At 47.5% G+C, this 1,153,433-nt stretch overlaps 4 protein-coding genes, 1 non-coding gene and 1 pseudogene across 11 annotated transcripts; 4 read left to right on the forward strand and 2 right to left on the reverse strand.

The window, feature by feature from the left end:
- The first annotated feature begins 414 nt into the window (after window positions 1-414).
- Window positions 415-169,448, forward strand: IQCA1 (IQ motif containing with AAA domain 1). The gene is made up of 19 exons (XM_032638432.1): window positions 415-775; window positions 9,661-9,985; window positions 13,609-13,728; window positions 17,539-17,730; window positions 20,164-20,235; window positions 39,063-39,268; window positions 64,442-64,526; window positions 73,143-73,265; window positions 85,639-85,714; window positions 92,756-92,862; window positions 93,020-93,121; window positions 113,739-113,791; window positions 117,240-117,322; window positions 124,970-125,077; window positions 128,937-129,136; window positions 142,680-142,766; window positions 153,054-153,231; window positions 160,945-161,183; window positions 168,881-169,448. Exons 1-19 carry the CDS (start codon window positions 765-767, stop codon window positions 169,007-169,009), a joined length of 2,496 nt encoding a protein of 831 aa, XP_032494323.1. The 5' UTR covers window positions 415-764; the 3' UTR covers window positions 169,010-169,448.
- Window positions 169,449-205,305: 35,857 nt separating this feature from the next.
- ASB18 (ankyrin repeat and SOCS box containing 18) lies at window positions 205,306-269,036 on the forward strand. The gene is made up of 6 exons (XM_032637788.1): window positions 205,306-205,569; window positions 227,819-227,941; window positions 231,646-231,913; window positions 251,784-252,288; window positions 267,303-267,416; window positions 268,196-269,036. The coding sequence occupies exons 1-6, from the start codon at window positions 205,365-205,367 to the stop codon at window positions 268,379-268,381; spliced, it is 1,401 nt and encodes a 466-aa protein (XP_032493679.1). The 5' UTR covers window positions 205,306-205,364; the 3' UTR covers window positions 268,382-269,036.
- Window positions 269,037-285,835: 16,799 nt separating this feature from the next.
- On the forward strand, window positions 285,836-289,034 carry GBX2 (gastrulation brain homeobox 2). Of its 2 annotated transcripts, XM_032638242.1 has the most exons (3): window positions 286,257-286,784; window positions 287,085-287,116; window positions 287,833-287,941. In XM_032638242.1, the coding sequence occupies exons 1-3, from the start codon at window positions 286,257-286,259 to the stop codon at window positions 287,939-287,941; spliced, it is 669 nt and encodes a 222-aa protein (XP_032494133.1). The 2 variants fall into 2 exon arrangements, with proteins under 2 accessions (XP_032494132.1, XP_032494133.1); XM_032638241.1 differs by lacking the exon at window positions 287,085-287,116 and having other exon boundaries at window positions 285,836-286,779; window positions 287,833-289,034.
- Window positions 289,035-317,249: 28,215 nt separating this feature from the next.
- AGAP1 (ArfGAP with GTPase domain, ankyrin repeat and PH domain 1) lies at window positions 317,250-877,647 on the reverse strand. Of its 6 annotated transcripts, XM_032637221.1 has the most exons (18): window positions 876,845-877,644; window positions 691,984-692,042; window positions 685,379-685,466; window positions 662,646-662,731; window positions 658,143-658,284; window positions 652,955-653,089; window positions 610,299-610,426; window positions 608,249-608,404; window positions 600,748-600,840; window positions 523,506-523,610; window positions 500,287-500,455; window positions 478,849-479,007; window positions 444,316-444,477; window positions 390,983-391,137; window positions 387,993-388,083; window positions 384,134-384,356; window positions 327,671-327,926; window positions 317,250-325,210 (listed from the first exon to the last, which is right to left on the reverse strand). In XM_032637221.1, exons 1-18 carry the CDS (start codon window positions 877,005-877,007, stop codon window positions 325,007-325,009), a joined length of 2,574 nt encoding a protein of 857 aa, XP_032493112.1. In that variant the 5' UTR covers window positions 877,008-877,644; the 3' UTR covers window positions 317,250-325,006. The 6 variants fall into 6 exon arrangements, with proteins under 6 accessions (XP_032493112.1, XP_032493114.1, XP_032493113.1 ...); XM_032637223.1 differs by lacking the exon at window positions 444,316-444,477; XM_032637222.1 differs by lacking the exon at window positions 478,849-479,007 and having other exon boundaries at window positions 876,845-877,643.
- Window positions 733,034-733,541, forward strand: LOC116756578 (annotated as a pseudogene).
- A 155,857-nt stretch (window positions 877,648-1,033,504) lies between the features above and the next one.
- On the reverse strand, window positions 1,033,505-1,033,576 carry TRNAA-GGC. Its single transcript has one exon. It is a non-coding gene; the product is annotated as a tRNA-Ala (tRNA).
- Between the last annotated feature and the right edge of the window lie 119,857 nt (window positions 1,033,577-1,153,433).

A 1,153,433-nucleotide genomic window follows, 5' to 3' on the forward strand; every position in this document is an offset into this window, starting at 1 on the left:
GCCGTATTTCATTTTCATTTAGCCTCAGAAGGGCAGCATCTGCGTCTGCCCTGCACCCCCAGAACCTGAGTCTGCGCTAGCCCAGAGTAGATACCCAGTAAGGTTTCGAAGGAACGAATGACTGTTACCCCACTTTACAGATGGGAAGACTGGGGCTACCATCATTAAGGACCTCGCCCAAGGCTACATATCTGAAGGTGGATGAAAAGGGGCAAACGGGAAAGCGGAACAACGGCGAGGAGGACAACGAGCGGGTGGACAGGACCCGGGGCCAATCCCGCGGAACGCTGGGCGGGTCCTCCGGGAGGCGGGTACTACGCGTGGTTCCTGCGAGGATTGCCTGCCTTCGGCGTTCGGCGCGGTTGCCAGGGGAACAGCAGGAGGCGGCGCAGGCGCCTAGCGCGAAGGGGGCGGGAGCGCGCCGGCGGAGCGGACCCGCGCTGCTCAGGCGTAGCGTCCGTAGCTAGGTTCCGCCTCGCGCCTTCTCACTGCCGGGCCACAGTAAGGTTCCGGAGCCTGGGGGTCTAGACGGGAAGGCTCGAATCCCCCTCTCGGCGGCTGCTCTCATCCCTGCCTATCGCCTTTCCCTTCCCATCGCCTTTCCCTTCCCGAAGTGAAAAGATATCCCCAACCCCAGTCCCTCGGTCCAGAAGGAGCTTACCCCAACGCCCTCTGGCTGTGTCCCGACCCCTGCAGCCAGCCCCCCTTCAGAGGACAACAGAAGAGCTTCCCAGCGGGCGAGGGAAAGAGGGAAAGTAGCCAGCATGTCGAACGCGTAAGTGATGGGCCGCCCGGCCATAGCCATGGGGTGGGCTTCTCCAGACAAAAAGATAGCCTGCTGTGCTTCTTTTCCGTTTCTTTCCTCCCCCACCTCTTCTTTTTGCAGTTTTAGCCAGTAAAGATACACCTCAGCAGAGAGCATCAGCTTCTGTGGACAGGGAATGCCATACACTTAGCCCTGCCAACTCCCCTTGTGCTATCCCTGCCCCACATTGAGATGAGCTCCTCCAGGCCCAATGCTTATGCCCGCTAAGCTCTTGTGGATGTATTTTTGAGGAAGCAGTGTCTATGCTTCCTCAAAAAAGCATTGCCTGCTTTTTTGTTAATCTAACCCAGTAACATACAGTGCTTTGCGAAAACACCCAGGTCCCGATATTTAAGAAAGATCTTGAGGAAGCTTTATTGTACCACGTTGCTTTTCACCAAGAAACGCCAGTCAGGTGGCAGTGGCACCGAGGAGTATTGACCCAGCACTGTGCCGTTTACACAGCACCAGCCCAGCAGTTATTTCATAATGGTCTCAAACATCTATTAGAGTGCTGACTCTGCAGGCCCAGTTCTGAGTGCTTGAACGTAATAACTCATGACTCCCCTGTAATGTAAGAGTCGTTAATATTATTTCCGTTTTACAGATGAGGACTTAGGCACAAAGAAGCTAAGTAGTTCATACACAGCAAGGACATAGTGTCAACCAGGCACTGCAGCTCCAACCTGCATTCCAGCTCTCAGTAACCCTGTTTTCCAGGCCAGGAAGTAAGAGCAGCGAGGCTAAGGGCTTGCCAGGCTTTGCGGGTGGGGAAGATCAGGAGTTCAGTTCTGGACGTGTTGAGTTTGAAGTGCCTGTTGGACATCAAGTGGATACAAGTAGACAGTTGACTTGAATTCAGATGAGAGGGCTGTGTATGAAATATAAATTCGACAGCTGTTGGCATAGATGGTCTTTACGAGACATGGGATGAGTGTAGACAGAAGAGAGAACAGGTCCAAGGACTAAGACTTGGTCATCCAATGGCAAGAGATGGAAGAGGAGAGACCAGCAAAGGAACCAAAGGAGTGATCATTGAGAAGGAAACAAGATTGTGGTGCCTTGTAAGCCAGGAGAAAAAGTAGAGTTTCTTGGAGGAGGGAGTAACAGACTCTGTCAAATGCTGCAAGACAAGCCAGATGAGAGCTGAGAATTGACCATGGATTTAGCAGTGTGGAGTCCAGCGGTGACCTTGACCTTCAGGGGGTGATGGAGTGGAAATGTGGACTAGAATGAATGTAGGAGAGAGGAAGAGGAGAGAAATCATAGGCAGCACAGCACTGGCTTTTTAAAGGCATTTCGCTGTAGCTGGTGGCAAGGGAAATGGGGTTGAGAGAAAGAATTTTTAAGATAGGAGACAATAGCCTATTTGTGTGCTGAAGGGAATGGCCAGTATAACGGAAGCGGGATAACATGGGAGGAGGAAGGAGAAGTGGGGTGACATCCTTGCTAGTGGGGGCACGGGCCCCAGCAGACACAGGTGGTTTATGGCGGGAAGATGAGGCAGGGTAGAGGCTGTTTGATAAAGGTGCTGTTCGGTGGGTAGATGTCCTGGTGGGGCCTGGAAAGATGATGTAGATGGGAGATGGTGGTGATGCTGAGGGGCTGAGGGTGATACCCTCTGATGAAATGAGGTTGCAAAGCAGGGAGCGTCGGGGGTGGGAGGGAGAATGGCCTGGAGGTGGGCTTAGGAGCCAGGATCTGGCCCCACTCCGTGCTATGGTCCGAGGGCTCTGGGACGGAGGGAGGGCTGCAGGAGAGGCTGTGTTCTGAGGGGAGAGCCAGGCCTCCCTTAGAGCAAGAATGCCAAGGAGTATTCCAGAAACAGTGCAAACACCTAGATAGTATTGGAAGAATCTGAAGGTTTATCATATATAAAATAACTTGAGAATTCCCATTTTGCAAGATTTTGTATCAAAGTACATGTTTATGTCTGAATATTTAAGTCTTTTTTTCCCCCTCCGCCCACCTATGCATCAACCCTCCATCCCCCAGTTATAGGAAAACTGCCAAGCTGTAGAAATAACAATCTGGTCTTTTTCAACTGTCATATTCAGTCTTCTGCGCCCACAGTCCTTCTAACTTCAATATCTGTAACATTTCTAGGTCATGTGCTGAAGTCTGAAACCAATCACGTACTTTAAAAAAATTCTAAGTGGTCTCATGGATAAAATACTACCTTCTCTTTACAAGGCACATTTAAAATTTCAAGAACACTTTAACGTCTGTTATCCCATTCATCAGTAATCCTGTGGGGTGTCCAGGGTAGGTGTCATTATCCAGGTTTGTCACTTGAGGAAGTGAAGGTACAAGGTTAAGTGACCCTCCTGAGACCGACTACCTCAAGAGACGGGTTCTGATTTTAAGCTTGGAGTACTTATAGCTTTACAAACCACCTTGCCATACCCCAGAGAAATAAAAACATAGGTCCACACAGAAACGCGTATTGGAATGCTCATAGCAGCATCATTTACGAGAGCCCAAAGGCAGAAACACCCCATGTGTCCATTTACTGATGAGCAGATAAACAACATGTGGTATATACATGCAATGAAACATTATTAGGCAGTAAAAAGAAATGAGATAGTGATACACACCACAACACAGTGGGCTTTGGAAAAGTTATACTGAGTGAAAGGTTCCAGTCACAAAGGGCCACCTGTTATATGATTCCGCTTATGTGAAATGTCCAGAATAGGCAAATAAGTAGAGACAAATTAGATGAGTGGGTTGCCAGGGGCTGGGAGGAAGGCGGATAAGGGCAAATAGGGAGTGGCTGCTAGCGGGCGTAGGGTTTCTCTTTAGAGTGATGAAAATGTACTGAAATCAGAGAAAGGTGAAGGTCGCGCAACTCTGTGAATATGCTAGAAAAAAAAACCCACTGAACTGTGCACTGTAAGAGGGCGAGTCTGTGGTACGTGAGTCACATCTCCATAACGGTCCTGTCAAAACATCATCTTTGCCGCGTTCCGCGTCTCAGATCATCTTCGTGGGCACTGGCTCAGAAGAAGATGCTGAGACCTTGGCTTTGAGGCAGGGTGGGGCTCAGGCTGGACTGAGGCTTCGAGAGACGACGTGGAGGCTGCACTGGCTGGGGGTCCAGGGAGCGATAGGGTTGTAACCAGTAGACACACGTGGAGGGGCAGCAAGGCAGCGGGGAAACTGGAAAGCTGGAGCCAGTCTCCAGGGGAGAGGGTAGCAAATGCAGGGTTGCGTGCTCACACAGCTACTTAATATCTCCCCATCAACCAACAACCTTGCCTGGTCTGTCCAACAAGGGTCCCCCAAAAGACAGCAGGGGAGGAAGAAAGAGGCTGCAGCCCAAATGTCAGGACTTGGAAGGATCAAGCCCCCAGGATGGTCTTTGGCCAAAGGTTCCAGTTAGGAGTCAGCTCTGCCCTGGCTCTGGAGGGATTCCTGCCTCTTTGACCCTGGGTAGAAGCCCGGGAGTGCACTGCACTAGGGCAACAAGGCTTCCCCAGGCTGGATCTGCCCCAAAGCAAAGTCTTAAATTCTAGGTGTGTCCCATCCATTAATTTGGCTTTTGTTGCCCCTGGTGGAAGCCTCTTTTACCCAAGATCCCTTGCTAATGATTGGTGTGGGTCTTTATGGGATTCAAGTCCCCCCCCTGCACCCTATGGAAGCAGCCTCCATGGGTGGCGTAACACACCTTAATGCTTGCTGGTGCGTTAAATGCTTTGAAGTCTGATAAATACCCTTTATCTTTTATTATCAGCTCCACCCCTACATATAGAAATTATGACTAGATTTATTTCCAGAGTCTCCTGGATATTATTACCAGATTCTTGGTCATATTAAATCTGCCTGTCAGTCTCAAGAATCTGCTTTCTTTCTATCTGGTCTCTCCAGGCAGGAACAGAGACCACCTTCTGCCTGTTCCAGTCCTCTGCAGCTAGCATTCCAGAATTTTCTTCAGCTACGTCTTGTGTGGCTCTAGCCATATGTATTCTTGAATGTTTAATGTTCTTGATCAGCACTGCGAATGGGGTTTTGTTTTTCGTATTTTTTCTCTGCATTTAGTTTTTGGGGCTTTTATCTATGTCTTGCAACTCTGCTGTATTAATTGACTTCTTACTGATTTCCTTGGATTTTGCAATGGTGTCATTTACAAGCAGTTTTTTAAAATCTTTTGTATTGATCCCTTTTCCATCTGTTTCATCCTTTTTGTACTTGTATTTTTTAGCTTTCTGGTGTTTCTCTACTGAAAATATTTATGGTCTCTGGTTTTCAGCATTTTGAAGAGATTGTCATCATCAGCCTCTTTGGGGTGTGTGGACAGTCTTCTTAATCAGGCATATGCCATAAATTAAATTTATTGAGCATCTTCTTGGCATCTGTGAAAACAATCCACAGTTTTTACTGTCCTGTGCGGTATTTCGTCCAGCTTTCCTGACTCTTGTGAATTTCCCGGGTGACCCCCTCCTTGGTCAGAGGGAACGATGCTTTTGATCTGGCGCTGTGTTTTGTTTGCTGAGTGGAATTTCAGATCCCAGTTCCAAACAAAGTTAGCCTGTAATTTTCTTCTGTAATGTCCTCCTGCCACGTCTAGGCCCTGAGCCCTATTTATTCTACAGAACGAGTGGATTTTCTGTTTTATGGGAACATGTGTCGAGCCTCGTGGCACGTGGGGCCTGCGTCACCTGTCAGGTCAGTGAACGCCTTGGGTCCCTGGCCCCCTCTCAGATGCTGGAAGTCTGGGCTTTGGTAAACTAAGAATCTGCTCAGCCTCTTTGTACCCATTTATCATGCAACGAGTGAGAGGTCCTGGGCTAAGTAGAATTCTAACTTTTTTTTTTTTTTTTTTGCCGTACGCGGGCCTCTCACTGCTGTGGTTTCTCCCGTTGCGGAGCACAGGCTCCGGACGCGCAGGCTCAGTGGCCATGGCTCACAGGCCCAGCCGCTCCGCGGCATGTGGGATCCTCCCGGACCGGGGCACGAACCGGTGTCCCCTGCATCGGCAGGCGGACTCAACCACTGCGCCACCAGGGAAGCCCTGGAATTCTAACTTTTGGTAGTAACTTTTCTCTGTTATAATGAAGTTGTCTATCAGAGTGCTCTTTCACTAGCAGTATTTTTTAAATATTGCCAAGTTTGGAGAATCTGGTACTTGAACCGAGGGATGGAGTGCCAGGGGCAATATTTAGTATCCAGCCTCAGTGGGGTGCTGGGAGGGAGGAAGAGTTTCGTTTTTAGCTATAAATCTTGGTTTCCTTGTGGTGTCCAGCGCTCCTCTGCCCCGGGATTTGTCCTGACAAACTGGAGGCAATAAAGGTTCAGAGCCTGTACTCTGGAGCCTGGCTGCCTGGGTGCAAATCCTGTGTTCAAATCACACAACTTCGGGCAGTAACTTCTCTGTGCCTTGGTTTCCTCATCAGTAAACTGGAGTAATAATAATACCCACCTCATAGGGTTTTGAGAATCACATGAGTTAATATATGTAAAGTACTTAGAACAGTGACTGATATGATGTAAATGTGAGCTATTACCCGTCATCATCACCAGAACCCTAAAGACTTTTCACATCAAGAGAAGCTTTTCACTTTTGGCCAGGAAGATAAAAATCTCCCATCTCTGCTCTAAGCACATAAAAATGATAGAAACAGCAGAAATTAATACAACGTTGTATATCAACTATACTTGAATAAAATAATTTTTTTAAAGTATACAAGTTAGTATAGAAACAGTAACAGATTTAAGTTCCTTTCTTGTTTTATGAGCACCAACATGTCAGTAGGTTTAGAAATTAAACAAAAGTCCAGCAAACTGAGGTTTTGTTAATACTATGATTTCCATATTTATCTTTCTCTAAAATTAAGGATGTTGCTTTGTTCTTAAATTATTCCAAGTACTCAGAATTAACAAAGGAAATGTTTCTTTTGAATTTAAGGGGATTTATTTAGAGAGCAGAGGTAGCTCAGTAGAGTCTAGCACAAAAAGTAAAGTGACAACACAGTACTTAATTTTGAAAAGTGTTCAGAGTATAGCTAAGTGGCTTTCCATATTTAAATAACGTAGTGTATGACATCTACTTAGTAAATGTTATTTATTTTTAATTTGGAATTTTGATCAATAAAACAAAAATCAAATTATAAAAAAAGAAAAATATTTTTAAGGATTTTCATTTTTTATCTAAAACTTTTGTTTTTAATATTTTTATTTATATGTTAAATTTATATTTATAATATACTAATATTAGTATATTAGTTTATATATATATTTTTTATTTTTTATTTTATATATATTTTATATATTTATATATATTAGTATATATTTAATAGTATAATATTAAATTATAAAACAAAACTAAAATATTTAAAATTGAAAATAAAAAACTTGTTTTTTTTTTAATCCAAGTTGAAAATCTCTGCACCAGGAGCAGAGTGGAAACCCAGGGCAGTGAGCAGGCCAAACCAGGAGGCCTAGTCGGTTCTGGCACAGGGGTGGGCAGTGCACTCTGGGATTTCAGCTCCTGAAAGGCCTGGGATCAGACCCTCCAGGAGGACTGGAGCTGGACTCCCATGGAATCCAGGGCAGGACCGCCCTTCCCAGCTGGGTCAGAGGCAGAGGGAAGGGCCACAGCCCATTCTGGGTCGTAGTGGGAAACCAGCTTTTCAGCCAGAAGGCAAGCTGTGGAACACATAAACTCAGAATACATAAAGAAGCCCCACAGTTTAGCAGAAAAACAATCCCACATAAAAACAGGTAAAACAAATGGATGAACAACTTAAGGAAGAGAAATTGCAGATGACCAGTAGCACGTGGAAAGATACTGTCTTGGTAGCACCCGGGAAAGTGGACACAGAGTCTTATTTCTTACTTGTCATCGTGGCACACATTCTGGCTGTGTGTCTCAGGGCGGTGGCAGGGGCTCTTTTATTTTGGGGAGAGGTGGAGGTGGCAGTGTGGTTTGAATCGTGGTTTCAGCTCAGAATCGTGTAGACCCGGGTTCAGATGCTGACCCCGCCTCTGAGGGCCATCACCTCCCTCCCACTCCAGTGGAGCGGTGGGAGGCTTCCCCAGGGATGCTTCGAGGATGACACACAGCATGGAACATGGCAGGTGGTCAGTTTCAGCGTGAGATGTTCACACCTTATCCATGGGAAAGTGGGGAGCATGCTTGAGGAAGGGCAGATAGTGGAGCAGAGGGCCAGAGGGAATGCCTGGGAATGACCTCGGGAAGGAGATGAGGGATCCCCAGTGAAATAAGGTGGATTGACCAGCATATTTATCTCCAAATGGCCTCCGAAATGGCAGTAAGGGATTTAAAAGGCTGTAAACACACGAGGGCCAAGAGAACATTTGAGCATTTGACAAGAGACATCAGGAAAATGTAAGAGGAGGGAAAGCAGACTTGGATGAGAGGGGAGAGGTGGGGTAGAGAGCGTGGCCTGCAGGCCAGCAGAACCCTGGGAAGGTCTTTCAGAGGTGGGGGGCACTGGTTGGAGATCAGCAGAGAGCAGGTGTTAAGCTGCTCCCATCCTGGTGGAAGAGGCCGGTGCAGCAGCCTGGACCCAGGATGCAGGACACAGGTGGGCGTGGGAACGGGAGGCCGGGCTGACCGCAGGAAGGCAGTGAGAACCCGCAGCCCCCTGGACCCGCTTGCTTCTCAGGCTGGAGGTTGGAGCCGCCCTCGCCAGTGCATCCTGGGAAGACCCTACAGACAGAAACAGGCATTGGCGGGTTTCGCCCTCAACCCAGGGAGATGGCCAGGATCCTACCCACCCCATCACCCCCGGTTAAGCCCACTGGTTAAGAAGCCCCTTCCCAGACACAATGAACTTCCAGTTAGCTTTTCAGAACTGGGTCTTGGATATAAAATAGGAGCCAAAAAATCAGCCAAATTTTGAAAGAAAATAAAAGTCTCTGCCATGAGTGTTTTGGTCAGAGTCCCAGCAGGAAAAAGAGGGCATACTCAGCAGGGTGGCTAATAAAGGGACCAGTGACAAAGCTGTGAGCTGAATCTCGGGAAACCAACAAGGGATGGGGTGGCGTCCTGGGGGTGGCAGGGCTGTCAACACCCTAAGGCTTTGCTAGAAGGAGGATCGTTTGTTGACTCACTGGGGGGCCGCGAGAGAGGATACATCCCCATCTCACTCTCCCACTCCCCGGGCTCCCGGCTGCACCCTCCACTGAGCGGCTCAAGCAAGAGCGGGGAGCCGGCCTCCCCAGCCACAGTCTGCACCTTACTTCCTACAGTCAGTGTTATGGTTCCGAGGTTCCTGGGTGTTGCTTAGAGCTGTAAGTCGTTCATTTCTCACTGCTGTGTGTTAGTCTGTTGGTGACTATACTACAATTTATTTATCCATTCTCTCATTGATGGACATTTGGGATATCTCCAGGTCTTTGCTTTCATCAAGAAATGCTACTGTGATCATTCTTAATGCAGATTTACAAGAGTCTCTCCAGGGTATAATTGTTCATTCGTAGTTATGCCCGTGTTCAACTTTACAAGGTATTTTCCAAAGTATTTGTTCCAATTCGTACTCCACCAGCTATGTATATGGACAGATCAGGTAACTATTCTGGTTATCAACTTCCTCATCTTTTAAATGGGTATAATAATACTGGCTTTACTGGTATAGTGAGGAATCACTTTATATCATTTAGGCAAAAGGCTTTTTAAACTATTTATTTGATGATAATAGCCGTGGTCATATCCAAAAATCACATGTACAACAAAACAGGACATAAGTGGTCTAAAGAGCCTTGCAACTATGTGCAGTGTTCTTAGCTCACGTTTACGGTGTGTTACATTTTGTTATACCAGATGCCCAATATGTATACCTTGCAAAGTAATTTTTTCTTCTTGTATTGTTGACCCTGTCGTCCCTCAGAATGTATAATAAGATGTGGCATCAGACCCAAGAAGCCCTCAGTTCTTTGCTTGATAAAGAATCTGAGAAGATGATGGAACCACAAAGGAATCACGTTTTCATCTTCCAGATGTTAGCCACCTTCTACATAAAATATGTGCAGATCTTTAGAAACCTGGAGAACGTCTATGACCAGATGGTCCATCCACAGAAACGCATACTGATCCGAAAACTCCTGGACGGGGTGATGGGTCGCATCCTGGAGCTGAAGAATGAGATGGCTGAATTGGAATTAACCGAGTTTCATTACTTTGATGATATCTTACAGGATCTAAAGTTGGTTCCTGTAAGTACTCAGGGTTTTTTTCATATTGGTTTCTTCTTCTTATAAATAAGATACATAGGCCTGTAACCAATACTCTGCAGACTTTCTAGTCGCATTTATTAGTTGCATGTTGTACTGAAAGTCAAAGCACAGCCCTTCAGTGAAACTATACTGCCGTGGACAAGGATTGGGTTTGCCCAGTTTTTGGCGCAGACATATCTTTGCACGGTCCTGGGGTCTGCTGGACACCGCTGTTGTGGGCTTACCTGTCACCATGGTGTCTGCCCAGGTAGGTTGGAATGGAGTAGGACGAGCCTTTCCCAAACATCCTCCCAGTTTCCAATAGCCATGCCCCTACTTCTGTTTCCAAAGGAAATCTCTCTCTGGCCTTTGCTTCCCGTCATCTTCTCGATGATCAGCCTGTTGGTTGCTGGTTCCAAATTCCCGGGAGGATGCATCTCCTCCTTTGCTTTGGGTCAATGGTGACTCAGGAGATGTATGGCAATGGGTCTTTGAGCCTCCGACACCAAAGAAGGGCTCCCTCCCCTTCTCTCTGATGCCCTGAGCGCTCCCTGCCGGCACCTGTAACCACAGTGCCTACCTGGGAGCATTCTGTCCTGCAGCTGCCCTTACGACCACTGCCTGAGGCCCGGGATCTCTTCTGGCTGGGTCTCTAGGGGCTGGTGAACACCCCGTTTCAGTGTGAGGAGTCGTATGAGTTCAGTCTTCATTTTGAAAAGATCGTTTCCCTAAAATAAAATTAGGAAGAGAAAGCGTTTAGTTTTCTACACGGGGTTTAATATTTCTTCCTTTTGAAAATATTCAGGCTTCTATAAAAGGATGTCCCTCTCTGGGATAAACTTTCCTAGCGTTATTACTGCATTGAATCAGAATGGACTAAAGAGAATACCAGGAATGAGTGAAGACGTTGAAGATCGTCACAAAATGTTCGTGTTTCTTGCATTCATGTATAAGAGCATGGGTTAAAGCACTAGATTTTTTAGGTCAGGAGTACTTTACCCACCCCCAGTGTGAAAATATCAAGAACAACTCAGGACAAACATGACATAAATAGTCATTAAGTCATAATAATAAATTTAATTAATGAGGTAATATTCAATTTATTAATTTAATTTCAAGAATATTAAGTAATACTCCTAAATTTAAGGAATAAGCAGTTTATGAAATTTAAATGGTGGGCTCCTTCAGTTTTTTCCCTGCTTTTCATCCTGCCTCAGCACCTCTGCACTGGCTGGTTCATCTTCTTGAAGGCCATGACCATTGAGGAGGATGATGACTGAGTGACATCATCCAGGCAGCCTTCCTGATAGGAGACGATGAACTACGTGTTCTGCCAGCCCTGGAGGGTGTTGATGGAGCTGTACAACGACACTGAGCTCCAGGTGGTTAGGGGGTGCATCACGCAGCCTCAGCACAGGCTCCAGGAACAGCGCCCTTGCCAGGGAGACACACATGGACTAGCCTCTGGGGATACCTGTGTGGACCAGTTCTGCATTTCAGGGTGAAAGCTTGACCACCCAGCATCCTCTGTGGCTGGGCCTGTGTGGCTATCACCCACAGCTCCTCTGTGTTTTGTTGGGCCAGCACGCAGATATTCATACAACATGACCACCCCTGACCATAGCTTATTGGCTCAGGGATGGAGACCTTGGTGGCTGCACCAGCCGGTCCTTCCTTGAGAGATTCTGAAACTGGGACAGAGAGAGACTACTTTCTGTCTCCAGTTCTGAACTGTAGTCTCCCAAACTTGTAAGTAGTTGGAGGCTTTGTTCACCAGATGCTCCAAAGAAAGAAGCTTCAGAGAGAAAGAGCGAGAGAACAGAGAGAGAGGAGAACAAAGCAGGATCCAAGAGGAGTAGAAGGAAATGGCAAGTTCCTGAAGGCATCGTCTCCCCTGGACACATCCCTGTTGCTAACAGACACCCAGCTTTGTTCCTGGCCTTGTTCCAAGAGGCCCCAAATCCTTCCATCAATGTCCCCTTTGGCTAAACTAGCCAGAAGACTGTTTCTTTAGGTCCCCATAACGTAGAGAAACATGTAGAGAAGAGAGAGATTCTCTGTTCCAACAAATTTACTTTGATTCCACCCCATGGAGAATGGAAACCCCAAGGCATCTGTGATGGGCATAAAATATATCACAGATGGGGGCTTCCCTGGTGACGCAGTGGTTGGGAGTCCGCCTGCCGATGCAGGGAACACGGGTTCGTGCCCCGGTCCGGGAAGATCCCACATGCCACAGAGCGGCTGGACCCGTGAGCCATGGCCGCTGAACCTGCACGTCCGGAGCCTGTGCTCCGCAACGGGAGAGGCCACAACAGTGAGAGGCCAGCGTACCGCAAAAAAAAATATGTGTATATATATGTATGTATCTCACGGATGGGATGCAGCAGCAAGCCTGAAGCAAGGGATACCTACATTCCCCTCTCTTGCATTCTCAAGTGCTCTGTTTCCTCACCTTCAAAATCCTAACTGTAACTTTATTGGTCCCACGTGGACCAGACAGAGCCACGTCAGTAAAGTTTCGTCTTAAAATTTAGAAAAGCACGACACTTGAACATGGTTATTAATAAACAGAAACCACAACATTAGATTAAAGTGTCATCATTCTCCACCGACTGTCCACACTCACCCACTGGAACCCAGAAGCTCAGTCTTAGTTCACCCCAAACACTCCGTTAGCCTAGGAAAGTTTTGGTTTTCAAAAAGTGCTGCCTCTTCCTGGAAGTCCTGGGTGCGCTATTCCACCAAGTCCTAAAGAGACAGTCCTGTATGCTAAAGTGCTTTTCCAAGGGAAGGCCTATTCAGAATTCTCCGGATTGGGGAGATGTGGGGAGTCACACCAGAATGGGAAAAGGCAGAGCTGATCCCAAGGACCAGAACTTAGCTTCCCCCCAGTCAACTGGTCTACCAGAAGGCAGCCATGAGTGTTCTCATAGAGTATCTAGGACAGTGTTTCTAGATACTAGGGCCAAAGGCCCACCCATATTCTTGAATAACACTTCTACAATCTTGATTATTGACCTTGGAATGGTAAACATTCATTTGACCTCCACTAATTTGAAATATCTGTACACAAATGAAGAACAGAAGTTTATATCCGTGCATAAAAACAAGTTTCCTAATAAAGCAAATTAATTTTGTAAATGATTTTTGTAATGGGGTAACTTAGGTCAAAATAAAACCAAATTATTTTTTTTAATTGTGACCACGTACACATGGTCAATGGTGCTAATGATAAATTATTAGGTTTAATTCAGAGATCTCTATAGCTCAATTCTGTGCTATCCTAATTTGCATTATTATTTTAGGTAAGCTCAGATAATATTATATTTCTTTAAAGAAAATTTGTTAAGCCGTCATTGGTTAATTGAGGCCTAATCGACAGGAATTACTGGAATTTTACAGTAATGATCAAAACGGGCTATGGTTACACTTTCTCCTCTTGACTTCATTTATGTCTCCTTAGCGGGAGGGAACTGTCTTCACACCACTGGCTTCATCACCTCTTAAGTGAGGATGGGAAGTAAAGCGAGTCTCTGATGCCCTTGTCCTAAGTGTATATTTTAAATGGATTTGAGTCCTGGACTCATGATCAAAATGCTCTTCTGCTTTCTCTTCTCTAGCAACAGTTAGATATCCCCATACCGAAGTATTTTCTGAAGGAGAGGTTGGAAGTAATAAAAGGAAGAGAGAAAATCCTTGCTCAACTATTAGCCGACAGTGGATTAGGCATAACTGAAAAGGTTTGTATATCATTTTAACAAACGTTATTCCATAATGTGTAAAACCTCCTTTTCTGCTGTTCCTAATTGTGCGAGAAACAAGAAGACCGTTTTCAATGCGACGAACGTGGCACCCTTTCTCCCATGTTATTGAGTCACTAAGAAGTTGCATAACCTTTGGGTGTGTTTTTGACCAGTCATAACCGTTCTTTTTTTAAGATCAAAACATAGTACTTCGTTGGTTAAATCAGCATCTCTAAGACTGAGTAGATTATTGACTCGGTTTACTGGTTCATCTCAAAGTCACCCAGCCTACAGTCAGAAGGAGAATGTTGTTCATATAAAATAATTAAGAGCTGAGATAGCTAGGAGCTAAAAAATTATGACACTCTCTGAAAATGCCGATTGACTTCTTGTAACTTCAAGCTGAGTGGCACTTAGATCACCTCGAATGGACTGTCTCTGGGGAAAGCGGGGGAAACCCTTAGAGACTCCCCTGGAAAGTCAAGGGCAGAACCCAGTGGGGGCTCTGGCCCCATTCCTCCTGTATCCCCAGTACGTGCGCGGCTGCACCCTTCCCGGTTTCCGCAGCTGTCTTCGCTCTGACCCTCACTGCCTTCTCGTGGATTCTGTGGTCATCTCCGTTCAGCCTTCTGGTGGGCAGCCCTTTCCACAGGGCACTGCCAGCTCAACCTGATCAACCCCTCACTGCCGGCAAAACAGTGCCTCCCGCCTCTGGCTGGTCTTCACGGCCCAAGCGTTAAGGCGGCAGGTGAGTATCCACACAGGGACAGTTCAGAGTGACAGGGGCACTGTTAGTAGCCATGCTGAGACTGCGTGCAGCCTGGGCGCACAGGGCAAACCGACACCTGTGGTCTTGGGGCAGGTAGGCCCCGTGGGGTACTGCCAGCCTGGGCCGTGGTGTGAAGGAAGATTCCAGGTGCACCCAGGATGGCAGCGGGGAGGGAGAAGCGTGTGCCCTGTCTGCCTGCCGAGGGACACACCTGAAGTGCATGCACCGGATCGGCACACGCACCACGCCCCGAGCTGTCTGTCCTTTTGCACAGGCAGCGTCTCGCTGCAGCGAGGGTTTGGTCTCCTCGCTGTATCCCTGTCAATGTGATGCTAATTCTGCAGAGCCCAAGGTGGCACAACATCCCTGGAGAAGCCTTTCTTGACCCACCTCACTCACGACCGCCCCGCCTTCCTGTGCCCCTTCTCCAAACGACCGGCCCCCCTTCTACATTCTACGTTCCTTGAAGTGGATTCCTGGGAATCTGGCCTGGGGGTTGTCCAGCCGTTCCTTCACCACAGGCTCCTGGGTCTGTGCCGTCTGTCACCGCATCATCACCAGAACGGAGCCCTCCCTCCCCAGGAATCCACCCCAAAGAGGCCCTGGCCCAAAGCGTTGACAAGCAGTGCAGAATCCGCGGAAGATCTTCTAGGGAAGACAGAGAAGGGAGGTTACACGGCACACGCTGCAGTCAAACCCAAAGATGTCCTCTCTGCCGTTTCTCCTCCCCACTGTCCCTCTCGGTCTGTGTGGGGTCAGCAGCAGGAAGGTTTCTCTCCTCCCTCACTCCGCATCCAGCCCTGGTGGCTCCTTTCTCCTTGTTAGGTCGAGCCGTTCATCTCTGCTCCAGGCCCTGTTTCAGGGGTGCCTAATGCCCCGCAGAACACGGGGCTTCTGAGCAGCACCCAGGCATCTGTGTGACCTTCCCATGCCCTTCAGTGTCTCACTGGACCCCCGCTCTCACCTTAAGCTGCTTACTTCTTGCAGGTATATGCAGTGTATACCCCAAGAAGAATTTTGGTAAGGGAAAATTACTGCCCACTGCTATAGTCATGCAGAATATTTCACTGATGTTCAAAAAATCCTCGTCGGACTGAGGAGATGACACAAAATCCCTCACTAGTATCCCGTAAAAGCTGAAATTATTTTTAGAATGGCAGTATGGAACCTAAAGGAAATAGACAATAATAACTAACGTTTGCCGGGCGCCTGCTCTGGGCTTGAGGGTTTTTGCATACATCAGCTGCGTTAATGGCAACATAATTTTCATTTTACCCTCACGTGCAAAACGCATTATCGAAAAGGAGTGCTCACTGCAAATTCGAAGCAACGAGATCCCTCTGAAAACCAAACCCTGAGCAATTGTGTGAAAGAGCTTCCTCCCGTAAGGCTCTAGGTGTCCCCATGCTGGGGGCAGTGGGTGCTTTCGTGGAAAGAGCGTGGCCGTCTAGGTTCCAGTGGGCCCCACCCCTGACTAACCGTGGGAACTTGCATAAATTATTTTACTGTTTCCACCCTTGGTCTTCTTAAGTGGTCACGGTAATACCTGTCTTGGCATTTGCTCTGTGAACTGGATGAGAACGCATGTGAAAAGCTTCTGGCATCTGTAGGTCCTCAGTAAATGTCCCCTTTCTCCCCTACTTGCCCCTTTCTCTGCACCGCCCCCTGTTGCACAGAGAAATGACCGTCCCGGGAAACTTTGGTCCAGGGGATGAATTGGAGCACCTCTACCTGATCCCACAGTGTCTTGCCCTGGACCCTGATGGGGTGGCCATTGCTGTCCTCTGAGGCCTGGAAAAAGACTCAGCCCACGATTGAGTGTTTTTCGAATTCGAAAGGCCTCTCCCTTCTGCCTCTATCCATGCAGGAGGCTTGGGTGAAGCCAGGCCAGGTCCACAGCTGATCCCTCCTTCCAGGAACAACACCTGAGCTCATGCAGGACCCAGGACGCCCCCAGCAGCCTTGCTCTCGTCCCTCTCCTCAGAAGACAGCACTGCGCCTCGCCGGACCTTGCCTAAACATACCCCACTTGAGATCTCCAAAAACAATATCCTATTGCGTGAGCCTGATTTTCTCAGTCTTGATAGTAACTGTCACGTTCAGATGGTTTAAAGTGCAAGTGTGCAGGTACTTGGCACACATTTCCCATAGAAAGGGTTTTTTTATTAATTAATTCTTATTGGAGTAGAGTTGCTTTACAATGTTGTGTTAGCCTCTACTGTACAGCAAAGTGAATCAGCCATGCAGGTACATCTATCCCCTCCCTTTTGGACTTCCCTCCCGTTTAGGTCACCACAGTGCGTTAAGTAGAGTCCCCTGTGCTCTACAGTATGTTCTCATTAGTTATCTGTTTTATGTATAGTATCAATAGTGTATATATGTCAACCCCAATTTCCCAATTCCTCCCACCCCACCTTTTCCCCCTTGGTATCCCTACATTTGTTCTGTGTCTGTGTCTCTATTTCTGCTCTGCCGATTTGGTCATCTATCCCATTTTTCTAGATTCCACATATATGTGTTAGTATATGATAAAGTTAAATAAATACCCCTAAAGTGATTCTAATATTAGCCATATTCACTAGATCATCCTGTAATTGATATTAAAGTCAGCATTTGACTTCATCTATATTTCACATTTCAAATTCTCATAGTAGATATGTTTTGAATTTGTACATTTCTACTATTAAGTTAATGAACAGTGACAGCAATTTCAAGTTTGTTTCAATCCATTTTATTGGCATTCCTCGTATAATTTGCTACCAACCTAAAACCTTGTGGAGCTAATTAGTATTTTGTTCAAAACGGTAGAGGAGAGCTTAAGGGTCCTTAAGTATGGGCCCATGGCGTGAATGAGGCATAGTATCAAAATATATGTATTCACGGGAAAAAATGATGCATATCGAATGGCTGTCATACTCTCTATCAGCAGTTTGGAAACTCTCAGCAGGGTGGTGTTAGAAGTTAGCATGTGATGTTTCTGGAATCAGCTGACGTCATGAACATGTTTAAACATTGATTTATCTTAAATGTTTTTGCAGAAATACCCTGTAAAGCCTATCCCCCTAGAAGAGGCTGTTAAACTAATCCAGGTCGCCGAGAGGGCACGGCAAGGGCGCCTAAGAGCCATGTTCATGAAGCAAATCTATCTTCAAGAATACAGAGCAAAGCAAGCCAGGTTACTGGGCGAGAGAGTAGCAGACGTGGGGACTGCTGCACTGTGTATCCAGAAGGTGTGAATGGGGCGCTTTTGGACTTGGGGGCAAGGTGTCTTGACACAGCTGGAGATGCAGACCAGGGACGGGGGTGAGCTCTGAAACTCAAAATTCCCACATCCTACCTTTAGTAGGACTGGCCTAAATTCCAGAAGGACTGATTATCTTACCCTGGGGAAACTGTTAAGCAAGCCTCGTTATATTTTTTTTAATTTTGTTATAAATAGGTGTGAAACGCAGGCCTTTTACTGAAATATTTTTAAAGATCACCGATAACTGTTGGAAAGAATGTTGCTATATAAGTCCTTACTGAATTTTTAAAAATACATTTACACGCAGATGTGGTAATTATAGAAGGGGAGCGGGTTAACACCTGGGAGCTTGCAGAAGCGTGTGCCGTTTACAGAAGCTCCAGTGACCACCACTAATAACCAGAACACAGATGGTCCTTTCAGAAGGGGCCCTTGAAGTTTCCTTCCCTTTGTCAGATGACCACCCTTGAGTTATACCCCATCTTTTTTCAAATTGTGACTGAGGTTGCTCATGGGGAAATGCAGAAGATGGCAACGTGACACAAGTTAGAATTAGGCTGGGGAGAAAGTAAGTACAAGGACATAAAACAGAGCCAGAAGATCAGGAATCTTGTCCCTAATTGTGTTTGAATGGGAGTGGTGGGGATGCTGGGGAGAGACAGATAGACTATTTTCTTTCAAGATTCTGTGGGGATATAAGGTTTTTTAATATTTATTTTATTGAAGTGTAGTTGATTTACAATGTTGTGTTAATTTCTGCTGTACAGCAAAGTGATTCAGTTATACATATATATATTCTTTTTCATATTCTTTTCCATTATGGCTTATCTCAGGATATTGCATATAGTTTCCTGTGTTCTACAGTAGGACCTTGCTGTTTAACCATTCTATACATAATAGTTTGCATCTGCTCATCTCCAAACCATCCCCACCACGACCCCAAGCCTTGGCAACCAGAAGTCTGTTCTCTATGGGATATAAAGTTTTAAATGAGCATCTGAGTCCGAAGCTTGAGTTGTACAATTCTTGGGTGTTACTGTGTTATATGCCTCCATGTTACAGTGGAAATTTTTCTGTTAAAACTCTGAAGTGCCACCCTTAGATTTAGCCCCTCACTTCTGCAATCTAGAAGTTTCTCTTGAAGAAATACAGATAGAGGAACCTCACTAACAAAAGCTATAGGCTATTTGCTCCCCAGCTTTATTGAGATATATTTGACATATAACGTTGTGTAACTTTAAGAGTAGGACATCGTGATTTGGTATATGTGTGTATTTCAAAATGATTGCCACAGTAAGGTTACTTAACACATCCATCACCTCACATAATTGCCATTTTTTCTTGTAGTGAGAGCGTTTGAGGGCAACTCTCTTAGCAATTTGCAAGTATAAAATACAGTATTGTTAACTATAGTCACCATGCTGTACATTATACCCCCAGAATTTATTCATTTTATAACTGGACGTTTGTGTCCTTTGACCACCTCCACCCATTTCCCTCATCCACCCAGCCCCTGGCAGCCACCGAAGCTACTCTCTATTTCTATACATTTGGTATGTTTAGATTCCATATGTTAGTGAAGCATAAAGTATTTGTCTTTCTCTCTGTGACTTATTTCTTTTGCCCATAAAATGCATACACATTGTCGCAAATGGCAGGATTTCCTTCTTTTCGTAGCTGAATAATACTTCACTGTAGGTGTGCATCACATTTTCTTGATACATTCATCCATCAACAGACACTTAGGTTGTTTCCATATCTTGGCTATTGTGAATAATACTGCAGTGAACATGAGGGTACGTGTATCTTTTCAGATTAGTGTTTTCCTTTTCTTCAGATAAACACCCAGGAGGGAATTTATGGATCATGTGGTAGTTCTATTTTTAATTTTTTGAGGAACCTGCGTACTGTTTTCCATAGTGGATGCACCCAGTTACATTCCCACCAACAGTACGGGAAGGTTCCCTTTTTTCTCCACGTCCTCGCTGACACTTGTTATCTCTTGTCTTTTTGATAACAGCCATCCTAACAGGTGTGAGGCTGTTGCTGGGTCAGCAGCGGACCCTCCAGTTGCTCCCAGACACAAGGGTGGGTCCTGTCTTGTCCCTGGGTGGACAGAACTGCCTCTAGTACCCCTTGTTCAATAGGGAGGCCCTGGATAATGGTCCTCATCGGGGTCCACCGTTGGGTCCTGGGAGAGTAGACAATGGTATAGGCCACTTCTGTGGTTCATACTTTCTTTAAAAATTTTGCTTGTGATCACAAAAGAAAAAATACTCCATCAACACACACAGGTGCCCAACCTTGACCGCATAATCATTACATCATTTGGGATGTGCAGGTTACATGGGAGAAACAGTATGACCATGTTTTCTTTATTTTTTATGTATTAAACAAGTAACCATTTATTTATTTTTAGGTTTGGCGAGGTTTCCATCAGTGCAAGAGAACTGAAAGAGAGAGAGAAGAGGAGATGATATTCCTGGGTATGGTAAGTTTTCTTATAGACAAATAAGCATCTGGTTTTCCTAAAGACAGTAGAATCTGTAAGACTTGTGTCTTCCTTAGAGAGTTTTTGAGAGAAGAAAGGAAAGCAAAATACATGACCGGTGACTTAAGAGAATGGAATCGCCTGTATTATCTAGAAGCCTGCCCCAGGTGATCCAGAGACAGCAGAGTCTTGTCTGTTTACACGTCTACTGGAATACACGGGCTGCTCCAAAGGTGGGACAAGCTGTGAGCTGCCCACCGATATCAGCCGTGCCCTATACTTTGTTAATATATGTTAGTATTCGTGGTCCTGAGAATGGGTTTGCCCTGATACAGCCGCCTTCTCTTGGCTGATCTCCATGGTGATTACTGAATCAGAGTTGAAAAGGTATATTACTTAGTTACGGCCACAAACTCAGCAGCTGCAACAACACATGTCTGTTACCTCGGTTTCTGTGGGTCAGGAGTCTGGGCTTGACTGAGTCTTCTGCCCAGAGGCTCACAGGCTGCAGTCAAGGTGTTGGCTGAGGATGGGGTCTCGTCCTGAGGCTCAGCTGGGGAAGGATCTGCTTCCACGGTTGTGTGGTTGTGGGCCGGATTCAGTTCCTGATGGGCTGCCAGACTGAACGCCTCCGTTTTTTTGCCAGTTGTTAGCTGGAGGTAGCCCCCAGCCCCTTGCCAAGTGGGCTTTCCATGTGGCAACTTGCTTCCTCAGAGCTGGGGGGCGGGGAGCTGCTTCCAACCCTACACAGGTGACATGCATCACCTTTGTCCTATTCTGATGCTTATCAGCAAGTCATAGGGTCCACCCCGTGTTTTTTAAGGCAAAAGTGATGAAAGTTATAGAGCAATACCCTGAATGTGCGACCAAATGCTATTTTTTCTATTCACAGTAATATCACTGATAAGATCTTCTAATTTACTTTAAATCCTAAGACCTCAGAAAAGAAATTTTAAATAGTCACGTTTTTGGTTGATCCCAGAACTCACTCTTGGCTCTTGCATCACTTTTTTTTTTTTGCGGTACGCGGGCCTCTCACTGCTGTGGCCTCTCCCGTGGCGGAGCACAGGCTCCGGACACGCAGGCTCAGCGGCCATGGCTCACAGGCCCAGCCGCTCCGCGGCATGTGGGATCTTCCTGGACCAGGGCACGAACCCGCATCCCCTGCATCGGCAGGCAGACTCTCAACCGCTGTGCCACCAGGGAAGCCCTCTTGCATCACTTTTATAATGGCCTGTTCTAAGCGACAGATGACGTGGTTTTAGAATAGCACATATTCTCCTCTGGCTCCGCATCCTGACTGCTCCACGTGCACTTCAGCCTCTGTGTTTCACCTCTGTTGTCAGCACAGAATGGAAAACAAGAATTATTTTGTTTGAGGAAGGGATTCACCTCCGTGGTGCAGACACCTGGAAGAGCATCTTTCCCTGGTGAAGGGGCGTACGCTCACTGCACCTGTGTGCGGAACCTCAATTGTGACGTCCAGGCTTTATTATCTTAAAAAGCATGGTGACTCATATCAGAGTGGCACATATGATTCAAGAAATACCCTGATTTCACCACCTGCATTCTTGATTTCTTTTTGATCTTTGAGTTTCAAAAATAAGTCAACATTAATTTTCGGAACCCCTAGGATCCCAGCCCATCTTTTATTTCTTGGTTGTTAAGGTGCCATGAGAATCAAATGGATGAGTCCCTGTCAGTTTTTAAGGATCTTTATGATTTCAGAACTGTGCTGGGTGCAATATTATTCAGCCATAAAAAGAGGGAAATCTTGACACATGCTACAGCATGGATGAACTTTGAGGACATTATGCTAAGTGAGACAAGCCAGTCACAAAAAGACACATGCTGTATGATTCCATCTTTATGAGGCATCTAAAGTTGTCAAACTCATAGAGACAGGAAGTAGGAGGTTGCCAGGAGCTCAGGGAGGGGCAATGAAGAGTAGTTCAATGGGTATAAAGTTTCAGTTTGAAAAAAAAAAGTTCTCCAGATCTGTTGTACAACAATGTGAATATACTCAACACTACTGAATGGTATACTTACAAATGGCTAAGATGATAAATTTTATGTTATGTGGTTTTCACCACAATTTAAAAATTGTGTTTAGTTCACTGAACATGGAAATGTATATTGAGATGGTTCTATAGGAATCATCACTATTCACTAATGGCCAAAACATACAAGTTAAAAATTAAATGAGATACTGTATTTCATTCAATCTAAGATGTTGTTCATTATAAGATACATCATGATTGAAAATGAAAGAAAATGTTTGAGCAAATAAACCAAAACATATCCCTGATCATAATATACAGCCATCCCTGTATATTTAACATTTCAGGTATGTTAAACCATGAAAAATATGTATGTTAGAACTGATGATAGAAGGCAATTTGTATCTGTCTTATTGGGGGGAAAAAGTTTTTTCAAGTTATATTGGAAAAATCAATATCGTTAAAATAACCACACTACCCAAGGCAATCTATAGATTCAGTGCAATCCCTATCAAATTACCAATGGCATTTTTCACAGAACTAGAACAAGAATTTTTTGAATTTATATGGAAACACAAAAGACCTCGAAGAGCCAAAGCAATCTTGAGAAAGAAAAACAGAGCTGGAGGAATCAGACACCCTGACTTCAGACTATACTACAAAGCTACAGTAATCAAAACAATATGGTCCTCACACAAAAACAGACACATAGATCAATGGAACAGTATAGAAAGCCAAGAAATAAACCCATGCACCTTGGTTCAATTAATCTGTGACAAAGGAGGCAAGAATATACAATGGAGAAAAGACAGTCTCTTCAATAAGTGGTGCTGGGAAAACTGGACAGCTACATGAAAAAGCATGAAATTAGAACACTCCCTAACACCATACACAAACATAAACTCAAAATGGATTAAAGACCTAAATGTAAGATCAAGTTATAATTATTGACAGGAGTGTGATGAGATGCTTATTCTCATACACGGTGAGTTAAATTGATTCAGGTTTTCTGAAAGAGGCAACACAATCATTAAAATATATCCTTCCACCTGAGTTCTAGTTCTAGCTTAAGGAAATCATCAGAAATAAAGGTTTATGTGCATAGACATTTCCTACAGTGTTGTTTTAAATAATGAAAAATTGGAAATACACAGTCCTAGTGTTCTAGAGTAGGGATGGAGTTAAATGATTTATGGTGGACCTACCTTAAAGTAGTGATAGACCGCCATTAAAAAAATATGTTTATGACTCATTTTTGATGTGAAAATGCTCAGAGTGAAAATACAGGATTTGGAATTGTACATATAATAGGATTTCAACTAAATAGATACACACATACATACATTATATCGTGTTCCTTTTTTCATGTCAGAACTTTGGAAGTTTTTTGTTTTAATTGTATTTTCCAAAATGTTTAAATTTTACTGCATTAACTGGAAAAAAAAGGCACACATTTAAAAATAAAAGCAAACAGCCATAGAATATTATCAATTCTTTCTATTCAGATCTTCAAATTGTTTGGTGTATGTACATAGGTAGACAGTTTATGATACAAAATTGTTTCTCTGTTCTACCCGTTAGAGACACAGAAATATGAGATGTAATGATAAAAACAATGGTTATCTCCAATTTTCTACTTTAAAAATTAAACTTGCGGTCAGAAGATTCAATCTAAGATAATCTAAGTTTAACATGAAACTTTATGTAAGCAGCAGTTTGACTCAACCACTTCCATTTAATTTAATTCAGCCGACATTTACTGAATATGGTGCGTAACAGGCCAGAAACTTAGGGAATGGCCAAATGCTATTTTTTTAACCTAAAGTTTTAATGGCTTACATTGATACCACATAAAGATAGAGTAACATGTTTTTTACTGTAATTTGTATATGCTCAACTCAAATAAACGAAGTCTGTTTTAATTTTTCAGCAGTACAGAGTTTGGATAGTAACGAGGACAGCTTGTCTGTTTTGTATTAAATGCGACTTTCTCCAGTTTGCTTTTTGCCAAGCATGTCTTCTCTTGGTATTACATGTTCTATGAAATTTTACACCATTGAGAAATATATGCATTCAGTTTTTAAAAGAATGGTATCTTCTGTTTGCTGGCTGATAACCATAAAAATCCATTACCCCAAATCCTGGGAATGTTTTCAATTAAATACATTTTCCACTATATCACTAATTAAGATAGTGTCTACTCATTTTAAGGTTTTACTTTTCCATTATTTTACTTTGTTACATCATATCAGTGTATAAACCATTGACTTCTCTGATCAAAACAGTATTTGTATCTTTGTGGGAAGCTTGGCCTGTTTCCAGGGGTGAGTATTTAGTAACTGAAATGAGAATTAGAGCAAATGACATAATTATGTCCTCAGTTCCTGACTAAATGTTGCCTTTACCATTGTCATATAAATTATTTTTTGATATTGCCATTTTAAATATTTATATTCTAAAATATACAAAGGAAAATAAATAGCACTCTAAAAATTCATGTGCAGTTGTTTTAATTGGCAGAGCCAATGGAGTGGATGAAGGAGGACACTTAATGAATGTAATACATTTCATTCTGTGGGTCCCTTTGAAATAATGTGTCCTACAGCCACGACCATGGTGTATTTTATGTTACCCTGAAGCTATCAATGTTTACATTATAATAAAGAACACTAGGGGACACTTATTAAACACGAAGAACTGTCACTTTGAAATGCATCAGCTAAATCCTCAAAACACCATAACACCCTGCTCACTTTCAAATTCTAACATGAAACAGGCTACATTATAGATTATTTTTCGGTCAATAAATTAGACTCATTTCTTATTAACAAATAACCCCAGGTAGGAGCTTGGGCACCCAATGAATGCTCCCGAAAGGCGGCTCTCTCCTGAGGCTCCCCTTGGTCCGGGGCCGTCAGGGGCTTCTCTTTGAGAACTGCTGTCAAAGCCAAAATGAGCGAAGAATCAAAATGAAACCGTCTTTATGATCACACTTTGATTTCAGCCCCAAACCACGGCGTCTGGCTTGGTCCTGTGCATTATTCATTATATTTGGCACCAAATGACCTTTGGTTGTTTATAGAAATAAATGTATTAAAAAACAGATTTGCCATGATTTATGGGGTTTTGTTTTGCTTTGCTTTGGTTTTATTTTACTCTTTAAATACAAAAAAAAAGCTGTTTCCCTAAGTGTCTGGGGACGGCAGCATCTTAGAAATGAGTGCGCGTCTCCCCCTGGCCTTTGAAGGGTTGGCCTGCCAGGTGGATGGAGAGGCAGGTGTCTGGGGCGGCCCCTCTACCACGTGGGTCGGAGGGGGGGGACACTTTGAGCCACTCACTCCCCCTCCCCCTGAGCCTCAGTTTCTCCTTCTGTAAGAGCAGGATAGTGCCACCTACTTCACAGAGCTGTCAGAAGGGCTTCCAGACCCGGCCTAGAGCTTAGACGGGTTGCCTTCAAGGAATGGTGGCTGATTGTTCACCGTCTTGGAAAATTACATTACGTTATCCCGATAACTGAATGATTTTGTACAAAGGAAAACTATCACGATACATCACAACTTTTCTATGTAACAAAACAAAATATTTCAAAATAAGTTGTTGCCTAACACACACATGCCACTGATTTCTAAATATAAACTAACTTGGCCCTTGTTACTTGCTGCTCGTGTTACCGACCAGGATTCTTAGCCTCCTTAATCAATAGAAATTGATAAGAGGCCCAAAGAAATTCAGGCTAGGCGTTATCGGGGTCCCCGCTGCAGCTGGAGGGGCAAAAACAAGTAGCGGTGCCCTTGCTCACTCCCCGAGTGCAGGCGAGCTGGTTCCTTGTAGGAGGTGAGGGTAGGGGTATGTCCAGGGGTTGGACTGGAGGTCTAGCTTAGGTGTTCTGCCCACCCCTTTGGTGGTGGTGTGCTGGGGGCATGCGCAGTACCCTGCTTGCTTTTGCTCCCGGCTCCTCAGAAGTGGCAGTTGGGTTTTTGGTCTTTACGTGTCTGGTTGTTCATGATTTGCCCCAACTGTGCATATGCACGCAGTTATTTTTAGTCCCTTATAATCCCTTTCTTTGCTTTTTGTTGCTGGAGGAGACGTTTGTCCAGGTGCAAGCACTGCAGCAAAGGGTCCCAGGTCCCAGCCTGTCTCACTTAGATTTACGAACCTGGAATTAGTCTATTAAAAGTACAATCTGGAAAAGCAGTGCCCTTGGAACAGCCCAGCAGGGTCCGAGCCTTACCCAGCTGCAGAGGGAGAATTCGGAGATCCCTAGGGCAGCGGGTACTGCCCACCACGTACACTGTGTGTGTTGCACCGGGAAAATGTTTGCAAACCAGGAAAAGCAGTGATCCTGCTACAGGCATGCAAGAAAGGCTCTTAGGTTGAGCAAGGGAATCAGAGCCCGAGGAGGACACCCTGAGTAATTTCTGTGATTCAAAAGTCCACCTCAAGATGCTTTGGGAAAAAAAGAAAACTCAGCATTTTCTTTTCTGTTAAATGAGATCTTACAGTCTAGTTAACTGGGAACCTTTAGTTTGATTGTAAGTATTTTTATTGAAGTATAATTGTCATGCAGGATCATATTAGTTTCAGGTGTATATCATAGTGATTTGGCGTTTATGTACATTTTGAAATGGTCACCCCACAAAGTTACTACAATGTTATTGACTACATCCCCTAAGCTGTGCGTTTCACCCCTGTGACTTATTTATTTTATAACTGGAAGTTTGTTTCTCTTAATCCCTTTCGCCTCCTTCTCCTGGCATCCACCCCCCCTCCCCCGCCCAGTCCCCCTCTCCCCGCTGGCAACCACTTTGTTCTCTGTAACAATGAGTCTGTTTCGGTTTTGGTTTGATGTCCATGTGTATTGATTTTTAGATTCCACATATAAGTGAAATCATACGGTATTTGTGTTTCTCTGTCTGACTTATTTCACTTAGCATAACACCCTCCAGGCCCATCCGTGTTGCCACAAATGGCAAGATTTCATTCTTTTTTATGGCTGAATAATATTCCAGTGTGTGTGTGTGTGTGTGGTATATTATATATATATTCATTTATTCATTCATCTATGGATGGACACTTAGGTTGCTTCCATATGTCAGCTATCATAAATAATGCTTCAGTGAACATGTATCTTTTCAAGTGAGTGTTTTTGTTTTTTTCAGATAAATACCCAGAAGTGGGATTGCTGGATTGTATGGTAGTTCTATTTTTAATTTTTTGAGGAATCTACACACTGTCTTCCATAGTGGCTGCACCAGTTTACATTCCAGCAGTGTAAAAGTGTTCCCTTTTCTCCATATCCTCACCAACACTTGTTATTTTTTTTTTTTGGCTTTCTGATAATCGCCAGTCTGACAGGTGTGAGGTGGTGTCTCATTGTGGTTTTGATTTTCATTTCCCTGACGATTACTGATGTTGAGCATCTTTTCATGTGTCTCTGTTGGCCGTCTGTATGTCTTCTTTGGAAAAAGGCCTGTTTATGTCATCTGCTCATTTTTTAATTGGGCTGTTTGTTTTTTGACATTAAATTGTGTAAGTTCTTTATATATTTTGAATATTAACCCTTTATCAGATACATAAGTTGCAAGTATTTTCTCCCATTCAGTAGGTGGCCTTTTAGTTCTGTTGATAGTTTCCTTTGCTGTGCAGAAGCATGTAGTCCCATTTGTTTATTTTTGCTTTTGTTGCCCTTGCCTGCAGAGAGAAGTCCAAAATAATATTCAGATTGATGTCAAAGAGGTTACCGCCTTATGTTTTCTTCTAGGAGTTTTATGGTTTCAGGCCTTACATTAAAGTCTTTAATACATTTTTAATTTATTCTTTTTTTTAAACTATTTTTTTTTAATTTTTTTATCTTTTTGGCTGTGTTGGTTCTTTGTTGCTATGCACAGGCTTTCTCTAGTTGCGGCAAGTGGGGGCTGCTCTTCATTGCCGTGCGCGGGCTTCTCACTGCGGTGGCTTCTCTTGTTGTGGACACGGGCTCTAGGTGTGCCCGCTTCAGTAGTTGTGGCACACAGGTTTAGTTGCTCTGTGGCATGTGGGATCTTCCTGGACCAGGGATCAAACCCATGTCCCCTGCATTAGCAGGCAGATTCTTAACCATTGCACCACCAGGGAAGTCCCTAATTTATTCTTGTATATGGTGTGCGATAGGGGTCCAGTTTCACTTTTTTGCATGTAGCTGTCCAATTTTCCCACCACCATTTGTTGAAGAGACTGTCTTTTCTCCATTGTATGTTTGTGCCTCCTTTGTCATAGATTAACTGACCATGTGTGCATGGGTTTATTTCTGGGAAGTATTTATTGTTATTCTTTGTTTTGTTTTTTGCGGTACGCGGGCCTCTCACTGTTGTGGCCTCCCCCGTTGCGGAGCACAGGCTCTGGACGCGCAGGCTCAGCGGCCATGGCTCACGGGCCCAGCCGCTCCGCGGCATGTGGGATCTTCCCGGACCGGGGCACGAACCTGTGTCCCCTGCATCGGAAGGCGGACTCTCAACCACTGCGCCACCAAGGAAGCCCTATTGTTATTCTTATTCTGCTTTATTCTTGCCCTGGGTCCCCAGGTCGTCAGAAACTCAATGAGCAAAACAGTTCTCTTCCTTTAGTCACCTGATCCCAGGATTCTTTTATCCCTACTCTAGGGCAGGACATTTGCCCTTATTTATCTCAGATTAGGGCCCATTACAAAGTCCTTTACCGCAGCATAGTAGAATGGTTAAGGCCAGGAACTCTGGAGCCAGCCTGCCTGGGTTCAGATTCTGGTTCCACCATTTACTTGCAGGGTGAACTGGGGTGGTGTCTTGGCTTCCTGGTGCCTCGATTTCCACATATGCAAAATGGAGAGAGTGCTAGCACCCAGGCAAAGATGTGTGTTAAGTATTAAAGAAATTGGTGTCTGTAAAGCATTTAAAATAGTGTCTGACACACTGCACCCTGTGAGCACTAGGTAGGTGTTCACTGTTATTTTTTGAAATGGCTTATAATCGTGGGTTTAAATGCTCACGTCACTCATGATTTTAAAATGCTTATTAAATTGTCATTTTAAATCTATTTAAGTTGGCCAAGATCAAAATGGTTAAGGTCACAACGTTGGCAAGGTGTGGGAAGAAAGGCTCTGTCATACACTGTTGGGGGGAAGAGTAAAGCAATCCTGCAAGCTCTTTGCAAGGCAGCTCAGCAATGTCCATTAAAATTACAAATGTATATTTTTGAAAAGAATGATCTATAGTACCCATAAAAAACCATTTTCAGACAAACTATTTTAAGCCAGAAGAAAACTATCAGTGAAAAGATACAAGAAGGCATACAGGGTAAGAGCAGAGATTCTGGAGGTACATGCTTCGGGTCAAAGCCCCAGTCTACCACTTCCTGGCTGTGTGACCCTGGACAAGTTCTTTGACCTCTCTGTGCCTCAGTTTCTGCATATATAAAATGAAGATAGTAATGGTACTCATACATAAGACTACTTATTATGAGGAATAAATTAGTTAATATTTGTAAACCAGTTAAAATAGTGTCTCGCAAACTTTAAGTGCCATGCAAGTGTTTATTTTAAAACATTTTTAAAGAATGTAGGACACAAAAGTAGCAAATTTAGCTCCCACCACTACTCAATTACAGGCTCAACTATACAGTTCTATTCCAGCTCTTAATTAAGCAAATCTTAAAACTACTACAAGTTTCCAGAAAGTAGATTTAACGGGCTAGAAATTGCTCTGTTTTTGTTTTGCACCCACTTGAAGTTGTGGCATCCTAAAATAAAGATTTACCGTAACTGTAGTATGAGCAGAGGGCAAAAGAAAACCATCAGCGGGCTTCCCTGGTGGTGCAGTGGTTAAGAATCCTCCTGCCAATGCAGGGGACGTGGGTTTGATCCCTGGTCCGGGAAGATCCCACATGCCATGGAGCAACTAAGCCCATGCACCACAGCTACTGAGCCTGCACTCTAGAGCCGATGAGCCACAACTACTGAGCCCACATGCTGCAACTACTGAAGCCCACGGGCCTAGAGCCCATGCTCCACAACAAGAGAAGACACCGCAGTGAGAAGCCCGTGCACCGCAACGAAGAATAGCCCCCGCTCGCCACAACTAGAAGAAGCCCGCCTGCAGCAATGAAGACCCAACACAGCCAAAAATTAAATGAATAAATAAATAAATTTTTAAAAATTAAAAAAAAAAAAAAACCATCAGCCCTGACTCTCCCCACAACTTTTTTTCACTTCTTGCTGGGTTCTTCTTTCTGAGTAGATGTGTTTATATAAACACAGATATACAAGTATAGATATATTACTGTGAAATGAAATGGTGAAACAAAAGAGCTTATTTTTATAAACTAGGGAACGTCCACGCACACGCACATGCACACGCATGCACACGATCTTAAAACGGACCAACCGAAGAGCAGTTTACTCCACAGCATGAGGCATTCCACGTGTAAAATTAGCGCAGGAAGCGCACGGCGCGAGCCCATGGGCTGATGGGGCGGCTCTGAGTGCTCCCTAATGATGACCAACCGGGGGCTGCATGGAGCTGATTAATCTCTGCACTGACCACGGCGGTCATTTGTTGGAACAGACCCTCTCCCTTCCCCTCACTGCTCCATCCTCGCCTTAAGTGACTACAATACCCCCAAGACCATGAGCTCCTCCAGGAAGTTGCCAGCATTAAATCACTTATTTGCAAGGGGATTTGTGACTGATAAATTGGACAGATTGTCATTTGGACAAATGTCCATTTCATCTTACTAACTTGACCAAGGATTTTTAAAGGCAAAGCCCATCAAACATTAGATAAGCATTTGAAGTTAATGGACCATAGAGTCCTATTTCTCCACAAACCCAGGAGTCATCATCTTATGTCCTATTTTTACAGCAACATCAATTATTAATATGTATATTTTTGCTGACAGAGGACCTTGCTATAAACTTAGGTTTCGTTAACCAGTTCTGGGTCATTAACTGTGGAAAGCTTGTAAATATAATGGTTTATTCACATGGGAAGCCTTCATTAAGATGCATTATTCTACAGCTGATGTATTTCCGTATATAGTATATTATTGTGTTTTCTATTTCCCTTTAATATTCGTAATTTATTTTTCAATGAGTTGCTGTCTATGCGGTGAGTTAACAAATTTGAATGCCGTATGAACAAAGTTGCTAAACAGGAAAAAGATGTTGTAGCCCAAAGGAAAAGCTACTCATTAACATAAGAATCTAAATATATTATAACCTTTAAATTCAAAAGCAACTAGCGAAAGAAGCTACAAATGACCCCAAATGTATTTTTGTCAGAGAAAGTCTATCTCAAGCAACACGCATGAATACACACATATTAACAGCCCAGCGTGGTGTAAGAGGAGAAACACAGACCCGGAGGATTCCAGAAACCTTATTGCCAGCTTCTTCAGTCACGTAGGATGGCTTGGGAGAGTCATTAAGTGATGGACCTCAGTCCCCATCTGTTCAATGGGATAATCAGGTCCTTACTTCTGTCTCAAAAGATGGATGTAACATCAGTAAAGAAATGTAGAGAAAGAAGGTGTGGGACAGAGTGCCATGCCAATTGCAAAAAATCTGATGAGCGCTGGGAGACTTCTGTTTCACTTGTAGACCATGGACGTGTTATGAAGTTGGCTGAACACTTTGTGTAGAGCTTTGCCAGGACACCAGTCAGAGTTGCCTACTCAGTAATTCACTTTTAGGGATTCAAAGGGGAAAAGGCCCAGCTAAAATATAGTTTGTACGTGTGAATCTATGAAAAAAATATGCTATGATTTACCATAAGAACAATGTAGTGGGGGGGATTTCATATGATTCACTGATAAAAAATCATAATATTAAAGCAAGACTTCAAGACAATTTTACACGTTCATCAGAGACAAAGAAATTTGGGTCATTTGTAGCAGAGATGCATTTGAACATCTTCACGAAAACAATGGACTTCAGGGTAGTCATTGGAGAGATCAGATAAAAATCTCTGTGTTAGTTATAAACTTCTATTTCATAACACTAGGAATGTAAGACATTTCCTGAAAAATATGAGAATTGGATACTTCTTTAAATGATTAAATAAAGGGATTTCTTATCTCTTTATTTTGACACAAAGTAGATAATATAAAGTCATGGCTTTGAGCACTTACATCTTGAGTCAATTTAGATCACTGGCTTTTAACATTGTTCTTTAAAATGATTCTGTAATTCTCATTCTAGGTCCACTTTCAAAGTCGTTTTAGGGGTTTTTCCCTATCAAGAGTTGTACATTCTCACGTTCTCATTATACTAAACTTAGACAATTTGCTTAGTTTGTTACACATTCTAATACATATTTTTATCAAGTATTATATGTGTGATTTTCTTTTCATTTTTTTCCCCCTGGCTTTATGTCATTAAGTGGATGCTGTATTCTGACAGCATCTCAATTGTGGATTCAAGTAGAGAAGTCACAAACCAAAACAATGGTCACATTCCCACCAACAGTGCAAGAGGGTTCCCTTTTCTCCACACCCTCTCCAGCATTTGTTGTTTGTAGATTTCCGATGATGCCCATTCTAACCGGTGTGAGGTGATACCTCATTGTAGTTTTGATTTGCATTTCTCTAATAATCAGTGATGTTGAGCAGCTTTTCATGTGCTTCTTGGCCATCTGTATGTCTTCTTTGGAGAAAAGTCTATTTAGGTCTTCTACCCCTTTTTTGATTGGGTGGGTTGTTTGTTTTTTTAATATTGAGCTGCATGAGCTGTTTATATATTTTGGAGATTAATCCTTTGTCCATTGATTCGTTTGCAAATATTTTCTCCCATTCTGAGGGTTGTCTTGTTTATAGTTTCCTTTGCTGTGCTAAAGCTTTTAAGTTTCATTAGGTCCCATTTGTATATTTTTGTTTTTATTTCCATTACCTTAGGAGGTGGGTCAAAAAAGATCTTGCTGTGAATCATGTCAAAGATTGTTCTTCCTATGTTTTCCTCTAAGAGTTTTATAGTGTCTCGTCTTACATTTAGGTATTTAATCCATTTTGAGTTTATTTTTGTGTATGGTGTTAGGGAGTGTTCTAATTTCATTCTTTTACATGCAGCTGTCCAATTTTCCCAGCACCACTTGTTGAAGAGACTGTGTTTTCTCCATTGTATATCCTTGCCTCCTTTGTCATAGATTAGTTGACCATAGGTCATAAATCAAGCCTTAGGAAATTGAAATTGTGTCTAGCATCTTTTCCAACATAACACTATGAGATTAGAAATAAATTACAGGGGAAAAAATGTAAAAAACACAAACACATGGAGACTAAACAATACATTACTAAATAACCAAGAGATCACTGAAGAAATCAAAGAGGAAATCAAAAATACCTAGAGACAAATGACAACAAAAACACAACAATACAAAACCTATGGGATGCAGCAAAAGCAGTTCTAAGAGGGAAGTTTATAGCAATACAATCCTACTTTAAGAAACAAGAAAAATCTCAAATAAACAATCTAACCTTACACCTAAAGGAACTAGAGAAAGAAGAACAAACAAAACCCAAGGTTAGTAGAAGAAAAGAAATCATAAAGATCAGAGCAGAAATAAACAGAAACAAAGAAAACAATAGCAAAGATCAATAAAACTAAAAGCTGGTTCTTTGAGAAGATAAACAAAATTGATAAACCATTAGCCAGACTCATCAAGAAAAAAAAGGGAGAAGATTCAAAAATCAGTAGAAATGCAAAAGGAGAAGTAACAACTGACACTGCAGAAATACAAAGGCTCATGAGAGATTACTACAAGCAACTATGTGCCAATAAAATGGACAACCTGGAAGAAATGGACAAATTCTTAGAAAAGCATAACCTTCTGAGACTGAACTAGGAAGCAATAGAAAATATAAACAGACCAATCACAAGCACTGAAATTGAGACTGATTAAAAATCTTCCAGCAAACAAAACTCCAGGACCAGATGGCTTCACAGGTGAATTCTATCAAACATTTAGAGAAGAGCTAACACCCATCCTTCTCAAACTCTTCCAAAAAATTGCAGAGGAAGGAACAGTGCCAAACTGTTTGGCCTCATTCTACAAGGCCACCATCACCCTGATACCAAAACCAGACAAAGATACTACAAAAAAAGAAAATTACAGACCAATATCACTGATGAACATAGATGCAAAAATTCTCAACAAAATACTAGCAAACAGAGTCCAGCAACACATTAAAAAGATCATACACCATGATCAAGTGGGATTTATCCCAGGGATGCAAGGATTCTTCAATATATGCAAATCAATCAATGTGATACCCCATATTAACAAATTGAAGAATAAAAACCATATGATCATCTCAACAGATACAGAAAAAGCTTTTGACAAAATTCAACACCCATTTATGATAAAAAACTCTCCAGAAAGTGGGCATAGAGGGAACCTACGTCAACATAATAAAGACCATATATGACAAACTCACTCTCAGTGGTGAGCAAACATCATTCTCAGTGGTGAAAAACTGAAAGCATTTCCTCTAAGGCCAGGAACAAGACAAGGATGTCCACTCTCACCACTATTATTTAACATAGTTTTGGAAGTCCTAGCCATGGCAATCAGAGAAGACGAAGAAATAAAAGGAATACTTGGAAAAGAAGAAGTAAAACCGTCACTGTTTGCAGATGACATGATACTATACATAGATAATCCTAAAGATGCCACCAGAGAACTACTAGAGCTAATCAATGAATTTGTTAAAGTTGCAGGATACAAAATTAATGCACAGAAATCTCTTGCATTCCTATACACTAACAACGAAAGATCAGAAAGAGAAATTAAGGAAACAGTCCCTCTTCTTTTTCTTTATCATCATCATTTTAGGCTTTGCAGGCCACATGGTCCCTGTCCCAACTATTCAGTGTGGCCGTTGTAGTGTGTAAGCCACCATAGACAGCATGTAAATGAATGGGCATGGCTGCATTCCAATAAAACTTTACTTACGAAAATAAGCAGTGGGCCAGGTTTGACTCGTGTGCTATAGGTTACCAAACCTTTTTCTAGAGCAGTTAGTTTTTCCTCAAACCTGGATATTATCAGAATCACTTGAAGACTTTCCTAAACTACTAGTTTCTTGCTTCTTCCTCACCCCCAGGATGGAACTGGGAATCCATATTTTTTTTACTGCTTTTCAGAATTTTGAGGAAAAACGTGAACTTGGAAAAAATAACTCACTGGTATATTTGAAGATGTGTTGCATCTAAAATAATTTCCCTGAACAAAGTGACTACTAAAAACAAGAAAGGAGCAAATATAAAATAAGAAGGAATTTCAGGAAGATAAGAGCATGCTCAAAAAAGCAAAACAATAATAACCCCTCTACAATTCTAAATAGATCCAAATAATAAATGGACATAACTGAAAGCCAAATTAATTGTGAAAGGTAACGATAGAGAAATCTTCTGTAACATAGTGCGAGCAAGTAAAGGAGAGATGGAAAATACAAGAGAAAAGGTCAGATCAATCTGGTGCTCTGCCATTTATGTAATACTTGTTGCAGGGAGAAAAAGAAATAATAGAAGGAAAATTTACAGAGGAGAAGACATAATTCTTTACATTGAAAGAACCCACTAAATGGAGAATGTGATGAATGAGGAAATGCTCACACCTAGATTCATTTTGATAAACTTTGAAAAGACGAAGTGTAAAGCATCATAAGAGCAGAATAGCTTTACCTACAAAGGAACAATCATCAAATTTCCAACAAGCTGGTTGCTGGCAGCTCTGCCCATTAGAAGTATCCTCCAGGGTAGCTACTAAGCTGCCATTCAAGTGGGAAGGGCCAAGTGAGGACATGTTAGAAATGCAAGTACTTAGAATATTTATGGCTGACCATATCCGGTCTGAAAGTGACACTCAAGGACATGCTTCACAACCTAAGTGTCCATCGACAGATGAATGGTTAAAGAAGATGTGCCACATATATACAATGGAATATTACTCAGCCAGAAAAAGGAACGAAATTGTGTCATTTGCAGAGATGTGGATGGACCTAGAAACTGTCCTACAGATTGAAGTAAGTCAGAAAGAGAAAAAACAAGTACCATATGCTAACGCATATATATGGAATCTAAAAAAAACGTACTGATGAACCTAGTGGCAAGGCAGGAATAAAGATGCAGATGTAGAGAACGGACTTGAGGACATGGGGCGGGGGAAGGGAAAGCTGGGATGAAGTGAGAGAGTAGCATGGACATATATACACTACCAAACGTAAGGTAGATAGCTAGTGGGAAGCAGCCGCATAGCACAGGGAGATCAGCTCGGTGCTTTGTGACCACCTAGAGGGGTGGGATAGGGAGGGTGGGAGGGAGGGAGACGCAAGAGGGAAGAGATATGGGAACATATATATATGTATAACTGATTCACTTTGTTATAAAGCAGAAACTAACACACCATTGTAAAGCAATTATACTCCAATAAAGATGTAAAAAAAAAAAAAAGAACAGTGAGACCAATAGCTCCCTCCCTCTGCTTGGCTCTAGCAGCCACACTTACACCTCTTCAGGAGCAGATGGGAGGATCTCTGTCTGCAGAAACCAGCTCAAAAGAAAGAAATCTGGGTACTGATACTCAGATGCCTCCAATAAAGCAGCTCTGACCTCACCAGTCAGCAACTCCCCGACACAGGTTCCAAACAGCTCTGGGAGCCTCCCTCCTAAATAAGCGTGAACCACAAAGGGTCACCAGTCACTTAGGAAAGACAGAGACCCAACAGAAAAGAAATTGGAAGGAAAAAAAGAGCTGTAAAATAAAACATAAAAAACAAAATTCTAAAAGTAATAACCTTATGGAAATAAAATAGGATTATCGAATCCAGAAATTAGAACAAAATTCCCCAAAACAGGAGAATCAAAGAACAGTGGAAGTGCTGCTGAAGAGTTCAAATATAATAATAGAAACTTCAAAAAATAAAGTTGAAAGAAAAAATTAAGAAAATCTCCTAGAAAATAGCAAAATGACAAAGAGACGGATGAGGGATACGTGTAAAGAAAATTGCAGGAGTTCTGAGAAGAAAAGAACTAAGAAAACAGAGGAAGGTAATTGTAAAGGAACAGTAACCAAAAAAATCCTTGTAACAAAAGGATATGGATTTTCAGATTTAAAATGGTCCCTGGCTTTAGTTAGGTTCTATCCATACCTTGGCTATTGTGAATAATGCTATAGTGAACAGGGGGGTGCAGATATCTTTTTAAGATCTTGATTTCATTTCCTTTGGATATATACCCAGAAGTGGGATTGCTGGATCATACGGTAGTTCTATTTTTAATTTTTTGAGGAGCCTCCATAGTGTTTTCTATAGTGCCTGCACCAGTTTACATTCCCACTGACAGTGTACAAGGGTTTCAGTTTCTCCACATCCACGCCCAACACTTGTCATCTTTTCTCTACTTGATACTAGCCATCCTTTGCTGAATCAGACTATAGTTTTTGGATTCTGGAAGAGTATTTCCTCAGTTTTGTGTGCTATTCACAGTGTAGGTGACACAGACACGACACACTTTTACGTTTATCTGCATTATTATTTTCTCTACCACTTTATTAAGTCTATACAATCAAATCACAATAGTAAATCAAGCCCTCATTTGTAGCATTTGCTAATTTCGACAGTGTGAGTATTCCTATAGCCAACTGCCAGCTGCTAACCTGAATGAACGCAGGAAGGTACGCACAGAAGTGACCGCATTATTACAGTATTTTCACCTTAGAGATACAACAGACATAATGACATCAAGAGCATAGATGACAATAAAATCCAGTCAAAGTAATTATGAAGCAGTGAGTTTTTGGTATCGGTAACTTGCGTTGTTAACATAATTTAATCCTAAATTTATATAATTTAGCATTTAAAAATAACTGTGCCTAACAGCAAGCTTGCAAAATTTCTGAAAATCTGTCAACTGGATCTCATGAGTCATTACAGGCTGGCTCCAGCACACCACTGAATTTGTCCTTAATTTGCTAACTTACCTGGGCTGAATCTCTGAACTCCTTAGAGCTCAGGATCTTTAGCTCATACCTATGATTCCCATGTGTGTTCTTCTTCTCCAAGTCCCTTTTAGTTCTTTCCATCCAAACCCACAAGGTAGCACTTTTATAGATCATTTGACATCGTTCCCTACTGTGACGGACATTACTCTTATCCCGCCAACCTCATTTCTTGAGCGGTTCTAAAGAACAGGAATTATGTCTCAAAGTGACTTTGTATTTTCGGTGACCACAACCCTCCACATGTTGCTGGACCAGTGCTGAGCATTTGGTGGGCGTTCTACAGCTAGACGTTGTTGCCTTTCTGATCAGCAGATGTGGAGAGAGAACATTCTGACAATGAGATGTAATAGCATGAATGTCTAGAGTCAGCTGAGAATTTCCTGCTCTGGAGGGTCTTTAACAATACACAGGATGTTTTCAGAGTTGATTTTGGCGTCATTTTTCTTGAAATCAGAACACCCAAACTCTTTTCATCAATTCTTGCTTCATTTACTTTCTAATGCTATGTTCTTTCCTCTCCCACTAACCAAGAAGATTTGGAAAACTTTACCTTCTGTAACTTGAATGATTTACCGAATAAGCATTTTTTAAACTAATTCCCAGTTTCTGGGAAATAGTACAGAGTGATCCCATTCTTCCTCCCCATGGTTGTGAATTACTCCTTCAAGCCCTCCTGCAAGATTTGATTCTGTTGTTCTGTTTGTATTTCTTAATGGGTCTTTGGTAGAACACCATTGAAGATATGACATATTTCATTATTGTCTAAAATTTTTCACCGCTCTGTAACCTTTATGATCTCAAACCTTTTGGCTTATGTTTTCAGAACCCGCCTCCTTTGTTTAATGAAGTCAGTGCTGCATTAATCCAGGCCGACAGGGTGACCCACCTGCGGGATGAGGTGCAGGTAAAGCATGAGGAGGAATACAGAGATGCCTTGGTTACAATCAAGGATGACTTGAAACTAATAGAAGGTCCCAACATCAAGGAGAACCTCCAAGATGAGATCCGGCGTTGGTTCATAGAATGCAGGTGAGTGTAGGACATCTATCCTGACAGTCTCTTCTGTGGTGGTTGATATTCTTGTATGTTTTTAAGCACAGAAACATGTTGATATGGATTCATGTGGTTTTCTGGCTTCATTTTAGAAAAGTAGAATGTGAAGGCTAAGAATTTAGGAACTAATTCTTTTTTTAATGAAATTGCTTTTGTTCCTGTTTTTAAATACAGTCTATATAACACTTCTATAGCCACATAAAATTGAACATCATGGGTGGATTTCACAGACCAGGTCTGTCTGAAATCCGAGGGGTCCGGCCACAAGCAATTCATGCTGCCCTTCCTTCTGGGATTTGACCCTCATTGTATGAGGCTCCACAGTCTCAGTCATGCTCCTTCTCTGTCATAATCCCTTGAAGCAGCTGCTGACTCTGGGACCTGATGCCTGGCCCCCAGGCCTCCCATGAAACGATGGGAAGGTAGCAGTTCTGGGGACAAGGCCTTATGTATATTAAGACCTTCTTGTATTAAGGGTCTTCTTTAATGCTCTTAAGTGAAATGTTAAGTAACTTAAAGCTTGTTTTCAAAAGGTGGTTTTTGTTTACAAAAGATGTGCTCCTTTATTAGAGAAGTACAGTAGAACAAACACTTAAAGAACACAGTACAAGTTTCCACACAGTAGAACAAACGCTTTGTAGGCAACCCAGTTGGAGCAGCTTTAAAATCTATTTCAAGGGCTTCCCTGGTGGCGCAGTGGTTGAGAGTCCGCCTGCCGATGCAGGGGACACGGGTTCGTGCCCCGGTCCGGGAAGATCCCACGTGCCGCGGAGCGGCTGGGCCCGTGAGCCATGGCCGCTGAGCCTGCGCGTCCGGAGCCTGTGCTCCGCAACGGGAGAGGCCACAACAGTGAGAGGCCCGCGTACCGCAAAAGAAAATCTATTTCAAGAGGGGAAGGAAAGAGAGCAGCTTGTGTGATCAGTCCCAGGGCCATGGAAGCAGACTCGCCACCTGTTTTCTTTGGTGGGTATTGTGCTGTACCACATTAGGTTCAGAGACACTCAGATTCCAACTTTGATGAGCTCGTCAGGACCAGGGAATTTAACTTGTTGGCAATAGAAAACCAAACTCCTTCTCAAAACATTACGTTAAAAGATGTTTATGTCTGTGGTAGGCAGCTTCCCAGATGGCCTCTGCTGACCCCACCTCTTCCTCTGGTAATGTCCTCCCTTTGAGTGTGATGTAGACCTAGAACTTCACTTCTAAAGAAAAATATATGGGGAACTTCCCTGGTGGACCCGTGGTTAAGACTCTGCGCTTCCACTGCAGGGGGCACAGGTTCAGTCCCTGGTCGGGGAACTAAGATCCCACATGCTGTGCAGTGCAACCAAAAAAAAAAAAAAAAAAAAAAGAATAGAAAGAATATGGCAGCGGACTTCCCTGGTAGTCCAGTGGTAAAGAATCCACCTTACAATGCAGGGGACGCGAGTTCGATCCCTGGGCAGGGAACTAAGATGCCACATGCCGTGGGGCAACTAAGCACGCATGCCACAACTAATGTGCCTCAACTACAGAGCCCTCGCGCCACAACTAGAGAAGAGAAAACCCGCACACCACAACTAGAGAGAAGCCCAGGCACTGCAACGAAAGATCCCTTGTGCTTCAATGAAGATCTTGTGTGCCGCAACTAAGACCCGACAGAGCAAAAAATAAATAAAATAAATCAATAAAAATAAATAAATCTTAAGAAAACAAATATGGCAAGAGCGGTGGGGTGGCACTGCCATCTTGCTTGCCTCTCGCCCCCCTCACTTGCTGTCACCCCTGGCTCTGAGAGGGGTCAGCTGCTGCCCAGCAGAGGGACCCCGTGGAAGGAACGGAGGGAGGTTTCTGGTGACAGCCAGCAAGCAACTTGGGCCTCCTTCCAGCCTGAGAAGAGCTGAATCTTGTCCACAGCCACATGCGTGAACTGGAAGGGCATTCTCCCCAAGGCCAGCCTTCAGATGAGGCTGCGGCCCCAGCCAACACTGTTTGCAGCCTCGTGGGAGACCCCGAGGCAGAGATACTCACGTGAGCCACATCTAGTTCCCTATCCACAGAAACGGTGACACAATAAACATGTGTTGTTTCGGTCAATAAGTGTTGGGGTGACTTAGCATGCAGCAACAGATGTCTAACATACATCAGTTATTTTACAACGATTCAGAAAAACTTGAACAATCACAGGCTTCTCTTGTGTTAATTCTGTATGGGATTCGAACATGCTGTCTCCTCAATGATACTTAAATTTTATAACAAAGTTTCTTCAGGAATGTTTGATATAACAGTTACATGCTTTCGATTGGGGAGTTCTGTCCTTTATTATATAAATAGGGCTTTTAAATAGTTATGGTTTTTTAAAAATCAAAATTGATTAATTTTGTGAGCTTTTCTCTTTATATCGTATTTATCAGGGATATTTTATTGCCAAACTGGATATTTTAAATGAAAGGAATATTTTAAAATGAGGAACTTGACACTGTGTTAATTCTATACTGATAACTGATAATAATAAAGAGGCAGAGATGCTAATAGGGAGGGAGACATTTCTACATGCACATAGCCCCTCTTCACTTTATCAGCTTCCTCCTTACTTTTTTTTTTTTTTTTTGCGGTACACGGGCCTCTCACTGCTGTGGCCTCTCCCGCTGCGGAGCACAGGCTCCGGACGCACAGGCTCAGCGGCCATGGCTCACGGGCCCAGCCGCTCCGTGGCATGTGGGATCTTCCCCGACTGGGACACGAACCCACATCTCCTGCATCGGCAGGCGGACTCTCAACCACTGTGCCACCAGGGAAGCCCCCTCCTTACTTTTAATTCTGGTGATGGCTTCATGGAGACATAAGATATACATATACGTGTGTGTGTGTGTGTGTGTGTGTGTGTGTGTGTGTATATATATATACACACACACATACAGGCAGATAGATATCTCAAACTTATAAATTGTACACTTGAATATGAACAGTTTATTATGTATTACACATCCATAAAGCTGTTAGAAATAGATCAAAGATATATCAGCAAAGATGTTAGTGTTTGAGTTTTTTAAAATAGCATGTTTTTTTGTTATTCAAACACCAAAACCCAGTATTCCAATCACTAACCTTGTTCTCAGACTACCCCGCTACCCCCCTGACAAACTCCCACTCACAGTATAAGAAAAACTTAATCGGTAACAATTATAGGTAACAATCTCTTCTGGCTTAAATAGCCTCTTTAAGGTTGACTGTCTATTTTGAGTAAATTTGCAGTCACTTCAGATGCCTCCCTATCATGAATGTCCCTGTTTTTCTTCCCTTTGTGGCGTCTGACTGCAAAGGGAAGTTACCAACCTTCACAGCATCGGCTGGGGGCCAGCAGAGTGAACAGCATCTGGGCTCGGGCTATGTCAGCGCCCTGGCTGGTTTCCGCAGGCGGGTGGTGTAGCCATCTGGTCCACGAGGAGAGACCAGTCCACCTGGTCTTCGGGGACCTCCTCCTGTGGCCTGTGGTTTCTGCCACGTGCCCTCACTCCCTGGGCAGCTGCAATTCAGGCCTCTCACTTCCTGAACAGTCCTCATCCCGCTGGATGCTGGTTCCTTCACGACCCACACTCCCCAGGAGCGTACAGGGTGCCCTTCTCAGGCCTTGGGAGACGGGTGGGATCTCTCAGACCTTCCACCAGCAGGTCCCCTCCTCCTGGCTCCGTTCAACCCCATCACATGCTGCACACCCAGGAAGACAAGCACTGCCCAGATGGTCCCTGATGCTCTTCAGCCACTCCACAGACTCTGCTGGGATCTCAGCACTCATCCCCTCCTTGGCTGAGACCCCTGGAGGATGGGGCCCAAGAAGCAGATGGTATCCCCGCTTGTCCACCTTCTCCTCCCTTCCCCTACCACTCTGCCTCACCAACTTCTTGTTCAAATCCATCCTCTGTATGAAACCCTCCCTGAGTGCTTCCCTGCAGTTCCTCTCTATCTCCTCCTTGAGCTCTACCCACATCTTCCCCTTCCCCCTCCAGGCGATCTGCATAATCACAGAAACTGGAGCCTTGCTTCCTGAGAAATAGCTGTGCCGCCTTGGGCGAGTCGCTTAACCTCTCTGTGCTGTCAGTCTCCTCATCTGTGATACGAGAACAAGACTCAAACCTATTTTGTGGGGTTGTTAAGATATGGGAGACTTCGACCCCAGTATGCAGACCATTACTATTCCTACCGTATTGTACACATCTGCTCATTCATATGCCCCTCCCCCAGATAAATGGCAAGCCCTGTGAGGACAGTGCCTGGTGCTAAGGACAGAGTGGTGGATACAGTCCCCATCTAAGCAGTGGGTAGTGCAAGCCAGCAGTATTGCCCTTTTCCTTTCTTATCTAATTACATAATTGTGTCTGGAGGAAATATACTCAGGATGATTTTGTGCAGTCATGGAACTTTAAGTAGAAAGGCATTGTTTCAAAAGAACTGTCTTCTGATTATATCACCTTGGTTTATAATTGAAACCTTCATTTTCATAGTTAATGAAGATGATATGCCCTGTGTTCATGAACTTTCCTTATCAGAAACTTTCCTCCCTTTTCTCAGGACATCAGAGAACAGATGCCCACAACCATGTTTTCTACAAATGAAATAATCCTTTACTTTTAGATAGACTTTTATAATCCAATTTATTGTTAGGTGATATAACCAAGTTGAAAGCACTATGTACAATTATAACTCCAAATAAGCTAAAATACATAAAATGTATGTATACACACATATACATATATACAAAGATATATTCACACATGCATTTAATTTATTAAATATATGTTTGCATATGGATAGAAAATTTCTGGAAGGATACACTAGAAACTTTGTTAGCATGGCCACCTCTGGCGACAAGAGTAGTGACGTTACTTTTATCTCATATTCTCCTGTACGCTTAGAAGTCTTCCTTTCAATAAATATTATTTTTATAATGAAAAAGCCTAGTTAAAAATATATTAGAAGAAAAAGAAAGGCAAGAAGTTAACTTGTGATAATCCAAAGTAAACATTTGAAATGTTAAAACACCCTAATTTTTTAAAAAGTATATTGATGCAATACCTGCAGAGCGCTCCTGGAAATTCTTCTGATGAAAGAATAGGGCGCCTTGAGGCTGGCAGTAACTGTGAGTTGCTCCCCCGTCTGAGGTGCTGGGAGGGTCATGGGAGACTCCTGGTGGCCTCCTGGGAGCAGCCCCTCCCATTGGCTCTGGGCTTTCTTTGAAGACCCAGCCCTCCCGGCCAGTCCCCTTAAGGACATTCCATCCTGCTGTTACTGACCTGACAGTTTGGAGGCTGAGTTGGAGCAGCTCCCATGGGTATGCTGTGTGTAATTCACAGAGACGTAAAGATCCCTCCTTTTGAAGTAATATAAGGTCGAGGGCGGATTTATTTTCATAATTGGATTACATTTATCTGATTGACTTTGATAAAATCCCTTTCCTTGCTTTTTTAAATCAAAGACAAATAAAAAGCAAATATTGTCTTTTGAAACATGAAACGTGATCAGTCTTCAGGATAAATTCCAACAGGACATACAGTGACAACTAAAAAATGACTAGAAGTTACAAATATAAACTCCCACAATTTTGAATACTAATTCTTAGCTGATTTAATCAATACTTGTAGTTGCCAAAAGTTGCCCAGTATTTTATCAAATACTAGGATTTGTGGTTCAAGTTGATTTTTAAATTATTTTAAAGGAAGTCTTTTTTTTCCAGTGTTAAAACTAATACATGCTCATTGTAGAAAATTTACAAGACAGTTTAAAAAAGAAAATTTAAATTGTCTATAATTTTAGTAGACAGAGATAGCTACTATAAAAATTTTTGGTAAATGCTTTCCAGTATTTTTCTCTCATGTATATATTTGAACTACAGTTTTATGAATCCTTTTACTAATTTTTAAAAATTTAACACTGGGTTTCCCTATGTCCTTAAAATATTTTGCAAAAAGATGTCTTTCGTGATTGCTTAACGTTCTGTTGGATGGATGGACTGGCTAGTGAATCAATGATTATCTTTTTAATATTTTGTCAAATTGATAAGAGAACAGTGCTGTCCCTTAATTTGCATTTATTTTATTATTTGGAGGGGTTGAAAAATCTTTTGGACTTTTTGTCAATAGCATTTCTTCTGTGAACTGCCCTGTCATTTATATGCTTCCCTTTGTGATGTCTTTTTTCTTAAGTGACCTCTAAAATGTAGTATATATATATAAAGTAGTTTAACTCTTGCATTAATTTGCGATTACTGCTGTAATGCATAACCACAAACTTGGTGGCTTAAACCAATAGAATTTTATTTTCTTCCAGTTCTGGAAGTCAGGAGTCTGAAATCACAGACTCAGCAGGACTGTGCTCCCTCTGAAAGCTCTAGGGGAGAGTCGGTTCCTCACATCTTCCCTTCTGGAGGCTGCCGACACTCCTTGGCTCGTGGCTGCATCACTCCCATCTCTGCTTCGTGGTCACATGCCTCCTTCTCTTCTGTGTGTCTAATCTCTCTCTGTTCTTCTCTTATAAGACACTTTGGATTTCATTTAGGGCCCACCAGGATAATCTTATCCCAAGAATCCTAATCACATCTCAAATATAGATATCTTTGTTCTTATAAATAACATTCAGAGACTCCAGGAGTTAGGACCCAGTATCTTTGGTGGCTGTTATTCAGCCTACCACAGTCCTCAGCAACCCCATGAGATAAGTACTCTTCTTTCTTTCATTCGCTGGCAGCATTCCTAATGAAGGACAAAATGAGAAGTTCGTAGTCCTCTCGGTCAGCACTGTCCAATAGGACTTTCTGCAGTGGTGGAATTGGTCTGATGTGTACTGTCCACTCCAGTAGCCACCAGCCACATACAGCTATTGAGCACTTGAAAGACGGTAGGGTGACAGAGGAGCTGAATTTTTAATTTAATTTAATTTTAATTCATTCAAATTTAAGCTTAGATAACCATGTGTCATTAGGGGCTACCGTATTGGATGGCACAGTCGTGGGGATACTTGTTTCCAGAAAATCTCTTGCTATCATTAGTATTTCTTTTGGCTTGGGACCTGTCGTAAACCGTCATCTAAGTGTTACGATCCACGGATGAGCTTCATTTTAAAGTATCATAAAGTAACCTCATCCAACCCCTTAGGGTGATAAAGGAGAACCTTGAAGTCCGTGGGACTGTGGGTTCTTGTCCGTGAAGATGCAACAGCCCCTTCCCCCATTTCCCTCACGAGCATCTGAGGCACCTGAGTAGCTGTCAGCTCTGAAAACCGGGCCAAATCGAGGCCTTTGTCTCTTTGCAATTGGTCCTGTGTGGACCACTTCTCCCCACCTGCATTTTTTAACTGAGTTTGTTGAAAGTATGCCCGGCATCCAGCTCACCTTCAATCTAGAGAGAAATAAGACCCTCAAATGGGGTGACAGCCCTAGGATTGGCCCTGTGGCAGTTCTCCTGGAGTTTTAGCAGGTTCCTTTTAATCTTGAGGAATCTGGAAGTGGTAGTAAATTACATAGCCTTATTCCATTTTTTAAGCCAACACGCAGTCAGTCAGAGGTGATGGCTAAGAGGAAGGGCTCTGGGGGCTTTGAGATGCTGTTGGTCCTCAGCAGGGTGAGCCTGACTGCGAAATAAAATGCCTTTTAATCTTATGATGTGATGGCATCTATCATGCTCTCTATAATAAACAAATACATTACAAATCACACACACACACACAGGAGGAGTGGTCTGAGAGCCAGGCTGCCTGGGTTCAAGTCCCGGCCCTAGCACTTACAGACTATGTGTCCTTGAACCAGTTGCTTAACCTCTCTGTGCCTCCATTTCCTCAACTTAAAATGAGGATATTAACAGTATCGACCTCGTGGATAGGATAACAGAGAATAATACATATAAAGCCCTTAGAGCAATGTGTGCCATATGATACAGCCTCAATAATTATTTTAAACATACAGGAAGGCCGTTACATTCTCAGACACACAGTTTGCAGTTTGGAAGAGTTGCCATTGCCATAGTGCCCTGTGTTTTCACTCCTGGATCCGGAGCCTTTATATTCGCCGCCATAAAAGCATCTTTTCAAGTGCTGCATCCTGATCTGCAGGAGAGACCGGCCGGGGGGGGGGGGGGTGGGGGGGGGGGGTGGGGGGGGGGGTGGGGGAGGGGGAGGGAGGGCTGCCAGGGCTGGGGGAGGGGGAGGGAGAGGGAGGGAGGGCTGCCAGGGCCGGGGGTGGGGATAAAGCTGAGGGCTAATAACAGGGTAGGCAGACAAAAATTAGGGTGGAATGTGCTCTCAGTCCCCAGGGCGGGGGAGCCAGGACGTGACATGTCTACAGCACCAACAGACGTACATCCTTCCTGGAAGAGGCCTTGGAATGCTTTGTTAATTTTTTTGATTAAAAAAATGAAGATATGATTTAAATGCGGTAAAGCTCACCCTTTTTGTACAGTTGTGCTGGTTAAGCTTTGTTGTTGTAAGGTATGTGGACCTGGAGAGACCTGCAGATTTGTCTCTCGCCCGCACAGTTTATGCCAGTTTAGGGCTCCAGGAGTTTACACTGGAGGGGGCTCAAGAATTATCTGCAAGTGGAGAGAATGGTGCACTTACAACCCAGGAGAGCTCCCAGACACGTGCAGAAATTTGCTGAGGATGGGAATGTGTTTGGAGCGAGGCGGAACGACAGAGTTTCCTATCAGCCTGGAAGAGTGTATGTCTCTTTTGGAAAAGACTTTCGGACCTCTCCCATCCAGCCTCCAATGCTGTCCCCCTGCCAGGACCTCCCGGGCCTGCACCAGCTTCCATCACTGTTCACTCCTTCTGAACTTGCGTACCTGTCTACTGCTCCTCCAAGAGGGACCTCACCAGGTGCTTCCCATGGATGCTCTTCTGGGATCCCGAGGCTTAGAAAGGCTGAGTGCCTTACTCGGGGTTCATGGCTCATGAGAGGCCATTCATACTCCAGTCTCTTGATTCCAAAAGCCATGATGCTCCCACAATGGCAAATGTGTCTCCTTGTTCTGAGCATTCCAGCAACAGAAGCCTTGTCCTGTGTGTCTTGGGCTCCGTGGTCATTTCATAGGAAAAGATGGAAGTTGCCCAAGGCCGAGTTGCTCACTAGGTACCACCTGGAAACCAAGAGCTTTCCTTGTTCCTGACTCCTTCTCTGTCCCTGCTTCAAAGCCTCTTCCCGCAGAGTGAGGTGATGGTCTGTGTATGTAAGAGGGAGAAAGACAGAGGAATCGTGGGATTTGAGAAAACTGGCTGACTCCAATTATTTTACAGGTGACAAAAGGGACTCAGAGGGGTCAGGTAACTTGGCTAAAAACTTGGGTCGCTACGGCAGAACTAAAACCAGGGTGAGCAGAGCAATGAAGCCTGATCATTGTGTAAAACGAGATGGGTTCTCAGGGAAAGGTTCGGAATTGTTCCGAGGACTTTTAAGGACATCAGAAGGAAACCACTAGAATGTTCACGATAGTATCTTCCCGGGACTGGGACCACAGCTCTGTTTGTTCTTTTCCTCATTTTCCAAATTTTCTACATTGAGCGCGAGTTACTTTCAGAAAGAAAAAAGAAATTTCAGGAGGACAGTGGGAAAGGGATGGCCAGAAGAAGTGATTAGGGGTCGTCATTTTGAATTCCTTGCGTTATGATATTTTCAGTGAATTCTCAAAAGCAGCTGTGGTCTGTGGAGGAGATGTGAACACATGTGGATTACTCCTGTGAGAAGGTGAATAGCTTTTTTTCTCTCTGCCATTCGCTTTGGTGGAAAATATATTAGGTTGAATGGAGGACATAAGAAGAGGTGGGTGAGAAATCAAGGTTATTCACAGAGGCCTTGGGGACAGGTGCACACCTGCGTGAAATCACGTATTTTGCTGTCAGTCGTCACAGGAAATCGGACTAAGAACACCCAGCAGCTACAGGCTCTCTGGGCTTATCCAGGCACCAAGTCATGACGAAAGACAGGCCCTGAGGCTCTTTTGCAAATGCAGTGGCCAGACTCTCTCTCTGTGGTCCGTGGTCATATCCCTGGCTCCCAAGGTCCCCCCACCCCCACTGAGCCTCTGTCTTTCCCTCTAGATTGCAAGCCTTTGGGGGGACAGGGCAGCGATGTCTTCTTTGGTTTTCTTCAAACCCTGCAGAGTGCCTGTGGTTCAGCAGATGTAATGCGTGTGCTGAGCTGAGCTGCGGTCACGGGCAGAGAAGAGCTGAAGGTCCAGCGAGATACTCTAATAACGTTGGGCCAGATTGCAGTGCCTCTCACGCTGGTGCATGCTTCAAAAGCAGCTGGACAGCCCGTCAAAACGGGTTTTGCCCCCCACCCCCGGAGTTCTGATTCAGTAGGCCTTGGGTGGGAACTAAGAGTCTGCATTTCTCTTTCTGTATCATTGCTTCCCATTCTTTTTTGTTTGTTTGTTTGCGGTACGCGGGCCTCTCACTGCTGTGGCCTCTCCCGTTGCGGAGCACAGGTTCCGGACGCACAGCCTCAGCGGCCGTGGCTCACGGGCCCAGCCGCTCCGCAGCATGTAGAATCTTCCCGGACTGGGGCACGAACCCGTGTCCCCTGCATCGGCAGGCGGACTCTCAACCACTGCGCCACCAGGGAAGCCCACTTCCCATTCTTTTACTGATTTATTATTGTGCGTGTGATAAGAACACTTAACATAAGATCTACCCTCCTAGCAAACGTTTAAGTGTGCAGTGCGGTATTGTTAACTATAGGCTCTATGCTATACAGTAGATCTCTAGAACTTACCCATCTGGTATAACAGAAAGGTTGCACCATGTGACTAATACCTTCCTGGTTCCCCCTCCCCCCAGCCCCTGGCAACCACTGTTCTACTCTCTGCTTCTCTGAATTGGACTATTTTAGATTTCTCATATAAGCGACGTCATGTAGTATTTGTCCTTCTGTGTGTGACTCACTTCACTTAGCACAGTGTCCTTAAGATTCATCCACGTTGTCACCTATGGCAGGATCTCCTTTTTTTTATGGCTGGATAATACTCCATCGCATGTATGTACCACATTTTCCTTATCCATATACATGTCGACGGACTTTTGGGTTGTCTCCATATCTTGGCTCTCGTGAATAACGCTGCAGTGAACAAGGATGTGTGTAAAGAGAAAAACGTTTCCTGCTGTGTGTGTCTCCTTTACTCACCCACTACATCCACGCTGTCTTCTGACACCACGTGGGGGTGTCCACACATCAAGCAACTCTCTGCAACACCAGCTGGGTGTCCTACAATTCAATGGAGTTCTGACACTCCCTGGAGAGAGCCTCAGACCCCCCAGGTTAAGGGCTCAGTCCCACAAAACTGCTTCCCCCAACATCAGATGTCAGTGTCAAATCCCAGGTTGTCACCTGTGCTGCTGACCAATCGGCTATAAATCGGGGTTCCCACGACTCCCCGCTTGGGTTCCATAATTTGCTAAAATAGCTTATAGAACTCAGGGAAACACTTATTTACATTTACTTATTGATTATGAAGGGAAATGGTAAAGGATACAGGTGGACATCCAGATAGAAGAGATGCACAGGGCAAGGTGTTGCGGCGAGGGGCACGGAGCTCGCATGCTCCAGGCACCACCCTCCCAGCTCCGCCACGTGTTCACCCACCCAGAAGGTCTCTGAACCCCATATACCTCGGGAAGTTTTATGGAGGCTTCATCACGTAGGCGTGATCGATCATAAACTCAATTTTCATTCCTCCGCCCTTCCTGGACAGTAGAGGGTGGGGCTAAATGTCTCAGCTTCTAATCGTGGCTTGTCCCCACCCCAGGAGCCCACCCAGCATCTCCTCATTAGAACAGAACGCTCTCCTGTCACGGGAATTCCAAGGGATTTAGGAGCTCTGTGCCAGCAGCCGGAGGCAGAGACCAATCGATGCCTCTTCTGTTGTTTCGCAGTGGACGTGTAACTCTTTGAGATCCCAATTTCATTTCCTTTGGATATATACCCAGAAGTGGGATTGCTGGATCACATGGTAACTCTATTTTTAATTTTTTAAGGAACCTCTCATACTGTTTTCCATAATGACTGAACCAATTTACATTCTCACCAACAGTGTTCAAGGGTTCCCTTCTCTCCACATTCTCCTCAACACTTATCTTTCCTCTTCTGATAACAGCCATCCTCACAGATGTGAGGTGACATTTCATTGTTATTTCAATGTACATTTCCCTGATGATTAGTGATGTTGAGCATCTTTTCATGTACCTGTTGGCCATTTGTATGTCTTCTTTGAGAAATATTTATTCACTTCCTTTGCCCATTTTTAAGCCAGGTTATTCGGGGGTCTTCTGCTATCGAGTTGTAGGAGATCTTTGTATATTTTGGAGATTAGCCCCTTATCACATGTATGCTTTGTGAATCCTTTCTCCCATTCTGTAGGCTGCCTTTTCATTTTGTTGATGGTTTCCTTTGCTGCACACAAGTTTTTAGTTTTCTGTGCTTCCACCTGTCTATTTTTGCCTTGGTTACCTGTGTTTTTGGTGTCGAATTTCTAACACGCTCCTGGGAGACGCTAAGAGTCCTGGTCCTGGGATTATACTTTGAGTAGGCTTGGGCTAGAGGCACTGCCACCCTCTGCGCACCTTCCAGGGAGGTGGGAAAGTGTAGGAAATCGCCTTAAGGAGTGTCAGAAAACCACTGAAAAAATTAAAACCAGTATTATCCTGGGAATGTGAAAGCCCCCAAATCTACTGACTCTCTGCTAAAGTCACTGGGAACCGCCTCCGTCATAGGTACTTAATACACTGCAAGGCAGGACAAACTGTTCTTTGGATATGGAGCCTTTGGGTTTGTTTCAGCAGGCTCTTAATTTTTGTGTCGTATGGTGACATATGTCAATACACGTGTTGCTTCAGACAGAAATTATCATGCCTTTATGTTTCATAAATAGGTGCTTGTCACTCGATAGAACTAAGGTCAGAGGATCTTCAGAATGAACCTTTACACTCTAAAGCTTCTCTTTTCTGTAATTCACTCTGTTGCTGTTTATGAAAGATTAATTTTGAAAGTAACGCATAGGAAATGAGTTTAAAATGTAAACATCTGTAAAGTTTCGTTTCCTAAACTTTCTGGACTCTTGAGTTAGGAAAGGCAGTGACTCACTCCTTTAAATGAGGAAAAGTCTATGGATGAATGATGTCTGGGCTTTAGAACTATAGGTGCCTGAACAGAAATGGACGGCCATCTATTTAAATGGAAAATTCTCTCCATTCCTTCCTAAAGTGATTTGTTCTTGCTTGGGTATGAATTTGTCTATACAGATAAATATTTCAGACAAAAGGTGAAAATAAAGCATATGTAACATTTTCTCAACAAAAGAGTAACCAAAGTCTAAATAATCAATGACGTCATCTGTAGTATACTGTTCCTTTTAATAAAATAAAGTGAGCGCAGGGCAGGGAGGTTCCTGTAGGATTCAAGCATGAGCAACGATAATACTTTGGAATCAAGAAGGAAGCTTCTGGGCTTCCCTGGTGGCGCAGTGGTTGAGAGTCCGCCTGCCGATGCAGGGGACGCGTGTCCCGGTCCGGGAAGATCCCACATGCCGCGGAGCGGCTGGGCCCGTGAGCCATGGCCACTGAGCCTGCGCGTCCGGAGCCTGTGCTCCGCAACGGGAGAGGCCACAACGGTGAGAGGCCCGCGTAGCAAGAAGAAAAAAAAAAAAAAAAAGGAAGCTTCTTTCTGGAGTAGTAACTGCTAATCCTAGCCCACTAATAAGTAGAACCATCAATGAATAAATCAGATTTTGTAATGTGCCACTGAGAAATCGCCTTGCTTTGCACACGACTTTCTCCACCTCTGCTTCCAGAGATGGCAAACCCCTCAGTTTCCCAGCGAGGGCCATGGTAATTAAGTCCATGTGTAGCCAATTGCCTTTATTGAGTGTAAGTGAATTTATAGGCAGCAAGTGACACTTTGGGAGGCTTCTGTGCGGTGGCGCAAGCTGCTTTCTTTAGAACGCAGGAGAAGTTTATGAGCCTGCTGACATTAAGGGAGGTAGCTGGATGACTTGGGGGGGACCAGCCGGAAACCCCTCCATCCGTATATTTTTCATACTTGGTGAAACAGATAAATCTCTACCCTGGGCATCTGAAACGGTGGGACCGTTGAAACTCAGTGTCAGAGCTCAGGGGGAAAATGTATCATTTTAGTAGTTCTGCTTTCTAAATCACTGCAGACTCTAGAGCTGGTCCTTTTCACGTCTGTGAAAGAATTTTTGACAATATGCATAAATTCTTAATCAGCTCTAACTTTACCAGATGTTCTGTGCCTCACGTTTGCTAACCGAAACATGGAAGGCATGGGTGTTTTTCTCTTCAGGCTCCCTTAAATAAAAGAATATAAAGGCAGGTAGGTCTGTTGAAGGGGATTTTTATAAGAAGGTAACATTACTCACTGAATATTCTGTAAGAACTTAACATTGCCCTTCCCCCATTAACATTGTCACATATGAATTATAGCTTCTAGAGCTGAAAGGAACTTTAGAAATTGTCTGATAGACACACATTACTTACTTTTTAATAACGAATGAATAAACCTTGTCCAACAGCATCATTTGGCAGAGAGGGAAACCTACCAGCCTCCCACAGTGATGGAGCGATTTGCTCAAATCACACCTCTGATTAGTGGGAGCAGCCCGCTTTATTTTTATTTTTTTATTTTTTTGATGTGGACCATTTTTAAAGTCTTTATTGAATTTGTTACAGTATTGCTTCTGTTTCATATTTTTCGGGTTTTTTGTGTGTTTTTTTTTCTCGGCCGCGAGGCATGTGGGATTCTAGCTCCCGACCTGGGACCAAAGCCACACCCCCTGCATTGGAAGGCAAAGACTTAACCACTGGACCACCAGGGAAGTTCCTACAGCTTTATTATTGGAACCTAAAGCACCCGTGCGCCTTCCTTAGTGCCCGTCAGGGGAGCAGAGCCTGCAGGTTCTCGATTTGCTCCAAGCTTGGTTCTGCTGGGGCAGCCGGTGAAACTTGCTAAGCTTCAGTTTTCTCATCTGAAAAATGTTGATGGCAAAAATAGCACCCACCTCACAGGGCTGTCGGGAGGATTAAAGGAGACCATGATATCAAGTTCTGAGAGCATAGTGCTTAAAAAGGAATATGTTACCATGGAAGACTCTTTGCAAATCATTTCAGTGCAGTCACTAGATCAGGTTATCCAGAAATAACATTGCTTTTTTGTTTGTTTGTTTGCTTGTTGCGGTACGCGGGCCTCTCACTGTTGTGGCCCCTCCCGTTGCGGAGCACAGGCTCCGGACGCGCAGGCTCAGTGGCCATGGCTCACGGACCCAGCCGCTCTGTGGCATGTGGGATCTTACCAGACCGGGGCACGAACCCGCGTCCCCTGCATCGGCAGGCGGACTCTCAACCACTGTGCCGCCAGGGAAGCCCTACTGCATTTTAAATAAAGATACAGGGTCATCTCCTTTAAGCCATTCAGTTTATAGGAGAGGACCAGCAGCCAATGTAGAGCAGAATCTGCCCAGTGGGGTCCTAGGACCTCGGCCTTTCCAGCTGGACAGGCCACTTGACCTGAAGGAGCTGCTGCCGCTCGTGAAATCATCAGCTTTGCCCAACAGATCCCCTGTCTTGAGGCTGATTTTGGTCACGTGATATAAATGACAGTCCAGTAATCTGAAAAGAGGGGAGAAAAATCCTCGGACACAAAATATACCCAAATGCGTGGCTGGTCCCTTCTCTTAACAGCCAGAGGTCCAGGGCCTAGACCTTCCTCCCTCTGCTCCCTGTCCTTCCCGGTGTCCATGGTAACCTCATCCAGGCTCACAGTGTCCCACTCCATCCCTGCCTGGTTGACTCCCAAATGCGAGTCCCCAGCCCGGAGCGCTCACTCTCCTAAACTCTAGACCTGTGGATCCCACTGCCTACTCAGCATCCCCACAGAGGTGCACTTGGCGGGAGCGGCATCTCACGCTCCACACATCCAGAAGTGCACTGGCCTCTTATCCTCCCAAAGCTTCCGCACACAGCCTCCCACCCCAGCAGATGTGAACCCACCCGTCCAGTCTCTTACCGTCACCCCGACTCTTCATCTTCTCTCAGCCCGGCCTGCAGTCGGCCAGAAAATCCCATTGGCTCTACCTTCCAGATATGCCCCAGGCCCACCGACCTCTCAGGCCTCTGACTTCACTACCCCCTGGGGTCTGAGCTGCATCAGCCCCAGCCTGATGAACCCACCTCCGAGCAACCACCCGGGCTCCCGAAATCTGTTTTCAGGATGAGGACAATGTATTCACCACCTACTGCAGCGTGCGTAACAGTTATCACTCAGACCTGCAAACTTAGTGACTTAAGAACCACACCCACTGCAGCTCCCACGGTCTCTGTGGGTCAGGAGTCTGGGCTTAGCTGCATCCTCTGCTCAGGGTCTCACAAGGCTGTGGTCAAGGTCTCACCTGTTTCCATGCTCTCCTGGCTGTGGGCCTCGGTCCTTTGCTGTTGGCTGGAGGCTGCCCCCGGCTCCTTGCCAGGTGGGCCTCTCACCATGGCAGCTTGCTTCACCAAAGCCAGCAAGAGAGAGAGTCTGGGAGAGAGGTGGGAATTACAGCCGTGGAGAACCATCGGGGAAGTGATAGCCTGTCCTCGTGCTTCCTGTATTCTGCTGGCTACAAGCCAGTGCTGGGTCCCAGCCCCACTCAAAAGGAAGGAGAGACACAAAGGTGTGGACACCAAGACACAGAGAACTCAGGGGCTGCCTCAGAGTCTGTGGACACAGAGAGGAAGAATCATCCTTCAAAAACCTAAGGCAGGTCTTGACCCTGGCTTAAAAAGTGGCTCCCTTTCCTCTCCAGAAAGGCCAGTGTCCCGCGGCCACTGACAATCCTGGCTTTTCTTGGGGCAGCCCAGGGGCACCTCCTTCTTGGAGAATCGCCGTGACCAGGCCCCAGGAGCCTTCTCCACAGGGATTCTAGTACCTGGGAGATATGCTTCCACAGTTTCTGCTCCCAGAACTGTCCCCAGTGCATGTTTTGTTGTTTCCTCTGATGAAATCTGGGAGAAGGGAAATTAGAGGCTTCCACTTATGTTACTGAATCCTCATTCTGCACGATAGAAAATTATGTCATGATTATTTTTTTTGATTCATTTCCAACTTGTTTGTGTTTTGATTTTTCTGACTCACTTGTTCTTTCAGATAGGACCTCTAGGTTTCCAAGTCATTCAAAGTTAGACACACGTGTTTATTCCTAGGAATAAAAATGGTTCAGTGGTAGGAGAATGCAATACTGCGTGCATCAGGAAAAACAATATTATCATTCCAGTTCATGCAAAACAATTATTTGATGAAACGGAACGCCCACTTCTTATTGTAAAAATTTAAAAACAAAGACAAGGGTTAATTCTTAGCACCATAAAATGTAAACTGAATAAAAACAAGGATTTTTTTAATCTTCTGTTTACTGCTTTTTCCCTGTGCCTAGTACGGTGTCTGGCACATAGTTCGAAATGAGTGAATGAATGAGTGAAACATCAAGTATTCTTTAAAACAAAAGAGAGCTATACACTTAATGAGGAAACACTATAGGTCGTCCCACAAAAGGAAAGGAAACTATCGATGACTTTGTCCCCTAATAATTAGTGCCATAATATAAATTATTATCAATATAATGACATCAAGAGGAAACAATATTTTTTTAAATGTAGCAAAATGTATTTTTAAAAAATCAACCACAGACTAAGTATGAAAGAGAAGTATATGAAAGTTTAAGCAGTCTATAAATGTTAAAAGGAAGAAATTTTAGAAGACTTGAATAAGTGGTGAGACGTGCCATGTTTCTGGTTAAACAGAAAGATGACATGATTGCTCTGGGTAATTTATAGAGAGAACACAATTTCAATTAAAGTCCCAACAGGATTATTTATTGAACTTGAAAACGTAATTATTAAAGTCATTAGGATTAAAATAAGAAAATAAGAACCATAAGGAAGAACAGATGACACTTTATTTTCAAGAATATTATAAAGAAAAATAAGGTATCGATATAAATGCATTACACTAATATAAAAGCACAAGCATAACTCAGTGTGAAACAAAGTAGAGAGCCCAGGAACTGACAAACATAAATGGAAACAAATAGCATATGATCAATTAAGTTTAAAAAGTAATAAGAATGGAAAAAATATACTTGCGATAGCTAGATTGCCTTAATTGCTAAAGCCAACAAGCAATCGAAAGCTGAATGGAGAACTTAACTTCCCTAGAGAAAGGTCACAATTTTCTAACTATGGAAACAAAAATGTTTTCCGCTGGCTGTAAAAATTACAAGGTCTTTATAATAATCAAACCCTAAAGTAAGACAAAAAAGGGAGTCAAACAATAAAATTTATTTTTTATTGTACATTATTTTACTGACCACTTTATTTAATTACAAACATGATTTCTATTTGTCATAGCAAGGAAAGCAATACTGAAATATGTACAGAAAAAAATGAATGGTCTCCTCCCTCCAGGCCACATCTCTGAGCTAATCCAGGTGGACAATGTACGCGTTCCTCCCGCACCTGCAAACATAAACACAGGCACACAAGGCTCTCCTGTCCCCTTTTGTTTTGATAACCCAGGTCGCTCCCCAGCCCAGTCTTTCCCCTTAATATTCTATCTTTAACATCCCCTCTGTCCACATAGAGCAGACTAGTCTTTATGAGAATTGAACTGACTCATCCACCTAAGTATTTATTAAGTGCTGGTGGTGAACAGGTAAAGAGGAACAGGTGAAGTCTAGTCCCGATGCTGGATTCCACAGTGGGGCTTTACCATAATTACATAAGCATTCCCCATTGGGTGACTATTTGCAGTCTCTTACTACAGTTTTTATTTCTTACAGCTTTTGCTAGTACAAATGGTGCATCACAACATATCTCTGCTTTTACTTCAGTAAGGATTCCCAATAGTGGAATTGTTGGGTTAAAAGTTGTGTACATGTGAAAGGTGTATAACACAAACTTGATAGCTAAAGAATTCAGGAATCCATTGTCTAAGGGTTTATGCAAAGCCAGTAAGTGACTGTGATTAGTAGAGACATCCTAGGCTTCTTTTTTTTTTTTTTTTTTTGCGGTACGCGGGCCTCTCACTGCTGTGGCCTCTCCCGTTGCGGAGCGCAGGCTCAGCGGCCGTGGCTCACGGGCCCAGCCGCTCCACGGCATGTGGGATCTTCCCGGAGCGGGGCCTGAACCCGTGTCCCCTGCATCGGCAGGCGGACTCTCAACCACTGCGCCACCAGGGAAGCCCTAAGATGTAGCTTTTAGGCAGAATCCCAAGGTTAGAATTGAGGCACTTCTGTAAGGAACCGTTTGCCTTTGGAAAAGTCACTTAAACTCTCGGATTTTCCAACTTCCTCCTTTGCAAAATGGACAAAAGTGCTTATCTCACAGAATTTCTGTAAGGATGAAATGAGAATTTGTGAAAGGCGTGTGTGAAAACGCTTTGTAAACCTGCATGCAACAAACACACAGTCGATGATCATTTCTGCTAAATAAGTGGGTCCAAGAGGTAAGGAGACAGTTACACAAATGCACGTGCACATAGCAGGAAGCAAAGTGCCAACCTCAGTAGCAGCTAAAGAAATGCAAATTCAGATTGGGCTTCCGTTTTGTACCCCAAACCCATAAAGGCATCCGAGGAAGAGGAAAGCCAATGCGTTGGTGTGATAGGTGAAGCAGACTGCAGGGGGCACTCAGAACTGTCTGGTGGGTTTGTGTTTGAATTCTGTTCTTTCCAGGAAGCGACCAGGGCTTTTCTCTGTGTACTTCCATCATGGGCACCCCGGCCCCACCCCCGGCCCCAGAATAATTGGCTGGGACAGGGGGTTGTAGTTACACCGAATTTTAATTCTTCCCATTTAAAATAATGAGCCGTCAGCATCCTGCCCAGAGCATCCTGACTTTCAAGAACAGGTTGCTGCTGTTAGGAGATGCCTGTGAGGTGTGAACTAGGGTCACCTGAATTGATGTGAGTTTTGATGCTTGGACGGGCCAGGCTGGCACCTCGGTGTCTGAGTGCCGTGCCGCAGAGCCCAGGCGCCTGCCTCCAGACCGTGAAGCCATTTTTCAGGCACGAAAAGGAAACGGCAACAGCATTGCCTGAGTCACGCAGATGCCGGACAAACGCTACTTGTACAAGATAAAATGTGGGCTACTTCCCACCTCCCTGTGTGAAATTAGGGAGGGGGCAGATCTGTTCGCCCCTGGCCTCAGACAGAGTGGAGACAGGCTTCCACAGTGCCTCAGGCAGGAGTTCTTCACTTAGGCTACAAGATGTGCAGGACCCGTATCATATCTGCAGGGCCAAAGACAGATTGAAAGCCCAGTCATGGACCAAGGGTTTGGCTGGAGGTTTGGACCAAGGGTTTGGATGGGGGTTTGGGGAGGAAATTAGGTGGGAACAGTTTGGGATCAGACGATGGGATGGCTGGGGATTCAGAGTCATTGCTTTACACACGTGAACCCTGCCTGGAAGCTCCTTTAGTGGAGAGATGGTGCAGGTCCCACTTAAGAGCCGTGGACTTGGAGGCCGTTATCCTAGATAACTTTGATCATAAAATGTGGATGGGATGCTTGCTGAGTCAGTAACTAAGATTGGTATCAAGAGAAGAAGCTGGAAGAAATGTCAGATTACTAGAGCTTTCCAGCCCTGGAGCAACTGCCCTGTACCATCACGTAGAGGGCTAATTCTCTGGTGGGGAGGGGGGCTTGGTGGCTTCTCAGCTTCTTTCCTTTGTAAGTTTCCAGGGGAGGTCCAAATTTAGTGGTAGGGAGGTGTCACTCGTTTTTTAAAAATATTCAACAATCTCTAGTTTGCTGATAAATCTAAAGTTTGATAAATAATATATTTCATATTCAGCATTCCTATTCAAATTTTCTTAAATACTTTTTATTTTACTTTATTTTATTTTGTTTTTTAACTGACAAAGCAAAAGACTTGAACGGGAAGGGGCGCCCGGGTGGAGAGCAGCAGGGTAAGGGAACCCTAAATACTCTTCAGGGAATGGATTTAAGGAATACCTGGAAGTTTATCTTTTGGAAATTATACTTAATACTAATTAAATATTGTTCCAAAAAGTTGAATTCTTGCTTTTAGAAAAAATAGTAATCCCCACGAGACGTGCCAGCACGTGCTTGGTGGTGACTAAATGGTGACTAGGAGTGCAGAAATATCTGGTAAATCCTGTCTTGTTGAGTTCCAGATCCCTTTCTCAAACTTTGTGTTTTTGGGTGGTTTTTCACCTTTCTCGTTTCTCCTGTTCCGTAGATGCGGGTGAAATGTATATAGTTCAGGTGATTTTTCATGCAGCCATGTGATGAGATCCATTTTCTGCATCACTTGGTCCATCCGATGGTTTGGTTGCCCATTTGAAGAACCTGCTTTGGCCTTGCCTATTGCAGCAATTTGAGGGCAAATGGAAATTAGTTGGTGGCGGGCGGGGGGAGGGAGTGGCACGGGGCGGGGAGGATACTAGCACACGCCTGCACGTTAACTTTGAAAATCAGCCAGACGCTGAAAGTTCAAAGGTAATCAAATGTCTGTGGAGTTAAGATTCAAGCTATAATTGAGGGAAAGCTGTGATTTAAATAATCACCACGTACCATGTCAGGATCTTTACCATGTAATGCTTTTGCAGAGGATTTTGTGCTAACATTTCCTTTAAGTAGAAAAGAAATCCCGCGTCTATGAAAGTACTTTCCAAACTACAGAGAGAAACTGGGGTAATCATCCAGAAACAACTTAACATCCCCTCTCTTCTCCATCCCAAACGCACATCCCTCAGCAAGACCTTTGGTTGTGAGATAAGAGGGAACCTATTTTATTTGGTCAAACAGGTACTTTATGCAAGGTAGTCAGGGAAGGCCTCTGTGATATGATGACGTTTGAGCAAAACCTTAAAGCGAGTGGGTGTGTGTGTTTTCTCTCTGAACGTGAACATCTCTGAGCAGGGAGCATCGGGGTGGATGGAGAGCAACTGGAATGATGAGAAGGTGGGGGAAGGCAGGAAGGCAGCAGGGCAGTACCAGGGAAGCCGCAGTAAATGCAGGAACCGGGTCAATCACCATCCAAACCAGGAGACTTGTAAGAATGAAAGGGGGTGCTGTTGTTAATTACGCATGACTGGGCCTGTCCCCAGGAAAGCGGGCCATAGGTTAACCTAATTATGTGGGTGGTGGTTTCATTTGGAGGGAGAGTTTCGGCAGACTTGGAGCAGAGAAACGGCACGACGTGACTTACGTTTTAAAAGCATTTGTTTTGAGTCCTCAAAAACACTCAAGCTTTACAATGAAACAATAACAATTTACAGTGGAATTGCTTGTGAAGTTGGTTGTCAAAGAAATAAGGTGGGTGGGTGTGAAGAAGGGAAAGTGCTCTAACTTTTAATTCAGTTGTATTCCTGGTTTTTATCCAAGATCGTGTAGGCTGAATGATGCACACATAAGACAGAACTCGGTCAGGCAAGTTAACAAGGTTTGAGATATGAGTCTCGTAGACAAGCAGGATCTGGGGCCAAATCTATGCATCAGCCCCGTGGTTGTGGAGTGTAAGCTGCATGAGGACGAGGTCTGACATCTTTTAACCTTCAGATCACTGTCTTCCATTGCAACATCCAGAATCTAGTTGGTACTAAATAGATGTTTGTTGATTGACTATGTGCACGAATGGATGGATGGATGGAGAGTGCACGAGGCCGCTCAAGTAGCTGCAGTCACGGTAGCTCCATTGACAGAGTGTCACACATAGTGTGTGACCACCCGACTTCCCCACTGCTGGTGCATATGTCCATAGAACCGCCCCCCAACCCCAGGCAGTGCACGTGTTCAGTTCCTTTCAAAGCAGTACTGAGGAGCTGAGTCACGTGCCTGCTGAATGAACCCATAGGAGAGTTTCAAGAGACCTAAGAGATTTTTGTCCAGACAGTGATGTAACTGTCCTAAGATGTCTGAGAAGCAGTCTATGAAAGGGATGGGGCCAACGCCCTGCGGTGGGGACGGTTAGGGAGGTGCTGGCTGCCGACCTCTACCCAAGGCAGTGGCCCCAATTCAGACCCAATACACACTCATCGCAGTTTTCACTGTCATGCACCTGCCTTTTTAAAAAGTTCCTTTAACAATATCCTTGAGGACACCGTAAACAATAATTGTAAGACTCAACCCTTAAGTACATAGCTTTTCAAAGTTGTACGTGAGGAACCTGGAGGTGAGGTGGCTGCCTTCTGCTGCAGCCACCAAAGTATGAGGGCCGCTCAGGATGGACCCCTGCCATCTGTCCAGCTTCAGACTGAACCAGACACTTCTTCTGGAACCTCATTTTTCAGACTCAGGTTTGGGGCAACATTTTCTCAAAAATGAACCAAGTGAGCCTGAAGGAAAACAACTGAGGGCATTTGTTGCTAATAATAAAATTCAAGCTTTCTAGCGAGAATTACAATTTTGGAAATCTTGTAGTCACCTCTGTGAGTCTGAGAGCTTCTCGTTACTTAGCTTTGGGGTATGAGATTGGTGGCGTTATTAATGGATGTGATTTTTGGTACGGTGAAATGTGTAAGCATTGGGAAGATCCACATAAGTCAACGAATCATTCGTTTTGAAATGACCAAGATGTTACAAAATCATGTTACAAAGTCATTTTGGGGTGAAAGACCTATTCAGTGCAGAGGCACATGGGTTTTGATGTGACACAGGGAAGGGAAAGTTCTTGATATGATTTCAGATTCCACATCACCACCAGCCTTTAGGAAGCCACCACTTGTCGAGTTGTGGTGTAGAATCAAAGCAGAATATTCGCAGCTATCTAATAGGCTATTAAAATTCTCCTCTCGGGCTTCCCTGGTGGCGCAGTGGTTGAAAGTCTGCCTGCCGATGCAGGGGACCCGGCTTCGTGCCCCGGTCCGGGAGGATCCCACGTGCCGCGGAGCGGCTGGGCCCGTGAGCCAAGGCCGCTGAGCCTGCGCGTCCGGAGCCTGTGCTCCGCAACGGGAGAGGCCACAACAGTGAGAGGCCCGCGTACCGCAAAAAAAAAAAAACCTCTCCTCTCTTTTCCAATTACACAGCCGTGTGAGGCCAGATTATCTTTCTATACTTCAACCAAAACAACATATTGTAACAGATTGAATACAGAAGCAGATACAAGCATCCTGCTAGCTTCCATTAAGCCAGAACAGTAACGCTGTTCTCACTAATTTTTTTGTTCTGGGAAATACATTCTTTGTTAAAAATTTTGTTTATGTGAACACATAACGGGCTTATTATTGTTATTTTTTAATGAAAATGCATATTTTAGAAATATGTCAGGTTTAATGTTTAATACAGTAAATATCAATAGCTAGAACTCACATAAACAAAAGCTTTTGGGGATCATCAAAAATTATCAGGGGTGTCAAGAGCAACTAAGGCCAGAAGTTTGAGAACCGCTGTTACAGAGTCATCTGGAGCATGGGCATCTCCTCTAACCCTCAGATTCTGTTCTTCTGTGGATTAATGGAACTAACTTGGTCGTTTTTTCTTTCTATATATGGAATAAATATAACACTCGTATCCAAGTCAGTTTCTCTTGGAAAAATTAACTTCATTTCCCTTCTGAAATCCCTCAACATTAAATTTCAAAGTCTGCATTTTAAAACATAGAAACTATATGGTTACAGAAAAAAAATTACTATTTGGAACTCTTAACATACGGGGCCTTAGACTCGCTAAAATCTAAAGCATGCATGCGTATTTCATGCACTAGTCCTAAATCTGTAATTCGAACAATGCCATGCTTCTGTTTTATGTCAAAATCCTGTGTTTATCCTAAATTTCAAACAGGAAGAAATAGTTTGTGCTTCTGTCTTTTCATTTTTAACACAAGCACAGAGTATCTCAGTGATTAAAAAGAGAAAAAAAAAGGCAGAAAATTACAATCTGCTTCAAAGAGAGGTGTGTCTGTCTCACAGTCACAACTGCCTTGAGGAAGGAAACCTGTTCCTGAATGTCACCAGGTCCTTCTGCTTCTTAGAGACCGGATGTCTGGCCAGCAACTGGCAGGGAGCCCCTCTCCTAATAAGTATCACTCATTTCAGTGAACCTGACCAGAGCCAGCTAGTGGGGAATGCAGCAGAGAGGGCTGTGCCCATGGATGTTCATTCTGCCTTTTTTCCTCCTCAGGAACTTAACGGGCACATTTCCCGACTACCCTAAAGAAGAAGAAGGAGGTTCAGCTATTATTTTTTCCAACAAGACACGACAACAGGTACAAGTATGCGTGAGAAATAAAATGTAAATATATCATAATCGCGTTTCTTTAAACTTTAGAGATAATGACTTTTGCAGTGTTATTAGGTCTTGGTTATTTCCCTACAGATGTTTACCTGGAAGTACTTTGGTTGTTTGTCAACTAAGGTGCTTACAAAATTTTTTAGATGAATCCATGCTTTCTCCTGTCTTTGAAAGTGATGTGACAACACAGGAGTCTCATCTTCTTAGTCAGTGATGAGCAGCTCAATTCCAGGAACCCTTTATGTTCTGGTCCCTGCCTGCCTCCCAGTATCATTTCCTGTCCCCGTCACCCCATCTTCACACCGTCAACTCCAGCGGTCCACTTGCCCGTCCTCCTCGCCGCTCACGCCCCTTTAGTGCCTTCGTGCATCTCATGCTCTCCCCTCACTCCAGGATGCCTTCTGCCCTTCCTCCTCTGCTTAGCTCCTGCTTGCCTGTCAAGACTCAGCTCTTTGCCATATTAATGCTCTTCAAGAGAAACACCCTTGGACCATCTCTGTAGATGCTCTAGTGGCATTTGATGGTTGACACCCAAAGCTGCTTTTAGAAATGCCTTAATAAACCAGAAATAGGAACACTCTTCTTAACCTCAGAGTATTTATCATAGAAACCAAGAGAAGATTTGCATTACTCAACAGTGAAACGTTTAGAAGCATGACCATTAAAAGTGAAACTCAAGGGCTTCCCTGGTGGCGCAGTGGTTGAGAGTCTGCCTGCCGATGCAGGGGACACGGGTTCGTGTCCCGGTCTGGGAGGATCCCATATGCCGCGGAGTGGCTGGGCCCATGGGCCATGGCCGCTGAGCCTGTGCGTCTGGAGCCTGTGCTCCTCAACGGGAGAGGCCACAGCAGTGAGAGGCCCGCGTACCGCAAAAAAAAAAAAAAAAAAAAAAAAAAAAAGTGAAACTCAAGAAAAGAATAATTGCTATCAGCACTATTAGTTAATACTCTCTGGAAGTTCTAACAAATGCAATAACATAAGAAAAAGAAAAGAAGTTACAGATATTTAAAAAGTGGCGATTTTATTATTGTTTTCAGATTATGTGATGATATTCCTAGAAAACACAAACTTATCAAAAAATTATATTGACATATTATGCAGAGTTGTACAGAGTTATGCAGACAAAATTCACTGAAGAAAATGAAAGAAGACATGAATAAATAGACTGATGGTTTGTTTCTCTGGATAGAAGGATTCAATAAAATACACATTATCTTTCCATTGTTTATGCAGTTAGTGCAATTCCAATAAAAGCAAAACAATTTTTTATTGACAAAATTATTCTCAAGTTTATAGAGAAGAATGAATGCGTGACAATAACCAAAAAGTTTATGAAAAAGAACTGTAGTCAAGGGAACTTGCCTTACTTGGTATAAATCAAATTATGAAATTAAAATCATATGATAAAATGGAGAAAATATTAGCAATGTAGCTGACGTTAGGTATCTTTCATATGTAGAGTTCTTAGTAATAAGAAAAATCTGAACACCTCAGTAGAAAAGGCAAAAAATATTAAAGTAATTAAAAAATTTTTTAACTCACTAGGAAAGAAATTTAAATATAATATTACTGTATCTCTTTTCACCTATAGGATTGCTAAAACTTCTAACTTGTGATAATAATTGGAGTTGGTGAGCATGTGGAAAAAAGTCACTCTCGCACATTGTGGCTGGATACATAAATTAGCATGACATTTTTTGAGGGCCATGGGCCAAGTAAATATCAAAATACTTACTGTGTATACCCTTTAACCCATAAATGCTCTTCAAGGAATTTATACTAAGGAAAAAATAGAAACAAGTTGCCATAGATGGGCAACAACAAACTTTTTCTATTAGCAGCAAAATAGTAAATATTTGTGGAACATACAGTCTCTGCTGCAACTACTCAACTCTGCTATTATAACATGAAAGCAGAGACAATATGTAAATGAATGGGCATGGCTGTGTTCCAATAAAGCTTTATCTACAAACATGGGCAGCAGGCCAGATTTGGCCCATGTGATGTGGTTTGCTGATACTTGCCATAGGTGACTGAAACAGCTGTTCTTGTCTGCACTGTTCACAGCATTGACAGAGAAGAAACAGGCTGATGTTTGTTACTAGGGAATTAGTTAAGTAACGTGAAACACTAACTAAGCAGCAGTAAAAACCATGCTCTAGATGAGGTTTTGTCAGCACTACTGACGCCACAGTCAGCATCCCTGGCTTCCTCTGCTTCCCCGCCTGAGCCCTCAGGATCAAGGGGAAGAGCTCTTCTCCCAACTCCCTGTCAAAAGCCAACATCAGCTCCCAAAGCCTTCTCTCCACCCTCCTGTCTCTCCCCTGAACTGTGTGACCACTTAATAACCACCCTCTTGTTGGCAGTTCGAGCCCTCCCTTGAGTGACTGTCACTTTGATGTGATGTTATTTCACTTTTTTACATGTTTAGGTCTTGTCCCTCCAGCTAAATCATCCGGCACAAGTTGTGTCTTGAAAGCCCATGACAAGCAGCCAGACATGTTTCATGTTAGTTTTTAAAGGTAACAATTATAGGATTAAGAATGTTGGTGGAATGTCTAAATTGTCCATCAGAAACTCTCAGAAGTAGAGTTAATGTCCAGTCAAACTAAAAGCAAAAGAAAACAGAAGACGTCTGGTTAATACGTACACTAAAATCAAACAAAGGGAGCCACAAAGCAGCATGACTTTAAAAGGCAGATGACTGAAGAGTCAGGACAGCATTGTGGTGAAGAATCCGAGTTCCACTAGGTCTGCATCCTTAGGCAAGCGACTCCCCCGCTGCGTCTCAGTTTTCTTGTCTGCGGATGGAGATGGTAAAAACACCTGCCTCCCTGGGCCGAAGCAATAATTAGATGAGATGATACACGTAAGGTACTCAGAACAGAGCTTGGCACCCTGAACTCATTCAGAAAGTCTTAGCAATTGTTACTAATGGAGGAGGGGGAGCAGGAGGGAGAGGAAGAAAGGAAGAGGAGAAGGTGGGAGGGGAGGGGAAGAGGCAGAAGAGGTAGACCAAACATAATCACTATAACATACACATAAACAGTCAAATTTATATTTGTAAAAACAAAACGGTGCAAATACTTTTTCTGAAGTGAGCATAATCACATTGATGCCAAGCCCCCCAAAAGATGGAATCCAAGTAGAACCCCAGCTCAGTCTTCCTTATGAGCATAAATGCAAAAATTCAAAGTGAAATATTAGCGAAACACTACAGTCAAGTGGTGTTTACTCCCGAACGCAAGCACTGCTGTGTTTTGGATGTTCTGTGAATACATTGCATCATATAAAGAGATCCAAAAGGGAAAACCATAAGCTCATCACTGTGGATACTGAAAGGGCATTTTACAAATTCAACTCCCTTTCTTGATATTAAAAAATAAAACAAAAAATGGAATATAGGGATACCTCTTCAACATGACAAAATATTTCTTAGTTCAAAAGTTAATATCATGCTTAATGAAATTCACAAGAAACATTTCCACTGGTGTCATGAAAATACAAGGATGGCCATTATCGCCACTGACCCACAGGATCTACTGAACACTGCTACACAAGAGGAAGAATGTAGAGATAGAGAATTGGAATGGAAGAGGGGAAATGGTCACTTTTTGCAGATATGTTCTGTACTTAGAAAAGCAAAGAGAATAAACTGAAAAACGCCTTAAACAATATGAGAAGTAAGACGGGGAGTTACAAAATTAATATGCAGAAAGAGAAAGCTTTTCGAAGTTCAAACAGCAGCTACATGGAAAATATATTAAAAGAGTCCATTTAGGGCTTCCCTGGTGGCGCAGTGGTTGAGAGTCCGCCTGCCGATGCAGGGGACACGGGTTCGTGCCCCGGTCTGGGAAGATCCCACATGCCACGGAGCGGCTAGGCCCGTGAGCCATGGCCGCTGAGCCTGTGCTCTGCAACGGGAGAGGCCACAACAGTGAGAGGCCCGTGTACCGCAAAAAAAAAAAAAAAAAAGAGTCCATTTACAATGGCAGCAATGACACGAAGATAAAATATCCAGGAATACATTTGATAATAAATGTGTGTTCTATGGGAAGAAAAGCTTAAAACATTCTGAAGAATGAAAATGAGCAGATGGAAAAGCATATTGTGTTCTTAGGTAGGAATACTCAATGTTATAAATACTTCCACACTCCCAAACATCATCTATACATGTAGTGCGATCCAAATAAAAATACCAATAGCATTTTGTTGGAGTGGGGAGTCAGGGCATGCAGAGGGTGACTAATTTGATTCTAAAGTTTAGGTAGAAAGTAAATAACCAGGAATAACTAGTAAAATTCTGAGAACAAAGGGTAATGAGGAGGAACCAGCCCTGCCAGGTATTAAAACATGTTTTAAAGAGCCCATTGATACAGGCACATGACTAAATGAAAAAGAAAAGGAAATCAAGAAATATATCCAAATACACATGGAAATTTAATATATAATAAAGAAGCATCTCATCTTTCTTGCAGAAGGAAAAGAAAAAAGACCATTTAATGAATGGTATTATAATAACCAGGTTGTCAACTGGAAAAGAAGAAAATTAATCTCTATCTCTTGATACTTTAGCCCAGAATGATTCCAAATGGATCAAAGATTTAAATGTCAAACAAAACAAAAACACAAAAGAACCAGAAGCAGCCAACAAAGAAATATGTCATAACCTCAGAGTGGGAAGGACCTTTTTACCTCTGTCGCACAACCCAGGAGACATAGAAGAGAAAAAACATAAATTAAACTACATTAAAAAAAATTTTTAACCTGCGTGGCAAAACCGACCCCAAGTAAAGTCAAATGACAGATGACACACTGCAAGAATTATTTGTAATGAGTATCACAGATAAGAGATCAGTTTTCTAATATATAAAGAGCTCCTGCAGCTCTATAAGAAAAAACTCAATAACCCAATATTTTTAAAGCCAAAGGATATGAACAGTTCTCAGAAATGAAAATCTAAATGGATTTGAAACATAATAAAAGATGTTCAACATATGAAAAGACAATCAACCTCACACGTATAAGAGAAATGCAAATTAAAGCTACACTGACAGACAAAATTGATAGATTAAACCTCATCAAAATTTAACACTTTGGGGCTTCAAAAGATGCCATTAAGAAAATGCAAATACAAGAACAGACTGGAAGAAGATATTTGAAAACTTATACTTGATAAAGGATTTGTATCCAGAATGTACAAAGAACTCTTACGTTTCAATAATAAGACAAACAATCCAATCAAAAAATGAGCAAAAGACTCGAATAGACAATTCACAAATGAATATATATGAATAGCTAATAGGCACATGGAAGGATGCTCAACACTGTTAGTCATTAGGAAGATGAAAATTAAAACTATAATAAGGTACCATTTCACAACCACTAGGATGGCTGTAATTTAAAAAAAAAAAAAAAGACAATAACAAATGTTGAGGATGTAGAGAAGAGGCAATCCCCCTACACGGCTGGTGGGGATGTAAAGTGGTGCAGCCACTTTGGAAAACCAGTTGGTCAATTTTTTAAAAGTTAAATACAAATTTACCAAATGACTCAGCACTTCCACTCTTAGGACTTTATCCAAGAGAAATGAAAACATATGTCCATGAAAAAAAAAATTGTATGTGAATACTTATAGGAGCATTACTCATAATAGCCAGAATTTTGAAACAACCTAAATATCCATCCGTTGGTGAATGGGTGGGTGGAATGTGGTATATCCATGCGATTGAATATTATTCAGCCATGAAAAAGGAACAAACGATTTATACATGCTATAACTTGGGGGAACCTCAAAAGCATGATGCACAGTGAAAGAAGCCAGACATGAGAGACCACATAGTATACAATTCTGTTTATATGAAATGTCCACAAAGAGTAAATCTATGGAAGCCGAAAGTTGATTAGAGCCTGGGGAGAAGGGCAGGAGAGGGAAGACAGATTAACAATGAATGGACATGAGGGGATCTTAGTAGTGGGGTGATGGAAATGTGCTAAAGATGATTTATGGTGATGGTTGCACAACTTAATAAATTTACTAAATAATGATTGAATTGTACACGTGAAATGGGTAAATGTAGAACATGTAAAATACATGTATCTTCAAAAAGAAAAATAAAACAGGTAGCAGGCCAGATATGACCTTTAGTCCCCTTAGTTTACCAAAAACGTGATGGCTGACTTAATAGGCACTAAAGTGCACCTCTAATTTTGGGAGGTTTTGCTATAGTTGAAAAGCACGAGCAAAATAAATTCCATATTGACACCTAAAAAAAAAACCCCAAAACAAATACAACAACATGCCATTTTTCACCCGTTCAGCTGGCAAACATAAGCGCCGTGTCGGTGAGCATGTGGGGAAGTGCGTAGTTGCCGGCATCGCTGGCAGAAGTAAATCAGCAGAACCCGGTGGAGGCCGTTTGATGGTATTATACCTGTATGTGCACGTGATCCAGCGTTTCTCCTCGTGGGAATGATCCTGCACGTATGCTCGCACACTTGCAAAATGACATTTGCATGCGTTGATTCATGGCAGCTTTGTGGGTAATAGCAAAAGATTGGAAATAACCTTAATTTCCATTGGTAGGAGAACGGTCAAATAAGTTACGAATGGGGAGTAAACATTTCACTGCATGCTCTTTCGTAACTTCTGAAGTGTGGATGGTGTAAATGTTTTATCTATTCAAAATAGTAAACTGGGTTAAGATCTAGAGGGAACAAACAATGCTATTGATGCAGTCGATACACTGAATTTTATGCTTCACAAATAAGGATTTTATCCTCTTTTCAGATGCATATATATATATATATATATATATATATATATATATATTCAAGTTTCTGAACATTTCCAAACTTCCGAGAACCAAAACATGTCGATTTTCCATAAGTGCACCAGAGCATAAAAGTCCTGGCAGCCACAGTTTGGTTCTATGAGTGGAGGTGAGCCTGATCCCCAAGGAAAACATTGTTATTCTGATAACAAGGGACTTTTAATCCTATCTAAGGACACCCTTTATATTACCAAATAATGTGCACAACATATACGTCACCTCAACTCCCCCTCGCCGAGCGCCCCCCGCCCCTGCAAAATCTTCATTAGAGCCTAGGGGATGGGTGAGCCTCAGGATGGTGTGGAGTTGGACACATGACTATACGTTTTATTTTTTTAAGTCCAGATGGTGCCTGAATAGTCTGCTTTGTTCATGATAAAGCTGGTTTGAACACTTTTAAAGGTATGAAGTAAGCTCCTAAAAGCAACATAGCTATAAATTCAAAACTACAATACTAGAAAATAAACTTCAGCATTTTAGTAAATCACAGTAAGGCATAATCAAAGCAGGCTTGATCCCAGGAGGATGGTTTAGTACAACACACTAGGGGTGAAATGATATTAGCCCTATTTTTTAAGTGCATACCTTGCTCTCCAAAAGTAACCACTGGACTGAATTTGGTGTTTATCATTCCCTTACATTTCTTACACTTTGACTCTGTGTGTATGTATCCTGAAACCGTAACCGTCAAGTATCATTTTTTTGTTTCACTAGATGCATTTCACAATGAAGGAGAAATTTAGAGATATCGTTCAGCATCGTGCCTCTTTACTTTCTGCATTATGCAGGTCATCCTGGTTAGCACCTGTTTGAATCCTGGCTCAAGCCACTTGCTAGCTGTGTGTGTTGACCGTGTGACTGAACGCTCTGTGCCCCATTTCCCTCATCGATAAAACAGGTCGATAACAGCTTCCACTCGTGGGCTGTGCTTGGCAGTAACTGAGCTCGTCTTTGTGACGCTCTTAGAGCCATGCCTGGCGATCATTAGTGCCGTGGATGGAAGTGTTGACTTCATTCTAAAGCTGAGGAAACTGAGGCTCAGAGAGGTTATCCTGCTTGTCTCAGTCACATGACCAGTGATGAGCAGAGCCCGAGGGTCAAACAGGCTATGTGTCCCATCACGGTCACCATCCTACCTCCCAGAATTCACAGTGGGAGAGAGCTCAGTAAATACCTGCTGTATTGAATGGAATTATATAGCTTTTTACAGACTTCCACTAATTCTCCGGTGATGCTAATCCTATGTGAACCAGGTATTTTTTAACCAATATTTTAAATTTTAGGAGAACAAATGGATTTTCGTAGGAAATACAAATTAAATCACAGGTGAAAGACACCAACTCTGAGGAGAGTTGCATGATCGTATATGGAGTCCAAGCAGGAGTTCTTGGCTGGGATTTGGGGAAGAGGTGTGCGTGGGCCTGGTGCTTGGGCTGCGGCTGAGATGCTGGCGGAGCCGAGACCTTTCCTGGTGTTCGTGGAACCCCTGGGAGCCAGAGCAGCTCTGAACCCACAGGGAATGGGTTCAGAAATGTCCACCCTCTCTATATATCTGCCCTCCAAGATCCCACTGCTGCCTCCACTGATGAATCCAACCAAAGGCAGATGGCAGGAGGGAGACCAATGCTGCTAAGGAGGGCTGGGTCTGTGGGCCCAGAGCAGGGACACTGCACAAATACTTCCTTCCAGACGGGAAAAAGAGTCCTCATCTCCATCCAACTCTATGAAAAAGCCACGATGATTTTGTTTTTTACCAGGTTATCGAGGATATTATTGCAAGCCAAGAAGAGGAGGAAAAAACCAAAAAGAAGAAAGAGGAAGAGAAACCCAAAAAAGGCAAAAAAGGAAAGGAAAAGAAAGAAACAAAGGAAAAAATTAAGGTAACGTATTTGGAATTTGAGAAATTGGGGATTTTTTTGCTTTTTTGCTTTAAATCCGTGGAATAACCTCAAATTTGTTGAGACTATAGTCACTCGTTTCCTTGGGAACCATGCTATCTACCAGCTGTTTTCCTTTTTTTTCTTTTTTTTTATGAAAGCTGACACTTTTATTTTCTTATTTGTTATTTATTTTATACATATTCGTGTATATATGTCAATCCCAGTCTCCCAATTCGTCCCACCACCACCGCCCCGCCACTTTCCACCCTTGGTGTCCGTATGTTTGTCCTCTGCATCTGTGTCTCTGTTTCGGCCCTGCAAACCAGTTCGTCTGTACCGTTTTTCTAGATTCCACATTTGTGCGTTAATATACGATACTTGTTTTTCTCTTTCTGACTTACTTCACTCTGTATGACAACCTCTGGGTCCATCCACGTCTCTACAAATGACCCAATTTTGTTCCTTTTTATAACTGAGTAATATTCCATTGTATATATGTAACACATCTTCAGTTTTTGCTTTTCATGTTGGTCAACAGTTGCCATCTTTTCTATGACTCATAAATACCTATTAGGATGAGGAGTGGTTTCAGCAACTCAGATACTTTACATTATTCACAAATGTGATAGCTCTGAATTTTCATTCTTCAAGATAAATGATTCCACTCATCTTTTCTCAAGGGTAGAGATAAGGAACAGTTCTTGGCAAACTAAGTGACCACTACAAAGTCAAAATAATTGTGTCTGCTTTCACCAAAGTGTGTTCATTTCAATTTATCACTTCACGTCGACATCTTGGACCTGTTTTAACAGGACTTGTTTCTTACTACCCAAAGGAAAGCAGAGTTCAGAGTCACTGCGGGCCGGGCATGCCCTGTGCAATGGGGTTGCTGGGTGGTGGGCGGGCAGGGGGGTGCTGCTGTCCTGGGTGCGATCGGAGGGGTTTTCGCCCTCAAACATGTGGAGAGACCACTGCCAGGGTGGTGGTTCTCTCTCTGCATAAACTCCTTCTTTGGGAAATGGAATTCAGTCTGAAAGCTAACGTCATCTGAAAACGTGAATATGTTCACTGTAGTGGCCGGCCCAGACAGATACTGCTTCACAGCTGACCAAAACCCTGATCTGAATCGGAGTGGATCCCGAAAGGTTGTGTCCCTCTGTGACTGTCCAGAAGCAGAGGCCCAGCTCTAGCTCGGGCAGCCGTGGCCCTGACCCTCATGTTCTGAGGATGCCCACTGACGCACAGACTCACAAATTTCTCTGTGGGAGAAGCAACTCACTGGGGTCTGGTAGATACATCTGGGACGTCTGGTGCATCACAGTGAGAGAGAGATTGGACGGGCTATGTAGTCAAGGACCAAGGAGGCAGAAGTTGTGAGCAAGGGAGAGGGGGTGATGGTGAATATAAATGTCAATACTCAGAGTCCACGAAAATGCAAGTGATAAAAGCCAACCTCTTGTTTAAAATCCTTTGGCTTGATTGAGGCCGACACTGCAGGCGAGGGTCCCTTTCCAGTGGTCACACCTGCAAGGTGATATGCGGAAATCAAGCACCTGCCCCTGCTGTCCTGCCCTCTCTAACTGTGTTCCATTGTTTTGCTGTGCGGACAAAAGAAGAGAGACCCCTCCCCACTCATTTTGAGAACAGCCCACTCCACTGTAGTAGATGCTGAATGGGGCCCCTCTGATGCCCCCTTCAGGACCAAGGGGCTCAATCCCCAGCTACCCAGGATGCGGTGCTGACCCCTCACACTTAGTCCCTCCCCAGGAACTGTTCAGGGTCTAGGGGGGTGCTTCAAGTGAAGTGAGCCGCCACCACAGGGCACGGGCCTTCAAGGACAGTCACATTAGGGACTTTCCTGGCGGTCCAGTGGTTAAGAGTCTGCGCTTCTACTGCAGGGGGCACGGGTTCAACCCTGGGGGAACTGAGATCCCGCAGGCCTGCACGGTGCGGCCAAAAATAAATGAATAAATAAATAAATGAAATGAAATGCAATGAAGAAATAGCATCATCTTGGGGAAGAAAAAAAAAGATACTCGTGTGAGGGCGCAGAGACCCAGCCCTCAGCCCCGGGCAGCTCTTCAGCTCCCCCTCTACCCAGTTCAGCTCCCCCTCTGTCCAGCTCAGCTCCCCCTCTACCCAGTTCAGCTCCCCCTCTGTCCAGCTCAGCTCCCCCTCTACCCAGTTCAGCTCCCCCTCTGCCCAATTCAGCTCCCCCTCTACCCAGTTCAGCTCCCCCTCTGTCCAGTTCAGCTCCCCCTCTACCCAGTTCAGCTCCCCCTCTGTCCAGCTCAGCTCCCCCTCTACCCAGTTCAGCTCCCCCTCTGTCCAGCTCAGCTCCCCCTCTACCCAGTTCAGCTCCCCCTCTACCCAATTCAGCTCCCCCTCTACCCAGTTCAGCTCCCCCTCTGTCCAGCTCAGCTCCCCCTCTACCCAGTTCAGCTCCCCCTCTGCCCAGTTCAGCTCCCCCTCTGTCCAGCTCAGCTCCCCCTCTACCCAGTTCAACTCCCCCTCTGTCCAGCTCAGCTCCCCCTCTACCCAGTTCAGCTCCCCGTCTGTCCAGTTCAGCTCCCCGTCTGTCCAGTTCAGCTCCCCCTCTACCCAGTTCAGCTCCCCCTCTACCCAGTTCAGCTCCCCCTCTACCCAGTTCAGCTCCCCCTCTGTCCAGCTCAGCTCCCCCTCTACCCAGTTCAGCTCCCCCTCTGTCCAGCTCAGCTCCCCCTCTACCCAGTTCAGCTCCCCTTCTGTCCAGTGCTACTTCTCTCCCTCCCTCCCTTGCAGGTGATGTTCCCAAAAAACCACCTGCACGTTCTCTGTCTCAGTGTTTCCAGGGAACCCCACCCAAGGGACCAGCTATTTGCTCTGTCTCATGGACTCACAAAGCTTTCAACCTTGTTACCTTTGTGATATTTTAAAAAGGGTCTATTTTCCCTTTATGGAGATTAGTTGAAATATTCAGATGTTTTTATATGAGGTCTTTCCCAAGTTTTCTGACTATATATATGGGGCTGGCAACTGAGAGATGACCAAGTGTTATAAAAATACTCAAAGAATAACCATACAGCTCTGCTGTTGTGGTTAGGGTTAGGGTTAGGGGTGAGTCAGATAGCAAGTTAAACAAAACTCGTTTCCTCTGTTTCCTGCCTTACCCTCCAACCAGGATGAATAATAGACGTCTTTTTCTACAGGTCAAAATACTAATTTCCACACAAGGATTTGAATAGCTGGTCTCAGGAATGCTTCCTGATTCTTTAGGAATGATTTTAGAATAAGACTTTAAAAGTCAATGGAAAAGGTAATCTGATCTATAAGAAACATACCAACATCATTTAATTGCATCAAGCTTTCGTAGAGATTAACATTTCACATTTTAATAACCACATTGTCACTGTGTAGACCTGTACTTTTCATATAAATTCATTTGTAAGTAATTCTGAAGGATTTTCCCCATGATTTGCAACTACTTCATAAATGCTGATGTACTCAAACTTTGCTTTTTTGTCCAAAACCATTCATCATTAAGTGACTATTTAATAGCTAGTTAATAAAACACTATCACTCAACAGAGACCAGATTGTGTAGCAGATAGTTTCAGATTTTTATGGAACAAGCTTCACTAACAGTGAATTTTAATTTGCAAGTGTCAAACTCACTCATGCATATTTAGAGGAAGAGATGCTTAGAATAAAATTGAAATTCTTCCAGTTGTCCCTTTTCTTAGGCACTGCTTCAAAATTATCTTGCCAGGTGGAGGAGGGTTTTAAAAATTAACTGTATCAAGTGAGCTGTCTTTTGGGTTTTTTTTTTTTTTTTCTGGAACAAATTAGAATTTTACGGGTGCAGGCAGAACAGTAGGGCAATAGGTGGTCTATGGGTTCCCTGGAAACACTGAGATGGAGAACATGCAGGTGGTTTTTTGGGAACATCACCTGCAAGGGAGGGAGGTAGAGAAGTAGCACTGGACAGAGGTGGGGGAGCTGAACTGGGTAGAGGGGGAGCTGAACTGGGTAGAGGGGGAAGCTGAACTGGGTAGAGGGGGAGCTGAACTGGGATACATTTGCAAAGGAGCATAAATATCCAGGGAGTAGCTGTTGGGAGGGGCCTGGAGGGTGAGTGGATCGTAAGGCTGGGCGGGGGCAGTATTCCAGGCAATCTCCAAGCCACATAACCAGAGGACAACTTCAGAGCATGGATGACAGGAGGCCAGGATAGCTATGCAGTGTGTGGAACCCGGAAAGGCTGCAGCAGGCAATGAGTGATCCCTTGGGGGGCCTGGCAGAGACTTCTGCAGAGAGAAGATGGACAAAGAGAAGACCCGGTGAAAAAGCTGAAAAGACAAGCTAGACTAGGAGAAAGTATTTTCAAATTATATATCTGACAAATAATTTGTATCTAGAATATATAAAGAATTTTCAAAATTCAACAGTAAGGGAAACAAATGTCTTTCTTTGAAATCTTTTGTTTTAAATCCATCTCTAAAAGTATTGAGGATTGCAGATAAGGAGATCCCCTTAAACGAGGGCTTTGATAGAGGAGATGCTGGTGGCAGAAGGACATTTTCTGCAGACCAATAGCAATCTCTGCAAATATGCTTTCAATACCAACATAATTTTATTTGCCTCACTCTGGACCTCATGTTGGCTTTAGAAACAAAAATACAGAAAAAGAGCACTCTGTAATCCATCCCTACGATTCTTTTCTCTTTCTTGTTTTTCAATGTTCCGTGTGTTCAACCATTTGGAGCTACTTTCAGTGGTTTTGTCCTGCCCATGACACATGCTCACGCAAATACTAAGGAGTCTTCTGTAAGTTTCCTCCAGCCATAAAATGACCTGACGTGGTGCTCACTTCTTCTGGAAAGATCCTTGGACCTTGCAGCACAATTAGCTTGAAAAGCTATTGTTTGTCTGCAGTGCCCCCCAGCCGCTCTGTCCACAGTGCCCCTTGGCCCAAGGAGGTGCTCCACATTGAACCGTGGAGCCAACCACGTTCTTATGTAATTTGAGAGTATTTCAAACCAAATTTTGCACTACTTCACGCAGATGGAAAAGTGAGTGTCATGGGTCTCCAGAGGCTGCTGTCAGGAACAAGGATTTCATTATGGAAATATACATACCGAGCATCTTCTGTGTCCACTGAAGTGCAGTAAGAGAGGGGATATAAGGAAGTGAGAGTCTTCTGGGCTGTAGAGGCAGGGGCTCTTAACCCAGGGAACACAGACCCTATGGATACACACCCTGAAATTGTACGGAATTATGCGAGATGCATTCTCCTGGGAAGAAGGTGTATGGGTTTTCTTTGTGTTTTCAAAGGATTCTTCCCTCTTCAAAGCTCAAAAACCACTGCATACGGAAAGGGCATATTGGGTTGTTTAAGGGAAGGGCCAAGAGAAGCACTGCGGACTCAGAAGAGAGTGAGGCTCTATAAGCGTTGGACAAGGTGGAGGCTTCCCGGAGCGGGTGGCATCTCAGGAGAGCTACAGGAGTGTACGCACATCTCGTCATCTCAGGGGAACAAAATCTCCCGGCCGCTGCCACGCCTCCTGCCCTGCGCGTGCAATCTCTTCTTCCCGCAGCAGCCAGAGTGCCCGGACCCCAGCGTAACTCTGATCAGCACTGCTAGCAACGCTTGAAACTCAGGAGCTGTGCAGTATTTATTTCTGAAGGAATGAGGAGGTACTCAGGTGAGGACCCTAGGGTGGAAGTGGTAGATGGAAAAACATGGAAAAGATGCAGGAGATATGGCAAAGGATAACCAGCCTGGTGGACTGGGTGTTTGAGGTGGAGACGGAGACCAGGAGTTGAGGTGGCTTCCAAGCGTCTTGAGCAGCAGGAACTGGCTTCAGAACCTCGATGGTGGGACATCCAGGTAGATGTCCGACAATCAGCTGGAGGTTCAGCATGAACTCAGGTGGGGTCAAGACATGGTGTAGTTGCAGGAATTGCCCCTGTGCAGGAAACCCTAGTGAAGGCGGGAGGATGGGTGGGTTTTAGGAAAATCAGTGTGGGTATATGTTGGAGGATCTGGATTACATCCACCTATGAGGGCAGGGGGAAGAGGTGAAACCAACCAGGGAGACGGAAACAGCCTGGCGCAGGGAGAAATTCAGCGCGATGATTCTCCTGTTTAATTTTCCACCTGGGTGAATTTCTAGAAGGAGGAAAGGAACATTTCCCTTCTGTTCCCCTCAGTCCATTCACCATGAGAAGTGAAAACTAAGAATACGATGGAGGCAGAGTCAGGAGACTCTTTAAAGAGAAGGGACCACTGGTGTCAAATGCCGCAGAAAAGTCAAGGAGGAAGCTTGAGAAAGAAAGTGTGGTGACGAGCACATCACTGGGACTATTTCAGGAGAGTGGAGCAAGGGCGGCAGGTGACAGGCAGGCAGGGGACTCTGGCTGAGACATGTGGGCAGCTGGTGGACACACCTCCTTCAAGAAGTTGCAAAATGATGACTTTAGTTGAGAGAGGACTTTAAGATGGGGAAGAGCTGTAAATGTGCCGGGACCAAGGGAAAAGTGCCCCTGGCCTGGGAGAGCTTAAAATTATCAGGAGGTGATGCCGAATAGAGTAAGACAAGGTTTCTGTGCAGCAAAAAGCAGTCGAGGAGAAGCCGGGAGAGACACAGGCATTTGAAGAAGTGAGAAGAGTGTGGAGAAGGGGAGCCCGTTGTATTCAAATGGCCTCTGTCCTCTCAGTATAACAGGAAGCAAGTTTGAAACTGGTGTGACACTGCTCAGCTCTGAAGGACACAGCGAGGTACATGCAAAGACAACAGGCAGGTGGAGAACCCACTTACACGGGGACCGCCTCGGGCTTCAGTTGCTACAGCTGTCCCACCGCACCAGCTGGGTGTCGCCCGGACCAGAACCAGACTGATTCAGGTGGACTGTGTTCTCTGGACCCTGATTTCCTAAACTGTGACTTTCTGGAAAGGTCATAGAGATTTCCTTCCAGGAGAAGTAAGCGCTAAAGACGGGAGGATCCCGGGATTCCTTTGCTGGCCTGGCCCTACCCTGCCAAGGCTCATCTCATTAGCATATCAAGCATTATATAACGTCACTCAAGCAGTACGCGTTCAACGGAGAGGGGGAAAGAATCACTGATTAGCAGAAAGAGAAAAATAAATAGAAGTTGCCCTTGCACCATGACCCAAAGTTAATGTCATTAACATGTTGGTGTATATACCCTTCCAGAAATTTCTTTATGCATATATATATAATATATATATATATATATATATATATATATATAGTTTCTTAAGATACATTATTTCCAGTAACTGTTAATTGTCACATCCTGTGGAGATGTGAAGTCAAGATACAGGTAAGGATTCTAAGCAGGAGCATGTCAGTTAAGCTACGAGAAGGCTGAGTGTTAGCTTGAGCTAAGTCTTCTTAAAGGGCAAGGAGGTCAGCCAGGTGGACAGAGGTAAGAGTGGCTCCCCCAGCAAAGGGGGCCTGTGAGGCCTACAGAGGTGGGCGCCGAGCCTGGGTGGTGGTGGGTGGGCTGGGGAAGGAGACAAGCTGGTGGTCTGGATGGCCTGAGGGAGAAAGTAGTATATTCCACAGTAATAGCCAGGAAGGTCCTTCTGACAAAAATTAAACCTAGATATCCACAGAGAAAATTGGGACAGATGTATTGAGGACATTGCTATACATTTTTAGACTTCAAATTTTAGGTTTTGTCGGATCTGCCGTACATCTTTCATGTGGGAAGGCCAAAAAGGTTGAGTAACTGATTCTCTAGTCTCAATGGAATGTGAGAGCGGAAAAGGCAAATGACATTCTAAATGCAAGCTTGAAAACAGTTATGAGATGATGAAGTATTTTTACAAGTCAAATTTCATGAGATATCACATTATTTTCATACATGTTTATTTTTAAAGGCAGTTTTTAATGATGATAGCTTCTGGGCTGATTTTTTCACTTCTGGATCTAAAACCGGATTATAATTTCACTCTCAGCTCAGTGGGAAGTAATCAGCCTCTTCCCAGTCACAGCAGCCTCACTCCTACCCCAGGACAGAGACCCTAAGGGAACCATCAGATAATCTGAAAGGCACAAGCGATCAGTTGGACTTTTGGACTTGTATGTTAATAGGTATATGCTGAAACACATACCCCCATTTAAAAAACGGAACAAGGGGCTTCCCTGGTGGCGCAGTGGTCGAGAGTCCGCCTGCCGATGCACGGGACGCGGGTTCGTGTCCCGGTCTGGGAAGATCCCACATGCCACGGAGCGGCTGGGCCCGTGAGCCATGGCCGCTGAGCCTGCGCGTCCGGAGCCTGTGCTCCGCAACGGGAGAGGCCACAGCAGTGAGAGGCCCGCGTACCGCAAAAAAAAAACGGAACAGGGACTTTCCAGTGGTTAAGTCTCAGCGCTTCCACTGCAGGGAGCACGGTTCGAGCCCTGGTCGGGGAACTAAGATCCCGCATGCCGCATGGTGTGGCCGAAAAAATTAAAAAAAAAAAAAAAAACCGGAACAGTTGTGACACTACTTGAATTTTGACACTTACCCACTAATGTGAAGTGCCGACCGTCCCTCCACCCACAGACCACCTCAGATGCACCCGTTGGCTAGTAGAAAATTTCAAGAGGGCTTCTGTTCATCTGAGTCCCTCTTTAAGCCAGGCTAGAAATCATCCTAACGGTTAACATTTGGGGAGGGGCGTGGCCAGGCACACTGTTTACCTCCGTCTGCTCTCCTAACTTCACCAAGACAAATACCTAGGATACGATATTTGACAATGAAAAATCTTTTGGAATCCTCTGCATTTTTCTCTGTATGGCTATCTCATTGATGATGATTAAGGAAAAAAATTGTGCTGTATAAGGACCCATGTCACACAATAGATGGTAACTTACTAAAAATTGTCAGTTTCAGTGATATTTACAACATTTCTGAACGAATGCAAAGGCTGGACATGTCTAAGACTCTGTCTCTTATTGGGACTCACTGGGCCTACAGGGTGGCAACACCAGCGCACTCGGGTCAGCAGACAGTGAGATGGAGCCAGGGCGCGTGGAGGGCTCAGGACCTGGCCGGCGTGGCCTGGAGCCAGGAGTCGCAGGACCCAGGTCCACTGGGACCAGCTCCTCTGTCCACCCCCTTCTCTGAAGAAGGCCGTATGGTGGCTGGGACCACCTGCAGGCAGAGTCCCCTGCCTGCCTGTCATCTGTGTGCCCCCGCCAGTGCAGAGGGAGCCAATGTGGCTGCCCAGTCTAGCTCCTCGGGGTGAGGCTGCTCCAGGAGAGGCGTGTCTCTCTGGTTAGAACACTCTCCAGCCACTCGGCTGAGCTGGGAGTTGTGCCCGAGAAGCTTCCATCAGAAAGGGATGTTGTTCAAGGCAGGCACCATTGACAGGTGCAACTGTACTTGTATGACCCCTTCACGGTGAAAGATTCAGGAAAAAAAAGTGACTTTGGAGTTGAGAGGGTAAAACCTCCTCATGGAATTTCTCTCTCCCAATAATTGTCAAAGTGAGAAAGATATTAAGTGTTTAAAACAGCAACCAAAGGAAAGGATATGTCCAATGAACTATTGACCAAAGGAAGAAGTATCTCTGAAAAGGAAAGCAGACGTGTTCCATCGTGCTTTCTCTCTGGTTAAAAGGTGTCTCCTGTGACGGCCAGTTATGTCATTACCACGTGGAAAGTCGTGGGAACCGCTAACGTCCACTGTCATTCTGTGCAATCAGGATCAGATGTTTCCAAAACTGGTCTTAACAGTGTTTTACTCCCCTTGAGAACTTGATATTTATTATAGAAATAAAGCTGTACAAATAGACCTATAAATCTTATTTTTACTTGCATGCGTTAAACACCTAGAGAACAGGCCTGATGCTGGTTCCATATGGGGTACAAAACGTCAGCAAGACGGAATCCTCCTCCATGGGGGCCCACAGCCCAAGAGAGCAGCTAAGACAGGAACACAAACAGCCCATAATATGCACAGAGAAACAGGCGCCAGGAAGGAGGAGCAGATCCTGCTGAGCAAGGGGAGAGTCTTTTTGACCTGGGACAATCCAGGACAGCTTCACAGAGGAGGGGATATTTGCCTCAGACCTAAGAAGAATTTTCCACAGAAGAAGATGGGACAATGAATTCTGGTCAGAGATAGGTGGGCACCCTGACCCCCTCCGGCCTGTGCCCGTGCTCCAGCCAGAGTCATGACCCGACAGGCAGATCCATTCATGCCAGGCTCCTGCGGGGACCCCCAGGTGGCTGCCCTGCTCTCAGACCAAGTTCACACTCTCTGAGGAACACGGCTCATGGGCCTTCCAAAGCCCGTCCCCTCTCTGTGTCTCTGTCTCTGTGTCTCTGTCTGTCTGCTGGCCCTGTTCCGTACGCCCCTGCCCTACTAACTTCCAGTTACCAAAGGCAACGTGGCCTTCCAGCTCAGACTCACACGGACTGGTCCCTCTGCTGAAAGCACTTCCATGATGCTCCCCTTGCTTTCCCTCCCCCCGCCCCACCTCTACCCATGAAGGCGCACACTCACCACCTGTAGGGGCTCCCAGAGGCCAAATACAGGACGATCTGAGTATCTAAAACCAAAAGAGAAACAGCACGTCCGTCAGCAACGCACTGACTAAAAAATATAAAAGATCGGGCTTCCCTGGTGGCGCAGTGGTTGAGAGTCCGCCTGCCGATGCAGGGGACACGGGTTCGTGCCCCGGTCCGGGAAGATCCCACATGCCGCGGAGCAGCTGGGCCCGTGAGCCATGGCCGCTGAGCCTGCGCGTCCGGAGCCTGTGCTCCGCAACGGGAGAGGCCACAACAGTGAGAGGCCCGCGTACCGCAAAAAAAAAAAAAAAAAAAAAAAAAAAAAAACCAAAAGATCCGTGAATGCCTGGTGATACCCAGGCAGGGAGAGAGATGAGGAATATCTCTGAGAGTATTCATTAGCTATTTTAGATGCCCCTTTCTGTCCACGAATCATGTTTCATCCAAGGACATGGCTTTTCCCAGCACTGGTCTTCTCCGTGCTTCTCAGGCTGATTCTTCCCGAAGGCCTGGGTGTCCCGGGCTGTGTGAGTGAGTGGGGCTCCTTCCCCCGTGAGCTTTGATTTCCTGTGGGTCCTGGAAGGTGGGTCAGTTGCGCCACAGGCGTGGAGCCCCCAGGAGTTCTGGGTCCAGGTTCTCCCCCCGCTTCTGCAAGGCAGGTGGCCTCGCGAGGAGGCTGTGTTAGCCCCTGCGTGTTCCGTGAGCTGTGGTTCAGGCAGGTCCCCCGTGTCACCCCAACCCCGCAGGAGTCAGAGTCCTCCCGCCACCCTGACCTCCTCCTGGGAGCTCCCATCGCTCTCGTGAGCTCGTATCACGTGTCTTCCCGACTGCCACGTGGAGTAGGGGAGGAGAGGTAGGCGGGGATCCAGTACACGAACACTGCCGGACCACGGCCCGTGGCGCGTGGGGTCCCAGAAACGAGGGCACGTCCTGTGCCCAGAGTCACCAGAGATGCTCACCATCTTATTGCGGCTCCTCCTTCAAGCTGTACAGAGAGCACTTTGATTGCTTTGGGAAACTCCCCATAGACGTGCTGTAGACCAGCATCCTTCCTTTTGCCCTTTGTGGGGTGACAATAGGCAGGATTTTGGTCGTGGGGCACCAGACTCTTAATACAGTACAAACATTATTGCCCAGAAACGTCGGATGGGGCTTTGCGAGGTATGGCTCTTCACGACGCGGAACAGCCCTGGTGGTGTAGGGCGACTTCTGCTGGGGGTCGGGGCAGACCCTCCAGCTGCAGTGGCCGGTGTCCCTGCAGCTCCGATCTGGCTGCACATGGGGCAGCCGGGACCAAGGGTGGCGTGGCCGGGCTCTCTCTGCAGCGGGGGCCCGGGGAAGGGAGGCTGGCAGGACCTCCAGCTCAGGCTGGGGCTCAGGACTGGCTTCCTGGCTCAGGGAGGGGACAGGCAAGCCACGAAAGGAGCAGCCCGGGTGCTCCTGCAAACCACCACCTGACAAGTGGCGGAGCAGAACACAGACGGAGAGCAGCAGCAAACCCGGGAACATGGCGAAGGAGGTGGCAGGACGTGGGTGGGCATCAGCTTTCAGAGCAAGGAAGGAGCAGAGCATCAGAGGACAGGACCAAACTCGGGGTGGGGTACCCCAGGGAGCCTGAAGGTAGAGCCAGGTCTCCAGACCATCCCCGCCCTGGTCGGTGGACACAGCACTCCCTGCTCAGACTGGTCAGCAGGGAAACTGCCCAGGTGGGCAGACGAGGGGCTGGACCTTCACTGCACAAACCAGAAAAGAGTCTACGTGCTTTTCTGTAGCCACAGCAACCACGATGTACGTGCCTCTTACTGTCTGATCACGACAAATAAACTCTGCCTGTAGTTAACAAGTGTATTATTCTGCTTTCACAGGATGAAGGTGAGGGCTGGCAGATGTCACCGAGTGTTTTCCTTAATACGATGCAAGAAGGAAACAACGTATACAAAGGTCAGTTGAGCAGAAGAGGTGTGCTCCTGTCCACCCAGTGCGGCCTCAGCCTCTGTTGGGCAGGATTTGGTGCCCAGTCATGAGAGGCTGCAAAAATGCAATTCACAGCCAAGACCTTCTGTCCATCTCTCTTTTAGAATTCCTTTGGGTGGCTTCAAGGCATATAACTGGTAAAAGAGGAAGATGAGAACATAATCTAAACCCCTGTTCTGTTTTAAACCCTTGAGACTCCAGCTGAACATTCTCTTGCTAGGAATGAAAGGGAAGAAGGATTTTCCCTGGATTGTTTAAATTAAGAAAATCAATGCCGTATGTACAGTAAAATGTTTTAATCCTATTAGACTAAGACTCGTGCCTGAACACTGACACCTAAATCTTTTCTCCCATGTTCAGCATACTTAGCAGAGTATAATCTGGCTCATTCGGCAAGTGTATGAATTGGTCTTTGAGATACTCTCATTATACCTTCCTGGAACGGTTACCCAAATCCTGTGGTTCCACTCCACCCTCACAACAAATCCCAACACAGAATGACCTGCCAAGGTGACCCTGGCCATCAGTGTTATTTGGAAATTCCTGAAAAATGCAATAAGGGCGTGAAGTAGAATATTTCCAAACTCCAGTCACATGCGTGCCTCCTCCCTAATTCTGGTCTTAGGTGGACAGCACCGCTACTGTTATTTACTTAATATCTATTTTTAATTGATGCACGGTTTTTATCCCAATTAATTGAGCCTCATCCTCAGCAACTATATCAAAAGTCGTTGCAGGTTTGATATGCCGGTTCTATAAAATAAGAATGTCCGTGGACTTCCCCCCAGCAATCCAGTGGTTAAGACTCCACACTTCCACTGCAAGGGGAGCGGGTTCACTCCCTGGTCAGGGAACTAACATCCCGCATGCCGTGCAGTGTGGCAAAAAAAAAAAAAAAAAAAAAGAATGTCCGTGTACCTCCTGAAATTCTTTCACTTACCACAAGTGGCAAAGGTCCCACTCTACCTGAGATGCTGAACAAAGGCAGAAGCACAGGGATAGGATGACCCCAGCAGAATTTAGCGACTGCTTTAATTGGGGGGGAAGGAGGTCAAAGGGTAAATTAACACTGATTAGGTGCCCGAGACGCTGAAGGCTTTGTGTTTTCGTTCCCATCTTACTTACCTTTATAACAACCAGGAGCAGTAAACATCACTTACCCACCATCAGCAGTTCTGATCTTCTATCATGTCTACTGATAGAAGACCTGCCATCATTCACGTTTAAGAACATCAACTCTTTTTCTTTTCCATTATGGTTTATTACAGGATATTGAATATAGTTCCCTGTGCTATATACAGTAGGACCTTACTGTGTATCCATTCTATATAGTTTGCATCTGCTGACCCCAAACTCCCACTCCAACCCTCCCCCATCCCCGCCACCCCCTTGGCAGCCACAAGTCTGTTCTCTATGTCTGTGAGTCTGTTTCCCTTTCGAAGATTAGTTCATTTGTGTCATCTTTTAGATTCCACACGTAAGTGATATCATATGGTATTTGTCTTCCTCTTTCTGACTTACTTCACTCAGTATGCTAATCTCTGGGTCCATCCATGTAGCTGCACATGGCATCACCGCATTCTTTTTTATGGCTGAGTAGTATTCCACTGTATACATGTACCGCATCTTCTTTATCCGTTGCTCTGTCGATGGATATTTAATTTGTTTCCATGTCTTGGCTATTGTGAATAGTGCTGCAGTGAACACTGGGGTGCAAGTATCTTTTCAAATTACAGTTTTGTCCAGATATATGCCCAGGAGTGGGATTGCAGGATCATATGGCAACTCTGTTTTTAGTTTTGAGGAACCTCCATGCCGTTCTCCATAGTGGCTGCACCAACTTACATTCCCACCAAGATAATACCAACTCTTTAACAAACAATGGTGCCAAGCAATCACTATCAAAGCATCCATTCACTTACATATTCACTCAACAAACATTGATTGACTCCAGTGTGCAGGTGCAATGCTAGCCTGGAGCTACAAAGCTGGCACGTGCCATCAGCAGGCTCACAGCACACCAGGTGCGGTGGCGGTAGATGGGTGGGGACAGTGGCACAAGTTGGATGGCTTGTTAGGCTGGCCTCAGCTGCCTCCGAGGGACCCAGCGAGGAATCGCAGTAAGTCACAGGCCTGGCTGTGGTGCCCCCGGAACTCAGGGCTGGGTCCCAGACAATAGCTGCCGTTTGTGAAGACACCACTTCCCATGACGTCATGTATTGGTCTGTACACACTGGCTTTTGTTTCCTATTCTGCATATCTGTCACCAACCTTCGAGATAATTTTCCAGGCCTTCGAACGCGTTAGGTAATTGACCAGCTACTCTTCTTCTGAACACCTCCCTTCTGGAGCCCTGCCAGCTGCCCTCCTTGGGGCTTCCTTTGCCTTCTCTGACTGTCACCCCTTCATTTTCCTGTTACTCCCTCATTTTGGTGGAGCCTGTCCTACTGGGTGTCCTGAGAGGGGCTGCCGGTGGGGAGTCTTAGGTGCCAGGTACATCTCAATGCACTCACACTCGGGATTTGGAAGGCCTGGCTCCCTTGGCCTCTGATGTAACTGCATATGGAGAAAGAAAGAGAAGTGGGGAAGAGCAAAATTCTCACCTACCTTAACAAGGAGTCAGGAGCCCCTGTCTAAAATTGATGCATCAAGAAGCAGCAGTATATGCGTATTATCTAGACATTGGGAGAGAAACAGACAAACAACCAAAAGAGCCCCTGTGAAGCTAGATCACTTCACGCCCCCCTCCCCTGGGCCCCCCCCCCACCTCAGGGCTGTCGTGCTTTCTGTTCCCCTTGCCTGGAATGCTTTTCCCTTCAGGCCTTCTCCCGCCTCACCTGTGCCGGCCCCTGACTCCACTTTACTCACCTCCCTCTGACTTCCGTGTGTGTGTTTGCTGTCTCCCCGCAGGGGGTGGGAGGGGGGCGCTAGGTCCATGAGGGCAGGGCATGAATTTCATAATTTACAAATAGATCAGATTTATGAATAAATCTGAATCTAGTCAATGCATTTTTGAATGAATGAATGTGGGAATAAATGCCACTGGACAGTGTAACTGGAAGGCAGAGTTTTTTTATTATAATCTTTTTAATACTCTGACTTTAAAATGAGGTGCATGCATTATTTTGATAAAAACAGTAATTAATTTGGGGGACATCTAATGTTCCCATGGGAAGCCTGCAGACCCACCCAGCGAAGCTCTTGAAACGACCCACACCTGGTGTGTAATATCTGTTTCCATCAAGACTAAGAAAACACAAGCCACTGGGGAGCAGGAAACATGAAGCGTGATTTTCCTAGTTGGCTGTTGGGGCGTTTGATGAGCTATCTGTCAGGTCTTCGGTAACTTACAGAAATTAAATGTTTTCACCTGAGAATTCTTTTCATAAAAATCAAAGGTTTTCCTTCTCAGATGAAACATTAGCATTTTAATCACTGAGATTAAGCGCCCTCCTCGGTCACCCCTCATCGTGCAAAAGCTGCCGCAGCTCCCGCTTTCCCAATTCTGGGATAAAAGCTCATTCTCTGCTGTAGGAAAGAGCGGGCCGTTGTTTTCCTTTGAGAGCCATGAACAGCTTCCTGCATTTAGAAATGTCCATGAAATTCTTGAAGGGATTGAGAAGAGCCCTGTGCAAAAGTGTCATGAGAAAAACAAAGTCGCAGTGGAAAACTAGGTCCATTTACATGAACTAGAGGTGAAACCGGGAAAGGCTGCTACGAACTGCTTTATCTGTAAAATATAGTTACAGCTCCAGAAATGGGAATGTCACTGCTTTTACATAAACAATCACATCTTGCTTTCCTTTCTGTTGAATGTTCTGTGTTCCTTTCATTTTGAAACGCATTGCTTCCCAGTCTTAGTAAATCTATCCCCTGAAAAAGCAGTGTAGCTTCCTTTAAATAACAGAGCAGTTTTGCTCTAAAAGATCTTAATGAAACAGGTGGCTTTTGCTGTGGGAGGAGATTTAGTCATCATACAAGGGGGAAATCTGCTAGGAAAGAGTTGTTATTAGTGAATAGCACGTTTTAACACAGTTATAGTATTTTCAAGGGGGAGCGCTTACAATTTGAAACCCACAAAAAAGAAGCATTATGTTATTCCTGCATTTCAAAGTTTTCCACAGTCTAAGCTTATGTAAATTTCAGAAAACGTACAGAGAAGGGGCGGTTGCCTTCAAGCCCGTGAGCCAGCCTCCCCTTTGTGTACTCACACCTTCCAAGCTCACTGCAAAATCCCCCTTCTGTGGGGGGAGGGCGGACAGGCACTCAGGCCAGAGCAGAAACTGAGGTCACCCTCAGACAGGCATACAGGAGGCACACCCCCAAACCTCTCCTGCCGTATCATCCCGTCCCATCGTCTGAGCCCTAGCGGCTGGGCCACCTCTCACGTGGCCACCCTGCTTGGGAAGGACATGTGGGTGAATCAATTCTATGAAAATTTTACCCCCCTGTGATGTGTTTCTTGTCGATTTCTTATAAATCCACACTAGCCACCCTAGAAAAAGGTTTGGGTACTTCCATCATCGTCATTTTCAAAACTCTGCCCCTGAAACTTTGCATCACCCGTCGGTTTCTCCTTGCTGTCTTCCTGGCACAGACTGTGACCAGCCAAGGACTGGCCCCGTCCAGGCCGCACTGCCCTTGGTTGGCTGGTGGGAGGCCGGTGAGCCTAAGAGCCCTCACCGGGCCTGAAATCCAGACAGGCCGACCCCTCTGCCCAGCTAACTGTCCAGGAAGTGAGCCAGGCCTGACCTGTGTGTGGCCATCACCTTGTGATGCCCCCTCTCGCTTCCAGAGATCTCCATGCCAGCCTCTGGGAGCAGCGTCAGGGTCTCCAGCCTGTGGCTTGTGGAGCCGACCCACACTTTGGGAAAACTGGAGCTGCACAGCCGCATCCCGTCTTGCTTCCCTTGCATCCTGTGTGGCCCTGACTCGGACGCCGCTAGGAGGACACGCCCAGTGGTCCTCCGCCTCCTCACTTCCACCTGCTCTCTGGGCACAAGTGTTTTTAGAGTAGCCGCTGTCCTGCCTGGTTCCTCGCTCCTCGAGAGGTGGAGACTGTTGACAAGGAAAGGGAAGACTGTAAGACCAGCAGCTGGAAAGCGGTAGCATGGGGGACCCACCTGCCGGGGCTGCCGCCTGGCTGGAGCCCTCCAGGCGATGCCCTCGCCCAGTCGCCCGTTCTTGGGCATCTGCATCTCGTCGCCCTTTTGCTCCATCTCCCCAGGATCTGCAGCCATTCCTGGCTCACACCACGTGCCGTCCCTTCTCCTTTCCTTTCTCGCAGCTTCTGCTCATCCCCGGCCTCCATGATTTACGTGGAGATTCCACCCTCCTCTCTCATCTGTTTGCCCACTTGACTCTCCGAGAATCTTCTCTGCTGTCCACCTTCACAGTTGACACCTCCTGCTCTGTGCGCCCAGACGTATGTTTCTGCCTGTGACCGTGACTGTCCTCTATGGCTTGTCCTCTAATGCCACCCTTCTTGATGAGCTGTGTCGGGGGACACAGTCCTGGCTAGTCTCAGGATCCCGTGCGGTGCTCGTAGGAGAAGCTGTGCTTGAGAAACTTCCATCCCATCGTTCACCGCCTGCCATCCAGGCCCCGCACGACCCCCTTTCTTCCCAAGCCGTAGCCGTTGTCAGACAGAGGTGGGGAAGCCCCTGCCTGGGGCCCCGTGGCCCCCGGTTGCCTTCCCGAGTTGCACGGCATCCGTGCTCCAGGGATGCGCTCCCGGCAAAGTGGCCCAGAGGAGTGGTGGTTGCAGGTTTGGTTCCAGAAATTTTCCATCACATTCTGAACACAAATTCGGGGAAGAGATCTCATTTCCCAAACTGGCAAGTCTTTTTCCGCTGGGCGATCCCCCGATCCCGCAGCCAGGATCCAGTGATCTGCACCTCTGTACAATTTGGAATTCCCCTTCTGAGAAAACAGGTTTATTTCCATCTATTCCAGTGACACAAAATTACCCTTATTTCCTCTAGGGTCACATTTCTCTAACCATCCTCCTAACTGCCAGGCAAAAGGGAAATGTAAAATGTGTATGATTTCAAAAACATCCAAAAAGTGGTACAAAACTAGAGCCGTTGAATTAGGGGCGAGTAGTGGGTACTTGTGTATTCAGTGTTGGCTTTTACTAGGAGCCAGGGTAAATTACTGGTGGGTTGAACTAGCAACAAAATCTCTCCTATTTTAGCGCATCATTTGAAGAATAAAAATAATGTAAAACATATTTCAGAAACAGTCACCTATAACTGTATAATCCCACAATTAACATGTTATTTTTTACATGTTTTTAATCGTATGGAAGAATACTGTTTGTTTCATACTTTTTTATTGGATCTTTACACGTTAGCAGTTTCCTTCTTTATTTTTTAGACATTATACAGGCACAATCCTTCTGTTTGGGAAGTGGAGAAGGATGTAGAGCAGAAAACTGAGTTTGTGTTATATATCGCAAAACTGCATTCCTCAGTGTCAACCACAAAGGAACGGGCACTTGCCATCTACCTCTACAAGGATTAAATCATGAGCCACTGCGGCTGCTGACTTCCAACACCCCCTGAAAGGAGCTCAAGGTGGAGAGCATACATGAGGCCCTCTGTGCTCTGGGAAAAACTGGCAGAGCAGGTCTTCAGAATAGTTAGATATTTTCAGGAGAAGATTTTATGAGCCCAATTCTTGTATCTCCTCCTATCTAGAAAAGCACTAAAATCCTTCATGGTGACGACTGCTCCTCGAGACTAGCAGGAACCTTCTGCAAAAAAATATGCTCGGTTGCATGTACTCCCCCTTCACCAAAATCACATATATGCTAACCTTCCCCCCTGCCTCTTTAGAGCAGTTTCTCAGAGCTCTCTGAGACGCTGTCTCCCGGGCTATAATCCTCATTTTGCCCCAAATAAAACCTGACTCGCAACTCTCACGTTGTACATTTTTTTTAAGTCGACATTAGTCTTCACGCTGAAAAAATTTCATTTTCTTTTTCTTTATCCTTCTGGAGTACAGACCTGTGGAAGAATAAAGATGAATCGTGGAATGTCCCCCAGGGCTATGATCCCGAACTGATCAAAGAGGACAAACGGAAAGAATTGGAGTCGGAGATCAGGCTGCAGGTAAGACTGCTTTTATGCTGTAGTCCCAGCAAGTCATTCGCTGCAGTGCTTTGTTACAATTTCCTGTTAATAACCTACCCAGAATTTAAGCTATTTTTAACTTCACAAAGAAAACACAAGTCATGCGAAGTCACCTAAACCTTTTGTATTCACCTAGGTTGACGAGCTGATGAGACAGGAACTAAAAAACTTAAAACTAGCTGTGAACAGAGAGAGGGAATTATCGGGCAAAACAGGAAGGAAGAAAGGAAGTAAAGAGGTGAGTGGTCCTTATGCACGGGAAGCAGAGGGCAGATCCCAACCACGACCAGGAGCCCAGCCCCCGCGGGCGGTGGCCCATCCATGCGTGCTGCCTGCGGACCCCGGCTGTCCCAGGCTGATTCTCCGGGAAACGTGCCTACCTTTGGTGAATTTATGACGGTCCACCAGGTAGCCCTCAGGGCTGTGGGCTCATAAATGAGATAAATCCAACAGTCTGGGAGTAACTTCCCCAGTCCCCCATCACTGCAGATCCGTGGTACCCAAGCCCCACAAGTGGGAGGAGACCTATCGGAGGAGCTGGGGCATGTGTCTCAAATGCCCACCCGTCTCTCCCTGTAGAAGATCTGTAGGGGAAGCCAGTGGCAATGAGCAGGTTCTTTGTGAGTCGGGGAATCCGATGAATTGAATTTTCAGGTGCCACCCATCCGTCTCATAGTGGTTTAGAGTAGCCAGTTGGATTCCAATATTCCATGTTCACATACTAGGGTCCTGAGAGATAAGAGAAAACATACATATTGGTGTCTGCCCCTGCTTGTTGGCAGGGAGCTCCTGGAACCCTTGTAAATTCCTAAGTGACTGAGTAATATTCCATTGTATATATGTGCCACATCTTCTTTATCCATTCATCCGATGATGTACACTTAGGTTGTTTCCATCTCCTGGCTATTGGAAATAGAGCTGCAGTGAACATTTTGGTACATGATTCTTTTTGAATTATGGTTTTCTCAGGGTATATGCCCAGTAGTGGGATTGCTGGGTCATATGGTAGTTCTGTTTGTAGTTTTTTAAGGAACCTCCCTACCGTTCTCCACAGTGGCTGTACCAATTCACATTCCCACCAGCAGTGCAAAAGTGTTCCCTTTTCTCCACACCCTCTCCAGCATTTATTGTTTCTAGATTTTTTGATAATGGCCATTCTGACTGGTGTGAGATGATATCTCATTGTAGTTTTGATTTGCATTTCTCTAATGATTAATGATGTTGAGCATCCTTCCATGTGTTTGTTGGCAATCTGAATATCTTCTTTGGAGAAATGTCTATTTAGGTCTTCTGCCCATATTTGCATTGGGTTGTTTGTGTTTTTGTTACTGAGCTGCTTGTAAATTTTGGAGATTAATCCTCTGTCAGTTGCTTCATTTGCAAATACTTTCTCCCATTCTGAGGGTTGTCTCTTGGTCTTGTTTATGGTTTCCTTTGCTGTGCAAAAGCTTTGAAGTTTCATTAGGTCCCATTTGTTTATTTTTGTTTTTCTTTCCATTTCTCTAGGAGGTGGGTCAAAAAAGATCTTGCTGTGATTTATGTCATAGAGTGTTCTGCCTATGTTTTCCTCTAAGAGTTTGATAGTTTCTGGCCTTACATTTAGGTCTTTAATCCATTTTGAGCTTATTTTTGTGTATGGTGTCAGGGAGTGATCTATTCTCATACTTTTACATCTACCTGTCCAGTTTTCCCAGCACCACTTATTGAAGAGGCTGTCCTTTCTCCACTGTACATTCCTGCCTCCTTTATCAAAGATAAGGTGACCATATGTGTGTGGGTTTATCTCTGGGCTATCTATCCTGTTCCATTGATCTATCTTTCTGTTTTTGTGCTATTTGTAATGAGGTGGATAGACCTAGAGTCTGTCACACAGTGAAGTAAGTCAGAGAGAGAAAGACAAATACCGTATGCTAACACATATATATGGAATTTAAGGGGAAATAAATGTCATGAAGAACCTAGGGGTAAGACAGGAATAAAGACACACACCTTCTAGAGAATGGACTTGAGGATAAGGGGAGGGGGAAGGGTAAGCTGTGACAAAGTGAGAGAGAGGCATGGACATATATACGCTACCAAACGTAAAATAGATAGCTAGTGGGAAGCAGCCGCATAGCACAGGGAGATCAGCTAGGTGGTTTGTGACCACCTAGAGGGGTGGGATAGGGAGGGTGGGAGGGAGGGAGACACAGAGGGAAGAGATATGGGAACATATTTATATGTATAACTGATTCACTTTGTTATAAAGCAGAAACTAACACACCATTGTAAAGCAATTATACTCCAAAAAAAAAAAAATTCCTAAGTGATAAGCACACTGGAAGCGTCTTTTGTTACAAAGAGGCAATGCTGTGTGGGTTCCTAGATGGTTCCCAGGTGGGGGCTGGTTACAGGGAAGACCAAGCCATGATTAGAAGCCTGGAATTCTCAGCTCCACCCACCCCCATTCTCTAAAGAGGGGACAGGAGATGGAAATGGAGTTAATAATTGATCAAGCCCACATGAGGAAGCTTCCGTGAAACCCCAATAATAATGGGATTTGGAGAGTTTCCACGTGGGTTAACACATCCACATCCTGGGAGGGTAACACACCCCAATGTCACAGGGGCAGGAGCTCCTGCACTCAGGACCCTCCCAGACCTTGCCCTACATACCTCTTCATCTGGCTGTTCTGTATCCTGTATCATATCCTTTAATGAACTGGTGGATGGAAGTAAGTGCTTCCCTGAGTTCTGTGAGCCACTCTCACAAATTAATCATACCTGAGGAGGGGTTTATAGCCGGTTGGTCAGAAACATAGGTGACAACCTGGACTTGGCAATTGGCATCTGAATTGGGCTGGGGAGCAGTTTGGTGGGACATCACCCTTAACGTGTGGGATCCGACTCTATCTCCAGGTAGACAGTGTCAGAATTGAGTTAGATTGCAGGACCCCCCAGCTGGTGTTGCAGAAAACTGCTTGGCGGGGGAGAACCCCGCACATCTGGCATCAGAAGTGTTGTGAACATGGTCCACTTTGATCCAGAGCCAGCCCTACCTCTGGGGCCAGGATACTCCAGGCAGAGGAGCTGGCAGGATTATGGGCAGCCTTTGCCCTTCGAAGGCTTTCTCAGGTTTCCATGGTCCATCAACTCTTCCTGGGACTCACACACTCCCTCAGAGTTTACCACACTCCCAGCTACATTAGTGACTAGTTTCGACAGCCCAGGGGCTGTATGGTGTCTTTACAGTGGCTCTCTCCTAATGCTTTTTGTGTTGACTTTACAGTGTATAGTTTAACTCTGACTCTGAATGTCCTTCATGGGCCTCTACTGAGGCTCCATCTCTGTAGCCCACTGAGGGCTCTATAGGCTATTCCCTCATCAATAGGAAATAAATATGCCACCCATTGGCCCTATTAATGAATTTCACGTCTTCAGAAAGTGATACTTTCATGACTGAACATGGAAATCAAGCCAAACAAAATGGAAAATGAAGCCAGGAGGTGACTGCACTCCTCCAGCTGAGAATAGTCCTCTTACCCAGCACCTGATCATCAGTCTGGCCCAAGGCCACCCTCTCACTCCTCGCAGCCTGGTGTCTGCCCTCACCATGTCCTAACTCATGACATGTCACAGGGTGAGAAATTGCTATGAATTTCTCTCTTGGAATTAAACTGGTTGAACACACAATAGATGCGCTCAGGGTACCCCAATAGATTGATGGTAATTGTGTAACTGTAGAGTTTTCAGTTCTCAAAATTCCAATCCAAATGACCTTGGGAGACATAATTATGATTTAATTTCATAAGCTGAAACTTAATTAGCTATACTAAATCCCCTCCTTAAGAAGACCATTAGCAGAAGGGGAATGGGCAGCCTTGAACATAGAAAAAGAGAAAGAGGACTCAGAGGGATAGAATTTGACAGTATTATTTCAGCATTATCCAGAAACAGTGACTTGATCAGAGATTATACAGCAGCCTGAGTGCTCCTTTCGAAATACAAATATGACCTTAGCACTCCATGCTGAAACCCTTCAATGACACCCCGGTTCCCCCAAGGATAAAGATGACAGGCTTACAAGGCCATGACCAACCTTGCCAGTGTCCTCTTCTTCAGGCTCATCACCCACCTCTCCTCCCTGGCTGCACTCCAGCACGCTGATCTTCCTCTTTGTGCCTCAAACACCCTGTGCTCCCTCCCACCACAGGGCCTTGGCACATGCTGTTCCCTCTCAAGAACTGTCTTTACCCCCACACCCTCAGTCCCGAGTGTAGTTAACCCCTACTCATCCTTGGGGTCTCAGTCTAAGCCCTTCTTCCTCAGGAAAGCCTTTTGGGCCCTCCAAAGTAAGTCTGGTTGCTACACATACACTTGACTCTGAGTCCCATGTCTTCCTGGTGCTTTATCACAGTTTTAATGTTACATTTACTGGTGAGATCATTTTGTTTGTTTCTGCCTTCCCAGATCTACTACTGAAGGGCCATGAGTCCAGCGACTATGTGACTGTCTTTTCTGCTCACCTTTGTAACCTTTTCTGGCATGTAGCAAGTCCTCAGCACATAATATTGAATGAATTAATTAATCAAATCTAGGTCCTATGCAGATTGACCCCTATAGGCTAAATAAGTGCCTCAAGATGTCACAGTATGGCATAGGTAGCAATTCAGAGCATCCAGCCACCTCCTTTGCTTATTTCATACTCAACAAGCAACCTTCTGATGAGTTATTATAGTTTCATGTTCATTTTCTTACAAGAAGGAAGGTTACAGAGTCTGTTTCCCTTGGCAATTATATTTCACATTATAATTTAATCTACTTACATTGCAGTCTGTTCCGCCTTCTGTTGTGACTTAGAGATCCAAAATCAGATCTTGGGGGACATATCATCTTTACTGATTGTTTCATTTAATATTATTTATTGGGCACTGTATGCCAGGTACAGTTCAAGGCATTTGAGGTACAGAAGATAACAAGACAGACAAAGAGTCTGTACTTTCAAAAACAAGTTTGCAGATATGCAGGACTGTGAATCAACCCTGGATTTGCTGTCACCCCCATTATGACATCACTGAGTGAGGTCCTGACTCTCAGAGGCCATCTCTCTCTCTCGAGCTCCTCTCTTGTTCTAATCACAAAAACTTTAAGGACATAGGAGTTCCTGAAGTGGCCATGAAGCTCCTTGAGGATAAGATTCTTGACTGGCTCTATTTTTTGCATTCCTGAGTGGTAGCATATATAAATGAAAAAAAATGCCATATTTAAATAGAAATTTAGAATCTACATTTAAAAGAAACAAATAAACATTCTACAGTTGAAAAATATGGTATCCAAAAATAAGAAGTCTTCTAACTGGTTTAACAACAGCATAGACATCGCAAAAGGCAGGTTGACGTCAAAAACAAGTCAATAAGAAATCCAAACTGAAGTACAGAAAAAAAAATACTATAAAAAGCAGAAGAGAGAAGAAGAGAGATTTGAGACATGGTCAAAAGTTGTAACATATGTGTAATTAGAATTTGCCCCAAAAGAGGAGAATGGAACAGAAGAAATACATGAAAAAGTAATGTTTGTGAATTTTCCAAATCAGATGAAATACACACATCCACAAATTCAAGAACCTTACTGAGGTCCAAGAAGGATGATTACAAAGAAAACCACATCTAGACACATCACAGTCAAAATACTGAAAGTCAAAGATAAAAGGCAAACTCTTACTAGATTTTTTTAAAAGGCACATTTCCTTCAGGATAACAAAAAATAAGAAAGACTACTAAATCTCTCAACAGAAACCATGGAAGCCAGAAGGAAGTGTGAATAGCATCTTTAGAGACTGGAAAGAAATAACTGCCAACCTAGAATTCTATACCCAGTGAAAATATCCTTCAAAAATGAAAATAAAATAGAGACAAACAAAATCTGATTTGACTTAGCAGCAGCAGACCCATAATATGAAAATACTAAAAGGATATTCTTCAGGCTGAAGGAAAAGAATCCCAGATGAGAGAACAAAAGTGTAAGAAGGAATAATCAGCTCTTCAAAATGTAAAATTTGGGCAAGTATAAAAAGCTAACTATTCTTAAAATATTCTGGTTTTTAAAGCAAGAATAAGGGTCTGTACCATACATACAAAGAAAATATATAACAGCAGCAACAGAAAAGTTGAGTAGGAGTAAACGGACTTGTGAGATTGCTGCATTGTTCAGGGAGCCAAAAAGAGCTAATTTAAGGTAAATTGTAATAAATTAATGATGTATTTTATAATTTTTTAAATCATACTAAAATGTATAGCAAAAAAGTAATAGTGAAGATAAGCAGAAATTTTTAAATAATTAATCAAAAAGAATACAGGAAAGGAAAAATAGGAATAAAAAGAAAAAAAAATAAATAATAAAAAGAAAGCAAATATGAATTTGATAGAATTAAATTCAATTAATTTAATCCATAATTACCTAAAATGTAAGTGGACTAAATGTTCTGTTTTAAAAGACAATGATTGCCAGACTGGAAAAAAACTCAACTATATGCTATTTATAAGAAACACACTTTAAGCATAACAAATAGATATGTTGAAAATAAACTATAAACTATAGATGGTAAACTAGAAACCATCAAAGTACTAGCCAAAAGATAGCTAATGTAACTCAGTATCAGACAAAACAGGCTTTAGTTAATAACCACCCTGCACCATCCAAACACCACAGAAAAAATGTGGCCCCACTCCAGTGCACACCAGCAAAGGCTCCATGGGGAGCCTAGACTTCTTCCCTCATGAAGACATAGGAGACAACCCAACACCCTCACTGGAGTGGTGTCAGAGAAGATCAAATAAGGAACAAAGACTTTCATTCCTGCCCATTGGTTGTGAAGCCTTCCCATCCACTATGTCAGTGGAGACTACATGGGGAATCTATCTGGACTCCACCCCCAACCAGTGATAACAAGGCACCCCTCCCTCCCTGCTGGGATGGATCAGAGGCAACCTAGTGGAGAGTCAAGACTTCACCAGTTCCCAGTGGTAACAAGGACACCTTCACCTCAGTGTGAGTGGAGACCACATGGAGAGCCAGAACTCCCACCCCCACCCAGAAATATAAGGAGCCCCTCCCACAATGGATTGGGTAACTTAGACTTCTACCTTCCTGGCAGTAACAGCACAACACACACACACACACACACACACACACACACACACTATTCCCCTGCCAGAGCAGTGTCAGAGTTAAAACAACAGATTTAAATTAAGTTCAGAGTCTCATAACATAATACAAAAATGTTTAGGTTTTATTGAAAGTCACTCATCATAGAAGAACCTGGAAGATCTCAGACTGAAGGAAAACAGACAACAGATGCCAAGTCTGAAGTGTCAGAGATGTTAGAATTACCTGACAAACATGTTAAGGCAGCCATGATTAAAATGCTTCAATGAGTAATTATAAAGCTGCTAGATACAAATGAAAAAAAGAAAAAAACAGAAAGCCTCAGCAAAAAAGTAGAAGATATAAAGGAGAACCAAATGGAAATTTTAGAGCTTAAAAGTACAGTATGCAAAATGCTGGATGAGCTCAGCAGCAGAATAGAGGAGACAGAGGAAAGAATCAGTGAATTGGAAGATAGAACAATAGAAATTACCCAATCTGAACAACAGAGAAAATCAATTGGAAAAAAAAAAAAAAAGCTAAACAGAGAATTAGGAACTATGGGACTATTAAAAAAAATCATATATTCATGCCATCAGAATCTCAGAAGGAGAAGAGAAAGAAGATGAGGCTGAAAAAGCACTTCAAGAAAGAATGGTTGAAATCTTCCCAAATTTGACAGGAGATATAAACCTGCAGATTCAAGAAGCTAAATGAATACCCAACAGGATAAATCCAAAGACATATGATCTGAGACACATCATAACTAAGCTTCTAACTACAGAAGACAAAGAAAAAATCTGGAAAGCAGCCAGAGAAAAAAATGACCCTTTACCTATAGGAGAAAAACACCTTAAATGACTGTGGGTTGCACACCAGAAACTGAGACAGAAAGAAAGGGCACAATACTTTTTCAAGTGCTGAAATAAAATAACTGCCAACCAGAATCTATACCCAGCAAAAATATTCTTCAACTGTGAAAAAGAAATCAAGATATTTTCAGATGAAGGAGAACTAAGAGAATTTCTCACCAGCAGATTCACCCTGAGAGAATGTCTAAAGGAACTTCTTTAAATGGAAAGAAAATGGATCAAAAAAAAAAAACCTGGAGCATCAGAAAGGAAGAAATAACTTGGTAACCAAAAATATAGGTAATCTGGGTATCAATGAAATCACAAAACACTCCATGTCATGGACCTCCTGGGTACTTCAGAAATACTAGAGGTGGCAGGTGCTCAGTGATATAACCAAGGATCGTCTACCTCGGGAGTCTCAAACTCAAACGCCTTCAGTGTCAGTCAAGTTCCATAAGTGAGAGAAGCAGGCATAGGACTGTGATGAACTAAACAGCACACGTGACTCAGCTCTGGCCAGTGATTGCCAGGCGGGAAGGCATACCCTGTCCTGCCAGATCTTCCAACTTTTCAAGAAAAGCCAGAAATCCTAACACATTGTAAGTCAACTATACTCCAATAAAAATTTACATATATATATATATATGTATATATGTAAATAGGCTTTTCTTCCCTTTCTAAATTATGTTATTTGATTGAAGCAAAAATTATGACATTTGTTTGACTTGGTTCTCAGTGATGCAGAGGAAATATTTAAGACAATATTACAAATGACAGGGGATGGGTAAAGGCATGTAAAGGGAATTAAGATTTTTCTACTTCACTCATAATGTGACATGAGTAGACTCTGATTCACTATGCATATATAATATAACACCCAGAGCAACCACTAGAAAAGTACACAAAGAGATACACTCAAAGAACACTATCAAATGAAATTCTAAAAACGGTCAAGTCACCTACAGGATGACAGGAAAAAGCAAATAAAGAAATTAAAAATATAACAAAAAAATGGTAGACAAGTCCTAATATATCAATAATTACATTAAATGTAAATAGTCTAAACACATCAATTAAAAGACAGAGAATACCAAAGTAGATTTTAAAACATGACCCAACTATATGCTGTCTGCAGGAACCTCATTTGATATATAATGATATAAGCAGGTTGTAAGTAAAAGGATGGAAAGAATATATCATGCAAACAATCAAAAGAAAGCAGGAATGGCTATTCTAGTATCACATAAAGTAGATTTCAGAGCCAAGAAAATTATCAAAGTCAGGGAAGAACTTACATATGATAAAAGAGCCAATCCATCGAAGACATATTAATCCTAAATGTGCATACACCAAACAACAGAACTATAAAATATAGGAAGCAAAACCCAGTAGAACTGAAAGGAAAAACAGACAAATCCACATTCATTCTCAAGAACTGATAGAACACTAGACAGAAAATCATCAGCAAGGATACTGAAGAACTCAACACCATCTACAAACAGAGTCTAATGGAAATTTATAGAACAGTCCACCCAACAAACAGAATACATATTCTTTGCAATGCCCACAGAATGCATTCCAAGACGGACCTTATCTTGTGCCGTTAAACAAATCTCGACATATTGAAAAGAAATGAAATCACGGAGAGTGCATTCCCCTACCACAATGGAATCAAACTAGAAATCAATAACAGAAAAATAATAAGAAAATCTCCAAACACACGGAAACTAAACAGCACACTTCTAATTCATAGGACAAAAAAGAAACAAGAGAACTCAAAACAAATAATGAAAATACAAGATATCAAAAATATCTGGGACAGGGCTTCCCTAGTGGCGCAGTGGTTGAGAGTCCGCCTGCCGATGCAGGGGACACGGGTTCGTGCCCCAGTCCGGGAAGATCCCACATGCCATGGAGTGGCTGGGCCTGTGAGCCATGGCCGCTGAGCCTGCACGTCCAGGAGAGGCCACAGCAGTGAGAGGCCCACGTACCACAAAAAAAAAAAAAAAAATCTGGGACACAAATAAAGTAGTCCTGAGAGGGAAATTTATAACTAAACACATACACTAGAAAAAGAGGAAAAAGTTCAAATCCATCATCTAAGCTCCCACCTTCAGAACTTCAGAACCTAGAAAAAGAAGAGCAAAAGAAAAAAAAAAAAACCCACAAAGTGAGAAGAAAAAGATAAGAGCAGAAATCAGTGAAACTGAAAACAGAAAAACAATAGGGAAGTCAATGAAACAGAGCTGCCTCTTTGAAAATTATCAACAAAATTGACAAACCTCTAGTAAGACTGACAAAGGAAAAAAGAAGTCACATATTACCAACATTAGGAATGAAACAAGAGGTATCACTACTGACTGCAGATATCAAAAGAATAATAAAGGGATACTACAAACAACTACACACAAAATTTGACAACTTACATGAAATGAACACACTATTCCTAAAAATACAAACTACTACAACTCATTTAATATGAAATAGATAAATTGACTAGCCCTACATCTATTAAGGAAGTTAAATTGTAATTAAAACAATTCCCCAGGTAGAATCTCCAGGACCAGATGGTTTCACTGGAGAATTCTACCAAATATTCACAGGTAAATTAACACCAATTCTACACAGTCATTTCCAGAATAGAAGAAACACTTCCCAACCCATTTTATAACAAGCTTTTCACCCTTAAGTGAAAACCAGACAAAAGCAGTACAAAAAAAAAAAGGAAAAATATAGGCCAATATCCCTCATGAATATATATACAAAAATTCTTAAAATATTTTCAAATAGAATGCAAAAATAAAGGGAATTATAAACCATGACCAAGTGGGGTTTATTCCAGGAATGCAAGCCTAGTTCAATATTTGAAAATCAACAATGGAATCAACTATGTTAACAGACGAAAGGAGAAAAAAAATCACATGATCATATCAATTGATGCAGAAAAAGTATTTGACGCTCACCCATGATAAATCTCTCAGAAAAATTAGAGAACTTCCATGACTTGATAAAGAGAATCTACAAAAACACCTACAGCTAACCTTCTACTTAACAGTGAAAGACTAAATGCTTTTCTCCTAAGACTGGGAATAAGGAGAGTGTGTCCACTCACTGCACTTTTATTAAACATAGTGCTAGACATTTTAGCCAGTGCGGTAGGACAAGCAAAGGAAATTTAAAAAATAAACAGTCCCTATTTGCAGACGACATGACTGTCTATTTAGAAAATCTCAAGGAATCTACAAAGAAACTCCTAGAAATAAAAAAGTGCATTCAGCAAGGTTGTAGGGTACAAGGGGAACATATAAAAATCAACCATATTTCTGTTTACTAGCAATGAACAGATGGACACCAAGATTAAAAATATAATATCTCTTAAAATCACTCAAAAATGAAATACTTAGGTGTAAAGCTAACAAAATGTGTGTAGGACTTGTATGCTAAAACTACACCATGCTGATGAAAGAAATCAAAGAAGATCTAAATAGATAAACATACTATGCACATGGATTGGAAAACAAAATGTAAAGATGTCAATTCTTTCCACATCAACATACAAGATTAATCCAATTCTTATCAAAATCCCAGAAAGAGGGCTTCCCTGATGCCGCAGGGGTTGAGAGTCCGCCTGCCGATGCAGGGGACACGGGTTCGTGCCTCAGTCTGGGAAGATCCCACATGCCGCAGAGCGGCTGGGCCCGTGAGCCATGGCTGCTGAGCCTGCGCATCCAGAGCCTGTGCTCTGCAACGGGAGAGGCCACAACGGCGAGAGCCCGCGTACTGCAAAAAAAAAAAAAATCCCAGAAAGATAGTTTATAAACATAGACAAGATTATCCTAAAATTTATATGGAAAGGCAGTGAATCTAAAATTGCTAAAACGATTTTTTAAAAGAGGAATAAAGTAAAAAGAATCCATCTACCTAATTTCAAGGTTTATTATACAGCTACAGTAATCAAGACTGTTTGCTATTGGTAGAGGGTTAAACTGAAGATCAATGAAACAAAACAGACAACTGAGACATAGGCTCACAGAAATAGGCCTGACTGATTTTTGATGACGATGCAAATGCCATTCAAGGGAGGAAGGATAACCTTTTCAATAAATGGTGCTGGAGCAACTGGATATCTACAGACCAAAAAAAAAAAGAAAAGAACCTTGAGCTAAGTCTCACATATTGTACAAAGAATAACTCAAAACAGATCATGGACTTAGATGTAAAATGTAAAGCTGTAAGTTTTAGAAAAAAAATATAGGAGAAAATCTTTGGGATGTAAGGCTAGCAAAGAGTTCTTAAAATTAACACTGCAAGTGCAAATCCATTAGAGGAATATTTGAACTTCATCAGAATTAAAACTGTTTGCTCAGTGAAAGACCCTGTTAAGTGGGTGAAAAGACAAGCTACAGACTGGGACAAAACATTTGTAAAGCACATATCTGACGGCGAGCTAGTATGTAGAACATACAAGGAACTCTCAAAACTCAACAGTTAGAAAACAAAACAATCCAATTATAAAATGGACAGGAGACATGGAGACATTTCACCCAAGTGGATGTACAGAGGGAAAAAGAGCACAGAAAAGGTGTCCAACATTGTTAGCCATTAGAGAAATGCAAATTAAAACCACAGAGAAATCACTTCATACCTATGAGGATGGCTAAAATAAAAACAATGGCAACACCAATTGCCTAAGATAACGGGGGACAAACTAGATCACTTTTACATGATTGGTAGGAGTGTAAAATGGTATGACCACTGTGCACAAAATTTGGCATTTCTTAAAAAAAAATACAACTACCATAGAACCCAGCAATTGCATTCATGAGCATTTATCCCAGAGAAGTGAAAACTTACACACACACACACACACACACACACACACACACAGAGAGACATTTGTTGCACCTTAATCAACTCATGATAGCCCAAAACTAGAAACAGCAATAAAAAAAAAAAGAGCAAACTATTCATGCATACAATGACCTGGACAAATTTCTTGAGAATTATGATGAATAAAAAGCAAGAAAGTAACATACTCTATGATTCTGCTGATAGAACATTCCTGAAAGGACAAAACTGTAGAAACAGAACAGATTAGAGGTTTCTAATAAAGCTGGATTGGCTGTGGGAGGGAAGCAAGGGTTACTCTGAAAGAGCAACTGGAAGGACCCTTGGGGTGATTGAAACATCCTGGATCTCAACTGTATCAGTATCAAGTCAAGATCATGGCTGTGACCTTGTGAGAAAGTTCTGCCAGATGTTACCCTTAGGAGAAACCCACTAAAAGTTACATCTCTCCATAGCAATTCTTACAGCTGAATGTGAATCCACCATTATCTCAAAAGAAGAACTTTAAATTTCAAAATACTGAAAAACATGAAGTATAGCTACGTGCAACCACATATGTGAATCTTGGAATTGTAATACTGATTGGAGGAAGCCAGACCTAAAAGAGTTTATGGGGTGCGGAGTCAAGATGGCGGACTAGGAGGACACAGAATTCACATCTTCTCACAACTAGGGCACCTACCAGGCACTGATGGGGAACCACGGACACCTAAGGGGACGGGAGGTTGTTTTTTTCCTCTTTTCGATTGGAGTTCTGTTTAACCTTGTTGATTCTTTGTTGTTGATTCTTTTATATTTTTATTTTTCTAACAAATCTTTTATTTTTCTAATTTTCTTTCATTCTTTATACTTTGCTATTGTTCTCTCCTTTTGGCTTGTTTCCCACCCACCCTTTTTTTTTTTTTTTCCTTTTTTCTGTTGTTTTATTTTATCTTGTTGCAGTTGTTTCAACTGTAGTTTTATTTTTCCTAATATATTTTTTATCTTTCTAATTTCATTTTGTTTTTTATTCTTTGATATTGTACTGCTCCTTTTTTTCTTTTCTTTCTTTCTTCCTTTATTTTTTTTTTTTAACCATGCCACAAAGTTTGCGGGCTCAAGGTCGGGCTCGAGCTCCTGTGATGCAAGCTCCAAGTCCAAATAGCTGGATTAAAAGATAACTTCAGACCCCAGGGAATATCAATCACAGTGAGGCCTCCCGGAGGTCCTCATCTCAGCAGCAAGACCCAGCTCTATCCAACTGCCTGCAAATGCCAGAAATGGACGTCTCAGGCCAGACAACCAGTAAGACAGGAATGCAGCCCCACCCATCAAAAGAAATGAACCAACAAAAAAATATGTTACAGACTAAGGAGCAAGGTAAAAACCTACAAGATGAAATAAATGAAAACAAAATAGGCAATCTGCCTGAAAAAGAATTCAGAGTAATGATAGTAAAGATGATCCAAAATATCAGAAACAGAATTGAGAAAATACAAGAAACATGCAACAAGGATCTAGAAGAACTAAAGAGAAAACAAACAGTGATGAACAATATAATTACTGAAATTAAAAATACTTTAGGGGCTTCCCTGGTGGCACAGTGGTTGAGAATCTGCCTGCTAATGCAGGGGACACGGGTCTGAGCCTGGTCTGGGAGGATCCCACATGCCATGGAGCAACTAGACCCGTGAGCCACAACTACTGAGCCTGCGCATCTGGAGCCTGTGCTCTGCAACAAGAGAGGCCGCAATAGTGAGAGGCCCGTGCACCATGATGAAGAGTGGCCCCTGCTTGCCACAACTACAGAAAGCCCTCGCACAGAAACGAAGACCCAACACAGCCCTAAATAAATAAATAAATTTTAAAATAAATAAATACTCCTCTGTTTAAAAAATAAAAATACTCTAGAAGGAATCAATAACAGAATAACTGAGGAAGAAGAATGGATAAGTGAGCTGGAAGACAAAATGGTGGAAATAACTGCCAGGGTGCCGAATAAAGAAAAAACAATGAAAATAATTGAGGACAGTCTCAGAGACCTCTGGGACAACATTAAATGCACCAACATTCGAAATATAGGGGTCCCAGAAGAAGAAGAGAAAAAGAAAGGGTCTGAGAAAATATTTGAAGAGACAATAGTCCAAAACTTCCCTAACCTGGGAAAAGAAATAGTCAAGTCCAGGAAGCACAGAGAGTACCATACAGGATAAACCCAAAGAGAAACATGCCGGGACACATATTAATCAAACTATCAAAAATTAAATACAAAGAAAAAATATTAAAAGAGGCAAGGGAAAAGCAACAGATAATATATAAGGGAATCCTCATAAGGTTAACAGCTGATCTTTCAGCAGAAACTGCAAGCCAGAAGGGACTGGCAGGACATATTTAAAGTGATGAAAGGGAAAAACCTGCAACCAAGATTACTCTACCCAGCAAGGATCTCATTCAGATTTGATGGAGAAATTAAAAGCTTTACAGAAAAGCAAAAGTTAAGAGAATTCAGCACCACCAAACCAGGTCTACAACAAATGCTAAAGGAACTTCTCTAGGTAGGAAACACAAGAGAAGGGAAAGACCTACAATAACAAACCCAAAACAATTAAGAAAATGGTAATAGGAACATACATATTGATAATTACCTTAAATGTAAATGGATTAAAAGCTCCAACCAAAAGACATGACTGGCTGAATGGATACAAAAACAAGACCTGTACATATGCTGTCTACAAGAAACCCACTTCAGACCTAGGGACACATACAGATTGAAAGTGAGGGGATGGAAAAAGATATTCCATGCAAATGGAAATCAAAAGAAAGCTGGAGTAGCAATTCTCACATCAGACAAAATAGACTTTAAAATAAAGACTATTACAAGAGACAAAGAAGGACACTACATGATGATCAAGGGATCAATCCAAGAAGACGATATAACAATTGTAAGTACTTATGCATCCAACATAGGACCACCTCAATACATAAGGCAAATGCTAACAGCCATAAAAGGGGATATTGACAGTAACACAATAATAGTAGGGGATTTTAACATCCCACTTTCACCAATGTACAGATAACCCAAAATGAAAATAAATGAGGAAACACAAGCTTTAAATGACACATTAAACAAGAAGGACTTAATTGATATTTATAGGACATTCCATCCAAAAACAACAGAATACACTTTCTTCTCAAATGCTCACAGAACATTCTCCAGGACAGACCATAGCTTGGGTCACAAATCAAGCCTTGGTAAATTTAAGAAAATTGAAAGGGTATCAAGTATCTTTTCCAATCACAATGCTATGAAACTAGATATTAATTACAGGAAAAAAACTGTAAAAAATACAAACACATGGAGGCTAAACAATACACTGCTTAATAACCAAGAGATCACTGAAGAAATCAAAGAGGAAATCAAAAAATACCTAGAAACAAATGACAATGAAAACACTATGATCCAAAACCTATGGGATGCAGCAAAAGCAGTTCTAAGAGGGAAGTTTATAGCAATACCATCCTACCTGAAGAAACAAGAAACATCTCAAATAAACAACCTAACCTTACACCTAAAGCAATTAGAGAAAGAAGAACTAAAAAAAAAACCCCAAGTGGGCAGAAGGAAAGAATTCATAAAGATCAGATCAGAAATAAATGAAAAAGAAATGAAGGAAATAATAGCAAAGATCAATAAAACCAAAAGCTGGTTCTTTGAGAAGATAAACAAAATTGATAAAACTTTAGCCAGACTCATCAAGAAAAAAAAAGGAGAAGACTCAAATCAATAGAATTAGAAATGAAAAAGGAGAAGTAACAACTGACACTTCAGAGATACAAAGGATCATGAGAGATTATTACAAGCAACTATATGCCAATAAAATGGACACTGTGGAAGAAATGGACAAATTCTTAGAAAAACACAACTTCTGAGACTGAACCAGGAAGAAATAGAAAATATAAACAGACCAATCACAAGCACTGAAATTGAAACTGTGATTAAAAATCTTCCAACAAACAAAAGTCCAGGACCAGATGGATTCACAGGCAAATTCTACCCAACATTTAGAGAAGAGCTAACACCTATCCTTCTCAAACTCTTTCAAAATATAGCAGAGGGAGGAACACTTCCAAAATCACTCTACGAGGGCACCATCACCCTGATACCAAAACCAGAAAAAGATGTCACAAAGAAAGAAAACTACAGGCCAATATGTCTGATGCAAAAACATAGCTGCAAAAATCCTCAACAGGATATTAACAAACAGAATCCAACAACACATTAAAAGGATCATACACTGTGATCCAGTGGGGTTTATCCCAGAAATGCAAGGATATTTCAATACAGTCAAATCAATCAATGTGATACACCATATTAACAAATTGAAGGATAAAAACCATATGATCATCTCAATAGATGCACAAAAAGCTTTTGACAAAATTCAACACCCATTTATAATAAAAACTCTCCAGAAAGTAGGCATAGAGGGACCCTACCTCAACATAATAAAGTCCATATATGACAAACCCACAGCCAACATCATTCTCAGTGGTGAAAAACTGAAACCATTTCCTCTGAGATCAAGAACAAGACATGGTTGCCCACTCTCACCACTGTTATTAAAAATAGTTTTGGCAGTCCTAGCCATTGCAATCAGAGAAGAAAAAGAAATAAAAGGAATCTAAATTGGAAAAGAAGTAAAACTGTCACTGTTTGCAGATGACATGATGCTATACATAGAGAATTCTAAAGATGCTACCAGAAAACTACTAGATCTAATCAATAAATTTGGTAGAGTAGCAGAATACAAAATTAATGCACAGAAATCTCTTGCATTCCTATACACTAATGACAAAAAATCTGAAAGAGAAATTAAGGAAACACTCCCATTTACCACTGCAACAAAAAGAATAAAATACCCAGGAATAAACCTACCTAAGGAGACAAAAGACCTGTATGCAGAAAACTATAAGACACTGATGAAAGAACTTAAAGTTGATACAAACAGATGGAGAGATATACCATGTTCTTGGATTGGAAGAATCAACATTGTGAAAATGACTATACTACCCAAAGGAATCTACAGATTCAATGCAATCCCTATCAAAATACCAGTGGCATTTTTCCATTGGTATGAACCAAAAATTTCACAATTTGTATAGAGACACAAAAGACCCCAAATAGCCAAAGCCATCTTGAGAAAGAAAAACGAAAGAATCAGGCTCCCTGACTTCAGACTATACTACAAAGCTACAGTAATCAAGACAGTATTGTACTGGCACAAAAACAGAAATATAGATCAATGGAACAGGATAGAAAGCCCAGAGATAAACCCACAAACATATGGTCACCTTATCTTTGATAATGGAGGCAAGAGTTTACAATGGAGAAAACACAGCCTCTTCAATAACTGGTGCTGGACGGTGCTTTGTGACCACGTAGAGGGGTGGGATAGGGAGGTGGGAGGGAGGGAGACACAAGAGAGAAGAGATATGGTGATATATGTATACGTATGGATGATACACTTTGTTATAAAGCAGAAACTAACACACCATTGAAAAGCAGTTATACTCCAATAAAGATGTTAAAAAATAATAATAAGTGGTGCTGGGAAAACTGGACAGTTACACGTAAGAGAATGAAATTAGAACACTTCCTAACACCATACACAAAAATAAACTCAAAATGGATTAAAGACCTAAATGTAAGGCCAGACACTATAAAACTCTTAGAGGAAAACATAGACAGAACACTCTATGACATAAATCACAGCAAGATCCTTTTTGACCCATCTCCTAGAGAAATGGAAATAAAAATAAACAAATGGGACCTATGAATCAACTAACAAAGGCTTAATCTCCAAAATATACAAGCAGCTCATGCAGCTCAATATCAAAAAAACAAACAAAAAAACAAACAACCAAAAAAAAAAAAACAAACAAACAACCCAATCCAAAAATGGGCAGAAGACCTAAAGAGACATTTCTCCAAAGAAGGTGTACAGATTGACAACAAACACATGAAAGGATGCTCAACATCACTAATCATTAGAGAAACGTAAATCAAAAGTACAATGAGGTAGCACCTCACACTGGTCAGAATGGCCATCATCAAAAAGTCTACAAACAATAAATGCTGGAGAGGGTGTGGAGAAAAGGAAACCCTCTTGCACTGTTGGTGGGAATGTAAATTGATGCAGCCACTATGGAGAACAGTATGGAGGTTCCTTAAAAAACTAAAAATAAGTGGAAAAAAAAACCCACTAAAAATAGAACTACCATATGACCCACCAATCCCGCTACTGGGCATATACCTTGAGAAAACCATAATTCAAAAGGAGTCATGTACCACAATGTTCACTGCAGCTCTGTTTACAATAGCCAGGACATGGAAGCAACCTAAGTGTCCATCGACAGATGAATGGGTAAAGAAGATGTGGCACATATATACAATGGAATATTACTCAGCCATAAAGAGAAATGAAATTGAGTAACTTGTAGTGAGGTGGATGGACCTAGAGTCTGTCATACAGAGTGAAGTAAGTCAGAAAAACAAATACTGTATGCTAACATATATGGAATCTAAAAAAAAAAAAAATGGTTCTGATGAACCTAGGGGCAGGACAGGAATAAAGGCACAGATGCAGAGAATGGACTTGAGGACATGGGGAGCGGGAAGGGTGAGCTGGGACGAAGTGAGAGAGTGGCATGGACATATATACACTACCAAATGTAAAATACATAGCTAGTGGGAAGCAGCTGCATAGCACAGGGAGATCAGCTCGGTGCTTTGCAACCACCTAGAGGGGTGGGATAAGGAGGGTGGGAGGGAGATGCAAGAAGGAGGGGATATGGGGATATACATATGCATATAGCTGATTCACTTTGTTATACAGCAGAAACTAACACAACACTGTAAAACAATTATATTCAAATAAAGATGTTAAATTTTAAAAAAAGAGTTTATATTGTAAGATTCCATGTTCAAGAACAGGCAATGCGAATCCCCAGAGAAGTCAGAGTGGTGGTTACCTACAGACCGGAAAGCAGTGTGAGAGAGAATTTAGGAATGGTGAAAATATGTTCTGTATTTTCAGCTGGGTGGTAGTTATATGATTATATGTAAAAATTAAATGTAAAGTGCTAATCAACCTGATGTGGGCATACTTTATGTACAGTATGCTGCAATAAAAACAATAAATGAAAGCATGAATGAAATGATAGGGAGCAAGAGTCACCTGAGAAGGCCTGGGATAGAAGATGAGACAACAAAGGAAGATGGGGCCAGGCTGCAGAATTTTAACTTTATCCTGTGGGCAGTGGGGAGGTACTGGTGGATATTTTATTTATTTATTTATTTATTTATTGTGGTACACGGGCCTCTCACTGCTGTGGCCTCTCCCGTTGCGGAGCACAGGCTCCAGACGCGCAGGCTCAGCGGCCATGGCTCCGCGGCATGTGGGATCTTCCCGGACCGGGGCACGAACCTGTGTCCCCTGCATCGGCAGGCGGACTCTCAACCACTGCGCCACCAGGGAAGCCCACTGGTGGATATTTTAGGCAGAATAGTGCAGCGATAAGCACTGCTTTAACGGACCACGTTCTGAGCACTGCCCTCCAGCTGGCACAAGGATCTGAATGCAAAGCCTTTGGGAACCAAAGTTGGATGGTTGCCTCACTCTTTGGGCTCCAGGTTCGGGTCCTGATGCTAACAGAGAGGTGATCAGATACCAAAGAAAAGCACAGCTTGGTTGCCTGTGCACTCGGCACTCTCATCCTTTGTAGCAAGCATGCCAGGGCCCAGAAGAAGAACCAGAATGCTCAGGGCCTGTTGGGACTCAGTCCACGCAGGTTTCCGGGTGGCCACCTCACCTGCCAGTCCCTATGTTCATGAAGTAAGTGTTGCAGCTCCATGTACCGCGATTGACTTCCCACCTCCCATTCCCCTATGCCACCACCCAAAATCAGCTTCCTTAGCTAATTTCTAGAGCTCATTTTTCTTGTTTACACAAAGCTTGTTTTTACTAAATGGGGTTTTTTTTCCATTTTCTTCCAGAAAGACAAAAAACGGAAAGTGGGGAAGAAGGATAAAGACCCAACGGCTGACAGGTGAGGGGTGCACACGGGTGGGGGGGCAGCGCAGAAAAGAGCATAGGACATGGCCTGAGTCCTCGGCCTGGTCTGGGAAAGGCAACCCCCCCCACACTGCTCTGTACACCACACCCCTTCATCCTGGAAGAGTATGGTGGGGGAAAGCACGGAGACCTCTCTGCAGTCCTGCATGCAGGCCAGCATCCTCGACTGGGGAGACGCAGTGGAGAGGGGGGGCCTGGAAGGCAGACTCGGGCCCCATCACTTCTAAGGCCGTGTGACTTTTTTTAAGTTTTAAAATTCATGGGGTTCTCAAGAAAGTTTTTTAAGAACTAGCATCCTGCTACAGCTTTTGAGGGAACACTGAGACTGCAGTCCTTGAGGGCAGAGACCGTTCATATGACATGCCCGCCCCTGGGCCCCGCCCGCTGAGGCCCTTCATAAATGCTCCTTGAAGGAAAGGGTGAGGATTTGTCTCATTGTGAAAGGATACTTCCATTTCCTTAAGCCTCATCGGCTGAACTTTGATATTAACGAATAATTATAAATGCTCATTTTTAAACTGAAATGGCCTTCAGGGCTTTAATATTGGAAATAAATAGGGCCTAGGTTTTCAAACATTTTCAAGGAATTTAATTAAAATCCCTAGGAAGTGAATGTCAGAAATCATTTTGAATGTATACCTTTTTTCCCATGGGTTTGTTAATGGGTAACAGGTGTTGCTCCCTGTTTGGGGTGTTCCCTTGTTCCCCTTTTGGTACGCTGATAACAGTCCCAAACTCTGCTTGAAAGAAGACCCATGAGAGAGGAAGCCAGCTTGGAACCATCCACAGGAGAAGTGGGGACCAGAGCACCCCAGAGCTGGTGCACATGCCCAGGGCCCTGGCAGGCAGCCTCTGGAGAGACACCCAGCCTTGGTGTGGGCTTTGGCTCTGGGGAGAAAAGGCTCCCACGGGATATCGCTAGAGGGAGGAGCTGCAGGCTTCCTCACATGACGTTCCATTGTTTAGGGAAAAGTTCAAGTTCAAGAGCTTTGGCTGACCGCTGCCTGGTCAGCATTCTGAGACTCAGGCGCCCAGTTCCCTGGAAGGAGCCCATCTACCGAGGCACCAACACTGACGCCTCCTCGGGAGGATGTCGTAGTCCCTTCCCTGGAGGAAGGTCCAGCCCCTGCCTACCCGCAGGGCCACTGCTGTCTTTCAGTGACTTTCACATGCCACGTTTCTCCTTTGTCCTTACCTCAGTCTTTCAGGAGGAGAAGATCCTGCTAAGTGTCTTACTGAGTGACCACCCAGAGCTAAACTCAAATCTGCCACGATGAGCTGACCACTAAGGAAAAGTTATCTATTCACGTTCTCTGCACTTAGAGAGTCGCTTAACTGACTACAATTCTGCTTTAACAACACAGAGCACACACGTGGCTCATGGACCGTGTCTTTTAGCCAATGAATGTGTTCTTTGCATAGGTTTCTTTACAGTCGAACTATTATAAATGAGCTACAGCAATTCTCTAGTGAAATGAAGAAAGACCAGTAGTATTTTATTCACTTTTATACCCCAAAGTACAGAAATACCTGATCATCCTATTCCTGGAAGACTTTTCATTTTAAGTTTAAAGACTCTATGTTATTCATTAAGTGGGATTCAGTAAATGGGCTAGTTCTCTGCCAAGACACTGTAAGACAACTTATGTTTCTGTCATCCAGTTAATATGAACCTTAAATCAGTATTTTTATCATAGTTTATAAGGTGGTTTTATTTTATTTATTTTTTTATTTTTTATTTTTTTTCCCGTCACAAAACTACTCAACAGTGTGTTGACAGTCAAGGTATTCAAGCAGCATTTTATGCTCCCTGCCATTCACAGGGATTGTTCTTGTTGAGTATTGTAATGGCCTCCTGAAAAATCAATTTAAATAGATTCATCATTCTCAGCTCCCTCATCTCTTCCTGGTCACTGTACGTGGCCGTGCTCAGAGAGGGACCGTCTCTCTCAGCAACCTCCTGGTTAATGATTAGGATGATCTATTATTAGTTTACAACTTGGGATTCCTCCCTGACCATTCCTGGGCACGATGCTTTTCTGTTCACTTAAGGCAGCCCCAGGCTGGTAGGTCGGCTGCCCAGACAAAAGGGGGCCTAGGGCTTTCAAACTGGCTCAGCCGTAAAAGGTAGCCATATAAGGTAGTTTTCGAGTTGAAATTTTTTATTCTGTCGCAAGAGTTTATTTCACTGGAAAGATCCAAATATAGATTCGTGTTCCCGGAGTCTTAAGATATTTGGTTTGGATTATTTTAGAGAATCTTATTCAATTTTATGTTAATATTTTACGCATATGTTTATGTTAAACGAATATTCAAGTCAAAACACTGCAGTTGATACTGCCTTGGTAGAGGTCAGATACTGTCATCCCAAATTCCATTACAATTAAAACTTTCTTAATTCTCAGCTGAGGGCACACTATTTTAAATATATTTGATAGAATAAAGTTTCAGTCAACCAAAGACTGGAGTCATTGAATTAACATCTATCCCGATGGTATTTGGCTTGAGTCTCCCTGATGTTCTTGAGTCTCTTTTAATCACGCTAACTTGTATCACTGAACAATCAAAGAACAGTTTAAAAATAGGTATATTTACAATTCTTCAGTCTAAAGAAAGACTGGGGTTGAACCAAAGCATCAGGCCCCTAAAAATGAAAAGGGAAAAGACAAAACATCTCGAAGGACTCTGCTGTACCGTATTTGAGCATGATCTATCTGAATTCCAGCAAGCCAAGCCCCAGTTAATTTCATGGGGAGTTTCATTCGTTAAGTCGGATACTATCTCCATTTCTTTTCCTCAAGTAGTATAAATTACCACTAGACTGGCTACATACCCAAGGCCCCCTTAAAGAAGAGGTGTTGTCATCTGTAAATACTATGGAAGAGTATAACATCCTCCTAAAAAATTATAATATTTTGTCTTTCATATTAAAATGATTTCCATTATAAGCCTTTGTTTTTTATAGATATTTCTTTTAAACTGTTATGCTATGGAGTTAAAAGGAAATGTCAATTTCACGAAGAATTGATGATTTACTACAGCTTGCAGACGCTAACTGAATATATAATTATGGCCCTGTTACGTTACCATTATTGTGTAATTTCTAATTCATATTTGTGCCATCATGAAGGCTGATGAAAGGGCAGACTGCAGGAGTCATAGCTGGTCTCAGATGCCCAAAGATAATTCTTATTCATGGGAAACATCAGGTATACCCATGGACGAGTGCAAGTATTGTTTTTAAAAAGCCTAATTTATTCCCAAATTGTAGTAACGCTTCAAAAATCAATTTATTTGCATACGTACAAATGTACCTTGAATGAGATCTGGTTAAAGTTCTCTTGAGTATGTGAGATGATTAACATCAGTACTGCTGATTTGATGTGTTTGCTCACAGAATAGATGGTCTGCTTTATCCCCAGGACCATCGAATCTCTGTATAAGGAACTAGTGGAAGAAGGCTTACTGATCCAGGCTCTGAAAGTCAACCTCTCTGATTACATTGGTAAAGTACACAAAGAATAATGCATGTATGTGTCACAGATGCATGTCACCCCTTGGGTTCTGAGGACCCAACAGCCGGAAGTATGTTTCATCTGTGCTTTTGTCCAACCTAAAATCTGGCCCTTAGTGGCTTGCAGTAAATGTTGGTTGGATTGAATTGATTTGAGTTCATTCTGTGCTGGGATCTAATGGGTCCAGCTCTCTCCCCTAATGTGGTAGAAGCAGGTTTCCAAACCTACTAGCAAGGTTCCTGGAGGCATTCTTTGTGGCTTAAGCTGAATTGAGGAAATGAAGAATTGTTCATGCTCTCTGGTTATCAAAGTGCCCTAGGGGGCAGCCCCTGGTACTTCCAACACAGAGTCCTCACAGGAGAAATTCCTTCCAGAATTCCATCTAGGGGCCGCCACAGGAGTAGCTGGGAGGAAAAAGAGGGGACATTTGCTATCACCGTCTTCTGCTAATGTTTTTCTCTTAATTTTTAAAAAATACCATGAGGATCTGAAAACATACTTAAAGCTTAAAATTCGTCATACTCCTACCACCCTAATGCAGATATCATTTTCACTTTCATACATCTACAATCAACTGAGGACATTTCGCCTACATAACCACGAAAAGATAATCACACTCAGAAAATTTAACATTAATGTCGTACTGTTACCACTAGGTAATATCTAGTTAATGATCAGTTTTCCCGGTAGTCCTAATAAATAATGTCCTTTGTAACTGTTTGTCTTTCTCAATCCCAAATGCAGTCAGGGATCGTGGATGTGACGGATCTCCGTCGTCCCCTTTCATTCCTTTAATCAGCACCAGTTTACAGGCTTTTCCAGGCCTTCACAGCATTGACATTGACATTTTTAAAAAGTCTGAGCTGTTTTACAGACTCTCCTTCACCTGAATTGGTTTGATGGTTTCCTCCTGACTTGATTCATGTTAAACATTTTTTACAGGGAAACTACAGGTAATATTGTGTCCTGATTCTCAGTCTTTCACATTGAGGGCACAAAAATGACGCTTTGTCCCATCGCTGGTGATGTTGGGTTTAATCACTGGTGAAGGTGCTGTTCCACAGATTTCTCCATTGTAAAGCTCCATTTTCCACTTTGTAATCAATGAATAATCTGTGGGGGATAGTTTGAGGCTCTGGAGATTCTGTTCCCAGCCATCTTAAAGGTTTAGGCATCCGCCGTGATGACTTCTGCCTGCATCAGTGTTTGCTGTGGTGGTTGTAAAGTGGGAATATTCTATTTCTGCCTCCTCTTCTAGCAGGTACCATTCTTCTGGAGAGATTTCCCTCCCACCCTCCTTTTAAAATTGTTTTGGTATTAGAGTAGACAGATGGATTCTCTCTTTCTAAAACTGTATTACAACCCATTTCCGAGTTATTTGTTCCAGTGTTTACACTGCCCCAGTTTTGGCCTCTGCAGGAGCACAAAGACTGACATTTCCCTTGGCTCAAAAAAGTGATCACTTTAATCCCTTTGATATAAAGCCACATTTCCTTCTCAGGGGCTTGGAGGAGCCTTCATATTTCCTAATGGTGTAAGATTTTACCAGAATATGTACTGGAATATCTGTTGGGTTTCTATTTATTTTATGGGTTTCTTATTCAAGTACTGCAGGGTTTTCTCCTGGATTGCCTTGATTATGTTCTCTTAATTCTGTTCCTATGAAAAAATAGCACTTTTAGCAGAACGCTACCTCTTTACTTACGACTGGGGTCTCTAAGTGCGGTCTCTCTCCTTGTCTGGTTTCTTTCTCCGTATCATGCCTTTTTTGCTTATCACCGAATTCCTAGTTTTTAGTGCAGTGCCTAGCACATGGCAGAGTCTCAGAGAATTAATGGCCATATTTCTCATCTTCTTACTAATTTCTTATCCATCTTGGACTTCCTCACTGATCTCTTTGTCAGTTTCCGAGTAGCATCTTGAAGATGCTTAAGGTCAAAGAAAATGAAATCAACCTCTTAAGAGTGACCTCAAATGTAAATGACCCAGTCTAGCAAAATCAGTCAAATTGCCACAAGGACTGGCTCCCTTTGGTCTCTTCCACGTTTGTCTTCTTTTTCCCGGTTAAGATCCTTCGCTTGAAAAGATGGCAGTGGATCTTCCCAGATCCCCACGTAAAAATAGACAAAGCAACTAGATGGCAAAAGCAAAAGCCTGTGGACAACATTAACACAAAAACGAAATAACCAAGTTTCCCCTCCAAGCCCAAAGTGCAAGCCACTGGCGCCAAAAAACAAAAGAACCCCAAAATAGCCAGCAAGCACTCACTGGAAAGCACAACAGACCAGGGTAGTAACTGCAGCTGGAATTGGGAGGGGTTTGCCCACTTCAACAGCAGATGCGTGAAAATGGATAGAATCAGAAAGTATGAACGGGCGAGAACAGTCCAACCTCTGGACGCTCTTGAAATTGACCCTTCTAAGGCACGGCCTTATACTGAGAAGAAACTCTTGGGAGTAGATCACAATCGAATAGGAACAACAGAGATGAGGGAGAGAAAAGGTCCAGAATAAATTGGGGGAGGGGAACAGAACAAGGACATCTCAAAAAGCAAGCCACCATACTAATAACATACATGAAAACAACAGAAGAGGGGACTCTATGAAATTTAAAAAGCTGCCCTGACCCAAACTATCTTCTAAACATATAGGAATATTAACTCATATGAATTTAAGCAATGGAAACTTTCAAGGTCAAAGCCCATGCCAGATGTCTATTAAAAAAGAAAGAATAAGGAGCAAAGTGTCATCACAAAAAGACGTGCCCACAAAGCAGACATAACTGGAACGTCCTCTTTCAAACCAAGCTAATATACATTAAGAAAATTATAGAAGATATGTAAGAATACATAAAATGGAATTAGAAAAGTGCAGAAATGAGTTACACAAAATTCCAGGAATATTTTGGGTTTTTATTTTGTTCTTTTTGGGTTTTGTTTTGTTTTTTTTCTTTTCTGTGGTACACAGGCCTCTCACTGTTGTGGCCTCTCCCGTTGCGGAGCACAGGCTCCGGACGCGCAGGCTCAGCGGCCATGGCTCACGGGCCCAGCCGCTCCGCGGCATGTGGGATCTTCCCGGACCGGGGCACGAACCCGCGTCCCCTGCATCGGCAGGCGGACTCTCAACCACTGCGCCACCAGGGAAGCCCCAAGAACATTTTAAATAAAGGAGAAAAATCGTTTTAGGACAAAACTAAATTACAGTGAACACAAGAATGAATAAAGTCCACAAACCATGCTTTAAGAGAAACGAAATGGGAAAGACAAATTTTTTCTAAATAAAACTAGAAATGAAGAACAAGATTAAAAGGTTTCCAAAGAAAGTAACAAGTACTAAAGATAGGCAAAGAAGATTCACATAGGCAGACAAACATAATACACATCTCTGAAGAAGAAAACCAAAGCCAAGGAACAGAACAAATTCTAAGAATTTTTATTCATGAAAAATTTCCTAAAACAGAAATGCAAACCACATAATGAATGATCACACTTTGTATGTGAGAATATCAACTCCAATTGGCCAACACCAAGATGTATTCTAATAAAAGTACCAGAGCTTAAAGTAAAGGGGAAAAAGAAACCTTGGGGCATTACCCCTTCTCCTTTTCCAGCCGGCCCAGAGCTGGACAAGCAGGGCAGGGTGGGCGTTGGCTGAGCCTCAGCAACTCCCCATGCAGGCAGGGACGGAGCACAGACCCTCAGACTCAGAACGTGGCCGCATGGTTTGGACATTCCCCACAGCCCAGGAACCCTGTATTCGCAGCCAGCCCGGCTCAGCACTGCCGGGACACGAGTTGTTTGGGGGGCTTCCACTCTTTTCTAAACACCACTCAAATCCAAATACGCACTAGAATCACAGCAGTTAGGACTGAAAGAGACTTGGAAGGCAGGAAACTCAAGTGCATAATGTCTGGTTCCCCCAGGGCCCAGCTCCCAACTCCCCCCACCCCCAGTTCCTTGCTCTGTCCCAGCGCACCTGCCCAGCTCTGAGCGCTGACCCTGTGCCCAGGAACGAGCTCCCGCCACAAGCTTGGGTATGCAAGAAATAGCACATTTCCTTATTCTTTAAATCACCATAACTTAGCATCACAAGGGCTAAACTGCCAAGGTTATTCAAATTCGATCCTTCTTACAAGCCTCCACCCCTGCCCCCAGGTACCATCAAGGTCCCTGATTCCCAAACGGTGCCTGGATGCTGGGGAGAGATTCTGGGCACTGGCGTCCTCCAAGACCCCCTGGTGCCTGCAGGGGCCACTCATGCCTGCCTGGGGCCCTCTCTCAGTGAGGGGCTCTCTCCCCTGCTCCCTCGTCCTCCGTGCCACTAGGACACAGGGCTGATGCCCACTGACCAGAGACCCACTGACCAGCTGTCCCGCCCAGGCTGGGAATGTCTTCTCCCTCCTGCTTCTGAAGCTCGCACCCTCTGGGTTGCCGGTCCCTTCTGTAATCTTTCTGTGCCTCAGTTTCCACAATTATGAGGATGATAACAGCAACCGCCTCACTAAATTGCTATGACGGTTTAATGAGTGCGGAAATGGAACACTTGACGGCGCGCTGGCACAGAGCTAGCTGGCTGCCTCCCTGTGTTGCCGCGGTGGTGATCTCACCTATCTTCCGCGGGCTCAGGGTTTGCCGAGAGGGCTTGTGAATTCCTGGTGCCTCCGTGCCCCTCCCTCCCTGTGCACGTCGCAGAAGCACGAGGCACCTGGGTCAGCCACTGCTCGAGGGGAAAATGCAGAGGGAACAAACACAGCCAATAGCCCCATAAATTACCTGGCTCTGCCTGTGGTTCTGGAGCTGCTGCGTTCGGTGGGAACATTGACACCCAGGCCAGGCCTGGTGTTTCTTGCTTTCTCCTTGGCATCCAGGGCCTGTCCTAAGAACAAGAAGATTCAAAGGGTTCCTTAAAATCCCAGCTTACAAGACTTGACTTAGACATTACATGTGGAAAACATCCGAAGCTTCGGAATACCTGGCCCCCGGGATGCATAACCTTGGCAGAGCTGTTGCAACAGAAGGTTAACCTGAGAAGTCTCTCTGTCGACCTCATTCTGGAAGCTGGTAGCCTGCATCCAACGTAAATTTTTATTGTATAAACAACGCAGGAATCTGGATTGTAACCACGTAGCATGTGTCACAGTGCTCATCACCATCAGAAGATGCTCTGTGCAGCCCTGGCAGTGCCCGGGGCAGAGCTGGCGTGTCCTGGCGCAGGTGGGAAGCCCCAAGTCCTACGAGGATTGTCTGCTGACTTGAGGCCTCCTGTGTCCTCTCGCTCCTTTTCTTCGAGTAACGTTTTTAAGAGGCTATTATTTTTTATCAATTGTCTGTTCTTTATTCTCTTTTCAACGCTCTGTGGGATAGAATGGAAACGTTAGAAGCTGATTTCACCTTGCTTTCTCAAATATTTTTTATTTCTCCTTATTTTTTAAGTGTGCTCGTATGTTCCTATTCTCTACAATTAGTTCCTCCTTCTGTGTTCATTTGCTAGGACTGCTCTAACAAGTACCACAGTAAAGCAGCTTAAACAGCAGAAAATTACTCTCTCCCAGTTCTGGAGGCCGGAAGTCCAACGCCACGGTGTCAGCAGTGTTGGTTGGTTCCTCCTGGAGGCTCTGAGAAGGAATCTGTTGGCTGTAGCCTAAGAGCCCCTTCAAGCCCCCACCTCTGTCCTGCTCCCTGGACTTGTCAGTCCTCCTGCCAGGATGCTGAGCTGCCCTGGGGCTCACATGGCCTAAACTGACCTCATCCCTCGTCTTGTCCCCTGGTGGCTTGCTGGCGGTCGTTGGCGATCCTTGGCTTCTGCTGTATCACCCCATCTCTGCCTTCAGACCTGACGTGACCTCCTCCCTGTGTGTGTGTCTGTGTCCGAACTTCCCGTTTTTACAAAGGACACCAGTGATATCGGATTAGGACCCACCCTAATAACCTCAGCTTCATTAACTACATCTGCAGTGATCCTATTTCCAAATAAGGTCACATTCTGAGATACTGGAGGTTAGGCTTTGACATACGAATTTTTAAGGGGACACAATCCTACCCATAACACAGTCCTGTTTCTTTTCCCGCTGTTGTCCTAGGTTTCCTTGCCCTTTTTCATGCTTTCTATCTCTAACACCTCTTCATCTGTTTCCTTCTTCCCTCGCTCGTGGAAGACCTGGTGTCTGTGCAGGGAACCCTGAAGTCTCTAAATTCTGAATGAGTCCGTGGGAGGGGCTTATGGCTTCCGTGCTGGGCAATAGCAAAACGTAGTGACACACTTTCAGAATGAGTCTCCTCACTTGGCAAAGGGTCGTTCCTTCGATCAGAACCAACAGCCAACAGTTCAACTTCCTTTGTCTAAGTAGGGTCTAGAAAATATGGCGCGTCTGGGTATTAACTTGGATTTACTTAAGCAGGAAAATGGGGTCACTTTTATGCCCCCCCCAATGTCATGTTTACAGCAATAAGTGCTGGATTTAACGGTGGCTGCGGGATCCCTTCCTGCTCTAGTGAAGGCGAAGTGAACCGCTCTTCTATTTATTACCTGCTCATTAAAAAGCGTGCAGATCGAAAGCCATAATAGATGCTTTCATCATCACTCATTTCCCTCACCAAGACCATTGCCCTTGCCAAGGACTTTTTTTCATGCGGAGGCTTTGAAAGGCTGTGGCCCACAACAAAACAGCAATCGTTATCTGGATTTTAACTCTCATTTTCTTAGCATTTGAAAATGCTTTAAAGCCCTGGATATTTTCAGGATTTCATAGACGCCTACATGTATTTCTTCAGTGTTTCCATGCACGCATAAAGGCATTTGTTGTACATATATAACGTTGAAAGCTCTGCAAGGATCCACACATGTTATGAAAAGAAAAGGTCAGGAAAAAACAACATAGAGATTGTGATTCGTTTATCGAATATTTTTCCTTCAGATTCAGGTACAAATCAAGAGAGAATCATATGAGCGTGTAAAAGTCCATCCTCATGACAAGTGAAGGCAGCAAAACTAATTTTCGTGGTGACCTTATCTAAATTAGTTAGAAAATAACACTTCAGATTTATGACTAGTTACAATGAAGCTCTTTAATGCGTTCTAATTAAACCTGTAAAGATTTATTTCGATATGATTCCTTTGGTAATCCTTTAAAAACGATAAAAATGTTAATGAATATCACCCTCAAATGGGGATGTTTCTATTTACCCTAAATTAGACTCAGATCCTACCTTTCAAATGATTGCATTTCAGGATCAGATTTACACGGCTTCAATACAAATTTCACTTCCATCTTAAGTAAGTTGTTTTTAAAGTTTGTGCAAACGTTAGACATAATCTCTTGGAATAGAAATTAAACCAAACATACTTCGTACGTTCTTCATTTTAGAACTTTGCTCTTCACATATTCAACATTCAGGTTATTTTTGAAAATACTGGGAGGTTAGTATCATACCCAACATATTCTCAGTTATTGTAGCGAGTACGGAAATGTTCTTGTGGCTGGACAGTTGTTCTTCAAGCCTTTATCTGAGAAGTTCTTTATAATGACTCTCCATAATATGTTAAATTTGTATCCTGTGTTAATTTTGCAAGTGTCCAAATTATGCAACTCAGAGTAGCGTGGTTTCCCATTCATTTGTCCTCTGTTTTTTTTCTCCCCAGGTGACTACAGCTACTTGGGGAGTACTCTTCGCCAGATGTCCATAGAACCCATGCCTTCCCTCCTGGATGTCCGACAGCTCATCACCCTGTACGGGATCCTGCCGCTAGGTAAGGACTCCACTTGCCCTGTTGTGCCTTTGCTAGAAGCAGGCGCGTCTGCTCGCGTGTTCCAGGTCGTCATCAGTGTGCATTGCAGCTTACCTCTTCTACTGAGAATTGTGAGTGAGGGTCGTTCTGCTGGGCTAGAGCATCCTGGAGCACAGAAAGGTACCGCCCAGGAAGCATATCTGTAGCACCTTTGAATGTCTGGTTAGCATTCTGAAGGTCCTGGAAGCTGTCATCTGGAGAGATGATAACCGAGGCAAGCACCTGCGATTCAAAGTGACCAAATTAGACAAAGGCTGAGGTTAGGCTTACCTGTTACACACAGGCTCTGTCACTGGGTCCTTAACAGAGCCGGCCCTTCGGGAGTCAGTGAAAGTGTATTTCTTGGATCTAAAGAATCAAGGCTCTGCCAATTTCCACGGACATTCAATCATGGTTGTTCAGACAGACGGACCAGAGTCTGCAGAAAAGTCGGGGCTCTCCGTAACAGATACCCACTCCTCTCGTTCACTTTTATTTATGTTTTCATGACTGCGTCACCTGGGGCAGGGGCAGGAACTCCAGCCAGGCCGTGCTCTGATGACCATTCTGAACTAGAAGTCGCATTTTGTTTGTTTAATTCGCTTTAAAGTAAGATGGGAATCGTTTGGACACTTCTCACCTTATTCCACTTTGACTTAAAGAAGAACTTAAACCTATTGGCAAGAAATAGTTCATTCTGCTTTCAACTTCATGTCAGAAGCAGTCAGTAGGATAGGGGTCAACATAAATAAAATACATATATCCACAAATATATAATACTTGGGGATCAACATAATTTGGAGTCAACAAAATCAATATACAATATTTAATGGGGTCAGATGAGCCCTCAAACCTCATCGCAGAGTGATGGAAGGCAGTAGAGCCAAGGACATCAAGGGGTGTCAAGATTTTAAGGGAACTCCTCCCAAGTGAGCGCGTGGTGTGTTTGCATCCTCCACTGGCAGATACGAGGCGATGGGTGTTGTCTCCAAGCTGACCTGAGGGTTCTGGAAGAAGCGTGCCTGGGAGGCATCCCACCCGGACCCTCCTTTTGTCAATGAGAAACCTGAAGTCTCCCTGGTGGCTGACCCGCGCCCCCAGGCCCCAGAGTCAGCGGGGCGTTTGTTCTCGTGACGGGTTCATGAGTTTGCACCGTACAAACGAGTCAGACAGAGAAGTTCGCTCACACGGCAGCCTGCCAGGGCTTCGTCTAAATTTCATGTGTCTAAACTAGTATCCGGGCACAAAAGGGAATGCGTCTGTTGGTCTGATTATTCAGGTCACCCCTGCCGGGACTAGGCAAGGCGGCCACTTGGAAGAGGGCACTGAGGACACACCGCAAGGCCACTTCCCACCCTGCCAGGCGACAAAGCTCGCACCGGCCCCCAGGGTTCCAGGAGCCTCAGCCAGGGCTCCCAGGACGAGCTGTGAACTTTCAAAGCCACAAGGGCAGTAAGGGAATGCCCAGGAAGCATCTGGTCAGAATTCACCCGCTCACTGCCCCCCGCCCCGGAATGTCACTGTCCCTGCAGCGTGGAGGGAGAGAGGGAAGCGAGGGGGGAGGGCGCTCACGGAGCAGAAGCTGCGTTTTATGTGCGGTTTCATTTCCCAGCGGAGGGGGACGTTGAACAGCTCTCACAGATGAGTAAGCCTTTCCAAGATGTTGAAGAACTTTCTCCAAGTCCGAGGTTGGAAGGGGCAGAACTGGGCTTAGGACACGGAACACTGGCTTCCTCGTGACTCTTTAATCCTCCGAAAGTTGAAAAGGGTGAACGCACAAAAGCCTGGAAATTTCCCCTGTCTCTTAGCAATTCTAGGCAATTTGTACAACTGCCCTTGAAAGGCGAGATGAGCAGCTAGAGCCATGGACGCCGTGGAAGGTCTGTCCCCAGCAACTCCCCGGCCCCTCCCTGCCCTGCCGTCTGATGAGCTGTCCAGAGGCCAGCGAGGCGCCGGTGCAGAAGCCTTTCTGGACCTCCCTCTCCACCTCTGCACGGCGCTGGTGACCACCGCTTCCTTCTGGAAAGTCACATCCCTGGGGTAGATGACGTGTCCGGGTCTCCCCCGCCTGTGCCCGTCCCCCAGCGCTGTCCTCCCCTCCCTCCACCCCTTCCGGAACTCTCCTGGCCCCCTGGCTTCGGCCACCACTCTAACCCCCATCATCTTCCAGGGACCCCGACAGCTGGCACCACTCTCCGCCCCACCCCCTTGCTGACCCCAGCTACCTCGCCAGCCAGAATCATCCACCCCCCCAGGACCTGCCTGACCTTCCGCTGCAGGCTGTGGTCACTGCGCCCCCTACTTGCATCCTTCTCAGACGCCCCCTTCCACCCTGCCCACTCTTCACCGGCCAGCCCAGATGCAGCCCCTCTCTCCAAAGTCCGGCCTGACTCACCCCCATGCACCCACCTCATCCCCCAAATGGGAAGTCCTTTCTTCCCTGAATCTCTGTCTCCCTCACGGATCTTAGCACGGATCTTTTCCTCCCCTTCTAGTTCCTTCTCAAGTTTAGCTCCCCCCGGCCATGAACTCTTTACAGCAAATCCTGGCTCTTCCGCATGAGCGGCCCCCAGCCGAGGCCACAGACTGAGCCCTCAGTTATCCAGGTGTTGAGCGGGAGCCGGGAAGAATGGCATCTCTCTGCTGCCGTGGAAAACGAGGTCTGCTTCACCATAACACATTGCCGTTTCCCACGCTAACCACAATGGAAGCGTGCCCGTTTAGCTTCATTTTAAAGAAAACTTGCTCCAAACTACTTTCCAAGTTTTTGCAGAGTGTCGTAGGTAACTATAAAAATTTGTTTCTAATGATGCGATAAATTCCCCAAGTCTTGTCAACCACACAAGAAAAACGAAAGCACAGTAATAATTAGAACGTTGGCATGTTTACAGCTGATCCAGAAGAGCCCAGCAGCTGACCGAAAGCAAACCAGTGTGACAGCCGACGTTCCAATCACAGCCTTCTACAGGATTTCATTCTGTTCACTCTCTAATTACTTAGCGCCGACGTCTGCTCTGCTCGTGTTCAGGATGGTGGAAGAAATCAAGCCCGAGTTCCAATCTGGGCTCGAAGGAGATGGGCGATGCGGTTGAGAGCACAGGGCAGGGACCTCTGAGTGACCTAATAATTCACGTCCTTTATTATCAAGGGTCAGGTTGACTCTGCCCCTACCGACAGACTAGAAACCAGGACAGACGAAACCAACAGGGACCTACTGCATAGCACAGGGAACTCTGCTCAATATTCTATAGTAACGCGTACGAGAAAAGAACTTGGAAAAGAATAGGTACATGTGTGACTGAATCACTCCGTTGTATACCTGAAACCAACACAACATGGTTAATCAACTATACTCCAACATAAAATAAAAATGTTTTTAAAAAGCCAGGCTACTGCTGCCTGGATCTTGTTTCTTCCCCCTTTTCCCCTGCATCTTCCTGTCCATCGCACATTCGTCTTCCTGAGCCTTCAAAGGCTATAGTGCTGCTGAAAAGCAGAGAAACCCCCAGCCCCTTCCCCCAAAATGCCAGAGGTTAGCTACTGCAGGAATGTTCTCTAAAATTATGAGTGTGGGGGGAATGCTGGGGTGAGAGGTGAGAGAGAAGCAGTGTACTGAACACCCAAGGAGACCTGACAGCTCCACCTTGACATACAAATCAAAGGTGTCACGGAGCTGGCTGAGACAGGAGGCGTGCCCCTGGTGAGAAACGCCTTCCACGCATCCATCACTGTTGCCGAGACTGTTGTCACGCCATGGAGTCATGGCCTTGAGGAGTCCCCGTCTAAGAGCCACTTATTTTCTTGGCGGGATCTTAGAGCCTCTGCCTCTGCATTTTTTTAGGTTCTGAAGCAGTGCATGAGAAAGCTCCTTTGGTGAAATCCCTGCTCTTGGCTGGCCCATCTGGGGTGGGGAAGAAGTTGCTGGTCCATGCCATCTGTACCGAAACGGGAGCCAACCTCTTCGACTTGTCCGCAGCCAACATTGCCGGCAAATACCCGGGCAAAAGTGGCCTCCAGTTGATGCTGCATATGGCCCTCAAGGTATTTATCACATTTCTTGACCTCCAGTTCTCCTCCTTCTTTCAAACTGCATTTTCAAATGCTGCCATTAATTTCCTTAAGCCAACTAGCACAGACCCTCACAGATCATTTCCTTAGGCAGACATGCACACCCCTCTTAAACTTCCCCATTGCGTCCTCCTGTAAATCACTTTATTATTGCATCTGGCTGAGCGTCCAACAGCCAGACACATCTCCTTTCTTTGCGTAAACGCCCTCCTGTGCCATTCAGATCAGCCTCCTTCTGCCACAGGAATCCTTCCTGCAGTGCTTACAGGTCTCGTTAAAAATCAAATCCTTTTTCAGCCCACCTCCCTCCAATAATGGCATCAGATATTTGCATTTGGGGGTATTTTTTCTCACGTGGCATAAACTGAGGTCAGCTTCTCACACAGGAAATAAAGGAGGAACCCACAGGAAGCTAAGCTGACCACAGTAGTGTAGATACTCAGTTACATCCCAGTGCCAGAGGATGCCATGTCCTCGAAGGTGCATACACAACCCAGCACTGTGATCTTAGATAAGCTCTTCACCTCCCTGGGTCTCTGTTTTGTCGTCACTGAAATGAAGGAGTCAAACCAAATGATACTGTCAGCCCTAGAAGCAATGATTCTCTGATATAGTTTAGATATGGATGATGATGGTGATGGATGATGATGAAGATACATCGATGGATGGATGGATGGATAGATGGATGATAGATAACAGATAGATGGATGGATGGATAGAGACACAATATACATATGTACACTTGAGGATTACCAAGTTCTAGAACATTCTGATACTCAGTATTTATATTTGATATTAAAACTTCACAGGATTTCATTTTCATTTGTTTGAGTCCCTCAAGGTTGTCCTTAGGCTGTTCAGTTCATTTTCAGTTACTAGCATGTCCGATAAGCCAGCTTTTACTATATCAAGATGTACACAGAGCAAGGACTGTCCGGTACTTGGGGCTAGATGTTAGCTCTGCATCTGCTTTCAGGGGAGATGGTTACACACGAGCAGCCGCTCATAGAAATGGTTCCTTTTCCATCTCCTCCTAACAGCCCCACGGAGGAAGTGACGGCAGCAGGATTTCCTCTCCCAGCCGCATGGACCCCACGCTGAGCAAGTTAGGACATCCCCCCCTACTTTCGTCCCTTGCTTGTCCTGAAGGAATCCATGGAGAGAGAAGTTTGGGGAGCTGGGAGGCGAGAAGGAGAAGGAGGGTGGGGAATAAAGAGCGAGCATTAAGCTATTTGATAGAGCGCCTCATACACGCTAAATGCTCCATGTCTTGTGTCATTGGATTTTACCTTCACAGCGGCCCAGTGAAGAGTTCATTCTCATCCCCATTTTACAGATAAAGAAAGTGGGGCTCTGAGAGGTTAAGTAACTTGCCCAAGGCCACCGAGATCAAGTGGCCGAGCAGGGTTCAAACCTAGACCCTTCTCTTCCTGACCCTCCTGCACTATTTTTATTAGGATAAAATTTATATACAGTGACATGCACAGATCTGAAATACGCATATTAAGTGTGAGCTTTGAAGAAATGGATACAGATGTGTCCCCACCATTTTCATGTGCTTTTTGGTCCTCGTATAACTTCTTTTTTGAAATGTCTGTTCAAGTCATTTGGCTACTTTTCACTGGACTGCTGGTCTTGAGATTTGGAAGAGTTCTTTATATATTCTGGATCCAAGTTCTTTGTGGGACACACATATTGCAAATGTTTCCTCTCATTCGCTGACTTGCTTTTTCGTTTTCTAATTTTGTTGTTGTTTACTTGTCCTATCAGTTACTGAGAGGGGGTATTAAAACCTCCAACTATGATTGTGGAATTCTTTATTTCTCCTTTTAGTTCTGTTGGGTTTTGCCTCACATATGCTGAAGCTCTGGTATGCATGAGATGTATCCACACTTAGGATGTTATGTCTTCCTGATGGGTTATTTTATCATTATGAAATGTCCCTTTTTGTCTCTAATAATACTCCTTATCTTGAAGTCTACCCAGTCTGATATTAATGGTGCCACACCAGCTTTGTTTATACTCTTTTGTTTTCAATGTCTTTAGAGTTAAAATGCCTTTTTGTGGATAGCACATACTTGAGCCTTGCTTTCTTATCCAATCTGACAATATCTACCATTGAATTGGAGCGTTTGCTCCCTTTACAATTACTCACATGGTTGAGTTAGGTCTCCCGTTTTGCTGTGTGTTCTCCATTTGTCCCATTTCTTTTTTATTCTTCTGTTTCTCCTTCTTTGGGGTAAACTCAGTACTTTTTATTATTTTATTTGAATTCCTCAATTGTCTTTTTAGCAATGACTCTTATTTTTCAGTGACTGCTCTACAAATTACAATAGTCTTTTTTTTTTTTTTTTTTTTTTTTTTATAGTACGCGGGCCTCTCACTGCTGTGGCCTCTTCCGTTACGGAGCACAGGCTCCCAGACGCACAGGCTCAACGGCCATGGCTCACGGGCCCAGCTGCTCTGCGGCATGTGGGATCTTCCCGGACCGGGGCACGAACCCGTATCCCCTGCATCGGCAGGCGGACTCTCAACCACTGCACCACCAGTGAAGCCCCAATAGTCATTTTTAACGTAACACAGCATTAATATTGTACTATTTTCCTTAAAATGTGAGAATCTTACAATATAATCCATTTATTATCCCTTGTCCTTTATGATTTTATCATACATTTTACATCTAGAAATGTTGTCAACAATAGAGTGTTATTTTTTTGCATTGTATAGTCATTTGTCTTTTAAAGAAATTCAGCAGAAAAATTTATTTTATACTTACCCACACATTTACCATTTTCAGTGCTTTTCATTCCTTTCTGCCTATCCAGGTTTCCATTTGGTGTCATTTCCCTTTCAGCTGCAGGACTCCTTTCACATTCCTTTCAGTGCAGGTCTGCTGGCAACGCATTTTCTCAGCTTTCATTTTATTTTTAGATGTTTTTACATTGCCTCCATTTTTGAAGGATATTTTTGATGGATGTAGAATTCTGGGTTGACACCTTTTTCTTTCAGCACTTTAAAAGTGTTATTACATTGTCTCTGTAACTCCATTATTTCTGATGAAAAGTTGTCCAAAATTCGAATTATTGATCTCTTGTGTGTAATGTGTCGATATTCTCTGGTTGTAAGATTTTATCTTTGTTTCCGCTCATTTGGCTATCACGTGTCTAGATATTTTTGTTGGTTCTTTGTACTTTAACGACTTGTGGCTCACTCCGCTCACTGAAACTGTAAATATATGTTTTAAGCCAAATTTGGGAAATTTGAGCCACTATTTCCTCAAGTATTTTTTCCGCCCCACTTCCTCTCCTCTCCTTCTGAGACAGACATATATATATGACTGCTTCATATTGTTCCACAAGTCACTGAGGTTCTGCCTCTCTAGTTTCCACGTCGGATAATTTCTATTAATCTACATTCAAGTTTACCTACCCTTTCTTCTACTATCTCCGGTCTGCTATTAAACCTATCTTGTGGATTATTTTTTTGTGTTTCTGATATTTTGCTTTTCGGTTCCAGGATTTAAATTTGCTTGTTCTTGTAGGCCTCTGTTTCTCTGCTGTAATTCTCCATCTGTTCCTTCAATGTAGCTATCTTTTCTTTTAAGTCCTTGAACTCAGTAGTTGCCTTATAGTCTTCATCTGCTAATTTCGATACTGTGTCATCTTGCGGTTTGTTCCTATTTGTTTTTTCTTGACTATATGTCACGTGTTTCTGTTTCTTCATATGACTGATAATTTTTTATTGTACATTAGACATTGTGGATGATACACTGCTGACTCTGAAGCATGCTAGGCTTGGTTCTATCAGGCAGTTAAGTTGCTGGCCGATCAGCTTGAACTTGCAGAGGTTTTGTTTTCTATTGTGTTAGTGGGGGTGTATTTTGAGTTCGCCCTTAGTCCTGGAACCTTGTCTTTACTTTGAGGTCTAAAAGGACGGCTTGACGTGTTTACCAAGCTCTTTTAACTTGGCAGAAGCTAAGGTATGTGCTCAATTATTTTAGTTTTCCAGCTGTTGCTTTCCACTGAGCTTGTTGGAATCTTCCCCCATGCATGCACACTTGCAGGGTTACCCAAGAATTTGAAGATGAGCTGGAATTTGAAGCCCAGCAACCTGACTTGTGGCCTCTGTGTACTTAACCACCAAGCTCAAAGCACTAAGTTCTTCAGAGGTAAAGTAAGAGAAACCCATCCTCTTGCCCAAAAGAACACCTAAATGCACTCATTCTAAATGCTGAATTTTGTTGACATTGTCAGGTAACCAACAGAAGCACGTGAGTATAAAAATATTGGCATTTCGTGAGCATCTATATATCACAGACCTTACACTTCTCTCTGTTTTAACTCACTCACTCCTCACAACAACCTTATGAGGTGGGCAGTATTGTTATTCCCATTTTACTGACAAGAAAACTGAGGTACAGAGCATTTGCGTGATTTTCCTGGGTTGCAATGCCGTGATGTGAGCCTGGTCAGTCTAGATGCAGAGGCTCCAGGCCTAACAGCTGCATTATTCCGCCTCTGAATTAAGCCGCTCTTCTCCAGCCACCAAATGGCTCAGACTCCAGGACAGAGCCAAGGACGTGGTCACGATGTTCTCACTCTCAAGAAACGATTTGCTCCTGCCACTGAGAGGTTTGTCCTGATAGCAGACGAGCTATCTTTGTATTAATTAGAATCACTGCAGACTGACATTATGTGGACCACAAAAGGCTGGATGTCAGATTATCAAAATGTGGAACAGTACACGCATCCACCTAGGCCACTCCACGTCGGAGGGCCTGACACACACCTCATTAAGCTTCACCTTTACTGTGTATATAGCTGATTAATGAAAGACCAAGCGGTCTCTGGAGTGAAAGTCATTCAATTAAAGATCACGTACAGTGAGCCTCTGTGTCCTGGCAGGACTGACGGAGCAGCTATCTGCATTGCAAAGAGGTATTTGCCTTTAATTAACCAAAGGAAAGAGGGATTTTATGGCTGTGCTGGTGAATCAGTGGCAGGAAGCTCCAGCGCGGTCCTGTTACGTGGGCCGGGGCCGCAGCAGCTTGAAGGCAGCAAAATATGGATCTGAGGCGTTTGCTGGAGAAGGTGAAATAACAGAAGGGCCCGATTACTCATCACGTCTTCTTATAAAGAATTCCTCTGACTGAATTAATCTCGGCAGAGCAAAGAATGCAACGCTTGGAAAGCATCATAATTTCGCTCCTGGCTGGAGGCGTCTGCTTCGCCCACAACACCCTGTGCACATGAAAACACGCTGGCGAGACGAGTTTCTGATCTGTTTCCCAAGCACAAGTTCACATCTGTTCTGTTCTCATTATTTTGGGAGGGTTCCTTTACTTTACACACAATAACTATAATGCATTCCTTTAAGAAATGCCTTTACCGTACCAGTTAACAAACGTTATTTAAAATTCTCTCTTCCGGTAAAGCTATATGTGGAAAGGAATATACATCTATTTAGCTAGGAAATATTAGAAATACATCTAACAATTAAGAGACACGGGATAAATGATTAATATTTAATAGGTGTTTTACAGACTAAACAAGTTATCAAGGCAGGGTGCCAGCCTCCTCAGGTGTTTATGATGGTCAAGCAGGGGATGGAGAAGCAGGGAAGACTCGTTGTCTGGCCAGAAGTTTTATACACACTTTCCCTTTTAATTGCCCCAATCCCTGATAGGCAGGAATTCATGTCTCCATTTTACAGACCAGAAAACTGAGGCTCAGGGTGCTTAATTCAACCAAAAATACAAGAGAACTAAGGGGATGGCATCTGGATTTAAGCCTAGATCTGACTCCAAAGCCATCACCTGGCCCCCAGCTGGCCTCTGAGAGAGTGAAGGCTGTGTCGTGCCCGGCCCTGTGAAAGCTGTGCCCTCGTGGTGGCCCGAGCGCAAGGCCATTCCTGGGCCAGAGTGTCAGCTTACCCTTTTCAGCGTGAGACATTTCAGCGTGAGACGGTGAAGAGGCTGGAGGCTGTAGCGTCCCGTTGGCAGCTCCCGCGGCACCCCACGCCCTCCTGATTTCCCCCTTCCCTGACCCTCCAGACCACCCATGAGCAGGCGGAGGGGAGGCCAGCAGCACCGCAGAGCAGGACAGAGCAGACCATCCTAATCCTGGGCCCTGAGTCCTGGGGGAGACGGTCCCTCCCTCCCTGGGGTCCTGGCTTCCTCCCTTTCCTCCTCTGTCAGAGGTCTGGCCACCGAGGGCTGGACTCAGGGAGAGACCTAAGAGAGCAGGGCTAACAAGGCCGCCCAGCCGGTGCCTGGGCCACGTGGCCCATAGTGGCCTGCGAATCTGGACAAAAGGGAGCCGAGATGCTGCTCGTGCCTTAGCACCACCCACCAGGGCTCCTTGCTGGGCTCACAGCCAATGGCCTATGGCAGCTGGCCAAGGGGTTTTGCCCAGATGTGCTGGTGTAAACAGCTGGCCCAGGAATCAGCAGATGGGGAGCCCAGCCAATTACATCTCTGTAGCCCGTGGAGACTTATACTCCTGGTTAATAACCCAGACAAAGACATCGTGGCTATTCGTGGATGATCTTTAAAAAAAAAACACACAGATGTACAATAAATGTAATGAATATGTTAGTCACCCTTTTCAAGGTGAAATTCAGTAAGGGTAAAGCAAAGACCTACACCTGGCCCCCCAAAACAGAGCTGCTCAAATGATAGAGGGGGTAAGAGAGGAGGGGGAGAGGAGAGGGAAACAGAGAAACAGAATTGAGCCACTTCCGTGCAGCATCAGGTGTGGCAATACAGGAACCGGGGGCTGCTGCCCATGAGCCCTCAGTGGGCTGCTATCAGAAAGTTGGGTCCCCTCCCGCTGGGTCGTGTAGACAGTTTCAGGTTGAAGAAGGGAACGCACGTAGGCAGCAAAACCTTTTTTTTTACTACAGACTTTCCATTTTACAGCGGTTTTAGGTTCACAGCAAAACTGAGCCGCAGTCCCCACAGAGGATGGGCGGCTGGGTTGCGGGGAAGGGCGGGTCCCAACCCCGGATGATCCGGCGCCATCTGCGGTGAGGTGTGTGGAAACGTGCTGTGGGCTGTAAGGCACGTAAGCGTGGCTGCATCTGCTCTTGTTCTGTGGTGGGTAATGGGAATGGGGTCAACGTCACAGGCATTAAAGAATTTTTAACCAGCTTGGAAACGCTTAGAGCGGGGAGTGCCCTAAATGTGGCTAAAAGGTGCATGGGGAAGGTGAGCATGGCCTTGCACCCGGGCGTTAACCCCTGTGCTTCCCAGAGTTGGCACAGAGTCAGGGCGGGTGGGCGTGAATCCATTAGTTCTAATGGATTAGCTGGGAGTCGGCTGGGAAGAGGGGGTCCCAGGGGAAAGTCTGGGTGATCTGTAAGCCTGACACCTGTCACCGTCCAGGCACCATCCCCTCGAATTCCACCTGATAATCAGCAATGGTATCAGTGGCTTCCTGGCACCAGCGCTGACCTGGTTCCCCCATGTCACCTGTCCCAGTCCATCAGCTGTGCCTCCCTCCTGGTCCTCTCCTCTGCCTCAGTTTACCTTCCTTTCTATACAGGGTCATCCCAGCCGGGCTCCTGACTCTTTAATCCACCTCCGCTCTTCCTGTGATTGTCATTCGTGGTCTATCCCAGCTCACACCCAGCAAGGACTTGAAGTAACTCCTACAATCACATAAAAGATAATGCAAGGAAATAGAAAGTTTGAAAATATCATTTGTAAATAATGGAAATAGAGAACAAAATGTCTTCACATATTAAACGGAAACAGAATCCGAGTGACTATAGTTCAGAGAGCTAAGCGCCGCCCCCCCCACACACACACAATAACCTCCCCCGAGCTCCTTCCCAGCATGGCAGCACCTCGCTGACGGCTGCCTGACTGCCCAGCAGCTCCCATTCAGACACAGGAGGCCACACACTCTGCAGGCCGGGACCATGTTTCCCAGACATCCCTGCCTGTCACCACAGATGCTCAGCAAAATCTGTGTGGGTTGGATGGATGGAAGGGCGGACGGACGGATGGATGGTCCTTTTCAGTTTGGTAAACTAAGCCACAACCACTGAAAAACGGAGCTGGGTTTTCCTGGGGTTCTCTATGGCAAACAAAATAGGATCCTTTCAGAAAGAACTCCCAAAGCTTCCAAGGGTCATTTGGGCAGATCTAATTAGTAATTCAAGCGTGCCAAACACAAACTGGTTTTCATTGTTGAGCCATTATATCCCAACCAAGAGAATCTAATTCCGATGGCGGATGCTTGACAGCATTTCTTTGGAGAACACAAAAGATCAAATCCATAAAACTCACATGGATGGAGAAGTAACTGTTTGCTAGACCTTCCCAGAACTTGAAAAAGCACGTTTTGGTTGAAACGCATCTTTAGTCCGGAATTGATATTCAATAGGACTGCAGAGCCCTCTACTGGCGGCTGAAACAAACTATCCCCTGTAACTTCTGGAAAGTTCCATTACTAATTAATTACATTTAATTGCCCATGACCTCAAACTATCTGTGGGTAATTTAAATAAAGCCTTTTCGTTGCTAAGTGAAAATTAAAATAGCAAAGGCTACCATTTCTCATTAACAAATTGGCAAAGAGTTTTTTATGGTTAATACTTGTTGAGAAGAGAGTAGAAAAACAGATCCACTTATTTGTGGCTGGAGAGAGTGTGAACAGAGGGCCTCCGGGAGGGCAGGTGGACCACACGGGTGAGGACGTGAAGAGCTGGCAGGCCCTCCGACCGACTAGCTTCATGGACCCAAAAGCGCCTGTCTAAGCGCTGTTTGGTTTAGCAAGAAGGCGGAAAGCCATCCAAATGTTAAAAAAACAGGGGTTAGATCGATAAATGATGAGACCCCTTGCTAAAATGATGTTGGAGAAATAAATTTTGTATGAAGTGAACAAGACTGTAAAGCAGTGTGTGAAGAACCGTCTCGTGCTTGCAAGTTTAGATACTGAGAAAGGTCTGTAGAGACAGGAAAGGTCTGATGAGCTGTCCTCAGTGGAGGGGGCAGAGGGTGTTTATGCCTGTCTGAATATGTATTCCGAAATTTTTACTAACCAGCGCTGCTTGTGCATGACAGTAAGAAAGGGCTGAATTTCCAGGGCACGTGTTTTCAAAGCTCAGCCTTGCCTGCCTGATGCCTCCGTGGATGCGCCTTGACTCTCCAGCACCTGCCTGGCCCACAGGCATCCTTCCCCTCCCCGTGGCTGTGAAGCAGGGAAGGCGTCTCCCCTGCAGGTCATCCTCTCCCGCCTTACCTCCCTACCCAATGCCATCTCTAAACTCTGCCAATGTCTCCTGTCTCTGTCCCATGCACTCCTCCTCTCCCTGTCACCTGGCTTCTGTCCCCTCCACACCCTGCCAAGGCCACCAGTGACGACCTGGTTGCCAGACCCTTGGGCCAGCACTGGCTGCCGTCGCCCACCCCTCACTGCCCTCTACCGTCCCTGGGCTGTAGGACGGCTCCCTCTTCTGGGCCCCTTTGTTCTCTCTGGGGCTTCTCTTCCTTCTCTCCTCCATCAACGTCTTCACTCTTGGTCCCCGCTCCGCAGTCCTGGTCTGGCTTCCTCCCCTCTCCCCCTTTCCTTGGGAATCCCCTCCATCCATTCCCATGGCTCTGCTGCCATCTTCAGAGCCCTTTCCAGCCCCCCACCTCCCTCCTGCCCCCCAGACCCATCAGTCCTCCCGCCTGGATGTCCAGCTGCCCTCGGGCTCCCCTGGCCTAACCTGACCTCATCCGTTCATCCCTCATCTAGTCCCCTGTTTGGATTCCTGGCCTCGCAGCGTTGGAGACCCCCTACTTCCTCATCCCTCCCCCAACCATCACCAGGTCTGGCAGGTCCTAAATGCCCCTCCTGTCCGTTTCCTGCCCTCCCCGCCACTCCTCTGCTCCAGGTCTCACCTCCTCTTCCTCCAACAGCCTCCGAACCCTCTCCCTGCCTCCAGCCTCACCTCTCACCATGCCATCTGCACACACACACCCATCTCTTTCCCAGTCTCCGGGGAACAGTCATGCTTCACACCCCACCAGGGGGATTTTTCTCTAACACAACCAGCATCAAAGGTCACGATTCAAGACCCTTACAGATCTCCACAGCTTCCAGGGTAGAAGCAAACTCTGTAGCACGGCCAAGGCCTTTGTGACACCTTCCAGAATGACCCCGAGCAGCCCCATTCGGGCACACCTAGCCCTGCACCTGGGCTCCTGTCCTGAGCATGGCAGATGCATCCCCTTCTCCAGGCTCTGGGACCTTCTGGAAGCCATTGGAAGGTCTGTCTCCTTTAACCCTCGTCTGCAGTCTCCATTTCTACTTACCCTCCTCATCTACTTCTCCCTCTTTCTGTCATCGGTGGTCCTTGCTGACAGCCCATTTTCCTTGTGCCCCCCTCCCAGCTACACATCTGCCCTCCCCTTCTGTCGGTGGGGACTCCTTAAAGTCAGGGACCCCAGCACCTACCCCAGTGCCCGGCACATCAAAGCCCCTCTATCAATGTTGTGAATGAAAAATGAGAGAATGGCTTTCATTCTACACGCTGGACCCAAAATAATAAAACCAGACTTTCTTCCGCCTGACAGCCTTTCAACTATTTGAAATCAGCTCACTTGCCCCCTTGAGTCTTCTTTTCCCCAAGGAAAAGAGCCTCGGCTCCTTCCATTCTTCCTGGTGGGAGAGGTGTTCGGCCTGGGAGGGCCCGGCTTTCTGTACCCCTCTTCTCTGCCCAGAACTGACCAAGGTCACCAGAGGTCCCCTGACCAGGCACGCCACCGAGGAAGGTCAGGGAAATAGAGATTCATGCTCTGGAGGACAAGACAGTGATGGTCTTAGAGCCCTTCTTCCTGTTAGAGGGAAAGGTGATAGAGGAGGACATGGGCCAAGGGTAAGGAGATGCTTTGGAATAGGCATCTTCTCTCCAAGGCAACGTGGGAGCCTGCTGCCTGGATGATTGTGCTGGCCTGGGGGTGTCGGGCCGACCCAGGGCTTACTCTGGGCTCCACGTTTCTCTGTGCCGGGGGAGGAGGGGATTTTACTGACTTCTTTCTCTGCCTCCGCACCTTATGTGTGAAGGGGAGTTGGGTGGGGCGTGCTTGCCTCCGCATGGGGTACATGGAAAGGGAGTAGCAGTGCTGTCCTAGATCTCAGGCAATTTGCAAATGACCATTCTTTGTATTGTTAACATCAAAGAACTCTGCTTGGGAAATGTTTTCTGCTCATTTGATAATGACTGAGCCCTTCCAAACCATGTGGCCACCCAGGCCCTCTGCACAGCCCTGGGAACCCCAGAGCAGGTGACCGTCCGAGGAAGGAATTCCTTCACAGGTGCATGTTAGAAACACAGGAAGTGCGGAATTCCCCCACCGCTCAGAGAGAGCGCTCAAGTTCAGGGAGCAATCCATAGCGTTCCCATTCAATGGAATGGTGCGGCCAGGTTTTCAGAACAACTTTAAATAAGGTGCGAGAAGTAAGACTGCTGCTTTCAAAGTTATCCCAAACTAATAAGATGCCTGTGTTTCAAGTCCATCTATGTAGCTTGCCTTGTTAAAAGCGGAAAGAGAAAAGGAATGCTGGAATACTTGGTACTCACATCTGCAATTTCCATTAAGAACAGCTGGATCTAGAGAAAAGAGGCACACAGATAAGAGCCATGGAAGATCCGGTGTTTGCCAGGTGGACACAGGAGAGGCCGGTCTGCTGCCTCGGTGAGCGCACGAGTTAGCCTGAGACAGGAGACAGCTTTGTATGAGAAAACTGTGTTTCCATTGGTTTCCGTTCTAAAGCTAGGATTTTCAAGAGGGATTGAAAAGAATAAGATTTTTGCCTTTGTTAATTATAACGTATCTTTGTTCAGAGAAGCTGAAAACCTTTTATGTAAAGTATCTCATTTCCTTATTTTCTTTGGGGGCTGGAAGTAGGGAAGCTCTTGACTTAAACCCTAAAATAGCTTTTAGTGGTACAAGGGTTCCTTGGAGCCTGCGCCTCTGACACTTGAGTGGGCCCCTCTGACTGCAGTGGGCAAGACAGCTGGAAAGAAGTTGGGGGTTAAAGTCAGGAGCTGAGAGAATGGATGCACTGACGTGGTTGAAAGCGATTAGGAGGGGGGGATGGAGAGACTTGAGGATGGTTAGACGTGGGAGGTGGGGCAAGGGAGGATGCTCAAGCATCTGGCTGGAGGAAGTGAGAGGACCCGAGGACGTGGCCATGCCCCCAGCACAGACCCGGCAGCCATCCATCAGCCTGGCCTCGCAGCCTCCTTCTAGCTGTGTGACCTTGGACAGGTCGTGTAGTGTCTTTGAGCCTCGGTTTCTCCATCTGTAAACAGGGATGCTAATAAGGCTACCTGCTACATAAGGGCTGTAGTGAGCTCAAATGAGTTATCACAGGTGACATCCTCCGAGCAGAGGAAGTGCTGGTCTGTGCTGACCCTAATCTTGCGTGTGATGCCCTGTACGATGCGTGTGGCCCGGGCCTGTCTCGCTCACTATTTTCACTGCTCCACGCCAAGCCGCCTCGGGTACTGGGATTGAAACTTGTAATTCTGAATTCTTAAACTCTGTGGCTCAGGGCCTAAAGAATAACGCTGACCAAAGGGTGGTTGTCTGGTACCGTTTCCTCTCTGAACGTCCTGGCATCCCGGCGTGTGTGGGACTGGAATACGGCCAGCCCAGGGGTCGGACTGGCACGGGGAGCAAGCTGCATCCACTTTTGTCTTTGAACGTGCATAATCTGCTTCCCTTGGTACGTAGTGCTGGCGGAAACAGACTCAGCCAGTGTTCCATCATTTATTAAATGTCTGCCTTGGTTTAGGAATCACATCTGCTGCCTTAATGATGTTTAAAGAAATATAAAAATAGGAGTACGTAACACTGTATTCGCTGTGGCTGGAGACCACTTTTATCTGTCACCATTTTGCACAAAGCACAAATTGTTGCAAAAATACCCGAACTCTGCTCTCATGGGGGCGCTTTGAAGAGATTGTTAGGTGTGTGGCAATTATTCATGGGCCCACGGTAAGTCCCAGCGCTGTCACGAAGCCCCGCTCGCCCTGGAGGGGCTCAGAGCCACCTTCCAGACGAAACCACGGCCGCAGAGGCGCAGCCACACGGAGACGAACAAATGGCATCACGGGGGCCCTGGTGCTAAAACAGCTTTTCTCGAAATGAGCAAACTTGAATCAACCTGGGAGCGGGGCGTAGGCTGTAATTAAAAGCCCTGGCCCAATTCCCTTCGTTTGCAGCAGAAAACTATTGGTTTATTTCAAGCCAAACTGAGTCGAGGCTCGGGGTCCAGGAGCAGAACGCACAGACACCCAGCGCATCCTGACCACAGGTGGGAGAGGGCCAGGCAGCGCCCCCATCCCGCGGTGAAGGAGGCTACAGGCCGTATGCGCAGTGCAGCCCCGCGAGCTCCGCCCCCCACGCCAGCCGTCCCCGAGCCAACACGGCGGGCCGCCGAGTCCTGCTGTTGCCGGGGGTCAAGTGTGCACCCCAGAGGGAAATGCATTTACAACCCACCGTTTCTCCTTGCAGGTGGCCCGCCAGCTCCAGCCCTCCGTGGTGTGGATTGGAGACACCGAGAAAACCTTCTACAAAAAAGTCCCCAACGCCGAAAGGAAGGTGAGGGCTTCTCATTTCTTAATGTGGCCCTTTCCCTCCTCCACAGGGGCCCCGTACCAGGGACTACCTCGTTTTTTCAAGACGGTCTTGGTTTTTCAAGGGAGGAAGGAAACGGAGGGGCAGCCGTCTCTCTGCCCTAAGCACTTGACTGCATTTGAAAGGATCCAGTGTTTGATTTTACGAGGCATAATTTAGAAGAAATGAAAAAAAGTATGGAAAAGGGGGGAGGGGAGCGTTAAACCCAAACCTACCGATTCAGGGGTAAGAAACAATTGAGAGAACTGTAGTCAGTTACAGCAAATGGCACACATAGGAGTTATTATTAGGATTTCCTATTGTTCATTATAATAAATAGCAAAAGGCCTGCAATTTATGAACAAAGACCGTCCATAGAACTGCCAAGCGCCCCACACTGGGTGTCCCCGGGGAGTCTTCTGTCAATGCCTGCTTCCTCCTTTTCTCTCCTTTCAATGGCTCCCCTCCCCCGCACTTCCCCCGGCAAATCACCAGCAAATTTCCCACAAGTTAAAAAAAATTTGCAGACACACGTGATTGTTATTCCACATCAATTTGCACCAAAGCAAATAGTGGTTAACTGTGAATTTCTGATTAAATTCATAAGGATTTTAATCACTTTTGCTCCTTATGTATTATACATCATTTTTAGCAGGTAGAGATGATTTGGATAAAGAATGAAAGCTGAATCTTTTCTTCCCCAAATGAGCCTTGATTGCCCTGTCATTTTAGAAACTCTTAAGAGGACTCATTTATTATTTAATCTGGGAATCTGGTAGGTAGCTCCCTCTGCTGGCGAAGTTGCTACGTTAAAAAAAAGTCCACATACATACAGTAAAGCAACTATACTCCCATGAAAATTAATTTTAAAAAAATAACAAAATAGGGCTTCCCTGGTGGTGCAGTGGTTGAGAGTCTGCCTACCGATGCAGGGGACACGGGTTCGTGCCCAGGTCCGGGAAGATCCCATGTGCCGCGGAGCGGCTGGGCCCGTGAGCCATGGCCGCTGAGCCTGCGCGTCCGGAGCCTGTGCTCCGCAACGGGAGAGGCCACAACAGTGAGAGGCCCGCGTACCACACAAAAAAATAACAAATAACAAAATAAAATAAATCCTTTAAAAGGCCACATACATGCGAACTTGAAGGCAGCAGTAACTACGGTAAATCTAAAGAGAGATGCAAGGCAGCGTTTAATCCAGGTGTCACACACTTCACGTCACCAGAAGCTTTGTCTCATGAATGGGCGAGGGCTCTCGCACTGGACATCAGCCTGGAGAATGAGAATTCAGGAGACGTATGTTCCCGGCCTGCTTTGCCCTTCACCTTAGTTGGCTGTGTGTCCCTGAGCAAGTAATTTAACCTCTCTGAGCTTCCACTTCCTTAAGTATCTAATTAAAGGGCTCCAGAGAGAATAGCCTCTGAGTTCGTACAGCCCCTCTCGAATTCTCTCCCATGACCCCCTCGAGCTGTCGGTTTGTCACCAACAATTACATCTGCTCGTCTGTACCCCTCAGTGGCTCGAGAGTAAGAGGGATGGACACACCCGTTTGAGAGAGCCAGAGGGGCCCTGGGGGAAGGGCTGGCGGGCTCTGAGGGAGCGTCAGGCAGGAAGCGAGGTGTGAGTTCAGTAGATGCCCCCCCAAGGGGAGTCACTGTGAAAGAGCAGGGAGCCGGTAAAGGAGAGTCTCCAGAACCCTCCCCTGAATAGGCCCTTCCTTGCTGATCCCGAGGTGTTCCCTCCAGCACAATCTCTGATTCCCACAGATATGGTCACCAACTAGTCTTACTCCTGCAGAAAATGAAGGCCTTTGGTGGCACAGTCTTTGTTGTGGACAAATCGGACATTTATTCTGTCCACCTCTGCATTAGAAGCGTCTGTCGTCCGTCCGGGGAATTAACTGCACGGAGGACTGAATCACAACCTGGGAAAACCCCAGGATGCCTGATGAATACAAGCAGAAGGGTCCCTGGGTCCCCAAATGTCCAGAGGCCGGCTGGGGGCCTGAGCCAGCGCAGGCACAGACAGAGCTGCAAGGGGCATGCCCACCCCTGCAGCAGTGCAGCGGCCCCAGCTCCAGTGCCCCGGCCAGGGGAAAGCACGGTGGGCAGAGAACCACTGCCTGTGCATCCTTCAGCTCGACGTCCTGGGCCTGCCCCTCGGAGAGCAGGGCTGCAGGGTTCCTGCTGCCTTCCTGCCTCTGGGGCCAGTGCTGGGCCAGCTCTCCTCTCCTTCCCACCCCACCTCCAGCTTCTGACTCCTGTCCTTACCCAAGTCCCTCAGCCTCCCGGGCCTGGGGCAGTCATGAGCACTGGATGTCCATGCTCTGGAGGTGGTCACCAAATTCCAAGGGCAGCAGCCGCATCCGCCAACGAGAGGCACCAGGAGGTAGCACGACTGGCTCCGCATTGCATCACCCGGCCATCCAGGAGCCCGGCGTCCTCACTACCACCCAGCCCAGCCTCCGTCCCAAAGGCTGCCCCGATCCCCAAGGTGCTGAAACCGCGAGAAGAATGTCCACCTGCAGAGAAACCACCACCTACAGCCACAACACAGAGCACTCCCAGCGTCCGCCCAGGGCACTGGAGGGATTCCAGGAACGCGCTTCGAAGAAAACTCTCACCCGCAATGACTAGCTCCACCCTCGAGGCCTCCACCTCTGGGCTCAGGCCCTTTAGGAGGTACAGTGTGGAGGCTCATGCGGTCATAAGGAGGGAGGCAACGGAGAAGGCCAGGTGGCAGCGATGGCTCCTGGGTGCAGAGCCGGGCACAGGGACCCCTAGGGCTGCTGCCACAGGCAGAGGACGCCCAGGGGCACAACGCGTAGGTCAGGAAGCTCCTGGCACCCTGGGAGGGAGGCGGCCTTCTTCTGTTTTGCAGAAGAGGACAAAGGCCCGAGAGGGCGCACAGCTGGTCAAGTGCAGAGCTCAGACTCTGAGGCAGGACCCCTCTCCCTGCTTGGATGCAGCTCCAGTGTCAGCACCGGCTTCTCATCTGACCCTCCTTGCTTCTACTACACCTGCGTCCTCCCTCTTCCCCTCTTCAACCCCCAGGCTACTTTAAACCACATCCTGAAGACTGCCCGTGGGGCCCTCAGGTCTTAGAGGCAAATGTGTCAGGCTCCAGAGTCCCCTGGTCCCTGACCACCCCTGCCCCCCACGTTGTCCTCAACACCCAGCCCCCAGGGACCTGGCAGATGCCTGGACAGCGCCCTCTCCCTCCCCTCCCAGGAGGAGGGCCCTCCTTTCCACCATCTGAGGCTGGAGCCTCGGTCAGCTGTTGGTGTTTGAGGCGAATGCAGTAAGGAATGAGGCAAGACGGGCTGCTGATGCATTTTCTGCTCCGTTACCCTCATGACTCCATCTAGCAGGAGCCCTACCCACGTGACAGTAGGGCCTCCACGAGGGAAGCGCTGGCTGGGTTGGAGCTGGCTGCTGCCGTGGTTTAGTGGAGCTGGCCGCAGAAAAGCGAATGGAAACCGCTTCATGGGTGTTAGACACTAATTTGAAGTCGCCCACAGTAATAAGGTGGTGTGGGGCTGGCAGGCCCAGCGGTAGGGGCGGCTGAGAAGGTTGCCAGGTGATGGTGAGGATGTTGGCTGACATGATGGATGAGCACGCCAGTCTCATGAATAACGGATGCGGCTCTGAACCGGAACAGGGGTGGCCCGAGTAGAGAAGAGTGTTGGCTGAATGTACTCACCTTTCATTTCCATCCCCTCCTAATGGGACTCGCCATCAGTGAAGATATCACTCTGGACGCGGCCCAGGATCAACATTTGTTATCCAAACAGGCTAATTAAGTTCAGTCATCCCTGCCATTGTCAGGAGACACAGACAGCAATATCATCTCCTGCCTCAGAACAGGCAGGGCTGCACCACTGTCACCATGGCAACCAGGCTGCTGGGGATGGGCTCAGACCTTGCAAGCATGTGTCTGCTCCCACAGAGTAGTAGTCTCCAGTCTCACCAGGTTAACTGTGTAGGTAGGGGTCAGTCCTTCTTCCACCGGTCTTTGGGCAGCTCCATGTGCACCCCACACACGCCCCAGTCGCCCCTACCACCTTGCATTATTCTCCATCAAGCTTCTTAAAAGACTCTTCTCACCATCCCCGCTCACTCTTCAACCCACCACTGTCCACTCGATGCTCTGCAGCTCCATGGAAACTGCTCTCACAAATTTATTTGAAACCCATTTCGCCAGTGGGCCCCAGCTTGTAAAACCCTGTCCTCCCTTAGCCCCCATAGCCTTCTCCTGGTCTCCTCACACCCTGCCAACGCTTTCTTCTGTGTCTCCTCCATGCACTTCCACCCACCCCTTAAATACACTGGTGCTCACTGAGATTCCATCTCAGGCCCACAGACCTTTTTGCTCTCCTCGCCCTCCTTGGGCACCAGCTTAACAAATCACCCCTGAGCCAACGAGTGCCCCCACTCCATCCCCAGCCTGCAGCTCGCCCCTGAGGCTCGGGTGCAGTCACCTGGCATCACCCAGAATCACCCATGGGATACCTCCCCCACAGTGCTGCCGACTCAGGCAGGGCCTGTCCAAACTCCTCCTCCATCACCACCTACCACATGACCCTGCCCCTCCTCCTGCCTTTTCAAAGGGTTACGTTTTTAGTATAACAACTTTTCATAAGAGAGCTTTGGATCCACCCTGGTAAAATGAATTCTGGATATCTCCAAACTCTCCAAGCCTTGTCTAAATGCAGTGGATTTTTTCCTGGCACAGGTGTAGATATTCCTATAAGGAATATTCTTCCAGAATCTCAGCAGAGGTCTTTCCTCAGTGGCATGAGGCCCAGGAGGCAGCTCCTCAGAGATGAGCAATGGACACCTTATCATCCAGTACAGTGGAAACGGGGGGAGATTTTTACACCGTCATTTTCAGCCCCGTTGGCAATATTGCTAGTTTCCTTCAAATCATAAAGCCCCAGTTTTTCTGACTCTCCCCTTCAGAAACCTTTCTCTTCAATAGAGCAGACCTAGCATTGATTTCCTACCAGCACTTACATTTCAAGCACCTGTCAGACAGACACATTATGCCCTATACTCCTCATGGCATCCCTCAGGTTAGGACCTATGATTATCCCCATTTCTCAGATGCAGGGACTAAGGCTCAGAGAAGTTGAGTAACCTGCCCAAGGTCACACATCTGTTAAGAGCAGAACCAAGACTGAGATCAGATCTGTCTGACCCAAAGCCTGTGCACGGAACCATTTGCTACGTCATCTGCCTGTTATTGTGGAGTTTGTTCCTTGAGCTTTTCATTTTTGCACAGAGCCCGACCCCTGAGGGAAATTCAGTAGCAAAGTCAAGCCCCACCAAACATGCCTCGCTATCCTAGGCCGCCCAGAGGCATGGGTCTGAGCAAAGGCAGGTTTCTGCAAAGACCTGGGGTAGGGGTTGGGGAGCTGCCCCTTCGAGAGCAGGTTTCCATCCTCATGCCCATTTCCGGGATTTCAGGGAGTCTCATTCTGGGTCATCCCTCTCCTGTGCTTTGCCCTCTTTTAAGCTCCTCTGTTGTCCCCAACCCCCATTCATGCTTCCTGGGTGGAGTCCTGCAGGGCCATTGTTCCCTCCCGATGGAGCCAGGCAGCCTCTGGACTTCTGTGAGGGCAGGAGGAAGGGATCGGAAGCTGCCTGGTGATCTGGCTTCAGGCCCAGCCTGTGAGATATATTTTGCTGTAAAAATCCCATCTCTTTCTCTGCTGTGAGTTACATTACAAAACGTCCCTTTAAACTGAATCCAACAACACAGAAGAAGGATGATACACCATGACCAAGTGGGATTTATCCCAGGCTTAACATCCAAAAATCAATTAATATAATATACTATATCATTAGAAATAAAGGACAGAAACCACACCATCCTCTCAACAGATGCAGAAAAAGCATTTGACAAAATACAACACCCCTTCATGATTAAAAAAATAGAAAGAAAAGGAAACTTCCTCAGTCTAATAAAGGGCAGCTACAAAAAAATCCACAGCTGACATCATCCTTAATGGTAAAAGACTGGATGTTTTCCCCTTAAGAGCACCTCTTCTATCCAACATTATATTGGAGGTTCTCACCAGCGCAATCAGGGAAGAAAATTAAGTAAGGCGTCCATATTGAAAAGGAAGAAATAAAACTGTATTTGCAGATGACATGATCTTGTATACAGAAAATCCTAAGGAATTCACTAAAGCAGTATTAGAACTAATAAACTAGTTCAGCAAGGTTGCAGGATAGAGGATACAAGATCAATATACAAAAAGCAACATTTCTATACATGGCAGTGAAAAGATTAAAATTAGAATTAAGAAAACAATTCCAATTATAATAACATCCAAAAAATCGGAATAAACTTAACAAAAGAAGTGCAAGACTTCTACTCTGAAGACTACAAAAACACTGTTGAAAGAAGTTAATGAAGACCTCGACAAATAGAAAGATACATCATATTCATGGATTGAAAAACGTATTGTTAAGATGGCAAGAATCCCCAAATTGCTACAGATTCGACACAATCCCCATCAAAATTCCAACGACCTTAGTTGCAGAAATTGACAAGCTGATCCTAAAATCCATATGGAAATTCAAAGGACCCAGCATAGCCAGAACAATCTTGAAAAAGAACGGAGTTGGAGAACTCACACTTCCCAGTTTCAAAACTTACCGTAAAGCTGCAGCAATCAGGGCAGTGTGGTACTGGCCTAAGGAGAGACAAATGGGCCAATGGAATAGAACTGGTCCAGAAATAAACCCTCACATTTACAAAAAAATTGACTTTTTTGACAGAAGTGCCAAGACAATTCAATGGAGAAAGAATAGCCTTTTCAACACATGCTTCTAGGACAGTTGGATTGCCACATGCAAAAGAATGAAGTTGGACCCCTACCTCACACAGTTAACCAACAATGCACCACAGACCTAAAAGCAAGAGCTAAAACTATAAAACCCTTAGAAGAAAATAGAGACATAACTCTCTGTGACCTTGGATTAAGCAATGGTGTCTTGGCTACAATACCAGGAGCACAAGTAACAGAAGAAGACTTAAACTGAACTCATCAAAACTGAAAACTTTTTGCTGTAAAAGACATGGACAAGAAAGTGAAAAGACAACTCAGAATGGGAGAAGATATTTGCAAGTCATTAATCTGACAAGGGACCTGTATCTAGATAATATAAATGACTCTTACAACTCAACATTAAAAAGACAAGTAACCTCGGGCTTCCCTGGTGGCGCAGTGGTTGAGAGTCCACCTGCCGATGCAGGGGACACGGGTTCGCGCCCCGGTCCGGGAAGATCCCACATGCCGCGGAGCGGCTGGGCCCGTGAGCCATGGCCGCTGAGCCTGCGCGTCCGGAGCCTGTGCTCCGCAACGGGAGAGGCCACAACGGTGAGAGGCCCGCGTACCGCGAAAAAAAAAAAAGACAGGTAACCCAATTTAAAAAATGGGCAAAGGATCTGAATACACGTCTTTCCAAAGAAGGTATACATATGGCCATTAAGCACGTGAAAAGATGCTAACATCTTTAGCCTCCAGGGAAGTAAAAGTCAAAACCACAATCCGATACCACTTCACACCCACCAGGTTAGCTAAATAAAAGGAAAAAATAAGAAAAACAGTAACAATTGTTGGTAAGAGTCCAGAGAAACTTAAATCTGCTCTCTGCTAGGATTGTAAACTGGTGCAGACACTTTAGAAAACAGTCTGGCATTTCTGTAAAAGGTTAAACAGAGAGTGACCATAAGACCTAGCAATTCAATTCCTCTGTACATACCCAAGAGATACGAAAACATTAATCCATACAAATCTTATACACAAATGTTCCTAGCAGCGTTGTTCACAACAGCCAAAAAGCGTAAGAAAAACAAATGTCCATCAGCTGATGAGTAGATGAGTAAAGTGTGGCATAACTGTACAATGGATACCGTCCAGCAGTTAAAGTGAAGTCCTAAAACACGCCACCACATGGGTGAATCTCGAAAATGTTACCCTAAATGAAAGAAGCTGCACACACACATACAGACACATATGGAATGATTCTATTTAGGAAATATCCATAATGGACAAATCTGTAGAGACAGAAGGTAGATTAGTGATTGCCTAGGATTGCAGAAGGAGGTTGGGGGAAAATGGGCAGTGACTGCTAATGGGTGGGGTCTTTTGGGGGACAACGAACATGGAAACGTTCTAAAGTTAATTGTGGTGATGGTTGCACGACTCTGTGAATATACTACAAAACACTGAATCATACATTTTATTTTTTTAATATTTTAATTTTATTGGTGAATCATACGTTTTAAATAGGTGAATTATATGGTATGTGAATTACACCTCAATAAAGCTGATCTATACCATAATAATGATATAATAATAGATAATATAACAATAATAGATATTTGAAGTCTCCTTTGCAGCCCTCAATCGCTATAGGCCCCTAAACAGGAAGGGAATTGGGAGTGGGGCAAGCAAGGCCCCCTGCACATGCCCTCTGAAAGGCAGGGTCCCCAGAACAAGGGCAGGAGCAAGGTTGTGGAGTCACTAACTCCGTGCTGGCAGCTGGGGACCGGCTCATGAACTCTGGGTCTCGGATGTCCCTTGGTCTCCTTGTGCCTCAGGCCAGCATGTCCAGAGTGAGGGTGAGAACGGGTCCCTCTCCTGGGGCGGCTGCGAGGATAAGGTGAGGAGGTTCATGTCAGGCACCGAGCAAGACCCCTGGAACACAGGAAGAATGCAGTCGATGCTACCAGTACCATGGAAGCAGCCTGGGCGTAAGAAGTAATGAGCGAGGCTGACGGGCCGGGAAGTAACAAGCTGCGCTGTCCTGGAAGGTCAAGGCAAGCCCCCAACCTCTTGCCTCATTGGAGCCAAAAGTTTCTGCAACTTCCCACTGGGCTTTCCTCCGAACGGCCCCTCGGCCTGGCGTCTCGCTCTTTTCTCATCCAGTATTTTCCCTGCACCCCGTCAATCCAGACATGGAACTGGGCCTTTCTGTTGGTCAAACAAAAGGAAGGAGGAAGGGGCACAACACTGGGCCCCCTGCATGGCCACAGCCCCTTCCCTCCCCGGCATCACCCACCCAGCTCACACCCGCCCTGCGGACCACACTCCTAACACCACCCTCCCTCCTTCTGCCCAGCAGGCTGCCGTTCCAGGTCTGACTCCCAATTCCACGGGGCAGCCAAAGAGCCTCCCAGGGAACGATTCCCCAGCACACGAGTGTCCTTGTCCCAAAGGCCCTGCAGCCGTGCACAGCTCTGTCACCCCCGTGCCTCCAGTTTCCTGCCATTCGCGTTTATTCTCGAGCGTGGAATTTATCCCACGCCCACTCCCTTCCCTAGATGTTACCAGCCCCTTCCTGCAGGCAGACGTGCGGGGCTGTCTTCCGGCCAGGTGTGCAGGACACACAGGGCCAAGCAACAGGCGACCTCATCTCTATAGAGTAGCTCACATGTGCTGGGGCGGTTCCAGGAAAGCCCCAGGATAGGTGGGATCTTTAACTCTCCGGCTCAATTGCCCCTGAGCCAAATGGGAGCAAAAAAGGCCCAGATTGTTCTTGGGTGTCTCTGTGGAGGCGCCCCCATCACCCCTAGACGCTTCCTCTTCTCTTGCTGCACTAGTTGTGGTTGATTTAAAGCCCATGTGTTGCCATGGCAACGTGGCCAAATCTGACATGCCCCCCCACCCCACCCAGAGGCCAGAAGTTATCCTCCCTCAGGTACCTCAGGTCTTACTCCTGCCCCTCATTAGTGCTCAGATTATACTGAAATAATACAGGTTCAAACTACACCCAAACTGCTTCAGAGAGAAGTTTCACACTCTTATGTAACCAGCTGTTTTCAGATCTGAGATCCAAGACCTTGGTCCTCGTTGTCACAGCCGTCAGCAAAGGAAATCTTGAGTTCACCTTCAAAACAGCTCAGAGGAACACACTGGAAACCAATTCTCAATCCCAGCCAGTTTCCTTCCGCTTGGAAATCCGCCCTGTTTCCCATTCTTAGGGTTAAGATGCTAGTACGTTCGGTCAGGTGCTTCCTTCCTTCCCCCTTTCCAAATCTGAACACCAGATTTAAGGAAAGGAAGTGCCAGCAGTTCAGACCATGCAAACCAGGAACCACGTCCCGAGACCCGACCCAGAACAAACTCTAAGAAAGTGTGTTTGGGCATCACTTTTTAACCAACGAATGCCACAGTGCATCCAAGGCTATATTTTCTTTTGTTCTTAATTCTTTTTTTCTATGTGTGGGCTTATTTCTTCCCCTCTCTCTTCCTCCCAGATGGAACCTAAACGCCTGAAAAAACAGCTTCTCAAAATCCTGAAGCTCCTGAAACCAGATGACAGGGTTCTGATTGTGGGGACAACACAGCGACCTTTTGATGCTGAACTTCAACCTCTTTGCAAAGTTTATCAAAAAATTATTTTGGTTCCCAGACCAGACTATGCTTCCAGATATGGCAAGTACCCCTCACCCCTTCCAGTATGCAGTAACCGAAGCTGGGCCGTCCGGTGTGGGCTTGCATGCATGTGGGCTTGAGCCAGGAGGGTGGCCTTCGTCACCCGGTGACCATCAGAAGGTGATGTAAGTCCCAGTGCCCCAGGACGTCAGCGAACTCCAAGCCATAAACATAAACACCAGGTCCCAAGAGCAACAGATCTCTGTTCTGTTGTTAATGTAATTCTTTTTACCCAAGGCAAAAGGAAACAGGACAGGGATTATTATTTTGAGCCCTGAAGGAGACAAAAGCCCCTGTGGGTGAGAATTTTCCTTTTGACAGGTAGATTAGGGTCACTCAGCTTGTCCCCGTGGTGGTGATGTCTTTCCCGTGCAAAAGCATTTCTTTTCACCTGGTCAATTTTTTTTTTTCCAGGCTCAAAATACCAGTCCAAGAGAATGTTGATTTACTTAAACACTAAATAAAACAAGAGTTTACTTTTTTTCCATTTTTTCCCTTGGATAGACAGATTCAAAATCACTTCTTTTGAAACCTATTTTTAAATGGGAACAATACAAAAAAGTGACCCTGGGAGGCAGTGCAGTGAAATTGGGAAGAGCCGTGGCACGTGGGTTCTCACGAGCTCTGGTTCTGATCCTGGCTGTCCCGCCGAATAGCTGATGACCTTGAGAAGTAGGCTGACATTCTGAGCCTCCATTCTCTCAGCTCTAAAGTAGGAGAACTGTTCAGTTCCCAGGGCTGTGGTGACCCTTATATGAGATGGCTAGAATGCCCCACACCATCTCAGCTCCCGGAGAGCACAGGTGGAGGAGTAGAAGGCGGTGATGGGGGGCATGGAGGAGAAATATTTAAATGGCGGGTCAATAAATGGCCCAGGGAGCCGGCAGTGGTGCCGGTGGTGGTTTCCTTTATCGATTGCTGTGTGACAGACCTCCCCAGTGGCTTGAAACTACAAAGTACACCTCTCGTGATTCTGAAGGGCCACTGGACTCAGTGAGGGAGTTCTCCCCAAGGTGTTTCATGATGGCGCAGTAAATGGCGGCTGGGACTTCAGTCATCTGAAGACTGGACAGAGCTGGACAATCCGAGACCATTCCCTCCGTGACTGTGCTGTTGCTGGCTGTCAGCTGGGAGCTCGTCTGGGGCTGGTGATCAGACCTCCTCTACCCGGCCCCTCCCCATGGCCTTCCACGGCGCGGCAGCTAGGTCCCCAGGGGGAACATCCTAAGGACAAACGTTTCAAGAGGTTCAGGCAGAAGCTGGAAGGATCCTTGTGACCCAGCTGCAGAAGTCACACAGAGTCACTTACACCACATTCTACTGGTCAAGAGAAAGTTACAGGCCAGCCCAAGTTCAAGGACAGTGGACTATACAGCATGTGAATACCAAAGGTGCGACTCCTTGAGGGGTCGTCCCGGCCACCCATGGTAGTGGTGGTGGTGGTGGATTTGGTTTAGAGATGATGATGGTGTTGTTGGAAATGGCGGTGATGGTGACCACAGCCTGGTGGTGATGGAGATGATGGTGGTCGTGACCACAGCCTGGTGGTGATGGAGATGATGGTGGTCACGACCGCAGCCTGGTGGTGATGGAGATGATGGTGGTCACGACCGCAGCCTGGTGGTGATGGAGATGATGGTGGTCGTGACCGCAGCCTGGTGGTGATGGAGATGCTGGTGGTCATGACCGCAGCCTGGTGGTGATGGAGATGATGGTGGTCATGACCACAGCCTGGTGGTGATGGAGATGATGGTGGTCATGACCGCAGCCTGGTGGTGATGGAGATGATGGTGGTCATGACCACAGCCTGGAGGTGATGGAGATGATGGTGATGATGGTGGTCACGACCGCAGCCTGGTGGTGATGGAGATGCTGGTGGTCGTGACCGCAGCCTGGTGGTGATGGAGATGATGGTGGTCGTGACCGCAGCCTGGTGGTGATGGAGATGATGGTGGTCACGACCACAGCCTGGTGGTGATGGAGATGATGGTGGTCGTGACCGCAGCCTGGTGGTGATGGAGATGATGGTGGTCGTGACCACAGCCTGGTGGTGATGGAGATGATGGTGGTCGTGACCGCAGCCTGGGGGTGATGGAGATGCTGGTGGTCATGGTGGCGGTCATGGTAGAGGAGATGGCAGTAGCGATGACATGGTAGCCATGGTGCATTGCTGATAAGAATAAACACTATTAGGTCGGACTTGGTTTCTATTCATCCTTCATTAGTCACAAGCACCACCAAAACAGAGAGGATGTATGTCCTTTCTGGTCGATCTTAAGTTCCTGGTCAGTGTGATTTGCTAGGAGAACAACCCTTTACTCCCCATACATTATAAACTCTTAGCTTATTAGCCACTCCGTTTGCAATATGCATTCGTTTCTGTCTTGATAAAGTGTGATCGTAATCACAATGTTACATGCAAAGCACAGGAAGACTTTGGGCGCAGTTATCTCTCCACCCATCTAGGGACTTCTCCATCTTCTGGGGCCTGCAAGCCCTCCACTGGATCCTTTGCAACCAGCCAGCATCAAAGGAAAAGAAAGAAAGATAGTATAAATGATCTCTCAGTAGATTTAGGGACCAGACTGAGGAGGGGCCAACAGTTCTTCTAGCCACATTGGCCAGAATGACTCACGAGGCCCCTCTGAGGTTCAAGGGGGCAGGGATGTGTAGTTTAGCCAAGGAAGGAGTCGACACAGAGATGGGTGAGCACCAGTGTTCTCTGCCCACTACAGAGGATTCCACGCTCCTGGCTTCATCAGAGCTTTCCCACTCCCGTGCCCCTTGGTTAGATTCTCTGTGTCTCTCTGACTCTCTCTCTCTCTCTGTATTGTATATATATTTTAAGCTATCTTAATGGAATAAGGTAGAGTATTATTAATTTTCAGGGCCTAGAACATTATTCTTGACTTTGAACAGTTTCGATTGTCTGACAAAACCATAGGCCCTTTCGAAATGGAGCTATTGATGTATAACAAGGACAGGTGTGTTCTTTTGATAAAGTGCCAGGACTCTCTAGGGACTCAGATCACAAGACAGATTCCAACTTGAATCCCCTCACAGCAGCATCGTGGGAGAGGAAGGAGGAAGCATCCCTTCACCGGTGGGCGGATGATAAACCTGCAGCAGTGGTCATCTTGGGCCCAGGGCTCTGTCCACTCAACCACGTGTGTCTCACATATTTCTTTCTCGGTGGGTGATTTGTTCAGGCTCCCATTCTCGCCAACATCATAAATGCTGCCCAGCGTTTCCCTCAGTGACCTTGAAGTTACCATAGCCACAGTGGCTGGGACATCTATCTTAAAGAAAGACTATTCCTGTCTTTGCAATGATCAAAAACGGTCTCTTGGGCTTCCCTGGTGGCGCAGTGGTTGAGAGTCCGCCTGCCGATGCAGGGGACACGGGTTCCGTGTCCCGGTCCGGGAGGATCCCACATGCCGCGGAGCGGCTGGGCCCGTGAGCCATGGCCGCTGAGCCTGCGCGTCCGGAGCCTGTGCTCCGCAACGGGAGAGGCCACAACAGTGAGAGGCCCGCGTACCACACACAAAAAAAAGGTCTCTTGCATCCTGTAAAGCCTGGGCTGCAGATCCATAACTTGGGCCCTTGCTTGTCCACCTGTCTGCTGGCAGCCGAGGGCCAAAGGTGCATGGAACACTCTCGATCCAACTTCTCAGATTCTCCAGGCGGTGTGGGGGAGTGACAGGGCTGAGAAGAGAAGGGTAGATCAGCCGGAGGAAACACGGTCCTTAAGGTTTACCAAATATAATTCAATAGCTACCTCCTTTCCCCAAATCAAGCGGTTTCCTTCAAAATGTCTCTGCAAAGAAAATCCACCCCCAGGTTGATTAATGCCATGTCTAGTCCCCAGAAATCCCTTTGGGCTTCCTTCTCTCCACGTTCCTCATGCCTCCTCCTGTCTCTCTTCCCCGGGGTCTGCTCCACTAATAACCCGATTCATCACAGGCCCCCCACCTTAGACCCTGTGTCTGCTCGGAGGGGTCCAGCCCATGTCTGTCTTTTTTTTTTTTTTTAACATCTTTATTGGGGTATAACTGCTTTACAATGCTGTGTTAGTTTCTGTTTTATAACAAAGTGAATCAGCTGTACATATACATACATTCCCATATCTCCTCCCTGTTGCGTCTCCCACCCTCCCTATCCCACTCCTCTAGGTGGACACAAAGCACTGAGCTGATCTCCCTGTGCTATGCGGCTGCCTCCCACTAGCTATCTATTTTACATTTGGTAGTGTATTTATGTCCATGCCACTCTCTCACTTTGCCCCAGCTTACCCTTCCCCCTCCCTGTGTCCTCAAGTCCATCCTCTACGTCTGCATCTTTATTCCTGTCCAGCCCCTAGGTTCATTAGAACCTTTTTTTTTTTTTTAGATTCCATATATATGTGTTAGCACACGGTATTTGTTTTTCTCTTTCTGACTTACTTCACTCTGTATGACAGACTCTAGGTCTATCCACCTCACTACAAATAACTCAATTTCGTTTCTTTTTCTGGAATCCTAGACCGCAGAGGCCAGAAGCTCATCCCGATCACATTATTCACCCTCTTGTGCTTTTGCGAAATCCCAAATAAAAATGAATTTTAAGAGACTGTGTCATCTCAAGCACTAGCCAGGATAGAATCAATTGGGAATGCCAAAAGCAGAGAAGGGGCCCCGAAGACCAGATTCCTTTCAGCCTAAAGAAGGGGAAGGGGATGGAGATTAGTCTGAAGAACTGAAGAGCCCTCTACATCCGGGAAAGGAAGGTAAAACACGGCAGCAGGTCCAGAGAGCCCCTCAGCTGCCTTGAACCGTTTTGTAGCCCTGGCCTCAGGTCCTCACGGCCGCGCCCGTTGCCAGTCCCCAAGCCTGTTGTGCTTTTGTGCCCACCACCACCCCTCCCCCGCTGGACCAAAGGCTTGGCAGCCTGCTCGTGGCCCCAGTACAGGCTGTGGGGCTTCCACTGAAATGAGCCATCAGGCTAGAGCTCCCTCCACGCCTGAATCCCCTCTTTGCCCCAGAGCAGCTATTTAAGGGCCAAGAACCCATGATCCGGTGGCTTTGTACAAGCAGTAGAAGCTGTTCTTTTAAAGGCTAGTAAGTCTAGTTCATCGAACATGAGAAGGAAGTCAAGCCTGATTCTCTTTCCCCTTCTCTGGACCTGGAGATGGCTGGGGGCAAGTGGGCAAGTCCCACCGCAGCTGTGACTGCACCACCACTGAAAAATGATGAGCTTGGGGAAGTCATCAATGTTTTAGGTATTTTGACGAAGCTTGACCAAGACTTTACACGAATATCATACATGTTCATTGTCAATAGGGTGTTTACATGCCCACACTAGACCAGAGTTTTTTGCATCACTATTTTTTTATTGGAGTATCGTTGATCTACAATGTCGTGTTAGTTTCAGGTATACAGCACAGTGATTCAGTTGTACGTATATATGTATATTCTTTTCCAGATTCTTTCTCCTTATATGTTTTTACAAAATACTGAGTAGAGGTCCCTGTGCTATACAGTAAGTCCTTGTTGGTTATCTGCTTTATATATAGTAGTGTGTATCTGTTAATCCCGACATCTGCGTCACTATTACTGAATCTTTACTTGCAGGGATTTTTGTGTTAAAATACAGGGAGGCTGTGACTTTCATAGCTTAACAGGGAGGCACGGGAGAGCTGATCTTTGTCGCTGGGAAGCCCTTGGCCCTCACTGTTTGTCCCCTCCACGCTGCAGGTAGGAATTTCACCCACGGGTGCCCAAGTCTGAAGCTGCTCTGGGTTCCCAGCCTGGGGTATCTACCAGGTCCTCAGGTTTAGGGGTTCTCACCAGTGACTGTCCCATAAAACGTGTTCCCTTCTCAGCACCCAGAGTCACCACTCAGACCTGTTTGCTCGGCTTCTAGATGTTATGAATGAGGACAGGAGACAGATGAGATCCCAAGGGATGGTGTCATCTGGTTGTTGTTGCTGCTGTGTGTTTTTACCACGGGCTGTGTCTCCTGATGTCTAACTCTACAGCAGTTGTATTTAGATAAGGGTAATCCTCCCCTGTTCCAATCTGTCTTTTACACAGATATGCTTAGAAATACTCTGTAGTTTATTTTGTGTTCGCTTTTATAATTGATGTTTTACTGAGCATTAGGAAACTGTGGTACAAAGTGGAATGACTTGATAGTAATAAAATACAGAAATAACAGTAATAAAGCTACAGAAGAGAAAGTGTCCACCATGTGCCAGAACAGTTCCTTCCAAGTGATTTGTACACATTCTTGTCCTTATTTCTCATAGCAGCTCGAGAAGTAAATCTTTCTACTCCCACTTTTACCTTAGATGAGTTCAGGTTCAGATAAACCCACCAAGGAAGTAGCAGTGTAGACACAGGAAAAAGATGTTGCTTTAGGCAAATTTGGGGGCCCCCGTGGCCCTTGCTGGTCTCACTGCAGCTTTCATCCCTTGATGGCTAACCTTCCACCGTTGGAAGACACCACAGGCCCCATGATAACATGCACCCCTTCCCAGCAACTCAGCTCACCTTGGGGCCAAGGATCCCCCGCCAAGGAGGACAGTGGAGGCGTATTTTTGGAATAACTCGTGGCCCCAAAAGCCAGACTCTGATGTGGGTGGGTCCTAGTTACGTTCCAAGTCATTCTATCCCTTGACAGTCATTGGACCTTTTCATCTCATCAGGTACTTTTGGATCAATGTAGTTAGATGCTGCAGTCACGTCACACACCTGACAGTGCTCAGAATATGCAGTAATCTTCAGTTGTTTAAACACTGCTTCAAATATTCCTCAAGGAAGGTCAAAATGCTCTAGAGACATCTGGCCGAATCTTCTCAGTACCGCGGCTGGTTCTGATACGGAAGGCCTTACCCTGTCTGCATCCTTCCTCACCATCTGGATAGAACTAAACACACCACAGCAAGTCTCATTTATTTCCCTGGAGCCTCTCTTGACAGAATAGACGTAGTTCTCAAAGTGTAATCTCGTCTCAAATGCTGTATGGGAGACCATCCTATCTCTATGGTTAAGTAAACATCAGGGATAATTTCATAATTCATCTTCACAGCATCCCTGTGTTCTACGTGAAATCTCCCGGTCACCCCAGGTCCCACTGGCCCACACAACAACAGGACTCCCATCGGGTAGATCTGTTAATCTGTGCTGTTTTTCCATTGTTGGGGGCAGAGAATAAAGGGTCCAGTTGCTCTGTCTAATAGGACCTGTGGGACAGTGTCTTACACCCAACGGGAAACGAGCCCTGCCGTGGCTGATAGAAATTGGACTCTGCGTTCCAATTCCATGCATAAAAATCATGTAAGAAATGAACTTTATAGGTCAAACAAGTCAGACTCCTACTTAGCCAAATGCCATAGACACCCACGTAAATTTCCAATGTTGGAAGATTTTGAACATCTTTGAAAGTACCACCCTAAAACTATACTGACCCTAGTTTAATTTTTCCTTGTCAATTCAAGGGGCTCGTAGTCTGCAGACCTCAGGGCCATCCACGTGCATCCCTTATGCTTGAAAATCCCTTGGGGCAGAGCATTTGGTCAGGTGGCTTCCTGCTCATTTGAATTACAAATTGGAGCAGACCTCCTGTGCTCTCCTTTCTTGGTGAGCCACTGCTTTGTCCTGGGAACTGGGTCAATGCTGCTTTCTCTGTGGTGACTCCTGTTCTCTGCCTTTTCCATCATTTTGGATACAACAGTTTTGTGGAAAGAAATCATTCAGCGCCACGGCGGAGTCATCACCGGTGCCCTGAGTGTCAGTTGCTTGGCAAAGATCACCGACGGCTTCACCCAGGGCCACATCGTCCAAGTGGTGAAGGAGGTGCTCACGGAGCGCAGAATCCGGCAGCAATCTCACAAGCCACTCACCGCCCTCGAGTTCATCGCGTCTCTCACCAGCATGAGTCCCGTCTACCAAGAGGAAGAAGAGAGCTTTAAGGTAAACGCAACACCTACCTGGCCAGGTCCTAGCAGCAAACACTTGTCACATCACCTCCTCCCTCCAGTCCCCTGGGATTCATGCATTTGGACTCTACCATACCCAGTAAAATTTAGAAACTCGAAATTTGGGGGCCACGGTATTTTTCTGGCCTTAGCAGTAAAGCACATGTCTTCCAAATTTTAGGAAAATTGTGATCCATGACCTTATAAATGAACAGCCAAATTGCAGAACTGAGTAGCAGCTTCAAAACCATTGGATTTGCACACACACACACACACACACACACACACACCCCTCTCTTGGTTCTCACTGGTTTTTACTTCATAATTCACATAATGGAACAAGTTTTGCATGGAAAAAACCAGTCCCTAAACAGTGTACTTCCAGCCAACGCTTCTTTTGCTCCATATTTGCCCTGGTGCACGTCATCTTCTAGTACACTTGCGATAGGAAATCACAAGAAAATTCACCAACATTTAGTTTTCTTTTTTTTTTTTTTTTTTTTTTTTTGCGGTACACGGACCTCTCACTGCTATGGCCTCTCCCATTGCGAAGCACAGGCTCCGGACGCGCAGGCTCAGCGGCCATGGCTCACGGGCCCAGCCGCTCCGCAGCATGTGGGGTCCTCCCAGACCGGGGTACGAACCCGCGTCCCCTGCATCGGCAGGCGGACTCCCAACCACTGTGCCACCAGGGAAGCCCTAGTTTTTGTATTTTTGAACACACCCTGATATGTTCACGGAACTTTTTAGATCTGGAGGAAGCTTTGAGAATTAACTCTTCATATCCCTCGATATGGGAGGAAAAGAAGTAGCCAAGAGTGATGTGCCTGTTCCAGGTACAATGAGTTTTAGAGCCTTCGTCCCCAAGGCCCAGGCCAGCAGGCAACCCCTCCAAATCCTTTGAATACGAATGAGTACAGCTGTGTTCTCTTTCTGAACCTGAAGGTAGTTTTCTTGGCCAACTGGGAAAAAAAGGGAGGAGAGCTGTATCCATGCAACTATATCCACCACCGTCTTAGCCATGCAGTCACCGGAAAGAGAGTTGGAATTCCCGTTCAAGCCCCTGGTCTCTGAAAGCCTGCTTGGGGTTAGGAAAATTCCCTCTACGACGTGTCACTTTTCCACCAACTCTAGAAACTCTTTCCCCTCTGCTTTACTGCTGATGCTTAAATGAAGGTTGAAAACAGTCTCAATACGGATCTCCAAAATAACGATCTGCACAAGGGTTGCACAAGTAGTGGATCTTGATCTTGATCTGCACAAGTAGTTTCATTAGGTCCCATTTGTTTATTTTTGTTTTTATTTCTCTAGGAGGTGGGTCAGAAAGGATCTTGCTGTGATTTATGTCATTGAGTGTTCTGCCACTGTTTTCCTCTAAGGGTTTTGTAGTGTCTGGCCTTACATTTAGGTTTTTCATCCACTTTGAGTTTATTTTTATGTATGGTGTTAGGGAGTGTTCTAATTTCATTCTTTTACATGTAGCTGTCTGTTTTTCCCAGAACCATTTATTGAAGGGGTGTCTTTTCTCTATTGTATATTCTTGCCTCTTGCCTCCTTTATCAAAAATAAGGTGACCATACGTGCATGGGTTTATCTCTGGGCTTTCTATCCTGTTCCAGTGATCTATATTTCTGTTTTTGTGCCAGTACCATACTGTCTTGATTACTGTAGCTTTGTAGTATAGTCTGAAGTCAGGGAGCCAGATTCCTCCAGCTCCGTTTTTCTTTCTCAAGATTGCTTTGGCTATTCGGGGTCTTTTGTGTTTCCATGCAAATTGTGAAATTTTTTGTTCTAGTTCTGTGAAGACTGCCATTGGTATTTTGATAGGGATTGCACTGAATCTGTAGATTGCTTTGGGTAGTATAGTCATTTTCACAATGTTGATTCTTCCAATCCAAGAACATGGTATATCTCTCCATGTGTTTGTATCAGCTTTAATTTCTTTCATCGTGTCTTATAGTTTTCTGCATACAGGTCTTTTGTCTCCTTAGATTTATTTATTCTAGGGAGATTTATTCCTAGGTATTTTATTCTTTATCTTGCAGTGGTAAATGGGAGTGTTTCCTTAATTTCTCTTTCAGATTTTTCATCATTAGTGTATAGGAATGCAAGAGATTTCTGTGCATTAATTTTAAATCCTGCTACTTTACCAGATTCATTGATTAGCTCTAGTCGTTTTCTGGTAGCATCTTTAGGATTCTCTATGTAGAGTATCACATCATCTGCAAACAGTGACAGCTTTACTTCTTCTTTTCTGATTTGGATTCCTTTTATTTATTTTTCTTCTCTGATTGCTGTGGCTAAAAACTTCCAAAACTATGTTGAATAAGAGTGCTGAGAGTGGACAACCTTGTCTTGTTCCTGATCTTCGAGGAAGTGGTTTCAATTTTTCACCATTGAGAACAATGTTGGCTGTCATATATGCCCTTTATTATGTTGAGGTAAGTTCCCTCTATGCCTACTTTCTGGAGGGTTTTTATTATAAATGGGTGTTGAATTTTGTCAAAAGCTTTTTCTGCATCTATTGAGATGATCATATGGTTTTTCTCCTTCAGTCTCTTAATATGGTTTATCACATTGATTGATTTGCATATATTGAAGAATCCTTGCATTTCTGGGATAAACCCCACTTGATCATGGTGTGTGATCCTTTTAATGTGCTGTTGGATTCTGTTTGCTAGTATTTTGTTGAGGATTTTTGCATCTATGTTCATCAGTGATATTGGCCTGTAGTTTTCTTTCTTTGTGACATCTTTGTCTGGTTTTGGTGTCAGGGAGATGGTGGCCTCATAGAATGAGTTTGGGAGTGTTCCTCCCCCTGCTATATTTTGGAAGAGTTTGAGAAGGATAGGTGTTAGCTCTTCTCTAAGTGTTTGATAGAATTCGCCTGTGAAGCCATCTGGTCCTGGGCTTTTGTTTGTTGGAAGATTTTTAATCACAGTCTCAATTTCAGTGCTTGTGATTGGTCTGTTTATATTTTTTATTTCTTTCTGGTTCAGTCTTGGAAGGTTGTGCTTTTCTAAGAATTTGTCCATTTCTTCCAGGTTGTCCATTTTATTCTCATATAGTTGCTTGCAGTAATCTCTCATGATCCTTTGTATTTCTGCAGTGTCAGCTGTTGCTTCTTCTTTTTCATTTCTAATTCTACTAATTTGAGTCTTCTCCCTTTTTTTCTTGATGAGTCTGGCTAATGGTTTATCAATTTTGTTTATCTTCTCAAGGAACCAGCTTTTAGTTTTATTGATCTTTGCTATCGTTTCCTTCATTTCTTTTTCATTTATTTCTGATCTGATCTTTATGATTTCTTTCCTTCTGCTAACTGTGTGAATTTTTTGTTCTTCTTTCTCTAATTACTTTAGGGGTAAGGTTCAGATGTTTATTTGAGATGTTTTCTGTTCCTTGAGGTAGGATTGTATTGCTATAAACTTCCCTCTTAGAACTGCTTTTGCTGCATCCCATAGGTTTTGGGTCGTTGTGTTTTCATTGTCATTTGTTTCTAGGTATTTTTTGATTTCCTCTTTGATTTCTTCAGTGATCTCTTATTTAGTAGTGTATTGTTTAGCCTCCATGTGTTTGTATTTTTTACAGATTTTTTCCTGTAATTGATGTCTAGCCTCATAGCATTGTGGTCGGAAAAGATACTTGATACGATTTCAATTTTCTTAAGTTTACCAAGGCTTGATTTGTGACCCAAGGTATGATCTGTCCTAGAGAATGTTCCATGAGCAATTGAGAAGAAAGTGTATCCTGTTGTTTTTGGATGGAATGTCCTATAAATATCAATTAAGTCCATCTTGTTTAATGTATCATTTAAAGCTTGTGTTTCCTTATTTATTTTCATTTTGGATGATCTTTCGATTGGTCAAAGTGGGGTGTTAAAGGCCCCTACTATGATTGTGTTACTGTTGATTTCTTCTTTTATGTCCCCTTTTATAAAAGGAGAAATAACTCTCGACCTAAAATTTGTATCCAGCTAAATTAACATCCAAGAGATCGGAAAAAATAAAGATACTTTAAGACACACAAAGATTGAGATAGTGTCCTACTCACTTAGCATTTGCCTTATGTATTGAGGTGCTCCTATATTGGGTGCATAAATATTTACAATTGTTATATCTTCTTCTTGATAGATCCCTTGATCATTATGTAGTGTCCTTCTTTGTCTCTTGTAATAGTCTTTATTTGAAAGTCTATTTTGTCTGATATGAGAATTGTCACTCCAGCTTTCTTTTGATTTCCATTTACATGGAATATCATTTTCCATCCCCTCACTTTCAGTCTGTACGTGTCCCTAGGTCTGAAGTGGGTCTCTTGTTGACAGCATATGTATGGGTCTTGTTTTTGTATCTGTTCATCCAGTCTATGTCTTTTGGTTGGAGCATTTAATCCATTTACATTTAAGGTAATTATCGATATGTATATTCCTATTACCATTTTCTTAATTGTTTTCGGTTTGTTATTGTAGGTCTTCTTCTCTTGTGTTTCCTGCCAAGAGACGTTCCTTTAGCATTTGTTGTACAGCTGAATTTGGTGGTGCTGAATTCTCTTAGCTTTTGCTTGTCTGTAAAGGTTTTAATTTCTCCCTCGAATCTGAATGAGATCCTTGCTGGGTAGAGTAATCTTGGTTGTAGGATTTTCCCCTTCATCACTTTAAATATGTCCTGCCACTCCCTTCTGGCTTGCAGAGTTTCTGCTGACCCCACATCCATTTCTGCTTCCTGTCATATCTCCAGGACTTGGCACAGCGCCTGGTCCCACCTAGATGTTCAGTTAACTTGTTTAGCGGCAAATGGATTGAGCAGATGGATAGAAGGAATGAAACTGTCACTCTGCCGAGTAATGTGATTCCATGGCTGTAGTTGCTGGTAATCAGGTCTATCATTTTCACCCTGAGAAATTTCACCCAGCTGCACTTCTGACAACATGTCAGACTAGGGTCTTGCAGATTCTCCAAACACATGTACCTGCACAATGGACATGATGGAGAAGATATTGAATGATAATGATGTAATAGTTTTAATAGTGTTAGCTAATACTTATGACTACTTATGTGCCAGGCACCCTATTAACTCAGTTAGACCACACCATTTACCCTATTTTGCAGATGGGGTAAGTGAGTTATAATGAGGTGTAGTAGGCAGAATATTGGCTCCCCAAAGAGGTCTACATCTGGGTCCCTGGAACCTGGGCCTATGTTAGGTTACATGGCAAAGGGGAATTAAGGTTTCAGATGGAATAAGTTTGCTAATCAGCTGACCTTAAGACAGATTACCCTGAATTATCCTTATGTGTCCAGTGTAATCATAAAAGTTAGAAGAGGGCACAAGAAGAGAAACCAGAGAAATGGCAGTGTGAGGAATCATTGAGACTCCAGGTAGCACAACACTGCTAGCTCAAAGCTAGAGATGGGGCCACAAGCCAGGATAGCCGGTGGCCTCTGGAAACTACAAAAGACAAGGGGACAGATTCTCCCCTGGAACTCCAGAAAGGAACACAGCCTGCAGACACCTTGATTTTAGCCCCATAAGACCCATTTTGGACTTCTGATCTACAGAACTATAAGATAATAAGTGTTTTTTTAAGCCATGTGGTAATTTGCTGCAGCAGCCAAAACAAAACAAACAAACAAACAAAAACCACAAGAGGCAAAATGACTTGTTCCAGGTCACACAGCTTAAAAGGAGTAGAGCTAAAATTCAAATCTCACTCCAAAGCCAATTTTATTGACCATATTCCATACTGTGCCTCAGTAAATTAGGAGTCCATCACCTTAAGTACTTGGCCACCTCACCTTACGTTGAAAGGCGAGTCAATGCTTAAAGAAGAATGAGAAAATCCCCAAGTGCCAGAAACAAAGATAAATCTCAAACACAGGGACAAACAGATGCCTGGCATGTAGCAGAGAGAGAAATAAACGATAGAAAACAAAGATTAGGAGTTGAAGCAGATAAAATGACAAATCTGCTACTTCTGTGACTGGATCTTTGATATCCCAATATCACCAAGGAGCATTAGCTTCTATACACCCTATAAGTCCTGGTTCTGGATGTGGGTTTAGAGAACCACGTGGAAGCAAGTGCAGTACTGCTAGGGAGGTAGGTATCATGAGAGAGAGAGAGAGGCCAAAAGAAATCTGAAAATCAAAATTCCAAAACATTTTAGGAAATCTAGTGTTACATACAATCTTCAAACAAAAATGATTAAAAGACAATAATTTAAACAAAAACATTTAGATTAATATGATTAAGATGTTCAAGAAAATAAATGAAGGCATAACTTCCATTAGAGATACACACAAAGTTTTGAAACAAAGACAGGCAGAAATGGAATAAAAACATAATTATGAAAAAATCACAAAAAGAAAGCTTTGAAATGAAAAATAAGGTAACTAACATAAAAAGCCAAAAAATAAAAGAGGTGTGAACTCTTCACAACTTTTTCACAGCTCCCCCCAGAAGGCAACATAGAAAAATAAAAACATAAAACCTATAAACTGCAAGTAAGAACCTTTGAAGACACTGACACCCAACTAATAGCAGTTCTAGAAGAAGAGAAGAAATGTCAGAGCAACAATTATTTGAAGAAGTACTTGCTGAGAATTTTCCTTAATTAAAGACGTGACTTCTTAGGTTAAAAACAAACTCCACATGACCAGCAGAACACATGAAACAAATCTACATCTACATGCATTATTGTGAACCTAAGAACAAGGCAACAAGTCAGTCTTAAGACACCAGATTACCTGCAAAGAAGCAACTGGGAGATCAGACATCTCCTTGGCAAAAATAGACACCAGAAGAAAGTGAGAGTATATCTGCAAAGTGCTGAGGAAAAATAACCGTTTACCTAAAATTTGTATCCAGCTAAACTAACATCCAAGAGATCGGAAAAAATAAAGATACTTTAAGACACACAAAGACTGAGATAGTGTCCAACTCACACACTTCAGACTGCAGTTTGGAAATATCAAATAAAATTGAAGATGCTCATGACCGACAACCAGGAATTCTATTTCTGTGTATATGCCCCAGGGAAGTTTTCTCATTTGTGTATGAGGAGATATAAAAGTTGTGAATTTCAACACGGTTCATAATAACAAAATATTGGAAATGACCTATATGTCCGTTAATGGGCGAATTGATAAGTAAGTTGTAGCATAGTCATTTAATGAAATAATATAACCACAGAGCTTGTAGACCGAAGTGTTTCTCAGATTTCAAATAAATATGAAAGTTGAGAAAAATGTCATCACAGGGCCAGCTGCAATCATTAAGTGCTTTGGGGTATTTTGGCTCCAGTATTTCTGCCATGTTTTTAACAGTATCCCTCAGTCCAGCTGCTGGTGGCCTTGTCTGAACCATAGGGAGCCATTCACATTACCAAGAAAACCCACACCTTCGGGACAGAGCAAGCTTCCCAGGAAGTCAGGTGACTTAGTTGGGAAGGGTCATTGGTTAGATCTGGCCAGTGATCCTCCTTAACTGTTAACTCCTTGAGATAGAAGTTTCAAATTGTATAGAAATACAGGTTGGTAAACCCACGTAGAAAGAATTTGTATTGAACATACATTAAATGCCCAACATTTAATGGCCGCTTGCCCCTTTCCGTTCAGTGAGCTTTTCTTTATTTTTAAGGGCATACTAGTGAATTCACATCATTTTGATATTTTCCTGAACGTCTGTTCGATTTCAGGACTGGTACGCCAAGACCCCTATGAGTAAAAGGCGAGCCTTGGCATTAACAGGAGATAACAAAGAAAACGAAAAGGACAAAGGAAAAGAGAAGGAGAAGAAAGGGATAAAGGAGAAAAAGAAAAAGTAATGTCTCTCTGAGGAGCCAGGGATGGAGGTGGGCCCGACTCTCCAGGGAGGAGATTGACCATTGCCTGTGTGAAGACCCACACTGATGCCCTACGTCCACCAGCCCTGCCCTCGCTCAGTTAGATCTTTGTAGGCTGACCACCAAGTTAGTTTTGCATAACAAATATTTCTAGACCTTGTAATTATTTCTTAATCTATATAAAGTTTGTATATAAGCAAAACTCACTCTTCACACACTCCACAATCTATCCCAGTTGGACACTTCATCTCATCGGTACTAGTTGCTAAATTTAAATTTTGATACTTAGAAAATACCCTAATCTGACAACTAGTAAATTCAGTCAGTCATCGGTGCTATTAGCTTTTTATTAATAATCTTGCACATATTTTAATAAATTAATTCTTTGCTCTATTCATGTATTCTATATAATGGAATAAAAACTTTTTCTTGGACTGACTCAGTAATTTGGTTGCTGGAGCTAAAAAAGATCTTTTAAATTAACGCTTTCAATCTTCTGACTTTGAAGATGAGGAAACTAAGGCCCAGGGCCGCACAGCTAATATTTGGAACATTGGAGCTATGTCATTGCCTCTTAGTTCCTGGGTTCCTGCTCTTGGGAAACACTGGAGCAGCGGCGGGCCACTGGCTAGATGAAAACGACCCCAAATGGGGTATAAGTAGGAGAAGAGAAACTCTAAATAAAGAAGTAAGAAATTCTAAGAAAGAAAAAGATTAAAGAATAGAAAGGTGAGGGTCAAAAGATAAATTTCAATTTTGTAAGAATCTGAAAGGTTACTTGGTGGCATATTGTAAGTAACCCGCTTCTAAATTGTGGTGAGAACACAAAGGAAGGAGACAAATTGAGCTGCGATAAATTTACTGGAATTTAATTCAAATTAACTATTGTGCAGTTTTTGGTTACACCGCAGAAAGTTCTACAATCTCCTACTCCGTAGACCAAGCTAGATCTCCAGGCTTTCCTGGGATTTTCAGCGGGTTAGATCTTTAATGCCCAAAACTACCAGTGGTTCCCAGCTGTCTTCTGGCCACCAGCACATACCTCTCAGCCTGTGTCTGTACAGGACATAAATACAAATTAGGACAGAAAGAGACAGCCCCAGGCTCCCGTGCTCTGCATGTGCTCTGTACAAACTGGAAGACCATCCCTCAGAGTCTGTCCTCTTGAACAAACTCCACCTTCCCGGTGCCCCGCGGTAGATTTGCCTTCTCATACCAAAGGAACCCCAATTTCTGCAGACGGTCTGCCTGCCCTCCCCTTACCCACCCCAGACTGTGCCTGGCCAAGGCTCAAAGTGGCCTGAGAGGTGGGCGGACTCCACATCCTAAGCTCAGAGAGCAGTGAAATGTTCGTCTCTCCAGGGTGGCCCACGGAGACCCTTTCTTTCACATGTCATGGGAGCAGACTCTTGGTTTTGACCCAAGATGAGAGCTCCAAGGCTCTAGGGTTTGGTGTTCATTGCAAAATAATAGGATCTGGATTGTAAAGCAATGAAAATCATGATTGTAAAGGAATAAGCGTTATGAAAATGTTAATGGTGGACAACACCTTTTAACTTGGTCTGACTGTGATAAACAAGCACACTTTTCAGAACTCATACAAACCTGTGTAGGTAAAGCTTACTAAACAATTACTAGTTAATTTATAGAAAATGAAACAGACCCACAAACATAGAAAACAAACTTATGGTTACCAAAGGGGGAGGTGGGAGGATGTTAGGAGTCTGGGATTAACACATACACACTACTGTATCTGTAGCACAGGGAACTAACTATTCAAAATCTTGTAATAACCCATAATGGAAAAGAATACGAAGAAGAATATATATATATATATATATATATATATATATATATATATATCTGAATCACTTCACTGGTCACCTGAAACTAACACAACATTGTAAATCAAGTATACTTCGATGGAAAATTAAAGAATTTAAATGGCCACATGTGGCTAGAGTGCCTAGCATATTGAACAGTGCAGCTTTGGAGTAATTTTGAGTCTTAAAAATTGGTAACGGTCATCTAAATATCATCCCTATGGGCTCACTCTCTCATGGCACGTTCACACTGAGACGTGATCTCCACTGGCCCCTCTGTTTTCTCCCAAACTGTGACTCCCTGCCCTTTCCAGTGCTAGGTTTTCACTCTGTTCCACGTGGCTCCCATCAGCCAGCCCCACCTGGTTACCAAGAACCACTATGTCCTCCCACCCCAGCCGGCTTTGCCCAGCTCACAGGTGCCCTCAACTCTGTACAGAGTGGGCCCCCTTGTAGGTCACTGCAAACTGCACGAGAGCCTGACAAGCTATAGCCCAGCACTTGACGGTATTTGTACCATGGCGTCCTGCTCTGTATGTGTGCCAGGGGATGGGTAGATTCCTGCACGTATACTCACGAAAATATATTTCACTTTTTTTATACAAGTGGTTACATAGCGTATATATTGTTCCACTCCCTTGCTCTTTTCACTTAATAATATACCTTGGGTATTGTTTCATATCAGCACATACAGATTGGCCTCATTTTACATTAGCTATGTAGCACCCACCTGGTGGATATAGCATAATTCATCTGACCAGTCCACTCTTGGTCAGACATTTAGATTACGTCCACCCTTTGCTATTACATCAGTGCTACAATGAATACCTTTAAACGTTCTTCTGTGTGGACATGTACAGGAGAAAGATCTGTGGGATAAATCCCTAAAAACAGAAGTTATGGCAACGGAATGCTATGCAGTCATTAAAAAGGATGAAATAATGCCATTTACAGCCACATGGATTATTAACTACAGATTATCATACTAAGTGAAGTAAGTCAGAAAGACAAATATCACATGTTATCACTTACATGTGGAATCTAAAATATGACACAAATGAACTTACCTATGAAACAGAAACAGACTCACAGACATAGAGAACAGTCTTGTGGTTGCCAAGGGGGAGGGGGGGAGAGGGATGGGGTGGGAGGCTGGGTTAGCAGATGCAAACTATTATATATAGGATGGATAGACAACAAGGTCCTACTGTATAGCACAGGGAACTATACTCAATATCCTGTGATAAATCACTTTGCTGTATAGCAAAAATTAACACAACATTGTAAATCATCTATACTTCAATAAAAACAGAAGAAGTTATTGGGTCAGATTGGCCATGCACTTTTATTTTTTAGTTTTTTTAAGATTTTAATCCTGTTGGGACAAGTCCCTTTATTTATTTTTTTAATATTTATTTATTTATTTATTTGGTTGTGCTGGGTCTTAGTTGTGGCAGCCGGGCTCCTTAGTTGCTGCTCATGGGCTCCTGAGTTGTGGCGTGTGAACTCTTAGTTGCGGCATGTATGTGTGATCTAGTTCCCTGACCAGGGATGGAACCTAAGCCCCCTGCATTAGGAGCACGGAGTCTTATCCACTGCGCCACCAGGGAAGTCCCTAGCTGTGCATTTTTAATTTGGGTCACTCTGGCCAGGGTACCAGGCGCTCACCCACCCATCCTGCAGGAGGATGCTCATGACGTCATCATCCACTGGGCAGCTCATCAGACTACGAGCCTGTCAGCAATCCATGTTTAAAATCCAAGGTCCCCCTGGGAAAGCGATGCAGCCATGTGCTACAACTCCCATTCCTATCTGACGCAGAGACAGGAGACATGACAGCCCTGATGGGAGGAAAGCAAATAAGAGAGTGTGTGGGGTGGAAGGGCAGAGGGACTGGGGGAAAGAAAGGGAAACAGACCCTTCCTGGGAGTTCTGCTGGGGCCTGAGCTGTTCCAGGGTCATTATGTGACAATTAGCTCCTCTGGAGTGTGTTCTGAAATGAAGGGGACAGTAATTAATGTCATTAACCCTCATTAAGGGAGCATCTATGGAATGCAATCTGATTAAAGTGGAATTAAAGCTCTCGGTGGCTCTGCCCTGAGGAACCAGCAGGTTCCGGGTCCAGAACAACTGCGGGCTAACACGGCATTCCTTCGAAGATGTTCTTGAGACCATCCGGGCTTAAACAAACACCTCCATCCAGAACTAGCAAGTTTAAGACCCCTAACGCTGAGGAAGCTACTTTTTTTTTTTTTTTTTTTTTTTTTTTTGGCGGTACGCGGGCCTCTCCCTGTTGTGGCCTCTCCCGTTGTGGAGCACAGGCTCCGGACACGCAGGCTCAGCGGCCATGGCTCACGGGCCCAGCCACTCATCGGCATGTGGGATCTTCCCGGAACGGGGCCCGAACCCGCATCCCCTGCATCGGCAGGCGGACTCTCAACCACTGCGCCACCAGGGAAGCCCTGAGGAAGCTACTTTTGAGGCTCTTCCTAACCCTCCATCCATGTGTGATATGAAGACAGTCACGGTGGTCGGTGTCACAGGGCTGTTTCAAAGAGCGACACTATTTTCAGCCACTAAGGACATTGTGGGACCCAAACAACTGAGAGAAGTGGCTTCTGATGTCCTCGCAGGTCTGAAGAGTTTAATTAAGAGAGGCATGAATGATGCTAACAAAAGCAGAGGAACCGCGAAAGACCAGCGAGCTTGCAACCAAGCTGGCAGCTATCTCAACAGTGAGGTTGGGAAAATCAAAGGGAGCTTGACCCAAACTATGTGTCTCCAAGCACCTGTGATCCCCACCATTAGAATCACTCATTCGCCAATGCGTGGTCCCCTTAACCATCCCGGGTCACTAGAAGTCACGGTTGCAGCATCGCAGTGGTGTGGGGTTCGCTCTCCAAGTCTTTTATTGAGCGCCTTCTACGTGCCAGACACCGAGATGCCCAGGGGAGCTGCTTTGCAGTCTAGTGGGGGAAGGGACATCAATGAAACGGTTGTGCAATGAATGTGTGTGTCCAGATCTGCACAAGGGGTGTAAGTACTGGGCACCCGACCTTGTCTAAGGGATCCGGCTTATGGCCGCCTGGCCTCATCCCTGCAGGAACGTTTTCCGGATGGAGAAGCTGAGACTCCATGAGTACCTGGCAGGTCTGATTCCTTTCCTCTTCAAAACGGCCACACTTAGTGCCCATATAACTACCTAAGACCGTGTATTTCGGGCCCCCAGCACGTGGGATGTACTCAGTACGGGTTCATTGCCTCATACACATTCTGAAGTGCACTTTTCATATGGGGCTTTGGGAGGCAAACGGGAGCCCAGGAGTCGGCCTCCAGGAGTTTTGAGCTCTGCCCCCCGCTCCCCTACCCCACGCACTGGACTGTAGTGGGATGACTCTCTCTTCACCCCAGCTCACCCAGTTCCTCCACGTGGCAGACAGACACAGTACCTCACTCTTCCGTTTGGCCTAGGGATTAAGCATCTTAGCAATTTGGTCTCTGCAGTCAATTCTAGTGGTTTAGAGCAAAGGCCTTGCCTGGCCCAAGCCCAGGCTCCGCAGCTCTCACCCTTCCTGGCCCTGCATCCTCCACTTTCTCACCAGGCAGGCAGTTGGGCTCCACCCTGCGGGGCTGCTGGGAATAGCGACCCCAGCTATGACCCGTGCGCCCAGCACAGCGGCCGGCGCCAAGTGAGGTCTCTGTGAGCACTGCTTGCGGTTCCATGACCACAGAGCTTGCGCTACAGGGGAGATGACAACACAGCGCTGCGATGAAGGTGGGGTGGGGGAGGGGAGGGGGGACACTCCTGCATCCCCAGGGCCAGGGTGCACGCCCTGTGAGAAGCCAGGAGGCTCTCTGCCGGGTCCCCCCCTCACCGTCCATCCCCAACCATTTCACTTGACTCTGTTTCCCTTGTTGAGGGCCAGTTTGGGGGTCTGGTAGACGTCCATCACCCCTCTGGGATATCCATGCTCCCTCTCTAGAGCCCTTGGGTGGCCTCACTCCGACCCATCCTCAGGCCTCTCCCCGCCTGTCTGGAGGGAGGTCAGCCAGTGTCTAGGAGGAGGTCCATGGCTTCTTGGAAAGCACCATAGGCTGAGCTGGGCTGGGTCCAAATACACAAATGAGCTGGGTGACCTCGGGCCAGCCCAGCCACACATACACACACACACAACACATATTCACACTGCACGCAGAAACACACATGCCCCACACACACACATGCCCACACACATGAGCACACCAACAGACATATAAACACACATACAGATACACGCATATATAAGCACCCCACACTTATAAACACATACACGCATGCATGTGTTCACATGCATACACACATGTACACACATGCTATACACGTTCACGTGTGCACACACGTGTTCGCATGCATGCATGCACATACACACGTACTACGCACACGCACACGTTCACATGCTATACACACCCCACACATGCACGTGTTCGCATGCATACACACGTGCTATATACATGCACACGTTCACATGCATACACGCATGTACACACGTGCTATATGCACATCCGCCTCCCGCAGCCCCCATTTCCTCAGCAGGGCTGATGGCAGATGCCCGTGACCCTCGCATCCCTGAGCCTCAGGCCTCCCCGCAGGGGAGGAGTGGGCACTGGGGAGCAGCAAATTGGGGAGATGTCCCCACAGGTGCTACTGGGCTCGGAGCTGTGTATTTACTGTCTACACTGAGCGAGCGTTTCGTGAAAACATCCGCTTCCTGCTCCGCGAGGGAGGGAGTCGCGGAGACCCCAGCTGTGGCAGGAAAGGCTGACGTGGACACCCACGGCTCCCGGCTGCACGTGGAGCAGGTAGGGCAGGAGGGTGGCCCAGGAGAGGCTGCAAGTGCATCCACGGCAAACCGAAAGCAGACTCCCTGCTCCCCAGGTGGGGTCAGAGAGGTCAGCAGTCTTCCCAGCGTCACAAAGCGCTGCTCGCCAACACCACCAGACCACACACTCAACTCGGAGGAGGGAAGCTGAACGCAGGGTGATGTGGGGCCCATCCTGGGGGCCCCCAGGGAGCCATGTTTGTTTTCTCGTCTATAAAGACCTGGGGTGAACCCCATAAGGATCCTTCTAGCTCTGAGTTCCTATTGCCCGTAGGACAGAAGCATTCCAGAGATGAGGGATCTGTAAGCTTAATCCACGACAGGGTCATTTGTGATAAGAGGACCGTGACCAGGTTCACCCCACCTCCTAAACAGCTGGGATCCAGACACATTCTTGAGAAAGCACCCCAAATATCACAGGGCAGAGTCCTCTACGTGCAGCTGAATGTTCAACACCACACAGCAAATGGAGCAAAGCGCCGAAGGTTTTATCCCGAGAGAAGCAGCCCCCGTGCTGATGAAGACAGTAAACAGCTAGAGGTCAGAGCCGGCGTGCTCTCGCTCCGCACGTGATTCTCTGAGCATCCTGGCTTATTTTATGTCCCAGAGCTACAGCTTTAGGGCTGGGGCCCTATCTGGTCAGAGGTGGTCCTTATCTTGGAGAGCAGGGGCAACTTTCATCTTTGACCGTTGGCGTCTGACGATGTCTTACTCAGGCTGCGTCAGCACCGCTCAGGTGGCCCCATGGGGAGTTCGGCTGCTTCTGCATCCTCCAGGCACCAGCCGAGCATCTTGCTGGCCCTGCTTCGGGGTCAACTCCATCTCCAACAGTAGTGCCCACCCTGCCCCTCTGTCCTCCTGTCTTGTTTCATGTTGTATTGACCACGCTTTATTTACCACCACCCAACATGGTAGACATCCGTCTGTTTTCCATCCTCCCCCAAGCTGCACTAGAACATACAGTCCACCAGAGGAGCAAAGTGAGAGGCTGGATGAACCCAGGGAGAAGTCCTCCCTCACCTTCAAGTGGACTCCGAACGGCCGAGAAGCTTCTATTGTGCAAAGCCCCTGAGAGCTTATCGGGGTGGAGGAGAGCAGAGAGTACCAGTGGAAAGGTTTTAGGGGCCAGGCCTGCAACAGTGTACACATCAGGTCTATCTCCTTGGTCACTATGCAATCACACGGCCACGCTCGAGAGCAGGAGAGGGGGTGAAATATAGGAAAGCTGTATGCCCAGCCTCTACCACAAATGGAAACATGAAGAATTACCTCCAATTTTTAAATTGTGGACTCAAGTGTATGAATTCAAGAACGTTTGCTACTTCCAAGCAAAAACACTAACGATAAATGAGTATTCCCTTCTGGACAATCCCATTAATAGCTGCTCTCTGACTACCTGAAATTTCATTTAGAGAGTCGTCCTTTTGAAAGAAAACTTTCCAATAGTCTTTTATCAAAATGTGAATATCCATAAGAGGGATGCGCATGTGTGTTTTTATCGAGTTATGACGCAAGTAGGACAAAGGCACAGTCCAGGATATGAAGGGGAGGTGTTGTCAACCCCTTAGAAGTCCATTTGCATAGATGTACACTGACGAATGGATAAAGATGTGGTATTATATACAATGGAATATTACTCAGTTATAAAAAGAAGGAAATAGGGCTTCCCTGGTGGCGCAGTGGTTAAGAATCCGCCTGCCAATGCAGGAGACACGAGTTTGATCCCTGGTCCAGGAAGATCCCACGTGCCGCGGAGCAACTAAGCCCGCGCCCCACAACTACTGAGCCTGTGCCCTAGAGCCTTCAAGCCACAGCTACTGAAGCCCGCGCACCTAGAGCCCGTGCTCTGCAACAACAGAAGCCACTGCAATGAGAAGCCCGTCCACAGCAACGAAGACCCAACGCAGCCATAAATAGATAAATAAATTTTTTAAAAAAAGAAGGAAATAATGCCATTTGCAGCAACATGGATGGACCGAGAGACTGTCATACTAAGTGAAGTAAGCCAGACAGAGAAAGACAAATATCATATGATACCACTTACATGTGGAATCTTAAAAAAAAAAAAAAAAGACAGATGAACTTCTTTACAAAACAGAAAGAGACTCAGACATAGAAAACACACTTACGGTCACCAAAGGGGAAAGGGGTGGAGAGGGAAAAATTAGGAGTTTGGGATTAACAGAATCACACTACTGTATATAAAATAGATAAACAAGGACCTGCTGTAGAGCACAGGGAACTCTACTCGAGATTTTGTAATAACCTGTAAGGGAAAAGAATCTGAAAAAGAATAGATATAAAAATAACTGAATTACATATATATGTATATAAATAACTGAACCACTGTGCCGTCCACCTGAAACTAACATGACACTGCAGATCAGCTACGCTTCAATAAAAAATAAATCGACAAATATTTTAAACAAAGAAGCCCACTTGCAGCGCTTCTGCACTGGGTGTGGTGCACACGGGCCACTTCCAGTGCCATCCACCCAGTGAGATGTGGTGCTTTCCCCACCAGCCAGGCTCCCATGTTTATGGGGCTCAGCAGTGGGGACGTCTCATTGGGTGGTACCCTAGCGGGGCTGGGCCTGAACAGAAGCTGATGCCACCCAGAAACCTCAGTCTCCCCGTGGCACACGCAGGGCTGCCATGCTCGGAGCCCAGACTTACACCCAGTCCTGGGGGCTCCCACAGCTCACTGAACACAGCACGTCACCCCCCGTGACCATCGTGCTTGACTCAAACAGCCGGAGCAGGGATGACATCCTCCCTCCTGAAAGATCATTTTACTCCAGGTGGAAACATTGATTCTGCCTCAGCAACTTTCCCAATTTGCGAGAATTCTACAACTGACAGATGAGCTGATGGGGAACGTTACCTTTACATAAAACAGTGAGCCACAGACTTCAAAGCGTTCTCCAAGGTAAATTTAATTACATCCTCCCCAACAAGACATCCAAAATACCCTCGCTTAGCTTTTGTGCGTGTACTTATACCAAGCACAATGCCCACGTCCTGTGACATTAGTATTTCTCTTAACATCATTGAAAATAGGAGTCCTTTGGAACTGGTTGGAGCAAATTATAATGCCCCTAGCCAGGGCCTTTTGTTGCACAGCTCTTCAAAGGGGGTGCCTGCCTGGCCCTCTGAAAGCTGTCGGACCACTGGAGTTCATTTGAGAACCCTCTACCCCAAGTTGGTCTTGCAAATTATTTCTGCCCTATGCAGAGAGTCTTTTTACTTTCCTCATGGCATCAAGTGACTTTGAATCTTGCATAATACGTACTCACACATACACAAGGAAGGGATTCTTGTGTTGCCAGGATTAAATAGTGCTTATGATAATGAGCTGATAAGATCTGGAGTGACAGGTTTTGTGTTCGTCGCTGGAGCACGGTGGTGCTGTGCCCAGTGAGGGAAGAGCTGCAGGGCTGTCTGGGCTCAGTCTGCACCTACAGACTGGCCTGCGCCATCCTTCAGATGCTCCAGATCTGGATTGGGGCTACATTTGACCTTGGTGAAGCCCATTCCTGCCTTCTCTCCTGGTCCTGGGAAGGGGAAGAGTGATAGGTCAGCTAACACTAAGATGACAACCTGACCACACCAGATTCTACCGTTGCTTCCTGAGCTTGGTTTCCAAGGCTGGGCACCAAGGGGCTCTCCAGCCCAGATCCTCGGCTCTGTGAGGAAGGTGAACCCAGCCTCTCTCCCACCAATATAGAATCAAACTGGGACAGTCACCCACGCGTGGATGGCAGCAGGGAACTCACTGCCCCTGCAGAGACTGGCATCACTTCTCCAGTGGCCAAGGACATCCAATGCGCTCTGTGCAAAGCCAGCACAGACTAGCCAGTCACTTGACTCAAGGCCTTTGTCCTTGACGAGAATGGAAACTTCTCCTGTTCCTCAAGGAGCACGTTGAGAGTTTGATGAAGAGCTGGACCCGTCAGGCACTTGCCCAGGGTTCCAGTTGAAAGGGACACCAGAACAACCCTGGGACCACAGTGCCCTCAAGTGGAGATTCGCAAGCACCACTCTTGGTCAGTTCCAAGTAGGGAGTGTGCTCTGTGACATCCAGGACACATCGGGAATCTTATTCTAAATGTAAAGATGGCGATAAGTCATTTTATGAATAAGTATCTTTGTTTACTAATAGAATATAAGCTATTCTACCATCTCCAGTAAGTAAATGTACAAATATTTAAAGAATGCCCATTTTTTGTCTGCTTGGGGGGTCTCCACACCTCTGCTTGTCCCTGACATCTCATCCATTCTGCATATGCTCACAGGAAATGTCCATCACAGGGTTGTCCCTTCCTTGGGATGACAGAACATTTGGGGGATGGACAAGTACATGTCGAAAAGGGAGGAAAGAGTGACCATGAGTGAAAAGAGACACTTAGTGAAACGGCGATTCCTTTAGTCCCATTTTGTACAAGGCACAGGCATCTATCAACCTCGTGATGAAGGTGGTTCTCAAGTGTGAGCTGACTGAGCACGGCATGGACTTGGACTCGAGGTGGATCCTGGCCACCGGGGGAAACCTCAGCTGACTGTGCCTGGTCCTGTGGTCCCAGCCAAGCCCTCGCCTGTCTGTACAAGTAAGCTTCTGGAGTCCTCCTTGTGTGTTTCACCTGGTCATCAGTCACTAGCTTCTTCTATTGGATCATTATCACTGGCCAGGGTCTGGCGGGGAAGACCATGACTTTGCCTTAAAAGATGGATCCTGAAGGGCTTCCCTGGTGGCGCAGTGGCTGAGAGTCCGCCTGCCGATGCAGGGGTCACGGGTTCGTGCCCCGGTCTGGGAAGATCCCACACGCCGCCGACCACAGCTGACCATCTGGGCCATAACAGTCAGGCCACAACAAATGTCATCTCGCACAGAGCTTTGCTCAGTGCCTCATCTATTTCTGCTCGATAGATTCTCAAAAGTGGCCCAGCTGGGTCAAAGTTTCATCTACACAAAAAGCAGAAAGTAGAGGGGAGTGAAAATCATAGACTACAGGGCCGCGGCCTCCTGCCAGCTGTCCAGGGGTGAGGCCCCAGCCTGGGTCATGGACGTCCCCAGCAGACGATGCCTGTCAACCATTGCTGTCATCATAGAAACCGGCCAAAGGCAGGTGTGAGTAAGGTCGGCAGAGCCAGCCCTCAATGGACGCATTCCCTCAATCATTCGCACCTGTAGATGCCTTCAGAGGGGCCCCAGCGCTGCCACACTTCCACCCTCTCTGGGGTCACTTGCCAACGGGAAAGCAGGCGGGCCGTGACACCCGTGCTGCTGTGTGTTGAAAAGATCCAGCGCCTCCTGCCACACCAGACACAAAGGGAAAGAGAAAGGGGCAAGGAAGCCACTGTCAGGAAAGGGTCGAAATAAACTCCAAATACCTTGAGAACAGAGCAGGAAAAGTGCCTCCGTCAGATTGCCATTTCTGCACTCACTGGCAGATAGACATCTCCTAGAAGATTGCTGCCGGGAGCTGGGCGTGTGTGCACACCTTAACCCTGCTTGTGATGGTCGCGGAGGACAGCACTGCTGCCGAAGATGCTACGGGGGGGAGGATTGCTGGCAAGCATCTGAATTTGCATCAAAATGAGGCAATGGGTGGTGGGAGGGGGAAATGGGGAGCTGCTAATCAACGGATGTAAATTTCAGTGAAGCAACATGGATAAGCTCTAGAGATGTGGTGCCCAACACTGTAACTATAGGCAACAAGGCTATATTGTGTGCTTTAAAAAGGTATCATGTTAAGCGTTCTTTCAAAAATGAAACAAATTGTTTTCAAAAATGAAGTGATGGGGAGAGGAGCTTCAGGCTACGAGGGATAGAAAGTCACCGTCTTGACACTGCACTTAAAAATATGCTCTAAGGGCTTCCCTGGTGGCGCAGTGGTTGAGAGTCCGTCTGCCGATGCAGGGGATGCGGGTTCGTGCCCCGGTCCGGGAGGATCCCACATGCCGCGGAGCAGCTGAGCCCGTGAGCCATGGCCGCTGAGCCTGCGCGTCCGGAGCCTGTGCTCCGCAATGGGAGAGGCCACAGCGGTGAGAGGCCCGCGTACCACAAAAAAAAATATATATATATATATATGCTCTAAAAGAGCATTTTAGCAAGAGTCCCTCAAAAAGAAATGGAGCGTGCTGTACAGGGCAGCTGGCTCAAGGGTCAGAGACCTGCATTAACCAGCCTCTACCTGTGCCCCCTCCTACCTCCTGGGAGGTGCTCTACCCTCCTACGTGCTCTTATGACTGGTGACCTCAGGATGCAGAGGAGATGCTTGAGACGGGTGCTCTATAGGGGCTATGCCCACACTGGACACGGAAGAAACAAATCTTTAGCACAGAGAATCCAGAAATGGATGAATCCATCTAAATGTCTCCTCTAGAGTCCAAACACACTAAGGTACGATCCTGCTCCAAGTGGGCAGCCCTGCATGCACAAGGTGGGGAGAGGACGAGACCCACCTTTGAGGACAAACAGCTCTGACGGTCAAGTGCAGACTCCACTGCAAGCTCACTCCCCCATCCCCCTTAAAGATGCCCCCACTTTGTCACAGGGGTAGGACTTGTAATGGTGGAGAAAATGGGGTGCAGGATGGGAGGGGTTATGCAGTGAGGAAGGGGACGTAACTTGTCTTCACTTCTCTGATAATTTACACACAGAGTAACAGTGGTGAATTAAAGCTGCAAGAAGTGTGATATTAACCAGACAGGCTTACTAGTCAAATGGAATTGGACGAAATGCAAAAGAGTGGAAAACTTGGCATCTGCTTTCTTCTCTCCTTATCAGAATTGCGGATTCGAAAAGCCGTGCCCAAAGCTACATAAATCTGTGTTTGCCCATTATTTTCTGTTTGCCTTGGCCAATTACATTAGAACACGACTACAAACCACCATCGCTGCCATACCCAGATGCACACACACACACACACACACACACACACACATCTCAGCTGACGTATATAATTGGGAAATGTTAAATCCTAATGACTTCCATTGACGGAGGAGGGAAGAGCTAAGGTCCTTTGAACAGAATGCATTTTTCAAAGCCTTCCTCCCTGTTGCCTTGGTGAATCCCAGTGGAATGGAGATTGTCTTGGTGATAAGAGGAAGCCAAACCAGGAGAATGGAGGAGATGGTATATTGGGGCCAATAAAACCTCCTTGAAAGTTGGTTTCTTGGAGACAGGTTGGGGACACCACGGTGTCCCGCTGGTATTATTAGGTCAATAAACTCTCCTAAGTTTCTATGAGCCAAATGGCCTCTCTCCCTGCCCATTGCCCCCTAGCCCAGGCCCCGACTTCCGTGAAGGGGAGGGATGCTGCTGTCACGTGGCCACCTCTAGGATGCCTTAGGGCATCTGCAGGTCAATAAAATGTCCTCAGACCCTGCCCGCCAGACCCCATCTGTGCCTGAGTCCCTGGGATTTTAGTGAGAATACAGCTTGTAAGATGGGGAGAAGGTCCATTGTACAAAACAGATGCCTATTAACTAAGAAGCCCAGCGGGGGAGGAAGGGAAGAAGGAGGGAGCAGTGGTGGGTCATCAAGTTGGCCTGAAAGGAAAAAGCATGAAAGATCCAGATTGGTCTCAAAGAACCCGCCTGGGTACCAGGCAGGCTCCTGGCAGAATCTCAGTGCAGGTGCTGTCCGTGGATTGCCACCAGCAGCTCAGGGTTCCTGCAGTGGCTGCACTGCTGCATCCCTGAGCAGCCCCTCTTCATGCTGGATGTGCGTTTGAATCTCCCAAGGAGCTTGTTAACACGCAGGTCCCTTATCCGTGGGTCAGGATTGGGGTCCAAGATGCTGCATTTCTGACAAGCTCTCAGATGGTACTGATACAGCTGGCGCCTGAAAACGTCATTAGGAATAGAGCATCTTGGGCTCCACCGCAGACCTAGGGAATCAGACTCTGCAGTTATCACATCCCAGGTGACTCAAATGTACATAACTTTTCAGCACTTTTCTTCTAGACACTACTTACACGCTGGAAATCAGGAAGAAGGCAAGTCAGAGGAAATTTGCCTGAGCACCCCTGTTTGGTACCCTTGAGCCAACCAAGGGACCGTATGGAGCCATCACCTTTGAGTTTCTGCCGTCAGGGAGCAAATCCATCACACCTGCAGATGCCACCAGACTGAACATGGCAGACAAGGAGGGGCAGTTCATTAGGCAGGACTCATGTTGTATACTTTGTCCCAGGGGCCCCTAAATGTCATCCATTCACGTGGCCATTTGGCCACTTGTGTCATGGTAATAATGCCCACAATTTTCCCTGATTTTCCAAAGGTAAGAAACCAATGGTTTTTGTGAAAATGTAGATGTACCAAAACATGTTAACACAAAGTTCCAGGAATTAGTCCTGGCGGGTCAAAGTCACGTGTGCTTATGTAAAAATTCAATGAAGTCACTGAAACACAAGTGGAATATACTTTGGGAGCCTTTGATTTTAAGCCTGGCAGGAAGCAAAGCATTGTTTGCATAAAGGAATAGACATAGAAAAGTATTTCAAGAGTCTTCCCACTGATAGAAAAACCCTAAGTATTATCAACAAAAGGAACCTCCTTAAATTAGTAAGAAATGAAAGTCAATCTATGCTTTATCCAAAGAAACAAAAAAAAGAAGAAAAAAGTGAGAATAAAGAACACAGAACAGGGAAGAAGACCCCGGTGCAAGCTCAGTTTTGTCACCAATGGGTGTGTACACACCTTTAGCAAAACTCAATCTGCCCAAACCTCAGTTTCTTTGTCCCTAAAACTGGTCACCTGACGAGTCCACACAGCTCATTCTCAGGTCTTCAGAATCAAAATTTTCAGAAGCTATGACTTTACATTTTGCTGCTTCTTCTGTGGCTTTCAAAGTAGACATACCAATGCATTTAAGCTATCTTTTTAAAAATAAGGAACTGAGAAGACAACCCACAGAATGTAAGGAAGTATTTGTATTGGGGTTTTTTCAGTTGGGGTTTATTATCCAAAAAAGCTGCTATGAATATTTTTGTACAGGTTTTTGTGTGAACACAAGTTTTCATTTCTCTGGAATAAATTCCCAGGAGTGAAATTTCTGGGTCTATGAAGATCACGTGTTTGGTTTTATAAGAAATGGTCAGGCTGCCCTCCGGAGTGGCAGTACCACGTTACATTCTCAGCAGCGATGGATGAGGGATCCAGTTTCTCCGCATCCTGGTCAGCATTTGGTGGTGTCACTATTTTTTATTTTAGCCATTCTGATAGGTGTGCAGAGACATCTGACTGTCATTTTTTGTTAAACTTGCATTTCCCTGATGGCTACTCACGCCGAGCATTTTTTGTGTGTGCTTATTCGCCATCTGGATCTCCTCTTCGGTGAAATATCTCTTCATGTCTTTTGCCCACTTTCCCTCCTTTTAACTAAATTTGATTAACTAAAAAACTCAGGGCTTCCCTGGTGGCGCAGTGGTTGAGAGTCTGCCTGCCGATGCAGGGGAAACGGGTTCGTGCCCCGGACCGGGAAGATCCCACGTGCCGCGCAGCGGCTGGGCCCGTGAGCCGTGGCCGCTGAGCCTGCGCGTCCGGAGCCTGTGCTCCGCAACGGGAGAGGCCACAGCAGTGAGAGGCCCGCATACCACACACACACAAAAAACCTCAGTGCTGCTTTTAGAGGAATAGGGAGCATGCATCCCTGACCAAAAAAAGTGGGGGGATGCGCATCCTCAAACATTCACGGGAAGACCGGCAGAAACAGCCATAAAAATCAGCTGAATTGATTAAACAGTCATTGTCGGGAAGAGCATTCAAACACAGAAGCCAAAGCCCCACTAGTTTCTGCCAGATCTCAGAAGGCTCCAGAAGAATATTTCTGTACAATGCGCTTCAACAAGTTAATGTCTGTTCTTATTTGAAGGGGCGTGGCGTTTTCATACTTGGGCTAATGGGTCTTAGAGGATCCATTAGGATTCAGACCACTGGGTGGTCTGAATCGATACCCAGCACTGATTCTAATACATGGAGCCGTAAGAGGCGCATTAAGATTCTATTTTGGTGGAAAATGGACATTAGGGAGCCCCTGGCTTCCAATACTGCAGACCACAATCATTTCTTCTCTGCTCTGTGTCGCAGCATTCTGGAAGATACCTGGGCATTCCAGAAAGTAAATAGATCAGAGTTGCTTTTGTTTGAGAGAAATCCCAGGGCTGGGAACAGGAACTCCTGCAGCCCCTCTGAGCAGGGGTAGGGGGTCCACAGTGAAAGCAAGGCACAGGGCGGCCTCATTGCATGGGCACCCGTCTTCACGGCAGCACTATTCACAGTAGCCCCAGAGATGGAAGCAACCCAAGTGCCCACTGATGGATGAAGGGATAAACAAAATGTGCCCTATATATACAGGGGAACTCAGCTTTTAAAAGGAAGGGAATTCTGACACAGGCTACAACATGCATGAACCTTGAAGACATTAAGCTAAATGAAACAAGCAAGTCACCAAAGGACAAATTGTGTATGATCCCACTTCTATGAGGTCCCTAGAGGAGTCAAAGTCATAGAGGCAGCAAGTGTAAGGGTGGTTGCCAAGGGCTGGGGGAAGGAGAATGGGAAGCTGGTGTTTAATGGGGACAGAGTTTCAGTTTTGGAAGATGAAAAAAGTTCTGGAGAGGACGGTGGTGATGATTGACCAAATGATGTGTATGTACTTGAAGCCACTGAACTACACACTTAGAAACGGTTAAAAGGGCAACTTTCATGTTATGTATATTTTCCCACACTTTTTTTAAAAAGGAGAAGAAACGATGGGTTCTTTACTTTCAGACACACTTTGATCTCACCTTCCCAGTGACTATCCAGGTCTGCTCAGAAGCAGCCTTGTTTTGATTCCCCAAACCTCCAGGAAAGAACAAAGTGGAACAACCCGGCAACTGGTTCCATCACCTTAGGAAGCAAAGGCCAGCAGCTGAGTCCAGCTTGATTAGGTCCACTGGCAACACTCCCATCCCCTTCGGAACAGCAGGAAAAACCGGCTTTGGAGCAGAAATTTAATGAAAATTCAGGTCTTGTTGGCAGAGGAGAGGTTTGCTGGTTTTTTCTTATCTTCACCATACTCGGTGGACTCTGCCTTGGGGGATTCTCAGCATTAACTTTGTTCAGATATCAGAGTCTTGCGAGCTAGAATGGACCCTAAAGATGGTTTACTCCAAGCCCAAATGGAGGAGACCCCACATGACAACAGGAAGGGACAGACCCAGGCCACTGCCCTCTGTCCTCCATCCAGCTTTGGACATTTTGTGCTTCGTTTATCACACCGTCTAGATGCCCGGCGAGGTCGTTATTATGATCAAAGAGCCCTGGGAGAAAAATGCCTGACTTCTTACCTGTGTCAGGCACGTGAGTTGTCAGCAAATAGATCCACCGTCCTCTGCAGGGAAGAGGGAGAAAGTCCTGACCTCACAAAGGTCACGCCCACGGTCACCGGGCCCTGATACTGTATACTCGGTGCCACGTTGATGCCTCACTGAACGACGTTCAGATAATCAAAATAGGAACATTGACTGCGCCCCTGCCTCGGGGCCACACCGTTCATATATCAATGCACAAGAAAGTGCTGTGTCCCTCCCATCTTGCGGATGAGACAGCTGAGGCTCAGAAAAATCAATTCACCCACAAGGCACGTGGCTGGAAGATGCTGACCCAGACCAGCTCCAAAGACTGAGATGGCAAGGGGTGTTGCCCGGCCTCAAGGTGACTGAATGCAAATCCCAGGTCCCCGTGGTCCCAGCTCTCGCTGCTATAGCCCTGGTCTTCCTTCACAAGCGGACGTACAGCATCCCGAGGGCTGTGCCCTGTCGTCATCATGAAGGTCACTCCTACCAGGGGTTATAGCTATAGTTCTGAGCCGGGGTGTGAGTGGACCAGACGGTGGGTTAGCAGGACGGGCATCTGGCCGCTGCTGCTCCCTGCTGGAGGGCCTGGGCTCAGCAGCCATTTGCTGGGGGGCCCACCCTGGAGAGAAATCCCCTGTGGGCAGTGCTGTGAGTGGCCATTGCTGGGAAGTCACCTCTCCCACTCCTCACCCCGCCACTGGTCCTCCTCCCGGGGGGAGTGGATGGAGGAACTGTGAGTGGATTTCTCAGCATCCCTAAAACAGCTTCACCAGGGTGGCCTGTGCTGGTCCGGGAGCCCTGGACATGAGCCTCTCCTCCAGTCAGGGGAGGATTTCCAACTATACCTCGAATGGGGAGAGGCCGAGGTCGTTCAAAAACAGAGCCAAGGGCTTCCCTGGTGGCGCAGTGGTTGAGAGTCCGCCTGCCAATGCAGGGGACGCGGGTTCGTGCCCCGGTCCGGGAAGATCCCACATGCCGCGGAGCAGCTGGGCCCATGAGCCATGGCCGCTGAGCCTGCGCGTCCGGAGCCTGTGCTCCGCAACGGGAGAGGCCACAGCAGTGAGGGGCCTGCGTACTGCAAAAAAAAAAAAAAAAATTCTAGATTTGGAACTAGTTGTGTAGTTGTCTTGTCAACCATCATATAAAGCCTAGAGAGGAGGGATTATGTGGTTTTTCTGTCTCGACTCTCCAACGTCTTACAGTGTCAGGAAACAGAGAAGGCATTGAACGCAGACTTGTTAAATGTGATGACTCTCTATTTCATCCTGACCTCCACGTATGGGGGGTCCCAAACTCAGCGGTGACAGACTCCCACTCAAGGAGGGTTACCCTGGCCTGGGTCCCTGCGACTCCAGGCCATCTGGCAAGGTACCAGAAGAGTGAGCCCTCTCCTCTTCCCAGGCACGCGTTCCTCCCCCCCAGTGATAGTGTCATCTGGCTGCTAGGAGAGGTGATGGGATGACCTGTGCACGATGGATTAGCCCCATGGCCCATCGGTCTGAGGGAACATGACACCTCTGCAGAACCACACCTTCTCAAACACCCGGGCTGCTCTTACATGTCTGCTTGAAAAGACCATCCCCTCCTTTCTGTGTTCCTTCTTTTGATTCCTCCCAGCTTTCCCCTGGGGACAGTGTGAACCACCCACAGAGGTTCAGTGGTGGGGCTCATTTCCCTGCCCAGCTGGAGGTGGACGTCCACCTCCTTGAGTGTCCTAGATGACCTTGGGTGGTGCCTGGAAATTCTTCTTGGTGACACTGGACTTCTCATTTACGCTATACATGGAGACCAGTGAACGCTTCCAGACTCTACTCCAGCTGGACCCTGCAGGCTAAAGACCTGGGGAGGGCTGAGGGAGCCAGACTAAGAACCAATCACTGCCTGAGAACACAGTCCACATCCAGGAACGGCAAGCTCCCAGAGAAGGCAGAGAGATAAGATACGTGGAGAACGGCTGCAAGCCCTCGGAACCGTTGAGTAGGAACTACAGATAATTCTGATTGTTGACTTGTGGTTACTTCCCCTCCTCCCTCCTCCCCTCTCACCACCAACGGAGAGGGAGCTTCAAGCCAGAATACATTTGAATGGCAAAATAATTTATGCTTAATTAGGGTGCTGGATTTAAAATTAAAAGTTTCGATGCAGAATCACATGGATTGTTTAATCGCATTGGTTTGCCACTCATTAGCCACTCTTCTTAGATGTCTGTGACCCTGGAGCCTTCTCCCTATTCCTAGGCACCCCCTCTCTTCTCTATAAACTATGGCAAATTAATCTTCCTAAAATGCCACCCTGGTCATTTCATAAGCTGCCTCCAAAAAACTCGAAGAGTTGGGCATCAATGGCATTTAAGACCTTGCATGCTGACCATGTCCCCTTCCCACGGCATCACTTCCACCGCTGCTGGCCGGGTCTACACAGCTGGTGGTCCCTCCATATCCCTTTGCTCACTTTCTTCTCTACATCTGGGAGGGAACCTTTTTCCCTAACAAAATTCTGCCCATTCCTTAAGACTCAATTCAAAAACCACCTGCCCATGAATTCTCTGGTGACTGCAACAAGAGGTCTTCTCCCTAGCACCACCTCTGATGCCCAAGCTGATCAAGTTCCTTATTGTATCTTCTTATCCAGTTGGTCCTGGAAGCAGACACCTTGTTCTACAAGCCTTTGTAGCCTGCAATAGGGGCTCACCAAGACGATTCTTTTGGATTAAGGGTAAATGAAAGACAGGCCCTGTTTCTCCTTAGCCCTTTGTGATAGCTCAGAGAACAGTAAGACGTGTGATACGCTCAAAGCACGAAGCTTCCCCTACTGCAGACGCCACTAGAATTCACAGGCTCTCGATGCCATACACAGATTTTCGATTTGCTCTGTGTCAGCTCCCTCGCCCACCAGCCACACCAGATATTTCTAGTTTTCACTGCTGTGTTCAAGCTCTTTACCCCGATCATCTCTCCCACCCCTCAGCAAATGACTTTGACCCTCATTTCAAAGAAAAGACACCGTTAGCTCTCCTCCCTTCCTCTTCTGGTCCCTGGAGACAACCTTACCTCTGTCTGTGGGGCATCTGTGCCTTTCTGCTTCCCTCTAGCATCAGGTGTGCTTCTGCTTCCGCTAGAGGCCAGGGGCCCCAACTCAACCTGGTGACAGCCCGTGTGCTCCAGCATTTATTCCACTTCCTGCAGTACTTACAATAGTTCTGTCTCTATAAGCTTTATACCTCGTAGAATACAAACACGTTCCAACCTCTGCCACCTCACACAATTACAGGCCTATCACTGGAATGGTTAATTTTATGTGTCAGTTTGACTGGGCCACAGAGTGTTCAGGTATCTGGTTAAAGATTATGTGTAGGTGTGTCTGTGAGGGTGATTCCAGATAAGACTGGCGTTTGAATTGGAAGACTGAGTAAAGCCAACGCCCTCCCAGTGTGGGTGGGGCTCATCCAATCCGTTGAGGACGCAAATAGAACAAGAAGGCAGAGGGAGGGACAATTTGTTCTCTCTGCCTGTCTGGGCTGGGACATTGGTCTTTTCCTTCCCTTGGACTAGAACTTATATCACTGGTTCTCCCGGTTCTTGGGCCTTTGGACTCAGGCTGGAGCTACCCCACTGGCTTGCCTGGGTCCGCAGCTTACAGAGATGATGGGACTTCTCAGCCTCCATAATCACGCAAGCCGAGTCCTTATAATAAATCTAGAGAGCGAGAAAAGTGATTCAGGTACGTCATGGCACTGGCCAGGGCGGCCTCAAGCTTCCTTCTCACAACATAGATGGTTTTTCCTGTGGGTCTTTACCATTTGGAGTCCAGAGCCCAGAGGTCTTTTCCCTTTAACAGGAGACCCCTGTAAGCATTTTGCCTAATTGACTTTGTCTCGGATATATTGGTTCATTTAGTCATTTTATAACTGAGTCTTGCTGACCTGAAAACCATTCTCTCCTTTTTTACATTTTTATGGAAACTATATCTATTATGTGTTTTCTTATAAAAGATGTAGATGCTCATTATAGAAAAAATATAATGTAGGTAAGTGAACAGAGTAAAATAAAATACATCCTTCAAATCTTTAAATAAATAAATACAGGGTTGGTTTTTGGTTTATTTTGTTGTTGTTGTTGTTTACAAATATTGGATCACAACATACATTCAGCTTTGAAACCAGATTTTCACTTAAAATAAGCTGTAAACAAATTTCCATGCTATTAAATATTCTATCGTCACAGATTTCCGTGGCTCTGTAGACCTCTATTGAATCAATGTACCATAATTTCTTCAGCCAATTCCCTGTTAATTGGATATTTGGGTTTTTGCCAACTTGCCGGGGTTCATCAAGTAGTCCCTCCCAAAGAAAAACCCCACCACAGAAATGGCTTGCAAGCCTCCAAAGGATAGTTTTTCAGCTTCAACGATTTTTAGATCCAGCATCCACTGAGAACCAGTTCTGACCTTCTCCTCTGCTCCATGGGTCTGCTATTCCCTACACCCGTACCACACCACTAATCATTGTTGCTTTCTACCTTCTAGGGAAATTCCATCTTTTACACATTCCTCAAAGTTTTCTAAACTATTCTCATATACGTATTCTTTATTTTTTTAGGGGGGCGGGTACTCTCTCAGCATACTTACAAAAGTATCATTTTATTGCAGAAAACTGAGAAAATACAGATTTTTAAAAAGTACTCGTTTAGAGATAACCACTGTTAACGTTTGGAATCCGTCCTTCCAATCTTTCTCCAAGCTTAATTTCATACATGCTTTACCAAAAATAAAATCATGCCATAGCATGCTGCCCTCTGGTAATTGTATATCTGCCAGAAATGTATGTAAATACCCCTTTCCCTAAAGTCAACTCAGCACACAAGCATGCACATTTTTAAAGATTTGTCAATTTAACCTCTGGTTTTAATTTGCATTTCTCTGAATACTAGTGAAGTTTAACATCACTTTAAGAGATTTATTGGCATTTTTATTCTTTTTTGTGAGATGGCTATGAATGTCCTTGGCCCCTGTTGCCATTGGAGACTTGGCGTTGTGCTTATTGAACAGTAAGAAGCCCTTTACATGTGTAGGCTCAATCCTCTGAAATAGTTCTCACAAGTGCTCTTACCATTTGTTTTTAGGGCTTTTTTTATATTTAGAAGTTTCAAATTTCTTATTTGAGCAAATCTAGATTCTGTCTTTGTTTTAATATTTAGGGAGCTCTTCTTCAGCCCAAGATAATAAAAACATGTATCTATATTCTTCTTTAGTGGTGATATGATTTTATTTTCAGTATTTTATTTTTTTAATCCTCTGGGTCTTCTTTTGGTGCATAATACGACAGATTTCACTTTTTATTTTTTCAGCTACCCCAACTCCATTTATTGAAAATCCTTCCCTTCCTGGTGAATTAAATGCCAATATTTCATAATCTAAACCAATTTATTGTTTCTGTTTCCAAGCTTCCTACTGTCTTCCATTGATCTTCCATGGAAGCTTTTGCTGCTAACACACCTGGAAGAATTATTGGTGCTCTACCCTGTGTTTTGCTGTCTGGTGAGGCAGATTTTCTCTCAACGTTCTTCTTTTATTGAATTTCCTGAACATTGATGTGAGTTTATTTTTCCAGGATTCTCTCCTCTACACCTTGCCCAATTTTCTAACTTTGCTGGTATATAGAAAAGCCATTAATTCTTTTTATTTGGGGAGGGACATAGGCTAGCTTACTGAACAATTTTATAAGTTCTAATATTTTTTCAGTTGATTTGCTTGGATTTTCCAAACAACTGTATCATCTGCAGATAATGGTTGCTCATTTTGACATTTTTTAATACTTGTTCTTATTTCTTTCCCTGACTTATCACACACTGATGAACTTCCTGAAGGGTGTAGAATATTGTTAGAGCTCAGCTTGGCCTCATGCTTCCATATACCAAAACTTGTACTTCTGTGATGCTTCTGGCCTCCTTCTGATCTCATACCTTTCACTCTGGGAGTACTTTATTGGTATCTCTGGGAGAAAGAATTTGCTTGCATGACTTAGCCACTTCTAGATTCATCTGGGATCTGTGTATCTGAGGAGAGGGTACTCTGGGTCTCTCTGCTTCTTGGGAAGTGTCAGTCCTTGTTGGGTGTGGGTGGGGAAAGGAGGGTCAGAGCTGCCAGGGACTGTGTACGTTGCCTAATTCAGGCATTCCTAGCAAGCTCCTCTGGCTTCAGATCTAAAGCCACCTACTTCAGTTGGCTTTATCAGTAGTGAAGCTGACACTTTGAGCCCCATCTGTCTGATGCCTCCTCTCAGTTGATTCCAAACTGATACATGGAAGACATAATAATACAGGGTTGGCTTGCCTGTTTTGTTCTTATCAAAATAATCTCTGTTTCAGCATTAAATATGAGGTTGGTTGTTAATTTTAGAAAGATAATCTCTATCATGTAACAAAGTATTTTTTGATCTAGTTTACTAGAAGTTTTAATACGCAATATGTTAGATGTTATAAAATATTATTTTAGTATCAGTTGAGATGATCATATTGTTTTCTCCTTTGACATATTATGAGATAAAAGATATTAATAGATTTTTTTAGAAAAAACTAAAAATATTTGGCAATCTTACAACAGACTCTACTTGGTCATATGTATTATTCTTTTAACACATTGCTGGATTTGATTTGTTGATGTTTTACATAGAATTTTTGCAATTATATTTGTAATTGATATTGATCTAGCTTTGTTTGTTATTATTGCTATGATTGCTATTATGTTTGTTATGTTTTATTTTGGCTTTTTGTGAATATTTCTTTGACTTTTTTTTTTACTTTTGTCGACAAAATTGATGTACTGTGGTTTTCTACTCCTTCCTTATTTCGTTTTTGTTTCTTTTTATTTTCCTGAAAAATCACCCATCCCATTAAGACTTTCAGACAAATTAAAACATATTTTCTTAAAGATTTAAAGTACTATTCCTTATCTAGTTATAGCCTCTTTTCCCTTAAGGTTATGTATTTGTGCCTATTCTCTTGGCTTTTAACTGATCTTTTTTTTTTTAATTTTTTTAATTAATTTATTTTTGTCTGCTTTGGATCTTCGTTGCTGCTCGCAGGCTTTCTCTAGTTGCGGTGAGCGGGGGCCACTCTTTGTTGCGGTGCGTGGGCTTCTCACTGCAGTGGCCTCTCTTGTCGTGGAGCACAGGCTCTAGGCACGCCAGCTTCAGTAGTTGTGGCGCGTGGGCTCTAGAGCGCAGGCTCAGTAGTTGTGGTTCCTGGGCTTAGTTGCTCCACGGCATGTGGGATCTTCCTGGACCAGGGCTCGAACCCACGTCTCCTGCATTGGCAGGTGGATTCTTAACTACTGTGCCACCAGCGAAGGCCGGCTTTTTACTGATCTTGCTAGAGATTTTTTCATGTCTTTTTTCAAAATAATGTTGAATTTTTAAATCATCTTAACTATTTTTTTAAATTACTCATCTCATTATTTTCTAAATTTATTGTTTCTACCTTCTTGCTTTCTTGGTTTTAGTTTTATATTACTTTCTCTGTGCTGAGATGAATGTTTAATTCCTTTATCTTTCTTCTTTCTTGTTTCATAACAGAAGCATTGAAGGCTATGAATTTTCTTCTGAGGGTAACATTGGCCACCTCCCATAAAATTTGTTATGCAGTGCCCTCACTGTAATTCATCTGAAACAATTTCTTATCACTGGCTTGATTTCTCCTATAACCTATGAGTTGTTCATAAAAAGTACTTTTGTTTGTTTTTAACATCCAAGTGCTTTGATGATTTTTTGCCTATCGAAGGCTATTGCTACATTTTCATTTTATTCACTTGCAGTCAGAGAACATAAATACAATTCATTGGAAATTTATTAATATTTTCTGTACGGCCTAGGATATGAACACATGTCCATGCAACACGGACATTTGAAAAGACTGTGTGTTTTTGATTTACATGCTACAAAGTGCAATATGTATCTGCTACATCTATGTATTTATCATATAATAGTGGGCGGCATATCTACCCTGCCCAAGACACTGGGCAATTTCCCACTGATTTCTGTCCAGCTGTATCTTGGTCCATAAGTGTTTTTCTTCACACCATTATCCACCTGCAAGTCTCTTGCCCATTTTTCTACTGGGCTGCCTGCCTTTTTCTAACTGATTTGTAGTTCTGTTTTCAGTGGGCCTGTGAGTACCCAGCCCACCAAGGGTGAGTTTACCACAAGTGACAAGTCACTGAGGGGAAGAGCAGAAGGACTGGACAATCTTGGGGACACCAAATATCATCCAAACCAGGGGCTCATTGGCTGACAGGCTGACCTTTGATACATGGGGTCTGGAAGGTGAGCTAAGGGACCCTCCTACCCTGGGTCAGTCCCCATGGAGCCTCCTGGGGTTAGCAGTGGAAGGTCTTGCTCATCATCTGTCTGGGAGATTCCTCCACCTACCCCAGATCACGTCTTTTTTGGTTTCAGTGTTTGAAGAAGCTCTCAACAAAAGCTCCTCAGAATATTTCTGTCTGGTTTCTGTTTCAGTTGCTTTTTTCTTTGAAACAGTCTGTTTTTATCTTTTTTGTATTATGGAGTATAAGATATATACAGAGGATGTCACACACACACACACACACACACACACACACACACACAAAACTGCTCAATGAATCATCACTAACATCCCCGTAACCACCAGTTCAAGAAGTAAAACACTACCTGAAATTTCCCAATTTCTCTCTCTTCTGAAAAGGCAATCACTATTTTGACTTTGTTCCCTGTAATTTACTTTTGCCCATTTTTAAAATTATTTATTTATTTACTTTTGGCTGCTTTGGGTCTCTGTTGCTGCGCGGGCTTTCTCTAGTTGCGGTGAGCAGAGGCTACTCTTCGTTGTGGTGCACGGGCTACTCATTGCAGTGGCTTCTCTTATTGCAGTGGCTTCTCTTGTTGCGGAGCAGGGCTCTAGGCATGCGGGCTTCAGTAGTTGTGGCACACGGGCTCAGTAGTTGTGGTTCGCGGGGTCTAGAGCGCAGGCTCAGTAGTTGTGGTGCACGGGCTTAGCTGCTCCATGGCACGTGGGATCTTCCCAAATCAGGGCTCGAACCTGTGTCCCCTGCATTGGCAGGCGGATTCTTAACCACTGCACCACGAGGGAAGTCCCTAGCCCATTTTTAATCTTTACATAAATAATGTCATACGGAGTTCACTCTTTTGTGTCAGGCAACTTTCATTTATTCAACACTGTGTTTGTGAGAGTCGAGCACTGTTGCAGGCAACTGTAGTACATTCCCCTTCATCATTGTATCTTTTCCATTGTAGGAACACCATTTATTTATCCATTCTGCTGTTAATAGACAATCGGATTGTTTCTAGTTTGAGGCATTAGGAACAATGCTGTTATGAACATTCCTGAACATGACTTTTAGTGGAAATGTGTACACATTTCTGTTGAGCATTTACCTGAGAGGGAGACTAGATGTGTTTGCCTTCAGCTTGAGTAAATAATCTCAATCTTCCAAAGTGGCTGTACCAGTTTATGCCCTAGTAGGTTTTGGAAATCTGCATTGCCCCAAATCATCAAAATGAAATTGTAGGCATTCTGGTGGCAGTGTAGCTGTATTTTAGTGGGGCTTTAATTTGTATTTCTCGGATGGCTAGTGAGAATAAGCCCCTTACATTTATGTATTGTTATTTGCATATCCTATTTTGTGAAGTATCCACTCAAGTCTCTTGTCCATTTTTCTATTTGGTTGTCTCCCTTTTTCTAATTGATTTGTAAGAATTCTTTATCTGAAGGTGAGCACTTTGTCTGTTTTACATTTTGCAAATATCTTTCCCCATTTTTTCTCAAGAGGTGATGTCTGTGAAATATTTCCAAGTCCTTTCATGACTGAAGATCTCGTCCTGATTCCCCACACATGAACATTAGATTGGCTGAGAATGGAGTTCTTGGGTTATAGTATATTTCTCCTGCAAAAAACCTTGTGGGCGTTATTCTGTTGCTTTGTGCCACCTTATTATATAAAGAAAACTGCTATCAATTAGGTAATGTGGCTTTCCTACAGTAAACTTATGAGAGCTGTTCCTTTATCCTTGAAATACCAAAATGTCATCAGAATATGTTCAGATATGTTTCTATCTTTTCAAAGAATCTCTTGGAGGATACTTTAAAGACAATTTTTAATTTTTAAGGGTGCTTAAAGGGAGTTTTGATTTGGAGAGAAGACATTCTTCAGCTCAGGAAACTTATCATAGCTCATTTTTGCTATGGGCTACTATAATGAAATAGCATAGACAAGGTGGCTTTAAAAAAAATGTATTTCTCACAGTTTTGAAGGCTAGGAAGTCCAAGATCAAGGTGCTGACAAAGTAGGTTTCATTCTGAGGTTTCTGCTCTTGGCTTATAGGCGGCTACCACCTCGCCATGTGCTCACATGGCCTTCCCTCTGTGTGCCCAGGGAGAGGGGTCTCTGGTGGTTCTTCTATAAGGACACCAGCTTTATCAGATCAGCCCCCCTCCCCACTTATGACCTCATTTAACCTAAGCCACCTGCTTAAAGGCTCCATCCCCACCAGAGTCACATAGCGGGTGAGGGCTTCAACATATAAATTTAGTGGGGGACACAATTCATTCCACAGAAGAACTTACCTTTATTATTTCCTTGTTTACATGTTATATTCTCTCTGCTCCTTTTTCTCCTAAGATATAAAGAAGTTCCTGAATCTGTCCTCAATGTTACTTTTCTTTACGTGCATCTTTTTGTCCCTTTTATACTCTGAGTATGAGAAATTTTCTCTGTCCGGTCTTAAATCACTGATTTGATTTTCCTCAATCTCCAATCACTGTGTCAACTGCATTTTAAAACTTGAAGTAATGGTTTTCATCTCAGAGCAATCTTCCTTGATCTCCTGTCGCTCCTCTTCCGTGGACATAATGTTCACCTAGATTCTCAGTGGCAACGTAAATCAGAGACTTTCTCAAATTTTCTCTTGTTTCTTGCAGCAACTCTGGTTCATAAAGAGACATTTGCTCTGATGACTCAAAATAATCCATCCTTCTGTGGTTCTGAATCAGAGTTCATGTCGGTTTATCCTTGAGTGAGGAAGGAGAGAACGAGAGAGGGAAGAATGAGGTCCATGGCTTTCTTAAAAAAGGTAGTTCAGGTGGTGGATTAATTATGTATTACTTCATAACAAATTACCCCCAAAACCTAATGGCTGAAGGCAACAAGCACTGACAATTGTCCAGTTTCTGTGGATCAGGAATGCAGGCATGGCTCAGGTGGGTGGTTCTAACTCAAACCCTCTCAAGAGGTTGCAGTCATGTCAAGACTCAGCTAGGCTGGCAGTTCCACTGCCAGGCCCCTTCACTGACTGTTGGCAGCCTCAGAATATCCACTTTCAGGTTCACTCACCTGGGTCCCTCCACGGTGCCACCTCATCACATGGAAGCTGGCTGCCCCCAGGATAAGCAATTCAAAAGGGAGAGAAAGAGAGCATGCAGAGCAGAAGCTGCAGGCTTTTTATAACCTAATCTCCAAAGTGACAATCCATCCCCTCCGCTGTATGATATCCATTAGAAGCAAGTCACCACGTCCACGCTCAAGGGGAGGGGATGACACAGGGTGTGAAGATCACGGGCAGGTCAGTAGGGCCGTCTCCGAGGCTGCCCACCACAGTTGGGTAGATCATAGATTGTGTGTGTCTGAGGTCAAACATTTTCAGACTAAGAGAAGAGACAGACTTTAACCTTACAGACATGGTACTTTTCTATAACAGGTTTGTGTAGATTTGGAGAGAATTAGCCACAGACACGGCCAGGAGCTTCGCCACTGGGCAGAGTGTTTCTTTCCAGGTTTTTGTTTGTCTTGTCATCTTTTAATGTATAAGCCTCTGGAATGGCTGGTGCGATGCTCCTTTCTGAAACGTGCATGACTGAAGCTAGAGGCCATCAGGTGCAGAGTGTGACCTGAGGTGCTGATGTTCTGGGAGTACCACGGGGCTCAGAGCTCTCCCCCAAATCGCTGAAGAGGCAAGATCCACCCCACACCCACCGCAGGGCTCCTCTCCTACTCACCCATGGTGAACCCATGGGGAGCTGGCCAGCCCTTCCTCAGTCTTGCCTGCCCTACTTCTGCCAGGAATTCCCCAACACTTCTGTCATGGTGCGCTCCGTCCTTAAGTTCAACCAGACACACAGCTCTCCATTTTTCTCCCTTTCCTATATTCCCAAGATTATCTAAGATGGGAGGAGTTAAAACTTGAGAGCAGATTACAAACTGTGCTTCTACATCCTTGAAGTTGTCAAGGTCAGACAAGGGGTACACAGTCTGCTTTGCTCTATCAGGTTGATTTTAACTTTTAACTCTCGGAAGGCAAACTTTCCACCTTACGATATTTTGCCTGATGAGCACTGCACTGTCTCCCCCAGTCAATGGCAGAGATATCCATAATTAGCTGGCTTACCCTTAAAAAGCCATGACCCTGGTGGTGTGGGCTCAGCACGGTGTCTTGATTAGGGGAACACCCTCCAGCAACCCCAGATGATTTCAAAGCAGTTGTCTTTCTTTCTTTATCCAATTCCCACATACGTCATAGCTGCTCCCAGGCCTTTTCTCCCAAAGTCCTCCAAATATTCCTGGTCCCTGCCTTAGCCCTTGTACCTCTTTTCTTCCGTCTCATGCCTTCCCCATCTCTTTTCGCAAGACTGCATCTGGAAAAAAGAGCAAACTAGAAAAGAAGGAAGAGGAAGAAACGGAGGAAGAGAGTGAGGAATTGGACCCAGTGGGGGTTTGAACGAGAAGCATGGCCACACAGTTCTAATGAGCGCAGTTAAACTGCCCGCATTTGCGTCTTAGCTCTGCCACTTAGCAGCTGTGAGGCCGCCAGGAGATTGCTTCACTAGTCAGGTTCCCCATCTGCCAAATAGTAATAATGATAGCCCCTGTCTCGCAGGATTGCTGAGAGAAAGAGAGTTTACATGTGCAATATCTTTAAAAGAGGACCTATGCAATAAGTACCCAATATATAGTATATAGTGTATGTAGTATACTATATTCTCAGTACATCAAGAGTACCTGGCATATATGAGGGAGGGCTCAAAAAGTGTTAATTGGAGGGGGGAAGGAGTAAATTAGGAATTTGGGATCAGCAGATACATTCCACTATATATAAAATAAACAACAGGGACCTAATGTATAGCACGGGGAACTATATTCAATGTCTTGTAATAACCTATAATGGAAAAGAATCTGAAAAAGAACAGATACAGATGCAGATAGAGGTATGTATAACTGAATCACTGTGCTGTACACCTGAAACATTGTAAATCAACTGTACTTCAATAAAAAAGTAATAAAAATAAATAATTAAATAATTCTGCTTCAAAAATGTGTTTATTGAGTGAAACTCATTTGTTTGTTATTTTGTCTTTGATGGTTATACTAATGGAAAATGTCCACATCTCCAGCTGTATAACTTCATCCTTGTGTCATCATAAATCATGCCCCTAACAGGAAGAAAAAAAAAAACAGGCAAGAGTTGTAAAGGGCTTTTCTCACATCTAGCTAGTGCCCACATGCCATCACGTTGTTTCAAGGACACAAAGGAAATGAAAGTGGCCCCTGTTTTCTGGGTGCATGAATTGCTACCCATAAAGACCACGTAACAATGCCCCTTCACAAAGCAGTTCCCCACAGCCTAGCAGGTTGATGGGTGAGCCCTTCCCGCCACACATATGTCTTGGCTGAAACTGTCAAGCCTGAAAAGCTATGAGGAACCCCTTAAAAAGGAATTTAGAAAAATCTTCCACCGAGTTGAAAAGCTTCTGACCCCAGGGAGACACCTCTGTGTTGCCGAAGCTGGGAACTGGGAGAGCCGGACTGCGGGGACGGGAGAGAGGAGAGAACAGCCCGAGGTGGATGGAAACACCGCGGCCAGAAAGGGAGCCCCGGACCAGCTCCGAGCTGATAGGGTCCACAGCTGGATTGGACGGTGAGGTTTGAGCCAAGAGCACTTGGGGGCTGACCTACGGGGAACCCGTGTGTTGAAGGAACAGCTCTCCAAGACCTCAGGATCTAACAGGGGCCTTTCAGGCTCAAATAAGCAGCCAGTCTCAGAATCGGACCCACTTCACAGCGGAATTATGCCACAGTCACTTTGAGTTAACCTGGATATGCCCGCTGTTTGTCCCTGACCTGAGGTCACAATGGGGTCTGCGTATCTGGGACTGACCATTCCTCCCAGACCATGACCCTCCATTGGCAACCGACTCACTGATCTTCATCCTAACACGGGGCTGAGACTAAATTAGGCCCACACTGCATTCATTTATCCATCAGGCATTGTTATCTTGCTGCAAAATAGTTCAATACCAAGAGTATCGACAGAGAAAAAGTTCCAGGGCTGGTGGTCTCTGAAGGCATGCTACCGGGCTCTGCACAGCTATAGCAAGCTCACCGGATGCAAACTGCGTGACGCAACAGAATTCTAGCTAATGTTTATGCTTTTCTGTGAGGAGCTGTTACCAGAGTCCTCATCTAAACACGTTCGTAAACACAACTTGATGTAAATCACATACAATATATCACTGAAAATCTGTGAATTATGGTACCCTCTGATGAGCATTTAAACATCCAAGCGGAACAATGAAGCGACCTTTATCTGATTCAGAGAAAGCCAGGATCCCTCTGTTATTGATTGCTTAAATATATTCTGCACCTTCAAGGACAGTCAGCGAAGGAGAAAGTCAAATACAAGACTTCCAAGAAGTTGAGGGGGAAATAGTGATACTGCGTCCCTTCCCCCTCAAACGGTTGTTCAGCCAGTGGGGGACTGAGGCAGGGTGGGCAGTAGGGGGTCCCATGAACTAATCAAGAAAGGAAAGACAAAGAAATAGAGATCAGAAGATTTCACATTGAAATAAAGAAATTCGTGTTGCCTTAAATATAATTTGTGTTAGTTACATTTCAATTCCTAATTTATACATAGCGGGGTTGATAAAGAATTACATTATAACAAAATTAGCCAGAATAATTAGCATAGTATATGTGCTACTGATTAAACACCCAGCAGATAGCTCGGTAATTAAGATCCGTGAGTGCCGTATTTTGAGGCTTTGTCATCTTATTATCTGCCTAACAAGTGCTTCCTCTTTAGCTCCCTTCTGATTTGAAGTTTGATAGCAATCTCTAATAATTCTCAATTTATTTCTTTAAATTACCTTACCCAAATTCCGATCATTTTCCTGCGGTCACTACCCTCCCTCTCTTTGTATTGACACAAACATGCTTCTAAATGTAAGGCATCTGACGCTACAAGGCATTTGTGCTTGGAAATTCAGGTTCAAAATTTTCAAAACCCATCATTCTTTGGCTGAAAGAAAGAACCAGAGGCCAACTACATGCTCTGCAAGTTAGTCAGACTTCTGAATACAGATCTACAGAGTTCATACCTCCTTTCTAGGCAGAGCCCCATTGCCAGCAATTCCAAGAACGTGTCCACCAGGGTCCAACAGCAGCCCCTCAAGTGGCCCTGGCTGCTTGCTCACTGATGACCCTAGCCCGTGATGCCACTGCTCCATATTCGGGGAGTCTGGGGTCAGCTGCTGCCCTTGCAACACACAGTGAGATTTTGTCATGGAAGACAAGAGTTCAACTACCAAAGAACAGAAAGCTTGGGGGCTGACTCACATTCTTTTCACAGGCAGAGCTGTGTCTGCTGCATCTCTTTAGACTGAAACCAGAATGTGTCCATGGTTTTAAAGGCAGAGTGAACACACCTGCATCAACCAGGAATACTTTTAGCTGCAAGTCACAGAAAACACATGAATAGTACTTAAGGAATAAAGACAAGAAGTCTGGCAGTTGGCAGCCTGGAGCTGGGGCAGAGGTTCAGAAATGTCATCAAGGAACCATCGGTCTCGTCCACTCTTTCTGTCCCACTCACCTGAGTGTGTCGAGCCTTCATTTCATGTCCATCACCTCATGGCTGTAAGTTGGCTGCCACAGCTCCACACATTATGTCCACGTTCAAGGAAAGAAGAAAGGGAAAGGAAAAAAGTGCCAACCGCTACTTCCCCTTTCAATCAGGAGAGCAAAGAACTTCCCAGATGCACCAGAGCAGACCATGCCTGTCCTCACTGGCCAGAACTGGGCTGCAAGGGAGGCTAATTCGTAGAGTAGCTAACAAGGAGACTAGGGCGGAAGTTACTGACTTAGATAAACATGATTCATCACCAGGGGCCAGGCACATGGTCACAACAAAGAAAACCCAGGGTCTCTTAGGTAGGAGGAAGGAGAACAAATATTAAGCAGTAACTTCAGGGCTGGCTCCTCAAATGCAGACGCAGACATGTCGGGAAAAGCATCAGTGTATGGAACAGAAGCTGCAAAATCACGCAGAGGAGCTGAGAGGAGAGGGGTGTGTTATTCAGGGTTCTCCAGAGAAACAGAACCAAGAGGATGTGTGTGCATGTATAGATATTCTTAAAATAAAGGTATACAGAGGAGCTGAGAGGAGAGGGGTGTGTTATTCAGGGTTCTCCAGAGAAACAGAACCAAGAGGATGTGTGTGCATGTATAGATATTCTTAAAATAAAGGTATACATGATTTATTTCAAGAAATCAACTCACGCAATTGTCGCAACCAGCAAGTCCAAAACCTGCATGTAGGCCAGCAGGCTGGAGACCCAGGAAGAATTGCAGTTCTAATTCAAAGGCCGTCTGCTGGCAGTATTCCATCTTGCTTGGGGGACATCAGTCTTTGTTCTATGAAGGCCTTCAACTGATTGGATGAGGCCCACCCGCATTATGGAGGGTCATCGGCTTTCCTCAAAGTCCACCAAATTAAACATCATCATCTCATTTAAAAAAAACAAAAAAAAAACAAAAAGAACTTCACAGGAGCATCCAGTATATGTTTGACCAGGTATCCGGGCAGTGTGGCCCAGCCAGATTCACACATAAAATTAACCATCACACAGGGAGACAAGCCAAAGTAAGAAAGGGAAGAGGTAGCAAGACTGGGACACAAGGTGAAGAGGGCTCTATAAAAGCTATGTGATATATATACATATATATGTATAACTGAATCACCTTGCTGTACACCAGAATATAACACAACACTATAAATCAACTATACTTCAATTTAAAACTTATTTTTAATTTTTCAAATTTTAAACTTTAAAAAAATAAATCTATGTGAGGAAAGAGGAGAGATGTCATTGAAGGGCACAAACTTGCAACCAGCAGGTAAGTAAGTCCTGGAGATCTAATGCACAGCATAGTGTCTATAGACAACAATATTGTATTATGAACGTCAAACTTTCTAAGACATGAAGAAAACTTAATTATCCCCACCACAAAAAAGGAAGTCATAGTTCTGCAACATGATAGAGGTGTTAGCTAACAACGGCAATCATGTTACCATATATAAATGCATCAAATCAACATGATGTACACCTCAAACTTACATGTATATGTTATATGTTCAACGTATTTCAATTTTAATATATCCAAAAATTAATTTTTAAGCTAAATGGCATAGCCTGGGCCCCTCAGGTCATTACAGCATACAGGCGCCGCTGGAGCAGCTGTGTTTTGTGCCCAGGTTCAGGTAGGGAGATACAGGACCGCTAGAGACAGAGGTTATGGAAAAAAAGTCCACTACCCCGCAGGAATGCATAGAAACCAACATGAGTGCTTTGCACTTCCACGGGGCACGGAATTGGGTGCTTTAAGCCAAAGTTAGCAGCCTTAAGAAGTACAGAGGCTGCTGCTAATACTTCGGTTACTTTCTGGGTTCACTTATGTGATGCTTTTGTCTTCTCGAGACCAAAGATTTCCCTGCATTCTCAATTTCAAGGCATGTCCAATTTACAGTCAACCAGACTCTCTTTTTAGATGAAGTGAAGGAATACGTGGTGTAGAACGTTACAGTATGTTCCTTTCAACAGAAAAAAGGTTGCAAGCCCAGGCTCGGGAAAAGGATTTTAAGGTTTCAGGACAGAGTCTCACTTTGATAAAAGAAGATGTTGATCGGCAGTACCGACAAGAGATTTTTTTTAAAAAACGCTGTCCCCTCGGCTTCTCCCACTCACAGACAGGTCTACTGCCCCCCTCTCTAGAATGATCCTTAAGTGAGGCCTTGGGGAGATTAATTCCCATCTCCCTCTGAGGAACGGGGTGGGGAGGACTGCTGGCGCGTGGCCGTTCCCAGGGCTGTAACTGGAGCCACGTTTCTTCTATTTATAGACATGCCCGCAGCCCTCTCCGCCCAGCTGCTGACTTTGGACTCAGTTGGGAAGCAGAGAAGTTTGGTCAACACACAAACGACATCACAATGTCCATCTCTGATTGCCTTCCCGATTACCCGGTCAAGTCGGATTTCGTAAATAGATTGAAGTCAGCCCTGGAAGCCAGGGATGAGGCGACAGTGAGGGATTTGATCTGTACTGAAGTTCGGCACGTGGACGCCGTAATAGAACTGGCCAACGACGACTGGATGAAGGACCCCTTGGCCCAGCTGCCCCCCGGGGTCCTCCTAGGTAACTACGATGAATCCGCTGCTTCCCCATCGTGTGCACAGGGTTGGGGTGGGGAACATTCGGGGGTGGAAGGGCAAATGGTTGAAAAAGGCGAATGATACGTGGCCAGCTGTATGATTCTTATTTATATACATACGCACATGCTGCATATACTGTATATATACATGTACCTAGTATATATCTGTATATATATACATAGCATATGTCATAGTATATATATATATATATATATCATAGTATATACATATACACACATTTACTGTATTTACTATACAGTACATAGTAAATATATATATACTATGTAAATATATACACAGTAAATATGTATATATATACTATGATATATAGATCTATACTACGATATATACTATGTGTCTATATATATACACATACACACACATATATATATACACACAGTATGTTACATAGGCAACAATTAAAGTACAATACAAAAAATTTAAAAACAGAAAAATTAAACCGTGGCACCACCATCCCAACCCAGCACCTCTTTTCATTTCTCCACTTTTCTCCAAGCTAGTCTATTTGCATGTGTAAATTTCCTCTACTTATAACCGTGTGGTAGATAATAAGTTTGTGTTCTGTTCTGTTGAGTTAATACACCTAAAGTACTTTCCATGTTGCTACATGTCTTCTTAATTTCAATCACCTGTTGAGGTGATTAATGACAAAATACTTAAACCAAATGCCTACAAGAGGGGGCTATGTGTTTACATTTTTACTACTATCAGTAATGCTATAATTAGTGTCTATATTAGCATTCATATGCTTTTTTCTTATTCAGGGTTCTGTCCTTAGGATCAATTCTTAGGAGCTGTATTACTGGGACAAGGGTAACAAATTTTCCAAATTGTTTTCTGAAATGATTTCTATTCCTCCTGATAGTGAGTGTGTGTCACATCACACTCTGAACATTATGGGTGGTTAATATTCATATTTAAATCTCCAATTTAGTAAGTGCACCCTGGTTATTCTCCACTGCCTGCTCGTCCATCCTTTTATGTTTGTTTTCTAACATCTTTATTGGAATATAATTGCTTTACAATGTTGTTAGTTTCTGCTGTATAACAAGGTGAATCAGCTATACGTATACACATATCCCCCTATCCCTTCCCTCTTGTGTCTCCCTCCCACCCTCCCTATCCCACCCCTCTAGGTGGTCACAAAGCACCGAGCTGACCTCCCTGTGCTATGCGGCTGCTTCCCACTAGCCATCCATTTTACATTTGGTAGTGTATATATGTCCATGCCACTCTCTCACTTCGTCCCAGCTTCCCCTTCCCCCCAACCTTTCTTTACTGCTCAGAACCAAGTCTTATCTGTAGGGTTTGGGTTTTCTTTGTAGACCTTTTTACATGTGGGCCCTTGTCTAGTCAGGTCCTTGGGCAATATCTCCTCATTTCTTTATACCTTTTTGGTCATTTTGTAAGTCTCCTTCACATAACATGTGTATAATCCCATTGTCATATTTGCTGAAAATGATATCCCTGACCACAGCTTAACTGTTCACTGCATCGTGCTAATTCTAGCTTGTCAGATGTGCCCTCCACAACGTGACTCCTAAGGAATGTTCAGGGCTCCCCTCCCCCCACTAGACAGACTCCTTCCCAACACATGTGAGTGCATGCCCACACGCGTACCACTGCACACACAAGGCACAAACACACACGTGCACAAACACATGCTCACACACCCAGGAAGGACACCAAGAGGGAACGTGCCTGGGACGTTGGTGCTGGCGAGTGGAGCTTTAATATGATGAAGGGACAGATCAGAGACTGGAACTTCTAAGGGGGTGACCATCCCTCTATTCCCCTGCGATGTGGGTGCACTCCCACTGTCTCTCACTGGTGGTGTAAACAAGTTGCAGAAGGCTTTAGGGAGAAACCGGCTCCTGTTTCTTCTTTTCCTTGGTTTTCCTAATATCTGGGGCACCGATCGGGGTGAGGCCCCGGGAGGCGTGAGCCCAGAGAGCACCACACCTCTCTTCAGACCTTAGCTCTGCCCGGATGGGCAGGGGTCCTCACCGAGACAGCACCTGGTACACGCAACAATCCAGGAGCCTGCCCTGGGGCGCGGAGGGGACTTTGAAATCCTAAACTGTGCTTTGGCCAGGAGTGTTGAGCTCTACATTTTGCATGTGCACTCCAGACCCACCCTGCCCCCTGCCCATGAGGTGCTCTTAGAGCCACATCATCCTGGCCCACGCTCTCTGACCCCCATTGGGTGTAGCTAACGCAAGGTGCTGCAAGGAGCGGGGAAGAGAGGGTATTTGCTCTGGGGACCCCTCCCTACCAGATCATCGCTGCGATTTGGCTTCACCATTGGGCTGAAGGCTTAGCTCCTGGGTGGCACCACCCACCTCCTTCCTTGCCCCTTCAGACACAGGGAGGGGGGCTCCCACGGTGGCCCTGGGAACCCCAGCTGGCTTCCCTGGTCCTGCCCGCCTTTGCTATGCCCTGGAGTTGCGCCATCTGCTTTCTGCTGGGATTCTGACTGGAGCAAGTGCCCACTCATCACAACCCCTCTTACAAACCCATCCCAGCAGGTTGGGGATTTGTGTATTTGGAGCCCCGAGTTAAAATATCATTTCTTGTCCTTTAACAACAGCCTTAATCTGTTCTTTAGATTCATTTATTAAATAGCGTGTTTTCACAGTAGGACACGTCATCAGTGCTACACAGTAATATAAATTACAGGTAACATCTTACTATTTTAAATGAGCTACGTGAAAAGCTAATGATGTGATAATATTTTTCTCTCAGTATTAATAACATATTTTTATTAATCCAAGATAAAAATCTAGTCTTTCCAACAAAAACTAAAATAAAATAGCATTTCTTTTCACATTACTAATTGCCCTGCATCATCTCTACTGTCCCCACCACTTTACTAAACACTTGAAACCAATGAAACCTGTGTTAAGAGTGTCCCGTTCCCTCCCACGAAGAACCTGTATGTTCTAAATCATATCGTATCTACTTCTCCCTGCCAAACGGCGCAACTCAGAAGGACGAGAACAGGTCGATGCTGCTGACATCTTGTCAGGACTTGGGCTTGTTCTGGGTTGTTTCTGCTTCGGGATGATGGTAACTGAATGATTAAGCCTGTGACCTCAGGGCACATACTGTTGCCAATCATTTTATTGTGGGGGAAGCAGGCTGGGCTTGAAACCGGGGTAGAGAGGCAGCACGTTCACACCTGCATTGGGGGGCCGCCTCTCTGGCTAACATGTGAGAGTAGGATTTGAAGGAAACAAGAAAGGTTAGGAAACAAGATCTAGTTAGGAGGTGATTGAAGGCAGTCACCCAGGTGAGAGATGACAGGGTCTAAACCAAGAGAGTGGGGTACACACAGAGATAAAGGCGAGAAATGACAAAGCTGAGAAATGCTGGGAAGGGGGTGGGGGTGAGTAGAAGGTAGTGCCACCGATCCAGACAGAAATCAGGGGGCTCTGTGACTGTGACAAAGTCTGAGCCTTTGCTGTGAGCCTGGCAGTAACGAGGAGAGACTAGAAACAGGAATAACACACAGGACCGCCTCCCAGGAGTTCAGAGTCCACCCTGTGTCATCACAGGTAGGCTATCAGGTGCCTCAAGTAGCCTTGGAGTGAGGCGCTCCAGAGGGAAGCTTGGGCTCTGCCACCAACGAGCTGTGTGACCTCAGGGAAGTCACTTTCCCTCTCTGAGCCAGTGCCTTTACTTATTAACTAGTTCATGAGATTCCATTAGTGATTCCCAAGCAGAGGTCCCTGAGCAAAGCTCCAAGGGGGAGGTCCCCGGAGAACCACGCTGTCAGAGAATACGCAAGGACAGGTTAAAGGCTGGCTATGGCTTCACCACCACCAGGGGGACGGGTGGTTTGCAGATGCGCTTTGGGCAACGCTGGCTCAGATCATTGTTGAGGCTCCTTCCATCTCCAGGCTTCTCTGAGGCCGTGATCCCAAAGTCTCACTGTCTCAGCCTAAAATGGAGCAAGGTCTCCTTTTTCCTGAGTATGGGAGTGAATGGGCTCGTTCTCGGGGGGTAATTGTGAGTCATGGGGGAACAGCCCTGAGAGAAGCAAGAACTGTTTGCATTCAGACACACACGTGGGGTCTTTAGAATGTGTGAAGAGGGGTCAGAACTTGTAGCAGCACCTTGAAGGGCAGCCCACATTGGGAATGGATACTGGAATTTCAGTCCTCCTGAGGAGGAAGGTGAAGATGAAAGGATGATGATGACCAAGAAGACCCGGCCGGGCCCGGTGAGGGGCAGGGGCTGCAGGTGCCCACCCCGGCCAGGAGAAGGCAGGGCCGAAGGTCAGGCTGAGAAGGCTTTTCGGGGAAAGGGGAGGAAAAGTTGTCCATCCCAAGGACAACGCTTGCTCAAAGAACTCTGAGTATTGTTCACAAGATGACAATTTGCAAAAATAAGAAGAAAAGTGGGCTTCCCTGGTGGCGCAGTGGTTGAGAGTCCGCCTGCCGATGCAGGGGACACGGGTTTGTGCCCCGGTCCGGGAAGATCCCACATGCCGCGGAGCGGCTGGGCCCGTGAGCCGTGGCCGCTGAGCCTGCGCGTCCGGAGCCTGTGCTCCACAACGGGAGAGGCCACAACGGTGAGAGGCCCGTGTACCGCAAAAAAAAAAAAAAAAAAAAAAAAAAAAAAGAGAAGTAACAATTCTTTCTGCTTGTCAACATAAATATACAAGGACCTTGCTTCTCTCAGTGAGATCTCCATGCTTGTGTGCGAGCTTATTACTCCCACCAAATAGAGCAGAAAAAATAATAATTATTTATTTATCTGCAGCCATGTCACATCACAATAAAAGCATAGGGAAAAGAGGTACCAGCCAAAAAAATGGCAGGAACGACTTGTTCTGGAGAACCCCTCAGGTATACATGGGTCCCCTTAAGGAGGGCAGAGGGCAAAGGAACTTAAAAATTCAGCCCCAGCAGAGAGTGGGTCAAAGTACGGAATGTACCCTCCCTGCCTGGCCACGAGGCAGAAGAGTGGTCCTCAATCAGGATTCCCCTAAAGACGCAACATACTTGCGCCCTTGTGAAGCCACCTGCTCTGCTGCAAAGATGTACTTCGGATGCCCTGTGGGATGCTGGGAAGGGCGTGGAGGTCTCTAACAGATGGTCAGCCCTCTCCCTGCTAGTCAGACTGAGACTGGCCCGCTGTGAGGGACCAGGGAAGGAGGCCTGGGACTGAGGCACAGCAATCTCTCTCATTCTCTCCCTGTGTGTGTGTGTGTGTGTGTGTGTGTGTGTGTGTAATGAGAGGAACAGAGCTGACGTCCCAGCTCATCCACAATCTGCTCCCCCATCTTTCCCACCTACCCCCTCCCATCAAGAACCTTCCTGCCAGAACGACACCCAAATCCCAGGGCTTGTCAGGACCTCCCCTGCCTCCTCGGTTCACCTAGGCCATGCCCTCCTTCCAGACCCCACACAAGAGGGCCCCCCTGCACACCCGACCCACAGACCCACCACTTCCCTCCACAAGAGCACAAAGTTCTCAGTCTCCATCAGTTTCCAAAACACACAGCCTCGCCGGGCTAATTTTTTTTTTTTTTTTTTTGCGGTACGCAGGCCTCTCACTGTTGTGACCTCTCCCGTCGCGGAGCACAGGCTCCGGACGCGCAGGCCCAGTGGCCATGGCTCACGGGCCCAGCCGCTCCGCGGCATGCGGGATCCTCCCGGACCGGGGCATGAACCCGCGCCCCCAGCATCGGCAGGCGGACTCCCAACCACTGCGCCACCAGGGAAGCCCCTTCGCTGGGCTAATTTTTATACCCACTGAATATTTCATTCTCAAATACGGCCTCGTCGAGGTCAAGACCCTTGCCTGGTATCCGGAGCCTGGCTCAGGGTCTTAGCCCTGATAAGTGTTCAAACTCCGGGTGCCCTGGCTGGCATGGGTTGGCCAAGCTATCTTGCTAACATTCACCCGGGTGGACACAGACGGCGTTTCCACAGACATGATTGGAATGAGTCTTTCTGCAAAGAAAGACTCGATTCTACTTTCTGCTAAAGGCAAGTCTCTACCGTTGAATATTAGCAACAACGGCATTACTCGTCCTCGCCCCTTTGCAGCACCTTGATCAGCTCACTAACCAGCGAGCACACAGCAAGAGAGAAAGCGTGGTGGGGGAGGGGTGGTGAGACCCCGCTTGCCCCCCAAATGCATCAACTGTACAATTTGGTGACTGGCGTAATCAAACTACTTAAGAAACAACTGATTACTAATTGCTATTATTAAGGATGTCAGCGTTCCATGATTTTGCTGCTGATATCTTATGTACAAGTCAAGATGCTACTTGAATTCTTGATTGAAATAGAAAACTAGAGGCATTATGGTGTGTTTGGGGTAATGGTATTTAAGCATCTGGAGGCAAGTTCAAGAAATACTAATTGGGTTTTTATTAAGAGATCTCACCCAGCAGCAAGTGTAGGTGGGGAACGAGCGTGGGTGAACGTGGGATGGACATAGACCCAGTGGGTCCGTTGGCAGAATTTAACTGTTCATTTAACCAGCTTGACACTGAGCGCGCTGTGCCGTCCAAGGTACATCTACTCCCTTTGTCCCTGTGTGCGGAGGGGAACATCGCCCACAGAAAACCCAACAGCTGAATGTCAGTTAGGTAAGCACAAGCCCTGCCTTGGAGGACTCACATTTGAACCAATGACAAGTGTGTGTACGTTGCTGGTGTAATGGATGCAGCAAGAGATTAATGGTGAGGTGACCCTGGCTCTCCCACGGACTGAGTGGTCTTGAACCTTGAACCTGTGTGGCCAGTCCATCTCTCTGAACCCTAATTTCCTCATTTAAAAATATGGGATCAGTGGGGTCATCTCTCAGGGTGTTTCCAAAAGGGACGAACTAGGGTTCTAAGAACAATGACTTGTATTTATGGAGATTAACAAAACCCCATTGCCTTCACAACACCTTCAGGTGTCGTGCACCCTGGCAGAGGCCTGTGTAGACTGGGCCCCAACTTCAAAGGAATGGCTGGCTCCAGGCCAGATGGGCAGGAAAGGTATCGCCTGGTGGGAGGCTGGTTTACGAGCTCGAATCACGGAAGACCGGCAGCCTTGCACAGGGCCAGCCTTGTTCTGATTGTTGGGAGACTAAGTCCACAGACCAGAGCTTGTTAGCACTGGAGCCAACCGCAAGTGGGGGCAAAGATGGAGGAATCACATGCAGTGAGCACTTCTCTTAGGTATGCGTTTCCCAAGGACTATTGTCTTTCCCACTTTCCCGGCTGAGAAAAATGAGGCTCAGAGAGGGTGAGTTCCACACCTCAGATGCCACAGCCGGAGGAGGTGGAAATCCAGAGCTCTTCCTGGCACTCCTTAATGCCTGTAATTGTCCTATGGCTGCATTTTACAGATGGGGACACCAAGGCTCACATGTGTTCCCTTACTGGGCAACAGCCAGGTAGGAACAGCACACAAACCGGGTATGTTTTCTGAGTTGTAGTCAAGGGTTCTTGACACATACCCACCCAGAGATGTGTGGCAGGAAGATCCATGAAAAACATCCCCACTGAGGCTGTGACAACCATTCGACTTTACATCAGACACACACACACACACACACACACACACACACACACACACACGCACACAACATCAATAGCATGGAGTCCATCGCTTCAAATCATTCAAATAAGAGTATTAAGAAAAAACATGGATGAATGAACGGGGCGCTCGGCTGCAGAATAAAAACAAAAATGGGAAGCAGGAGGTCAGTGATGACAGGGAAGGATGGAGAGGCAAGAGCTCTGCCGTCTCGGCTGCAGCCCTGATCAGAGCGTGTGGGGGCAGGGAGACCCTGCTCGAAGCAAAATGAAATTAAACCTTTCTAAGTACTTATAAATCAGCACCTAATGACACCATCCCACCACCAGCCGGAGCATTGCTCTTATTACTTTGATTCACAAGCCAGGAAAAGATCCGGAATTATGCACAAATTATTGTCCCATCTTCTTAATTAACGCTGATTGCAAAATTCTTGCTAAAGTCCTTGCTAACAGACTCAATTATGCACTGCCTGAATTGATTCACCCAGATCAAGTGGAGTTTATTAGAAATACACTTTCCTACAATAACATCAGATTATCTTTGAATATAGTTAAATTATTTAGGAATAAAATGGCTCCAGCAGCAGCCCTTGTTTTAGCTTCAGAAAAAATATCTCCCACCACCTAGAACGAAGATATTACTTTGCTTTCTGCCAGACACACACCTAGGCTCTATTTTCCCAGGAGCAGGTTGAATTGCTGTGCTGAGATGAGATATATGCCTTTGAGCTAATGGTCCAGCTTCAAAGCATATAGGCAGGAAGAAATATCCGACAGGGTCAAGTCTCAGCTCCCCCCAGTATGAACCGTCACTGCCTGTGGAACACAGTGAAATTGCAATTAGGCTAAATCAGGATATTTTCAGAATCAAAATTGAGAAACAGGCTAATAAAGACATAATGTATGCTGATGACATACTTCTATTAGCATCACTCCCCAGCACACTGGAGAGTTTCGAAAGAACAAAAAGAAACGAGGATAAGAGGGAAGAGGCTTTTCTACCTTTTTCCAGGATGATGGTGGTTCCTGCAATGGTGCACTCTGCTGAGGATAAACATTCCAAAGAAACGAATTGGAAATGGCAAATGCGCTACCTATAGCCTGGTACCAAATACCAAATTCAACAGCTGGATATTGAACAGGGTCTGGGCTTGTCCTAATCACCACATCCTGGCACATAGTAGGTGTGTAATAAATATTAACAGACCAAAAAACATATGGAGGACACAAAATCTCCTGGGTTGGCCCTGGAAAGATGAACGTGTTCTTGACAGGCTGGGATGGAAAGGAAGTTATTCCAAACTGAGGGAGCAAAGGGAGCAGATGTGGAGCACACAGTCTGCACTCAGGGAAGTAGGAGCTGGCTGGAAATAGGGTGTGTTAGTCAGGGGAGAGGGAGGAATATCTGGGCAAGCACTTTGAGACTGCATTGTATTGAGGCCACAAATCCTAGACATAGGCATTTACACTTAAATGCAAAGGCAGTGAGAAGCCACTCAGCAATGGAATGAGATCATCTAATTTGGAAAAAAATGAAAAACTCCTACATATGTAGGCAGGATAGAGGTGGAGAGACTGGTGCCGGGAGTCATGGCTAGCTGCACACACCCACTCCCCCTCCTCCTTTACCAATAAAGTCCCTATGACAACACCACGTGCCCAGCTGGAGAAAAAACAACATTTCCCCACCTCCCCTGAAGCCAGGGCTGGCCTTGTTTAAGTCAATAATGGACTGAACAGCAGATCAAAGATGACGGGAGAAAGAGTCAGTGAATTTGAAAACAGATCAATAGAGAGTATCCAGTCTGAAGAACAGAAAGTAAAACGATTGAAAATAAAATGAACAGGGACTGTGGGACAATATAGAAGGTCTGACACATTCAACCAAAGACAATTGAAAATAAAATGAACAGGGACTGTGGGACAATATAGAAGTTCTGACACATTCAACAAAAGTCCAAGAAAGAGGATGGAGCAGAAAAAATATTTAAAGAAATAATTACCAAACATTTCCCATATTGGATGAAAGATATAAACTTACAGATTCAAGAAGTTTAGCAAACCCAAAGCAGGATAGGCATCACAGGAGACAAATGTGTGCCTGGTATCTGGATGCTCTGTTGGCTGCTGTCCAGTCAAACTTGCCTTGAAAATAAAGAGAACGTTTCATTGCAGTGAAGGGAGGGAAAAAAGTATGCAGAGAAAAAGACGCAATAACAGCTTCTTATTTGGGGGTGCATGTAACTCTCCTTTTCACAAGCCTGCAGTCGTTCCCTACTGCCTACAGCAAAGGTCGGCAAAGTATGACCCTAGGGCCGTCTACCTGTTTTTATAAATAAAGTTTTACTGGAACACAGCCCTGCTCATTCATTTACACAGTGTCCATAGCTGCTGTCATACTACAATGGCAGAGCTGAGTAGTCGGCACAAAGACCATATAACGTACAAAACCTAAGATATCCATCTGGCACTTTACAAAAAGGCTTGGCAACCCCTGTCCAACAATGTACAGTTGCAATTTTATAGCAGGAGTCCAAGAGTCCAAAAGATGTGCTGTGAACTAACCCACCCCACCATCTCTCCCACATCCTTCACCCACCCTGTACTCCTGGGACTCTGATCGATAAAGACACTACTCATAGCTCAGTGGGGAGTAGGGGTTGCTCTGCAAAGTGTTTGCCATGAAAATTGACAGTGAACATTTAGAAACGTTGACAGCAATTTGACAATTAATATAACACCCACGTGTGTGATTACTGGACTTGTAATTATGCCCTTTTTCCATTTTTTTCTTTCTTGTAATTAATTTTAATTGTATTTTGAAAGATAATCACTCTGTGACAAACTGGGACCAAAAAAAAAAAAAAAAAAATCCTTGGTCCTTCACCTGATGTGGTTGAGAAACCCTGGTCCGAACCAGGCCTCAGTGACACCCCCAGGCCCTCTCTCCCCTCTTGGCCTTGGGGCAGGCCATCTCTGATCTCCTGTCTTCACGTGCTCTAACAACATGCCCACCTGTCCTTCCAGGTGGCCCAGGGGTTCACAGTTGGGTGCTGTTTGCCTTGCAGGGTATTTGCTGGGGATCCACACCTTCGAGGGGGAGGGGAGAAAGAGGGATTGGCCGGTGACCCAGGCCCTGCCATGCCTCGGCCAGCCCCAGGGGGAGCTTTGGAGCTGATCCACGTATCACGGTTTTCCCACATGGGGTCACAGTGGCAGGACCTGTCTACCAGTACCCATCAGTCACTGGATCTGCCACGTCGAGAAGCGTATTCTGGAGTGAGATGCCTCTCTACCCAGCAGGAGCACACAGCCGGGGCAACAAGTCCTCCCTAACAGTGGGGTCTGGGCAGCACACCTCTGTGTCCACCAAAGGTCTTGGCCCTGCCGTGCACCTTGGCTCTGATCCCTCAGCCCTACTCTGCGGCTTGCATCTTCCCCAGATCCCCACTCTGCTCTCCCGAGAACCCACCTTCCAGACTGCACCCTGGGCCCCGCCAACACAGCCCTGAGGCCAGGGACACCTGTCTGCCTCTTGCTCAGCCCAGCAATAATGGGACACTCATCCCCCACCACAGGCCAAGAGGAGGAGACAGACACCCTCAGGGGCCATGAGCCATCTTTTCCTTCAGTTCCCTCTGTGCTTAGCTCAGATGGCACCTTCGGAGAAAGCCTGTCCTACCCCTACTTCCTGTCACTCTGATACCTCACCTGATGCGTTCTCATCTTCACACCTGTGCCCCTATCTATCAGTGATCTCACTCCACTTGTCAGCTAACAGCTGCCTTGCCTGTGTCTCCCACAAAGTGTAACCCTCCTTAAAGGCAAGGACTTCTGCTCTGAATCTCCATAGGCCTCTAGTACCTGAAAAACGCCCCTTATGTGTACACTCAGTACAGAATAATTCCAAATGGTATAGAAATTTACCTTCCACCTGCAAACTCTGAAAATATCAGTTCCACTAAACACTTCCAAAACTTGATTTTTTAAAAACCTTTCACAACTGGATAGGCAAGAAAGATGTCTTCTTTTAACTTGCGTTTCTAATTAGTAAAAATGGACGTTGTGTATATGTTTAGTGGTCATTTCTATTTCTTATCATGCCCTTTTCCTATTTTTCTGTTGAAAATTCAAAGTTCGCATTCTTTGCACACCGAAACATAAGGACAATGAACTTTAAACGCATCAGACACCACTGGGCTCGCTTTGGTCTGTGCACCCTTGCAAAGTAACCAAAGGACTCCACCAGAAGCAACCCCCCTCCTCAACTACAGGGCCAGTAAACTTCTCATTTCTCGAAGGGAAGTAAAGGATGATAGGGAATAACCATCGGACCGAACCAACTTCAGGAGAGAAGTATTTTGCTCCCCGTGTGAGATTCATAAAAAACAATCAGTCTGAACGAGCAATTTGTCTCAAGAGGCAGGAGCTGCAATTTTATCATGTAATTAAATCCCCATGACAGTTGTAAAGAAACTTCGTCACCTTTATCAGGGAGAACTTCAATGAGATGCTTTCCAGCTCCATCACCAGAGTCCATAAGTGTCCTTCCAGGGCTGTTTACTCGTGGCTGTGCCTGCCGAGGTCCGGGCTGCCCCACCTCCCGCTCAGCCACAGATGCGGGCAGTGCTCAAGGGCACCTTTGCTTCTGAGCTCCCGGAAAAGCCCTCCTGGGCCCTGATGAAAGCAGCACTTGACCTTTGGATGAGATGGCATTCGTAATGAGAAGTGACCATGCTGCTTTGCAGGAGCTGCACCAGGCTGGGTAGCGCTGTCGGGAAAATAAGTTAGCGAGGTGTCGTCCCCCAGTATTGTACTCTTCCACATGACGGGAATGAGATTTCTCAATAATGTGAAATGAGTACAGACAACTTAATTCATTATTAATAGATACACTTGATCTGAGGAGGTAAAATGTTTTAGTGTTTTGTTAAATGAGGTGTGCTGTGCTAACACTGTTATTTGGAGAGAAGGTTAGGATACGTTAATATTTTTGGATGTTAATGTCTGCGTGACTAACTCTGGTGAATGGGTGGGTGGGTGTGTCCTGGGCTCTTACAAGCAGAGCCTTACATGCTGGCTCAGCTTATTATTTTTTAAAAAATGTTTTAATTTTTTTGTGTGAATCGCTTCTTTCACTTACATACTATTTTCTTTTTTTTATTGAAGTATAGTTGATTTACAATGTTGTGTTAGTTTCAGGTATAAAGCACAGTGATTCAGTGATACATGCATATATATATTCTTTTTCAGATTCTTTTCCCATATAGGTTATTACAAAATATTGAGTATATATAGTTCCCTGTGCTATATACAGTAGGTCCTTATTGTTTATCAATTTTATATATAGTAGTGTGTATATGCTAAGGTCAAATCCCTCATTTATCCCTTACCCCACCTTTCCCCTTTGGTAACCGTAAGTTTGAAAAAATGTTGTAATTTTAAAAAGCTAAGGGAGGGCTTCCCTGGTGGCGCAGTGGTTGAGAGTCCGCCTGCCGATGCAGGGGACGCAGGTTCGTGCCCCGGTCCGGGAGGATCCCACATGCCGCGGAGCCGCTGGACCCGTGAGCCATGGCTGCTGGGCTTGTGCGTCCGGAGCCTGTGCTCCGCAACGGGAGAGGCCACAACAGTGAGAGGCCCGCGCACAGCAAAAAAAAAAAAAAAAAAAAAAAAAAAGCTAAGGGAGTAGGGATGAAGGACGAGTGGGCTTTAGAAATTAAATAGGGAGAGTGAGGGTGAAAAAAGGTGTGAAAGTAAATCCACGGTAAGACCTGGGGCCAGTGCCAGGCGGTGTGGGAACGTTGAATTTAGTCTGTCGGATTTAGTCCATGGCCATTTACAGAAACAATTTGGGTAGGAAGCAGAATATTGATCAGGATAACAGGATGCATTCGTTTGTTTGAGAAAGTAATCAGAATCTCATTATGTCCCCAAGGGGAATGACTTCCTGCCCTAGTGTGCCCATTTACTTGGACGCTTGACCCCAGAAGGAAGCTAGACATTTGCCCAATGGCCTAGGAAAGAATCCACACGGTTGCCCTTTCCTAAGAGCACAAGGAAACTCTACCTCGTGGCCCAAACACATGGGCAGTCAGGGCCCTGGATAACCAGCCTGACCCTGTAACAAACACACCAGCCCCACATTTCAGGCTCTGCTGGGTTGTTCCCCAGAACACCACCAGAGCTCATCCTCAGACGCTTCTGAGGAAAAGGAAATCATTCATCAGTTCAGTGGCAAGATGCAAAGATCCTGATATCGCATGAAAATAATAATTGCCATTTGAACGCTACCATTTTTATCTCTATCATTTTAAGGTGGATTTTTTGTTTTTTCTGTCTCATTTGATGGAGAAGCAAAAATTCCCTCTTGTTAGCTTCATACCAACGCTACAAGACTTGGTATGAAGAACCAGGTTTTGTGTCTCCCATGGGCAAAACATTATGCTCATAAGTCCCCAAAATATTCTTTACAAAAGTATATTCAGGACTTGAGGACACGGGAAGGGGGAAGGGTACGCTGAGACGAAGTGAGAGTGGGGCATGTACATATATACACAGCCAAATGTAAAATAGATAGCTAGTGGGAAGCAGCTGCATAGCACAGGGAGATCAGCGCGGTGCTTTGTGACCGCCTGGAGGGGTGGGATAGGGAGGGCGGGAGGGAGGGAGACGCAAGAGGGAGGGGATATGGGGATATATGTATATGTATAGCTGATTCACTTTGTTATAAAGCAGAAACTAACACACCATTGTAAAGCAATTATACTCCAATAAAGACGTTAAAAAAAAAAATAAGTATATTCACATCCAGTGGACTACTTGGCAAGCTAGGTAGAGAGAATTAGTCTGTTCACTGAATCATCCAGATAGAAGTTGGGTATCCTCTTCTGCTTGCATTTTTGTCTCCTAAGTTCACTCCACACTCTGCAGTAAAAGGCCTCGGCAGTTAAATTTCTTTACAAATGGGTTTCCTCCATCAAATAGGTACCATCTGAAACTTCATCTGAAACACTAAAAATATTAAATGCATTGATGTGGAGAAAACTGTATTCATCAGAGCCCCTCTCTTTCACGAAGGGCACTGTGTTTGTCCTTGACCAGCTCCCTGAAGCTGAAGCTGAAACTAGCAAGGCCTGAGAATGTGTGGAACCACACTGAAAGGGAGATCAGGGAGGAAGACTGCAGTGTTTGCGCCAGAGAGCAGGGAAGTGGAGATGGAGGAGACTCGTGGGACAAGCCTGTACAGACTGTGATAGACCCCTTCACACCCTCAGTATAGTTACCAAACTCGCTAAGTAATATTGTTGCTTGGCTAACTTGAAAGCAAACAAACCAACCAGAAAAAAAGTTCAATGAGCTAACTTTGTGCCACAGGCAGGACAGAACACACACATTCGAGCAGACACAGAAGTGGGGAAACACGAGGAGGCAAAGCACAGGGGTGTTCAGGGTTCCAGGGAGGACTCCGGGTTACACAAAACCAAGGGTCCCAGTGAGTAAGGGAACTCAAACTGACACAAGTTACTCTACACAGGCATGCTTTGAGGGTTTTAAAATAAAGTCAAATAATTTGCTGCACTTAGGCCACCTAAAGTTAGGTATAAACATCACCACATCCATAGCACGGCTACCTCTGAGCTTAAAAATAAGAAAGAGAAAACTCAGGGCTTTCCTGGTGGCGCAGTGGTTGGGAGTCTGCCTGTCAATGCAGGGAACACAGGCTCGATCTCTGGTCTGGGAAGATCCCACGTGCCTCAGAGCAACGAAGCCCGTGCACCACAACTACTGAGCCTGCTCTCTAGAGCCTCTCGAGCCACAACTACTGAGCCCACGTGCCTAGAGCCCGTGCTCCGCAACAAGAGAAGCCACCGCAATGAGAAGCCTGTGCACCACAACGAAAAGTAGACCCCTCTCGCCACAACTAGAGAAAGGCCCACATGCAGCAACAAAGACCCAGCGCTGCCATAAATAAATAAATAGATAAATAAATAAATAAAATTTTTAAAAAAGAAAGAGAAACCTCTAGTGCCAGAAACGAGGGGACCCCCGGCAGTGAGTGGCAATTTCAACCAAGTGATTCACGAGGACAACAGGATCCTATGGACCTGGGATGTTGGTTTCACCCACCAATTTGATACCCACTCGTCCACATGTTCACTCAAATCATCAGTAAGCATATTATACAGTATCAGGCTGGAAACAGATTCTGGTCTTCCCTTGTGAGCAATGGTTCTCAACCTTGGCTGTGTGTTAGAAGCACCTGGAAAGCTTCTAACCATCCTGCTGCCCACGCTGCCCGCTCCAGCCCATTACATCAGAATCTCTCAGGCTGGGATCCAGGCATCAATGTTTTTAAAGCTCCTCAGTGATTCCACTCTGCAGCTGCTGCTTTTCAGGCACCATGTATATTATTTCTCCAGTTCAAGTTTTTTAGCAATATTTTCCTAAACAAAGATCCATATTTTTCCATCTTCTGTAAAAGGTTTTCAACCTTCGATTACAGGTTGAAATATTCATACCTATGCCTACATCTCCTTGCATATTAATGAGATAACCATGACACAAAAGAAAATTCTTTGAGTCCACCCTCACTTCTTCCTAGTGACCCACAGAGCTCCAAGTACCCCCACTTCCTTTTCTAAATACTCCCAACCAACCCTTTTCATGATCCATTTAGGGATCTTGCCCAGAACTGACATCAATTCAGACTTGAAGAATCAAGTTCTTTTCCTATTTGAAAATGAAAACTCTAGTCTTCCGGTCCTTCATCTGTTTTATCTCAGTTTCTCAAAGATTTTGACAATTGCAGAGAAACTTTGTACACAAATTCACCCTTGGAAGGAACTGAGTTTTCATATGGACTGAAGTAGGCAGAGAAGATAAGACTTGAGTTACATCTTGAAGGCTATGCATTGCCTTTTAAACAAGCTGAGAAGGATGAGGATGATAAAAATGAGATACGAATGGCTTGATCCAAGCAAGGTTTTGATGGGCAGAATTGGTGTGCAGCAGGAAAGGAGGAGCCCAACCAAGAGAGCTGGGTGAGGAAACAGTGTTACTCATGTAAATAAAGGACATCGTTCAGCTGGTGGGAAGGAAGATGAAGAACGCCTGTGTGTTGGGGTCCGATGGTCACTGCTTTTTTCCATGGGATCTTTTTTATTGAGTTATGATTAACACACAATATTACATTAGTTTCAGGTGTATAACATAGTGATTCGGTATCTTTATACATTATGAAATGTTCACCACAATAAGACCAGTTACCATGTGTCACTATAAAAAGTTGTTACAATATTATTGACTATATCCCCTGTTGTATTATTACATTCCCTTGACTTACTTATCTTATAGCTGGAAGTTTGTACCTCTTAGTCTCCCTTAGCTATTTTACCTGTCCCCTCCACCACTCTCCCCTTTGACAACCACCAGCTTATTCTCTGTATCTATGAGTCTGTTTCTGTTTTGTTTTGTTTTGTTTTTGGATTCTACATGTAAGTGAGATATTACAATATGTGTCTTTCTCTGTCTAACTTATCTCACTTAGCATAATAGCCTCCAGGCCATCCAAGTTGCCACAAATAGCAAGATTTCATTCTTTTTACAGCTGACTAATATTCCATTGTATATACACACCACATCTTCTTTATCGATTCGTCTCTGGATGAACACTTAAGTTCCTTCCATATCTTGACTGTTGCAAATAGCGCAGCAACGAACATAGAGGTACATATATCTTTTCTAATTAATGTGGGTTTTTTTCCTTCAGATAAATACCTAGAAGTGGAATTGCTGGATCATATGGTAGTTCTATTTTTAGCTCCATACAGTTTTCCATAGTGGCTGCACCAGTTTACATCCCTACCAACAGTGCACAAGGGTTCCCTTTTCTCCATGTACTCCTTAACACTTGTTATTTGTGATTTTTTTGGTGATAGCCATTCTGACAAGTGTGAGGTGGTATCTCATGGTGGTTTTGATTTGAATTTCCCTGATGATTAATGATGTTGAGCATCTTTTCATGTGTCTGTTGGCCATCAGTATGTCTTCTTTGGAAAAATGCCTGTTCAGGTCCCCTGCCCATATTTTAATTGGATTGTTTGTTTTCTTGATATTGAGTTGTATGCATTTTTAATATATTTTGGATGTTAACTTCTTGCCAGACATATCATTGGCAAATATCTTCTTCCATTCAGCAGGCTGCCTTTTTGTTTTGTTGATGGTTTTCTTCACTGTGCAAAAGTTTTGTAGTTTGAATTGGTCCCATTTGTTTGTTTTTGCTTTTGTTACCCTTGCCTTAGGAGACATATCCAAAAAACATATTGCTAAGACTGATGTCAAAGAGGTTACTGCCTATGTTTTCTTTTAGAAGTTTTATGGCTTCAAGTCATATTTAAGTCTTTAATCAATTTTGAGTTTATTTTTGTGTATGGTGTAAGAGAGTGGTCCAGTTTCATTCTTCTCCATGTAGCTGTCCAGTTTTCCCAACATCATTTGTTGAAGAGACGTTTCTCCATCATATATTCTTGCATCCCTTGTTGTAGATTCATTGACCATATGTGTTTATTTCTGGGGTCTCTATTCTGTTCCACTGATCTATGTGTCTATTTTTGTGCCAGTACCATACTGTTTTAATTACTATAGTTTTGTAGTATAGCTTCAAGTCTGAGAGTGTGACATCTCCAGCTTTGTTCTTCTTCCTCAAGATTGCTTTGGCTGTTTGAGGTCTTTTGTGGTTCCATACAAATTTTAAGATTATTTTTTCTAGTTCTGTGGAAAATGCCATTGGTATTTTCATGTGGTTTGCATTGAATCTATAGATTGCTTTGGGTAGTAGAACATTTCAATGATATTGATTCTTCTAATCCATGAGCACCAAATGTCTCTCCGTTTGTTTGTGTAACCTTCAATTTCTTTCCTCAACGCCTTACAGTTTTCTGAGCACAGGTCTTTTACCTCCTGAGGTAAGTTTATTCTTTCTGATGCAAATGTAAATGGGATTGTTTTCTTCATTTCTCTTTCTGATAGTTCATTATTAGTGAATAGAGATGCAACAGGTTTCTATATATTAATTTTGTATCCTGCAACTTTAGTGAATTCTTTTATTAGTTCTAGCAATTTTTGGAAGAGTCTTTGGGCTCTCCTGTATATAGTATCATGTCATTTGCAAATAGTGACAGTTTTACTTCTTCCTTTCCAATTTGAATGCCTTTTATTTCTTTTTCTTGACTAATTGCTGCGGCCAGGACTCTATGTGTTCCCTGAGAGTAAATGTGTGTATTTTTTGTCTCTGAATCCCCCAAACCTAATAGCACACCCTACAACATAATATTACACAAATGATTATTGAATAAATAGGTGAATGAATGGGTTGACTTTCAGCCATTTGTGGGGGTTTTCTTGGTTTTGTTTTTATTTTGCTTGGCTTTTTTTTAATGTAAGACTCACACATACAGCTCTTCTTGTTCTTTAAAACAACAACTCTGCCATGCTGCTGTGTAGAACTAATCTCCATGTCCTACTCGTGAAACCAATTCTGTCTACCGTAAGCTATTTTTAAAGCTCTCACAAAGAACCAAGTCTGCTTCTGGACTACTACCCCATACCCACTGAAATCAAGCTTGAGTATTTAGGGTACTGTTGACAAATATAACACTTGGAAAGCTAAATTTAGCATAGAACACAGGGTGGAATGGCTCTTATCCCTGGACTCACCTCCAGGGTCCCACCCCTTTTAAAAATAGCCCATGACAGCATGTATCAGGTACAAAAGAATGATCCAGTTTAAAGTACAGGCTCCAGTTGGATCCTGGATTATAGTTGCATATGAAAAGTCTTTCAGAAATGTGTCTAATTACAAGCTATCAGTCTGAGAAAATAAAAGGGCAGAAAGGCTATGTTTAAAGAAACGAAATACCTAAAGAATTAATATTGCTACTGAAATGAATAGAGCAATGACATAATATGGAAATGAAGAGGGAAGAGTAGATGACTTTATTCTAGTGGACGTTCCAGAAAGGAAATGGTCTCCGTAGTGTTGCTGTTTGTCATTCTCCGTAAGCTCTTGTCGCTTGCGTCTGATAAAGGCTGCATGCTCCTTGCAAACATGGTCTGCATAATCTTTACCACTGCATTTTCCATAGCACTCAGCAGTGCTCTGGGACACCCCCAGCCCCTACACTATCTTCACCAACGTGAGCCCTTCAGCCTTTGAGGCACTGTCAACACCACTTATCCGCCTGCACAAAGCATCACAGAGGAGCAGAGGCTACACCTCTCCCATCCCAGCAACCTGCAACCCCCTTCTGTAGAGAAGATGTGGGCTTTACCATTTGGGGGAAGCTCCAGGCCTTGGGTCAGCCCGTGTAATACAGTTATGCCTGCAAATCAGGTCTATGATGAGAGTAAAACATCTTTATTAAATTATAAGTGCATCCAATCTCCCCTCCACTCTTTACTGCAAGCCTTGCTAAGAAAGGTCAAGAGTATTCTGCTGGGTCCCCCCCTTTGTGGAAAATCTCAATGAAAGGGGCACCCCAGGGGCCAGATTACTCTGAGAGATCCTGCTCAGGCTTTAGAGGGACTTAGAGAGAGGCAGGGGGTGGTCAGGGGGCAGCTTTGGGGAGTGAATGAGAGTGAGAGAGAGGGACATGGGAAAAGAGGGTGCTTACGAAGTCCAGCTCTGACTACAGAGGTGCTGCCTCGTGAGCCCTAATCCTTGACGTCAGGTCTTTTCTCCTGCTGTCTCTATGCTGTTTGACTGCAACACCACATAGCAATGGATCCCACGATCCCTGGGCTACCGCTGGCACTGAGAGGATGGTGGCTACTGATACTCACACCTCCCTCCCCCGGAGCGTCTGTACCTAACTCTCCTGGGCACACGCTCCACCCCCTTTGCTGGTCCAGGCAGTGCCCTCCCGACTCTCCTTCCTCCCTCTAGCCTCTGGTCACATTTTTTATTGTAAGTCACAAAGACGTGGCACGGGATCCTGTCAGCCAGCTGCACTGGCCCATCCCAGCTTCCTAGCAGGGGAAAAACAAGAATTGGAAAAAATATATGAGAATTGTGTTTTATCTATGTTATAAGAAAACAGTGACCTTATTAATTTTTTTTAAAAACTTTCCATTGAAGTATAGTTGATTTACAATGACGCAGGTGTACAGCAAATTGACTCAGTTTTATATATATATATGAATATATATACTCCTTTTCAGATTCTTTTCCATTATAGGTTATTACAAGATATTGAACATAGTTCCCTGTACCATAGTAAGTTCTTGTCGTTTATCTATTTTATATATAGTAGTGTGTATCTATTAATCCCAAATTCGCAATTTATCCCTCCCTCCCCCGCTTTCCCTTTTGGTAACCATAAGTTTATTTTCTATGTGTGTGAGTCTATTTCTGTTTTGTAAATAAGTTCATCTTTATCATTTTTTTAGATTCTACGTATAAGTGATATCATATTTGTCTTTCTCTGACTTACTTCATTTAGTATGATAATCTCTAGATCCATCTATGTTGCTGCAAATGGCATTATTTCCTTCTTTTTTATGGCTGAGTGATATTCCATGATAGATAGATAGATAGATAAATATGTAGATAGTTAGAGAGATATACAGATAGATAGATGATAGATAGATCACATCTTCTTTATCCATTCATCTGTCGATGGACGTTTAGGTTGTTTCCACGTCTTAGTGCTGCTATGAACATAGGGGTGCATGTATCTTTTCGAATTAGAGTTTTCATCTTTTCTGGATATATGCCCAGGAGTGGGATTGCTGGATCATATGGCAACTCTATTTTTAGACTTTATTAATTTTTAGACAATAAAATAAAGCCCTGAACTACAGTGTAGCAAGTAGCTAGTAAGTTACTAGTAAAGAACTGTTACCATCCATTAAAAAAAAAATTGTGGCATCTCTCATCTTCAGCAAGGGATGCGCATTTTGGGATCAGTTCTCAACAACTGGAAGAATCTCACAGGCCACCTGGGGCCCCAGATGTTGCCTTTGGGAATCACTGGTGTGTCCTACTATGGAGCCTCCCACCCGGGGACACTTGAGCACAGCCCGGTCATTTGCAGTGTCCAGCTGGGTCTCCCTCACACAGCCTCGGGGCTGACACAGCCCTCAGAATACACATCCATTCACCACTGGCCACAGCAGCTAAGGAAGTGGACGGGATGAAAGCAAGAAGACACACTACAGAGCAGGAAAGAGAAGCCCTGCCTATTTCACGCTGTGTCTGCCCTTGTCGTGCGGAGAGCTGTTTGGAAGATATACAGATGTGCCTGTCTCTAGAGTTTACATCTATACAATCACAAGGGTGGCTGAGCTCTTTGGCATATTAGTGGTCACGTGATGCTGGCCATATCAAGTAACCATTATCACATCAGAGCCCACAGGAGTTAAAAATACACCACCACCCGAGCCCCAACTGGATGACAATTGAGTAATAACAATAGAAATAGCTCACACTCCATAAGACCATCTTTCCCCTTCCTGGAGAACTTTTCTGAGGTCATCGGCATTGCAATGAAGAGACAGCCAGAGCCAGTTACAGGGAAACTTCAGATCTTTCAGAAGATGGGAATAGAGCCTCAAGCAAGAGCTGGGTGGCCGGTGCTCGAGTACCATGCTGCCTTGGTCACAGGAGACCTGGACCGTCTTAAGCTCCTCATGGACCAGTTCTTCCAGGACGCCAACGTGGTGTTTGAGATCAAGAAGGATGAGATGGAGTGGCAGGTGAAATCCCCGGCCACATTTGGACCGTCAGGTACCTTTCCTCCTTTAAAGCCCGGTTATTTATTTTTTTAAGGAGCTACTAACACACCTCTGAACATATAGCTCCAGTGTGTAGACTGCTCACACGGGTGCTGCATTTAACATACTCGAGCAAAAGACATCTAGAAGCCAAACTTTGCGTGCATGATTTTTAAGAAGTAGTTTTTGTTTTGTTTTGTTTTTTGCGATACGCGGGCCTCTCACTGCTGTGGCCTCTCCCGTTGCGGAGCACAGGCTCCGGACGCGCAGGCTCAATGGCCGTGGCTCACGGGCCCAGCCGCTCCGCGGCATGTGGGATCTTCCCGGACCGGGGCACAAACCCGCGTCCCCTGCATCGGCAGGCGGACTCTCAACCACTGTGCCACCAGGGAAGCCCTAAGATGTAGCTTTTAGGTGAGAGATGAGAGAGATCAAATTGGAAAGGCCAAGCTGTTGGTGAGAAGGGCCCTTCCCACGCTGGAGGTGCCTCTTGTCTTTAAAAAGAGCTTTGGTTTGAATGCTGATCTGCCAGAGCCTGGATCCAGCAGCCAGGGAGGCAGAGATAAAGTACAGCCTCTCCTTTGAGTGCGCCCGGAGCGGGTCCCTGGTGAGCAGCCGTGGGCTAGTTTCCTCTGTGAATCCGTGAGCACCACGGCTCCAGCGGGGAAGCTGGGACACAGCCAGCGTCGTGGAGGGACAGCTCTCGGGAGATGCTCCTCCTGGAACCCAGGGGAGCCTGGGAAGGGGAAGGAGGGGGAGAAACCAGAGGTCCTTAAGTTGTATATGTCTGCATTCTTGCCGCCTGGACACTGTCGCTACGTGCCGGGCAGGCAAACATACCCCCAGGTAGAGAGAAGTCCCCTCACCCCATCTGGGACGAACAGACCTTCTGACCATCATGACCATCAGGCTGCAGTGTGACCCCCTTGGCTGGCACTCTGCCTTGGGCACCCTTCCTCCCGTGCATCCCGATGCCACATGTTTACCGAGAGGGTTCATGTGTTGGAACCTGTGAGGATTTCAGACTCTGTGGTCAGTGGGCCAATGGCCAGTGCCCCGTGGCCCTGACTCGTGATCTCTGGCAGGCCAAGAATGAGGAAGGGCAGTTGCCAAAGCACTGATCCAGTCTGTGTACACCTCACACAGGGAGAAGGGAATAAACCCAAACCCTGCCAAAGGGCTGAGCAGCTCAGAGCCACCAGCGAGGCGGCAGAAGGCACACGCAGGTCTAGTCTGGGCCAAAACCCCTCCCAGCCAAAGGCATCCCAGAGCCTTTTTGGGTCTCCTCTCCCTCACCTGTCCCAGATGGGCCACACATCTTCCTCCAGAGGGCTGTGTGACCATTCAACCAAGAATGCCAACTGCTTGAATGTTCGCTTAATGTTTTTTTTAATCGCATGCCTCGCAGCCCTGGACACACACACACTCAAATGTTGCATTGATAGATATTAATGTCAGTTCATGGTCTGAATCAAAGCCTCCTTCCTGTTTTCCCCCTCAATCTTTCCACCCCTAAGTTTGCTGTTTTTCTATGGCACATCTGTACGACAGGAGATTAGAGCATTGTGGCAGTGAAGGGACCTGAGATATTACCGAGCAAAAGGGCAGCCCTGGGAGTTAGTGCTGGCCTGAGGCCTCAGTGCAGGCTGGGAAGAGAGGATGGACACTTCTGGACTCTGTGCTCTTTCAGCTCAGCCACCTGAATTCTCCCAGCTGGTCCAGTAGCAGAAATGACCAAACCCTGGCTGAGAACAGTGGCCCCGACACTGCCCTCGCTCATACGAGGATTTCCTGGAGGCCAATTCAGCCCCTCCTGAAGGGAGCCATGGGGAAGGGGATACACAGGTTCGTAGTGGCTGGCTCCTGGGTACCACATCCACGATGGAATGCTGGTCCCATCAAGCTCGCAGTGCCAGGAAAGCATTAGCATGGAGGAGTGGATGTTTAGAGGGAGGTATCACATGGGGAGAAGCCTGCTTCTGTGCTCTTCCTGGTGGCAGAAACTGGACCAAGGGTGCGATTTACAGGAAGCTGATTGATGATTCAGGTTTACTGAATGAGAGAGCTGCCTTTGAACGGGATTCTCTGGAAGGCCTGATAGAAGCTCATCACCATCTCCAGGGACCTGGAGAAGGGGGCTGGCCCTAAGCTATGGCTGAGCTAAATGCCCAGCCAAGGCCCCTTCCCATCAGTCCAGGGGAAGACTTGGGAATCTTGGGTGGGTGAACAGAGCTGCTGATGGTGGGAATTTAGCATGCCCTAGAAAATGGAGTACCCCCTTCCTTGACCCGCAGTAAGTAAACTTCCTATCTCAGGAAAATGAGTAGAATCAACAACCAGGAGCTGCCCCTACAAGAATGTAGGTCACTGTTACAGTCATATCCATCATGCCCCTCAAATCAGACCCAGTCTTCACTGGGCAGGGCAGCTCAAACCCATGCAGGCCCACGTCCGCAGGGCCTCCAGCCACCATCACCCACCACCAGGACGACAGGCCCCCTCTTCCCCCACCGAGCGTGCACAGCCTCCAGGCTGGGCCTTGGGGACGCGGGGCGGGCTGGAACCGTGCGCTGCACGGAGGTACGTAATTACGAGTGGTCTTTCAAACTGCTCAGCATGGGTCCCGGGAAGGAGGTGGCCTGTGAAAAGGGTCTCCTCCACAGCTCATTACAGCCACAGTATCGATTCTTCCATCATTATCAGAAGGCATCCCTGCCATGTGAAGTCCTGTCCCTTGAAGTGTATTCACCAGGGACAGCTCTCCCCCATTTCCAGGAGTGCCCATAGCTGCTAACAACCTTCCACAGGCCTTTTGAAAGCCCAAAGTTTTCAGAGAAGTGAAATGTATAGTTCCTGCTCCATTCATCCCTCAAGAAAGAGCAACCCTACACACACACACACACACACACACACACACACACACACACACACACACAAAACCCTAAAGAGCGCAAAGGAACAAACCAGAATTGTGCTCAATGCAGACCACCACATCAAAGGGTGCTTCTGAAACCCGGCCACTTCCAAGACAACTAAACTTTCCGAGTCCTTTTCTCGAGCAACCTTGGTGATGGGGGTCAGTTTGTTTTGTCTGTTGTCTTCTCCTCTTAATGATAAAGGGGTAAATTCGGGGCTCGAAAAGAGAGGGCTTGGATTCCAGAAAAATCCACAGCTCACTTTCCTCCCTCAAGCTGCCCCTAATTCAGAGTCTGGAAAATGTGAATTCCTCACGTAAATTCTCCCACTGTCCACCCTGCTTGTTCAGCTTTTAACTCCTCAGATCTTACCCAAGTTACCCTCATATTTCGCAAAACCCTCGTGCTTCTCAATAACCGCCCACCCCAATCTCTCTCCTTTGTATTTCTTCTCTCCCTGCTTCTCCATCTCTGTCTTTCCAGTGTGTCTCTGCCCTGTGTGCTGTTACTCTCTTTCTCCCCTCTTCCTACACTTCTTCCCCTTGCTACCTCTCTGCCCCTCTCTGTCAGGGCCCTTTCACCTCTACCCCCAGGCCTCCCTCCATCCCTCATCCCTGATCCAGTTGCACCTCACTGGGTCTCTCTGTCCCGAACCCTGAGCATCTTTGTGTATCTCCCTACGTGCCCACCTGGTACCTACTTCTAAGAGATGGTTTCACCCTATTTCAGTCTTAATGGACACCGCTCCCCACCAGGGTCCCCCGACTCACCTGACCTCTCCCCACCTCCCCTCCACCCCCAGGCCTCTGGACCCTGGAGTACAAGCGCGAGCTCACCACGCCCCTGTGCATCGCCGCGGCCCGGGGCCACACGGCCTGCGTGCGCCACCTGCTCAGCCGCGGCGCGGACCCCGACGCCAGCCCCGGCGGCCGCGGCGCCCTGCACGAGGCCTGCCAGGGGGGCCACACGGCCTGCGCCCAACTGCTGCTGCAGCATCGCGCCGACCCCGACCTGCTCAGCGCCGACGGCCTGGCGCCCCTGCACCTCTGCCGCACGGCCGCCTCGCTGGGGTAAGGAGCCGGGGGGCCCCGGCCACCCACCCGACCCTCGACCCCCGACCCCTGACCCTGCCCCCGGACGCCCTCAGCGCCCCGACCCCACTCAGACCCCGGACCGGGCCCGCGTCACCGCTCCAGGCCCCGCCCCCAAGTCCACCCCCGCAGGCCCCGCCCCCAGACCCTCGGCCTCGGCCCCGCCCGCCGCCTGACCCCGCCCGGACCGGGACCCAGACCCGGGAGGTCTCGGCCGCGTCCGTCAGAGCCTCTTGGAGGCCACCGGGCCCCCCGCCCGGGCCTCGGCCCCAGCCCGGGCCCCGCGCCGGCTTAATTAGCGCTTGATTGCGAGCGCGGGGGGGGGCAGGCGCCACACGGAGGTAATGAGCCGGTGATCACCGGCCCGCAGACGCCGGCGCTGGAGAATGCTAAAAGGCCACTGGCGGGGTTGGAGGCTGAAAAATTAGGGGTTTTAATGGTAATTTTATGCAGAATAATTGTCACAGTGTGACATAAATGGTTAGCTCCTCGGGCGGGGCTTCGGCGGCCCACAAGCCAGCCGAGCTGCGCCCGCATTTTCGGGGCCCACCCCCTCCCAGGTGCCGGGGTTCTGGAAGTTCTGATGGTGCCGGGTCCAGCCTCGCGGCTGTCCTTGCGGAGGGTCTGTCCCCTCGGGGTCCAGTAGGTCCTGGGAGAGACGGCGGGGGCCCACCGCGTCAGCGCATAGGATTTCTGTTCCGGGGGCCCAGCTTGCGTTGTGTCATCTTGACATTTCTTTTAGTCCCTGTTCTTGGGATTAAAATTTCTTGGCCTCTGTCTCTGTGATGACGATTAGATAAAATCACCATGTCAAGCGCAGGCAGGCAGGACTACTGGGCTCTCAGGGACCAAGGCGGAGGGGCACCGCCTACCAATGTCACGTGGAGCAGGGACTCAGAAAGGCACGTGGACCACCAGGAGTCTTGAAGGAAAGTGACTGAAAACAATATATTTTTCAAAAGCAGCTTTACTGCGTTGTAATTGCATATAGTAAACTGCGCATGCTTAAAGTATACAATCTGATAAATTTGGACACAGGCATGCACTCATGAAACCATCCCTATAATCAAGAGAGTGAACACAGCCATCACCAGCAAGAGGTTCCCTTGCCCCATTGTAATCTCTCCCTCCCGCTCCTCCAATTTCCCACTGATCTGCTTTTGGTCACTATAGTTTAGTCTGAATTTACTAGAATTTTATGTGAATGGAATGTAGTCTCTTTTGTCTGGCTTCTTTCATGCAGCAATATTACTTTAAGATTTGCTTTGAAGCATATATTATATTTTTATTTTCATTTTATATTGGAGTATAGTCGAGTAACTGTGTTGTGTTACTTTCAGGGGTGCAGCAGAGTGATTCAGTTCAACATATACATGTATCTATTCTTTCTTCAAATTCTTTTCCCATTTAGGTTATTACAGAATATTGAGCAGAGTTCCCTGTGCTATGCAGTAGGTCCTTGTTGGTTATCTATTTTAAGTAGAACAGTGTGTACATGTCAATCCCAATACTTTGAGAGCTGTCATACTGTTGTGTGTATCCATCATTCACTCCTCTTCATTGCTGAGTGATATTCCAGGGTAGAGAATAACACAACGTATCTATCCACTCATATGTTGAAAGACACTTGACTGTTTCAGGCTTGGGGCTGTTACAAACAAAGTCGCTATGAACATTTGTGTACCAGCCTTTTTCTGGGTATATGCTTTCGTTTCTCCTGGATAAATACCTAGGCAGAGCTGTGTCACATGATATGACTAAAAGATAATCTTTTAGGAAATGACCTTCCAAATTGGATCTACCATTTACATTCCCACCAGCAATACATGAATGTTCTAGATGCTTCCCATCCTCTCCAATACTTGGTATGGTCACTCTTTAGCTGTAGACATTCTTTAGGTACTTAGGAATATTCCATTGTAGTTTTGATTTGCATCCCCCTGATGACAAGTGATGTTGGGCATCTTCTCATGCACTTATTTGCCATCCATTTATCTTCTTAGGTGAAGTGCCTGTTCAAATCTTGTGCCCTTTTAAAATATTGGGTTGTTCGTTTTCTTCTTAAATTTTGAGATTTCTTTATATATTCTGGATACAAGTCCCTTGTCAGGCATGCGATTTATAAATATTATCTCCCAGTTTCTGGGTTATATTTTCTTTCCTTAAAAGTGTTTTTGGAGAACAGAAGTTCTTGCTTTTGGTGGCATCCAGCTGATCATTTTTTTTCTTTTAGGGATTGTGTTGGGTTATTTTATCTTTAAAAAAAAAAAATCTTTGCCCAACCATGGCCACAAACATTTCCTCCTATGTTTTCCTCTAAAATTTTAAAAATAATTTTATATGTTACATTTAAGTCTGTGGCCCATTTTGAGTTAATATCTGAATATGGTGTGAGGTATGGATTGAAGCTTTTTTTTTCTCTGCATGTGGATATCCATTTGTCAAAAAGCCTTTCCTTTCTCCATGGATTTGCCTTTGCACTTCTGTTGAAAATCAACTGACTACATATGTATGGGTTTATTTCTGGCTCTCCTGTCAAGTACACACACAGGACAAGGCCTGACCGATTCAACTGGTAAAGATCCACGGAGCCACTCGTAGATTCGGACTTTTAATGCTTACATAAACAGTGAAAAGAGTAATAGCCAGAGGTACCAATTCTGCACGGTCCTTGTCCCACACACCACAAAGGACAACACCCAAACGAAAGGGGCCAGACAATGGCAATGTGAGTTGCAGGATACCCTGATACAGAACACCTGAATCTAGACTTCAGGTGAGCGGTTTTACAGTCTGCAGCTCTACTCTGAGGGGGGCAAGGCAGGAAGTCCCAAGCCTCATCAGAACCCAGGAGGTGATGAGAAACGTCTCAGGACGGCCTCCCAGGGGCCGTAGGGAGGTGAGTGGTTAGCAACTCCTTACAAGACTTTCATTCTGGAGGATCACAAGGCGCTCTGCCAAGACTTAGGTCAGCAGTGGTTCAAACTTTTGTTTGCATGGCCTGTGTGGATACATGCAAGTCGCTGGGGCTCCATGGCAGAGCTGTGGTTCTGTGTCTCTACTCCATTACGTTGCTCTATTGGTCTTTATTGACACCAGTACCACATTGTATTGAATATTGTAACTCTGTAAGAAATCTTCAAGTCAGGTAGTATAAGTTCTCCAGCATCATTCTTCATTTTCGAAGTTGATTTGGCTGTTCTAGCCTCTTCGCATTTCCACATAAATTTTAAAATCAGTTTGTCAATTTCTACAAAAAATGCTGCTGGCTTTTGACCGAGGTTAATGTGAATCTATAGATCAGTTTGGGGAGACTTGACTTAAAAATATTGTATCTTTCAACCCATGAACCTGGTAAATCTCTCCAATAATTTAGATCTTTAGTTTCTTTCAGCTTTGTTTTATAGTTTTTAGTGTGCAGGGCTTGCACATATTTTGTCAGATATATCCCTAAGTATTTCATATTTTTGATGCTTTTGAAAGTGATATTTTTTTTTAACAATTTTTTTTTTTTTTTTGCGGTACGCGGGCCTCTCACTGTTGTGGCCTCTCCCGTTGCGGAGCACAGGCTCCGGACGCGCAGGCCCAGCGGCCACGGCTCACGGGCCCAGCCGCTCCGCGGCATGTGGGATCTTCCCAGACCGGGGCACGAACTCGCGTCCCCTGCATCGGCAGGCAGACTCTCAACCACTGCGCCACCAGGGAAGCCCTGAGAGTGATATTTTTATTCAAATCTCTGTTGTGGTAGCTACTATATAAATTGATAAGAAGTTATTTTTGTATGTTAATTTGAAACCTGCAACCTTGCTAAGCTTACTAACTGTTCTAGTAGCCTATCATAGATTCCATAAGATTTCTATGTGGACAATCATGACATCTGCAAATAAAAAGAGTTTTACTTCTTTTCCAATCTGGATGCCTTGTAGTACTTTTTCTTGCTTTATTGTACTAGATAAAACCCCCAGTGCAATGTTGAATAGAAGTAACGAGAGCAGACAACTTTCCTTATTTGTAATCTTAGAGGGATTAAATCTTTCACCATTAAGTATGATATTAGATGTAGATGACATTTTTCGGATTGAAAGAGTGCCTTTCTATCCCTACTCTGCTGAGTTTCTACTATGAATGGATATTGAATTTTCTAAATGCTTCTTCTGCATATATTGAGTTGATCATATGGTGTATTTTTTAGTCTGTTAATATAATTATTTACACTGATTGATTTTCAAATGTTAAACCAGCCTTGCATTCTTCAGACAACAGTTTATAAATTGCTAGGTTTGATTTGCTGAAGTTTCTTCAATCTGCATCTATGTTCATGAAAGGTATTGATCTGTAGTTTTTTCTTGTAATTTTTTTTTTTTTTTTTTTTTTTTTTTTTTTTGCGGTACGTGGGCCTCTCACTGTTGTGGCCTCTCCCGTTGCGGAGCAACAGGCTCCGGACGCGCAGGCTCAGTGGCCATGGCTCACGGGCCCAGCCGCTCCGCGGCATGTGGGATCCTCCCACACCGGGGCACGAACCCGTGTCCCCTGCATCGGCAGGCGGACTCTCAACCACTGCGCCACCAGGGAAGCCCTCTTGTAATTTTTTTGTCTGGTTTTGATATCTGAGTAATGCTGGCCTCAAAAATGAGTTGAGAAGTGTCCCCTTCTTGTCTATTTTCTGGAAGAGCTTGTGCAAAATTGTTATTATTTCTTCCTTAAATGTTTGGTAGAATTCATCCGTGAAGCTATATTGGCCTGGAGTTTTCTTTATGAGAAGGTTTTTGGCTATGAATTCAATTTCTTTAATGGCTATAGTGCTATTCAGGATATTTCTCTCTTTTTGAGTGAGCTTTCATAGCTTGTATCTTTCAAGACATTTATCTCTTTCATTTAAGTTGTTAAATTTATTGTCATAAAGTTGTCCCCTATTATCCATTTAATGGCTGCAGAATCTGTAGAATCATCACTCTCATTCATGATACTGGAATTTGTGACTTTTATTCTTTTTTCCCTGTTCAGTCTTGTTTTGGGTTTTACTGATTTTCTTTCTTGTTTTACTGTTTTATTTTTCATTGATTCTTGATAGGATCTTTATTGTCCTCCTTTCTTTACTTACACTGAGTTTTATTTGTTCTTGTTCTTCTATTTCTTAAGATGGAAGCTGATGTCTTTGATGATTTTTATTTTCTAATATAGGCTTTCAGTGTTATACATGTACCCTCTATGTACTACTTTAGCTGAATCCCGCAAGTTTTAATATGTTAAAATTTCACTTTCAATCAGTTCTAAATATTTTCTAATTTCCCTTTAAATTTTGTCCTTTTGATTTTTTTTTCTTTGAAACATAGTTTGTATAAAAACGTGTTATTTAGTTTCCAAATATTTGGGTATTTTCCAGATATCTTTCTATTATTTATTTCTAATTTAATTCCATTATAGTGAGAGAACTTACTTTGTATCACTTTACTCCTTTGAAATTTATTGAGTCTAGTTTTATGATCCAAAATATATTCTATCTTGGTAAAATTTCCATGTGCACCAGAAAAGAATGCACATTCTGCAGTTGTTGGGTGGTGTGTTGTATAAATGTCAATTAAGTCAAGTTGCTTAATAATGTTGTGTAAAACTCCTATACCCTTACTGATTTTCTGCCTACTTGTTTTACAGGTTATTGAAAGAGGAGTGTTGAAATCCTTGACCATAATCATGGATTTGTCTATTTCTCTTTGCAGTTCTATCAGTTTTGTTTCAAATATTTTGAAGCTCTATTATTAGTTACATAGATGTTTAGCATTATTATTGCCTCTTGAAGAACTGACATCATTATTAAAAGATATTCTTTATCTCTGGTAATATTCTTTGCTCTAAACTCTCCCTTGTCTAATATTAAAATATCCAGTCTGACATTAATATAGATTTCCTTTGATTAGTGTTAGCATAGTATACCCTTTTCCATCTGCATTAGTTATCTGTTGCCGTGTAACAAATTACCACAAACTTAGAGACTTACTACAACACCCATTTATTGTCTCATGGTTTCTGTGGGTAGAGTTTGGGTGTGGCTTCACTGGGTCCTCTACTGCAGAGTCTCTCATATGACTGCCATCAAGGTGTCAACAAGGGCGAGGGTCTCACCTGAAGGGTCAACTGGGGAAGAATCTGCTATAAAATTCATATAGTTATAGGCAGAATTCAGTTCTTTGGGATTGTTGGACTGAAGGTCTCAGTTCCTTGCTGACTATTGACTGAAGGCCATGCTCAGTTTGTGTCTTTATTTTTAAAGTGGATTTCTTGTAGGCAGGTTATAATTGAGTCTTTTTTAATCCAATCTGGTAGTATTTGCCTTTTAGTTGGGTGTTTAGATCATTTACATTTAATGGGATTTTGATATGATTATGTTCAAATCCTGTTATTTCTTTCTATTCATCTCATCCATTCTTTGTTCCCTTTTCTTCTTTTTCTACTTTCTTCTATACTGAGTATTTTTCATGATTCCACTTTATCTCCCTTTTTGACTTATTATATATAACTTTTGGCTCTGTTATTTTAGTAGTTGCTTTAGGGTTTATAGTATACATCTTTACCACAGTCTGCCCTCAAGTTGTATTATACTACTTCATGTATAATATAAAAACCAGGGCTTCCCTGGTGGCGCAATGGTTGAGAGTCCACCTGCCAATGCAGGGACACAGATCCGTGCTCCGGTCTGGGAAGATCCCATGTGCCGCGGAGCAGCCAGGCCCGTGAGCCATGGCCGACGGGCCTGTGCCTCCGGAGCCTGTGCTCCACAATGGGAGAGGCCACAACAGTGAGAGGCCACAAAAAACAAAAAAAAAAACACCATATGACACTACACTTCCATTTCTCTCCTCCTGACCTTTGCACTATCGGTATCATAGATTTTACTTCTGTACATAAGTCCCACAATGCATTGTTATTATTTTTGTTCAAAGTCAATTATCTTTTAAATATATTGAAATAATAAGAAAAAAAGTTTTTATGTTTACCCATGTAGTTCCTATTTCCAGTTCCCTTCATTCCTTTGTATAGACTGAAGATTCCATCTGGGATCATCTTCCTTCTGCTTGGAGGACTTTCTTTAATATTTCTTATAGTGAAGGTCTGCTGGTGATGAGTCCTTTTGGAGTTTGTATGCTTGAAAAAGTCTTTATTTCATCTGAGTGTTTGAAAGGTACTTTTGTTGGGTAGAGAATTCTAGGTTGACAGGTTCTTTTTTTCTTTCAGTGTTTTACACTCATGGCTCCACTGTCACCTAACTTGAATTTTTATTAATTTCTTTTTTTTATAAATTTATTTATTTTTATTTTTGGCTGTGTTGGGTCTTCGTTTCTGTGCAAGGGCTTTCTCCAGTTGCAGCGAGCGGGGGCCACTCTTCATCGTGGTGCGTGGGCCTCTCACTGTCACGGCCTCTCCCGTTGCGGAGCACAGGCTCCAGACACGCAGGCTCAGTAGCTGTGGCTCACGGGCTTAGTTGCTCCATGGCATGTGGGACCTTCCCAGACCAGGGCTCGAACCCGTGTCCCCTGCATTGGCAGGCAGATTCTTAAGCACTGCGCCACCAGGGAAGCCCTAACTTGAAATTTTAATCTTTAAATCTTCTATCTATCTGATCTTTGTTCTTTTGTATATAGTGTCCTTTTTTTCTGGCTTTAATGTCTTCTCCGTTTCACTGGTTTTAAGCAATTTGATCATGATGTGCTTTGATATAGTTTTCTTCATGTTTCCTGTCCTTGAGATTTACTGATTTCTTGGATCTGTGGGTTTATACTTTTCGTCAAATTTGAAAAATTATTGGCAATTATCCCTTCACATATTTTCTATATGATCCCCTCCTCTGCCTCAGGGACTCCAATTGCATATATGTTACACCACTTGAAGTTGTTCCACAGTTCGCTAATGCTCTGGTTGGTTTTTTTTTGCATTTTTTTCTTATGTAATTGATTTACATTTTGTTCTGAAATCCCTAATCTGCCGTTAATCCCATCCAGTGTATTTTTCATCTCAGACGTTATAATTTTCAACTTTAGAAGCCCAATCTTAGGTCTTTTAAAAATATCTTTCATGTCTTTACTTAACATGTTCAATCTTTCCTCTAGCTTCTCAGATATATGGAATACAGTTCTAATAATTATTTTAATGTTTCTATCAATTCTATCATCTGGGTACGAATAACATTTTCTTTATTTTAACGTTGTTCATTTTGTAAATTTCAGATTCACATAAGGCATAGTTGTGAGAGATAAGATATGTAGATATAAGAGTCAAAGTAGAAATGCTTATGAATATATTTCTCAATGATTTTTTTAAAGCTGTAAGTAGATAGCTATTCTGCATGGATACTAAATAAAGATTAACTTCTACCTCACTTTAACTTACAATTTCTATCCTTGAGTCATTTGGTAGATGATTTGCTGGTGTACAAAGTTGCCATCTGGTGACAAAATTATAGAAACCCCATCTATTTTTGAAAAGTACAGCTCTAAGTTCATCCAATAATGATTCCTTCCCTACAAGCATTCAGTCGCAAGTTGTTGAATTCTACAAGGTGCTGGGGCTGCGCTGTGTTATACACAGTCTATTCCTACAAGATGCTTTTTGTTTCAAAGGAGAGGAAGGTAATTTACAGCAGTGTGCTAGCCACTGAGCCAAGAATATGTGGAATCCACTATGTGCACGGAAGTTGAGAGTGTGGGCTGGTAAATTTCTACTGGAAATTTTCTAGGAGAGAAAGAGGCACCAGCTCTATTAAAGGACATAAGCCAATCAAATCAAAACAAATGTCTTTCTATATACTAAGAAAACGGGCAAAATTATTAGGCAGTTTTCCATTGATTGCACTCAGTTTTCATCATATTTTTATACCCTACAATTTTATATGTTACAAGTACATAGTTTGCTACATCTGAGGTCTGGGTTGAATCCCAATTCCAACACTTACTAGCTGTGCAAGCTTGGGTAAGTTATTTCATTTTTCTGTGTCTCACTGTAATATTTGAGCCTACTATGTAGGGTGGTTATTATGAGAATTAAATTAGCTAATGTAGGAAAAATGTTTAGAAGAGCACCTTGCATATAGTTAAGAATTACGTAGGTGCTGACTGCAATTCCTGAGGCCTCTTGTATAATCATTGTGTCTATCTTACGAGAATTGAAAAAACATTTCACTATTTTTAATTAATATGGGGTTTGTGGTTTCTTTTATCTCCATATTTGTTGGTCATCTATCATTTATTCCCAGTAATATCTCTAGTCAAGAACATACTTCCAATTATAACATATTCCTATGGAAAATAGAACCCATTTGATGATATTGCATGTCTAGGAACACACCATGCTTCCCACCCCCCCCCCCCCAAGAATGCATGTCTATATTTACTTTTCTCTTGTTCAAAATTAACTTCTCTAAATGCAGCATGGTGTCCTGGATTGGATCCTGGAACAGAACGTGAACATTAGTGGGAAAAGTGGTGAAAGTCAAACAAAGTCAGTTAATAGTTTTGGACTGATGTTAATTTCTTAATGTGGGCAAAGGTACCATAAGACGTGAACTTTAGAGGGAGCTGGATGAAGAGCATTTGGGAACTCTGCACTATCTTTGCAACTCTTCTGTAAATCTAAAATAATTTTAAAATAGAAGGAGTTTTAAAAACCAAGTTTTCTTCATACCTTGGGCTCCAAACTTCCACCTTACAGTATTAGAAAAATATTGTTCTTTACTAAGAAATGAGGATGTATCACCTACTCAGAACACAAAATATTGTGAATCCTGACAACAGCCCTTAAGACAAACCAACAAGCTTACATTTGGAGCTGAGGCATATGCAGACCGTTCAAGCTACTCGGCTTATACACCGTGTGATAGAAACTCATTTCCTGGCTTCAGCTGGTTTTTCAGAAATCATTCACATCTAGCACATTGTTTAATAAAGAAAGACCTTTAGGGCTTCCTTGGTGGCACAGTGGTTGAGAGTCCGCCTGCCGATGCAGGGGACGTGGGTTCGTGCCCCGGTCCGGGAGGATCCCACATGCCGCGGAGCGGCTGGGCCCGTGAGCCATGGCCGCTGGGCCTGCGCGTCCGGAGCCTGTGCTCCGCAACGGGAGAGGCCACAGCGGTGAGAGGCCCGCGTACCGCAAAAACAAAAAAAAGAAAGACCTTTAAAATGTCTTTGTATTAACATGGGGCTTTTAAAATCTCTTTTCTTTCGTCTTTCTCTTCCTCTTTGTTCTTTTTCTTCTCATTTTCTCTTCTGTCTCCTTATGTCTCTCTACATGGCTCCTTCTCCCTGGTGATTTCATTTGACAGTCTTGACTTAGTTAAACCCACGTTATTGGGGGAAAGTTTAGGATATGCGATGAACACACCAGAAGTTCAGGCAGAACTATGCAACAGCTGACTTAGAATATCAATGATTTGATGGAAGATGCTGGCGGGTCCCCTTGAACACCTCTACAATAACATAGCCAACTACCTTGAAGGATAAAAGTTAACAGATGTCAGAGAGGGCCTGAGGTTTAGACTACGGCTTTTCAGCTCTGAAGAGTCCCCCTAAAGTTAGACTCCGAGGAGGTCTGGCTTCAAGTAGTATAAACATTATCACTTTGACAGGAAAGAGCTACTTTCTCCAGAACCTTTTTATACATAGTAGATTTTAGGTCATCCTTAATTTTTTTACCTTACAGTAGAGAGGGGGTCGTTGACCTACATACAGAGCCACTTCATTTTCTTACTCTTGATGACAATGGTCTCCACACCTAGGGACCCAGTTCTGCTGCATCCCCTTTTAGTCAGCAATTCTCCATGGGTTCAGGACTTTAAAACCTTTGAGTCTCTGAGTTCCTGGGATTTAAAAAAAAATTATCTGTGCTTCCTTCCAACCAGCAAGCTTCAGAATTCAGAATTCAACACACAAAAAGGGATATCGGAGCTTTAATCTAGGAGCCTTTTGAAGAGATTTTCCCAAAAGGAAAAGTTCCAGTAAAGTTACTGTCTTCACGTTACTAGCCTGCATGCCAGCCTCGCCCTATTTATTATCAGATTCCTCTCCTTGACCTTTTTAAAATTCTGAGATAATTGAAATGAGAAAAGAATGAATAGAGTCCTGATTCTTTTTCTCATCTAAAGCTGTCTTGATTTAAACAAAAGTGAGGAGGGTTTGCTTCCTTTACAAACGTATTAGTTAAAAAGCATGCAGGTTTACTTCTTGGTCCCAGTTGTGTCAATTCAACTAAATAAAAATTCATTCGTAAGCCAGAATTGGACTTGTGGAAGCAGCTAATTATCTTGGGAGGAAAAAAATTATTGAAGAAAATCATTGGACAATTCTTTTCTAACTCAGACCTGGCAGGTTGAAATCTGGGCAGAGAGAAATGAAGTATGACTCTTTCCGAGGAAAGAAAGGCACTCTCTGGTCAGGATTTGAACAGGGACAACTACTCTGAGTCCTCACCCCAACCCCAAAAGCCTTTGCCTAATAACAGGAGGTTTGCTTGCATGAGGTTCCAGCTCATGAGCATCGATGTATATTCCACTAAACGGTCCACTCTCCACATCCCAGATGAGTGACTGATCGTTGTTCAAGTGGAGGGGAGAAAACATGGTCTGGTTCAACAGGACTTTGAGGCATCTCAAGGAATATTAAAGAACAAGGTGTCAATTAGGGGCTACTCCCACTGTATGATTTGATATTTGTAGAAGAACTTCACTTTTTTTTTTTTCCTTTTCTGCCAGGCGGCACGTGGGATCTTAGTTCCCTGACCAGGGATCGAACTCGCGTCCCTGCAGTGGAAGCACGGAGTCTTAATCACTGGACCACCAGGGAAGTCCAGAACTTCACATTCTGAGCACTTGCAAGTGTCTTACGTGCTATAATCCTCCCCGCAGGCCTGCAAGGCATGTTATCCCCAGTTTACAGGTGAGAAACCTGAGGCTCACCAACAGCCCATGTTTTGCCGTTAAAGTGGCACAGTGTAAACTGTCAGAGCCAGGTTTGAAAGCCAAGTGCTATAAGAGAGACGGATGTTGAGAGATAGCTCCTCCCTTGTCAACCTAATTTTTTCAAAAACTGCCGATAGTCAGAAAGTAGCTCTGCTCATCTGTAATCACGACCTGTAAACATGTTCTATCGTAGGTTTATCCTCCTTCCTTGCCACTTCTGGCATCTCAGGCAGATTCCTCAGCTTTCTGGTCACTTGCCGAGTTCTATTTGAATACAGACAACTCGCTGTTAGGAATTAAAAGAGGTAATCCAGGCCAAATCAAACCTTCACCCTCTGGGCAAAATCCTTGATCAGACACCTCAGGAAAGATATACAAATGGCCAATAAGCAAATGGAAAGGTGCTCAACGTCATTCGTCATCAGGGAAATGCAAATTAAAACCATGAGGAAATATGCTTCACGTTACCCCCGTGAGGGTGGCTAAAGTCAAAAAGACTGACAACACCAAACACCGGCAGGAATGTGGAGCAACGGAAACGTCATACACTGCTGTTAGGAGTGTATAAGGATGTAATCACCTTGGAAAACTGTTCAGCAGTTTCTCTTAAAGTTGAATATACACCTACCAGCAATTCCACTTCTAGATATTTATCCAAAAGAAATGAGAACGTACGTCCACAAGAAGACTTACATTGAAATGTTCATAGCAGCTTTATTCATAATAGCCAAAAAATGGAAATACCCAAATGCCCATCAGTATCAAAAGGAGAAGGAATTTTTTCATTATGGTAAGTCCATACAATTAAATATGACTCAGAAGTAAACCAGAAAGAGTTAACTCACGCATGCAACAATGTGGATGAGCGTCAAAGACATTCTGTGGAGCTAAAGGAGCCAGACACAAAAAAGTAGAAAATTCTAGAAAAGACACAACATGGTGAGAGAACTCAGAACCATGGTTGCCTGTGGGGGTGATGACTGGCTGGTAGCAAACACAAAGGAGATTCTTGGAGAGATGAAAATATGCTACGTCTTGACTGGGATGTTGGTTACAAACTTGTATTCCTTTGCCGATTTCTGCACCTGTGCGTTTCTCTGTATGCAAATTTACCTGACTTAAAAAATATTTGCATATAAAACTGTTCTCTCATACAAGTCCCAGCTTCCCCCTCCACCTCACCCTCATCCCTGCCTAAAAAGAGAGTAGAGTCTTTTATTTCACTTTTCCTCCGCCTTCTCTTCACCTCACTCTGATGCCTCTGGGTCTCCCTCTTCATCCAGTGTGCTGGGACCGGGGAAGGAGAGAAAGGTTGCCCATTTCTTGTTGAGGAGGGGACGCTGGTGAAGCTTCCAGAAAGTCAGATACTCCTTCAAGGGCAAGTGAAGCAAACAGTGGAGCTATAACTTCTCTAAGTCTGCTCCCTAAATCAGTCCTCAGTCCCCCAAAAGGCAGAATTTCACTCGCTGTCCGGGGAGAATCTGCCGAAAATACCCGCAGCGGCCACAACCGTCCAACACTTCCGAAGCAAATTAAACGGCAGCTGTTGCTCCAAGGGAAAACGCAAGGATGGAAATGGCCAGCAAGTTCTCTCTCCATCTCCCCACTACCCTTAAGCATCTGTCCATTCACATCAGCCCTTTCAATTGTAAACCTTTATGCTTGATCGTCTCACAGCTTAGCATCCCGGGAGAAAGGGAGGGAGAAGAAAATACAGAGCAGAAAGGGGCAGGTGGCACGTCCCCCAAGGAGAGGCTCAGCAGAAGGTCCTGGGAAACCAAGTGGAGCCACTCCTCCATCAAAGTCGGGGCAGCGGCTTCCCCACCCTTCATTTGGAGCCAGCTGGGGAGTCGATCCACACAGGGAGCCTCCTTTCAATGGAAAGCACGGCTGTGTTTTCCTCCCAGGTCTCTCCCCTCTGTCCCCTGCCTCCCCCCATTCCTGCCTTGCCCAGCATCCAGCCGATCTGCCTGCCCCCACCAGCAGACCCAGGCTTTGGGCTCCAGCCACCCTGCCCCGGGGACACGTCTCCAGCCAGTCTGCCTCTGCGTCAACTCCGAGTAGGAAAAGCAGCATAATGATGATTCAACAAGACTGGTTCATGACACCCATTACTCTCGCTGAGCACACTGCCAGGCGCGAAGCCCCTCCCGTCTGTCAGAAGGGATTCGGGCAGCAACCATGGGAGGAGGACAGTGAAGGATTGTCCAAGGACTCTGGCGACTTCCAGCCACTGAAACCGTCGCTCAGGAGACAGATGCTGAGCACACCTGACAAAGGGCTTAGAAGCAATGTCTGTTTCCCCTCGAAAAACTTTAAGTGATCTTTGTGAATTTCGCCTCACGTTTAGTAGTTCTTTGTCACTGTTGTCTTTCAGTACCATCGTTAGGTCGTTGACTCATTCTCTTAGGCAGCGGTAGCTGGGGTTCACATCTCAAGCAGCATGTTCTGTGGCGTCACCATCACATCCCAGGTCCCCACCCTTGAGATCACTGCTGACTCCTCAAACACATCTTCACTGAAAACCAGGGAGAATGAAATCTATGGCGCAGAGGTGCCCACAGGACTGCACGAGCAGCAGGTTCCTGTTGTGTGTTGTTGTATAGCACGAGGTCCACGGGCCAGGAGACCTCCTTGGCCTTCTGCTGCCTTCAGGGTTCTATCAGTGATTCTGTCCAGGAATCCGTCTCAGAGAAGAGACGCTCCCCTCGCCTTGACAAGCTGCTGGCGTACAGAGCATGGGGGAAATTCTCTACTTATCGAATGAGCCGATGAATGAGACGTTTAGAGAGAACTTACGGGAACTGCCTAGTACCATGCCCAGCTCATAGAAGGTGCTTAACAAATAGTACCAACGGGAAGAGCAGCCGGGCCGGTAGAGTGACTGAGAAGTAAGCCACACACAGCAGCCAGGGTCTCTGCTCTGCCACCTCTGGGCTGGATGGCCCTATGCAAATCACTGGTCTTCTTCTAAGCCTCAATTTCCCCCCCCCCTGCAAACTCCACCTACAACACAGATTTGTTGCAAGGACCAAAGATAACATTCTTCTAAAAATAAATAAAAAGACCATGTGCTGGGGAATGCACTGACCGTCCAGCTCAGAACCAGAGGCTGTGAAATACCACTTTTGAGGGCTTTGTGCAACTAGACGGATGGTGAGGAGGGACGTGGGAGAACGAAAGCCTGGAGCTGGCTCTGTCTCATGGGGCGCAGGGCGGCTTGGCAGGTGGTGCGAAAGGGTAAGGAAGAGGTGAGCAGTGAGGAAGCCCGGGCTGAGGCACTCGGCACCTTTCTGCACCTGCAAGGCGAGTGGGAAAGCCAGCGCTTCGGGAAGATGCTGGAGGTGGCTGGGAGTGGTGTGCGGGACGTAGGCTCAGAGTCCCACTTCCCTCTTTAGAAATAAGTTAAAATGACATTCATTCAACAGCCCTTGATGGGTTCATCTCTATTAACTCCTGCCTTTTGGCTCAAGCCACTTTTTCTGTGTGCTGTCAACCTTGGGCCCCATAACAGCTTGTCACCTCGATCATTATCAAAGACAGGGATGAGGGATGGTGGTGGGGTGGGGAGTGTTTGCCCAAGTTGCTTCAGACAACACAGCATCTCCTTAATCTCGTAAGACAGAGACAAGTCATTCTGACATCGTCATATGGGAACTTACCCTTGGTTCCCGACAGCGACTGTCCTACACTGGCTCCAGGCCCTCCTTCTTGTGTCTATCAGGATAGCAGGAAACCTGCTCGCAAAATCTCCCCGGGAGGAAAGCGCTTGGCCAAAGCTGGGTTTCCCACACAGTCCTGCAAAATCTTGGGTGGTACTTTCCCCGCTGGACCACCTCTTCCTTGACTGGAGACACTGACCCATACAAGGTCAGGTCTTGCAGGTCCCCAAGACTGTTATCACTGCTCTGCTTAGACCCGAGGGCCTTCCACCCACCCCCACCCGCTCCTCTCGACTCGCCTTCTCCGAGGCACTGCCATACGTGCTTTCCCAGATCGTTGCTTACGCCTCGACAGATCAATGGAAAATTTGAGAGCATTCTGGAAAGCTGGAAAGCTGAGCTGACATTCTTAGAATCCAAGAGATGCTGCTGTGGCAGTGGGGGATGGTTTTGTTATTAGTAAGTAACCTCTGTTGTCGTCCCTCTGTCAAATTGCAACTCTGATTCATTTTGGGAAATGAATTTGAAAATACAGGCAGGCAGAAAGGAAACAAAAGCACCATCACCCCATTATCCAGAGGTAAACTCGCTGGCTTGTGTATTTCTAGGCTTTCTTCATATGCACATACACACCTGCTCTTTTTTTTAAATGGGAGTGTTCCATGCGGTTTTGTAACCCGATCTTTTCACAGGACCACTGCAAATAGTTTTCCGTGTCATTAAACAGGTTCCCACAACTTCATTTTTAATGACTGCCCAGTGTGTGCCAGCAGCTATGTGCCCCAGTCAATTTGTTGTGTTGTTTTTTTCTCACGCCTGTGGTCTGCAACTTACATCATTATCTGCTCTAAGGAAGTACCAAGGTTTAGCCAATTAGAAGCTCTCCATTAAAAATGAAAAGGGCATCTGCAGCCCTCCAGAGGGTGGGCCAGCGTCCTCATTCTTCTGAAAGGTATCTTTGTTGCAAAGAGCAACCTGGCCGTCAGCCTGTTAGGCTGTGGACGTGGAAAAGAGACCCACTTATATTCCCCGGTGGGCTTCTTCAGAGAGGTTGGGCTGCTTTAAAAAAAAAAAAAAAAAAAAAAAAGAGCAGAAGAAAATGTTTTGTAATTGTTTGTGAGCGCACACAGGCTCAGTGGCAAAATGAGACGGAACCCTTGATTTCTAACCTCCTGCGGTACTGTTCAAAATTCCTCCCAAGGAGGCAAGGAGGAAGCAGATCTGAAGCACTCTGATTGTCAAATTTGCATCTTCTCTTAAGCTGGTTATCGTCCCAAAGGACATTTCACATCAAATTGTACTTGTTTGTAAAGATCTTCCACCCAAGACAGACCACTTCCCAAGATACTGCTGATATGGAGGCTAGAGAAATACAGAGAGAGGATTTAAAATATTGAGAGTCCCTGGGTAGAAATGTAAACGGACTTAAGGGCAGCAGCTTCCGGCCTGGAAACCCCCAGAGGATCCCGATCAGAGCCCCAGTCAGGTAAAGAACAGGACAGACAGCCACCACACGAAGGAAAACCGGAGGATGTTCATTAACGAAATGCATGTGTGCAACGTGCTCTCAGGGAACACCAACAGTGGGCTAGACCTGCCCTCGGCGCGGAGAAGCAGAGATAAATAATCCCCCATTTCTACACCCAAGGAGCCAACCGTCTAAGAGAGGAATCAAACGTGCCGGCGAACATTTGAAACACAGTGTGACAAAGGCTGCGCCCAGACACTTAGGCACGAGGAATATGACAACACAGAGGTGTGACCCAGAGGAAGAGGAAGGAAAGACAGGACGTGTCCTAAGAACCACACCTGGTCAGGTAGGATGGAAACACAGGATGGAGCATCAGGAAATGAAACTGGTGAGGCCCACAGAAGCTGGAGCACGCGGTGTCCTGTGTCCCGCGGAAAGGAGCCTGGGCTTTCTTCAACCTCCAGGAGGAGCCTCCGGGTTTTCAGCAGACACAGGTCTTACGATTCACACTGGAAAGGCTCTTTCTGGGTAGTATGGAGCTTGTTAGACTGGCACAGGGAACAAATTAAGAGACTGTCATTAGCTTCAGGCAAAAAATGATTGCGGGGGGCTTCCCTGGTGGCGCAGTTGTTGAGAGTCCGCCTGCCGATGCAGAGGACACAGGTTCGTGCCCTGGTCCGGGAAGATCCCACATGCCACGGAGCGGCTGGGCCCGTGAGCCATGGCCACTGAGCCTGCGCATCCGGAGCCTGTGCTCCACACGGGAGAGGCCACAACAGTGAGAGGCCCGCGCACCGCAAAAAAAAAAAAAAAAAAAAAAAATGATTGGGGGCCTCAACAAAGGACGGTGACAACGGGGATGGAGGGAGGAAGCAGTTCAGGTGATTATTCAAGAGATGGAATCGACGGGGCTGAGTGGCCCACTGAAGAGGGGGTGGGGGACAGGGGGAAAGCGAAGAGCAAGTACTGCCCAGAGCGAGACCCCCAAGGAAGCAGAAGAGGACTACACCTGGGGCAAGAAGATCCGGAGGGAGCCCTTTCCTCAGACCTATGGAAGTAGGAGAGGGCAATCGTGTAGACGCAGATGCTAATCGTGTAGACGCAGATGTAGACGCAGGTATGGGGGTCAACTCAGCGGCACAAGGCGGGAAGGACGACAGTTCCTGGGAGAACGTGCACTCTGAGTGAAGCAGGGGTAGACTGCTGAGAAGGAGGAGAGTAGAAATAGGACCTCTTGGGGACAGTGGCCAACATTTGGAACAGCCAGTAAAGGGCAAGGAAGGAGGAGATGGTGCTCAGCCCTGGGAAGTAGAACCAAAGGGCCCTGAGGACCAGCTGAGCCCAGAGGCCAATCTCCATGGATGGTGCTCCCTCCAGCAGCACCCTGCAGCCAAGGCGGGGAAGAGCGGGTAGGTGATGATTGGGTTCCCAGCTGAAAATGTGGCCAACTGACGCACGGGACGGCCACATCCCCTCAACCCAAGGGACCTGAGGATGCCGAGAAGAGAGAGTGGAGGGCTGCCCAGGGAAGGAAGTGAAGCCAGGAAGGGCTGAGAAAGCCAGGGGCCGATGACCCAAGTCTCAACAGAGCAGAGATGAGTAGAGTACCAACAGGACGGCTAGCGAGACGGACCAGAGCCTTACGCCGTGAAGTCAGCATGCTGGCGCGTCAGACTCCAAAAGTGGAATAAACACACTGATGGCAACGTCCAGGAGGTGACCCGGGAGTGGGGGATTGAAGTGGGGCTGGTGTTCTGGCAGTGCCCGTGAAGGACAAGGGCCAGCAGATGGAGGAGGGTGGTGGGAGGGTCTCTGAGACTGTCCTACTTTCAGGCTGGTCCAGGCTGAGTTCCCCACCAGTGTCAGGCCCCACGTCCAGCATGGGCCTGCCCAGTCAGCAACTACCACCTGGGCTTGGAGTGAGGGGCCTGGAGTTCTCCCAGGTGGAAGCTGCTCTCCTGCGAGAGGACAGTCTTGGGATCCACCTGATGGACCTGGAAGCAGCAGGAGACACCCACCTCCGGGGGAGACCACAGTGTCCCATGGGAGCCTACAAACCCCAGGACACCATCGTGGGATTTAGCAACCAAAATCCACAGTCTGTTCAAGGAGAGCTTGGTTGAAACCAAGATAGTCCCACAGTTGGGCATGGCTGCGGGTTTCGCCCATGCATCCAGTGCTGTCTGAGGACACCCCAGTGCCATTCTGTGTCCGTGTCTTGAGGGATGGATAGATTCCCTCCCAGGGAGTAAGGCAACCCTTGCCTCACACCGTTGCCAAAGCGCAGGTACCTGCCGGCTGATAAAGAGCCCGACGGCCTAAGGGGCCCTCCTTAGAACCCTGACTCCCAGACCCTTCAACTGCCACCTGTGACAAAGAGCCCGGGTAATTCGTGTTTCCAGCACCGTCACCTGAACCACATTACCTTCCAGGGTAGCACCAAGTAGTTACAAATTACAAGGTAAATATTAACGCGGCGCGTGGGTTCTTAGGAAAAGTTCCTAGCTGTTGCCACCATTTGGTAACCTGTACCCCCAGGTTTGCCTTAATCTTTTTTTTTTTTTTTCCAGCTCAGTTTGAACTCCTGTAGCCTGGGCGCGGGAGACCTGGATTCCTGTCCTGGCTGTCTTAGGAGCCAACACCCGCGGTGGGGAGGGAGGGGGTCCGAAGCGCCGGAATCCGCTGGCAGGGCGTGCCGGGCTGGGGGAGACAGGGCGCCGGTGCCGGGGCGTCCGCCGGGCCCAGCCCGGGTGACTGACCTTGGCCTCCCCGCAGGTGCGCGCAAGCGCTGCTGGAGCACGGCGCCTCGGTGCAGCGCGCGGGCGGCGCGGGCCTGGACACGCCCCTGCACGTGGCGGCTCAGCACGGCCTGGACGAGCACGCGCGCCTCTACCTGGGCCGCGGGGCGCTCGTGGACGCGAGGAACGCCCGCGGCGAGACGGCCCTGAGCGCGGCGTGCGGCGCGGCGCGGCGGCCCGACGAGCACGCGCGCTGCCTGCGCCTGTGCGCGCTGCTGCTGCGGTGCGGCGCGGCGGCGGACGCGCGCGACGAGGACGAGCGCAGCCCGCTGCACAAGGCCTGCGGCCACGCGCGCCACGGCCTGGCGCGCCTCCTGCTGCGGCACGGCGCCGACGCGGGCGCGCTCGACTACGGGGGTGCGTCGCCGCTGGCCCGAGTGCTGCACACGGCCGCCTGCGCCCCCGAGGCCGCGCCGCAGCGCACGCTGCAGGCGCTGCTCAACCACGGCTCCCCCACCGTGTGGCCCGACGCCTTCCCCAAGGTAAGAGGGGGTCGGGGACAGGCCACGAGGACTTGGCAGCGCAGGCACCCGGCCTGCCGCCGGGGGGCATTCAGCGCTTCTCAGGCTTTCAGGGGCCCGGAACCCCCCTGGAGACTGGTCCAGATGCAGATTCTGATCCCGCAGGAGGGGATGGCAGAGTCTGCATTTCTGGCAAGACTAGAGAGGAGGGTGAGGTCTTGGAACCACACTTTGAGGAGCCAGGGCTGGGCAACCCTGTCTAGAGTCACTAGAAAACGGAAAGGTTGGGGGGTCAACAAGCGTACTCGAGTGAGACCTTGCAGAGTTGTCACCTGGGGACGCCAGGCACTTGTTTCTATGATGCCGTCATGGCTCAAAATATTTTGTCAGATTATCTTTTGGTGTAATTGATGAACAATGAAATCAGTCTCTTGTCGCATCTGGTATTTGGCTTGAAATGAAATACGCAATGTGACCATCCACCTTATTAATAGGATTAATGATAGCACTTCACAGATTTCTCTCATTCAGTCCTCACCACACGCCTGTGAAATACATCAGGTTCTTGACATTCCCTTACCTGGATTTCAATCAGGTGAAATGCCCTGTTCAGGGTCAAGGTTGTGTTGGGACCTCAACCCCACTTTGCAGACTTGGCTCTGAGCTGCTTGTCGCCTTTCCACGTGTCAGATCTGCACTGAAATGATAAAGATGGAGAATAAACATTTCTCATCAGAGAAAATAAAGACAAAATGTTTCCAAAAGGAAAGTTCCCAAGACACTAGTTAAAATAAGCGATTGCCCTCCCCCGAAAGACTTCATTGAAGGGAGGTCATTCCATTCGATGTAAAATTGGCTGTGCTAAATTTTAAAATTATCCCAGACTCACCAGTCATATGCCAGAGACGTGTTTGGCCTGATAAGCTTTACACTAAAAGCTGTTATCCTAAAAGGACAACAGCTAGATGGTCTGAAATAGTGAGATTCACACATTTCTTTCAAATGCTAACTTTGCATCCCAGATGCATACAGAGTAAAACTCTTGTCTCTCAAAACACAGGTGAGAAATGGAAAATCCACCCAGACAATTCCCTGGGTGTTTCCTTACTTGACAAACTTTATGACAAGTTTCTTATGCCAAGTCTTGCACCATCTTCCAGTCATCCTCTTGAGGCATTCTGCTAATGTAGTGATTTCCCTACCGTAGCCTTTTTGTATTCTATAACACTTCCCTTTTATATTCATGATTTACATTTAGACGTTTCCCAATATCAGCAGGCTTAGTTCATCTACCGATAAAATGGAGACCTACCACCCCTCCAGTTCGCACCGTGTGTGCCTTAAACCAAGATGCACCCTTCAACCCTTATGGTGTGAAACTGCATAAAGAATGAACAAGAAACAACAAAACAACAGAGAAAGAAACAAGACTTTCCATGATGCCCAACAGTGAAAAACACCTGGGACAAATTCTTTTAAAGAAAAAAAAAATCAGTATATTTCAGTGGTGACCAGTAATAATCCTTCGTTAGCCTCGAAGGCATTCGATTTTTAGAGACCTCTGTCCAGGTTTCAGTGACCGAGGTGCAGCCCCACAGGCATCATCCTGGGGGACAGGACTTCTAGCACCTGAACTCTGTCTCCAAGGCTGTGGGAATCACCCCACCCTGACCTAGAGATGCAGAGCAAAGCCCAGTGCCTCCCCTTTGGGCCTCCAGGGGCCCTGTCCTGGGATCCCCTCATGACATCCTTTGTCAGCCACACAGGAATGGAGCAGGTCAGTGGGTGGGGTGCGGGGTGGCTGTGGGTTTGGGTCTGGGGACAGTTAGTTACAACGGGGACCCAGAGGCCACGAGAGGTGCTTGGCTCCGGGAGATGCTGAATCTCCCAGCAGTTCCACACCATTGCGGAACGAACCGGAGTTTCTTTGAGAAATCTTAATACTTTGAGGCTTTCACAGAGCACAGTGCAGGGAACCTTGAGTCAGTTTGTTGAATGAGAGAAGGGGATTCCAGCAACTCCGGGGCACGGCGCTGCAGTTAAACTCTTTGGAAACGGGCCTCCGATGTCTTTGCGCTGAGACCCGCCCACACCTCGGGGTGGGGGGGGGCAGGGGGCGGTGCGGAGGAGGTCCGCAGCCCCCTGCCCCCAGCACCCCACCCCCGGCGCCCCCGGCTAGGAGCAGGTTGCTGGCAAGAGCGCGTTTACTACCAACCTGGACATCCTCCAAGCCAACGTACAAGTGCCTGTGAGGCTCTGGCCTCGCCCCAGGACAACCAGGGCGAACACTCGGGAAATGTGGCATCAGCATCCAGACCCCCTGCATGTGCTCCACCGGGAAAGGGGTCTAATCAGCACGCGGGACATCAAAGCGCAGACCCGACTCGCGCAGCAGCCCCGTGGAGCGCGCAGCAAACACGCCGAAACGAGCCACAAAGATGCTCTGCAGGCAAGACTCAGCGCCATGGCGAGGCATGCACAGAGGCACCGGGGAATGTCACAGAGCACGCCGGCCGTGGGCAGCAGCCGTGCTTTAAATAGATGTAAAGAGACACCCACGGAGCTCAGAATTACTGAGGCAAAAGGTTTCACAGCGAGCTTATGACATAAATCACAGTTCCCCGGTGCCCAGACAAAGGCACCAGCGCCGCAGCAGGCGGACTCGGAGCATCCGTCGGAGCCGCGCGCACTGCGATGCCGCAAACATCAAAGCGGTGTCACGGCTGGGAAAGCAAAGCATGTGGACAATGCCAGGCCTTTCTGCCTGGCTGACCGCTACTTAACGCCAGAGTCAGGTGGGGGCGCGAGGGCAGGTGCAGGTGCGATGTCAGGATGCAGCCAGGTTTGAATTCTGGAAGTTGCCGGGACGCAGGGGGCCCGGCCTGGAGGAGAGCGGGCAGGAGGGCAGAGAAACGCACACGAGGGTGGATCCAGACTAGCTGCCGGTAGTTGACTTTGTGGGTTGGATGCTTGGTCTGGGATAAAGGCCTTTGCTCACGTGCCTCTCTCCTTCTGCCCCTCACCTGGGCAGTCATAAATAACTCACACTTAGATTTGCCCAGGAGTTGGGGAAGTGCCAGGCCAACACCAGTGATGAAAGCTCTCCCCCACAGGCATCCCTTAAGCACTTATTCATTCAACAAACATTTCTAGGGAGCGGCTGTGCTCCCGTGATGGTGGTACAGTGTTGAACCGGAGCATGGGTATTTCCTGCCCTCGTGGAGCACCAGTCAGGTGGGTGAGATGACCTTGACTCAGACAACCACACACACCACTGGGAAATTGCTGTGATGTGAAAAGCTGCAAAGCCAAGGCCCTCCAGACCTTGAAGGTACCAAACGAGGGGCCAGACCTGGCTGAACAGCGAGTCCGAGGCTCCCTCGAGGGCTTATAGAGCGATTCTGGATCTGAAGACTGGGGACTTAGCTGTGTGAAGGGGGGAGGGGAAATCATTCCAGGCAGCAGGAACAGCAGGTGCAAAGGTCTTGGGGCAGAAGGAACTCTGCAGTATGTGCAGGGGTGGGGGGTGGGGGATGACCCAGTAGCTGGAGGGGAAACAGCAAGAGCGAGACCCTAGGCAGGGCCCTCCTTAAGAGTTTGCGCCATTGTCTTAAGGACAATAGGAATCTATTACATCATCTTAAGCAGGACAGGTGACATAATCCAGTGAGAATTGGAGGGTGATTCCTCTGCTCAGGGGTAGAGAACATGCTCTCTTGGGGGCTGCTGGGAAAGCCCCGGCTGCCGTGCGGTCCAGGTGAGGGATGCAGGTAGCTGGAGCAAGGGGAAATGGGAGGTGGAGGGCGAGAATGACAGATTCTAGAAACATCCGCAAACCTCTGGTCTTGCCTCTCCTTCTGGGCATTGACCACGCTGCACATATGGACCTGAAGTTTTTGTTTTCTTTTTACCGAATTACGGAATTAGGTAACGTGACTTCACACTCCAATTTCCTAGAGTTTTCCGTGGGGGGAGCCTGGGGTTGCAGTAGTCAAAACCCAGGGCTCCCTTCCCTGCCTTTACACAGCAGTGCCTGCACGCTGCCCCCGTGGGAGGGGGGATCTCTCAGCAGTAGCGCGCCTCTGTTTTCCTTGCTTTTGTTTTATTTCTCCGTCTACACAGAAAGCAGTGTGCCCATGTGATTTTGCCCCTTCATTTTCTTTCTGCCGCCTCATTAGCTGAAGAGAGTGTGCGCAGACCCTAATGCCATCAGCGTGTCAGGGTAACGTGGCAGCCGCTTCTCCACAGACGGCAAGGAGGCAGCGGAGATTTTTAAACTGTGTTGGCGTAAAAATAATGAAGGCAGCCAGCTGCCTGGCAAACATGAGGGGGGCACAGTGCGGAGGGGTTGGGAAGGGCCCGGGAGCCCCAGAGAGGTGGAACAGAGGAGAGACAGGAAATGAATTCCCAGAGACAGGCAATAAGACTTTGTCACAGTCCGTGACCCAGGGAGGAGGGGCCTGGAGGAGGGGAGCTCTTACTGAGGGAGGGCAGCTGTTCCTGGGGGCTGGGGCTTGAGGGGAGGGATGGGGACGTCCAGGTAGCATGCAGTCACTGGGAACCACTGAATATTTTGCAGAGAAGTGAGAGGGCCAATGGGAGGGTAGCTGGAGGGTCCAGGTTGGCCTGAGGAAAGTCTGGAATTGCCTAGGATACCATGTAAAGACAGACAGACTAGATCTGGAGGGATCCAGTGTGAACTGCTCTTTTCAATGGCATGGTTTCCTCCCAACACAGAAAAGGAGCCGACGGAATTCACTGTGCTCCCAGAAATGGCATGTTAGTGGTGGCTCTTGTAAGCCAGAAATACCAGCATGTCAAGAGCACACGGTGGGGTGCGAGGCTGGGCTGGGAAGATGCACGCCTGCCTGGCTCTCCCTCTGCAGCTCAGCCTACCGTGTTCATTCTCTCCTTCTCTAAAGCCCACTTAAGCCGGAGCTTGTGACAGTAATGGATTAGGGAAAAAACAAAATTGGGGTAGGGAGGGGACCAGAGATGATAATAGTAATATGATTACCAATTTAAATGGGCAGCTGCTCTTGTCTTCATGTTAAAATATCTGTGAAGATGTAGACGGGAGGAAGGAAGGATGGAAGGAAGAGGGGGAGGGGGAGAAAGCAAATCCAGGGCACCAACAGGAAGATCTCATGTCTGAGTCAGGAAGGGTTAACACGGCTCTGCTCCACGGCCCTAAGTTTTCAGGCAATCAGGCAGACATTACAGACAAATAGTTTAAGTCCACCAGGCAGTAGGGGATGCTTGTGGAGGTGCAGTGCATCATGGGAGATGCAGAGGTGGAAACTGAGGAACCTGAGTTCCACAGCAACCTGCTACTTTGCTGGGGGGAGGGTGGGAGGAAGAGGCCTCCTGGTGGAGCACAGGTCACCAGGCTGGGCATCGCCCTCGCCAGCCTTCCTCCACTTTGCCCCTCCACCATCTCACAGGTGAACAAAGAACGGGACCATGGACTTCCCCTGCACGTTGACAGACCTTGTGTCTGGATCTCACCTTAATCAGAGATGAATACAGAAAAAATTAATGGATTCATCGTGGGGAAGGGCAGAAGAAGAAAAATGAGATAGCATCCTGAGAGTAGAGACGAAATCTGTACGTCTCATCAAAATATCCAGAAGAAAATCTGAAACATTGTGCGCCCTGTGTGCCATCCTTTATGGAATGCAAGAAGATCTAGTCTTTAAATCCATAAAACCAGACAGGTTAAGCTGAGGAGTCAATAGAATGGCATGAAAAGGAAGATGGAGATAAATTTATACCAAGAAAGCAAGAGCACAGTGGTAGGTCAGATTACACATTAAAGGAAGTAGAAGGCAGAACTGATTCATTAAAAACATCAAATCAATGATGTAAGTGAGGGTGCTGTGCTGTTTGCATGTGTGCCCCCAGATCCAGTCCCTGCTGCCTCTGTGTTCTGCTCTGCATCCTGATAGGGTACAGAGCCCCTTCAAGCTAACACAGAGCCCCATATCAGCTGGCTTCTGACTGGGTTCAGCCAAGGGAGACACCATGGGAAATTGGAGGGGGAGGGGGGAAAAGCCAAGGTATTTCTCCCCCTCTTCCTCCACCTTAGGTAGCTTCTACTGCAGCACGTGCATCTCCATGGCTCCAGTACCCCCAGGCGGCTCCTTCTCATAGTCACAGCCCCACCAGGCAGCCCCTTGGTTCCAGCCTCCCTTGTATCTCTCATAACAAGAAGCACAGGCTTCAGGATTGGTGGTTTCTGAGTCTCAGTGACATCATCAAAGAACCAGATGCCTTTCAAGCTCAGTAAGTCAGCCTTGCCCTCAAAATGGTCCTTCTCTTGGTCCCTAAATGGCTTCCAGCAACTGGGCCAACCAGCTTCCTATTCAGATCCAGCTGTTTTCTCTAGAAGCCCTGAGGAAGTCTTTCTTTGTGTTTTATTGGCCTCAGTTAGCTTAAACCTGCCCTTCCCCAAACCGTTAAATGATGAGTGGAATAGAATTATCATGATTGAATTAATCTAATCATTTGGAGTGTTGGGAAGTCAACCACAATGTTCACTACAAAGGACTAATATTAAAAGATCTTCTGGGGCTTCCCTGGTGGCAGAGTGGTTAAGAATATGCCTGCCGGTGCAGGAGACACGGGTTCAAGCCCTGGTCCAGGAAGATCCCACATGCCACAGAGCAACTAAGCCCATGCGCCACAACTACTGAGCCTGCACTCTAGAGCCCCCGAGCCACAACTACTGAGCCTGTGTGCCACAATGACTGAAGCCTGTGCGCCTAGAGCCCGTGCTCCCAACAAGAGAAGCCACCTCAATGAGAAGCCTGCACACTGCAACGAAGAGTAGCCCCCACTTGCGGCAACTAGAGAAAGCCCACATGCAGCAACAAAGACCCAACGCAGCCAAAAATAAAAATAAATAAAATAAAATAAATTTATTTTAAAAAAAAAGAGGGCTTCCCTGGTGGCGCAGTGGTGGAGAGTCCACCTGCCGATGCAGGGGAAACGGGTTCGTGCCCCGGTCCAGGAAGATCCCGCGTGCCGTGGAGCGGCTGGGCCCGTGAGCCATGGCCGCTGGGCCTGCACGTCTGGAGCCTGTGCTCCGCGACAGGAGAGGCCGCAGCAGTGAGAGGCCCGCGTACCACAAAATAAGAAAAAAAAAAAAGAACTTCTTAAGTGCAAAAGAAAAAACAAAGCCAAGAAACTAAAGAACAAAGTGATGGTCGTAAAGGACAAAGAGCAGAGAGCCAGTTCACAGATAAGTGATATTATTGAAGAACATACAACAATGGATCAGAAACAATAATCAAAGACGTAACAGAAGAAAACTTAGCTGCACTAAAATATCTTAACATAGAGAAGTTGAATGGATATTCTCTGCAAATCAGTGATGGGAGACACATACCTATACACATTCTAAAAAAAATGTTCTAAAAAGGCTTGCAAAGTATCCAAGCAGCAAACGGGTTATTCATAAGGGAATAAAAATCAGGCTGGACTCAGATTTCTCTGCTGCAGTGTTATTGTAAGACAATGAAATATCATCTACAGATTTTTAAAGAAAAGGTTTGGACGCTAGAATTCTAGTTTCAGCCAAGATAGCTTTCATTTTGATGGCAAAAGAAAGACACTTTTAGATATCAAGGGCTCATAAGACATGCCTTCCTAATGCATTTTTTTAAAAGAAAAAAAATGTTTCTATTTACTGCATTATTTATTCAACAAATATTTGTTGAGCACCAGCCATTTGCCAACAACATACTAGATGCTTAGGATAGCTAATGAGAGAATAAATCAGGGGAAAAAAAGTATTGCTTCCCTCATGGAGCTTACATTCTAATGGGGAAGACAGACATTAAACAACAAGCATAATAAATGGGCCAATAAAATGATAAGGGCTAGGGGAGAAGAAGCAAGACGGGAGACAGTGCGTTTTAAAGAGAGTAGTTAGGATGGGTGGTTTTTGAGTAGACTTGAGAGAGGTGAGGGAATCAGCTAAGCAGATGTCTAGGCAAAGACCAGCCCAGCAGACAAGCCAAGAGTCTGTGGCCCCAAGGCTGGAGTGAGCCTGATCCACGTGGGGAACAACAAAGGAAGCAGTGTGGCTGAAGGTGGAGAGAACCAGTGGGACAGTAGCAGGAGATAAGATGGGAGAGGTGGGGGAGGGGCACAGACTGTGTGGGGTCTCGTAGGACATCGCAATGACTTTGGCCATTGGAGTGGTTTGAGCAGAGGAGGGGTATGGCCTGACTAACATTTTATGAGGCTTCTTGTGGTCTCCATGTTGAGAACATACTTTAGGAGGAACAGAATGGAAGTGGGGAGATGACTTAGGAGGTTGTGACCATAATCCATCTGAGGGATAACGGTGGCATGGACAAGGGAGGTGGTCTGATTCTGGATGTATTTTGAAGGTGGAGCCAACAGGATTTCTTGACAGATTGGCTGTGGGATATGAGAGAAGAGGAGTCAAAGATGACTCCAAGACTTTTAGCCTGAGAGACTGAAAGGTGAGATGTGCCATCAACTGACATGGGGAAGCTTATGGGGAAAGTAAGTCCGGGGCTGAGGGGGAGACTTGGGATTTATGTTTCCAATACATTAAGTGTGAGATAGAGCCAGCCACAAGGAGATATCAAGTAAGCAGTTGGATATTCAAGCCTGGAGTTTGGGAGGGAGGTTTGACTGACCTGGAGATACACTTTTGAGGGCCGGTGGCATATGGATGGTATTTAAAGCCAGGAAGCTGAATGAGATCACCAGGAAGGGAGAGTAAATAGAGAAGAGGAATGAGGACTAAATCCAAGGCCATTCCAGCAGGGAGAAGATGCAGAGATGAGAGAGTAGCAGAGGAAACAGAAGGAGCAGCAGTGAGGGAGGTGAAGGAGCAGAAGTGTGGCTTCCTGGAAGCCAAGAGAAGAACACATCAAGTGGAGGACGTGATCGACTGTGTCAGAAGTGCTGATACACAGCACGAGGCGAGGCAGAGCCGTGACCACCAGATGCAGCCTGCTCACGGGCACTCTTGGCAAGGGCGGATTGGGTGAAGTAGTGGAGACAAAAGGCCAGATGGGATGGGAGTACCCAGCTGACCAAGAGGTGATGGGAAAGACTGTCTCAGGAATGGGAAACTCAATCTGCAGATTGTCTCAGGTCGACCTCTTAAATATCTCTCAAAATCTTCCTTCTCTTTCCATCCTGGCTGCCACCAGCTGAGGTTAGGCCACCACCATCTCTCCGCTAGATTGCAAAAATATCCTCGTAACTGGGCTGTCTGCCTCCAATATGGCCCCATGAAACTCTTCTCGACACTGTAGCCATGGTGACATTTCTAAAATTAAAACCTGACCCTGTCACTCCTCCACTCATCATCCTTCAAGGCCTCTTGGGTGCCCTCAAGATAAGTCTAGCCTCCCTGTCATGGCAGACAGTGGTCTTCTAGATCTGACCCTGCTTTCCTCTCCAGTCCCAGTTTTCACTACTCCCCGTGTCAAACTCCATGCCACAGCCAATATTTTTTGTACCTTTTCACCTCCCAAGTTTGGTACATGTTTTCTCCACCTAGAACATTTTGGTCCTCAGAACTCTCCACACCTTTTGTAACTCCTATTCCATGTCTTATTGAATGTCACTTCCTCCAGAAATCTTTCCTTGATCAACTCACCACCCCATTGCAAATCTAGGTCTGAGTTAGGTGTCATTTCTAGCACCTGGTGATTCTCTCACCGTAGTACTATGGCACCTATACATTTATTTGAATTACTGCTACTACTACTTCTACTATTATTTGAGACTGTATCATTTGGGACCGTAAAATTCTGTGAAGCCAAGGCTTGCCTTTGTTACCACACAAACATAACACAATCTTTAACTTCTAGTAGGAAATTGATTAAATATCTTTAACTTCTAGTAGGAAATTGATTAAATATTAGATATTGATTAAATATCTGTGGAATGAATGGCTTAAACAATCCAGTTAAAATAGAGTCAACTTAAATAATTGTCAGGCAGGTGGTAAAACTAAATGCAACTACCAAAAGTTATTTCCCAAGGAGATATATAGCATAAAATAAGATCTTGTACTAATTATAATCCAGAACACAAACTTCAGATGTTACTAAGGAGGGAGAAGAATTGGTTAAGAGAGGTGAGAGAAGGGATAATGGTACATCTAGAGCGCAAAATATACTATTTTGATGTTTAGAGAAATATAGGTTAATATTTTTTTATTCTAAAGGTAACCACTAGTAAAATTTTAAATAAGATATAGACTTCCAAAATATAAAAGATAGGGACTTCCCTGGTGGCACAGTGGTTAAGAATCCACCTGCCAGTGCAGGGGACATGGGTTCGATCCCTGGTCCAGGAAGATCCCACATGCTGCGGAACAACTAAGCCCGTGCGCCACAACTACTGAGCCTGCGCTCTAGAGCCCACGAGCCACAACTACTGAAGCCCGAGCGCCTAGAGCCTGTGCTCTGCAACAAGAGAAGCCACCACAATGAGAAGCCCACGCAAGGCAACAAAGACCCAATGCAGCCAAAAAAAAAAAAAACTTTTTTAAATATATAAAAGATAAATACAAAGAAAATACAAACCTGTGTAACAGAAATCAGACAACAAAGGAAACAAGAAGCATAAAAAATCGTAAAGAATAAAATGATAGAAGTAAAACCAGACAGATTATCTATAACAATAAATACAAATTTCTTAAGTTACCCTATTACCAGTAGAGACTCTCAAACACTTTAAAACAACGTGAAACAAAAGGTTAGAATTAAAGAGTGGGCAGAGGTAATTCTAGCAAAAACAAACTGAAAATAAAATGATGTACTGATATCAACATGCAATGTAGAAGAGTCCCAGGGAAATACACAAAATGAGAAGAAAAGATTCGCTTGACACTGATGAAGGATACAGTCCATAGTGAAGAGATAACCATTAAGAACCTTACATGCCAAAAAGAGATGATGTTAAAATGGAGAAAGTAACTGAAAAATAATAATTCTAGATGATTTTTAATTCATATCTCAGTCTTTCCCATAGATAAAGTAGGGGAAAAAATTTTAGAAGCTTCAAATCATAAATGTAACGTATACATGTTGAACTTTGAACCGTCAAACAGAATACAACTTCTAGTACTTCAAAATCAGACATTATTTAAAGCCGGGATACAATACTCCAGAAAATTAATAGCAAAAGTTAATTTTTTAAAATAATTTATGGAGTTCCTTGGTGGCCTAGTGGTTAGGATTCCAGGCTCTCACTGCCGTGACCCAAGTTCAATCCTTGGTTGGGAAACTGAGATCCCGCAAGCCACAAGGCGCAGTGTGGCCAAAAATTTTTAAAAATTAACTTTTTGAAAATTTCATCACACGCTCCTAAATGAATACTGCGTCTGTAGTTATTTAATTGCAGACTGTTTAAGAAAGAAAGACAGTGAGAACATTGTGCGTCAAAACTTATGGGTCTGACCACACCTCTGTTCAAAGGAAGATCCATAGCACTTGAAAAATTGCTTTATTGTGACACAAGGGAAAACATATTGTCAAGTTAACTGAGCAGTCAATCCAAGGAGCTGGAAAGAGAAATGGAGAAAGGGATTAATAACGATAAAGGCAAAAAGTAATAGATTGGAATATTTTTAAAGAGAACTGATCAATGTAATCCAATAGCTGGTTTCCTGAGAAAAAAAAATTAAAATAGACAAAATTCCAGCAAGACTAAACATGAAAAAAAATTGCAAATACAATCATAGTGAATCTCAAATGAGACAGGGTGCTTATTCCTATATACAGTGGAGGTACGCCCCCATCCAAATTTGTTCTCCACCTGCATGGACACATCTGCAAGGCTCCTGGCCCTTGCTTCCTGGGTTTCGCCAGTGCAGTGTCCCAGAAGTAGGGGAGGAAGGAGAGTGAGGTCAGAGGATGTATCCACTTGGCGCCCTCTCAGCTTCAGGCTGGTTGTGTGTCCCCAGCCAAGGATCACCCACCCCATTCTCTCACCCTGCAGACCCAGGAGTGGAAATAGCTCTGCTGCCAGCTCTGTATCAATGCACTGTTCCCTGTGGTTCCCCTGGCTATAAATAAGCCCCGTATCAATAAACCCTCCTGGAATAATCCTGTATCGAGTATGCCATCTATTTCCTGTTAGAACCCTGACTGATACATATGAAATGCTAAATTTCTTTTCTTTTTCCAGGAAAATATAGGTGAACAAAATTGAGCCAAGAAGAAATCAAAACAAAATATGCCAGTAACCATGAAAGAAACTGAAAATATTAAATTATCACCTACAACTAAAGGCTAGGCTTAAACGCTTCAAATGAAAGGTCCATCATGCTTTCTTATTTCCAATAATTATCTACTTTTCAAAATCTACCAGAGTATTAAAAAGATAGTTTTCTCAGATGGTTTTACTAAGTTAACATAAAGTGATATTAAAACCTGACAATAATAGCTCAAAAAGCTGAAACTGTAAACCAGATTTAGTTATCAAGAGAGCTGCAAAAATCTTAGCAAATTGAATCTGCCATTCTATTTAGAAGAATAGCCAGAGTCTGTTTTGTGAAGGTAAAAATGGGTTAATATTGGAAAGCCTTTTGGTATCAACTTGGTTAGAAAAAGGCAAAAGAAAATAAATCCTAAAATTTGTAGTAACCTAGGAACACAAAGATATTTCCTTAACTTAGAGTATTTATGTGAAACTAATACCCAAGATTATGGTGAAATGTTAGAGACAATCCTATTAAAATTAGGACTAAGACGATGATGCCTGCTATCAATGTTGCTATTTAACATTGAATTTTCACTCTCTAGCCAATGTAATAGGACAATAAAAATAAGAAATATTAATACTGAGGAGGAGAAAATACCATTATTTGCGAAAATGATTCCCTACCTGAAAAATAACCTTAATAAATAAAGTGTACTTAAAAATCAATAGAAAAAATGAATACACTGTAGAAAAAAATGAGCAAAAGCCATAATTTAGCAATTCACAAAAGAAGAAAGGCAAACGGTCAGCCAAAAGTAAACATGCCATATTGTACCTATCAGATTTAAATAATTAATGAGATGGTCTGGGTAGGAAGAAAGAGGCACTCTCATACATTGTTCTTTAAAAAGTGTAACAACTTACTTATAATTTGACAGTATGTTTTAAAAGCCTTAAAACATACACAGCCTTCGACCCTGCAGTTCTACTTCCAGCAATGCAGTATAAGCCATCTAAATAACTACGGCTGGGGGCAGAAAGAGAGAGAATTGTGTTCACAGACGTTCCCTGTTTATAATATCAAAAAGTACTGAGGCAACTTACAGTAGTTCATTCATTGAATTCATTATGATATGTTCATACAATATTTTATGGCCACTAAAAATGATGTTTAAATGCTCATTTATAATTTTTGAATTGTTCACAATCTATTTTGATAAAAAATAAATTTTCAAAATGATGTACAGAGCACTAGCTCATTTTGGTATATATATTAATTCCTTGTCTAAACGCATATAACCTTAGTATATACAAAATGCTGACAGTGGTTATCTCTGAACAAAGAAAAGTGAAATTCTAAAGTTCTGCTTTCCTGTGTCTTAAAGGGATGTTAGATCTGAAAGAAGCTAGGTAAGCTGTAAAGGGAGCAACCCTATTGGGTGTGTTCAAGGAGCACCGGTGAGTGTGCTGCAGGCCAGGCTTGCCATTGGCTCTGGCTGTTGTCTACTGTAGATATTTGGTGCCTGACCTTAGAAAAATTACTTAACCTCAGTTTTCTCAACGAATAAATAAAAAGAACAATTCTGCAACACTTGGTAAATCCTAAACCTCACAAACAGAGAATAATGAAGTTGCCCTGCCCCTCCCCCAAATCAAATCTGAATTTGATCAAGCTTCTGAATCCAACTACTAATCTACAGAAAGCCGAGAAGGAGCGGCATGCCCCAGGGATACAATCAGCAAAATCCCAACAGTGAGAAACTCTACAGGACAAATAACCTAGTTTCTTCCACAAATATGTCAACATGAAACAAAAAAGAAAGACCTGAAAATATATCATATCGACCAATGTAAAGGTGTTGGTCTTATTTGAATTCTTATTCAAACCAACAAATGACTGTTTTTGATATAAAGGCATTTAAGAGAAATTTGTGAATTTAACCATTGACTGTATATTAGGTGATACTAAGAAACTATTGTTAATTTCTCAGCTGTTACAGTGACACTGTGTTTGCATTTCTTTTAAACTTCCTTTAAGAGACACACAAATATTTACGGATGAAATGATGATACACTGAATTTGCTTTCAAATAACATTAGGGAGGGGATCTGGAGGTATGGACAGGGCAGGATTAGCCACGAACTGATGTGGGTACATGAGGGTTTACCCTACTGTTCAGTCTGCTTTGTGTACTTTCGAACTTCTCCATAACGACAACAAAAAAAAAAGTTTATTTTTTAAAAAGAAAGTACTGTTTCCATCTCTATGATGAAGCTGATGGACTTGAACTGTAGACTTTGCAAATTAGAAAATAAACATTCTTTGCCAGTGGGGACTCTGGAAATAAAACGGAAAGGCCAAGTGGAGGAGAAATGCAACAGCGAAGCAATTCTTCTCCCCTAGTTTCCCAACACATTAGAAAATCGAAGTAAGAAACTGGGAACACCATCGTTAGGCCAAATTCCCTCCCAGCAGAGCATATTTCCTTTTCTCTGAGCAGCTCCCTGGAGCCAAAGGAGCCTGCCCGGCCATCAGTATATTCCTCCTGGGAACTTGAATGCATACCGCTTGGCCCAGACGTTTCATGTGATAAGACAGCCCCTTACAGAGCTCTGCCCTGTGCTTACCTGTGCACTAGCACCTGGGGCCCTACAACGGCCCTGTTGTACTGTTACTGGGATTGCTACTGTTCCCTGGGAGGACAGTGACGTCGCACAGCCAGGAAGTGGCAGCAGTGGGACCCAAGCACACCCTCCTGTCTCCCCACCCTTTCCCACCTGGACCCAAAACCCAGCCCACCCAAACTGTGCCTCCCACCATTTCCAACCAGGTGCTGAAGACCTGTGCGCCAGCCCCCGCTGTCCTCGAGGTTCTGTTCAACTCCTACCCTCAGCTCCGCGTGTCAGAGTCCTGGAAGGAGGTGATCCCTGAAGAAGTGTTTCAGGTGAGGAAGCTGCCCCTTCTTCCCCCGTTAGTACAAGACTGTTGTCTGTTTCTGTTCACCCACGTGTGGAGTTTTGTTTTTTTTTTTACGTGTGGAGTTTTGCACTAATACCCAGGTAAGTAGAAGACATCTGGAGAAGGGACGAGAAAGGCAGATTGGGGGCATGTCTGAGCGTGTCTGTTTTTCTTCTGGAGGCTCAGTAATCACACAGCCTGTGGTTCTGATTGGGGTCCTGTGGGCTGCAAGGAACAGAAAACCGACTCACACGGGCTTAAGAAGCTCAGGGCTCCAGTAACCACTGTCCAGAGGAGGGTGGGCCGTGGAGGTCCTGGCTCCTGTGTGTCAGTTTCTTTCTCTGACAGCTTAAGATATGACCGAGGCAGCTGCTGGCACTGCATCCACACACAACAAAGTCCACAGGTGACTGTCAATTAAGAAAGAACTTCTTTTTTTCTAGAAGCCTCTAGAAAATGTCCCCTCGTGTCTCACTGACTTGAGTCCTGTTCAGATTACTGAACAACAAAGTGTGCTCTACCAAGGGGGTGGGCGGAGGGGAATTCTAGGAGGTTACCCATAGTATCTGAAAGCACCCAAAGCAGACTTCCGTCTGACTGGGCAGGAGCTGCACTTGAGAAAAGTATCCGGACCCTCTCGGGGAGGGTTGTCCTGCATCAGTAGCCGTGAAAGGATCACCTGGGCCGCCAGGGCTCTTCTGTCTGGGAGAGAGACGTGTGTCGGTTCCATGTGCCTAGACTGATGTTCCCCCGCCTTCCTTTCAGATGCACCAGCCTTTCTACCAGTCCCTCTTTGCCTTGGCCTACAGCCCACGCTGTCTGCAGCATCTCTGCCGCTGTGCCATTCGGAAGCTGTTTGGCAGAAAGTGCTTTTACCTCGTGCCCCAGTTGCCCTTGCCGAAGCCCCTGCAAAATTACCTTCTTCTGGAGCCAGAGGGGGTTTTGCACTGAAACCCAGAGATTTGGACCAAGACACTTGTGCTCTTCTGTGGAGGCTCCAGGGTTAGGAGGGGCCCTGGATGGGACTTGGCACCCACCCTGTGCACGGACCTCACCCAGCTTCAGGTCCACCTGGGCATGCAATTGGCAATAAAGGCCCTTTCTGCCTCTCAGGGTTGCTTGTAAGGACTGGAACTGTGAATATCGTAGTACTTGTATCAGAAAGTACCTTTCAATGGAGGTTGAACTAAAAGGTATACATATTTTTCCAAGGTCTGTCTCCTGCCCACAATGCGTTGGCAGCATTCGAGCTGCCCCCTGCCCCCGCCCCTGCCTTCAGACCCTCTGCCTCAAGGGGAACACCCCACCCTTCCTAGTGCTCAGACCCTTGGAAAGACTTTGTCCCCCAAACATGACAGACGTACACACTGAGAGAGGACACTTCTGTATCGAGAGCCCCTGCCCGGGAGCCCACTGGTGCTTCCCAGCATATCACAGTCCAGAGTCCCTAGAAGGACGTCAGAGGGGTGGTGAGCCAGACGTTCTGATCCGATGTGAGTCTTCTGTGTAACAGCCTTACCAAATGCCAGCGGATCCAGCTGTGGGGAACAGTCCAGGAAGCCAGATGCCAGGGACAGACACGGGTTCCTGGAGGTTGCCGTCAGCTCAGCCCGAGCATCCAGGATCGGAGAGCATCCTTAAAGGTCGAGGGCTGTGTTAACTGTGTCTTTTATTTTCTGTATTCTGGTGCTTCCGACATCTGGGGCCTTTCAGACCCTGGAGGGACTGCCCCTCCCAGGGTTAGCCAACTCCTAGAGATTGTAAACAACATGCCCCCAGGCATCCTTTTCAAATACAACTCGACCAACCCAGAGTTCACTACCTACCACCTCCCTGGAGCTCCAGCCACTGCCCCTCCAGAGCCAGTCCCCACAACCAAGGCCAGCCCCTCTGCCCTGGAGCCCACTGCAGTCATTCAGACTAGCCAGTCCTACGCCTGTGTGTCCTGCCTCGCCTATCCTTTCCATGGAAACCACAATAAAGTCTCTTGCCCATGTCCCCTCCCCCCACTTCCTGATCAACCCTGGTGCTTCCCCGTGTGGTGTGACCCTTCTCTTGGGAATGGTGACTAATAAACTATCTCTTCATTGATAACTGTCTCCCAATCTGTTGGCCCTACCAGACCTCACATTTTCTATTAAAAACCGTCTTTTAAAACACGGACTCTTTTATTTTCATCCTCTGAGGATAGGCAGTGGCTCCACATTTTCCAGTTTGAGCCTGTGCAAGGTGCGGCTGGAACGAACCTCAGGAGGGCGGGCATGCCATCCCACTGTCTGCAGTGCGGAAGCGGGGGTTCCACACCCCAGTAGGTAACTGCGGTCTAAGGTGGGATGCTCTGTCTGTGAGTGAAGCCCACTGTGGAGGTGAAAAGAATGAGGGTGGGCGTCACGAAAGGAGTAGACCGGCTGAGCCTTGGTGGATGGTCAGATTTCAACACAGCGGGTCAGGCCAAGGGAGGGATAGGACAGCATCCCCCTTCAGCTGACCCACCCACATCCTGCCCTTTGAGACCGACATCTCACCCAAACGACTACGTAAACACGGTTCAAGATCCCACACACCCTCACCCCAGGCAGATGGCTCTCCCCGAGCCCCTCCCACGTAGACATTCTGGAGCTGCCCCTGGATCAAAAGGAAAACTTGAACAAAGGCAGGGGTGCAGGAAAGTGCACACACCATGGAGGAACAGTGATTCGTCCGCCTGGAGGGGAGGGTCCCTATGCTTCGGCCACTGGAGGGAGGCCGGTCGGGAGGGTCTTGGCTTCCGGATCAAGGATTCCGAACTTCATTGCACAGGCCATGGGGAGCCACAGAGCAGTTGAGCAGATGTGACCCCAGTGAGACTCTAGGAAGTTCCTGCGTCCTGGAAAGGGATGCAGCACACCAGAGGGCGGGTAGGAACCCATGGTGACACCCCAGAGGTGGGGCTTCAGATCCAGGCTGCTCCACTGAGCAAGGAGAACAGTTACAGGTATCTAACGATTGGCTGCAGTTTGCTCAGCTGGGAAGTGAAAGCCTGCGTACCTCTCTCACCGGGCTGGGACTCCGTGAGATAATTCGTGAGGGCAGCAGGCTTCTCCAGTCTGAAGGGGTCTTGTTGAAATGCAGATCCCGACACTGGCGTCTGGGGCGGGGCCCCAGATTCTGCGGGTCGGCCAACTTTAACGTTGCTGACGAGCTTGGGTGACGCCCCTGCCCCTGGTTGGTCCTACTGAGAGCAGAGTGCAAAGCTCTAGGCCCAGACGTGGCCCAGAGAAGGAAAGCAATAAATGGTTCCTTCTCTTATTATGATTGCTTGATTATTAGGAGAAGAAAATAGCCTAATATTGGGATAAAGACTGCAAAAATGGAAAAGCAAAGCAACGTTATTTCTGAGAAAAATGAGAAAGGCGGAAACAGTAAGAAATACAGCCCCAGCAGCTACTAAGGAGCCCTGTCCTCACGGGATTTTGCAAATGAGACTCTGAGTGAGCCCCTGCTGACTGACGCAGCCTGTTCTTCAGCCTCCCCGCTCCACCCCCTCCTCCTTAGAAGACAGGTGGTATTTCCGAATGCACTAAATTTTAAATATGTTTGGGAGTCCCGGAACAAAGTAGAACTCTTTTAAAACACATTGACTTTAAATTTCTAAAAATCTGATGAATAATGACCAATTATTACATTTTCAAAAACACGTTTTTCCCCAAAATTACAGCTTAAAAACAACAACATGAGTCACAGAGTGAGCCCCAGACGTCTCCCCATAGCTGCCGAAATTCCACCACTGTGGAATTCTTATTCATTGTTTCACCCCCACCCCCCAAGAACTTTCTTTTAAAAATCAGATGCTCCCAGGTAGAGCTAATCCATGAAGTTCCTTGGGGATAAACCATTTACTCATCCATTCAGTCATTTGTTCATTCCTTTAACCAACCCTGTCTGAGCCTGCTGGGGGTGGAGCCCAGGACTTAGGGCTCAGGACCCACCACCACCAAGACAGGCTCCTAGTGGAGCTCACAGCCAAGCCAAGAAGGCCAACTTGTCAGCAAGGCTGTTGGAGAGACCTGGGCACATCGGGGGAGGTGCGGAGAGAAAGGGCCACTTTCTCCGCTTTCTCTCTGGCTTCACCTCTGCATCGAATGAGGGCCCCTGTTCCCAAGGCAGGTGGCAGTGTGGGCACTTTGCAGCTTCCCTCACCAACACACTCATCAGGCAGTCACGTGACATCCCCGATGAGCACCCACTCCGCCCTCCCCCACCAGCCACTACCGTATGCGGTGGGCCCAGTACCTCCAGTATAGTAGCGCTCTTGGTCAACATGGACCCATGTGCGACAGAAACAGAGCAATGAACAGGGCCTCTAAAGATGTCAGGAAGTCCTTTACCCTGCCCCCAACTCAGGTACGTGACTGCTGCACAGAAAAATAGGAAATAAACTGGCACTAGAAATTAGTTCTGAATCAGCCGCGTTCTAGTGGCTGCAGATGTGCTGAAAACGATTCCTGATGTATGGTCATGAGCGCATGGGACAAAAATGGCAAGTGTGGTAGTTTGGGGGTTATCTTAACTATCCAATGGGATGGAATTCATTCCTAGTTTTTCAGAATTTAATTACTGCTAGCAACTTGCTTTGTTAAGCAAAAAATAAAATAACTGAAAAAATTTGTAGTATTGATGACTGTCTAGCTTTGCCCTATGGGTCATGTGGCAGGAGGTTCTAAAATGAAGGGGACTTGCATAATTCCACACAGACAAGGGGGGGAGGGGAAGGACGAGACTAAGAGAAGGAGGGAGGGAGAAAAGGTGGGAAGGAGGGAGAGAAGTAACTTAGCTGAGTAAAACATCCAAAACCACATTATGCTTTGCAGCTAGAGTTATCTTGTCTGTCTTCTTTTCCAGTGAACAAAACATACCCTGGTATTTTTTTTTTTTTTTTTTTTTTTTTTTTTGTGGTACGCGGGCCTCTCACCGCTGTGGCCTCTCCCGTTGCGGAGCACAGGCTCCAGATGCGCAGGCTCAGCGGCCATGGCTCACGGGCCCAGCCGCTCCACGGCATGTGGGATCCTCCCGGACCGGGGCACGAACCCGCGTCCCCTGCATCAGCAGGCGGACTCTCAACCACTGCGCCACCAGGGAAGCCCCCTGGTATTTCTTTTATTAAAGGGTAAAAGTGTTTTCCATTCTTAAACAGTTCATATTAAACATCATTATTTTTCTCTCTGAGTATATTACATAAACTCAATTCCATAAGACCTAAACTTTTTACATTTTACATTTAGTGTTGTTTAATGATGCATTCACATGGTTCAAAATTCAGAAGGTAATAAAAGAGTAGATGATGTTTCTACTAAAAAGGAAAAAGATAGCAGAGGAATACTTTCCCTCAAACTTTGAGTATCTTTGACTATACAACTGTCATCTGACCGCAGAGAATTCAAAAATACACACATGAGGTTCTCTGCCTACAATGGTCCTGAGAAGTTTCACCCCTTTCCATCCTGAACATACCCTGGACAGGATGAGAGGTCCACAGCACAGCTAGATGGCCAGACACAACCCACAGCCCACAGGCAGGCAGGGCACGGACATGGCACGGTGTGATGTGTCATGTTTAAAATTCTGAAGGTGGCATTGGGCTTCTCTTATTAGTGTACTTAAAATCCATTTAATTTTAAGTTCCATGACAATCATTCATTCCGCATGTTTTGAAGAAAATCAAAACCACTGACTCTTTAGGAAACATCTGCTAATCCCAGTAACTGTATATAATCACCACAGTTTCAGTCTCCGAAATAACCCTTACGTTTTCATGTTGATGGGGCAGGCTGTTGAACTTTTGCAAAGAACACTTAACCCTCTACAAAAACGGTATAAAATACAGGCTTGGAGAATGAGTGGGTCTGCTCCAGCGACGGGTCCTGACGCAGACATCTGAGAGAGAGCTTAATCACTGCAATTGCGGACGTTATTAGCTTGCCAAGTGCTTTTCATCTTTTAAGGGCTGCCCAAGGACCAAGTGATAAACCAGGAATATTGCATCTTTTATTCCATTATTTCAAGGATAAATTATTCCTTAGTCAAATTTTCTATGTGCACTTGGGATATTCAGGAGTCCCAAAGTTTCAACTAGGATCAAGGTCGAGTCTTATTTTTGGCTTTCAGTCGGCTTTTCAAACTCTAGGGTTTGTCTTGAAGTTGTCAGTATCGTTCTGATTTAAAACAAAAATTAATCTCATTAAATTGCTAAAAAATAAGCCTGAGTGAGGTCAATTCCTACAGCCCAGCGGGAGGATTCCAGCGTTGAAACTTATTTTCATGGAGTCCTGCAGGTGGCGCCATAAGCAAACGGTCTTACCCGGCCCACCAACCGGCTCTCCCCGGAATCAGAAGACAAGATTTTAGCTCACATGCTAAAGGGGCGGAGAGTATAGGAAAACTATAGAATCGTGACATATCATATAGAATTATGTTGCTATCATTTTAAAAATCCGTAATTAAAATATTGATTATGGGTTTGCCTACTTCCTCTGTATTAAGTATGCACGTTTTATAGGCAATGTGTTTATAAATAAATATAATTTTAAGTTGACTCTTTTACGATGCCATAATGACAGCCCAATCCTCATTTATGTGTTCAACGTGTTCTTTAACAAAATTATACATTCACCATTGCAATGTAACTAGCTGGTTTTTCAGCCTTCAACTAATCTTCCGAAATGGTATTTCTGCAGTCCTAAAACTCTGCTTAATCACTCCAATAAAAAGAGTAGATTTCTTTGTAATGCAATTTGTACGCAATAAACATGATTGAGAATGCAGTGTTTGCTGTCGACTATGTTTAATGCAGGGTTTTAATTCGGTGTGTAATTATTCATTTGGTAGGCACTCTTCCCATTCACGTATCTTTTCCCTGCTCTGAAAAAAGTTGGTAAGTTGGGAAAACATTGGGGAAACAGGATTTTCTAGTACTTTGTGCAAGCCGGAGTTTGATGCAGATGTTATGGAAAAAGAACCTTTTTTTATCTGCTAAAAACAGGAGGTCATCTTAACTCCCAGTACAGACACATAAAAATGTGATTATGGGTTCTAAACACAACGCAGTGGGCTCCTAGCTAACAATGAGATTTCTAGGAAGTGATGCATAAATTCTTCAAAAATGACACATTTCTCACGTTTCATTCCAATTAAATTACTGAGGCAGCTAACAGCGAGGAGCACAAAGTACGGGGGTAAAATGAGGGTTTTCTTCTTGTAACTGTATCTCTGTGAAAGTATATTTTTATGAGAAGCAGTTAATATTACGCTATTATTTTTCAACTGCGCTGGAAGGGATATCTTGAGCCTTTCTTGTCGAGAGCTCTCCCCGGAAGAGTCTGCTCCTTTGTTTCCTGGGTTTACTAATAAGGGAGAATTGCTCCGCAGGCTACAGCCCCAACCCGGGTCTCTGGAGTGAAAGAGCCCAGCCTGAAAGGGGCTCCGTGTGTCAGTCCTCAGGGTCCCAGGGTCGGGCCCAGTAGCTGCCCACAGGCCTACGGCCGCGTGACTCAAATACGCCCGGAGCTCCACTTACAAACTGCGGCGCGGGGCCGGGGGTAAGGGATTGGGGGTCCGAACCCACCCGCGATCTGCTAACACGCGGGGCGGGTCCTCCAGCGCCCGGCCCAGGTCTCCGGATCCTGAGTGCCCCGCGGCCGTGCGGGGGAGGTTCTCCGGGTGGGCCGGGAGGGGGATCTAATGGGGAGGAAGACCTGCTAGGCCAGCCCGCCGTGCCCCCCCTCCGGGCGAGCCTGGGGGCGTGAGGGTCCAGCCCCGCTCCCAGGACGACGGGGATCTGGGCTGCTCCCCCGCAAAGGAGGCCAGAGGAGCGCAAGACCGCCCGGGGGGAGGCGGGAGGGGGCGTCGGAAGACAAAAGGATGTGAAGCTTTAAATTCAAAAAGATGTTTTTGAAAGCCTCGTCCTGGGGTTTGAAAGGCGCACCGAGGACAGCGGCAGAGCGATACCAATCAGAAATGAGATTTGAAGTCCTAATGAACTTGATTGCGTGAACATTTATAATCCCCCATGGCCCTAAATGAAATCAGATATAATCAGAAGATACAGGGAAGGGAGTGTTTACAGCCGACGCCGGGCGGCTGCGGGACGGGGTGATGCGGCCCCGGTATTGATGTCGAAAATGATGGATAACGCGGGAATGGCAAATATACTATTTGTCTAATGGCTCGGCAATTAAATTCCCCTGTAAATGACCCATGCCTCATTTCATCCTAATCTATGGAATTTTGATTGAATTCGTCAGCTCTAATTGAAAAATACTGCACTTTAATGTCTGCATTGCAGTTTCGGGACGAGAGTGGTTTTAATGAGACAGTGCCCCCCTGACCCGGGAATATTTGAGACTTTTACTCGGAATTTAAAGCCAGAAGATTGCTCAACTGAGCGCTGCGATATCCGCCCCTGTATCCACGTTCATCTATCTCCAGACGCGATTTAATAAACGCACTTGGGGATAAATGCGCCCCCGACCCTCGCGCCCACGTGGCAACCAAGGGGCGCCCCCTCCAGGAGATAAGAGTGGAGGGGGCTCGGGGCGGTGCAGCGGCGATCCAGGGGAGGGGGCCTGTCCCCTTCCCCGCCCCGGTGCCCCGCCCCCGCCCCCGCCCCCGCCCCGCCGGCTCCAGACCCTATCGCTGACCACTGCCTGCGACTTCCCGGGCCAAACTCAGGCATCCCCGCCCCCCAGGAGGCGGCCCAGCTGCCTGCGACCCGTGCACGGGAAGATGGGGCCGACTTCCGACGCGATTTATATGCAAACGACGAGGCGAAGACATCCCTAAGAAATTAGCTACTTGCCGAAGCATATTTACTACACTGAAATGAATTAAAGAGAGACATTTTAAGTCGTGCCAACGAGATAATTGGGCCACCTTAAAACTGGAGATGTTTGCCCATTTCCATAAAAAAAGCAAGCCGGGGGTGCGGTAAAAATCGCCCCCCACACCCGAAACGAGATCAGGCCGGGCTGCTCAGAGAACGGAAGTCTGGGAGTGCGAGAGAATAGTCCCGGCGGGGACCTTGACGCGGCGACCCTCCAGCCCGGCTCCCCGGCTCCAAGGGGCCGATCCCGACAGAGGCCCGCAGGGGGCGCCGTCGAGCCAGGGTCCTGCAGCGAGAGCGGAGTGCTGCCGAGCGGAAAGGGCGGGTCAGCCCTTGGTCCCTGGCTGGCAGCTCGCGTCCCACCTCCCAGCTTCGTCCACCCGCAGCGTCCCCACGGGGTTCGAAACTCCAGCGGTGGGATCGGGATGGGGGCCCTGGGGAGATAGAGTCTGGGGGGAAGCAAGACGCCCAAGTGTTCAGGTTGCCCACCCCTCCCCAAAGAGGAATGTATTTGAGCTTTGCTCCTTTAGCCACAGTTTACAGATACTTTATTTAAAGTAAAATAATCTGAAATGACAGAGAAGTCATCTCCCTGGGCAGGCAGTGCCTAGCGCCCTTCTAATGCTAAACTTGGTGATGAGGGCCGACTGCAGAGGGACGCTCCGGGGCCGGCGACTGTCGGCGCCTCGGCCTCCGTTTGTGCAAAGAGGATGAAGCTGTGCCGACGCAGGGGTGGCGCTTCGGGACCTCTCTCCTCCCGGGGAAGGCCTCGTGTGTCGTTAAATACTGTACCGCATCCTGAGCCGTTGGTGGCCTGTGCTTTGTTTTCAGTGCTAAAGAGTCTTGAGATCAGAGGCTGCCTCAAATTGATACTCTCGCTCTGAGCGCACAGGCTTGCCGCCCTGGCTGCCCCGCGTCCACCCAGCACCTGCAGCGCTCCAGGGCTGGCGGGCTTGCTTGCAATTTAGAGACCCTCCCGAGCATTCGCTCCGGGCCAGGCGCCCTGCCACCTCGTGCTATGCGATCTAGTTCAGACCACCCGTGACATAAGCAATCTGTTAATTATCTGCGTTTTAGGGATGCAGTCAGGCCGCTGGTGAGACAGAATCGGCATTCCCGCCCATTACGCGGATGGAAAAACTGAGGCTGGGGTGAACTCAGCGGTGCACCCAGGCCCCTGAGGCCCAGGTGTCAGAGGGTTCCTTATCCTTTCCCCTTCTAGGCCCTGCTCAGGAGGAATCAAAGAACTAGGAGAACTTTACATGGATTTTAAAGAGAGACAATGTGGGTTTTCTATGATCACGTCCAAAATCTGATCGTATATCTTAAGGCCTTGTGCAATCATGCAAGTCTGATTTTTACCCCCTCATTTGTGACAAAGCCTTCTCTTGTAGCCTACACGTTTAAAATGAAGAGAAATTGGGACATTTTCTTGTGCAGTTGTAGACATGAAAAAGGTAGACTCCCCGGCCCTTCTAATTCCGCAGAAGGGGAGCCTGCTTCCGTCCCCTTGGAACCGCAGAGCCGAAACAGGACCTAAAGCCGATGCCATTATCCACATGACACATAGGCGGCACTCTAGATCGCCGAGCGCTCCACACACCCAAGGTGCTTTCCACACTAATATTTTTGAAATTTCAAAGTCTGAAATAAAACTGTTTCCTGCCATTCTCTCATTAATTTATTAATATATAACACTTTTTTTACTTCTGTTTACAGATATTAAAAACCTTGTTAGATTATTAAAATTAAAATGTCAGTGTGAAATTTGCTTCCACAATAAATTATCCATTTCTTTATATTTTAAAGTATATGTTTCCAAATAACTTACAATATATTGAACGAACTGAATTTTAAGGGTTTTGGGGTAAGAATGAAGTTGAACTTTAAGAAGTCTCTCGTCTCTTAAGTCTTCTGGGGTTTTCTTTGCAGTTGAAGTGGGTCTGAGAGAAACTTGAGGAAAGAGGGAAAATTATACCAACCAAGAGATGAAGTAGCCTCATATGCTCAGGAGGAGAGCTGAGGGGCAGACGGCCTGAAGGAGCCCACTCACTGAGCCTTCACCTCTGCCCTGCTATGGGGTCTGTGACTGTCCTCAAGGGCTGCTCTGCTGTGGCCTGGTCAGAGCAGGCAAGGGACACCCAAGGGAGCCTTCAGAAGCAGCCTCGGAGCCCCTCTGCTGGTATCAGTGGCAATGTCCCCTGCAGGCAGAAGTCACCTCAGTACGGCTCACCTCAGTACACGGGTGTGAAGGAGCTACGAGAATAACCTCCCCTCCCAGGGGTGTCATCATGCAGAATAAATACTACGTAGCGAGATGTGAGCAGCCTTTCTTTAATGCTCTGCTCACCGTTCAGAAACAAAACACTCTTTCAACAAACCCACACACACAAGGGGCAACATGGCCCGTGCAAAATATTTTCATTTCCTACAAAACCCAGAAATGTCCCCTAGGGAGGTGTGGGGACAGCATTCTAAAGTTTTCTGGGTTTTTCCCACTGTGTCTCAAAGAACTGCACTCCTCATTCCCTCATTTTCCTGTCTGGGTGCGTATGCTCAAGCAGGTTGGTCCCCAAATGAAAACACATGGGGAGGGGCGGTATTAAGGTCTGCTCTCTATCCTGGTTCTTGGTTCCTTCTTTCTCTAAAGTTTGGGGACTTCAGGCTGCACCCACAAGGGAGATACAATTGTTGGTAGCAAACTTATGCAAATTGAGCCTTCTGTATATTTTCAGATGATAAATGGAGGAAATTCAAAGAAATTCTTTTGCTTCGGAGGCCTAGGAGATCAGCATTTCCAATTATTTCTGCAATCACCACCAAGGAGGGGTTGTATATTGGGGGACATGAGGCGGAAGGTTTTAGAGGTTTGTTTAGAGACCTAAAAACAAGGATTCCCTCCTCCTGGTACGATTCCAACCTTCTCAGGCAGTGACAAGGAGCAATGAGGACAGTGGGTGTGTACGATCGAACCAGGGAACAGTGTATATTGTCCCAGCTTGGCAAAAACAGATGCCCAGAAAGCTGGCTCAACCCCTTGCGGCCCATGACTTACCCATGACTTACACCCACCCTCTGGTCAGTGAGCAAAGGAGCCTGGGGAGGTGAGGGCTCAAAGAGTCTGAGTGTCGAGGAAGGGGGAGTTGAGTCCTGTGGCCAGCCTCTACTGACTGTCCTTTTCATGGGCTCTGGTTCTTGGTGGCTTGCAAGCCCCTCAAACAAGGGTCAAAGATCTACACTGGAATTTTCCTCCAATGTGGAATGGGTCCACCCCAGTGGTTTGGGGGTAAGCACTCTTCTCTTCCATGCTCCTGTAAGTTGGGGGCCCTATTATAAGTGAAGTGTTCCTGGTTACCTTTTCAAGTGGCTTCCACATCTACAGTTAGTTCCATTTAATGGTTGATTATAATAGAATGGCTCTCTCCCCACCTCCATCAGCCCACACCGGCTCCTGTCCTCCCATGGGAACCATCTGTCATTTAAGTCAATCCTCCCCCGAGAGTCAGATCTGTCCTCTGGGAAAACCTCGTGGAGCTGGGTTGGTCAGTTACAGACATACCTACCCTTGAGGTTCCCAGATGAGCTTATTGATAAGCGAACTTTTTACAATGACCTTTCCCCCAGAAATCCACGGGAGGGATTCGTTAGGAGGAACAGAGGCCATCCCAATTCTCCCTCCACATTTAGCCAACATCTCTCCCCCCCTGTTTACACCCAGTGCCCTGCCCCGTCCGGTGACATCCCTTCTGGGTCACAGTTTCTTAATCGGAGGGGGCAGGAACCAGAGGACATCCAGGCTCTGCTTTGCAGGCATCTCTGGAGAAAGGAGAAACGCAGTGCCGCCTGGGAGCATCTCCGCGTTTTATTCGGTCCCTGTAGAAGCTGAAGTCGGAGCAGCGCCCTTGATTGTGGTGGCAGTTGGTCCAAACACCCTCTTGCTCCCTCCAGTGTGGTTTCCAAAGGGTTAAATGGATGAACTCTAGGTAAACCTCGTCCTCTTTAACAGACAACACCCCTGCAGGGGGTCGGGGCCATCGAGGGGTGGCTGCTCGGCCGTGGTTTGCGAGGGCCCAGGAGTCCCCAGAGGCTCCAGTCTGAGTCCCTTGGCGGGCTCTCCCGGGCCACGCGGTCTCCTCCAGAGAGCTGGAAGCTGGGAGGGCGCACTGCTGAGCCCCGGCCATCGGTCGCTTCCCACTTCCGCATGCACTGGACGCCGGCTGTGTCCGGCCCAGGACCGACACAGTGTGTCCGGCGCCTTCCGGATAAGGCGGGCGGGATGGGACGGGAGGGGGACAGTAGCTGACCCGGGCGTTCCAGGAGGGTTGCCAGTACGGCGGTTCCCAAGGCCCCCCGGCTCAGGCTGGCGCACCCCCTCACCCCTCGGTGCCCTCTGCCCGCCTCCCGGGCCGCCGTTTACGCGGCCCCGGGATTAGCATCTCTGTGAAGTCCCGCAAACAATGCCCGCTGTGCGGGGAGATGAAAGTCGGGCGCCGGGTAGCGGGGCGCGTTTGAAGTCCCCGAAAGGTGGGGCCGCGGGAATCCGAGGGGGCAGATGCGTAGAGATAAAGGCAGGTGAGAAGTGCCGCGCGGCCTGCGCCTCCCTCCCCGGCGCTCCCGGGCCTGGGGTTAGTGAACTCGCGCGGCCTCCCAGACGCGCGGCCCGAGCCAGGCCCGCGGGAAGGATGCGGGCGCTACTCCCCCGGCAGCCAGGCCCTCGCCCGAGGCCTCGGCCCCGCAACTACAGCCCTCGGGCCGGCTCCCGGCCTGGCCTCCGCCCGATGCTTCTTCCTCCCAGCTTGGGAGCTCCGGGGTGGACGGGCTCAGTCCCCGCTGAGAATCCGCTTTGCCGGGGCTGGGTGCTCCCGGGGAGATGCGTGGTGAGCGCGGGCGCGGGGCTTCCAGGACGAAGGTGTCAGGCGATCCAGTACCCCCAGTGGTCACGAACTCCCCACTCCAAGCTCCGGGGCTATTCTGAAAAGGAACTAGGACCCCTGCCTGCGCCCTCGGACGCCTGGACCTCGGCTCTGGAGCCGAGGCCCGCGTGGGGTGCGGGGGAACCTCGAGCTCCACGCGCTCGCCGCTGGCGTCTGGGTGCGCCGTCGGCGCGTCCGCGCCCGCAGTCTCGCGGCTCCCGGGAGGTGTAGGACCTCCCCGCCCTGGTCCCCAGATCCCACCAGGGCTCGGCTCGCGGGCCACGCGGCCGTGGCTCCGCCCGTTCCTCCGCGCTGGGGTGGGGAGGGCAGCGCAGGTGTGAGGGTCACGTTTCCCCGACTGCAGTCCTGCGGGGAACAATTTCCAACTCCTCCAAGGAAATGCAAAAAAAAAAAAAAAAAAAAAATCTCTTCACGTTTCTGGTTTGCGGTTTTGTTTCTGCTATTTTGAGGGTGGGGGACAAAAAGCAAAACTTTCTACAGAAGAATGTCGCAGCACACACGGTGCTGCAAAGTGTTTCTTCTTCAGGGCGCTTTAGAAAACCCCCCTGGTCCTGCTTTCTGCACGGCCAAGGAGCAGAATAATGAAAACAAAGACTTTTATTTTATAAACCACTTGATCTTTGCTTGGGAAACTCTATTAATTGAATGGGTTTGCCTTTTTTGCCAGTCCCCTTTATCATTATTTATGGGCTTTAAATTGTTTAAAGTTCCCTTGACGTTCAATTTACAAGTTTGGGGACTTTTTTTGTTCTGCCTTTTGTCCTGGAGAAAGACATCGTGTTGGAAGTGCTTTGAAAAGCCAAACATGAGAGGTTGGCAATGAAAGGGAAGCGGGCAAGATCCCTTTTAATTCCGTTCTGTTGGTGAATGGCTCTTTTACATAATTGCAGGAGCTATTTCAAAGCCAGCCAAGGGCTGCCTTCACTTAGAACCACATGGAGTCTATTTTGGGCTTTCAGATTAAAAAAAAAAAAAAAATGGCTGAATAAAATAGTTAAAAAAGATGAGGCTTCAATGCTTTCTGCTACTTGCAAATTGGTGTGTCTGATGGGGAATTTTACACAAGCACCCCTTTGTAAGTGCATCTTGGGCTTGGGAGGGACTGTTCTGGGTTAGCTGGGTGTGAATCCCAATTGCCCTTCCATAAATAAAACCCATCCCAAGCTATTTCCCAACTACTGCCAGGAGCAAGAGCTTCGGCAATGACCTAATGATCAGGCCACTCAAAGTCCCTATAAATAAAAACAACATGGTTGCCCGAGAAACCGGCCTGTAGCCTGGGACTGGGCGGCGGGCCGGAACACCCGGCCCGCTAAGCCCGCGGGTTTCTCCGCACCCACGGAGACCTGGGGCTCCCACGCTGCCTTCTCTCCACGACCACCCGGGACCTCGACCCTGGCGGCATCGTGGAAGCGCGCGGTTCGCGGTGCTTCCTTCTCCGGGCTGGACTCCACAGGCCAACACAAATTTGCTGCATGAATATTCATTTCCTTGTGCTTTGAGCATTTTACACTCAGCCTCCATACACCTGCGTGCAAAAGCTGCCTGGGACAGCCCCGAAGCGTGGCGACAACTTAATCACCATCACATTTACTGACGTCTGATGTTTTAAGTGGCCTAATACGGTCTTGACACCAGCTTGGCACCGGCCGAGGAAAGTGTCCAGGGGCTGGGCCAACTTCATCCCGACTGGAGTTTCCCCGGGAAAAAAAAAAGTTCGCAGAAGTTAACTGGAGTTGGAGGACGCAAGATCTCCCTTCGGGTGCATCCTTCGCTCTTCCTCCTCGGAGGGAGGGGACAGGGGACACCTAAGGCAAAGTTGCAAAGGTCTGTGCCGGCCGGTTTTCCCGCGCAGCGTGGGCCGAGCTGAATCACCGAGAGCTCTACAGTTGAAGGGAGTTCCGAGCTAGGCAGGTCGGAATCCGAAGGATGGATAAGCGGTGTACCTGTCTCTCGCTGCCCAGAAATCTCTCCGAGGAGCAGTGGAAAAACTCTAAAGGCTTTTATTATCCACCGTCCCCTCGCTCTGAACGCTTTGTAGGTAGCTCAGGTGCCCCGAATGAATCTCGTTAACCACGGCGAAACACAAGGATCCTTTTATGACGCGAACAGTCGTTTTCTAAGCAGTTAAGCATTAGATGAGAAGATATGACTGCACTGCATTCGAGAAAAAGCACACTAGTAAATAAAATTCATATTGGGGAGAATTCTCTTCACTCCTTAACTAATAAAGGACATTAGGACTATAACCCCTGTAGTCGATACTTTCCACGGCAGTTTACGGGTGCAAATAATACGCCATCAAATTATTTCAAGTGCACCTATAACTCAGTGGACCTCAAGCTCCTTGCCGAACTTTAAATGTGGAATTATCACCGAAATAATCAAAGGAACCTCTGTCCCTTGGAGGGTAATCAGGGGATGGAAGTCCCTAGAACAACATTTTTACGTCAAAATAGCAAAGTGGATGGCAAATCTGCTTAGGTAAAATGAGTAACAGCTTAGACAGACATGCCAGTGTCAAGCAGCGAAGGGACCCGGCTGTATCAACGTAAATCAAGCAGTCGAGCGTTTTTTTTTTTCTTTAGTATTCAAAAAACAAGGTAACCCTGCCCAAGACGGTGTGACTGTAACTATCTCATAATGAGAGGGAGTATTTATTATGCTCATAAAGAAACCAGACTTTTGCCCTGGGCTTCGATTTTTTTTCTTTCTTTTCCTTTTCTTCTTGTGCTTCCTTTGCAGGAGTGGAGAAAGAGGGATAGCGCTTACAGAGCCCACAGACGTCTCCTTCCCCATGGATCCCAACGGGAATTCATTTCCCCTCACGCCGCCTAAGCCACCTCGGGGTCTGGGCGTGAAGGGAGTGGAGGCAATACAGGCAGCGTCCTAATGAATTCCTTTCAAACCGCCTGCGGCCGGAGCCATCTATTACTGCGGCCTGGAGTGGGGAAACGCGCTGGAGACGCCTTTGTCCTGGTGGGGGGGCTGGGGGAGGAGGCGAGGAGAAGGGAGGGCGGCTGGCGGCAGGGACAGCGAGTTTTCTCAGCCCTCCGGGGCGCCGAGGATGCACCCTCCCCTCGCTCCTCCAGGGCCCGTTGGGTGGGCAGTGGGTCCCCGGCCAGACTCCCGGCTGAGGAGGTGGTCCAGGATTAAGACGTCCCCCAGGGGGCCTTCGGGTTAAAGCCAGAGAAAGAAGAAGAGCGAGAAAGAAGAGCTTCAAAGCATCAGGTCGATAAATTCATAAAGATCGATTTATCTTTATCTCCCAATTAAATGTGCTTGTAAGTGATACATAGCACACGTCCAACACGGGCCAACTCCCCAACCACTAGCTCCTTGGCGTGAGCTGATTTTTAATGACCGGCGTAACAGTGCTCTTCTCTCCTCTCCTCCCGAGTCCGGTGCTTGTCGGCCGTTCCGGGCGAACGTCTAGACCGGGGAAGTTGGAGCCGAGGCCCTGGAGGCGCGTGGAAGCCCCGCGCGCGCTGGCGCGCTTTGCACGGTCTGCCCTTGCCACGAAAGGATTCCATTTTAAAAGGGAATACAAGAGCTGAAAGTTTTGTTTTTATCATGGTGAAGGGGATAAGAACATTCCTAACACTCACCCCATCCCCGCCAATTCCCTTACTCCCAAATTCTGGGTTTTTACCATTGTCGAGACAGGGGAAACATCGTGAGGGAATCGGCTCCATTCTGCAGTAGGCAAAGGGGAACCGCGCACCCTCGAGTCCTCGCGCTGGAAACCTGGCGGCGGCGCCGGGGTGAGCGCTCCCTCCGTTCTCAACGTGCTTAATTAGCGCCTATTTACAAAACGCAGCATTTATTTGCGCAAACATCATAAAGCTTTCATCAGGATAATCTCACGTTATATACAAACTGGAGGCACAGCAACTCCCCCCTTCCTCCCCGAGGATGGAGCAGATAAAGGACTCGCTTTATTATCATAATTATCGTGGCTGTTATTTTGGTGCGCAGGCAAAGTGTGTAAATAGGTGCGATGATTAAGAATGTCATGAAAAATGAGAAGGGATCGCTCACTGGAGGGCCCAGCTCGGGATGGGGGCATCAGCAGCCTCCCCACGGCGCCGGGAACGCGGGGACGCCTCGAGCAACCCGGCGGGTTCCCTGCGGCGGGTAGGGGCTGCTAGCTCCCGGCCGGCGCCCTAGGGGCGGACCTGGAGGGGCAGGACCTTGCCCCCAACTCCGGGAACCTCGCCCGGACCCCGGCAGCAGCAGGTTTGCTCCAAAGCATGTACCAAAGAAATAAAACGCCCGCGGTTTAGACGCGGCCGTGGCTAGACCCGAAAGCCGCCCTTGGAGGCGGCCTCGTTGAGGCTGCCGAGCCCCGAGTTTCGAGCCTAGGAGGTGCCAATGGCCCCTTTCAAGTTTGCGCGGCGCGGGCCAGGCGCACAAGCTCCGGCTCTCTGGGCCGCGCGCTGCGCTTGCGGCGTCCACAGCCTGCTCTCGGCCAGCCCTGGTGGAAGGGGCGGAGCCCCCACTTTCGCCCCGCCCACTCCTGGCGCAGCCAATAGGCGGCGGCTCCCGGCCCCACGTGAGGGGAGCCCGGCCGGGCAGCAGGCAAAATGTGAATGAGAAAGAGGAGCGCGATTTAAAGGTGCTGGCGGCGCCCGCCGAAGACAAGTGCGCCAGCTTCGCGCGCTCCCCTGCGGCCCGCAGGAGGCGACCGACAGCCAGACAGACAGACGGACGCGCAGACGGCTGCGAGCCCGGGCCGAGGGCCGCGGAGCGACGCGCGCGGGCTCCGACGGGCAAACGGCGGGCGGCAGCTCCAGAGAGCCCGCGGGGCCCAGGCGCCCGCTCCACTCCGGGGCGCACGGCCTCACCCGCCCACCGCCCGCACCAGCTCCCGCCAGGCATGCAGCGGGCCCAGGACTGAGGGGTATCTGCTCTCCGGGTCCCGCTCGGCCCCTGCCCGGTGCACCAAGTTGTGCTCCCGGCGCCTGGCGGGCTTCCCGGTGGCGGCGCGGCGCGGGGACTTTTCGCCTCTCGCGGGCCTCTCCCGAGCGCGTCTATGAGCGCAGCGTTCCCGCCGTCGCTGATGATGATGCAGCGCCCGCTGGGGAGTAGTACCGCCTTCAGCATAGACTCGCTGATCGGCAGCCCGCCGCAGCCCAGCCCCGGCCATTTCGTCTACACTGGCTACCCTATGTTCATGCCCTACCGGCCGGTGGTGCTGCCGCCGCCGCCGCCGCCGCCGCCCGCGCTGCCCCAGGCCGCGCTGCAACCGGCGCTGCCGCCCGCGCACCCTCACCACCAGATCCCCAGCCTGCCCACCAGCTTCTGCTCCAGCTTGGCGCAGGGCATGGCGCTCACCTCCACGCTCATGGCCACGCTGCCCGGCGGCTTCTCCGCGTCTCCCCAGCACCAGGAGGCGGCGGCTGCCCGGAAGTTCGCGCCGCAGCCGCTGCCTGGCGGTGGCAACTTCGACAAGGCGGAGGCGCTGCAAGCCGACGCGGAGGATGGCAAAGGCTTCCTGGCCAAGGAGGGCTCGCTGCTTGCCTTCTCCGCGGCCGAGGCTGTGCAGGCGTCGCTCGGTGAGTCGGCGGCGCGCGCGACCCGGGCGGGAGGGCGCGGGGGCGCGCCAGCTCCGTGTTCCCGCGGGGACCGAGGGGATGAGGCCGAGCCCCCGCCCGCCCCTCGCCCCGGATCCACCGGCCTGAGGAGCCGGAGGATGCAGCGGAGCTGCGCGGCGGGGCCTCCGGAGGGCATTTTGAGCCACGCAACAAGCGCGGGGGCGGGGGGGGGGGGTGGTGCGGAGTGCGCACTCAGAGCCCCAGGCCAGCTGCTGCTCTGAGCGGCGAATTTATCTGCCGGCCAGTTTGGCCGAGTCTTGCACTCCCTCATCTCCAGCGCTGTGACCTGGGATCCCGGGTAGGTTTCGGCCTTTGGGGAGGGGGGTTGGGCTGCGCGTCTTCGCAGGGAGGGTGCCGAAGGGCGTCCAGACCTATTAAACCCCTTTACCAGGCTTGCTGCTTGCCTGGGAGAATGGGATTCCTAGGAGGCTGTGCGTCCGCATGTGTGTGCTGGGGTGTCCGGTGGGAACTTCTTCTAAGGCTACAAAACTTCCCTTTGACCAACATCATCTATCTCCAAACCCGACATGGTCTGGGATCTGCACCTCCCTGTGCACTCACTCTGGCTGCGATGAAATTGAAGTTCACAGAATTTTGGCGGCGGCGGCGGCGGCGGCGGGGAGGGAGGTGGGCGGGCAGGATGAATCGTGAACTCCCCCTCAGTCCTCACCCAGCCCCCACCCCGGGGACAAAGAGGAAGCTCTCTTGGGCCTCACGCCTCCTGTTACTTCTGCCTTAAGCTGCGGGAAGCTGGGAGGGTGCAGAGGAGGCCTGGTGGCCCCTTGAGTGATGGTTCTGGGCAAAGGGCCGTCGCCTGTACTGTCTCCTCCTCTCCCTTGAGCTTTCTCACGCCCCCCCCCCCTTCTCTACCCCTCAAAGGCCAGGAAGTCACAATGTGTTAATGTCACAGAAAGACAATCCGCTAAGGGGGGAAAATGCCCGAGGGACGGTGGGAAAGGGAAAGGAAGGCCAGTGTGCGAAATGTAATAAAACGCCGTTTGGTTTTGCTTTCAGTCGGGGCTGTCAGAGGGCAAGGGAAAGACGAGTCAAAGGTGGAAGACGACCCGAAGGGCAAGGAGGAGAGTTTCTCGCTGGAGAGCGATCTGGACTACAGCTCGGATGACAATCTGACTGGCCAGGCGGCCCACAAGGAGGAAGACCCCGGCCACGCGCTGGAGGAGACCCCGCCGAGCGGCGGCGGCGCGGGCAGCACCACGTCCACGGGCAAGAACCGGCGGCGGCGGACTGCCTTCACCAGCGAGCAGCTCCTCGAGCTAGAGAAGGAGTTCCACTGCAAAAAGTACCTCTCGCTGACCGAGCGCTCACAGATCGCTCACGCCCTCAAACTCAGCGAGGTGCAGGTGAAAATCTGGTTCCAGAACCGCCGGGCCAAGTGGAAACGGGTGAAAGCTGGCAATGCCAATTCCAAGACAGGGGAGCCCTCCAGGAACCCCAAGATCGTTGTCCCCATCCCCGTCCACGTCAGCAGGTTCGCCATTAGAAGTCAGCATCAGCAGCTGGAACAGGCCCGCCCCTGAGGGCCCAGGGAGGGCTAGGGCCTGGACCACCGTGGAGCAGCCACAGTGCCCGAGGGAACCCATGCTGGACTCCACCGTGTCTGAGGCAAAACTCAAAGTCACCCCCCAACTTTGGACATCCCAAGCAAATTGAGAGTATATTCATGAAACAGGCTCGAAAGACTGCTTTTGAAGGGGCTACAGCTACACCTGAAGACACACTAAATATTTATTATACTACCCTACTTTGTACATTAGATGTCTATATAGACTGGATCTCAGCTGCTGTATTTTGAAAGTTATAGGACCCAACTACCCAGTAATGTCCTCCAGCCACATTCCAGAAGAGAACAAAACCTCTGCTGTAACCTGCCACGCATAGCAGCCACTTTTCCATACTTTTCCAAAGGTAAACATCACATGCAGGAACGAACACTGGGGTCTCCATTTATTTTTGTTTCTATTCTGGCGTTTTTAGTTGACTGAAAAGCAGACGTTTTGGGGCAGCCTGGAAATTCGCTTTGCTTTGGTTTTGCCTGGCTTTCTTTCCTGGGGTTGCGTATCCTATGAGCCATGTCTGAAGCACGTCTCCGTTGTGTTTAATTTATTTCAATGTAGCTTATTTTCGTATAAGTTATGGCATTAAAACAATCTCAGTCTTGTGAATAATAAAAAGGAGAGAGAGAGGGAAAAGACCAATTCTTGGGTCTCATAAGTTTGTCCAGATTTGACTGTTTAGAGGGAACCGCCTGCCGGCGTGTGGCCAGGCAGCTGGTCTGAGACCAGTACTGGATGAACACCCCGTGTCCAGGGCCTCCTCAAGCCGGCCGGACGTGAGCCGCACAGCACCTCACCAGGTTTGAAATAGGCCAGCAAGAGCTCCAACTGGGTTATCAATTTGAGCAAGGATAATTTTCACCTTAGAAATCTAACATCTTCCCCTCTGCTCAGCCTAACCAGTACCTAGGAGGCTGGCAAACTTTGGCCAGAGGAGGTGGGCGCCGGAGGAGGGAAAGTGAATGCGGGTATGGGTGGCTTTGCACAAACTCCTGATTCTCTAAATCGACGACAGCCGGGGAGGGAATGCGTTTCCTTACAAACATCCCGGACCCGAAAAGAAGCGGTGCTCGCTCGCGGGGCAGGGCCGAGCACTCATAAATCAGCCTCCGGGCGTGATCTTCCGACGGGAGCAGAAACACAAACTAGCCGAGCTGGGCTTCCCGGCAGCGCTCAGCTCGGAGGCGGAGGCGGGCCGTGAACGCCCGCGGGCCGGGCACCTCCCTCTCCGGGCGGGGTCGGAGCGGGGCGGGACCCGACCACCGCCCCACCCCGAGGAACGCCGGCCAGCTGCGGGGGCCGGTCCGCGGGGCTGGGGGTGAGAGCTGGGCACCTCCCCCTCCTCGGGGTGGGGTGCGCGGCCAGCAGGGCGCGGGAGGGGCGTGTCAGGATTCCCAATCCCGCTCCCCGACCACCGCAGACCGCGCCCCCCGAGCCCGGCCAGTTCCGCGCGCTGCTCCTTTCCCGACCCGAAGCGCCCAGCCGGACGCGAGCGGCCAGGCCTTCCGGAGATTGCCGCGGACAGGCCGCGGGTGACCCAGGGGCGCGGTGCCAGAGCCCTCGCGGCCACCAAACCAGCAGCCCGAAGAGCGAAGAGAAGCCGGCGGCTTCGCCAGCCTCAGCCTTCAGAATGGAGGCAGGGGAACGGATTGCGAAGCAGCCGCGCGCCTCACTCACCGCGGTTCTCGGTCCAAGAAGGCGAAATCTGTCGCCGTGGTCAATACTAGTATTGACTTAATTTATACGGCTTACGACCCGTCACCTCTGCGCGGAGGAGGGGCATTGGGGACCGAGGTTTCAGCCCGAACTTCAGGCGCAAAGTGAGGGCCGGGCGCGACCGAGACACCGATTTCCGTCGCGTTCCCAAGATTTCCAGGGACAGAAGATGGCCCGGGCTTGGTTTTTGAGCACAGTGATACTGAGTGGCCGTTCCTCCGAGGGCCTCAGTCCGCTCTGCGGGGAGCGGAGAGCTGTGGAGGCTCCTTGCTGCCCCCCACCCAGCGCCCTGGGGCCTGAGGTGGGAGGTGCGCCCGGGCCGCTCCCTGCCCGGCGCACGGTCCCCAAGGCCCAGCCGCTCCCGCCGATGCCGCCGGTAGCCCGCCAGTGATCGCGCCCGGGTCGCCTCTTGGCGTCATCTGCTCGCGGCAGGTCCGCACTGGCCACTGGCCCCCGCCGCCGCCGCCGCAGCAGCAACGGAGGCCCGTGGAGACGCCGTCCCCGCCCCCCATACCCGGGCCTCTCCATCCCCAGGCCGGATATGTGCCCCTGGCAGAACCGCGGCCGGTGGCGCAGAGTCCGGGCCTGAGGATCTGGGGGGGGGCTGCGGCCTCCGCGGCGGGGACGCCCCCACCTGGCGCGCCGGGTCTGGGGAAGGAACCCCGGGTGTTGAGAGCAGGGCACTCTGCCCCCCCCATCCCATGTACCCTTGCACCATAACAGGTGTAACCCCTACCCACATTCTCCAAAAGCCCATGGTAGGGATGGAAGGCACAGAGTGGAGGGGCCCAAAGCCTTGGCTTCAGAAACCTTGGGGGGAAAGTGAAGCTCCCTAGCAAGGAGGGGGGTGCCTTCAGGGAACCTCATGGTGGGGCTCAAGCTCCCAGGCCTACCCCAGCTGCGCTGGTCCTTGGCCTTTGGAAGCAGGAGGAGTAGAGGGCCTGGGGCTACCCTAGCCTGGTGGACACCGCGGCACCGGCCACCGCTGGGCCCCCCTGCCCTCTCTGGGCTCCGTCTCCCTCCTCCCCAACCTCCGAACACCGGGCGGCCCTGAGAGCCCAGCGCGGAGGCCCAGGCCCGAGAGACAGGCCGAGGGGAGGAAGATAAACAAGCGGCGCTTGATGGCCGCTGTCATCATGGCCGTCATCATGGCTTTCATTTGGCTGCCTAATGAGTCACATCACAGGCAGAGAGAAAAATTGTCAATCGCCCGGGCCCTAATGAATTTTTTTGCAAATTGTAATCAAGCCAGGCCGTCTCAGCTGGCTGATTAATGAGACCCACGAGGCTCGGCCAGCACCTCAGCTTTTTATTCCATCCCGTCCTCTCTGCACTAAATTAACAGCAACTTGTCTGAGCTTCAAATTAACTCCCAATGATTAATTCTGATGGGGGGGCCTGAAGAATAGCTTGTTCTAATAGGCTCTGGCCTGAGATGCTGTTGGAAATTAATACACTTCCCCTTTGGCTGCCGGCTTTAATCCAAGGTTGGGTTTTGACATCACTGTATTTGTTGTTACAATAAATCCCACTTACATCTGCAGATCAAATAATTACGCTTGGGAGCGCTGCGGACCTGCACCCACCCCCTCCCTGCGCTAGGGCTCTTGGAGCCCGTCTGCACCCTGCATCCACCAACCAGGGTAGGGATCCTGGGGGCCGGGGGTGGGGGGCGTGGGGGAATAGTCACCCAGCCCCAGCCCTAGCCCCTAGCCTCGGGGAGCTGGGTGCCCCTGGCCTTTGCAGAACTGAGGGTACTTTGAAAACCTGCAGCCGCGTCTCCGCGTTCTGGGGGCAGGGCCCTCTTAGATTGGTCTTGGGCCTTAAACAACCTCCTGCCCCTGCTCCCCACTGGGGCTGGGAGAAACCCTCGGAGCACCAGGGCTTGGACTTTCCCACCCCAGCCCTGTGCTGGAATTGTCGAGACTCAGCACATGCTTCTGTGCCCAGTTTTTGCCACCCAGTCCTCAGCCCCAGGGTGGTATTTCGCAGGGACTTTTCAGCCAAAAGGGGGTGGGGTGGGGGTGAGGGTGAGGTGGGGGGGTGGGGTGGGGGGGGGTGGCCTTCTAGGCCTCTCAAGACCGGGTTTGCCTGGCGGAACCATCCCGATTCTACGGCTGTCTGCGCGCCGGCCAGTCCGCACGAGGCGTGTAGCTGGCCGGAGCACCTGCATTCCGCCCTTTCTCTCAGGGTCCGTGCCCGCTCGGTCTTGCATCTGTTCGTTCGAGCTTAATTGGCTTAATCATTTCAGCTGTGTCTGGCAAGCCTCGAACAGGGCCTCGGGGGCCGCTCCCTCCAGCACCGGGCCTGTCCCAAGCAGAGCGGCGCCCCGTCCTCCTTGGCAGAGGGTTCTGCTGGGCGCGCTGGAAGCTGGGGGGACACTCTGGCGGCCTCGGGATCTGACCACCGTCTGATTCTCACCTCGGGGCCTTCTCAGCTCCCTGTGGCGGTCCCGAGTAGGGGTCTCTAGTGGTTGGAGTGCCGTGCATTCCGCGGCCTTGGCCACAGAGTCGGTTGCCTTGTCTTGTCACCTGCAGGAGGCTTGGGTGACCACACGGCCTAGTGGCGTGTCCGCGCTCAGCCTCCCTGGCGAGGACACTTTTGTGTATGTGCCCCTATTTCTGTCCCGGGAGACCCCAGGCCTCTGCCCAGGCACGCACAGCAGGAACAGGTGGTCCGCTTGCACCCTCTGATGTGCCAGGGCTTCCCACACAGCCAGGGCACAGCGGGGCCTCTTTCTGCCAAAGCTGGATGCCGGGCTCTGAGGTCTAGAGGGGAGCCGAGGTCTGGGGTCTGCCGGGAAGGGGTTGCCGGGCAAAGGGAGGTGGCATTAATCTTCATTTCGGCCCCTTATGGTGTAAACAGGAGAAATACGATCTTGGTAACCGAACATGAATGCAAATCACACCGTCAGAGTAATAAAGCACCTGAAACCCCAACACACAAAAGCAACACCATATGTATGAAGACAACCTGCATAAATTATAAATTACATCATAAAAATTGATTGCTGATTTGAACAGTTCAGAAGTGAGAGACCTAAGCTGACTTCCGCCCTCTCTGGCTTTGGGGAAAGGTCTGGGAGCACATTCCTTTCGATGGGCATTGGACCAGGGTAACTGGGCCCAGGGTCTCCTGCCAGCACTCTGGACCCATCTGCTTGCATCGGAGGTGGGGCGCGCACCGCCGGCTCTGCCCGGAGAGGAGAGGAGAGGAGAGGCCCGAAACTCTGTAAGCCCTATGAAGTTCCGTGCAGGTGGGGCGAGAGGCGCCACAGGCACCGGGGCTGCTGCGCATCAAGGCCGGGTCTGGATTCCAAAAAAACCGCCCCACCAGACCAAGGAATGCCGCCCCTCGACCCCAACCCTTCCAGCCGGAGCTCAGATGTCTAGCTCTGAGCCAACGTTCCCTGCGAGGGTGTCCCTCCGCGCGGAGTCGGCTGTGTGATGAGCAAGGGTGTGAGTGTGGGCGGGTGTGTGAGCGCGCGGAGAGTGCTAGCATGTGTGTAGTTGTGCGATTCCCCTCTCAACGTCTAAGCCCGCTTTGCCGAGTTTCTCGGAATTCCTGGATCGTGGAGAGCCAAGAGTCCGACCCCGCTGGAAAAGCCGAGACCCCGCTGGAGGAGCCGAGACCCCGCTGGAGGAGCCGTTCGGGGGCGCGCACTGCACCTTCCCCCGCGGGAAGCCGGGCCTGCGCCTCGGAGCTCTACCTCCACTCCTGTCCCACTGCGTGGAGACCCCCGGGTCTGGTCTCTGGCCTCCACCTCCCAACCTCTAGTGCACTCCGTCCCCTTTGACCTCTCCGCACACACCCCTAACCTTTCTGATCTCTGGGATGACGTCCTCCCCGCCACCCCACGCCGGCCTTGGAGCTCTCCCGGGTCTGGACTCTGGGCTGCGCCCCTCCCCGCCCCCGAAGTCCACCCCGCCTCCTCCTCTAGGAGCTCCCCCAACACACACAGCTGGGGGGCCGGATCTACCGCCTTCCGCCGAGCAGACCCGGCCCGGAGCCGGGCCACACACCGGACCAGGGAGAGGAAAATGAGGCCGGCGCAGCTCCGGCCAAAGCGCGGGGAGACCCTAGTTCTGCCCGAACCGTCGGCGTCCCCTAGGCCTCGAGGGAGAGAGGAAGGAGGTCGCGATCGGACCCCGCGGTTCCGAGGAGGCAGGGAGGCCGTCGGCCCGCGTGCGGTTCCCGGCCCCGCGCGACCTTGCCGGGGACAGGCTCCCGGGCCCGGAGTTCCAAGCTGGGGGCCCATTCAAAGGCGCGTCCGCAGCCGGAAGAAGCCGGGGGCAGAGCCCGGCCTGGGGGGCAGACGTCACGCTGGGCGCTCCACCCCCAGCCTCATCTCTTTATTTCCCGCCACAGCATCCCGCGCCTTTGTCATGCCTGTCCCGCTCTGGTGTGGCCGCGCGTCCTCTTAAAGGGCTCGGCCCCCCAGCTCGGGCTCCTCGGCCGCCCGAATGACAAAAGCTGAAATGAGATTACACCGACCAGATCCCATTAAGTCGGCCCCCCGGCCCGCGCTCGGGCCGACTCAGATCCCTCAGCCCACCCGTCCCCCCTCTCCGCGCCCCCAGCCCGACTTCCGCAGACGCACCTGGCTCGGCGGCGGGGACCCTGCAGCAAGCTGAGCGCCTTGGGGGTTTGCAAGTGGCCGCCTGACCCCAGGGAGGGAGCGCGGCCCGGGCTCTGAAAGACAAAAGCCCAGCCCGGCCACAGCGCAGAAGGAAACCGAGAGGGGCTGCCCCCAGCCCAGCTTGGACTGGGCCTCCCTGCAGGCAGAGGCGGGGTGCAGCCCACGCTGTCAGAACCCAGGCCAGCTTGTTCTGTATGGAAGTTTCTGGGGCGCCTCGCCCATAGGGCCAGACAGGTAGCTGGAGCCTAAGGTGCTCGTGGGAACAGGAAAGACACCACCACCCTGTACCCAGTGCTTTACCTGCCCACTCATCTCACAGTTACTGGGAACACAGGGGGAGGCTCCCTATCTGCAGATGTAGCAGCCAGACTGAGGGAAGTGGCTCCAGTCAGGGTGTCGCTTGCAGTGGGTCCTGGATCACCCCAAAATCTGATCGCTCCATCCAAAAGCTTCGGGTGCCGAGGCCAAGGCCATTGGCACACACAGCAGCCCCCAGCGTTGGGAGCCAGGGCTCAGGTATTGGCCTTTCGGGGCAAGGCTGGTGGTGGGGAAGGGCTGGTGAGTCAGAGCTTCGAGCACCCCTGTTGCTGCTTATGGGATGGTAGGATGGGGCTGGAGATGCCTGGCCCTGTTTCAAGTTTCCCTTTTTCTTCAGATGAAGAGTCCGTCATCTTTAGATGAAATTGGGTAGATCTTCCAGAGACGGGCTGCAGAGCAGTGCAGAGAACACTGGAGGGAAGTCACATCCTAATAGGAGCTCCCCTTCGCTAACCTTGACCGAACCACTTCCCCCATCTAAACCGTTGTTCCTTCACGTGATGACCTGGCACAAGGTTCCAAAGTCCAAGCTGTCTTGGTTTCTGGGGAGGTTTATGATGAAACAGATGAAGAGCACGGTAACATCAGGGCTTCAGCACCAGCCCATTCAGGGCCTCGGTGCACAGTTTTGAATGCAGACCACCTGGGTTCCCACGCTTGGGGGTTTAACTCTCCAACCAAAGCTGATGTGGGCAAAGGGCACTGGGCAGAGCTGGGGCACACAGGGAGCCAGTATTAGCCACTTGTTTCCGTTTGTATCGGAACAGAGGCAGGTTCCCCAGCTGAAGGCTGGACGGAACCAAGGGCTGCCCTTCTGCCTCTGCAGCTCCTCCTCTGGGTTGGGGTCTGCTGTGTGACCTCAAGCTCCTCGGTGACGGCCCTTCCACCGGCCCAACCCAGGTTTGTCCGGCTGCAGCTGAGGCCATTGTTCAACCCTGTCCTTTGCGGAGATGGCCTGGAGTCCGCAGCACCCTCTTCGCTCCCTTGGTAAATGGGCTTCAAGTCCCGCACCAGCACCTTCTGTCCTCGAGGGCCCCCGGAGTCTGTGGGGAGGAGACAGCTGAATGGGCTGCCGCAGGAGACAACTCTTCAACCCATGAAGGCTATCGCAACTCGATTCTTCTCCATGACACCAAATGACTTCAGTGACCCACATGTGCTATCTGATCGGATCTGCTGTGATATCTTAGTCCTGGAGTCGGGGGTCCCGGAGGCTGGCCTGGGGTGGAGGCAGGACTCCAGGTCTAACTTGTTCTCCTGCACAAAACCCGACAGAGGAGGTCTCAATGAAGGTGTAAATTACGGATAACGACGTGAAGTCTCTTTTCAGAAGGGCCTGAATCATCCCTCATATTCGCACAGCTCCTCCTTGGTACGGACACCCATCTCCCTCCAGAGGAGCCTGGTGGGATTATTTAGAAAACTGGCAAGAACCCGAGCACTGTGAAGACTAAGATAAGCATTTGAAAAGCATTGTTGTCGCTGTGCTTAGGCAAAGAATCTCTGAGCTGGGTGAAATCTCGCCAGACTCGTCATTTGGTTTTCCAGTAACTCGGGGCACGGTGCCACCCACATGCAGAATCACCACAGACCTTCATGCGATCATTCAGGATATTTGTGTGACCAAAGCAATTATTTAACATACATGTATGTGATTACTTTGGGGCTTTAAACTATTGATCATTGAAAAACCTTTATCAATAGTTTTGAAGTGCATTTCCATTTTCCATGACTACGGCTGGAATTTTTGCCCACAATAATTTTCCTATTTCAGGATTTTGAAAGCTATAAATGGCGAGAAAAGAATGATAATTGCCCATCTTTAAATGAGAAATTGTTAATTTGGGATTTACAAAGGACCTTCTTTCATGAATAATAAGTGAAGACAAATTTGTCTTCCCGCCTCATCTCTGGAGGCTGCCGTCTCCTTACAGCGCCACCTATAGGCAGGGCGTCTCTACTTGGTGTTTTTGGCATCGCTGGCAGGACAACTCTTTGGTAGGGGACTGTCCCATGAATGTCAGAGATATGACCCAGTTAAATGACAACCAAAAGTGCCCTCAAGGAGAATGCAGCTGTCCTCAGCTGAGAGCACTTCTGCTAGGCATGGGGACCCGATGGGCACCTGGGTGAAACGCACACCTTTGGGCACTCGGTGCCAAAGGGGAAGACAGCTTGTTCCAGTGTGGGGAGACCAGTGTGCCCTGAAGCTCATGGCAAGACCCTCGTCCCCAGCCAGTTTGGGCAAGAAAGGCGCACAGGGCAGAGGCTCCTACGGGGAGGCTACCGGATGAACAGGCATTTACCAGGGCCTCTCCCCGCACCCCAGTGACCTGCTGCTCCGGGCACCCAGGGCCACCAGTCAACACAGCAGTGTTTGTGTGACCAACTGCCTACAGCTCAGCGCCCGGAGGGCTCACCTGGCTCCTCCGTTCAGACGCTCCCCGGGCTCTAGGTTTCCTGCTCCCCTCTAAGCCTCGTCCTGCTTCTGAAGGTGTGGGAGCGATCCTGCCCATTCGAGCTCAGTAGTCACAGCCAACCACAGCTGGCGCAGCTGCATGGGATCTCAGCACTCCGCGCACCCTGGCTGAGAGCTGACAATGAACATGGGCAGCTCCACCCCGTGGGAGTTCTCCCTTCCCAGGGCACTTCCCTTCTGCAGAGGTTGCCCAGCACTTACGTGGTTCAACATCCCATCCCTTGGGCTCAGGACCGAAATGGCCTCCAGTGTGTCTCAGGGGGCACGAAGGCCTTCACGGGGGTCCACACTGGCAGCCTGGAGCTCCTGAGGGGGCTCTGCTGACCTCACTCTCCACCTGGGCCTTTCGAATACTTTCTCAAAATGAATGAATGATAACAATAAATAATAATAATAGTTCTTCCCCCCCTCCCCTTACTATCCAGCCCCAGCCACTGGACTGCCAAAGAAATCGAAGCGTTTATAGACGAATTTGGAGATATGTAGCCAAGTCCCTGATGAGACCGGAGACCACAATTTTCAAGTAATTCAGTCCATTAAGCCTATAGCCTGCCAACATTCCAGAGCTTCCATTGCTTCAGCTGGAGGAATTCGATGATACTTTCAGGAAATGTTCTCAGTGACATTACTTCTTGGCAAGTCCACCTTGGTCTTGAAATAATGATTTAGTAATATGAGCTCATGTCCCCTCCAGCCCCTCCAGTCCCTCCAGCCCAGACTAAGAGAGTTCCTGCTCCCCCCTTTCTCTCCTCTTCTCTCCCTTTAGCTCTGCTCAGACATGTCAGAGGGGACTGGAGTCCATGGGAGACCAGCGCGCGGCAGGGGGAGAGGACAAGGGTAGTAAGGACGTCCATGCTCCCCAAATTAACTGCTAACACCAAGGTAATCTCAATCAGAATCCCAGAAGATTCGTCTGAAATTTGACCAAACGATCCTAGAGTACATCTGGAAGATGGATGAACAGATGGACGTAACTGAGGAATTTTTGTTTTGTAATTTTATTCATTTATTTATTGAAGTATAATGGATTTACAATATTGTGTTAGTTTCATATGTACAGCAAAGTGATTTAGTTATATATATTTTTTCAGATCCTTTTCCTTTCTAGGTTATTACCAGATATTGAATATGGTTCCCTGTCCTATACGGTAGGTCCTTGTTGTTTATTTGTTTTTATATAGAGGAAAGTGTATCTGCTAATCCCATACTCCTAATTTATCCCCCCCTTTCCTCTTTGGTAACCATAAGTTTGTTTTCTATGTCTGTGAGTCTGTTTCTGTTTTGTAAATAAATTCATCTGTGTTATTTTTTAGGTTCCACATATAAGTGATATCACATGGTATTTGTCTTTCTCTGTCCGACTTACTTCACTCAGTGTGACAATCTCTAGGTCTGTCCATGTTACTGCAAATGGCATTATTTCATTCCTTTCTATGGCTGAGTAATATTCCATTACAGACACCACACACACACACACACACACACACACACACACACACACACACACCCCACATCTTCTTTATCCATTTATCTGTCGATGGACATTTAGGTTGCTTTCATGTCTTGGCCATTGTAAATAGTGCTGAACTGAGCACTGGGGTACATGTATCTTTTCAAATTAGAGTTTTCATCTTTTCCAGATATATGCCCAGGAGTGGGATTGCTGGATCACATGGTAACTCTACTTTTAGTTTTATAAGGAACATCCATACTGATAGCCATTCTGACCGGAGTGAGGTGATACCCCATTGTAGTCTTTTTTATTTTTATTTTTTTTAAAGAGTTTCCACTTTATTTATTTATTTTCGGCTGCACTGGGTCTTCATTGCCGCGTGTGGGCTTTCTCTAGTTGCGGCGAGCGGGGTCTACTCTTGTTGCTGTGCGTGGGCTTCTCATTGTGGTGGCTTCTCTTGCTGTGGAGCACAGGCTCTAGGTGTGCGGGCTTCAGTAGTTGTGACACGCGGGCTCTGTAGTTGTGGCGCACGTGCTTAGTTGCTCCGCGGCATGTGGGGTCTTCCTGGACCAGGGCTCGAACCTGCACCCCCTGCATTGGCAGGCGTATTCTTAACCACTGCGCCCCAGGGAAATCCCCTCATTGTAGACTTGGTTTGCATTTCTCTAATAATTAGAGATGTTGAGCATCTTTTCCTGTGCCTCTTGGCACACATGTGTCATCTTTGGAGAAATGTCTATTTAGGTCTTCTGTAGCTGGGGAACTTTTAAAGAGAAGCGTAATGATGAGGGGCACTTCTTTGATAAGAACGCACACCTAATGTCCGTGGGTGACGGGCCCTCTTCTGAGCCCTATAGTCATTAATTAGCTGAATCCTCACAACAGCCCTAAGAGCTAGGTATTGCATTTTACCATACGAAACTGTTGGTACTTGCTAGCATTTTTCTACCTACAAAGTGGCAATTTTGTATTATTGCCATCCACGTTTTGCAGATGAGAAAACCAGGGCACAGAGAGGTTAAGTACTGTCCCAAGGTCACACAGCTAGCAACTGGTAGATCCAGGGTTTATACCCAGACAGGCTGGCTGCAGGGATAGTGCTCATAAAATGATATGATGTGACTGACAGATTACTCAGAATTAGACTCTAGAATATATGAAAATATAATCTATGATAAAGAAAGCTCCACAAATTTGTGGAAAAGGGAGAACAGTTGCATACATGGTATTTGGAAAAACTGGCTAATTAGGGGAAGAGACAACAGATCTTCACCTGCCACCTTTACCGCAGATCAATTACAGATGGATTAAGGAGTTCAATGCATAAAAGGAAACCTCTAAAACCTAGAAAAGAGGATTAGCTGAATAATTATCTGCCGAGTGGAGAGGACACAAGGAGAGAATAGCAAAGCTGTCTACATAAAAAAAACTGGAGCTCTTGTTCATTCAAAAGATCATAAAACAATTAAAAATACAAGGAACAACTGGGAAAAACACTTGTCAGAAACATGACAAGATGGATTAATACATTTCCATATAAAGAACTAGAATAAAAGGGAAAGGAAACTGAGAAAGCGCATAGATGGACAATTCATGGAAAGTGAAAAGCAAACTCATTGATTCCACAAACATTTATGGGGCACTTATTACTTGCCAGACACTGTTCTGGGCTTGAGAAGGAGCTTCCCTTCTATGCGGTGAGACGGGCATGATACAAACCAATAATGCCAGGTGTTATGAAGACAGGTAAGTGATAGGAAGGAGAATAAGCAGAGTAAGGACACGGGGAGTGGGAGGTGCTGTTTTAGATGGAGGGTTGGGGACAAGCTTGCTGCTAAGGTGAGAGCTGGGTAGCTCCCCGAAAGAAGTAAAGGGGCAAGAAATGCACAGGTCTGGGGGCAGAGCATCCCAGGCAGAGGGACAGCAATGAGACTAATGTTACTGGAGCAAACCGGCAAGGGGGAGAGTGATGGGATGATGGGGCCACAGAGGCAGCCAGGCACTTGACCATGGAAAGCTTTGGAGGCTCTGGGAAGAACCTGGATTTTATTTTAACTGATACAGGAAGCCACTGAAGGTGTCAGAGTACAGGAGTGCATACTTTTTTCTTTAATTGCTAATAAATATATAAAACTGCTAATACATTTTTCTTTAATTGTTAATAAACATATAAAACTGTTTAAAGAGATACAAATTAAAACCAAAATAAAGTACCAAGGTAATTCTTCAAATTAGCAAAGTTTATAATATAAAAATAATAGAAGAATTTATAATATTAAAAAATTTGTAAAACCGGACAGTGATATGGCTCAGGGAGGTGGACACTCATCCATTCAATAAATAGTGATTGAAAGGCGCCATGATTCCAAAATGAAAAGACAACCTACAGAATGGGAGAAAAAATTTGCAAGCAATGTAACCAACAAGGGGTTAATTTCCAAAAGCAGCTCATATAGCTGAATGTAAAAAAAAACCCAAACAACTGAATCAAAAACAAATGCAGAAGATCTAAAAAGACACGTCTGCAAAGAAGACATACAGACAGCCAACAGGCACATGAAAAAATGCTCAATATCACTAATTATTGGAGAAATGCAAATCAAAAGTACAATGAGGTATCACCTCACTCCGGTCAGAATGGCCATCATCAAAAAGTCTACAAATAATAAATGCTAGAGAGGGTGTGGAGAAAAGGGGACCCTCCTACACTTTTGGTAGGAATGTAAATTGGTGGAGCCACTATGGAAAACAGTATGGAAGTTTCTTAAAAAACTAAAAATAGAGTTGCCATATGATCCAGGCATCCCACTCCTTGGCATATATTTGGAGAAAACTAATTCAAAAAGATACATGCGGGGACTTCCCTGGTGGTCCAGTGGGTAAGCCTCTGTGCTCCCAATGCAGGGGCCCTGGGTTTGATTCCTGATCGGGGAGCTAGATCCCACATGCATGCCTCAACTAAGAGTTTGAATGCCACAACTAAGACCTGGCACAGGCAAAATAAATAATAAATAAATAAATAAATACTAAAAGATACATGCACCCCAGTGTTCATAGCGGTACTATTTACAATAGCCAAGACATGGAAACGACCTAAATGTCCATCAACAGATGAATGGTAAAGAAGATGTTTTATGTATACACGCACACACACACACACACACACACACACACACACACACACACACACACACACACACAATATGGAATACTACTCAGCCATTAAAAAGAATGAAATAATGCCATTTGCAGCAACATGGATGGACCTAGAGATTATCACACTAAGTGAAGTAAGTCAGACAGAGACAAATATCATATGATATCACTTACATGTGGAATCTAAAAAGGTGATACAAATGAACTTATCTATGAATCAGAAATAGACCCACAGACATAGAAACAAACTTATGGTCACCAAAGGGGAAAGGGAGGGAGGGATAAATTAGGAGGCTGGGATTAACAGATACACACCACTATATATAAAAGAGATAAACATCAAGGACCTACTGTATGGCACAGGGAACTATACTCAATATTTTGTAATAACCTATAATGGAAAAGAGTGGGGAAAAGAATAGATATATATGTATAACTGAATCACTCTGCTGTACACCTGAAACTAATACAACATTGTAAATCAACTAGACTTCAATTAATAACAAAAGAAAAGGAAACCACGAGCCAGATAGTCTTTGAGGGGCTGCAGAGGGGTAGCAAACAAGAGAAACAAGGGATCCATGCTCAGGAAGTAGGGTAAAATTTTCTCTCAGCCTATTTTAAACTTGTTAAACAATAAGCAATAACCTTCATTATAAAAAACAAATAGGAAAACCATTATTACTACTTTTATTCAGCATTGTAACTAGTGGTCCTAACCAAAGCAGTGAAATGAGAAAAACAAATAGAAGCCATAAGGATGAGAGGGGGAAACTAAAATCAAATTTATGAGAGACACATTTAAAAAAAACAAAATATAAGGTACTCAGGAAAAATTATAACATTTTCTTGAGAGACATTAAAGAACATCAGAATAAACAGAGAGAGAAACCACGGCTATGGATGAAAAGATTCAATGTCATAAATATGTCACTTATTCCCAAATTGGGTTAGAAGATTCAGTGTATATAGAAAACAAATTTATGGTTATCAAAGGGGAAAGGGGGTGGGGGAGGGATAGATTAGGAGTTTGGGATTAGCAGATACAAACTACTATATATAAAGTCGATAACCGACAAGGTCCTACAGTATAGCATAGGGAATTATATTCAATATCTTGTTGTAAACCATAATGGAAAAGGATATGAAAAATATATACACATAAAGAATATATAGGGCTTCCCTGGTGGCGCAGTGGTTGAGAGTCTGCCTGCCGATGCAGAGGACACGGGTTCGTGCCCCGGTCCGGGAAGATCCCACGTGCCGCGGAGCGGCTGGGCCCGTGAGCCGTGGCCGCTGAGCCTGCGCGTCCGAAGCCTGTGCTCCGCAGCGGGAGAGGCCGCGACAGTGAGAGGCCCGCGTACTGCAAAAAAAAAAAAAAAGAATATATATATATATATATATATATATATATATATATATTTGAATCACTTTGCTGTAAACCATAAACTAACATAACATTGTAAATCAACTGTACTTCAATTTAAAAACAAGAAGTTTCAATGTGATTCTAATAAAAAACCAGGAGGGCTTTTGAAGAGCTTGAGTTAAGAATAATGATGGGGCTTCCCTGGTGGCGCAGTGGTTGAGAGTCCGCCTGCCGATGCAGGGGACACGGGTTTGAGCCCCGGTCTGGGAAGATCCCACATGCCGCGGAGCAACTGGGCCCGTGAGCCACAATTACTGAGCCTGCGCGTCTGGAGCCTGTGCTCCACAACAATAGAGGCCGCGATAGTGAGAGCCCCGCGCACCGCGATGAAGAGGGGCCCCCGCTTGCCACAACTAGAGAAAGTCCACACACAGAAACGAAGACCCAACACAGCCATAAATAAATAAATAAAAATTTAAAAAAAGAATAATGATGACATACATGAAGAAGGAGATATGGTGAGAGGACATATCCTACAAGATATCAAGCCTTTTAAGGTTCCGGTTATTAGGGAAGTATAGTGTTGCCATGGGAATAGATAAATTGAACAGTGAAACAGAATTGAAAGCCTGGTACATATACCCCATGCATGTATATCACAGAGCTTTCAGTAAATAGCGCTGAAGCAATTAATGATCTCCAGCAAAAAAAGAAACTGGATGTTTCTCTCACATTACACATACACACACACAAGTTAATTATAAATAGATTAAAGATGTTGATGTAAAAGACAAAATTTTTAAATTCTTAGAAGCAAATATTTGAGTATTCTTTCTAAGGGAAAGGATTTCTTCAACAAGTTGCAAAATGCACTGTTCATCAAATGAGAGCATTTTTTTTTTTTTTTTTTGCGGTACGCGGGCCTCTCACTGTTGTGGCCTCTCCCGTTGCGGAGCAACAGGCTCCAGACGCGCAGGCTCAGCGGCCATGGCTCACGGGCCCAGCCGCTCCGCGGCATGTGAGATCTTTGCGGACCGGGTCACGAACCCGCGTCCCCTGCCTCGGCAGGCGGACTCTCAACCACTGCGCCACCAGGGAAGCCCAAGTGAGAGCATTTTTAAAAAGTCACAAACTAGGAGAAAATCTTTGCAAGGAATTTGTATAAAGAACAATAAAAAAAAAAAAACTGTTATGAGTGAAAAAGAAACAGATTAATCAGTAAAAAAAAATAATAAGAAAGGGGCTTAACCAATTAAAAATTTTCCATTTTTATTTTGAAAATTTTCAAACATATGGAAAACAGCGTCCAATATGCAGTTCATATTTGGATTTCCTCAATTGTTCATATTTGATAGCTTTTTAAAAGACCAACATCCAGTCAAGATTCATAAATTGCATTTGATTATTATTAATTTTAGTCTCTCTTATTCTAGAATAATTCACTCTTTTTATGACATTGACTTTTTGAAGGCTTCAGGCGAACACTCTTATAGACTGTCCTGCTGTCTAGTTTTGTCAGAGTATTTTTTCCTATTCTCTTAATTCCTCTTGGTGATTAACCTGCTGGGGGTTGGGGGTACTTCTAAGAAAAGAAGAACAGTGCATTTTATTATATAATGGTGTCACATTTTTATGCAGTCAAATCTGTCCATTTTTTTAAACTTTGAGTTTTTTATCTTAATGAGGCAAACTTTTTCTAGCCCAAGATTATAAAACTATTCCATATTTTTCTAGTAGTTTTGTTTCTACATTTTGCTTAATTTAATTTAATTTAATTTAATTTTATTTGGCTGCGTTGTGTCTTAGTTGCGGCATGCAGGCTCTTGGTTGCAGCACGGGCTTCTCTCTACTTGTGGCAGCATGTGGGCTTCTCTCTAGTTGTGGCATGTGGGTTTTTCTCTCTCTCGTTGTGGCGTGTGGGCTCAGTAGTTGTGGCACAGAGGCTTAGTTGCCCTGCAGCATGTGGGATCTTAGTTCCCCAACCAGGGATTGAACCCGCGTCCCCTGCATTGGAAGGTGGATTCTTTACAGCTGGACCACCAGGGAAGTCCCTACATCTTGCTTTAATCTATTTGGAATTTATTTTTGCATATGGTGGGGTAAGAGTCAAAGTATACTTGCTCCCAAATATATGGCCTGTTGTCTCCCCTGTTTATTAAATAGACTTTTTCCATTGATGGGAAGTGCTACTTTTATCATATCCTAAATTCCCATATATCTATAATCCATTTTCTAGAACTTAGCTACAACTCTGATCTATTTGTTACTTTCTGCTCCAACACTGTATCGCTTTAATTTCTGTAGTTATTTTGATATCTTTTATGGTAAGTTCTTCCTCATTGTGCTTCATTTTCAATTTTTTCTTAGCCAGTGTGTCACATTTTCTTTTCCAAAAGAATTTCAGAATCATCTCTCCAAGTTATTTTGAAAAATTCATTTGGAATTTAGATGGCAAATGCACTAAATTTATAGGATAAAGGGGTAACATCTCTACAGTATTGAGTCTTACCATGTAGGATCATGACCTGCTTCTCTTGTTATTCAGATCTCTGCTGTTCTTCCGTAAATATTTAGAATTTTCTTCATATAGGCTTCATGTATACCTTATATAGATTTATTTCTAGCTATTTGAAAATATTAGTTGCTATTATAAATGGGAACCTCTTTTTCTTTTTACGTGAAAAATTGCTAGTTTGTTAATGGTGATGGTATTAGAATGCAATTGACTTTTTATGTGGGTTTTGTCTCTCCTTTTCAATACTTATACACACTTTTTTTCTTGCCTTATTGCACTGGCTCCATCCTCCACTCCAATATAATAATGAATAGTAGTGGCGATGATGCGCATATTCCATTTCTCCCTGATTTTAATGGAAATGCTTCCCTTTGTTTTTTTCTCTATCTCTGTGTCAGGTTCCAATTTAGCACGTGTGCCTGTGCACACCCCCAAAAGCAGAGCTTAGATTACTCACTTTGGGCTGTAGTCGATCACATTTCAAGGGTGCTCAGGCCTTGGGTCAAACTCCAGCTTTGCCTTTTCACACAGTTGTATGGCCTCTGGCAGGTTCCCAATCTCTCTGGGACCCATTCTGCTCTTCTGTAAGAGGGAGACACTGATGCCTCTCTCTAGGAGGACAATTACAAAGCTCCCAGTGAGAGGAATGCTTATCCCATGCCAGCACCCACTCCCCTTCATGGCTGCGCTCCCCTGGGGCAAGGACTGCACTTGAGATCATGGCCTTAGAAGGGACAGCAAGCTCCTTGCGCCCTGTGGAGGGAGGCCTACTTGGAGAAGAAACATTTACAAAAAATAATCATAATGCGGGTTTCAATGCTGTCAGACAGGCCAGGTTTTTCTGGCTCTACTTTTCCTTGACAACCAGCTCCTCTTTCTCGCCCCTCAGATTCAGAAGCGTCCTGGGCAAACACATTAGCAGCTGAATCCACCACCATTGTTCATGATAAAAAATGTGACTAAGTATATCATTCAAGTTGGTAACTCAAGAAGGTGTATTTCCCCTGGTGTGTCCCTGAGAATAGCAGTAACAAAGGGTGCATCACATGAAAATTAATTTGTTAAACTCAGTCTCCTTACTCAACCTCTCCTGGAAGCCTTCACTCTGCCCGTGGGAGGCCTAGGCTCCAGAGTGGTGCAGGGTCCCTTATGCAGCATTTTCCACGCGTATGTGACCACAGAGCAGACGCTTTCTTTCAGGTGTGCGGTAAATGCTTAACAGTCAGGGGAAAAGAAACCTCTGCTGTATAGTGTTTGCCAATTTCCTTGGTGTAAACACTCCAACCACGGCCAGTTTCAAGTTACCTATGGGATGTCACTGAGCACGGAGCTGGGAAGGGAGGCTCACAGTCAGCTCTCCGGAGCTGGGAAAAGCTGCTTCCAGCTCATTACTGCTCAGGGAGAGGAAATCCAACAGGTTCTCTGATCCTTAAGGGTGGGGAATGGTGATGCACTTCCCTATGCCCAACAGGGGTCCCAGTTTTTTGTGTTCCCTTCCAGAAATGGTTTTTATGTGTGCATCTGTATATATACGTGGATAAACAGTATGGAATCATATGTAGAATCAAACTGCTCTGCACCTTGTACTTTTTCACTTAATGTATTGTGGCCCGGTTTCTATAATCAGAACATATGGAAGGGCCTGGATCTTGTGGTCAGCCGCTCCACAGTCTCTTTAACCAGCTCCCCACTGCTGGACATTCCAGGGCTTTGCAGGCCTCTCCTGGAACAATGTTGTTCTCTGCAAGCACACATTTCCTAAGCCTCCCTCAGAGGACCTTGGGCAGCCTGGCCCAGCCCTGCCTGCTCTTCCATTGCAGACACCTGCTGAGTGGTTGAGAACTAACCCTCTTTTGGTATTAATGCCTAATAATAAACCAATCAGTGCCCTTCCTTGAGCACTGGGTACCTTCCCTCTTGCCCAGAGCTACAGACTTGCAAACGCATTCAGCAAAGACAACCACCTGGTGCAACTGAGATGGAGGAAGACGTGGACACTCGGCCTCTTGGAGCAGGAGGGATCTCAGGGGCTGCCAACAGCTTTGTGGAATCCATCCCCATCTCTGGATTCCACGTCCTTGGGGGAGCAGCCTGTCCTGACTCAGAGTGGCCGGCACGACTGTTTGCCAGACTCATGAGTCCATCAGAACCTGTTCCAGTCTGGCCTCTACCGAGGCCTTTGACCAGGAGACCAGGCACAGGAGGGCGGGCATCCCCAGTGCCCCCTCTGTAGGGGCAGACAGTGCCTCTCGGGGCTTTTTGTTTGGACTGAGCTGAAAGGGTGGCTGGAGTGGTGGGCAGAGGCCCCAACCTCAGGGCTGAACTAGTATGCCTCTGTCACCAGGGGGCCCAGGCCTGACATCTGCATTCCTGCATGGCTGTCCCTGTCAACTCTGGAAGCCCAGGGCAGACATGTGGGCTAGACAGGCCCAGGTCTTCTGAGGGTGCCAGCCAAGGCCACATGCCAGGAGCCAGCTCCATGGGGCTCAGCAGGGAATAAATCTGAAAGCCAAGGAGCCCGCGCCCCCCCCCCCCCCCGGCCCCTTAGGATGCCAAGGACCAATGCCTGGGGCTGCTGGGCAGAGCGGGAGATTAGCGGGGAGGGCACGGCGGCTGCTTTCAGCAGAGCTGGGGGCTCAATGAGGAAGACTTCACGTGCATGCATAGCTGTCACGCAGGGGAGGAAAGTCGGGGGGACGGGTGATGGGGTCGGGGTAGGTGGGAGCAAGGAAGGGTCTAGGGTTTTCCTTCCTGGCATGCCATGACGCCTCTGTGTTTCACTGAATGAATGAGGGACAGATGGGCCGTGTTCTGCTCCGGACCTGGGCTCTGGGATGTGGCTCGCTCAGAGCCTGGTGGTGTCAGATAACCTGCCCGAGTCCGGGGGAAGGACATCTCTGTGAGGGAGACGGGAACTGCCGCCCGGTGTCTGCCCTTCGAGCACATGTGTTCTGCTGGGACAACGCCTTCCAGAGTGGAGACTGCACACCCGGCCTCCCTTGCAGCTGGACGTGGCCACGTGATGGGGTTCTGGCTGGAGAATGAAATGGAAACCTTCCGGGCCAGTGCCCTTTATTGCCTCTGCCTCTCTTCTCCAGTCTGCATGCAGACGCCGCCTGGGGCCATACAAAGGAGGGTCTCACCTAGTGGTGGTCAAGTGCTGGGCTCAGAGGACTTGGGTCCCCAAAGACTCGACCCTCCACGGCAGGACTCCCAAATTTTATATGATCCATAACGGAACTTGAGTCTCAACTTCTGTCTTGTTGGAACCACCACTGCCATTTTGTGGTTTTCCCTTTCTGGCACCGTCTGAAATCTACGCAACACGGTACGCCCACGAGGGCTACCACACCCCAACCTGGCTCTCGCTGACACACTGTATTAGCTGTGAACCGTGGGTGGTGCCTGGGACCCACTGCCAACCACGAAACTGGAAACTTTGGGGATGAGGTCAGCACTGCAGTCTTTACAAGCTCCCAGTGAATCCAGCGGGAGCTGTAGGTGGGAACGAGGGATCGACATAAATAAAGGAAAATGGAGCGCATTTGTCCCTCCCCCAGCCATGCTGAAGTCAGGCACTGCGGGCCTGTCTAGCTGCTCATCCGGGCAACGCAGTGTCGTGAGCTCCAGGCTGGGTGGGGTAGACTAGTTAACAGTTAACGAACTCCCTGAGCAATGCGGAGAGGTCAAATGCATTCATTCGATACATTTATAAGCACTTACTGTATGCGAGGCATTGTTTTAGGTGCTGGGAAAAGTGGTCGATAAGGCATGAGTAGGGCCTGCCCCTCCGGGGACTTGTGTTCTCGTGGGCGGTGCACACTTCAGCAGGTAACAATGAAGATGTGGTGTAATTTCAATCGGGGTACGTGCCATGAAAACCAATAAAGTAGGATAAGTGGGGAGAGAGTGGTGGGGCTGTTTCAGGTGGGGTGGTCAGTGGACCTGAGCTCCGAGCAGAGACCTAAGGAAGGAGAGAGGAGGCACGCGATAGGCAGGATGAGGAACAGAGTGGGTGAGGGAACGGCAAGTGCAAACATGGGAATGGATCTATTGGCAAAGCTCAAGAACGAGCAAGGCCAGTGAACCTGTGGGACGGGGAGCTCGTGGAGGAGCCGTCAGGGTGGTGGTGGGCAAGATCTCATGGGACCTTTGCAAGACAAGGTAAGCATCTTGAATTTATTCTAGGGATGCTGGGAAGCCATCAGTGTGGAGAGCACAGGTGTTTCAGGAGCTGACTTACATTTTAAAAGGGTCACTCTGGCTTCCAGGTGGACATTCAACAAATGGGGCAGCAGAAGAAGCAGGGAAACAGCCTGGTATTGGAGGCATTTGGCACCTGGATCTGGGTGGCTGTGCTGGAGGGAGTGACACGTGGTCAGCTCTGGGAGGTATCTTTGGAGATGAAGGGTGATCGGAAGGGAGAGAAGTCCTGGATGTCTCCTGCACATCTGGGCAAGCACCTGGCAAGGACGAGCTGGTATTTACGAAGATGGGGCTTCTTTGGGAGGATTGTACTGGGAGGGAAACATTAATTTCTGTTTTGGAAATGATGCGCTTGAGATGACTATTAGATATCAGAGGAACTATTGATTGGCTACCCCAACACCTATTCCCAGCCTCCTTTTGTTCTTTTCCACCCACAGGACAGGCGCTGGAAAGGATAGGTACTTGCTTCATATGACCAAGTTCTGGCCAATGAGTTAGTCACAAAGGGAAAAATTGCTGGAAAATGGTGGAAAATCTTGGAATACCTTTGCTTTCTTGATAAAAAAGATAGATGTGGCCAGTGCCATCCCTTTATCCCATGGACATGAATGCAATGTCTGGAGCTATGGCAGCCATCTTTTGACTGTGAGGTGGCTTGCTAACGAAGTGGAGCAGCATGAAAGAACCCGAATTACAAAAATTAACACTGCTGAGCCACAGTACCAGACCTGGACCGTCTGCCTCTAAATATTTTGTTATGTGATACAATTAAGCATCTTTAATGCTTAAGCCTCTGTTACTTGAGTATTCCATTATCTATAACCAAAATAAGTTGTAACTATACAACATCCAAATACCTACTCAGCCGTGGATACAGGAGTCTAGAACTCAGGGCAGAGACAAGGCTAGAGATATAAATTTGGAGCTCAAGGGCAAATATCGAAAGCTCTGGGCCTCGATGAGATCATTTAGGAAGGTCTTATGATAAAGAATAGTCTAAAGACTAAGTCCCGGGACACCTAGCATTTGGGAGTCAAAAAAGGAGGAGCGGCCAGCAGAGGAGACCAAGAGGGACAACAGAGTATGCTGTGTGTGTGTGTGTGTGTGTGTGTGTGTATGTGTGTACATACACACACATACACACATGGGACCTTTGGTTTGGGGGTCACTTGCTACGTGTCTATGCACTGATCTGCAACCTGACTTTTTGTTAACAGTATATCATGGACACCTTCTCCCATCAGTACATACAGGTCTACTCTATTCTTTTTAATGGCTACTGTTATTCTATTATATGGATATCCCGTAATTTATGCGTCATATGTTAAAAAGGACTTCCATCCTTTTGTTTAATACATGGAATTGGTACGATTAGCTAGCCATTTGGAAGAAGTAAAATGTTCACGAATGGAAGATGGATGAAAGGTTTAAATAAAGTAGCGTAAAATAATAGAAGTGTACTAGAAGAGAAATTGAGTTTTGTGTAATTTGGGTGAGGAAGGACTTTCTAAGCATCACACGATGGGCAAGAATCATAAAAGTAAAGACTATTTGAGGATATAAATCTTAAAATTCTGTACATTAAAAAAATCATAAAATTGGAAAGGAAATGAAACAATGAGAAAAATTTTTATAAATGTGCTATATAAAGGGTTAATATCCTCTAAGTTTACACATCATTAAGAAAAATGTAAATGCTCAGAAAGAAAAGTGAGCAAAGTATAGCAAGGGTAACAGCAACAAAATACAAATTGTTATTAAGCAAAAAATTTCAACCCCAATAGTGTTAAAATGCAGATAGACTAAGAGATCCTATTTTTTTGCCTTTCGCATTGGAAAAGAAAATGTTAGCACCATATCGGTAAAGTGCTGGGGACCAGGCAGCCACATTCCTGAGTGAGTGTTTAAATCGTATGAGCTATTTTTTTTTTTTTTTGACATGAAAAGTTGTTCATGCTTATTTAAGTTTAAAGAAGTAAGTTATCATGACAACTAAGGGTGCCGAGTGAGTACTGACTGGATCTTGGATGAGAGGAAAATCAGCTATAGACATGATTGGGACAATTGAGGAGATCTGAATATGGGCTGCATATTATATCATATCAATGGTAACTATCTTGGGAGTGATAATGGTCTTGTAGTTATGCCAGAGAAAGTCCTTGTGCTTATTTATTTAAGGGTGAAAAATCATGATGTTGGTAATTTACTTTCAAGTGGTTCAGCATCGTGTGTGTACATTATCATCTTTCTATTACCTGTCTATCTATCTACCATCTATCATCTTTCTAATCTCTGTATCTATCATCTATCTTATATCTATTATCTATCTAGCTAACCTATTATCTATCTATCATCTATATAGAAATCACCAATGTGTTAAAATGTTAACAACTGGCGAACACAAATGAGGTATCTCTGATGTTCAATGAAATATTTCTTCAGCTTTTCTGTAGGCTTGAAAAACTTCTAAACAAACATCTGCAGGGAAGAGCGGCTGCAAAGGTTTGAAGAACGTTATTTTATTTTTTAAAAGAAAAGTACATCTGTATTTTTTAGAAGGCTGAAAGGACACGCATTCAAATGCGAAGAGTGCCCATCTCTGAGGTGTTGGTAGTTGTTTATTTCACTTTCTTTATTTTAAAAACAGTTATAGTAGTAATAAATGTTCAGATGAATCAGAAAATTCAAATAAGCAGAGAACAGGTTAAAATCATGAATCTGAGAGAGAACTCCTGCTAAGATTCACTGGATCATCTTTTGGAGCGTTTCTATACATACATGTAATTCTATGTATTTTTTCCCAGCCAAAATAGAACTCATGGTATACACACTGATGACTTGCTTTTTGCAAACTCTCACTCTGCGTTATAAACATCTTCTCATCTCCTGCAAAATGTTTCTTGCATATGGATTAGGGGGGATTTTAATATTTGTATGGTGTTGCTTAACTTGATGGTCCAAATTTTCCGTGATCTTAATGATGGTGATGATTTTTAATACTTACCGTGCACTCATTAAACACCGTTCTAAGAAATGTATTAACTTTAGCCTTCACAACCCTCCAATGTGAGTATTACCATTACACCCATTATACAGACGAGCACTCAGACTGTAACAGGGAAGAACTTTTGTATTCTATTACAAGGTTGTTTTTTTTCGGCCACGCCACATAGCTAGCGGGATCTTAGCTCCCCAACCAGAGATCGAACCTGGGCCCCGGCAGTGAAAGTGCTGAGTCCTAACCACTGGACCACCAGGGAATTCCCTCTATTACAAGTTCAGCACAAGCTTGAATGATATATAATGGCCCATCTCTGGGAACCCTGCCTCCCAGGTAATGAGCATTAAGCTAAAATGCCTTTGTTTAGCTCACAGGAAACCTCCTGACCAGGCCCACCTGTGAATGACTGCAGGAAGGAGGAAATGAACACACCCCCTCCGGAGTCTGACTGGAACCAGGAGATGTTTGACTTTACTCCCTCCCCTTCAGTGTAAAAGAAGCCTGAATTCTAACTCAGGAAAGACGGTTCTTTGGGACACGAGTCCACCATCTTCTCGGTCTGCCGGCTTTCCGAATAAAGTCCCTATTCCTTGCCCCAGCAACTCATCTCTCGATTTATTGGCCTGTCGTGTGGCGAGCAGTAAGAGCTTGGACTTGGTAACAAGAGGATCTAGGAAGCCCAGGCTGTCTGGGTGTACGGCCCACGTCTTAATCCAATACACTGCTTTGGCAATGAGCATGACAGTTTGTTGCTAAAAGGCAATATTTCATTTTCATACCAAACAGCTCAGGCACTGGGAGAAGCTGCAGCCAGGCTCTCTGGGAACTTGGCATCCAGGCCAGCACCTTCTGTTCACGGAAGTCGTTTCCCTGAGTGTGGTTTGGCAAAGCCAAGATGAACGCGATGGAGCGACAGTGACCAAACTGCCGTGCATCTCGAAAGTCCACACGACCAGGGCACAGGGCCTGGGCTACTCTGTCCTCCCAGCCCCTCCCCAGCCTGCCTGGTGCAGAGTCACCTGGACGGATGGCACAGGAGTGGGCAGCCACTGGGGTGTCTGATCTGTTGAGCACTTAGCAAGAGAGGACCCTGCACACAAATGATCACTGGATCCTCAGCCAGGAGCAGTGCAATGCCAAAGTTCTCACCGTTCCTGTTCATGTGGGGTGTGTGTGTGTGTGTGTGGTGCACGTGTAGTACGTGTATTGTGTGTGGGGTGTGTGTGTTGTGTCATGCATATGTGTGTAGTGTGTGTGCACGTGTGGTGTGTTATGTATATGTGTGTGTGTTGTGTGTCATGCATATGTGTGTGGTGTGTGTATGTGTGGGTCGTGTACCCTCCACAGTGCAGTAAACCAGGTTCTTTCTCTCCAGCTTGGAGCGCAGACAGACCTTGAGGCCGGAGCAGAGCTTGGTCAATACCACATGCAAATAAATAAGTGCTAATTTCCTGCAGTGTCTCTGGGTGTCAGGTGCGGTTATCGGACTGCGTTTATGGGCCAATTAGGCTCCTTACGGGACTCGATGGTGATAAATCGTGGCTTAGCGGCTTCGGGAATGTGCTAGGGCTGGTGGGGCGGTGGCGCTCCACGCGGGCTTCTGGTTGTCCCTGCACAAGCGCGCTGGGACCCGCGGGGGTGGGGCAGAAAGCCCCGCACATCAATGACCGACCCTGGCCCGGGGCCACGGGCCAGGCTGAAGCTCCACCGAAGTGCCTGGGGACCTCTGCGGGGACCCGACCGCCTGGCGGAAGGGGCGAGGCGCTGAGCGCCTAGCTGCGGGCCTCCCTCCGGACCCTTCCCCCTTCAGCCCGCACGGAGTGACAACGAGGCTTGGTTTCCCGAAAAGCAGAACCCCCCAAAGAAAATGGTGCAGGGGAGAGGGATGAACTGGGAGTATGGGGTTAACAGAACGCACACTACCATATATAAAATAATCAACACTGTCCTACGGTACAGCATGGCAACAGTATTCAATATCTTGCAATAAACTATAATGGAGAAGAATTATCAGAGAGAATGTACGTATACTTTGCTGTACACCTAAAACTAACACAATATCGTAAATCAACTATACTTCAATAAAAATCCTTAGACTTTGTGTTTGTTCCCCATATTTTGTTATTATAAAAACTGTAGCCATGAACATCTTTTACACAAATGTCGAAGTGCTCACATTACTCCTTGGCCGGATTCCTAGACATTGAATTTATTCATGTAATTAACACATTTATGGAGCCCCCCACTGTGATGAAGCCTTGTCTAGGCCCTGGATTCCTGGGCCAGAGGGAAGATTTTCAGTGTCTTTGAACACAATTCCGTATCGCTGTGCAGAAATGCTGTTTGACTTCGTTTCCACCAACAGCGTGTTAGGGACAGTCCCACTGTAGCCTGGCCAGCACTGCATACGATCACTTAAAAATTCTTGTTGTAAAATCTCGGCACTCAGTCTCACTTTAGTTACCTCACTGAGGCCGCAGAACTTTCCGTGGCCCGGAAAGGTGAGTGATTCAGTTCCCCACCCTGGAGGCGGAGAAGCTGTGATCTCCCAGGAGGGAGGTGGATGCTCCAAGGCTGACTCAAGAGCACTGGAGGGAAGGTGGGAGCGGTCAGGACGGGCCAGGAGCCGCTGAGTAGCGGTGAGGCCGGGCCCACCCGCCTACCGGGCAGCTCTCTGGGGAGTCTGGGTGTTGACAGAAGGGTGTGTTTGGATGTTGGGGAAACTTACGGGCGGAGGGGCAGAGACGGAGGGCTGCCCACTCAACACCTGCTCCTCGCTCTTCCTTACCACCAGACCCCGCCCCACTGGGCCCCCCTTGCGGCCCTGAATGATGTCACCTGGTCTGGCCAGCTGTGTGGCAGTGGTCACGAGCGGGGCTTCGAGGACGCCAAATAAAAGGGCCGTCTCGGCTGCCCCTTCCCGTCCCCCCACCTGGAAGGCAGACGCTGGATGTGGAAGAGCCCTCTGCGGGGGCCAGGAGGTGATGGTTGACCGCGTGGCCGGGAGGAGGCTGGGCCCAGATGGCCTTCTGGAACTGTCCATGCAGCCCTGGCCCGCCTACCTCTAGGTGTCATCCCTCACTTAAAAGAACTGTTTTGTAAATCTCTTACCAAATAGATAACCAATATGCATGTGAATGCACCTGATTCCTCCAAAAAGCAATTTTCTTGGTCTTTTTTTGGCTTATTTACTAGAAGACAGGCCACCTTTGTCATGGTTTGAATTTGGCCTGCCGGGGGTCAGGTGACTGCGTGGCTGGGTGGCATGCTCCCTTCTGTGTTGCACCCTCCGGCCCCTGACACCAGACACTCCGTGGTGCTGTAGGCTCCCCACGCCATGGGGAAATCCGAACAGAAACTGTAAATCCTACCTGTCGTGTGATCACGCGGCTCTATCTTTACTGACATGGAAGACTGGGGGGTTGGAAAGCCATCCGTCTGTCTGTAGAGAGAAGAGTCTGGAAGGTGCTCCAATCACTAACTGTGGTGACGTCCGGGTGGTGGCATTTTGGGTGAGTCTTACCTTCTTTATACTTTTCTGAATTGGGGGATAAAGATAGAATGTTATTTTGCATGAGAACATTTTAATAATATTAGTAATAACACCGTCCTGGAATGGGTTTACTTTCTAGCCACCGCTGAGTCCTTGTCACGTATCTGGGGCACTGTGGGTCCAGTGCAAAGATACATCTGAAGCATCTCACGTATCAGAACTTCCGGGCCCAGGTGATCCCTGGCTGGAGGAACCAGGGCCTCTTGGAATTTCTTGTAAATAGGTCAGAAGAGCTGCTCCTTGTTGTTTTCCTTCTTGCCGTGACTGTAGCACCTTGGGCCACTGTGCTCATGCATGGGGCTGCCCGGGCCTAGTAGCAGAATCCCTTCCGTAAGCACTGACCTGGGAATAGAAACCCAATTAATCATGACAAAAAATGCCCTCCCCTCCCCTCCCCACAAAAAAAAAAAAAAAAAAAAAACCCAAGAAAAACCTCCACGGAAGCGGTGTAGACATAGTTCCATTTCTTTATTAGAAAGAGGCCTCTACACTATAGCCACCTCTCTCCATTACTTTACACATTTTTCTTTTTCTTTTTTTTGTCCCCTTAGAATACTGTACAGCTGACACAAAAAAATCCCAAGGCAGGAAAATACAAACTGGCATATTTAATCAAAACAAGATCGTAGGAAATAACAAGCCAAGTGAAATGTCTGTCAATGGTTTTAATTACAGTACAAACAATATAAATAAAGCATCATTGAGTCATTGTGAAACAAACTTGCTGAATGAGGTAATATAAAAACCAAAAAAAAAAAAAAAAAAGAAAAAAACCCATCTCTGGATAAACCCCAGGCCCCTCTTCCATCTTCTATACATGGCTATTTACAGAACAGAGAAATGTGCTAAAATGTGCCGAGGCGTGGCCTTCCCTATTCCCTCCTAAAAATGCCTCTCAGTCATCACCTTTGACCTGCTCAGGCTTCCCTTTCAGAAGCACACCCAGCGGCAAGATGAGAACCCAGTTCCAAGTCAGGGACAGGAGAGTGGGGCTTGTCTGGGGCAGGAAGCCACAACCGCGGACCCATGTGGCGATGCCTGTGGCTGGTGTGGCCGAATTCCAGCCCTTCCCTGGGCTGCCAGCCTGGTCCTTCCGGGGCTCGGCAGAGCGCCTCTGATCAAGTGCACATGGCATCCCCAGCACACGGGCACTCAAGCCAGGGCAGGGGCAGCAGCCCCAAGAATTTGATATATTTCAGACACAAAAACTCAGTCGGAGGAGAGAAACCGTGCTGCTTTTGAAGGTTTGGAGAAGGCATTATTTCTAAGACCAAGATGCGTGAACAGCCACAGAGCAGTTTGTAAGGACACCTACCCACCGCCTACCCACCACGGAACAGCTCTGACCCTCACTCAAGCCCACCAGTGCACTCGTAATAGTCCTGGTGAGAAAACTGCCGGGACCCCGTGGGTGGGACTGGGGGGCTGAGAGGTGCGTGTTGGGCTCCCACGAGCGGTAAGCGCTAACTCCCTGGCTTGTCCCCAGCTCACGGCACCCTGGGTCCAGCCTCTGTCCTCCCAAGCGGGATGTACCTTTTCCCCAGGTGGCTCAGTCAGGGGCAGAGCTGAGTGCAGTGTCCCCAGCTGGGCTGCTCACCGAGGTCTTTGCACGAAGCCAGGCACTCTGGGTTTCTAACACAGGCGTCGTTACACGGGTGGGGAGACCCGGGACGCCCTTCACCCAGCCCCTTGACACACCTTTAATTTCCACGAGCCAGTTCTGAGTATGACCTTCTAGGGGATGGGCAGAGAGTCTCCTTATTACAAGAGTATTTGAACCGGCTCAAACATTAGCTTCCGGGCCGGTGTGGATGCCGTCCGGCACTAGGGAGACAGGGGCATAATCTGATTGAGGGGCGACTGTTCCCGACCGCGGGTGTGTTAAGGGGGTTTGCTCCATTCCAAAGCCTCTCCAGCCCTCTCACATCTTGTTTGGTTCCTTTCTTTCATCTGCATCTCAAAAGCTGAAGGTCACGGAACGCTCACCGACACTGAAATCTAGATGAGTCCTAATTGCACTCGGACAGGCGAGGACCTCTCTTACGCCTTGATCACGACCCTCGGGGGTCCTTCTCTACAGATGCCACGGCCAGGCCCAACACAAGACAAGCCTCAAGCCCACCTCTCACTCATGCAGCCACCTTGCCTCTCCTTGCGCACAGCGGGCGCCTGCTGGGAGCCGGGTGTCCCGCGGGGGCTGGAAGCCAACGATCCCATCCTTTTAATGGGGCAGCTCATGCTTGTATACCTGTAGCCTTTAGAGCCACCTTGGGTCTCTGCTGGGCACGCCTGCCCCAACCCTGCCCTCTCCCCGGCACCGAAGGCCTTCTTCCGGATGGCTTGAGGGCCTCAGATAAGGACACTTTCACCAAAAAGGCGCAAGCCCCCAAACGCTGACAACAAAAACACCACCTCATAAGTGAAATGCCTTAAGGAGAGGTTTTCAAGTTCATGGTCACTGCACCCTTGCTTTGCGGAGGGTGCTTGCTACACTGGTGAAACAAATACTTCTAAAACCTGGGCTTTAAAAAAAAAAAAAAATCACAGATTAAAAACAGACTTTTTCGTTTTACAGAATCCCCTGCTGATGAAATGTCCTCTAATTTCAACTCAGACCCAGACTGAAAAAGCCAACTGGAAAAAAGTGTCAATCTATGTTTCAAAAGCAGCAGACATCCAAAATGAGACAGGGAATTTATTCATATTTTTAAAAAACATCTGTTTTAGGACAGCATTACTTTTCTAAGGGGGAGAAAATCTGTGGTTTGGGGATGATCACGTCTTAGGTGGTTGAACGTCCAACGTGGAGGTGCTGACCCTGTGTGGCAACATTTCTCTCTCAGATGTCACAGCACCTTGGGTTCCAGTGACTACTTCCTGGCAGTGATGGAACTGAAAGTCTGAGCAGTGTTTCATCTACCCCAAGTGATTAGCCCATCTGGCTTCTCCCGCCTGCATAACTGGAAGGAATCTGATGTCTTGACTGAAAGGCAAAACTGATTTAGAAACTTGAATGAAAAAGGACCTGTCAGCGTAGGGCACAGAGCAGGGCAGAAGCAGACCCTGCCCCAGCAGGCCAGGTGTGCATCCGGGCGCCCCTGCCCACACCTGGGGGCCCTGACCTGGCCAGGGTGGAGCCCACACCAAAGCCCCACTGACCACGGGGCTTCCTGAGGACAGCCACTTGGGGAATCCAAAAAGAAACATGTCTAAACCATGGCTAAAAGAGAAAAATGCAAGTCTCGATGCCAAAGGCCCTTATTTAGCTTTTTGGTGAAGGATGGGGGTGAAAATCACTCCAGGACACGACTTCACAGCGTGTGAAGCCCACGTGTAAAGAGGCCGTTAGGAATGAATTATATTTCCTGGGAAGGAAAGATGTGTACCGTCAGCACGTTTCTATCAGAGTTCCTTCCTGACGGCTTTTCAGCTTGTTTGCTTGAAGGACATAAATACGGTCCAGGGGAGCTGCAGAAAAGTCGCGATGACCTTGCGGGGCACCTGACAGAGAGGATGTGAGCGAGTGGAAGCAGCCCGTCCAGAGGTGACGGATTTGCTTTCCGATCATCTGTGTCTTCTGAGCAGTTTTGGAGACCTGACCCTACTTTACTCACTGAGGACCTACATTGTGGCAAGGCTTCCGAGCTCCCCCCCGCCACCCCGCTTCCAGAACACTCTAAATGCAAAGAGAAAGGACTGGCGGGGTTGGAGCCACCGGGGCCCACGTCACCCGTGAGCACAGCTCAGGCTGGGGGTTGGGCAGGAGCCAATGGCCACTCCCAAGGGGGAGGATGGTACCACCAAGGGCAGGCCCAGGACAAGGTCACTGATCAGCCACAGCAGCTCAAAGAGGGACAGAGGGAGAGAGAAGGCGGCCCTGGAGCCTCAGGCCACACCCTGCCAGCCCAGGGTGCCTGCAAGCAGCTCTGGTTTTAAAGCGGAAGCAGGATAAGGACACTGAACGGGCCCCAAACACGAGTGTGCCCAGCGGCCTCTCAGTGCCGGAGGAGGTGTCTGAAGGACAGAGGCCTTGGGATCGACGACACAGCAGAGGGCGTGGGAGAGAGAAGGGTGGTCTCGGCCAGAAGCAGCGGGGGTGAAGGGCCTGAAGGGGACACGCACCCTTCCGTCTTCTAGAAAATCAAACTCAGACTCAGGCTGGAGGGCGCATGGCGGTGAGTGACGGGGAGGGGGCAGTGCGGGCTCACCCCTGGGGGAGGGGCTGCCCGGAAGCAGGGGTCCTCGGAGAGCCTCGCTCCCACCGACGATGACGAGGACGATGACGACGACGGTGACGCCGGGCTCAGCAGGGACAGAGGAGGGTCAGAGCCTCGACGGGAGGGCCTGGCCGTCCCCGCCCCCCCAGGGCACTGGCTGGGGCAGGTTTCCTGGCTGGCGCTCTTGGCCCCGTCCTATCCACATTCTGCTCTCCTGAGCATCCCGCCCCCGGCTGGGCATCGGGCCGGCACTTACCACACTGGTCCAAAAGTCACCACACCCTGCAAGGCCACAGGGTTTCACAGCTGAGGAAGGACCCTGGGCAGCTGGATGGGACGGCAAGGCCAGGTGAACCCAGGTCTGCTCGGCCCCAGGGCTGCCTTTCTTGTTGGACTATTGTTCCCTAATGAAGTAGTGACAGCTCCTTTGCAAATGTGGGGAATAAGCCTGAATGTGTTCAGGTGGCACCAAACCGGGAGGCCCGGAGCTGATGCTGGAGGCCGAGGCTGGGTCCAAGAGGACCGCATCAGGCGGCACAAAACCTCAGAGGAGGGGGCAGAAGTGCACGGCCCTGCACCGGTGCTACAAGGGCCGTAGCCTGGACTCGTGGCCCTGCAGGAAAGGTGCTGCTTTAAGGATTCCAGGCCAGAGTAATTCAGGAAGAGCTGCTCTCTCCTGCACCCGACAGCCCAGCGGTCAGCAAGCACCCGCTGCCCTCACCTGCTTTCTGGGATAATTCCACATAGGGCGGGCTTCCTGGGGGACAGGAAACTGTACCTGCTTATGGGACCAGACTCATGGCAGTAACGTCACTCACTCACCCTCGACTGCTCATCTACTGGGAAGACCGGAGACGGAAGGAACCCGGGACCCTGGCTTGGTAAACCCTCTGTCTGTCCACCCCAGTACTCGAGGTCCACCCATGCACCGTCAGAATCAGGGCTCCTTTCTCTGCAGGGTTCTCTTGGCCACAAGAGAAACCCAGAGAGGTCTGCAATACACCCAGCTCACCTGTGCAGGTGCCCTCACACGCGGCCACCTTATCATATGCCTTCCCGAGCCAGTGGGTTTCTCGTCAAGGAAAAATTTGAATTCTGAATAGAAAAGGTTAATGTGGATTCTGCAGTGGTGGCTGCCTGTGTCATTGTCATGTCCCTGAACTTACATGGAAATAAACTATGAAAACTGGACCCCCTTCCTCAACTGGTTATTTCTAACACTGGCCCTGGGTCCTTGCTTCTCTGGCCTTGGTGTTAGTAAGGCTTTAAGATGGGAATGAGAGCGTTGTCAGCAAAGAAAGGACTTCTAGTTTGACACTGACATACAAACAGACGAGCCGCCGGTCACCTTTATTTTAAAAGAAAACCCTTGAAACACACTACCGCCTTTTCTCTGTTGCCAAAACTCGGGCTCGAGAAAGCAGGCTGCCCCCTGCAGCAGATCAATATCGCTAAAAATAGCAGGAGAGGGGTCGAGTTTTCTAAGGAGGAATCAATGAAGTCCCAGCGCTGGAGGGAGGGAAGGGAAGAAACCAGTCTAGCATTCAGGTCGTGAAAGGCTAAGTGAAAAAAGAAGTCGTCTGGGAAAATATTATATTATAAACACATATAATAATCTGTACACACCCATATACATCCCAAAGAGAAGCCTTACGAGGAATTCCGAAGGCTTCACTGTGATAAAGCATTCCTACAGTGGGAGTTAACTACAATGAAATAATTTAAGAATTTCGTTTATACTCTATCTGTGTTCACTACATAAGGTCTATGCTAACGGGGAGGCCAATGCGCGTGGCTGGATTGCAACAGTAATGCGTTCTTCAGAAACAGGAAGGACTTTCTTTTTTCCTCTATTCACATTTAAAATAACCACACAGCGATGAAACAGAATTAAAAATCGGGTGGAGGGATTACGGACCTGTTGTCAAGGCTTCCAGGCTGGAGGCTTCCGCACCTGTTATCCTGGGAAACCGCCGAGTTCCACTGAGCTGCATCAAGGTTAGAAATGCCCATGAAACACTGACCCAGGTAGAAACTGTGTAAAGCTTTATTTTTTTCCCCACCTACTTTAATTTTTTTTTTAAAAAGTGAAAGAAGAGGAAAAACTCTTACAAAATAGAAGGTTTAATATATGAGAGCAAGGAACTTCCCCGGAGGCGGCAGGGTGAACGTGACCCTATGTTTCTGTGCTACATCAGTCCCATGCCGTCCTTCAAGGTGACGCCCTCTCCCCCCTCATACTGCCAAAGGGCTCAAGGCACAGTTGCCCCCTTTTCTTTTTCACCTAAGGTGTCACGATCTGGTTTACTATGTTTGGCCGCCACGTTGAAGGTGGCCAGAAACCGTGACGACGGCAAATCGGGTGATGTACTAAAATGATGGGCCTGGCCACCAGGCAAAAAAAAAAAAAACAACAAAAAAAGTCTCAGGGTGTTTCATGAGTCAGTCTGTGCTCCCAAATTGGCAGCAGTGGTCAGGACGGACCTCTGCAAAGTGCCCGGGTCTGGGATTTGGAAAGTCACCCCCCCACGTTGCCATAGCCTGTTCCTCTGGGTGGGCAAAAGTAGGGTCAGATCTAAATCGTGCTTTCCAGTAACAAGGACTCACATGCCTCTTTCCCCCTCTAATATGCTTGTATCCCCCCCTTTCTTGATTTTAATAAGCAAATTGTACCACCATCTTACTCTGATATGCTCCTTTTTAGAAGCTGTATATCACATTAATGGAAGTGTTTACTGCTGGGAATATTTCCCGTGTACAATGATCTGTAACCTTCTTATCTCAACTAGTTGCATATTATTAGTTCACATCCAGTTCAATTTATAAATTAACAGAGGTGCCATTTGTCTGTATAGAAATCAATGCATATTTATGAACTTCTTTTATTCAAATAGATTTTCAACACATCTCATCTAAAGACAGAATACAGAAGCCTGTGTGACTTGGGCAACGTGGCCCCCGAGTGACTGAGACCCAAGACACCCACCTCGGCAAAAGGACACAGACTACCTCTCAGGTTTGGGCAAAGAAACAGCCTTTTACGCATTTACTTAGTTCACTAAATGTGCTCAAAATGCTGTCGTCAGCTGAATTCGTGATTTCCTTTTGAACTTCCAAGTCACTCTTATTTATTTTTTCCATTTTGTTTTTGCGCCAAGGAGACTGCAGTCAAATAATACTCGGCAACTGATTTCCTCTCTTTGGACTGAAAAATTAAACAGATACTAAATTATGACAGTGAATTTAGAAAGGAGGGCTCCAAGGGCCTGAAAGAACATGTCTGGGATAACACGATGCTTCTAAGAGTACTGCAATCACATCGCGGCAATCGTCAGAGCGTGCTGTGTAACTACCTCCCTTCTCGGTGATGACTAATCGCGTTCTAGTAAACAGCGGTAATGCTGGAAGAACTCAACTGTCCGAGTGTAATGAAGCCGGTATTCTCCCTGGACAGATTAGCTACAACTGATTTGACACATACCATCATAGGGGCTTCAAACCTGACAAACTCTGCTTGCTTCTGATTTATGCCGTCAAGCTCCTCGGAGAAGAGATGAAACCCAAGCGTTCCGTCTGGTAGAGGTGAAGTGTACTGATGTGCTGAACCGCCAGTTAAGGAGAGTTGCCCCTTCTCCTGGCTGCGCGCCTCCCCTCCCCCATGTCCCGTCCCTTGTGCCACGCTCTGTCTCCCGGCCACCGGAGGGACCGGGGTCCGGCGCCGTGTGCTACCATCAACGAACCCAGGCCCGCCGGTCGCTCCTGTGTGTTGATCAGGGGAATTTATGCAAAGGAATCAATGCTGCAGCCTCCGGGCCTCCTCTTCGCCCCTTGAGGACCATCCGGGTTTTGTGATTTCACTTGGCGTGAGGGGGGTGGGGTGGAGGCGTGGGGGGTTGGCTGGGGACCACCAGGAGGAGTGAGGGGACGCGATGGGACTCACGTGGCGTGATCCCTGAGGGCGCGCGGGAGGCTGCGGGCACCGCCGGTCCTCAGATGATGGTGGGCACCCTCCCGCCGCTGTTGTTCCGGTTATTGTTCTTCCTGGACAGGTTGGGGGTGGCCATGAGCACGAAGCGCTCGTCGGGGCAGCCGTACTGCAGCAGGACGTCGGTGCACTCCTGGCTGGAGGCCTGCCGCGCGTAGGCCAGCGCCGTGTTCCCGTGCGCGTCGCGGGCCATCACGTCCACCCCGTACTGCAGAGGTAACAGAACCGCATTAGGGTCACGGGAGGGAGGGGACAGGGCGCCTTGTTCAACCCCGCAGGCAGCTGGGGCAGATGCGGACCCCGGGACGCGCTACCGGGAGCCCGCGGGGGAGACCAGAGTCCAGTGTCCCTGCCCCCGTCCCCCCTACCCCCGCCAGGTGTATTCTTTTCAGAAAAGAGTGTGCTTTTTGCATCGAAAAGCCCCTCCCCTGTGCAACAGAAACGGACCAAGGATAACTCTAGTTTTGCTATTTCTATTTTGACTTTCCAATTATAAACACAAAAAAGGATCACTCTTTTGATCTCAGAGGCGATTCATTTTCATTGAAGGAAATACATAGGTAATACATAAGAGCGTAAGAAGAAAAAATCACGTATAATCTCGCTATTCAGAGATAATCTTGGTTAACCTTTCAGCGGATTTCCTTCTAATGGTTCTTCTTTGAATCTAAACGCATATATGAATAACTGAGATAAAACTTGCACAAATAATTTTTATCTTTTTTTTCTTTTTTGACTGAACTTGGTGCTCTGATCATTTTCTCAGATCATTAAAAGTTATTCAAAAGCATGACATATAACAGCCATATAATATTCCTCCATATGAACATGACTCAGTTACTCTGTCCTCGGTAGCTACACATTGTGTGTTTTTTTTTTTTTTTAATTATTTTTAAAAATTTATTTATCTTGGCTGTGCCGGGTCTTCGTTGTGGCATGCAGGATCTTTTTTTTTGGTTGTGGCATGAATGTGGGGATCAAATCCTGACCAGGGATTAAACCCAGGCCCCCTGCATTGGGAGCACGGAGTCTCACCCACTGGACCACCAGGAAGTCCCTACACATAGTGTTTTAAAGTTGTCATTGGTCTAAATAGTGCTGTGATGTACACCCTCATATTGAACCTTTCTCAGGATCCCTGATTGTCAGAGTGATGACTAGAAGGGGTAATAGGAGATTAAATTACACAAATAGTTTTAAGCTTCTGGATCTTGAGAAAGGGTGGACTGATGTCCACTTCCACCACCATGGATGGGAGTCTCATCTCTCGTCTTCAGGAAGCATTGGCATTAAAGGAACTCTTGGCCAATTTGAGGGGGAAAGATGGCATGCAATCTGTTAACGGAACTGTGCTCCCCCAAACTTTATATGCTGAAGTCCCAACATAGGAACTGTATTTGGACACAGGGCCTTTAAAGAGGTGATTAAGGTTAACTGAGGTCATATGGGTGGGGCCCTAATCGAATACGACCTGTGTCCTTGTAAGAAGAGAAAAAGACAGCAGGGATGCATGTGCATACAGAGGAAAGGCCCTGTGAGGACACAGAGAGAAGTCTGCAAGCCAAGGGGAGGGGCCTCAGGGAAAAAAGACCCTGCCCTCACCTTGACCTTGGACTTGGACTTCTGGCCTCCAGAACTGTGAGAAAATAAATTTCTGTTGTTTAACCCCCCGAGTCTGTCGTGTTTTGTCAGGGCAGCCCCAGCAGACTCATATGCAACTGCTAACATGAAGCTGAACCCTGAGTGATTCTGGTATCTGTGTACCTAATTCTCCCATCACAGCCATCCCAAGAGTCAGGTAAAAATATGTAGAAACTGGCATCGTTCTCAGCTGTGCTGGACAGACCCATCGCCTGCCCCTGGGGCTGGGAACAGAAGAGCCCCCAGCAGGTGACCCACCTCTGGACAGTGTCTCACTGCTGGTGAGCACACACCTCCCCTCCCTACCCAGGACCCTCTCAATGGGCAGCTTTCTGCCACCCTTCGAATGGGGATCTGCTGTGGCCAAGGACCCCAGAGGCATGCAGGCAGCGGCCAGGCAGGGGGTGTGGGCTTCTCCGAAGCAGCTCCTGGTGGCACGGTCATTTTCTCCCTTTCTTCTCCCCATTCAAGCTGCGTGGCAAATGATTCAAAAGAGATTAAAAAGATAACTCTCCCCAGCGGAAATTAATCGGAAGAGTCCAGAAGAAGCCCTTTGACAAACTCCGACCACATCAAAGCTCAAAGTCTAGGGTCCAGCATTTTTGTGTTATGTGAATGAAAAATCCACAGGTGTGGCAACGGGAAAACCACATAAACCGTTCAGCTTATATCCTCTCTCTCCACCCCTCCCCACAAAACGATGATGGGAGTCTTTTGTAAAAGCAACGAGAGGAGCATCACCAACTACGCTTGACCCAAGGCGGGGGTCATCCCAAAGATGAACTCAGCAGAAACGCTGGCAAATGCTGTGCAAAGTGGACCACGGTGCCCGCGTAAGGAGACCCCATTCCTCCCTTTTAAACTGGTGCTCTGCGTGTGCCCTCACACAGGTGGGCTGAAAGGGAGCCCCCCGACCCCACATCCTAAAGTCCCTATTACTAATGCTTCCCACTTCCAGGCAGGCAACGATAACCTTCTCCCAGAATGATGCCCGCGGAGCAGCGCCGAGGGCACGTGGGCGACCTACCCAGATGAGAAGCTGGGCCAGGACCACATTGCCCTTCCGACAGGCCAGGTGCAGTGCCGTGCGGCCGTCCCCCTCCCCGCAGGTCTCGTTCACTTCGTCCCGGGAGCCGTGCGCCAGCAGCAAGATGACCATCCGTAGGTCCTCGTCGGCGGTGGCCCGCAGCAGGTGCTGGCCTGGGGACAGCTCCGTGCACGCCAGCGGGGCCAGGAAGAGCTTCTGCTCGTACTTGGCCCGGATCCACCTCTCCTTCTCTTCCCTGCAAGAGTCACCAGACAGGCGAGGTCACGATTGCGAGACAGAACCAAGGCTGCACCCCTCTGCCCAGCCACCACCGTGTGTGTGGTGTGTGGTCCGGAGGCGTCCAGGGGGCCGTGACAAGTGTCTTCACCCGGCACCAGGAAGCCCCCCTCGGGGGAAAGGCTTCCCTACAGTGTACAAAGTGGGTCCCCACCAGGAGCACCACCTGGGCACCTGTTAGAGATGCAGGTTCTCAGGCCCCATCCCAGCCCCCAGAATCAGAACCCCTGGGATGTGTTTCAACCAGCCCTGCAGGGGATTCTGACGTCCTAAGGTGTGAGAACCAGGGATCGGCCTTGAGCTCTCATGTGATTTCTTCTGCTTTTTGTGGCCCCAGAAGAATCACCCCACCGCCCGGGGTCCCGCCCAACGCAGGATGGATGCCACAGCCTCGGAGGCCCGATCCACTTTAAGCGGCCACAGTCAGAGCCAGGATTACAGACCACTTGGCTGGAGTCCAGGGGGCAGGGTGGCCGGTGGGCTCTCCCACCCGGTGTGACCTCGAGGGCTTAGTTCTCAGCCTCATCGGCCGGGGAGGGGGTGTGTGTGAGCTCGGGGGTCTTATACACACTCCCGTAGAAGAAAATGTTGCTACAGACCACATATGAAAAGGCAGCGAATCCAATGGGGAAAAGAGATGCAAGCGTGACCCTGCTCGGCTTTGTTAGCTCTTGGGATACTTGGGGGAGCCTTGGTGAGGGTGTCAACAACTCCTTCAAGACGAAGAGCAGCCGGGTGGGTTTTCCAGGGAAAGTGGGCTGAGGCCCAGCCTAGGAGGCCAGGCAGGTGGCCCCCTGAGGCCAGAGCTGAGTCAGGGTGCAGAGGGCAGGAGGACATGGGGAGGGAGGGTGTGAAGCACGATGGGCATGGCTGCTGGTGCCCCTCCCCCAGGAGCATAACCCCAGGGGGGTGGGAGTGATAACAGGCCCACTCTCTGGGGCCCAAAGAGGACACAGGATGTTGCCTGAGACATCTGGAAGGAGGGCTGGGGAAGGGAGGAGGGGGCAGGATGGGAAGAGAGGAGCTGAAGAAAGAGAGAAAGAAACCAACAGCAAGGTGTGTTTATATTGACCGGACGGAGAAGACCGCGGGCCATCTACGCCTGCACTTGGGCCGCTAATGGTGGATTTGGGTGTTGCCTCTTCTAATAAAGGTGAAGACCACTGAAAACAACTCAGTAATCCTCAAGACTGCAGCACTGCTAGGGGGAAAAAAAGTGGGGGGGAAATGCAGAAGACAGAAGTGAGATTTCACAAGTAGCTCCTGAAATGAGAGAGTCTGGGAACAGAACGGGGCCGGGGCTGGGAGCGGGGGTAGGGGGAGTGGGGTGGGGGACCTTAGGCCGGACAGATGCTTTTTTTTTTTTTTTTTTTTTTTTTTTTTTGATGTGGACAATTTTTGAAAAGTCTTTATTGAATTTGTTACAATATTGCTTCTGTTTTATGGCCGCGAGGCATGTGGGATCCTAGCTCCGTGACCAGGGATTGAACCTGCACCCCCTGCAGTGGAAGGCAAAGTCTTAACCACTGGGCCGCCAGGGAAGTCCCCGGACGGATGCTCTTTGATGAGGCTGATGAAAGAAGAAACAGAAGCCCTAGAGATAAGAAGTGACTGTAATTACTCACAGAGACGTACATATACACTGATCCACAATTGCCCTCTCCTAAAACTCAGCATTTTCTCCGGGGGAGTCAGGAGGGTACATAGCTACAAACCACACAGAGGAATCACCTGGGGCCTCCGCTAGACTGGAGAAAGAAAACTCGTTACCCGTGACATTTTTCCTTTCCGAGTACAGAATAAAGGCCCTGTTTACACCTTTCCCCCGTGTTTACATTGCTCCTAGGGATGTAGTGTCGGGTTAGCCCTAATCTGTTTCTAAATACTTAGGCAAACATTTTCTTCCAGGAGTAAACCTGGATTAGCTTTGCTTCGCTTCCTGGTCCATACGAGGGACCCCCGAGCGACCCCCCGACCCTTTTCATGAGGCCATTTCTAGGACGAGCACGTGGGTACAGCTGAGAGCTCACACCAGCACCCGGAGGCCGGCTGCACACCCTCCCCCACTTGGGCCAAAACACAAGCACAAAAGCGCCGGCAACACCTTGGAAGTACCGGAAGAGGTGAAAGACGAAGAAACCCCAGGCCGGGCCCTGCTTTTCGTGTTACTTAAAAACCTTATTTCAAATGTATTACACATATGTTGATGCATTTCATAAATCACCGAAGAGCAAAACGCGAATTAAATGAAAAGGGACAGGAGTGGGGGAGATAACAGCCAGATTTTCAAGTTCCAATCTGCTACTTCTCATTTCTTGGGAGGCATTAAAATCAGACCTCCTTTACTCTGCTCCGGTTGATTTTAATACTCATTGCCAAGTCATTCAGGGATAAACCAGAGGACGGAACACGGTAGCTACAGTCCTAACTGCAATTATTCCATTTTCTTCTTAACATTGGAAGACCCCAGCCAAAGAACGAGGTCAGACACCCCCGCCTCTAGCTCCTCTGCCGTGGTCCGTGTGGTCTCTTGGGGAACGCCCCGCCCCAAGCTCACCTGAACTCACCGAACTCGACACGCGTCTGAACGATGAGCGCATTTAAGCTGTTCTTCGCTTTTAAAAATCAGTGTCGTTCGCAATACGTAATAAAGGCAGGTCCAGGTTTCGTGGGGCCGAAAACACATACCATTTGGGGAGCCTTCTGTAAGAGGAAGACTCTGAGATTATGTACGTGAAACGAGGAACAGGGAGGAGGGCCTGGGGCTTGGGCTTCCTTAGCTTGGAGCGGGGTGATGATTATTTGTAAGGGTTTCAGAGCCTCCAACAACTCAAATACAGATAACAGGCTTGATACTGGGAACCGTCCCCAAGCGATGCTGCAAGGAGACAAAAGCAGCGAAAGCCTCTAGGCAGCCTTCTCGCTGGGGTCCACCTTTCCCAGCCCCACGTCCACACGGCTCCTCACCTCCACCAAGGGCGCCCCTAGATCTGTTCAATGCATGGTTTTTATTATCTGACAGGACCACGGCTCTTCACCAAAGCTTCTTGTGTTATTTAAAAACAAGCCTTCGATGTCGGCTTCGGGTCCTGCAGGACGGTGATGTTTCAGCGTTTGTTTGTTTTTTTCAGACACCAGGAGGCCGGAGAGCAAAGGAAGGCAGACCGCTGGGCCTTGAGTCTGTGTCAGGAGCGCTGCTTCTCCACAGCTGAAATCCAACTGGAAGGAACAGGGGATTCAGGAACGTTTCCGTCTTGTGGGAGCTAATTCAGCAACCCCCATGCGTGCATCAGCACTTAATATTAGTTACAGCCTACGTCCTGTGGTCACTGTCCACGCTGACAAACCAGGAGGAAAGCTTAATTCTGCGTGCTCCCTGCAGCGGCCAGAGGGAGGGAAAAGAGAGTCCACACTGAGCTAAAAGGCTGCGGGTTTCGGCCTTGGAGAGGCTGGCGCTCATGCGCTTGCTTTGTTCTTCTTTGTGGTGCAGACTTTTGCAACTTCAGTCACTTCCTGGGCCCTCGCTTCCTCACCTGTAAAACGGGCACAGTGACGTCTACGGCAGGCAAGGTGGTTTTGGAATTTGAAGTCACGTGTTCGGGTGAAGTGCTGGCCGTACACGGTGGTCCCCTGACAAATGGCAGCCGTGGCTGTCGTGATGCTTGAAGAGAATAACATCTCAAGATCCGCACCGCTGTCGTGCTCACAAGCGCTCCCCGTGGGGGCGTCGCGGGTGACGAGGTGGCGTTGGGGGCAGGGGGGTGGCGTCTGACACTCCCGCTGGGTGGGCGAGAGGACCCTGGCCAGAGGCCTTGACAAACCCATGGGTGTCCTGTGGGGCTCCCCCTCCAGGGTGCAGAAGAACCTGAGACACTGGGGTGAGGAGTGGTCAGCAGATTCAAACGACCCCATAGCTGTCAGGACCTCTGGGGCCAAGTCTGGCTGGCCTCTGCCCGTGGCCTTGAGGCATCTAAAGCCTTCCTGGATGTTATGGACTGAACTGTGTCCCCCCCACCCCCCCACCCCGCCCCGATTCGTGTGCTGAAGCCCTACCCCACCCAACGTGACTGTATTTGAAGACAGAGCATTTAGGAAGTAATCGAGGTGGACTGAGGTCACGGTCCTGGTCCGTATAAGAAGGGGAAGAAACAGCTGGGGGTCTTTCTCCCCGTGCACAGAGGAGAGGACACAGCCGGTAGGTGGGTCTGCAGGCCAGGAAGAGGCCTCAACAGAAACCAACCCTGCCGACACCCTGACCTTGGATTTACAGCCTCCGGAGCTGTGAGAAAATGAACTTGTATTATTTAACCCCTCCGCCTCCTCTACCCCCGTCTATGGTATTTTGTTATGGCAGCTGGTCTGACGAATACACTGGACAGCCACATGGTCCACTGTTTCCACTTGGCTTCTGTGCCAACAGTCACCATGGGAAAGACAGACACTCGGACGATGATTCCTTTTCTGCGAGAATATTCTGTCTAAAACCATTCGCCCCAAGAAACCATGGTGCCAAAGCACAGATACCCTAATGGTGACTCTGATGTCCCAATCTCGCTTCTGGGATTCCCGGCTTGTCTCGGCCCAGCCTTTCTTTTTCCCCAAGGAAGGCCAGTTCAAGAGCAGTGTAGCTGGCAGTACATCACCTCACCTCATTCCAGTCCCCTGGAGGCTCACTGCTCACAGCCTCCGTTAGCTAATGAGCTAAAAAATGAATTATTGGCACGGCTGGCCATCAGCAGAGAGGAGGAGGCCCCGCTCCTCATTTGAGCCCTGCGGTGACACACCTTTAAATAAATCAGCTGCACGGGACCAGGGAAAATGAGAGAACGGGCCACTCATCACAAGACACCAACCCAATCCCCCCAAAGAGAAAGACAAGATACAATCGAAGGCACAAAAGTAAATATTTTCTCTCCTTTTTGCCTAAGATGAAACCCTTTCTAGGTAGCCTTCCATGCCCTCCGGGCCCAGGAAACTGCCTCATGTGTGAGCCTGGGGCCCAGGTCTCGGAAGCCGTGACTCCAGGGTCCTGTGGGGTCTGCCGGGCTCAGCTGGTCTGCTAGGCCTGCAGCCCGACAGATGAGGCTTTGCCGCACTTGACCTTGAGGGGTGTTGACTCGGCCAAGGCTCCACCGAAGGTGATCCCGGGGGTGCACCTCACCTGCAACCCGCAGATTTAGTGCCTGCCAAATGGAATCAACTACCAGCACCAGTAAATACCGCGAGGCCCCACTGAGGAGGTGCCATCTCCAAGCCGCAGGAGCGCCTACTGTGATGGTGCTGCTGGTGACGGTGACGATGGTGACAACAGTGACTGGCTTTGTGGACGATTCCTGACCCTGGAACACCTGCCGTGTTCTTACGAGTGACCTACATGTCGAATGCTGAACACCATGCATGTGTGACGGCAGAATTGTGGCCATATTTTGGGAAATCATGACATAAAGGAAACGCAGGAAAAGAGATGGGTCATTTTTGTGGCAAGCTTCAGAAGATGGGGAAAAGGGTGGAGTCTGGAATTGACGGACACGGCTTTTCCTATTTTTTTTTTGCGGTACGCGGGCCTCTCACTGTTGTGGCCTCTCCCGTGGCGGAGCACAGGCTCAGCGGCCATGGCTCACGGGCCCAGCCGCTCCGCGGCATGTGGGATCTTCCCGGACCGGGGCACGAACCCTCATCCCCTGTATCGGCAGGCGGACTCTCAACCACTGCGCCTCCAGGGAAGCCCAAGTTATCTGTTTTATATATAGTACTGTGGATATGTTAATCTTTGTTTGCAGTTTTATAGTAAACTTTAAGCCTTTCTCATCCTTCCTTGACCTTTATTTACCAAGCAATGGGCATGCAGTGATCAACCATGGCCAGGTCACTGTTAAAATAGCTGGACTCTGTTACACACACTAGGAAAATCCCCAAGAGTATCAGAGCTAATGTTTATTAAGTACTTCTGATGTGTTAGCCGCTAGGCTCAGTAATTATCTGGTTTCATTCTGACAACACCTGGTGGGGTAGGTCCTACCATCATTCCCCCACATTTTAGAAGGTGAAGACGGTCTTGCTGGGTCCCCGACCCGTGACGGCCCAAGCGGCTGTCCCCGGTGATCACTGCCTGAGCTCTTCCTCCGGGCTCTGCCACCTCCCAAATAAGGAAACTTGATCCCATCTGGAAGGGCATCGCCTGCGTTGTGGGATTCCAGCTGAGTCCCCAGCACTCCGCCCGCCCGTCCTCTTCAATCACCTCACCACGTGGTGATGGGTCAACTGTGAGTCGCTTCGGAGAATCTAGAGCTGTACCACCCCCGGGACAGCATGAGCCACGCACGGGTGTTTAAACTAATCCAGAGAAAACAACAAGTCCCGCTCCTCTAGACGCGTCACACGGGTAGAGTACTCAGTGGCCCCAGGGCTGGCGGCTGCCGTCTCCGGGCAGTGCAGACGATCTGGAGCGTCTCCATCCTGGCAGAGGATATAGTGCTCATCCAGACAACCTGTCTAGATCAGCACTAGGGAGGGTTTTTCTCTCCCATTTTTTTCTTACCCAGATTATTTGGGAATAACCATAAATGCAGAATGAAGAGAAAGGAAATCACCAACGTGTGTGTGGGAGACGGAGTGGAACGGAAGCCAATGCAGATGCCAGCACTCAGGACAGCAGCTTCTCTAGGCAGCCGGGTCTCGGGGGGCGGGCACCTGTCACTGCTGGTTGGCCATGATGTCACTGGAGCACCGCCAACGCGTGCTGTCAGCGAGGAGCTAAGGGCAGGGCGGGTCTCAAAGACCCTTTGGGAAAGCTGAGGCTGAGTTGGAGCCGCACGAGACCCTCGCCACGCCCCTTAGAGAAACGCCGTCTTGATGTGGTCGGTGGCCCCTCCTCTGTCCACCGGAGGGCTACAGGGATGCGGCCTCACTCAGCTGCCACCAGCTGTGCTTGGCGTCTGGCAGGGAGGGCCCGGGGTAACAAGGTTAACGCGCTGCCTTCCCAGCAAAGACCATTTTATCAAATAACCACAAAGCTTCTGATTGGCTTCCAGCACCGTTTCGTGGTCCCCAGGAGCAGACACGGGAGCCGCGGCCAGACGTTCCCTGGGTCCTCAAGGGGCCCACCGTGGAGGCAGGATGGACGATGTTTTGGGGTGACGTGCGGAGTGGTCAGCCTTCCCATCTCCACAAACGAGGCTTTCTCTGGCTCGGACCCTGGGCAGGCATGGCCTTTCCCAGAAGCCCCCTCAGTGTCAAGCCGAATGTGTTCATACTGACGGGAGACCCTCCTCCCAAGTGTCTGAAGGCCAAGAACTTTTCGGGTGCTTACCAAACTGCTTCTTCCAGAAACATCTTTTTTCTTTCCCCCTCACGGGGTGGGAAAGGATTTTTCAATAGTGCCTTTATTTATTTATTTGGGCGCCCCACGCGGCATGTGGGATCTTACTTCCCTGACCGGGGATCAAACCCGTGCCCCCTGCACTGGAAGCGTGTGGAGCCTTAACCACTGGACCTCTAGGGAAGTCTCTCAACAGTAATTTTAAAGGAGATTTTGTAGCAAAGTGCACCGGAGTGGAGGAATGTCCTTTGGGGTGAGGTGGAGAAACTGGAGGAGACCTGCACGGCTTTAAATGGTGACCCAAGAGGCCAGGAAGAGGAAAGAAAGCGCTAGCTAGCAGCAAGGAATTTCCCAAGTGTCTTTCGGCCTCCAGCAAAACAGGAACTGGAAGGGGAGGCATGGTAGAGGGGGCTGGAACAATATGTTAGGAAAACAGAGGGGCTTCCTCTCTCTGCAGGGGAAGACCCCGGCCCACATGCTTTCTCCCCCGGCTGCGTTGCCAAGGGGGCCGGCCTCGGGATGGGGGAGGGCAGCCAACAAAGACTGATGGCTATTTATTCCGTAATTACCAAAAGCTTTTAAGAAACTGGCCACTGTAAATCCCACATGCAGAGAGCAGAAGGCAATGGACAAGGATTTATGCTCACGGGGCAAAGACAAAATAAATATCCTGCCTGACTTCGGATCAATATTATGAGTGTTTTTGCCAACCTGCAGGGTGCTTTATGAGCTCGGAGGAACAGAACAGGATCATTATTAATTAAATAAAGTCAACTGCATTAGGCTTATTATTTCGGCGAGTCACGGTTAAGTGTGCCAGGCGGCAGGGGTTGGGGGCGGGTGGGCAGATTGCGGCCCCGGCAGCCCAGGAGTGAGAGTCTGTGCTCAGGTGCAGGCCCCGCGCGAGAGGCTCAGCCCTGCGCCGTCCCAGAAGGTGCGGGTAAGGGCACTAGTCTCCCCCCGCACCTTAGTCCGAGGTCCAGGTGGAGGCCTGGGGCCCTCGTGGCTTTGTTGTCATGAGCACTGGGCATCTCCCGGCACCTGCCTGTTTGGAACCTGACCGGGCTGAGTGGGAATATATCCCAGGATACAAGCAGCGACACAAATGCGACACCATCCCTCTAAGGGTCTGAGGCAACCCAGGAGGACTTTGCTTCGGAACCTCAAAGCAGCAATAAAGGAGATGTCAGGCTGGGCCACCGGCTCACGCTGGCCTGGAAGTGAGGAGGCATTAGATGAATTAATGCACAAGACCCGGCTCAAGTGGGCTCCCCCCACAACGTGTTGGTTGTCTGCAGTGTGCTGGTGCTTGCAGGGAAAAAGAGACCTGGGCCTTTCGGGGAGCGTGGCTGCACTCATCCTCTCCGCAACCTCGGCTTCCCCTCTGGAGAGGCTGGTTCTGAAGTTCAAGGCCCCCACGAGCATCCGCCTGGGAGGTAAATGATGGATGGAAGGTGCCCCCCTGGGACTGGGTGAGCCCTGCCCAGTCGGGCCAGACATCCCCCCGCTGACCGGGTCTGTGCGATGGAATGCCTCCGCCGAGCCTTCCGTTTGGACAAATAAATCTGTACATCGCGCAGCACCCGGGGCAGCCACCCACTCACAGCTTCCAACCACCTTGTTTGGGACCAGCTCAACCTCGGGCCACTCCCGGACGAGGCAGAGATGCAGCCGAGGGGCCTCTCCAGTGGATGCTGTCCTGCTGCCACCAGGCCGTGACCCACAGAGGTGGAATCTCCGCCCCGGCAAGCGGCCCAGAGAGTCTCCCTCACCCGCTGGCCTGCTGCGAGCCACCTGCACTGCGTTCTCAGGCTCCACTCATGGGAAATTCATTCCAGAATGAAAGAACCTGCTGCATTCATTTGCTGGTCCCTGGAATCGCAGCCCCCAGAGCCCACCTGTGTCAACCCTTTAACTGTCCGCTCAGGAGGCCACCTGGTTAGAAAAGGTGGGTGTGGGTCAAGGGAAGGCAGGGGGAGGGGTGGAGGGATGTCTTCCGGGTGCAATGGACAGAGCTGGGGGCAGTGCACAGGGAGCCCAGAGGCCCGCGTAGGCGGCAGGTGGAGTGGGGAGGAAGCAGAGTGGGGACGCCGAGAGCGATTTCGAGAAAGTCTAACTCTTAAGCGAATCATTTTCAGAAGCAGGTTATGCCAGTAGAAAAAGGCAGAACGTCAGATTGTTCCAGAAGCAGCTGAAATATTTTCAACATTTTTTTCAATTTTTAAAATTTTCAATGTTTTTTATTTTCAATATTTTTATTGAAAATCTTTTTTATTTTTAAGTTTTCACTATTTCCCCCTATTTTCTCATCTATCGTAAAATAAGACAACAAGACATAGGAAGTTAAGGGGAAACATGGCCGTGGCACTCCTCCCTCCACTCACAGACTCTCTTCCTGTCTCTGTGCTTCCTCCTTGTCATTTCCACTCACAGACACAGCTCATCTCGTTGGAATTTTAGCACAGACGCCTTTATTGTTATGTGCAAAGCTAGTCTGATAAACTAAGTTTGTGAGTCAGTTTGCACATTGAGTGTGTGTTTTTACATAGTAACCCCAGCTAAGCTGCAGGAGCCACACACACACTGGATGTTCCTGTAGTTCAACATTAGAAAAAAGGCGGACAACCGCTTTAAAGCATAAATCCCGATAAATCTGTTCCAAGTGAGAGGGAGCCTGAGGCAGTCAGGTGAGGCGGTCCTAGATTCTGCGTAATGTGGCATGAAACGGGACGCACCTCGGCGGCACTCGCGGCAGCCCTGTTGGTAGGACCCCCATCACAGCGAATTAAGTTCACCATAACAGTGGCTGATGGGATCGGCTTTGGAACATATCACATCATAAACAGATAAGGGAAGAGAAATGGCCCTTTTCCTCCACTCGGAATACTGTAAAATGGATATAAGCCTTTGCTGGGTGTGCACCAGCGCCCTTTAAACACCAGGGAGCAAGAACTCCACAGCTCTTCTTAAAAGAAAAATCGAGCGACAGGATGGAGTGGGGCAGAGGGCCAAGCATGACCCGGTGGCTGCTGGCTAAGTGGTCATTAAACACACACACACACACACACACACACACACACACACAGAGAGAGAGAGAGAGAGAGAGAGAGAGAGAGAGAGAGAGAGAGAGAGAGAGAGAGAGGGAGAGGGAGAAAGGGTGTAGGTTATGGAGTGGTGACACATTTGGAAAGCAATGGAGAGTTTTGAGTAGGTTTCTAGTAAAAACTGCCAAGCGGCTTTAAGAACTACAGTCTTTGGTAATATTATTATTTTTTAAGACACAAGATGATTGATTTTAAACAATAAAGAATCATCTTAATGTAGATTTCCTTTTAATTTTTTTCTGGGGGTGGGTGCACAGAGGGGATTGGAAGAATCCCATGGTTCCTCAATGGCAAAACAAACAAAACAAAACAACAACAACGAAACGGATTTTAAAAGAGGAAAAGCGTTCCAGAGGGTGTGCAAATGGATAAGGGCATTTAAAACAAATTTGCGTGTTATCTTTTTTCAAAATATGAAAACACAGAAACATGCTGAAAGACACTAACATGATTGGGGTCAGCTGGACTGACACGTTCCTTACAGTGGGGAGGACTCGCCAGCAGCCACTCACACGGGCCAAGATGAATTCCATTCCAATGGAATGACAACTGAAAATGTATTAGAGACCCTCTTAGAGAAAACCCAACAAATGAAGAATGCTAGCTTTTCATTCTCAACTAATCTTAAATGTTAAAAATATTAGACCCAAATCGACACATCCACTAGGCAGTGCTTTTTTCTAAATTTGGTTGTGAAGGGGTGGGGCTGATCCCAAGATGATTCATCAGGAGTGTATTCGTGAATTCTCTGGAGTAAGGAAAGCAGTTACTATGAAAGAAGCTAAAGCTAAAATTTTTCCTTAAAATCACCAAACTTCTATCTCATGGGATCGGAAGGCAGAAACTGGTCAGATGTTTTATTTTCCACAACTGACACAGAGTTTAACTTACCCAGCGGCATTGTCTGTGACATTAAGACATTAAAACATTGATGGCGACACGCGGGTCTACCTGCTCAGCTTTTTCCTGGAGCGGGAATCTTAGCACAGCGGCATGAAGAAGACCTCGGGGGCTCACCAGCCCGATGCCAGCTTCATCTGGGCGGGTGCAAGCTCTGCAGCTGCACCCTGGGCTCACAAGGGGCCTGTGCTTGGTGTAATGGTCTAAGGGTGCTGTCTTGAAATTCCTGCTAATTACTGGCCAAGGGCTGCACGGTTTCATTCTCTACTGAGCCCCATAACTTCTCTAGCTGGCCCAGGACAGGCCAGTCGCTTTCAAGTATCAGTTGGTGGCAAAGCTGTGGCCAATCCACTGTAGTGAGCTTTCCATAAAGCTAGATTTTTAAATTTTTAAGGCAGGCCTTTTTCTGATGCTACATTCTTTCTGCTTTTCTGGATGCTAACATGTCCTTTCACGAAATCATGGCGATAGTAAATGATTTATTTAATTTCCTAACTTGGCAACGTTAAGAACCAGCTACTACCACGTCTGCCCCCTAAATATATTTTACAACCTGACGTAACTGGGAAGCTCCATCAGCCCAGTCCCTTTCTGCGGATGGTTTTGTCCAAGGCGGGACCGCTCGCTGGGGCAGCCAGGAGACCAGGGCAAGTCTCTGCTCTCAAGCCCATGCTCTGGGCTTTCCAATCTGTCCTTGTGCATGAGGATGTTTGAGAGACTTTAAAAAGGCTTTTAGAAAAAAAGCGTCTCATCGAGACAGCCAACACTCCATTTTTAATGTGTCAAAAATCCAGACCCTGGGAAAATAGTATGGAGGCGCCTCAAAAAACTAAACAGAACTACTGCAGGGCCCAGCAATTCCAATTCTGGGTTTATAGCCGGAAGAACTGAAAGGGGTATTTGTACACCTGTGTTCACGGCATTACTCACAATGGCCAAGAGGTGCAACTCAAAGGTTCATGGACAGATGAACAAAATGTAGTCCAGCTGTGCAGTGGAATATCATTCAGCCTTAAAAATGAAGGGAATTCTGATATTGGCTGCAACATTTGTGGACCCTGAGGACATGATGCCAAGTGAAATAAGTCAGCTGCACGCAAAAAATACTGTATGATTCCTCTTACACGAGGTCCCGAGAGTAGTCAAATTCATAGCGGCCGAAGGTAGAAGGGTGGCTTTCAAGGACTCGGGGAGAGGGGATGGGAGTTACTGTTTAATTGGGACAGAGTTTCAGTTTGGGAAGATGGAAAAGTTTTGGAGAGAATGGTGGTGATGGCTGCATGACACTGTGAATGCACTTACTGCCACTGGACTGTACACTTAACATTGACCAAAATGGTAAATTTGATGTTATGTGTATTTTTACCACAATTAAAGATAAAATCCAGAAGCTGAATGCTCTCTTGTTCCCTCATACAGATACCACTGTGTGAGTCTCTGACATTTCATGCCTGCCTTTTGATGGCTCATATACTATTATACTCCAGGACCTCAAAAATAATATAACATTATCATTGCTAATATGTGGTCTACGTTCGGTTTTCCCCAAATGATCCCAAAATGTCCTCTAGAGTTGAATTTTCCTTCCAATTCAGAAGTCAGTCAATGAGGATGTGATGCACCTGGTCACCCCACTTCTTTCATCTCCTCTAATCTAACAAACAGTTCCCTCCCCTTTTTGGTCTTTCATTATATTGACTGTTTCAAGGACTCCAAGCTATTTCTACGGCAGAAGGTCCCCCACTCTGTTTTGTCTGATTTCATTCAGGTCACATATTTCTGTTGCGAATACTACACAGGTGGCATGTTCTTTTCTGTCACATCAGGAGGTACAGACGGGGGGGGGGGGTGGGGGGTGGTCCCAAGGCCAAGTCTGAGCGCAGGGTTAAAGCAGGGCCCCTGGCCCTGTCCTCTCTCTGGAACCTTCTTCCTCTTAAAACTAACAAGTGATCTGGGGGCGGATACCTCGAGCCGGTGAATCTCCAGTTCCTCTAAGACCTTTCCCTCTGGGGGCGGATACCTCGAGCCGGTGAGTCTCCAGGTCCTCTAAGACCTTTCCCTCTGGGGGCGGATACCTCGAGCAGGTGAATCTCCAGCTCCTCTAAGACCTTCCCCCACAAGTGCTGTGGCATCACTCGATGATCGCCAATCAATTATTACATTCTCAGTTACAAGACAGAGCTTTTCCGACTCTCTCATTCTTTCTGTTTATTAGTTGGCATTTTCTGATACTCCCTTTCTGGAGTGTCGCTGTAGATTCTTAGACTTTAGGAAACTAAGTGCGTCACATAAACCATGATCAACAGCATGCTTTTTGATCCTTAAATTGCTCCAGTTTGGCCGGTGGGAGGCCCTGGGCGCTGCCTGCTCTTCTGACATGTCTCCCTTTTACTCCCTGTCGGCCTCTTGCTTTCTGGCATGGCAGGATGTCCTAGGTCCATCCTACTTTCTCAGATCTGGAATAAGCCGTTTCCTTAAGGAGTCCTGATTCTTTTTTATGGAAGCCACCACCGATTTTGCTTTGTTTTTATAACTTAAAATTTGAGATAATTGTAGATCACGTGTAGTTAGAAGAAATACCGAGAGATTCCACGCACCCCTTACCTAGTGTCCCCCAATGGTAGCATCTTGAAAAACTACAGCACAACGTAACAGTCAAGGTATCTTGCTATCGATACAATCCAGCCATCGTGTTCAGATTTCCCATTTTACTTGCAGTTGTTCAAATTTGTGTGTATGGATTTAGTTCTATGCAATCTCATTACAGGTTAAGTTCCCGTATCTTCCTCCGCGCTGAAGATAAGGAGCATCTCCCTTACAAGGGTCCCTCTGGTTGCCCTTTTATAACCACACCCACCTCCCTCCGGCCCATTCTCTGCATCTCTAACCCCCTGGCAACCACTCGTCTGTTCCGTTTCTATAATTTTGCCGTTTCGAGAACGTTTTGTAAATGGAATATGTGGCCTGTAGTCTTTGGGGACGGGCTTCATTCACTCAATGTAATTCTCTGATGACCCATCCAAGCTGTCGTGTGTATCACTGCTCACTCCTTTGCACTGCTGAGTACTATTCCGTGGCACGGATGTGTCCCAGCTCGCTTAACCGGATCACCCACTGAAGGACGTCTCCTATTCTGGGCTGTTACAAATAAAACCGCGTGAACATTCGTTAAAAGGCCTTTGTGTGAACGTAAGCCTTCTTTCTCTGGGATGAATGCCGTGGGGTACAGCTGCTGCCGGGTCATGTGGGACTTGTGTGTTTCGTTCTAGAAGAAATTGTCCACCTGTTTTCCAGAGTAGAAGAAATCAATTTTTCAAAACACGAATTGATAAAAAGCAATTCCTTTATGAAAAAGGCACTGTGGGGCTTCCCTGGTGGCACAGTGGTTGAGAGTCCGCCTGCCGATGCAGGGGACGCGGGTTCGTGCCCCGGTCCGGGAGGATCCCACATGCCGCGGAGCGGCTGGGCCCGTGAGCCATGGCCGCTGAGCCTGCGCGTCCGGAGCCTGTGCTCTGCAACGGGAGAGGCCACAGCAGTGAGAGGCCCGCGTACCGCCAAAAAAAAAAAAAAAAAAAAAAAGGCACTGTGAGGGCCCTTATGATTTAGAGGGACGTGATATCCCCGCATCAGAACACGGTACCGTGGGGGCCCGGGGCCACTGCAGCCTCTGTCTTCATCCCCTCTGACACTCCTGGGCAGACTGAGGGGCACAGATTAGCTTCAGGAATTTGATGGGACAGAAAAATGGGTACAGACACGCCAATGTGTGGGGGGTGTGTGGGTAGAAAGCACGGCTGAAGAGGTGGCACGCGGGGATCAAAAAGGGGGTTCACACGTACATCGACAAGCGAGGACTGAGTTTACACGGTGGTCAGTGAGAAAATGTGCAGCCCCGTCTCTGCTAGTTTCCAGTAGAAAAAAAGGGATGAAAATAACACAAGTCTGAACAACCGAGAGCACACTGCAGACGCGCCTTCCGCACACCGCCGTCCCCAGTTCTTGGCTCCAACGGTGGCCTCTGGCTCGCCTGGAAAAGCCGTGTCTACGTTTCCACACCTCTCTCCCACCCCTTCCCAGTCTCTCCGGGGCACATTTGGAAATTATTTTAAAAGATAAAATGCCTCTAATCTGTTACCCATTAGAAGAAACACGTGAATATTATTTTCTAATTTGTGACTCTTGAGTGTGTGTCTCCAACACCAGAGAGAAGTAATTGAAATAATTATGTCTGATCCTGCATATTTCTATTACGCTCCCGAAATAAGAGGGTGGATGTGTCCTCTTTGCGTGATATGCCCGGGGGTTGAAAGTATCCCTGAGAACATCAAAGTGCTAGACAAGAATGGCCACAAAACTGCAATTTCTACCCAGCCCGGCGGTGGCCTGAGCAGCTGGGGCCCTGGGCCAGGCAACGGCTGCGTCGAGAAGTGGGGGGTACTGGGGCTTCCCGGTAAATACGGGCTCTTCCCTGCAACCCACTTGCCCCAAACTCCCCTACCCAAGTGACTAATTTGCTGCTGGAGACCTGAAGTATGAGGCATAAGCCTGATTTATAACATGAGCCGCGTGGATTTTTTTTTTTTTTTTTTTTAAATCCAGTTATAGTGCGACTTGAGTGACTAACTCCTGAAAATTGGTAATTTCTTGGTGGTTAACAGCAGAAGGTCCACCAACGAGAGGCGAGGCCCGCTAATAAATTTATAGGGCGTTATATGCCAATTAGACCTCGTCAGCCATTCAAAAGGCAGGGACGCCAATCAGGTTATCATTCCACAAATGCACCCTTTACCACCGACACTCTTGCAGTTCAATCCCCCTTTATATGTTTGAAAAGCAGCACATTAATGCTGACTGTACAGGAATCTAATTTTCAGACGGCCTTCCTGGTTAAACCACCTCCCTTTTCTTCTATGCAAACTCCTCTTTGTTCTCCAGCAGGAAACAAGGACTTGACGTGAGCATGAAATCTACATGGGACAAGATTCATTCCAGACTCTGGGTTTCCCCGCCAGACACGGGCCCTCAGGGGAACCTCAGGGTTTACTATGCCATTATTTAGCCAGGCACCACCTAGTCATATGCTAGCACACCCAAGGCCTAGTGGGCATTCATCTCCACCTCGTGGTCACTGGACAGTACGTCTCCTGGAACGCAGTCCTGGCAACCGGGGCACCAAAAGGCACGGAGGTAAATACGCTCTTTTCGGAACAGTGAGGAAACGTGTAGACCTGCCCAGGGAAACAGCATGGAAGTTTGCTCGTTGCATTAAAGCAGCTGACTGGACTGACTTTAATTTTGTACGTTTTCTCTGAAGGAAAAAAAAATTCACGGAAGTGCACGCTCTCTGAGAGAAAGCCAGCTGCGTAGAAATGTACAAAATGGACTTAGCTGCTGCTGGCCACATCACTGGCCTGGCTTGCACCCTCTCCTCCTGGACATTGCCTGCTCTGCACAGCACCCCAAGTACCGTCTCCACCCCTTCTCTTTCCATTCCCTGAAGTGATGAATGTCAGCTCCCTTCCACCTCTATACTTTGAAACATAGACTCCTTCTTCCCCTTACCTGAAGTGAGTTCTCTGAATCTGATTTGATTACCACCAACATCTAATGCCCTATGAAGCATTCATTCTTTCAAGAAATGTCAATCGAACACTCACTAGGAGTGAGGCACCACACTGTGTCAGGTTCTGGGCTACAGGTAAATAGAGGCAGACGGATAAATAAATACATCACAGTGGGAAAAGAACTACCTTTGTAGTATCGGCTGTGGTAATGGGATTCACAGGAGCCAACACGCCGCATAAGAGAGAGAATCTGTGCTCTTCGTTTTCAACTACGTGGACGGCCCTGGATTTAGTTTACTAAATTTAAAGTGTAGCTAAACCCAGATGAAAAAGGAACCCTATTTCCTGCAGCTTAAGAACACAAAATGCATCAGTAAATATCAGAGCATCTACAATTGGTGGGCAGCCTGTGAATCACTTAAACAGATACTTAAGTTCATAGAGGCACCAACCTCACGATATACCTACCATCCACTAACCCAAGAGTAAAGGCAGCCTCTTGGGACACGCCAGCCCACTAACATGTGTATCAGAAGCGGCTGGTGTTTCAGGATGGTGTCACAGACAGTGGCAACACCAGGCCCAGACTCCACATGTGTCCTTGCTTAATGGGCCTTTTGGTTTTCCAGCAGAGCTGGAGTCAGAGACTCCTTCACAGCACTGTCCAAAGAGACCTAATTCCCTGCAAAGGAGATCAAGATATCTGGATGGAGAAAAACATGTAGGCAGGGCCACGATTCGGGTCGGGGGTCGATGATGGGGCCACAATCTCTAAAGAGGAAAAGGATAATGAGGAAGACAGATAAAAGCTCCCCAAAGCTGTCCATGTTCTAATACCTGGAACCGGTGACTCTGGGACCCCACTGTGGCCGTATCACTGGGGGGCTGGAGTCAGAGAAGATGTGATGGCAGATGCAGAGGTCAGAGTGACGCAGAGCCACGAGCCAGGGGAAGAGGGCAGCTTCCAGAAGCCGGAAAAGGCAAGCAGATGGGCTCCCGTGGAGCCTCTAGAAGGAATGCAGACGTCTCCACCCATTTTGGACTTCTGACCCCCAGAACTGTAAGATAAGGAATTTGTATGACTTTAAGCCACTGAATTTGTGGTCGTTTGTTACAGAAGTGGTAGAAATCTAACATCCACACTGTCAGGAAGATCAAGATATGCCACTCAGGCAGAAGGATTATTTTGAACTGAAGGTATCTGAGAGTCAACAAATGCAGGAAAAGGCTTTCTCGGAGCTACCTGTATCTGCCTACAAACAGCTCCTCCATAAAAAAGAGCTCAATGGCTGTAAATCCCCTCCCTGGGCGTTTCATCCACCAGGGAGGAGGGACTCTTACCCCAGGAGATATGAGAAGTTGGCACCACACCCATATAAACTTTGTCACCTCCTAAGGGCCCAGTGATCTTTCCTAAAAGTTGTTTGTTTTCCCATAAGCGGCCTTTCTCCTCTTCCCTTTCTGTTATGAAGACATTTAGTATATAAGCTCTCAAATCTCACCATCCTTTTGGGATTCGCTTCTTTCTTGGATGCCCCCATCCATGTAAAATTAAAAATTAATAAATTTGTATGCCTTCTCTCTTGTCATTCTATCTGCTGTCAATTTAATTCACAGGCCCCCAGGTACTGAACCTAAGAGGGTAGAGGAAATGTGTTCTCTCCCCTGACAACACCCCGCCCCACCCCCCACCCCCAACTGCTTGTGGAGGGAATAACTCTCTGAGGCCTGGCAAGGCTGGGACCCAGGAGAGGGTGACCAGCATGGGTGAAGTCCAAAATGAAAGGACACTGGAGTAGCTCCCCACCTTTCTGGAAATGACAGTTATGGAGGCTGAGGGTCTCCCTTGCTCCAGTGGGGAATCCTGCCCAATCAGCCCATCAACAAACTGGACAACCAGGCCTTTCTGACCCGCCCCTCAGGCCAGGGGACGTGGATAACCCTGGCTGGGGCTTGGTGCTAACGTTTTACCTGACTTGCCAGGTACAGTCACGTGCCTTCTGTGAAGGCTGACCAGCCCTCAAGGTCTCTGCACGCCTTCAAGCTTCTAGAAGGGGGAGCTCAACCACACAAATACCCCCTCCCCACAAAGACAGCTGGCCTCCCACCTCCGGCCACAGCCCATTCTGGAGTCCTGGATAATGATTAATCACTCTGGGTTCACTGAAGCCCACCTCCCCACCCCCCCCGATTTGGTCCTTCCTGGACAAAGGGGACGGCTCTGTCTCTGTTGTCACCTAACAGAAGATGCCCCGCAACTGCCTTAACAGACTCCCCACTGCACCACAGGTTCACAGAAGAAAGCCTTTACAGATGCCAGGTGATCATGCCATCACGCCTGGGAGGATCCCTGTCCAGAGCCTCAAACTGGTCCTGTCCCTACTGCCCACCCCCGACCCCCATTTCCGCAGGAACCGTGGGGGGCAGGGCAGGCTCTGGGGACGACGTGGGTGGATTCCTGAGCAACGCCGAGATGGATGTGTCACCAGGTGAAAGGGCGGAGCTCCTGAAGGCTGCCCTTCGCTCTCCGGGTGGTCTTCCTTGGAGGGGGTGTCGGGGTGCAGACTGACACTCCCACCTGGGCTCCCTCACACTCCCACTTCGCCCCTAAACAGCAACGAACGCCCCGTTCCCTGATGGGCTCCATAATGAGAAGCGCTGTCAATCACAGCTCCATTAGCCGGGACAGACTTTCACTTCCTGAAACAATTTATTGGATTCCCAGAAGCAAACGGCCTTCTTCCTTTTCAGCTCTGTTTTTAGGGAGCTATTCAGAGGGAGTGTGTGTCCCTTCTGTTCCCGCTGGGCGGCCTTTGTTTCCTTCATTTACTCATGAAGACAGTTTCCTGAGTTTACCTACCTCCTCTGTCCTGGGTTTCCCGAGTATTTGCCAAAACTTTTCCCCCCACTGGTTCAGTGGCTACACAAAACCCACCAGCCGTTTCCAGCTACTGAACCAGGGAGGGAGCCGTGAATTTTATTTGCAGATTTTTGGAGGGGGCAGGGCAGGGCGTGGGGGAGGGGAGAGGGGAGGCACATACTTGAAGAAATTAAACTCGGGCAAAGAAATAAAGAAACGAGGCTAAAGAATGGAAGGCAGACTATGCGCCTAAGCTAGCACTCTGGGGTCCTGGCCCTCCCTCACTCCCTCACTTCCGACGAAGAGTTCTATAAAGAATAAAGATGCCTCAGCTGAAACTGTACCTTAAGAAGATTTACAATTTTCGGACCACGTTCACACTTACAAGACCTATGTTACGAGTGACAAAGTCTTACTGTGATAGAATTTCCAACTGTTTAAAAAACCTACATGACCTACAAGAGAAGTGCTGCCCAAAGGGTTTCAAAGGTCAGTGTCTCTCCCCGTTATGAGTAGAAAGAGAGGATTCAAAATTACATAGAATAATATTTTTCTTCTACTGCTCTTCTTAAAGAATAATATACACCTAGCAACTGCACTTGAGCCGGGAGGCCCTATCCTTGAAGCATAAATCACTTTAACTTTTAACCTGGGAAAATAGGCTGAAGGAAGCAGTTACGTCTTGCCTTTGAGAATTGCACCTCAATAGTAAATCGGGGGGCACGTTGAGTGCCACTGAGATCCGATCAGGGTAGAATTATGCAGCCACGTAAGAAATAATATCTATTAGGCTAATGTAATCACTGAATATTTTACAGATGAATTAGAATTTAGAATCCAATTATTTCCAACATTTGGACTGTCAGAGCCTGTTTCTAAGCAGGGGGAAGAAAAAAAGCGGGGGGAGGTGAGGGCAGGTTTTAAAGATGCAGTGACTGGGATGGACCCTCTCCTGCTCCAAGGCTGCCAGAAGAGCAGAGACATGACAACTGTGATCAGGGTTTTGGCCATCACCCCGCCCCACCGAGCCCAGTGAACCCAAGGCCAGGATTCGGGATTTGTTATCCCTGACGGACAGCCATTGTCCCTGCCGGGAGCCCTCCTCCCAGGCTGGCAGGCACGCTTTCACAAAGGAAGCTGGCCGGGCCACATCCTGGGGTGGCCCATGGAGCAGGACCGCGGACCGCTCTCCAGGCCTGGAAAACCACAGGGTGCCCTCGGGGGCCACTGCAGGGGCCTGGCCACGCCCAGGCCTGCCTACCCCTCTTCCAGCAGCATCCCCCCACCCCCGGCTCTCTTTAGAGCTGGGTTTCTTTTTATGGATGGTCAGGGAATGAGGCAGAGAGAAATGAGGAAAAGGAAGCAGCTCGAGTGAGCTCTGGGATCTGCGTGAGCTGGTACCACCACCTGGGACAGGGTCTGTGGTTCCAGGTGTGGGGAAACGGGATGGGTGGAAACTGAGGCTCGGCTGTGAGGTCAGCACTAGAGCAGCTGCAATGGAAATGAGTAAACAAAATTCTTACGATTGATAACGGAGTGATGAATAGATTTGTCTCAGAGTACAGAGTTGTTTTTTTAAATTCAGAGTTTTTAATTACTTAGATCCAAAAAGAGGTTTCTCTAGAGGAAAATGACTGAAAAATAAATTTTTTTTTTTCTTTTGCCTGCTACTTTTGTTTTTTTAGGACAGAAATATGCAAGAGCCCTTTGCATCATGGCTGTTTTGCAACGCTCAAGAATCTCCCATAGTCTCATGACAGAGCGGGAATGTTAGGGAAGAAACCCTCCACTTAGAATTCATTCCGGAACGATCCTTACAGTGTGAAATGAACGAACGGGCGGTGCATTTAAATTTTAATACGCCAGCGGGTCACGGGGCTGGCCGTCCAGACTGAATACGCTTGTGTAGGTTTATGGCAGCTGGGCAGACACCTCCTCTTCAGGAGGACACAACTAAAGCGAGTTACAGCCATTACCCGCTGGGACCTCCCAGTCGTACACCCCCGACGGGAGGGAAGTTTGGTGTTTACAGGCCACGGGCTTTTATGACGGGGGTGCTTCCTGCCCGGCTCAACAGACAGACAGACAGGTCCAACCTACAGACTTTGTGAGTCCTGCACAGTTTCTCCCACCTGGCATACAATGCGTCCTTATTGTCCCTTGAATTACTGAGCTGGACCGTCCTGCTCCCTCTCAACTAGAACCTTTGTGCACGCGCATGTGTGTGTGTGCATACACGCACACACACATTTATCTCTTTGATTCATTTAATTGAGGGCAGGGCAACGGATAGGATCCCAGGCCTCAGAAGAGGCCTCCCTTGTTCTAGGATGATTTATTACAGCTCTTGAAAACACCTGTTCATCAGTTTATCCTTTTGTACAAGATCAGACTTAATATCCCGTTTCTTTAAAGTACTTATAAAAACCTTCCTATGTAATACATTAAGTTAAAAAAACCCCCACAGAATTATAAGAAACTCTATTTCTCTGTTTAAGGGTAATCGTATGAATGCTTCCCAAATTGGGGTGATTGTATCTCTATGTATGCACGCACACACACATACACACAATTATACGGAATTCCGGTGATTTCTTAGTAATGGGTGTTCTCTGCTCAGCAAAGGTAAGCTGGTAATTGCTGAAAATAGTTTCTTCAAGGCAAAGCGTGTGTGTCTTCTTCTCTTCAAAGGAGAATCACTTGAAGCACTCATGCATCCTTTGATGGGTGCAGACCAAAAAAGTCACTTCCTTATGGCCAAACGAAAACAATCCTTTAACCTTTCCCTTAGGACAAAAGTCAGCCTCCAACGTCACATTATCAACGTGACAGGCCTGCACGGGAAACAACACTTACACGTGACAAAAACTCAGCTCCGCACACGTTATGGGGAAAACACAGGCTGACTGAAAACCCAAGACGGAAGGCTCCCTGTCAGTCACCGCTTCCCGTAAATTCACCGAGTTGGCCAGTCTAGAAGGTGAGGCCTCCTTGCTTCTTTATTTACTTATTTAAAAATTTTTTATTTTATATTGGAGTATAGTTGATTAACAATGTTGGGTTAGTTTCAGGTGTACAGCAAAGTGATTCAGTTATACGTATACGTGTATCTATTCTTTTTCAAGTTCCTTTCCCGTTTAGGTTATTACTACAGAAGTTCCCTGTGCTATACAGTAGGTCCTTGTTCGTTATCTATTTTAAATACAGCCGTGTGTACATGTCAATCCCAAACTCCCAATCTATCCCTCCCCCGCCACCTGAACTTTACCATAAGTTCGTTCTGTGAGTCTGTTTCTGTTTTGTAAATAAGTTCATTTGCGTCACTTACTTTAGATTCCCCAAGCGATGTCATAGGGTATTTGTCTTTCTCTGTCTGACTCACTTCACTTAGTATGATAATTTCTAGGTCCACCCATTCTTGCTTCTTTAAACTTGGTAAGTCTCCTAATCCAATCACCACTGCAGGTAAAGTTGTTTGCCCCTGATGGGCCTGGGGGGGGAATCATCTTCCTTCCTTTCTGGAGGGGACGGAGCAATGCTCCCCCCAGCCCTCATCCGCCTGGGTGCTTGGGAAAAGCTCCCCCTCCCCGAGAGATCACGTGGGCAGCAGCCTCGAAGCAGGACCTGGTCTGTGAGCTACTGCAGCCGCGTGCTTAATTAATGACCCTGCTGGTCGCAGCTGGAAGAGCTGAGCTGGGGGTGATTAATTAAATTAGCTGGCAGAGGAAATTACAGTGGAAAAGCCAAAGTTTGATTGCTCCATAATTAACCGCAGTGCAAATAATATCTGCATCTATAACTTCCAGCGATGAGATCAGAAGCCAATTGAATTTGGCAGTGATTGAGGCTGGAAATGTCCTGTGGTGAAAAATGATAGGTTTGTTCTAGAGGGAAAACTTACAGAAATGGACATCTAGCAAATGTGATCGGGGAAAAGGGCACCAGGGGAAACGGCAGGAAGGAAGCCTTACCTTTCAAGCCGCCTTTTCCCAACATTAAAACAACTCTTCTTTTTTCATATTTCTTTTGGATTAGTGACTAGGCGTGATAGCCTATATACCCTGTCTCTACATTTCAGATTTGACTTCCCATGCCTGGAACCTACGTTAGGGTTCCATCTCCCTTCCTCGTTCCAGGGATTAAAACGCAATTCTCAAACAATTTCATAGACTGATATGAGGGGATCACTTTCATCTCCCCTAGAGAAGGAATCCTCTATTTAGACCATCAGATGTGTGAGCTATCGCTGCTTTTCTGGATAATGACATTTTTTTCTTCTTTGTAACGATTTCATGTTCAAAATATGGTTTCATTAGCGATAGGATTCTACTTAAAAGAAAAAAAAGTATTTTATACAGATAATTGCCCTGCAAAAAACTGCAGAACTTTAAGCAGACGGAAACATTACATCTTCCACCATCCACATATTTTCACCAGCAAGTCGTTTCAAAGCAGAAGTCATGCATTTCTACAGGAAAAGCTCTCGCTAATGACTTGGTGGCTTTGGACTAGGAGGTGTGGCATCTGCCTGGCAAGTGGTCAACATTATACCCCAATCTTGACACACAGAGACGCTCTCAGTCAAATGGAGGGGACACTAGAGCTGTAAAAATGTGACATACAGGGAGTTTGGGATTAGCGGATGCAAACTATTATATACAGGATGGATAAGCAACAAGGTTGCTACTGTATGGCACAGGGAAATATATTCAATATCCTGTAATAAACCATAACGGAAAGAGTATGGAAAAGAATATATACGTGTGTGTATATATATATCTCTGAATCACTTTGCTGTACACCTGAAACTAACACAACCTTGTAAATCGACTCTACAATAAAATAAATTTTAAAAATGTGACAGAGTGACAACATCTTAAACGTCGTACATGGTTCAGAAGCGTGTCCCTAGGAATTTCTCGTCTGAGCTGCACAACCATCTAGTGGGTGGACAGGGCAGGTATTGTTACTCTCAGTTTTTTATTTAAGTGAGAAAGTTGAGGCTCTGGGTGGTCACTGTTATGGCAGAGTTTGACCCAGCCTTCCTGCCCACAGCCCTCATTCCAGCCTAGGATCCCCCCTCCACCTCCCGACTATACACGATCTTCCTGCCAAGAGATGGCTCCATCCTCACCCCAGGTTGGGATGTGCCCACAAGCACCACACCTGGGTGGAGAAAAACATGTAGGCAGGGCCACGATTCGGGTCGGGGGTCGATGATGGGGCCACAATCTCTAAAGAGAAAAGGATAATGAGGAAGACAGATAAAAGCTCCCCAAAGCTGTCCATGTTCTAATACCTGGAACCGGTGACTCTGGGACCCCACTGTGGCCGTATCACTGCGGGGCTGGAGTCAGAGAAGATGTGATGGCAGATGCAGAGGTCAGAGTGACGCAGAGCCACGAGCCAGGGGAAGAGGGCAGCTTCCAGAAACCGGAAAAGGCAAGCAGATGGGCTCCCGTGGAGCCTCTAGAAGGAATGCAGACGTCTCCACCCATTTTGGACTTCTGACCCCCAGAACTGTAAGATAAGGAATTTGTATGACTTTAAGCCACTGAATTTGTGGTCGTTTGTTACAGAAGTGGTAGAAATCTAACATCCACACCGTCAGGAAGAGGACTGGGTGGAAGATGCACGAGGGGCTGCCGGCTGGTGTCCCGGCTGAGCTGGTGGGGGCCTGGCAGACAGAGGGCCCATGACACTGGACGCCCGGCAACCTCAGCCCCTCGTGGCCACAGGGTCTCCAGGAAATCTTCTCTGCCTTCACAAACTGCTCTCCTATTTCCTCCCCAGCTGCCCCTCTGGGCCTGAGTCAGGAAGGTTCTGGACCCTTCCAGAATCGAGGCTGGAGACTCGAGGGAAGGGGCCGTCTGTCCTGTCTTCCTTCCTCTTGCTGAGAAACGATCCTTCATTGGTCTCTTGCATCTGCACGGTTTTCCAGCAGAGGCTCAACTGCCTTTGTGTTCGATTATCTTTCCAGGAGTGCCTGCAGGGCGAGCAGCCTTGGACCAGAGAGGCGGCCGAGATGAAGTGCTTCCTGCCCGTCACTGAAGTTTCGGGTTCCCTGAGCGCGGGGCTCCTCCACTGTCTTGTAGCCCACTGTGTGTGCGGATGTCACCTGGCCTCAACCGCATCACCCTGGAAACTGAGGGCACTGCTACTGCTGCAGGTAAGAGCTTTGCTTTGTTTCTGACCCAGGAATCACATCATGAAACAGCTCCATGGAACTGTGGCCGGCTAACTTGCCCATCAGGGAAAATTTCAGACCCATCCGTTTCTCACTTCCCGCTAACTCCAGCCTCGAATATTGGCCTTCAGCAGCAGCGAAACACATGGTAGCGTGTCGTGGTGGGTCCCTCTTCCACAGCTCTGCACAGACCGCCCCTCTCTCCATGGCATCCCTCTCCCAGGCCCGCCAACTTCCTGCCTGGAAGCCTCCCTTGGTTTCTCTGTTCCCCTCTTCTTGCTGCCGTTTGGCATGTATGACATTATCCAGCAGTTTTCAGCATTGTCTGTCTCCCCTCTAGGCAGTGAGACTCCGGCGGGCAGGCGTGGTGTCCCCAGGCCAGGGTATGGGTTGGTGCTCTGTCTGGTGTCATCCCTCATGAGGATAGGACCGGAACCTCACTGCTCCAGCCCTGGGCTCACTGTATTTGGCCAGACCTTCTGCTGGGACGAAAGCACAGTGGGTGGCGAGGAAAGGCAGGCAGTGGGTATGGTCACTCATTTAACCACATGGGATGAGGGCCGCTCCGGGCGGAGAGAAAGGCATAAGCGAGGTCAACGACACGGTACAGGGCAGGAGCCTCTGTGGAGTGATCAGTCTGTCACAAGCATAGGATTCCTACAGGGAGAAGGGGGCTGGAGGGTGGACCGGGTCCGGTGTGTGAAAGTACCAAGCCGCAGGGGGCAGGCAGGGGACCGAAAATGTGAGGCCCGTGTGATGTCAGGAAATACTGAAGTCGTTCAAGATGCCACTTGGTAGTAATACTTATCCAGGGAGACTATCCCTTAAAAGGCAAAGGGACCCAATAAAATGCAGTCTCCTCCCCCCGCCCCCGCCTGCAAGGACAGACAGCTGGTGGCTTCTGCTGGGATGAATTCTCCTGGCAATTGGAGCCAAGGCAGGTATGATGGCCAGTATGTGTCCACCTGCCCAGGCTGTGAAGCCCAGTGATTTAGTCCAACACGTGTCTAGGTGTTGCTGTGAATGGTTAACATCATCTACAATCCGCTGCTTTTAGGTGACGATTGCACTCAACGATGTGGGTGGACCACACCCAATCAGCTGAATGTCTTAGGAAGAGAAACCTGAGGTTTCCGGGAGGTATTCTGCCTCAAGACTGCGCTGCTGACTTCCATCTGAGTCTCCAGCCTCCGGCCTGCCCTACAGATTTCAGAGCTGCCAGCCCTCACTATCACGAGCCAGCTCCTTACAATAAATCTTTCTCCCTGTACATGTGTCTGTGTGTGCGCGCGCGCACACACCACACACACACACACACACACACACACACACACACACACACACACACACACGGTTCTGTTTCTCAGGAGAAACCTGGCTGATAGAGCAGGTTTCTGAGGAGAAAAGTGACCTGATCAAAGCGGTGCCATAGATTCATGAGCCTGGACTCGAGGACCGGCTTCACGGGAGTAAGGACGACGCGGTGAAGGATGGAGAGAAAGGCAGGATGCTTGGGGGGGAGGGGTGGGCAGAGGGCACCACTTCTGGAGAGCACTGAATTGACACGAATTAAATTCCTCAAAAAGTCTATAACGTTTGATCCTAGTTAGGCTCCTTCTGGGGACCCAGCCTTAGAAAAGCATGAGTCATAAGTCCCTCAAAGACGTACACACAAAGGTGCTCACTCCAGCCGTCTTTCACTATTTCATTATGAATGTTCCCTAAGTCTAAAGGTGAAGGACCAAATGACGGCTCAACTGTCAGATGAATTACTATGACTCCGTTAACAATAATGCTATAAAAGAAATATGTAGCGATGGATAGAGGATCATGATATACTGCTAGTATGGCGGGTCCTTAAAAAACTGAAACTAAAACTACCGTATGATCCAGCAAATCCCACTCCTGGGCATATATCCGGAGAAAACCATAATTTGAAAAGATACATGCACCCCGATGTTCACTGCAGCACTATTTACAATAGCCAGGTCATGGAAGCAACCTAAATGTCCATCGACAAGAGGAATGGATGAAGGAATGGTATACATTTGGATATATACCAAGGTATATATGGTACACATATACAATGGAATATTACTCAGCCATAAAAAAGAATGAAATGCCATTTGCAGCAACATGGATGGACCTAGAGATTATGATACTAAGTGAAGTAAGTCAGACACAGAAAGACAATTATCATATGATATAGCTTATATGTGGAATCTAAAAAGATGATACAAATGAACTTATTTACAAAACAGAAATGGATGCATAGACTTTGAAAAGAAACTTACGGTTACAAAAGGGGAAAGCGGGGCGGGTAGGGATAAATTAGGAGTTTGGGATTAACATATACACACTACTATATATAAAAGCGATAACCAACAAGGACCCACTGTATAACAAAGGGAACTCTACTCAATATTCCGTAATAACCTATATGAGAAAAGCTTCTGAAAAAGAATGGATATATGTATAACTGAACCATTTTGCTGTACACCTGAAACTAACACAACATTGTATATCAGCTATACCCCAATATAAAATAAAATTTAAAATAAATAAGCTAAAAAGAAAATAAAATATGTAACAACAGAAAGGATCATGATATGCTAGTGCTAGCCTAAAAAAAGCTTTAAAATTGTTTTTTAAAGCATTGTTTCTTTTCAAAAATTGTGTATGGGAAGACTGTATGTAATACACCAAACTCTAACTGGGGGTGAAATCACAGATGTGTATACATAGATGCATGTATAGTGTACGTATATATACACGCATATGTACATATTTTCAGTTCTCCGTGGAGAGCTTCCCAAAATGTGGCCCTTGACCTTTAGAAGGTATTTCTTTGGGAAGGTTCTGTTAAGTAAGCCTGGGAAGCACTGCCCTTGCTCGGATGCCCACAGCACAGAGCCTGAACCCCTTACTGGAAGAAGCCACTGTTTGTTTACTTTGGTTCTCAAACACACCTGTTTCCAGAAACACCTGTCACCACTTGCTGGAATGAAAACTCACAGGAGTACGCTCTGGCTTTGACACAGCATCCTGGTTCCTACGCTGAGAAGGTCTGGCTGGCTTACGGCCCGTGTTTAAGATATTCAGGAAAGAGATGTTCTCAAGACTTAAAAAAACCCACGTAACAGTCTCCGGTTGCTGAAAACAATCTTCTGTTCATCTCCAGACCTTGTGGAGAAGTACGTGTGAAGGAGCCCGTGACGGGGTGGGAGGGTCCCAGTGGAGATCCGGGTCGCCCCACGGCTCCCGGAGGTCCGTGTGCGATGTCCCGGCACCGCCTGTGACCAACGTGCCCCTACTAGGCCTCCTTGGCCCCATGGCTGCTGCCGACCTGTTCTCACTGAGGCGCCCTCTGAATGGGTTTCTTCTCCAAATACATTTCGGATTCTGAGCCGCTTGCCCTGGCACAGGATTTCAAATCTAAAGCCACTGGCGGCATCTTCATGACACGCCGGGCCATTGGCACGGCTGTCCTCACTGTCAGAGGCCCCTCTTGGAACCTGTGACATGTTGGACCGTCTTGGAGCCTCGGGAGGAGTGATGAGGTTCCTCCGGGGCCCACAGGGGGACCTCAGGCCACTTCTGGTACCTGGAAGCCCCAGCAGGTTCCCTATTTACCGGAAAGGCTTTGGAAACCAAGGACTAGAGACAGCCCAGATTCCCTGGCCCTCATCCCAGGCTGGAGTACCATTCCCTCTGACAACTGGATCAGGAGACCCTTGGCGGCTGTGTGGGCCCCACTGATGTCGCCTCTTTTTGTCCTATGCTTTCTTTAGCTTTCTTAATAAACTGGGAGCCCCCTGCGGTGGGGGAGGGCAGTACTAAGTCTTTCTTTTCCCCTAACAGCTTTATTGCGGTATAATTTACATACCACAGAATTCACCTATTTAAGCATACATTTCAACAATTTTTAGTAAATCTACAGAGCTTCGCAGCCATCACCACGATTCGGTTTTAGAACATTTTTATCACCCACCAAAGCTCCCTCACATCCATTTACAATGAATCCCCAATTCCACATCCAGGCCACCACGAATCTGCTTTCTTCTCTACAGATCTGCCTTTTCTTCTGTCTGGCTCTTTCCACCGAGGACTCCAGTCCTTATGTCCATTCCACAGATGACTGTTAAGTACACGAAAACAGGAATTGCAAATAAAAGACACATCTGAGAGAGGGCTTTGTGTCGAAGAAGTGTCTGGTCACTGTTCAACTAATTCAATGCACGTTTCGTACCATTTCTACACGTCTGTTTTGGTTTGGAAAAACCTACTGTATTTAGGTGCTGGGTTTTATGTAGACTATTAGTAAGTACAAACGGACTCTTCTGATGTTTAAGATGAAATTGCTGAGTTTAAACCCCGAAAAGGAAGAACAGCCTACGCCATGCCAGGTAAAAACTGATCATGAACTTCCCAGAGTCCACGATGTGAATTCGCCCTCAGTATCTTTACATTAACCCGATGATGAAGTTGCCCATTCTGAAGAGACGGTTAGGGTGATTAAGTGGAGGATGGGAGAAGTCTCTTCGTAAGACGTCTTTATCTACACTCAGTCTAACTCACACCAAAGAAATGTCGAGACCCTTTGTGTGGATCATAAGAGCGGAGGGAGAGGAGAGTCGCAGACGGGGCTCCCTGGCAGACCTCTACTCAACATCTCTTTGCAGAGGACACGGATGTTAGGATAAGTGACCTGCCCTGACATGGGGCTCAAACGGGTCATGAACCTGCAGTTTCTACTACGTTGAGCTGCTGACTCTCACAGTCGGCTGGTGCGCAAACACCAGTTTGGAAAGGACTAACGTGGTACAAAGGATGTCGGGACAGATGTCTAATGAAAACTGTCATTGGACCTTTAATGAGAAAGAGAGTCGGCTACTCTGAAGGACTGTCTGAAGTCAAAAGTCAGGGGCTATGGCTTCCCTGGTGGCGTAGTGGTTGAGAGTCCGCCTGCCGATGCAGGGGACGCGGGTTTGTGCCCCGGTCTGGGAAGATCCCACATGCCGCGGAGCGGCTGGGCCCGTGAGCCATGGCCGCTGAGCCTGCGCGTCCGAAGCCTGTGCTCCGCAACGGGAGAGGCCACAACAGTGAGAAGCCCGAGTGCCGCAAAAAAAAAAAAAAAAAAAAAAAAGATATAAGCAAACAGACAAATAAATAAATGTCCTCCCGAGGGGCAGAATCAGCCCCAGGTGAGAGCCTCGCTCTAGGTAAGGCCCCAGCACACAGAGCAGGGGTTCCTGACCTGCGACACACAGTGTAACACCTGGGAGGAGGGGGTGGGGCTTTTAAAATGCCAGTGTGCAGGCTCGACTGGCAGAGTCTGGTTCCGGGGGCCTGAGAGAGGCCGCAGACCCCCAGCGGATCTCACGTGTAGTCGGGGCCATTAAAAGGCCCACAGTTTGCGGCCCAGATAAAAAAGCATGATCGGCTCCACCTGCTGATGAAGAAAGGCAAGTTCCAAAAGACTAAGTGCCTTCCTTGCTGTGACGGACCCTGAAATTGAGACCGGGTTACTTAATAACCATTCCCAGGTTATTGTGTAAGACATTTACATGTGAGTATCTCTGTAAGGTCTTTGCGGGAGACTAACTTATAAAACCAAGAGCGTCATAATCTGACATCCCACCCCATCGCTGTTTCACAAGTCGAGAGGGCAAACACCACCTCTGTTCTGATGAGCTGTCTAGACCCACAAGTTTGAAAAGGGTGGCCACTGGCCACACAGGACCGCAGGACGCCTGAATCGGGCAAGTCTGAACGAAGGTGGGCTGTGTGAAACAAGAGACCGGGTTTCAAAGTCTTGGTATCAAAGAAGAATGCATCTATCTCATTAATACTTTTAGATATTGAAACAACAATTTACAGATAATGGGTGAATTCATCATATCTTTAAAATTACTTCCCAGGTTCTTTGGACTCTTCAAGATGCAGCTAATAGAACGTTTTTTTTTTTTTTTTTAAACACCTTGGGAACTTTAAAATTATTTCGTTGTTTTTTGGCTGCGGTGCACAGCTTGTGCGATCTCAGTTCCCCCAGCAGGGACTGAACCTGGGCCCTTGGCAGTGAAAGCATGGAGTCCTAACCACTGGATCGCCAGGGAATTCCCTACAAAGTTTAAAATGATATACGTGGACCACATCATACTTCTGGACAGTGCTGGTGTAGGCAGTGGTGAGGATGGGTGGGAAATGTGAGGAGAAAATGTAAGACTGTTCTCAAAGAGAAGAAACTGTTTTCTGAGCAATGCAAAAGAGAAGGCCAGGTTAGGTGAGGTTCCTCTCTCCTGCGGGCCTGCGTTCCATTTGCTCCCGGAGGTGGGCAGGGACAGCCGTGTGAAGGAGAGTCACCGTGAGCACTGGCACCTGTGGACAGTTCTCAACCGCCAGATACTTCCAAAATCCCGCTTGGCTTTTAAAGCTGAGAGAAACTCCCCCTTGGTGTGGCAGCCGTACACAGCTGGAGCACCCCAACCTGCTCCGCCGAGGGGGCCGCCGAGGGTTTTGAGGGGGCTCTGGAAAAGGAGGGGCAGCGCAGAGACTCCAAGGCAAAGTTAGGAAACAACCCCTCCCCCCTGCATTCCTTGTCACCTTTTTCTTCTTTTATTAGAACTCTCACCTTTAATTAAGCTCTTCCAGAGAAATAAGCCCCGATCGGCCTCACTATGCTGTTAAAAGTCAATGAGCTTAGCATAGCACAGGGAGATCAGCTCGGTGCTTTGCCACCGCCCAGAGGGGTGGGATAAGGAGGGTGGGAGGGAGAGGCGAGAGGGAGGGGATATGGGGCTGATTCACTTTGTTATCCGGCAGAAGCTAGCACAACAGTAAAGCAATTATACTCCAATATAGGAGGCTGGTCCTAACTACCAGCCCCACCCACTCCCCTGGCAATCCAGCCTCAGGGAAGAAAAAGAGAACCACCAGGTCCTCTTACAAAAGAGGAAACTGAGGCCCGGGGAGGGTTTGTTTTAAGGCTGTTCGGCTCAAGTCCGAGTACTATGCCTCCTCCAACTTCAGTGCTTTTAGCACAGGGCCACAGCCAGCGGGTACCAGGGCGCAGACAAGGGTGCCCTTCGGGTGGCACCACCCGCCAGTCTCGCTCTGTATGAAAAGCACGGTCACGGTCACGCCATTCACACCAAGAACACACCCTGCCCCTTCAAAGGTTTCAATCTCATAGACATTGTATACAAAATCTAACCACAATTTTAAAATGGTAGAAAATCAGAAAGCAAAGACAGGCAATAAATAAGTCAAAACCCTATCCCCCAGAAAATAAAAAATAACAATTTGGGGTACAATTGATAAGATGCTTTTAACTTAACATACTGTGACCCCCCCCCCCCCTCTCTGGGTTACTACATTTTCAGCTGCACCATTTTTAGAGGCTTCAAAATATTGCACTGTGTATACTATTTACTGTAATCACCTACACATTTAATATTTTGTAAATAGATAACATTATTTATATACTAAAGAAAATACGATTTATTTGATCATCTATTTTGGATTGAGGCTTTATTTAAAAATTTTTGACTACTGTGAACGACAATTCAGTGAGTACTTTTGCGATGAAATCTTTTCACACAGCCTTCATCTTTTTTTTTTTTTTTCCGTTACTCGGGCCTCTCACCGTTGTGGCCTCTCCCATTGCGGAGCACAGGCTGCGGACGCGCAGGCTCAGCGGCCATGGCTCACGGGCCCAGCCGCTCTGCGGCATGTGGGATCTTCCCTGGACCGGGGCGCGAACCCGCGTCCCCTGCATCGGCAGGCGGACTCTCAACAGCTGCGCCACCAGGGAAGCCCCAGCCTTCATCTTTTCAAGGATAAATGTTAGGAGAAGAACTGCTGGGTCAAAAGCTGGGTCTCAGCTTCACATGTGAATTCTACCGAACGTTCAAAGAAGATTTAATGCCTATTCTTTTCAGACTCTTCCAAAATATTGAAGAGAATGCTTCCTAAGTCATTTTAGGAGGCCAATATTACCTGATACCAAAACCAGACAAAAACAATACACAGAAAGAAAGTTACAGGCCAAGATCGCTGATAAGCACAGGTGCAAAATCCTCAACAATCAGTGTGATACACCACATTAACAAAATGAAGGATAAAAATCATATGGTCCTCTCAACAGATGCAGAAGCAGCATGTGACAAAACTAACCCCGTTCTATGATAAAACAAATACAGAGGGAATGTACCGCAACATCAGAAAGGCCACACGTGACAAACCCACAGCTAACATCATACTCGATGGCGAAAAACTCAAAGCTATGCCTCTAAGATCAGGAAAAAGACAAGGATGTCCATTCTCACCATTCTTATTCAAGATAATATTGGAAGTCCTAGCCAGAGCAATTAGGCAAGAAAAAGAAATAAAAGGCATTCAAAACAGAAAGGAAGAAATAAAACTGTCACTAGTTGGGGACGACATGATTTTATATGTAGAAAGCCCCCCCCCCCCCGCAAAACCTATGAGAAATAATAAATGAATACAGTAAGTTGCCGGGTACAAAATCAATATATAAAAAGATCTGCATTTCTATACACTAACAATGAACTAGCAGAAGGAGAAATTTAGAAAACAATCCTATTTACAATTGTAACAAAAATAATAAAATACCTAGGAATAAATTTAACCAAGGAGGTGAAAACACATACACCGAAAACTGTAAGACACTGTTGAAAGAAACTGAAGAAAACACAAAGAAATGGAAAGATAGTCCATGCTCATGGATTGGAAGAATTAATATCGTTAAAGTGTCCATATTACTTAAAGCCATCTAAAGACAATGCAATCTCTATCAAAATCCCAATGACATTTTTCACAGAAGTAGAACAAAGAATCCTAAAACTTACATGGAACCACAAAAGACCCCAAATAGCCAAAGCGATACTGAGAAAAGAGAACAAAACTGGAGGTACCACAGAGAAAACTGGACAGCCAGATGCAAGAGAATTAAACTAGACCCACTATCTCACACCACATACAAAAATCAGTGCAAAATAGATTGAAGACTTGAATGTAAGACCTGAAACCACAAAATTCCTGGAAGAAAACATGGGTAGTATATTCTTTGACATCAGTCTTAGCGATATCTTTCTGGATATGTCTCCCCAGGCAAGGGAAACAAAAGCAAAAATAAACAAATGGGACCACATCAAACTAAAAACCTGCTCAGGGGCTTCCATGGTGGCGTAGTGGTCGGGAATCTGCCTGCCAATGCAGGGGACACGGGTTCGTGCCCCGGTCCGGGAAGATCCCACATGCTGCGGAGCAACTGCGCCCATGAGCCACAATTACTGAGCCCGTGCGTCCGGAGCTCGTGCTCCAAGGCCACGACAGTGAGAGGCCCGCGCACCGCGATGAAGAGTGGCCCCCGCTTGCCGCAACTAGAGAAAGCCCTTGCACAGAAACGAAGACCCAACACAGCCATAAATAAATAAAATTTAAATAAATAAAAAATAAAAACCTGCTCAGCAAAGGAAACCATTAACAAAACAAGAAGACAACTTACCAAATAGGAGAAGATATCTGCAAATCATATAGCTGATAAGGGGTTAATACCCCAAACATATAAAGAAATCATACAACTCAACAACAGCAACAAAACCAAACAACCTGATTTAAAAAAAGGGCACAGGAGCTGAATAGACATTTTTCCAAAGAAGACACACAGTTGGCCAACAGGTACATGAAAAAAATGTTCAACATCACTAATTACTAGGGAAATGCAAGTCAAAACCATAGTAAGCTACCACCTCACACCTGTTAGAATGGCTATCATGAAACAGGCAAGAAATAACAAGTGTTGGCAGGGATGTGGAGAAAAGGGAACCCTCATACACAGCTGGTGGGAATGTAAACTGGTAGAGCCACTCTGGAAAGCAGTACGGAGATTCCTCAAAAAGTTAAGAATAGAACTACCATGTGATTCAGCTATTCTACTGAATACTTCTGGGTGTTTACACGAAGAATACAAAAATGCCAATTCGAAAAGATATATGTACCCCTATGTTCACTGCAGCATTATTTTCCATAGCCAAGGTATGGAAGCAACCTAAGTGCCCACTGATGAATAAATGGGTAAAGAAGACGTTATAAATACACACACACACACACAGTGGACTGTGACTTAGCCATAAAAAAGATGAAATCTTGCCACACCTGAAACAACATGAATGGACCTTGAGGGTACTATGCTAAGTGAAATACATCAGATTGAGGAAGACAAATACTATATGATTTCACTCACACGTGGAATATATAAAGGAAAAGAAGAAAACAAACCAAGCCAAACACGTAGATACAGAGAACAGAGTAATGGTTACCAGAGGGGAAGAAGGGGGAGGAGGTGAAACAGGTAAAGGGATTCAACTGTACGGTGATGGATGGAAACTTTCAGCGTCCAACACGCTGTAGTGTACACAGAATTCAAAATATAATGTCAGATAAATTAGGAGTTTGGGATTAACAGATACATATTACTATATACAAAATAAACAAATGACCTACTGTATAGCACAGGGAACTATATTCGATATCTTGTAATAACCTACAATGGAAAAGAATCTGAAAAAGAATATATATATTTAAAAAACGGAATCACTCTGCTGTACACCTGAAACTAGCACAACATTGTAAATTAACTATATTTCAATAAAAAATGGCTAAGAAAAATGAAATACAATGTGGTATACATGAAACTTATATAACGTTATAAGCCAATGGTACCTCAATGAAAAAAAAAAAAAAAAAGCTGTCCTTTTAAAGATGTCCTTTTTCATGCCACGTTCTTTCCAGGAAGGTTTTCCCAATTTTTACTCTTACCAGCAGTGTTGGCAGGGGGAGGGAGGGGCTGAGGGCACATTTCCACGAAACCCTGGCCAACACGAGGCATCCCTATTTTTGGAAACATAACTATCTTTTTTTTTACCCATCAGATGTTGCACCCTGATTGGCAGCTAATTATTTGACGCCAGTAAGAGTCACTCCATTTTACAGGAACGTACACGACATGCCCTTCTCCTTGCCAGACCAGCTAGCAGAAGACCGATGGCTGACCTTGAAAGTCCAGTGGCTGTGACTCGGAACACGGTGTAAAATACCCCAGGGATGGTCACTGCTCTTTGGCTTCTGTGACCACACATGAAAATCACTTGGGATTCCTGAGTCTCGCCTTATACGTACAAAACATGAAGGTTGTAAAGGATGCGAAAGATGTCTAAGAGATAAGCCTGCTTGCCCAGAATCAAAGGAGAAAGATCACTTCATTCTCTTCTTCAGATATGTGCCACTCGCAGTCTTGGCCACAGAATTTAGCCCATAGTAGCGTATATTATTTTACACTACATCGTAAGAAAATAATTGAATTGTCTTTCCAGAAACATCCTTCCTGTTTGTCCCAAAGGGGTTGGCACAGTGCAAGTACTACTACAGATACTGATGACACTCTCTGATCACTCATTTGATTTAGGACCTTGTAGCCAATGTGACGTGTGTACGCTGTAATTTTTATATGAGCTTGTTGAACTTGACCCTAAAGTACGTGAACTTGTAGAAATGTTTCCCCTTTAAACGCTCGGTGATTCTTCCTTAGAAAAACTATAGATGACATTTATCTAGAACTCAGACCTTCATTTAGAAGATTAGGTATTCAGCACGGTGCCACACATACCGCTCATTCAGTCCTCAAAATCGTGCTACGAGGCAGGTACTACAATTATCCCTACTTCGCAGATGGGGTAACTGAGGTCAAACACAGAGGTCAAACAGCCCAGGATACACAGCAAGTCAGTGGCAAACTAAGATTTGACCCTGGTCAGTTGAACCTGAGCCCGAACTTGAACCTCAGCTTTGGAACCAGACCCACCTGGACACGTACGAAGCCTGGTACATGCATCTGACATGGTACTGAGCTCTTAGGTCTTAGTGATTAAAAAATTAAAAAGAAATCAAAAACCACCACTGATGAGAAACTATATTTCGGATATGGCTTTGAAAGAATAAAGCGTGCAAAAAAAAAAAAATACCACTGACAGAACCCCAATCCTTCTCAATACATTTTTTGAGGGATAGATGTCAGCCACAAAAACAGTACGTCCCCCATAATGCTATTTAGATACATTTTTAGAAAAGGCAAAACTAATCTTGTCCTGAGAGAGAGCAAATCCGTGACCATTGCTTAACAGAGACATTAACTGGAAGGGGTACGAGGCCACTTCCTGGGGTAAGAGAAATATACCAACAGGGGTGTGCGTTACACACGTGCACGTGGCTGTCAAAGCTGCTGGAGCTCTTGGCTCCCTCAGATACGCAATGCAGTGTATGCGGAACGCACCTTGATGGAAATATTTAAAAACGACCCCTCCTGCCCCACGAAACCGGCCAGTAATCGTGAGATTCATGCTTTATCTCAACAGTCTCAGAAGGACACTTTGAATGAGTCTTTTGTCCATCCTTGGACTGAGAATAAGATATCCAAGTGACTGGTATGGGCCTCGCACATTCAGGGCGTCCTGCAAGACAAAGCATCCCGCAGTCCGTGCTTTAGTAAATGGATCTGCGAAGTGAGTGGTCTTTCCTGAGCTTGGGAAGGGTGGCCCTGTGATGACAGGGAAAGACACTGTGGACCAGGAGTTGGGCCAGGGGAGCAGGGTTTTGCAGGATGCACGGGCAAGTCACACTGGGAAGCACAGTCACCAGGGTCACCTGACATCACCGGACACACACTGACGTGGGGTCATCCTGACCACGAGATAGCTACTCCATCAAAGCTCAGCAGAAGCACCATGGGGCAAAGCCACGGTGACCTGCGAGCTTGTCTTCAGTGACCAGAGGAGTGTCCCAGCAGATGAGGAGTTTGATGGACAGCACTAGGGCTGGGGAAGGCCACACTAAAGCCAGTGCTGGAACGTTGGTCCTCGGTCCCTCATTAAACAACCGCCCAGCTGGCCATCACAGGACTCTGGGGCTCAGCGTGTGGCAACTGTCAAAAGATCCCCCCTTTTAAAAGGACCAGGGAGATGGGCTGTTCTGGCAACACCTGGACCCCACTCCCTCGCCTTGGGAAACAGGATTTCACTGTAGGTATGCACATGAAAAGTGTTGCTCCTGTTTCTACGTGCTCTGGCCCCCGTGGGGCCCCAGTGTCGGCGGGCTGGCCAAACACCATCCCTGTTCTGCAGAGAGCCCGACAGAGTGTTAGCAATGTATCAGCAAAGCTCTCCAGGCTGCCTGCGAACAGATCGTTTAGGGGAGCGTCCTTTGATGACTGCTTCACAGCCAGATGAAACCCAGCGGCAGGCGGGAGCGTGTTTCAGAAATAAGGCGCGACCCGGTGGGTGCAGGGGACCGAGCAGGTGCGACAATGGGGTGAGCGGCACACAGGGAACCGCAGGCTCCTAGCTCAAAGCCAGTGGCTGTGTTCCTTGCCCTTGAATAAGTCATTCAGCCTCCCCCTGCACCACAATTTCCAAACCACGTGTGCAAACATCAGGGACAGGGTCCTTTTCAAACTTGTGTTGAAACCAGGGGGATTTCAGGAAGCCACGATAAGGTCGGATGTTCACGTCTGTCTCACCGGAGTGCATCCACCTCCAGGAGATGAACCGCCTGATTTCTGTCTGTAGAAAATCAGACTTGAGAAGCTGCTGCTGAGGCAACCCTTCCTCCCTCCACCTGCTCTGTGGCCAGGCGAGGATCTAAGTCCCTTGCCGCCTCCCTGGGGCCTGACTCTCCGCCCACAGTCCTTGTTTCCTACATCACGTTCTTTGCCCACTTAGAGGGATGCGCTGGATGAACACGGCTGGCTTTATCTGGCTTAGTAGGTTTTAGGTGAGGGTACCAGTCAGTGTCTGGAGGGCCGTTGGTAGGTTTGGGAAGCTGCATATTAGCATTTATAGAGGAGGGCAGGCGAGGCCCAGAGGTCAGGTTCCATACACGCCAGCACAGTGGCAAGGACAGCTGTGCCATCCGGTGGCTGCAGACCACACCCCTCAGCACCCGGTGCAGCACCACCTGCTCCAGTTGCCCTGGGGAGAGCATCCTGGCAGCCCCCCAGCCAGCAGCCCCCGCATCTGCACGTGCCCCTCCCACGGCTCTGCACGGCCCCAGGCTACCTCCTCGGAGAGTCTCGGGGAGAAAGGCAGGGAGTTAATCCTGGGTGACCATCACACCTCGAGGTTCATCTCTTAGCAGACGTGGCTCATTTGACAATGTGGCTGCAGGTTAAAGAGGGCTGAAAATGACTCTGGAGCGAGGCTTGGCCTTCACCTTGTCCTAGAACAACCCTCCTCTACCTGCTCCATTCGCACCTGGGCCCTTGTGCCTGCCCTGGAGCTCAGACGATGACCTGGGAGCCGCCACCCCTCCCGGTCCCGCTCTGCCCCCGTCGGGCGCTGCGGGGCAGGTGAGAGGTGCTGCTGGGCCACCGGAGGGGCCCACCTTCCCCAGGTCCCACCTCCCAACGCCTCCACCCTGCCCGGGGTGTGGGGAGACAGGGTCCAAGAGTGCTCGGATAATGAGGGGGACTAGACTCACACCCGGGGGAAAGCAGGACACACCTTCCACCTCTCAAGTGACCGGGTCAGAGGCTGGAGTCAGGAGCAGGGCACGCAGAGCAGCAGGGCTGGAAGGACAGAGGAAGGCGCCCGGTCGGCCCTCATCTCGGCCTCCGCCCCCGCTGCAGCAGGAAGATGAGTCAGTGCCTCTGTGGGCTTCCCGTGCATCTTCTCATCTGAACGCACAAGCATCTCAGGAAGCAGGCACTACTGCTCCCATTTTACAGATGAAAAGACCGAGGCCTGGCCATGGTCTGCTAACTTGCTGCTGCGGGCAGAGCCAGAGCGAGGACCAGAACCCAGCTTGGGCCATTTCCATAGCTACTGTCTTTGTCCTCTTCCGACAGCTGCTGTCTGAAGCTCCCACCACAGACGGACGGACGAGAAAAGCCATCATGCTTATCTTGGTTTACCTTTAAAATAAACGTCCGAAAGCACCTTTCCTGACCTCCAGATACTTTAGGAGACTAACCTGATTAGGAATGGGTGTTCCTTAAGTGACAGCAACAATACTGCTTGGGGCCTGGGAGTTGGCTCACCACCCTCCAGGAGCCTCTCCAGGGTCATGAACCGGCCTCCGGCTTTCTCTCTGCCTATCTCCCTGCCTCTGTCCAGCGGGCTCGCTCCCAACTTCACCTGCTCACCAGGAGATTTTTTCCAAGTGAGGAGGCCGCTGCAGGAAGAAAACCTTCTGCGCCTGGGTTACAAGTCTAAGCGAGGTCAATATTTCCAGTAAGCACCACAAAATGCCTCCCTTTCCTGCTCTTTCCTCATACAAAGTGCTCAGAGGACTCTCCTCTCCCAGAACAGACATGGAGTCCGAGGCACAGGCAGGCTGCAAACTTGACAAAGCCGACTAGTGATTCCTCACGTCGAGGAGGAAGGTGCGAGGGCCAACACGCATCTGGGGAAATCAGAACTCAGTGTATCAAGGTGGAGATTAAGGAGACTGACGAGTGGTCCCTTGGCGTTTGCTGAACCTGAACAATAAACTAAAAATGTTGGCTGTCGTGTTTCTGGCCACCATTCTCCACCATGTTCAGAGGGCATCACGGCCCCCAAGCAGCTGAAAGAGGACAACGTGCCACATAGCAGGGGGTGGGTGTGGGAGAGGGTGAGGCCCCGCCCCAAGCTGATATGGATGGGAGGCGGGGTGGGGGGGACAGGCACAGACACGCTGCCACCTGGTCATCCTGCGTCCTGCTGAGCCCGATGGCAGCTGTACTGTGTCTCACTGCTGTCCAGTGCCACATGCAGTTCCCTTTGGTTACCGACCCCACAACAGCCCAGCAGCAAAGCGCCAAGGCTCAGAGTGTGGGCTTTGGGGACAAACTCCCCGTCACCAAGTACCTGCTGTGTGACCTCCATGTCCTCAGCTATAACATGGGACAACAACTGCAGCTTTCCAAGGGGTTCCTGGAGACTTAGATCCGGATGCCGTGTAAGAACCCAGCGGCTGCGCTCGGGGCCGTTAGGATGCCAGGGGCTGCTATAACTCATGCGTGGGCCGGCGCTGGAGGGGTCGGCTGGCCCGTCCCCGGTGCTGCCGGAAGTGGGCAGGCAGTGGATGAGCTGGCACATTTGGTCTCTGCAGCACCGAGGGGCCACGTCCATCCTGGAGGTTGTGCTTTGCTGGGAGCATGGAGAACACCAGTCTTTTCCATCTGCTAGAGATGTGCTCCTGCCGCCCCAGGCCTTGGGGGCTCAGCTTGTCTCTGGCCTTGATGGCTTTAGTGTGATGGGTGTGAGAGGCCAAGGTCACCTTGCTTTGGGCCATAAGATCTCTAGCTGGAAAGGCCTCTCATAAGCCCCATGACCACGTAAGAGGCAGCGGCCTGCGTGGATCACCACACATTCATGGTCATCACTGAACACGTGGGCCCAAGTGGGGGCGTTTTAACTCTTCTGACCGCAGGACCTCACAGGTGTCACAGAGCATCCCGGGAGCTCCCTGCCTCGGACTTGTCTCTCCTCACCGCTTCTTGGCTGTTGGCGCTTTGCCATCTTGGAAATAGGTTCCTAAACATAACGAGGATTGCATTCTAATCCCTCACCACTACCTCCCAATCACAGAGACTCTTCTCCCCTCGACACTGACTTCACGCGGAAAGGGCACCCTGCTTTGTGACGTCAGAGTCTAGGGATAAAGGTGTCCTCTCCTGATAGGGTGGAGGTCTCCTCTGTCAGGACTGCTGCTGAAATTACGTGCAGGTGCCCCCCCTCGCATGGCACAGACACTGGTTCTTGTTCCACTGTGGAGAACGGGGTTGATCCCAGGGGATTAAAGAAAATCTCACACACGCTTTGTCAAGAAGAAAGCTGGTCGTTAGAAACCAAAACTGTCCACAGACACAACTGTAACAGAAGGACTGAGAATTTTAAAATCACAGATAATTTTCTGCTGTTCCCACTGGATTAGAGCAGCCTTGATGGGATCGGAATCCTACTTTTACCTCCTCTGTCCCAGGGACACCGCTTCTGTAAACAGTGCTAGGATGCCCTACGCCGTAAGTTCTCCAGATTGTCTTCCGACTGTTAAGTGAGTCTGGGTTGCACACGGCCATACGGAGCCGTGCGTCCATCTTTTAACTGTGACGCCATGTCATAATCTCTAAGTATTGACGTCAGCCCTGTTTTGTGTGTGGAGTCGTCCACTGGATGGACACTCCACGGAACCTCTGGCTGGCCACTTACTTTCACTTCCCTTTTATCTGCCATGCGGCATAGCCCCAACATTAGTTTCGGGAAACAAATAATTAAAAACACAAGCGCTCAAGTATTTATTGAGCCTCTATTATGGTTCCTCGGAAACTCTACGGAATAGGTCATTATTCTTATTTTCATTTAACGCGTCTGGAAAGGTAGAGTCTGACATTCTAGAATGCGAACGTATTCGTCTTCCTTGATTTATCCATTCCACCCCCCCAGGAGAAAACTCCGGGGAAAGTGACCGGATTCTTAGAGGCCTTCGCACGTGTTATTTAAAAGACGCTGATGATCTCAGGAGGTGAGGGCTGTTTGGGGTCGTCTCTTCCTTGCTCCGTAGCAGGGGTGCTACTGGCATTCCGGGCAAAGCAATCCTCCGTTTTGTAGGACTGTCTGGGGCTTCAGGATCTCAGGCCCCTAGGACTAAATGACAGTCCTACCCACCCCCCCCCCCCCCCACCCCACCCCATGGTCATTTCCAAATGCTTCCTGGGCTGAAAACCACCAGAGGGTTGAGAAAGGCTGGCACAAGGACCGTGGTCATTTGCAGACAGAATTCCACGCTCACAAGCCATGCAGTCGACTTCTCTTCGGTGCCTCCAGGTGACCAGTGTGAGCTAAGTTCAGCCTGCTCCCGGGCACTGTGTGAGATTACAGGAGTCACCTTCCCTGTCTGGGGTCCTCTTCTCTGATCGTAAACACAGACATCTCCTAATTTCACTAAGATCGTGAGGACCAGTGTGAAAACACAAGGGGCAGCACGTGGAGTTCCCTGAGGAGAAAGTCACGGCTAAGTCACCATGGTTACGTGTTCATCCTCCAGGGTCATAAGATCACGCACATTAGAGATGCTTTTCATGTGAGTCCCTAAGGTTGAGGGATGTGTACTCCAGGTAATGTTTATCTTCCGGACTCCAGGTTGATGAAATTTTGTATCAGTTACAAACGACATTTAATTATTTGAAGCTTTAGTGCTGCTGTCACTGCTGTTCCCACTCTCCAGGGCCTCAAGCAGTTTCTTGGAGAAATCGGGACTCTGGAGCTGGGAGAAGCTTGCTTTGCCCTGCTGGCTTGGGATGGTACGCCCTAAAGCCCAGAGACCCTGCTCCAAAGCCAGGACTGGACAGGCAAGGCTGGGCCTCGGCCACGCTTGACCACCTCCTCAAAAGCACGGGGCATAAACGGGTGCAATGTCCACCTTTATTAACACGAAATCAAACTGCCAGGATTTCACGGCTGAAATTACCTTTTATTTGTTCTGCCTGTCATTTAAAGGCCTCGCCATCCACCCAATGGCTCAAGAAAGAAAACCAAGTATCACCTTGGATGTTTGTCCTTCCCCAGGCCCCCAGCTGGGGTGAGCCCTGATGATGTTATGTCCCCGAGATCCCTTTGGTCCAAATGCCTCTTGAGGAAGGGCTGTGCAGCCGGCAGGACCCAGGCTGGATTCTGGTTCCTGCATTCACAGGCTGAGCTTCTCAGGCCAGTTTCCTTGTCTATTAAAGGGGGAAAGACATCGGTTTGTCCTGTGGATTCCAGGAGCCAATGGCTGTGACATGCCCGGCCTCTCAAGGCTCTGGAAGGCCCTCATATCACTGACCATCACTGATTCCAACCCACCAATTCACCTGGACATGAGGCGCCTCTTTCTCCCTGGCCTCACCCTCCTTCGGTCTGCCCCCGCAAGTGCAGGGGGTTTTGGTAGCAGTGCAAATCCCGCTCAGAGCCCTATGCTGGACGACCCCCTCCCGCAGCTCCCCCAGCCAGATGAGGGGCAGACATGCTGGCCAGGCCGACCTTCCCCCACCATCCGGGCTTCAGCCACCCTCGTGTGTTTCTGCCTCTTTGCCCAGAATGTTCCCTCTTTGTGGAATGCCCTGCCCCATCTGTGCTCCTTGGAAATTCCTTCTTTTTTAAAAAAAATTGACAAAATTCATATACTTTTTCACATTTCCTACAATTCATGCTGTAAATGTGTATGCTTTGGTGGACTTTTAGTTTAGTTACAAGACTGTAGAGCCATCGCCATCATGGAAATGCAGACAATTTTCATTATCTCCCCCCCAGAAAGCTTGTACCCTTTAAGCAGTCACTCCCTGGACACCGCTGCCCCTCATCCCCCAGCCCCTGGCAATCGCGGATCTACCTTCCATCTCTACGGATCTGCGTACTCGGGCGGCTCCATATAAATGGAGTAATACAATACGTGGTCTTCTGTGTCCGGCTCCTTTCACTTAGTATAATGTTTGCAAGGTTCATCCAAGTTGCAGCACATATGGTGTTTTATTGTTTTTCTGTGTCTGAATAACATTCCACTGTATGGATGTACCATCTTTTGTTTACCCATTCATCATTAAAATTTTTTATTTTATTTTATTGAAGCACAGTTGGTGTATATCCATCATCTGATGGACATTTGGTTTGTTTTCACTCTTTGGCTTTTATGAATAACGCTGCTATGAACACTCATGCACAAGTTTTTGCATGGACATGTGTTTTCATTTCTCTTAGGTATATACGTAGAAGAGGAATTGCTCGGTCATATGTTAAGTCTATGTTTAACTTTTGGAGGAACTGCCAGACTGTTTTCCAAAGTGGCTGTGTCATTTAACATTCCCACCAGCAGTACATGAGGGTTCATATTTCTGTACATTCCACCAACACCTGCCACTGACCTTCCTTTTTATTATGGCCACATCTTAGTGAGTGTGCAGTCGTATCTCAGTGTGGACTGACTTGCAGTTCCCTAATCAGTAATGATGTCTGGCATTGTTTTCATGTGCTTATTGGGTATTTGTATATCTTCTTTAGAGAAATGCCTATTCCAACTCTTTGCACGTTTTAAAACTGAGTTACTTGTCTTCTGTTGCTGAGCTGTACACATTCTTTGTACATTCTGCATATTAGACTCTTATTCAGTATGTGGTTTTCAAATATTTTCACTCATTCTCTGTTTCCAATTTCTTGATACTGTCCTTTGAAGCACTAAAATTTTTAATTCTGATGAAGTCCAATTTATCTATTTTATCTCTCTATTTTCTTCTAAAAGTTTTACAGTTTCAGTTTTTACACTTAGGTCTTTGACTCATTTGGAGTTAGTTTTTGTATACGGCAGGAGATGGGGTCTAAGCTTCATTCTTTTGTATGTGGATATCTAGTTGTCTCAGCGCCACCTGTTGAAAGACTATTCTTTCCCCAATGAATTGTTGAAAAGCAGTTAACCATAGAGGGACGAGCTTATGTCAAGACTTTCAATTCTGTACCATCAATCTACACGTCTATTCTTATGCCAATATCACAATCTTGGATTATTGTAGTTTTGTAGTAAGTTCTGAAGTCAGGATATACGAGCACTCCAACTTTGTTATTCCTTTTCAAGATTGTTTTGCCTATCTGAAGGTCCTGTGAATTTCCACATAAACTGTAGGATCAGCTTGTCCATTTATGCGAAAAAAAAGCATCTGTAAGTCTGAAAGGGATTGTGTTGAATCTACACATCATTTGGGGAGTGCTATCTTAGCAATACTAAGTCTCCTAATCCATGAACATGATGTCTTGCCAATTATTTAGGTCTTCTTTAATTTCTCTCAAAGATGCTTTGTAGTTTTCAGTATATAGGTTAACTTTATTCTTGAGTATATTAATATTGTAAATGCAATTGTCCATTTCTCACGTATAGAAGTACAACTGAATTTTGTATATTCCTGAGGTCCTTTATTAGCTCTAATAGTTTATTTTGAATTCCTTTAGATTTTCTATATATAAGATCACATCACCTGCAAATATAATTTCCCCTTCTTCTTTTCTAATCTGAATGCCTTTGGTTTCTTTCTCTTGCCTGATTTTCTGGCTCGAACTTCAACGATGAAGAAAGGTGGTGACAGTGGATGTCCTTGTTTCGTTCCTGATCTTAAGCGGGGAGCTTTCAGTACTTTACCATTAAGTTTGATGTTAGCTGTGGGTTTTTCATAGACACCCTTTATTTAGGTTGAGGGAGTCTCTTTTTATTCCTACTTTGCCGTGTGTTTGTATCATGAAGGGGTATTGAGTTCTGTCAAATGTATTTTCTGCATCTCTTGAAATGAGTACATAGCATTTGTCCTTTATTCCATTAATGTGGTATATTACTTTGACAGATTTTTGTGTGTTGAACCAACCTTGCATTCCTGGGGAAAATGACATTTGAACACAGTATATAATCTTCTTGTAATGGGGGCAGACACAGAGATGTTCCCTGTGGGTTGTAGCACCTTTGAGATGGCATATTGGACACAGAGTACGGTAAAGAAAGAGGACAGGTACCTGGGTCTTAAGAAATGAGGAAAAAAGTCCAGGAACTTGGGCTAAACAGGGAGAGGGACTCCAGGTGGGTTGTGGGCATTTGTGGATACTGCTTGGTGTAGACCACTGCTTCTCAAACTTTAATACGCGTAAGAATCACCTAGAGAGTTAAAGCACATCGCTGGGCCCCACCACGGGGACACACTTGGAATGGGGTCCAAGAACGTGCCTTGCTGGTGCTGCAATAAACCACTCCACAAAGCAAAAATAAACCCGGACCGCATATGCCACGTCAGCGGACCCTCCCCCGCACCTGAGAGCACACAGGCCACTTGCCTCTCTCACCGCCAGCATGCAGGGACCCAGGCACAAAGCTGAGTTGAGTTTTCCAGATAAAGAGCCCAGGAAACTTCATAAATAGTATTTTCTTTTAGCATTAAATCTACGTGATTAAGTGGGTGGGCTAATGACTAGTTTCATTTTACAAATGAGAACATTCTCTGATTTTTAAAAATCAAAATCACAGAAGATGCTGGCTGTGAAACCAGGACTAGAAATCCTCTGGCCTGGCTCCCTATTTCATCATGCAGATAATAAATACGATTGTGAAGCTTTTGGAAATACAAGCTAAATGTTTTCAACAGACAGTGTCGGGTCAGGGACACGAACGGAGGGAGGTTCAGGCAGGAGAAGGATGTGGTCACGTGAAAAGCTGGGGCTCGAACCGTGTGACTACGTTGGCTGATCTGCACATTTAGGTCTCGGCACTGTTTTCCAGAGAAGCTCTAAGGATTAGCACTGACTGCAGAAAATTAAGACTTGAGAATCACGACTGAGTGACTTGATCAGGTTTGCTGTATGAATGCAAACTAAAATGAATGATGCTTTATTATCTTTAAGTTACCATGAATGAGGCCATTAGATTTTATAAGTGGAAAGACATCGTAGTTATGCTATTATACATAATACATTTACACTAATAACATATAAACACCGGCACACTAATGGCTGGTAGGAGTATGAGCTGGGGTCAAGGGGAGGAGAGGGAATGTACACTGGTAAACACAGTGGTACCTCTAGACGCCACAACTGACCATGGGATGTGGCCATATGACGCTGAGCAGAAAAAGGACGGGAGCAGCAGAAGGACCAGGGCAGAGTGTCAGGAGTCAGGTCCTGCGTTCAAGTGATCTGCCCCTTAGTCCCGGGCGAACCTCGACAAGTGACTCCAGGACCCTGACCTCACAACCTTCTCACATGGGAAACGGGGGTCATCCCGTGTCGTAGGACGGCTCCGTCCTAAGAAAAAGCACCCAGTACACTGTGAACCCTGGACCCAGGCTTGTCTGCTTCTGCCTCTTCTTCATTGTTAGGAAGAAGAAAGCAGGGCCCTCCTCAGAAGAGAGGAGGTTTCTGGTGCGAAATGATCAAAGCACCACTGAGAGAAATGACCTTCTGGAAAATGCTCTGCTTTTGGAGGAATCAAAACAGAGGCAGTTGTGTTAGAGTATTTACAGGCCCCCGTTTAGAAGGGCTCCCGTGATCTAGAATTCAAGCCTAACGGTTCGCCTCCACATCACGTAGCTTCATCTACGGACGCGGGCTCGGAAGTGGTCAGGGCGCCTACAAGAAACTGATGCTGGCAGGTGACTCGCATTTGCAGCTACCAATGATAATAAAAATGCTTAACAATAAGAAATTCCTTGATTGTCTCCATGGCTACATTTCAGAGAGCAAATGAGAGGGGTTTTCAACCCAAGACAGCTCTCCGGTCGCAACGCTGGCTCCCACATTTGGTTTCCTACGGGATCAAATAAAAGACGGGTTTGTGTGTGGCAGGAGGACGTAATAAACCAACAGCACTATTTCATCCATCTTCTTCAAAGGCAACTGGAAGGAACAGTTATGCTGTAAAACGCGGATCGCATTTTACTTAACCTTACGGAGAATCTTGTTAGATCCGCCTTTCTTATAATTAGGGCTAGTCTATCCTGAGAGCTTAATCGGAGAGCACTGCCGATGCACAGATTCCCTCCACGCTCCCTGCCTGCAGCGTACCAGGGGAACTGCTCTGTCTCTTGTCAACCGTAATCTACAGGTATTATTTCTGAGGCAGTGTTAACGCGCGTCTCATTTGTACATTTCCCTAACTGGCTTAATACTGATACTGCAATATTTCTGATCTGGGTGCAGAGCTCCGGTAAACCCAAGCATATTTAGCAACGTGCTAATGAGGACCATCCCGTCAAGGAGGGTGGCTGAGTTACGGCTCTCGGGGTCTGATTCCATGTCGGCCTACTCTGAGAAGTCCCTAAAATATCTTAAGTCAAATCCGAGGTCCCCGAGCCGCTGTTGGGTTTGCGGAGCCGCGGACGTGTGAACTCTACTGGCAATAAACGTCGCTCCTGCAGGCGGATGGCGTGCCTGCAAACCCAGGGCCCCTCGGAGCCTGCCACTGTCCCCACTCACTCAGGACACTGTCCCCGCCCAGACCCGAGGCCGGGAGGGTGGGCCCCGCTCCGGCGGCTGGGGCCAGGGCATGCCCGCTGACAGGCGCGCCACGATGACAGAAATGCACTCTGAGTTGCAATTAGTGGCACTGTCATTTTCGGGGGCTCCTGCCAATTAATTAAGCCTGTCAAACAGAAAAACCACAGCGCTCACATGATAATTTATATTGGAAGAGACGAGCCTCATGGAGCACAGCGGCTCCCTCTGCAAACAGAATTCTCCCTCCGAGCATGGAAATACGTAAGAGAAAATAAATAAAATAAAACAACAACACAAAAGGGTGGATGGAGGGGAGGTGGAGATGGGGTCCTGCACGGGGAAGAAGAAAGTGAGGCTGTCCTTGTTATAACTGTTAACTCTGATCGCCAGAGTCGAAGACAGGCTGATTAAAACTCCAAACGAGCCCCCAGCTCCCTGAACCCTCTGTGTCCGTCCGGGATGATAGAATCAGGAGTTTATTCATACCATTAAGCCCCAGAGAACTTAATTGAAAGAAGAGCACAGCCCGGACCTTGACAAGCGGGAGGTCACAGTAATTGCTGCTGGACATATTTAACATTAAGATAATCAGGCCATTAATTACCCTTTGGATCATTAAATCAGCCAGTTGCAAAATGAAATTTCTGCCTCTATTACTCACTTGAGAGACCACAGGGGTGGCCTTTAATTTATCAGTGAGCTTGAGATACAAAGGCTGGGGCTGGGGGAGGGCAGGAAGGGAGGGGGCCGAGCGGTGGCAGTGGCAGCGGCGGCAGGGCATCAATTCGCCATGCTCGGTGATCCTGGCAAATTAACTAGGTAAGATAACCTCCACTTCCAAAGGCAGAAGCTGGGGGTATGTAAATAGACGAGGGCAGACAGGGAGATCAGAGTCTACACACCACTTAGCAGGATAATAAAGGAAATCATCCTTGATTATCAGTGCTAATTTGGACACTGCCGGTAGCTTGTTATGTGTGTTCTGAGTAGCATTTAATTAATTCAATTGCTTGTTAATGAGGGAAGTGACATGTGGGGAGCAGATGCCACCCAACTGCAGATGGGTTCTGGTCATCACTGTAAAGTCCTTTTTTTTTCCCCCCCCCCCTATTTCTCCCCCTGCCCATTTTTCTTTTTTTTTAAGGAAAGAAAATAGGAAAAGGTGTCAAGCATAGAGGAACACTCAAAAGGGACAAAACACTGACCTCAGCAGGGCCAAGAACTGTTGAAAAATAATAAGATGAGACAATCCTGGGACCGCGTGGGCCCTCATGTTCCCCGAGGCCGCATTTGGATCAGTGCATCTTTATGCCAGAAATTTGAGCCTGAGATTACTATATTGTGATCTTATGATCAAACCTAACGAGACAGAGACGTGGCCAAGTGGTGCTGCTTTTAATATCTCAGAGTTAGCGGTGGGGATCCAATTATTTTCAGTTTGGATACATTTCCCCTTTATCAATATCTCCATGTGCATAAATAAGATGAAAGTGGCGTTCGGAAATGAAAAGGACACGGAACTTGGATCACCGGGCAGACTCGCTCCGCCTGGAAGTGAGCAGCCCGTCTCTCCCACGCGGATTTCTGACGTCCGGCCCCCAATCTTCCTCCTGAAGTGACATCTTTTTAGAGGTTAAACACAAGAGGGGAGTTCAGGGGCGCAGGTGAACTGACAAATAACGAAACCCAGAGAAAGGATGCTAAGAGAGGGAAGGGAACGTACACTAAATCAGCAAACTCGGTCCCCTTCCATGTGGGATCAAAGAGGTGGCAGGGTGATTTCAGTTGGGCCTAGAGCTTCTCCCAAGGGCTCTTTCATGGAATTGAGAACACAGCTCTCTACTTTCAGGTTCCTTTGATTTCCTAGACCAAACCGGCAGGCCCCAAACCACCCTGTAAACAGGATACCTGCCCTGAAATGCAAATAGCCACTGGTCCCTGGTCCCTCCCGGGCCAAAGCCCTCGACTCGGAGACACAAAGGTGGAAGATGAAGAGAGAAAGCCGCACAGCCCAGCTGAGTTCGGCTTCTGCCAGGAGGAATGCGGTTCCAGAGAGCTCCGATCGGTCCTGGTGGGAAATTATTTTCCCTGCAGTCAATCGAAAAAGCTTCTAAGTGAAAAGGGGGATGAGAATCAAGAAGGACCTGCCTTAAGTGATGCAGACCGGCCCCGAAAACACCAGTGCGTGGCCGAGCGTGCGAGGATGCACAGAGAGGTTTGTTTGAGGCGGCGTCACCGTGTGCTGGGAATTTCACTCACAGACACACGGGGCGTTCTGAGGCCCTGAGGATGCAAAGCCCCCCCCGACACATGTATTCCAAGCTGACCAGTTTCCTCTTTCTCTCATTCACCCATTCGTTCACGCACTCCGGAAATATGCACGTGACCGTTTTAACATCTCTACCTCCGAGCTGTGTCCTGACACCGGAACCAGAGCCCTGCCTGGTGGCTCCAGGCCCCGCGTCCAACTCCACAGGACAACGTACTCTAAGATGCAACACACCGACTCACACGCTGACCGTCCTGCCGACAGCAAACTGCCCCTCCTTAAGGCCCTAACACCTAGTTCATTCTGTTACCACTTCTCCCCTACTCCAGCAGCCCCATTTACAATCGATATTTTAAGTGTGTGCTTAAATGGTATCAATAGCAATTAGAGGGGGATTCTGATTCCACCCCAGAGGTAGTTAATTGTTACAGCATCGATCTTCTCTACCTGCTCCTTTCTCCAAATTAAACCTCCATTACAGAGGGGGATGAAGGGCATCCTCTCCCCTCCTGAGACAATAAATTTAATATCGAATGCACTGGAAAAAAAATAGCAGTTGTTGCAGAATCCATCCAAAAAGATTTTTTTTTCTTCCTGGGAGTAATTAAAAGATGCTTTTCTTGACTAATGATCCCCCGGTTTAGGAATGGGAAGTCAATACTGCTTTGCCGCCGTCAGCTTCGATTGATCTCAAAGCTGTTCAAGTTTGAACGGCAGTTCTCAGGGCAGCTGAGAATCGCTGGAACCAATTACGTGCCGTCCAAAGCTGCCCTAATCAGGGGTGAAGGCCCAGCAAGCAGCAGGGCAGACGGCTGGTCAGAGGAGCCCGTCTGGGTGACACCAATGCGAGGTGGCTTCAGTTGTTTCTTTGGAGAAGGATCTGTCGTGTTCTACTTCTCCATGGTCCTGAGTCTGTGTGTGTGTGTGTGTGTGTGTGTGTGTGTGTGTGTGTGTGTGTGTGTGTGTGTGTGTCTGTGTGCTGGGGGAGGTATGGCACATTTCTAATTATATTCCACTGTCAGAATGAATCTTCTGAACAAGACAGAATGGATGGAGCTTCTCGGGAAAACAGCTGGGCCCTTTTTCAAAGAATTAGACTGGATATATTGCACTTGGCTTTTCCTCAGACAGAGATACAATTTTATTAAAATATTTCTTTTTAGTATTACCTGAGGGCCACATTAGAGAACCGTCCAGGTTTTTTTGTGCTAGTGATCACAGGTCCTGCAGAGAGAGCGAGGCAGGGTGGGCGGGAGGGCGTGTCTTTCCTTGTCTTGGAGAGGCAGGAACCAGACTAGATATCCATTCTCACACCGCAGACTGAATTCCATGTGGACATTCCAGCCCAAACTTTGGGATTCTGATTCTGTTTGAGGAAAGTGCAGGGGGTAGTGAAGGAGCTGGGGATCTGGACTGTTTTACAATTACACTGAGTGGTCTTTGAGTGTATCTGAGGCTTTGCCCACGTTCCACCAGGACCACAGTCTTCCAACTGATCTCCTCGCCTGTCTCCATCCTTTCCTAGGATGCTGCTGGCTGCCTCCAGTTCTCCTGAGAACAGGCGGAACATATACGAACACAGAAAGAGATCCAACAACCCACCCTCTGCCCAACCGCGAGAGTCGCTGTTAAAACACTAGCCCGGCTCACCAGGCCTTTGCTCTATTATGGCCTTCCCTTCCCCACTTCTCACTGCGCTCAAGGGTCCAGCTCCCCATGGGCCCTGAGGCTTCCACGTTCCTGTTTGTGTGTAGGTCCCTCCCATCCTCCAGCACACACACTCCCCACGCCCGTAGGCCTGGAGATCACAGCACAGTTTCAAGTCAGCTCAGATGACATTTCCCCTGGACCTCCTGGGGCAACGCAAATCCCTCCAGTCTGTGAACGCCACCGAGTCCTGGCATCCTCGGCTGGCCCTGAGAACATTCACCAACCACCGCACACTTACGGTCGTCACCTAGCAATCACTTCTTTTCTATGAGGAAGCACTCAATGAATATTTGCTGAATTTAATTAAAAATAAAACTCCCTGGGAGAATTACTAAAGCACAAAGGTATATTCAACTCTCAAACATGTTTATCTTCTTAGAGATGGACAGAACTTAGAAACCCCCAAGTTACCACGGGAAATACGACGTAACCACATCACCTCACTGTAGGGATTTCACAGCAGTGACTCCACTTGTGAGAAAGAAAGACTCAAATGTCTCTAAAATGTAAAGATACGACGTGTATAACACTACACAGAAGATGAAGTTACATACTCAAGAGGTTAATTCAAATGTACAAGTTAGAAGGATGAAATACCCTTACATACACCATCTTCACTTATGAGGATGAAATTATTATATAATATTTCCCAGTTAAAAAATTAACCTACGTCTTTGTTTGTAATCATTCTAAATGGTTTCTAATTGTGATAGATGGAAAAACAACCAAACTTTTCTAATTCATGTATTAAAAATAGTATAACTGCTCCTTTGACACACAAACAGTAAAATGTATAAAGTTAATTTTTTCCCAACTTATCTTAATGTTTTCTGCATTCACACGTTAAACTCAATCCGATTTCCAATCATTTTTCTTTTTCAGATCTCAGTACCCTCCAAGGAAACTATATGTATGAAAAAATAGACATTAAAACATGAATTAATCTTTTAAGAATGCTCCTAGTGGACAACCCTGCGGATTTCTGTATTAGTGTTAAATCAAAATTGAAAAACGGCAGAAGTGTGTCATTCCTTCAGTCTGTAAGACAGCTGCCTGCGTGTATATTACACAGCATAACTTATATATAAAGAGCCCATAGCGCCAACCTACTCGATTTTAAACAGATGGACTTTGTGCACATTTCTTGCGCACCCCCGTCCCCTCCCCACAGAGCACCTAATAGGAAGGGCAGGGTTAGTGACACCAGCTTCATTCTCTCAAGCGAACCGAAGGGGGCACCACAAATTCATTTTTTAGTGTTGATGAAATGAAGCCCACCGGTTTTCCATGTTACTGGCAGTAGAAACCAACTTCTTAGCCCTCGCATGTGGCCCGACCACAGACGGACACCTGGGTTTCCTTGTCTGATCACCAGCACGACAGATCCGTGCTGATGCTGGGAGACCTCTTCTCCCCCTTCACCTCTGCACACACCTGACAAGTGAAGGCTGAGCCCATCCCGTGCCCCTGCTTCAGATGCTGGGATGCCCCCCAGCTCCCCGAACAGCCGTGGAGACAGGACGGTCCATCCTGCCTCTGTGAAAGAGGCTTTCTCAGAAAACGCGCCATTTTACCACCTCTTAGGTACATTAAATATGCATGTGTGCTAAGAAATGGCTTATAATTGCTGTAAATGAAAAATGAGAAACGGAATGGACTCAAAATAAATGCGTTTTTTACACTGGGTAACAATTAACATCAATGAGGAGCCACCATAAGTTACACCATACTTGGTTGATTAAATGTGTTAGAAATATATTTCAGAAAATAAAATATATTTGGTTACTATAAACTCACTTAGTGGGGGTCGGGGGGAGAGGGGAACCAACGGAGTAGATGCTTGTCAAAGACATAAGAATAACAAAATTAAAGAATCCAGAATTCATAATTAGTGTTAACAGCCTAGCTTATGCCTATTAGAAGTATATTAATTAAAGTGATATATTCGTAAGGTTAGAAGCTCAATACATTTCTAAGAGAGGGAGAGGAATCCCCAAAGTGTAAAAACAAGAGTAAAAAATTAAGGAGTTTGAATTACCCGTGTCTGCGGAAGAGCAATTGTTAATACAGATGTTTCTGTCCGGGGTAATCAGCTTCCCACTGGTTGCTGGGGCAGTTCCAGTGGTGGCTGTCATTAAGGTCATTTCTGGTTGTTGAACTGCCTGCAGAATGCCCCATAACCACATGCCTTCCCACGTCCCTACCTTGTGGAGTCCAGCGAGGGCTTCGTCCGCCCCTGGGTGCTCTCCTCCCAGATGCTGTTGGCCAGCTCATTCCCAATGGACGACATCACCTTGATAAGCTCAATGGGCCAGTCATCAAGGTCCAGAGATCGGACTCGAGAAAGGTGGGTGCCAAGATTCCGGTGGATCCCTGAGCACTCAATGCACATGAGGGCTCCCAAGTTCAAACTGGCCCAGTTGGGATCTGTGGGAAGAGGAAAAGGGCGCCATATGCAATCAGACCGTCATCACTCATCCCAACTGTCCTTAGGTCTCGGGAACAAAACGGCTAATCGGACTTCCCGTGCAACAGTCCCTCCCTAGAATCACATGGCTTGAAAATGCTCCCTGGCCGGTACTTGGAACTGTCTCAGGCATCTCAAAAGCTCTGACATGTTGGCGGCAACTTTCAAACAACTGGCTTTAACCAAAGCCTTGGAAACAACTGAAAGCATTGGTTTGGATAGAAAGATGCGCTTTTGGATACTTCCACAGCGGCACTCCCCTTGAGCAGGCAGACACACATGGAAACAAAATCAGGCACGACTTGGCGCCTACTGTGGATGGCGGCTGATAGTGGGAAAGAGAAGGTGTGCTGAGGGACAGCTGGGTCACTCCCAAAGCTACCAGGTCCCACGTGACCACCTCTGCAACCACGGGCACATCAAAGTTTTTAGTGACATGATGCGCACATTTGCAAATTTCAAAGATGAAAGAAAGGCACACTACAATGAAGAAGTGTGCTTTTCAGGGATCTTATTTAAGGGCAACCGCCAAAGCAACTCCCGTTTCTCCATCCTTCACTGCTGGCAAGATGGCGGACACGGTCCTTTGGTTAGGTTACTACCCAGGATGATCGACCCTGGTTCTCGGAATAAATGGTGATGGGCTTTGGGCTGTGACGCTGCACCAAGGGCACTGAATGAGTCCAGAGAACAGCACTGGGACCCCTGAGTGGGATCAGTCCCTGTGTGAACCTGGCTGACACAGTCAGAAGACTGTGGATTTGGACCCAGGGCTGGCTTCATGCTAGAATCATCAGCTGATTTGCAAAGACGGGGCTGACCTTGACAGTCAATGGCCTTCACCACCGACAGAAGCAAATAAGGCTTACATCATCCAAGAATAATCAACATTTACCGCAGGTGCACTTGAAGAGTCAACCAAAAACCAGGTAGCTGACATCATATTTATTTGGAATCACTCTGGAAATGGCTGACGACCAGGAGTGGCCTTATGCTCATTCAGCAGAAATCAGCCAGCGATTCACTTAGTATCTAACACAAAGGCAGAGAGGTGGTGACAGAGACCATGGTGGGGGGCATACGAGAAGAGGGGTCTGTGACCTCAGAGACCGTCTGCTTGGGAAGAGGAAACAGATGCCCCTAATAATAATAATAATAACACATAAAAAACAAAACACCTCTGCCAATGTGTCATCTCTCATGTCCTTGACCTCAGCCCCTCGACCTTCCCCTTGTCCTCTGAGAAAACACAGCAGGGCAGCCAAAGGCTTAATTTGAATCCTGCTACACAGCTGGCTCTTATGGTGACCTGGGGTATGTAACCTGACCCTTCAGACTCTTCATGTCACCCTGTAAGTGGGACACACTGTAGCAACAACTATTACAGTCACAAGAATGGAAAGAGACAGTGCATGGTGGGACTGGGCACAGACCTGACAGATAATGTGTTTAAGGAATGGGAGTTTAAGACCTCTTTTCTCTCCAGATTTGTCCCACTCTGTCCCTGGATTCCTACTCAGGTGGCCTCATTCTAAACAAACTGGCCCCGGAGCCTCCCCCAACCTCCTTCTTCCACCTGCCCTCCCCACCTGGGCACTCGCCCGCCCAACCCGGCTCTCAGAATGTTCTCTCGACCTCCAATTGGCCACACACCGCAAAGCTGAGGAGCCACGGAATCTTCCCGTTAAAACTATCCTGTAGATGATAGTGGAAACCACTGCAGACGCTTCTCCTAATGGAGGTTCCGATATGTCTCCGATTTTGTGCTTTTAAAGATGTTACTTTGAAACTTCCTGATAAAAACACACTTCAAATAACGACTTATCTCTTCTAACTTCGTATCATGACACATATTGAAAGTAACATTTAAAAATTCAAACAAAAGAAGATGCTTTAAAGTCCCTCAAGAGCTTCCCTGGTGGCGTAATGGTTAAGAATCCGCCTGCCGATTGGTCTGGGAAGATCCCACATGCCGCGGAGCAACTAAGCCTGTGAGCCACAACTACTGAGCCTGTGCTCTAAAGCCCGCGAGCCACAACTACTGAGCCTGCGCTCTAGAGCCCAAGAGCCACAACTACTGAAGCCCACGCGCCTAGAGCCCGTGCTCCGCAACAGGAGAAGCCACCGCAATGAGAAGCCCGCGCACCGCAACGAAGAGTAGCCCCCGCTTGCTGCAACCAGAGAAAGCCCGTGAGCAATGAAGACCCAACGCAACAAACAATAAATAAATTAAAAAAAAAAAAAAACTAAAAAAAAAAAAAAAAAAAGAAGTCCCTCAAGATACCTGAAGAGGAGATCCCTTCTTTCACCCGGAGGCCACAGACGTGGCCTTGCCATCCTGCCCTTACCTGACCTGCCAACCAGCGGTCTCTCCCAGGTGGCTCTCCCCGTTTACCTGTGACAATCCTGAGTTCTTCCTGTTAGGTCGCACAAATCCTGCCTGGCCAGCTTCCTACCTGAGCAGCAGCTCTTTCCCTGAACAAACCAGAGCCATTCAGCTGTGCGTCCTGCTGCTTCCCTGACTCACAATGACTCCCTCCCCACCTGCTCCAGTCCCGCCCATTTCCTGCACAAGGTCTGCTCTGAGTTGCTGTGTGCCCCTAACGGCCTTTCTCCATGGCCCCGGGCCTTGTGGCCACTGGGTCCAGGCCTCGCCCACTGGGCTTCAGGCTCGGGATGCCAGGGCCACCTGACACCCTAGCCTGGTGCTGGACCCTAACAATGGCAAAAGTATATGATTGGAAAAACTTTACTGAATGGGCCCAGCACTGTGCCAGGGCTGGAAGGTGAAGAATGAGAAGTAAGTCCTTAACTTCGAGGATACGAACCACAAAAGGACTTTCTCAAAGGGAACGTGGCATTATTGCCTGGACAACGGAAAGCATGGAGGAAAACTGGGTTGCTCCAAGGCACAAAGCACAATTATGAAGTCTGTCAGTTCAATCAAATGCTTTTAGTGTGTAGTGAATTCAAGATAAAATAAAAAGAGACCATTTGATAGCAAAATCTAGAACATATGATTTTGAAATAAAGAAAACAAACCCCAGAAGTCTCTGGGCAGGATTTAACCAACTGTACTCTATTTTTATGGAAAAAGCAAACAAACGTATGATCGTTGATTAAGCCAAAGGTTGGTTTCTGGATGTGGCACAGAATCTGGGCAGGTGGCCTAATCCCTATAGCATCTGTGGTGTGACTGTGGCTCATGGGGATGCCTGAGGCATAAACAAGACTTGTGATGAACCAGAATGGAAAAGAACACGAAGAAGAATATACCCGGGTCCAGCTGAATCGCTTTCCTGTACAGCAGAAACTAGCACAGCACTGTAAATCAACTACACTTTAATAAAATTAAAAAAAATCAAACAAACAAGAAAGAATTACAGTGTCATCAGAGAGGCATTTGTGTGAAGGGCACTGTGTTAAAATATTAAGTCCAAATAAAAATATTTCAGTTCCTTAAATGCCATTAAATCATGTTATAAACCTTACATGCCAGATGACAGATGTGGGTTTGCTGCAATGCATGCTGTGTCGGACCACCCCATCTCCCTCTGCCGAGGGCCAAGCCCCACCCCGTCCTGGCTCACACTTACTTTGGGTCTCGCAGTCCACGCAGTGGGAGTTCCCTCGGATGTTCCGTATCGACTGCAAGGCCATGGCCTCACTCTGGCTGGTCAGTCGGGACTGGCATACAGGGAGACATACAAACGCAAGATATGAGAACTCCGAGAAAAAGGTATATACCTGCTAATAAAGCCTGGGAAACACCAAACAGATGGTGAGCGAACATAACACGAGGGCAATTTCAACAAGGGACTCCTCTTTAGACGTCTTTAGGATGGAGCCTAGCGGATGGAGAACGGATCGGCACTACCTATTAAGATGCGTCAGATGAGAGACTCACGCCCTAAGACACATCTCGTGATTCCTCGTCAGGAGACCACACGTGTGTGTGGCTGGGGGTGTTTATGCTTCAACGTACACTCACTTGTCTTCTCTGAGCAAGTTAGAAAAACACAAAGAGGGGAAAAGAGGAACATAAAAATTATAAACTATCATGGTTAAGTTTTATTAACATTGTGATATCTATTCTTCTGGCCTTTTTAAATTAAGCACATGTATACAGATAGACGTGCTTTAAAAAAAAAAGCCAGTGTGGTGTACGTTGCTTTGGAATCTGCCTTTATAGCCTAATGACACAGTGTCACCTCTCAATGCCATCACAGCGTCCCTGGCATTATTTAATTTAATTTATTTCTGATGTGATAGATATTCAGAAGTTTTGTCTTTCTGTATGTTTAAATTTGATTTTGGAAGGTAGCCGTTACCTATGTTACTGATTTTCAGTCTTTCAGCACCGAGACTCCTTAGGAAAAGGGTCAGAGCAACTCTGGCATCATTTTAGATGGCTGCATAATATTCCACGCACGAAGACCTAGTTACAGAGTTTTCCTTGATGGACATTTAGACCGTTTCCAACTTCTGTCTGCCATCAGCAGCGCTGTGAGTATGCTTATTGCGAACTCTTTGCACAAATTCGTGATTATTGACTAAGGATGAATTCTTCAAGACAGGAGGACCAGGTAAAAGGACGTACGTGGTTTTAAGGCTTATGGTGCATACATTTAACATAATGGCTAACGCCAAATAAATCCCAGAGGGCACTTAGAATAAGCTTGATTTTTGTGTAAAAATTATTCACAAATGGAACCATCTTATGTCAAATTGTTTGCTGGGAAGCAGTTGCTCACTGCTTAATCATAAACTGTAATTTATTAATTGCTGCTGTCTGATTAGCATAATGCGTTGGGGTTCTATTCCCTTTGGTTAGATGCCCAAGTATTCAACGTGTGTCTAACAATTTCTACTGGCATCTGGAGTGTGTGTGTGCACGTACAGAGATGCGTCTGTCTGCCTCTGTCTACCTCTATAATCTCTACTATTGCTCCCAATTCTGAATTATCCACGGACAGCTAGAACACCTTACAGCCCATTCTCAGCTGAGGCTGTATTTTCCCCTCCAGCTGTTCCTTGTGGCTATTATTTCCATGCTGTGCACCGTCGCACCTGTTCACCAAGCGCCCAAAGTGCTCGGTGAGCCCTTCTCTCACGGGGAACTCTGGCCTTTGATGGCACACATCTATCGAGAGAAAAGGGGCAGTATTTTAAGGCTGGTGCTTGCATCAGGCCGAGGTGACGCTGTCTGTTTTCACAGAGAGCTGGGAGGCATCTGGCAAGGGTGTGAAACAGAAAAGGCCAGTGCCGTCCCCCACCTTCTTGAATCCGATGACCCGGCATATATTCAGGGTCTGACTTGAGATACTGCGATTTTACGCAAAATTTGGAGATGCGTTTGTCTGTTCAGCCACACGTGCCCTCCCAACGCCTGTTCTGAAACCGAGTTCCTGAGCTTTGTGGGTGACAGGTGTCCTCAGCCCCCATCGACAGGAGATGCGGAAGCATCCCGAGTTTGCTTCAGAAGCCACACCTGCAGCCGTGACTCAATAAAGCCAAGGTGCTCAGAAATGGAGGCCCTGATTCTCCTCACTGTGCGTATGAAACATCTTTAAAACAGAGAGGCAAATTACATTATAATAATAATGACTGTGGTCTGGTTTACCCTGGTTAAAGAGGGTAATAAAACAAGACACTCCATCTTTTTGAAAGACAGACTCCCTTCTTAATGACAAAGCTGAACATAAATCATTGGCAGAAATGTCTTTAAATGGTTACAAGCGAAATTGCAGGTTGGGAGGCAATGGTCTGGTTGTTCAGTTTGAGAACTCAAAATGCTCTCCGAGACTTTAAAGCGTCCCAGAGAAGGGGTTAAAAATATCCAAGCATTAAAATAATGATTTGTGAAAGAACCTCTGATGGGAAAAGGGAAATGAGAAAAATGACCTTTGCGTAAGGAATATCACTGGGCAGTAGTTCAGAAAATGCAGGTTAAAGTCTGCTTTTCCTGGCTAAACAAATGCAAAAGAATGAACTCTAACTGACTAAACCCCATACCAGGCTTTATCAACAGAATTTAGAAAATGGACATTTCATCTTCCCTAAGCTCTTTGCATATACTCATATATGTGCATGCGCTTTTCATCGAAGCCTGTACTAAGGGTCAGTTTTCTAACTTGACGTGGATTTGAATCTGAGACATTTATGAGAACGGAACAGTGCCTCCTCTTAAGTCTGCACTTCTTTTCCTGAGGGTATTCAGCCTAAAGCAAAACTCAGTGCGCACAAAGAAGCCACAAGGGTCCAAAAGATTCTATGATCTCCAGTAAAAGGTCAATACTTTACATTTGGGATGAGTCGAGAGAGCAAAGGTTTAAACTGGGATATTCTGCCACCCGAACGTGGTTAAGCTAGGCTACTAATCTAGGATAGAGGACACATGTCGACACAATTCTTTTTTATCTTTGCAATTATTTTGCATTCTGCTCAGAAACATTTAAGAGTCTTGCCAATTGCACGTCTCACCCGATGCTCTCCCCTCCCCCACCCATTTCCGTTTCAGGATCAGCCGCTCTTGATTTTGGTGGCGGGGCCTTGCGGGGGCGCGGCAGGCTGCTCCGGGTTTTACCTTATTCTTGCTGCTCTCGCACGACTGTAAGCTGGCGAGGATCTGACTCTCGATGGCCTGGACCCACGCGTCTCGCTCCTCGTAGGTGGTGGCTTCAAAGTGCCACGTCTGGCCAGTGAGGGACACAATGATAAACTCAAAGTTTTCTTCTTGTTCTGAAACACAGAGTGGTGGGGATGAAGAGTTTAGCTTTCATGAGATCATGGCCCCTCCGCCAGCCCTCGGTCATGAAAGTGCCTTTGGGTTCAATCGCGCCTGCATGGGGCCGAGGCACACACAGGACCGGCCGCCCCGCAGCGGAGATCTGAATCTGCAGACCTCCCAACACTCCAGATTTGGTTCCTAAAGCCAGCGTGGCTTAGCTAGGTTTCAATCAATGCTCAGGGGATGAGGAAAAATGAAAATCAGCGTGTGATGTCAGTGTCTCTGTGCTGGGCACAGATGAAGCAACTCAGGGACGTAACATTGCAACTCGTGGCCGGCTGCTGAAATTGACAGGGGGATGAAAACCAAGTGAACACTGCTCATCTCAGGATACAATTTAATTTCTTCATGAGCACCTGTGCGCCAATCCACAGATACACCCCGGCAAAGACGGAGGCCTGAGGACGTCTGTCCTTTTAGGGCAGAAGACCAGCTACAGCGGGGAAGGTTTTAGTCTGGAGGAGCGCGTGAAATTCCAGGCGATTTGAAGGGGCCACTGTGTACCAGGAAGGGGGGGGGGGGTCCTTACGTTTAAATCCTGCTCCACCACTTGGCATGCTGGAGTCTGGACAAGTTCTCAACCCGTGCTGGGTTCATTTCCTCACCCTTAAAATGGGAGGGGAAAGCTGCCTCCTTTTCTGTGTTTTCCACTGGCTAAATGATGTGCACTAGCTCAGGCCCACGCCCAACACCCTCCGTGAGCGCTGGTGTGCGTCCCCTGTTCTGATCTACCCTCCGGCCTCTGCCACGGGATGAAAGGCAGAGCAGGGGCCACGTGCAGACAGCGTAACCAGCCACAGGTAACCATGAAGACGTGTGGAGCTGGACTTTCAGGCACCAGCATGTCTCACGTGATCGGTAGTTTCCCATCACTTGTTGCTGGGCCAGCTGCATCACGATCCCCTGGCGAGCAAGTGTTCCTAATAACGTGAATAGCCTACTGCCCACCCAGCTGACCTCTGCGTTCGTCGATTACCTCTGTCACCCACACTCGGCTTGCTCGCATCTGCACGAACCTCCCCCTTCCACACTCTTGGGTCCTCTAGCCTGTGTCCCCAGCACTCCTCATGGCCCCTGACCTCTGCAAGGCTCGGTGCTGCCGGGTCGGCCCCGCCCCTTCTCAAGGCCCTGCCTCACTGGGAGCCCTCGGCCTCCGAGACAAGGATGCTCCCTCAGTCTCCGAAGCAACCGCAATCATCTCCAGACGCCCTCTCCTCCTCCCCTTTCGTCTCAGAAGAGAAGCAGCTCCAACTACTGTGGCTGAGAGCCCCTCCCACCTGACCCCACTGATCTGGGCAGGTGGGGACAGGATGCTTGTGTCTTTGTCAAGCACACCCAGGTCTGGGGAGCTGCTCCAACACCGACTGCCACAGACACAGGGCCATGCCACCTTTTCATGAAATCTTTATGTACCCTGATAACAACAGTATCGCGTTCTCGGTGACATCAGCATCGCTGCTCTTTTAGAATTCAACCTGCTGGCGGGCTGGGCCCCAATCTGTGGAACCTGCTCTCAACAGCACGTGAAGGAAGGTCAGGGACTCTCCTATCAGCGCGCCCAGCCTCACGGGGGGGTAACGTTTCTCCAACAAGAGGGTCCACGGCCCCCGTCAGCTTCTCAAAGCTCTGTGACTCTCCGTGTAGCTGTTAAAAGCTCCTGGGACAGGGGTGCATCGTGGGGCTGTGGAAAAGCAGGCGTGGAGCGCAGGCCCACCCCGCGAAAGGGACCAAGCAGGGCGTCACCTGGAGCGGACCCGGGACAGCTCAGGGAAGGCGCTGAACGAGATGGTCTCGGTCCCCGAAGGGGGAGAGGGGAAGGGCAGCTGGGATGCAACTGACACACGGAGACAGGAAATCTCTCTTTCAAGAACCAGAGTGGAATAAGGATATTTTCATATAAAAAACTGAAAGAATCAAGAGCCCTTCCCTAGAGGAACTGGTAAAAGACACGCTTCAGAAGATTCTACAAAGGTTTGAACCAGATGGGTTAGGGAGCAAATGGATAAATATGGAAATACACCTAAATAAAAATTATATCAAATACTACTTTTCTTATCACGTCTAATTTGGGGAAGGTGCAAAATACTAGAGAAATGAAAGTGGACATGGACCCCCTGGAGTTAAAATGCCCTGGGATTTTGCACTGTTCCACAGGGGAGTTAAGAACTAACTTTAGACGTTGGTAAACTAGGTACACGTGAGAAAATACCAGGGTTAACCTCTATGAGAAAAGAAGTAGAATGTATAACTCCCTGACAAAGAAGAAGGAAAATGTAATTAAAAATATGATTAAAATCTTTTATCAAACTAGGAATAGAAGGGAATCCTCTTTCCGTGGAAAAGAGTACGTATCCGAACCCACAGAACCGTTATTCTTTTTTTTTTTTTTTTTTTTTTTGCGGTCCGCGGGCCTCTCACTGCCGTGGCCTCTCCCGTTGCGGAGCACAGGCTCCGGACGCGCAGGCTCAGCGGCCATGGCTCACGGGCCCAGCCGCTCCGCGGCATGTGGGATCTTCCCGGACCGGGGCACGAACCCGTGTCCCCTGCATTGGCAGGCGGACCCTCAACCACTGCGCCACCAGGGAAGCCCAACCATTATTCTTTTTTTTTTTTTTTTTTTTAAATTTATTTATTTATTTATTTATTTTTGGCTGTGTTGGGTCTTCATTTCTGTGCGAGGGCTTTCCCCAGTTGTGGCAAGTGGGGGCCACTCTTCATCGCGGTGCGCGGGCCTCTCACTGCCGCGGCCTCTCCCGTTGCGGAGCACAGGCTCCGGACGCGCAGGCTCAGCGGCCGTGGCTCACGGGCCCAGCCGCTCCGCGGCATGTGGGATCTTCCCAGACCAGGGCTCGAACCCGTGTCCCCTGCATTGGCAGGCGGATTCTCAACCACTGCGCCACCAGGGAAGCCCCCAACCATTATTCTTAAGGACGAAATGTTAGAAGCAATCATTTCACACCAGGTCAAGGGCTCTCAAGGCCAAAATGTTCACGGTACCAGCCCTTGTTCAGCCCTGCTGGCCGATGCAGTGAAACAAAACAGGGAAGTGACAGATCTGGAGACTGGAAGGATAAAAGACACCAAACTGGCATTCACAGATTACGAGATCGCTTACGTAGGAAACCCCAAGGAATCTACAAATGTCAAGAAATAATAGTAGCAGTTAGTAAATGGGCAAGCTTTAAGACCAGCATAATGAAACGTTAATTGCATTTCTGTACATGAGGATCTAACAGAAATCACGTTTAAAATATATGTTTATAAATTCATTTCTCTCCATCTGTGAGGTAGGGAAAGAGAGATGCAAAGAAATGTGAATAAGCCAAGTAATTCCCTAAAAGTAGCAACACAGAGGATGACTTGGAACCTGCAGTCTCTGGTAACAGGTGGTAAAGAGAAGACTCCACACTGCGTTCGACGTGACGGATTAACCCAAGCTCGGGAGTGGTCAGAGGGGTTTCATGTTTGTCTCTGGAAGATGAAACCCTGGCTGATCCACTAACCATAATGAAACACCAGGAAGGCTCAAAAGATAAAAAAGATGCAGGACATCCCGTGCCCCCAGCCTGGTGGAGAGCAGCTCATGAGAAAAGGTTGGGACTGGAAAGGTGAGCCCCGTGAACACAACTGGATGACCCTGGAGAGCACAGCCATGCTTCACATCCTAATTGAGAACCAATGGTGCAAGCACTCCACACCTGCTTCATCTGAGACAGTTTCCTTTTGGAGGGGGTAGGCCTGTGGGGTGACTGTCAGTCTGGAAAGGCACACAATTATACGAAGAATGAAGAGGGGAATCAGAACCTACAGTCCCAATACTTCGGTGACCAAGTCAGCTGCATCAGTAAGCGGTGATGGCCGTGACCGTCTGTGTACGAGTTGTCTGCTTCTAGGGGCTTTGAAGCGTGCACATGTACTCAGGTACGTGTCAGGACTTGTGGTCAAGGCTCTTCACGCTATAGTAGCTCACTACGCAGTGAAACACTGACCAAGCGTTCTTTTGCAAAATATTTATTGTTTTAACCAAAGGGCTTGGCCTAGCCCTGGAGAGGCAGGGGACGCTCCTCTCCAGTCTTGTCCACACAGGGTCCGGCAACAGCTCCCAAACAGAAAGGCCTCTGATGGTGCCTCTGTTCCTGGGCTGGCCTCTCCCAGGTGCGCCACACTGAGGGGCTCCTTGCTGAACTGTGGATGCGAACATCAGGGCTACCTGGAGGACAGGGGCCCAGCTCGCCATGGAGAAGGCAGGGAGGAGGGGATGGAACCGCCCCCTAACACCGTTTCAGTACAGAGGCAGCCCCACAGGGGTGCTACTCCAAGCCTTCTTTTGGATTTCAGGCCCCGGTGAAGATGTCTTTATAAGAAGCCGGTTAGCTAGGATTCCCCATTTCCTGAGTAAGGGATTAAAATCTGGGCATGGAGTTTAGTTGTAATCACTCTATACCACCAGCATCAATGGAATCCAGCTGATGCTTAAGTTTTCGTGTGTTTCCCAGGGTACTGTCTGTATGTGGCTTTTTTTTTTTTTTTCTTTTTGAGGGCGGGTAATGTGTTAACACTTACAGATACAGTTAGAGTTTCAGAACGAAATTATACCTGCCTTATGACTTTCCTCTGCCTACTAAGATCAAAAAAAAAAACCCCAAGGATTATAGGGAAGTTGCATTTTTAATCATGTTACATATGACTTCCATGAAGGACTCCGTGTTTCTTTGTAATGAATCTACCGCCTGGAATAATAAATATAAAAAAGAATACTACTGGGCTCCAAGTTCGTGTCAGAAAAAATGCTCAGGACGTCACAGGCATCACCTCATTCAGTTTGATTATTTTCCTCTCTCAAGGTGGCCAGCAGTGCTTTGCTTCTCAAAAATAAAACAGTAAAAAGAAAAAAAAGTTCTCCTAGGGTGTCCAGCAGGAGACGGATGGGTCTCCCCACTCCCCAGTGACCTTTTCTGTTATTTTCCCTCACTCCTGATGTCAGAAGAGCAAGCTGCCAGGGTCTTTTAAAGGTTATTTCCCCAGAAACCCCTAACCAGCTTGTCGCTAGTGTCATATTTCTTTTTAACTGGTCACGTCTGGAGAATGCTAGGGGACATGATGCCATGGATGTGGCAGTCTAAGCTGGGGACATGCCAGCTTCCATCTTCCTGCGTATCTGGCTCTGTGGCCAGTGATTAGTCTGCACGGGAAGGAAGAACGGTCCCAGCTACACCAGGACAATCAGAGCATGGGAGGCTCTTGGCCACTGATCTGTCCTAGTGGGGGGCACATCACCCAAATGTCCTACTCCAGGTTTTCTTATCTGAGCTGGGGTCGCAGAGCCTCCTTCCTCTTACCTTGGACCGAACAAGACACAGCTCACAAGTTATCCACGGGAAGGAAAGCCTCTGCTATCTAGGCCACTATCTGTGGACAGGTAAGAACACTGCTGACCAGCAGAGAGAAGCAGGGATGGGATGGACCCGATACCTGCCAGGTTCCTGGGTCCCTGCAGCCAGCCCAGCTGCCTGTCCTACAGTTGGGTTGGATAAATGAGTCCATTCTCCCTCTTCTTTGTTACCTAAATCCCTTTATATTTCTGTCACTTCCAAATCCAGTTCTAACTAATCCAGTGGAGAAAAGATCTAGCCCTGATGGGAGCCTCCAAGCTGCTGCCTGGTCATCTTCTTGAATCAACACCTGGCAAATCTCTAGATTTAATCCTGGCTTATATTTCTGTATCATGGCACCGACCATGAACACTCATTAAGTAAAGAGTACACCTGGGGACCTAAATATTACCTCTTCTTCTGTGTGGACAGAACAGTCACAACACAAGCTCCTCCTCACGTTCAAACAAGAATTTCTATCAGATGCCACAGCCCTATTCAAGCCACCAGTGGACCAGAAGGATCCCATCACATTCTGAAGTGACACTGTGATGCTATTTCAGTATCAGCAACCAGATAAAAACATGATAAAAATAATAATTGGCAGTGGGGGGCCAATCAGTCATAAAGACAGACGGAGCATTACTCTCCAATGTTACCCTCACTTAAAATGTGAAGAATGAGAGCTCAGAAGGTGAGGACGAACAGTGGCTACGTTTCAAGTGGTTTCGGTTCACTGACACAAACCGACTCTTTGTGACAACTACAGCAGCTTGTATTTAATTCACTCTGTAAAAACAGAATTCAGGCCGTAGAAATTCCTGATGACGACTACGTTACAGGAGGTTTCTTAGTTTTAGATACACAGGTGATCATCAAAATTCAACGCCCCAGATTCCCCCCATCATAAAAAATCAAAGCCCGCCACACCCAGAGCCCGAAAAGAAAAGAACCGTCTTGTTTCCCAGTGTGACATTCCAGGGCTTAGTGGTTTAATAAAGTTCTGTGATTGGGCTCGCAGGGATTTAAACAGTTTTCCGTGTTTAACGGTTAGCTGTGGAAAGGTCCACTATAATAGTATTTTAGCACCATGAACCTGTCGAAATCAACCTGCCCAATTATTCCAAACGACATCGATAACACCGGATATTACACTAATTGCGTCCAGTTTCTATGCAGACGAGGCCCCGTGGGGCTAATTTCGCCTCCTTCGGGGCAAGCAACTCAGCCACCAGACTGATTTCACAAGGAATCCCTCCTCATTACACAAGTCCGGGCTGTCAAACTTTTTTTTTTTAAAGGTGAATGGGCCAATCAGTCATCAATTATTTTTGCGGAATCCTAGCAGGCAAAGGGTTAAAGGGCTAAACACAGCTGCAACTGATTTACATTTGGGGGTTGTTTTCAACAGGGGACATCTGACAAGGATGCCTTTTGGGGGAGCGGGTGGAAGGGTAGGAAGACGGACAGATGCGTACCTCTGTCTTGAGGGGCAGGAGATTTGGGACCAGAACCACTGCCCTGTACTTCTGCAAAGGCCGAGGATCCGGACCCTTATGCCCATTTGATGCACAATGGCTCAAAAATGCCTGTGAGATGCAGGTGTACTGTGTACGGGGATGCTGAGATTTGTTTCTCTTCTGAATTTACAAGAACCCAAAGTGTCTGCAGAGGTCACTCATCCCACTTTCTTCGTTGGCGGGATGAGGAATCTGGGTCCGCGTTCCCGGGCTCCCCTGCAAACCTGGAACCCAGAGCCGGATGCCTATTTCTGTCCACGAGGCTAAGTGTCCTCCCCGACACATTTAATGACAAACATGATGAAAACCTGTTATTTAAATGGTGCAGAGATGACAGTGTCCAGCACGGAGGGGCCATGTGCCCACTGGCAGAGGTGGCCAAAGGGTCCACCAAGCCCAGAGGCTTCTAGACGGTCACCATTTAAAAATGATCTGACCATCCAATAGCCAAGGCTCGCAGGGAAATCGCTGTCGTCTCCACCCGTGACTTCTGTTGTCGCAGAATTGGGACTTTTGTTTCAGGGTACAGCACAGCACCCTGATGATACAGCAACTCAAACCACTGGTCAAGGGGCTTTTCCTCGTTAACGAGTATTTGCAATGGGTTTCTCTCCGTTTCTGCCTGAATCTCCACATTCTCTTTTTTTCCTGTCCTTGGGGTCTTGGGCTCCCATTTTTGGGGTCCTCACTCCCGCTTTGGGGGCCTTTCCCACTCTGCCATCTACTAACTGGGGCTGAGCTGCCCACTTCACCCTGCTGGTCTCAGCTCTGTGGTCCAAGGAGGCGCCAGCAGGGACTGACTGGGATGACAAAGGCATGCTGTCCCTCCCTTTCTTTTGCCAGGGAAGACCTTCATCACTGACCCCAAAGGGCCTGAGGGAGCCTCAGAATCCTTCCTAGCCCAGTTCTCCAGGTAGCCACTATCAATTCATCTAAGTTGGAAACCGAGATGGAATGTGTTTGCTATTCTGCCCCCTCCCCGGGTCCCCCACTATCTACACCCTTCGGGATTACGCCAGGCTTGGTCAAACACAGCCCCAGGCTTTTATGCTAATTCTGAAGAGTCTTACAATTTGTAAAATACTTCAATATTTCTGCTTTCAAAGCATATATTAAATAAGCATGTGGTTTAGATATTTTGCCCAGTTATGATGAAAACGACACACGTTTAAGATTTCAGCCCCAAACCCACCACAATACTGAAAGTCAGATTTTATCCATTTTCGAGTTTTCCTCCCGTTTTTGTAAGAAAAGATAAATGTGAAGGATTTGCTCCAGGACCGTGCAGAGCCAAGACCTATGGCAAAAAAGTAATAAGTTAAAAAAAATGCCCTCTTCCACTTGAGCTGTTCATTTTTAACAAAAAGAAAAAGAAATCATTATTTTTTGGTCTTTATAAACACACACAGGTCATGGTTCTTGGGTAAATATTTTTGCAAGCTCTCAACTTGGTAAATATCTTTGTTTAGCCCAGAGTCCAACGGAGGTGTTGTACTGTGGTTTAATTTAGGACAAGAGTAGAATTAATTTTCTGAAGAAGCAAGACCCCAGAGGAGGTCACCGAGTTAGGACTGTTTACTGCTACATGTTATCACAGGAAGATCCTCAGGAAACACAAAGGAAGTTCCGATTTTCCAAACACATTAGACAGAGGCGGGAGGGCAGCCGGGGAACCAGGCAGCACGAAAGCTGCTGCTTCCAGAACCATAGGGGGCCACGTGTTCCCTGAAATTAAGGAGAGTGTCTAAAATAAAACTCCTGAAAAAAATAAACGATTGGATCCCAAACTGAAAAGCTCTCGGGAGGCAGAAGACGGATGTGTTAACATGTCTTCTGGCACCCGCTCAGGCCCAGGCACGCCGGGAAAGCTCGAGGCCCAAGCTTTCGGTTTAGAAAGAGAAAACCTGGAGGCCCCTGTTGTCATTTACCTGGTTGCTCTACATGCTTACCATTTGTTACTCATTCTAACTTACATTCAGTACTTTTCAGAGGTCCCCTGCTCTCCTAATCACAGGGACATGGGGCCCAGGCCCCTTCCTCTGCTCAGAGCCTGGGGTGGGGGTGGGGAGACTTGGACTGGCAGGCTCCAGAACCTTCCACGCTGCCTCCACCCCCAGCTTGTCTCCCGGTTGCGGCTCAGCACGTGGATGACTGTCAATCTCATCGTTCTTTTAAAAGTTGAGGGCTGGAAATACCTGCAGTCTTGCATCTCTCCCCAGAAAGTCAGTCCTGGAGCTAGTGCTCAAAGGGTTTCTTTCCTAAATCTGAATTTATCTGCATGAGATCTTAACCTGTGCCATTCATGCTTGACGAGTGCTGGCTTTGGCCCATCTTGCCCTGCCTGCACGGACACATTCCACAGGCCTAAAACCTGTGTGCTCCACGCACTGTGTTCCTGGAGATGGTTTTCCATGACGTAAGCATTTGTGACAGTTTCACAGCAACCGCCACGGTCGCCCTCGCCGGGTGCCCAGCTCCCTGGTAAGGGCTTCGTCCGCCTCTCTCAATTTCTTCTTCAATTGTCATTCGAGGTAGGTGTTACGGTCTCTGTTTTGGAGAAAGAAAACTAAGCAGGGGAAGGGACACCCAGCAACCCCAGTAATTCACACAGCTCGCAAGTGGCAGAGCTGGGATCGGATACAGGCATACTAGACTCAAAAACCCAATTTCTACATCTGACGGTTCTTTGGAGGATGAGAGTAAATGCAACTGGGGAAGGGTAGTGAAAAAAGTCTGGGAAAAAAGAAGTGTGATTTTTAAATGCCATCTTACATTTTCAGGGGCAACGTTTCGTGCCGAATCTCTGCTCCTCACTACGTAAATGACGCTCGAGCATCTGAATCTTCTTTGCCACAGAGACTCTCCGGCACTCCTGACACTAGGCGCAGTGGTGGTAGCGACCGTGGGCACCGCGTTACCTGCCTCTGGATAGATGACCTCACTGACTGTCCGCAGTTTACAGATGGGGAGACTGAGGTAGACAGCGGGCACAGGAATGACCCCAAGGTTACAGCTAAGAAGTGGGGACGTGAGAACCAGACCAGTACCATCTGCTCGAGTCTGGGCTTGAAACCATTGTGCACACCGCCGCTCACGAACCCAAGGTTGCACGGCTTCTGATCAGGAACCAGGGTTTGACCGCAAGTATGTGAATGGGTGAAGAAGAGCCCAGCCCGAGTGCGGAGGGCGGCCTCAGACGGTGGCCCCGCACAGGCCTGCAGGCACACAGGGCTCGGGGAAAGCTGCTGGGGTCTGGGGTGGGCACTGCATTCGGACACCGCAGAGTCCTTCAGAAGGACAGCACGACTCGTCACACCAGCTCAGGCCTTTTTCCTCCACTGCGGTGACAGCCGTCTGCTGGGCGCCATGGTCCCGACGGGGATGTGTGCTCCACGTCCATTGCCGAGCCCTCATCCGGGCTTCAGCTGCAGCTCCGACCCGAACACCTAGCCCACATGCCACGGTCTCCACGTGCCAGTGTGCCTTCCCGGGGCTCCTGACTGCCCCCTCTGTGCCTTGTTTTCTCCTTTTGTTAAAGATCAAGGACATGACCCTCTTAGGGGTTACTGGGGAGCCACACGACAGGATGTCAGGAAGTCCGAGTACTCAGCCCTGCAGTCCCTCTTGACTCCGAGACCCCTGAATCCAACGTAGTCTCGCACTCCACTAAACCCGCAGGACACCCCGGGCCTCGCTGGAACTCCTCCCTCACTCTGCATCAGGATCTCTGCCTGACCCCCCTGGGCTGACTGTCAGCCCGTCCCCTCCATCTGCCTGGGGCCCAGCATTGGGTACCCACGCTGTGGCAGGAACCCAAGACCTGGGCAGGCTCGTCACTGGCTCAGGAGGGATAGTGTGATCATCATCTGTAACTTAACCGGACTGGAATGAGGTGGACGTCTCAGATCTGTGACTGTGGACACCAGGGGGTGGAGAGAGCATCACGGAGCTAGGCCGGCCATGGGAGAGGCCTGCTCTCATTTGCTCATACAGAAGGGATGGTCTTGGCCTTCCACTTCCCTTCTGAGGAGGGGGGTGCCAGCCCTGACATGGGCCCGAGGGACGAACGATGCCCACCACGTGTGTTCTCCAAAAGGAGACTCGTGTTTCTCCACGGTGCGGCCTGTTTGGCAACAGTGTCTGGCACCTCTGAGTTCATCCATCTGGGCCACCACGCTGTGGCAGGGGACCCCAAAGAGGCTTCACAGGCCTGTCTCTGGGGCAAGTTCCAGATCCAGGGACATGGACTGGGCTGAGTCGGGACTCTGGGCTATAATGAACCCGGCTGGTACTTGGGAGGCGCGGCCTGTTGGATGCATACAACGTGGGTGGGCCTGACACCCCAGGAAACGCCCCTCATTCCCCAGTACATCTCTTCTTTACTCATTTACGCTTCATCACGTGCCTTCTTCTGCAGGAGCAAGGAGAGCTGAAACACCCCGGAAGAGTCCGCTGTTGGCCCACCTCACAGTGGGTGATGGTCCGCCCTGTCCCCAGAAGCGCAGGGAAGGAGAGGCCTGAGGACACCCGCACAGAGTCTGTGTGATCCCTCCTGGGCGACGCTGCTCACAGACCGCCAGCCGGCCGCCCTGCCACGCGTCCTTCTACACAACGTCCACCTTCTGCTCGGGTCTGAGAAAAATGTTTCCAGTGGAGTCGAACATTCCCAAGTCCAGCCTCATCCACCCGATTTGATATACATTTTCCTCGTGGCTTAGGAGGCAGCTACGAATTGGAGAATCACAGCATAGATAAACTTTCCATCGCAGTCCGTAGGCTTCCGAGATGGAAAAGTTAAAGTTGCATTCTTGTGGAAGGAACTGAAATTTCACCAACCCTGGGAAAGAGCTGAATTGTCACAAAGTAACAAAGATTTTAAAATTAGGGCAATACAATACACACCAGTGAGGTTTCCAGCTTGGTTTCGGAGATAATTAGCCCTAATGGACAAAAAAAAAGGGGAAGAGAAACATATTTTTGTTTGTTTTCTAATCCTGTCTATGTGCTTCCCTAATTAGTTCGGTTTAATTCGTTTTTAATCACTCCTGACGTCCATCTTTGACCATTTCCATGAGCACCCGGGAGTGGGTCCTGGAGCTGAGAGATCTGGGCATATGTCCTGTCTCCAGAAGATGCCAGCTACTCGTCCTGCAGAATATCACTTGACTTGTCGAAACTCCAACTTCTCATCTGTAACGAAGTACCTACCTGCCAGTGAAGATTCAATGAGATAATGTAGCACAGAGGCCAGAACGATGAACGTAAGAATAAAAGGGCTTTCGAGAAAGACCATCAGGTTCATTTCTTGGTCCTACCTGTCTTTCACCAGCCTGAATCCTCGGGTGAGTCCCGTAACGTCTGGGCTGTTCTCTCTAGATCTGGACTGAGGGGCGTGGACATGCTTCTAGGACACGGCCTGGCGCACAGCGGGCACCCTGCCCTCTCCCCCCTCAAGTCCTAACTTCCTCTATAAGAAACTCTGGTGTCAACAATATTTTGTGGGTACCTCTGAACAGATTACTCAAGCGGACCAGTTTAAAAACTAGTCCATTTGGGGATGAGTGTATTTAGTGGAACCCTCAAGGTCTCAGGTTACGACAAAAGTTAGAATGTTCGGGATATGAATTTTCCGAAAGGATGATTTTATAGACAGAGAAGATGTGATGACATCATATAGCAAAAGACCGGAAATCAGAAAGGCATTCTGATAATTTATGTTATATAATTATATGAATTCAGTACTATTATACTGAAAGCTGTATGAAATGAGACTGGATGCAGACAGACATTAATCTTGAAAGAAACCTAAAGTAAATGAAGAATGGTCATGTAGCTTAACTGAAGATTCATAAATGTAATCGAATGCCAAAGAGAAATGAAAGAAAATGTGAAGGAGACTAGTCATTATTTACTCCAATATCTTCAGGACTGCCTTGCGTAGGTAGCTATTGGCCATTGACGAGGGACCCTGAGTGGGTAGTGTTAACCGTATTTACAGATTTCAGAGAGCAGAGAGCATCATGGTCCCTCCCCACCCAGGAGGGCTGGGCAGGGCAGTGTTGCATGTTACCTGGTTGGTCAAGGCTGAGAAGTTCCCACTTCTGCAAACTGTCACACCTGTCGTGAGACACCTCCCCGCCGGCGTCTCCAGGAAGATCCCCATCAGCAAGTCTCGCGGGGGCTGTCTGCCTGCCTCCTCCTGCCCCCGCCCCAGCTTTGTATATAACCACAGGTAAAACCAGACCTCACAAATATTTTTTAAAGGCCGAAAGTCAATAAACACATTTGTTGTGATAAATGCACACACGTACAAAAGAAAAGCATATCTGATAAGGACACAGGGAAGAGAAATGATTATGCACTCCAAGTTGAAACACTAACATTAAAAAATAGTGAACGAGAATACACTTAATACCCTTTAAAAGACAACAAGACACAATACTGCGTGTGACTGTTTCTAAAATTCTCTTCTTTTTCTCTCTAATTTTGTCTCTCTTGAACGAATGCTTTGAAAGAAGATACCAGGGGGTCAAGTTCCATTGGTACCTTAACAGACGACCGTTTCCCCTTGAGGAATGAAAAAACAAATTATGATTAAAAACAGGTCTTTAACAAGCCATCGTGAAAATGTAGTTTTGTTTTCCGGATTCATTTTTTTTTTCTTCTGGCTGAGAGCAGGGCTTTCAGTGGCGAGACAGGAGTAATTGTGAAAGGAAGGAAAAAAGGATGGTGATATAAATCAGCAAAGGTTAATGATTGGGATGTGAAGAGGGGGACTTGTTTACAGAAATAGTGAGCAATTTAAAATTTACAAGAGATTTAATGCCACTGCTTGCCAACTGCTAAAACCAACAGACCAGAGAACAGTGACATTAAGAAAAATATTACAGTTATAATCACCCCCAAATAAGTCAATTAGTGTTAGGGCACGAGCTTGCGATTACTTGACCCATTTGGCTTGCATTTAAGTGAAAAAAAATGTCCCCCTATCATCCCGAGATCACTGGATTGTGACCCATTTTGCATCACACGTATTGTACGCCAGCCTCCCTCACAAGGGCTTGGGCTGATGGGGGTGGTTTTCCTTTGCTTGGCATCAAAATAATTCTGACCCTTGACATTTGTAATCATAAAAAAAAAGGGCAATTTATAATTGCGTTGTTTCAAATGAAGGCTGGGGTGGGGGGAAATTCAATCTGCTATTATACAAAAGCAATGACGGCTGTCTTCGGTGAAAAAAGCAACGCAAGTCAATTTGTGAACTTTGGCACCAGACGACCTTTAGAAACACAACAATATACTGAATTTACAAGCAATAGCCGGCCATGCAAATGACCCGGGCCTGGCTGCCTCTGTACTAGAGCTGCAGAGAGCATTATGGAGAATGTTTCCACAAAACAAATTAAGACTGTTACTTAAATGTCACAGCACACTATTGTATTTGGCTATAGATCATTACACCTGATACTAACACTTTTAAAAACCGTAATAACTTGGGAAATATTACATTGAGTGCTCACATGTATAAAGGAAAAGAAAAAAGAGGAGAAAATAGGTTTGTGAAGTAATTTAAACATCACTACTCTACAACTGCAAGGGAAAGGTCAAAATTTAAGTAAGCTGAGAGGAACATGAATGGGAAAATAAAACACACAAACAAAAAGATGGAAAGACCACGGGAATGGCTGTGCAAACACAATCAGGGTGCATGCGGCTTTGGGCGAATCGCATTTCCAGTTGTGCGCTGGAGAGGCAGGGAGGCAGGAAGGCTGGGAGGAGGCGGCGTGGAGGGGGAGGGGGGGAGGGGCGGCGTTACCTTCGGTGTTGGTGCTGCTGTTGTGGATATTTCGCAGGCTACCAACACGGTTTAGTTTCCATGCTTTGCGTTTGGCTGCATCCCGAGAGCAGATAGGGGAGAGGGGGAACAAGAGAGAAAACAAAAAGGAAAAGAAACAGATGAAAAGGGGAGAAAAGAAATGTCCAAGTAGCACCGTGACGTCACCTCCGGCCTCCCGGCCGGGCCTCACCACCCCAAAGCACAGAGAAACTCAGGAAGGGCAGAGGAAGGCCAAAAAAGCATCCTTAGCTTTGCACAGAATCCAACAAATGCCCAGGCAAGGAAGCCCATGCACCCCTTTCGCCCTGCTGGGTTCCACACGTGGCTACTCAAGACAGTGCAAAGCTGGTCTTTTCCCTGGGGGCTGGTAGCATCTTTGGAAGGAGCTACGAGGCCGGTCGCTACAAGCCCTCTGATTTGGCAAAACGCTGGGAGCATGTCAAATCAGAAGGGACTCTAGTGATTAGCCGTTCCTGTGTATGTTACAGATGGAAGGTGTGCAACGGCCAGAGCTGTTAAAAAATGAAGTACTTTCTCCCCAGACGTATTTTGATCTGGACAGGGACCTACACTAGCAAAAGTCGACTACCATCTTGCTGTGGTTGAAGGGTGGTCCATTCTCCTTCCTATGGGGAGGAGGCTGGAGGCTCTGAACGGAGGAACCCAAAGAGCACGTGCCTGGTCACTGAAGAAAGCGTCCGAGAGAAAAAGACAAATACCAAGTTACACACAGAGCAGCCCCGGGCTCAGAAGTGAAGTGCGGGACAAGTTTAACACGGGCATGACAGGCCCACGGCTGACACGGCGTGCTGTGACTAACGGGGGTGAGATGCCCCCCTCCCACCTCCGCGGACCCTCTTCTCCACAGACACCTCCTCCCCTCCTCCGCCCTCCCAACCCCCCACTCAGGAACGCGCACGCCTGTGGCCAAGACGCTGCCTCCTGCCAGCCCTCCAGAGGAGACACATTGTAAAAAGCGAAGAGTTAAACAGGGTTTTGAGGAGCAAGTCTTCAGGCTAATGTGACTAAAGATCCGGCCACAGATCCAAGTGCCGGACGGACAGCGTGGTCGGTGACGGCCACAGTCACCCACGCTCCTGAAGAAGGGGCATAAGTGGACCATCTGTCTCTTCTGACTTCCACAGCCGGGAAGAGAAACTCGTCAAACCTTGCACGCGGCTTTCATTGGACAACCGCTTGTTTAATGCAGGTAAGAAGCGCTCACCTGGCGAGGCAGGTGTGTGCATTTCCGCAGGTGTGTCTGAAGCTCACCGCAGAAAGCTAGGCTAACCCACTCGGTCACAGGCTGACCAAAAAACGAGGCATGCACTGGCCAGTGGCCAGCTCTCTCACCCCAAAGCATTCCTGGCTTAGGACAGATTGGCTGTTCTTGCTTTTGGTAGCATTAAGGCCAAAAGACTCAACCTCAACTAGTACGGTGGAGGCTTCAGGTCTTCCCAGAACCCCAGACCCCCGGTCTTCACAAGGGGTTCTGCTGCTGGAGCGAATCTCAAGCACTTTGGTGCACACTGGATTGCTCTGGGGTGACAATATAAGATACATGCGAGAACACGGAACAGGAACACGGAAGGGAACCAACGCAATTCCGAAACGGTACTGTATAATCAGGAGGCAAATTTTATGTTAATGAGAGTACAAACTAGCTGTGAGTTAGCTGTCACCTGATTCGAAATGAGAAAAAGTGAAGCTATAACTAAACAACTAACAATGACCTTGTGGCTTGAAAACCCAAATAATTTAATAAAAAATGTCTTGGGAATTTGGGGTTAGCAGATGCAAACTATTATATATAGCATAGATAAACAACAAGGTCCTACTGTATAGCACAGGGAACTATATTCAATAACCTGTGATAAACCATAATGGAAAAGAATGTGAAAAAGAACGTATATATATGTGTAACTGAATCACTTTGCTGTACAGCAGAAATTAACGCAACACTGTAAGTCAACTATATTTCAATAAAATAAATTTAAAAAAACAAAAAAAGAAATGTCATCTCTAACCTAGTAAGGTTGGTGGCTGAGACCCTTATACAGTATATGCATCTAAATTTAGTTTTCCATCAGTGGAGAAGTTTCCCTCATCTCTACATCCTTAAGGTATCTTATCTATAAGGTATCGTCCCCGGGTAACACCACACATGGCAACGGGAGTCTCAGGTACACCCACTATTACAAATGTCATTCGAGACAAAGGGAACCGGTCACGGTGTTCGAGTGTTTACTTTGGAAATGTTCAGTGGATATTTACCGGGTTCCTCGTATGACTGAGACATTTACAGAATTAAGCGTGTGCTTAATTATTTCAATAGCCCGAGCTCTGGCGTCTTGGCCCATGTTTCGCAAGTTCCAGAAAGTCGTGGCCACAGAGGCTGCACTCCTCAGTGGAAAAACTTACCTCTTTCTAAAGCATTTACATATAAATAGGCAGAACCTGGGCTGGGCACCTCTGTGCAAGGGAGGGGAGCTCTGGTGCAGAAAACCTCTTTCCTGCCTGCTTTCCGCCTTGCATTTTTCATCCCCCAGTCTCCCATTACCGTATGGATATATAAGCAGGAAGTGAACTTGCAGCCTGGTTTTCTATTAACCTATTGATGAAATAATCAATTTTAATGTGTAAAATGGCATGCCTTTTTCCTCCTCTTAAACAAATGGACTTTTTCTGGCTGATACCAAGGTCCTGAGACGTGCATTTGTCTCCTGGGGCATTGACTGCTCTAAGTCCACTTGTTTAGAAGCTTCTCAACGGGAAAATACAATCATATTATCATCAATAAAATCTCTGGTTATGTGCAATGCTGCTGCCTGGATTCACCGCTAAAGGAAACGAAGACACCGCACCAAACGGACCCAGGAATTATCCAACCTGCTGCCGCGGGCTGGATGCCTAGCTCCACTGACCGGCACACGCCATGGCCATCATGCTGGCAGCACCCCGTGACCGCAGGCCTTTGGAATAGACGGTGATTCTTTTTTTTTTTTGATAAATTTTACTGTTTAGAAAAGTTTTAGGTTCACAGCAAAATTGGATGAAAAATACTGAGAGTTGCCATGTACCTGCTGTCCGCCCCCTACTCACCCCACACACAACCTCTCCCAGTATCAACATCCCACACCAGAGTGGTACATTTCTTAGAATAAATGAACCCACACTGACGCATCATTATTTCCCAAAGTCCACAGTTTACATGAGGGTTCGCTGTTGGTGTTATACTTTCTATGGATTTGAACAAATGTATAGTGACATGTATCCGCCATTATAGTATCATATAGAAGAGTTTCACCGCCCCAAAAATCTTCTGTGGTCTGGCAACCACTGATCTTTTCATTAGTTCTGCCTTTTCCAGAACGTCATATGGTTGGAATCATACAATATGCAGCCTTTTCAGATTGGTTTCCTTCGCTTAGTCATACGCATTTAACTTTCCTCCGTGTCTTTTTAATGGCTTGATTGATAGCTCATTTCTTTTTTTTTCTTTTTTTTTTTTTTTGTGGTACGCGGGCCTCTCACTGCTGTGGCCTCTCCCGTTGCGGAGCGCAGGCTCCGGACGAGCAGGCTCAGCGGCCGTGGCTCACGGGCCCAGCCGCTCCGTGGCATGTGGGATCCTCCCGGACCGGGGCACGAACCCGTGTCCCCTGCATCGGCAGGCGGACTCTCAACCACTGCGCCACCAGGGAAGCCCGATAGCTCATTTCTCCTAGGCGCTGTATAATACTGCTCCAACTTGTAAGCAACCAAGACGTCCTTCAGTAGGTGAATGGATAAATAAACTGCGGTAATCTAGACGGTGATTCTTGAGGACGTCGTGTGGACTAGCTCAAATGACTAAATTTTCTGGATGATTTTTATTTTAATTAAAAAATTTTGTTTTAAAAAATATTTCAGGAATATAGTTTCTTTCTTTTAAACAAAGATGAACTTACTTTGCTTTTCTCACTCACGTTATTTCTCATGAAACTATTACTTCAATACAAGAAGCTCCCCTGGTTTGGGACAAAAACGCAGCAGACTGTGGGCATTCCATCCGTGTTTTCCACTCTGCTGTTCTGCTGACTGGATAAACAAGAGTCTCTTCTGTGAGCAAGTTGCCACGATGCCTTATATAACTATTTAAATGGCACACGTCTCAGCATCTTGTCCGGTGTTTGAGAACATATGCATACACCTCTCAATGGACACAGAACCCCACAGCACGTTAATCCCAGATCTAGTGCAAACTAACTGTCATCCCCAGTGTAGATGGTGAGATGGGCCACTTCTCCCTGCAGCCTGCAAGTTAAATGGAACTTTCGGAACCCCAGTCTGGGTTGGCAGAAACGTCAGCAGACCCAGGACAGGGAGCCTTCAGCAGGACAGTGTAGCATTCTCCCCATAATGGCGCCAAAACGTGAACCGTGAACTTGGGTTAAACACCAGACTACTACGTGAACATCACAGCAAGAGGCGGTACACGGGACACACAGCTGATGGTTGAGAATTAAAAACAGAGGAGGAGGTGAAACTCGTCATTAGGTGTTGGAAGATATTTTCTGGGGATTAAAATTTTGCAAAAGGCAGGTGAAGACAGTACAGAGACTCATGCCCACATGGTAAGAAAACACAAAGTTTAGCGCCCTATATAACAGTGGTATTGTCGCTGCCCCTTAAAATTAATAAAGAGCCCTCTTGCGTATGAACACTGAAGGTGTTAGTAAAACCGAATTTTTAAGGCGATCTTTGAATTACAAAGGGAGGAAAAAGAGAGGTGACTTTGGTACTAACGGTGACCAGTGTAGGAGCGTGCGCACTGGGGGACGTCACGTGGCACTGTCCCCTCCTGAGCGCGGCCCTGAGGTCCACATTCTGCACTGATTAATTTTCTGGGGCAGTGCGCTACCAGATTGGCAGGGCAGGTGGGTGGCTGTGACCCAGCTCACGCAGGTCCCAACTGCTGCCCGTCCTGAGTCGTACATCTAAAGAAGAAAAGCTGATATAAAGCTGAATTCACAGAACATTTCTCTAAGGTGTCTGGGAGTTATAAACGATGATTTTTGTGCTCGGATGGCCGTATGAGGTATGGCACCATACACTCAACTCCTCGAAATTACTAACAGACAGTCACCATCTTTTCAAAGGAAACAGAGAGAAAGGGAAAATGTGCAAATTACGGCTTTCTACCAAGAGTGGCTGGAATCATTTAGAGTTAACGACCCCCAATTATTACACACCGATTTATTTCTGGAAGCTACAGCTTTTCATACAAGTTCCTGTCATGATCACGAGGCATTGAAAATTTTATTTTAAAGGAAAATTCATTCTGTTTCTCTAAAAACAGCAACAACAAAATTTTACCTACGGCGAATGAATGTCTGAGAACTAATCACACAGCAGAACTCCAACATGAGAGTCCTCTGACTAGCTCTCTGCAAGTGGAATAAAAATATTCTGCAGTCTGTTGGCATGCTCCAACGAGCAGGGTTTTATCCTAAACTCTTCCTCCATCCTAGTACCAGGAGGCCACAGACTTGTATTAAGGCCCGCTCTGGTCTCCTTCTGACAGCGCTCTTTGTTGATTAGATAAATATTCCTCAGATAGCCGATTAAAAAATGATGCAGCCAGGAAGCTGTGTGTCCGAGCCTTGTCAGCCATGTTGGATGCTCAAGCGCGCATGAATTACATCCCTGGTGTGCACCGAGCGGGGCTGGCCAAATGCACGCTGCGGCCCTCAGAATCAATTACGAGAACTAATCGGACCCTTCTACCGAGGCAGAAGAAGGGGCTGGCTTGACGAGGGTGTGCCACTCATTTCTAAGACGGTCTTGTCTCAGCACGAAACAAATAACCCTCTCCGTTCCTACCAGGGAGTGTAAACTTGTACCTCTTGGAGGAGCCACGCGATAACCTCGTTTGATAGCACCGTTCCCCGTCCACAACGGATGTGTATTTATTTATTTGTAGAGATGCCATCAGTATAAATGCCACATGTGCAGGGGGGGACTGCACGGGCTCCCTGGAGCATTGCAGCCGGACCGTGGCACCAGGATGCTGGATAAAGGCAGTCCCCCAGGAGCCTCTGCAGGCAGGGTCGGATTCTGCTGTGGTTTTGTGTCCCTGCCACTTTAGTGCGCCCGGCGTCCCGCGATCTTTTGTCGGTGCAATTTCATTGTGAGGTTAGAGATTGGAGATTTCTTTTGTGCCGGCCATCAGAACATTCACGTGCTCAACAAGACTGGGTAAATGTTCTGTTCTTTTATGAAAAGGCAGTGGGTTTTTTTCCTTTTTTTCCCATAAGATGCAACCCCGAAGATTCTTCCACTATGTGAACTCACTACTTTAGCTGTGAAGGGGCTTGACATAATGGTCGTTTCCTAGAGGCTACCACACAGAGAGGTAGTCATGTTGAAACGTCCATTAAAAGGGCCTTTGAGAGGATTAAACAAAACCTGAGGCCAAGCAAAATAGGACAAATGTGCAGGAAGCAAAATAACTTCATCCTTCCCCGTTTCCAGCAAGACGAGTGTTCTTTTCGTAATCTGAAGTCACGGGACACAAGACAAAATACCAAACCAAACAGAACTCCGAAATAAGGAATCGACCCTTAATTAGACAATCTTAATTCCATTTCCAATAACTCATAACTGCTTTCTTAACAGCCAATACAATTTCTGTATCGGGGGCTTCTTCACAGCTCTTAGGATTTGAAAACTGCCGAGGGCTTCCACATAGTGGGCTAACGTAGACGCGCGCAGAAAACACAAGTAACCCTGGAAAACAAAACGAAACAAAAACTCCAGGATACGCCATGAAACCAGAAGTTCCAATTAGGTGGAGCGTTAGTTTCCCTCCCGGCCTAGAAACACACTGAGTTGCAGAGCGAGGGTTCAAGTGTACCCCAAATTAACTGGGTGTTTCAGTTTGACATCCGCGAGTACAACCTTCAATAGGGACTGAAATAAAAAAGTGACTTCAAGTAGAATACCCCTATTGTAGCTTTGGTACACTCTCAGATGGAGATGAGAAATACATCAGTACACGATGGAAACTTCTTTCCATGTCTTCAGGGAGTAGCTACTCATTTTGAGAAGGGGAGGCTTTTGCGGGGGCGGGGGCGTGGCTTGTTAGGATGTTGAAATCGGGGCTCCCTGGCCTCTCGGCGTCACTCTCTTTTGGGATGTGATAAGGGTGTGAGAACAGAGGCCACTCGTGACTGTTGGGTCCCCAGCATCAGGAGGAACACTGCTTCTTTTTTTAGGCCTGGTTTCTTAGCGAACAGGGTAACGTATACCCTAATCCTTCCGTAGTATAGGACTGGACACGTGGCATTCAAAATAGAAACAAAAAGTAAATCAAATTCTCACGTAAGCAAGAAGAGTGAGGTTCAAATCAGTTTGTTCAAGCTGGATGATGTGTGCGAAGGTCATCTTTTGTGAGATCCGTGAGCAACTGTGCTCACCCAGGCAAGCAGGGGCAGCGTCTGGGCGAGGTGGAGGGTCTACCGACCTGTCCCCCTCTCGTGCCCCCTCTTCGAGGGCCGGCTGCTCTGAGAAGTGGTAGGCAGGCCCAAGGCTGGCAGTGCTGGGAGGGGAAGGCCGGCACGCGGGGACCACCTTAGGCTTTCTGAGACTGAAATGAGTGATAATGGGAAACATTCGTCTTTCCTTTTTTCCTCTTCCCTTCCTTTTTCTTTTTCTTCTTCTCAATCTCCTCCAATAGCATACATGGCAGGCCATTTTCCGATTTTTTTTTTTTTTTTTAAAAACACAACATCTTTCTCAGCAATTCTAGAAAAAAGTTTTTTAATAAAACTTCAAATTGCGCTATCACATTTCAAAGGCAATGAGCAGTGAGAGCACCTAATCAAAGGCAAAATGATTTAATGACTGTGGCTTGTGCTCCCTGGAAGGGCTGTAATTGAGGGGCTGTGATCACTGGACCACCAGCTTCAACAATGGCAGACATTGCATTTGATCTGCCATCTTTGTAGCTGGCTTCCTACAACCACCAAGTGAAATGATACCCTTTGGGGTTATTCAGTCCATCATATTCCCCCTGTGGCCATCCGAATCTGAGAAGACTGGTGAAAATATCTTCTAGAAAACGTTTTTAACGTTTTGCATTTAAAAAAGGACTTCACCGGAAATTCTCAACAGCATTCTGATTTGTGGCTTGAGAAATCCTGGAAGCCATAAGATCCTTGGTACTTACTGAGTCAATCAAGTACAAAGATCAGAGCAGGAAAACAAAAGAAGAATTCGAAACTTTTGATTCTTCTTGCTATTATGGAAATACGTTCCTTTAAGCGCTAACAGATTTCTTCCCCCTAAAACTGCTTGACTATAACTTCACAACTTCTCAGCATGCTCCTTGGTTATTATGAATGATTAAACAATGTCGCTATCATCCAAGGAGGGCCTGGAAAAGTACTGCAGTGCTGACACAACAAAATAACAAATGTCTCATTTCTTTCATTTAAAAATAATTTAAATACATTAACTTTATTCAGCTTCCAGCAAGAACACGTCAGATTACTTGAATATTATTGCAGAAGCAAAATTAATTTCCTAGCAGTATATAATATTAAGAATAAACCATGACTAATCTCACTACCCCTTCCATTTTCCTTTTAAAGTTCTTATCCATATATATATGTAATTCTCACACTTATAAGTATAGCTCTGACAGATCTGTACTACTTTTGTATGTAAGGTGTTACAGTTACCAGAGTTTTCAAAACTATCCCTTTTAACAGTTGCATTGTGGAGTTAAAATATATCATAGTTGTAGCCATTCCTTACTGTTAAACATTTAGTGATTTCCAATTTTATGCTATTAAAGATACTATAATCTGTTTCACTTAATATAGGTACAGATCATTACATATAGAAATATTTATATATGTGTGTATATACATGCTAGAATACACACATGTATTTCTCCTCTTTGCTAAGTCTGCTGAGAAGACCAAGAAGAAATGACATCCCAGTAGCAACAAGCATACCTAGACCCCAGATCTTGGTTTCTTATACCATTCTCCAATAAACAGAACCAGGGGTCCTTTGGAGAAATGGCTAACTCTAGGACTGAGACAGGAAAAATGCAACATGAGCCGGAAGCATCTTGTAGTTCTAGAGAGTAAAGAAGTGCTAAGAGGGCTTCCCTGGTGGTGCAGTGGCTGAGAGTCCGCCTGCCGACGCAGGGGACGCGGGTTCGTGCCCCGGTCCGGGAGGATCCCACATGCCGCGGAGCGGCTGGGCCCGTGAGCCATGGCCGCTGAGCCTGCGCGTCCGGAGCCTGTGCTCTGCAACGGGAGAGGCCGCAGCAGTGAGAGGTCCGTGTACCACAAAAAAAAAAAAAAGAAAAAAAAAAGTGCTAAGACAAACAGGTAAACAAAACCCACCTTGATGGGGGTAAGGACAAAAGGGCACGGGAGCTAAGTGAAAGAGCCCCTGATGGCTGAAGCTGGAACAATTTGAGCATGAAGAAAAACAAAGTAGTACTGGATGATAACCTCAAGTATAAAAGAAATATCCAAGAGTCCATGCCGATATAAGTGACTGAATAAATTAATAAATGGGGAGAAGAGGCCAAGCTTCCATGCAGAAAGAATTTCAGAGTTTACATGGGTGTCCCACCTAAAGCAGGTGGTGCATAACTCCCCACTGCTTACCTGAGGGCTGTGCAGAGACCTCCCCGCGAAGCGGAGGGTGTGGAAGTGGGGATGCGGAAGGGAGAAACCCACAGTGGAGGAAACTGACAAACTCAGCGTCAAGCTAGGTGATCAAGGTCAACACTGATAGTCACAAGTCACGATGATAGTGTGTACCCTCAGTATGACGTGATGAAAAGGGCACTTCATCTCTGTGGTCTTCCTTCACCAAACTTGTAACTCCAGACTGATCCTGAGAAAAATGTCAGACAGATCCCAACAGAGAGGCTACAACATGCCTGACCAGTACTCCTCAAAACTGTCAAAGTCATCAAAGACAAGGGAAGCCTGAGAAAACGTCCCAGCCAAGGGCAGCCTGAGGAGATGTGAGGATTACACGTCACGAGGCATCCAGGATGGGACAGAGAGAGGCATTAGGTAAAAACTAAGGAAATCTGAATAAAGTACAGACTTTAGTTAACATTTATATATCAGTATTGGTTCATTAATTATAAGAAATATCCCATACTAATAAAAGATGTAAATAGGGAAAATTGTACGTGTGTGTGTGTGTGTGTGTGTGTGTGTGTGTGTGTGTGTGTGGCGTATCTCCTCAAATTTTCTGTACCTCTTACATTTTTCTAGAAAATAAAGTCTATTAAAAATACTACAAGTAGCATCTTTGGGCAGGACTGTTTTTGCCTCCCAATTATTTTAATTGTTTCCTTGGAATAAAATGGCAGGAGCAATATTACCAAATGAAGGGAATATTCTGTGACGTGGAATATATACGGAGAGAACCATCTCATCACAATATAGCATTTATTCTACTCACTCAATCCACTTTTACAAGCTAAAGACAATTTGAAATCTTAGTGTGGCGTCAATATTACCTGTCACATGTGCCACTGAAGTTCTTAATAACTTGAACGCCTACCCCAACGGGCAGCTGTGTGAAAAGACGTGCTATTTATGACTGTGAAGGTAGGCTTCAGAGTATGTTTGCTAACTAATATTCTTTGGAAGCAATAATGTACCAATGCTGGTTCTTTGGGTTACTGTGCTGTCTCCTTGTATTTCGCTTAGAATTGTTGACCTTTAAATTTTTTTTCCCCTTTAGTGGATTACAATGTATATTTAATAAAAATGTACCATGTTTGAACAAGTTTCCAGCTAACTTCCAGGATTAGCTTTTAGCAATTAAAAAATGAGCTTTGATCCACTGAGAAAAAAGTGTTTGTGCTCATGTTGAAATTAGATCTCAGCTTCTAATCAGCACATCAAATCGTCTTTTAAATAAATGTGACAGGGTTTAATAAAATTAAAGAGGAGAGTTATGCTAAGCTGGCTTCCTGAGATTCACCTGTGGTGACTTACCTATTCCGGGAAGGTCTGAACTTAAGAATGGCCTTAAGACTTTTGTCAGGAGACAAAATTAGCATCTTTTAAACGGGGATGAACAGTGATAGTTATATACGAAAAACAAGTTTCTAATCACTAGTGCATCCAGAAAATACGGTCCAAAATACATATGTTTTACTAGGACACACGATACGAGGTGCTATTCTCACCAATGTCCATTTCGTATATAAAAACCCCAAATAAATTGCAAGAAAAAGAAATACTGGGCTTCCCTGGTGGCACAGTGGTTGAGAGTCCGCCTGCCGATGCGGGGGACACGGGTTCGTGCCCCGGTCCGGGAAGATCCCACGTGCCGCGGAGCGGCTGGGCCCGTGAGCCATGGCCGCTGAGCCTGCGCGTCCGGAGCCTGTGCTCCGCAGCGGGAGAGGCCACAACGGTGAAAGGCCCGCGTACTGCAAAAAAAAAAAAAAAAAAAAAAAAAAAAAAAAAAAGAAAAAGAAATACTAAACTGACTATGTCACAGAAGTACTGAGTTCAAGGCCTGATGGTTTTAAGGTTTTCAACCACCACTTTCATGAATGGATAGGGAACATATAAATCTGTACCATATATGCATTATTTAGGTTAAAATACCCCGTATTGTTTAAACTTCTCTAATTCTTCGGAGGAGACAGTGATGTTTTACAGAGTGGGCAGGACAGGTAAACTGCCAAGAAAAAAGCATCAGGACAACAAGGCACCGCTCCCTTCAGGGAGGAGAACTGGCTGCAGGGCGTGTGTCTGGTCTCAGGGGGTTAATGAATGAATTTGATCAGTGTGGCGTCTACACTGCTTGCTCCCAGAAGTGCCAGGTGTGAGGTATGATGAAGAACAGCTGGGGAGTGGGGTAGGAAAAGCTGGTGCTCAGGACTCTCGCCGCCCTAGCCGGCAGCAGCGCAGGGTGGCCGTGGGGGGACTGGGGGTCTGTGACAGGTCCCCTTGGCATCAGCTCCATCCCAGAGCTGCCACGAGGAGTAAAGCAGACAACACACCAAGAAGGGCAGAAAGTCTGTGGGCTCAAGACCACTCTACGTACACAGATGCATGGACAGAAAGTCTCAAACAGCATGAAGGACACGAGTGAAGGCAACTCCGGTTGAACCCGTAATTTGAATGATTCTCTAATGAACTTCTGCATCAGTTCTGTGGACCCCCCCAACTCTCCTTTTTTTTTCAGTGAGCAAAGTAAAAGAAGTGCTGGAAATAGAGCAGGTGTCTTGAGGGTGTGCTTCAAATCCAGCCACTCTGCCCCTCCTACTCATACAGATTTCGTTCTTAGGAAGCACAGTCATTAAAAAAACAATCTGAGGACATGCTGAACTCAAGGCAAGAAATAGTATAAATGGAATGAAATGTGTTAATGAAATAGCTTTCCGTAACTTTTGGTAAAGTTCAATAATTTTATGAAGTCCAGCCATTCAGCATGGCTCCTATGGCATCTCCCTCTTTTTAAGGTTTAAATGCCCCATCCAAGGGGTACAGAAGGATGCAACGAGCCCCATCCTCAAAGGCCAAGAACCTCCAACGAAGAGAAACAGATGAAAGGCTTTCTTACCAAAAAAACTCTGTAACAACAGCTGATGACCCCGCCATAGGGGGTGGCGGTGACACTATTTGTGAACATACTCTTTTCACATCTCTTTTGCGATAAAACTAGAATTTGAAGCAGTTTATGAAACACACGGTAGCTCTCTCTCACACACAGGAGGGTTGGAGAGAGGGATTTCAACAGAAGACACTACTAGAATTAAAAGACCAGAACCTTTCATTTGAATGGACTTAGAATTTTTCAGATATCAAGAAGACAGGTTTTTTTATTACGTATCCTGGAGATAGCACTGGAGTAGCTGGAGCAGCTTAGAAGGTCTCAAAATGACATCTTCTTAAACAATAAACCAAACATTTTAGCAGGGATCAATATATAATCAACCACTAACCATATAGTATCTGGACACAGGTGCTATGGGAATTGAAGGTGTAAGATATAGCCACAGCTCTCAAAAAATTGTATGACAGAGAAGAAAAATACAGATGATTAATCTTAAGATAGTACGGAGATATTTCTGAAAGTTGTAGAAGTACAGTTCAGAATGATTCCTGGAATTATAATATTTTATAAGTCCTTCATTAAAGGCACTATGCATGTTGCTACGTACACACACACACACACACACACACACACACACACAAGCATACACTTCTCCACTGCTGGCCACGTAATAACACTCTACTAGAATCATCAAATATGGCCCCAGTGATATATAAATTCAGTGATGTTTCTCTTCTACTTTTAACTAGTGGTAGAACTATATTTTCTGATAAACTCAACTTGGGTGAAAAGGTAACAACAAATTGGCAGAGATCACTCTCTCCCAGTGGTGCCCAATTTTTAAAAAATACGCACTCCCTTCTGGATGACGACGATTCGGCAACTTTCTAAAATGACTTTGCTTCCTGTCAATCACAACGTCAGTACACATACACTTCTGTCTATACAGAGGACACCTGGACTCAAGACCCTTGGCATCTCCAGAGGTCCTTTATCCGCAGGCTGGGAGCTATGGCTCCATCCTCTTTCCTCCCTCCAGGTAAACTGGGTTTGATGACCAACAGAAAGTCCCAAAGGGGCAGCCTGAGAGTCGGCAGGCTTGGCTCTCCAGCTCATGCTTCCACCCCTGACTCAGGGGCACGCAGAAGCAACATCACCTGTCTAATCAAGACGGGTGGCATTTAAAGGGCCAAAAACTGTAAATACAAGGCAGGGTGGGAGGTCAAAGAAAAACACCCCCCCAGTGACTAGAAACCACGTCAAAGCGTAACTTTAAAAATGAGAAGACATACACCAGACACTTTACTTCTCTCCCATCATCGAGCTGCCGTGACTGGCGAGTCTGGCAACCCTCCCGGGGAGAGCTGGGCATCAGAGGTGTCCTCACCTCCCGTGCAGATGCCGGGTGCCCGCTCAGCCAGCAGAAGCTCTGAGTGGTTAAATACGGATGAGTGAATGACAATGGCTGCTACTAATCGTTTACTGAGTAATGAAACTGACACAACTGATAAAAGGTTTCAATCTTGAGGAAAATGATTTATCGTTTTTCAGTGTACTGGCACTGCCATTTGTGTGACAAACGGTTGCAAAGCCCCCAGTTAATCTCCGCACACCTCCAGCCTGAAAAGGCAGTTCCAGCCTGCGCATTCAGGTAAATCAGGAACAGCTAATACCCCGGCTGCGCTCCGGCAGCGAGGGCTAAATACTGGTGTTTTATCAAGGCTGATCTCCGAATCAATTTGCACAATGGATTTTTCTTTCTTTTCTTTTTTTTTTGGCGATGGGTGAGGGAGAGAAGAGACAGAGAAAAGAAAGAGGTACAACAAGAAAGAAAGATAAGGCACAGCTAGAGAGAGCACGGTCCTAACACGGAGAAATGGAATTGTCAGTAGGATCAAAGCATAAATGACTTTGGATCGTCTCTGGATGGCAGATAGATTTTCTCCATGGCAAAGTCTGATCTGCGGCATCAAAGCGCCCTATCGAGGTTGTTTGTCACCTGAGAGTACAGGGCTGCTGTGCACAGAATGTCCCTTCCACCCATGAGGAACAGAGGATGTTTATTCTTCAGGTATATTTTTTTCTGTTTTCCTATGGGTGGGTTGCAGGTGGGGGGCAGTGTGGCTTTAAGGACATTAAAGATTTTATTTATGTACAACACTCAAAAAACCACACTTATTTCTATGGCATTATACGTTGAGTCTTACTCTAGTTTTGGTAAAAATCAAATCAATTCAACAGGCTCTTCCCCCGAGAAACTGACATGACAGGAAAAGCAGAACAGCTTGGCGTTTTGAGCCCTCTTTTGCTGCTTGGTGCCTGTGTCATCAGACAGGGGGGAAAGTAATTAAATAAGATAATGCACAGTGTAATTAGGATAGAGTTGGCAGAGGATAAACAGTAAATGTTAGCTACGATGGTGATGATGACGATCTACTTCTCAACTTTCAAACCAGAAAGGAACAAGCCTCTACTATACTACTGTCATATCAGTCGGTAAATTTAAGATGTACATAAGCTCAAGCACGACGAGATTTCAGTTACAGGAACAGAAATGAATTTGAGGTCCATCTTATAAATTACATCATCTCTATCGGCTAGTCTACAGCGTGAAAAAGTTGGGAAAGACTTCTAAATGTAACCAGGAATTTCAGGAATGCATAGAAACACAGGCAGGAAAAAAATGCTAAATGCAGTGGATTTCAAAGATAGGCATTCTCTAAGATGACCGTGTTTGCTGAGGTGAGAAAATGAAACGACACGGTTATTAACTAGGACACATGTGGAAAGTGTGTTATATAACTTCAGGTGATAGATAAAGGGTATTTTAACCCAAGCACCGAGTCCTAGAGGAATTAGAGGCTGTGGATGGACGTCTAGAAGGAGATGCTGGGGAAGGTGTCTGTACTAGAAGCACCGCCTTGAGGACGCCATCATAACCTTCCTTCCAAGGTTAAATAGGTTAAAGGAGCGGGGGGCGGGGGGGGGGGTTCTTTTCATTTTTTTAAATGGAGGGCTTCTCAGAGCCCTCAAGTTACTAATGAGCATCTAAAACTCCAAGACGGAGCTAGACTAAACAACACTCTGCAAACTTTTGTCTTCCAGAGCATCTCGTTGGATTCATGTTCGATAACACAAACTTTTGGAAAACACTGGTTTTTATCACATAAAACCATCCTCATCCAAAAGAAACACTTTGGAAGCCAATTAGTACCTCCAAGCGGGCCCTTCGAGGCACTCTTCTTTTTCTACCGGGTGGACCAGCATCCATGAGGTACACACCACGGGCGTGCAAGGTGCTGGGCTTTTTGGGGACACGAGCATATAGGAGGGTGTGTCTCCTGCCTTCTCGGGCTTTCCGTCTAGTGGAAGGGGTAAGACTAGCCCATGTGAAATGTTTCAAACCAAACATGTCACGGACACAATACAAGGCTGCCCTGTGGCAGAAAGTAACTGTCAACCGAACTGTGTAGAGCGACATGAGTTGAGGAAAAGATCATTGTGCCTCCTGCCCTCCCCCACCAAGGTCAGCCTTTTCAGCTGTACAACCGCGAACTGTGGGCATTTTATACATCTTGCTGTCAGGGCCGAGGGAAAAAAACTCCACGTAGGAACTAGAGTGTCTAAGACGCGGTCTTTGGCAAAGTTTCATTTTCAGGCCATACACATGAAAATCCAGGTCTTAAAATTAGGAAGTTTTTCTTCACCTTTAACGGTAACTTTTGCCACTACTTTACCGGGGACCTTCCATGACCTTGTCACGATGGTGGTCATGACAGTGCAGACGTTTCTAGGTTTGCCTCTGTGGCCGGACAGGCTCCCCAGCCCTGGACGAACTGGAGGCAGACGGAGCATGGTTCACCCTGGAGATCTACCAGAAGGGGCCGGAAGAGCCCAATGAGCGGGACCCACTTCTGCGTGGCAACAGCTCTTACCCACCCCAGTGCGCACAGTGCCCACCTGTGCTCACGGACCCACAGGTGGGTAGGACGTTAGCGGGCGGGGTACTCTGGGTGAGTAGAATGTTCAGCTTAAAAATTTCATCCACGCTACTTAATGGAATAACCTCTAGTGGTTACTGTCGACAACCTCTGAAACAGAGACAAGTATCATATGCCATCACCTACATGCGGAATCTAAAAACTGGCGCAAACGAACCTATTTACAAAACAGAAATAGAGTCGCAGATGTAGAAAACAAACTTGTGGTACCCAGGGGGAAAGGGGAGGGGAGGATAAATTGGGAGATTGGGATTAACATATACACACTACCATATATAAAATAGACAGTCCACAAGGACCTACTGTGTAGCACAGGGAACTCTTCTCAGTACTCTGTAATGGCCTATATGGGAAAAGGATCTAAAAAAGAGCAGATATGTATGTATACGTAGAACTGATTCACTTCGCTGTACAGCAGAAACTAACACAACATTGTAAATCAACTAGACTCCAATAAAAATTAATTAAAAAGAAAACAATCACTGTGCTGTACACCTGAAACTAACACATTGTAAATTAACTAGACTCCAATAAAGCTAAAAAATAGAAAATAAAAAAAATGAAACTTTGATTTATATGCTTAAAGACAAAAACAAACAAACAAAAAAAGAAGAAAAGCACGATTGAACAAGTGATCCCTTAAGTCAGAACCCAGGGTCCCTGGGCCTTTGTGAGGTGAGCCAGTATAATCTCCAAATTTACTGCAAGTAACTGGGTTCCCAAGAGCACTATTTTAATATATATGAACTGAATCCCAAGACAGGAACTCGGGGCAGGCTCTGTCCTACACACGCCCTCACGGAGCCCTGACAACAGTCCTAGGTGGCTCACTGTCCCAGCTTTTATGGCTGAGAGCTCCGGGGCAGGAAAGCACGAGGAACCGGCCCAGGCCATCGCCCCAGTAAGAGGTGGAGCTGGAATTCAACCCAAGATGGCCTGAGTTCCTGACCATCCCCCCAGCTGCCGGGCATCCTTACCTTCACCAGCACAACCCCTTTTGGTGCTTGGCCGCCTGCCTGGATTGGCCATACACTGTGGGAAGAAACACGCCAGGAGAGCGGAGTCTCACTGATAATTGAGGAAGAATAGGCATCTGGGCACTTGCAATGCTGGCTGTTTCGCTTTCATGGACAGCGAGATTCTAAGCATTTTTTAAAAGTTTGAATCTGTAGAGAATCTTTATACTTTTTTTCCCCGTGACTCACAATTCAAGAAGATATTAGAGGAGACCATCAGAGGTAAAAGGAACATTTTCCGAAGTCGGAGCAATGAGTAGAAATAAAACCCTTGCAAGAAATATTTCAGCAAAAGAGTAATTTCTTCTTCATTAGAGTAAGGAATCGCAGAGTGAAATGCCTTAATTACCCATGAAGCAAGATAGCCTTATGTAATTGCCTTCGCTTTGAAAGCGCTAGAAAGAATACCCAGTGTTAGATGCTTGTGTCTTTTTCCAAATGTTGGAAAACTCCCAATGCCATTCGCCAACCTCTGAAAGTAATCCTATGCAGAATAAAACTATTTAAAAACTTTAAAATATTTAATCTACTTTATCTTAAACTGTTAAAGTGACGTACGTAAAAAGGGATCCATTTTTCTTGAGCATCCCTCTGTATGTGGTGGTTCTCTGGACCACTTTTAAAAACAGTACGATTTTCTGATTCATAGTGCTGCTTGGAAAGAATAAATCCTGTAAATATGGGAATATAATTGTATGTGGGGAACAAGCTAGCAGATATTGAAATTAAAGACTGGAGAAATAAGGAACGTATAACAATTCTTTTTTTTTTTTTTTTGGCCATGCTGTGTGGCTTGTGGGATCTTAATTCCCCTACGAGGGATTGAACCAGGGCCCCGGCAGTTGAAACAGCTGAGTCCCAACCACTGGACCGCCAGGGGACTCCCAACAATTCTTAAAAGAAATAAAATATTTCCCCAGTTATTTTACCAGCAATTCCAGCGCTGAGACTGAAGTGAAAGTCAGCTTGTTTAAAATGATACGGTAGCACGTAAACATGCATATAGATCACTATATTGACTAGAGACAAGTGCTGAGTTTAATGAGGGCCCCAGAACTAGAGCGAGATCATGATTCCTTCGCCGGGAACACGCGGACCCCAGAGGGCCACCTGCCGCCAGCCTCGCCTCTGCGGGCTCTCTGCTCCGAGTCTCCTCGGGAGCCTTCCGGGCCCCTGTCCCCGAGAAGATAACCTGGTGCACCTGACTCTTCTTCCTCTGGCTCATCTCATTCCACTGCTTGATCACAACCGGACGTATCATATATTTATTTACTATCTGGGACACATTTTCCACAATGGCAACAGCAGTATGGGGGTTCACAGGCTTTTCTAGAATCTTGCCACATTCCGGCAGGAGTGTGCCTGGAACCAGGACTTCGTGTTTCCTAGAGATGGACAGCGTGCGTCCTCCGAGGCGAGGACACAGGAGGAAACGTGGCTCCCGCAATGCTGGCCCACCGTGCTGGGAGGAGGCCTGGCCACGTGGAGGGGTCCCGTGTAGGTGTCTCGGCCGACGGCCGAGGTCCCAAGAGGCAGCACCGACAGTCAGACACGTGGTGACCGGCCCTCCAGACGTTTCCAGCCCCTGGATTTAGAGTCTTCTAGGGGAGGTCCCAGACACCGCAGAGCAGAGACAAGCCTTCCCGGCTGTTTCTGTCCTAATTCCTGAGCCACAGACAGCAGGGAAGCTTCTTAGGGGGTGCTCTGCTCCAGAGGGTGGACATTCCACCTGTCTGTCTATGTGGCCGGCTACAGCAGTAGGTCACGTAGAGAGGGAGGGGCAGGTGCTTTTCAAGGGGCAGGACTTGCCTTGAAAACAGCAGCTCAAATACTAATTCTGGTATGTTGTTTAAGAAAACAGATAATGACATTTGAGCTTGTGTATGTTTGAAATTTGGTTTAAACCAATAAAATTAGGAAAAATATAAAACCAATATAACAGATGAGGGATTCTAATGGTAGAGCACCCGGGGCAGGATGATGACGTCAAGTCGTAAGAACGTCTTCTGGGGGCTGCCAGGCCCTGGCGTGTGACCTGCACTCTGCTGTGTCTGAACCTTGCGCGTGTTCAGCCGTGACACAGTCCTAGTTGATCTTCACCAGGACCTCCGGTTCTCACTCCTGGCTCAGCTGCAATCACCTGGCGCCCAGGCTCCCCGCAGGCCAGCTGAACCCAAATCTTGGTTTCCAATCAGTGATGTAAACACTGTCCAGGGAGCTGGCTGGCCGGCTGGCCTCCCCACGCGCTCTCCTCCTCCCCTGGACCACAGCGATCCCGTGGCTCCGCCACCCCTGGTGTGGCCTCCGGAGCCTTTCACTCCTGCAGGCTTTTCCCGCAGGGGCTACCTGGCCTGCCAGCATCTTCATTCCTTCTCCCCACGACAGGGTCCTCCAGTGCCCCTGTCCTCTTGGTCTCCTGCACTCCCTCCTTTCTCCAGCTGTGACCCTCAGGCAGGCACGCCCCTAACTGTCCTGCTTCAGTTCCTGACCCCCACAGCCTGCAGCTTCTGCACAGTCCACGTGGGGCCTCCTCGCCCATGCACCGCCATGCACAGGACCCTTTTCCAGGCCTTCTTCCCTGAACAACGCTCCCCCAGCCGAGCACATCCTCCCCCGACGGCCCACCTCTCCCTTACGTGCGTCACTGCCGAGCTACCGGTCGGTGACCCTCCTGCTGTCATCACCCCCTCTTCTCGTCTTCCCCCTCCCGCCACAGCAGCTGGGATGTCGTTTCAGAAATCGGGCCCTTAGAAAGTCCCCGGGGGGCCAAGGAGCTGGGGACGCTGGCCTCGGGGAGGACCGCATACACATCACTCCCCCTCCTTCCGGACCACAAGCTCTCAGTCGGCAGGGCTGCCCCTAGCTGGTCTCTGGGTCTCAGAAGCAGCATGTAACAGTGTCCTCTGGGTAGCAAACGGCCAGTAAGTGTCTGTTATTAATCTGATTTAAAGATCCTTAAATTCCAAGATCAAAGGAGGTTACTAGAGGTAACACATTATGAAGATCTGGTATTGCCTAAGTCTTGAGGCCAGTTTTTACTATTAAATATAATGATGATAATCTCACAACTTTATCTGAGGGATAAAGGAGAGGAGGCCTGAGGGGATTAAATTCTGAAGGACAGAAAAACCAAAAACTACAACCGTCGAGGGAAACACGAAAACATGGCATTTGAAGTGATCTGATGCTTTCCTTAACAGACAGAAACCAAAGTTTGTAACAACATAAAATCAAAGAGGCACAAGAACTAGAGAATCATCACCACTCAGCCCGAAGTGGTCTTAAAAAAACTGAGATTAGTGCCAGGTATCTGAAATCGTCTGCTGGAAAATCCCCTGAATGGTGAGTATCACAGTGGTGACAGTGACACCCGATCTAGGAAATAAACACGCAATGACCACAGAGAAATGAGGGGGCGACCGAAGGGGAGTGAATGCTAAGTCACTAATTCTGCAGCGAAACAGAGAAGCTAATCACAGCCCAAGGGAGGTTGGCGGAAAAAGAAACAATAGTCTCTGGTCTTTAAGATTCCATTTGCCCACTGGGCCGCTCATTACCGGGAAGTTATAGAAAAAATGCAAGTGTCCCAGAGATGATGGAAAAGCTGACCTCTGCAGTCAGACTGAAACGGGAGAGATGCCCGTGTGCCTTGACTACGTAACTACTGCTGCTCGGTAGAGAAGCCAGGCCGTCCAGAGAACACTGACCCTCGAGATTAGAGACCGGCTCCCAGTGGGGAAGAGCATGGGATGATGGGAAGTTCCAGAGTACCTTAGGGAGTCTGCGACTGATCCACGGGGGCAGGGAAGGGGACCAACCATCACTCACGTGCCAATGAAAGGAAGTCTTAACTCAGGGTACTTAGGATTTTTCAAAAAGAAAAACAGGAATGATTTAAAAACACATTAAAGTCATAGATTTCTATAATTAAGAGGGAGCCAAAAAGTGGATTCACTCAATTGTAGGAGATTCTTCCATTTCCTATTTTAGAAGAGGGAAAAAGGGAAGTCAGACAGCAGCGTAAGAAAAGAGGAAACTTGGCAGTTCTTCAAAAAGCTACGCATACTCCTAGGTATAGGTAGAAAAAAACCTGAAAAGAGACTCAAACAGATATTTGCATGCCCGTGTTCACTGCAGCATCACACAACAGCTGAAAGGTGTCCATCAGTACCTGAAGGGACACACAAAATGTGGTCTATCCACACACTGGAGTATTGGCAGCACAAAGGAATGACGGGCTGGCACAGGCTACAACATGGATGAACCTTGAAACCGTGACGCTAAGTGAAAGAAACGAGATGCAAAAGGACAAATATCATGTGATTCCATTTATATGAAAAAATGTCCAGAACAGGCAAGTCCACAGAGACAGAAAGCAGACGAGTGGTTATCAGGGGCTGCGGGAGGAGACGGGGAGTTATTGCTTAATGGTTGTGGGGTTTCTATGTGGGGTGATGACAACATTTTGGAAATAGCTAGTGGCAATGGTTGCAGGGCACCGTGAATGTAATCAATGTCAATGACCTGTATGCTCAGAAATGGCAAGTGTTATGTCATACTCCCCCCCCCCCCCCACAAAAAAGTTCCAAAATAAAAAAAAGTAAGGGAAGAGAATAAGAAAGTAAGGGAGGAAAAAGACGACGACGGTGTGGATGGGAAAAGAGGAAATAAGAGAAGGGAGAAAAAAGTGAGAAAACTCTTGGATGGAGGAAGGAGAAAGAAAGAGAAAGAGTGAACTGAGGAAAGAGAAGCAAGAATGAGGGAAATGAGAGGGGAGGGCAGCCCTGGAGGAAGGGCTGGAAGCAGAGGATGGGCCCCAGGGAAAGGTCCTGGAGCAGCCCTGCCCGACGGCCCCTCCTGATACCAGTCCAGGGTTCCCTGCAGTAGCTCCGGTCCTTCCTCGACACCTGAGCCTCTGCTCAGCTCCCACCTGCCTATCCCCTGGGGTCACACCCGGCCCCGGCGTCCCAGGAGACCCGAGCCTCTCCCGGGGCGGCCTTCCCTTCCCAGCTTCCTCCGTGCAGACCACCTGATGGCCCTGCAGTGGCCAGCACCTCAACACGGACTCCAGCACTACGGGATGTGCCCTCACATGTCACAGTGGGCTTGTCCACCTTTATTGTGGGGAGGAGTAATTCGAAAGACTTTAGGGGTTAGAGAAAAAGTGACACCAAGAACTAGACTTGGCCCATAAATTAATGGCTTTCAGATGCTACCTTAGAATTCTTCAAGCAAAGAAACTTGGAAAAACACAGCTCTCCTGGGCGAACTAAGCTGATTTGTTGTGATCAGAAATAGAAGGTAGCAAGTTACTGATGATAACAACATATTCATCTCCAACAGAAAACCAATGACCCTCCATGGACATTCTGGAACCACTCCTGGTTTGGAGGACATGGTGGCCCCGGCAGGGGTGGCTCTGTTCTCCTCCATGAGGGCCCGTGATGGGGGTGTTTCTATGCCGTTCAAAGACAAACGGGGCCAAACCATGTCTGCGTCCCTTCCCGGCGAGTAGAACAGGAGGGAGGCTGCGAACACCCGTCTCCGTGCTCGTGGAGAGGCAACGATGCTACAGGCTTCATTCACCGTTTACAAGCTGTTCAAGGAAAGGTCCCAGGCCACCCGCCACCATGGTGGCTCTTAACGCAGGCACATCAACAGGTGACCACGGGCAGGTGAGTTCTCTCCCTCCATCAGGTCACGGCGGGCAGGTGAGCTCCCTCCCCGCTTCTCACTCCTGCTGCAGGAGTCTGATCCCACAGTGAGGCAAAAACTAACATTTGGGGAAGCGGTGGAGGGATTCAAGAAAGTAGCTGACTTTAATTGTTTACATTCTTTAATTAATCGGCCTTTTCAGGGTAATTACATGGTAATGACAGCACGTATTCTGCACTCGTGATGAAACTGTATTTTCGAGGTACTGACTCTCTCTCTTTAAATGTAAGCACTGGACTCAACTGCTCAGGTGAAAACACCAGGCTGTAATCAGGTCGTCACAGTGGATGCCAGCTTTCTAAAGTTCCTACCTTAAAACTTGAACCATTTGCTAATTGTGAATTTGGTATTTTCCAACTGCCATAAGAATACATTTTGTCAATCTACTGAAACACTGCCAGGGGTAAAACGACAAACATTTTTAATGGCTTGAATATTAACTTATTATAATTAAGAAATATCCTTTTTGACAGCCTACTGTACAATTCTTTGTTTTATATAAATTTAATCCTTAGGGAAAGTCCTAGATAAGCCAAGATTTGGAGTGAGGGAGACCACTGAAAAGACACACATGAACTTTCAAAGGGAGGGGTGGTCGCTGTGGAGACTCAAGCAGGAGTTTCCTGTGAGGGTCACGAGAGGACACACGGAGCGTTTAATCGCAGTGCTGATGTGTAGCAAGGGGTCAATAACTGGGCGCAATGATTGCTGCTAATAGATGGTCAACCGTGGTTTTCTGTTTTGTGATTTTCTCTTTTAAAGAAACATCACGAAATCTAAATTTTGATAGAAGATATTTTATTTTCATGACATCGAGAACAAAGAAATCCTCTGTGTGTGCGTGCGTGCGTGTGTACACGTGCAGAACATGAAGTTAAGGATTCTGGTAGGTTCTCCTAGGGCTGTTTAGTAACCATGCCTACAGTACACCTCGATTTTGCAGAAAGTCAAGTGACGTGGAAAAGCATTCCCTCCTGCAGAAAGCAAGGCCAATCCAAATGGAAACCAAGTCAAAGAACAAAGCTACCTACTTATTCAATTCAGAAGAGTCAAATCAGGTTATCGAGGTGCCCAGTGTGCAACGCGAGGGTTCCATCCTCTACGTCCCCCCAATGACCGAGGCCACGGGGAGCACCAAACCCTTGGTGGATTCAAGATAGATTTCTGAAAACATCCCACACTGATCGCTGGCTTGGGCATGGCCAGTTCCTCACCTCGTACACAAAACAGTAGAAAGAACGTTCACATTTTCCTAGCTGATGACTCTGAGACAATCTACACACCAAGAATCTGAATTAAGAGTATGACATATGAGGAAGAAAAATCTCGGTTTACAACAGTTTTCTGCATATTATCACGTGCCTAACTGAGTTAGCTTCATAATGGGCAACGTCAGCGATCGTGCTGGCAGGAAAAAATCCCACCCTTTCAAATATCACTCGTCTTCGAGACCAATAAGGGGAGGTACACAACCGGGGAAACGATGTGGTGACTATCCTTTGGGCAGAGACAGCAGAGTTCACAAAACCCAGCCATGTCGACATGCACTCCCCACAATTACTGAAGACAGGCCAGTCGCCTGAGGGAAGAATTCATTACCTCTTTTTTTTTTTTTCCGCGGTACGCGGGCCTCTCACTGTGTGGCCTCTCCCGCTGCGGAGCACAGGCTCCGGACGCGCAGGCTCAGCGGCCGTGGCTCACGGGCCCAGCCGCTCCGCGGCACGTGGGATCTTCCTGGACCGGGGCACGAACCCGTTTCCCCTGCATCGGCAGGCGGACTCTCAACCACTGCGCCACCAGGGAAGCCCTCATTACCTCTTTTAATGCTTTTTGCCGAGAAGGAAGCTAACCGACAGAGATCTTATCTCCCCAAAGCTCGAAGCCTCCCTAGATGAATCCGGGGACCCGAACACAGTGGTTCCGTAACTGAATCTGTCCTCCATGCTCAACACGTGTGCTCGGCGGCCAATGCCATGAAATACCTTCAGTATCCTCAAACATGCTACCATTAAACAGAAATTAGACGGAAACAAGGGAAGCCTAAAAACTGACTAGGAGTTCCGATGCTCTAAGTGGCTAATACGTCCGTTTTCCGCCTGAAACCCTCTCCAAATGCAGTTTTGCTATTAGGCAAAACCCAAGGAAAGGTAATCAATTCCAACTCAAAAGCACTTATCCTGGGAGGACGGTGTGCACGGCACTTCAAATCCCTGGCTGCCTGCCAAAACCCAGACACCAGCCATCTCTGTTTCTGACTAGGCGAAGAGCACAGGGGCCATGCATAATTGACTAGAAGATGGGCTAGAACTGTGGCCAATCAGTGTGTGATCAAAAACGCGTGGAATATTCAGCACCACTTGATTACATGGAGGCTCGTCCTCTCACTCTCCTCACGAAATCTCTTCAAGGTCCAGAGTACTGTAATAAGATCATTACTGTCAAGCGGTACGAATCGCAGGCAATGAGTCTTGGGATAGGAAGTCATACTTCACAAGCTCCCCTGGTCTCTCTCTCTCTCTTTTTTTTGTATTTTACTGCACGCAGAGGCAGCAAGGCAACGAGGCAGCGGATAATGATCACGTCGCTGTGTGGCAACTAGAAAGGCACTTTTAAGAAAAAGCAGAGAGACATCAGCTTAAGAGAAACTAAAACATTTTCCCTTTGCTTTCTTTCCCCCTTAAAAAAATTACATAGAATTAAACTGTGTGCGGTAGTCGCTTTCATGAACTCTGAAATAATGTCATTGAATTTAACCATTTGAGAGATTTTCATATGGCAGCAAAGCCCATTACCCCACAGACAAATGGCCAATTTTCTCCATGTCCCAAGTACAAAAGAAGCCTTGTTAGGTTGTGTGTGTATCTCGGTGGCGATGCCTGAAGTTTGCACCGTACCTGATTCTTTCGTTGGTGATGACACCCTGGCTTTAATACCTGGGGCCTGTTATAGGTCTGAGACGAGAAAGGGGTGGAGTTGAAAGGCAGGGGCGCATTAGCAAAGATTCCTAAATAAACGCACCGAGTTGATCTCGAGCCACACCCACCCTAGAGCGTCGATCACAGGTCGCAATAAAATGAGAGCGCGCAGTGGTCACACCCGGCAACAAGGTGCGGCAGACATCTGATCATACTTAAATCAGCAAAGCAGGATTCCAGTGAATGATGGGGAGAGCTTAATCAAGAGCTCCCCTTCTCCCTCCAACTGCCCTGAAAAACGCTCACTCCCCTTGTGCAAAAACCCACAAAGGATATCATCCTCACAACGAACTTAAAAGCTGGGCTTACTGCATCTGAGTTAAACATCTCTAAGTTCAAAAAAGTTACGTGATGTCCCCTGCCTGTCCTCTAATCCTGCATGCTCTAATTGTCCACAGAGTAGCCGAAGCAGTGATCTGCATCCTTCATGGAATGTACAACACACACACACACAGACATAGTGAGAAAAGCAACATTGCTTGTAAAGAAGCCATGTCGCAACAAGCGTCCTGAGAAAGGAGGCTGAGATCAAAATTAGTCAGGGAATCACTGCTTCCAAGTTCTTAAGAGCAATGGTGGGGGGTGATGGGCACGCAGCCCCCGACCAGCTGTGATGGGGAAAAGCAGTGCCAGGAGACACAGGGCTGAACCACGACCTGCAGAAAAGGCTCCTCTTCACACCCAAGCCGCTGAAGGCCTTTCCAGGTGGACAGCACAGGTACAAGGCAAGCCATGCAGACTTCCAAGTCCTAGAGGCCTGATGTAGACCCCAAGTTCACACTCACCTGCCCATCCCTGGCAAATTACTTAACGTCACCGAACCTTTGTCCTCATTTGTGAAAACAGAGATACCACCACCTCCCTGCCGGACACTATGGGTTGTATGAAAGATGCAATGAGGTAACACCTGTCTAAGAGCAGGCACTGAATCCTGGCTTCCTTCTTTGATGCTTAAAGACCTATTCTAACAAGGGAGGCAAGACCCTGGGGAGTGAGGGGGCAGTGAACAGAACAGGCGTCATCCGCAGTGACCGCGTCCATGAAGCCCACAGATAGGAATAGAAAGTTACAAGGCTTTGTGGACCGAATGCTTGTGTCCTCCCAAAGTTCATCTGTTGAAGCCCTAACCCTCATGTGATGACACCTGGAGATGAGGACTTTGGGAGATAATTAGGGTTGGATGAAGTCGTGAGGGTGGGGCCCATGGGATGTGGTTAGTGGCCTTATAAGACAGAGAGAGAGAGAGAGAGAGAGAGAGAGAGAGAGAGAGAGAGAGAGAGAGAGAGCGCACTCTCTGTGCACTGAGGCCCCTCTTGGACCTTGGTCTGAGCAAACTGCATCACACCCTGGGTCTCAGTTTCATAGCTGAATGAAGTGACATCCAAAGACTCTGACAGCTCCACCATTTTGAGAACATCAAGAAGATGACTTTGAGAGATTATCTTGGAATCCCCTAAAAGTCGGCTGACTCAGGGTCCCCCCCCCCCCGGCAGAATTCCAACCCCAGGATGCCTGGGGAGAAATGCCTGTCCTGAGTCCTCCTGATGGACATTGGAGGCTGTGGGTCGTTCATGCAGAAAAAGCAGCTCTAAGTTTAGGGCCAATAAGAGGAACTGGGGTCGGCCGAAGATCTGTACTTGTAGACAGCAAGCTTGAGAGCAGTTTGCACCTTTCAAAGGCGAGTCCACTCTTACGTAGGAGGACTCAGCAGGAGGCTGAGTATGTCTTGTTACATCAGGAGTGTCCGCAGGGCCCTGGAGCTCCAAGCCACCTTATACCAAGATTTATCATGTGTTCACTTTTCATATTTTTTCCCTTTTTCGGAATAGCAGATATTTCATTCTGGAGCCTCCAACACCCAGGGTGCTGGGTCGAGGTCCCTTGGGCTCCCTGCACAGGCTGCTCAGGTGGCCACGGCTTATTTAGAGATCTGCTTTCTCCACCAGACAGTGGGCACGCTGAAGGCAGGGGCCCTCAGTCGCTTTTCCATCCAGTCCCAGGCATAGCTCTTGGCCTGCAGTAGGTGATTAATGCACTTTCATGGAACTGAATCTAACTCTTTAGTTTGCGTGTACTTAAAAAAAAAAAAGGACCAAAAAATCCTTCTCTTGTTGTCAGCTCATCATGATGGGAATCCTCTGTTCTGGCTTCTCCTACTGTGATCAACTCATCTTTGTTTATTTCCGACCCACAGACTTCCACAAAGGATCTGTGAGCACTGACAGCTTGTGTGTGTTTGTGTCAGAAGGACTGTACCCTGCAGGATGGCTTTTGAGTCAACTGTGCCCCGTCTAGGATGTCAATGTCTAGAGTAAACCCAGGTCTACTCAATTTTAGCAAGTTCATTCTTGTGGAAGCTGGAGTTACAACCTGAGAACTCTCTTTGGAAAAATGATCTGGTTTGTGGGAAGTAGGCAAGTCCATCAGAATATCCAGTGTCTCCTATCACTTCCGCCTCAAGGGCGAAGAAACCCAGCCAACCTGGCTCCCTCATCAAAGTTGCTGCATTTTAGGAATATCATCCAGGAAGATGGTCCAGTTCTTGGTTTTTCCCATTTGCTCTAGTTAACTGCTCAGCTTACTGATTTAGAGGCACGTACCCACTAGTTTACGAACAAGGAAGTTCAATTAAGAAGTCCTTCCTGTTAGAAGAAATTACTGTTGATTACGGAATTTTGATGGAATGGATGATGGAGACTTCTGATTTTCTTTCCTTTCACTGAAGGTAACTGCCAAAATTGTAACAAGGGGTAGATAAGGAGTGCTGCTGAAATGTTCACAAATAGGAGATCCAAGAGTGACCCACAAGAGTCACACCTGACAGCTTTCATAATCTCTCCTAGCTTTCCCCTCTAGACACCTCCAAATAATACAAAATCACACGAATCACACGAGAAAGCCCCTGTGGACAAGAAGCAAGCCATGGTGGTAGCTCCTTGGCCATCATGGGTTTCTTGCCAGTCATGTGTGCACCACCGCATCTAACATGGAGTAACCAGCACGTTAACTGTGCCCAAGGAGAGAGGAAAGGTGAGAACATCCTGGTGATAAGACACTTAAACAACAAAACTGCTCTCCTAACCATTCTGTGCAAAATCCCCAAATTACCATTGATGCCCCAAACTGCCCAACCCTCAACATGACCCAATGGTCACAGATGAACCCGAGCTGTGATACACCTGTGGACTGCCTTCTTGTAAAAATGAGTACGCAGGGGGCTTCCCTGGTGGCACAGCGGTTGAGAATCCACCTGCCAATGCAGGGGACACGGGTTCGAGCCCTGGTCCGGGAAGATCCCACATGCCGTGGAGCAACTAAGCCCGTGCGCCACAACTACTGAGCCTGTGCTCCAGAGCCCACGAGCCACAACTACTGAGCCCGCATGCTGCAACTACTGAAGCCCGCGCGCCTAGAGCCCGTGCTCTGCAACAAGAGAAGCCACCACAATGAGAAGCTCGCGAACCACAAGGAAGAGTAGCCCCCGCTCGCTGCAATTAGAGAAAGCCGACGTGCAGCAACGAAGACCCAACACAGCCAAAAATAAATAAATTTATGTATATAAAAAAAAATGAGTATGCAGGGAAAATGTTGTACAATGCTCCTGCGTAATCATTCTTCATTTCCTCTCCAAAGTCTTCCAAAATATCAACTAGTTAATAGAAATTTTTTCAGAAGATAAAAGGTAACTGATCAATTACAGCAACATCTGTTTTCTTAGCATCTAAGTGAAAACAAAACTTTGTTTTGTGACTCATTCAATCACTACCACTGGCGCTTCAGGCTGTTGTAAATAGAAGACATTTAATGAAGGAGTGATGCTTTTTGTGGCATTTTATTAAATAAGATAACCATTACGTATTAAATCTGCAGAATCCACAACGAAGTTCTACAACATGTTAGCTTCCCCTAACCTTTACAACTCAATGCTGTGCTGTCTTTCTTCTGGACCACCCACGCCTCTCTTAAATATTCTGCCTGAAATCCTAGGTACAGTCTCTGGTGCAAGTCTTCTTCCCATATTAAGGCTATGAATGCCTTGGGGTGAGAGAGAAACTGAGTAATATTTCTCGCGTCTCCCACGGAGCCAAACACACAGTGCTTCCTCTGTGCTTGTTGTTTAATATTTGATGAAAGAATAAAATGATTCACAATGTCAGGTTCTTCTCTGAAAGAACGAAGGAAAACTAAGTCCCGTCTGGCCTCTGCAACTTGAAGTTAATGTAATTTGTAAACCTGTTGGAGACCTCACCTCTGATGGCTTAGTGGGTACAGCTGTGATGGGCAATTTTTCTACTGTAACGGACAGAGGCCAGTTGTGACTTTTTCTCTACAGGATAGTATTTCAATATCTATCCAGGATCAACCATACAAGGAGTCTATAAAGACCCAGAATGAACAACCAGGGCGTGGAGATGAGAAGGATAAAATAAATCTCCTTCTGAGACCTTTAGTAAAAAGCACCATGAACCCAAGGGGACCAAAAAAAACAAAAAACCTCACAAAAAAGAAACAGAAAAACCCCAACAACAACAACAACAACAGGACTTCTGCATACCCTCTTGTATAATCAGACTGGGTAAATCCAGACTGGCCCTGCATTTTTAAAGAAAGATCTCTGCTACACAACTTCCAGATGCGATGATCCATATAAAAGTCAGTGTCTTTACATGGAATCTGAGAAATATCAAGGAAGCCACTCTGCCTGCCCCACTCCTAGATTCAAAAGCCGCTCCACACACCTCAAAGACTTGCTTTTTGCCTGGTGGAAAGAGTTTGAGGCAGAGAATCAAGAGACAGTTCTGTCACCTATCAGCAACCTGACCCTGGACAAGAAAGCCACTTAACCTCTCTCTACTTCTGCCTTTTCACTGGGGAAACAGGAAAATTAACACTGGATGCAAACTTGCATGAATGTTATAAAACTAACGAGAACCACCAGATTGGGGAACCACAGTACCGGGACCGCAGAGACCACGGGTACATTTCAGCCGCAATAACCTCACTCCTGAACCCTGGATAAGAAGGTACCCAGAAAGGAGGGTGATTCAAAGGCAATGCCAAAAGACAGCAAGTCATTAGAGATCTGCAAAATCCCCACTACCCAAGAGCTTTCCAGGCACACACCCTTCAACTTGGTTCTGGCCATGAACCCAGGGCCCCTGGGGCTAGCATCCTTCTAGAACCCGGATTCCACTACAGTGGCCCAACCAGCGCTGGACTTGCTACAGGGGACCAGGAACCTTGCCTCTCAGGACAGCCCCGGCTCTTACGAAGTTTTCCTTTTAGTATCTGAACTAAAATCCACCTCCTTGAAACTTCCACCCATTGGTCCCAATGGAACCCATCAGGGCCACCCAGGGTGATTCCGGGCTCTCTTTCCGTGGTTTGAACACAGTTAGGACGCCCCCATGCCTCTTGTGCTGTGTCACCATCTTGCTTACCGACACGTGGACTGACTTCTGTTGATCTACGATCATCACTGAGATCAGCACCCAGATCTGAACATACCCATTTTCTTAAATATAACTAATAGTCCAGAGCAAATCAAATCCGATTTAAAATCAAGACCGTCACTGATATTTTAATATCTGTTGCTCCCAATGGTCTATTAAATAAGAAGACAAGTAGTATTCGGGATTCAGAAGTTTTGTTGAAAAAGGTTAATAATACCACCTTCACATTTTTAATGGTAAGGCTGGAGGATGCTGGTTCCTAAGAAGCTTCCCCTCAAAGTTAAACTCAACGGCGAAATGCCCTATTTCTGACGTTCTTAATGAACAGTCGTTTTCCCAGATAAAAACATCACAAAGGTGCATATCATTACAAACAGGGCCACAGAATTCGAAAAACTCTCACATATTTTTAGAGACTGTATGTATGGAAAGAACAGATCTAAACCTGGGGGAGCCTCCAGGTAGGTAGATAGGGGGCCAGATGCCCGGCGATGCAGAATGCGCTGGAGAAGTACATCGGGTCCTCCAGCAGTTAGCATGGAAGCCCTTCACCTGCCCAAAGACACACCTCAGGTCTCAGTCCTGCACACACCCACCTGTCTGAGGCACTTCTGCTTTAAATGACATACGTCACCCACACTAGCTTGTACCTCTCCATTCTTCCACACTTACCTAAGGAAGGGGCTGGAATACTTTACAATACTGACTCTTTAAATGACAGTAATAATTATATATGAGCCCAGTGACCATGTTGGAACTCAAAATACTCATAAAGGAATTCTTCAGTCATAGATTCTACTCCTATAATTCACTAGACTCATTCCATTCGTTTTATTTAATTTTTTTAATTTTTAAAATTTAAACTTTTAATTTAATTTTATTTATTTTTTTATATAACAGGTTCTTATTAGTCATCCATTTTATACCCATCAGTGTATACATGTCAATCCCAATCTCCCAATTCATCCCACCACCCCCCGCCCCGCCCCGTGGCTTTCCCCCGTTGGTGTCCATACGTTTGTTCTCTACATCTGTGTCTCAGTTTCTGCCCTGCAAACCGGTTCATTTGTACCGTTTTTCTAGGTTCCACATATATATGTTAATATACGATATTTGTTTTTCTCTTTCTGACTTACTTCACTCTGTATGACAGCCTCTAGATCCATCCATGTCTCAACAAATGACCAAATTTCGTTCCCTTTTATGGCTGAGTAATATTCCATCGTATATATGTACCACATCTTTTTTATCCATTCGTCTGTCAATGGCATTTAGATTGCTTCCATGACCTGGCTATTGTAAATAGTGCTGCCATGAACGTTGGGGTGCATGTCTCTTTTTGAATTATGGTTTTCTCTGGGTATATGCCCAGTAGTGGGATTGCTGGGTCATATAGTAATTCTACCTTTAGATTTTTCAGGAACCTCCATACTGTTCTCCATAGTGGCTGTATCAATTTACATTCCCACCAGCAGTGCAAGAGAGTTCCCTTTTCTCCACACCCTCTCCAGCATTTGTTGTTTGTAGATTTTCTGATGATGCCCATTCTGACTGGTGTGAGGTGACACCTCATTGTAGTTTTGCTTTGCATTTCTCTAATAATTAGTGATGTTGAGCAGCTTTTCATGTGCTTCTTGGCCATCTGTGTGTCTTCTTTGGAGAAATGTCTATTTAGGTCTTCTGCCCATTTTTGGATTGGGTTGTTTGTTTTTTTTAATATTGAGCTGCATGAGCTGTTTATACATTTTGGAGATTAATCCTTTGTCCATTGATTCGTTTGCAAATAGTTTCTCCCATTCTGAGAACTGTCTTTTCGTCTTGTTTATGGTTTCCTTTGCTGTGCAAAAGCTTTGAAGTTTCATTAGGTCCCATTTGTTTATTTTTGTTTTTATTTCCATTACTCTAGGAGGTGGATGGAAAAAGATCTTGCTGTGATTCATGTCAAAGAGTGTTCTTCCTATGTTTTCCTCTAAGAGTTTTATAGTGTCCAGTCTTACATTTAGGTCTCTAATCCATTTTGAGTTTATTTTTGTGTATGGTGTTGGGGAGTGTTCTAATTTCATTCTTTTACATGTAGCTGTCCAGTTTTCCCAGCACCACTTATTGAAGAGACTGTCTTTTCTCCATTGTATATCCTTACCTCCTCTGTCATAGATTAGTTGACCATAGGTGCGTGGGTTTATCTCTGGGCTTTCTATCTTGTTCCACTGATCTATGTTTCTGTTTTTGTGCCAGTACCATATTGTCTTGATTACTGTAGCTTTGTAGTATAGTCTGAAATCAGGGAGTCTGATTCCTCCAGCTCTGTTTTTTTTTTCCCTCAAGACTGCTTTGGCTATTCGGGGTCTTTTGTGTCTCCATACAAATTTTAAGATTTTTCGTTCTAGTTCCATAAAAAATGCCATTGGTAATTTGATAGGGATTGCATTGAATTTGTAGATTGCTTTGGGTAGTATAGTCATTTTCACAATATTGATTCTTCCAATCCAAGAACATGGTATATCTCTCCATGTGTTTGTATCATCTTTAATTTCTTTCATCAGTGTCATAGTTTTCTGCATACAGGTCTTTTGTCCATTCATTTTAAACTGTAAGTATAAGAAAATGATTGTTCTTAATTTAGGTGACAGCACTTTCTTTTTTAAAAAATTTATTTTATTTATTTTTTCATTTATTTTTGGCTGCATTGGGTCTTTGTTGCTGCACGCGGGCTTTCTCTAGTTGTGGAGGCTACTCCTTGTTGTGCACGGGCTTCTCATTGTGGTGGCTTATCTTGTCATGGAGCACGGGTTCTAGGTGCGCGGGCTTCAGTAGTTGTGGCTCGCAGGCTCTAGAGCGCAGGCTCGGTAGTTGTAGCGTACAGGCTTAGTTGCTCCGCTGCATGTGGGATCTTCCCGGACCAGGGATCGACCTGTGTCCCTTGCATTGGCAGGTGGATTCTTAACCTCTGCGCCACCAGGGAAGTCCCAAGGTGACAGCATTTTCTACCATTCTGTGTAGAACTACTGTTCTTCTGCAGAAAAGAACTACTAAAATCGAGTCTGATGAGGGCCAGGGCAGTGAGAAATTCACGGAAGGAAGATCCTTATTTCCACCAGGAGCACCAAGGATCCCCAGGTGGACAGAGAGTTTCTGGCTTTTCAGGCAGCATAAATACTGATGATACACTTTAGCCTTTACTTTCTGAACAAAGATGCCACAAAGGTAAGGAATATCCAGCGCTAGAACCTCTGTGCTCAGCTAAGAGCCTGGGAAGGGCGTGGGGGCTCCCTTTCGGACTTGGCTGGGCGACGGCTCAGAAGTGCATCTGGGGAGCTCTGACTCCTCCCTCGGCGGGGTTCAGGCCAGGCCCTCGGGGGCCACGGTGGACAGAGGCTTCCGGTCTACCGTGCTGATTAAAGATCAGTGGACAGACGTGCCCAGGGGCTTGTAAGAGGCACCGTGAAAGGTGTGGGCAGCACACGGCTTCCGCTGGCTCACCTCCACCTGCCCTCCAACGCCCTCAGAGGCAGGCCTGGGTGGCGGCAGCAGTAGTTCTCACACCCTTTGGCTTCTGGTTGGGTCTGGTCAAGGAGGTGGCGGCATGAGACCAGAGGCAGGGAGGAGAGTGAGGTTAGGCGCTTCCCCTGCGCCCCCTCACCCTTTGGGTCACTGGGGTGGCACATGTCCCTCTGTTGAAGGACACAGCTCCTGATGGAGACCTCCCCCAGACACTGCCCTCTCTGGGTCCTCATAACCGGCCCCTCCTTTCCCCGTCACCCCACTGGGAGTCTGCACCATCCCTATAGCTCTTCCCACACCCTGCCCACACCTCTGTAGATAGTCCCTGTGGAAAATACCTATCAACGACCCAGTTGAGGGTGCCATGTTTTCCTGGGACCCTGACTGAAATAGCTGAATTTTATTTTTCTTATACTCTAAAGAGATTTGAGTCTAGTCATCTGTTCCAATGGGGTATGTCAAAAACTACACAATTCACCTACTTTATGGACACCATCTAGAGAACTTTTTGCATCTGCAATTGCAACTTTCCAGCACGAGGTCAAACAAAAGAGAATGTACTGGTAATAATAAGTCATAGTGCTTTGCAGGAAAGAGAAATATTGTTTTACAATTAAAATTAAACAGCCCTCTAAAAATATACAACTAGCTTTCATTTCAAGAAGAGAAGGCTTAGTTGTGATGGTTCCCACAATACACTTAGACTAATAAGAGCTGCTAAGAGTACCAAAAAATATTGTATATCATTGAATCGAAAATGATCTCAATTGAACGATGCATTCTGACTTCAGGGATGTGAAAATGTGAAGAAAAGAAAAATAGTGTGCCTTGGATACAATGCAATACAGCCTGTCTCTGAAAAATGACTCATTTATAGGTTGGTAGGTAATCTTTCCTCGGGAAAAATGATACGTTTTCTTTTTACCGAGAACTTGTCTTATTTTCTGTTGGAAAGACGTCACACTGTGGCATCACAGAGACAGTCCTCTGAACTACAAAGTGAGGCCCGGCTTCCTCTCTAATCATTAGTGTTGAACTTCTGAACACACACAACCATCACTCATCGTTCATGCCTGAGATGCTGTTGTGGTTTCTAAATTGGGTGTTTCTTTGGTGGCCGGGAGTCTGTCTTTCTGTCTGCATCACTGCCTCAGCAGTAAGGCCCTTTAATGAAAGGGTCTGTGGTTGGTTTGGGGTTGAGGATCTGACTCAGCCTCGTCACAGGCCATTGCTTGGAGCACACAGTACAACCTCAGTAACTCAGGCGGTGGAAGATGGAAACATCTCAGGCGTCCGACAAGCCTAGTCACTTGGCAAGTTTTCTGCAAACTCACTGGATGACCGGGATGCTGACTTGAACCCGCAGCCCGATTAAACACGCAACCACTACTAATTTACTTTCAGTCTGTATCTTGTTCACACAGCTTTCACTATGTCAGCGGGTGGGTGGGATGACTAGAATGTGTAAAATGTGTGTAATGTAGCGAATGGTGGACTTGATCACCAGTTTCTACCAAGTGGCAGACACTTCTGGAAAAAGGCGTTGGTTGGAAACACATGACAGACACGGTACGATATTTATCCGTGAAATGGGCATGAGGCCTTTCCATAGAGCAAATCTTACTCTTCCCCTGGGTATGTGGGGCACAGGTTCCCCACCCTGCTGAGAGGCCATGCATCTTCCTGGCTTTACCTCGGTCCTTTTGTTGGTGGGGTGTGGCCATCTGTGCATGGCTGGGGGCTTTTTGCTGAAGTTGTTGGAAGGTGTCTCATCAATGCTCAGCATCTGTGGCCGATTTCTTTTCCAAAGGGGGAGGTCAGTGGTGTCTGGGTGGGTGCTTTGATCCGTAATCATTATTTTTCACCACTGCTGATATAATAGAATCATCCTCATTTATCATAACAGGAGAGAATTGGTTTTTATTGGCTAAACTTGTTAGCAGGAAGCTATGGGAAGCAAAATGGTAAGACATGTGGTGAAGAAGGGCTTTCAGACTCCTCCCTGCCACCGTGGGAGCCCCAGCAAGCTCCCTGACACTCTGAACCCCAGTCTCCTCATTATAAATGAAAACGCCACCAACCAACTCACAGGATTATGGTAAATGACACAGAGCACGTACTGTAAACTCTGTTCCTTCCCTGCTAACATATACGTTGTGGGTCTACAGGCTCATCTTTGGATATTAGGAGGGAACAGGCACTTTCTTTAACACTGAAACTTACAGTTTGAACAAAAGAGCATTCAGAAAAAGTGTGGCAGAAATAGAGAAAAAGGATATCGGTTATGAGGGTATTTCCAGCGTACGTGGAATCCTTGTTGAAACCAGATCCTTTTACTACTATTGGTCTCACCAATAATTATTCATGTTATACAACCATGTCTGGGAATTTTAATTTTCCTCTGAAGTATCCGTTTAACTTGTTTATTGAAACTACATTAATTTCACCTCCCATAACGTGTGTGTACGTGTGCATGCGTGTGTATCTCCACTTGCATCCATGGAATAAAAGAACACAAGTCCATCAGAAGGGGCCGCTTCTGAAAGATCACATCGGGCCATCGCTGAGAATAAAACCCGACTTCAACAAGTCAAAGGAGAAGCAAGACAAACTGTGTCAGCGGGAATACTAATGCAGCTCACAAAACAAAAAGAGCGACGGACGCTAACAGAAGGGGCGTTTATCATCACACGTCGCTGAAAGTCAGCATCGGAGTGGCTGTCGTACTAGAGTTAAGTCTACCGGTGTCAGGGAAGATTCCTAAATTAGGAGGCGCCGATCTTTTTTGGAGGAAGACAACATGGCACAGCTCGGCTGGAGCAGACACCTCGACCCCAGGTTGCCGGGGTCGGGGAAGACCGAACTACTTGACCAGGTGTTACGAAGGGGACACCAGCGGCACCATCGACCAGGCCACAACTGCCAGGAGGTAAGACAGCTGCTGCGGTTGGACAGTCTCAAGCATCAGTGAGTGAAGAGAGGGTCCCCTAGCACCACCTTGTTAACAAAAAGCACACGCACTGACCTGCGTTATTGTGCACTTGTGGTTCTGAGGATAAATGATTCCACAAATGAGAAAAAAGTAAAAATTAATTTTCAGGAACGCGGACTCTGGCCCCGAGGTCCCGGGAGGCCTTACCGTCAGCAGTGCCTGAGAGGCCATCGGCTTTGAAGTTGCTGGTGCTTTTCTTCCTCCGATGCTTCTTTCTGTTGGCGTGAGGGGAGGGGGGCGGGTCGAGCTTGGGGCTGGCGGTGCTGGAGATGCTTGGGCTGGAGCACACGGAGTCACCGAGCCCCGTGTCTGCCACCGGACCGGAAAAGGCAAAAGAACGCAAAGGTCAACACTTAAAAAGTAGACTTCGCAAAAGTACTACAGCAACGTTCCTCCAGTGCCAAATCATGCTCCGCAAACAACACCTGGACCGGAGGCCCAGCGCATCCCGTGTCAAAGGTCACAGCGCCCCTGCAATTCAAAAGCAGGCTCTCCTCTTGGCGTCATCCTTATGCTCTGGAGAATTTAAAGCTCTCTCTCTCTCTTTTTTATTTTTTAGGCCTTTGCTTCTCCAACTTTTTTTTTTTTTAATTTTTATTGGAGTCTAGTTGATTTAAAATGTTGTTAGTTTCTGCTGTACAGCAAAGTGAAATCAGTTATACATACACATATATCCGCTCTTTTTTAGATTCTTTTCCCATACAGGTCATTACAGAGTACTGAGTAGAGGTCCCTGTGCTACACAGTAGGTCCTTATTAGTTATCTATTTTATATATAGTAGTGTGTATATGTCAATCCCAATCTCCCAATTTATCCCTCCTTCCTTCCCCCCTGATAACCACAGTTTGTTTTCTACATCTGTGACCCTATTTCTGTTTTGTAAATAAGCTCATTCGTACCATTTTTTTGGATTCCACATATAAGCAGTATCCTATGATACTTCTTTCTCTGTCTTACTTATAAAGTTCTCTATTTTGCATAATTGGAGTTCTGGAAAAGGAAAGCGGGAGGTGGGAAGCTTTTTCCTTATTTTTCTCTTCCCGTAATTACTGTGATATAGTAGGAATGAAGTGAAGACTCTTAGGAATACACATGAAAGTGTCATCTTAAATGGGGTTGATTCCGTGTGTGTACACACAAGATAAAGGCATTCCTGATTCTCTGCCCTCTACCCCCAACATCGTGTATGGCTGTACGTTAGTTTATTAGTAGTGAAAATCGGCATGCCACTTCCCTCTCTCACTGATGTCCAGCAATAGGGTTGGAAGTCCATAGTAGACCTGCCAAATTTTGATTCACAGAAGCTACTTACAAAATTTTAAAACCAGTGCACAAATGTGATCATTCACTGGAAGTGAAACTCTCAATTTATTATGTCTGTTTTTACTTTATCAGAGAGAAGAACAGAATGCCATGAAAACACCTGAAATGAACATGGAATTCAACAGAACGGAAAAGTACCCAGAGAAAGTGATGGGGGAACACCATCTAAACACCTCCAAAGTTCTAAGAATTCTGTATTTCGTGATTCAGCATCTTTGTAACTCAAAAGACAGAACGTTCTGTGCGATATATTTCATTCATTCAACAAATATTTTTTGAGCGCCTACTGTGGGCCACCACTTTTCCAGATGTTTGGGATCCATCACTGAGAAAGACAGATAAAGGTTCCCGTCTGAGTGGCACTGACACAGTAGTGAGGCCACAACCCACAGCTCATTACGAGGTGGTGAGAGCTGGAGAGGGAAAAGGAGGGCGCGAAGGGTGGACACTGGGGAGGCAGCAGCGCGGTGAGGGGGGGTTGCCATTTTAAATGACAGGGTGGGTCTCACTGAGAAGGTGACGCGTGAGGCAATAGTTGAAGATGGTAAAGGCGTGAGAAGGTGAATGTGCACCTCGGGGAGGAGGAAGTTGCCAGAACCTGGCCCGAAGACCAGGTGTGCGCGCCTGGTGTGTTCCAGAAGCAGAGGGGGGTGCCAGTGGCCGGGGCCAGTGAGGATGGGAGACTCACAGCAAGTGGCACTGGAGAGAGGAAGGGGCTTGGCCGCTGTCTAGAGCCCTGGCTTTTACTCTGGGGGAAATGGGGAGCCTGGCAGGATTTTGAAGAGAAGGATGACATGGTTTCAAATATAAAGATACTCGAAATCAAAATGAATTTAAAATCCTTTCATTTTCTGATGTTCTAGGACGTTTCATCATGTACTGAGAACTGTCAAAGGACACAGTATCTTTTTAGCTACAAATATGGTTCCAGGAGTGCCCTAGGATGCAAATTCCTGATATCCTAAGACCAGCGATCCCGTCCCATCTCTGCACGGTCGGAAAGGTCAACCTTCTTTCCATATCCCCGTCACCTGTGGAGCAAAGGCCTCTGGGAGCCTGTCCTGGGAGGGGTGTGAAGAGTCAACCCACGGCTCCTACAGGACAACCTGCCTCAAGGAGTCTGGGGCTCCAGGCGGCATCTTTATCCACAAAGTGGCCGTTTCTTCTGCATTCTCTTTCCAACTTCCCACCTGCTCTCCACTGAAGCCACACTCACCCCGGGTCCGATCCTTACCCCCCAGGCCTGGACGGTACAGCTAACTGCAGGAGGGCTCTCTCCTGCTGGCTTGCCACCTTTTAAGTTGTCCCAGTCTTCCGCAATACGAATCTTCTAAAAGTGGCAATTCTTACGTACATTTTTTTAAAAAATACTAGATCCTACTGCATATCAGATGAAAGCTGTAGGCATCCCAGAAAAAGAAAAAAAAAAAAAGAAGCCAGTCTAGTTAATACTTGTGCACAATTTCAGAGGGTTCAGAAGCTGCCTGATGTTGCTAAGAGGTCCAGGGACCCCAAGACCACTGGCTGACCGTAAAGCAACCCTTTCACATGTTAGTCAATGCTCAAACCTTACAATGGACATTTTTGTACATTTCAAGTATTTGCTGCCCAGGTTTCAAAAGTCTTCACCCTCTGACTGCATCCTCTCTGACTCTGAAGCGTTAAGAACCCATCCTGGGCTGGGTGTGGTGACAGGCCATGGGGAAACGATGGTCCCAACGACCCTCCAATCGCGGAGGCAGGTGAGGGGCGCAGGCAGAGACAGCTGCCCTCTGCTGCAGCACGGCTGGCGTTTCATTAGTTCACTCTGTCCCTCAGGTGTCCCCTCAAGTCAATGCACAATGTTCATTCCCAACTACGCCTCTTAATCCTTAGGTCACAATCTCTCCCAAGCTAACATTTCTCATCTCTGAACCCCTACTGATCCTAAAGCTGGTGCTTCCTGCCCTTGGCCGTCTGTCCGTTATCGGGACGTAGCTGGCATGGTTGTTTCCCCGGGCAGCTAAAGGTGCTCACCCCCGTACTGAGCCGCCCGATGCTGGGCACGCGGTGGATGCGGCATTATAATAGGGACACCTGGGTCCCTTCCATCATCCAGCAGTTCTTTAAGGTGGGTACCAATATCTCTTTTTAAGATGCTCAGAATATATACATAAGCTATACGGTCATGTAACAGGCTTCCATATATGTGAGGTGGCTCTATTTCTGGGTTCTCTATTCTTCTCCAGTAATCTTTTCACCTGTCTGTGTTCTATTAGCACATGGTCCTGAACGCTATGGCACTTTAGTCACCTCGGTACCTCATAAGGTAGGGCAAGTCCCCACACTTCGTTATTCTTCACAATTGTCTTAGGTCTTGTTGGCTGTTCTGAGCACACAACCTTGTGTATTCATCCAAATCGATGGAAAGGATATTCAACAAGGCGAGGTCGAGACAGAGCCTGGAACCTTCACTCACCAATCCACAACCAGAAGCTCCGTTGAGTGATCACTGAGTAGGACCTGAGGACATCATACTGTCTGTGCATCCAGCTCAGACACCTGTGAACTTGCCTATAAAGAAACTATGGTACAGCCTTGTCAAACACTGTTGAAAGCTAGACGGGTACCCAACTTACAGATACGTCTGCCAATGTAAAAACAAGAAAGGGAAATCCATTTAATACTTCTCCTCCTTAATGAACCATCTCTGTTCAATTAAATCACTGTTTCCTTTTCTTTTTTTTTTTTTTTTTTTTTTTTTTCCTTTTTTGTGGTATGCGGCCCTCTCACTGTTGTGGCCTCTCCCGTTGCGGAGCACAGGCTCCGGACGCGCAGGCCCAGCGGCCATGGCTCACCGGCCCAGCCGCTCCGCGGCATGTGGGATCTTCCCGAACCGGGGCACGAACCCGTGTCCCCTGCATCGGCAGGCGGACTCCCAACCACTGCACCACCAGGGAAGCCCTGTTTCCTTTTCTATACGCACACAAAGCAGAGTATTACCAATCTAATTCAGAATCCGACCTGGGCTGGATTTTAAACTCACTGGTTTAGGGCTCGGAATTCAGCATTTTGGAAACGAAGATGACAGGCGCCTGTTTCTAGGCATCTCCCCTCACCCCTTCCGACTGCAGGAAACTTTCCGCAAAGTAACTGACAGGGACACGGCAATCTCATTTCCAAGGTTTCTGAGTATCTTACAATACGTGAAATCGAGGGGGAGATTCCTGACTCGCTTGGAGAAAGTAGCTAAGTGCCAGTCTCGAGAAGGAGCTACTTGCAAGTGATGACACCCACCTTCCCCTAAGGGACCATCAGAGCGAAGCTCATCTGCATCCTTTACAGCCTTCCCTTCTGGGAGCCCATCCTCAACACCAGTGGATCCATCCCCACGTGGCTCCATGCTTCCAGTAACCCGCTGGCTCACCACTGGGAACCCTCACCCAGCGACATCTGGAAACGTCTGGAGACATTCTTGGTTACCAGACCGAGCAGGGTCGGGGTGCCATAGGCATCGAGTGGGCACAAGCCTGAGATGCTGAAAAACACCCTACAACACATAGGACAGCCCTGCCGCAGAAAACCGTCCTGCCCGAAACGTCAGTAGTGAGAAACCTGTGGATTGGAAGGGCTCTTCTATTCTTCTTCAACCTCTCAGACTCCTCCTCCAGAATCCTGTTCTGTGAGGGCTGGGGGCAATGTTCCTCACACCAGAGACCCTCCCGAAGGCTCCCTTTCCCTGGAGCTACCCTGGCTCTCCCCCGGGACACGTCTCCCCCTGCACCACAAAGCACGCAGGTGGGCGGGGCGTTCTCCCAGCCCCGCGCTGCTGCTTGCAGACCACTCTTTCTCCCCCCAAGTCCTGGCCCCTCTGAAGCCTGTGCCCTGGGATCGCGCTCGCTCCCCAAGACCCCAGGTCCCACCCCTTCACTGCCCGTTTCAGGAGCAGCTCACCCACCCTGACCTGTGATCACGTCCGGCGCCTCCTGGGCACTCCCTCCAGCATCCTGGCCTCCGGGCCCCTCCCAGGTGACCTCGTGAAGCTCTTTCCTCCCCCCTGCCGCCGCACCCGCTGCTCTCCCGGTCCGGACCCGGGCCCGCCTGCTGCAGGAACCGGCCCCTCTGGGTTCTATTCCCCGCCCCCCATGCCCAGTCTGCCCAGTTCACCTACACCGGGGCCTCAGGTCCCGTCTACCGGACCCACCGGTCTTCACAGACTAACATCCGCCTCACGTTCCATTTCTCTCCCTACCCCGCGGGACGACATCACAGGCACTGCTCTGCAGATTTCAGCCTCCACCTCTCCTGACCACAGCCCCCAGCATGATTGATGATTTCCACCCCTACCTGTGCCGCACCAGGACTCAGGCCCGGGATGGAAGAGAACAGCACCACGCCAACTGCTTCCTCTACTGTGTGGCCCCTTCATGGTGCTGGGGTGGGACAGGGGCCCAACCTCTGGCCTGTGCTTCAATCCACTGCATTCTGGAAGTAAATCCATCCCTTCCCCCTCCAAGAGGCTCTATCACCCCTTCTCCACTCCCCTCAGACACCCTGCCCTGCATCCCACCCCCCTCAAGGACCCCCATTTTCATATCACTGCAGACAAAAAAAGAAACAATAAAAGCAGCAACCAGAAGAGGGCACCCCCCTTTCCCGTCCCGGGTCCCCACGGACTCGGGGCCTCCTCGCCCCGCCCTGCTGCCAAGGCCGCCCGTCCCCCCGCCCCGTGAACTGGCTTCCACCCGGCAGTTCGCACCCTCTCCTGCCTGCATTAAACGTGCTGCATCGCTGTATCATCTCCGTTCCTAACGAAACCCTCCCGTGACTCCAGGCCCTCACCCAGCCACCACCCGGTTTCTGCTCCTCCTTAAAGCAAAGCCCCTCAGAGCTGTCCTCCTCCTGGCTGCCTGTGCCAGGTGTCGCCTGCCCGCGTCTGACCCGCCAGCCCGACACGCCCCTGCTGAGGCCCTGGTACCCACAGCCTCGTCCATGGGCAGGTCCCAGCGGGATGGCGCTCGTCTCGGCAGCGCCCCACATGGTTCCTGGCTCCCTCCCTGGCTGGGAAGCCGCGGCGAGGCCTTACACTAGTCGGGTGGGAGGAAAACTAGGAAGCTGTGGGTCCTGGGGTCCAAAGGATGATGGCCGGGAGAGGCCCCCATTCTGGCCCTCGCCCTCGGTCGCCTCCCGTCCAGCCCTCCCTGCCTCCCTGGTGAGGCGGCCCTCACCACACGGCACACCCCGTCAACCGTGCCTTTGTCTCTTCGTTAACTGGACACCTTCTGAAGGCAGGAACGTCCTTCAAACCTCTTCACCAAGACAGAGCCTGAAACGTCCTGGGGATGAATGATGGGGGTTCCAGGCATGTCTGTGGAACTGAGTTTTATAAAGAGTTGATTCTCTCTTGCAGAAGCTTTAACACAGGTGGATGGCACTGCTTTGGGTGTGTAACAGAGAATCACGTTTGCAACTTAGTTTTAAAAGTAACCACAAGCGGGCTTCCCTGGTGGTGCAGTGGTTAAGAATCCGCCTGCCAATGCAGGGGACATGGGTTCAAGCCCTGGTCTGGGAAGATCCCACATGCCGCGGAGCAACTAAGCCCGTGCGCCACAACTACTGAGCCTGCGCTCTAGAGCCCGCGATCCACAGCTACTGAAGCCCGTGTGCCTAGCGCCTGTGCTCCGCAGCAAGAGAAGCCACTGCAATGAGTAGCCCCCACTCGCCGCAACTAGAGAAAGCCCAGGAGCAGCAACGAAGATCCAATACAGCCAAAAGCAAAAATAAATAAAAAATAAATAAATTTATAAAAAAAAAAAAAAAAAAGTAACCACAAGCATGCTTCTGTGTCAAACCGCAGTCAGTTGGGTGAGTTTCCAGCAGTCTGGAACCTATTTTTAGGAGAGCAACTAAGACGGTGGATGAAGTCTATTTACGTTGCCAAAGTATCTCCCTTAATAGACCCCTCCATCGACCACGCCCACCTCGTGGGTCCTCTGTGCTCTGGGGGCCAGCTCTGCCTAGGCACCTGGGTCACGTCAGAGACTAGAGGGTGAAAATCGCTGTCCCCGAGTTGATTCCAATGACTGAGAGGATGCCTACCTGATCAGAGGACGAAAAGGGGAATCAGATCTACGGCGAGCACACCAACTGCGTGGATTGAAACATATGTACACAGAAGTGCCACCTACACGCAGAGAGAAGTAAGGTGAGGAACCATGCTCATGTCCACTGTCACCAAGGTGAGCGCACAGGCAAGCCGGCCCCGTGGCCTCCCTTGAGAAGCAGGAATATGACCCTGGGACGGCTGCTCGGGCCACTAGGACTCAGAGTGAGAGTGACAGAGAGCCAAGGTCAGGGGAAGGCCCAGGAGCGGCGCGGGGGGAGGGAGAAGGGGAGGGAGAACGGAAGAACATGAGTCCTGCCCTGGCCCCTGGAGGAAGGGACGGAGGAGGGAGGTGAGCTTTCAGGATGACACGGGTTGCCATCTCGTAATAAGAGCAATAATGCTAATAATGAAACCAGGAAGCAGGACCAGCCCTGGTAAGCCCCAGAAGTTCTTCCGCGGGCAAGGGGGAGCGTGAATAAAGCAAGGGATATGCACCAGTCCCCTGGAGGCCAAGAAGCATTGCCCATCCATGGCCTGGTTTGCTGCTCACAGGATCAAGGTACCGCCAAGAAAACCATCACTGCCCTGATGCAGAGACTTTCCAGGCCCTCCTGCAGGTGAGGCTGGAGCCCCGAGCGCCTCCCTGCCTATGTCAGTACTCCACCACTGCGGTCCGGGCCCTGGACACGTCCTCCTAACGTTTTCGCTGGAGGAGGGAAAGTAGCCACTATGAGGTCAGGCGTCCAGGTGGCCGGGCTAAGGGGGTGGGCAGAGAAGTCCCTGGAAAAACCAGATGCTCTGGGGTGGGGACAGTGAGAGCAGGCACAGTTCAGGGCTGGTCAGCTGGGTGAGGAAAGCTGCCCACGAACCAGGAGCGCCCACTATGCGAGGGGACCTGCACCAGGGCCCAGAGGAGGAGGTCGGAGTGTGAGTCATGACAGAGGCCAGGGAGGGGCAGGGCCACGCGTGGTCAGGGAGGCCTGGAGGAGAGAGGGGCCCTGGCAGCCCTGACCATTCTCGAGGATGGGGGTCACGTCGAGGAAGCTCTGGTTTCTAGCTAACTGGGTCCCGAGTCCCAGTGCCGGTATATGAATGCCCGGCTTCTAGATTTGGAGAACTCCCTTCCAAAAGGAGTCATTTAAAATTCCCCTGGTTTAGGGCTTCCCCGGTGGCGCAGTGGGTGAGAGTCTGCCTGCCGATGCAGGGGACGCAGGTTCGTGCCCCGGTCTGGGAAGATCCCACGTGCCGAGGAGCGGCTGGGCCCGTGAGCCGTGGCCGCTGAACCTGCGCATCCGGAGCCTGTGCTCCGCAACGGGAGAGGCCACAACGGTGAGAGGCCCGTGTACCGCAAAAAAAAAAAAAAAAAAAAAATTTCCCTGGTTTAAAATACGAGCAATCAAAACGCACCAGGCGTCTGTGCTGTGCTTTTCCATTTCCAACAGACTCCGCCTGCCTGACAAGGTATCCTTCAAACTGAAGAGGCCCCGAAAGCGCAGCCCCAGACACTGAAAACGAGCCCACAGAAGGCAGTACGAATAACGCATCTTATTCTGTATCAACTACTGGGCGTCGACAGCCTTAAATACGGGAGGGCGCACGCAGAGAGCAGAGCGGGGAGGGCGGGGGGAAGCCGAAAGAAGAAAGCCATGCCAAATTAAAAAAGGCAAGCGCCTCATTACGCCACCTCTAAACCGGCTTTGATGGAGGGACCGGAGCCCCCGAGACGAGGCGCCGAGCCGGGATAGGCCGGTCCAGCGCCGTCCCGGGCGCTCAATGCCGGCCATTAGTTCTCCCCAATCGGGCATCAATGTTCAACGCACACCCCAAAAAATATATAATACGAGCAATAATGATGACAACCTGCAGTCTCTCCGAGCTTCAGTACGTGACGTATGAGTCAAAGAAGCAGTTTCACTTTTCACTCGGAGAGCTGACAAGCATGACTAGAGGGGGAATAAAATAACATTCCGTTCGCATAAATATCAAGCAGGCTGCTTGCGACCGATGGGCCAGGAATGTATTCTTAGCCGCCATTCCGGCAGACGGGCCCAAGGACACTCATAACTTATTTTACAATCATTTAGTTTCAGCTCAAGTGGAAAACGTGACAACTTATCTCTGCTGACAAGATGCCATATCAAACCTTACAATTAACTCTCGTCCGATTATCTGCCCAGCCGATCATTAGCGGGGCCATCTTTGATGAACTGCTGCAGAGAGCATGCCTCGGTGATGGCCGTCAGTGCCAGGTGTGCGGATGGGTTTTCTGCTATCCCGGCTGATATTCAAATAGACCGGGCTCCACGCCTGTGATACCCATGGCTCTGCTTCTCCCAAGGGTCTCCAAACGTGTATGCCGGGGGAGGTGTCCTCCTGCACCTCGCTGGGAAGGAGCGGGGCATCCCTGCGACTGTCGTGACCGCAACTACTGGCATTCCTACCGCCATTGCACGTCCAACGCCCTTCCCCGATCCCCACTCTGGAGTTCATTTCAGGGACCTGTGGACCCTCTGGAGGGATGTCTCCCTCCACTCTTCCGTCCTGGGCTTGATTTGGAGAGTGGACACCAAGAATGTGCTGCAGGGAGCCCGCCACGCTATCTGGGGGAGCTGCCAGGAGTTCTGAGGGCAGGCTGATTGTTATTTCCTGTGTGCTGATGAAAGATAGGAATTGCTTTAAAATGCATGTTCACAAGAAGCCTGAATCTCTATTAAAAAAAAAAAAAAAGGAAAAAAGGAAAAGGACTGACCGTGAATGCATATTAGCTCTCCTCTCTCTCCCTTTCACATAGTCCCTAACTTACTCATCTGACAGGATCAGGAACAATATATTACTAAAAAATCTTTGTTTTTTGGTATTCCAAGAATTCAAAATGATCAAAGACAGGGCTATTTGTCGGTGCCGGGTTGGGGTGGAGGGAATCAGCTGAGGGTTAAAACCTTCCAAAAACTCAAGATGGAGTCACTGTAGGAGCTGGTTAATTAAAACCTATTCCCTTCAAGACAAAGCCGACAATCTAAAGCTAATTTGGACCTTCACTAAGGGCTCTGTTCTTTCTGAAGCTCAGAGAGATGTGTGGGCTGGTAAATAAAGAACAGGCCACCTCTGCCATCCAAGGAAATCACAACATCCCGGCTGCTGTTAAAAGGTGAGTGTGAAGTGAAGTTCAAAACCTCACCCCTTCTCACAGTCCTTTTGACGGGAGCTTTCAACAGGAGGACGTTTACTTGAATCCCAATCTCTGAAGATGTTTCAGAGCCCAGCATATTGTCCGGTTCCCTTTGCAGCTAGCGGCGCTCACACAGAGGTACACGGTGTCAGAAGAAGGGGCAGCGGGGACACTGCGGGGGGCCCAGGAAGATGACAGGTGTTGGGGAAAAGGGAGAGACAACACAGTGTTAGACTGAGTTACAAAAGTGGGAGGAAAGGAATACAATAGGAGGGGCTAGAATGGAGAGGAAACATAGGGAGAAGTATTTCCTACCCGGGCTGTGTTCAGTTACACCCAGAGGTCTCTGTAAACGAAGCTGAATACGTTGGAATTGGTCTTCATTTACATGAAGCCCTTACTTACTGAAACGTGTTTCTATGACAGCCTTAAAAAAAAAAAAAAATAACCCACAAACTCTGATCGCTAATTAGGGTAAGGGGTTTCACTTTGAGGCAATGAAAAATGTTCTATGATTGACTGTGGCGAAGGTTCCACGTTTCTGTGAACATACTAAAAGTACTGAATTGTAGACTTTAAATGGATGAAGTTTACGTGCTGTGAGTTTTAGCTCACTAAAGCTATTTTAAAACAAAAGAAAAGGGCGGGGGTCCATTGTGTTAAATGCTACAACGCAACCAAACGGGGAAGACAAAAGAAGGTAATGGGAGGGACCAGCAAATGCAGGTTCGGTGTCAGATCAGGGGGTCCGGGTCGGGGGGGGGGGGGGTCGGACGACACTCAGAAACTTAAGCTAAGGCCGTTCACAAGACTTAGGTCACAAAGTTGAGTGTGGGGACTGGATGTGGCTCCCTGGGCCTCCAGACAGCCACCAGGACCTGGTTCCGGGTCTCAGATAAAAGGTGGAGCCTGGGATGTTCTGTCCTTCTCTGAGGGAGCCGTCCCGGCCTCCCGCTTGTCCTGTGCGGCGAGCACATGTCCAAGGGCGGAGCAGCCTCACTCCTCTCAAGTTTCCTCACATCCTCCCCGCTTCCCTGAGCTATATCCGCCTCCCCTCTGGCCTCCTGGTGCATGCCGTTTCCTTGCATCCAGAATCACCTTGTCACCTGTCCCTTCTTGCCCACTACAGCAGGCTCTGTAAGTGTATCCTTGAGCCTCATGCTGGATGGTCAGCCTGTACTCATACCATCACCCGATCTGAGGAATGCAAGTCAGGATTTTATATTTCAGGGTCAAAAATTAAATTGTTCTCTAGCTTATTTTTAGCTGAATCAAGCGCACAAAGTTTAAATTAATCCAGTGTACTCCGAAAAAGTGTAAAGGCACTCTGAGCTGTACCGTTCGGTGGAAATGAAATCACTTCAAGAGATTCCTGCATCTCGTTTTACATAATCAGCCGTAACCATTTCTCAAGTGGGGCGCTTACGGCTGCTAAATGACAAAGAGATTCTCTTTCACGTGGGAGGCTCCACTGGCTGAGCAGGTTGGGGAACGGCTGAGATGTCTAGAAGAAAACTCAATTAGATAGAGAAGTTAATTAAATGCATGATCCCTCTTTGATAACGTAAATTTCCCATCTTTAGAAACTTAGCTGTTTCTATTAAAAATCACTTGGAATCAAATTCCCAACTCCTGCCCACAAAATGGTCCTGTCTGAGGCAGGAAAGGCCAGCTTCAGTTCTGCAAGTCCCCAGCGGGCTCTGTCCAGGGTCCTGAATATGTTCACTTGGTTCCTTCTTCTCAAGGTACAGAAATGCATCAAAACAAGCAAGGCTGTTTCTTCATGACCCAGCCCTGCTCTTAATCTACTGATACCACGTGGCTTGAAAAAGTAGAACGATGGTGTCCTCAGCTTTAAGAAAGCCTGATATACAGAAGCCCAGACTGAAACAGGAGGTCATTTGGTTGTGATACACCATCCCATTGCTCCAGGGTCAAATGTCAAAAAGGTAAATAAATCTAAAGAGTAGAGTGTGCTTGAATGTGCTTAACTATTTCCCTAATGCTTAAATGGACTGAAAAATTCTGACCATAAATCAATACTTTTCATATATTTTCCATATTTGGAATTATTGCATGAGGGCAGTTTTCAAGGGATGGGCCCAAGAAAATGAGTATTTGTGGGGCTCGGGACACCTGATGCTAAGCTGCTGCCAGAAGCTTTGTGCTCCCCCCACGGCAGTGTGCGAAGGCATCCAAACCATCACGTCCCTGAAACCCAGGAGCTGATGCACATTTCAGCTCCTACCCTGACCATTTCCTGATGAAGAAGTCCATGGTCCTCAAAATGGACAACATCAAGGGGCCCAAGAGGGATGCAGACGGGGGGCAGGAAGAGAACCACAGGATGAGTTCCACGGAAGGAACTAGCACAGCTGTGGAATCAGAAAAGCAGTTCAGAATCCCACCTGGCTTTGTGACTGGGTAGTTCATCTCTTTTGGCCTCAGTATCTCCACATGTAAAATGGGCAGGACAGCACTCCTGAACACCTGCCCTCGGCCTGCTGCAGCCCGACCTCTCCTTCTCCATCCTGGCCAACACCAACTCCACCCTCCAGGTGTGCAGGCCAACAGCCCCGGTCCATCCTGACTCTTCTCCTCCTCTCACGTCCCACACCAATCCAAGAGGACACACCACCACACAGGGCTTGGACCCTGTGCTCAGTGTGGTACTGACCAACTGCCAGACAAATGGGTGGACAGACAGACCCCCTCACCCCGTCAGGCTCTCTTCTAGAGCTGTAACAACGGAAGTAAATAAAACAAATCTCCTGGCCTAGAGAGCTGATGTCCTGGTGAGGGGATATTATCAATAAACACACACTAGACACAGACTCACACATTAGAGGGATGATGATAGATGCTGAGTGGACGGGTAATCTAGGTGGGCGTGGAGGGTCACTGACATGCTCTTAGCCTCCTTTAATCCTGAAGACCATGTAAACATGGCCACAAAGGGCAATCCGGTTTTTTAAAACCATTAGTCATCCACAAATAACAACTGCTGGTGAGGGTGTGGAGAAAAGGGAACCCTTCTGCACTGCTGGTGGGCATGTAAATTGGTGCAGCCACTGGGGAGGTTTCTCAAGAAACTAAAAATAGAACTACCATAGGAGCCAGCAATTCTAATCCTGGGTAGAAATTATTTAAAAAAATAAACAAACAAAAACCACTAATTCAAAAAGATACATGCATCCCAATGTTTACAGCAGCATTATTTACAATTGCCAAGGTATGGAAGCAACCTAAGTGTCCGTCGACAGATGAATGGATAAAGAAGGTGTGAGATATCTATCTACCTCTATCTATACATCTAGATACCCACACAATGCAATACTACTCAGCCATAAAAAAGAATGAAAATTTGCCATCTGCAACAACATGGATGGCCTTGGAGGATATTAGTGAAGTAAGTCAGACAGAGAAAACCAAATACTGGTATCACTTATATGTGGAGTCTAAAAAAACTAACTAGTGAAGATAGTAAAAGAAACAGACTCACAGATATAGAGAACAAACTAGTGGTTACCAGTGGGGAGAGGCAAGGGGGAGGGCAAGACAGGGGTAGGGGGTTAAGAGGAACAAACTACTATGTATAAAATAAACTACAAGGGTAGATTGTACAGCACAGGGAACACTGCCAATAGTTTGTAATGATTATAAATGAAATATAACCGTGAATATATAAAATATTTTTTTATATTTTATATTTTTATATTTTATATATTTTATATATTTTTATATTTATATAAAAATTGTGAATCACTATGTTGTATACCTGAATCTTACCTAATACTGGACATCAACTATGCCTCAATTAAAAGAAAAGAAAAAATAATAATCATCCAATAAGTTGAAACTGAGGAATCTGAACACAGAACTGCAACACAAAAAAACATACATTACTGATACCAAAAGAAGATTATAAATTTAGGGGGGAAAGTTCTGGTAACTATTAGAGAGGACCTGGGACGTTCACTCTTAGACATCCCGAGATTAAAGCTGGACGAAGCACAGTGCCGAAAGCAGACAGCTCACGGATTCCTGCCGGGGTGGGAGCCCAGGGCCAGACGACCCTCATCGTGAAGTCCTCCTGGCCCGTCTTCCCAGCTCCCACACAACACTGCACCCCTTTCATTGCCTTCTGAGTGCTGTGATTTGGTTCTGGGGATGCTTCCCTTATTTGGTGGCGTCCCTCTGAGTTTTAACTTCTTTACGTATGCTTAGCAGCCAGCAGGCACCAAACACCAAAAATGGATGCTCAGTAAAAAGTCTTTCAAAAAAAAAGAAACGCCAAAAACACAAACTGCAGCACGCGCGCGCACACACACACACACACACAAACGAAAAAATCCACAACAAACAAACAAACAAAAAACCCATCCATTTAAGGAAAGTCTTTGAATGCCGGAAGGAACAAAAATCCGTGTATCTATCATTGTATATCTGTGACCTAGAGGTTTTAGATATTATTTAAATGCCACCTGAAAAATCTGCATTAAATACCCCCACAGTTTTGCACCCTTTGTAGAATAAATGATTACCCTATGAAGATGATAAATTGTATCTTCTTTTAAAAAAGGTCTAGATTTCCCTTGGGCATCATCACATGTAACGTTATGTTACATTTCAACTCAACAGATGGCTTTTTTCTTTTGGATGAAATCAAATGGTAATTTGCAAAGTCATAGAAATAATATCTTCTCAACATTTAAAATGATACTTGAAAAACTTGTTGTTCTATGTCATCTCACTACTGTCTCCTAAACCGTGGGACAGGAGGTTTGATTGTGGTTCCCAAGCCTTTGTTGATGCTGGGTGGCATGCCAGTGAGAGACGGTATCAGGTGCCTCAAACGTTGGGCCGCTTGAAAGAGAGGCCCCACAAGTCTCAGAAACTCTATTCCTTTCCGTCACACCTGGGCCCTAACAATCGCCCCAGTCAGTGGATTGGAGGCTCCTGCGCGGGACTCCCTCCCACCTTGAGCCACTAAGCCCACGGCGGAGCTTTGAAGGGTTGGGTTCCATTGGTAATCCCCCCTCAGCGGTCTTGCACAGAAAGCCCTGGAGCTGGAGCAGGGCAACCGGCAACCACTGGGGACCAAAGGTGACAAAGCTCCCCACTTGGACGAGCATGACCTTGACTACATATTCAGAGAGCGTCTGCACGTGTGCACACAGACACCAGCCCACAAATAACTACCCAGCGCCCGTTTTGTGGGAAGCACTGTTTTAGGTCCTGGGAAAATAGCCGGAAGATACTATGTGTTTAAAAAAACAGATCCAATTAACACTGCAAAACCCAAACAAATCCAGTTGTAATTCTATACTGGATGTGTGGATGCAAGAGACACTCAGAATACATTTACCTAAATTTGCATCGTGAGCTGCCTTGGTCACCTGTTTCAGACCTATATACCCTTCTAACAGAATAAACATTTTTCATAAAAATATGGGACAACAACTCCATAGGTAAATGCGAGGATCTGTCCTATGAAAATTTTGTTTGGAAAAGTGCGAGATGATTTCTTTAACTGCCACCGAAAAGAGAATATTTCTCTTTCCGGCCGTTTTAGAGTTTTGCCAACGTGCTGCTGATGACTGATGACTGTGCTACATATTTTATGTAGATTCCAAGGCTGGGGTTAACCTCTAACTTCCTCTGCCTGAACACTAGATGTATTCAACTCACTCATGTCTCCAACTAGCGGCAGTTGAGGGCTGGGGCTGAATTCGTTTGAATATTGAACTCGAGACATTCAGGTCGTCTGTACTTTGAATTCTGGAATCAGTCTCGAGTGGTTTTAAGAAGATGAGGCCAATGACCTTTCACTTCTGATTACACTATTAAAACAACTGTATTTAAAACACTGACCAGGTCACAAATACATATTAGGTAGGATGATAAAAGGCTCCCCAAGCCAGAGGGCAACTGAGTAGATCGGAGTGGGCTGTTTTGTTTCCACGCCAAACCTGTAGTTAAGATCTCTCCTTCTTTCGAAGGAGCCTGAGTGAGAGCGTCCTACATTTGGCAAGTTCTACATTCTGATGGTCCCCAAACTGCCCAGTCCATGCAGGGAGTGGCAGGCTGGCACGGTGCCATGCAGCTGAAGCCCAAGATTCCGATCACCTAGGTTACAAGGATACTGCTGACTCTGTACTGGAAGAAAATGAGTAACTCTCATGGACAGTAGTACCCATGAGGAACAAAGGCTGCACACAACGGTACTCAGATGAGCCACCTTGACTAGGGTGACAGTCGCCCTGCTTTGCCTGGTACAATCCTAGGCTATGCCTGTTTCCCAGCATAATTAGTAACATATGGTCACCCAACCTTAACCCCACTCTGCCATCATTTCTGAAAATGACAAAAAGAACAAAGTTCAAAGGAAATCTAATAATTCTGGTTATTAAGCTTTGGGCAAGTAAGGTTTCCTGAAAATCGAAAAGCCCCTCTAAAATCCTACCCTAGGACTTCCCTGGTGGCGCAGTGGTTGAGAGTCCGCCTGCCGATGCAGGGGACGCGGGTTCGTGCCCCGGTCCGGGAAGATCCCACATGCCGCGGAGCGGCTGGGCCCGTGAGCCGTGGCCGCTGAGCCTGCGTGTCCGGAGCCTGTGCTCCGCAACGGGAGCGGCCACAACAGTGAGAGGCCTGCGTACCGCAAACAAAACAAAACAAAAACCTACCCTACGTTTTTGTGTTCCTTGCTATTGAATCTCATGATGATTTCATGTCAATCTCAAAAAACCAAAACAACAAACAAACAAAAAACACGCCTGGGACTTGTAAATGCTGGAGAAGTTTTGTCACGTGACAGATAATCATCTTAACTCGCCAGGAAATCTGTCGAATAGTATACTTGGGACAGCTGTCCCTACCAATAACCCCACGGATGAAGATACCACGAGTAACATCTCCACTCAAAACCACAGACCAAAAATCATTTCACTTCTGAAGTGGTGTTTAAAGTACAGCCTTTTCCAGCAGTTTAATGATACTGGCCCTTTTTCAATGGTTTAATAATATTGTGGCCAAATGAGTGACTCTTATTTTGTCTTTTCCACAAAAATGAGAAATCGGAGTGTAACCTCTAAAATTAACGACGGTGTTTGAAAACTAAGATTAAATTACTTCTGACAAAAAGCGATGAATAATTTAGCCTTCACTCCAGAACATTCTTTTTAAAAAAGAACTGACTTCATTTGTCCTACTCTAATTTTGTCCTTTTAACTTCTAGCACTGTCTTGGAATTTGGGCTTTGTCCTGGCAAAAGTGAAATAAAACGCAATAAAATACAATAAGAAAGAAAGTGTCTGGAGATCCTGCGTTGGATCTGCTTTGAGTTCAAAGCATTTTCCTTATCGTGGCTAAAAATTTTGTCAATATAGTTCAATCAGATACTGGGGTGGATCTCTGGGGAAATTGCTGTAAAATAAAATGAGAGATAAGATTGTGTTCCCAAACATAATAACTGACATTTTCCTCTTCTTCCTTAAGCAGAAGCCCAGCCCCCCTGTGGCCGGCACCAGGGTCGGTGAAGGATGCGGTGCCCCAGCCGAGGAGTGGAATCTGCCGCCTGCTATGCATCCAAGGACCGCTCATCCCCATTCTGCCCACTGCTGCCTCTTATCCCCTGGGGTGAGGTTAGAAGCAGTGACGCCCCACCAGCCTCCCCAACCAGGACGAGGCCTCCTTGCTGCCTCCACGGTGCCCCTGCCCCCATTCCTCAGGAATACATGTCTCTGCCTCTTCCCCCCTCCGCCCTTGCAGACGGTTTCCGTCCATCCATAATTTTCTCTCGAACACACTCTCGCCAACTGTCCCTGTCCACACAGCCGGTGATGTGCTACAGCACAGCCGAGGCTGGGACCGGGCGGCTTCTCCAGCTCTTCACTGGGATTCTGTCACTTGCGAGGGTGGAGGAAACTCCGGGAATCCGAGGAGGGAGGGATTTTAGGGTCCCCTGAGCACGAGACTGGAAAGGCCTTACTCCACGTTCATCTAGGTCCACTGGGGCTATAACCCCGGGGTCACCCCGTTTCCCGCAGCCTCAGACTGCAGCGCAGATGCGTCCCGACCCTGAGCGGCTTTAACTAGCCATCACCTCACCCTCCATATCCCAGCAGCGAAGGGCTCTTGGGAGCAGTTTTGTTGCTGTTTTTGGTGTCTTCTCCGATTTCCTGGCTCTGGCTCAGAAAAGGAAAAAATAGGCGTTACGTATTTTCTTCCATGAGATTCAAGTTCGTTTTCTAATCCTGGATCTCAGGACACTTTTTCACAGGTGAAGGCGTCTCTTCTGTCTTTTCCAGAGGAACCGAGTCTGACCTTTAGAACTACAGTTGTCCGAGTTCCCAGAACATCCCGCAGGCCGTGGGGTGCGGCTAGGGGTGGGGTGCAGCATGGCTGGGCTCGCTCGGTTCTGCCGGGGTGTTCAGGTAGCTTGGACAGCTCAACGTGCTTCTGCCCTTATTTCATGAGGGTCAGTGGAAAATGGGAAAAGAAGATGTTGATATTCGTGAAAAGAGCTCGGCACTTATAAGCTTTATATGCAAGATGGGCACAAGAATGGGATTCAGGAGGCATGCTCCAAGTGGCAAATCTATATAGCCTTGGATACTCAGGGGGTTTGAGCAGATCTGTTCTATGGTGAAGAAAGAGAACACAATGATGACATGGAGACACAGTGCAGAAAACTAGGCTGGGATGAGGGATAGTTAGGAATTGCACAGTATCTTCTAGCTCTTTCGAAAAGCACAGCCCTGCCACCACTCTCTTCTGAAGTGTTACAGCCATTGTTCTTACAAATTCAACTTTTTTTTGGCCGCGCTGTGGCGGCTTTGCAGGATCTTAGTTCCCTGACCGGCAATCGAACCCATGCCCCCGCCAACGGAAGTGCAGAGTCCTAACCACTGGACTACCAGGGAATTCCCACAAATTCAACTCTAATACATGAAAGAAAGTCCGTAACAAAATTATATACTTAAGTATCTGACTTCACATCTGGAAAGTCTCAGGAAGAAGCCTATTTGTTCAAGCCATGCTTGTGTGGGCAGGAGACGGGGCCGGGCAGGACCAGGGGCTGGGCAGGACCGGGATTCAGAGCCTTGTTCTAGGTCCACGCAGATGAGAACATTCACTGACTATTAAACATTGCAATTTGCTCAATGCAACGAAATGAAACGCAATGAAACTGTGATTCATCCTCTACCATGGACGCTTCATGCATGTAAATAATTCCACTTACTGCCGGTACAACGTCTGCTTTCCGGGACACAGGACAGGCCCTGCGCAGCTTCCCCATGACTCTACCCAGTTGCTCTGAATTGAATTGGGTCTCCTGGCATCTCTGTAACTGTCTCCCCTGTGTGGCCAGTGGCAGAATGGGGACAGGGACTCAGGCATCCTGACTTTGGTCGCTGTGTGCCCCACCAAGTCCCAGCTCCCCTTCTGCTCCCTGCCCTCAAAGCCTCAAATGCCCTCGCCCCCCGCCTGCTCTCCTCTTCTTGGCTTTGCCAGTGCCAGTCAAGGACCACGCTTTTCTGATCAATTAAAGTTGCAAACTGAATTACGTTTGCTACTAGCGAAGTGCAAGTGGAAATCCTCAAATGTTCGTGGCTTCATTTGTGTTTTCTAACTACAGAATTCATATTTGAAATAACTTAAAAAAATTTACATAAATAATAGGTATTCATTTCTGAAAGCTCAAAAGAGAACAAGGGAAAAACAGTTAAGATCTCGTATAACTCCCTCACCCCACACTCTTTCCACCCAGGAGCCCTTTACACACACCCTGCCCAGCCCATCGACGCATAAAACACGTGATCCTGCCAGCTGTGTGACCTGGGGCCAGTTATTCAGACTCTCTAAGACTCAGTTTTCTCATTTAAAATGAGGATAAGAGCACTGCCGCACAGAACTGTAACAGGTTTAATGAGCAATGTGTCTAAAGCACTGATCCAGGGCTACTGCAGGGCGGAGAGCATCGGTACATTACATAAGCCCGAGGGAAAGCTCACTGGGCACCCCGTTCTCAGCCCCGGGAACAGAGGGGTGAACTAGATGGAGTCCTCGCCCTTAAGAAGCATACATTCTAGTGGGGAAGATGACAGATGATAAAATCAATGAGTGAATTACGAAGGTTGGAAGGGGAGAGTGGTATGGAGGCAGTAAAGCGGGGAAGAGAGCTGTGGGCAATTTTAAGTTGGGAAACACAGAGGCCTCACGGACAAGGTGGTATCTGATGGGACATGAGGGCAGGGAAGCCATGTGTGCATGGGGAGAGGTTCCCCAGCTCGGCACGGGACCAGGCCCCAGAGTGGGTGGGATCACACAGAGTGATGCTGAAGCCGGTTCACAGCACGGTGACACCTACTGTTTACATGAACATCCTTCCAAGTTATTACACGGAAGGCAACATTTTCAGGGCTATGTGGCATCCCTTTGTGGGGCTTTGCTGTAATTCATTTAACCAGTCCGCTGCTGCTCGTCACAGAGATGGCTTCCTATGCCTGAACTATTTTCAGACAGAGAAACTTAACACATCTATAATTAAAGCCAGTTACGATGTAGTCCAACTTTTGGAAATAAGTAAGAACACAGACATATGCACTGGAAGGGGACACATCCCCCAAACTAAAAGCTTAGGGTAGGAGTTTTTTTAACAGCAAAAAGCTTCTCTGCTTTTTAAATTTTTCTAAAATGTAACGTTTTATAATTAGGGAAAATGCAAAGTTATTATTGCAAAAAATGAAAGAAGGGATAAGGTAGTTAACCCACTTGCTAGAAGGAGGAAGAAAGGCTTCCTAGAGTAGGTTGAAGTATGCATAACTGACACCAATGGGATACTCTGTGTTTTAGCCCCATGACGGACAGATGTCACATTCATTGACTGGTGGCACTTTTCACATATGTACATCTATCATCCAGGCTTCTAGAAATTGAAGAATTTTAAAAGTGAAAAACAGAGCATAAGGAACACAGTGCTAAGGGGAAAAAATGAATATTGTTTGAAAGGACAAATAATCTCTTAAAAAAAAATTCACTGTCCAGGAACTCGTATTCACGTGATTTGACAGCTAACACTTCGGTTTACAGTTTTGCCAGCGCCCTGGGAAGACAGACGTGAATAAAAACCGGGTGCTGGGGCTTCCCTGGTGGTGCAGTGGTTGAGAGTCCGCCTGCCGATGCAGGGGACGCAGGTTCGTGCCCCGGTCCGGGAAGATCCCACATGCCGCGGAGCGGCTGGGCGCGTGAGCCGTGGCCGCTGGGCCCGCGCGTCCGGAGCCTGTGCTCCGCAACGGGAGAGGCCACAACAGTGAGAGGCCCGCGTACCGCAAAATAAATAAATAAATAAATAAAATTAAATAAATAAAAACCAGGTGCTCGTTCAGGCAGTAACCCGAACCTTGACTGCTTTAGATGGTATCATAGGATGATCATTTTTCCAGAATGGGTGGCTCGGATGGATGCTGCTGGCTTACGAATCTCATCTGGGGGCCTGAACTGCATGTTTTGCTGGCGCTACCCCTGCCTTCTGATTGATGGGGGCCTTACGGGCCCCCAGACTTCAATTTCCCTCTGCGCCCTCACCATAAAGGGGTCTTCGAAGGGAGACGGTGAGCTGGTGCTTCTGGGACATTTTGACATAGAAGGAAGACAGCCCTCAGACAGAAGATCTCTGAGGGCTGTTTCGGGGAGTGGACATGCTCGTTTCACTTTCTGCATCAGTGCAAAGCTTGCTATGAAATGAACCAAGAGCCAACAGCTGGTTGCAAGGCGAGTTTCCCAATCTTGTAAAATGAAGCTTAAAATTCCGAAGTACATTCTTCTGTTTTCTAATTACACGATACATAGAAAACATTTCCAAAGTAGCAATGCTTTATAATTTCAGAGTTCAGCTAGGGACTATATGCTTATAAACACTCTGAAATATAGAATGCCTGTGTGAAAAGGTAACTGGTATATGGTTGCGATCTAGGCTAAATGCTGCAGAGAGCAACTCTCACTCACATCAGAGCCGAGATCCTGAACTGCGACCAGATGGAGAGATCAGGTGTGGGAACCGCGTAAGGTACTTATCAATAATATCAAGCTCCCCGATACTATATTTTAAATTCAATTATAATTATTTCCTTGTAAATAAGTACACATTTTAAGAGATTCTGACGTAGACAAACATTTCCCTGCAAATGTAGTAAGATTTTTAAAATCCCACTGCAGAAATAATGTAGCAATTAAAATAGCATTTATAACAAAATATGTTTAAAATGTTTCTTCCTATAAAAGAGTAAAATTTTAAGTCATTTAAAATAACCATCTGTTTCCTCATGACATAAAATTTTTAGTATCATGTAATTAATATTAATATCACTTTCTGTTAATAACCTTATCTGTCAGATAATAAAGCAAAGATGTAAGGAAAGATATACTCATTGAAAGAAGTTTAAGAATGCAAAACCAAAGTAATGTACAAGTACTAAAGGAGTAAATACACAGAGGGTTTGATGATGACCCTGATCTGTACAAAGCTACCTGTCAGCCGTATCTATCAATCATCTCTCACCCTACCTACCTACCTACCTATCGTATCCATCCATCCAGCCAGCCAGCCAGCCAGCCAGCCAGCCAGCCACCCACCCTGATCTATCTCCCTATTTTTATCTCTATCTATCTATCTATCATCTATTACCCTATCTACCTACCTAATCTCATCTGTCCATTGGTCCATCCATCCATCCATCCACCCACAATCTCTCTCTATCCCTATCTATCTTTATCTATCTATGTCTATTAACTATCTATCTATCCATCTATCCATCACCTATCCACCTACCTATCTCCTTCTAACCATATTACAACCAATTGTATTTCTATAACCACTCCTCTGCTACCTTCACTTCCACTCCTTTCTTCCTTATCAGTATCTAAAAAATTTTAAGCCCTTTAGGTCTTTCCCTCTTTGTATGCATTTGTAAATAACAGGAAGCAAGGGAAGGATGGAAAGAGATCTGACCAAATTTTATTCTAATAACTGAAAAAGTCACCAGGGAGACAGTATCACTGAAGTTTCTTAAGCTATTTGATTCCTAGGTTGAGGACTTGAGCAAAGCAGAGGAATAAAAAATGAATATTTTCCTGGCCCCAAAGTGGTATAAAATCACGAGAAAAAGTCCTATATTGCTTAAAAATATACAGTGTTATAAAATCAGATGGTTTAATGTTGCAAATACAAAAGCTCACTGAAAGTTTTCTTTCCAGTTGGAAAATGGCATTATATATATACATTCGACAAATCTTTTTATGCTACTCCACCTCTAAGTCATTGGATGTGGGACAGTAAATGATGCTCTCTATCTGTTAAAAAAATTACCCTAAAATTGAAAGTTTGCAGCTAAAACTGCTGGGACCAAAAAACAACAAAACAAAAAAACTAAGTAACTGTAAAATTTTAGACTTCTGTATTTTAGGAAGCGTTAACAATTTACATTAATAACACGTTGTTGCACTGAGACCAATGAGAAACGATGTTACTAAAAATACCAGTGGGATGGGAAATGCAAGTTTCAGCGACAACTCTACTGGAGACTTCTAGACTTCCAGGAGAATCAGGGGTTGCTGGGCTTGGACTACCTCCCTCTCTCCTAACCCACCTCTGCCTCGTCTTTCTACACCAGATGATAACCCATGCTGACTCAAGAGTTGGCTTGTAAAAGTCACAATCACTGCTCCCTGAAAATCATGAGGGGGGCACCTGACTGCCCAGACTCAAGTCCAGACCTTTTGTGGATCCTTTTTCTAATCACCCTTCCTACCTTCATGCCTTGTCTCCAGCTAAGTCCCTTCATTACCCACGCCACAAATCTCCCCAGACACATGCCCTTCCCAGCCTTCACACACACTCTTCCCTTCTCTGTCATCAGAGAAGCCAAGAGAAGAGTTTCCAGCACGATGGAGCGGTCACCGGGCTCCCCATCGCTAAGAAGCAGATGGCGAAGGGAACCATGCTGTACCTGGGGTGGACAGCGTGGGTGGCCAGGCACTGGATGAGAGCAGTGTCCGGGCAGTGCGGGGAGGGAGGACAGATTGGGACGGATCAAAGAGAAGGCACCTGGTGAGTAGCTGGAGACACTGAGTGTAGACAGGAGTCCCAGGAGGGTGCATGGAGAAGAAGGCTGAGAAGGGGCTGGCAGGGCAGAGGGCCACGGAGCCAGGATGGGAGATGCTGGAGCAGGCCTGTCTGCTGAACGGAGGAACCCGACATCCGGGAGAATCTGATGGTACAGGAAGCAGACAGGGTAACTGCAGAGGCAGAGTCCTTTGGAAGTGAGAGGTGATGGGTCCAGAGGTGGAAGGAGCGACACTTCACAAGGGCAGGGACCACCCCCCCCCCGCATCCCCTGGCCAGCAGGAAGCAGCGCAGAGGCTGTAGCTCCAGGTGCAGCTGGGGTGTGGGGTTGGGAAGATGAGTATGCGTCTTCCCCTGTTTCACTGGTGAGACTTAAAGAGGGTCATCAGGTGAGGGAGAAAGTGAAAGATTCAAGAGGGAAATTTTTGAAAGAGTCATTTTGAAAAATTATGCTCTATCATATTACTTTACGCTACTTTGTGTCAAAATTGTCCCAATTCCTGTGCTATATGGTAGGTCCTTATTAGTTATCCATTTTATATATAGTAGTGTGTATATGTCTACCCAATACTCTGTAATGACCTGTATGGGAAAACAATCTAAAAAAGAGTGGATACATGTATATGCAGAACTGATTCACTTTGCTGTACAGCAGGAAGTAACACAACATTGCACATCAACTACACTTCAATAAAGGTTAAAAAAAAAATCGTCGGGCTTCCCCGGTGGCGCAGTGGTTGAGAGTCCGCCTGCCGATGCAGGGGACATGGGTTCGTGCCCTGGTCCGGGAAGATCCCACATGCCGTGGAGCGGCTGGGCCCGTGAGCCACAACTACTGAGCCTGCACGTCCGGAGCCTGTGCTCCGGGAGAGGCCACAACAGTGAGAGGCCCGCGTACCGCAAAAAAAAAAAAAAATTGTCACAATTCTTTCCTGTAACTTTGACCTACTGTTCCGAGTTCAATTCCCTGGACGTACACAGGGTAAGGCTCCTATCTGTTACCTTGACCGCCATTTGCACGCAGTGTTCAACCCCGACCCCAGCTCCAGAAGAGTGGATCTCAATCCCAGCTGCACCTAACAAGCCCCCTGGGAACATCTGGTACGCAGGCTCCACCCCGGGGCCAAAGAAGCCCATCTCCAGCCCTTGGCCCCAGGAGCTAGTACTTTTGAAAAGCACCCTCCAGAGCAGGACCAGGGACGCCCCTGCCCCAGAGGCCCCTCCCACCTCCCAATTCCTCCATCCCTATCTCTGACGTGGGTTCCAGAGCCTTCTCTACATCCCCACCCACTGCTGTGAACAATCCCCATTTGCCAGTGTCCTTCTGGAAATGTGGTCCCACAAAACAGACCTCTCCTTCTCTTAGGGCAGAGTAAGTCTCGACGGCATTTCGGCATATGAGCTACACCCAGGTCAGCCTCGTCGAGGCAGGGTTCCTCGACGAGGAACCTACGTGTGCGCAGTTGGTTGGCTGAATCTGAATGCAGGATATCTATCTTAGTTTCACTTTGTCGGCCCTGACCCATTTTGTGGTCTCTGAATAGGGAGGATGCTGAGATTACGCCCGCCAACGTGTGTCGTCCGCGCGTCCTCAACACAGGCCGACGGTCAAGGCCACCCCGGGTCTCCCTCAGGCAGAGTTCTTGGGGCAGCTGAGCGTGGTGGTTCAAAGTACAGCACAGTGGAGGCTGAGACACAGCCTGAGATGGAATCCAGCCTTGGCCACCGGCCGGCTGCCACCTCTGTTTCCTCATCTCAGATGGGGATGGCACTAGCCCTCCTCTTCCGGGTCCTCGTGCCTGACAGGCAGGGAGTGCTGGATGGAGGTCATGTGACATCATCACTGGTAGTAGCAGCAGAACTGCCACGGGGCTGGTACAACCCCCGCCTCCTGCCTTGGGGGACGGTCTGGGAAGCTGAGTTGAAAGTCTCGCTGCGGGCAAGGCACTGCTTGGGTTGGCTGTAGTCATTCTCTCAAGAAAGGAAACGGCCTCCCTTTTCTTTCGGAAGGATTATCATTTAATTCACGGTGGAGCACAGTGACGGTGGCTGCCAGGGTCCATAAAACCCAAGTCTTCATTGTTCAGACCAGGGTTTCTGGACCTCGGCGCTACTGACTTTGGACTAGACGGTCCTCTGTCGTGCGGAGCTGCCCTGTGCACTGCAGGGCGTTCACAAGCTTCTCCGGCTTCACCCACTCGATTCCAGTAGACAACCCCTCCAACCCCCTCAACTGTGACAACCTAAACTGTCTCCAGACACTGCCAAATGTCCCCAGGGGAGGGACACACAAAATCACCCCTGGTTGAGAACCACTGGTCTAGATGGAGATACCGAGGGCCAGAGAGACCAAAAGATACGGTCCAGGTACCGTAGCAACTGGCAACGGTATCCTGCTCTAACATCTGTTTAAAATGATTTCTAGACATTTGCCAGGCAGCAGGAGAATTGCTGGCCTGCAGGTATGCAATCTCCTGCTCCCGGTCTGATACTGGGGCAGCGTTTCCCCTAGTCAGCACCTGCTGCTAGAAATAGCTGTTAGGAAGGAACTGAGGAGGCAAAGTACAAAGTAACAACGTTCTGATTGGGAGGAAAAAAATACACCTTTTACCCCCTGCGGCCAGATACCCTAGGAAGCTTCTGCTTTCTCCTCGGTCCCATGCAGAGAAAGGGAAGCAGGTTCTGCCTGCAGAAGGGAACTGGGGTCATCCCTTTAATTAGGCCGACGAGCCTGGTGGGGGGAACAGACCGCAGCGGCCGAGGCCGGGCGTGCCCAGCTTTGAGATGAGAGCCCACAGGTCCTTTAATACTGAGCTTAGCTGAAGGTTGATGACAACCCCCAGGGAATGGTTTCTGAATGCCAGCCAAGATTTGGGAGAAACAGATGAGAAAGGCAAAGTGCAGCAGAAGTGAGAGAAGGGAAAATGTCTACCTTCCCTTCAAAAGCAAGCTCTATGAAAAGATAAACAATTTTTATGATACGTTGTTTTAATACTAAGAATTCATTTCTCCTTGAAAAAAAATAGCAGAGGGGAAAACTATAAGCTTTGGAATCAGAAAGACCTGGGTTTGAATTCTGGCTATTAAGAGTGTGGTCTTAAGATTCTCGACCTTTTGGAACCTCACTTATGAAACAGGGATAATGATTCTCAGGAAATGGGCATTAGAGGTCAAGCTCCTGACACAGAGACGCAGCTGTACAAATTCAGACTCTACGTAAGATGGTCGAACAGGCACATGAAAAGATGCTCAACATCGCTGATTATTAGAGAAATGCAAATCAAAACTACAATGAGGTATTAACCCACACCAGTCAGAATGCCCATCATCAAAAAATCCACAAACAATAAATGCTGGAGAGGGTGTGGAGAAAAGGGAACCCTCCTCCACTGATGGTGGGAATGTAAACTGGTGCAGCCACTATGGGGAACAGTATGGAGATTCCTTAAAAAAGCTAAAAATACAGCTACCGTATGATCCTGCAATCCCACTCCTGGGCATATATCCAGAGAAAACTCTAATTTGAAAAGATAAATGCACCCCCAATGTTCATAGCAGCACTATGTACAATGGCCAGGACATGGAAGCAACCTAAATGTCCATTGACAGATGAATGGATAGAGATGTGGTATACATATAAATGGAATATTACTCAGTTACAAAAAGAATGAAATAATACCATTTGCAAAAACGTGGATGGACCTACAAAACATCATACTAAGTGAAGTAAGTCAGATAAAGACAAATATCGTATGATATAACTTACAGGGGGAATCCGCAAAAATGCTACGGCTGATTTAGAAAACAGACAGACTCACAGACATAGGAAACAAACTTATGGTTACCAAAGGGGAAACAGGGGGTATAAATTAGGAATTTGGGATTAATAGATAAATACTACTGTACATAAAATAGGTAGCCAACAAGGACCTACTGTATAGCACAGGAAACTACATTCAGGATCTCGTAATAACCTATAATGGAAAACAATCCAAAAAAGAATAGATATATATGTATAACTGAATCACTCTGCTGTACACCTGAAACTAACACAATATTGTAAATCAACTATACTTGAATTAAAAAGGAAAAAAAAAAAGTGAGCTGTAATGTCACACTACCGCCACCTGCTGGTCACATGATAAAATTGTTAGCATAGAATCCAAGAAGAGAAAAAAAAAGTGCTCAAGCTGTAAAAATTAAAATTAATGAACTGACAGTAAACCTTCCCAGAACCCAAAGTTACGGCATGCTCTCTGTAATCTCAAATGCAGGGCTGCCTGTCCCTCCTGGGGCTGGCTCTATGAGAAAGGAGAAACCAAAGGAGGTGCAGGACACAACGACAAGAGCTGAAACCTGTGTTTCTAACTTCTACCATTAAAACAAGCCTTGTAAAAAATGTTCACGATGACAAAAGATATTTAAAAGTTAGCAAAAATGCAAGCGCTTCAGATTCAAGATTGGTTGTCTAATAACCATAGATTCTGGTGGGAAGATGTGTGGTTAAATGGTTAGAAGGAAATGGGCACACACACACCTTCCATGTGGAAGAGTGAAAGATGGGTATGGTTTTTTTTTTTTTTTTTTTTTTTTTTTGCGGTACGCGGGCCTCTCACTGTTGTGGCCTCTCCCGTTGCGGAGCACAGGCTCCAGACGTGCAGGCTCAGCAGCCATGGCTCACAGGCCCAGCCGCTCCGCGGCATGTGGGATCCTCCCGAGCCGGGGCACAAACCCGTGTTCCCTGCATTGGCAGGCAGACTCTCAACCACTGCACCACCAGGGAAGCCCGGGTATGGTTTTTATACTTGGGGCTGACAAGGCTGGACGGTGGCCTGGTGGAGGCAGGTGGAAGTGAAATGTTCAAGAGTCATCCGAAGCAGTGCAGTACTGCCGGTGATGGGCAGCCAGGGTGGCAGAAGATTAACTCTTGGAATGAAGCAATCAGAGATGGGGCGGAGCCATCAGAACAACCTGACAGTCAAGAGGAGCGGGGAGTTTGGCTGCCACGGCAACGGTCACCACTGAGACCCTCGGCCCACAGCTGGCAGTGGCAGGAGATGGTGTGGCAGGCTGCCAGGACCCCTCGCAGACGGATGCACAGGGTTCAAGGCATTGGCTCGGGCCCTCAGCACAGGTGGGATGCACCCGAAAATGCATTTTGCCTCGGAGCAAGATATGACAACTAAGTATACTACAAATGACCCCCCCCGGGGGTCCCCTGCCACCCACAGTCATACTAACTCTTGGCTAGCACTTCTAGAGAAAATTACCTATAGAGAAATGCTTAATCAAAAAAAAAAAAAAAAAAAAATCACAGGCTCCCAATGAAATTGCAGAGAATTCTCAGCCAATAGTTGTTGCAGAGATAATTGTTCTGAATCTATCAATAAAGCTGAGCTGCCCCTTCATTGACTGCAAACACCAATTCCTTTCACCCAGGATTATAAGTTGGTGTTCACAGGCTCACTCCTGCCATTACCGTGATAAACAGTTTAAACCACAACAGGGTCTGACATGTAGATCAATTCTGGGTCCATAAAGAATCTACACAAGAGGTTCCAGGACAGGAATTTACAGCCACCAGTTTTTATTCTCTTGCTGCGAAAATTACTTCTGTCAAACACTTAGGAGGGTGAGGAAAAATGTAAAAAAATTAATTTTTCATGTACTACTGGAACAGCCTTTTTCAACGCAGGACCTCAAGATGAATATGTTTCTGCATTTAAAAAATTACGCTGAGTAGCATGAAGTGCTTAGTCGGAGTGGGACCCAGTCCTCCGTGCTGCAAGCCGGCAGACAGCGATCTGAAACCCCGAGCTGGGCTGTCTGCATTTCCTCTAAGGGCAGATGCGGGTCTCACGTTAGCAACGCCAAATCATATTAGACATCTAATTTTAAACCTCAGGTACTTAAATGTAAAACCTTACAGCAGTAATAGTCATAAAGCAGTGGGGCATTGCATTTCACAGAATGGATTCTTCTTTTTTCCCCCCTTAATTTAACCAGAACCTCCTGTTTTGTAGTTTCACACACCACAAAGTCATCTATCTAATTAGGAGTTGCTCACAGCTGCTTAAAAGACAGAAACCCCCAGGGTACCTGTGCATCTAAAGGGGAAGACTTTACAGAGTTCTCTGGAGCCAAAGTCTTAATTTACTGTGGACAAGGGGGCAGGGAAAAATGGAACCCCAATGTCATGTATTATCATGTACAATAAGAATGTGGGACAATGGGAAGGCATATTCACCAACACATGGTCATTTGGATTCAAAAGCTGCTTACTTCTCCCTGTCCCTGCTGCTAGCACAGTGTAAGCTTTTTTATGACCCTGACATCCAAACCAGAGACTGGGGTGAGGGAGAGAAGATGATTAAAAAAAAAGAGGGTGGAGTTTGTATTTCACTGCGACGTAAAGAGAAAAAGCATGACAGAGAGCTCTTAATCATTGTTTGTTTCTTTTGTGATTATTTTCCAAGCATGGCAGGGAACGTGGATGCCCAAGTTGAGGTCTTGAAATGCATTCATAAATGTGTTTTCTTGAAGTCAGCTGTCAGATCCTGTGCCCTGATTTTACTAACAACTGCTCGGCGTCTGGCAGGATGGTACTAACGGGAGGGAAGCCAGGACGTTACTCTGGCCGCAGGCAGACAGGGCTACTCCACATGCAGGTGGACCCGAATGGCCCAGGATTCTTGACAACGTGCACTCTGACCCAGGAAGCCTTGCTGGAGCCTGGGACTCTGCATTTCTAGGCAACTCCCAGGGGCTGTCAGATACCAGTCAGTCTGTGGACCACACTCAGAAGCAAGGATTTCGAGCAATGGTTCTCAAACTTCAGCATGCAGCATCATTCCGTGCAGGGTTTGCTGGCACAAAGGTTGCTGGGCCCCACCCCTGAGTTTCAGATTCAGTGGGTCTGGGATGGGACTTACGAATCTGCATTTCTAACCAGTTCCCAGGGGATGCTGCCGCCACAGGTCTGGGAAGCGTATCTTGAGAAGTGCGGACGTAGACTCTAAGGCCTAGAATCAGGCCACCTGGGTTCACATCCCAGCCTTACCAGGACGTGACTCTGGACAAGCAATATTGAACCCTTCTGTACCAGAGTCTCCCCACCTGGAACATGGAGCTAGGAGCAGTATCCACTCCACGGGGATCAAATGCGATAATCCATGTGAAGCCCTCAATAAATATTAGCCCTTGCTATCATTACTACTGTTTCTCTTTTCAGTCATATCTTGGGTGTGACATACCATCCATCCTTCGAAAATATAGGCGTCAAGGAAGATGCCTGAGAAACTATAGGAATCTTACTTCTGTACAACATTCTGTTTTCTCTCTGGATCTTTGCAATTTAAAATGTCAGCTGTAAGCCTTAAAATAAGATGCTAATTAACTGTGCGATTCTGACCCCTTAATACTCATCGCTCTTCTTCCTCTCTGTCCTCATTTTCCCGCATTCCAACTAATACCTTGCACTTCCTTGTGGCCCCTCAACTGTTCCACGTTGCCCTTTCCTCCTCTTCAAGTCTCTGTCCAAACTGCCTTCATGTTTAGAACAACTTCCTCCTGTGGTTTTGCACACACACAATCCATCTGGTTCTCGAAACACTGCTCAAGTTTCAGTCTCTTCGGGAAGTTTTCCTTGATTAACTCTCTCCATCCTTAAACTACCTGCACAATTTCACCCCGGGCTTTCTCCATCCACATCCCGCAGCAGGCTCGTACCAGGGCACAGACTGGTTTCTCATCTCCTGTGTTCACGGTTCAAGCTCTGGGGCATCAGGAAGCCTAGCTAGTCTAGTCTTTCACAAACACACAATGTGATAGAACAATGGACACCCGGGGCGTTGGCATGTGAGAAATCGATTTGTAAATTTAAAAACAGCGTTCACCCGTAGGCAACCTCAGTCATACAGGTACTTTATAAATATGCCCGTACGGACCAATACGATCACCTTCTGTGGGAAGAGGCTTCTCAGCAAATCAAGGGTCTGGCACTCACGGAGTCCCTGATGTGACAGTGTGGAGGTGCCTTGGCATACACACATGACCAGATGCAAAGAGCTCTTGGGTAGAGGGAAAGTTAGCTAGGGAGTCTTTATCAAAGAGATAATTATGCGAATGGAGTACCTGTAAAGTGTGGATTTTAGGTTAATAGGCTGCTTCCAACGCTTTTTCTGGAGGAATATTCTGAGTGTGCGGGGAGGCAAAGACTTGGGGTGAGGATCTTGCTTAGGAACTTGTTCTTCTATCCCCTCCCCAAATATAACTCCTACGGCGCGTAAGGAACAGAACCTAGAGACCGCCGCCCAATCAGGCTGTGGTGGTGACCCAACAGTTCTCACTTCCAAGAGGAAAGCTTTCGAAAGGGTGCTGCCGGGCAAGGCAGTGTGTGCACCAGGCCGGGAAGAGCCAGCCGATGACTCCTGCCCGCCTCAAACGTGGGAGCGCACCTTCTCAGAGGGTGCCGGAATGAACCCACTCAGACAGTAAGGGTAATGCTCGTCGAAAAACGGCTGCATTTCCAAGTATTTGATAATGCAATTAAGCATGTGAACTGCTTGCCCCCCTAAAAAAACAGTAACCATGGCAACCACAGCAGATGCTCAGAGACAGAAGCCACAGATGGACACTGCCCTACATACCTACTGACCACGCAAGGGAGAGAAGAACACACCCATTTAAGATTAGAACACAGAGGCTTGCAGAGGTAAGGCCGCCCGTCGAGGCCACCTGCTCGGCGGGTCGGGGCGTCTCTGCCTGGAGCACGGACGTGTCTGCTGAGAAGGCCCGCACCAGGCCTGCCGGGGCACCTGACGACTATGAACGCACAGCTGTCGCGTTACAAGGGAATAAACTGTACGCGGTTAATTTATAATGACTTTAGCCTCTTCATTGAGCGTCTTAAGGTGCTGTCACGATTTCAGACGAAAGGTGGAAAGCCCAGTCCCTGAAGAGGCTGGAGGTAGACGTTCGTTCTCTACCGAAGCATCCTGTTTTGTCTGAGGAAGGAGCCGGGAGCGTGCTGGGCACAGGGCAATGCCGTCCGTACGCCCCAGGCCCGCGCCGCTACGGCACCCGCTGGAGCTGGAGCTGCCTTTCGAGACCTCACTCCTCCTTGGTTTGCAGATGCCTTTTCTTTAAGGCCTCTGCTCGGCGGTGTCTGATGGAGGAGCATGGAGTAACTAGAAATAAGATGATGTTTATCCAAAGCACACGTCCTGCTGCAGCGGCTCTGGGTCTACCTGATGCTGAATCTTTTAATTAGGACAAATTATGCTAATATTACTCTAAAACCCTGTCTGAGAGATGACACACTACAGTGGGAATTCCTTTAAATACCGGTGAACAGGTCATAGACAAAATGCCACAGGCAAAGCGTGTTGTGGTAAAGTGCAGCCTCAACGCTGCATAATTCACGCACTCACACATTTGTCAAGGTACTTTCCAGTGTGCACACTTGTTTCCCTAGAAGCTGCCCACACTTTAAAAAAAAAAAAAAAAGCCAAGAGGGAAGACTCTCCAAAACTTAGACGATATACCAGGAATCCTGGAAAACGGATAAGGAGAATGAATTATGTGTTTTCCTTTGATGCAAAAACACCGCAAAGCCTAACCACATAAAATGCACACGAATGATGGAAAGTGTAGGCCACATCATGTAGGGAAGTGTGATCGGGGGCATACCACCTGCAGTCGGGTCTCAGCCCTGCCTGCCGTCTCAGTTTCCAAATCTGTCAAGTGGGAACGAACATCTACTGCTCCCTGCACCAAAGAAGGTCACGAGATGCTGTGGGTGAGAGAGCCGATCAAGGATAAAGCGCTCCATGGGTGGAAGGCGGGCCAGGCATCGTCGACAGGGTGGCCGCCCTCAGAGCGGAGCTCGGAGAGCTCGGGGCGTCACGTCCAGCCCCTGGTTTACAACCGAGGACCGCGAGGTGGCCGCAGGTCCGTGGGGCTGTGCCCTCTCTTACCACTGCTGATGGCTGAGTTTGCAATGACCGTAGCCTCGCTCCACTGGTCGGCACTGGAGACAGAGTAGGACCGTTGCTGCATGCCGTCCGGTCGGCTGTTGAAGGAGCCCAGGCTGACGCCGCTCGCCATCTGAGACCCAGGCGCACTAGTGACATTCCCTAGGAATAAACAAGTCAGGTGAACACCAGCGCGCACTGCACACCCGAACCGGCACGAGTTAGTCTAGGGGCTTACACGCCTGCACACCGTGGACCTGACACCGAGAGCAGCCGGCGTCCCGATACAGGGCAAGTGGAAGCATCACATGGAACAATGTTCCAGAGGAAAATAGGGTGAAGCAGGTCTTATGGTGCTTGACAAAGGAACCCGATGCTTCCGATGGCTACACCCACCACAATCCAAGACAAAGATGCACACCGCCACCACCGCCATCTCTAGATGGAGTAGCGGTGAAGACAAAAGACCCACTTTTGGGAAAAGCGATATTCCCGGCAGGCCAGCGAGCCGGGCACTGAAGGAGCCCTGCTGCGTCCACACATCAATGGAAATGAAATGATCACCAGTCGGGGGTCAACTGTCTGATACCAGAGGATTACTTTCGCGGGGAAGCTATACTTTATGATCAACACAAATCAAAGTTGCCAGATGCGACATCGCTGGAAACGCAGACTCTTCAACCAGGTAAGTTTACTCTTAACCTTGAGAAGACCACGCAGAGGACAAATAACCTTAGCAACTTCACAGCACGCACACAGACTGCGATGGAAAATGGTTCCATCGTATACTTAATGATTTGAATCAGTCGCTCAACATCAAAATGAATTATGATCTATCTGGTCACGCCAATTTTAGACTCAAAAACATAATTAAGTGCCTTTCTCTAAAGCTCAGCCAATCATACCTTGCTGCCAGTGAGTTCGTTTGTTAGATCTGTAGGCAGATCTTCAAAGGTATTAGGTTTCTTTTTTTAAACGTTCCTCCCATTGTTTTAGTTTGGAACCAATTAAGTTCAAAATTGTTTTCATAGCACAAGATTTTACATACACAGATCGTATTAGTAGTTCCCCAATCTGGCCAATTACCAGAATTACCCCTGGAGCTTTTTAAAAATAGAGGCTTCAAGAAATTCAAATTTCGATTCAGGAGGTCGGGGGGGGGGGGGGGGGGGGGGAATAGAGCTTGAGGGGATACGCATTTTCAAAGGGACTTCGGTGATTCTGGTGAGCAGCCAGAGGTAGGAACCAGGGCTCCACCACAAACAAGGTCCTCACTGCAATCGCACAGAGCATCCGGAAGTGACAAAATCATCAATGAAACACAAACGTGAGCAAATAGGACAAATAAGCGGTTAACGAAGAGGAAGGATTTTGCTTTGAAAAATATATTTCTACCTTAAAAAATGATGCCGATTTTACGCTGTTGTGGGAACTGGGTACATTCTGAATGTCGTAAAAGTAAGTATTCCTAGGCAGCTTTACCGGATTCCAGAAACAAAGCCAAAAGTACCACCTAAGAAAGGAAGAATGGGAGCCCATATATCTTCCCAAGTGCGGGCCTCATAGCAGAAGCAGCTGCACCGCCTGGGAGCGTCTTCGAAAGGCAGGCTCCCTGGCCTCACCCCCGCCCCTGCTCTTCTTTTTTTTCTTCTTTTTTTGGCGGTACGCGGGCCTCTCACTGCTGTGGCCTCTCCCGTTGCGGAGCACAGGCTCCGGACGCGCAGGCTCAGCGGCCACGGCTCACGGGCCCAGCCGCTCCGCGGCACATGGGATCCTCCCAGACCGGGGCACGAACCCGTGTCCCCTGCATCGGCAGGCGGACTCTCAACCACTGCGCCACCAGGGAAGCCCGCCCCTGCTTTTTAATAAGAGCCCCAGGTGACATGTGCACACGTAAAAATATGAGTGGGCCTGCAGGAGAGCTCTGATTGATTTAAAAACCAAACACTTAAACCAGAAAATAACCATGGACACGAAACAAAAACTACAACGAAAGCTCTTCCCTGCCGCGGACCACTGAGATCAAAGATGCTCCCGGGAAGGGCACCCGCCCAGGATCCTCGGCTGAGCTGCAGAGGGTCTTGAGCCAGTTTCCCATCTCCCTCCCAACTCTGATGTTCTGATTTTAGGACCCGTCCGAGCCCTAAAAACGCGGAAACTCGCGCATCCTGAATGGCAGCGTCAGCCAGAGCTGGCGCCCGCTCCAGCACCGGTCCTCAGCAGCCTGGGTAGCAGGGCCAGGTGCGCAGCATCTCACAGGTACAGAGTAGCCAAGCCTCAGAGAGGCAGCGCTAAGGGACACACCACATGCCCCTCCGGGTTCTCTCCACGTGCCATCCATCATTTAGGGCGCCCTGGAGCTGTCTTCTGGGTGCGCTTCTCCTCGGCCAGATCCCGGTACAACAGGACACTGTAACAGCCAGACAGCATGCCCAGCAGCTGACCAGGCGTACCTGTCGGGCAGCATGGCAGGGTCTCCTCCTGATCCTGTGCTGACACCCGCGTCTGCCACCACCTTCTCCCCACACCTTCTATGCCCTACTCCCTTCTGAGGAGAGCACCTGTTGGGTTACCTCTGGCTCCCAGCTGGGCTGAACGAGGGGGAGGTACAGGAGTGTGAAGTGGGGATGTGCATCCCTGGCCCCCCTCCCTGAGCGGGCGCCCCGGGCTAGCTGTCCCTTCGCTGGAGGCTCGCCTGGGCCACCCCCGCCCTCCCTTCCCTTCGGGTCCGTGGTGGTCCTGGTGCCACTCTGCCAGCCCTGGTGCCTGTACTACCTCCTGGCTTCTCTCCGCCCACACCTCTGTCCCTTTGCAAAGAAATACCTCTGGGCAGGAGGGTGTGGGCCTCTGCCTTCCCTTCCCTGTGGGGACTCTGGTCCCACACGCCCACCATTTAAGAGGGGTTCACAACTCCTCCTGAGGCTCTGAGGCCCCTTCCACTTTCACCACGTGAATTCATAAAAATGCTAACATTAAGGGACTTCCCTGGTGGCACAGGGGTTAAGAATCCACCTGCCAATGCAGGGGACAGGGGTTCAAGCCCTGGTCCGGGAAGATCCCACACGCCGCAGAGAGACTAAGCCTGTGCACCACAACTACTGAGCCTGTGCGCCTAGAGCCCGTGAGCCACAACTACTGAGCCCACGTGCCACAATTACTGAGCCCACGTGCCACAACTACTGAGCCCGCGTGCCGCAACTACTGAGCCCGCGTGCCACAACTACTGAGCCCATGAGCCACAACTACTGAGCCCGCGTGCCACAACTACTGAGCCCGCGTGCCACAACTACTGAGCCTGTGCGCCTAGAGCCCGTGCTCTGCAACAAGAGAAGCCACCGCAATGAGAAGCTCACGTACCGCAACGAACAGGAGCCCCTGCTTGCCGCAACTAGAGAAAGCCCACACGCAGCAACAGAGACCCAGTGCAGCCAAAAATAAGTAAGTAAATAAATAAATAGATAAAAACTATTTGTATAAAAAAAAGAGCTTCATTTAAAAAAAAAAAAGCTAACATTTTTATGGTGGGTGGAAGGAAAAGGAAGTGATGGAAAGAGAACAGGAGAAAAAGCACAATGAGAAGCTGCATGTGGGCTGCGACCCCACTCTGAGCCGGGCTCCCTGAGCCCGTGCTGCGCACAGGGACACCTACTATTTGGTGCGCGTGTCAGGGGGATGATTCCTTCCTCCCTTCAGCGCTCATCTGTACCCCTGACAAGTCGTTATCAAGGGTGGGATTTGTCCACAAAACCTCATTTCATACCACCTGTAGGCACACGAGGCAAAACACCTGAGAAACCAAAAATAAATTCACCATCCATCCGCCTTTGGGCAGATGAGTCCAGCAGTGCCCCTTTCCTTGTTCACTCTGTCTCGGGTGTGGCTCCGAGGACGAGGACGACCAGCCCCAGACCGCCCTGACATACTCCAGTCAAAAGGTGGAGAGGATTATCTTAGAGCGTCTAGCACTGACTACTTGGTGCCAAAGTCCAGGAATAAGTAGCCACAGGCACTCAGGACAGCCAAGTCCATCTGAGCTCTGGGTCAGGGACGCAGGAAACATTCAAACAGAGACATTGGATAAAGAGGTAGTCTTAGGATGACAAGTTCTTCATCTTAAGGCCAGACGTCTACCAGGGCAAGAGTAGGTTCCTTAAAATGCACAAGCTAACGAAAAACTACGTGATGCTGATCACACATCTGGTTTTTAAACTTCCAGCTGTTTGTCGAATGGAATTTCCAGCACGTTCCACTCTGGGCTTTAGCTCCTGAGGGGCCCCCAAGGAACCGAACTGAGATCTCTGGGGTAAAGAAACTCCTGTCAAGGCTGTGTGGTCCGGGTGTCTGATTGCAGAATCCGCACGAAACCCAAAACAGCTGCGTGGAATCATTCAGAAAGCCCACCCTGAGGGCCTTCCAGCTGGCGAGGGTCCTCTTATCCCAACCACGCCCAATTCCCAATTGTCAGACTAAACAGAGACACCACAACACCATGACTGAATTCTGACCAAATGAATGTGTGTACATGGACACATGGTTATAGAAGTAAAACTTTAGAACAGATCCATAATCTTGGGGCCTGGCGTCTGGGTTGAGCTCATAGGTGTGTTTTCGCTTAGAGGGAAATGATTTCTTTTTTAAGTAGAATTAAATTTGAGAGTGTGTGTCTAAAAATCTGTGGTTTCTGGCACTGTTTGAAAAATAAGAATATGTGGCAGCCGTGGGCCTATGTTTATGCTCAGAAACAGTCAGTTGACTCCATGCCTTGCATCTGTCTGGGTTGTATCTGAATCTACACGGCAAGAAGCCAGGGCCCACACCAGCCCTCCGGTCCCCCCACCCCCAGTTTCACTCAATTACCTGCCTGCCTAGTTCCTGATCTTTGGTGACCACGAGTTACAAAATCTTCCAAAAATATACAGAGGACGATTCTCATTTCAGAAGGAAAACATGTCTCATTTTCTCTCAAGAGAGTAAATCTCTTTTTTTATACATGCCCATTCGCTTTAATTTCAGTTAAAATGTTTCTGAAAATCAAATAATAAAAGATCAACTAATTGTGACGTAAGGCGACAAAAAAAAACTGTGAAGGGTAAGAAATATGGTTTCTGCCCTAAATATATATACTTTGGAGTTCCACAAACAGGTGCTTGCCTGTAAATGTAAATGCATAAAGACACATGTTCCAACTCTGAAGCACACCAGTGGTCCACAGGCTTGGTCACGACACTGTGAGAGTAGCCTTGCTGGCTTAACGTGGCTCAGGACACATCTCGTCCCAAGCATGCGCAGTCTTGGGCCAGTGGTCGTATCTTGAGGCCTTTCTACTGACTTTGAGTAAATCCTTCAGTCAAAGCAACCAACTACCCTCCAACTGTTTCAGGAATATCTTTAGTAACTGTACAGAGTTAAAATCTAATGATAGTATTTTATGTCATAATTTCTGATGCTTATTTTCAAGTGCCTGCACGCACACACACACCCAACAGAGGCTAGTGCCTAAGTTTATTTCTGTTCCTGAATGAGCCTAACTAACTGGTCAAGTAATACTGACCTGTCCCTGCTTCTGCCCTACGTGTTAGCACTCAGGGAGTGTTCACCACTTTTGAAAACACCTCTAAGCATATAAGGAGATGCTAAGCTTCAAATCACCTTCTCTCCTCTCAGAGTACTCAAGGGTGACCTCTCTCATCGAATGGCAATTCATTTCACATTAATAAGTTATTAATTAAGGCTGTGGATCTGGAGTTCTCACTTGTGACTTATCTGATTCCCTGAGAGCGAAGGGTCTTAAAATCAAGACCACCTGCGATCAAGTGATGCCTAAACACTCTTCTAAGGGCAGTCAGGGTCAGCCTGAAGTGAGGCAGAGGCCTCGGCGCCCGGTGATCAAGAGAAGAGCTGGGGATCTAAAGCCCAAGTGGCCCACAACGATCCACAGAAACACCTCGCTCTGGGCGGGGCGGCTGCCGTGTTGATTAGCTAATCACCGCAGGGGCACACGGTCTGAGAGGAGCCCTGCCCGACCAGGGCCCTGGTGATGCCCAGGGGAGAAAGACTGCTTCCTCTCCCAGGCAGCTGACCACCTAAACCGTATCTGTTTGCTACAGAATTTCAAGAAAACAAGACAAGAGGCTCTCCAACAGGGGGGACTCAGAATAGGGCTGGAACCTGCTGTCTTCCAGGCACGTCTGTGTTTCTCTAGAGAGAGGAGATTCCACCAGCCAGACTGGGACGCCCCCTCCCCTGGAGCACAGGGGGCAGGTCTAACAACTGGCTCTAGCTCACTGAGCTCCGGGCAGACACAAGGCCTTAACAGGAGGCGGGTGGGTGCTCACCTCCCCGAGATGCGCACCAGGGCTGTGCCTGCCTGTGGGTGGGAAGGGCACTTTTCAACTTTCCTTCCCTTCTCTCCCCTCATATCCCCGTCTTCCACCCTCCCTGGGCCTGAGCTCTCCCAGGAGACCCCCTCCCGCTGGTAGACAGGTCCACGGGTCCCTCATGGCATGGCACAAGGGGGTGGCAACTTTTCGTTCTGATGATCTTTTCAGGAATGTCTGTGCAGTGAACAGACTTGGCTGATGGAGAGACCGTCTTCCTCCAGAGGAGGGCGGATTTGTGTGATGTTGGGACGATAACGCCATGTTCCAGGGCAAAGGCTGGGCTGGCGTGCCTGTACCCCATTATACAAGACTGGGGTTTTCTAAGCTCGGGCTTCCTCTCCTGTAATGTGACGCACTGTGTATGCTGGTGTCACCTGGCCCCGAGGGAACTGGTGCACGACACTGCTCAGACTCTGGCCACTGCTACTGCTGTGAGTAACGAGCTGTCATCTGTCCTGACCCAGGGGTCTCACCATCCAGGAAACAGGCAGGCTGGCTGAACTTGCAGGGAGGGTAAAATCGGACCCTGCACGGTCCCGGCCACCAGTTCTAACACCGACCTACTACTACATTTCCTTGTCTCACTGCATGGAACCCCTGCTGTGCTGGGCACGATGAAGAAGACAGTCCCTGGACCAGCCACCGTCTGTCTGGTCCAGGAGAAGGTCTCAGACAAGCCCATGAGTGGCCAAAACGCAGGGCAAGGAATACAAGAGCCGTGAGAAGGTCAAAGAGGCAGGGTATCATGCCTGCTGGAAGCCTCAGGAGAAACTTCATGGAACACTGTAGATTTATTTTACACTTTGGAATGGGCCCATCTTTGTAAATAATAATATGGAAAGAGGTGACACTACCTAACACTGTCCCTCTGGATTAAAATCACAGCAACATAAACAGATGAATGGATAAAGAAGATGTGGTGTATACACACACACACACACACACACACACACACACACCACACACACAGGAATATTACTCAGCCATACAAAAGAACCACATTTTGCCATTTGCAGCAACATGGATGGACTTGGAGGTCACTATGCTAAGTGAGACAAGTCAGACAGAGAAAGACAAACGCTATATGATATCACTTAACGTGGAATCTAAAAAATACAACAACTGAGTGAATACAACAAAAAAAGAAGCAGACACACAGATACAGAGAATGAAGTAGCTGTTACCAGTGGGGAGAAGGGAGTAAGGGGTACAAGCTATTAGGTATAAAATAAGCTACAAGAATATACTGTACAACACGGGGAATATAGCCAATATTTGATAGTAACTCTAAATGGAGTATAACCTTTAAGAACTGTGACTCACTATATTGTACGCCTGTAACTTACATAATATCGTACAGCAACTATACTGTAATTAAAAAATCAAAAATAAAAAAGGACAAAAAAGTCATACAGACACGCAGAAACAATCCACCAGAACACATGTACAAGAATGTTCATGGCAGAATTATTGAGAATGGCTGAAACGTCCATCCACCCACCATGGGTACCTCATGGTAGATCCACACCGATAAGAATGAATGGCCTCTGACATGGGCCACAACAGGACAGACACCACAGACAGCATGTGGATCCGAAGGAGACAAACACGAGGGCTCCACCTGTCCTGGTCCCATACAACCACACAAGGGGTCAAGCGCAACAGGCAAAGCCCATCTACGGAGTGGGAAATGAGACGACGCTCACCCTCGTGTGTGTGTAGGGGAAGATTTGAAGAGTGACGCGATGGGGCCCGGGGGCTTCCGGGGCTGCCGGCCACGTGCTGCGATTTGACTTATGTGCTGGTCACCCGTACACTTAGCTAGAACTTAGGATTTTGTAAGTGTATGTTAATCAATAAAACTTACCCCCCAACCCCCCAAAAACTCATTTGAATGGTTTGTGAATGCAGAGGTCAGATCACGAAGTATGAGAACAAGTCACCAAGGAGCAAGGAGACAGTTTCACCGGTGTTACATCCCAAAGAGCGAGCGGCCCAGCCCTACGAAGTGTGGGATACTGGCACCCAGAGGGAGCGAGGCACAAAAGGACCCATTTGGTATTGTCTCAGTACTTTTTTTTTCCCAAACAGTGCCTGCGTTATGATGACATACGTGGTCGACGTCCTGGCCCACTCTGAACACAGGACAGTGTGTCCTCAGAGACCCCGTCTACTGATCAGCTGGCTGCTGGCCTTGTTGAGCGGGGGCCGCCGCGTTAGGGTGCTAATCCACGGAGCCCCACACCAGTGCCTTGATATGGAGATGTGTGTGCCCGCTGGGCCGGCTGATTACTGCAAGCTTCCATGCGTCAAAAGCGCCAGATTCTTCCCAAAGAATAATCTTAGCTTTGCTTTTACATCCCTAAAGTGTAAGAGTTGATTTGAAAAGGTACTTACCTCCACCATATGCCATTCTTCTTTAAACAATTTGCATTTCAAAGCGAATATGGCATTTATAGCTTGCCTGATCTCACACGAGCATGAAAAAGATGCTGGTTTTCTATTGAACAAGAATGTTTTCATCCACCAAATGACATCAAAGGGAGAATTCCTCTTTTAAGCTCTAGGCTTATTACATTAAAAATAGCTTATTCTGATTTTTAAAAATATACTCTAAAATAAGGCTTTTCATAGCATTTAAATAGAGATTCATCAACAATTTTTTTTTTTTCCTTAATACAGAATTCTGCTCACTGCACATCCTGACTTTGGTCTACCTTCAATAATGAGACTTGACCCTACCAAGGCTTCAACTAGGAAAACAATACTTGGCATTTGACTTACTGGTGAAACAGCCTGGAAAAGGGCAGAATCGCTTGGTGATGGTGATAATGAAGTTCTTCGTACACTGAGAGTGGAGGAGAAAAACCCAAAGAAGATTCTATGAGCGCGTGAGTGTGAAAGAGACATTTACGTCCATTGTGGGACTTCGTAATGTTTTTAAAAAATCATAATTACAGAAATAGGATTGATAGGAACTCACTCTTCCCCTCAAAGGCCTCACCCTCTGAAATAGCGATTGCTCTTATAGGCCCCTTTTTCATTCCTACGTGGCTTCAAATGTTATAAAAACTCAGAGTTCAAGGCTACTGTGCAAACCTACAGCTACGCCATGCCCGTTCCGAGTGCGGGTGGGAAAACCAGGTCTGCTGGAATCAGGACTGGACGACCGAGGCTCTTCTCATGGCCACATCACTTCAAACTAGGCCTTCGCCATCTGTTCCGTCCTCTAATTATAAACCCCAAAATAATATTATTCACAACACTACCATAAAAAGTGAGATACAAATGATTTAAGTGCCTGTGAGGAGGGCCCATTCGCCTCACTATTTGCATTGGAAATCTGCCCTCCTTTTGGCAACCAGGATTTCAGGCTAAGAGGATTTTTTTTCCCAAGGACACCTTCAGTAGCTTTTCTTAAAGATGTAACATTATGTAATACTTGTTTTGTAAAAGCGTGCAATCCAACACATCTACTATTGAGACAGGAATCTCGTGTTTCTCAGGACGCTATGCATTCTTTTATTTTTGGTTATATGTTTTCTGCAGTATGCTTACCAGAGAAAAAAAGAATGTACAGAGTCCAGACCCAGTGGTAATGACACAGGTAATCACACTAAATGCGACACTGTGGCCACGCCCAGAATTGAAACTCCCGGAACTAGACAGTTGATGGTTATTTTTCCTAAACTGTGGAAATAGCTCATTCTATTCTGATTTCTCCCTGCTCTAATGATGATGTCATGGGGAAAAAACGGGAGCATGTTTTGTTCTCTAAGTTACTGAAACTTATTTTGCAAGGTTATGCGGATACACAAATCATGTAAAACAGAAGTCTACCAAAATCCCACCTAATAGATCAAATCATTATTGAACACACGCATATATCTTTCTTAATTGTGACAACAGAAGAGATGTAATATTCTACAACACTTCTGTGTTACGACTTCCCAGCCATTTCCCCACGTTGTTCCAAAACCTTCAAATAATTTCAGACCTATAACATCTGACAGATTTAATGTAGACAACTTGCACTGCCGTTTTCCTACATCTGGATAGCTTTGATTGCTTGCAATTTCTCATCATTATAAACAATACCGCAAAGGACATCTTCTACTTTTAGACTTTTCCTTAGGCTGACATCCCAGAAGAGTTATTATTGGGTTAAACAGCATTAACATCTTTCTGGCTCGTGATATTTGTTATTAATTAATTTTCTTAATGACCCGTGGGCTGAAAGAAGATGGAACCTGGGCATCCTGAAAACAAGTCAGTTCAGAATCTGTAAGATGGACAGAACAGTAACGATGATGATAAAATGGGGATAATAATGATGATGATCATAATATGCCCCCTGTGGTTAATACAAGGACCAAATTACACAAAGCACTTCGTATACTGCAAAGCCTCCCAAGACAGTAGTTGTTATCAATTTTGCCAACAGTGAGTTGTCCTTTTCTCTACAGTTTAATTTTTTAGCAAAAATGGTGATACTGCTAATTTTGTTTGACTTTAAAATCTAAGAAGTCTGGATATTTCACTCCCGTTTCTCTCGTGGCGGTGTCTCTTCGTGTGTAAACTGCTTGGACTGTTTGCCTCCTATCTGTGTTTCGGTGTCCTAGTCATTCATCACTTCCCATGAGCCCAAACACACATTCACCGATGGTGTTTCTTGAACACCTGCTCCTGTATATGGACCAGTACAGCATTCAGCATTGGGACAACTCGGCGACACTCTTCCCACTCTTAGTCTCCCCCAATTCCAAAGGTAATGCCGAAGTCATCGGAAGTAGAGTTCATAAAAGGAAAGACAGAGAGGAAAGAGATCATGTGCTTGGGACATAACGCAAGCAACGGATGAATGAGATTACCTGACGGGCAAGGACAGGTGAGCTACAGTACCCACGGTCCTGCTTACATCCCATCCCCGGGATGCTGCTCCACCTTGGGGATGGATAGAATTTGGTGCTTGGTATAAATTAAGAAGAAAATATTAAGCACAATGAGAAGGTAAGTTCTGATATTTGGAAAGAGTTTAAATATTTTTTGCTATGACAAAATCTGCTTTTTCCAGTTGGGCGGCCCAGCATTCATCACTGCCCATTTATATCTATCTGCCCGAGGAACACTCGCTACTACGGATTCTGAAGGTGTCTACGGCGAGTGTCACCGTAATGCTCACTTAGGCACACGAAGCTTACACAACGCTTACGCACCTACAAGCCGTTTCGTGGGACGGGTTACGTGACCAAGTTTACATGCAATACAGTTATAATGAGGTGTTGTGACATTACACAAAAGGAGGCTAAAACTAAGGATTTTTTTAAGCAATACAATATGAATATAGCACTCAAGTAATAATGTTTTCTAGAACAGAAAGTCCAAGACTCTCATATCATCTTCTCTCCTAGCTTCTTATTTGGTTCTATGCCCGCAACAACTGAATTCAATAGCTCAGTTTCCTCCTTTGCCATGCATAATAGTCCTGTCTTTAAAATATTCTTTCTCCTCCATCTGATACCTACAATAGGTGTGTTTCGCACAAAATTCAGTGTGACTTGACAGCACTGCTTTGAGGGAAGTCTTCCCTGGCTCTCACCGAATTTTATAAGCCCTTTCAGGGAGGTGGCCACACAGCCCCACCCCCAGAAGCGCTCACTTGGATTTCTTCCTCTCCCATCCAGGCTTCATAGAACCATCTCTTAGGACTGAACAGAGAGAGCCTGTAGGGGGTGAGGGCACTGAGGAACTCCATGCTTGCAACTCTGATGATGTGAAGGGGAGCTGCTTGTCTGTGGGCCAGGATGTTTTGGGGTTTAACCACTCACTAGGAATATTCCAGAGAGAGAAGCGCGGTCTCTGTATGCGTGGTTTCTCCAAACGCCAGGCCACAAGGTTTGGAGCTGGTACATCATGACTAAACTATCATCCACGACATGGAAAAGTTCTCCTCTGCCAATGTGGGAATGATTATGGAGCAAGTGGGCCAACCACAGACTTGACTCTAGCACAGAAAGGCTCTAACCCAAGGCTCTAGCCCCAGCCGAGGCCTCGGCCAGCTACCTTGCTGAAGGCCGTTGGGTCAGTGAAAGCCGCGCTCTTTCCTAGAGCTCTCCCGATGCTGACCATTTTCCCAATCTTGAAAGCACCATGTCAACAGCTGAAACACTATTCTTCACTGAACACACATATTTTTGAGGTGGGGGAAAAGTTTCTAAAGCAACTTTTATTTACTTATCGGGATACCTGTTCCCGTAGAGATGTATGGCTCAGTATCTCCATCATCCTTCTATGTTTTTAACGGAAATCATCAAGGATTAACTTGCCTTTGTCAGTTCTTACAGAAAAGAACACTCCATTTAGAGTTCAAATGATTGAAGACAGTTTCCTTAAACTGGAAGGCATGGCTTTGATTTATATGTGAACTGTACCCCAGTAATCTTGATCACGGAATGTTGCAATGGAGGAACCGTTATCTGAAAGCAAACAATACTTACTCTCAATATTTATCACTTACATCTCACACGATGGGCGATACTCAGGAATATTTACTTAATGCAAAAATAATTGCTAGGTCACGAAGCTAGGAGAGGATAACAAAGGAAGAGAAATAATGGTCTACGCCTCAAAGAGTTTACAATTTAATGATGGAAACAACGTAGCACACATTTGCCTAAATCTCAGTGGGAGAAACGTCTAAACACAGAAACGACTAACAGTAAGAAGGCATTTCTCCTAAAAGGAGATGCCAAAACTCTTATAAAGAATCAAATAATAACTTTAGAGCCATTTCATTTCAGATGTCACCAACTTCTTCAAATTTTAGTCTTAGAGAAACCCCACAAAATGTTTTTAACCGAAAAATAATGAATTATTAATTAGCCAGCAAAACCCACTCCAACAGAACCTGGTTTATGGAAGCAGACATCGTCACGTGGTACTGATTCTGGGGAGTATTCTCCAGCAAATTAATTCTCAACCAAGAAGGCGATCATCTGCAAGTGCTCCACCAAAGCTGCTAGAAGGCTGTTTGGCCAAAGCATCCAATTTATGTTATCGGCGGATTCGTGCCGTAAACAGAATCCAAAGTGTGGGAAATCATCGGGTGACCAAGGGCTCTGATGTCCTAACGAGCCTGCGACTCGACCCACCGGGAGGAGACTGCTCGTCCGGGGCACAGAACAGATTCCACAGACTCCGGAGTTAGGAAGATGTCTTCTAGACCATTTGAAACTAAACAAAGAAAAACTTTGTCTCTACAAGACAACCACGGATCTAGTTTTGATGTTGCATGTTGCGTTATTATTATTATTTTTTTAAATAGCTATTACCACTGTAGCAGCAGCTTAGCGACTCAGCGTCTGCAGTGTGAGCGGTTTTGATAAACAGCCTCTGCGGGCCACACAACGGGGATAATGTGTCCTTAAGTACCGCCAATGAGCTGCCATTCTGCACAGCCAATTACTTCTGTGCGTCTGTCACTCAAAGGAAAAATGACTGAGCCCATTAGATCAAACCTTTGTCACTGTTCCTAATGCACTCTTAGGCCTCATTAATCTCCGGGAGCAGCAACAGAGCTGCCGGGGTCTCATTGCCTCCCCCGACCAGGCCCACGTGAAGCCTCTCATCTCTCCCCCAAGTGTTCCGCGTTAATCAAGCTCTCCTTATTACCCCAGTCCCTGTCACGGCGGAGAGCGCGCTCCCTCTTAAATGCTCTCATTATGACCCATCTTTAGAGCCGGCTAAGTGGAAAAAAAAAAAGAGAGAGGGAGAGAGGGAGAAAGAGGATGGGAGAGAAAGAGGAGAGGAAAAAGCAAGTCCGATCACATTAATATTCATGACACTAATTACTATTCTAGGTCACTGAATATTCATGCTATTAGTCGGGTTTTTTATGGGTTTGCTGGATGCCCTGATTACTGAAGTGTGGAGGGACACAGCATGGTTGAGACTTTCGATGTCCACGGCGGTTCAATACTCAAAACACATTGAGATCCCTGCCCCCACCCCTGGAAAATCAGCCTCAACCCTCCAGAGGGCTTTCATATTTTGAAACCGCTGGGGGCCTGAGTGCGGGGGGCGGGGGGGTGGAAGACGAGGCGGAAAGGTCTCCCCGTCACGCAGGTCTCAGCATCAATCTGGTTAGGATAAAAACACACCCACAGTTGCAAATACCCAACAAAGACACACTATAGGGATGAGAAGATAGCTGTCATCTGGGAAGCAAATGTCGCAACCAGGAGTTATGGCGAACACAGGCATAAAGAGAGGATGGACACACAGAGCCGGAGCGGAGCCCCCCATGGAGATCCAGGGAAGTCCTGAAGGGCATTTCTCTGGCTGCCCAGCTCTCTGCCATCATGGGGGGGAGCTGTGGGTTGCGGGGCATGGGTTTAGTTGATTCTGACCCACTATGTCTACTCAAAGGCTAAATAAACACTTCATGGCATTTACCGAAATTAATTCAAAAACACAATTTCTCAACCCTCTTCCTTTCTTTTCTTCACTAGTGATGAGCACGGCTATTACGATGGATTCCTGATACAGTTCTGAAGAGTCACCTCGGGCCAGGCTTTGGGGGGGCATGCGGTGTGTTATCCTTACGAGGATGGGGGTAGGCACTGTTTTCCCATGTTCAAGATGAGGAAGCTGGGGTTTTAGGTCCTAAGATGGGGAAGATGGGATTCAGTTTGGGGTTTCTGGCTCCAAAGCCCCTGCTGTTGGCCATTATGTTTTCCTGCTGTCTACTGAAATGTCAAAATACCTGTCAGAGCCGGAACAGTCCTATATTGTCATATATGAATGTTGTTCTACCAACCCAGCCAAAAATTCGCGTCAGAAAATATTTTTGGACATTTGACCCCTTCCCTGGGAGCATCCCTGCAATGACAGTTGGGCAGACTCTAAAATGTGGTTTCCCGTTAGAATGGCAATGTAGGTTCCATGCCGAAGCAGTGCAAGGGGCGGATACCCTGGGCATCCTCAGCAAGTGACCCTGGAGGAAAGGGAAGATGTGATGCGGAAGGTGGAATTTAACCAGGTCTGAATAAAGAAATATCTTCTCGATTCTTCTCCTCCTTCTCCTTCTTCTTCTTCTTGCAGTAGATGCTTAAGTAATTTTTTCAGAAATCCATTGAGAGGGAAGTGTTCTACATCCCTGTATGTGACCTAAAAATGTCTTCGCACTTGATTGATAGTAGTTTGGCTCTACATTAGCTTCTAGATTCAAAATTATTTGTTCTTGTAACAAATACAAGGTGTTACTCTTGAGAAGGTCAAGGACTATCAGAGTTTTCTTCCTTGATAGGTAACCTCAGTCTTCCTGTTATCTTGGATGCTTTTGGGGATTTGTCCGTGTTTACAGAGCTTCCTCTCCCATCCAGTTTGACACTCGACTCTTCAGATGGGAAGATACTGTCATTTCCTTTGTCACCTCTAGCGTATTTTCTTCTGTTATATTGCCAACAGTTTCTTTAAGCCAAATTCTTTATAGTATGTAATCCATCTACTGAAATGTTTAGTTTTGCAAACTTTCTCCTTAATTTCCAAGAACTCTTTCTCCCCAGGTTTTTCATGTCATCTTTTGTTTGTTTCATTTTGGAGTACAAAAGCCAACCTTTTAAATCTTTCTGATGATCCCAGTTGTAATTTCCTCTTAAGTTCTCTTTCCCCAAATTATCACTCTCTCTCTTCCAAGATCAGCTGTCCTTTTGCTTATGTCGGTCTTTCACATTTTGACTGTTGGTTTCCACAGACGTCTTGGTTGTCCACTCGTGTTTATGAGTAAGATCAGGGCTGAACAGACTCGGCAGCCCTGGGGCACGTGTGTGGCACGTGCTGACTGGCGGGTTCGTCTTTGACCAACAATACAAGTTCATGGGCGGGCTGGCACACCTGCATTACGTCCCTCATGGTCAGAGCCGCCCTTCCTTGCCATTCATTTATGTTTCCCCGGGTCTATGCAGAGGTCTGAGTTTTCCAACCTGCTTCCTTCTCTTGCAAGCATGGGCACTCACATCAGGGTACCCTCCCAGGCATGCTGCTCACTTTCCCAGTGGGGCTGGTGGTGGGGATGCCACTGGTCAACTCTTCCCGAACGTGTCCCTCAGCCTGCAGTGCCTGCATCCCACAGGTGCCCAATGGAGCTGGCAGCCACCCCATCTTCACTGCAGCTCTTCTGCTCTGGTTAACTCGCGAGCTCCCAAATGAGACCCAGGCTGGGTTATCAGTCTGCAGGTATGCAGTATCAGGCACGACAGTATATTTTTCCTCCTCTTCCCCAAGTCCCTGGCGAAACTCGGTATTAAGAGCATCACATTTCTAGCATTTTAATGTTTGAAAGGTAGTCAGCATTCCAATACTGGCCAACCACTCCCCGATACTAGGAATAACATAAGACCACCATCTCCTGCAAGTAATTTTCTATCCAGTTGCCCCTTTTAGACCCTTCAGCAATTTTCACCAGCTTCAGTGGTCTTGCTTGTGTGTTTATCTTCTGATTCTTCCGCCTCCCATTGGAGTGTAAGCCCTTGGAGGGAGGGCCCCCTGAATCTCCAGAGCACCCATCAGGGCTGGGCATGCAGCAGAGTCAATAATGATGGTAAGTGAATGGTACAGGAGGCAAAGCAATAAGGTATCCAAATCATTAAAACTGGTTGGGAGAAACTAAAAGTCAACACTGACACACAGAGAGGCATCATAATGTTTGAAACATGGAATGCACTATGACCGCACACTAGAGAACTAAGAGAAGCGTCTGGATCATGGAATGCACTATGACCGCACACTAGAGAACTAAGAGAAGCGTCTGGATCATGGAATGCATTATGACCGCACACTAGAGAACTAAGAGAAGCGTCTGGATCATGGAATGCACTATGACCGCACACTAGAGAACTAAGAGAAGCGTCTGGATCATTATTCCAACTCAGAAGAGTTCAGTAAGGTGGCTGGATATAAAAAATACATAAATTAGGATCTTTCTTATGTCTTACCAATTAGATGATAGAATAGACAACCCCTCGCCCCACCAAGTATCAGTTTCACATTTCACCGAAAATTATAAAGTCACAGGATGGATTAACAGGACACATACAGGATCTAAATGGAAAAAAGTGTTAAAACTTTACTGAGGGGTATATAGTAAGTCTGAGTAAACTGGGAGAGAATTGTGCTCTATGATAAACTCAATAGAGTTAAGATGTCAGTTCCTCCACAATTAATTCATAGATTAACGGCAATGCCAGTTAGAGTCACAATGAGATTATTTTTAGCGGGGAAGAGAAAGGTTTCAAGTTATTCTGAAGTTTACGGGAAAAAATAAGTGGTGACAATAACCAAGAAACACTATAAAATAAAAGAGTAATATGAAACCACGTTATACGTTACATTACCAGATATAAATTGAGCCATGAATCTAAGACAATGAGGTAAATCCACACAACGCGGAGAAAGTAGGTCAATGGAATAAATTTTCAAGCCCCAAAACATAGCTAATTTGATTAAACGAGTTAGTTGTGCAAGAAAGGTGACAAATAGAATCAACAGGAAAAGGAAATAACAAAGGGAGAAAGAACGATTAGTTACATATTTGAATAAAAAGTTTAACTAGATTTCCTATTATATATAATAGACCCAAACAAATTAAAGGTGGCTTAGAGGTTAATTATAAAAAAGGGGAAAAGGAACAACAATAAAATTATAAAACTCTGAAATCATATATATGAATTACGATCTTATTTCAGGATTATTAAAGGCTTTCTAAATATCTAAAGTAGAAACTACAGAAGTACAAGTCTTATGATTTGATTACATACTAAAGAGGGGGAAACTCTGTATGTAAACAAGACTATAAAATTCAAAAAGCAAATAGTAAACTGGGGAAATAGCTGCAAAATATATTACAAAGTGTTGTTATCCTTAACATACAAAGAGTTCTTACATGTCAATAAGCAAAAGACAAGCACCTAGTGCAACAATGGACAAAGGATACATCTAGACAATTACAAACAAGAAACACACAAAACCCATAAATATATGAGCTGTTCAACCTCACTACTAACTGAAGAAATCCAAATAAACAAAACACGAGATATTTTTATTGCCTATAATATTAGCATAGCTTCTAAAAATGTGTAGAGGTGAAATGAGCACTCACTTCATGGACGGAAGGGTATTTTATATAAAACCTTTCTAGAAATGAATTTGGAAATATGTACGGAGAATCTTGAAAGTGTTTATATCCATTGGCTGAGTCACTTTGCCTATGGACTTTTATGCTAAGACATTAATAAGTTACACACAAAGATTTCAGTACAAGTGTGTATCAGGTCTGTGTGAATGAAAAAGATGACTAGAAGGGAAGGCACATAACGTTGATCTAATTCATAACATGGAGATAGAAAACGAATAAAAAAGAAAAAAGCTAAAAAGAAACAAAAGACGTCCAGTTAATCCAGAAGTCTAAAACAAAATGGCAGAATTCAAATGAGTTGAGAATGAAAGATGAGGTTAAGTAGTGTGTTCAGTTCTTCGGCAAGTTAGCTCTAAAATAACTAATGCCTATCTTTAGCTAAAAGTCCATCACTTAAAAGTAGCATCCATTTACTTCAAATTAAATTTGCTGGGTTGGAATTCTTCACGTGAGAGAGTTCTATGAACAACAGGGTAGAGCTCTGGGTGATACCAGGCAAGGACACTGACCACAGGCTTAGCTGAGGGCACCACATCCCTGAGCACTGCCGTGACCATGAGGGACTTTCCACAGCACAGTGGTGCTGTGCTCCTGCGGACAACATATTCCCACTTCCAAGTCCCTACTTGTGATCCAAAGAAGATGAAACATCTACCAGGCTCCTTGAATGGGGATTTCCCCAGCTTAGGGTTGACAGGATGTGCCGTAATAAACCGACCATGGGTGTGACCATGGAAAAGGGATTTCAATCGTGACCCAAATCTTCCCATCCACCCAATAGCAAGAATCTTAAAGACAAAGCAACTGGGCATTGAAAACTCAATCCCTAGCCGAGGCCCATGACATAACCTCCTCTGGGGATATGATAAAGTTCATATGGCATTTGTATTTCTATTTGTTATCAAACATTACATTTTCCTTAGGACAGTAAGTGGCAGTTAAGCCCCAAAGATGTCTCAAGGTGACATTTCAAACTCCAAATCTTACATAGCCGACACTTCTTCAAATCGTCAGGACTCTTCCCTCATCCTATGTGCCTGGCAAGTTCCCATCCTTTCTTCACACCCCACACAGGCATCCCTCAAGCCCTGAAGCCTTGCCCCACCTCCTGGGGTGAAGCCGAGCACATCACCCCTGGGCCTTCACACCTCCTATGAGCTGCTGCACTGCACTGGCTCATGTGCTCACCTTTCCCACCTCCCAGAGGGTGAGATTCCAGAGGATAGGGATTATGCCTCATTTTTCTGTACCCCCAGAGCTCAGGACAGTGACTGGCACACATTAGAAACTTCATACATGCTTGCTGACTTGAACAAATAAATGGATAGATGTGTCCCAATGGTCAGAAGGGGAAGTGGAAAGTTGGTTATAGGGTGACTGCCTCGCATAGAAGTTCTGGAGGTCAGAGATTCTGGATCCACAGAATGCACAATTCCTGGCACAGAACAGGTGCTCAGCAAGTACTTTTTGAACAAATAAATGAATTAATGAAGACATTAGCTTTTTATTCAGTATAGAAACGTATTTTTTTCTTGGGCGCTTTTCTCTCTTCCCATCCCATGGAGTTAGCACACCATCTAGAAAAGGAAAACTCATGTACCACTTGGAAGGAAGGTCAGCAGGTCATGAGACCACATAAAGTAACCGTATCACCTTTCTGGAATGAACTAATGTCTCTGTTATCAGGAAGGCCAGTTTTATTTTGATTAGTCACAACCGCTGATGTTTGTATTGCTCTTCATGAGTTTCCACAGCACCTGCCGTCACACCTCTGTGATGGGGGCAGGGCCAGGCAAGATCAGCCTAATGTAAAACATGCTTCAGTTACCTGCTCAACACCATGCAGCACCAGGCAGTAGAACCCAGGCTGCTGGACCCCGAATTCTGTCCCCTTTTTCTCACCTTCCTTTTGCCAAACAATGTCATTCATGCCATGGAACTGTGGGGTCAGCATTATTCCTCTTAAAAAACATTTAACATTTCAGAAAGGAAAAAAGGCAGCATCTTTAAGAAGCAGAGGCATATGCTAGGAATGACTGCAGAACAGAAACCTATTTTGAGAAGATCAGATGTAGGTTGGAGACAGGAAAGGAAACAACTGAAATCTGTGAAGGGATTTCATACGTTGGAGGAGTCCGAGTTTGTTGGTGGAAGACTTAAAGCGGCTCTTACCACCTTTTCTCTGATAAGCGATCACGGGAAGGTAAAAGCCACAGCACAGTTTGCCAAGACTCTTAAACAAAAACAAACCACAACACTCTGAATGGTTTGCATTGCACACCGAAGCCAGGAATTTCTCAACACATCTATTCCGAGAAAACACTAACTTTCTCTGATCCTGAGCAAAAACCAAATTCTCCCTTAAAAGAGAATAAAGAAAACCAAAATTGTGTGAAAGAATCACATAACAGTTACAAGAGAAAACTGAGAGAATCTGAACTTTTATACAGGTCCAGGGGTTTCCTTTAAATCTTGCTCCAAATGGCTTTTCCATTTTTCTAAACACAGTCACTACAAATTAGTTAATACTAATCCTTGACACCTTAACAATGAATTCATGTTTTCTAGAAGGCCCTTAAACCTCCATCATGTGTAAAACATGACTTTCAACCGCCCAGCCCTGGGAAAGCCTAGTGGTTTGTGCAGCTGTGACTCAAAGTGCCACAGTTTGCTTGTTGGCAGTCCAGGAACCCAAGGGTGTAGCGGAAACAATCATCCACAGAAGAGATGAGACTTGTAAACCTTAGTCTACAACCTTAATGGTCAAAATCTCCACTTAATCCAAAAACCTCAGCACTGTCCTCCAGCCAGGACCACCCATTGCTGCCATTGCGCTGGATTTCTTCAGCATGTCGGCTGTGAGCTTACCTGAATTTGGTGAGATGTGCAAGCTGCTCATGTCCTTGGACAGGCCGTTGGTTTTCGGGCTGGAGATGGGCGCGCAGGCCGACGTGGCTCGGGGCGGCCTCTTCCCTGGGACTTTCACAGTGGTTCTCAGAAGATCAATCTCTTTGCCATGAACATTCTGCATGTAATCCTGTTCAAAATGTTAAACATCCAAGAGAGATTAAAAGAAAGACCTTTTACAATCTAGGACAAGAGGTTCTATCAGACATCCTGAGTTGTAATCCTATGACCCTTCCACGGTGGCAAGCGCTTAAAAATAAGGTTTTGATCTGTCTTGTACTGGTGGCATCATCATTACACTGATATCAGCTCTGCCTCTGCGTCCTGAACTAACCCAGGCCCTGGAAATACAGGAGACACAGTCGATGCCTTCCACCCAGGAGGACGAGACACCAGTACGGACATGAAATCCTATTTTGTGAGCTGCTGCACGTTAGATGGTACATTAGGCACCTGGGCTCTTCCTGTAAGTTTGGGGTAAAATTCCATGGAGTGGGAACTATTTTGTAATAACCTGTTTGTCTCCGAGAGCAATACCATTAGACATCTAGGTAAGACTGAAGTTGTCTGGTGGGAACTCAGGTGAAAACTCTAAGTAAGAGGTCAAGCATCTTGTTCAGGAAGATGTCTGAGGGGGTCAGTGGTACGGTGCTGAAAACACATGGAGGTCACAAGAGCTGGATGCTAAAAAAGAAGGCACATTACTTTTACTCAAGCATTATGTTTCTCCAAGTGATTCACTACTCAGAAAAAGTATCTTGCTTTTGTCTACACTTTGGAGGTCAATGACTAGCAGCTATCACGGAACTAAAGGGAAGTCTAGGTACACAGGGAATTCTTTGTGCCGTCACCTAATTCAATATGGAGGAAAACAATACTTAAGAATCGGCTGTTGGGTGGGGAAAGAGAAGACAACTGAGAGCCAGAGTGAGGGGCCTCTTGACAAATTAGAGGAGTTATTGACCCTTTCATACATTTTGGGGGGGCAATGAACCCCCCTGTCTCTGCAGATATATCATTAAACCAACATCACACATGAAGAAAGGATACAGTCTAAATCACTCTTGGGTAAACAATATTTCAAGCGTTTTAAGACTAACCAGGAAGTGAAATAAACAGATTCCTTCCTTGGCAGAATCTTGGTGGATTCCTTTTAGGATATAAAGGGAAAAGACCAATAAATTTGTATGATTATAAACAATAAAGTTCACGTCAATCTAATTTTAGAAGAACTGCCAAACAATCCGGTGTGCGACTGCAAGCGACCCAGGGAGTTTGGAGAAGCGAGCTGTTTCCTTATAATTGCCAATCAACAGAGTCAACAGATACAGAGAGAGAACTAGATGAAGGTCTACCGGCAAAGTGCACGGGTCAGAGGCCTCAGCCTGCAGGACGAGGAAAGTCAGTCCAGGTGTACGGCAGAAGCTTCAGAGGGCACAGAAGGTGCTAGGGAAGCCAAGAGAAGGACTCCAGTGGCTTCTTTTAATTGTGAGACAATGTCCATATTCCATAAGGTGAAGGGGTTGAGAAGCAGTCACTGGTTTATCCACAAGTAGTGGAAGTTTGCTGACAGAAGTTATGGCACAAAAAGGAACTCAAAGTACTAGATTCCAACACAGGGGGAAGAACCCGCATATGGGTCGCTGGGACCGTATGGGACAGAGAGAACTGTCCTCCCTCCAGCATCTGTAGGAGGGAGGGCCAGCTCTGAGTGTCAGACCTCACCTGAAACCTAAGCAGCTGGACTTGTGGCCGCATGGGAGCCACCCCAGACTCAGGAAAGGGAGTGGGAGAATTCTCAACACAGGAGGAAGGGCTGGAAGAGAAACTCCATGACGTGAACGGGGGCCTTGTGATGGAGATTACAGAACCCTGAAGGTTCACCAAGCACCAGCCCAGGAGATGATGATGCAGCATCCAGGGTGACTTCCTAAGGACAGACCTCAAACGGCTGATTCTCAGTGCAGAGCTCAAGGTCAAAAAGCTGAGGCTAGAATCAGGAGGAACGTGGGACTGAAGACAAACAAAGGATCAGAAGCTGCACCAAGTAGGGGCAAATTCAGATCAGCTCCTCCAGGGAGGGGCGAGGCTGGGCCTTCCTCAGCAATGATAAACCATCCAGAGAGAAGCATCTGCACCAGCACGTATGCTGTCAGCCGGGGAAGCCGGGAGCAGAGGTGCTGATGCACCCTGGGCTGCCCAGCTGTGCATTTAATCTCCCAGGGCAGCTTAGGGAGGGACATCTGCCGGGGTCGGCCACGGGCATCTAGGAGGAGGGTCATCACAGGTCTGGAGAAGGGGTGGGCTGTGTCCAGCTGGGAACAGACTAAAGACTCCACTTGAAAGGCAAGATGCTTCAACTACCACCGCCCCCCCCCCCCCCACCGCCCCCTGCCGCAAATATAATCTACTATGAAAAAAGTTGTGGTTTTGAAAGGATGAGGACAAAGGATGGAAAGAAAGTTATTATCATTAAATTAGGCTAAAGGATAAAGCGGAATGAAAGAAATGTAGACGTCTCATGACCAAGCTCACCACCAGGATGGCCAACAAAAAGCACACAGAAGAAGGAAGTGGCTTTTGGTTAGTACAGGACCGAGGGTCAAGGTTATTTAAAAAAAAAAAGGTTGTTCTTAAGCATCTTTCATTTACTTCCATGAACATTTACTCCAAATAGGCAAACCCAAGTTTCAAAACCAAAGTTAATGCTTGTAAATAATGAATTCCTTCTTGCATAGTTACTCCTTTAAAAATATCAACTTGCTACAACTTTTTTCTTTAATGCCAATCCTTAACAAATTAAAATACAATAACAGGAGCGTAATTGAGCATTTATGGCTTATGGGCTCTAAAATGAGGCTAATCAGAGAGTGACTACGCCTCAGCGTGGTCTCTTTTTTAATAGGCATGTTTTAACATACAATAACCAGGACATTTTATTTAAAATTATTATAGAAATGTACCAAGTGTTGGCTCTCTGGATTTGAACGCGGCGACAGAACCCATTTATCTTTGGCTCAGCATGGGCTGGGGGATCTGTCTTCCTGCCTGAGTTAGGCATTGAAAGTGCAGAAGAACCAGTTCTTAAGAAAATCAGAATATAAGCCTGGCAATTCTTAAATTTCAAGCCACTAAAATTTATAAAAATGTGACCAGATCCATTTCCTAATCCATAAAAGTCTTTCAGAAACAGGTGGATACGTGAGCCCGAGGCTTCTAGCTTCTCCCAAGAGAAACAACACTGAGTTTTCCGTTTTTGAAAGAACTACCCTTTTCATCTCTCCCCAGCTTGGTACTTGAGAAATTAAAGCTACAACCACCAAACAATGTCGCCTCCTCAGAAGTGGGACGCGCAGCCTGATGGTCCGAGGTAGGGACCGTGCAGGGGGAAATAAAGCCAGCGAGCTTGATTTTGATATGCAAACGTTACAGATACAACCCCTCTCCGTGTTCCTTGCAGAAAATGCTGATCGAGGATAAAAGGGGAAAAAACCCTTTAACAAGGCATGAGGGTGATTCAAAGCCAAGTACTTTTAAACAGCACTTAACAAGTCCCCGGGGCCCACTCAAGAGCCAGGCCCCCCAGAGGTGCTATCTCCTGCCCCTCAGCAGCTTGAAAAAGTAGTAATTGCAAACCTATTTGCATTTTTCTTCTCAAGCTGTCCGTGCTCATCTCGTGGATTATTTTTTGCAAGCAGGCGCCGGAGCAGAGGGACCCGTCCCCGACCGCGTGGATGAAGCTCCATAACCCAGCACAGCGTCCCCCTGCCACCCCGCTCCTGCACCTTTGCCATCCCTTGTTTTTTACATTTTCCTCCTAATTATGTTGCATCTATTGCCGTACACTTAATTAGCTGCATTAATGTGATTTCTTTTCACATAGTCAAGCAATTAAGAGCTATGATTGAGTTTCATTCAATTAGCCTCAACAAACATGCTAATTGATGTCCCAGATGCAAATGAGGTGCAGTGAGAGGAACCTGCTAGCAATTGAGAGCCGTGTCAGGGACCCACAGCTTTCAGCTTGCTGACAGAAGCACAGCTCAGTGTGGCTCCCACCTTCGGCGGGGCTGCCTTGGGAGAGGGCGTGGAGTCCTGAGTGCCTCGGCGGGTGTAACCAGATCCCTCCGGATTCGAGAATGAACGGGTTGGCTGCTGTCACGCTGTTGTCCTAAAATCTCACAGTTACCCATTACCAGGACTGGGAGGTCATCACTGGATGGCACTCAGCTCCGGCAATTAGAGTGGTACCAAGTCCTCATCAAGATACCGCACGAAGCTCCTAAAAACACCCCACCGGAGTTCTCCCCGGACGGCCAAGGGAACGATGTGTGGGTCTCGTCTTGCCCATCCCAGAGCCCTCTGTGTGCGTGACGGCCTACAGTTCCCAGTAAATGGTGAGTTCGTCTTAGTCAGCTCTGGGGCATCTGGCACTTGAAGTTAAGCTCAAAATACAGCAATCCATCAATAGTCCCTAAAAATACTCTTACTATATTGATTCTCACTGCCTCCCATCCCTTTGTTACCTTTGGCTGTCTGGTGAAAGATGGTTTGCTTCGTGCGTTCATAGGGTACCAAAAAGCAGTTAACAAGATCTTAGAGCTAAACCCAAACGCATCAATGATGTGACTGGCATCTCAAGATTAGATCGTCAGCATAAGACACACAGCTTTGAAATGCAATCAACATTGCTCCAGTTTTAACATATACTTTTTAAAGGTATTAAGATTCTTCATTCCCATAATTAAATGATGGAAAAGTTACAGAAATCTTTGTTCCAATTAGGTTTTCTCAATAAGCTCTGGTTTCTAACTGTACATAAACGTTGAGAAATTCATTATTTTCTATTACTATCTAATATTTTGTCTAAGTGAGGTAACTGTTAGGACATACTGATGCTTGCCTTGGTCTTTTTGCCACGGCTGATCTAGTCACGTGTTTTCTCTTTGCATAACCTAAGTTCAGCAGTCCTCAAAGTGTGGCCCTCAACGCCCTATCAGGGGCTTCATGAGTTCGACACTATTTTCAAAACAACCCCAAGACATAGTTTGCTTTTTCCCTCTGTTGAAATTTGCTTCGATGGTGCAAAAGCGATGTGGGTAATAAATATCGCTGACTCCACAGCACGAATCAAGGCAATGGTAACCACGTTGTACTTTGTACACTGTCAGTATTTTACTGATTGTCACGCTCTCTAAATACAAACAAAAAAAACCCAAAAAAGTTTCACCTAAGGATGTTTTCCTTTTTTTTTGTATTTCCTTTGATTTTATTGGTCTGAACTCCTTTTACATTAACACTTCAACATTTTAATTTCCCGTAACTGTAAAGAAGAAAATAGAGGAACTTAAGAGAATACTGAACCAGAGGTGGTGTTATAAGAACACTCACATATCTTGCTAACAGAAGTATATTCACTGTTAAATCAAGAGCCTGAAAAAATGGCCACATTTTCCCCCCCCAGGAATTTCCCTTCTAGGTAATAATTCTACGGTTCAAAGATACGACAAAATTTAGTTCAAGTATCTTCACTGAAGTTATATAATGGTAAGAAAAAGCAAGCGCCTAAAGGCCCATGACAAATATTTTGAATTACGTGATAACTTACAGCCATTCAAAATCATATTTTGAAGAATACTGGCTAACTTTAGATAACAAAGTATGTTCTTAATAAACCAAGAAAAAAAACCCAAAAAAACCTACTGATTAAAAACATTCTAACCTTCGAGCTTTTAAATTTCCCAGGTGATGCCACGGCAAGTATACTTCAGTGTTTCTGCTGCGCCGTGAGGGCTGACCACCCTGCACAGGAAGGCTCTTCCCTGACTGTTTCATTCACAAGCTGAATTCGCCACTTGTTTGCTGGGACAACACTTCAACTTCAAAGAATGACTATGTCAGACATTAACTATGGTTATTCGGTCTTGGGTATGTGGTAGATATTTTCTTGAAAAAGAACAAGTACTTTTCTTGTATTTGTACTGTAAGGAAAGCGGCTGACAGTATTTGTGGCCAGTGAGAGAATCTGAGCTTTCCAGCAACAATGGGAATTTCGAAAACTTGTGTCTCTCACCATGACACCTTCCAAATACCTGGAGACTTTTCTGACAAGACTGGTGGTGATATCAATGAATGTGATTTTGGGGTATTACTTGATGAAAAGTATCACCATTTGGAAATCTGCATACCTCGGTTAAACAAGCTTTTTGAAATGACTGACACATGGTGTGTCACATGCATGGATACAAGATCATTCAAAGTGCAAGACAGGTCGTTGGATGTAATGTAGCAGAGAAGGAAAATTCCACTGAATTCCTCAGCTTTAATAGACTGTCACATGTCAAGTTTTAGTGGAGTATCCAAGAAGAACATGCATGATCTCAATGATCTGAAACGGCTATAAATCCTCAACCCTCCTCCACTGTCGGTGGAAACGTAACCTGGTGCTACCACTACGGTAAACAGTTCGGAGGTTCCTCCAGAAACTAAAAATAGAGCTGCCATACGATCCAACAATCCCACTCCTGGGCATATATCCAGAAGAGACAAAAACTCTAATTCAAAAAGATACACGCACCCCAACGTTCACTGCAGCATTGTTTACAATAGCCAAGACACAGAAGCAACCTACATGTCCATCGACAGGTAAAGAAGATGTGGTACATGTATACAATGGAATACTACTCAGCCATTAAAAAGAATGAAATAACGCCATTTGCAGCCACACGGATGGACCGAGAGACGATCATACTAAGTGAGGTAAGTCAGACAGAGAAAGACAAATACCATATGATGTCACTTATATGTGGAATCTGAACTATGACACAAATGAACCTATCTACAAAACAGAAACAGACTCACAGACATAGAGAACAGACTTGTGGCTGCCAAGGGGGCAGGGATGGATTGGGAGTTTGGGGTTAGCAGATGCAAACCATTATATATAGGATGGATAAACGGCAAGGTCATACTGTACAGCAAAGGGAACTATATTCAATATCCTATAATAAACCATAAGGGAAAGGAATATGAAAAAGAATGAACATGTATGTATAACTGAATCACTCTGCTGTACAGCAGAAAGTAACATAACATTGCAAATCAGCTATCCCTCAAAAAAATAAATTTTCGGAAAAGCACACTTAAAATAAAAAACACTCCTTCCTCTTCCAACTAAATACCTCTGTGAGAGCCTCTTCACATACTTTAACCAAAACGACATGTGTCAACAGACTGAAGGCAGAAGTAGAAATGATGGTCTGACTTTCTGAACTGAAATCAAAGAGCTTTGAAAAAATGGAGAACAATGCTGCCCTGCTCATGATCGCCTTTCGTTTTAGAAAGTATCTTTTTCATTAAAAAAATGTCATTTATGGAGTAATATGTAATGGATAGGTTATTATTATTTTAAATGAATTATATGAATATTAAATGTTTTCTCAGTCATTTCTCCCATGATAAACATCAATAGATATAATCCACAGAAACAAAAGCTCTTTCAGATTCTTCAGTTTTTAGGAAGGTAAAAGGGCCCTAAGGCCAAAAGGTTTGACACCCACTAGTCTAGCTTGATGTTCACGAAACAGCCAAGGGCTCTGTGTGTGTGATTTTATGCACACAGCTGGGGGAGGAGCACTGCAGCCTGAGCTGTGCAGATATTAGAAACGGTCTGCAGATATGTCTGTCTTCTCCTGGAGGAGAGGAAGAACTCAGTCTTCCCTATTTTCATTCCACTTCATGAATGTGTCCAGGTTCAAGAGGAACAGTAGTTTATATAAATTCTGTTTTTTAAAACCCTTACTTCTGGGCTCAAAAAAAAGATGTAAGAGAAGCCATTGTCAGATGCACTGCTATTCCCAAACTCCACTTAATACTATTTTCAAAGGAAACTCATCTATAAAGACATACGTAACACCATCCCTTCAAAGAGACCAAGCAAACGCTTAAGTCCAACATGGATGAATAGTGAACAATAGCCTCATCTATAGTCACAGGCACAGAGGAAAGTAATACCCTAAAAACACTATGAAAATAGTATCGTAAAACTATGCGAAATCTCCCGGCCACATCCTTTCAGATCACATCCCTCAAAGAAGACAATTTCTCCTTCTCTCCAAAGGATCAGAGTTACAATAGCAAAGGTAGCAGGCAGCTTCAAAGAGAAAAACCTTATGAGAATCAGTTTGCTTTCCCAAAGACAGCCAACAGAATTCCACTGTTTCACTTCTGGAGCTGCTTCGGAAAGACCACTTGACCAGCGGATGACAACGTGACCTGTGGCCACCGCAGGAAGAAGATACCTGGCAAATTGGATGTCAAATGGCGTCTGAGGCAAAGGCAACGCTTAGGACACCTGATTCTGAACCAAGGCTTTGCTGGGCCTGGGTAACTACCTAAGAGGTGGTAACGGAAAAGGTTGGTGAAGCGTCGTGGGGGATCCGTGGTGGCACCCTTCGCTTCCACAAGGAGCTCAACACCACTGAAGCAGGGCAAACCTCTCCGGTGCGTGTGCTCAAAGCGCTGGCATCCAACACATGTGGGCTCAAGTCCAACATTAGCCCAGGGGGAACAGGTTAATATAATATAAATCAAAACAGCAGAAAATTCTACGTTGAATTATGAATATACCTTTTGCTTCTTGACTGCATCTGTCTTGACTGACCTAGTATACTGAGCTTTACACTGCAAGAAAGATTTTTCTCATTTTAGGTTAAATTGAATATTACCCAGTTGTAACCCATGCGTGCTCAGACCCAGCCTATACGACAGGTCTCTCCCAGAGGCAAGCATGGTGGATATGCAGGCAGGTCTCTCCCAGAGGCAAGCATGAGTGAGAGTTCACAGCAATAAACTACAAGGAGCCAGCCCCATTCCCTGGCTCCACGACTCTTTTAATAATTAAATATGGCTTGAAACAACTGGACCAGTAGTTAGAGCTTGGAAATTCTGAGTTATGTAGGAATGTTCACCATAATGATAATTAGCTCTATCTGAACCACTTTAAAACTTCAGATTTCTTGGGATGAATTTGCTAGAACATGAAGCACTTAAAGAAACAGTTTTTTTTTTTTTTTTTTTTTTTTTGTGGTACGCGGGTCTCTCACTGTTGTGGCGGTTTTTTAAACACTTTTACAAAATGTTTATTTGTATATTTATTTAGTATCTGTGAGCTCTGTGAGGGCAGGGACAGTATCCCCAGCACCAAGCAAGTGTCTGACGCAAGACAGACACCACAGTGACTTTTTACTGAAGAAATGAATAAGTAGGATTTACGCACTCGCGAAAGCAACTCAGACACTGCAAAGGAATGGGAAGGAGTAAAAGCATAGGGACACCACTTAAAGGAGTGCCTAAAGGAAGGGACGGCGACAAGAGATTTCCTAGAGGGAAGAAACAGATTTTTAAGACAGAAGGAGAGCACATACGTCTGTCTTCAGAGGACACTAATGATCGCTAAGCCTTTTCTTCTACCATTTGGCCCAACACAGGACAGGAAAATTCCCACTTCAGTTTTTGCCCGTCACAAAATTTAAGTACTTCTTCTAATTTCAAAACTTTCACTAGGCCTGTCTGGAAGTCTCATTGTTTATTTATTTTCCTGACGCGTTGCTTTTTTAGGAGTGAGTCTGTTTTCCTAACGCTACTTACTGCCCGCCCAGGTGGTTCACAGTAGTATGATCAGACTCATTTCAAATGAAAAGCAGTCAGTTCGCTGATTAACGTAGTTTTCTGGTTTCCTAAACCAAGGATGGATGTCCACAGGAAACAGTTAGCCTCCTCCGGGCCAGAGGATGGCCTCCGATGAGAGAGCCTGGGAGCCTCTGCCTGTTAGGAGTTGTGGGCTTGGGCCATGCTATTTAACCAGTCTGGGTCCCGATTTCCACATCTTGAAAAACAAGGGTGTTAATAGTTCTTGCCTCACGGATTGTTGTCCCGATTAACTGGAGACAATATACAAAGCGCTTGAAAGAATGCCAAAGCCCTTTAGAAATGCTGGCTCTACTGCTCTTCTCCAATAAAAATACTGAAATACTTGCCCTCTGATTTTATGTGGGCATTTCCCGAAGTGCGGGCAGCGTCCCCACTGGGGGTGGCCATTCCGACAGGAGAAGCCACGGGGGTGACCTGCGAAGCTAGTTTTCACTTCACAGCATAGGAAAAAAAAAAAAAAAAACTGTCCTCTGCAAACGCGTGACATTTTCTACATTTTTCTTCTTCTTTTTCTCCCCCCTCCTCCTTTTTCTTTTCTTTTTTTGGTGGGGGAGGCATGTACAGGGTAGTCAGACATTTTTATTGCAAAATGCCGTCTGGAAAAGATGCAAAACGAAATTGCTAACATGCAAGGGAGAAAAATAAGGGAGAAAAACAAAAGGCCCCCTTCCCTTTGCTTATTGAGTTCAAAGGCATAACAGGCAGCACCCTGCAGCAAATGGGAAGCTACACTAATTTTAAAGCCATAAAACGCTATCAAGTTCCCTGCGGGGCAGGACTACACTGAAGCTCGTGGCACCTAAATAAGATATGGTTCATTTACTTCGCAGCTTAGCCTAATGTAATCAGCGGCGTTTTAGCCTAGAGTTGTAACAGGCAAACAGCCGCTGCGGCAGAGGCGGGAACTCCCAGCCATCGGCGGGGCCGCGGCTAGATGGCTGTTGATTAGAAAATTTTTCAGTTTTGACAAGCACTTAATGAACACCAATCGCACCTTGACTGGTTTCCATCTGGGGCCAAAGGCACACCTGAGAAGAAGCAGGTCTCTCCGTCTCCGCCTCTCCTTCCTTCCCAACACTGTAGCAACCAGCCGGCAACCAGGTTAGAACCGGAGAAGCACATACTTACAGAGCAGAATAATGAAATCCCATTTCTTGGCAGCAGGGAAAAAGAATATTCCCGCACTGCCCCCCACGTCCGATCTCTCCCACTGAGAGTTCTCCGGAGCGACGTGCCGTCAGTGAAGAAAACGGACGGGTTTGATTTATTTACCTTTCGCAAGAATTTCCGGCCATAATTAGTAACCCTCGAAAGGCCCGAAATGGAAAACCAAGTGATACAGATCGGGTACAAGGATGAAGCATCATACCGCGTACTGACAAGACAGTATTCCAAGGACTCCTCTGGAAGCTTTACTCAGATCCACAAGCTACATGGTTAACTCTGTACAGTTATAAAAACATATATATACTTTTGTGTTTTTTTGAAAAGCAAGAAGGCAGAAGAATTTTTCAATGTAGAAAAATTTTTAAGTTAGGTAGGGTCTAGGCTACCTGGTGGTTTAATTTCTATACAGATAGGAAGACTTTATTTGTCTGATCTCACCCTACTTACGGTCACTCTGTTCTCAACATCAAGACGTGTACTATGGTGAGCCTGCATTTTGGCCATTTTAACCATCAATCTAAACACTTTCAAAGCCCAAGGGCTACCTAAAATAAACAAGGAATTCCTCAGGGCAGAAATAAGAGTTTGATCAAGATTCTAACGTTTTTGTGTATGTGTAATAGGTATGAGTTTTCCAGTAGTCATCTTTTTCTAACAAAAGTTGTAGCTAGGGGCTTCCCTGGTGGCACAGTGGTTGAGAGTCCGCCTGCCGATGCAGGGGACACGGGTTCGTGCCCCGGTCCGGGAAGATCCCACATGCCGCGGAGCGGCTGGGCCCATGAGCCATGGCCGCTGGGCCCGCGCGTTCGGAGCCTGTGCTCCGCAATGAGAGAGGCCACAACAGTGAGAGGCCCGCGTACCGCAAAAAAAAAACCCCCAAAACAAAAACAAACAAAAAAAAAACCTTGTAGCTATTCCCTGAAAATATTTATACTACTGTGGCAGTATCATTCCATGGGTTTGAAATCATTGATATCTGGGAGAAATAATTTATCATACACTCTGAAACTCGCTGGATGAATGCCAAAAATATTTCCCAGGTCACCTAAAGAGCAGAGAGGGACAGCCTCCCTCACCTTTGGAGGGCACTTGGCAAACACAGAGAGAGCCCATGGCCCGTGTGGGCAGGGCTGGGTGGCTGTTTGCATGCCGCATGGGTTCCAGACCATCGTTCAGGTTATCAAACCTCCAGAACCCACCACGTTCATGACTGGGCCTAGCGAATTTCTCTGTGGTATTTCTCATCCAGGGCCCTCATTAATGCTGGGCATCTTTAAATCCAGCCATTCTCAGTAGTTCTCCCACACTGCAGTTTTTACATTAAAACCTCAAGCTCCAGAGAGGTGTTTGCACACCTACGTTCACAGCGGCATCATTCACAATAGTTAAGAGGAGGAAACGGCCCAAGTTTCCGTCCAACAAATGGATACACAGGATGTGGTATGTATACCTGGAACTGGTGCCGGGAACCCGACGGACACCAACATCCGCAGATGCTCGAGTCCCTCATATAAGATGGCACAGTATGTGCATATAACCCACACATATCCTCTGCGCACTTTGAATCAGCTCTAGATCGCTTCCAATGCCCAATACGATGTAAATGCTACGTCAACAGCTGCTGGCGAGCGAGAAATTCAAATTTTGTTTTTTGGAACTCTCCGGAATTTTTTTCCCGAATATTTTCGATCTGCAGTTGGTGGAATCCCTGGACTGTATATATCCAACGGTACTGTATGGATATACAATGGGATATTATTCAGCCTTAAAAAGGAAGGAAATGCTACAACACAGATGAACCTTCAAGACAGGATGCTAAGTGAAATAAGCCAATCACAAAAAGAGAAACACTACATGACTCCACTCCTATGAGGTAAACAGAATAGTCAAATTCATAGAAACAGAAGGTAGAAGCGTGGCTGGAGGAGGGGGAATTCAGAGTCAGTGTTCAATGGGGACAGGGCTTCAGTTTTGCAAAATGAAAAAGTATCGGAAACGGATGGTGGTGATGGTTTCACAACACTGTGAACGGCCTTATCACTCCTCAACTATCTGCTTAAAAATGGTGAAGATGGCAAATTTTATGTGATGTGTGTTTTACTACAAATAGAACAAAACAAACCCAAAAAACATCTCAAACTCCTGTCCAACCTTGGTGACCTTCTCTTCATTCCGCAGAAATGGAGCCTGGAAGTGACTGTGACACTTTCCTGTGGCTTAAAAACATCACACGGCGGCTTCCTTTCCTACAGTTTCAGAACTGCAGGGCTACAGGTGTGAGGACAGGCCCCGCGTTCGGCTAATCGTGCCATCGTTCTTTCACTCCTTCGACAAAACAGCACTGGCTCAATGTGAAGGCAACGCTGGCAACAGGACCCAGAATGTCTCCGGCTCCGAGGAGCTCCCAGTTTTGGGGGAGAATCGGGGCCATGAAATAAGGCAGGAGAACAGGGAAATGAGCCAGAGGGTAAGGTGCGGGCACACAGCAGCGGTGCCCACACAGGCCTGCCTAGCAGGGGAGGTGGCTTCCGGGAGGAAGTGACATGTAAGACGCCACCAGGAGGGGGCAGGAAAGAGCATTGCTGGTGGCAGCGACTGCATCTGTCAGGACCTGGAGCCCCCAGAACGCGGCCAGTGCCAGCAACTAAAAGAAAACCAGAGCTGTGGAGGAGGGATGGCGGGAGACTGAGGGAGCAGGTGAGGCCCGGAGGGGCCTGCTAGGGAGCAAGGACGCCGTCTGAAGTGAAGCGGGAATCCTCTCGGCACGGAACGTCTAAAAGAAACAAATGCAGGGATGGAAATCAACGTGTGGCGTGAATTACAAGTGAGGGATCATGGGAAGACCTGCTCTTCTCCGCACTGTGCAGACAGGTTTTGGGAAACGCGATGGGCAGGTACCACTCTAGGAGAACCGAGCAGACCTGCAGTTCTGAAAGTTCAGGACAGGTAGGGGTTGGGAAGTCGTCTCTCTAGCTGTGACCTCTGAGGTCCTCCTGATGAATTCCCAGGGACTACGGTGGAGGAAGAGAGGCCAGCAGAGCAATCACCTTGAAAGGGGCCTCCTGATTCCAGGGAGCCGCCCAGTCCCAGGGCTCCACAGGGGCACCTCCAGGCCGCCACGGCGGGGATGGGGCCATGCCAGGAGCCGAAACCACAAATAAGGGGGCCCGCTCCATGGCTGCTTCTGTCCACCTGCAACCAGAAGGTATCGACTCGGGGCGGGGGCAAGCTGACGGAACGCCTCGGAAATCAAAGAAGGAAGGAACTGTAAGACGGAAGGAGGTAATGAAGTTTGGGAGGCCAGAGATGCAACACACCTTGATCCCATTCTGTAGATAAAACTGAATGAAGTTCCGCCCAGAGCCATGTGTATGTATAAACATAAGAGCCTATGCTCCTACGTTGACTGGAGAGGGGTGTATTTAAGAATACACTCTCCCATCAAGCGCCTGCTGTTAAGCTGCCTCGGTTCCTGCCCCCCTGGAAAAGGCAGAGCATTCAGTACGCCTTGAGGTGGACAAATCAACACCTCCAGATCCTTGAGGTGATTCCCACGACACTGGCTTGAAAGGCCAGGTCTGCCCTGAAACTGATCCGTTTGGATAAAGGGGCTGTGGCTGCTTCTGGGAAAGCAGAGAATGCTGGAGACTGAAGGACGTGAGCCTCTGTCCCATCCTCGACAAAGCCCCGCACACAGGGCTTATCCCTTCAGGCCCAGAAGCAGGAGACACACTTGGGATTTTCGGTGCTTCTCAGAGCTGTCTCCTGCCATCTGAGAAACGCTTGCAGAAACACCTGTCGCGGTCCAATGTACTTGTCGCGGTCCGATGTACCGCTTACAAACCCTTTCCCTCTTGTCTGAAACAGGCAGTGAGACTAGAGAACAGAAGTGCTCATTTGTTGCCATTAAGCTCCAGACCTTTGCTCCCTGATACCTACATATTTTCCTAACCTACCTTTACATGGATTGTTCTGGGTTCCAATACTGTTCTAAGATTTTATGGCATCCGTATCATGCCATTTGTGTGTGTGTTCTCTTCCGACCCCGACGTAAGCTAATCTATTCTTAGGGAGGTCTAGTTGTGCAATGTGGGTGGCTTTCTCCGTTCCAGTCTCACCAGAATTTTTAAAGCAGAGCCAGGATCACCAAGGACAGGTTTGGAGCCCAGGGCGCCTAGGAGCAAAGACTTGCCAAGAAGCTCCACGGCAGCCATGCTCCCTGCCATGTGGCCCCTACGTACGGGCTTGTGTGCTGAGCCCATGCTGGCCCTGGGCAGACGGGGGACCGGGCACAGTCCTTGCCCTCGGTGAGGCTACACTAGACGAAGCGGTACAGACGTGAGAGGCGCCAGGACAGGTGGGCAGCCTGGGAACCAGGTGTACCTCCCGTGGACAAAGGGCATGAAGGTCCACCTGCATGACGAGCATCAGACCGGAAACACAAGAAGCCAGACTGCAGAGGAACATGCAGACCGAGGACAGCTTCCGGCACTGCGGCTTTTACAGGGGTAGCAAGATCCCGTAATCATTCATCACAGAATGATGCAGGTTTGACTGCCGTGGTGGAACACAGCCAGGACACGCCAGACAGCATCTTCTCAGAAAGAAAGGGAGGCCTGACTTCTCTCTCAGGGTTATCAGTCATTCCACGACTCAAAGCTTCTACATCTGGAAATCTGGGCTTGGAATCTGTCTGTCTAGCCCTGTAGCCTGGCTTCTGCAATATTCTGGGGAAAACAAGGGAGAGGTTTTCCGAGTGTAACTCAATTCACCACCTCAAGAGACAGGGGTCTCCCTTCACGGGTGTGCAGCGGGCTGAAGGGACAGATTCTTAGTGAATCCTCAATCCTCAAGTAAAACGTCCCCATTTTATGTGAGGATTGTGTTATTTTATTTTTTACTTTTTTTTACTTTTGGCCGCACCTTGCAGCTTGTGGGATCCTAGTTCCCTGAACAGGGATTGAACACGGGCCTTCGGCAGTGAGAGCGGACGAGTCCTAACAACTGGACTGCCAGGGAATTCCCAGGATTGTTATTTTAAATGACAGTTGCCAGCAGTGGGTACAGGCAAGAGTTGTTCTTACAACAAATGGTACCTTCCTTTTCACCTTTAACTATTGCTTTTGAGAAGCATACCTACTGGGGAAAGCATCTCACATCTTTTTGTTATTTTGGCATCAGTATCAGTAAACAAGTGGATTTTTTGGCCTGACTTTGAAACTAGAAACATACTGCAATCAGCATTCCGATGGCAATTCAGAGTTCAAGTCCATGGGGGAAAAAACAAGGAAATGTCAGCAACCTGCAGAATCCAAGGCTTTGTGGAGCCGGAGAGTCTAAGGCACTTGATTAGGAATGAATGTCCTGTAAGAAGGAAAAGCCCAGTTCTGCAGGGCAGGGAGAAATGACAGCACCCCAGCTGCTGCTATAACTCAGGCAACATACAGAATGGGAAAGAAATCCAGGGGGGAGGATTTCAAAAGTGTGAGCAACTCAAGCACATGTCAGCCAGGTGGGCTGTCCACACCTGCCACGTGCGCTCAGGAGGAAGCTGGGAGAACCCTCCTGGTCCGGGCACCATAAAGTCCTCGGCTTGACCTGCGGCCAAGAGAGAACTCTTACAAGTCCACTTAGGAATCCCCCACCCCCCCACACCTTTGTCAGGAGGAATTTCAGCTGTGCCCTCCACGGCAGCTCCTTCGACACGGAAGATGAATGGGTGGCGATGCTGAACTGTGCAGCGCCGAGGTCCAAGTTCCTTCTCATTATCCTCTCCATTTTTCTATCAAGGTATTCCCTAAGGCTCACATTCAAGTCCATAGAAAGGGAACTCAAGGCCCTCGGAACAGGCTGCCTTTCACCCACCCAGACTAGGAACCAGCAAAGTGTCACAAAACCTCGGGACAATAAGACGTGTCTCCCCCGCAAAAAGTTAAGCAGGTAGGGCTTTTTAAAGGTCTTGAAGTTGTACAATTTTCTCCAAGGATCAAAAAAATACAGACCACGGAGCAGCAGCAGAAGTCAACAGCTTGCTTTTTATTTATTTATTTACTTTTAAAGTGTGTTTATTTTTATTTATCTATTTATCTATTTAGCTACGTTGGGTCTTCGTGGCTGCACGCAGGCTTTTCTCTAGTTGCAGCCAGCGGGGGCTACTCTTCGTTGCGGTGCGTGTGCTCCTCATGGCAGTGGCTTCTCTTGTTGCGGAGCATGGGCTCTAGGGCGCAGGGTCAGTAGTTGTGGCGCCCGGGCTCAGCTGCTCCGCGGCATGTGGGATCTTCCCGGACGAGGGCTCGAACCCGTGTCCCCTGCATTGGCAGGCGAGTTCTTAACCACTGCGCCACCAGGGAAGCCCAACAGCTTGCTTTTTACTATTTCAGTCTTATTTATATATTTAGGGCTGTCTTTGCAAAATGCCACGTGGAGATGAAAGAGCGGTTAAGCTGGTGAGTCCTGAAGCTCGGGTGACCAACTTCTCCCAGTTGCCTGGGACTTCCCAGGTTTTAGCACTGGACGTCCTGCATCCTAGGAAAACCAGGGCAGTCGATACTCTACAACGCCAAAGCAGCTTCGCTATCTTGGTTGAGTTTTCTATGTGTTATCTAAACTGCGCTCTAGGTTTGTATTTAATTTAATAACAGCATCTTGAGAAAGAAGACGAATCAAATCAGCTGGCTTGTCTTCTGAGCCCGGGTCTTCGGCTTACCATGAAACTGACGCCACCCAGCAACTCCAAACTTGGAATGGGGGTGTCCTTAGAAGTCCAACTGACTCTGCGAGCCTCCATTTGCTAGGGGTTCCTGGTGACGATTTCAGACGCACACACTCTTAAGAGTCTGAAGTGATCTTGAGAAGACAGTAACAGCAAGCATCCCCTTGCAGTTAAAGGATCTTTCCTCTGGATTTCCAGAGCAGACGCTGTGCAGCCAGTTTCTCGATGTCTACCTGAAAATGCACACTGAGAAGGAATGAAGCCTGACTGTATGTGGAAGGGTAGGTAGGACGTGTGAGCTGAAGCTTCCCAGGCAAGTTCCGCCTTCTGAAAAGGCGGCAGCCCAGGTCCACCACAGACCAGGCGCTGATACACTCAGTTACAGAGACAATGCCACGGACCTGTGGGTTCCTTCAGTCCTCCCCCACCGGCGCTGCTCTGCTCAGCTATTCTGCCCCTGCCATCAGACCGCACGGCTATCCTTCCCCAGTGCGGGAACCACCGATCTTTAGGAACACCTAGGTTGAAATCCACCATCACTTCTTCCTCCTATGCCTGCATCTCCTCCTCTCTACCTACAATGCAGGAGGGAGGGGGACCCCATGAGCCCAAGCCAGCCACTGCTGACGGCCCCCGAGCCTCTGCGGAAGAGCGGAAGCAGGCCAGGAGGGGTGGCAGTGGGCGAAGGGTGGGGTTGAGACTTCACGGACCACAGAGTGAGTAAATCTGGGGTCCAGAGGCATCGCTGATATCAACTTGTAGGGAACTTCCTCCGTCTGGGTGGGATCAATGTTTGGCCCACTTTCCCTCTCATTTCCAGATGATCACTTCCTATGATCTGGCCACACGCAGGCGATTCTATTCCATTGCCCGGAGAGGGCCTCTCCTCCCTAAGAGAAGTGTTTAAGGTTTTCAACAACAGGAAACATGCCTGGGGTGAAAAAGCTTCCTTCAGTGATGTCTATCTGCGGTACAGGGAAGGCTGAGGGACACCTGTGCTACAGAAATGGCAGAATGAGGCCAAGCTCTGTGTCAGAGGGACCAAGGATCTTGGGCTCCTAAATAATCTGTGTAGGAGCTGAGATGAGGCTTGGGGTGAAAACCAGAAAGACACATCCGGGATGATGCCATTGAACTGGGCCGACTTTGAGGGCTTGGGAAGATGTGGCTGTGAAAGGATGTGCCAGAAGGGAAATCTGAAGCTACGGTGACCAGTGGGAAGTGATGTCCTGGGGACACCACCCGAGGTCCCCTTCTATTAATCTTGTGCATGTGAGCTCTGAGGGGGACAGGCCATCCAGGGGCACCAGTGTCAGATTCCCTGGCAGCTGACCCATTCCAAGCACTCGGTGAACTTGGTCTCACACCAACCCCACTGCCGGCTGCAAAGCTGAGGCCCCCCAGTTTCATGACAAGCCAGAGCATGTCATCCTGCTAGGATTCCACAAGCTGGGCACACAGCTGGGGCCACACACTGACTGTTTATTTTGTCCAAAGGCTGGGTCTGTTTTCTACCCCACCAACGCGTGCGAGACATCTGCTGGGACTGAAACTTGTGGTTCGGGTCCAAAGGATGATCTTTACATAAACACTTCCACAGACACCTGTGTAATAAGGAAACCGTATCTGTTTCCCTCAAGAATAGAAATGACCTCTTCTGGGAGATCTTTTTTTTTTTTTTCGGTACGCGGGCCTCTCACTGTCGCAGCCTCTCCCGTTGCGGAGCACAGGCTCCGGACGCGCAGACTCCGCGGCACGTGGGATCTTCCCGGACCGGGGCACGAACCCGTGTCCCCTGCATCGGCAGGCGGACTCTCAACCACTGCACCACCAGGGAAGCCCCCGCCTTTTTTTAAGGGAAGTGGACAGTCTCCCGCTTCCACGGCGCCCGAAGTAAGTTAAAGGTAGAGCCCAGTGCTGCTGGAGCATCCTGTCCAAGAAGACATCTGAGAAAACCAGCACTGCTGGCAGCCCAGGGGAGCTGAGGCGGTGATGCGGCAAGGCTGGGGAAGGAGAGGCTTGTGGGGCGGGCAGCTCGGTCCAGCAGCAAACTCCGTACCCTGTCATAAACTCTTGGCCTTGCCTGCCTGCCGGTCCAGGCACACTGGTCAGGGTGGTCATCTGGGATCTTAAATCGGCTAGCTAACGAAGGAGCTGTCTAGACCAGCCCCTGCAGAGGGGGTCCAGCCTTACAGACCACGCTCTCTGATGCAGGCAACACTCTGCGGGTGACGCACTTTGACTGCAATAGAACAATTCAGGGCCCTCACCACGCTGGCCTGCTTCCCCACAAGCTTGATTCAGTCGTTTACTCTTGCTCCCGTCCTCCTTGTGTGCAAGACCCCGCCGAGATCCTTGGGTTCAACAGGACACCACGTCGAAGGTGACCCGTGACAGAGTCAGGGTCCAGCCTGATGGAGTCCGTGTGCAGTGGCGGTGCGCACAGGAAATGAATGCCTGTCCACCAAGAGGAGAGCCACACGGCCACAGGTAAATGCTGGTTTTGAAGGGGCCGCTGGGGCTGCTACAGGCCCCAGCTAACATCTGTTTGAATGATACACGTTTGGTGCATCTCAAGCCTATTGCTCTCAGACGCCCAACCCCACCCCATTACAGGCGCATCACCTTATTGGAATCCCACCCTCCAAAAAGCATGCCAGTTTCCTTTTTGGTAAATAAATTAACCTCATCGTCAAAAGTTACGAGGATACACGGGAGCTGGCACAGCTATTCCACCAAGAGGACAAACACAATCTTTGTAGAAAACTATCTGAAGATGTCAGACTGTTTAGCCAAGTTCTTTTCCTTGGCTCCCTGGAGAGGAACAGGCTGTAGGTTCTGCTCCTTGAGATCAGTGCAGGTCCCCTGCTCCATGGCCAGTACGAGGGTGATGACCGACAGTACTGAAAACCAAAGCCACCAACCTGGGCAAGATTTCCCCAACATTTAACCACTTAGGTCCTCAGCACAAGTGGCCAGTAAGCTTAGCGGTCCTTCTGCCATAATACATCTCGGAGATAACCCAGGGAGTGAGTGATACAGTGTGATCAGTGTTTGAGACCATTTGGTTCTATCACCTTTCGAAACTTTCCAGACCCATTCTCCATGATGCAGAACTTTGGGACTTGAGTTAGCAACACATCTGCATGCTCCCAAATTTCTTATTAAGGAAAGTCAGGATTCTGCCCTTGGACATCCCCTTGAATACCTCCTCCCATCTGGAACCAAAGAATGCCAGTCTAACTCAGCTGCTGGGGATCTGTAGCTCCCAACAACTTAGACTAGAACAGATCCGTTCCAGGTACCTGCCGGAGAATATACCTGAAACTCACTGCCCTCTAAACCTTCACCCAAAGCTTAGCTGTAGAGACAAAATCGGTGAAGGATTACAGTGAAGGTCATGCCACCCCGTCATGCTCCAGTAATTCCAAATCTACTTCTAGATTAAGCCACTCCCTTAGGGAACTGTGTACCTGCATCAGTAATTCCAGTTCCCAAGAGACTGGCATTAACTGAAATGCACTTTAAAACGACCCTGGCTCTTGCCTGCCCTACAATTACATAACAAAGCCCCACTGTGCTCCTTTGCTGGATTCCAATAATATCCATGCATACATAGGAAAAAAAAAAAGACAGCACTGAGGGCCACGAGAAGCAGCAGACTGTGTGGGAGAATGTTTGAAGAACCGACGCTGATTACATCACCAAGAGGTTGAGATGAAAAGCAAGTGGGCATCAGCCCTCCTACAGGAATGTTCCAGTACCATCGTTTGTTGTTATCATCTTTCCCCCTTGGCAAGTAGGAGCAAATGCCCCTCTGATGGCACCTGAGCTTAGCAGGTGAGCGTAAGGTGACTTAAGATGCATCGTCAATCAGATCTCACTTTTTTTACTTCCCAGCAAGAAGATGGTGATTGCACGTCTCCCTCTAAGTAACACAAAGCAAATGGGTCAATAATTAGGCTTCGCTCTCTGACGGGGTCTTTGGAAGAACTACGCCAGGGAAAAAGGGCAGCCTCCTTGTTGATGGAGCAGCTCTGCGGAGAGAACCCCAAAGACCTGGAGAGGGACAGGAGCGTCACAGGCAGGTCTCATGGGATGGTATTAAGTCTCTGATTTGGAGGTCACTGGAGAAGCAGCCTGACTCTACTCCCCAAATAACCCCAAATAAATCAAGCACAAAGGAATTTCCTCTGTAAAAGAAGGAGTATATATCTCAAAAGTCTACTTAATGGTGAAGCATGGGAAGCATTCCGTCGACGGGAGAAACACACCAGAGACACCTAAAGAAACATGCTTTTGAACACGGTTCAGAAAGGTGAAGCCACTGCTGTAAGACAAGAGGGAAAAGGGCAATTCACCCCGGCAAGCAAATTACACAGCGAGGGTACCGTCCGTTACCCATCCTATTGGAAAGGTTTTTGAAAAAGGGAAATGTTCCTGAGAATGCAGGGGAAAAAGCCAGAGGAGATGAACTGATACCGTCTTTCCAGGAATTTGGCACTACATACCCAAAGCCCACAAAAGCATACACTGTTCAACTCAGGAAGGCTACGGGTAGGAATCTGCGGGAAATGGATGAGGACACAGAAGTGTCAAAAGAAGACACTGATTAGAGTTGCTTACAACAGCAAAAATCACTCACAATGTCAATTTACTGCCAGACGTCTGTTCTGGAGATGCTGTTAAGTCAGTCAGGGCACGCGTGCAGAATGAATGTTACGTAACTATTTAAAACGGTGGCGCACGTTTGCTGACACGGGAAGGTGCCTATGATCCTGCATCGTCTAGGAGCAGGCCACGTGCCATGTGCACAGGGGGACTGCACGCTTGTGGAAGGGAGAAGCACAGGGTGTAGAAATGGCCGGGGACATACAGCCCAAAACGTGAGCAGTCACGTTTTCCAGTGGGTTTTTGGGGATTTTCATCTTTTGCAGTACGTTTATTTCTAACTTCTTGTCAGTCACTGCGCAATCTTTTTTAAAGTATTTAAAATGAAAAGCTTAACAACGTGATACAATCAAACAACCAGCTAATATTATATATTCTAATCTACGCGTTTGTCTACATCAAGGCAGATAAACATCACGCAGGATTCAGGGAATGTGTCGTTCTGGAATAGGCATTACACCCCGTCTTCAGGTTTTACCACTTCTAAAAGAGCTCACCGTGGGTGGAATGTCTACTTGCCCCCCCACTGATGAAATGAATTGTCTTTTAATCTATCTTATAAAGATCACCAGTATAAGAGATTCTATTACACAGAGAAAACGAACTTGCCTCACAAACTGGTGCGTGTTCTTATCGGACGATAAAAACTGACTCATGAACTGCATGTAGTTCTTGTTTTGGTTCTCAGCTGCTCAAGCGGACCCTGGGTTCCCTAGTCTAGATTTTCAGACAGATCTCTTTTTTTTTCTCCTTTCTCTTTTACTACTTGCTCCTGTCTTTTTACTCTCACTTAAAATTTTTACTCTCATTTAAATACTACTTTAACCTCCAACAGAGCTGAAAGGCTTGACTGTGCTGGGATCCCCTCTGCCCCTCCCCGCCCAACACCTGCTAATTTCTCCGAAGGAGCGATACTCACATGTAAACTTGGATGATAGGTCAGCACACCATTGTCACACAGGGTGACGTATTTCTTTTTCCATTCTTTGTTCAGTGATTTGCCACTTCGCTTCAGCAGCATGCCCTGTAAGGAAAAAGGAGGCAGACAGAAATTAGTAAATATAAATGATAAAGTCCTGGGTCCATTTTTTAAAAAAAGAGCAGGCACATAGGTAATTTTTAAATTGTTAAACTTTCATTTTCTCTATGCCATCTTCAAATGGAAATGACACATTTTTAGCTTGGTAATTTGATTTTCTCCTTTCTTTTTCATACGATATATTTATAGTCAACCGATTTCCTTTTGTGTATGTGTGTGTAAAACTTAACTTTATGCCATTAATGAGTGCTAAGATACGCCATTGGTTCAACAAACATAATACAAACCATCCTGATGTGCTACATCATACCTTTTCTTATAGCTAAGTTATAAGCACATGGAGCCCCTAAAGGTATTAAAAAGGAACCTGCATTTCCTTTTCTAAAAATAAGACAGTAACCATATTCTTACCTTATGATATTTACAAATAACATTTTTTATAGTTTTTCATTTCAGATCTTAATTTATTAAAAATGAAATTCCATTTGCAAACTTAGCAACGGCATTTAATAGATGAACTGTGTATAATTTACTTTAACCCATTTTTAATGAAATCACATTAGGGCTTCTTGAAAACCATTCAAAACTGGAAACCAACACACTTCGGAAGTATATTTGATCCAGTCTTCCTTAGATGACTGATGAGAGTTTATTCTTGTTTTAACTACCAATTCCCAGCCAACCTTCTGCCTTGTTTGTAGGTTTTCCTGAGTTAAGAAAACCGAAGGCAGCCCTGAGCTCTGCCAGGCCCAGCACCTCGACTTTGCACTTTCTCTTTCCCTTTTGGGGCTTCGCGCCTTCCGTACTCAGTCAATTTCAACTTGAGCTTTCACATCTGGGTTCGTCTAACTCCTGTTCACGGAAAAGAAAGAAAACAGAAGAACCTCCTTCCTTGCCCTTCCTCTTGCTGCCCATTTATAAACCTACATAATGAGGATTATGACTGAGAACACATAAGACTAATAGTGAATTCACCCAGATCGAGGCAGAAAGAATGTTGTAAGTCTGAGATAGAATCCGACACCTTAAAGAAGCAGAGGCAGCCTGAGTCCCCTTGGGAATTTTTACCAGCCTCCATCCACCTCCTGACTCTCTTGATCGGAACCAAAATACAAGAAAAAAATCAAGTAAGCGTTTTTCTATGTAATAGAATTAAGTTCCAGTTAATTACCAATATTGTGACATTAGTTTTACACCAAAGTTTACAAATATAGTGGATTATGAACCAACTCGGGACTCCGACCACAAACGTTCATTGTCGCTGAAAGAAAATATTTCAAAGTTTGAGGCAACCCACAAGTAAACCTTTGGAAGAGCATTTCTTTCCAAGTTCTTACTTAAAGAAAGCACGTGACATAAAGCTGCAGACCTTGATTTCTTGGAATCTCAACCAATATACACCAAACATGGCACTGAGACCAACAAAGGGAAGCAGGCCCAGAGGAAAATTTTACTTACAAACCAAGGCGACGCAAGTTCCAGGACGTAGTAAGAACCAGTGGGAGAGGGGTGGTCACCACTGGTGACAATGAATTAGTGACAATGAAAAAGCAACACTTAAAATCATGAAATGTCCCTCCCTGGTGGGATTTCTAAGATATTAAAACTCAGCATAATAAAACGGGACACAAGTTCTTCTGCAGGCTCACATTTTCCCACCACCATCCATTTTAGCTGGAATTCCAACAATACCAGGGGCTGGGGTTACTACGTGTCACTGGTGGCTGAGAGCCGCCCTGGGCCTCAGAAAGCTTTTCCTCCAGCCTCAAACGAAATGCAGGCCTCAGGTCACACCCCGGGGCTCCGTGCAGAGGGACGTACAGAAGTCTTTCAGCTAGCACGTGGGCACTTTCAAGAGCAAATCCTACGCTCCCTGGTGAAAGGTATAAAGACTTATTTCTTAAGGGAATAAAGGGAAAATTTATCAGGAGGCCATGTGAAGAGACGACGTCATAGTTTTCTGGGAAATTAAATTAGGCCAATTTGTTTGGTCCTAGGAAAACTTAATGTCTTGTTGAAAAAAAAAAAAAAATCCAAGTCTTGACAAATCTTGTTGAAAAAAAAAGAATTCAAATCCAAATCTTGATTATTCAAATGCTGCAACATTCAGCAGACCTGAACACCCTGGTGGCCTAGGAACCATATTTTGGCCCTTAAGTCTTGGCCCCAGCTGGGTTTATTATCCCACCCCTCACAGCCCACTCCAAGACTGCAGCAGAGACTGAACCGATTGGCCGCCTGGCTCCCCATGTCGTGCTGCGCGCAAGATGGGGTCGCCCAGCCGCGGGTCTGGGCAGAGCTGGACCAGGGAAGGCGCACTTTTCTTTCAGCGGCTTGAGTGCTAGCAGGGGCTGATGCGTTGCTAAGGGTCGTCATTTTTCTCTCTCTCACTCGCTCCCCGTAAGAAGCAGGGCAGGGGTAGCAGAGTTATGACGGCTCCCTCGTTACAGACGTGTACTCTGACCACAGAGGTAAAGGAGCTCGTTAGTGATGGGAAGTGACAGGACCAGCCACCGTGCTCTCTTCATTCCTGCCATTAATTACACTGAGCTGCTAAGTTCTGGCCTGTGGACAATGACCACAATGGTCAAACTGACCAGTGTCCCCACCACTGCCTGGCCTACAGCCTTCAGTCTCGAAGCACCAGCTCGTCCTCCCAGGGCACAAAACCCAAACCTGAGAGCGGCGGGTCACCCAGGATCCTGGCAGGCACCTCCAGTCCGGTTCCTCTCTTGAGAGGGCACTGAGAATCCAGGATTGCAAGGGAATATAAAATACCAGTAGCACTCGGTCTGGTATTTTACATTCACGCAGTGAAAGAACAGATAAGCACCATTCTAACATGAACAAATTCAAATCTGTTCCTGAAAACACATTGTATATGGATCCAGAGGAAGGGCTTTCTGTTTGCTAAATCTTAAGAGTACCCTGAAAATGCCCTAAACTCTGAGTGTCCTGGAGAGAGGGGAGACCGGGACGAGGATTTATGGAAGCAAATCTCCAGCCTTACTAAAAGATCCCAGGAAGCGGGTGGTCAGGCTGTTGCAAGTGGAGAAGGCCAGACCTCTTGATGGGGTGGAGAAGGTCAACGACGCATAGCGGAGCCAACGGTCCAGGAACGGCGCCCTGGACTGAGCAGGGAATGCAGGGTCCGCATCTGCATTTCCAGATTTCCTGATGACCCAAGAGAAGAAGAAAAACTGGAGCTTTAAGTGACGGCTCCTTACTTTAGAATGTCAGCAATGGATTATACATCATCTGCGTGTAATTCAGGCCAAACCCGACACGTCTGCAGGCCAGACGCAGGCACCTCTGTGTCTGCGACCTCCGGCCAAGAGTTAGCAGAAGGCGGTAGCGGGGTCTGGACCAAGGTGCTGGCCCTCCCACGGCTGGGCCACGTGGGACCTCCATCCAATCACCCAGACGACAGCCATCCACAGGCTTGCACTTCCTGGAAGGGGAGTCCCGGGAAAGCCCAGGGCTGTGGATTAATGCCCACAGCTCTGGACGTCAGGGTCCGCTTCTGCACTTACATGTGTGAACCTTTAGAAAAGGTCATGCAAAACACTAGGAGAAACCAGCAAACTGTGTGGTCTCTCCATAAATAATAAGAAGAGCCCCATCCTGAAAAACACGATGAGACGCGAGGTCTTTGATGAGTCGAGGGCGTGGGAGGCAGCAAAGCAGGATGAACTTTTGTAATCAGAGGTTTAACTGAAGTTCAAACGAGGAGACTCAGGAAACAGCTTCTGTGGATTAAAGATGTGTTTCCTTTTGCTTTCTTTCCATTTTTTTTCTTAAATTAATTCTGAACGCTGATTTTTAGAGAGTATTTGTATCAAGTGGGAATCACAGAATTTCAGAATCACAGGAGACTCTGGAAGTCAAACCATTCCATCCTGAATCTGCTAGACCAATATTTGTGCTTGATCCCTGCCCGGGGTCACCCTGATCAAGAATCCCTGGGGACAGTGAACCCATGGGCCTGGACCTCTAGAGCTGCCTGAGCAGGGCTCCGCTGCCCTCCGGGGGGCGAGCCTGGTCTGTAACTCTGGAGTGCAGCCTGCTCCCAGCATGCCCTTCTTTTCAGGGACCAAGGACAGTTGCCACAAAGACCCAATGAGATGTCACATAGCTACGCAGCCAAGCCCGTTCTTAGCCCCAGACTCCTCCCAAAGCAAAAGGTTCCAGCGCTCTGACATGGTGAGACTCTCCTTTTGAGCACAGGCAGCATCCCCCAAAGTGCTGAAGGGAGAGAACCTATCACCTCCCTGTGGACAAACTTCTGCCGATGAAGCAGGATGCTCTAACATGCTAGCAGCCCCTCACTGCAGGCTGAGCCCCTAGACTGGATCCCCCACGCTTCTGCCACCCCAGACTTACACAATTTCTACTCTAACTACCAGGAAAATGGAAAACCCTAAAAATAGTTCATTTTAAACTTTTGAAGGACACGAAGCCCTGATTCCACAAGCTAGAAGATGACAGAGGCCGGAAGGCGCTCTGCCAGAGACACACGGGTGGGCAGCTCCCATCAGCGAGTGTAAATGGCCCTTCTGATTCTAAGTCTCTTTGATTCTGTGTGACCCAGGGCAAAACCACACGGCGGAATGTCAAAATGTATACTTGGTCTATCTTTCAGATGCCACTTTTGTACATGTAAAAACGATTTCCTGTTTAAGATCGTTTCTTGTGGACCGGCTACCCCAGTGTAGACGTCAATTACAGTTAATGCTTTATTTGAATTTCGTATGGCTTATGCATGTTTTTACAATTTTTTATTTCAAAACAATATTGGGCTCATTGTGAGCCAGATGCTGCTCTAAGAGCCTTAGAAGTAAGTATTAGCTCACTGAAAGCTTATGATGACCTGATGGTAATTACTATGACTATCCCCATTTTACAGATGGGCCACTGAGGCACAGAGAGGCTATGTAACTTGCCCAACTCACACAGCCAGCTTGGTAGCTGGTTTCAAGACAGCTTCCAACGCACCAGGCTTCGTGTCCCTGTGTAAATCATCCCACACTGACTCAGGGGTGCCTGAGACTCACTCTAACCAACAGTAGCAGTTGCAGTGATGCTACCTACACTGGGTTTGCACCTTAAGAAATCCTGGCAGCTTCTGCTTTGGGGAGCTCTGACCAAGTAGCCATGCTGTGCTCTGTCCATAGTCCTGAACCACAGACTTATGAGAAATAATAATAGTTTTTTCAAATCATTAGGGATTGGGGTAGAGTATTAGGCAAAAATAGACTAGAAAAACAGAACTAGCGTCCTGCGTTGCTGTAACAAAAATCAAAAACACATGTCACTGGCTTGCAACCAGGCAGCTGGCTGAGGCTGGCAGGGACTGAACAGCTGGAAGGACCGTGAGGAAAATGCTCCCTGAGGTTGGAGAAAGGGGTCCGCCTTGTGTGCTGGCAGGACGGACAGTTAGCAGACCTGCTCCCTGTGGGAATGTGCAGCACAGCCAGGATGCGCAGTGAACCCCTGCACGGACCTGGTTAAGATTTCCGAGCAGAATGCCAAACACGCTAACTGCTCTGATGAGTCTGGGAGGAGGGAGAGGAGATCAAGGTAGTTTTCAAGCAGAATTAGAAAAAATATTTCTGATTTAAAAACCTCACTGGACCAGACCACGAGAAAAACTGTTTCTCAATCCCAGCTTCTCCTGCAGTAGAAGACTCTGAGAGTAAGAACTGGCCTCAGAACAAAGATCGAATCCAGGGAATAGCAGGGGATATGATCTCAGAATAAAGACCCCACCAAGAGTGTGGCAGTCAGACCCCCTTCTTGAGAACTCAGAAAGATTTAAGGTAGACCTTTCCCATTACCAGAAGACCTATGGATCAGAGACAGGAACCTGTGGATTGGTTTTTGCCCAATGGACCAAATTTGTAATTTGATACAAAGGACACCCACAAGGCTTTTAAAGGAATTACACCACTTTGGATTAAAAAGCACAGAAGGGACTTCTCTGGTGGCGCAGTGGTTAAGAATCTGCCTGCCAACGCAGGCAACTCAGGTTCAAACCCTGGTCCGGGAAGATCCCACATGCCACAGAGCAACTAAGCCCGTGCGCCACAACTACTGAGCCCGCACTCTAGAGCCCGTGAGCCACAACTACTGAGCCTGCGTGCCACAACTACTGAAGCCCGTGCACCTAGAGCCTGTGCTCCGCAACAAAGAGAAGCCACCGCCATGAGAAGCCCGCGCACCGCAACGAGGAGTAGCCCCTGCTCGCCACAACTAGAGAAAGCCCACGCACAGCAACAGAGACCCAATGCAGCCAAAATAAACAAACAAACAAATTTATTAAAAATAAAATAAAATAAAAAGCACAGAGAAAAGAGGCCCTGGGCTTTCAACCCAAGTACAGGCTGAGAAAGCTACATAGCTGTACACAGGCCATTTCTTATGGAGAAGGAAGGTTGACTCAGATAGCAGAGCCCAGGGCCAAGGAGGATGCCCCTAGGAGCAGAACATACCCTGTGCTGTGGACCAGTGATATCTACAGGTGTTCTGTCCCTCTCCTCCTTTTTGGAATAAGGTACCTGCTGTGGTTCTCCTGTGCCGGTGTCAGCACCGTGAGTGTGTGCGTGCGTGCGTGTGTTTATGCGTATGGTAACTTGTCCCTTGAGTACCTGGTCTTCAGATGGAAAGGTCATATCCCAGGAGCCTCATCTACATGTGCACCTGATGTAGATACAGTCTTGGATTCAAGCCTGAGCCAGATGCCACGATGGAATGAGACTTGGTGAATCTGGGGACAGGGTGAGGGTATTTTGCACGTGGGAGGGCAGATCGAAGTAGCTAGTCTCCAAAGATGACCCTCAAAAACTCAGCTCACTCTGTCACCCCAGGCCCTCAGACTCAACTTAACTAGTAGAATATGGTGGGAATGACGCTACTGTTCTGGCGGAAGCCTTGAGAAGGCCTGGAAGCTCCTGCTTTTGTGCCCTTGGGAGCCCTAGCATCCTTGTAAGAAACTGGACCACTTTTCTAGGGAGACAGTGAGAAGGGAGAGACCCTGAGACTACATGGAGGAGAATCGGGGTCTTGGATACGCGACGGTCGTCGACCTGCTGGCGTCAACCCCCAGCCGCAGGAGCCACATCTGCTGAGGCACCAGATGTGACTGAAGAAATCATCTTGTATGCCTCAGCCCTAGACGGCATTTTGTGGAGCAGAAACAAGCTATCCCCAACATCCCTGCTCCAAATTCCTGACCCATAGGGTCGTGAGCAATAATAAAATGGTTACTGTTTTAAACCACTACGATTTGGGTTAATTACCAGCAACAGATAACCAGTGCAGTGGGGCAAGCCGGGAGCGATAGTCTATACTCATAACCGGAAGCTACACCACCTCCCAGTGAATCGTTTCACCGTCCAGACCAATTTCAAAGCTTTAACATCTTTTACTCGTTTGCATAGTAAGAAATTTAAGGGCTTTGTGACATCTCAAATATTCCTCTTCTCTTACTTAGAGATGGCAAACGTTGACCTAATTGCTACCAGCTCATTCATTTACTGATGCATCAGAAAGACTGATTTTTAATGATCTACAACCAAAACATCAGATTCTAGGCAGGCATTTCTTGCTTTTTTGGCTCAGGGAACTTTTTCTATGGTGGAGCAAAGAGGAGAATTGTCTTTTGGATGCAATCTCTTTATTAGTCATGTGTGTTCTCTGCGTAGTCCCAAGCGGTCATTGAAAGCCAACAGCAATGTTATTAAGGGTACAAGCTTTAAATAACTTACAAAGTTAACGTAATGAATGTAAGTGCTACCTGAAATCCATCACTCCGTGCCCGCTGCAGCCCCAAGCTGTGATAAAACACCACTCATAAATTTATATTAAAACCCTGTTCGATAGCAATTATTTACCAACAAAGATGTACTGATTGCATTAGAGACTGGGGGTCTAAAGCAGGCAAATCAGTCTTTGTCTTGAGTTGCAGGGACCAGTGGCGTTGGCGTCTGCGAGCACGGAGATCATCACGACACCGGGGGAACACTTAACAGCCAGCCAGGGTCCTACGAGGCAACGGAGGACCAGCCAGCTGCAGGCTGCGCCACGGAAAGATCAGACCGTCGACAGACACGAAGCACTGATCTTTGCTCTGAGGCAGCATTTCTCATCTGCTTTAACAGCCACTGGAGGCCATGCATGCATCTGACTGAAAGCAAAGGAGAGGCCATGTGTGATTCAGCAATGATATAAACTGAATTACCCTGCTGCACTTGAGGGGGTGCCAACAGCTTCCTAATTACCAAGTTTAAAACGGCGATAGTTTTTCCAGGGTTTGAAACATTCCACACAAGTTCAGAAATGTTTAGCATTTCTGCTTCTAAAAAGGAAGTGCGGTTTGAGTCCTTCTTTGGTTCTACAATGAACACTCGTTAAGGGCGCCTCGGTGACTTTATGATTCGCGTTCTTAGTACTTTTGAGTAGATTCTCATGATAGCAGTTAAAGGTTTTCTATGGAATTTCTAAAATGTCGCAGAGAAAAGCTGGCATCTTTACCTGAGATCCAAAGAGTAAGATCACCAATCATTCGATTTTCACATTTGCATTTAGTACTTTTATTCCCATCAAGATATTTCCTGTAACATGTATTATACTTGTGGTTCACTTATGCTTTGTTGACTTACAGAAAAAAAAAAAAAAAAAAAAACTAGGAAAGGGCATCTGGGTGAGTGGTACATTTCATCACTAGAAATTGGGGAAGCACAGGAGTCGAACGACCATACAAGGGACAGGGACATTCTCCTCCCCTGTCAGGGGCTCCTGCAGAAGCCCCTCCAGCTGGGTGTCACTCCCCGCTGTGTCTCCGCCGACAGCCCACTCTTCCAGCATGAAACTTCTCTCTCCATCCTCTTCCTGCTCTCTCATTATGCTAAGCTGTCCCTTGCAGATAACAAATACACACTTTACCAAGAGCGTGCCTGGACCCAAAGGAGTGGAAATTCACGCACAGAAGTGTCTGTTGCAGGGCGTGAAGTCTGTGCCCGCCTCCCCTCACATCCTTCCATCACTTACACGTGGGACCGAGATGACATTAGCAAACTCCCTGTTAGGAGCGTTGGATGTATAATCCTGAGCGTTGGGCTCATCCCCATTTTAACAGGAATCTCAACGCCAGCGCACCCTACAGAGACTGCTAGCGCTGGGAATCCTGCAGCACTGGGGCTGGCAAAGTCCGGCCTGTGGGCCAAATGGAATCGTCTGCCTCTTTCTGTAAATAAAGTTTCATCGGAACGCAGCCGTGTCCATTCTTACACAGGGCTGCTTTCACCCAGTACAGCTCCGGAGTTGCAGGAAAGACCGTGTGACTTACAAAGCATAAAATACTAGCTATCTGGCCCTTCACCGAAGAAGGTTGCTGAGCCCTGCTACAGGATATGGAACCATGAAGAAGCAATTGGCAGCCACTGACTTAATTTACTTTATGTTTTAAAAATAAATTTATTTATTTAACTAATTTATTTTTGGCTGCGTTGGGTCTTCATTGCTGCGCGCAAGCTTTCTCTAGTTGTGGTGAGCGGGGGCTACTCTTGGTCGTGGTGCGCAGGCTTCTCACTGCGGTGGCTTCTTTCGTTGTGGAGCACGGGCTCTAGGCACGCAGGCTCAGTAGCTGTGGCTCGCAGGCTCTAGAGCGCAGGCTCAGTAGCTGTGGCTCGCAGGCTCTAGAGCGCAGGCTTAGTAGCTGTGGCGCGGGCTTAGCTGCTCCACGGCACGTGGGATCTTCCTGGACCAGGGCTCAAACCTCCCTGCACTGGCAGGCAGATTCTTAACCACTGCACCACCAGGGAAGTCCCAACTGACTTAATTTAAAGTTGGCAAATTCTGTTCTTCTCCCCCAAGTTCCCATCTTGCATCCTCCCCTTACTCCTGCTGAAGACCCCCTTACACTCTAGCACTCTATGGAAGCTGGGCTCTGGGCTTCCATAACCTCTGCTGAAACAAGCATCACCTGGACCCTTAGAATAATGGTTGCTCTGGGCTGAATTATATCCCCCCTAAATTTTTATTGTGAAGTCCTAACCCCCAGGACCTCAGAATGTGACTGCATTTGGAGATACAGGGCCTTTAAAGAACCTATGGTTAACGAGGCCTGTAGGATGGGCCCTAACCCAGAAGGACTGATGTCCTTATAGGAAGAGATTCAGACACAGACACACATGGAGGGAAGATGATGTGAAGACACAGGGAGAAGATGGCCAACCACAAACCAAGGCAAGAGGACTCCAAAGAAGGACATCACCTTGATCTCAGACTTCCAGGCTTCAGGACTGTGAGAAAATAAATGCCCGTTTTGTTTTTTTTTTTGCGGTGCGTGGGCCTCTCACTGTTGTGGCCTCTCCCGTCGCGGAGCACAGGCTCCGGACGCGCAGGCTCAGCGGCCATGGCTCACGGGCCCAGCCGCTCCGCGGCACGTGGGATCTTCCCGGACCAGGGCACGAACCCATGTCCCCCGCATCGACAGGCAGACTCCCAACCACTGCGCCACCAGGGAAGCCCTAAATGCCTGCTTTTAAGGCTCCCAGTCTGTGGAACTGTAACTGAGCAGGACCCTATGGGGCCTTCCCGGGACAGATGCCCTCCCGCCCCACATGTCCTCCACCTGCCCCTTGTCTGTAGAAAAACTTTAATAAAAGTTTTGAATAAATTTAATCAGAGAAGTGAGGAAACGCAGGAAGAAAACAGTCAAGCAAGACAACGTAATAGTTTAGCCATTAAACAAAGTCAAGGACCTTTAATTCCTCCTCAAGGGCTACAGATAATATTCTAAGTCTTATCCTTTGAGCTGTTTTGCAGATACTGAAACCCACACCGGGTGGGAGAAGTTAACTGCATGCTGCCCACCAGCACACAGACCCCAGATGGGCTGGAACCAGCAGGCTGGTGATGCTGACTCCCGATGACCTCACCACCAACCAATCAGAAGAGTGTCCGTGAGCTGATCACACACCCTCCAACCCCCCTCCCTCACCCGGTCTTTAAAAACCTGTCCCTGAAAGCCAACGGGGAATTCAGGCCGTTAGAGCACTAGCTGCCTGGACTCCGTGCTTGGTGCCCTGCAGTAAACGCTGCCCTTCCCCCTTCGCCACAGCCGGGCACCAGGAGACTGGCTTCAGTGCGGGCAAGGGGACCCAAGTTTGGTTCCGTAACAGTACTTTGTTACGGCAGCCCTGAAAGACTAGTACGACGGTGTACAAACAGGTTGTAAGCTGCTGTAGGACGGAGAAATGGTCTCCTCTACCAGCACCCAGCACAGCAGGTAGTACAGCCTGGACCTCACCACGAATGCCCTGCAGGTCCCCGCGTCACACAGCATCTTCAGCTCTCAACTCTCTGCTCGCTCGAGTCTCACTTTTCCTCCCCAGTAGGACGTGTTCCCTGAGCATCCATCAGGCCCCTCAAATACAGCACACCCCAACAGACTGGGAGTTCTGGGGCGCCAGGTCTGCCGGAGCTGGCAGGCGGTGAGTCCTAAATAATCACCCCAATTTACAGACGTGCCTGGTTCTAAACTATCTCCCCAAATCCGGAATGTCTCCAAATAGCAGAGCAATCCATCGCAAACCTAAAACCAAAAAGCAGGGAGGGTGTAACAACCCGCCACTCAATCACAATGCCACTGAATCACATCGGGATGAGGGACCCACCTACTATAGGTTTAACAGGAAAAAGCAAGTGGGACAAAACGACCAAATACTCTTAAGTCAACGAAGAAAGTCAGTAACAACCGCTCATTACATGCAAGAAGATAATTCCTATTAAAATGGTTTCCCCAGATGCTCCTCAAACAGAACAATTCTAGCAAATTCATACACGTGAGGCTTGGATGTCAGTGTTGGGTAAAAGGAGACGGGACCAGTCCGACCAGGACCCTGCAAGCTCTGCCAGGACTCCACCATTTTAAACTTTCCACCTAGTTTAGAGTGTTTCCATAGAAACAGCGGGAAGCCCCTCTTAGCTGAGCTCTTTTTCGGATAGTGATATCTGCGTCCTAGCCCCCCATCCAGAGGATCTATTATCCCACAAGTGGAAGCTTTGCTCCAGCCCTGTGGAGGGAGTTGGGGGACGAGGCCAAGGCACCAGTGAGGATTCTGGATCTCTAAGCAGCTCCCGTCGCGATGCCCTCCCCTTTCTGGTTAGTGATATTTTCTGTCATTCTGCCAGGTTGTAGGGTACACAAGGGTTCCACTTTAATTGAGGCTGTCAGCATCTCTGACAATCCTATAAAGCCCTCGATTATGCACGGCGGGGTTAGTGACACACTTGTTATTGTGGATGCCCTATTTGCGAAACCCAAGCCTGCACCACGCGCGGGTCAGCTCACCCGCACGACCTTCCTGTCATTAGCCGCGTCGATTTCTACCTCACCGCTGAGAAAATCACACGGCGCGGCTTCAAAGCGCCGGCCGGGACTGGATTCGACCAGGAGCTAATCACCCACAAATCCAGCTCAAATGGCAATAATTGGCTAAACTGCTCCCCTCTCCAGAGCTCAGCAGTAATTTGGGATAATAAAGAAAAGAATTATTCAGCCAACTGCCCCGGAATGGATGCTTTGTGACCGACACACTTCACATTTTAATAATGATGGACACAGAATCCAATTTAATTCCGTGTCAACTGAATAACGAGACGGAGAACAATGATGGGGAAGGGAAAAAAAGTTTGTTGGTTTTTTTCCCCCCTTTTTAGAAAAGCATGTTAACCCTGAGGAACGCTGAAGAGATGTGGACTTCACGTTAGGTCTGGCTGAATTATGAAGTCCCAACGAGGACCAAATGAATTCTAAACAGGGGCGGAAAAACAAAACAATGAGGCCGCTATATATTGGGATAATTTAAAACAACAACCAGAAACACTCCCCTCATCGAACGAAAAGAAAGGAAACGAAGAAGAAACCACTGCCTCCAGGATGGACAGATCCTTCTTGATTTTTCTAGTTAATATCATCTCTTGATCACTTCGTTTGTCTTCCCTCTTACCCTGCCTCTTTCTGCCACCAGGGTTGCGGCAGCTGGGATGAGAGCTCTGCCTTAACGGCAGCCTGGTGACACCGCTGCAGTCACCCCGCAACACTGACTGCCGTCCGGGGGCCCAGCGGGCGCGTGGCGGAGCAGGGCTGCTCCGTCATCATCCCGGCCCTGACCTGTCCTCCCAGCCAGACCACCCCTGGAGGCGAGAACCACAAACAAAAACGGCGGGCTGGAGATGGACTCCACTCGCTCGGAGCCGGTGAGACTTCTTTTACTAAAGAAAATCAAACTGAATTCAATCCCCCGCCTCGGAGGCCAGGACACCCCAGTGTCCAGCCGGGTGACAGCGTGAGGCCAAGGATGGAGGGGCCCCTTTGTGCGATGGGGGGGGCATTGCCCCAAGTACAAACTGTGGGGCGACACACGCGAACGTGTGTGTGCAAACGTGGCAGAGAGGAATTCCTGGACAAGCAACAATAAGAAACCTGTAGTTGCTTCCTTATTCAAGCAAATGATCCCTAAACCCAGTCATCAGCCCCCATATGACACCCTCCAGGGCGACTGTTAGCGTGGTGTGAGCAGGGTGTGCGTGGGACATGGAAGTTACCTGGTGTGAGACATCAGGTGAGCTGTGAGTAGATTTTACATCTCCATCAGCTAAGTGTTAGTCTTCTGCAGGGGAGATTTGTCTTTTCTCCCCTAACCAACACTTCTAAACGTGTTCTCCTTGGGATACGCTCTGTTCTCACTTCCTTCTCGTTTCTCTCCTACCTGTCTGCCAACTGCTCACCCACCTGCCTCAGATGCTGCCACTGCTGAGACCTGGTTTCTTTCCAGGTTACACTCTGCCCCTAGAAAGTCACCAGCAGCTGTGGGGAGCTCTCCCAGGGCACCCCAGGTAGTTCCTTCCCACCGTGTTCAGGCTCCCCATCACTCCCAGACTGGGCAGCACTGCCAAACTGGTGAGAGTTGTCACCAACTGTGGCGCCCCTCCCCCTGCCTCTCCCACGTCCTCAGCAGGCGTCTCCTAGTCAGCTTAAGTCCCCCCAGCTCTGGTCCTGCTCTGCCCAGCAGAGTCACCACGAGTCCCGGGTGACAAGTGAGGACTCCACCTGTCCTCAGCTCTGAGGCTTGCTGTAGGTGTAAACCCAAACCACACACCAGATTCTGAAGGCTTGGCAGGAAAAATGGGCAACTTTTTAAATTGGTTACATGCTGACATGATTTAGTTTGGGATAGACTCAGTTAAACAAAACATTATTAAATTTCATTTCACTTGTTCTTATTTACTCTTTCTAATATGAATACCAAAAGAGGGGTGCGACTGTATCTGTGGTTCACATTCTGTTTCCATCTGACACTGCTGCCTACCCAGATCACATCTGCTCCCCCCTGTCGGGCTCCTGGGCTTCTGTAGCAGCAGCTTAACCAGGGAAGAGGCCATTCTCGTCTAGCTCATTTTTGTTTCCTACAACCTGGCACACGACAAGTGCTCAAAAAAAGCCTGTTGGACAAATGAACACATAACTGTATGACATAACCATCGCCGTGAACGGTAAAAGGTTTCATGGAGATTAAATAATCGTGCGAGGTAATATGGTCAGTGAGGAGTAAAACCCCAATCTGCATCCACGTTGTCTGTAGGGCTCCAATCCTCTTATGGTAACCACATGCCTTGCACCACACAGCAAAGGTGATTAGAAATCGCACGCTCGTAAGGAGATCGCGTCAGACACCAAATCAGTACAAATCGTCTTCCTGCACGCATGGTAAGTGTAAAGTACTGCTCTGGATACAGGGAGGCATAAAGAAGAACACCGCGCGGGGCCTGGCCCTCGGGATTCTTCTATTTTGGAAATTAAGATGTGGGTACAGGCAGAGGAAGGCAATTCAAACCTGGATTAGAGTTTCTACCGGAGAAATCAAAGGAGGGAAGGATTACTCACTTTGCTCCTGGTTAAGAAAAGAAGGAGGTTGGTGCCAACAGCCACGTTTCGCTTTTAAGCCAAGACTTAAACCAGGGGTGGCACCCACTTGGCGGGCAGGCTCCCACTTACCCACCCTCTAGGCACTTGTGAGGGCGAGCATCGAGCTTTCTCAACACAGCCCTCCACGCAGGCTCTACTGTGGATGAGAACCGGCACAGAACAGGAATCCACAGCCGTCCCGCCCCTGATACTGCTAAGCCCTGGTCGCCAGAAACATTCCACATGCCATATATTTTTTTTTTTAAATGTTGAACATTCTTTTAATTTACTTATTTTTGTTTTTGGCTGTGTTGGGTCTTTGTTTCTGTGCGAGGACTTTCTCTAGTTGCGGCGAGCGGGGGACACTCTTCATCGCAGTGCGCAGGCCTCTCACTGTCACAGCCTCTCTTGTTGCGGAGCACAGGGTCCAGACGCACAGGCTCAGTAGCTGTGGCTCACGGGCCCAGCTGCTCCACAGCATGTGCGATCCTCCCAGACCAGGGCTCGAACCCGTGTCCCCTGCATTGGCAGGCAGATTCTCAACCACTGCGCCACCAGGGAAGCCCCACATGCGATCTTTTTTTGTTTTGTTTTGTTTTTGTTTTTGTTTTTTTCTTTTGCGTTACGCGGGCCTCTCACTGTTGTAGCCTCTCCCGTTGTGGAGCACAGGGTCCGGACGCGCAGGCTCAGTAGCTGTGGCTCATGGGCCCAGCCGCTCCACGGCATGTGGGATCTTCCCAGAACGGGGCATGAACCTGTGTCCCCCGCGTCGGCAGGCGGACTCTCAACCACTGCGCCACCAGGGAAGCCCAACACATGCGATCTTTTTATGAGCGGCACAAATATTTCCTTCCACGACTATCTTCTATCCCAGCGATGCCGATGATTACTACGACCACTATTACTACTACTTAATTTCTTGGAAACTGAATACTGTTGTGAACTGATTAGAAAATAAAGGAGACAAAGACAGAGACAGAGGGATAGAGACAGAGAGAGACTGCGTTTCTGGAAAACCAAAGTGAATCTAGTCAGTGCCACGTCCTGGGGCTGTGTGTATACTCAGAGTTATCACTGAAGGCCCAGGACGGCAGGGTCTCTATAAGCTAGTGGGTGAGTTTTCATTTCAGACCATTACCTGCCAGGTGCTCACTTACTAGGTTAGTCTGGTTCGGGGGGGCACCCCTGCTCTCAGTCTTTGCCTAAAGGAGTGAGTTCAAACAAAGATACCCAAGACACCCAGGACAGGGTGCAAAATGATTCTCTTCCTCCCAAATGGTCTTGCTGTCTTACATCTAAGACGTCAGGTGGAACTTTTCTACAGATTCCAGTGTCTTCCCCAGCAGTTTCATTTGAGGAAATGTCAGATTGCTGAAAACTGTCATCAAACAGATATATGTGCTTACAAGTGTAAATACGCATAAAGAAGGTAAAGGGCCATCCCTAGAACTGCTCCCTTGGTGAGCAGGAATGAGCATATGCCCACCCATCCACCAGCTGCCCACCAGGGTCACCAGTGGGTCGTTTCACAGACAGCAGTCAGCTCACGTGTCTGAATGTACCTGGAAGGAGAGGGAAGATAGCCGTCAGAGTGCAGAGCCCCGAACTGCAGGCAGGGGCTACCCTGCTGACTACACACAATGCATGTGGGTGACAGAGGTGATGGTGACTGTGGGGCAGCTCGGATGTGCTTCTTTTCCACCAAACATCCTCTACCAACGTCTTCTGTGCTCCAGCTTAGAGGCTGTTGCCATCAACGAGAAATGTGCTCCCTAATTACAGAGTAAAATCAAGTGGCGTCCATCACACCTTACTGACATAAAAATTCTGGATAAAATTCTCAGCAGTCATCAAAAATGTGCTTAAGGAAATGTCCACATAAAAAAGACTATACCTCATTTCACGCCAAAGTCCTCAAATACCAAAATTTAAAACATAAAAGAGGGTGAAGTCGCGTTCAACCAGTGCTCTGATGCGTCACATTAGAAAAACAGTGACTCCAACGGTCTCACTCTAGAAGGTGACTGTTAATCAGGGCACTTTAATGATGAAACACTGCAAGTATTGTGTCAGCAAGTTAAAAATGGCCTTGTTTCAATACAAGAATCACTCGGTATATACTATATATGAAGTATTGTATTTCATGCCCCATTTACTGTAACACATTAGTGGGTTCAATCATCAAGTAACAACTGTTTCCTTGCCAGGTTCAGATATTGGGGAGGGGGGGGGGTCTGCAGTGGGAGAAGAGCCCCTGTAGGCTCAGAGGGCCGTAGGCACGTACAGAGATTTGGTCCTGTTCATTTTATGGGCCCTTCAACAATAGTAAATAATTGCACATCTAGATTTTAGCAAATAATACAGTCTTAGTGAATGCTTGGTTTTTAAACGCCAACTAACTGAAACACTCTTAGACATGTTGTCCTTCATTGAATTATCTAAGATCACACAGAAAGAGGACTAGACAGCAGAGCCTTCCTGCAATGATCTGATTGATTCACTTCACTATGAAAATGTCAGAAAGAATAAAACAGACTGCAAGAACTCTGCAAAGCAAAAAGCTGTACAGTCTTTAAAAATGAACTGTTTGCAAACTCCAGTCACTTCTTACGTTAAAAACAAATCCAAAATTGAGACTAAGACAGGATATTTCACAAATTGGATTCTCTTTGGTTTAACACTATCCTAGATACTATCCCTGTTGATCTGTGATGTGATGGTAGAAGGTATGGGGAGACAGTGGTGATTGGAAACCTATGTGGTTAGAAAAGCTCACTCGTATACTGAATCCATAAACTATTTCCTTGGGGGGAAAGAAAAAAGAACAGCAACCACGGTTTCAAGCGGTTGGTCAAGAGGTTTACAGGAAATGCCGGGCACTCACGTAATGACTCTCAACAGAGCACAGATCTGTATTTTCCTTTTCACCTTGACTGCCAGGATGCTCAGAGATGTTACATTTTTCTGAGTAGGTTTTCTGGTAACTGCCTTTTCCTTTGGTACCCGGCACTTAACTTTTTATAGTTTTCACAAGTGTCTGCGTTTCTTTTAGTGTAAGATAAAGTTGAAAGAAAGAGAAGAAGAAAAACACTTGAGAGGAAGGTTTAGCCCCCAAACTCAGGCCATAAGAAAGCAGTTAAGAGACTGGTTTGGGAGGGAAAGGGAGCCCGTGTGGCTGGTGATCGCAGCCTAATTCCCCTTCAAGAGGCACCCAGTGGCAGTCACACAACCTCTGCTCGGTGGTGTCCGCCTGGGCTCCCAGGCAGGACCCGAGCTGCCCTCGAACCTGAGCTGTTTGTTACTTCTTGCTGCCGAAAAGAGGCTCGGAGCCAGGGCTGAGGCATTTCGGTCTTTGAACTGCTTTCAGTGCTGTGAGGGGCAGGCCAACGGCTCTCCAGACAATAGTTCAGAACTTGTTCAGCAAAGCTTGATTTTTTTGCCTTCAAAGGTTGAAATTTGTTCTACAGATAAAAGTAACGCCTTCAGGGAAAATAACTCTAAGGCATTCCTGACAAATTCAAGTCCCTCCGAGCATCAAGCTACTATTGTGCTAAGGTACAGTCAGCTACGGAATACAGTTAGAAAAGGAAAGCCAGAACCCCAGGAAAAACAAGCAAGTAGAAGGCCTGATGCTACTCGGTTGTTTCTATCTGAAAGCTGGCAGACCCAAGAACATACAGATTTATAGAGGTAACAGGCTCCCATGTTGAAAGGGGAGGGAACAGAAAAAAAGAGATGTTTCTAGATTTTAGGATGCGGGCTCTAATAGGACGAGAGCGAGCTATTCTTCCTCGAGGACAGAGAATGGTTCTCTAGCCTTGGCAAGTATTTCCTCCCATTTAACTTCTTTTAAAACTTCTCATGGGTGGAGAGGGAGTTAATAAAAGAAACAATATGTATAAGAAAGTGCAAGGTGCCCAGCGTACGGCTAATAGAATTTGATGCTGGCTTTAATTTTAATGAAGAAAGTTGCCAGTAGCAACAAAACTGTCAGCAGCCGCCGAGGACCATTAATAAAGACGGAGACGACATCAGTGCCCGGCATCCGTACAAAAGGTTCCCCTCGCTCCATGCTGTGCTAAATTGGCTGCCCAATTTTTCTTAAGTGTCCGTTCTATTTAGGAGACAATTTATTAATTTTTGCCATTTATTGTCAGTTGACAGGCCATCATTTTGTAGCCCGAATTTTAGATGAAAACTAATTGAAAAGACTGGCAGTATTTATGAGGGGTATTATTTGTCAATTATAGCGGCAAATACTCCTTGCTACCACCGAGTCTGATGCCCCAGCTCCCTGGGTGTGAGGACTGGTATGGCTGGCATTAAAATATGAGTGAGTCTCTCCCAGCTTATCAGCTCATCAATTTCACAGGCACGGAGGGAAACCACCTTCACGTTATAGGGACCTTTCATGGTAGATGGATATGTTATAACTTTTGACAAAGGGGAAGTACACAGCAAGTAATGAGAACAGGTAACTGTGCACACAGAATGTAATTCACTGCGAAATAATTCATATTCACTACTTTTTATCATCTCTGGATAAGAGTCATCGTAACTACCTGAACAGTCAGCTTTCTTAATTTTATACATTTTAAAATAATTTCCCCTAAGTTACTATATTTCAAACAAATCCAAGTAGATGTGTATGTTCTGCCTGTCGATTTTCCAACTTGAAGGCTCAAATGTCTTTTTTTTTTCAAAAAGCACTAAGCCTTATCCTTTATAAGGAAAACTGCTTTTACTCAGTCCAAACCCCTCCAGAACCCTGCAGCTAAAATGTCTGATAAGTACGTATCTCTGAAGATGTTATGTTCGTATGCTACAGTATTATCTTTTCATGTTTTAACTAATGTTTCCAAAACCTTGGATACAATGTGTTGAAGCAGTGAACAGTAATTTGCTTACCGTCTAAAGGAAAGTTAAATGAGTTATAATTTTATGTGCCCAACTTAAGTTTCCTTTTCGTAGTAATGTTGATGGTGGAATTTGTTAAAGATTGCTATATTGCCTGAATTTTGTTCCATTTGAATTTATACAAAGTTAAAGGTTTTAGCAATTAAGATAAGCATTCTCCCCAAACGGCAATACTAAATTAAATGACGTACATGGCGTCTTGCCAATTACCCAGTCCTCTGCCAGAAAAACGAAAATTCCCTGGGATCACCCAGGCAGCCGCGCGGAGGGTAGCTATGCTCACCTGAAACGTTCAAACGCTTAAACAAAAAACATGGCACAGATCAAAAGAGATATTTCAGGATGAACTTCAGTAAACTTCTGTGTCCTTCAGTGCTTCTAACTGGAAAACCTTTCTTTGTACCCAATCAATTCCCAAGTGACTTCTGTGCTGAATTCTTGGAAATCAGTTACAGGCATCCATAGAAAATGCTTGTATCGGTCTTTCCTTATCAGTAACTGACTGTATTTGCTGCCATCCCAAAGCTGACCGGCGGGCAGAGGGGAGCTCGTCTGTCACTCAGGTATGGTGCACACATGCAAAGGGGGACGACATGTGTGTGACACGCAAGCCACGTTTTTGTGCGCATCCACTTTTGTAGTTTCTGGTTTGAAAGTAACGGCTGTGGGACTGCCAGTGCAGGGGACATGGGTTCCAGCCCTGGTCCATGAAGATCCCACATGCTGCGAAGCAACCTGTGTGCCACAAGTACTGACTCCCGTGCACCTAGAGCCCGTGCTCTGCCAGAGAAGCCACTGCAACGAGAAGCCCGCGCACTGCAATGAAAGAGTAGCCCCCGCTCGCCACAGCTAGAGAAAGCTCGCACGCAGCAGCAAAGATCCAACATAGCCATAAATAAATAAGTAAATATATATATATATATATATATATATATATATATATATGAAGAAAGTAACGTCTGCGACCAGGGTGGTGTGCCCTGGTCTCCTCAATGGACGTGCTATGAGCAACCCAGGAGGGTCGGGGACAGGAGAGGGGAGGGACCACATCCGAGGTCTCCGTGTGATGCTCAGGGAAGGCTCCGAAGAGCAGCGTCCCAGGGATGCAGTGCCTCTGCACTGAGCTGCTGACTGCTGGTGCGGCATCTGGGTGGGCTCCAATGAGGGCGCTCCCCGGAGGGCTTGTTCCCATGCAAGCAACTCTGGGCCCATTACATGGGGTGTGATTTGAGTCTGTGTGTCTCTCTGCGCGTCTACAGCAGACTGCCCTCGAACTCCGAAGATGACCAAGCGGCTTCCCAGATACCACACGGCATGAGCCGACCCTTACTGAGGAGACGTCTCTGGGGTTTAGCCTCAAACAGGTAGCACCGTCTGAAGTAGTTTATCTTCTGGTTTCATTGAGAAACAACTGACATACGTCACTGTGTAAGTTCAAGGCATACAGCATTGTGGTTTAATTTGTATATATTGTGAAATGACTCCCACAGTAGGTTCGGCTAACATCCGTCTTCTCATATACATACAATAAAAAGAAAAGAAGGACAAAAAGAAGGAAGGGGGGGGAAGCTTTTCTTTGTGATGAGCTCTCTTAGGGTTACTCTCTTCACCTTCCTATACACCACAGAGCAGTGGTGACTGCAGCCATCATGCTGTTCCTTACATCCCTAGTACTTGTTTATCCTGTTAACTTATTAACTGGAAGTTTGTACCTTTTGACCACCTCCCTCCAGCTCCCCGAGCCCCTACTGTTCCCCTTTGGTAACCACAAATCTGATCTCCTTTTGTATGAGTCTGGTTTTTTGTTTTGTTTTGTGTTCTTTAGGTTCCACATATAAAAGAAGTGTTGGAATTTAATGGCAACCCTGGCAGGGACTCTTATTGGTGACCCTCCCGCACTCACCCCTATTCTCACTTCGGCCGGTGTACGCGGGGTGCCCTTGGTCAAGGTCACTGCCTTGCCGGTGCACACTGTGTCCCTGACTCATGGGGGCTGGGTCAGAATTGCACTGGCATTTGGTCCACGTGAACTGCACCTGGGGGGTCTTCTGTTTGAGGCTACTGCTGACTTAGACGTGGTAACCACAGGAGGGCCCAGGCTTCAGCACACGGAGCACGAGAACATGCAGGGCCTGAACCCAAAGAGGTCAGAGCCGGGAGATGCTCCCTGGTGCCGTAGTTTGGGGTTGCCCCTCTGCTTCCTGGCTGGCACCAGGTGAGGTGACTTTCCCCCCCACACACACCCCAAATCATTGTGGGTGAGCCACCAAGGATGGGGACAAACCTCAGGGAAAGAGCCACAGCCTCAGCAATGCGAGATTAAGAGGCAAATTTTAAATATCTTCAGTACTTCTGAGACAAGACTGGCCTTCTGGGAATGCAGCAGCCTCTGTGCCTCCAGAGACCCCCAAAGGGTCCCTCCTCCCTACCCAGATGCCTGGTCCTCCACGTACCAACAGGCCTCCCAGTTTCCAGCATCGTGGAGGCAAGAGAAGGAGGTCAGGGTTGATGTGTCCAGACAATATAAAAACCCAAAAGTTCAGGGAATGAGTCTAAAGGACAGGAATACAGATACTCTATTGCTATTTAAAGCTGGAATCACTCCATTTTGAATTTAGTGTAAGTCAACTTTTAAAACTTCAAAAATATATCCAAGATAAAATAAGCTTAGAGTTAGGTTTCTTTTTGCAGTATGTGGGCCTCTCACTGTTGGGGCCTCTCCCGTTGTGGAGCACAGGCTCCGGACGCGCAGGCTCAGCGGCCATGGCTCACGGGCCCAGCCGCTCCGTGGCATGCGGGATCTTCCCGGACCGGGGTACGAACCCGCGTCCCCTGCATCGGCAGGCGGACTCTCAACCACTGCGCTACCAGGGAAGCCCTAGAGCTAGGTTTTGACAAACCTGAACAATGATAAACCTGTAACTGACTTAATAACTAGATCTCGAAATTCTGATGATGTTTAAATAAAGGTGAGCAAAGAGAACTTAAGATTCCAGGTGGCATTTCCTTTTGAATAAATACACTAGTGATTCGGAAATGCCTGCCACACTACCACAAACCCCCTGATCCAGCCGCATCACCATTTTCCATAGACTTTTGCTGACAGTCGCCCCTCTGGCCAGACTTTCCTTTCCATTCCGGGCCCAATACACAGCAGCTCACGCGTCAGCAAGGCCAGGGGCTACGTGATGTACCTGAGAATGTGGTTTGTTGAACGTCACAAAGGAAGGACTTCACCTTTTCTTCCTTTCAACTTTTTCTGCTTTTCTTTTCTTTCACAAAACTAGGTAAGGATCCATTAGTCATCGTAGTTTAAAATAAATGATGTTGAAATTTCAGAAGTAACAGAGAGAGAAGAACTGAGAGCTTTCCCGCTGAAGCATCCTCTCGGGATGAACAGGTCACACCATGAGAGCTGACCGATGTCCTGGGCCCTGGCTGCGGCAGTGAGCTAAACTTAAAGGGATCGAAACTTCCCGGAATACCGGCTCCAAAACCAAGGAAGACTAAAGAACTGTTTCTCGTAATTTGCTCTATCAAATTCTATGCAAAAAAAATAAAAATGTAAAGCGGGGGAGAGGGGTATTAGCCATTTCTGAAACCCTACATCGAGACTACCTGCCATTCACCCACTCAGGGGGACAACCCCCAGCTCAACAGATGACGCCAAGTAAACCTTAATTAGGCTGGTTAAGAAACTTCCTCAAAGCATGGCTAACAGGTGGAAGTGTAGGCACTAGGTGCTGGGTTGGCCTGGACTCAAAGCCCCTTGTGCCCTCCATCTCTCTAGGCCCTGAGCTAACTTCCCCCCCCCCCCCCCGGGGAGTCTGTCTGTGGCTACGACCGACCGCATCTCAATCAGCTGTTGGAGAGTCAGCTGATGCTTTGCAGCTACAATAGCAGTTCAGGGCGGGCTGAGGAAACGGCTGGCTCTGCCTCTCTGAAGAAGGGCAGGATAAGGGGGATGGGAGAAAAGGCGGACGGGAGAAAACGGGGAGGACGCACCCACCCTCTCTGCCTCTGGCCACGTGGTTTGCCGACGGGGCCGTGATGCATGATTCAGCTGGAAGCAGAGAAGGAACGTTGTCTCCTCCACGCAATGTTTTCTGTCTGTTGACCTTGATCAAGAACTGGGCCTGAACTGTCTCAGCTGTGACAGAAGGCTTGAGCATAGGATCACACGGATTTTGGTGGGCTTCATACTCAGTTTGTTGGACGTCACCCCAGGGATTCTGGAAGGGAAGGGAAGGCTGGTTGGGTGGAGCGCCTGCTCCACAGGGCGGTTCCACTTCCTCCAGCCGAGTAATCCGGATTTCACATCTGGGTCTCAATCATCCCGTGAACCTATGCATGTGATTCCTCTTTTCTTCCCCCAAAGAAAGCCCAGAACTGGCATATTTACCATACATACTTGCTTCATGAAAAAAACTGCAGTCGTTAGGTACGGCTCAGTTACAGCATCTAGTATTTCTATACTGGAAGGTGATGATGATCGGCATTTACTAGGAATTTTTGTTAATAACGTCATTTCCCAAATTGATTCTGAGAGCAGTCGATGTTTGTTTCTAACCGAACCCCAAACAAACAACCATTCTCTCCCCCATCACAATACACCAGACTGGGGGTTTCTCATTTTACTCCCCCCAAATACGAACTCGTTTGTTCTATGAATTTCAGCACTTGTAAATGCACTTATCATACTTTACTCCCTAAATGAGGTTGGATAATATATTTGGTCTGATTAAATTTTCATTAACATTCAAAATCATTATTCGGTCATATTGTCTGGTAAAACACTCTGGCTTTTGAGTCCCCAGATAATGACCAGAGGGTCTTGGAAAGTAAAACCCGGTCTTGCTAACAAAGGAAAACAAAATCCGTCTCCTAGACTACCTAAAATAGATAGCAACTGCAGATGGAAAGAAAGATCACATCCTCTTATTCACCATATATCCCTGGGGTATTGAGAGATTTATGTGTACCTGCCTGGGGCTTAATTAGAAAAAAAAAACAACTAACATCACAAGGAAGTTGACATTACAAGTCCAGGATTTTTCTAATTCAGTATCGGAAGCAGTAAGAAAGGCACAACCTTGCTCCTTAAAAAACTCCTCCCTGAACTCACGCTATCACAGGATTTTTCATCTTTAAACAGAGAAGGGGGAAGGTTTCCCCCCCCATACAGTCTGTAAAATGCAGACCAGACACAATCTTTGATTTTAATGCCTTACATTTGCACTGTTTATTGCTTGTCCGCCGAACATGTAAAGCGCCAATAAATGGAGGGAGAAATGAAGAAGCAGCAAAGGTGCTCAAGGAAAGAGTGGAAATGCTCATTGATTTCCCTCCTTTGCAGAGCCAATCGCCCGGCTATAGAAATTAAGGGGTATTGTGTAAGTTGCCCAACTTTCCGGAGGAGCGATCCATCTCCCCACCTCTACCTTCTGTAACCTCTTTGCTGGAAGACGTCAAAGGTCTATCAGAGATGCGCTCAAGTCGGGACCCACAGAAGCAGCCCGGGAGCTATCAGGCCGATCTGGAGTCCACCTCTGTGTTCACTCCCACCGCTAATTCATCATGGCCTGGACAGCTGGGCTGATTGCCGGCCTCCTAGCACAAAGCAGGGCCGGCTGACCACCCCTGGGCCCTGGCCGGGTAGGGGGAGGGCTGCCGGCACGGGCTCCAGTGGCCCTAGATAAGTGCTGGCTGTCAGTGCAAGGACAAAGAAGGGCAGGCCCTGGGGAGAGAAAGGAGATAAAAAAAAATTCCTCACAACTGCTTTATCTGATGAGGGTTATGGCTAATTAATTATAAACTCAATTACCTAACCCTTACTTCAGCAGTCTCTATTCATTAAGAGATAAAACTTGACTGGCGGCTAACTTTCCCTCGCACACACACCCACACGGCAGGCTTGCTAACACCCCATTTCCTAGAAAGATGTCCGAAGGCAGCCATACCCGTCAGGTGCCTGTCACAAGCTGGCCCGGGTCGGGTACCCCCCTTTCCAGCCCTGGCTCCCTCTGCCGCTCTCCTTTCCCATGCTGGGCCCCGCGCTGTGCGGAAACACCCAGACCCCAGACAATAGACATTATGGGCACGCGCCCCTGTCTGCTGCATTTTACGGGATCCTTTAATTTGGGTGTAAAACTGGGGAATCGGCTGCAGGGCGGTTTCTCCTCTTTCCGAGTAAACCTCCCCAGCCAGGAAAAGGGAAGCGAGGGCCAGGCAGGCGCTTCATATTTTTACATGTCAATTTCCCCTCCCCCCCCCCCCCCCCCCCCAAAAATTCTGGACGGGCCTGACCTTCTTTTCAGCAGCTCACACCTCATTTCAGAGCCCGCAGCGGCTCACAGGCCCGCTTCATCAATAGGCTCTATTCAGCGAAGGTTGTTAATCTCTTTCACCCTCTCCGCTTTGCCCACTTTAATGTATTTTCATGTCTATAAGTTCTTTTAATAAGCTGGGAGGGTCTGGGAGAGAAATACTTCAGGTTTCCTTACTGCTTGTCGCCAAAATTACCTCTGGTGTTCCGCGGACGAGATGAGTGGGTCGCGCATCCAAACACCAGGATCTCTTTCTTTTCTTCACAGGAGGCGACCGGAACCCCCAGCTTTCAGGTTGGCGAGCGGTCAGGACGCGCTTCCCCCCTATTCCTCGTTCACATGCTCCTGCACTTGGACCTCCCGGCGGCCTCCTGGGTGTTCACGGTGCCCACGGGTGACATGTGGCTGCAGAGCCCCACGCCCTGCCCTGGGCAGCCTGGCCTCGGCTGCAAGTGCCCCGAGGTGGGGAGACGGAGGGATGCTGCTGGCAGGGCAACGCCACGTGCAGACAGCGCATCCCGCCTGAAAAGTCCCCCCAGTCAGCGTGGTCCCCTCACACACCCCCACGGCCCCTCCTGGTGCACAGGGCCAGGCTAAAGTTTACGGGAAGGCGTGGAGCTTCCTCTGCCTTCCCCTCGAGCAGGCCCTGCCTCAGGTGTTCACCTCTACGTGTCCTCCAAGCCCAAACCGCAAGTTCATGGAGACTCTCCTCCTCTCGCCGTGAGAGCAGGGGGGCCCCGGTGGAGGCTCACACACGGTCAGGACCGACGGGCTGATGGGCGCTGAGCGCCGCTGGCGCCAGCATTCCAGGCTGGGCTGGAGCTCAGAGATCCCAGGGAGGCCGGCTGGTGGGCCCAAGGCTGACCAGCCGGGAGGACATGTAGAGGCTAGGTCTCCTGGACGTGGGAGGGCCCTGTGAAGGCCGACGCAGCACACACTCTGCCCGGGAGACCCCCATCGGGTGTGGCGGGGAGGGAGCACGGTGCATGGTGACGGAGGCTGTACCGAGGGGAGAGACCCAGAGACAGGGACGTCCCGGGCAGGGCCCCTGCCCACAGCAGGCAATGGTCCCCGCAGACGGACACAGACCTGCAAGCTCACAGATCCCCTGGGATGGACTTGGCGGGAGTGGGCTGTGGGGCAGCCATGGAGCTCTCCGACCTCGCTGTACAGCTGTCACCTCTCCAAGTCCAAGATGGTACAACACCCATCACGCAGAGACAGTGAGAACACAAAGGGTGATGGTGAAAGCGAATACTCTTTGCAAAGCAGATATTTTTTCCAGGAATACACAGCAGCTATTCCAAGTCGCCCCAAAGTGTTTCTCGTCAAAGGCCTCCCTGCCAGCAGCCTCAGGTAAAGGAACGCCTCACCATCACTTTCCAACGTGGGCTCTGAACGAAAGCTGCTAGAATAATGTCACTGCAGTGAGCGAGTGTTGATCTGAGACCTCGAGGTCACAGGTGCCGGGGTCCAAGGAAGCCGGGTGATTATTTTTAGAGCTTGAGAAACGTCATCAACTTTTAAAGTAAGATTAGGAAGAGGGACGGCGGTTAATAACTGTGGCTATTGACAGTTCCGTCGTATTTAAATAAAGCAGAACTTCCCACGGCTGTGTTTGAATTCTGTCTCTACAGCGCAGAATGTGTGGTTCTTTCTCCACGAGTCTCCACTCCTCTGGCTCCTGTGTAGCACCTGTGTTTTCTTCTTGGTCACACTATTCACCCGCCCAGGCTTGCTGCCATCCGGGCACTGTAAAGAGCTGCTGCTGCCGGCAGTGGCCCAGGGGCCGGGATGGGGAGGTGGACAGGAGCGGAGGCAGGTGTACGGGCCCTGCGGGCGAGGGCCGGGAGGCGGGGAAGCCTGGGTCTTCTCAGAGCATTCACACGTCTTACTTCCTTTCCAGTCCGCATCCTTGGGGATCCTTCCTTTCCGTTAGCATCCACCCTGCGTGCTAACGGGGAATAGGAGCAAAGGAGACCGAGGTGGAGAAGCCAAGGGGGCGGGGCAAGACAGGTGAGCCTGGAGAGGTAGAGGTTGCATCTCAAGGAGAGAGACGGCCTGTGTGCCATGTGCAAGAGGAATACGGGCACACGGGGTGCCAAGAACACATCTTCCCACCCAGGAGCAGAGGGTGTGGGGCGTGGACCAAGAAGTATGGAAAAACCCTGTGTCCTGGGGAAGGGTGAGGCGAGGGGCCAGGTGGGGCCGGAAACTCCAAGCCCGACAGGTAACAACCTGCACGGGGCGGTTACCCCACCCCGGCATCCTCAGAGCAGGAGAACGTCATCAGGATGCACTCGGGGAACCTCTCCCAGCCACACGCTGTGAAGCTGCTACCCACCAGGGACATGATGCAAACCCACACCACGGACCAGCAAGAGAGGAAAGACCACTGATCGAAAACTCAGTGTCCACATGTTTACATCACCACCACCACGCCAACAGAGGAATCACTTTGAAATGTGACTGGAAATGATGAATACTTGGAGAGATGTTCAGAAAAACCAGTTAATTATAGTCATATGTGTAGTCATAATTGGGCCTTGCTGGCCAACAGAAGGAAGACATTTGCAACTTTTCCCAGGAAATTATATTCGAAATCCTTCACGAGGTGGACCTCGTCCTTTTTTTCTGAGAAAACTTGATGGCGGTCTTTAGTATTCACTGGCATAATTAGGACTGCAGTTAATTTCATTAAATTCTCTTGCTGCTAAATGAAGCAGATTATGAGACATCTTTTATTGCAAGGCGTGAAATTACAGCCTGTCAGCTGCCAATGGTGGGGTGAAACTAATGAATTACAGGGTAAATAACACCAGAATTAACCAGCCTATTTAACACAGCGCCACAGAGCAAAGTCATTTTACTCAGAGTCTCAAGAAGTAACATGGGCTTCCCTGGTGGCGCAGTGGTTGGGGGGTCTGCCTGCCGATGCAGGGGACGCGGGTTCGTGCCCCGGTCCGGGAGGATCCCGCGTGCCGCGGAGCGGCTGGACCCGTGGGCCGTGGTCGCTGGGACTGTGCGTCCGGAGCCCGTGCTCCGCGGCGGGAGAGGCTGCAGCGATGAGAGGCCCGCGTACCGCCAAAAAAAAAAAGAAGTAACATGGCCAGGACACCTCTGAAGCACACGTATGAACAGGGAGCCTGCCCATCCGGACCCCAAACACTGAGAGGGCAGTCAGGGGCAAAGAGAAAGTAGCCATGGATGTGACTCTCAAACAGGGAAAAAGCATCAAGAGCCCAAATGAGAGAAACTCTACCGAATATTCACAAGCTGGGGGAAAAGTTAAAGAAAAAGATTATCAAGGTGCAACTGTGTGTTTCTCACTCACTCTATTTGTTGAAAGGATCAGGAAAACTTCATCTGTGTGCTGTGTTGAATGGCTACGTTTGGACACACCAAACAGGAGATTTGGGAAATACCTAACAACTCTGAAACTATCAATAGTACCTGACACATGAATTACATGATCCGTATTAGTCTCATGAGTAATGATCTCATCGTGAACATCACAACTAATGGATTATTATTTTCATCATGAATTATTTCCCCTTTTTGCTAGGTCCAAAAATTTGTTAATAACTTTTTTCCTTTTTTTTTTTTTTTTAAAAACAAAAACCAACATCTGATATGGCAAAGGCAGTATACCAGCTCCCAGTATTAGAAGGAAGCTGTCTGCCTAAGAGTATGACTGTATCCACAATTCAGGTACCAAGTGCAGACTCTGTCTCAGGTGCTGTTCTGAGAGGGGGGCGGGGCAAGCAATATGGTGACAGGGCTGTTCCTGGAAGAGCTCAATGCCGCTGGGCAATTCTGATAGGTGAGCAGACACATGCAGGTCTTAGAGGAAGGACCAGAAATTGATGTTAAAGGTTTTAAAACCCCCGCCCTGATGTACTGACCAGGCTATGAAACTCTAGGACCTTATAATCCCGGAGTGGAAAGTAACTTTAAAGGCCACCCGGTAAAGTCCAATTTCTCATTTTGATGATGTAAAATGTATGTTGGGAACGAGATAACTTCATGGGGAGTCTGCCCTCCTCGGGAGAAGAAACAGAAAGTAGAGCCCTGGGGAGGCACGGCTCAGGCTGCAGCTTCAGACGAGACACAGAGGTCAGGTGCAGCGGTGTGTGAGGGTCCCTGTCTCAGCAAACGAACCCAGAAAGGCACGTGTCAGGATCTAGGAACAGCACTGGAAGGGTAGGGATCACCTCTTTAGGGATGCCGAACACACTGCTTAAGTTATGACTACCCAAAAGTAGTGCGAGTTTTTGTTTGATAAAAGGACAGATTAAATGAGTTCAGTTAGAACAGTTTGACTCACTTCAACCCTGTTCTACCTTTTCAAAGATGTAAGTTTCTACGCAGAATGAACTTCAAGCTACGTAATCTATGAAGAGGTTCGCTTCACTTACGCATCTGATCCGGAGTATGTACACTGCAACAACGTCATTTTCACCGGGAATCGTCCTCCTTTTGGACAAAATCAAAAGCAGGAGTGATGTGAATGGAAACAGGATTCTGAATCTGAGGAGGGTGTAAAAGGCCAGAATGGCCACACTCCAGAGGAAAAAAAGATGATCCAGGGTTTTTCAGTGCCAGTTTCCTTTCTAAAGCAATGCTTTGTTTATTTTTTAAATGGAATTATCTTTTCTTCCTCAGTTTCCGATGCTGTTAACAAACCACCGTCCTTACAGGCTCCTACTCTCAAAACCTAAAGTCTCACGAGACGCTCCCTTCCACACCAGACTGGGGACCCCACTGGGCCCTGGGCGCTCGTCAGCCTGTGTGTCCCCCACCCTCCAGCACCCCCTGCCTTTGCATCAGCCTCCAACCTTCTTGTTCAACATGTTCAACCTGGGACGTGTCAACCCCTCTGCAGTTTTTAACTTCGTGGGATGAGCAGAGGGGAAGGCCACAGCCCTTCTGAGAACCGCAGCCCCTCTTCTGAGAAGGCGCTCTTACAAACGCTTCCATCCCACTCGGTTTCCAGGGGTCTATGCATTTACCAACGGTGCTCTTCAAAACCTCTTTCTCCTCTGAGTCCTAGATCTAAATTCCCAACTCTCCAGTACACCGTTTAACAGGATGCCTCTTAAACGTACCAACTTCTGCCAAGAAACACACCTAAACACAGAATCTCAATAAAACATGGCGATGGAAAGTAGCTCTGAGTGAACAGTGAGATGGAAATTTCTAGAAGAGAGGAGGTGGAGTTTAGCTTGGCAGACTCGGTGCGCCAGGGGTCCCCCCAAGCCACCTCCTGGCTTATGACTCATACAGCCAAAGGACACACATCACCACCAGCAAAGGGAAAAGGCCCCCGCGGTGAAGTCCGGGGGAGACCAGGCCTGCGAGGGGCCCCTCCCAGCGGAGCCACACAGGACGCACTCAGTTCCGGCCCCCGTGAGTTGTGACAACACACGTGAAGTGCCGTCCACCAGGGACGCTCATCAGAGACTCAGCACTCAGGGCTGGGCCCAAAGGTACCCTCTGCCTGGCACGGACCCCAGTTCCAAACTCCCCGGAGGAGAGCAGATGCTTGGCACAAACCAACCTGGTTGCACAAACAGTGCGGGTACACAGAGCTGCTCTAATCAGTCCAGGGAATGTGGGCACCCGCCCCCCGAAATCCAAGTTCCCAGACCAGCCAAGGGCCAGCCCGTCAGCAGTCAGGCCTGCGTGGGATCTCTCTCCCGCACAGCCGGCGGGGAGAAGGGCAGGTGGGCAGGCGAGGGCATTCTGGTGGCTGGAGATCTGGGTACAGGAGCACCAGGGCCGAGCCAAGGCCACGGGGCAGGCTCCTGAGGGGCACAGACCGGACATTTGACAAGACCAGGCAGAGTCCCCGGTTCCTGACTCGGGGGACTCTGCAAATGTCACCAAGATAGACATGCACACACAGGTGCTCAGGAAAGGAGGAAACAGAGGAAGATCCTTTGTAGATTAGCAGGGCCGGAGGTAGCCAGCAGGGGCCTGACAAGGGTCCCGAGGAAGCCCAGGCCCAGGGCTGCCCAGCCCCTGAGCTGGCCCCATGTGCCGTTCTTCTATTAAGGAGTGTCGGGCACGGCAGGCGTTTCTGCATCGTCGTCTGTAACCACCTGCATTCGCGGAAGCGGCACAGTGTCTGACTTGGCTCTGGTGCCCCTGAAGTCATCATAAAGGCGGTCTGACTCAGGAGGCGGCTGGGGGTCTGGAGGTTGCCCTGCACTCCCTTGACCCCTTCTGAGACGCCGGGGCATCCCAGCTGTCGGTCACCCCTGAGGCTCCTGGGACTGAGCTTTGGTCCAGGGCATGTTTTTGTTCCCGTTCAGGTGGCCCGCCTGGCCTAACGCAAGGCCCGTGGCCTGGAGGCTGCCTTTTCAGCTCTTCAAAAACAGAGCCCAGTGGGCAGGCTGCGTCCTGCTAGGTCCTGGGGACCCCTCTGACAATAAGTTGTAACTGCTGAATCACTGTCTGGGGAGGCGGCGTGGAAAAGATACAATCCATCGTCAGTGCCCAGTGTGACAAGCACCCCCGTGTTCCTGTGCAGAAGGCGGTAGGAAGAAAGCCAGGAAGGCTTCTGAGGGGTGGCGGCGCTGACACCAGACTTGGGCCAGCAGGACGAGCCAGGTGGAGGCGCGATGGTCGATAAACGCTGTGTGCAAGGGCACGGCGGTCAGGTGGCACCTATGCCTGGGGACACGGGTGGTGGGCACGGCTGAGATGGACAGAAGCTGGAACGGGAGGCCGGAGACGGGCCGAGCCGGACCTGTAACACTGCCGAGATGGCTGAGCTTCTGGGGAAGCCTGGGAGAGGGTCTGAAGCAGAGACCCACCCTGGCGGCTTGGGGGGCCGTTTCCAGCCTACAGATACCTTCACATCAGCCCCTATGAGTGCTTAATGTTTTCCGAAATCAGTTGCCAGCATTTAAAAATGACAAGATTTGATACCCAGACCCAGATTCCTGGCTTCCTTTAAAAACTAGGACCATCTGGGAACATGGGGGCCACAGAGTAAGAGGGATGTGGATGTGAGTGCCGGCTGCCCCGTGGTGGGAGCTGCTCTCGTGTGAATCAAACTCTTAACCAGCTTCCCATCCCAGGACGCACTCATCACACGTGCCTGCTCGGCCGCTGTGATGCACTCGTGTTTGTAATTCCTGCACTAAGCATTTTTATTCATTTGGCCACAGGCAACACAAGTCCACACCAACCACTGACATCCTGGCGTCAGGCGGAAAGGTCCCACCAGGAGCTGGGTTTATGAGACCAAAAAGATCCCAAGGGGTACGGATCCTGGGAGAGGGGGGAGGTCTCTAAAAGTAGAGATCTCTGATTCAGGGCAGAGTGCCAAGAGCTGGAAGCCCAAGATGATGCTATTTACGGGGTAAGACAAAGCGGGAGGAGATGCCGCAGAGACAGGACACCCAGAGGTTCCGAGAGGAGAGTGGAAGCGAGGCATGGAAACCCCAGAGGAGAGAGTGTCACGTGGGAAGGAGCTCTGACCGCATCACTCCCTGGAGAGAAGTCAGGGCACTGCTTCTGCGGAAATGGGAATGTCACTCATTGGCCCCGGGAAATACAGTCCCACTAGGAGAGGGGCCCGACCCGGAAGCACCGAGCAGGTAAGCAGAGGAGGCTGAAGCGCTGGCGGGGTATAGGAGCAACCCTAACATGTCCTTTAGCAGAGGAAGGGAGAGCGTCCGGCGGGGGTGGGGAAGCGTGGATCCAGGACTGATCCCAACAAGGGGCGGGGAGTGGGGGGGGTTGGGAGGGGAGGGGCCTGGGGCATCACCAGAGACCAGACAGGTTCACGCGGCCTTGAAGGGAGAGCTGGACAACAAGCCTTTTCACTCAGTTTTGAAGACCCATGTCCTTAATTTTATATAAAATTTTACATGAGATAAAAACACATTCCATTTACAGAATTGAGTGGGTAGGAAAACACGAATCCCCAGGGAGGCTTGCTGGGGGTGGGTCCCTCTGGGCATTTCCTGGAGGATCCTTTCTAAGAAAAATGTCTTTCAATTCACTGGAATACAAAAGATTGTAGAATACAAAATATTTTGATCACTGCCAACTAAACTGAAAGGCAGCCATCAAAATATTTTAAAAACGTCTATGATAGATAAAGTAAACAGCGTGACTCTTCGTTAACACTTTAAGATCTAGCAGGAGAGCTGGTACCCACCATACTTCCAAAGAGTGGGAGTGTAAGCCACTCATCAGATTATCTGTGACAACTGCCACGTGCGTGAGGTGTAACAGCCACGATGTCTGTGGGTGACAGAGTCCGGGCTCCGTTATCGCTACCGCGGGTTGGTGTCTAGATTCACGTTTCCGGGAAATGCCAAATCTCGGTGGACGTTAGTACAAGTAAAGATGAATTTCCCCCACCTGCATTCTTGGGTCCTCGAATTCTATCTGCAGAGCCCGTTAAGAACTGTTGCTGGAGAGCGTCTGCTCTGGGCTCGGGAACTAAGCCGTCTCTCTGGACCAAGCCACTTGCCAGTTGCAGTGGCTCGTGCATTGGCATGACCTCCTTGACCTGGAACGTGTGGTCCTTGTTCTTGGTCTAAGACATGGAGGATGGGAGGGAGGCCCACACCAGGAGAACATGGTGGGGGGCACCTCGGGGGGAGCGCACGCCACACGGCAGCACCTCGTACAACGTGGGAAGGTAGGACTGTCATCGTGGAGTGGCGACCACAGATTTCTTTTAAATATGGGGACGTCTGCTAATTCAGTGCCTGAAGTTCTTTAACTCCCTGATGAGTATAGGTTAAGACTCCACAAGTAATAATGGAAGTGGCACCCAGAGCTTTTGAGGGAGAGAGTGGTGGGCATATGGGTGAGCAAACAGGAAATTGTGGGAAAACGACACCAGGATGAGGCTGTGAGGAGGGATGCATGCTTGAAATAATTTCTTCTCTCAGCAAAAGCAGAAGGGAACAGCATCTCAGAACCACCTGGAAGGAACTGGCCGTCAGGAAAGTCAATGCGTTCATAACGCAAAGCCAGGTCACCGTGTCTGGCACGTGGCAAGTGCTGGATGAACACTGGGAACTGTTTATAAGTTGCGAAATGATAAGCAAGTAACTATTTTTAAAATAAATGTATGTCTAGTCAAAAGTTTCCTAAGGAGTGAGACTGCCGGTAACTTCTGAACAGGAATTCACAGCGGTACGTTATTCCATCCTCTACTGTTACACATCAATCAGTAACTTAGACCCTAGTTTCCTCCTTTCCATCGAGGTCAGGCTTGCTGAAGCGTTGTCTACACTCGCTGTCCCCCGAACCAAAGGATACTTTTTGGTCCGTTTCCTAGCTGATCTCCTTTTAAAAGCCACACCCTCTCCTCCCTCTGATGGCGCAGTCTCCTAGTCCTTCTCCTGTTGCTCTGGTCCTGTTTCTCAGTTTTCTCCATGGGCTTGTCTTCATGTGCCCGTTCCTGTAACATTCATGTTCCTCAGCTACCACCCCAGCCCCTCGATCCCATTCTGTGCAATCCATTGATCTCACGCGCTCTTATGTCTTCAATTGCCATTTCTGATCGTATTAATGATCCTCAAATATACATCTTCAGCCCAGGTTTCCCTGATCTAGAAAAGCATCCACCAGTTGGCTTACTGTGGATGGTCCACAGGCTCCTCAAACCCAGGGCATCTAAAACGACACTCACTGTCTTCTGTGGTCCGTCCTCCCGTTCTGCTTCTCACCTTGTGACTGGACCAACTTGTATGAAGCTGACCAGGCCAGAAATCTCAGCATCATTCCTTCTTCCTCTGGCTCTCTCATCCTCTACATCTAACCAACCAATCAGTACTGCCCATTCTACTTGCATAAAATCTCCCAGACACATTCTTTTCTCCCCATTCCTGTAGCCACAACCTGCCTGAGCCCACCCGGCTCTCGCCCGGGTCACTGCTCTACCCACCTTCTGTCAGAGCCCCTGGTGCCTCTGATCAACCTCCATTTCTGCAGCTAGAACGACAATGCTGTGGTACATACCTGAATGCCACTAGTAAAACCTGGACCAACGGATGTGGAGTTTTAACCCGTCCCATGGCAAAGCTTCCAAAGGGGTAGTTAGAAAGGAAGACGGAGGAAGAGGCCTAAAGACAGGATGGTTCCAACTCTTTCTGGGCACAGGTGAAAACACGGCAGGGAACGCAGTGTTTTCTCTCTCTACGCACGTCACTGTGCTATGTCTCGAAGCCACTGCTTTCCTTAAATAGCACCACAATGGTTGAAGCCATCAGAATCGGTGCCACTGGACAGTGGCTGACTGTCCTGAAAGACTGACCGTCAACAGGTGTGTGGCCTCTGAGGAATCCGCTCGGTGCTTACCCCATGGTAGGCCCAGGAGCAGAAAAACTACAGCCTTGGGCTGCAAGGAGACGGTGAGTCCCCCAAAGATCGCAGTATGATCTGATTAGAAACATTCCTCTCAGATGTTTCGAGTAAACAGCTAATATACGCTTAGCTGGAAAATTATTTTGCTCATAAATTATTTCAGATTTTAATTTTCCCCTTTTCTGGTTATGCTGCCTCCCTTCATTGACTTTCTCATTTTAAAAAGAAGTTCATAATTCTTTCTAAGTTTCTCTCATCCCGTGCTGGTGACATCTATTTCCGAGTGGAAATCAAGCTACAAAAACGTCTTTCAAATGACAATCACCTGCAAATAAGGGACCATTTCCTGTGTGAAATGCACAAACAACCCCTTTCCTAGGACTCCGGGACGGGAGGCAGCAGCAGCCTCCTTCATCTTTGCCTTGGGTTTCCCTAGAGTAGTGGTTCTTAATGGGGTGGAAGTGAAATTGCTGGGAAAAGTGGTTTGAAACAAACCTCCCCTCCCCGGGAGCCCATTCACAAGGCCTAGGGTCTGGCTCCTCCGACACTGTTTTGCTGGGTTTGTGTAAAAGCCTTCCAGGTGCCTCTGTTGAACAATCTTTGAGAATCACCTAGAGAATATCACCAGACCCAACCCAGACCAAATGAATCTGATCTCCGTGGAAGGATTGTACGTGAGCATCTGTATGTGTGCAGAGACGTGAACAGACGTGCCTCCGAGATTGAAAACCACTGGTGCAGAGGCTTTTTTGGAGTCCCTCTGCAACACATAAGTGGAAAAGAACTGCCTTGTGTTCTCATTTGACACTTTATTCCAAACCCCTTCTTTTGTTTGTAAGCTTTTTCCACAAAAGATTCCTTCATACTAAATGCAGACAAGTCCCTGGGGAGAGAAAAACCCATGTTCCTGTCTTCTGATGTCTAGACCTTGGTCACATTAAATACCCAACATGGTTAATTTGCTAAATACGGAAACATCAACAATGTGTCTCAAATAAATCCCTTGTTCATCGAGGGGAGCTTAAAGAATGGCTTTATATCTTAATTCCTGATTGGCGAAATTTAACCGCAAGTCTTAGAAATGTTCACTTTAAGTCCACAAAAATTGTGTTCACTTCTAATTTGTGCTTAAAAAAACAAAAAAAGTCTTCAATCAGTTAGACTCCAAAAGAAAAGCCTTCCTGTTCACTAAATATCATCTCTGGGAAACACTCACAAGATGAGGATGCAGTAGATAAAATGTTCCCGTCTGGTCCCCTGGCCCTTTGTGCCACAGCACCCAGCAGAGTCTGGTACATCTGGGACCTCCTGAGATAACCCTGGCTTTCCTGCGGGGAGTACAGACTGTCTCTCGTTCAAATCACTTTCCTTTTTATAACTAATGATGGTGGCCAACACGTACATGGGTCAGCAAAGGCCACCTGAGACGATCTGTAGTCAACGTGATCATTTCCTAATATTCTGGAGCAAACTATCTTGAATTCATTACGTTTTCTAAACACTTATCCATGGGCAAAACTGCAAGAAAGAATGAATACTTCAGGAAGCACAGTTCCTATTCTTCCTCCTACTATACGAAGGGTTAGAGCAAAGAACGTCATTTTTTAATGCAAATAGTATCTTCTTCATTTTTAATACAATTATTTTGAAGGGCAAATATTCACCAGTGGCAGGCTGCTCATGGTGGCAGGCTGTCGGATGGCTCAGCTGTCGATTTAACGCGCTAAGCAAACATTACAGGTTTGTGAGATAACTGTCACTCCATCCTGACACTTACGCTTGGACCCTCCACCTACCACGTTTATGTTCGCTTCAACTTTTCCCCTTTATCTGAAATTAAGAGCAATAAACTTATTGATGAGAAAGGAGAATCTCCTCCCATATGTAATTACCATGATCTAATAAAGTTGAATAGATGGTGTCTCCATATATATTTACTTTTACATGAATGCAGACATGGCGATGGCAGTCACCGTACTTCCTGAGCTGTTGATTAGGTGCTGCCTGCTTTACGGAGGCCATCTAGTATCCTCTTCCTCCACCCACCAACTCTGGAAGAGGGCTGTTCTACCAACCCTATTCTACAGGTGAGGTACCTGAGGTTCGGAGAGAGGGTTGGGCGTTTGCCTGAGGTGCACAGCTGGTAAGTAGGGTTTCATTCCAAAGCTGGGATCTTTGCACCTTCCAGAAGGTCCTGTCCCTGAACATCTGTGTCAAAGCTCGTGCCAACGTTGTGCATTGTGATACTTGATATTAAATGTTCCATCTCAGTATCTAACACTTACTAGTACATTTTTTTTTTTTTTTTTTTTTTTTTTTTTGTGGCCTCTCCCGTTGCGGAGCACAGGCTCCGGACGCGCAGGCTCAGCGACCATGGCTCACGGGCCCAGCCGCTCCGTGGCATGTGGGATCCTCCCGGACCGGGGCACGAACCCGCGTCCTCTGCATCGGCAGGCAGACTCTCAACCACTGCGCCACCAGGGAAGCCCACTAGTACATTTTTACTTTAATGTAAGGCTGTTATCATATTTAACTTGAGCTATTCTCAAAACGCTTGAACACATTACCCCTCTGCCTGCCCAATCCATGACCTCCAGTTTATACCAGCATCTGAGATCTGGGCAGAGGAAACCATGAAGACCAGCGTTCGCTGGTGCAACACTTCTCTTTTCCCTTCTTTCTGTGCTCACGTTGCTCTCGGCTTGGTTCCATTTCTCTGCCCGTTAGCTCTAACCACGGAGGCCGCGTTAGAGAAAACCGCGAGGGCGATGTTAGGATGCAAACAGGCCCGTCTTATCAGCGAGGCAGGGGGCTGCCTTCTCCATCTCCCTGCAAAGGCAATGAGCCCTGAGCTTCTGGAATCACCCATCTTAACCCGTTAATTTTAAATGCGTGCTCTTCAAAACGGGATGCACATCACCATGGTTTGAGATCTGAGACTCCCAGAGGAGAAAACGTGTGATGGACAACAGGTTTCATCTCTCTGGCCAAGGCCCTGCTTGCACGCTGGCTGGAACTGAAGCATTATCACCTAAGGGCCAGAGTTTTGCGGCAGCCCCAGTATTCCCACAGGGACTGGACGTGGTCCCCACAGGACCCCTTCTCTGGCTCTTCTCCCGAGTCAGGTCCCTAACCACTTCCTCGGGTCACCATCACAGCACTCTGGGCCGCCTGCTGCAGGGCTCTAATTTGACTATTACTCTTTGGATATGTGGCTTTTGATCGCTGTACCTTTACTAAAGAATTAAGGTAACAGGAAATGTACAATATTTACAGCATCCAAAGTTTGCTTCATTCAGAAACCAGCTGAAGGGCTCGAGCTGCTTGCTGTTCAGTTTACTCTTCTGATTGCTTTGCTACTATGTAAATCAATTTGTTAATGTTCCTTACAAAATGCATGAGCCAGTTATACTGACAAACACACAAAGCTCATTCGTAATTAGCAGTTAATTAGTAAGAAGGAACAGATGCTGTTAGAGTTGCAGCAGGCGAACAGGTTCTGTAAACAATGCTTATAAATCTAAATGAATTTATTAACCACAATACAACTGTCAACATTTTGTTGGCAACCATACAAAATATGGCGGAATCCCCAAAATGTCTTTGCAATGTGTTAATAATCACGGTGACAGCCAGGGCCTTTCCAGCCACCGGCTGGCTGTTCTCAGCCACCTCCTTTGTCTTCCTGAGATGCGGTGGCTTAGTCATTCCTTCTTACCTTAATCTTCCATACATACTAGTTAGTAACAACGTTTATTGTGATGCAAACTTTCTACAACTGTGGCCTGGTCTGGACGCTCCAGCAGGGCTACAAGTCAAGGGACTCAGAACTCAACGACCATCGGGAGGGACACATGTGCACTACTCCTCACTCCCACAAGAAAAAGCTGATGTAATGTGCCAGGCACTTTAATAAAGGGCCATGGGGGTGGGCAGAGGTGGGCCTGGGATAAATATGGAAGGTTTCAAAAGAGAGGGGCTGCCTGGGCAGCATCTTAAGGATGAGAAGTTTAAAAACCAGATAAGGTTGGTAAAGAGCAAACAGGCTACCGGCTGAAGAACCTCCCTGTGGGACGTGGGGAGACGCCAGACACGCTATATTTGGAAACCTGCAAAAGTTTATGGGGTGGTGGGAGCTCCGGGGAGGCTGTAGGAAACCAGATCGGCGCCGGGTGGTGGAGGGCTCCTGCCCCGCCACGGGCTTTGGCCATCTTGGTACAGGCAGTGGGGAGCCATGGAATATTGTAAGCTAAGTGGTGACAGAATCTAACTGGCATTTTCTGAAAGCAACCTTTGGCCTCAGTGTAGGTCAGGGATGGAGGGGGAACGGGCTGGGGTGGGCACTGGCATGCGATCCAGGAGAGCAGGGGAGGACGGGGCAAGGAGGTGGGATGGGCGTGAGAGGCAGGCAGGGGTGACACCAGCTTTTAAGTTAGTCTCTTCGCCATCTAGTTTCTGAAAGTCATTACCATTCACCGTAATTAACGAATCAAATGTTCCCGTGATATTACACACATGATGCTGGAAGGGCTGTGACTCTGCCCCGCTTGCCTGGAGCAATCCCGACGGGCTCCTGCACGGTGGTCCCTGCAGCCAACCCTCCGCATCCTGCCCAGGTCCCCGGGATGGAGCCTCCCCTCCCACCAGCCTTCTCACCAGCTGCCCATCTGCTTCAGAGCTGTTCCTTCTTGGGTGACCTTTTATTTAAATGGCATTTTCCCGTCCTCTCGTGGGGACCTCCTTCATAATAGTCTCTGCTAAATGAATAACTGGCCAGCACAAATGAGAACTCCAGCAGACAGGCCCCCCCCCCCCCCCCCCCCCGCCGCCCCCCGCTTGACATTCCAGATAAAACATTTTCTCAAGGCAGACACAGAATGTGTGAACTAAGAGCTGGAACGACGGGCTCGGCCTCGGAGACACGTGGGAACTCTACTCTCCTGGTGCTCGTGGATGTGGCCGCACCCAGCAAGGTCACACCCCTCCACGGCTAGTCCGCAGCTGTTCCAACGGGGCCGAGGGAGAAGTCAGGGCAGGACTGGCCTTGACACGCAAATACCTCCCTGGACTGGCCGGGGTCCTTCACACTGACAGGCCAACACTGGCCAAGGGGCCGATGCTACCAGGATGGTGTTTTGAAGAAACGTGTGTCACGCCAAGCAGCTGGTCAGGAAATCACTGTAATGGGTTGTAACCGCACTTGTCAAAAAAACAGGACAGAAGAGAGCAGGCTGGAGTGCAATGCACTTAATAAGCATTACTTCACAGAACCCAGATTCCAGTTAGGCATATATATGCACATACACACTGCATCCCAGGGTGAGATACATTTCCTACTCTCTGAATTCTGAAACATGTCGCAACAGCTGGTAAAAGGTCTGTGGTGACTTTTGCAGCAATCACAACATATAAATGTGGCCAAAGTGAGCTGATGTAGTCAATTGCTCTAATTATATTCTGGAGAGTTAAATGCACATGAATGTGTAACGTGAGGAGCGAGTGCCACTGAGGTCTTGGACGGGAACTCGCTTGAAAAAGCAAAGGGAAGAGTTTAAAAACCAGCCCCTCCAAAGCCTTAACCTGCAGGCATCAGCAGGGTCTTGCTCCCCTGGCTCCTGGGACCTGCAGGGTACAGGCTGCTGCCTTCCTAGATAAGGCCGCTCTCTCCTCTGCCTGGACACCCCCGAGAGCTCAGCCACCAGCCTCTGGAGACCGGGTTTTCCAGGGCCTCTACCCAAACACGATCATTTCAGCTGAGCTTCAGAGACCCCAGAAGGACACAGTCATAGGGACTGGGTCCTGGCCATGACCCAGAGTGGCCGGTGACCAGAAGACCCTGTGGTCAGATCATGCCCCAGCTTCACACAGCCCTGTCCTCCTGGCCACTCCCACAGTGTGAGCTGGCAGGGATGGCCCCTGGCCACCCTTGTGGCAAGTGACATCACCTCTGTGCAGACCCCTCGAGTTTCTCCCCAACTCAGGACTCTGCAAGGACCACACAACAATCTAAGTAAATTGGCAACAGCGCCCAGCCCATAGCAAGCTCTCCACAACCATCGGCTATTAAAGCTAATAGTGTCTTACGTTCTCCACGGAACGTTCTCACCCCATGGAAAACCAACAGCCTTCCCTGATAGCTGGCGCCTCCCACCCATTCCTTAGGGACAGAATGAAGGATGGGGCAGCACAAGCTTTACTCCCCAGAGCCATGTGCAAACCATTCCTCTCCACCGTCTGTAAGAGCCTCTCCTAAAGAAGCTCTCCGGCCTGATCCTAAAGCTTAGTTCTAAACCTGCAGAAAGGGACCTGATGGGGTGCAGCACGGACAGATCCTGTCCTGAGACACTGAAGTCTGCCTAATTTAAATGGTAACGGGGGCATTCAGATCAGTAGAGAACAGATAAGCTCAACTGACGAAAGAGCTTAACTACCTGGAAGAATCAAATAGCAAAACAGTGAAAGAATGAAGTTGTAGGAGGACTTGGGAGGACAGAAGACCTTCAAAGCATAATTAACAAAGGAGGCAACACAAGATGAATAAAACTCTACACCAGAATTTTTAGACATCTTCTCAAGGTCAAAAATTACTGCAAATAAAGCTGAACTCAAAAGATAAATACGGAACACATGTGTATAACATAACGTATATAAAAGCAAAGGGCTTGGGCTTCCCTGGTGGCACACTGGTTGAGAGTCCACCTGCCGATGCTGGGGACACGGGTTCGTGCCCCGGTCTGGGAGGATCCCACATGCCGCGGAGTGGCTGGGCCCATGAGCCACGGCCGCTGAGCCTGCGCGTCCGGAGCCTGTGCTCCGCAACGGGAGAGGCCACAGCAGTGAGAGGCCCGCGTACTACAAAAAAAAAACAAAAAACAAAAAACCAAAGGGCTAACATGCTTAATAAATAATGAGGATTAACAGGTCAATGCTGAAGATACCAACAGAAAAACGAGCCAACACTTAAACAGGTCCTTCACACAAAACAACACAGGTAGCCAATAAAAGTATTTTTAAAAACTGGTAATAAATAAAGACTTTTAAAACAGTAGGGTGCAATTCTAACACAGAAAACTCATTAAGATTAAGAAACACATATGTATATGTATGTGTACACACACACACAAATACCCAAATGCAGATGAAAGTATGTAGAAATATCACTTGTAAAAGAGTGAATTCATGTATTTTCTCTACAGAAAAATTTGGAAATATCTATCTAAAGCCTTAAAATTCCTATGCCCTTTGACTAAGCAAATCTACTGTTAGAAACATACATTAGCGAAATCAGGAAGAATCAGCATAAAAAAGATCTGGCTCCCTGGCTGTCACTGCAACCTTTCTGTCCTCCAATAATAGGAACCAGGGGTTCAAACGGATCTACTCAGACTGCCTCAAAGATGCCTTCGAGGCTCAAAGGCTGGCACCCAGAAGCAGGTTCCCAATGCCCTCCCGATACAGTGTGATGTATACTCAAAGACACACTGTTACTGTTTCATTCTTTCATTCAAGAAACATTTATTGAGCACCTATTATGATATTAACTGTAACCAAGAGTCAAGATTTCTTCTGTCGTGGAACCCAAGGCAGGTGAGGCCAACCAGGTGACATAAGTGCTCCAGGGAGGACCAGGGTGACAGGGATGGAAGCAAGGGGGACCTCTCAGGGAGTGGGGTGGGCAGGTTAGAAGAGGGTTCCACACACAGTGAACCTGAACAGGAGTCTGAAAAAACGTGGGTTACCACATGGGTCACGGCACCACGGGTGACTTTTCTTCTTGTCCTCGTATATTTTCTAATTTTACTGCAACGAGCATGTGTTACTTTACTTTTGTTCTGTAGTTTACAAAACAATTCCACCCAGGCCCCATCCTGCCCCCACCCCTTTCTGGCCACCTGTGGCTTCTCCCCGTCCCCAGGTATCCTGGGCTTCCCTTCAGCTGCAGTTCCGCCAGGCAACCACCCATGTCCCAGCGCCTCCTTCCTGGCTTCCCCTTCCCCTTCAAGCCTCATGCTCTACTCCTGCCCACCCCCTGGCCTGGGCTGCAGGTTGAGGGTCCTCCTGCAGCACTGCTCCAGTCTACAATCCCTCCACCCAACAGCCTGCTTGCTGACAACCCCTGGGTCCTGCAGCAAGCCTTCTACCTCCCTCCCAGGACACCTGCTGTCTGGCTTCTTTGTTCTCTTCTGCTGCATGCCCCAGCCCATCAGCCCTTCCAGCCTCACTTCCCTGTGAGTCTGTGCCTCAGGAGTCAGATGTGATGTGGTCTCAGAGCAAAGGAAACCCTGCCGTGTGGGGAGGAGGAGGTTCCCGTCCTATGCCCACAGAGGAGGTGGGAGATCCAGCTTCTTCCTGGCAACTGATCAACACCATGAGCTGGCCGCCCCCCTACCCCTTTATCCAGCAGGTAGATATCCTCCCTCAAGGCTCAGTGGGTCTCCACCCGGTTACTCCAGGCAATAAACACAGAAGCCAACAGGCAACTGGATCAGTCCCCCAGCTGTTAATTACAGATGTTGACACTGACACAGGACAGGGAGAATTATTACACCGTCCTGAATGCTTATTATTCTTATTAATTGGAGGTAAGGTTAGAATGTCTACACTGTAGAACTTAAAAAATGTTTCACCCATTCTAAATTCAATACGGTGTATCAAGTACTTGGAAAAATTATATATGCTCCTGAGCAATTATGTAATCAAGAGTTGATGATTTTGAGGACGCGTTACATTCAGTGTATAATGGTTGAAAAGCAAGCAATGGTCCTACTAAACTGCAAAGAAAATGCTAATCACACACTGCAGGCAAACCAAACAAGTCCAAGATTGAAGTGAAAGGGCACGTCACTAACGGCGGCCGGGAAGAGACTCAAGGATAACTGTTAGAAGTGGAAGGAGGAATGATCAAGAGGATGAAAAGGCAAGACATACACTGGGAGACTTTAATCTTGAAAGACATATCTGATAAAGGAATGTTATCCAAAACGTACAAAAAATCAACGATGATAAACAAACGACCAACTGAAATAGGAGAATATCTGAACAGACACTTCACCAAAGAAGATCTACAAGTGGCCGATAAGCACATGAAAAGATGCTTGGCGTCACCGGTCATTGAGGAATGGCAAATTAAAACAATGACATACCGCTAACACACCTACTAGAATAGCCAAAATCAGAAACACTGGCATCATCAAAAGCTGGCAAGGATGTGAAGCAACGGGAACTCACATTCACTGCTGGTGGCAATGCAAAATGATACATCTGCTTTGGAAGACAGTTTGTCATTTTCTCACGAAACTAAAAATATTCTTACCGTACAATCTAGCAATCCCACTCCTTGGCATTTACACAAGTGAGTAGAAAACTTGTGTCCATACCAAAATCTGCACACAAAATATTTACAGTAGCTTTATTCAAAATGCCAAAACTTGGGCTTCCCTGGTGGCAGAGTGGTTGGGAGTCCTCCTGCCGACGCAGGGAAAACGGGTTCGCGCCCCGGTCCAGGAAGATCCCACATGCCGCGGAGCAGCTGGGCCCGTGAGCCATGGCCGCTGGGCCTGCGCATCCGGAGCCTGTGCTCTGCAACGGGAGAGGCCACAACAGTGACAGGCCCGCATACCGCAAAAAAAAAAAAAAAAAAAAAAAAAAAAAAGCCAAAACTTGAAAGTAACCAAGACGTCCTTCAATTGATGAAAGGACAAACTGTGTTACATCCAGACAATGCAATATTATTCAGTACTAAAAAGAAATGCACTAACAAACAATGAAAAGACATGGAGAAACCTTACATGCATATTACTAATCGAAAGTAGCAAATTTAAAAAGACCAGATACTGCATGATTCCAACTATACGACGTTCTAGAAAAGGCAAAAGTATAAAAAATTCAATGGTTGCCAGTGGTGGGGGGAAGGAGGGATGAACAGGCAGAGCATAGAGGATTTTTAGGGCAGTGAACCTACATGCCGTGACGCTGTAATAATGGATACATGTCAGTGAATATCTGCCCAAACCCAGGGGATGTGCAACATCCAGAATGAAGGGTAATGTAAACCATGGACTCTGGGTGGCAATGGCGTGCCGGTGCAGGTGTACTGGGTATAGCCAATGCGCCGCTGTGGTTCAGGCTGTCGTGAAGGAGGCTGTGCACGTGTGGGTAGAGGTTATGGTGGAACTTTCTGCTTAATTTTGCTGGGAACCAAAAACTGCCCTAAAAAATTAAATCTACTAATGAAGAAGAAGAGGAGAAGAGTGAGATGCTCATGACCAATCAAATGAAAGTCCCGGGTGTGAATCACCGACAGCTCTAACCTCCAGGGAGAGCACCCAGGAGGTACCAGCACAGCCCAGAGTCCCACAGGCCATGCCCCTTCCATGGGGCATCCTGTAAATGCATGAAATGCCAGCCTCCCAGAACTGCTCCGAACTCACCCATGGGGATGCAACTCCCATGGGCATCCCATCAAGAGCCCCCATGCCTACTTAGTTGTGGACAACTGACAACTGAGCTTTCACTGGTTAACCGCTGGACTCACTGAAGGGTGTATCTGAGACGACTGTGACTGTGAATAGCATCTGGTGTCAGAGAAATGATTTTTAAAATTCCAAGGAAGAAACGTGTTCTAAACACCTTCTCCAACCCGCTGCCAGGTAAGTCGTCTGGGAACGGCTTGGTAACGCTGCGGCTTCACACGCTTGGGGCCGGCAGACCTTCCCGGGCTGGCCTGGGCACCTCTGCCCCCTTACAGCACAGCTTGTCCCCAAAATGAACCCTGACTCCCTGTGACTCCCAAGGTATCTGACAAAGAACGTCCAGCATGCAACGGCTACCCTGAGGGAATTACATTCTTCCTTTTTTTTTTTTTAACTTTTATTTATTTTTTGGCCGCACCTCACGGCTTGTGGGATCTTAGTTCCCCGACCAGGGATTGAACCCAGGCCCGTGGCAGTGAAAGTGCCGAGTCTTTACCACTGGGCCACCAGGGAATTCCCTTTTTGAAAATTGAAGTATAGTTGCTTTACAATGTTGTGTTAGTTTCAGCTGTACAGCAAAGCAATTCCGTTTTTTTTATATATACATATATATATATATATATATATATATACTTTTTCAGCTTCCTTTCCCTTATAGATTATTACAAGATAGTGAATATAGTTCCCTGTGCTCTACAGCAGGTCCTTGTTAGTTATCTGTTTTATACTTAGTCGTGTGTATATGTTAATCTTTACCAGCGGCTTTCTGAATTCTCCAGCGTTCATTGAAATGAACACCTTGAGGGAGAAACATTGAGTGGATGTGACCACTTCGATGCCTTTACAATTAGAACACTCCCTGGGCTTCCCTGCACTGGAGGGAAGGCAACTGCAATGCTCGCTGGTGATGAACAGCACGGCTTTCCTCACAGAAATTTCCAAAGTGCAAAGAAAAATGCAATCTACTAAATAATTAAGTAGCCTTGTTAAGCACAACTGATTTACTAGGCACACCGATCCTCCCTGGCCACCAAGACGGCCGACTGCAGGCCCATCTCCCGGTGTCAGGGAGAAATTCCCCGGAGCCCAGTCCCTCCTTGTCCACACCTTCCTCCCGTGGGCCCCCTGCTCTGTCCTCACCCTCTTTCCTGGGTCGCATCACAACGGCCTTGCACTGGGAACTACTCCTCAGGCCCCCTGCCTCTGTCTGTCAAGATGGAAAGCAGCCGCATAGCACAGGGAAATCAGCTCGGTGCTTTGTGACCGCCTGGAGGGGTGGGATAGGGAGGGTAGGAGGGAGGGAGACGCAAGAGGGAGGAGATATGGGGATATATGTATATGTATAACTGATTTACTTTGTTATAAAGCAGAAACTAACACACCACTGTAAAGCAATTATACCCCAATAAAGAGGTAAAAAATATATATATATTTAAGAGAATGTTATAGATACTAATAAATCCTAAATCTAGATGGAGTGATGTTTTAGGAGTGTATACATATGTCATAACTAATCAAATTGTGCACTTTATATATATGCAGTTTTTGTATGTCAATTATGCCTCAATAAAGCTTTGGATTAAATGGAAAAAAAAAAAAAAAAAAGCGCAGCTGCCATCGGGCTCTGCTGTCCATGGTCCTGACCCCAAGCTTCTTCCTACTGTTCCAGAGGAAGTATCCAGGTACCTGTCACCACAGACTGCTGGTCGTTTCCCGAACACCCTGCTCCCCCCCACCCCACCCCAACCATTCTCTGTGCTCCCACTGCCCTCGCCAGTTCCTGCAGACGGATGTGTCACCTTGCTCCTCCTGGGAGAGCATGTCTGGCTCTGTCAGCACTTGCCACACACTCAAGCTTTCTGCCAACCACCCGGCAAACGCCTCAGGGCCCCAAGGGAGCCTCTTGTCCCCCTGCACAGCCCAGTGCAGAGTGTACCCACCAACTCCAGGACGGATGTCGCCATCACGACAGAGGCAGAACAAACCCTCGTGCAGTTGGAAGGATTTCCCACAACGAAAAAGATGCAGAAATATAATAGCATGAAAAATGAAAAAGCATTTATCATCAACATTAAGAAAAAAATTGCATGGCCCAGCATGTCCTCAAATGGTCACCCAGTGATACCCAGTGACCTCCAAGGAATGCATGGACAGTCTTGGAACACACTCTGGGAAACGGTAGGCAAGGTGAGCTCCCAGAATTCTCTCCTTGACCTTCCACTCTTGGGGAACAGGCTCTCAAAGTGAACATGTGCCCGAATTCTACCCCAGACTGTCCTCTAGACTTCCGACCCCAAAAACTTATATTCTAAGGTTATACACACTCCACCCCATGGGGCAACTCCTCACTGGCTCTCCCAGGTTCTTCCAGGACAAACGTGACCCTAGGGAAGCCCCACAGAGAGCTTCAGTCTCAGCATTCCCAAGCTGTGTGACACTGAACACGGGCCTTAACATCTCTGAGCATTTATTCTGTCTAAAATGGGGATTACTCTGTTATCCCCACAATAAGGCTGTAAGAATTGAACTTTTTCATTCAATAAATATTTATTGAGAGCTTACTTGCTCTAGGGGCTTGGGACAGACCAGTGGCCAAAGAGATTATTTTTTAAAAAAATGTCCTAACCTCAAGGCATTTACTTCTATGGGCTACCACCCGGGGTGGGGGTAAGTCTGGCACACAGTGACACCCAGCCTGGGCTAGCTCTTATTTCACTGATCTCAAAATATTTCCTCTTCTGGCAAATCTTGTGCCAGGAAGGTCCCTGCCCACTATTTCCTAGAAACCTGACAACAAACGAGAAAACATTTGTTCCCAGAAATGTAAAATTTGCTATCCATTCTCACCTTTCTTTGGGATACTTATCCTAATCCTGTCAAAACACACCATCTTGTGTGTTTTGGGTCTTGGGTGATCTGTACCCAAGGTGGCCTGGGTAAGCCTCGGGCGCTGGGAGGTCTCCTGCAGGGAGCAGGAATCCTGCCAAGCCTACTTGCTCCAAAACTCTGGCATTTTCTTTCTTTCTTTTTTAACATCTTTATTGGAGTATAATTGCTTTACAATGGTGTGTTAGTTTCTGCTTTATAACAAAGTGAATCAGTTATACATATACATATGTTCCCATATCTCTTCCCTCTTGCGTCTCCCTCCCTCCCACCCTCCCTATCCCACCCCTCCAGGCGGTCACAAAGCACCGAGCTGATCTCCCTGTGCTATGCGGCTGCTTCCCACTAGCTATGTATTTTACGTTTGGTAGTGTATATATGTCCATGCCACTCTCTCATTTCGTCCCAGCTTACCGTTCCCCCTCCCCATATCATCAAGTCCATGCTCTAGTAGGTCTGTGTCTTTATTACCATCTTGCCCCTAGGTTCTTCATGACCCTTTTCTTTTTTTCCTTAGATTCCATATGTATGTGTTAGCATACGGTATTTGTTTTTCTCTTTCTGACTTACTTCACTCTGTATGACAGACTCTAGGTCTATCCACCTCACTACAAATAACTCAATTTCATTTCTTTTTATGGCTGAGTAATATTCCATTGTATATATGTGCCACATCTTCTTTATCCATTCATCCGATGATGGACACTTAGGTTGCTTCCATGTCCTGGCTATTGTAAATAGAGCTGCAGTAAACATTTTGGTACATGACGCTTTTTGAATTATGGTTTTCTCAGGGTATATGCCCAGTAGTGGGATTGCTGGGTCATATGGTAGTTCTATTTTTAGTTTTTTAAGGAACCTCCATACTGTTCTCCATAGTGGCTGTATCAATTTACATTCCCACCAACAGTGCAAGAGGATTCCCTTTTCTCCACACCCTCTCCAGCATTTATTGTTTGTAGATTTTTTGATGACGGCCATTCTGACTGGTGTGAGATGATATCTCATGGTAGTTTTGATTTGCATTTCTCTAATGATTAATGATGTTGAGCATTCTTTCGTGTGTAATCTCCAAAATTTACAAGCAGCTCATGCAGCTCAATATCAAAAAAACAAACAACCCAATCCAAAAATGGGCAGAAGACCTTTCTGCAGACATTTCTCCAAAGAAGATATATAGATTGCCTCTGGCATTTTCAATTTCTGGAAGCTTCTATGGGGGGCCTCAACCCCCATAGATACTAGCAACCCCCCAGCTAGGCCTCTGCATTTGGCGTGGGACACAGCCCCCCTGCCGTCTGTGAGGCTTATCCTGACAGATCTTTGAATGCAAACAAGCAATTTTTAAGGGAAATCCTCCACGGCAAACGTTGGAAGTGCAATCCAACCCCTCTCACGTGATTTAGTGATGAATCTTGTTCTCAGAGCCGGCAGCCGGCACCCACTTCGCAGCTCACAGGCGGCAGGGGGGGCGGGTCAGGGAGGGGCTCAGTACTCCAGCCATACCACTCTCCCCCTTCCTTCGGGGGCCACTGCAAAGTCCTGGCAGACCAAAGAACTTTTAAAAGTCATAAGGCTCATTAATGTATCAAAATGTCACCTACTCAATGTGAACCATTAAAAAGTATGAACACAAGTATTAGTAGAAATAGTCATGAAAGTGCAGAAATATGATGCAGAAACATTCGTCACCTTGGAGTTTCAGTGCCAGCACTGACTTCCTGCTCCAGAGCGCTGAGCCTGGTATGGCAGGGGATGCACCCTACGCTCTCAACCCAAGACCCTCGGGTCAGAGCCCTGGTGAACCCCTGGGTTTGCAAAGTCCTGACGTGCATTTGAAACCACGGCACGAGGAAGGTCAGCCCTTGGTGGAAAACCAATTTCATTCAAACACGTGGGAGACACAAAATCAACAACCTAACTGATAAATAACAGAAAACATTCAAATACAAGATATGTTTATGGAGCAGAAGGGAAAAGTCACATACATTTTTCAAATAAAATGTTTACAGCTGTGTCCTTCTGTCCCTCAGGGGGACGGTGTTTTCTCTTCTCCGCATTGTGGGGAGAAACACAAGCTGAGACTGCAGACCTGCCCAGGGCTGTAAACTTCCCCTCCTCCCAAAACCGCCTCAGGGTCGGTGATGGGATTTGGTTCTAAATTCTCCAGCAAGGAAACCACCGTGCAGGTCATCTGAAAACTGAAGGCAGATTGATCTAACTCAATCAACGTTAGCAGTAATAATGGAGGGGGCTATAAAACCATTGCTTCTGGGGTTGTTAAGCTAAATGTTGGTGTTTTTGAATCAATCCATAGAGAAAAGTGATGGGTCCCCTCCAAAAGAACTTTTGTGAAGTACCTTTCAGGAGAGCTAGTTCTGTGAGAAAACACTTAAGGTATGAGGAGTGGAGAAATGGAGATGGAATCAGAAATGATACAACCCAAGGGCATGACGATGAGGCTTGAACCCAAGCTTTCCTGTATCCTTGGTCAGATTCCACATCTGCCCAAGCAGCATCTCTGAGCAGGCCAGAGGCTGGGTCTTAACGGATCCCTGCTAAACCATATTAATGAGGAAAATGCCAGCAATCCCATCTGGGGGTAGCTAGAAGGAATCTATCAGCGTGAAGAGCACAGAGTGTCCCTTCTCTGCATACTGCAGCCAAAACTAGCCAAGCAGCTGTTTCGCCCAGGGGCTGGGTACCACGTGAGCCTAAGTTAGCTCGCGTGCCTCTTCTGTTCCTGTGCACCCAAAGTCGGGATGGCTTCGAAAAGCCCGATTAAACGTTACTTTTTACCGTATATACTGACCAACATGCAAACATAGTTAGCTTGGCGAGTAATTGTGCCAAACTTGTAAAGAATTTGTTCTAGCCAGAACTTTATACTTTTTAATAGATGCAATGCTAAGTGCAAACATCTTCTGCTTTTTTCCTAACTGAAAATAAGATATTACCATATATTTTTAAGAGTAGGCATTGAAATAAACACCAACTTCCCTAAACTGAGCAAAGCATAATGATATTTATACGTGTAGGTGATCGTAGGGGAGGGCAAAAGAAGAAAATAACAGACTGACCTAAAATTAATGCAATGATATATATATTTTAAAAAGTCTTTTATGTTACTTTTCACGCTATAAGCACAGCCAACAAGATGTAAAAATCGTATTCTTTGGCTTCCCTGGTGGCGCAGTGGTTAAGAATCCACCTGCCAATGCTGGGGACACAGGTTCGAGCCCTGGTCCGGGAAGATCCCACATGCTGCAGAGTAACTAAGCCCGTGCGCCACAACTACTGAGCCTGCGCTCTAGAGCCCACGAGCCACAACTACTGAGCCCACGTGCGACAACTACTGAAGCCCGTGCACCTACAGCCTGTGCTGCGCAACAAGAGAAGCCAGTGCACTGCGACGAAGAGTAGCCCCCACTCGCCACAACTAGAGAAAGCCTGTGCGCAGCGACAAAGACCCAACACAGCCAAAAATAAAATAAATAAATTTCTATATATATAAAAAAAGTATTCTTTGCAATGAAGCTGAGGCTTCTGTGCTGGCAGCTGTCCAAAGGGCAGTCAGTGCTTCTTTCAAAAATCCAAAAGGACAGCAGTTCTTGCCCCCTTCACAGAAGCAGCACAAATACATGCATCAATCCCAGTGTCGTTCCCAGTCTGTCAACAAGAAGGCAGGGAGAAGGCCGCCACAGCAAGGGAAGCCAGACCCCAGAGAGGCTCCCTCTGCCACCCTAGGGTTCACGGTTCTCTTCTCAGATCCACGCTCAATTTCAACGTAGAGAAACAGATCTCATTTTCTTCCAATATCATTTCTAGGAGCAATTTGCACTTGTCTACAGATGCTGTTTTATATGGTTATTCTTGCTGAATTGCGAACAACAAGGAAAGACTTTCATAAACCAAGTCTGCTGACTCTCTTCCTCTCTTGATAATAAAAAGAGGGTTTCCATTAGGAGAAGAAAAAAAAAATCAGGGAAGCCTCCCTCCAACACGGGACACAAAAACATGCTTCCCTTTTGCTGAGATGATCCAGTCCCAGGAACGCCCGGGTTCCCGTGATGAGTACACATCAAACAACAATACGTCTGTTGTGTTGAAGGCAGTTTCTTTTTTTGTTGTTGTTCTGCGAATATGAACGTGGGCAGTCTGATGTAAGGACGTATCTGATCTAAGTGAGAAAACTATTTTTATTGCTCACTATTAACTGAATACAACAACAAAAAGAGGGGGGAAAAAAGAGCATGCAGACCCGAGGGAATTACCAAATCAATTAACAAGTAATTCAGGAACTAATTTCTATATTGCCTCTTAGCACAAAATTGTATCTTGAATTTCTCCTGCAATAAGCATCTCTACGATGATTCTAACATACACTGCCGCTGTAAATGAGTTTACAAGGATCTCTTTTTGATTGGCTCTACATTATTTCTTCACAGTTCAATGCTACTGTAGCCAAGTGCTCTGAAATATTTAATTATACTGGTAGCTACCAGTTACCAATTTGCAAGACCCACAGTGAGTACAGTACATTTTAAACAACTAGTAATCAACTAATTAAAACCACAGTGAATTCCAGATACTTGAATTACAAACAACTGCTGTGGAATACACTTAGAGGATGAAGGGGAAGGAGATCTTGCAGAAGGTCTGGCTGTACCGTGGAGCGCGGACGCCACCCACCGAAGACCCAGCAGAACTGGTGCTATTAGGAAAACACATCTGCACTAGTCCCTGGGTGTTGTTCTGGGCCCGGATTTTTCATATCACATGGGAAGCCCAGTGGTAGATGAGGGCATTCAGTGTGAAGACCACAGGTTTTGGAAAGAGGCAGATTTGGGTTTGAACCTTGTCTCTGCCTCTTCCTGGCTTAATGAACCTATGTACGCTGGGCCTCGGCTTTCTCATCTGTAAAATGTAAAGAGTAACAGTACACAGCCTCCTAGGGCCGCTGGGAGATCAGTGAGCCTGCTGAATAAATGCATTAAAAAAATGCTTCGCGGGCGGAGACTGCGGGTGGCGGAGGGGGAAAGCTTCGGCGCCGCGGAGGAGAGCACAGCCACAGGGGTGCGGAGGGCAAAGCGGAGAGATTCCCGCACAGAGAATCAGGGCCGGCCGGCACTCACCAGCCCGAGAGGCTTGTCTGCTCCCCCGCCGGGGCGGGCGGGGCTGGGAGCTGAGGCTCGGCGTCCGTCGGAGCGCAGGGAGAGGACTGGGGTTGGCGGCTTGAACATAGCCTGAAGGGGGTTAGTGCAACACGGCTAGCCGGGAGGGAGTCCCGGGAAAAGTCTGGACCTGCCGAAGAGGCAAGAGACTTTTTCTTCCCTCTTTGTTTCCTGGTGCGCGAGGACAGGGATTAAGAGCGTTGCTTAAAGGAGCTCCAGAGACGGGCGCGAGCCGCGGCTATCAGCGCGGACCCCAGAGACGGGCATGAGACGCTAAGGCCGCTGCTGCCGCCACCAAGAAGCCTGTGTGCGAGCACAGGTCACTATCCACACCCCTCTTCCGCGGAGCCTGTGCAGCCCGCCACCGCCAGGGTCCCGGGATCCAGGGACAACTTACCCGGGAGAACGCACGGCGCGCATCAGGCTCGTGCAACGTCACGCCGGCCGCTGCCGCCGCAGGCCCGCCCCGCACGCCGTGCCCCTCCCTCCCCCCGGCCTGAGTGAGCCAGAGCCCCCGAATCAGCGGCTCCTTTAACCCCGTCCTGTCTGAGCAAAGAACAGAAGCCCTCCGGCGACCTACACACAGAGGCGGGGCCAAATCCAAAGCTGAGCCCCGGGAGCTGTGAGAACAAAGAAGAGAAAGGGAAAACTCTCCCAGCAGCCTCAGGAGCAGCGGATTAAAGCTCCACAATCAACCTGATGTACCTGCATCTGTGGAATACATGAATAGACAACGAGTCATCCCAAATTAAGGGGGTGGACTTCGAGAGCAAGATTTATGATTTTTTCCCCTTTTCCTCTTTTTTTGAGTGTGTATGCTTCTGTGCGAGATTTTGTCTGTATAGCTTTGCTTTCACCATTTGTCCTAGAGTTCTATCCGTCCTTTTTTTACTTTTTAAAAAAAAAAATTTTCTTGGGCTTCCCTGGTGGCACAGTGGTTGAGAGTCCGCCTGCCGGTGCAGGGGACACGGGTTCGTGCCCCGGTCCGGGAAGATCCCACGTGGCGCGGAGCGGCTGGGCCCGTGAGCCATGGCCGCTGAGCCTGCGCATCCGGAGCCTGTGCCCCGCAACGGGAGAGGCCACAACAGTGAGAGGCCCGCATACTACAAAAAAAAAAAAAATTTTTTTTCTTAATAATTTTTTTTAATTTTAATAACTTTATTTTATTTTACCTTACCTTATTTTTTTTATCCTCTTTCTTTCTTTCCTTCTACTTTTTCTCCCTTTTATTCTGAGCCATGTGGATGGAAGGCTCTTGGTGCTGCAGCCAGGAGTCAGTTCTGTGCCTCTGAGGTGGGAGAGCGAACTTCAGGACACTGGTCCACAAGAGACCTCCCAGCTCCACGTAACATCAAATGGCAAAAATCTCCCAGAGATCTCCATCTCAACACCAGCACCCAGCTTCACTCAACGACCAGCAAGCTACAGTGCTGGTCATCCTATGCCAAACAACTAGCAAGACAGGAACACAGCCCCACCCATTAGCAGAGAGGCTGCCTAAAATCATAACAAGTCCACAGACACCCCAAAACACACCACCAGACGTGGACCTGCCCACCAGAAAGACAAGATCCAGCCTCATCCCCCAGAACACAGGCACTAGTCCCCTCCACCAGGAAGCCTACACAACCCACTGAACCAACTTTAGCCACTGGAGGACAGACACCAAAAACAATGGGAACTACGAACCTGCAGCCTGCAAAAAGGAGACCCCAAACACAGTAAGATAAGCAAAATGAGAAGACAGAAAAACACACCACAGATGAAGGAGCAAGATAAAAACCCACCAGACCTAACAAATGAAGAGGAAATAGGCAGTCTACCTGAAAAAGAATTCAGAATAATGACAGTAAAGATGATCCGAAATCTTGGAAATAGAATACAGAAAATGCAAGAAACATTTAACAAAGACCTAAAAGAAATAAAGATGAAACAAGCAACGATGAACAACACAATAGATGAAATTAAAAATACTCTAGAAGGGATCAATAGCAGAATAACTGAGGCAGAAGAACGGTAAGTGATCTGGAAGATAAAATAGTGGAAATAACTGTACAGAGCAGAATAAAGAAAAAAGAATGAAGAGAACTGAGGACAGTCTCAGAGACCTCTGGGACAACATTAAACATACCAACATTTGAATTATAGGGGTCCAGAAGAAGAAGAGAAACAGAAAGGGACTGAGAAAATTTTTGAAGAGATTATAGTTGAAAACTTCCCTAATATGGGAAAGGAAATAGTTAATCAAGTCCAGGAAGCACAGAGAGTCCCATACAGGATAAATCCAAGGAGAAACACGCCAAGACACATATCAATCAAACTGTCAAAAATTAAATACAAAGAAAACATATTAAAAGCAGCAAGGGAAAAACAACAAATAACACACAAGGGAATCCCCATAAGGTTAACAGCTGATCTTTCAGCAGAAACTCTGCAAGCCAGAAGGGACTGGCAGGACATATTTAAAGTGGTGAAGGAGAAAAACCTACAACCAAGATTACTCTACCCAGCAAGGATCTCATTCAGATTTGATGGAGAAATTAAAACCTTTACAGGCAAGCAAACGCTGAGAGAGTTCAGCACCACCAAACCAGCTTTACAACAAATGCTAAAGGATCTTCTCTAGGCAAGAAACACAAGAGAAGGAAAAGACCTACAATAACAAACCCCAAACATTTAAGAAAATGGGAATAGGAACATACATATCGATAATGACCTTAAAAGTAAATGGATTAAATACTCCCACCAAAAGACAGAGACTGGCTGAATGGATACAAAAACAAGACCCATATATATGCTGTCTACAAGAGACCCACTTCAGACCTAGAGACACATACAGACTGAAAGTGAGGGGATGGAAAAAGATATTCCATGCAAATGGAAACCAAAAGAAAGCTGGAGTAGCAATTCTCATATGAGACAAAATAGACTTTAAAATAAAGACTATTAGAAGAGACAAACAAGGACACTACATAATGATCGAGGGATCGATCCTAGAAGAAGATATAACAATTGTAAATATTTATGCACCCACCATAGGAACACCTCAATACATAAAGCAAATACTAATAGCCATAAAAGGGGAAATCGACAGTAACACATTCATAGTAGGGGACTTTAACACCCCACTTTCACCAATGGACAGATCATCCAAACTGAAAATAAATAAGGAAACACAAGCTTTAAATGATACATTAAACAAGATGGACTTAATTGATATTTATAGGACATTCCATCCAAAAACAACAGAATACACATTTTTCTCAAGTGCTCATGGAACATTCTCCAGGATAGATCATATCTTGGGTCACAAATCAAGCCTTGGTAAATTTAAGAAAATTGAAATTGTATCAAGTATCTTTTCCAACCACAATGCTATAAGACTAGATATCAGTTACAGGAAAAGATCTGTAAAAAATACAAACACATGAAGGCTTAACAATACACTACTTAATAACGAAGTGATCACTGAAGAAATCAAAGAGGAAATCAAAAAATACCTAGAAACAAATGACAATGGAGACACGATGACCCAAAACCTATGGGATGCAGCAAAAGCAGTTCTAAGAGGGAAGGTTATAGCAATACAATCCTACCTTAAGAAACAGGAAACATCTCAAATAAACAACCTAACCTTGCACCTCAAGCAATTAGAGAAAGAAGAACAAAAAAACCTCAAAGTTAGCAGAAGGAAAGAAATCATAAAGATCAGATCAGAAATAAATGAAAAAGAAATGAAGGAAACAATAGCAAAGATCAATAAAACTAAAAGCTGGTTCTTTGAGAAGATAAAATTGATAAACCATTAGCCAGACTCATCAAGAAAAAAAGGGAGAAGACTCAAATCAATAGAATGAGAAATGAAAAAGAAGTAACAAGTGACACTGCAGAAATACAAAAGATCATGAGAGATTACTACAGGCAACTCTATGCCAATAAAATGGACAACCTGGAAGAAATGGACAAATTCTTAGAAAGGCACAACCTGCCAAGGCTGAATCAGGAAGAAATAGAAAATATGAACAGACCAATCACAAGCACTGAAATTGAAACTGATTAAAAATCTTCCAACAAGCAAAAGCCCAGGACCAGATGGCTTCACAGGCGAATTCTATCAAACATTTAGAGAAGAGCTAACACCTATCCTTCTCAAACTCTTCCAAAATATACCAGAGGGAGGAACACTCCCAAACTCATTCTACGAGGCCACCATCACCCTGATACCAAAACCGGACAAGGATGTCACAAAGAAAGAAAACTACAGGCCATTAACACTGATGAACATAGATTCAAAAATCCTCAACAAAATAACAGCATACAGAATCCAACAGCACATTAAAAGGATCATACACCATGATCAAGTGGGGTTTATTCTAGGAATGCAAGGATTCTTCAATATATGCAAATTAATCAATGTGATACACCGTATTAACAAATTGAAGGAGAAAAACCATATGATCATCTCAATAGATGCAGAGAAAGCTTTCAACAAAATTCAACACCCATTTATGATAAAAACCCTCCAGAAAGTAGGCATAGAGGGAACTTTTTTCAACATAATAAAGGCCATATATGACAAACCCACAGCCAACATCGTCCTCAATGGTGAAAAACTGAAAGCATTTCCACTAAGATCAGGAAAAAAACAAGGTTGCCCACTCTCACCACTCTTATTCAACATAGTTTTGGAAGTTTTAGCCACAGCAATCAGAGAAGAAAACGAAATAAAAGGAATCCAAATTGGAAAAGAAGTAAAGCTGTCACTGTTTGCAGATGACATGACAGTATACATAGAGAATCCTAAAGATGCTACCAGAAAACTACCAGAGTTAATCAATGAATTTGGTAAAGTAGCAGGATACAAAATTAATGCCCAGAAATCTCTGGCATTCCTATACACTAATGATGAAAAATCTCAAAGTGAAATTAAGAAAACACTCCCATTTACCACTGAAACAAAAAGAATAAAATATCTAGGAATAAACCTACCTAAGGAGACAGAAGACCTCTATGCAGAAAATTATAAGACACTGATGAAAGAAATTAAAGATGATACAAATAGATGGAGAGATATACCATGTTCTTGGATTGGAAGAATTAACATAGTGAAAATGACTCTACTACCCAAAGCAATCTACAGATTCAATGCAATCCCTATCAAATTACCACTGGCATTTTTCACAGAACTAGAACAAAAAATTTCACAATTTGTATGGAAACACAAAAGACCCCGAATAGCCAAAGCAATCTTGAGAACGAAAGATAGAGCTGGAGGGATCAGGCTCCCTGACTTCAGACTATACTACAAAGCTACAGTAATCAAGACAGTATGGTACTGGCACAAAAACAGAAATATAGATCAATGGAACAGGATAGAAAGCCCAGAGATAAACCCACGCACATATGGTCACCTTATCTTTGATAAAGGAGGCAGGAATGTACAGTGGAGAAAGGACAGCCTCTTCAATAAGTGGTCCTGGGAAAACTGGACAGCTACATGTAAAAGTATGAGATTAGATCACTCCCTAACACCATACACAAAAATAAGCTCAAAATGGATTAAAGACCTAAATGTAAGGCCAGAAACTATCAAACTCTTAGAGGAAAACATAGGCAGAACACTCTATGACATAAATCACAGCAAGATCCTTTTTGACCCACCTCCTAGAGAAACGGAAATAAAAACAAAAATCAACAAATGGGACCTAATAAAACTTCAAAGATTTTGCACAGCAAAGGAAACCATAAACAAGACCAAAAGACAACCCTCAGAATGGGAGAAAATATTTGCAAATGAAGCAACTAACAAAGGATTAATCTCCAAAATTTACAAGCAGCTCATGCAGTTCAGTAACAAAAAAGCAAACAACCCAATCCAAAAATGGGCAGGAGAACTAAATAGACATTTCTCCAAAGAAGATATACAGATTGGCAACTAACACATGATAGAACGCTCAACTTCATTAATCATTAGAGAAATGCAAATCCAAACTACAATGAGATATCATCTCACACCAGTCAGAATGGCCATCATCAAAAAATCTAGAAACAATAAATGCTGGAGAGGGTGTGGAGAAAAGGGAACCCTCTTGCACTGTTGGTGGGAATGTAAATTGATACAGCCACTGTGGAGAACAGTATGGAGGTTCCTTAAAAAACTACAAATAGAACTACCATATGACCCAGCAATCCCACTACTGGGCATATACCCTGAGAAAACCATAATTCAAAAAGCGTCATGTACCAAAATGTTCACTGCAGCTCTATTTACAATAGCCCGGAGATGGAAACAACCTAAGTGTCCATCATCGGATGAATAGATAAAGAAGATGTGGCACATATATACAATGGAATATTACTCAGCCATAAAGAGAAACAAAATTGAGCTATTTGTAACGAGGTGGATAGACCTAGAGTCTGTCATACAGAGTGAAGTAAGTCAGAAAGAGAAAGACAAATACCGTATGCTAACACATATATATGGAATTTAAGAAAAAAAAAGTCATTAAGAACCTAGGGGTTAAGACAGGAATAAAGACACAGAGCTACTAGAGAATGGACTTGAGGATATGGGGAGGGGGAAGGGTAAGCTGTGACAAAGCGAGAGAGAGGCATGGACATATATACACTACCAAACGTAAGGTAGAGAGCTAGTGGGAAGCAGCTGCATAGCACAGGGAGATCAGCTCGGTGCTTTGTGACCACCTAGAGGGGTGGGATAGGGAGGGTGGGAAGGAGGGAGACGCAAGCGGGAAGAGATATGGGAACATATGCATATGTATAACTGATTCACTTTGTTATAAAGCGGAAATGAACGCACCATTGTAAAGCAATTATACTCCAATAAAGATGTAAATAAATAAGCTACTTTTTTTTCACAGAAGCATTAAAAAAAAGGTTCATATTGGGAATCAGATCCTTTCAAATACAATGATTTCTATTTCTTCTCTTCCTCCTTTTTAAAATAGATCCAACAGTATGAAGCTGAAGGATCCAACTTAGGGAAACATGGCCAGTCACAAGAAAATCAGAGTATCTGCAGACATCATTTGTTATTTCTATTCTTTTAAAAAAAAGGTCCAAGGAAGAAGAAAATGCCCAAGATGTTTGGTGTTAATAGCGGAAAGGGCACTGGGGTGAGCAGCTGAATGATGGATCCTGGATCCTGCACGTAACGAAGTGTAACCTTGGGTAAGTCATTTAACCTTTCTGGGACTCAGTTTCCCTATCTGTAAAATGAAAATCCTTTCCAGCTTTAAAAACCAGTATGTTTGTTGTCCTAAGACACTGTAATTTCAGGATGGACTCAAGGAGAGAATTTGGTTATTTGGGCAAAAATGGCATGACCACAGGGAAAAATAACTCTTATGGTTATTATTTAAAATTAATATATGTTAATATATTATAAAAATATATACATATCAATATATATATAAACACACACATATATATTCTTCATTCTCTGAGATAAATTACTTAAGAGAAATATGTAAAATTTTGAGTAGAATTTCAATTTTCAAGCAAAAAATGATTGGGGACCAAACTGAAACAGATCTTGGTTTGGAGAAGTACCTTGGGAAAGCTTCCCACTTTACACCAACCCGGTACAACCCCGGACCCCAGCAGCACTCAAAGCATAGCTGCTGTTTGATAAACAAGACTGACCAGTTTTTAAATGAAATAAGTTGGCAGCTGTTGGTCATTCCTTAAGATTTGTTGAAAATCCACCATGGGCCCACATACCAAGGCCCACAGTCTCCGGTCAGCCTTGAGTTTGGGAGCTGCCCGTCCATGCTCAGATCTGTCTCACCAGGTCCACTCACCCTCCCAACCTGGTCCTCTCCTGGACCCCTCCTCACCCCAGGTCCTCCTCAAAGGCCCAGCAAGTTTCACAAGTGTCCCCCTTTGCCCCTTTCCCCCAACAAAGGAGGGGGCTAAACAAGCACTTAATTGGTTCTCAGATGGTAAATCAACGGAAGACTAAAAGGAGAAGAAGAAAAAAATCACACCGGGAAGATATTAGTTGTCCTTTCTTTCAGACTATGAAATATTCCTGAGTTACAGATACTACTATGTTAAGAGGCTGATAAGTACCTGAAAGCACTAGTTTATGTATAACAACTACTCTTGAGATTCCTTTGATCAGGAGAGGCCTTTCATGGAATTCAGACTTCTAATTCACCTGTTATAAAAGAGGGGAAATAAGCTTTGTTCCACTTATGTACTCATGGCACCCGGGGCATTTTGCTCAAGACTACGTACATTTACCGGAAGGAAACTCTTCATTTTTTAAAAACCTACTTATTATTGAACGCAATTTATATCATTAAACATGCTTTTACACAATATCAGCAGTGTTGAAGTATCCCCCTAAGATACTTATCAGTAACTTCCTCTAAAGGAAGAATGGTAACTGCCAACTGAGAAACCCGCAGACCCCACCTTAACCAAATGACCAAGGTTGACACTACCAGTAATTAGATATTTAGAAAGCATGTGCTCCCTGTTGAGGGCACTGGGAAGGGCACAACGCTTCTTGTGTTCCTGCCATAAATGCATAACCTCAATCTATTCCAGACAAAAACGTCCCAGTGCAGATAGAGAGACATCCTACAGTACAGCTGGTGAGTACTCCTAGATGGTGTCAAGGTCACGGAAGGTAAGACAGACTGAGGAATTGTGTCAGTGTGGAGGTGAGGAAGTCGACACAGCAGCCAAATGAAAGGAGGGAGCCTGGCCTGCATCCCGGGATGGAATCCGAGATGAGTCTGCAGACAGAGCAGTGTGTTATCCGAGTCGTCTCCCGCTTTGATACCTGTTTAGGGCCATGTAAACTGTTCACATTAGGGAAGCCAAGTGCAAGGTATATGGGAACTCACTGTACAATTTTTACAAGTTTTGTACAAGTCTAAAATTATTTCCCAATAAAAAAGTTAAAAATTTTGAAGTTCTCGGGCTTCCCTGGTGGCGCAGTGGTTGAGAGTCCGCCTGCCGATGCAGGGGACACGGGTTCGTGCCCCGGTCCGGGAAGATCCCACGTGCTGCGGAGCGGCTGCGCCCGTGAGCCATGGCCGCTGAGCCTGCGCGTCTGGAGCCTGTGCTCCGCAACGGGAGAGGCCACAATAGTGAGAGGCCCGCATACCGCAAAAAAAAAATTTTAAAGTTCTCCTTTAATCCCACACCAATTTACTTGTTTGTGTTCCTATTCATCCACTTTTATACCAAATGTACATATATTTTCATGTGTTTATTATAAATACAGTTTCATGCTTTCACTAAGCATTTCCTAACACTTCTCACAGCTCTAAAGAGCCTTCAAATTGACCATTTTAGAGGCTTTATATCCTACTACTGGTTAGTTGACAGTCACTAATTTAACTTCTTGGACATGTGTAGTTCCTGGAATTTTAGTATTATAAATAAACTTGCTATGAACATTTTTGTACACTTAAGATATTGTCCCTTTCTCTGAGTAAATTATCCCGTTGGGATGAATTTCTAGGAGAACGGGAGAAAGATTACTGGGACAAAGTGAATACATTTTTTTATGTCTTTTATATACTGCTAGATTATCCTCCAAGAGGGCCGGGCCAATTTTTAGTAATACAGCAATGCATTTCTAAAACTCTGTTTTTCCCTAATTTTTGCTAAGAGTAGGATTTTATCATGTTTTGTTATTAATAATTATAAACCTAAGTGTAAAATTATTTCTCATTGTTTTAAATTTCTAACAGTTTAGGTATGAGCAAAGAAAACCCAAACGTCCATCCATGTTTATTTCCTTCTTGTGTTTCTTCACTTCCAAATCATCCCTTGTATGTTACTCATATCTCCAGTAGTTTGTTAGTGTAGTTGGCACATTTATATATTTCCATAAAATTCGTTTTTATGCATATTAAAAACAATATAAATCATTTTTCTGCAGAAGAACTTCTTGATGATAAACATATTCTTCTTTGGGGGACAAATTACAATCACAAAGGCTATGGTTGATGTAGGCTGAATAATGGGGTAAAAATCTGGCAATTATGAAAACAGTCAAGTGTTACTAAAATTTGCTGGTTTGACGTGAAACAATTTTTATAAACAAAATTACATAATGAAGACATCTATTTAGGGACTTCCCTGGTGGCACAGTGGTTAAGAATCCACCTGCCAATGCAGGGGACACAGGTTCAAGCCCTGGTCTGGGAATATCCCACATGCCGCGGAGCAACTAAGCCCGTGCGCCACAACTACTGAGCCTGCGCTCTAGAGCCGGGGAGCCACAACTACAGAGCCCACGCGCCACAACTATTGAAGCTCGCATGCCTAGAGCCCATGCTCCGCAACAACAGAAGCCACGACGATGAGAAGCCCGCTCACCGCAACGAAGAGCAGCCCCCGCTCGCCGCAACTAGAGAAAGCCCACGCGCAGCAACGAAGACCCAACACAGCCAAAAATAAATAAAAGAAAATAAATTAATTAAAAAAAAGACAACTATTTACACGCAATTTCTTCTGTAGTAAAGAAGTTTTAGAAGAAACTACATTTCTAAAATCATTTTGGTCATTGACAAAGGTTTTACTCTTTGAGGATTAAAAGATGTACCTCTTGTGTTTCACCTAAATAGAGTATTCTATGTACATGAATCAGAGTTCAGAGAATGTTGGATTAAAAATTATTCTGGGGCTTCCCTGGTGGCTCAGTGGTTGAGAGTCCGCCTGCCGGTGCAGGGGACACGGGTTCGTGCCCCGGTCCGGGAAGATCCCACATGCCGCGGAGCGGCTGGGCCCGTGAGCCATGGCCGCTGGGCCTGCGCGTCCGGAGCCTGTGCTCCGCAACGGGAGAGGCCACAGCAGTGAGAGGCCCGCGTACCGCCAAAAAAAAAAAAAAATTATTCTGTATCTTAAAATATGACAACGTAGAGTATGACTTCTCCAATGTAACATGTTCTATAAAAGAAACATAATATTGTTTTGGGGGAAAGAAAAATATTTCACACTACTGACCTATTGCATCTACCACATATACTTGCCTACCTACTCGCCCTGCCCTGTGGACACTCTGGAGAGAAACACTGTCAAAAGAGGCAACGCCCCTCCCCTCCCACCCCTCCCCCAAAGCACGTGGGAGTGGAGGGCATGAAGGATGCACGTGTCCATGCATCTGGGAAGACGGAGGCAAGATCCCAAGGCCTGACGAGGTGTCAGGGGAGGGTGGAGAGAAGACAGCACATCTCCTTGGGGACAAGGTACGTTCTCCTGGAACAGAAGGCATGTGACATGGGCCCTGAGGACAGGAAGACTGTGACAAACACAGACTACAGGGACCAACCGAAACTGGGAGCCCTGTGTGTGCGAGGAGGGAAGGGAAGCAGCCCTGAGGCAGGGGTCCCTGACCCCCGGGCCATGGACAGCCTGTTAGGAACCGGGCCGCAAAGCAGGAGGCGAGCGACGGGCGAGCAGGTGAGGCTTCATCGGCCGCTCCCATTGCTCGCATGACTGCCTGTACCATCTCCCTCATTCCCGTCCGTGGGAAAACTGTCTTCCACGGAACCGCTCCCTGGTGCTGAAAAGGTCGGGGACCGCTGTCCTAAAGGACTCCCGGGTGTGAATTCCAGCGCTGCCACGTACAGCTCTGTAACCTGGGCTGTGTGACCTGACCTTCCTAAGCCTTGGGCTCCTTATCTGTCGCTGGCAGTAAGTTGTGTCTGAGGCTGGTGGAGAATTAAGTGAGGTCATGTGATTAAAGCATCTAATATCGTAACTGATGCACAATGAGCACCCAGGGGGATCGCCAGCATTCTTTTAATAAACTGAACACACAGCAATCTGGTCAACTGTGATGACTTTCTAAGTAGATGGAAATGTCACGAGCAAATATAGTGGGGGTGTGGGTCTGATGCACCTGGGAAGGCGCTAAGTTGTTCATAGTATTTTTTAAAATTGAAGTATAGTTGCTTTACAATGTTGTGTTAAACACACACACACACACAGAATATATAATATATAGAGACATTCTTGTTCAGATTCTTTTCTCTTACAGGGTTATTCCAAAATATTGAGTATAATTCCCTGTGCTACAAGTAGGTCCTTATCGGTTATCTCTTTTATATATAGTAGTGTGTATATGTTAATACCAACCTCCTAATTTATCCCTCCCCCTGCTTTCCCCTTTTGTAACCAAGAGTTTGTTTTTTTTTGTCTGGGGGTCTACTTCTGTTTTGTGAATAAGTTCATCTGTATCTTTTTTTGTTTCGGGGGGGGTCAGATTCCATATATAAGTGATATTTTTAAATGTTTCTATTTCACCAGTCTATAAACATAACTATAATCTCAAGTGCTTTATAGAACATGTTTAACTGCAAACAGATTTCTCAAACCTACAAATCCTTCCACGTCTGTTTTATAATATTTCAGCAAATTTCTAGATATTTCATTACGGCTGTCAGCTTTGGTACCAAGGGTTTGAAAACGTGACCATTGGTACCTCCGTTAAAAAATAAATTCCCTGGGGCTTCCCTGGTGGCACAGTGGTTGGGAATCCGCCTGCCGATGCAGGGGACACGGGTTCGTGCCCCGGTCCGGAAAGATCCCACATGCCGCGGAGCGGCTGGGCCCGTGGGCCACGGCTGCTGAGCCTGTGCGTCCGGAGCCTGTGCTCCGCAGCGGGAGAGGCCGTGACGGTAAGAGGCTCCCGCAAAAAAAATAAAAATAATAAAAATAAATAAATTCCCTGAGTGAGATGCAGGAAGGCAAATATGTTTTTGCTGCTCACATCTAGCAGATAAAATGTCGCTGTCTGATGACCTTCCTGAGAAGGGGATGGTGAGGACGTCTGAGGACGTATCCTTCACAGTTTCGGGGGCCAAAGGCTCTGGAGTGAGCAACCGGTGGAGCAGTCATGAGAAGGGAGCCTGGGTGAGAAGCCACGTTCCCCGGTTTTTGGAAAAGTGTCCAGTCAAGCAGTCAAATGTCTCAGAGGGTTCCCCACTGTTGCTGTTTTTACACAAAACGTGACATTTAAAAAAACCTGAAGTATAGCTGATTTACAGTGTTTCAGGTATATAGCAAAGTGATTCAGTTATATATATGTATTTTTTTTCATTTTCACATTCTTTTACACTATTACAAGATATTGAATGTACTTCCCTGTGCTCTACAGTAGGTCCTTGTTGGTTATCTGTTTTATATATAGTAGTGTGTGTATGTTAATCCCAAACTCCTAATTTATCCCTTCCCCCCCCTTCCCCTTTGGTAACCGTAAGTTTGCTTTCTATGTCTGTGAGTCTATTTCTGTTTTGTAAGTAAGTTCATTTGTATCATTTTTTTTTTTTTTTAGATTCCACATATAGGTGATATCATGATATTTGTGTGTCTCTCTTTCTGACTTACTTCGCTTAGTATGATAATCTGTAGGTCCATCCATGTTGCTGCAAATGGCATTATTTCATTCTTTTTTAAAGGCTGAATAGTATTCTATTGTATATACATACCACATCTTCTTTATCCATTCATCAGTTGATGGACGCAAAACATGACATTTTGACAGCCCGTATGATTCTTCCTGCCAGAAAGTGAAGTGCTCACTTGTTTCAAACTTTATATTCACAAAGAACGAAATCCAAGCTAGCCTTAACAGTCATAAAATGCACTGCCTAGAGAGGGAGCTACAGGCTTAGTAGAAGGAAGTATTCCTACAACAGTCTTACTTCAAATGATAAGTTTACTGCAACTTAGGAGGATTTAAGTTCAAATGCTTAAATCAGAATATTTCAAATACCACGTGTTTCCTAACTAGTACATGGAGCCTCCTAAAAAAGGTTCTTCCGATTCTCAAACATACGGACAGGAATAAAGTGGCCACACCTTGTAATCCTAGGAAGGCCTAAGGCAGAAGAACGTGTCGATGGAGAGATCGTTTCAGATGGCTCCTAGGGTCACACAGCCTGGAGCTCCTGTCCCAGCACTAACCAACCGTGTGCTACGGGCTGAACTGTGTCTCCGCAAAATTCACAGGGTGAAGCTATAACCCCCAATGTGACCTTATTTAAAGACAGGGACTTTAAAGAGGCTATTAAGGTTAACTGCGGTCATAAGGGTGGGCCCCGAATCCAATACGACTGGTGTCCTTATAAGAGGAAGACTTAGCAGGCCAGGAAGAGAGGCCTCACCCGAAATCAATCCTGCTGGCACCTTGACCTTGGACTTCTGGTCTCCAGAGCTTCTGTTGTTTAAGCCTCCCAGGCTGTGGCGCTTTGTGACGGCAGCCCTAGCAGGCGTACACAGTGTGATGCCAGGCAGGTTACTCAGCCCCACCTTTCTCATCTGTGAAATGGGCACCATCATATTTACTACTTCATGGTTCAAAGGGATGACACTGTGAAGCTCTAGCACAGTGTCTGGCACTCAGGAAACAGCCAGTAAACGTCGTTCACCACTAGTACTCTGACAGATCATAATCGCCCCGTGTCATAAACACTATGGGGATAAAGCTGCAAGGGGGAGGAAACCCTCTGACCAGCAAGAAGAACAGCAGCGACGGGCCCTCTGAGAAGTAAAGGCTGCTCTGGCCGGCCCTCGGGGACACAGCCCGCAGGCGCTCTGCCCCGGGGGAGCCTGGAGCCCTGAGCTCCACGCACTCAGACGTCTCCCACCCTCATGCTGCCACTCAGTGGGGACGAGTCATGACTCCCCCACAGCCGAGGCAGAGAAACTGACGCCAACACCCCTCCGCAGGGCAGTCAGAGCCCTCGGCAACGGGACGCCCCGGCCGTTCCAGCGTCCCCTCCTCACACCCACTCCTTCTCTCTGCTCTGCTCATATCCTGCCCCCGCTGCCTCTGACGACTGCCTCCTCATATCTCCAAGTCCAGAGGGACTGAACAGCCCAGTGGAATCCACCGTTCCCAGCCCAGTGGAATCCACCGTTCCTCCAGGGGTACAGGGCCCTTTCAACGCACCTCCACGGCAACACCCACCCACCAGTACTGGAGGGCAGGGGTAGGGGCCTCCCTCAAAGTCTGAGGCCAGCCTGGGTGGCAGGCATCTATCTTCTGTCTCCCCAAGCCCCTGACAGAATCCCCAGGGCGCGTCCACACGGGATGAGTGTATGACAGTTACAAGCCAACTGAGTCTGGTAAGAAATAATGCCCAAACCAAGTATCTTACTGATTCATCCACAAGCTTGGAGAAACTTAGCTTTGAGCAACTTCCCTCTATTCGTGTGTGAGTTTATCTTTCTGAACCCACAGGGAATCGGGTTTTCATCACCGCTGTTGAACTTTTAAAGAAAATAAACAACCTTTAGGTGAAATGAATCACTAAATCAGGTATCACCCCAGCTCCTGGATTATGGATACACAGAGGACACACTCAGTCGTAAAACGAACTTCCACTCTTGGAAATAACATTATGTTTGCAGGCTAGTTTACAGTGTATAAAGCGCTTCATTGTATATTACTTTGTATCACCGTCCTGCAGCCCTCCTGACCAAGGGAAGGATTAGGTTAAATTGCTCTGCAGATTTATATTTAAATTATGGATTTTGTATTTCAGTCATGTCATTTATTTCAGCATTTTGTACACACCATACTGCCATCCACCTACATTGGCCAAAGTGTCAGGGGGTCTGCCTTACTTATCAAAGACGGATGACGGTAAATCCCAACGCAGGCAACCAGATATTCCAAAGTGTGCCAAGAGTGCCAATGACACTATGATATCTGAGGAGTCAAATGAAAAGCGTGTATGCCCCCACCTGACCTAGTAAATTAATGATCGTAATTGGCTGAGTCTGTCGTGAACCAGGTCGGATGCAATCCTCACAGGGCCCTGTGCACCCAAGTGAGGTAAATTAGCTTTCAGAGCACCAGGTCTGTGTCAGTAAATTACCTGCTTCTGGGGAGCTGGCTGGGCCCCCGTGGGTGCCGCGCAGAGCCGATTTGCCACACGGGTGAGCAGAGTCTTCTCAGATGCTGGTGCTCACGGGCCCCTCTGTGGTCATGGAGTAAACAGGATCCCTTGTGGGCACGGCGCCATGGGGTGAGCTCTCCCCGCATCCCGGGACGAGGGCACAGCCGCCCCTTTCTCTCCCTGCCAGTCTCTCTAAAGTTTCGGCCTGGTCACCCATCTTGTTTCCTCCAGGAAAGCAGACGACGGCTGGGTGGCCGACCACCCGGCTGTGAACGGTGTCAAACCTTCCGGAGATGCCACGAGCGAGCAGCGTCGGGCGACTTTCTTCCTGCGGATGCCACACCATCCACCCACCTCCCCACGCCCGGGTCGACCCCAGGTACCAGACCACGCAGGTCAGCGCCTGCAGCAGGCTGGCCGAGGGGGTTCACTCCGGAGGATCCTTTCACTTAATTGACAATTGCTGCTTTCTACTCAACCGAGAATCAGACAAGAATCAAACACATGTATGGCTTCAAAACGGCTCACAGGTGACGGCAGAGCGCTGGGGACAGTGCTACCCAGGCCGCTCTGCCTCTGATGCCCTGGGAGGGGCTTTCCTGTGGCTTCAGTGGCTGCAGAAAAGGCCCTGCTGTCACTGGCTGGCTGTCTGCCCCAGAGGTGGCCAAAGTCCATCAGGGTTCAAGGTCAAAGTTAAGACCTTAAAAAAAGCCACATGAAACCAACAAGGCCCTACTGTATAGCACAGAGAATTCTACTCAATATTCTGTGATGACCTACAGGAGAAAAGAATCTAAAAAAGAATGAATATATGTATACGTATAACTGAATCACTTTGCTGTACACCTGACACTAACACAACACTGTAGATCAGCCATACTCCAATAAAATTTAAAAATTAAAATAAATAAAATAAAATGCTTCCAACCACTCAGGTGAACAAATCAAAAAGTCACACGAAGACACTTTGTGTTTGGTGTCTCCCTGGAGCATCCCAGAATTAAACAGCTGAGCCGGGTCTCCAGCAGCACCTCAGGCCCAAGTTCCGAGAAGGTGCCTGGGTTGGACCAGGCAGAGGAAGAGCCAAGCGGAACGGGTGGCCCCTGAGTGCCTGTCACAGCTCGGGTCCCCGCACACACCTCTCTGCCTGTGTTTCTTCAAGGTCAACGGAGACTTGTTTCTCTCAAAATAGCAACCAGTGGACGAAATACAAAGAAAACTTCTGAACGCAGGAAGCAAGCAGACGCAGTGCTTCGCCCATGAATCTCTAAAAGCTGGCTGTGAGTCCTGCCAGCACTTACATCTTTAAGAAACAAGCCACCAGGCAAGCGGCACCCCAGCCGGGCCTGTCAGGCCCGTGCGGGCCCTGCTGGGGGTGTCCACGGGGACAGCGAGGGGTCTTCGTTGCGGCCGGATTTACAGGCAGGCCCCGTGCTCTTCTGCAATCTCCCCTGCTGCCCAACCGGGAATGCTCACCCCTTAGGGCCCAGCTGTGAACGTGGGACGGGTGTCAACAGCCGGATAAACACCATCAGTCTGTCTGAAGCGGGGAAGACCCCCAGACAGAAGCGTAATAAAGCAGACAGTAGTTTCCACTCTTTTTCATTCTTGGCAATCCCACGAGACAACATTTAGGGAGGCGTTTGCTTGTTTCTTGTTTGTCCTCACAAATAAAACATACATACAGGTATTTTCAATTGTGTAAGCGAGACAAGATAAACTGACCAAGATTTAAAAAATTCAAACGTTCACACTCTAGTGTCAGTTACTAGGTGTGAGGCGATGAGGCCCTGAGGTCTGTTTTCCCCGCGTGAACACCGGGGGGGGGTGGGGGGGGGGGTGGGGGCAGGACGAGCCCCGGGAAGGGAGACGCCGGGCTGAGGCTGAGTATCTGGACCATAATATAGAGATGAAAAAATGCGGAAGGGAAAGAAAGAAGAAAGAGCACACAGCTGCCGTCCCCCAAACAGACCTCCCATCTGCCACCCACGATTTGCATGTCACCTTCTCCGGGCTCATTTGTACTTCATTTACTGCCAGTGACTTAACAAGATTTATGCAAATGACACCATAGGAGCTCCCCAACTCCCACCGCCGCCAAGCGAGCAGGCATGTGCAATTCTCCACAGCAGCGAGAAATTAACACGTGACGAGCCCACTCGCTGCCCAGCCGGGCCTCTGGCCTTTTCTTTCTCTTGCTTTGCTTTTTAATTTTTATTCGAATAGACCTTTTTGAGGAGGAGAAGGAAGGAGACGGAGAAGCAGCGGCAGAAGCAGAACGCTTTGAACCAAACCTCCACTAAGACCTCAGAAAGGACGAAAAGGCAAGGTGGGCCCAGGTCCACCTCAGGAAATGAAGTTACTTTGCAGAAAATAAGTCATAGCCTTGACGAGAAAGCTTTCACTGGGGAAGGAGGGAAGAGAGGACCACTGCCTGCCGTGCACGGGCAGCTCCCACGCTGGGGGAAGAAGCCTCTGTCTCACAACGGACGGACGAGCTGTAAAGCGTGAGCCAAACAAGGTTAAAATAACCAACAGGAACATGTCTGATCTGTAAAAACACGAGTCAGGCTGCAGAGCGCGTTGCAGGTGGCCTCACCCGCGCCCTAAACCGCCCCGGACAAGACGCCTGCGCGGAGGGGAAGACAGACCCCATGATGATCACAAATCCTGGCCCGTCCCGAAGCCACCCCCAGCCCAGCCCCGCCCCACCGGGAGGTCCCTGAGGTTCAGGACAACTTCTCTGTTGTTAGGCAAAGGGCCCGTGAGCTGGGGTTCAGGGCCCCAACACACACACCAAGTCCTGGACGCGGGCTGAGTGTGGGGACAAGTACTCGGATGCTGGTGGGAAGGGCAGGCTATCGGGACAGGATTGAAGGGACCCCGTGTAGCCCCGGACAGATGCCTGAGGACCCATGTCCCTGGAGAAGCGCGTTGCCGCAGGCCCATCTCAGAAGGTTCCTCTCCACAAGCAGGAGGTATTTCTGTCTGAGGTCAGGGGTCACATGTTTAACTTAAAACACGTAACTTTGCTTCTTAAGCTTTCTGAAGGCTTTTTGCCAACAGGCAGTGTACGGCACACGGCCGTGGGGATATGGGGGCCGGGGTCCGAATGCTGGCCCCTCAGCTTCTGAAGATGCCTGGTCTGGGAAGCTTGCCCTATGCGGGTTTAATTTAAAAATAAGGATGACACGGCTACCCGAACCGCGCAATGTTGAGGGTTCAGTGATATGCTAGATGAAAACAGCGTAACGAATACGAAGCAGTCACTTAGTTGTTCCAGATCTGTAGTGTCTAGAACATTCCGGCAGGTACTGCCCCACTGGGCTCCGTCCTCTGTAATCCTCTTGCTTCACTTCTACCGGTTGAAGTCATCACTGGGAGGGTTAGGAATCTAGACTACCTCTAACGGTCTCGGTTCCTTTATAAAAATACACATAAATCTGTATGGCAGCGTGCAAACCCACGTCAGTCCGTGTGACCCACAGCAAGGCTCCGACGACAGTGTCCTGAGCAAGACCGATCTGAAAGTCCGGTTTGGCTGGAATCTAAAAATTCTCGCTGGCATCTCCACATCCAGTGTCCCAAGTGAGTCGGTATTGTCCGGAGCCCATTTCACAGATGAGGATTCTGAGGCCGGGCACAGAGTCCGCGGGACGCGGACAGGCCAGGTGAGGTTTCCGGGAGGCGTCTGGTCTGTGGCCACACGCGGGGGGCAGCTATGAGGGACACGAGCTACGTGCACTGCCTGTGTCACGATTCTCCAGAAAACCAGACCGTGATTTAGAGTCCGACTGGATTATTTGGAACATACACGACTGAAAGCTTCCAAGGAGTGGGTAATACAAACTTTACGCCACACGGTCAAGCCCCATCGGCACCCATACTGAAAGCCTGGCCTGTAAGGCGAGCGCCTCCACAGAGGAGCCTGGGGGTCTGCCTGGCTGGCGGGGAGGCCAACGCTCCCACCCGAACCCACAGGACACGTGACTTAAGGCAACAGTCTAGTATTGAGTTCTAATATTCCCAAAAGGAAATGTCCCGGGACCAATATTTTAAGTGAGAGGAAAAGAGTTGAATGCTCTTCCTAATTCTAGTTGAAACAGCATCGACATAATGAAAATTACACATTAAAATTACCTTATGTGGAGAGTTAGGTTTACAAATAAATGCACAAAGAATAAACAACTGTGTCCTTGCATCTCTACAGCAAAGAAGTTGTTTAAGAGCCTTCAAAAACACACTCACAGACACAGAGAACAGACTTGTGGTTGCCAAGGGGGGCGGGGACGGGGCAGGGATGGATTGGGAGTTTGGGATTAGCAGATGCAAACTATTATATATACGATGGATAAACAACAACAGGTCCTACTGTATAGCACAGGGAACAATATTCAAAATCCTGTGATAAACCATGATGGAAAAGAATATGAAAGAACATATATATATATATATATATATATATATATATATATGTATAACTGAATCACTTTGCTGTACAGTAGAAATTAAACACAGCATTGTAAGTCAACTATACTTCAATAAAATTTTTTTTTAAAAATGCAAAAGTCAGGGCTTCCCTGGTGGCGCAGCGGTTGAGAACCTGCCTGCCAATGCAGGGGACACGGGTTCGAGCCCTGGTCTGGCAGGATCCCACATGCCACGGAGCAACTGGGCCCGTGAGCCACAACTACTGAGCCTGCGCATCTGGAGCCTGTGCTCCGCAACGAGAGGCCGCGACAGTGAGAGGCCCCCGCGCACCGCGGTGAAGAGTGGCCCCCACTTGCCACAACTAGAGAAAGCCCTCGCACAGAAACGAAGACCCAACACAGCAAAGATAAATAAGTAAATTAATAAACTCCCACTCCCAACATCTAAAAAAAAAAAAAAAAGGGAGAACAGCAAAGAGGAGGAAAGAGGACTCTCCTCAGTGGTTCTCCACGCCAGCCCACACACTGGCCGCTCAGCGTCTGAACACATCTTACGAAAACCTCGTGGACTTCCTGCTGTGGTCTCTTCCACCTCTGGTCTCACCTCGTGGACTTCCTGACGCTGGGGCCCGATCTAACCTGTCCCTCCCCACACCTCTGTGCAGAAGTTGTCCGGCCCCCAGCTAAAGCTGTATTCCTACTGTTTCAAACGGATTACACTCAACTGTGGGAAGACTCCAGCCCTTTTCAAGGGTGGTCAGTGCCAACACGAGTTCCTACAGGATTGGTGAAACTGTCTAAGTACCCGGAGAAGAGGCAAAGCTGTTATCCTGCCCACAGATTCCCTTCCTCTGAAGCAGAATGCACTCTAAATCAACTGGCCTTCTTTAACAAACTAAAAGGTGGCATTTCCAGAAGCCATGGTGCCGGGCTGAACACTTATTTTTATTTTCCTGGGAACTGCCGCAGCCAAATAGGTCCGATGAATTCCCGTTTTACTTGAGACATAAAGTAATTTGGTACCCGGCTTCTGGGCTAATGAAAAACGATTCCAGGCTAGCAACATAGGCCAAAACAAATGCCTGCATTCGAGTCCTGTTGTGTAATGAGGAAGTTTAATTAAGGCCCCGCATTACAGCTGTAAATGTTCCCTTATATAATAAGGTCTAAATGAAACTGAACCTAATCAAAGTTACAATTCCTTCATTAGCAAATTACAAACAAGAGCGCACAGCTGACACACCGGCTATGATTATCACAACTAATTGCCTCGTTGTTACAAACCAGCCTGAAACAGTGTTCAGATGTCCGTCTGCGCAAGCAAATTAGGGCCACGTCGGGCTACTCCTGTGATCACAAGGGGCTCTTGTATGGCGATCTGATTTACCCCTGTCGACTGGCGGCCAGCGGCCCAATCAAAGCCGAGCTACAAAGGCAGCCTTTGAAGCCAGTGCAGCCTCCAAACACACTCCATATGCAGGCGGGCAGACTGCACTTCATTAGATCTGTTGTCACATTTCCCTCTTCTTATTCTAATGATCCTATTTTAATACACACAGGAACCTCTTCTAATCGATGTCAAGTGAGTGACTTCTACACTCATCAACAGAGCACATCAAACAAACCCTGGCGCACGAGCCAGCACCACAGTGAGCAGAGAGCCGGGGTGTGTCTCCAGCTACAGGGACAGGAAGGGGGAAGCAGCATACCTGTTTAATTGGGATGGCTCGACCGCTCCCGATGCTGTCCGCCCGGCTCTCCAGGCCTTTTTTCTCTTTGTCTGGGTCACTCCCTTTCCGAGACTGCAAAGTAAAAATAAAGTTAGCGTTTGCGGAAGGGCTGCGGTTCACAGATCGTGGAGGTGAGCCCCCATCTGCATGATTTCTGCAAAACACACGACCGGAAGCCCTGGATGAGCTATGTGTGTACCCACGTGCGCACACACAGCCCAGGAGCAGACTGCTGGGGCGTCCGTCTCCACCGAGCCATGACGTTACAGGGAGTTTTCTAAACTTTTCTTCCTCCTTTTCCACTGCAAAATTATCTTTTAATTCTTTTGTAAAGAGTTCAAAATTCAATTACTAGAAACCAGTGGACCATACAGGAAAGTAACGCCCAACGGGAAAACACATTCTAAAGCTGCAGTTAATCCAGCCGAGGAGGAGAGGATTCCTCGCTGCTTGTTTGGGAAACCTATGACATAAATGTATATGTTTAACTAACATCTGAAGGATTTAAAAAATTCTATTAACGTTTCGGCTGTGCGATTCAAAGGGACACCCTTAATTTGTATCAAGGTGCCGTTAATGTCCCTTTTGATTGCTTCTGGATAGCTAGAAAAGAGCAAATTCAAAGTTAAAACTAGTTTAAGATACCATAAAAAATAACAAAGGGAAAAAAGTTGAAAATACCTTTTGGGGCAAAACAGTACTCTGGGGAAAAATGAGTGGCTTTGTTTGCCAAGTTCTTGAACAGTTTCCCCGGCCGTACGGCTGGTGTACGTGCGCTGCCCAGGAGCGGGCAATCGGCGGGGAGGGCGGCAGTGGTCGCCCCAGTTTGGAAGCCACAACTCCAGCACACGGTGACTTGGGGACACTGAAGGAGCACCACAGCTAAGTCTCCAGCTCTTGGTGGCATGAGAAAGTGTGAGCACAATGATTTTCTGACAGATTTATTTTATTATGAGAGAAAAGATCTGAGATTCGTCCTCCTTAATAACTGTGCTGACAAGTGACAACTCCACTCCATTACTTTTCAACGGGAACATTACTCACGCAATATTGAAAACGGAGAAACATTTTCATGTGCTTTTCAAATCTGGGATGATATATGAAATGAACAGACTTTGTGGTGTCCAGGGCAGCAGTGAGAAGCTAATGAAATCCAGTTTTAAAGGGCGTGAGATGGAGCCGCTGATTTTTTTTTTTTTTTTTTTTAAATATTAAAGGGGGCGATGTCGTAGGGCATAAGGGAGAAAAGTCCCCATGATGTAAACCCGGATCTGGGACTGCAAGGGGCACAAGGACTCCTTAGAAGACAGGCTTCTTGGATGATGCTAAGAAGCCGACATTTATTTACTGAACACCTACTAAGTGCCAGGCCCCGTGTGCTTTTTTTCTTTAGGATGCTAGAGGCCTGGAATGAAGTACCAGGAAACGAAACAAGCAACCAATAGAAAGTTTCAGAAGAACATAAAACATGATGTTTAACCTTTGGGCTAGGAAAGAAATAGAGATTTATCAATTCCTTGTCGTGAATTTTAGTTAAGAGTTGCGGGCTCACTTTTTAATTAACTCTCTTTAATAATCTGTGGTAAGAGCTACGTAACAGCCTTAAATTCTCTTTTCCCTACATCTCAGTTCATAAGAAAGCTGGAATTTCAGGTTACTATTTGTAAAGTGAGATTCAAAGCTCATGGCGATGACTTTTAAAATTGTTTTAAATCAACAGAGACCATTAATGGTACTTTCAGAATTCTATGAATTCTAAATTTCTAAATCTGGGAATCTATCTTCATTATTCTCTATTAACCAGAATAATTAACAAAACAAACACTAAAAAAAAAATCAACGTCTTCCTCAAGGCAGCACATCTGTCCTCACAGCCACTCTGTCGTCAGAGCAGAATTTCCAGATTCCACACAAAGCAGGATTATGAACTAAGCTCCGTGTTTGATCACACTCCCTGAGATGAAGGAGGTCGAAACTGATGTAAGACTTCACTGACAAAATGCAACAGAAATTCCCTACGGCTCCAACACGTTGGTGGAGAGAGTCATAGAACTAAAATTTCAAGACAGACCAGTGGTTATTTGTTAGGCAAAAGGGTTTGCTGTATCGCTGTCTTACAGTGACTTTTGGTACAACAGGCTGTGATATACATCATAAAACTGAAATCCAACAACGCAACTAAAACAAACCCGTTGGACATAAGACACCGCAGCACGTGCAAATTCCCAGTAAGGTTCCTGATGTTTCTGCCAACTCTGAGACTACATCAGCCACGTCCTTACGTTCCAGCTGAAATGGCTCCGTGAAATCATCAGATCCGAGGTCTCTCTGGGTACCGCTGCCTGGGTCAGGAGTGAGTGTGCAAGGCATCCAGCCTGACACACAACCAGAAACCTAACGGCAGTTTATCACACCCATCACAGAAGGTCGGGGGGAGCCGGAAATGGGACCGTGTAGCCTCCGCAAACAGCGAACACAGGAAAGAAAGGCTAGGATAACTCTCATTACCATCTCCTTCTTTAGAGGAATGTTTAACTTTCCCCCAGGCGATAAAAGAAGCCGTGAAGGGGCACCCCATCAGCTGCTTGCTTCCAAGGACAGGCAGCATCGCTGACAGGAGCCCTCACTATTAAACAGAAACCTGCTTTCCCCTTTTTAACTGATGAGTAAGTCGAAGGCTGCTGGAACACATATAATAGGATCCACGCTCCCCTTCTCTACAGAAGACAAAATACCATTCAAAAAGGTCTATTTAGACTATCAATTTTGCTGCCTTATTTTTACAGAGCGTCTCTATGAGCTGGGCTATGCCTTTTTCACCATCTTAGGTTACTGGGTATGCTTGGCTCTGTTTCGGGGTGTCGGCATTATATGGTAAGCTTTAAAAAATACCATGTAAGTGACACCACGATTATAAGGCTTGAAAACAGGCAAAGCAACGTACAATTGTGGACACGTACTAGAATGAGTTTAAGACGTGGATACAGATAATAGACACCAAATCCAAGTGAATGCCGATCCCTGGACCAGGGGTCAGGGGGATGTATTCTGGAGGGGCACGGTTTATCTGTGACTGGGTTATTTCTAGAAGAAGTAACCACTGCAGCGGCAGAAAAATGCTTGTATTTGCTGAGTTGCACGGTGAGTACATGCATGTGTTTTTTTAAATTCCTACATGTTTGAAAATATTTCCTAATAAAACATCTGAACCACACGTAAACAGGGCTACCAAACTAATCATCCTAAGTACCAGTATTACAGAACCAGGAAGTGCATGGAGATAGCCTTTGAATATTTTTCTCAAAGAAAGAAGCAAGATGGGATATAATTTAGCTTTTTTACCAGTGAAGTACCGTTCCTACCGCCAATATAACACATAATTTGCTACTACAGGAGAGACTTTTTCAAGTCTGTACTGTTTTGTCAAAGGTGCGTGTGATTTATTTTTGCTAAAGATTTTTGCTTATTTCTGCACATGTGTATATGCCAACAGAAACATCTGGGACTGAAGAATGTTAGCCCAGAGCGGTACATTTACAGGTCATCAGATCCGAAGTTTATACAATTCATAAGCATGTTATTTGAAAAATGGCGTGTGTACTACTTAATTACCTCTGGCCTCTTTATGAGGGTCTAATAAACGAGGACAACGCTCCCTCATCTGGGCATTACTGTCCCAGCCTGCGTGGACTTTTATTCACTAGGATTGTTTGGCGTATGGTACTTCTGTCCTCCTAATACAAGCTTTTCAATAAACACACTTTTGCCAATTTAAGCCAGTAACTACCAATAATCGCCAGGGATGAAGAGTCCATGAAATTTTACATATTTAAGAATAGATGCAAACCGGTAACAAGGAGAATTTAGTTTCCTAAGTGGCTACAATTTCAAAATTAATTTGCTTCTTGTCATTCCTTGGATGACACTGACATCTAGTGGAGCTGACACTTCTAAGATCTTCAACCTACAACACCCACCCGGCACCACCACCATCACCATCATCGTCTTGTTCAATGTCAAATCCAGTAATGACGAAGACACAGGAGCTCAGCCGTCTTTTCCTTGAACGCCGTGATGCAAACCCGCCGTGAGGTTAGCTTCTTCCATGACCTGATTCCTGTTCCCGCTAATGACAGCCGAGCAGCCGGATTCGATTTCTAAAAGGGTGTATCTACTCTCAGACCATTTTCCAGCACTTAAAGAGATCAAGCACTGATCCCGCACAGGGTCACAGGCAGGCCCCCGCATCACTAGCTACGTTAATTATGACACAACAAATGAGGATGAGTTCTTATTGGCTCCGGCACTGCCCCACCCAGCCTGGACAGCTGCGCCCCTGGCCTCTGCCCGGGTGCCTGGACGCGGCGGCGATGCATACGTGTGCGCCGCTCCAGCAGCGGGGAGGGTGCCCCTTGCTCCCGTCTCCGCGCTCCTCCTGCCAGGCAGAGCCCCCCGGTCTCTAATCCGCTTCCTCTTGAACGTGGGTTAGCTCCCATAACACTATCCCTGATAGAAAACAGAACCCAGCTGCGCAGACAGCAGAGGGGAAGGTAACGTTTATTACCCTAGTTCCCGTTCCTTTGCTTCTCCCTGCCTTAAACTTGTCTCCTTTGTCAGTTACCCAGTGGGCGGGGTCTGGGACACTATTTTCCGGCACATCCCAACCCCAGGGCTGCCCTTACAAAGGGTGGGGGTGGGCACGTGTCAGAGCAGACCCAATTTTTTTTTTTTTTTAATGGTACGCGGGCCTGTCACTGCTGTGGCCTCTCCCGTTGCGGAGCACAGGCTCCGGACGCGCAGGCTCAGCGGCCATGGCTCACGGGCCCAGCCGCTCCGCGGCATGTGGGATCTTCCCGGACCGGGGCACGAACCCGCATCCCCTGCATCGGCAGGCGGACTCTCAACCACCGCGCCACCACGAAAGCCCAGAGCAGCCCCATTTTAAAGAGACTTCCTGGTTCTCACCTCTCACCTTGAACAGAAACCAAAGCCAGGGACAAGGAAAGGTGACCCTTAGAAGGTGTGAGCATGGGTGTTCCCTCTTCCCGCCACACCCGAGAAGGCCCCTCCCTGCTACGCTGGTGCCCTGCTCACGGCCCAGTCTCTCTGCATCTTCGGCAATGGGCATCTCAGGTCCACTGAGCCATGAGTCAGTGCACAGCCTGTTCTGTGAGGTGACACCTTCTCACCTGGAAGACCCCACCTGGGCGGACAGAAGTGTTACAGGTGTTGGATAAGCCACACGTGCTGCTTAGGTGACGGCATGTCTGAAGAAATTCCACAGTAAAGCATCTCATTCATGTACAGATTTACGCATATCAGATATTCACCTGTATTTTGCAGACACCTAATTGCCTCCCTCCCAATCTATTACACAGCCCTACAACTTCTTTCTTTTTTTTTTAATTAATTTATTTTTGGCTGCGTTGGGTCTTCGTTGCCAAGCGCAGGCTTGCTCTAGTTGCGGCGAACGGGGGCTACTTTTGTTGAGGTGCGCGGGCTTCTCACTGCGGTGGCTTCTCTTGTTGCGGAGCACGGGCTCTTGGTGCGCAGTCTTCAGCAGTTGTGGCTCACAGGCTCTAGAGCACAGGCTCAGTAGCTGTGGTGCATGGGCTTAGCTGCTCCACGGCATGTGGGATCTTCCCGGACCAGGGCTCGAACCCGTGTTCCCTGCACTGGCAGGCGGGTTCTTAACCACTGCGCCACCAGGGAAGCCCTCTACAACTACTTTTGCTTATGCGTTAAGAGAAGTCATTCCATAACATTAGTGGTGGTGAGATAAAAATGAAAGCAAGGCCACAAAGACTCTTCGCCCCTACAGGGAATCTTCTTAGCAGCCTCACCACAACTACCGTTGTTTCCAGCTCAGAGAGGTTAAGTAAGTTGCCCAAGGTCAAGCAGCTGCTGGCAGTGCAGGACAGGGTCTGAGCCCGTCTGATCCTCACTCTGGCCCTCCAACAGCAGCATGTGGCAGACCTCACATGGCACAGGGCAGAGAGCAAAGGGAAGGGGAGAGTTGTGAGGAGGGGGTGTTCGCTGTTGGCAATAGACCTTGGCACTAGAGACTTATCTGATGGGAAAACTGTTATGAACGTGGTGGGAAAGGGATGGGGCATCTATCGTACTTGGTAGCCTCGTTTACCATCAAGAACGCCATCTTCAGGGAATTCCCCGGCGGTCCAGTGGTTAGGACTCCGCACTCTCACTGCCGAGGGCCCGGGTTCAACCCCTGGTCGGGGAACTGAGATCCCACAAGCCTTGCAGTGCCGCCAAAGGAAAAAAAAAAAAAAAAAAACAAGGAAGAAAGAACGCCATCTCCAAGTAAGGGCAGTGGGTCAGATAAGAGACTTGCGGCCACCCCTGCAGAATCTTCCTTCAGTTTAAGCCAGGAAATACTGAACTCCTTTGCATCTAAGTCAGCAATAATCAACCAAGAGGAGAAGTCAAGTGGTTTACAACAGGGCACCCTGACACTGGCGGCTGGAGACCTCTTTGTTGTGGGGCTGGCCCGTGCCTCGCAGGATGTTTAGCAGCTCCATGGTTGCTACACAGACTAGATGCCTGCAGGACCACACCCACACCCACCCCCGAGCTGAGACAATTCACACTTTCTCCAGAAATGGCCGAATTTCTGGGAGTGCAAAACCGCCTGGCTGAGAACCCCTGCTCTGAAACCATACACTTGTAATGCACAGACCTAGTCCCGGGAGGGAAAGTGTTCTTCTCAAATCAAATGACTCCAGTCACACGGCAGTAGGAGCTCTGCCTGGAGTTCTGTGGCCCCGAGTTCTGGGCTCCACTGCAAAGCCTTCCATGATTGATTGGTAATGTCTGCTGTGTGTCCTCTGTAGTTCAGGGGTTCTCTGCGTCCCAACTGCCCAGGGAACTTTGAAAAACTACATACGCCTGGGCCCCACGCACAGATTCTGAGTTCGTAAACCTGAGCCCTGAGAGCTGATGTAGAGTTTTAAAATGCTCCGCAGATGGTTCTGAAGAAAGTCCAAGCGGGACTGGCTTCTGTCTGTGAGCTGCTAAAGACCCTGAGCTAAGTCCTCAGTGCTCCAGCCCGAGGAGAAGGGGATCTGTGCATTGATACGGCTTTATACACCTCATCTGAAAGGCCTGATGCACACGTTTGGGGAATTCTGGCAGTCTGTCACCTCCATGTATCTAATGTGACAAGTCTTCAGCTAGAGACCAAGAAAGTCACAGGATAACAGAGACCTTTATACAAACCCCTTGCTCTTCATTTCTGACACACGTCAGGACCCCCTGCAACTGAGGAAGTCCCACTTTGCTCTACACCTGCGTCGTGGCATCCTATAATTTTCTGAGACTTCCACAGAACTCAGCACTCTTCTCGTTAATTTGGTTTGGATGCTACACCTGTCGTTGAGCCACCTGGCGGCCAGAGGACCGCTAGGTGAGCAGGAACCACGCTCCGATTCCCCCCCACCCCGCCCCCCGGGGGGACACTCACGGTGAAGAGGTTGGACCGGCGCTTGGACTGCTTGCGGACGGGCGTGGGCGTGTTGGCCGCGGGCGGCACGTCGATACGCAGCTCCTTTTGGCTGGTGCTGGGCGTGGACGGGACAGAGGAGGAATAGTCGCTCAGACTCCCGCCTCCGTTACTTGTCTGTAATGATTGAAAGCCAAGGTTTTGTTAGGACACGCTCCAGGAGTCTAACCCGCCACCTGCGTGGGGTCATAATCCACAAGCCAGCAAGTTGCATGGAGGCGCGGCCTGGCCGGTGGCATCAGCAGCAAACAGGCACCGTTTCCTCCTAGAAAAGACCGATCAGCTCAGCGCGTTTTGTCTAAGGAAAGTGACTTAAGACAGAGAAGTCTCTTTCGTTTGATCTTATACACTACCAAGTGTAAAACAGATACTAGTGGGAAGCAGCCGCAGAGCACAGGGAGATCAGCTCGGTGCTTTGTGAGCACCTAGAGGGGTGGGATAGGGCGGGTGGGAGGGAGCCACAAGAGGGAGGGGATATGGGGATATATGTATACGTACAGCTGATTCACTTTGTTATACAGCAGCAACTAACACAGCAATGTAAAGCAATTATACTCCAGTAAAGATGTTAAAAAATCTGAGAGTTAAAATGTCATTATTTTCTATTTCCTCTGAAAAGGGAAGGGGTTGGTTGAACGAAGTGGTTTCTACAGTCCCTTCACTGCTCCAGATCAGAAGGAGAAAGAGTGCAATTCTGCCCAGTAGAACCAAAACTCACACTTTGAAAATGACCTCTTGAAGGGATACATTGGGAGACTGGGATTGACATTTACACACTACTATATATAAAATGGATAATTAATAAGGACCTCCTGTACAGCACAGGGAACTCTGCTCAGTACTCTGTAATGGCCTATATGGGAAAAGAATCTAAAAAAGAGCGGATACATGTATATGTGTAACTGATTCACTTTACTGTACACCTGAAACTAACACAACATTGTAAACCAAGTAGACTCCAATAAAAATTCATTTAAAAAAAAAAAAGAAGCAAATGACCTCTTGGAAATGTGAAAGCTTCTGGAAGATTTTTCAAGATTCAGAGAGAATTACAGATGCCTGCGTGGGATTTAACGTCCTTGAGCGTGCCTTCACAGGACCCCGCTGTAAACGCACTTCTCGACTCTTCACGCTACCAAAAGCACGATACCAAACCTTCTCACTGCCTCTCTTTAAAGAGTGCCAATATAACACCCGCCTAAGAAATGTTAACCAAAGACACACGGGCAGGCAAAAATAAGCCAACAGTTCCTTACTGGGTTTTTGGTTAGGTTCTTCAAAGTGATAGTTATATTGTTTGTTCCCAAGTAAACAGCAAAATGTTGCAATGGAAAGATACTAGTTTCCACAGGGCCTACGGGAGACGGGAGTTATAACTGAGGGCTGCTACCATATTGAAGCATATTGTAGGATTAGCCACTGAGATTCACCCACAACTGCCCAACCTACAAGCAGACGAGAATGAGGACCAACGTGGGGTCATTTAAATCAACAGCAGAGGGCTTCCCTGGTGGCGCAAGTGGTTGAGAGTCCGCCTGCCGATGCAGGGGACACGGGTTCGTGCCCCGGTCGGGAAGATCCCACCTGCCGTGGAGCGGCTGGGCCCGTGAGCCATGGCCGCTGAGCCTGCGCGTCCGGAGCCTGTGCCTCCACAACGGGAGAGGCCACAACAGTGAGAGGCCCCGCGTACCGCAAAAAAAAAAAAAAAAAAAAAAAAAAAAATCAACAGCAGAGATGGCAGTACACACCCCGCACCTCCACTCCAGCCAGCATGCCTCATAACACAGGCAGCGTGAAGACAGGGAATATTAAAGAATGATGCCCATAAAAACCACTTGGCCACAGCAGTTTCTGAAGGAGATGTTAAGTCAATTACCGACATGCTGTTATTTATAAAGTTGAAAAGAAAAAAACAAATCACCTTGGAGCTGGCTGCGAACACTATTTGGCAGGTGTGTCCTCCTGGGTTCTGACCTGCTTTTCAGTCCAACCTCTCACAGGACCAACATACCTGGCTGATGTGCACGGCAGACACCTGTGCGGAACAGACAGATGAGTGGCTCGGAGAGTTGGGTAGGGACTTGCAGGGCCCGATGGACAGCTGCTGCTTCTTCCTCGTGGCAACAATCTTCTGGGCAACTAGTGGACAGGAAGACAGAAGAAGTCTACGTGAGGCTGGCTTCCAAACAGAGGGAATGTGGTGGAGACCGAGGGCTGTCTCCGTTATCCACTATTCCTTTCATCCGTGGTAAAGAATTCCTGATTTTTAGTTGGGCACAGGACTACCAGAATAGATATGACATTTCCTGGAGCTTCCTCCGGTCCATCCCCTTGCACCCCAGCTAAATGTGGCCATGCAAGCAAGCTCTGGCCAATGGGATGGCAGCAGGAGGGTCACATGGCGGTACCCGGGAAACATCCTTGAGAGAGCTGCCCCGGCCCATTTCTTCCTTATGTCTTTTTCCTTCTTGCTATGTAAAAAGCACACATGTTGGCTGTAGCTCTGGAAGCGATCTTGCAGAAGGAAGCCACACTTGGTGGGACACAAGCCCCTTCTAGGGGCTAGGCCTCTGGCTCGGCAGCCTTGCGCAAACCTCAGACGCTTTATAGGTAAAACACAAAAAGACACACCTATCTTGTTTAAATTATTCTAACAATAGGACTTTTCCCCCAGTTACTTGCAGCAAAAATAATCCTAAATAAGACAGGGTAATTTAAACCAAACCCTCTGGAAAATCAAAAATCTATTTTTTTTGCATAGCCTAAAGAATTACTCTTAACTCTACGGGCTACCGCATAGAATTATATTCAAGGACATGTAGCTATGTCAAAGACTTTTTTAATTTAAATATACGGCTATACACATTGGGAGTTTATCTTAATCAATACAAATCTAAATTCAACCAGCCATAACTTCTTTTGGCAAATAGGCTGGCTGATACAGCATATTGGATTTAACTGGAAAGGAAGCCAACAATTAGAAAACTCTTCCTACACCAATAGGTGTCACTACACGAGAATAACTATAGCTTTTATGTGAATAGATGTGTGTCTTTGGGGAATAGCTGTAATTAAGTTCAATGATATTCAATCCTTATCTTTGTCCAGAGAGGTTGCTGATTTAAAAAATACCCACGCAAAGGAAAACACACCACCGTCCCCAGCAATAGCTTATGTTACAGAAGGAGCACACACAGTGTCCGCAGATGATTTCTTCTCCAGATGAACATAATTTTAAGAAGGAACTGGTTTGTCCACAGCTTATGGCTTTCATGTAAATGAATGATAGTATAAATATGATTAAGTGAAAATGCAATATATAAAAAATGGCTCACAGAGATGAAGAAGCAGCTTCATTAGTTACATCCCACCTCCGATAGGCCTCTTACCATCCTGAAAGGATGATATCAATTAATTTATCCTCCCGTAGTGTACTGATCATAACCTTCACCAGCTAATCACGTTTAAATTACAGAGGAATATCGCAACACTCTGTCATTTCAAAACCATTGGCGTATCGATCTGGGGTCTTTGAAGACGCACATTAGAATATTTTAAAAATCATTATGTGAACTCAAAACTAAAACCTAAGATCAGATTCCAACAGCCGCAAAACGTGTGTCTTATAGGTGAACTGAAATCCCCAAACCAAAAGTAAATTAACTTAGAATCATGATTGTTTGGGTGACTGCCAATTTACTTCTATTTTTTTCCTTTTTTTTTTTCTGAAAAAGAGCAAAAGGTGTTTTCTTGTGTTCAACTACTCCTGGCCTCAGAGTCACTGTTCAGTCGGATGACCATACTGACTTTCACCTTAAATCTCATAGAAAAAACACAAACGTCAGAATTAAACAGGGTGAAGCTGTTGGGAGAACTTCGTAGACATTTTCTATAAGTGTTTTCTACTCTAAGGGGAGATTTGAGAAACTTTCTAAGACAAGTCAAATACGTTATTAAAATCCATTTCATGAAACTCCAAATGCAAATCCATGTTCCCTCCTTCCCACGTGGAGGCTGGAAAGAGCAAGTTCATGGGCAGAGAGAACCTTTTCCCATTAAACCCTCTCACAGAACAGGGCTGTGCGAAGCGTGACCCACACGTCAAGTACTACGGTTCTTCTGTCCACCGAATTACTGCTTGGCCACATTTATTAAAAAAAAACCCAAAGTCACAGCTGCTAATAACTGGTAGCATTCTTTTAAATTTAACTAGAACCTTCAACCCTATTTGTTGTATTTCCCCATAATTTTTATGTCTACACACACATGGAAGAAAAGAAATGAGTTACAAGTATTTTGTTCTAAAATACATAGACTGCTTTAGGAGTTACAGGATCACCCATAAAAGTGGGGGTAGTATCTGACTTAAGAAGGAAAAGGAGATAAGTCGACTGTTTTGTAAGGCTGGGCCACCTTCTCCTCCACAGTGGAAAGCCCCCGGCCCACTGCAGGCCACAGGGCCGGGCTGGGCTGTGTGAGTGGAAGGGCCCCCCGCCCCGATAACAACTCAAGGGAAACGGGATGCCAGGGGCAGGGAGGCCGTGTTCTCTTGTAACTATAATCATCAACTTTTCCTGAGATTTGGAACATTTAAATGTCAGGAGACTTAGAACATGAATAGTACTTACATCCCAGATTACACTGGCTGGGAAATTTTTATAATCACTGAGTTTCTGTCTGCATTGGATCATTCCACAAATGAATACGTCACGTATTTTACATAAACACATGCAATGCACGAATGAGAAAACAGAAACACAATCACTTGAGATTCCTTAAAAGAATCTGGACTCTATCATCGAGGTGTGATGTTTCCTATTTTGGTGACTTGCTTTCCTATAAAGTTGCCCGAGGCGCTAAGCCTAAGTCTGAAATGCTGCCGTTGGCAGTGACGGAAAATGTCTGCTCCTTTACCAGACGCCCCGCCAATTTCATTAACCTGATGTGGCAATGCTAGTACTTGGTGTCGTTTTAAAAGTCACTTCCTAGGGGTGTAACGAGCATGATAAATGCGTAACAGTTAACACAGCTGTCGGTTATACACGGAAGTTGTTAGGGGCGTAAACCCCAGGAGTTCTCATCAAAGGTAAAAGACTTCTATTTAATTTTGTATCTATTTTGCATAGATATTTTATTATATCTCAGTAAAACTGGAAGGCAAAAAATGTTCAAATACCTTCAAGTATAAATGAATGAATGAATGAATGAATGATGTATACGACTCCCTCCACAATTTTGAAATTTTATTTGGGTAATAGATAAAACATACCCTTTAACGAGCCCCTTCAACCATATCTGTAATTACACTGTAGAAACTTCAAAAGCAAGCAAGCAAGCAAACTGCTGGTGCCTGGGAGAGGCACGAGGGGCTCCTGGGGGCTGGCAGTGGCCCCTTCCTGACCTGGGTGACGACTCTGAGATCATTCTTTTTCAGCCGTACCCTTAAGTATACTTTCATAAACGTATTTCCATTCTTCAACTAGAAAGAAGTTTATTTACAAACTTAAGCAACAAGAAAAGCCAGTTATACGTTTACTTTCCCCACAAATTTAAAATTCTCTATTGGACAGATGATAAATGGCATCTTTTAATTAGCATGTAAAGATAAGACTCTCAGATAGCTCGCAAATAAGACCTCAGTAAATCCTGGCCTAATGCCCGATTTCTGCTTCTGCTTTGTTTCTCAAATCATTTGCACTGAAGGAGGAGCAGAAAGAACGAATCTGGTCACACCAAGGGAGTCAGGCCCACCTCTCACCAGGTAACTGGGGGTGTCCCCCTCCCCTCCCTCTCCCCCCTCTTCTTTGTCCCTTACATCTGAACGATGGGCCAGCGGTCTGCACTTCCCGTCTACTGAGTCATTTAATCCTCGCGGTTGAGGAAAACAAGGCAGAGGGGGCACCGGCAGCAGAACAGGGGTTCAGACACTCTGTCGGCCCCCATGACGGCCCCAAACACTGCCACCTGGCAAGGAAGCACCCCCCGCCCCGAGACTCTACGGCTCCCAGGACAGGGACTGTGTACCCTTTGGCCCTGTCCCCTCACAGACTCTCCCTTGCTCTGCTGACCACTGCAACCCGGCTTCCGCCTCCATCCCCTTGGCTGGACCTGCCATTGCCAAGGTCGCTGGTGACCAGCTGGAGGCCAGGCGCATCCTTCTTGGCCTCTGGGCCGCCCTAGGCACTGCTGATGGTTCCTCCTCCCATGACGCTGACTTTCCTGTGTTTCCTCTCCTGGCTGGAACCTCTTTCTCAGCCTCCTTCACCGGTTCTTTGAACGTGGCTGCTTCTAGGCTTCCTTCTTTGGCCCTTTTCTCTCCATGCCTATGGCTCCCAAATCTATATGCAGCCTTGCTTTGTGCCCTTCCTACTTCTAGAACCGTGTATCCCATAACCAACGCCACACCTGCCCTTGGATGCACCTCAGTGTCCCAACCTGGGCCTCGCCTCTAACTCTGCACCACCCGAGCCACCCCAGGGCACGGGCAGAGGAGCCAGAATAGATCGATTCTGCCACCGGAATTTCTCTTCAGTTCACCCTCACTGCCAATGCCTTGACGCAAACCTCGTCTGCCTGTGGCTGGTTTCTGAAGCAGCTTCCAAAGCTGTCCTCTCCTCACTGCCACTCAAAGGACACACTGCAGGGCGACCTCCGCAAAGGTGACTCTCACGGGCCTTGTCCCGCTCAAAGTTCTGCAAACACTCCCGTCACCAGACAGACGTCAGAACCGAAATTTCTCAGCAAAATGGGGCTCTTTCACACTTGGGAGGGGTGGATTCTCCCCTCCTGTTATCACTTCCCATGGATCCCGGCTCCCACGAAGCAGACACTCCTGGCCTCTTCCCAAGCCCTCCAGGGAAGGTCCGACCCACTGACAAGTGACTTAGGTGATGGCCGGCTTGGGACAGGCTGTCCCTTCTCCATCCCTTCGGTCTGGGGCTCCCACGCTGCCTGGAACCACATGGGCAAGTCTGTCTGATTCTGGTTCCCAGAGAAGGAAGCCCAGATAAGCTTCATTTCCCAGGACAGCTTTACTAATAAAAAGTAGTCATCCGATCTTCCAGGGTCTCATTCCTTAATGGGTTCCGAACCCCAGGGAGGACAAGGGTCCCTGCCCAACCGGACATGGCTGCCCTCCAGCCTCGCTGCCGGCCCCCGGGCTCACTGCCCACTTCCGAGCCGGACAGAACCCACTGCAGATGCCACAACGTGTGCTCTCTGAATCCTGCTACACAAATGGCCACCACGGCCCAGACATGCTTCTCCTCCTCTTCGTGGCCAATTCCTTCTCAGAATCCGTATGGCGAGCAATCACTTCTCCTAGGCAAGCCTTCCTCTCTAACCATCAGGTTCCTCTATGGAGACCCTGCATCCCAAATACCAAAGGTGCGAACACAACCAGCTCCGTATTTCACCCAGGCCTTGACTGAGAACCACTGCACATTTACGCACACACATACGCACACACGCACACATACACGCACGGTCAGGGCCAGGCTGAAGAGCTGCAATTCTGCTTTTCAGCCCCGAATCCCTAGTGCCTGGTGCATAGGCACTGTGCAATGAGCGATTATGTAATAATCCCAAACCAGACACGTCATCATTCACATCAGGTCCTGGCCTCCTGATCTCTACTTACAGGGCGAGGCCCCAGGACGGGGGTGTCTTTGACACTCCTCTTGCATGGTACCACCTGGCATCGGTAACGTCCACAATTAAGCACTTAAATTAAGCTTTTTAAAATTTCATTAACGATTATGACATTCTTGGTAAAGTTCAATGAGTGTTAGTAATTTAATCAGCAAGATATCTTCTCTGGTTTAAATGATTTACTTGAATTAAGTCAATTAACAGAAACGTCTGAAGAGCCACCTATGGGCCCAGAGAAGGAAGGGAAGACAGGGGAAGAGGCATGTGACCTGGTCTCTAGCCTCATGCAGCTCCCAAGCCAGGAGCAAGGCCCTCTGCATCTCACATCAATAGCTCCAAGGTTTCACCAGAGACAGGACCACCGAGAACTGCTCAAGTGCTCCGCTGGGTGGTCCCTGTTGCCCCATCCTTTCTTCACTCCTTATTTACTCGGCTCCTACGACCCAACCTTCTCCCTGTGCAGGTCCTGAAGGAGCAGAGGCTTCTCCATCAGGCAGCAAACTGGCTGCCCTTTCACGTCCCTTTTGCCCCAGTTCACTGAGGCAGAGGAGACTTAACTCATCCACCAGCTTTGCAATGATCTGCTTTTGGACATTCCCCATCGTGACGCCCCATACAACATCAGCTTCCGCTACGTGAGCCCTGCTGTGTGAGCAACACGGCCCCTTCTGGAACGAGCAGAGCTGAGTCCCACGTCCTCGGGCTGCACTGGGGAGCGGGTGACTCTGGGGCCTGGAGAGAAGTGGAGTCTGCAGCTCAGGATGGCACTGTGGAAGCATGTACACCTGACTGATGACGTAGAGTCCCAGTTAGATGCCAAATAGAAACCTGGTGTGAATCAAGCCAAATCAGAGGAAGAGGACGATCCTTCAGCTACTAGGAAAAGCTCTATGTAGCCCACTGGGGCCAATATGGGGTGGCAGCTCTGCGTAAACAACGTCAGATAGGAATTTAAGTATGAATGATAAATCTATTACAGTAATATTTAAAATGTTTATAATAAACACACAATGAAAATCAACTAGCGTGAGACTCGTTTTGCTCCACAAAAATATTTTAAAAGCACAATTTGAGGTTGGGGGTTCATGCCACTGTTCTATTTTTGGTGCTACCACCCAAGCGTAACATTAACTGTCTTTGCATTGAAAGGCTCTCCCATTAGAACCTTGGAGGGCTTACCAGGCAAATCCCCATAGGAATGAAAACCACCAGGGATTGTAAATTTTCCAGTAACAAATAAAAGGTCCCCTAATGTCTCAACTCAGTTTTAAATTACAGTTGAGTGATCATTAAACTATCTTGTTAATTAAGTAGAAATTAATTACCAAATTATCTAGGTAGTTCTGAACTTGTGACTTAGGAATGAAAAAGAGTTTAAAGTGGAACTTTTCTCAAAGTTAATGAACGTTAAAGGAGGTGTGGTCTGTGTTGTTGGTAATCCTATACCCATCTCCTAGATTTGTTTTCATATGACGTCTTGGGAATAGAGGAAGCTATGCCAGAAAAACCATTAAAATGAACAAGAGAGAGGGAGGTGGGGAGTGGGGAGAAGGGTCTTCTCGAAGCCCTCTTGGGTTGTGTGATGATTAGTGACAATTAGTGAACCACAGGGACCCACAGCCCTGCCTGGCCCACACACCTGCGGAGATCCTGCCAAACTGAGCCGCCAATTGGAAAATACAGTCAGCTCACGTTCCAAGACAATGGGCCAATTCCACGGACCTCCACGTGGCTCGAGATGCTAGACGGGATGCTTCATCTACCTTCCTAGGGTCAACATGTACTTGACATTCAACCAGCACTCACCAACTGGGTCAATGAACGAACAGATGGATCAACAATGGGGACGGGGTGAGGACATGAGGAGAAGTAAGGGTGGAGAAGCAGCTGGAAACACGTTTAAGGATCCCGTATGCAAAGTGTGGATCGTATCCTTAAGGCAACAGGGAGCCGTCAAAGCTATTCATGGGCCAGTGACGAGATCCAGGAGTTGGAAGGACACCTGGTCTGTGTGGTTTGCAAGATGCAGGTGATCTCTACCTGGACAGTGGAGACAGCAAGCATGGGGGGTGGGGGGGGTGGGCGCAGGGTTGGGGGGGATTTGGGGGTACTGTGACCGAGCGGCTGTGGTCTATACGCAGGACCCCGGCTCTCTGATATTCTGTTTTGAGACTCTCGTGTCTCAGACTGCTGTTACTCTACCCTTACACGTGATTAATATTTTCAAGGGGTATAGAATTCTAGGCTGATAACACGTCATTTGACGATTCAAAGCTACCAAAAGGAGTTATTCTAAGGGTATATGAGCTCACTGATGTAGTGTTAGCTAAACCCCCATAGTTTAAAAACTTTCAAAGCAGATTTGGACATTTATCCTATTCTAAGTTACAGTTCCTAAACCTGAGTATACGCCCATCTTCCTTAGAAAGACAGGCTGCCCCTGTTCTTTAACGTGTGTTAGATCTTCCTGTCGGCATGGCGACCCGCAAGGAGAAGCTCATTATCTTTGTTCTAGCAAAGCTTTCATCTTTTTTGCCACTACCTTTAAAATCACCCAACTGCTCTCTCCGAAGCCGACTTGTCCCCTTCCAAACCATCCTTCGTATGGACACGTTTATCATTCTAAAAACAGGCCTGGCTTGACCACTTCCACGTTTCATCAGGACAAACTATAAACCATCAGAATAGTTTCCTAATTATAACAAATATTATTAAGGCAGTAAACATACCCTGGAACTGAACAGGTCATAAAATGAATTTAGGGGTGCATGAAAAGGAAACTCTCCCATGCATTTGTGTTTTGGTTCCTTGTCAGTGAAAACCTAATGAGAAGCTCTGCCAAAGACCCTGTGCCCTTACCTTGTGTCCCTGAGCACAAAATACGACATTTCTATTATATTTTAAAAAAAACCCTCTAGGCCAAGACAGGCCATGGTCAAAAAGCCAAATTCTCTTTAATTTCTTCTAGCGAAGCTTTCAAGTTTTCCGTGAAGTAATGAAATCTGAATTCTTAATCGGAGATTCCGTTCTTGCCTGTGTTCTTTTTATCTCATTGCATTAAAACAAATTTATCTTCATTTATGTCGCAATTACCTATTAGGGCTGTTAATTTGCTGGAAATGAAGCTATTGTTTAATTGCTCCTATTAATCGGGGGATTTAAATGCCGACTGTAATAAACAGTTACCTTCAGGATGGAGCAAAGTCATGGCTGCTGACATTAATTTCACAATTTCACAATGAGCGGAAATTTCTCCCATGTCCCAGGCAGCTGGATTTCCCTTTTCCTCCCGGAGAAAGTGAAGAGTTTTAAAACATAAAATGTTTAAAAACTCATGCTGAAATAAACACGGTCTATTCAGCATGTTTTATACGTGTACCTAACTCTGATGTAAAGTTATTCTTTGTGGCAGGGGAACATCAAATCATCCTGCCAGAAACCCACATCCCTTTTTCATGCGTTTCTTCACAGCACAATTTTCTCTTAAAACCAAGTCCCAAAGCGGAGTTGCCAACGGGAAGCTCTGGGTCCCAGCGGCCCCAGATGTTGGGCTGGTGGGCAGCAGGCACCAGGACGCTCACCACCTGCCGGGGTTCTAGGCCTCCGAAGGACACAGGGTTCCTGCGTCCACACGCAGAGGATTTTGAACATTCACTGCTCTCCAAAAAGATAAGTTTCAACATATCCCAGCACCATATTGTCAAATGTCCTTCAGCTGGTCTTGCCTGTGGCCGGTCTGCACGTGGCACTTCTAGGGCTGGACTCTGCTTCAGTCAGCCTTTCTCCGCTAGAAGGAAGGAAGGCATTCCATTCAGCCCTGCCTGGAGTCCCCTCAGGGATGGCATCGCAGGCTCCAGCGGCCCTGTGCACCGTCAGGACGCCCAGCAGATGGTCAGCTCCAGACTCCTGACGCTACCTGCAGACACTGAGGGATCCTCCAGTCCCTCTGCCCTCCCTCCCCTCGTGCCGCCGGGTCCTCCCTCAGCACCGCCCATATTGCTGTGCCTTCTCCAGCCTGCTGACCCCACCAGCACCCTCATCTAAGACCTTCACCACATCACCTCTCCATCACTGTGCAGACTCCAAGTTTTCGTCTCCGAGTGCAGAGGAAAGAACACGATACTACCCAGCATCTGGGACAAATCCAATGCCTGGTGGACACCTGGAGAATCAGGGCCCCACTCGGGGATGGGTTCACGTCCGGACAAGTCCGAGGCACCCAGCGCACACTTGTGCCTGTGCTGCTTGGATCCAGGGGGCCCTCCGGGGTCTCCAAACGGAAATGAGCACCACAGACCTGAGCGGTGACTCTCAGAAGGGCTAATGGGGGGAAAGAGACATCTGGGCTCTGCCCCTCCTTCCCCTGCCTCCCCTTGGGCACAGCTGAGACCAGGATGACACCTGCCAGGCGTGCAGGAGCCAGAGGGTGCAGCATCGATGCCAGTGACCCAGGCTGGTCCTAGGACACTCTCGGTCCTGCCACGAGTCTGCCCTCTTAAGTTTAGTACGTGGAGTCGGCTTTTCCCTTCCATGGGGCAGGGGCAGCGTCTTCCCTCTGCTCTCTGGCATCCCTCACTCACAATCTATTCCTTCATCACATCTTGGAGCAGCTAGTATGTGCCCGGCAACCTGTCAGATGCGGGAGACGGTGGGGTCCACACCGGCCTGCCGGCCACACCACTGAGGAACCAGGGACCAGGAGGCCTCACACGCTTGCGGTGAGAGCGCCCTTCAGAAGAGATGGTCACACAGCCTCCATGACTTCTTTCACTAAGGTCTCAAGAAGCAGCACTTGGCAATCTTAGCGGAGAAGCCGCAAACCTCTCACTCCGCACCGGTGTTTCAGGTTCAGCACCTGCCTCCTTCCTCAACACGTGTGTCAGGCACAGGACCAGCTGCGGGGCTTTAACAGCGCCCTGAAGACAGCTGTGTATTTGTGACATCAAAGTGGGGATAATTTTCAAGAGGGAAATATTGATGAATTGTGAATATACTACATAGACACTGAGGGATCATTAAAAGCAAGAAAAATTTCGGGAAAGGGGGATTGGGGAGGGATAAATTAGGAGTTTGGGATTAACAGATACACACTCCTATATAACAGATAACCAACAAGGACCTCCTATATATATAGCACAGGGAACTCTACTTGATATTTTGTAATAACACATGAGGAAAGAGGATCTGAAAAAGAATATATATGCATAACTGAACTGCTGTGCTGTATACCTGAAACTAACACAATACTGTGAATCAACTATATTTCAAATTTTTTTTTAATTTTAAAAAAGCAGGAAAAATTTGGAAGCGTGACCAGGAGCACAAAGCACATCCAAGTGTCCTGCCTGAGGAACCGGCAGTGATCAGAACTGGATGAGGGCAGGCCCTGATGAAACAGAAAACCGTGGCGTGCGTGCGGCCGCAGAAGCGGCAGCAAGGGGCGAATGCGTGCCCGCTGGCGCAGTCCTGAGCCAGGACAAGATGAGGAGTCTGAGAACGTACAAGCCAGGAGCAGCGAGGGGGCTGCTGCTGGCCGCGGGCTCTGAGCATCAGCAAAGGGAGATTCCAGGAGGCGGGAGCTGGCGCCCCTGACAGGTGCGGAGACCTGGGCAGGGGCTGGAACGCCACTGGTCACCCTGACCCTAGAGCTTTACTCTGGTGCACTGCATGAGATTACAAGAGTGAGTACCACCTACTCGGTGCTCGCTGAGCACTCGTTACTATGACTCCGCTTAATGAATAATCAATTAATACAAGCCAGCAGGGTTTCAAAGCAGGGGACGCAGCTTAGGTCAATCGCAAATGTAGAAAGGGGTGCCCAAAGCATAAATTAAAGACCTTTCAAAGAGCGAAGCTTTCCGGACTGGGGCACTGTGATATTCTCACCAAGACCCAGGTGAACACAGAGCTGCACCTAGACTCGGACTAGAAAACATGCCAAATGCTACAATTAAACCCAGTGCAAATCTGTTCGAGAGGCCGAGAGATGATTAACTTTCTCTCTCCCTTATTCTCAAGTTGGATGCAAATCAGTGTCTTTCAAGACAAGGCAAGTGAAGATCCCAATAAATTGGCAATACAATTTAGATGGCAGACAAGGATCTAAAAGATAAATGGCTTAAACAAAGAGGGGGAAAAATGAACCTGTCACTTCTTCTCAACTCATCAAGTTGTCTCGCGGAGAAAGCTGATGATACCGGAGCAGAGATGTTTCTGACACCCACCGAAGGTGGCGGCGCACCCAGGATGCTTTCATCTGAAGTTCCTCACCATTTTTTCTGCACCAGGAAGGCTACAGGCACTCACCTTTTAGATCCCCTATTTTTTTAAAAAGGCCAAATTACTGGTCACAAAATAGACTAACACAGTTATATCAGTCAAGTGAAAGAAACACCCAGGATAAATGCAAATAAATGTAGTGATACTGGAAGAACACAATCCATGACAAAGACAGAAGTGACACAGGAAAAAGGTGACTGCGATAAGGATTTTAAAACACGATAAAAGAGAAGATACCAAAAGAAATGATAAAACCACAAAAAGTGGTTGAGAGTCCGCCTGCCGACGCAGGGGACACGGGTTCGTGCCCCGGTCCGGGAGGATCCCACATGCCGCGGAGCGGCTGGGCCCGTGAGCCGTGGCCGCTGAGCCTGAGCGTCCGGAGCCTGTGCTCCGCAACGGGAGAGGCCGCAACGGTGAGAGGCCGGCATACCACAAAAAAACAAACGAACAAAAATCACAAAAATGATTATTCAAGCTAAAGAAATTGCATGAAAATTTAAGATGAGGAGATGAAGATAAACGAGGAACAGGAGACGAAAAGGGTCCAAAATAAGAAAATATGTGAGACAGAAAGGCCATAAGCGGATTTTTCAATCGGGAACCTTGAGACAAATACAGTTAAGTACCATCATCGGTTTTCTCTTTAATAAATTAATAAAGTTTGGTCACTATTGCCTTAACCAAATTTGGGAGGTCTACTTTGCGTCCTATGTTGGGACACATGCTCACAGAAAAAACGGGAGTTTCAGAAACTTCTTTAATCTCCCCATCTGTCACAAACGCATTCTCCTACAGATATCTTTTAACTTTCAAGCAAAATGGACTTATCTATCACAACTGAAGCTGTTTGCCTATTTCCGGGAATAATTATCCTTACAACAATCTCCATTAAAAAAGACATTTTCTTCTTAAAGTGGGGGAGAAGACGTCTTGGTTGGAACCTGAGACAATGATTCCTCTCTCCCCGGCTCTGTTAATAACAAGCCAGCCGCCGTGCTCCTTGCGTGAAATGCCTTGGAAGAAGTGACAGTGACACACAGGTTGAATTATACAATGTATTGTGATGCAATTAGGAAGAAGGATGAGACGACAAAACAGATTTCCACTCGGTCTTCAACAGGGCTGTGTGCACCGAGTCACCGTGAGGCCCTGCCCACCAACCATCAATTATTATCATTTACCCGGCACCACCCAGAACCCTACCCTCTCCGATACACACAATTCCTGTGGGCAAGTCTGGCCTTCTGTGATACTTCAGCGATATTAGGCATTTAAGTTATGTGAACTCGAGGGCCCAAGTAAAGAAATGATATATGATTCCATAGAATGAATACAGCACCCTAAACAGATAACTAATAAGGCCCTACTGTACAGCACCGTGAACTCTACTCAATACTCTGTAACGGCCTTTATGGGAAAAGAATCTAAAGGAGAGTGGAGATATGCAGAACTGACTCACTTTGCTGCACACCTGAAACGAATACAACGTTGTGAATCAACTAGACTCCAATACAAATTTTTTTAAATTTAAGAAATTTAAGAAACAGCATCCTAGATCATTCTTTTCCATCCATCATGGTTACTGAAGAGTTAAGTACACAGTGTAGAGACACTTTTTGCAAGATTTTTTTCTTCAACAAAAAATAAGTGTATCAGTTGCCAGTGTAATTACTCACAGCACCCCAGGTGATTAAAAGGCTCTAAATCTAATTTTATTTACATTTAGGAGACCTGAGGTCATGGCCATCGAGATCTCACTTTTGTGACTGATCGCATTTAAGTACTCATTAGAGTCCCGCGGAGGGTACTGATGGATTCCTGAATCTGTAATCTGCTGTGATTCAGAAACTGTGAGCAAGTCAAACTATCCCTACCTGGGACTGCCACTTTCTACGAATTATTGAAATTCTTGCAAGAATCATGCATGCATTTTAATTCTGGAAAGCCTCATTTCAAAAAAAAAAAAAAGAGCTCAGAGTAATACTGCACATTCCCCCTGTGAGAAAGTACTTCACGTTAAATTCAGTGCATCTGGACCCATCTTACCGCAAAATACCGACAACAGTATTTTATTTTATTTTATTATTACTATTATTTTTTTGCGGTATGTGGGCCTCTCACTGTTGTGGCCTCTCCCGTTTGCGGAGCACAGGCTCCGGACGCGCAGGCTCAGCGGCCATGGCTCACGGGCCCAGCCGCTCCGCGGCGTGTGGGATCTTCCCGGACCGGGGCACGAACCCGTGTCCCCTGCATCGGCAGGCGGACTCTCAACCACTGCGCCACCAGGGAAGCCCAACAACGGTATTTTAAATGGAATAACAATTGTTTTTCTTTCCCCCTAAATTCTATAACGCAAATTTATAACCGTGGACAAAAAATGGAAAGAAATGTAGCTTGCACACCCATGTCCATACCACCTAGATTTTATAATTGTAGATGTTGCTCTGCTTGCCTTATTACATACCCGCCATCCATCCATCTTATTTTTTGATGCATTTCAAATATGGGGCAGACATCAGTGCTCTTCACCGCTACACTCTTCAGCTTGTGCATAATTAACTGTCATGTATTAACGGTTTAAGGTTCCTTTTTTTGAGATTGAAGGTACATACCGTGAAATGCAAACATCTTAGTTGCACCATTCCACGAACGGACAAATGTCACGTAACTCAAATCACTGTGAAGCTTCAGAAGGTTTGTGCCCCTTCCCCAAACCCACTCCCACCAGCCCCTCTCACTCTCAAAACCACTCTTCTGATTTTTTTACGTGCAGATTAGTTTTGCCTGTTGTAGACCTTCATATAAATGAAATCATTCATTTACTACGAATGCCTCTGTTCACTCGACATGATGTTTTGTGGATACGTCCGTAATAACAAGTTTTCAAACTAACTTCAGCACTGCCACACTGAATACCAGAATCCTCATTACAAAGTCTTCATCTCTTCCCAGTGAAGCACAACAGGTCCCTACGAGAAGATGGCGATCTTCTACCGTAAGGAAAGTAACACCTAATTACCAAGAACTTCTCTGGTCCTGCCAAGAATGAAAAAGGAACAAACTGTCCAGATTTTTTGAACCTACTTCTAAATTTATCTGACCTGGGGTATATGTGTCAGCTGTAGGTAAGAAGTCATAATGACTCTTTAGACCGTAAGTTCAAAACCCTTTCTACACATGGGAGGCTTCCTTTAATCCACCCTAAGAAAATATCCCTCATTAACAAAAACTGAGGAATGTTATCCTTGGTGACATCACGGTTCAAACTGACTGAGAAAAATGGCGTTAAAAAACAAAAAGTCCACAGTGGACACTTTGAAAACAAGTCACAGAATCTCAGACTAGATTCTCACACCTCCACCTACACACAGCAGCAGGTCACAAAAAGTTATCACCTGTATTCCAACAGTTTAAAAGGTTTAAAACTCAACGACGACATAAAAACATCAGTTCACAGCGCTTACAGCTGAAGACAGTGGCCTCTTACCCGATGCCTATTCCATTGCTGCAGGATGCCCAGCGACTCTTAAGAACATGGGCAAAAGTCACAGGGCAACTTCAACACGTTATCTTAATGTCGAAAACTGTAAAAATTAAACACACAATCCCGCTACTTCAGCACCCGTCCAGGGTGACACCTACAAAGGAAGAAGGAACTGACTGTAAGTTTTATGAAGTTATTCAAAGAAAGAAGGTTATTCTTCCACTGATACTGCTACATGTGACGTTTTATCTACTAACGATATGTATGTTTACATATCAATATAAGCTTTTCTAATAAAGCTTTTGGGAATTCATTTTGAGAAAAAGAAACCCAACATGAATAGATGAAAAGGACTCAAATGTGTGCTAGTTAATAACCCAAATCATTATCTATCATAAGAATTAGAGAAAGTAATTAGAGAACGCTCTCTCTTCACTGCTGACACCCCAGATCCATCTGTGGCTGAGACACAGGAGTAAAAGGCAAATGACAGCCCAGGAAATTTAACATACTAAGGACATTGTCAAAGAAAGTTCAGAAAACACAGGGGGGCTTCCCTGTTGGCGCAGTGGTTAAGAATCTGCCTACCAATGCAAAGGACATGGGTTCGAGCCCTGGCCCGGGAAGATCCCACATGCTGCGGAGCAACTAAGCCCATCTTCCACAACTACTGAGCCTGAGCTCTAGAGCCCACAAGCCACAACTATTGAGCTCACGTGCCACAACTCCTGAAGCCTGCGCGCCTGGAGCCCGTGCTCCGCAACAAGAGAAGCCACGACAATGAGAAGCCCACTCACTGCAACGAAGAGTAGCTCCCACTCGCCACAACTACAGAACGCCTGTGTGCGGCAACGAAGACCCAACCAAAGCAGCCAAAAATAAATAAATAAATAAATAAATTTTTTTAAAAAAAAGAAAATCCAGGGATTTATCTTCTTCCTCCAAACAAAAAAATATATAAATGCTAAAAAATGATAAAGATATCTGTCTTTAAAACAGATTTCTCTTTTGATGGGCAAATATACAAACATGGGGGAGATAACCTGTACTGGAGCTAAAGCTCTCCTTCAAATGTACTACCAATCCACCCAACAATGGCTGGAACTTCAGGTCCATGAAGGAGAAGACGATGCCTTCCATGCTCTACATCTTGAACTGCAGCCTCTGCCTCGGGTGGGGTGGGGCACCCTGCCCATCTCCGTCCTTGCCTCTCCCTGGCTGAGGCTGGCTCCTCAGTGAAGAGCTAGTCCTGCTGTCCGGTCAGAGGCCTTAAACCAAGTCCACAAACACCAGCGGGCAAACAGTGGACAGTCAGAGGAATCCCACTGTGTCACTGGGTCTACAGGGTAAGAAGAGGGTCACAGCTGCCAGGAGTCACGGCTTTAAGCCTCTGGATCCCACAAAAGGAATTCAGGAACTCCTTACAGACTAGAGGCATTCCACCAGAGAAAAAGACATCTGATGAGAAGACTCATTTACATCCCCCAAAGCAAACCGGTAACGGGAAGACTCCCGTGTGTATTTTCTCAAACAGCTTCCGCTGGCTGTGCAGTGGCTCAGAGGCGCACTGGGTCCTACCTGGCTATGACAGCTTCCTGGCACCTGAAGACTGTTAACAAGACAGGAATTCACGTGTCCCCTGAAAAGATGTCTGCGCTCGGAAAGCCAGATTTAGCCTCCAGTAAAGACTCGACTCTTCGTTTGTGACTTTCTGGCCTTTATAAGCATTTAACTGTCATAACGTCTATAGTTCAGCACAGAAAAGGCATCATAGGGCGTTTATTATAAATCTTGCAAAACATATAAGGCCCCTTTGCACTTTAATCATTTGCTAACAGGTACAATAAGATTGTATTAAAATTTTAAACTGCCCTACTTAAGCCATTTACCTTCAAACGTCCATTTCCAGGGAATGAATCCAAGGGATATGAATGTCGAACCCTAGCTCAGATTTATTGCACCAAAGAATATTTCTACTGATACAGCTCTGATGAGTGAAGTCTAATGACTGTAGTTTTATTACTTTTTAAGCACTTAATGGGAAAATTTAGACATTTTCACAAGACCGAGCTTCAACAAGAATGGTACATTTAAAAAGTGACAGGCTGGGGAAGGTCTATGAGATTACTTTAGACGTACCCAGATGAAACACAATCGGTGGGAATTTTAAGGCAGCATCTAATGTCACAGGCTTGCCTCTGACATTATTGGTTTGGCTCCCCTCATCAACATCTTAAATAGTCCAGGGAATATTTAGCCAAGAGTAACCATAGAGAATTTTATTCTTCTACACATAAACTTCTAAAACCATTTAAAAAACTCCACGGTATTTAATATTTTTCCCCACACTTACAACCACTTACCATAGGGAGGTTACAGAACAAATACTATAATTATCTCTGTGCAATTACCCAAGCCCCGGTAAGGAGCAACTGTTTCTATCACCAACCAGACTGTCAGCGGGAAAATTATCTTTAAAATGTTCAGAAGCAAATCAGAAAGTTTCCCTTTACTTGAAGTGATTTCCCCCCCCCCACCCCGCATTTAAACCCACAGCTGTGATCCCTCAGCTTTCAATTAATGCCAAGGCAGTAATCCTATCAATCACCGAGGACTATAAATTTCTTATCTTTCTCATTAGCTACACCTTGGCACAGCTTAAATATAAACATACCTTGCCACCAGACTGTAAATCACTCGGCACCAGCGACTCTACCCACGGTCAGGAGGGGCAGGAATGACTGCAGCAAATCTGTCGTGCGCCCGCTACAACGAAGCTGATTTACACTTCTCCAAAAAAAAAAAACAGAAAACTACCGAGATTCACACTGACACCACCTCTCTTTGAGTTTGTTTGGCTTAAAACTGGTATTGACCTGTCTTTATTAGTATTACTAAGCTTTATGCGCAAAATCCAATTTTCTGTGGAAATACATTTTTTGCTGCATCTGCCAATAATATCTTGCGTGGTTACCTGTAGCTCTTAATTTTTCTAGACCTAAATTCTTCAACTTATTTTTAAAGCTGTAAAAAAAAAAAAAAAATCAACCCTCTTCTTGAAATAAAAGTGGGCACAACTATATCAAGAGAGGTGGCAGGCCCGGGGTGGGGCGGCAGCCCCTCCAGAGGACTCGCCACCTTCTTTTTCAGGTAACTTTTGGGGTGGACATGTTGATACCAATATTCTGAGCCTCTCGTGAATAGTTTTATCAGATGTCCTCTAGTGAAACTATGCGGTCCAGTCCCTTAACAACAATTCAGGCTAAGTATTGTTCCACCGGGTGCAAACTTTATAAACCGTGTCTGCTCGGCGGACCTGGTGGCGATTTCGCCCACTGGTGTCACAAAGCTGCGCAAGGACCCGGAACCTCGGGCTGCGCTGTGTCAGGAGCTGACCGTGCTTCGGCCGTGAGCTTCCAGTTTCCCATCACATCCACTTTATGCCTAATTTAATTAATTGTATCTTTCAAATTAAAATGGATGGGGCACATTAACTCACCACCTTCAGTCTGCAAAGCGCAGGGGTTGATTATCTCCCCTGAAGGAAACCACGGACAGGCGGCTCTGGCCGTGGCAGTACTGCCATCTGGCGGCCCCTGCTGTCATTGACCCGACCTTCCAGAGCGGCTTGGGCTCTGGGGCTGAAAATATTTCTGAGCATCTCAGGAACGGCTGGGTTCTGACACATTCTAGGGCACCCAAATACGCTATTTAAAGAGCTTCCGGAGAATAAACTGTGATGAGAAATACTTCATAGGGTACGGCAAGTAGACGCCATGAGTCACAAATTGCTCTCAGGTGACAAACATCTAAGACTTGAAGCAAAAAGCCCAAACCTCAAAATCAAAAATAAACAGGTAACGTTGACGGTTTTGAAAGGTATCTCAGTAAAGCTGTTATTTAAAAGAAAAAACAACTCATCAATGCTTCTATTAGGATCTCCTTTTTCAAGTCCTCTAATGAGGATTTCTCAAGTTCCTGAGGATTCTTTGCTCCTTTAGCTGATGGCTCCATTGAGGTTTCTGGTACATATTTATCGATCAAATTACAAAGGCAGTAAGTGCAACAGGGAGGAGTGTGGGTGACGGAGCTAGACTGCCTGGGCTCCCATCTCAGCTCTGCAACTGATGACCCAGATCCCCGGCAGGTGACCTGGCCATGCTGTGCCTGCTTCCGTCTCCGTATACGCCTCATGGGAGGGGCGTTTGAGGAATAGGTCATCTGATGAACAGGAAGCACAGGAAACGTGCCAGCCTCGTGCAGAGGGACCACAGGGTGTGGGTGACGTTGAAGAGCAGCTGGGACACTGACTGGTCTGGGCGCCGCCTCTGCTCTCTTGGGAGTTCACAGTCCAGATGAGGAGAACGGCCGTCAGACAGACCATCACCACTGAGCCTGCGGAGCCCTTATTCTTTGTCAGGACCTGACCCGATCACTGGACCATGACTGACTCACAGCAGACTACTGTCATCTGCTAACTGAGAGACCTGGCACCTTGCTCCAGGTACGGGGACAGCAGAGAGGCAGCATCCTGACTTCAGGGTTCCGATCTGAAGACTGAACTTGGGAGGAGAGAGGGACTCTGAGGACAAAGCAGCAAGGAGGGCATCTGGCGGAAGAGACAGGAGGAGGGTGCGGGGGCAAGGACTCACAGACTGGGGGAGTCTCGGAAAGGCATGAGGAGGTGCTGTCTGCTAAGAGCTGAATTTAAAAAGCCCTAGCAGAAGGACTGGAGGGGGAAAGGGGGGACGCCTACAAAGTGGAAAAGTGCAGAGGGGCCCAGTGGGAAGGGCAGTGGCTTGGGCCAGGGCACTGCTGGTGCTGACCACACAAGGTAAGTGACCAGAGGGCCAGCCAGTTATACCAACAGAACGTGGTGCAGCGCACGTAGAAAGGAAAGCAGAGAGGGGGATCAGAACGGCCCCAGCTGTCCAGTCCCAGTAACAGGGACTCCAGGATCAAAGGAGCAGGTGCGGAGCCTGCGTGCCCCTCCGTACCCAAGAGGAGCAGTCCCATAGACAGCTGACGGGGACAGCTCTCAGAGAAGGGCTCTCCACTGGCAGAGAGCTGAACTCTGCTTAAGCAAGCAGAGATCTTAGGTCAGAGGGGACAGGGCGAGGAGGAAAAACAAGGCCAGGACAGAGCCAGGAGCATCACAGAACGAGCCCCCAGCCCCCAGCAAAAAAAAATCCATTTTATCAAGAACATGTTCATGCGGAAGCATACTGAAAAGTACACAATAAACACCTTGTAAACCCACTGCCTACATGCAACAAATGCAAACATTTTACTCTATTTGCCTTATTTCTGTGTTTATTAGCTGAACCAATCAAGTAGCAGATTATCACTTCCCTTCAGCCCTAAATACTTAGAACACGTTCCTTCCTGAAGCAAGGACATTTTCCCACACAGCCGTTGGAGACCCACAGGAGAGTGTGAGTCTGCGCCCGTGTGCAGGGGGCTTGGGGACGCTCAGATGACTTGCTGAAGAACACCAGTCCCCGGCATCAGGGGGATGAGACGCGCCTGGAGGTGGGGGCAGGGGCAGGGGCAGGGGCAGGGGCACCATCCTTTGCACTAACAGAGGGCAAAGAGCTCAACCAACCAGGGAACCGGGGAGGCTGCAGGTGGACAGAGGGAGCTCCCATTTGTCTCTAAGACAAAGAGAAAAACAGACAACGGGACAGAGGGATAGAACTCTTCAGCACCGCCGTTTTCTCACGTTTGTCCCACTTCTGCTCGTTTCGTCCCTCCAGCTCGGAAGAGCCCAGTGAATCACTTCTGTCTTGACTTCCTCGTTTCTCTGCAGGATCCAGCCCGTCCACCCCAGCGAGCAGACACCCATAGGATATGTGACACCCACAGGCTCACACAGGTGAGCCGAGAGCTCACCTAGGCTGGGGCCCGGGCTCGGCAGATGGGCGCAGAGACAAGCAGAGCCGCATCCCCTCCTGCTCTGACACTGCTCCCTGCTCGGGGCAGAAGGCAGAGACGGGGGCGAGGAGAGGGGCTGCGAGCTGGGTGCCCACGTCTGAGGGACCAGAGGACTCTGCTCAGCGGAGGGCATCCCAGGCCAGGGCAAGGGCGTGGCAGCTCAGCGCACCTGGGCCACAGGTGTGCAAAGGGAGGGACGGGACAGGAGGCAGGTGTCTGTCAGCCCCGAGGGAGGGTCCTCTGCTTCTCACTCCTGCCGAACTCCCACCTGGGGGGCGGCTGGGGGGAGGCGCACGGGGAGCCCTTCATAACCCACAATCTCACTCCTGCCGAACTCCCACCTGGGGGGGCGGCTGGGGGGAGGCGCACGGGGGGGCCCTTCATAACCCACAAGGGGCTGCTGCCTGAGTGAATGCAGGTTAGCGGCAGGAGGTGCTGGGCCAGCAGCCGGGGATCTGGGCCGCCATCCACCCTGCCCGCTGGCCTTCAGGTTGGGAAACGCCTCCCGAGAGGGCCTCACAGCCACAACCAAGTTTGGAAACCTCCATGGTGGTCGCCAGGGAGCCATCAAAGGCTCCTGAGCAGAAAAGAATCATGCCTGAGCTCCATTCTAGGCACGGGCACGGGAGACAGCGCAACACAGAGGCTGAGAGCAGGCTCACTGTCTGGCTTCAGAAAGGATGCTGACCAGCGGCGTGGGTAGCGGCGGGACCTCCGAGAGGGCGACGGGGAGAGGCCGGAGGGCTGGACGCAAGGCCATGCCCGCCTGGCGTGCACAACCAGCCCCCCTTAGTCATTCAACCACCATTACGGGAAGTTACCGTACGCTGGACACCGTGACCACCGTGTTGACTCAGGTCCACTTCCTGCCCTCGAGGAACTTAAGGTAAAATCATTTCCAAAGAGGGTCTCACATCTAGTATGTGTTCAGAACAAAACAAAACAAAGCACAGCCTCCTCAGCTGTACGATGCCCTGTGTCTACGCTTTCCTACGAAACAGAAAACACTGTAGAACCATTCACGGATAGAAGTCAGCAGATACACAGGGTGGTCCCAGGCGCGGGGAAACGTACAAGCTTAAAGGAGCCAGCAGGCTGCCTTCACGTTACCTGGTTCCTTGAAAAACGCGTCACAAATTCCTAAAACTCGTTTCCAACATTTTTCTGTCTCTGAAATACTTCCAGGAGACTAACTGCTTGATTAATTTCATGGACTTAGAACTTAAGACAAAGTAAAGGCTCTCCCCGCCGCCCCAAGAGCACAGAGCAAACTGAGAACAACAAAGTACGGGCAGCAAGTTAGAGCGTGAGTAGGAACACGCTGGGCGAACCCTTGTCTCGGGGGAAGGACTGTGACACTTCTCAGCCTCACAGACCAGTGAGCACTGACCCCCCGGCTGATGGAGAACCCAGGCTGCTGACGGAGGAAAACACAGGTCCATTACGCTTCCATGGAGTCTCGCCCCGAAGATGCTGCTCGTTTCAATGGGAAGAATGCCGTTACATCCACGACTGTGGGGAACAGCTTTGATTTTTCTCCTGGTAAAATCTGATCTCTGCTGGTTTAAAATGCGCTCAAGGAAGTTATTTCAGCCATCGGGGCGCAAATGAAGACGACATCAATGCAAATCTTCTCCCACTGAGGGCGACCCTCCCCACTACCTGGTGCCCAACGGTGGCCGACTACAGTTTGGGAGCTGGTCCATCTCTGTCATCACTGGTCCGTGCGCGGACACCGGGCATGGCCTCGGGCTCCCACACCGCGCTCTGACCCTCTTCCTTTGCCCCACGAGGCTGCTGGCCGACCACACAGCCTCCAATGCTCTGTGCAGCACTGCATTCTACCCGCCGTCTCATTTTTATCACAACTACTTGAACTTCCCCTCGACTGTTCCCAGAATTGACAGGAAGGGAATCCTTTCCAGGAAAAAGCGAATTCGAATCTCAGAAGGAAGTTCTAAATCTTCCCTAGTGACGCGTACATTTGAACTGTACCCTTATCAAGGTGCAGGTGGCCTTGTTTTTGTGGCCCAGGGACAAGCCCAGGGCACCTGAGCGAACGGAGGGATGAATGGCCCAGCCCACGATTCAGAGCATCTCATTAGGGTTTCCCTCCCGCTGCCCACGCATCTCTCTCATCTCCTCTTTCCCAAGATGAAAAACGGTAATTACTTTAGAACCATCTGTTTTCTGAGACTTCACCGAAAATACCGAAATAAGTTCATTTGAAAGCTCTGATTGGAACTCGAGCACCGCCATGAAGATAAAGGCAGCTTGCTGGAGCAAAGGTAATTGGGAGCCACCTGGCAACTATTTTAATTACTGCATTTACACCGGGCTCCACTTCCAGCCCTGGCGTTATTTCCATTTTAAATGCTACATTTCTCAATCGCTGCTCACTTTACGATCAGCAATTTTTTAGGCTGTACACACGAAGGTTGTGATTTTTTATTCGCATTTTCCCATCGTCTACTCGTCATGCCCAAATCCACGCTGATGTGGGAGAGTTTTGAGGCGATGTCTTGAGGGGAGCACGAGGTCCTGCAGACACTGTCGTTTCTGAAAACAGGAGAGACGTGCGTCCGCGTCTCAGCCGTACCATTTACACTTTAGTTACAGGCCCTCCGTCCGCAGACACCTGTCTCCTCATCCAAAGGAGGAGGTAACAGTACTAAGGATCCTTAAAAACAGGGATGGATGTGGTGTTGTTTTGTGGATTTTCCAGCCATGGGTTCTTAATTAGACATATGCCACATTCAGGGGCGGGGGGTGTCTGTAACATCCTGACAAAAGGTATCTATTAATTGAATTTTCTTTTCAAAACTTAATACAAAGAAGCTCAAAGGTCTGGATGTTTAATTGCAGAATATATCAGAACGGGCAAGGCTAAGAAACTTAGCTTTTGTCCAAGTAGTAACTAGTGACGACGTACTACCTCTTGATGCTATTTTTGCTAAGGATTCTAGAAAAAAAGAGATTGGTGGAAATGACCAGCAGGTGGGATAAAGGGGTAGTCATAAGCAGAAAGAAAAAAACTCTTCAGTGAATTTTGGTAATATTTTCAAGAAGGAATTCATTTTTTTAGGTGTGAGGACAAAAAAGGCAACCAGGGGGACTCAGTTAATTAGTAGATACACTGTGGTTACCCAGAGAGACGCCCCTCCCCCTACCACCGCACCCCTTTAATAGGGGAGAACGTGACTAACCGAACAATTCACTTATCAGGTCCCCAAGAACCGTTCTTTAATGAATGAGTCGGTGTTACTTAAAAGAACTAAAATTTATGGTGAGTCAATCTGCATCCAGAACACAGAGGGGGAGAGGTTGTTACAGGAGACTCTGCATTTTGGCCTACATCCAGGTGGAACTGGATAGAGCCGTCTCAACACCTTTCCTGGACGGGTGAGGCACAAGCGCCAACCCCAGAAGGGCTCTGAGACCTCCCTGAGGGCAGAGAGGGACCAGCTCGCATCTCTGGGAGGCCTTCCGCTACTTCTTCGTTAGGTATTCTTTTTCAAAATCTTCCCCGAGCTAGCCACAGATACATTTCAGTTATTTTGGTCGCCCCCTACAGGGAAGCAATAATGGGAATAATGTCCCCACTCCACAGGTGGGTAAGCTGAGGAAGTGAGAGGCTGAATTGTCGTGTACGGCGGGAAGATGAAGATGGAGCCCAGTGTTCTGTGGTCCAGCCCAGCATCCGTCCCCGGGCCACCCAGGGGCGATGGTTTCTTGGTAATTGACTCAGGAACATCTGAGATTATAATTCACTACCTGTTGAATTCCCAAGCCTCTCGGTGGGTAGCGATTCAATACAGCTGTCTTTACGGGATTAAGCAGGAAGTTCGTCGAGAGAAATCGGAGTTTCTCGGTGTCTCGTGTCATTAGTGATGGCAAAGCCTGTCTCGTCATGAGCAAAGTTGTAAGAAACATCTGGGCTTTTAGATGTTCCATTTACTTCAGCCACCTTCTAAATAGAATAGTTCAATAATTCCACCGGAGTTCTGTGGTTTGTTTTCTAAACCCTGGATGAATCGCTTTAATTCCCATCACACTTATTTTGAAGCAGGTAGAAGGGCGGCTGAACCATAAAATGTAAAATGTAATAAAGCTAAGAAAGGAAAACATTCTGAACCCTGGACTCACTCAAATACTTTTCTAGTCGTCTACAAACTCCCAAATCAGCTGCACGGTTTTAAGCATGCCTTTTCCGGTTCTGAAAAGGCTAGCTGGGACATACCAACTGCTAGGCACTGCTAAGGCTGAACATGTAGCTTCTGGCTAGGACCCACCGTGGCTGGTCAGCATCACGTGGACCTGGGGTTACTGTGGCACCTCCAGGCGACGGACAAGAATCCAGTGTCACGCAGGGAGCGTGCGCTCATGTACACACACTGCACTCAATAAACGCCGATGGAGGCCAACAGGGGCCAATGCCAGTGGTGGGTCTCGGCACCATTTCTCACAGGTGCCTGGCAGAAGTACCAATGCAGCTTCTTGTGCATAAACTGTATCAGTTGAATCAATGGAATGGATTTGGGCTGTGGACCGAAGAGAGAGAAGATGCAGTGGCCGAGGACGGCGTCCCAGTACATTCCATGGACGAAAGAGGCTGGGGAGAGGTGGAGGGAGGGTCGCTGCTCCAGGAGGGGTGGCAGGTGTCACAGAAGGAAAGGTCGACGAGTGAGGGAGGGATGAGCACTGAAAGTGGCCACTGGATTTAGGTAAGAAGGTCACTGGCAAGTCGGTGGGAGACGGAAGGGTGGAGTGGGGTAAGGAGTGGGAAGCAAGAATTAAGGTAAAGCAGCCCTGATCTCGGGGGCCTTCAGAACTGCTGGAAAACGCCAGCAGTCTGACCACCTGGCCCCGGCCTGAGCCTGCTCGGGCCCCTGCAGGCTGGGATCACTCCCCTGGGAAGACCAGACAGCAGACCAGAGCTCTCTGCCGCCTCTGGTCACCGGCGAGCACACGGTCACCTGCTCCACCCATCAGAGTCCTGCCTTCTCGCCCTCAACCCCACTTAGAGCCACTCCCGTCCTTGTCACACTCTTCACGAGCCCCACGTCCTCCTGGCTGCAGAAAGCCGTGTTGCGTGCACTGGCTTCTGGTGGTGCCTCTGCTTCCGGGTGTGCACGTGTCCGGTGGGCGTCTGAGCCCTGGGCAGCTCCCTCAGGCCCCTTTCCCAGGCTCCTGCATCACCACGGCAGGCACAGCTGAGACACGGACTTTCCTCCTGCCTTCTCGAGTCACCCGGCCCTTTCTGCCTGCAGGAGCTTCCTAGGGCTGCCCTAGCACATCCCCGCAGAACAGACGGCTTGGAATCGGCAGAAACCTGTTCTCTCACAGTTCTGGAGGCCGAGAGTCCAACATCTGTATTGCTTGGCTGAAATCAAGGTGCTGGCAGGGCTGTGCTCTCTCCAGAGGCTCCAGGGAGAACCTGTTTCTCGCTTCCCCAGCTACTGGTGGCCGCTGGCGTTCCTTGGCTTGTGGCTGCATCACTCCGCCTTCAACCCCCTCCGCTCCATCCTCATGTGTCACCTCCCCTGCGCGTGCGCTCAAATCCGTGCCTCCCCCTTACAAGGTAAATGCAACTGCTTTCAGGGCCCAACCAGAACATCCATGAGCCCCATCTGAAGATACTTAACCACACCTGTAAAACCCTTTTTGCCTCTTAAGGTACACCCACAGGTTCCAGGGATTAGTACGTGCACATCTTCGGGGGGACCATTCTTCCGCCAACCACACCATCTCAGGCTGTGGCTCAGAGATTCCTCAGCTTTGGAACCTGTCACTTCAAGCGCCCTTTTCCTAACACTGATGAGGGAAGTCCACCAAAGGCATACTTTTTCCCCACATCCACCAGCTTTTCTAATTAGTTTTAATAAAATTCTGAAATGACCACTTGTCCTTCAATTTAAGCTTTTAACTTTTTTTTAGAAGGATTTGTATTTGGACAAATGAGTATGTGAGATTTAGGAATGGATCTTTATAAAATGTGGCTTAGTTTGGGTCATCTGCCAGAAAGAAAGGGGTCCATAAAATGAGCCTATCTGGTCCTGTATAATTTTTGTCCAGTGTATTTAATGGTATTGATTCCTTTATTTCCCAAGAGGAGTCTACACACCAGAGAGACAGACTCTCTTCGTCCAGTCTACCTGCCTGGAGGCCCATCTGCAACCGCAGTTCACTGGTGATCAGAGATGCAGGAGGGGGGCCCCGACAGGCTAATGTCTCGTGCACACAGGCAGTGGGAGATGCAGCTGCCCACCCGGACCTCCCTCCCGCCCCCCGCAAGCACCTCTCCCAGGCAGGGCTGGGAACGTCACAGCTGATGGTGCCTGATTTAATGGTCAGAACCTCAGATGCTGTGAGCAGGAGCGGGGCGCACTCGAGATATTTAGGGAAAGGATCTAGAGAAGGTGAGTCTCCAGACCAGCCTTCTGTCTCCAGCCTTCTGTCTTCTGTTGCTGAATCCGGGCTGGCAGATGCCAGCATGGAAAGGAATGCCGTGAAGTCATAAAGACACGGTGGAAATTAACGCAGAAACTATTCCCAGGTCTTTTTAAAGCAGGTTATTAACAAGGATATAGAATAAAATGCCAATTTTGTTTTAAAAGTATTGAACGACTAGACTGACTAGACGGACATAACAATGTTGATCACGAGGCGGTGGGATCACAGGTGATTTTAATTGGCTTCGTTAACAGTTTTCTGTGATTTTACAAACAAGTATTATCCTAACTGGAACAACACGAACGGAACGTGTAAATACACAGAAATAGTAACACGTGAAATATACATGTGTATTTTCGAGGAAATGGATGTGAACCCAGACTCTGAAAAGCAAAACTCCAGGGAAAGGGTGCGGCCGAGGGACACACGCCTGCCCCCAGTGCACGACTCACTCAGGGAGCCTGGGCTTCGCACACCCTGACCATCAGCAAAACTAAGAACAATGAGCTCCGCTCCGCTTCCCCACTGTTACCTGGCCAGGTGGGCGGGGTCAGCCGCACCTGAGTCTTACTCATGGGATTGGCTCTTTTCCACTCTCCCTCCTTATTTTAGCCATCATATTTATAGCAAGTAAGTTAATGACATATCACGCTGAATGATTTCCTCTGGCTATCATCTCATTTCTTCAACGGCCTCCTAACTGTCCCTGTAGCACACAATACTGTGACCCGCCCAACTAACTGCATTTCTCTAGGGACCATTTAGGGAGAAAGGGCAGGAGACAAAGGAGGGAGACGCCCCTGCACAACCAAGGACGGGCACTCCCAAAGGGCCCCGAGGAGGGAGACGCCCGGGAAAGCAAGGTGTCCAGGAAAGGAGCCCCTGCTCTGCTCACAGTTTCGGATCTGACTTTATGGGCATTTTCACCCACATTTATCTTGAATTACTTGTTCATCAGGAAATTCGTTGAGGATTTCCGTCATCAAGGATGTATTTCTGAGATCACTGTTCTTCAAACTGTCCTCTAGCAGCGGCTTTCCTTCTTCCAGAAGAACTTCATCAGGCAACGCCAACAAGGAAAGATTCAGCCGGCTCCTCTGGCTGAGCTGGAGCCTGGCCCCCTGTAGCCCCCGCTCAGAATACGAGGGTTCCCAGGACACTGTCAACCGCCCGCCGACCCTCGCGCGAGCGTGTGTGCATCCCCAGCTCGCTACGGGGCCAGGCTCACTCTCTGCAGGGCCTGTGGACCCACCCTGGGGCCCTGTGAGTGGTTTAATGCGCAAAGTGTGTATTGAATTCAGTGGAAATACCTGCAACTCGGGCCACTGCCCCACCTCCACACGCCCTCCCTCTAATGCTCTCATTTGCAGGGGCTGGTAAAAGTCTCTGGCTCTAAAAGAAAGTCCGTGAAAGCTGCCCTCCCAGAGGGGCTCTTACGCCTCATGTGGATGAACTTACCCCACTTCTACCTAAACTCTTGCTCAAAATACTCTGCCCTGTTCCCACTATTCCAAGGACTGAAAACTGTAGAACTCTCCAAATTATATTTTCTTATAAATTCTAAACACTCCATTTGTAAATAACCTATAAAAAAAATCTATACAGAAGAGGCTGTGACTTGATATACTTCTCACTGGAAGTACCGAACGTGTAATTAGTCCCCTTTTCCAAATAAAGAAATGGAAATTTTTCTGAGCTGAGATGCTACAGTGTCTAATGGAAACTATGCGCTGGGAGAAAATAAAGGGTGAGAGCAAAACACAAATGAATGGAAAGTAACATGGAGAAGCTATCCACCTTAGGGGGAAAAGAACTAACAGAACAAAACAAAGAAGAAAACGAAACACCACCGTCTGGAGAAACTAAAAGATGCGCCCGGGGCAAGTGCAGTCTCCATCAGAGACTCCTTCCTGTCCTGCGCGCCCCCAGCCCACTGCTGGTCCACAGAAGAGGCCACAAGTGCCAACTCTCCGCAAGGGTCCTCAACACTTCAGGCGCCTAGAAACCAACCACTCGGCACCTGACCACTCTCAGTAACGGTGCTCTCCTGTGCAGAAAAGGACACGTGTTTCCCCAAACTGATCCGCTCTGTCCCTCCCGCCCGGGGATGTCAGTCTGACTGTCGTTTGTCTCATCACTAAGTACCAGGCAGCACGAAGAGCCTGCAGTCTTCCCCAAAACAGGGAGAGGCGACAGCTGGGCCGGGAAGCTGACGGCCGGGGCTCCACCCCAGACACCTGCCCGGCCCGGGCGCTGGTGAGGGCGCGGCCTGTGCTCCACCGCCTGCCTTCCCATCGAGGATGCAGACCCTAAAGTGGGGAGCCTGGGCTGTCGCTCAGGCCGACAGAACCCTTGGTGGCTTCTGTTCAAAGAGAATGGCGGACTAAATAAATCCATTTATTATACTGTATTAAAAAATAAGCCCACCGTTTGCCGAACTTCCGTTGGTTCTTCTCTAAAGTTACACGAGAGGCAAAATCAGGAAAAGGGGATCTGGGTCCCTTTAACCACAGACTCCATCATTTCATCTTTTTATTTTATCCTCCTCCCCATTCCAATGAGTGCATGAAACGTTACTTCAGCGTTCCTGCACTGCTGATCCAGTAACCTCACACGCTGTATGGAGTGTATCTTACTACAGGTCTAAATGGCCTCTTAAACCAGAGTGTTAGTTTTATTACGTCTGTATTCCGCACAGCGACAGCAAAAGTTAAAGATAGGTGAGACTCATCCTTACGCGCTCGTCCGATGCCCCCTAGTGGCATCTTACTAAATTACAAAATTGAGTACTTTCCTTTTGCTATATTGGCATTGAATCTCAGAGACCCTGTCACAGGTCTCCTTCTATTACCCACATCTTCCATCACACAAAGAAAACAGTCTGTGTGAATGTGTTTTCATGAGACAGTTTATCCGAAATATTATAAAATTACAGCACTGCATCTAAGCCAAGATCCCTCACTGGTGAAATGGCCTACACACCGTATTAAAAATAATGATCGCTTAAAGGGCATTTTCGTTCACTACCAGGTTTAAAATGTAACCAGCGGCTTTTGAGTACAACATTTTCAGGACAAAGGTAGAACTGTGCAGGCAAGAGACGCAGATCAAATTTCTAGCTTCTGCTTTGCTACTAAGCTTCCTCCCTGGCGGAACCGGCCCCAGGGGCCCTGCCTGCTCGTCGGTAAAGCGAGCGCTTGAGCGGGACAGCGTCTCAGGTCCTTCCGGACGTGAAATTCCACAAGCCCGCAGGTCAGGCAAGAAATGAATTTAAATGCAGGAGACACCTGGGTATTTCATTTAATATTGAAATCCTGGTGCATGGATGGGAGTACTCCCTAACACCTAGGCGACCGCACTGGCGCTCAGTATTCTTTCATTTGGTTTACACACCAAGTCAAATGTGAGCGAGTTGCCGGAAATGCCAAAGTCCACAGACCAAACATTCCTCCTTGAACTATGGCTGCACGTGGAGCACAGCTGGCCAGGGTCGGGTCGCAGCGCCCCCTGCAGACAGAGACACGCACAAGGGAAAGAGCCGCACAGCCCTCTAAGCGGGTGGCACCTGGGGCCGGGTGACAGGCTGGCTGGCCAGACCACTCCCGAGGAACATGCCTTAGGTTCTCTTTTCTTTTAGGGCTGGCTGCTGTCTATTAATCACATATTTAAGTACAGGCTTGCAGGTCCCACGTGCACCCCCTGAAGGGCATGTGACTGAACACGGCAGCACTCGGGAGACCTGCAGAGACAGAAAATCAGGCAGCACCACCTGTGCTCCCGGCGGCTGACACAGGTGCCCAGGACACGGTGTGAAAAGAGCACATGCTTACGTCTGCTTTCTTCCGTGTTCATAGCAGTGACTCCTGTGGGTTCGCAAATTTTGACATTTCAGGCACTTGATGATGAAGTAAGAGTTTTACGTTCCCCCAAAGGGAGGATGTGCTTCGAGCATCTGGGAAACATGGGTCGAGATGAAGTTCCAAGCCCAACCCCAGGAGGAGGACCCAGAATGGCAGCCCAGGGACCTGCCCCGCGGCTGCCCTGCTCTGCAGCCCCATCCCTGCAAGGAAACGAGAGGCAGGTCCAAACCCAAGAACCTGGGTGTTCCCTCTGCTTCCCTCAGAGATCACTTCACACCGGGGGTCTGTCTCCCACAGTGACACAGGCAGCGCTGGTGAGAAAGTCTGAGGGAACACTGAACCTCCGACACCCAGCTGCCAAAGTCACAGCTCTGCACGGCTCTGGGGACCAGGCTCTGGGCCCGGCTGCCCTCTGGGGAGCTGGGTGCTCAGGGAAGCCACCTGGTACACCCGAGAGGGCATGTCTGTGAGAGCAGCAAGGACCCCCTGCTCCCCACGTATCATTCCAGCCAAGAAACTGGCTGCTACCTCCTAACAAATACGCTTTTTTTTTTAATTAAGGGACAGACCTACTGAAAGTAATATTTGGAAAAAACTAGAAGTTATGATTATTTTGTCTATAAACAATACGCACTTTTAAAATGAAAATATCCACGGTGGCCAGAGTGCAGAAAAAGGACACCTGACGGAGGAAACCTGAGTCGATACAGACTCCCCAGAAGGTTAAGGCTATCAAACCACAAGGACCAAAAGCTTTAAAGCTATGCAAGTCGCTGACCAGCAGTCTCAAGTCTGGAGGTGTGTCCTAAAGAAATGATAAAGGGGGGCTTCCCTGGTGGCGCAGTGGTTCAGAGTCCGCCTGCCGATGCAGGGGACACGGGTTCGTGCCCTGGTCCGGGAAGATCCCACATGCCGCGGAGCGGCTGGGCCCGTGAGCCATGGTCGCTGAGCCTGCGCATCCGGAGCCTGTGCTCCGCAACGGGAGAGGCCACAGCAGTGAGAGCCCCGTGTACCGCAAAAAAAGAGAAAAGAAATGATAACGGGTGGAGATGCAGCTCTAGGCAAAGAGCCAACCACTGAAGCATTAATTCTAAAACAACAAATAAATGGAGGGAGCGGGTCACAAAGTGTCTAACAGAGGACTGGGCCAAAAAGTTGTCACAGCCACTCGACGAAGGCAGTGTAAAAATCAGAAAGTATTTTGTAGAAAAAGTATTTCTGTGAAAAAGGTTGTGAAATATCAGAATGCCTGAGAATCCATTTTTCAAACACATGGGCGTCCATGTACAGCCCCCTTCCCAGGCCTTAATGATAACAGCCAGTGGGCGGTGGTCTTCTGGGTGGTATTTATTTCCATATTTCATAACCTTTAAAAACCATCTCTCTCTTTTCTTTGGCAAGTCTCACAAAACCCAACTTACTCATCAAAGTTTTTACATCCGTGTCTCTTGTAGACAAATTTACAATCCACTTTTCACAGTTTACTTTTCCCCAAATCAGGGATGATCACTGATAGAGGTGTTAATGCATCATTCCCCTCTTCACAAAATTTCCAATGGCTCTGCACTAAATACACAAACTAGCCCCAGACTCCACAGCCTGGTCTCTGGGGGACCCACCATCTGCTCCAAGCCTGGCTCCCCCACTCACTCTTGGAGCCAGTGTCTGGCCAGCTTCACCTGGCAAGCGGCATGTAAAAAACACCCAAGTCCACGGAGAGAAGCTATGCTTTCTCGTATCAGAGCATCTCACAACTAACTAAAAGTCAACCTCCTTTGAGGATTACTTTTGTCTTTCACGAACTGAACCAATTTGGTGCTGCTAACCTAGTGGGTAGTTCCTCAGTGAGTATAGGTTACTCAAAATCTGGCTATGTCAGAAAACAGACTTGTGGTTGCCGAGGGGGAGGGCAGTGGGGGGAGGGATGGAGTGGGAGGTTGGGATTAGCAGATGTGAGCTATTATATACAGAATCGATAAACAACAAGGTCCTTCTGTATAGCACAGGGAACTATATACAATATCCTATGATAAACCATAATGGAAAAGAACATAAAGAAAAGTGTGTGTGTGTATACGTATAACCGAATATATATATGTATAACTGAATACACATAGAACTGAATATATATAGAACTGAATATATATATAACTGAATCACTTTGCAGAAATTAAACAACATTGTAAATCAGCTACACTTCAATAAAAAACATCTGGCTATGCCCTATAAGGGAAAAAATGTTATAAAATAAATAGAAGACTTCAAAATAACTTGGAAACATCAGCTACAGATCGTAACAACTTCTCACTATCCTAGTGAAGTAACATCTTCATATTCTTTTGATCAGAGACTCTGTGGAGGGTTAAATAGGTCAAAAAAATACATCACCGTTTAATCATCTTAGAAACATTAGAAAGAGCAGAATGCCGTGGCATTAAGAACTGATTATGAACAAAAATAAAAGCCATTTGTATGCATTAATGATACATCAAGCTAATTCAAGCTGGCTGAAGTCATTAAGAGGAATCCTGGGGCAAAACACAGCTCTGATGCCACAGTGCGGCAAAGTATTAAAAGAACCATTTTCTATGGCATTGATACAATTAATTCTCTGAGCAAAAGATAGGCTCTTCACGTGAAAATCAAAACACAGCACATTTACTAGTAGTGTGTTTAATGGCCTCGTGTTGGTAGTGTGAGAGTTAACTCCGGCATTTCTGTGCACTTACACGAACACTGGGACCCACTCAATGCTCCCAGGGGAAGCAGAGCACGACAAGTCCAGACTCAGGGTAAGAAAATGCCAGGAAAGACCCAAGCCCCTATCAACACAACATTCCACGACACCGTGAGATAGAAGATGGCTTACTGTCTCTCGCTGTTTATAATATCATCAATCTTGACAAAGATCTTCAGATGACTTCTATGTTATTTTCTAAAAGGATTAAAATGTCTCTCCTTGTAATGGTTCCTTCTACTCATATCAGAAACTAGTTTAAGAATTATCATTTCACACCTGATTCCGTATTGTTAAGGCCAGTAGCTGCAGTCTGTGGAGTATGAACCACACTGATAATTTAGAAATTGCCCCCTACCTAAAAATTGTCATTTTGGGTAAGTGATTTTAAGCAAATCGGTCAACATTCCAAGGAGATAATTCCTCTTTAAAAGGAATTATCAGTGGACCTCTGGGTCCACTGAACATGATGGGAGATAAATTCTTAAAAAGGGCAACTTCTAGGCAAAGAGACTCCAAATGAGGAACGAGCTGATTTCATACTGGTGACAATGTTTTAAATCACTTGAGTTATTCAAGGTTCATCACCTCTTAGCCCCGGATTGCTCAGTGCAGCCCAGTCACTGGTCCCACCTTGATACATTCCCTACCTGTTCACCGTGTTTGGAAGATCTGGTTACAGATCACGTGCCAGACGCACCGGGCTCACCTGGAACACATGTGTTGAAAATTCCCCACCCCTAAGAACTTTTGAGCTCCAAGATTTTTTTCTAAGAACAGTAAAGTAACTCAAAAGTTCTTCTGCTTTTCTTTTGTTTTTGTTACCTCTGAGAATACAGCTTACTACACCAAGTGTTGCTATGTTACTTCTGGCATTCATTACTTCGATGTGTGATTTAACCCTGTTGCAGAGAAAGCTTCCCTGGTTAAGAAATTCACCGCATTTGAAAATGCATACATAAGCAGTACTGACAACGTCACGTTTCATAAAAATAGTTACTATAAATCATTTACACACTTTCTCACCCAAACATACACGAGGGTTACAGCACAAGGAGAACCACCTCCCCAAGCCTACACATCCCTAATCACTCCACGCCCCCTCCACTCACAGGCTCAATCAAAAGTCTACTTAGCGCTCGGGATATTTTCAGTTTGGTGAGAGATGATCCGCGATGGGCCAGGTATGGCTCTTTTGGAAACAACTTACAGATTCTAATTTCCAGGGAATGAGACCACGTTAAAAGCTACCAGGCAGTGAGAGCCAAAGACACCTGTGGTTAATGATGACATCAGGGCAGCCGCAAAACCCGGGTCAAGACCGCCTTGTAAGACTTAACCAGTTAACTTGAGAGGAACCTGACGACTGTTTTCCTTTTCTTTTGCCCCCCACCTTAGCATCACCACGTGAGTGCGACGTAAGACTTAGGTAGGTAACTTTTTTCACGTCATGCCTGTTCGTGGGAAGTTTTAAACTAGTAAAAACCTTTCAAAAGTGGAATTTAAGCAGCTGAACCTTTTTCGCCCCATCCTAATACACACTAACCGACCATCTGTCCCAGGAAGTCCTGCGCATACAACTTTCCACTGCAAAGAGGGCAGTGGGAGTGGGCGGGGTGGGTGTGGGCACAGTGACGGTGATGGGCACAGAGGTGCAGTGAAAACAGGAAATGGACACGCGGGCCTGACACCGGCCGAACGATGCGACTTCAGGAAGCCAGCCCCGCAGAGACCGTGGCTCCCAACCACAAGTCAGGCCTCTAAGATCTACTACCTCACAGCATGAGCCCTTAGCTTAAACTGCGATAGAAACATCAGTCATCATTACCAATGATAAAGGAGCACATGTTGACGGACACTTAACGACCCCTAATGACTTAATTTGTTCACCTTCTCAGTATATAGTAAATGCCAAATGGACACACATGGCTTGCTTTTGAACATGAAAAATCTTATCTTTGGAAGTACTCTTTTGGAAAAGAAAACATATATATATAAATAACAATAAATTGGCTCCAATCTGATCTCTAACGTAATAAAAATAGGAGAAAAACAACAGCAGCACTGCAGATAACAACACAGGCCACCCTGCCGGTGAAAACTAAGCTGGTTCCAGGAAAGAATGGAATAGGCCTGACACATCCCTCAGCAGGAGGAACAGAAGACTGTGACGTAAGCAAGACAAGACGGTGCCAGATGATGCCACACTGGGGAGAAAAGCCCAGAAGACTGCTTACAGTTAATGATGCCCTAACACATGCAATTAGGTTCCACAAACTGGGCTCAGGAACACAGCTACCCTTCCTGTACTGGACACTCCTGTAATTAGGGCCAAGCAGCTGCAGACGTTTCATGTGAAAGGGGATTCTCTGTACATCAGGGTTTCAGTCTTTGGAAGCAAAGGCTGGAAAGCACACTGAGGCTGCGCGCGGCACCACAGGACCCCGGGCAGGTCCGCGATCTCTCGGGGCTCGGGCCTCGGCATGAGGGAGCCGACCCCCGGCAGGCGTGAAACCCAAGTAGAACAGCTTCTGCCAAAGCGGTTTCCAGAATGTCGACTGCAGCACGAATCTGAAGAGCTGGGGTGGATGAACTGGGAGATTGGGACTGACATACATACACCACCATGTGTAAAACAGACAACTGAGGGGAACCTACTGTATAGCGCAGGGAGCTCAGCTAGGTGCTCGGTGGTGACCCGGGTGGCTGGGACGGGGAGGCGGGGTGGGAGGGAGGTCCAAGAGGGAGGGCATGTAGGGATGTATGTATACACAGAGCTGATTCATTTCGTTGTCCAGCAGAAAGTAACATAACACTGTAATGCAACTGTACCCCAATAAAAAAAAGAAATAAAGAGCTGGGTGATGGTGTCGAAAGACTGCCATGAGTCTTCCTAGGAGGGGGCTGCTATAGATAAACGTCCACCCCCAGGACGGCTGGAGGGAAGTCTCAGTGAGCAGAAGGTCTAGCAAGAGGCAGACAGCGACCTTCAAATGCTACTGCCCAGCTTTGCCAACCACATGTACCTGAAACTAAACCGTTTCTGTTAATGTAAATAAAGCAGATCCATCCTAGAACAGAAGGTCTCCCACGTGAGATGACTGAACCACCCTTGACAAACAGCCCAGTGACAAAACCCAGCAGCCTTGGGCAGAATTAAGCAGGATGGCAATCTGCAGTTTATCTACATCTTGGTCTATACGGATCTTGAGCCGGTCCACCAATTACTGTCAGAGCAGAATCTTGCAGGTAGGTTTCCTACTGTTCAATGAATAGAAGCTTAAGAAGTTAAACCTTTAGTGGGGAGTATGCCTTAATGTGTATAACAGGATGCTCTGAATTAGGATTTAACAAATGACTACAACTTTAGAATGTATGTGCAAGAAGATTAAATTCTGTACAACTGATGCTGGAGCAATAACACAACATCCTGTACATAAAACAATACTGTTTACGATTCATATAAATCTGCATCAACTCATTCTGGGGGCGGGGGAGGGAAGGAGGGAGGGGAAGGGCATAAAGCAGCTTAGATAAAGGAAAGACAAGATGGTGTTCTGTACCAGCAGCTGGTTCTCCTTCGCATTCCGTATAAAGGGAAGCCACTCTTCTTTAGGTATCAGAGATCTTTAAGATATGCAAGCCAGATGCCATCATTTAAAAATTATAAAATATACCGCCAAAACCTTAGAGGTCCATCAGCTCTCTTCCACAAAACGCCAAAACAAACAAACGGATCCTCCCTCATCCCGAGGCTAAGATAACTGTTCTGTGACACAAATCACTACGCTCACCACATGTCCATGACACACCACTGTCACTCCCGGCAAGACAAGCTACAAACACGGACACCCGATATAAGGTGAGATATTTAAAAGTGTTCAAAGAGCGACTAAAATCCACAATTTCCAAAACCCAACCCCAGGAAACTAAAATCATGGCTGCTCTATCGTGAAGACTTTCTTGCCCCCGAGACGGCGCGTGTAACCCTCCAAGGGGCACTTTCACCACCCACACCAATGACTTTTCACTACCTTTAAGCTCTGCTTGGTCTTCTGAGGGAAGAATTTACTTTTTATCGTTAAGCGGTGTTTATTTTAGCTTATCACTGAACGTCTTGCTTGAAAACTCCCACCAGCAACACCACCTTCCTTTACCTGCCCGGAGGCTGAGCTAGAAAGCCATGAAAGACGTGCTCACTGCAAGGGCTCTGGCCACTCAGACCTGGTTCCTTTATAGAAAGTGACACTTCTCTTTTTTAAAAATAAAATTAAAAAAAAAAAAATGGGACCAGAGAAACAATACCTGCCGAGAATGAACTTTATTTGCTGCAATCCTGTTTCTGCATGTATCCAGGCCCTGATCTGGACAAATGACCAGGGACTTTCAAAAAACTGAATGCCAGACACAGAAATCACTGCCATATTAAAAACACAACGGCCTGCAGTTCCCTCTCCCAGACATGCCAGGGGCAAACAAAGCAGCACAGAATGGGACTGAGAGACATGGGGTGGGCCCCGGGCAGCCCACAGGGGCCCCAGCACGCCCCGTAGGGCCCTTCTGGGAACCCAGACGAACAGATGGGTAACCAGGCCCCAAGCCAGATTCAGCTGCCCAGATTAAGTAAAAAGCAATGACTGTATTAATTCTCAAAAGGCGAATCTGACTTACAGGAACCCCCTGTGCAGGCCAGATCATTCTTCTCCACAAGCTACACAACCTAAGAAGCAGAGGGTGACCCCACGCTGTCAAGCAGGGGCGACGGAAAGCACCCTAGTCCGGCACTACCTCTTCTCCGCCCCCAGGCAAGATGTCGCCTGCATTTCTGGGTGACTGTTCTAAGTTTATCTTCCCTGCTGGACTTCCACTTCACCAAGACAGGGGCCCTGACTGTGCTTCCAGGCATGAGGAAGGCTGGTGCTCAACTAAGGGAATGAATGAACGAACGCAACAACCAACCTACTTCGCTTCCTCCTGATACCGAGAAGCTAACAGAGAACCTCCCTCCTGAATCACCTTCCAGGAGATATGTGACTACACCAGCAAAACCATCCTGTTTCTCCACTATTTTCACATTCTGTCTTCTGTTTTAGGACACTTAAAGAAGCAAAGACTAAGGTCCCTGGTCTCTTACAAAGCAGGGCTGGGCAGCCAGCTGATCGGGAGCTCGGCCTGCAAGAGCAGGTGGAGGTCGGAGCTGGGGTAACACACCGGGTCTGGATGCTTCTTTGATCGATAAGCTAATGGTTACACAGAAGTTACACGCTTTTTAAAAAATTTTTCTACCATGCAAAGATATAAAAAGTACACAAATAAAAGTAAGCCCTAGGGCATAGAGAAAGCCCTGAAGTCAAAAAAAGAAATCCAGATATACCGAGTCCGTGAGTGGGCAGTGAAGCTGTGCAGTCAAAGTGTGCCCTGCCCCCAGCCTGCCCCGGGTATGTGGGCAGGACCCAGATGCTCTGTTTTAATGACAAAATGGTTAAGGCTCTAGGCTCCCGGCTCCCAAGACTGGGGTCCAACCCACGCGAGTACCTGTGGTCAAGGTACCTGACCTTTCTGAGCCCTGAGTTCTTTAGCTATAAACCTTCCAAGTTGTTTTTTTTTTTTTTCTTTTTTCTTCCCTTGAAGATTAAAATGGATGGTTATTGCTAATGATTTCCAAGTACTGAGTATATTCCCCATTCGGTTAGCCACTACTTTCACCACTAAGAATTCAAGAGTTTACGATTAACACATAAAAAGGTTTACCATCAAATTACCACAGAAAATATGCAGAGTAACCGCAATTTTATTTTAGAAACTTAACCTTCACGTAAATAAAAATATTTTAAGAATAAAATCACAACAGTCACAGAAGTTGCAGTACCATGCAGACTTCGTTCAATCCAAATACTCAACGGGAATGTATCGTTTCTAAAGTTAATAACAAAATGTTCTGGAAATCTCGCAAGCCTGTGAAAACTCACACTTCGAGCGTGATATGGTTCACCAGTGGAATCACTGAGGAGCCGTCACAGCAAGGAGACACTGGTATTTTAACCAATGACTTTTGGAAAGGTCCTTCCTCATGCTCCCCTTGCCAGCTTCCAGCTTGAGGATGACAGGGAAGTGCCCCCAGCACACTGGCACCTGCCCACTGCCTCAGATCCCCTGGATGCTGGGCAGGGAAGCTCCATAACTTGTCATCCCCGAGTACTAGTTAGTTTACTATGTATAAGAGGAGTTCATTTATTTATGGGAAGTTCACATTTGCAAACCTCCATCAACGTACAAGGAAAAGCAATCACTGTGGAGAAGAAACTCATCCACGCAACTAAATGCCGATCCTCCACGTCAGGGATGGGCAGACCTTCTGTAAAAGGCCACAGAGTATCTCAGGCTTTCTTGGCCAAAAGGTCCCGCTGGAACCACTCAACTCTGCGGCAACACCCAAGAGCAGCCCAGCGCACCCCTCCCGCAGCCCGGAAACAGAGAAGTCTGTTTATAGAAACGGGCTGTTGGCCAGGTTTGGCCCCTGGGCCCTAGTTTGCAGACCTTTCATCTGTTAATACTCCACGTTAACCATCACAGGGCTTTCCACTATTGGGGCAAACGGCGACCTCGCCCACTGGAGCCCACCCCTCGGGAGAGCCCCACAGGCTTCCCTGCGTCATCCTTCACGGTGTCACTAACGTTCAAGGAGCTGCAGATACTGGCCCTGAACGGCTTTTAAGTGGGGTCTGCTCCCGAGCACGGGTGGGCAGGGCACGAGGAGGCCCACGTAAATGTGCGGTAAAGGACAAAGGGGACGCAGAGCCCTGGGGACTGGGGGCTCTTCTCGGTAGACTCCTGAGCTGGGAGAGGAATGTGACGTGTAGGGACTAAATAGGATAAAACGTACTGAAAAATAGGAAAGGCTGAAAATTATCTGGGAGGCGGATAAGAGGAAAGAGATGGCAGGCTTAGAAAAGGAACTGGCTGCTAAGGAAAGTGGAAGAAAATGCAAAGTTAAAAACTGGACACAATCTTTGAAATTTAATAAAATGGCGGGAGTGTGCAATTCCTGTAATTTTCTCTGAAAGCTCGTTTGGACATTTAAAAAAAAAGCATGACCTGCCCGGTTTAGGGAAGTGCTGGGAGCACCCCATCATTACTACTCTTCCTGGCATTAACAGTCTCCCCAGGGCAAGGCCTCCACGACCCCAGGAGCAAGGGCGGCCTCCAAGGAGACCAAGCCTGGCTGCCCTGCTCAGCCCCCAACAAGCCCCGGCACAGAGCTGGGGATGCAGAGGTAGGTCTAAACCAGATTAACCCAGAAGAGGAGGGGGCCTAGGATCCCCATGACGCCCATCAGAAACAGAACCCTCTGCTGGGAGCATCCTTCTCCCGGGTCTTTGATGCTTAACCTACCCCAGACCCTCCCCGACCCCACTAGACCAGAGACCACCTTCCCCGCTACAGACCCCGCCCCCCGCCTCCCTCTCATCCCCACCTGCTCTCTCCCCCGCCCTCCCGGCCTGACGTCTGCCATCACAGTTGTGTAAGGGGGGACCTCTGCTCCACCAGGAGAACTTCCCGTCTGAGGGGTGGCTGTCCTGGAGGTGAGGGATCAAGAAGGAGGCAAAGAGGGCTTCCCTGGTGGCGCAGTGGTTGCGAGTCCGCCTGCCGATGCAGGGGACGCGGGTTCGTGCCCCGGTCGGGGAGGATCCCACATGCCGCGGAGCGGCTGGGCCCGTGAGCCATGGCCGCTGAGCCTGCGCGTCCGGAGCCTGTGCTCCGCAACGGGAGAGGCCACAACAGTGAGAGGCCCGCGTACAGCATAAAAAAAAAAAAAAAAAAAAAAGAAGGAGGCAAAGAAACAGTTCCCAAATGCTGGCGCCCACTCCCAGCCACCGGCCCTAAGGCGTACTTACTTCTGGCCAAACTTGACTCTCTCTCTTTTCTGCTTACTCTCCTCCAAACCCAGCCTGAAACACTTAAACTTTTTTTTTTTTAATGGGGCTGAATAAAGAATGAGCATCTACAGTGAAGCAGAAATGATGCGTGTGTATGTATGACACGTCCTGTGCGTAAATAACCATTTGAGAAATGCTTCATCCTGTGCACAAAGAGGTCACCAGTGGTACACACAGGACTTTCAGGGTGGATGCTCAGCGCACCCCCTGAACGCGACCCGGGGCTGAGGGTCCCCCTCCTTGTAGGGAGCGCTCGGGGTCACATCATCCACGTGGACCAGTGACCAGTGTGAGGTGAATGGATGCTGCAGGCACAGCGTGAGTATTTACCGTCCTGGAAGACCCTCTCCACGTTCAGCCCGTACGTGGCGCACGTCTCGTAGTACGTGCACCTCTTGAGGTCGCTGGAGAGCTTCCGCGCCCTGGCGTCGTCGATGACCCGCGGGTTGGTGGAGCTGATGGCATCTGCAACAGACCGACAAGAAGTGGCGACATGGTGACCACGAGCGGCCTGGGGACGTCCCACCACTCACGGCCCCCAGAAGCTCAAAACCTGCCCCACGCTCAGCACTGCTGGGATTCTTTTCAGGACCTGGAGTTTTCAAAACACCATTTATCCCCAAAATAATCATCCCAGACACCACAACGATCAGGTGTTTCAGAGGATCCTGCTTCTGAACATGAAATGAAAGAATGTCCCTGAAGACCAGAAGGAAAGGGTAAGAGATAAATGTGGCTCCAGAGGAAAATGCTTTAACAAGGAAAACCGCACGGTCACTACGTGTGGTGACCTTCTCGGCACACGGCACCCGGGAAACGCACGCCCTCCATCTGCCCGCTGGACACACGCTCATGGAGCCCTGTTGGGTGCCTGGCCCAGTTCTAGGCACAGGGATGCCCCCCAGGGAACAAAACTCTGTGCTCTCACAGAGGGGACATTAGGTCAGCTGGGGAGGGAGGCAGAAAAATAAGTAAGACACAAACGAGGAAGGACGACAGGTGTAGGATGGGACGTAGGGTAGGAGCTGGGTCACAGGGCAGGGGTCAGAGAAGCCACACCTGCAGCAGGTGGCGGGTGGGGGAGGGTGCCTGGGGCAGGGGGCGGCAGAGCACCGAGCATTTAAGGGGGACCCAAGGGCGAGGCAGGAGTGGGAGGGGGCCTGGGGCACTGGAGGGTGTGTCACAGACTAGTGTGCGAACCACGTTGGCTCTTAACAGGTGGCTCGGGTGGGGGACTTCCCTGGCAGTCCAGTGGTTAAGACCTCGCCTTCCAAGGCACGGGGTGCGGGTTCGATCCCCGGTCGGGGAGCTGAGATCCCACATGCCTCGCGGCCAAAAAAAAAAAAAAAAAAACAGAACATAAAATAGAAGCAATATTGTAACAAATTCAATAAAGACTTTAAAAGTGGTCCTCATCAAAAAAAAATAAAAGAAGATGGCTCGGCTGGGAGACACCCCTCACCTCCTTCAGGACCTGTGTACAGATGGGGGCATCTGAGCCGCGAAACACATGTCAGGCACCAGCCACTAGTCTCCTAATAAAAAGAAATGCAGCCCTTCTTTTCTTTCAGCTCGGCATCCACGAGGCCCTCTCCCCGTTCATTCTGTTACTACTGAGTAACTGGGGGGCAGCCACACGCCCCGCACACAGGACCAGAGGACGGGCTGAGACGTTCCGGCCGGCGTGCTACCCTGCGACGACACACACTTTACAGGGCTGCTCCTGACGTGGCATTTTCCCCGAGGGCACGAAAGCTCCTGAGTTACAGGAAACACTCAAGATCTCTTTAACCAAAAACCCGCCACCGGGATTTTCTGTACTAGTCCAGGGAAAAGCAGTGTAAGTCACACAAGACAGTGACAACCTTTTAAATGTCTGCTGTTGCACAGGAAGTGCCTGAGGCACTCAAATTCCTGGAAGTAGTAAACAAAAGGGACATCTTGAGGGAATAATTTATTGATTTTTTTCCCTCTCTTTCTCTTCTCCTTACTCCCTATTTTTTCTGTTTTTCCGAGTCCGATGGAATAGGTTTAACTGAGCGTTCTGAATTACTCCTAGAGAAACTATGATTCAGGACCCTTCTCCTGACAATGACCGGAGCCACATCAAACAGATGTTCCAGAACATTCCCTGGCAGGGCCTGTTAGAGGGATTTCTTCAAACACTATCTCGTCCTGTCTTCTTACCTTACAGAATAAGAAATTTGACTTGGATTTCATAACGCTTAAGAAAAAGAAGTTTGGTTGTTTTTTTTTAAGGTGTAAACATCTTTTAAGAAAACAGTAGAAAAAAAGTTAGAAACCCAGAATTTTCCAGTGCTTTGGTATAAACTAGAAAATACACGCCACAGAGCATGAATCCAGCTTCAGATTTATCCTGACCCCGTAATCCCCCAGGCCCTCCTTCCCCGGTGGGTGCCCACTCATTTCTGTCCCATCTCAGCTTCCTTCCAAGATACACTGTCATGTGTCAGAAACAGACCCTACACTTGAATGCTCTTCTGGTCTTATTTTTCATTCCTCTTGTGACTCTGCATCTTTTCACAGCTCGGGCTTCGCCCTCCAATCAAGGTGATCTTCAAGTCTTTAAAACAGATGTTTAAGAGACATCACACCATCACCTCGTCCTCTTAGGAACATCCTCCAGCTCCCTGATGGTACCCGGGAGAGAACACGTCCCCCCACCTCTGGGTAAGGCCCCACACCCCACGTACCCTTCAGGAATTATCTTAATTCTTCTCCATCTTCTCCATCCCATAATCTCCTATCTTGAGGCCACCAGCCCCGACCAGCTGGGAGGGAAACCTGAGATCCCCTCAGCCGTTGTCTCTGGCACCCCACGCAGCCTGTACAGCATCAGGACAAGCGTGGCTTCACAGAAAGCGAAACGAGTTAATGGTACCTACGGGTGGAACCTTCCAGAAGCCCACACTCACTCCACCTTCCTGCCACGGGGGCTTCCAGGGTGCTCTGGGAATCAGAGGTCTGGCTGATGACCACGAGGAGCCCTCAGGTGAGGACGGTTCCTAACTGATAACATTCCCGTCCTGCTCCTTTGGGACATGGCTTTGCTGAAGTCCAAACAGGTCTCACAAATGAATATGAGGGGACAGGGAACAAGCCCTCCAGGAGTGCTCCCAGGTGCTCGCTGGGTGCAAGCTCCCAGGTGTACCTTGCAGGTACATGGCCCTCAATCGACAGACGCTTATAAAACTAGAGGGAATAAAAGGGGGCCGGTTCCTCCACATCAGGGCTTCCCCAGAGCCTCTGTGGAGCCATCCCCAGGCCTCCCTGAGACACAGACCATCCACCATCCTGGTGGGAGGTGAAGATGTGCCTTCCTTCAGCTGGGGTGGGAGACACAGAGGCTGCACTTATCTCCAAGGTCCGGAGCAGGGAGAGATATCATCTGCAATCCCAACAAGACCTCAGGAAAACTGGCCACATGTGGAAACATCAGGAACACAAGCAACCACGCCCTCGACACTGGTGTGCCCACGGATGCCCCCACTGCCTTACGGGATTTCCGCCCTTCAAGGCCTGGCAGCGTCAAGGTCAACAGCGGCCTGGAGCGAGTGATGCGGGGTTTGCACGGCCCCGTGCAGGGACCCCAGACTCGCCACCCCTACTACCCAAAACACTGCTGTGTAGGAAAGACAACAAACTGATCAAAATTACCTTTCTGGCCTGGATTGAAAACCTACCTGCCCTTTATCCCGGTGAGTCCACCGCAGAAAGGCATTCTGCATCCTGAACACAGATCCCCTGAACCCAGGCGGCTGGTAAGGAGCCGTCCATACAGACCCTGCTTTGGCTCAGAAATGCCCTCGGTAGGCCTGCAGGAAGAGGCGCTTACTGGAAATTAACTGCCTCGATGTCGATTTCAAGGCAGCTTGAAGCAAGGTCTTCTCTAGACGAGCTGCCCACTATAAAATATTATGTATTAAGAATTTTCAGGAGGCCAACTCAAATATGCCAATTCTGTACATCCGAACAAGAACCAAGGGCTTTTTACTGGCGTGCCTTGTCTCCCAGTGACCACCAGAGGGCGCTTTGGGCATAAAAAACCTCTCACGTCCCATGTTGGTCTAAATCCACCTCTGCTCTGAAGGTTTCAGGTGTGAGACCGCTGGCCACGACATATATGCTATTAAAAAAAAAAAAAACAAACAAACAAAGAGGGGGGACTTCCCTGGTGGTGCAGTGGTTAAGAATCCGCCTGCCAATGCAGGGGACACGGGTTCGAGCCCTGGGCCGGGAAGATCCCACATCCCGTGGAGCAACTAAGCCTAGGCATCGTAACTACTGAGCCTGCGCTCTAGAGCCCACGAGACACAACTACTGAGCCCGTGTGCCTAGAGCCTGTGCTCCACAACAAGAGAAGCCACCGCACCGCAACGAAGAGTAGCCCCAGCTCACTGCAACTAGAGAAAGCCCGCGCACGGCAACAAAGACCCGATGCAGCCAAAAAAAGGGGGGTGGGGTGGGGATTGGCAATGAAGTTCTCTCCATGAAAACCCAACCCTCACGTTTTACATCTAGCACCCTGAGCAGATGACTTTAGTTTATTCCACACTTTTTTCTCCCAACACACACACCCACTCCACGATTCAGGCTTATCCTGCCAAGGCAGCAGATTACCCCGCCAGAGCTCTCAGTTATATTGGATCTGGTGCCACGCACGCAGCTAATTGTTCTTGCTTGTTTGACGCAGCTGGTTTCTTATTTGGAAAAGTCTTACATCAGGGCATGCAAGGGCAGACCAGATGTGCTCATTCTAAAGGAATTAACAAAAACAGAACCTGCACCAAAAAATGAAAGGAAAATCCAGTGTTTCCTGACATGATTATATTTTTTAAGTTCCCCATTTTTCTGACAAAGCAGTTTTAAAGTTAACCTTCATCTGACTTTTAAAAACATTCCGTATGACCCCTTGGTTAAGTCCCCAGTGGCAGGTACCAGCACATAAATGAATCTGTGATCAAGGGCATAGTAAGTGATGTCACTTTACTAAAAGACCAAGTTTTAAGTGTCCTAGAAAAAAACACAAAACGTACCCACATGGTAAGATTCTATGCTTTCTAAGGGATCTGCTAAAAATGAGATACAGCTCATAAGACATTAAGAAATAGAGCAGAATAAAACAAAACTCTGCATTATATCAGAAGTCAGTATTAAAGGTACAAAGGTTAACATAAATAACCTTTTAGGGCGCTTATATATTATTTTGTAACAGAGAGGATTAAGATATCCTAATATAGAAATTAGAGCACTTGGGAGTGTAGGGGGGGGTGTTTTGTTTTGAAGTTGCCAAGTGACTTCTCCACTGAATCAAATCAGGAAGTGTGACAGTTTCAGTTTCATGGATGCTCACTGTAAAAAGGGAGCCTTCAGTAGGAAATTACTACTTCTTTAAACCGTTTCCAAACCCCTCCACTCTGAAAACACAGGCCAGGAATCACTTACTGCTCAACTGCTGGAGCCACAGAAGCACAACCTGCCCTCGGACACCACTCACCCTGGGTTCCCACCAGGACCAGCGGAATCTCACTCGTGTTCCGGTAGTTGGCCATCCGGCTGTAGTAGTGGTAGACCGTCTGGAAACTTATCTCATCCTCCAAGCTGAAGACAAATATAACAGCGTCCACCCACATGGCAAACTGGGGAGAAAAGAAAGGCAGGTGAGCAGGAGATATTGAGTGAGGAGCTCACGAGAGAAAGGCAAAGGAGCAGCACGGGGTCACCTTCATGAACACGGGACGAAAGGCCGGCAGACACGCCTCCAGCCGGGCCACGTCCGACGTCTTATAGCGCATCGCTGGGGCGTCACGAACGCCCTTCTCATCCTCGCACAACACGCCTGTGATGGCCCTCAGCCCCTTCCCACCCAGGCCACGCTGTCTCCAGAGTAAAACCAGACATCCTTCCCCGAGGGAGTGTCTGCCCTCTGGCCCGACTCGGCCAATGGAAGGCAAACCCCGCGCACAGCAGAGCCGACCTGGAGATAGGCACGGAGGGCGGCCTTGCAGCTTCCTGTTTCACCCCAAACTCCCCGAGGAGGCCGCCCAGGAAGCCGTGCTGGACCCCTGAGATGGGGCTCTTCCTCTGGGTGCCCACGGCTCAGAAATCCTCCACCTCCAGGGCCAACCAACTACTCCGTCAACATGTGAGGCCTTCGTATTGTAAAGATCAGCCGCCCCTGATTAATTCCAGCACCCTTCAAGGAAATTATGACTCACTGCCGGAGAAATTAACAAAAGCAACGAACAAAACTTAGGGGAAAATAATGAAAACCCCACAACCGCCGGACTCCTGTCATTTTATTCTCACTTTTCTTGCATCCAGCTGAACTCACATCAGATCCTCTCTCTGGCAAATAACCACACCCTCAAGCACGTGTTATCTCGTGGAACACCCATAACCGTCTTGTAAAGCTGGAGCCAAGAGAGGAGAGGGTCCTGGAAGCTCAGCAGCTTCCCAGGGCTCCCAGGGTCACAGAGGTGGCGCTGAGGGAGAGACTTAGCGCCAGAGACCCTTCTCTTTGATGAAAGACCCAAGTGAAAATCAAAAAAAAAAAAAAAATGCCCCACATGCTTTCTCTAAAAGAACCTGCAGCTCCCACTAAGTTCTGCTGGTCAAGGCATCAGCTCTAATGTTTGGTGAAATTTTTAGTGGGTTAAGCTCTGACTTCCACATATAAATGAAAAGCGTATTCAGTTACAAATGGAGGTTTTACGCAACAAAACGTAAATACACCTGAAGTTCAAATGATAAATATGAAATTAAATGAGAAAGAGAACTTGGGGCCAGTAGCCTTGGGACTGGCTGATGCCTCGTGAGGGCCCAGGACTCAGGCTGACACGGCATCTCCTTCTCCCCTTCTCTACCCTGAGATGTGTTTTCCTTTCTCTTCCCAAGAATCGGGGAGAAGTCAGCTTCCCCACGCCCACGCGCACCTTACGAATGCTTGTGGTCCCTGGGACCAGCCCGCACCTCCCAAAACTGACAACCACCTGACCCTCCGTGCAGAGGAAATGCAAACCAGGCCACATCCTCTCAAGGGTGCATCCTGAGAGCCCCAGGGCCTAGTGAGCAGTGGGCACTCCATAGATGTCCCCCATCCACCCCAGCGGCTTCTCCACCAACTGCCAAAAAAACCCCAACCGGCAGAGTTTTCACACCACCTAACAGGACACCAGTATCCACAAAATCCTGCAACTTCACTCACGAAGCCGTCATTACCTTCGCAGACTATATGACATGATCTGCGACAGTGGAAACAAACATCATGCTCACGTGTGCCTGGGAGTGGTGACTTGAAAACGGTTCTTTTCCTTGAATGTCCGAGTACACTCGGCCTAGTTTTGAAAGGCTCCATCTGACATCCCCTCAAAGCAGAAATCTGCACTTTGACCAGGGTAAGCTTCTAGCCTAATGATGCTTCTGTGGGAAGTATGTGCTAGAATAAGGGACTGGTCCTCAGGGAAACTCACGGCCAGAGGCCAAGACAGAGACCTCCTGGGGGCCCTGGTTCTACCCCCGGCGGGGCGGGGGTGTGGGCCGGCCACCTCGGCCTGTGCCCTGATGCCATGAGATCTCAGGGCGTCAGCGTCCTTGGTGACGGGAACGCTCAGAGCATCGTCTCCCAGGGTCATCTCGAGGATTAAGTGAGCTGCACCACTCAGGGAAGGTGGCGGGGCAGGGGGCTCAACCAGTGTTACCGATTCACAATATGTGTGCTTTCCAGACATGAGAAGAAACTTATAAGAAGGGCTCCATTATTGCTCACAGGCCTTAAGTTTTTTTGTTTTATTCTTAAAAGCCAATTCTTTAATTAATCAGGGACTAAAAGGAAGGAAAACGTTTCTGTGTCGAATGACATCACATGTCCTAAGCATCTGAGGCTTCGGAAAAGATGTATTCCACAGGAATACGTGCTTCCTAGAGGAAAGATGCTTCTCAGAGGGTACATACCACTGGAAAGGAAAACCCCTGGGATTTTTAATGTCACCGTCTGGGGATGTGGGGAAACACTGGGCCTGAGCTTCGTAATAAGAGATCCACCCCCCAAAATACTTTCACTAAAAAGGCAACCCCAACAGCAATCATGGCTGATGAAACCTTCAGGGTGGGGCAGTGCTCCGAGCCCCTAATTCCTCGGGCTGGAGTTCCCTCTCCAGTGTGGGCCTGGGGCTCCTTGGGAGACTGGTCTCACTGCGGTTAAACTCTGGCCCAGGGCAGCCTGCTCACTGCTCCGCGACTGGCGTCAGGGGAAGCGCCGTGTCTCTGCAGCCCTGGGCCCCCCAGCATCCCATCCTTGGCAGCATCCCTGGACAGCAGCGCCTCTGAAGCCACTACACCAGCTCCAACATGCGCTTCTATACGTCTCTCAACTTTCTTCTTAGATTCTTTATGTCAGAGCTAAGGTGTGCTCTTTACATGTGAGATTGCCCCTGGTCACTCCAAAACATTTACGAGCTAGAAAAGCGGAAAATCACCCAGGTGACACCCACACTTTACCTACGTCATTCTCCTATTACCACCTGCCTCGGACGGAACCCTTGTGATAGCAGGACAGACGTCCCACGGGCGAAGGACCACTCAGAAAAAGTGATTGAGCTTTTAGCACCATCGTGAACCTTCTAGGACGGTGTCAGACATCACACCCTGTCCTGCTTAAGTATAAAGTAACAGATGTGCGCTGAACCCGAGCTCTCACAGCTCCGTAACCTACCCTTTTTCATGTTTAACATGTCTTCAGTGTTTCCTTACTCTCATCGACTATGCTGTTTCAGCAAAGCAAAAACAAATCTTTTCCACACTTTAACTAACGTCTTTGAACATACCTTATGGTATCTTCAGAACGTACCTTATGGACTGCTTTGTTTCACGGTTTGACAGCATTTTTCTTTTAAATACTGGTACAGCTTACAATCAGTGGCATTTCAGACTCACTAAAACATGGTAAATCCACGCCATTTTCCCGTAGAGCTGCATACCCCTCAGTGTGTGGAGTTCTAGAACTTTAACAACCTCCATATTCAACATCGTTCACTTAAATCACCAATAATCCCGTGTCGCACTTGCACCAAAGGGTAAGTTCAAGAAAGAGCGCCAGAGGGAATCTTAATACTAAGTTCGCATTAATGGGTCTTGACTATTACTAGCCCTCGGTCCCTTCAAAGTGTTCAGCTAGTAAAATTATATAAGTACAGTAATAAACTGGAGAGGAAGTAAACCAAAGAAAAAGGTTTTCCACACTCATGCTGGTTTTCTTCCCTCCGCAACACCCATTTTTCAAGGAACTTTCAAAGAAATCAGACCGTGCTGCATCCTGGTTTGTGGCGGAGAATGATCCGGGCTGAGAAGCCTGGTGGGCAGCCTGGCAGTAGTGCTCAGGTTTCCAAATCCCATCCAACTTTCTAAATGACTGTACTGCTCTAGAGATCAAACACAGGATAAAAGGAGAAAAAAAGGGCTACAGACACTTCCAGATGTCAATTCAGCTGAGATGACACATCAGTGCAGATTCTGCTCTTCCTTCCTCCTTAAGAAACGCAAAGTGGGGCTTCCCTGGTGGCGCAGTGGTTGGGAGTCCGCCTGCCGGTGCAGGGGACGCGGGTTCGTGCCCCGGTCCGGGAAGATCCCACGTGCCGCGGAGCGGCTGGGCCCGTGAGCCATGGCCGCTGAGCCTGCGCGTCCGGAGCCTGTGCTCCGCAACGGGAGAGGCCACAACGGTGAGAGGCCCGCGTACCGCAAAAAAACAAACACAAAAACAAAAACGCAAAGTGAAAATCAGCCACACAGCCCAAACTTCCCTCTAGGTTTCTGTCTGAAGGAACAACAGAATTAGTCTCTCAGGGATGAGAAAAACCTCAGTCACAGACAGCAGTTTCCTGGGGCCTCTCTCTCACCTTTTCTTGTATGCACCTGACCGACTTCTTAGACGCACCTGTGGAGTCAGACCCTTCCCAAGGAGGCACAGGTGAAAGCTGGTCACCAGTGTGCGCGCAGTACTCACCTGTGCCTCTGGAGGGCCCCCTTCATCTCTGATCAGCAGCAGATAGCTCTGTCCGTCAACAACAATCTCTTTCTTGAATCTGCCACCTGCCATACACACACAAAAAATCTTGTTACGCGGGAAAGACAGAGCGAGGGGAGGGCAAACAGACGTGGGCTTCGCTTGTGGAAAAATACACCCTAGGCTGTGGCCCTGGGGGCAGCCCTGAGTGTTTAGTAGGAGTGGGCTGCGGCTCTGCCTCCAGGGACCCCTGGACTTTAAAAGAACTACTGAACTCAGATTCAAATATCCATCCTTAAGAAGGAACCCGTGTTCCTTTCTAATTAGAATACACAGCCTCCATGCAATGCCAGGATCACTCGTGGCTCAGAAGCGTGGGATTTTAATGCAGGCTTTGTGTGTAAATTCAGGAATTCTCTCTCCCTGGGAACACGCTGATACCGAGTCCAGAAACAGAGAGCACGGAAATTGTTCTCGTTGGGTTCACAAAACCGAAACGAATTGTATCTGCTGATCAGGGGCCCGGTCTCCAGCACGTTGGCAAATTCAGGGGCTGAGAATCTGTATTCTCCGCAAGAGAAACCCAGTTCTTGGAAGGAAAACATAGAACAGCATGGGGATGGTGTTTCCGTGTTCACAGTTCACAGGAAAGGGAAGGGTGCTCAACTACTACACACGGGTTAGACACAAACTACTGGATGGCAGCTCCGCACAGGTGGAGACACAGCAGTGCAGCTGGCGGACGGAGAGCGTTAGAGACCACGCTGGGTTAGCGAGAGACCACCAGGGGCCCCGCCGGAACGCTGGGGGTACGGGGGTGGCCACGTGAAGGCGGCAGGGGCTGACCCCTCCCACGCCCAGGTGCCTCAAGCATCTCCCCTCAGCGCCCCGGTTCGGACTGCTAGGCTTCCCCTGGGCAGCGGGAAATACGTCCACTTCTGGGTCCCTCTGCCACACCCTCTGCCACCTCCAGAGACAAACGACCTTCCCACGCTCTGGGCTCTGAGCCTGCCGCAGTCACCCCTCACTGGGCTTCGGAACTCGTGGTCTCGAGGGGAACACGCCAGCACCGGCGCTCACCTCAGCTCCTCGGCACAGAGGCCTTCCAGAATCACCAGCTAACCCCGAATAACTGGAAGCCCGCGAACCTCGCTGGTGGAGCTTCCCCACCGGCCCCAGAGGCTGGGTGCCGGCCCCCTGTCCCCCGGAGTCACACCTGGCTCTCCGCCACGGTGGCCCCTCGACGACGCGGACCTTCCCTCCGAGAGTCCGGGGTTTGGGCCATCCCAGCGCCCGAGAAGCAGAAACTAGACTCCCCGTCCCAAACCACCCCACCTCACCTCACCGCACCCCTAAGAAGTGTCCGCAGGTGGGCCTCTGCCACGTGAGGCTGGGGCGGTCCGCGGGGAGGTCGCCTCCGCAAGCGAGCACGCATGCGCACACGGCCGCTCCCGCCCCGCATTCCCCCCACCCCTCCGCCCCGGGCACCCCGTCACAGGCAAGATGCACGTGCTTAAAGAACAAAACTTCAAAAACCGAAGAAAACTTTCCAACTTTAAAACGGAGGAACTCTCATTTTGATCCCCCTCACCGCCGACACCGAAAAGGGAGGGCAGACTCCGTGGAGAACGGACGGAGGGAAACACATCTGATGGCTGGGGGCGGGGGACAGAGCGCATGCGCGCTGGACCAGACGGGCTGAGGCCCGCTCTGCACCTGCGCATCTGGCTGTAGGAGGATCCACAGTGATTCACGGTCCCTGTGCCCCGCAGCTCCCCCAAACGAGCCCTGACTCCCAGCATCTGAGCGCATGGAGGCCAGCCCTGGTCTGATGAACTCAGGTTCGACCTCCACGAGCCTTCACAGCTGCCCTGGGCACGCTGGTCTCACACGGCCAATTCCTCACTAGTCCGCGTGGTCTCCAGAGCAGGAGGGGGGAGCTCCCGCAGTACCAGCACCCCTCCGCTGCCAGCCGCCTCCCCCCATCTCCCTGGGGAGCAGGCACCCGGTGGGCGTCACCACGCAGCTCTCCCGGAATGACACCCGCTGATGGCCCTGCTCCTCCCCTGGGTCTCTATGCCCTCGTGTGTCTTACAGGGTAAGGGCTTGTTGGATGAATTTCACATCTATTCGTTCATTCACTTTCACATATTTTTGTAGAGTCACGACCCCAAGTTATGTGTCCAGATAGCTGAATAACAATACCAAAGTTAAGACAGGTTTGCAGAGTTCTTTCTGCTCCTCCGCTTTGTAACCTCAAGCAGAGGCCTCTAGATCTAATTTTCATCAGCTCTAAAAGGAGGGGTGATTCTCTCCTCCATCCTTAAGGCCCCTTCCAATTCTAAAATCACTTTTCATTTCCCCCCTAAGATATGTAATTAGTACGTCTCTTCAATATTTTACAATTGCAAATATTAGACACTTGCAATGGACTTCTGTGTTTTCTCTGGTGTTACACATACATCAGGAAACAAAAATGAAACACTCAAATGCATTTGCCATGAACCCAAAGGTTTGATTAGATAAAATTCAGCCAGGTGTTTAAGCACCCAGATTGTGAAAAAGTAAGACTATGATTAATAAAATTATATATAAAAAATAAACTCCTACTGCTGATAGACTGTCAGCAGGCTCAACGGGAACATCGACAACTGGGTACTGGAGAAACACAGCCCAGCAGGTAAATAAAATTAGACTTTAAAATCCGTTTCCTACAGTTCACTTTAGAGACACAAAGGGAAAAAACCTTGGGATGAAGTTGGGGGTGGTACCAAGCTGGTCTACACTCCCCAGGGGCCACCTCTCTCATTATCTGAAATTCAAACCCACCATCCATCCCAGCCATTTAATGATCTTTCCCTACCGAAATATTAGAGCACACTACCAAACTCTACGTCCAACTTCATTTCTAATGCAGATTTTTAAATGCCTATTTTACAATCCTATTTCCAATTACAGTCATCCCTCAGACTTCACAGGAGACTAGTTCCAAAATCCCTTATATAAAATGGTGCAGTATTTTCATATAACCTACACACATCCTCCCGTATACTTTGAATCATCTCCAGATTACCTATAATATCTCGTACGGTATAAACACCGCGTAAATAGCTCTAAGTTCAACATAAATGTTACGTAAATGGCTGCCAACGTGAGACGAATTCAAGTTTTGCTTTTTGAAACTTCCTGTAATTTTTTTTTTTTTTTTTTTGGAGTGTTTCAGATCCGTGGCTGAACGAATCTGTGGATACAGAGGGCTAGCAGGTCTGTTGAACCGAGCTTTGTATTCCTAGCATTGAATGCACAGCCTGGCCTGCGGCCCAGGCTATAAACTTGTTACACGAATAATCGTCAACCGTCTCTGACTGCCGAATGCTATTACATAACATTAAAGTACCCGGGGGGGGGGCAGTTTTACTTTTAGAAAGTGTACCCAAATCCGACCCCTGTATTGGGAACTATCAACATGCCCTTGGCTCAGCCCACCCGTGCATATGTGTGCAGTGTCCCCCACACAGCTGCCTGCCCACCGAGTACACAGGGGTACAAGGGCTCCGGACCTGTGCTGACATCTCCATGAGAAGGGAAAACGGAGGTCCCTCCCGCACTGAAGTTTGTTCCTTCCAAAGATGCCGTGAGGTCAGCAGAGGCAGAGAGCATCCCATTAAGTGTGGAGCAAACCAGTAGAGACAAGTGAGCGGAACCAAGTTCACCTCTGGGCTTTGATGTTCGTAACTGAGTCTCGCCGGACAGTAGAAGAGGTGTTTGCCTCTCGTTTGAGCACACAGAGGGGACATTCTTCTTGTCTGAACTCAACTTCACATGCAGTTTATTAAATTTCTAGTTCACCCAAAGTCTAGTTTTCAGAGTTTCCAGAAAACTGCCCTGGGAAACTTTGTTTGCCCTTCAGCTTGCCTTCTTAAGCAAGTCAAGGTCTTAATTTCTTCCAAAAATGAGTAAAAGATGGACCTGAATATACCTACCAAGAACAGGGATGCTGGATGTGTTGTGAACAGCACACCAGGAAGAAAAGGTCAGTCGTTTTGTGTCTTTAATATCTTGAAAAAAAGACTCAAGGGGGCCCCTTAAAATCCACTGGTAACCAATCAGTATCAAGGTTTCAAGGTTACTCCCCTGAGTCCTGATCTCATGCTGGGGGAACCAGTTTTGAATCTGGGATGCTGGCGTAGGTAAAAACAACTGGGTTCCCTCTACTCTTTAAACTCAAGCTAGGTAGGATGGACCTACAATGGAGCCCTATTAAATATAAGGGCTGTCTACACTGAAGGAGGTATAACCATCTCACCTGGGTTGGCATTTCTGCTTTATGGGGGAAAAAAAGAAAATCAAATTTTCCTATTCTCCAAAAAAAAAAAAAAAAAAAAAATCTTGTTGGGAGTAAACCCGGCAACAGATGTTTGACATTTCTGTCTTTTTGGCTAATTGGACTAAAAGATATTATCATATCATTAACAGCTCTCCAGGCAACAGCAAGCCTTGTAATACTTTACAAAGCACTTCTCTTCCCACATCATGTCCACTGTTCCTCACAGCATCTTGTGGTGCAAATATCACCATCAACCTCCACATCTAACTCGGCTGGAAAAGAAGTGCAGACGCCGACCAAACCCCCCCAGCCAGCAGGCATGAGACCCAAACCCAGAAGTGCTCACTGATTCTCACCTCCGCCCTCTTCCCTGTGGATTTCTGCTGAGACAGTTCACGGCACACAGTGTCCACAGACGAGCTTGGAATCTTTTGTGTAATTTCCTAGCACCCACAGGGCGACACTGAGAATGCAGGGCGGTGGGGCTGAGGATGTCTTTTCCTCGCTCCACTCACAGCTCCGGAAGGGAACTACCTTCAGCCCCAAATGGTAATCATCCCTGTGCTTAGGAAACTAAAAAGAAATAGACCTGCCTATCACTTTGTGTCACAGGGAAGAACCTTTTGTATTCTATTACAAGTTAATCATTAAAGGGATGTTGCCTATAAGCTTAAATGATACATAATGGCCGATCTCTGGGAACCCTGCCTCCCAGGTGATGAGCATTAAGCTAAAATACTTTTGTTTACTTCACAGGAAACATCCTGACCAGGTCCACCTGTGAATGACCACAGGCAGGAGGAAATGAACACACCCCCTCCGGAAGCTGATGGGAACCAGTAAGTGTTTGACTTTACTCCCTCCCCTTCTAGTATAAAAGGAGCCTGAATTCTAACTCAGGCAGGATGGTTCTTTGGGACACGAGTCCAGCATCTTCTCGGTTTGCCGGCTTTCTGAATAAAGTCGCTCTTCCTTGCCCCAGCAACTCATCTCTCGATTACTGGCCTGTTGTGTGGTGAGCCGTACAAGCTTGGACTCAGTAACATGTTTCATTTTTTTTTCCTGCTGATTTCCATCTTTACTTTTCCACGCATAAGCAAAGGATGAATATCATTCTTGAGTTTAAAAGTGCATTTGTGGAGCACGCTATTTCCCTTTTCCGTAAGAAAGAGGAGGGGGGGCATTATTCCAGCATCTGATCAGACAAAGTCAAGCCGCTAAGACCCTCCCCATAGCTGCAAGCTGGCCTCACATCTTGTCCCCCTCACGAGGCCCCAGCTCAGGAGCACCTGATTTTCCCGGAGGAATGGTTTAGAGATTCTTGTCATTTGTAACATTTGCCTAAAATTTTCTTCTTACTTAGCCCCAGAACAAATATCTGTAAATGTTGTTGTTCCCTAATTACTTAGGACTGGCGGGATGAGAGGACTACACTGGAGACAACTATGAATATTTACATTTCTCCCCGGGAGAACATGAAAAGTCTGATCATGCATGTGCCAGAAAGGCTTTAAAATTAATTTTGCTCTTTTAACTTTGATCAAAATACTGAAGTCAGGTACTATTACTGAGGTTTTGGAGAAGTTTCATATCATGACATTTAAAAGGGATTTTGGATCCCATTATTATTTTTACACTGGGGAAGAAAAGTTTTACTGGTTACATGTCTGTTTACAAAATTTAACCAAATCAGAATTCATTTCCCCTGCCAAGTTTTAAAAAACTTACACTGTTTTAAAAAGGGGAGGGCAGGGCTTCCCTGGTGGCGCAGTGGTTGAGAGTCCGCCTGCCGATGCAGGGGACGCGGGTTCGTGCCCTGGTCCGGGAAGATCCCACGTGCCGCGGAGCGGCTGGGCCCGTGAGCCACGGCCGCTGAGCCTGCGCGTCCGGAGCCTGTGCTCCTCAATGGGAGAGGCCACAACAGTGAGAGGCCCGTGTACCGCAAAAAAAAAAAAAAAAACAAAAAAAAACGGGAGGGCAGGGACTACTATAAAAATGTACTGACACTAAGGATGTAATTAGTGCGTGGCGATTGGTAAGTTCACGGGTGAAATGCTCACGCTTACGACTTCAGGTGAAATGGGGTTTAACACACAGGCCACGGTCTTTAACAACTTCTTTTCACCCAGACCCGAGTAAAATAAAGAAGGAAGACTGAGACAGAAGTCAAAGTTCCAGGGTAAGACGAAAGATTCGAACTTTGCTATAACCAAATTTCCTTTCTTCCATATCTAATAAAACGAGGGGGGGGGGGAATAAAAGCCAGATAAAAAGTTCACCATCCACCAAGAAAAGAAGCAAAGCTTTACATAACCAACCTCGAAAACACTGACCTTAAGAATAAAAAGGAGGACTCCAGCACTGGGTGGAGAGTGGCTCCAGATCCCCCAGGGAGGGGGGGTGCTCAGGAAGGGGCAGCATGGCCTTTGTGCCCTGTCCCCTGACGGTTAGGAGGTTCCCAAATGAGCAGCCGCCAGGGCTCTCTGCAGGCAAAGTGCCTGGGATACCCAGACTGCAAGGAGGGGCCCCCGCAGGGAGTGACAGTACAACACAACCCCCTCCCAGCCCCCGCGGAGGCAGGGGACCTGGCGCAGGGCATCCAGCAAATTCCTAGGGAATGCAAGCGCCCTGTGTGTCAGGGCAGCTCACCTTTGTCTGGAGGAGATGCCCTCAGAGGACAAAGGGACTCATGATACACTGCGATTCTCAGGGAAAGTAACATCCGGCCTCAGCCTTCGGTGCTTCCCTGCAGGGGGCCAGGGGTGTGATGGAGGTCTGGGAAATGGGAACTCGGGCAGACTGGGCCATTCCTCTGGGCCAGGGATGTCTCCTCTAGCCTGTGTCCTGCCCCAGGAAACCAGATGGCAGGGGGCTCCCCCCGTCCCATACCTGACCCAGGACGAGTGGCCAGCCTACGTGAACGGCCTGAGCAGTGCGTGTATCCCTGCACCTGACTACAGTCGAGACAGCGCCAATCTCAGCAAAGGGGAGGAAAAAGCTAAAGAGATGGCAAGACTATCGTGCAAAGATAGGGCAAGGGGAAAAAGACAGGGAGGGATTGCGGGAGTTCCCTTGTGGCCTACTGGTTAGGACTCCGGGCTTTCACTGCCACGGCCCGGGGTTCAATCCCCGGTCGGAGAAATGAAATCCTGAAAGCCGTGCAGCGCAGCCAAAATAAAAGGGGAGGCGGGTTGCAAGGGAGCCCGCAAAACCCAAAGAGCCAATGGAGGAGAAAACAAAACTCAAAAAGCAGAAGGAAATCCCTTCTGATCACTTCCCACCCTAATGCCACTTATAAACAGACATTTAACAAGACGAGAACTCCAGGGAGAAGAAACCGAAACAATGAGGGAAGAAATGGGAACCTCTAGAACTGAGGACCAAACCAACATTTGGAACGGACGAATACAATGTGAAAAAGTAAGGGAGAGTAGAAACACCGCTCAAAGCTGTAATTCTGACATGGAGGAATGGCTTGAAATAAACTCCATCAAGATGAAAAAGACAGAAGTTAACTGACAGGAAGACAAATGAAACTAACAAAAGGATAAATGGTACCTCCGACAACAAATCCCCAACAAAAGAGCTCAAAGACTATTCAGAGATAAAACACAGAGGCATTTCCTTGAAATGCAAGGAGGTATGAACCTGCAGATCAAAACAGCCCATGATCTTCCAAGAGAAAAAGACAGACTCTCAACGTCACTTTAAGGATGGAGCAAAACCAAGGCCCTGGTGAAAAGCTGCCATGCCAGCCAAGATGGGGGGGCTCTCATCCCACAGCAGGGCTCAAGGTGCACCCCCAGGAGCACGCTCCAGAGCCACTTCAGGGGGTTGGAAAATGGCCAATGTAACAAGCACTTTTTACATATGTACAACTGGTGTTGAAGCGGCTGTCACGGTGACAAGCAACCTGCACTGGCAGGTATGTTACACGCTAACCCAGAGACCAAGACGGCGGCTCTTGCGGCATCAGGTAACCAGGGCAGAGGCAGAACCCACCTGCTGGGATACGGGGAAAGTTGCAGCCTCGCCCTGGCCTTTTAAAAATCTCATCCTGCATTTGTTTGCGCCTGAAAATCATGAAGATTGCACAAGCAAGCAACCTGCTTGGGGACGCGTCCCACCTCCCGTGAGGGGCAAGCCGGGCGCACGTGCGGTGACAGTTTCTTGTGTGATGCAAGTAATTTAAGCAACAACAAGGAGACAGTTAACCAGCTGGCTCTTGGCGATGTCACAGTGCACTCAGTGCTGACCGTGGTCCGGGGGGGCTCCTACCTGAACACTTCTATGCAATGAGAGTCACTGCCTTCATTGATTCAACCTGGAATTTCAAGAGTGCTACTCTAATCCTACTACTTCAACACTTCTGGGTGTATTTAATGGAAGAGTACCTTGAAATGGCGAATAAGGTGAATATGTATATATACATTTATACATATATATATATATTTAAGTGTCACCTGTGTAGCTCAGGTTTTCTTGACATCAATAAAATCAAAAATTAATTGGATGAAAAGGCAGATCTAAAACTGAAACAGGAGCCCCTTAAGCCCTATTCTGTGTTCATAAAACAGCTTTATGGCTGTCTCTGATAAGCAATGAGTCAGAAACTTATCAACTAGAACTTGTACAAGTTTTATTAACAGAACACCATGATGTATCAGAGATCTACTTAAAACATTTTGTAAAGACGGTATTGCTGCTCAAAAAAGAAACTGGAAAATTAATGTTTGGGGAAGTGGTTTGTTGCCCAATAGTTAAATTCAATTTCCTTACATCTTTACTTCCAAGAACTTGGAGAAAAAGGTAAATTAGCAGCTTAACACATGAAACCCATTAAGAGTTCTCTCTTCCAAGTGCTATCTTCTCACGAGTACAACAAACACAGAAACCCTGGGAAGGTGTAGGCTGGCTGACCTGGACCAATCTCCAATCATCAACGTCCAGGGACAGGCCCAATTCCACTTTCGTAAGTTTTATTAGCTTTTCCCCTGCAAAAAAACCACTAAAATGGCTGTAAGATAGGATTAACCCAACAAAATGTTCTCTGTAATCACAGCGGCAGAACCTCAGGTACTGCAAAGAATAAAACATGCCCTGCGATACCAGCAGCCCCAGAAGAGGCAGGCAGGTCCTGGAGCCCAAAGCATCCTTCTTCTTGTGAAGATGTCCACGGGCTCTGTGGTGGACGCGGGACGCTCTCTGGAAAGGGAAGCCTGGACTTTGCTGTCCTCAGCTCACACTCCAGGTGTGATGCTGGCGCCTGGGCCCGCAGCCTGTTCCCTTGGGCTCAGAGCCCCAGGCCCATTCAGGCTGCCCTGGCTCCACACACTCAGACTTCCCCGCAAAGCTGTCTTTGGAAGTTAGGACCCACCCCCAAAGTTCACATACTGTCCTCCACTGAACTCAGTACTTTCCCCAATAACTCAGCAGCTGTTCCAAGGGACAGGCAGCCTGCAGGGGCCGGCACGGCCCAGCACGCAGGAGACCTGGTGACCCGAGGTCCCGCTGAGGCCCCTGAATGTGGGTGCTGAGCCGTCAGGTGGGCTGTGGCCCTTTCAGGACAGCAGTGTGTGTGTAGCCAGGCAGGGGGAGCGCAGTGCAGAGGAATGGGCTCGAAGCCGCCCGCCAAGGGTCTGCCTCTGAGCTGGGCGACCCTGTGCGGCTTCAGTAGCGGCTGGTGCCTCAGCTCCCTTGTGTGAAAACTCAACGGACACCACCACCTGCCTCTGTAGCCTCAGCGAAGGTGAGCGGGAGCTGATCCGCGTCAGCCGTCAGGCTCCCGAAACGCTACCTGTGTGCCCTGAACACCAACTAAGCCCTGCTGTGTAACACTGGCGACTTTGTCTGGGGACTTGCACATTGAGGGAGAGTCTCAAAGTGAAATTCAACGACAAGGAAGAACCAAGACCACAGCAAGCAGAGAATGAAAGAAATACCCTCAATTCGCTCAAATTCCCATATGAAAACCAGGATCCCCCTTAGCACTCTGTCACAATTCCAGGTACTCTGGAAGATCCAGGGTAGTAATTATTTTTCCCAAGTCTGAAGAGCTCACAAGATAGCAAGCTCTGGACGGTACTACTCGTACTGCCCCAGGGAAAAGATTCTGTGAGTCCCAGTAACCGTCTCAGTATTTATCCACGTGTACGCTGTGTCTCTAATCTCAGACGGGGACTTCCATGCAAGCAAACAAGCAATAGAGGAACACAGGGGAATGGATCTGATTTACACTCCACCTGTGACACAGTTTGGCTCTTATTAGTATTTGGCAAGGGTTCTCCCCGTGTTCGCCGCTCCCCATTTCTCTGTTAGCTCCCTACACTGGGGCAATAAAACCTTGGTCTTCAGGAGCACCACACAGCAAGCATTTAGCAAAGCCCGTTATGGGCCAATAATAAGCACAGTGCTGGTGAACAGACTGAACAGGACAGAATCTCTGACTGTCAGGGGCAGCGGGAGGACACGGGAACTGACCAGGAGAGCCAGCTGGGTGGGGTAGGGGAGGGGACCGGGCCCCAGGAACAGACACAGCCTGTGCCCCCTGGAACCCACTGGGAACCCACCGAGCGGATGGGGTGGGGGGGCGTGGTCTTCAGCCAGCCCCCTGAAGGAGGAAATAGGCACATAATGATGGGCCCCTCCCTATGAAATCTACAGACCACCGCAATAAAGCGGGTCTCGCAATAAAACGAGTCACGGGAACGCTGGGGGTTCCCAGTGCACGTCAGTTATGTTTATACTATACTGTAGTAGTCAACATACATACCTTAATGTCAAAATACCGCTAAAAAATGCTGACCATCATCTGAGTCTTTACCAAGTCATAACCCTTCTGCTGGTAGAGAGTTTGAAATAGTTCAAGAATTATCCGAATGTAACACAGAGACGTGAAGTGACCAAGTGCTGTTGGGAAAAATGGCGCCGACAGACTCACTCGATACGCGGTTGCCACAAACCTTCCATTTGTTTAAAAAAACCCAAAACTGCAGTATCTGGGAAGTGCCAATAAAATGAGGTCTGCCTGTGTGACCAAAGAAGTAAGCTGTTTGTTGGAAATGTTCCAACCCCCACTGTGGTGGCTGTACGTGAACTTTCCAGCATCTACTACAGTCTCTGAAAGAGTTTGGTGGTAAGTGGAACATCAGTCGTGCACATACTTGTTTCCCTGGGGGGAAATGTACTTCAGGTTATTCGTTTGTTTTATTTTTAGTATTCTGCACATTTATTTTACGCATAAAAAGGGATGAATTACAAAAAGTACTGCAGATTCAGGAGAAAAGAGCCCAGCTGCTCACCTGGTGCCTTTAAATGAGGCCAAATCCCACCAGCCACGGCCTGGGACGAGTCCAGGGGCAGTAGCCTCAGAAAAGTGGGTGAGGAGGTGAGCTGGCCAGCACCCAACAGCACCTTGGTGGGTTGCTCAGCTACCAGCACACGGGCAGATGGTCTCTTAGTCCCTCAGATTTTACTGCTCTCAACTAGTGTTTCCCACGTGAAAATAACTTGTCGTCAAAAAAAACTGTCGTGTCAACTTTGTTTTTGAAAATGCAGTTGTTGAGTTGGACATGTAAAAGTACTGGCTTTAGAACTGTCTGTTCACACACATTTCTCTGAATATAAATCAGGTGCCTGTTTCAAGAAACTAAAACAGGATAGTGGTTGTGAGATTAGACCCTATGGAGAAACCCAGAAATCCTCTGCATTTTAATACCTGATGTGTTGACACTGCAGAGCAGGGTCACAAGCCATCACGGCGAAGGGCCACCAGAAAGTGGCCTTGCGGGCAGTAGCCTTGCTTCGGGGTCGGGGGCGGGGTTGTTTTTGTTTATTTATTTTTACAGATCTTTAAAAATGCAACAATCCTCAGTTCAGGAGCAGCAACAGTACAGGGAGGGGGTGACGGCTGTGGGAGAGCCATCTCCCCTTTGATATTTCTTCTGGGGACATGTCACTTTTTTTTAAATTTATTTTATTTTTGGCTGCGTTGGGTCTTCGTTGCTGCGCGCGGGCTTTCTCTAGTTGTGGCGAGCGGGGGGCTACTCTTCGTCGCGGTGCGCGGGCTTCTCATTGCGGTGGTTTCTCTTGTGGAGCACGGGCTCTAGGCACGTGGGCTTCAGTAGTTGTGGCTCGCGGGGTCTGAGCGCAGGCCCGGTAGTTGTGGCACACGGGCTTAGTTGTTCCGTGGCATGTGGGATCTTCCCGGACCAGGGCTCGAACCAGTGTCCCCTGCATGGGCAGGCGGATTCTCAACCGCTGCGCCCCCAGGGAAGTTGGGGACACATCACTTATTGTCTGGACTGTCCTCTCCCATTTCCGGGGGCCGGGGGAGAGGTGGAGGCTCACTCTCTGTAACTGTCTCATTCCCATGGAAACAGTGTCAGGACTTTAACAGCAGGATTCCAGGGGGCTCTGTCTCCAGGTCACTGCGCATCCTAGAGGGTGATCTGGTCTCTGAGAAGGCCAGCACCCTGTGAGGGGGACACCACCAAGACCTGGAGCAAAGCCCACCATCCAGGGCTGGCGGGAGACAGACTGCCCTGGGGTGGGGTGAGTGTGTGTGTGTGAGTGTGTGTGTATGTGTGTGTGTGTGTGTTTGTCTCCCTCTCAGGCACATTCAGAACCTGCCCAGCCCAGAAAGCCCCTGCATCTGCAACTTGGAACACACCTAGCTTGCACCTGTACTGCCAGGCTCCTGCCCGAACCGGAAGGCGGGCCAGGGCACATCCTACAGCCCGTACTTCGTGGGACTAATAAGCTGCCGCCCCTCCTGATGGGGCAGCAGTGGGTCCGGTGGTAAGTGGTCCCCGCGGCTCATTCCCACCGTTCTGCGTTAGCTCCAAGGTCCACAGGTTGTCTGAGGACTCCTCCCATCTGCCCTGCTGTGTCCCTCTCCAGAGCCAGCGCCTGTGTAATGACTGCTGGGAGCCCAGGGGTCTGGCCCCCAACTCCCTTCAGCATCCTTCCACGCACGAGGGCAACGGGAGATGCACACGCTGGCAGCCCGGTCCACCTGGAGATCACGCGGTCACACCCCGTGTAACTGACAGTCCCGGCACACAACCTCCCTCTTGGTTCAGCCTCACCCGCTCCCCTTCGCTGCGTGGAAGGAATCGAGGACACACCGCCACCTGGTTTCTGTCACCAAGCCCCACCCCCTCCACACTTTCAACACGCCTGTCCCAGCCAAGTGGCCCTCAAAGAACAATGCTGCTCTCTTCTTTTGTTTGTGGTGTTGCCATTTTGTAAAAGAAGCAAAACGGTAAGAAATGGGGCTCAGAAAAGGATGGCGTGCTGGCCACACATGCTGCCCCTTGGGCCACATGGACGGAACCGAGCAGCTTCCAGACGCAAGTCAGGGGGGACCATCGGCTACACTCAGAATTCTTCCCGAGCCAAGATCCTGCCTCACAATCCCTCCCAACACAGGACATCCAGGACATCCAGGAAGCCACTACAATGGGTAAAAGACCACGCTGTGAGTTGCATGTGGCTTTCACTTCCGGCCTGGGTCAATCATCAGATAATTGATCCAGTCAAACCATTTCAGTCATGTCGAACTGTCACCTTTTGTAGATAATCGGCAGCCGTACGTGGCGTGCACGCAGGTGCGCACGTACGCACACAGGGGCCTGTCCCGGCCCCTCAGGTCTTGTGCCCACGATGCCCCAGCTCTCAGGGGGCACCCTGGGGGTCCCTGAGTCCTGCAGGAGGAGGTGACGTGGAGGGGAGAGCCTGCGGGCACCTTCATCACACTCCACACCCTCCTCGTGTAATTCTTTTTTTTTGGCACTTGGCCTATTTTGCTACTGGTATTTTCCCTTCTGCTGCCTTATCTCCACGTCCTGGCCCTGGGAGTTGACCATGGCCCCAGTGAAAGTCTGCCCTTAGAGCTCTAACGTCCAGCAGGCGTGACCTCCCAGCGTCATCCTACAGGAGGTACGTCTTCTTCACACGGCAATCCCGTCTCGCACCAGCCGTGACTGGAAGGTGGGCTCCACGCTGGCACATCCATACCCGTCCCCCTCTGGAACGTAAGCCTGGCCCCCTGACCCACTGCCCCGCATCTGACGGTGCTGCCTGCCCCCCTTTCTTTCTCCTCTGCCCGCCCCGAGGCTGGCCTCAGCCGGCATTTCTTCCTTTCTGTACAAACTTGCACAGAGAACCTCTCAGCCTGTGGTCAGACTGCCTCGGTCAAGGACTGGTTATGAGCCTCACATCTTGCCCTTCCCTGGGACCAATGAAATGGGGTGGGAGGGTGGGAGAGAAGTGAGCCTGTGAAAGGTAGAGATTTGCGAAAGGAAGCACAGAGGTGAGAGCAAACAGGACCTGGCCCTCTGGTCTCCGGGGCACCCTGTTCCCACAGGTCTGTTCATCAGGGAAGAGATCTGCATTACAAAGCCTCCCACTGGTTAAAACTTATAGTCTGCGCCTCAAGCAATGCCATCCAGAGGTGTCTCTAAGTCTTCCCTCGGAGCTACTGAGAAAAACATGCAACTCTTCCTCCCGTGAGACGTGAGTTTTGCAGACCATGCAGTCACGAGGCCACCCGAACGGCCTGCCGCCAAGTGGGGAGACCCAAGCAATGGGAGAGGCAGGTTCCTCACCAGCTCACGTGCATCAGGTGATTAGGGGCTTTCTCAAGCTATACACTCATCCCCGGAGCTGCTCCAGGTACGTAAGTGAATGAATCCCCCCTTTCTACTGAAGCTCAGTGAAGCTGGTCATCTCTCCCGTGCAACCAAGGGATTCTACACTACGACAATGAACATGAACCAGATCAGAGCAGGCAGCTGCCTGCCTGGGTGAATGATGGACTGGTCGGCGGCCACTTGGTTCCCTGGATCCAGAGCCGCTGCCAGCAAGACGACAAAGTCAGGGCCCAAGGTCATGGGCAGATGTAGCAACGGACCAAGGAGAAAACACCTGGTGGCAATTGAGCTCTGACAGATCCAAGGACTGTTTTCTAGCCTGCAATTAAGTCGTGTACTTACAGGTCTAAAACACCATCTTGGGACTTAAAATTTCTCTAGAAAAAATCATTTCTAATTTCAAAGGTGGAACTTTCTAGACCCCAGTCTCCGTTTTCCTATTAAAGAAATGGTTTTGTCCTGAGGTGTCTTAGGAATGACACGGTTGTGCTCCCAGCAGGCACGCTACTATTCTGGGGTCTCTGTTAATCAAGTGACATGAAGGAGGATGTGTGGGCTACCCTGGGAGCCCAGGAACACTTCCCGGCTGAAGCCAGCATGCAAGGCTGCTCAGCTGACCAGATGTAAATCACCACCGTGAATTACAGCTATCGATCCAGAAGCTTCTTCTCCCCTCTGGAACACACACACTGGCCACAGGTGCCATGCCCAGCTCTCAGTAGGCCCTCAGTTTCCCGGTGAATTAATTATAACAATACGGGACAAAGTGTTCTGAGTCCCAAACAACCAATTCAAAAACACATTTTGTCCTGCCAATTTTGTCAATGCCAAAAACATAATCTCCTTATTCTAATTTTACAGCTGTCTTTTTCTTGTTTAAAACGAAGTAGAACACCCTTCTCTCTGATGATTTCTTTGAAGTTCTAGTGATTATTTTAGTATCCTTCGCCTATTTTAAAGGCACTATCACCCGATCCTCAGTATGGCTTACGTGTGAGGGGACAGAGTTAGCAGACGGTTACACAGATCAGAACAATGGCAGGAATCAATGATATTCCTATAGTTAGAGACTGAGTCAGCATCTGAAATAATTAAAGAAGATGGCTGAACTGGTTTCTGCTTTGTCTACTAAGCCAACCTACCGGTAGGCTCTTAATTTTAAGACTTCAGATAATCCTCATTAAAAACTTATCATGTACTTATAATCACTTGGTTGCAAGTAAGATGGTAAAGGTACGTTGAAACATTTAACTGGCTAGATTTCAAAACTACTCGAATTTTATTAGTGTTTACATATTTTGTTCATCGCGACACTAAACAGCACCAAGAACGCGTTTAGAAATAAGCCGAACATCTGCTGAGCAGCGGTAGCTCACAAAAATGTTTTTTAAGTTTATTTGATTTGGAAAGGGTTTCTGGAGCTGACAGTTTAAATGCATTTCACATGTCCCAGAAAATAAGGCTGGTATTTACCACATGGCTTGTTTCTAAGAAACTAAGTAAACATTCTTTTTTAAAAAATGACTTCAGATACCCATGCTCCTGAGAAGGCTTTTACTGCCCTGACGATAGACACATCTGTTGGGAAACAATTCCAGGCAGAGTCCTCAAGGGAACCGGCAAGAGTAACAGAGGGACGTCCAGCTCACAGTGACCTGATGGCCAGCAGCCCCTGACCCCGGAGGAAGTGACCATTAGAACTGCAGCCAGTGTGTGACGTCCCGGCTAGGCACGGGCAGGGCACAGTGGTAACCCCAGGGCCAGTCACCCTCGGGGGGGCACCCTCGGATTGGAAACACCGGAGAGAAGGCTAAGATGGGGCTGTCTCATCCATCACCGTGGCCACCGTGCTCTGAGGCCACGTCCAACCAGAGAAGCTCGTGACCCTGCAAGCAGCCCAGACAGAGTCCCCACCGCCCGGGTGCAAGAAAGATCTCAGAGAACTCAGCCCCATTCTGGAAGCCCTGTGGGGATGGTGGGCCAGTTTAAATTCCATCCTTCTTTCTAGTTTCCAAATGGCCCGATTAGGTCCCAGGCATCTCGTACAGCCCTCTACTGTCATGACCTGAGCTGTGCTTAAAGCTGTTAGAATAACCGCACTGGTGAGGAGAGACGGTGCCTCAGGCATATTCGAGCCAGGCCTGAGCTGGTCGAGGACCAGGACGCCTGGGGCACGAGCAGCGGGGATCATGACCTCGCGCCCGGTGGACACGAAGTCCTGAAGCCACACCTGTCAGAACAGCCCAGGAGGCAGGGCTGCCCACCTGAAGCAGAAGATGGAGGAGCGAAGGGGCAGGACCCTTATTTACGAGGTACGCGTCCCTGAGCCCTCTCTCCATGCCAGGGCTAACGCAGTCTTCTGCACGCTTACACTCATATTCAGTGCCTACAAGGACTGGGGAGCAGGGAGGAGTAAGCTGAAGTTCAGGAGGATGGGTAACTCACCCAAGGCCACGACGACAGTAAGTGGCTACGACAGGCTGGGAACCCGGGTTTCAACCACAGGTAAGTGCGGGCCTGACACGCGGGTGAGAGGCGGTGCCGTCGCAGCCCTCGCTCGTGCTGGCACGTCCCCCATTACCGGGCTCGTGGCCGGAACCTGCAGGCTGCCGGCCTAGATTCGGGGCTGCCATGGCCTCAGAGCTTTTTTACCCAAAAATGTGAATTGGTGAAGAGCCTACAGGAAGCTGGAGTCATTCACTGAAGGAATGAACCTCTCTGATGGATTCAGCTCCTGAGGACCTGGGAACGACAGGGTCAGCCGCCCCCAAGTCACACCAGGCTGAGGCCCCGCTCCGCAGCAGGTGGCGAACCCACCTGTGTCACACCTGGATGAGGGCTTACTCCAGATTCCAACGAAGGGGAGCGCTCAGACAGCGTGACATCATCCTGGCACTTCCCACCCATGTGGTGGCCCTAAGTCCTTGAAAAATTAGCCAAGAGCAGTTAACTTTATCGTCACAGGAAGGTCGGTCTCTGGACGTCCTTAAAGTTGTTTCCACCGACCTTAACACCGGCTGCTCAGTCTGCTGGGTGCTGCGCTGTAGTGCATCTTATAAGGAGCTAGAGGCCCCTTCCCCTCCTCCACCGCCATGAGAGCCGCTGCTGGGCAGCAGCCTTTCTGGGCCCCAGGTCCCCTGTGTGGCCCACCGTGAGAAGCACAAAGGGAGGGGCACACAGAGGGAGATGTAGCGGGACAAGGGCTCAGCTCTGAAGCTCAGAGCTCTCGGGGACACCACCGTGTCCCGGTCTGCAAGGGAAAGTGTCTCAGGTGGCCCACGTTTCCATCAAATTCCTACATAATACTGGGCAGCCTTGGTTTTCTTTCCTTTTCTTTCTTATTTTGAAGGAAGAGAGCAAAAAACTGCGGCAGGCCCGTGGAGTCTGTGGCGGGGGAAGGCAGGGTGCACAGCAGACCTCAAGCGCGCAAGCACATGAGATGGAACTCGAATTACACGCCCAGGTCCTCATTCACTGTCCTAATGAGCAGCCACTAATAGGGGACTGAATGGCCGAGGAATAATTTCCGCCCAATTCTTTCCAGCAGAAGTGAGTGACAGCTGTGAAATTCCATCAGAGGTGTGACGGTCACATGTACACTAACCTAATGTTTGTGACGTTCTAGGAGACCAGCCATGAGCATGGCCAGTGAGGTCTGGGGCAGCTAATCGCCCTTCTTGTCACCAAGAAGTAACGGGGCAACTTTAACAGGTCCGAGTGCAGCTTCTGTTTCAACACCAGATGTGTAATATGCACATACTATCACGGGTTAAATTCTGTCCCCTAAAAATGTGTTCCAGTCTGAACCCCCAGTACCTGTGGGCCTAAATCCAGAGACGAGTGTCTTCATGAGATGAGGGAAACCTGGACACAGACACAGGGAGAAGGCCCCGTGACGACACGGCAGAGAGTGGAATGATGCGTCCACAAGCCCAGGAACGCCAAGGGCTGCCAGTCACCCGGAACGTGGATTCTCCCACATTCCCTCCAGAAGGAGCCAACCTGTCAGCAACTCGATCTCAGACTCCTGGCCTCCGGAGCCGTGAGAATACATCTCCATTGTTTCAAGCCACACAGTTTGTGGTAATATGTCACGCAGCCCTAGGACTCGGATACGCACATGTATCTCACGCACACGCACGATTAAAAGGGTATTTGCCTGCACAAAAATTTTACTCTTTGGATTATTTTTGTGGACTTACAGGCTCCCTACTGGGTTACCCACTTTTGCATTGTTAATCCACTAATTAAAAAACACACATAAGGGCTTCCCTGGTGGCGCAGTGGTTGGGAGTCCACCTGCCGATGCGGGGGACGCGGGTTCGTACCCCGGTCCGGGAGGATCCCACATGCCGCGGAGCGGCTGGGCCCGCTCTGTGACGGGACAGGCCACGGCGGTGAGAGGCCCGCGTACCGCAAAAAACAGAAACAAAAACAAACAAAAACAAAAAAAACCCACACATAGTATTTAAATCCATTCCCTCACTTCGGTTGCATCTTTAAAATAATCTAAATCGTATGAGTCAGCTGCCTTTGCCACAGGGATAAAGTACCAACCCCAATGTAGCACACAAAGCACAACAGGTGTCATCCTCTGAGAGGTGATGGAACCTGCACTCTGGAGAAGCCTGGGGGTCCGAAAACAGAAGGCCCTGACCACCTGCACCCTCCCAGCAATCTAAAGATGCCCCCCACAGGTCAGAGTAACACTAAAGGACATTTACACATTAATTAAAGCACAAGAAGAGCCTGTGCAGACGGGGAAGGGCAGGGAAGCTCCAGTGAGCTGTGTGCATAGACAGAGCCCCCAGGAACACGCCTCCCATGCAAAGCCGCCACGCTGTACGGGGCAGGCAGTGGATCACTCCAGCCATTTTAAGAGGAAAGGGGGATAAAGCTGCAGGTAATAATAACAGCAAGAAAACGGAGAGGTCTCACAGCTCAGCCAGAGGCCAAACCTCTCGGCCTGGCAACCGTGACACACACCTTCAGCTGTGTCCTAACCTGACCCTTCGCTACGAAAGAAGCTGCAGGTGGTGTTGAGCTGTAATCGGCTTCATCAGCCTCCCGCACACCCCAGAGAGGATTCCCTTTGCTCTGATGTTCTCCATAAACTTGGGTGGATGACACAGAACACCGCAGCTCCAGAACATCCTCTGTGGAGAGCTTCTCACTGAAGCGAGCAAGGGTGATCGATGGATGTTAATGCATCCGGCAAGGACTGAAATCACTTTGCAGCCACAGGCTCTGTGACCGGGGGCAGGGACTTCTGTGTGCCAAGACGATGAGAAAGCAAGGCTTTTCTCATTCATTTCCTTTTGGAAACAACAAATTACGGTTCCCTCCTGCTGCCACGTGGGACTCGCCCCAGTACGTGGACAGAACGTGGGAAGCAAAGACATGCCCACCTGCCTGGTTCCAGGGCGGCTGGCCTCTGGGAAACAGCGAGTCGTGGGGACTGAAGGCTTCCAGGCACCAGGCAGCGCCTGCTCACAATTCTTGCAGGTCCCGGAGGACCTGACGCACGTCCCCTGGAGGGACCTCTCTACGCTCCTGGCAACGTCAAGGAACAATCCCCTGACCTCTCAAACGGTGAGAGGACAGGTGGCCAGGTGGCAGGGCCAGCTCCTGAAGGGTGCAAGCAAAGATCTCGGACAGTCTTTCCCCTGACCCAGGAGCCCTTGGGCACAGACCCCACTGAGGGGTGAGATGTTTCCACTTTGCAGATGAAAGAAGGGACGTCCCGTTAGCGAACTCGAGAATGCATCCACCCTGTAAAATAATGTACTCTGAAAATCGTATGATACCATGAAATTCCCGGAGTAAAATGTGTTACCTGGAAAGTCGAAGAAGTAGGGCTGTTACAGATCACATTTAGGTCTCCCCACTGGGTACAGTTTTTACTTTTGATGTGCGAACGTTCAAGAGAAAGGCTTTTGTGTTCATCAAAATATAAGGGCCCACTACAAAGAAATCACAGTCAGGGCCAAATGCGATGGCACAGACTGAACGCCCAAAGGGAGATGGCAAAAGCCACAGTAAGGACGAAACAGCACCACGCGGGGAAGGGGAAGGTGGCCACAGGCGGGAGAACCGGGGACCCGCACCAACCACGCCAGACGTCGAACGGAGCACAGGAGAATCCAGCTCGTGGCAGCAAAACCAGGGCCCAGACCACGAAACCTCCAGGGACCCCCGACCAAGGGGTCCCCTCAAGTGAAATCCTGAGCGTTCCAGGGGCACCCAGGCAGATTTACTTGAGGAGGTGATCCTCTCACTTGCAGTCCAGCTAATTAGCCCATCAGCAGCTGGTGTCATCAATCTACACAATTGCTAGACCCGAGGAATAAGTAGAACCCCCCAAGAAAAAGGCTCTAAAAAACTCTCGGGTATAATCAAAATGACTATGGCTAAAACCCACAGTCACACACAAAGGCACAAATACACAAGGACAACCCAGGTACGGATTCCAGGAAAGAAGACGGCCAACTTTCTCACCTCTCTAAAGCACGCCGATCTTCTAGCATCTGTATCCATTTTTCAGTGTCTAGCTATGCTTTTCCTCATTGATTCCCACATTTGAGCCTTCACTTCTCATCTCCCTTAAACCATCATTTCAGTACGGATAACGAAAAACGTAGGCCTTTCCCTCATGGGACCACCACGAGACTTTTATGGCGGGATCGCAAAATGCTGCAAAGTCATGGCAGAGCCCCACGCAACGACTGCCACAGAATTCCATCTGCCACGCTTTTCTGAACGGTTACACAGTATCCAAGACAGGAGTTAAATACTAGAACAGGTGTTACAGGAAACACGTGAAGCTACTCGGGACTACTGCTAAAAAGACATCTAAGGGACAAAACAGGGTGAAATGTTGAACTTAAAAAAAAAGGAAAGGATCAAATGAAACAAAATAGGATGATATACACAGAACAAGGAGGGAAGGGAAGACTACAGCACAGAGTTGTGTCTCTCCTCGCTCTTCAAACAAGACAAGCGCTGCCATGAAGACAATGTATAGTTACCTGCGTCCATATCTGCAAAGAATGGAACAGCCAGTAAGAAAAAGAAGGAACCAGAAATTCAGTGTCTCAGAGTTGGATTTCAAAAGGTCACATGGAGAGAAAATATAATTTAGAAAACCGTGTGTGCACACTCTACCTGGATTTGGGGACACGGGAGCTAAGCGGTTTCCTAGCATTACTACCATCATTTTATTCAAAGCAAAAAAAACAAAATATGGATATGTTAACTGAAGAAGTAAAAGCCTCATGGCAAAAGAAATAGCTTCTTCTCATGCAAAGTGATTATTAAATGTTTAGAATACAATATAAGGGGGGAAACATACTCAAACACATGGTGGTGGGTCATCTGAGAGGCTCGGATCTATGACTAAGCAACAGTACACACAAATTAGGTACAAACTCAAGATTCAGATCAGAGAAACGTCCAAGCAGTAACAGTTAAAGGGGTGACACTGGATTCACATCTGAAGGGACAGAACTATTCGGTACGAAATACATTCAACAGCGTTCATGGTTTGACTCTATCTGCTCCAAATGCCGAGATGGTTAGCGAAAAATACTACAGAAGAAGCAACATGCCTACGGATTTTTACTGCTTGGTTATGTTATTATTACTTTTCTTGACATGGGATACATCACAGTAATGATTTAGAATATGCTAACAAAAAAATTCAGAAAACTAAACTCTCTAGAGGTGGAGACTGTGTGACACATGCAGCATACCTTCGGGAGACTCCTCCTGGACGTACGTGCCGGTCAGATAGCGATGCACCAGGGCCGACTTGCCACTGGCTAAATTACCCACAATGCCCTGAAACACAGAAACGGGCAGTCACTAAAGAGTAGTCAGTATATCGTGCTATTCAGCAACTGCAAATAGAGAGGTTAAAATGGACAGCAGTCCTGAGCACCACCACGACCAGGCACCAGCGGGATGGCCCAAAATGGGCTAGTTAAATCCTTCTGCTGGAGAAGAAGGGATTCCAACACCTTCAATTAACCTCTCACGTTTTATCAGCCTCTACAGCCTGAAGAATCAACATGGTTAGAACACACACTGAATCCCATGAGCGCTGGTTACATCGGTAAGGTGTACAGTGAGGGAGCCCACCAACACGTATTGTGGACCCTCGAAACACTCAACAAGGTATGAGGTTCAATGGGGCGCAGTGGCAGTACAGAGCCACAAGGGGATTAGGAGGACATGCATTCCGTCACAACTCTGGGGTAGGATTTGCAGCCGGGTGAGACTAGCTGAAAAAGAGCCACAGCAGAAAAGCACAGAGCCGGGGGAGGGACCGGAGGGGAGAAAAAGGGACCAAGGCGGGGAGAGGAGGAGAGCCGGCCTGCATCTCTGGACACGGGGTCCACACTGCAGGACAGAGCAGGGACCCACGGTCAAGGCGGCAAAGGTGTTCGTGCTGGATGGAAACCAGGTCAGCATGACGTGAGGGCCACTGTACCAGCAAGCAGGAACTCACAGTCACCGGCGGGCATGGTTGGCTTCACCCTGCCTTCTTCAGAGAAAGCTCCCGTGTTAACACAGCTGACACACCTGGACTCAGGTGGCTGTGCCTGGGGAGGCCCTCCCTCTGCTCGGGATCTCACTCCCCCTCTATCTTCTGTGCAAAGACTCTCCTGCATTTTAATCTTTTCCTCCCTGGCTAGAACTTTCCCCTCTGCATTTAAGCATGATCCAATCAATTCTCTCTTGAGGAAAAGCAGGACGAGAGACCTGCCCTGGACACAGGTCCCCCGCCTACGAAGAGCCTGCCTCCCTCTCGCCCACTCTCTGACCCTACCCACCCCCAGCCTGCTGTTTTGACCCTATGGCTACAAGGACACTGCTCGAGGTCACCGAGGACTTCTGTTTCTAAATCCCCTGGCCCTCCCCTTGCTGCATCACGGGAAGCTGTAGAGGAGATTCTTTCTTCAAACTTCCCGCTCTGGCCTTCCTCTTCAAATTACCCCCGGCCCACGCTGGCTCCTTCCCTAGACCTCCTAGATTCCCTAGATCCTGGATTCTAAGTACCCCCCCCCCCAACCAAGGGAGGCAGGCTACATCCCACCTACTCCCAGTAAGCTATGGATACCCACTCTCATTCTCCAGCCCCACCCCCTCTCAGGTAAACCCACACACACCTACACTGGTACTGAAACCTCAGCATGTCCAGACCTTACCGTTCTCTCCCCAATCTGCTCTTCATCCTGTGATCACATCACCACTCAGACTCCCAAGCCAGACACCTGGACGCTGTCTCCAATTCCCACCCCGCCCAGATGTTCTTTTGAGGGTCTCCACACACACACCCCCACCCCCACCACGGGGCAGGCTGTGCGTCCGTCCACCGGATCCTGGGAGAGCCTTCAGCTTATCTCCCTGCCTGGGAGCTCCCCCTCTTCGCCCAGAGAATACCAGAGATTCTTTAAAATTGACACTGCAAAGATGCGACTCCCTCATTTCACAACTCTCGGGAAGCCTCCCACTGCCTGCAGGCCAGAGTCCAAGTATCTCATGAACAGACAACAAAGCGTCTCCCTCGAAATCCTCACGGTCAATTCTGCTGTAGGCACCCAGGTCCGGCAGGGACCACACAAACATATCACTCACCTGGGCACCCGTCCCTTCACCTGAAGAGAGTTTTGGGTGGTTTCCCTGCTTCTCTACACACCCAGAACACTTTACACTGACTGCTGACGCTCTTGACGCCACCCCCCAGTACGCTCGGGTCCCCGAAGACCAAGAACTACGTCTCTGATGCTGGCAAGGACACCTCTCTGAATGCCTACGCTCAGCACTGTCTCCGGCCCCAGTAAAGTGCCGGTAAACGTGGGATGGTTGGATGGATGGGTGAAACGGGGGGTGGGGGGTGTGCTTGGTTGGCTGGATAAATGGGTGACGGTGCCACTAATGAGAAGAACAAACATAAAAGCGAACAAATCTGCCACGAGATTGTGGAAAGGAAGTTAAAACCTGATCTAAAACCCTGAACCTTCCTGTCCCTCCCACCGTCACGGTCCTTTCTTCCTCAGCTTCCGACTCCCTGCTTCGTCCTCGATATGCCAGTGACCAAACACCATCCTAACAGGCCTTGCAGACTCCAGACGCCTAGATCGTTCCACATCAATCGCTGCCCAAAATAATACTCCTACTCGTGGGTCAGCAATCGGTTCAGATGTCACCTCCTCTGAGAAGCCTTCCTAATGCCGCAGCCTCAACCGGTGCCTCTCCCCAAAGCTCCCTTAGTGCCCTCCTCCTAACGCTACCTGGCCACTTACCTCTTTGTTTCCCCAACATCGGTACGTGGGTCTGACTCTCTCCAGTGCTGACAAGGGACCGGGTCTCGTTTGTGTCTGGTTCTCTACCCCCCAGCATTGCCCACGGCGGACTCCTAGCAACACTGGGTGAATGAATGAATGAATGAATGAATGAATGACACGAACGCCAGTGAGTAGAAACGAGATGCTTTATTACTATAGCTCCAAGCCCCAGACTATGTGGACGGATCCTAAATAAAGTTGTCTCCCTTCCTGATTTGACTGATGTCTTCCCTTCGCTTCGGGCCTCTATAATCTGAGAATTTCTACCTATTAATTATTCTCTTGCTCAAGGGTACCTCCTGCTTAGTCAGCTCCACGCTGAGAAAATCCGAAACAGTAAAAGCCGCAGAACTGAATGTTTAATTAAGATCAGGCTTTTCCTTTCCCGAGGAGGAAAGTGTTCAGAATCACTGTTCAGTCTGTGCTTTCTGTGTGTGGCAATATTCCCTCCTTCTTACATGTCAATGATTTGCTAAGAATTTACTCACCCCTTCTAGGGATCAAATCACTCAATCCCGGGCAGAGCTGGCGGGGGGGGGGGGGGGGGGGGGGGCGTGTTTTATTTGGACTGAATGGCCATCTCATACACCTTCTCATGTTTGCGCACCGTGGGCATTATTTTAATTTGAAACACTGGCGGAAACTGACAACCAGCTGTGAGGAGGAAATAAAGTGAGGGATGAAAATGCTCTTTAAGCTGTAAAGCTGCGCTGGGATCCATGAACTGCTACTGGATACAAACTAGAGAGAACGGAATCAGGCCAGTCTGGGTCTACAGGCTCAGGGAGAAGCAAGGTAACATGGGAAACGGTGTCCTGAAAATCACAGAACTGTGTATTCTGGTGGCGACACGTCATCACACAGGCCCGGCCTCCTCTGGGCAGGGCTGTGAACAGTCACATCACACGAGGTGTCTTTCTAAACTGAGTTCTCTACTGTCCCCACACTTCACCACGTACCAGCTTATACATGTGGCTTGCTGAAAATAAAATCGAGGCTTTTGGTAAAAATCCCAGTTGAGAATTCAATGAAAACGCGCAAATAGGATATGACGGGTTGCTGACAGACGCCCACCTCTACAGGCCAGGGATCTATGGAGTGGTTTCCTTTCCGCCCAGAGGTAAGTGGTCAGCACGTGCTACCTAGCACACGTCTGCAGGGACCCGAGTGTGGACCCAAAGCAACTGGCCCCCGTCACACAACCTCAGGAAGCATATAGCATGGCACTGCCACTCTTGAAAAGAACGCGAACACTGGGGAATTCCCTGGAGGTCCAGTGGTTAGGACTCCTTGCTTTCACTGCCGAGGGGCCGGGTTCAATCCCTGGTCAGGGAACTAAGATCCCACAAGCCATGTGGTGGGCCAAAAAAAAAAGAAAGCAAACATTGACATTTTTTCTCTGACAGATTCCAGATGGTTTATGGCCCAACATGACATAAAGAGTCCATTTGAGGCTTGCTATTATGTCACTGAATTGCTGTGTTTCTGAAAGAGTCAGGGGTTCCGAGGGTGCTGACCTAAGGGACCACCTGTCCCGGGTACTGTACCCAGGCAGGACACAATCGCAGCCCTGTGGATACACAGAGGCTGCCCCGAACAAAGGAGCATTTCTGTAGACGCTGGGAACGCCTTAGCACAGAAGGGATCTGCTGAGGAGGCCAAGCTGCCCACTGCACCCCCGGGCAGGAAGATGCCCGGCCCAGAGCGGAGCTGGCCGTCCTGCTGGGGTCTGGGCCGTCCCCGCACGGGTCGGGGGCAGGGCGCCTCCCCCAGAAGAAGGGCAGAATCCTCCCCGTTTACTTCTCCGTGAGATGGAGTCTACCGCCCCTGTGAATTCCTCCCCATTTACTTCTCCGTGAGATGGAGCCCACCGCTCCTGTGAATTCAAGCCAACTTTGTGAGAGTTCTGTTTTAGGATCATAAATCCGCACCACCGGTTAACACAAACTCCAAGCATTGATTCCAGAAAACTCATGCTTTTGAAATACCAGCAGAGAACAGGTTTTGGTAGGAGGCGTCCTCAGTCACGGGCTGCTATGCGGGCTCTGGTAGAACCCTCACCACCTTTAACTCCCCAAACTGGGTCTAAACCACGGGCCTTGACATCCTTCAACTTTAAACTTCAGCTCCTCCCTTGCACTGGCCACACTTCAGATGCTCTACAGCCGCACAGGGCCCATGGGTGCCACCCTGAAGACAGAACATTTCCACGTTGCAGAAAGTTCTGCTGGCAGAGCTGACGCGGAAGCACAAACTCCAGGTTCAGATACCGGCTCAGCGTCTCACTAACCAGGGCTTCCTTGGGCACACTCTTAACATGTGAGGCTCCGCCCCCGATGCCTGGGGAGTGGGGACAACAGCACCGCCGGCTCAGGACTAAAGGTGGCAGCTCCACCCAGGAGGTACCCCACGTCCCGCACAGAGTAAGTGTCGTCATCACCAGAACACTGTTCCCCTTGCTTTACTCCGACGGCAGGACCCCAACCTTTGGCTGGCTCAAGAGGCCACCTCTGAAACTGGGAAAGCTCCCTGGAAACCTCCAAGCAGCATCCCTGGCCGCGCAGCCGCGACTGCTGATGTCGCTTCCTGACAGTGTCCTGCGGGATTCGCTCTGTTCCGGGGACAGCGTCACAGAGCACAGGGGACAGAGCGGCACTGTCCCAGGGCTGGGCTTGTGGAACCCGCGCTTCTGGAACGGCCCCGGAACCGTGGGCCCCTTTGCCTCCCCCCAAGGAAGGAGCCACCGAGAAAGGTCAGACCTGCTGGGAGGAAGGAGCGGGGACGAGAGGGGAGGGCAGGGGGCCTGGCCTGGATGCCTGGCAGTGGCAGCGGGGACACACATCGGACGCCCTCGGGCCGGGGGGATGTCAGGGGGCCTGCCCACGAGCCCTCCCTTCAGGCCTTAAGTTTCAAAACCTGTTCTTCCCGGTGACACTGGAAGTCACAGACACACTTGTCCTTGCTCCATCTCCTTGTCTCGGAGGGAGAGGCCAGAAGGGGCCTGTCCCCCGCCCCCCCCCGAGTTCACCCGCGAAGCACCGCAGGTGGCTGGGGCCCCGGGAAGGGTATCTGAGGGCCTCTGGGGTCACCGGGCAGACAGGCTGGAACTGCTATCAAACCCTGGGGCCTCAGAGAAGGGGCACGTGGGGGGACAACATGCCGAGGCTGAGGGCCCAGGTGGGCCGAGCAGAGCAGGCCCAGGGCCTGGACAGGATGAGCTGACCTGCTGTCACCACGGTCAGAGTCTGTCACGAGAGAAGTTTAAGATACACACACACACACACACACACACACACACACACACACACACACACACACACGTCCTCCAGACGCCGCGTATTTCATAACGAGGTGATTATGTAACAGTTCTAGCTGTCCTTTCTTCCATCCCCAAGTGCGGGGGGCGGGTGAAGTGGGGAGAGGCTCAGAGGTGTGGCTGTTAACGGATCCAGTCATTTTTTATTTAAGTCAATTTAAATAGTGTCACTGAAAGAGTACTTAAAGTTCATAATAAAAACAAAACTTTAAATTTTATGCTACTCCTTTGTAACACAGTATACAGTCACATTTTCTCAGTGATGAATTATAATTACATCTTGATGCCTCACTAGAGACTGTCCATGACATCCTGCAAAGGACTAATGAGCTGTGTGCGTGTGTGTGCGCGCGCGTGTGTGGGGGACAGTCTCTCTCTCACACACTCAGATACGAGAGACAGTGGTGGGTGGACCCAGCCCCGCACACAAGGCCACCTGCCTGGCCGTCTGTCATGACCGTCACGGGCGCCCTCGGGACTCCAGCCCTAACCTCAGCCTCACCTGGGCCCTCCCCAGGATGCAGCAGAACACGGCCCACCTCTGGGCCCCAGGGAATGAGAACCCTCACGCCCACCAGGATGCGGGCTTGGGGCACTCACAGGTCACACCTCATCTCTTCCTGAGCCCCCCTCCAAGCCCCCCTCCTGCAGGTAAGGAATGACCACGCCCAAGGCCAGAGCAAACACTCACCACTTTGAGCTCCGGGACGGATCGACTTAACGTCCATTCCTGGCTGTTCACAAAGGCATCTGTAAGACAGGAGGGTAAAAGGAAGTGAGATGCTGAGACTTACCGAAGTGCAAGGTCAAGATACCCCCAAGGTGCCAGTTTTCAAACGGGAAGGACACCGAAGACGGTCCAGCCCACCCCTAGCATCACTTCCACCCAGAGAAGCTGAGATGTGCCTGGTTCACACGGCTGTTCCGATTTCAATCCGTGTCCTGCCTCCTAAAACGTAACACACGCTCCAACAACTCCGAAGTCCTGCCCCAGCCCTGTAGGGCCCACCCTGCCCAGGGGTGTTAAGACCCTTCCTATCGTGAATGTGGGCAAGTGTGAGGACAAAGGAAGCTCCTGGCTTTCCTGGAAATGACCCTGTAGCCAGTGAACTTTGGGCCTTTTGGGTTTTCACTAAAATACTCACTTGCCTGAAATCCCCCCAATAAAGTTGTGGTAGGTGATGGTTGGAAAATCCAAGTGTTTACAATACGACACTATGGTTTAGAAGAAGACTTTCAAGCTGGAGTTTTGATCCTCAGAAACATATTAGACACTGAAGGTCCAGTGAGAACACCTTGGGATGTGTCAGAAAGTCAAGGGGGAGGACTTCCCCGGTGGCGCAGTGGTTAAGAATCCACCTGCCAATGCAGGGGACACGGGTTCAACCCCTGGTCCGGGAAGATCCCACATGCTGCAGAGCAACTAAGCCTGTGCATCACAACTACCGAGCCTGCGCTCTAGAGCCTGCAAGCCACAACTACTGAGCCCGTGCGCCACAACTACTGAGCCTGTGCTCTAGAGCCTGCAAGCCACAACTACTGAGCCCGTGCGCCACAACTACTGAGCCTGTGCTCTAGAGCCGCGAGCTACAACTACTGAAGCCCATGCACCTAGAACCCGTGCTCCGCAACAAGAGAAGCCACCGCACTGCAACGAAGAGTAGCCCCCACTTGCTGCAACTAGAGAAAGCCCGCGCACAGCAACGGAGACCCAATACAGCCAATAAATAAATAAATAAAGTTATTAAAAAAGAGAGAGAGAGCGCTGTTGCTGTGCTTGTAACAACCCAAGGCTGGTTACGTACATTTGGATACATCCCTGTAATGAAGGCTAAGTCGCCAACAACATGTTTAAAACCCCAACGTACCAAAGTGCAGCCATCCCAAAGCTATAGGGTTGGGTGTGTGTGTGTGTGTGTAAAATACCCACACAAGCTTGTGCATGCTGAGAACACTTCTGGAAGGATAAAAAAACTTCACAGTTGCTGATCTAGGGTTAGGGAACCAGGTGGCCTGGGGACAAGGTAATGAAGAGATTTTCTTTTCATTGTCACCTTTTGGTACCTTCCACATTTTCTACCATCTGGCGTGAAAAAAAAAAAATTCAATAATATAGTTTTTAATAACCTTAATAGGAAAACAAAGAGAGCAAAGTGGGAATTAAAATGAGCTCCATTCACTAATGCACGGCCGATATTTAAGCACATACCACCAAAGATGTTTATCACAAGTATTACATATTCATTATAAATTAAGCAGGGCTCCATTAAAGAAAGACGCGTATTATATAAACACTGCAACAATGTGTGCGGTGCCTTTTAACTTGCAAACATATCTTCCCTCGAATGGAATATATTTGTTTGTGGCAACTAGCTTAATAAAATTAATGCCTGATCTACCTGACCAGATTAAGAAAATTAATGCTTGACTTAACCAGAAAAACACACCTTCAGTTTTTAAAGATTTACTTTAAAAATGTTCACCGCCTCCATCATTGCCCGGGCAGGACTGAATGCTGCCTCCCAAGAGGCTAAATGAAACGTAACAAAGATGCAGCAGAAGACGTACACACCAGATACTCCTTCACGCTAGTCCTCTATGGATCGGGACCTTTCTGTGGGCTGGACTCCCTAAGCGGGAGTTACAGGGATGACACTGCAGCCCCTCTGGAAGAGCTCATCACGGGGTGAGCAGGGTGGGGACCACGGCGACCAGACCAGCCGGCCGCTCTATTCAAGTCCCACGGTGCAGCAATCCTTAAAGGATAAACACGCGTGCGTCGGGGGCACACACCCAGCAGCCTGTGCGTGTGTGCGTGTATGGCAACGCGCGTGCACGTGCACGTGTGTTCTCAGAGCAGCTAGAACCAAAAGTCACGCAAGATGTGTCTCATTTCACAAGAGGCCATTCTGCGCTCCACTCAATTCCCCCACTTGGGGTGGAATAATCTTAAGAAAACACATTCCCATGCGCTTTTGAAATGCTACTGGACTTGAATTTAGAATAAAACACACCCAGTAAGCGCTGACTGGCTGCTTTTAGCCTGTCGGGGACATTGAAGCCCCTTTAGCTGTCGTCACTGGGGGCCAGCATGCTGGGCGTCCTCTGTAATGACCCAATAGGGTTTAGGAAAAGAAGCTGGTTAATCATTAACATGGCTCCACTTCAGGTTACATTTTATCTTTTCAATTTAAATCATAATAGTGAAAAGAAATTCTCAAAGAACACCAAGATTAGGGAACCTGAAGTAACAGGGAACTTTTATCAGGAGTGAAGAACCCAAACTATTAGCTTCTTCAGAACAGAAATCTGAAGGCAGTTGGAGAAAGAAAGTGACTCCCCCCCAACCTCCACCCCCCCACACACACCCCACACCCCCCCACACCCCCCACACCCCACCCCACCCCCCCCCCCGCCTCCAAAGCAAACTCAGGGACAGGGCCTAAGGACACAAGGGGAAGTTATGAGGACGGAGCAGGAAACCAAAACCGCTCAGCACTCGGGGGGGAACTGTTAGGAATTTTAAGCAGAAATTCTCGGCCGAGTTATTCTGAGTTGACGACCAAAACGTAAAATTAAAGGAAAAGACACCAACCCCCCGCTGTCTCACTGGTGTGCCCACAGGTCACACGCATGGCGTATTATTTTAGGGCTTAAGAAAGGGAATTCTAAGCAGTTAAATGTGGATGCCAGTAGAATTCCTTCCTGGCTTAGCCCTATATTAAGATAAAGTCCAGCGAAGCTCAGACATGAAAATGCACAGTATCCACACAACGCACACTTTTTAAAATAAATTTATTTATTTTATTTTATTTTTGGCTGCGTTGGGTCTTTGTTGCTGTGCACAGTCTTTCTCTAGTTGTGGCACGCAGGCTTCTCGCTGCGGTGGCTTCTCCTGTTGTGGAGCACAGGCTCTAGGCGCACAGGCTTCAGTAGTTGCGGCACGCGGGCTCAGTAGTTGTGGCTCGCCGTCTCTAGAGCGCAGGCTCATTAATTGTGCCGCACGGGCTTAGTTGCTCCGCAGCATGTGGGATCTTCCTGGACCAGGGCGCGAACCCGTGACCCCTGCATCGGCAGGCGGACGCTCAACCACTGCGCCACCAGGGAAGCCCACAATGCACACTCAGGATGCTGAGCAAAGAGGAAGCTGCCAGACCTACACTTTCAAAGGCAAAGGTGCCTGGGGTTTGGACAATTCGTGCTGAGCCCCAAGAAAAATGAAATTCAAACCACCGGGGTCATCCATTTACGGTGTCCTCAGCAGTTTCTTTGTCTTTACGATTCTGGTGAGTGATGACGGAGCAGGCTGTGCACGTGGGGGGCGGGCATAAGGGGAATCTCTGTACCTCCCTCTCGATTTTGTTATAAACCTAAACTATTCTGAAAAAACAAGGTCTCAAAAAATGTAAACAAATATATACGCATATGTACAAATACACGCATATATATAACATACATGCACATACACACAGACACACAATGAAATAAAGTGCCGGGCCCGGACCCCACCCTGCAGTGACCAGTAAAGCGCAGGTCGCGGAAGACGGCTGAGACAGAATGTATTTACAACACCACACTGTATTTATTCCTGTCTTGGTCCTAACACTGCTGACCACGCGGGTCACTGAGTGATAAACGTGTGTACACTCACAGCGCTGCTGGAGAGCCAGCTCCTGGTGCCGCCCGGCCCGGGGGAGCCCTGAGAGCGGCGGGCAGCCTGGGCAGAGGGCCGGGCTCCTGCAGATTCCAACCAGCCTCCACCCAGAGGCCGTCTTGACAAATGGAACCACACACCGTGCACCTGGACCACCAGGGTGTGGTCAGCTCTCCTTAGCATCCCGGAGACCCCCTCTTACTCCAAGCGGAGGGTGTGACTCGGGCTTTCTTAGGAAATCTGAAAGCGTGATGCAGGAGGAAAGCAGGGATTATACAAACACCAGGAGAAACCCTTCTTTGGGCCAGTTCCGCCTCCTCCAACTAGACCTCCTTCCTCGTCCCCACTGGCTGCTGTTTGTTTCCCATGCCCACGGGCACCCCTGCACCCACGTCAATCCGGTTTCGTCCTACTGAGGAGCAGGGTTGGCCCAGCTGGGCCTGCTGACCTGCAGGGTGAGGGCAAGCAGACAGCCTTCCACGGGGGGGCGCAGACAACCTGGAGCTGGAAATAAAAGCCACACGGCAGAGGAAGGAGCCTGGACCCTGCAGCGGCCCCCGATCCTGGCCGGCCTAGGGGCTCCTCACCGCACCGCATACACCCCAACACACTGGCGTGCACCCTGCTGTCCCTGAAACAGCCTGAACCCTCTTCCAGAGGACACTCACAGATCAACCCTTGAGGGGGCTCAGGAAAGCATCGTAAGTGAATCCCAAAGAATCGCAAAGTCCCTTCCCGGTTCTTTTGAAGGAGACACAGTTACAAAGGACACGGGCTTATTTCAGAGAACAGCCTCTCTCCCCAGCAGCAAAGCTGCTTCTCTGAGCCACTGGAGAAAAGCAAAGATGCAGCGAGGCCTTCTTTCTGGAACCTCCCTTTCCAGGACCACCTTCAGCCCCACCCTGGCTGCTCTCGGTGACAGGAACAAGACCCCGGACCCCAAAGAATGCAAACAGCTCCTGACACCGACAGATAGGAGAACAGGCCTAAGACCATCGGGGCAGGAGCTGCAGAAACAAACAAAACACAAATCCAATGACAAAGCTACTCGGCTGTTTATTTTTATTTTCACTCCCAGGAGAACCGTCTCCTTTCCCTTGCCTGGAACTTCTCAAAATTCATCCTGACTACAAACTCCCTTCAGTCTCCGCTTGCTAAGAACACTGCGGGACCTCAGCTCTGGCCTGTTTTCAAAATTATCCACATGCAGAACCGCACATTTAACCAGGAAATGCAAGGCCCTCATTTTACTACACACACAATAGGCGCTCTCACTCGAAAGCCCTAATTGCTCCCTTTTTTAACAACCCCCTCAGACCAAAGGGAGAACAAATGGGGTGGTGGGGGGAGGGCAGGGACCTGATTCCCAGCTGCTTAATTAGCAACTTGCTGCCCATGGGGGATCACAGACAAATCACCTAATTCCTAAATGCTAGGAACACAGGTGAAGAAATGGTCCAGCGAATAGACAAAATCATAGTGAATTTTACACTGCCTAGAAAGCCCCCCGTTTTCCCCTTGGTGCTACTGTATTATTTTGTATTATTACAGCACCAACTCTTCCACTCTCTTGATTTGATGTATCAAAAGCCAAAAATTCAAGTCTTAAAACTGATAGGATTTTGCAAAGTAGCCAAAAAAAAAAAAAAAAAAAAAAAAAACGAGTACTTCTTGTCCTTCAGCATTTTCCTCCAATACCTCGGAGTTTATTTAATTGCAGGGCATGAAGATGGCTACAGACTACATTAACCTCTGGGTTCCAGCAATAACCAGGAACCCCGCGTTAAGATCTACCAGGGAGATTACCCCTTCATTACGTCCATTTCCGCTGAGCCTGGACCCAGCAGTTACACTCTGACATTCAGAAAAGCATCAAAGCTGTGGTTGGACTTCCTTCTTGTGCACTTCATGTCAAAAATGAGCAACACGGGGCTTCCCTGGTGGCGCAGTGGTTGGGAGTCCGCCTGCCGATGCAGGGGACGCGGGTTCGTGCCCCGGTCCGGGAAGATCCCACATGCCGCGGAGCGGCTGGGCCCGTGAGCCATGGCCGCTGAGCCTGCGCTCCGCAACGGGAGAGGCCACAGCAGTGAGAGGCCCGCGTACCGCAAAAAAAAAAAAAAAAATAAGAGCAACATGTGAGAATAAACAGCAATCTACTGGCGTAAGAGTACACCTCGATGAAAATGATTGACTACAAAGGACAATCTTAGCAGCCTATCTGGTAGGGGGACTAAAATCCTAATAAAAAGGGATGTGTTTTATCTTCTCCTTGTATTCCTGCCCTGAACAAGAGAGTGAAAGACTTTTCAGGAGCATAGAAATCAGAATGAATAAAAAGCATACGTCTCCTTTACAAAATCACATCAAATCTCTTTTGCGATACAGGCAAAACAATGCCATTTTTCCATCACAATGAATTTGGTCTGGAGACAAATGATTTCAGGAATTACAAACAAACGAACAAACACCTCAGAAGGAAAACTGCCCTCAGTATGCATGGCTTTACCACTGTCTATGCAACGAGGATCAACCCTGCACAGGCCCCGATGAATGAAGTGCAGAGAGAAAACAGAAGAGAGAGTCTCTGCGACATTTACGACTGAGCTTGTGATACTGATGACCATCCTCTGAGCACTGCCGTGACCCAGGCTCCCTTGATGCCACAGCAGCGTGAGGACAGGCTCTCACTGCTCTGGGCTGCCCGGTGCTGCTGGAGAGGAGCGGTCCCTTGTGAACGGTCAGGCCAGCAAATCCCTCCTTCTTCACCTGCTGTGTTCCCCCCGGTACGCTCCTCACCCAATCCTGCCCCAGACTCACCAGGGACACCTGACAAATCTGGCAACAGGTGAACGTCAGCCGGGACCCATCCTATCCGAACTTCAGAGTCTGCATTGCTAACCAGCTCTCTCTGGATTTCTTTACTCCCTCTCTTTACTCCCTCCGCTTTCCAAACTTTGCTAAGCAGATGCGGCCAATGTAAAATTCCAATGTCAGGGACTCACACCGTGGACTGTGGGAGCCCTGCTTCTCCCACCTGGCCCCAGCGGTCCTAATGTCCAGGACCCCAGAGGAGCACAGGGAACTCGGCACGGGGAGCCAGAAGCCACGGGCTGACGGTGGCCTCCACCTTCTTGGGTGACTTTCCGAGTCTCTCTGACACTGCGTTTCCTCACCGGTAGAGTGGAAGTCCTTCCCCTCCACTCGAAGAGATGATGTAACCCCTCTGCTAGCAAAGGGCCCAATCCCCACAGTGGAAACCCTCCTACGGCCTTTGGGGGTGTGATCAAGGAGCAAAGCTGCTGGTACCCCATTGCCTGGGTCCCGCAGCCTCTGGGGTGGACACAGGCCACCTGAGTGCACCGCCTGTGTTGGGACCACAGGTGAGCCTGAAATAGCACGGGGCCCGAAAAGGCCTCATCAAGCCATCGAGCCACAAGTTATGAGCTATCGGCATTCAAAGCAAGCCATTAACTCTAAAGCAGGTAAAACCCGCTAAAAGGTACTGCCGGTTAGTTTCGATCCCAGGCCAATTTATATCACACTGATCCTCCTGGAATTGTCATTTTGTCGGTCAGAAGTGGCTGAGTAGCAATTTCATGTGGTTCACGCTATAGCACGTGAGAATGCAAGAGGAAAAAAATGTATCCATGTGGCATGATGACTCATATATAGCAGAAATTCTGCAGGGCTCTAAAAGAATCCTGAATTCACTGTCTCTCAGCAAAAAACAAAAGAATCAAAGGAACGCAACAAGGGGGCTATGGTAAACCAAGAGATCTCTCAATGGACTTGAACTGAGACCATAAAGCCCCACGTCCTGGGCCCCCATCCTGGCAGCAGGAGAACCTGGCTAAAGACCAGGGAAGGGCCAGCGTCGCTCCTGCTGAGGCCCCCCCGTCTCCACAGCTGTGTCCTTCCTCGGGGTCTTTCGCGATCGGCTCCCAGAGCCCCTCGCTAGACAAGGGCGCTCATCTTCAAGCACACTAAGCCAGCCCCCCTCTGGCTCCTGGGCTCACTCCCCAGCAGAGCTACGGGCTCATTTCTTCCTCCAAATTCTCACGCAGAAGCACAGCACATGGCCACGATTAGACCGTTACGGTCTCTCCTTCGGCCGCAATCCCGTTCGGATCCAGTGGCCACGAATACAGGTTCCAAACAAACCTCCCGAAATTATATTTAAGGGTTAAAAAAAGGACCCTGAAATCGCAGGTGACTTTTTAAAAATTACATATTATCTCCAGGATCGAGATGTTTGTTTGAAACCTTAAATTTCACAAGAAGTTTTTTTTAATATTCTTTTTAGCAACAGAAAAGTGAAATAGCATTTATTTTTAAAGCATTCAGAATCCCAAAATATAAAGGGAAACAACAATGGGGAAAAGGAAGCACAGCCCCCGAGAACAGAAGCACTGGAGGAGACCAGGGCTCCCGTTGGGCCTCGTTTCCATGCTGAGACAGGAAACGCATGTCCCTAATAAAATAAGAAATCCATTTCAATGCAGCAGGGAGGAGCCACGCTGCAAACTGGTTAATACATTAATACACTGATGACTCTCAACTGGAGGGTTTAACAGAAGCTCACTGGCACAGTTTTCCATGGGGTGATTTAATTTCTCATTTGAAAATCCCTGAGTCTCTCTAAGAAATGGAATAAACCATAAACCCTTGGGATATAAGATTCGTTCCAGGCTTCCCTGGAAGTTCAAGTTGCTTTCCAGTGACCTCAAAGACCCAGAAACCAATCTCCCACCCACATGTTCCCTGAGAGCATCCAACCCCTACTCCTAACGTGCTCCCAGGGCAGGGTGACGCACGCCAGGCCACCAAGACGCCCCCAACCCCACCACCGCAGACACGACCAAGGGCTTGTGATACCAAGCATCTTCCTTCCCCTGAGCCCTGATGTGACTCGGAATCCTTCTCCACGAGACCAGCCTCTAAGGGGATCCTTTCTCTTCTGCCTAAGGAGCGCCCAAGGCAAACGATGCCTGCCCAGATGAGGTCCAGGGGACGTGCGAGCTTCTAACTTCTCAGAGGATGGCTGATTCCCTTCCCTGCGTTTCCCCCGATGGCGTTCCTACATGCTGCATAAAGCACCTTGCTCCAGAGCTCTCTGAGAACACCACTGCTATGCTGGGTGTGTGGAAAGTGGCTTGAAAGACTTGTATCTGAGGATAAGGAGAGTAGAGGGTGTGAGGATTTGAGAATGGAGAGGAAGAAAACGTTCCTTTCCTCCTTCAAGTATGAAAACTGAGGCCTCTCTGCAGAGGGGGAGCAGGGCCACCTCTAAAGGACCCTTCTGTGCAGCCCTGACAGCTCTGTGTTTCGTATTTCCTTCAGAAGGACAAGGATTTCATTAGCTGAGGCCGCTCCAGAGTGTTTTATTCATAAACAACACAGCAGTCCAAAAATCTGCACAACCTGATTCCATCTGATTTCTGTTCCAGTGTCATAAACCCAGGGCGACGGTGGGTTTTGCTGCAGATGTCTTTCTAGAGCAGGCTTTGGATCCCCAAACGGGATAATCCTATGGTCCTCGCTCTGGTGAACCCAACAGACAACATGTAAGCATTTCCACGCACACAGACAACAGGCCGGTCTCCAAGCTGAAGTTAGGGGCCTTCTATCAACACCAAAGTCCCTAAAAGAACCACTCTCGGTGGAATGTGAATTGGTGCAGCCACTGTAGAGAACAGTACGGAGGTTCCTCAGAAAACTAAAAACAGCATTACCATATGACCCAGCAGTCCCATTCCTGGGCATATACCCAGACAAAACTATAATTCAAAAAGATACACGCACCCCTATGATCATAGCAGCACTAATATTTACAATAGCCAAGACAGGAAAACAATCTAAATGTCCATCTACAGATGAATGGATAAAGAAGATGTGGTGTGTATATATGTGTGTGTATACACACACACACACACACACACACACAATGGAATATTACTCAGCCATCAAAAAGAATGAAATAATGCCATTTGTAGCAATGTGGATGGGCTTAGAGATTATCATACTAAGCGAAGTACCAGTAAGTCAGAAAGAGAAAGACAAATACCATATGATATCATTTATAAATGGAATCTAAAATATGACACAAATGAACATATCTATGAAACAGAAACAGACTCACAGACATAGAGAACAGACTGTGGTTGATGGGCGGGGGGATGGGAGTTTGGGATTAGCAGACACAAACTATTATACTATTATACGTATGTGTAGGATGGGTAAACAACAAGGTCCTACTGTAGAGCACAGGAAACTCTATTCAATATTCTGTGACAGACCGTATGGAAAAGAATATGAAAAAGAATGTATATACCACATAGGAAATGTTCAACCTGGACTTTATGAGGACTTACAGCTGAGCCCTGGGTAAGAGCTTCTGTAAGTGGGAAGATTAACAAGAAGTTCTAAGTGATGGCTGGTGTGATTAATAATTGTGAGACAATAACACTGGCTGCCACACTAAGGTCCTGAGACAAGGACCCTCAGAACATACAGAGCCCCACCACTAAAATGCCACCTCATGGTCAAGGACACGCAGCCTCCTGGCACATCTAAGCAGCGGCAAAATGTTGTCATCTCAGACCAAAGTCAGAATCCTACATCTTTATTTATTTATTTTTATTATTATTTTTTTTTTTTTCTTTTTGCGGTACGCGGGCCTCTCACCGTTGTGGCCTCTCCCGTTGCGGAGCACAGGCTCTGGACGCGCAGGCTCAGCGGCCAGGGCTCACGGGCCCAGCCGCTCCGCGGCATGTGGGATCTTCCCGGACCGGGGCACGAACCCGCGTCCCCTGCATCGGCAGGCGGATTCTAAACCACTGCACCACTAGGGAAGCCCCTTGAATCCTACATTTTGAAAAGATTTTAAATTGTAAACAGACTTTAAGGAGTCTTTAAAACATTTCCACACCTACAAGGAAACTGCCCAGTCTTCGAAAATGAAAATGTTTAAATAAGGACGTTTTATGAAAAGGTGTGAGCCAGAAATTGCCAGACAAAATAAAATCAGCAGGTTAAATTCAGTCATCTTTCTGAGATAGGTTACAGCTGGTTTTCTTATTGAAGTTTGAGTCAACACATGAATTAAAAGGTAATTTTAAAAAAAATATTTAATATTTATGTTGGCCGCACTGCGTCTTAGTTGCGGCACGCGGCATCTAGCTCCCTGGCCAGGGATCGAACCCGGGGCCCCTGCATTGGGAGCGCGCAGTCTTACCCACCAGGCTGCCAGGGACGCCCCAAAAGGTAATCATTACTTTGCAGCTTAGATGTTGCTGGTGGGCAACAACCACTTTATTTGTGAAAGTTAAGACAAAGCTGAAAGAAGAAAATTTTCCTGGTTAAAATAAATCCTGGAAAAAAATAGAGATGGCTTAGATATTTACAATTCATAGGCTGCACTTCGGTCAGTCCTGTGCTGGATATAACTGAGCCCGACAGTTTTAATTTCATAAAGAATTGCAAACAGTCAGTGATATTTTTTACTTCTTGGTGCGATCAATGTTTATAATAAGGGATGGCTTGGTAACAGATAGCAGTGAATCCGGAAGACGACTACAGAATGAGCAGGCAGAATTATCTCTTTCCCTACTGCCCCTGAATTTTGTCTAAAAAACCTGTAAGGTTGGTGGACGAGCGGCGGCCACGTGGCCAGCGGGGCCCAGGACCACACAAGCCCCGCAGCAGGGGCAAAAGGCACAGAGCCCGCTCTGCGTCGGTTACCACGGCCTGCCCATCGCCGTCGGAGGATCAGCATTCCATGCGGGGCGGCAGGCGTCACAGGGGTGTGTGGCGTGGATGTGCTCGGTCACTTCTGAGCTGCTTCACAAGGACTAACCGCGTGAGACGGGAGACAGTAACCAGCACTTCTCCAGCTGGAGGTGGGAACTGCTTCCAGGAAGCAAGTCAGTTAGCCTCTTCGGGCCCCCATCCCTTCCCCTGTAAGACACGAGGGCTGCATCTGGTCCCTTTGGCCCTCACGGCCTAGAATCTTCTCTTCCAGGACCTCCTTCCACGCGGACCCACGGCGGGCTGGTGCTTAGGGCAGGCCCAGCCTCTCTCCATTTAATGGGCCTGCGCTGACCAAAAGGGAGGTTTCAGAGACCCTGGTTTCTCGACACAGGCTCATAATGGCCTTTGGCGAATATAACCCTTGACTTAACGTCGATAAAAGCAAAACAAAACAAAAAGAGCTGGGATATTTCTCTTTATAAGGTGGAAACAGGGCTCATCTTGAGTTAGCATGAATGACTTTTCCCACAAATAGGTCTGCAGCCCTTGCACAGGAAATGGGTGGTGATTTCACGGTGCCACTACCCATTCTGTGGCTGCATTACAAGATTAAAATAAATACTGCCCATTAGGTTGTAATGTCCAGCAAATCTAATCACGATCTTGGTAGAATGGCCATTGAGTCAGCTGAAAAACACGGATCGATGTCTCCTCCCTGTGGGCCCGGTCCAGGGCCTCCTGTCTGAGAGACAAGGATGCAGACTGCCGAGAGCAGAGATGAAGGCCCACCTCCATCGTCACACCTGTGTGTCCACCGTGCACTTCAGGAGCTGCACGGCTTCTGGGCCCCTCTGTCACTGACATTCAGGGTCAGTACTGGTCACGAGCAGTGGATGAAAAATTGGAAAACAGAGCAACTGTGCCAACTCTCTCTGCACCGGTCAGGGCAGTGCCCGTCGCTGTACTGCTGATCCTGGCAACCCTGCCCCGCACGCACGCACCATCTCGGCCCTCCCCTGTTCTCAGCACAGAAGAATTTCCAGTGGTTATACACAGAAAGGGATCAAAACCTGAAGTCCACAACAGAGGGGCTTGTGACGGTCACACCCGTCATCTGCATCCGGCCTGACGATGCTGACCGGCATCTGTGCAAGACCTACCTCGGTCCCCTGCTTGAGAAGCTCCTGGGGAAGACAGCCACCACCCTGCTCCTCTCCTCTGCTCCCCGGGCTGGGTGCCCAGCGGTCCCGTCACACACATGCACCCGCGGGACTCGCCACCCACTCTTATCTCTCTCCCCAGCAAGGCGCCCCGCTGCACCTCACCCTGTGCCCTGATCAGCTCCAATTCACACGGAACAGGCGCGGCTGTAACGGTATGTAGGCTCGGGTGCAGACTGCACAAAATACAAAATCTGCCTTTGCGTGGAAGAGCCCCAGGGCAGATGACGTGCGATATGCTGGGCACAGAGACGGGGTCACAGGACGTGTCACCTCAGCCCACAGCTGGGCACCAGGTGATTAATGAGTGAGTTCGACAGCACATAAACAACCGCAAGGAAGGCCGTCTGGAATGACAGCCGCCGCTGTGAGGTTAGCTGGGTTATTATCTCTAGGAGGAAGAGGCAGGGGGATCTTCTCGCTTTTACTGATTTTGGTCCTGTTTTAATTCTTTACCATGGGCAGGTATTATCTTTGTAATGAGAAGAGGTAGTAGAGATACTTCCTTCATAAAGGACTGGTTCCTCTTTACGCTTCTAACAACCAGAGGAGCACGAGGTGAGTCACCCACGTGGTCATCAAGGTAGCACAGGAGGAAGGCTTTAAATGTCAGCCTCACTATCTAAGCATTGAACTAGGGAGAAACACAAGGAGACGGTCCCCCTTATTTCCAGACTTCTCAGTCCTCAGACTGTGACTGTCAGAGATCCTCAGGTGGTTCTGAAGTTACGAGGTCCATTCAGTACTAAAAGAATGGACATGGGCTTCCCTGGTGGCGCAGTGGTTGAGAGTCCGCCTGCCGATGCAGGGGACACGGGTTCGTGCCCCGGTCTGGGAAGATCCCACATGCCGCGGTGCAGCTGGGCCCGTGAGCCATGGCCGCTGAGCCTGCACGTCCGGAGCCTGTGCTCTGCAACGGGAGAGGCCACAGCAGTGAGAGGCCCGCGTACCGCAAAAAACGAACAAACAAACAAACAAAAAAAAGAATGGACATGAAATTCTACGTGTATGTATGTGTATTCATTCCCCAACTCTGGAGGGGGCTGCCCCATCACACTGTGCAAAGCCACGGCGGAAACTCATCCTGCACAGGGAGGCCTGTGTCAACGCCACACAGGTTAAACTGGGAGGAAGGAATCTGAGTCCCCACGCATCCTGGCCGTTCATCCTCTACATCTGAGCTGTGTCTGCTTTCTAATTACATACAGCCTCTCGGGAGGGAAGGAGTCCCATGTGGACACAAACAAGGCAGGTGTGCAGTGACAGCAGGACACCTCGCCAGAGGGCTGGAGAAGATGCTGAGCAAGGTGAAAGGAACAAATGCCCCTGTGAAGCCAGAAGATGCACAGAAAGGAGCTTCCAGATACCTTTATTCCTTATTCTTTACGTCACTACACTTAAAGCTAAGCAGATGGTCGCCTTCTAGAATCAGACATGATTTCCTGTTACTTTCTACGAAACATTCATGATACGTTCTGCAAAATTAGTAGGCATCCAAACTGTCTTGTTTCCCAAATAGAAAAGCCATTACTTCCCAACTGCTGGGGAGCAACTCACAGGATCTACTACTACTTCATAGGAACCTAGATCATTTCTGGCAGAGACAGAATTTTCTGCATGTGAAGAAAAGCTAAGTAAGAGCAGTTCTCAGTTAACTCTTCTATTTAATCTCTACATCCTCCTATAAGAAGCAAGTACAACTGCTTCTGATGTCTTTTTTTTTTTTTAATTTTTGGCCGCGTTGGGTCTTTGTTGCTGCACGCGGGCTTTCTCTAGTTGCGGCGGGCGGGGGCTGCTCTTCGTTGCGGTGCGCGGGCTTCTCATTGCGGTGGCTTCTCTTGCGGAGCACAGGCTCTAGGCGCGCGGGCTTCAGTAGTTGTGGCACGCGGGCTCAGTAGTTGTGGCTCGCCGGCTCTAGGGTGCAGGCTCAGCAGTTGTGGCGCACGGGCTCAGTAGTTGTGGCTCGAGGGCTCTAGAGCACAGCCTCACTAGTTGTGGCTCACGGACTCTAGACCACAGGCTCACTAGTTGTGGTGCACGGGCTTAGCTGCTCCACGGCATGTGGGATCTTCCCGGACCAGGGCTCGAACCCGTTTCCCCTGCATTGGCAGGAGGATTCTTAACCACTGCACCACCAGGGAAGTCCTCTGATGCCCTTTTAACAAGCGTTTCTGACAAAACCTTCACGGGACCGTGGAGGGCGGCAGCCCCGGGGTCTGGTCGTGGGGACTGTTGGTGGCTGACTGCCTCCTGATCCTGATACAGTGGCCAAAGAGAGCATCGTAACCCCAGCACCCAGCCCCTGGACGGCTGACCACGGACAGGTACCAGGCGTAAAGGCCTGGCCCGCTTACCTGACCTGGACAACTCTGGGAAGTGCCCCAGCTCCAAAGTCCCTGCCCTGCCCACCTCCTCAGGGTGCCCGAACCCCATGGGGGGACTGCTCTGCAGCCGGGCAGGTGACCTCCCCCACGGTGGGCGCCAAGAGCACGCAGGCCTCAGGGGATACTGACGCTGCCCGCCTCCTGGAGGCTGCTTCCCTGAGGAGCTGGCCTCCAGCAAGGGCCTTACGCAACAGCAACGGCCGCAGACCGTGACGGAGTGCCCACCAGGAAGGCCCCCGGATCCCGGAGCCAGACCTGGGGAGCATTTTATGACCCTCCGCCGACCGTGCTGGGTCACAGGTGCCTCTCTGCTTGTGGTACCCCGCCAGTCCCGACCCAGCCACGCACTCCGAGGCATACCATGCACTCATCGCGGGAGCCGGGCAGCACCAAGGACCAGGGCGCGCCCTCGACCAACTCCAACCTGACCCCGCCCTCAGAAAGCCTCTGTCTAGGGCAGAAGACCAATGAGCCCACAGACAGGTCTGGAAGGCCAGCCCGTGATGCCAGCAGGATGTACAGGGACCCAGGAAAGGGACAGGGGGAGGAGGTCCGGGCAGGCAGTCAGGAAGGGGGCTCGGAGGCGCTGGCATTTAAGCCTGGGGCCTGGAGGACGGGGTACAGCCAGGGGAAGAGCAGGCGGCCGGGGGGGCAACTGAGGAAAGGGCGGGGGCGGGAGCAGGACGGAGTGCGGCTCGATCTTGGGGTGGAGGACAGAGTGCGGGTCTTCTCCTCATGGGAGTGAAGTCGCCTGGCCTCTAAGGGTGAGAAGATGATGCAGGAGTCATACTTTCTGGCTGGTGAGAGACCCGCTGGGAAGGGCTGGCGGCGAGGCCCCTCCCTCCTGCTCTCTGCGGGCCCAGGCGGTGGAGGTCTGGGAGGTCCCGGAGAGGAGCGGGGGAAGGGGAGGGAGAGGTAGCGCTCCCAGGACCGCTGAGGGACCAGATGCAGGAGGCGAAGGCCAGGTGCCCGGCTGGAGGGGCAGAGGGAAGGTGAGTGCCACGTGCTGATATGGGAGAGGCGCCAGAGGCCCAGGTGGGTGCCTGCTGGGAAGCCCCCTCCGTGTGTGGCTCTGGCTACGTAAAACATCCTCTACAGATATTCAAGATCCACTCACTGTGCGTGCTTGGGGTCTGAACTTACTCTGTTTGAGTTACATCGTCTCAAGACAGCTGTATAATTTTTGCAAAGTGATCTATCTTGCAACTAGCTAACCAACTAGCTATCGTGATGGTACTCATTTCTTTGAAAGGCTTCACGATGCACCACGTAGCTTGCTCCTAGGAAATTTACTTTTGCATCCCTGCCTTGCCTTCCAGCTCCTTGGACGTCATCAGCCGCTATTCCCAAGCTTGGCCAGCATTGCATCCCAGTGGTGGAGGGGCCCGCATGATGGAGGCCACACTGAAGGCGGAGGCAGGCCCCCAGAGCATGAAGCCCCCCCAGGCTCTCTGCCCCTGGGGCCCCTGCAGATGTGAACCCACAGCAAGAGGTACATTTCACCGAGGGCTCTCCTGGCATCCGCTGGGCAGTACTCGCCAACACGAGACCTTACCGTGGTCACATGCACTGTAACAGTGGGTATCTGATCATCTTCGACCCAGAGTTGCTCTGTGGTGAGGGAAGGCGCGGAAGGAGGTGAATCAAAGCCAGTCGCAGACTCGCTGGAGCCCCACCTGGATGCTGGCACGTCTCAAATCATTAACCTCGAGGCCGTAAGCAGACTCTGAAGATGTGTCAAGTTTACTTTTGTTTATTGCAGTGGAAACGTGTACAGTTTCCCACCTCTGGGAGTACGTCACTGGCAAGCACAGGCTTTCAAAAGGGCCAACCTCTCCCCTCCCTTGATGAGCAGTGGCCACCCGCAGAGACACTGGCCTTGCCCACAAAAAAGAAGACACCCAGCACCTAGCACCCAGAGCCCCGGTCCCTCAGAAGGGGGCAGACTTCCCTGGGTCCTGCCTGACCTAGGGAACAGAATCTGGAGGGAGGGGTAGAAACTTCCAGTAAACAGCTCCCAGTGCTCTGGCACTCTCACCGGACAGCTCTGAGATCCCCAGCTCACCGCTTAATCAGAGAAAACGCAGCAGTGGGTGGCTTCCAAGAAGGCTCCTGGCATTTTTGAAATAGCCACAAATCCACGCTAAACCCTAGGCCCAGACTCCAAGTGTTTACACGGCTGGATTTAGAACTCTGAAAATAAAACCATTGATTTGGACTTCTCAAAACCAATCCTCAAACTGGACTGGAGGGGGGAAAAAATCACGAGCAAAGAAAAAACACAATGACTTCATCCAAAGATACACCAAGAGCAAGCAAAATCCAAGACCAACGCACCCACCCAAGCTGACCTGGGTCCACCTCATGGGGAGGTCGTATCTCTGCCAGAGGAGCCCCAGCATCTGGTTGCCACCAAGCACGGCCCCTGGGGCAGCAGGGCCGTGTCAGTCTCAGAATCTGCCTGCAAAGGCTGAGGTGTTCACCCTGCCCGTCCTTCTAGTCAAGGGACTAAGAATAAACTGTGCCTGGGGACTCACCTCCCTGGCGGCCCAGTGGTTAGGGCTCCACGCATCCACTGCGGGGGCATGGGTTCAATCCCTGGTCAGGGAGCTAAGATCCCACAAGCTGCGTGGCGCGGCCAACAGAATAAAAAATACGAAAGTAAGGGCTTCCCTGGTGGCGCAGTGGTTGAGAGTCCGCCTGCCGATGCAGGGGACGCGGGTTCGTGTCCCCGGTCCGGGAGGATCTCACATGCCACGGAGCGGCTGGGCCCGTGAGCCATGGCCGCTGAGCCTGCGCATCCGGAGCCTGTGCTCCGCAATGGGAGAGGCCACAGCAGTGAGGGGCCCGCGTACCGCAAAAGAAAAAAAAAAAGGAAGTAAGAACAAACCGCGTCCCTTCCTGGTTATTACTTTCCTTCTAAACCGAAACCTGTGCCGAAAAGTTTCAAATGCAAACATCAGATGCTCCAGTTGGAGCTCTGCCTCTCTGCAGCTAGATGTCACCTAGAGCGCCAGGCCTCCGGGCAGAGGGGGAGGGAGGCTGGGGTGTCTGAAGCCTCAGGAGCCCACCTGGGCCTGTCCTTTGGACAGCCAGGGCTTTCACCTTTAGAAGGGTGGGGTGGAGCCGGGGTCAGAGTCCCTCAGCTCTAACTTTCCAGGGTCCTTTGTTTCAGAAATGCGTACTGAAGTCCTCGGAGCAGTAAACGGGAAGCCACTGCACTGGCCCCAAGCAAGGGGCAGGAAGTAAGTCCCCCTCCTTGTCCAAGGAAGAGATGAGAGGCGCACCTTTGGACCCATCGGTGACTGGAAAAAAGGGACACTACTGCGTGAAAACCAGCGAGGAGTGAGACTCGGGGCTCGCAGTCACCTGTGCGTTAACTACAGTCTCACTTCATCAGACATATGTATGCAGCTGTTAGATACCTCTACCATCAGATACAATCGGTCCAAGGAAAACAGTAAACAGAGGAAATATTGTTTAAAACACTGTCAGGTGCTTCCCTGGTGGTTGAGAGTCCGCCTGCCGATGCAGGGGACACGGGTTCGTGCCCCGGTCCGGGAAGATCCCACATGCCGCGGAGCGGCTGGGCCCGTGAGCCATGGCCGCTGAGCCTGCGCGTCCGGAGTGCTCCGCAACGGGAGAGGCCACAACAGTGAGAGGCCCGTGTACCGCAAAAGTACAAAAAAAACACAAAAAACACACTGTCAGCACCACTAAACATCCTCAAGGGCTTAACACAGCCTGGAAAGCAAACTCTCCAGCCTGAGTGCACGCCCAGCCTGGGGTGCAAGCCACGAGCTCACTGCCCACCTGCTTGGACACAGCCTCAGCCCGGCCAGCCAAGACTTCACAGGTGTGTGAACACACACGTACACACACACACACTTGCACACGAATCTACCACCATCCCAGCTCTGAAAGGCAGAAACCGCAGGGGAATCCAGGGAAACGTTCCCGACCTTTCATGACTTGGGTTGAGACGCAGGAGGCAAGGTAGGGAAGATCCCCGTTCCAGGCCTGCCAGATGGAGGCCCGTCAGGAATCACACCTTGGAAATAAATGACAATGAAAGCGGGGAGGCCAGGAGAACAACAGCCCTGAGACCATGGGAACCTGCAGAGGCCAAGACCGCAGCCCCACACCATCCCTGCCCCATGGCTGACAGACCTGCACACGTGCTCTGCCTGCCCCTCTCTGCGCGGTCCCCAAACATAAGCTCTGGGGCTGCACGGAGACCCACTGCAGTCGCTGAACCCCGCCCGTTAACGAAGTCGCCCGGTACTGTGTCAGCGTCTCTAAGAGCCTACGAATGCGACAAGCTCCGGCCCTGCCACCCACGGGGCGCGCAGTGACAGCGAGGACAGGCAGCCTCACTTCTCCCACCACTCCCATTCCAGCTCCCACAGCCCCCGGGCCATCTCCGGGCAGCAGGGATGTTAGAGGTGAGCGCAGGTCGTAAGTGGACCACCTAACAGCTGGAGCCTGGGAGCCCCCGACTGACGGGTGGTACGGGCTCCTTCCTCCTCAACCTCCCCGTCCATCTCCGCAGGCAGCTCCACAGAGGTCTCTCCACAGATAATCCATCAGCCCTACTGATGTGCGGTTTCTGGAACAAGCCGAGCGCTCCCAACAGGGCCCAGCCTGGAAAACATTACGTAGGTGTGGCTGTCACTCTCAACTGCCTTATTGTGACACGACAACAAAACAGTCTAAAAATAAGCATAATTGGTCTGTTCCTCAAAGAGCACAGTCTGGTGGCAGGAGCTCCAGACTGCGGGGCAGGGAGGGGACCTAGGATGGACCCGCTGTCCCCCTGGCTGCTCCCGAGACCCCAAAGCTCGGTCCCTCCACTGCCAGAGGCCAGGAACCACTGGACGGCCCCGTCCCTTGAAATAAATCACGGTTTCTATTTCAGCCGCAGCGACCCCTTGTCCTGGCCATAAAACGGGCACGGGCCGTCACACACAGGCAGGACAGAAACCTCAACGTAAGGAGAAATTCCAATTCACCCGAAACCAGAAACGACACAACAGACCCTCGCAGGGCCCGGGGTGTGAGGTGCTGCGAGCCGATCCTCCTGAGAGCAGCCTGCATCTGCAGGGCACGCCGAGGGCCCAGGGAGCGCAGCGGCAGAAAAGTCCAGACGTGTGTTTGAAGCAGAGGGGCCGGCGATGCGAACGGCAACTGAGCTGCTGGGGCCTCGCTGACCCCTAGAGCTGGAGAATGAAGGGACGCCTCTGGGACGGGCAAAGCGCTCCCCCCGCCCCGCCCCGCCCGCCGCACACCCAGGACCTCACACAGCAACGGGCACCCTGCGACCCGACACCTGAAACCTCCTACAGACACCGCGACCGGCCACAGACCCGGAGGACGGGACACAGCCCACACCTGACTGTCCCAGGACAGAGGTCAGAGGAGAGATCCAGGGGACAACCTTCTACCACAGAGAGCCTAAACTCCTGGGCACGTGAGCTTCCCCTCAAGAGATGCTGAATGCTGAACTCCTGCCCTCCCTCAAATCTGTTAATATCCCAGATGAATCTCTGGCCATGCCCTGTGAAGGAAGGGAACATTCCTGTTTATTCTGGAAACAGAAGAACTGAAGAGCTGACAGGTCATCTAAACAAACAATTTGAGTTTCAAAGGCTGGTTGCCACGTAATAAAGGGATTTTACCTGCAAGTTTTATCAAATTGTAACTGACATGCACCAAGTACATCTAACTTTGGAAACTCACCTGAAATGGAGTGTCAGCTGGTATCTAAGGTGAAGGACCTTTCTAGGATTTGCTTGGCGTTAGACGCACAAATCGTATTATCACCCCAAAGGCACGCCTGCTACAAATAAAAGTCAGGCTTCAGAGGCCACGGGGACGAAATTCCTGGGCATAAAAGGTGCTGGTTAACACCTGCCACCCAGGAAGCCCAGACTGAAAGGGTGACCTGTCCTGATGGAACCTGAGGCCTTAATCTCCTTCCCAGGGATGGACCTCTCTCTAAAGACTTTAAAGAAAAGGAAAAATGCCACGAAAATCTCCTGCCGTGTGGAAAACTAACTGCCTCCGAAATGCACACTTGTTTGATAGCAAATACCTGGATTCTTCTGCTGAGAACAGGGCGCACTTTCAGAGCTGGGGTTCATCCCTTCCCTGCTTCCCTGGACAGAGGCTGTTACAGCCCCCATCTACCTGACCTTTAACCCGCAGGTCTCAGGGACAGCCCCATAAATAATAATGTCGTGGGATTCATCAGGATGGACGGGACGGGGAACTGGGGAAGGAGGTCATTTGGAAAGCTTTCCTCGGAGTCGGAATTTAGAAGTGGCATTTGAATCTGTCGGTCAGGGACTGTGTCCAAACCTCCTGTAGGTGTTGTACGTATGCAGGCATCCTCTGCAAAGGGGTATAAGTGGAGTGCAGGCCTCAGCACGGGCATCTCTCAATCCCAGCTTCTTGTCCTACCTAATAAATTACTTGTTAATTTCAAAAAAAAAAATTTTTTTAACTAATTTAAATGTTAAATACTAAATTTATTATTCTGTAATTTATAAAACGTATATTTGTATAATGTATGAATATTAAACAAAGTAAATATGAAATTTTAAGCAACATTCTAAAAATATGTATTTCGGAGAGATGAAAGAGGCAAGTACCTTTCAAACAAAACAAAACGAAACAAACAAAAAAAAAAATCAATGGAACCCCAAATCGTATCCTCTTCCCAATGGTCATTATTTTTTACCCATGCCTCCTTAAACAGAAGAAGTTATTTTTCATTTTAAACGAGAGTTAAGATTTCTCACACACACAGCACCCAGCTCTCCCCGCTGGCCAGGGGGGCAGCACCTCCTTCCGGAACGGTTCCTGTCATTGGCAGGGCGGGGCACCCCCAAGCAGGCAGCAGCTGCCAAGGGGTGGGGGCCACACGTGGTGCCCCTGCTGCCCTGAGCCCACAGGGTGGCACACACTCACCCTCGCCCCTCACCACCAGCCCAGGTCCAGTGCTGTTATCAATCCCTATTTTCCAGACGAGGAAACTGAGGCACAGAGAGCTTAGAGAAGACGCTCAAGGACACACAGCCAGAAAACGGCGAAACCAGGCGTCTGGCTCCAGAGGCCTCGTTCTCAGCCAGCAAGCCGCACGTGCCCCGTGACCAGCTTGAAAGGGCTTCACAACACACCTATTACTATCCCGGTACGAAAACACAAGCAAACAAAAAACACCTGAGTAGCATCACGGTATAAAATATGCATGCTCTCAGATCCTCTGCCAGACGTGACGTGATGTATACGTCGGTGGAAAACAATACATTTCCCCAATACTCTAATTCTGAACCTATTCCTCTGTTAATGATCTACTCCTAAAAGTCAATAACCCACCAGAGCTGTAGGGCGTGGTATTCTCTAGGCGCTGGTCGATGTTAACGGCAGATGTAAAAATTACAATAACTGTATTACGTTTCTAGGTGCTATACAGAATTCAACATTTACTCCTGTCTCATAAACCTGAGATCTCAGTTTAAGGATGGGCGGGGCAAAGCTAAAAGTTCTGTACAGAGACAAGCTCCCTCCCAAGTGGCTCTGTGTGTGTCTGGCTGTCTTGGGAAAAGTGGATGCACAAGGCAGTTAACTCAAGTGGGGCGGAACTGAGCTGAGGACAAAAGCACCAGGCTTGAAATAACTCCCTTCCGCTGCCGTGCACGCGTTCTACTCCCGGGGAGGAACACGGGAGAGTCGTGGTGGGTGAAAAAGGGGCGAAAATTCTCAAAGAGGTGAGCATCTTGACCAGGTAAAACGGGATGGGACAGCAGCCCCCGGACACAGGTCATCTCATCTGGTGCCCGCGGCCCGGCGTCAGCCCCAGGCGCACAGATGGGAAAGCCCGCCCGGGGTGGTCCAGCAGGTGCCAGGAGGGTAATTCCGAGCAGAGCCTCCGGGGGCCCACAGTCGCTCTTCCCACCAGGCCACGAGCTTTTCCTGATGCGGCCTGAACAGGACAATCTGCGGAAGAACTGTCAGAGCAAACATTCCAGACAGGGTGAAGCTCCAGCCACGGAGACTCGGGCTGGGATGCTACTTGAAGATGCGCTGCACGCGTCGGAAGCAGGCCAAATGGATGTCACCTGCTCCCGGGCAGAGACAAGGCCCCAGGAAAGGCCAGGCTCCCACCTCAGGAGGCCACCTGGGTCCCCTTTCACCGGCACGCAGAGAGCCAGAGGACAGGCCTGGGGGCGTCACACATCAAGGGCCACATGGACATCCCGGAGGGTACATCCCAGGTCGCAGCTTCCAGAAAGGGCCACCATGCCTTTGACCCTCGAGACACCTGTACACATGTAGACCCTCACTCCATCCCACCTTCGCTGGGTTCAGGCCCAACACGCCTCCCACTGCTAGATCAGAGCCTCACAGCCTGCCCAAAGCTGCCCCGTGTCTTCACATCCGAGCCTCTTTCCAGCAACAAGGCAGATTTTCTCAATCTTCCATGAGCGTACACTGAATTAGCACTCTCCAGTCTCGGGGCGGGGTGGGGGTTGGGGGGGTGCGTCCCAAGAGGAAACCCCGTCACGGGCCCAGCTCCCTGCATTCTGACCTCTCCCATGTGAACCCCAAGTGCCTCTCACCAGGGTTACCTGCTGGCACGAATGATGAACAGGTTTTATGACACGATCTTCTACTGTGAAGCCACAGGGCTCTCATCCAAAGCAGCAGTACTTGATGCACAAAAGAGTGGAAATAGCAGCTTGACAGCAACACGGGTCCAAAGACACCATCTCTATCATGGTGTCAGAAAACGTGAGTATCTGAAGATAATATGGAATGCTCCAAACGACCTTGGTTACACTCCACCCCGCTGAACAAACAATATGCTGTATCAGTGCTTGTTACTCTGAAGGCTGTAAGTCACTGCCAAGAGGAGGATCAATCACTGTTCAATAAAATAGGAAGACGGCTGCTTCCAGGGATGCAGACAACTCTGGTTTTCAGGCAACACACTCGCCAGGAGGAAAGTACAAGCAGGGATCACGAAAGGCAGGTTGAGGACGCAGCGCTCGGAATAGCCCTTGGAAATAAACACATATTTGGCTCGGATCAGGAATGAAATGAATCCACATGCTACTAATGGAGTTAACTCTTCTGGTTACAGAAATCAAGAGGGGGAGAAAAGATTAAGCCCAAGGGGAAAAAAAAAAAAGACCACTGTGCTCTCCCACTTATAAACTGAAGGTACGACGGTCAACAATTTAAAAAGAAGTAGTTAACCGGGAAATAATTAGAAAATACAGGGTGAAGTAGTGAAAACAAAATACAAGGTTAATTCATACTTGTGGCTTTGGAAATGCATTTGCCCCACCTGGGCCAGCTTACATGTGAGAGCAAACGTAAAGCCAAGCATATCCACGTAGTTCATATGTTCTATCTTTGGGTCTTTTGTGAAACATACTACAGGCAATCATTCTAAAGCAAAGCTATTCACCTACTTAAATAATGAGGCAGATGGGGCTCAGGGCAATGAAATGACTTCTCTGGGCACCTTGAGCCCAAGTTTGCGGCCAAGACCAAACCTATTCCACTGACTCTGGATGCCGCGCCTTCTCCATGTGGCAACTTAAAAAAAGTCTCCCACGATAAACAGAACATTCCTTCCTGCCACCATCATCGACTTACTCACATACCTGAAATCAGTTTTCAAGGCAAGAACGCTAAGAGAAAGCAAAAAAGAAAGAAGTACAGGCTTTGAGAGAATCAGATTAAGATCACGCCGGGACATCACCCACCACCTTGAAGGCAGAAGGACAAAAGGCTTCAGTACCACGAGGGGCTTGATGGCCCGACGTGAGCCCAGGAAGCACAAGCTGTGCTGTGGCAGCTGTGGAGTGGCCGTGGGGCAGGCGGGATGGGACGGATCATTTCCCCTGAGTCTCAGGTTGGCCAGCTGAATAAAGCAGCAGGCACAGGTACAGCCAGGTCTGGGGGGCCGGGGGGAACCGGGGAGCAGGCAGGAGATCAGTACAAGGAAATTACAGACAAATCTACCTCTCTTCCTGTACGTTTGGGAGAAAGCTGCTTCCTGAAAGACCAGGTACAAAAATCATCAAAATCCTAGATCCTGAAAGGACTCTTGACCTTAAAAACTAATATGGGACTTGAAGACCACCAATTCTAAGCCCCAGACAACGAACACGGGACCCCTTCCAACATTCCCTGACTAGCCTGTGCTTGGAAGCCTCCTGTGACCGGGAACACTTCACACAGGGAAGCGGCCCACCCCTCAGGTGAGAGCTGGCTTGTGGGAAATGCCTGCCTACCTAGTTCTGAGTCAACCTGGTCCCAAGGCATCGCACTCAGTGCTGACTACTGCGTCCTTCTTATGGCTGCTCCTCAAAAACCGGGAGACAAGTCTCCACGCTCCCAGGCTTCCCTTGCAAATTAAAATTCCCCCAGTGTCTTCAAATGAACTTGGCTTCCAGAGTCTTCCAGGAGCCAGATCAGGCAAGTAGATTAGGCGTCTTCTGTTAAATGCAAGAGAGGCCAGATTCTCAGAAGGTTGGCATGCTAGTCGGGCAAGTAAAATAACCAGAAAAATAAGATATTCAGGTATCTGGGAGCTGTGGATGAGCGGTGGGCGCCACGGAGACAGCCTGCCTTGCTGGGTCCACCCCTCCACCAGTGACCGGGCCAGGGTCTAAGGGAGCGGGACGTAAGTTGCAGGAAAGCAAGTTACAGGTGTGCATCCCTAAGTCCCAAGTCCTGTTACACACAGTTCACAGGCCAACTGGTTTTTCCATTGTTTTAGAGCCCTTGCTAATCGGAACAGGAAGGTACAAGATGGATCAACACACGCCATCCCGACCCCACCCCCATCAACTGAAGAAGTGACATGTGAGTAATTCTGGTCTGTGTGAGAACAAGGGAGGGCAGGAGCTGCATCAGAGAGCCTGGGGGCATTGTTTACCGGGTCAATTCTCAAGTGTCTGACCGTCAGCAGCACAGCTGAAAGAAGTCCTTGCAATGACAGGCACAGGGGCCAGAGGGAACACAGCTGCCCTTCGACAAGCATCTCAAACAGATGAGTATCCACGCACACATGCATTTCTATTCCACTGGTACCCAAAGGCAGCCCTCGAAATAAAGGGAGTGGTCCTAAGTGTCGACCAAATGAAGGGCACACGCTAAGTCAGGCAAAACCTTGCACCTGACGAACACACCTGACACGGACCCAGTGCTTCGTAACTATTCTCAACAAAGGACAATATAAGAAAGTAACCCGGGCTGCCCTGGTGGCGCAGTGGTTGAGAGTCCGCCTGCCGATGCAGGGGACAGGGGTTCTGTGCCCCGGTCTGGGAAGATGCCAGATGCCGCGGAGCGGCTGGGCCCGTGAGCCATGGCCGCTGAGCCTGAGCGTCCGGAGCCTGTGCTCCGCAACGGGAGAGGCCACAGCAGTGAGAGGCCCGCGTACCACAAAAAAAAAAAAAAAAAAGAAAGTAACCCTCTTTTTTCCCTTTCACTCCCACCAAGTGAAGTGTGCCTCTTCAAATTATCTTCATTTGTTAGATAAGGAGAAGCCAAATGATCCTTTCCCAAGCCTCTGGCTGGTACACCCTGGTAATGAAGAAGGGAACAGAGATTCCCATCCTCCAACCTATGAAGCTTACTTCTTTGTAAGCTTTCTGAATCTTCAGATCCGTGAGTGATGTTAGAATTGAAAACCAACGTGAAAATGAAATTAACAAGAGATTATGAGAAAACAAAGGGTCAAGATGCATCTTTGAATTAAAACCAGCCAAATGAATAGATGTGTGCTAAGATTTTTTAAATTACGGGAGCATCTACAGGTTTGTCTTAAGTAAATGAACAGAGGAAAGAAAACTAACAAATGTGAATGCCTACATCAGTGGAAATGTATGAGAAACAGAATGCCTGAGGCTGTAACCTACAAACAAGTAAATATCATCTCCACCACACTGGACTCTAATCTGAGCTGAACAAAACCTAGACCAAAAGGATGGTGGGCAGATGGTACTTTCTCTCAAAATGATGCAAAGACAATAATCGCCCTTCTTTTTGCTAATCTGTTGACCTTAATACCAATTCTGTTCATCACCTGGGGATACAACTGCAGCTTGCAGCTGTACATACTTTATCTCAATCGTTGCCCTAATAAAAACCTTTTCTTTTGCATTATTTTACTCATTGTCAGCATTTTAAATAAATATAACTTTTCAAATTACAGAAAATAACAATAGCCTAAAGGCAATTTCCCATGATAAACAAAAACCTCATGCCAAAAAAAGAAAGAAAAAAAAACCTCCTGAAAACCATAACATCCTTTTTAATGGCTGACAGTGGCATCAGTCATATAGATCTGGTGAACACGAATAATTTTTTCAGGAGTTAACTATAGAAATCCCAACCAACTTGCTGGTGGAGAATCTCCTCTTTTCTACCTGGTAAACTCCTACTGATCCTGCAAGACCCAAATCATTTTACCTGTCTGTGAGGTCTTCATTCACTCCTTCCCCTCTTCAAGGACATTTGCTCCCCTTTTTGTGTTCCCCCCCCCCCCGAGTCATCTCAGTTCCTCCCACAAACACCTATTACAAGTCTACGTGCCAAGCACAGTGCTCTTAATTCTACAAAAGAAAGAGGAATAGGACGCCCAGGAGGGACTCATTGACTATTAGAATTGGCAGACATGCAAACAAGGTTACTGTTACACATTAGGATTAGTGCTCCGATGGAGAAACAGTCATGCCTTCCCCTAAGTAACCCATGAAAGTGTGACTCACAGGAAACTCTCCATCTCCCCCAACAGGCTACCAACCTTGGAAGTCAGGAACTGTGCCCTAGTAAGCCCTAGCTCTCTGCTCCACTGCAGATCACACCACAGAAACTCAAATGTTTGTTAATGCAACAGAACAACAAAAAGACTGAAAATACAAGAAGTGGTACCAGTGCTTTACAGTTGGGTCTTATTCTTCCAAACAGAAGTACTTGATCGTATAACCGACCAGATGGTTGCAGTGGATCCATGTTAAAACTGGAGGATTTCTTTAGCAGATGTACTTTTGAACATCCCTTTGGGGGCAGGATATTCCAAGCCCAGCCAAGCCCAGATCACGAAAGATGCTAACAGGTGACTATGCTGTAATGTGGGCTCCAGCTCAAGAAAATAAATGTGGCAAGACACAGCCTAAGCCTCCAGTGCCTGCTTCGAGGGTCTCTGGCTGAGCAGTGCAGCTCCGTCTGTACCCCCATGGGCTGCTCCAACTCCAGGAAAACAATTCAACCTTACGACTAAAACGATGCGGAGTTTCCTAAATTGCTATAGAGTCATTCATTCAAAAACAAAAATAAAAACAAGACAAAACAAACCAAAAAACCCAACATACACAAGTGAATTTCAAAACACTGAGTATGTAATTGGTTCAAACTGTCTCAAATGAAAAACTTTCAGTTACATCCTTTCTTTAAAACCCTGTCTTTCTCAGCAACAAATCAAGTTCAAAAATAAAAATGCATCAAGTTATTTCAGTCATTTCATTTCACTGTTGCTTCTCCTCTTACTGAAAGTTTTTTTTTTTTGACTATAAAACAGTCTTATCACCCTACACGATTGAGTGATACAAATCAACAGAATCAAAAATTAAAGAACAAAACCACTCATCAAACTGTGCTATCAAAAATCAGCTGTAAATTAGTAATTTAAAGAGCAAACCTCAGTCTGGGCTATCAGTGAATTTATTGCTGTAATCAATCCTCCCAGACAGCAACAGAACACCCTGAAAACACGTGCGGCCCTAGACTGGCACTGCCGGCAGCTGGTTTCATCCATCAGCAGGCTGGCCGGGATGCAGAGGGCCCTCGCCAGAGAGTGACACCCTACAGTGTAATAAATCATTTATTACGCGATCTTTCGCTGTATTACATGATAGTTGTGTCAACAGACTCTGCCCTAATACACGCATATCAGATAACAGGAAACTGCCCTTGATCTGACATAAGGACTCTCTGAAATGTTCTAGGGCTCCCTGATATTGATAGTTACAAAGCTGACAGGGAGCAGCCACCCTGGAACCTGGGAGGCGACTGTTACACATCACGGTGGGGGGAGAAAGAGGAAGAGCCTCAACAGACCAATAGGGATTAAAAGGTACGAGAGAATCATCCAGGAGCTTTTAATTCTTTCATCCTAATGCCTTGAATTAAGATCATAAGAAAACCATAGCTATGTGATGTGTGAGCCTGTGTGCGTTCTTAAAATAAGACTCTAACCATCTTGCAAAGGTACCTTGCCTAAGCAAATTAACTCTGAGAGGCCAAGTAAATAATAATAATTAATTCGGTAGTCTTTTAAAGTTATTTTCCTATAGTCAATTCAAACTTTTAACAGCTGAAAGAGTGTAACAAAAGGAAAATTTGCCTGATGACAAATCTTCTCTAAGGTCTTTTATACTTGAAGGACGTCAAATTTTGGTACAAAGTGGCTGAGATTTAAAACTACTGACTGCTCCTCCTAATATATATATATATATATATATATATAATATATATATACATATCACATACGTATATATATACATATCACATTACAGGTGTGCAACGGCTTACCTGTAACTCTGAGATCCAAACAGGTCTGAAAATGGAAGCTTTGTTCACAAATGTTTAGCAGCCTCTTGGTGGCAAAGCATATTAATCATACCGAGTGTGAATATCTCCGGCTTTGCTGCATTTTGCTAGTATCTGATCACAGGGAGCCCCGACCTCACGGCCAGTGTTCTGTCACACACACCACTTTACCTTCCTAAAATCCAAATTTTCTTTAAGTCCTGCAAATCCACCTGGCCCCATGGTTTAAGGCTCTGGGGACCTTCGCCCTATGGACATTCACAGGGAGATTGAGCCTGGGTTCCACTGCATCTGAATGTTACCTGAGAGAATTCTACCCTAAATTCAAAACTTCATTTAAATAGCACCTAAAATCTGCATAATCTGTGTCACAGGAAGCAAATATAGAAAAAGTAGAAAAGTATGATAAAAATGAGAAGACCCAAAAGCTGTGGGGTGCACCTTTTACTTGTAATAGATACAAAATCCTGAGAACGCTGACATTTCAGGTATTTTAGCAAAGGCAGGTGAAGGAGGTAGTTTTGTGAGTACCTATAACTCTGAAGTAAGGCCCTAGAGTTCCACCTGTGTGTTCTGTAACCTAGTTCGCTAACATTTGGTTTTTCTACACAACCCACAATGCTGTTATTCTCAGATGAAAGTAATTCCACCCGGAAAAGGAATGGCCACAGGGACAAAGCAACCGAGCATTATTTTAATTATTACTCTTGTTATTATCTTGTACAGCCCTAGAGGGGAAAATTCCCATACACTTCACACCTTTACTACTCCAAATCTACTATCAATCCATTTGACAGGAAAGGAAACACCCAAACCCCAAAGCTTTTAACTTGTATCAACAGCCACCACAATGAAACACATTCTAAGTGCTCTCTGGGCCGGCTCCCTCCCCCTCCTGCTGAGGTCCCCCTCCCCCTCCTGCTGAGGTCCCCCCTCCCCCTCCTGCTGAGGTGTACCTGCCTGGAACCCAGGCAGCTAATGACTATTTTCTACAAAGCCCCTGAGAACAAAGATGCAAGCCTGCCATTAGAGGAAGAACCAGCTGCCTGCATATCTGAACTTCCACGGAACACAAGTGATGGCAGTGGTAGCTCCATACAAACCAACTGTCTCAACAAAATAACTCACATCATTTTTTAATATTTTAAGGGCACGCGGCAAGGGGTTGAGATAATGGTTGGAGTCAAACACGGTGCTTTCTACAGTATTCCAAGGCAGCTTAAAACAAAAGATGTGTGCAGCAAGTTAAACTAATGCAAGCCGGACAATAGGTACCTTGATGCCACAGAGCCTCCCTAATCAAAAACTTCAGATGTTAACACTACTTGCCCATCTGACTGCTTGATTTCAAATATTTTCTATCATATCCTGAGGCTCAAAGGGAGTGTATTAGAACACGACATCGTCTGTCTTCAGTTTACCTTAAAAGTAACTTCAGTGAGGGCAGTGGTTTCTTTGTATTGGCTGGTTTTAATATACGACCCCGGCAGTCAGCTAACCTGTGAAGTCCACTAAGGAGGAATACGCTCTCCTGGGCTGGTGGGTTAGCCGTTGAAAAGCTCTGATGAAAAGCCCACATTGCAGTGCTTCAACTATCTCCATCTCTATCAGGAGCAGGGTTCTGGTAATTAGCAGAAGGGTCGTTACTAATGATTTTTCTGTGGTGAAGTGCCCAGGGGACAATATTCTTAGGCATCCCCCTCACACGCCTCCCCAGGAGAAGGACACAACCACCTAGCCTACCCCCCTGCCCCCAGGCAACACGTAGAGAGTTGTGCTGTGTCTGGAGGATTCTGACCCCCGAACAACTACCAGAAGGTCAGCTGATACTTGCAAGAGAAGGTTACCACCTCTGCCTCCAGAACCTTCCCTGTTGGAGGTCCAGAGAACTGAGCAGAGAGTAGAGAACGGAGATTTCAGGATCAGCTGCGGGGCTGTGGTCTTCCCTGCCCGTGTGCTCTAATACATTCCTAGGAAACAAGAGTCCTGGCCCAGACGAGCTCTCACCATATGATGCCACTTGGCAGGAAGGCTGTGGGCAGAGACCCGTCCCTGACCACTGGAGTGAACCCTCTCTACCAAAGGGTGAGAGCTGCCAAAGCAGCGAGGCCACATCGCACCACTCACAGATGGTAGTGCCCACAGTGAGATAGAAATTAACCAAGATGAACACCGCCTCTCCTGGCCACGCAGCACCACCTGCGTGGCGGCTTCCGGGACCAAGCCCCAGCTCCCTGCTGCAGCCCACAGGTATCCCAGCCGTCAAGCGCACGGTGCAGCACGAGCTCACGGGCCCGCCTACGGAGAACTGGCTGCGCCAGCATCTGCGGGAGAAAGGCACCGCTTGGCAAAGTGATGTCTCCCTAGACGGGCTCACAGTGGCTAAAGTGACAGACCCTGAAAGGCACCAGCACACGCAGCTGGGAGCAGGGGCAGTCAAGAACTTCCAGAGCGGCGGTATGACTGGGGGAAACCGCAGTACCGGAGTTCTCTTCCAGCACGGCCACTCGCCGGCTGCTGACCTGGGAGGGCAGGTCCTTTAGCCGTTCCCAAGTCCCGGCGTGTTCTGCCAGGCAGGCCGCTGCGGGGCCCCCGGCCGGTTCCCACCACTGCCCTCCCCTGCCCGGCCGCGCTGCCCACCTCTGCGCGGGGACCCGTCGATGCTCTCGGCGCTGGACGAGTGCGCGTCGGCCGGGGCCCGCCGCAGGCTGCTGAAGTAGCCGCGCGGCCGCGAGGCGCCGCTCCGCGGGGAGGGACCGCCGCCGGTCGCGCCGTCCCTGCGCGTGAAGATACCACTGAAGAAGCGCAGCAGCCTGTGCTCCAACGCCGCGCCGGAGCCCGCGGCCGCCGCCCGCGCGCGCTCCAGCCGCTGCAGGTCGCTGTTGTCCAGCGTGCGGTTCTTGCTCTTGCTGCGCTCCCAGCGCTCCAGGTCCGAGAACCCGTCGTTCTTGCTGAGCACCTCGCCCACGTCCAGGGTGTTGCGCTTCTCCGAGGCGGGCTGCCCGGAGGCCGCGGGCTCCAGGCGGCCCCGGGGTCGGCCACGGCCTCGCCGCCCGGAGCCCAGGCCAGGCTCCCGGAGCTGCTGTGGCGCCTCCCGCGGCCCAGGGCCCGGCCCCGCGGCGCCTCGGGCCCGCTCCAGTGCCTGAAGCTGAGGCTGCGCCGCAAGGGTGCGGCCTCGAGCCCCCTCCACGTCGGGACTGCCGGGAGCGGGCGAGCCGATCCCCTCCTCCACTGCCGGGGGCTGCCGGCCAGGGGCCGCGGGCTCCGGGCCGCGTGCGCACGGCCGGAGCCGCCCGAGCTCCAGCTGCCCAGTGCTGCGGGTGCGGAAGGTGCGGAAGTCCCAGGCGCGAGGCCGGCGGCCCTCGGGGTCCCTCAGCGCACGCCACCTCCTCCGCCTCCTCCACTAGCCGCCCGGGCGCGTCCGGGGAGCGCGCGGGCCGGGGCCTCCGGGCCGGGCGCGGGTCGGGGCCGCCGGGGCCCGGCGCGCCTAGATGCTCCTTCCTGACCATGGTCACGGAGATGCGGTAGACGGTCTTCTTGGGGGGCGTCCCGCGCGGCATCGCGTCCGCGGGCGGAGACGCGGGTTCGCCGCTGTCGTCCAGCAGGTACATGTCTCCCGGGACCGCGGCCGCTGCGCCGCCCGCCGGGGCTCCGCCGCATCCAGCGCGCCGCGGGCCGGGCCGCACGGTCGGGGCGGTCGCCGCGCGCGGCGGCGGGGAGGGCGGGCGGGCGCGCCCGGACAGGGTCCACGCCCCCGGCTCGCCGCGAGGGCCGCGCTCAGGCTGCGGGAACGGCGCCCCTGGCGCCCGCCGGCCCGTGCGCCGCGCGGCCCGAGTGCGGGGGTCCGGGCCCGGGGCGCCGAGCCATGGGCCGGCGGGGCCGGGCGGGCGGTCAGGCGTGGGGACTGTCTCGCCGGCAGGTGCGGTCGCGGCGCGCAAGACCCGGGGCGGGCGGCGGCGCCCGCGGCTTCATTGTCTACGGCGCGGGGCCCGCTCTCATCCTCGGGCCTTTTCTGCACAGTTCGGCGGCTCCGCAGCCTCCGCCACTCCGTGGGTTCGGGACGCGCGGGCAGCTGCGCCGGCCGCGGGCGAGGGTCTGGCGGGCGGCGGTTTAAAATGGAAATGCGCGCCGGAGCGGGGCGGGGCGGGCAGGGGCAGACGGGCAGGGACCGCGGGCCGCGCGCCCAGCCCGGCTGCCGAGTCCCGGGAGCGCGGCGGCGGGCGCGCGGCTCGGCGGCCAGGCCTAAGCGCCGGGATGGATAGCCGCCGCCGCGCGGACCGGAGCCTCCGGGGGGATTAGCGGGGTGGCGGAGGGCAGGAGCGGGGGCGGGGGGGCTTGCGCCCGCCTGAACCGACACTCTGGGGCTTGGCTTGCAAAAGCAAACAGAATATGGAGCATCTCTCACCTGCTGAGGGTTTATAGGAAGAACCTCTCCTAATCAAGGAGCTTTGAAGGAGCGACTCAGAAGGTTTTCAAAAGCAAGGTATCTTAGGTACTTGTTGCCCTAACTACAGAGGAGCAAGTGCACCCCCAGGAAGGAGAGAACAAAGAAGGGCCCAGGAAGGCAGCATCCGGCGATGGGGGTGCGGTTCACACCAGGGCCCTCCAAGTGAAGGACCGCGCAGTTTCACTCCTAGAATAATATTTTGGAGTATTTTTCCAACGGGTGGGGAAAAACTCCTGACAGGCAGGCATTTGCTGTCTTGGATAACAGGCCAGAGAATACAGTGGCTGAGAGCAGAAGAAAGAAGGCTGCCTGTCCCAGCCCTGCTTGTCCATTTCCTTCCTAGAGGGCTCAGTTTTTACACCTGTCAAGTGGGGATGGAAAAGAAATACAGAAACAAAAACCCAGTACCTAAAAGCTGAGCGTTCTTGTGAGGACTGAATTAGCTGAGACTATGTGCAGGCATTCTGTGTTAAGTGCTAAATATTTACCATTAGTATTTTTTTTAATCAACAGGTTGTTTTTAAATACTTACTTATTTATTTTGGCTGTACTGGGTCTTAGTTGCAGCACGCAGGATCTTTTAGATGCGGCATGTGGGATCTAGTTCCCCAACCAGGGATTGAAGCTGGGCCCCCTGCATTGGGAGCGCAGAGTCTTGGCCGCTGGACCACCAGGGAAGGCCCTTTACCACTACTATTTAGTGTTGATTTTTCTCCCATCATTTTCCCACCAGCTACATCTTGGCCCTGTAGATACCGGTTCTTCATATTATCTGATGCAGCGCTATGTTCACACGTACTTGATCGACGCATTAGCTCTCCATGATGTCCTGAACATAGATCTCTCTGTTTAAAAGCTTCAGAAGGAAAATGTGGTAAAGACAACGTCCACTCATCAAACCGGATGCTTTTACACAGCCTTCTCTAGGCCTGGAAATGCCAAAGACTGAGAGGCTGTTTCTAAGAAAAGTGCTCGAGGCCAGGCCAGGTGTGACTCTGGGATTAGACAGCTGTTCCGCAAGTGCTGATTTCCCTTCTTTAATCTCTTAACAAGTAATCATGGGGCGACTATTGTGTTTGTGGCACTGGAAAGGATACGAGGATGAATCGTGAGGTCTCTTACAAAGGAGGTTATAACCTCGGAGATCTGGATTTTACCTCAGAGTGAAATGAAATATTGGGATTTGATGAAATAAACCAAAAGGTGGTTGAGTTTACTTTTAAAATGATACTTTGTGGCATAGAGGATTTTTAGGGCAGTGAAAATACCCTGTATGATATCATAATGATGGATACGTGTCATTACACATTTGTCCAAACCTATAGAATGTGCAGCACTAAAAGTGAACCCTGATGCAAACGATGGACTTCGGGTGAGGATGGCGTGTCAGTGTAGGTTCATCCGTTGTAACAAATGTACCACTCTGGCGGGGTATGCTGATGGTCCAGGACGCTCTGCATGTACTGGGGGGTGGGGCGGGGGGGAGGATGTGGGAATTCTCTGTACCTTCTTTTCAATATTGCTATGAACCAAAAACTACTCTAAAAAATACGGATTATTTTTTTTTAAGTACTTTAGAACACATTTGACCACCCTCAGTGGCTCTACCTGGACACAAAATTGCCACTGTCACAGGCTCACAAGCTCCATACACCTGCTCTTGGCACTAAAGGATCCAGGAATGTGTCTCTCACATGTCTTCACTGCAAAGATGGGGACCCCAGGACAGATCAGTCTTACCTTTTGAGTTTCAATAAAAGGCCCCTTTGATAAGACACGCAGATCACTAACTTCTAGAGCTAGAGCCAGGCAGTAATCATCATCTATCAGAATGAGGTCTCTTAGAACCCACAGGTTAGGGGAGTGTGAAGGCTCAGAGAGGGTGTGTGCTTTCCCCAAGGCTACACAGCTCATGGCTGAGAGCCAAACCTGGGGTCACACTGCCTGTGCCCATTTCCATGCTTCAACGTCATTTGTTTTGTCAGCGGTCTGCTTTGTGGACATCAGAGAGAGAAACAAATGTGTGACTATTACTGCATTTGACACTAATTGAACACAAATGATATCTCAACATCTCAGCAAGTTTTCACTTATTCATTTTTCCTTTTGTTCATTTATTCATCAAATATATATATTGAGCATCTACTGTGGCACTCCGCAGTGAGAAGGCAGAGTCTCTCTGTCCTCCGAGAAGTGACAAACCTGTGAAAGACGCTGCAGTTCTCAAGGCCAAGTGACGTAACACACAAAGACAGGAGGATGAAAGGGTGGTACAGGGCAGGGCCCAGCATGGTCTGATGGACAGGCACCCAAAGAGATAGTAAAAGCCTCCAATTTTACAGCTGTCGAGACTTAAAGGTCCACCAGGTCTATAAGCAGAGAAACTGAAATTCAGCAATGCAGAGAGGCCAGGATCTCTGTTAGGACCAGAATCCAAGGCCCTAACTTATTCTCACTAGTATTTAAGACCATGGCAACTTCCAAACATTGAGATGAATTTTAATATGAAATCAGCTGCCCCATAAGATATAAAATACATCTTGTTATCGTGGGCATTCACAGAGCCCAAGGGGGAGAAACAGCATTTCTTTTTTTTTTTTTTTTTTTTTTTTGCGGTACACGGGCCTCTCACTGTTGTGGCCTCTCCCGTCGCGGAGCACAGCACAGGTTCAGCAGCCATGGCTCACGGGCCCAGCCGCTCTGAGGCATGTGGGATCTTCCCGGACCGGGGCACGAACCTGTGTCCCCTGCATCGGCAGGCGGACTCTCAACCACTGTGCCACCAGGGAAGCCCAAAACAGCATTTCTTCAGAACTCAAATACTGAACTGTTAGGGTCCGTCCAATCACTCCGCGGCTGTCTGGAATCCAGCCCGGGTTTTGCACTTTGCCGCCCGAAGATGCAGGCTGCAGGGTAGAAGATTCCACTCTATCCACCTTAGATAACTTGGAATCTTAGATGACACTGAACGAGGAGACCTCTTTCTGCTACAGCCGGTGTTGTTCACTATCTTCCAGTGCTTTCTGCCTCACAAGTAGCACCCATTTTCCATACCAATCGTAACGATTCCGTGTGAGGCCTGATCGTCTGCACTGAAAAACCTGGGAGAATGGCCTCTCCCTACCGCCCTGGATACATGGGCTCTTCCGATGCAAAGAAGACAGAGAGAGGCTCGGCCAGAACCTGCCCCTCCAAAATAGAAATCCTTTCTCACAGCCAGACCTGCCTTTGAAAAATAAAACTAATCATACTATATGTGTTCAGGTGGGTAGGACTGCTTTATCTTCCTGTTGCTTTGGAAAGCAGCCCTAGACCATTACCTCTTGAATTTTTCCATGCCATGGAGTATATCTGTATCACCATTTTGGCTTTAAAAAAAAAAAGAACGGAAGACTGTAGTCGATCTCACTGCCACATCAAAACCGCACAGCCGGCAGGCAAGCAGGCAAAGCCTTGGCACTGCAGAGATGCCAATGTCAGAAAGGGAAGGACCACATGGGGGGTCCAGGAGAGGGGGCCGGCCCTACCTACGCCCCCACTCATCACCTCGGCAGCTGGCTTCCCTCCCCCAGCCTCAAGTTTATGAGATCCTTTGGCCACCCTCCCACGACTTCCCTGTCCCGGGCCACTTCTAGCTGCCCGTAAATTAAACATTCTGCATGAAAATACTACTTTGCAAGCTTTCCTAGAGCTGATCAGCCTTGTTTAAAGGAAACCCCTGGTAGTCAGCAGAGCCATCTGCTCCGCAAGCTGACTTTCCAAGCAGCAGAGCGCGCCAGCCAGTCATCACATTTACAGCGTCCTGGCAGAACCACATCTGTGGGCAGCAGAAACCTGCCACCCGCTGGCCGAGCCCCGGCCTCTGCACGCCCGCCCCAGGAGCCATGGAAGGATCCCGCCCCCTGTCACGGGACACGGGACAGCCTCTTTTCTGGCATCAGGTTGACTGACAGATACAAATAGGAAGCAAAGAAAGACATGTATGTTTTCCTAACAATTTCACGTTTTGCCTTTTGGCAGAAGACTCGAGTCAGACCCTTGCAGGAGGAAGGGTTTCTGATCTAAGATCTGCTGTGATGCTCAGCTTCTGCAATCACCCTGCCTGGGCGGAACTCAGTAGGGGCCCCATTGTCCCTCACTTTATAAACTGCAGGCGGGTTCAAGTGGAACTCAAGTGAGAGGCCCTTGAGTCACAGAAGGACAAGGTACGTGCTCAGTCCCTGGGGCGAGGGCATTCAGCAGAAGAAAGACCACAGGGCGCCTCTGAGCACCTACGTCTTAGCGGCACTCTTCCTCAAGGACCGACAGCAATGCGGTCACTGCCAGCCGAACGACGGGACCGCGGGATGTGTACGGAAGCACAGACATCACAAGGCAGCGCCTGTGCTCCGCACGCTTCAGTTTTAACAGGAAGCCCCAAGGTGCGGCCTCAACAGGCGAGGCAGCCACACTCCAGGCGTGAGAGGAGGAAACCGGGTCAGCAGCTACTGATCACAACTGAACTTGGTGTGACCTTAGAAGAAAGGGTTTTCTCAATCCACTGCCCGTCCGAAGGCATCCTCAGATCTGAGAATCGGGCAGTTTTGTCCCCGTGGAAGCCAGACAGCTGGGTGCCCCTACAGGTGGGCCGGGGCAGAGGAGGGGCCGGAGACCCACGCACCCACCCTCAGCGGTAGCTCAGGTCCAGCTCAGTATCCTGCCAGCAAAGGTTTCTCTGGGGGGCCCTCCTGCGGATTCCAGGTGACAGGTGATCGCTACCAGATGCCGGCGGTCGGCACCACACCTGCGCGGGGCAGCAGCGTGGGCGCTCACACTTGACTTGCAGACGATTTCATGTCGAAGGTGAATCAGGAACAAACACCCTGACAGTCGGTGGACCTCTGACAGCGGGGGTTGACAAGTGTCACAAATAACCACCAACCAGAGGAAAGTGTTACATGTGGTAAGAAGAAGGTGGGGAAGAGGAAGGCAGGAGATTATTATTTCTACCTGAGACACTCAAGAAAAAAGGTTTCCGAAAGGAAAGCGGTATATGGCCTTCATCCAGAGCAGGGTGTGTCCACCGCAGCGCTCTGGGCCTTCTGGGCATCGTAGGGTGTTCAGTTAGCAGCATCGCTGGCCTCTGCCCACTAGATGCTAGGAGCACCCCTCCCCCCCCCCCCCCCCCCCCCCCCACCGGCCGGCAGATACTGGCAAATGTCTCCTGAAGGCAAAATGCCTCGGGCAGGTCCAAAGGCACTGGTGAGACACACCCACGTGAAAAGGGAACTAGGGATTCCCGTCTTCTCAGCTTTTCATTTTACCATTTTAATAATTCAGCCAGTCCTGCCTGCCTCTGGTTGTAGTAATGGAAAGCTCCAGACACTCTCTCTAAAAAAAGAGAAGCGATGATTTCCTGTAGTCCGTCCCCAGATCCGAAGAACAGCAGGAGTTACAGAGGAGGCCACGACTGGTCCTCACTCTGCGACAGACACGTCATCAGTTACAATTAGTTAAAATGAATAAGTATCATGGATGTGATTAAAACGCTGGAAAGGAAAAAACTGAAGTTCTGCCCTACCTTAATTATTTAAAACCCAAAGCAATGTTGTATTATTTTTAATCAGAAAATGTCCGAAGCAAGATGCTTGGAGGCTTGGACCCAGGCCTGCCTTCCAGCACTGCCCAGGTGTGGACAGAGCACCTGAGGGCACGTGGGATCTCAGCTCCCTCCACGAGCCCCTGCAGGGACTTGTGCGCAGGCCTGACGGGCCACAGACCGAGGGCTGGAGGTACTTTGTCACACGGTCCGCTCCTGCCTTAGCTCAGGGTGCTATCACTCCATCCTTTGCAAACGGGAACCGCTGTTTAAATTACAGCAAGCTACAGCTGGAAGAGATTTTAATTTGACCCATTTCACAGACACAGCAGCTGACTCCACGGGAAGCCGCCTGCCCGAGGCCAAAGGAGAAGAGCAGAGGAGAGGGCCATCCACACAGCTGGAACAGGAGCCCCTAGGAAACCTCAGAGCCACTTCAGCAGCCCAGGGAGGAGCAGTCCTGATTTCAAAAGGATGCTCCCTGTCAGTTACGAACAGATTCTCACTCCCCAATACAGGAACGTGTCAGAAACATCTTCCTGGGCTTCCTTGCTAAGTGTCAGGCAAAAGTGACTTAAGATGCTGACAGAATGGAAGCCAAGCCTCCTCCCTGTCACTTTATGGAAACAAATGCCAACACCCCATGAAGTGACAACCAGAGCAGCTCCCACCTACGGTCACCCTTGCGATGCCAGACGCTGCACTGCAGCTGGGGCTCCCGCAAGGATGCTCCCCTTTTCCGGCCTCCAGCTCTCTGCGGCGGTTCAGCTGATGAGCCAGAAGGATTTAATCAAGGGCAACACACAACTCTGCACCTGTCCCCTGAACAGCTGCAAAGAGGCTCTGGAATTTGTGTGGAGAAAACCCAAGGAACTCCTACAGATTACCTAATCCTCCCAGCCTTCGAGTGCATGAGGGGCCGAGGGGCTGGGCTGATCTGGTAACATTTTCCTCTGCAGGATCCACCAGAAGGGATTCCCCTCACAATAAAATCTGCGCGATCGTCGACAATCAAAACCCAGGGAAGAGCCCTTCGGCCGGAACTGCCGTCGGAACCGCCATCTTCCAGTGATTCGCCAAAATGACCAACCCAAAGTGAAAAAGGAGGGGCACCGGCTACATGTTCTCTAGGCCTTTTAGAAAACATGGAGTTGTTCCTTTGGCCACATACGTGCGAATCTACAAGAAAGGTGAGAATGTAGATATCATGGGAATGGGCACTGCTCAAAAAGGAATGCCCCACAAATGTTACCGTGGCAAAACTGGGAGAGTCTACAGTGTTACCCAGCATGCTGTTGGCATCACTGCAAACAAACAGGTTAAGGGCAAGATTCTTGCCAAGAGAATTCATGTGCCTATCGAGCATATTAAACACCCTAAGAGCCGAGACAGCTCCTGAAACGGGTGAAGGAAAATGACGAGAAAAAGAAGGAAGCCAGAGAGAAAGGGACTTGGGTTCAGCTGAAGCGCCAGCCTGCTCCACCCAGAGAAGCACACTTCATGAGAACCAACGGAAAGGAGCCTGAACTGTTGGAGCCCATTCCCTATGAATTCATGGCATGATGGGTGTAAAGAAAATAAAAGACCTGGACCGTAAAAAAAACAAAAAACAAAACAAAAACACAGGAAGAGTCTGATACGGACCCTCCTAACAGCCTGTGGAGTAAAAACAAAATACCAGGAGCTGTCGAAGAGCAGCCACCTAAGTGTGTGTGACGACAGCCGGACGTTTTCCAGGCTGGTCTTTAGATCCACAACCCCAAAGATTCATAAAATCCAGAACTTCTGTGGAACTAACAATCGAGTACACAAATAATGCCGTGGGAATTATTATCTGCACTGTTAACAAAGCTCACCATCAAGAAGAGCCTGTTTGAACACGAGGTATCACTACTGCATCCTGGGTGGGGTCTGACTGCAGAGATATCTGGAAATCTTTCATCTGTGCCCCGGGGACTTGAAGGTTTGATATATTTTTCTCTAAGGGCTGAAAACAGCATGTGAAGATGCCTGTTCGAAGCCCAAATCCCCCCTCTGCCCCAAATCCGCAGCGGGAGACATGTGACCAGCCTCCTGCCTTCGTTAGCCAACTGTCACCAGCTCCGTGGTCCCCAGGCTCGGAGGATAAACGCTCCACGGCGGCTGATTGCAGCAGCCAGCCCCTTGGTAGTTACAATTTGCATTAGAGCTCTGGGGACAGAAGACAAGTGGGTCGCCGGGATGAGTCCTGACGCAATAAGATGGAATAGAACATCTACGTCTTCTCCTCATCTGCTTGCCACAACACTGGTCATCAGCAGCCAGTGCACAAGGAGCAGGGGCGAGGGGTGAGGGGTTCCTGGAGCAGGAAGGTGGGAGGACAGGGGGGTGCAGCGGGAAGGCAAGGCTGGGTCTCTAGCCCAGACAACTAGGGCAGCTCTGAGCTTCTTCACCTAGTTATGGTGGTGTCCTACGCTTGCCTCCTTTCAAAAATCACCACCAACCCCAGGCATGAAAAAGGATGGACCGAGGGGGGAATGAAAAATAAAGCAGCCACGGCCAAACAACCCACAGGACTCAAAATCTTTACTGACTCTCCCCCTCCAGCGTCATCGCTGTTCCCCCAGGAGTGCTGCTAACACTTCTGTGATCTGCCTGGCAACGAACCAGCACAAGACTTTCCAAATTTGGAAAAGGAGGCGCATGACGCCTAACCTGCCAGCTCTGGGCGCCACTGTGGGTGGATCTAGGGCAGCCTGAAACGCCTCTCAACTACAAAGTCATATAACCACCTAAGACATGACTAGTTGGCTCCGCAACAAGTGATGTGCGGAGCTGGGGTTCAGGTGCCATCCCTGGGTCCCTCTTCTCCTGTCACTCTGTCACAGCCACTCCACCCCAAGGGGGGCGGCCGGGAGAACCAGGTCACACACACCTGCCTCCTCAGCCCCAGTGGCCTTGTCCTTCACTGGCTTCCAGAGGCTCCTCCCACGGCCACACCCAGAGCTAGCGCTGTCCTACCATCCTCGTCTCCAACAGCTGTTCCTCTGCCCACAGCCCTCCATGCCGGCCAGCCTCTCCTTCCAGAACTGCACCAAAGCGGTTATTTTAATGGATCCTCTCCTTCCCAATCCTTCAGATCCTTCTGTATCCGGCAAAGGCCGAGACATCTCATTGTCTACACCAGCCACGACCCTCCCAGCCCCTGGTGCCTCGGAGACCCCTGCTCCTGCGCTCCCCACAAAGGTGCGTCCATCCAAACTCCACCCCACTGGACCGACGCTGCTCACAAGGTGTCCACGGCCCGGCAGCGCGTGGCGCGCCCACCCGACCCTCTGCATCTCCAGGAGGCTCTCGTGCAAGCTTAAGCGTGGAGGCACCGGGCCCACTGCAGATGCTCGCACAGCAGGAAGGGCTAGGTGCCAGCATCCTGCAGCCCTGGGCTCCCACCCACCCTCCCCATTCCAACTTTCCGGGCCGACCGCCTTCCCCGAGAACGCCAGGGCACCAGGCCCTCTTACGAAGACTTCGGGCCAGCGTTCAGAGCGGCCTCACTCTCGAGCCTCACAACCACACCCACGTCTCCCGCTCAGAGTTGGCAAACGGACCCTGTACCATCCATCACAATCGTGTCCTCTCCTTCGGCCAGGCCAGCCCATGAAAATGCTCAATTATCTCCCATTTAATAAGGAACAGGAACAAGAGCCTCTCCTCCATCTGCGTGCCCTTGGCCTCTGCCAACGTCCTCCCAACTCTCCTTCCTCCCTCCATTTCCCCATCCTCTTCATCCTCCCCCGGATTCCCAGAGCAGGCGGTCCTGGCTGCCCCACGCCCCTGCTTAGCCCACTCTCGGGCAACCATCCTTTCTGCTGTGATCAGACTTTTAGGGCACAATTCCGCTCAGACCCCCAGAAACTCGTGTCACCTGCAGAGGAAAATGCCCACTCCTGCACTGGTGCCCCAGGCCCCAGACAGCCCCCACTCGCCCCTGCAGTATACAGCCACCGGGGTGCCGGACTCCAAGGCCAGAATGATGCAAACCCCGTGTGACTTCGGGAAAGTGACCTAGAGTATCTGCACCCAGTCTCACTTATGCAGTAAGGTGATATAATCACAGGGCAGATGTGACGACCAAATGTGATGAAACCACAGGGCAGATGTGACGGCCAAATGTGATGATGTCTGTGAAGCACCGGCCCCGGTGCCTAGAGCAAGCGTGTGTCGTCTGCATCCCCAGAGTCTTCCCTGTAACCCAACAAACTGCTTCCTAGTCCAGACTCACCCCCCCCCCCCAGCCAGTCTCACCACTGCCTCCTGCTGGGGCTGCAGGGTCAGCTACCTCCTCTCATCACTGGGGCCCGGGCTCAGGTGTCTGTGTGTGGCTTCCCCGCCACACACACCTGTGCACACCCCTTCTGGGTATCGATCACCCTGCTCTGACCTGACGTTCGCCATTTACGTAACCACCTCCCCCAGAAGATCAGGGTTCTTGACATGGGGCCACCAACTTCGCCGCTAAACCCCAGCCCTTATCAGCGTTCTGCTTAAGAAACGCTGCCTGATGGTTCACTTGATCAACCCAGGTGGCTGATCCAAGCTGAGTCCCAGAGGGGAGCAGCAGTGCCTTGGTCCGTCGAGTTACAGATAACAGCAGAGGTCAGCTGAGTTGCTGGCCCCGCCCCACTCTGGGATGACCCAGTTTATACAGCTACACCGCAGGGCCACCCAACCCCCTCAGAGTTTATCTACAAAGTCTCCAGCGGTTAGGGAAAGACACGGTGAACACGGTGATTCATTTCTTCCCCTGGCCACAGAAAGCCTCAGTTGCAGCTGATCTTGGGTGGCTGCCCCCCCCGCCCCCCCCCCCCCCCCCCCCGAGCAAAGGTGCCCCTCCCTTGGTGGAAAACAGGCAAATGTGATGGGAGGGGTGGCGAGTTCCCAGAGCCTGACTGCCTGCGGGGAGTCCCCGCCCCCCCAGCAGAAGCTGCATTTTAGGGAGGGGAGTGCTGGTCAGAGGGCAGACAGTCTGGAGCCTGGAGAAGGCCTTCCTTGGAGGGATCCCCTGGTAGGGCGTCTCCTTCCCCACCCATCCCTCGGGCCTGGGCCACACCTACTATGCAAAAGGAGGCGGGAGGGGATTCGCCCAGGGGTCCCCAGCCAACGTGGGATGGGGGTGGTCAGCGGGGATTCCGCAGACAGGGGCTCCCCGCCCAGCACTGGGCGTTTCCTGAGATAGAAGGAAATGCAGGCTATTGAGTCAGGTGCTTAGAACACCCTCGAAGAAACACAACACCTGAAATAACTTAGAACTCTTTAAAGGGAGGCCACTAATGGGACCTCCCCCAGAGTTAATGCAAGGATCCAAAGGCTCTGAGCACCCGGCACTTCAGAAGTTCTCAAAATTATGGTTTTCGGACTTCCCTGGTGGCTCAGTGGTTGAGAATCCGCCTGCCGATACAGGGGACACGGGTTCGTGCCCCGGTCCGGGAAGATCCCACGTGCCGCGGAGCGGCTGGGCCCCTGAGCCTGCGCGTCCGGAGCCTGTGCTCCGCAACGGGAGAGGGCCGCAGCAGTGAGAGGCCACGTACCGAAAAAAGAAAAAAATAATAATGGTTTTCCTCACTTTTCAGATGGCACATTCAGGGAAGCCGTCAGGAGCTGTGGAGGACCCACAGGGATGGCCACTCTGCAAATACTACATCGCTGCACTCAAGCCGTCGGAGAATCTCCAGAGAGGCGGCAGCTGTCACTGGAAATCTCTGGGCGCAAAAAACGGTGACCTAGGCGGCAGAATGTTCACGCAAAAGGCCTTTTTCCCAGGAAGACTGCGCTATGGAATTACAAGTTCACACCCAAGGAAATTCAATACTTGAGACGGCCATCCACAAAAACCACCGGCACACACCACTCCCCTGGAACTTGCAGTGTTCACAGGCTGTCATCAAGCGAAGGGATGAACCTGGGCCTGCAGCCTGCTCACGCCACCTCCCCCAGGCTGTCGTGCAGGGGCCTGGCCCACTTCCTGCGGCCAGGCCAGGGGCGGGTCTCACTCGTGACCAAGAATGAAGGGCCGCGGTGTGGCCATTCTTTGTAAGCCACCCATGCAACACGCTTTCAGTTTACCCACTCCCTTCCAGACAAGATGTGAAAAGGTATTTTACATCGATCGAAGATTCCCAGTTCCAAAGCCTACCGTGTGTGGCTCCATCCTCCCAGAGGCTTAACCTTTGAGGCTTCGAAGACACCAGGCCACCAGCAGGGCAGGCAGGCAGGCCCACCCCCAAGCCAGCCCTTCTAGCACTTCCACCCAGACCCCCAAGGGGCCCGCTCCCCAACCTCCTGCAGCCCAGGCCTCCCCTCAGGGGGCCCGCAGGCTCAGCCACAGCAGCCCTGGGCTCCTCTTGCCGAAGTGGCCATGGCCAAGGCCAAGGCTGGAGGAGGGCAGGCCATGGCCAGGCTCAGCCAGAGGCCCTTCACAGACGCTTTGACACAGTTCATCCATTTTATTCCCCCAATGCCCTGATAAGGCGGGCACTGCTATTATCCCTAATTTTACAGACTTGGAAAGTAACTCACAGAGGGGTTGAAAAGGTGCCCTGGATCTCACGCCCGGTGTGCCTGCCCGACACCCTCCCCAAAGCACCGACTGCACCCAAGGGGTGAGGCCGAGCCCACAGAGGAAGGCTGGACTGGAAGTCAGGGTGGGGAGACAGGGTGAGAGTGCTTTGTGGAAGAGAGTCAGGGAACTTCATTTTGCTGTTGCAGGTGGTGCTGGGTAAAGAGGTAACAGACTTCAGAAGCAGGTAGGCAGAGGAAGTGACACACACACACACAGACACACACACACAGACACACACACACACACACACAGACACACACACAACACACACACACACACACACACACACACACACACACACGCCCTCACCTGGCTCCGTGCGATGGGAAACAGAGTTCAAGGCAGCCTGGGGTAAAACAGGCTCCCATTTCACTTGAACATCTAGGGACAAGGTACGAGTCCAGGGGTCAAGATTATCCCCAAATCCTTCCCTCAGGGCTGAGCAAAGCCCTAGGCTCCCTCCCCTTCCCCGTACAGGCTTTGAGAGGGCTTCAGCCTCCAGCCAAGATTCCAGGGCAACCCTCCCAGGAAAACCTAATGGCCCCAAATCACCAACCCACTGCCCAGTCCACCTGCTGAGCCCGCCCCCTCCAGGAGAGCCCCCTCCGGCCCCCCGAAACCTGCCCCCCACCCTGTGTGCCCCCAGGGCCCTGTCATCACCCCTGGTCCCGGCCCCTGACCTCGACCCTGGAAGGCAGCAAGCAAGTCTGTCAATTGCAGTCCTCCCTTCCCTAAAGAGGAAGTACTCACTTATGAAGCCATAAATGCTTAGCATCAGACATACTCCGCATACAATTAGATCAGGACCACGGCGTGGGCATCAGGAAAACTGCCCATCCCCCAGGGGATCCAGACTTTTCGCGGTTTTGTCAACTCAGCTCCTCCAAGGGTTATACTAGCAGCGTTATTTCTAAAGCAAAATCTCGTCATTTCTAGTAACAGAAGAGATTTATTTTGCTAACAGAAAACGGTGTGCACAGAGAAGCAGAAATGATTTCCGAAAGGATTAAAAAGGGTAAAGGAAAATGTCCATAAATGATCAATTGGCTACCAAGGTTTTAATGACCTTGCTGACCAAGACCAACAGCTTAACGTGCATAATGGCGTTTAAAACATCACCGCACTTGTCTGCTTGGGCTGCTGTCACAAAGTATCACAGACTCAGGGGTTTAAACCGCAGAAATCGTGTTTTCCCGCAGCTCTGGAGGTTCAAGGTCTAAAGTCGAGGTGTCGGCAGGGGTGAGTTCCCCCTCCATGGCTTGTTAGGTGGTGTTTTCCCCCTGTGTCTCCACATCGGCTTCCCTCTGTGCCTGTGTCCTAATCTCCTCTTGTAATATAGGACACCAGTCTTATTAGATTAGGGTCCATCTTAGTGCCCTTATTTTAACTTAATAACCTCTTTAAGGCCCTGTCTCCAAACACAGTCATAGTCTGAGGTACTGGGGGGTAGGGCTTCACAGCTCATGGCATCTTCCAGATGGCATCATGGTTTAACCAATAACAACAAAAATTCGTACAGGAAGGGGTGCATTCAATATCTAACAGTCCCATTTGGATTTACAAAAGGCATTTTTTGCAGTAAAAACTCAAAGCAAGCCCGACATCAACAAGGTGCTGCCAAGCTCCCCAGGCCCCAACGGGAGTAAGAGTCACTAGCTGGTGAAACTCAGGACAGAGAGAAACTCAGCTTTATCCGGAGGAAGCCGAGTCTCACCCCCCGCCAGGCTCACTGCCATCCTCTCGGGGAAACTAGGAAAATTCACAGCACACGTGTGGGCTGGGATCAGTCTTGACTCTCATTTCTACCTTGTCATGGACGTTGCTGGATTCATTGAAAACCAGGCGTGTCTTGCTCAAATATTAAACCAAAACCCACGTGTATGGTCAGCAGTTTCAACTAAAGACCCCTGGCACACAGCGGAATGCAATGCTTCTCCTCTTCCTTTGTAGCTCTTATGTTCAGACTGCGTTGTTCACTAGGCATTTTTTAGGCTTAAAAGTCAGTTTTCTTTTTTTAAAGTAGCCCTAAGAACAAGTGCATGAGGACTGTCCGGCCAAAGAGGTGTGTCACGTTCAAACCCGAGCCTCCGCAGTGGTAGTAAGGCACCAGGATAAATGAAAGCAATATTCTCTCCCGCCTGGTATCCCCATCAGCCAGCAGCAGGCATGACCTACCCCCCAGGCCAGTGGGAATGGGCTGTGGTCTGGCGGTAAAGGACGACTCCTGTGTCCTCACAGGGAAGGGGACATGCAGTGGACGGCCTTCCCAGACAAGACGCTTTCTTCCCTTGTCTGATTGAGCCTGTGCAGCCCTGCTAGTTACTTACTGGAAGGCTCAAAGCCCCAACCGCCTTGCCTTCCTCTGCACTGCCCCCTCTGATCCAACAGAGGTTCACCCACAGCACGCAGGACAGAGTCTCACTGGGGGGATAAAAAGGAGGCTGGAAATCTCCACTGAACAAATTTAAACATGAATAAATCATACTTTCTGGAAAAATATATATATATATGGTTAAGTTAGATTACTTCCCACAAAGTAAGGGATTCTGCTCCAAGGCGACCCACAGAGCAACAGGGGAGCCACCCGCTTCTCTCCAAGGTAACTGCTCCACTCAGGGTGCGGCTCACACACAGCCTGGCTTGAGAAACAAACACCCTGTTATTAGTTGGTCAGATAAAAGCACTCAGCGGGGTCTGCTCTCTCCATCCGCTTTCACTCTGGAGGTCGAGGGCAGGGAGTGTAACACTGGTGAAATACAGGGATGACGATCAAAAGGAAAGTGAGGTGAGCCTGGGAGGCTTCTGGACGCCTAATTAATTCCATGTCCTCAATTCCAGCATGAATTAATTTTCCAAGCCTATGTATGTCTGTCTGCCTTTAAATCTATGCTGACCTTGGGTGGAATGCACAAATGTTTCTGTTATCACGCAACTCAGGAAACAAACAAACAAACAAAAACAACCTGCGGCTCACTCTGGGTACAGTAATTAATATTCTTCATTCGTGAAAGAGCTTTGTTTGAAAATATATGATTCAATCAGAAAGTCATTTTCTTTCCATGTTTGCTGGGTCTCCTATATGAATGCAAATCATAGTGACAAAGACACAACATAAAGACTGAAAACTGCACTGCTTACTCCTTATAATGTTTAAATTTGGTCCAGATAGAGCCAGGAGAAGCAACTCAGAGAATCTGATAGAATACGTTGGATATTCTTATTCTCATTTTCTTGAGACTATCTGCCTTCATGAAGATAAAGCAGAGACCCATGATGGAGCCTTTTCGGATGAAATTATCGTCAAGCGCTGTCACGTGGGACGAGAAGAGACAGTCTAAAAAGTCCTGCGGGTTAGGACTGGAGCACGTCAACTTTAGGACTGGCCAAGGGGGGCCACTGACCGCCAATATCTAGTTCCTGTCACTTGAAATGTGTCACTGTCCTGGGATCACTTCATCTCCACTAAACCCATACGCGGACGTCTGTGGATGACCTTGGACTGGGTGAACCACGCTTTGCTCTGGTCTCTACCTCCGGACAGCGATGCCGCGCCCACTAGATGTTCTCTGTCAGCAGCATCCGTGATGTAGAATATTATGCCCTTTTCCAATCTGTCATATATCAAAGTATTCAACTGGAAAGTCTGTTTCCTTCATCTTGCTATTGTTGTTACATAGTTAAGCAGCCCCAGCTGTCCAGGAAATACCACCGCAATGAACACATTATTGGGCAAAGAAGAATGAATGGAGGTTGCTGACAACCATTCCCCCGGCTACAAAGAGGCCAGGAAAAACAGCGCCCGCGTTACATGAGATACAGTTATGAATAAAATCCCTCCGCTGCCTTTTATCACCTCCTCGCAGGCCAGACTGAAATAAGCAGCTGGAGGACACTGATTATAATCTCCTCTCAGTACCGCTAAGATGTTTCTTCTGGTTCTTTATCTGTATTTTCTAAACTTGACCTGTATTGCTTTTCATAAGAAAGGCTATTTTTAATGTTTAAACTTGGGCTGAGGCTGGCTTTCAATAATTTTGTTTATGCTCTCAGCGAGACAATGACTTTAAAACCCATCTTTACATCTCTCTCCTCAAGCCGACCACCTTTAAATCCTGAATGTTTCCCCTTTGCTACTTAATCCAGCCGATAATAAACAAAGTTGGGACAAATCAGGCAGAAGAGAGCAGTGAACCTACGCCACTATTCTGTACGTAGCAAAGCAAGAGGCCACCCCCCCACCCTACCCCCCCACCATGGCTGGGTACCACTTCCTCCCTTCAAGAGGAGGAAACAGGCTTTGGGAGGTCAAGGACTTGCCCCAGGCCAGACAGCTAAGGAGGGATGACAGTTAAGGGATTCCTGGCGAGGTCAGCAGACTACAAAGCCAGGCCCTTTTCCTTCCCTGCTGTGCTGCCTTCCCACCCTTGCTGATCACTGGAAGCACAGGTATTGCTATCTTTCACACTTTTGTTTATCTCCAGCGCTGAGCCCTCTTCCCCAAGGTTTCAGCAACGTCTGTGTAACAAAGTTTTGAAATCTCCTGTGTTCACATGCACGGCCCTCCTCCAGCTGTCCCCTTAAGGTGTAATCAATGTCGTCACCCCACAGACATGTGACCAGGGAATTTGCTTAGGGCAGTTCCTCAAGGGTGAGTGAACCAACAGGGAGAGGGTAGGAGAAGAGTCTCAAGACGTAGGAACCTAGCAGGTGGGTGGGCAGAACCTCAGAGGCTGGAGCGTGACCAGGTGGCCTCGGTGGGGTCCCCTGATAAACCTGGAAGCCAGGCCCAGCCACCCGGGGTCGGGTCGCCTGCTCCAGAGGGACACACTTGCAGCAACCCTCCCTACGCCTTCAGAAAGGCTGTCAGCTGGTCTCCTGCCCAGTCCATGTGTGTCTTCAAATGAACACAGGCCGACCCTTCTGGTATGATCCACGGTTGGCGTCATCCTGTATTTCTCCCTCGGTTAAACAACCATTACAAAACTGAGCTCAAAAACCAGAAAGGTGCCCCAAACCCTAAGCATTTCCTACTAGAAGACACTTTGTGTAATGTAAGGCTAATTTGCATCAAGAGAAGACATTTTCATCGATGGTACTTGCCTTACCCCTTCCATCGCTGTAGGCTACTTTATATCCTTTTTGGAACATGACAGGGTAGAAATACATATTACTCCATCAATTGTTGTGAAAATCTCTTTAATTTCTTTAGCTTAGATTCCTAGAAGCGTAATTCCTGGGTCAAAGTGTACAAACCATTTATCCATTCACATTTCCAAACTGCTTTCTAGAAAGGGTAAATTATTTCGACTGCCCCGTCATTATTTGGGGGCCTCAGTGTTGCCCTCTCTCTACCCACCCGACAGACAGGCTTCTTTGGGCCACCGTCCAGCCCATCCCCACAGCACGGCCACAGGAATGGATACCTCTGTGTCACTGTCACCACTGGTTTTAATCTTCGCTTGTTTGCTCAAACAATGGCATCTCAGATCAACTGGGTTTCGTTCATTTACCTACGGGAATCTTCACGTTCATTTGTATGAGCTCTTTAAACATCAGGAACAGCCACTTGTCTGTAACATTTAGTGCAAGTATGTTTTCCGTAACGTGTCAAAATGGAGATCAGAGTACATCAAAAAAGATTTTCAAGGATACTGCTATGCAGACATCAGAGCATAGTTTTCTCGATGGTACCAGATCTCCCTCCCGGTTGGCACTGCCCACAGAGTGGCAGCCCATCTTGTCTCTATATCGGCTGGTCTCAATTAAGGCTGCCAACAGTCACAGAGGCTGGGGTTCTTCTGAGAAGCATGCTAGCTCTTCCCACAAAACGTTCCTTGATAAGTCTCTCTAGACTTTTAGCCGCAGTTGAAGCTAAACTCACAGGTCTGTAATTTGCAGAAACCACATTTTTGTTTTCTACTCTGAAAACGGGTACTTTTTTCACATTGAATTTTCTGTGCCCTATTTGCCAGGTGTTCTTCAGAACAGCAGAGTGGGAGGGGGAGGGTAATCTCATTTACAAGAATCCCCCGGACCTCAGAACTTATGCAAGCCATAGCACAAGTGTCCAGTTTTATGTCCTTTCTCCTCTGCTGTGTCCCCAGTGCCTAGAACTGCCATGGAGAACAACTAACTAACAATAACGGATGGAGGGAGTGGGGGAGGGGAGTGAAAGAATAAACCCACAAACCCACCCAGCCCCCAGAGCAGCAAGGCGCTCCCTCACGCTCTCTTCACTCCTCCTAGGTCTGATCAATGCTTACTTTCATCTTTTCCATCCAAAGCTCACTCTCCAATCAAAAACACATTTTTCTGGGCTTCCCTGGTGGCGCGGTGGTTGAGAGCCCGCCTGCCGATGCAGGGGACGCGGGTTCGTGCCCCGGCCCGGGAAGATCCCGCATGCCGCGGAGCGGCTGGGCCCGTGAGCCATGGCCGCTGGGCCTGCGCGTCCGGAGCCTGTGCTCCGCGACGGGAGAGGCCACAGCAGTGAGAGGGCCACATACCGCAAAAACAAAACAAAACAAAACAAAAAAACAAACACATTTTTCTGATTGTCCACCAACATGGTCATCGAGTTTGATTTACTGAATTCTGTTGCCTCGGCAACTCCATATATTAACTCGAGCTAGAAATTAAAAAGCCACTACTTTGATGTAAAAGGCACTCCAGCGTAAATGATAAGAGAAGCCAGCTCCTGATCTAAATGAAGAGCTGAAGTGCTTCTAACTGATTTCATCTCCATCAACCTCATGACACCCAGGCGCAGCCCAGACCCTTAAGTTAGTGACACCTGATACACTGCATACTCCATCGCGCCCTTTAAAATCCAACGCTCCCTGCTTGGCGTGTGGTACCCGGACCAGCAGCGTCGACAGAGAATGTGGAACGAGTGTTAGAAATGCAGACTCTCAGGCCTCACCCCAGACCTTCTAAATCAGAATCTCTGGGGGTGGGGCCCGGGAATCTGTCTCAAGAAGATTGCTTCTTAAGCATCTCTATTCAAATGTGCAAAGCGCTGCTCCAGGACACAGAGGGCTGATGTCCTTTCTGACATTTCTGATGTAACAGCCCATTTTAGATAAACACTTCAGCAAACGTCTTAAAACGACTGATTGAGTAAAACGCCGGATGTTCTACTTCCCCACCCTTTCTTATTTCCCCTGAATTCTGAAAGAATGGTACGGCATTGAAGGATCATTAAAGTAACACATTTTTAAAAGACATATAACAAGTAGTGAAAGGCTTTTAAAGCATGACAAAGTCAATGATGGAATAATGGAAAAATTAAAAATCTCCTGGAAGTAGAGGCAGAACTGCACCCAAAATGTCTCTAGGACTTATTCTGTAATAGGAAAATAAACGTCTCCTGCAGCCTCACTCCCTACTTTAGAGGAAACTGCCCTTCCCCTCCGCCCCACAAAGTCCTCTGTGCCCAGTGACCACACCCACCTCCCTCCTGGGGCCCGCCTCCTCCAGGGAGCCCCCTGCCCATCCCTACACAGCAACACAACTAAATTCCAGTACATGTCAACGGTTTTTAAATAAGCTTTCTGGAAATGGCTAACCACCCTCCTTCGGGACCCTCACGAAGTCACACCGTTCTGAGTCCTCAAAGATGCAATCCGAGGAGCCACTGTACTGACAGCATCAGCAGGGTGACCACAGTGATGAAAGTTAATGCGCAGGTGCTCAAAGCACCACGGGCACCTGGGCATGCGCATTTTAGATCTGATCACTGCCCCCATCAACCTCTGGAGGTGGATACCATTATCCCTCTCCTTTTTCTAAATAAAGGGCTAGAGACTTGGAGGGGAATCACTCAGTCACACAGCAAGCAGTGTGCAGGAAGGGAAGGCGCAGAAATCTGAACCCAGTTCAGCCTGATTCCAAAACGCTTGCTCCTGATTTAGGAGATGGAGAAACAGTAGGAGGGGCGGAGGGTGTCCTGCAGGGAGCTGCCGGGACCAACCCATCCTTCCCCACTATGGCTCTAGCGTGGGGCGCGGGAGGGGTGCCCTGCTTCTCACATCCTGGGAACCGAGCCCCACAGCTGCGGTTCTGCGGTGGCCTCTGCTCCTGTCTTCGTATGGCTTTAACTTTATGGCAACAGCAACTACAAGATGGCATCACCTTGAAGAGGAGGAACCGTTTTTCAGGCTGTGGCTGGATTCACCATGGACATGGAAACCCTCTCTCCAGGGAGAGAACCACTCAGGCGAAGTACCCTTGCTGCTGACCTCCTGGAACCTCCGACTTCGGGCACTTTAACTGAGACAAGTTTGAAATTGTTGCCTGCAGACTCCTCATGGGTTCTCATTACACGGTTCTCCATATGAAGTGGGATGGAGCTGGCCCGTCCGTGGCCCATCAGAGGCCCAGATGCAGGGCCACTGCGTCGTCACAATTTCATGACCCACCCTTAACCTAAGGGCTGAAGGTCAAAAAAGAAACCAAAGCTCACTGCCCTGGGGGGCACAGGAAGCAGAGGGACAGGAGGCTGGGGGCAACCAAGCAGTTGCGGGAAGACAGAAAGAAGAGATGGGAGTGGCACCGTGCCCACCGGATGGACACACCCATGGCCAAAGCTTCTCAACACTGGCCCACAACCGTGCAGGGCTTTCTAAGAATAAAGGAGGGTGAGGTTCAAGAGAAGAAGGCACTTGTGCTAATCTCAGTCACCCCAGGACTCTTGACCTTCGTGTATGGTTGTGTTTGGGGGTGGGGAGGCTGCATTAACTAAAGGATTTAATTTTTCTGAATGGCAACCATCTGCTCTAACCCAGACTGATGGGGAAGCGGTGGCTGTGTGGTCCGTGATGCAGACAAGGAGGGGGAACCACCAGGTCCCACCTGGGCCCCCATGAACTGGTCAGCCATGAGCCTGGACCATAAAGTGATTATGAGACTAAAACTTTCACCGAAGTTCATTCCAGACCTCAAATTCTACCATTTTTAAAAAAACTTTATTGAAGTAGAGTTGATTTACAGTGTTGTGTTAATTTCTGCTGTACAGTAAAGTGATTCAGTTATACATATATACACATTCCTTGTTAATACTCTTTTCCATTATGGTTTATCACAGGATATTGAACATAGTTCCCTGTGCTATACAGTAGGCCCTTGTTTTTAATCTATTCTATATACAATAGTTTGCATCTGCTAATCCCAAACTCCCAATCTTTCCCTCGCCCAAATTCTACCATGTTAACATCAGAACTCCTCTCGTAGGCCACTACAAGTGATTCCCCAACTGAAAACCTCGATAGAGTTCACAGGCCTCTGTCTGCTCTGAAATATTCAGGTTACTCAGGTGCCCTCAGGTAAACATTTTTCTCCCTCCTGCTCAGCAAATCACTGAAATACGATAAGGGTAGACCCGTGATCAGTTGTCAAGATGATAAACTCATCTGCATGCAGTTGTGACCAAACATTTAACTAGCATCTTAAAAAGCAAACAGAAAGCCACCCTCTGTGTCACTGGGCACTCCTCACTGTCAGGACACAGACCCCCGAGTCGACCTTCCAGAACGAGGATGACCTTGCTCCCCTGACCTCTTTCACGCTGGCTACATCTACCTTCGTGAGCAACTCCAGCCCACCTTTTCTTTTATGTCCAGTTAATTATTTTTCTGCTTTAACGCTACCTTCTTGTCCTAGGGCAGTACACAGCTCTAAGATCAGGAGCCCCCTATCTGGATGGTGTCGCCCCCTTTACACTTAAATGTGTTCTACGAAAGCCATTCTTAAAAGAGAGCAAAGCTGATGCACTACCAGAACGATTTCTGTGTATAAGTCAGGACATCAAGCGCTGGGCTCTCTCCAACCAGAGCTCACGGCGTACCAGGGGACAGGACTCCAGCCAGCGGGCCTCACGGCCACAGTCCACTGTGCTGTATTTCGGTCACGTCTCAAATCCCAGAGCCTGTTTACCCAACTTCTCAGAGATTGTCTCCTGGTCTGAGTGCCTGACTCCGTTTTGCCTCGTGCTTATTCGATGTGGACGTTTGAATGATTCCCTCCACATGGAGAGGCTATTGTTGATCTCCCGCCCAGGGGATTAAGAGTCTGCAAGTGAACTGTTTATCCCAGGGCAGAGAATGAGGACGAGCTACTCTCAAATAAACGGGGCCTCAGACTTCCCTGGTGGCGCAGTGGTTAAGAATCCGCCTGCCAATGCAGGGGACACAGGTTAGATCCCTGGTCCGGGAAGATCCCACATGCTGCGGAGCAACTAAGCCCGTGCGCTACAAATACTGAGCCTGCACTCTAGAGCCCGCGAGCCACAACTACTGAGCCCGCGTGCCACAACTACTGAAGCCCGTGTGCCTAGAGCCTGCGAGCCACAACTACTGAGCCCACGTGCCATAACTACTGAAGCCCACGTGCCTAGAGCCCGTGCTCCGCAACAAGAGAAGCCACCACAGTGAGGAGCCCGCGCACCACAACGACGAGTAGCCCCCGATCGCCACAACTAGAGAAAGCCCGCGCGCAGCAATGAAGACCCAACGCAGCCAAAATACAAAAAGGGGGGCCTCCCCTGTGGTCAACTCCCTGGAAACGCCTGTGTGAGCACCAGCGAGTACAAGAGAGAAACATCAACAAGAACGCTCCCAGGGAGTCCCCAGGGATGGGGACACACACACACACACACACACACACACACACACACACACACGGTGAACACGCCATGTGACAGCGACGGGCTCTGCTCCCCTCCGGCTCCCCCTCCAGATTATCTAATGGAGAAGAAATCTGACTGCTCTTCCAGACTTTCTTCTCCCAGCCTCCCATCCCGCTTCCAAGGAGGCCATCCAGGGCTTCTCGACCACCTGCAGCGGAAACAACACGGAGAATCCCAAGACGTCTGCAAGGCTGACTTTGCATGGTCAGAAAGCCGCCCGTTTCCAGAATGGGAAGGCTGCCCTGAAATCTGGCACCCCGCTTTGTGGCTCGGGGAGCCCCCTTCCCGCTGGTCCCAGGCCTCCTCCACCACAGGGGCACCAGACAAGGGGCTCTGTCACCTGCTTCCTTGGATTAGATCATCTGTTTCTCTCCGAGAAAGATCCCAGGATGTGGAAGACCCAAATGCACGTGCTGGCTCAGATACTGGGGACCCCATAAAGGGACAGCATGACTGGGGGGGCGGGGGACAAGCCGTTCTTGACAAAGTCTATTTCTGAGTTATGTTTCAACAGTGAACTTGTCAATTGCTGGCTTCCTATCCAAAGAAAAGGAAAGAGAATTGTGCTCAGAGCAATATGCAAGATAATCTGATCTCCAGGGCCCCGCAGATGGATAAGGTAAATTGCCAAGGGATTCCCAGCGGAGACGCTGTGGGTCTTACTGGGCAACGCTGAACAAGGGGACATCCATCTGCGTCACACAGAGAGGGTTTCCAGTTCCTTGCATTCCCCCGTTCACTACGATCACTCCCCCCTGACAAACACAATTAAAAGAAACGTTAAAGGTCATGAAAGGGGAAAGCCCTTCCAAGAAAGCATGTATTCACCGGCCTCCCCTTCCCCAGCAGGGCGGCAGCAGGAGGAAGATGGTTGTTGCCGAGGCCCAGTCCAACTCTGTGTCTTTCCCAATCCTCCTGAGGCAATCTGCTGCGAACACTGATCCCAAGTCACTTTTTCTCCATCTAAAAGCAAGAATGAGTCTGCACTTCCTCATTAACAGAGCCTTCTGCCACCCGCGTGACTTCCTGAGCCCAAAGGAGCCTGCGGCCAGAGGCCCGCTTCACCTCCCAGCATACCACCTTCGTGGGTGGGTCTGTCTTTGGACAGCTGGGCCCTGTGGACGTCTCTGCTGACAGCTGTTAGGACACACAGGGAGGGAGCGGGGAGAGGGCCTGCGGGGACCGTCCCTGCAGATAAGTGCAGAAGGCCCCTTGCCACCTCTGACCCAGGCCATCACTGCCTGCGGCCACAGCCCGCAGGGCCCAGGAAGGTTGGAGGGTGGGGGAGTGTGCAGAAGACTCCAGCCTCACGTTTCTTTGGAAATGCTCCCCATTAAACGCCCCAGACCTCAGTGATGAAAGAAATGCACACTTGAGCATCAATCCCATCGTACACGCAACGAGCCAGTGGGACTCAGGAGAGGAACCCCTGGTAGGAGGAAGGCTGAGCTGAGCGGGGGAGGGGCACACAAACTGAGGATGGGGACACTTTGGGACGACCCCTGGGAATTATCGGAAAATCACAGGGCCATGTGCCACCTGAGCCCCAGGAAGCCACGCGGGGCCTGAGCCGCGACTCAGGCTGAGCAGAGACTCAGGGTGCAAGGAGAGGACGGAAGAAATGGCTGATCAATAGCGAACGACCTAATGCTCACCGAAAAGGGATCAACACAAACAGATACACAGACAGACAGAGGAAGGCAGGTTTGAGAGACTCCTGCACCACTGTCGGTCGAAAGGTTAAGGGTAAAGGCCGAGCAGTGCCGTAGAAGAGCCGGTGACCATTTCTCCGCAGCGTCACCCTAAGGTCATCTCTGCACACAGAAGACCAAGGCTGGAGGAGGACGTGGGAAAATGAACGCAGGGCATCTGTCGGGCTGGTGAAACCAGACTGGGGCAAGTGTTCTTGAATCATCTCCTACCGCGCAGTGACACCACATAGCAGTAACATCGCTCGCGGGTTCCTTCCATTTAGAGGACAATGTCACTGAAAGTCGGGGGACAGAAGCAACACTCCGGACGGAGACGGAGTAGCAGGTTTTGAGCAGGACCAGCCGGCAGCCACGTGGGCAAGAAAAGGAACCCACGGCGCCCAGAGGAACAGGGTGCGACCGGCTCCGCGGCTCCAGCTCCTTGACGTTTACCAAAGTGCTGCTTGAATCGCAGCCTTGGAATGCACGGGCAGGCCTTCGACGTGCACACAACACAAAAGCCGTTTCTTTTCTAATTACAAGTTTCCCTAAAACACAACCAAGACCTATTTAAAAAAAAAAAGAATTCCACATTCTGGGGACATTCACATATTTCTGTAGAGTTGTATTTGCCTGAACTGTATCTGTAAGATTAAAGAGGTTTTTTTTAAAGTTCAAAACTCCCATTACACATTGTTTCTGGGATGGTGTAGGTCTGCACGTGTGTAACTGGCTGGTGAGCAAGGACACAGTTTGCGTGATTGATGGGAAACACGCTCCAGTCACAACCCGATCTTTTCTGGGGGCACCCATTGCCAGCTCAGGCGTCAGGCTGGTCCTTACAAAAAGGCCGAGGTGGAGACATCGTTCTGGGGCAAGAAAACACTCAGAAGGACAGCCTATTCCTAACCCACCTCAATCCAGCTCAACAGATCAGGACTCTTCTCTCCCATCTCTTCCAGTCCACCAAACATCTGACAGCTCCCCTTCAAGGGGAAAGAACAAATGTGCCTCCCTGCCCCGTCAGGCAGGCTTCCCAAGGTGCCGTTCAAAGGGTTTGGCCGCCACTGTTCTTTAGAATTTGCCCCCAAGACATTCTTAAAAGATGACAGGGGAGTAAAAATGGTGGCAGGTAAGAGAACATACAAATGAGTTAAAGATGCTGGCCTGTCCCACTCATGGCTTCTGCTGAATGCATTCCCAATCAGACAGTTTAATTACAGACCTTAGCTGTTTATGGACCAGAAGTGTCAGGAAACAACCAAGGAAATGCAGCTCTGCACTGGTCTCCCGTTAAGCTGAGCCTGTCTGTCCACCAGCGGGGGAAATGGTTCTTTGGGGTTTTAGGATTTCTTTGCTTCTGAGTCCTGAGATGGGGGCACGTGATTTGGGAGGTAATGCACAGTTCCTTCCTTTTCTGGAAGATAATGCTTCTGCCCTGTGTCAGGCTGGCCTCTCTTGACCCTTGATCTCTTGAGGGGAGGGACAGCACCTTCCCTCCTGGCCTGGGGCCAAAATGGCCACTAGGGATCTTTTTTTTTTTCTTTTTTTTTTTTTTGCGGCAAGCGGGCCTCTCACTGCTGTGGCCTCTCCCGTTGTGGAGCACAGGCTCCGGACACGCAGGCCCAGCGGCCATGGCCCACGGGCCCAGCCGCTCCGCGGCATGTGGGATCTTCCCGGACCGGGGCACGAACCCGCGTCCCCTGCATCGGCAGGAGGACCCTCAACCACTGTGCCCCCAGGGAAGCCCACTAGGGATCATTTTTAACTGCACAGTAAACCACCCAGAATCTTGGAAGATGGGCCAGCTTGAATCTTAAACAGAGGCAGGAAATGTCACAGGATCTTAGGCTCTCAGAGCACTATGTCTCTGTCCACCTGGGAATCCAGTCCCTGACTGACAAGGCTCTCCACACCCAGTCACCTCCGGGTCGGGGGATGATCTCTGCAGTGAATGATGCTGTGAGTGCCCCTCAGGAGGGAAGAGGTTAAGTGCCTGTGAATTAGGCTGCCCTGGGCGCTAACCACCACCTCCCAAGGGGACACCAAAAACCCAGTGGAGATCCTCACATCAAGGAAAACTAGAAGTCTTTTTGAGCAACTGTGCATCTCTGAACCCTGTGACGGACAAATCATAGCTAGAAAGATGCCAATTTCCCCAAAGGGAAACTGTCTATTCCTGACGACACTATCAACTCCTGGGTCCCTTAAGACCTCAAAAATAATCCTCAAAGGAAGTTCCAGAACAGTGTCACTGGCCCTTAAAGTGTTTTCACAGCTCTGAGAAGCAGAAATGGACGGCACAGAAACACGGGGTGGAACACGCTGCTTTTGGTTTGACAGACGAAGGTGCAGCAAGCCACAGCTCCCTGTCAGCCTTCAGCAAACAAAATGCACCTCCTGTGCGCCCAGAAACACAGCAGACGGCCCCGCCAGTAAAGGCCGGGGTAGTACGGAGAGGATGCTGGGGAAGCCCCGCCCCCCTCCCGGGGTCATCCCTGATGTTTCTGCATCTGCCCTGAGCTTCCCCCTCACCGCCCGGCAGCTGCTGAGCAAGGGCTCCGGCTGGAGAAATAAACTCACCACTCAGCACCCTCTTCTACCCACCCTGGAAACCCTGGGATTCCCCAGGCTTCTCTCCCAGGCCACACAGTCACCCTGGATGAGTTCAGCCGCCCCCGTGGCCTGCTCTCCACCTCTGGATGACCTTCAGATGGATGTCCCCTGCTCAGATCAGAGTCTGAGGGCCGTTGGCCCTATAGCCTTTCCTACAAGCCCACTCAACTGTCCCATAGAAGCTTCACACGCACCAACGGAGTGGCCACCACGGAACTCATCCCGGTCCCTCCCCCAAACTGAGACCCACCGTGATCCACCCAAGCCCCACGCCCACCCTCAGCCTTGCCTCTGCCAAATCCAATCAAGCATCCAGTCCTGTACAGGCTCCTCTGGGATCTCTCCCGCCTCTCCCCCTTCCCTCCGTCCCTACCGCCATCTCTGGGCCAGCGGTTCTCAGCAGGGCAGTTTGCTCTACAAGGAGCATCCGCTTAGGACTGTCTGGAGACGGTTCTGGTTGTCACAGCTGGAAAGGGGGGGGCCACTGGCCTCTAACGGGTGGAGAGCCCAGGGACGCTGCTGACCATCCCACAATGCACAGGACAGGCCCCGCTCAAGGCGTCAGTACGGCCGAAGGTGAAAGTCCCTGTCGTAGGTCCACACCACCCCTCTCCTGGATTCTACCAGCTTCCCCACTGGACTCCCCTCTTCCAGTCCCTGCTTTCCCAGCCCATGCGCGACAGGGAAGCCAGGGCAATCTCTCTCTCCAGGACACACATGATCACAGCCTTATTCTCCCCCAATCCTGGAAAGCAAAGCCAATGACTTGGAATCTCCCCACTCACAGACAGCTGCCATTAACACCATGGTGTTTTTCTTTCTGGGCATATTACATAGATTTTTTAAAATCAAAAAAATATATATTTTTTTTGTTTTACAAAACTGAGATAGCATTCAACCTACTATTTTGTAACAGTGTTTAACGTGATAACATTTCCCCACGTCATTTTGATGTTTATCTTTAATTTGACCATTCACAACTTTGTCGTGGAGCACACTCCAGCTTTCTTCACTCTTTGAGTCACATGTTATGGGACCCCTCACGTGCAGCCCAAGGGGTAAGACTAAGACATGGCGCCTCCAGGGGCTCCCACTCCCAGAGCTGCAGCCGTGACAGTGCCACGCTCACCTTTCACGGTCATAACATCTTGGGGCCAAACATCATCGTCAGGTCTAACTTCCTATTTTACCGCCAAGGACACTGTAGCCCAGTGAGGCAGGGGGGTCGGTACCCAGGCCATGGAGCTGGTCTGTGACACACCAACCAGCATCCTGGCTGCCCATCCGTGGCACTTCCTCTTCCTTCTGGCAAGGGCTGAAACACACCAGTCTCTGGCCTGGAGCGTCCGTCACCACGTTCCTCCCAAAGATAATTACAGTTTGAGATCCCGTGAGATGCTGGGAAACTTACGACCCTACAAGGCAGGTCTTACCTTCATGGTACAGATAAAGACACCAAGATCAAGAGCAAATGCCCCACACCACGTGCTGAATCACACAGTGAGTTGGTGGTATTTTCATTTCCTAGGGCTGCTGTGTTGAAGCTATTAGGCTGGGTGCCTCAAGCAACAGAAATGTATGGTCGCACAGTCCTGGGGGCTAGAAGTCCAACAAAGTATCCGCAGGGAAGGTTTCTTCTGAGGACGTGAGGGAGAAGCTGACCCAGGCCTCTCCCCCGTGTCTGGGGGCTGCTGGCCATCGCTGGTACTCCTTGGCTTGTGGATCTCTGCCTTCCTCTTGCCAGGGTATGATACACATTTATCTCCCAATTCCCCGTGTTTTAGAAGGACACTAGGCATATTGGATTAGGACCCACCCTATCCCGCTATGACCTCATCGTTACCAATTACATCTGCAATGATCTCATTTCCAAATAAGACCATATTCTGAGGCGATGGGGGGTTGGGACTTCAACACATGGATTCTGGAGGGGACACAATTCAACCCCTAACAAGTGGCGATACAAGGATTCAGTCAGGCTGACTCACCTCCAAGCCAGTGGGGTCCTGGGAAAGCTGGTGTGGAGGGTCCCAGAGAATGGGCCATCTAGGGGTGGGCACTCCAGACTCTGGAAGGGGAAGGCTTGGTTCTGGACAAGGCCTCTTCCACCGCCAGCACTGACCCAGAGGGCTGGACACCTGCATCCCTTCGCAAAGTCATGACTATTCCCCAAATTGGAGAGCTTTACCCTCACGTTCCTTCTCTGAGTCCAGCGACCATAGAAACTCAGCAGGGGTGTGTTTATTCTTTAGAACAGTCACCCCCAAAAAGCACAGTGCACAGGATGCCCCGCTGTCTCTCTGCACGTGGCCACAGCCCTGGAAAGGCGCCCCAAGGTAAAAAGACCCAAAGAACTTGCTTGAAGAAAAGGACAACTGAGCTGGATGAAAATTCAGGGTCACCCGCATCCTCCAGAACCCTTTTCTCGATAAGATGGGATTTCAAAGCAGTGAAAGGAGAACACCAGTCCTACACAGGACAATGCCGTTCGCCCCACACCTCCTGGGACGCTGCTCCCTGGGGCGTGGCTTTGGCGAGGGCAGTGGGAAAGCTCTGGAAAAGGCCTCACGGATAACTCCGACACTGACTCTAGAAAAGTCACTCGTCTAACTGATTCTTCCTAAAATGAGAGCAAAGCGCATCCCTGCTTCTGCGTTCTTGTGTCTCAGAGACTGAACCCACTGTTGCCAAACCATTTAAAATCATCTCAGGAACTGGAAGTTTCTGAATGATGGGTGAGAGAATTAATCCATATTCCATACCTAGAGACTCTACCAAGCTTTCAGAGTAAGCTGAATACCCGGAAGATGAAGGGCAAAACCTATGCGACAGAGAAAAGGGGAAACGGGAGAAACACCTGCATCTCACGGAGCTTGGCAGCGAGCACAGCATATGGTAACGGAGCTCACCTCCTTCCCCATATGACCTTGGGTGGGTTTCTCATTCCTGTTTCCAGAGGGGGCAGCGGAGGCTCGGAAAGGTTAGAGGCCCTACCCACCGCCATGCAGCCAGGCTATAGGGTTAGGATTCAAACTCAGGACACCTGCTGCTCACACCACAGGTCCCGGGGCAGAAGGCTGTGCAAGATTCCTCATCGGGGAAGAAACGTTCACGCTGTCTGAGGGGAAGCTGGTCCTGGACTTGAGGTCCCAGAAAATCCACGCAGACCTGACAACATACAGCCGGCCACCGTGTCGACACTTCAGAGGGATTCAGGGGAGGGGATGGGGCGGACAGGGGACCACTTCTCCATCCACTCGTTCATCCCACGAAAGGTACGGTGCCCCCAACCAAGAGCCAAAAGAGAGCCTCCCTCTGAAAATTCAATGCTCTTTTCAACACTCTGAAAAGATTTTATTTTGACCAAAATAAAAACCAGTGTTCTCGGGTTCAACAGCACAGTTAAAGTGAGAACGGGGAGAAATGTGATGAAGAAACAGCCACAAAAACACAGGACGAAGCCTCGCTGGCACTGGGATGCTGACAACTGCAAATGCAGCAGAGAAGGTTCCGCGAAGCCCCCGGAAGGCTTAGCCTTTCCTTAACTGTCCTCCGTGTCTTGGACACACAGCTGGCCCACAGCACCAGTGGTGGAACTGATTAGAGACGGGTTTAATTCACGGCTTGAGCGACTCGGTTTTGACCCAAGAACTAACTTGCTGATGGACAGTTTCTCGGCTCCAGTTACCGTGAGAAGCTGTAAACAAGCGTCTTCTGGTGGGATGAGTCCTGTCTGAGGGACGCCCAAGGGGACCTTCCGAAGCCAGGACTCTCCACCGTTTTACACAGTGCCACACACAGGGGCTGTAATTATCGCAATGACACTGTTGCTGCTTGCATGGAAGACTCCTAAGGGTGCGCAGATGAAATGTAAACATACATCAGCGCTACCCTGTTTACACACAGAGCTCTCAAAAGCACAACTTTCATCTAGCGATGTGCCGGTGCGAACTCATACCGTAAGTTCCTCCCAGGACCCCAACGGGAAATTCAAGAGAGAGACACAAGTGTGGGAAAATCAAGTGAAAAGCCCCAGCATCTGTCTTAAAGCCGCAGCTGCTTTTTTCAGCCCCAGCAGCGTTCAGCCCCTGCGCACGGGTCCCCCATCCAAGGCCTGGAGAAAATCAGGGCACCCAGCTGCAGCTTTTGAGGGAGGGGCTCAAGCAAAGCAGAACTCAGAAGCCCACCAAACCCACGCAAAGGGAGGGGTAAGACCGCCCACTGGGCTTCTGACCTTTAAGGAAACAGAGATACCCTCCTACACGTGAGTCAGGGCCAGGCAGGTCTGCCAACGCAGCTGTGTTTTCCGGCAACTCAACTCCCGCACCTTACTCTGAAACAGTGATGCCTGTCCAAACAGGAAAATCAAAGCGACAGCACGTTATAAACCTCCAGTGACATGCCATCGGGCACCCCAACAGGAAGGCTGAGCAGATAAACAGGCAACAGCTGGCGATCGTGCCTCGTGATCAAAGCGGTGGGCGCTGTCCTGCAGCAGACACGTGACCACCTCAACAGCAGGCGAGACAGAGCCTCGAGCCCCAGACGAGCCAGGTGGAACCGGAAGGACAGAAGCGCCCGGAGGTTCCCGTCCGCAGCCAGGACCTGCGCAGGCCTGCTGATTTCGGCTCAGAAAACCAGCCGTGTAGAACCCAGCCATCAACAGATGGTCGCCGGACAGCCCCAGGTGTATCTCGGGTCCGCCAGCTCACCAACGCCTGTACCGTGGCTGCAATCGTCATGGAGATGGCGAAGCAAAGGGTCCCTGGAGGAGAGCACAGGGCAATTCGCCCAGCCGTGTAGCGGCCTGTGGGGACTCGGCCACAGCCAGGCAGTCTCCTGGGACCTCTCCTCAGGAGGGGAGCGCTGAAGTCGGAAAGACCGCTTGTTAATTCACCTTGAGACACTGAATCGCTGGAGCAGGTAACCTCTCGGGTCTCGCAGACAACACATTCTCACCTTGTGCATTAATTAGGATCACGTGGCCACATATGACCGAAAACCCCAACGACAGCGGCCTGAATCAGACAGAAGGGCAGTCCCCTCGCATATTAATGAGGTGTCCAGGTGGGCTGTCCCAGGTGAGGCTGGGGGCCCCATAAACCTGGACCCCTTCCAACTCCAACGTGGCCGTCATCCCTCCTCCTTGAGATGATCAGAGAGGAAGGGGCAACAAGGACCCACCCTTGTAAGGAGGGCATCCAGAAGCTGCCACATAATGCCTCCAGCTGCATCTCAGGGGAGCAGCCATCCCCAACAGCAAGAGGGGCTGCGTGGGGCTTCATGCTGGGCAGCCAGATGAGGACCCGTACCAACGACCAGATGCACTGAATTAGCATTTCCCACCTGCCACAGCTCTTTCTAAGCATTTTTCCATGCATCCCTCATTGAATATTCACTGGCAACCATGTTGCACAGATATCACTACCCCCCTTTTTCAAGGCACACGGGGGCTCTAACCTCTTACACGGAGGTCCAGCCCATGGAAGCCGGCTCTGGAAGGCTTAGGGTGCACCCTGGGAAGAAGCAGAATGGTCAAGAAAAGTCCTTTAGGAGGGGTGGTCCGTGAGCCCAGGGAACTCTGGCAGGAAGGCAGGCCAGTCGCAGCAGGTACAACATGGTTTGGTCCTTGGGCACATGGCCCCTCTCGATCAACGGTGCCCGGCCAGCCAGGGCAGCCTGCCCCACCCTCCTTACCCGGCATCTCCCTGGCGACTGCCCGAGCCTGGCCGGTCACAGGTGGCCAATCCATCATCCTTCCCTGCGCCAACCCCAGGCTCCATGCATGGTTTTTTCAGTTCAATCCTCCTAAAGCACCCTTTCCAAGCGTCCGGGGACACCCTTTCATTGCCTTCCAGGATCTGATAGCATCAGAATCAAGTTGGCTAGGACTTCCCTGGTGGCGCAGTGGTTAAGAATCCACCTGCCAATGCAGAAGACACGGGTTCGAGCCCTGGGCCGGGAAGATCCCACGTGCCGTGGAGCAACTAAGCCCGTGCGCCACAACTACTAAACCCACGCGCCTAGAGCCCGTGCTCCGCAACAAGAGAAGCCACCGCAGTGAGAAGCCCGCGCACCTCGACAAAGAGGAGCCCCCACTCGTCACAACTAGAGAAAGCCCGTGCGCAGCAACGAAGACCCGACGCAGCCAAAAATAAATAAATAAATTTATTTATTTAAAAAAAAAGAATCAAGTTGGCTATTTACACATTAGAACAAAAACAGAGCCTTTCCAGCGACGAACCCTGATGACAACGACAGCGCCCCCTCTGCGGATTCCCCCTTGGGAGTCGCCCTGGGATCCAGGCGTTGCCAACACATTTGCATAAGAAGGAGCTAGATGGTGGGCCCTGTCAAAATATTTCGTGACGGCCCAGAGACAGAGTTTGATGACAGGATGCGCAGTTACCAGGGAATGTGTTCACAACATGTCTCCACAATCTGCTGGCTCTCAGAGGCGGGCTCTTTGTTTTGATCAGGCTGCGCGTGGGCTGTCACTCAGGTTCATACATTATGCAAGCCCGGCAGCAAGCTGGGGCAGCACACCGGCCTGGGTTCAAATAATTAGGAGGAGGACCAAGCGTGGAGGAGGCAGGGCTGAGTGTTGCCATGGCGACAGCAGGGACCGCAGCCATGTTCTGATGAAGCACAGATGCCTCCACCAGAGCTGCTGGGTTGCCAAACAGCATCAGTGCAGTGAAGAAGCGGAATCACTTAACATTGAAAACTGAAGCCTAACGCAGCCCACTGCTCCCCCCAAACCTGCACCTAACTCTTTGACAGGTACAGTTGTACACAGAACACGGACGTGCTGTGCTATGACACAACATGGGAGACGCTTAGGCTGTAAGACTCCAGAATCCCATCTCAAACATCTCATGAAAAAGGACGTACAGAAAAATGTTTAGCAGAAATTCCACCAAAATATTAACAATGATGTATAACAGGTTTTCAAAACAATAACTTGCCTTTCAATATGTGTTTTGTTTGGCATAAAATCTTCCTACATTGCTCTGCTCTGAAGTTTTGTATTCACGTATTACTATTCTAATAGAAACCAATGCAAGGCAATATTCCATATACAGTGATGAAATGGTTAGTATCTGCTTCAGAAGTACTTTTGACTAACAAGGCTTCATAAAAATCCCGAGTAACAGTCATTTCCTGCCTTCAATGAAGTCTATTCACATCAGGTTACCAGTGGTGGTCCCTACGCTGGACGTTTGGTCCCCATCCTGGAGTTGCTCCTCCCATGTGTCTGTCCTGTTCTCCTTCTCCTGGTCTCGAGCATCTGGCTATGCCCGCAGCATCCTAACCGGCCCGCCTTCATCCAGCTCCCGGAGCCTGATGAGGCCACATCTCACTGAAAAAGCCCTCCAGGGCCTGCCCACCTTCCCTGCACACCTGATCTCCATCCTCCCGGCTCTTCCAGGCCTCTGGGCACGTGTCCCTGGCTCACCCATCCCTCTGCCCAGACCACACCTCTCCAGGCTTCCCTTCTGCCAAGCCCATCCCCAGAAACCCAGCAAAGAGCTCCTCCTTTCCAGCCCCACCCCATCCCCGGGGGCTTCCTGCCCGGTGTCCCTGCCCAGTCCCCGGGCTCCTCCACGGGGACACCAGACACAAGGTCGCGGCCATGGTCTGGCTTCATGTCCTCTGCTCCAAAAGCAACTCCACTGCAGTGAAAGGCTCAGAAGTGACACCTCGGCAATGCCCAGTGGGTGCTTTCCTCCGTCTGCTCTGAAGGACCTTCCCCAGAGCAGTCCGAGCCCCTGACTCACCGAGGGTCTTACACTCCCCTCTCCTCCCACCAGACTTGCTCTGGAGGACACTCGCCCAGCAAGTGAGTGGGACCTTGGCCGTCTTCCCCTGTGGGTCAAGGACACGGTGCCCACTCGTGTCTTCCCCCTCTTCTTTTCCAGCAAACATGTCCTTCCTTTCCTAAGTTCACCTTTCCTCCCCCCAGTCAAGAACATTCCAGGACATATTTTCTAGTTCTGACGCCATCCTCATCACCCTTTGGCCAGAGCGCAAAAGTAACATTCAAACCGCTGAGAAAAATCGCCCCCTTTCAGACAATCAGACCCACCATTCTCCCCACCGGTAACACACCTTTCTCCAGAATATAGAGCCGGCCCTGACCCCAGCCGTACAGACTCCTCTGATCCCCTCCCGCTGCCTCAGCTGGGCTCTCCAGTGCCCGAGGCTTGCCGTGCATCATACCTTGTCCAAGGAGCCATGGCACAACTCACCCCACGCTCACTGCCGCTACAGGGGCGTCCTCTCAGAGCCCGAGATGTGAGTCTCTGTATGGCATCCTGAAGCCGTTCAGGTCTGGGAAGAGTTTACTGCTACAGATGCACATGTCAAGGTTATGGAGCAAAAGAGAGCCGCACCCCAAGTCCCATCCCAGCACCCGGAGCCAGTCTGGAGAGCCCTCCCATGAAACACTCACCCCCACCACGATCTGAGAGGCCGTGGCTGAATTCCCCTGGCAGGATCTGAATCCCCCTCAGCCTTTCACACACACACGCGCACGCATGCAACTCACTTTTCAGCTCACACACAGAAACAAATGCTAGTATTTAAAAATGTTTAATAGTTTAAAAAAATATGCAAAGATTTAACTACGAAACAATAAGTTCTAAATGGAATTTTCTACAGCAGGTAAAATGAAAGAACCAGAACGACATGTGTTAACACACTTTCTTTTCATTCACAAGGCAGAAGGATACCTTCAGCGTGTGTAACCCTGTGGGTTCTTACACACACAGCACACCACTTACTAAGGACACATGCTCAAGTTACAGTCTAAAGAGGTGTAAATGGGAATTCCCTGGCGGTCCAGCGGTTAGGACTCCATGCCTTCACTGCCAAGGGCCCGGGTTCAATCCCTGGTCGTGGAACTAAGACCCCACGAGCCGAGTGGCGCGGCCGAAAAACATTTTTTAAATTAAATAAAGAGATGTGGATGGAAAGACACAAACCACGCCAACACAGTCGAGGAGGTGGTGCTGGTGCTGGTGGGCCTCCCAACTATGTTTTGTTTCACAAACACACAAACACACAACCACAGCCCACAGAGAAAAAGCAAACGTTAAATTTTTAAATCAAGGAGGTGCATAATCCCATCCACCACAGTCTCCCTGTGGGTTTCAGAATTTGAACCATTTAATACTTTCAATGATTAGGATACAAGGTTCTCTCAACCATTATGAAGTTTCTTTTCAGCAAAGAGTCACTTGGGACGGCGGCTGCAGAGCTGGTATCTGGTCACCAGCTCCAGAGCAGTTGGCCACGGTTCCGTGTTCTTCTGTAATTAGCAATGACAGATTCCCCTTGAGGCCCCGCTTCTGGACACACTGGTGTGATCTAACTCATCCATGAGGCAAGCTTATACTGGAATTATCTTTAAAACGGAAATATTCCTCTTGGGTACTACACGTTATTAAATCTGACCTTTTTTCATATTACAAATACTAAGTGCTTCATAAAAACTGAAAACACTGCAATACCCAAGAAAAATCTGAGGTAGAAAGTAATAACCTGGGGTGGCAGAGAGCAGAAGCGTGTCATTCATTCAGAGAAAAATGGCTAAAGTGAGGGGAGGGGTGAAGGGCCAAAAGTCAAGAAATACACCCCAAATGTGTCACTGGGAGGCTTCCAGAAGTGCGTGTTCGGCACGGGCCTCCAGCACCCTAACCTTCCACTCACACCCAGCCTTGCTGGAAGGACCACAGAACCTGCAGCTGGCCTGGAGCACAAGGCTGGGGACGCCCCAGCACAGGGAAGGGAACAGGAAAGATACTGAGACAAGGTCCTGACCCAGAACGGCTCAGGTCACCCTGAAACCTTGAAGCTGCAACTCTCAAAGCCACCATGTGCAGAACAAGTGAAGTCTGATAACCCGCTATTTCCAAATGAACTAATTTTCTGTTCCCAAAACATGTTTTGCTAATGTTTACCCGAGCTGGCATGAAGCAATGCAAATGTGGCTGTGTGGGCTGCCGCCCATAGATTTCTGTGTTGTGCACGGCATTCTGCATCAACAAGCAGAGGTCAGCCTACAGAACACAGATAAATCCCCAAAACAGTCCATCAATTCGGATGCACTGTTTCTGCAGCTGCATTTAAAGTTCCAAAGGAAAGGAGAGGCCCATTTATGTAAAAATTTCATAGCTGTGGCATCCTGGAGAACATCAGGCAATCAACAGGAAAATGAGCTCAGCCCGAGAATATACTTGGATGCAAACTGATGAGCGCTGCAGTTGACCCCCTATTCTAGTCCCCTCTCCGCTCCCTCCAGGGTGCAGGTGGGTCCGAGGGCGAGAGATGCCTTGAAAGCCAGGGGGAGGTTTTGGCCAGAGAGGGTCACATCTGACTTGGGTTTGAGGGCTCCCTCAGGCTGCTATAAGAAAGAACATTCCAGCACTAACTAGAAGGCCGCAGCAGTGACCCCACCGAGTGACGCTGCTGCCCAGGAGGGACAAGGGTGCCAGCAGCTGACGCCCAGAAGGCGAGGAATCTCAGCACGGGGCACAGGAGGGCTTCAGGTGTGCCCAGTAAGGTCTCCAGGGAGCCCAGGGTAGGTGCTGCAGAGGCCCGCCGGAGGATAAGCCACTACAGCGAGAACAACACGGTTCTCCTCCAGACGTGTAGCCAAAGGCAACCAGCCCAGCGGATGCCGAGGCTCAGGAAAACCGCGTCCCACACAGACGCAGGCTGCACATCCTGGACAAAGCGCACAGCAAGGCAGACGGGGGCCCTCCGCACGCTGCAGCAGGAATCACCCGCGTGTCGGAGCGCTGCAAGCAGGGGACATGTTAGCCAAGGGCGCAGTGAGCAAAGTCCCAGTAGTAAGTCCCTACACTCAGTGTCTTGTTTCTTATTGCCACTGTAATGAATTCACCACAGCTTAGTGGCTTAAAACAATACCTATTCCGTATCTCACAGCCAAAATCAAAATCAAGGTGTCGGCAGAGCTGGGCTATTTCTGGAGGCCCTTTGCCCTTTCCCACTTCTAGAGACGGCCCTTATTTTTTGGATCACGTCTCCATGGGTCCAACTCCTGTATCTGTCTTCACCTCGTCTTCACCTCTTCTTCTGTGACTCTGACCCTCCTGCCCCCTCTTGCAAAAACCCTTGTAATTACATTGGGTCCACCTGGATAATCCAACATAATCTCCCATTGACTGGACCTTAATTTAATCACTCCTGCAAAAGCCCTTTTACCATGGAGGGTCACATATCCACAGGATTCAGGGATTAGGAGGTAAACACCTTTGGGGGCCATTATTCTGTCTCCCAGATTTATTCCCCCACATTTTCTGTTGTTTTTTGTTTTTGTTTTTCGGGCGAGGATTAGATGAGATTACATACGCTAGTTAACCGAAGCTTGATAAAAATTTAAATATTACTATCAAAAGCTTATTAATAACAGTGATTAACACAATTAAAATTAAAAACCTTCTAATTTTAAGCTTTGATTGTACATTGTCTAAATACAAGCTTAATGATGGATCTTACTAATGAAAAAAAGATAAGGCCTTGTTAGTCTGTAAATCCCTACTTTGAAGCTTGTTAATTTGTGCTTGAATTGTGTCTGAAAACTTCTGTATTAATGTAAAATGGGTCTGTAGAAAAGGAGAAGCTAGAAAAGAAACAAACTGCAGGAAGCCAATTAAACCAGACAGATCAGGGCTGAAACTCCAAGAAGAGAAACCAGGCGCCCAATTACAGATTGCACTGGCTGGGCAGGGGAAGTGTGGAGCCCACAAAAGCCAAATGCTCCTGAAAATCACCCACAAAAACCTACTGGAATTTTTCAGCCCCTGTGGTTCAGTAATGATGAGGGAGAAATTATTAGCATCTCACGAACTTGGAGCTCTGGGTGCCAACCAGAACACAGTCAAAAGTCACAGTGATGGAGGTGCCTTCAAGATGTCGGAGGAGTGAGAAGTGGAGATCACCTTCCTCCCCAAGGATACATCAGAAATACATCTACACGTGGAACAACTCCTACAGAACACCCACTGAATGCTGGCAGAAGACCTCGGACTTTGCAAAAGGCAAGATATCCCCATGAAACTGGGTAGGGCAAAAAAAAAAAAAAAAAAAAGGAAAAACAGAGACAAAAGAATAGGGAAGGGACCTGCACCTCGGGGAGGGAGCTGTGAAGGAGGAAAGGTTTCCACACACTAGGAAGCCCCTCTGCGGGCGGAGATTGCGGGTGGTGGAGGGGGGAAGCTTCGGGGATGCAGAGGAGAACACAGCAACAGGGGTGCTGGGGACAAAGCGGAGAGATTACCGCACAGAGGATCGGTGCCGACCGGCACTCACCAGCCCGAGAGGCTTGTCTACTCCCCCGCTGGGGCGGGCGGGCGGGGCTGGGAGCCGAGGTTCGGGCTTCGGTCGAGCGCAGGGAGAGGACTGGGGTTGGTGACGTGAACACAGCCTGCAGGGGGCTAGTGCACCACGGCTAGCCGGGAGGGAGTCCAGGAAAAAGTCTGGAGCTGCGAAGAGGCAAGAGACCATTGTTTCGGGGTGCGCGAGGAGAGGGGATTCAGAGCACCACCTAAATGAGCTCCAGAGACGGGCGCGAGCCGCGGCTATCAGCGCGGACCCCAGAGACGGGCATGAGACGCTAAGGCCGCTGCTGCCGCCACCAAGAAGCCTGTGTGCGAGCACAGGTCACTCTCCACACCTCCCTTCCGGGGAGCCTGTGCAGCCCGCCACCGCCAGGGTCCCGGGATCCAGGGACAACTTCCCCGGGAGAACGCACGTCATGTCCCAGGCTGGTGCAACGTCACGCCCCGCACTCCATGCCCCTCCCTCCCCCTGGCCGGAGTGAGCCAGAGCCCCCGAAGCAGCTGCTCCTTTAACCCCGTCCTGTCTGGGCCGGAACAGACGCCCTCAGGCGACCCACACCCAGAGGCGGGGCCAAATCCAAAGCTGAGCCCCAGGAGCTGTGCAAACAAAGAAGAGAAAGGGAAAACCCTCCCAGCAGCCTCAGGGGCAGCGGATTAAATCTCCACAATCAACGTCATGTGCCCTACATCTGTGGAATACCTGAAGAGACGATGAATCAGTCCAAAATTGAGGCAGTGGACTTTGGGAGCAACTGTAGACTTGGGGTTTGCTTTCTGCAACTAATTTACTTCTGATTTTATGTATATCTTAGTTTAGTATTTAGAGCTTATTATCATTGGTAGATTTGTTTGATTTGGTTGCTCTCTTCCTTTCTATTAATCTATATATACATATATTTTTTCCTTTTTCTCTTTCTGTGAGTGTATATGTGTATACTTCTTCGTGTGATTTTGTTTGTATAGCTTTGCTTTTGCCATTTGTCCTAGGGTTCTGTCTGTCCATTCTTTTTTTTTTCGTATAGTTTTTAGCATCTGTTATCATTGGTGGATTTGTTCTTTGGTTCAGTTGCTTTCTTCTTTCTCTCTCTCTTTTTTTTTATTACATTTTTATTTTTAATAATTTTTTTATTTTAATAACTTTATTTCTTTACTTCCTTATTTTTCTTTCTTCATTCTCTTTTTTTCCTTTTCTTCTGAGCTGTGAGGCTGACAGGGTCTTGGTGCTCTGGCCAGGTGTCAGGCATTGAGTCTCTGACGTGGGAGACCTGAGTTCAGGACATTGGCCCACCAGAGACCTCCCATCCCCACATAATATCAAACAGAGAAAGCTCTCCCAGAGATCTCCATCTCAACACTAAGACCCAGCTCCACTCGACGACCAGCAAGCTGCAGTGCGGGACACCCCATGCCAAACAACTAGCAAGACAGGAACACAACACCACCCATTAGCAGAGAGGCTGCCTAAAATCATAATAAGGTCATAGACATCCCAAAACACACCACCGGATGTGGTCCTGCCCACCAGAAAAACAAGATCCAGCCTCATCCACCAGAACATAGGCACCAGTCCCATCCACCAGGAAGGCTATACAACCCACTGAACCAACCCTAGCCACTGGGAGCAGACACCAAAAACAACGGGAATTACGAACCTGCAGCTGATGAAAAGGAGACCCCAAACACAGTAACTTAAGGAAAATGAGAAGACAGAAATACGCAGCAGATGGAGGTGCAAGGGGAAAACCCACCAGACCAAACAAATGAAGAGGAAATAGGCAGTCTACCTGAAAAAGAATTCAGAGTAATGATAGTAAAGGTGATCCAAAATCTCGGAAATAGGATGGAGAAAATACAAGAAATGTTTAACAAGGACCTAGAAGAACTAAAGAGCAAACAAACAATGATGAACAACACAAGAAATGATATTAAAAATTCTCTAGGGGCTTCCCTGGTGGCACAATGCTTAAGAATCCGCCCACCAATGCAGGGGACATGGGTTCGAGCCCTGGGCCGGGAAGATCCCACATGCTGCGGAGCAACTAAGCCTGTGCACCACAACTAATGAGCCTGCACTCTAGAACCGCGAGCCACAACTACTGAGCCCATGTGCCACAACTACTGAAGCCCGTGCAACTAGAGCCCGTGCTCCACAGCAAGAGAAGCCACCACAGTGAGAAGCCCGTGCAACACAACGAAGAGTAGCCCCCGCTCGCCACAACTAGAGAAAGCCCGTGTGCAGCAACGAAGACCCAACGCAGTCAAAAATAAATAAATAAATAAAGTTAAAAAAAAATTGTCTAGAAGGAATCAATAGCAGAATAATTGAGGCAGAAGAACTGATAAGTGACCTGGAAGATAAAATAGTGGAAATAACTACCACAGAGCAGAATAAAGAAAAAAGAATAGAGGACAGTCTCAGGAGACCTCTGGGACGACATTAAATGGACCAACATTCAAATTATAGGGGCCCCAGAAGAAGAAGAGAAAAAGAAAGGGACTGAGAAAATATTTGGGCAGATTATAGCTGAAAACTACCCTAATATGGGAAAGGAAATAGTCAATCAAGTCCAGGAAGCGCACAGTGTCCAATACAGGATAAATCCAAAGAGAAACATGCCAAGACTCATATAAATCAAACTATCAAAAATTAAATACAAAGAAAAAACACTGAAAGCAGCAAGGGAAAAGCAACAGATAACATACAAGGGAATCCCCATAAAGTTAATAGCTGATCTTTCAGCAGAAACTCTGCAAGCCAGAAGGGACTGGCAGGACATATTTAAAGTGATGAAAGGGAAAAACCAACAACCAAGATTACTCTACCCAGCAAGGATCTATCTCATTTAGATACGATGGAGAAATTAAAACCGTACAGACAAGCAAAAGCTAAGAGAATTCAGCACCGCCAAACCAGCTTTACAACAAATGCTAAAGGAACTTCTCTTGGCAGGAAACACAAGAGAATGAAAAGACCTACAATAACAAACCCAAAACAATTAAGAAAATGGTAATAGAAACATACATATCGATAATTACCTTAAATGTAAATGGATTAAATGCTCGAACCAAAAGACACAGACTGGATGAATGGATACAAAAACAAGGCCCTACAAGTGGGTCTCTTGTAGAGAGAGGGAATAGAAAAAGATATTCCATGCTAATGGAAATCAAAAGAAAGCTGGAGTAGCAATTTCCGTATCAGACAAAATAGACTTTAAAATACAGACTATTACAAGAGACAAAGAAGGACTCTACATAATGATCACGGGATCAATCCAAGAAGAAGATAGAACAATTGTAAATATTTATGCACCCAACACAGGAGCACCTCAGTACATAAGGCAAATGCTAACAGCCATAAAAGGGGAAATCGACAGTAACACAATAATAGTAGGGGAGTTTAACACCCCTCTTTCACCAATGGACAGATCATCCAAAATGAAAATAAATAAGGAAACACAAGCTTTAAATGATACATTAAACAAGATAGACTTAATTGATATTTATAGGACATTCCATCCAAAAACAACAATACACGTTCTTCTCAAGTGCTCATGGAACGTTCTCCAAGATAGATCATACCTTGGGTCACAAATCAAGCCTTGGTGAATTTAAGAAAATTGAAATCGTATCAAGTACCTTTTCCAACCACAATGCTATGAGGCTACATGTCAATTATAGGGAAAAATCTGTAAAAAATACACACACATGTAGGCTGAACAATACACTACTAAATAACCAAAAGATCACTGATGATTTCAAAGACGAAATCAAAAAAATACCTAGAAACGAATGACAATGAAAACACGACAACCCATAACCTATGGGATGCAGCAAAAGCAGTTCTAAGAGGCAAGTTTATAGCAATACAATCCTGCCTCAAGAAACATCTCAAGTAAACAACCTAACCTTACACCTAAAGCAAATAGAGAAAGTAGTACAAAAAAACCCAAAGTTAGCAGAAGGAAAGAAATCCTAACATCAGATCAGAAATAAATGAAAAAGAAATGAAGGAAACGATAGCAAAGGTCAATAAAACTAAAAGCTGGTTCTCTGAGAAGATAAACAAAATTGATAAACCATTAGCCAGACTCATCAAGAAAAAAAGGGAGAAGACTCAAATCAATAGAATTAGAAATGAAAAAGGAGAAGTAACAACTGACACTGCAGAAATACAGTGGATCATGAGAGATTACTGCAAGCAACTATGTGCTAATAAAATGGACAACCTGGAAAAAATCAACAAATTCTTAGAAAAGCACAACCTTCTGAGATTGAACCAGGAAGAAATAGAAAATATAAACAGACCAATCACAAGCACTGAAATTGAAACTGTAATTTAAAATCTTCCAACAAACAAAAGCCCAGGACCAGACGGCTTCACAGGTGAATTCTATCAAACATTTAGAGAAGAGCTAACACCTTTCCTTCTCAAACTCTTCCAAAATACAGCAGAAGGAGGAACACTCCCAAACTCATTCTATGAGGCCACCATCACCCTGATACCAAAACCAGACAAAGATGTCACAAAAAAAGAAAACTACAGGCCAATATCACTGGTGAACATAGATGCAAAAATGCTCAACAAAACACTAGCAAACAGAATCCAACAGCACATTAAAAGGATCATACACCATGATCAAGTGGAGTTTATCCCAGGAATGCAAGGATTCTTCAATACACGCAAATCAATCAATGTGATAAACCACATTAAGAAACTGAAGGATAAAAACCATATGATCATCTCAATAGATGCACAAAAAGCTTTTGACAAAATTCAACACCCGTTTATGATAAAAACTCTCCAGAAAGTAGACATAGAGAGGACTTACCTCAACATAATAAAGGCCATATATGACAAACCCACAGCCAACATTGTTCTCAGTGGTGAAAAACTGAAACCATTTCCACTAAGATTAGGAACAAGACAAAGTTGTCCGTTCTCACTAATATTATTCAACATAGTTTCGGAAGTTTTAGCCACAGAATCAGAGAAGAAAAAGAAATAAAAGGAATCCAAATTGGAAAAGAAGAAGTAAGGCTGTCACTGTTTGCAGATGACATGATACTATACATAGAGAATCCTAAAGATGTCACCAGAAAACTACTAGAGCTAATCAATGAATCTGGTAAAGTAGCAGGATACAAAGTTAATACACAGAAATCTCTGGCATTCCTATACACTAATGATGAAAAATCTGAAAGAGAAATTAAGGAAACACTCCCATTTTCCACTGCAACAAAAAGAATAAAATACCTAGGAATAAACCTACCTAAGGAGACAAAAGACCTGTATGCAGAAAACTATAAGACACTGATGAAAGAAATTAAAGATGATACAAACAGTTGGAGAGGTAGGAATAAACCTACCTAAGGAGACAAAAGACCTGTATGCAGAAAACTATAAGACACTGATGAAAGAAATTAAAGATGATACGAACAGTTGGAGAGATAAACTATGTTCTTGGGTTGGAAGAATCAATATTGTGAAAATGACTATACTACCCAAAGCAATCTACAGATTCAGTGCAATCCTTATCAAACTACCAATGGCATTTTTCACAGAACTAGAACAAAAAACTTCACAATTTGTATGGAAACACAAAAGACCCAGAATAGCCAAAGCAATCTTGAGAAAGAAAAACGGAGCTGGAGCAATCAGGCTCCCGGTCTTGAGACTATACTACAAAGCTACAGTAATCAAGACAGTATGGTACTGGCACAAAAGCAGAAATACAGATCAATGGAACAGGATAGAAAGCCCAGAGATAAACCCATGCACATATGGTCACCTTATCTTTGATAAAGAAGACAAGACTATACAATGGAGAAAACACAGCCTCTTCAATAAGTGGTGCTGGGAAAACTGGACAGCTACATGTAAAAGAATGAAATTAGAACACTTCCTAACACCATACACAAAAATAAACTCAAAATGGATTAAAGACCTAAATGTAAGGCCAGACACTATAAAATTCTTAGAGGAAAATATAGGCAGAACACTCCATGACATAAGTCACAGCAAGACCCTTTTTGACCCACCTCCTAGAGAAATGGAAATAAAAACAAAAATCAACAAATGGGACTTAATGAAACTTAAAAGCTTTTGTACAGCAAAGGAAACCACAAACAAAGACGAAAAGATAACCCTCAGAATGGGAGAAAATTTTTGCAAATGAAGCAACTGACAAAGGATTAATCTCTAGAATATACAATCAGCTCAATATCAAAAGAAACAAACAACCCAATCCAAAAATGGGCAGAAGACCTAAACAGACATTTCTCCAAAGAAGATATACAGACTGCCAACAGACACATGAAAGGATGCTCAACATCACTAATCATTAGAGAAATGCAAATCAAAACTACAATGAGGTATCACCTCACACTCTTCAGAGTTGCCATCATCAAAAAATCTACAAACAATAAATGCTGGAGAGGGTGTGGAGAAAAGGGAACGCTTTTGCACTGTTGGTGGGAATATCAATTGATACAGCCACTATGGAGAACAGTACGGAGGTGCCTTAAAAAACTAAAAATAGGGCTTCCCTGGTGGCGCAGTGGTTGAGAGTCCGCCTGCTGATGCAGGGGACACAGGTTCGTGCCCCGGTCCGGGAAGTTCCCACATGCCGCGGAGCGGCTTGGCCCGTGAGCCATGACCGCTGAGCCTGCGCGTCCGGAGCCTGTGCTGTGCAACGGGAGAGGCCACAAGGGTGAGAGGCCCGCGTACTGCAAAAAAAAAAAAAAAAAAAAAAAAAAAAAAAACACCTAAAAATAGAACTACCATATGACCCAGCAATCCAACTACTGGGCATATACCCTGAGAAAACCGTAATTCGAAAGGAGTCATGTACCACAATGTTCACTGCAGCTCTATTTACGATAGCCAGGACGTGGAAGCAACCTAAGTGTCCATCGACAGATGAATGAGTAAAGAAGATGTGGCATATATATACAATGGAATATTACTCAGCCATAAAAAGAAATGAAATTGAGTTATTTGTAGTGAGGTGGGTGGGCCTAGAGTCTGTCATACAGAGTGAAGTAAGTCACAAAGAGAAAAACAAATACTGTATGCTAACACATATATATGGAATCTAAAAAATATATACATATGGTTGTGAAAAACCTAGGAGAAGGACAGGAATAAAGACGCAGACATAGAGAATGGACCTGAGGACACAGGGAAGGAGATGGGTAAGCTGGGACGAAGTGAGAGAGTGGCATGGACATATATACACTACCAAACGTAAAACAGATAGCTAGTGGGAAGCTGCAGCATAGCACAGGGAGATCAGCTCGGTGCTTTGTGACCACCTAGAGGGGTGGGATAGGGAGGGTGGGAGGGAGACGCAAGAGGGAGGGGATATGGGGACATATGTATATGTATAGCTGATTTACTTTGTTATACAGCGGAAACTAATACACCATTGTAAAGCAATTATACTCCAATAAAGGTGTTTTTAAAAGATCAAAGAAAGAAAAGTCACAGTTACTAATGGACATAACGGGTTACAAATCACAACCACGGTAATGGTAAAAAGGGAGTAAAAATTGCGTGCATCAAAAACTGAATTTTGCAACCCTACAAAAGGTGTACGTGTGCTTAGAGACATGAATTTTCCCAATGTTGATTTTCTCAAAATTAGAGGAGTCACATGCACTCCGGTAATTCTTCATGAAATGTTGGTTACTTAACTCATTTAACTCTCCCTGCTCCCAACCCACATCACCACAAAGACTCCGGTTCCCAAATCACTGTCTTAGTGTTTAAATTTAAAAGTGAGTTTATGCATAGCCTAAAATTAGTCAGTGTATTCACTTACTTAGTAAAAGAAATCTGACCTCGGACAGTTTAAAACGAAAAGCAGCTTGAAGGTAAAATACGTTTCCACCCAATCCTTTACCCAGGTCCCAGATTAGAGATTAGAACTTAAAAGCAAACGTTCTGCTCAACAACAAAAGCAGTAGCAGCAGGAGCCACACTCCTTGCTTGGGGTTTAATTATTTTAACCACTATCCTACCTTCCTCTTAAACCCCAGCCTTTCAAAACTGTTTGCACGTAAAGAGTAACTTTCTGTGTTTTGGAGAGAGCAAAGTCTAATTCTCTGGACGTTTTAACCTAGTTTTTAAAAATTATTATTTGGATATCTCTTCATCTCTTTACATATATTTGGTCTGTGTTTCAAGAATGTTTTTCTCCTGTATTACAATTAATCCTTAAAATTATAAAGTTACAGTCCCCTGGTAAGGCCACTGCAGCATGCCGAAAATGAAAGCAGATGTTTCCCTTCTTTACTGCAAATTCATAAAATGTGAGCCCTGCCCAATCCCTGGGGAACTGGTACGACTTTGACTTTTTAACTCATCTGAAGTTAAAAAAAAATTAAAGATTCACATTCGTTCGTTTTACAAGCATCTCTAGGGAAGTTAATAATGGCATTTAAAAATTACACAGTATATCCCCCTCACTTCAAAGATGCAACAAAAAAGGCATCTTTCCCAAGCTTTTATTAAGCTGAAAAGTGTTTTTTTTAATTATTATGTTCAGAAATTTTTTTTTTTTACTATTCATTTTTGTAAATTTTTTCAGGGCAAAAACATTTATTAAAGGTCCACTCCATGCAAGGCACCCCGTGATGTCAAGTTAACCACAGCTGGGCAGGGTGAGACCCCAAGTGCGGCCAGAAGCCATAAACCCGTGAGGTTTTCCATACACTCACATGAGTGCTTCACTTATTGGGCCAAACTGGCAGAAGGGTTAAGGGTTGTTTGGCAGAGTGGAATTGCTAGGTCAAAGGCGACATACCTTTTTAAGGCTTTTATTACATTTCGTCAATTTTTTTTTCCCAGAGGGCTATCCCAATTTACAGTCCTTCCTCTCATGTCGAATGGAAATACTATGGTCTGAAGTCCTCCTCAAAATTCATGGGTTGAAGTCTACCCACCACCAAGGTGATGGCATCAGGAGGTGGGGCCTTTGGGAGGTGATTGGTCATGAGGGTGGAGGCCTCATGAATGGGATTAGGTACCCTGTCCCCTCCAGCCACATGAGGATATAGTGAGAATTCAGGGACCCAGCAGAAGGCCTTCACCTGACCATGCCGGCACCCTGATCTCAGACTTCCACCCTCCGGAAACATGAGCTATAAATTTCTCGTTTATAAGCCACCCAGTGTGGGGTAGTTTGTTACAGCAGCTGGAACGGACTAAGGCAGGAACCGATTTCCATACGCCTTTGCCAATATGGGGTCTTTGTTTTCAATACTCTACTTAACTAGGTGAAAAAGTCAACTCATCATTTTAATTGTTCTTTAATTAACAAAGCTAAATGTATTTACATATTATTTGCCCCTTCATTTCTTTTTACGAACCTGTGTCTGCTTCTTTTGTTGGGGAATTTCCTGTGCTTTTTGTTTTATAATATTCTTTATATATGGAAGATAATCCTTTACCATACATTGTGAATATTTTCCCAGTTCTTTATTTGCCTTCATATTTGCTTAAAGCGTTTGTGATGTTCAGAAGTTGTTCACTTGTTGTTCAGATGTTGTCGAGGCAAATCTCTTTTTTTTTATTTTCTGCCTTTGATGGCCATCCTAAGAATAAATGATTTTCAAGATTTGTTTTGGAGGAAAGGATTCTGTCTTTGGAATGGCTATAGGCAAAAAGAGAAAAACAGTAATTTGACCTAGTTTCATAATAACCCAGCTCCCCAAGAGGGACAGAATGCATAGTTATACCGTGAAGTCAGGAGACCAGAAGAGAGCTGACCCCACTGCCTTAAAATACTTGCTCTTGGCATAAAAAGTAGGCTACAATGGAGAGGAGAGTAATGCCAAACATACATCTGACCCACGCTTACAGATAAATTCAGGAAAAATGTAATAAATTCTCTGCCTAGAAACAAGAGAGATAATGCTTTGAAAAAATATCTCGGGCTGTGAGTAAAGAATGGGATCATTCCAATTTTAGGTCATTTTAGATCATTCCAATTTTAACAATACTGGCAAATTCCTCAGTGGGGCCAGTTAGGAGAGTATGAGGCACAGAGGAAAGATGGATGCTGTGCTCAGATGTCCTGTGAAGTCTGGTTCTCTGACTCCCAGTCACTTGACTCTGCGTGACGAAGCAAAGCCAGGGACAAGGCTCTCCACGTCCCGGACCCTGGAGGTGACAACGCCCACCTCTGACCATGTGAGGAGGCAGAGGGCGTCACCCTCTCCGCACTCTTCACCTAAGAGCTACCCTCACTTTCACTTTATGAGCAGAGAAACGATCCAACAGAGAAGGCACTTGGCTGGCATAGAACGTTCTGTGGGCACACGACCCACAGGCAGAGGTTCGGTGGCTGCGGGCGTTTGGAAGAACTGAAAGCCTGTAAGAACATCACATATGGCACGTGTTCCAAGCAGAGAGCACGTCTGAGCTAAACAACTAACAGTATCCCAAGAGGCAAAGAAAACGGGAGAAGACAGCACCCAACGCCTGGTTCTATTTCACACAAAGTCCTCACGGTACATACGTACCGCGGGAGCTGCTCCAGCCTCTTCCCAAACCACGTGGCCGTGGGTGTCTGGCCCTGTGCCTGGCACATCCCACAGCCCACACCAGGTTGCAGGGGGGTGGAGGGTGGGGTCTGGGGAGGACATTGCTAGGGACCCTCAATGCTCCCAATGGAAGTGGAACTGTCAAAGCTTTTACACCAGAAACCTCTGACGACTTCACAGTCTTTATAAAGAACAACCCCCTAACCCTGCCCCACACATCCCCCACTCCCTCACCGCTGAGCTGCAAGAGCCTTCTTCCACGTATTCCTCAAATACGTCCCTCCCGCACAGGGCCTTTGCCCATGCTGTCCCCCCCCTCCTGAAAGAAGTGCACTCCCGTCCCCACCGAGACTGAAGAGGAGTGGCAGCTCGTTAAGCTGGGTCACCGCCCTCCTCAGAGGCCCTCCTCTGACCCCGCTGCTGACCTCACTGAACTGTATGGTTATGGGGGTGACCCTGGCCAACCTCGCCTTCCCTTCTGGACTCCAAGTGCCGGAGGCCAAAGACCTTGCTTGCCTTGGCTCGCCAGCACCAACAGGAGGCCAAGCACACGCACAGATGCTCAATAAATATCTGACAAATGAATACAATGAACAGACACAAATGCAGAAAATGTAGGGGCTTTCATGATCGTTTAGTAGAACATACATGTGTGTCCGTGTATGTGCGCGTATATATTAAATATATATACATATATTTTTAATTGTAAGCAGAAAATCATACCGAAGACTCTGACACATCCCTACATTCTGAAATGACAGACAAGTCTTCCAGGCCACTGCTGGCCAGGTGACACCCCCCTTCCCTACACAGCAGATGGGTGAGGACGCCCCGTGGCCCCACGCCGTGTTGCGATATGCTAATTTGCTGTTAATTACAGCCTCTGCTAGGAACTGTAGGTGGAGTGGCAGGTTCTACGGGGAGGGCTGCACCAATTAGGCACGCTCACAAAGGAATATTTTAGAATAATTACCAGTTTATTTTAAAGTCTTCCTTTAATTTATCAGATCACCTGGAGTAAAAAGCAATAAAGTGGTTCTATTTACCTGGGATATAGTTTCCTCTTTTTTCCTTTTCCTTACAACTTCTAGCAGCTTTTTTCCCCTGCCAAAGGGAACATCCATGGGCAAGAAAAGTGTGGAGCTAAACATTCTTTCCCTAGCCTTGATCGTTCTCAAGGGAATAGAGTGTTCTGTTAGTTCCTGAATCCGTGGTTTCTGTTCAAATAGATGTAATACTTGTCACTAACAGAAGCTGAAAGGTTTGGGGGACAGGGCTTCTGACATACGCATTACATGTAAACCAGTTTAGATGACAAGACAGAACCCGTTTTATTGTAAAATAAGTTGCCAAGGCCATCTGCCTCAAAACCTCATGTGAAGAGTATTAAATGTAAAACTATTTCAGTACAACTTATATTTATTTGCTCCCCTTGGGCAACAGAGTGTCCATGTACCTGCCCATCAGTAAGAACGCCCCCAGCCACGAGGTGAGAGGAGGACACCTGAGAGACGAAAGGGCACCAAGACAACCCAAGCTAAGAGTCTCGCGTGGAGGCAGAAGCTAGAATCTCGAGAGGCTGGCATCCACACCCACAAGAGCACAGCGCTGGCCGGCAGGACGGGCGGCCACAGGCATACCTGGGGGAGAATCACCCAGCCTGGCTCTCTGGCCATCGCACAGAGAACGGCCACCACACCCCCCAACAACCCTGGATGCGCTGCCGAGACGCCCGAACTCTGTCCCACCTGAACACGACCCTTCTTACACTAACTTCGTGGATTCGTAGGTTCTCAAGGGTCAGAGTGAAACCCCCACAAGGCCTTGCTCCTTTCCCTCGGCACCTGAGTACGACCTGCTATTAAGTGTGTATTTGTCAATCTGAATAAGCGCAAAGGCAAAGACCAATCCATAAATCATCTGGAGGGGTCTGGGCACTCATAGCATTGCCCCTGAGATCTCATTACTGAGGGCAGGAGCCCCGGCTGGCTTGAATTATTTACTGCAGCCCTGGCCCTTTGATTATGCCCGTGAGTTATATGCAGCGAAGGTGCATCTGGGCCCCCGCTTTAAACAGGCTCTGTCCAGAGGCACCGGCTCGAGGCGAGTGAAGGGTGCAATCAATTAACAAGCTCTCTGAAGCCTCACCAGATGAGAGGAAATAAATGCTGGGATTAAATCTATGTAGCCCTCCCTGCCAGCAACAAATCCGCCCCACAGGCACTCAAGCAGCAGACTACGGCTTCACTGAGAAAAGCAAACGCCTCAAACAATAAGCAATTGGGAAAACCAAATCCTGAAACAGCGCTGGAATTATGATTACAATTAGAAAATAAAGCAAGTCTGATTGTTCTCCAGTGAGACCGCAGGCTGCAGACCAGAATAATTTTACATAATTATCAACATCACCATTGACAGAGGACTCTCCAGAAGGGAGTCATGCTGTGCCTGGGTCCCCGACCAGTGGCCTGAGATGCGGTTTCAGTCCCGGAACGACGTTCCCAGTGACCACGTGGTCTGAAACTGGGACAGAAGATGGAAGCACTTCTTTGTCTGACATGGAAACATATTTATGTGGAAACTCCTACAGAGGTATGAAATTCAGGCCATATTTACAATTGACGAATACTCTTTAAAGAAATGAAGACCTATATGGCCAACCTAAACTGTAGCAGCAACTCAAGACTGTACTTTTTACTCTCCCTGTAATGGACATACACAGCTGTTCTTTAGAACTAGCTCAATCTCCTGCTTTTCAACGAGGAGACCCAACCCAATGGACTCGGACTCCTGTTCAAAGACACACAAGAGAGGGATTCTCTGACTACACCTGAGTCCGTATTGAGGGCTGAGCATCCCAGTTACCTACACGGTGTCATCACCCAGGTGTGCAGCTCCTGGCAAACAAAAAGGAAGGCGCTCTCAGCACGCAGGCGAAGCATGTCCATGATTGGTTTTCGTAACCTGGAAGAATATCATGTCGGAGGAAGGCGTGCCTCCCGACTCTCGAGCAGCGTCAGGTAACAGTGGGCTGTGACGCTGCCAGCTGGCTTCAAGCTGAAACCCTTCCTCTTGCTGAGGTCAGCGCCGCGACAAACCTGAAGAGCTGACGGAGAGTCTACGTGCCTAGAAAGCCCTAGATTCACGGTTCAAAAGCACTCACCCTCCTGTTAACGGTGCTCACACTGGCCCGCAGGAAGGAGATGCTCAGTTATCCTAAGGTGGCAGCCAATCACCTCCTGTCCCGGCCCAATGACTGGACCTCGAGCAACTAGCCGGCGGGTCTCCACTTACCCACCTTTGAGGCGAGAAGCCTGGAGCCGCACCTCCAATCCTGGGGCAGCAAACACTTGCATCCCTCCCAATGCACTTCCCGGCGCCCTTGCGGTCGTGGGACCACCTACCAATCCTGGACAGTGAGCTGGGAGCAAAAGTGACCTGTGCAACTTCTGAGCATCTAACTGCAAACAAGAGACCCTCCGCCAGAGCTCTCTTCCCCGGCACAGAACCAGGAATGTTCCAAATGTGAACCGCTCCATCAGCCTGGGACCCCGAGGGACCAGATGCACAGAAGCCCCTCTGGCTGGCCTCGGCGCACATGCAGATTCGGGGTGAGAGTGGGAAGCAGCCCTGGGCTGCCCGAAGCTCAGCTGAGGCTGCGTGGTACCACCGCACAGCCTAGCCCCACCCTACCCAACACCCCTACCACGCGCTTTCCCTCCACTGCCCTTGCCAGTCCCTAGCCTCTATTTACTCTTATTTCTCTAAATCTCAAATAATGTTATCCCAGCCGGCCCCCTAGGGCTTCGCGTTCCCTCCCCAGAGCTCCCTCCCCCGCTGTCTTCATTCCCCCGCCCCCAACACCTCTAGGTTCCCTTCTCCCACTGGGGACACAACTCCACTGCTTTCTCCCAAGCACCACTGGTCACTCCAACTCCACCTTTTCTTTTTCTCTCCTATGTTCCCACAACGTGTCTTATTAAAATCAGGGCTCAAGAAAAAGTGCTCAGACAGCTGCATCACAGCACCTGGCCGCAAACTCTCCCCACACAGCAAGACAGAAAACCACCAAAAATAAGACCAAAAACAGGAGGAAAGGAAACCACAAAGCCCTTGGTAATAAGCATCCTTCAAAATGACAAAGCTCTGTGCAAAATTACTTCTATGCAGAACTTAACCACTGCTTCCCTTTTCTACGGTCTCTTAAGTTTGCTCTTTTATTTCTGTTATTCCATCTTTATTACTATTATTATTACCACCTGCTGCCTCCAGGGGGCCCAGGGCCTGGCCGCCCCCACACTCTGAGCATCCCCAGTGCCCTGGCCTGAGACGGCTCCACCTTCCAAGGACCACACCCCACAGGATCCTTGCCAAGGCCTCTCAGCTGGGAACTCTGACCAGCAGGGCTCTTTCCAGAGCCAGATTACAAGGGGGAAAAAAACACACGCCTTGGAATTTTACAGAAGACAGCCAGCCAGCTCTGATTCCAGCAGTCTGCAGTGCTGCGGGCCAGAGCTCCTTCTCTGTGAGAGTAAGAAGGGACCACGACGGCGACCAGGCAGAGGAGTAACCCCGAGACTCAACGAGGGGCCGTTCCAGGGAAGTCAGCTGTGAAGCCAAAAATCCCAGCGAGCAAAACGAAGAGCTCCACAGTCTTCACTCAGGAGACTAACCCTCCACTCCCCCCACCCACCCTCTAAACGGGGAATCCCGCAAAGTACAGGGCCCACAGGTCATCGGCTGCCCTGCAGCTGGGACACAGCGGGCGTACGCGGATGCGTTTCTAAGTCGGGCTCAGCAGATCTGGCTGCATTTTTTTGTCTAACATATTTTCAAAAGAACAATATTTGTTTTGGTGGAACCCAACATCTAGATATTATCTCTCCTTTAAAAATTCTAAAACACTCACAAAACCTCGAAGAATGTTCCCACCACAGTGTCAGGGCTGGGAATCCAAGCCTCCAGCGGCCAGCAGCCTCCTCTCTGCCACCCGGTCGCCAGGAAGATGACCGGAGCTGGAGCTCCACAGACCTCCAGGGAGACGCCAGTCCGTCCCCCGCGGTGGGGAGGGGGCCTCACAAGGTTCAGGGTCCAGCCCCTTCAGGTGACGGCAAAGCAAAGGCTAAGAGAGGGGCACACTCGATCACACACTCGTCACACTCGATCCACCCGACAGGGAAAAGCCAGGCTTGCGGGCTGCCAGCCAGTCCCCCCAAGGCCCAGAATGCCCTCCTCCTGCCCTGGGCTCCATGGGTCCTCTTATTCCTGCAGAGAGCACTGAAGGGAGACCAATAGAATTCCATTTAACAGTAGCTAAATTTCCAAATAATTAGCTAGGTTTCATTAGCATAGACCATGCTTTGGTCCTTCTATAAAACCTCCCGTTTCCCACCTAGGACCCTCCCCTGCATGGTTTGGGGACAGCCTGGGGTCGGGGAGAGATGGCTCTGGCCTTAGAGACATGGGAACTCACTTTGGTCCCAACTCTGTTACTTGGGAACCTGGGAAAAGTCCCTTATCCACCTGACCCTGTTTTCCCATCCAGAGGATATAAACAAGAACTAAATACCCTAACCTTGCCATCTCCCTGCCTCGCTGGGCAAATGAGACAATGTGTGTGAAATGGGTTTATCAACGACGATAATTTTATAAGAAAGGCTGCTGTTCGCTTTGAAACTCCACAGCATCAGTAAGTGCTTCTGCCTTTATTCTCCTAGGATTGGTTTGTGATTCCTTCAGCCATCTGCGAGATTCGCCGTGATACCCAATGATCTTTTCCAGGAAAAGGCTCATTCTGGGTGTGATGCTGGACATTCAGAACACAAGCCCTGCTGACGGTTTCATCGAAGCAGGACTCGGTCTCTGAATCGTGGAGAGCTATCTCCCCATCAGTCATGCTGTCCTACCACCCCTCCCCAAATCCACTAGAGGGTGGATGGCCCAAGGGTGAATTAAGTTCATCTTGTGCAAACCAGCTTTGCTTTCATTAAAAACTGACACATCGGGGGACTTCCCCGGTGGTCCCATGGTTAAGACTCCGCACTCCTACTGCAGGGGGCAGGGGTTCGATCCCTGTTTGGGGAACTAAGGTCCCGCATACTGAGTGGGGTGCGGTCAAAAAAAAATTTTCTTTTTAATAAATAAATAAACTGACACATCAGTTCTCAGCAGTCTAGCTCGGACTGTGACAGAGAACACAGCTCTCTCTCCCCTGCCCCCTGCAGCAGATTCACCAAGAGGTTGATAAAGGCCATTCGACAGTAATGCCAAGCGTGACAGACGCCAAGTAAGCGACTGGCGCTTCACACCTACGAGAGGCCTGGAAAACAGCCGATCTTGGTAATCAATGATCAATACTTACTAGTGTCCACAGACGACTTCTCTGCAGACATACAAGCATAGCTGCTTTACCGTTTTCATTATAAAATGCATGCTTATGAGAGGAAGTCTAGAAAATCCTTAAAAGTGGGAAGAAAAAGATTCGGAGTTCCAGCAGGCAAGTACCTCTCCGTGCCTGCAGTGTTTTGGTGGAGCTCCATAAACCACCGGACTGAAGCTTCAGGAGGTTGGGGAGGCCGCCGTTACCATGGGGACACAAGACCGTGGATGGTGGGTGTGGCTCCCTGTGCACTCCTCAGGTCTGTGGCTGCAACTCTAGAGTCATTGACTAATTGCTGGTTGAGAAGAAATGTTACACAACGAAAATGTGCTGACTGGGCACAGCCGGCCATTTTTAGAAAGCAGTATCTTCGGAGGCTCCCAATTTCTGATGCAGCATAAGTCTAAAAATTTTAAATTTTTGTAAATGTGCTTACATTTCTTAAACGCTGCCTTTCTTATGTCTTCCCTTAGGGTGTCTTCATTTCTAGTATTTCACCTGTTACACATCCACACTGCACTTGGCAACACAGCAAAGAGAAAATAACTAACAGTGATAAAAACAATTATGATGCCAAAGACGTAGTGCTAGGTGATAAGCATAAAAAGGTTCCAACCAGATGCTAGAATTAGATCGCAAGCGGCAAATACCATCAGGTATTAGCTGCACAGCCCTGGGACCCTGCCCGTCTGTAAAATGAGGAAAATAGTAATGATATTAATGAAGATGATGGACATGAAATGCACAGCACAGAACACAGAAAGCACTCAATGTTAGCCTCATTTATTCACTTTTATTATGACTATTATTAAATATTATTGGCCAGAAAAGAAATATGCATGTGCAAGCTGAAACCAAAAAAAAGATGGCATAAAGTGTAAAGTGACAAGCAGTATTCCTTTTATATGTGCCCATTGAGAAGGAATGATAAATGTGAACGAAAAACATGTTTTTAATTCTATTCCTGATGCCAAGTTATAGCTGGAGGTTGCCTCAATTCTGAGGGCAATGATCGTATTTATCTTAAAAGAAAAACAAAATGAAAAAACGAATTGCGTGGCCAGAGAGCTCTTAACAAGATCCCCCTGTTATGCAACAGTTTTCTTCATCTGAATTCTGAGGTAAGGGATCTATTCATAGTAAGCTTTCCAAAAGCCACAGAAAGTTCAACATGGGGAACGAGCACTGACACAGGGCCTTCACCTCCTGAGTGCCAGGACACGGGAGGTCCAGAGCGTGTGTGCAGGCATGCGTGGGGCTACACAAAGCCACCTCTGACCCACAGTGGGAAACCCGCTTGATGTGCCCCTTTCTGATGCAGTGGGATAAAAGTAAACTAATTCACTAACTATTGAGATTTCTAGTGAAATATTTCCCCACGAAATATTTCACTTCCAAAACATTTACAAGCAGGGCTTTGCAGATAGGGGAAAATACTTCACACACGTGGTAAGACAGATATTTTTTACTTCTTCTTAAAAAAAAAGAAATCGCTGAAAGTTTCATACTTACAGAACCTAACATGTTTTGTTTTGTTTGCGGTACGCGGGCCTCTCACTGTTGTGGCCTCTCCCGCTGCGGAGCACAGGCTCCAGACGCGCAGGCTCAGCGGCCATGGCTCACCGGCCCAGCCGCTCCGCAGCACGTGGGATCCTCCTGGACCGGGGCACGAACCCGTGTCCCCCGCATCAGCAGGTGGACTCTCAACCACTGCGCCACCAGGGAAGCCCAACATGTTTTTTTATACACGAGAGAAGGGGTATCTAACAAAAACTTACATACCTCTCCCGGAGCACCTAAACTGCAAATATTTATTCTACATCAAGTCTTTCAACCAATACGGACTGAACACTACGAGGACTCCTTTCTGATCTTAGTGTTTGGGCCCACAGAGACGAAGACCCCAGTCATCGGGAACTCAAGTCCAGTGGCGGTGGGACCCACGAGAAACAAGCATAATGAGAGCGCCGGAAAACAGAAGAGGAGGGGCTGCGGGCAGGAGGGAAGCCCAGCGCTGAACCGCTGGGAGGCTGAGGTCTGAGCAAGGGCTTGAAGGAAGCGAAAACCCCACGAGGAAGGGCCCTCCCGGCAGAGGCACGGCCACAGCCCTGAGGTCAGCCCATGGGAGGAAGAGGGTGGCCTGGCTGGAGCCGAGGTAGCCGGGAGGTCGGGGAGGAGCGGAGGCCGGAGCAGGGCTGGCAAACCTCTCCTGCCAGGCACCGGAGAGTAAACGGTTCAGGTTTTTCGGGCCAGGAGACTATCGAGGGTGTCACAAAGGTCTGTGTCTCGAGGACTCAACTTTGCCGACATCTGAAGGCAGCCGTGGAAGGTGTGTAAGCACACTGGCGTGGCTGCGACGTAGACGCAGAAATGTCAATTTCATAGGCCTTTCACAGGTCGCAGAGTATTTACCTTTTGATTTTCCCCCCAAGCACTTTATAACCATCAAAACCATTCTTAGCTTAAGAGCAGGCGCAGGACGGATTGGCTCCTGGGACTTGGTAAAGGACCACTGCGAGTGCAAAGCTCTGCAGTAACATGACCGACTTGGGTTTTAACAATCACCTAGAAGCTCTTGCGAACAGGCCCCTGCACGAGGGGTGAAAGCGAGGGGACCAGCGCATGGACAGTGTGACAACCCTGGAGTGAGGGGGTGGCAGGACTCCTCCCGTGTCCAGGGTGCAACGGAGGGTCCCAGCTTGACCGGAAATGGGGGATGGTGAGAAAAAGAGAGGCACTGTGGATCATCCTGGGTTTGGGGCCTGAACAGCTCACTGGGAAAATGAAGTGACCGCCAGCTGAGATGGGCCAGGCTGCAGACGGGACACAGGACAAGGGGCCAGGGAGGGGGAACTTCAGACCCGGGGGAGAGGAAGCCAATGCACCTTCCCTATTAAGAGCAGCCCATGGTCCAGCGCAGGGAGACGTCAGTATTCACAACCGGGGGTAAAGAGAGGCTGTGAGTCACCTCATGTTAGGTCCCCAAGTCTGGCTTTGCTGCCAAATGAGTTACAGAGTGTTTCCATTCTCGTGGCTTTCTGATAGGGGACAAAGGACTTGATCCTTTTTGCTGAATAAATACCTAAATGACTACAAAGGCGGGTGCGGGGGCTCCTTAAGGCTATTTATATGCCTCTGAACTTGGCAACCTGGGGTTTACCGTGGCTGCAATTTGTCCCCATTTGTCCTTAAAGTCTGGAAGAATTTTCAAACCTCCGCCATTAACAGGAACTGGCCTGAATCAGTTACACGGACTGAATTCCTCATGCCCGTGCCCCATCGTGACCTCTGCTGCTTCCCTGTCCTGGATCCCAGCACTGCCCACCCCCCCCCACCCCCCCCACATACCCTAGAGAGCAGAGCAGACCATTCTCATCTGGGGGGAAAAGCCCCTCACCGGTCTGGGCCAAGCCTGCCTAGCCAGTGGGTGGCCAAGTGAAACAAGTGACGTCCAGAAAGGATCCCATGCGAGTGATGCTTGCAAGTGGCCCTCTAGTTTCTCTCTTTTTCCGCCCAGCTTTATTGAGATATAATTGACAGATAACATACGTAAGTTTAGTGTTTACAGTACGGTGATTTGATACACATATATATTGTAAAACCATTACCACAGGAGGTGCTAACACCCCCCATCACAGTTACCTTTTTTGTGCGGTGGGAACATTTAAGATCTACTCTCGACAACGTTCAAGCACGTAATACAGTACTGTTAAGTCACCATGCCACACATTAGACCCCAGAACTTACTCAGCGAATCACTAGCAGTCTGTACCCTTTCAACGACATCTCCCCATCCCGCCCCTGGCAACCACCAATCCGTTCTGTTTCCACGAGTTTGCCTTTTTTTGATTCCACGTATAAGTGATATCATACAGTATTTGTCTTTATTTCAATTAGCACAATGCCCTCAAGGTTCATCCATGTTTTCACAAAAGGCAGGATTTCCTTCTTTTTATGGCTGAATAATATATTCTATTGTGTATATACCACAGCTTCTTTATCCATTCATCCATCCGTGGACACTTACGTTGTTTCCACGTCCCGGCTCTTGTGAATAATGCTGCAATGAATGTCGGGCTGTAGCTATCTCTTCTAGACACTGTTTTCATTTCCTTTGGATATATGCCCAGAAATGGGATTGTCAGATCACATGATCTTTCTATTTTTAATTTTTTGAGGAGTCTCTATATTGTTTTCCATAGTTGCTGTACCAATTCTCACCCCCACCAACAGTGCAGCACGAGACTGCCCTTTTCTCCACATCCTCTCCAACCTCATTTTGGTAAAAAACCATTCGAACAGGTCTCGGAGATAACATCTCATTGTGGTTTCCCTGATGATCAGTGACGTTGAGCATCCTTTCATGTACCTCCTGGCCATTGGTATGTCTTCTTTGGAAAAAGTCTATTCAAGTCCTTCGCCCATTTTTTAATCAGATTGCTTGGTTTTTTGCAGGTTTCTGTTTTAGGACTGGTGAAGGGGCTCTCAGAACCATTTCCAGAAGGCTCGGTGGGCACGTGAGCAGTGACGGAAGCCTTGAAGTCACGTGCAGTTTTCCAAAGCTGAGCGACCACTTTGTGCAAATCCTGACTTGGTGGGGAATTTCTTTTTAAATTTATTTTTGTAGCCACGGAATAAAGCCTCACGTGACCCTGTCATTTCCCAAACGTGGAGAAGGCGTCACCAATTACCACCCTTCACGCCTGGCTGATTAATTACAGCACACCCCCCAAGGTCCTCTACAGTTCACTCTGCACTGCCCGCTTCCCTGCCCTCCCCCCAGTACCGGGCACCAGGAAAAAGGCAGAGACTGCCTCCCCCGCGTCCTCGCCCCCAGCCCCACCTTCTCTGTCATCTGATTCCTCCTGGGCAAAACTGGGGCAGGAAGAAAGAAAACACACAGTGCGACTCACTCCAGCTCACACTCCCCTGGTGGCTAGAAACACACACCTGCACAGGCTCTTTCGGCACACAAGGAAGGGACCAGCTGCAGTAACTTGGAGGGCCCTCTGGGAGCAGCCAAAAGTCCCCATTCTGGCTTCAAGTAAGTCCTCCAGGAGGAAAAACAGGGGAAGCCTGTCAAACTGACTCAGTAGAGCACCCAAAGGCCTCCGGGGAAACGCATTTCACCTGCTGTGAGGAAAACAAAGGGCTCATCTGTGTGCACCACCAGGCAGGGAAGGATCGACCAAAGGAGACCGGCAGCTCTCCGCACCAACCAAATACTTAAAGCAGCTGAGCTCCTCCACAGCCCTGAGCACTTACATCAGTGACTGAGGACTTTGTTTTTCACAGGCTTTTTAAATAAAGGTATTACTCCAGCGCCCACAGCAAGTTAAGAAGGAAATGGGGCCCCAGCTCACCGCTCTGCCCACAAATGAGAAATAAGCAACCCGCCCCCCGCCTCCCCGGGGACTTGAGGGTCCTCCGACGAGTCTCTCCCTGGACCACCAGACCCGCCTGCCTTAAGCATCCCACAATTCCACAGCTCTCTGCTCCCTGACGTGAGGCTGAGGGCTCCGATGTCACGTCTGCCATGGTGACCCCCTCCCAAGGCCCCCACCATCCTGCCTGGACTTCTGACGTCATTAGTCAGGGTTTCACCTGTGTCAGTCAGGTACTACGCGTTCACATGCAAGGCCTCTCTGCCAAATCCACAGTTCCTATAACTTTAAAACGCAACGCCCTCGCGATGCCTTGCTTGACCTTAACAGGTGATGCGTAGAGTGGAGGCTGATTTTATCAACAGTGGACAGCACCTGGACAGGGTTTCCCAAAAGGTCATCAGCAGGCTTGGTCCCGGCAACTTGCAGGGCTTATGCGTTTTGATTCAAGTATTTAAAAATTATCTTAAAAAGCTAAAGACTTTGCCGTGAGTCCAACAGAGGTAGCTGGGGAACCAGGATGTCTGTCCCCCAGCCTAAGGAGGGCCATAGAGCAAATGCACCGAACCTGGGCCACCCCAGTGATTGCAAAAGTCACACCAGGGGGGCGGCCGACTTACAGCAGAAGTGCCCGTCTGTAACAGACTCACAGATAGAGAGAACCAACTGGTGGTTTTACCAGTGGGGGGAGGGAGGGGGAGGGGCAGGATAGGAGTGGGCGATTAAGAGGTACAGACTACTAGGTGATAAAATAAATAAGCTACGAGGATATATTGTACAGCACAGGAAAATACAGCCATTATTGTATAATAACTTTAAATGGAGTATAATCTGTTGACTCACTATGTTGTACACCTGAAACTAAGTCAACTATACCTCAATAAAAAAATAAAATATTAAGTATGTTCATACAGAAAAGCACCCCATCTGATTCATTAAGTGGTTCCTTCTCATGTCACTGCATTCGATGTAGGAATTTTGAACTTACGGCTGGATTATCCAGGAGTGACGAACACAAGAAGGTAAAAACTATTAGTTTTGCGTACATTGATAAGTAACCACAAAGAACCAGCACGAGCCAGCTGTGGGCCGTGAAGCACGGGAATATATCCTTTGCTGTCGTGCATGATTCAGAGCTGAGACACTGCTCAGGGTTCGGGGCTCTGGTCCCAGGAGACACAGTAACCACAAGAGGAAAGGAAGAGGGAACAGCAGCAAACCCACGGGTGCCGGCTGGGTGGTCGAGGTGCGCCCCTGGTGTCTCCTCTTAATAAGGAAACAAATCCCATCATCTCAAAGCCCAGCACAGTGGAGATTAGGGCCTCCACATGGGGGGAGCACAATTCTGTCCCGAGCACTGACCTTAGATAACATTCGTTTTCTGGTCTCCAGGGCTGGGGTGGATGAAGAGGGTTAGGGTTGATCTCCAAGGTGTCCTGGAGATCTAAAATTCTGCCGATGCTCAAAATTGATTTAACAATCAATATCCACTTACACAGTCCCATCAAACACAGCCCCACACGACACAGCACCCCTGACAGCCAGGAACCCCAGTGTCTTCCCAGCCTCACCTGCCTCCCCGAGACCAGCAGAGGTGCTGTTGAAATGAGAGGAAAGGCTGTGTTTCTGGGTAGTTTCCATGGAATCACGGCATCACTCTCCCGTCGAGAGCACTGCAAGCTATCAGGGCAACAAGCACATCCAAGAACATAACCTGCTAGGCATGAGAAACGCCTGACACGCAGTGTATGACGTATGCAAAGCAGACTTCCTTCTGAAGAGAGAACATTTTGACCTTGTGGTTCTCTATAATGTTATAATAACCCACCCTATAATAACCCACCCTAGTTTATGCTGATGTATTCTTATACGGCTCTTAGTAAGGTAAATTAACGCATACATTTTTCTTACTCTCCAAAGACAGAGACGTTCTGAAATAGACTTCGCCACTTCAGGCTGCTGTCAACAGCTAGGTCTTGTTCACTTCATGTAAACCATCAACTATAAATACCTCAGCTGTATCTGCAGGGGATTTATTAGTGAGCTCGGTTTAGCGATGGATTTACACCAACAGGAAATGGCAGGATGGTCACTCCCCTCTGTTTACACGTCTCACTCCCTCCATCTACCGGTGGCTGCTGAAAATGAGTCCTAAAAAGGTCCAGGCTTAAATGTTTCAGTAATGGACACTAACAGATCTATGTAGCCTTGCTCCACGTGACTTATAAAGAACAGCATGATTTCAGGTGCTCTACTTAGTTAACAAAATTGAAACCATATGAGCAGGCGAATTACGGCAAGAGTGGACCAGTATGTAAATAAGTAAGGTGAGTTCTAGACTTCAGTGACACCGATGTTATGAGACTACAGCTCAGTGTTTAGGTTGGATTTGGGGTGCCCGGGGTTGCTATCACCGTTTCTGGCCGTCCAGAGGCCACGCTTCCCCGGGAAGCCTGCTTTTCTAAGGGTCAGCTCTAAGAAGCAGTGATGGGCTCCAGCAGCTGTTTTGTAAGGCGTCCTAACCGTGCTGGCTGGCTCCCCAACAGATCCTTGGCTTTCCAGCCACCTCCCCTAGATGCTGGGCTTCACTTTTCACTCCTTGACCAGGGCACTTATGCAAGGCTGCCCCCATACTCCCTGAGACCCCTTTTCTGGGGAAATGTGAGCGAGTTCTTTAGGCGTGAAATAGACTCCTCTGGGCTCCACACCTGGCCCATCTGGCCCATCCCCACACCCCAGGCTCTCAGACAAACAGACGGCCCTCTTCCTCCTCATCAATGCCAACTGGGGGGTCCCGACTCCAGCCACCTCCTCTGGATAGGCTGAGGTTAAATTTCCTTAAAAGTTATTTCAATGTCTTTGTAACTGTGTTGATATCATTAAAAAAAAAAAAAGTCTGGAAAACTACACATCCTATGCCCAGTCCTTTAAAATAACAAGACTGCTCATGGAATGCCGACCGTGGTGCCCAGCACACAGACGTGCTCCACATGAAGGAAGGACAGAAGGACAAAGTAAACTGGACAGGACCATATAATCAATTTAAAAGTTGGAACAGCAGAGACCAGAAAGCTATTCCTGTATTTATGAAGGAGGAGGACAGGCGAGAGAGACCACTGCTGATTCCAGTTTTCTTTTTCAGGTTTAATTATAAAAATAATATTTAAATAGAAAACAAATCAAAATGCAATTTTGCTACAAAGAACATCGACAGTATTAGAATGCGTTTAATCACCAGAAGGGGGCAGTGTCTTCAAGCCTACGTAAGTCCTTACCCTGCCTCAAGTCAGCTCAAACACTGAAAGCCCACGAGACTAAAAATACACCAGGTTTCCGTTTATATATCTCACTCTCTACTTCCTTTATATCACTAAAAATATATATATATATATATTACATGTGAACCTACAATTAAAATAAAATTTTAATCAACATAACACAGTTATGATATATTATAAATTAATGCAGATGTTGGTTCATCCTTTTCCTTTCATAGCTGTGGTGCTCTCTTACATTACATGAATACACACTTTTTGAAAATCTCAAAGCCACAGGTAATCCTGATGTACCCTGCAATCAGGGTGGCTGACCTCAATAATCAGTACAGAACTACGGACCCACAACCTTTACGCCATCATTTCCCGCCATCTCACACACGGCCAGGTAAAGAGGGCCTTAAGCAGGATGGCGTCACCTCAGGCTTGTCCTAGAAGCTCAGCCGGCCCTCGAGGCCACCCTCCTGGCAACAGTCCCAACACCCACCGTCTGATCACCACCGACCGCGGCGCTCAGACACCCCCTCTTTACGTGGAGCCAAAACGTGTATTCCTGGGATCCCGACATTCGTGGGAGCCTTGCAAGGAGAAGTTACACCCACCCCACCTTCTATCTCCCAATGCCTCCTCTCGTCTCCAGGAAAAGAGTAGCTTCAACCCTGAGAGGGCATGGCTTTCCCGCCATTACCACCCTGAACAACCTCGGCCAGATTCCATGTTCCACGCACGTGTGGCCCACAGTGGAAGCTCTGGCTTCCCTCTGTCTCAACTCTGCTACGATTACTGGTGTCAAGTCCCTCCCAGGCATGTCCCACCTGTGAACAAGGAGGCCTGCCTGGAATTACTGATCACACCTGCAGGGAGGAGGGCCTGAGACGTTCCCTGGAGCACCCTCTGCCAGTCTGTGCCACCAGCCACAAATCCCCCCGTGGTCCTAGTTCCAAAACTGCCAGCCTGGAACCAGCCTCTTCTGGAGCCCAGCCCCCCAGAACACTGCAAGACGGGGTCTCGTCCAAAGGAAAGGTCCCCCAACTCCGTCATCACCGGGCTCCTTCTATATGCCCTGGTTTGTCTGCTGGTCCTCAAGAGCGTGGTGCCCAGAGCAAAGCCCAAATCCCAGCGGTCTGAGCTGTCGGGGACAAACACCTCCTCCATCTGGGGCGGGGATGACAGGCACAGATCCCGGCCACCTCACCGACCCCACGGGACATAGCTCCCCGTCCAGCTGGGCCTGGACCTCTCAGAATCGGAGCTGCCTCAGTTTACTCCCATCTCAGACTTGAGGGAAACATACACACACAGCAAATGGGGCACACTAGCTCTTTGGGGACCACATCCCACTAAGAAAAAGAGCGACTGACTCTCTGAACCCAGACCCATCGGCCGTTAGGACACGTTCCACCAAGGGCTGCCAGGTTCCAGACCCAACACCAAGACATCACGTTATTTCCTGCTCAATTCCATCACATCGAATTAATTCACTCCTATCGCTGTGTATGGAATTTTTTTAAATGTCTCTGATCCCATCAGATTCGATGGGCAGGTTTCTTTACCGCCGGCTGTGGCTGAGGGTGCAATCGGGGGCTTTGCTGGATGTGACCTTCGGGGAAGCCCACCTCTGCTTGATCACTGTCCCTGCATCTTCTCCCAGTGAGCCAGGAAGCCGTGCGGGGAGGGGAGCGCTCTGCCACGTTACCATCCATTGGCGGCCCCTTGCAGAGGGCCTGTCCCTTTCTTTGCATCTCATTCACAAAATAACAGATAAGGTCCTTCTTCTAAGATCCTTTTATATTCTTGGCTGGGCTCAGCTTTTCTGACACTCCTCTCCCAGCTCATCACTCATGCTTATCCACCACCAACCTCGTGCCCATCTTCACACCCAACCTGGACACCAGGCAGCTTGGCCTCCTTGCCCATCATTAGTATGTGCAAACACCCATACCCATGCCCTGGGAGACGTGGCATCTGACAGAGCAGGAAGGATGTGCACCAAAGGGTTAATAATATTCATCTTTGTGGGGAGAAATCATTGTTGCTTTCTATTCATGTTTTTATAATAAGAAAAATTAGAACTACTTTTAAAAATCCAATCCTTAAAAAAGTTCCCATTGAGTAAAAATTGGGATAGATGGTAACAGTGACAGAAAAAGAAAGATACTTCCTAATCCTTCCCAAACCTTCTCCTAAGGGATCTCGTCTCTTCCTCTCTCTGGACTCTCTGGAATTCTGTGTCCCTTTACCTGGACCGTCCCCACCTGTGCCCTCCTTCTCCCTCCGGGCAACACGTGACGACACAAACCCTAAGGTGACCATCACGTCCTCTGATCATCTTCACTCCAGAATTTAAAATATAAAGACAGTCATCCCAAAGAGAAAATGACACCTGTAGATGGCAAGGCCCTCTTCCCCGCTGAAGAACCAGAAGTCACGTGTGAAAAGTTCAGGTGGAGGGAAAATTCAAAAATCAGACACCGAAACAAAGATATCTCTCAAAGCATAAGGGTACCTGGCAACCTTTCTTGAGGGCTGGACCCAAGCAGGACCGGGGAAGGGCATTTCCAGAACTCCTGGAGAGAGGAATGCTTGGAAACTGTGGCAGAGCTATTACTACAGACTGAATGTCTGTGTCCCCCCAAAATTCATATGTTGAAACCTAACCCCCAAGGTTATCGATAGTATTTGGAGGCAGGACCTTTGGGAGGCCATTAGGTCATGAGGGTGGAGCCCTCATGAAAGGGATTAGTGCCCTTATCTAAGGGACCCCAGAGGCTCCCTGGCCCCTTCTGCCACATGAGGACACAGTGAGCACACAGCCATCTATGAACAAGGAAGCAGACCCTCACCAACACCAAATCGACACCAAATCTGCTGGTGCCTTGATCTTGGACTTTCAGCCTCCAGGAGTGTGAGAAATGGTTGTTTGCTGCTTAAGCCGCCCCCCCCCCGCCCCCCAGTGTATGGCCCTTTTGTTACAGCAGTCTTGACTGAGTAATGCAGATACATTCCAAGTAAAGGAAACACAGGTGTATTTCAATATGGAAACAAATAAGTAAGCACAAGCATGAAGAACAGCAGAAATCCAAACTGCTGATAACCTTAGGGGCCAGTTAAAATTCTGAAGTAAGCTCGGAAGACAAGCCACATGAGACCCTCCTCTGCTGGAAGAGTCTTTAAAAGAGTCCCATCAGTAACAACAATCTCCAGTATACTCTATAAAGGGAGCCCACCTGTAGTCACAGAGCCCAGGGATAAATTTTAGTCATGACATTTACGGCATTCTCGATCTGTAATTTACACTAATAATCGCCAAGTAAAGAAGGATTTAAAAGGAACAGAAAAAGTAATCACTTGTGTCTCTCTGTGAACTTAAGGAAATCCAAAAATCTTCCCAAAAAGACAACTCAGGAATGTGTATGAAGAGTATAACTTCTTAACAACCGGCTCTGGGAGACTGTTAATAGCTCCACTAAAAGCCAAGTATTACTTTAAATCAGGATTTTACCATGTGGAGGGGTTAAGTGTCGGAGGCCACACCTGACCAGGTGTGTCAGCAGTAGTGAGTCAGGGCTTCTAAAGAGGTTTGCCCATCTCAGCACCGAGGACAAGCGCCAGGGTGAGGGGTGGAACTGACTTTAAATATACAATAGGGGGAGTGCGTGGGAGGTTGATTGTAGAGTCATGGAAGAAGGAGAAGGAAGCATAGTTTTCCCTTCATTCTAAGGTACTTTATCCATAACGAATTCTGAGAACTACCCTTCCCTGTGACGATTTTCATTTAGCAGTGGTTGAACAGAATCCTCCAAGTAAAGTGAAAGTTCCTAATACCCAGCAAGTGACTGAGCTTCAGTTCCTGGGAAGCTGTGGGAGAGCGGCAGGGCTTGCTGTTTACCCCTGGCTCCCCACCTCCAGGGTGGCAGCTCCACTCACCACCACCCCTGCCTCAAGCATCCCTCCAGTAAAACAGATTCTTGGGCAACAAAGGAAACAGTATCTTTCCAATCTTTCCAATTGCGTCAGGCTCCCAGTGAGCTCAGAAGTCAAGTCACACCTACAATTATTACAGGGAAGATGCAGGACTCAAAGAAAGCTGTCTTCTCCAATTTTCTTTCACTCTCCAGCTGTCTGTAGCTCCATCTGCTTTAAAAGACAAGACTCAGTCCTCCTTTGATCAGAAACTCTTTTCTACTTTTCCACCTGCTGGTCCCTAGTAGAAAGCTCTCCACGTAAGGAGGAGATAAGAGGTATTTGTGTAATTAACAAGTGAAATACAAGGGATTCTATTATTGCAGCCATGTTTATATTTGGGTAAGACCTCCTCCCTATAAACGGTTCAAAACTTATTCAATTGAAGGCATTGACTCGTCCGTTCAAATAAGGATTTAGCGAGCAGTTCCTCATTAACCTGCAAAAGAATGAACTAACAACAGAGTTAGTGCAACTGTCTGTCTGCGTGGGACTGAAAACCGCCACCCTGGTAATTTTTTGCGTGTTGATAGGGTTGCCAGTTACACGCGAGAGTTCTCCTGGTGGAAATTCTCAAGCTCAATTACACTATAGTGAAACGTGCCCAAGAAAGCTGCCACGTGTGCACCATCCCTTGACCCACGTCCAGCACCCAGAGTCCAGCACCCAGCGTATCCTACTGCACCCAAAACACCCTTCCGAAGTGAGTTTGCAAGAGGTAAGCATGGGTGGTCCGCCAGTGATGAGTGCAGTGGCTCCTGTCTCTCCCAGATTATGTACCCCTGCAGGCAGCCTGAGGGCTCAGCCACCCCAACTCTCGTGTGTGTGTGTGTGTGTGTGTGTGTGTGTGTGAGTGAACTCACACCGTAGTGTTGAGTCATACTGAGTCGACTAAAGTTCTCACACCTACTGTTTATCCAGAGGCGTTTCTTTTCAGCCACGCTTCCCCTACCTGTACCTGACTAGCTGATCAGCCAAACTCCTGCACCTCTTCCTTGCCCCTGCCCACATCTAATCCACAGTCAGAACCTGTCTCAACACACCCGCCCCCTTGCTGCCAGCTGCAATCCGTAACCTTAAGTCTAAAGGATTCCTCCAGCTGGTTTTGGTTTGCACAAATCCGGGCTGCATGCGGCCGCAGCTCTTATCCACTCCTCCTGCCATCTCAAGATACGCTCCAGCTAAACAGAAATGACCAGACTGGCTTTATTTGGGGGTCTGCACAAAACAAGGAGCTGACCCCACAGCAGAAATTAAGACGACGGTGGATGCCAATGGGTGAAAACCTGGTGTGCGACAGATCTGAATGTACCTGTTGCTTTTAACTTCTAGTTTTTAGGAAGGAAAATATATATTTAGTTAAAATGGACTCACACTTCTGTGGGATTCTTTTTTTTTTTTTGGCCACACTGTAAGGCATGTGGGATCTCTTAGTTCCCCGCCGTGGGGTGGAACCCGTGCCTCCAGCAGTGGAAGCACACAGTTTTAACCACTGGAAGTCCCTGTGGGATCTTTTTAAGCCTCTCCTCCAAACCTACCATTCACCCCGAGCCTCCATGGGATGGCTGGTGCCACTTCCCTCCTTCCACAGACTGGACGTCAGCATGACCCCGCTCTGCCCTTTTCCTGGCAGACAACTACTGGCCTGAGATAAAGTCACAGGTCCAAAGACATTCCTTTGGCAAGATGGCCATGGCTGTGGTCTTCTAACAGTGATGCCCAGTCTGGGGTGGCCTGCCTGAACTTGTCCCCTTCAAAGCTGCCCCAGGACCTTGGCTTTGGCCTTTCACCTCTACGAATCAGGGAGAAATGAGGATTATTCTGGAAAATGCACATGTGGGGCTGGAGATGGCCAGTTAACTAGGGAATCATTTCAACTTTAAAACACAGGGACACCCGGCAGGTTCAGAGCCAAATCCTACCAACAGTTTTAAATGAATGGAAAAGCTCTTTTAAACATTTTCCCCCAATTCCAGAAACACATTTCGTCAAAAAAGTTCTGTCAATTCTCACCAAAGCTGCTGCCCGGGGTCATTAGTGTTAGAAAGGAAAGTCAGGACCCGACACAGTATGCGTGATTCCCGGGAAGCTGGGAGCAAGGGCGCTGACCCCAAACTCTGGTGATGGCGAGACACGCTGAGGTCCCAGGCTCCCACGTTCTGATGGATCCTGGGCTCCCTTGGGCCATCACCCCAGCTGCAAAATCCTTGAAGCCCGCTCCATGCTTTTTTTATAAATCACAGTTGAGAAACATTTACACATCCTTCTAAAAAGGGTACTTGCTCTTCGATGTGAGAAGCCCCGATTTTGGCGTCCCTTTGATCTCAAGGTTGCCACTGAAACCTGACCCCATGATTATGCGCACGACCCGGTGACCCAACAGCAGAGGGCTCCGTCAGTGCAATGAGGGGCCGCCACTTCTAAGGAGACATCGCGTGGTTCTCAATGGGCCGCCACTGGCATTTGGGGGCGAGACAGTTGTACACAGGGCAGGCCTGTCCAGCACACTGGGAAGGAGTAGCAGTCCTGGCCTCAGGGCACTAAAGGCCATGGTGTGACGACCAAAACTGCCACCACACACTGTCGCACTGCCGCTGAGAGCGGCACCCAGCTGAGAGTGGAAAGGGCAGCATATTCAGAGGTCTGCCAAGGTCAGGCCCAACCTGGGGCCGGAATGGGCTGAAACCACAAACAGGAACCCCGGGGCCACATCTGGGGGCCAGAGGTCTCTTCTCCTACGGGGCTGGCACCCCCATGGCATCCCCTCTTGACTCCGCAAGCCTCTCTCCAGCATCACTCCCATCACGATCGTGTGCTGCCTGTTGCAGTAGCATCTTCCCTGGATGGGACAAACAGCTCACATCCCTTAGAGGCTGCTGTAATCCGTCAGGTTCTTTCTTGAAGGCCTTAAAGATCTCCCTGGGTAAACACGCAACAATAAAACCTTCCTGCTTGCTATTCAAATAACCACATTCCACAGTTTTCTTCTTACACGTTTCAAGCTTTGCCACCAACCGTTGTCATTTTTCAGGATGTCCCTGTGTTTGTAGGATATCCATGGTAACGTCACTAAGTTTTCTTTTTTCCTTTTAAATAGCTTCCATTAATATTTCCATCAGTTTCACACTCAGTCCATTAAAAACAGAATATAGACAATCATCCTACTTTATGATCAAATTCTGTATAAATCAGGGGTCACAAAACAAGCTTTAAGACTCAGCATCTTGACACACAGTGTATAACTTCCAAGTGCCAACCTCTTTGAGCATCAGTTTCTTTTTTTTGTTTGTTTTTTGTTTTTCTGTTTGTTTTTCATTTGACAATTTTTTTTTTTTTTTTTTTTTTGCGATACGCGGGCCTCTCACTGTTGTGGCCTCTCCCGTTGCGGAGCACAGGCTCCGGACGCGCAGGCCCAGCGGCCATGGCTCACGGGCCCAGCCGCTCTGTGGCACGTGGGATCCTCCCCGGACCGGGGCACGAACCCGCGTCCCCTGCATCGGCAGGCGGACCCCCAACCACTGCGCCACCAGGGAAGCCCCTGTCAATTATTTTATACCTACAGAAAAGCATGCCAAGTACATGTATAATCTCTTCAAAAGTTAATAATATATGAAGGGAAAAAAGATAACCAAGGACTACCATGATATATAACCACCGTCCTCCAAATATATACATTGATTTAATGAAATGATGCCTGGAATATAGACACAAAATAGACAATAAGTATGTATAGAATAGCTTGAAGAAAATGTCACAACACTGTAAATCAACTATCCTCCAATAAAAATTTTTAAAAAAAAGAAATAAAAATAACCCTGCTCACAAAACTAAAAAAAAAAATTTTTTTAAATAAAGAACCATGAGGATGGAAGGTGAGAATTTCATCATAAGCATCAGTTTCTTGATAAGAAAACCTCACTCCATACCTCACGCGGTTATAATAAGGACCAGATAATGTGACAAGCTCTGCAAAAGTGCTGGGAAGTCATAACGCAAGGGGAGCGGTTAGTACTTGTCATTCACCATCATCACGGTGGGGCTGCATCACGACTGGATAAAATCTAGAGCATCTTATACCCACTGCTCAGAAGCAGAGAAAGCACGTCTCACACAGAGCCTGATTCAAAGGTTCTCACTTGATTTTTTTTTTTTCTTCCACCCTGTAGCTGAGCTGTCACTTGTTGGGTATTTATCGAAGTGCCACAGTTAAAATACAAGGGGCCAAGGAAGCGAAAACAAAGTAAACACAAAATGATAGCTAACATCAATTAATTAACTGATCCTAGATAACAACTCTCTGAAAGGATTCCGGTACTTGAGGATGCCCTAAACTCAGGCACACAAGAACCTCTTCTTTAGAGCAAGTGTCATTTATTCCAGGAGTGAAGGGACCCTTGGGATCATTTGGTGCTGCCTCAAGGGGACTCCCAGAAAGTGGGAAAGTACACCTGCCAACCCCTCTCTCTGCCCAGAACCTACAGAGAAGTCACTGCCACCTAGAGGGAGATGAAAGAAAATAAGGAAGCACCCTAGGATGGTTAATTTAATGTGTCGCCTTCTCTGAGTCACAGCGCTCAGCTATCTGATCAGACGTTATTCTGGATATTTCTATGAAGGTGCTTTCTGGATGAGAAACATTTAAATTGGTAGACACTGAGTAGAACAGGTTGCCCACTATAGTGGGGATGGGCCTCATTCAATCGGTTGAAGGCCTTAAGAAAAAAGGACGGACATCCTCCAAATAAGAAGGAATTCTGCCAACAGATGGCCTTTGCACTTGAGATGGAATGTCAACTGTCCCCTGCATATTTTGGGCTTATACCTCCATAATTATGGAAGTCAATTCCCTAATATAAATCTCTATCTCTGTTTAAAAAAAAAAAAAGGAGGAGGAAACAGGCAAGCAGCCAGCATTTCCACATTCTCAACAGTAATAAGAAAAACAATGGGGGAAAGTTTAGTGGTTCCTCAAAAAGTTAAACACAGAATTACCATATGACCCAACAAGGCAGTTTCTAAGTACATCTCCCAAAGAAATGAAACTCGATTAAATACATATACACACATGTACTAGCAGCAGTGCCCTTCACAACAGCCAAAGGTGGAGACAGCCCAAATGTCCGACAACTGATGAGTGGACAAACTGTGGTCAGAGCCCAACAAAGCAATACCATTACCCAGCTTTAAAAAAAAACTACTGACACGGTACCTCAGGGATGGACCTCAAGAACATCTGAGCGCAAGAAGGCAGACATGAAAGTCCGCAGTGTCCGATTCCGTTCATTTGAAATGTCCACAGAATAGGTAAATCCACAGAGACAGAAGCCGACTGGTGGTTGCCAAGGACCCGGTGGGGGGCAGTGGGGGCGGATGGGGAGGGACTGCTAAGGGTACAGGGTTCCTTCCTGGGGCAATGCGACTGTTTTGGAACTAGACTGAGGTGGTGGTCGCACAACACTGGGAATGTACTGAATGCCACTGAAGTGTTTACGTTAAAATGGTTAATTTTTCATTACGGGTGTGTTACATCCCTCAATCCCTAAAAGCAAGGACCACAAAAATGGCAACAACAAAAGGGCTGGGCCGGTTCACCCGCTGGGAGCCTGACCCGAGGCTGTACTGAGTCCCAAGAAGACTCTTGTGCCCGAGGAAGATGCCTGTAAAAGGAAAAGGTCTGAGACCACAGAGCACGGGGAGATGAAGGGCGTCTGACCAGGAAGCAAAGGCATCGCCTGGAAACCTTCAAGTACTGACCAGGGCTCCTTCGGGACAGCAGCCTGATGGCCCCCAAATGCTCCCTGTCTGACCTCACGGTGAGACTGTCAGGGGCTCCTAAGATGCCTCCCACAAGGAGAAAAGGGGCCCGGCTCCCAGAAGCCGGCTGGTCATAGCAGAGGAAACCTTTCGCTTCTGACCTCCTAGCTGGACAGACTCTGCCCCAGTGCACCCTTAGCTATAAGTTGTAATTTGGCCAATAAGCCGTGAAAATGGGCACCCACTGTGACAAGAGTTGAGGAAACGATCATTTTGTTTCCTGATTTTCTCTCCAAGATTACTAAACTGGGTACCTTTTAACTTTAGCCAGTGATAATGAAACCCTCAATTCTTCTAAGACTTAGACTATCAAAGAAAAGGAAACAATTTTAAGATACAGGTTTGTCATTCTAGATGCCTCATATGCATGATTTATATGATAGGCAGACAGGAATACACTATAGGTGTATAATTTTGACCCTAAAAACTGAAAAACTATCAAGCTTTAACACAAATATTTAAATAGTGCACTGATTTCTTTTAAATTCTGGTGAAACTATACACATAACATAAAAGTCACCATTCTACACATGTTTAACCACGGAATTCAGTGGCTTTAGGAACATTCACTATCATTTGAAAGGTCTCCATCACGTCACTGGCTTCTCACAAAGATATCCGGGAGTAGTAAGGCAAGCAGGTCCCTGGGCCCCAGGCCCAGCTCCAGACTCCATCCCCATCACACTCGGGCCCTCGGAGCCCAGTCCAGACGCAGGTGACCTGCCTCTCAGCAGGGGCATGGAGTCACCACCACAGCCGGCCCCTGTGAACACTGCCCCGCCTAGGCAACAGCCCTGTTCACACCAGGCCCGGCTTGGGTTTTTTCTATCAGCACAAAAGGCAATCTATCAGGTCGGAGCCCACAGACACGAGGCTTTTGTGCAGCGCTGACAGAGGGTGACATTTCAGGAAGGACCAGCCTGCCCTCCCTCCCAGAGGAGGGGCAGATGAGCCCGGGTTGAAGGCACTTTTTGTTTATGGCTCAACTAGCCGAGCCATCGTAGGGTGACGACATACACTCCCTGCTCGGGGGACGCTCAGGGTGCTCGGAGAGAACGGTCACATAAATAACCAGGACCGGGGCCACACAGCAGTGCTCTGGGCCGCAGGGACTCCGGGCCACCACTGACCCCAGCAAGTGACACGAGAGCACCCGATGACTTCCAAACACACAAAGGACTCAGTTCCAAGCGGGCACTCGGCGAGAGGCAGCGTCCATTCCAGCCAAGGCTCTGGGCAGAGGGTCAAGATGCCGGATTGAGTCAAAACTGTCCAGGGGAGGCCACCAGACACACGCAGCTACCGAGCACTTGAAATGAGGCTGGTCCGACTCAGATGCGCCATGGGTGAACAGCGCACCACAATCCAAAGGCTCACAACCAAGAAGGATGATATCCAGCCCCTAATAAATCCGATATACTGCAGATGGGAAGGATGGGACTTCGGATGCGCTGGATTAGACACAATGTATTAATGCCTCAGTAACACGAATTCCACCTGCTCCTTTCTACTTTTTTTTATGTGGCTACTTGAGAATTTTTAAGGACTCATGTGGCTCACATTCTATTTCTACTGGACAGAGCTGCTAAGAGACCTCAAGAAAGACCCAGATTTCATGACAATATAAATTCTTCCCTCGGGGAAGATGCAGAGGTGGAGTCTGGCACGCAGGGTACGGGTGGGAGATGCAGATCTGTGGAAGGAGGGGAGAACAAGGGCCCGCGGGGAGCCCCGCAGCATGTGCAGCCTGTCGGTACCAGCAGGACGGGCCCAAACGGCCAGGCCATCGTGCCAGGCAGACCACTGGAAGAGGGCCCAGAGGGATGCGCCCTACGTGGGCATCTCCTTCTGCAGGGGCTACAGCCAGGGATGCTCCCTGCAGCTGGGCAGCATCCTCCCCAGGAGGGGCTCCCAGCACCCAGCATCCCTCTCCCCTGTCCTCCACCTGCCCGTCTGCAGTACTCACGCCGGCCGCCACCACACAACATGACCACCGGTGAACATGGCAAAGACACACACCACAAAGTTCTTCAAAGCAGAGATGCCGGGTCGGCTCGTTAACATTAGGCAATGCCTCCAGGTCACGCAGAGACCAAACGCTCACTGAGCACTCAGGGCACCACCTCCCGGCTCCCGAACAGCAGCTTAATAAGAAAAGCCTGAAGAATGAAATGAGTATGGCGCCCGATGGACTGGACAGACGCACGGCACAGAGGCGAATGAACAAAGCCCAAACCCTACTTCTGCCCTTTGTCCACGGGGAGCCTGAGGCCCGATGTCACGCAACATACCGAGTGGCGGCAGCACCGTGACCCTGGCCTCTGGGTCCCCAGCCTGGTGCTCTGCCTGCAGGACCCCAGATGTTTCGCTCTTGCCAAAAGCTCAGCCACCTGATGCCAACTGCTACTCCCAAAGCAGCTTTCCAGCTCAACCCCTGGGTGGCAAGCTCGCCACTTGAATGTCTCAAGTCACTGCTCCTCCACGAGTGCCCCAGAGGGAAGACCATGCTGCACCCCCCAAGTCCAGGTCAGACTCTTGGGACGGAGCTGCCGCAGGAAGAACTCAGTATCTCCAGGTAAGATGGGTCTTGGTCAGCTCTGGCTGCTGTACAACACACCACACACTGGGTGGCTTAAACAAGGGATGCTTTATTTTCACAGTTCTTTTTTTTTTTTTTTTTTTTTTTGACGGGGACCATTTTTAAGGTCTTTGCTGAATTTGTTACAATACTGCTTCTGTTTTACGTTTTGGTCTTTTAGCCACAAGGCATGTGGCACCTTAGCTCCCCAACCAGGGATTGATCCCACACCCCCTGCCTTGGAAGGCGAAGTCTTAACCACTGGACAGCCAGGGAAGTCCCCTATTTTCACAGTTCTTGAGGCTGGGAAGCCCTAGATCAAGGCACCAGGCAATTTGGTTTCTGATGAGAGCTGCTTCCTAGCTTGTGGAAGGATGCTTTCATGCTGTATCCTCAAAAGATGGAGAGAGAGGTCTCTCTGGTATCTCTTCTTATAAGGGCACTAATCCCATCATGGGGGCCCCCTCCTCATGACCACATCTAAACCTAATCACCTCCCAAGACCCCACCTCCTAATGCCATCACACTGGGGTTTGGGGCTTTAAAACGTGGATTTGGGGAGGACACAGTCCGTAGCAGGGTACACCAAAACTTTGTCATAAGTTGACCTTCACGGCTACAGAAGACGAGAAACTTCTCTTCTGCTAAATCCTCAAATTACCTCTACCTGGCTCAAAATCATCTTTGGTTCTTCTAGCCAGGATCTGTCAGCTGAAAGTGGCAGGTGAGTGTCAGGAAACTGGCCATGGACATTCACATCCATCTGTCTGCCTCCTCAAGCTGCATCCTCACTGAGGGCCACGTGGACCGCCTCCACCACTGTGCACCTTCAGCCCCGCAGGTCCCTCTGCCTGCAGATTGCTGAGCACAGCCAGCCCCTGGTCACATGCCACAGCCTGGCCCGTCTGTGCCTGTTTCCCTGGGTGCTCGGTTGCAACTTCTACCTCTGCTGGACAGTGAGCTTGGGGTTAACAGATACACACGACTATATATAAAACAGACAACCAACAAGGCCCTACCGTACAGCACAGGGAATTACACTCGATATTTTGTAATAACCTATACGGGAGAAAAATCTAAACAAGAATATATAACTGAATCACTCTGCTAAACGCCAGAAACTAACACAACATCGTAAAGCAACTGCACTTCAATTAAAGAAAAAGAAAAAAAAATCTATATATTCAGTGTGATCACAACAATGTACCAAAAAAATCTGTGGGGACTTCCCTGGTGGCGCAGTGGTTAAGAATCTGCCTGCCATTGCAGGGGACACGGGTTCGAGCCCTGGCCCAGGAAGATCCCACGTGCCACGGAGCAACTGGGCCCTTGCTCCACAACTACTGAGCCTGTGCTCTAGAGCCCGTGCACCACAACTACTGAGCCTGTGTGCCACAACTACTGAGCCCGCATGCCTAGAGCCCGTGCTCCGCAACAAAGAAGCCACCGCGATGAGGAGCCCGCGCACCACAACAAAGAGTAGCCCCTGCTCGCCGCAACTAGAGAAATGCCACGCGCAGCAATGAAGACCCGAAGCAGCCAAAAATAAATAAATTTATTTTTTTTTAAAAATCTGTGAATGAAAAAAAGAAAAATATTCTTTTCAGGGGACATTGTTTTACAAGACTGGAAACCAAGAAGGAAAATGATGTGGCTTCAGCTTTATGAGACGCTTTAGAGAACACCCGTCCTGTACCAACAGGAACAAAGTGGACAGACCTAAGATGCAGGGTTAAATGGCATCCCCAAATCTAGAAAGGAGGACAGATCTACATATACTGTGTTCTCCTGGACTGGTCAAGGTGTCAAGGAATTTACAGGAAGGCATCCCTCAATTTACTGACGCTATTAAATAATAAATACACACATATGTAAAATGTATGTAAAACCTTCTAAAATTCAAACTGCCACGTGAACACCATTTGACCCTGTTGGCCTCACTCACGTGCCCTGTTTCTTTCCTACGTTACATGTAGGATGCCAGGAAATGAGTTTGCTGCCACCACTAAGATGGCATGGGAGCCAGCAGGGGCACTGGAGCTGGCTGGGAGCAGGGGTGGGCTGTGTGGCCTGGACCAGTCATCCAGCTGCTGCGGGTCAGCCTCTCTGCTGACAAGCATGGGGGTGAGTCTCCCCAGGGTCCTGTGACTCTAACAGAAGGGTTTCACCGGACCCAGGGGTCAGACGGAGGCACAAACCTGATGTGCTGATTCTGAGTCTGTGGCTCGTTCTGCTCTGGGACCTTCGGTATCACTAACTGAGACGTCTGCCATCCACACAACAGTTCTGACCCCAAACGTGCAGGGTTTTTCCACACCAACACCAATTCTCCAATTCTTCAGACAGCAACTTGGCGTACGAGCTTCAAGTGAGTTCTGACGCCACCCAGAATTAGTGTCAGACCCCACAGGTTAAGGGGCTGGTCCCACAAGGTTGCCCCTGCCTCAGGTGCCGATGAGAAACAATCAGATGCCTCCCATCCTTCTGAACGACCAGCTATAAACTGGGGATTCCCACCTCCCCTCCTTAGGTTTGATAATTTGCTAAAATGGCTCACAGAATTTCGGAACAGTTTACTTACCAGTTTATTATAAACAGCCAGACAGAAGACACGTGCCCGCAAGTCATGGGGAAGGGTGCAGGGGCTTCCATGCCCTCTCCAAGGGCGCCACCCTCCCAGTACCTGGAGGTATTCACTGTTCAGGAGTTTTTCCAGAGATTAATCTCCAGCTTCTCTTCCCTTCCCGGAGGTCGGGGGGCGGGGGGGAATGAAAGCTCCACCTCTATTTATTTGGTCTGTCTGGTGACCACCCCATCCCGAGGCTATGCAGGGACTCACGCTGTGAGCAGAGCAAGGCGGGAGGATGTGGGGAGTCCAGAGGGCAGGGGAGCCCCAGCTGGGGCAGGGTGGTGCTGCCCAAGGGCAGGACCCCAATTGCCCAGAGAACTAGTCCAGCCTGCAGGAACCAGGGACTCAGGCCCTGGGGTCTGATCACACTTCCTTACAGCGGGTACTGCGACAGTGGCCGGACACCTGCAGGGGAGGCCTCAAGTCACGGTCCCCGTAGGAGCTCCAGGGCAGCAGCCTTCGGGGGCAGGCGCTCAGTGCAATTCCAGTGAATGTCCTGGAATTGTGCACGTGTAAGAAGCTGGGTCACACCGCACACACTCAGGAGCAGGCAGCTGAAGGACCAGCTGACCCAGAGAGGATAAGGCGGAACGCGGAGGAGCTCTCAGCGATGCTAGGAGGTTGTTAATGCCTTTTCATTGCAGTTGTCCAGCAAAATGCAGTGAAGTTCAGGGCTTACCTAGTGGTGCAGTGGTTGAGAGTCCGCCTGCCGATGCAGGGGACGCGGGTTCGTGCCCCGGTCCAGGAGGATCTCCCATACCGCGGAGCGGCTGGACCTGTGAGCCATGGCCACTGAGCCTGCGCGTCCGGAGCCTGTGCTCCGCAACGGGAGAGGCCACAGCAGTGAGAGGCCCGCGTACCGCAAAAAAAAAAAGTAAAAAAAAAGAGACAGGTTCTCTAATATTTTTAATCATGGGCCACTCACCCCATTGCTTGCCTTAGATTTTCAATGCTGGTTATAATGTTTCATTCCATAAACATTCTAAATTTACACCTTGTTTTTTATTAAGGACGTAAAGAGAGCACCAATCTGAGAAATGACAGCGTCCACTTCTGGGTACCGATTAGCAATGGGAATTTTGGGCCCAGGTGGTGTGAGGAATAAATACTACACATGGGTCAGTCTCTGAACCAACAGGCTCCAAGACAAGACCCCACTTCCCAGGTCCAGTGAGGCCGAGAAGGGCCGAGCCAAGGTGAGACCACAGACCTTCCCGCTACGTGGGCCCAAGCCCTGCGGTGCCCCCCATTTCCTGAATTACCTGAATCTGAGCACCGGGTTTGCTCACAGACTGTTCCCACCTGGGTGCGGGCAGAACCCTGGGCTCAGAAGCATCAGGGTCTCTTTCCATTTTCCCCTTTACTGCATGGGGTCCCGCAACATTTGAGCCTGTTCCCCCACCTGTCAAACTGAATAACAAAGCCCACTCTGGACGGTCGCTGTGAGGGTTGAATGAGAATACACGTAAAGGGCTGTTTGGCCCCAGACAGGCATCCACAAGTGGTCATGTCACTGCGCTAAGATCCCTTCTGACGGTGTGCGGTGGACTCAGTTAGCAGGCCCACAAAGACGTCCACTTCCTAGTGCCCTGAATCTGTGGATACGTCGCCTCACAGGGCAAAGGGGACTTTGCAGCTGTGATGAAGTATCTTGAGTGTAGCCCGGATTAGGCACTGGGCTCAGTGCCGTCACAGGGTCCTTATACGAGGGAAGCAAGAGAGGAGAGTCAGACAGGGCAAAGGGACGATGGAGCAGAGGGACAAAGAAAGAGACTGGAAGATGCCCGGCTGGCTCTGATGTCAGAGGAAGGGGCCAGGAGTTAAGGGAAGCGGGCCAGCATCCACCCCACACAGACCTCCCGGTGCCACAACATCTCAGGGCTGGGAGCTTTAGGACGGGCCTTGACCTTCCGATAAACCTCAGCTTCCGCCTCAGAAAAAACAAGGCGGACTCTGTTCCAATGGGTTGTGCGTCTACTCAACAAGAGAACAAGCGTAAATGCTTAGCAGAGCCCGGGGCAGTGCAGACAGCAAGCCAACAGCGGCTCTGGATTCATAAACAAGGAACTGTGCTTCCATCTGTAAGCACCCTGCTGCCCTCAGACTAGCTGGTAGGGCTTCTCAAGACCCAGTCAGGGACGAATTCCACATTGGCCTCAGTCTGACAGCTTCTGCCTGCGGGTAACCCCTTTCAGGATGCCATACAGGGGTCCTGATGGCACCAGAGCCATCGCAAAGTCAACAGGCAATCCCCACGGAGGGCACCAGAAGTGGAAGGGCACTGGCAATGTCACCCACCCAACACGCTCTGGGACAACCTCCCTGAGGGCATCCACCCAGCAAGTGGCTGGCTCCACAGCTACCTTCTGGAAATTTCTCAGCTGTGACCCACAGCTTCCTATCCCCACCCCTGATCTCTAGGTGAGCATTTAGACAGGTAGCAGCCCCACCAAATGGTACCAGCTGGGAAGGAGGTTGCTGAGGTACCCCTGCAAACACGGCATTGAGAGCTCCCAGCTGTTGCCCGGCAGACCCCTGACCTGCAGACACACGGCTCAGGTAGAACGAGCACAGTCCCCACCAGTGGAGAGGCCCAGGCGGAGAAGGGACACAGGAGGAGAGCACAGTCCCAGCAAAGGTGCAGACGTGGTGAGAGGATGAGACCCCTCACAGGGTCAGGCGGCTGGAGGGAGGGCAGGAGGAGGGCAGGGCTTGGAGATAAAGACGAAAATGTCAACAGGCAGATGGTCAGCCCCAGCAGTGCCCAGTGCTGGCCTCCCAGCCGGGGAGAGGGTCGTTGGGCTTGAGAAGGGATCACTGGGGAGAGAGGCCATGGCTCGGGCTTCTCTTGGGACAGACAGGTTCTCTCCCAGAAAACAGAGTGTGTCCCCGCCTTTTCCCAGGATCTCCACTTCCAAACATCCTTCCAGCTCGACTGTGACAAGAAAGAAAAGAGGGGGGCTTCCTTGGTGGCGCAGTGGTTGAGAGTCCGCCTGCCGATGCAGGGGACGCGGGTTCGTGCCCCAGTCCGGGAGGATCCCACATGCCGCGGAGCGGCTGGGCCCGTGAGCCATGGCCGCTGAGCCTGCGCGTCCGGAGCCTGTGCTCCGCAGTGGGAGAGGCCACAGGAGTGAGAGGCCCGCGTACCGCAAAAAAAAAAAAAAAAAAAAAAAAAAAAAAAAATAATAAAGAAAGAAAGAAGAGATTCCAGGGACTTCCCTGGCGGTCCAGTGGTTAAGACTCTGCTCTTCCAATGCAGGGGGTGTGAGTTCGTTCCCTGGTGTTGGTTCCCTGTTTCCCACATGCCTCCCCGCCAGAAAGCCAAAATATAAAAAAAAAAAAAAAACAGAAGCAATATTGTAACAAATTCAATAAAGACTTTAAAAAAAAAAAGAAAGAAAGAAAAGCGGCCAAGACACCAGCCCACACACCAAGTTCTGCCTACAGCTGCCCGCTGGCCTGGGGTGGGAGTGGGCCCCTCCTTAGGGGGATGGACCAGGGCAAGAGGCCCACGTGGCCCCTGAAGCCAGGCTCGGGCCTGTACTGGGCTGAAGAACGTCCCTCCAATTCACATCCACCCGGAAGACACACACAGGGAAGTAGGTCATGTGATGACAGAGGCAGAGACCGGAGTGATGCAGTTAGAAGCCAGGGGACGCTAAGGACTGCCAGCAGACCCAGAAGCTGGAAGAGGCAGGAAGGACCCTCCCCCGGGGTCCCTGGAGGGAGCACGGTCCTCTGACACCTGATTTTAGACTCTGGCTCTCAGAATTATGAGAAGAGATTTCTGTGGCTTTAAGCCACCCAGGTTGTGGTCCTTCATTCTGGAAGCCACAGGAAGCTAACACAGGGCCTGTCAGGCAGGGACTTCTAGGTCCACACACGCTGGACCCAAAACGCTTCCTGCCTCATCTGCGTCCACTCGTGTCTCCCTCCAACAGATTCTCCCGCGTGCCGGCTGGGTCCAGTTGGACCACGTAGATATGAGACACGGAGACGAAGCACCTTCTCTCACACTTAGAACCTGCCCTCCGCTTCATGCAGTGAAGAGGTTGCCCAAAGTCATCGAATGGCACCCTCGCGAATGTGCATTTCCTTGTTTATCAATGTTTATCTCAAAAGAAAAAACAACTGGAACCGATCTCCAACTTGAGTTGGTAACAGATGATATGCACGAGGCAGCACTTAGAGGGAGATGTACTGAAGTCTGCAACAGACTCTGAAACGCATCCGAAAAACGAAACAATGGAGGGATGGACAAACGTGATCAAGCCAGCACAGCTCCATGCTAACTGCAGAATCCAAGTCGTGGGTATACAACTATTCACTGTAAAATCCTTTCCGTTCTTCTATATGTCTGAAATTCTTCATAATAAAATATTGTAAAAAAGAGTACAGTGGCAAGACATCCTTTGAAACTTTCTGGAAATCAGTGACATGAGAAGCTTTGCGTAGATACACTTCACAATGGCCTTTTAGGAACCTTTTCATCACAAATAACAAAGCAAAGTGCATCTTCCTAACAGCACTGGAATACTTGAACGCCTGGTGGGTTCCTCCCACGAATCCCCTCCCACACGTCACATGGTCAGTCAGGTAGCTGCTACACTGTGAAAGAGGGCACTAAAAAGATGAACCTTTTAAAAGCACCCCCTTAATGCCCTTAAAACAGATACCGCAAAGCTAAGCGGGGCTCCTCCACCTTGGTTTACGACGCCGGCAAGGGGCCCAGAGCTCCACGGGGAGGGAGCTAGTGCCAGGACCCGGGTGATGGGGATCCAGACTGACACCTGGCCCCAGGTCTGGCTCACAGCCAGCAGGCCTTCGATGTGTTAAATGGATGAGTGATGGCAAAACCCAATATTTAGGAGAAGCACCTGAAGGCATCCTCACAGGCACCGATGCTTCTGCAGAACGTGCAGAAAGCTGGTCTCGGGTATTTGGCCTGAGAAACTGGATTAAAATCCTTCCTCCACGTGAGGACACCGGGAGGCCCCTTGGCCCACTGCACGGCAGACAAGACCGACGTCTGTGGAAGGTCATGCCCAGCCACAGTTGCAGCACCCCCACTCCCCCACCCCCTCAGAGTCTGACTGCTCGAAAGCAAGGCTCAAGCCTGCAATTTACACCTGGTTCCCCAGTCCAAGGAAAGCATCCTAGGATGTCACGTCTTGGTCCTTAGTAGCTTGACCACTTTAAGATTCGATGGATAGAGGCCAGGGTCATAATCATAAAAAAGTTTTAAAAGGTTACGTGGTGACTTCCCTGGTGGCGCAGTGGTTGAGAATCCGCCTGTCAGTGCAGGGGACACAGGTTCGAGCCCTGGTCTGGGAAGATCCCACATGCCGCGGAGCAGCTAAGCCCGTGAGCCACAACTACTGAAGCCCGTGCGCCTAGAGCCCGTGCTCCGCAACAAGAGAAGCCACCACGATGAGAAGCCCCTGCACCGCAACAAAGAGTAGCCCCCGCTCGCCACAACTAGAGAAAGCCCGCGCACAGCAACGAAGACCCAACACAGCCAAAGATAAATAAATAAAATAAAAATAAAATTAAAAAAAAAAAAAAAAGGTTACGTGGGCTGAGAAAATGTGCAGGATGAAAGGTAAGTGCCAAGAGGAGGCCCTTCTGACTTCTCCGGAGACCACTTCCCCCAGCAGAGATGCACAGACCAGCAGGAGCACCACCTTCTGTCTGTGGAGAGGGTCCTGGGGCCACACGGAGCCTGGGTATGGGAACCAGAGACCCATACGGACCACCGTCTCATTACGGGCACGTGACCTGTAGCAAGCTTCCCCACCTGCCCAGCCTCAGTTTCCTTATCTGTAATAAACGGATGATACCACCCACTTCATAGGGATTTTGACAAGAATTAAATCAAATAACACTTGAGGAGCTGGCACAGAGCTTACGACCTCTGAGACACTCCAGAAATGCTAGTTTCCTTCTCTCTCTCTTGCAGGGGCCCCTTCCCAAGCCCCAGCAAAGTTCATTAGGACCAAGAAAATACGGCAAGTTCCTAGAATTTACCCAGAAATCAAAGAAAATCACCCTACCAAGAAAAGGATAATTTATTATAACAATCCAAGTCCCCCAGGGTTGTAATCTATAAAGAGAGAGTTCTAAAACTACAACTTCCTGTCCGATTGTAAAAATAGAACAGTGTTTGTCAAAGATCCTGGATCCAATTAATGCATTCATTTTCTCCAGAGAAGGAATCAAAGCCTCTCAGTTTGTACCCATGCGGAGGAAACTGGGAGCAACGAGGGGGCCCGGGAAGCTTCTCAGGGCCACTGCCATTGTCTGGGTAAGAGTGAAAGCAGGGTGACTGAAGCCACAGCCCCAAGGATGAGGGTCCCAAGGCAGAGTCCAGAGGATGGGTGGGGCAAGGCACCCCCAGAACCAGAAGAGAAGGGGCAGGATGGACAGAAAGACTCGCCATCCCTAGGGGCTGGGGACACGGAATGGGCCTAGAGCTCAGAAGTGTAATCAAGGCCAGGTGTGGTCTGGGGGCACAGCTGAGGGCTGGGGGCATAGCTGAGGGCTGGGAGGAAACCCTACAGCATATCCAGTCCCACACCAGGCACGGGGCACAGATGCCTTCTGTAAACTGCATGGCACCCCAGGACATAAAAACGTGCACCGCAGCCCCCCACTTTACAGATAAAGCAGGGCAGCTGACTTGCCCAAAGGTCACCCATTTCAAAGGGGCAGAGCCAGGACTGGAGCCGGGGCAGACTGTTAGTTTTACAACAGAAGCTACAGGGCAGGAGGGTTTCCAGAAAAAGACCAAAAGAGAACCCCTGGGTCTGGCAATTAGACGGCCACTGGAAAGCTCCAGGAACAGGGAGAGAAGTCCACGGTCAGGGATTGAGGAGGGAATTGGGGACTTGGGGGCTCAGGGGGTGGAGGGGTCATGCAGCCAACGCCATTCAAGAACACACACTCCAAAACGCACAGGAGAGGCCACGTCCCCGGCCGTCCCCGTGGTCAGGGCTCGGCACTGTCCTAAAAGACCTGCATCTCTTCCTCATTCCTCAACCCCACAGTGGCAAATATGTGCCCACACCCTATAATCACTTGATTGCAGACATAATATGTTATGATTTGACGACACTGCCGGATTATCGCAGTGTGAGAACACACAGGAACTGTCTCCATTACGTCTAATGTAACAGATGAATAAAGGGATTGCTTTCCATCATGGTGAACGGCCTCAAACGCTGATTTCCTTTAAGACTGTTTGAGATCGTCTCTGATGTGCAAAAACTTTAAAACTAACACAAACCAATCTCTAAGCTCACAGATTTTGTCACCATTTGTTGGGAGTTTTGTATGTCTGCTCATCTCAATAATGTCACAGAATTAGCTAGTTTGTTTGGACAAAAACCTCAAGCTCGTCCAAGGAAGAGCCATATGTGTGAAAATTTAAAGCCTTGGTGGAGCAGTGGTTAAGAATCCGCCTGCCAATGCAGGTGACGCGGCTTCGATCCCTGGTCCAGGAGGATCCCACATGTCGCAGAGTAACTAAGCCCGTACGCCACAACTACTGAGCCCGCGCAGCACAACTACTGAAGCCCACGCGCCTACAGCCCGTGCTCCGCAACAAGAGACGACACCTCAACGAGAAGCCCGCGCACCGAAACGAGAAGCCCACACACCGCAATGAAGATTAGTCCCCGCTCACCACAACTAGAGAAAGTCCACGTGCAGCAACGAAGACCCAATGCAGCCAAAAATTAAAAAAAAAAAAAAAGTTTAAAGCCTTGTGTTTTATGAAATAGGATAAAAGTCAAGCTCAGAGGATATAAAAGAAGTTGCATTTCAGCCTGGACTGGCAGGCAGCCCCTTCCTCTGCAAACAGAAGCAGCTTAGGTTCAAACCTGTCAACAGTTTTTAAATCAAAGGCCTTGGTTTCTGCCTCATCACTAAGTCAATTACAGTTCTAACCTGAAAAAGGTATTTAATGGGCCTTTATTTGAGTTCACAGATATTTTCCCCAAATAATGAGTTAGCAATTTAATCCTCTTATATCCTCACCAGACAGGCAGATGGCAAGAGCCTCAGGAACACTGCCCGGGGGCCGGGACAAGGGTCGAGGTCGGCCCAGGAGGGACCAGGCCCTCCGCTCGCACCCCCAGGTCAGCAGCCAGAGGAAACACCCGATAAGGGGGTACCCGGCTGCACACCTGGATCAACTGCGGGGAGTTGAGAACAACCCTAACATGTCAGGGAAACCCTCTAGCTATCCCCCCACCCCAAATCAGCAGAAGACATCTGTAAGCCCTCCCATTCTTCCCCCCCATACCCCGGCGGCCTCCCAACTTCCAGGGTTTCTCAAAGTCACTTGTTTGTTGATAGTTTCGAATTCAAGACACAAAGAAGTAACATTGGAAAGGGTGGCTAGGTCCCCAGCCAGCTTACGCGGCCTCTCTGGCTAGAAAGGAAGCTGAAATACCGCGTCCACGCAAAGAAAACTGACCGGAAAGCAGAGCCAGGGTAAGACGATGACCTGACAACACAAGGGCTCCACATGCAGACAGGCCGTCCTGCAGTGTTCAGTCCCAGGACAGCCCACCTTGGTCGCCTCTCCCCTCCAGCGGCTTCTCCACATAGTCCAGACATCACACTTGGAGGAAGCACTCAAGTCCTTTGTGCTGAGTCTGGTCAATATTTTTTATGACTTTTCCAACAAAACAGGAGGAACTCTGACAGGGCGTTGGGGGGGGTGGGGGGGCACGCATCCAGCAGTGACCTGAGCTTCCTGGAACATCACTTTGTACAGTAGGGCAGGGGTCCCCAACCCCCAGGCCGTGGACCGATACCAGGCCGTGGTCTGTTAGGAACTGGCTCGCACAGCAGCAGGTGAGTGAGCGAAGCTTCGTCTGTATTTGCAGCCGCCCCCCATCGCTCGCGTTACCTCCTGAGCTCCGCCTCCCGCCAGCATTATGAGTTGTAGAATTATTTCATTATCTATTACAACGTAATAATAACAGAAATAAAGTGCATAATAAATGCAATGCGCTTGGGTCACCCCGAAACCATCCCCCGCCCCCGTCCGTGGAAAAGGTGCCTTCCACGAAACCGGTCCCTGGTGCCAGAAAGGTTGGGGACCACGCAGTAGAGAGGGCAACACCTGAAGCTGACAACCTCTGAAGAGGTAAGTTTATTCATTTCCTGTTGCTACTGCAAGCAGCCGTCACAAACATCAAAGGACTTCCCTGGCGGTGCGGTGGTTAAGAACCCGCCTGCCAATGCCGGGGACACGAGTTCGAGCCCTCATCCAGGAAGATCCCACGTGCCGCGGAGCCGTAATGAAAAACTGACTCATCTTCGAGAACACGCCTTACGGTGACAGACACTCCCACTAACACCACCGTCACCCTCGCTTGCCCCGCACGAGGCGTGCTCTCTGCAGCGCCTCACCACCTGCCAGAGAGATGGCCACCAAGACCCACGACCATGAGCGCTCAGCTCCCTGGACGATTTCCAAACAGTCTCAGGACACTCCTGTCACCCCCATCATCATATCCTCAGAAATTCTACGCTGGCAAATACTTTATTTTTTTTTAAAGCCTTCTATGAATTGTGTAATGAACTCTTTCCCCCTAATTACAAACAGACCTGTCTGAGGCTATGGTAATGCACTCACAGAGCTCAATTCTGTGTACGCTGTACCTCAACCCCCAGTACCTTGGGGCTCCTCGTGAAATCAATCTGGAAAGTTGTCTTTCTGGCTGAGGGTGTAACCACGCTATTATAAACTACAGCACTCGACAGCTGCTGCATCTCTCTAATCGAACCTTCTGAGGCTGCGTCCTTTGTGAGGAATGGGGCCTGATCCCATCATAACACTGCTCCTCTGGGAAACGCAGACAAGGCTTCCTGGAACTCAGGGTGAGGGAAAGCGGACTGCACTCTCTGGGGCCCTTCTGCTTCTGACGGCTAGGACTGGAGGGTAGCTGGGATCAAGTAGAGAGAAAGGAAGTGGATGGAGACGGGAGAACATTCTGGAAGGGCTCTGTGTATTTTCTAGGACTTGAGAGGTCAGATTTCAACACTTCTGGTTTTCCTGGTCACATGCTATTCTTAGAATCAGAGGTACCAGGAGACAGGGCCACCGAGATGCAGACACACAGAGAGGCCCCCAAGGGGCAAAGGCCAGTCAGACGTGGACAACGGCAGACGCGAGGAGGAGGTGCCAGAAAGGGTTTTCAGGGGAGGGAAGTGGCTCAAAATACAGGGGAAACAGGTGGCTAACGTCATTTGAGGGAAATACGCGACGAGGACAACAGAGAGTTAAATAAGAAATAAATCACGAGGGCTTCCCTGGTGGCGCAGTGGTTGAGAGTCCGCCTGCCGATGCAGGGGACACGGGTTCGCGCCCCAGTCTGGGAATATCCCACATGCCGCGGAGCAGCTGGGCCCGTGAGCCATGGCCGCTGAGCCTGCGCGTCCGGAGCCTGTGCTCCGCAACGGGAGAGGCCACAACGGTGAGAGGCCCGCGTACCGCAAAAAAAAAAAAAGAAAGAAATCATGAAATGGGGGAGACAAGGCAACCTGCGTCCAAAAGAGCCAAACGCTCGGGGCTCCTCACCCAGAGGAGGAGAATGTGGGCAGTCCTACGGCATCAGTGCACACACACACTCACACACAGAGACACACGCACAGAGGGAGACAGAGACACACACAACAGACACATACACAGAGGCATGCAAGCACACACAGGCTCACACAAACACAAAGACACACACAGAGACAGAGACACACAGACACAGACAAGCATGCATGCGCACAAAGAGACAGACACACAACACAGACACACACATACTTAGACACAGGCGGGCACACACACAACAGACACAGACACACACAGAGACACACAGGCTCACACACACACAGGCTCACACACACAGGCCCATGAGGATCTGAACAATCTCCATGAACGTGCCTGCTTACCTTGTCCCCCACCCCACCCCGAGTACAGAGCGATACCCCTTCTCATGCAAGGGGACCTCACCCCTCCACAAGGCAGCCCTGGTGAATGGTACTCCTCCCACTTACAGACGGGCCTGAGGCTCAGGTGGGCTGAATACCAGGGCCCCGGCCAGAAAAAGAGGCGAAGCTGGGACTCAGGCCCGGGCACATCCTCCTCTACACCCCCTACGGTCCCTGCTCTCAGTCCAAACCTACCACTTTACAAACAGGTGAGTGAACCCGTCCAGAACCAAAACGTCACTCACATGAGGCAGGGCTGGAGGAAGCACCGACGTGGACCTCAAATGTCACTCAGTGTAATAGTTACGTGCAAATCAAAACGCCTCTGCAACAGAGCTAAGCGGTCACTTTCACACATGGGACCAGACACACAGGCAGGAGCTGCTCCGGGCTCAGGTGGTCTGGGTGGGCTCTGGTCCCATCAACTGCACTGTGGCCCAGGACAAGTTCAGGAAACCTCTGTGCTTCCCCTTCTTGTCTGAACAGCAAAGCAAGTTCTAGTTACAGGATGGTGGAAGGATTAAGTGGGTTCCTTCGGGTCATGCATTCAGGAGCTCTTGGCACAGAGAAAAAGCCAACAAAAGTTCATCCATGTCACTGCCACCATCATCATCAACTCTCGTTTTCCATGTCTTATTAATTCTCAAAAGCCAGCATATTTGGGGCTTCCCTGGTGGCGCAGTGGTTAAGAATCCGCCTGCCAATGCAGGGGACACGGGTTCGAACCCTGAGCCAGGAAGATCCCACATGCCACAGAGCAACTAAGCCCGTGTGCCACAACTACTGAGCCTGCGCTCTAGAGCCCACGAGCCACAACTGAAACCCACGCGCCTAGAGGCCGTGCTCCACACAAGAGAAGCCACTGCAATGAGAAGCCCGCGCACCGCAACGAAAAGCCAGCTCTTTGGAATGAGTTCAGACTCCATTCCTTTCACCAAATCAAAATAACGCCAAGCCTCTGCCCAGCGCCGCTGTCTTGCTGCGTTGTTTGCCAGCACCCATAGCACTGACCCTCCCGAGGGGAGGGACCGAGCAAGGCTTTCCAGCCCTAAAATAACATCAACACACTGCAAGGAACAGCTCTGAAGAGCAGAGACGTGTGTGAATCACAGGGAAGGAGCGAGGGCCTGGGAGGGTTTGGGCAAACCCGTGGTGGCTGGCTCAGTTGCCCACCCTTCCCTCCCATCCCCGGTCTCTCACCGGGACCCGCTGTGAAAGCCTGTAGGACGCAGACCTGGTTGGCAAGGCAACAGACCCACAGTCTCCAGCATCCTTCCCAGACCACACCACAGACCCCAGGTCCCTGCCGGTTGGGAAACCTGGGACGGCCCTTTGGGCTTCCACCTCCAATCTCCAGAAAGCCCTGGGGCCGCAACGGTACCTGCTAAATACTTGGGTCCTCGGAGAACAATCAAGCCCGGCTCCAAAATAACACAGCCTAGCTCAAACCTGACTTCTACGTTCCCCGCAAAAAGCAAAAGACCGCCTGTGTCCAAAACGAACATCCACACACACAGTGCCATGGGGTAAGTGCACACGGACACTGGTCTCCCGCTCACAACGAGGCCACCGCTCAATACACAACCAAAAGCGTTTCTACACTCCTGACCTCACACCTTGGTAGAGAAAAAGTTAAATGCAACTTACGGCACTTTCTAAGGCAGCTGGGTAGATGAACACACGTTGGTTTGGATGGATGTACACGTTAGTTTATCCCCATGTGCACACGCGGAGGCAGGGGACACACACAGAACAGAGTCCCCACTGCAGTCTGCAGGAGGCTCCAGACGTCCTCCCTGCCCAGCTGCGGGTCACTCACGGGCCCTGACACCCGGGCCACTCTGAGCACCGTAAGGGCGGAGGTTCAGGCATACGTGGCATCTCCACTGACGCCCTTCTCGGGGCTGTGCACCCCAGATTCCCACGTGGTTCACCTACGGGGCGGGGAGGGCCGGGGGCTGCCCCGGGCATCGTTCCATCCTGGAAGGCCTTGGCGTGGGCAGCTGGGACCAGCCTGGCTTGGGCCATGGGGCAGGGTCCTCCTATCTTGTCTGTGGCCACTGGAGCAGTGGCCGAGTCCTAGAAGGCAGGTGCAGGCCGAGGACAAAGGGACTTGGGGGGTTACAGGTCTGTCCTGAAACGAGGCCAGTGGGCAGCAGAAGCCATGACACCAAGCTCCCCGGGAGGCAGCTCCAAGAAACCGGGGGCCCCCTCCGCTGCTGGTCAGGTGACAGGCACGGCCAGGCTGGCGCCCGCCGTGTACACACCCCTCCCGGCTCAATGCCCCCGTCCCTCCTCCCCGAGCGAGGCTGGAGCCGAACCCCGCTCTCCCCGGAGGCTCCTCCGAGGAGCAGCTCCCGCTCACAGCCCGCAGAACAGCTCAAGGACAGCGGCAGGCAGGCCTGGGAGGCCTGCTTTCCAGTCTGAGTAGCCCAGCCTGGCCGGACACGGCCCAGAGGAGGTGCCCCAAAACCCCAAGCAACGTCCTGGCCAAACCCGCAGCGGCCACTGGCCGGCCTCAGACCAACAGCACGCCACCCACCACGAAGCTTTTCACCTCAGTGACTCGGATGTGGGCAGCGACCCCCAGGCCCCTTCTGCTGAGCACCTCAGCCAAGCACGGCCTCCACCAGGTGTGAATCACACAGCGAGGCCGCGGACAGCAAAGCCGAAGTTCACACGTGTGCCCTGGGGCAACGTCCTCCTATCTTACCGAAAGCAACCTGAGGACAGGACACGAGGGCTGAACCGACGGTGAACACGGCTGCCTCCTCCTGCTGTGCACAGCTTGGCGGGCGTGAGGGGTTGCTCCCTGCACAAGCTTCCTCTGCTCGCAGCAGCGAGGTCCCGGCCCCCGCCAGCCCTGGATGCTGCCCTAGCACGCGTGCACCCTCCTGACAGGTGCAGGACGGCTACAGATGAGCACCTCCCTGTGCCCGCGGCCGGGCGTCAGGCACTGCGCTGGGGACGGGCTTCACTCAGAGACTGGAAATGGAGAACAACGGGACGGGCACAAGTGAACAGGGAGCCCCCTCCTTGGTTCTCAGCTGAGCAGACCCGCCACGCTTGCAGGACGGCCCACGGAGCAGGACCGCAGGCTCTCCGCATCACAGAGGGATGGGGACGGCTAGAAGGGTGGCACTGCAGAGCAGGCAAACCTCCGGCATCTTTAAGAAGCAATGCTTTCCTCACTAACCCAGATTCCTAAGAAAATGATCCATCTGGAGAGAAGACCCACAGAGCCGCGGTAGCTCTGCCTAGAGGCACCAGGAGCCTGGGGCCCTCCATCCAATCCGACCTCGCCAGGGCTGCCCGGGTTCCAGGATGCTGAGAACCCAACTGCTCACACCCACCCCAAGAAACCACCGCCCCACACCTCCCTACGATTCTATTGGCTGGAGAGAAAGACTGTTTGACAGACTCAAAAAACATTTCCAAATGGCATCAAGGCTCTCACAAGGCCCTCCAACTTACAGGCGTGTAAATGGAAGTCTCTTCCCTCCCTGACCAAAGCTGGAGGCTGCCCTGGTGATGCCCCAAGCAGTCCGGGCGCAGGAGGCCCAGGGTCAGGCAGGGCCTCTGGTTAAAAGGCTACGGCGGGGCAGCTGGGTCCTGGTCTTCTTTTCTTACCAGGAAAGCTCCAAGTGCTCCCCGGGTCCCCTAGAGATGGTGGCCAGCTCCCAGCTAGGGCTGGAACCCAGAGCCCTGGTCCCAGGCAAACTCCCCACGTAAGAAACCCAAATAACTCATGAGGTGCAGCTAAGCAGGCCACGCGCTCTGCTACAGCACAGCCTCCACCGGGCAGAGCCAGGCTAATTAAAACAAGACGCTCAAGATCAGGGCTCCCAATTACCTGCCAAATTAACGCGCTGCCTTACAGACTCCCTGCCCCTCGTCCCCAAGGCCTACCTTCAATAAACCTTTCTATTTCTGAAGACTCCCCGGAGCCCTTCCGCAAGTCTCCTGCAGAGACTCCGACTCCACCTTCGTTACAAATAAGCTTCCCCGCACTTCTGGGCAGAGGTGACTTGGGGAGAAAACTTTGTCCACCCAGTACCAAGCCCTGGAGCTGTGACCGCAGCTCAGGGCCCCACCAGCTGGGGTGGGGAGTGGAGGACACAGCGGCTCCCGGATCCCTAAGCTGAGGTTCTTCCACACGCCAATCAAAGCTCAGTTAAGCCACTTTCAAGGGGAACTACTACTTCCACTGCAGAGGACAGACAGTGCCACTCAGGAATGTCACACGTGCTTATGGGCTCCCTGAGTGGCTCCCACCCACACCTGCCAGAGGCCCTGCCCTTTCTTGGCTCAATCCAAACCCAAGGCCCCACGAGGTGGCTGCCCAGCCGCCCTGCTGTGGCTCCAGATGGTAACTGTTAACTGGCGTCTTCGGGGACCGGGCACCAATTCACACACAGACTCATTGCCACCAAATGCCAACCAACAGGGCAGGGAGATGTGCTGAAAGCCCTCTTCATACAGATGATGATGAAGGCGACAATGACTGGAGTAGCAGCGACCCCTCACTAAGTACTCACCATGTGCCGGTGTCCTGGAATCTGTTTTCTTAACTAATCCTAACGACAACACAAGTCAGGCATTAACGCTACCTGCGGAGAAAACAGAACCAAGGCACAACTAGGAGGTCATCACACTCACACCCAGATACACGCTGTGTGCGTGTGTGTGTGTGTGCGTGCGCACACATGTGTGCCTCAGAGGTTAGGACCAAGGTAGGCACGGCCTCTCTGAACTAGCTGGGCCCACAGCCAAGGCCCCCACTGCTCAGGTAAGAGGACACAGCCTATCGCACTCACCCGCAGACACTAGAGTCTGCAGCTGGGTTCCTGAAACCCAGCTCTCTGGACGGCAGACACTGCTCTCACCTGGTTCTTCCACACCTCTATGAACCCTCCGTTCTCTGAGTCTGACCCTCTCTGCATCCACAGCAGCCCTGCATACCTCGGCCACACCTGTCTGCAGACCTCCGAGAGGTGCGTGCACCTGCCCACCACCCCTCGCAGGTGGAGGAGCTACGCCCACCGCCGCGGCCCCACTGCCCGGCAAGTGGGAGCTGCTCCTCTGACATTTTCAGGGAGTGAAGGAGAGACGGAAGAATTCCACCCTTTCCGGAAAGTCCAGTCCCCGGGGTTCTGGACTTTCTCCAAACAGCCAATGCTTCTACTTGACCAAGCACCTCAGCTGGTCTTCCTGGCCTCCACCAAGGCAGGAGGTAAACCCGCGCTGAAATCCCACGTGCACTGTGGGCACACCAGGGAAGCGATCCAAACCTGGTTTCCTTCACTATTTTCACTTAGAAAATGTCCCTAATTTCTTGGCGCCAACGTCCCTCTCCTCCCTGCAGTAACTGTGTTTCTTGATGCCAGCAATGTGCAGAAGTGAAAGTGCGTCTGAGGAGACCCCTCCCGATGAACGTGGCAGAGGGGAGACCCAACAGCATCGAGACGATGCTCCAACTCACCCGATTAACGCTTCTCCCAAGTCCTGCTCAAGGGGCTGGCGGGGACCAGACTGAGACCATCTGTACCTTAGCTCCACACCAGAGGTCTTCAAGGGACTGCGAACTTCCTCTATCTTCTTTAGAGAGTTTGGAGAGACGTGACAGAAGCCCCGCCCCCAGCCGCCTCCTCCGTCAGGCTCCTCCCCCTTCACTCCGAGCCGAAGGCGGCAGCGGTGGGCATGGCCAGAAGTGTGGCGGCACACCGCTCTCTGCTCTTCCGCACAGAGCATACCCCGCTTCACCTCCCAGACCTGCCAGTCCAGGGAAGGACAGAAGTGAGCCCCTTTGCACATCCCAGAGAAACTTCCGGCTTGTCCCTCTTTCTTTAAAGGTGCCCCACTCACAAACCCTCAGCACACGCCGGCCGGGTACACGCCTGGGAAAGAAAACGATTCAACCGGTCTCATAAAGGGGCCTGAGAATCTTCAACTCGGAAGATCCAGAGGCCTGGAAATCCCATTCCCAGAAGACAGACAAGCAGGCAAAAGGGAATCGACCACAGCCTGAGAGTGAGACACAAAGACAGGGCCGACCTTCCCCAGGTGGTCTCACCTGTGCGGAGGTGGGTCTCACGTGATGCCTCCTTGCTCCCTCCCTTCCCCACAGACCAAGCATCAGCTGCCGCATCCCGTCCCGCTGAGCCTCCCACCTCTCCTCTGAGGTCAATTCTCTCTTGAGAAATGCTGTTTTATCAGCAAACCAGGAGCTCACTCTTCAACCGCAGGAAGGACGGAGGCTCCCACCACCCTGAGCACGGCACCTGCAGGGCCGGCTTCTTGCGTTGAGGACGTAAGAGGCTCCGACCCGAGTCCCCGCCGACCGTCAACACCACCAAGGCAAACATCTGCCCACAGCGGCCAGACGGGAGCCCGTGGCACTTCCTAGGTCAGCAGGTCGGGGGCTCCGAGAACTGGCATTCCTGACAGCTGCTGGTGGCGTCACTGCTGTCAAGGATCGGCATTTGGGGCGAAGAAGGAAGGGCTGGACCATGAACTGAGGAGGCCCCTGCCGCAGACCTTATCTCTGTGGGAGGAATGGCCGGGAGAAGCCCCCCCACGCCCGCCCCAAGCAGCAAAGGGTTTCAGTATTATAAAGAGCTCCTCAGGCGAAGGCGGGGAAAGGATCCCAGAGGAGAGGCCACTGCGGGGCAGTAAAGCCTCAGGCCACCTGTGGGTTCAGAGCCTGCGGTCCCGAGGCGGGCCCTGCCCACCCCAGCCCAGCACTCTACCCCGAACAGGGACCTGCGCCACATCTCTAAAGCACCAACCCCACCAGCCCCCGCTAAAATCCACCCAGCCTCATAAGGACAAATACAAGGACATTCACCATTTTAAACAGCGGCGACCACCAAACAGTGAGCTGCGTCCACAGAGCCGAGCACCAACCCTCGCGGAGGCCCAGACACCTGACCTGCGGCCACCAGAGGACCCAGGGCCTCTCCTTGCCCTCCCCCTGGGACGCACCTGTCCCCCACTCTCTCCAGCAGCTCTTCCTCTTTCCTCCGTGACAGCTGGACGCCACCGAGTGGCCACGGGAACATCTCAGGCGAGCCCTGCCTGCAGCGGGCGAGCCTGAAAGCTGGGTAACAAGAGGCAGGGGTGCCATCACCACCAGATCAGGGTGACCTTCTGGCAACCGAACCCATCACAGACCTGTAACATCAGGTGTCTGGCAGGTCACTCTGCACAGAGGCTGCCGGAGTGGCTCCAGGTCAAGCCCAGGAGGGACCCTGGGAGGGTGACCGTCCCTCTTGCTGGTGGCGGCTCCCAGCGGCCAGGAATCCCTGTGAGGAGGCCCCAGGCCGTGCAGAAGGAGCTACCGGCTCCTGCGCCCACAACGGCCTCCCTGGGGCGGTGCCTCCCGGGACAGGTGACACCACACCCGCGGGGTGACGGCACCAAGAACCAGAGGGCACAGCAGGGCTGCACTGCCCACCTTCCTGTCTCCTTCCACATCCATAAAACAGAAGGATGACCGATTAGCGGGGCTGACCAGAGCCTCCCAAACTGTAATGTGTCCCCGTCACGTGGGGATCCAAATGCAAGTACGACTCAGGCACACGCCTGCACTTCTGACGTGCTCGCGGGCGACACTGTCTTCCAATCACTCAGCGATGTGCCGCCCATACTTCCTGCCTTGCGTCTCGAATTAACAATTCATAGTGGCTTAAATGGTTCTCCTCTATAGACCGAAACCGCCATGGGCACTCATAAAATACATGGGTGCTCAGAAATATCAATACTCTTCATGTTACTCACCAGGTGCTAAAATGCAAACAGTATTACCCTCGTTTTAAAAAATTAGATTGTGGAAAAGGGCTTAAAAAAAAAAACAAAAAACACTAATCCAAGGGAACGAAAGCGGACCATGACGCCTGCGGAAGATTAACGGGCAAGTACAACTTGAAAGAGGAAAGCTAGGACAGGTGGGCCGAGCTAAAAACAGCAGCTGTTTGCAGAGCGGTGCTCACTGCTGGTGAGGGTCCTGCATCTCCTCCAAACGCCCACGCAGCTCTCCAAACACAGGAGTCCTCCGAGAGCGGCAGGCTGGCGCAGTCTGCAAACCAGGACTCCGTCCTTCCAGAGCGAGGCAATGCGATGTCAACCCCTGGGACATCCCGGGGGCTGCACTCACTGACTCTCCCTTTTCCTCCCAGCTCGATTACCCATGGGAGCCTCTTCTAGTCCGCATTCCTCACATTCGAAGGGTCTGGAGAACCCCACTGATCTAGCACACCTTCCTCCAAAACCGTGAGGGACACGATAGCAGAGGAAAAGGCAGCCTGAAGCTATTCAGTCACCTGCGTGAGCTCCCAGGACTAGGGGCTGCTTCTCCTGAGCGAGCAGGTCACCGTTCCTGCACAAGCCCCAGCGCCTGGACCCTGGACCACCACCCCAGCAGGCCATTTCTCGCCAGGGCGGGGTGGAGGCACGTCTGTAAAAGGTCAGATGCAAAAGCAGCCAGAGGCAAGGCACAAACAGAAGACTGTGGCTGTTCCAATAAAACTTTATGAACAAAAACAGGGGGGCGGTGGCCCGGATTTGGCCCGAGGGCTACAGTTTTCTGACCCCACCCACCTTTCATCAAACACGTGGACAATTCCATAGTGAAGTGCGAGCACCTTCACGTGCGCGGACACATACATAAAGAACACAAGCAGCGTCCCCGCTGGACAGCTCAGGCTTTAATGACACGTGAGCAGCGCAGACCTAGGGGCTCCTGGATTTCCCAATTCCAGGCAAGGGGCTGTGGGCCTTTATGGACCCCAGTGTTTCTGGAAGTAAGTTGTGGGGAGGTGAGAGAGGAGGAAACAAAAAGGAGAAAATGAGCCCACGACACGCCATCTTTCAGCGCATCTCAGCACACGGATCCCACCACTGGAACATCCTCACGGATGTGGGGAAGACTGCGCATCCCAGGACCCCAGGCACACCAGGTTAGCGTGTCACCTTCCCTCGAAGGCAAACCGCAGTCCACCGGCTGAGTACTGAATTAATGCCTGAGGCGCTGCTGGACTTCGCTCTGGAACTAACAGGGACCTTATAGCAATCGCTCCGATTGTCTTCTTGCTCTAAAACAGACATAAATATTCTGTATTTCAATGTTCATGAGAATTTCTCATGACACCTGGGCAGAAGTGGCAGCCAGAAGCTAACCTCCCAAGGCTTGGATCACAAATATTCACTACACCTGTTACTACTGCACACGCATTTTCACAGAACCACCGCCCGCCGGAATTTCACTGGGCTCTTTTCTTTCCGACGCACAGACACTGAGCACCTGCCTGCTGCCTCCACTCCCAAGTTCACCGCCACGCCCGCAAGCCCAGCCTCTCACAGGGACAAGGTGAAATAAGGCCACCCCACAGTCTAAAGGACTCACACAAGCTAGGATGCTGTTATCTGGGAGGTGGACATCATGGGGACTTGAGTGTTTCCTGGAGGAAACGTACTCCTTTCCACACGGAACACGTGAGATGCGTGTCCATCATGACATCACCCCACACGAGCCCCGGGCTGAATCTGGGAGGCTGGTGCGGAACAGGGGAGAGGCATGAATCACATGAAGGCAGGCCACAGGGACGCCAGCAAACGGGAACACTGAAGGCCCACTCCCTCTCCCATCAGACGTGCTCTCCTAGGGCTCACTAATCTCTGTGTTAATGGATTTCATGGCACCCACGGGTTTGGCCCGTGCCAGGCTAGAAGTGTGGCCTCTAACACCCTGTGGCCTCACTCATCTCCGTGCAGTTCTCCTAGGGTGGCAGATGGAAAATGTTGCAAGAATGTGACTTGTGTCTCTTATTATGTTATAGATGTTCTGAGCAGTAAAGCAGTGTTCAGATACCCACGACCAGGAGGGGCAAGGGAGCTCGAGGTCGCTCTGTCACGCTATGGGAGTTTGGAAAGCCACTAGAGGAATCAATACGGCGACATGTTACTACTGCCTGGAGCTTTGTTCAGGCGTTGGGAAGCAAAAGATACATAGGATATGAGAGCAAAGGTTTGCTAAAAGATTTCTCAAAGCCTTCTGAATCACAAGAGGAGCGTGTAACTTTGGCAGCGGGGGTACCACGTGGCTAAGCCACGTCCTTGGGGCCCAATCTCCAAGTGCACCACTGCCATCACCGCTGCTCTCTGACGAGAAGCGGAGCATCTCTCTGAGGTGCATCTTACACCACCATCCTCAATCCTGTGTCTTCTGTTACACGGTCAAAGGTGTCTTTTTTTGCTGACGCGGTTCACCTCTGCACAGCTCTCTGGGTAACAGAGCAGGTCCATACGGACCATGCGTCGAGTACCACAGATGGCCTGCTTCCTCGCCCTGCTTCTGCAAACTGCTTGCTTCTCGTTAACCTTCTTTAATCTGATTCAAGATTCACAGCAGCATATAAGTAAAATCTTTTCACTCTGTCACAGAAGAAACTGAAGACCAGAGAGGCAAAGCAGCATTCCAGGCACGGAGGAGCACATGAGGTCTCGGACCAGCAGTTCCTTGTCCGGGTCCACACAAGGGCACCCACGTGTGCTGGACTGGAGGACTGGTGGTGAAACCAGACAAGCCATCGCTGGTACCCCCAGGGACCCCCCCCATCACCCCCAATCCCCACCCCTAAGCTCCCACCCCATCTTTGGCATCGTCACCATCAGCTGGGAAATAACCTGATTCCTGGCTGGGAACCAGAGTCATCTTGGAAGGACCCCAGCCCTGTTTCTCAACAGAGATCCAGGACAGATGTACTGATCCCAGGCATGGTTCTGGAACCAGAATTCCTTCTCTTGCTAGGCCGCCAGGAACCACCAGGAGTTCAAACCTGGCTAATTTACAGCCAGGCTCCTTCTAGACTGCAACCTCCACTTTTCTTGTCCCCTCTGCCCCTGAAAATCAAGACCCTGAAGAAGCAGGATGACCCCACTGCGGGTGGAGGGCCTGCTGGGCACTCAGCCGTGGGATTCCCTGCAGCTCCACTCTCGGCTCAGATGAGTGACCTTCGCGTACGAGGCAAAAAACCACCTGAGCTCTAGGGCGACAGCCCGGATTGGTCTGGCCTGCTGTGGTGACGGCTGTTCCCATGTCCCTGAAATTCTGCCCTCTGACCCCCTCCATCACAGACAGACCATTACAGTCCAGTGTGGAAAACTGCTCCCCATGTAAGGCAAAGCCTGGGCCAAATCTTGCAGGATGAGGAGGTCCCAGCCAAGGCCTTGGGGGTGGGGAGGTAGACAGTCCAGCAGAGAGGACCCCGTGCACAAGGGCCTGCAGGTGAGACTCTCATGTGGTACAGAGAGCTTCTTAATTCAGTTTTCAGTGTTACCTGTCCTAAAACACCTTTTTAGATTTTTTTTTTTCCCTAATCGCTCTCCCCCGTGAAACTTTAATAGCAGAGGTATACCATACACCTGTTTACATCCTGTGGCCCACCAAAACCACCGTCATCTCTAGGATTTGTTTTTTCTCCTCTCAAGAACCAATTTTCACCACCACTGAGAATGCACCGTATAAAGGGATTACAAGCAGCTTGGGCTGCTGAAGAAACAAGCACGGATCCCGCTCTGCCAGCGGGCGGATGCCTACCATCTGTGGCCCCCACCCTGTCCCCCAGGGTCGGGGTGTCCCCTTCTGGGTCCTGCCCGCCCCACCTGTACTGGAGCCTCGACCTCTCTCATGCTCTGTATCCAACAAGTACTCAGTAAGCGCCAACCAACACTTGGTGCTTCGGCAGATAACAGGGTGCGTAAAAGGTGGTTCTGGTCCCTGGCGCCGTGAGGACCAGTAGAGGCACACAGGGTCCAGTCTACCCATCACAAAGCAACATCCAACGGGGCCAGAATAAAAGGGTGTCACTGTTGAAGACGGAAGAGCTGGAGCCGCCGGGGCAGCTCCCTAGAGGGGCACTGGAGCTGCTAATCTGCTGGGTTCCACAAGCAGAATCTGCAGAGACAACTCCAGCTAACCACAGTGACACGGCCTCCCCACAGCCAAGGAGCCCGACGTCTGCAGGAAGTAAATGGCTTCAGGAGACAGTTACTGAGGTCGACTAAATCTGACCATGTGTTAGAAGCAGAAAATGCCACCTACTATTTCCCCGGCTTCATCGGCAGCAGTCGCAAGACACCAGGTAGGTTTCAGCTCAGTCTCAGATTTCCTCCAAGTAAACCTCGAACTAAGGTTTCCTTCACCCGCCCTCCGGAACTGCAGCTGGGACGGATGCGTGGTTTCCTTGAAACGCACAGCCTCTGAATAATCATTCCTTCCTTTCACTTACACTACACTACCTTCAACAGGACAAGGAAGTCAGAATCAAGATGATTTTCACCAACAGCCCTATTATTAACAAGCCCTTTGAACCTAGGTGGGTCATTCGGATCGGCTTGGGGAGTGTCCACGGTCGCTGAGAACACAGCGTCTCCTTTTCCCGAGCAGGGGATGATCTAAACAACAAAATAGCGAAAACCAGGGTAAGGGAGAGGAGACAGAAAAGAGGCTGTGGAAGACACATCCGTGCGTTGGAATGGCTGCTCATCTCACTAGAATGTTGGTTTAACTCAAGCCGAAATTTTAAAACTATCAAAAACCTCCACCCACAGACTACAGGACCACTGAGAAGAAGGTAATGTGACCCTGGACCAGTCTTAACCAGGAGGAAACAAAGGAACTCTGAAACCTGACACAAAAGGTTCCCTAGAGTCGACATTCCAGCAGGAAGGCTTTTCCTGGTTAATCAACCAGAAATTCGAGTTTGACAGCTATGGGGACGGGTGTCCAGCAGGCTTCTGCACTTCCAACCGGCCAGGCACACACTGTCCCACCCTGAGGGTGTCAGGCAACAGCCCCTCGCACATCTGGGTTACTTCGCTGTAACTAACAGGGGAAGAGGCTCAGGTGCTCGGCCCCCATATGCTTTGAGAGCCTGACTTGTGGGGAACGAAGCCTGTTTCCAGCCCCACTGACCTGTGAGAAGGATCCTATTTCTACCTCAGAAAGGCTGGTCACGCCCCAGAGAGCATTCTTCTTTCTAAAACTTACGTAACAGAAACTAAACACACACCCTTCTAGAGGGGGAAAGCCAATCCCTGCAGACTCGGGGACCTCGTAAGCGATTCCAGGGGGCACAAATCTCCCACTGTTCTTGCACAGCTTTCACAAAGGCAAACTGCAGCATCCTCTGTGTCTCTGTTGGCTTTGCTCTCTCCTGCCCCGACGCCTGACGGACCACTGCTTGGACCACTGGATGGGAGATCTCTTGCCACGCACTCCCATTAAGCTCCTGAAACCAGTGAAACTCACATCTGAGTGATCAGTCGTGACTCATCAAGATGGCCACTCACACGTTTTGTGAAGCATCTGTGCACCTTCAAGGTTAGCCTTATCAAACTGTCTCCCCCCTGGGTCACTCTGTATTCAAACGTGCTTCCTTGAAGGGAGGGAGAGAGAGGTGACGGAACAGCCAGCACCCAAGGACCAGGGCATGGCCTGAGCCAGCCGAATTCAGGTCACAGCAGTGCCAGGGTGAGGGCAGCACACGTAGGCTCCGCTGTGAAAAAGGCTGCCAAGCCCCCGTCAGATGTCGTCTTAGATGCGGCCTGTGATCTCCCCCGAGGTCATGCATTCAGGGCACATGCTACCACTGGACACCCCAAAGAACACCTGCTGAGCCAGGCAGGGCTCCGAGTGGCCGAGGCTCCTGCACACACGTAAGGCCGAGCTCACCGCGGGGCTCTCGGCTGTGGTCACGGCCGTGATTATTCTGTAGCTGCACGAGGGACTGGAGGAGCCCAGGAGGCTCTTGTCATAGGATCACTCTCCGCTCTCAAGGGCAGAGCCATGATGCTTCCACGAAGAGAGTTCCTGCTCTTCCCAGGAGCGTCCACCCTGCTGAAGAGTACTCAAGAAGCTGCTAGAAAAAGGTGCAGAAATGGGATCACTACCTTCTTTTGCTCAATCCATTCGGGAACAGCATGTCAAATTTACCATCTAGGGCTTCCCTGGGTGGCGCAGTGGTTGAGAGTCCGCCTGCCGATGCAGGGGGCACGGGTTCGTGCCCCGGTCCGGGAGGATCCCACATGCCGCGGAGCGGCTGGGCCCGTGAGCCATGGCCACCGAGCCTGCGCGTCTGGAGCCTGTGCTCCGCAGCGGGAGAGGCCGCAACAGTGAGAGACCCGCAAAAAAAAAAAAAGAAAAAATTTATCATCTAACCCCACCAAGGAGAAAGCCGCACCCCTGAGGGAGTCAGGGTACCTGCCGTAGAAGAAGGTGCTGGCGCTCCGACCCCAACGCCCGGTCAGAGGCTGGCCCTGCCTTCCTTCAGGGTGACCATGTCCGGGTTCTTCCCTGTCGTGACAGGGTCTGCGCCCTCTGGAGGTGGTCACAGTTAACAGACATCCAAGCACCAATGCTCCAGGCAAGGCAAAGCTGGGGGGCACCGCAGACTTGAAGGCTGAAGAGATCTTTGCGGGAGAGGTTAAACTTCAAAGGGAAAGCAGCAGGGCAGCCCACGGTCAGGCCAGCCCTGGAGAAGGCTTCCTGCTGCAGGGTACAGTTTCATCCCAGCCCCCCAGCCTGCAGGACACAGTTGCAGGCCAGACAGCCCCTGCCCTGGAGCTCAGTCCAGCAGCATCCTTCCTCCAGCCTCTCATCTGGATGCTCTGACAGTCTCCCAGTGAAGAGGCAAAGCTAGTAATTCTTACCGTACGCAACGATGGAACATCTACCAAAATTCCAGGCTCGAATTTAACGATCTCCCACTGAGCGTGCTCCACAGGACTGGAAACTTAACAGCAATGAAGCAGACACCTTGTGTCCTGAAGACTGGCTACATCCTAACCAGAGGTACTTCTTCCTGATGCTCCAGCACTTGCCCCTGCTCGGTCCCATCCCCAATCAGAGCCTGCCGGTGACACTGAGCTCCTTTAGGTGGAGCCACAGCCAGCCCTCCTCCTCGGGGCCCAGCCTGTCCCCGAGAGCTGCCTGGGGAAGGGGACCGATCCAGCCCATCACACTGGGTGGGAGCCACATTGCCCAGGGAAGGACAGTGCCTTGACTTGCCCAACGGGTCCTGAAGAAAAGCCAGCAGGTGGGTGTAACGGGAGCACTTGATCAGAACACGCCCAAGTCCTGAAAATGAGCGACAAAATCCCAGCTGCAATTTGGTCCTCCTGGCAGTTCAGTTCATGCAGGTGAAAGTAAAATGCTGACAATTTTCTTAAAAGCCCCTGGGAGATGAGTGGGCAAGTGAGGGTTGTGAATAAGGCCAGCACGGGAGACTGGCACTGGGTTAATGTCCTATGGTCAGTGGATACTGAGGAGGTACAAGTGGCAGTATCTGATGCCGAAGTGTCAGGATGCCTGCAGTGCAGTTGCAGGAAAACAAAAACAAAACAAAACCAAAACAAAAAAACACACAAAAAGTTATGTATACATAAGTAAAGCAAATGTGGCAAACTTTTTAAAAAGTCTCAGAGAAATTCAACTTTCTTTTTAAGATCATTTACATGTAAAATATATACAGTTTCATAAGCACTTTTTAAAGTACGAGTGGACACATCAAACTCATGTATTAGTATCAGATGGGTGATGAGAATTTATGGATTTTTTTCCTGGTAGTGTTTTGTTTTGTTTTTTTTTTAAACAGTGAACGGGTATTATCAGAAAGAAAATGAGATTTTATTTTTCGGTGATGGAGGCTGGGAGTTGGATGGGCTCTTTTGATCTGATAGAGAAAGCACTGCCTGAAACCACAGGAGGAAACAAACTCCAGTGATTGCTTCCTTTTCATCTCAGGAGTCACTTCCACTCCCACATGTGCAGACAAGGAGAGGCTCCCCGAGGCCAAGGTCGAGACCGCAGCCCTGGCCCTGGCCCTCGTGCTCAGGATGGGTCCCTGCTCTTGGGCTTCTAACACCTGACCTCCGGCTTTTGGCAACCAGCCTACGGGAACCCACTCTTTGAACTGCACTTTGCTCCCTGGGTCCTTGCTCTAAAGATTTGTTGCAATAAATCAAAGTGAAAGATACACAAACAGTTCCAGCCTGAAGAGCAACACCCCTGCTTCCACAAAGAGTATCAACTTCACTCCTGGAACAGTGATCATTCACCATCTGGGCCCTTATCCATTTAAAAAAATGTCACATGACATTCAGTGTCAGCAGGGACAAAATGATGCAGCCATTAGAAAGAAGAAGACAGAACCACAATGGTGGCCACGCCTTGTAATTCTTCATAGGAAATCCATACAGCAGTGAAAATGAAAGCACCAGAGCTATGTGAGTTATCGTGCCTTGGTAACCAAGATCATGTGTAGCCGAGAAAAGCCAGTCAGAGAATCACATACAGGTGAAGTACATTTACATAAGGTTGACAACAACAGGCAAAACCAAGCAATACATATTTTAGGGAGAGAGATATTAAATGACAAAACCATAAATGAAAGAAATGGAACAACAAAGAGAACATTTAGGATAGTGGTTACCTGGGGGGGGAGGGGGACACGGGGGTCTGCAAAGGTTTTTGGAAAATGGTTCTTCAGCTGGGTAGAGAATGCAGGCATTCATCTTATTGTTCCCTAATCTGTACCTACTGCTTGTGTTCACTGCCGTTTGTGTGAGGCAAATCCACGTGACCTGCTTCAAGATTGTGTCCAACAGTCATTTGTCAGATAAAATAAATGTGCTTCACCGTTACAGAGCAAGAGATCCATGCTTACGTAAGACGAGAAAACTTCTTGAAGAGTGCAAAGAAATTAACCACAATTACTTTTGATATTTATACTCCTTTTTCCCCCCACTGCGAGTATTACTTTATTTTTATTTATTTATTTACTTGTTTGTTTATTTTTGGCTGCCTTGGGTCTTCGTTGCTGTGTGCGGGCTTTCTCTAGTTGCGGCGAGTGGGGGCTGCTCTTCGTTGTGGTGCGTGGGCTTCTCATTGCGGTGGCTTCTCTTGTTGCGGAGCACGGGCTCTAGGCGCATGGGCTTCAGTAGTTGTGGCCCCCGGGCTCTAGAGTGCAGGCTCAGTAGTTGTGGCGCACGGGCTTAGCTGCTCCGCGGCATGTGGGATCTTCCTGGAACAGGGCTCGAACCCGTGTCCCCTGCATTGGCAGGCGGATTCTTAACCACTGTGCCACCAGGGAAGTCCCGCGAGTACTACTTTATTAAGAAATAAATTCTCCTCAAGTCTAGGTCTATCCAGACCTTGCTCAAGCAACTGAGCGACCACATAGAGAACCATGCTGGGTAGAAATTAGCTACAAACATCCCTCCAAATCCGCAACTTGTGTATTCTATGCCCCAAGTATCGGAAGCCCTTTTTCCCCGTAACACTGCGCACCAGCCCTGAGTGCCTCCTCCCGTCTTTTACGCTGTGAGGCACGAACTGGGTAAACACGCGACCTTTGTAGGTAACGCCATATCCTCCTGTGCTTTTCTCCCTTCATCGTGGTCTCCTCTTCAAAGATCTGTTCACGCTCATTCTCAGACACTGTGAGGTTCTGCAGAGATTTCCTCCAGGCTCTTCCCCTCCAAAGAAAGCACACCCAGGAGAGTAAGTAGAGGGTTTCCCCAGTCCTTAAAAGCATCGTTTCTTGTGCTTTTCTGATAACCAGTCTCTTTTTTCTTTTTGATCTTATTCAATGAAAACGACATTCTCTCCTCAACAAGGATAGAGAAAAGGGTTGAAAAGGAGGCCAACGGGAAGTGTCCTCACCTGCGTTCATTCGTCCCCTGCCTGCTCCTCTCTCCAGGGACCCTTGGGGAGGAAGCAGGATGCGGATGGCTCTCTGGGCAGGACTGGTGTCCACAGTCCCCTGGGCCTGACTCAAGACCAGGAGGACCAAAGTGGATCTCCAGTGCAGGCACGAGGTGCTTCCTTGACCCAGACTGAAAGGCCTTAACTTCTTATGCCCAAAACCCTAGTGGGTCAGAAATCTACATTTCCCTGGCTGCCCCGCAGTCTTCGTTCATATGTGCTCCCATACGCCCACCATGGGCACCCAGCACTAACACGCTCCCCACGCGGACGCCGCTGCAATCACGCACTGCAACACCTTTCATCGAAGCTTCTCTTCTCAGAGACAGATGACCAGGGGGAGGAGGACTCGACATGAGACAGACCTCAGTGACCTCTGCCCCACAGTGTGGTACCTCCAGGCCCACCTCACACCTCCGTCTCCTCCCTCCCACCTGATGGGGAAAACGGGACGGAGGGTGGACAGGAAAATTACACAAGTAGGTTCTACACAAAAAATAACCACTCGGGCTTCCCTGGTGGCGCAGTGGTTAAGAATCCGCCTGCCGATGCAGGAGACAGGGGTTCGAGCCCTGGTCTGGGAAGATCCCACATGCCGCGGAGCAACTAAGCCCGTGTGCCACAACTACTGAGCCTGTGCGCCTAGGGCCCGTGCTCTGCAACAAGAGAAGCCACTGCCATGAGAAGCCCGCGCACCGTAATGAAGAGCAGCCCCCGCTCGCCACAACTAGAGAAAGCCCACACGCAGCAACGAAGACCCAATGCAGCCAAAATTTTTTTTTAATTAAATTAAGGAAAAAAAAGGGTAAGGCTCTTTGAAAAAATTAAAAAAAATAAAACTCACACTTCAGAAAGCGGTTGATGAGACCCAACCAAGTTTTTCTTTCTGCTTCCCACCAGGAAAAAAAAAAAGGTTTAAAACGCTATAATAAAATAACAGCAGGTTCAAACATCAGTTTCCAGTGACTTTAAATGGCGTTAAAATGCTATAATAAAGTAAGTTGAAAAAACATCTTTCCTCTTATTTTTTCCTTATGGTAATCTGACTCCCCCCCCCACTGGTATTCCTTGTTCTGCTCTGGAATACTAAATCCTACCTTGGAAAACACACTTCAAAAGTGTCCTCCACAAGGCAAACTCATCCAAAGGAGGGAACGCTGATGAGAAGGTGGGAAAAGAGGTCCTACGCGGAGGGCTGATGGCCTGAGATGCTTCAGTCTGGACCAAGGAGGCAGAGGGTAGCTCCCACTGAAGGAGGGACCACCAGGCGATAATCTGCTCCAGGCACTCCACAGGGACCCAGCAAGGGGCACAGAAACCTGCGCAGAGAGAACTTTCCAGAGGACGGGACCCCTGGGCTCAGGAGCAATGCCCCATCCTCTGTGCAGCGGTGAGCAAGTGTACATACGTACACGCACGTACACACACACACGCCGGCTGGGGCTTTTCCTCCAAAACCTGGGAGAGAAGTCGGTCAGCACATCCCCGGACAGTCTGCGTACAATCCAATGCATTCTGGGACTGAATAAGGCTCAGCTCATAAAAACAGGATGATGCCCCATCACAGGCACAGCATGCGTCAGCCAGAAACCGACGTGGTCCCTGCGCTGGACATTCAGATTTTACACTGTAAGTCAGGACACCCAGCCTGCACAACCGTAAACACTCAAAGACTCCAAATACGCCTGTAACCCTATTTTCTTTTCAACATCAGAATGTGGATTAGGCGTTATAGTTGTTCTCGGAGTTTCTCGGGAGGCAGGGCAGAAGCTGAGATTTAGCGTTACAGTTGTTCTCGGAGTCTCTCGGGAGGCAGAAGCTGAGATTCGTTTTTATCTCGAATGTGCAACAATTCTATCAGGCGTATTAAAAGCTGCAGAAAATATGAACTAAGAGTTAACCTGAAGACACTTAGTGTGGCTGGTGTAATATATTAGAAAAAGTCTTCAAGCCTGCTCTTCGGGGGAAAGCATGCTGGTTTTTCCGATGACAGATGCACAAAATTTTTCATGTGGCTGACTTAATGCCACGCAGGAAAAAAAGGAGGGCAAGAGGAAAAAAAAAAAGAAAAAAACAAGTGATTTCCAGCAGCAAGTCCCCGGATCACTCGGTGACTTTGGCCTTAAAACATCCATGACCCGCAGTCAATGGTATCTCAGTTGCTGAGATAATCGTTGGACTGGATTCAGAATTCAATAATATGGACTCGAAAGCTCCTACAGGCCAGCACTGTTAATACTAGAAGTGATAATTACACTCAAAGTGACAGTGTTCGCATGGGGAGCTGCGGGCTCCTCGGGTTTCTCCTACTTCACCCGCGGCCGGCAGTGGGGGAGCAGACACTCGAACGCAGGCTGTGCTGTCACGGCAGTGCTACCCTCTCCCTGGGGCCCAACGGCCGCCAGAGTCCATCCTCTCCCTGCTACCACTCGGCCCACACAGGGCCCGCTTCGTCTGGTCCGCGTTGCTTCTCTGAGCTTGCGTCTGTCAGCCCTCTCCCCTGCCTCCCTCTGTTCCTAAAGCCTCAGGGGCCCCTCCCAGCTCAGGGCTCCGCCCAGAAGCTCAGTCCGTCCCACCCAGACCTCTCCATCCACACGTGCACCTTTATCCAGGGCTGCGGGCAGCTGCCCCTCTCGGCCAGGCCTTCCACGAAGCCACTACACTTTCAACACCCCCCATCCCACACACACACACACACTCACACCCCTTCCCTGCTGTGTGCTTTTCCTTGTCCTTCTTACTGGCTGTACATTTAAGTAGTACTTTACTGGCTTTGTTTGTACGCTCCACCCACCCCAAAAATATTAGCTCCAGGAAGGTGAGTTCGCACCTGTTTGTTCACTGTTGATCCCCCAACGCCTGCAACTGGACACAGTTTAAACAATGCGGTGTGAGACTCCAGCGAGAGCCCTCCTCTCCGGGGGACCTGGTTCCCACACACGGGGTGCTGGGCCCCGTACGCAATAAGCACCAAGGTACCCAGGGTGGGGACAGGCAGGACTGGACACAGTGTCCTGTCTGAGGGATGTGCACCCACACCCGTACACACTGTCATGTGCACACATGTGCGTGCACATACACCGGGCTCCGTGTGTCTGTGCTGTAAGCAAACGAGAAGGGGCCACAAAGAAGGCAGACACCCCCTCCCCATAGGGAGGAAAGGGAGATAGTTTTCATGGGAAACTGAACAGTTGATCTGTCCTTGATGTGTTATTAAGCTTTCCACTAAGGGAAATAGAGATTATTCTTGATAGAAAAAAAAAGTCAAAGCCAGGAGAAACGCAAGGCGCTTTTAGCATTACAAGAGTTAAAATTAAAAGATGGGGCTCACTGGAAGACAAGTGAGTAACAGGGAGGAAGCAAAGGTCTGAGTCCTACAGGACAAGCCAGAAAGGCCTCTGCGGCCAAACCTTGGAGAGCTCAAGGTAGCGCAGCCGGGGTCCTGGGCTCCAAACGCGTGCTACACCCGTGGAGGAGGTTCCAGAAAGCCGACCTCTGGCCGGCAGGGATGTGCAGAGCCAGGCACCGTCATGTCCTCCCAGCAAACCTGCCTCCGGACCCAACCCTCTGAGCTCATCAGGGGCACACTGGCTCACTTACACACTTAGGCGTGAACATGCAAGCTTGTTCAAGGCTGCCAAGAACCTTTTCTTCTGGAATGACAGTGCCAGCCCGGAAGAGCCAGGCACGTGAAAGGGCCGCAGCTCCGAGCCAGCGAGGACGCACAGCCCGGCCCGGGGTCTTTGAGGACACTTTCACCACGAAGTGAAGTCACCACGACTTCCTACCCGCCCGCCGCGGAGAACACAGAGAGGGGAGGATAAAGAGAAGAGCCGGTGTTTCAAGTGTTCAAGGCTCTATTTCCATCCAAGATGCTATTCTGAGATCCATTCATCCTGCAGGGGAGGGGCGGTCAAGTTCTCATTTCATTTGCAGTGAGGACATAATGAGGGTCGACAGTGGCGACCTCCACACCCTCTTCAATGAACTTGCTCGGCACACACAGCCCTTCCTTTCAGAGGCTGGCACACGCATGTGCACACGGACCATCCGGGCAGCGCTGGAGGCACCGGACCCTCCCCACACTCCTGCCAGCGCCAGCCCGGCTGTCCTGGAATACCCTTGGCTGCAGAAAGCCGTTCATGTCAACAGCTGGTCTCTTGACATGCAAGCCCGAATTCCAGCACAGGGGAACCAGGAAATGGGCCAAAGGCATTTGCAGGGGGAAAGCGCCCCTGGGCTACAGCTGCAGGCTGGCGTTGGCTTCCTGAAGTCACTTTCCTGGGCTTCGCTGTGCTTTTTTTGTAGAAAAGGTCAATACTACAACTAAGAACTCATCTAAGGAACCCCAGACAGGGCAGAATGAGGTTAACACAAGATGCCTTGACAACTTGAGAGAAAAAGAGACAGAGACAGCAGCCTGCCGCCATTCCTGGGCACTGATGTGTGCAGGGGGCTGCTGTGAACACTTCCACAAATTACTGTACTTGAATTTCCAGACGCTGCTCTAAGGAGGTACCACCACTACCCCTGGTGTTTCGAGATGAGGAAACCGAGGCACAGGGCGTCCCTGAGGTTTAAGGAGACAATCTGCAGAGGGCATGTGTTAGGCTTAAATGGAATAACATAATTCACACGTGAATGTGTGTATATCAATAAGCTTCTAGATTGATTACGTTTCGAACGTGCATCAAAAAGGTAAAATAAATGGCCCTGAAGCTGACATGGGTTATGGAGACAAAAATAGTACAATCAAGAGCCATCAATAAAAAAAAAAAAAAAAAAAAAAAAAGAGCCAATGGGAGAGGGCAGCAGGGCAGATCGGTCCCCACACTAGAGAAAAATCCCAAAGCTGACTTGGTGCCAGCCTCCCAGTGCCATTCTCCGAGCATTCCTTTTCATTAAAGCAAAAAACAGAAGAACAAAGACCAAAAAAATATAATAAAGCCTCTGCCTGATGATTTTAAAAACTGGAGTAGGATGCCTGCCACGTGTTTAGTCTCAGCCAGAGCGTAATTCTGGTCAACATTCCAAGCAAAATCTTTGCTGTGATGCTTAGCGCAAAATGCCACCTAGTTTCTGATTATCTGACGTGCTTCCATGCGATGGTGATAACAACGAGCAACGGATGCACACGCCTCCCTAGGACCGTTCTCCACTTGTCTGGTCCCGAAAACGTGGCCATTACGATTTCTTACATAATTTCCTGCCTGCCACAAACATTTGCATCTTCATTAGCTCTACAAGGAAGAAAGTCAAAACCTCTCTCATCAGAATGCAGCTGACTGTGGTTTTGAATGAACTTGATCATTTCTGATATTTAATGGACTATTACTAGATTGAAAAATAATTCTTTCAAAGCAAAGACATCCAAAGTAGGGCTGTAACTCCCTGCTTTGGATGCTCAGTCACTGCCCACGGTGTGTTCTGTCTCCCTTCACTCTCATTATACTGGCGCCTCACAAATAGTTTCTGTCTGATTTTGTTCTCCTTTCCACCATCAGTAGCCATGGATGGCTCCCTTCTTTTTTTTTTCCTTCCATCACCGCCATGACAAATCTGAAGCACTGATAACACAACTGCACCAAAGAAAGCAACACCCGTGTCTGCCAACTTACAGAAGCGGCTCTGAACGGAAGAGAGACCCCAGTGTCCACAGCTCACGCTGAGGATCACGGCCCCCCGTCCACTCACCAGGACCAGGAGGGAGCAGGCCGGCACATACCCTGCCAGCCACAGACAGGCAGGGGACGGGGGTAAACGGCGCAGGGACTCTGGGTTTTCTTTTCATCTGTTTTAAAATATTAATTTTTGTCATTTTTTATTTGCTGCACTCAAAAAAGGTTTGTTTTCTTTTTAAATCTACTTTGGGATGAGTCAATTCCAATACATCCACATACTTAAATATCATGCAGCCATGAAAAAGATCGCTGATGAAAAGGCGAGGACACGGGAAAAATGTCACTGTAATGAAGACTCAGTAGGAAAACACTGGACACACCATTCCTTAGGTGACACTTACCAACCCTCATAAAACACCAAGGTGGGAAAAAGAGAAAACCTCCCCAGAGTAACAGTAGTTGCCTCCAGACGGAAGGATCACAGGCAATTTTTCTTCCTCTTTGTAGTTTCCACATTCTCTATATTGAGCATATAACCTGTTAATAATCAGAAAAAGGGTTGAGTCATTCCCTGCAAATTCTCCTCTTTGTGATCAACTCCACCTTTTCTGTTTTTCTCTTTTTCCTGTTGAAAAGTCTAAACCCGGACAAGGGCTTTCCTGGTGGCGCAGTGGTTGAGAGTCCGCCTGCCGATGCAGGGGACACAGGTCCCGGTCTGGGAAGATCCCAACGTCCGTGGAGCGGCTGGGCCCGTGAGCCATGGCCGCTGAGCCTGCGCGTCCGGAGCCTGTGCTCTGCAACGGGAGAGGCCACAGCAGTGAGAGGCCTGTGTACCACAAAAACAAACAACAAAAACAAAAAAAACAAAAGAAAACCCGGACAAGCATCCGCCGGGTGAACAATGTAATGAAGGCACCACTTCTCAGGGTCGGGGCTCCTGCTTACCTAGAGGTAAAGGTGGGGTAAAGGTGGCCAGGGCCTCCCAGTAACCTTGTCCCACCACGAGGACCCATGCACGATTCATTATGCATCTCAAGGCAGAAAGTGGCAGGTGACGTGAAGAGGGTCGGTCACAAGCTATGGGACTTGAGAAGAGAAGACCGTCCAGGAGATGAGGACACACAACCCTGGGCGAGGCTACAAGGATAACTGGTGTTCCCGCAGGAGCGGAGGAGGGGACAGGAGCAGGTCCAGCCACGAGGACACTGTGGCGAGGCGAGCAAGAAGGCCTCTTCACACCGACGAGCAGGGGGCGAGGCCACCTGCAAGAGGAGCTCTGCCTCCCCAGCATAAAGGGGGAACCCCAGTCGGTGCAGGACAGCCAGAGGCTTCAGTCTGGACGAGGAGGGTCAGCTGGGATTCCAAAATCAGCCTCTTCGTGCGGAGTCTAGGTCTGTGGTACACGTGCGTTCACAGGTCGCGACGGTTGCCCAGAATCGGTACTCGTTTGCTAACTGTACTTCCTAAACTGAAGTGGAAGTCGGCAGAGAGAGCCAGAAAGCCTGACGTTCCGCAGTGCCCTCCCGCCCCCCGCCACCCCGTGTGAACAGCGGAGCCCAGTGATGACGGGTGTGGCCCGTCCGCATGGCAGGAGAAGAACTGCCTGCAGGAACGTTGGCCCTGATGAGAAACAGACCCGGGGACTGCGGTGGGCAGAAACGTGCCCCCGCCCAAAGATGCCCCCGTCCTAACCCCCAAGTCCTGAGACTACGTCACCTTCCATGGCAAAAGGGACTTGGCAGGTGTGACTACGTGAAGGTTCTTAAAATAGGGGAACATTCTGGATTATCCAGATGAGCCCAATGTCATCATGAGGGTCCTGAGAATTCGGAAGAGGGAAGCAGAAGAAAGAGAAAACATGACGTGAGGATGGACGGAGCGATCAGAGAGAGATCTGAAGATTTTACACGGCTGGCTTCGAGGATGGAGGAATGGACCACCAGCCAAAGAGTGCGCGGAGCCCGCAGAAGCTGGAGAAGGCCAGGGGCTGAATTCTTCCCTAGAGCCTCCAGAAGGAGCATGGCCCTGCCAACACCTTAATTTTAGGACCTCTGACCTCTGGAACGGTAAGAGAATAAATCTATGTCGATTTAAGCCACTAAGTTTGGGGTGACTTGTTACAGCTGCGACAGGAAACTAATACCGGACCAAGGTCACAAGGGACCCTGTGAAAGCCCTTGGAACTACTTGCTACATGGAGTAAAGCACAATCTACGGGGATATTACATCTGTCTTACAGCAAACCAGTAGTGTGTGGAAGACCTCAGTAATGAAGTCTGAGACACCGACACTGAGAAATGGCCTCACTCACTCCGGACAGCTTAGTAACCTGGCAACAATTTGACCCCTAACTGCATCTTCTAGATGTAACTGCATCTTTTGGACCCCCCTGGTAGCACGACAGTGGGGTATCACAGGCACTTTATAACTCACATCCTTTCTTTGACACAATCTTCAAGGCTTCCAGCTCTGTCCACTTCAGAGATAAATGGTGAACGTCTTGACAAAGACAAGACGCATGAGACGGCAGGCTGCCCGGCCTCCTCTTCTTGGTACTTGGGGGCTGATTCTCGCCTCCCCAGCCCTACTTGCCTCCAACACCACACACCTTAGAGTAAGGATGCAACACACCTTACCCTAACCTTCCGAGTCCTAGAGAACAGAGATTCTTGAAACCCATCCCATTACCCAATGAGGCACACACAGCCTCCGCCCAGCCCAATCACTGCCCCATCGCAGCTCCGAGCCCTCCTCCAACTGCTCCGGTGGGCAGCCAGGGGCCAGAGATCTGCCTGCCCAGCTTCCCTTCTCTCCCCCACTGCTCAACCTCTACTCCCGATACTGCCGACAGCCCTGACTCACACAGGTCAGGCCGAGGGGATGAAACGCATGACGGTCCCGAAGAAGGTTCACATGCCAACGTGAGCACCTCACACAGGGGATGGGGCCAGGTGGGGACAGGTTAGCACAATAATGAGAATAACCTGAATGCAGAGGTTCATTGTTCCCTTCCAGCTCTCAGACATGGCGAGCTGAACTCTTTTGGCCCGAGCTCTCAAGCATTTTGTACCAGCTCCCTGGAGCTGCCCAGTCTGATGCTGGCTGTGCATGTCTGTCCCGTGTCCCATGGATACCATGGGCTCTGGGGTCAGGCACACCTGGATACCAAGCCTGATTTCTCCACTCACCACCTGTAGGACCTTACATGACATTCGTATTCTCTGAGTCTCTTAATCCCTACCTGCCACGACAATAGGGATTCTGTAGATTATTATAACAGGGAGCCAATACACATAAAATTCTTGACATGCAGTTGACGCCCACTAAACTGTAGGTATTACAACCACCAGCCCAGAGCAAGCTCCAGCACACGGTACAGAAATCCGAGTTCCCTGCTGAGGACTTACAACAATTGCTTCCCATAACATAAAAGGACCAGGGCTCTAACTATGACAAGGCAGCAAAGGGGCTTTCTCACAGTGCGGCAGAAATCTGACCAAGCAGCAGAGCGAGGGCCTGGAGCCACTCCCCACACAGAGTTAGAGTCCCAAGAGAGGGGACCTGGAAACCATCGGCACTGCAGACAGGGAAGGAACGAGAAAAATACACAGTCGAACAATCAAGTAACCGACAGCCCAACTGTGATCAAAACTATTCATCACACACAAGGCTGCTTGCACACGCCGAAGCTCACAAAGGATGGAAACACGTGCTCTCCCAAAGTTCCTGCAAGAAGTAAGTTGGGCAAAGACACTTTGTTGAGAAGCCAATCTTTCACCGACTACATGACAATGACAGTCTCAGCCGTCTCTCCCTAGGCAACTCCCACACACTGTGCTTTTACTTTCCCCAGAGTTTTGGGAACTTCTCCATCCCACTCTCTAGTTCCAGACCTGAAATGAAAAGTCCATAATCAATACCCTTCTGAAGCCTAAGAAATCACAAATAGCGGCGGAAGGTGGGGATGACCCGTGTGTGCAGGTGGCAGACTGTCCCAGGGGCCTGCTGGGAGAAAGGACAGACTTGGTCCAGCAGCCGGGCTAGTAAAGGCCACCCCATTCCACCCCTTCCCTCGGGAGTGCGCTGGCCAAGTGTAGGGTGGGGAAGGGAGGGTCCATTCTCCTCATGGGAGGATAAATGGGTACAAACTTTCTGGAATCAGTGCAATAATACATTACTTTTATTGGGGAAAAAAAAAAACTTTGATAGAACAATTACCCATCTAGGACGACATCACAAAGAAATATTGCTCAGTGCTGTTATTGTGAAAACATCCTTTACTGCATTGTTTAGAACAGCAAAAACTCAAGCACCTTAAATGCCCAACAGAGTGTGGCTAATTCTGAAACATCCATTCACTTGAAAGGATAACACACATGCAATTTGGTAGCGATGCTCCAGTTACATCACCGGATATTAAAAACAGGGTGTGAGGACCTGAACACCATAAGAGCCTCTGTTGTAAGATGTGAGAGGAAGCAAGCAAAGACCATCTGAAACTCACGCGAAAAAACCTCAGCACGACATCTTGAAATGCTCGGTTATGGGCTTTTTTTCCCCCATCTCTACTTTGAATAATCCTACAATGAACACAAATTACAAATGTTTAAGCAGTCTGTTTAATAGTCTGTTTAAAAATAACTGGATGGGGCTTCCCTGGTGGCGTAGTGGTTAAGAATCCTCCTGCCAATGCAGGGGCCATGGATTTGATCCCTGGTCTGGGAAGATCCCACCTGTCACGGAGCAACTAAGCCTGTGCGCCACGACTACTGAGCCTGCGCTCTAGGGCCCGCGAGCCACAACTAATGAAGCCCACGCACCTAGAGCCGTGCTCTGCAACAAGAGAGGCCACTGCAGTAATAGAAGCCACCGCAATGAGAAGCCCGCGCACCTGAACGAAGAGCAGCCCCCGCTCGCCACGACTAGAGAAAGCCTGTGTACAGCAATGAAGACCCAACTCAGCCAAAAATAAATAAATAAATTTTTATAAATTCTATATAAAAAAACCGGATGCCTGTTTTTCAGGCATTCTCCCCACTTATTAATAATTTCTTGACTTGGGTCAGTTTAAATACACCCCAGGCCACACCTCCACACTGAGAATCACGTCTGGCCAGTGGCTTGACAACCTGGATTCTCCTCCTAAAATCACACACCACCCCCCATTTCCGGTTTCCTGGGGATTTTGCAATCTCCCATTCCATACGGGTTCCTACTGATCCCTGTTGCCATGAACAAAACACTAAGGTGATACAGAAGAATTGCTACTTTACTTTCGCTTGATACAGTTTCATGGAAGACTGGAAGCCTGACAGTATTTCCATTTCAGAAGAAAAACAAGACTACCACCACCACCCCAAAAGTACGGAGAGAAATGCTTCCCAAAACAATCCACTCTATCCCTTCCTCGGTTTCATTCCATCAGTGGAAGTCTGCCTGTACAGTTTTGGGATAAATGCTACAAGGATTCACCCACGTTCACTTACAATTTGCAAGGAAAAGTGTTCCATTAATTTTTAGGTTTATTACACATCATCACTATTGCCTCCAATTTCCAACCTCAGGCTGGTGGTGAACTTTCTCACACAGGCCCTGTAGTTCACATCCTCATCTGCCTCTCCTTTTGATTTTAATTTACACACAACAAATCTCGTCAAGCTCTTACTGCTCCTAAATGTATGCTTTGTGAAGGTTTTTCTTTTCGTCTCCAAATAATTCATTCCTTGTTACCATAACTTATTCACAAGAGGCTTTTTTTAAAATGTAAATCGTTTTCTATCACAGGATTACAAGGGTGATCTTCCACATTTTCAAATGATTTTCTTGCTGCAAAAAATAAATATCTAACTCACGGTCTCCAAGTAAACAGAGATGAATCACAAGGCAACAGCCATGCCCGAGCCTTCCCCTGGGAGGAGACAGGCCAGGACATCTGTGCTACACCGAAGGTCTTCCCACGGGGCTGCTCTGTGGACGCCCGTCACAGCTGGTCCCCAGGTTTGCATCGACCGGGACAACCCAGCTATGCCTCTGGGTCCACGCGGCTAAGCGGCCTTGACTTTGAAAAACAGCCATCGGACAGAACTCCCACGCAGCTTGCCCACTTTATAAACTAGTCTTCTCTCTTGCAATGGAAACATTTGCCGAAGACCACATCAATACCTCCAGTTTCAAAGGAGACCCCGACATAAAACAGAAATTTAACATTCAACAGTGACCACCCCAAAAAAAGGGGGTAAAGTCCATTAAAGTGTTCAATCTCAATGTTCTCTGCTAAATTTCATACCTGCCTTATCTCATCACCTTAAGAAATTTAACCCTGAAATTTTAAAATGGCACTCACAGGGTGCAGACTCAGGAGGAATACCTGACACATTTGCAAGCTTTCTTTCTTTTTTTTTAATGGAAACTCCTATTTTGCCATGAAGACATTTTACCTAGAATTTGTACACAGAATTAGTTTATCTAGAATTTAATACATACTTAGCCAGCAATATCCAGGAATCAATCCAAAGAGATGCAGGATCCCTAGAGTTCCTCCCTCGGTCATCTTGGGGGCCAGATGTGCCCAGTGAGGTCGATATGGGTGGTATGTTGCCCACCATCTGCTTCTCTTGGATGTACATTTCCCCCACCACCACCAAACCCCCCAGTCAGTGAGCAGGGCCTTGCTGGGAAGGCTCTCCAGTACAACCTTCTGATTCCCCGCTTTGTGTGATAAGAACATTTCCTGGAAGGGAGGGGTGAGGGCTGTACAGCCAGCTCGTCCTTTGGGGGAAGGCCTCGGGCATATGGCGGGAGGATGCGGGTCACACTGACCCACGGGCAGGACCACGGAGGCCCCGTCCTCTGACAAGAGATTGCGGGTAGCCGTCCACCTGCATCCTCTCCTCTCCAGATCCTCAGCTCAAAGCCTCCAGACCTGCCTCCACCCCTTTCCACCACCCCTGGAGCCTGCATACAAAGTATACCGGGAGTTGCTAAGCCACCCTGTACCGTTAAGGTTACATCTTGGGCCTGAGCCATCCCCCGCCTCACCGCGGCGTGACACGCTCACTCCCTCTGAGCAGGACTTCTAATCGGAACCAACATCCGTGGGTGTCGTTGGGATCAGGGTCGGCCGCCCTAGCCACGGGGAGCCAAGTTCAGCCAGTTGTCACGTAACAGTGGTGCCCCCCCCCCCCGCCCCACCCACTGTCACAACCATGTTACGGTCGGAACTAGGAACACAGATTAAGCAGTATCTACACCGTCCCAGGTGCTGTGCTCAGCGCTGGCGTGAATCACCCCTCTGGACACTCAGCACAGAACTCAGAGGAAATGGGCGGCATCATCCCCGCTGGACGCCAGGGGCGTGGAGCTCAATGCCGCCAGCGCCGAGGTCACGGGGAGGTCCAAGCGGCACTCAAACCAAGGCTGTCTGGCCACCGGCCACCCCCTCCCCGTCCACCCACACGGTGCCTCCCCCACGGGCATCCAGTCCGGTCAGCTCTGCCCCTGGGTACACACTTGCTGTTTCATCCCTGGACTCCATAAAACACTTCTCACAGCTTATCTTGGTGAAGGTGACCAGGGCTGGGGCAGGTGCTCGGCAGATGGCTCCCACCCTTGAGTGGAAAACCGGGACCCCACTCCCAGGAGCCAGCGCCCAGCCGAGGCGCCATCCACACCAGCCTGGGTCTCGTCCTGGGTACTGACAAACCCGGCGTGGGGGAAACTGCTGCTTTCCCCTGAAATGTACCAGCAATCGCCACGCCCCAGAGGCAGGCAGAGACTAGATCTGCACCAGGAAAGAAACACTTCCTTCCCAAGAGCTTTGCAGCAACCTGGAAAGAATGAATGACAAAATCACAAGACCTCCAGTTTGCAACCTCCTAGCATGAACAGATCCGGAAGATGACAATTAGGTACTGCTCACATCAAAGAAAGACAACTCAAAGGTCCATCCCATGATGAAGTCGTCTGGCCAAACAAAACCAGAACTGGAGTCAACACAAGCCTCCACAACCACTAATTTCCAGGAAAACACAGAGTCGGCATGTTACATAATTCTAAGGGGATGCGGTCCCCAAAACTCCAGACCAAGAAGTGCCGCAGGGCGCACCAGCTCTGTTAACAAATCTATTCCACAGGAAGAGAAGGAAGACGGCTGTGGAACCCACACGTTGGAAGGGACTCAGGGGAAGCATCAACCAGCCGCACAGCGTGGATATTATTCGGATCCCCATTCAAACAGACTGAAAAAAAAAAAAAAAATTACGATACTCCTGAGACAATTGGAAATTTGGACACCAACTGTGTATGTGATGATATTAAGAAATGGTTCATTTTTTTAAGTGTGATAATGGTGACGTGGTCACGTGCACTTTTTGTTTGTTTTTAAGAGTTCTCCTCTTTTGGAGATGGACACTGAAATATTTATGGATGAAATGACAGGATGTCTTGGACTTGCTTCAAAATAATACTGGTGGGTGGCAGGGTGTCTAAAGGAAGTAAGATTGGCCACGGGTTGGTAGTTATTGAAGCTGGCTGATGGGTATCTGGGAGGTGATTATGCTATTCTATAGACATTTTACGTGTTTGAATTGCTCTGTAAGTTTGAGAAAGCAATACTTAACTCAAAAAGTTCAAGCCTAGACTATTCTTCTACCTTCACCCACTATGCACACCCAACGTATATACACATGAAAACACACACACGTACACACAATTCTCTATTTTCTATGCCTACACTAGACCTTCTCCTTAGGGAGGGAAATGAATGATCACACCACTCTGAGTCTCAAGTTCCTACATCTCTGAGTCGAGAATTACATCTACGTCTTAGAGTCACTTGAGGATTAAACCAATTAATAAATATAAGCTGATTAACATAATTCATGTCGCATAACCTGCAAACTGCTATCGCTAACAGTACCGGTTTCAAGCGTGCCAAGGTGGTTTGCTCTGACAATTCTCCTGGCGGGGGCCTTCTGTCGCTATGAATTCAAGGAGGATCAAGGGCAGAGGGGCAAGATGCACTAAAAGAGCGATGTCAGAGTCACCGGCCTGGAAAGACCTAAGGATCACGTTACTGATGGCTATGCCGTCCCTCTGGTTTAAGATGCAGAAAATCATATTACCTTGAGGATTTAAAAGTGAATAACCATTCTTTTTTCCCTCGTCTCTCTGGACTACAGCAGGGGTCACCAGCTGAAGCTCCGCTCCGCACCACTCCCAAAGGCTACGGCGCACAGCTGACAAGCACTGACCTGCAACTGTCAGCCTGGCTGTCGTGTCAGGACACCGGGGATCAAAGTCAATTCCAGCAAGCCACCGGGGTGGGGGCGGGGGGAGCGGGGGGGTGCGTAACACAAAACATCTTGAAAGACACCATTCCGGGGGTATGGGGTTTGGGCTGACAGCCAATTTTATTTCTGTGACCTTTAAATTCTTTACCAAAACCCTTTTTTAAAAGCATTCAAAGACAATAGATGAAACAATAATCGAAGTCGTGAGACTGTCCAAAGCTGGGTTCGGAGATGCATGGTATGACTCGATGCATCGTTGTTCTTGCTTGGACTGAGTGCCAGAGCTACAGAAAGAACTGAACGTGGCAGGAGGGATGTGGCAGAGCCGTGGTCTTCAGGCAAAGGGAAGAGTCGGCCCTTCGCTCTCTTCTGGACAACGTTTCTGGGCCAAGCTTGCGGGATGGGCTGCTGGGCTCATTCCTGCTCCGTGCCCCGAGGGCCCAGGCCTGGTTGAGCTTGGAGCCTCTCACCTGCCCCGGGGGCAATAACCCTAAGGCGGTGGGGGGGGCCCCCGGGAGGCATCCCTGCACTTAGGTCTCACTGCGAACAACCACTTCTGCTTTTCATTACGCTTCTTTCTTTAAACAAATTTTTATTTTTTTATCATCTGTTTTATATTTTTAAAAAACTGCTTGAATCTAAACATACTCTTCTACATTTTTTATAAAACAGTAACCTCATGGCTATTATTTTTTTCCCAGTACAAATTAGTCTCTGCAACCTCAATTAAGATAAAATTATAATAAACATATAAAATACAGATATGCTAAATATAATTAAACATAATGTAAATTAAAATATTAATAAAGAAGTAAAGATATTATACATTATAATAAAGACAAAAAATAAATAGCTCATCTCAGGTTCAGAAAGTCACTGTTTCCTGGTTCCATTCACTTTGGAAGTCAAGGGCGGGCTGCCCCCCATACCTGCAGTAGCGGAGAGGACTGTGCAGTCGGAGCCCTCATCTGAGTGGGTGATGAAGAAATGCTCAGGTACCACATATGGGTGATATCGGGGAGGCCGGGGAAGGGAAGGACACTGTTATGGACTGAATCACGTCCCCCCACCCCCCAAGTTCCTATGTTGAAGCCCTAACCTCCAATGTGGCTGTAAACAGGGCCTTTAAGGAGGTAAATAAGGTCAAATGAGGTCCTAAGGGTGGGGCCCTAATCCAATAGGACTGGTGTCCTTATAAGAAAAGAGACCCCAGAGATGTGCACACAGAAAAGGCCACACGAGGACACAGGGAAAAGGTGTCCATCCACAAGCCAAGGAGAGAGGCCGCAGGAGACAACCAACCCTGGCCATACCTTGATCTCGCACTCCAGCCTCACAAAGGTGAGACGATAAATGTCTGTTTCTTAAGCTCCCTGGTCTGTGACAGTCCGTTCGTTACCCTGCAGACGGACACAGACACCAAGCCCTTCCAATACGCCACCATGTCCCCAGCCAGTCAGATCTTACCCTGCAGGACCAAGGATGCTTCTGCCGGCAACTGTCCATCAGCGGCATTTGCACGGCTGGCTTTCGGGCCAACCACATTAGAGAGGGTGAATCCCACTGCGGAGACCCAGCTGGGGGAGGACCACCCTCCACACAGTGTGCCCTCCCAAGCTGAGCATCCACCCGCTGACCCCCAGGACATGGAGAAGATCTGAAGTCTCCTGAGAGGGGCGAACGAATGTACATCCACTCGACAGACCTCGGGCTGAGCAGAGGGTGGGGAGGGGAGAGTCAGCGGGAAGAGCAGCTAAGGGTACCAGGTGCTGACACTCACTTCCTCCAAGTAAAGTAGGAGGAAACTGAGGGTCAGAATCCAAACGGCTTCCCCAAAAGCACACAGCCAAGAAGAGCAGGACCAGACATCATTCAGACACTCTCCTTAGACGCTACACAGTATATGCCCCACAATCCATAGTTACTATGACGGAGTAAAAGCAGAAAATGCCAGGAGGGAGGTTCAAATAAATGTGCCCGGGTATGAGAGAAGGAAGGGCACAGCATTTGTTTTATTCCCAGGCTCGGGGAGCAGAGCAGAACAGTCAGGAAAGGCGTTCCTCTCGCGAGCAGAGCGCTCTGGGGTGTTTATTGCTGCCAGGAATGCGTGCAGCTGGGGTGCCTGTGCCCGAGGGACGAAGGCCGGGAGAGGAAGGAAGCCCAGGCCAGGCGAGTGTGCCTCCGGGAACCACCTGGTCTGAGGGAGGAGTGGCAAAGTGCTGGGGCAAGTGGGAGCGGGGGAGCTGGAGCCCGAGCGCTGAGGCAGCCCAGCCATCTGTCACCATCCGAAGCCCACAGGCAGCCCAGCGACTTCTCCCTGCACCTAGCAGGCCCTCGAGCCGCATCACTCAGCTACCCGCGCTCTGAAAACTATCTCACTTCAGTGAACACTTAAAAGGCAGCGCTGTCCTCTGGCATTTTCCCAGCTCCCTGGATGTTTAATTTCCAGCCTTTGCATCTGCAAGGAGGAACTGAGAACGTCTGAAAGCTGCTTACCAGTTGACACATGGTGTTTGCACATCTTAAAGAAAAGTCACCAATGAACCCATCCCATTCTCTTTGAAACACTGCAAAATATCCAACCATAACCAGACTTGTTCGTGAAGAATCGTAAGGACGCAGCGGACTTGGGCAGATGCAGGAGATCACGCTCCAGACTCGGGATGAGCGTCTCACTGCTGACGGGACAGCCCGCGTGTCTTCCCCACCGTGATGCACTGGCACCGCTCCTGCCAGCTGGGCATCCGTGCCCCCAGCTTTCAGAGGCAGCTCCTCCAACTAGCCTTTGAGGACCTGCGCCTCTTCTTCTCTACCACCCTTCTGGCACCATCAATCAAGGTGGCCAAGAGGTGGCTGATTCCCTCTTGCAACAGGAAGCCCAAGTGGTGGCCCAAGAAAGAAGTGTGGTACCCCAAAGACAAAGGGGTCTTGGAGCCCTCAGCGGCCCTGGTTCAGCCCCTCACCAGGCCTGGTTCTCAGACCGGCCTCTCATGCTCAGGACTGCCCCCCACATCCTTCTGGTAAATTCATCCGCTGGAATTTGCTAGAATGGGATTCCGATGTTTTCAACCATGGACCCAAACAGACCGATTTATCACGCTCCCCAGCTTAAAAGGTAAGCAAGTTCTGGCCATTCTAAAAGGCAAAGGCCACTTGCTGAGGGCAAAGATTGCCTGAATTGAGGAACTTTTTTTATTGTTCTGAAGGCCATTTTATTGTTCTGAAGGCCATTCCCAAAATGGCAGCCACAGTAACCTCCAAGTCCTGGGTACCCGGCCTCACAGACCGGTTACTATAGCCTCGGGCCTCTTCTCTGGGTATTTCAGTCCTTGGCTCTGTGTTCATCAGGTGTGTTCCCTGTTGCTACATACATACGGCCTCATTCCAGGGAAGACGCCTTCAGGAGCTTGGTCCTCCCCTCTCACGCGGTCAAGCTCCATGGAGCTCTCACCACACGGTGGGTCCTGCGTGGGATCCTGGGGTCTGGTCCCACGACCACAGTCCCTGAGCACCTGGGGCCTGCGCTGGGGAGAGACTGGGGGGTTGGGGGTGGGGACACAATCAGAGCTGGGGGCACAGGCTGCCCGCCTGGCGTCTCAGCCAGGAGACGTCTGTACGGCCTCCAGGGAGCAGTGACACTTGAGCTGAGTAGTGAGGACGTCAGCTGGGTTAAGAAAAGAGGGGCACGCCTGCCTGGGGGCAGGAGCTGGACCACCAGAGGCCTTGGTGGAGCCCGAGATGACAGGTGGCCCCCAGGGAGCTGTCTGCAGAGGAGGTGCCTGCAGGGAGGGGCAAGACCACGCAGGCTGGTCACCAAGGGCCCTGGATGCTAAGAGAAGCAATTCCATTTTCATTTCTTTATTTACCCCATGACTTGTTCTAAAAAGGCTAAGGGGGTGAGGCCAGGAATTTCGACTTCACTCTGAAAGCCCTGGTGAGCCATTAAAGGCTTTTAAGCAGGGCAAGGCCTGGCCAGATTTCTTTTGGAATCTATTTATGGGTTAGCTAAGCTGTCAAACACGAATTACCACATCAGCATCCTCGGACATCTGAGCGCAGAAGCAGAGACGTGGCTGCACACACCGAGGGAGGCTGGTGAGGACCGCCGGTGCCTGGTCACATAAAGACAAATACGTGTTTACTGCACACTCAATCAAAGATGCGGGGACAGCACACCGCCTGTGAAGCTGATCGTAACACATCTCAGCGCCATCCTACAGGTTATCACACTGTGAAAACTTGAAAAGCTATCACATCTTTATTTATACGAAGAGCTCAGCAATTCTCAAGCAGGTTTGATGTGGGGGATTGCATGTTGCTGGGCCTTCTGGCTTTTTAACTAAGAAAGGCCTGTGAAAGGGGGCGAGCTCACGGGCATCCCGTGACAGCAAACCACACCACCGATGCTTCCCGAGCCCACTGGCTAGGACGCCGGGTCCTCCACCCACCAACGAGGCACGTGCCCACAGGGCCTGTCCACATTGCAGATTCAGGTCACTCACCGCTCCTCACGTCGTGACGCCAGGATTGGGAGACCTGGAGCAGTGGTCCCCAAAGTCCAGTGCCCCACCCAGCAGCAGCAGGGGCAGCCCCTGGGAACCTGTCAGGGAGGCGGCATCCAGGCCCCACCCCGGACCTCCCGGCTCAGAGCCTCTGGGGCGCATCCGGTGCTCACACGCTGTCCGGGTGACTCTGAGAATCTCTGCTCTAAAGGCCCCCAGCTCTACAGCCAGGCCCGCGGGTGGGCCCGCCAGCCTGGACAGGTATACGGCAAGGGAAGCCACGCCTCACAAACCCGCGGTGGCAACACAGCAGCTCTTGAACGGAGTGATGGGGACACAGGCGGAAGAAAACAACACATGCTATGTCGTCAAATTTCGTGATCTCAACCCTTTAAGACAGTCTGGTATCAAAGAGAAGCTAGGGAAGCTACGTGTGAACTAGAAAAGCATAAACAGCCTTGAAGGGAAGTGACCTGACCTGACAGGGCCTGACCTGAGGAATGACCTTGAGGAGTGACCCTGAGTGGACCGGGAGGGTCTGACTCCAAGCACCGCTGTGGACAAGGGCCCCACCTCTGCAGAGGGGACCAGACCAGCCAGGAACCCCTCGCTCTTATGAACACACGGTGCACTTTTGATAACATCCCAAGCACTTAATATTTCACGAATAATATAGTCGTGAACGCTAATGTCCTGGCAAGGAAGACAAAGGGCAGGTTCTCTGACTGGTGCAGAAGTTAGCTGGCCCTCGAGGGGACACCGGGGCTGCTGAGCAGTGGCAGGACCCCAGAGAGGTCAGGGTCTACTTCCAGTTCAGAGGTCAAGGTCTGCTTTCAGTTCAGAGGTCAGGGTCTACTTCCAGTTCAGAGGTCAAGGTCTGCTTTCAGTTCAGAGGTCAGGGTCTACTTCTAGTTCAGAGGTCTCCAACCAGCAGCGGGCACACGGCACATCCTTCCTAACAGAGAAAGTGAGGCAGGAACGGGGAAGGAAGTACAGGGGTTATTTTTTTATTCCTGTGTCAAAAAAAAACAGTGTTTCCCATCCTTGCTATTAGCCCCCAAAAGCAAAAAAAAAAAAAGAATAAATAAGCGAACTCCCAAGCAGATAAAAGTCAGTACTTTGCTGATGTGGCAAGAAGTGACGGCCGACGTGGACAAGGGCTGTCATCTGCCCGACACACACTGAGCCCCACCGTGAACACGTCTGTGAAAAGCTTTGTAGGAGCAAAATCCGTGATTTGAGGCAAGGACACAAGAGTTTTCTCCCCACACTATAAGTAAAAGAACTGCCAAGGGAATGCTCCAGAATGTGGAGCTGTCAAAAAGATTTAAGTATGAAAGCTTCCAGGAGGTTTCCTCTTGGCCAGAGAACAAGTGAGTAATTTCCCTGAGCCAAGCGAAGGTTAATAATCAAAGAAGTTCGTTAAGACAGCCCTGAGCTCACGCGGTTAGTCGTAAAGCGCTGGGTGGAATTTGCCGACTCAAGCAATTGGAGGAAAGTCACATCCTCACCCAGGAGCCAGTTTGCTAGAAGCCTTAGAGGAGAAGGTGCTGGCTGAGTCTCACACAGCCCCCGCCCACCTTGAGAGGCTGGGCCAGACCCAGGCGACAAGGCCAGCCTCCCTCACTGAGAAGTGCTTGATCCCTGAGAACACGTGGGTCCATTACCCCACAGATAACGCCACTGGTTCCCACCTGAAAAAGCGACGAGTGCCAGGCTGACCCTTGGTCAGCGCAGAGCTCTGCACTGCAGATCAGAGGCTTGGCAGGGTCCACGGAAGTCCGGCTGGCAGTCTTCAGCCCAGCACTGTTGAGATTCTGGGCCACCCTGTGCAACGTCCCTGGTCCCCACTCACCAGATGCCACTAACACCTGCCTCCCCAAAGCTGGGCCGACCAAAAATTTCTCTAGACGCTGCCAAATGTCCTCTGGGGGCAAAATGTGCTCCCTCTCTTTGTTAAGAGCCACAGATCTTAGCCAAACACTTGGATTGACAAGGAGCGAAAGTGACGTCGGGGTGGTCACAAAGTGCAAGATACCTGCCAACCCATGAGACAAGGATGGCAAATCCTCTCTCTCAAGGACAGGTGCTGTCCTAACAGCCTGCTGAACTTACACGCAGAGCAAAGACGCTCAGACTCCTGGCGGGAGGGCAAAATCCAACAACCAATCTGGAAAACCGTCTGGCAGTTTAAAAAGTTGACTCTACACCCACCACATCTCCCAGCCACTCCCTGCTGGATATTTACTCAAGAGAAACAAAAGCGCGTGCCGCTGGGAAGAACAGTACGTGAGTGTTCACGGCAGATTATTCGTAAAAGCCAAACCCTGGAAGTGAGTCAATCAATACCCAACAACAGGATGAGCTGTGGGGAGCACACACAATGGAATACAACTCAGCAGTAAAAAAGAGCAAGCAACTGATACACACACGACTCGTATGAGTCGCAAAATCCTGACACTGAGCGAATGAAGCCAGACGAATAAAGCGTCCATTACTACGTGATTCCGCTTCTGTTAAATTCTAGTAAGTGCAAACTAATCCACATGGACAGGAGATCAGTGCGAGCGGATGGGGATGAGGGGATGGGTCACAGGGGGCAACGCCTGAGGAGATGAACACGTCCGAGAGCGTGACTGTGGTTTCGGGGTGGCCCATCAAAACTCATCAAATTGTAAACTTTCAATGTGTGCAGTTTCTCTTGCAGAAATTGTAAGTCTATAAAGTGGTTAGAATAAAATAAATAAGTGCAGAAAGGGCAAGGCAGCTGTAAAATTCACCGAGAATAACTGTTCCGTCCCATGGGTGGGGGGGGGGGGGGTCACACGACCTTACAGGTAAGTCCTGCCTAAGCAGGTAGGGACTGCTCAGGTGGGAACTCTCGGCCAGCAGCGCTGCACCCCCTCCCCCGACACTGCTACAATGTCGGGGATGGGCGCACAGCCACCACCTACACTTCCCACTCCTTCCCCATCACCCAGGGGCCCATCGCCCCTCCCCGGCCTGGGGCAGATACAGCGGTCTGCCCCCTGCACAGATGGGGACTAAGCCCCGCCTGAAAGGCGAGTCTGGTCTGGCACAGAACAAGAATGCAGACGGTCACCAAATGCCCTTGGAAGGAATGTTGTGGACAGAGCACTAGACGGGCATCAGAGAACTGCCAGCCTGACAAAGTCAACTACGGGACAAGCCTGGGTGAGCCTCACCTCTCTCCGTCCCCAGAGCCACTCTCTGAAAGAGGGACGGTGCCGTCTGAGCCGCCCGACCACACCTGCGGTGGAAAGCAAATCCTGCGCCGAGCCCCACGCAGAAGTCTGGCTCTGCTCCCCCATGAAACCAGCATCAGAGCCAAGCACAGGACTTGGCCATCTCCGGCCCTGCCACCTGGCTCTGTATGACCTCAGGTCAATCACACTGACTTTCAGAGCAGCAATTTCTCCATAATGTGCTAATTATAGCTCAGAGGAAAAGCAACGTCTATTTATACGTGTTTAAAATGAACTGCTTGCCAGCATCTTTATTATTAAGATGTCACATAGGGGCTTCCCTGGTGGCGCAGTGGTTGAGGGTCCGCCTGCCGATACAGGGGACGCGGGTTCGCGCCCCGGTCCGGGAAGATCCCACATGCCGCGGAGCGGCTGGGCCCGTGAGCCATGGTCGCTGAGCCTGCGCGTCCGGAGCCTGTGCTCCGCAACAAGAGGCCACAACAGTGAGAGGCCCGCGCACCGCGATGAAGAGTGGCCCCTGCTCGCCGCAAATGGAGAAAGCCCTCACTCAGAAACGAAGACCCAACACAGCAATCAATCAATAAATAAATAAAATTAAAAAAAAAAAAGACGTCATATAATTCGGGTGCCTTAAGTTTAATAGCTATAGTTTCAACCAGCCCAGAATAAAGGTGTCACAGATGTTCCGAACTCAGGTGAATTTTCAAAGCCACGCTGTCTGGAATCTCTCCCTCCTCCCAGACCGGGAACCTGTCACCGCAGGCCACCAGTCTGTGCCGGGTGTCCTTGCCGTGCAGTCAAAACCGCCAGCCAGCATCCCGACGCCACCAATCACAGCAACGGAGGAAAAGCAAGCTAGCAGCTGTGATTTTCCTGGTGACCACGGTGAGTAAAAGACGCCTACAGGAGGAGCACAGAGCACAGAGAACTCCTCATGCCCTCTGCAGACCTTGGGCGGATCTGAGAGGTCTCCTTTCTGCATCATTAAAAATGTCATGAAGGGGCTTCCCTGGTGGTGCAGCAGTTGAGAGTCCGCCTGCCGATGCAGGGGACACAGGTTCGTGTCCCGGTCCAGGAAGATCCCACATGCCACGGAGCGGCTGGGCCCGTGAGCCACGGCCGCTGAGCCTGCACATCCGGAGCCTGTGCTCCGCAACAGGAGAGACCACAACAGTGAGAGGCCCGCGTACCGCAAAAAAAAAAAAAAAATGTCATGAAGAACCTAGGGGTAAGACAGGAATAAAGACACAGACCTACTAGAGAATGGACTTGAGGATATGGGGAGGGAGAAGGGTAAGCTGGGACGAAGTGAGGGAGTGACATGGACATATATACACTACCAAATGTAGAATAGACAGCTAGTGGGAAGCAGCCACATAGCACAGGGAGATCAGCTCGGTGCTTTGTGACCACCTAGAGGGGTGGGATAGGGAGGGTGGGAGGGAGGAAGACACAAGAGGGAAGAGATATGGGAACATATGTATATGTATAGCTGATTCACTTTGTTATACAGCAGAAACTAACACACCATTGTAAAGCAATTATACTCCAATAAAGATGTAAAATAAATAAATAAATAAAAATTTTAAAAAAACACACAGATAGGTAGGTGGGAGGGGGAGCAGGGGGGGGTTAGTGTGTGAGTCCTGAGTTCGAATCCAGACTCAGCCACCTCCAGGTGTGGGCGGATTTGGGCAAAGCTCTCAACGCTAGGCCTCAAGCTCCCAGCCCGCAAAACGAGGGTTCTACCACCTCTGTTCTGGGGTGACCAGGTAAAATGACACAAAGCATGCTAAGCCCTTAACACAGGGCGGGGTCCCCCATGCAATAAACAGTTGGTGATATTACGGATCTTATTAAGGGAGGAAAAGGGAAGAAACCACGAGTGTGTTCATGAAATGTTTAATAGAAATTTCTGGAATCTGGAGCAGGGGCAGCTGTCAGGGATGCCTCCAAGCGACGGTGTCATTTACAAGGCAAACCCGCGCCCGGCGGCCGCTGCACCCCAGGCCCACAGGCCAAGCCAGCCTCCTCCACCAGGGCACCCGGCCACTCACCCACTGTCCTCGCGGTACAGGGCATTTTTAAGTAGTTACTCATGTCCTCTGTTCCCCAAAACTAATTCGTAACTGAAGTCTGAAAGGGAACCACCGGGGAAGGCGGAGGCAGGGGCTGGGACTCCTTAGCCAGCTGGCGTGGGAGCGAGCCTGGCCCACGGGACCAGCCGTCACCAGCCAGCAGCTCCCGCGTGACAGGTCCCGAACAGCTGCCTCACTCGGGGCTTTCCAGGTACAGAAGCTCAGCACAGAGAAAGGTCCACACGTGATGGCAAAATAATCTCCCGATGAAAGAGCAGGAAGTTCTGAAGAAGGGCTCGGCTCCACAGGGTCGGCCCAGAGCAAGTGTGGCCTGGCTGCTGGGGGGCTTTAGGGAGAAGAACCAGCAAGACGCTGCTGCAGCTCCAGCTCCCTTCAAGCTCATAAAAAAAGACTGGAACCTAAATAGTGGAGACTGTAACGCACAGAGAAAAGAGCAAGAAAACAGACTGGGCAGATGGCTGGGGTCTCTGTCCACTGTGCCCTGTCCACTCGGTTCCTTGTCCACCACCAGGCCCCACGTCTCCCCTCTTTGCAGTGTCGGCAGAGGACAAGGCAGCATGGATCTGGGTGGAGGAATAAGTGCTGGGCCTTCACTGGTGGCTTCAAGTCTCGGTGGTCCTGCTCACGTGGACGCGGCTTCTCACAGCTCCTTACCAAGAATGGTCTCGGTGACATCACATTTTGAAACCAAGAGAGAAACTCTTGGTCAAATCCACTCAAGTTTCTGATTAAAAATTTTGTTTTTGTGTCCAGAAAGCCCCAAAAAGGCAATCTCAAAGTCATCACTCTTTAGGTCACGTTTATTTTCAACACTGGAACCCAGGCTTAACAAACCCCAGTAGCTGAATCTAACAGGAGTTATGTAACAACAGCCAAGGTAACAGTAGCCATGGAAAATGGATATTCCACACACAAGTTACTGGAAAAGTTCACTGCAATTAGCTTTGCACAGTATCTTCCTACAGAATTCTCAGACAGGGCTTGTTTAAGAATCAACACACGGTTGCAGCAGGATGGAGGGCCCTGTCCCCTATGGCTACAAGACTCGAACCCCAACCAAGACGGTCCATGCATCTCTCCATCCCTCACCTGCTAAGGAGCACTGTCAAGGCTGACGGGACAGCTCTAGGGATAAAACAGAACAAGACTCTGTGCTCCTGCCCTCTTGGGAAAAGACACCCTTAACACATCCACGTAAACATCCACACTCACAGATGTCATTATAAATCGCATTACGTTTCCACGAGAGAGATGGCGGGCGGGGCACACACCAACAGGGAGCCCAGCTACAGAGGTGACCGAGGTGACTTCCCTAGGTCCCTGGGGTTTAAGGTAAGGCCCCCAGAACAAGTGGTTTTTTGATACTTAAGAGAGTCAAGGGGGACTTCCCTGGAGGCCCAGTGGTTAGGACTCCGATCTTCCACTTCAGGGGGCACGTGTTCAATCCCTGGCTGGGGAATTAAGATCCCACATGCCTTGCGGCCATTAAAAAAAAAAAAAAAAAAAAAAAAAAAGAGAGTCAAGCCTTAAGGAGAATTTTGGTTGCCTGTTGTTGAAATAGACAAGCAAGACATCTGAAATCCTTCCACCATGAAAACGCACGGAGGCTGGGGCATTCCTTGTTTTATTCTTTAATTAATTTTATTAAAGTATAGTTGACTTACAATGTTGTGTTAATTTCTACTGCACAGCAAAGTGACTCAGTTATACATATATGCGTTCTTTTTCATATTCTTTTCCATTATGGTTTATCATAGGATATTGAGTATAATTCTTTGTGCTATACACTAGGACCTTGTTGTTTATCCATCCTATATATAACAGTTTGCACCTGCTAACCCCAAACTCCCAATCCATCCCTCCCCTGCCCCCGCCAGGCAACCGCAAGTCTGTTCCCTATGTCCGTGAGTCTGTTTCGTAGATAAGTTCATTCGTGTAAGTGATAGCATTATGGTATTTGTCTTTCTGTCTGACTTACTTCACTTAGTATGATTATCTCTAAGTCCATCCATGTTGCTGCAAATGGCATGATTTCATTCCTTTTTTATGGCTGAGTAGTATTCCATTGTGTGTTATATACCACATCTTCTTTATCCATTCACCTGTTGAGGTACATTTGGGTTTGTTCCCATGTCTTGGCTACTGTAAACAGTGCTGCTGTGAACATTGGGTATCTTTTCAAATTATAGTTCTGTCCAGCTATGTGCCCAGGAGTGGGACTGCTGGATCATATGGCAACTCTATTTTTAGTTTTCTGAGGAACCTCCATACTGTTCTCCATAGTGGCTGCACCAATTTACATTCCCACCAACAGTGGAGGAGGGTTCCCTTTTCCGGGAGCATTCTTTTTTAACTAAACTGTTAGAACAAGAGAATCCCTGTCCCATCAGCAGGCAACATGTTCGAAACTTACGCTTTCCCCACTTTGTGGGGAGAGGTGGTCATTGAAAGCAAGTCAGAGGAGAGCATGGGAGGAAGGGATGGACACTCAGAGCCGCCCAGAAGCTCAATCCCTAGTCGAGTGACAAGAGGTGACAACTGAAATGTATTCTGCCATGAGTGCCCCTCAGCTAAAAGCCAGCCTGGACTTTGAAGAGATAATCATGACAAAGTGCAAGTTAAAACCCAGGGCTCTGGCTGGATATTTTAGACGCACAGGCTCACCAAATGGAAATTTGGTTTGGAAGCAAAGGCAGGGCTGTGAGCTAAGATGGCTTGAAGGCTCGAGTCCAGGGAGAAAAAAGTCTGACCTGCCAGCATAACCTTGGTGCAGCCCAGAGACGCACCCTGTGACATGCAGACAACAGCTCGGAGCCGTGGAGAAGACACTGAGAGACCATACAGGGGAAGGAATCTGCTGATTCAGTCCCCCTGAAAGGCTGCATGGTCAAAGGCCAGCTCTGGGCAGGATGTGGAGGGAGCTGCAGGGGGTCGATGGAGGAGGAGACTACGGACTAATAGCCCTTTGTGAAGTCATCGCTGGCTCAAGGACAACTCGGAAGACATGCCCCACATGGGCCCAGTCTGGGGAACAGGAATTTGGGCCTAATCAGGTTCTGTAATTAACACTGTAATTAACGCTGCTGAGACAGGAATCACACTATAATTTGGCTTCCAGTTCAGCCCAAGATGCTCCCTAAACTCATAAACCGGAGAGGTGAATGAAAGCTGAACTAGACACCTAGCATATAGGTCACACACACACACACAGGCTCGATAACCACACCTGCAGCATTTACCGTGTGCTCACCGCGATGACAATGATCCAGCACTGCCAGGATTACAGAGAGTTCCACATCTGCTTTTCCTATCTCTGGCTAAGTCTGGGGAACCAGGGTATAGTGGAGATGTTGGAGATTATTATCACGGACAGGGTTCCTTCTGCAGACCCCTGCACACTCTCCGATGTCATAACAAGGCCTTCAACGTGTGTGCACCTGTTACACAAGGCACACAAGGGCTAGATCATCCACGTACTACATGGATTACATACACACATACAATATGTTTTCTTCCCCTTTTTGGCTATTACTCTACTGAGTGAAATTTCACTCTTGGGTTTGTCGAGGCAAAGAAGACTGTGGGTGGAACAAGTGAACACAATGCCCTGGGACAATCTGGCTTCCTCTGACCAAGTCTTCTCCTCCCCACCCTCCCCATCCCCTCCTCCACCTCTACCAGACCAGGTCGGCTCAGGGACTGAGGAGCAATAGATGGGACAGTGGCAGTCACTCTGGAGACTGGAGGTAGCTTGAGCTCAATCAAAGTTCAACACCATGGATTCTAGACTCTGAAACTGAGGCCGAAAGGGACACACATGTTTCCCAAGGGTTCCATAGCAAGTCACTGAGGCAGGAGCCTGTCTTGGCTCCCCCAGCTAGGGCTGCCTGTCCCCCTAACAAGTCGCATAGAGTCATCAGATCCTCCACATCATTCTGCTTCCAGGAAGTGATCATGGTGTAACATGATCCAACAAGGAGATGCCTGTGCTCCGTATCAACACACAGACTATTCCTAAAACCAAAGTCCTGGACAAAGAGAATGGCGTGCCACCCCAACAACCAAAACCACCAAGGCCCAAAGTGGGGCTGCCCTCCCACACACACACGCTCAGCCACAGAATTCAAGTCAGAGCTCAATTCAAAGTGTCCCTTTGGGTTCAAGGTTGAACTGTATCGAGATTAACAGCACACACTCCTATATGTAAAATAGACAATCAACAAGGACCTACTGTGTAGCACAGGGAACTCTACTCAATATTCCGTAATAACCTATGAGGGAAAAGACTCTGATCAAGAATATATATATTCAGTTATATATAATACATATATATATAACTGAATCACTTTGCTGTCCACCTGAAACTCACACATTGTAAATCAACTATGCTTCAATAAAATAAAATACAAAAATCAATTTTTAATTTTTCTAAATTTTATTGAAGCATAGTTGATTTTCAAAATAAATTTAAAAAAAAAAAAGATTAACAACAAAAACTGTCCTTCTGAAGCACACGTTAAACCAACTTCCCCTGCAGAAGGAGACACTTCACATTCAATCCACACTTGTGCTGCACCTGGAATCTGACACCATGACACCCAGACGGTACCGTTTCGAGAAATCCTTTGGATTCCATGCCAACATGGAGCCAGCCTAGGAAAACCCTGCATTCAATTAAAAACGCCTGCTGAATTATCACCCTCTGGATGGAGAGATATACAAAGCATTAACTAGCGGAGAAGCAAAGCAATGGGTATGTAAGAGTTCACTCTGAACGTTCTTTCAACTCTTCCAGTATGTTGAGGAAAAGAGATCCTCCTCAACTTGTAAACAATGCTCATCTCTTTTCACTGCAAAATGTCTTGCTCACACAAATCCCAGACCCTAGGCTGTGGGACACAGAGACCCAGAGGGGGTGCCTGTAGTCCACCCAGGGGGTGAGGGCTCCGTGGACTCAGGTTAGGGGCCTCCCTTGCCACGCCCCGCGCTACACAAAGCGCCCAGGTGTACCAAAGAGTGGAGCAGGGTCCCATCTTCCCGGATGAGGGAGACTGCACTGCACTGAGATTCTTTTATGTCCAAGCAGGTGACCTGGAAACTGAAAAACCCAGAAGTGCACCCCTTCAACCCGCATCCCCTCAGAAGCTGACGCTGGGATTCTAGAAGAAACACAGGCTCTCGCGTCTGAGCCTGGAATTCTGAGCCACTTCAGAAAAAGCAGCACTGCCACAAAGTCCAGGCCCAGCTCGCCACCCGGGCAGGGTCCCCAAGACGCACAGACAGAAACACAAGAGCCAACTGCCCATGATCTGAGCGCCCACCACTCCCCCCACCCCACAACTCTCCTGCCAAGCAAGGAGTTGAGGGAAAGAGTTTGGGGCTTCGGAGGGTTTTTTCTGGTGGCGGGGTGGGGGGGGGGGGGGTACTCTAGATTTAGAGAGCAGGCAGGAAGAGATAGATATATAATTTTTTTATGCCCCAGCATAAGATGACCAGAAGAGCAAGTCCAAATTGAGAAACCTGGGTAAAACTAAACTGATTCAAGTGAAAAAAAAAAAATAGAAACACACTTTTTTGTGTGAAGACAGTGAGATTTCTTTGGGCAGAGATGAGAGTTTTCAAAGGCCTCCTTCGGAAGCGAGATACCAAGATGCCCAGTCAGCGACCCCCCGCCCCAAATGGCATTAGCTCCCCATCTTCTGGGGCTCAAACAGCACTTCCTGCAGGAGCTCCTGGGCTCCCCAGGGCAACCCCTCCAGCCCTCCCAGCCCACTGCACCCCTGGCCCGAAGCCTGTGCCTGCGCTGACCTACACAGCAAGCAGCCTGTTCGCCTCTGCGCTCCCAGCACGTGGCTCTACAAGTCTACGGATTAAAGACGTAAAGTGAAAAAATAAATATACACCTAATAGACAGATACGGTATAGCGATAGAGACAGAGAGGGAGACACAGACACAGACGAGATTTAGGCACCAGTCCAGCACCATGGGACACGTGCTCTGAGGCAGGCACAGGTGGCCAGGAGACGACCTGGCTGGATGAGCAGGGCCACCAGAGCCCAGGCTCAATCATACACGTCCCCCTGCGGGGACTGATTCAGCTCCTGGAGAGCAATGCACGCTAGCTGCACTCCTAAGAGGCTGCCGTGCCCCTCAGACACCCAGTTAAGTTTCTGCAGGGGAGGAAGTGGCTGCCGTACATCCCAGATGCCTGCCCCTCAGCCTGGATGACAGACGGGGTGACTCGTGAATCTATACATCTGAGCCCACCCTGCAGGGCTAGGGTCCTCCCACCACAAATCCCAGGTAACCGGGTAACCACCCTCCTGTGGCTGACCACCCCTCCGGCCCAAACCTGAGGGCTTCCAGGGCATCTAGAGGTGGAATCCCCCCACACGGCCCCACTCCTGCGTTCCGTGGGTCAAACTTCGCTCCTTCCTCCTGCCCCCTCCACCCGAGACTCACAGGCAACCTCAGACCTGCACCTGCATCCTTGGGTGCCCATCTCTGTTCCCCTGCTCCCTTGCCCAGGCCCCCACCTCCCCTTGCAACAGCCCAGTTTTGTGGGTTTTTTAAATTTTTTTTTTAATTAATTTATTTATTTATGACTGCGTTGGTCTTCGTTGCTGCACACGGGCTTTCTCTAGTTGCAGCGAGCGGGGACTACTCTTCATCGTCATGGGGCGTGGGCTTCTCATTGCGGTAGCTTCTTTTGTTGCAGAGCACTGGCTCTAGGCATGCGGGCTTCAGTAGTTGCGGTACACGGGCTCCGTAGTTGTGGCTCACGGGCTCTAGAGTACAGGCTCAGTAGTTGCGGCACGCGGGCTCAGGAGTTGCGGCTCGTGGGCTCCGTAGTTGTGGCTCACGGGCTCTAGAGCACGGGCTCAGTAGTTGTGGCATGTGGGCTCAGGAGTTGTGGCTCGTGGGCTCTGTAGTTGTGGCACGCGGGCTCTAGAGCACGGGCTCAGCAGTTGTGGCATGCGAGCTCAGCAGTTGTGGCACACAGGCTCTAGAGCACAGGCTCAGTAGCTGTGGCTCGTGGGCTCAGGAGTTGTGGCTCACGGGCTCTAGAGCACAGGCTCAGTAGTTGTGGCACGCGAGCTCAGTGGTTGTGGCTCATGGGCACTAGAGCGCAGGCTCAGTAGTTGTGGCTCGTGGGCTCTAGGCATGTGGGCTTCAGTAGTTGTGGCACACAGGCTCTAGAGTGCAGGCTCAGTAGTTGTGGTGCACAGGCTTAGTTGCTCTGTGGCACGTGGGATCTCCCCTGACCAGGGCTCGAACCCGTGTCCCCTGCACTGGCAGGTGGATTCTTAACCACTGCGCCACCAGGGAAGCCGGACAGCCCACTTATGAACCCTCCCTGCCACTCCCCACCACCACCGGCCGCCACCACCATTTCTATCCTGCCTGGTAACAGCTGAGCATCATGGCACAACCTTTTCCAAACGGAAATCCATAATCTGTAATTTCCACGGCCCAATAAATAAAGGCACTCCCAGCATGCTCTCTGGGGCTCACCAGGCTCTTCTCCATCCTCTGGCCTCTCCTCCCCAGGTCCCCGCAGGCTGCAGAGAATGGATTCTGGATGTTCCACTCCTATTACCCCCGCCCGCCCGGAAAGCCTCCACTGCCTGATTCCCACCCAGCTTCCAAGTCCAGTTAATCCCACTCCCCTCCCCTGCATCACACCACCTGCTTATCCCAGTCTGGACCAGTGTGGCCTCCTGGGCTAGGTCCGACTGTGCTGGGAGAGGGGCTCCAAGCCCACACGTCTGCCTGTACCCCCAGATGCAAAGAGAGTGCTTTGCCCACTGTCAGTGCTCGATAAAATCTGGTCTACTGATTCTCATATTGGCCACTTCCCATACTAAACAAAGTGAGGGTAAACCCGGCCCTCCCAACCCCCATCCCTCGAAATAAATATTTGCGTTTGTACAGCCACTGGAGACGTTCACACAGGCACACACCCCTCTCTCTCTCTCTCTCTCAGGCCCTCGGGTCCTTACCAGCTTCCCGGGTTTGGCCTCGTGAGCGTGGCCTTTGTGGAGGGGGATGGGCGGCTCCCAGGACACAGCAGAGGAACAAAGAAAATAACCCCTTGAGAGTAACAGACAGTTGGCAACACTTCGCTGATCTTTTTCCCTTTTGTGTCTCCGCATAATTGCTACGAACAACAGGGACTGAAGAGCGCTAATATGTAACCATTAAGACCACGATCAGTTTGGACGGGGAGTACAGAAGGAGTTTCCCTTCCGATGCCAACAGAGACGCACAGGTCACCTGAAACCCGGCGCCGAGGTGTGAGATAGACTCGGGGCTGGTGTGGGCTCAGCCAGTAGGACCCCCACTGACCAATGAGGTTGGGCAGGAGCCAGGGAGAGCCGAGGGGACCCCGTTCCAGTCCCGGGGGAATCGCGCCATCCGCAGTTTCGAGGAAAACACTTCCTGGTGAAAGATTTCATTCTCACAGCTCCACTTACAAAGCTATACTTATTCCACTAACAGGGAATGAAAAGCCTATAGAATATCCAAAGCTAAAAACCTAATGTCTAAGACAGTGCCGGAAACGTATAAAGCACTTGACTATTTGTTTCTGGACAAACAGCTGGAAAGAAGGAGAAGCAAAGGACAGAAGCAGCAGGCAGCCACCATCCCGAGTGTCTGCAATGAACCTTGAACAGCAAGGAAAGGTCTCCAGACGGGGGCCACCAACGGAGCGGGTTCCGGAGCAGCTGCGCTGACCTGCGAGAAGGGCTAACAGGACGCAGCGCTCGGCTCCCCGGCGTGCAGCCCCCAACAGGAACGGGGACACGTGGGCACCAAAGGCACGGCAGCCCTATTCCCAGCAGTCCCGAACACGAAACCACCCAGATGCCCATCGTCGGGAGAACAGGTAAGTAAGCGGAGGCAACCACATGCAATACAGGTGAGTCTCGCCCTGCGCTACAGCCAACTCAGGTTTTTTGATCTGGAGGCTGGATGTACCCACGTGGTCAGTTTGTGAAAACGCCCTCCCTGATGACCTGGGCATCCTTCTGGATCTATGTTTTATGCCAAAAAAAAAAAAAAAAAGAGCTCAAAAAAACTAGGGCGTTTGAAGTGGTCTCAATCCCTCCAATCCCAAACTCCTAATAGTAACATATGGAAAATCAGAGATCCAGGCTTGATCGTCGAAGCGAAAACTGAAACAACTGTTTGTCTGAAATCAGGTTCACCAGCCTGACCTGACAGGAGCAGTGTCGGGACAGGAGAAGACTGAGTCACTGCTCACAGCAGCACCCAGATCTTTGGAAACCACAGCAGAGGGTAGGCAGGCCCACGGAAGTCCCCTCCCTGGAAAATAACGCCGGTTCTCCCCTCTCAGACAAGGTCAACTGGAAACACCAACAGAAGGCTCTCAGGGCAACCCGCTCTCTCCGAATCCACTTCTATTTCATTACAAAAGGGAGCCAGTAGCTACCACGTCTGTGAGACCAAATCTTGCTGACGGCCACCATCTGCCCTGACACAGAGAAGGCGAAGGAAGAAAAACTCTTTCAGGAAACTAAGGTGGGTCTTGTTTTGCTGTAGGTACTCACGAAAAATTTTTTTTCTGTCGTATGCTCAGTACTGCTGGTAGACTATGTCCATATCACCTAACACTCACTGAATGAAAACTAAATTCACAGCCTGAAGATCCTGTTCCCCCTTTAAGGCGATCATCTGAGGATCCGGGAACAGTAGCTCTGTGTGCTAAGCTGGAGAGGGACATGGTTCTCTCTGCAAGAGCCTGCTGGATGTTGACATTGCTAAGACCAAACATAAATCGTTTGTGAACATGGCTGGTAATTATTTGGAATTCTTCTCCCAGAACCATGAAAAGTGTTTCCCACCCTTAAAAAAAAAAAAAAAAAAAAGCGGCTTCTAACCAGGATGCTAATGACAACCAGACGGCACAGGCAGTTTTCGAAGATCACACAGTCGCTTGTGTAGAAACACTGCACAAATACTCCCAACACTGCAGCCCAGAAAAAGACAGTCCGCACCAAACAGCGGGAGAAGTGTGAAATCTGCAAAGGAGCCCCTGGTTAAACAAAAACACCAGTCTGTTCGCAGAGAGCTCAGGGCGGCCACCTGTTCAGGGCCGGTGGCGAGTCCTGATTAGCAGTGGGGGAAACAGTATCAGAGCGATGACAGCCCCCGCTCGGGCCCTGGGCCCAACCCTCCAGCCTATATTTAGTCTGCTCGTCGTGGAAACGTCCCAACCTCGCACACACACAAGCTCTCTGGCTGGCTGCTCAAAGGGTCCAGTAACAAATCTCTTCTGCTGGGGCAGGTACCTTCTCTCCTTCCCTCCCTGGCCGCCACATGCAACCAAGGCGGCCCCTCCCGCCGGGTCAGTCGTGGGCAGAGAGCACAGGAAGGTGAATGAAGGGATGGGGCCCACCGCGACACCAGCCCTGCCCCCGGATGGGTCATCACCGCGACCCGCTGTGCAGGCTTCCACACCACAAGATGGGAGCCAACGGGACTCAGCCTCGGAGCCCCGCGGCTCCCGGAAGGACGGGGCTCAGGGCAGCACACACCGGGCCTGGTGCTCAGAACCTGAGGAAAATCACAGATGCCGCAGAGATCACAGATGAACATCTGCAGAGTTCATTTTCCTTCTCAGAGAAAGGTACTTAACGAAGGCTAGGAATTACGTGGCTAAGCACCAGATCAGAACCCCCAACCCTGGATTTTAAAAATAACTAAGCCTGATCCGCTTTGCCAAACTCCATCACTTAGGCGAAGGCCTCAAAGAACCTGGAGTGTTGGGCGGGGGGGAGAGGGGTGGGGGACACGGGTTTGCTGGAACGTGGAGAAACAAGAGACGGACAAATCGGTAGTTCCAACGAGCCAGAGCCAGACGCACCAACTGGAAACGCCTGCAGGGTGCGCAGGAAAAAAGGTGCAAAATAAGAGAGTTTAGTCTGAACAAAATAAAAAGTCAGTTTGAGACCCCAAAAAACCCAACAACAACAACAACAGAGGTGGTAGTAACAGGGCTCCAGGTTCTGCTGTGAAGCTTCCTGCAGCTGCCAGGGCTGCTTCTCCCTTCTGAGTCACTTCCACCGGGCACCCCACACAGCCTTCTTAAGCTGCTCATAACATACAGCTCTCCTGTTTAGAAACGCTCTTTTAGCTGCACAACAAGTGAATACGGGAGAAGCCCACTTAAACACACAGGGGGCTACGCTAAGGATCCCAGGAAGGGAAGCCCACAGAACCCAGGACCGGGATTCACAGTCTCCCTCCCTAAGGGATGCCCTTGGCAATGTCCGCCACCCACCAGCCACGCTCCTCGCAGGGCACTCGGCATCAGCACCGTGGAAGCAGAGTGAACCTGGACTTGAACCCATTCGAACCTGGGCTTCGGGGCCTCCTCCACTGTGTTTAAGCTGTGTCACCAGAAGCAACGCCCTGGGCTCTTGGCCCCCGCCTGTCACCCACAGGGAAGGACAAGAGGACGCCCCTCCGCTGACTGAAAGCACTGCGCAGAGCCCTGGCCCAGGGAAGATGCCCGGTCCGCCGCCGGAGCTCCGCCCCCTCCCCGGCCATGCTTCTCAAAGTGCCGTCCCTGGACTGACAACACCAGCATCCTCTGGAAACCTGTCGAAAGCACATTCTCAGGCCTGCTCCAAACCTACGGAACCAGAAACTCTGGGGGCAGGGCCAGCAACCTGTTTTCCCAAGCCCTCCATGTGATTCGACTGCGTGCTTAACTTCGAGGACCAAGGCTCTCTGCGTTCCACTGAGGATGCTACATGACGTCAGCCACCCAGCCTGTCACTCATCCATCCCTGTCAATGGTATCGATTCTGGGTCTGAAATTCACTTCCACCCAGGAGGAAGAAACACCACCCTTTTGCCGAGAGCCAGGTTGAAAAAGTTGCCAGGATCAAGCAAGCACGTCTTTTGCTTCCCCTACATGCACTAGAGAAAACTTCATTTCCACCCAAACACACACGGCATTTAGTTGCCACCCAGGCTAATCCACCAGACCCCAAAACACCCCGGCCCTGACACCTGTGCTCTGGTGGCAACTAGCCAAACACCGTCACTTCGGCCAGAGGATCAACATTGTTCAGGTCACCGGCAAGGAGCACAAGGACCCGAAGGCCAGAGGAAACGCGAGCCCCCCCCCAAGTCACCCGCTCAACAAACAATTCCCGGGCGTCCTCCAAGGGCCAGACACGACGCTCGGCATCACCGCGGAGATGGAACACAAGCGCGACCTGATTTTCCTCACAGGACCCCCAGTCCTTGCTGGGAGCTGGGGCCTGGGACAGACAGGGAAGATGCGGACTTCAGCCAGGCTGAAGGGACGCCCAGAATCCGGAAGGGTCGGACGCCGTTAAGGTATGAAACTTAACCTGGAAATGATGGACCGCCACCCGAGAATTATCTTGAAGGAGGAGACGGTGACACTCGTCTCAATAACGAAAAGGCCCCATATTCACAACCTGTATTAAGCCTGCAAGATTACGAACGTAGTCAAGCGTGTCCAGGAAGGGTTATGCTCATTCACGGCTGGAAGAAGGGATTTGTTCCTTAAACACACACACCTGCCCCAACCAGATGAAACAAATTCTTCTAGGCAAACAAACTCTTACAGAAGTTTTGCCGAGGTAAGCCACCACACAGAGAACGTAAGACTTTCCGTTAGTGGCAGCATCCACCAGCCCTTCCTGTCTTGGGTAAAGGGGACACGTGCTTGGGATGGTTTGTACATTCAGCCTGTGGGAACTATGAGTGACCAGGAGCTTCATTCCTAGCTCAGAAAGGGCTAGACAGCCAGCGATGAGGTTGACCAGCCCAGCCCATCTCTTTCCAGCAAGTTCCCTACCCTTTCTGGGTCTCCAAGGTGGCATCTGTGTCACTGGATCATCAGAAGATGGACTGAGATGACGGAGGTCAAGCACTGGGCACTCTGCTGCCCACAGGTGCTCAACAGAGCTGCTGCACCGTGGGATGAAAGGGGCTCCCCGCCCCATCTTCCCAGGTTCCCCAAATGCTGGGGCTCGGCCCTTCAATGCCCCTGTCTGTGTAAGTGCCCTGACCAGGGATGGCAGGCAGAGTTCTCTTGAGAGGACTGGGCCACTGTGACCTCTCCAAGCCCTCCCAGGAAGCCACGCAAACCACCGGTGGGGGCCAGTGGGGAACTCGGTTCCCCCCTCCCCGAGCAGCTGCTTGGTGAGTGTGGAGGCATGAATGCTGGTTAGGGGCTCGACCACGGCCCAGCGTATCATTTGCATCACGGTTCTGCGGCAGGCAAGCTGAATTACAAGGTGCAACGGCTAACAGAGGCTTTACCTGTACTAGAAGAACAAGCTTCATTTAACAAGAAAGACAGCTGACTCATTCACCTCAACTCCATCAACCCCAGGTGGGCTTTTTAAAGGAGAACTGGAGCGGGGACCCTAGGCGAGATGCTTGCTCACCCAGGAGGCAGGCTGGTTCCCGTTCATTTCCGGGCACGGAGAACATCCAGGGTGCTGGCCACACCCCCGGGGGACAGCCCAGAAATCTGACCAGGTCAATCTGAAAACAACAGGCAATGCTTCCTTAAACTCCAGAGATTGGAGGGAAAAAAATAAACCTCTCAAAGTCCGAAGTAAAGATTTGAAAAAACACTTTTCTTCTTTTTGTTTTTTTTTTTTTTTGGCAAGGTGATGTTTTAAAACAGGACTGAGAACTAAATCACATTCCCCGTACCTTCAAACAGGGTCACAGACCCATTCAGATTTGGGGATCTTGGTGAGCTCTTTCGACTAAAATATATACAGTTCGGCTCATCATTAAGAGATTTTCCAGTCCAGACCCTCTTGGAATCACTTTGAAATAAGCATTAGCTGAAACATCCTCCCCTTTGACAAGCCCACTCCTCACTCCAACAGCCTACGATTCCTGAAAGACTCGGGAAAACGGGGAAATTTTACGTAAATTACGGCACAAATGCTGGAACCTCACGCCGATGTGATACATCGTATCTCTGAAATTGCTTCCTAACGTTGAAAAGTGCTCACTTTATGCTAATCAGGTAGTTTTGTAAGTATGACGCCAACTTTGCTTAGGGCCACACAGAGGCAGGAAAAATGCCTAGCTGCATCTCCTCCAAAATGCAGGCAATTTTCTGTTTGTTGAGACGAGCGATGTTTAAACCATTTGTTATGACGTGCATATACTTTCCTGATTGGAAACGGTCTTATATTTTAAAATTCAGAGAGGTTTACGTTTTGCTACTGCACCATCCTCACCTGCAAGGTTCACAGGCAGGGGCAGATCTGCGTGCGTTTCTTAGAGGTACTGTGATCCTCTGGGCGCACACTCAGTTACAGCGCGGAGTTAAACGCGTCTGCAGTCTCCGTACCCCACGGCAATGCTCTCCTGCTCGGTGTGAGTGAAGAACCCATATCCTACACAACTGCACAAAACTGTTTCTCGCATGCTTCTCTCCTCACAGGAAAAATGTCATCCTGCCACAGCTGAGCGATCTTCTCAATTTCCAAAACATCAGTGATGTAGATATAAATCACAACCGTATCTTAAAAGTGTAGTGTGTGAGAACATTTCATTATAACAAATGAACTTATATTTCATTAGGAGGGGCGGTGGAAGGTGCTTTGGGGGGCTGCGGACCTAGGTTCAAAGGATCCTTTGGTTCAGACCCGACTTTGACCTCAGTCAAACGTTCAGGAGGTCATTATCCTTCCCCGAATGAAGCTGGCCCACGTTCTCTCACAGGGTTGGTACAGCCCCCCATCGAGCTTATGAACGCAAGAGAATGCTTGCTAAAGTTCTATACAAGTAAAAAGTGGTATAGTTGTTAATAATAATGCAAAGACCAGAGTCATATTTGAACCATTCTTAAGCCTCATTAAATTAACCTCAGCCCTGACACAATATAAACATTCTTTTTTCTAACAAAGAAAGAACAGCATTGCCGAAGTCCCAAGCAGGATTCATCACTGATTCTGCGTCTTATTAATGGTAACAAGGTGTCCAGCCAAGGGGCCTAAAGTCTGACATAGTACAGGTAGACAGCAAGCTACCGGAAACCACCATCTAGGAACCACACAATGTTTGGGTTATTTTAGAAAAGAAGGAAAAGAAAAGAAAAATGAAACCACATCCTCTTGCTAGAAAGTCAAAATGCTTTGCGAGGGGTGCCCGAGACCCCAGAACTGGGCTTCACGGTGGGGAATGAAAACGAGGCAGCATGAATCACAGTCAGCTAGAGGTCTCTGCACAGAGACTAGGTGCTCTCAGCCAGGAGCTTTCAGTGCTAGTCACCAGCTTTCAAAGTGTTTCGTCAGACTCCTAGGATGCTGCCAGAGAGCTGCGGAGAGACAGCGGAAACAGGCACGGGAGCCCTTCACTTGGGTGGCCACGGAGCCAGAGCCCCGGCTCTGGAGGGACGTTTCTGTAAGCTCACCCAGCATCAGCAGCCGTGTGCCGGTCCCGCGGCCTCCCGCAAGTCTCGTCAGAGCCACGCTGCAGCCTCTGCCTCTCGAGGAATCTGGAAGCATCTTAAACTGCCAACAGGGCGGCCAGGTGCTCTGAGAGCCAGGCCCACATAAGGCTGGAGGACTGTTCAGATCCTCCCCGGAATTAGCAAGTCCCCTATGGATACAGGCGGCCAATCAGCAGCCTGGCTGGGATGCTGTTCAAGTCCATAGGGCTGCCAGATGCCAAGAGGATCAGCCCCACCACACCCACCTTCTCCACCTAACTGGTCAAGCGTCAAACCAAGACACTCTGGGGTGAGCAGTTCAGGCAGCACGGCGCCAAAGCAACGCTCTCCTGAGGCCAGTGCCCCCTCACCTGCAGACGGAGGGGAGCTGGGCGATGCCTGCGGCTGGGCTCCCGACACACTCCTGCCAGGCCTTAGAACCTTCTCAGTGTTCCTCAACTGTGGCCAGAGTGGCTTTTGGTTTGGACAGTTCTATGTTACGGACAACCCACCCTTCAGTTCTTTTACCATCATTGACCAATGGCAGTGAGAAGGGAAGCAAGGGAACACACCGGAAGCCGAATAGCAGAGAAATAAGAGCCATGGTAAACCCGAGAAAACACAGGCCCAGGAGAGGCAGAACTCGCCTGAACGGCTCCGGAGGATCACTGCCTCGCCTGACTCGCAGGAAGGGTGGGTGGCCTCCCAGTGCCAGGTGTGTGAAAGTGAGACCCCCCAGGGAGGGTTCTTCTGATGTGACCCAGGACTTTTGGTAGAAAAACACGCCATAGAGGAAGCCAGCTTCTGCACAGGGGCAGGCAGACCAGCATCGGGACACGATGCAGCCTGCAGCGGGGGCTGGCTCTCCGCTCCGGCTAAGGTCAGCTCTCTCCACTGTGCCCCCGAAATGGCCAAAGACACCAAAGGGGTTGGCCCTGCCCGCTTAAGCACGCCAGCCAGAGCCTCGCCCCCAGAAGCAACACTTCTCAAAAGACCTCTTCAACGTCCAGCAAGACGCTCGGCCCCAGCCTGGTAACCTGTCGCGGTCCGGTGGCGCCAAGCCCTCCGGCTGCCCCGGGGCTTGGGCTGGGTCACTCGGGTGGCCCAGGACGCGGCCACACGGAGCCACTTTCTCACCGGAGACTCTACTGCCCATTAGCACATTATCGCCGGCGATCCATCCTCGCCGGCAGAGCTGGCGGCGCGCTCGCCCAGCCCTCGGCCTCCGCCTCCGCTCTCGCCCGGCCTTGCGGGGTGAGACGCACCGCAGTGCCCACTCGGCAGGGCAGCCGCGTGCCACGGCCCGGCGCGTGTGTACACACGCACGCACACACACGCGCGCGCCCGCTCCCCCGCGCCTTCCAGAAGCCCCGCGGAGGCCCGGCCCTCACCTTCGATGGCGATGACGTGCTCCCGGATCTGGTTCTGCAGCACCGGCTCCTCCACGCGCTCCAGCAGCTCGTAGATGGAGTAGATGTTGGGGTGGACCGACTCGAAGCGCTGGATCTCGGCCCGGATGGCAGCCGAGTTGGCCAGCTGCTGCTGGTAGTTCATGGTGCAGGCACCGCGCCCGGAGCCGCGCGCCCCCCGCCGCCGCCGCCGCCCCGCGCCCCGGGGCCCGCGGGCCGCCGAGCCCGGGGCGCCGCAGCCCCCGGGGAGCCGGGCCCGCCGGCGGCGGGCGGAGGAGGCGCGAGAAGAAAGGAGCAGGCGGAGCAGGCGCGGGGCCGGCCCGCCGACTCAGTTCATGGCCGGGACGCGCGGCCGGCGGGCGGGCGGGCGAGCGAGCGGGCCCCGGCGCCCCGGGTCAGCGGGCCCCCATGGAGCGCCGCGGCGGGCGCGGCCGGCCCCGGAGGAGGCTCGCTCGGGCGCCTTCCTGCGCCGCAGCCGCCTTCCACCCCTAGGCGCTGCCCCGCCGAGCAGCCATTAAAGCCCAGGCAGCCGCCGCGCTCTGAGCGCCGGGGCCGAGGGCCGGCCCCCGGGCAGCGGCCGCGCCGCTCGGGGCGCCCGGCCGCGGCGTGGGTCCGCGCGCTGCGTGCTGCGCCGCCCGGCGCGCCGGGGCCCCTGCGCCGAGCCCGCCGTGCGCCGCCCGCCGAGCCGGGACCGAGCCGCAGGCGCCTTGCAAGCCCCGGAGCCCGCGCCGAGCGCCACTCGCCGCCTGCCCGGCCGGCCCCCTCCCTGGCACGCAGGGCTCCGGCCCACGTCGGCCCCGCCTCCGCCTGCGCCCCGCCCGCCCGCGCGCTTGCCGCTTGCCGCTCGCGGCCCGCCGCCCGCCGCCGCTGCGTCCTCCCCGGCGCTTCCCAGCGCGCCGGATCCCGGGGAATTGCGCCAGGCTCCGCCCCGCGCCTGCCCCTAAGGCTTCCTGGGACTTGTAGTCCACGCCGCGCCGCGTCGGCGCCCCGCCGGGACCGCAGGGAGGAGGCGCGCACGACGCCCGGGGCCCCAGTGCGGCCGGGGCCCCGGGGGCGAGGGGCCGGGCTGACAGGCTCGCAGACCCGCGACGCGGCCGGGCCCCTGCCCCAGCCTCTCCACGAGTGTCTGCGCTGCCCCGCGGCTGTCCCGCCGTCTCGGGACCCGGGAGGCCGTGCACGACCCCGCCCGCGTTTTTGTTTGTTTCTGGGCGGCTGGTTAGAGGAGCTTCTGCGACTCACCGTGTCCCCCGACCGCACTTTGTTGCTTCCCCTCCCCCCAGCCCCAGTTTTCACTTGCTGTCTCCTTTTGCGAAAGTGACACGAGTGCTTCCTCTAAATAAACTAAATTTCTTCCCGAAGGCGAAGAGCCTCCTTAGCCGTGGCGGCATGGATATTCACACTCCAGGAGTGAAGTTTAGAACGAGGACAACGAGGTGCTGTGAAATACCACGGAGGCTCCCTAGGCATCCTTTTCCTTTAAAATTAAAAAAAAAAACAAATACAAAAACCAAGCAAACTGAGATGTGGGTCCCCAGCCTGTTCACCCACCCAATCCCCGCGTAAGCACAGCGCCCGGGACCCCGCGGAGCCTGACTGCCGCTGCAGCAGTGGGCCCAGCGCGCGCAGGAGGCTAATCCCGCAGGTTCGAGGCAAACCGGAATAGTGAGTTGCAGATGTGCTGAGTACCGGGCGCCAAGTTTGTGCGCACTGGCCTGGTCCCTGCCCCCACCCATCCAAGTGACCTTTGGAAACGCGAGTCTGCTGCCCTGGCATCCCTGATCAAAGCCAGCTGAGTCTTCACCTGGTTCATGTGCAGCCTGCGTGTGGCTTACTCACCCTGGCGTCCAGCCTCCTTGGGTTACACTTTGGGTTCACAGTTCCCCCAGACAAATGTGCCGACCATCTTCAGCACTCTGAGCCCCTTGCTCATGCCTTCCTCCCTATCCCAATCCCAGCAGGGTCCCTGATGCCTGAGGCAGAGTTCCAGGCTCCCTCTGTGATATGCCTCTGGCTTTGCTCTCATCCTACCTAAATGTAGTAACTGAGATGCCGACAATGTGCCCTCATCTTACTTAACGTCTCAGCAGTCACTGGTTGCTCCCCTCCTTGAACCCTTCTCCTGGCTGCTGGGATAACATGATCACCAGGCTTTCCCACTACCTTCGCAGCTTCTCAGTCCGGTTTGTGATCCCCTCTTACTCCTGTAACCTTTAAATATGGAGAGCCCCCGGGGCTCATCTCCGGGTCTCTTTTCTATAAGCGGGGAATCTCTGTCTTCTGGGTGTGAATATCATATACAGGTTAATGAACCTCAAAATTCATATCTCTAGCCCAGACCTCAACCCTAAGTCACAAATTCATATCCAACCGCTTCCTCAGCATCCCTTGGATGCCCGCTGACAACTGAAATCTAACATGTCTCAGACTGAACTCTTGTTATGCCCTCTTTTCTGCTCCTCCTGAAAATCTTCTCCGTTCCCTGTTATAGGCAACTTCAGGCCTCCTTTTGCTCAGGCCAACAACCATTCTTGATGCCTCTCTCCCCATACCCCAAATAGTGTCAGCTCTACCTCCCCAAGATCCAGAATCTCACAGCTTCTCACCAACCCCGCTGCCACCAACCTACTAAAGTCACGATCATCTTGCTCTGGGTTATTGCTAGGAAATTGATCTAGCAATTGATCTCCTTGCTTCTTATCTTGTGCCCTTACAGTCTGTTCTCAAGAAGGCAGCCCTGGTGACCCTTATAAAACCCAAGTTAGGTCACGTTAAGCCTCTGCTCAAAACTCTCCCGTGACTCCTGTCCCATTCAGAGTAAAATTCAGCTCTTTACTGTGGTCTCCAAAGCCATACACACACTAGAGCCTATCAAGAGCTGTGCGGGGTGTGATGGTTCCCCCTACGTAAGCTAACAAGGTAGCCTGCCAAAGACAGAGACCTCTGGGTCAGAAACAAAGGACTTTATTATTCATAGCAATCGCAGTAGCTAGAGGATCAGCATTTTCATGAGCTGGTAGTTAACGGAGCCCCAGTTCCCAGAGGGCCAAGAGGTCCAGATGTGCATATAGTGGATTGACCTATAGGAGGGGAACCCTGAGCTTAGAGAACCCCAATCTTTTATATGGGCAGTAAGCATTCCTGCCCCATAACTGTGACAGGAAACCCTATCTTCATCTCCAAGGCTGTTTGCTCTAACAAAAGTTCTTGAAAGGTAGTTCAGAAGAAAGGCGGTCAAAGCCACAACTACTGAACCCGTGTGCCACAACTACTGAAGCTCGTGCACTCTAGGGTCTGTGTGCCACAACTACTGAGCCCGCATACTGCAACTACTGAAGCCTGCATGCCTAGAGCCCATGCTCCACAACAAGAGAAGGCACCACAATGAGAAGCCCGTGCACTACAACAAAGAGTAGCCCCTGCTCGCCGCAACTAGAGAAAGCCCGCGCGCAGCAACGAAGACCCAACGCAGCCAAAAAGAGTTTTTAAAAAGAACAAAGGCAGTCCATGCCTCTTCACTCAGACATGAAGAAGTGCAAGAGACCTAGGGAGGATTATCTCCCCCAGCTCCTTGGTACACCTCCCACCACAGCATCTGTCCTTCTTCCCCATTCTCCCCTCTTTAAGCCACGCTGCCTGGCCTCCTTGCTGCTACTTAAATATACCCGGCACACACCCGACTCATGTATTTGCACATGGTGTTTCCTCCGTCAGGACTGCTCTTCCCCCAGCAATTTCAGCAGCTCCATCATTTCCTTCACACATTACTCCAAAGCCACCTTCTCCGTGAGGCCTCTTCTGACATCCTGTCTAAAATGGCATCCCTCTTCACCAACACTTCACGTCTTCCTTCTTTGCTGTGGCAGGAAAAATCATGGCCCCCAAACATGCCCACATCCTAATCCCTGAAACCTATAACTATGTTATCTTACATGGCAAAGGGGCTTTGCAGATGCAGTGAAGTCAATGATGTTGAGATGATTATCCTGGACTCTCTGGGTGGGTCCAATGTAATCACAAGGGGTCTTATAAGAGGGAAGGCATCAGGGTCAGAGTCAGAGAAGGAGCTATGAGGATAGATGCAGGGATGAGAGGGAGAGAGAGAAGTTGGAAAATGCTACACTGCTGGCTTTGAAGATAGAAGGATGGGAGGATGAGCCAAAGAGAATAGGTGGCCTTTAGAAGCTGGAAAAGGCAAGAAAATGGATTCTCTCCTAGAGGTTACAGAAGGAATCCAGTCCTATCAACTCATTTCTGACTTGTGACCTCCAGAACTGTAAGATAATAAATTTGTGTTGTTTACAACACTATGTTTGTGCTAATTTGTTACAACAACAATAGGAACTTAATACACTTGCTTAAATGTTTTCTTAGCACTCATCCCCATCTGATACAGTACATACATTACTTAGTTATCTTGGGTGTGTTCTGTGTCCCAACCAGAATATAAACTCTATGAGGGCCAGGATTTCCATCTGCTTTATTCCTTGTTCTAGCTCCAGCACCTATAAGTGCCTGACACATAGTAGGTGCCCAATAAATGCTTATCAAATTAATGGCTTCTCCCATTAAATTGTAATTTCCATGAAGACAAGGACCAACTCTCTTCTGCACAGTCCTTGGTCACTGTAGGGGCAATGAATATTCAACAAGTTAACTGATGAAAAATAGTAAATATCTCTCCTAAGGTAAGGGCTCCCCTCCCATCATACCGGGCACATAGTAGGTGTTCAATAAATATTAGCTGAATTGAAATGAAAGTTAGTTTTTCTAGTGACATGAGACCCAGTGGCATTTACAAGGAGGTTACTGGAGATTCATCTTTTGTGAATACAGCCAAGAATTCGGGCCTATTTTGATATGATAGTCCTTCCAAGGACTTTAATTTGCGAGTGAAAACTTTACTATGAGAGCAAGCTGGCTCTCAAAGTAGTGAATTTCTCCTGTCACCGGAGTATCAAGGAAAAGCCTGAAAACCATCCCATTCATTCATTTGTTCATTCTCTCATTTATTCATTCAAAAGATCTTCTTTGATCACCTACTCTGTCCTAGACAGGGTGCTACATTCTAGAAACAGAAAGACAGAAAAGATGATGCCTGCCCTTAGAGAGCCTCCATTCCAGGGGACTGTCTGTAGAAGAGGCATTGCTTTTGGGGTTCAATTTCTGAATCCAACTCAGAGATTGTGAACAGAGAGTGAGAATAGTTATAAATGAAGGTGGCCGTGAACCGCCCCCTCCCCAACACACACACGCATATGAACACAGGGTTTACACACTCAAACATTCAGTGACTGAGTTACAGTTGGATGAATAATTCTGGTCATGTCTAAGTAAAAGTGTAAAATTAGGGCATTTGTGCTAGTGCCTAGCCATATACCTCTACGTTCTCCTGAAATGTAGCAGTGTGAGTTGTGTCCTCCAGAGGAAAAACTTTATTGTCATAACTTTAAACATCAAAATTCTCCCCATCCCCCAAACGTGCACAGGTGCCCTTACACATAGCTACATAGCTATTCCACCTAAATTATCTCTAAGAAGTGATTTAGAAAATTTATGAAACATTCTGTGTCTCTGAATTCTTAGGTTATTTACCTGAGCTTGAATTGATTTACCTATCTGTTTACCTGAGCTTGAATTGATTTCATTAGGTTACTTTGCACACTTGGTTGGGGAGCTCTGAGATTTTTATTTGACATGTGTGTAGACTGTAATACAACAGAGGTTGCTTCATCTCATGGGGTCATCTGCAGAGAGCCCAGGGTCGTTGTGGGGAACTAGCGTCTCACAAAGGCTTTGGACTCCAGATGGAGGTGGGCAGGGGCCACGTAGGGCAGGAGAGGAGAGCAGAGACCAGAAAGAGGCGTAATTAAGAAAAGGGCCAAGATAAAATTTCCTTATCTTGCATTTTGCTCTCTGAGGCAATGACTCTGGGGTGAGGACGAGAATACACACAAATTGTGTTGGCATTTTTGCAGTTTGAGCTCTAGGCTGATCCAGACTGGGCTCTGTGGGGCCACGCCTCTCTACTCCAGGTAGCTCTCATTCTCCTCCTGGCACTGCAGGACTTCAGGAGCCATGTGCGTCTCTCAGTGATTGGGAAAATTCAGGAGAACAAGCCCCATTGGGCAAGATCATTTCAAACCTCTGCACTCTTCACATTTGCTGACATCCCCATGGCCAAAGCACGTCACAGGACTGTGCCCAGAATCAGGGGAGGGAAGAACACCCCACCCACCGTGAGAGGACCCTGCAGAGTTATGTGGCAGAGATGTGGCTGTATAATCCTACTGTTGGAAAGTGCAGAGCTGACTATTAGTCCAGTGGGACATGCCATCCTTGGCCATGTAATCGAGCCCTTTAGCTGAAATTGTGTCCTTCATTCAGTTGTTTGGCCCAGAGAAGAAAGCAGTGACATCTCACAGGGCACTTGTGAACATCTGAATAAGGTATGTGGGCAAATGCTTTGTCAACTGCAGGTATTATCCCAGCAATGGAACAGGAGTTCTATAAGCCTCAGTTTACTTTTCTGTAAAAGATAGATTATAACACCTAAAACATTGGATTATTATTGCTATCAGAGCTATAGTCAACTTTCCCAAGTTCACAAGGCCGTAGTAAGCAAATAATCCAGATCTGATTTACTCCACTTCTCTAAGGGAAGAAATAGAGGGGCAGCTTCCGCCTTTTCTGCACGTGCAACTTTCCCAGCTATCGAGTGCAGCAGAAGCAGTGATGCGGGATTTCTGAGGATGGTTCATATAAAGCAGTATACCTCCTACTGCTCTTATCTTTCTCACCCCTCCTCCACTCTTTTCACTGGCCCTTGGCCACCATGTTGTGAGGAAGCCCAAGCCACATGGAGAGGCTACAAGACCGTGTGAATACAAGATCCTTCAGATGATTCCAGCTCCCAAGCTTCAAGTCTTCCAGCTGAGGCCCATGTAAGGTAGCATGAGACAACCTGTTCTCTCCGTGCCTTGTCTGAATTCTGGACTCATCGAAACTCTGAGAGATAATAAACGATTATCGTTGTTTTAAGCCTCTAAATTTGAGAGTGACTTGTTCTGCAGGAATAGACGCTAATGGAGAGGGGATCCTTGAACCGGTGAAAATGTATGAGAGAATCATGATACGTATGCGAGAATATATGACATGTGAGAATATATGACATGTGAGAATATATGACATGTGAGAATATATGACATGTGAGGATATATGACATGTGAGGATATATGACATGTGAGGATATATGACATGTGAGAATATATGACATGTGAGGATATATGACATGTGAGGATATATGACATGTGAGAATATATGACATGTGAGAATATATGACATGTGAGAATATATGACATGTGAGAATATATGACATGTGAGAATATATGACATGTGAGAATATATGACATTTTTGTTTCTTGGTTCATCATTTGTTGACATTTGCCCTGAATAAGGGCCCCCTTGAGAGAGAATCCAGTTCCCACATCAGCTCTGCTTGTCCCCTCCAGGCAGCCCTTCTCTGGTGCCCATGGCTCACTTTCTGAAACAGAGTCATTGGTTTCGTACTGCTGCCACCAACAACACAAATGTGTTATCCTGTAGCTCTATAGGTCAGAAGTCTGACATGGGTCTCATCAGGCTAAAATCGAGGCACCAACATCACGGTCCTTTCTGTAAGCTCTGCATAGCATCTGTCTCCTTGTCTTTTCCAGCTTCTTGAGGCTGCCCACACACCCTGGCCTGTGGCCCCCTCCTCCATCAATTTCACGGCCAACGAAGGTGAGTTGAGTTGTTCTCACGTCGCATCACTCTGACCCCCTCCTTTGCCTCCTCCCACTTGTCAGAACCTTTGTGATTACATTGATCCCACCTGATAATCCAGGCTCATTTCCCCATTTCAAGATCATATGGTTAATAACTTTAATCCCATCTGCAACCTTAATTCCCCTTTGCCACATAAGGTAACACATCCACAGGTTCCAGGCATTAGGACCTAGACATCTTTCGGGTGTGGAGGGGGGACATTATTCTGCCTATAACACATTAACAGATGCTGCCAGCGTTCAGTATGCACTTGTTGCTTACTGTTGGGGGGTGTCAAGTGTCATAGTAGATGCATTTGAACCTACCTATGCGTAACTAGAAGGGTTTTCGGAAGAAATGTTGGGTTCCCAGAATCAGCCTTGGACCCACCCACACTCATACCCCTCAGTACAAGGTGGCCTTTGAAACTCATGAGATTTGTGTAACCTGATAAGTCACCTACTACTAACAGGCTCAGAATCCCCCCATAGGCCCCCACATCTCCTGAGGCAAAGGGATGGAAAGCAGAAACACAGATGAACACAGTCTTTAAAGGCTTCATTTCTTTTGCACTTACATTTTTAGGTCAGTCAGTGCTTATTTGCAGGGTTAAAAGAATACCTTCCTAATATGCAGAGTAAACAAAATGAGCAGGAGTATTATTTAGCTCAAGGTCATTTAAAAAAGATTTTCATGGGACTTCCCTGGTGGCGCAGTGGTTAAGAATCTGCCTGCCAATGCAGGGGGCACGGGTTTGAGCCCTGGTCCGAGAAGATCCCACATGCCGCGGAGCGACTAAGCCCGTGCACCACAACTACTGAGCCTGCGCTCTAGAGCCCTCGAGCCACAACTACTGAGCCCGCGTGCTGCAACTACTGAAGTCCACACGCCTAGAGCCCGTGCTCCGCAACAAGGAAAGCCACCACAATGAGAAACCCGCGCACCGCAAGGAAGAGTAGCCCCCGCTCGCCACAACTAGAGAAAGCCTGCGCACAGTAACGAAGACCCAACGTAGCCAAAAATAAATAAATAGATTTATTTAAAAAAAGAGAGTTCCACGTTTATGGGCTATCCTTAAAATTAATAATGGATGCTATAGGATTTTATCAAGATTTTCAAAATCCCACTGAAAATGCAAAATGTTTCCTGTATGAAATCCAAGTTTTATTTCTCCAACTGTCACTAAAATGGGAGTACGGTTCTTGAGGACTCTTACAAAGCTTGGAGCAACAGAAAGTGGGATGGGGTAAGTCAGAGTTTAGGGTAGATGGGAGCAAATTGCAGCTGAATCCTGAATGTTACTTTTCTGGAAAGTGTCTTTGTTCTGCCATGTGGAGCTCTCACTCCTGACCTTTCCCCCTCGAACCCCGCTTTCTCTGGAGGCCAGTTGCTCCTCTCTTCACAGTCCCAGTTGTCCTGAATCACCAGGAAGGAATTCGCCCCAAACCACGACACTTTATGAGACTGACTTTACTCCTTTGGATAAAGGTCTGAGGAAACACACACACACACAATCACCATATTTTCCTAAATTAAGGAGAAATTGTTATTCAGAGATGCATTCTATGGGTCATGATTCTTTAAGAGGTTGCGAAACCAATCTTATCAACAAATAGAATAGAAGAGAACAGGATAGAACAAATAGAATAGAATATCAGTGCATCATAGGTAGTGGGGGTGAGTGCTGTCTAAAGGTAGCAGTTGTTCTGTGAAACTTTTGTTGTTTTGTGAAGACAGCACGGAAGTACTACTTCTCAAAGGACAAGCATATAAGCAAACCTCTCACCCCCCCACCCCCGCCTTCTCTCTGGGTGTCTTTGCTAAGCATAACTCTTCTGCAGTTTCCATGTTGTATCTGATTCCCATGGCTCCTGCAACAAATTACCACAAATGTACTGGCTGAAAACAACACCTATTTATTATCTCAGTTCTGGAAGACAGAAGCCTGAAATGGGTCTCATGCAGCTAAAATCAAGGTGTCCATAGGCCTGCACTCCTTTTGGAGGCTCCAGGGGAGAATCTGTTTGCGTGGCTTTTCTAGCATATGGAGGCTGCCTACAATCCTTGGTGCGTGGCCACCTCTTCCATCTTCAAAGCCAGCATCATAGCATCTTCAAATTTCTCTCCCACCCTCCTGCCTCCCTCTTTAAAGGACCTTGTGATTACTTTGAGTCCACTGATGATCCAGGACAATCTCTCCATCTCAAGATCTTTATTTTAATCACATCTGCAAAATCCCTTTTGCCATGTAAGGTAGCGTTTTCACAGATTCCAGCTTTAGGACACAGACATCTTTGGGGGCCTTGATTCTGCCTTCCACTGATGCTGACAGTACAATGGAAACAGACACGGGCTTTGCATATTTCAGTGAACTGTATCATAGGCTGTCCCTCAGATATATCCACATCAACACATGCTTAGTGACCAGTCTCCCTCAAACACAAAAACAAAGAACCCAGCCTCCCTGTGGAAAATTAAAGCACTGTTAGCTCTTCTCATTTTTATCTAAAATTTAATTTAATATTCTAAAATTCATTCAATGAAATACATAGGACTTTGAAGGAAACCAGTTATACTGAATTAGAATTATCAAGATATTTAAGTTTATGATCTAGGAATATATGTGCTTCTTTATTAACATATCAATTAACAAGATGTAGCAGCCAGTCTACTAATAGAACTTTGAATTGCTGCAAAACCTAAACAATATTTTAAGGAATTTGTAACATTTGTGATAGGAAAGAATCTGATTTCTCTCAGTGACAAAGTCTCAGACACTGCCGATACTTCTGTGATTTATTATTTACATCTATGGTGGAAGGAAATACCACATTTTAATTAAAGCTTAGTGAAATTAAAGATGTAAATGCTTCCTCTTCCAAGTTCACAGACCCCTCTGTTTAAGGCCAGGACAAAGTAGGCAAGACAAGGTCCCCAGCCCAGGCGGAGGCTTGGGGTCTCCTAAGGCAAGTCTTTTTTTTTCATTGTGGTGAAATACACATAACATAAAATGTACCTTAGTACCAATTTTAAGTACACAATTCAGTTGTGCTAAGCATATTCACATTGTCATGTATTCACTCTCCAGAACCCTTTTCGAATTGCTAAACTGAGACAATATACCCATTTAACAACAAATTCCCCTCCCCCCTTCCCCCCAGCCCCTGACAACTGCTATTCTACCCTTTGTCTCTGTGAATCTGACTATTGTAGGTGTGTCTCCTATAAGTGGGATCGTGCAGTTTTTTATCTTTTGGTGATTGGCTTATTGCCCTTAGCATAATGTTTTCAAAGTTTATCCGTGTTCCAACATGTGTCAGAATTTCCTTTTTAAGGCAGAATGATATGCATGTATGTGTGCATATATGTGTATGTGTGTGTGTGTGTATATTGTGTGTGTGTATATATATATATATATGAATGTATATCACATTTTCTTTATCCATTCATCCACTGACTGACATTTGGGTTGCTTCCATCTTTTGGTTATTGTGGATAGTGTTGTTATGAACATGGGTGTGCAAATATCTCTTGGAGACCCTGCTTTCCATTCTTCGGGGTATATACCCAGACGTGGGATTGTCGGACAGGTCAAGTCCTTTTGATGGCTGTCAGAGGGAAACAGCTCTACCAGGATCAGTCTTCTTCCAGACCAGGGTTTCCGTTCCTAAGATTTGTGCTGGAGAGAAGTAGTTAGAAATCTGGTCTCAGATTGTCACAGAATCAACACTATGGAAGAGACCTCAGAGTCCCTTTCGTGTACTGGTGAAAAAACTGAGGCCCCCGTGGGTGAAGTTACTTCCTGCACTACTTGTTAAAAATGAACTCAGGAGTGGAACTGACCCTGTGAAAGTTACCAATTCCTGAGCCCACACAGGGTGGGTATCAGCATGGCTAAGACCCAGGCAGCCAGAGCAGAGGGAGGTGCTGGCTCCGGTGCAGAAATTCCACTGCTTTAGTGGAAATGCCCTTCCCCTTGCCTGATAGGAATACAGCCACACAAGAACTGTTTCCCTAGAATTTTCCCATGGAGCCAGCCACTGTTTCTTTTTCTCTTTTCCAAATGAGGACAAAAGGCAAAGATGCCTTATTCTCCTAGCAACCTGCTCAAGCCCTCTTCTGCGTGTGCCATGAAAACTGTTCCGAATTCACATCAGCTCCTGGGGGTGTGAAAATGCAGCACACCAACCTTGGATTTGCAGCAGTTTTTAAAGTGGATGTTTATAGAGACACAAGCTAACACAATTCTGTAAATCATTCCTCCTTGTATCAAGTGCAAAATGCATAATAATTCTGAATGTAAGAATTCTTCTCTCATATAATGGAAGATTAATTTTCTTCTACACATTCTGTGAGCTGATTAAAAATCTGGTTTTATACATATAGTTTTGGCTGATGAACAAATTAGACATTGAGAAATCAGATGCAAATGAGTAGTTTACAGACATTTTTTTTTTTTTTTTTTTTTTTTTGCGGTACGCGGGCCTTTCACTGTTGTGGCCTCTCCGTTGCGGAGCACAGGCTCCGGATGCGCAGGCTCAGCGGCCATGGCTCACGGGCCCAGCCACTCCGCGGCATGTGGGATCTTCCCGGACCGGGGCACGAACCCGTGTCCCCTGCATCGGCAGGCGGACTCGCAACCACTACGCCACCAGGGAAGCCCTACAGACACTTTTGAAATTATATAATCTTCTCACAGATCATATGAAAACCAAGTAACTGAGTTAGAAAGGATCTGTTGAGGTGTCTGAAAGGAGAGTTTCTGTGATGTTTACCAACTATTATTTTCTAATCACAATTGCCATATATATATATATTTATTTATTTATTTATTTTTTGCAGTACGCAGGCCTCTCACTGCTGTGGCCTCTCCCGTTGTGGAGCACAGGCTCCAGACGTGCAGGCTCAGTGGCCATGGCTCACGGGCCCAGCCGCTCCACACCATGTGGGATCTTCCCGGACCAGGGCACGAACCCGTGTCCCCTGCATCGGCAGGCGGACTCTCAACCACTGCGCCACCAGGGAAGCCCTGCCATATATTTTTGCAAACATCTTTGCACTTGTGCTTTGTATCTGTTTGTTTCATAGATTATTTGTTACAAAACTTTCCGGGGGGGGGGGGGGTTGTTAAACTTTAGGATTTAATACCTTTGGTAAACTTCCTTTTGCTGCACCCTCTGAAAGTACACAAAACAACAGCTCCCCAAAAGGACTGCTTTTCTGTTCTTCAATTTTCACTTGGTGTCCAAATACAGATTCAATTTAAATATTTATCGAAAGGTTGCTAAGTCCTTGGCTGGGCGCCTGTTGACATCATCTCATTTAACCCTCTATGACATCACAGGGCAGCTAATGTTGTGTACCCAAGAGGCCCGAGGGTCAGGGAGGAGGTGCCGGGCCCAAGGCTACAGCCAGACTCGACACACCCGGAGGGTAAAGCCCGGTTTTCTGAGTGTGAGCACACCTGTTTCCCTTCTAACCACAGTGAATCTCTAATTTTAAAAACACAAGGGAGGAATTCCCTGGCGGTCCAGTGGTTAGGACTCCACGCTTTCACTGCCGAGGGCCTGTGTTCGATCCCTGATCGGGGAACTAAGATCCCACAAGCCGTGCGGTGCGGCCAAGTTAAAAAACAAAAACAAACAAACAAAACCCACAAGGGAATGTGTGATCACAGAGACATTTTCTGTGATGTGGGAGATGAGCCTATTACCAAACAGATCTAGATCAGTGTGCGTGGTTTCTGTGGAATGGAAGAACATTTTCCCTGCCTTAACTCCAGTCTCTCCCGTTCTCACCAGGCTCTGTGTTTTGACTGTCATTCGATGCTCTGCTAAGCTGTGACCCACATGTTGCCTGACAATAATCCCTTCCTGTGTGTCACACTCTGCCCGGGGTGTGAGTCTGCCCTGTAGAGGAGGCCCTGGCATGTGCCCGGCTGGGATCCACGGCACACTTGGCATCCAGCATGCTGGCCAGCTTTCTGCGTGTATCCCAGGGATGTAAGACTGCCTTTGGAAAAGGAACAGCAGTGGTGTTAGGACTTACCTCCTCTTCTTAGGACAGTGGTCATCTGATTGTGCTCCTTGGAGCCCCCTAAGGAAGCCGGCTCGCTGTGGGGTTGGGATGTGAGTGCATGCGGTTCTCCCTCACCCCCAACACTGGCTCCCTTTACATAAAGCTTCACTTTTATCTTGTTAACATGCAAGTTCCCCCATTAGACTCACTTTGGGGCAGGGGTGTTATTTAAGAAGCAAGACACATCAGTACAAGATGTCAAAAAACTTTCTAGGTACTTAAATACTTCCTAGACCCATGACATTTCTGCATGATCATCTGTAGGCCTTATCTACTTGGGGTGTTTTTGTTCTACAGGACATGGAAGATGGGGCACAGGGATCATGTGGGCAGAGGGGAAATTTGCTTTCCTTCTCAACACCTCCCTCCGGTTCTATTATATTTTCCTTCCCTCCTCCCCTCCACCGAGTGGAGAGCGGATGACAGAACACCAGGTTAAGACTTGGCAAAAGAGAGCCAGCAGGCCAGATGGCCTATGAGGTAAGAATCATTGTCATGTTCTATTGAAAAAGTCAAAAGGAGACTATTTTTATAACATTTGGAAGTAAATAAAATTCAAATTTGGGTGTCTAAATAAAGTTTTATTAGAACACACACATGCCCATACGTTTGCACATTGTGACTGGCTGCTTTCACACCACAGAGCTGAGTAGTTAGGACAGAGATCCGAGGCCTGCAAAGCCTAAAACACTTACTGTTGGGCCCGTTGCAGAGTTTGCTGACTGCTGCGCAAGTTTCAGAGGGTCCGGCCTGGTTTTAGAGGGGCTTCTGAAAGGCGTTGCCTTAACAGCAGACATTTTTTTTTTCCTAATCAAAAAAACATCTTAATCATCTTATCTCATTGACCTTTCTCATGCTTGAAGAAAATCTGAAAAAATGTTGTTTGCACAACTACCTTCTAACCTACGCAAATGAGTCAACAGCAGACCTCTAGTCGTAACAGAGCAGGGGAAATCCTGGGGAAAAGTCAGAGAGTCCTTAATCTGGACTCTCTTGTAGCTACAGCTATTCTGTGGGCGACCTCTGACTACATAATGAAGGAGTAGCACAGTGAATACAGAGCCTTTATTTTGACGCCCATGGGACTGAGTGCATAGGAACTTTATGAATATGCAAACAGTACACACCAAGCTTTGGAAACTCTTTTCTCAATTTCACTGGTTATGTTTTACCAACCAAGTCTTTGAAGCAGTTATGAAACCAAGACACACCTTACTGACTATCACACAAAGCTGGACAGAGCTTGGTGGGTGGCCTGGAAGGAGAATAATTTGGTGCCTATCAAACCAATATTCACTGAGTATCTAATGTACATAGATGTGAAACTAGGCTGTTCCAGGAATGTAAAGAGAAAGGTGTCTTGTGGTAGCTCAAGCCAGCCCTGGTCCCCGTTCACCACAGCAGTTCAGCTCTGCCCCAAACCTGCATCACTCATTCACAGAACCAAAGTTCTGGAGGAAACCACCCTCCCTACAGTGCAGCATGGTGATCATCTTTGGGCTTCTCATCTCAGTCCAGTTGGATTGCTTCAGAAGCAGACTCTGAGAGGATTCAAGGGCAAGGAGCTGATCTGGGAGGTGATCCCAGGAATCCCCAGAAGGGGTGCTGGGAAGTAAGATAAGGAAAGGGAGGAAGCCAGCTTAGGGTGTGCTCCTGAGAAGGGTGTTGCTGTAGGGCAATGGGGGCTCCTTTTCCCAGGTCCTCTAGAAGACTGCATGGGGTCATCCCAAAGTGGTCCTTGTGCCCCACAGGTGAGGAAGCCAAGGTATTTACCTACCGATTCATTCATGAAGGGCTGTCTTCTGAGGCATCAGTTCCCTGACATTTCAAACCTAGCACATTCTGTGGTCAAAGAGATCTCAGGTTCCCACAGGGAAAATCCACGTGTGGGTTTGGGAGGCAAGCCTCGGGCATAGGGGAAGGTACCAGCCGTGGTCTCCACATCCTTCTCCACACACCGTGCACTCCCTGAGAGCATTCTGGGAGGCGTGCATCCTCCAGCTCCTTTCTCTTGCAGGGGTGCTTTGTGTCCCTGGCTGTCTGCTGCTCTAAGGGGTCACACAGCTGGCCCACCCTCCACCCATCTCTGGGCAAGGGGATGGAGAAGAGAGTCTCATAACTGGGGGGGGGGTGCGGGGGGGGGCTGGGGCAGAGGAAGGAGTAGGGATGAGCCTCCGCTGGGCATGGGGGCTGTGGGGCTTCCCTGTCACAGCCCCCCACCTTCCTGTCACCTGGAGTAAAAGACTTCCTCTCCTGGGCTTCCACTTCCTTGCTTGAAAAAATCAGATGGACCAGAGGACCTGTAGGCCAGCACTTCTCTAACTTTAATATACGCACAAATCACCTGGGGTCTTATTAACACTGCAGGTCCTGTTTCAGCAGATCTTAGGTAAGGCCTGAGATTCTGCACTTACAAGTTCCAGGTTGAGCCGTTGGTCTCATCTGCTGGTCTCATAAGGTATAGTCAGGATGTAGTATACCTGGTCCATCAAAAATCTCTGGTTAACCAGGATGGTATGGGAATGGGGTCTTACAACTTCATAGCTGTTAATGGAAACATTTTTTGTGGTTTCACTTCTGATCCTGGCTATTAAACTTCTCTCTAAAATATTTTAGATCACAGACCTGTTCAAGGAAGCCCATACTATTTGTAAAAACCAAGCAGTTTCTAGAAGTTTCTTACAAATGAATGCAATCCCTTTGTATTTCCCTCAAAAAGCTAATTTCTCTGGGACTCCAAAGGGCCTGCTCGTGCCGTTATCCCACTTATCACCCGCTTGGTTATTAGAAGCACAAAGTCACCGCAAGGTTTATAGGCTGAGATATCCGAAGTGGGGTGAGGTAGGTGTTCTATCCAATTCTCCCCCCCAGACCTGGAGTAGAATCTCACAGTCCTTGGCTTCCGGCAGCAATTCTGGCCCTGGGCAATTCACCCACCTGTGCCTCGCCAGCAGTCTGGACCACGTGCGGGCTCACTCTCTGTCAAACCACTCTTCCTGGAAGTGATGGCCAGCCTTGTGCTTGTGATGTCACCATGCCACAACCGTGCACAGCACCTCCAGATGGCTCTTCATTATGGATGAGAAAACAGAGGCTTAAAGCTAGTCTCAGGTCACCCAGAAAACAATGGCAGATGTAGCAGTAGGAGAAAATATCTGGTCCAGAGCCCTCTCTTGGAACCACTCAATCTAACCACGGATAGAAGGCGCATACACCAGTCCACTTAATTCAAATTCTGGCTACTGTTAACTAAATGACTTAGGTGAATTCATTACCATCTTTGGGCCTTGGTTTTCTCATCTATAAAATGGAGCCACTAAAACACCTACTGCATACGGTATTATGATTATGTTTCTGGGAATCTTATTAGTAACACCCACAACCTTATTAGTAACATCAGTTACTAATTTAATTTACACACAAGCAATTATAATGTTTAATGCCTTTTTACATTTCTTCTCAAACTCAAAGTATGTCTACCTGAGTTAGGTTAAATGTGCCCTCTAAAATCTTATTTTATTTTTTAAAATATATGCATGCATAGGCTATTTTGGGGTTAGCATAAAATGGGACCAGTCGACCAGCCAATAAATGTTTACAGAGCACCTACTCTGTGCAAGGCGGTCAGCGTAATGGAGACTTGGGACACGATGGTAAATAAAAGAGACTCACTTCCTTCTCAGAGCTGTCAGTGTAGATGGAGGTAAGCAAATACTTTCTCATCACTAATTAACTAATTCCAAGTGTGTGCTCCAGCGGACTTGAGGTGAGCTGCTCTTTACATCAGCTTCAGTGCCTTCTTCAGCCCAAGTATCTAGGCCAGATTTCCGTTTTCTTTTGCCTCGGGTTTATGTGTTGATTACCCTGTAGCACCTGAACTTCCCTTTGACCTTGACCTTCATGGGAAAGATGACCTGAAGGTCTAGTCTTGAGGAGCAGAATCTGCTCCAGTTTTGGTGAATGACTGGGCTGTTTGTTTTGAAGAAAGGAAGTAAATGTTTGCAGAAGAATAGAGTTGAAAAGCCTTGGACAATAGAAGGTGATTTCAAGGCTCTGTGGGAAGAGATGGGGAGAGTGGAGGCTCAGCAATAGGTACTCTGGTCTAAAACCTAGAGAGAAAATTAACATGACTAATGTGGAAACTGCATTAAGTTTTACTATATGACATGCATTTTCTTACCCTATATGGCATTCTTTCCTTTCCATGGAAATCAGTAAATTCTGCATTACTTGCACATGTGTTGGATCCAGATGTGGATTTCTTTTTGGATGGAGGGGGTGTTGAGACTGGGTGGGGGAGCATGCAGCATCACTCAGGGTTCTCCCACAGGTACAGGTGTGTGTGAGGGGGTAGGAGCAAGGGTCCTAGTGTTGCACTGAAATTAGCTCATACAGCTTCATGCAGCAGTTCTGCGTTGGGGGACAGAAGAACCCCTATGGCCAAAATGTTGATCCCCAAGGGGTTGTTCAGGGCTGACTGGCCAGGACGTATGGAGGGTCCTGCAGAGGACAATTATGAGGCAAAGGGCACGTTTGCAGCACACTTTTCCATCTTGCCTGGAAAGGAACAGCCCAGCTTGTGTGATATGTTTTATCGTGGTGATGGAGGGGAGGGGATGGGGACTGAACTGGGCGGAGTCTGGAAAAGCTGATGCAACATGAACTAATCTTTGTGAAGCTGACTCCTTTGAGTTCAGCCTGAGCTCTTGTATCACCTGTCTCCAAGATGCTGGAGCTGTCTGGGGGCCAAAAATGCTTTTAGAGATCCTCTAACCAAAAAACCTGTCTTCATGATGCTATCCCAGGATCCCATGGAAGCCGGGAAGGTCCTGGTGGTGGTATCAGATCAACCTAAAGTCCGAAAAGATTGGAGATGGGAGAACCTGAGAGCGGATTGCTGAGTGTCAGGTTCAGTCTGGAACGTAGAAACCTCACTCCCAATTCGCTTCAGCTGAGCTCATATCCAATGCTCATCTATCACAAACAAAGCAGGTTGGAATCAGTTTCCAGGTTTCGGTATGGAAATCTAGCCTTCCCTGTCCCTCTGTTTTGTTGACTGTCCCCAAAACTCTGTTAAAGGTGCAGCGCTCTTGTTTCCTTGTCACACATGACACTCGGGATTTTCTCCAGAGAAAGGGTTGGTGTGGTCAGGTATCCTCGGGTGGAGCTGGGCTCAAATGGTCCAGGAATTTCCCTAGTGGGCAAGGCTGATGCTACAGACCGAATTGTGTCACCCAAAATTCATGTGTTGAAGCCCTAACCCCCAGTGTGACTGTATTTGTAGATAGGATTTTTAGGAGGCTTAAGGTTAAATGAAGTCATAAGGATGGGAACCTAATCCGATAGGATTGGTGGCCTTATAAGAAGAGGGACAGGGCTTCCCTGGTGGCGCAGTGGTTGAGAGTCTGCCTGCCGATGCAGGGGACGCAGGTTCGTGGCCTGGTCCGGGAAGATCCCACATGCCGCAGAGCGGCTGGGCCCGTGAGTCATGAGTCATGGCCGCTGAGCCTGCGCGTCCGGAGCCTGTGCTCCGCAACAGGAGAGGCCCGCATACCGCAAAAAAAAAAAAAAAAAAAAAAAAAGAAGAGGGACGGAGCTCTGTATCTCCACTAGGTGAGGACAGAAAAAAGGTGGCCATCAACAAGCCAAGAAAAGAGCTCTCGCTGGAACTCAATTGTGCTGCCACTCTGATCTTGGACTTCTAAAACTGTGAGAAATGAGTTTCTATTTTTTAGACCACCCAGACTATGGTATTTTGTTATAGGAGCCCCAGCTGACTAAGACAGCTACTGTGTTCCTGGCTTTGTGGCTCCATCCCTGTCTAGCAACTTATAGGCACTGAATACTGTTATATCCCATCTGGAAAGCAATGTGGCAACACGTTGCAAAATGTTATGTCTTTGGTCTTATAATTTCAGTCCTGAGTATTTTTAGGAAGTAATTTAACAGGAGGAAAAAACTGTATACCTTGAAGAGGTTCATTGGAGTAGTGTCTTTCAGGTTTTATCAAATCAAAAGTATCCCACAGTGTGGACTAGGTAACAGTAGAACAGGGTGTCAACTTGGGCAACATAGATACATTTTATATTATATGGTTTAAAAAGGAAAAATGATACATTTTGTGTAGGTTTTAATTGGAAATGTGAAACATATGTGTCTATGTGAAGGAAGAGAGAAAGGGAATATGTCAACATCCAGTGAGTTAATTTAGGGCAGTGGGATGTTAGGGAATTTGAAAAATTTAGACATTTTCCCTTATTGACGTTTCATTTTTGCTACAGAGAACAAAACAAGGCTTATACTTGTCAGCTTCCACCCTCGGCAGTGCCTCCCCCCAGCCTGCTTGTCCCCTCGAGGCTGAGTTTCCAGAACCACAGGAGGCCTTCCATGCCATCCCCAGGACTCTGTTTTATAATAGAACACCCACTTGTCACAGGAACTGTGTCCTCCTCTCTGTGTAAACTGTCACCGCAGTCCCGACAGCCTCCTTTGCATCTTACCATTAACCTCACACCTGGTCTCACCTCTGGTTAATAGAAAAACCTCCGTGAAGCCAGAAGCCGAGACCAACTTCACTTTTCCACAGGTTTACAATGGCCGGCCGTTTCTCTCACTGGGATGTCACATGATTTGCTCTTGATGACAAAATCCCCTGGAACCAGATCCTTCTCTGCGTCAGAGCTGATCCTCTTGCTGAGTATCTGGTAGCTTGAGTCAGGCGATACCTAGCCTGGCGTTTTGCCACTGAGCCCTCAGGACCGGGTACTCCTGCTTTCAATGTGCGCTGGGGCTGAGTTTCATCTCGCAGCCCCCAAACTCGCCCGAGTCCCTTTGTCTACATGACTTGGGTAAACACGGTCCTTTTGGAATTGAATTTAGGTAGGAAGTGATGAGTATTTTCCACTTATACAGCACCTTTATCAATTTTCGAAACTATTTCCTTTCTAATGTAAACAAATGGATGCAAATGGTAAAACAAAACAAATGAATGCAAATGATAAGACAAAACAAACATCCACAAAAAGGTCAAAGAGAAAAATGAAACTATGCCCCATCCACTAGCTCCACTCATTGGGAGCAATTATTAGCAGATTCTTGTGTACCCTTACGTCTATGCATATTTGCATCTATGCAGCATCTATACGTATATTCTGCACATCTTAAAACAAAACAAAACAAAATCAGGATGGTACCATGCAGTGTCCTAGTGTTACATTTTCACTTAATTATATTCACATATCTTGGGATGTTTATCAGCACATTTAATAGGCCATTTGATAGATATTGAGGTTGTTTGTTTTGCTGTAATAAATAATGCTGCAAGTAACCATTTTGTGCACATACCTTTGTGCACATTTGCAAGTTTATTTGTAGGGTACATTCTTTTTTTTTTTTTTTGTGGTACACGGGCCTCTCACTGTTGTGGCCTCTCCTGTTGCGGAGCACAGGGTCCGGACGCGCTGGCTCAGCGGCCATGGCTCACGGACCCAGCCGCTCCGCAGCATGTGGGATCTTCGCGGACCGGGGCACGAACCCGTGTCCCCTGCATCGGCAGGCAGACTCTCAACCACTGCGCCACCAGGGAAGCCCCCTGAAGGGTACATTCTTAATGATGGAAATACTGGGTCAAAGGTAACGTGCATTTTAAATTTAGATGTCTACTGACAAACCGCCTCCAAAGAGGTTGCTCGTTTATTCTTCTACCGACAATGTATGAACCCACTAGGTTTTTCCACTCTCTAGCTCATGATATGAACACAAACTTTAAAATTTTTGCCAATTAATAGTTGAAAAGTGGCCTCTTCCGTCCTTTAATGATGGTGTCATCATTATTTAATTTGCATTTCCTTCATTGTGAGTGAGGTTAAACATATTTTCATACATTTATCGGCCATTTATATCTTCGGTTCTATAAGACGCCTGGCCCCTGGCATATTTTGCTGTTGGGTATTTGTCGTTCTCTTATTATTTTATTAAGCAAATTAGCTCTTTACCTGCTTATGGGTTATAAATCTTTCCCTAATTTTTCGCTAATGTTGGTTATGAGATTATTTTTCATACAGAAAACATTTAAAATTTTTTCTTAGCAATTGGAGCCACTTTTCTCTGGTCTCCAGGTTTTGGGGTTGTTTTTAGATAACTCTTCTTCTTCCATTTTTTTTTTTTTTTTTTTTTTTGGCTGCACTGTGCAGCACGTGAGATCTTAGTTCCCTGACCGGGGATTGAACCCTTGCCCCCTGCATTGGAAACGCAGAGACTTAACCACTGGACTGCCAGGGAATTTCCTGATTTCAAGATTATAAAACTTGTGTTTATTTTTCTTCTAGTGCTTTAATAGGTTTACATTTAAACACTTGAACCATTTAGAGCAGCCTTGTTCAACAGAACTTTCTAGGATGATGAATATGGTCTGTGTTGTCCAATGGTAGTCACTAACCACGTAGGGTCCTTGAGCACTTGGAATGTGGCTAATGTGATCGAATAAATGAGTATTTACTCTTATTTAATTTTAATTAACTTATATTTAACTAGCCACACATGGCCAGTGGCTACTGTATTGCAAACCACATACCCAGAATTTATTTTGGTGTTAAGATTGCAGGAAGGATCACTTCCCCTCTCCTCCTGAATGCCTAACCAGGTGTCCCCATGTCATCTGCTGAACCTATCTTTTCCCCTTGATTTAAAATGTCACCATTACCATATGCTCGACTCCTGTGTGCGCTTGCATCTATTTTTGGACACTCTGCTTGGCTCCATTGATTACGCAGAACCTTTATGTCTGCAAAGAGCTTTTAGAAAGCTTCTCTAGTTACCGGATCTCAGAGCATCAGGACCACTTAACAGAAACATCTCTTCGTTAGCCTTTGCGTAGAGGATGGCAATTCACTCCCACATTTTTCTGTCCCATTCTATTTTTGACGATAATACTTAACATTTAATGTCTAAACTAACAGTGATGGTGGAGAACAGGGGAAAAATAGTTAAAGGATTGACATGTGAGATTTTAAGAAGTAAAATGCACACACACTCACACTCACACACACACACACACTCACACTCACACACAGATTTTCCAAAGATTTTTGGGGAGCCAGCTCAAGGCAAATGAGGATGTAGGTGAGCGTTGGCTTCAGCACCTTCAGCTATACATTTCTGGGCCCTCTCATCCCAAACAGCAGTTATCCCTTGTCCATCCTGAGCCTCTCACAAAGCTGTTGGTCATGACAGTTGTCCAAACATTGGCTCTTTTGTCGCACTCGAGGTATCAGCTCTTTGGACGGGCTGTTCCCTGACTGACTTATTGCAAGTTTCCTCAGCTCCTTCCCCAGCCTCTTACAGTCAAGGTTCCCTTGGCCTTGAAGGTCACCCTCTTGGGTGGATTCCCATAAAGTCAGTTCTATCAGGCTATCTTTTCAGCATCCCCTTGGCCCAGAGGAAACTCATGCATTTGTACCACATCCGTGTTGGGGTCCGTGCTATTGTATGACTGTCCTCTCTCCCAGGGGGTCCAGTCAAGTCCCCACCCTTGGAGCCTCCAGTGGGGAGCGGGCTCCAGTGTTCCCAAGTGCCCCCCTCCCTCTAAGCTTCAGCTCAGGCAGCAGGATGGCAGTGAGTTGCTGCATCTCAGCTGCCATTCAGGTGGGAGAAAGACACGGGCACCAACAGTCTCTAAGGAGGGGTCTCTTGGATCCTTTGGGGGTTGGAGGGGAGTCATGGGAAACACCTTAGCCCCTCCCCCACCCCACGGGCTGGTTCTGCTCCGTTGCCACCCATGATCTCCGATAAGCTCGAGTCTGTGCTGAGATAGCCTGCCAGTAGGTTTGAGGATTACGGGCCTGCTTGGTCAACTGAGGATTAAGTCCTGTGCGGATGTGTCTTGAGGGTCTATATTAGAACCTGAAGTTATTTACTGCCTACTGCCCTCAGGAATGGGACCTTCCCCGAAATTCTAAGACAGCGCAGAAAGAAACATCATATGTATGGCGCGTAGCCCCTCTTGCCACTGCTCTGAACCTTCTCTAATTTCCTTTCCCCTCTCCCTCTCAACCTTTTAACACACCCTCGTTCTTTCCTCAGAGCTCCTAAGATTATTTTATTTTTAATTTAAAAAATGTTAATACAATTTTTAAAGGTTGCTTGCCATTTTCAGTTGTTACAAAATATTGGCTATATTCCCCATGTTGTACAATACATCCTTGAGCCCAACTTACACCCAATAGTTTGTACCTCCCACTCCCCCATCCCTATATCCCCCCCCCCCGAAATGATAACCACTAGGTTGTTCTCTATATTGGTGAGTCTGTTTCTTTTTTGTTGCATTCACTAGTTTGTTGTGGCTTTTAGATTCCACATATAAGTGATATCATACAGTATTTGTCTTAAGATTATTTTAGAACAAAGTACCAGGACAATGGTAAAATAAAAAGAGAAATTTAAAAGGGCTGGGTACTTTCCTTGTGACCCAGTGGTTAGGAATCTGCCTGCCAGTGCAGGGGACATGGGTTTGAGCCCTGGTCTGGGAAGATCCCACATGCTGCAGAGCAAATAAGCCTGCGAGCCACAACTACTGAGCCTGAGTGCCACAACTACTCAGCCTGCATGCCTAGAGCCTGTGCTCCACAACAAGAGAAGCCACTGCAACAAGAAGCCTGTGCACCACAATGAAGAGTAGCCCCTGCTCTCTGCAACTAGAGAAAGCCCGCGTGCAGCAACAAAGACCCAATGCAGCCATAAATAAATAAATACATACATACATATTAAAAAAAATAAAAAGAGTTGGCAGGCACTAATATCCATTATAAAGTCCTTTCGCTGAGTATGATAATCTCTAGCTGCATCCATGTTGCTGCAAATGGCATTATTTTGTTCTTTTTTATGGCTGAGTAGTAGTCCATTGTATATATGTACCACATCTTCTTTATCCATTCATCGGTTGATGGACATTTAGGTTGTTTCCACATCTTGGCTATTGTGAATAGTGCTGCTGTGAACATGGGGGTGCATGTATCTTTTTGAATTAGAGTTTTGTCTGGATATATACCCAGGAGTGGGATTGCTGGATCATATGCTATTTCCATTTTTAGTTCTCTAAGGAACCTCCCATACTGTTTTCCATAGTGGCTATACCAACTTACATTCCCACCAACACTTTGCTATACAGCAGAAATTAACACAACATTGTAAATCAACTATGTTTCACTTAAAAAATAAATAAATAAAGTTCTTTCGTTTTTTGGAGCTACTGGGGAGCCTTTCTCCCTCTCTGGCAGAATTATCCTCCATTCCAGTTCCCCAGCGAGCACATGACAGCAGGCATCCTACCAGGCTGGAGCTGCAGCTGGGTGGGGGCCAACCCAGGGAATCAGGTACAGCAGAGGTGCCCAGCAGCACTTAGCACAGCTACAGGGGCTCCCCATGGGAACAGGCAGAAATTATGCTGTGTTCAGATGAGAGGACTCTAATTAATAAGAAATTTAAAGAAGACCAGTTTGTGCTCTACGGTGCACAAATTCGGCAGACCCGTGGCTATTTAGGGACAACACAGCCATAATGGGCCTAATTGTCCGTTATTGAAGAACAGCAGAGCACAGTTAAGAGGCAGAAAAGGGGCTTTGGGAAATAGGTATCATCTGGTTCCACATTCATCTTCTTCAATTGCTTCTGAGCAGAGAGATTTTCCTCACCAATGAAAAGCAAAGGCTTATTTTCCTCTGTGCCAATACTGAAGTTTGGAAATCAGGTTGGAGGGCTTTTGGTCTTGGATTTAAGTACCAGTCATCTATAGTCAAAGGCTGATGGCTTTGTCAATGCTGGAACACCAGAGCGTGGCTGCATTTGTATTCAATTCTCTAAATCCATGTGTTTCAGGATTTTCTCTCAAGTGGAGCAATTGTTTTGTATTGATAACAATCTCCCAGATGAGCAGAGGCAGGAGAAGGGAAGCAGGTCAGGAGACGTGGATTCTAATTCTGGTTCTGGGTGCACCTCGGAACCCCTTCGTGTTAGTTTCCTGGGGCTGCTGGAACACGGCACCACACGCTGGGTGGCTTGAGGCAACAGAAATTCATTCTCTCATAGCTCTGTCCCAAATCAAAGGTTTCAGCAGCGTTGGTCCCTCCTGGAGGCTCAGAGGTCAGCTCTGTGCCTCTTTCTTAGCTCCGCCAGCATCCGTGGCATTGCTTGTTTTGTGGAGGTGTCACTCCATCTCTGCCTCAGTCGACACGTGGTCTTCTCCTTGTGTGTGTGTCTGTGTCTTTGCCCACTTCTTATGAGGACTCCAGTCATATCGGATTAAGGGTCTACTCTACTCTAGGATAACCTCAACTTGGCTTCCATCTTAATTACATCTGCAAAGACCCTATTTCCAAATAAAGTCACATTCATGGGTACCTGGGGTTAGGACTTCAGCCTATTTTTTGAGAGGGCACAATTAAACCCACAACACCCTCTAACCCCGTCTTCCACTGTTTGAATATTTGCTTCCTCTGTCACGAGGCAGATCTCTGGTGCTAGGTGTGGCTCGGCCATCTTTCCTGGTCACAAACAGCTAGGCTGTACCCAACTACGTCTTCCCCAGGGCTCCTGAAGGGTATTCCTGGGCCCCCCCAGGGATTGTGATCAGGGTTATTCACTTGGTTGCAAAAACCCCAAGCTGATGCATATAAAACAAATGCAGAATGTCCCAATTAGTAATTGAAACTAGTAAGATCTTTTTTTAATCTCTTCTCCACAAATCCCAAATTCTTTCCCGCCGCTGCCCTCCGGTCCAGTGGAGTTATGGTACTTGTTCCCTTGACGCATTTCTTTCCTTCTGAGATCTGCGATGAAATTTCCCTGAAAGCACACCCTTGCCAGGTTTCTTCTGCATTCTCGCCCCTTTAATTCTGGGGCTTTGTCACCAACACCTGCTGCTTCCGGTGCTAACAGGCCAACGGTTTTGCTCTTATCTTTGCTCCCCGGCAGCACGTCTCTCTCTGGGCTGTGTCCCTAGATACGGTGTAATTTTCACCAGTGTTTATGGAACATTCCGTCTATCCTATCTCCTCTGTCTGGCTTTCATCGTGTTCAGTTTTGGGAACTTCAGGTTGGCCACTGTTTGCGGTCAGGGCGGCAGATGTGACCCAAGAGCCACACAAAGGCCAATAGCTTGTCCTCCACGGTCACTTCTTCACTCCTTTTGCGAAACTGGATCCCACTCTTCTGACCTTGTCAGTTTCCTCCGATGGCTGGGCTGTGTATATAGTTGGGAATTCCTGATGTTGATATTCTCGTTGGCCTTTTCCAGAGGAGATGCTGCTGCCAGCATCCTGCCTGGAGTTGTTGGAAGAAAGAGGTCTCAGCATTCGTGAGGCAAACACACGTTTAACCTCCCTGTCTTTGGTGGAGGGCCCTGCCCTCCATGGAGCCTGGGCACCCTGTCCAGAAGCCATTGCCTTCCCTCTCTCCAGAGGGTCTACTTCCAGGCTTTGCAGGGGGTGGGAAGGGGCATTTCCTCTGCTGAGAGGAGGGGTTACCTGAACACTCACTCAGCTCCGCCTGGTCCACCTCTACGCCACCGTCACTCACCCCAATTCCTAGACTTTTGGGGGACTCTGCTCCTTGGTTCTCAGCATCCTCGTTGTCTGCTTGAGGTCCTTATTAGCTGTCAGGTTATTTTTACTCATTGCTCTGCTTCCCAAATTTCAGACCTTATCGCTGTTGTTTACTCTTCCATTTTTCTTATTTGTATGTCTTAAAAAAAAGCCATTTACTGTTAAATGACTCTATTGTAATATACCTAATTAGTCAACTATTGTTTTGGAAATTCATATCATTTCCATTTTCTGTTATAAAGAAGCTGCGCTGAACAGCCTTACGCATATCTGTTTACACAGCACTTATAATAAATTCTTATAAGAGAAATTGCTGGATACATACACATATACACGCACATTTACTATATATGGCACATATGTATCAAGACTTGTGAGTATATATACTCATACATCATACTCACATATATATACTCACACTCATATATACACTCATGAACCTACCTGTGAATGTATGTTTGTATATACTCATGTATACTTAATGAGTTTTTCATGTTCATATGTATTTTATATGTATGATATATTGTCAACATGGCTCTGGTATTGTCCGCATGTGCTTTTCATTTATATATATATGCATTTATTTTATCTTTTATCGAAGTCTAGTTGATTCACGATGCGGTGTTAGTTTCAGGTGTACAGCACAGTGATTCTTTTCAGATTCTTTTCCACTACAGGTTATTGTAAGATACTGAATACATTTCCCTGTGCTGTACAGTAAGTCCTTGTTGTTTATCTATTTTATATGCAGTAATATGTATCTGTTAATCTCACACTCCTATTTTATCCCTCCCCCCACCTTTCCCCTTTGGTAACAATAAGTCACGTTTGCTTTTCTTTCATTGACTTTAGAGTTTTGGGGTCAAATTGCTTGGGCTCAAGTCTCATCTCCCCCGTTGCTGGTCAGCCTCTCTGTGCCTCTGTGTGTGGAGACAGAGCATCTCCTCCCTGAGGCTGTAGTGAACACTCAGTACAATACTGAACATTCCTGTAAAGTCCTGGCGCAGAGCCCGGTGCCCAGCCAGCCCTCAGGAAGGTCAGCAATGTTTGCTTCCAGGGTCAACAAGTGGCACTCCCCTCCCACCCGATTTCGGAATAATAATAAACTAAGACAAAACAATCAGCAGATAGAGACCTCGATAGCACCTTCGTCACTGACGAGACCAGGTTCAGGAATGGTCTGCTGGCTCCTTGCCTGCAGGGAGCAAACGCGCAGCTGACAGGCCTCGCCCTGTCCCGCCTCGGGCTGGGCTGGGTGGGGGGATGGGAAGACAGACTCTCAGGGGCATAGATGACGTCAGGCAAGTTGCTTCAGGGTGGCTCCTGGCGCTGAGGGCTGGTGCATCCACGGCAGGCCTTGCTCCCCTGCTGGGTGTGTGGGGCGGTGGGAGGGCTGGAGGGTTCTGGGAAAGCCCCTCCCCTAGAGAGCCAGAGGGGTTCTCCCAGGTGACTGTGTTCTTTAGCTGCCCAGCTCACCTGTTGGGCCAATGGATGACCGAGGCCAAGCCCCATCTCAGGGGAGGGGACCAGCAGTCCGTCAGGGCAGGTCAGCTCCCACCCTCGTAGGGTGCTCCGCCTACACCAGGCACTGGTCTTTTATGGATTCTCTTAGGAACTTAGATAGCAGTACAGACTCCGCCCCCGAATAGCTCAGAAATCAGCTGAGTTAAATCAACTCAAGGTGACTCTTCTCCCAAGGCCACACACTCAGATCTAGCCCTGTGTCCAACATGCCTATCAGAGGTCCTGCACTGGGACCAAATGACATCCTAAAGATACTCCAGGGGCTTCGCTGGTGGCGCAGTGGTTGAGAGTCCGCCTGCCGATGCAGGGGACACGGGTTCGTGCCCCGGTCCGGGAAGATCCCACATGCCGCGGAGCGGCTGGGCCCGTGAGCCATGGCCGCTGAGCCTGCGCTCCGCAACGGGAGAGGCTGCAACAGTGAGAGGCCCGCGTACCGCAAAAAAAAAAAAAGATACTCCAAAAGTTAACAGGTGGTAATAAGTTACCCCCTATGTAAATATAGGCCCTCTCTTCATTAAGAAGTTCCTGGGGATAAAATAAAGCCAGAAGATTAAATTCTCTTACAAGCTAAACTTCAAAGAAGTAGAAGTCCAATGGAATCAAAGTTGGAATTAAATATTTTGCCCTTGTGAGTTAAAAGTCAAAGATATTAAAGACCAAAAATCAAGCTCCCAGCTTCTAATTCCTCTCTTCTCAGCCAGGGACATTCTTGCCGGGATGATGGGCAGACCCCCAGACGGGCAGCTGGGGGTCTCTTCCATTGGAAAGGCCGGTGTTGCCAGCCTGGCCACATAGCATGGTCAGCTGGTGCATTCATTTCCTGGGCCTGCTGTAACCAAGTGCCACAAATTGAGGGGCTTAAAACAGCAGGCCTTTATTCCCTCACAGCTTTGGTGGCTGGAAGCTCGAAATCAAGATGCTGTCAGGGTTGGTTCCTTCCGGAGGCTCTGAGGGAGAAACCATCCCATGCTTTCTGCCGGCTTCTGGTGGTTGCTGGAAATCCTTGTCATTCCTCTGCTGTGGGTTCATCCCTCCAACCCCTCCTTCTGTCTTCACAGCGACTTCTCTGTGTTTCTATGTGCCCTTTTTGTCTCATACAAAGACACTCTCATTGGATGTAACGCCCCCCGACCCCATGCAATCCGGTGTGCTCCCATCTTGACTGCAAACTAATTACATCTGCAAAGACCCTAGTTCCAGATGAGGCCACATGCTGAGGTTCTGGCTAGACCTATAGAGTGTGTACAACCCACAGCGCCCAGGCCGAATCCCACAGCTGTTAACTCAGGGTCTCTGGGGTGGAGCCAGGCGCCAGTCCTTCGTCAAGGCTCCCCAGGTCATTCTGATGTGTAGCCAGGGCTGAGAAACTCACTGAGGTCTAAAGAGGTGGAGGGAGTCTCTTTTAAAGAGGCCAAGTGTTAAGGGGAAGGACTAAGAGAGCACGCATGTCACACTCACCACCTTAGCGAGGCAGGCCAGTGCTTAGCCTTGCAGGGACCTGGGGCACGTGAACCAATGGTGGGGATGCAGAGAGCCTTGTTCTCACTGCACCCCTCACCCAGGCTGCCCGTCGGTCTGTGAGGATCGGTTCAAGTCCTTGACCTCTGAGTTACACTCAACCGAAAGAAATCTGCAGTCGAGACATTATTTATTTATTATTTATTGGAAGTCTAGTTGATTTACAGTGTCGTGTTAGTTTCTGGCATACAGCAAAGTGATTCAGTTATACATATATATATTATCTGCAGACTTTTTGATGATGGCCATTCTGACAGGTGTGAGGTGATACCTCATTGTACTTTTTTTTTTTTTTTTTTTTTTGCGGTACGTGGGCCTCTCACCGTGGTGGCCTCTCCCGTTGCGGAGCACAGGCTCTGGACGTGCAGGCCCAGCGGCCATGGCTCACGGGCCCAGCGGCTCCACGGCATGTGGGATCTTCCCGGACCGGGGCACGAACCCGCGTCCCCTGCATCGGCAGGCGGACTCTCAACCACTGAGCCACCAGGGAAGCCCCCCTCCCTGTAGTTTTGATTTGCATTTCTCTAATGATTAGCGTTGCTGAGCATCTTTCACGCACCCCGTTAACCATCTGTACGCATCGAGACACTGTGACGGTGTGTGTTCATCTCATCTGGGGACAACCCCCCTGTATACTTGAGACAGGGCTGCCTCCTTGCAGAGCTTTGCCATTTACAGTTTAAGGCTCATTCCTGGGTCTTGTTTGCAGTTTCTTCCCCATTCCGCATGAGGAAACCTCTGGTTCTGGTACTTTGGTACCTCGAGCACTTGCTCTGCTGCCCCACTGAGAACGCTCCCTTTGCGGGCCGGCCCCCCAGTGGGTTTCCCTCTGCGGTCCTCTTCCTCCCGAGGTCCCCTTGAGTTTCCAGCAGCTGAAGCTACTTTCTGAATGGCTCCCTCTCCTGTCCCACACACCTTTGGTTAGAACCATATCCCCATCTGAGTGCCTTCTCTCCTAATTCCTCGTGGCTTTTGTTCTAAGATATTTCTCCACCCTCTGCCTTGTGAGACTACCGAGTGAGCCAAAGGAAATAAGAAGGTTCTAGGTCTGCAACAACTATCCATTGTTCAAAGTGTTCTTGTCTCCTTACGACTCCGTTCCTGAGTGGGTCATTCCACCGGGAGGGCACCCCTCCCTGAGGACCAGTATTTCAGCCAGGCTGGAATTGGTCTAATTACTGTCCTCCTGGCTCAGGGCATCTTGGTTGTACCTTTTCATAGAACACTCTTGTTCCTGAGCTTGTTCTCACAGGGCAGGAAGTACTGGTCCCACCTCGACTGTGTCACCTTGAAATGCATCTAAGGAGGCTGCTTCGAGTGTTTCATGCTGGTCTGGGTGACCTTCTCTAGAATCTGTACAGATTTTCTGTAACCACTTGGAATATCCATCCAACATTAATAGTAGTTTTCAGTTGCTCTCACCACAGACACTGACGCTCTGGACACCTTCTCCTCGCAGAAGGAGGTCCTCCCAGCAGAAGTCCTGAGATGGCAGAGCCGTCAGATTTTATTGGACTCCACTGTTTCTGACCTGTTAACAGCCAAGATCACATTAACAACATCCCCCTATTTCCCTGTTAGACCTGGGTGTACATCTCCTTTCCTGTTTATAATGTCTTTCCTAGCCCTGAGATCTCAGTTATTCCTCCCGTACTGTTTTGGGTGTTGCTAAAATCCCACCCTTTCTCCTGTCTCTTAAAGAAATCTCTCTCTTTCCAGTTGAATTCTCTCAGTCTGCCTTATTTTATTTTTACTTTTCCTGTTCTGACTCTAAGCCTAAAACGTTTTTGTTTGTTTGTTTAACGTCACTCTGATTTCGCCTCGATTTTCTGAGCAAATATGATTCTTAGAGGCATGGGTCTTTCTAGCTTTTGGATTTGCAACAAATTCACTGAGTTGATTCTCTGCCTTCACCAAAAATGACAGCATTTGTTTCAGAAGAGATCCTTGTTTCTTTTTATTTACTACTGAAAAATCTACAACCTCCTGAAGGTGAGTCAGTTTGGTTCTCTGAAGTCAAAAGCCAGGGTCAGAACTTACATAATGAACGTGTCTAGAGCCAGCCCGAGAGCCTATGGGGAACCCTGTGATTAAAGCTTAGTTCCTCCAGCCTTTTCCTTGGCCGTGTGTGCAGAACAAAATCTGGTGGCCAATCTATTGCTGTCTGTCTCCCCAGGTTTAGCACCCACATTCTAGAGGTACAAGTAACTCTGCAAAAAATGCAGAACTCAGCTGCCTTCCAGTTTAAAAGCAGACCATGTTCTGCCCACCAAGGTCAAGGTCAAGGTCAAGCAGGGTCTCCTCCAGCCTCAGCCTCCCCTGGGGTACTGGTGTGCATATTTAAATGTCAGCTGTGTCTGCACAGGTCAAGGTCAAGCCGTGGCAGCTGGCGCGCCACGGCCACCCACGCAGCTCATATCTGGCTAAAGTATCTGCTTGGTTCCCAGCAGCATGCGCCTTCGCTAAGGCCTGGGCTCTGTGTCCTCCATTTACTGCCCAGGATTGCTATGACTGTCACGGGCTGGGAGCATCTGCTAAGGTGTGGGTAGCCTGGGCTGGGTCAAGGTCAGGGCTGCCGCCCTTCCTTTTGAAAAACAAAACTGTCCAAAGCTGCAGTGGCTCAGCAAGGTCAAATCTCACTCGAAACAGTCTTAAATCTGCTTGAAATTGTCAATATCCAAAAAATATTCGAGTCCTGTCTTCACAGAAGCTTCATCTATCCTGTGTCTTGGAAAACCTCCTCAGGTGTGATTCTGGACTGGGAAAGCATGGGGCCGGGAGGAGTAAACCAGAACGTCTGCTCTCCGATGGCATGAGGAGTACGGGCTGGCCAAACACGCCTGCTCTCTTTCCCTGATTGTCCAATCAGGTCACTGACCCCAGCTCCCTCGGGAAAAGTAAGAGGTTGGACAAGGAACCAGAGTGTTTATGGAAAATTCCTCTCGTGGAAACCAGCGTAAATGCTATTATTATTCTACTATTAAGTAGGAGGAACTCCCTACCTTTTGGAGTATTAGCACTATTTGGGTGTTATCACCAAGAAGTCTTTGGTTAGCTTGCATGAAACAGCAGGCCTCACATCACATGACCATGTAAACCCTGGGATTTCAGTCACTCTTATTGAAGTGTTTACTCAAATTATACGCGGCTCTTCCACCTGAAATGCAATTAGTTGCTGTGGACTAGTACAGCTCCAAAGTCAATAAGTGTAATTTTAGAAATAAAATTCAGCATAATACACGCATCTTAATTTATCTGAATCTTGGCCAGTCGTAACATTTGGAGGACTGACAATTGTAATTCGATCACTTTAATTCTCTTTCGTACCCTTGGCTTTATGATCAAAACACATGACAAAGGTGATTTTCTTATTCCCATTGGACCCTGAGGCCCTACATCTATTTTAAGTTATGGCACTAGAGGAGAAGCTTAAATGATATGAACCCCTGAGGGGTGTCCATGAGACCCCAGGGTTACAGGATGGACCAGAGGTTTCTGGAGGATTGGTTTTGCTTTCATTTCCATGACACAGGTAGCCTTGCCCCTGTTTTTACCTAGAAAAGGCTAAAATGAACCCTGTGGTGTTGAATTTGGATCAGAGGTATCAGTACAAACTCATGATTTTATAGAGACAAAGAAATACCGATGTGTGTATCAGATGGGTTACTAGACATTTACATATACATACATGTCTTAGCTCTGTCTCTGAGAGAGCCGAGAAGCAATGATACCCCAGTAACAATGAGCACACCTGCTGCCCGGATCCTGGTCTCTAAACAGCATTCTCCAGAAATAGGAATCAGGGAAAACTGGTTGATCCAGTGCTGAGGCGGGAAAAATACAAGATGAAACCTGTGGTGACAAAATAAAATATAAGGAAATGCTCAAGTAAAGATGGCAGCTTATCAAAGCAATACAAGAGTCAACATGAAGGAAGCCCACGTGGCCAAAGCTGAAACATTTGATCAACAAAATGTTGATGATAGTGTTGAATTTTAACATATAGCATAAAATTATAAGCCATCGTGAGTTCATACCGGTATAAATAAATAACTGAATAAACAAGTAAGTAATAGGGGAGAAGAGACAGCTCCTTCTCAAAATAGAATTTCAATTGCTAAGTAAACACAACAAGAGGGAAATAGAGAATAACCATTAAGCAAACACCTCAGTAATAATTGTTGCAGACTTGATCCACCAATGCTAAAATTAGTGGGAGAGAGTTTGAGAAGCAGGGTTTGCAGAGTCTCAAAGTATCTGTCTCAAGATTCTTATCCACTACTGAGAAAAGAAAGCATGACTTTACAATGGAGAAACCCAGCAGACACCAACTGAACCAAATTATTGAGGTAAGTGTCACAGTTAACAACACGTCTTGGCATCATGAACCCCTCGATAAGATGCACTGAAAGGATATGACGTCATTTTGGCCATATTCTTGTTCCAGTCATGAAGAAACATTGGCCAGACCTTAACTGAGGAACATCCTACAATATAACCCATCAGTGTTCTCCCAAGCGTCAAGGTCATGAAAGATGGGGAAGGACTAAGGGTCTGTCAGAGACTGGAAGAAACTAGTGAGACCCAACAACGAAACGCAATGTGGGGTCCTAGACAAGAGTTGGGAACAGAAAAAGGACATTCGAGGAAAAATCGTCAGATTCTGGTAAGGTCTGCAGTTCAGTTAATATCATGGCAATGTTAATTTCCTGTTCTTGATTAAACTGTGGTTGTGTTACCATGAGCTGGAAGCAGGGTATCCTACTTCTACAACATGTTTTATGTCTAACATTAATTCAAAATACAGAGTTTAAAGAGAGACGTTTTCTTACCCCATGATTTTACGCAGGGACAGATCCAGATTTTGTGGATCTGAAGCTTGTACAATTTGTGCCTGAAGCTTGTACAATTTTGGAGGGCCTCATGAGGAAGAATACAAAATTATGAATATAAAATTAGGCACAAAATTAGTATTTATTTATAAAGAGTAAAGAAAATGCAGTAGGTCTTTTGATTACACATAATTTGGTAATGGAGTTGCTCTCATGCTACAAATTACAGAAAAATATTGTTTTTGATGAGAACCTTGTTGGCTTAGGCCGCCTTACTGATACATGGCAATTTTGCATGTTGTTTCATCTAGAACCATCAGACTTTGTAAGGACAAAAGGTGTCAGATATGGGAACACACGATCCAAAATTTGGGGTGGGTAAAATATGTATTTTTATACACAGAAATGCTTACCGTTTGTATTACTGCTGCAGGTTAAGACAACTTTCATAGAAATTCTAAGTTCTATTTACACAATTCCCATGGATAAAGAGAAAAATATGGTCCATTTATAGCTGTATGTGCAGGGTTATAGGTATATTCCTGTTGGGAGAGAACTTCTGCTTTAGCTGGGCATCGATAAGAACTGAATCCTCAGCTTATAATTTTATGTATGCAATGAGTGGAAGGATTTCCCACAGTCTAGATACTGGCTTCTTACTTTAAACTTAGTTTTGCTCCTCTCTGCACACACTCGTGATGCTGGGAACCGAGGGATACCTTCATGTCACAGAGGGGCCAGCAACACATCAGAGAGTCCTGGAGCGGGTGATAGCGTTATCCCTGGCAGCCATTCCTATGCTGAGTTGGCTGGAGATACTGTAAACTATGTACAGATAAATATATCCATTAAGCCCCCACTGAATGTTATCACCAAGGCAACTTCCTCTCAGTCAGATCCCCAAACTGCCCAGTCCACTCCAGTGCCACGGATGTGAGAAGCTGACAGAGAGGAGCAAGAGTGGAGAAAGAGTGAGAGATCCTAAGAAACTGCTGTTAAAACATCTTACTTTTGCAGTTTTCAAAAACATATATGACTGTGTCAACGCATTACGCGGCCCCTCCCCGCATCTTGGAAGGGCCCCTGCAAGCCAATGGCCCCAAAGTGTAGAGCTCACTGGCTTCACACTGAGTCAGCCTCTGGCTACCCCTCTCAGGGGAAAACGGAACATTTCCTGAAGCTATGGCTTTCTCCCACTTTCTGTTACTGATTTCCAAACTAGCCCCTTTCAGACATTTGTCCAGAAATCCTTTCCTGTCTCTGTTTCCCATATTCCTCCTTTCTAGTCCCACGTAATGGGGTCGCCTTTGACTTTTTCACTTCCTGTTCTTCTCTTTAAGATGCTACAAACAAGAATCCCTTCCTGGAGGAAGCTGGAGAGATGGGGAAGATGAGCACGACCCTGTGCTATGATCACTTGTCTCTGTTTTGCACTGATAGTTGGGTTTCTAGTATAGCCATCATTTATTTATTTATTTATTTATTTATTTGCGGTACGTGGGCCTCTCACTGCCGCGGCCTCCCCCGTTGCGGAGCACAGGCTCTGGACGCGCAGGCTCAGGGGCCCAGCCGCTCCACGGCATGTGGGATCTTCCCGGACCGGGGCACGAACCCGCGCCCCCTGCATCGGCAGGCGGACTCTCAACCACTGCGCCACCAGGGAAGCCTTAACCATCATTTATTAACGGCGGCTAGGTTGTATGCAGTACCAGGTGATTCCTGTGCATTATCTCACAAGACTCCATGACTTCAGGAGATGGGCAAGAGTCCACTGGAGTGGACTGGGCAGTTTGGGGATCTGACTGAGAGGAAGTTGCCTTGGTGATAACATTCAGTGGGGGCTTAATGGATATATTTATCTGTACATAGTTTACGGTATTTCCAGCCAACTCAGCATAGGAATGGCTGCCAGGGATAACGCTATCACCCGCTCCAGGACTCTCTGATGTGTTGCTGGCCCCTCTGTGACATGAAGGTATCCCTCGGTTCCCAGCATCACGAGTGTGTGCAGAGAGGAGCAAGATACTCCAATTATTCAGCTGTGTTGGGCATGAACAATGATCATCAAAAGTGGACTTGGCCACAGTGATAAAGCAGGGTCCCAGAGGCAAAAACCCTTTAGCTGAAGGGGAATTGGGGACTTGGCCACAGTGATAAAGCAGGGTCCCAGAGGCAAAAACCCTTTAGTTGAGGGGGAATTGGGGACTTGGCCACAGTGATAAAGCAGGGTCCCAGAGGCAAAAACCCTTTAGTTGAGGGGGAATTGGGGACTTGGCCACAGTGATAAAGCAGGGTCCCAGAGGCAAAAACCCTTTAGCTGAAGGGGAATTGGGGACTTGGCCACAGTGATAAAGCAGGGTCCCAGAGGCAAAAACCCTTTAGTTGAGGGGGAATTGGGGACTTGGCCACAGTGATAAAGCAGGGTCCCAGAGGCAAAAACCCTTTAGCTGAAGGGGAATTGGGGACTTGGCCACAGTGATAAAGCAGGGTCCCAGAGGCAAAAACCCTTTAGTTGAGGGGGAATTGGGGACTTGGCCACAGTGATAAAGCAGGGTCCCAGAGGCAAAAACCCTTTAGTTGAGGGGGAATTGGGGACTTGGCCACAGTGATAAAGCAGGGTCCTAGAGGCAAAAACCCTTTAGTTGAGGGGGAATTGGGGGAGAGTCCTGGGGGAGGGGTGGGAAGAGTTGACATGGAGAGGGTTCAGGCAAAGAGATGAGGACAGTGGCTATTCACCAGCTGGTACAGGACTAGGCCAGCATTTTATGGCCCTCCTGGTGCCAGTAGCTGAATACCAGCCCTGGAGGTAGGAAAGGATATTGTCCTTATTTTGCTGAGGAGAGAAAGAGGCTGAGAGAGGTCGAGTAACCTGCTAAAGCTCACACAGTGGTAGCTGGTGGAGGAAGGAGTCTATACCTGGTCTCTTAACCAATGGCTTCAGAGCCTCTAAATGAAGGGTCTCCATCCTCTGGTCACTGTCCTTTAGTCTATCACTTCATGTTGCTGTATGTGGACCTGTGTGCAGCCAGAATGGTAAGTCCACATCTTAAAGGAGCTGAAAGACACTGAGAGTCTCCCACTGGGAACCACCTGGGCCCAGGAGCCGGCCTGTGGCACCTGGGAGAGCCTTTCTCACCAGAGGGATGCAACCCACAACCCCTCAACCTCTGGGTCACTGAAGCCCAAACTGGACTCTGCAAAATTGTTAAAAAACAACAACAACAAAATAACAAGAAACAGGGCTTCCCTCATGGCGCAGTGGTTAAGAATCTGCCTGCAAATGCAGGGGACACGGGTTCGAGCCCTGGTCCGGGAAGATCCCACATGCCGCGGAGCAACTAAGCCCGTGCGCCACAACTACTGAGCCTGCGCTCTAGAGCCCACGAGCCACAACTACTGAGCCCACGTGCCACAGCTACTGAAGCCCGCGCGCGTAGAGCCTGTGCTCCGCAGCAAGAGAAACCACAGGAACAAGAAGCCCACGCACTGCAACGAAGTGTAACCCCTGCTCGCTGCAACTAGAGAAAGCCCGCACGCAGCAACAAAGACCCAACACAGCCAGTAAATAAATAAATAAATAAATTTATTAAAAAAAAAACAAAAACAAGAAACACACTGTACATATGTCAAGAACAGCCTGACAAAATTAGCAAGGGAGCCTCTTACACATGCTGCCACTTAGTATGAGAACGTCTTCCTCCAAAGCCTCATCAACACTGGTAATCTTCCACCCATTCAGTCTCTGGAGATCAGGGCAGTGGGAGATGGAACCGCACTGTTGTTGTTGTTTTTTCCTGCAATGTTGTTTTGAGTTGCATTTGTTTGTGAGTGACGAACACTTTTAGAGTAAGTGTTTAGGAAGACAATTTGTTTATCAAAACTCTAAATGTCTGTACTCTTTTACACATGAATTTTACTTACAGAAATGTACTGTTTATTCTTGCAAAGGTTTCTAATAATAATATTCAATAATTACTGTGTGTTTATAATATGCCAGGCACTGTTCTAACTGCTTTCCATTATTATCTCTTTTCACCATCACAACAACCTCTTGGGGGGTAGAATTTTTATTCCCATTTTATACAGATGAAAAGACTGAGATAGAGTTGAATGATCCTGCCCACAAGACACAAAGTTAATTTTTTTTGGGGGGGGATGTGAAGTAGAAAAGAGTAGCTTTATTGCTTTGCCGGCCAAAGGGAACCAGAGCGGACTAATGCCCTCGGAACTGTATGTCACAACCCAGCGGGGTGGGGCTGCCTGTGAGGAGTCTTGTCGTCCAGGGGTGGATTGCTGATGGGGATCGGGGTGCCCTGCAGGGCCCGCATCACTTCAGTCCAGAGATCATCTGGCATCAGGTGATGCTGGGCGAACTGTGACCTTCTCTGGAATGAAGAGTGCTTCATCAGGTAGTTAACATCTTCCATTCGGTGGGGTTTTAGTTCTGGTTTCCGGACTTAATGAAGCTCAGGCTCTTGATGTCTTATCGCAGAGAGAACTCAGTGAGAGACACAGTGATAGGGAAGAAGTGGATTTATTTAGAGAGAAACACACTCCACAGACAGAGTGTGGGCCGTCTCAGAAGGTGAGAAAAGGCTCACAAAGCTAACTTATCACAACACTGTATGTAATTGTAACGTCTAGAAATAACTTATATAGCTATCAATTTGGGACCCAGCTACATAAATTGTAGAACAGCCATTCAATGGAATACTGAACAGCTGCTTGGAAGAATACCATAGATGCTTACTTGTTTACTGATAAGGGAAGATGTCTAAGATCTATGTCTATATCTACATCTATCTATATATTTGGTAAAAATCAAGTGGAAAATAGTATCAGCCCACTTAGATAGAAAAGAAAGTATCTATTATAAATGTATCCATGTATGGGTCTGCTTCTCTACGTACAGACATTATCTGGAAGGATATGTAAGAAACCTCCAAGATAAATAACCTACTTATGGTTTCTTATGGAGCCTAAGTGCTGGGAGGGAGGGTGGAAGCCTTATTTTTAACTTTATACATTTCTATAGAGTTTGATTTAAAAAAGCAAAAACCGTGAGTGTGCATTACTTTAGAAATTTAAAAAAACAATAAAATTATGTTTTCAGTGGATACAGTGGGCTTTCTCTCATAGTGCTGTTTTAAGAATGAAATAGGATGACAGTGGAAGAGCCTAGCTGTGCCAGCTTAAAGGTGGGGCTCGGTGAACATTAATTCTGAATCTAATCCAACACTTGGCACAGGGCACACGGGACGTCATTCTTGCTTGGAGAGTGGGATTCACAGGCCAGCCTTGAATGGAAAGGCTCAGTGCTGTGCTTTGAGCAAGGACTCGGATTGCTTGAAATCTGTTTCTTCTTAGTGACGATAACATGAGAAGAGTAACATCTGGCTGGTAGAAGTCAGGACTGTTACAAGGATAAGCGTGTTACAGAGAAACTAACCACGGGAATTGGCCTCGAGAGCTGGGTTAGGATCTTAGCGCTGCCCCTCACAGGTGTGAGCCTGTGCAGACTATGGGAGTCTCGGGTTGCTGTGAAGGTCAATTAGATAAGGCATCAAGGGAAAGGCTTTTATAAATTCTAAAACACTATTCATACACTTTGTTTCATGTATGAAAAAGTAGTGTGAGAAACAAACCCTTCAACCCCCAAACGTTAGTCATCAAGAACAAAACAAAATGAAATAAATTCAGAGGGAGGCCACAGAATGTATTCAATTTAATCCTTTTTAGAAAAACCTCTTTAGGGCTTCCCTGGTGGCGCAGTGGTTGAGAGTCTGCCTGCCAATGCGGGGGACTCGGGTTCGAGCCCTGGTCTGGGAGGATCCCACATGCTGCGGAGCGGCTGGGCCCGTGAGCCATGGCCGCTGAGCCTGCGCGTCCGGAGCCTGTGCTCCGCAACAAGAGAGGCCACAATAGTGAGAGGCCCGCGTACCGCGATGAAGAGTGGCCCCTGCTCGCTGCAACTACAGAAAGTCCTCACATGAAACGAAGACCCAACACAGCAAAAGTAAATAAATAAATAATCCTTCCCTCTACTTAAAAAAAAAAAACAAAAACCACCTTTTAATTCTTTTCAAAAAAGGAATAAAGGTGGGGGGAGGTCCAGGTTCTGTTTACGATGTAGAAAGGTGGGAAGAGCCATGCTCCCCCCAGCAAGAAAGAAGAACATTCAGCCTGAAGTCTAGGGAAAGACACGGGGCTCCAGGAAGGCACGGGACCAGAGCACCTGTTCTGGTCCGAGCAGGGAGAGGATGGGCCAACACACAGCAGGTGGGAAGACGGCAGCCCAGTTTCACCTCATTGTCAAAGACTCAACGTGGGCTCTTCTGAGCATGGAATCCGGGAGCTGCAGACACAAGGAGAACCACACCTGTTCATGGTCCTTCTGCATGGACCTGGCTGATGGGAAAGATGGGAGGGGGCGGGAGGGAGGAGAAATCTCCGCAGGTGTCGGGGAGGGGCAGCCCACCAGGACCTTCTCACACAGGAAGCCGGAGCCCAAGCTTTTTGGGGAAACAAACCCAGTTGCCCTGCAGGGCTCAGGTCAACACCTTTTTTTTTGCGCGGTACGCGGGCCTCTCACTGTTGTGGCCTCTCCCGTTGCGGAGCACAGGCTCCGGACGCGCAGGCTCAGCGGCCGTGGCTCACGGGCCCAGCCGCTCCGCGGCATGTGGGATCTTCCCGGACCGGGGCACGAACCTGCGTCCCCTGCATCGGCAGGCGGACTCTCAACCACTGCGCCGCCAAGGAAGCCCAACACCTATTTTGTTGGCGGAAGGGAACAGAAAAGAAACCATCCTGGACCCAGAACATAAGAGATCTTCTCCAGGGAGAGACAGGGAGGACGAGAACGCAGGGAGCCAGGCCTGGCCGGGACTGAGGATGAACCGGGACACCTGAGGACAACGTCTCTCACTCCCAGACTTGAAAGCATGATGAACAAAGAACAGGGTCTCCACTGGCGGGTGGGGTTCGGGGCACTGGAAAAAGCAGAGATCTTTCCAACCCGTTTTTAAAATACAGGTGTAGGTGCTACATTTATATCTGCCCATTTAAATTCTGTCCTCTTTCGCTTCTAGAATTCTGGTGTGGTAAATCATGTTTTCCTTTTAATTAAGCATTGGTAATGGAGTATCTGATCATAGTAGGAAATCATTCTGTAATTGAGTTTTGTACTCAGTGCATATGGATCATTCCTCACCTGTAACGTGCTCCAAATGCAGCTTCCTTTTCCAGATACCTTGATGCAGAATAAAGTGTTTCATCATTAGGTGTAAAAACAAACAAACAAAAACCCTCTCGGTTGGCAGGAAAAGCTCAATGTTGAGATTCGAACAGGAACCCAGAAAGACGCTCTGGCGACCCAGGGTTTGGGGACTGGGAGGAGGGGTGGAGGAAAGCAACTTGGGTCTTTGCTTATCTGGTGCTGCTCTGGTCCAGCCTGGGCGTCCACGTGCATCCTCCTGCCGGCTCTCCTGGGCACAGGTGAGTGTTTGGCTGGAGGCCACTCGCTGCTCAGTTCTCAAGGCTCCCGCTTGCCCTCTTCCAGCCCCAATTCTGCCCTGGGCCACACACTCACAGCCTCCTCTGTGGGGCCTCCTCTCCAGACGGGCAGCCCTCTCCAGTGGGACCCTTGCTGCCAGACAGGATGAATAGAAATAATTTAACTGAACTTTTAAGTATTTTTAGAATATTACTTTATTCTTACAGGAATGTTTGCGTCTCCCAATTTTTCATAAAACCGATTTGCTTTTCTCCCTAGATGTGAAAGCAATCTATGTACATTGTCAGAAACGTGGAAAGTCTGGAAAGGAGAGAAGGGGAAATTTCAGACCCAAACTTCTTAGCCTAAGAGCTAATGTCTAGCGTTTTGGCTTCAGTCTTCACTTCCCACTTTCTGTTGCTGCCTCTGCAACCAGCCAGGGGCTGCCTTCTGCGTCAGACACACCTCTGTGCCCGTGCTGATGCTAAACCCTCCTTACCAAAGGGCTTTAAACTTGCCACTAAAATACAGCAAGCATTCTGGTTTACACTTTCTCCAAACTCTAACGTCTGTCTCTTTCTACATATATATGCTTATGTAACTCGAATGTACTATTTTGACTAAAGCTTTTGATAGAAAAGCTCAGCCAGGCAACCCTTTCCCAACAGGAATAGAGGCGACAGACTTTGATATTTCAAACCCCTCCGGGAAGAAACAGGATGGCGGTGCCAGCATCAAACCGCATGCCGGAAGTGAAACAGCTTTCTGCAAACAGAATTTCTTTGTGGAAATTAGACTGGGTCCAATGACTTTGAACCTTAGTTTCTTTCTTTCTTTCTTTCTTCCTTCCTTCCTTCCATTCTTCCAATATTTAGTTATGTATTTATTTTGGCTGCACCGGGTCTTAGTAGTGGCACAAGAGATCTTCCTTGTGGCATGTGGGATCTTTTTTTAGTTGCGGCATGGGAGATCTAGTTCCCCGACCAGGGATTGACCTGGGGCCCCTGCATCAGGAGCAAGGAATCCTACCCACTGGACCACGAGGGAAGTCCCTTTTTTTTTTTTTAAATGACAAGTTGGAAGGGAAAAGACCTTGGCTAGGCTTCTTTCCTCTTTTTTACCTTCTGCCATCATTATGTCACTCAGGGCTTGGCCACCTGTGCCAAGGGGGCCACATGGTATGAAAGGTGACTCTAGTGGGCTCTGAGGATGGGCACAGATGGGTTTGAAGCACAGCCCAGGCTACTGGGCACGAAGCTCATTCTCCACCTTAGCTGCTGCATGAGCCTGAAAAAAAGAGAGAAAACAAGATTTCCCAACAGGTCAGACATGCTCTACCTTCAAAAGAGACAGGTTTTTTTTTCTCCCTCCTGCTTGTTTGCACCTGGGGCGTCAGGCTTTCTTTCCTCTCTTCATTTTCCCCTTACCTTGAAACCTACTTTAAAAAGTTTACTGTTATTATTATTTAAATAACACTGGATCCTTCCTGACCACCTAACAGAGGTCATGACCAGCTCTTATTGTTTTTTCTTTACTTTTACACGTCAGTTCTTTTCAAAAAGAAAAGTTAACATAGAGTTTTCAAGGTAATAGGGCTACAAGGAAATAGGTGTCAGTGCTAATTTCTAACCTATACATTGAAACATTTCCCAAATTCTGTTCTATGGAACACTGGCAGGTGTTCATGGCTATTCCATGGTCAGAGCATCCTGTGATTTAATACATCTGCTAAAAGGATTTATGAATATTGGTGATTCACGTAGAAAAGATACTAGCATTTTAAAGACTTCTTTAAGTTTTGCCATAAAGAAGTCTGTTTAAAATTGCTAAACCTGGAGTTTTTAAAGCTTATTTGACTCTGGAAAAATTTTCTTTAAGAATTCTTGATCAATTTGAAAAAATCTGAATTGTACTGAGTAAATAAAAATAATACTGGACTTCCTTGGTGGTGCATTGGTTAAGAATCTGCCTGCCAATGCAGGGGACACAGGTTCGAGCCCTGGTCCGGGAAGATCCCACATGCCGCGGAGCAACTAAGTGTGTGAGCCACAACTACTGAGCCTGCGCTCTAGAGCCCATGAGCCACAACTACTGAAGCCCGTGTGCCTAGAGCCCGAGCTCCGCAACAAGAGAAGCCACTGCAATGAGAAGCCCGTGCACTGCAACGAAGAGTAGCCCCCGCTTGCTGCAACGGGAAAAAAGCACCTGTGCAACAACGAAGACCCAATGCAGCCAAAAATAAATAAATAGAAATAATATTGTTTTTAACTGGGCCTCCTGCTTCACAAGCAGTATAAACGTAAACTTGAGTTCTTGCTGTAAGAAGAAATTCCGAGCTTCTATTCAAAATCTTCCTAATGGCTTCCCTCTTCTAATGTGCCATTTGTCCTTTGGACCCTAGATAGCTTGTTTCTTTGTTCCTCCATCCATTCATTCATCAATGTGTTTGTACTTAGGGAATCCAAAATGTTTTCCCTTACGGTCTCTGCTTTTATGAACCTATAATCTAGAGATGAAGGACATGACCAATGGCTCCACTGAAGGACAGAGTAATATGAATAATATTGATTAATCAGTTAATTAACCTAATAATTAAATAGATATTTACTGAGTACCTACGATGGACATTCAACGCACAGATGGAGGCACTGGAGAAACATCTGTGAACAAATAAAATCCCTGCTCGGGGAACTAGTACTCTCTTTGGGGAGACACACAGTAAACAAATGCTGGTGTGTCAGATGGTGACAGGTGTTGCAGAGAAAAGTAAGGTAGGCAAGGGACAGGGAGTCCCAGGTGGGGAGGGTGTGAGGCTTGCGGTGGTCAGAAAAGGCTTCACTGAGAGGTGACATTTTGATCAAAGATGCAAAAGGAGGTGAGGAAGGAGTGTTTTGCTTTCCTGGGGAAGAACATTGCAGGCAAAGGAAAGAGCTGGTGCAATGGTGGGGCAGGCGAAGCCCTGGGTAGGCAATTTCTTTTCATTGGTCAGAATTCTGTCTTTAAGAATAGTCCTACAAGTGTTTAAAGAGAGTTATTCTGTCCTTTCCTGGTTCCTTACGAGTTCTCACAGTCATTTTCCATTCAAATGAGGCTTCACCCATCCCAGATTATATTTCCCTAAGAAACACTCCTGGTTTCTTTCAATGTCTCCTTTCAAACATCTTTCGTAGAACTGGGACGGATGTGGTCTGACCACACCAAACACCATTACCTGCCTTGATATGACACAGTACTCCAGTCTTTACAGCCCAAGATGACACTTGGATACAAGGCAGCCATGTCCTTGAGTTTGTGGTCAGCTTCTCCAACATGAGTTGCTAAATCGCATTCATCCATCTTCTACCCATGAAGATGACTTTAAAATTCACAGCTGGACATAGCTGATGACACAGATCCGAGAAGGATAATTTGGTTGAATGATTAGAGATTCAACATTATTCCAATAAGCTAGAATAATGGGTGAAGCTAACAGAGGTAAATCTAAGAGAGATTAAAATCCCACGTTAAGGTCAAAGCAGATCTTCTGGTTCCTGATTAAAACACTGTGTTTCAATGAGTCGATTTATTCTACTTGGGCATCTTGAATCTTCTGTTCTAATTGCATGTGCAGGCTGAAGAAAATGCCATAGCACTAGGTCTTTGGTTAAGGATTGTTTCCCTTCCTACCAAGGCAAAAATAGTGATTGACAGTGGGCTTTGCACATGTATTTGTGTGTGTGTGTGTGTGTGTGTGTGTGTGTGTGTGTGTGTGTTTGTAGACTAAGGTGTCTTTTATCAGGGCTTTTCCATTCCTAATGTTCCAATGGAAAGACTCAACATAAGGACAGTAACTTCACCAGATTCCAGCTGTCAGTGCCTCATGTTGGCCAGGAGTGCATATTAGTTATCAATTGCTTCATAACAAATTATCACAAACTGAGTGGCTTAAAACAACCCACATTTATTAACTCACAGTTTCTGTGGGTCAGGAATCTGGCATGACTTGGGAAGGGGGTTCTCTGCTTAGGTTCTCACAGGCTGCAATCAACATGCCAGCTGGGCTGTGTTTTCATCTGAAGGCTTGACTGGAGAAGAACCCACTTCCAAGCTCATTCGAGTTGCTAGCATAATCCATTTCTTGTGGTTGTAGGACTAAGGGCCCTGGCTTTTTGCTGTCAGCTTGAGGCTGTGCTCAACTCCTAGAGACCACATGAAGTTCCCTACAATGTGGGTTTTCGCAGTGTGGCCAACCCCTAATCAGAGCCTCTAGCTCTGGTTTACTTATGGAGTCTTATAAAATGTAATATAATCATGGGGTAACATCCCATCACCTTTACTGCATCCTGTTGGTTAGAAGTAGGTCACAGGTCCTACCCACAGTCAATCAGAAGAAGCTACATGAAGGTACCACACCAGGAAGCTGAGGTCATGGAGGTCCTCTTAGGGTCAGTCCACCACAGGGCATATCCCCTGGAGGCCAGCTCACATGGGATGTTGAGAAACTCATGTCTCTGAAACAGCCCACCCAAGTATATGGAGAATCTCTCCCCTGTAAACTTATTGAGAACAGGGACCCCTGCTCTATACACTTCTGTATCTCCAAGTATCAGCTTAGCACCAGACATGTAGTTTGTACTCAATAAAATGTTTACGGAAGTGAATTATACAGAATAAAGTTGACTTGCACTGCAGAGTATTGAAATAACTGGCAAAGCTGAACTGCTCTGACAAACCCTGGCAGTGATGATGAAAGTCAGGTGTGTGCCTGAGGACCCAAGAGGGTACAAAATAACATTTGAAATGGAAAGAGAAGCGATATATGATTATAGAAAATGTAGTGTGCCTCCTGAAAAATGTAAGATCGTATTAAAGAGTTATTTGTGAGGCAGTCATTAGCAACCAGCAGGCATCCACTTCCCAGGTCATGGTGTTCTCACAGCAAGCCTTTTGCTGGTAGGGGGATTGGAGGAGCAGATGAGCAGGTCATGGAATCCAGGGTCATCCCCGGAGGTTCCTAAAATCTTCATAATATCACTGGGGTGAGAAGCTCGCGATGTGTTCTGGATTATGGTTCATACATATAGCTGCTGAAAAACTATACCCACAGAATGTTGATGAATTGACCAATGTCAACATAAAGAATGGTTTCCTGTAAGTGCTTCACCTCGTCCTGGTCAACAGTTAAAAAGCCCGAAGCCCCTTACTCATTTGCGGCGATCTACTCCTCTTTGGGGACTTTTGTCCTAGACACAGTCCTTAGCTCAGATCAGTCGTGGGACTGGCTTTGCACACTGTTCGCTTCTTGGCCATCATGAATGCCAAGGTGGCCTGTCTCCCAAGTTGCATCATGTCCACAGAACTCATGGGCTCTTCCTTGTTGCTCAGCCTGTTATTAGCCAGTTCTTCTCATAACCTTGGCTGCCTTCTTAGTAATGAACTTGTTATTAAAGCTAGCTAAGGTGTTTTCCAATCCCACTCTGGGCATATATATATGACAAATATATAGACAAATCTATAATTCGAAAAGATACATGCACCCCTACGTTCATAGCAGCACTATTCACAATAGCCAAGACGTGGAAAGAACCTAAATGTCCATCGACAGATTAATCAATAAAGAAGACACAATAAATATCTATATCTATATATATATATATATATGTATCTACATACACACAGACACGCACGCATGTGTGCACACAATGGAATATTACTCAGCCATTAAAAAAGAATGAAATAATGCCATTTGCAGCAACATGGATGGATCTAGAGATCAACGTACTAAGTGAAGTAAGTCAGAAAGAGAAAGACAAATACCATATGATATCACTTATATGTGGAGTCTAAAATATGACACAAATGAACTTATCTATGAAGCAGAAACAGACTCACAGACATAGAGAACAGACTTGTGGTTGCCAAGGGGGAGAGGGAGTGGGGGAGGGATAGACTGGGAGCTTGGGGTTAGCAGATGCCAATCATTATATAGAGAATGGATAAACAACAAGGACCTACTGGGTAGCACAGGGAGCTATATTCAATATAGTGTGATAGACCATAACGGAAAAGAATATGAAAAAGAATGTATATATATGTATAACTGAATCACTTTGCTGTATAGCAGAAATTAACACAACTTTGTAAATCAACTATACTTCAATAAAATAAATTTAAAAATAGCTAAGATGTTTTCGGAGACTCTGCTTTTAGCCATCCAGTGGACACCAAAGTCTTCCATATGTTTCACACCACAGTTTGCTTTCATAACAGATTCTTTGATGTGGGATGATTTAGGTGTAGGGTGGAATCACATACCTCCTCTGAGAGAAAGGCCACACTTCCTCTCAATTAGGATGGTTCCCGGGGGTGTTTCTGCTGCCTGGGTCAGTCTTCTTCTCCTTCACTCCTTCCTTCCCCAGATTAGTTTCCCCTCCTCTATAGGTACATCTAAGGGGTCCCAATTCTGCCTAATTTAGCCAACAGGGTTTAATGAAGGCTCAGCTCCCCTTGGGATGGAAAATGAGAATTCTTAATTAAATCTTGGAATATTGAGGTCTGAACCTCAACCTTTTTTTACAATTCCAAAATTATTTCCCCTGGAACATTTAAACCTGCAAAAAGGTCATGAATGTACAAGAAAGCATTTTAAAGTCACATTGGAGATTATGTTCTGAGCCATGATTTAGATTTTCTTTAAAAAATAAATTTATTTATTTATTTATTTCTGGCTGTGTTGGGTCTTCGTTGCTGCGTGCGGGCTTTCTCTAGTTGCGACCAGCGGGGGCTCCTCCTCGTTGCGGTGTGCGGGCTTCTCATTGCGGTGGCTTCTCTTGTTGCGGAACATGGGCTCTAGGCATGCGGGCTTCAGTAACTGTGGCACGTGGGCTCAGTAGTTGTGGCACATGGGCTTCAGTAGTTGTGGCACACGGGCTTCAGTAGTTGCGGCTCAGAGGCTCTAGAGCCCAGGCTCAGTAGTTGTGGTGCTCGGGCTTAGTTGCTCCACGGCATGTGGGATCTTCCCAGACCAGGGCTCCAACCCGTGTCCCCTGCATTGGCAGGCGGATTCTTAACTACAGCACCCACCGCCAGGGAAGTCCCATGATTTGGATTTTAATTAGGAGTAGGATACACAGTTGAAGTAATGTCCCTTCTAACGTTGGAAGTTATTTTTATATGTCTTAGGAAGGTCTTTGGGAGTGGTGGGCAGGTTGTACTTTTCTCAGTTGTGTTCTCCACCAGGGGAGAGAGCCTGCCTCTTTGGGTCCAGCCCCATCCTGTGAAGTCGGAGTGTTTTTCTCAGCAAAGACCAGCTTCTGTGCCCCTATCCACGTGGTCTTTCCCTTGGGCCCCCTCCAACAGGATGGAGTGGGCACACGGTGCCAAAAGACCCAGAAACAGGCGGCAAGCTGAGAGCAGAGTGGAAAAGTACCTTACATCCTGACTTCCGCCAGACCGCTGCACTCCGCGCAGTGGGCCTGAGAAGTGCACAGGAAGAAAACCTGCTCACATTCCCATCACGGAACAGGGTGGGTTCATTCTCACACTTGCATTGTCTATATTTAGGCTTTTCCTTCATTGAGGGAAACACCTGCAGGTCACCCACACTCTATCTCAAGGTACTGATCATTTTTCCTCCAAAAATCAACATGTCTAGGGGTTGATATGCTACAATGACACAAAAATAGTCCAACACTTGCAACCACTGAAATATGTTAAAGGACCCTGGAGGAGTCGTGCTTGGGAGTTGGCAGGTGAGCCCATTATTTCTTACTGAATAAAAGCTTTTTTGAAAATTTTGTATTTATCATATAAGTAATATAAGTTCATTGCTGAGCTATCAGAAGATACAGATACACCAGGAGAGAAAGTGAGAAAAATACTTGTAACCCCAGAGGTAACCACACTTAAGCATTTGTTGTGCACCCTTTCAGAATGTTCTCTACGTTTACTATGAATCAATCATACATACTATTTTATAACCTGATTTTTCGCTTATTATACAACATGAATAACTTTCCATGTCAATAAATTAATTTCTGCAACTACAGTTCTGGTTTCAGTTCCAGTGTGTGGGTTCCCCCCCTCCCCCCATACATCCAAGCAATTCTGGGATACGGGGTGGAGGGTCCTACAGTTTAACTCAATTCTGACTATTTACCTTGAGATAATGTCAGATCCCATAGGTTGAGGGCTCCATCCCACAAGCCTGCTCCTCTCCCCCTACTTCAGATGCCAATCATAAGTCCAGGTTGATAGTTACCTATGCTTCTGACCTGCTGGCTATAGCTCAGAGGTTCAATTAACTTGCAGGAGCAGCTCACAGAATTCAGGGTAACATTCTACTTACTAGATGACTGGTTTATTATAAAAGGATATAACTCAGGAACAGCCAGATGGAAGAGATGCATAGGACAAGGTATGGGGAAAGGACACAGAGCTTCTGTGCTTTCTGAATAAGCCACTCTCCCCCAGAATCCATGTGTTTACCAACACGGAAGCTCTCTGAACCCTGTCTGTTGGTTTTTTGTGAGAGCTTCCATTACACAGGCATGATGGATTAAATCATTGGCTATTGGTGATTGAACTCGATCTCAAAGCCCTCTCTCCCTGTCCTGGAGGTTAGGAGGTGGAGCTGAAAGTTCCAACCCTCTAATCACATGGTTAGCTACCCTGGTAACCAGCCCCCATCCTTAGGAGACTTAGGGGTTTTCTCAAAGTCACTCATTAACATAACACAAAAGGCACCTTTAATACGCTCCTTACAGGAAATTCCAAGAGTTTCAGGTGCTCTGTGCCAGGAAAAGGACCCAAGTCCAGATATATATATTTCTTATTATAAATCACAATATCACACTACAGTATAATTTTTAATGGTTGCATATTACTTTATCAAATGAATATACCATAATTTTTTGATTGGTCCCTTAATTCTTTAATAGCTAAGTAGCTTCTATTCTCTCACAACTATTCCTGTAACAAAAGTTGTGTACGTTCATCATTTTTAGTTTGTTTTGTATCTTGGTGCACAGAAATGGATTGTGCATTACCTCCAGCTCAGGACACTTTACCTTCATTCATCCACAAAAATATTTCATATTATTTTATTTTCTTCTTCACCCAAGTCTCACTCCATTTTTTTCCCTTATAGATTCTACTTTTGAATATTTTATGTGTGTCCTTCTGAACTATTTTCTAGACTTTGATTTATACATATATGTAATTTGGTGAAGCATTTATTGCTTTATGTGCTTTAAAGTTGGCACTTCTTAATTTTCATTCAGCATTACATATTGAGCTTTTCTTTCTTTGATGTATGTAGCTTCTGTTCCTCCCTTTCCCAGGTAGAGAGTACTCAGTCATGGGCATCCACTGTTATGTATCTGTTCATCCCTGATGCTGGACTTTTAGGTTATTCCCAGCTCTATGCCGTTATAAACAGCACTGCATGGAACATCCTCATGTGTGTCTTTTTTTTTTTTTTTGCGGTACGCGGGCCTCTCACTGTTGTGGCCTCTCCCGTTGCGGAGCACAGGCTCCGGACGCGCAGGCTCAGCGGCCATGGCTCACGGGCCCAGCCACTCCGCGGCATGTGGGATCTTCCCAGACCGGGGCACGAACCCGTGTCCCCTGCATCGGCAGGCGGACTCCCAGCCACTGCACCACCGGGGAAGCCCTCATGTGTGTCTTTTAGTGAAAGTTTCTCTCAAGTATATGTCCTGCAGTGGGATTTCTGGGGTGATATCATATGCAGAGTAATTTTCACTAAATATTTTCAACTTATTCTGCCAAAGAGCTCTGCCAGTTTATACTTCTACTAATGGTGTGTGAGGATTCTCATCTCCCCCAGTATTATCTCCTTTTAAAATTTGGGCCAGTCTTGTAGATGCAAGTGACAATTTTTATTGATTGAATTATGATTATTAACAAGGCTATTTCAGTCTATGTTTTCTAGCTATTTGATTTTTTTCCCCAATATGAGAATAAACTATTCATAGCATTTTCCTATTTTCTATTTTTCCGTATATATATATATATATACATATATATTTCCATATATATATTTCCTTATATATAAAAACTTAAGAGTTTTTCTGGATTACATGTACTGAAGTATCATCTTCCAGTCAGTTATTTGCTGATTAACTTTATCTCTGAATTGAAATCTTTGCCTTTCAATTGGCTTTAAACCATTAATTTTCCCTTTCATGGCTTTATCTTTCAGAATCTCATGTAAGAAATCATTTCTTACCTCAATATAACAAAGAAATCATTTCTCACCCCTTCTTAATTAACTATTTCCTTAGGGTATATTATTTAGAAATGGTATTTTTGGGATAATGAATGTACATCAGACCTCTTTGGTTATAAGTGAAAGAAATTTAGCTCAAACAGCACAATGCAAAGAAAAAAAAAAAAAAGGAAATAAATTGGCTCATTTAACTGAGAAGTCAAAGTTGTGGGGGTGGTTTCAGGAACAGCTGGATCCAGGGGTTCAAATAATATAATCAGGGCACTGACTTTGGCTCTTTTTATTGTTGCCCTGCTTTGCCCTGTCTGGGCTTGATTTTCAAGTGAGAATTCCCAATGTGGTGTCAAAAAGGAATAGTGTCCACTCTTGGCTAATAATGTCCATAGAGATTGCAACTGTGTCTTCCCTGATAGCCCTGGGCAAAGTCCTGAGGGTGGCTTTGCATTGTGGCTTGAGTCTCATACCAACCTTGGGAGTGAGGAGAAATGACTCTTTGATTTGAAGTCCCATGAAAGTCGCCCAGAGAAGAATAGTGGTTTCCCAGAAAAGGACCTGCTGGACAGCTAAACATGTGTTCATACTTTTAATTTTTATATTTTGATAGTACTGATTCCAGAATGGTTGCTGCTTCCGCCAGCAGATAAGCCGGCCCCACCGCAGAGTCCCCCAGCCTCAAGCAACTGCACGTGTCCTCCCGGCTCCCTCCATTTGTCTGAGTCAGTCTTCCTGGGCATCAGGGTCCATCAGGGGAGGTCCACCTCTCCTGTCCTTGCAGGAGATTCACAGTGGCGGCTGCTCTTTCTTGCACCGGCAGCTTCTCCCTTCCACACACCCTGCCCCTCTGCATCACACAGAGAAAGGGGGGCTGCTTTTGTGCCAAGTCGGCTGCCCCCAATCACCTAAGGTGGTGTCTAGGCAGCCGGGCTCCCCAGACCACTGTGCTCTCCCCCGGTCCAGCCCTCTTTGCTCAGGAATCCCTTGGAACTAACAGAAATCCAGACATGGTGGAGGAGGGTGCTTCCACCCAGGGTCCTGGGGGAGCTGGACAGGACCAGTCATCACCCAGGAGTTCTGGGCTCAGCCCTGCTGATCTGTGCTGTGACTTAGGCTTGGTTTAGCTTCCGGGTCATATGGACAATTCTGGGGGCAAAGGAGGGGGGCCAGACTGTAAACGTAGCTTGATGGATCACTGCGGTTTGGGGCCCTCCATTTCCACATGTGCATTCACTCCTGGGTACAAGAGATGCCTGATTTTCCACCTCCCCCCTAATCCCCTGTCTCTGTCTGACTGGACAGACTTGGGACACCAGCTCCAGCCTTCATTGTGATCTGTAGGTTATCATGCACAAAGAGAGAAAATATGGGCAGGGGCCAGCCCTGTGGTTGTCTGAGGGCCCAGACTGTAACTTCCTGGTGGAGAAACAGGAGGGCAGAGCTGCCTGGGGGAGAGCACCTGGTCCATCCTCCTCCTTGGGGCAGAGAAGATGGCCTTCAGGTGAGACAGAAAATGGGCGCCCACCAGGTTACCTAAGGTCAGGTCATGAGCTGGGTGGTGCGTATCTGCAATGGACTTGAGATGCCTGAAGAGACCTCACAGAAAACCATTTGCTTGCTCTGCTGGGTGGGAGACAGGTGAGGCACAGGGAGAGATCAAGGTTTGCCACCATCGAGGAGGCGGACCAGATGCGAGTCCTCTGTGTGGTCCTGATGTGGAAGGAAGCGTGGGTACCACAGTGATTCTCAAAGAATGCTTTGTGAACCCTGGCTGCTGAGGTCCCCTACTGGGCCTCACACGGATGCCCAGAGGCAGGTTACTTTTTCTATCTTGTGGACTGAGGCGCACAATAACCAAGGACTTGCATGTTACTTCTGACCCAGGGCCGTTACTAATAGTTATCAACAGCTTCTAAAATGGAGTACTTCATAAACCACAATTGATGTGTTACTAGCATGTCCAAGATTCATTTAGTTGGCTTCTGGGAAAACTGGCTGCTGTGGGGAGTTAGACATTTCTACCAAGCCTGTGTACATGTGCATTATCGAGATTCTTATTTGGGGGCAGGTTGTTTCATATTTTTTTCCTTTTTATCAGCACGTTTTTCATGTTATCCTCAATTCAGTGTAGTGATTAATCTTAGCGATTAAAAATCGACTTTATTAAGGTGTAATTTACATACAACAAAATGCATCCATTTTCAGTGTGCAAGTTGATGAATTTTGACATGTGTGACCCATAAAACCACCATCCCAACCAACATATAGAATATTTCCAGCACTCCAGAAAGTTCCATTATACCCTTTGCATTCATTATCCAACCTCACCCCTCCAGGTAACTGCTCATCTGATGTCCATCACCACTGATTAGTTTTAGCTGCTCTAGATTTCAGAAAAATGGAACCAGCCAGTATGTATTCTGAGGTATCTGACTTTCTCTCAGCATACCTGTGACATGATTTGTGTTGCTTGTTAGAATTTTAGCCTTTCTCATTGCAGTTATAGCTCTTCTCACTTTCTAATTATACATTCCAGCTACTTGACCTTTCTCCTAATACATTTAGAAAGTGGTGGGCTGTTCGGCTGTTCAGGTATTGCTTCTGTGTAGTGGTATATATTTCCTCAGGAATTCTTTTTCAGCCTGGAAGCATTTCAGTAATTTTAAACAGGCATGCATTCTAATACATGTGAATTATCCCTACCCCCATTGCTAAACTGGATGTGGTAATATACGGTGAGTATTCACGAATTTGTGATGTTTCAATACTTTGCAACTTACTCACAAGGTGTGTGTACTAGAATCTCTCGGTTGGTTTTAGTTCCTAGACCATTATTTTATAATGGAAAGTCATGCGTAAAAGCACGTATTCTTCTCTTGTTTGTTAACAATAGTGACTCACTCTCCTCTTTCACTTTTCCTATATAGGTGGAAACCCTGGAGGAATAGCTGTCACTCTCGGTTTGAAAAATCACCCTTTCTGAGCCATCAAAAGCCTATACATGGTGAGAGCTGAGTGTGGCCTGAGCCCCCATCACACCAACATCCCCCCAACCTTCCCCTCCCTCTGGCCTCTAATCATTTGTTCTCTTACCTCAGAAGGCACCTGATACCTAGAGGTGTGGTTTTCATATTAAGGGTCATGACCCTCTGGGAGTCATGCGATGAATTTGAAGGGTTATAATTTGCATTAAAAAAATGAGATAGAATAGAGAAAATTACATAGTGCATTGTACTAAGTAAGAGTAACATTTTATGAAACTGTTGTTTCATTTGTGTATTTTCGTGTGTTTGCGTGTACATAGGTGTGTGAGTGTGTGTGTGTGAATGTGTGTACATAATGAGTCACCATGGAAAATGTATTTTTTATTGCATGGACAAAAATGATGTTTGAGAAGCTCTTGTCTGGAAGAGACCCAGAATCTCTGTCTTCCTCCTGTGCTGAGGTGACTGGCTGCAAAGGTGGGTGTCCATGTGTCTGCAGGAGAGCCCCCTGAGGTCACCCTGCCCCTCCTTTGGGATGTTCTGGCTGCCCCTCCCAGCTCCTCAGGACAGCGGCAGGCAGGCTGGTTGTCACCTATCCTGCTCTGGTGGGTCCAGTCCGTTTTAAGCCTGCTGCACCTACTTTGACCCAGACCCCATCACCACCGCCCTTCCCCCAAGGATACAGCCACAGCTCTTCTTGCAAGACGCTGTGGTCTCCACTCCTGGTTGGCGGCTACCACAGCTTCTCTCGTTCGGCTCCAGCTGGCCACTCTGGGTTGCTGCCGATTCTGGTGAGCTCAATCCAGCTGAGCGTTTTTAGAGGTTGGGGACCCTGGGTCCTGGACCAGATTGGGTGAGAGCTATGCAGTGGTGGCCCAGGTGGTGCCCCTGCAGGGAACACTGACTGAGGAGGGAAGGCACCAGGTGTGGGATTAGGCAGGGAGGGGGCAAGGCTCAGACGGGCGAGTCACCAGGTTGGCGTTGGGAGGGTTTAGTGTAAGTTTGGTGTGACAGCAAGTCAGCTCAGGACTGACAAAGATGGAGTCTGTGAATGGGCGGGGGGTGACAGGGGACAGCCCCAGGGACCAGGTAAGCTGGCCGCTGCCCTGAATCCTCCACTCAAAGTCAGTCTGCTTGTTTCTCCAAGTGTCCTACCCAGGCCTTGCTGGGAGGTGCCAGTCTCCTGCTGGTTGTTCAGACTTGGAGTATTTTTTTTCTTTTCCATTATGGTTTATCACGGAATACTGCATATATTTCCCTGTGCTATACAGTAGGACCTTGTTGTTTACCCAGCCTGTATATAATAGTTTGCATCTGCTGACCCCAAACTCCCAATCCATCCCTCCCCCCTTGGCAACCACAAGTTGCCCCCCACCCCCTTGGCAACCACAAGTCTGTTCTCTATGTCTGTGAGTCTGTTTCTGTTTTGTAGATAGGTTCATTTGTGTCATATTTTAGATTCCACATATAAGTGATATCATATAATATTTGTCTTTTTCTAACTTCACTTAGTATGATAATCTCTAGGTCCATCCATGTTGCTGCAAATGGCATGATTTCCTTCCTTTTCATGGCTGAGTAATATTCCATTGTATATGTACCACATCTTTATCCATTCATCTGTCAATGGACACTTAGGTTGTTTCCATGTCTTGGCTATTGTGAATATTGCTGCGATGAAAATAGGAATGCATGTATGTTTTTTCTTTTTCTTTCTTTCCTTCTTCCTTTCTTCCTTCCTTCCTTCCTTCTTTCTTTCCTTCTTTCCTTTTCTTTCTTTCTTTCCTTCTTTCTTTCTTTCGTGATTGGTAGAGATGCCTCTTAAGTTCCTTTTAATCTATAGGATCCTCCTCCATATTTTTTTCTTTTTCTCTTTATTGTGGTGAAATTCACATAACATCAAATTTACTATTTTAAACATTTTAAAGTGTACAATTCAGAGAGGCATTTAATACATTCAAAAAGTTGTGCAAGCATCACCACTAAAAAGTTCCAGAACATTTCATCACCCCAAAAGGAAGGCCTTACCCATTAGGCAGTCACTCCTATCCCCCTACTCCCCAGGTCTTGGCAAACACTAATCTGTTTTGTGTCTTTCTGAAGTTGCCTTTTCTGGATATTTCATATTAATGAAATCAAACAACATGTGGTCTTTTGTGTCTGGCTGTATCTTTTCAAATTATAGTTTTGTCCGGATATATGCCCAGGAGTGGGACTGCTGGATCATATGGCAACTTTGTTTTTAGTTTTTGAGGAACCTCCATACTGTTTTCCAGAGTGGCTGCACCAATTTACATTCCCACCAACAGTGTAGGAGGGTTCCCCTTTCAGACTTGGAGTATCTTAACCTAAATGCAGGTGTTAAATCAAATCAATGCCGGCGTTAAATTAAATTTAACTGGAGCTCCAAATCCTTCTAGAAGACCCTCTGCATGCAGTTTAGGGCTCCCTATGCAAATGTGGCTTCAGGACATCCCAGAGCCCCCAAATCAGACCCCAAAGGAGAGCCCCAACTTTTACCCAAGCCATGACTGAGCATTCAGTGGGAGGCCCTCCACACAGGCCAGCACTGGTGCACCGATTTTGTGTTCCAGGGGTTCAGGGCCCCATCCTGCTCTGCAGACCTGGAACTCCACCCTGCAGATGAAACATGGGCTGCGCCACGGGTCTGCAGGAGAATCCTTCCTGCCTTCCATTAATAAGTGCACTTTATTTGGATACATGCTTTCTTCCTCTTCAAAACCATACGCCCTTTGGAGGCTAGAGATAACACATCTTCATCTTTTATTGCTCATCACAGCCGGGGACTTGCACACAGTAGGTGCTGGTTGAGTACTTGTTCACTGGAGCTGGAAAGCCCAAGTAAAATATTCTCCCTTCCCACAAAGGACTGACTGTTCCTTTCTCTTTATAAATCTCCATCAAGGATTACACCATACTCTTCCCCACGAAGCACGAGTCTGTGTCAGCTCTGGATCTTCTGATGCAGCAAAAGCATTCTCTCTCTCTCTCCTTTTTTTTAAATAACTGCACCTCCTGTTCTGATATTTGCCTTCTTAATGGGCAATAGCTCCCACGTGTACATGAATTCCTTGCTGGAGAGGTGGGTGTGGGTATTGGGTGGAGCAGGGGGAGGGATGAGGTGTTAAAACACCACGTGGTCGAGAAAAATGGTACAGAGGAACTGGTTTGCAGGACAGAAATAGAGACACAGACGTAGAGAACAAACATATGGACACCAAGGGGGGAAGTGCGGGGGTAGTGGTGGTGGGACGAATTGGGAGATTGGGATTGACATATACACACTAACATAAATAAAATAGATAACTAACAAGAACCTGCTGTATAAAAAAAATAAAATTAAATTTAAAAAACCACAAAACACCATAGAAACAGGATGTATTGAAATAATTGAAGGACAAGGGTGGCAGCTGTGTTTTCCCATTTAATTAAGTGACTAGGACACTTATTGGCTAAACAGAGCTTCGTGCAATGGATGCCCCAGCTGGGCCAGCTACAGTCGAAAGTACAAGAAGCATGAGCGCTGGAACGCTGAGGGCAGCCTGGCTGTGCCTGACCACTGCCATTCTCTTGTGCCCCGCGATGCAGGGGATGGTGCTAGTGGCCAGGAGGCCACTGGGCGTGGGGGGGGGGGGGGGGAAGGGCAGTAGCCTGGAATTCAGGACACCAGGTGGTACCCCTCGCCCCAGCTCAGCCTCTAACTTGCTCAATGACCTCGGCAGGTCACGTCACATCTTTGCAATTCAACATCCTCACCTATAAATGGGTTGAATGAGTGACCCCAGAGGTTCATTTCCTCGTTGACATTTTGGGTCTGTGATTTCCTTCGGGCTCTAGCTTTCTCTGGCTGAGAGGGCAGAGCAGCGAAGGAACAAGACAGACTCCGAAGTTAGGCACGGTTGGTGGAGGCTTGGGCATGACTGAGGTCAGCGGGCATTAGTGACACTGTCTTGACACAGCACGTACATGCAAGTGCAGGTCTGGCTGGTCCCCCAGTGCTCTAAAATTCTCAAGCCATCCGGGTGCTTAATTACATAATTTTTCCAGTTTTCCACTAACGTAGCTATCGAGGACATTTATGAAAATCTCCTCCTGTGCGAGTAATTAGGCCAAAGACTTTTCTACTGAGGTTCAGTATTGCACATCTCACATACAAGCACATCTCCTAAAAGCAACCGTGCCTTGGAAAAGGCACGTGTAAACTCTGTGTGGCCTGATGAAGTTGCTTGCTATCAAAGTGGAGCCGAACAATAATGTAGGTTCAATGTAGGCAAATAATGTCATTCACACTCAGACAATATGTAGGGCCCGTGGGAAGAGACTTTGCATCTATAGCTTCAAAGAGGACGCTTAGATCCACCATCCTCTTTCCCACCTAATGTTCAAATTTTCTCTACAAGGAGTGGTTTAAGCTGGTGTTCAGCTCACCATTTCTTGGACTTGCTGGGCAGCAAACAGACTCACCAGGGAAACATTTCTCTAAGACACTCAAAAAATTATACTGCTTGGAAAAATACATGTCCTCAATTAGAAAATCATATAATATTTTTAAAAATAAATTTATTTATTTTTGGCTGTGTTGTGTCTTTGTTGCTGTGTGCAGGCTTTCTCTAGTTGCGACGAGCTGGGGCTACTCTTCGTTGTGGTGCACGGGCTTCTCACTGTGGTGGCTTGTCTCATTACGGAGCACGGGCTCTAGGCAAACAGGCTTCAGTAGTTGTGGCATGTGGGCTCAGTAGTTGTGGCTTCCGGGCTCTAGAGCGCAGGCTCAGTACGTGTTGGGCTTGGTTGCTCTGCGGCATGTGGGATCTTCCCGGACCAGGGATCGAACCCGTGTCCCCTGCATTGGCAGGTGGATTCTTAACCACTGCACCACCAGAGAAGTCCCCAAAATCAATCTAATATTTTGGATGTTAGTTTGAAGTTGAAAAATAACAAAAGGAAAACTATTGAATGCTGCAGTATTCTTCCATGTAAATAAGGACAAGCACAGTGCTTCACACAGAATAAGAGCTTGAAAACGTGTTAGAAGGCGTGTGTTTTCTCTAGAAAGTTAGAGGACCTGGGAGGCTCCAGAAGCAAGGAGTTAATCGTGAAAATGTGAAATTAATTCACTGAGGATTGCGGTCGCAGAAGTCTCTACCATACGGTACACGGGTTTCTTCGAAAACAACTGATAAAAGCTGATAAACTATTTATAAAGAGAAATAGGTTGTTGTTTTTTTTTTTTACACAACTGCAATGACTTTCTTCAAGAGTAATGCCAAGAAGCAAATATTTTTGTGTATTTATTGTCTTAGCCTGGGCTACCATCACAGAATACCATAGACTGAGTGGTTTTAAACAACAGAAATGTATTTTCTTACAGTTCTGGAGGCTGGAAGTCCAAGGTCAAGGCGCCAGCAAGGTAAGTTTCCAAATACCATCCCGTTGCAGGGAGGGGGTTAGGGCTTCAACATATGAATTCAGGAGGGGGACCCAAGCATTCAGTTTATAACACTTATTGTATATATGTACTCTTGTATACTTATTTACTCAAAAGATATACACCTTTTAGACTGTTGCCCTGAGGGACAGCAGCCAGGAAAGTCAGGGATGCCCAGCCAGCGCCGGGGCTGCCCAAGAGGAAGTGAGTGGCACCAAAGGGACACAGAGCCCGGTAGGGAGCCTGCCCTGGCTTGGGAGTGGGTATTTGTGGCACTGCTTCATGACCAGTTCTGCGGGGACTCAGCCTTACCCCCCAGCCCTGCAGCACACCTGGAGTGGGAGGGGGGGTCGGTGGTATTGGTTAGAAAGTGCTCTTTCCCTGTGTCCATGAGTTGACTGCAGATGAGAAAAGTCACACAAACCATGAGAGGGTCATGGGGAAGGCTGGTGCAGCCGTCTAGGAGGTCTCTGACAATCACATTTAACCAAACAAAGCCACAGATGGTGGAGTAGCAGGAATTCCGAGAGGCCGTTTCTCACCACTGGATATCCTGTTCCTTTCCATGTGCATTCTGCTAAGTTTTACTCGCCTCCCAGCCCCCAGATACTTGGCAAGCTTAGGCCTGGCTCACGTGTCAATTCCACTTTGGGGGAAAGTGATCCCCACCCCGTCCCCACCTTTAACCATCCGAATCTCCATCCTTGGCTCAGGGACCAACTTCTCCATGACCACACAGCACACAGTCTCTGTACTGCCTGAAACATCTCGCAGATTCCTCGGGTATCAACACAGAGATTTTGACGTCTCTAAGGTCAGGGGAAAATACAATCAGATCCTTCTTTGAACTTGCCCAGCTGCCGAGAACCAGGCTAGGAGGAGGTGCAGGAATGTTTGCTGATTGCATCAGGCCCTCAGATCTTAGCTCTTGCCAAAAACCAGAGCAAAGGCAGTTGGAAAGTTCTTCCCTAGACCTGGGGGCATTCTGTCATTGTTATGAAACATTATTAGTTATGAAATTCATGATGACGTGCAACTGTGAAACTGTCCCCAGTTAAGTATCAGGAGAAAGAGAAAGGAACAAAAATTTATTAAGTGACCACTGAGTGACAGCAGATTCTTTTTTTTTTTTTTGGCTGCATTGGGTCTCTGCTGCTGTGCGCAGGCTTTCTCTAGTTGTGGCGAGCGGGGGCTACTCTGCATTGTGGTACGCGGGCCTCTCATTGCAGTGGCTTCTCCTGTTGTGGAGCATGGGCTCTAGGCGTGCGGGCTTCCGTAGCTGTGGCTAGAGGGCTCGTAGTTGTGGCACACGGGCCCAGTTGCTCTGTGGGCGTGTGGGGTCTTCCCGGACCAGGGATTAAACCTGTGTCCCCTGCATTGGCAGGTGGACGCTTATCCACTGCGCCACCAGGGAAATCCCAGGTTCTTTTCATATTATTTAATTTAATTTTCACAATAAGCCTATGAATTAGGTATTTGTGTTCCAGTAGTACAGATGAGGAAGCTGAGCCTTGTGGAGATTATGTAATCTGCCCAAAGCCACACAATTAACAAGTGATAGCAAAGGGAAGATAATTTGGGTTTGTCTGATTTCTAAGTCTATGCTTTTTCCTATATCAAGGAACCTTCCAAAGCATTGTGCATATATAAGTATATTGGTCATGGTAAATTTCAGATGAAAATATGCTCTTTAATATCAGGGATTAGGGACTTCCCTGGCGGTCCAGTGGTTATGACTCCGTGCTTCCACTGCAGGGGTCACGGGTTCTATCCCTGGTAGGGGAACCTTAGTTCCCTGAATGCTGCACTGCACGGCCAAAAAAAAAAAAAAAAGAAAATCAGGGGTTAAATACATTCATGGGTCCTCAGAGCTTCTCCCTTTGACAATGTAGGGAGTCTTTGCCCAGCTCGATAGCTGTGACCAACGCCTATGTCCTTTCTGAGTCTGGCAATATTTTATCTGTTTACCTGAATCTGAAGTGATGTCCCTCACCTCCTTCATGTCCCTTCTGAGGTCAGGAAGTCAGGCATTTATTGAGCTGTGAGGAGGAATTTTAAAAAAGAAAGAAAGAGCACATGAAACGATGCTCACTGTCATAAATCATCAGGGAAGTAAAAAAACCCCACAATGAGATCTCACTTCATACTCGGTAGAATAGCTATAATCAAAGATAGGAAATATGGAGAAATTAGAACCATATATTCTGTGGTTGGTGGGAATGTAAAATAGTGCATCCACTCTGGAAAGTAGTCATGCAGTTTCTGAAAATGTTAAACAAGAGGAACTGTGTGACCCAGCAATGCATAGATATATACCCAAGAGAAATAAAAACATATGTCCACAGCAACACTTGTACGTGAGTGTTCATAGAAATACTATTCGTAATAGCCCCAAAGTGAAAATAACCTAAATGTCCATCAATGGGTGAATGGATAAACAAGTGTGGTTTATTCATAGAGTGGAATATCATTTAACATAAAGAGGAATGAAGTACAGCTTCAGGCTACAACATGGGTGAACTTGGAAAACATTATGTTAAGTGAAACAAGCTAGTCATAAGAGACCACATATTGTATAATATTATTTATATGAAAAGTCCAACATAGGCAAACAGGCAGGCAGTAGATTAGTGGTTTCCAGGGACTGCAAATAGGCAGGCAGTAGATTAGTGGGTTTAGGGACTGGGGAGGAGAGGGAGAGACTGCTAGTGAATACAGAATTTCTTCTTGAGGTGACGGAATATTTAAAAATTACATAACGGAGATGGTTGTCAACATTGCGAATGTCCTAAAAACCATTGAATTGTACACTTAAATAGGTGAATTATATGGTATGTGGATTATATTCCAATAAATATGTTATTAAACAAACAAGAAGGATGGAAGGAAGGAAGAAAGAGAGAAAGAAAGAAAGAGAGAGAGAGAAAGGTATTTACTTCCTGTCCTTATAGGACGTGAGGTCTGGTTCGTTCAGGGACCGAGAGAGAGAAAGGTATTTACTTCCTGTCCTTATAGGACGTGAGGTCTGGTTCGTTCAGGGACCGAGAGAGAGAAAGGTATTTACTTCCTGTCCTTATAGGACGTGAGGTCTGGTTCCTTCAGGGACCCTGCCTCCTCGAAGTGTTTTGAGTCCTTCAAGGGCCTTCCTGACAGCATGCCTTTATTCCTCCTTCTCCCCTTCCTGGAATGCCCCTCCCTCTCCTGTCTGCTGGGCAGACCTACTATTCCACCATCAGGGCCCGCTTCCCCACACGCACTCTTCCCTGGGGCTTTCGCAGATGAACTGGCAGCTTGCCTTACCCTTTTCTCTGTGCCCAAAGACTGTGCTCCTTTTGGGTGTGTCACGTGGTGTTGTGGTTCCTGGCTACCCGTCCATCTTCCTGGTGACCCTGATGACCCTCCTGGGAGGCCAAGACATTGTCTTATCTCTCTATGAGTACCCAGCAGCTGGCACAGGGCCTGGCAGACAGCAGGGGTAAGGTAGATGCTTGTGGAGTGAAGGGCACATGCCCACACAAACACCTTCCAGAAACAGGCATCCCTGGGGAAAAGCCCAGGCAAAGGTCACTGAATTTCTCTTCAGCCAATTTCCTCCTTCCTGTTAAATTTCAGGCAAGTGATCAGGTATACCCTGTTCTCACTGTGGTTAAAAAAACAACAAGCCAGGTTTGAAATTTATGAAACTGGAGGCTCTGCTACTTAGGGCTGAGAAAGGCCAGCAGATTCTCTAGAATTTCAGAGTGCCAAAAAGTCAAAGGCAATTACCTTAAAAATAGCAACTTACTTTGTGCTACCAACATATTTTGCCGTGTATACAATAAACCAAATTGATTTAATTTAATAATTTGTTTGCCAATTCGGAGAAAGCTTGGTCAGAATAGTAAATAATTTCAAGGAAGGTAAATAATTGCTGTTTAGCTGCCAAATGAATCTGTTCAAAATTTAGATGAATTCTTTATAGGTTCTTGACAATACTGATGGAAAGTTCTGATTCCTAACTGATCAATGCTGGTCTTCCTCAATTACAGCTTGTATTACTTAGGAATTTTGGTTGCAAAGCCCAGAAAGTCATGTGAGCTGCTTAAATAAGAAGGGAAATTCATCTTAAAGGCACAGGGAGCCTTTGTGAACCCAAAGCCTGGAGGCTACTGAGTTTCAGGATGGAATGGAACCAGGCCTGAGAGTTCATTGGGACCCTCAGGGAGACCACTCCCAAGGGCTCTGTTTTCTTTGTCCCTTGGTTTCTTTGAAGGGTCATCTCAGTGTCCTATTCAACACAGGTCAAAATGACGCCCCCAACAGCTCCATGTTGGCCTTGGCTCCCCTCAAGACAAGAGTCAGGCTGACCTGGAAAGTCTCACTTCCAAATTACATATACATTAGATGTAATCTCGGTAAATTTCAGATTAAAAGCATCCCCTTTAACACCAGGAGTTCAGTAGCTAATGGGTTCTCAGAGTCTTCTCCCCACACAAAGATCTCTTTCTTGGCTTGGGTCAGCTTCCCAGCGTCATGATGTATGAACCTGGATGCTCCCGGGGGGCCATGCAGATGGACAAAGTCGGGGAAAGCTGGTCCCAGCAGAGGAAGGGGCTGCTGAGCAAACAGTAGGGTCCTCAGCACAACCCACAACCACACTGGAATTTGCCTAAATTTTGCCCTTTTCCACTCAGTTCTGTTTCCTTAAAAATGCCATTTAGTTTCCCTAGCACTTTATAAATCTTTTGCATTGCAATATGGATTATTTTATAGGCAACCCTTGGAAAAGTGGTTTCCATGAAGATAATTCGGAGGCACGGGGCTCTTCCTAGTGGCGGGAAAGAGTGGGCGGGCTCAGGGAATGAGGCAGGGGTGTTAGACCTCAGACCTCCTGACAACATCCAAAGTCGGCCTGCATTCCCCGCGGTGGATTGAGGTTGGAATCCGAAGTCTGGTGGGATATCTGGTCAACAAGACAGGAGGAGACGGAAGAGCTTTGACTGCTTCCGTGCATGTCTAGGGCTGGTTCCCTGCAACCCGGGGCTTAAGCGGTGATGAGACACAGACCACATCCGTGAGGGATCACGAGCCCTGTTATCCTGCTGGGCTGAGCCTGAGGGAGGTAAGACTTTGCTACCTAGAGATTGAGGATGGAAGACTGATGGGCCAGGGAGTCCAGGGCCCCGGCCTTCAGCCGGTCCAGAAATGACAGTCATGGCGGGATGGGGGGCTGGATGGTGGGGGTTGCAGGAGAGGAGCCGACTGACAAATCGCCTTTTAGGCCCCGAAGCCAATGCGATCCCGAGATCGGCCTGGGACTCAGCAGAGAACTTGCCTCTGAATCAGGACAGCTGGGTGAGTTTCTGCTTAGTCATGGCTGAAGCGGGTGGGCAGGGGTACCCTGAGAGAGTAAAGAACAACCCTGGTTCCTCCCACCGGTAGAGCTGAGGCTCCTTTTTTCCCTACCAGGATTGGCTCGGAGCTGGGGGTGTGCGGTGGGGCTGGGCTGGCAGTGACAAGGTGATTGGGGGACGGGGTCCCACTTGGAGTGGCAGGAACACTCAGATCCAGGGTCTGAAGACCTGGGGTCTCACGGGAGCTCTTTCCTCGGCAGCCGCTGATCTCGAGGAGTTACCCACCTCTGAGCATGCGTCCTCGCCTTTAAAATGGGAAGAATGGCAACTCCCTGTGAGACTTACATAAGATCACATACCTCGAGCCCCTGGCACCTAGCACTCGGCATGTGGTACAAGTTTAATCAGCATGGATGCCCTGCCCTTTGGCTTCTTTGTGATGCTGAGCAAACTACCCATCTCCTCGTCTCATAAAAGGGGATGACAACATCTTCCCTTTTACTTCACTGGGACAGTAGCCGGTACACATTCGGGTCCCCGGGCTACGACTGTTAGTGATCACCCAACACTCCTCTTCTCTACCGTTCCCAGTCCCCCCTGAAGTTAGGTTGTGACTGGGTTCCAGCTCACAGCACGTGGATGGAGGTTGTGTGAGCCACTTCCAAGCCTGACTGTAAGAATACCCTTCCAGATGCTCCAGTTCTCTCTTCCCCTGCCACAATGACCTTGGAAGCCAGAGAAGTAAGTGGGCTCCCCAGTCTACACTGTGATGAATCAGCCTTGATTGAGGGCCTCTTTGTTCTTACAAAGCATAGCTGAGATTATCCTGACAAGTCCAGGCACTGTGGAATTCCTCAAGTTTTATCTACCGCTGCCCCCCAACCCCCTTCCCCCCAAATAAGACATTACCTACAAAAAGATGAAGACTTTAAGCCCTTCATATAACATTTCATTGACATGACCTTGAAGGGCTGGTGGCCAATATCAAAAGGGTCAGCTTTCATTGCACGGTCCGCTTGGCCTTCAGACAATGCTGAAGTGGCTTCTTGCTTTCGGAGTGAATGTGTCATATACATTTATGCAAGTGTCCTAACTTTCACTGGGTATGTTTTCTACAATTTAATGTTCCAGGCTAGAGAGTTGCTTTATACTACTCTTTATATGATAAAATTAATACCTGCTTATAGTAAAAAAGACATTCAGAGCACAGACAGGCATCACCTGTAAAGTAGGAGTTACTTTCCCCTCTTAAACACAGTCCTGTCCCTGAGCTAGTTTCTCTCATAGCACTTCTCTTTAGCACTTCAAAACAATCACAGTCAGGATTCTCCTCCATATATTCTTCAACAATTTGCCTTTTAAGTTTGAAAGTAGATTTTGGACATCTTTACATGAAGCTCTATTTTCATAAATGACATCATATTCCATCATGTGACTATACTGTCGTTTATTTGAACATCGATACGGTTTTCAGAATATTTCAGTTGCAAACCAGGCACCCATGTTTACATTTTTGCACATTTGTGGGAGTTTCTCTGCAGGATAAATTTCTGGAAGGAGAATTTCTGAGTCAAAGGGTTTGTGCTTTAGAAACGCTAAGAGATTTTGCTGAATTGTGCTTCTCCAAGGTAACACCAATGTACACTCCCAAGCAGGGTGCATCAATCCCAAGCAGGGTGCGTCAATGCAACTTTTGTATCCATTCACGCGAGCATGCACTCAATCAATCGACCAATTAATCAATCACTCAGTCAACTAAATATTTATTGAGTTGTCCTTTACGTGTCAGGTGGTCTGTGGGTACCATGTTGAGGGAAACAGAGGCAACCCCCGCTCTAACGGGGGTGACAGTGTCATGGGGAGACAGATGTAAATTATTTTATTTGCTCTGATAAATGTGATAAGAATAAGGTGTGGGGACCGTGAAAGCACAGAGAAGCTGGGAACCTCTATTCTGTGGGCGTCAACTTACACGGCTTGCAAGAATGACCATTTGGCACATGACATTTAAACCTCTCAAAAGCTAACAGAAAAACCTCTCTGTGGTCTGTGTTTCTTCCTTTTTTGCTGTGGTTCGTATTATTTCCCTCTGTTCTGTATCGCTAGGCAAAATTTAGCCTTCCATTTTTCTATATATCTTTCATTAAATAGGACTAACTGTTGCTAAATTGTATTCCCTTTTGTTGTAAATCATTGTGCCTTTATCTTTGTGTAATGTTTAGACTTTGGCTTTTTTTCAAAAGATTTAACAGGTTTTAATAGTAGTAAAACGTACAGAATATTAAATGTGCCATCTGAAACATTTTTAAGTATACAGTTCAGTAATGTTACATATACTCACATAGATTTCCAGAACCCTTTCATCTTCCCACACTGAAACTCTGTATCCATTAAACAACAAGATTCCACTCCCTTTCCCCCCGCTCCTGGCACGGGCCATTCTACGTTCTGTCTTTGAATTTAACTCCTCTATGTGCCTCATGTAAGTGGAATCATACAGTATTTGTTTTTTGTGGCTGGCTTATGCCGCTTAGCATAATGTACTCAAGGTTCATCCATGCTGTAGCCTGTGACAGGGTTTCCGTACTCTTCAAGGCTGTATGATATTCCGTTGTATTGATATACTACATCTTGTTTACCTATTCATTGTTAGTGGACCCTGGGTTGTTTCTACCTTCTGGCTGTTGTGAATAATGCTGTTGTGAACATGGGTGTACAAATATCACTCAGAGACCCTGCTTTCAGTTCTTTTGGGTGTATACCCAGAATTGGGTTTGCTGGATCATACAGTAAATTCTGTTAATTTTTTGAGGAAACACCATACTCTTTTCCACAGTGGCCGCACCATTTTACATTCCCACCAACAGAGCACAAGGGTTCCAATTTCACCACAACCTCACCAACAATTGCTCCTTTCTGTTTTTCTTTGATAGTAGCCGTCTTAATGGGTGTGAGCTGGTAGCTCACTGTGGCTTTGATTTGCATTTCCCTACTGATTGGTGATGTTCGGAATGGTTTCTTGGCCATTAGTATACCTTCTTTGGAGAAAGGTCTATTCAAGACTTTTATCCATTTAAGAAACTGGGTTGTCTTTTGTTTTTCTTCCATTTTACGTATGATAAGAACATGCAAAAGTGAGTAAGGTGACTTTTGAAAGATGCCTTTGAAGATTTTATTCTGAAATGATAGTCTCAACTCCTGGCCCCGGGCAACATTCTCAAACTAACAACAGTCATTTCTTCTCTTCAAAGTTCCAGGAGTTCAACGCCCACAGAGCTGTTTGCAGCGCACTGGCCTTAGGCCAAAAGGGCATTGTGTTTCTCCAAGAACTATATGGATGGCACCTCCTGCACTGTCTCTTCCTGGTGGGGAGGGGACTCCTGACAAAATGCTCTCCAATCTTGGGTCTCAACAGAGCCCCTCGCAGCCCGGCTCCCAGGTCACCTGGCGGCCTCTGATGGACCTTGACCTGCACCTACTCTTCTCCACATTCCCTTTCCTGTTTTTCTTCCCCTCCGTCTCTCCACAGCTGTGTTTTGTCCTCGTGGGTCCTTGGAGGAGACTTCAGGTCCTTCAGATTCTATAGACTGAACTATTTGCAAGGCAAACAACCCTTCTTCATACAGATATTGGTCGACTGTCAGAGCATAGCTTCAAGTCAGTGAGTTAGAGGCCAACAAGGTTTCTGTTGTTAAGAAAGTGGCCTTTGCAGTGTTAAAAAGCCAAATCCAGCTGAGTAAATTTGAAGGTCTAATCGGCCTTATTGGGCGATTCATGAATCAGCCAGCCTCCCATCTAGCAACTGTTGTAGAAGGGCACTTCCAGGGGTGGTATAAAATGGAAGGTTTTTCTAGGAAGAAGGATGGGACAAGGGAGCGTTAGCAAAGAAAAGAAAGGACTGGTTTTAGGCCAGGATGTCTTCTTTTTGGGGGGAAAGGAACGCAAGGGTTTTATCATGCAGATTGCCTCTTCTTCCTGGGGGTGAGGGCGGGGTTGGGGTGGGGTGTGGAGAGTGAAAGAGAAGGCCCAAGTGACAGGTGGCTTCTTTGGTGCTGAGCAGAAAACTCCAGGCTGGTTGATTAAGATCCCATTTCTGATGACCTTCCAATTTACTTGGTTGGGCATTTTTTTTTATAATCACTGGAATAGGTTAGGTATTAAATCTATGTTTGATATCATGGGCTTTAGCACAAGGGATGCCATTTTAGGCCTGTGCTTTTTCTCTTTCATACCAGGAAGGCGGGTTGGGACGGAAGAAGGCATAGGGGCTCCCACATAAGATTTCATTTAAAAGAAGAGCTCCACTGGTTTCAAAAAGGAAGGAAGGAAGAGAAAGAAAGAGAGCGAGAGAGGAAGAAAGGGAGGGAAGGACAGACACAATAAGAAGTGATGTTTGAAAACCATCCCTCTAGGTCAGTATCAGGGGTCCAGCTAGGAGAGTGGTGACTCAGGACCGCTTGTGGGGAGGCTGGTGCTTGCTGCATTTGGGGGCACTGCTTCTTCCTTCTGGAGGCTGGGATACATTATCTGTGCAAGGTTTCAAGTCTCTCATCTAGGCTCTTCCTTCTTGGGAGCGATGAGCTCTGCGTGTTTAGGAGTCCAACACTGGTGTCCACACAGTTTCAGCAGAAACACACTGTTGTGTTTAGGGCCCAGGGAGGATACACTAGCCGCCCCAGCTCTGCCCTGCCAGAGAGTAATGAGTCACCAGCCCATCCTGCTACTGGTCACATGAACCCTCCCATGTGCGTGGCGGACCGTGGCTCCGTCTCACGCTTCCATGACTTGCAGAAAAGGCAACAAAACCCAGAGAGTTTGTGCGAAGTTGTATGTGATTTCATATCCACACTTCAGCCCCCTCGAACGTGAGGGCAGTTAGAAGAGGTCTTTTAGCAGGCCCCCCAGATAAGGAATTCTGCATATTACTTAAAAATTTTTAGAGTTGGTAATAAACATCTGGTTATTAAGAGTCGTAAGATAATTTGGGGGTGGGTAAGAGGTGAGAACTGGAAAAGATTTCTATTTTTGGTTAATATCTATCTGTATTCTTTACTACCTGAAATTTTTATAATAAGCATATACAGGGTATTTCTTTTTTAATATGAAACCGCGTGTGAATAAAGGCTTAAACAAGATACAGGTATTAGGAAGATTATTTTCATCTAGAGAAGGAATCTACAATTTCAGGACTGTAATGCATGTTGGAAGCAGTGAAATTGAATGTCTTAAGTCATGAGTTGATAACCCGTTCTGGCTGTGCTGGGGGCAGGCTGCAGAGTAAATACCGTTTCCTCTCTGCTCTTCTCATAATAATACATTATATTTAAACTGTGCTTTCGAGACTCACCGGACTTAATATACTTCAAACGAACCCTGTGACTTCGGGAGGAACAGATTTTTTCCCCTCATTTTATAGGTGAGGAAACTGAAGTCCAAAGAGATCGAGTGACTTGCGAGCCCCAAGATATAAAATGGATGTCAGAGTCAGGAGCTGAGATTTAAAAATGCTATTTATCCTCTTCCATTCCAGGGATTGACAAACTCTCCCACCTGCTCCAGCAAGAGCAGGCCTACTTTTATTAACTTTGTATATTAGAATCTGTACTTTGTCTAAACATTTTGTTTCTCAGGCCGCTTCTTTGCCTCTGCTCTTCCCTTGGGGCCCTTCATAGTATTGAACTCTGGGCAAATGGTACCCTAAGTGTGCATTTTTTTTTTTATTTTAAAGGCAAAGCTTTTTTATTTTATTTTATTTTATTTTAGGCTGCATTGGGTCTTTGTTGCTGCGCACAGGCTTTCTCTAGTTGCAGTGAGCAGGGGCTACTCTTTGTTCCGGTGCGCAGGTTTCTCGTTGTGGTGGCGCCTCTCGTTGTGGAGCACGGGCTCTAGGCACGTGGGCTTCAGTAGTTGTGGCACGCGGGCTCAGTAGTTGTGGCGCACGGGCTTAGTTGCTCTGCGGCATGTGGGATCTTCCCGGAGCAGGGCTCGAACCTGTGTCCCCTGCATTGGCAGGTGGGTTGCTAACCACTGCGCCACCAGGGAAGCCCGAGTGTACAGTTTACAATCACAGGACTGCCTCTCCCGCAGGGCATTTGCACTGAGGCGAGTTTCGATATAGTTAGCAATACACCCTATTGTACATTTAAAATTGTCTAAGGGGTTAGATCTTATGCTAAGTGTCTAATAATAACTAATAACACTAATAATAATAGTGTCCCCTCCCCCACAATTAATGCCCACTGGAACCTGTGAATGTGACCTTACTTGGAAGTAGGGTCTTGTAGATGTGATCAAGCTAAAATGCGGTTATCTTGGATTAGGGTGGACCCCAAATCCACAGGACTGTTATCTTTATAAGAAGAGGAAAATTTGGACACAGAGACAAATAGTAGAGAAAGCCACGTAAAGACAGAGATTGGAGTGACACAGCTACAGGCCAATAAACAGAAGAGGCAAGGAAGGATTCTCCCCAAGAGCCTTTGGAGAGAGCCTGGCCCTGCTGACACCTTGATCTTGGACTTCCATCCTCCAGAGCTGCGAGTGAATAAATTTCTGTTGTTGTTACGTCACTTGGTTTGTGGTCATTTGTTACAGCAGGCACGGGAAACTAATTTACAAACTGCCTTTTTTCTTTTAATGAAAAATTGCTAAGTGGGTAATTTGAAGTGGGACTTGTAGCCGTTCCTAATGACAAAATGCTCCTTGATGTTTTTGAGATTGGTACATTCTTTTAGTATATTTTATATTTATATATATATTTTTAAATATTTATATATATAGTTAGTATATTTTATATTTATATATATATTTATATTTATATATATACTTATATATATAAGTATATATACTTATATATTTATATATATATTTTATTTATATATTATATATATATATTATATTTATATATTTATATTATATATATATTATATTTATATATTTATATATTATATTAATATATATTTATATATTTTATATATATATAAGTATATATACTTATATATATTTTATATATATATTTTTTATTTATATATTATATTTATATATTATATATTTATATATATTTATATATATATATTTTATATTTATATATATTTATATATATAAATATTTTATATTTATATATATTTATATATATAAATATTTTATATTTATGTATATGCCCACCGCCCTTGCAAATGCTCTCAGGGGCCACAGCATGCATTTCATTTTGTGTAATATTATTTGTTTACTTGTCCCTTCTTCTTAATCTTGGAATCTTCAAAGTCTAGCAAAGAGTCTGATCAAGAATTTATTCTTTTTTCTTTTTTTTTTCTTTTAGCAAGATCCGTGCTTTACGAACACATTACTCTCACACGTCTGGGTGACAAGTTTGACACGAGAATTCATTCTTAATAACATTTCTTGAATGAATGAATGAATGAGTATAGGAATGTAGCCTTTTTCTTTCTTGTGAGAAATCTCTGATAATTTATGCCTTATGTCAATCGTGTCTATATCAATATAGGATAAATAACCTCTAATATTGACTAATTTCAGATATGGAGAATGGCAGTTAGGACGCTTAGCTTTTCTAAAGATAGAGGCCAGACCCCAAAACATATACACTTCCCCAGTGCTAATTAATATGACATTCTGCCAGCTCAGACCTCTCCCAGTTAGAAAGAGAACAGCTCTGGAGTGTTTTAGGGTGTACATGGGGTCGATATAACTTATTTTTCTTTCCAACTTTAATTACATATGGTTAGACCCTCACTCAGGTTTGAAAAGCAGCTTTGCTGTGTTCAGGTATAGAAGATTCCAGCTCATCTCTTTTTGTGAGAGTAACCACATTATCTTTGTCCTTTACATTAATTCATTTCAGCCTTTATACCTGACACTATCACACAGTTTATTGGATCGGGCAAACTTCTTCAGATTCTTTCAACCTAGTCTATGCTTTCCTGAGTCTCATTCTGACCTATTCTCACTGAATAAAATTTCTAGTGGATAGAAAGTTGAAATTCAGGGGAAAGGGAATGTTTATTGCATAGGAAAGAAAGGAGAACAAACCAACCTAGAGTGCAGGCATTCTGGTAGTAAGTACCTTACTTAAAAATAAGGGAAGTCATTTTCTAGTTTTGACACCAAAAAATACTTTTGTTACTTATAGTTCCTGAAAGTAACTTAAACTCTATTTAAAAACAGCAGGGGGCTTCCAGGGTGGTGCAGTGGTTGAGAGTCCGCCTGCCGATGCAGGGGACGCGGGTTCGTGCCCCGGTCCGGGAAGATCCCACATGCCGCGGAGCGGCTGGGCCTGTGAGCCATGGCAGCTGAGCCTGTGCGTCTGGAGCCTGTGCTACGCAACGGGAGAGGCCACAACAGTGAGAGGCCCGCGTACCGCAAAAATAACCCCAAAAAACAAAAAATCCCAGCAAGAACAACAACAGACCAACCTTGTTTAATAACGTTTGTTGGGAGATTTTCCTGGAAGGGGGCGGGTTGGGGCCTGGGGAGTCGTGCCAGCTGGGAATTTTTATTTTCATATCTGTATATTGCTTGAGTTTTCTAAAGCAAGTTTGTATTACTTTTGTGATCAGAAAAAGCAATAAAGAGAAATTATTTCCTTGAGGGTAGAAATGTTGGGAAGGAATGAGACCTTTAAAAAACAATTTCTGGAAAGCCTTATACAATTTCAGGTAAGCTTCTGTTGCTAGGGAGTTGCTAAGGAACGTCAAGACTCTAATGGAAATCTACTAGCAGTGATGAATGGGAGAAAGGAAATGCCATATTCCTCTGATGGGTAGGAGAGCATTCTTTTCTGCTGATTAGAAGAGATCCAGGCTCAGTTCTTTGTCACCGTACCAGGAGAGAATGTCTACTTTGCCTTCTGGAGAGCCAGTGAGAGGGGTTAGTGCTGATGGAGATGGGAAGTAAACCAGGAGCCACATGGGGACACCTGTGACGCAGAACTTGGCCCGATACAGACACTCAGGTATTAAGTCTCACCACCAAAATGGAAAAACTGTTGGGCGATGACTTTCGATAAAAATGGCAGAGGAGGGCTTCCCTGGTGGCACAGTGGTTGAGAGTCCGCCTGCCGATGCAGAGGACACGGGTTCGTGCCCCGGTCCGGGAAGATCCCACGTGCCGCAGAGCGGCTGGGCCTGTGAGCCATGGCTGCTGAGCCTGCGTGTCTGGAGCCTGTGCTCCGCAGTGGGAGAGGCCACAACAGTGAGAGGCCCACGTACCAAAAAAAAAAAAAAAAAAAAAAAAGGCAAAGGAGAACAGTTGCAGAAATGAACTGAAATTTTCACACTCAGCAAGAATTAGCTTACTGTCATTAATCAGTTCTGATGTCACAAATCCAGGTTTAGCCTTGGAGCATCGAATTCAAGAAACGATTAACTGTTGTAAACTACAGAGATAGATTTTGATCCATGTCTCTGCATGATAAAGTTGGAATTGGTTCACAGCAGTTTAGAAATACTGATGAACGGACCAAATTATAATCAGACATTTTTATAATTGTAACCGTTACTGGAGAAGGAGAAAAGGAGTGGACTGTTTGGAATTTGGGGAAATTTTTCTCCATTACTTCTGATGGCTCAGGAACTGAGGTAGTGGCTAGTACCTGGGTCAAAGCCCACTGGTGAATCCAAATGCCCGTTTTATGGGAGAGCTAGGCTTGCATGACTGGGGGTACCCATCAAGTGTCTGAGGACAGGGAATTGTATTGAGTAGGGGGAAGATTCTCACAAGGCAACTCTGGGGAAAGCCGAGATTCACAGGATTGGGTGGTCAAGGACTTAAACTCCAGGCATAAATGGGAGGGACAGCACTGAAATCAGGATAGTGACATCAAGAGTGTAGACTTCAGCATGAGATCAGGGTCATAAGAAAGTCAGGGTGAGTGCCACGGTCATCTTAGCGTGTCCACAGCTTTTCTTTCTTGACTGGTGCCTACTGCCTGTTGAGATGAGCAGATTTAATGGGAAAATACAAGCAGGGCATGCTTCCAGTGGTCCTTAATCTGGACTCTTCGACTGGCTTCATGGAAAGACTCCGTGGGAACCTCCTAAAATTGTTTGCAGTATTTTGTGTATGTATGTATCGTATTTTTTTCCTGTTCTCCTCTGGCCTCCACCTCCTGGCTGCTACTCCCATGAGATCTCGTACATGCCAAGGCAGTAGCCTCCAGATGCCTCAAAGCTAAGTTTCTTCGTGTGTCAAGAGTGGAACTGCGTTCAAGACAAAGGTGAGAAGAAGGGCCTTTCCCCCAGTTCAGTGCCACACTTTGTCACGTGGTCCCTCAATGCTCTGTTGTGTCCAGAGGCTCATGTGTTTCTTTTATAAAAGCAATTCCACTAGCTCCCAGCCCAAGCTCTCTAAATATGGAGCCTCCAACCTAGTTCAAGGCACAGGGGTTGCAGAAGGGAACAGAGCACTATTAGTCTTCCTTCTCTTTTATCTGCTCTGTTGACCCTTCTCCCCAAACCAAAGTCTTCCCAATCACCATATAGAGATAACGCTGTGGATTAGTTTCCTATTGCTGCTGTAACAAATGATCACAAACTCAGTGGCTTAAAGCAACATACAATTTTTTATCTTACAGTTCTAGAGGTCAGAGGTCCAAAGTGGGTTTCACTGGGGGACTTCCCTGGTGGTCCATTGGTTAAGACTTTGCCTTCCAACGCAGGGGGTGTGGCTTCCATACCTGGTCAGGGAGCTAAGATCCCACATGACTTGTAGCTGAAAAACCAAAACACAAAACAGAAGCAATAATGTAACAAATTCAATAAAGACTTTAAAAATGGTCCACATCCAAAAACAAAAACCAAAAAACCCCCCAAACTCTCAAAATGGGTCTCACGGGCTAAAATCAAAGTGTTGGCAGGACTGCGTTCCTTCTGAAGGTTCTAGGGGAAAATCTGTTTTCTTGCCTTGTGTCCTCTTCCATACTCAAAGCCAGTGATGTCCAATTGCATACTTCTCCCTTCACATCACTTCACATCACATCACTCTGACCCTGACTCTCCGGCCTCCCTCTTTCACAGTTAAGGGTCCTTGTGATTACATTGGACCTACTCAGACAATCCAGGATAATCTCCCTACTCGAAGGTCAGCTGAAGAACAATCTAAACTCACCTTTGCCAGGTAGCATACGGTATTCCCAGATTCCTAGGGAGCTGTATTCTGCACAAGTCTAGATGCAAGTAATTCAGGTGGAATGCCCTATTGTCTACACTAGGAATTTGGTCTCCCCTTACTCAGCCAACGTTCCCTATTATGGTCATAGCTGTTCCTATTATTATCACATAACATGTGCGCTTGTAGGGGACACCTATCATTTTGTCCGTCTACCTCTCTCCGGGTGACAGCACTTCCCTTCCAGCGTCGGGTGGGGCTCAGTCTCTAGAGCCAGAGGTCAGGGCCAAGAGCTAATGAGCAACTGACTTGAAGGCTGAGTCTCGTATGAGAGCCTGACCCAAGCCAGGCCATTCAGCATCCCTCCCTAGACTCTTCTCCCCACACCCTAGGAAATCTGTCTCTGATAGTGGGAGATCCAAGATGTCAAACCCGATGGGTGCTGGCCACCACCTTTCCAGCCACGTGGGGAAAGCAGCCTGGGGGGTGGGAATGAGGCTGGGAGGCAGAGAGGGGCTGAGATGAGAGAAGAGTGGGAAAGACAGGCAGCGTCTGAGTCCTGTTTCCGTGGTTTCAGCTGCACCCCGACTTTTCCAGGCTTGGGTTGGCCAACCCCTCCTGCCATTACACGAGCTATCGGTCTTCCCGTATTTCTCCCTTTTGCCTAAGCTAGTAGGTTTTTGTAGCTAACAAGTAAAATAATCTTCAGTAATACCATTTGTATGTAAAAATAAAGACTAAGTGTGTAAAAAGAACTATAGTTGATAAATAAGATGTCTGTTAAAGGGAGGAGGAAGAAAACTGCAATGGAAAAGACATTTTGTGTGTGAAAAAACAAAAGAATAAGGAAGACATGAAGAATCCAAGCAGAGGCAGTGCTTGATGGGGAAGTGAATGCCTGCCTTTCCAGGTGTTTGAGCAGAGGCTCAGGGAGAGACCATTTGTACCCCTGGCAAAGTGGGACTATGATGTTTCAGGTCATTTGTGTATCTGAGATTCTGACAAAGATACTCCAATAATGTAGTTTTCTGTCTCTCTCTACTACGACTTTCACCCTCCAGCTTGCAATTTATGTAGATGGATTCCAAACCTAGATGACTTCAGAAAATCCTTATTCTGGGACCTGTCCCCCAAATTGAGAAAGGTTTTTGGAAGATGAAGCTGTCCCATGTGAGAGTAGATACCAAGAGTTTTGGTATCTCAATGGCCGTCTTCTGAATCGTACAGCTGGAGAGGAGAGAGTTGAAGTCCCCAAAGGAGAGAAATCAAGTGATTCATTGAATAGCAGGGTAGGATGGGGGTTGGGTGTAGGCAAGCTTAGTGGAGGCTCAGAGTTTTTATTACAGGGGCTGGAAGAGAGGAGAGGAGGCTGGTGACCTCAGGAAGGATGGACTCAGGTGTTTTACCCCAGCTGGAAGCAGGGCTGGTAGAGATGGGGTAGGAGGGGATCCCTTCCAGGTTTTGCATTCACTTGGTCCTCTAGCTAGTGGAGTTCATTGGCCAAGACTTTGTGGAAGTCTTCAACACCTTATCAAGTGGCCTTCAGGTTCCCCTGCAAAGAATGGACTTTCCCTAATTACTGGTTAGTGTCTGACCTCAGAAGGGTGCTTTGTGGTGGGAAGGGGTGGGAGTGGAAGTTGGGTTGGTGGGTGAGGCAGTGTTCTAGGTGACAGTGTGACAGGACAAAGTGGTGTGAAGATCTTGCTGAGGGACAGGGTAGCAAACCATATAGCTACAGACAACTTGCCTGAAAGCAGTCTGGCAGAGAACAAACCGGTCAACATGACCACTGGGTTGAGACAACAGTTTTGTCAAATGCAAGTCCACAATAGTTTGAGTCTTGGTAGTTTTGGGGCAACACAAAGATGGTTTTGCAGGTTTTTGGTCAAATTTTCCCCCAGATTTCTTTCATCATTCTGTTGACTTAACATTTTGAATTTATTTCCAGAAGATTTTTCTTAACCAGGTTAACTGGAGTTGAGGAACACAGGTGCCCTAGACCTTTTGCTCCAAGGAGTGGTCGCTTCTGAAAACCAGGGAGAGGATGTGGTCAAATTCCAGAGTTAGGACAGGAGTTGGAGTCTGAGAGCTAGAAAAAGAGGATGGAGTGAGGATGTTGGAACGGGAGTGGACACAGAGGGGGCCATCAGAACCTGAAACTAATGACCAAGAGAAACCTCAGAGCAGAGGCCATCATAGACTTGGTCCAAAGGTTATAGGGTCATGGTGGAATATTTCCAAAACCATGGCTTTTGGAGGCCATAAATTCCTTCGCATGGGGGTGTCCCTGAGTAATAAGATGGTGGAGAGAGTTCCTGACAATATCTAAATCCCGGGCTGGTGCAGGTTCCCAGAGGTGGCGTCTGCCCTCTTTCCACTTCTTGGAAGAAAGTCAGGGGCTGATGGGAGGCCTTGAAACCAAAGGGAAGCTACCAGCAGAAATATCATGCAGATAGGAGGAGCTGGCAGTGGCCACGCTGCCCATAATGACATCCTCTCCTGCAAGAGAAACATCCATCCTCCTGCTTAACTAACGGCTTGCAGGACCTTCCACTCTGGAGATCAGCTACTGCTATAGCCTAAGCCATCTGAGAGCCTGTCGGCGCACTTGGAGATGGCCCTTCTTCAGATGTTTTATAGCCTTTTGATTTTATTTAATATGATTCTATGAATTCTAAGTAAACTCATCCATCACACCTTTCCTGGGTTTTGTGATCTGTGCAAGCACATCCCAGATGCTCTGCAAATACCTTCTCATTGACACCTGAGGATCAGAGCTTGTAGAATAGTTGAACGTCTCACAAGAGTGTGGTTTTTTTTTTTTTTTGGCTGTGTTGGGTCTTTGTTGCTGCGCGCGGGCTTTCTCTAGCCACGGCGAGCGGCGGCTACTCTTCGTTATGGTGCATGGGCTTCTCATTGTGGTGGCTTCTCTTGTTGTGGAGCACGGGCTCTAGGCACATGAGCTTCAGTAGTTGTGGCACATGGGCTCAATAGTTGTGGCGCGCAGGCTTAGTTGCTCCATGGTATGTGGGATCTTCCCAGACCAGGGCTCGAACCCATGTCCCCTGCATTGGCAGGCAGATTCTTAACCACTGAGCCACGAGGGAAGCCCACAAGAGTGTTTTTTAATTAAAAAAGTAATACACACACATCACAAATGTAGACAGCGCTAAAGGATAGATAACAAAGATAAAATTCTTCATTCTACCCCAGGAGTTCAATTTTCCTTCCCAGCAGGGCTCCTGTCATTTCCCAGGGGGATACACCATTGCATTCCAGAAATTTCCATGCATGTACCCACTTTTGAATCAACGGCCAACCTTTTGTTTTTTTTGACATCTTTATTGGAGTATAATTGCTTTGCAATGGTGTGTTAGTTTCTGCTTTATAACAAAGTGAATCAGTTATACATATACATATAGTCCCATATCTCCTCCCTCTTGCATCTCCCTCCCAGCCTCCCTATCCCACCCCTCTAGGTGGTCACAAAGCACCGAGATGATCTCCCTGTGCTATGCAGCTGCTTCCCACTAGCTATCTATTTTACATTTGGTAGTATATATAAGTCCATGCCACTCTATCTCTTGGTCCCAGCTTACCCTTCCCCCTCCCCGTGTCCTCAAGTCCATTCTCTACATCTGAATCTTTATTCCTATCCTGCCCCTAGGTTCTTCAGAACCATTTCTTTTTAGATTCCATATATATGTGTTAGCATATTTGTATTTGTTTTTCTCTTTCTGACTTACTTCACTCTGTATGACATACTCTAGGTCCATCCACCTCGCTACAAATAACTCAGTTTCGTTTCTTTTTATGGCTAAGTAATATTCCATTTTATATATGTGCCATATCTTCTTTATCCATTCATCTATTGATGGACAGTTAGGTTCAACAGCCAACATTTTTCAATCAGTTATTATTATTTTTCTCCAGTGACTCGACCTCAGAACCAGGCCGTGGCACCAGGGGAGGGGTGAAGACCTCCCTGCTCAGTGACAAGGGAGGAAATGTCCCAGTGGCATGAATCCAGAAGGTGACCACTAGCCAGGGCGGCAGCTCTGAGCCAAGGGCCCAGGGGTTCACAACTGAGAACGTCATCCAACAGTGGAAAGCTGGTTTCGGTGACGCTCTCCAAACGCGTCACTGTATTTACCTTTGTTGTCGATGGCTGTGTCATTCTGTTCAAAGGTATTATTAGATTATCCTCCAGATTGAAATAGTGTTATGCTGGGGACTGTCAGATTCCTCCACTGCCATCTCTGGGACACGACCAGGGCGGCTTCGTTTCATAACCTTTCGCCTGTGAGGCACGGGGAAAATACTAACCCAGTCCTTATTCTTTGCAAACCTCCTCCTCGAGTGCACATTGGTAACTGTCTCATCAGTGAATTTGTAGATTGTAAGGAGAGAAGGCTTTCGTGAGGGCACAGTTTACTTCACAAAGCTTCGCTATTTTTATGACAGCTGTCCATGGAAAGATGAAAATCCTGAGGACGTTTGAACAGTCGTACCCCGTCACCAACCCATCAAAGAAATCAGCCCAGACCAAATGCTACAATGTGCTCTGGTCTGTTGATTTTCCTCTTAACTTTGTGGATATCCACTTTGAATTATGTGTACCAAGGGAAACCCAGTTGATGTATTTATACTTAGGGGTGCCTAGAAAGCCTCATCTTCACAGTAGTTCATATATTTACAGAAAGCAAAAATATGGCATGGTGGTGTGTTGGATATAAATTATATATATATATTTCTATTTTTTATGTCTATATATCAAACCATAGCTGATTAAAGTTGAAATAGATGATAGAGATCATCCTTTAACTCATAGATTTCAGTTCTACGGTTCATTTTAAGGTGAGAAAAACAAAGACATGGAGAAAGTAAATGTCTTACTCAAAGAAGCAGAACTATTTGGTGACAGAGCCAGGCCAGAAACAGGAAGGCTGGTTAGCCTTGGTTCCCGGCCCTGCCCCCACCCTAGCAGGGTCCATTCTCTGCTTTTCTCGTCTCTCTTTGTCCCTGGAGACTAACCCCCGTAGTTGCATTTCCTGAGCTGCCTTCCCAGCTGGCTTCTGTTTGGATTTGACCATTGGGCGGCATTGGCATTAGATGAGGGGGCAGAAAGAGAGAGAAGCTGGGGTATTCCTCCCACCCGCTCCCTGTTTGACATCTTGTCTCTGGTTGTAGCTCTGACCCATCACAATGACAGCTCCCTCCTGTACGGTTCCAGCTGTCACCTGTGTGCAGTCACCCCTTTGGCCCTAGGGATGGCACACTGTCCTCTGTGGCAAGCCTCTGGCTTCCCCAGCATCGCTTGTGTGGTCCCCCAGCCCTGCCCACACCAGAGTCTTTCCATTTGAACTGTGTTTCCTGCCTGGTCCCTGATGGACACACCACATGTCCTGGACCCCCATCCAGGTTTTTCTTACTTCCCCATGTCGACTTGTGTGGGCATCTCTGCAATAAACCCCTCTTACAGTGCTCGGCACATAGTGTTAGCAAACATTTGTGGGATGGCTGAACGAATGCACGCACACACTCTAATCAATGCCGGCGAAAAATTAGAAATTCTGACAGATGGAACGTTGTCTAATATTTGAGCAAAATGTATTCATTTTGAAGTTTCCCTAAAACTGGAAACTAATGTTGATGAACAAAAGCGTTGACATATGCGTGAGCCGAGAAAGCACAAATATCGTCCAAGGAAAAGCACTATGACTTAAGAGAGACGTAACCTGATTGGGGCACTAAGCTAGGGAAGCATGGCCGGCAGGTGATGTGTATACGTGAAGCAGATCAGAAACTGCCGTCTGAGCAGGGCTTCCCACAAGCCACAGCGGGAGGTAGTCCATGAGGGTTTTACAAATCTTCTCAGGCAGATCCCAGAACTGGAAAACGCAAGGAAGCGGATTCTTTCGTAAGGACTCCAGAAGGATCGTCGCCCCGCTGAGCCCTTGATTTTAGCCTTGGCCCTCCAGAACTGCGAGATAGTAAATGTGTGTTGCCTAAAGCCACTGCGTTTGTGGTAACTTGTTATAGCAGTGCTGTGGACCAAATGGCATCCCCACCCAAATTCACATCTTGAAGCCCTAACCCCCAGTGTGACTGTGTTTGGAGACAGAATCTTCGGGAGGTAATTTAGGTTAAATGAGGTCACAAGGGTGGGGCCCTGGTCCAGTAGGACGTGCCATTATGAGAAAAGACACCAGATTGTGCACGCTTTCTCTCTCTCCTTGCACCCTCAGAGGAAAGGCTTTTTGAAGAACGTGGCCATGTGCAAATCAGGAAGAGGGCTCTCACCAGGAACCCAACCCTGCTGGACCTTAATCTGGGATTTCCAGCCTCTAGAACTACAAGAAATACATTTCTGTTATTTAAGCCACCCAACCTGTTGTATTTTGTTACAGCAGCCCTAGCAAACTAATGCAGTTATACAGTATAGGTTAGAAAAGCCGAGGTCTTTCCCAAGTTCTGTGGATCACTCACGGGCTGTGGGATCATGGGTGATCACAAATCACCTCTGCACCTCAGTTTGTTCACCTTTAGGTGTATGTGTGTGTGTGTGTGTGTGTGTGTGTGTGTGTGTTTAATTAAAAAAAAATTTTTTTGGCCACGCCGTGCGGCTTACAGGATCTTAGTTCCCCGACCAGGGATTGAACCTGCACCCTCGGCAGTGATAGCATGGAGTCCTAACCACTGGGCCACCAGGGAATTCCTTCTCCACCTTTAAAATGGAGTCAACAGTATGGAGACTTGAACACTTCATCAGAAAGTTCTAAGGTTCTAATGCAATAAGTAAGCACTCTTTTAAAATTGTACAGTGTTATATAGCTGTAGAGGGCAATATTTTTATAAGCTAGAGGCTTGAGAGGTGGTGTGTTATACTGAACATGGGGACACCCAGGACCCCAGGTGGATGGAGGGCATGGATGTTTGTGATGATGAAACCAGAGCTGCCGTCTCTAGACACCGATCCTTAAAGTCATGCTTTACAGAAGTCCCTAAAAAATGACTTTGGAACCTGGTTATCTGAAGGGAGATTTGGCTTTTTGAGACAATTAGCACAGTCAAAAGACCCTTGATTAGGAGAGCATTAAGCATAAATCACAGTAGTTTTGCCTTGGCTTACAGGGTAACTAGAAAATTGGAGGGCAACACAATGGTCAAAGTCCTACAGGAACTCCAAAGCAAGTAATGATAGAGGCACAGGCCAAGAAGAGAAGAAGCTTTCCAGGGATCAGAGGATTGCACCTTTAAGGTTGAGGGAGTCTTCTATGAGGATGGGGCCCTAGGACCTTCACAAGAGGCCTGGCTGGTTAAAACAGTGTGGAATTGGTGTGAAAACAGACAAATAGACTAAAGGAACAGAATGGACTGAAGGAAAGAAATAAAGAGCTCAGAGACAGGAGTAGGTATATGTGCAAACCTAATATATGATAAAGGTGGCATCATAAATCACTGGGGAGAGACGGGCTGCTTTGTAAATGATGTTGGGAAAACTGGCCAACTAAATGGAGAAAAATGAAATCAGATTACCACCCAGCATCACATACAAAGGTGGAAACCACTTGGACCTAAATGTGAAAGGAAAATTAAAACGTTAATTGAGTGGTGTGTGTGTGTGTGTCCATCCTTGTGACTCAGGGAGGGGAAGGACTTCTTAAACAAACTTCTTCTATATCACAAACCATAAGGCAAGACAAAACAAAGCAAACCGGATGTGATTATATCAAACTAAGGATTTTATCTTTCATTGTTCAGAGAGTACATTGAACTCTTACCACTCAATAATAAAAAGATAATTAGCCTAATTGAAAAATGGACAAAGGATCTGAATAGACATTTCTTCAGAGAAGATATACAAGTGACTGATAAGCACATGAAAAGATGTCCAACGTCATTAGCCATTAAGGAAATGCAAATCAAATCACAATGAGCTACCACTCCTTCCCCCTGAGGATGGCTGTAATCAAGATGGTTGTAACAGGTGCCGGTGAGAATGTGGGGAAACTGGAATCATCACGTGTTGCTGGTAGGAATGTAAAATGGTGCAGCCCCTGTGGAAAGCAGTTAAATGTTTTCCTGAAGATGTGAAACAGAGAATTACCATATGACCCCGCTCTTAGGTATATTCCCAAGAGAAATAAAAACACATGCCCACACAAAAATTGGCCTACATCAATGTTTGTAGTAGCCAATAAGTAAAAACAACCCAAATGTCCATCACCCAATGAATGGATAAACGAAATATCATACATCCATACCACAGAATGCTACTCTGTAGTAAAGGGTGAATCACTAATACGTACTGCAACACAAATGAACCTTGAAACCATTAGGCCAAGTGAAAGAAGCTAGTCCCTAAAGACCACGTAGTGTCTGACTCCACTTACATGACATGTCCAGAAGAGGCAGATCTACTCAGACAGAAAGAGATCAGTGGTGGCTTAGAGCTGGTGTGCTTGGAGGGGTAGGTAGTGAGGAGTGACTGCCTGCAGGCAGGTATGCGGCTTCTCTGGGGGACAACAGAAATGTTATTAAATTGACTGTGGTGGGACTTCCCTGGTGGCACAGTGGTTAAAAATCCACCTGCCAATTCAGGGGACATGGGTTTGAGCCCTGGTCCAGGAAGACCCCACATGCCGCGGAGCAACTAAGCCCATGCGCCACAGCTACTGAACCTGTGCTCTAGAGCCCGTGAGCCACAACTACTGGGCCAAGCGCCACAACTACTGAGGCCCACGCACCTAGAGCCCGTGCTCCGCAACAAGAGAAGCCGCCGCAATGAGAAGCCCGCGTACCACAACGAAGAGTAGCCCCGGCTCAACACAACTAGAGAAAGCCCACATGCAGCAATGAAGACCCAACGCAGCCAAAAAGAAAATAAATTATTAAAAAAAAATTGACTGTGGTGATGGATGCTCACCTGTGTGAATGTCCTGAAAACCAGTGAACCGCACACCTTAACTGGTGAATTGTACCCTATGTGATTTATACCTCAATAAAGTTGTTTGAAAAGTATACCATCAAGTTAATAAAAATATATAAATGTGAAAGAAGACACCTCTGTAATAACTAAAACTGAATAGGAAATGATATTTAGGATAAATGAGGAAATACTGCAAATCTATAAGAAGAAGGTATGAATGGGCTATTTACAGAAGAGGAAACTCAAAGAGTAACCATCATACGAAGAGACACTCGGACTCTTTCGTGAAAAGAGAAATTCAGGGCTTCCCTGGTGGCGCAGTGGTTGAGTCCGCCTGCCGATGCAGGGGACGCGGGTTCGTGCCCCGGTCCGGGAAGATCCCACATGCCACGGAGCGGCTGGGCCCGTGAGCCATGGCCGCTGGGCCTGCGCGTCCGGAGACTGTGCTCCGCAACGGGAGGGGCCACAACAGTGAGAGGCCCGCGTAACGCAAAAAAAAAAAAAAAAAAAGAGAGAGAAATGCTAATTAAAACCACAGTGAGACCTTGCTTTAAGTCTATTAGGCAAAAATCAGAATATTAGAAGCTGACTATTGCTAATGCTGGGAGGGATATGGGATGTGGGAACTCTTGTGCACTGGTGGAGGGAGTGGAGATGGGTACGTGCATTGGGGGAGCCATCTGGCAGAGTTCAACTGATGAACACTACGGTCTTCATCAATCACTGCTTCTGGGTACCACTCCCCACACCCCTTGGCTATGCCCTTATGGACAAGCAGGAGATCGGTGGCAGTGCGTGTGGGGCAGGGGGAGATGAAGCCATCTGCAGTGCCCATCACTGCGGGTGGAGCGGCAGAATGTAGCACACGCACGCCATGGAGGTCTGTGCAGGACTTAAAAGTGATGGAGGAGATGCCCGCTCAGCAGCACGGATGCATCTTAAGTACAGTGAAAAATGTAAGCAGCAGCTATGCAAGGCAACCTTATTTACAGAAGTCAAAAATACAGGCACACACCAAGAAATAGGCTCTTTTTTAAAGGATCCATCTAAATTAAACAATGTCTACACCTACCCATTGGCATGGGAGCCTTATGGGGGTGGTCGAAACAGGAGTGTAAATGAGCCAAAATCAATAAATAAAATGAGAGGAGGGAGATAAGCTTAAAAATAATTTATGAGATTCTGTTCTCCCCACTTCCCAGAAGAAGCAACCTGCGAACTTGTTCCGACCCTGTGGAGACTCTAATTTTAATGGACTCAAGTGGCCCCTCTGGAACTCTTTTCACACTGCAGGCTCCTGGCCCAGAGCTTCAGGGCTTCTTTTTGGATGGGTTTGGGGGTGGGAACCAGGATTCTGAACGAACAGCCTCACTCTGTGCTTCTGACAGAGGTGGCCTGTGGTCCGCTTGAGGAACCGAGCAGGATAGATCTCACCTTCCCTGGCTCAGATGATTCCTCTCCTTGCCAAGTGCTGTGGGGCTTGGCCTCCGTTTGGCCTGTGGATTCTCAGTCACCCTTGCCCCACTGGCATCTGTCATCTGCTTTGTGCTGATCATATAGCTGGGCTGGCCCTCACTCTGGCTTTGCCCAGTGGATGTGGTTCTGGCCCCCGACTGACTGCCTCCTGGGCTTTCATGATGGCTATCACCCCAGCTTAGTGGCCCCATCCCCAGGAGCCAAGGCAGGGTGACACTTCTGGTCTCCACTGCAGGTGAGGGCACGTCATCTGGGCCTGGCGTGAGAGCCACCATGGGCCCAGACAGCTCCAGGAGCCCCTCTGCCCACAGCAGACACTGTGCGGTTTGCATGGCCAGTGGGGGAGAGTACAGATGGGGGCTCTTCCGTCCGGGTGGCACATACCATCCTGGCAGAAAAGCAACGGCCATCATGTGGTCAGACAGCCACAGAGCCATTGAGAGGGCAGAAAGGAACTCACAGAGCAGAAATGAAATGTTCCTTCTCAGAGCTGCCAGGCCAGATGACGTGCCCTTAACAGTCACCACTTCCTTTTTAAGGATCAGAGCTGCATCATCACGTCCCGGAACCCAGCCCCATCACCCACAGAAACAGAGGCCTTTTCTTTCACAGGCTGGTGACTTCATTACACATTCCAGGACTGCGCGGGGCACGGGAAGGCTCTCTTCCGCCAGGCCTGGGACAAAGGCTGGGAAAGCAGGGGAAGGCGCACGGGGCTGGCTCCGGCTGAGATGAGACAAAAAGAGCGGGTGGGAGAGGGTGAGCCCGCGTCCAGAGCCCTGACGGCCACACAAAACCCCCTCTGTGTGTGGGTATCAGCAGAGTGGGGGGGGGGGGTTGGTTGGTTTCCTCTCACACCTCCGTAGGGAGGGGGTGGAGCCAGCAAAGGGCAGGTAGTACGGGGTGAGAGCAGAGCAGGGGCCCAGGAGTCCGCAGCGCTGGGTGTGCCCTGGTGGGGGCCGGGGTGTACATGGATGCGTTCCCGAAGCTCCCGGGGGACGCTTCTACTGTAACTGGAGACCGCGATGTTCACCTCCTAGGACGACTATAGGATCCAATTATAAAGTAAAAGCTAGGAGTCAGCAAACTCTTCCAGAACACTCTACCATGGGTCAGACAGTTAGATCTTTTAAAAAAAAATTTTATTCAAGTAGAGTTGATTTACAGCGTTGTGTTAATTTCTGCTGTACAGCAAAGTGATTCCGTTATGCATATATATTCTTTTTCATATTCTTTTCTATTGTGGTTTATCACAGCACAGTGAATATAGTTCCCTGTGCTCTACAGTAGGATTTTGTTGTTTATCCATCCTGTATATGAGTTTGCATGCGCTAATCCCAAACTCCCAGTGCTTCCTTTCCTGCCCGCTCCCCCTCCCCTGGCAACCACAGGTCTCTTCTCTATGCCTGGGACAGACAATTAGATCCTAACCTCGGTGAACACAGTGCCACAACAGTTTACACAGCAAGGGTTCAGATTTCATTCTGACAACCATGAAGTGGGTACCATCAGCCCATTTTACAGATGAAGAAATCGAAACCTGCATAGTTCAGGTAACATGTTCACAAAGTCGCATTACTTGGCAGATCTTTTATCTCCAAATTTAATGATTCTTCCCCTGCGTCAACAATGGCCCTTCTCTGTTCTATGTCCCACCTGTTTACCCAGCTGGAAATTCTGCCCCTTCCGGAGAACTCCATCTAGCCCCGGCCCCAACATGAAAGCGATTCCTTCTCAGATCACTGTCTGGTGACAGCCCAGCCCTCAGCCTGGCCTGGCCTCCTCTTCCCTCCCTCTCCCAGGGGCAGACAGTCACCTTTCTTCCCGGCTGTGGCTCCTCTTTGTGACCTGTCACTCTGCAGAGGGCCTGATTTGAAATGGTCTGAATGTCCTATGCTGTAGACCCAGCGCCGGCCCGCCCATGTTCAGCAGGTGTCCAACCCTGGCTGTGGGATTCAACCAGCAGCTGTGCCTTCGTGCAGCCTGCATCCTCAGAGGACAAATGCTAGCCTGTCCTCACCCTGGGGGCGCCTCAGGGACTTTCCCTGGCACGTGGCAGGATGTGGGTTTCGGGACAGCAACTCTGGGCTGCTGGCCTTCTTTCTGACTTTAACAGGATGTGTCTTGCAGAGATCCAAGTGGTAGAGTTCCAGCCCCTCATCAAGAGTTGGGGACCTTTTCTTTATTAACTAAATAGCTGAGTGTGTATGTTGGTCACTGTGGAACAGGGATTGACCGACAGAAGGACATCACAGACACAGTCAATAGAAAAGGACACAGGAGCCAGGTATCGACATAAGACAGGAGATAACCTGGTATGTGTTTTACAGAAGCCCAGAGTTGCATGCACTGGGCTGGGCACGGGTGCTGACCCCACCCACGAGGAGTGAGGGTTCTGCCAGGTGTGAGAAGCCACCGGCACCTGGAGCACATCAGAGCAACTCCACGTGTGGGGTAGCTTTTGCCATTAAAGAACTTTACATTCTCTCCCTGGGTCTGTTGGCATCTTTAGCCCATCATCTTCAGTCATCATCTTACATCAGTCACTAGCCACAACAAGGTAAATGAGGGGACGAGGGGAGTGACAGCAGCATGGCGTGGTAACCAAGCACGGAGGTGGAGTCCATGATGTATCAGAGGAGATCTGGTGAATCCTGGTCCTGAAACATCCGGTGTGAACTTTGTCCAGTTCACTTGTTTCTCTAGACAACAGATCTCTTTTTTGTGAACGAGTGTATTCACTTCCTATTGCTCCTTGTACCAGTCAGGCTCTCCAGATACACAGATCAAGAGGATGTATGTTGTGTATGTGTATGCGTGCGTGTGTGTGTGTGTATTGTGTGTATAACATATGCAAAGAGATTTATCATAAGAAATCGGCTCACATGTTTGGGGAGGCTGACAAGTCCCCACATCTGCCGTGGGCAGGCTGAAGACCCAGAGCCGATAGTATGGTTCTACTCCCAAGCCTGGCATTCTTGAGACCCATGAAAAGCCAGTGTTTCAGTTTGAGTTCAAAGGCAGGAGGAAAACCCAGTGTCCCATCTCAAAGGCCGTCAGGCAGCAGGAATCTCCCCTCACTCATGGAGGGGTCAGACTTTTCGCTCTGTTCAAACCTGTAACTGACTGCATGGGATTCACCCACATTAAAGACGGCAATTGCTTTACTCAGTTTACTGATTCAAATGTTAATCTCATCCAGAAACACAGACACACTCAGAATGCTTGACCAGATGTCTGGGCCCTTTGGCACATCACAGTGACTTTACCTAAGAAATGTGCTTTCTGCTGCAATTACACTCATCAGCTTTCTAGCCAGTTATGATGAATGTCACACAAAAGCCGAAGACTGAAACACTAGGTTTGTTTTTGGTCCTAAGGTAACTCAGTACAGGTTTCTAGAACAGATGGATTTGAGAAAATATTTGACTCCAGAGCGCTTCTCCTGTGTTAACCATCCAAGACCTTATTCTGATGTGAAAGTTAAGGGCGGGACGGATACTGAAAACTCCAGGTTTCTAATGTGGAGAGCAGGAGCCAAATGGGGGAAAATGGGCAGAAATTCTGCCCATAGTTATGAGAAAACAAACATTGTAGTCAACCAAACAACATGCCAACCAACCAACCACCTACCAACCACCAACCAATCAACCAGCCACCTACCAACCAACCAGCAACCAACCAACTAACCACCTATCAACCACCACCGATCAACCAACCACTGGCCAACCAACCAACCAACCACCCACCAACCACTAACCAATCAACGAGCCACCTACCAACCAACCACCAACCAACCAACCAACCACCCACCAACCACTAACCAATCAACGAGCCACCTACCAACCAACCACCAACCAACCAACTTACCACCTATCAACCACCACCAATCAACCAACCACTGGCCAACAAACCAACCAACCAACTACCCACCAACCACTAACCAATCAACCAGCCATCAACCAACCAACTAACCACCTATCAATCACCACCAATCAACCAACCACTGGCCAACCAACCAACCAACCACCAACCAACCAACCACCCACCAACCACTAACCAATCAACCAGTCACCTACCAACCAACCACCAACCAACCAACTTACCACCTATCAACCACCACCGATCAACCAACCACTGGCCAACCAACCAATCAACTGCCAACCAACCAACCACCCACCAACCACTAACCAATCAACCAGCCACCTACCAACCAACCACCAACCAACCAACTTACCACCTATCAACCACCACCGATCAACCAACCACTGGCCAACCAACCAACCAGCCAACCAACCGCCAACCAATCAACAAATCAACCAACCAACCAACAAACCAGCATAACCAAAGCTGTTGCTTGATCCCCTAATCAGTAATCTTTTAAATTCTTTTTCAGATTGTGCTCTACAGACTATATAAATCTCAAGCATTCGGGAAGTTTGCTAAAGACAAAGAATGCTCAGCCCCACCTCATCCCTGTTGAATCATAATTGCTGAGTGTGGTGCCTAGGAATTTGGATCTTTAGTACGTTTCCCAAGCGATTCTGATGAATGCTAGCTTGAGAACTCTTGCTAGTGTATGCTGAGCATGCCTAGAGCTCTGATGTACTACAGGTACGAGGAGATTTGCTTTAGATCTTGATCTTCACATTTTGAAATTAGTAGATTCACTTTTATATCACAAAGAAAAGACTTAGTCCTCCCTTCCCACTTCATTATTCACTAACTCAAAGAGGAAATTGGGACAAAAAGAGATGCATTTGAGTGGCTGCCATGATTTCTCCCAAGAACATGTTGGCAGGTGTAAAATTCCAGAATGAATCAATCCTACGTGTGGGTTGTATCTCTGGCTAGTTTTGATGAACTACATGTCTGAGTGCTGCTCTGTTTAGACTCTTCAACATTCTGGTTATATTTTATTCCTTAGAATCAAGATGCTGTCAAGATATTGATGTAGGTATTTGGGGGGAATAAGCTTTATTTTATGTTGTCAAGGACCCCAACCCCTGGGTGACGGAAGAATATTATGAAAATACTTATTCTTTCACATACTTTAAAATCTTCATATTTATTTTGAAAAAAATTTGAAAAATTTAAAAATATTCACTCATTTTTGTACCACCTAGAATTGACAACTGTTAATATTTTGACACAACTTTTCCCCTGATTTTTAATTTAAAAATGAAACCATTACAGATGTAGCTAATGTCCTTGAACCTGTCAGGTTGGTCCTCTTGCCGCTTTAATTCCATATCCTTCTCATTTTCCCCAAAGCCAACTCCTCTCATGAGCTTGGTACATATTCCTGTGTTCCATGTAAGAATAATGTAAATACATATGTGCATATAAATAATGTAAATACATATGCGTATATAAATAGTGTAAATATATATGTGTATATATGTTTGTGTGTTTTAAAACACTTTACACATAAATGGCACAGCTTATCATTCTGTATCTTGTCTTTTTCACTCGATTTTAAGTTTTTGAATCTAATCATATATGGCACATTGCCATATATGAGTTCAGTTCATCTCTTTTAACAGCTGAAACTTATAGCGCTACACTTATTTTATTTGCCCGATTCCCCTACTGGTGGGTGTTGGCTTCCAGTTTCTTCTGTTACAGATAGTGCTACAGTGAACACTTTGACGTGTCTCTTCGTGTACAGAGTTGCCCCAGGATACAGATATAAAAGGTAAACTGCTGCATTGTGAGGCATGCACATTTTCCATTATAATAGGTGTTACAAAATACTCTCCAAAAGGCTGAGCTCATTTATTTTTCCCACCAGCAGCGTGTGAGATGGCCAACTGCCCTTCTCCCATTTTCACTAATGCTATGTATAAATTTACCTAATTTTAGCCAGTCTGATTGATAAAAATGATACCATGCTCTTTTAATTTTTAGGTTGCACTAATAATTATTGAGGCTGAGCGTATCTTTTAGGTTTTTTAAAAAAATAAATTTATTTGGGGGGGACCTTGAAGATGGCGGAAGAGTAAGACGCGGAGATCGCCTTCCTCCCCACGGATACACCAGAAATACATCCACACGTGGAACAACTCCTACAGAACTCCTACTGAAGGCTGGCAGAAGACCTCAGACCTCCCAAAAGGCAAGAAACTCCCCACGTAACTGGGTAGGGCAAAAGAAAAAAACAGAGACAAAAGAATAAGGACGGCACCTGCACCAGTGGGAGGGAGCTGTGAAGGAGGAAAAGTTTCCACACACTAGGAAGCCCCTCCGCGGGCGGAGACTGCGGGAGGCAGAGGGGGGAGTTTCGGGACCGCGGAGTAGTGCACAGCGACGGGTGCGGAGGGCAAAGCGGGGAGATACCTGCACAGACGATCGGTGCTGACCGGCACTCACCAGACCGAGTGGCTTGTCTGCTCACCCGCCGGGGCGGGCGGGGCTGCGAGCTCAGGCTCGGGTTTTGGTTTTTGACGGAGCTCAGGGAGAGGACTGGGGTTGGCGGCTTGAACATAGCCTGAAGGGGTTAGTGCACCACGACTAGCCGGGAGGGAGTTCGGGGAAAAGCCTGCACCGGCCGAAGAGGCAAGAGACTTTTTCTTCCCTCTTTGTCTCCTGGTGCGCGAGGAGAGGGGTTTAAGAGCGCTGCTTAAAGGAACTCCAGAGACGGGCGCGAGCCGCGGCTAAAAGCGCGAACCCCAGAGACGGGCGCGAGCCGCGGCTGAGGGCGCGAGCCCCCGAGACGGGCGCGAGCCGCGGCTAAAACCGCGGACCCCAGAGACGGGCGGGAGACGCTAAGGCTGCTGCTGCCGCCACCAAGGGGCCTGTGTGCGAGCACAGGTCACTCTCCACACCCGTCTTCCGCGGAGCCTGTGCAGCCCGCCACTGCCAGGTTCCCGGGATCCAGGGACAACTTCCCCGGGAGTACGCACGGCGGGTCTCAGGCTGGTGCAACGTCACGCCGGCCTCTGCCGCAACGTCACGCTGCCTCTGCAGCTGCAGGCCCGCCCCGCACGTAGTGCCCCTCCTACCCCCATCCCCCAACCCCCGGCCTGAGTGAGCCGGAGGCCCCGAATCAGCGGCTCCTTTAACCCCGTCCTGTCTGAGTGAAAAAACAGACGCCCTCCAGCGACCTACACGCAGAGGCAGGGCCAAATCCAAAGCTGAGCTCCTGTGAGCTGTGAGAACAAAGAAGAGAAAGGGAAATCTCTCCCAGCAGCCACAGAAGCAGCGGATTAAAGCTCCACAATCAACTTGATATACCCTGCATCTGTGGAATACCTGAATAGACAAGGAATGATCCCAAATTGAAGAGGTGGAATTTAGGAGCGAGATCTATGATTTTTTTCCCTTTTCCTCTTTTTGTGAATGTGTGCGTGTATGCTTCTGTGTGAGATCCTGTCTGTATACTCTTGCTTCCACCATTTGTCCTAGGGCTCTATCCGTCCATGACTTTTTTTTTAAAAATTCTTTTTCTTAATAATTAAGTTTAATTGTGATAACTTTATTATACTTTACCTTCGTTCTTTCTTTCTTTCCTTCCTTCCTTCCCTCCTTTAGACAACGAATCACCCCAAATTGAGGAGGTGGTCTCAGGGAGCAGGATTTATGATTTTTCCCCCTTTACCTCTTTTTGTGAAGGTGTATGTGTATGCTTCTGTGTAAGATTTTCTCTGTATAGCTTTGCTTCCAACATTTGTCCTAAGGTTCTATCCGTCCCTTTTTTTTTTTTTTCCTAAATATTTTTTAATTCAATAACTATATTATACTTTATTTTATTTTTACTGTATCATCTTTCTTTCTGTCTTTTTTCCTTCTTTCCCTCCTTCCTTCCTTCCTCCCTCCCTCCCTCCCTCCCTCCTTTCTTTCCTTCTTTGCTTCTTTCTTCCTTCCTTCCTTTCCTCCTTTCCTTCTTTCTTTACTCATACTTCTACTAATTCTCCCTACTTTTTCTCCCTTTTATTCTGAGCTGTGTGGATGAAAGGCTCTTGGTGCTCCAGCCAGGAGTCAGGGCTCTGCCTCTGAGGTAGGAGAGCCAACTTCAGGACACTGGTCAACAAGAGACCTCCCAGCTCCACATAATATTAAACGGTGGAAATCTCCCAGAGACCTCCATCTTAACACCAGCACCCAGCTTCACTCAACGACCAGCAAGCCACAGTGCTGGACAACCTATGCCAAACAACTAGCAAAACAGGAACACAACCCCACCCATTAGCAGAGAGGCTGCCTAAAATCATAATAAGGCCACAGACACCCCAAAACACACCACCAGACGTGAACCTGCCCACTAGAGAGACAAGATCCAGCCTCATCCAGCACAACACAGGCACTAGTCCCCTCCACCAGGAAGCCTACACAACCCACTGAAACAACCTTAGCCACTGGAGACAGACATCAAAAACAACGGGAACTACGAAAGTGCAGCCTGCAAAAAGGAGACCCCAAACACAGTAAGATAAGCAAAATGAGAAGACAGAAAAACACACAGCAGATGAAGGAGCAAGATAAAAACCCACCAGACCTAACAAATGAAGAGGAAATAGGCAATCTACCTGAAAAAGAATTCAGAATAATGATAGTAAGGATGATCCGAAATCTTGGAAGTAGAATGGACAAAATGCAAGAAACAGTTAACAAGGACCTACAAGAACTAAAGATGAAACAAGCAACGATGAACAATGCAATAAATGAAATTAAAATCACTCTAGATAGGATCAATAGCAGAATAACTGAGGCAGAAGAACGGATAAGTGACCTGGAAGATAAAGTAGTGGAAATAACTACTGCAGAGCAGAATAAAGAAAAAAGAATGAAAAGAACTGAGGACAGTCTCAGAGACCTCTGGGACAACATGAAACGCACCAACATTCGAATTATAGGGGTTCCAGAAGAAGAAGAAAGAAAGAAAGGGACTGAGAAAATATTTGAAGAGATTATAGTTGAAAACTTCCTAATATGGGAAAGGAAATAGTTAATCAAGTCCAGGAAGCACAGAGGGTCCCATACAGGATAAATACAAGGAGAAACACGCCAAGACACATATTAATCAAACTGTCAAAAATTAAATACAAAGAAAGCATATTAAAAGCAGCAAGGGACAAACAACAAATAACACACAAGGGAATCCCCATAAGGTTAACAGCTGATCTCTCAGCAGAAACCCTACAAGCCAGAAGGGAGTGGCAGGACATACTGAAAGTGATGAAGGAGAATAGCCTGCAACCAAGACTACTCTACCCAGCAAGGATCTCATTCACATTTGATGGAGAAATTAAAACCTTTACAGACAAGCAAAAGCTGAGAGAGTTCAGCACCACCAAACCAGCTTTACAACAAATGCTAAAGGAACTTCTCTAGACACGAAACACAAGAGAAGGAAATGACCTATAGTAGCGAACCCAAAACAATATATAAAATGGAAATAGGAACATACATATCGATAATTACCTTAAATGTAAATGGACTAAATGCTCCCACCAAAAGACACAGATTGGCTGAATGGATACAAAAACAAGACCCTTATATATGCTGTCTACAAGAGACCCACTTCAGAACTAGAGACACATACAGACTGAAAGTAAGGGGATGGAAAAAGATATTCCATGCAAATGGAAACCAAAAGAAAGCTGGAGTAGCAATTCTCATATCAGACAAAATAGACTTTAAAATAAGGACTATTAAAAGGGACAAAGAAGGACACTACATAATGATCAAGGGATCGATCCAAGAAGAAGATATAACAATTGTAAATATTTATGCACCCAACATAGGAGCACCTCAATACATAAGGCAAATACTAACAACCATAAAAGGGGAGATCAACAGTAACACATTCATAGTAGGGGACTTTAACACCCCACTTTCACCCATGGACAGATCATCCAAAATGAAAATAAATAAGGAAACACAAGCTTTAAATGATACATTAAACAAGATGGACTTAATTGATATTTATAGGACACTCCATCCAAAAACAACAGAATACACATTTTTCTCAAGTGCTCATGGAACATTCTCCAGGATAGATCATATCTTGGGTCACAAATCAAGCCTTGGTAAATTTAAGAAAACTGAAATTGTATCAAGTATCTTTTCCGACCACAACGCCATGAGACTAGATATCAATTACAGGAAAAGATCCGTAAAAAATACAAACACATGGAGGCTAAACAATACACTACTTAATAATGAAGTGATCACTGAAGAAATCAAAGAGGAAATAAAAAAATACCTAGAAACAAATGACAATGGAGACACAACAACCCAAAACCTATGGGATGCAGCAAAAGCAGTTCTAAGGGGGAAGTTTATAGCAATACAAGCCCACCTTAAGAAGCAGGAAACATCTCGAATAAACAACCTAACCTTGCACCTCAAGCAATTAGAGAAAGAAGAACAAAAAAACCCCAAAGCTAGCAGAAGGAAAGAAATCATAAAAATCAGATCAGAAATAAATGAAAAAGAAATGAAGGAAACAATAGCAAAGATCAATAAAACTAAAAGCTGGTTCTTTGAGAAGATAAACAAAATAGATAAACCACTAGCCAGACTCATCAAGAAAAAAAGGGAGAAGACTCAAATCAATAGAATTAGAAATGAAAAAGGAGAAGTAACAACTGACACTGCAGAAATAAAAAAAAATCATGAGAGATTACTACAAGCAACTCTATGCCAATAAAATGGACAATCTGGAAGAAATGGACAAATTCTTAGAAATGCACAACCTGCCAAGACTGAATCAGGAAGAAATAGAAAATATGAACAGACCAATCACAAGCACTGAAATTGAAACTGTGATTAAAAACCTTCCAACAAACAAAAGCCCAGGACCAGATGGCTTCACAGGTGAATTCTATCAAACGTTTAGAGAAGAGCTAACACCTATCCTTCTCAAACTCTTCCAAAATATAGCAGAGGGAGGAACACTCCCAAATTCCTTCTACGAAGCCACTATCACCTTGATACCAAAACCAGACAAGGATGTCACAAAGAAAGAAAACTACAGGCCAATATCACTGATGAACATAGATGCAAAAATCCTCAACAAAATACTAGCAAACAGAATCCAACAGCACATTAAAAGGATCATACACCATGATCAAGTGGGGTTTATTCCAGGAATGCAAGGATGCTTCAATATACGCAAATCTATCAATGTGATAAACCATATTAACAAATTGAAGGAGAAAAACCATATGATCATCTCAATAGATACAGAGAAAGCTTTCGACAAAATTCAACACCCATTTATGATAAAAACCCTCCAGAAAGTAGGCATAGAGGGAACTTTCCTAAACATAATAAAAGCCATATATGACAAGCCCACAGCAAACATCATCCTCAATGGTGAAAAACTGAAAGCATTTCCACTAAGATCAGGAACAAGACAAGGTTGCCCACTCTCACCACTCTTATTCAACATAGTTTTGGAAATTTTAGCCACAGCAATCAGAGAAGAAAAGGAAATAAAAGGAATCCAAATCGGAAAAGAAGAAGTAAAGCTGTCACTGTTTGCAGATGACATGATACTATACCTAGAGAATCCTAAAGATGCTACCAGAAAACTACTAGAGCTAATCAATGAATTTGGTAAAGTAGCAGGATACAAAATTAATGCACAGAAATCTCTGGCATTCCTATATACTAATGATGAAAAATCTGAAAGTGAAAACAAGAAAACACTCCCATTTACCATTGCAACAAAAAGAATAAAATATCTAGGAATAAACCTACCTAAGGATACGAAAGACCTGTATGCAGAAAATTATAAGACACTGATGAAAGAAATTAACGATGATACAAATAGATGGAGAGATATACCATGTTCTTGGATGGGAAGAATCAACATTGTGAAAATGACTCTACTACCCAAAGCAATCTACAGATTCAATGCAATCCCTATCAAACTACCACTGGCATTTTTCACAGAACTAGAACAAAAAATTACGCAATTTGTATGGAAACACAAAAGACCCCGAATAGCCAAAGCAATCTTGAGAACGAAAAAAGGAGCTGGAGGAATAAGGCTCCCTGACTTCAGACTATATTACAAAGCAACAGTAATCAAGACAGTATGGTACTGGCACAAAAACAGAAAGATAGATCAGTGGAACAGGATAGAAAGCCCAGAGATAAACCCACGCACATATGGACACCTTATCTTTGATAAAGGAGGCAGGAATGTACAGTGGAGAAAGGACAGCCTCTTCAATAAATGGTGCTGGGAAAACTGGACAGGTACATGTAAAAGTATGAGATTAGATCACTCCCTAACACCATACACAAAAATAAGCTCAAAATGGATTAAAGACCTAAATGTAAGGCCAGAAACTATCAAACTCTTAGAAGAAAACATAGGAAGAACACTCTGTGACATAAATCACAGCAAGATCCTTTCTGACCCACCTCCTAGAGTAATGGAAATAAAAACAAAAATCAACAAATGGGACCTAATGAAACTTCAAAGCTTTTGCACAGCAAAGGAAACCATAACCAAGACCAAAAGACAACCCTCAGAATGGGAGAAAACATTTGCAAATGAAGCAACTGACAAAGGATGAATCTCCAAAATTTACAAGCAGCTCATGCAGCTCAATAACAAAAAAACAAACAACCCCATCCAAAAATGGGCAGAAGACCTAAATAGACATTTCTCCAAAGAAGATATACAGAATGCCAACAAACACATGAAAGAATGCTCAACATCATTAATCATTAGAGAAATGCAAATCAAAACTACAATGAGATATCATCTCACACCAGTCAGAATGGCCATCATCAAAAAATCTAGAAACAATAAATGGTGGAGAGGGTGTGGAGAAAAGGGGACACTCTTGCACTGCTGGTGGGAATGTGAATTGGTTCAGCCACTGTGGAGAACAGTATGGAGGTTCCTTAAAAAACTACAAATAGAATTACCATATGACCCAGCAATCCCACTACTTGGCATATACCCTGAGAAAACCAAAATTCAAAAAGAGTCATGTACCAAAATGTTCATTGCAGCTCTATTTACAATAGCCAGGACATGGAAACAACCTAAGCGCCCATCATCAGATGAATGGATAAAGAAGATGTGGCACATATACACAATGGAATATTACTCAGCCTTAAAAAGAAATGAAATTGAGCTATTTGTAATGAGATGGATAGACCTAGAGTCTGTCATACAGAGTGAAGTAAGTCAGAAAGAAAAAGACAAATACCGTATGCTAACACATATATATGGAATTTAAGGGAAAAAAATGTCATGAAGAACCTAGGGGTAAGATAGGAATAAAGACGCAGACCTACTGGAGAACGGACTTGAGGGTATGGGGAGGGGGAGGGGTGAGTTTTGACAGGGCGAGAGAGAGTCATGGACATATACACACTAACAAACGTAGTAAGGTAGATAGCTGGGGGGAAGCAGCCGCAAGGCACAGGGATATTAGCTCGGTGCTTTGTGACAGCCTGGAAGGATGGGATGGGGAGAGTGGGAGGGAGGGAGACGCAAGAGGGAAGACATATGGGAACATATGTATATGTATAGCTGATTCACTTTGTTATAAAGCAGAAACTAACACACCATTGTAAAGCAATTATACCCCAATAAAGATGTTAAAAAAAAAATAAAATAAAATAAATTTATTTTATTTTATTTATTTATTTTCGGCCGTGTTGGGTCTTCATTGCTGCACAAGGGCTTTCTTCAGTTGCAGAGAGCGGGGGGCCAGTCCTCGTTGTGGTGTGCATGCTTCTCATGGTGGTGGCTGCTCTTCTTGTGGAACACATATCCCAGGTGTGCAGGCTTCAGTAGTTGTGGCACGGGGGCTCAGCAGTTGTGGCGCCCGGGTCTAGTTGCTCTGCGGCATGTGGGATCTTCCCGGACCAGGGCTCGAACCTATGTCCCTTGCATTGGCAGGCAGATTCTTAACCACTGCACCACCAGGGAAGTCCCTATCTTTTAGTTTTTTTTTTTTTTTTTTTTTTGTGGTATGCGGGCCTCTCCCGTTGTGGGGCACAGGCTCCAGATGCGTAGGCTCAGCGGCCATGGCTCATGGGCCCAGCTGCTCCGCGACATGTAGGATCCTTCCAGACCGGGACACGAACCCGTGTTCCCTGCCTCGGCAGGCGGACTCTCTCAACCACTGCGCCACCAGGGAAGCCCTTTTAGGTTTTTATAATACTTTTTGACGAGCAACTCAAAGCCCATGCCTATAGATTAGAGACAATTTATAAGATGAATAGTTTAGACTTGTTAAGAGAGTATTTCGGTATAAAGTGATGGATCCTCACCAGTAAAAATATTAAAACTCTACAGATTGGGATGAAATAAAAAGTAAAAATCTCCATGCTCTTCAACCCATTCCTATAGCTCATGGACCATGTGATTTATCATCTATAAAGGAACACTCAAGAGAGGGAAAGTATCACATCTCGGGATAAGTGCTAGGAGCCACTGCCCCGGGGCAGCTGCTGGGAATAGAGTGTGGGATGTGTGCATTACCCCAGGCTTCTTCTGTGTCGAGTTCATAACTGTGTTCTGAAACTTAACAACATATTAAGGACATTTTTCCATGCCAGCATACAATGATTTACTTCATTTTTTCTTCATTATTTTATACTTTGAAAAATGTCAAGCTTACAGAAAAATGATAAAAATAAGGCAATGCATTTCTATATTCCCATTACACAGTTTGCCAACGTTTTGCCATATTTGCTGTGTCTCTGTATCTCTCCCTGTGTATGTAATGACTGGTATCATTGCAGAGACATTTGGGAGTGAGCAGGGGGCGTCATCATGTTTACCACTAAATTCTTCAGGTGTTTCTCTGGAGAACAAAGATATTCCCTTACCCGTGTAATGTACACATCATTCTCAGGGAATTTAACATCCATATAATACCACTGTCTAATACACAGTCCGTATTCAAATTCCACCAGTTGCCCTCATCATGTCCTTAACTGCGATTTATTTTTTTCTGATTCAGGATCCTACAGAGGGTCACACATTTCGTTTGCTTGTCACGTCTCTAAATTTTTAAACCTGTGACTGTAGCTCCTCCTTCTCCGTGTTTCACGACACTGAGATGAAACATATAGGCCGGTTGTTTTGTAGAATGTTCCTCAGTTTGAGTTTGTCTGATCGTCCCCTCATTATTACGGTCAGGTCATTCACTTTGGAAGAAACACTGGGAAAGTGATGCTGTGTTCTACTCTGTGCATCCCACTAGGAAGCTCCTTATGTTAGCTTCTTTCAGCCTCATTCCTTTTAACGACTGCATGATAATTACATTCCATCCTGTGGATGGAATGTAATTACTCCAACCCTGCCTCTATGGATGAGCTTTTAGTTTGTTCTGGTGTTTGGTTAATGAAAGGAATGCTGCAAAGAACGTGACAAAGAGTGTTTTAAATGTTAGAATAATTAGAGTGAATGTGATCAAGAAGATAAGAGAGAGAAGAAAGAACAATGGAGGACGGTGTTGTTTTTTTCTTTCTTTTTTCTTTTTATACATCTTTATTGGAGTATAATTGCTTTACAATGGTGTGCTAGTTTCTGCTTTATAACAAAGTGAATCAGTTATACATATACATATGTTCCCATCTCTCTTCCCTCTTGCGTCTCCCTCCCTCCCACCCTCCCTATCCCACCCCTCCAGGCGGTCACAAAGCACCGAGCTGATCTCCCTGTGCTATGTGGCTGCTTCCCACTAGCTATCTATTTCACGTTTGGTAGTGTATATATGTCCATGCCTCTCTCTCGCTTTGTCACAGCTTACCCTTCCCCCTCCCCATATCCTCAAGTCCATTCTCTAGTAGGTCTGTGTCTTATCCCTAGGTTCTCCATGACATTTTCCCCCCTAAATTCCATATATATGTGTTAGCATATGGTATTTGTCTTTCTCTTTCTGACTTACTTCACTCTCTATGACAGACTCTAGGTCCATCCACCTCATTACAAATAGCTCAGTTTTGTTTCTTTTAATGGCTGAGTAATATTCCATTGTATATATGTGCCACATCTTCTTTATCCATTCATCCAATGATGGACACTTAGGTTTTTTCCATCTCCTGGCTATTGTAAATAGAGCTGCAACGAACATTTTGGTACATGACTCTTTTTGAATTATGGTTTTCTCAGGGTATATGCCCAGTAGTGGGATTGCTGGGTCATATGGTAGTTCTATTTGTAGTTTTTAAATGTTCGACATCATTAATCATTAGAGAAATGCAAATCAAAACTACAATGAGGTATCATCTCACACCAGTCAGAATGGCCATCATCAAAATATCTAGAAACAATAAATGCTGGAGAGGGTGTGGAGAAGAGGACGGTGTTTTAATTTGAGTAGATCTAGGTGTGAAGCTTGAAGGAAGGATGGTTTGGCTCATGTAGGGAGCGGGATGTGATGGTAAAAGACAAGGTCACTTTGGCTGCAGGAGAGAGAGGATGTGTTGGAGGGGCAGGGTGATAACCTCAGAGTCTGTTCAAATAGCCGGGGGAAGAGAGAAGAAGAGCCTGAAGTTGAGCAGTGTTGGTAAGTAGATGGAAAGGAAGAGAACAATTAATTTTAGATGTACTGACACACACTGCAACTAGGATGAACCTTGAAAACGCTACCCTCAGTGAAAGAAGCCAGTCACTGAAGTCCCCAGGTTGCATAATTCTATTTTTTTTCTTTTGAGCACACCACACAGCTTGTGAGATCTTAGTTCCCCTGACCAGGGATGAAACCCCTGTCCCCTGCAATGGAAGCATGGAGCTCTAACCACTGGGAAACCAAGGAATACCCTGCATGATCCTTTTTATATGATATCTCCAGAATAAGCAACTCCAAGGAGATGGAAAGCTGATTAGTGGTTACCAGGGGATGGGAGGAGGGGGAAATCAGTAGAGGGAGTTTTTCTGATGTGATGAAAAAACTTAGAAGCTAGAGAGAGGTGGTGGTCGCACAACGTTGTGGATGTCCCGAACGCCATTGAATTGCCCACCTCAAAATGGCCAACTGGATGTTATGTGAATTTCATCTCAATTAAAAACAATAGGAGACAAAAAAATCTTCAGGACACAGGATTCCATGGACATTGTGAAGTGGCGGGGAAGAGGGAGAACTGGCTGTCTTTCAGATTTCTGGTTCAGGCACCTGGGTGGAAGGTGATACCCTTAACTGAAATAAGGTTTTCAAGAAAAGGAACAGCTCAGAATGGGAGAAAATGATGTGTTCAGATTTTTAAAAAGCTATTTATATGGTAAAATATCAAATATATACAAAAGTCACAGTGTAGGGTAATGAACCCCAATGTACCCATTACCCAACTACAACAATGACCAGTTATGGCCAATATAGCATCATCTGTAACCCCATCCACCTCCCACTCCCATATTATTTTGAAATAAATCCCAGGCATCATATCCCATCACCCATTAGTAGTTCAGAATGCCTCTCTATAAGATAAAGAATTTTAAAAATTCAACATACCATTATTACAACAAAAAAATTAACAAGGATTTCTTAATATGATCAGACAGTCAGCCAGTGATCAAATTTCTAATTGTCTCCTAATTTTTTCTTCTTGTTTCTTAGAATCAGGATCCATATAAGATCCAATTATTATGATTGAACACTGTGTCTCTCAGATCTGTTTTTATTTATATATTCTCTCTCTGTCCTTTCTAATTTGCATGTTGGAAAATTCGGTTTTGTCACATAGTCTCCTGTGGTCTGGACTGTGCTGACTCTTCCTTATGGTATCTTTCACATGTTCTTCTGTCCTCTGTATTTCCCATAAATTAATTGGTAGTTGGGTCAAGATTTGATCAAATCTGAGTTCAATTTTTTTGGCAAGAATACTTTACAGGTGATGGTGTGGTCTTCCATCAGGAGACATATAGTGCCCCAATTGCCTTTGTGTGTGTGTGTGTGTGTGTGTGTGTGTGTGTGTGTGTGTGTGTGTGTGATGTTAATAGCTGTTACCGATCAATGTCTAGTTAACCCAGACAACCTGCTCCCAAATTCCTGACCCTCTGAAGCTATGTGAGAACATACATGTTCGTTCTTATTCTAAGCCATTCAGTTTTGGGAGGATTTGTTATGCAGCGACAGAAAACAAATACAGAAACGTTGAATCAATATTAGGAGACCCATTAATATAATTCATCATACGAATAGAGATAAGGATAAAGACTTAAAAAGTCATCTCCAAAGATACAAAAAAACCGGAAAGAAAGCATTTATCAAAAGGCAATACTGGGCTTCCCTTGTGGCGCAGTGGTTGAGAGTCCGCCTGCCGATGCAGGGGACACGGGTTCGTGCCCCGGTCCGGGAAGATCCCACATGCCGTGGAGCGGCTGGGCCCGTGAGCCATGGCCGCTGAGCCTGCGCGTCCGGAGCCCGTGCTCTGCAACGGGAGAGGCCACAACAGTGAGAGGCCCGCGTACCGCAAAACAAACAAACAAAAGGCAATACTCACTCAATAAAATAAGATTTGATGAATACTTTCTTATTATGCTAATTTATATATATACACACATATATATACAGACATATATATTTTATGCCTCCATACTAGCACTTTACTTAATCAGAAAACACTTGAGGATTTCCCATTAAATGGAGCAAGTATGCCCACTATTTTCACTATGATTTAACAATGTGTTGGAATTATGAACCCCTGCATTTGACAAGGGAACGCAATAAAAGGCATTAGTACTGGAAGGAAAAACTAAAACTACCTTAATTTGTAAATGATATGCTCATGTATCTGGAAAACCCAAATAAATGATGAAAAAGCTATTAAAAAATAGAACTTAGAGAAGTTTCCAGTTATGAAGTTAATGTATAAAAGAAAGGGAAATAATAAAATAGCTAGAATAAACTCAAGAAACACCTTACACCTGCTTAAAGAAAGCTATGAAACCCTCTTGAGAAACACAGAAGTAGAACTTAAATACATGGAAAGACGTATATGTGTTCGGATAGAAAACTCAACAACTTAAAGACGAAGACTTTACATATTAATTTACATATGTAATGTAATCTTAATAAAAACAGTCACACACTTCCCGCCTGGAATTAGACTGGTTGATTATAAAGTTCATTGGGGAGAACAGTCAAGCAAAACTAGCTAAGAAAGCCCTGCGCGTGGTTAGTTTCATCTTAGTGATCTTTTTCTTAAGTGTCTGTGGATTTGAGAAGCCAGGTAGAAACGTTCAGCTGGGAGTTTGATATGCAAGGCTGAGCCCAGAAGTCCCCGATGACCTGTACGGGTAGGATAAAACCAGGAGGGCGCCTGGCCTTTCCCTGGAGAAAGTGGATGGGCTTTTCCAGGAAGGGCATATGGAATGGGTTGAGGACCCAGGAAAACTAGAATTTGAGACAGCTGTAGGTGAGTGGGCCAGTGATGAGGGCGAGGTCGGGGAGAGGGAGAGTGAAGCAAAGGAGGAAACACCAGGGATGAAGGAAGAGGACCAGGGAAGAAGATGCCGCAGAAATCAAGAGTGTGCAGAGTTCCCACAAGGAGGCAATAAGGCCAAGCAGCTGAGATCCTGGAAACAACTGAACATTCCATCTGGGTCTGACAGGTAGGAATCCATGCGTGACTGGACGCACCAAGTGGTGATACTGACCCTAACAGTTCAATATTTGAGTTCTAAAGAAATGCTGTTTTGGGCTTCCCTGGTGACGCAGTGGTTGAGAGTCCGCCTGCCGATGCAGGGGACGCGGGTTCGCGCCCCGGTCCGGGAAGATCCCACATGCCGCGGAGCGGCTGGGCCCGTGAGCCATGGCCGCTGAGCCTGCGCATCCGGAGCCTGTGCTCCGCGACGGGAGAGGCCACAACAGTGAGAGGCCCGCGTACCGCAAAAAAAAAAAAAAAAGAAGTGAAGGAGAAGCTGCTCTCATAACCAGGGGCATGAGGTTAGATATGAAGCGAGAACTCTTTCTATATTTCATTATATTTTCTTGGTTACTGCTTTGACCTGAATGGTGACTAAACTTTTGCAAGACATCATTACAGAAGGAAAAACAGATGTGTGCTGCACGCTGATTGATGTAAGCCTGTGTTCTCTAACGGTAATTGTTGTAGCTGTTACAGGGGACATTTGATTTGAACCTGTCCGTAAAGTAGGAGAAAGTTTCTCGTATTTGTAGGGTGATTCCTGTGGGCAACTATTGCTTCTTACATAGTGACCCAAAATTTATTGCACTAAAAATGGCTCTTTAAGAGTAGATTCAATCAGTATTTAATTACGATATATACTGATAGAACACAAAATATAGGACAACATAGCAGAAGCTGTTAGATACACATCAGTTTAAAATATAATTTAGTAATGAGATACCGTCATCCAAAACAGAAAATATTGGTAGCTTTTACTTTGCAAAAGAAGACGTTAGAATCCCCAAACACGCCACACTGAAAAATAAAAGATGAACAACAATGAAAAGAATTTAAAATATGTATTGCATATATGTAATGGAAAGTCAGTATCTTTGTAATATTAAAATTATTTGAAATCAGTTTCTTTTACAAACACTGCAATAGAAAAATGATCAAAAGACAAGAAAAATTTTCAAATGAAAAATTGCCGATAAATATTTTAAAAAGGACCTCTTCGTTAATATTCTTAGGAATATAAATGAAAGCAATAATCCAATTTTCACCTTTCAAAAGGACACAGGTTAAGAAAAGAAAATGTTAAAACCCAGTATTCTCACTGGGCAGTTGTATGTTGTGGAATTTTCCTGAGCAGAATATTATTTTTAATTCTGCAAGATTGCAAATATGTTTAGAACAGGAAAAACTCGGGAGCAACCAAAATGTGTAATAATAGGAGGTGGATTTTATAACTTATGGAGTAGACCGTAACCCTGAAAAATGATGGTATAGGAGAAAATCACTTGGCTTCGTAAGTGACCCTGCTCTTTATCTGTTGGTTTAGTTTGTCTGGGACGCAGCTCTGCAGGACGTGTGGCAGCCCCCTTGGACTTCCAGACACGTAGCCTCTCCTTTGCTGAGCTCTGATGGAACTTTGATGATCATTTCAATGGAGACCTGTTCACTGTGTATGGCAATGATTGATGCATATTTCTGTCATTTGTAATTGACAATGAGCTCTTCCATTGCAAGGATTGGGTCTTAGCAATTTCTCATTAATTCCCTCCCTCACCCCCACGGCACCAAGCACAGCACCCAGCCCACGGAAAGTACTCAGGACATGCTGAAGAAATGAGGACAGAGGTGATACTGCAGTTTTCTAGCAAGGCCAGAGGGCACAGAGCAGGGAAGCCAGGATCCGTAGGAGGGCCAGTGTTCAGACTTGACTGAGGTCAGAATCAGCTGGGATGCTTCCAAAAGAAATGATTCCCTGGTTTCAAGTCGTGCAACCTATGAGTTTGGAAATCAGCATTTTAAACTCCTTCGCAGGTGAGAACGCTGCTGCTGCACCAGTTCAGGGTCCAGAGCTGCCTCTGGGAAGCCCTGGGCGGAGCAGGGGCTGCGTGGAGCTGGCTGGAGATGGAGGAGGCCAAAGGAAGAATGTGCAGGTGTGTTGGGGGCAGGAGGGGGTGCAGGTGAGCTGCTTGATCCCTGTGACTCTGGGAAGAGGGTTTTGAGAGAGGCAGGAGTGTGGAAGCCAGATTGGATTTCTGCTAGAGCCGAGAAGTTGAGGGGGCATCCATCCATCCTGGTGGAGAAGTGTGGGTGAGACAGAGGAAACTGCTTCGTCAACAAGTTTGGAAGCGACAAGCGACAGAGTGGGGGCCACAGACGGGGGTGTGCAGGGCCAGGAGGACCTGCCTGGTGGCACTGACATCACACCCACGTCTCATACCTCCCGGAGACCAGCTGTCCCTACCGTGCCATGCTCTGGGGCTGCTTTTTGCCTCTGGGTTTCATGTAAGTGCCAATTATAAGGATAGCAATTGCATACTTACTGCCGTTGCAACAGAATCTCTGAATAATTATTTTTACTTTACTTGATTATGTTGATCCAGTACCACAGGCACGTCGAATATAATCTAACAATTTGCTGTTGTGGAAGGTGAGTCACTTACGGCGGTATCGGTCTCCGTTCCAGGGGTGGTGCCGCGTTGCAGGACATCTGTGGCTGGGGTACCCGCTTTGGCGGAAGTGCAGTGACTGGGGAGGGTGAGGGCCCGTAGCTTTCACTGAGTCTGAGGGATTTGTTGAACTCTTGAAATATGGTGTGTTTACAGTCTTGGGAGGAGAGAGACCATTTCTGTTCATTTTGGCTCATGTCAAAGAAACAGCCCTGTGCCCCTGAGCTGGCGTCAGGCTGAGCCCAGAGTGTGGCAAGGACACCCATGCCAGAAGGTGGGTTTTTCTGGCGTCCTGGGGTCTTCCTCTCTGGGGAGACCAGCGCTGTGACACTCTGACAGCAGTCTCCAGCAGGACAAGGTCTTTTGACTCTGAAGCAAGTTCAAGTTCTACGGTGCGCCATTAAGATTTTCTCTGCTCTGGTGCAAGTTTGCTCTAGACGCCCTCCTTTCCTCCTTGTTCTGCTCCTTGCCCTACACAGGAGCCAGGCCGGACAACTGCTGCTCCCTGACCGTGCTCCTCCTCCCCTGACTCTATCCTGCCCACCCAGCTCCTCACGAGCCACTCCTTATTTCCAACATTCACGGTCCTTCACTGCCCAAGCCAGATGTCATCATCTCCTTCAAGTCACCTTCCTGCGTCCCAGTCACTGGATGGAACCTTTGCTTCCCTTCCTCTGAACCCCATTGCATCCTGTCTGTTCCTCTTTCACATCTCACCCCATTCTGCCAGGAGTAGTGGGGCTGCCCTGCCTTCACTCCTGGTTTGGGGTGACCTCTCCCGCCATAGGGACGTTACCTTTCTCTGTGGGGGCAGCACCTCTTCTACAGTGGCTGGTGCATACCATAGGGGCCTGTGGATGTTTGCCCAAGACCTGATGGGAAAAGAAACTGCCATTGTAAGATGCCAACATAGGGCAATGCAGAGGAAGGAGGAGATGTGGCCTTGGGTAAGACTGTCTTCTCTAAAGGAAAGTTTGGAAAACTTCCTATTTTTTTTTTTTTTTTTTTTTTTTTGTGGTACGCGGGCCTCTCACTGTTGTGGCCTCTCCCGTTGCGGAGCACAGGCTCCGGACGCACAGGCTCAGCGGCCATGGCTAACGGGCCCAGTCGCTCCGCGGCGTGTGGGATTTTCCCGGACCGGGGCACGAACCCGTGTCCCCTGCATCGGCAGGCGGACTCTCAACCACTGCGCCACCAGGGAAGCCCAAGCTTCCTATTTTTACCAGGCTAATTACGAGCCCTCATGGACTTGGTTCCAGGCCTCCTGCCCTTGAGCACTGCCTACTTGTGAAAGGAGTAGATTTTATTTCCCTTTTTTATTTAAACTTGAGTACAGAGGCAAGTAGTTCATTTTAAACGATTCACGCTTATATCAGCCTCCCTCTGCTTCCCAATGGTGATGACTCTTGAAAATGTGATAATTTGTTTTGCTTGGAGCCCACATTTTGAGCTCGGGGTGTGTCTAAACCGTGATTTTGGTGCCCTTCACGGTAACACTGTCTTCCTTGCTGGTGAAATGAGCAAGGACCCATGTTGGTGAAATTCGTTTTCTCTTGCTTCAATGCAAATGCTTACAGATTGAGTTTGCTGCTCCTTTTCTTTGCAAAAACTGAAACCTCCAGCTGATGATGAAGCCTTAAAAATAAACCTAGTACAGAGCTTCGAAAATTGATACTGTACTTGCCGATTTACCCGTGGCTACTGACAGATGTTCTTCCTCGTGGCGCCAGCTAGCTTTTTCCCGAGGTGTTTTCTCTGACGTGTGATAAGCATGATTTCCTCATTTACCCTCCTTACTCCAAGTTACTTCATAAAACGGTAAATGCATAAGAATTCCAGCCCATTATCAACACAAAAGCCCCCTTGGCCCACCTCACTTTCCGGCAGAGGTACAAAGAGGAGAGCGGTCCCCAGGGGACCTGCTTCTTTCCTCTCTGACCACATCCTTGCTGAGACACCTCGGTGGCTTTTATGACAACAGCCAGCACCCACGTGCCTCCACGCTCGTTGTGGTCCTGTTACCAGCACTCCAAGCTGAGACGCAGACATTTTTAGGTCCCTCTGTAATCTCCTCCTCTGCCCGCTTCCCGCCCACACTGTAGGAGGAGCAGAACGTAGGCATGGGATGCTAAGCTTCAGCGTTTTCAGAGCTAACATAGGCCAAAGCCTTTTTATAGGTGAGGAGACTCAAATGTGATGCCTTTGAGCATCAAAGTACATGATCTAGTTTAAGTTGAAAAGAGATTGCAGGGGACAGAGCAGAGAGAGAGCACCGCTGGGCGTGTGCTGGCCTGGGGGAGGTAACGGAGCTGTGGGCTGGTATGCTGGCGGTAGGGACGAGGGTTGTTGTATTCTGGCTATATTCTGAAGGTGGAGCCAGCACCATTTGCCGATGGATTGAATGAGAGGAGTGAGAGAAGGGAGGCGAGTCAAGAAGGAGGTCATTGCTTTGGCCTGGTCTGTACTGGATGGGTTTGCCCCTCACTGCTCGGGGCTGTGCTCATGGGGGAATGGGCCCTGTGGGAACAGAGCCCAAAGAAAAGTGCCGCTTGCATGCTTCTGTCTGAGGTGGCGACCATGACTGGATGGATTTGATGGAATGGAGTGAGGGGTGGATGGAGGATGAGGGCCTGAAGGTGCCTGTACGGACAAGTCTTTTCAAGAGCTTTGCTACCAAGAGCAATGAGGTAATTGGGCGCGTTTGGACAATTTTCGAGATCTTGGTTTCCGCCCCTGCCTGGCCGGCTGCCCGTTTCCTCCGGTGACCCATATGGCACAGGCCCACGGAAACCCGACCTAGGGCATGTGTTAATGTGTATCCTTGGACTTAAATGAGTGCCTCGTTAAAGCTGACACAGCGGCGGTAATGATGCCTCGTGTCACGATTCAAAACCCCTGACTAAAAATAACAACACTGCGAGCCCTTACCCAGCACTTTGCCGGCTCATTAGCTCATCCGTGCCCCTTACCTTTTGATTTATGTATCTCCTCCCTCAGCGAGGCAAGATCCCAGGTGAGGAAACGCTGGGATGCTGCTGAAGCGCACAGGGCGTGCAGAGCCCTGGGTCTGCGGAGCCAGGTCCAGCCCTCCGCCCCCTACCTGCTATCCCTGTTCTGTTCCTGGCTGAGTGGTCGGGAAGCTGCCCTTACAGGGGGAGAAAGAAGGTGCCCGGACAGGAGCGAGGGTGTAGCTGGAGCAGAGGAGGCGTGCGGAAGGCCGGCTCGGGGGAGGCCAGGCGGATGTCTGCGTGGGAGCGTGTGTGGCTCCCCCAGCCCCGCCCCTGGTCCTTCCCCACGCCAGCCATCACTCTCCAGTGAGACCAAACGGTCTCCCACGTTCGTGCCTTCAGTGTCTCTTCCATCCGGTTCCAAAACAAGGTGTTCTGAAGGACGTTTTGGGGGGATCCTCCAGTACCGGGCTGGGAAGGGGGCAGCTGTGAATGCTGGGTGCACCGGAGGGGAGGTGGTGGTGACCCCAAGTGCTCAGGGTCAACCTCCGCTGGAGCAGCCTGGCCAATTCCCCGACCACCAAGTCCCACCCGACTTCATCCTCCCTGGTAGCTCGGCCCACGGGGCTGTGATAAGAGAAAAATGCTGCTGCTTCCGTTTAGCCAAGACCCGACTGCTCTCACCGGACAGGTCGATGGCTGATGGACAGCAAGAAGAGAGGACATTTGTGGAAGAAAGTGGCCATGCGCCCACCCTTCTTCAGGAACTCTTCCCTGAGTTAGAGGGAACTTCACTATTATTACCTGCCCAGGTAGGTAATTAACACTAAATAATTATAGTCCTACCGGCCTTGAAGATAAAGTTGAGAAATCCTCCTGTTGCAAGGGAAGACGGACCTCTGCCTCTCTTTGTGTTGTTCAAGCTCCTTGGGGTTCTTTTGCTGAGCAGCCAGCTCTGCTTTGAAAGCTCCTTGGGGAGGGAAGTGGGCGAATCTCAGCTCTCTGAGCCGACCCTGGGTTTGGCTGACCTGGTGTCACAGACCCCTGCCCAGTTCGTAGGTCCAGCGTGCTTTACTTTACCCTCCGGGGCTCCGACTTGGGCTGGGGTGGGCATCTCCCAGCATCGCTCTTCCCTGCCAGGCGACCTTCCCTCCTGGACCCCTTCCCCACAGTGACACCCCCCTTGCCAGTCCCTTGGATGTTTTCCCACCCGTGAGCCTCAGGTGGTACTAAAGGAGGCCCTTAGGAGACCCCTGGAGTGTACGATTTCACCTTCCGGTGGGACAGACGAGCCTAACAGATCAGGAACACTGGTCTTGAGCAAGTATTGTCAAGCCTGCTGTGCTTTTTCAGACTATGTGCTGTAGATCCTAACTGAGGTCAGATAAGTACATCCCAGAAATAGGTGCTTCAAGGAGGAAAATTTATTTAGACATCCTGCTTTCCTCCCTCTCCGCCTTCCCTCCCCCACTGCCTTTCTTTCTTCTTTTTATATGGATGTGTCCACACACACGTTATGAAGAAACTTATCTTTTGCATCCCGAAGAGGGAAGAAGGAAGTGAAAACTGGACTTTTTTTTTTTGCGGTACACGGGCCTCTCACTGTTGTGGCCTCTCCCATTGTGGAGCATAGGCTCCGGACACGCAGTCTCAGCGGCCATGGCTCACGGGCCCAGCCGCTCCGTGGCATGTGGGGTCTTCCCAGACCGGGGCACGAACCCACATCCCCTGCATCGGCAGGTGGACTCTCAACCACTGCGCCACCAGGGAAGGCCCCGAAAACTGGACTTCTGCTATGGTTTTGTGACTCCTGTTCTAGGATGTGGATAGAGAACTTCAGAACCTCCTCCGCCCATGGGCTGGAAGGGACCCTTGTGATCCCCGCAGGCCTCCCTGACTGGTGACCCCTGCGGCTCTCTGGGACATCCTCTGGGTCTCAGGCCACTCCGGCGTTGAAGGTCTCCATCTTCAGGGAGAGGTCAGGGTGGTGTGGCAGCTTCTGGACAGAGCGTGAAGTTACACTTGACAGGAGACGGCGGGCAGAGAAAATCCTTTACGTGGCTTCTGTCTGTGGTGTCCAAAAGGTCTGTTTCACTGAAATCAGCACCGTCAGTGTGACTGGGGCTCCAGAGAGGGGGCAGCTCCTGGCCGGGCAGACGCTGTGATAGGCGACTGTCCAATGTGTCAGGGAGAAAAGGCTCAGGTCTCAGGACCTTTCAAACCACCAGAGAGGGTCCTGCCACCCCTTGCCCAAGGCCCTGGCTAGTTAATGACATTATTTCCATGGTATAAGTGATTCTTCCCAAGACAGTGAAGTCACTCCCGGGCGGCCCAGGTGGCTGCTGTCCCCAAGTCAGAGAAGCAGCTGCTGGTGCTGACGGCAGACCACTTGCCGATCGTTGTAACATCCCCTCCCCCAACAAGCCCCCCACCCCCAAAAAAAGAAAGACAGTGGAGAGCGGAATACGGTTAGATCCTGCAGCTGGCTGATGATGTGGCAGAGACAAACCATTCAAATGGCAGATCCTTGGCCTCTAAAGACAAATAGTTTTTTACTAAGTAATGGAAATACAATTGCAAGCTCCGTGACCTCATAGGTGGGTGTTTTCAACGTGTAGTATTCAATGCTCAGTATACTTTCTCGCTCCCAAGGTAATTTTCTTGCCCGTGAAAAACAGTCTGTGATTAAGATACGAAGGTGATTCGGTCGGTGACTGATGAGATCGCTCCCCGCCCTGCTCTCGTCTACCCTTCCCCAGACATTAACTCTGATCTTGAGGGTTGCTGACCCGGAAAGGGAGGCGGCCTTCTCCTCCGCTGCTTCCCACGCCTTGGAAATTCTGCACGTGGCTTTCACGCTGCATCTCGGCTGCTAAGTGATTGTGTTCTCTGTATGTTGGCAAAGCACTTCTCAACGTAGGTCTTGTGGAACACTGGTTCTGTAGGTGTTCAAGAACAGAATGGAAAAATACTATTGTTTGGGAAATGCTGGGTTAGACAGGTCTTCTCATTACACGACCAGGGTCCTTAACTATGTGTAAATGTGTGTCTTCGAAGGAGGGAGGACGCTTATTTGACTAAGGAACTCTTTTGGTGGAGAACAGCCCCCGGGACTCATATTCTTAGGAACATACTTGGGGAAATGGTGCCATAAAAGGAATTATTGACACTTAGCTATCCTCCAGACCAGTGTTGTCCAATGGCCTATAATATGAGCCACACTTGTCATTTTAATTTTCCAGTAGCCACATTAAAATCTAAAAGTAAACAGGCAGGGACTTCCCTTGTAGTACAGTAGTTAAGAATCCGCCTGCCAATGCAGGGGACACGGGTTTGAGCCCTGGTCCAGGAAGATCCCACACGCCGCAGAGCAACTAAGCCCATGCGCCACAACTACTGAGCCCATGCGCCACAACTACTGAAGCCCACATGCTTAGAGCCCGTGCTCCACGACAAGAGAAGCCACCGCAATGAGAAGCCCACACACCTCAATGAAGAGTAGCCCCTGCTCGCCACAACTAGAGAAAGCCCCCGTGCAGCAACGAAGACCCAACACAGCCAAAATAAAATAAATAGATGTATATTTTAAAAAAAGTAAACAGGCGACATTCTGCTAGTGATTCCTTCCAGTGTATTTTTCATTTCGGTTACTGTGTTGTTCATCTCTGTTTGTTTGCTCTTTAGTGTTTCTAGGTCTTTGTTAAACATTTCTTGTATCTTCTCGATCTGTGCCTTCATTTCTTTTTCTGAGATCTTGGATCCTCTTTACTATCATTAATCTGAATTCTTTTTCAGGGAGATTAAACAGGGGAAATTAATTTTAATACTGTATTACATAAATCATATTAAGTAGTATATTCTATTAAGTATTATAAGATACATGTAATACACATACAATTATATGTTACATGTGTAACTTGTATCAAAAATATGATTATTTCAAAGGTGATCAATATAAGAGTATAAATACTTACGTTCTTTTTTTCCTACAAGTCATTGAAATCTGGTGTGTATCAGACTCTTACAGCACACCTCAGAGTAGCCACCCACAGGGTTAGCGGCTGCCATATTGGACAGAGCATCTCCAGCCCAACCCTTGCCCTGTGCACCCCGTTCAACAGCCTACCAAAGGCCATGCAGACTTGGTGAGACCCCTTCAGAGGTACAGGGATGGGGATTCGTTGCCAGTAGGGGCTTATGTTCTGTTGGTTTTCAGCACATTCCTCACCTGTCTGCCTAATGCCCCACTAGGATCTGGGAGATCTGCCATGAAGAAACATTTTTCTTTTTCATTTTTTAGAGCAGGTTTCTGCTCAGAATCTGATCTCCTGTCCCAGCTGGGGAGGGCGATCAGATAAGCCAGAAGGAAACCTCAGTATAAATGTCCCCTTGACATTGGGGTCTGGAGCTTCCAACCCTCGGTGACACTCCCCCTTAGCCGCTCATTCCCTGCATCTCCCTCCAGAGACAAGGCCCCCCAGAGTCTCAGCCCCTCCCTCCTCACCTGTTGAGTCCATCATGAGAGAAGGGTAAGGTCGTCATGACCCATGTCCTTCAGCTACCAGGAGGCCTTATCCTGGTTCTGTGATCCTGGAAGTGTGTCTCCCTCTGACCTCACCTGAACCTTCCACTTCTGTGTCTGCTTTTGATGTTCTCAGTGCCGGACAAACCTCTCTGAGGAGGTTGGAACAGAACTTGGGGTCCCCGTGTGTTACTTGTAGGACACCTCCTTCTACCTTTCAGATCTTACTGAACCCAAGTTGCCTCTTGGTGGATATCTTGCCTCTCTTCACCATGTCTCAGGTGCCCGATAGCATGCTAAGCGCCCAACAGGAATTAATTTAATTTAGTCTACCACAAAGTTTGGAGGTAAATGCTTCTGCTCCTCTCGAGTTGCGGATAAAGTCACTAAGGCTTAGAGGGAGGCCGAGGACGTGGGCCAGGCCGCCAGCTGGGCAGTGGGGGAGGGGTGCAGTCCCGCTGTCTGACTCCGGATGCCAGGCTGAATCCACTCTCCCCTCTAATTGCTCCCAGCATCTCTTTATCTTATCTCAGCCTCAGGGGCACATGGGCTGGGGCTCAGGCCTCTTGCAAAAGGCAAGCGTTCGAGTGTTTGAAACTCACCAACAGGCTTTTCCTCACTTACACAGTAGTTTTCACCTCTTTATTTGGAGAGAGGAAAATAACACAAAGAGCGGACTGTGGACAACTGATTTCCCCTGCCTATAATTTCTTTAAAACCGACAACTATAGCCACTGTGTCTAGAACCTCGTTCTACACAGAAGCCCGTTCCTTTCCATGCTGTGGTGAGCGCTTCCCTCGCTTCTGGCCCCAAGGCAGCCGTGGTGTCCCCTGGATGGAAGTGGTGGTCTTGAGAAGGTGCACAGGCAAGCGGCTGGCTCTGTACACTGATTCTCTGATCGAGGTGACTGGGGACTCATTACTCTCAAGGGCACAAATGTCTTGAAGCCAAGATGCAGGGGAATAGCCATCTTGTCTCCACGAAGAGTCTTGTACTCCAGCTAGAGTCACGAGTCCTCCAAATAACTCCTGTGCTGGCCAAGAACAACTCCCAAAGAGCAGCAGAAGGGGTTGCCTCTGTTCCCAGCCACGGGGTCCTGGGTCAGGCAGTTGTATCAGCAGACCTGTCCTTCTGACCCCTTTGTCCAAGCAGCTGAGGCTTTGGGAGAAGAGGAATCTCATCTCACTTAAAACAATGGTAGCAAATGCACCTGGTTTTACCTAATCATTTTTCCTCATCGTTACCTTTGACATGTCCCTAAAGCAGCAGTTCTGACTATGTCCCTGGACCGGTACCATCAGCATCGCCTGGGAGCTGGATAGATATTCAGGTTCTCAGGCCCCACCCCAGACCCACCAAACCAGAAACCCTGGGGGTGGGACCAGTGACCGTGTCTGAACGAGCCTTCAACAATGGCACTGTCCCATGTGGCAGCCTCTTGTGTCACAGCGTCCATCGGACACTTCAGATGTGGCTGGTAAGATGCACTTTGATTCTGCAACCTGATATGAAAAAAACAGTATGCCAAATACTGCATTAATTTTTTAATATTACTGGCTTATTGAAATTATAATATTTTGGATATGAGTTAACTAAAATACATTATGGAAATTAATCTCACCTGCTTCCTTTTCCTTTTTTTAGTGTCATCCTAAAGAATTTAAAATCACCTAAGTGGGTGGCTCTGATGCACATTGAAGAAGGAGAACGGTCGTCCTCAAGCTTAGGGCTTAGCGGAACTTTGGAGATACCAGACATCGTTCATAGCAGAGGACAGACACGTGCCACAGGCCAGGGAAATGAAATGGACTCTGTTACCTATTAGGAATAGTGGTAGATGGGTTGGGAACCTGAACTTTTTTTGTTTGTTTGTTTTTGCCGTACACAGGCCTCTCACTGCTGCGGCCCCTCCCGTAGCGGAGCATAGGCTCCGGACGCGCAGGCTCAGTGGCCATGGCTCACGGGCCCAGCCACTATGCGGCATGTGGGATCTTCCCGGACTGGGGCACGAATCCGTGTCCCCTGCATCAGCAGGCGGAATCTCAACCACTGCGCCACCAGGGAAGCCCGGGAACCTGAACTTTGACTTTATATCCTTTGGTATTTGCTTTTTGTTATTATACTCTTACAAAACGAAACAAAACTAACCCAAACTAAACAAACACCCACCTCCTCAACACCAAATAGATAAACAAAATGCCCCCAAAACCTAGTTAACAAAAAAACCCAAGAAGAATTGAGGCAAAGGATTGGAGATGTGGGGACGGGGATTTGCAGTATTTTATTGAAAGCGGGGAGGAGGGAAAGAAACCTAGACTTATCACCGCTGATGCAAAGGGCGGATGCTATAGATTCCACAGACAAACATACCTGCAGATGCAAATATCATGCTCCAGCTATGCAAATTGGTCCTATTTCTTAAAATAAACGTCTTTGGTCCCTACATGAAAACAAGGCAACTTGAGATGGTCTGATCCTTCCTTTCGAGCACAGTAACCCTGAGCATCTTCACTGAAGAATCTTATAAAACGGCTTCCCCAGGGAGCAGAAGTTAGGATGAGTAGGAGAGGAAGGTTCCGGTAGGTTTTCGGGCTGCAGACTCGTGGCATTTGGTTGTCGTTTCAGCTGAGCTCACGCCACGGGATGACTATTAACTGAAAAGCCGTGGCAGAGCTGAGCGGCCTGGTTGACTGTGTTGACGGCAGAGCACATGGTGAAGGTCTTGTGCTGCCCCTGTATCTCCAGGGTCTGGTGATGGACAAAGCAGGTTCAGATCGTAGGAACGGGAAGGTCACAGGAAGGAGCTCTGTTACAAAGCCTAAAAGTTTTTATTGTTTTGTGCTTTTAAATTTTTTTGCAGTTTTGCTTGAAGTGAATGAGAAGGAGGGTTAGCTGAGTGCATATGCACCCTTAAGGGCAGAAAGTACTGTCAGGCACGATTTGGGAATAAGGAAATGGGTGGGATCTTGATGCAGAAGGAAGCAGTGCATAACTGAGGTGGTCTTTCCACCTCTAGCTGATTTTCTCTTTCAGAGCCACAGATTTCAAGAGCAAGACCTTTAAGCTTTGGAAGGAAAAAATCCAGACCTTTCATATCCGTGAACGTGCTTGGTGTACACATCCACCCAAGTTCTGAATGGAGATGCTGAAGACCACCCAGCCCAGGGACAGCCTGTTTTTCTCTTGACTGCTGCCTTTTATAATTCATTTTTTAAAAACCTACGGCAATATTATGTTTTCAAAGAAGAGCAACTAACACTAACACAACATTGTAAAGCAATTATACTCCAATAAAGATGTTAAAAAAGAAAAGCAGATGGGCTGAAACAGTAACAGTAAGTCAGATCCTTTTAGGTTTGAGGTTTTGTCTCTCTTAAGCCTGGTAGTGGGACAGCTAAGCTGAGCCTGTAATACTGAAGGGTCCTCTATATTTGTGCTGTCCAAAACCATATGTATTAGTCAGGGTTTTCCAGAAAAGCAGAAGCCATAGGATGTGTACATACAGAGAGAATTATTTTAAGGAATTGACTCATGGATTATGGAGGCTAAGTCCAAAATCTACAGGGCGGGCCATCAGGCTAAAGACCCAGCAGAGAGCTGATGCTGTAGTTCAAGTTCAGAGGTCGTTTGCTGCAGAATTCTCTCTTGCTCCAGAAAGATGGGTCTTTTTGTTCTATTCAGGCCTTCAACTGATTGGACGAGGCCCACCCACATGGGGACAGCAATCTGTGCTACTCAAAATCCACCAGTTTAAGTGTAAATATCACCCCCAAACCCCTTATAGAAACATCCACATATCTGGGCACCCCACGGCCCAGCCAAGTTGACACGTAGAATCAACCATCACATCGTATAACCTGGTCTGTCACAAGAGGGGCTTTTCACACAATGTCTTATTTAATCCCTTTATGTTTGAGGAAAGGGAGTCTTGGAACATTTAAGTCGTTTGCCCGAGTGCCCTCAGCCTGGACCCCCCAAGGCCAGTGCCCTCTCCACCTGGGGCGGTGGCCTCTCGTGCCTACCCCAGTTCTCCTGGTAGATGCGGCACGTCTGTGGAGGAGGTTCCCAGCTTTGCTTCTGAGCAGGGCTGAGGGCTTGCACTGCAGAAGGAGAGTCCTGGGACTCTTCTCCCCCTTTGCAGAAAGCATGACGTCAGTGGATCGTGCTTTTCCAGCTGTGAGCCTCTTTATACGTTAGGTTAGTTAAAGCTTCGTGCCTGCCTCTGATTTTCTGTGGGTGGGTGCTAATGGGCTGTGTAGCCCATCCCACAGAAGTGAGCCCACCGTGGCAGCAGATGGAACCAGTAAGCCTCCTCTGCTGCAGCTGGATGGAACCCCCGTCCACCACCTCCTGGGCAAGTGCCTCATTCTCCTAACCCCGAAAAATCCCCCCTTCAGAGGGCTGTCGGGAAGAGTCTGTGCCTCGCTCTACATGTTCCCAGCTCGGTCTGGGTCCCATCCACGTCCACACCTGCCTTGCTTTCTGGCCCCGGGGGCCCGCACTGGCTAACGGTTGGGAGCCTGGTGATAAGAAGCTCCTGCAGCGACCACTCATCCTGGTTCCTCATGCTGTGGCAGGCAGGACCTGACACTCCTCTCCTTGTGTCCATGCCACCCGCTGCTGGCCTCCCAGCCCCGGGCTCTCCTGTTGCCACTGAGGTGCAAGACCCCACAGGACTTGAGATATGCCCAGGCCGGCACGACCTGGCAAAGGCCTAGAGCCGAGGAATGGGGCAGAAAGTTGCCAGAGGTGGGGTATTAGCATGGATTTGCCACCTAGGATCCGAGTGTGGAGGTGACTCAGAGAGAATCCTTCAGAGCTGGCTTCTAGCAGGAATGGAGTCCTGGGCCCTTAACCAGCAGAGATGAGTGAAGGTAAACTCAGTGATGGCTACTGTGGTCAGCAGGAGGCGCTGAGCCTCGGGGATCTGTTGACGATGACTAGATGGATGATGGTTTTCTCGGGGGAGAATGAGATGGACAGCCAACTAGGGCGTTGCTTGATTTCTATGATCAAAAGCTGTGGGTCGACATGTGTCCCCCAGAAAGCTACATGGAAATCCCTGTGTGGTCATCTTTGAAAGTGGTCTTCTTGGAAATAGGGTCTTTGCACAGATAATCAAGTTAAGATGAATCTGTACTGGATCAGGGTGGACCCTAAATGCAATGACTGGTGTCCTTATAAGAAGAGGAGATTTAGACACAGGGGAGACATGCTCACGGGGAAGAAGCCCATCTCACAACAGAGCCAGAGACTGGAGGGATGCAGCCACAAGTCAAGGTCCACCAACAGCTCCCAGAAGCTATAGGACGAAGCAGGAAGGGCTTCCCTCAGGGTCTGTGGAGGGACCGTGGCCCCGCTGATACCTTGATTTTGAACTTCATAGCTTTGAGAGAACACGTTTCTGTTGTTTTGAGCCACCCAGCTTGTGGGGATGGTCCCAGCAGACCTGGGAGCTGATATGAAACTTAAGAACCAGTGAGCAGTTGGCTGTCGTCTGCAGCCACGGAGGAAAAGTGTGCCCCTTGTGTAGCTTCCAAATCTGGGTGAGCTCATGGCGAGCCCACCCTGTTGTTGTTTCCCCACCCCTGATGTATAACCGGGCTTTGGAGCCAGCAGACCTCACACCCAGTTCCTAGACGTGGAGTAAAAGTCATGGCGGTAGAAGGGGTCTCGGGGAAGCAGCCGGGAGTCAGCTGATGTGCCCCTGCAGTGTGGGCCAGCTGCAGTCCTGGGGGGAGGTCGCTGCCAGCCTGGCCGAGGGGCCTGCTGTGGTGGCCGTTTCGGTCCCTCGTGCCGCTGGCAGGTAAGACTCCACAGCGCTTGCCTTTTCCCTACATCAGTGGCCTCTTCTCCTTCTCCCGTGTTGTGGCCATGTGCACAATGCCACGGGCCACTCAACCCCACACGTGTGCGACGGGATATGCAGGGGAGGGGTTGCCCCGGGCAAATCCCTCCATGGGAGGTGTGGTCAGTAGAGACGCTGTCCTCTCATCCCCGACCTGGGCAGGCGTGGTTTTGGGAAAGCCTCAAACCACACGGAATGAACTTGGGAAAGGCCTTGGCCTGAGGCAGCCTGGGGTCAGCTCCCTTCCCCACTGCATCCTTGCTTTGACTCTGTGCAGATTGCCTGACCCCTCTGAGTCTCATGGCTGTAATTTCCTGACGGTGCCACCCCACAGGGTGGTAGAGGGGACCATCTGGGAGGCTTACAAGGTCTGCATATATGGGCACAAACGCGATCCTTTTTCTTTTCCCTCAGGAATTCCCCAGTCTACCAAACAGGAACTGTTGAATCCCCTTGTCACTTCCCTTGCTGACATATTATTAGCCCTTTAAGGCAATACCACAGAAAAATATTACATTAAAATAAATTTGTCCCATGTATCTGGAATTAGGACTCTTATTAGCAAAGTTTCAGTCTTTTAAACACCCCTCTGTACCACCTGTGACCAGTGAGAGAGCCCTGGTCAATCTCTTTACCATCTTGATGTCTTGCTGTTTTCCTGGGTCTGCATCAGACCTGCCTCGTATAAGGTGAAGTGGAAAGGGGTCAATGACTCACTGAGTCAGAGATACAAGTCTGAATGAAGAAGCTTCTGGTATCTGACTGCATGAACTCAGTGGGCTGGATCTCTCCAGCCTATACTCTCCCACTTTTCATCTCTGGTGGTGTTGCAAAAACCTGAATGATGTTGAAGGGGACTACATGTAGGACCTTGCTACAGCTTCTCTGTAAGAGAGATCCTAACTTTTGGAAAACAAATGTCATGGAAGATAAGTTTCTTTTACTTTAACCTTTGTATTCTGTGTCGCCTATAGCCTGAAATACACAGGAGAGCCCATTTGCAAGGCTCTGACCGTTAAGGTTATAACACTCTTCCATTCATAGAGACATAAAAGTTGCAGAACAGAGAATAACATTTGTCTTGGAGGTTTACAGGAACAATGTGACCTGACCTACGTGGACAGCTACAAGAACAAAGGATGCCGACACCAAGCAGTTCGCAATAACCAACAATGCCCATCCCTCACCTTGAATTTAAAAACACTTTGCTGAAATCCTTTGGGGAGTTCGGGGTATTTTGGGGCATGAGCCACCCTTTCTCCTTGCATGGCCCTGCAATAAACCTTTCTCTGCTCCAAACTCCAGCATTTCTGTTGGTTTGGCCTCACTGTGAGTCAGGCATACAAACTTGTATTTGGTAACAAATTCATTATATAAAGCTTACTGGAGACATGGCACTCTACCAAAAACACCAAAGGAAATCATTTCCTTTTGTGTCTCTACTCATGTGATTTTCTATGGCTGGCAAAATCAAGAGACAAAAACCTAACACACACAACCCACAAACCTTTAAAAAAGTCCTCAAACCACCAGCCTGCGGTATAACCCTTAGTGTCTGAACCATGGGCCTGAGCTGCTGAAAGGGCAGCAAGAGGAACAGAGCAGAAATAATTTCCACAGTCAAAGGGTCTCTTCATATTTTACTACATTATTTACAGCTTGGGAAGACAGGAGCCTTCGCAAAGAGCTACCCTTTGACCATATAAGGCAGTTTTAATGTAAAAATCAACTCTGACTTTATATCTGTTTTAATTTAGATTTCCATTTATTAAGGAAGTAATAACACACTCCAAAAATTAAGCTTGACATCTGATTAAAATGTCCAACCAATTTCTTTACCCATTAGTCTGTGTAAGATGTGAGTCTAAATTTTTAAGAATCCTTTAAAGAATTTCGTTGGCCAGCTTTCATTACCTTTTTCCTTTTAATACCCTCCAGGTACCAATCTCAGAAAGTGTTTGTGTTCTGGTAGCAGAATCATTTCTAGTTCCAACACTAGATGAGATGATGAGGAAGTTGATGAAGTAGAAGTTCTGTATAAAAATTTAGTGCAGTCGTGAGGCTAGGTTAAAAAAAACCTGCCTAAGGTTGGCCAGCCTCTCATTTATTGCCTCACAGTAACCTCTGCTTTTCCAATGTCATAGCATCATGATAGAAGGGAAGAAAACACGTGTAAGTAATGCTGCCGACTACACTTTCAGCAAATATAGTATTTGTTTGAATTTTTCCCCAGGGATAGCGAAGGATTTGCCTTGATCTCTCCGTACATCCAGCTTCATCTCTCTGGACCAAAGTTTCTCACCTTCAGCACTATTGACATTTTGCTTCTTTGCTGGAGGGCTGTCCCATGCATTGCGGGAGGTTTAACGACATCCCTGGCCTCTACCCACCCACTAGTTGCACCCACTAGTAGCAGTGCCTAGGCCCAGTGGAGATAATAGAAAATGTCTCCAGACATTGCCACACGTGTCAAATGTTCTTAGCGGGGCCAGGGGAATTCAGACCTCATACTTTGTCTGTAAGGCTTGCAGTGCTCTTGGAGGACACCCTCCCTTACTTTTCCCTGAGACTGAGTAGGTTTCGAGGTCAATTAGGCCAACCCAATAGTTCCATTTTTGCAGGATTTACAACAGAGAAGTGTGGGGAAGAAGGAACAAGGACAAAAGGAGGCTGTGCATAATTCCCCTTTCTCCTGCATTGGAAGGGGTAATATGGGATTGGTGGAACTCTTCTCGGAGAAGCTGTCCTCAATCTTCCTGGGCTAAAAGGTCAGAGTGAAGCCAGGGGTGGAGAGGTAGTTGGGGGGAAGAAGAAAAAGGAGGCTGTGTTTTATCTCATGTCTGTAGCCCTCACACAGTGCCTGGCACTCGGTGGGTACGCAGAGATTGGTCCATCCACAGGGCCTGAGCATAAATTCCATCCCGAGCTCTTCACACTCAGCAGGAGTTGTGTCTGTCCTGACCACTCACAGTGGTGTCCATCCTCATTCACAAGCAGAGAGGCTCAAGAATTTCCAGTCCTGGGCAAAAACCACCCAGCGAGTATCACGTCTTTTTGTATAACTTGACAGGTATGTTCCATTTTTACCACATTCCTTCCCACTTACTGACATTTTTGTAATTCTTTTTAGTATTAATCACTAACTGGCCGATAGATTTCTTCTGAAGTTATCTTTTGTGGTGTCAATAATTGGCTGGCTGGCTAAAATTGTAAGAAGAAAGAACAAATCTGACTCCATATTGGATCTGTTTCTTTTACTTTAACCTTCGTATTCCGTTGCTTTTTCTACAAGTTAAGAATGTTGACTAGAGACAGAAATATACAGAATAGGCCATTCTCAAGGCTCTGACCTTTAAGGGTATAACACTTTTCCATTCATATAGAGATAAACAGCAGAACAGAGAATAACATTTGTCTTGTTGGAGGTTTACAGGAACATCATGGCCTGACATATGTGGACAGCTGTAAGAACAGAGGATTCCGACGCCAAGAAGTCTGCAATAACCAACCAGACTCCTCCCCTTTTAGTATAAAAGAAGCCTGAATTCTAACTTGGGTGAGAGTTTCTTTGGGACAGTGGTCCACCATCTTCTCTGTTCGCGGGCTTTCTGGATAAAGTCGCTATTTCTTGCCCCAGCAACTCGTCTCTCGATTTATTGGCCTGTCATGCGGTGAGCAGTACGAGCTTGGATTCTGTAACAAAACAAAGAACTTGTTTGTCCGTCCCCAGGGCCTTATTGAGCACAGACTGGGCACTTTTCCTTGTGGTACCACAGCTCTGGATATCGATTGGACATGAAAATTTAGGTGAGTAGGTTGTAGGGAGCGACCACGTCTGTAGTGAGGTGAGGCTCTGAGCATTTAAAACATTTGACACAGTGCATAATTGTTTTTTGTACGTATGTGGCAATACCCGATTCAAAGAGGATGAAATTCCCAGAGCACAACGTGTTTGAATGTACTAAGTTGGGATTAAATAGACTATATCCACACAACAGGGCTCAGAACGCAGCTTCCTGATCTAGGCCGGCTGTGAGTGTGCTGAGGTTTATACTGAAGCTGAGAGTCTTGAATTTACATCTTCAGTTCTGACCTCTCTCTGGAATTCCAGACTCCCAACTTGACTTTCCCACTTGGATGCCCAACAGAGTTTCCAACCTGTTATGTTTAAAACTGACTTCCTGATGCATGCAGTCCCCTGACCTGCCTGCCAGCATCCTTCCGTCTCTGGTGATGGCAACTTCAGACTTCCAGTAACTCCTGCCAGAACATTTGGAAACCTTCATTCCTCTCTTTCTGTCTCTGCCCACATCAAAACCACAAAGAAGTCTTATTAGCACTGGACTGGCTTTGGAATTTATCCAGAGACTGATCACCTACCAGCACCCCTTCGCTACAGCCCTGTTTTACATTACTGTTATCTTTCTCCTGTTACTGAACTGGCCTCCCTGTTCTCGTTCCTGTGCCCTGCCTCCTCTCTGACCCCAATCTTTTCTCAACACAGAGTGATCCTTTTAAAATTAAATTAAATCAGGTCACTCCTCTGCTCAAAAATAATCTCACAGAGATGTTTTCCCTTCTCATTATAATAGAAGCCATAACTCTCACAATGGCCTCTAAGGCCAACATATGTGCCCTCCTCCTGCTTTCCATTACCCCCTGGCCTCATCAGCCACCATTCTCCCGATCACTCATGGCCACCTGGGGTGCCTTACCATTCCTCAGCCATGCCAGGTCCTTTCATCCCAGGGCTCTGTGCTTGTTCCCTCTGCCTGGGATGCTCACACCCAAATAACCCCATGCTAGGACCCTCCCTGCCATTCTTTGCTCTAATAGCATCTTTTCAGTTTGGTCCGCTCTGGCCACCCTATTGACACCTGAACCTTCCCCCCTCATCCCGAGACCTCCAATCCCTTACCTGCCTCACTTTCCCTTTTCCTGTAGAACTCACCCCCCATCTCCTCACCTGCCGTAGCCTCGGTTCACGGTCTGCTGCTCCAGCTGGAATGTGATCTTCCTCTCTTTTGCTCCCTGATGCGTGTTACAGCACGCGGCACAGGGTCTGGTACCCAACAGGCTCTCAAAGAGTACTGGTTACATGAATGTACGTGATGGAATGAATCTCTCATTTCTTCAGTTCCCATGTTATCTTTTTCTTTATAGTTTTGGAAGCAGTCTCCCATCTACTCTATTGGGCTGCTGTTTGCTTTTTGCAATTTACCATCTACTGTTTGCTGTCATTGGTAAATGAAAATCTTCTGACCGTGAAGGTCTCCTTTTGATTCGAGGTGGCTCATTTTTCAAGACAGCTTTGATTTTAAGGGTGTAAAGTCTTTTCAAATCACACTGAGGATATAGTAGAGTTTTAAAAAATTCATTCTACTTGCAGCAACTCTTTTACTGGACTTAACTTTGATTGACTTGATCGTCCCTTTGGAACTGGCCAGTCTCTTAATATGCTCAGTGATTGTTTTCTCTCTATTGACACTTTTTGGGGATTACTGGCTGAGACGGGCTCCATCAGAAATTGTTCAGGTCACGGCTCTCCTCTTTTAGCCACTGTCAAGAGGGAAAGGGAAACCTTTAGATGGGTTGTATTTCACCTTGACTGTTTAAACAACCCATCATTTTTTCTAAGGAAAGGGCAGAGCTGCATCAGAGCACGGCAGCCCTACTGCTGGGAGTCTGCCCTCCCAGCAGCGCTTGGTGGGGTCCCCTCTGCCGTGTCTCTGCTCTCTTCCGAGGGTCATCCCTACATCCTGCAGCCCGGAGAGCAGGCTCTCGGGTTAGCTATGGGGCTGAATCAAGGTATCCTCCGTTTGCCATCTTTTCATCTTCAACCGTCCATCCATCCTTATTCCTTCCTACTCAGGTACAAATGATTTGTGTGGTTTTATTTTTTTTTGCGGTACGCGGGCCTCTCACTGCTGTGGCCTCTCCCGTTGCGGAGCACAGGCTCCGGACGCGCAGGCTCAGCGGCCATGGCTCACGGGCCCAGCCGCTCCGCGGCATGTGGGATCCTCCCGGACTGGGGCACGAACCCGCGTCCCCTGCATCGGCAGGCGGACTCTCAACCACTGCACCACCAGGGAAGCCCGATTTGTGTGGTTTTCTAGGATAACCGTGTGTGTGTGTGTGTGTGTGTGTGTGTGTGTGTGTGTGTGAGAGAGAGAGAGAGAGTTCCTGCAGGCTCCCTCACCCCACGTTTTGCACAAAGGCAGGTGAGTGCCCTCCCCCTCCCCCACCCATCTCCCACCCCCCTCGCCCTTCCTCATTCACTCTCAGGTGTGCTGTGAGCCGCACAGTCTTCTCGACTTTCCAGGGAAGCATTTGCGAGCTCTTTCCATTTCCAGCAGTGTGCTGGTTTGTCTGCTGTCATGCTGGTGGTGGGAGAATATAAGTGAGAGGGTGATGACTTCTTGATCCTGCATCTCACGTTGTTCAGTGACTACCATGCGTAAGTTGCGTGACATGCATTGCAGGGTGGCCAGGAGAGTGACACTGTCCTACGCTCGGAAACCTCGATCTGGTTGGCCCAGAAGGTAGATCTCACTGAAGCTGTCAGCCGTGGTCAGGTCCCATCCTCTCGGCTCCTTCCCTGGCACTTCACTGAGTTTCCTGGCCGCTCTTCTTGACATCACCCCTTCCCGTTGCCCCTGTGACAATGTGTAGCCTTGTCATCTCCAACTTCTTGGACTATCACATGCTTCCTAAGCATTTGTGTCCCCATAGTCCCGTCCTTAATCCTCTGTGCCCTCTCTTTATTCCCTTCCCTGGACCTTTTGTTCACCTTTGTGTTTCTACCATCACTGGAGTCCACGTCCATCACTGGAGTCCACGTCCATCACTGGATTCCGTGTGGAGGGGAACGGTTGTTCTACCTTCTTATTCTACAATTCCCTCTGTGTGGTGCCCTTCCACCCCAAATCTTTAAAACCTAATGGGCTCATCTCATCCCCCTTCTACCTCTCTTCCATTTCTCTTTAGTTCCATGTCCTCTCGAATCCCTTTCCATTGGTACATCCTTCCCTCCTTTTTGATCTCCCTGCTGTGGCTGTGGTTTAGATGCTCAGTGCTTCTCTCCTGGGCAGTTGCATCTTCTTTTAACCCACCTAACTGCCCCTGCTCTGGCCACCCTCCACTGTAACCTACACACCAAGGCTTCAGTCTGATCTCCCTAAATCACAGCTCAGATCATGTCATTTTCTCTGCTTAAAAATTTCTTGCTGGGAAAATGAAATTCACGTTTCCTAGCTCAGTAGGGATCCCCTGAGGGTTTGTCCTTCCACGCTCACTCAGGGTGTCCTGCTCCACACACGTTGTCTCCTGACAAACTGGGAGTTAGCGGTTCATGGCTGTGCTCTGCACATCCCCACACTTCTCAGCATCCCCTCCGTCTGGGATGCCTGATGCCCTAACTTTGCATGTCTCCATCCTGTCTCCCCATACCTGTACCCGAATCGCCCAGCTGCAGTGGTCTCTACCGCTTCTCAATTCACCTAGGGCTTCTTAACACTTACCCCACACTTCCTTTGTTCCAGGTATTTACATACACGCCTTTCTGCCCCAAAGCCTGCTTCTTCACTAGTTGTGTTTATGTACAAAGTGCATTACACAGTGCAGGACGCAAAGAAATATTTATCCGATGAACAATGGTCAAATAACTGCTATGAAGCATCCCCCTTGACATGCGCGGGGATTGTGTCTTGAGACCTTCGAGTGGTTAAGAGCTGTAGTTAAGAGCACGGAGTTTACAGTGAGACAGGTTTGGGTTTAGGTACCAGCTGTGTCACTAGCTATGTGATGCTGTAAGAGTTACTTAATCTCTCAGAGTCAGCTCCCTAAAAATAACAACCCACAAAGACCTTTTGAGAGATGAGTTGCGCAGGCCCTCAGCCCAGCATCTGGCATGTAACAAATGCTCAATAAATGCTAACTGTCAATATTACTGTCTTTTGCTTCTATCCAAACACAGCACCAGTAAAAGGCAGGTGACCCTTCAGACCTGCATCCAGTGATGGGCAGAGAAAGAGGTGGAGCTGAGAGGCCAGTGCTGGGCAGGTGGCCAGGTTTCCACACATGCTTTTCAGGGTGTCCCTGTCCTCCCCTGTATGACCAATTATTCACAAGCCCTGGACTTTTGGAGCCCCACAGGAGTATCTGAAATTCGGTAGAAATTAGGTCCAGGCTGTGCAGGAATGGAGGTGCCTCCCTGGGGAGCAAACCAACTCAGCACCCACTCTTCTTTTTTTAAAAAATTTTTATTGAAGTATAGTTGATTGACAATTTTGTGTTAATTTCTGCTTATAGCAAAGTGACTCAGTTATATATATATATATATATATATATATATATATTCTTTTCCATTATGGTTTATCCCAGGATATTGGATATAGTTCCCTGTGCTATACAGAACACCTGGTTTATTCATTCTATATATAATAGTTTGCATCTGCTAACCCCAAACTCCCAATCCATCCCTCCCCACCTCCTCGGCAACCGCAAGTCTGTTCTCTATGTCTGTGAGTCTATTGCTGTTTTGTAGATAGGTTCATTTGTTTCATATTTTAGACTCCACATATAAGTGGTATCATATGGTATTTGTCTTTCTTTTTCTGACTTACTTCACTTAGTGTGATAATCTCTAGGTCCATCCATGTTCTCAGCACCCATTCTGAGCTCCCTGAGAGCCCTGCCAGGCTGGAGCTGCTAACACATGCCACATGACCTCAAGCTCACGTCTAACTTGTTTGATTTAGCGGTCTTCTGATGACCTACACTAGATCACTAGGGGCCGAGGCCAGCTCTGTAGACTTCTTTCTCTTCTGCATTTATCTACCATACAACAGTCTCTTCGTAGGTGTCACCCTTCTAAGAAAAAGGAGAAACATTGCTCTCCTAGGACGAGGCATTGTTTTATCAATAATATCACAATAAATCATAGTAGGCTTCAGTCATGGCACTAAAGCAAGAAACGTGTGCTCTTTTATCTTATTTTTAGATGCTCATAAATGCAGCTCCATCCCTAATAAAAAGAGAGGCATTTCCTTTAAATCAAGTTCATAATGACTGTTTAGAATCAGTAAAACACTGTTAGCTGAAATGACCAATCTCTTTCTCAAACCCTAATGCATCTCCTTTCTTGTTCTTGGGCAAGCCATGCAGAGTCCATTGATGAGATTGATTGTTTTCTTATTTGTATTTCACACAGTGTTTTAGCTGGTCCTTTGGAAGCTGAATGACAGTCACTGTGGAGCTCCCTGGCTGGGGTCTCTGAGTCACAGAACCTGGTCAGGTATGAAGGAGTGGGGACTCGTTACCCTCAAGGACACAACGTGTATCAGGTTTTTGAAAAATCAATGGAAGAGTAAGGATTTGTTGGAGAGAGACTGAAACTTGGCGACAAAGTCTAGGGTTAAGGAGACTGCTAGAAGGTTGGGGGCTGGCCTTAAGTTCTGAGGGGACATTTCAACGTTGGTCACCGTCCTGTAGGTTACTTGTGAAGAGTTCTGTGTGAGCGTGGAAGTGCCGTGGTTGGGAAGCTGCAGGGCAGATGCAGAAATATCACTGTTCCTGGTCCAACCGGTGGCCCGGGGGATGACAAACACCCTGGAGAGGGTTACCAGTAAAACCATGTCCTTGATGGGGAGCCAGGAGGTGGGAGGAGTATTCTGAGAGGATATGGAGAGGTTGCGGTATAGGTTTTCAAAAGAATGAAGGTTCCAGAAGACAGAGCAGAAAGGTCCTGCAGGAGGAGGATGGCTGGGGGAGTGATAGAAGAGAAGAGAGGGAGTGGGGACTCTGGGGCAGAGCGGCTGGAGATGCTGGCATTGGGATGGTAGCAGCCAATGTGAGAGGTGTTGTGTGACAAGTTACCTTGAGGATTAACAGGGTACAGGCATGAATTGGTTCATTGAGCATGTTTTTCCTGAAGCTTGGAAGAAATGAAAATTTAAAGGTGAGGAAATGAAAGAGGCGGTGTTGTACGACCTGGGTGTATCCGTTGATCCTGACAAGACAGAGATGGTGCATGCAGGTTGGGTCATTTGAGGAGACTTTGATAAGGGGCTATTTGCAAAGGTGAGAGAAGATGTAGGGAAAGTGCCAGGGGCGGTGCACCATCCTGGGGCTAGTGCCAGTCGGGTGTTCTCTCTCCCACGCCTGAGGGACAGAGGACAGCAGTGGGCCTGGACTGCTTCTCTAAGCTCCAGTCTTGGGTCATTGAAGGTAGGCAGCCCGCCAATGGTGATTCCATCCAAGGGAGCAGGGGGAATGCCCTAACCTCACTCTGTTTCTCCTCCCACTTCCTGCCTGGGATCCCCCTGGCCCAGCCCACCAGAGTCCAGAAGCCAGTGGCCCTGGTTGAGGAGGTCCACACTGGCCAGCCTCCTGGGGCAGAGGGTGGCTCAAGGAAAGGTGGAGGATGGATCGCGGGGAGCAAACTGGGGCTGAGGTGGTCGAAGTAGATGCTGGGCTATTTTGGGATGACCATCACGGACCATCCTGGGCCACTTCCTTGGATATTTTGCCCAGGGACAGCTCTGCATTTTCTTTCTTGGAGGAGCCCCAGATAGACAGGCGGCCATCAACCCCGCTTACACTTGCGTCCCCTCCATCGCTCTGCCCGGCAGGGAAGCTGGTGTGACATGACACTCAAAGTGAAGCGTGATGCCCACCCATGCCCCCCCCCCACCCCGTCCCATGGCACCGCCTTCCACCCTCTGCTGTCAGCGGAGTTAGCAAAGGGCCTGCTGCGCCCAGGATATGGAGCACATCCATTTCTCCATTCCTGGACTTTCCTTCACAAAGGTATTCTGAACGTGGGCCTCAGGAGACACATCCGACAGGAAAACCAAAGCTTGTTTGGAAAAGAGAAATTCTGCACCTGCTCTTTGATCCACAGGAAGGTCCGTGGGAAGAGAACGTCTGATGTTCTCAGCTGCCTCGACCTGGCCCAGTTGGGAGATTCCTCCCTGGAAAGGAGAGGAGCTTCTCACTGGGAAGGGAGCTCTTCTGACATTTCAAAAGCTCGTGCATTTATAGAAATTGATGGGAAAATTTGAACTTTAATCTGCCCTTAATCGCATTTGCTGATATCGCTCAGAAGTGTATTGATTGGATAATTTCTATTTCCAGAAAAGAAAAACTCACCTTTGAGTTAGGTCTGAGCTGTGAAAATGACATTCAGAAGGAATACTTGAAAAAAATGGGAAAACCTGGCCGACGTGGTGTTAGGGAGACACCTCCTTCTCAGCCATTGCTCTGCTTCCCTGGATGCTTTTGTCTTCATGTGTAACACACACAACACGAACACACAACCACACACACACATGCACACACACCACCACTAGCACTCCACGTACAACACACCCACAGTTTACCACATACGTACATGCCATCTACCTCACACACAACCCACAACGCATACAACCATGTCACACACACACATCGCACAGCATACAGCACAGCACGTACAACCACCACCTCCCCCCGCCTCCCTCTTCTCCCTGAAATCAGGCTGCCTGACAGGAAATTAGATTTTCAACAGAGAGTCGAATGATTTTCTCTTCTAGAGAAAAGATGATGGCGGAGGACGCCGTCTGAGCTGTCACAGATCTTAAACTCACAGTCGCTTTCTGCTGCCCTAACGAGACGCTCCCTTTTGACGGCTCACGTATGAACCAGTCCTGCATATGCTGAAGTTCAGGGGTGCCTCTGACCTTCACGTCTTCCTCGGGTTCAGCAGCTGAGGGTGTGTCGGCGTGTGAGTGTGAGTTTGTGAGCGAAAGGGTGTGAATGTGTGGGCATGAGAGGGTGTGCACGCCTGCTTGTGTGAGCGTGTGTGTTTGTGTGAGTGTGTGGCGGGATGAAGGGGTGGCAGAAACAGGAGTCATGTGGGGGAACACAGCTGAGTACAGTCAGCTTCATGATTTAGGTAAACTCTGGTTTCCAGGAATATGATTGAGTCAATTGCCGCAATCCACTTTCCCTTTGACAGTCTGGGTTTAAAAGCTCAGAAGCACTGTGATTTTCCAGATTTAGAATCTCCCTGCACCCTCCAACCCAAACCAAGCTCTTTCCTGTACAGACTCTTCGTTGCTGTATCCTGCGAGTGGGAGCCACAAAACCCCAGCCATAAATCGTCTGGTAGATACGGGTATCTGGCAACTCTGGAAACTTGCAGGCACTGAGGCTGGGAACTTTCAGTGGGAAGAGCAGGGGGGTTACTCTCCAGTCCCCCCCACGGCCCCCCAGGAGGCTCTTTCTTCCCCTGGTGTGATGGGCTTAAGAGATGGCTCCTCCAGGCATCCTGGCTCATAGGAGCAGGGTGGTACCCAGGAGAAACATAGAGGAGGCATCTTATCAGTGATTCCCAAACTGGGTTAGCTTTAGCATCATCTGAGAGCTTATTTGCAAAGCACATTGCCTGAGCCACTTCCAAGATGTCCTAACTCAGAATTTCCAGAAGTGGTCCCCAGCAAGGGTATTTCCAAACAGCTCCCCAAGGGAGAGCGAGACTAACACTAATCTCTCTTGAGTGTTCTCTGTGGTTTAACCCAGCTTACCAGGAAAGGAAAGCAGGGGTTTTGGAGCAGGAACTCCATCTTGAAAGATGGGTTTTGCCTGGTTTATGCCTTGTTACATCATTTTTGGTGTGAGATGCTTCCTTCCACTCTTTGTCTAGTCACTCTTACCCATTCTTTAGGTCTCAGTTTTTACTTTGCCACCTTCTCTCATCCCACAACCTGCATCAGGTGTCCCTTCTGTTTGGTCCCATGGCAGTCTGACATTTTTTTTTTTATCATAGTTCCTAACCCTCTGAATTGTTATTTCTTGTTAAGTTGTCCATGGCTGTCATCAGACAATAAGAGGGTAAGGATAATGTTTTGTTTGCATTATTTGCCTAGACCTGGCAGAGAGGTGCTCCATGAAGATTTTCTTGGGGGGTAAATTTCCAAACACAGAGCACTAGAAAGGAGGTGGATGCATAGACACAAGGCAGGACAGGAAACATGATTGACACCTGAAAGGCTTCCCTCATTTCCAGGCTTTGACCCACAACAGCATCATTGCAACCTGTATCAGTCAGCTATTTCCATAATAATGCTGTGTAATAAACCATCCAGAACCCACAGGCTTAGAGCAATAACCATTTACCCTCACTCTCAAGGGTTCACTGCAATGCGGCTGGGCTTCTTTTCAAGCTGAACTCAGGTCATGGGGCATGTTCTTCTCCTGGCAGAGATCAGAAGATTCCAGAGACCAAGCCAGACTATGGAAGGATGTTCACAACTTCTGCTTGCATCACATCCACTAAAATTTCACTGGCCAAAGGAAATCACATGACCAAGCTCAATATCAATGAGGCAGGGTCGTATATTCTATCCACAGCATGAAGGGAAAGAATGAACATTTTCTGAACAACAATTCAAACTATCAAATAACTTAATTCTGCTATCTTAAGATTTTGATCATTTCTTGCTAAGGAGGGATAACAATAACAATATTTAACATTTTTTGAATCCTTATTAAGTGTCAGCCATAGTCCTGTAGACTCTGTAGACATTTTCTCATTTAATGCCCATAAAAATCCCACATGATACGTACAATGTGTGTGCGACCTGCCTGAATCACACAGCTGGAAGGAGCAGGGTATGAACTATAGGCACTTCTGGTGCCCAACTCATGACACTGCTTGACTCTTCCTTCTCCTTCATTTTCAAGCCTGAGTTTGGGTAAATGTTTAATTTGTTGCCAGTGCTTTAACGTTGGTGCAAATAATCTAAGCGAGATTATGGAGGGAAAGATGGAGAAAGAGGCTCTGAGGTGGAAGCTGGGGGAGTCGCAGAAGCACAGACAAAGCTCAAAGCCAAAGCCAAGCTCTCCCCGTTTCATTACCTGGTCTTGAGCTAACCCAGAATTAACATGCATATTTTCAAAACAACTGGTGGCCAATTACCAAGAACGTAGGATGTGACAGATGGCAGGTACCAGGATGTTTATTCTGACCGCCTCGTTTTACAGACGAGGAACTGGAGCCTGAGGGAGGGGAAGTAACTTGCCCAGGACATATGGCTCGTAAATGACAGATCTAGATAAAAACTAGATTTGTGATTCCAAGTGGAGAGCTCCGTTTTCCTGCTTGTTCTGTGGGAGCCATGAAGGTGGTGCTGGGTACCACTGGCCTGGGTGGGTTTTCTGATTAACTGATCCTGACAGAACATGCAATGCGTTCTACGGAAGCAGTCAAAGCATTTGCACAGTGGAGTCCAGCAAAGCAAATAGACGGAAGTTTTCAATGTACAGCTACTCGCTTGGCATCCTGTAGGCACCGCCTGGATGAGTTTTACTCAACCGGCAGCCCCCTGGCACTGGTGCATTCTCACAAATGATTTAGTGGCAGTGATGTAAATATTAACTGTCAGTTGATGTGTTTTATTTAACAGTAAAGAAATGCAAAACCAACTGAATGATAGGTTTAGAGAGGCAAAATTGCCTAGAAATTGGGTTTACTGTCAATATTTTTACATATTTAATATTTGTTCATCTCAATAGCCAGCTATCTAAGAGTGAGATTGTTGGGTTGGCTGTAGTTGTGGTTAATAATGGCAATGGGGGATCAGGGCAAATAAAGGGAAGAAGCATGCAAAGTTTTACACACTTGTACCATTCATTTCCGTACCTCAGGAGTAGAGGGTTTTTATTTTGAGCCTCTTCTAGCCCTCAGTGGTTCTTCGCTTATGCTCTGTAGGAGATAAGGCTTACTGTCCTTCTCCTAGAGGTTCAAGACTTTTGTTCCCAGTGGCAAAGGGTCCAAGTGGGGCTACGCGTCTTTCCTGCATCTGTACCTGCTCCCTTCCTCCAGGCCTGTACCACTGAGGAAGCTATTTTCTGTCTCCTCCCCAACCCTCGACCATTCTTGTAAGCATTTGCAGAAGTCTGTGGAAAAGAGCCTGCAAGTGGGTGCAAAATCCCCTGGTGTCCGCTGAGGTTCTACGCTCTTGTGCAAGCCCATTTTCCAACATTTTGTAAGTTCCTTAGAATTGTAGCTGAATTCTTCTTGCCTATTTATATGGTCTCAGCATCTCCTCCTCTCATGCTGTGCTACAGGTGAGCAGATGTCTGCACCTTGCCTTGAAGCTACCTTCGTTTCTTTGGACTTCAGGATACCTCGTTGCCCTGCAACCTCAGATTGCTGCTAGATCAAAATATGTTATGATTTTGTAATTTATCCGCTTTCTCTCATCATTTCGGTGGGAATAATGTTTATTCCAGCTTTCTACATCCCAGATGAAAGCAGAACACCACATTTCCCCCCTGGTTCAACTTTAGTCTTCCTTTGGGATTTTCTTCTAAATATTTCTGAAAAAAGAAAAGTCTTGATTTCTTCCCAAATTTGATGCTGGCATTTATGGAGCTGCCAGAAGCAGCTTCTGTTTTGCGGGTCCTCTGAGCCTCTGTGCTGAAGAGAAGGCTTAGTAATTGGATTTAATTTTAATTTTTAAATTTATAGCACATTCAACCTTGTAATTAAAGGCTTTAGAATGATCCTACATTTCTTTGAAGCCCATCGACTTGACCTATTTTATTGCCTCATTGTGAGGAGGTCTGTTTAACAAGCATCTGAAATTGTCCTCCTCCGGGCCATTCCCCATATCATCCAAAACAGCCTTTCTTTTCTTTTCTAAATATGTTCCGGAAATACAGATATTCAGGGAAACCTAGACCAAAATGAACTGTCCAGAAATCTCCATCCAGTGAGACCTCGTCGACCTAGCTGTTCTTGAATTCCAAAGCTACGGCTCACGTTCTTTAAGAGGAAATTGCTCCTCCTTGCAATTTTCTCTGTGTGATGTTTTCTCTGTTGTTACAGCACAGGTTACTTCACTGCATCTTCACGCTGGCTGTCAAGAGGGGAACAGTGCCCGGCTGCTCTTGTGTGCTCACGGCAGGCTCACATCCTCTGCTCCTCTCATTAACAGAACCTTCTATGCGCCTCAATGAAGTCTCAGTTGATGGCCACAGGAGTCATTTCCAGAACTGACTCTTTAGGGTGGCAATCAATTTATGGTTAATTAACTTTGGTGTTAAGCTTAGTCTTGGCAACGATGCTTGAAGTTTAAAGAGGGAAAGAAAGGGAGAGAAGGAGGGCCAACTCGGGCCAATAACAATAACAGAGCTGGAGAACTCACAAAGGTAAATAAGAAGAATTGATGCAGGTGTATTTTGTCTCACGACTTCTTCGTGAGGATGCTTCATTTAGATTAATGCCCACAGTTAGAATAAAGTGGCAAAACAAGCTTCTTTTGTTTGACTAAGGGTATCGGCTTTAATTAGCAGTTTTTTTTGTTTTGTTTTTTTTGTTTTGTTTTGTTTTGTTGCAGTACGCGGGCCTCTCACTGTTGTGGCCTCTCCCGTTGCAGAGCACAGGCTCCGGACGCGCAGGCTCAGCAGCCATGGCTCACGGGCTCAGCTGCTCCGCGGCATGTGGGATCCTCCCGGACCAGGGCACGAACCCGTGTCCTCTGCATTGGCAGGCAGACTCCCAACCACTGTGCCACCAGGGAAGCCCCTAATTAGCAGTTTTTTAAGAGCCAAGCAGAGCTCTTCATCAGGGAGGGAGACTCATTAATAACACCATTCATTATCCTAGGGTTTCCTCCCCGAGGGTGGCGGTGGGCTTTGCCGTATAAGAATTCTCATTGGAATGGCTGACTCGTGAAGACCCCACAATGGCCTGGTAGTTCTAGACCTGGGATGCGGTCCAGGGCACAGAGGGGAATCTGCAGATCTCACCTCCAGCTCTAGCAGGGTGCAGAGGGAAAGAAGCCAGCCTGAGGAGTTGATAGATGACAGCTAAGCCAATTAAGACTTGGAAGTCCCCAGAGTGTAATATCCCTTCACTCCCTCATCTGACATTAGTGGTAAGTGAGGAGCTCACAGTATGAATGTCTTAGGTATAGGTTGGAAAACTATAGCCAGGGGGCAAATCTGGCCCACCACCAGATTTTATAAATAAAGTTTTATTGGAACACAGCTATGCCCATTTGCTTAGTGTTGTTTACGGCTACTTTCATGCTGTGATGGCAGAGTTGAGTTATCATGACAGAGACTGTACAGCCTGCAAAGAAAAAGTCTGCCAGTTCCTGTCCTCTGTCACTGAAGTGCCAAAACATGGTGATGCTTTGAGGTGGAGATCCACCCAGAATACACTGCATGTGTTACCTTTGTCTTTAAGATGAGAATACAGGGACAATAATTTGACTTTTGCAATAAAATGGCAGCCACTGGCCATTCAGTGTAGGGAAGCATCTTCACCCCACCTGGAGTCCGGAGGATGTCATTGTGTGCTGGTTCCAGTGATAATCTTAAGCCCACAAGAGAACGATTTTGTCTCTTTTGCCTTGTTTTAATATTTTTTTTCTTACTGTCAGCTATGAGCATTGATTCTTGTAGCTGTCATTTACACCTGCCTCTAAGTGTCCTAACCTTTCTGTTAGGTCGTTAATCTGATGCTTCTGACCACAGAGGTTGAAAAAAAATAAAGAAAATGAGCCTATGGGAATCGTGTCCAAAGTAAGTGGGAAGTGGCTGCTTCTAGTTTATTTATCCCGGGGTCCCCAGGGAGGGCTGATCTGTCAGTTCTCTCACTGGCTGGTATTGATGGAGGGAGACTCTGCTTTTGTCTCTGTTCTCACTGTCTAGTGGAGGAGCTGGTCACTTACCTGTCCCCCAGAAGAGTGTTTACCTGCAGACTCCGGAGCAGGCTCTGACAGAGCAGAGCCCAGGTCCTACCTGAGCATGTGACTGGGGCACCTGACCTCGCCGGGAAGGCTTCCGTAGGGAAGGAGGAAGTGCCCTGAGGAGGGGGCTGGGGTCGACCTGGGGAGACACCTGTGAGGCCTGGAGGGGGAGAGGGCGTGGCGGCCGGCCGCATGGCTGGGACTGCAGTGAGAGCCCCAGGAGGTGAGGGGGGGGGCCCTTAGACCGTGGAGGGGAGTTGGAAACACTTGAATGGTTTTGGGGTGAGTCTCAACGGGGATGGTGGGCAGGGAGAATGATAGGATTCAATTTGCCTTTCTCCAGGAATGGCCAGAGGTAGGAAGGAGCCCAGATAGGACCCCGATGTTTCGGAGAGAGCATTTAGATTCTCGAAGGCCCTGAGACCAGGTGTGCGGCAGGGGAGGCACCTCCCTGGTCACATGACCTTTCTTGCCAGCACCCAGAGGCCAGAGAAGCCGCTGGAAAAGTATTGAGCCCCCATTCTGGTCTCAAATGGGTAAAACAAAAAAGTACCAAATGTCTGAGACACACCCTACCCCTCCCTGCCATCCCTATCCCCAGAACTCCTTTGACTAGGAGACTCTCATGCTGGACCAGTTACGTGCAGCACTAGGCAGGACTCAAGGAGGGGCCCAGATGTCCAGTCGGACCTAATTCCTCCCGGTCCACAGACACAGCCCCTCCCCATCAGCTTCCTTCAGGCCCGATGGAATTTTTAAATCGTTTCTGCTTTTGAAAAGCAAACAGTCAGCATCTCTAGATTGCATTAGTTTTGTTGCCTTTCCAAGAACATGGGCGATAAGATAGCAGAGTACTTGAGCGTCGCCGTCTGGCCACCTGGACGGCCCCATAAACGGCCCAATCTTGGCTCATTCACTAACATCCTGGGTCTGGCTTTCAATTTTGCATCGCCACAAACTCTATTTTGTCAGTGTCCCGAGGCTGAGGTTTCCCTTAGGCTGCAGATCTGCCCATCTCCCCAAGGCTGGTGCCCGTGTCTACCTGGGGCTGTAGTCACTGGGCACAGATGCTTGCAGGTGTGCTCGCTGATGTGATGTACACACGCATGCACACGCATGGAACACGTCTGCCAGATTTCAGAGAAATGTGTCTGTGAGGTAAATGCTGGAGCCAGCCCGACCTCAAGAAAAGTCATGGAAAATGTAGTTTCCTGGGAGCGTCAGTACAAAGGAAGCTGTTTGATCTCAGGAAGGTGGCCTGAGTCACTGCCACTCAGAGGTGGCCTTGCCAGACGAGTTGTTATGGTCTGAGCTAGTACAAGCTTAGCTTCTGCAGTGATAGTGTTTTGCTCAGTCTGCTGTAAAAAAAGTACTACAGATCCGGGGGCTCACACAACCAACATGTATTTTCTCACGATTCTGGAGGCTGGAAGTCCAAGATAAAAGTATCAGCAGGGTTGGTTTCTTCTGAGGTCTCTCTCCTTGGCTTGTAGATGGCCGTCTTCTCCCTGTGTTTTCACATGGCCTTTCTTTTGTGTGTGTCTGTGTCCTAATCTCCTCTTCTTAGAAGGGCGCCAGTCATCTTGGACTAGGTCCCACCCTAATGACCTCATTTTAACTTAATTTCCTCCTTAAAGACCCCATCTCCATATACTCATTCTGAGATGCTGGGGGTTAGGACTTCAACATAGGAATTTTGAGGGGACAAAATTTAGCCCGTAACATGGTCAAATCTAGGACACCAACAAAGCTGGCTTCTAAGAATCTCTATTTTTAAAAAAATGTTGACTGCCATGATGGACCCACCATCACAGGCTATGATACACTTGAGTATATTTCTGCTCATGACGTGTCAATTACAATGCCTCCCTGCCTTCCTGGGGTTTCTCTTGGTTGGTCTTTTGGATGTCCTCAGACTTTTCTGTCCCACATTAGCCACCTGGCAGTTGGTTCCCACAGACGGCTACTCACACCCATTAGGTGAGAGCTTTACTCCTCAAGCTGGGAGAGAGGCTTTAAGCGCAGGTTCTCTGGGGGTACCTTTCTGTCCCCTCCCGTAGCCACCTGCCACACACTGCTAACAGGTGTGACTATATTACCAGTAAATAAGACAAAAAATGTAAAGAATGATTGGACTAGGGCCATGGAAACCACAGGGAGAGAAGTCTGAACAAAGAAAACATCTCCTTCTGTGGATGACACAATGTTGGAAGAAATCCAGACATATCTTGACAGCCTGGAGCAATGCACTGACTCTAACGAGATGAAGTCTCAGTTGGGATAATTGTGCAGTCTGGTACTTGCATTAAGACAATTCAGCTGTAGCACATAAGGTGGAGGAGAGGTAGCATCACAGCAGGGACATGATGCAGAGACTTTGGCTGACAGTGAGCTTGCTCTGTGCCTCAGCTCCCAGAGCCGGTGTGAGCTTAGCCCCTGTGACGATTGTGTTTTGTTTCAATGAGGGAGGAAATAGTCTCATCTTTCTTGGAAGAGGTCAGATTACTCCATGGTCCATTCTTTCAGATGTGGCCACCACGTTTTAAAGGGGTGACAGCAAAATAGGATGGTTCTTGAAACTGAGTCCTGGGGAAAGGGTGAGGAGACAGAGGGTGTAAAGGAGAGAGGACTTGGGGCAGGACGAGCATGCTGGGCAGATTAGAGTATTTGCAATGCGGCCAGATCCAAGATAGATGGGGCTCACTCTGTGTGGATTCAACATGAAGACCACTGGGTAGAAATTCACGGGGAATTTTGTTATTTACCAGTATAGTATCTAACAGATACATCAGAGCTTGGAGATGTTTAAGCAGAGGCTGGGCTTGGAGAGAAACTTGGAAGAGATGTGGTAGAAGAGATTCAGTTATTGAGAATAAAAGCAAAGGCATAGTTAAAGAATAGAAAACAATGTGGACAAAATAAATCCAAAGTACGTCGATAATTACAACAAACATGAATGCGTGAGTGCAACCATTAGAATATGTATAATCCAAACTATCTTGTTTACAGGAGTACAACATAAGCTGACACAAAAAGTTTGAAATTAAAGAGGTAGAAAAAGATACATCAGATAAAATTAACAAAAAGAAAGCTAGTTGCTTGCAGCTAGAAAGTAGCAATATTAATATAAACAAATATGTACAGTTCAAGGTTACATTTACTTCTCTATTTAAATTCTATTTATGGCCCTTATCATTACCTGATATTTTCTCCCCCCCTCTACTCCAGGCTAGACTGTAAATTCCATGAGAACAGGGACCGTGTTTATTCTGTTCATTGCATCTTGAACATTTCTTGAACCACAGAAAACACTCAATACAGATTTGTCGAATGAAATAATGACTCCAAAGACTTTTTCTTTTTCTCTTTCGAGTACTGACATTCCAGGATGGAGGGCATGTGAACTGGCCTTTGTTCTGTCTGGTTAGCTATTGCTGCAACCAAACTACCTGAACACTTAGTGGCTTAAAACACCGACTTATTATCTACCGTGGTTCTGTGGATTGGCTGGGCTCACCTGGGCAGTTCTTTTTTTTTTTCTTTTGTGGTACGCAGGCCTCTCACTGCTGTGGCCTCTCCCGTTGCGGAGCACCGGCTCCGTACGTGCAGGCTCAGCAGCCTGGCTCACGGGCCCAGCCGCTCCGCGGTGTGTGGGATCTTCCTGGACCGGGGCACGAACCCGTGTCCTCCGCATCGGCAGGCGGACTCTCAACCACTGCACCACCAGGGAAGCCCGCCTGAGCAGTTCTTGTATGGGCTCTTTCACGCAGCTGTGGTCTGCATGGCTGGGGATGGAATTATTTAAAGGCTCAACTTATATCAGACATCCAAGATGGTGCACTTGCATGCCTGGTGGTTGATGCAGGTTGTCAGCTGGGAGTTCAGTTGGGGCTGTTGACCAGAGCCTCCATGTATGGCCTCTTCATGTGGCTTGGGCTTCTCACAGCCAGGTGGCTGGAATCCATCAGCAAGTGTTTTAAGAGACGGGAAGTGGAGGATGCCAGTCTCTTAAGGCCTGAGCCCGGAGAATGACACAGTGCCACATTGTCACAATCTATTGGGCAAACAGTCATGGAGCCCACTTAGATGTAAAGGTGGGGACGTAGATCTCCTTTTCATTCCCCTTGTCAATGGGAGAAGTGTCCAAAATTTTGTGGTCATCTGTAATCTACCACAGACCTTCAAATGAGGGAAACTGTTCCATCTCTACTAATGGCAGGACTTGGCAGATATGATTTGCTGAGTTTGAGACATCTCTCTTCCCAGGCAAGGAAAATTCCATCATGGAAAGAAAAGAGTCCTGTTCTGGAATCTCTGCAGCATGTGTGGGTTGGATGAGATATCCCTCAAGACCCTTTTCCAGTGCCAACATTCTTGGATGGAAACCTCAGTGACAGACCAGGGGGAAGTCATCGTGATTCAGTTAAACCTCAGAGGGTTGTGGGTTTCACAGAGGGAAAGAAATTGAGGTCTGCCACTAAGAATTACTCACTTCCTCCTTTCTCACTTCACACCAGCTAAGCACTTTTGTCTAGAGCTGCGCATCTGGAACTGGAGGCCAGGAACAGTGCTCTAAGCAACACAACACCTGTCTTGGGGACTGTCATACCTCAGAGACGTGTGGATGCGTTGTGTAAACACTGACACTGATTTGGTAAAATGTGACAATGGGCTTTCAATGCTTCTGTTTATGATTCGCTTTTAGATATTGGACCCATTTTAGAAATTGCTGGTCAATTTCTCTTACTTTCTTACCTCCCCTCAGAATTATTAGCAATGAGTCCTTAGGCAAGTTACTTGACATCTCTGTGCCTTATTCTCTCATCTGAAAAGACTAATACTAGTGTATACTTCGTAAGGTCGTTGTGGGGATTAAATGAGCTGATACAACATGCTGGGCTCTCCTTTAAGACTTTACAAGGCAGGGCTCAATAAATTCTAACTATTGTAATTTTTCTTTTATCACAAAATTTAATGATTGCATAATAATCCACTTTACGAATGTTCTATAAATTATTTTACCCATCTATGAATTTTGTGTTTGTTTCTTTACCACTGTAAAAATGACATTATAAATATCTTTATGGGTAAATCTTTGTGCCTACCACTTAGGCAACATTCCTAGGAGTGGAATTTTTGGAGCACATTTTTTTTTAACTGCATAATGCAGCTAAATAGAGTTCAAATAGTCAAGTGAGTGGGCGTTTGAGTTCTATAGGATTGGCATCTCAGTGTTCACATCACTATCAACAAAACAGAACCGTACTGTGGTTCCCAGTGATACCCAGATCCGCCCTGGACACCCACGGCCCCTCTACCTCTGCAGGGAATCATCAGACTTTCTCACTTCCTATTTTCCAAAATAAGTTTTTTTTTTTTTTCTGTATTCAATTCCTTTTCCAAGCAGCCCTTTACTCCATTCATCCACAACGTAGCCTGGCATTGAAATTACACCAAATTAATTGATTGACCAACCGAACACAATGTTAGTATTTTTAAATGGTCTTTATATGTAACAAATTTTTCATTCTGATGGGAAAGAAGAGCTGTTTGTATCAGTTATAAATGGGAGAAGAGTACATGTTCTTCACAGAATCAGTCCCTACGACGTCTCACATAATCGGTGTATGTAAGATTTCACATAGATCTCCTTGATTTCACATTTGTTGAGCAGTTTCCATGATCTGGCCCCGGAAGTAGTCTGGCCCCTTACGTGATCTCCATCTGCCTAAAGCAATAGTGCTTGCCTCTTTATCCATCTATAAGGATTTCCTTTCTCTACCTGGAGATCTCTCCTCCTCATGGCCTTTTTTTAAAGAATTAATTGTCTTACTTTTTATTTTTTGGCTGCGTAGGGTCTTTGTTGCTGCGTGCAGGCTTTCTCTAGTTGTGACGAGTGGGGGCTACTCTTCATTGCAGCGTGCGGGCTTCTCACTGCGGTGGCTTCTCTTGTTGTGGAGCACGGGCTCTAGGGTGCATGGGCTTCAGTAGTTGTAGCACACGGGCTCAGTAGTTGTGGTGCATGGGTCCAGTTCCATGACATGTGGGATCTTCCTGGACCAGGGCTCGAACCTGTGTCCCCTGCATTGGCAGGCGGATTCTTAACCACTGCGCCACAGGGAAGTCCTCCTCATGACCTTTTCATTCACCGTTTTCTCTGCCTGGAATGGGCTCTCTAGTTCTTCCATACTCAGCTCATTCTCATCTTTCTAGGTTCAGCCCAAATGTCACCTCCTCAGAGAGGTCCTCCCTGACTACCTCCTCTAGCAGCCCCTCCACAGCCCCTGTGGGGTCACTCTGCTTCTCATAAAGTATATGAAGGAAATAATCTGAAACTATCTTGTTTTATGTCATCTTCTCCAATAGGTTGTAGGCTCACGATGGCAGGGATGCGTCTGTCTTTTTCATGGCTGTCTCCCATGGCAATGAGCGTTGATGGAGTGAATGGATGTGTACAAGTGAGTTGCTGTGGAATATGGTGCTGTAAAGATGCCTATGCCAGTTTCCTATCGCTGCTGTAACAAGTTACAGCAAACGGCATGGCTTCAAACAACACAAATGTATTATTCTATAGCGCTGGAAATCAGAAGTCTGAAAACGGGTCTTATGGCAGAGTTGTGCTCCGTCTGGGGGCCGAAGGATAGAATCCTCTCCTTTTCCAGCTCATGGCCCGCTTCCAGCAGGGGCATCACTGGACCTGCATCTGTTGTCACCCTAACATGAAATCCACGATATGGTTAGTTCTTTCACGTCTGTCGCACTTCTCTCCCCACCTCTCATCCTAATCAGGCTTTTCCTTCTGTGGGGAGCGGGGAGAGGCTGGGTTATTGTGCAGAAATGTCAGTGCTCTCTATTAAGTCCCCGCTGTCCCCAGCGACTATTCTCTGCTGACTTCCCACAATGCCAAATACATTCTCCCTGGAAGCCAGCTAGCTGTGGATTTTCCTTTCCAGAGATCCAGGGGTCCTCTCAGCAGTGGAGCAGCCATCTGGGCTTTCAATCAGTTTTCAGGCTTCGCTGATGCCGCCACTTGCCTGGGATTGTTGATCAATGGGAACCCCAGAGGAAGGCTAAGCGGTGGGGTTACCTGGCCAGGCTGATGGAGTTCCTTCTTCTCCACTGCCTTAACTCAGGAGGGCTGTCCCAGGCTGAGCTGCCCATCTCTATGTACATGATTTAAACAGCAACAAGAAAGAAAGATTACCATATGCCTAGGTTACAGTTTATGTCACAGATGACAAAATATATCATTGATAGCTTTGAGGACATGAAGCCCAACAAGAAAAGCAGTAGAAAAATGTGCTTGTTTATGGAAAATTTACAATAACAAAGAGTTGGTAATGGTTGCCTTGCCAAGTACAGTGGGTTGAAGGGCCAATATTTCTATTTCTTTTCTTTATAACCTTTACCACTTTCAACATCCAACATAATCTACTTCTTTTTCTTCTTCCCCTCCTCCCCTCCCCCTCCCCCTCCCCCTCCCCTTCCCCTTCCCCTTCCTCTCCTTCTCCTTCTATTATCATAAATGCAAGCTCCCTAAAGCCAGGGATTTTTCCCTCAAGGATTTATCCCAAGCACTTAGAAGAGTAGATGGTATATGGCGGATACTCAGTAAATATTTGTGGAATGAATAAATGTTGGGGGGTGAGTTTCTCAGAAACCATCACGTGACATTGATTCAAAGGCAATGGAGCCCTTACTGCCTTTCTGATCCTATAAAGGTGTGGTTTGTCCCAGAAAGAAGTGAGACAGGAATACAAGGAAATAAATCTGCAGAGGAGTCCTCATTAAGAAATTACATCAAACACAACTTTATACAATTAGTTACTCTATTACACGGATTAACTGATCCGTCTTCTTATAAAGGAGGTCTTGTACTGTGCAGTGGGCAATATGCAATCTATAGTTCCTCAGATTTGGCATTAGGGCTCATTTCTACAGAGTTATCATTGTTCTCATAGGAAGAATCCTTTAGTGACTGTAATATTATTTCAATGATAAAATCAGACAGCACCTAACTTTGACTTCTTACAATGGGCTCAGAAGTGAAACTCTTCTGCTGGATCTAATCTTAACTCTTCCGTGGAGTTTTGACTTTCAATAACAATATTTAAAATTCTACTAGTTGATTTCTCTTTTCAAACCTATCCTTTTTTATTTCTAGAGTCTTTTGCTCTTTTCCTATGATTTCGATTCCTCTTGCTGTTGGTAGGTTCTGTTGTCTGATGTGAGATATTTAATGCTCATCTCCTGAGCTTCCATCAAAGTCTAGTGCTTTATTATTTTTTTGATTTCAAGTTCATTTCCAGTGTTTTTTCTTTTTTTTTTTTTCCTCAGTTGAATCCGTTGGGATTTTTTGTTTAACTCTACCAGTGCCTCAGCTGCGTTATTGCCCCTGTATGATACTTTTTGTTTTTTCCCACTATCTTCTCAGCTTGGAGGTTCCTCTAACTAGGGAATCAAATGGCAAACCCGCAGGAGGCAAAGGAAGGTGTTTTTCCCCACCCAGAGTCCAGCGAGTCATCTACTTCTTGTCTTTTCTTTGGGCTGGCTGGCACATTTTTTTCCAGCCGTTGCATTAAGAGCTGTGACTTTATACGTGGATCTCAGTCTCCTGAGACTTTACTCCTGCAAAACTTGTCCTTTGCTTCCTGGTTTGTGTTACCCCACACTCTGGCTCCTGTGTGGGGCAGCCCACACGCCTACATGGCTTCTAGCTTATGCATCATCCTTTTTAGTTATATTTCCTTTTTAGTTATATTTCCTCATATTTCTAGTGGAAGGGTTTTCACATTCGTTTTGTCATCAGTCTTGCAAGAAACTAGAATCCCTTTAGTTTACTTCCCACCACCACCTCTCTCTCTGAACGCAGTAGAACCAGGTAAGGTGAGGTGTGGGTCTTAACGGAATCTTTTTTCTTATTGTTGATGCTGTTGTAGTGTCTGAAGCCTTGACCTTCTTGTCTTGTGGTCACATACTCTTTCCTACAGCAGTGATCCTCAGCTGGGGCTTCTTTTGCCCCCCTCCTGCAGGGGACAATTGGCAATGTCTGCAGACCTTTTTTGTACCATGACTGGAGGCTACTCCTGACATCTAGTGAGTAGAGTCCAGGGATGCTGCTAAACATCGTGTGATGCCCAGGGCTGCCCTCACAACAAAGAGGGATCTGGCCCCAAATGCTAACAGTGTTGTGGTGGAGAACCCCTGTCCTACAGGGATGGCACTTTCTTAATTAAATATCAGTGATCATTGCATGGTTATTCTCTGCTCCATCCCTCCATGCCCATTCTACATCCTTCTCTACTCTGTGACCAGGAAGCTTGCTCCTCGATTCTGCACTGTCTGTCTCCCTTGTCCGCTGGCTTCCCACTGGCTTTGGCGTTTGGGAAGCAGTAGCTGACAGTTGGAGCAGAGAGAGGGATCTGGGTAGATCTTTGCCACTCCTGTCCTACTCTGGACTACCTTTCTCTGTCAGCGGCTGTATCCCTGAATGACTCCTCTTACTTGCAGGCAGCCGTCTCCATGGCTGTCACTCTTACTGGGATCTTGTTGGGCCATTTCCACACCTTTGACCTTGGGTGGTGATGGCAATGGCAATGCCCACCCCTGCTGGGCTCTGGGAGCCTCAGCATCCTCTGTGTGTCTGCTTACCCTGCCCACAGCTCTTCATTCATTACTCTTAAACCATCTGAGTTGGATACTGTGTCCTGCCAGGATGCTGGCTGGTACAGCCGCTGTGATTTCCTTAACTGTAGGGCATGATGACCTCATTCAATGCACCAGATTGTCTTTCATCTCTGTCCTGCATCCCTGCTCCGTTAGGTCCGTGTGGGCTCATCACCTATACGGTGACCGTTGTCTCCTTACAATGTAGTGACATAGTGGCATCTCTCAGCCAAGAGGCCTTGACCAGGGTTCTATTTATATGACAAGCTAGGGAGATGGAGCTGAAAGCAAACATGATTTGACTCTTCGGGGTTTGCGGCCAGATGCTGAGCTAGGGATGCCTTCCTTTACTTGATTCTAAATCATATATAATTAGATATGTACACCCTCCATGCAGGTGTTTCCCATGTTTATGTTCTCCCCTTTCTTCTCGTTCCTTTCTGGGAATCCTTCTTCTTTCTAAAGGCTTGGACTTTATAAACTGCCCCTCCGTGAGGGTGACTGAGCTTTCAAAATCTACCTCTCCTGGAACCCTGACATTCAGCTAGAGAAGAGCCGCGCTTTTATCCCAAATTTCTCTTGGAGGATAGTTTTCTATTTCTTTGACTCAGAGCTTGGTGGGACCTCATGAGTGTAGCCCTGAGTTACAAATTCAGAAGAATTGGAAACCTGAAGCAATTTCCTATTCAGAAAGGTCCATGCTGATTTTTTTTAACATCTTTATTGGAGCATAATTGCTTTACAATGGTGTGTTAGTTTCTGCTTTAAAACAAAGTGAATCAGCTATACATATACATATATCCTCATATTCCCTCCCTCTTGCGTCTCCCTCCCACCCTCCCTATCCCATCCCTCCAGGTGGTCACAAAGCACTGAGCTGATCTCCCTGTGCTATGCGGCTGCTTCCCACTAGCTATCTATTTTACATTTGGTAGTGTATATATGTCCATGCCACTCTCTTACTTTGTCCCAGCTTCCCCTCTCCCTCCCCATGTCCTCAAGTCCATTCTCTACACCTGCATCTTTATTCCTGTCCTGCCCCTAGGTTTTTCAGAACCATATATATATATATATATTTTTTTTTTTTTTAGATTCCGTATATATGTGTTAGCATACGGTATTTGTCTTTCTCTTTCTGACTTACTTCACTCTGTATGACAGACTCTAGGTCCATCCACCTCACTACTCTTTCTCTGTGAAAATACGTTCATTTGTGTCAGTTGTTAGATAATTCCTATAAGTGATATCATAGTATATGTCTTTTGCTTTCTGACTTACCTCATGTTCTGTGATTATCTCTAGGCTCATCTCAAATAATTGAATTTCATTTCCTTTCATGGCTGAGTAATATTCCATTGTATATACGTGCCACATCTTCTTTACCCATTCATCTGTCGATGGACACTTAGGTTGCTTCCACGTCCTGGCTATTGTAAATAGAGCTGCAATGAACATTGTGGTACATCTCTCTTTTTGAATTACGGTTTTCTCAGGGTATATGCCCAGTAGTTGGATTGCTGGGTCATATGGTAGTTCTATTTTTAGTTTTTTAAGGAACCTCCATACTGTTCTCCATAGTGGCTGTATCAATTCACGTTCCCACCAACAGTGCAAGAGTGTTCCCTTTTCTCCACACCCTCTCCAGCATTTATTGCTTCTAGATTTTTTGATGATGGCCATTCTGACTGGTGTGAGACTAGTTGGGAAGATAAACTAGAATGAAATGAATGAATGAAATTAGAACACTCCCTAACACCATACACAAAAATAAACTCAACTAGTCTCATGGCATTGTGGTCAGAAAAAATACTTGATACAATTTCAATTTTCTTAAATTTACCAAGGCTTGATCTGTGACCCAGGATATGATCTATCCTGGAGAATGTTCCATGAGCACTTGAAAAGAAATTGTATTCTGTTGCTTTTGGATGGAATGTCTTATAAATATCAATTAAGTCCATCTTGTTTAATGTGTCATTTAAAGCTTGTGTTTCCTTATTTATTTTCATTTTGGGTGATCTGTCCATTGGTGAAAGAGGGGTGTTAAAGTCCCCTACTATGACTGTGTTACTGTCGATTTCCCCTTTTATGGCTCTTAGTGTTTGCCTTATGTATGGAGGTGCTCCTATGTTGGGTGCATAAATATTTACAATTGTTATATCTTCTTCTTGGATTGATCCCTTGATCATTATGTAGTGCTCTTTTTGTCTCTTGTAATAGTCTTCATTTTAAGGTCTCTTTGTCTGATATGAGAATTGCTACTCCAGCTTTCTTTTGATTTCCATTTGCGTGGAATATCTTCTTCCATCCCCTCACTTTCAGTCTGTATGTGTCCCTAGGTCTGAAGTGGGTCTCTTGTAGACAGCATATATACGGGTCTTGTTTTTGTATCCATTCATCCAGTCTATGTCTTTTGGTGGGAGCATTGAACCTATTTACATTTAAGGTAGTTATTGATATGTATGTTCCTATTACCATTTTCTCAATTGTTTTGGGTTTGTTATTGTAGGTCTTTTCCTCCTCTTGTTTTCCCTGCCTAGAGAAGTTCCTTTAACATTTGTTGTAAAGCTGGTGTGGTGGTGCTGAATTCACTTAGCTTTTGCTTGTCTGTAAAGGTTTTAATTTCTCCATCGAATCTGAATGAGATCCTTGCTGGGTAGAGTAATTTTGGTTCTAGGTTTTTCCCTTTCATCACTTTAAATATGTCCTGCCAGTCCCTTCTGGCTTGCAGAGTTTCTGCTGAAAGATCAGCTGTTAACCTTATGGGGATTCTCTTGTATGTTATTTGTTTTTCCCTTGTTGCTTTTAATATTTTTTTCTTTGTATTTAATTTTTGATAGTTTGGTTAATATGTGTCTTGGTGTGTTTCTCCTTGGATTTATCCTGTATGGGACTCTCTGTGCTTTCTGGACTTGATTAACTATTTCCTTTCCCATATTAGGGAAGTTTTCAACTATAATCTCTTCAAATGTTTTCTTAGTCCCTTTCTTTTTCTCTTCTTCTTCTGGGACCCCTATAATTCGAATGTTGGTGCATTTAATGTTGTCCCAAAGGTCTCTGAGACTGTCCTTAATTCTTTTCATTCTTTTTTCTTTATTCTGCTCTGCAGTAGTTATTTCCACTATTTTATCTTCCAGGTCACTTATCCGTTCTTCTGCCTCAGTTATTGTGCTATTGATTCCTTCTAGAGAATGTTTAATTTCATTTCTTGTGTTGTTCATCATTGTCTGTTTGCTCTTTAGTTCTTCTAGGTCCTTGTTAAACTTTTCTTGTATTTTCTCCATTCTATTTCAAAGATTTTGGATCATCTCTACTATCATTATTCTGAATTCTTTTTCAGGTAGACTGCCTATTTCCTCTTCATTTGTTAGGTCTGGTGGGTTTTTACCTTGCTCCTTCATCTGCTGTGTGTTTCTCTGTCTTCTCATTTTGCTTAACTTACTGTGTTTGGGGCCTCCTTTTCCTAGGCTGGAGGTTTGTAGTTCCTGTTGTTTTTGGTGTCTGCCTCCAGTGGCTAAGGTTGGTTCAGTGGGTTGTGTAGGCTTCCTGGTGGAGGGGACTTGTGCCTGTGTTCTGGTGGGTGAGGCTGGATCTTGTCTTTCTGGTGGGCAGGACCACGTCTGGTTGTGTGTTTTGGGGTGTCTGTGACCTTATTTTGATTTTAGGTGGCCTCTCTGCTAATGAGTGAGGTTGTGTTCCTGTCTTTCTAGTTGTTTGGCATAGGGTGTCCCACACTGTAGCTTGCTGGTCGTTGAGCAGAGCTGGGTCTTAACGTTGAGATGGAGATCCCTGGGAGAGCTTTCACCATTTGATATTACGTGTGGCAGGAGCTCTCTGGTTGACCAGTGTCCTGAACTCAGCTCTCCCACCTCAGAGGCATGGGCCTGACACCTGGCCGGAGCACCAAGACTGTATCAGCCACATGGCTCAGAAGAAAAGGGAGAAAAGGGGAAAGAAAGAAAGAAAGAAGGAAAGAAAAGAAAAGAAAAGAAAAAAGCTATTAAAAAATTATTAAAAAAAAGAATTAAAAAGTAATAAAGAAAGAGAAAGAAAGAGAGCAACAAAACCAAAAACAAATCCACCAATGATAACTAGTACTAAAAAGTATGCTGAAAAAAAAAAGAAACGGACAGACAGAACCATAGGACAAATGGTAAAAACAAAGTTATACAGACAAAATCACACAAAGAAGCATACACATACACACAAAGAGAAAAAGGAAAAAAAATCTATATATATATATAAAAAAGAGAGCTAAAGGCAAACACTTTTTAGGCAAACACTAAAAAAGAGAGCAACCAAATCAAATCTACCAATGATAATAAACTCTAAATACTAAGCTAAGATAAACAAATTAGATGCAGAAAGCAAACCCCAAGTCTACAGTTGCCCCCAAAGTCCACCGCCTCAATTTTGGGATGATTCATTGTCTATTCAGGTATTTCACAAATGCAGGATACATCAGGTTGATTGTGGGGATTTAATCCGCTGCTCCTGAGGCTGCTGGGAGAAATTTCCCTTTCTCTTCTTTGTTCACACAGCTCCCGGGGTTCAGCTTTGTATTTGGCCCCGCCTCTGTGTGTAGGTCACCGGAGGGCGTCTGTTCTTCGCTCAGACAGGACGGGGTTAAAGGAGCAGCTGACTCGGGGGCTCTGGCTCACTCAGGCCGGGGCAGGGAGGGGCACGGAGTGCGGGGCGAGCCTGAGGTGGCAGAGGCCGGCGTGACGTACTACCAGCCTGGGGCATGATGTGTGTTCTCCCGGGGAAGTTGTCCCTGGATCATGGGACCCTGGCAGTGGCGGGCTGTACAGGCTCCTGTGAGGGGAGGTGTGGATAGTGACCTGTGCTTGTACACAGGCTCCTTGGTGGCAGCAGCAGCAGCCTTAGCGTTTCATGCCCGTCTCTGGTGTCTGCACTGATTGCCATGGCTCATGCCCATCTCTGGACCTTGTTTAGGCGGTGCTCTGAATCTCCTCTCCTCACGCACCCTTTCGGGAAGTCTGAGGTCTTCTGCCAGCGTTCAGTAGGTGTTCTGTAGGAGTTGTTCCACATGTAGATGTATTTCTGATGTATTTGTGGGGAGGAAGGTGATCTCCACGTCTTACTCCTCCGTCATCTTGAAGGTCTCCTCCATGCTGATTTTTAAAGAGTTCTGGGCAAGGAGCCCAGTGCATTTGCAGGAGAGGCTGAGGTCCTCTCTGGGTGTGACCTGGAGACGTTGCAGAGCAGCTCCTCCACTTCCTCTGCAACAGGCACCCTGCCCGTCCTGATATTTACAAAGAGGAGCCACGGAACAATGACATAAGAACCAGGAGGAGAGGGGCACTTTCCAGGCACCCTTCCATTATAGGCAGGTGCTGAGCAAGTACAGTGGACCCCCAGAGAAGCTTAGGACCTGAGCATCTGCGTGGAGAGGGAATGAGCATCTCTGCTCACTTTCATGTGTTTTAGGCCCCCATAGTGACTGCTTTAGCCACAATGTTTGAACAATATTCCATCATTATTCCACTAGAGAAAAATAGAGCCAATATCTGGAGGTGCTGGGGATTGAACCCAGGGCCTCATACATGCCAAGCATGTGCTCTATCACTGAGCTACACCCCCTCCTAACTAGCCACCATGAACTAAAGGCTTGTGGACGTGCATTGTCCTGTCCTACCCCATGGAGACTAATCAAGTTTTGCTCATTTGGAGGTTTCTGGGCCACCTTATGTCTCTTCTCCACAGCTGTCTATGGAGGGTGTGGGCTGATTCTCCTGGGGGTCAGGGTTAGGCTGTGGTTGACAACAGTTTTGTGTCCAAGGGATCCCAGTTCCTACAGGAGAACTGTGATGCCTGGGCAGGCAGTGTGTAGGGCAGACTGCACCTGGTAGGTGCCTTAAGAGACATGGAGTTGGGCTGAGGGCAGCTACAAGAGGACGGCGGGACTCCTGGGTCCTCCCCACGCCGCGGGGGAACCACTGCTCCGTGCAGGGCACAGATGTGCCAACTCCTTGGTGCTGGGGGGACTGGACAGCTCCCCCACCTCCAGCAGAAGACAGAACCCCTGGCCTATGGGTGGAGGCTGGGGTGAGTGTAGCCTGGGAAAAAGCTGCACTTCTGAAAGCTTACAGGGATTTTTTTTTTTAATTTGTTGGTGATATTTCAAACACTTTACTTCCAAGTAAGCAAACTTCTTTGCATAGAAGAAACAAAATAATAGAAGCCAACAGATGAACAGAGATGAGGTGGTAGGCTATGCTTAGAGAATATTTGTTTTCTAATGTTAGCTCAGATTAATCCATGAACTATTTTATGTATTGTCACCAAAGAGAAGGAATAATGCAAGAAGCTTACAATGACCTGCAACCAGCAGTATTTCTGCATCTCCATTTCATTGAGGCCTCTTGGTTATCAACTAATGAGACGTTTTCTCTCATGAAACTCGGCATATTCCTATTAATTGCTTCCTATGTCCAGGTACTAAGAGGTAGGTTTCTTTTAATTTTTATTGGGGTGTAATTGATTTACAATGTTGTGTTAGTTTCAAGTGTACAGCAAAGTGAATCTTTATACAAATACATACTTGGAAGGCTCTTTAAGGCACTGGCTCCCTGGACATAAGTCTGCACCTGTGGGTAGTGATCTACCTGAAAGTGAAGGGCCAGCGATTTGGGAGACAGTGTCCTTCTGGTCCTCACTAGCCACTAGCCCCTGAGGCTGAGGGCTGGCACACCCTGTAAGGCACTCACCTTTCCTTGAAGCTTCATCTGTTTCCCTTTCTTTCTTGGAATCTCAGGTTTCAATGACCTTAGTCTTAAATTGCCTCTGGGGTGTGTTGTATTATTTCATTGAAATTTAATGATTTTCATTATATGGTCCTGCTTATTTCACTTAACTTCTATTTGTTTTTAATTAAGAAATTTTAGAGGGAGGGAGACGCAAGAGGAAAGAGATATGGGAACATATGTATATGTATAACTGATTCACTTTGTTATAAAGCAGAAACTAAGACACCATTGTAAAGCAATTATACTCCAATAAAGATGTTAAAAAAAAGTTTTAGAATTTCTGTTCTTTTCTGTAAAATGGTTCTACTTTTAATTTTTAATAATTTCTTTTGTTTTATAATTTTTAACATCAATTTTTGTTTTAAAAATTAATTTCTAAAAAGTTTAAAAATAATTTTTAACTTTTAAAATTGCCTTTTAGTAATCATTTCATGATCTACATGAATCAAATCATTATGCTGTACACCTTAAACTTACACAGTGTTGCCTGCCCATTATATCTCAAGAAACCTAGAAGACAAAAATTGCCTTTTAGTTTGTTACATTAACCTTTAGAAGATTTCCTTTTGATTCTTATCACATGGTAGAATTACTATTTTTACATTGGCCAGTAAAATATTTACATTGCATTTTACTCCCTTGCCCTTTAATATTTAATGACAAAACTTTTCATCTTCTTTTATACATTTACTTTTTAAATCAGTTTTTATTTTTGTTCTCTTTAGTGTCCTTTTACATCTTTTCAAAGTATTAGATGTTGTAGATAGCCCTCAAAAATGTCATGTTTTTGAGCAGACCGGCTTCACCCTTTGTAAAAATTCCTGGTCTACAAGTTTGCAGGCACGTGTGTTGCTACAAAAGAGCAGGGACATGTGTTGAAGAGTGAGAGAAAAGCCACGCCATAAACAGCAGGCTGTGCTGACTTTTGCTGCATGACAATGAACTTACCACAGACCTAACAACTTAAAACAGCACTCAGTTATCAGCTGCTAGTTCTGTAGATCAGAGGTCTGGGAGAGGCATGGCTGGGTCCTCGGCTCAGGGTCTTGTAAGGCTGGAATCAAGATGCCCCTGGGGCTGTGTTCCTCTCTGGACGTCCTGGAGAAAAATCCACCTCTAGGATCACTCAGGTTGTTGGCTGAATTTAGTTCCTTGTGGTTGTAGGACTGAGGTTCCCATTTCCTTGATGTTCGATTTCTGCTCCTGGAAGCTGCCTCCATCCCTCCTCAGATGTCTCCTCTCTATCTTCAAAGCCAGCCACAAATCTCTCTCATGAAAGAAACCCCATACCTCATTATCGGTCACTCCCCATGTCGCCTCAGTTCCAAAAAATCAACTCTCTGTTTCTATAGATTTGCCTATTCTGGACTTTTCATACAAATGGAATTATTCAAGATGTGGCCTTTTGTGATTGGTTTCTTTCAGTTAGCATAACAAGTTTCACTCACACTGTAGCATGTGTCAGTACTTCATTCCTTTCTGTGACTGAATAATATTCCATTGTATGGATATACCACATTTTGTTAATCCATTCATTAGTTGATGGACATTTGCGTTGTTTCTACTTTGTGGCTATTATAAGTAATGCTGCTATGAACATCTGTGTACAAGGTTTTGTGTGGACATATGTTTGCATTTCTCTTAAGTATACACTTAGGAATGGAATTGCTGAATCAAATGATAACTCTATGTTGAACTTTATGAGAAATTGCCAACTATTTTCACGGCAGCTGCACCATTTTATATTCTTTTCAACAATGTACGAGGGTTTCAATTTCTCCACGTCTTTACCAACAGTTGTTATTATCTGTTTTTTGATTATAGCCTTTAGTGGATGTGAAGTGGTATCTCATTTTTGATATGCTTTTTCTTAATGATTAGTGGTATTTTTCATGTGCTTATTGGTCATTTGTATATCTTCTGCAGAGAATTGTCTATTCAAATTCTTTGTCCACTTAAAAAATTGAGTTTTCTTTTTATTGAGCTGTAAGAGTTCTTTATATGTTTTGGATACTAGACCTTTATCAGGTATTTGATTTGCAGATATTTTCTCCTAGTCTGTGGGCTGTCTTTTCTCTTTCTTGAGAGTGTCCTTTGAAGCATGCAAATTTTAAATTTTGATGAAGTCCAATTTATCTGTTTTTATTTTCCTTTGGTTTCTTTTGCTTTTCGTGTTCTAAGAAGACTCAGCCTAACTGAAAGTCACACAGATTTACTCTAATACTTTCTTCTATGAGTTTTATAGTTTTAGCTCTTACCTTTAAGTCTGTGATTCATTTTGAGTTCATTTTTGTATGTGTTATGAGATAGGAGTCTGAATTCATTCCTTGCATGTAGATATCCAGTGGTCCTAGCACCATTTGTAGAAAAGATCACTCTTTACCTGTTGCGTTGTTTTGGCACCCTTGTCAAAAATCAATGGACCATAGATGTATGAAACTTTTCTGGATTCTCATTTCTAATCCATTGATCTTTATGTCTATCTTTATGCCAATACTAGCTTGATTACTATCACTTCGCAGTAAGTTTTGAAAGTGGGATGTGTGAGTCCTCCAACTTTGTCCTTATTTTTAAAAATTGTTTTGGCTCTTCTGGATCCTTACATTTCCTTATGAATTTTAGGATCTGTTTGCTTATTTCTGTGAGAAATAAAGTTGGGATTTTGATAAGGATTGCACTGAATCTGTAGGTCATTTGGGGGCGTATTGCCATCTAAACAGCATTAAGTCTTCCAATCCATGAAGACAAGATGTCTTTCTATTTAATTTCTTGCAGTGATGTTTTCTTGTTTTCAGTACTCAAGTCTTGCTCTTCTTTTCGTGAGCATTTTATTATTTTTTTGATGCTATTATAAAGGAGATTGCTTCCATAACATCATTTTGGAATTGTTAGTGTAGAGAAAAATAATTGATTTTTTAAATAATCAATCTTGTATCCTGAAACTTTGTGAGCTCATTTATTAGTTCTCAAAGTTCCTTAGGATTTTCTGTATATAAGATCATGTCATCTACAAAAAATAGATAATTTTACTTCTTCTTTTTCAATCAGTATAAATTTTATTTCTTTTTCTTGCCTAGTTGCCCTGGCTAGAACCTCCAGTACAATGCTGAATAGAAGTTGTGAGAGGGTCATCCTTGTCTTGTTCCTGATGTTAGGGAGGAATTTTTCTTTCCTTCATTATTTAGCGTGATGTTAGTAATATATTTTAGAAAATGCTCTTATGTTATTTTTTATGAGACTTTGAAATATTTACAGATGAAGTGAGGTGATACTTTGGATTTACTTTAAAATAATCCAGCAAAAAAAGAATGGAGGGTATATATGCTTTTAAAGGGGAATAGACATATGTTGATAATTATTGAAGCTAGGTGATGAGAACAAAAGGGTTCATTATATTGTCAGCTCTAATCTTGTGTGTGCTTGAAAATTTACATAATAAAACTTTTTAAAAAGTCCTCATTTTTACTCAGTCCTCAGATCCCTGTAAATCATTGGTTGAGGGCTCTAGGATGGGATAGAGCCTCAGTTGGGTTTAATTACAAGCAACATGATGTAACACGTGTCCAGCTCTAGGTCAGATGCAGGAAGAACATCTTTGGCTAGAATATGCTGTCACTGTGTATCAGCACAGGTCTGGCTTCTTTTGGAGACCAGGGTGCATGTATGATTGGGCCCTGGATGAGTGAAGCGTCAGTGAAAGGGACCGTCTTAGTCATTTTCCCTGGATGCAGGCCCTGGGTGGGGCAAAGTTTCCAGCCCCAGTAGTTACTTGGGTGGTAATCCTAGGAAACCTAGTGGAAAATGGAGAAGAGAGATGGGGAAGGGAGGAAACCCAACAAAGAATGCCTTATGAAACCAATTACCACCTGTGACACTGGACCTTAAACTGCTAAGGAACTTTAGGTGAAAACACAGAACAGGCGTCAGACTCCTCCCAAACTAGGCGCTGGGGAATTTTCACACTGGCTCTGCCTTTTGTTGAGAGTTGCTCCCTGGGATCTTTAATTCTCCAGCATAAAGCCCTCTGACAAGGAGATGCAGCTGCTGGGGTTGAAAGTGGGGTGGGCAGACCTTCACGACAATGATGAGGCCCAAGGGCATGGTGGGCAGGGTGGTGGAGGGGGTGGGGGGGCAGTGATGGCACCTGCCACAGTGAAATTTCTACCTGACGGTATATTTACCTTCAATGTGTTCTCACCATCGTTCTGTCCTGCAATTAACCTTGGATGTCACTTAAGCATTCACCCAGAAATCCACCTCTTTCCCAGGAAATGGACTACAGAGTCATCTTATTAGCCACGTAATTCAACCTCACCTTTTCATTCAAGGTCATCCCATAGATTCCCAGAGAAGTGATATTGAAAATGAAAGAAAACTGAGATGCAGTTCTCTGCATCTCTGAGCTGAGCTGTCTCAGACATTTATTATGCAATTTGAGTCAGCGAAAGGCAACAGTAGTGACTCACGTTTTCAAGGCTAAGTGGAAGAATATCTCTGATACAACCTCTGGCTTCAGCCATACTACCTGCTGGGAAATTGGATCTCCCACACCTCCGTCTTCTTGGGCTCTCCAGCAGCCTCAGAAAGCAATTAGGAACCATGTGTCTGGTTCTCCTGGCAGCCAAGAGATGACCCAGCCCCATGGTATGTGGATAAATATTTAACAACTAGCTCTATGGGAAAAAACTCCAAAGCCTGAGTGTTTAAACATTTGCCCATTTCCGTGGTGTAAATGTTCCCACCGTGGCTGATTTCAAGCTACCAAGGGTTTAACAACTGGCTTGCAAAATTCCTGAAGGTTTACTAATTGGCTTTTGTGAGCTGTTACCAACTGGCTCCAGCACACCACAGCCACAGAGGAATACTCCTCTCCCGGACCCCTGTGCTTCAAGCCAGCCTTGGCGAATCTTGCCAGCAGCTTCAACAGCATGAATGGTACCAGCCCTGATGGGACCAATAGGAAAGAAGTGGCTGACCCACACCCCTCTGCTAAGGGAACCAGACTGAAACCGAGCAGGACCCTATGGAGCCTTCCCAGGACAGACACCACCCCTCCCCGCCCCCCGGTAATGTCCTCAGCCTGCCTCTTGTCTGTAGGAAAACTTCAGCCAAAGGATAAATTTAATCAGAGAAATGAAAAATGAAACAGCAAAGTAAAATAGTCAAACAAGACAAAATAGTAATAGCTCAGCCATTAAACAAATCCAAGGGCATTGATTTCCTCCTCAAGGGCTATAGATAATATTCTGAGCCATATCTTTTGAGCTGTTTTGCAGATACTGAAACCTCCACCAGGTAGAAGTTAACTACATGATGACCAGACTGTAGCCATGACCTAAGCAGCTCCATCTCACACAATTCTGAAAACTGGCCTCAAACCAGCTCTGGAACTGAAGATTAACTGTGCTTAAAACAATCAAGATGACTCTGACCAGACACCACATGACCAATTTCAAGATGATTGAGCTAACTGGGCTGTTCTGCACATAGCCCCCTCCTTATATACACCTGAAACTCCCCTTTAAAAGCTCTTGCCCCCTGATTGGCAGTGGGGAATTGGCTTTTGGACCCGTATCTGCCTTCTCCCCAGGTTGCTGGCCTCCTGGATAAAGCAATCTTTCCTTTCCTTCTAATACTTTTCTCTCGAATACTGGCTTTCAGGTGGTGAGCAGGTGAACCTGAGTTGGTAGCAAGACCTCACAGCAGTCCTGCACAGACCTTTGGCAGTTCTGAAAACCAAGGGAAGATAGATGTTGATCCTTGGAAAGATGGCCGTTACTGACCAGCAAAGGCAACAATGCAGAAGTCCACAGCTGTAGGGACAGCCTTCACCAGGCTAAAGGGAGAGGTTATCATGGAGATTGTTCTGCATGTGCTCTTGGAGTTTACAGAGTCCCAGCCATCTCTGTCTTGGTCAGCACACCCTGACAGAAGTGATGGAGCTTTGCTTTGCTGACATAAACTTCACTTGAGTTTTGTAATCATATAGTCACTCTTCACGAATTCCTTCTGCTTTCTTTAATAGAAGCCAAAGTTAATTTTTTATTTTTTATTTTTGCAGTACGCGTGCCTCTCACTGTTGTGGCCTCTCCCGTTGCAGAGCACGGGCTCCGGACGCGCAGGTTCAGCGGCCATGGCTCACGGGCCCAGCCACTCTGCGGCACGTGGGATCTTCCAGGACCGGGGCATGAACCCGCGCCCCCTGCATCGGCAGGCGGACTCTCAACCACTGCACCACCAGGGAAGCCCCAAAGTTAATTTTTGAGTAATAGACAGAGCCCAGTGTTTGGCAGGACATCTAACAGAGTTAAAGAGAAATGCCCATTTGCACGTGAGAGTGGGCTTTTGTACCCAAGAAGACAGGAAGTACAAACTCTGGAAAACTTCAGTTCAACCTAGTTTACTATAGGGTTATAGTTAACTTAGTTGACGAATTATATTTAAATTAGTTGACTAATTTTCTAAATTGGTGTTTTGCTAGAACTCCGGGAAAATGTGTAGTGAGGGGGAAAACTGGGTTAGGAGATAGTATTTTAAAAATACCTAAATTTAGGATAATTTGAGAAATTATTTTTGGAGCGTCTCCAGAAAAATTTTGTAATTAAAGAGCGTGGCATTTTTTTGAGCCTAAGTTTTTGATGAAATGAACATACAGTACTTGCACTACAGGACAGTATTTATCCATCGTGCTAAATTGACAGGTCAGAGGATTACGTGGTTCTTTTGAAAGCTAAAAGAAGTTTCCATTGGATGTAAAATCTTTTAAAGCTTCATAGTTCTGGGCCGAGGAAAGATGGCCTCGGCTAACAAAGCTGCTGTTTCCTTCTGTTGTTTCCTACTGCAGAGCTGAGAGCTGCCTCTTTTTAAAAATTAATTAATTAATTAATTTTTGGCTGCGTTGGGTCTTTGTTGCTACGTGCAGGCTTTCTCTAGTTGCAGCAAGCAGGAGCTACTCTTCGTTTCGGTGCGCGGGCTTCTCATTGCGGTGGCTTCTCTTGCTGTGGAGCACAGGCTCTAGGTGTGCGGGCTTCAGTAGTTGCGCCTCATGGGCTCTAGGGCGTAGGCTCAGTAGTTGTGGCACACAGGTTTAGTTGCTCCGTGGCATGCGAGATCTTCCCGGACCAGGGATCAAAACCGTGTCCCCTGCATTGGCAGGCGGATTCTTAACCACGGCGCCACCAGGGAAGTCCCAGAGATTCCTCTTTTATTAGCAAGTTTCCACACTAGGAATGAGCACATAGTTCTGTTCATTTTTTGTCTGCGATATAATATCTCAGTGCTTCAGGCTGGAACAAAGCAATTAAAGAGAAGGAAAGAAATCCTCCTCACTTCTCCTACAAAATCCCTGGTGATGACAGTGATGCTGTTGATATCAAATGACTCATGGATAAAAGATACTGTATGTAAATATCGCCTGGGAGAACTACCTTAAATTGATCTATTTTAAAGTTGATTTTTAATGCATAAAATATCTTTTGAAAACAGTCTCTCCTGCACACGTATCGTGCTTTGTCAACTATCGCTAACAAATGACACCTGCCAGGGATGATTAGACACAATTAAAATCTGCTCTTTGAAAGCTCTCCAATTTGCCCTCAAATATATGTTTATTGGCCTCTCCCTCTCCCTCGCCCTCTCCCTCTCCTCTCTCTCTCTCTCCTTCTCTCCCTCTCCCTCTCCCTCCTTCTCCCTCTCTCTCTCTCTCCCTCTCTCCCTCCCTCCCTCCCTCCCTCCCTCCCTCTCTCTCTCTCTCTCTCTCTCTCTCTCTCTCTCTCTCTCTCTCTCTCTCTCTCTCTCCCTCCCTCCCTCTCTCTATCCCTGTCCTGTCTGGAGCAGGCTGGCAGGTGTGGGCTTGGGGAGAAGGTGTCAAAAGAAGCGTGATGGGATGCAGGGGAGGACAGGGGATGGGAAGTGAGGTTTCTGCTTGTTCTCACCCTGGACTGGCCCCGGCTGCCCCTCTTCCACGAAGTATATATATTCATTTTAAAAAGAGAGGAAGAAAACCACAGCGTTTTTGCTTTTTGTGAAACAAACAAAACTGTCAAACTGGCAGTTTAAGTAAGTATTGAGGTAAAGAAAACTCTGCAGAACATTCAGTTGAAAAATCTGTTTGGACACTACATCCAAACAATATTAATACTGAATTAAAACACAAATTTCCAGTTCTGAATTACTTTACTTTCTACGGTGCAGATGGAAAACACGTTGTGTACGGTTCCCTTCCCCTCTGAAAAGCATGTGAAGAAAACTCTGGATGGAGAAGCAGGCACACAAACATTTTAGGAAACTAAACACGGGATTAGAATCCTCATAGCCTTTTAGCTAAACAGATGGTAACCAGTGACTAGACAAGAAAGTGGGAATTTTGGTTTGACAATTGAACCAAAACAAAACCCCCATTCCTCGTCACAAGGACAGTGCGTCTGGTTTTGGGACACAAAGCGATAGAGTGGGAACCTACACTTTCCATTTCGCTTTTTTTTTTTAACATCTTTATTGGAGTATAATTGCTTTACAATGGTGTGTTAGTTTCTGCTTTATAACAAAGTGATTCAGCTATACATATACATATGTTCCCATATCTCTTCCCTCTTGCGTCTCCCTCCCTCCCACCCTCCCTATCCCACCCCTCTAGGTGGTCACAAAGCACCGAACTGATCTCCCTGTGCTATGCGGTTGCTTCCCACTAGCTATCTACCTTACGTTCGGTAGTGTATATATGTCCATGCCTCTCTCTCGCCCTGTCACAGCTCACCCTTCCCCCTCTCCATATCCTCAAGTCCGTTCTCCAGTAGGTCTGTGTCTTTATTCCTGTCTTACCCCTAGGTTCTTCATGACATTTTTTTTCTTAAATTCCATATATATGTGTTAGCATACAGTATTTGTCTTTCTCTTTCTGACTTACTTCACTCTGTATGACAGACTCTAGGTCTATCCACCTCATTACAAATAGCTCAATTTCATTTCTTTTTATGGCTGAGTAATATTCCATTGTATATATATCTGTTTTCCCAGTGGTAACAACTGAGTTAAGTCATTCTGCGAAAGCAGCTCATTAATTGAATTCCCTACTAGACTGACTTCAGGATCCGGGAAGCCCAGCTCTGGGATTAGCAGCGGGGGTGCTTACAGTTGCCGTGATTAAAATGATGGAGTCAGACCTGGAAGAATGTTATTGCTCTCCTTAGTGTCACTCAGAGGCAGGAAGGCTCTCCATCCGGCGCCCAGCCCAGGACTGTCTCGATATGTTTCATTTGAACAGGAACAAGGAACATCCAATGTAATAAACATACTGCAACTCACAGGAGACCCCTTGTGCGCAGGGACTCAAAGCCTGCTCTTTGGGAATTAGGATTGCTTGCTTTTTGTAGAGGCAAGGCCGTTGGTGCTAATGAATCCCAGCGGCTATTTCCAAGGAGGGGAATAGTCTGGGGACAGCTTAAAGCACCACCGACCCACTAACTTGCAGGAGAGGCGCTTTTCTCTGTGTCAGGTTGTCCTTTAAGGCGGTAAAGCAGTTCTACTAGTGTGGTAGCTCCTGGCTAAGCACATCCCTGCAGCTCCCTGAGATGTGTACTGGGTATCCGATTTGATATGGCTAACAATGGTGAGGCTGAAGGGAATTGGACTGCCCAGGGATCAAATAGATCTCTTGTTTTCCGATCAGCCATCAGACCTAAGCTCTATCCCAATTTGGGTTTTCACAATGGACGAGCCCTCTTGGTCTGTCAGCTGCTCTGTGAGTCATCTTCTCTCTCGTGAGGTTAGCCAGTGTTCCTGTATCATCCCTACAATGATGTTATCAAGTCACTGGTCACATCCTAAATAAGTATTTTTTATCATGGTCACCAAATGGTGATTTTTCCCAATTTCATGATTCCTTTTACATGTATTAGCTGGCATTTTACTCTAAGGAGGAGATTTTTTTTCTTCCCCCCTTTGTTTGCGTCTGTCAGTATTTTATTACTGTTTGTTTTGGTGCTTAGACGGTTGCAGATTTGGCTATGGGAGTGCCTTCAAGATGGTCCCACATCCTTTGATTTGTTTTCATCCTTCTTAAAGCAGTCCTTATCTTCAGACACAGCAAGATGTTCCAGGTTGTTTTACAAGACCTTTTCAAGACCTGGTTTCGAGTCTTTTCCATCTTCAGACCCCAAACCAGCTGTTATTCTAAGAAGCACTGGTTCTTTGTACCAAGACCTGAGTGATAGGTTTGCTCATTACCACTTGGTATCATTGCTTTTGGGCCCTCTTTAGCAGACAGAGCAAAATAAATATATCAGTATTTATCTACTTATCCAGCCATCATCTATCTATCATCTGTCTATCTATCTATCTATCTACCTATCATCTACCCACCTACACACCTATCCATCTATATCTAACTATTATCTATCTATCATCTATCTATCTACCCACCTACACACCCATCCATCTATATCTATCATCTGTCATCTATCTATCTATCTATCTATATCTATCTATCTATCATCAAGTGTTCACACTGATACCTCCAGTATGTCACTTCAGGGTTTACTCTAACTTTCCTTCTTTTCATATTATTAATTTCCTTCTCAGATAATGAGAAATCTGGCTCCCATGACCCATTATACGTGTTTGTATTTCTTCAGTGCTAGAATATACAAAGTAGTTTCAAAAGTGCTAACACGTACCACTGAGAAAAACACATCTTACAGCTAGAGTTCAATGTTTGCTGACTGTTCTTTCTGCCTCTGGCCCAAAGATGTGGAGTATTGAAATGTTATTTAGGTTTGTTCCCCTTCTTAACCCTTCAGTGTGGTTGTGTTATTCACCTGAAATCATAAAATAATTGAGTTCATTTGTAACTTAAGTTCTGTCTGTACTTGACTGTTACTTTTCTTGTTCTCATTCTTATTGATTTTAAGTATATGGAACATTAACGAGGTCCCAAAAGTCAGAACTAACTCATAGGTATACACTCATCCTTTTCACCCTGTTCTTTGGAGGTAACCAACGCCATTAATTTCTGGGTTTTCCTTCTTGTGTCTCTTTTTGCACAAATGAGCAGAAACATGTACATTTTCTGATTCTTCCTTTTTTCCTACACAGAAGGTAACATACTTTAGTCCTCTTTTGCACTTTTTCTTTTCTTTTTTTAACTTAATGTCTCCTGGAAATCCCTCCACATGATTTTGTGGAGATCTTTGTCATTCTTTTGTATAGCTGTGTAGTACGCTACCATGTGGATGTATCACAGTTTACGTCTACTCTCTTAGGTGTGGGTGTCTGGATTGTTTCTAATTACAAACAGTGCTGCAATGAATAACTTTGTCTTCATAGAGCAGGTTGCTCGATTACAAGGTAAACACCTGTATGTCGTTCTGTTAGAGGCTGCCAAATTCTCCTCCATAAGGATTCTATCAATATTAATTTACATTTTCACCAGCCACATAGGAGAGAGCTAGTTTCCTCATTGTTTCACCAACTGAATGTGTTGTTATTCTTTTGAATTTTTGTCAGTCTTGTAGATGAGAAATGAAATCTCAGTGTAGTTTTAATTTACATTTCTCTGATGAGTGAGGTTGAAAACGTTTTCATGTTTTTGGCCATTTATATAGCTTTGTGTAAATTGTCTGCCCATTTCTTCTGTCCCTTTTTCTATCAGGTTTTCAGTCACTTTCTTCTCAATTTTTAAGAATTCTTTATATTAGAGATATTACCCTTTGTCCCCGCTGTGTGTCATGAGTATATCCCCAATTGTCATTTTTCTTTTAGTTTTATTTATGATGATTTTTTTCTGTACAAAAGATTAAAAAAATTTTTTTGGCTGCATTGGGTCTTCGTTGCGGTGCGCGAGCTTCTCATTGCGGTGGTTTCTCTTGCTGTGGAGCACAGGCTCTAGGCGCGCGGGCTTCAGTAGCTGTGGCTCGCAGGCTCTAGAGTGCAGGCTCAGTAGTTGTGGTGCATTGGCTTAGTTGCTCCGCTGCATGTGGGATCTTCCCAGACCAGGGATCAAAACCGTGTCCTCTGCATTGGGAGGTGGATTCTTAACTACCGCGCCACCAGGGGAGTCCTGTACAAAAGTTTTCAAAAATATTTATGGAGTTGGGCTTCCCTGGTGGCGCAGTGGTTGAGAGTCCGCCTGCCGGTGCAAGGAACACAGGTTCGTGTCCCAGTCCGGGAGAAACCCGCATGCTGCGGAGCGGCTGGGCCCGTGAGCCATGACCGTTGAGCCTGCGCGTCCGGAGCCTGTGCTCTGCGAGGGGAGAGGCCACGACAGGGAGAGGCCCACATACCGCAAAAAAAAAAAAAAAAAAAAAAAAATTATGGAGTCAAGTTTATCACTCTTTAGTTTTATTGCTTTTCCATTTTGTGTCATAGCCACAAAGCCTTTCCTTCACTAAGGTTAAAGGGAATTAATCTATGTTTACATATAGTATGTACACGGCTTCATGTTTTTACATTTAGATCCACTTGGAGTCTATTCTGGCATATGGTGTAAGGTTTGTATCTGATTTGATCGTTTCCCAATAGTTACTTAGTTGTCCTAGCACCATTTATTAAAAAGTTCATCTTTGCTCAGGCAATATGAAATACTAACGTTACCATATACTAAATTTCCATACACACTTGGGTCTATTTCTGGACTTCGTATTCAATTCCACCTGTCTGTCTCTCTATTCGTGACCTAGTGCTACAGTGTTTTACTTACAGAGGCCTCATAGGATGTTCCCACATCTGGAGAGCAAGACCTCATCGTGGATTTTTGTCCTGTGTTTTCCTAGCTATTCTTGCATGTTTAATTTTCCACATGGACATCAGAGTCAACTTTTCCAGCTTCATAAAACTGCTTGTTGATATTTTATTGAAATTTCGATTAATTTGTAAATTAATGTGGGGAGAACGGAGATCTTAATGACATCGAATCATCCTATTCGAATCCCATCTTACTGCCTGCTTCCTCGGGTACTCTGGGTGCCACCGTGTTAACTGGGTCCTTGGAAAGCAGGTGCTGCCACAGAATTAGGAGTGGGAGAGGTTTACTGGGTGGTAATGTTTGTGAAAGTAACTAAAAATAGTGATATGAGTATATTGGTTGCAGGGAAGCAGGGGTGTTGATAGAATGAGATACGTCATAACAGACAGCCAACAGAAAATGAAAAGTTGGTAAATCAGAACTGAATGGTATACAGAGAGTATTTAGACATACAGGATACAACCATCAGAAAAAAAGAACAAAAAGTTAAATGGTGTTGCCTTTGGTGCGAGTTGGAGAGAAAACGTGGAGCAGGAATTATTGCCTTTTGCTATAATCTTTTTGAATATTTTGATTTATTTAAACCACGAGCAGGTTTTATCTTGTTAAACAACAAACCAGTTAAAGATACAGATTTCCACACAGATCAATAATGGTAAAAAATAGACCCTTAATAGTTAACTCCTTAAGGCCTCAGCGATAGCATGGCTGGAGCTGATGTCTAAAGATGCAAGGAAAAAGCAAGTGCTGAAAATTGAGGGTGAATGAAGGAAATGGTTAATTCAGAAGCTGGTTTAAATGCCAGAAATAAAATTTATTCCATGCATCAGTGTTCTGAAGTGAGAGGGGGATTTGTCAGCCCACATCAGCTGGCTTCTTAATTACATCCTTGCCGATCCAAGACCCATGGAGGCGTCAATCACGCTTAACTATGAAGTCATCCCCAGCACAAAAAAGCCATTATTTAGCTAGCATCTTTTATTTGTGGCGGCTCTTCCTAGAGTTGTCAGTGGACAAAACAACCGGTTAAAGGGAGGAAAGAAACAAACCCCAGTTTTTCCGACAGCTGTTTTTCCCTTCATTGTTTTGCTTATTATTTTTGAAGCTGATGGGCTATTTTGATGTCAGGTACCTGTGGTCTCAGAACCCCTAAAGGCTTGAAGTCAAACGGTGTCATTGGAGCTGGGCAGCTGCGGCTGGCACTGTGGGAATCACATGCTCCCAGCTGGGGTGGCAACAATCAAGCAGGCTCAGACGTAACGCAGGAAGACACCGTGCCGGCCGCAAGGGCCATTTAATAACCATCTTCCTTCCTGCTAGTGTCAATCTTTTTACAGCCGACTCCAGGGAGAACTGGCATCTGCGAGTTCATGCTGAGTGGAGGGTGCTGACTGGTTGAACATACCCCTCTATGTATTCCAAATGTGTCCGATAGGTTTATTTCAAGTGCCAGCATCAATCAGTTTTGCAGGACCTCCTGGAGCGCAGTTTGAAAAGGATTTGGCTTATTTTACTTCGCATAATTATGGGTTCATCCATGTTGTTGTGAATGCCAGGACTTTCTTCTTTTTATTTTGTGTTTTTAATAAAAGTTGTATATGTTTAGAGTGTACAGCATGGTGATTGGTACACATAGAGTATTGACAATTACTAGGGTCAAGGTAATGAACACATCGTGTCATCACATTAGTGTGTGTCATGAGGGCACCTGAAATCTGCTGTCTTAGCAAATTTCCAGTATTCAAGACTGTATTCCTAACTAGTCATTATGCTGTACACGAGGGCTCTAGATATATTCATCCTTCATGACTGCGCCTTTGAGCCCTTTCACCAAGGATTTCCTTCTTTTTTAAGGCTGATATTTAATTTTCCACTGTAGGAAGGGATTTTTATATTAAGAAAAGATACAGTCCAAACGCATTTGTCATAGAAACTTTTATGTACCGAACACAGCTACCTAATATAGAAAGTGCATGAGAATTCAAAAGAGGACCTGATCAAACTATACTGGAAGATAGCACATCCCTCTCATGACTCGACAGATCGAAGAGAAAAAAAATAATGCGGGCATTTGAATGATACAGTTACCAAGCGCACGGATACATATGTACTTTAATGTTAATGCTATCAAATGTTACTGAACACCTGCTTTTTGGTCTATACCAGGAAATTAACAATGAATAAGACAAACATTTCTGGTTCTCAAGGGTCTCCATTCAGTAAGCTGGCTGTGCGGGTCAGATCTGCTTCCCAGGGCCGGCGCCTCTAAGAGGTGAGGGTGCAAGGAAATAGAGTTTGGGGTGCTAATGACCAGAGCTCGCTACCTAATATTCAGGATCTCATGCAAATGAAAAAGCAGGGCCCTGTTGCTCACAAAGCAAGGGCAAAGCTTTTCCTTTCTCCTGTGTTCTCTCTACCTGCTGTGGTGTTTCTTATTTGCTATTTAATGTCGGAAAGGGGAGGCTGAGGAAGTAAGTGCAGACACTCCCCAGTGCCTGGGCCCTGCCCCCGACTCAGTGCCTGGGATGTACCAGCTACCCTTCCCGTGCCCATGCCCACGTCTCCAGGAGTGTCTGCAGGGGTGGAAGGAGGAGGTGCTGAGAGCCTTTTGGGGGGTAAGGTAGGGAGGTGAGTGGTGCTCACTTCATTGTCTCAGTGGATGCACTCATAAAACACAAATTCAAAGATAAAATTATTAAGAATTTTAACTCAATGACCACAGAGAATTAAAGCCCAGGCGAGGCCCCCTTCCGAGGGCACGTCTCTGTGTGATTCCATGCCCATGAAGGCAGCACTGCTATAGTCTCTATAGTAGAGGCAGGCAGGGGAGAAGGGGACAGGAATGGAAGGCAGGAGGGCAGACCCATGGTCACTGCCACCTCATCATGTGTGAGGTGTCCTCCATCTCTCTGAAATTTTACCAGCCCGGCAAACTGCTGAGTTAGTGACTGGTACTAACTCAAACCCTAGTGACCCAAGCCATGTGGGCAACATCTGAAAAGACAGTGCTAGCAATGCCTTAACGTTATCCTGATATTTTCGGGTTTATTTGTTTCATTTGGAAATAAAACTGAAGGGTAGTTTTGCCTCAAATATTTAACAGGAAATGTGAATATCAGCAGGGTTGACCCTTCCTATTCTATGTCGTATTTGGAAGTCTTTTGCATCATCAAAAATGTATTACTGCCAATCTGAAAAGTATTTTTAAGGTAATATGAATGTATGTTAATAAGTCTTTTTGAAGTCCCCAAATATCGCTTGAGCTCTCTAATTCAGTCCACACCAAGTCTTTGTTCCTGTGATTCTTGTGATTCTAGGATTCTAGGATGTTTTGTTTTTCATTTTTCTTTTCCTATCACTGTATCCTCAGTACCTGGAACAGAGCCTGGAACAGAGTGTTGACAAATATTTGTTGAATGACTGCGTAAATTTGCTCAGAATTATTAGTCAGGTTTTATAAGGTAACTTACCTTCCTTAAAAGTAAAATCAAAATAAGAGAGCTGACACCCCATTAGTCAATTTATTCAAATTCTTAAAAGGGTTTTTCTTCCCCCTGTGGTTTTGTAATAAATGGAAATAATTCATTTTTCAGTTTGTTTAAACATGGAATTTATTAGGACTTCTTATTTATTTCAATTCTGGATTGGGATGAAAAAATTACTTTTAACAGTAGAATTATGAAAAGAGGTCCAGTTAGGCATCTGAGACACTTGATCTGAAAGCCCTGGTTTGGATTAAAGCTGAGAGCTAGAGGTTGGAACCAGAGTGTATAACCCATGTACCTCTACCACAGCGCCCAAACTGCCCTTCTTTGGGACAGTGGCTAGCACGGAAGAACTCTGGCCCTTTGCCCTTCCAGCATGTGGTCAGAGATAAATACGAATAAAAGAATGAGCTCTGTTGTTCGACCTAGAGGTCTATTTACTAGGCAAAAGGCAAAGAATGCCACTGTAACCAGTATGTCCAGTTTGCACAAGCTTGGGATACAAAGTCCCCCTTATAGTGAAACCCCTAATACCATGCCAAGGCTCTCCTGTCCCTAGTGTGGCTAAGAAAGGAATCTTTCATCCTGAGGTCAGGTCTAGTGCTTCTGGACCTGCATCAATGGAACAGGGATTCGAGTCCTCCCTGACTCCTGGCCAGGATGCCAGTAATCCCAGACGGGCCCTATATCTCTTCATGTCCCTTGGAGGTCATGCACTTGAAGATGACTGAGTCTGGAATGGAGTCATTGCACCTGGGACGGAGAGACACCCATGGTTACCACAGAGTGAGGAGGACAGGGCTCCATTGGGTGCTCTCTGGTCAAGACTATGTTGACAGGGGGACAAGGGAGCTCAAGAGACTGGAAAGGGTCCTGAGGCAAGATGGCTCTGATACCAAAAAGTGTTGGAGCCCGGGGTAAAGTCCTTGTCCTTCCCACCTTGGCTAGCCAGGAAACGTGCACATCACCCCACAGAGAGGAATGCCAGCCCCTCGGCTCTTCCTGGAACCCCTTGCTGTGGTCAATGAAGGCAAAGTCCAGGAGTCACTTCCTCCAGAAATTCAGGTTGTCAGCGGAGTCATGTTCTGGGCTGTGACCACTGCTCCAGCCTCTGCTGTCATGGGTCCCTGTGGATTTCCTTAGATTGCAGGGAATCTTCTAGACCAGGTGGGTAGGCAAATTTGTCTTCTCTCAGCACTATGCCCAGATAAGATTGCATCAAGTCTTAAATGATCTGGCCCTAAATATTAAAACTCATCTTTCTCTCCCTCTCATATTCTTGTGTAGATGGGATCCTCCAAGAGGCAAATGCCAAGGTAGGATTAGACGTGCAAAGGATTCATCATGGGGAAATGTTTGTGAAGGGGTCAGGAGGAAGCAGGGAGACTCTGTGGACCATTATGAAGATCTGACCCCTGGAAGGAGAGAAGGCAGGAAGGAGGGTAGGGTGGGAAGAGTCTCAGATTGCAGTGCCATTCCAAGAACGGTTTGGCCAGGCTGATGGGGAGTATTTGAGCCCAAACTCACCAGCTGTAAAGAGTTGAATATCTGCCCAGGTATGGGCTTGAGCTAATACCTTCCCCCAGTGCTCAGGCCTTGACTGGGAGCAGCTTGCAGCCAGTGTGGCCTCTTTGGGGACATGATGGTGGATCCCTCTGGGGCCTTCAGTCAACTACTCTCCCTGTGACTGGATATCTTAGCAGCTTATTTCTATGGCTGCCACAGCTCTCATTACTCTTTCTTGCATCCTTGTCTTGCACAGAACCATCCTAGTTCAAAGGGCAAGTTTTAAGATCTTGGAAACTTACAGGTTCTTTGTAAATAGATACAGTTTTGGTGGCTGTGATTCCGATGACCCATGGTGATTTCTACCTCCTCATATTCACACCCTTGTTTAATTCCATGCCCTTGAGTGTGGGCTGGACCTAATGACTTACAGATAACCAATAGAATATGGCTAAAAGGATGGGGTGTCACTTTTGTGATTAGCTGATTAGCTCACAAGAGACTGTAACTTCTGTCTTGCTAACAGAAGTTACTCTATTATACTCTTCCTTGCTGGCTTTGACAAAGATCCAAAGGAATGACCTATGTGGTGAGGATCTCAGGGCTACCTCTATCCAACAGTCACCAAGATACTGAGACCCTCAGTCCAACAACCTGCAAGGAACTAATTCCTGACAGCAACTATGTGAGCATGGAAGGGAATCCTTCTCCAGTCGAGCCTTCAGACGAGACCCCAGGCTTGGCCAACACCTTGACTGCAGCCTTGTAAGACCCTGATCAGAGGACCCAGCTAAGCTGTGCCCAGACTCCTGGCCCAGAGATGCTCTGAGATAATAAATATATGTTGTTTTGAGCTGCTAAATTTATGAAAATTTGTTACACCGTATGGATAACAAATAGAGGGGCTTAGTCCATCTTTGACCAAGAGCATCTAAACCCTGAATTCCCTGGATATGTTGGGGGAAGTTATCAGATCCCTTCCAGGTTAAAAGTGTGAGTCCCAGCCCTGATTCTAACAAGCATTTTTTATTTTACAAAATTGGGTTAATCATTGGCTGTACAAGTAAGTATGCAAAACACATACCCTTGTTATCATGCTGGAGTTCTAGGAACCAATGCAAAATTCAATCAGGAGTAAATCCTGCCTGGCACACGTTCACCTAAGGAGCCCCCTCCACACGGCAAGCGTGCAGAGAAGCAGCAAAGCGATGTTTGTCAGCCAAGCTGAAGAATAAAGCCAGCTAGACACTTAGAGATCTCTGAGCAAAAGAGGCTCACAGTGTCTAGACAATTCTTTGCCATGGCTTTATCCCAAGGATATTTCTGTCTAGAAAATGATTCATCCCTTTTCTGAAATGTATACATTCCTCAGAAAAAGGTGGCTTCCCAAAGATCTTTTAGAGATGAAAACACTACAATTTTCATGAAACATCCCAGATAAAAAAAAAAACCTGTAACCCAATTTCTAAAAATAACTTGATATCAACATCATAAATGTCATCTCAAAAGTTTTCATCCTTAGCAGGAATAAAAAAGGGCAAAAAAAAAAAAAGTGAGTTCAGAACGCCAAATTTTGGTTCTAGAAAAAGGTGTCAGTGTTGAATGTGTATGTGGTAAAAGTTGCACGCAGGTGGAATTATGAGTGTTGTATAATGCACTGGCACTTCACGGCAGAGACATCCACAAAAATCTACACTTTTGGGACTTCCCTGGTGGTCCAGTGGTTAAGACTCTATGCTCCCAATGCAGGGGCTCGGGTTCAATCCCTGGTCGGGGAACTGGATCCCGCCTGCTGAAACTGGAAAAAAAAAAAAGATCCCGCATGCTGCAACGAGGATCCCGCGTGCCGCAACTAGGACCTGGGGCAGCCAGGTGAATAAATAAATAAATATCTGGAGAAAAACCCACTACGCTTTCTTTTCTACAGAATTTTTTAAGTAGTCCCATGTTTCTTTCTTGCATGTAGAAAAAGACTCAGGAGTGACTGTGATCCTTTCCTGTGTTTGCATTGAACGCTCTTGCTTATCCATGCATGCTCTATGGGTGCTTTTCGTTATGCAAGAGGTCTGTAAGGAACTGGGTCCTTGTCTACAAGTCCAAGAGTGAAGCAGAGGCAGACGTGGGAGTGTTTAAGAACCCCTGTGAAAATCTAAAGGGAGCTGTAGGCACTCTTTCCAGACAAAGGCACACCCACGCAGGCACACTCTTTGCAATGAATTTTTTTTTTTTGCGGTACGCGGGCCTCTCACTGTTGTGGCCTCTCCCGTTGCGCAGCACAGGCTCTGGACGCGCAGGCTCAGCGGCCATGGCTCACGGGCCCAGCCGCTCCGCGGCACGTGGGATCTTCCCGGACCGGGGCACGAACCCGTGTCCCCTGCATCGGCAGGCGGACTCCCAACCACTGCGCCATCAGGGAAGCCCCGCGCAATGAATTTTGAAAACGTGTTCTTGGTGTCAGTGAACTTCAGGGTCTATGGACTTCAAGGACAGGAAAACCCCCAGTTAGGGAAAGTCTTGCCTCTGGCTCATGCCCACTTTCTAGGGTGGTTCTTTAGGGCCCTTGGGCTTTTCACAGAGGTCCATGAAGACCCCAGGAACATTTTGGTTGGTTTTATTTTGTGGAGTAGCTTCCGGGCTGAACGACCACAGACTGGCCTGGGCGTGGTTTGTCAAGAGTGTGAGAGGTATGGGGAGGGGGAAGGGTAAGCTGTGACAAAGTGAGCGAGTGGCATGGACATATATACACTACCAAACGTAAGGTAGATAGCTAGTGGGAAGCAGCCACATAGCACAGGGAGATCAGCTCGGTGCTTTGTGACCACCTAGAGGGGTGGGATAGGGAGGGTGGGAGGGAGGGAGACGCAAGAGGGAAGAGAGATGGGAACATATGTATATGTACAGCTGATTCACTTTGTTATACAGCAGAAATTAACACACCATTGTAAAGCAATTATACTCCAATAAAGACGTTAAAAAAAAAAAAAAGAGTGTGAGAGGACAGGCCCCAGGTTTTCCCAGGTACTACCTCGCCTCCCACACTCCCTCCCTGCCTGCCTGCCAACCTGCTTTCTCATTTATTTATTATGCAGGTCTGCCTAGAGAGAGAAAATGCTCTGATATTTATTACATGATTCATTATATTGTTCAATTTAATAACTCACCATCATTGTAAATTAATAAATTGACATTATGACTGCACAGATTACCTATTGTGAGCCTGACTGATTTTCAAAATCTTTAAAAAATTAGTAGATTTCATACTTTAGAACAAATTTAGATTTACATAAAAATCAAACAGATGTGTGGAGAGATCCCACATCCTCCTTCTCCCCCTCGGAGTTTCCTCTATTAAGTAACATCTTGCATTAGTGTGTATTTTTGTTACAATTAATGAATCACTATTGATACACAATTATTAATTAATGTCCATAGTTTACATTAAGGCTTACTTTTTTTTTGTTTGCGGTACGCGGGCCTCTCACTGCTGTGGCCTCCCCCGTTGCGGAGCACAGGTTCCGGACGCGCAGGCTCAGCGGCCATGGCTCACAGGCCCAGCCACTCCGCGGCATGTGGGATCTTCCCGGACCGGGACACGAACCCGTGTCCCCTGCAACGGCAGGTGGACTCCCAACCACTGCGCCACCAGGGAAGCCCTAAGGCTTACTTTTTGTGTTGTACAATTGTATGGGTTTTGACAAATGCATAACGTCACGTGTCCACGGATACAGTATCATTCAGATAGTTCTGCTGCCCCCAGATACCCTATGCTTCCCCCCGTACCCCTGGCACCTTCTGATTTTTTTTTACTGTCTCTGTAGTTTTGCCTGTTCCAGAATGTCATATATTTGGAATCATACAATATGTAGATTTTTCAGACTGCCTTCCTTTACTAAGAAATGTGTAATGAAGGTTCCTTCATCTCTTTCTGTGACTTGTTAGTACGTTTCTTTTTATTGCTTAATAATATTCCATTGTCTGGATGGACTATGGTTAATTTATCTGTTAACCTATTAAAAGGACATTTGGCCAAGTTTTGGCAATTAGGAATAAAACTGTTATAGACATCCATGTGTAGGTTTTTGTGTGGGCATGAGTTTTCAACTCCTTTGAATAAGTACCAAGGATTCAAGCAATTGCTGAATCATATGGTAAAAATATTTTAGTTTTTATTTAGTTTTATAAACTAAAAACTTTAGTTTTATAAACTAAAAAAAATATTTAGTTTAGTTGTATTACGAACCACCAAACTGCCTTCCAAAGTGGTTGTACCATTTTGCATTCCCAGCGGCAGTGAATGAGAGTTCCTGTTGCTCCCCATCCTCACCAACATTTGGTGTTGTCAGGTTTTTGGATTGTAGTCATTCTAATAAGTATGTAGTGGTATCTCATTGTTTGTTTTAATTTGCAATTTCCTAATGACATATGATGTTTAGCATAATTTCATGTGCTTATTTGATATCTATTTATCTTTTTGGTGAGTTATCTGTTGAGCTCTTTTGCCCATTTTTAAATTGTTTTTTTCCCCCTTATTGTTACGTTTTAAAAGTTCTTTGGGTATATATATATATATATAGGGTATATATATATGTTTTGGATACCAGTCCTTTATCAGACATGTGTTTTGCAAAGATTTTCTGCGAGGCTGTGGCTTGTATTTTCGTTCTCTTAACAGTCTTTCACAGAGCAGAAGCTTTTAATTTTAATGAAGTCCATTATCAGTTTTTTCATGGATCACGTGTTTGGTGTTGCTCTGCAAGCCCGTGGTCGCTTAGATTTCCTCCTATGCCGTCTTCTAGACGTTTGATAGTTTTGCATTTTAAATTTAGGTCTATGATCCATTTTGGTGCAAGGTCTGTGTCTAGATTCATTCCTTTGCCTATGAGGCTCAGTTGTTCCTGCAGCATTTGTTGAAAAGACTGTCTTTGCTCCAATGAATTGCCTTTGCTCCTTTGTCAGATCAGTTGATAATGTTTATGTGGGTCTATTTCTGGGTTCCCTATTCTGTTCTATTGCTCTATTTGTCTATTTTTCACCAATACCACACTTTCTGGATAACTGTAGCTTTATAGTAAATTTTGCAGTCAAAAGACATCAGTCCTCCAACTTGGTTCTCTTTCAGTGTTATGTGTGTTGTTCTGGGTCTTTTGAGTTTCTATATAAACTTTAGAATCAGTTTGTCAATATCCACAAAAATACGCTGTTTCTCATCAAAAGCTTGCCCATCCATTGTTGATTTTTGTTGGATCCAATCTTTACATGATGATTGCAAAATGATGGCTTTTCAGTCCAGCTCTCTCCACAGCTACCAGCTGGGTCTCAGCACTTTCCTGTGAGCAAGAACCCTCCCACCTTGTCTAATCTCTGTCTCTCTGTCTTTGTTTGTAGTTGATTTACAATGCTATATTATTTTCAGGTGCACAACATAGTGATTCGAAATTTTTATAGATTTTACTCCCATTTGAAGTTATAAAATATCGGCTATATTCCCTGTGCTGTACAGGGAATATATTCCCTGTGGCTTATTTATTTTATACATAGTAGTTTGTTCCTTTTAATCCCCTACTCCTATCTTACCCTTCCCCACTTTCTTCTCCCACTGGTAGCCACTAGTTTGTTCTCTATATCTGTGAGTCTGCTTCTTTTTTGTTATTTTACTAGTTTGTTGTATTTTTTGGATTCCACATATAAGTGATATCATACATTATTCGTCTTTTTTTGTCTGATTTATTTCAGTAAGCATAATACCCTCCAGGTCCACGCAAGTTGTTGCAAATAGCAAATTTTCATTCTTTTTTATGGCTGAGTAATAATATTCTACTTTATATATATATATATATATATATATATATATATATATATATACCACATCTTCTTTATTCATCCATTGATGGCACTTAGGTTGCTTCCATATCTTGGCTACAGTAAATGCTGCTATGAACATTGGGGTGCATGTATCTTTTCAAATTAGTGTTTTTGTTTTCTTTACCTATCTACCCAGGAGTGGAATTGCTGGATCATATGGTAGTTCTATTTTTAGTTTTTTAAGGAAACTCCTTACTGTTTTCCACGGTGGCTGCACCAATTTACATTTCCATCAGCAGCATACAAATGTTCCATATAGTAAGTCTTGAAATCAGGAAGTGTTAGTCCTCCAACATTGTTCTTTTTCATAGTTGTTTTGGGTATTCTAGGTCCTTTTCATTTCCATTAGAATTTTAGAACAAGCTTGACAATTTCTACTAAAAATTCTCCTAGGATTTTGATTGGGATTGCACTGAAACTATAGAATAATTGAAGGGAAATTGTCACCTTAACAATATCGAGTCATAAATCCATGAATCCATCCATAAATGAGGTGTAGGTCTTCATTTATTTAGGTTTTCTTTAATTCTTAGCAATATTTGTAGTGTAGTGTATTTAGGTGTTGTTATTTCTTTTGACTAATTTATTGAAGTATTCATATTTTTGATGTTACTGTAAACTGATAATTTAAAATTTAAATTTCAGATTATTTTGTTCTAGTATATACAGATTTTCTGGTATATTGTTCTTGTACCCTGATACTTTGCTAAATCACTTATTAGTTTATTAGTTTTGCTCAGTGGCTTATTAGTTGCTTCTCTGTAGATTCCCTAGGAACCTCAAGAAATAGGAGTGGTGAGGGTACACATCCTTGTCTTTTTCCTGATCTTAGAAGGAAGACATGCGGTTTTACCACTTAGTATTATATTAGCATTGGCTTTTCATAGATGCTCTTTATCAGATTGAGAAAGTACCCTTCTAGTCCTGGTTTGCTATGAGTTGGATTTTTCAGTGTCTATTGAAATGATAAAGTGGATTTTCTTTTTTAATCTGTTACTATGGCAGATATATGGATAAATTTAAAAATTTTAACTTAACCTTTCTTTTGTCAGGAAGTGTATTGATCATAACGTATTATACCTTTTATGTATTTTTGGCTTCTATTTGATAAAATTTTGTTTTGAATTTTTGCATTTATGTTTATGAGGGATACTGTTATATAGTTATCTTGTCTTCCAATGTCTTAGATTTTGGTAGTGGAGTAACACTTGCTTCATAGGAAGAGTTCAAAAGTGTTCTCTCCTTGTCAATTTTCTGGAAGAGTGTGTTCAGGATTAATGTGATTTCTTCCTTAAGTACAATATTTGGTAGATTTTACCAGTAAAGTCATCAAGGCTGGAGATTTTCTTTGTGGGAAGATTTTAAAATACAAATTCAGTGTCTTTAATGGATATAGGATTATTCAGGTTATTGCTTTCTTCTTGAGTGAACTTTGACAGTCTGTGTCTTTTGAGGAATTTTCCCATTTCACCTAAGTTGTCGATTTTATAGGCATAAAGTTCATGTTATTTCATTATCATGCTTTTTATTTCTGTAGAATCTGTAGTGGTGCCACCTCAGTCATAACTAGCATTGATAAGTTGTGGTTTTTTCTTTTCTTTTTTCCTGAGAAATCTACCCAGAGGTTTGCCAATTTTATTGATATTCTCAAAGAACCAGCTTTGGTTTCATTGATTTTCTCTAATTTTTTTTCTGTTTCGTATTTTTAGTTTCTTAAGGTGGAAGCTAAAATCACTGATTTGAGAACTTTTGTCTTTTCTAATACGGGTGTTTAGTGCTGTAAATTTCCCTGTAAATAATTCCCCCCCTCCCATTTTAATGTCTGCCAGAAATCCTTCCATATCAGTTCATAGAGCTCTTCCTCATTCTTTTTAAATTTATTTTTTCCAGACTTTAAAAAAATAAACTTTTAATTTTAAGGTAGTGTAGATTTATCAAAAAATTATGATAGTACAGAGAGTTTCCATAGACCCCACACCCAGTTTCCCCTATTATTAACATTTTACATTAGAATGGCACATTAGCTAAAATTAATGAACCAATATTTATACATACTTTGCTATTAACTAAGGTACATACTTTATTCAGATTTCCTTAGTTTTTACCTTTTTCTCTTCCAGGATCCCCTGTAGGATATCATATTTCATTTACTTATATGTCTTCTTAGGATCTCTTGACGGTGACCTTGACAGTTTTGAGGAGTACTGGACAGGTATTTTATGGAAAGTCCCTCACTTGGTATTTTTCTGATATTTTTCTCATGGCTAGACTGGGGTTATGAGGGTTTGGAAGGAAACTACAGAGATAAAGTGCCATTCTTTTCACATCAAATCCAGGGTGCATTTCATCAACACAACTTATTATTGATGATATTAACCTTGATCACCTGTTTGAGGTAGTGTTTGCCAGGTTTCTCCATTGTCAGATTACTCTCTTCCCCCTTTTAATACTGTGCTCTTCAGAAGGAAATCACCATGCACAGGCCATACTTAAGGAGTGACGGGTTATGTGTCCCTACTCCTCATTTTGAGAATGTTTACATAATTATTTGGAATTCCTCCCCGTGGGAGATTTGTCTACCCTCCCCCAGTTATTTCCTTATCAGATCATTTATTTATACCAGTATGGACTCATGGATATTTCTTTTATACTTGAGTTATATAATCCAATACTACCATAAGTACTACTGTATTTTATTGTTCAAATTTTTCCAGCTTTCGTCACTGGGAGCTTTTTCAGTTGGCCCCTATGTTTCTTTTCTTTTTCTTTTTTTCTTTTTTTTTTTCGGTACGCGGGCCTCTCACCGTTGTGGCCTCTCCCATTGCGGAGCACAGGCTCTGGATGCACAGGCTCAACGTCCATGGCTCACGGGTGCAGCTGCTCCACGGCATGTGGGATCTTCCTGGACCGGGGCACGAACCCGCATCCTCTGCATCGGCAGGCGGACTCCCAACCACTGCGCCACCAGGGAAGCCCCCCTATGTTTCTTTGATATATCCAAATGTTGTGGGGTTTTTAAGTGTTTCATTACTTTCTGGCAATATATGATGTTTCAGGTTTGTTTTGTATATTTCCTGCTTTAGTACTAGAATCAGCCATTTCTCCAAGGAGTGCTGGTTCCTTTTATTGGAGAATGGTATTAGAAGCCAAGGTTTGGGGACTAACTGTAATTCTACTGGAGTGTCATGCTTCTAAGCTCGCTCAGCTGACAAAGCAAGGAAATACATGCATGTATCTCTTTCTTTTCACAGCTGCATTGTATTCCATTGTATGTATGTGCCAGAGTTTACGGAACCAACTTCCTTGATTCAGTAGATTTCCTTGCTTGGGTGTTTTAGTAGTTTCCAATATCTTACAATTATAAGCAATATTTCAATGAACAACCTTGTGCATTTGTGTTTTCATATTGTTGGAGGTAAATTCGCGTAAATTCCTAATATCTTTAGGATAAATTCCTAGGGATTGCTGGGTCTAAGGGCAAATGAATAGGTAGAGTTTTTGAATATTGCCAAATTCCTTTTCATAAGGGTCACAACATGCTTGCATTCCCATCAGCAATGTATGAGAATGTCTGTTTCCTACAACCTTGCCAACAGAGTACATTGTCAAACTTGTGAATTTTTGCCAGTCTGATGACCACTAAATTCCCATGGAAGAATTTAGACTTTCTAGACTAACAAGCTGACAGCAATGATCTATGACAAAGGAACCCAAAGGCTAGGGAATGGGGTACAGAAAATGCCTCTCATGGGTTCCATTCTTCTGAAATCTTAAGAATAATGCATAAATAATCTCATTTTGCATGTACACAAAGGAAAACAAAGATTTGGAACAATGACTCACAGGCCCAGAGAAAAACTGCCTCTTAGTAAATGTACTACAACCATATGGCAACTTCTGATAGCACGTTCCTGGCGGTTGCCTGTAAACAAAATCTAACTTCCTCCAAGATGCTTTGTTTCTGTGGCTGCCCACTGAGGTTCTGGTGGTGTCATGGCCACCCGTACTTTTTGTTCTGTGACTTCTCTGGCATGCCAGGTTATGGTACAGTGCCCTGTAGAATTCAGTACTCACTGGCCAACCCACATCCTTTCCATCACCCAGGATTTTTAACATGAAGTAAAGAATCCAGAGGTACCAGGAAGAAGTTTTCCTAGTACATATCCAATTGTATAAAAATCATGAAAGAAATATCATCTTAATCAGCTTACTGTTGTCACAAAAGAAGAAAATGCTATAAAATAATGTCTACCACTGGTATTTAATGTCAGTTTACTTTTTGAAATCATGCCCACAGTCTCATCTGAGGATCGTTTTGTCTACCTTTAGTGAGGTAGGTGGCACGGCAGGCACTTTTTTCCCACTATATGGTTGGGGAAGAGCTGGTACAGCTGGAGTAGGAGTCTCTGACCCAGATAACTCAGTCAACGAGAGAGCCAGGGAGACATGCTCTCCTAGCCCTTCCTCCACCATACCATGCAAGGCAACTCGGCAGGGGATGGAGTTTAGTTACAAAAGAAAACCAGGGGTCACACATGGAGTTTTCTCTCAGTGGGATGTCAGCCAAGCCATAGAACCTCTTTGGGTCTCACTTTATTTTTCAAAGAAGGAGAAGATACAGATTCTAGGATTCTATCAAATGGGGTCCCAGATTCACATATACAGGGGAATATAATCATTTTTATTCTACCATACTATTCATTCCTTCATTCAATAAATATTGACAGTCAAAACTGGATTTCAAGTCAATGGCATGGTTTTGTAGACCCACACTGGGTGTTGTGAAGGCGCACTTCCATCAGGCCCAGTAGCGTGAGATAAACTACCTATGCACTTGGTACCACATCCCCCAGATTCTACTTTAGCAGATACAAAATTATTCAAATCATAAGCAAAGCTCCCAATACCTGTCCCTACAAAGAGATTTTCACTTCCAAGCTGAGTTTTTCTTTTCTTAGTTCAATATTTTTTTCTCACTCTTTCTGAAGGAGAAGCAAGATGTTGTGTATTTTTAAAAGTCGACCGTGTTTGACCGTGAATGCAGAATGGATCACTGAAGGGCTCTGTGGTGAAGTAGAACATCACTTTAATTGGGAGAGTGAGACATTCTGCAGATTACGAGGACCCCAGGATTGAAGAGGTCCTCTGCTGTCCTCTAGAGAAAAATTCCACCGGATGCATGAATCATCATTCCCTTTACTAGATCGTAACCGTGAGTTTTTTGTAAATGCAATTGGAAAGAGCAGGTGGTCATTCAGCTGGTGCCTCCATTTAGCAATTACCAAAATTGAATTCATATTTGCTAGAACAAGAAGGCTGCAGCCCTTCGAGGTGGAACACTTAAAAAGAAATGTATTGAAGTAATGAAGCTCTTATGCATCCAGGCAGAATGGACCTATTAAAAGGTGGCGATAAGGTGGAAAACATCACAAGGAGTCATGAGAGTCTGAGGGTGGGCAAACCATGTACAGTTCATCTCATTGGTCAAGGGCAGAGGAGAAACTGTGCTATTTATAAAATGATAATTTGATTTTTCTCAAAGTCTTCTGTCCACTTAAATAAATGGAAAACAAAGCAGGAGGATGGAGAAAATAGGGTAAAAATGAAAAATAATTACAGTTGAAATGAAATTTTAAAGTAATTTTAGCCAGTTGGTAAAAAAATCTCTTTTCTCAATTTATAAAAGCAAACGAGTGGATGGACATAAATAATGATGATAAATATAAATCTGCTAAGTAAAAATATGTTAATGATGGGAATATATTTAGCCAAGAGAAGAAGAAAAAGCTGAAAACCTAGAAAAGTCACCTTAAAAATAGTAGCTGAGGAATGGAAATGTGGGAAAACAACCAGAAAATATCACTGTAACCCTTCAGTGCCTTCTGAGTAGGCAAGAAATTTTAGTATCAAGCGTTTTGTAACAAGACAAATAATGCCTGAATTTTCCTCTTTAGACTGAGAATATAAAAGTAGGTTTCCTCCCATAATAAAGTATAGCAACTTCCCTCTGAGCTCTACAGTTCTGGACCAGAAACCTCAACGAAGCTGATGTGGTCCTTGGTTACCGGGAGGTCTGGGGGAGAAACACTGCCATAGCAACCTGGTATTGTTGCAATGAGCACTCGCATCTCTTGGTGGAAGTTCAAGGCTGAGGCTTCCATCTGCGGATGCAGAGAAAGGCTCAAAGGGAAGGGAACTTCCATTACCTGAGCTCCTGCTATGTACCACACTGTGCTGGACACTTCAGCCACGTTATGTCATTTAATCCTTCCCTGTGCCCTGAGGAGCTGTGATTATTACCTACATTTGGAAGATGTGGGATTTAGGGTTCAGGGAGATTAATTTTGTCTACGGATATGCAATTAGAAAGCAACATAACCAGTATTTGAAGGCGTGGTCAAGAACGACACCATATCTGGTATGGGCTGAGCAGTGACCCTTCCTCCCCAACCCCCCACAAATTCATATGTTGAAGTTCTAATCCCCAGGACCTCAGAATGTGACTGTATTTGGAGATAGGGTGTTTCAGATGCTAATTAATCTGACTGGTGTCTTTATAAGATGAGGAAATTTGGACACACAGAGAGACACCAGGGATGCATGCACAGAGGAAAGGCCATGTAAGGACACAGCAAGAAGGTGGCCGTCTGCAAGCCAAGGAGAGAGGCCTCAAAAGAAGCCAAACCTGCTGACACCTTAAGCTTGGACTAACAGCCTCTGAACTCTTTGGTTACATTAAAGCTCTGAGATTTGGAATGTGTTCTTGCATAATTGAGAATATTTTTAATGTTAAATTGAAATAAAAAATGTGGATTCCACAGAATAAGACAAATCTACCTGGATTAGCAAACACGTGCCTTTGTCATGATGTTATTTGGACACAGAGATGATAAAGGGGAAGAGACTGCACAGTCTTAATGTAGAGAGGGAGGGAGAGCCTGGGGTGGGGAAGGGAGGAGTTTCTATGAGAACAGTAGCTGGGATCAGGGAGCAGGGAATCAGCTGGGAGTAAGAGGGATGCATCAATCTGCTGGTGTGAGAGAGCTCTGGCCATCACGCCTTCCTGCCAACGGGATGGAACCGGAATGAACACACCTGTCCTGCTTGCCTTTGCTGCATGGAAGGACCCCAGACCCCGAAGGGCATGGAGTTTAGAGAAACCAGGGCAATCTTGACAGCTGTCTCTCCCTGCTGTCAGTGAAGAGGGATGAGTCCCCTCAGAGAAAGTCAAGATGGGGGCTGGCAGATGTGAATGTCAGCGTTGGAGGTTAGCCTCCGTTTTGAAGCATTACAGCAAGACCCCAGAACACAGAAGAATTATGCATTTAATGAATTGTAGGTCTCTGTTTATACTAAGACTGTGTACCCTGACTTAAAATGAGATTAAGTGAGACTGTTTAGAGCTCCTGAGTCTCATAAGAAATGTGAGCTGATGACACTGATTGATGCTGGTAGGATTCAGCCAGCCGACCGGCCAGATCTGTGTTTCCCTGCCTTGGTGCCGATGTGGATGAAAGTCTGTTACCCCATAGGCACAGGCGTGAAATATGGTTTCAGTAATGATGGTGGGTGGTGGGCTGCCCTGAGTCATCCTAAAGCATTCCTTCACTTGTTAAGCAAATGGTAATTGATTGTTTACTGTGAGTCACTGTGGTACATGCTGGGGCTTCAGCAGAGAGCAAGACAGCAAGGGAGAGAGTAACATGGGATGTGAAGGGACGCTTGCAATTGTGAAATCTGTTTGTAGTAGGTTGAGGACACAGAATTCCTTTTTTGGGAGAAAACTGCTCTTTGTTTAGGCAAAGAACCAAAACAGCCATGAAAGGTGATGGTCCCCTGCTTAGCCTCCCCTGCTTAGCCTCCCCTGCTTAGCCTCGCTGGGGGAGGTTTAGACTGGAAACAGCCATGAAAGGTGATGGTCCTCTGCTTAGCCTCGCTGGGAGAGGTTTAGACTGGAAAGGGTGGAAACCTCCTGCATTTGGGGAGACTGGGGTTCACAGGCGGGGGAGTGGTTCCAGGAAGGAGAGAAAAGGAGGAGCCGGGAAGGGGAGGTCGCCCCAGTAGCACAGCGGGACCTGGTCTGGTGAAGACGGAAGGATCTGGGGCGTGGTCGAATGTAGTTTCCCATCTGAAGACTTTCTGCCTGTCTCAAATGTTTCTAGCTCTCCGAGTCTTGTGTTGGTGGTGCTTTGGGGGACAAAGGTGAGGGTGGTGGAGAGTCACAGAATGTCAGGTGACAAGTAATGTGACGAGGACCGTCTACATGGACTCAGGTGGCACGTGGAAGTCTCCTGCTCAGCCCAGATATCCTTCAGTCAGGTGACCCTTCATGGGGTCCTTTGGGAAGGACTGGGACTTGAGCCATTTTGGATATTACAAGAGGGTACAAACCCCATCTCAAACTGGAGAGAAGGGGTTTCTGAGACATTAAAGCCACCACTTGGCATAGCTACAGTGGCATGGTGACCTCAGGGAAGAGACGTGGTGCTGGGAACATGCTGGTGGGAAGGTGGGGACAGAGGATGCTTGCAGATGGTGGTAAGCAGGGTTCAGGGGAAGGTTAGGAGGATGAAAGACGCAGGTGTCGAGTGAGGGGCAAGAAATGACAGGACACTGTAGGATGAAGGGTGGAATTAGGCAGATGGGGGCGGGACACAGGGAGCTCCAGGGTGTTTGAGAGGCTGCAGTGGGAGGAATTGGTTCCCCAGTCTCCTGCCCCGCAGTTGAGGTGGGGAAGGCGCCAGTGGGACCCCTGTCCCCTCAGCTGCAGCCTCCCTCTGCTCAGGTGGTCGGTGTGCGTGGTTTACACTCTAGACTATGGTTCTCTTTCACCAGTGGCCCCAGGAGATTCCCGACAGCTCCCGAGTGGATGGCTGGGTGTGGAGGGAGGTCCTACCTGCTTCTCCTGACTCTCAGTGTTGGTTTCAGGACTGATGTTCCCTTGGGCTTATCTTACCTGCCTATGGGCACTGATAAACCAGGAACTGGATGTTGGCACTCTCTTCCTTGTGCCAGGCAGGCACTAGGCTAATCCCCCCAACAGCTTGTCAGGTGGACATGGCCCATCTTACAAGTCAGGACAAGGGGGCCGGGGCGGTTGCAAACACTCACACATTGGCCAGAACAGAGTGCAGCCGAGACTGGGGTCTGCTGGGCTGCAATGTGTTTTCCCATGCCCTCTCCTTTGCCAGCCCATTCTGTGCCCATCTCCTGCCTCTGCACAGGGGTCCCAAAGCTCTTCTTGTTGGTGCCTTGGTTTCCTTTATCTGGTGTCCATCCCAGCTCCTTAGGGCTGGTGAATTCACCCCCAGTTAAAATGTGTCTTTCTGTTCTATGATTTGCAGCACCTGGGCTGGGGTTGGTGATGGGGACAGGTTGGTACACTTGGAAGGGCTCAGTCCACAAGGAGTGGGCAGGGTTCCGGGAAAGCCATGAGGCTGGGGAGCTTCCTGGGCTGGGGGCACGGACTGGTCCTGAGAACTGGCTGTGGCGTTAGGAGAGACCCTCTATCAGCAAAGGGGGACACCACCTGGTGTCACAGGTGGTGAAAGGGGGTGGCAGCCACAGCACCCCACAGCCCAGCAAGGCGGGGCCGAGGGGACTGACTCCCTGGCCCTCCTCCCCTCCTGCCCTTTGAGCTCCTGCCAGCACCTCCCATTGGCCAAACCCACCAGCCCGTGGAGGCCCAGCCCGTGTTCCCCGCTGGAGCGCAGGGTCCACTGGAGCCAGTGGAGCTGGACCTGCAGGCCTGAGAGCACCAGCTTCAAGGCCACACCATCAAGCCAATTATTTTATAGCTTTAATTAGGTTCCAAAGTTAATCATGCATTTCATTCTAACTTGCTACAGATTCTTAATCACAGCCTTAGGATCATTATACATTTAATACTCTTTCTGGATATTTAAGGATTTCATAAAAGCACCCTATTATATCCTGAGGGTTCCTCCTGAAATTTTCTCTTCCTACGGCATGTAACCCTCTGAGCTTTGGAAGGTTCTGGTGGTAGTTACGCTAACTTGCTTTGGTACGTTACCTGTCATGTCCAGTCTGTCCAATAGAAATGCAACGTGAACCTCAAATGGGGGCCACATATGTAATTCAAAATTTATTGGTAGCCACATTAAAACTGTTGTAAACTTGTATGCTTTTGGAGTCCAACAGGGTCGGATTCTAATCCTGGCTCTGTCATCTCTGAGCTGTGTGATCCTGGGCAAGTCACTTAACCTCTCTGAGTTTCAGTGTCTTCGTCTGTAAAGTACACAAAACATACCTACTCTTTATGGGTTTTGTGATATTTAACTGAGTTAATGTATCTAAAATGCCACCACGTAGTTTGAACCAGCAAGGGGTGGGTATTGCTCTACATTGTTGAGAAGCATGTAGAGAATAAAAAAGGAAATGTGTAGATTAGACCGGCTGCTTGCATCTTCTGAGGAGCACGGATCCTCCAGGTCAAAACAATGACGTCAGATGGCCTCTGCAGATGAGAAAAAGTCTTTGGTTTAAAAGTGACGGGGCCATTTGAGAGAGACGGCTCTCGGCTCTGATAGATGGCCTGTCTCATGACAGCTCTCGGGGGTGGGGTAGCGGTTAGAAACAGGAGCTGCCAAGTTCTGAAGCGCCGGATCTAGAGGCTCCTGTATCAGAGAGACAAGCCCTGAGGATGTCACAGCGGAAACCAGGAGAGAAAGTTGCCGGGAATATGAGTCAGAGCGAAGCAGGGCAGACCGCCGTCTGCTCTTCAGGCTTGCGGACCCTGAAATCAGGAAACACCCTCTGCCTTCCCGAGCCCACCCTGACTGCACTGGAGAGTCAGGGTATTGATTTTCTTTTTTAATCACTTGGGTAGATCATGCCATATGCCTGTTGTTTAAAAATTAAAGGACAATCACCTCTGGGGGCGGAAATCAATCATCACTTATATGGAGAAATCTCTTTCATGTGATTTTAATGACAGAGGTAAAGAAACCATTTATCCTCCTGCTTTTCAAAATAAGAAAACCAGACATGCAACTTGGTTGGAAAAGCATGACGTACAGTGAACTAAATTTTGCAGCCTGATATCATGAACGGGTAAAGGAGAGAAGGGGGACTGTGGGAAAAAAAGAGGAAAAAATGTAAAAATATGAAGAGAAAGAATCACAAAGACCATCTAATCTAATCCAGTGAATTCCAATTTGTCCAGCCTTCAGGTGCAAATAAAGGTGTTTTTCTTGTTTTTAATCCAAGTGACAGAAATCCAGCTGAAACTGACTTAAGAAACATATTTATTAACATTAATTAATTAATTGAAGCATAATTGATTTACAATGTTGTGTTAGTTTCTGCCGTACAGCAAAGTGTTCAGTTATACATACACATATTCTTTTTCATTATGGTTTATTACAAGATATCGAGTATATTGAGTTGGCCAAAATGCTCGTTCGGGTTTTTCTGTAATATCTCACAGAAAAAACCCGATCGAACTTTTTGGCCAGCCCAACAATTCCCTGTGCTATACAGTAGGACCTTGCTGTTTATTTATTTTATATATAGTAAAGTAGTTTGTATGGTTACCAGAGGGGAAAGGGGTATAAATTAAGAAACATTCTTTTAAATGTATTTACTGGGGAGTCTAAGGGTTAAGTGACCTTGCTGCGGGCTGGGCTGGGTTCCCCTTTCCCTCTCGATGGCTCCGTTTTAGCCCCGTCGTGGCCTCATTCCCAGGCAGGAGGTGGCTGATAGTCACGCCAGGTTCACAATGTCCTTGCCTTACTATCCAGACAAAGCAGGGGTGGCATTCCTTCCCGTTTGCAGCCCTTTCTGCCCCCTGGGCTGATGACTGGGGCAGGAGGGGAGCCAGGGGTCCTCTGATGAGCCCCTGTGGTCAGATGCCGGTCTCCAGGCTGGCAAATCTACATTCTTGGAAACCCGTGGTTGGACTAAGGGAGAAGGAGGGGCTGCCACCGAAAGAGAGGGAAGATGGGGGCGGGGCTTCTCTTCCAGCCCGCAGCTCTGAGGCCCCTCCCCCAATCCCTTAGGGTCCCCAGAGTTCAGTTTGAAAACCATCCTACACCTTCCCTCCTAACTCCTCCCCCCATAAATTTTGCAATAATGAGACTGAGGCCAAAGGAGATACAAAACACAGCCAATCATTATTTGTGGATTCGTATTTGGGGATTTGCCTACTTGTTAACATTTGTTTGTAACCCCCAGGTCAAAGCTCGGGGTGCTTTCGAGGTCCTTTGCGGACATGCACAGAGCCTCGGAAAATGTGAGTCACCCAGCTGCCCTGTTCCCATACCAGGTGGCACCAGCAGCTCCGCCTTCTTGTCTCCTACTCACACTGGAAACAGGGTTCCCTTTTACATTCTCTTTAGTGCCATGCGGTTCCCATTGGGGGCTTTTTCTTGGTGATTTTGCTGTTTAAAGTGGCCCCCTGTGCATATGGCTGAAGAGCTGTCTAGTGTCCTCAGCTCAAGAATGCTGCCATGTGCCTTACGAAGCAAATACAAGTGTTAGGTAAGCTTTGTTCAGGCCTGAGTTATAGAGCTGTTGGCCGTGAGTTTAATGTTAATGAATGAATCAACAGTATATTAAAGAAGATGTCTTTAACACACAGAAAACAAGGTCATACACTGATGGGTGGACCAGAAGTGTGTGTGAACCTAACTCTGTATTTTCCCTACAAGCAGTGGTTCAGTGTCACTGGTTGCGTGTCCACGGCGATGTCCTAGTCCATCACCATCCCTCTAAGCCGGAAGAGGGCCACCGAGGAAGCCGGTCCACCGCTTCGCTGCTCCACCATATGTAATGAGGGGGCAGAGATGCAGAGGGGAAGGAGGCAGAGAAACCATGTTGGGGTGATGAGGAAGAGAAAACAGCAAATACATGAGAAGGACCGAAGGGAAAGAAGAGAAGTGAACATCTGTAGGTTCAAAGTCTCTCCACAGCTACACTGGGTGTGTCGCACCGGACAGGTACAAAGGCTTTGGACATGAGCACAGGGTTTGTGTATGTGATGAGATTTTCATCAGCTCCAAATACTGTAACTAAGCCTCGTCTAAAAGTGTATAAACCCAGGCCACAAATTTCAACAGAGGTTTGAACTTAATGAGAAACTCCCCACGATTTACACAAATGCTTTGAGCATGTGAAGACTTTGGTGGGCAACATCACCTGGTTTAGGAAATAAGCGAGGTGAGAAATGTAATAATAAAACACAAAATTTAACTAAATAGGTACTTGGTGTCTATCTTTAAAAAAAAAATTCTGAGTCTGTTTAACAAAAGGGACAAGGAATATTCCTATATGATGTTGAGGTTTGCATGAATACTTATCTTCCAGGGAGAGGGGGTTAGTAAACGGAGCCGTGTAGGAATAGCATAGAAACTGCATTTGTTACAATGCTTGATGTGAAAAACTGCTCCTAGTAACTTCCAGTTGTGACATGTGTCACAGGGGGGCGAATTTACTCACCAGGCTGTGGCGTGATTAAATCAGCGACTTTACCTTCCCCGATTCTGTCACATTTAACCCACCAATGCATCAAACCTTGCAGGAAAACCTCCTCCTTGTGAAAGTTATTTTGACAAGTAAATAAGTGAGTGATACAAACAGATTAATACCGAAATATAATTTACATTTTCAAGGCACTTTTCTTTCACACATATTTCATCCAACTCTCTGCTCTTTGAAACTCTGATTGCAAAGTTTGAATTTCAGTATCTTAGAAAGTGTCCTTTCTTTTTTTTTTTTTTTTAAAGATTATTTTTGATGTGGACCATTTTTTAAAAGTCTTTATTGAATTTGTTACAATATTGCTTCTGTTTTATGTTTTGTTTTTTAAGCGGCGAGGCACGTGGCATCTTAGCTCCCCCGCCAGGGATTGAACCCTCACCCCTTGCATTCGAGGGCGAAGTCTTAACCACTGAACCACCAGGGAAGTCCCAGAAAGTGTTCTTTCTTGACCCCAAGAACATTGTGTGCTTTTATTTTCAAACTTCACAAAGTGTGTTTTAAAGATAAAATTTCATTCATTTCACTTTCCCAAGGAGCTCTGAAAGCTTTGAATACGTATGAATGAAAACTTTAGGATTTTAAAAGCTGTCCTACAGCCTTAGCATTATCTAGTAAAGGGATGTATTTGCATCCACAGATTGTTCACATCTTAACCATGGTTGCTGTTGGGTTCATCTTTGGTGATTTCATGCTTGCCTTTGGGTCATATCTGGAAATAGCCTCTAGTCCAATTCATTAGCCCCCTCTTCCAAAGCAAATCTTGGTGTTCTTGTACGTTGGCCTTAGAGTGACGAGCACTTGGAAAAATGCTTATGTTGCTGGTTTAAGTGTTAAGGGCAGGGCTACAGAATTGCTTCTGGCATCACCGGCAGCCCACGCATGCGTGTGTAAGCCTTGGGGGAGCATTCTTGCCAGCATTGCCTGCTGATGACTTGGGGGATGGTTTTTCCCTCTATTTACTTTTTTTCGGCATTGTCAGTAACCCCTGCCTCTTCTTCTGGCCTCTGTCTTCCCCTCTCGTGGGCTTCTGCTTGGGCTTCTGTCCACACCATAAGTGGAGCCCTGAGAGGGGTGGGCCCGCCTGTCTTACTGGTGGCTTTCCCTCTCCTTGGGGCCGGCACCCTGACACTGGCAGGCTCAGCTCTCCCAAGGCTGCTGCAGCTCTGCCTTGTTTTTGAGCGTCACCCACTTGCTTCCCAGCCAGATGCCACGCCCACGTGGGTGCGCCCCTGCAGTGGCCCCGTCTCCTCTCAGAGCATTCCAGAACACTCAGAACTCTGGCCTTATTCTTCCTAACTGACCCTTCTTCAGGTCTTTGCCCAAAAGGGTGAGAACCGTGTGAAATGAGAGCTGCTGACGGAGGCCCTGGCCTCTCCTGTGATGGCAGGGATGGCTTCCCTGAAGCAGCAGCCCTGGAGCCCTGGCTCCAGCTTTAGTTAATTGATTTTTTTTAAAAAAATCATCTCGGTCTGGACATTTTCAAAAACACGCAAATATAAAGAGAAGAATGTAATAATCACCACGTACCTGTCACGTAGCTTCAACAATTATCACCGTTTTGCCGAACTTGTTTTGTGCCCGGCATTGTTTTTCTGGACTCAATTTAAATAGTCATCCATGGGGCTTTTTGGTTTAGGCTCTGTCTCTGTGGACGCTCCCAGGGTCCCGTCTTGACCTCTGCTGTCCCAGTGTGCCATGCCTGGCCTGCGGGACGTCTCAGAAATCTGCCCCCGCAGGCCCGTCCGGATGCCCCACTGAATCACCTCATTGGAGGGGTTTCTAAGGGTAAGTGTCCGGCACTCCCTTACCAGCCTTGTCTAATCCCAAAGATTCCCTGTGAGGGAAACAGCAGTGTTGGTCCCAGCAATGCATCTGTCTGGCCTCACTATCGGGGCTGTTTTAACAGAAACTTCAATTTGCAGGGTTCTTTCTTAAAAAAGCTAAAGGCTAATTAATGATCAGCTTTCAGATCCTGTCTTAGGAGCATGAACTAGTTCTTAAGGAATAAACACTGAAGAAATTCCACTGCAAAAACTGGGGAGAAAAGAAAGTTCACTGATGTGAATCCAAGTCATTACCTGAGGATTACCGTCCGAGTTGGCAATGGGTCCCTCTGCCACCAGCTGTTTCTCATCTAGTTTGCGGTATGAATACTAATGTGGGGGCAGAATTGAACAAATAAAAGTGAAAATTACTAACTTGCTAGTGATACAAAATAAAATGAATGTTGATTTGGTTATTGAAGACCACATGAATGCTGTGTGACAACTCCCTAGCACACACGCAGGCTCGGTGGCATCTTTTCCCCATGTGTGCGGGGTCACCTTGGGGTCAGCACGGGGGACCTGGTGACCCTGGTGATGCTCACTCACAGAAAGGGGCGGGCCGGCCGACAGTGAGTGGGGCTGGCCGTCAATGAGCGGGGGTGGCCGTGGTTTGGGACATTGAGGCAGTTTGGCTGCGATGCACGTACCTCTCATCCTCCAGCAAAATGTCCCGGACAGGTTCTCATAACAAGGGCACAAGGGCAGAGAGCAAGGGGGATGGGCACAGCATTCTGAGGTCCAGTTTGGAATTGGGATTCTGCCGCTTCCATCCATTCTGTCGGCGAAAACAAGTCACAGGCCCACGACCGACGTCAGAAGGCAGGGCTGGTGACCCCCCGTCTTGGTAGGAGTGAGAACACTGCAAAGGTGCCTGCAAAAGGCAGGGTGGGTGAAGAACTGGGCCCACACAGTGCCATCAATTTACCGGAACTGGTGCCTTTTAAAGTCAGCTTCAGACTTGAAAGATGATTTTAGTCCGTGGGAAAATAGCTGGGGCTTTCTTTTAATGTTGAAAAGAGGGCATTGACTTTGAAGTCCTGCAGTTTGAGTTCATATCCGGGGTCACCCAGCTCCTGGCTGGGTTTCCTTATACACATCACAGACTTTCAGAGTCTGGGTCCACATCTGTGAAGCGGGGTAGCTATCGCCTCTTCATCGTGCAAGTGTAGGGTCCAAAGCACAGAGAAGGGTGCTCGGCAGTGGCTGTTACATGCTGTGGGTGTGAAGAAATCTCTCTTCACACAACATTCCTGCTAGTTCAGGCAGCGAGAGTGACTATAACCCAAAACAGATTCAGAATATAAACAGGAAAAATACAGCTTATCATAGAATACCATGTAATCCCTAGATATAAATAAGTGATTTAAATGGCATCTCTGGTTCTTCATTTCTCCTCCTTACTGTCTGGAGTGTCCTGTGTTTTCTCCCAGGGCAAGTCCTTCTCTTAGGTCAAAGTGTCTGTCCCCCTTCCTGGAAGAAGTGGAAAACAATCCCATGGGTTGCAAAGGCTGGATCCCTGACCTCTAATTACATCATCATTTCTGCCCATCACCTGGCTGAGCTGACCCCTTGGAGAGGAAGCAGGGCTTACACGGTGGCGGGAAGGGGACTTTGGAAGAAAGAGGGGAGAGTGTGTTGCCCTCAGAAGAGACATGCATGATGCTGGCAGCTTCAGGCAAAGGTGGTCTTCCACTAGGGTCACACCGCTGCCTGTCAGACTGTATCACGATGCTGCTGGCTTGGCACTCTGGGGAGGAGGCTATGCTTCACGATGGGCATGATGTGGGGACCAGGCCATGTGGAAGGGGGAAGAACACTGGGGTCAAACACCCTCAGAGGCTGCCCAGGGGATGCACTTTTGAACAGATAGGACAGAGAGCCCAAAGCACACAGACTCCAAGCCACAGACACCTGCAGGAGAGAGTGAGGAAGAGTACAGGGGGGTCAGAGGCCAGGAAGCGTATCCTGGGGACAGGCCAGGAGATCTCCCTTATCACCGGCTTGGATCCCACTGGTGGAAGGAGTACTCAGCCCAGGAGAGGCTGGAGGGGGGTGAGGTAGGGCATCAGGCGCTGACGGGCAGCCCAGCGCCCCGGAGAAGAGGACCTTCTGGTTGGTGGAGCGCGGGACCTAAGGAGCCCACTGCAGGGGTCAGTGTCAGCGAGCCTGGACCAGACAATGCACAGCCTAGATGCATTTTATAAAAATTTAATTATGGAAGCTTTTGAGATAATAATATAAAATTTTGAAACTCACTTCACCTTATGCACAAAATTTGATATAAAGACCCCTACTTTAAATTATTCTTACGAGAAAATTAGTCTTAAATAACGCAAAACCTTCCAAAATTCCACTTTTCGCCTAAAATGTGACTTCCCCATGTTCCGGAGGTTCAGAGTCTGGGAAGCGGCAGCCGACTCAGGTCTTCAGGGCAGGACTGGAGTCCTTCAGGGTGGGGCTCAAGGAGGCCCCCAAACTTGGACTGAGCTGCCTTCCAACCAAGCATATTTTCTTTAGGCCCTGATTTATGGGTTCGTGAAATTTTGTACAGTTAAATTCTAAATTGTCTTCCCTTTCTAATCATGCTCTTTTTAAACTGCCCACTCCCATGTAGAGCAAAGATAAGAAACAACAACTTGCATGAGCACCAAGCTTTATAGTCTTCAGAGCTTGTTCACATCCTCCAGCCAGGATCTGGGTACCTCACAAGGGCCTCTGGATGCTACGCTGGTACCCACTGAATGTTGAATGAATGAACGAATGAATGAGTGAACTCATTATCCTATGTGAGACTGGACACATCCCTGTGATACATGTTGTATTATTCAAGGTTCTCCAGAGAAACAGAACCAACGGGTGTGTGTGTGTGTGTGTGTGTGTGTGTGTGTGTGTGTGTGTGTGTGTGTGTGTGTGTGTAGACGGCTCCCACAATTATGGAGTCTGAGAAGTCCCCAGATCTGTCGTTGGCAAGATGAGGAACCCAGGACACCCAATGATGTAGCTCCAGTCCAAGCCCAAAGGCCTGAGAACCAGGAGAGGTGAGGGCGTACATTCCAGTCTGAAGGCAGGAAGGAACTGATGTTCCAGCTCAGGGCAGTGAGGCAGGAGGCGTTTCCTCTTACTCCTGGATGTGGCTGCCTTTCTGTTCCATTCAGGCCATTGGTGGGTTGGGGAGGGCCATCTGCTTTACTCAGTCTACTGATGCAAAGTATTCATTTCATCCAGAAACACATCTTCACAGACACATCCTGCATAATGTTTGACTGAATGTCTGGGTACCCTGTGGCCCAGTCAAGTTGACACATACAATCAACCATCACACATATATTTTATAAATGCATACATTGCCTGCATTTATCTTCTCTTCCAACAGTTAATTTCTTTGATCTGGGATGGTATAGTTGTCTTTTGCTTATTTAGTACCAAGAAAGAAGTTTCAGGAAACAAATACACAAAACCTTCACCTATTTTTAGTTTGCACAAAATTTACTCCAGATTTATCTTTTCAGTGAAAAGATGCCAAGATCAAATGTTTTCTAGGAGTTGGGAGGCTTGTAATAGTGTGCTGTATGCCTTCTGCCATAGAACAAAAGAACAAGTGGGTGAGCTGCATCAATCTGGCCAGGGTTTCAGCATCTAATTGAAACTTTGCCGGCCTGTTTTTCCTGATATTTCATTGGCTTCTGATGGAAGGCTCTGTGGTCCTGTCACTGACTCATCCTTCACCTTCTCCCTGAGCTGTACCTGAGTCTCCCCTGAGAACACACAGTTGTGCTCTGTGTACGACCCTTAGAATGGGCTGCGTGGCTCAGACATCAGCCAAACGGATCATTGGTTCAACAAGGACAGTGACCGTAAGGCATTCCTCAGATGTGGAGGTAACACCTGGCCACCCCCGTGTTGGTGTCCAGGCAACATCGGGTTACAGTGAATGATGCGACAGCTGTCTTAAATTGCTTGGTTCTAGCTCAGAGATGGGTAGGTTCAGTGGGGGAAGCGCAAAGATGAAAATAAATAAATAAATAAATAAAAAGGGGAAATCTGAATAACCAGGGCTCAGGAAGGTTCAGAATTTATGGCCTCAACATAGAGAGTTTGCGACGATTCACTCTAGTGCTCGTTTTTCACCATGGACAAACTCAGTTTCACTCTTTGTGAGTCTTCTACCCAGCTACCTTCTGGCTACTTTCTCTGAATCTTGGTTCTAATCCTGAGAAATAGAGGATCTGACTCAGTCTAAACACGAACCGGTCTTCTTAAGGTTATGTGTGTTCTGTCTCGTACAACTCTGGCCATCTCTGGCCCAGGGGAGTCACATGGCACCAAGATGGTTCCCCAGCCTCGATTATGATGGGGCTGTGGACAGGACCAGTTCCAGTAGAAGGGCCATGGGCAGGGCTGACATGCCAACACAATCTTCTTTAATTGCTTAATCCAAGTGTGCTGGAGCCAACTCGTATTGGATCGTGAGAACTGACTGAAACTTCCAGGAATTGTGTGAGCCAGTTAAACACAGTCATGATTAAAAATTAAATTGTACAAATTTTCAATAAAACAAAAGACAAATACTAATTACTTTACTACATTTTGCTATTATCTATGCCTAATAATAGATATTATCTATCTCAGTGATAGGTACTGTCTAATGGTGTGTCACCATGATGCGTCTCTACCCAACTGCACATTTAGTGATGTCAGGTTGGCCATCAGGAGTATTTACACCATGGAAATTTTCAAGTGCGACATACTAAGGCTTAATTTACTGTGGTGTTAATTGTCTAGACTTAAGAAATTGATAGATAAATGTTAATAATGCAAATTAGATTTGAAACTGGGAATGTCTATAGCCAACGTATTATGAATTAATAGCACAAAGAAATTGAGGAAATTTCTTCCAGTGTTTAAAAGTATTGTCTGATTCAGCAAAAGTGACTCACACCATTGATAAACAAGTTTCAACACACAACTTCAGTGTTTCATTTTTGTCTTTTTAAATTAATTTTTATCCAATTTTTACAGGTTGTACTCCATTTACAGTTATTATAAAATATTGGCTATATTCCCCGTGTTGTAAAGTACCTCCTTGTAGCCCATCTTGCACCCAGTAGTTTGTACCTTCCACCCCCCCCACCCTTATATTGCCCCTCCTCCCCACCGGTAACCACTAGTTTCTTCTCTACATCTGTGGGTCTGCTTCTTTTTTGTATATTCACTAGTTTGTTGTATTTTTTAGATTCCGTATATAAGTGATATCGTATAGTAGTTGTCTTTCTCTGACTTATTTCACTTAGCATAATGCCCTCCAAATCCATCCTTGTTGCTGCAAATGGCAAAATGTCGTTCTTTTTTATGGTTGAGTAGTATTCCATTGTCTGTGTGTGTGTATGTATGTGTGTGTGTGTGTACATATATACACACCACATCAAGGAAAATATCAAACAACATTTGTCTCACAACTACACTTATTTGTCAGTGGCAACCATAGGTTGGCTGTGGATATAAGAGTCTACCAAAAATCAAAAAAATCATCATGTCAGAGTCAACTGGCTACATAGAATTTACAGCAAAGAGTACGGTATATTTTAGAATTTGTAAATTGTATGTTACACATCCTTTATATCAGTAACATGTATAATAACCATATATACGTGTATATACACATATTCTCTTTTTTGAGGGTGGGAAGCCCATTGATAACCTTTGCCAGCACCCACATAGTCTTGCCCCTCCCACAGGACAGCTCACGGGTGAGGGGAGCACAGGAGGGAGCTGCGGCGTAGGTATCCAGAAAGAGCAGACGAGGCTGAGTGGGAGCTGCTTCTCCTGCAGGAGGGGGTGATGCAGCCAAGAGTCCACGAATCCCCTGAGATAGTGGGACTCACATTCCCGCCCCAGATGGCACTGACGACCATGGGTGATGGAGCAGCAGGGACAGCCAACCAGCCAAGAGGGGATGTCAACTCAGCAACTGGGTAAGGATACGTCTTCCTCCCCAACATGCCAGCACCATGGAGGGAGTGAGGTGGTGTTGCATTCCCCTCCTCAGATCCAGACAGATAGTGCCTGGGTGCAAACGTTTGCTCAAGGGAAGGGAGGAGATATAAATCACACCAGAGATGGAGGCTTTAGACTGGACTGAGTTTTGTTTGTTTGTTTGTTTGTTTGGGTCCTCTGTCTTTTCTTCTTGGTGAGCCTGACCAAAGGTTTGTTGATTTTGTCTATCTTTCAAAACCAGCTTTTGGTTTTATTGATTTTTTTTCTATTTTTAAAAAATCTCTTTATTTCTTCTCTGATCTTTATTATTTCCTTCCTTCTGCTGGCTTTAGGTTTTGTTTGTTCTTCTTTTTCTAATTCTTTTAGGTGGTAAGTTAGGTTGTTTACTTGAGATTTTTCTTGTTTTTTGAGGAAAGTGTCTATCGCTATGAACTTCCCTCTTAGGACTCCTTTGCTGCATCCCATAGCTTTTGTAAGGTTGTGTTTTCATTGTCATTTGTCTTGAGGTATTTTTTTGTTTCCTCTCTGATTTCATCGTTGACCCATTGGTTTGTTAGTAGCATGCTGTTTAGTCTCTACGTAATTGGTTTTTTCTCCTTTCTCTTTCTGTGGTTGACTTCTAGTTTCATGCCATTGTGGTCAGAAAAGATGCTTGAAATAATTCCTATCCTATTAAATTTGTTGAGGTTTTAGACTTGACTAAGTTTTAAAACCCAAAAGTAACTGGAAAGCTCTGGATTCTGTTTAATGCATTATTAAGGAATGGAAAGGAAGATCCAATAATATACAGTTCAAGATGCTGATGAAAGAAAAAAAATCCATATTTCTATCTCAAAGAGTTACAACTGATCACTGAAGAACCTGGCTAGACTTGTCCTGAATAACTTTTAATTTTATTATATGTGCAGTGACACATTCTCCTCTTTTCTTTGCTAAAATCTCAGAGCCAAATCAGTGAGCACCTTTGCCAACTCAAAGGAAGTGATGGTATTTCTTTAATGCAATAATCTGTATTATCTTCCTGTACATATTTTCCAATGGCTCTCACTTCCTCAATTATTTATTCTTTTTTTTCCAGAAGAATCAAAATCTCTTATTTTTGTTCTAAAACTTAATAATTCAATTGTGCTTTTCTTTTCCCCAAACAAATAGATATAAACAATGATTTCAATAGTTAAATAAGTACTTTTCCATTTAAAAATCTTGAAAAAAAATTTTTAAATTTATTTTTTATTTATTAAATTTTAAAAAAATTAAATATAGTTAATTTACAATGTGTTAGTTTCAAGTGTACAGCAAAGTGATTCAGTTATTACATATAAATATATTCTCTTTCAGATTCTTTTCCATTGTAGGTTATTACAAGATATTGAGTATAGTTCTTTGTGCTATTCAGTAGGTCCTTGTTGTTTACCTATTTTATATATAGTAGTGTGTATACATTAACCCTAAACTCCTAATTTATCATCACCCCCCTCCCGCTATCCCCTTTGGTAACCATGTTTGTTTTCTATGTCTGTGCCTGAGTATTTATTCTTATCATTTGTATCAGAAGTAGTCAACGGTGAAATCAAAGAGGAAACAAAAATTGCCTCAAGTTTTAGGAAGATGAATACTGGGAATAAATGAAAAAGTGCACTACTAAGGTAAGATATGACTATGGTGTTGGGAACTGTGAAGGAAGAATAAAAGACCCTGACCACGGGACATGATGGAAGTGGAAGCTTATGGTTTTTGACATTTGAGGAATCCAGCTACAAGCTCAGATTGTGTTGATACTGTGAGGGCTTTGGTTTCTCACTTCATTTCTTTTTGGTTTTTAACCTCACAGTAAGACAGCCGAGTTAATCACACTTCTCAGTTTAGGACACTTTTCTGCTACTGATCCGTGCAAGGTGCCTCTTCCATTATCCTTTTGTCCCCATTCTGTTTTTTTTTTTGCGGTACGCGGGCCTCTCACTGCTGTGACCTCTCCCGTCATGGAGCACAGGCTCCGGACGCGCAGGCTCAGCAGCCACGGCTCACGGGCCCAGCCGCTCCGCGGCATGTGGGATCTTCCCGGACTGGGGCACGAACCCGTGTCCCCTGCATCGGCAGGCGGACTCTCAACCACTGTGCCACCAGGGAAGCCCTTTTGTCCCCATTCTGAATTCCTCATTTCCATCTTCCTTGCAGCAACTATTTTAATGTATTTAATGTCTATCTTCTTGTTCATATGTGTATTAGTTTGATAGGGCCCCTGTGACAAAGCACCACAGATTGGGTGGCTGGAAGTCCAAGATCAAGATGTTGGCAGAGTTGGTGTCTTCTGAGGCCTCCTCTTCTGGGCTTGGAGATGTCTGTCTCCTTGCTTTATATTCACATGGTCTTTCCTCTGTGTATATCTGTGACCTAACCTCTTCTTCTTATAAGGACAACAGTCAGTTAAATTAGGGCCCACACTAATGACTTCATTTTTAACATAATTACTTCCTTAAAGACCTTATCTCTATAACAATCAGATTTTGAGGTACCAGGGGTTAGGGCTTCAACATACAGATTCTAGGAGTACACAATTTAAGCCATAACAATATGAATTCCTGACAAATTTGTATTTTTGTTTTTGGTGCTTTTTTTTTTTTTAGTAAAGTTGAACATCTGTTCATGTTTTTATAGTCCTGTATTTTATTGCATTTTCTCTCCCATGAAATGTCTTTCTACCTTTATTCCCTTCTCCTCTTGAGTCGTTGACCTTTTTTCAAATTGATTTGTTGTTGATTTGTTGGAGCTATTTTAAACATGTATTCTATGTACTCCATTGTCTGCATGTTGATTGCAAATACCTTCCTCCAGTCTGTTGCAAACATCGTAAGTGTGTAGCTGAATGAAAATTTCCCCATGTTTATTGAGGTATAATTGAGAAATAAAAATTGTATACAGTCAAAGTGTGTGACTTGATGTTTTGATATACATATACATGATGAAATGATTACCACAATACAGCTGATTAACAAATCCATCACCTCACATATTTACCAATTTTGTGTGTGTTTGTGGCCAGAGCACTTAAGATCTATTCTCTTGGTAAATTTCAAGAATACAATACATTATTGTTAACTGTGGTCACCAGGCTGCACATTAGGTCTCTGAAGCTTATTTTGCATGACTAAAAGTTTGTACCCCTTGACCAACATCCTCCACTCCCCAACCCCCAAGCCCAAGCAACCGCCATGCTACTCTCTGCCCCATGAGTTCAACTTTTATTATTAGATTCTACATACAGGTGACATCATGCCAATGAATTTTTATGAAGTAAACACAGTCACATGATAAGCACCAGTTCAGGAAGTAAGTGGTTTCCTGGCCCCCTCTGTGGATCCCCTCAATTGCTATTCTCTTCTTTTTCCCCAAAGGTAACTGCTATCCTGATTTCCAATGTCAATTGATTAGTGTGGCTATTTTTGCATTTTGTATAAATGAAATCATACACTATGACTTTTTGTGTGTCTGGCTCCTTTTAGTCAACAATATGTGTCTGAGAATCATTCACCTTGATGCATGTAGATTAGTTTGTTTTTGTTGCTGTATACTAGTTCATTGTATTGTTATATCACAATTTGGGTTGTTACCAGTCTGTGACAATTACAGATAACACTGCTAGGGAGATTCTTGAGCAGGTCTGTTTGTGTTCATATTTATGCATTTTGTTGGGTATATATCTAGAAGTAAAAGTGCTGGATATGTTTAGTATTCTTAATACAGCCAAATAGATTGCCAAAGTGGTCTAGAATTGATATTTCTTGCCAGCAACAAATGAAAGTTCCTATCACTTTACATCTTGCCATGTCTAGTTTAGCCAGTGTCTTTAACTTTACCCATTCTGGTAGGTATCCAGTGATATCTCACTGTGGTTTTAATTACACTTCCCTGACTAATGAGGATGAAAACCTATTTGTGTTTATTGGTCACTTGGATAATTTCTTTTGTGAAGTGCTTGTTGAACTTCTTGTCATTTCTTATTAATTTTAAAGAATATTGTATATTTTCTGGATTTAAGCTCTTTGTCAGTTATACATGTTGCAAATATTTTATCTCATTCTGTGGTTGCTTTTTTTTTAATTTTTAAATTTATTTATTTTTGGCTGCGTTGGGTCTTCTTTGCTGCTCATGGGCTTTTCTCTAGTTGTGACGAGCGGGGTCTACCCTTCTTTGCGGTGTGTGGGCTTCTCATTGCAATGGCTTCTCTTGTTGCGGAGCATGGACTCTAGGCACGTGGGCTTCAGTACTTGTGGCTCGCAGGCTCAGTAGTTGTGGCTCTAGGGCTCTAGAGCACAGGCTCAGTAGTTGTGGTGCATGGGCTTAGTTGCTCCATGGCATGGAGGACCTTCCTGGACCAGGGCTCGAACCCATGTCCCCTGCATTGGCAGGCAGATTCTCAACCACTGTGCCACCAGGGAAGCCCTGTGGTTTGCTTTTTAAATCTCATAATGATGTATTTTGTTGAACAGAAGTTCCTAATTATAACACAGTATAATTTATCAGTCTTTTCCTTTATGATTATTGCTTTTTGGGTTCTGTTTAATAAATTTTTGCAACCTCAAGATCATGAAGATATTCTGTGTTTTCTTCTAGAAGTTTTATTTCTTATCTTTCACATTTAGAGTTACAATCCTTGAGACTGAAGTTAGGGTGTAGGAATGGAGATTCATTACGCTCCATATGGATATCTAGCTGATCCAGCACATTTAGTGAAAAGACCACAGTTTTCCTATTTATCTGCAGTGCTACCTTTGCCATAAATCAAGTATCTTTTTATGTGTGAGTCTGCTTTTGGATCCTCTATTTGGTTCCATTGTTCCATCTATATTCTCTCTATTTGTCCCAATACAAGTAAGCAGAGTTTATCCTCCAACTTTGTCCTTAATTCTAAGGATTACTTTGCCTATGTTTTGCCCTTTATATTTACATATATATTTAAGAATACACTTGCCAATTCACACACACACACACACACACACACACACACACCCTGTTAGACTTTGCAGTGGGTGAGATGGCATTGAATCTATAGATAATTTGAAATAAAGCAACATCACTATAACATGGAACCTTTCAATACATGAACATGGTCATCTCTCCATTTATTTAGTTTTTTATTAAATTTTCTCATTAATATTCATTAGTTTTCCTTATAAAGGGCTTGCATGTCTTTGATAAGATCCATTCCTAGGTATTTGATAATTTTTGATTTTACTAAAATGTTTTAAAATTTAATTTTCTGGTTGATTATTGTTGATATGAAGAGATAAAATTGGGTTTTAATATTGACCTTTTATCCAGTGACTTTGATAAATTTGCTTATTAATTCTAATATTTCATCTAGCTTTTCTTATTAACATCATGTGGTCAGCAAGTAATGATAGTTTTATACCTTCCTTTCCAACCCTTACATCTTTTTGTCCCCTTGGTTTATCACACTGTTAGAGCCTCCAGTGTGATGTTTAGACAAGGTGCCAGTGGGCATCTTTGTCTTGTTTCTGGTCTAGAGAAAACAATTCAACAATTCACATTTAACCACCAAGTTTAGAAGGGTTTCTTGTATTTCTTTTCTTTTCTGTTTTCTTAATGTATCAAATTAAGGAGGGTCCCTTTACTGTCAGGTTGATGCCAACTTTTAACATGAATGAATGTTGAATTTTGTCAGCTGCTTCTGCTGTACCTACTGAGATGATCATATGATTATGCACCTGTGTTCTGTGTATGTGATGTAGAGAATTGCTATGGAAGGTGGATCTTGTACCCAAAAGCTTGGAGAATAATCTTTTTTTTTACTCTTAATACTTTGTCTGTGGAGTCCATTAGTTTCTCTGGGTAGGAAATGTTCAGTCTGTAAATGATGATTTTTTAAATCTCTTTCTCCTTAATTCTAATCTTTGTTTTTTCCCCTTCATTATTGGTCAGACCTCTGTCAGCGTCTTCAACAGTACCTGTAATAATGGGCATTCTTGTCTTGTTACCAATCTTGAAAGCAATGTGTCTAAAGTTTCTCCAACAGGATGATAAGACTGACTGCAGGGCTTCCCTGGTGGCGCAGTGGTTGAGAGTCCGCCTGCCGATGCAGGGGACACGGGTTCGTGCCCTGGTCCGGGAAGATCCCACATGCCACGGAGTGGCTGGGCCCGTGAGCCATGACCGCTGAGCCTGCACGTCCGGAGCCTGTGCCCCGCAACGGGAGAGGCCACAACAGTGAGAGGCCCGCATACCGCAAAAAAAGACTGACTGCAAGTTATCAAGTTATGGAAGTTCATTTCTTCTTCCAGTTTGCTGAGAACTTCTTTTTTTTATTGAATAGGTATTGAGCATTACTAAATACTTTTTCTCTATCAGTTGAGATATCCCAGGCTTTTTCTCTTCTTTAATCTATTATTGTTCTACGTTACTATCTGAAACTAATTCTGCGACTATATTGCATGACTGAGTATGGCAGCTTTCTATCTTTTTAAAATTAATTAACTAATTAATTTTTGGCTGCATTGGATCTTTGTTGCTGCATGCGGGCTTTCTCTAGTTGCGGCGAGCAGGGGCTACTCTTCTTTGTGGTGCACTGGCTTCTCATTGTGGTGGCTTCTCTTTGTTGCGGAGCACGGGCTCTAGGCACGAGGGCTTCAGTAGTTGCGGCGCGGGGGCTCAGTAGTTATGGCTCGCGGGCTCTAGAGCACAGGCCCTGTAGCTGTGGGGCACGGGCTTGGCTGTTCCGTGGCATGTGGGATCTTCCTGGACTAGGGATCGAACCGGTGTCCCCTGCATTGGCAGGCAGATTCTTAACCACTGCACCACCAGGGAAGTCCCTTTTTCTTCAATAAAGATGTAGCTGTGTGATTTGATTAAGTGGCCCAAACTGTTTTTATTTTATTCTTTTCCAAGATTGTAACATTAAGCTTGTGTTTAGAAGTGGGCTCTTTAGGATTATAGTCCAACCAAGGTAAAATGCTCTTGACCTAAATGGGAGGGAAGTCTAAAAAGGAGGGGATATCTGTATGTGTATGGCTGATTCATTTTGTTGTGCAGTGGAGGCTAACACAGCATTGTAAAGCAACCATACTCCAATAAAAATTAATTAAAAAAATTTAAAAAGTCAATGAAAGTTCAAAAAAAAAGATAAAATGTTCTTGAAATCCTCTTAACTATAGTCATTTTTGAAAAGCTGCATCATGTCTCTGTATTCCAGGATATTTTAGCAATTGTACTCACTCTTGATATGGAAGAAAGGGGGTGCAGAGAAAAAAAAAATGTGAGGCATAATTAGGAGTGCCGTGAAATGTCAGCTCCGCTTTCCTTTCTCATGCTGGTGCTTCCAAAGATAAACCCCTGGAGTCAGCTTTTGTGTTCACTTCTAGCTTATCTGATCCTGTTTTATGAGCCACTTCTCCAAAAGGCCTTTGGGTCTCCTTGGGCATTGTAATCAGATCATAGATTAAGCTCATCAGCTGTAGGGACGGAAGATGCTGGCACTACTTGTCCATGAGGACCGTCACACGGCATCCTGTCTTCACAGCAGCACAAAGCACGGCTGAGACGGTGGCTGGGACAACTTGGCTGCAGCCGGAGACCATCCCAGTAGAAGCTAGAAGTAAGTTTGTGGCTTCTGAGATGTTTTAAATCTTCTACAAGACTAAATTTAATCTATGACATAATAAGAAAAAGAAACACTTAAGCTCTCTGTTTAGTTTTTAGTCAATAAATGTAATTTCTTTTTGTCATTTGTCTGTTTTCAAAGCCAAGTGTATAGATCTCGGGGTGTCATTATATTGAACCTTGCTCCCACTTTTAGTTACCTTTGTTGCAAAGTCTCATAAATACTGAGATACATTATTACATAAACTCAGGGCTGACGGGTCACCCCATTTGTCTCTCGGAAATGAGCGTGTTTTGTGACCGTGGGAACAGCCTGTTCTCTGGAGAGACATCTTCCACTTCCGGTGAGGGATCAGTCTCTGTCTCAGTTATAAAGGAAAGAATCTCCTCTCCCCCGTTCCCACGTTTGGCAGGAAGCCTTCTTCTGTCACATTTGTTCCTGCTGCGGTTTTTGTGGTTTTACTCAAAGAGAGCAGAAATGTTCAGCCATCCTGGTTTCTTCTTCTTCTGAAGGCCCCCTATTATCTCCTTGTGGACTGGCATTTTGTAAAATGTGCCTCTGAAAAGCATTCTGTGTTGTAAAATGTCTACGTACACATCTGGAAATATCCTTCTGTAACGTCTGCTGCCAAACACGAGGTCTATTGGCGTGACTTCTCTGCTGCTTCTCATCACCCGTGGGGGTCCAGACAGCCTCAGCGGTTGACTGAGGGGGTCCTGCCCGGGATCTGGGCTGTGGGCCTGTTGAGAAACCCCCCTACGTGGGACAACAGTGGGGTACTGGCTGCATCCCTTCCTAATTCACTGAAGGCCTGGACACATAATTTCACTTTTCAGGCCCTTGACTCCAGCAGGATATTGGACTAGATGATCTCTAAGGCTGCTCTCAGCTCTCAATTTTTAATTTCATTTCTTCTCACCACCGTTGCTTTTATTTCTTGGGGGATGCACTGAACTGTTGACGAAGCGTGTTCTCTTTACTGAGTCTCTGTGACAAACAGGCGCCTCGTGCCATTTCCAAAGTGAGACCCCAGGGCTTTGGGAAGTGGAGTCCAAGTCACAGCAGTGCGTCCCATCTAAACCCTTCTCTCCAGACGCCGTTTTGATAAGGTCCCAGGAAAATTCTCTGAGCACGTTCTTCAGTTTGGTGGAATAACTTTTCCAGGTATAGAGGGTGGTTTCTCCTCCCCTGCCTTTCTTTAGTCCCTCTGCGCATTCAGGCTGAAGGCAGCTGTGGAGTGGCCAGGCCTCTGACCAGGCTTGGGCTGGATTTCCGGACACCTGTTTCCAATGCCCTTGGTAGTGATGGAAGTTGAGGGTAGGTGTCGTAAAGGACATGAAGTGACATCGTTTACCTCTAGGGAAAAGCAGAGACAGGATTGTCTGGGGGTGATTCTAAGAGATGGAGGAGGGACCGAGGTCCCCAGGCTCTGCCGGCCAGGAGGGGCAGGCTGGGCTCCACGTCAGTGGCCCACACGTGGCTGATTTCAGAGGGAGGGTGGGTAGGGGATGCTGGGCTCGAGGGTGCAAGGAAGGCACCGCAGGCCTGGGGCAGTTACTGGACATACAGAGGATGATGGATAGGATCTGCCCTTGACCCCTGCTACAGTCTCCCACCCTCCCCTTTGTGTGGCCCCTATGCTGTTACTTTTAGGAAATAAAAGTGTTTTTTCTTATTTATTTATTTATTTAATTGAAGTAGAGTTGATTTACAATGTTGTGTTAGTTTCTGCTGTACAGCAAAGTGAATCAGTTCTACATATACATATATCCACTCTTTTTTAGATCCTTTTCCCATATAGGTCATTACAGAGTATTGAGTAGAGTTCCCTGTGCTACACAGTAGGTCCTTGTTTATCTCTTTTATATATAATAGTGTGTATATGTAAATTCCAGCCTCCTAATTTATCCCTCCCGGCTTTTCCCCTTCAGTAACCGTAAGTTTGTTTTCTATGTCTGTGAGTCTGCTTCTGTTTCATACACAAGTTCATTTGTATCTTATTTTTTTTTTTTAGATTCCACATATAAGTGATATCATATGATATTTGTCTTTGTCTGGCTTAAAAGTGTTTTTTCTTGCATACCTGAATGTGCGGCCTGCAATCCATTCCTCCTACAGTGATTTCCAGCAGCCTGAAGTGCTTTTCACGTTTATTTTAGTGAAGACTGTGGAAAGTTCTGAGGCCAGTAAGTGCAGGGATAGTCAGGGGACTGTGTGAGCCACAGGGACTGCAGTGAAGCCCGGGGAACAAGGGGACCAGGGGGGAGGAGGGAGACACCCAGGAAGGTAGGAGAAGAGGGGAAATCCAGTGCTCTTGTAGAAGGTGGGTTAGGACAGTAGAACCCAAAGGTGTCCTAATAGGAGACACGAGCTGCTTTCAGAGGAGCTCCTGCAGGTTTCTTGCTGCCCAAAGGCCTGGAAGAAACTCTCAACATGCGCAAGACCAGGAGGGTGGAGAAACCCCTGCGTGAGAAGGGGTCCATGGTCTCGGATGCAGTTTATTTGAGGCTGGTGTGTGGACAGATGCTGTGCGTGGGGGATAGAGTGTGGACACTGAAGCCAGCCTGTCTGGGACCAAACAGCTCCTCCATCTCACCAGGGGCTGCTCACTTCCCTGGAGCTCAGTTTTCTCACTTCTTGAAAGGGGGTGATGATTCACGATCATGACGGTTAACTGTGTTTGTCAACCTGGCTGGTTCACGGTGCCCAGATATTAGGTCAAACGTTATTCTAGGTGTTTCTGGGGGTGTGTGTGTTTTCTTTTGGTGAGGTTTACGTTTCAGTTGGTGGGCTTTGAGGAAAGCAGATGCCCCCCCATCGTGTGGGTGGGCCACACCCAATCAGCTGAAGGTCTCAAAGACTGATGTCCCCCAAGCAGTCGGGAGTTCTGCCAGCAGACGGCCTTTAGACTTGAATTGCAACTCTTCCCTGAGTCGGCCTGCCGGAACTACCCCCTCAGAGTACAGGCTCACTAAGCCTCCACAATCGTGTGAGCCAATTACTTAAAATAAATCTCTCTCTCTATACACATACACATCCTGTTGGCTCTGTTTATCTGGAGAACCCTGCCTAACATGGTAGTATTACTCATCCCCATCTCTCTGGGGATGCCCAGGTGAAGGGTAGGGAGATAGACCAGAGTAAGCTCATTATACTCAAAATAATCCCTTAAAAAGCAAAGGCATAGGTTGGGGGTTGCCAGGGGCTGGGGAGCCATTGTTTCATGGGTACAGAGTTTCCTTTCGGGGTGATGAAAATGTTTTGGAACTAGATAGAGGTCGTGGTTTCACAACATTGGGAATGGACTAAATGTCACTGAATAGTCCACTTCTAAGTGGTTAGCTGTATGTTATGTGAATTGCAACCCAACATAAATAAAAAATATTCAATGTTTCAGGAAAAACAAAACAAAACAATGGCCTACTTTAAAAAAGTCAAAACCCTAGCCAAGTATGGTTTATGTCAGAAAAATCTATTTGTGTGTTAGCACTTGTCATGGTTGAATTGTGTCTTCCCGAAAGACGCTTAAGTCCCAGTACCTGTGAATGCGACCTTATTTGGAAGTAAGGTCTTTGTGGATGATCAAGTTGAGGCCATTAGACGGCCTGAATGATGTCTGGTGTCCTTGTAAAATGGGGAAATGTGGACCCAGAGAGAGACGTACACAAAGGGAAGACAATGTGAAGACACGGGAAAAACACATCTACAAGCCTAGGACACCTGAGGTCACGAGAAGCTACAAGAGAGGCCTGGAGCATGCTGTTCCCCACAGCTTTCAGAAGGAGCCAACCCTGCCGACACTTGGACTCTGGCCTCCGGACTGTGAGACAACACATTTCTGTTGTTAAGCTGAGGTGATTTGTTAGGGTGGCCCCAGGACACTGACACAGCACTGGTGCCCCCTTTATTTTTTTAAAATGTTATTGAAGTATAGTTGATTTACAATGTTGTGTTTAGTTTCTGCTGTACAACAAAGTGACTCAGTTATACATATTCTTTTCCAGCTTCTTTTCCATGATGGTTTATCACAGGATATTGAATCCAGTTCCCTGTGCTATACAGTAGGCCCTTGTTGTTTATCCATCCTATATATAACAGTTTGCATCTGCTAACCCCAAACTCCCAATCCCTCCCTCCCCCATACCCCCTACTTCTTGGCAACTACAAGTCTGTTCTCTATATCTGTGAGTCTGTTTTTGTTTCATAGACATGTTTATTTGTTGTATTTTAAATTCCACATATAAATGATATCATATGGTGTTTGTCTTTCTCTTTCTGACTTATTTCGCTTTGTATGATAATCTCTGGGTCCATCCATGTTGCTGCAAATGGCATTTTTTCATTCTTTTTAGTGGCTGAGTAATATTCCATTCGGGCACTCTCTCGATGCCTATGTTGGCCACCATGCAAGACCTGGTGCTCCCAACAGACTCCACTTCCAGGAGGATGGAGAGATGTGAGATCTTCCCACCCTGTTGTGGGCTGCATGTAGGGACCTGCTTCTGGCCAGTAAGATGTAAAAGGTGATGGAGGTCATTTTCATAATTAAGTTACATAAAATGGTGACTTCTGTTCTGCTGGCAGAGTATCCCTCTTCCTGCTTGCACAGTGGGATGGAGCCGGCCATCCTGTTGGAGAACCAGTGAGGAACTGCATCTTCCCTACAGCTATGTGTGCTTGGGAGCCGATCGCTCCCCTGTCCACTCTCAGCTGCTAACACTTCCGTGACACCTTGATTTCAGCCTGTTGGAAACCCTGAGCAGAGGCTGCAGAAAAGCTGTGTTCGGACTTCTGATCCACAGAAACCATGAGATGGAGTATTTAAACCACTAAGTTTTGAGGTAATTTGTTACACAGCAATGGAGATTGAATACGCAATCCTGATAGCTTATTGATTTTCCTCTGAGTATGTTTTAGACCAATTTTCCGTCCCTAAAATCTACAGGGCTCTCTAATTCCTACCAATCTGTCACTCTCATCTAGGAGCCTGCCTGGATCTCAAACCTCTCTCTCCACTCCTGGGTACCTCCCCGCCTTGCCAGTCCTAATAAAGCAAGACACGGTGGTGTCCCACGCAAGTAAAAGACACTGAGGGCCAGAACTCCTAAAAGAAGCACAAAATATTAGAACGAGAAGGAATTAAAGCCCCTCTAGTCCCACTTGATCACTGAGTAAAGAGACACAAAACCAGGGTAAATGGACTTTTCCCATGTCTAAGCTAGCCGGGAGCAGTGCTGGTGCACGTCAGCTTTCTGGATTCTTGACCAGTCTGCTTTTAGTTGCTACGTAGAAAACTAAGAAGCCTTTGTCAGAGCAAGGGCCAGATTTAGAATGCTTATGTGTGCAGGGCGGGGGGCGGTGGATTAGGCAGGGGTGGCAATCTGCACCAAGGCTCATAGTAGAGAACTTGTCCCGGACTCTGCTTGTCTAACGTTCTATTCGATGGAGGGACACTTAACAACCGTATCAAAGAATGAGGCCATCACTTGCATCCACATTTCCTTGACAGGCTGCTTGTTCAAGGGAATGGAACTCAGAGAATCGCGTTCAACCACCCAAAGACTCATCCCTGCAAGTGGCAGCATTTTTTCCATCCACCATATCTGCAGCTTCATTTGTTTTATGGCTTTTATTGAACGTTCCTAAGGTTTGCCACAACACTCAACTCGACATGGATTTTGCGTCCTTTTTACTGAGATCCTAACATAGCAGATGGACAGATGTTTGGTGAGAAGTGCAAGAAAGGACTGAATGCAGGTGGCCTAACTCTCTCCTTAATCTAGGATGCTAGTATTAGAAACTGAATATTAAATAAGCTTGCAATACCTGTGTACTTTGGTCTTAGAGATCTTATCAGTAAAAGCCCAGTTTAGTTCACGTTTAGTTTTTTGACTGCAGACCAGGGAAGCTCTGAATAGTTCCCATATTGTTGAAAGAGTCTTGAGACGCGGCAACTTCGCCAGCCCGTGAAGCCAGTTCGTACCACCCCGCACAATTGCCGAAATGAAAATGCCTTCAAGCCCCACCTTCCCATTCATTCATTTGTTCATTCAAAAAATATTTACTGAGTAGAGAAGATAGATGTAATGGTGCACACAATCAGACAAGCTTTCTGGCCTCATGAACTTGCGGTTGAGTTGGGAAGACAGACATTAATAAAGTAATCAAACCACACTACAGTGTCCTGCAGGGAAGGCCCCACTCAGGGACTGGTGCTTGGACTGGACCGTGGCAGGTGAGAAGGAGTTAGGTAGGCAGACTGCAAAGGGAAGAGCGGTCCTGGCAGAGGGAGGAGCATGTGCAAAGGCCCTGTGGAAGGAAGGACAGAGTAAGCATGTGAGGATGAGAGGGGGCTGTTTTCCTAGAGAGTAAAGGGGGTGTGTCTGGACATAAAGCTGGGATGAAGGAAGGCCCTGTTAGGAAGTTTTGTACAGCTCTCTGGTTGGAAGCAGCAGACTTAACACATGCATTGAGCAGCCCTTCTTCCTGAAATACCCCCAAAACAATAACAAAGAGGTTTAAAAAAAGGGGCTATCAGCCTACACAGAGAGCATGAAAGAAGAGAGAACTGTACCAAGGAAGCAAGGGAGAAATCTGACTCACACTGTGGTCCCCAAAGGCTCAGGGCAAGGTTTTCATAAGGATGCTCAGATCCTAGGCTTCTTCCCCACTTGAATCCTGACACCTCGCTGTGGAAGGAGACAGGGAGAACCTACTCTAGGGACACTGCCCACCAGCGGTGAACACTTCCTGTTCATCTTAGCGTCCAACCTCTTAGAGAACAAATGCTAAGGTTCCCCAAAGATGTGGCCCAGGTGATCTCCCTGACAGTGACCCCTATAGTGAACCACAGCTGACACCCTCTCTGCCCCGCATCTTCCTGTCCAGTTTTTAGGGCCTGGCTCTCAGATAGAAACAGATAGCCAGAGATTATCAGACAGCCCGGGGAAACAGCTGTTTGGCATCTGGGGAGCTTTAAACAAAGGCAGCGCCTGGCACCACCCTCAGAAAGTTTAACTTACTTGTCCTGGGACGGGGTCTAGACAACGTTTGCTGTTCGTTTCTTTGTGCTTTTTGTTATTGCTGTGGACGGGTTGCTTTCAAAATCTCCAAGTGATTCAATGTTCAGGTGGGATGGAGAACGGCTGGTAGAGTCCCTTGAAAGAGTAGAATTAGCAGTCGGGACACCTGGATTTGAGCTCTCATCCCACCAGTTAACAGCCGTGTAGATATATATGTGTGTGTACGTGCACGCCCACAGGTATGTGTATATGTGTGCAGGGGCACACGTGTGCGTACATATTTGTATATGTGCCTGTATACACGTATACGCCTGGGTATGTATACACACACGTGGATGAGGACATCAAAATCACCAGAGGGTTTGCAGAAACACAGCATCCTGGGCTGCACTCCCAGAGGGGAAGATGTAGAAGGGAGAGGTGGAGCAAAGAGTCTGCACCTTTAACAGATTTTCAAATGATGCTGATAAATGCTGGTCCAGAGACCACCCTTCGGGAACTGCTGAGTTAGGGTCTAGTGGGCTGGTTGTGAGTTCAGACCCAGAACTGCTGAATTCAAGCCCTGGCTTTCCCGTTTACTAGCTGTCCGCACAGGAATATGACTTCACTTCCCTCCTCTTCAGTTCCTGAATCTATAAAATTGACATCTTAATGCACATACCCCTCTCAAGGTGCTGTCCTGAGGTGAGAGGGTTACCCAGTACTGGAAACTTCAGAGGGAGGGTGGGTACAGAAACCAAACTGACACGTGACACTGCTTTGAAAAGGACAAACTGTGAGCCACTTTGTTACTGTCACCGAAGAGCTGCAGCGATCTCAGGATTGCACTTATCCGCTTTTTTTTTTTTTTTTTTTGCAGTACGCGCGCCTCTCACTGCTGTGGCCTCTCCCGTTGCGGAGCACAGGCTCCGGACGCGCAGGCTCAGCGGCCATGGCTCACGGGCCCAGCCGCTCCGCGGCATGTGGGATCTTCCCGGGCCGGGGCACGAACCCGTGTCCACTGCATCGGCAGGCGGACTCTCAACCGCTGCGCCACCAGGGAAGCCCCACTTATCCGCTTTTGAATGTTTCTCCCAGGTGTCATTCGGTATCTCCTAAAGAGGTGGGCTTTCTCAGCCGGATGCCCTCGGGCAAGCTGTACCACCTGCAACGTCACCTCCACCCCACGTAGGTCAAACAGGATAAATAAAAGCCTTACTTTCCGGGGCCATTTTCAGAACCACACCAATTCACATCAAAGTGTTGTAAGTTGAGGTATGCTAGTTAGAAAAATGTGCAAGTTTTAAAAGTATTGTTATTACAATGGCGCTCTTGGAATTAAGATTAAAATTATTTGACATCTCAGTTTAATAGGTATATACTGTCTTACATTCCCTTTCCATAAGAAAGACTACCTAGCAATCGTCTCATTTACGATACTCTGGGATGCCTCACTTTTAATATGAAATTCTGGGTTAAAATTTACGGTATTCTCGGGGGAGGGGGAAATGTGCATTTTCCAACAAATGTTATGAAGCTTTGAGAACTTCATCCGCAGTACCTAGATGTGTGAGTTCTTCAACAAATACATCCCAGCCTGGGAGTTAGGGCTACATGGTGGAGAAGATGTAGCCGTACCCTCAAGGGTCTTCTGGGAGCTGCCCGCAAGAAAAGGAGCCAGCCTTGCAGAATGAGGAGAGGCAGCCTGCGGTGGAAACACAGAGGATGCCAGGGAAGGGCGGGGCACAGGGCAGTTCTCCCAAAGGAGGTGATGAGACTGAAGGATGAAAAACAGGCAGCTTTGATGGGCTGGGTGGGCAGGGAGCTGCTGTGCCCTGGGAAGCCCTTCAGTGAGAGAGCGTACTGTACTAGGGGAAACGCAGAGAGTTCTCGAACACTGTGTACCGTTTCCTCTCCAACCACTCCCCTCTTTGATATTATACACATACAGTTTTATAGCCACATCAACTGTTTTCACTTTCCGCACGCCCTTCCCATCGTAGTCTATAGGCATGCATGTTTTCATCATTGCAAACATAGCGCGCATGCAATTTATGTTCTTTTCAGTTAACATATTTTTCAAGTTGCCCCAAGTTGGCTTCATTACAAATTTAATGACAATGTCAAAGTTCTTCAGTTGATGTCAGTTACTGATTTCAGCTTTCCCACGTCGTTGGTTGTGTCTGTGTTTTAACCACTATAAACCATGCTGTGCCCACATCTTCATGTACATACCTTCTGCTTCTTCATCCTTTGGGGATGCTGTCCCCAAGTGACTGAGACAATACACCCTGGGCTTGAATCCTGGCTTTGCCACTTCCTGGTTGGGCGACCGTGGGTGAGTCATTCCTCCTTCCTGGGGTTCTTTGCCTCATCTGTAAAATGAGTACAACAACGTTATCTACCTTACAGGGATGTTGGGAGGGTGGAAGGAGTTACTACTATGTCAACACTTAGAATGATGCCCAGCACATAGGAGGAGTTTATGGGTATTTAATTAAGTATCCTCGTTTACCTTTCCATCTATTATATACAAGTGAACAATGAAGTATGCTCTGTGCGTTGAAATCCTTTGTCCACTTACCTGTTGGAGCTTTAACTTTTTTCTAATCAACTTCTGTGAGCTCTTTAAGGAGTCTGGACATTTGCTGGAATGTTTTATCTCAGCCTGTCCTCATTTATATATTTTAAACATTTTTTATTACCAAATCTTTCGAATGTCTCTTTTGTGATTCCTTCAGTGAAATCAGAGCCCATTAATCAATCCTTCATCGAAAAGTTAATATTCAATAACATTTTAAGGCATGCTTTATTATTATAATTTTCTTTCAATATATAGTGTTTTATTTTCCAAGTCAATTACTATTAAATCATTTCATTTGTTATACATAAGTGTTATTCAGGAGAGCACTTGAAAATATTGGAGGGGATGGAGTTTCTCTGGGTTAAATATAAATGACTAATATTAGATATTATATTGGGTTCATAAATATGGATTGCAAGATTTCGACTTCGTTAAAATTTATTGAGAATTTCTTTATGACCTTGAGAAAAATATAATGATTCCCATAAATATTACTTAACATCATGAAAATAACTAACACTGTCACGCTACTTTCTGGCTTACAAAACCCTTTTGTTTGTCTCGTGATCCCCCAGACAATGTCAGGTGGTTGCTGTTGTGTGAATTTGGACAACAGTGAGTTACAATCTCATATAACAATTGTATTTCTGTCCACTTCCCTTGTACGTCTAATAAATTTTCCTTTGCATGTTTTGTTGCCATGTTGTTTGACACATGAAATGAAAAGGAAATTTATTGAGCAGCTATTATCCAGGTTCTTGTGCAAGAGTGCTTCCACATACAGGTCATTCAATTCCCCGGCAACGCTGCCAGGTCACTCATGGTATTTCTGCTGTGCTGTTAGGGATGAAGCAAACGACATAGAAAGAGACTAGTGTCCCCAACTCCTCTGGCGGACAGTAGGTCAGTGGCGGAAAGTCTGAGGACAGCCTTTCCTGATGAATTCTATAATTCATTCCTCCAAAATGACAAGTTTTTCACAATGCATTTTCTTAATAGACCTCAACTTTGTCTTGTGTCAATTTTCAATGTCTGCCGTCTCTTTGCTTCCATGCTGCCTCTTTTCCATCACCTGTGTTGTCATTTTGTTGTGAGGCCATCAGTTTTGTTTTTCTTCTTTTAACATAATCTCATTAGGACACTTTCTTTTTTATATTGGGATCCAGATTATCTAGATTCATTGCTATACGTGTTCATTTTTATTTTAATACATTAATGTTCATGAAAACAAAGGGTAAGATGGTGGTACTGAGGTCTTAGGGTGGGGAAATGGGGAGATGCTGGTCATAGGGTATAAACTTCCAGTTGGAAGATGAATAAGTTCTGGGATCTAAAGTACAGCATGGTGACTATAGTTAAAAATACTGTATTAGAAACTTGAAAGTTGATACGAGAACAGATCTTAAACATTCTCAGTACAAAAAAAAAAATTGCTGTTATGTACCGACTCATTGCAAAGACTCTAAGCTTCTGATATCATATATAGTATGTCCAGACTGGAATTATATATGGGTGTAATAAATGCTTCCCTGAAAATTAAAAAAAAAAAAAAAAAGGAGTTATGTAATGTGATGGACGTGTTACCTAACCTTCTGTGGTAATCATTTGGAAATATGTGTATCAAATCATCACATTGTACACCTTCAATTTACACAATTTATAGGTCAAAGATATCTCAATAAAGCTGGGGAAAATAAATTTATAAAACAAAATAAAATGTGTACTAGAGAATTCTGTTGGTTCTTTCACAAAATTTCATTGTAGAGATTTCGGCAAATACTGTGAATCACCAGTGACCCCTCTGGCTAGGTAGAATCATTCTTACCATTTTTTGTTTCAGTTTTATGTATGAAATTGATATGCTGAATATAGGTGTCTTTTTTTCACTTACCATTACCTCATGAGCAGTTTCTCGTGCCATTGAAAACATGCACTTTGATGATGGCTGCTTAAGGGGATGCGTTACCATGTTTCAATCACTTCCCCCTTTATTTCCATTGTTGCCAGTTTCTGCTTTTATAAATAAAGCTGAAATGACCTTGAGTTCAAAGCTTTGACTGTGTCTCTATAGCAACTGATTCCCTGATATTTGTGGTGATTGACTCTGTGGCCTGATATGTGGTCAATTTTTGTATGAGTTCGTGAGTGTTTGAAAAATGATCTGTAATTGTTGGATGAGGGATTTTGTAAATATACATTAGACCAAATGTGTTCATTGTGTCTTTCAATGTCTGTACATGGATTAAATTTATATGCTTGATACCAATACTTCACAGAGTTGTGTTAATATATTCTATGTGGAAACAAAAAAAAAAGCTTCGACTTCATCTCTGATTGAGTCCCCTTGGCATATTCCTGGAAGTGGAATTAGACAAAGATTGTGAATATTCTCAAGGCTCTTGTAGCATCTTAACCTAATCACTTTTCATTAAAAAAAACACACCAGTTTATAATCGCATGCTCTGTGCGCGAGAAAGCACCTTCCCCTCAATTGTCCCCTCCTGCACCAACCACTACACACAGTGTCTGAAACATCTTGCTAATTGTCTGCTGCCGTCGAGGAAATGGCACAGACGTCCACACCAGGGAGGCCCAAGGTCCAGGACCAACTCTTGCTCTGCTGCCTAAAATCTGCAAGTCCCGTAACCTTTCGGAGGCTGAGAGCTTCGTTCTCATGATAAGCACTTTACCCATCAGGCAAAAAATGTAGATGGAAGGGAGATTTAAGGTAAGTCTGGTTGCAGTGAGCCTGTCCGGACGTGGCTAATTCCTTGCAGGGGTGGTCCTCCCTGTGTCCCACCAAAGTGCCAGTTAAAATGTCTCCACTGAATAAGTGTCAAAATGGGGGAGAAAATAACGCTCGGATCTTTTGGATTAAGGACCGTTTCATTGCTCATTTGTGCTAGCTGTGTTTTCTAGCCTGAATTGCTTCACTTTTAGAGTGGAAAGAAAAGAGAACCGTTCTGAATGGACCTCCAGCGAGAATCTTGGGTGAGGCGCCTGTACCCACCCGGGCCCCTGCAAAAGGCTTCCTTTTTTCTATGGAGACTTCATTGTCTCATGGGAGCTGATTGCACAACAGGGAATATTTTCCTAAATATGTCTTCAGAACATTTTGCAAAATAGCCTCTAGCTGGGTTTTGACAGACACTGGCTGTTTCTTTGGGGGTATTTGAGTGTCCAGCTGCCTTTGAGAGAGTCCTCACTGTCCTTGCAAATGCTTGAACCCAACTGAAAGATGCCAATGGTCACCAGGGAACCGAAGTCTTCTACCATACAAACCACAGTCTAGATTTCATAGCGGTGGCATCTGATTGGCTACTGGATTTCCCCTTCATGACTAGTGAACGCTTAATTGCGCTACAATTAAAACATAATTATACTGTCAAAGAATAATTCCACAGTTACTCTAGCATAGTGATTTACAAAATGGAAAACATATTTTTAAAAGAATTCCGAAAGTTCCTCTCCACTCGGCTTGCTAAACCCTTTCATAATTGGTGCCTTTCTGGGCATCGCTCCAGAAGCTTCTCAGCTGTCACATTTTTAAGGTCAACTGTGCAAATATTAGCTTATCATCTACTCAGGGCTTCTGAAAACATGGTATTAGTTATCTGGAGTGATCTAATTATCGCTTTGTTTGGAAATAGATAATAAATTCCTGGTGCTTCTGAGACATTGCACATTCCAAGAGATCTAAACCTTGTCATAGTTCCTTAAGGATGAAGAATTACCAACTCTCCCTTGAGGCTCTGAAGAAAGAAAAACTAGGAAGAAAGAAAAGCATTTAGAAGGAAGGAAGGAAGGAAGGTAGGAAGGAGGGAGGGAAGGAGGGAAAGATCTTTGCTCTGCAGGCTCCAGGCTTAGGTTGAGATCCTCCCGGGGGGAACATCGCCTTCTCTCTTTGCCCCCATCCTGTCCTCCCTGCCTCCCCTCTCCCCATTCCAGCCTTCAGTCTCCTCCCTTTTTTCCTTTATTGTACATTTCTCCCTTCCTTCCATCTTTGCCTCCTATTAACCCTGATGGTGCGGGGGAGATGCTGGGCTAAGTTGGTAGCTGCCTCATGTTTCTGGGTGCCCAGTAATGCCTCGGAACACAGAAGGCTTCTCATTAGTAGCGTCCTGTGATGCTGACATGTTGGGAAAATTTGCTGTCCAATGCAGACAGCCAGGGGTCTGCTGTAGCACACAAAGTCTGAGTGTGCTGTGCCCATGCTGCCCAGTGTCTGGGCAAAGCTGGCCCTCCTAGAGGTCAGACCTTGCTTCTCTGTCATCTGCGACCCTGACCCAGAGTGAGGACTGAAAGAAGAGCCATATAAGGGCTCAGTGACTGTATTTCCACGGTCTGGTGTCATTGTTGTTTGAAAATAAAGTGTGCCTTCCCAGAAAATTAAATAACAATAATAACGACCTAGATAATCATTAAAACAGAATTTACATTCTTGTGTTCTGGTTGTGCATTCGGTTCAGGTGAAAAACAAACAAAAAGTCAAGCAAACAAACAGGGAGAGCCCTGCGGGCCTGCTGGTTCCCCACATCCCGGGGAGATAGTGCCTCCATGATGGCCTCACACACACTCACTCCCGAACCTCCACCCCAGACCTGCAGGTCCAGCCAGGCTCAGCTTCAGGTCTCTGCCTAGGGTATTTGAAATCAGATCATTCTAGAACACTCAGCGCTGTATGTTTAGTCATGTGTAATTGAAACTTTGCTTCACTCGTATCACAGATCGGCGGGGAGGGAGTTTGGTTTACTAAGTTGCATAAGCCAAGGGCAGCACCATCTAAGAACGTATTTTTTCTTTCATAATTATCATTTCTTAACGGTTAGGTACTTGTATTTTTGTGCTATAGGGAAAAGAGAATGATTGGTTTTGAAGTTCTTTGCTGTGATGAATTATTTGCGCTGATGGAATTGACTTCGTCCAATCAATTTGTTACAACCTTCAATACTCCTTATCACCAAAGTGCCATTTAAAAAGTCTCCATTTATCAGTTCGGTGCTTTGTGACCACCTAGAGGGGTGGGAGGGAGGGAGACGCAAGAGGGAAGAGAGATGGGAACGTATGTATACGTATAACTGACTCACTTTGTTATAAGCAGAAACTAGCACACCATTGTAAAGCAATTATACTCCAATAAAGATGTTAAAAAAAAAGTCTCCATTGAATAATTTAACAACACTGTATCGTATGTTATATATGAAAGTTGTCAAGGGAGTTCTCATCACAAGGAAAGTACTTTTTTCCCCATTTCTTTAATGTTCTATCTATACAAGATGATGGATGCCCACTAAACTTCTTGTGGTCATCCTTTCACGAGGTGGGTATGTTCATACCATGCTATTTCAAATTTGTACGTGTAATTTAAATTCAAAAACGTAGTGTTATGATTGAATTTTAAGCAAAATGCAGAGGTGGGTCTGAGAACCCCTAAAACGGGTGCTGAAGGGAACTGGGCCCTCAGAGCGTCAGGAAAGGCAGCAGCAGGTGTGGCACTGCAATGACTTTGATGGCTTTAGCTAATGCTCCCATGTTTGCTAGGCAAGTGTGTTATCCAATTTAATCCTCAGATAACCCTGCAGCGTAGGTACCGTTACCCATGAGGAAGACACCAAGAAAGCCAAGGTGTCTTGCCCAAGGTGAGTACAGAGTCAATGTTTCAATCCCGTGGTCTGACCCTAACATTTGCAGACATCACCTCTCCGTCCCTGCCCATCCCCTCGGTTCCTCTCCAGTTTGTGAATTTAAGTGGTTAATTCAAGTAAATCTGTATACAGAGTCCCCAGAACTCAACAAAACTTTCTGGGGCACCCACCATCTTAGGAAGAATTCCTCCTGTACTCAAGGCATTCACTATATAGAACTTCAAATTGCCTAAGGTTGACCTTTACTGTGGCCACTTTCTAGAGTCCCTAAAGCCCAGAGGAGACCAAACAAACAAAACCCTGCAGGCAACGTAAGCGAGAACGTCACTGGTCTAGAAATTGCTCTGGGGGGTGAACAGCCAAAACCACCTACAGCTGGAGACCAGACAGGGGTGGCCTGGATCGGACGCTTGAACAAAGACTGCGTGGTCTGGACACGCTGCTGTGTTAGACCGGTTCTGCCACTCTGTCATTTGACTAGCTTATTGGCACTGGCTTTTATCACTGGACTGGCCAGCTTGCCTCTTGTCTACCCATGTCCACTCACCAAAGAGATGTGGTGCTTCTAAAAAAAAAAGAATGCTGGTTTGGTGCTGTAACAGTGAAACAAAATACCTTGTGAGTTTCAGCTTTTGCCTGTTTCTTCATCGAAGCAGTTCAGCGGGCTGGCATCAACTAGAGGTTGTTAATAACACGGTGCGTCCATCTAGTCAACCTCAGACTCTGGAAGGAAATCTGCAGCGAAGGCCCTGTGATGGGGATCAGAGCTGTCCAGGGTTCGTGGCAAACATCAAATGGGAGGCAGCCTCGCAGCATGGCTCTGCCTCAACCCACAGAATTGTTCTCTGGCTTCTTGAACACAAAACAAACCCAAACAGAATAATGTATTTTTCCCTTAAGGTGGAACGTAGATATTCTTGCAAAATGAAACTCCATGAATCTAAGGAGGCAGGACTTAAAGCCAAGTTGGTCCTAGGTAAAGATTTTAGGGGTTATTCAGGCTTTTAGGGGCAGTAGATGTTTCTGGGTCAAATGGAAATTGACCTCACTGTCTGAAGCCAAAAGAGCATCAGTAGACGTGGCAGTGACCGCAGCTCCAGTAACAAAGTTGTGCAAGACTGCCAGGGATTGAGGACAAAATGCATTGAACTTCAGAACCTGATCCTGGTTTTTTGTCAATTTCTGTCCACTTAACCTCTCTGAATTCCGTTCTTCTCTCTAAAATGGGAATGACAATACCTACCCACTTTGCAGGGTATTTAAAAAGTTTTTTTTTAATTAATTATTTTTAGCTGTGGTACTACGTGCGGGCTTTCTCTAGTTGTGGCGAGCAGGGGCTACTCTTCGTTGCGGTGCGCAGGCTTTTCATTGCAGTGGCTTCTCTTGTTGCAGAGCACGGGCTCTAGGCGCGCAGGCTTCAGTAGTTGTGGCACTCAGGCTCAGTAGTTGCGGCTCACGGGCTCTAGAGCACAGGCTCATTAATTGTGGCACGTGGGCTTAGTTGCTCCGTGACATGTGAGATCTTCCTGGACCAGGGCTCGAACCCGTGTCCCCTGCATTGGCAGGTGGATTCTTAACCACTGAACCACCAGGGAAGCCCTGCAGTGTATTTTGATACTGAAAAATGATCGGTAAGAAAAACTCAGCTGGGTCAGATATGTAAATGACTGGAATACAGAAAGCTTTAAGAACCTCATCAATACGACAAAAGATTTATACCCCTACACATAGCTCTTAAAGACAAATAAGGAAAATACAAATAACCCAATAGAAGAATGGGCAATGAATATTAGCAAGCAGTTAACATGAGAAATACAAATGGCCATTAAATTTAGGAAAACGTTCAAACTTACTAGCAATGAAAGAAATGTAAATTAAAGCAATGAAGTGTTTTTTTCTGCCATACAGGACACGTAAGAAAGTGATAACACCTAGTTCAGTGAAAGCATGGGAAACAGGAAGCTCTACACCTGGTGTGATTGTGTGGATTGGGGTAAGATTTTTCAAAGAGCAATTTCAAATTACATACCAAAATTTTAAGTTGCTCCTCCGTTGCTATGAGAATTTCACTTCTAGGAATTTAAGGTTAAGGAATGCTAGCATAAGTGCCTAAAAGTATATATAAGTATATTTTTAAAAGATGATGTCAGGAGGGGAAAATAGCCCCTGTTATTATCTCTCACCAAATCCTGTGAGATATCAAACTCCAAATATGGATGCTTAGGAACTCAGGACCAGGAACTGTGTTGAAATTTCTTCCCTATTGAGATAGGTTAAACTTTATTCAGCAAGGCAAAATGTGAATTATAGCTTAACTTGAAGTCACTTTGAAAATACCCAACTGTGGTTGCATTTTTAATCTTTACAGTAAATTTTGGGGGATGAAATAGAGCAAGGCTTGCCAAGAGTAGAAATTCGTGTCTGGGTACAAATTAGACCTTGCTCATTTTGCTATAGTGACCCCATCATTTCAGAAATTGTAAACTAATACCTTGGAAGAGTTCAAGAGCTCCATGAAATGGCTGGACTACATTCAGAGAAAAGATATTGGCTGAATTTCTGAGAACAACAGTGAAATTACTGAGCCAACGAATTTCTGTGCACACTGTGTGGTTTGGTCAAACTTAGTGGTTAAAGAGATGCCACTAGAGGCAACTTCACTCCACAAAATGCTCTGTAAATAAAGAAAAGTAGCACAACTCTCTTGTCCTTATCTACATATTCCATAAAAATGCTTCAGAATGTGTAAAGTCATGGACGAGTTTGATGCACAAACGGCATGGTGCTGGAATGTGTAAAAGTGCAAAGCATTGGAATTGCCAGAAGAAATGATCAAAACAATAATTATGGAAGACATTAATGCACCAACTCAGAACATGCCAGAAGGAAACAAGAAATAAGGAAAGACAAGGATTTGCACATTGCAATTAACATGTTTAATAGACACACATTGAATTGTGTACCCTACAAAGAGAGACAAGGCTTTTAAAAAAAACATGGACTATCTACAAAATTTGGTTATACGTAGGCTAAAGAAAAACTTGACTACATACTCCAAAGTAGAAATTACAGAGGTCACACTATTTAACCAAAATGTTTTAAATCCAGAAACAGTCCACAGATGAATAAGAAAAAATAAATTTTAAGTACTGGGACATTTTGAAAGCATTCTTTCAAATAGTTTTGAGTCAAAGTGCAAATCTTGTAGTGAGGTGGGTGGACCTAGAGTCTGTCATACAGAGTGAAGTAAGTCAGAAAGAGAAAAACAAATACCGTATGCTAACAAATATATATGGAATATTTTTTAAAAAGTGGTTCTGAAGAACCTAGGGGCAGGACAGGAATAAAGACACAGATGTAGAGAATGGACTTGAGGACACAGGGAGGGGGCAGGGTAAGCTGGGATGAAGTGAGAGAGTGGCATGGACATATATACACTACCAAATGTAAAATAGATAGCTAGTGGGAAGCAGCCACATAGCACAGGGAGATCAGCCACATAGCTTGGTGCTTTGTGACCACCTAGAGGGGTGGGATAGGGAGGGTGGGAGGGAGACGCAAGAGGGAGGGGATATGGGGATATATGTGTACGTATAGCTGATTCACTTTGTTATACAGCAGCAACCAACACACCATTGTAAAGCAATTATACTCCAATAAAGATGTTTTAAAAAAAGAGCAAATCAATTATTGTCATGGTAATTTGCAAATGATTTAGAAATTAATATTAATGATAAAATACAATCAAACCTGTAGTATGTTGTCAATTCAAATTTGTAACTTTACAAACCTTTACTATTGGAGAAGAAAGATCTTTAAAGATTTAACTAAGTATTCAACTCAAGAACTTACCTAACAATAAAAATAAGCAAAAATGCAGGTACTGATCATGATAAAAAACATGATAAATTAGAAGTAAAATTGTAGAAATAATAAAGTCAAGATGCTGTTCCTTGAAAAGATTTAAAAAAACAGAGAAGCTTTCAGGAAGTACAGTCAAAGGAAAAAAAAGAAAGAAATTAAGACCTATAGTATTTGGAATTAAAAAGAGAATATAATTACAGAGATAAAACAACTAAAACTTTTAAGATAAAGGACATTTTTTTCATAGAAGAAGTGTTCTTAATACTGACACATAAGTAAATGTTCATCAACAGGATAAAGCAAATGTGCTACATCCATTCTATGGAATATTATGCTGTCATGAAAAATAAGGAGCCGGGTTTCATGTACTAACATGGAAAAACCAGAACTGTGTATAGAGAATGCTTTAATTTGTGTAAAAAAAAGGAAGCATAAATTTTGTCTTTGCTTCTATCTACATTATAAATCTCTAGAAGAATGTATCAGACATTGATAACATTGGATATATACTTGGGTATCCCACATGGTAGGAACTGATCAGATGGGGAACTGAGGAAGGATGGGGGTTTTTATCATGTACACCTTTATACTTTCTGATCTTCAAAACTTGTGAGTGTACTACACTTTCAGCAAATTAACTAAATAAGATAATACCGTGAACATAATTTAAGCTAATAAATTTAGGAATCTGGATGTGGTTAATGTTTTTCCAATATATTATAAGTTGCCAAAGTTGATCAAAGAAAGATATCAAACCTAAACAGGCCGGACATCTCAACCCCGTCTAGTGACATCTTTCTTACCCACTGCCTTCACCTTACAGACAAAGTCATGGAAGATCTCTCTTGGAAGACTTTTGCAAAGCTGTCCCTTCATCTTTCTTTACCTCCTTCCATGGCTCTGGGCTATGCTGTGGACCAGCCCTCTGACCAGGTTTCCTGCCTCGGCCGCTCACCCCGTTGTTGTCTGGCAAAACTGCTAAGACCACCAGCTTAGACAGTGAAAAGGGGTGGGTGGGAGTTGCCACCTGACCTCTGTCACTTAGCAGGCCTCACGATTCTGAGTTTATGTTACCTTCCTGAGCCCCCATTCGTCATCTGGAAATTGGGAATAATTATTAGAGCATTTCCATTACAGGACTACTCTGAAGGTCGGATGAAAAAACAAGGGTGATGCGCTTAGCAGAGAGCATATCCTGCACCCAATAAATGTTAATTCTTCCTGTTAACACACCTGACTCTTCTCATGGCTGGCACGGAGATGCACCGCTCAGCCCTGCCTTCTAGAAGAGTTTGTTCTCCCAGTGGCCTCCACCTGTGGCTCCTTCGGTGCTCACCTCGGCTGTCGAGTCAAAGTCATTCTTCTCAGGGAGGTCCCAGACAGTGCTGTGCACAGCGAGGGCATGGCCGTGCCCACCAGCAAAGCTTCATTTCGTGGGCAGCCCTGAGGGTGGGCAGGGGCTTTGTCGGTTCTGTCCCCCAGCCCGACAGCTCCCCTGCCCTCTCTTTTCCTTTCACAGATGTCTCTCCCCAATACTTCCTTTGTTCTGCTCACTCTGCCTCAGTGTCTGCTTCTGGAAGAACCCAACCTGCAGGCTTGTCAGTTCAGTCTACCAGACTCCTTGCAGCTAAAAGATAAAGTCCAAACTCACAGCTTTGGTCTCTGTGCCTCAAAGGCTGTTCCCTCATTTCTTCATCCTGCAAGTTCTACACATCCTTCTGGAGAAATATTTCTTACTAAGTCTTCCCTGTGGTATCCAGACAGCCACGTCCCCTCCAAGCCCTCAGTTCTTCCCAACCTTTGTAGGCTCGCCTGTGGTGACAGGCAAAACCTGGAACTGACGTGGGCAAAGGGACCCCTAACCCATCACTCTGGGGTAAACACGACAGCAATAATTTGCCTTAATTTCCCTGGTGTTGTCTACATCCTCAGTAACAAGGATGGGATTGTTGACTTTAAATTAGAAGCTTCATATGCAAATCAAAACTAGAATGAGGTATCAGCTCACACTGGTCAGAGCGGCCATATACGGATGTTCCTCAAAAAACTAAAAAGAGTGTGACCATATGATCCAGCAATCCCACTCCTGGGCAGGTATCTGGACAAAACTATAATTTGAAAAGGTACATGCGCCACTACGTTCATAGCAACACTATTCACAACAGCCAAGACATGGAAGCAATTTAAGTGTCCATCAGCAGATGAATGGATAAAGGCGTGGTACATCTATACAATGGAATACTACTGAGTCATGAAAAAGAATGAAATAATGCCATTTGCAGCTACATGGTTGGACCTAGAGATTATCTTACTAAGCGAAGTAAGTCATAAAGAAAAAGAAAAATACCATATGATATCACTTATACGTGGCATCTAAAATATGACACAAATGAACTTATCTATGAAATAGAAACAGACTCGCAGACATAGAGAACAGACTCGTGGTTGCCAAGAAAAAGTGGGTGTGGGGGAAGGATGGATTGGGAGTTTGGGATTAGCAGATACAAACTATTATATATATGTATAACTGAATCACTTTGCTGTACACCAAAAATAAACACAGCATTGTAAATCAACTATACTTCAATAAAATAAATTTAAGTAAATAAGAAGTTTCATGAGATAGATTTTTCTCCTCTGCTTTTAATAGAATTATCCACTGAATAGAATCATAAATTTAACACTCAATATATTTACTCATGTGATTCTTAAGAAATGCGACGCCCCAGGTCCCTGAAATGCTCACTTGTGCTAGGGCAGGCGGGCCGTGTGCATTTTCACATAGGGTTGTGATTTTTTAAAAATCTGAAACGCATCTCATTCCCTTGTATAAATCTTAGTAATTATGTTCACAAAGGCATCGTACACAGCTCAAGGGGAAGGGTGGGAATCCTCACCTCACACCTGTGTCCAGGCTGCCACTATCCAGGCTGATTAACGCAGCCAAATGCTGGGAGGACGCTTGGGTCACCGGAGTGTAAACCTCTGAGGGAGGATCAGATGATAAAGTCTGAATGCAGAAATCAATCTGAGCTCTGGGGCATGGCTTTAGCCAGGTGATTTATGGATTCTCTTTGATCAGCTCTCTTTACACAGACCTCTGGACTCAAAGGAGGGTGAGAAAGGTGTGAGATTATTGGGGTCCCCCCTGCGTGTGCCGGTATTCTCTCCTAGGACAAGGAGATGCACTGCCACCCCTTTCCTGGGTTCTTCAGAGAGTTGTGGATGAGACAATGGCATTAGAGGTGGAAAGGGTGGATTAGACGCACAGGATTCGAGAACTGGATGAATATTCAACATTGGGTAGCCCAGTCTCCTGAGACTGTAGGTGAGGAGACTGAAGCCCAGGGAGGGGAAGAGATTTCCTAGCTAGTTTTTGGAAGAGTAAGTCTTAGGACCCCTGTCTCCAAACTTCTACTTATTCCTTAGCCTCATTAATGAGACTTGGAGTGCTAATTATTGTAGCTGGTGCTTACGGACTACCCCATGCCAAACACTTTCCATTCATTATCCTAATTAATTCCACCAACAGCCCTGTGAAGCTGGTACTATTATCACCCTTTTATAGATGAGGAAACCTAGGCTCAGAGAGTTTGGAAACTTGCCCACGCTTATGCAGCTATAAGTAGTGATGAAAGATTGGGATCCAGCGGTACCACCCAGAATGCTGTACGTGGCCATTACCCAATCAGGCTTCTACCTGGGAGAATCTATACCACCCTCAGTCCTCAGCACTTATGGGAAGTGTATTGCATTTTCCAGACAGGTATCATTTGTGCAGTAGTTGAGTTTACACATAAAAATAAGAGCAAACGTATTACGTCTCTAAATAATGCATTTTTAAAAAATGAGTGTTACTCAATGTATCTTTTTCTAAATGTATTTTCCTTTTACATGAATAGTTTCACTAGTTTTATGGGCCAGGAAGGAAAATAGAAGTAAAGAAGATCCATATACACTAAGCACGTATGTGATTGCCCTCCTTTCTGCCCCCTCTTTTAAAAACATCTAACTTGCTCCTTCCTCAAAATAGTTATGCTTTAATTAAAATGGCCTAAGGCAAAGTTCATTTTCATGGGAATCACTCCTCACTGATCTCCGATTCTAGGTAGTTGCTATAGTTACACCTGAATTAAACAAGATACATGATATAATAACTTTGTAATGTAGGACTTCTCCCTGGAAGGTGCACACCTTTCCCCCCATCTGTTGGGCAAGTTGTAAGGCTTTTCAGGCTCTGGCTCCCAAATCAACTTCAAGAAATGTTGACTATTTTAATAAACACAAGAAAAGCAGAGGTTAGGGGTGGGTTGGGGTCTGGTGTCAAAGGGAAAATTGGAAGGTCATTGTAGCGATCAGTTCTTCTGTGTGAAGAAAAAGTCGCTCCTTAACAAAATCTACAAATAGTCATGTAATTAGCAGCGACAAAAATTTCTGCCGAGGCTGAGGTAGGAGGGTCTTTTCCACGGGGAACAACTTGGCAGCGCCCTGAGAGCTATGTTTATGGTTTACATTTCCTTCATGGTCTCATGTAAGGACAAGACCAGAGATCATTTTTAATTCCACAGAGAGAGCAGTCAGAAGAACAGCAACAAAGCGCTATGTTAAAATCAATGTCCATTGACCTCGTCTATCAGAATAGGAAGCAATTACATGGACGATGTTGAAATACAAAAATCAAAAAGGAGGATTTCTTGGATATGGAAAAATGTTATCCGTGAGTTAGAATCAAAGATACAGCTGTTTCTTTTATGCTTAGTATACATTTGTATTCTTTAATAAATAGTCAACAATAGATGTATTTGGAATATGTATGTTCTAAATTCCTGTTCTAAATCTGTTTTGGGAAATTCTTAGGGGATTTTTCCTGAAAGTCATTGAGACTGTGAGTCTGGGTCTTGGACTATCCCCTCCCCTGTAGCTTTTCCTTTCTACACAGAAAACAGGGGAGATCGGGGGACAAGCATTTAGGAGCCTCTCTCTGCCTCAGCTCCCTGTGGGGTCATCTTCAGGACACTCCTGCAAGGCACCTTCCTGATGTTTGCTCAAAACCAGGAAGTCAAACTTCCCGATTTGCCCGACCACAGGGCTAGGATTCAGCCCTGGGGGGCGGCAGACAGAGCCCACCACCTACTCTGGGGACTTGTGCCTTTCCTCCTAAGGAACATAAAGGTGACCTCAAGGTCACTTTGGTGCCGGCTCTCATCCTGCTGTCATTGTAATGCAAACATGAAAACATTTTAGGAGAGAAGAGAATAATAATCCAGGACCTCTGCCACATGTTGGCTTATGAGCCAGACTTTAAAATTTCTGTTCCCTTTACTTTTGTAACATTTTCCTTTTGTATTCCCTCAATTTCCTAATCCTTATGTGACAGTTAATCTTTCTATCAAAAGGTTAAAATAATGCTGTTGTTGTTATTACCTACAGATTGTTTTGAAACGTATTCAAACTCCTCTGTCCCTTCAAGCTGTGGTTATACCCCCACGAGAGCTCTGTCAATATAACTGGTAAATAAGAGGCACATGAAAAGATGCTCAACATCATGAATTATTAGAGAAATGCTAATCAAAGCTACCTTGAGATATCACCTCACACCAGCCAGAATGGCCATCACCAAAAAATCTACAAATAATAAATGCTGGAGAGGGTGTGGAGAAAAGGGAACCCTCTTTTACTGTTGGTGGGAATGTAAACTGGTACAGCCACTCTGGAGAACAGTATGGAGGTTCCTTAAAAAACTAAAAATAGAGCTACCATATGATCCAGCAATCCTACTCCTGGGCATATATCCAGAGAAAACCATGGTTTGAAAGGATACATGCACCCCAATGTTCATTGCAGCACTGATTACAATAGCCAAGACATGGAAATGACCTAAGTGTTCAGCAACAGATGAATGGATAAAGAAGATGTGGTACATATATACAATGGAATACTACTCAGCCATTAAAAAGAATGAAATAATGCCATTTGCAGCAACGTGGACTGACCTGGAGATTATCATATTAAGTGAAGTAAGTCAAACAGAGAAAGACAAATATCATATGATATCTCTTATATGCAGAATCTAAAAAAAATGATACAAATGAACTTATTTACAAAACAGAAACAGACTCACGGACTTAGAAAACAAGCTTATGGTTACCAAAGGGGAAAGCTGGGGGGAGGGATAAATTGGGAGTTTGGGATTGACGTATACACACTATTATATACAAAATAGATAATCAAGAGGGACCCATTATGTAGCACAGGGAACTCTGCTCAATATTCTGTAACAACCTAAATAGGAAAAGAATTTGTAAAAGAATAGATACACGTATACGTATAACTGAATTACTTTGCTGTACACCTGAAACTAACACAACATTGTTAATCAACTATACCCCAATATAAAATGTAAAAAAATATTAGTTGGTCATTGATAATAAGGAGTCTGGAACCCCTTGTTCGACCCTGATCAAGTGGTTTTCTCTCTTCATTATGTGTTACCCAAGTGGACAACGTTATTAATAGAACATAAATCCCACTTCTTGAGTTGGTGCTTCTCTTTAAACTGAATCCAACCCTTTTAGGGAGCAAAGATGCATCTGTGTCTTTGAACTGTCAGCCCAATGACAGGGTTTTACTTCCCAAAGTCCCTAAGCCCATGCTTGGTCAGCTCATCAGGACGAAACCACTTCATGGTGCTGGACTTCTCCGCTGTCCCTCGGGGAACTTGCTGGCCGTGGTGGGCGGGGCTGAGGTGGACGTCATCTGTTGAGTCCTACCTCATGGCTGGGGACTGGGTACCAATTTAGATACAAACTCCTTCCAGGCAATTACTACCAAAGTTTTACACACAAAAGCAGTGATGTTCTAGAACAGACTTGGGTGGTTTTCAATTCCTCTTTCATTGCTTTGGTTGCCAATGGCATTTCCAACAAAACTGGGGAAGGGGCCACGTGTGTCCTTTGACCTGCTCGCCTCCTGTCTCCTATCCCCTGCTCCCTCTTTTCACTCAAGATGCCCAACCGCCAACCCCCCTCACACCTGCCTTCTCATGCCCCAAGCAATCCATCCCTCTCCTGACCCCTTACCTCCAAGCGCAGACCCAATTAAAATTCCCTAGCTTAGGGCTTCCCTGGTGGTGCAGTGGTTGAGAATCCTCCTGCCGACGCAGGGGACACGGGTTCGAGCCCTGGTCTGGGAGGATCCCACATGCCAAGGGGCAACTGGGCCCGTAAGCCACAACTACTGAGCCTGCGCGTCTGGAGCCTGTGCTCCACAATGAGAGGCCGTGATAGTGAGAAGCCTGCGCACCACGATGAAGAGTGGCCCCCGCTTGCTGCAACTAGAGAAAGCCCTGGCACAGAAACGAAGACCCAACACAGCCATAAATAAATTAAAATTAAAAAAAAAATTCCCTAGCTTATAGTCTATGTGGAAAATAGTTAAAGGGCTTCACAATAGCAAGTAGAAGAAAGAGCAGCAGCCCTCGCTCCTTGGTGGGGAGGTTTGCAAACTTACTCTAAGGAAATTTCAAAGGAAAGCAGTGGGTGCTGAAATGTCCTGGGACTTTGGAACAACCATCATACCCAAGGCCTGTGGGTCACTCGTGGCTCCAGAGAGCTGATGGGAGGGAAAGGGATTTGGGAGGCGGCCTCTGGCTCCTGCTCTGGGCACAAGTCCTCCATCTGAGCAGTGGATGGCACTCGGAGCGAAGTTGTGGGGTCTACCCATGCCGAGTGGGCAGAGGAACCGGAGGGCTGGTGGTGACCTGGGGTCCAGTGATGGTGCAAGTGTGATCTGTCACCTGAACAAAGGTGAACAGCTCTGCAACATGAGAATTTTGGATAATGACCTGCAGGGGCGCTGCGGGGGTACAGGAGGACAAACGTTGCCAACCAGGCCTCTGCCCACGCGTCCTCAGTCACAGCAGCCCACTTGCTCAAGCCCACTCAGCTCGGAGGGGGCACCCTGCATCCAAGGGGAGCCAGACAGGGAGGGAGAGGAATAGCTGTGAGCCACCACCACGATCCACCCTCGCTCCAGCCTTCGAGGGATGTCTGCTCACTGCCTCCAGCTTGGCTTATGGGCCCAGCCCTGCCTGAACCTCCGGGAGGAGAGAGGTCCAGGAAGGGACAGTTCTTACCACGTGAACAGGACAAGGCTGTGAGCAGATCTGAAGCGGAGGTTCTCTGAAACGTCTGAGTCAGAGGAAGCGGATGTTGGAAAAGGCCCTGGTGTTTCAAGGCCGGTAAAGTGGGAGGGGGTATGGAGAGAGTCTCTTCCAGGACAGCAGAGCCAGCGGTGAATCCTGGCGGTCCCGCTTCCCATTGCTGTAGGTACACGGAGATGAAGAGCCGCAGGGCACTTGGGAGGCAGTTACATCCTTCGGGAGATCGTTTGTAGCACGAAGAGCTACCAGCACTACTGGTGAAATGAGAAAGAACGAATCAGTGGAGAAGCCAGGAATTATAGGCATCAAGTACCAGAACAATCTGAAAGGGAGGCGCTGCTATCTCTGTTGTTCAGAAAAGGGGCGCTGGAGAAATTCTATGACGTGCCCAAGAAAACCTTGTTCTTCCTCTTTCCCACTGGGTCTGCCCAAATCAGGCAGAGATGCAGGAAAAGAGAGAGAAGCATCTAAATAACCCAGATGACAAGACATACTTTTTTCCTATAGAAAAATTTATAACCGTGGTCAAAGAGTTTCTATTTTCTGCAAGTATGATGATGTCATACCTGCTCCATGACAAACAGAAGCACAAATGGGAAGCAGAGTCACAAAGAATGCACTCGCAGGGAGAAGCAGAATGGCGTGTTCCAGACCCAATGGGGACCTGGGCAGAGCCTAGAACGGACCTTGAATTCTCAGCTCTCCATCTGGAGGTCGGTCTGCAGTGGAGTTGGTTTCAGCAGTTAGTTCTTACCTGGAGTCTGTCCAGTGCATCTAAAAATCCTGAGGCACCGCCCCAAACCCCTGGACTCTTTCCCGTAACAAGGCTGTTTTGGTAGCAGTCGCGTCTTCAAAGGACCCGGACGCTTCCAAGAGAGAATGCTTTTCTCCACGCACGGTGTCCTTGACTGGGATATTTTCAGAGGTGTATTCACCTTCCTCTGTACCCAGGCTTCTGTGATGTCCTGGGGAAAAATACCAAACCCGTGACTACAATTTCCATGGTGTGCCCTTTGATCTTCTGAATTATCCTCTCCTTCGAAATAGGCCACTCTGCCTAAGTGCTTTATTCTTAACCTTTTACAAAATGAAAGTGTTCTCCAAGCTTCAGAAATTTTTGAAGTGGATATAATATACACTTGAAAAAACAAGCCGTCCTTTCTCATCTCCAGCCTAAGTGGCTGGGCTTGCACACGCCAGGGTTTCCACGGGGGCTGAGGGGCAGCTGTGAGAGCCGAGGCTTAATGGGTCTGGTAATAAATGGGGCTGCGAAATCAGACATTCATCCTCCAGACTGTCCGTGAGTACTGAGTGCTATTCTTCCAGACCTGCAATTTACTCAGCAGGAAGAAGGATGGGACAGCTGAGTTAGCTGGAATTTCAGGGGGCGGGAGGGGGAGAGGGGGCCCTCCATCTAGTTTCTCCCCTGGTCCTGGCTCAGCCTAGCACAGACCCCATTCTATTCAAATAGGCCAAGGAGGATTGATTTTAAAAGCAGAACTTTTCACTTTGAGGCAATCGGGACACTTGAACATGAAATGGTATTGGATGATATCAAGAAATTATTTATTATTTTAGGTGTTGATAGTTTTATGATTATGCAAGAAAATGCCCATATTTTTAAAGAAATGCACACTGAATAGGGTAAGAGAAAAGTGATATGATATCTGGAATTCGCTTAAAAATATTTCAGGAAGAAGGAAGGAAGGAAGACAGATAAATGATGTGGCAATTTATTGATAATATTTGAATACAGGTGATGGGTATATGGGACCTTTGTGGACATAAATTGGAGATGTTTGATCATTTTCATGGTACAAACAGGCTTTCAATACCCCTAAACTTTAACGACAAGATATATCAGCTTTAAGAATGAGGTGAGCAGAGAGTAACAAGAAATAGGGACTTAGGATAAACATTTAAAACATCAAAGATCGTTCCTATAACAGCCAAGAGGAAAATCTGTGCCCTGAAATAAATTAATTTCATTGAACACAGGAAAAGTTTATAAAGGGGTAGTTTTCTATTTTTAAAGAGACGAAAAAATAAGTTATCTTTTAAATAAAAATATGAGGCTGGAAAAGGAGAATGAGGCATATAATAAACCAAATCCATCACTGCTGGAAAAAATATGTTTTTAAATGGCATTTCAGAAAGTTAACCCAGCGATATGCTTTAAGTTTTCATTCCCTCTGCGTTTAATCAAATTTACCTAATTGTGAGTTTATATAATTTAATTTTTAATCATGCCTATGTTTAACAGCCAGCTTTCAGAATCCCTAAAATTTTAACAATCGACTCTTTCTAGCCAGTACAAGCTTGAAAAGCACTGAGACCCTTGACTCCAGCACAGCACCCTTCTGCTGCAGCCAGCCCCACAGAATGGCCCGAGAGGGAGAAAACAGTAGTCCGATATGTGCCATGATTGAGGCTGGGGTCCCAGGGGTATGGGGGATGCATGTTAACAGAGAGAGAGGACAAAGCAAAAAGCAGAGAGGTTTTTATGCTACACGCCTCCCCCCCCCCACCATTAAGGACTTGGGAAGGGAGCTCACAGTCAGGAAGGGATACACTCCAGACCAGCCCTCCCAAGACGCCCTTGACCGCCCCCCTTGGTGTGAGGACAGTTAGAAATTTCTGTTCACACCTGTAGGGGGCACTTGGCCATCCCTGAAGTCTGCTGGGGAGGTTTCCCAGAGGAGAGATTGGGGTGGGGTGAAATGACCCTGTAGGCAGATAGACGGGGGGCCAAACACCTGGGCTAAGGGCTGAGTGGGGATCACCGCCAGACCACGGGGGAGACACCGGGGAGGGCTGAGATGGCCCCGGGTCAGTAGAGAGCCACTGGGCCATGAGCAGGGTGAGAGAGGACCACCGGGTGTTCCACCTGAGACGTGGGCAACGGCAGGTGGCACAAAGGCAGACCCGGCACACCTGAGGATCCCGGCGAATGCACACAAAGGGGCGGCAGGGCCTGGGCTGCCCTTCCCCCCAAGGTCACAGTATCATTTGCATCCCCTTCTCCGCAGACCTTCTTGCAGGGGATCCAGGAGAGAGGTTATCTGAGGACTAAGTGACACGACAGAGACTCAGCTGTCTCAGGAGACCGGCTAGATTATTGGATCAAAAGATGTTTATTAGATTAGACAGAAGTATCATTTTTTCCCTGCTTCTCAGTTGCCAGTGAGTTCCAAATCAACAAAGGAAATCTGGTTTCCCTATTTTCTCACTCTAGTAAATGTAAATTTGTAACCCCATGGTAGAATCTTTATTGGGGGCTTGGAAATGCTATATAAAAACCAATCCAGTATCCATTTACAGTTGCATTTGGATTAAACAGCCGATCATTCCGGAAGGATTTCTGGTGAGGGTTTCAGGTGGGGAACCTGGGGAGTAAGAAGTGCAGAGGGGCTGGGTCTGGGGAGGGTGTGAGCTTGCACGACACTGACAACTCGGCTTCCCTGCCCTCCAGAGGCTCCCAGTTCTGGGGGACACAGACCCACCCAACTCCGGGCGGGTGACAGCGAGGCCTGTGCACGTGGGGTGGGCGAAAGTCAGCTAGGTCCCACTGGAGGGATTCAGAACACGAACAAGCATCCCTGGGGCCACGTCTGCGGGTTGACCAATGCTGGCTGCAAACACTCAGTGAAGTTCATCTGTCTCCCCACTGTGTTTCTGAGGGGGGCCATTGAGGAACCCCTTGGCTGATTATCTAGAAACTTCCTTCTCTCTCCTTTCATTTCCATGGTAGCTTCAGGTCTGAAACCCAGGGAAGAGTTTTAGATTTCCACTCTCTTCGAGGTACGTAGGGGTCTTAGGACCACCAAACCATGGCTCGGTTCCTGCTTCCGCCCCAGGGAAAGCTCACATCACTCCCGGGCTGCCTGCTCAGGGGGCAGGGAAAGGCCTGAGCTTCCTGGAACCAAGGAGGCATTTACCATCCAGGGCTCATTGACTTGCTTTGAGAACACTTGGAAAGAAATGTTCTCACATTTGGCCATTTAATGAGTGTATTTATTTACTCTGAGTTTTTACAGGAAGTGAAAATCCCTCGTCTCGAAAATCATATGTGGACTTAAAGAATTGCTACGTTAGGATTTTCAATCTGTTTTGTGTTTTATACCAAGCAGGGTTTGGTCGATAGCCACCTGTTTTTAATGCATCCTTCGTCTGGTCCCCATGGAGCTCCCCTGGTGGGAGGAATGCCTGTCCACCCACGGCCCAGGCAGGCCATCACCAGCTTCCTGCGAAGGAAAGAAGAGCCTCAGAAGTTTTCCAAAGCCAAGATGTCACATCTGTTTGGCATTCATTCCCTTCAAACGGAATTCCCAGGAAAGAGAGTTTTGTAGACCCTGTTCGCTGACTCTGGTTTTCTGAAACTGTCCTGGGAAAGAGGTTCCAGAATGTGCTTAATGGGGTCTCTGCTGATGACCCCCTGAATGCTCTCCTTGCCAGCCATGCCCACCTAGGGCCGTGTGTCCAACCACCTTCCCCTCAGACCCCACCAGATGCTGCGTGCCCCCACTGATCACCACCTTCTCAGTCTGTGTCCCGCCTGGGCAGATCTTCACTGAAAAGACACCAGAATCGGTCCCTGTCTCACCCTCAATGTAAAATATGTGCTTCTTCCAAATGTCCGCCCGACATTCAGAGTCTATGTGACTCCCGCTTTACGTTTAAACAAGAGAACTTTTTTTTGTCCCTTTGTCTGTTCCCCCTAGAGACAGAATGGTGTCTCATTTTGGAGAGCCTCAACGGAGATCCAATACAGGGCGAAATGTTGTAAGTTTTTTCTGTTTTCCCTGGACCCAGATTGATTCACAGACTATCCTGGTTGAAATAGAGGTCATTTCAGTGGATGTATCTTTGAAGACAGCTGGATTTATGGCAGATGGATATGAATTATGGCTGATACCTCTGAGTAAAGTCTATTTCCCATTAAGGTCCCATTTAAGAAGTCACACACTTTAGTGGACCCTGGGCCTTAATTTACACAGGAGGAAGGATGCCGTGCTGACCCACCTGTCTATAAACGTCTGTAGGTTCTGGATTATGACCTGAAAAGTTAGGACCAGAATATCATACTCTACCTGATGCATGTTGTGGGGTGTGGTCATTCCCATGCAGTGAGGAGAGAGCTCTGTTTGAGTTATTATTAGCTAAAATGGGAAAGCACAGAATGATAAGGAAAAGATAAACCATGGAATGGGAGAAGTGTTTTCGATATATATCTGACCAAAGACTCATATGTAGAAAATATAAAGCTCTCTCCCATGTTGATAAGAAAACCCAGTAGAAAATGGGCAAAAGACATGACCAAGTATATCACAAAAGAGGTTCTTCAAATGGCCAAAGCATATATGACAAGGGGCTCAATCGCATCAGTTGTCAGGGAAATACAACATAAAACCACCAAAAGATGTTACTACATTCTCACCGGAATGGCCGAAACTAAAAAGACAGGTAAGACCAATAGTTAGTGAGGATGTTAAACTCTCATACACTGCCCATGGGAGCATGAATGGGCACAACCACTTTGGAGGCAAAATATACACACGCCTGGTTATACCCTGTTACCCAGAAACTTCACTTTCAGGTAGATACCCAACAGAAGTGCACATGTATGTTCACCAAAAGACATATACACTGGAATGTTCATAGAAGCAGTATTCATTATAGTAACAAACTAGAATCAACCCAAAAGCTCATGAAGAGAGGAAGAGATGAACACGGTAGAATCTCATACAGCAATGGAAATGGACAAATGAAAACTGTTCACAGCAGCAGCACAAAGGGAGAACCTGGTCACCAAAGATATAAACCGTATGATTCTATTTATGTGAAGTTCGAAAACTGGCAAAGCTAATCTATGATGTTCAAAGTCAGAAGAGTAGGCAGGGGGGCTAGTTAATGCAAGTGGACATAAAGGGGAATTTTGAGGTGCTGGAGATTCTCTGTTTCTTGATCTAAAGGGTGTTCTGTTGATGACCTACACGTTGGTTATATGTGTGTGTACGAAAATGCATTCATCTGTTCACTTACGGTTTGTGCGTCTTTCTGTATGTGAGTTATGCTGTAATGAAACTTTAACGAAAAGTTTACTAAAAATGAAAATAACAGAATATTGAAGAGGGCTTGTTGGGATTTAGGGTGCTAACTAGTTACAAGCCCTAAATTCCCTATGAGTTAAGAACTTACTGAGAAATAAGACAGAAGAGCCATAGGAGATTGAGTTTTAAAACCAGCAAAAGAGATTATGCTTGTTTGTTTAAGAGGTAAACTTATATTGAAGGGATCAGTGTGGATTTATGGCCCCAAATTATGGCTTCTTGTCCACTTCTTTCTCAAGCCAGTCCACGGGCTGACTCACATGGAGGAGTTTTGGGGTCTGCAGAGCAGGAAGACACTACCATATGGACATTGGGTCCCCTGCCTGGGGATAGAGAGGGGTATCCTGACCTATACCTGACCCCAGTGTGCTTACCGCAGGAGAGGGGAGCTGAACAGCCTCTGATTGGCCACTGGGCTTGACCTCTCCCCAGTCTGACCACAGAGAAGTCTTGGGAGATGGGAGCGAATTGGGATGAGGAAGGAGGACAGTAGAGGTTCTCCCAGATTTTCTCTTCCTGTGGACAGAACTGGGAGCTCCTTCCCACAGTGGTTGACTGGGCTATTCCCAACATTCTACCCCCTGGGCATGAGGTGGGATTGCACTTCCCCAGCACGTTCAAGGTTAGTGTGGCCAAGTGACAGTCTCAGGATGAGGAGACATGAGTGGTTTGGACGTGAATCCCGAGGGATGCCTTTAAGAGTGAATGAATCACCAGCAGCACTATTTACAGTAGCCAAGACATGGAAGTAAACTAAGTGTCCATCGACAGGTGAATGGATAAAGAAAATGTGGTACATGTATACAATGGAATACTACTCAGCCATAAAAATTAATGAAATAACACCATTTGCAGCAACATGGATGGACCTGGAGATTATCATACTAAGTGAAGTAAGTCAGACAGAGAAAGACAAATATCACATGATATCACTTATATGCAGAATCTAAAATATGACACAAATGAACTTATCTATGAAGCAGAGACAGACTCACAGACATAGGGAACAGACCTGTGGCTGCCAAGGGAGGAGGGGTGGGGGAGGGATGAACTGGGAGTTTGGGGTTAGCAGATACAAACTATTATATAGAGAATGGATAAACAGCAAGGTCCTACTGTATAGCACAGGAAACAATATTCAATACCCTGTGATAAACGATAATGGAAAAGAATATGAAAAAGTATATATATATATATATATATATATATCTGAATCACTTTGCTGTACAGCAGAAATTAACACATTGTAAATCAACTATACTTCAATAAAATAAATTTTAAAAAGAAAAGAGTGAATGAATCACCAGGTGACAGACAGTATCTCACTCAGTGGGGTCCCCTCCATTCTCATGGGCCCCTACAACACTGCAACGTACAGCAGAGCAGCTGGTGACCTGTGAGGGTCATGGAGAGTAAGCCAGACACAAACCTTTGTTGTTTCAAGCCCCTGAGATCTTGTGTGTTATTGCAGTGTAACCCAGCCCATACTGACCAATACATCTCCCTTCTGTGCAGATGTGAGGGGTGAAGGAATAGTATTTACCCTGAATTTTGTACTCTCAACCATTGGACTGTACAATCAGGCTATGGTCTACCAGGGCTTTGTGGCTGGACCCTTCAGAGGAGAAGAGCCTAATCTATCAGAGCCCTCTCATCTTCAGGAGGCCCCTCCCTAATTTCAACCACTGCTCCTGTGTGTATCCTCCAGGGGACCCAGGGAGTGCCTGTGAGCCTTTCAGCTCTTCCCCAGGATGGTTCTGAAATGGGACAGAACAACACATTAATCAAATTTGCCTCATGACATATTGTGCCCAAGGCTGAAAATATACTCTCTATTCCAATAACTGTCTTAAATTGTGTCCAGCAAGATGTACTATACAGCTCACCGGGGGCTTCGCAATGTGGTTGGAAGATAGCACCAGGACTGCATCGAGATACTTCAGAAACGCAGAGCTGGCGACGTCTCCAAAGGCCATCTAGAGATTTGGGTGTCTGAAAGAAAGAAGGCAGACAGAGGGAATGTGAAAGAAAGCTCTTCTTGTTTTTGCTCTTGCCAGAAGAATTTGTGTCATGTGTCCATAACCATAGCCTAACAGTTCTGCGCTCCTCTGAGAAAAACCTCCCAGCAAGAATATGGTAAGTTAGACTATGGATCTCAGTCCTTTACCCGCCCTCTGTAAAGGATTCCACGTCCAGACTTTGCCATGTGACTTTGCAGTGCCAACTGGTGGAATACGTGGAAGATAATCTATGTCCCCTGTGGATTTAGAGCTTTGCCTCATGACTTGCTTTTGTTGGCCGATGGAATGTTAGCATACAAGATGCGAACAGAGGCCTCAAGAGTGCCAGCGTGGTTTAGCTTGGCTTCTTGTGCCTCTGCCAGAAGAGGGACGTGCCTTGCCGGTCACTGCTCTGAGGAGAATGAGAAGGTGCATCGAGCAGACCTGAGCCAAGTCCAGCAGAGCCACAGTGCACATGAACCCATGGACAAGAAATAAAAATTGAGATTCCGGGCTTGTTTGTTAACCAGCAATAGCTGTCTGATACAAAGGCAAAAAGCCAAGCACCCGTGTTTACTCGGTCAAAGAGTAATATCTTGAGATATCCTGTCTTCTTGCAAAATTTAGGGAGTTTAATGATGACACTCCGATCGCCAGGTCTTAGATTTGGGTTCCTTTTTGCACATTCTAAGTACAGAAAGATTTTCAATATCTACTTCCCTTTGAGCCCTGAGCTCCTAGCACTTGGGTGCTGCCTTAAGCGTGGGCTGTTTAGTGCTAGTGTCTTGGCGACCCTGGCTGTTACCACTGCCTCTTGCTGTGGAATTGCTCTAGCCAGTGAAATCTAACTCCTAGAGGTTCATCCTCTCTCCTTCCTAGCACCTACTCCTGCAGCGGAGTTGCCCTCAGCAGATTCCTGAATAGCAGCTGTCGTTGCTTTTCGAGCGCCCGCATGGCCCGGTGGGACCAACGCTTCTGCTGTCTGCTCTCCCCCAAACCTAGCTTTGCTCCACACTAACTCTGCAGACCCGAGGCCAGGGTGGGAGCAGGCGGGGTCTGGACTTCTCTCCCTTTTCGTTCCATCGCATCCTGAAACGTCTCTCGCTGCCACTTTAGGTCTCGCTGTGTCTGTGTCATCCCTTCCCACACTCAGATGCTCCAGATAAAATCTCATGGGAGGATTATTCTGCCCTTTAGATTTATGTTAATGTCATTCAACTTTACTTCCTCTTCCTTTTCCCATATGGGTCTTTATGCAGTTCCAATTGTTTGTTTAAAAAGGCCTCTACTGTGTCTTGTGGGTAAAAGTCATCTGACTTCCAAAATCCAAAATCACAGTTAGTACATTTCTGGATCAGAGTAGATGTGAAGAAGTCACAAAACTACTGGAAAAAGCTGCTTTGACCTCAGATGAAAGTCAGAGAAGATGGAGAGGAAAATACGAAAATGCTCTGAGTATAAACACTGGGCTGGCTATGAAGCCGGAGAAAACCAATAAAAACACCTGCCTGCTGCTGTCTGCACAGCCCATGCTGGCAGCCCTGCCTGGCTGGGGCCCCAAGCACCCTTTCTAGTTCCTGCTTCGGTCCAGTGGGGCCCGGGTGAGTCAGGTCAAGGTGACTACAGAGATGCAGGCAGGCCTCATCCTCAAGTCCTTTTTGGTTCCTCACCAGCCCCAGCTCTGCCCCTCTGCACACGGAGCTTCCTAGGGCATAAAGGCGTAAAGCCCCTGCTCAGTCCCAGCCCAGAGCTTCCCTCTCTCCATATGAGAATTCTCACCCCCAGGTACCAGTCCATTCCAGCCATCTTTCCAATATATCTCACTCCCAAATCCCAAACCATTTCAGGGTCAGACACACGATTCGGACATCTGAATGTAATAAATCAGCTTTTGTACTGGAAAAGCTGGACTGGAGACCTGAGTTGGGATCTGGGGCCACAGTGCAGCTTCATATGCCCTCAGCCCTCCATCAGCATCTCGGGATAACGGTGCAAGGAAGGGTTTGGCTCTGCTGAGCCGACCAACTTACCCAGGACCCCCAGAATGCAAGATGGGGCCTGAGACCAGTGTGCTGAGCGTGGAGAGGCAGGAACACAGGGGGAGATGACTTTACAGGCACCGAAAAGGAAAGGAGAGGAGAATGCCTGGCAAGGCTGGGCTTCCCCTGCAGGCCACCCCCTCCTCTCGTATCACCTGGAGAGAAGAGCATTGCTTGATGCAATTAGCTAAGATGAGGTCACCCTGGAGTAAGGTTGGCCCTTCATCCAACACGGCTATGTCCTTATAAGAAGAGACAGAGAGGAACACAAGGAGAACACCTGGTGATGACAGAGGCAGAGATGGGAGTGATGAGTCTACAAGCCAACAACCCTAAGGATGGTGGGCAACACCAGAAACTAAGAGAAAGGCATGGAACAGGTTCTCCCCTAGAGCCTTCACGGGGAGCACGGTCCTGCCAATATTTTGATTTCAGACTTCCGATCTCCAGATCTGTGAGAGAATAATTTTTTTTTGTTTTAAACCACATGGTTTTTGATGGTTTGTTACTGCAGCCCTGGGAAAGTAAGACACATATCTCAACACTTCAATGGTTTAAACCCATTTAACTGGAGTTTAATTCATGCCTATTCAGGAAGACATTGAAAAGGAAAGAAGGGAATGAAGAGGAGAAGGAGAAAGTGGAGGGGGGAGGAGGGAAGATGGGACTTGTCCAATGGGACATTCGTATGTGCCCTAAAGCAGTCACTAGAAGAAGATTACATTGCTCTAGGAACAGGGTGGAGAGTTCTCAATCTCTCTCTCTCTCTCTCTCTCTCTCACACACACACACACACACGCACACACGTGCATATTTAGACACTGAGGGTGTGAAAGGAGGTCCCAGTTGTCCCAGGCTGGACAGTGGGCTGCAGCTGCCTGGATGAGTCTCCTGCTGGTTCACTTGTTGGCTTGATGTGTTTGCAAGTCACTTAATCTGTATCTTCAGATTCTTCTTCTATAGGATGGAAGTTATAAGAATATCTGTAGTGAAAGTTGGCCGTGTGAATTAACGAGATACTCAGATCAAGTTCTTAGCACTGTGTCCAGCACATAATAAGCATGCAATTCACGTAACTATTTTTGCTGAATTATCATCAGATATTAACTGTGGTGCTGGGAAAATAATAGACATGGGCACACAATTTATATCAAGGAAGCATATAAGAATATAATATTTGATAAAAGTGGCATTTTAAATCAATAAAGAAGGGGAGAGTTGTTCAAAAACTGCTTGGGGAAAATCAATGATTTGGAATTTTGAAACAAGTTATACTTCAAACTCTATGTTAAAATAGATTCTAGAATGATTCAAAAGCTGAATATGAAAACTCAAAGAAATCCTTATCTCTTGAGATTAAAATGTTAAAAAAAAGGAAGAAAAGTAGATAAATTTGACTACATGAAAATATCTGTATAAAAAACTGAAAAGAAAATCCTAAATTGAAGAATATATCTTGGACAGTGTTGACAAGCAAATAGCTAGTAATTATATTAAAGTTTCATATAAATCAATGAAGTAACATGAAGGTATCTACTGTGGGTAAAACACATGAAGAATTTCATGGTGATCATAGAGATGTACCTCTCAGATCTCCAACCGCAGGGAGAGTAATTGACCAGGACTGGCTCTGAAATCCATCACTACAGTCGCACTGAAGCCACACATCCCGAGGGATGCCCCCCACCAGACACTAGGGCAGCAGGCTACTCTTGGGGGATGTGGGGCTCCTCTAAGGCAATGTTGACCCTCGTACTCCTCCAGACCACGCTGCAGTGGAGGACATCTCCCCCAAACCTACCTACCTTCCTCCCTCCCTCCCTCCCTCCTTCCCTCCTTCCCTCCCTCCTTCCCTCCTCCCTCCTTCCTTCCTTCCCTCCGTTCCTCCTCCCTCCCTCTCTCCCTCCTTTTCTCCTCCCTCCCTCCCTCCTTCCTTCCTTCCCTCCCTCCCTCCCTCCCTCCCTCCCTCCCTCCCTCCTCCCTCCCTCCTCCCTCCCTCCCTTCCTCTCTCCCTCCCTCCCTCCCCCTTCTCCTCCACACGCAGTCACCATCACGTCCTCCAGCTCCCCATCTCCCTCCCAGTTCTCCTCACAGGACAGTGCCCTGCTGACTCTCTGGCAAAGTTACTCCTGTGTTGGCTTCCACCTCTCAGAAGATGCAGATTAACAAATATACGAGAATGATTACTGACTTAACAACATCTAGAAAATACGTCCAGCCTCCATAGTATTCAAAGACCTCATTCAAGTTGTAATAAATAAATATGAAGATGAATTTTTTGTCCATTTAACTATACTGCCCTAAGTAGGCCTTTTTCAAGGAGCCAAGCTTATACTGCTGGGTGAAGCAAAAAATGATTCCGTTGTTGCAGAAGAAAATGAGCCCTGTGTAGCAAGAATCTTAAAAATGATTATATTTTGACCCTGGAATTTTATTTTGAGGAAACTCTCTGAAGCAATATCAACATTTGTCAATAGGCACTAAAAATATTCAACATTGTTTCATTTCTTAAAGAAAATAAGCAGCCATTTAACTTATTTCTTAAAGAAAATAAGCAGCCATTTAACTTAATGCTGGCAATAAAATGGAAACTGATTCCAGAGTGATGCTCAGTGCGGCAGTGATGGAGGCGTGTTGCTTCAACCTCCTGTCAAGAAAGAACATGCCCTGGGGCTTGAGGATGCAGCGAGTGGGCAGCCTCCAGCTCTTCACAAACACAGGGTCAACTCCAGCCTTGGAGCTGAGACCAGCCCTTCCCAGGCTCTGGGGCCTGGGCACGTCTGCCCACGCAGAGATCCCCTATCTGGAAGTCTTTCCTCTGGTCCCTTCTGAGTCGCCCAAGAATTTCTCGGGTCAGCCTTGCTCATGGAGTCCCTCCTTGCCCAATCCGCGTCGTCCCTGCTCTCCTTCATAGTTGTCACACCTCCGTCATGGTCCTCAATCCTGTCTCTTCCCCCTTGGTCTTTCACTGGACACTTCTAATGGGTACCTTTGGTTTGACAACTCTCCATCTGCTGGCCAGATCTCTGGTGGAGCTGCACTGCGGTCTGAGATCCTTCCTGCCCAGCCCTGCGTGCTTTTCTCTCTCCATCTCATGTGTCAGGCATTCAGGAGCAAAAGGCTCTCCCTGCACCTCCTGTTCATGCCCCTTCATCCTCATGGTGCTTCCTCTGAACTCTCCTGCATGTCCAATCCCATCTCGGTATCTGCTCCTCAAAGGACCTGCGTGAGCACACCATCCTTCCAAACAACTCAACTGGGAGACTTTTACTTCCCTTCCCTGCCAGTCAGGGCTCTACAGGGTTTCTGGTTTCCCAAGGGGGTGCTGCGCTGCTGGGGCTCCGTGATGTAAAGTACCAGCATCGGCTGCCTCCAGAGCTCTGTGAACTCTGAACACAGGCATCAGCAGGTAAGAGAGGAGTCACCCTCTTGGCAGGGGTAATCAAGTTCAGTCTTCAAGAGGGGCCAGAGGGACCAGCTGCGGTCTCCCTCAGAAGGAGAGGCCCACTGAACTCCTAGCAATGCAGCTCCTGGTGATGCATGGAGAGCTGGATGACCGGGGAGTAAGGGGTGGATAGTGGTGGTCTTGGAAAAGCCCTGCTGGATCTCCCTGCAAAAGAGGACTTGCCAGTCCGCTGCAAGGGTGCAGGGGGCTGCCACCCTCCAGCTTGAAGCAACTTCAGACCCCACCTTAGCTTCTGGAAGAGGCCACATTCCTCCAGGGCTGCCCTAGACAGTGACCGAGCACAGCAGATACTGAGACTGGGATGTTTCTGCCCACTGTGGGAACGTCTCCTGCTTGGTGGCTGAGACCTTGTCAGAGCTGCATTGTGGTCTGAAGGCTCTCCCTGCCTAGTTCCACTTCTTCCTTCATTCATCTTTCAAGGGTGTTAATTCCCAATAATCCTCTTGTATTACTAACTCCATGTCAGCATCTGCCCTTTAGAGGACGCAACCCACACTTTAAATAAAATAAAGTTTGAATAAATAGATGCATGAATTAAATTAGCAAACCAGGGCTTCCCTGGTGGCACAGTGGTTAAAGAATCCACCTGCCAATGCAGGGGACACAGGTTCGAGCCCTGGTCTGGGAAGATCCCACATACCACGGAGCAACTGAGCCTGTGCGCCGCCACTACAGAGCCTGTGCTGTAGAGCCCACAGGCCCAACTACTGAAACCCACGTTCCACAACAAGAGAAACCACCGCAATGAGAAGACTGCACACTGCAACGCAGAGCAGCCACCGCTCGCCGCAACTAGAGAAAGCCCGTGCACAGCAACGAAGACCCAACGCAGCCTAAATAAATAAATAAATAATAAATTAGCAAACCAAAGACAACCACCAAAATGGAAATAGTATTTGTCTTTGAGAGATTCTTTTGAGGCAAATAAGATATTTGTCAAATTTTTCATGGAGAAAACAGTAAACTTTATTTATTTATTATTAAAAAAAAATTTTTTTTGCGGTACGTGGGCCTCTCACTGATGTGGCCTCTCCCGTTGCGGAGCAGAGGCTCCGGACGCGCAGGCTCAGTGGCCATGGCTCACGGGCCTAGCCGCTCTGCGGCATGTGGGTTCCTCCCGGACCGGGGCACGAACCCATGTCCCCTGCATCGGCAGGCAGACTCTCAACCACTGCGCCACCAGGGAAGCCCAGTAAACTTTATTTTTAAATAATAATAGCTAACATTTATTGAGTATCTACTATGTATCAGGCATTATACCAGATGCTTCATATGTATTATTCCATTTAATTTTCACATCATCCTTATGTAGCAGGTACTATTATTATTCCCATTTTACAGATTGGAAAACAAAGGTTTAGGAAGGTTCAATACTTATCCAAGGCCACAGACCTGGAAAGTAGTAGAGATTTGGATGCCTGTGTGTGTGACTTCTGACTTACTTTCCCGAGCTCCATGTTCCATGAATGTCCATCACACCCGCACCTCCATCATTATTGACACATCTTTCTGTTGCTGGGTAGTGAGTATTTTAGGCTTTGTGGGCCACATATGGTCTCTGTCATCTAGTCTTCCCTTTTTTTTTTTACACACTTGAAAAAACATTTAAAAACAAATAAACATTCATAGCCTTGGGGCTGTGTGAAAGCAGGTTGGGGGCCAGATTTGGTCCATGGTCCATAGTTGGCCAACCTCTGATTTCGCTTATTTTTTAAATCTTTATTTATTAAGCCACAGTTGATTTACAATATTGTGTCAGTTTCAGCTGTACAGCTTCAGATTCTTTTCCATCATAGGTTATTACAAGATATTGAATATAGTTCCACGCGCTATAGAGTAAATCCTTGTTGTTTATCTATTTTATATATAGTGGTGTGTATATGTTAATCCCATATTCCTAATTTATCCCCCCCCCTTTTTCCCCTTTGGTAACTATAAGTTTGTTTTCTGTGTCTGTGAGTCTGTTTCTGTTATGTAAATAAGTTGATTTGTATTATTTTTTTAGATTCCACATGTAAGTGATATCATATAATATTGGTCTTTCTCTGACTGACTTACTTCTCTTAGTATGACAATCTCTAGGTCTATGCATGTTGCTGCAAATGGCAATATTTCATTATTTTTTATGGCTGAGTGATATTCCATTGTGTGTGTGTGTGTATAATATCTTTTTTGACCATTCATCTATAAATAGTGCTGCTACGAACATTGGTGTGTAGCTTATTTTTTAAATAATCAGACTTTGTAAATGAATTTTATTTACTTATTTACTTACTTATTTAACCTCACCCTAAGCAGTAATATCTGTGAAGTCCCAGGTTGGACATGCTGTCATATATGTTCTTAATACACACGCAAATGAATACATGCCTATTAATATAAACACATTTGGGACCACACGGAAGCATCCTTTGTTCCCCAGTTGTGCACCTTACGCTTTGCATGGCGGTCCCTTCCACTGCTCTGCCATCTCACTGATGTGAGTGGTTGCCCTGCCTGGTGACCTGAGGCTGGAGCTGGGAAAGGCTTTATCAGATGAAAGGAGTTTTGTGACTGATGTATATCTTGGTTGAAAATATAAACCTTCCAGAGAAACTTAACAGCTGCATCCCTGACAAACTTCTAAATGTCAACGAGCAGATTGGTCATCAGAGGGTGTCCTGGCACCACTGACGCCCCTGAGATAATCAACATGCAGCCTGGATTCCTTCCTTCAGCCGACAAGGATCTGTCAAATTCTTGCCACTTCCTGGCACTTGGTAGGTGTTGGGGACACAGTGGTGAGACAAGTGTGGTCGTGGCTCTGTCTCCATGGAGCAGGTAGAGCCCAGAGGGAGACAGACACCCACCACTAATCTACAAGTGAATGGAACATGGCAGTGGTCTCGCTACCCCATAGGACCGGCGTGGAGTCACACTCCAGGGTGAGACAGGGATTGACTTAGGGAGGTGGGGGAAACATCCTGGGGAGATGACAGGTATCCCAAGACCTGAGAGGTGAGCAGAAGTTCCCTGAGGAACAAGGGAAGGGAGGAGGTCCTGGCAGGAGGGAGAGACTATGCAGAGGCCCTGTGGTGGGAAAGCACCAGGTGAAACATGGGACTGAAGGAGCAGTGGGTAGGGGTGCCGAGGTGCAGCAGCCCAGTGGGTGAGGCCGGTTAGGCCAGTAGATCAAACCACGTGGAACCAGACGCCAACGTCCAAGGTGTGCGTTTTCAGCCTAAAGGTGCAGTGCTTCAGAAGCAATTCAAGCCGAGGTCACGTGAGCGTAGCTGTGTTTCCCAAAGATCACTTGGGTTGTAGAGTGTGGAGGGAGACTGTATTGGGTTAAGCATGAAAGGGTACAGGTGAAGGAGATGGTAGAACATCGCAATGTCCGTGAAAGACTTGAGGGGAGCTTTCCTGGTGCTCAGTCCAAACCCAAATGGTCAAGAGCTTTAGCCACCGCTCTGTGGCCATCAGAGATGGGGACTCACGTTTGCCAAGTTCCCCAACCAAAATTTCAATGTAGACGAGGGTGGGTTTCACACACTATCCGTGTCTTTATGGGAGAAGGCGTCCTCTGCTGGAGATGTAAACGGTATTAACAGGTGCTTGCTTTCAATAACTGGTTTATCTCTTGGCATAGGTTCTCGACAGTCAAGCAATCAGCACATACCGAGTCCCAGACGCATGGTGGGAACAGGCATTCAGGTGTTACAGAAGGTAGCAACATAGCACACACATGTGTACACACACACTCTGCTGTGTATAAAAACCTGTGTGACAACCAGACGCAGCATGTCCATTTGCCGAGGTTGACTGCAAGAGTGCAGAAAGCAATGCTTTTTCTCTGATTACTGGGGTTTGTGTTTGTGGCTCTGTTCCCAGGATAAAACAATGTTCCATAATGATAAGGATATGATGTCACAGCATTACTAATTTTCCCCAGTGATCTAGTGTGTGTTTTTTCTTTGCACGCATGAGATGGCACACAGGTCCCTAGTAACAGAACTTTAATTTCTATGCACAGGGGTTAGATGTTCCATGCTTGTGATCTTACTGTAAATCCTATGCAGGTAGGCACTTTGTCGTGTGTGGTTTCCCATCCCTCGCTGGACCACTGGAAAAACATTTGGCTGCCTGGAAAGAACATGAGCCTTCAATCCAGACACACCTGTACATAGATCTGCACTCCAGGCCCCAGTGGCCTGGTGGCTCTGAGCAAGTTCTTCATCTTCTTTGAGTATCAGCATCTCCGTTTGCCAAATGGGCCTCATGCCGTCACTTTACAGTTTGTTACAAGGATTTGATACTCAGTTGGATGGTAGAGACTCCTCCACTTCTGGTGGTCTCATCGTGATTGATGGGTAGTTTATGGATCAGGGGCAATGTCGGATGAACTAAAGAGGAAATTGGAAGATAGTTTGTGTGTGTGCATGTGTGCACACACAGGTGTGTGTGTGTCTTCATGAGTGTTGTGTTAGAAACGTATTAAGGTCTCAACAGTTGTAGGTTCTTCAGAAAAAAAGGGATGTTTGTCCCTGGAATGAGTGTCTCAGGGCGAGTACAAATATCTCAATAAAAAGTGACAGCTGATTTTAGTAGCTTTTTGGAGGAGGGGGAGATGAGTGAATTGTCGAAGGTCATTCCTGCTCTAAACCTGATCTTTGGAAGCCGATTTTTCCCAAAGACCATATTGGACTTGACTAATGCATGGGTACCCAGTAAATTGCTCTCCTGTCCTCAGAGCATACTTCTGCTTCCCTTCCATCGCACACGTTTCCATGGACCTCCTGGGTAGCTTTGCAAAGAGACAAAAGGTGAAAAGGAACAAAAGTGGAGAGTCTGAGAGAGCAACTGGTCAACCGAGCCTAGAAGCCACGCTATGCAACAACATTATTCTTTCATCACCGTTTCAAATAGACAAGATGCCCAAGTGGCATCTTGAATTGAACAAACCCAGAACAAATTAGAATGAAGTAGCAAATCATTAATTAAAACCAACAACTTCCACACTAATGGACTGGACTTTTCTAGATCAAAGTGCATGGAGCAGATTTGAAAGAATCAGGAAGAATTAACACAGCAGCACCCAATCCACAGAATTAACTTGGAAAGGAAATAGTATTACTAAAAGAGCCTTGGCCTCTCGGGCTGCTCTGGTTCGATGTGCAGTGTGTGTCGTATGGGGCTTACTGTTGGGACTTGCCCAAGGAAGCTAGGCAGCTTGACCGGACGATCCCTGGCTTGGTGGCATGGAGATGGGCCACCCAGAGATCATCTAGAGCTGCAAAGAGCCCAATTTTCAAGTTCATCGTTTTCTTTTCCCTTTTTTAAAAAGATATTTATTTATTTATTTTAGATTCTTCGTTGTGGCATACAGACTCAGTTGTGGCATGCATGCGGGATCTAGCTCCCTGACCAGGGATCAAACTTGGGCCCCCTGCATTGGGAGCTCGGAGTCTTACCCACTGGACCACGAGGGAAGTCCCTTCTTTTCCCTTTAAAAGGACTAAAACCAATTACAGTAACATTCTCACGGAGCTGATGGGACAGTACGAATGCTTGTTTGTTTTTTAAACAGCTTTATTGAGATAGAATTCACGTACCATCTAGTCCACCCACGTAAAGCATACAATTCAATGCTTTGGGGTATATTGCATTAGCAAGTTTTTATACACATATCATATCATACATATATCATAAGATTTGTCATTTTCATCACTTTAACTGATTAAAGTGTATCGTTTGGTAGCATTAAGTACACTTACAATGCTATGTGACTATCATCACTGTCTATTTCTAAAATTTTTCATCATCTAAAACAGGAACTCTATATCCATTGAGCAATAACTCTCCATTCCCTTCTCCCCCAGTCCCTGGCAACATTTAATCTACTTTCTGTCTCTTTGAATTTGCCTATTCTAGATACTGCATATAATGGAATCATACAATAGATGGTCCTTTGTGGCTGGTTTCTTTCACTTAGCATGATGTTTTCAAGGTTCATCCACGTTGTAGCATGTATCAGTACTTCACACCTTTTCATCGATGGATAATATTCCATTGTATGTATATACAACATTTTGCTTATTGGTCCATCTGTTAATGAAAGAAATATTTGTTTTTAAAAATGCTATGAGAGATTACTATCATGAGATTTAATCAGTGAATTTGATGAGCTGAACTGGGCTACTCTATTGTCCACATCTTTCTGTGTTTTAGAGACAGGAAATCAGTCCCCCTGTTTGCCTATTCATAGATCATTTATCTAGTGGTAATCCCACTAAATAAGAGAGAGAGGACTTCCCTGGTGGCGCAGTGGTTAAGAACCTGCCTGCCAATGCAGGGGACACGGGTGTGAGCCCTGGTCCAGGAAGATCCCACATGCCGCAGAGCAACTAAGCCCGTGCGTCACAACTACTGAGCCTGTGCTCTAGAGCCCGTGAGCCACAACTACTGAGCCCACGAGCCACAACTACTGAAGCCTGTGATCCTAGAGCCCGTGCATCACAACTACTGAGCCTGTGCTCTAGAGCCCGTGAGCTACAACTACTGAGCCCACGAGCCACAACTACTGAAGCCTGTGATCCTAGAGCCCGTGCATCACAACTACTGAGCCTGTGCTCTAGAGCCCGTGAGCTACAACTACTGAGCCCATGAGCCACAGCTACTGAAGCCTGTGATCCTAGAGCCCATGCTCTGCAACAAGAGAAGCCACCGCAATGAGAAGCCCACGCACCATGAAGAAGAGTAGCCCCCGCTCACCGCAACTAGAGAAAGCCCGTGCACAGCAACGAACAACCAATGCAGCCAATAAATAAATAAATAAATAAAAATAAGAGCGAGATCTCAACACATATATACTATCACAAAGAATGAGGGATGTTGCCGAGAGCCCTTGCACAAGAAGTTCTGGAAATGACCATTAAATTCAGGGTACCTGAGGGTGGGGCTCTGTAATCAATGGACTTGATGGGTCAGAAATGAGAAGGTCAGGTACACCACCCAGGGCTGGCAGGTGACCGGGTGATCAGGAGGTGTCCTGCTGCAAAGCCCAGAAGGGGTCAAGCACAAGGGTAGGTGGCAGCAGGCGTCTGGACAAAGGGAGCCATTGAGGTCCTGGGATGATTAACTTTGTGTGTCAGCTTGGCTTGGCTAGAGGGCCCAGCTGTTTGGTTAAACTCTAATCTAGATGTTGGCACGAGGGTATTTTGTAGATGTGAGTAACACTTACAATCAGTAAGGTTTAAGCAAAGGAGATGGTGGGCCTCATCCCATCAAGTGAAGACCTTTAAGAGAAAACTCAAGGATAGAAGCCCTGCTAGAGTCTCCAGACTGTCCACCTGCCCCGTGGATTTCAGACTTGCCAGCCTGACAGTCATGTAACCAATGCCTTAAAATAAGTTGCTCTCTATCCATCCTTTACATACACCTCTGGAGAACCTTGACTCGTACAAGTGCACACAGGTAAATATTTCTGGGAAGACAAGTCAGGAAGCTCGGGGCAGGGGAGCAAGGTCACAGATGCACCTGGAGGACAAGGGAAGAACTTGGTCCTGGGAACGAGCCGGAAGCTCAGGTGACTTGACCCAGAGCGTCCTTCTCCCCTTGCCCGGGAGCCAGGCCAGCAGTAGCCCTCGGGGAGCTCGTGCTCCACTGGTATGGGGAACAGCAACCCAGTCAGGACACGTGTAAAGCACCATTCCCGGCGGTGAAGCGGGAAACCCTGCAGGGGAGGACAGAGTGACCTGCTGGGGGCCGTTTGAGGCAGGCTATCAGGGAAGGAGACAGCTGACCAAAAGCAGGAAAGGGTCTCGCAGTGGCTCTGCGGGGGGCATCCCTCAGGGGAGGGGCAGAAAGGCAGCCCTGATGTGGGAGGAGGTTTGGACGGAGAATGGGTGTGTGTGGCCAAAGCCCGGAAGCAGCAGAGGGTGGGGTGGCGTCCGGAGGCCCCGGGGCCATGACGGGGGGTCGGGCCTGTTCCGTGTGCGGTGGGAAATAGTACAGCCTTTGTGCAGAAAAACGGTGCTTGTGGGAATCCTGCTGTAGGCATGGGGCAGGGGGGAAGAAGGAGGTTGCAGCCCCCCACTGAGGGGCGGGGGCCCTACATTCGGTGGACATGGCTCTGGGGGAGGGCTTAGATCTGGGGGGACAGTCTCCGTGGGGGGCAGAGACATGGAGGGATGGGCGCCTAGGGCATCGGTGACTGGGGTGGAAAGGTTGGGACAGGAGCAGCTGGGGGGGCAGCCAGATTCTCCAAGAAACGAAGGGGAGGGGAAGGAGGCAAACGGCAAAAGCAGGGGGATCCGTGAGCCCCGCTTCACTTCAGACAGGGGCGGAGCGTTCTCAGGATGATCTCTGACTTCGTCCTGGTAGGATGAGGCCCGCTAATGGGAAGGCAAGACGCTGCGCTGCAGTCTGTTTCATTCACGGAGCTGAAACACGCCGCCCGATTCTCCCGTCGTTCTTTATATCTCACGATACGGATCTCAATGGGTGGAATGGAATCCAGGAGGAAGCACCCCCCACCAAACGCACGCCCACCCCCCTTCTCCCTGGGCAGAGTTCAAGGAGGGATTCTCACTTCAATTGCCAGATCTCAGATAAAAAGGATTCCGTGTTAGCCTATGATTTCCTGCAGTGAGTTCAAAGCCCCTCACAGACCTGGAGATGATGAATATCCCGGAAGAACAGTTCATCACGGGCACCATACCGTCAACGAAAACAAAGTTGACCCTGCGCATGTAAGCGACCTCCCCCGTACCTTGGGTGAATCCATGGCAGACAGCAGAGGCGAAGCATGTGACACCTGTGTGACAGCGTGGCTCTCACCATCTCCTGTGCTTCCCCTCTTAAGAAAACACCAGGGGCTTCCCTGGTGGCGCAGTGGTTGAGAGTCCGCCTGCCGATGCGGGGAACACGGGTTCGTGCCCCGGTCCGGGAAGATCCCACACGCCGCGGAGCGGCTGGGCCCGTGAGCCATGGCCGCTGAGCCTGCGCGTCCGGAGCCTGTGCTCCGCAACGGGAGAGGCCACAGCAGTGAGAGGCCTGCGTACCGCAAAAAAAAAATAAAAAAAGAAAACACCAGTGGTCTAATTTGGGATCTTCTCTCCCAACATCATCCCTCCTTCACCCCCAAACCCTGGGAGCTCCGGCCGGTTCACTCCATAAGCCTTCTCACACGATGTTCCTTAGGGCTGCTGGTCCAGGCTGCAGCCAGCAGGACCTTCGGACACTGGTGCACATCACTTTGAGCCCTGGGTCCCATTTCACTTCATCACGTGTCAAGGGATGCTTGAGTTCAGCAGCAGACACTCAATAGCACAGAAATACTGGCGACCCCAAGGCATGGCGACCAGCTACGTAAATTGCAGGGCTCAGCGCAAAATGACAATAAAGGGCTTCTTGTTCAAAATGTTAAGCATTTCAAGATGGTGAGCACGCAGCGTTAAACCAGTGTAGTCCCTACTGAGCATGGGGCCTGGTGCACTGTGGGGATCACCTGCCCATGAAGCTGGGCCTGGGAGTTGAGTCATTCAGAGTAATCGGAAAGCAACACTTCTCCAGCAAGGCGGACCAAGATGACGGCAGATGAAGTCCCCGTGGTTGAGGAGAGGAAAAGACAAGTTCAGCTCCAACTCTGCGTCCTGACTCCGGCTTTTTGGGAGAACCACTTCCGTCAAATTGAAATTCTAGCCTCTGGTTACAGCATTTGTTTATGGCATTAGTATTTATATGTCATCTGCACATGCCCTTTTCAGAGGGAGAGAGAGGAAAGGGGGTGCGTACTAGGTGGGGATGTTAGTGCCGTGGTCTTTACCTTTATTCCGGGTCCTGATCCAGAGCTGACCAGCTGGTGAAAAGAACTTGCATTCAGAGCTCGGCCCCTCCATCTCGGTCGCCTTAGTGACTGCACAGTAGGAAGAGAAGCAGGTTATTTTAAATTGCTCGTGTTAATCCAGCCGAGGATTAAAATCTATTACAAATCTAGGAGTTGGGCTTCCCTGGTGGCGCAGTGGTTGAGAGTCCGCCTGCCGATGCAGGGGACGCGGGTTCGCGCCCCAGTCCGGGAAGATCTCACATGCCGCGGAGCGGCTGGGCCCATGAGCCATGGCCGCTGAGTCTGTGCATCCGGAGCCTGTGCTCCGCAATGGGAGAGGCCACAGCAGTGAGAGGCCCGTGTACCGCAAAAGAAAAAAAAAAAAATCTAGGAATTTGTAATATAAAATCTGGGCTACATCTGGGTCCTTCACTCTGAAAATGCCCAGACCCGCTCTGCTGCTTTTCTGTTACCAATCCTGACAGTTACTTGCTTTACAAATTTACTCTCCCAAAGGGGGCTTAGACTTTGGACAGAAGGAGTCAGTGACTGAGTGGTACCCAAGTCCATGGCCACTTCTCCCCAGACTGCCAGCTCCCGGCGTGGTGGTCCCTGTGTCCTCGCTGCTGCCCATCTCCTCACCTTCCTGTGGCAGGTGTCTGCTGACGGGCCGGCACTTCAAAAGTATCCATCTGGACAACCACGTGGGTGAAGTGCACCTGGCAAAGTTATGCGGGAGGCTGGCCCTGAAGCAGGATGTGTGTACCCAAAGGTGTGACTTGTATCTGGTTTTATCTGTCGGCTGTGAAACCCAGGTTTGAGGTAGAGAGAGGAAGTTTGTTATAATCAAGCACCACGCAAGCTTTGACCATGGTGAATGCTCAGTGGGGATGTGTGGGGTGAAATGCGGATAACAAGGCTCCATCACTCCGTTGAACCAAGTCAAGGGCCACGTGCAATACACCAACCCGAGAGACCCCGAGGCTGGGAGGGCTGGGGGTCCTCAGGTGGAGGCAGGTCGGTGCTGCTGCACTTCACATGCATTCTTACTCCATATAAAGCACCACCATAGGGCTTCCCTGGTGGCGCAGTGGTTGAGAGTCCGCCTGCCGATGCAGGGGACACGGATTCGTGCCCTGGTCCGGGAGGATCCCACATGCCGTGGAGCGGCTGGGCCCGTGGGCCATGGCCGCTGAGCCTGCGCGTCCAGAGCCTGTGCTCCACAGCGGGAGAGGCCACAGCAGTGAGAGGCCTGTGTACCGCAAAAAATAAATAAGTAAATAAAACACCACCATATTCTGATGGGTACCCTTCTTAGGAATGGGTTGATGTGCAGTTATGAATTGATTTTAGCTCTTGGGGAGAGTTTTGAAAGGATTATTTGAAATATTAATGAAATATTTTTTAAAAACATTCGTGAGGTCTCAGCAATGACTCTCACAGTGGTGACGATATGCAGCTGTCCTCTCATTAAAAATGCACATGAAAGGATGCTATATCTTTTAATGATTTGCCATGCCTCTGAATCATGTTCTGTCCTCTGCCCTTTGATGCAGACGTTTAGGTGGGAGAGTCATGGGAAGCAGACCCTCTGATCTGGCTCTTAGGCAGGATGGGGGATTCGTTTGCTGGCGTCCCTGTAGGCTCAGCCTCCCTGTTAGGGCTGTCACTCATGGTGTGAGAAAGAATTCTTAATCGTTAGAAAGTGGCTGGAAAAGTAAAAGTTCTATGTTAATGTAAAGAAAACTAACACCTTCATTATCCTTTTCCATTTTTTATTTTAGGAAAACTTAGCTAAATCATCAAGCCTGTCATCCGCTATCTGTGGGGCACAGGAATTCACACCCCAGAAACTAATGCCAGACTTGGCTCGAAGGGAAGGCTTTATCGAGAGTGGTCGGGACCTTCCAAAACTTCAATTCCCAGCTCTGAGCTCTCAATTTCAGGCCAGTTTCAGGCCAATTTGCTGAAAGAATTATAAGACAAGACCCATAACAAACGTTAGGGAGATTGGTAATAACCTGGAAAGATAAGAGGGAATAAAAAACTAATCTTGGGGTAGCAGAGAGGAGGCTTTGGGCACTTCTGGAAAAGGGTGTTGGCCCAGGTGTCAGAACGCCTGAATCTTGTCCCCCTGGGCCACTTCCCTAAACCACTCGCCCAGTGACTGAAGGCTCGGTGTTTCCTCTGCTCGTGTCCGAAAGAGAAACAGGAACCCCCATCTCATCTGGCCCACTTCACAGGGTTCTTAAAAGATGCAAATAAAAAAACAGGATGTGAATATGATTAACAGAAGAAGATGCGCAAAATAATTACCGATATGCTTGAGGACAAGATGGTGAACAATTCCATGACCAGATTAGGAGGGCAGGGAGGGCTGACTGTCCAGATGAGAGAGGCAGGAGACTGGGCCCAAGGGAGCTGGGGTCCCATGATAGCCAGGAGCACAGGGCTGGCAGGGTGAGGGAGGGGAGGATGCTGCCCTGCCCATCAAGGGACACCTCCCCTGCAGGTGTCTACCTGCAGCCCCAGTGGAATTCCCTACGTTCCTGTGACAGTTGGCTTCAAAGGCTGCAGGATGGAAAAAGGATGGTGGTAGCAGACTCAAGGGAGAGGTAGAGAAGCAGGAAGAAGCAGGATTGGGAATTCGCTGACAGCTTTGGGCTCTCCCCGGCCCAGAAGAAGGTCAGACCCAGAGGCAAGGGGTGGGAACCGTGGTGACAACTGGGTTGATTGATCCAGATTCTGGTAAAGGGCACCACTCAGGGCTGAATGAGGAGTCTCCCACAAACGCACATTAAATTTATACAGATGTCTTGGCAGAGGGGACCATCCCCCACCCCGCCCCCTGGGGCTCCGGAGCAGACACTGTGGAAGACAGCATGTGGATGGGGATTCCTAAAGCTAAACATAGTCTCACCCTACAATCCAGCAATTGGTCCCCAAGATATTTACTCAAATGAGTTGAAATTTTACACCCCCATGAAAACCTGCCCATGGATGTTTATAGTAGCTCTATTCATAATTGCCTCAATGTGGAAGCAGCCTTGATGTCCTTCAATAGATTAATGGATACACAATCCATCAAGACAACGGAAATTCAGTGAAAAGTAAATGAGCTAGCAAGCCGTGGAAAGACATGGAGGGGACAAATTCACGTTGCTAAATGGAATAAGCCAGTTTTAAAAGTCTCCATACTGTGTGATTCCCATGGGATTCCATATGACATTCTGGAAAGGGCAAGACTGCAGAGACTGTGAAAGGCTCAGTGGCTGCAGGGGCTGGAGTAGGATGAGGGATACATAGGTGGAACACAGAGGGCTTTCAGGGCAGTGAAATGCTTCCGGATGATACTGTGATGGTGGATACGTGACATTATCCATTTGGCAAAACCCAAATGGATACACAATACCAGGAATGAACCTACAGTAAACTATGGGCTTTATTTAGTTAATAATCACAATGTACTAATACTGGTTCATCAATTGTAACAAACGTACCTCACTAATGTGAGATGTTACTAATAGGGGAAACTCTGTGAGTGTGTGTGTGTGTGTGTGTGTGTGTTTGCGTGTGTGTGCATGGGTAGGGGTGAGGGTTATATGGGAACTCTGTACTTTTGGCTCAATTTCTCTATCAACTTAAAACTTGTCTGAAAAATAAAGTACACTAATTTAAAAATTTTTCAAAATTTTCAATCTCATCTCAGTCGTGATCATGGGGAAAATGAGAACGTTAGTGAATTTCCTTATACTTGTTTGTCTTTTTCTTCCAGTTTTGTGGCTTGATTTCATTTGGAGGGTGAAGGAGGGTGCCATGATCATTTGTTCGTGTTAAGGGCCTCCAAAGGTTAATGAGCACATCCATCTCCGGCCCAGGGGAAGTGGAATGGTCTTTCTTCGCATATAGTAACGGCGTGTGTGATGTGGAAGCCTCCAGCAAGAGCTTTTTCTGCAGTATGGCATGTTATTACCAGAATATAGTCATGGCAGGTGCATTTCTCCCTCTGAGTAATGAAAGCCCCGGTTCTCCAGTAATTTGGAAGGGAGGGAATGAGGAGGTGATGGGAAGGGTCGCCCCGCTGTCAGACCCTAATCCATGACATCACCAAGCTTCCACCTCGGTCAGTGAAAGGAGCTACTGGTATAGAACTGTCTTTGCTATACTTTGAGTCTGAGGGGGCCGAGGCCCAACAAGCCATCTGTGCGCCCTACCTCTTTTTAAGGGACCATTTTTATCCCCATGAAGACAAGTTTAGTGGGAACGTCAACAGTAGTCACCGTAAAGTGGTCCACAGACGTCAAGAAGGTCCCAGACCCACAAGTGAGGGGGCTCCTCCTTGGAGACGGGGAGTGAGGCCATGGCAGGAACACTGGTGTCCCGCATCCTCCACTTCTGAGTTTCCTGCGTCTGCCTGTCTCCCCCACTTTTAAAAAATTGTAGTGAAATAAACATAACATAAAATTTCCCATCCTAACCGTTTTTAAGGGCACGGTTCAGGGGCATTAAGTACCTTCACGTTGTTGTCCCAGCATCACCCTCATCCGTCCACAGAACCCTTTTCATCTTCCAAAAGTGAAACTCTGTCCCCATGAAACACTAAATCCCCATTCCTTCCTCCCCCGACTTCCTGGCCACCACCATTCTGCTTCTGTCTCTAGGAATTTGCCTACTTTAAATACCTCACATGTGTAAAATCCTACATATTTGTCCCATTTCACTTAGCATAATGTCCTCCAGGCTCATCCGTGTTGTAGCACGTCAGAATTTCCGTCCTTTGAAAGATGAAAAATGGTCCGCTGTACCTATATACCACAATTTGTGTACCCATTCATCCATTAACGGACCTTCTACTTCTGCGCATCGTGAATAATGCTGCTGTGAACGTGGGGGTACAAATACCCCTTTAAGTCCATGCTTTCGATTCTTTTTTTTGTGTGTGTGTGGTACGCGGGCCTCTCACTGCTGTGGCCTCTCCCGTTGCAGAGCACAGGCTCCGGACGCACAGGCCCAGCAGCCACGGCTCACGGGCCCAGCCGCTCCGCGGCATGTGGGATCTTCCCGGACCGGGGCACGAACCCGTATCCCCTGCATCGGCAGGAGGACTCTCAACCACTGCGCCACCAGGGAAGCCCTCGATTCTTTTGAGTATATATCTGGAAGTAAAATTGCAGGATCACGTGGTAGTTCTCTGTTCAATTTTCTGAGAAACCTCCATCCTGTCTGCCACAGCGGCTGCACCATTTTACATTTCCACCAACAGTGCACAAGGTTCCAGTTTCTCCATATCTTCGCCAACATGTGTAACGTTCTGTTTTTTGATAGTAGCCATCCTGGTGGGTGTGAGCTGGTATGTCACTGTAGTTCTGATTTGCATTTCCCTAACGGTTAGTGATGCTGAGCTCATCTTTTTTTGTGCTTATTGGCCCTCTGTATACCTTCTTTGTACCTCCCTCACTTTTACAACTAGGAGCGGTGAGATCCTGGGTGGTCATCACCAGGCTGCTTCTCCCTGTCTCTATGACTGCTGTGGGTCAGGCCTTCTATGAGCCCCTGGGTTTTGATCCTCAGCTTCATACCCTCTGCTTACCAACCTGACTTCCAAATTAGACAGAAGCTCCGTTTTCTGCATCTTTATCCTGTGACTCTATACCACGTCACTTTCCAGGCTCTGTCTCTTCTTTCTGCATCTTCTTTTCAGTTGGGGATGTTCTGAGTCCGTGATGTTGGAAGAAACAGTTTTCTCTGCGGCTCCTTTGAAGAGTCATACCACACCTTTGTTTGCGTGGCATCTTCACTCAAAACCTTCCCCTGTCTCCACCTGCACTCTGGTCCTCACTCCCGGACCAGCAGAAAGAAAAACCACGGGAAGACCTAGCTAGTTTCCTCTCATTAACACCAATTAGGAAGGTGGAATCCAGTAGCGAAGGTAACCTGAGGAGCATGCCCTTTTTCTCTTTTCACTGTGCACTCTTATCTCTGCGTTTTTCTTCTCAGAGAATAAATGTCTACCTGCCAGCCACTCCCCCACTGCTGTAAATATCCAAGTTCAAATGTGTTTAATACTCAACTCCTAAATTTAGTGCTTCTAAATTCAGCTAAATCCAAATGCTGCATTCTTGTTTTTCTCGTGGAATTCAGGAATTACATTTAGAGCAACTTTGCATGCGCAGAAAATTTCTCCTAAATGCTAAACACTTAGAAACATCGCTCACAGATGAGCTGTAAGTTATCTTCACTTAAAAAAAAAAAAAAAAATCAATGGGACCAATACCTGCCTTGCAGGGTCATTGTAAAGATGAAAAGAAATCATGAATTTAAAGTGTCTGGCATGTTAGTAGCATCTCGATAGGTACTTTTTATGCCAATCGGATTTTATATCATGACTCTGCAAATAATCCCTAAAATTGAATAACACACTCCAGTTTAATGGGGCTTTCTCAAGCTTTGCCTTACTCAATCTCTGTAGCAACCATGTGAGACAGTCACTGGGCCACTAGGAAGAATGCCTATTGCAAATTATCCTGTGGTTAGAAATATTTCCATGCCGAGCAGCGTCTATCAATAAAACCTTAAGCTCTTCAAGCTGTGTTCTCTCTTTTCCCAGAGACTATGAATGGTGTAGCCTGAGTGAGCCTTTCTGATTTACTCGTGGCCAAAGGCATCAACTCTTGATATCGTTATCTTCCAATTATTCATCCATGTCCTAGCAGAGCTGGTTTTTGTTAGTTTGAGATTTTGTTTTGTTTTGCTGCCCTTTTCCTCCTCCTTCGTCTCCTCTTCAGCAATAATGATTTCTACTCAAAGCTCGCCTTTTCTATCTACTTACATCATCTCCTAAGGACACGGAGAAGAACTGAGTCAACTGACCCATAGTGCAGGTTTAGGCAGTTTATCCTTTCTCGAGAGAGAGGACAGGAAAACCTGTCTGACCACATGACATTCATTCACCTTTGGGATTCCTGGGGGAATACTTCTGGACAAATAGTCAACCCTCACTCAGTATCCATGGGGATTGGCTCCAGGATCCCCTTGGATACCAAAATCCACGGATGCTCAAACACCTTTTATAAAATGGCATAGTATTTGCATATAACCTATGCACATCCTCCCGTATACTTTATCATCTCTAGATTACTTACAATACCTAATACAATGTACATGCTATGTGAATAGCTGCTGGTGTACGACAAGTTCAAGTGTTTCTTTTTGGAACTTTCTGGAATTTAAAAAAATATTTTTGATCATCGGGGAATACACAGATGCAGAACCTGTGGATATAGAAGCGTGACCACATGAGGAAGATAAATCTTTACATCAAGAGTCTGCAATAGATACAGATGTTGCTAGAAAACTACAAGATGTTTTGGTCAAGATTGGAAGTGGATGACCTTTCCAATCCTGGAGTAAGCACAGCCCGGGCTGGAGTCAGGGTGACAAGGCCCATTCTCACTTTTGCAGGAAGAAATCTGCAGGCACCTGGAAGCCCTGCAGAACTCTTTGGATGATTTCTGACCTCAGATGACCATCACATGGAAAAGTAGATGTATAATCCTTTCTTTGCCAGGACAGATAAGGGCAGGATGCAAGGCTTGTCAGAGGTGACCTCACTGCCTTGTGGACAAAGGAAATGATGCAATGTGGATTTGACTCAAAGAGCCTTGGAACAGTCTGGAATTCTTTGACCGAATGGAAACCTCAACTAGCAAAGTGAACTCATGGAAACTTCAAATCTATTGTTTACAGATACTTTTAAATTCATGGTTTTCAGCTCATTGGCTTCAAAACCAGACACTGACACCAAATGTCAGGGACTGTTTCACAATTTCAGCTTCTTTTCCAAGACCAACAGCTGCAGCCTTTTCATCCAAAGTCACCTCTGAGCAGACGAGTGCCACTGCTGGCCCCTTAAAAGACAGAGGTGAGACGTTGCAAAGGTTTGTGTTTGGCTTTTCTTGTTATGATTTTTCCATGTTTTTTATTTTCTTAACATCTTTATTGGAGTATAATTGCTTTACAATGGTTAGTTGCTGCTGTATAACAAAGTGAATCAGCTATACATATACATATATCCCCATATCCCCTCCCTCTTGCGTCTCCCTCACACCCTCCCTATCCCACCCCTCTAGGTGGTCACAAAGCACAGAGCTGATCTCCCTGTGCTATGCGGCTGCTTCCCACTAGCTATCCATTTTACATTTGGTAGTGTGTGTATATGTCCACGTCCATGTTTTTTAAAGGCAATCAAGCGCACCCATGGAGTCCAGAAAGACTACAACTCAGTCTTTCACTTTATGCATGAGCTGCTTTCCCCTAATCCTACATAGTGCACAGCTAGGTGGGTCCTGACTCACCTTGCCCTTCCCCCAGCAGGCTCCAATCCTTTGATCCTGGCTCTCTGCGGGCTCCACGTGGTCAACCCTCTCAGCTCAGAGAGGAAGAGTAGGCTCCCACTGGACTTTTGCTTCTCTCCCCAGGCCCTCCACCCAGGACTCTTGGTCTCATCTCAGCACCCCTCCTCCTAAAGGGCATTCTATCCTTTCCTTTTCCTTCAGGTCACAGGTTACTACTTGTTACACTTATTAACACTGTAGGCTCTCCTCTGGGAACTGATGACAGTCCGTCCTTCCAAACATCAGCTAAACATTTAAAGCCACATTTCTGTTAAGTAGCTTGCAATTCTTTGTAGGGAACGAAGGCACAGCTTGTCCAGACAGTGTGGACAATTTAGCTGTGATAATTTTTAGGGGGCAGGAGAGTAGACGGCTTACAGGACAAGGTCCCTAAAATTAGACCTAGACCCTTTCTCCCACCTGGATCTATCATACACATATCCTGAGTAATACCAGGACTAGGGGGTGATTTGTCACTCTAATTACCCTGTGACCCCAATGAGTTATGAAACAGTAATCTAAAACCTTTACAAAGCAGACATTTTTTCTATCTTTTCATTCAGGAATACTACGTCTTGCGATTCATTTTAACCAAGGAGAAGTGGGTATGTCCAGGACTCTAAGACTATTCCTTGATTTTTGGATATTAAACCAACCTTGCATTCCTAAGATCCAGCTCACTAGGTCATGGTGAATAATCCCTTTTACATGTTGCTGAACTTAGTTTGCTAGTATTGTGTTGAGGATTTTTGTATCTATATTCACAAGGAATATTGGCCTGTAGTTTTCCACTTGTGGTGTCTTCTTCTGGTTTTGAGATCAGGGTAATACCATCCTTAGAGACTGAGTTGAGATCTGCTTTGACTCTTGCTCCCACAGCCAATTTTAATTCAGCAGCTAGAGTAATGTTTTAAATGTAAACCAAGTCACATCATGTCTGACTCCCATCTCCAATGGCTGCCCATCCCACTTACCATCCTGACCACTTGCCAGGGCCCCCAATGCCTAGACCCCTGCCTGCTCCTTGACCTTTATCTCCTGCCACCTTTTCCCTTGTTCCCTTTCCTGCAGTCACACTGGTCTTTCCAAAGTTCTTCCAATCCACCATGCTACTTTCCACCTAAGTGCCTTTCTCCTGCCTATTTCCTCTGCCTGGAATGCCATGAATGGCTCCTTCGCATCACGCAGGTCTCTGTCCAAGCATCACTTTCTTAAAGGCCTTCTCTGAAGGGTTCACCTGACATAACATCTATTCCATGGTCACTTTCTGCCTATTACTCTGTTTAATTTTTTAAAAGCACTTATCATTTGAAATCAGTTTATTTGTTCACTTATATATGGCTTATCTCCCCTACCTTTATGTAAATTCCATGAAGGTGAGGTTTTTGTCCTGTTGAACTATCAGAACCTAAGTCTGTGAGGGATGCTTAGTAGAAGCTCAGTAAATGTTTATTGGATACATGCATAAAATAGACAAATATTTCTGTACAAAGATTTTCATTACAGCATTATTTATCATGGTAACACATTTAACAATACGTAAATGCCCAACAGGCGAGGAATAGTCAAATCAGGGATAGTGTATCCATAGGATGGAACATTATGTGGTCATTTAAAGTGGTGTTTAAAAAACTTTAAAGACATGGGAAAATGTGCGTGATATAATGTTACACCAAAAAAATCAGGTTATAGCTCTATATACAGTTTAGCCTAATTATATTTTATGTTGTAAATATATATTTATAAAAAGAAATGTGAAAATAAAGGGGAAAACAGAAAAAACAATCTCTGAGTGGTGCATTATGGACAATTTCAACGTTTTATTTATACTCTTTTGTATGTTCTAAATTTTCTCTGACATGCATGCATTATTTTAATAACAAAATATTTTAAATTTTATGACTAATATGATATATTTGGAGAATAAAAATTTTCAAGTGGGAAGACATACTGTCTCTCCTGAGTTGAAGTGTTTCCCTGTAATAATCTTTTAGAAGTTTCTAAAATGAATCTGAATATGTGGTGGATTAGTGGCTTCCTGTGTGCTTTTTTCACCCTGCTTGATTGAAGCAAGGAGGTCCAGGAGATGGTTTGGTTTGTTCTTTTTATAATGCAAATTGGTTCTTTTTATAAAGGTCCACCTAGCCCTTCTCCCCTTCAGATTCTAACTCCAGAGAGGAGACCTTGTTCCACATAGCTTTCTATCCCCTGCAGAATCTACACAGCACTCTGCACCCCACTCCTCACTAACGATGCTGGTAACACCAAGTACAGACCTACCCTCACCGGCCTTGCTCTGTAGCCTCAACTTGCTGAGAACGGAGGTGGCAAATGGCCTTCCTGTTAGATCTCAGAGCCTGAGGAGCCCCCCAATACACGTTCCTGTGCTTTACCTGCAGCAAAATCTTCTGTATGTATGATGCCAAGGAACCATGCTAAGGACCCTGCCTGTTCTCGTTGAAAAGAGGGAGACCTCTCAACACAGGGCTGGCCATAAAAGAAGATCTAGGAAGGCTCTGCCCCTGTGTACAGACTCTTCCCCTTCCTCTTCCCTTCCCCAATGCCTGAAGCATCTCTCCAGTTCCAGACTTGCTCTCTCTTTCAACGTGCCCAGCGCCAACGGATGCCATGGAAACAGCTGCCGCAGTGGTCAGGGAGGCTGGTTGGAGCTTCTGCTCTGCGGAATGGTTCATTTCTTAAGAAAGAACGATGCCGTCTCCTGTGGAAAGGCCCCATCCCTGCAGCGGGCCCAAGCTGACCTGCACAGGATCCCTCCGACAGCTGATGTCATCACTGTGGTGCAGAGAACAGCAACCTGTCTGCACTATTTTGAAGACATGGAAACATTCAAAGGTTTTTGCTTAAGACACAGGCTCAAGCTGAGTTCCAATAGACTCATGAAGACTGTGTGCAATCTTCCTTTTTCACCTGCCGGTATGTTTTCCTCCATGACAATTACCAGGCCTCTAGAACCTCTTAAGAGTTTAAGGGATTCCAGGAAGGAACCAAGCATCCAGGAATACACTAGAAGTAGCCAAAGGATGCAGAACAAAATCCTGATCAGCATCAGAAAGGACTAGGGAGCCATTCAAGGAACTCTAGCTGCTCCCAGACAGGAGAGGGGATTTTTAATATGTTTTTAATTTTTAAAAAATGTTTATTTTATATTGGAGTATAGTTGATTAACAATGCTGTGTCAGTTTCAGGTGTACAGCAAAGTGATTCGGTTATACATATCCATGTATCTATTCTTTTTCAATTCTTTTCCCATCTAGGTTATTACAGGGTACTGAGCAGAGTTCCTTATGCTACACAGGAGGTGCTTGTGGGTAGAGGGGATTTTTAAATGTTTTCCTCTCAGACTCCCTCCTTAAATTGCCTGTAAAATTAAATTAGCCAAGACATTTTCTCTTAAATGAGAAAAATGGGCTGACATGAGTAACAATCGCTAACATGGAGCATGTTTTACACCAGACATTGTGTAGACATATGGCCCCACCTTGCTCAGAGTAAAAGCCCAAGTCTTCCATTGGATCTAAAGGCCGCAGGTGACCTCCCCCACTGGTACCCCTCCATCCCCTACCCCGTCCCAGCTCCTTCCCGTTCCTCTCCAGCTCCTGGTCTCCACGGCCCTCCTCCTCAGGACCGTTGCACCTGCCCTTGTCTCAGGCTGCATGTCCCCTCCCCAGACTCTATGCACAGAGCTCCCACTAGGGGCCTCCCCATGGATGCCTACTCATTGCACAGTGGTCCTCGGTCTCCATGCATAAAATCTCCTCCTGCCCCAGCACCACCTTTACCTCCAGCCCTACCTGGTGGTTCTCCACTCGTGGTTTCAGTCTTGCTTTGTCTTCCCCTAGAAGGATGTACACCCTGGGAAGGTGAGCTTTTGAGCAAGCTCCCCGGGTGACCTTCACGGCACTTGCAGGGAGAGCTGATCATTGCCCCACCTGCTCGGGGGGACCTGGGCCCCGAGCTGGCTGGCATCACAGCGCAGGACGATGCTCCACAGTCTGCCTCGTTATGAAACAGGAAAGTGCAGAAGAAGGCATAGCAGTGTCTGGGGGGGACCAGGTGTCAGAAGGTCCCCTATACCCCTTAGAACCTAGCAAACAGGGGCCTGGACTCTCCAAGATGCACAGCTGATAAATGTCCCAAACCCTCACTAGGATATCTACACATTTCTTTGGGACTTACAGTCTCGTGGGCTCTGTGTTTCTCATTGCCACAGAGCAAATTGCCACAAACTTAAGGACTTAACACAGACGCATGATCTCACAACTTCCCGGGGTCAGGAGTCCAGCACGTTGTAGCTGGGTCCGCGGCTCAGACTCTCACACAGCTGAGATCCAGATGTGTGGACCGGGGACAGGGGCCTCCACCAAGTCACTCACCTACCACGATGTGGCCCTGGTGGTCTGGGGAGGAGACACTGCTGGACACTGTGCCATACCCTGACCTCCCTGTGCTCACGCCGAGGTCCTGGCCAGGGCTGGAGGGTGACAGCAGAACAGAGGCCGCTCCACAGAGGCACCTCGCTTCCCATCCCAGGCAGAGGCTGCAGTGGTCTCTGTGGGGAGGGGGTGGGGCAGGGCCGGGGGCAACCAGGGAGGTGTGGAAGCCAAGCCCCTGGCCCACACTCCATCATCCCATCAGACCTCACCTAGTGCTCAACCTTGAGATTTTTCTGACCACCTCAGACCTAACCAGAACCTCCGTGGTAGTGATGGGGCGGGGGGGGGGGGGGTGGGTATGGACACTGCGTCACAATCCTTATGACACAGGGCTTATTTGGGAAGCACCGTTCCCCTGCTGAAGGCGTAGCATGAAATACTTCCTCTGCCTATTTTTAGTGACCCTGACCTCTGCAGTCCCATTAGACCATGGACAGGCATGTGACCCAAGGACAGGAAACCCGCATCAGTCCAGCACCCTACCGTGTAGCTTCACACAGAAAGGGCCCAACTGGGAAAACAGGTTGTTACCCTGTGCATTCAGAATGCCTTTTTCCAGGAATGCACACGGAGAGAAATCAGCTGGGTCATGTTAATGCAGTGTGGCTGGGATAAGCGGATACGCCCTTGTGAGGAACCCTTCCCCTGAGCTCTTGGTCAATTAGCAGCTCAGCTGCTGGACCCTTAAAACTCTCATTCGGAGCTTAACACAGTTCAGCCTCTTGGCAAAACGGCCCCATGTTCAGGATCCTTGCCATTCTTATTGCCAAGGTTTTCCTTACTTCTTCTGATGTAACCTAAATGAGTCTCTGCAACCAGGAGATCTTTCCCTCTTGACAGATAAGAAAGCTGATGTTCAGGCTGGTTGAGTGATGGGCCTAACGTCATAAGCATAGGCTGATTCCCAAGTTCAGCGGGGACTGCCACCCTGAAGACAGCAACACCCAGAATGGTGACCACTGGCGGGGAGGGCAAAGGCGAGAGTAGAGCAGAGGCTGCTGAACTTCCTTGGTAAATCGTATTCCCGACCCGAGACCAGGAGGAGGATCAGTGCCTGAGCTCCCCAACACCCTGGCTGGACTGAGGTCTGCTCTAATAAGGGGGCTTCTCCTCTGAAGCTGCTTCCTGCCTGCAGTGCCCACCACAGCCTCGTGGGGGCGTTGGAAGGGCCTTCTGCGTAGCCCCTGGCAATGACAGCGGCCGTCTGGTGCTACAGCTGCTGAGAAGGAATTTTCTTGTTGCTCTCTAGGGATCAAAAGTGGAGAAGGCAGGGCTTCCCTGGTGGCGCAGGGGTTGGGAGTGCCCCTGCCGATGCAGGGGACGCGGGTTCGTGCCCCGGTCCGGGAAGATCCCACATGCCGCGGAGCGGCTGGGCCCGTGAGCCATGGCCGCTGAGCCTGCGCGTCCGGAGCCTGTGCTCCGCAACGGGAGAGGCCACAACAGTGAGAGGCCCGCGTAGCAAAAAAAAAAAAAAAAGTGGAGCAGGCAGCCCCCTGGCTGAGATGGTGGATGGGGGCCCAGGCATTGGCTCCTCCAAGAAGGCTGCGGGGAGAGCGCTGGTTTTGATGCCTCCACCCCTCTTGCTTCTCTGACTTCAGTGGCCATTTGTGGTCCACGCACACAGATCTCCAGGGTCTTTTTAGAATTATTCATCCACGGCAACTTTCCCCCTGGGCTTTGGCAAGAGTCGCTTGATGTGAATTTTAACCACATTCTTAGCAGTCCATGCTGTTGACCAGGCTCCAGCTACATAGAGAGTGGGAAGTGATTGGTGGGATTTCTGACACCGAGCCCTGAGGGCTTGTCTTGGGGGCCAGTTTCCATCAATTGCTTGAATAGCCTGCCCCATGTGGGAGAGCCAGTTCAGAAGGAAAGAAGCACCTGCCCTTTCCATCTGTCATGTGCAAAATGTTTGTTTGCCCTGACTAACGGCTCACCTTGGGCCCTGGGTGTTTGTTTCTAATTCTCCTCCTCGGATCGAACCTGTTTTAGAAAACAGATTATGTGCAATATTGCAGAAGTTCACTTTTGTTCCAATAAACCAAAGTATTAAAGCTAAAGTGATGGGACTTCCCTGGTGGCACAGTGGTTAAGAATCCGCCTGCCAATGCAGGGGACACGGGTTCGAGCCCTGGTCCGGGAAGATCCCACATGCCACGGAGCAACTAAGTCCGTGAGCCACAACTACTGAGCCTGTGCTCTAGAGCCCACGAGCCACAACTACGGAGCCCGTGAGCCACAACTACTGAGCCCACGTGCCACAGCTCCTGAAGCCTGTGCACCCAGAGCCCACGCTCTGCAACAAGAGAAGCAACCGCAATGAGAAGCCCGCGTACTGCAATGAAGAGTAGCCCTCAGTCGCTGCAACTAGAGAAAGCCTGCACACAGAAACGAAGACCCAACACAGCCAAAAATAAAAATAAATAAATTTATTAAAAAAAAAAAAAAGCTAAAGTGATAACCTTTAAAAGATCCAATGCCCTTGGGAAACAGAAGGTGCTGAGTGAGGCTCTGAAGCCTTGAGAATTTGCCTTCCGAGGCCTTTGGGGATCCAGTGACAGCGTTTTTCTCATCTCAAGTCTCAGATTTCTAGGACAGAGGCAAAGGGATATGACTAAGACAGATGACTGCGGATCACTTTT

The sequence above is a fragment of the Phocoena sinus genome, chromosome 7 (genome assembly GCF_008692025.1).
Source record: "Phocoena sinus isolate mPhoSin1 chromosome 7, mPhoSin1.pri, whole genome shotgun sequence".
NCBI lineage: Eukaryota > Metazoa > Chordata > Mammalia > Artiodactyla > Phocoenidae > Phocoena > Phocoena sinus.

Bases quoted from the DNA above. Each gene is read 5' to 3' on its own strand.
- AGAP1 (XM_032637221.1), bottom strand. From the start codon at position 877,007: ATGAACTACCAGCAGCAGCTGGCCAACTCGGCTGCCATCCGGGCCGAG. The intron at 608,405-610,298 runs GTATGTTGGTCC...CAATCATTACAG, and splicing joins CTGCCGTGCACATCAGCCAG to ACAAGTAACGGAGGCGGGAG. The intron at 327,927-384,133 runs GTAGGGACGTGG...TGACTCTTGCAG, and splicing joins CCCTCGCTGGACTCCACAAG to GGAAGAGAAGGAGAGGTGGA.
- ASB18 (XM_032637788.1), top strand. From the start codon at position 205,365: ATGTCCATCTCTGATTGCCTTCCCGATTACCCGGTCAAGTCGGATTTC. The intron at 205,570-227,818 runs GTAACTACGATG...CCTTGGTCACAG, and splicing joins GCCCCCCGGGGTCCTCCTAG to GAGACCTGGACCGTCTTAAG. The intron at 252,289-267,302 runs GTAAGAGGGGGT...ATTTCCAACCAG, and splicing joins GGCCCGACGCCTTCCCCAAG to GTGCTGAAGACCTGTGCGCC.
- IQCA1 (XM_032638432.1), top strand. The intron at 117,323-124,969 runs GTAAAGTACACA...TTTTCTCCCCAG, and splicing joins CAACCTCTCTGATTACATTG to GTGACTACAGCTACTTGGGG. The intron at 161,184-168,880 runs GTAAACGCAACA...GTTCGATTTCAG, and splicing joins AGGAAGAAGAGAGCTTTAAG to GACTGGTACGCCAAGACCCC.
- GBX2 (XM_032638241.1), top strand. From the start codon at position 286,257: ATGAGCGCAGCGTTCCCGCCGTCGCTGATGATGATGCAGCGCCCGCTG. The intron at 286,780-287,832 runs GTGAGTCGGCGG...TTTTGCTTTCAG, and splicing joins GGCTGTGCAGGCGTCGCTCG to TCGGGGCTGTCAGAGGGCAA.